The sequence below is a fragment of the Rhea pennata genome, chromosome 2 (assembly GCF_028389875.1).
Source record: "Rhea pennata isolate bPtePen1 chromosome 2, bPtePen1.pri, whole genome shotgun sequence".
Lineage (NCBI taxonomy): Eukaryota > Metazoa > Chordata > Aves > Rheiformes > Rheidae > Rhea > Rhea pennata.
The window spans coordinates 33,280,958-34,434,390 of record NC_084664.1 but is presented as its reverse complement, the minus strand read 5'-3'; the positions used below and the strand labels follow the sequence as shown (position 1 = coordinate 34,434,390).

General features: G+C 37.5%; 7 protein-coding genes and 1 long non-coding RNA gene across 26 annotated transcripts; 7 read left to right on the top strand and 1 right to left on the bottom strand.

Annotated features, from left to right (window-relative positions):
- The first annotated feature begins 12,413 nt into the window (after positions 1 to 12,413).
- On the top strand, positions 12,414 to 26,877 carry MACC1 (MET transcriptional regulator MACC1). The gene is made up of 5 exons (XM_062567612.1): positions 12,414 to 12,563; positions 13,300 to 13,414; positions 15,620 to 17,658; positions 20,171 to 20,359; positions 26,662 to 26,877. The coding sequence occupies exons 1-5, from the start codon at positions 12,414 to 12,416 to the stop codon at positions 26,875 to 26,877; spliced, it is 2,709 nt and encodes a 902-aa protein (XP_062423596.1).
- Positions 26,878 to 158,229: 131,352 nt separating this feature from the next.
- Positions 158,230 to 173,490, top strand: TMEM196 (transmembrane protein 196). Of its 2 annotated transcripts, XM_062567798.1 has the most exons (5): positions 158,230 to 158,539; positions 166,756 to 166,812; positions 168,646 to 168,900; positions 170,745 to 170,818; positions 173,248 to 173,490. In XM_062567798.1, the coding sequence occupies exons 1-5, from the start codon at positions 158,393 to 158,395 to the stop codon at positions 173,252 to 173,254; spliced, it is 540 nt and encodes a 179-aa protein (XP_062423782.1). In that variant the 5' UTR covers positions 158,230 to 158,392; the 3' UTR covers positions 173,255 to 173,490. The 2 variants fall into 2 exon arrangements, with proteins under 2 accessions (XP_062423782.1, XP_062423783.1); XM_062567799.1 differs by lacking the exon at positions 170,745 to 170,818.
- A 22,792-nt stretch (positions 173,491 to 196,282) lies between these two features.
- Positions 196,283 to 199,744, top strand: POLR1F (RNA polymerase I subunit F). Its single transcript, XM_062567796.1, has 4 exons — positions 196,283 to 196,527; positions 196,651 to 196,792; positions 197,801 to 198,009; positions 199,281 to 199,744. The coding sequence occupies exons 1-4, from the start codon at positions 196,304 to 196,306 to the stop codon at positions 199,669 to 199,671; spliced, it is 966 nt and encodes a 321-aa protein (XP_062423780.1). The 5' UTR covers positions 196,283 to 196,303; the 3' UTR covers positions 199,672 to 199,744.
- Positions 199,745 to 382,390: 182,646 nt separating this feature from the next.
- On the top strand, positions 382,391 to 382,972 carry FERD3L (Fer3 like bHLH transcription factor). The gene has a single exon (XM_062567795.1). It carries the CDS (start codon positions 382,391 to 382,393, stop codon positions 382,970 to 382,972), a length of 582 nt encoding a protein of 193 aa, XP_062423779.1.
- A 16,613-nt stretch (positions 382,973 to 399,585) lies between these two features.
- TWIST1 (twist family bHLH transcription factor 1) lies at positions 399,586 to 401,884 on the top strand. The gene is made up of 2 exons (XM_062567794.1): positions 399,586 to 400,509; positions 401,172 to 401,884. Exon 1 carries the CDS (start codon positions 399,895 to 399,897, stop codon positions 400,462 to 400,464), a length of 570 nt encoding a protein of 189 aa, XP_062423778.1. The 5' UTR covers positions 399,586 to 399,894; the 3' UTR covers positions 400,465 to 400,509; positions 401,172 to 401,884.
- A 45,073-nt stretch (positions 401,885 to 446,957) lies between these two features.
- On the bottom strand, positions 446,958 to 938,647 carry HDAC9 (histone deacetylase 9). 10 transcript variants are annotated; one of them, XM_062569200.1, is made up of 25 exons: positions 673,490 to 673,511; positions 672,251 to 672,492; positions 671,182 to 671,329; positions 668,896 to 669,022; positions 666,836 to 666,957; positions 651,644 to 651,775; positions 648,645 to 648,760; positions 642,649 to 642,771; positions 639,928 to 640,138; positions 639,292 to 639,509; positions 631,665 to 631,934; positions 591,357 to 591,534; positions 584,767 to 584,900; positions 576,657 to 576,777; positions 571,087 to 571,136; positions 556,075 to 556,182; positions 543,967 to 544,022; positions 543,637 to 543,724; positions 539,142 to 539,261; positions 538,716 to 538,813; positions 503,344 to 503,462; positions 473,119 to 473,252; positions 462,085 to 462,169; positions 456,859 to 457,012; positions 446,958 to 447,345 (listed from the first exon to the last, which is right to left on the bottom strand). In XM_062569200.1, the coding sequence occupies exons 1-25, from the start codon at positions 673,509 to 673,511 to the stop codon at positions 447,306 to 447,308; spliced, it is 3,216 nt and encodes a 1,071-aa protein (XP_062425184.1). In that variant the 3' UTR covers positions 446,958 to 447,305. The 10 variants fall into 10 exon arrangements, with proteins under 10 accessions (XP_062425184.1, XP_062425185.1, XP_062425186.1 ...); XM_062569201.1 differs by having other exon boundaries at positions 671,182 to 671,320; XM_062569202.1 differs by lacking the exons at positions 651,644 to 651,775; positions 673,490 to 673,511 and adding an exon at positions 725,411 to 725,990 and having other exon boundaries at positions 671,182 to 671,320.
- A 239-nt stretch (positions 938,648 to 938,886) lies between these two features.
- LOC134136075 (uncharacterized) lies at positions 938,887 to 977,210 on the top strand. 5 transcript variants are annotated; one of them, XR_009957428.1, is made up of 5 exons: positions 938,887 to 939,080; positions 939,753 to 939,902; positions 943,569 to 943,605; positions 964,628 to 964,733; positions 971,183 to 971,683. It is a non-coding gene; the product is annotated as an uncharacterized LOC134136075 (long non-coding RNA). The 5 variants fall into 5 exon arrangements; XR_009957429.1 differs by lacking the exons at positions 943,569 to 943,605; positions 971,183 to 971,683 and adding an exon at positions 977,129 to 977,186; XR_009957426.1 differs by lacking the exon at positions 943,569 to 943,605.
- Positions 977,211 to 990,772: 13,562 nt separating this feature from the next.
- SNX13 (sorting nexin 13) lies at positions 990,773 to 1,068,576 on the top strand. 5 transcript variants are annotated; one of them, XM_062569196.1, is made up of 27 exons: positions 990,773 to 990,952; positions 999,551 to 999,645; positions 1,015,245 to 1,015,357; positions 1,020,617 to 1,020,719; positions 1,025,527 to 1,025,616; positions 1,026,018 to 1,026,139; positions 1,028,553 to 1,028,674; positions 1,028,823 to 1,028,924; positions 1,029,571 to 1,029,659; positions 1,030,073 to 1,030,156; positions 1,034,448 to 1,034,586; positions 1,035,127 to 1,035,215; positions 1,036,123 to 1,036,222; positions 1,037,217 to 1,037,410; positions 1,039,621 to 1,039,725; positions 1,041,612 to 1,041,744; positions 1,044,516 to 1,044,553; positions 1,049,062 to 1,049,131; positions 1,051,736 to 1,051,875; positions 1,054,772 to 1,054,879; positions 1,055,753 to 1,055,863; positions 1,057,220 to 1,057,381; positions 1,058,520 to 1,058,591; positions 1,061,084 to 1,061,229; positions 1,063,116 to 1,063,184; positions 1,064,352 to 1,064,464; positions 1,064,997 to 1,068,576. In XM_062569196.1, exons 2-27 carry the CDS (start codon positions 999,565 to 999,567, stop codon positions 1,065,242 to 1,065,244), a joined length of 2,943 nt encoding a protein of 980 aa, XP_062425180.1. In that variant the 5' UTR covers positions 990,773 to 990,952; positions 999,551 to 999,564; the 3' UTR covers positions 1,065,245 to 1,068,576. The 5 variants fall into 5 exon arrangements, with proteins under 5 accessions (XP_062425180.1, XP_062425179.1, XP_062425182.1 ...); XM_062569195.1 differs by having other exon boundaries at positions 1,051,703 to 1,051,875; XM_062569198.1 differs by lacking the exon at positions 1,028,823 to 1,028,924 and having other exon boundaries at positions 1,051,703 to 1,051,875.
- Positions 1,068,577 to 1,153,433: the final 84,857 nt, after the last annotated feature.

Sequence of the window (1,153,433 nt, the reverse complement as noted above, 5' to 3'; positions counted from 1 at the left end):
GAAGCTCACAAGCAGCAAAGTTGTCTAGACAAACAGCTAGATGGTACATAGGATATGAATTACAATAGGAGGATCAAGCTCAAAAGCCTCCAAATCTAAATCCATAGCTCTGAGAAATGTGGGAGAAGCTAGCTTGGCTTCCACAATGGCATAATTATGCCTTTTTTTTCCTTTTTTTTTTTCTTTTTTTTTTTTCTCTTTGAGCACCCATAAGTGTCTGGATTCTCTTGAGGCATGTGGGGGGAATCTAGTCTTAAGAGCTTAATGAGTGCTTTCTCCTAACATAAATATGCTAATTTCTGTATCTAATCAATGGAGAACAATAGCTGCATATAATGGCTTTCAGAGGTACCTTTTTGTCTGCCTGAACATAGGCATTTATACTAGACCAGCTGGATCCCACCCACAGTGACTTGCTTGGCTTGCGCTATTGGGTGGCTTCTAATTCAGCCGCAGAGCAGAAAGTGCTGCTAATCTGGAAAATATGTAGGAGAGTCCTTTGTATATCTAGTCCTTGGAATTCCCCTGTGTATTTTTAACAGTATTGATTGTTCTCCTGTCACAAGACATACAATAAAGAGGGACTGTATGTACTATTAACTTGCTCCCTAGAAAAGTAGGAACAGTCCTAAGAGTAAGCTTGCTAGCTAGAGGTAGCTATGAGCTGACCAACTGATCAACTGTTATGTATAACTCTAGACAATTTTTTTTTGTCTGAAACAAATGTATAGTCAGAGGACTTAAAATGCCCCCCCCCTCCAAACACTCATTAAAGTATGGTCTTGTCGTCTTTGTCTTCTCCTGTTTTGGTTCTTTTCACTCCATTACCCCCACCTCTCAATGAGTGAATATTTGTATTCTATGTCAAGAAGGTACTGGACTCTAGTTCTCTACCTCAACTGAGATATAGGAGATGCATGTACAAAATCCTTAGGTACAGGAATGCCTTGGCCTTGCCATACGGACCTAGGCCTCTGTTGTATGGCTGTGTCAGTGGGTGATTATGCTTGATGGAAAACAAAACAGTAGGAAGGTGATCACACTCAAGCTGGAAGGTGTCATCAGGTCAGGCTTCACAAATAAGATTGCTGGAAGAAGGCACAGTTCAGGTCTCTGAAGCCTGATGTTGGTTTACATGTGCAAAAACACTAATATTTCTGGAGTGGCTTGGAACCTGGTGTTTAGGCAGCCTGAGGGAATTTTATGAGAGAAAATTCAGTGTTAAAAATATAAGCAGCAACTGAGTAGGACAATGGATTTACATACTTCATTGCTGTCAGACTGGAAGTGCTCAAGTCTCATTGTGAATCTGGGTTTCTATCATATTCAAATAGTGCTCTTTGTCCTGAAGTATGATGTGCTGCAGAATCGGTAATTCATTTCCAGTAGATGGGAATGATGAAAAATAGTCTAGTGATTAATCTACTATTTAAAATGTTCCTCTTTATGCTAATGTTAACAATCAACATTCATCTTCATGTTTCTTTTCTAATTTGATATTGTTTGGAAAATGTTTTGAGTGTTTGGAAGATTCAATATATAGATTATATTCTCAATAGGGAATATATTGTAAATAACAGCTCCACAAACATGAATTAGACAAGCATACAATGCAGACATCTTTGGAACATGTTTTATAGTATACTAAAACAGATTTTCTGTTGTCATAACTAGTCTTCTTTACACACTTGCATTATGTCATAAATCAGTATTTCCCTGCTTTCTTTATATGCTTGGGGAGAGAGATATTGGAAAAGGAAGATCTTGACTGCATGTGTAGAAAAGGTTCTATTAACAAACACACTTTAGATTTTAAGCTTAATTAAGTAAGTAAATGGTGCTTAGCATAGGTTTTTTTGAGGCGATGATTATGTTGACTGTGCTCATCTCATGTAGACATGGTAAGAGAAACAGAAGGACAATTCTACCTGAAAGCAAAATTTAACTGAAGTTGCATTCGCTTTTTTGAGGGGTATGTATATAATACATCTTAGACTTATAGATTTGAGTACTGGTCCATTATTACATGAAAACATAGGAAAAATATCAATTTGTATCAGTACTTTGCTATCGTTTTTTTATACATAATTACTATCTACTTGTATCCGATTTTGATATGTAATTTCTGCTCATGGCCAGAAAGCAAAGCCAAATCTAGCAGTGTCATAATCTGCCAACAGGTGTTATGAATATTTGCCTCTCTGCTCTCAGATTAACTGCCTTTTCAAGTGTGAATACTCTGGGATAGAAAGGGCTCTTGTGATATTTGTGCAGTTATTCATAAAATCTAGATCTTAGTAGGTTCCCCCCCTGCCATGGACTCAAACATCCTGTGCTCTATCACTGAATTCTTGTGTGGTCTGGGGCAAGCTGTTTGGAGCTATATTTTTAAGGGGCTTAGCACTCATTTTTGCTATTCTTCTGATTGTAGGAGTGAAAGTCTTTGGACTGTGGCTATCAATCTCTGTTCTAGCTTTCTATTTGTAAATTTGTCTACTTTTCCTCATTCCTGCCCTTCATTGTCTTGTATGTTAAATTATCAGAGCCTTGTGACCAGGATGTTCTTGTTATATATTTGTACAAAGCTTAGAGTGATGTTACTGCAGCTAGGCCTACCAGGATATAAATGAAAATAATCCCCAAACCCTGGTTCAGTTCCCAACAGAATATAAATATTGGCTCTGGGTCTGAAGAGGCACTGTCTTGCTAACAGTTCCTGCTCAGTAAGAGGTATTCCACTTTGCACAGAAATTGCTAGGTAAAAAGCTGTGGTCTTTATTCTGCGGAGAAAGAGTAAAGATGACTGCTTTGGTTCTTCTTGGCTTTAAAATCCACAAATAAATCAAATTTAGTGATACTCGTAGCCTTTCCCAGACAAAAGGGAAGCTGCTGGGCATTAGCACTCGAATATCTGTACAAGGGATGCTCTTTTAGGGATAAACTGCCAGTTAGTAATATTGATTTGGGGACATCAACTTAAATTTTGAAGATAAAGGAATATCATACAAATATAACACTGTAAATCTGTGGAAAGGGTGGCTGACATGTATTTCCATTTAGGAGTTGTTTCCATTTAGAACCAGAACAACCTTGATCTTTTCTTTTATTACATAATAAAGCACAAAGAAAGGTCACTGCAGCCCATGTTTCTATTTTAAGAGCTAGTGATCCTCTCTTCTAAGAATGTAAGGGCAAAATAGCTGCCTTTTCTCTTCCTCCGCCTTTGTAAGTGTAGCTCTGTAGCTGATAAGAGTAACCAATACTCAGGGAGGATCAGGTCTGTGCATACATATGCATCCTGTTACTCCATATCTATGGAGCTAATACCCCCAGTAAAGATTTTAGTAAATTCAGTCCCCCAGAATGGTAGCTTTCGATGGGATATTTCAGGGACAGCATCTGCCATCAACTTCTAAAAGAACTGGACAAGTAGAAGAGCTGCCAAGTGTTGAGTGTCTGTGCCTGTAGTCTTGAGATTTGTGTCTCAAGAGCCCCACTCTTCTTAGGGTTTGGATCTGTTCCCCCCCCCCCCCCCCCAGTATTTCTTTGGAGGCAAATTGCTTCTCTCTCTCAATGGAGAGAAGGCCTCCTAGTAGCCCTTGACCAATATTCTGTAACTTCAGTTTGCTAACAGTAGGCTGACAATAACCTGTGCAGTTGTTTCACTTCATGTACCAGGTGATTATTCTTTCTGGTGAATGGAGCATCATATGAATGCAGCATCATATGAATGCAAAGATGGCCTAGAGATTTTTGAGTGGGAAGCCAGTGAGGCCCAAGAACTGCGACCTTTTTCAGTGACTTAGTGGTATAAAACACTGAGCTCTCTCAGTTTATGCTAAATTGGAAGGTGAGCATACCCAGTGTATAGACTCTGAATATCAAGAAGAATGAGGCGAAACAGAAGATTGTCACTTAGCTTTTCACAAGGCTGTACCCTGGCTAGATCCTGTAGAAACTGCTATACCAATGAAAATGATTTTATTGTGTGTAAATATCTTGAAGGAGTACAGGGAGAACTTTTGTCTTTTTTTTTTTTTTTGGGGGGGGGGGAGGGAGCAGGAGTTAACATACTGAAATGCTGTGATTGGATTTAACAGTTACTAATCTGCAGCTTTCCATTTCTGTTAGAAAGGCAATAACCTCAGCTGTGATGAAAATAAAGAAGCTTGCTGAAGCAGAATAAATGAAATAGAAAACTGGGTACATGTTTCGAATTGATAGTGTAATCCACAGCATTCTGGATCTGTTTCCCAAGGATTTCCCACAGGGAAATCATATATAGGACTTTGTCCTCTGAAATATGTAGTCTGCTATGATTGGAGGCAGATTATTAAATGGGATCTGGGAATTTTTCTTACTAATTCATTCCTGTTGTGAGATAACTATTCTAGAGTTGGTCTGGCAGTCATCACTTCAGTGGAAATAAATGCTATTGATAAGAGGTAGTTGAGTGGAATTCAGAGATTCAAATATCCTTCATCAGCAGAAAATCTGTCATTTAAACATGAATTCCACTTGATAGAAATAAGAGGCTTTTTGCTTGTCAAGAACATGTATAATTGCTGTGTAAATGGAGAGTCTGCAATATGAGAGATGTGTTTGGCTTTCAGGGAACAAACACATTTTTATGAATCCCCCTTTTTCTCTTCAAAATTAGTCTTAACAATGTCAAAAACAAATTCAAAATATTGACTAGTGTACCTTAATGGAGAGCTCATCCTGTTGTTAACAACATGGATGCAAATGTTCTAAATAAGATGACAACTCTTGTCAGAGAAGAGTTCAATCAAAGTTTGAGGACTCCAATGAATGTAAAAAGCAGCATACAAAATGAAGGTTTTCTGTGGTGTAGCTTGGAAAGTGTCATTGTGATTAAGACTTCCGTTTTGATATTCTCTTCAGTATGTGTATTTCTAAAGCATCAAGGACTATTAAACAAACTCTTCAGTCAGAACAGACCAATACACAGAAAACAGACATCATTCTTTCCTTGAAAACATTATCACAATCTGTCAAACTTACTATTTGTGCTGTAACCTATCCACTGTGCCTGTTATGCGGTCAGTCAAATAGAGCAAAACATAATGTGCGGATGCACTGAAGAATGATTACACTTAGGGTAATTAACTCTCTAAACTAACCGCTAATGATGACCAAAGGAGTCCTTGAGCCCAAAGACCTAATTTCTTCTACTACATTTAATGTAAGTATTTTCCCAACATGAGTATTTGCCAGTGTGTTTCCCAGGAGAGATGGAACAAGTGACTGACTTGAGATGTGTACCCTTTTTCTCCCTGACCCCCTAAATTCATTCCCCAATCAACTGGGATTCCTTCTTGGCTTGTTTATGTATTTTTAGAAGCTTGTTTGACAAGTCTTAAACACTGCAAAACAAACTCCACCTATTTATTGTTTCATTAACTTATTTTTTCAAGTTAATCACTACAAAACCAAAGTGATTCCATATAAAGATGTTCATCTGACATCTGTTTTTGATGTATTTTTTCTTTCTGCTGGAGCATAAACCACTCTTTTATGTGGCAGAAACCACTCCTGTATTAAGAGCACTGTTCTAGTCTCCTCTCATTGAAAAAACAGCCCACTGTAATAGTATCTAATTTTTTTGTCTGATACTCGCTTCAAAATCCTGAAACAAGAACACCTAACAAAAGATTAAAGGCACATTGCATAGGCCAAAGTATAGGCTGGATTTACATCAAAGTTCATAGTGCATTGTTTGCCCATTCTTCTTTGTTCTACAGTTGTCCAAAATGCAGAGGTAGTATCTGGGCAGATAGGGCAGGCAGTTTGGTTTCACAGTAGGAAGTTCACGATTAGGTCCTGACGTAGTGTTGGCCGTGTTGCTTTGTTTTATAATGCTCATTAGCTTAGATGAGGAAAGAACACATCACCTTTGTGACACACCAAGCTGGTACAGATGCTCATCATTCAAGTCACATTAACATTTATACTTTTAATGCTAAAAACTTAAGAGCTGAGCATGAGCAAAGCAGTGGTCTTTCTCTGCAGGTGAGCTCCACGTTGCATTCTGCTTCGCTCTAATGTCATGAGGAGAGCACCATTCTTGCAGAATTTTTCTTATTACATCACTGGGCTAGCTGGGACACTTTAGTGTCGCAAGTGAAGAGGATTTTTTTCACTTGTCTGTGCTGAGCAGTTAATTGAAAAAGTAATTACTCTTGTGAAACACGTAACTCAAGCGTATGAATGTCAGCTCCTGATGAAGAACTATTTCACTACTTAGCCTGGGTTTGTGACTGTTCAGGAACTGTCATCCTTTACTTTGTGTCTGTGTGCCTATTGGATATGCACTTTTCCATACATAACTATAAGAGATGTTAAAGAGTAAGATGCTGTTATTGGCATTGGGACAGGAAGGTTGGTTTTTATTTTTTTGGTTTTTTTTTGGTTTTTTTGGTTTTTTTTTTCCTTCCCTTTATTTTCCTTGAAGTCAGCCATCAGGTTGTAAGTCATTGCTATTTCTTTCCCTCTCCAGCTCTGCTTCTTGACCTCAAAGACCACAGCTTATACCTATCTGCCCCTCTGCAAAGCTTACTTCTAGCATTAATAGACTCGGAAATGAGCCTCTTCCTGGGAAGAGGGTAATAAAATGCAGAGCTGGGAGTGCTACTAATGTGCAGGTATCTAAGGTTTTATCTCCAATGAACTCTAAGCTTCTTAGTGAAGGACCCCGTGCAATTTCTGCATGCAGTTTGAATGTGAGGAAAAGTCTAATTTAGTGGAAAAAGAAAAAGAATGGGAGTGTGAGGGTAAAATATTTCATAAATTGAATATTCCCACTATGGTCTTATCAGCTCACATAAGCTTTCTATCTATATCTCATACCTTCAAACCTTAATATTTATCCACCTTGGAAACATCCTGCACTTAAATCCATGATGATGTAGAAGCTACAGTTCACAAGGACGCAAATAGCTAGCAGAAATGTTGAGATTCCCCGTAGCTCCCGCTCTTTCAGTGGAGGCTTTTGTTTCATTGTAGCAAACATTAAAAGAACGTGAAGATGGAGGGCAGGACTTCGGTTTCCCATTGCAAAGAAAGTGCCTTTGCTTTGCAATATTGCATTACTGTGACACAAACACCTGCAGCTCCTAGATATGGAAACTTATTTTTCAATGAGACTGCTAAATCAGAAGGGTTCCTTAAATTGAGTGCTTTCAATATCAGTTTTGAGGAGATAACTCTGGGATCAGAGTCAGTAGGAACCTGTAGTATTTTCTTCACTGAGAGGGAGCCAAAAATCTTTTCGTTAGACCTCCAAAAGTAAAGAAACTGGCTGTGCTTCTGAAGTATGCATATTTAGATACAAACAATTGTAAGTACCATTGTGGCTTTTAAGTATTATTGTGTTTTAAAGGCTTTGTAGAGGTAGTCAGCAAGTGAGATTGTAAATTTTTTTTTTAAGTGCTAAGCCTGCAGAGTTTGTTACTCTGTCCAGAGGAAAGAACAAATATTACACACTAATAACAAATTTAGTCCCTTTAATTCATTTGTTACTATCATCTTTACTTTCCATTTCCATTTGTTTACTTACATTACTATGTAACTATTTAGAAGGCAATATATTTCTTTCTCTAACATCAAAGAGAAATCAAAGTATTTCACATTTGTAATTGAAACCTGAAAGATAACATTGAACTTAACTATGCCTTCTTGAGGCTTCTGCACAGCAATATTTTAAAATGTAAAGCTTATAATTGAAAATAAATGCACTAACCCTTACACTTATAAAAGCAGTTCTAGAAGTGTGGACCCATAGAGTGAAAGGAAGGATACTTGATTTGCAGAGAGTCTGTGGTATAGCATTTTACTTGCACAGGATACCCCAAATTGACCGTAAAGCAGCCAGCTCAGGAACATCTGGGTACTGCGAAGCTGGGTAGAGGCTGCAAAACCCACCTGTGAAACTGTGGAAATCTACTGAGAGGATGACCCACTTCCAGGCTGTGCTTAGACTACAAGCTAAACTCTTCAAAACTAGTTTAAATTAAGTATTATGAGCAGCAGTTACATTAGCTACAAGCAGCAGGGTAGGCATAAGTTCAATCTGCAGAAAGCATAAAACCCTGGTTTAAGGAAGCATAAATGGCTCTGATTCTCACTGGCTGTTAAATTTTTAGAACTTTGAAAAAGTAGCTATCAAGCTCATCAACAATTTAACAATTGAATAAATTAGTAGAAATATCCATTTGAGGTGCTTTGCTGTCATCACAGGTAAAGTGACATGTAACAGGGCCACACTAAAGCACTGAACTTGCTGCTAAGTGTTGGTAAGGTAGATAACGCGGGGATTCAGATTTCTTCAGCTTGAACAATAAAAGCCTTTTTTGTCCCAGTTCAAAGCAGCAACTGCAATTCCTTAACTGCCTCGCATGCACCAGGCTAGGAGAATAACTCAAAAACCATCACTCCAGCAGTTTTCTTTGCTATCACATACTGCCACTTGCTGCAGTAGAGCAGTTCAGTTCTGTAACCAAACACTAATAAACTCATGTTCGGCCACCTTTACTCAGACTCTGAGCTAGCTTCTGTGTAAGGCTGTTCCAGGCCACAAGTGCCATGGGACTGTTAAAAGATGATGCATTAGTGTAGCTAATGTTTAGTTAGAAGCATGCTCACTTGCTGAGAACAGACAGTGTTTTAGATCAGCTGATGTGTAGTGCCTTCTAAAATCATCTAAAATCTTTGTATTGTTTTCTCTTTAGATTTTTTTTTTCTTTTTTGTATTTAATAGAATGCAAACCATTAGTTTAAACCAATGGTTAAATCAATTCATGGTTAGGCCGAGAACACTGTATTTAACATCCTGATGGATAGATTTTAATGCTTTTGTGCTGCTTCTGCTTGCTGGCACTTTCAGAAGCAATGGGGAATTTATGAAGTTTAATAATCCAAACTATATAATTAGTAAGTCATCTTTCCCTACTAAAGCTAAAAGCAAGCCTGAGGGCTCAAGCGTTTCTCAGTCATGTGCTTGTGTTGCTTGCCTTGTCTCTACAAACATTTAAATTTCGTTCTCTGGATACAGAGGAGTCGTGATCAATGCGACGAGCGAGCAGCGTGGTCTATGCATGCTACATGCAGCAGTACATGGGGAGATGCTGCTGCAGGAAAGCTCTGCTGTTAACAGACCTGCTTTTGAAAGAAGGCCAGGCAAGGTTAAAATTGAAGCAAAGGCAAATGCTAGCGTTTTGTTCGGGGATGTTGTTACTTCATAACCACAAAGGAATGTGTTCCCCCTCATTTTTGAGGGCAGAGGCAGTGAGGAAGTGTTTGCCTTTTTCCCCTCCTTCTTTCTCTCCTCCTTGCTCTTCACTATTTTAAGCACAGCAGGACATGTTTTCTTTGGCAGAGTCTCGGGGGGGGGGGGGGGAGTACACTTTAGTTTTAAAAGGACTGGAAGAGATTTCTAGAGGCATCACATGCAGCAGAATTGCTATTTGCAGCAAATCTGTCTCCTGAATTCTCTGAAGCTTTGAATGTCTACCCGAGACATTCCCCTCCCTACTGCATTTTTTTCATCCAAGCAAACACTGTTGCAACATGCCTGCCAGCAGCATGCTGAGTCCTGATACATTTCCAGCCTCCCCTACAATCTTATGGGTCAAACAATGGACTCCTGTTTTTGACAGCAGATAGCACCTAGCAAAATACCTCTTGCCTTCATACAGAAAAATGCCACATCTCTCAGCAGTCACTCAGGTTCACTCACTGGTCGCTCCACATCTGATGTCTCTTTCTAGCCTCTTCGTTTCCTGCTCAGCTCTCACTGTGAGCTGACATACTATTGGTCAAATTATTCTTTGCACGATTAAGCATTTGTCATTTTATGTCGTACTCGGTGGCTACAACAAATAGAAAAGTTCAGCTCCTGTTCTCTCCTGTGCATGACTTCCTCTTTTGCAGCAAAAGGGTTTCATACCTTCCCCATTGCTCCTGATCAGTATGCCTTTATATACTGTATATGTGCATCTCTCTTCTTTTGGAGATGATCATACTTCCAGATTTGTCCACGTAAGCCCCTACTCGGTAGGGTTGTCCTATCTAAAGTCTTATCTGGGATGCTATTTTATTGCAGCTTTTCCCAATGGGAAATGGGGATCGTTAGATTTTCTTAGTGTCTTATCCTCATACAAAGTCACTGGGGATTTACACATTCCCAGCACTAAGGCTGGAGAGCAGGAGAGAGGGAGGGGAATCCAACTCCTGTGTCACATCACGCAGCTTCCTTCGGGAGGCACGTTGCCTGGCACGTGATGACGTACATGCAGCATGTCCTGGGCATTTCCCACCTCTTGTAGTTCTGACCTTCAAATGTGGTCATCTCCTGTATAGGAATGTTTGTGTCTCCCCCTTCTCTCCTCTTCCTGGCTGGCCTGTAGATGTGCTTGAATCACTAGGACTCCCTCCGTGTGTTCTTGTATCAGGGAATGCAGTCTTGAGAGAGAGGAGCCTGATTTTTGAAAGCATCCTTCTTCACTACCTGTCTCTTTTGTCTTCATGCAAGACTAGCAAAGGTTTTAAGGAGTTCCCAAGGGGAATTTTTAGGAAATGGCTTATTCTATTTGCAGAGATTCTTAGCTTTTATAAAACTTCTATACACAGTGTTGTTGTCATGTATCTGTCAATATATTTCTACTGTGTACAGACACTTTATTTTTACCTGTGTTCTTGTGCTGTTTCCTCATCTTCACTTATTGCCTCTGACTTCATATACCCATTTAAATACTTGTGCTTTGGTTTTATTTTTTTTGTCTTTTTTTTTGTATATAAAAGAACTATTCTTAGATTAATCTATTAATTGATCAATAAATCATTAGTCAGACACCAGTGTTGGCAATGAATGTGCTAATATTTTAAAAGGTGGACTTGTTTGTCTAACTGAGAATCCCATGCAGGCCTTCTTGTATGCTTATTGAGAATTAGACTATAAATAATCTTATACTAGCTACAGTATCTGCAATACCTGAAATAGAACCCTAAGCTAAGAATTTTGCATATTTATATGATGTATTTCATTTTAGCAACGTTTTGAGATGCAACAACAATGCAAAACTTAATTATTTGAAAGGAATGTATACACGTTATCAAAGATACTGTGTTTTATTATTAGAAAGAAATGTTTTCCTTTTATAAGGATGTGGAATGTCATATCTTGAAATTAGAGCTTTGTGATTAAAGAAGAATTTCATATTTCAGTTTGGTTCTGGTGAGGCATTAATAACAGAACTCAAGAACTGTTGGAGACTAACTTTCACTATCATCTGGAATCAGGACTTTTTAGGCTAAAATCTGAGATTTCTTGTCGAAATGCTTCTTTGATAGAGAAGACATTCAAATCATGTTAGAATTCAAACGGAGAAGGAATAAAAAATACACATGCAAGGCACATACTTATTATTCTCATATTGTATTTTGCTAACCACAGTTGAAATAAATGCTTTGCAATTTTGACAAGTATAGACTCTAGTGTCAAAATCTCTTGTTTATAACCCTGAGAGATGATCTTAAAGTCTAGATTTTTTTTTAATGGAGCTCAAATCAGTTTAGTGTCTTTCCTTATTTATAATAATGTATATAAATGTAGATAGCCTGCGTAGCTATCTTTAGATGATACTTCAAAATACAAACAAAACCCTTTACCCAGATGACAGTCTCAGAAATAAATGCAAACACAAGATGAATAGATCTGAACTCCAGCACACATTTGAGACAAAAAAAATTTAGTTCTTTCTTCACTTAGATATGGATTAATTCCACTGAAGTCAAAAATATTATACCTGTTGATGAATGCATTTGTCATTCATCAGTAGTCACGCTCCGATTACGTCTAGTAGTTTTTCATTTTGACTGTGGTGGAGGAGCTTGAAAGTCCTTATTGTACGGTGGCATCAGAGGTACCGGGTAACTCTCAGACCTAGGATCAGTCTTGCTTCCCTGCTTGTGTGCAGATCAGCACAGACTACCGTTAGCTGGAGGTAACTGAATGGTATAAACAAAAAGTACTAATTTGCACTTACAATGAGTTTGGGGGATCTCTATATTAAACCGTTGCGCTGTGTGTAATGGAAACAACCAGCCAGCTTCCAGTTTCTCATTTAGTAATGCTTTGATATAAGGTATGCCTTCCTTTTTTTCCCTGTAACTCAGTTATTAGAATTGTAACTGAAAAATCCTTTTCCTTATGGTTACACCAAAACAAAGCCCAATTCATTTTTTCTGTTTTTAATTATTGTAGAGAGATCTTCTTGGTTGCAGTTGCGTATCTATTTTTTGCCCCTCATCATTTATACACTACTACATACAGGACCACTCAGAGGATTTAGGGAGTGTTAGTAAATGATCTCTTGATTTATAGCACAGATGCAATGAGCTCTTCTGTGCAGAGAAGTCTAGAAGATTGCACTTGCTCCAGCTTCTGTTGCTGGGACACAGTGACTTTGGCACTTAGGCCATCCAACGCTGCTTCGAAGTTGTGTGCATCTGCAACTCCTTTTCCTGGGCAGCTCAGAGTAGCGGTAGGCAGGGGTACCTTAGAGTCTTGCTTTGCCATTGCAATGGATTTGCTTCTGGCTCTGTTTGTTTCAACCACAGCACCTAATTTACAGTTCTTGTGCAGACTACGTCAAAGAAGAAAGTGATTTTATTGTAGCTGGAATAAGGGAGTGGAGACACCCGAAAGTCCTTTCTTAGACTGTTGCTGTGCTGGCATGGGTCCTGTAGAAGGGTAGTCTTAAGTAGTGCTTGTAAGGACCAAAAGAAAAATCTGATTTCATGTTCACTCAGGGAAGAGTGTACGAAAAATACTATAACAGAAGGAGTTAAAAACATTTTAAGCAGGTAGAGGAAGGAACAGATTTAGATATTCATCTTTAATGTTTCTATTCAACCTTATCTCAAAACAGGAATTAGGATATTTATTAAAAATCTGTGTCTTCATTCAAGATATTCTGAATGGAAGTTATTGTACAATTCTGTTTCAGTTGTAAGACTGAAATTGTGAGTTATTGGACGTCAGTGGAGTACTATGTTGTGCTGGGGCTGTAGTACCTGGTCTTTTGGCTGTAAACTATATGGCAAAACTTGCTGTGGACTATGATGCTCTCGGGAAGGTTCCATAAATTTATTCAAACCACAACTTCATTTGCAGGATTTTTCTTTTGTGTCATATCGCAAAAACAAAGCAAATTATGCTTAGTTTCCCCTTTTCAAACTGCATGCTTACTAACATACTGTACCTTAACTGTTTCCTAGGAGCAAAATACTTCCATTGCTGAAGTAACTTCACTGCATGCTGGAGAGCTTCTACGGAGCAGATCAGAAGGAGCTTTGATTGACATGGATGACCAAACACCTTCATCTAGCTACAGTATGCCTGTTCTACTATTTTGTTTACTCAGGGTTTCCACTTAAAGTTCTGTACTTATGGAGAACTCTCAGTAGCACCAAGAGCTACAGCTGTTCGCTAAACCACTGCATTTTGATTCTTTTCTTTTATATTGCTTACATTTTGCACTACTCCTGGGGACTAACTGGGGACATCTATGTCCCCATTGTTGGAGTGCAATGGGAACGCCACAAGGTGACTAAGGTGGAACAAGAACTCCCTTGTCCCCTGCCGGAGCAAATATGGGTTAGGGGGATAGGGAGAAAAGGTTGCAAGTGTTAACCCTACATGTAAGAGATGCTACTTAGGCTACATCTGTAGGGGATCAGGAAGGGAGCAAGAGGGAGTTCTTAGCCGAACTACTAAAGCTAAAATCAAAGTTACATTAACGTCATTGCTCTTTTAACCCCCAGATTAGGTAGATGCTCTCTTAACTCTTATACAGTAGCAGATGTGAGTAACATGGGGTCTGGCACTTGCTGTGCAAGTCAGATTGTGACAAATATTTCTTTGCTAACCTACCGCAACCCACCATTACTTATCCTGGAAGGCAACATAACAAAGAGTTCAGTCTAATGACTTGGGGTCTGCTAGAGTTTTTCTTTCAGATTCTTTTCCCAAAGAAATATGCCCTTCAGAAAGGCTAATACATTTGATTAATTCTTTTTTTAATAAGTAAAAATGATTCTCCTTTTCCACCGGGAAACTTAAAGTAGCACAGTGTAGGGAAGGCTTTTTGGCCTGCAGGCAGAAGCTATGGCCTTTTTCAGTTGGAGCTTGAGCAGCCCAGCCCTGTCTGCCAGGCATCTGGCCAAGCCCAGCTGCCAGAAAAGCAGAGGGCTGGGTGCCCGGGCTCTGTTCCTCTCTGGCAGTGGACCTGGAAGGTTCTTGTCGAGACAACTCCAGAGCATTCCAGATGGGCGGCTAGGAAACTGATAAATTCCACTTGGCTTCTTCCAAATAGGATTTTTTCTGGAACTGTGGAAAAAATTCATGGTTTTGGCACTCTATCACAAGTAGTGACAAATTGGAAATTAAAAATGTGCAAAATAGTTTCAGGTTTTTTTGGCTGAAGACAGTCATTCTTGTGACTGAGTGATAATTAGTAACCTTGGAGATGGAAGTTACTATGGGGAGAATAATAATGAAGATACAGGTATGCAGAAATGCTGAATTTCCCCTCTAAAACTAAAATCCTTTGCAAGGATGTACAAAGAAGGGATGGTATAAACTTCTCCATATAAAAATAACGTCAAACTGAAGTAATAGAAACCTTTAAGATAAAAAGTTTCAGGCATGCTGTTTGAGGCAGGAATTGTGAGCTTTAAAATCAACCTCTAAACCAGGATTTGTAAAACAGTTATTAATATAAAATATGAATGAAACTTTCCAAAGGCCATCTTGTATTTACAGCAAATGGGCATTACTGTTAATGGTCAGTACTTTGATTAGAAAGTATATTTAAATATCACTTATGCACTCCCATTTGTCTGTTAAAAAGCAATCCCAGGAAAACCAGAAGACTTGAGCACTCCTTTCTGAATTTCAAATAGTACAGGAATTCATAAGCTACACCAATTGGACATTTAAATTGGAAGTTGGTATATCAAATTCCGGTCACACTGAGATGAATTGTAAGAGTGCTGTGATCAATTAAGTGCATGTGCACTAACATGAAAAGGAACCCTGAATAACACATTTACCCATACTGGCTGCATAGTCTATTTTAAAAAAAACTACATAGGAGTTGTTTAATCTTTGCATAGAAGTAGTTGCAAATGAAAAATATCCATGGTCTTTCAAAAGAGGCTACAGATTACTGTAATGTAAGAGTTTAAACCTTATGGGACCACAGCATACTCAAAGTTCATTAATAGTCATAGGGGCTGATAATGATCAGCACCTTGCAGAAGATGCTTCATATATTTTAAGACTAGTTTGGTAAAACTCTTTAATGTAAATTCTTAAATGCTACTTAAAAGTGAATATTGATACTCCATAAAAATTTGAAGTTTATAAATATGTTAGTTAACAACTGGAACTGTGTGCATTTTATAGGTTAAATTTAGTCTCTACTTATTCAGTTTAACAGATTTTCACCTGGAAATGAATGGAATAGAATATCTTATTGTCCTCAGCTGTGTTTTAACTGCTTTTGCAAATACTTTTGTTCTCTCTTTTAAACAGATGACAGTGAAAGTACATTGGATTTGAATATTGACTGTTCTGATGTATTCAAACATGTCCATGCTGTTTCCAAGACTAACCCTTTCTGGAGCGAACTGTCAGCATCCAATCCTTTCATACATGACATAGCTGCTTCGAATAGAAATGAAAATAAAAAATACCTTTCTGCCCTAAAAGAAAAACCCTATTTGTTCTCTAGAGTTTCTAGCAACAGAGACTCTCTGGATTCCTCAGGTGATGAGCTAGATATTGATTGTCTCCTGAGAAAGACTTCGATAAGAAGATCTGGACGATCCAAGAGTGTGTCTGACTTCCTGGATATTATTGATAACCAAAGACTTAATCCTCACAAGACAGGACCACAAAAAACTGTAGCTTCAGATACAGCACAGCTGCAAAATGACCGTGAAGCCTACAAGATGGCTTGGTTGAGTCACCGACAGCTGACCCGATCTTGTCTAGATTTGGAGGCAATGAGTCGTAGTCCTGGATGGGCACAAACACAAGCCACAGATATTCATGTAGTTTGTAAACTGAATCATGAAGGGGGATCAGTACAGCTACCTGACTCTGATATCAATGTTCACATCCCTATGGGCCATGTATTACCTGGAGAATTCCAAGAAGTGGGTTTAAAGGCTATTCTTAACCCTCCGTTATCACTTAACAATGAACTGTCTAGCACTGTAAGTCCTCTAATAGAACTTACATTAAGCAACCTCAACACAATTGAAGCCATTTTCTTAGAAGTAAAAGTTGCAGCTAAAGTGAAGAACGATCCTCTCAGCCAAGTCATGACTGATATTGTGTGCTTTTACAGTGTCAGTAAAGATGGGCCTTTTAAGAAGTTACAGAACTGCTACTTCTATCAAGATACCATACAAGTGAAGCTGACAGACCTAAGCCATGTGATGTATACAGTGATTGCAGTACAAGCAAACAAAATTCAACCTCCAGCCACTAATGTCTGGGACTATGTTCACCGAACTGTTTCAGTTGGAATTTATGGTCCCAAATATATTCACCCATCTTTTACAGCAGTTTTTACAGTCTTTGGTCATAACTATATTCCAAGAAAACTTACAATTTGTGATATTAAAAAGGGGGGGAAAAATATGCCCCCTGTTGTATTTCAGCTGTGGGGAAAACACACATTCCTGCTTGAAAAGCCACAAGATCTAAACATTTCTTTGATATCCTGTGATCCAGATTTTGAAGTGAAGATGGAAAATGAAAGCAGAAGTATTAAAGAAGAACAACTGAAAACTGGTGAAATGGTCCACCAACAATTCCTGTTTTCCATGTTAGGATCCAGGGAGATGCATTTCTTCATTTTCCTTGTTCAGATTAAAGACTTAAAAAGTAACCAAGTGATGCAGTTTTGCGTTACAACTCCTGATCCAGCTCCAAAATTAAGTGGAATTGTCAGTAGAACAAAGCACTTACCAAAATGCAAAGAAATCAAGTCTGCACCTTTGCTATTAATACCAGCCGTTAAATATCCGAAGTTTCAAGATAAATGTTTAAACGTTAACACCTACGGAGTGGCTTTGAAAACTGTGTTACGTCAAAGTAAGATTGACTATTTGTTAGAATATTTTAAAGGGGACACAATAGCACTTCTTGGTGAAGAAAAAGTAAAAGCCATTGGGCAGGCTAAAATAAAAGAATGGTATGTAGGAGTTCTCAGGAAAAAGGTTGGTCTTGTACATTGCAAAAACATAAAAGTGATTTCCAAAGAACAAGCTATGGATGTTGCTGATAGTGAGCTACCAACCAGGAATCTTGTTGAACAAATTGCACTGCCATTTAAAAAACTGACTTACATCTACTCTGTAGTCTTATCTACAGTATCCGAGAGCGTTTATGATTGGAGAGCTTTGGCTGAAGTGCTAGGATATTCACATATGTCATGGGATGACTTTAACAAGGCATACTTTGATAAGGAATCGGAAAGAGTTGCACATGTTGTGAAGAGGCTGAAGGAAGACTGCCATGCTAACAAAAATAAAAGACTATTTCTTTATGAGATCGTTGTTGTAAGTATTGCACAAGCTAACTTGGTTTTTGGGAACACATTGCCAAGACTCTTAAACTACTCAGTAGTAATTTCTGAGCAACAAAATATGGTCCTTTATCTTTGTTGGAATGTTCAGAAATGTGAATGCATTATTAGAAGCTGTGGATGCATATACATATGAAAAATGCATCTAGAGTCTCTTTGAAAAAGTAATACTTGTATCAATTCATTCTAAGCAGCGTTCTTAAAAATTCTGGGAAGCCTGCTCATTTAGTAGATTTTTTTTTTGAATTTTTATATACATGTGTGTATGTGTGTCTGTATGTATATATATATGCATGTATATATATAAAAATATATGCGTATATGTGTATAAAGGCATGATAAAAACAGTTGCCATGATCGTGGCAAGCATGGCTTCCCTGAGCAATTCAGTCCCATTTTCAACTAGTTAACATCATAGTGTGGAGCTCCATTAGTTGTCAATATTCTCTACCATAAACTGTACATCTAAGACTCTTCTCTTTATTTAAAGGAAAGAAAACCTGAGCTGTATGTTGAATACAACACTTTCTATCTGTATGTGACATCTTCATAGTCAGCACTGTTGCCGCTAAAATAAGATATTGCAAGAATTTTGGTTCAATTTCATGACGCTGTTTTGAAAACCATTGAACAGCTTCTACATCAGTCAATATTGTGACAGGGAAATCAAAAAGTGTATTTGTTCTAACCACTGCCAGGTGATAGGTTGCATTGTTAATCATCATATTTTGGCAATGTTCTAAAAATTTACACATGAATCTGCATGCAAATTTAATTTGGAATTCAGGATTATTCAATGCTGTCCTTGAGTCTGACTGAAAAGTATATCAGCCTTTTTAGAGACAGATGAGAATTAAGTTGCTCACAGAAAGGTATAACAAATGTATTATGGAAATGATTATTTGAAAAATTCACATTGCAGCATTTTATTTTTATAGCCTTCTGGCTACCTCTGCATCGCAGACAGTAGGGTTCGCTTCTCGTAAGTGGTCTCTGTTCTTTGAAGTGCAGAGAACAATTTTAGCAAAAGGAGCTCAGGAAAATTTGGCAGCAGTGGCCACTTAAAGTTCTGAAGAAATGCATTAAACTGAGTGAAATAAAACTGAACAAGAATGAAGCAGAATGTAGAAACTAAAGATAGTTTGGTCTTAACTGTTTCTGTTCAAAAATAGGTGGGAAAAGGAAAGGGGAAAGCTTGTAATGTAAACAATGCAATGTTTTGAAGAGCTCATTACAGAACAGGCAAAAGGTGGGGCATAACTGGACCAGTAAGATGGTTCACTTTTAATATGTATATGATTTTAGGCTGTGAAATGCCACTATAGGGCTCTAGTTTTGTAAAGCTAGACTTAAGGCTACATATCATCCATGTCACTTGTGGACAGAATTTATTTTTTTTTTATTTTATTTTTTTTTCCTGTGTTCTTGCTCCTCAGAGCAAAGCAAACTAAATAGTTTCTTCCTCTCTGCTTTGCCACAGTGCGTGGGGATTTGGTATTATAGGCTATATTCTGTTTCTCAAGACAGTGACTTCTTAAGTATTTGATCCGAGACATGCACTATTGGTTTGGGATCTATGGTGAGTGAATTCTGGTTAGTTATGAGACAAACATCTTGCCTACTAACAGTTCTACTGTTTGTAAAGAGGATTTTTATGGAAAAATGGTTTTCAATTAAATCACACAAATGTCTGATTTCTGCAGAAATATTTGATGTTAAAAATCAATTTCTGGAAAACAAGGAAATTGTCTGGTTTTGGCTTTTGATCTTTCACTGAAAATTCAGTATTTTCAGTGGAACTTTTTTTCTGTTAATTGGGGGGAAAAAATACCTCTATTCCCATTAGCTGTAGTCCAAACAAATAATAAAGGAGAATGCAACATATCTGCCTTTCCCTCCTGGAAGCCACTTTACTCCTGGAACCACTTTAATATGTTTGTTCTTAAAAGCTCATGTGGAAGGGGGGAAGTTTTTGCTTGCATCTCTGCCTAGTAGGCAGGATATTATCAGTTCTGTAGGAGGATTAAATCAAAAGGTGCTGGCCAATAATTATTTTTTGGAAAAGAAGTAGACTAAGGACTACATCTTAGTATAATTGTGCTAACTTTATTTTTAAGTTTCATGTCATATTTTAAGAAACTAATGTTTATGCCTCAAATATTTTTGTTGGAGAAGAGTGTTTTTTTCTTCAGGATCCTTGAGCTTGGCAGGATCTATATGACACTGGAATGCTGAAGCAGCTGAATGCCAGCTTATTTTGTACTTAAGCTTGTAGGCATTTTTCCTATGAAATTATTGGCAACACCCTTTTGAAGAGGGGGAAAAAAAAGTATAAAGAGTTGCATATTTTCACAAATACAAAACTGACAAAAAAAAAAAAACACTTCCTGTCCACTTAAAAATGCAGATTAGCACTATAAAAACAAATTATATTGATCTGATTGTAATTATTAGTGAAGGAACCCTAACGAATATGATTGTTGTAGGCACTTCTGAAGATAGATTGCCAGGGATTAGTGGCACGTCTTACCCAGGACACTGTCATCTTGACTTCAGCAGTCAAGCTTGGCAAATACTGGCGGGAACTTGCGGAGAAGCTAGCCAGACTCACAAAGCAGCAGATTGAGGCTTATGAAATACCTCATCAAGGGAAAAATGGAGAGGTAGCTCTGGAGGTAAGTCTCTGGTGTAACAGCATGTGCATGCTTGCTCCTCTTCACAAACGAAGCCAGGATTCTTCTTCCTTGTTGTGTACCCTTCTTTCCTTCTGTAGTTACAGCTTCCTTATTTAATTTGTCAGGTCTCCAGTGCAAAGATTTCTCATCATGTCTTGTTTGCAGCTATCTAAGATATTTTGGTATGATAACACTGAACAACTGGCCTAAAAGAAACAATTTACTATGGATATCCTAGTTTCTGTCTGTCCTGAGCTTCAGCTCTTTAGTCCTGTCCAAGGGCTGTTTTCAGTCCCCTTTATTGTCCCATCCCTCCTCAACATTAATTTCGCCTGCTCTGTTCTGGGTGGGTGCTTCCTCTATTTAAATCAACCCTTGCTCCCTTTTTCATCATCTTTTTCCTGCCTGGCCTCATTTCAAAGAAAACGAGGAAGACTGTTCAGTCTGTGAGTGAGCTATCAGATCACCTTTAGTACAGCTTTTGCTCTCTACACTGAAAAAGTTTACATCATTTACACTTTTATATTCTATATTTGTGTCAGAATTTTCACCATTTAAGAATCATAAGGTTGGAAGGGACCTCTGGAGATCTAGTCCAGCCCTCGAGCAACTGGCCCGTATGGGGATTGAACCCACAACCTAGGCATTAGCAGCACCACGCTCTAACCAACAGAGCTAAACCTGCTAAGTTATGAGAATTAAGGGGTTGGAGGCCTGGACCCCATTTTCACTGCTGTCCTATCATACAAACGTGGCCAAATCCATGTTTTAAATTCATTTTTGCCATGCAGTTAATGCTATTTACCATTTGTTGTAAAACACTTTTGTTATACAGAAGTATAATTTCTAAGTGAAAGCTAGGCAATTGTCTTCTCAGATGTGTTTTAGTGCATACACATGTAAGGAGCAATTTAGGTACCTAAATATAGCTCTAGTGTTATTTTAGATGCCCAGAGAAATCCCTGGCACCTGTGTAATGTGGTGTGTTTGACACACCACATCTAAGGCCCACAAGCCTTAGAGTGGGCCTGCATCCACCTGCACCTGGGAGCTGACAGGCGGGCTATCCTCCCGGCACACCTCCGTCCAGACAGCTGAGTTCCTTCCTTAGTTTCTCCACCCTTACTTTGTTAACACCAAAAGCATGCAGTAAATCTACTGTTGCCCACAGAGTCGTATGCCAAGGACTTCTAGCATTCTAGTCTCAGAGGTGTTTTCCTTGAGCATCCTCTCTTACCAGCTTTGCTGAATACTCAGGCTGACCTTTCTGCCTAAGGCTCTTGCCTTCAGGCTGGACTTGCCCTCTGCCTGCAGTATCTATTCCGATTATTGCAGATAATGCGCATGATCCAACCTGAATTCCTTCTCTCTTGAAGTGATTCCTTTGGTAACGAGGAGCAACTTCCCATCCATACCTTCACAACAGCTCAAGACAATTTCTTGTTCCTTCTCCTTTCCTTATGTCTGAGTCTCCTGTTCTCTGCCAGACATACCTTCCTTTCCAGTGTCCCGATCCCACGAAAGCTGTCGCCTCAGTTTTACCTGCCTTATGAAGGCTATCAAGGGTTTCCTATTCTGATTCTGAACAACCACCTCTTATTTATTTTGGATAGCTCTCACGCTCTAAACTAATATTTGAGTAAATCTCCATATTTTTGCTTTCAAGGTTTGGCACGTTTCTACAAAATTACGTCTATCATTGCTGTTTGCAAACATTTGCTACCCCTTTGATCTTGCTTTTCTCTTTGGGCTATTTCATGTACTTCTTAGAGTTGCTCTGAGTGTGCTCTCTGTGCCTGGATAAATCTTCTTTCTTAAAATGTTTTCTCATAAAATTCTCAGTTCTACCAATTCATAGCCTACTATTTTCTTTTTAGCTCTGTTTTTACATATTTTATCTCCTTCTAAAATACTAAAATCAAAAAGAATGTGAATGCTTGTCACTTCCATTTTGTTTGCTTTTTTCTAACCTGTTCTATAGTGCCTAATCTAATTTCCCAGACTTTTCTTTTGTATATTAAGCTTTTTGCATTTGTCTGACAAAATCTCAGCTTTCTGAAGTAGGAATTATAGACCTGATTATTCCTGAACAATATGCAACTCCATTCATCTCTGTGGTATTTGGAAATGTTTTCTCTATAGCTAACAGACAGCAGAAACAAAATCTTAAACCTATTTTTTTTCAGGTATAGACACAAGCACTGTTTGAACTATAAAAAATGTAAGTTGCACCAGTGGCCATAGAAAATGAAATTCCCTTTAAATTCAGTGTAGTAATGTACTAATGTGCATTGTTAAAGACCCTCTGCCATATACCTTCAGTTGTGAAAGTACAGTCTGTTACCACCAATTTTCTCCAGCACAAAAATTGTTGATCAGCAGAAAGCTATCTGCATGAGTGGTGCTATTTACCATTCTTTCAACTACTCTTTATTATTACATACCAAGTTAGTAATTTTTCCCAAATTGGTAACGTTAATAGAAAAGTTGGGGGGGGGGAGTCTCAGTATGACCCAAACTTGGTATAAAAAGATGAAATGATTTCCCTGAACAAATTTTAAAGTTTATACAAGTTTCATAGTTTAACTTGCAGCAGGACTGCTCAGATGAAAGAGCAACAGTACATTTTCATGTAAGGTATGACAGACAGCTACAGACAGAATTTAATTTCTGTAACTGAACTTGCACACAGAGAAAATACGAACAGTTATGTATCCATCGGGAGATTTAGAATACTCTGAGATTTAAAATGAGTGATACTGGTCTCATTTGCATGGCAACATGCATTTAAGCACCAGTGAGATTATGAATTTGACAGGAAATCTGAATCTTACAGAGAAATTAGTTTATTTACAGGTTGCACTATGCACATCACTATCCTGTGCCAAGCAACACTCGTTATATCATGGTCTTATCATCTCTTTGTCAATAGTGACATTGTATGAAAAGGTACGAGTCGTATGTTGATGCACATCCATATTATCAAACATCAATACTAAACAATTATTATGAAACAACTGAACTATTTGCATGAAAAAAAGTATTTTTCTCTCTCCAGAACAGTTCCCCTCCTCTGCCTCCAAAATAACCATTTTGCTGTCTCAAACAGCCAATTCTTTTACTTTCAAGAGATTTTTAACATGATTTTTGTTATAAACACTTCCAAGATTTTCCACTTTTCAGTGACAGTAGCTGCTGCTAGGAGATAGCAGTTACATTCCTCATAAAATTGGCAATATTAGAGCACATTCAATTTTTAAGAGGACATGCAACAAGCAAACTGAAACATCAGCATTTGCTTTGTTTTTATCTCATTTCACAAGGCCCAGCATAGACATGTCATACCACAAGACCAGGTATCTAGCACAGGTATCTCGCATGAATGCTCAGCATCCTCAATGTCCTGTGAATCTAAGCCTGAATTTCAGTGTTCTCCTAATTTCAGTGCTTTCTACTGATCCCTACACTCATCAGAGCTCTGGTGGGTTGACCTCTCTGTATTGGGAAACATTGTAACCCACTTCTGTTTATGAAGTGCTTCACGGTGGTTATTCACTGGGGGAAGGATCTACAGGGGACACAAAGTGAATGTAGCTACTATACTGTAAACTCTCACCTGTGTAGGCAAGCCCACAGTGTTGTTTCAGGGTTAACCCTAGTCTGACTATTTATTTCACAGTGATTGCTGATCATGATATTACTTAGTGAGTATAAAAGAATCCTCGTTAAAATCATCTTATTGCAGCCTTCAGTTTTCTATTAGAAACACTTTCTCATTCATAATGATTATTGGTCTGAAAATGGGAAACCAAGCAGAGATGGGGGAGTAGTAAATTTTGACTAATTATTGACAATTATCTGAAAATATTGACCAATTCTTTACTCATTAAGGGCTATTTCACCATCAAGAGGGTTGGCTGGCTGAAAAATGTTGCTACTGTTAAACATAATCTTTTTCTTAGTGGGAGAAATTTCCTCTCAAATGATCACATAAGCAACCTGAGATGCATGCAATTGGTGCCTAGCTTTTTGAAGTGCTTTTCATCAGTAAATTTCAAATCACTTTATAGAGTATGTAGGTATTACTGTTACCTGCTCAGCCAAGGCAGTGGGAACGAGAGGCCACAAGGGCCTCATTGCTGGCACATGGTTAACATCTTGTCCACCAGAACTCCCAGGTCCTTCTCTGCAGTGCCAAACTGACCTTCAGCATAAATCAAAGCACAGCGTATAATACTCACTGATGTCTTTTCACAAGTTAGTGGAGATCACCAGATAGACTGCTGCAGCCCCAAACCCTTCTGATAACCTCGTCCAACAGAAATATGAGGAAAGGAAGCAGGAGACAGAGAAAAGGCATAGCAAGTGTTAGAATATCAGAAATCCCAGATTCTCTCTTTGGCCACCTTGGGTATGAAGGTAGGAGTAGGAATAAAGCAGCTTTCTGGTCACCGCATAAATGCCCCAGTGGTTAACTCATTCATTTTATTTAAAATATATTTTGGAATAACTAGTATTTTCAGCAATACATTAAGAAAATATTGATTTTATTTTTTCCTATTATCAGACAGAATATGTTTGAAAAATCATCATTCTCCCTCTCCCCACCAACTTATTCTTCTTTTTGTAAGACAGACTTGGTTAAAGCCAGTACATGCAGTTGGTATTCTGGGTGAACAAAGACATCCTTCCCTTTTTCAGCAAGCTAAAGTGACAGACTTCACTGTCATAGTGCATAAGCACTTTTTATGGCTCAAATGAAAGGCAGAAACCAGACTAAGTCTGTGAAACACACTATTGGGGAGATGAGTTGTAGGGGTGTTTTTTTCTTGTTTGGTGGTTTTTTGTTTGGGTTTTTTTTTCCTTGGTTGGAGAGGGTAAGGCAAGAGAATTCGAGGGAGATGGTTGCAGAAACTACGGTACAGTGAATCCCTGGGATAAGTTAAGAGCCCTTAACCTAAACCTGGAGAGAAGCTCAAAACCATAAGCAGAGGAACTTTTTCCTGATACCTGGTTCTGCTAATAATCAAGGAAATAGGGCTTTATATTGTGTATTTCTTTTTAACTTAATTGGATTAAATCAAATAACCAATTTCCTCCTGAATTATCCTTCAGAATCATGAAACCTTCCTTTCCATTAAAAAGGGAAAGCAATGTTAACAACAAAAAAAAAAGCCTTTTAGAATTAAGGGGCAGCTTGGTCACTTCTGTGCATATATACATGTGCAAACATCACTACATGTGCTTACATAACTATGCATAATTGTATTTCTCTTAATACAGCAAAAGCCAGTACATTTGGGAAAGTCATGGGTTCCTGTGCACCATCCATGCAATTTCCAGTTAAACTGCGCTCTGCAGAACCTTTATTGCGGGTGTGAAGTAGCAAGCTACAGAAATCTGATAGCCCAAGTTAAATTTGCAGAAGCAGCAGCTGGGAAAATAATCTTTGTTTGTAAACTGAACAAACTTACCGTGGCTATCAGCACTTTGAAAGATATAAGGTCAGAGTGGTATCTGAATCTTTCTGTCATGGCTTAATTAATGTTACTAGACCAATGACAAATTACACCTGCTACAGATCTGCTCTGTATTTGTTTGTCATAAAACAAACATACCGTAATTTGAAGTGAGGGGCACTGGTAACTCATTTTTTCATTTTCTTTGTTTCTTATAGGATACATTTTGAATAATGTGTCCTGATTTTAAAAAGTTAATTTAAATGCTTTTGACTCCCTACTCTTGTGGCTGTTATTATTTTAAACAGAGGTTTTATAGACAGATCCAATCTTCCTGCTGCTGCTACCAGAAACCACTTGTGTAAAGACAAGCATATTTAAAAGTTATAGGCAGCAATGCAGTCAGGCTACAGTACGATATTGATTAGTGAGACAAAGTGAGATATTAACCATCAAAAGTACAATCAAACCCCAGATAGGCAAACTGCTGTTAAGTGATTGCATTGCAGAAAGGACCAAGGGGGAGTATGTTTTACTTCTGTCTGCTGTGCTTTGTGTTATACTTTCTGACATGTGTAGACTTGGTGATAGTCATTTGAAAGAAGATTTTGATTTTTTTTTAATGATTTATTATGTTAAGAATTCAAGAATTTAACAGAAATGAAGTGTATAAGGTTGCTAGAAATTTTATATGAACACATATATGATAAAGTATTTCAATGTGGTTAGAGATCAGACTTTTTTCTTTTGTGAGACTTTTCTACTACTGCAAAGATTTAGGTTCTTTTTTCCCCTCAGTAATTCAATTTCTGCAGCTAAACTTTTCTGTTTCTCACTTTGCAGATGATGTGGAAACCTGCATACGATTTTCTCTACACATGGGGTGCCCATTATGGAGATAGTTACAGGGATGTCTTACAAGACCTGCAATCAGCTTTGGACAAAATGAAAAACCCTGTAACAAAACATTGGCGAGAGCTGACTGGAACTTTGGTTCTTGTGAATTGCCTGGACGTTTTAAGGGCAAGTGCTTTCTCCACACGGGAGGAAGAAGACTAGAGCACCAAATTATTTTCTGGAAAATTTATCTGATCTCTAAAAGGAGCTATTTCTGATTGCACTGACTTCTGGGTGGAGATCATTTTTAAGAGAGTCACGCATAGATGAGTTCAGCCCATGAGACATAAGTTTACATTTCCAATGGGGCATTAAAATCATAATCTGTGATTTCATTGGTTCCAAAAGCTCTTGACTGCAAGACAATGAGAGCAGGGTAACCTAGAAAAACCTTAGATCTCTTCTGTCCTCAACTGGGACATAATTCATATTCTCATAAAACAAGAAATCAAACAGTTATTCTTCACACCTAGAAAAAAGTGCCAAAGTGTTTCTTTTTTTTTAGACTCCAATTCAAGACAGAAATGGGCAATTTAACGATCAAAACAGTTGTTTGTTGAGGTAGTTGGTAGAGGTTTTATGCTGCTTTTTACACCAGCAAATCTGTGTGTGAGGTAGCTGTTTTCTCAAAAAAAAAAAAAAAAAAAAAAAATCTAAGTGGGGTTCATTTTAGATTCATTTTTTTAATACAGCAGTTAATTTCTATTAGTTGTATACTCTAAAAATAACCTTGCTTATCAATAAAATCTTGATATTAAAAATTATAAATGCAGAGAATGCGATTTGAATAATACTTATAGTCTAACTGACTTTTTAATTTTTCTTAGCATAAACTTCTAAATAAATTTAGTTAAATGGTAGCTCTGAAAGGTTAAAGCCCTTCTGAGTATCTTTAATCAAGGTTTATTGAGAAACATCAGCAAATAACTGCCATTCTACTCATGACAACCAGTTGAAAAGAAAATTGATATTCTGTCATCACTTTTAGTTGACAAGACAAAGTCAAATTCCTTCTAGACTACCACAAAATAGTTGTATTTCAGCCCAGAACTTGCGCTTCAGTTGTTTTCTGTCATTAGTTGATCTCTGTTCAGGAGGAAAGTTTTGTGCTTCTAAATCAAAATAGAACACTTAAACTTTTTTTTTGTTTTTTTTAATTTCCCTCCCCTCTCCTTTTCCCCTACCTGCTTTCTTTTCTAATCTAATTAAGCTTTCGCAAAGCATTTATGGCTAACGGAGGCTGAGGAAAGAGCACTTGTTCCAGGAATGGGAAAGCTCACTCACAGACAGAACCTTAAGCAGCAGGACTTGACTGAATTAGTGTGCGTGCAGGTCATCTGGCTGCAATGGACTTGCTCCTGATTTGCAACAGGAAAAGGAATTCAGCTGGCAAAATATTGTATTTGCTGGTCAAGGAAAGATCTAGAAAAAGGAGTCAGATCACTTGATCTGTTTCATGTACTAGCACCTATTTTATTTTTTGCCCCGTGCAGTTTTAAAAAGAGCTTTAGAGAAAATATAAAATGATATTCTCTTAGTATCTTATACTTCTGTGCAGAGACCAGCGCTTCCTCTCTGCTTGCTTGCAGGGAGAAAATGTCTGTTCTCTTTTGCTGTTGTGCTGCTGGATTAGCAAAAGGTACATGCTGGTTTCTTTAAAAGTACATTTTAAATAAAGTTCTAAACATCAAAATACTGTTACAATTATAAATAAAATATTATAAATTTAACTAAAATTATTTTAAAATAATATTTATAAGGAAAAACTGCCTATTCTCGGGGAAACATTTCTGTAGTTTTTCCAGATCTTGCTATAGCTCCTGCTTATAGTAGAATCACAACCTGAATGAGATTTTGCAATGATGCAGCAGATTACAGGCCTTGTCCCTACACTGAACTGCAGGGAAATACATTTCCGGCTTCCTACAAGCAGATATATTTGAGCAGGTCGCATAAACATCTTCTAGCTTCACTATATTCTCTTACTGGGAAATCTTCTTCCAGTGAGGTAGGCCATTCTCTCTTTACTTAAAACTCTGATAAGCTTCCCCTGGCTTTAACAGCTGAGCAATACTACTTGCTCCTGCTTCTGAAGACATGTTTTTGCACTTATACAATTTTTGCACCTTTATTTAATGTTTACTGCATGCCATATTGGAAAAAAAAAGGAATATTCTCTTAGTAATAAGAACATGAAAATACAAGACTGAGTACAAGTCAAATTGAGGAGATATTGCTGGAAGCTACCCCTTCCTGGCTGCATGATTCTACCCAATAGGATGGGCAAGCTTCCCGAAGTCATGTCTGAAGGGTAGTTCAGACTGCAAAAGGGGACTGTGGTCAGGGATTCATGAAGAAAAGTGTTTGGAGAGGAGAGGCTGAGTGCCCATCAGTTTCAAGGCTAAATCCTTTAATTGCTGTGAAACAGCAGCAAAGATGTCTCTGCCTTGTTCAAGAGTTGAATTTGGCCTTGTAGATATAGAAAATATTGATTTAGTGAGTCAGTGTTCTCTCTAGCTTGAAATATGCAACTGGTCCTCCAAGTATATGTCTTTAAAAGGGAATTTATATCTGTCTGTGTAGTTGTGCTGCATGCTAGATTTTTTGTGAACTTTGGTTGCTAATTGCACTCCCCATCCTTTGCTATAAGCTTCTGCTCATATGAATGAAATGTGCACTCATGCAATATTCTGTTTACTTTAGCAACCCACATTGGATATAAAAAAATAGGTATTAAAAACTCATATTTTATTTATTGCTCTAATATTCAAAACCACGAAATGCCAGCAGAGAGTTGAAGCAGCTGCAGTCAGCAGCAACACACAGCTAGGAGCACATGGCTTTGGTAAACACACTCTGTTCTTGACCTTTTCTCCTTTCCTCCCACCCTGTCAAGAGAGAACAGCTTTCCCAGGAGCCTGCACACATACCTTCTTGGTTTTCTGCAAATCAGGATGAGATTAACAGCTCGTTGGGAGGAGACAAGGAAAAATACCAGCTCCTAGTCCTAGCCTTAAATGACCCTCTGTTTCTAGGTTTCCCAACTTTTCTTGTGAGCACAACTTGGAGAAAGAGCTATGTCAGCTTGTTCCATTTCCCTTTGTATATGTAGGTAGAAAAAAACCCATCCATCTAAGATCTGAATGGCTAAGTTCTTTAAACAGAAAAAAACAAAAGAGTTGTGAGCATGCCAACTGCCTCACTGCTTCACCTGCTGGTGAAAACTGGAGAAAGCATTCCTTCTGCGCTGGCTGCCCTCAGTCCTGGCTGGGGCAGGCGCATTCGATAGTGGGCAGCAATAAGGAAAGTCCTGCTGTCACTCACACTAGAAATACTGTTTCTTGCGGTGAAATTGGAAGCCATTCCTGTTATTACAGTGCAGAGGCATCTCAGCTCCATGTCATTTAATGGCACAGTACAGTGACATATTTCTAAACTAATAGCTGTCAAAGCAGGAGAGAAATGACAAATTATTGCCCCATAAAAGTTTCAGTCCTGAGCTGGGCTTGGGGAGGGTTTCAGTTCCCTAGGTTTCAATTCCTGGATGCTGTTTTAGAAAGCTGAATGATAGGGACAGAAATGAAAGTTTCCTGTAAAATATAAGCAAATGGCTAGTCAACAAGCCAGTCTATGGAGATGCTCAAAGCAGCGGAAAGGGCACCAGGAGCAAGCTGCAGGTTGAATGATGGGTAGGGGTGTTCTTCAGGGAATCATCCAGGGAACAACGTGGGAGGCATCACCCTCCACCTTCCTATCAAGGCCAGAAAAATGAGGAGAGCTGGGCGAGTGCCTCTTTTAAGTCATTTCTGTGAAAATATCTCTCTGCCTCAAATTACTCTTGTAAAACCTAACCTATGTGAAAAGTAATTACCAAGCATCTCGACAGGAGCAACTCTGTTTCTTGTTTCAAGCTAATTCTGAATGCTTATTTGTGAAGTACTTCTGAACTCATTCTCAGTAAGTGATCAGGCCAGTGGTCGTCTAAACAATAAAGGCTATCGTTTAAAAGTGCAGATTGTAATACCATGTTCCCAGCTAAACTCCACGAAGCTGGTTCTTCATCAGCTCGCAGCTTGTGTCAGCTATCATGCACAGCTGAACCAAATAGGGATACAAAGCTTTACTGTTTTGTTCTGTTTGTGTTGCAGCTATGAAAAATGCTTATGAAAAGACAATGCAATGGAGAATTTGGATTTTTTTTTTCTTCCCTAGGAAGAACATATAGCAAATGGTATTCTATACTAATTTCTTCCTCTCACTTTTAACTCATTAACTGACAATAATCTCAGTATACTTTAGTGTGAGAGAACAACCAGTTTGTTGAAGTCTCTGGAGGTATTTAAAGACAATGTTAGTCCAGTGAAGGTGATAACCATTGCTCTTTAATAGTTTTACTGTCAATGAATGGCTACAAACACTTCGGAATGTAGTCCTTCAAACAATCTGGAGAGTGTTCTTAGCATGTAAAATGTGATTTTATATTTGCTGTCAATGTATATGTATTATCTATTTTTTTAACTTACAGTATATATTTTTAAACACAATAAACAAGGGAAAATGATGTTGTCCACTGGAATCCTTGTATGGATTTTATTGTGCGCTTGTAAGACAAGGAGAAGGAAAAGATGGCTACAAGGTGAAAGATGATGGTTCTGTTAAAGCCAAGGAAATGAATAATGCCTGCACACACATTTTTCTTCCTTTAAAACCTCTGCCTATTAAAAATAGGAATGTATACTGCTTTTACCTCTCATAAACAAAAGCAGCTTCTTATATCACTTCCTGAAACAACAGAATGAACTCATTTTTGTGAACCCATTTTGTGCTGGGGAAGGCAGGCCTTGTCACGTGATTAAGTTGCAGAATTTTTTCTTTTATGTTACAGAATTATAAAAATAAGTTTGAAGGGGTGAATCTTTGAAAATTTTAGTCAAAACTAGCATGACTTCTGAACCTTCATAAGAGAAAAATAATACTGCTGTTTAGTTTCAATTGCCCATTTATTTCAGTTTTCTCAAATCAAATTATATACCAGCTCCTGACTTGTTACTTCAGTAAACCCTCAGTAAAGAACTTTTCCTTGTCCGGGAATACTAACTATATCTGCAAGCCTAAATTTATCATCAGGATTTCAATTTAAAAGTAAGTAATAGGAATTATTATATTGACTGAAAGATGTATTTACATATTCATTGTAAATCCTAGGTTTTAAAATGTAAATGAACTGGCCTGTGAAGAATAAGGATGGCAGCACAATGGTCTCAAGAGAACAGACAAAGATGAAGCACATTCAGCTACATTCCACAACTACATGGTTTTAAACATTACATTTGTGGTAAATTCAGAACAAGATCAAAAATATAGCCTTGTCAAATACAATACACTGAGAACAAAGAAAATCAGGAGTGACATGGAGGAAGTGAATAGGCAATGACTATTCAGTATGTCTCACAACAATGAAATTTTCAGACAACGGGTTTAAAAATAAGCTAATGTTCTTCATACAGTGCAAAATTGTGGAACGCATTTTTATGAAATGTTGTTGAAGACAAAGGCATAAATGAGTGAAAAAGCAATTGGACAAATATATTGGAAAAAGTGCCTTATGGATGTAATGGTCTGCGTGCTACCACCAGCTCAGTAAAACTCAGTCGCATACTGGAAATGCAATAGCAAGAAATATTATCTCATGTTTGCTCTGTTTCTTAAGGTCTTCCCTGAAGATACGAGCCTGAGCTAAGCAGACCTCTAATCTCACCCTAACTCTCCCAATGCTCTTGTAGACACGTGACTCGCACAGTCCACTCACACATCCCAACGGCCCCATACACCCCCTGCCCTCCTCTGCCACCACCCAAGATAAGGCGATAGCTCACAAACTCATTCAGTGAGGACCACAGCCCATCTCCTTGTCCATGACCTCAAGTGCTGGGACTGCTGGTTGGATAGATCCACAATTCTCTCACCAGCTGCATCTAGTGCATGGAGGAAAAGTGCAATACTAACCTATAAGCAGGGAGATGACAACCCAGCCAGGCTCCATGCAAGAGGGCAAGCTCCCCAGTTATGGCCTTGCCCTCTGATCTTTTATCCATCTCAGGATTCAGTATAGCCCTTTTTCATGCATCACAGATAAAAACATGATGAGGACAAAGGATGGAGGGGGACAGGAGTAGCAAATTTAAATCTCATATGAGAAGGCTTATTTCTTAATTCTACTCACAAGTAGAAAATGTTATTATTAGAGCCTGAAACAATTTCATACAATGTCACCCTCTATTCTTCATACAAAAGCCTCTATTGCTATTAATAAAGGAGTTTAAAAAATCCCCAGCTAATGGATGGTTTAATAATGCTGCTTATAAAACTAATTGTGTGTAACTGAAAAGCTCTCTCTGGAGTCCCGTTTGCAGGAAGGTTAAATAGGATTATCAAATCTAAAAAAAATAATAATAATAATAATAAAAGCCCTATGCCTGAAGCTCCAGCAAGAAGACGTCACAAAGCAAGAGAGTGGGAACATTTTTCTGAATAAATTACAAACTTTACTCATAGTGCCAGGGGACTATCACACAGAAACTGAAGTCTGAATTAGCTCTGTATTCATGCAAACGTCAGGAAAGCTTTTAGGTCACAATCCACCTATTTTCATACATACAAACATATCTCTCTCACTACCTGAAGACCTCAAGCCAGCAACATGGCTTCAGTTTGTATACACTGCATGTTAGAGTTGAAGCCTTACAGATACCAAACTGTTGTAGAAAAACCTACCTGGCCTTGCCTTTTCTTCATTTTCATTTGTCTATAAAAGGCTCCATAAAGAAAAAGAGATAGTGCAATGGAGATGAGGAGCATGAGAGAGCAACCCGTGAAGACCCATGCAGGAGCTTTGTGAGAGCTTCTCTGCAGCTCTCAACTACCCATCATACCTCGTGCACAACAGCTCAGAGCCCCGCAGGTCCTTGCTGTTTTTTTAATTAACAAAATCTGTTGTCACCCCTCTCTAGGCCTTTGGTCAACTGCTTGCAATGCTAAGCCCAGCCCTTAGTTTGGCTCTTTGCTCAGGAGCAAAGTCCAGGATGTCCCAATGGCTGAAAACAACCCGGACACAGACCAGAAATCTGCCCACATAGAGCTTTAGGAGCAGGAAGAAAGAACACAGCCAGACAAAAATCAAAAGAAAACACAGAAACTTGATAGTTTTCTGCTTATAGACAAGTCAAAGATAAAGGATGATTTTTCAGTCTAGATAAAGGACACCTTCTCACAGGTTCCTGGTTTCTTAGTATTTTATGCATCAGTATTTTATTAATTCTTAATGAAACAAGCTTAGAAATTTAAGTTTTGGTCTCAACTATCACCATAGTTAAGGCCAGTCTCAGATTTTTAACAATGCTTTTAACCTCACCTGGCTTTTGTCCTTTTGAAAGACTTTACAAGTAGGATTATATTTTAGAGATTAGGTTGTATAAGGGTAAGCAGTGCTGGCACAGAAACTCAATGTGGTAGAGTCCAAGAAACATGTTGATAGAGCTTTTGTGGGTCGAATGCACTCTGAAAATTTATGTCATCTTACTTCACCAGAGGAAGAAAATATAACAAATATAGGATATGGAAGTTACAATAATTAAAGCCACTACAAGATATTAACTGCCAATCAATACATTTCAAATCCTCTTCACAGTTTAGTTTGTCTACTCTAAAACAAGTGTGGAAAGGAGAGGAAGGTAAATGGGGAGAGAATGAAAAGAGAGACTGTAATTATTGGGATGATGGTGATGATGAACTGTCTGTCCTATATCAATGGCTTTTTCGATGCTGAAGACTAATTGTGCAAAGATCTCAGATAAAAGAGGAAGTGAGAAAAAGCACAAGAAGCAAAGTGAAGGCAGAGAAAATTATTTCAAGGTCACCCAAAGGATATCAGCAGGATTCTTCCAAACTCCGGTCCAAACTCCTTACCCACTAGGCAATGCTGCCTTAATAGTTATAAGACTTATCATTAATCACTATGCTAGTTAAGAAATACTAGTCTTGCTGCGGCAAGGTGCACAAGTTCTTGTGAAAGTGTTTGCTGTATTCTGTGATCTTTTTCTCTCATGTAACTGGACACATACACATCACAGGGCTGAAATGTGAATGTCCTCTGTCATGTGTTAACTACATATCTCATGATACATGGGGGAAAACGCAATCCATTTGAATAGTGATGCACTAGTGTCCTGCTCAGTGGCAGGAATTGAAGAGAGGACTGAGATGCCTGTAGATGCCATCAAGTCACATGCACACATTGGACAGACTTGTAGGCCAGATGAGCTAGCCTGGATTCTGACTGTAGGCCATAAAATTCAATGATCTATGGAGATTAACTAGATATGAGATGTTTTCATTTACTAATGCACCTACAAGACAGGATGTTTTAGTAGAAATCCAAACTGCTGTGTTCATTTATTTCAGCCTTGGCAACATATATATGGCCAATAAAAGTAAAAGTAGGGAAATAGCAGACAAAGGCATTGATAGAGGAGTTCCTCTGTCTTTCACTGCAAAACCTAACTGTGTAATCACCACATTTGCTTTTAGAGAAGAAAACAAATAAATAATCCAAGAGTGTTTTCTGGGCAATGCCAGATGCGTCTCTAGAATGGACTGTTAGTGGAATTTTGGCCAATTTGTACTAATGGAAATATTATGTCATATATCACTTTGTAACTGAATCATTTCAAAGGTGGACAACTTTCTTTAACAGTATTATTTTCAGATGAACTATCTCCAGAAGACTGATCCTTTCACAACTGATATCACTAAATATAGGAAAATAACATCCCAGACTGGTTAATCAGAATAAGAAATTTTAAAGTTGGGCCCACCTACAAGCCTCCAAATAGGATGCTGGCTTCTCATTCATTTTTTTGCCTCCTGTCAGCTCCAATTATTTCTGTCCTCAGGGATATCCATTAACTTAGGGTAATGCTACTAGTTCTCTCTTTTTCTCATTAAGTGTAGAAAGGACTCATTAAAAGATGTATATAAGCTAAGGATGCTAAGGGCACTTCATTATGTGCAGCAATAATAGTTTTCACTGCACCTATTAAACTATCCCAGGTGTATAGCTACTTTCTTCTATATTTTGCTAGTTTTACGCCACCAAGGAACAGTGTCTTGCAATTGCTAGTAAAATACCTCCCCTTCCCTTCCCCTGCTGCAAAGCCACACTAAGCAGCCTGTAGCACAAACTCATCATTTTTTCTTTCTTTTTTTTTACACATGGTAAACAGGAACATTTTTGTAGGAGGTCCTGTGTATTGAAATACTGGTAACACATGACTAAGATTTCAATGAGGACAAAAGTGCTTACACAAATGTTTAGAGAAAGCCATCAGAATCCATTTTATTTAGTGCCAGAGTAACAGACAGAGAAATAAATGCTGAGGTTAGTTATAGAGTTACTGGATGATGTTATTAGTTACGGCCTGTGATAATATTTCAAAACAACTTGACTTAAAAGGAAATAAACACTAATATTGGCCATTGTTTCAAATCACAAAGTAATAAAAACCAGAGTAGCTCTTCATCATTCTGGAATTATTTTTTTTCTGTGTTTCACTTAGTAGAAAATGTCAGTTTCCACGCATGCATGCATGCAATAATAAAAAAATACAGATTCCTTTTTCTAGCCTTGTTTGGCCCATATACACTGCTGGAAAACGTTCCTCTATGGCTAGTACTTCTCTCAAGAAAATCAATCATCTCTGAGCACAACATGGTAACCAAAGTATAACTTGCATAATTTGGCATGCATTCCTATTTATTAACTTTACTACTGTAGGAAAGGAGGAGATGAAGCTTTAAGTACCTAAGAAGCACCCACAGACATTAAAGTGATCTCAGTCTTCAAATTTGTTTTCTTTTTCCTATCTGCTAATTTCCTAACTTCCTATTGTTTTAGTTCCTTCGTTTTTTGTACACTGGTTTTCTGTTTCCTCCTTCTCTGTCATGTTAACATCGAGACTCTTTATGATTACTTCAATAGCTTTAGCCCTCTCTCTGCCTTTTGTTACTCTTCTATTACAATTGCATCTCCTCTCATCTCTTGAACACATCTTTGGTTTTGATGTAAACCATGAAAAGAATGTATTGTGGAGATCTGTAATCTGATGCTGATAGGACTCAGCTGATGGTTAAGAGATAATTTGGACCAAGATATTTAAAGGGATTTATTACTGTGCTCTTTGTAACAACTGATCCAGAGACAGCCAGAATCATGACTGTTTTGCTAGGCATTGCGTAAAGTCAGAGCAAGAAGCAGTTGTCAAGAACTCCTTGAAGCAACTACAGAATTCAATTGTAAAATTGAACAGAAAATCTTTTCCTTTATGCAGAAAGGTCGCTGATTTCCACTAATTTATGACTGTCATATTCTCTCAGATCATGAGTGTTATTTTGTTGCCATTAGCCATGTGATTTTGCAACAGCAGTTTGAGTACAGTGGACCTAATTCTCACTCAGACTATGATTGTACACACATGAATATTCATGATCCATTGCACAGGACAAGTCAAGGTGATTGGCATGAAACAAGGAACAGAAACTCATGCATTCTAGCCCTAGCTTAGTTACCTTGACTCCTGTGATGCTGAAAACACCCTGGTAAATATTTCCTCATATGCCCAGTGATTTGAGAGTCCATACCTACCCAACCAGCTTGTTTCAAGCGCAATCAGTCTGCCTGCTCCCATTACTCACTTATCAGAACTCACATAACTATCAGTATAAACTAGCAGGAAGAACAAATGCAAACTATTTCCAGAAATGCTCACTTCACTAAGCGGTGTTAACTACTTCTGGAGGAGACCTGGAGTCCAGACATGCATTCCATTATCTTGCTAAATGTTGAAGAGTTTTCTTGGTCACTACTTTTTATTGAGAGGTACAAGTTAACCATGAGCCAGCGATGGGCCCTTGTAGCCAAGAAGGCCAGTGGTCTCCTGGGGTGCATTAGGAAGAGTGTTGCCAGCAGGTCGGGGCAGGTGTTCCTCCCCATCTGCTCAGCCCTGGTGAGGCCACATCTGGAGCACTGTGTCAAATTCTGGGCTCCCCAGTAAAAGAGTGACGTGGAATTACTGGAGAGAGTCCATTGTAGAGCTACAAAGACAATTAGAGGACTGGACAAGAGGCAAATAACAGGACAAGAGGCAACAGACACAAACTGAAACACAGGAAGTTCTGCCTGAATATAAGGAAGAACTTTTCTCCTGTGAGAGTGACAGAGCGCTGGAAAATGTTGCCCAGAGAGGCTGTGGAGTCTCCTTCTCTGAAGATACTCAAAACCCACCTGGATGCAACCCTGTCTAACATGCTCTAGGTGACTGTGCTTGAGCAGGGGGGTGGGACTAGATGATCTCCAGAGGTCCCTTCCAACCTCAACCGTTCTGTGATTCTTCTTTCAAACAACTGTGGCAACAGATCTTTAGCTGATTCTCACCTTCAGGTTCTCTGGAGGGTACACTGGAGAGCTGGGCTGCTCCAGCAGAGGGCTTTATCATGCTGCTGCGTGAGGAATGCCCTGTTGCTATTCAGTTATATCAGCTATTAGCTGATCTTTAGACAGGCTCCATCAAATAGCAAGGCACACTCACCTTTTAGCCAATCTCCTCTTTAGTGCCTTCCAATAGACTCAGATAGATTTAACTTTTCTCCTCAAAACTCAGGGGGGAGATTTCCATCTGATAACCAAATAGCTCATTGCTCCTTAGAGGGCCAGTGTTCGTTCTTTTTTCCATCACTAGGTCGTGGGTGTATAGTCCTTCCTCTTCCTTTGCACTTTGATAAAAATATGACATTTGTTAGCCTGAAAGAAGACTGATCACTTTTTCTTCTAGATTAGTTTCCTAGTGATTCAGTGAGCTGAACTGGCTGAGTGTGGTGTCACAGCATAGTTTAGCAGTCTTGTGAAATCCCTCCTTGAATATGTTCCTTCTTACCAAGGAGGTGCCTGGCCATTCTCAATTAAAATGAGCATAGTCTCCTCTGCTGGGAGATGCAAATATATCCTTACTACATTAAATGTCATCTGCCGTGTATGACCAGCTAACAAGATTATGCCTCAAACAAAAGATAGAGTTTATAGCTTAACAAACATACCCATGCAAATATCTAAATGGGATAAATATAGGTAGTTTATTACTATTTTTTGACTGAAGGTGTATGTGAAGTAACTAGTTGGGTTGGGTTGGTAATATGTTGGGCTGACTGATTGCCAATCTCTTTAAAAGATAGCACAACACATGCTGGAACACATGTTCAGATATATAACTGCAAGCACTCAGCTGGAAAGCTTCAGCACGGCTGTTTGTAGCTGAGCACTCCCACTGTTGCAGGGTTTGAAGCAGCTGCTGCCTGGATGAAAGGGGAAAAGTCGTGCTATGCAGGCATCTCAGCACCGCAGGGCACAAAGTGAGCACACTTGAACGGAGGTGGTTAAGGAAGGAGCTACGGCCCTCCTTGGGCAGCACCACAAATCTATGGCTGATTCATTCAGTACCAGAGGCTACTGTCAAAATTTTCCACTTCTTAAGCTTTCTGCCTATAAAACAGACATAAAAGTTTACTTATCACATGACTAGTAACAGTAGGTTGGATCCACAGCTGATGTATATCAGCCCAGCTTCACTGATTTCAACATACACTCACTGAGGTTTTGGCCCAATGTTTTTAAAGTGGTAATAAATATATACAAACGTCATAACTTACAAAACAACACTATTATGTTAATTTTAAAACTCTTATTGCAAATGTCTTTCAATTTTAAATCAGTGCCTGAACTGAAGTAGCAGTTCTCCTCACCTTCCAAACCAAAAGCACACTTTGCAGCACTGTGAAAGCTGTGGAAATTGCTGTTGGAGTTTTATTGCAAAAGTCAGCAGGTATTTGGAGACACATTATAAATGGTTTGTTGGTTTTGCTAAGCTACTTTTATATGGTTAGCCTCTTCTGGGACACATACAACTATGACACAGCTTAGGTAACTACAAAATGTCCATTTGATGTCAGCAATAGAATGCCGAGAGCAGAATGAACTGCATACAATTTAAAAGCAATGAATCTGAGGCCAAAGCACGCTAATTATTTTTCAGTAATACTCTATTAGTTCCACCATGAATATTCTCTTATGAAAAACTCTAAGTAGAAGGATCTTTTCGCTTCTCTTTCTTTTATATTATAAAATAAACTGAAAGTATGTTTAAAATGGTAATAAAAAGATATTGATATTTAGTCAACTGCCTGACACATATAGACTGTCATTCTCATGGAGGATAAAGCTGAATCCAGTGCAGAGGCTGGGCACAAAATAGTGGCACTACTCATTTCACTCCTGATGCCTGGGCTTCTCACTGAGCCTTCTGCACAGACCTGAATTCTACCCTAGATGCTCAGCTTCTTTATATGCTTAACTCACTCTTTATATTGGCATTTGCCAGGCACTGAATGAAGAAAGGAGTGCTTTTGCAGCAAGAAAAAGCCCTGAGAAATGTAGAACAGTTCTCAGATATGTCCACTTCGGGATACTTTAACATACTGGTTTGGGAAGGGGTATTACCTAACCCTTTCTGCATTTTTAATTGTAGTTTAGTTTCATGCCATAACAGTGACAGTTGTCCATTCTCAAGTCAACGGAGGGGTGCCTAATTGTGCACACAGCCATATGGCCCCTGGTAAGACATTCCAGCCTAATTAAAATGAAAAGCCAGAAAGAATATATTGTTTGTATTCTCTTTATTCTAAATAGGGATGTAAACTTGTTTAGACAGAGATCAGAAATTTTCTAAGCACTAGGGGCTATGTTATCTTGTGTAGTAACTAAGCCAGATGACCTCATTAGAGTTTTCGCTATTCACACTGCCAAGGAATTTGACTCTATTGGGCAAGTATCTTTTTCCTTCTTTTAATGAAAACCACAAGTAACCTAAGTCAAACGACTAAGTGAGCCACGTTCCATCTTAGACTGCTGACTTACCATTTGCTGGTGTTAACTGTGCAACACAGATATAAAATGCTACAAGCACCAAATGATAGTATTTTAAGCTCACAGACAGTTGTAAAAGTTTTAAGGAACTTAAAACTACACCTACATCACAAAAAATATATGGTACCTTACTTAGGCAGAATAAATTATTTATTCATTTTTACTATCTTTACCAGCTAACATTTCATAGTAATATTGATTATTTTTCAAAGAACATTTTAAAAAGCTGAGACTCTGAGCCCATTGAAATTAGGAGGTACTAGTCATCAAAATATTTGTCTGGATCTAACAGTATATCACTTATCCAGGATCTGATAGCAAAGGCAGGAATTCAGCTATATTCACTGTTTCTGTGTAGGGAATTGGAAGGGTGGCATGGAAAAAATTTTAAATACTGAAAGAAAAACACTAGTCAGAGACATGCAGCAGAGGCGTGCTCCAAATAGAGCAGAGGAACAACCTCTGAGTCCTCCGGGAGTGAATTATACACTTGTTGCAAGCCAAGAGAGCAGGCTGAGAAAGCGAACTGACCACAACGGCAGGCCAAGCCTGTTAGAAGGCTGTTAGAGGGACAGATTTTCCTCATCAAACTCACAACAGGGTAGGTGCAGCTTGCAAAGGGTGGGAAGGGGAGGAGCTAGCTGAAGAGCAATTGATGCCAGGACCTGATGGGTGGTCTTCAGTGGTTAAACCATTCCAGCTACTTTTTGTTACATTCTCAACAGAAGCTCAGACCTTTAGCTTTACGAATTTAAAGGAGCCTCCATTACTATTTTGTTTCAAGAAATAATTTTGCTTCCCCCTATAAACAAAGTAGGACAGGAAACCTCTGCCCTCCTTACACCCACACGCAAAACAGAATGAGAAACTGCTTTTCAAAGGTTGCTGAGTGAAGAAGAAGAAGACTGCATCTCTGAAGTGGTGCATTGCTTAGAATTGTCTGGTTTCCAAAAACTTTAATACAGAAATGTATCCAGAAGTGTGACACCAAGCCTAAACACCATAACTCTTAGTTTTCTTTTTCCATACAGGCATCCCATGTAGTCCCAGTTGGATGGCTAAGGCCTCTCTGGATGCCCTGGCATATGTGTCCAAGCGCCCCATTGCCCTCTGGCTGTACATTATCCTTTAGAGGCAGCAGATTACTGCCTGTTACTACTAAGTGTATTAGCAAACCCGGCATCTTCAAGTAAATCATAGGAAATGTGTTAAGGCTTTTCTGACCCCCTGTTGAGCAGGGAGGAGAGTCCTGATGGTATCAAACTAGCCAGACAAACCCCACCATCTGAAATGCCAGGAAGGTCTGCACATGCCTCTTCCATGGTGAGCCAGTACAGGCACTTGCCTCTTCTACAGCAACGACCCAAGGGCTGTGAAACACAGTGAGCAGAGTCCATGCTATGGATCAGATTGTGGTTTCTCATATCATGCACTAAGTCTCTTTGATTTCCCCTATCTAGCCCTGTTTGACTGTGTGCTTGGCAGACCATATCCACCCTTTTCATAGGATTTTGATTAGGGATTTGCTCTCATTTCTTTAGGGACTGGTCATCTCTGGCCACTTCACTGCAATATCTGTCTTTCTTAAGGTCAGAAATTAGGCTCAATCTCTTGGTTGCTAATTGGAATTTATCAGCATTAATGATGCAGGCCAACTTCAGCTATCTTGGCAAAATGAAGAAGGAAGTAGATCTTAAACAAATAAAATGATCCATTAAGTGAAATATACAGATGGACAAAGCATCTGAAGGCTGTAGCTAGACCATAAAATATGTCTGTGTGTATAGACCTTTAACTACATTGTATGAAACGCTGTACTCTCCAAAAGTTGTTAGCAAAGTCATTGTCTCTTCCTCATGGAGAACAGGGGAAAAAAAAAAAAAAAAAAAGAGAGAGAGAGAGAGATACCAGCATCTGTATCCATACTACGTGATACTTGATGGGAATGGTCTGTGTTGTAACTTTTTGTATCTGTACTACCTGATACTTGGTGAGAATGGTCTAGTGTTGTAACTTTCTAGTGCCTAGAACAATACTGCTGTGTTAAGCGGGATACAAATAAGCAACTAACAAGGTCTTGGAAATCTGTGAGAAAGAGCAGCAGTTGGTGTGGCTTCCAGCCACAGGATCACCATGAGAAGCAGTCAACATGAAGGTCAGAAGTTGAAGAGTAATGAAATAGCGACCCCCAAAGTCAAATGTGGCCCCCAAAATAAGTCTGCACGCGTGCGCAGTATCACAGCCCGGTTATGCAACCGGGGCGGAGTTGGGCTAGACTCCCCGCACTTGCTGGCCCCAGGTGCCGGGACTCCCGCCTACCGCAAATAATCATAAATACTGGAGTTTTTCCGAAGGAGAGGGAGGCTGCTACACAACAGAGGACCACGTTGCCTCCTCGGGGACGCCCCAAAAGATTGTGCCTGCCGACTCTCTCTCATCATGCAGACGATCAGGATAAACATTGGAGTGGTCCTTCTTGAGATTACCATCGGATCGGTCTGTTTGTAAGTATCTACTAATAAACTTCTTGCTACTGAAGAGTGTTTGTATGTGTGTGTGTGTTTGTGCTGGCTTGCCAAACCGGATGTTTGGCCCTCAGGAATCTAACTAGAAGAGCATCTTCCAAAAATATTTGCAACCTGTCTTAGAAAGAATATTTGTATTTTCAACTCCAAGTATTTCAAATGACTCCATTCCTACTTTTCTCTTTTGATTAGGGTTCCTGAAGCTGAGCTTCATTTGATATGAGGCAGGAAGCAAGACCTTTAAGATACTTTATGGCCTTTTGATCCAGTTCAATCACCATTATAATTTAAATGAAAGCCTAAGAGGAATATGGTATGAAATCCCTAATGATCTATAGAGCTGATATCAGATGGTAAGACAAGACGTTAAAACATTCAAGAATGATTTCATAGCTGTATGTAGTTTTAAGCAGTAAGCACATTCAGCTGTGATCTTATATAATACATGTTGCCATATTTTAGCTAGAAGGAAAAAAATTTGAGTTATATATTTCTTTATCAGCTGTACCTTGGATATGTTTTTTTTTTTTTTTTTTTTTTTTTTTTTTCAAAGACATCGTTTTGCATCAAATACCATAAAAGCTTTCTAATAGCACCAAATTATTTGGCCAGTTTTCATGAAAACCTAACAGAATCAGCTACTTTTACTTTTGTCATGAAGTAATTCTCACAGTAAAAAGATCATTATCAAATATTTCACACCCTTTTACTTAGTCTTTTATATTATCTGTTCTTTTTAAGACTAATATTCACAGCTATACAGGAAGGAAATCTGTAGCTATGGGGATCAGCAAGGGATGGATTTTTTTTCTGGTTGGCTCTAAACAACGCACGCTTACCTACCTGCACGTGGCTCACCTGGCCAGTGACCAGAAAACATCCCTGTTGAATGCAGACAGAGCCCTGTTCTAAGCGGGGACACTTTTTTTTTTTCTTTTTTTTTTTTCCTTGATGGAGAATGACATGAAATGTCCAAGGAGTCTTTTCATATTGGAGACCCCTAACCCTATATCAAATTTCATTAAAACTGTCCAAACAGGATAAAGATTTATTCGGGGGAGAACCGAATGACCAGAAAATAACCATATAACCTTACTTCCTTAGAAATATATTATATATATACATATGTAAATACATACATTGTATTTTGACTACATACATATACATATATATTTTGTCTGAGTACCATGGAAATTATTTTGAGCTGTGTGTATACCTTACCTGCCTTTACTATGTGAGCAGATTATTAACAGGAACTAAAATTTTAATTCAAAGGCCATTTGCTAAAACAACAATTAAAAAAGAATGATATGGATAATAAAGAATATGAATACCATAAAATTCTGTAGTAAAGAGACAGAATCACTGCAGGTGATCCAGATTCAAACAAAACAGTCCAGATGTCCAGAAAAACATTCAGGATTATATTGGCCCTTAGAAAAGAAACATAGTCCATACATGTACTTATGGGCAAGTTGTTTTTCTTTTCTTTCTTTCATGCAAAACAAAATGTCATTCTGACTAAAACTATCAGTAACTTGTTTGGAGGGGAGAGAACACCCTAAATAACATTTCAAAATACCCACAAATCTTTAGAAAGCTGCTGCTAACTATCTTCATCTTTTTATTTTAGACTGCTCAGGTCAAATACTCATATCCTTGTTACTGTTTGACAATTTATTTCTTCACATAAATCCCCATTTCCTCCATATTATCATTTTTTATAATTTTTACAATTTTTTCTTAATTTTAGCAAGGATTTTCATTACAATATCCATGCAGTTCAGGTACAGTACTCTATTGATGTATCTGTGTTTATTCCACAAACTAAGATTTTATTTATGTGATTAAGTGTAGATAATAGTTAGATATAGACATGATTTGAGAATTTTTGATGAACCGGTGGAATTTGCACTATTTTTAAAATATGTGAAGGACTCTAGTAATGGCCACTATAGTCTTTAAGATCAAATTTCAAACATTATTCACAGAGAAGAAAGTAAAAAAATGAAGTTACAGGTCCCTAAAGGATGACGAAATTATGATGGAAAATTTTCCATTCTATATTCACAGTTAGCCCAATTTAACAAGAAGACTAGAAGCATCCTTTTTAATTGTGTATTTTATTTTTGTTGACTCTAGTGAATGAAACATCACACTAAATGAGCTGTTATGAAAGACGTCAGTACTACAGTATGAGCTAAGAGGTGTTGCAGCTACAGAGTGACTCTGAAGAAAAGAGCTTAGCTGGTCCCTTATTCATTCTCGTTATTTTCACTATTATCACTTTAAAAGCAAACTATTAGTGGTTAAATAAAGATAGAAAAGTAAAAGTCCCTTTCTATACCTTCTTATTTGAAAAGCATTGTCTCCAGAGGACAGAAATATCACAAAACCAACTTCAGCTCAAACCAAACTTTGTCCTAGCAGTGCCTGAAAATGTGCACAATATTTTTATAACATGGCTGATAGCCTCTGGAGAGATGATATGAGAGCAGCAGTAGTAACAGAAATGCCTTTCAGAACTGATGGAGTTGAATATCGTGTTATCAGATGATAGTTTATTCAGCACTTCTCCTAGTTGTTTGGGATTTTTGCATTGGGTTGCCATGGAGTTTTCATTTGGCTGCTGAGCTCTGTGTACAGGTTATAGGCTGCGCTGTTCTAGCGGGATTTGTAATTGTATGGCACTTTGTCAGACCCACTGAACTGAAGAGTCTGTATTAGTATGTTAGGTAATAACACAAACGTGGTACCAGCCATAATATTTTGTGTCTGTTTGATATTTTTTGTGTCTGAAAGCAAAGCACAGTCTATCTCTATATGGCCAATTCCCCAAGTGCAACCTTGCACTCTTTTTGTGGTAGAGAGTATATTCAAACTAAAGTCGTATCCTTATAAGTGCCCTGGGCCACAGATGTTTTATGGGCCCTCTCAAGAAGGAGACGGTGGAGAATATCTTTTATTTATTCATGTTACAAGGAAAGCATACACTTCTGGCACCATGAAAGATGGAAAGACAGACTCTAGTGCTCAGTGTGTCTGGTGTATGCTGCTCTACTCATCAACATTTATTTCAGAGGAAATAATTTAGAAACGAAATAAATACAGCTTCCTCCATGATTTAAACATATTTAACAATTTATTTCTTCTATAATCTTCTACATGACTCAATTCACTAAAGACATTTTTTATAAGAAGAATATATTTCAGAGGAGGTATTATTTAAAAGGAAGCTATTTTGAAAGCTCCGTACATATTTATTGCTACACAACTTAAAGCATTTGTTATGATGGAGAAGTCTATATCACAAGTGTGATTAGAGGACTAATCAATGTCTCATATTTGTGTGTTGAAAAAGTGCTTAGAGCTTCCAATAGACTTTTGGGGAACATCGCCTTAAAAAAGGTCAAATTTTCTGTATTTCTGCAACAACAATCTGCTTCCTAAAGTCAGAAGAGGTACTCTCTATAATAAAAGCAAGCAAAAAGGGAACATTCCCAGTGTGTAATACATAGGTGCCCTAAGTGCTTAGCAAAAGCCAAAATTTAAGGTAGTTGTAAAGCAGCTACAAATATGGAACAATCCTTCTGATTTCAAAGAAGCCACAATGATTTTCAACAATTGAGGAGCAAATCTCTTCGAGTGCTTTCCTTTCCCATCATCTTTTAGGAAAATCCCAAAGTTCTTCATGAATTCTCAATACTGAAACTTTGGCTTCAGATGCTCCTTGCTCCCAGGATGTGGGAAATGCAAATCCAGCAGGTCTCTCTTTTGTTTTAGACCATGAGTAAACTTAGGCTATCAGGAGACTCCTGAGCACACTAACTAGTGTGCTGAATATTGCTGCCTCCTCCATCAGCTCTGCTGCTCTCTCCAGAGAGAGAAGCTGTGAGGGCAAGAGTTATGTCCCCAGAAAAGCCAGGGGGAGAGGTGGCAGTGCATATACTTGAGTATCCTCAATCTCAAAATCTGTTCATTGTACTGAAGGGAAATGGACCTAGCTCAAGGGGTGACTATTGAGACTCATTGCATTACGTATTAAATAATGTAATAAAATTTATTTGAGCAAGTTGACCCACCAGAACACAATTAAGCCTCTGATGGGAACAAGGATGATGATGAAAACTATTAAATGGTGAAGATGCTGTGTCATCAGAAAACCAGGCTAATCTGTTGTTCTGGCATATGAATTATCTGTGCACAAGATGATAAGAAACTGCTTGTGCTTCATCAGTTAGGTAAGGTAGTTAACGCTAAAGTTGGATGATTTTTGTGAAGAAAGTACATAATGTCAGTTAAATATAACCAGCACGAAAGGAATAACTGTGCGGAGTTTTGGGATGCATGGCTACCTATACCTAGGTAACTATATCAGTAATACTGTATTGGCTGAGATTACCTAGATAAATGTGGCAGAAACACCATATTTAGATATGGCTTGCATAGCAGAATTGAGACCAGTGAGGAGAATATAATTAGGAGAATGTTATTTATCTTTTAGGAGCCTTGACAGATTAAAAGAGGTGCAGGAATGGTGAAAAAATGGGTTCAGACCCATGTTCAGAATAACAACAACAACAACAACAACAACAAGTTGTAGAATTAAAGAATAAAGAAGGGTGGCATCTTCCAACAAGTGGAATTGCAGATGCCTGCAAGTGGTGATATAGCTGACCTGAGGACCAAGTGTCGTGGGATGCTGGAGGGAGTCTACTCAAACAGCTGCTGGACCTTCCATCAGGTGTATGTCCAAAAGAAAGACTTTCATGAGAGGGTGGAGTAAGGTGAGATGGACTTAGAAGTGGAGAAGGGGAAGCAGCAATGCTTATGTGTGATTTATAAAGTTTCTTCATATTGATGTAACTGTGAATTAAACTACTCATAAGAGAGGTATGTTCATCAGATAATTAAAGTGTTAGTAGTTTCTTAATGGTGTTCTTAATCAATACATATCATAACCATTTAGATGGACTCCAATCTGAAGGGGGATAGTCAGACTCGGGCAGTAATAGTTACCTTCTCTGTATTAATTGGAAAGAGCTGCACTCTTCCTAAGACACAGTCCTGTCAGCTCTCACAACTTTAATTTTCTTCAAACTTCCATGTCCTAGAGGTTTATGATTAAGAGAATCTCAGTTTGCTTTCTTTTTATAGGACTTTCTGTTCATGTGAGTGACATGTAAGTGTGAAAGGCTGCAAAATATAACTGAAAAGCATATCTAAAAGCTCGTAAACCAGAGAGCAAACACAAAGTATTATTTAGAATATATTTTACAGCCTTGTCTTTTTGAGTTAATCTCCTGTTTTTCTAAGGTGTAGCTGAAAATTAGGAAAGTCTTAGAGTAGGAAATGTTAATGTAGACAGTGCTTGAACCTTCTTACATCATACTAAATATCTTATATTTCTGCTGCATGCTGGGAAAATATAATGAAGAAGCCATAGTTGTTAAATAATTTAAGTGCACTTTCAGATACATTTTTAGAATTGGTGAAGAAGCATGGGTGACACTTGCCCTAGAAGCCATAGAAAATATTATCTTTTCAAGTGGGGAACATTAATCACCACAAGAAATGTGAAAAAATATAAGACATAGAAATGCTGTCTGATAAATCACAATATAATTGAAAATGAGAGATTTATATCTAACAAAAACATCCCCTTTGGCAGCTATGTAGAAACATGGATTTGAGTTCAGTGTTAAATTACTGGACTGTATCAATTCAAGCAGTAGAAGGGAAAGCGTAAGCAGAGAGATGAAGAGTTTTAATAAACCAATCCTTATAAAAATGGGTAAATTCTCTTTAATTAGATTAGTGAAAGACAAGATGATGATATATCTAGGCAAAAATAGAAGTTTAATTTTAGAATACTGAATCTATATTAAAGGTACTCATGGACAGATTTATCAAAAGTAACATAAAGTTAAAAAACCTCACAAGATTCATTGAAGATAATTATTTTTATTTCCTTTTATGATTAAAGTGATTTCAGATGAGATTTTTTTGTTGATACTGATTTATTGGTAATATCAGTACTAATATCAGTCGTAGAGTATCAATACTATTTCCTTAATGATACTTTAAAATATGTGATTACATTAAATTACTTTTTAAATTAGTAATTAATATTAGAAAAGTAATACTGATTGGGAAAATATCAGAAATGAAAATTTTCAATGTTATTGAAAAGCACCTAACACAATTAAACATTATATAAATAGAAGTTGCATATTAATTTCACTTGAAAAGTACCAGCCTTTCCAGAAAACAAAAGATCTGCTAATGAAACAACAACGTTTGTGGAAAAATAAAACATTTCTTTTCTAGGAGAGCATGTTAAGATGTTGTGATACTGTCATTCTTCTGATTTAGGTATCCACCCATGTAAAGCCAATAATATTTCTTCACTTAAAATATTAAGAGTCTTTTTTTTTCAAGGGAGATATTACTCTGAAATCTTCAGGAGAGATATCACTCTGGAAACAGACATATAAGTCGTTCGCCAACAGATTTTCTGAACACTTTATTTCTGCCAGGCATGGGTTAGGCAGTGAAAAGAAAAGGAGAAACATTAAGCCATCACACTATGGTAATGGATTTTGAATTTTCACAAGAACTTCAGCTACCAGAAGCATTAAGATACCCTGAATTATGTCATTATCAATGAAATTAGAGCTCATCTGTAGACAATATTTATAGTTATGCCTTTGTTAAACATAATTTGGGGACAAAGTTATTTGAAAAAAAACCTACTGTTTTACACTGGGGTCTTGTGCAGGCATTTCTCATGTTAATCCAGTTACCACTGTGCAAAAGGTCCTTAAACCATGTTATAATAACTTTTATTAAAATTGCCATTTCCCAATGATTCTGTTTCTAAATATTTTTATGTAAAGACACCACTTTATTATTGAAAATTATAGTCACATTATAATTTCTGTTACTCAGACTTTCATGACTTCAAGGGTTGGAGGATTTTTGCTCCTGACTCATTAATTGTTGGTATTTCAGGTCTCCCTCTACTTCTGAAAATCCTTGTTCAGCCAGACCTCCCTTTGACTCTTTCTACATCTGTTGGAATAGCTTTTGTCTTCAAGACATCTCATGTACTCAGATCTCTTGACTGTTGTTCATGATTCCTGACCATAGCTGAAATTATTCCCAAGTTTTTTTCCTAGATTGCCTGGAAGTCAACATTGTAGTCCTTACCTAGAAAAGTCTTCTATCTCTCTGCTGGAATAAGTCTGATAAAATAAAAATCACCTAGTCAGCACTAGTCATCTCAGTGACTTCCACAGCGCTCGGAGTTTCTGATTCAAATCTCTCTTTAAAATTATGAATCTATTTGTCATAACTTGTTGTCATGTATGACATTTCAATATTTTCATGAAAAGAAATGAAAAAAACATTGAAGGTTCAAATGAGGACTACCATGATTTTCATGTTAGATATATCACAGTGCTGAAGAATAGACTGAGGACACACGAGCATTTTACATAGATGATTGAATAGAACTAGACTCAGTTTTAAGATGCATGATTTATTTACTAAAAATCTTCTACAGAGAAAAACTTCTCCTCTCTTAATTATTCAAAATTTTAGGCAAAAATTTATTAGGGAAAAATAACCATGGTGGGTAAGAGAAAAAAAATCCCCAAATATCAGAATAGTTTGTTTTGACATTTTCTGAGCAGATATTTAAAGTTTTCTTTTTTTTTTTAATGGCTAATTTAGATATTCTTTAGAAAAACCTGACTTTCAAAAGTGTAGAATAACAAAAAATGAAATACAACGTTTTATAGTTATTATAGTTACTAGTTTTAACAGGAAAAAGTGTTATTTTGAATATACATGATTATATAATTTGGTTAAGCACTGACCAACAATAAAACAACCACAGAATGATTTGTATGACTTTATTGGTAAAAATCTGGAATCCCAGGGCCAGAAGGCAGCATATTACATTCTGCATCAAGTTTGCACATCCAGTCCTACCTTTGGCCTTAAAATTGTCAGAAGGTTGCAAAAGTGAGAATTTTTCTAGTGCAGTGTGAGAACACAACTTGTACAGCTAAGGCAAGAACTCTCTCTGAGCCAATGCATTTGGGAGGAAAGGATAAGATTCTTCTCAAATGGAAGATGCATTTGCAGCCTTGTCCCTTTACAAAAAGCCAGACTAAGGTAATCGTCCCGCCTTGTTTCTATTTTTAAAGCCTTTCTCTTTCCTGTAATGCCAAATGAAGCATTGACAGAATGCAATGCAGCATGCAGTAAGTAGGGGTGATCAGGAACGGTGATGCTGTCTCAGCGAGAGGGTCTGTATTACAGTATTGATTTAAATGTGCAAGGTTAACACTTAGCCAGCCCTTCTGTTCTATGCTCATTTTTCAGATCTTTAACTGTATCAGAATTTGCATTTGAGCTGAAACCCATCCCCATGCCTTACACTGTAGAAATTGCTTACACTAACTATCATGTCCCGTGCTTTTGAAGGAGAGTTTATAAGCACTCTTTGAATGCAATAGTTATGAAAATACAGTTATCCACTGTAAAGTGGAGATAGGATTTTCAAGATGGACTAATGATTTGAGCTAGCTGGTTTTGAGTCACCAACTTTAGATAATTTCAAAGGATCGCGTTTCAGAAAATGATCATCTTTTAAAATTGGGCAACTTTCGTGTTTAGCCTGCTAAGAAGCATAATTAGGATTGACTGCTTTAGGCCACTCTGATAACACTAGACTGGTGACATACATTACATTTATTTACTACTTGTCAATGGCTAAAGCTATGAAGTCATGGCTTTAATGAAAATCAAACTACAGTTCTTAGGCGTTTTAACACTCTCCATTCCTTAAACCTTAAAGAGTTTTAAGCATGTTTTCAGATAGGTTGAATTATCACCCATTATTTAGGTTCTAGAAGGCCTGACCATCTCTCTGTCTGAAAAGCTTTTTTACCTCTGTTATCATAATTCTGGAGTACCTGATACATCTTTTCACAATGTTTCAGAGAAATGAGATTTATCCCTCTTTCGGAGCTGGAGAATTGATTTACCTGAGGCCAAATAGGAAGCCTGGAGCAGAGCAGTGCACTGTAGCTGGCTCATCCGTTTTCCTAACTGGCAGCCTGAGGCCTTGGCTATCCTTCATTTCCCTATTCTTCTAGTATAATACTGGAAAGAGACCGACACTATTTGTTTCATTATTTCAACAGTTACCAGACAAACAGACAAAATTCCTGGTGTTTGATGGTTGGGATAGAGTATTTTCTTCCCTACAGCTGTTCTGCAGATTTTCTTTTATTCTAAAGAGGGAGCATAGTCATAGATAGATGCAGGAGACAAACAATTTATCTTTGCTCTTGACAAAGTCTGGGTTAGGCTGAATGACAATTTTGATTTTACTCACTATAAAGTGCGTTTTAACTTAACTAAATTACAGGTGTACAAGAAAATGTAGGCTTCAATTCAGCAAAACCTTTACGTGCTTAACTTCCACTGAAAACAAAGGTTTTATCACATCTTTAAAATGTTTTGTTATATTGACCCTTTGCCATCACATCTGCACTATGCACTAAAATGGTGCTGAATTTATATAGTACTGTATATCAATCTTACATGGGCATGTTTCTAAATATTTTATTTCATAAATTTAGAATTAATTTTATCACTAAAATGAAAGTACAAGATGTAAACGATAGATTTTTGCAGATGTATCTATTTGGGGGTTAGAAAAAGAATCCCAAATAAAACATTTGGACATTTGGACATTATAAAGCCCATTTTGGCTGATAAAAATCACTAGCTGTCAAGCTAGTATATTCCATTAAGGCTTCATCCTTAAAATTTTGTGGAGTGGATGTCAAAACATGGACTTAACAACAAATCAGATAAAAGTTGACTCTGTCTACTTTGATTTGACGTGATTATAATTGGATAAGTAGATATCAAAGCCACAGTTTTTAGGGAAAAGAATGACTGCAGCCAATAATATTTATTTTGAAAATCTTTACTCTTGCTTGTTTACTTAGAAAGAATTAGAGTACTGCTATCATCCTAAACATCACAGTAGTATAAGAAACCTTAAAGTGCTATATTTTCTTTTTGCTTAATCTATTTTTCATTTCAATCTCAATTAAAATAAATGTTAAAGGACACTATCATTCTTCTCACTTTCTGCTTCCATCAGTGTTTCTGCTTTTAAAATAACACTGAGTTGTATCAAAAGGGAATAGAATTAAAAACATCATGGATCATATGCTGATAATTGAATGGTTTTACTGTGATACAGGGTGAATAGACTGCCACAAAAAAAAAAAAAAAAAAAAAAAAAAAAAAAAAAAGCTGTCAGAACACCTGGATGAACTTGACCTGCAGAAGAAAATGTACAGGTTTGTTATTAGACCCAACGTAACGATAAGCACAATCTAGCAGGGAACAGACTGCTGAGGAGCCTGGGCAATCTCTGCTATTAAAAATGCATGCCAGAATGCCACAGACCTAGCTGGTACTGCCCTGGAGAAGAGGGCATGATTAGAGTGGTTTGGAAAAGGCTGAAACCCAAAGCACTTTCCCAACTAACTCAGAACGGGAAGCGATAGTTTAGACAGTGAGGAGGAGAGACTATTTTTGTAACATCATTTCAAAACCACTTCACTTGCTCTTCTAGTTTTCTGGAATAGATTTTAAAAAATTGGCAATCAGGCTTCATAGTATATTCTTTCTGCTGGCACATTGTCTGCTGTCTTTGAAGAGAGAGGGGTTATCGTCTCGTTCTCTTGGACTTTTCCGTCTATACCCATACATTTGTTGTCTCTTGTCTAACTCTTACGTTGCTAGCTCCTTTGGGACAGGAACATCTGTCTGTCCTGAGCATCCAGTACAACATTTGGTAGCTTGACAGGTTCCTGACTAGACTTCCTAAATTCTATAGTAGCACAAGTAACAGCAGTGATAACAGATAAAAGGAAGGCTGGGTCCTTGATAATACAGCTGTTAATTAAGTGAAGTTTACACATTTTAAGAAAGCTTCATAATCTCTGCCTAATTTGCATATTGAGTATCATCTTTTAGTATTTTATTGCACGTCTTTCTCCACCTTACTTATTCGAATCAAATGTAGTGAAACTTTTAGCAGTGCATCGTGATATTGTTATCAGGCTGGATGTGACTAGAATTGGTATGAACAGAGAAGAATGAACTTTTGGATCTTTTGCTGCTGATGAGCTCTCACATAGAACTCATTTATGTGGCTTCCTAGCATTTCTGATTAACTACCCAGCTTCATGCCATTGGACTATGGTGAGCCAGTCTCATTTGTACCTGCTTATGTCAGTTCTCAACAATCTCACGTGGGCATGAAATGAATACAGAAAACTGCATTACATTCCCCAGAACATAACTCCTGCAGATACGCTATAACCTTTATCCGTAGTGGCCTGAATAGAACACCTGTGAGCCCCAGAAGACTGACCAAAGTTGAGGTCTGAGGACCACAGTCAATAGCTGCTTCTCCAACAGAATGGAAACCTGTACAGTAACAGCAGAATCCATCCATGCAAGATAGAGATTCTGGGAGAGCAAAAACCATCACAAGATGCTCTCAGTAGCTGAAGTGAGAAGAACATTTCTTCTATCTTTTCCAACACACATATGTATAGTAAGACAGAAAAAAAAAATCTTTAGTCCCCCAATAACAAACATAAACATGGAAAACAGAAATCTGCAAAAATTCAGCTCCATAGCATTCCGTCCTTCCTACACAGAGGCAATGACACAGAAGAATAAGTCACACTTACTGTGCTACTTAATATTAAAGACTTCATATACTGTTCTTAGTGCAACTTTCCTTTGGAAAGGTTTCTCAAGTTACAGAAAATGTTTTGTCAGAACATCAGAGTCAGCACAGAAAATATGATTTGCCTTGTAGTTTAAACATTCAGGTGAGATACAAGAAAGCTTGAGTTCAGAACCAAAAGATTCAGATTAGGATTTCTGAATGATACTGGCTGCTCCACGCCTTGGTGACCCATGTGCAAACAGAGTTTTCATATCATCAAAGTTCTTGATACTCTAGGTTCAATCTCACAATCCAGTATTTCAGAGGTGGGAGAAGAACCTTAGGAAGGTTTTGTTTTAATCCTATGGCTGATCATGATATTTTTTAGAACTAGCAAGAAATTCTATGAGACAGAAATAGCATGCTAATAGAAGTAGTAAAGAAAGCAAGAGTGGGATCATGCATGAGTCCACAGTGCAAGAGTCAGGTGTGGGTGATATACCTGTCCACTGCTGTGTGACACTGTAGAGCCTGGGCGAGTCAGAGTTTTTCATGGAAACTGTAGCTGCAGAATCTTTATCATGCTTGAGAACAATCTGGCACACAGCGTAATAGCAATAATTCTCCTGTATTTTGTGGTGGAATGCCAGTTCATCTGTTTGCTCAGACTTACTATCTATGGTAGGTTTTCTTGTTTCTAATCAGACTGCCAATGACAATACATAAAGCAATATATTATTTTGAAGGGTTCTGCAACACATTAATAATCATTTTTTCAACTATATTAAAAGGCTACTCTCTGCCTACGGTCTACGTTGCTATATTTGTTATTTAATAACCACAGTAAACCACAGAAACATTAAAAGAGCTTTTTTCCTTTCAGGTCCAGCTATATTATTTACCATGTCACCTGGAGTAAATCATTCCCAGTGTAATGTTTCAGAGGTGCTGAAATTAAAACATTCATTGTCTTTAGCATGTGGTTTGGTTTCTGTGAGGTCTAATAATGAAAGCATTGTCTGGATGAAAGTCTGAAGTACTTTGAAGTCATGATGCTATGTAGGATTTCGTGCTCAGAAATAAGCTGAATGCTTTGAAGCCAGCAGCTCGTCCCTGAAATCAAACTGACACAGCTTATCTCAAATTTTCATAGCCTCTTAGCCATTAGAGGGGGGAAGGAAAGAAAGAAAATTGATACACAAAGTCATGTCCCCTTCACCGTCTACATTCAAACATTAGAACATAAGCCCATAATCATAGGTCACTTTGCAGCTGAAATCAATGCAGTGCCAGCTAAGCAAAATTTGAACACCTTACCTCCCACAAATCAGAATAAACTGCAATTTTCCCATGCATCCTAACTAACATCAGTGAATCTTTTGGTTACCAGGCACCTCTGTGCTTAAAAATCAATAATGTGCTTACTTTAACTTGAACATTAGTATAGCATCATCTTCAAAAAATGACAGCAGTAACAGAGGACAAATATTAATTATTTCTATCACTAAGGCAAAAAAAATCTTAACAAATTCGTATGGTGCAGCACGCAGCAAGAGGTACTGCCACAGTAAAAGCCACAGCAGACTGATCTCAAGTGGTTATAACCGTGCAGGGTGAAAGGAGCAGATAATTTTACTTCTTCATTTTCCTTTCCTAATCTTTTCAGTAAAGCTGAAGAAGTCTATCTCATCAGGAATGATGAAAAACCAGATAAACGACAACATCGTACATTACCCTGCACAAATACTCCTTTCATCTACTTAGTGTTATAACGAAAGATATCTTTTAACAGGATGGAGTCTTTCTGTCAATACCCAGGACCTGATTCAAAGCCAAACACAATAGGAGTCTTCACAGAACTTAAATAGGTGTAAGGGTCTTTATTGTCCTCCTAGAGCAAGAAATGATTATTCTGCATATTTGTATTTCATACAAACCCCAGACTCTTCTCTAGCTCTCTCTCTTTTAAATTCCCTGTTTAAGTGGCAACAGCAAAATTAACCTTAAATAAAGAAAGCTAGATGAAAACATCCCACCAAACTTCAACATCCCTGCAACACATTTTGAAAGACTACTGGGAACCTTGACGAAAGCAATGAGAATTTGGCAGAGTTTGGAGTTATGGCTTGTTTTGTATTGCTAGTGGTGATAACCTCTAAAAAGCAAGTCTAAAAACTTAAATGCGACTTCAGCTGGTGTTAATGTGATTTTTTCCTCATAGCTAAGGGCCACCCAAACTAGTGATACAATAACTGAATTTGGTTTAATCATAAACTGGATGTGTTAAATGTGCTCCACTGATCCCAGGATTGAGCAGTACATGTATTGCATCTCAAAAAGTCATTTTAATGAAAATAAACCTTATAATTTTATAATTTTCACCACAGATTGTTGTAAAGGGACAGTCCCTTAGTAACTGCCCTTCTATTTGAATTACCCCATCCTTTCAGTTTATCCATGCAACTCTGTTCATTAGTGCATGATTAATAAGAAAAAAATAAAAAAGCAAACCCCAAACCAGTTGTCCTTTGTTATCCTGGAACATACAGAATCTTAAATCCACACTTTCTTCTACTGCTCTTAAATTCACCTTTGTGTTATTACTATTTCATTATTCTCTCATGACAACACAGTGTAATATACTCTCCCCAGTGCTCTCCTGGTGACTTGTTTTCACCATCACCAGCTTGTTAGTGGCATGTGAGGAAAAGAAGCTAAACGTTCTTTTCCTAGATGCTAGAGAGTGATTCCAAACACAAAATACAAATTAACAACAAATATCTATTGCTGTTTCTACAGTTTTGGTAAAAGACAATTAATATTGTCCATACAAGTTCTTGAGACTTGAAAAACGAATTGTACTCTGAAGCCTTTTTTTACCCATTATATGCATGTCTGCAAATAGCTAGGAAATTTTCATTTGGTAAAATGATTAATTTCTAGATTAATCCCAATTTAGAATATTGTGTTTTTTGCCATGTGTTCTGAGAGTGTGCCAGTTAAATGAATACCATATTTTTCCTATTTGTAAAATAAACCTGATATAGCCTGCTTGATGGGATCCCCCAAGATTATTATAGTGGCTGCAAGTTACAAGAAATGATAGAAGAATTGCAGGGTGAAATCCCATGGTCTGTACTTTGCAAGAGATCAAAATCATAATGATGTCTCTTGGCTTAAAAATAATTCCATGAATCAAAAAGTGTTTTGTGCAATCTTAAAATGGAAAATGCTACATTAAAAAGTTATTATTGTGAGTTTCACCTTAAAGCTCTTAAAGAGTCATATTTCATTTGGATAGAGGTGTTTACGAGATTTTAGTTGTAATGCAAAAGAAAGTGCCCAGCCCTTAAGTGCCCTTGAGCTTAATACCTGTTAGAATTGGCATAGCTGCCTCGTAATCCAAAGTTACCTCCAGAAAAGGGATTTGTTCAGTGAAAAACCTAAAAGTTGTGTATAAAGACATAATCTATGGTCAAAATAGGCCAGTATATACCATATTGCATCTTCAACAATGTACATTGACATTTCCAGTAGAAAACAAGATAAAAAAGGTGCATATAAGGATTTGACCCTTCCCAGTACTCCTGAAGTAGTGTTTCAACTACTGGTCATTAGTGATACGCTTTTATATTTTTGAGTTTATTTGTAGACTTCAATACCATGAAACTTCACTCTTCGGTAGGACTCTTGCATCCTGTAAACATTGGCCAGTGTACAAACCCAAAGGAAAACAAATGAACAATACACAGTGTACATTAAGTACACATTGATTTTGACAAGTTATTTTAGTCCCGTAAATTTTGGTCACACAATTTATTGGAACAGACTTTTTTGCTTAGCCAAAACAAAAATATTCGCACTTTTCTTCTAGGCCAATTGATATATGAAAGCTCTGAAGTGCTGCTGAGCAAAGTAAAGGTATTATTTTCTAGAAGGCTATAAAACTGTCATTTCTAGCTGAGATGTTTCTGAAACAGTCTCAATACCTCATGTTAACCTTTCACGTACTGACAGTGGATTCTGTATAATCTGAGTTGCTTTAATTATCTCACTCTCTAAACAGTGTTTTGGCTAAGCATTATTACTAGTCAAGACAGCTTAAATACTAGATTCTTTCCTTTCTAATGCAACAGCTCCATGTACACCAATACCTCACCTGGAAACTTCTATGAACCTAGTTTAATGTATGCTGGTTAATTTCCACAGCTGCTTTCGAATTCTAGAGTTACAGAAATACATTTAAACCCATGTCCTGGCTGTAATCGATCGCTGTGAGCCCCCTGATATCAGCCCCATCGGGCACCTGGGTCTGAGCCGAGAGCTGGGCTCTGCTTGGCCACCACACCGGCCTCCCAGCTCAGCAGTCTCCACTGCGCTCACACACACTATTAGCCCTCATCCCTCAAAGTAAACACCACAGAATCACAGAATGGTTGAGGTTAGAAGGGACCTCTGGAGATCATCTGGTCCAACCCTCTGCTCAAGCACAGTCACCTGGAGCACATTAGACAGGGTTGTGTCCAGGTGGGATTTGAACATCTCCAGAGAAGGAAACTCCACAACCTCTCTGGGCAACCTGTTCCAGTGCTCCGTCACTCTCACAGAAGGAAGTTCTTTCTTATAGTCAGGCAGAACTTCCTGTGTTTCAGTTTGTGCCCATTGCCTGTGTTTCAGTTTGTGTCCTGTCACTGGGCACTGCTGGAAAACAGTGTGGCCTCATCCGCTTGACACCCTCCCTTCAGGTATTTTACAGACATTGATAAGATCCCCTCTCAATCTTCTCTTCTCCAGCTTAAATAACCTCAGCTTTTGCAGCCTTTCCTCATAGGAGAGATGCTCCAGTCCTCTAATCATCTGCATAAACATAAAGCAATTTTTTTAAATCATGAAAATATAATGATGCAAAGGTACATATTTTTCACATTTTTCCTCTGCTAAGTGCAAACCTAATATTCTGCAGAGGGATGTCACTATGTCTTCAGTAAAGAGATCGGTAATTTTATAAGGGTAAAATAGACCTCTCCTAGTGCTTGCCTTTTCTTAATATCCGTTCTGGAAAACAAGCTATGCATTCACGTGGCAAATTTCCTGCCCCAAACCTGCTTCAATGCAGAAGATCAGTTCCTACATGTTTTGCTTGCAACTATTAGTTCAAAGATAGTTCATAGATAGTAAATTGCATGATATATTAATGTCTTAGCACCAAATCTACAAATTAAGGAAAAAGCTCCATGAGTAAAGGAGGGCAGAAACTGCCATCTCATTACTCAATTACTGTCTCTCTCTTCACTAAATATCTGCTGTGCTCTAGCACTAACTCAAGGAACCCAAAAAGTCTTGAGGTAGAAGAAGTAACTTGAAAGTCGTACAGAAACAGGACTCGTATCACTTACGGGAGGTCAGAAAAGAGCAAGTGTGTCACAACGCACTTGCAACCACACTAATATCACCCTGGGTTAACTGCAATCCATCACAGGGTTCCTCTATAAATACCATGGGACTTGGCACTGGCCCCTCATTCCTGAATGATTTCCTCTTCTTTAAGGAGAGCTTTTATAGGAGACTATTCAGACTGTCAGAGAGCACCAGTTAAGAAAAAATACTTCTAATTTAAAAACTGTAGTAGAGTGCTAATTTATGTGGAAATATTCCTTACTGAGGGGAAGAGCAGCCCAGACCACCACAACTGGCTGATGGGGAAGTGCCCTCAGTGGGAGGCTGAGAGCAATCCCCAAAGTTATTGCTGTCCTAGAACTCCATATGCAAAGGCTTCCGCTAGAGCTATTATTTCTATGGAGGCATAGTTAGGTCATCCAAACATACGGGAATTCAAACTATATGCTCAAATTTTTGTAATAGTATCACAGTCCATATAACTTTTGAAGCCTGTGCTATTCTGTACAAAGCATAGCTACCTCATCCATATCCAGTTGGAGCACTGTAAATGGTGACTGTAAACTTCCGCTACCCTCCTTGTATAACTGCTTTTTTTCTAAGTTGAGCTTTTAAGGTATTGAATTCAAAATGCCAGATAAGGTAGCAGTTGAAAGTGAAATTTGACTCATGTTTTATTATTTAAAATGATTCCATAATTGATCTCTTAGGGATTTGAGGAAGCCGAGGTTACATATTTCAGAGGTAATGTAGGCCATGCTGAGGTCCTAGAGATCTGCCCATACCACAGATTTGTTTTGCTGCTTCTTTAAAAGGCAACACAAAACTTCTGGATGCCAATGCCTGCATAACGATCTCCCTGGTGACAGTGTCCCTCCCAGGCTCCAAAGGCAGCTCCTGCATTGCCGCAGGGTCTTTTGAGGGCTGCTCTCTTTCCTAGTCCTCGTAAACACTCTGTATTTTAGTCACCTTCGCTTCTCACTTCCTCTTGGAATTCTAAAAATTATTACACAACGAAGTGTTACATAGGTTTAGCGCCAGGTCTTTAACTAACATACCCTGCCTTTGTGAAGGAGAAAATAGCGTGCATTCATGCGCACGCACAGAGATCTCTTTTGAAAATAAAGGTGTAAAATAAGCAATGCATATTCATAATACACTTGTCCCAAATCTAATCTCAGTGGCTCAGTTTACACATCTTACTGTTATTGTAGTGATATTATTGAACATTATGGAAGTTTGCATTAATTTATTTAGAACAGAAGTTTGACTTGCATTGACGGAATGATGTATTTTTTGTAATATCTAGAAAGATACTTTCTCCATTATAGCCTTTTTCCTGTCTTCACTATTAGCTTGCAGCTGATTTAAACTTATATTGATCATTGTGCAAAGTTATTTTGATTTTCAGAAGTATCTTTGCAAATCAAGGACTGAAATTATTCTTTTCTGTGGTTCTGGTTCTAGCGCAGATAGTGATGGACCAATCTGAATCCAGGAGAATTAGAAATACTCTCATCTTTATTCAAGAGGTTAAACAAAACTTCACTGAAAATATGTGGCAGGATTAGCAGCATATTCTTAGAAGTAGATGTAGATCCATATGCAGCAGTCAGTGTCTAGCCCTAAAAGTAACATTTGGGGACATGAGAGAACAAGGTTTGTCTTAAACCAGCCTGTTGCAGTCTGTTCACTGACCATGAAGAAATGCTGATATTTCTACACCACTCACCTCTTTGTATCTCATTTCCTTCTCTATCACCAGTCCCTTCTTTCTTTTTCGTCTGCTTTATTTTCCCTTGAATTTTTGGTCAACCTGTTATTCTGGCATGATGACCTCAATCTACTTCTTATTTCTCCGCAATACAGCACTGGCTGTCATCCAGACTGAGCAAGCAAAAAGTGAAAAGCAAAAAGAGGATGAAACTGGGGTGCCAGCTCAGATGCCCTGAGTGTAGCCTGCAGTCCTGTGTGTGAGCACCAGCTGATCTGGCAGGTGTAGAAGAGCAACAAGAGGGGCAAGTCATTTATTCTCTCTGCTGGTGGACATTCGAATTTTCTTGAAGGAGCATGAGCTCATTCACTCCTCCTCCCCCCATACATTTCCACCAATACAATCTTTCAGTCTACTTTTCTATTTGCAAATTATTTCCTTCTCCGTGGTCAATGTCTCTACAGAGATAACATTTCAATACCTTCTGCTTAGCTGTGCAGTGAGAGATTTCTCTCTTTCAGCACCCTCTGCGAGGACACTCTGGAGTGTCCTTTCTCTAGAGTTACATGTATTAGCATTTTAATTATTTTATGATCACAGGTGGTGTGCACGATTCCTGGCCAGTTTCTATTTCTGAACAGTGTAATCATATTTTTCTTTGATTCTGTCTTAAATCCACTTTGGGGACAATTCTTATTAGATAATCAAAGCTTGAACCACACAGGGATTGGAGGAGGAGAGAATTACAGAAGAAATATGAGACAATGAAGTTACTTAATAAAAAGATGGGAATACATACAAAACTGGAAAGGTGAAGCATCTCTGGTATGTTTTGATTTTTAATGGAATAAGAACTATAATTCTCTTGGCAGGGAGGTCAGATAAAAATCAGAACTTCTCATCTATCAATGTGTTTCACATGTGTTCTTCTTTTTCCTTTCCATTTTCCATTTTCCACAGCTAAAGCTGGAATCAACTACCACTTTGGCTTCAGAGTTTTCTGTTTTTGTGTTATAAGAGGGAGATCAACACATCCAGAACCTGCTAAGCTGAGCATGCATGTCTGAATATATGTGGAATCAGCCTGGCACAGTGTGGATATTTCAGTCTGAACTGCACATGCTCAAGTTAACTACCCATAGCAAATAGGCTACTAACTGAGTTCAAATGAGTAGTGATTGGGCAGTCAGACTGGGAAACTTTATGACAAAAGAAGAAATATTTGGATTACATTTATTGTATTGTATACTTCCTTAATAATTGCTAAAATGTATCAACATTAAAGAACAAGCTGTGAAACATTAAATCTCATTGTCTCCTTACATTGTCATGGGTTGGCTAATTTTCAGCTACAGCTAATAGTAAGTAATTCAATACTCAAGTGAAGTTGTTTGTTATTGCTGTATATACTGCTTGAACACCCTTTCGATACTATGAAATGTCAGCCAGCTACTGGTGAGGCTAAAAAACTGTTGTTCCTGGCACTAGCAAGAAATCATGGAAATTTGGAAGAAGCTTAGAATGACAGTGGTTGAAACAGAATAGTCCCCTTGCTATTCTGCAGAAGTATGGACTCGATGTCAATATGAGGTAAGACTTGCCTTGATATGCTGACTTGAGATGGGACAGCAAGTGTCAGGGAACAAGCCAGCGAAGTAATTAAAGCCTGAGTTTGGGTTTTAAACAGGAAAAATATTAAGGCTCAAAAGTTAGGTTCTGATCCAATAAAATATGAGCAATACCCTAAAAATATAATGCTTAGGCAACTAGAAGGATCTCAAAGAGAAAATAACCCAGTCTTATAGACATGGGAGCAAGGCAATCCCCTGAGAGAGAGAAAACCTCTGTGTATTATCTAATTCATTTACCTACAAATTCAGTGGTGGCTTCATACGTATGTGTAGCCCCATGGAGTAGGGATCTTAAGTGCTAAGGATTAGCCTAACAAGTCAGATGCACTGGAATTCTCTCGCACTAACTTCATGCTGGGTTATGAAGTGTGATGGAGGACTTCTCCTCCAAATTTGGATTGTTCTCTCTTGGACGTCTTTAAAGTAAGTTGTAGAAAATGATTACAGGAAATCTCTCAGAAATGTAGTATAACCTGAAGGTATATATACAGTACAGCATGCTGTATATCCAATGCTTTACTACTGTGAAGTAGTAAAACATCTCCAGCTGAAAAATCAGTTTTCCTCGCAGGAGAAAATTACTTTATTTGAACATGGCAGCCTTCTCTTTGGGTTGGGGTATGGTACCAGTGCCATGAATCCCGGTTTCTCATTGCTATTCAGTTCTCTAAAAGTGATACAGCTTAAAGAAAATCACTGAGATGTTCTAAGTTTTCCTCTCCTCCTAATATCTTTCTATGTTTTTTTTCCTGTCTTGAAACAAACCTCTGCATCTGAGTTTCTTTACATTTAAAATTAGTAACAGTAATATAGATAAGATATCTTTGGTCAAGAGCAAACATGAGATCAGCCAACAAGCCTAATTCGTGTTCATTTCTTTCCATTTCTGAAAATCAAACATAACTGATATTCACATAGCTATATCTGGATCAGTTGGCTAATCAATATGTTGTGCTTTCTCTGACCGTTTACTGCCCGACTTTACATGAAGTAACAATCTAAAGGATCTTCAAAGAAGTTTTCAAGAGGTAGTGACCTCTCGACAACACTGATAAAAGTGACAATAGAGGCAACATGTTATATTACCAAGTAAGAAGACTTGAGTGTACAAAAGGATACATGATCCAAAATAACGATGATGATAAAAAAAAATCCATAGCTTCAAAAGAGACCCTCAAATTTCTCAAGTCAAAAACCAATCCCATTAAAAAACAAACTGAAAAAAATTTAACGTTTCTTTAATTGGAAGACTTTTGTCTTTTTGCTTCTGAAAGTATAAAGTGAACTCGAAGTAAGTTTTCAAGTTTTCCTATGCAGCTACAAGCCTGGAGATTTCACCTAAATGAAACAGACAGTCTTACAATCACCCGTCTTCAGGAGACAGGTCATTAACTTAAACAGCAAATGTCAGGAGGCTTCAGTTTAAAATCACAAAGTTCACGGTGCAGAAAGGCATGTTCCCTGCAAATCAAACCTGTAGAGTTCAGGCACATTTGGGTTCAATGGTCCTTATTTTTAGCACAAATCCATTTCAAGAAATAGCTTTAAGTGTATTGGGATAAAAGTCACACATCAAAAGGACAAGAGCGGTCTAGAGGAACCCTTAAAGATCTGCGATAAACTTAGCAACTTCTCCCACTTGTCTCTCTCAGGTAGCAGTGTGGAATGTAGTTATAGATGTGCTGTCAGAGATTCTCTTTTTAACTCCTCATTTTGGATGATGAAGATGGTGGGAGAGGTTGGAGCATATCATAATTATCCAGAAGTTTCTGATATTGCTGAAGGAGAGATTATTTCAATTTAGGGCAAACTTTAAAATTGTTGAACAGCTCTCTGAACCCAGTAACTGGATTGGAAGTTCAAAAAATCAAGTTAAAGGTAGGTAGTAATCATCATATAATGAATAACTTTGGGCATGACTGGGAGAATGACAATGATGAAGTTCATGTTAGAAAGAGAGGTACTAAAACAGAAAAGAACAGGAGGGATTACTAATGTTCAACCATATAATAAGTTCTATCAGACATTATATTTCCCTAAATCAAGTTGTGTAGAAAATGAGTACTATATTACTTCAGTTACAGTAGCCATTCTAGTTTTACAAGTGCATAAAATACAATAAAAGGCTACAGTCATTTGTAAATTCCAACTGAGTCCCTTGCACACAATTTATAGTACTGCACACTGTGAGGAAATAAAAAATCTTTACAGGAGGAAAATCTGTTCTCTCTTGAGAGAAAAATGACCTTATTAACTGACAGCCAATACTTCTGCAAAATCTCTACTTTTTAGTGTTCTTATAGCATTCAGCAGGTACCTTTGTACTGCAGTCCCCAAATTTCTGTAGCAGAGTGCAATATTAAATAACAACAGTTTATAGATCTATTGAACCATATTTTCTGCTGCAACCTGTCTATGATATTCACTAAGCAAAACAGAGATTTGCTATGAGGAAGGCAAGTGTTATGGTCTGTATTAAAAAACTTAGAAAATGTCAAAGAAAAGCTCACCTTATTTATTAGACTTTTTTATATCTGGGCCATAGACAGTAAAGGTGATTCTTCAGGTTGGTCTGTGCATATCAGGCCTAGGAAGCATGAAATCTATGCATGGTAGTTTGAATATTTGAACCTTGAAAGCAGTACATTCTCTTTGCTATATTCTTTAAAGAGCAGAATGATATCAAGTTATCTTATTGTGAATTCATATGGCAGTGTGCATCTTGGAGAATAGTAGCAGCTGCAAGGTAAGTTACTCTTTCCTCCTCGAGTCTATAAATGCTTGCATGTTATCTTGAAGAAACTAGACAGTGAATTTCTACAGGTGAAGGGCGGAAGCAGAGTTACTTTGTTCTTGCTCGTTTAGCATACAATCCTGGTACTGCTCCCACAGAATTATAATAAGTGAATAATCATTTGGATACTTTTCACATTATAAATGTTAGAATGCTGCTGAAGTATGCTGCTACAGTAGCTTTGCTCCAGGTGAATGAACATTTGTATGGTTTAGTGCATTATTTTGACAACAACCTCTGGTGTTCTAGTTAGTATTTATTAGGTTCTTGATGTCTTTTCAGATTTGTTGATAACTGCTAGATTATTCTGGAGACTAGAGTCTCTTGTGATAGTAGTATATGAGAGCAAAAATAAATATTCAGAATCTGGAACATGCAGCTCTGATATATTCATTTGTATGTAGCAGAGATGGGAACTTATGTGGACCATAATTCTTTCTTCATCAGCTGGAAAGACCACTGTTCTGGATAGCTGATTAGAAAATATAACCATTGCCATTCGCTTGCTTTGTCAATTTTTCTGAAAAGGCCCTGAAAGATTTTAAAGCCATCTACCAAAGGATACAAGTGATGTATCACTAAAAGATAGTATGAAACATGAAGGACTGTGCACTACCGTGTTGAATATTTCTTTGTCTACACTTGCTGTCCTGAGATATCTTGATGCCCTTATGATCAAAACACATAATAAGCTTAAACTGGTTATTTTACTATTGATTGATAATCATTTCTATTTTTTTCACACTTTTATAGCAATAAGATTGTGATGTTCATTATAGTAAGAGCCGAAAATTATGAGAGCGCCTATCATATCACAGAACATACGGTGCCAGTCCTAGACATAAGATGATTTGCTTCCCATCGTCCATTTCTCCCAAAATGCTGGTGGAAAAAAATTAAACTTAGAAGTGAGTTTTTATCAGAGTCAAGAAAAGTCACCTAAACAGAAATCTCACTTGTGAGATTCACCCATTACTTGTCCTAATTTGGTTAGAAATTTTTAGTGTGCAGTGCTTAGGAGCTGAGAGGGAAGGACCCAAAACTGAAACAGGCAATCAGCAACAACATCAGCAACTACAACAAAAACTGCCAACCAAGTTTTCTTTGAAAGTCAGGGTCTGAGTGAGGCACTAGCTGTCCCGGAATCGTTATATAATTGTGCAGATCAAAGTATTATTTTCTCCCCATGCATTCATAACATAATATCATTTCCAGTGATCAGGGCACACTGACAGTATTCTACCGAAATTAATGGATTCCTAGTCTTCTCACCGTCTGACTCTAGGAATTACTATCATTTCATCTAGATGCTTGTATTTAAGTGCACAGTTATTCTCAATTTTCAAAAGGACTAAATGAAAAGCTGGAAAAAAAAAAAGGGAAAGACGCATAGAATTTTCTTTGAAAATGTATCAAGGGCATGTCCCCCCCCCCCCCTCTCTCTCATCTCATGACATGTCCACTACCCTCATAGCTGATGACACTCATGCCAAAAAGGTTTGCTTACACAGCTGAACAGTGTTCACAGCCAGCCAAAGAGGAAACATCATTTCCATTGAATGAGCCCCAAGTCTACACCCTGGTTTAGATGATCAAGTGAGAGAGCACTAGTATTTTGCACTTCTTTAACAGCACTCAACCCTGCCATCCTAGCCAAAAGAGAGCTCAGGATCCTGCCTAAGATCAAGCACATGCATACCTGTTTTACTAAATTTCCCTAATCAGAGGATGATATGGGTAGAAATTAGCTAGTCACCTTGTTGGTCATCTTCTTGGGCCATTACTAGAGCAAAAGGTACCATCTAAACCTAGAAATATGCTGTTTCTTTCTCTGATCTCTCCTAAATCTTCTTTCTAGATAAAATAAGAAGCTGTCTTAACTACTCTTTTTAACCTGTTTTTCTTAGAGATAAAAGGCTAGCTTTGATATCACCTAGACTGGAATTTTGAAGCTCTCTCTAATTCTGAACAAAAACAAATCAAATGATTGTAGCTGAGGAATATTATTGTTCACATCCTTTTATGAACAGGTAGAGCACAGGAAAACATTTTTATACAGTAAATCCATATCATAAATTATTCTTTTTGACAATTTATACTACTTGCCACTCAGATTGCTTACTTGTGTGACCTCAACCACAAACATGTGTACGACAGAGCCCAGAATAGATCCAGAAGATGAGTCACAATGTTCAGGAAGGATTTTGAAACAAATGGGCCTATTTACTCTTGCAGCTGTCTACTAAAGTTAATACTATTTTACAGTGGTATTATTAATTTGTTCTCATTATATGCATCTGAGAAGTTTGTTTTTGTTTTAGGCTGGGGTTTTTTTTGCATCAGGTGATTAAAATAGCAGTTTAGTTCTTCAGTGAAAATGCTTGGGGAGTAAATATGCCACACACATGGATGACCTAAACTGAGAATATTATAACTGAGACATCCTCAACAGCATTGCAGGGATTTTACTTCCTGCTTGCAAAATGATATGCAATTGCACAGTGATTTAATACAGCATTGGGAAAGACATGGAATATAATTTTTTTGTCACGACACTAGGGACATTCATACTTAGACCAAATCTACTATACAATGTGCATGCAAACATGTCATGTTTGTTGTTTATATCTGTTTAATGTGGTGGCAATGCAGCATGACCAAAATAAAAAGTCCAGTCATAAAGTGTGACTATAAAAGTTGGCATAGATATGTTTTTCAGGTAGATGTTGCTTAGTTTCAGTGCAAATCCTAAGGCAGGGATAGTACAGGCTTAAGTTAGCAAAGCTTTCAATCTGACCTTTTGTCCTAACAGTATTTCCCTTCAATTAACTATGATTTTGTGCTTATTCTTAGTAGTAGTCCTAGTTTAGAATAGTTTTCAAACTGCAAATCCAATAATATTGGGAAGCCAAATTATTTCCTTAATGGTATGATACCTCTTTGATCCAAAAGCAAGGTGATGCTAATTTTTATTATTATTTCTTTTAAGAAGTCCATCCCTAAAGGCCTAAGGCAACTGCTGTTGAGATAACAAAACGTACACTACCTTCAGTGGAAGCTGGATCAGGACCTAGCAACAAAAGATAATTACTAAATAAATTTTAAGATCTCATATATTTTCAGTGTAGCTAACTTAAGTAACAAAATCTCTGCAAGAAGGTTATGAACCTGATTATTTACTGTGGTTTTATGTTAGCTTTGCTTCATATGAGTTACTCATAATGGTAAGTGAGAGGTGAATAAACCTCTAACTGTTGAGCTAGTAAGTGTTAACTTTTATGGCAATAATTATTACCATTATCACATGCAAATCTTGTTGCCAATCAGAAGGCTGAAATGAAAATAAAGCATAAGTAATTACTGCAATAATGTAATGAAGGGATGAGGAAAGGCTTATATAAATTTTGTTTATATCATGGATTTAAGATAACCAGAAATACCTGTTGTTTGCTTCACCATCTAAGACATAAGAGAAAGGCCATTTTTTTACAAAAAAATCACAAAAAGATCTCCATTCAATAGTGTAAATAAAATGAACTTACCATTAAAAACGTAAGAATATCTCAAAAAGCAATGAGAATTTTGAAAGACTTCTATTAAATGTGTTATTAAATATATGGAATTATTGTGGAATTCCAGATGCGTGATTAAATATTTTGTGGATTTATTTATGCCTAGCAGACAACAGAGGTGACTTCAGAAAGACTGTAATTCACTGAAATAAAATTGAGTTTTATTAATCACTTTCATTTACTTATTGAATTTTGCATTTGCATTTGGATTAGAGCTGTTTAATTTACTAAAAGGATACTTACGTTTCTGAAATGTTGCTGACCTATAACTAAATTGATTCAGACATTGTTTGTAAAGGACTTCATCCTAACTCCCCTATGGTATTTCAGGCAATTAAAATAGCATCATAAATAGCACAAATACACACTCAACCAAAGAACAATAAGAGAAGATTAAAATTAAGTGCAATCAGTTACATAATATATTTTTTCTTAATAAGACAATAATAAAAATGACTCTCGTTTATATTTTGCAATTACTGATTGTGTCCTTCACTAAAGTTTTTTTGTTCCCATTCTTGAATGGAGGTCTCATGTATTTCTAAGCAAAAACAAATATCACCAGTACAAAACAAAAGATTTAAAAAAAATCTTCAAAGCATCGCTCATCTTTGTAGACGATGTCATAGAAATCATCATCTGTTTCTGGCATTCTGCGGGCCAGATAAGTTTTTGATTTAACCAGTGAAGCCATAGATGAGTGTGCAGCAATCATTCTAAAAATAGGACTTACTCTGGCAAATGACAGCTTTGGCTCAGTCAGCAAACTGTGCCTGTTACTACTGAGAGAGGCAGGTATATTTTTGAATTCTTCACTTGTTTGCTTTGCCTTGAGAAATTTACATTGCTTATCTTTATAGATACAGAATCTGCAAATTGCTACTGCATTTTTTAGAGGAGACTAGCTGGTTTTATAAAGCCTTGAAGAATATTTTGCTGCCTTAAATGCAGAATAAGTGCTCACCTTCCCTTTCCCTTTGAGTAGATTTCCATGGAAACTGAACATATTGTCTCTTTCAATGTGTCCTGCTGGCTGCATTTCGTTGTTTCGTTCTACCAAAGACAACGTTTTAATTACATGTGTCCTCATAGTTAACTAATTATCTTAGTTTTAATATAATCTTAAAAAAATTAATCTACTAATCTTTATAAAATGCTTTAATATTTTGAACTGAATTTAGCATATTTGCAAGGAAAACAAGAAATAATGTTTCTGATTTACCTTGATGCTGCTGCTACTCAGTTGTGTAAGTTTTATCACAGTGTGTCAACAGTACGTGATGAACGGGAGGTATATCATCAGCTCTCTTCAAAAGTGGATATAAACTCTCTAGTATGCCATTAGTACTCTACTTCCATGCTTGGGCCTTTTTTTAGGACCATCTGTTTCCAAAAAGTAATTTCCCAATTCTCCTCCTTAAAGCCATTGTCCCCTAACTTGCAGTCACCACAAGAAGATTTTGTGTTCAGATTAGTCTGTCCAAACCACAACATGTTGGTAGTGCTTGCCCAGAAATATTCCATTTAGAATACACAAGTCCTTCTAGGGAAAGAGTAATAGGTTCTGACGACTCCCTGAGAAGATGTTTCATTTTTTCAGACTAAGTTAGAAGGGTAAAAATGGCTTGTGAAATTATGGAATGAGTAAGCTGTCATAAGAGCCATAATAATCAAAGAAGAACTGAGCTTAATACTGATAGTTTATTTTCATTTTTCTTTGACAATGAAGCCAATCCTCCTCTCCAAAGGCAAACTTAGACTATATTCCTAGATCACAGATTTTAGATTAATTTAGTATTTGAACTTCTTCGTCATGGACAGTTTTATGAAAGTTTCATAGAATCAGAGAAATGTAAAGGTGGGTAGTATCTTCAAAATTTAATTTCTGACAAGACAGATGAGAACTGTTACTTTAATTACAGAATTCCCTGGAGAATCTGGGAAAAAAAACATAATAACACTGACAATAACTTATTCTTATGTATGACTATTCCTGATCAGGCACAATAAAGAAACTCTTGCAAGTTCAGTGATTAGGGACCTGGACTAAAAGTAAGACAAGAAAATATATGAAAAAATAGAAGGATGGAACTGTTATAAACTACACATTTTCAGGGCTATTTATGTGGTGGACAAAACTTGAAAAGTTGAAATAATGTTTATTTTGACCTCCAGGGCCATATGATCCAGAGGCAGAGAAGAAAATAAGGACGCTGTCTTATGAATGCCAATAATATCTGATCCTAACACATCAAATCTAACATTCAGCAGTTTTTACTTAACTCAGACATGACAGGTTAGCCATGAAACTGTGGCATGACATCTGAGAGCAACTGTATTTTGGTAGATAAGAGAACATCAAGAGGGGTTTTTTTTAATTAGATTGTACAAGAAGAAATTGAAGCTGGAGAAGCGTTTGCAAGTGATCTGAACAAAAACAAAAACAGAATTTCTAATTCTATGCTGAGAAAGAGGAGGAAAGGTATGGTCAGGAGATTATGTATAATTATTTGAGTCTGGAATAGTCTTATAGACAGTGGTAAGACTCAGAACAATGAGGATTTTCCAAGTCAAAGCAGTCATTGTGCTCAAATTAGATCTGGCCATTTTCTCTGCTAGTTGTACTGGAGAACAGCTCATATTTCTGTAGGCAAAATGGTGAGAACAGGTATTCCTCCACATTGTTAAAGCCTCGGGGTCTTTTAAGACAGGGAGGTCATGGCAATGCTGCACACTGAAAGGAGCATACAGCTGCATGAGGACTATCTTGTCACCTCATGTGCCTTAACAATGCATGACTGGTGGCATTCTGATCTCATCTGTCTACTTCCTGCACTTTTCATTACCACACCAGCCTGCTCTGTAGAAAGGACAATGCACAGTATTTCTGCTTAGCCTCTTCTCACTTGCTGCACAGCCTCTTACTGCTGGTCGTGTTAGCAAAATGTGGATCACTGAGGACAACCTTAGGGTCATTGTTCCCCTATTAGGAGTGACCGGGCAAACCTTAGAAGAAGAGTAGAGTTTTCCATCATTCCTCTCCATAGGTCTGCAACCTTCAGCAAGTATGAGGCTGTTCCAGTTCGGACACTGCTCACTGCAGCTGGGATGATACAGCTGTTGCTAGGAGAGAAACAGTGCCCCAGTGAAGCTCAACTCTGATGAAGCCGGGCTCTCCTAATGCTATGGAACTACAGCGAACCAGTTTAGAGTTACAAATCTGTTGTTGGATTTGTGATGGAGAAGGCAGATGATACCATCTTACAGATCACCAATTTTTCATATCACTCCTTGCTTGCATTCCTGTGGTCTTCAGACAATCTACCTAGCAGAGTTTTTACTACTGCATAGATGATGCACATCCCCCTTAAGCTGCATGCCACAGCAAACCTTGTGAATGGGAATCTCTGATCCTACACGTCCCTATCTGTCATGGTCTCCATTATGCATCCTTGGAGATGGATTATTCATCTCCAAGGATGCATAATGGAGACCATGATGGATTCAAAAGGCCAACTAAATGACATCCATATTTTCAGCATCCAGGTGTCCCCCTCTGGAAACACACCAACAGTCTCTTTCTTCCCAGTTGTCAGGGAGCAGCAGGACAGGAGTTGCTCAGCGAGTGAAGCGAACTGGAACAGAGGAACAAGGGCACAATCCCTCAGTACCTGAACAAGAAGAGCAGAGCATGTCCACAATAGTAACTAAGGTCATCCTGGAGGCCAGTGATCAGCCAGAAAGTCCATAGCAATGCAGCAGATCTGAGGTCAAGCCAGAAAACGAAATCAGTGGGTCACGGTCAGAACAAAGGACGTATGAGACCAGCTACAGATAAGATTGCATCATAGCTTAAAAACAATTCCTCCGCAAAACTGGGGGTCAGGTCAAGGTGAAATTTATAGAAATTTGTATATACACAGCTTTTATAATATATGGGCAGTGCTCTGACAGAGAATGAAAATGCTAGAAGAAATAAAAATCTTAAAGAGAAAGAATACAGAGTCAGAGTCTGATCTGTATTTAGCATTGTTTAATTACAAAATTGCCCTTATTGTTTCTGTTTAAAAGAAATCTGGAATAAAAGCCTCTTGGCTGTTAAAATACTTGTGCTGTTGGTTAGTAAGGATAAAAGAGAATATAAAGACAGAAAAGGTAAAATAAAGGCTGTTTGGTAAGGTTTAATATCCTAGAAGCATGAAACTGATGCTGTGCTTCTTTTGGAAAAAAAAAGAAAAAACAATAGTTTTAAACAGCAGTGTGTCACAATAGGTTGCCCTGGGGTCCTATACAGTTGTCACCCTAAACAAGCAGTATTACCAGAAATAGGTGACATATTCCTCATATCTGATGCACCATAAAGAGTATAGAGTCTGTCATTTTGCCCAGGAGATTCTCTGGTAACAGCATCCCTCAGACCTGAGAATAGGAATGTGGACTTTCCATTTCCTGATGGAGATGGAAAAATAGTGAATTGGATATCTTTAGTAAACTCTATGTTCTTAGTACATGGCGCCTCAGAAGATAGCTAAGCGCCATAGGTAACAATAGGTAACAATAAAATATACTATTACAAATAATTCTCATTTTATTTAATATAGGATTTGAGTCTTCATGTTGAGCCTTGGAAGGAAGAACATAGCACTGGTGATTGCGCCATAAAGTGGGAAGCTTTGATGCAGTACAAAACTTGTTTTTAGGAACAATCAACCGTACTAAATATAAATCCTGGTATAATAAATAGTCATTAATCTTTCCCACTAGTGTACATGTCCCACCGTATTCTAGAGACAGTTAGACCCTAAAGTATTTAACTCACTTTTGGAAAATGAAGCAGGTATTTGTAGTTATTTCAGTTTGCTTTAGAAAATTGCATCTACAGATGAGAAGAAAGAATATTCAGAGTTCATTTCTGGTCAATGTTTGGTTTATTTTACTGGAAAGGAGTCATTCAGAATGGCAATGGTCCCTTCAAAGAATTTTCTGTTCCTAGCGACCCGTACTGGCCTCATCACTCATTTGCATTCCTAAACTCCTATCATCCTTCATGATTTGCACTCACCTCTAAGCTTAACCATGTGAGGGGTTTGATATACCTCCTCAATGAATTCAGCTACCTAGTCTTTCACATGTGCAGCACATAACCCTCAGTGTAAAGCTGGAAGAGTTTGGTTTCTATACGTTGTCTTTTTTTCTGAAAGTTCAGATGCAGGCGGCTCCCAGTGGAGCCCAGAGTTTGTTTCATGCCTATTTTTGTATTGTTTCGGCTTGTTCTGCAGAATTTGATAAATGAGGAATTGCGGAGTTGCTTATGGAAATATGATTATGCAGAATTAAATTGTCAGGCTCATTAATTATTCTGATTAAACACACAAAGTCATGCAAAGAGATTTTTTGCCCCCTATAATGAATTGTGCACAGTCATTCTGTGGGCATTTACATTTTTATACTCTAATAAATGCATCTTAAAATGTAAACATAATCACTCATAGAATCAGAGCTGGAGTTAGACTCACTAGGGGCAGCCAGTAGAAATCTCTCCCATTGGTATACTCATATTTGCATTGCTTCCTGCCTTAATCTAGCAAGTCCACCAAAAAGATAGGCAAAACTTATCTTTCTTTTTCTTTTCTTGTTTCTCTCTCTCCTTTTTTTTTTAACCCTTGTGAATAATTAGCTGACAAGAAGATTACAAGACACAAAAGCAGTTTGTCATGTGTTCATTGAATCATTCTGGCATGTTATGGGGAATGCAGGAGAGGAGGGATCTACAATTAAATTCTAAGAAAAATACCTATCGCACAAATAAGTGAGAAACATGTTTTATTAGTTATGCTTTCCTCTGAAGATGCACTGGCCCATTCAGCACTATTTAATTGTAAATCTTACATTGTGGTCAGCCACTAAAAACAAACCCATCAATGAAAAAGAACACTTAAAGTAGTAACAAGAAAGCAATAATAATAGGATAACAATAAGACAAGACGGTAAAAAAGATTACAACCACAATGACTGTTACTTTGTCAGCTGTCCAGGGAAGGTTTCTATCTTCTCTGAAAAGATTCTTTTTTTTTTCATTTGAAAAAAAATTTGATTCTTACAGGAACCAAATTGAGAATCTGATGGAATCTATTTTATTATTGTTCTATTTACCACCATCCACTGCAATAAGCAGAAGGCAGCCCCTCTGTATTCCCCCTAATACATACCTTCCCCAATCCAGTGTATTTTGGTGTGATATTCCAGTCAATCTCCTGAACTTAATGAACATGAAGCGTCAAAGTGCTGGGAAAACTGCTCTACACTTTTCTCTGCATAAAAAAAGGCTAAATCCTTGCCTTAGGAGCAATTTTCTTGGTGTAAACTTTGAAGGTCCAGCATGTACTCCCTAGTAACAAGAGAAGGTCCAAGAACAAAAGAACATAACAAACAGCCTAAAATTACTACAGATGATAAGAAACACTGTCTTGAACCCAGTATTAAAGGCTTCAAAAGGTCGAGAAGTGCTACTTTGCTTCATAAATTTTCTTAAAGGCCAATCTAGTAAATCTAAATAATTCGAGGAAGAAACAACTCTTCAGAACTGAAATTTTCCAAGAACACGATGTCACTTAGGTATATTTAGCTATCTAAAATATATCACTCCATCTCCTTTTTTACCTGAACACTTCAAATATTTGTTTCTGCTGTTAGATCCCTACTTTTCTTACTCCAGTTCTATAAAGCAGTTGGACTAGTTTGTTTATGCACCCGCATGTAAAGGGGACTGTGAAGAAGCCACAGTGAAGTTTTGTGCTGAACCCTGGAAGCATGAAAGTTCTGATCCTTTTTACCTTTCTATTGTCTAAATCAGTAAATCTTGAACTTCTGGGTCAATGGACCGTGATAAACCCTCTGTCTAAGGACTAACTAATTTTCTAACTTAAAAATACGGCTAAAATTATTCCTTACTAAAATTCTATAAGTTGAGCAAAGACTGTTCCACCGTAGCCTTAAAAACCTCAGTGTGAAACTACTTACCTGATCAGACAGAAGGAGGTTTCATAGCTTTCAGAGCCTGTACCCTCCTCAGAAAGGCATGGGTAGAGATATGGAAGAGAGGAGGGAGAAAAGTTCTTACATCTGGAGAAAATACAAGAAAAAGCTTTGAAACATCTTGACTTGGACTCTAAGCAAGAAGGAAACCAAAGTAGAGAGGGAATTCCAGGCTGATGTGTAAGTGCAGAGCTCCTTTACAGCAAGGAGTTAACAGCTTTCACTGGTATTTGGCAGTGAGATGGACAAGCACCCTTAGATTTCACCAAAAGAAATCCCAGCACAAGTTTAAACTTCTTATTTTATAGGTCAGACTACTAATTTACAAGAACTAAAAGGCTTTCAATTTGACCTTGCAGCTGAATTTGAAAGTTTTGGAGAATGTATATATATAGCCCTTGGTGTTCTTCTGATCCTGAATCAATAAGGAAAAATAACCTAAATTTTTGCAAGTTTATAGATACTTATTATGTTCAGAAAGATCCTTCTTTGTTCTTCTCCTCATTTTAGAAGGCTCTCAAGCTTGGAGTTTATTGCTGCAGTTTTGGGGTTAGTTGGAAAGCTCCTTGTAGGGCTCTCCATTCTCCTAAGAAATCCTCTAGGCACTCATAACACAGAGTAATACTTGTCCCTAACTCTGTCTGCCTTCCTCTGAGAGAAATCCTTCACCTGATTACTTCAAAAATGCCTGAGGACTTGTTCAGTTTTCACTCATGCTTTTGACAGTAACTGTAATCAAAATGAGTCTTGCCAGAAAACCTTTAAAGAAGTTTTTGTTCAAGCGTCACTGTCTGTACTCTGACTGCTGACATGAGCCCTTCACTTGCCTGCAGGGAAATGTGATTAAGACTCACCAACAAATCAGTCCCACAAGGATTACATTCATATTCCTGTCACTAACAATGACACGAACACAGTTTTATTGTAAGGATGAATCAAAGGTTATGCAAGAAGGCTTTTTTTCCAAATCCCATTTCCCTACTGCTGCATCCTCTTACTCAACAGCTACTACATACAAAAACAGAAACTGGAAGTCTGAAAGCCCACTACATTCACTGCTCATAGCAGTATTTCTGCTGGTTTCAGTGCAAATTTTCTTGCAGGTAGTGAGAGTAGATATAAATAGCAGATACAAATTCATTCACTATTTCTGTGCCTAGGACCAGACTGGAAATGCAGGATCAGCCCCCTGCAGCAAAACCATACCTATCTACTCAGAGGTGATGAATTTCGAGGTGCTGAATGCAGTTTCCATCCTCCACAGGGCACTGAATACAGTTTATTTGGACTTAGAGACATCAGAATCCTTTACAAGAAATAAAGGTTTAGCCTCAATTCAGTACAATTTGCAGGATGGAAGAATGACCTGAAATAGGAGTCCTGGTATTAAGAGTGTAGTGAAAATTTGTCTCCCTGCTATTGAATTTCAGTTGTAAAGAGAAAGATCTTTCAACTCTTTTCATTTCCTATCATGCAAGAGATCATGTTTATTTTAAATGCGTTCACTTTCATGCTTCTTATCAATTAAAAATTAACATGTCAGCATGTGTTTTCTTTACCTCTCATAGCATTTGTAGTTTGTTGCTTTCCATTTTAAAGGATATATCTGGACCAAACCAGATAATACATTTTTTATGAATTTTTAAAATGACAGAAGCCAGATGCAGAAGTGCTGGTTAAGTAAATTGTACCTATAAATAACATCATAACAAGGTCAAAAATACACTAAATGAAGTTTGCCTGAATATTTCTTGATCTAATGTCTGTGTTTCTTTCCAGGTACTGGATATAGTATTTTCACAGTCTTTGCTACATGGATCAGTAAGTGATTTCACATGGTTGTGATATTTCTTGTACAGACCGAGGCAGAGGATTAATGTCAATTGCTACAAGAAGTGTGAAGATTTCTAGGACATTTAAAAGGGCGAGATTGCTGCTGGCCTTCTTCCATATACTAGCTGGTGTAGCAAGGAATGATGGTCTCCAATGACACATAGCTTCTCAGACGTTATGGGCAGTTGTAGTCCCTTAGCCATGAATTTAAGGGCTTCAAAGTTTATATTCCAAGAAATACTGTGCAACCTAATGTAGGCAATGAAGAAATGAGCAATTCCTAATACGCAAGGATGAAATTAATGAAATCTTTGGATGAAATCTTTCATACAGGATGAAATCTTTGACCAGCATATTTAGCATACTAAGGGCAGGAAGTTCAATATCAAAAGAAATGATAGACCTTCCCAGTTACCCTATGTACTAAGACCTGGTTAGAGAGAAGAATTAACTTTTCCTTTGTTTTCTTTTTTTACTACCTCCTCTCTATTTTTATAGCTTGTGTGTACACGTAAACTGTGAAATAATTGGTTTAGCGCTCTGATTTTCAGAAAGTGGACATAGGCTCTGCTCAGAGTGCCGATTTCTTTAAAAGAAAGTGGACTGTGTATCTTGCAGGGGTAGAAAGAAACAAAAGTCTAATGCAAGAATCAGTTCAAGTGAACTCTTATTTTCACATTGTCTAAATAAATTTCTTTTACAATTGTAAATCCAGCATCTTAGTAAGCGGAGACTTCCCTGAACAAAGTTTGTCACAATGAAACCTTGACCACAATGATGCACATAGAACTTAAAACTTGCTGCCATAAATGACCTCGGCATTTGTCATCTGGTTACTGTTTATTTTTAATCAGCTTTCCAAAGGACAACCACATAGTTTGTGCAAATGTGCAGGAAGTTGTTCAGATCTGTAATGGATTACTATAAGTCATAATTCACAGATTTTTGCAGAGTTCACAAAAATAAAAAGGTAATTGTTCAATGCACGTAAAAAGGTAATTGTTCAGTGTACGTCTTTTTCACTCTACATTTTCCTTTCCCTCCATTTAGTTCCTCAAAGGTATCATGAAAAAGCATTAAAAATAAATACTAGTGATAATTTGCATCATGTAACCTATGTGTTCAATATCCCTCAAACACTGGCCCCTATTCAGAAAGATGCTTCCTGTTGCTCCCGGTGTTCTGGATTCTCCTCTGTTGTAATACATTTTCTGCACCACTTTCTTCCAATATGATTTTCAAACCTCATTCACATCACTTTCTATGTGAATGGAAGACCATCCCAAATTTATCCCAAGTTCACTGTCCTTTACTTTAAAACTTTCATATTTTTTAAAGCCTTCCATTTTGGTCTCATCACCTAAAACCCCAATCTTTGCAGTTCTTATGGTCATAATTCAAAATCAATTAATTTTTCCTGGGAGCTGCTGACTTCCTCCTTAATCGCTCACTAACTTCAAGGAGCTCCTGAGTTTCAAGATGCAGGTCTTGATGCAGACTTCATGCAGATGCAGATCCTTCCTGTAGAGGGACTATTAGCATATTAACACTGCTTATGTTAAGTGCCTCTTCCATATTTCGGTTGCACTATTCTATACATCTCTGAATAAAAACCTTCAGTCTATAACGTATATGTCACTTTGGAGTTGTCAATTATTTTACATGTGATGAGAAAGCATTCTTACGGAAAATACGTTCTTAAGGTACTAAGTTTTCTTGTGCCTTTTTTATAGAGCACAGTTGGGATGCACAGCCCATATTCTCCGATCTGTGCGAGTCTTCTGTGTTCATTTGAACTTTGTGGCTGTCAGGGGACTAGGGGACTGAGACAGGGACAGCTGTACCATTTATGGGCTAAGCTGCAGAAATGAGATGAATGTGTGAAAACTAGGAAAGTGTTTCAGTAGCTATTCTTGCAACAAGTTATTCACCAGAGACTCACTAGAGCACTCAAACCTTTTACCTCCTGTGCCCACTGCTGTTAGGCTTTTTTAAAAAAACTGTAATAGAATGGTCCCATTGGACAGCCAAGTCATCATCATTTCCCCCCCCCCCCCCCCCAAAAAAAAGCGATTTTTTCACAAACTGAGCTAAAGCTGAGCAAAGTATTGTTCAGCTACTGGTGGTGATAACTACTAACTTTTAATTTGCAAGCATATGAATGAAGGTCTGAATTCCAAGTGAAAACAAGAAAGAAGAACAGTGATTTTAATCCCATTGATTTGCCTGGAATCCGAAAGATAGGAACCACAAGCACAGAGGGAATCCTATAAGCCAATTTAAATTCCTTTTTTCTTTCTGAAACATTAGACTAGAAGAAAGAGGTTTACTTCGAGTGTCCAAATGCACATGATCTTGGCTGATTAAAAACAAATAAAAATCTAATTTTCTCCAAATGTACCTGAATTTTGCAAGATTTCATTTTAATAGCACTGTGTAATTCTGACACTTTAGTTGGAGATTGCCACTGTGCAAGCAGTTAAATGTGTGCAGAAGTCCTTATAGATGCCTCTCTATAAATAGTCTTCCTTGGAAAAGAATTATTTCAGCTGGGCATAATTTTTCTTTCTTAAAAAAAAAAAAAAAAAAAAAAAAAGAAAAGAAAAGAGAGAGAGAGAGAGAGAGAGAGAGAGAGAGAGAGAGATACAGTAGTTCCCTGAAAATATTCACTATTTACTAGCCATTGCCTTTTTCCAGGGAAATAATCACTGATAAAAATGCCCTTTCAAATAATGACCTTTAAATTTGTCCATATAGAGTTAGCCAGTATATGAACACCAACTCCTAATTAATGAAAGGATTATGCATGCAATCTTATTTCCTATCCAACGGTTAAGTGCCTGATCCAGAATCCATTTGAATCAATGGAATGAAATCCTTCAACTTCAGCTGGCTACAGATCTTACTCTACAGTCATATTCATATAATCAAGTATATAATCAATCAAAATTGAGTATATAATCACTAGAGTCACTGGAAATCCCAAATTACCTTGGAATATGTTGACTTAGAATAATAGAATATAGAGTATAAATTACCAGTGAGGAAACTGAAAAAAATACAATCTCTATAAAGCTTAAAATAGAATAAAGCTGTAAATATTGTAACTGACTGAATAGCCCTTTTAGCTAACAAAAAGTATTGATTTGTCTCAGCAGTCCAAGAAAATAACATCCTTTATGGGATAATTGATACAAGCTACTCCTTGGTTTTTGTATCTGAAATTCTGTTGCTGGGTTATACCTTTGGATGTAAGTACAATAGACTTGAAGCTTCTCTCATTGAATTTACAGATATAATTTCTACTGATGTCAAAGGGCTGGGTCAGGTGTGAGATAGATCAAATATTGTATTAGCACATCAAAAGAAAGTAAGGAGTGTAATCAACTGTTGCATATACTAAATATATCACAGTAATCTTAGACCACACTCTTTTATGAAGTTTACTGAGACATATAGTGTTATTCTTTGATTTCATTTGAACACTTTGAAACATTTGGGTTGATAAAATTTTTAATACAGGGGTATACATTAGAACCTGCTGTCCAAGTAGATAGATGCTTCCCCTCATACATGTGCACATACACAGAAACAATTATAGTATAAGCAACATACAATGTAAGGTGAAGGTGAGAGATGTTCTGCGTATGTTTTAAACACTAAGAATTTTGTCATGAGGGAATCAGCTGTTACCAGCTGAAGAATGTGTTTGGTACTGTATTTCTTGAAAAATCACAATAAGCCAAAATGAAAGCGGGAAGTCAGATTATGATAAAAAAACACCCAAGCATTTAAATAAATGGTATATTCTATTTAAATAACTCACATCAAGAAAATATAAGCCCAGATTACTTTTAATATTCCAGCAGTCATGACCATGCTCTCTAACCTATTTGTCTTCCATCCTTTTATATAATTTTTCCTTAACAATGAATTGCAGCTCAGGTTCCCCAAAAGTTAGATGATTCTGATTTTGGAATAAGGGATGCAAAGAAAAAGTATAAAAGTTTTCTGGTATTCTGTTGAATCTCCTGTGAATTTATGTACAGATATTGATTATCTAGTCCAAGACATTTGAGAATTTCAGCAATAGGAAAGAAGTTAGTCATCCAAAACTGGCAGGCATATCCATTAGCCCCATGAAATAGATCAGGACTAGGAAACAGAATAGATGGAATTTCTTGACCAGGAAAAAACAAAGAAAAAATGTCAAAATAGTCAACATTTGTAAGTACACCACCGAACCGGAAAGATATAATGAGAATGCTAAACATTATTGCTGCCCATTGTTTCCTTTTCCCACAAGCAACAAATTTATTTTTATAAAATATAAATGCTAAGCAATGAGTATTTCTGAGACATCTATAGTAAAACTCAGACAATATTTTGCTCTGACACTATCTAATTCATTCATGTATTTTCCCCAGTACTCTTTTCCACTCCTTTTCCATTCCAATATGCATAAAAATGGGCAAATAGACCTAATTTTTGTTTATAGTAGACCTCTTCTAATGCTACGTAATGCTAGTTAGGTAAAGCGTCCTAAAATAGAGAATAATTAAATTTGTGCCTACTCTAAGATTCACCTACTTTAAGATTCTGGTACTCACCAGATTAGTGTAAAGTCATTCTAACGTCATTCTAAGGAGCTGAACAATTAGGTTGTCTAAGTTTACACAGGCAGCCACATCTGGAGGAAGAAGTAAATTCAAGGTCTCCCAATCTGTGCTCAAATCATTCCACTACAATGGCTATCTTCCGTACAGAATCCTCTGAAGGATTTTTGCTTTATTTTATTTTTTAGTATGGAATCTAAGACGCATTTTTCCCCCGCTGTTTGCCTTTCACTGCACAAGTTTTAAATCTTCTGAAATACTCATTTGAGACAATAAAATATACCTTGTTCTTAACTTTGTCTAGCTCTTTTGTAAACATCTTAATGTGCTCTTTTAAATTCAGAGGGAGACAATTTATACCATGCCACATGTTTAGTCACTGTGAAAGCGAAAGCTATGGAGAGTGCCATAAGACTAATACAATTGATTTCCAGGGATAATTAGCTAAATTTGAAATAAATGATGTGCTTTCTGGAAGTTTATGAATTTGATTTTGTTATTTTCATTTTACTACATAATATCCAGAGAAATGTTCCACCCGAAAAATAGTTCTTATTATACAGAGAATGATAAGAACTAAGTGATAAGGAGTAATCTACTTCAATCTTAAAAGCACAAAAGAATGAGAGAGAGATACATTTAATAGATACCAGACAACCGATTAAATGAAGATAGAGTCAAATTTCGAAATATGAATCTAATTTTAGATCTTAAGAGAAACATTGATTTTTCCCAGGCATATATTTCAGGAATGCTTACCATATGTGTGGCCTACTTCATGTAAAGAATGTGTTTGATAGTAAATGCTGAATATAAATGTCCAATACTTTAGATACTAAAAACTAGGTTTTAGAAATTTAAAGATCAGAAAGAGAATATCAAAATAACTTACTCATTAGAGTACTAGTAGAGGTTAGACTATTTAGACTTTTGGAAATTGGAATCCTTAAATTAGGTGGATATCTAAATTGGGACATATCTTAAAAAAAAGATCCCTCACACTTAGTTTCTAAATACTGATGCATAAAACCAAGTTGTTTCAGTACACCTGGAATAAAAGAGGTTTCCTAGGAAAGTGTTCGGAGCTATAGCTCTAAGAGCAGCAGAGAAAAGCACAGACCATGGCTTGCTGTGGCTAAATAACTTTTGGAAGATAAAGTTCTCCATCTGGCAACAATCTGCAGGATTACCATCCTACTTCACCTATGGGTGAAGGGGGACCTAAAGCAGTGACCAGTTTCAGTAATATAGATAGATGCTGGCCAGTTTGTATCCCCTGGGAAAACACAGTGCTGCTACTCCTGTTGGGTTTGCAGCAAAGCTAGAAAGAACTCAGCAGAAGCACTGCTCTAGCAGACTCACTAGAGTCCTCAACCAAGGAACAGCCACTTCAGAGCTCTTTCTGACCTGGCAGAGGAAGTCTGCCTGACCTAAAATCCAAACAAGTAATTTGACACTACTATTGATTACATTATGCAGATTAACCCACAGACATAGTTAAAATGAAAGGTATTAAAACCAAACATTCTCAGTAACATATAGGAAATGTCCTCGTCCAAATCCCAAACTGAAGCTGTTAGTCAGTGTTTACTTTTGTTTTTACTTCAAAATCAGCTGAAAGCTATATTATGAAATATTGAAATTTTACACAAATATGAAATTCTGATCTTTAATCAGCTTTGAGCTGAGCACTTGCGATCCCTACTGCCTTCAGCAATAGCTGCAGCTGCCAACACATCTGAAAGACATTTCAGGAGCTTGAAGCACAACAAAAAGAGAACTGTAGCTCGACAGCCCACAGCGCTGATTTTGCGGTGTGCAGCAGCAGGAAAGCTGACGCACTCCGGAGCTGTGGGAATTCCCACGAGGAGCCTCCTGACCCGGCGCTGGCAGATGCCCGGCCGCTCAGGCGCAGCCCCGGGGCGGAGGCAGATATGTGCCTCTAAGGAGGCAAAATTAGGGTCATGCTGTGTGTGACACCCTATGGACACTCAGCCCAGCCAAGCACCCAGACATCAGCTTACGAAAATGAACCGTGCTAAAACTGTGTTTGGCTGGACCGAAAAGGCCAAACTTGCGGTAGAGTCATATGCACACCACAAGCTGATCAGAGCGTGTACATAATGCAAGAACGATGATGACCTGCAGGAATTCGAGAACCTTGGAATCACATGTCTTTTAGAATTTCACAAGGAAAGTTCAACTGTTCAAGCAACTGTCTTTCATGTTGAAATGCAAATCCTGATTTTTATAGACATAACGGATTCCATGTGCCGTTCCACTCTGTTCTTTGAATTCATTTACTCATTTAATTCTGTACTTTTCTTTATTTAGTTTATTTCATGGTTTTAGTTAGATTCAAGGATAGGTCTGTAAGTATATATTATAAGCAAAGGAACACATTTGACAGAACTCTGATTTCTATAACAAAATAAATTACTTTTTTGGGAAATACTTTCCACTTCTTTGCCTCTTGTGAGACAAGATTAATTTTTCAGATTTTTTTAAAAAATATTGGTTTTTACTTATAACAAACAATAAAGCAAGAATGAAACATTTCTTTTTAATATTAAAATAAAACAAACACACTAGTCCGACACAAAGAAAGAGGAATCCTTTCACTACTTGATGCCAGAGAGCAACATTCAGGTGATGTCTGCTGTTTTGAGTCCCAGCAGAACTGGAAATCTGCTGAGGGACAAGTGGTAGACACACAGCCACAGAGCACAGCTAGCCTTGCAGGAAACTTGGTTTTTGGCAAACCGCAGAGAATACTGGACTATGTCCCAACCATTTAGTTATGAGTCTAACAGCTATAGCAGGGATATACCACAAATAAAAATGTGTTGCTGCCTACTGGCCAGTAAAACATTCCTAATGGGAGTACAGGTAGAACAGCAAATATATGTTTTGTATAGTACTTGCTTAATCTGTCCTAGGGCATAATCAGATCTTCAAGCAGAACTGAGATAAGCCTCACTCGTACCTACTGAGCTCTGTCCCGAGGAAGACTGATTGTGTGGATCAGCTCAAGAGATGCAGAAACCACAGAGGTTGTTGGTAATGGAGCAAATGATAGGGGGAAGGTCCTTAGGCTATTTTTTCATGTTCATAAAGAAAACATTTTCTTTATGTTTTATTCTCTGTGCTTTTCCCCCTCAAAATGTCAACAAATAATAGATTTCCCTTGATGGAAGTATGTTATTTTTTTCTTGAGTCTGGAGTACATAGTTATATCACTGCTGGCGCATACGCATACAGACCAAATACTCTGCTCTGCTCTTCTGTGCTATTTAGAGATAACGCTGCTGAGAGATATGTCTCTTATGGCAAGGATTTGTAGGTTTCTATGCAAAACAAAGTAAATATAAGTTCAGTGTCTTAAGAAGAAAAGTTAATGAAAAAGAATTATCAATATTTAGTGTAGCCAAAGAGACAAAATTGATTGATTTAATTTAAAATGCAGGGTTTTTTTGCCAGAAGTTAGACTTTTCAAAGCAATCTAGACACTTGAGACTTCTCTCTCTAAATTCCCCAGGTGCTTTGAGAAACCTCCCAGTATATCTTTCGTTAAGTACTTCATTTTTTCTACAATTTTTCAAACACGGACAGAATAAAACCCCTTTGAATTTGATAAATTGGGTATCAGATAAGAATAACATAAGTTTTAATAATGAATGAGCTTATCCAAAGTGGCATTTTTAGGTAGGCCTGAAAACTAAAGCTCTGCATTTACCAGGATTATAAATTGTGTGCTTTTCCTACAAGATCTCCATAGAAACATAATTAATAATTTCTTGTCTAACTGTTAGTAAGCTACAGGTTTTAACTGCGGAGTCTCTGGAAAGAGCTTCTGTTAGTGAAAACACTTAAAATTCTGCAGAATAATGAACTAGTATTGCTTGATTTAAAACAATGAGAAAATTTAAGCCTCTTGAGAAATAGCAGGCTTCAGGGGAAAGTTCAGAAATTTTAAAAAGTGATAATGAACTCCAGGGATGTCAATACTGTCATTTGCAAAATACATGCTGCTCTTATTAAACTTGATGTAGGATACAGATGTAAAAGCACTACATGAAGGGTAGAGGCAGGAGAAACACTTTCACTGTCTGTTTTTGTTTGTTTGTTTGTTTTGATTAGATTTGCTTGATTTAATGTTGTTCTTTTATTTTTTTAGGACAACTTTGAGTACTTGCCTGCATAGAGTGTTGTTTCCTAGTGTTTGGAAGTGTCTGCCTGAACTTAGCTTGATTTTTTAGGTCTGAAAATGGATGACATTTCAGACTTTAATTAGGCATTGCTTTTTGCTCAGTTACCTGATTTCCTGGGCTATCGTGCTGCCCACCCCACTGCATAGGGAGTTGGAAGACTAGAACAAAGTTATTAATAATCTGTGTGCACAGATCTAGGCTTTTGATTACACATTAAGGATAGAGTCACTAAAAACAGCTAGTTTTAATTTTAGTCTTACAAAATTGCCAGCGATTCCAACTCAACATGCAGAACTACCAAATTTCTCCTACCACATGTCTGGTATGTATAGGAATGGAGGAAATAGTGGCTATTTTGTCTTGTAAAGGCAGACTAGAGTGGAAAATAGCAGGGTACCAGGCTGGCAGAATTACGCAAAAAAAAAATAGCCTATGTGAAAGGCTTTCAAATTTTAACTCTCTGCTCTCCAAAAGAAAAATTGAATACACTGTAAGTATGTCATATGCCTTTGCTCTTCCACTACTGGTATAAGCAATAAAATATTCTGATTATACCAAAGGAATATAAACTTACTGCTCTGAAAATATTCACCAATTTGAGCTCATTTTCCAGCCAGGGAAAACACTGGTCAGCAGCTTCGAGCCCTGCATACCTCATGCAGGCCCTCCATCATGGAATAACACATTCATACAGATTTGGCATTTTATTAAGATTTCCAAGTCAATAAGCTTCCAAATCCCCAAACCTCTTTAAAAAGTCTGAGGATTTGATACTAAAAAAAAATACACAAGTCAGGGACTTCTGGATGTACCATAATAGGGTCTTGGGACTGGTACAAACATTAGCTTTTGAAATCGTTAACTAGGTCTAACACTGTGTAAACAGTAAACTTTATTTCTGCTTTAGTTGAAGAAAGACAATTTTCTTTCTTTCATTTTGCTTTTATATATCTATATTATACAACAGCAAGGATGTTCTGCACAAAATATGCACAACTTTCATTTTTGTGTAGGAGTCTTTTTTGGATATATACAGTATTCTTCAGTACCTTATGCTCGATTTGTTCTATTACTTTATTATTTTAGGAAGCAATTTAAGTGAAAAGAGGATGGACTATTTTAAAGTCTTTAGACTTAAAATCTTGTGATTAAAATCTGATGTTATAAGTAAGCATAATGTAACACTAAATGATGACTATTAACACATCATAAATAGATGAATTTCTGGTTTTACATTTGAAATAAACTGTTAACTGACACGGCATTATACGTGTAAAGTAGCAAGTAATCTCTGTAGAAGACAGATCCAACACTTATTAGCTCCATTGACACTCCATTGACTTCAACATATGCTGCACTATCTTCTAATTTTGGAATTCTACTTTGGTTGGTATAACAGCGCTTTTGCAAATATGACTGAAGTAATATTTAAATATGAGTTCCCTAAGTTCTTTCCTACTAGAAACACCTTCCTTTACATAAATGACTTGGATTATTTCCTAAACAGCTGTTTAGAGAGGGACAAACCCCTTAAAATAGTTATAGGGAGGTGGTTATGTAATTCTGATAGGCACTTAGCCCAGCAAAGATACCTAACAGACCTGACTTCCCACTTTTCCACTGATTTGGACTTCAATGCAGTCTCAGTTTTAGTTTTTCTAAGATCAGCATAATTTGCCTCACTCGGACATGTTCAAATGTTTCATTGTGCAGAGCTTTAAGATCCTCTAATGAAACCTCTCAATAAGCATGAAGTAGTGAAATAAAAAGTGCTTACGAAGAAAAGATAAAAAGCATTTACTGCAACTTCTTGAATCATTCAAGTTATTCATTTCAGCATGCCCAATTTCCAGTAAATTTAGTGTCAACATTTTCCATTTGCACTGCTATGCCATTTGGTAGATGTCATGCATGACTTGATCAGAAAAAGTCTTGCTGGGCACAATACCTTGAGACAAAAGTGTAAGAGAATTTTTTTATTAATTATGCTCATGCTGTAATTTCTTCTTCAGCTATAATGTCTGCTTTTCATGTATAAATCTTTCATTATTCTCCTAGCAACACTGCAGTGCTACAGCAGTCAGAAAAAAGGTGCACCTCCATAAAATTTTCTGAGGGCAGTTGTGTTTGAAAATATTTGAAAAGCAATTCTTGCATTCTTCACAGTACATGGATTGAGGCTTAATAATCAGCATTTTATGTACAAAGAAAGAGGTTAGAATGATTTGGACAGAGGATAAAGTATCAGTTTTCATTTATTCAGCATAATAAATTAATTACATAAAATATATAGAGTAAATGGTAAGTTACATATAGCAGATTACAATGTAGGGCATATAGCAAATCCTGTATGTATATCTGCTGTCTATATACATACTTACACACATATATAATACATACAGTAAATACAGAAGAAGAGAAGGAGCATTTCCTGTTCGAGGGGGAGGGACACATCATTCTTTATACTTTCTTCAAGGAATGTAGTGCTGTGTTCTTCAAGAGTCTTGGTTTATTTTTGAATGCTTACTGTAAAATCTATCTTGCACATTTTGATAAGAAGCTCTAGCTGAGTCACCTGGCTCTTGGCTTAGGCAGAGCATTTTGGTAGGAAGGGGAGGTCTGGACCTTCCCCAGAGCAAGTCCACAGTCTGAGGCTGGTGTACTGATTTTCCAGGAGCCTGGCACGGGTCAAAATGCTGCTGCAGAGCAGACTGAGCTGATTGAGTGCTCTAAGGAACAGCACATATCTAGGTCTGAGAAGGGATGACAGGAAGGAGGCATCCCTCAAGACCCGAGGAAAGCAGCTGTGCCTGGCTCAGTCCTGGGAAGGTTATGGGAAATTGTTGCATTAAAAATCATAATTGAAAGATTTCCTCCACTGCTCATTAAGAACCCTGTGGGCAGGTTTCTTTTCTGGCCTTTTTGTTTATTCTCACCTCCCCAACAGATCTGGCTCTTTGGTATTTAAAGAGAAATAGATTGCTATATCGTTATTTCTGTGTTCTGATGAAGCCTTGCTTTAGAGGCTGGTTGCTTTTGTTATTGTACTCGCTTACAAGGGAAGGAGCAGGGGGCAGTTCCATTTTCAAACTCTAGTTGAGTTTCAATCTTATCACAACTGCAATTCCTGCCTCCCTGATCATTCCCCTACACGTCTGCACTCAAAAATAAATATTGAATTGCCCCATTAGAAAGATGAATAAAGGCATCTGTAACCTAATCTCTCTGGGATCTCCTTTGGCAAGATTTCTCTGGTTATGGCAGTGACAAGATGACATAGATCTCTTCAGTTCTACACAAGCCTTTCTGCCTGCTTTGTCACTATATATATGACAAACTTTATATCTTTATACAGATGCAAAGATACAAGATTTTATATCTTTACACATGGACAGAATTGTCAGTGTCATGTCAGTAAGTGGTCAAAGTCAGCATAGAGCAGGTGCTCCAAAAATAAATGTACCTATGACTGTCATATGCAGTACATAATACGCTACTTTTGATCTTTATGTGTAATTTTAAAAAATGTTGCCAAGAGCTGTGGGATGAAAATGGAAATTTATTCAAAGGAAAGAGTGAAGGAAAAGAAGTGGACAGGTAAAGGTGAGAGGAAGAAGAAAGACCATGGCTAGATATAAATTCTAAAAAATGTGTTGTAGTTCAGAGAGAATTTGTTGGCTTGAGACAGGAATTAGTGGTTTTATAGTCCGTATTCTGCAGGAAATCCATCCAGATGATTGTAGTAGTCCCTTCTAACTTTAAAATCTATGAATCGAGAGACATAACAGTTTACAAATAAGCAATATATCCTAAAGTATTAATTCAATATTCCTTCTCCCAAATTATTGTGTCCCGTCTGCTACTGTCAAGAGAAGTAAGCTACCACAATCACAATACAAATGAAAGACAAGGGTATGTCTTCTAGAGCAAACTAAAAAATTGTAAGACTCAGTGATATCCATTATGGAAGTGATTTTATTGAAGAATTGATACATTGTCTGATTTTCTTGAAAAAACCTGGACTGTCTTTGAGTCATTTTATTTAGTACTTCAATTTTCACGTGATTATTGTCATAGTGTACATCCTAGGTCTGGGAGGTTCAGTATTTTATATTGATTTGGTCCGGGAATCTATAGAATTAAACTTTACCATCAGTATTTTAAATCAAAAGAAAATGGGAATGAAAAGATGATAAGATCGATTAATTCCTCTCTCTGCTCCTTCAGTACTCCAGGATATTGTTTTGTCCAGCTTAAGGATCGTGAGATATAAATCAGAGTGTTGGGGAGTATAATTCTAGTAATATTAAGAGAGTAGCACCAAATATGTCTACTGAGGATTTGACTCCTAGTTAAGATATTAGATTATTAATCCTATTCCATCAGGAGTTTCAGAATTTATCCTGATTTACACTTTGTATTAATATACATACCCTTTACAATTTTTATTTAAATTATGCATTGATTGTTCTTTCTTTACCTGTCTTCTATTTTCCTCTCCGATCTTTAAAGGTGGTTGTAAATGGACATATAACAGGGAAAATACTCCAAAGAAATTAAACCAGAACTTTGATTGGAGAAGAGATAGGATCAAATTTGTGCATTCAGTTAGATTATAGACAATAGGCTTATCGCAAAAATGTAGCACTTGAAAAGCACTGGGAAAGGTGTGTCATGCTTCAGAGATTCTGAGTAGCAATACAACTTTTGAGCTTAATTCTTATTTCTAATGCACAAGAGGTGATCTGATTTGATCCGACTGTGCTGATTACTTGCAATGTGCTATACTTCCTCTGCAATGACTATATTGTAGATTTTATTCACTAAGATAACTAGGTTAAGCAATCAGCATAACTGTAGCAAAAGATATTTTTGGCTAATGGAACTAGTACATGACAGCAGCTGAGAAGAGCCAGTTAGAAATTAACTCTGTGAATGAATATGTGCAGAATATCCATTAGTTCAATTAAATACACTAGAATAGAGTAAAACATTTATTGATTAAGAAATATCATAATTAATGCTCATCACCCATAATTAATTTCCTTTTGCATATACATAAAAACTTGTTCACATGCTGTTTTGTGCGCAGAATATCTGCCCCCTCCTGTGCAGAAAATCAGTAATACTTGTTTAATGACCAGCTATTTAAGATTTTTATGTTCAGCTCATCATTTCTAGGGCTTACTTAATTTTCAAAATATATTTTGAAGACAAAATTATAAACTGGCTATGCTTGTCTTTAGTTGGGGGCAAGTTTAGCTCAGTTAGTTAGAACGTGGTGCTGCTAATGCCAAGATTGTGGGTTCAATCCCCGTATGGGCTATGCTGAGGGTTGGACTAGATGATCTCCAGAGGTCCCCTCCAACTTTACCATTCTACGATTCTATGATTCTATGATTCTTCACTACAGGGACTGAGGTGTCATGGTGATCAAGTTTGGGGAGCTGTGGGGTCAGATTCTGCCCTGAAGGCCCTCAGCTTAGCTCAGGCCAAAATGTCACTAGTACACAGGGCTGGATATGGCTTGCAAGCTCTTAAATGGGCCTCCCTCACTCCAGGCTCCAGAGACATTAGAGAATGGAGCTTTTCAAGATACTTTTGAGACGACAGAGTGCTGTTATCACTCTTATATATGTAGACAAGGAGATAGCTGAACTACAGAGATCAAAATCAACTTGGATGCTCAATTTGCAAATATTGTTCCTTTAAAGAAGGAGGTAGTGTTCTTTTTTAAATGCAAAGGACACCTACCGTTAGTATGAGCAGAAGCCATGTCTGCTAAGCATTTCTACATTTCTGACCCCAAATGGAGGCATACTTTAGGGTAAATGCATTTTTTCCCCTTCCAATTAGTGCAATATAGAGATTGCTTGCAGCATCAACATGAAATGAAGTAGGGACATACCATGTGGCAGTCTTCCTAATTATAAAACCCCACCTCAACCCCAGAGCAGGTGTGTTGTGTGCACTGAAAGAGAGAGATATCTTTTTTTTTTTTTTTTTTTTTAATCTGAATACTTGGAGAGCGTTTTGCAAAGTTTTTGTACAAGGGGATGCAACTGTGGTTGGAGAAGGGATAAAAGATTAAGATCAGTGCACTTTCACCTGATGTTTCATCTGGATGCACAAAGTTACACACTCATCTGCTTCCCTGGCTTTACCCATTTCCCAGCAGAGACATCTGCCTCTTGGATTAAATTGTCTCTGTAGACAAACGTACTTCTGGTGATTCCTATACAGATTGTAGTAATAGAAGCATAATGTTAGGGTAACTCTGAATTGTCAATTATTTCATCATCTGTGTAATAGTGTTTAGATCCATGCAAATCTCTGCCGACTGAGAAATTTAAGTAACTGGTAATGACAGTAATTTATCATCAAAAGGCTACATGGGTGTTTAATAACAGAAGAAACAGTGATAGAAATCACAGGTTCCATATCATTCATACTCCAAACATGGAGTCTGTACTCTAACAGGCATAAAATATTACTCTGACCATAAGTTCCACCTTTTTCTTGCCCTGTCTCCTCCGGTCCCTTGTTCTACCTGGCTTATTCTTCCCAATTTTTCTCAGACTTTCTAGTTCAGTTCCTATTTTAGAGTGTTGAAGAAATCAAAATACAAGCTGATGAATTACTGAATAAATGCCTGTGTCTTGGAAGATGTGTCTTTACTAATCTTAGAGATGTTGAAAGGTATCAGGAAAACTTAGCTATAAACTTCTCTACATGCTAACATGCATACTGAATCCAAGTCAAAACTTAGTTTAAGCTGGTGTAACAAACAGTAGTGGTTAACAAATGGTAGCGCTTGGCAAGAAGATCATAGAATGGAAAACTTGGAAAAGAAAATATGAGACTTCTATTCTGGATATGTTGAACTGACAGAAGTTTGGACATAAACCAAAAGGGGTTGACATTTTTATTTAGACAGAAAAATTCTGCATAGCGTGTGTGTCTAGCAGGAGAGTAATTGAATTTGTCTTCATAGATATGTGTCTAGAGGGAGAATAAAATGTGCCAAAGACTTTTGGATTTCTTCAAGCCATTGCAGAAAATCAGAGGAACAAAGAGAACATATAAAATAAAAAGTGTGGAGAATAAGGACCACAAAGGTTAGCTGGAGTCATGGAAGTTACATGCCAGAAGGGACTGTGCGTAAAACGTGGCCGGTGGCCCTTCAGATGCAGTACATGTAGTTCTCAATTTTCACTATGAAGAGGTCATTATAAAATTTGGCAGTTTGAAGATAGGAAAGAAAGTCAACAGTGAACACAGTCACCAGTAATCTCTGTGGGTTGATGTTGGCTATAAGCAGGAGCTACATGGACACTAGATGCCCGAAACTTGAAAAGACAGAACAGTTCAATGGTGCTCTGAAGAAGACATTTGGGAAGACAGAATAGAAACAAAGATATTTAATATTCTCCCAGTTAGTGAGAGAGGAACAGAGTGAAAGGAGAAATATTTCTGAAAGAAAAGGAACTTCTAGTCACTTCTTTTTAGAAATGGTGGGTGTTTATTGCCTGAAGATTAACCTGAAGTGGAAAGTATTGAATTTTGGCCAAATTATAAGAGGAGGATAACAGCATATTGGGAAATATTGAACAATTTGGCCCATTTTTCATTTAGATAATTGTCCCTTTTTGACATTTTTGGAAGCTTTGAATCATTTAATACCAAACTCACAATTAAAATAACTTTCATTTTAATATAGATCAGGTTTTAAAAATGTTTCAATAATAAAATATTTAGACTTTATTGTAATAAAAGAATATGATTCTCCTAAATGCTTTTTTATGATGTTTATGAAAGGGTGTTTTATAGGACATTTCTGTTAAGGTTTCATAATGGAAAAAAAGAATCAAAATTTCAGCATTTCCTGAAGGATGGAATTATTCCCTCTTGACTTATTTCAATGCTACTTCAAAAGGTATTGTGCAAGTTTGACTAGAAAGAGCAACACCAAACTAATTAAAGATAAAATGAGAACAGCAAGAATTAAACAAACAAAACCAAAGCAAATGCATACAAAAAACAATTCAGGAAAAGCCCAAAGGAGTTATTAATGTCATCATTCATTCAAGCAATCGAGACAAATGACGTCAACATTTCAGAATGCTGCTTGGGAAAAAAACAATTGTAAAATACAAATTTAATGGCCCACACAAGACAAAATAAATACAGAGAGAACTAACTATTTCAGGCAAGACTGAGAACAGTATTTCTACTACCTCTGTCACTGTGCTCTCTATATATTTGCTTATTGTATCCCTGTTCCTATTTCAGTCACAATCATCCCTGTTACAACTTTTTTTGTGGAAAAGTAAATTATTAAATGCTGCTGCTATTTAGTGATAAATATTGATAACTTTAGTAATAAAATAATGTCAGACTTATGAGTGTTACTGTAAGTTATTTCTGAAATAATAATTTCTGGGAGAAATGAGAGGAGGCTTAAGAATAACTAAAAATGCAAAAGTTTCAATAAACTGTGCTACAGATGCTATATTCACTCAGCTTAAGTAAGGATCTTAGTTAGGATATAGTTTCTAGCACAGATGGATCAGTTTCAACAAATATATCCTATAAACAGGTATGGAATTTGCCAAATATAGAATGAAATTTAAGTGGCTAAAACATCTTTATTAGACTCTTTAAGAAGAACAAAAACAAAGAAAAGTATACACTAATGTGAAAAATGTAACATGAACAATCAGGCACAGACTGAATGAGGCAGAAGGAGATGCCAAGTATAGGATAATATACTTTTACTGCATTCTCTACATTTTGCATCTAATTCTTTGCACAATGCTTATTATCATCCCATAAAAAAGGGATGAAAACCAATAAAAGCCATTATTTTGACTACCCCCCTTTAACACACACACACACACACACACACACACACACGCACGTATCGATAGCAATGGATATACAACAGTTATACAGACATCTCAGAGAGGAAGAGAGAAACCAAAGATATATGCAGATGGAACAGAGAGAAGAGGAATGCTACAAGTGGGGAGTACAGAAAGAGATAGTTAAAAAAATTGAAAATGGTGAAGGTCAGAGCTTAGAAATTCTAATACAAAGATCAAGGATGGTAATTTTACCCTGGAGGTATTGCGGAGCTGCCGAGGATTTAATCAAGGCCACTAACGCTGAAGGAAATGACTCAGGAGGCTCAAAGGTCTCATGAAACCATTCCAGAAGTTTATCACTGAATTTTCTTTTCTCCTCTCATCTTCCTAAATTTTAAGACTCTATTCAGTAGCATTTCTGTTTATTTTCTATAACTATAGTATATGTGAGCAAAGATGAATCTAACTAGTGTTTCCATAATGAGATTGCAGATATCTGGAGTGCTAAATTGGCAACTCAGCATCTACCAGGTGCCAAATCATTTATCTCAGCCTTTATTGCAGCATGTATTTGATGTAATGTATTTGCTACATAGCAATTTACAGATTTACACAGGAAGGAAATTAGGCTGTGTGAACAGAAAATGAAATATGTATCTCAGGCCAAAATATCAGAAAAGGAAAGCTGAGTAATTATGATAAAACAAAAACACTAAGGGATGGATAGCACATATGGATGAGGGAAAGCAGGGATAAAAATGGTTGCAAAACACATACAGAGAAGTATAACTGGAAAAATACTAACAAAATGAAAAACAGAAAAAAAAGGAAGTGTCAGATATGCTAAAAGAAAACAGAAGTATGGGAATGGAGGTTTACCACTGTGCCAGACTGCAGTGTAGCCTTACAGTGATTATCTTGGGAAGTCTCATTTGGGGCAATACTTTAGCTTTCCTAATTCAGTACTTTTTAGTTCCAGTATAGTTATTCGGCCTCATACAACACACCACATAGTATGGCTAACAAAGAACCAGGTACTTGATTACAGCTACAGAGAGAGCTCTCATTCCCTCTCAGCTCTGGATGTGAAATAATCAGAGTTGCCCACGGAGAGAGTGGGGTCAAAGATCCATTCATTTCCTCGCCTCTGTATAGTCAAAATGAGACTAGCAGCCCCTCAGAGGCAGTTCTTTCACTCTCTCCTCCTCTTCTGCCAGTCGGGAGACGGCCATCCTACTCAGTATTTTGCAAGGCCTTTTGTTTTCATATGCAGGCACAAAGCCAAAGTCCTGCTTTCCAAGGTCTTGTGCTGCATCAAATGAACTTCATCTGCAGCTACCCTGAGGGTTTGTTACTGTTTTTTCATAGTGCGCTGGTCTTCTTATGAAGATGTAAGGCCCTTCTGTACTAAATATGCTATACACACATTTGTGTTTTCAACACCTCAGTTTTAGCCTCAGAGTCTGGATTCTTGCCAGAGCTGGATCCCACGAGATAAGAAGTTTCTGTCTGAAGGGAGAGCTCTTCTGACCCATCCTTACCCCATTTCCTTGCTTCCTGCTTAGAGACAGCTAATTCTCCTGGTAACTACTGTTTGGAACATCATCTTTTTCTCATAGGTTAAAAAGGGAGGGGAAAGTAGAATGAATTCTGTAGCTAGAAGTTGATTCACTGTCTTTTCTCCTTTCCCTTCAAGGAGTGACAGAGACTCTTCTTTTCCCCCCTCCGCTTACTGCTTGCCTGCCATCTTTGGTCTGAAATGCTCTGCTTCTTCAGCAGAGGATGCTGAAAGGCCTCGTAGTGGGTATGGGAGAGAGGGTGGGAAGGAGAGGATGCAGCGACGGTAGGCAGAACTGATGGGGTTTGGGGTTGTCGAGTGGGGCTGCTGAGGGACCGTGGCCATCCACACTATGAACTGGGAGCCCAGGGCTCTGACTGGGCAGGGGGCTGTGGCTGTCGTAGATTGCGTAGAAGGCAAGGATGCTTGATGGATCAGTGATTGTGATTTAAGTATCCTCAAATAATCATTCCTGAATAAAGAATGATTTAAGGATCAGGACTGATTTAGACCTTGGACGGCAGATTAATTGCTGAGTTAGGGACTGGTAAATACAGATGGCAAGAGTTTCTGCAGAACCAAGGACCTGAAATCACTTTGCTCTAACCCCTCTGGAAATGGGCTATATTAAATGTACCTCACACTGACAACTGGTAAAAGGAAGCTAAATGTTAGGATAGAGATTATAGTGCTATAATCTTCATAATCTTTATTTAAAATATCTCATGATTTGGGAGGCAGAAGGAATGCTACGCTTTTGTTTGTTTACTCCCTTTTCTAGTCTGACTCATAATCCTTTATTTTTTGAGGTGTGCAAGATAGAGATGCATAAAGTAAAAAAGACATGATGCTATTTACAAAATCTTATCTCCTTAGCATACAGTTTCCTTCCAGTATATAGAAAGAGCAGGGATTTCTCCTCTACAGACTAGCTCAGAGCAGGTGTTTTGGAAGCATCTCCCTCTCTGCTCCTGAAAGTATCCATTTGTATGCTTTGGATCAATCTATATCAAGATTTACTTAGAAAATGCAAATGAAGAAGGTAGATGACAGGAAAAAAATAACTGTGAGGAAAAAATTTGAGACTATGAGAGTCCTACATGTTTCAATACAATTTTTAATGTGAATAGTTACTTTTGGCTTAAGGAAAGTTGGAGATAAGGTGGGAAAGCAGCTAAAATTCTTCTAAACTCTCCCTTTCTAGAATTCTAATTCTAGAATCTTTTAATAAATGTGTTCTAGTGGCTCAGACAACTTAGTGTGAAGACTTTGCCCACTGAAACTGAGCATCAAGTATTTCCCACAGTGAGAATCTTGTTTTGCCTCACGCTCTTCTACATAGCAAAAATGTTATAATTTTAGAAAAAATTAAAAACAAAACCAAAAAATACTGCTGTAATAAAGCTGTTTCCAAGAAATAGTACGACTGTACGACAGTACAAGAGGGGAAAGAATTAGCAGTTATTCAGATCATTAATCAATCTGAGAAAGCTTGTCTGCCTGAATCTTGTACAAAACTAGATGCCATAATAACCTGATCTGCAACTCTAACTATCAACAAAATGGATAATTAAGTGAGCAGAATGTAAACAGCTAACATGTTTTTTTTTATAATTGATTTTGATATCTATAGTCATTGAAATTATTTTAAATGATGAATAAGTGAATCCAGCTAAAGTGTGCTAGGACATGTGCTGCAGTGAAAGGGATTAGACAAAAAGTCTGTTTGTGTATCCAGTTGAATTCCATGTGTAAATACATGTGTTTCAATGAAGACGGTCTACACATAACCTCTGTTTCAGGACTGCAGAAATTTCATGAGCTATAGCTCCCTTTAAACCAATCCATTTAGGAGGGGGTGGCATCTAGGAAACTCTAGTATGTGCTCAAACACATACAAACAGCAAGACTGACCCTTATTCCCCTCCTGAGCGGGTAAGATAATTTGTAATATTGTCCATGAGTAAGGATTATAATTTATCATCATTAAGCCACACATGCCAAAGTGTATATCTACAAAGTCTACGTATAGCAACAGCAATCATACTACTTGCTTGATTCACAGCGTAGCTGTATCAGAAGAGAAATCACTCTGCTTCATACCAGAGGGAGCAGAATCAATAACCTCAACAAAGAAACAGAAGTCCATATGTCAGTGTTGCAGGACGTATCAGAATCACAGGCAAATATTGGTTAATATTTTTATTGAAATCAAGCTCACTTGAAGCTGAGTTATACAGGCTTGTTTTTCCCAAAGAATATGTTCTTGCAAAATTTTAAAATACTGTTATTTTTAAAGACACCTGAAAAATTTTGACTAATCTTCATCATTTGTGCAAATAGGATAAGCATAAGCAAAACATTTTCCCTAATTAATTTATTTGCTTTGTGCTTTTATGTGTTTACATAATTGCTTTCTCTTCATTAATTTGTCTGACCCCGATTATTTTGTGAAACAGCCATATTTACATGACATCATTTATAGTGCTTACATGAGTAAAATTAAATATGTGTCAGACAGAGGTCCTAGGTTTCTCTCTTGGTGCAGAGATTCTTACAAATAAGTACAGAAGGTAGGAAAAAAAATACTCAAAGGAAAGCATAGCTCTACAACATCCTAGTTAAAGGGCTTTGAAAAAAATGGGCATGTTAATTGAAGCATCCTTGATTTGAACTGGAAATATTTCTTTCAGAATGTGAGTAGCCATCACAGAACCCCTTTTGGGTCAATACATTTTTTTTCTCCATCATTCATACTCTCATTTTATTTATTAGAAACAATTTAGGGGAAAAGGTGGTAAATACCTGGGGCCAAAGATCTGTGAATAAGTTTCCCTGGAAATTGTGTTTCATCTGTTATCCTGTCCTTCATAAGATTTTGGACACCATTTTGTTGAGAGGCATCTTTTAGAATTCTCCTAACTTTAGCTACTCTGACAGCAGGCTGGAGAGCTGGGCAGAGAGGAACCTCATGAGGTTCAACAAGGGCAAGTACAGAGTCCTGAACCTAGGGAAAAATAACCCTAGGCACCAGTACAAGCTGGGGGCTGACCTGCTGGAAAACAGCTCTGCAGAGAAGGACCTGGGAGTGCTGGTGGGCGACAAATTGACCATGAGCCAGCAGTGTGCCCTTGTGGCCAAGAAGGCCAATGGTCTCCTAGGGTGCATTAGGAAGAGTGTTGCCAGCAGGTCGAGGCAGGTGATCCTGCCCCTCTACTCAGCCTTTGTGAGGCCTCATCTGGAGTACTGTGTCCAGTTCTGGGCTCTCCAGTGCAAGAGAGACATGGAGCTACTGGAGAGAGTCCAGCGTAGGGCTACGAAGATGATCAGAGGGCTGGAGCATCTGCCCTGTGAGGAACGGCTGTGAGAGCTGGGCCTCTTCAGCCTGGGGAAGAGAAGACTGAGGGGGGATCTTATCATGGTGTATAAGTACCTGAAGGGAGGGTGTCAAGGGGATGGGGACAAACTCTTTTCAGTTGTCCCGTGTGACAGGACTAGAGGCAATGGGCAGAAACTGAAGCACAGGCAGTTCTGCCTGAACATGAGGGGGGAATTTCTTCCCTGTGAGAGTGACGGAGCACTGGACCAGGTTGCCCAGAGAGGTGGTGGAGTCTCCTTCTCTGGAGATCTTCAAGGCCCGCCTGGATGCAACCCTGTCTGACATGCACTAGGTGACCCTGCTTGGGGAGGGAGGTTGAACTAGATGATCTCCGGAGGTCCCTTCCAACCTTACTGATTCTATGATTCTGTGATTTTGTGATTAAACTCTTAGTTCAGTATGCTGGAAACAGATATGTAAAACTTGATGTAGTTACAAATAAAGGTTAGACTTTAACTAGTAGTACTTCATAAATTGTTTAATTAATTTAATTAATACAAACATACTTTGTGTTATTAATTATTTTGGAAAAGAAAATGCAGTTGTTTTAAAATGACAAAGAAAATGGTACTGCACTGCCCGGAGACATCTGGCAGTGCCGTGGAACACAAGGTGCGTGAGGAAGTTCTTCCTCCCAATACTTGCAGATTGAGAGAGAAATGTAGGCAGTGGGATAACAGCGTCTGAAACAATAGACAGGAAGGTGGTTAAAAGAAAACGAGCAAGATTTGGGGAGTTTGAGTGCTCTGGTTTCATTTCCTTGCCTTTTAATTAATGTGAAGTCATTTCAATGATTTATGCCTCACTCACTCACCAGTGAGATGAGATTAGTTAAGCTTGCTTTCTGTTATATTCATTTGTTTTATGTGTCCTAGTCTTGCCAAAAGATACTCTTGAATAGATAGATCCCTTGAACTCTGTCAAATAATCACTCTCAATACTGGTCATCGCAGGATTGCACTGTGGCTACACAAATTCTGGCTGGGGTAGTACAAAGAGATTTAGATCTACCACAACAGAAAAGCTATCAAATGCTTAAATATGCTAGATTAAAAATGCTCTAGACAGTACAGTCAAATCATCTAATGTGTATCTGTTACTTTTAGATTTATTTCTGTATCCATTAGTATACAGTTAAGAACAGAAAAAAAAATTAGAGTGAATTACTTCTAAGAGACCACTTTCCTTTGAATATAAAGGGGAAGAGAAAACAAAAGATGTATGGAAAAACCTGTGGTGCCTACTCCAGGATACTTTGTACAGTGGTGAATATTAGATTATTTTATTGCCTATGATTCTTTACCTATCTTCTAAAACTAGTCTTATCAAAATTGGGTGGATTTTTAAATAGATGTGCTATAGCATAATTTATTAATGTTAATTACCCTTAGCATTTTACTTTTTCCAAATATATGGCTCCCTTGATTATTTCTTACACATAGTCTTGCTCTCATGGGAATGACCCTTCTGTCTTCAAGAAAGTGACTTATATGAGAAAGATTTATAAAAATGAACATTTAATATTCACAGGATGTCAAAAACAGGCCTAATGTCCTCCCATTTGTGATCATACAACAGTAGAATCAGTGTGTTTGTTATTAGTGTAGTAGAAACAGTCTTGAACATTAGGCTTCCACTTTCTTTACTCTGGTGAATTTGTACTCTGGATGAAACACTAGCATTTCACAGAGTAGAATGAAAAAAAGCCAAAAAAAAATCTCAGATCAGTGCTAAAAGCATTTAAGTAAAAGTAGCAGATTTCAGGGAAGAGGGAATTATGTGAGCATGAAGAGGGATTTTGTGTCACAGGACTGGAAAAAAAGTAGATGTTGACTCAAAAGTGGGAGGAAAAGACAATAAGAAAGGAAAGCATAGTGTATGGTAATCAGTCAGAAAAAAAAGTGCTTGGCAGTGCTATTTGTTGCTGTCTCGGTGCTTTTATTTTACATAAGACTACTAGAAGGTCAGTGCTGGAGACCCTCTTGTTATGTTCCTCTTGATGTGTTTGCCTGTAAGACTCAAAGGGACTGGGTCACTGAGTGCAGCTTTTTGCAAACATAGGAACCCATATAATGATCATTTAGTTTTCAGGGGTCCAAAAGTCCTAACCTCCAAGCTGTAAAATATTTTCTAAAACCTAAAATAAAATCTAAACAAAGATTAACAATTGCAGCCAAAAGGTATCACAGGAACTGGGGGTGGAGAGGAAAGCAAAAAAGAGCACTACTTAAAAGTACTAAGAGTAGTTAATAGCAAATCATATTCCTTGGTATTAGCCAGAGCATTTGGGTTGTGCTTTGGGGCTGAAAATTGGATTGATCCAGTCCCCAAAGAAAGCTTTCTGTTTCCTTTGAAGCAGAACTTTGAGATTCTTTGCTAAATTTTGGGTGTACTTGCATTCAGTTAGCTCACTAAAGTCAATGGAGACAGATTTCTGAGAAGTTCTCACTTTCATTTATTCCAGATTTGAGAATCTTGAAACAATATTTCTTTTCTTGTCCCTTTTCTTTTTCTTTCTTTCTCTTTTTTCTTTTTCTTTTTCTTTTTTTTTTTTTTTTTGAAGTCTTATATTATATTTTGACTCGTCCTTAGTTGTTTAGGTCTTCAGCTCCAGGAATTTGGGAGATTAGAAGCTATTGGTAAAGGATTCGTTAGATAAAAATAATGAAAAGATTACTTTGGATAGCTGATACTAGATTTTACATTCCTTGCATATTCCAAGCTCTTATTAGCTTGATGGCATCTTTTGTTTAGTTAATAATATAAGACTGTCATTATTTTTCCTTTTGCTAAATGTTCTCCCTCCACTCTTATGAGAGTAAATGCAAGATTTAGTAGTCTGCTTAGTAGTCATCTTATTCCTAGTAAGAAAATGGTTCTGGTTTTTGAAGGGAAAGGTATTTTTCATTCTTTTCCAAGACTTCCTCTGTAAATAAGAGGTGGAGATCTTTGTAAGAGGTGTATGGGCAATTCTCTCAGCTGTTTTTCTCCAGCTCTTTGACCTCCTTCTTACTGTAGATTTTTATTAATTTAATTTTTATATTCCATGGGTATAATCTTAATATGCAAGAGAAGAGGAGAAATCAACCTCTTGGCTTTATTTTTGTTCAAAGCACAAGTGGACCATATCAACTAACTTGCTAGCAAATTTACCAGTACAATTCCTGACATTGATTCTGTCTATTGCTTTGCAATCTGAGAAAAGTTGGGACTTTGTGTAAAGATTACATCAATTTAATTTATATCATGCATTAACATATTAAATGGGAAATAATTGTAAAACAATGGTGTTGAGTGACAATGCTGTAATAACATTGCAGAGAACTCAGCCACAAGTAGTAGATAGGATAAAATAAGCTTCCAAGTTTTTGCTTGTTTTTCTGGTCATTCTTCTTATTGCTTTAATCACTGCTGCTGTTAATTTGGAAACTTTTACAAGTTTAACATTAAAGCTAAATAGAAAACTGCTGATAGTCAGTAACAAAATGTGAAAAATGATATATTTTTAGCTGATCTGTGAAAGCTGAAGGTCTCAGGGCACTTACTGAGATCAACAGAAATTTTTGTCATTGGTGATATTTGGGCAAGGATTTATCTTTGTGGGGTTTTGTTGTTTCTCAGACAAGAGTTCCTCAATAGGACAGCACACTAGCAAAATTCTGTGCCCTCATGAAATGTCAGTGCTATCCGAGAAACTGCTTGCAAGTTATTTGTTGCTCACTGCAAGAGGTACACTAAGTTGGGTCTTCAGCTGTCAAGTCAGCCTCTGATATGGTGAAATGAAATATGAGCTCAGTGTTCCCAGAAAGAGCTTTTATGATGGCAGAATAATAGCCCTTGATAATTTGTATTAAGGTATAAACTTTGCTGGCTTGGTGGCATCACTGCAGCAAACTGTGAATGATGTACAAAATGGAAAAATCCCTGCTTTTTCTGCACTAGGAGTGAATACAGAAGAGGTTGTTGTCTGCTCTGGATTTTGGCACTGGTGCTCCAGCTTTGGCTTTTCTTCCTTAAAAAAAGACTCCAGGAAACCAAAAATGCCTTCAAGAATAAAATAGAAGAAATTTTGTTCCAAATATTGACCTTTGTCTGTGCCTATGTTTATATTTTCAAATACTGTACTTACTCTTAAAAGTATAAAACCAGATAGTTCCCATTTCAAAAACTTTAGATTTTTTTTTAATAAATACTTGTATACATCTCAAATGTTCATTATATGGCTCCTGCTTTCTGTGTCCTCCTTTCTTTCTTCCTCTCCCAGTCTGCAAATATCCAGTTCACAATTCCTAAACCTGCTGGTATGGTGAACCTCGTGTTAGATGCCTCACTGTCACTTGAGGAGACAAACAAAAGGGGGCTGTCTTCTGCACCTGGGAATTCTTTAACTGCTTTTCTGGGATGTAAATCTTCCATAAAGTTTATATAAGAAGAATATTTACCCATAAAGCAGTACAGAAAATCCAATACATCCTGTGTACTTCAGGCGCTGGTCACTGGGCTGCCTGAAGACCTCTGCAAGATGTTGAATTAAGCACTGTGCAAAAGCACTCTGCATTGCACTTGCAATGAATGCATTCCCTGGGCAGTGCTGTGCATACAGTATGAAATTGTCCTGTGCTTTCTTAAGTGAGATCAATTGTATGGCTCATGAAAGCAGACCAGAAACACTCAGCATGAGATCTGCTGCATCAGCATAATTTCTGTGCAACACTGTTTCCACAAAATCTGCAAAAATAGTCAAGCCTAAAATGTTTGAGCTATTTCCCTTTCAACTTGTATTCTCATTTTGAAATGAGAAAAGTTAGGTATATAACTAATATTTTCAGTATACAACTGGAAATAGTTGTTTTGATGCAAGCTCTGTTAGGTGAAAAAAAAGCAGCTACATTTAAACTTGAGATATCAGGAAAATGAAAATTGTATGGGAGTTGTGTAGAGATGTAATGTTTAAGCAAGGAGTTTCCAGAGTGCTGGGGTATTTCTCTAGAGAAAGCTTCATCCCTGACCAATTCACAGCATGTGGAAAACGGTCTCTCTGAGTAAATCTATCACGCTGCCTTCAACTGGGAAAGAAGGCAAGTGACGAGGGCCTGGGGAGGGTCCGGCTAAAGCCCTTGGATGAAGAAGAAGAATATATGTCTTCTAAGTATAATGTTTTCTGCATCTGAATTGTCCCTTGGTTTGTATTGGAGGAAGGGAAGAAAGTTGGCATGTTGCAAAATTTCACAGATACTGTGAATCACACACTTTTTTCTGAAAAAAAAAGTTGTCTCTTAGAACTAAAGGATCACCATGGTACTTTCAGCTTTCTTTTTTTCCTAAATTACATTTCTTGTCTTATAGTTACAAGACAAGAAGCTTGAAAATACAACCTGAGTATTAACCAGAGAATTATTTTTTAAATAAAAGGGAATAAGAAGACACAGATATTAGATGTCTTTCAAAAATCTTGAGATTGTGTTAAAATAATGCAATTTTACTTTCCTATTTCAGTTATTTCTGTAAGTCATTTTGAATTGCCACATGAATTTATCATCCCTTGCTCATCTTTCTTTTATGCTTTCTTTGATAGTTTCTTCAGCCCTTTATTTGATCTTATTTTTCATGCTATTTTTTTGCTAAAGAATTTTCTTTTTTCCTGTTCCTCAAATAAGAATGAAGATAACTTATTATGTTCTATACAATATCTCTAAATACTACATTTGAATTCCATTGCAGGTATTCAAAATTATGCCTTTTCTAAATATAAGAAAGCTCCCTTCTCCATTAAATTCATGTATACTTTTCAAGGAAGAATCCAAATAAAGAGCAAATCTATTGTCCTTTTGCCCTGATTTGAATAACTATATAGGTATTTTGAGTATCTGCATCTCATATGGTTTTATCAATAGTAATAGTCCTATAACTTGTTCCACCCTGCATTTATTTTTCAATGTGAATAAAAGAAAAAGGAGTGAAATAAGTATTTGTAGGCTGTTTGCAGGTATCTTCTGCTTAAAAGATTCTTTTTCTTCAGTTTATGTGCATAGGAAGTATTTGTCTGATCCTTAGAACAGAAATTCTATGGATACCGACTGGTGTATTCTGCATACCATTTTAGAACGTTTTTTATTCTTTCAGTATTTATATATTCAGTACAGGTTTGTGATGCATATCTCAGACCCATGTCTGGATCAGAAATTCTCTCAGTTCAGGAATTTCATTCAATCTAGAGGATTATGAAGCTTTATAGAAAGATTTTACCTTTTTTTAAAATATCTTGTTAGAGGATGAACACAAGTAGTGATTCAATTTTTTAGGTTTATGTCTCTAGCGTTTATTCATTTATTCCTTACTAAATGCTTTCCTCAGTATAAAGATTTTTTTTGCATTATTTATACTAATTAATTAAAAAAAGAGTTGTTCAGAGAGTTAACAGTTGTTCTGAATTTGCTAGGTTGGTCTAAGAACGAAAATGTCTGGGAGTTGTATACGTATATATATATGTGTGTGTGTTTGTGTGCATACACATACAGCTGAGAAGTTGCCAGTTGTTAATAGGAAAACAAATGTCTGTTTTTCAGCCCATTGTAAAAAAACTCCTTTTTTTTTTCCTGTAAAATCATTCATTATGCTTAGGAGTACCTGTGTTCAGTAGGTTGGAAGAGACAACAAATTGCCTTATGTTATTTTGGGAATCCTCTTTTGCAAGATTTGCATGGAAAGTATAGTTCTCCAATCACCTTCCCTATGTTCTAGCATAGACAGTGAGTGGTGACTTTTTAGAATGTAGACTTCTCGTCTGTTGTCATTGACACTCAACAAATGCAGTATAGGATGAACACTTGCAGTCTAACAGTATGTAAATATGCTTGTTATAAAAGGTCTTCAAAAACAGAAAGCTTAGCACAATTAAATAACTTCCTGCTTCCACAAACACAAAGATCTTTAAAATATGCTTAGAATGAGTGTATATTTTCATAGCTATTTTTCCCAAAATTTTTCATAGAATCATAGAATCAGTAAGGTTGGAAGGGACCTCCGGAGATCATCTAGTTCAACCTCCCTCCTCAAGCATGGTCACCTAGAGCATGGTAGACAGGGTTGCATCCAAGCGAGCCTTGAAGATCTCCAGAGAAGGAGACTCCACCACCTCTCTGGGCAACCTGGTCCAGGGCTCCGTCACTCTCACAGGGAAGAAATTCCCCCTCACGCTCAGGCGGAACTGCCTGTGCTTCAATTTTTGCCAATTGCCTCTAGTCCTGTCACATGGGACAACTGAAAAGAGTTTGTCCCCATCCCCTTGACACCCTCCCTTCAGGTACTTGTACACGTTGATAAGATCCCCCCTCAGTCTTCTCTTCCCCAGGCTGAAGAGGCCCAGCTCTCACAGCCATTCCTCATGTGGCAGGTGCTCCAGCCCTCTGATCATCTTTGTAGCTCTACGCTGGACTCTCTCCAGTAGCCCCATGTCTCTCTTGTACTGGGGAGCCCAGAACTGGACGCAGTATTTGAGATGATTTTTCTTTAAGTTGTTCTTTCATTTCTCACAGAATTAATAAAGATTTATCCTTCAATGAAGAAACTGTCTAGTGGGATTCTTTGTCAAGATGCTAGAGAATCTTTTCTGTTGGAAGAACATTTATGGAAGTTTCCTGGCTATCTTTTTAGTGTCATTTTTCTCTACTCTAATGTGAGCTTATCTTCAAAATTTCTCTCTCTGTCAGTAGTTGGCTGATATGCTATCTGCTAGCTGGTGTAACTCTGAACTAATTCTTTTCCTATTGTTTTTCACTTGCATTGTGGCTACTCCAGCTTCTCATCCAAGCGATAATGCATATTCCTTATTCTTCCTTATGTTCCACATAATGAAACATGATACACTGCTAATGTGCTACATTTTAAATGATATAAGGAGGAGCCAGCAAATTAGATTAAAATTCTGTGAGAGAGCTGAACTCAGCTTCTTGTCTAGCCATAGACTGACCATCCTTCATGTCTAATCCAAAACTTAAAAGAGTGAAGCCTTCTTTCTCATTGCAAACAACATATATGTTGTTTTCTTGTATATTTGAATTTTTGGATCAAAAGCTCAGATAAATAGAAGAGGGCCAGGGTGGGGGAAAAGCGAGGGGGAGGGGGGAAGTGTTTTCAACTGTCTTTACAGGCACCAGATAATATGTCAAGAGGCCAGAAGCTGTCAACTGACTGGGGAGCAGAGACAACACAGCTAGGGTTATTTTCTAAATTGACTACTGTTTGTTTGGCATAGAGAAGACTCTTTTTTCCTTGAAGGTGGTATTAAGTATTTTGCCTTTTCAGCACTTAGAAGATATTTTTCATAATAAAAAGACTGCAGAATATTACTGTGTCTTAGGGCTGAAACATTTGCATTAGCTCAGAGAATGTTTTGTTATGAACTTTATGGGAGCTAAATAAATTGCTGACTCCACAGCTTAATGACCAGAGCCTGTGCCCACATCCATCCCACTCCATTCCTTCCCTCAGAAGGCTGGCTGCAAATAGGAAAATGAATTTTATTTTTTTTTTACCTGTCCCTTGTCTCATTACATTGTTATTTCTCTGAACTCTAGCCCAGAACTCACTGTGATAGGTATTATAAAAACAGTAAAAAAGATAGGCTCATTAGCAGGGCTGCACTGTGCTTTTCCCAGTTGTTAAGATGATAGTCTAGGACATTAAAGAATGAAGTTCCTTTCTCTACCAGAATGGTAGTCACATCCATAAAAGGATTTTGGCCTCACGGGATCCAGACTCCTCTCTCAGGTTAGTAGGCTCCGTATACTATGCAATAGGGTGTAGCAGCTCTGTATGATACATATCTGATCTGAACTCCTAAAACTTACCAAAGTCATGTTAATTTTAGGTAGCTCCTCATGAGAAGGCTCAAGAAGCGAGTCTATTTTGTACATTCTTCTCGGCTCCATGGAGGAATGTATCTGCTGCCACTAGTTACAGCTTTGAATCTGTGGCGGGTGTTAAAGGAGGTATGGGTGACTTTTTTCACAGAACAGAAAGATGCAGAGTGATAGGAATCCATTATCCAGTAATTAAGGGCTAAAGATCCCTTTCATCTTTTATTTCAGATGAAGTGGGCCTGCATGCTGTTCAGCTCTGAATTCTCAGTCATGCAGGCCTAGAGGCTTAAAGGCCATCACAGCCTCTCCTGCTGAGGATGTTCTACTTCACTTGTGAACACTGAAGTCAGCTAATGACTTGGTATCTTAGTGGTTACGTTTACCCAGACTTAAGGAAGACCTTCATTCTATCCCCTCCCGCAGTGAATGTCTAATGTAAATACTTCAGTACTTAAACCTTCATTCCCAAGAGAGTATGCAAGAGATGAGGCAGCAAAGTCATGCTTCTTTCTGACAAAATGGATATTTCATTAGTCTGAAGGGAATAGTTTTAGTAGGAAGCACTGAGACAACATATTTTACAGCGATATGTAGCTGTGTAGTTAGAACATTCCACAGGGAATACAAGTTCAAGTTTTTTCAAAAAGAAAGAGCAAAGTATATGCACATCCAATACCTTACTGAATACTCAAAACATCATGTTGTTGGCTATAGGATGGAAATGCATAATACCATGATTTCCTGGGTCTTTTTGTTTTTGTTTTAATGTGGTGTCCAGTTACATTAGCATGGTCTCAGGGTGTCTGTTAGACCGAAATATGCAAAGAACAAAGGCAGAAAAATATCTCATTTTCTGAGGCTTTAGGAAGCATGTCAAGAACCGCGGAATTCTGTCTGTGTGTTATCCTAATGTGATACAAGAAACAGAGCACATGGCTGTCTGTGCTGCTGAACAATAACCAAGCAGGGTTTGGAAGGTCTTATTCACAGGGCCAGGTGTAGTCCAGGCGTTGCGAATGCACTGCTAGCCACAACTGTGTGGCTGCAGTCAGACAACCTGGAAAGCGCACGTTGCACTGGGTAATGTTAAGAGCTACGGTGTCTCCTGGCCTCCTTGCTCCCATAGCTCTGCATCGGTGGGAAATCTGAAGATGATTACATTGCTTTCTTGATGAGGGACAGATAAAAAGAAAGGTAAAAGACAAGAAGATGGGAAAGAGAAAAAAAAAAGGTTTTGTAACATATAAATAAAAACACCATAGTGCTAGCCACTGCACCTTGAAAAAAGAAATGTTTTAGAGAATTATTTGATCTGTATTGAAATCATCTGTAACTCTTTTTAACCTTTAGCCTTTCTGTAACTTGGACAAGTACTCCTAATCAAGAGTTTCATTTGTGCATGCATTTTAATCTGTATATATAGGTATAACAAAAATATATAAACCTTGTCCAGTGAAGGTTAGAAGGAGGTGAGAGGCTCTAGCCTACATGTTTGAGTTTTGCTCTATACGCATTTCCAGGTGGAAAGTGGTATCTGCTGGGAAATGAAGTTTCCAGTAAGGCTACCAGCTCCAGTTGAAACAAGGATGCTTTTGCTGTGAGTGTTACCCTACACCTTCATCTCCAGAGATTTTTTAAAAGATTTTGGCTTTTTTAGATTTAGATAAGATCTAAGCAGCTCTGATACCATGTATGTGAATACTCAAATGTCTTGAAACAATTTCCCTCCATTGTTCTGTTTTTCATTGAGAAATCCTTTTGTTTTTTCTTTTTCCTGGAACTAATAAATACCAATTGTTTTCTGTTAGTGAAAATAGAGGAGAAACAGAGTACTCTGTTTCCTATTATTTTGCACATGTGGCTAAAATTTGCCATTAGATTTTTTACTCATACAGAAGCAAGTGGCAACGTAAGTATTTCTTTTAAATATTCTAGGCAGATGGCTTGTTCTCCCAAAGTGGAGTCCCATTTCTGCTATGAAACTTTGAAATAAGTTGCAGCAGAAATGAGCACTGCACCCATTAATTTGCTAGCTACCTTTAAGCAGATCAGAAATCCTTATGCTTAATATTTGTTGCTTGTCAAAAAGGTGAGTCTTTTAAATATTCTAGAGCATTAGAAGGTGCTAGCCATATATGAGTTGCCCAGTACTCCAGGTTCGGAGATCATCTCACCAGCATGAGTGGAATGCCATTTAATTTGGCAGTTCCCGGGATTCACTTTCAAACTCAGACATCTAATGTAAAAGTAAATATATATTTTTCTTTAGTCCTGATATTAAGACTGCTACTAAATTTAGAAATAGGTACAGGTACAAGGAACACTACGTTTTATAGCTTCCTGTATTTCAGATGAGGGGGAAATGCTAGTGTCCCTTGGGTATGGCTAGCTGGAGCCATCTCCTGTTCAGAAAGCAAACAGACTGTTACTGACTGTCCTTGTTAAGTTAAACTTTTTTTTTTTATTTATTGCTTTGGAGCTGTTACTTTCTAACTTTCCAGGTTTGCATTGAAACCTTAGTGCGTACTCTTTTGTGTATGAAACCTATAATTCACATGAATTCACATACCTATATGCTGATAATCACACCTCATGCAAATTCTGGTCTATACAGATTAATATCCCAAGTAATTATAATTTTTAAATGTAGGTAACAGAATTCTATGTCCTTCAGGTTTAATAAAAGGAGCAATAAAAATCTAATTTAGGTAAATATAATTTTCTCTGAAATACTAGATTTTCCCATTAAGATTAAATTGTCTTATTTTTTTTGTGGGAAGAAAGGGTTATGGTTTGATGAGGATATTTAAGCAGAACATTGATTAAATTTATTTAAGATCCACTAGAAAGAGTATCATATTTAATTTATGGACTAGGGCTGTGACTAAATTAGTGAATAAGATTTTTTCTGTACTTAGGATGAGAATGAAAAAAATGCTTCAGAAATTTGAGTTAAGTAAATGTTTACTTAAAGTTACAGAGCAAGCATAGTTGTTGTCAGGAATCTAGAAACAAAAAGCAAACTTCAAAGTTTTACTCCATCATTAAGAATAACAAAAATTCCCCAGTCCAGAATTCCAGTCTTTCTGAGTTGTTTCTTAACCAGCTAGCCTTATCCTGGAGCATGAAGGAGTTCTTCTGTTGCTTTTAAGTGACAATATTTCTTAGGTAGATAGGAAATACAGAAGTACAGAAAATACAAAAAAACCCACACACTTTGACTAGCTTAATGAAGATAAAATGTCTAGAAAGCAAATACGATGAGCTCACGTAGAGAGAAACTTTAGAACAGGTGACATATTTCCTTTCATTACTGCCTTGGATTAAGACAGAAATAAGAAATTGCTAGAGATACTCCCATTGTACTTTCTGTGACCTATGCATCAAGAAATCCTGATGCATAGGTCACAGAAAGTGACCAGTTCAAAAGCTAAATTAATCTGCATAGACGTTATTTTAGGTGACTTCTGTATTTTAGGGAGCCACTTTATCATACACCAAATCCTTCTCTAAGCTCAGGGACTGGTTTTAAGTAGTTAGAAGACTTTGATGTTAGATCTGAATTGTTCATTTCTACCATACATCAAGACAATGAATGAATCTTGAACTTGGATCAAGACATTCGGCATTTAGAATTCTAATTTAATAATTTTGCATAGTTCTGGCTTCCATCTCTTAATTCAAGTAACTATTTCATATGCACATTTTTATCTCCCCTTTGCCTGTGAGAGCTAAACAATCTCATCCCTACTATCATATACACAAAGAATGTGGTTGACATTTGAGGGGGAAAAAAAGCACAGTTTAAGGACCACCCACTTTTAAACTTCAGAAGTCTCCTACCAGCAGTGGCCATATTAGTCTTTAGTGTAAAGCTTAAGATTCTCACTGTGTTCTGTAATGGAAAATTGGCATCTTTACATAGCATCTATTGTTAGAAATAATAGATTTACTCATATGTTTAAAAGATTCAGACTAAGAATTGACAACAATCATGAATTTGTGAGGTCATGGGGAAAAATTATTTTAAAGTTTTCTTACCACAGATCATTTCAGTTAGATTCTTGTGAAGCGTGCTGAGTCTGCATCTCCTTATCGAGTTTCAAAGGAGGTTTTTTATGAGGGAAACTGAAATCCAGAATAGCTAACTGGTCAGGAGGGTGTCCTTATGGATGAAATAAACAGAACACCTAACTAGCGAAAAAAATAATGCTGTTTGTATCTATGCTTTCAGCATTCATCAGATGTACCCTTTTCTTTGGCATTGGCAAGAACAGGTGCCTTGAAGGCCCCCGTAATAACTCTGTCCATCTGCTGCAGGGATCTCAACTTAGCTATGCAAGATCTCCTCCTGGAAAACTTCAGTCATATTGGCTAGTTAAGGAATTTATGTGTTTATTTTTGGAGGACTGGTTCAGTAGATGCCTAAAACATTGGCACATGTTAGATGCCAGCTGGATTGCATCCCAACATATTTGTAGAATATGGTGATATTGTATCCAAGCAGCCTGAACCCTTGGTTTTATGGATTATTATCTAACCTCTTTCTCATTTACTTCCTTTTTCTCTGTCTTTTCAATGCATTGTACAGTGTATTTTTACTGTTTTTCAAATTGATTATTGATACTGATTTTCATTTCCTCCTTCAAGTGGCTATAAAATATGTGGCTTGTAGATCCATTTGTGAAAAGTACTACTTGGATGAAATAATACTTGTTGTCCTATTATTGCCCATTTTTACTGATGCTAACAATGAATTTTCAGAAACAGAGAAGATGCGACCTAAAGACTTTTGTCTCGTGTCTGGGGTCAGATCATGTTTGGTGGTGAAAGCATCCCAAGCACTACTCTGCTAACCAGTCTGTGTTGAAAGCCTAGGCTCAGTGAGTAGAGGAAAAAGAAAAGATATTTTCTACTGGTGTTCTTTTGTACTGCATAACATTTTCACAGGAATTTTACAGGGGAGCTCAGCAGCCATTTGACTCTCTCATAAGGCTACCTCTGCATTTGCTTAGCTATACATTTGTTAGAAAATGAAGGGCAGTTAAGAGATTACTGGCTTTTCATGGCTATTTGGGTTTGCTCATAGGTTTATGCATCGCTAATTTAGAAACAGAGCTATTATACTTCAGATGGCATTATGGGTTTGATAAAAGAAGCAACATGATAGATTAAAGTATCCTCCTTTCAGGCGTTGCAAATTGCCAAAGCAGTTGTATTTAGGCTCATTGGGTCATTTATCTTCAAACTACACAGCTGACTCGGCACTTGGGTGGGATGAGAAGTAAGCAGTTTTGACATTTAGCAGTTCAAGGCTTCTTTTCTCCTTGAGAGACTTGCATGTCAGCTATGTTAGGTTTTGTCTGCTGTTACTGTCTCGAAGCAGATGGTGAAACCTCACCTCAGCTGGGTGGTTGGGACCCTTGCAGCATTTAGCAAAACTAACCAATTGAATTAGAACTGATTGTGCCTGCAGGTATTGACTAGCATATGATTTATGATTATGGTGTTTTAAATATAGTCTGTGGAAGGTACGAGAATGTAGGACTGAAAATATTTTGAAAAGTCCAGGGGGAAAACAGTCACTAACAGAAAATCAAACAGAATAGTTTAGAATGAAATTAACTCCTTCCTATTAGAAGCAGCTCCATCACAAGCATTTTGTCTAATGCAGATGTGCTACTGCATATATTTAGTCTACATATTTAGTCTCATTATATCTTTAAATTGTTTAGAAAGAAGATATGCACTGAACTCTTTTCTGTAATATGTATATCTTAGAAAATGCAGATTTCAAAGCGAGAGTCGGTGTTTGATGCTGAAGTGATAAGCCTGAAATAGCAGAGTACATTCAATGAGGTTATTGCATCGGCACCTCAGCAAGCACTTCTGTTCAGTTAGGCATAAAGCCTGAGGGTAAAGTAACGACCATTGTGGGATCAGCAGTTCTATATTTAGACAGCTCTTTTCCAAATCTCATCCTCTTATAACATAATATTTTTGGTAAATTGGAAATAATACATTCCAAACAATCTGAATAGTTAGAGCTCATGAGTATTCATGCTGCAACATAACAGCAATATATATTCATATCTTTCTTACAAGAACACCTCTTAAAATGAAGTGACAATGTGTTAATTCATAACAAATGTTTCCAGATAAATACCTAGCAAGGGATATCTTCTTTTTGGCTGTGCAGTAATCCTGCTTAATTATGCCTCTGCTGAAGCTGGGAAATGTTTTAGACAAAAGTTATTAGGAGAAGCTGAGCATCTGCTGCAAGGTATTATCGTGAATAAAATAAAAAAGCTTCCAGTTCCTCAATAAAGAGTGATTAGTAATATACAAGGTCTAATCCAAGGTGTATTTTGCAAATGCCGGTTTAAGTTGCGTGTTTACATTTCCTTTGCAGGGGTAGAATACAGCTGAGGTCCGCAACCTTACAAGAGGAATGTGCAGAATGATTTACTGAAAATAACACAGAGGATGAGTGCAGCCATTTTTAGTTCACAAATCATCAGTGAATGTGTTGCAATATATGTTCATTTATTCTGAACACTCTGCTGAAATCTGCTTGTTACATAGTGAGCCTCTCAGGAAGGGAGCATTCTGTATGTGTTAGTACAGCATGTGATGGGCATTACTAGAAGATAAAAATTTGTCTGCAATCCAGTATTTACTATATGTTATTTATGAATGATGTGAGCATTCACTATTGGTATCTGGGTCTGATCATTATCTTCTGTTATTTTTATTTCCTGATTGGATAACTAAAATTGCATAGATCTGAAACTTCTAAGAGTGTTTTCAGAGCACATAGTTCTTTAACTGTATTTTGTAAAGTCTGCATTCAGTTCAGACTTATTCATGAATATTTGCTCACATCAACATTTGTGAGTAAGCACATATCCAAGTGTTAAGCAAACAGTGTGGTTTGCAGGTGTAAGCAAAGCAAGTTGAATAAAATGTCAACAGTATTTTTGGCAATACATTTTCCTTATTTTTCCTTACTTTCCCTATATATTATTCTGCTCTGACAAGCTGCTCAAACATGTTTAGTTTTCCTTAGGGTGGGGAAAGCAGCCAAGTGTGCATACCTCACTTAGCTTGCTATCTGCATTCTCTGAACACAAATATACACCTTATGGAGGCATTTAGCTTTCTTTTCTTGGACCAGATAGAAAACTTCCAGCTTGTGAAAGTGAAGTCGCAAAAATTATGATGTGCCACAAGCAAAACAGAGGAGAAAATAGCAAGGCAGCTCTTATTCCCCCACCAACCTCTACAAAAGCTCTTTGTCAGTTTAGCCTGAGAAAAAAGATCCTTCCTGACTACAATGTAGCACTCTGGCCCTGAACATTTGAGCTATACACTTCATCAGGCACATAATTTTTACTACTGGAAGAAGCATAGGTGCATCCAGCCAAAATCTTGTCTTTGGTTATATCCAGGCCTCAATGCTTTCCAACAGAAGCTAGACTGAGCCTGAACATATATATGTGTATACATATATATATATACATATGTATGTGTATATGTATATACAGCCAGAATACTGATAATGGTGATTGTGGTTGGGTTTTTGTTTTTAATCTTTCAGAAACATTAGAGAAAACTCAAACAGAAAAATTCCTGAAAAATGTGTTGCACTATGGCATTTTGCTAGTTGTGCTAAAGCTTAAATCACAGTATCTTTGCTAATGGAAACATCACATAAACAAAAGTCAGTTATTCACAGTGATCAAAAAAATGCATTTTGTGGTTTCATCTAACCAAATGTTTTCTCTAAAAGGCAAACTGTTTGCCTGTTGGAGGACATGAGTGGAGGCTGTTTAAATGAAACAAAACATACTTGCTCATATTTCTAGAGAGTTGAATAGCCCTTCCCTGTCAAGTGTGAAGTGCCATCTTGAGAACTGGGGCATTGAGCTGTTCTTATTCCTCCAAGTTTTTGGGTTCAGAGCAATGTTACAAATGCCATTGTAAGTGATAATTTTAGAGTGAGGACATTATGAGGCAACTCAACATTAATATGTTGGAGAAGTTGAAACATTGTTGAGACTTGAAATATTTCCGAATTCTCAGTAGGTGGGAATGTATAATGACTGTCCTGAATCTTAAAAATTATGCATATGATCGATCTTTTTTTAAAACTACAGATCAAAGTGCATTTCATTTGTATTATTCAACCAAACTTATTTTGTGTCATAGGCAAGTCTGCCTTGTTTCCAACATTTTTTTTTTAAAAGAATCTCACCAAGTGACTCACAAATAGGTGTGAACATCCTAAAGAGTAGAAGTGCCTCTGAGGTATTGCTAGTGAAGGCATGAGTTTTGTCTCATTAAAGCATTTCAGAATTTAGGTCTCACTTCTGTATTCAATTAATACAAAACGTACACTCAAAACCAAGATACAGTGAAGAAATTACATCAATCAGAAGCATTTTGTATTTGATATTTAAGAACAGTTCAGGTGGACTGTTCAGATGTGGAACAGCAATCTGGAGATGAACTGCTCCTTCTGCAGAGACATCTCGCAGGGAAGACAGATTTATGTTTAGCTATGGCTGTAGCTCACTTTTGCATTACATGACCCTGTCATTTAGATATAAATCATAGAAAAGTCAGTTAGGAGGGGTTCTTAGCCCTCCTCTTCCTGGGCAAGGTAGTATGAGTTGCTTTCCTGTCTAGACTCTTGTCGTGTATTCTCTCCCTCCCCCAGTGAAACAGCATCATCTCAAGAAACAGTTTCAGTAATTAGTTGTGCAAACTCTGTAAAATTTTCTTTTTTTCTAACCTAAGTCTGCCTTACTGCACTATAATCCAATGTTGTTTGTCTTATTTGTAGCTTATTCATCTTCTTTCCAGAGCTCCCTTTTATTGTTTTGAAAATTCTTACCTTGCTACTAGCTAGAGCTGTAGTAGACAAGCAGAGGTACTGTAAGGTATTATCCACGAGTATTCTCCACATGCTGCCAGAATGACTAAGAAAGAAAGAAAAAACAAGAAGAATACAAAGGGGGGCTCCTGTGATACATGTAGCCCATTTATATGCTTAAACCTTGTTTTAATACAAGAGGTATGTGCTAGTTCATGACAGCTGCTCTCAGCTGGCAGCAAGGTTAGGACGGGTTCTGCTAGGAGCTGGATTATACTCAGTATTTTGCTTGAAAGGAATCACTCGTTAAAAGCAAGCCTCCTCTCTGTTCTCGAATTTGGTAGTAGGGATTCGGGTAGCAAGAATGAAAGCTAGAACAAATGTCTAGGATTGGGGTTAGAGTTAGAATTAGGGTTTCACTTGGAATGTCAGGAAAGGCTGATTTGCAGTTACTGCTGGATTTGTATGAGTTTGCCATACTAAATGGCAAACGACTGGTTCTGCCAGAGGGATAGGGAAACATACTAAGATTTGTATGAGTGTAGTCTTGTTGCCCAACATTAGAATTAGATTAATGCTTGAAAATACAGGGAGAGCCTGAACTGCAGTGTAGATGGGTTTTCTGACCTTTTTTAAAGGATCTAGAATTTGCTGGATTTAATCTATTGCTCTTGAACTAAATGCAGTACTAGAGTTAGGATCCTAGACTAGGATATAAAATACCAGGATACTGATTTGGGAAATAATGCTGTGTTTAGCCATCTCTTGCTCTAGAGCTAATTGTTTCCCGTTAAGGGCTAGAACTAAGATTAAAATAAGGGTAAAAAAATCAAGGCAGTGCTGAGCTGCAATTATTGCTGTGTTGGGAAAGTCTTTGAAGATAGTGACATTCTCTTGCCTCTTGCATTTCCAAAACTAAAACCTATTCTTGACCCTAATCCTTTGGCTTTGCATGAGATGGTGTACTATCAGTGACCACAACATGATATGTCCTCAGAGTCCTAAAGAAACTTGCTGGGCCAGTATAAAGATCAGCTAACCTACCTAAAGCCAGTAGTGATTGCCATAGAAGCCTTACTGCATTCTGAGTCTTCACCTACTCTAACTTTAGCTATGAATTTATATTAGATAAACTATTGCTACTGCACAAAATTCAATATAGGATTCCAGCTCTCTACATATGCAGCATGTTATTCTGGAAATGCAAGGAATTATGAGTTTTTGTTATTGTAGGATTGAGACAAGTTAAGTGAGCAAGACCTAAGGCTGGTTCCTTTAGGACCCAGGGGAATATAATAAATCCTGGATATTTTCTGGGTATTTTGCCTAGACTTTAATATATGTACAAGATTAGGCTTCTAGTGGTATGGAGTTACATGTTGTAGTTAATACAGGAATTATGTTTAAGGAAACGGTTAGAATTTAGTTAGGATTCTGAAATATAGGAACTTCTGAGCTGTTGTTAATTCTTGGTTTAGAAATGTTCACTGACATGACTTTAGGGCTTGTCATATTATAAACTATAGGTACTTACAGGAAAAGTGACTATGACTTCCACTGTATTGCCCCTGAATTTAACCTGGGATTTGGGATAGGAAAGGCAAGGATATGAGGGTTATTTTTAATACTGTGGTTAGAAAACATGGCTGAGCTAAATTTAAGAGTGGTATTATTTGAACTTAAGAGATTGTATTGAGTTTTTGGGGGTTGCCTTTTGGTCTTTGGCATCGGTTAGGACTGAGTTGCAAGTTTCTAACTGTTGTGTCGTTTTGGAACCATTGCTTTTGACAGGGAAATTGCATGGTCGAAATATGGAGTGAGATTCAGTTTGAAATTAAAGTGTCTGAATAGGCAGTTAAATATATGTGACTGCTTGTGAACAAGATGTCTTATCTCCTTTTGCAGACAGTAGAGATCTGATTAATAAGTAATTAATCTGAGACTAAACCTATAGTGCATGGTCTCAGAACTGATTAAAATTATGGGAAGAAATGTGGTAAATTCATATGGTGATAGGGAGAAATTTTAGCTGGTTTTCATGACAAATAAACTTCTACAGAGGAGGGTGTCACTGATTATAGTTCAGTTGTAGGAGAAAGATTATAGCTGAAGTTCAGAAATAGAAGAGATGAAGGCTACTGTCAGTTGTAGTAGAGATTAGCAGCTGCTTTTCCATTCCAGATACAAATACAGGCTAGCAGTTTAACCCTAAATTGAAGATTGTGGCCGCTTTCTTACCTAGCTTTCCACTTTTATTCTATCCTGCTTCTAATTAATCCATGATCATCTAAACTCAGAAGATTCTGGTCACCAGCCATAAAGGTAGGCAAATGTCTTATTTTAGATCATGGCTAGTGTGATCCCTTATTTTTACCTAACCTGATAGAAGTGAGCTCTTTCTGCTCTTCAGCCTTCTTTAAACCCAGCCCTAACTCAAAAATAGCGATCCTAGATTGCCAAACTATAACACAAACTACTCATTTACTTCCATGGTAACTGGTGGCAGTGATAGACTGTTGTTGTATTTTCCATCAACTGTGGCTCAGCCTTCCCTGGACTCCCTAACCCTCTGTGTAAGTTTTGGTAGCTTCCATAAATTTAATCTCAGTTTGTTCCTTTAGTTCAGAACTGAACTGCAGCGACAGCTGATAATCAAAACTTTTTTCCTCCACTTTCAAAGCCTATATCTAACCCTGACCATGACACTTGAGTATGCTTGATGTTAGGATAAAACTCAACATGTTCCACAGGAACATGCAAATAGCACTAGAACTAGGTAAGAAAATCTCTTCAAGTCACATGCTGACTGCAGTTGTCTGAGCTTACTTTGAAGAGCAATTTTAACTATTTATCTAACTCTAGAATATTAGATTGTAACAGATGGATATTCACTAAGTTCCTCTAGATCCTATCAGAGCTAGTAGTAAAAATAAGTTGGCAAATTTGTCTACATCAAGAAATAATTGCAGATTTGTCCTCTCTGAAATTCTAAACCTGAAGCTTATTCTTTGTCTGATCCCAGTCTTCTGCATAACTTGACAACAGCAGACTATAACTATTGAATTCCTATGTTCCCTTAGCTTCTAACAGAATCAGTCCTAAAAAAATGTTATTGAACCTTTAGAAACACAGCAGATCAGCCCTCCATTGACTTTCAAGCCTCTCTACTCATCTCCATGTCTGTCAGAGTTACTGATTGTTTATATGCAGTCTTGAACATATACAGAGCTTTGCACTACAAGACAGCAGCCTTCTACAGGAGAAAATGTTATATATTTCCAAGGTAACAATCAGAGACTCTATAATACCAGATTGGTCAGAATATCCTGAATTTATAAACCCTAAACTTAACTCAAGCCTAAACTCTAATGCACCAGACTATTAGAGACCAAAATTCAATATGTTGTTTTAAGCCCTGGTCGCCAGGTCGCCATAGCCTTTCTGATCTCAATATTACCACAACTCATAACTCCTTTTATTTCCAAATACTTACCTAGCCCAATTTTTTTTCCCTGCATTTTCCCCTAATTCTTTAAGGAATTAGTTTTGAATTGAGACTGGAAAACTTTTCTAAAGTTAGCTCTTTTTTCAGCTGCAGTTCATAACTCTGTTTTGTAACTCAAATCTTAACATTAACCACAGCCTCAATCTTATATTTAACTATAGAGCTCTGAACAAAACTTAATATGTTCCTTCTAATCCTGTCATAAATTTAGATCAGCTAACTTTTCCCAAATCACTATTAAACATGGATCATTAGACCTTCTGTGTTCAAACTATGACTCTAGCAATATTTCTAGTACTACTTTCCGCTATAGACTCCAGCCAGGAATCTTTCTTCTCTAAAAATATATTTGTTGCAGAATCTGATAATAAATACTGTTTATTAAATCCTTCTTCCTCTTGCAATCCTATACAAATGGCTCCCACAAACTTCACACTCAAAACTTCCTCTGGTCCCTTGAAGTGCTAGACTTGCACTTTGTAGACCACTGTTTGGATTTGTGCCTATTTGCTGATGATCCCAGGTGCCCTTTCAGAGCTGAAGGAATCCTATTCCACATTTTAAGATGTTAGAGAGGAGTCGGAGCAGCCTCAGTCAGACAGTGAGAGCTGCAGAGCTGTGTGCCCTTCGACTGCACACAATGCTCGAAGTGCACTGTGTTGGCCAGTGGTAGTGTGAAGACAGACAGCTCAATTATTCCTACTAGTAAATTTTCACCTGGACATTTACCATTAAATTTATAGAGTGTTTCTGTACACATAGCAGGGGAGATTATAACAAGCCTATGGTAGAAAATAGGTACATATGTACAAATAGGGAATCCTTTTGTGATTTTTTCCCTTAGTGCTCAGAATAGATCAAATTCCTTACCCAAAAGGAAATGCAAGGTTTAAATATACTATGGGTCTCTATATGGATCACAATTCAGTACAGAAGGCTTTTTCAAAAGCAATGCTATTTGTCTCTAATTGTGATATTTAATAGGAAAAGGCAACCCATACGGCAGGAGGAGGCTTATTATGTAGTTAGTTTGAGAGTAAATAATGACTCCTCATATTAAGAAATAATAAATAAGTGATGTTGTTTTATATTATCTGGTTAGACCTACACTCTGAGTTGCCTGTCTTTCATAAATTTCTTAATAAATACCCAGGCAGACTGTCTCTGACATCAATATCTTTTACAGAATGCATATCCTAGCATGAACATTTCTATCAAAATTTATTGGGCAGGTGGATAATTCTTGTGGCTCAGGCAGCAAAGCTATGAAAATTATAAAATGCAATTAATTTTTATAGTAAAACTGTGTAAAGTAATGGACTCTTACTCATAGGATCTATTTCTCATATGTATTTAATTATATGTCCTTATTTTAGGGTAGGAGATAAAGTTCTTTTGGACGAATCTCTAGCGCACAGCAAAACCAATGGCAAGGTAGCCAATGTGCATGTAGCTCAGGATCTCCCCTGGATATGTTTAGAAGAATTAGGTTTGTTCTATTCCAGTTCCCAATGACACAGAAATTGAGAAAGAAAAAACTGCTGGATGAAAACTACAAGGATCAAAAATACTTATTAATGATTCATTCTTTTTTATTTCAGTATCCAGTATTTTATCACTAAGCTGCCCTCTTCTCCTCCTCCCTCATCCCACTATGTTTGCTCGATAAACAAAGATGAAGTATTTTAGTGATATCTGTCTTGTCTTATAATACCTGCATAAGCATGCTTTCTGTGAAGTCATTTGTACAAGAGGTTTATGATCAGTTTCATATCTCCACTTCAGGGAAAAAACATAATAACCTGATAATAATTTTGTAACAAACTCCACAAAATGAGTTATTAGTACACTAAAGATATCATCTTGATGTTTGACTTTGTTGCTCATTAAAGAGTGAAAGCTTCTGGACAGGCTTTCTAACTTCTCAGGAAAAGATGGCTGAGCTATGTTCTAGCCTCACACTGAATCCTACAAAATTGTCCTTTCAGTAACTGTGTTCATACGATTGCAGCTCTGAGCTCACTTTTTTGAATGGTAGTGAGTGTTCCATTAAATTTATAAAACGGCCCACCTTTTAATTATGAACCTTTCAGCACAGAAGCAAGTCAAAAGGTAAAACAGTTACAGATTACATTATCGAAACATGCAGGAAGAATTCCAAATTTAAAAGCTTTTATTTTACCTTTAAATTCAACATTTAAATTTTACCTCCGGAAAGGAAAATCTGCAAATGGTCAAAGACAGAATAACATCATGATAAATACAATAAAACACAAGCACCTGAAAATATTAGGATCATAGAATCACAGAATCGGTAAAGTTGGAAGGGACCTCTGGAGATCATCTAGTCCAATCCCCTGCTCAGCAGGGTCACCTAGAGCATGTTAGACAGTAATACTTACTAATGAAGAAGAGTCTGTTGCATGATTTCAAGGAAGGTAGAAGTGGTGTAAAATTAACTTGCCTTGGTATTGAAAGGACTACAGTCATTAAAATATTATGGGTGTACAGGTGTAACTAGCCTGATCAATTGTCAGGATAATTCAGCACGCACTTTCTTGAGTTTGACTTGGCTGGAAGATATTCCTGTGCTATGAACATTGCTATCAGTGTCACAGCTAAGCACTAACTGCAGTTTTAAAAGGTACATTTAAATCAAAGATATCAATACTGAAAGAAACACACATGTTTACATGTCTCAATATTTCTACCTGTAAAATTAGACTACTTAGATAAGCCTCTGTACAAACTTGGAGTGAGCCAATTGCACCTAACACACAAATTAGCAGCGTGTGAAATACCATCTTTTGTGCTAGTGACCTCAAGTGTGACAAGCACATACCACATCTTGGTTGGACCCTGAGTCATTGTCCCAGACAACTACCACACAAGTCTAGGAATAACGTAGTTCAAAATTAAGCTGAAATGGATGCTCACTCCCTGTGAGTAGCTGCCGTGATCCTCAAAAAAATTTTTGTATGAAAACATCACCTCAAGAGCTCAGTGCAGCACATGAACGTGGGCAGGTAACACGTACACAAGATGTATCAACATCAGCTTCAATGAGGGTATGAAAATAGTTTCAGGAACATTGAACTAAGTACCAAAATGTCTGACTTCCAACCTTCATGCAGATCACACCACTGTCTCTGCTTAGAGAAGCTGCAGTGTTGCGAAAATACAACCAAGCGATAAATAACTCTTTTTGCATGCATCAAGACTTCCAAAATCTATAGTGAAGCTACCATAGAGGCAATGATCTGTACTACTTAGGATGCCAGCCTGTGCAGAAAACAGTCACAGACTTGACAAAATAAGCCTTGAAAGATGAAGTCACTGTGGTTTATGAATGGCCCTAAACTGCATCAGACCATGACAGAGGCACTGTAGTCACCTAATATGCAAATTGAAAACAAAAGACAAGTTTTCATACAACCTTCAAGGCAACACTCATTAAAGGACTATGTAAGCAGGGCAAAGATCCTAAAATGAGCTGTGCTTAATTCTAACAAACTGTGAACTGCAAAATCCCTTGCCTGCCTGTCTTTACATCTTTACATTTTCATCTTTCTTTTATAATTTGCTCAATTATTAAACAGACTAAACAAACTAAAAAAAAAAAAAAAGGAAAATGATAGTGTTTTATAGTACTACTGGCAATGTGCACTCCTCTAGTTCATCTATTTGACCGTATATATAACTGACAACAAAATAACTGGCAAGTATGTATTAACACCAGGAACTAGTATTCAACTGATATATCTTCAAAAGTTTGTAACTTGGTGACTATCTTATTTAAAATGTGAGTGAATTCTGTGCTTATAGAAGCTAAAGATGGCCTTTGAAAAACTGGCCTTGAACACAAAGACAGAGAAAGGAACCTGTGGGACTGTGTAGGCCTCTTAGGGCTAAGACACCAGCTCTGTGAGCTTTTATTTCTGACACTGTCTTGTGTAGAAATCATGAGTTATGCCAGATTGTCATCTTTTGCAAATTGCATGCACAGGAACTGGAATACTGCCAGCATCTTTTCTGCAAATTTAGAATTTGGGCTAGTGGTTACAGAAGAAGAAGAGGAGAATGTGCGTACGAATTTGTGATGTGCAGATCATTTTTAACGAGGTTCCAAGTGACTGAATATGAAGTCTTCCAATATTTTGGGACAGATAAGCCAATTTTCCTGGGGCATTTTGCTGCAGAGATGAACTCCAGTTGCTTTCAGAAACCTCTCACTGGCTTTCAGCCAACTTACCTAATTTGCACTCTTTCTCTGAGGCGGGTCCATGCCCTTCATGATTTACATGGCAAAGTTAACATCTGCCGTTGCTCTTACAGAATGCTAGCAAAAATTTCTAGGAAAGGTGTGTTTTAACATACGGAAAGAGCTCTTCATTATATTTGCATCAGTAATCATCTCTCCTTGTATGAAACTTACCGCTAAACTCAAAGTAAACATACATCTAAAACACGTCTATTGCGCTGAGCTGTTTTGTGTATTTTCTGTAGTAAATTTTAAGTGTCCAAGACACATAGCTTTCTTTTAAATTTTAACAAATGCTTTTTTTTAATTTGCTTCCTTTTACCCAGTTCTACAGACTTTCATCTATTTTCTGATACAGCTGACAAATCAAAGAAATCATGAATTCCCCTTTTATTTTAGAAATAAATCACCCCCCTCCAGGAAGCTGTGGGTAAAAAATGCACCTAAATTTGAATCCTGGTTTCACAAGTAGCAAAACCAAAGCTTCACTAGTACAAAACCAAATGCACAAGTATTCAATAAATTAATTGGAATTGCATGTCTTACGCTTGTCTTCATTTCTGTTCTGGATCATAGTTACCTGGATGTATTTTCTGGGTAGTAGGTGGTATAATTCGCAGTGATAGCATTGCTGTTGGAGCTGTACCCACTTTGCAAATGCTGGTAGGTATGCTGGGTTCCTTGTGATGAAATGTCAAACAAATCTCTATGATAGTTCTCATTAAAGAGATATGTCTCTCACTTGACCTTTTAGGCAAATATTCTTTCAGTTTTTCCTGAATCTTCATTGCTCGAAAGCCTTTGCCATTTTGAAGCTTGCTCTGCAATGTGTCAGCTTGTTTGAAAGCATTAATTCTTTGTGAAGCACTGATTCTTTGTGCTCTGCGTTGGGTGAAAATTTGCTTCCATTTCAGGAAATGTAAGCTCAACCTTCATGTAATCAACCTTTTTTACAGCTTTCATTTAACTTAATTGGAAAATGCTGTCATTTGCTTAATTGGAAATGGTAATGTAAAATTTACAAAAGCAATCCAAAGGAATTAAGCACAAAGTCACTGCATTAAAATGCTAGCTGTAAGTATACTCCAAGCTGCCCCACTACTATGGAAATCAATGTAGAAGTCATTAATAGATAGATAGCTAAATTCCACCTTATTTAATTTAGTATTTAAATAAAGTCTGTTGGTGAAAAGCAATTATCATGTAAGCCATTTTGAATAAAAATAGAGGGAACATTTGAATGGTACAACAGACAAAGGTTTAACAGGATAACATTTATCTCTGTGTTGGTCTCTAACATCATGCCACAAACACCTTGTTTTTCTCCTTTCATATCTTCTTCATCATTCAGTGTGATATACCCTGTCTGTCACTCCCTCTTAGAAGAACTTAATTTTCCTCGCATATTTCCTTGTTCCACTTGCAAAACGCTAAACATCATCTCTTTTTCCAGATTTTAGTTTGCAGAATTGCTTTACCAGTCCACAAAATCCCCTTGATTTGATTGAATCAAGCATTTATGAGGAAAAAAATGAAATATAAAAGGGAAAAGGGCTTTCAAAATTTTCAAGAACATATGCCAGCTTGTGTTGCTTCAGAAGAGTTTCTTTCAAATGACTAATGGGGATTCTGGTGGAACGACAGATTAACTTCTGGTGTGTGATATAATTTTTATATTTTACATTTCTTTTGTTTTTTTCCACTTTTACTCTCATTGAATTTTCATGAAATTGTTGATAGAACTCCTTGAAAGGTAGTTGTTTTAGCTCTTCTCTGAAATCATGTCCATCTGTCTCAGTATCTAGTAGCACGTACCTCACAGCATCAAACTAGGGTTAAACCCTGTCTCATGCAATTGGTATTGCCAGTTGATAAATGATGCAAAAAGTTTTAGGTAAAACTACAGATGTCGATACCAGGTTTTTGTTTTCCATCCATTTATGTATACAGAGGACCAAATCCTGCTGAATTTTATGAGTGAACCATTAACGTAAATGCTTAAGCAAGTCTCACATAAGAAAAATGTCCCCCTTATTGGTCAGAAAGATTAACAACGTCCCAGCTAGGAGAGCCAAGGATGAAATTATTTATCACTTGGTTACCTTACATTTGCAAAGAAAATAACTACATAAAGCTGTTCTTTCTGTGCTATTCTGAAGTCTTGGACTACTCACAAATCCTTGCTTAGCACAGGGCTCTTCTCTGGGGGCCTATATTTTTGGCTGCAGGCAGCAAGCTGGCTGACTCCAAAACTCTGCTAGTCTCAATTAAAACATTTCAAGACACTGCACTTTTGCACTAAATAAGCAGAGGCAGGCAGCTATCTCAGGATGAAGGTACTAGATGAACAGAAGAAAAATGTGCAAGTCTACAGTGCATTGTATACCAAAACCTAGAAGTTTTGAAAATTGCTTAACTATAGTGCTACCCGGACTCAAAAGCACAATAGCAAGAGAATATTAGCTGTAGACTATAAGATAAGGTAGAAGCTCAGTAATTTTCCAGGATCCTTCCACAAAACAGAAGCTGGATTAGGTATTTTTAATAGCATCGCAGAGAGTTACATTTATTTCAAGAAGACTCTTTTGGGTGTAAGAAAGAATGAAATCTGGCCAGAGCAGAAGACTGATTTCCTTTAAACACCGAGAAAGCAAACATTTCCAATGATAGTTCACCGAATTGGATTTTCTTTCTGCTTTAAGAATGGACAAAGAAAGGAGGAGTTTATTTCTGTCTTAAAATGATTCTCTGCTTTCCTGAGAATAAGTTAAAATGATCAGACTCCTTTGAACTGCTTGTCATATTGACTCAATTATCACTCCATGGACCATGCTGTGGGCCGAAAAATGAAATTCTGCAGCTTTGATTTTCACCAAGTCAAATGATTTTATGTTGCTGGTGATTTTACCACTGTGATGAACAAGCCCCCAGGTAAAATGAAGTGTTGTTCTAGCTCTCCTAGGAATGTTTTTCTGCTCAGAACTATTAAAGTATTTTGTGCAAAAACTTTGCCTTTCTTATGCCATCTGGTGATTCCCAAATGTTAACCAAATTGGCAGCTGCCTATTTACAGCAGATGTAAAATATTTCTCTTTCAGTCTAGCAGGAAAAACGAATTTAAGTAAAACCAAGACTTTTAAAGCTTTCTGTTGGGTTTTTTGTTTGTTTCCTTGTTCCACAAATATTGACTGGGTGGCTCAGTTCCTGTTGTGCTTTGGAAAAACAATGCAAAGTTCCTGGGTTGTATTCAGGCTACATTTGTACTTCAGGTATTGTGTATTGATGTTTCTCTACTCCCCCGGGCCAGATTCTCTGACTCCTTTCTAACAAAAAGGTCAATTTGGGTTGGCTCAGTTGATATGAAGATTAGCCTGGAAAAGATGTTTTTTGGTTGCAGGCAAAATTAATTTCCACCTGATAAGAGGAAAGAGAAAGGGGAAGAAAGTTCTAATAGACTGTTTTACAAATATCAATTCCCCTCTAGTGTCTTAAGAATTAACTCTAAATGAGACCAGCCCTAGGTTACATTCAGACCAGCTTTAAGCAGCACGCTAAACTACAGGCAATACAATATAGATATAGTTCACTTTCAGTGATCGTGAATTTCTTCTGCAGTAAGTGGATTTAAGCTGAGGAGATGATCATCCTCTGTATATTGTACATTGTGAGAAGCTGCTATGAGGAGAACTCAGCTGGGTAGCTGCAGTGCTTCACACCCTTTATCTTTTGAGTCTTTCATGACTGACTTTCGCATTCCTGTAATGTCAGTAGACTGGATTTCCTCACTCTGGAAAGACCTGATTTTGCCAGTCATATACTTTCTCATTTTTAACTTATGAAATTGGGTCAAAGTCTATTGCTCTTAATTTCTGGACAGTAATCAGCCTCTGAACAGCCCCATCCATTCTATAAAAATCTGCTGAGGATTTGCCTTCTGGGTCAAGTGTTAATGAGGATGTAGATACAGCAGATGACTCTGGCAGTGGCCATGTAGATCTGTCTCTGACCACGTTGTTCCTATGATCCTTATTTTTGGCTTTTTATACTTGGTGAACTCATGCTTTCACTTTCGACATATTTTAATTCTCTCTTTCTCTCTCTTTATCCTCCTCCCAGCTCAATTTTATTTTTAAGTTGGAACATTTGTTTTCATGTTTCCTGTCCTTTCAAATTGTATTCTATGGCTTGAGTATAATGGCTAACTGGTTATGGGGAAAAACGAAAACCCTCAAATCTTGGAACTTACACATCTGTGCATTGCACTTAGGAAAGAATGTCTCTGACATTTCTAGTTTAGGCTAACTAAAGCTTTATAAATGGTATGTGAACCTTTTATAACTATAGCCTTTAATTTCCACTTTGAAACTGAAATATTCATTGCAATGGATTATTCTCTTACATATTACATTCTCTGGAGTAGCCCTTCATGTATTCAAGTTGTATTTAAATTATGCTACTTTGAAATTAGTAATACTTTTATTTCCCTATGGTAAAAAATTCTAGATATTCAATAAACTTAAGAGGAAATGATTATAGGAAAATTACATAAGCACATACCCTTGAGAGCTTAAAATGGTTATGATGATTAGAATGGAAAGAAAGGCCGTATTAGAAACCTGAAGAGTGGCCAACACTGATAAAGATTTTCTACAGAAATTGTTCTTATGTAATCTTATATAGATATTTCTTTAACTTTTATGAAAATTTTGAGACATGAAGAGTTTTGTGTTTATTTTTTTCTTTAGTGAAGTATATATAAGTGATAAAAAGGCCAGTAACAGTAAACTACTGCTATAGGTCTTCACAGATCCTCCTCGTCTTGCATTGACTTTGTGAGGTAGATAAGCAATGAGCTTTCTAAGTGGATTTTCCTTCCGCTTAGATGTGTACAAGTCAGTATTCAGTGAACAAAAACAGCTAAAACTACTGAAATCAGAAAATAAGGCCTATTAAGTGTGAATATTCTATAAGAATTCAAAAAAGCCTTCTAAGTGTAGTATTTGATCAATTTTTGTGTCTCTTTTTTTGTTAATGTTCTGGTAAGAAATCCAGTTCCATGAAAATTTGCCAAAACAGTAACTTATAAGGGAGAATTACATTTTTTTTTTAAGTTTATGCTTCATAGTGGTAAATATTCATGCAATATGGTGAATACTATACTCATCCAGGAACGGGGCAGAATCACGCTCTGTGATCTACGTGCTGAGTCATCTGATTTAGCTATTCCATGGTGACTATTTGTGTATGCATATAATACACAAACACAGGTTTATTTAAAATGCAGACTTAGGATTGTTTAAAAAATTAAATGAGTCACTTCTAATGCAATTTTAGGAACTCACGCAGTATGCTTTAGTTTGTCAATTTTATTACTGAGATTTACTCTCTATGTGGCAAAACTTTCTTTAGTAAAATACACATTGGGAGAGATCAGACACCTTTGTGTTGATAAGCAAGATCATGGGATGAGAAACATTTGGCTGTTCATATATTTTAATGGATACATAGTGGACACTGTCCTAGAAATATAGAGCCTTTCAGGTGGGAAGAGACCTCGAAAAGTCTCTTGTGCAACCTCCTGCTCAAAACAGGGCCAGCTTTGAGTTTGCATCATGTTATTTTAGGCTTTTTTCCAGTTGAGTCTTGAAAAATCTCCAAGGATGAAGACTGAACAACCCCTCTGGGCACTTTGTTCCACTGCTCAACTGACCTTGTGTTAATTTTCTTTCCTTATATATAGTCTGAATATCTCCCAGAGGTCTTGCATTTTGTTTCAGTTTATCAATGTCTTTCTCGTACTGGTGGTCCCAAAACTAGATTCTGTGTCTAGATGTAGTCTAACAAATGCCAGGTAAAGGGAGATAATCACTTCCCTTGAGCTTTCCTCCTGTTAAGATAGGCCCCAGATACTGCTGACTTACTTTGCTGCCAGGAGATCCTCCACGCTCATACTCAGGTCACTGTCTACCAACACCCCTAGTGTCTTTTCAGCAGAGCTGCCCTCCAGCCTGTATCAGTGCAAGGAGTTAGTACTTCCACCAGCACAGGACTTAGGAAATTTAGTGTCCTCACTATATTTCATGAGGTTCCTGTCAGACGAGTACTCTAGCCTGCCTAGGTCCCTCTGAATGACATCTCTGCCTTCAGGCATATAGACTGGTCCTGTCTCGCAGCCCTGCAAGTTTGGTCTCATCTACAAACCTTATGAACACACAGCACTCTGTCACACAGCACTCTGTCACTTCCTCCATGTCATTGTTAAAGATGAACAAGACAGATACTCATGTGATACTTCCTTTGTCACCAGCCTCAAAGTTGGATATGGCCCATTAGTCACTGCCCTCTGAGCCCAACCATCCAATCATTTTTTTTACTCATCTAATTTTTACTGATCAAGACTGCTGGTCCCAACTTGGATACAAGAATATTGTGAGAGACAGTGTCAAAAGCCTTACTAAAATTGAAGTAAATGACATTCACCGATCTTTTTCCATCCACGAATCTATTCACATGTACTCAAAGGAGTACCTTTTACTTCATTTCAGTGACATGTCTTCAATAAAGACCAGAAAAGAATCAATCTTAAATACTTGAACTACAAAAAGGTCTGCTGAAATGTTGTTTGGCATCAGTATAGAGCCTTATTTAGTGTAAATTGGCACTTGTGCTAGCTGAAACATTAGTTCAAAATATTTAACTCTCCACTGTTAGGTATAGACATTAGTAGGATATTGGCTGCCTCTTTCTCTCTCTCTCCTTCTATTAGTCTGTTTTAATTAGGTTCCTACATATATGCACATTCAGTTCTTAAGTTCTCAATAACTTAGACATTGGGTTACTTTAATATCTGGTGCAGCTCAGTTGAGATAAGTATCATTAAGTGCTGTAATTTCATGGGCAATAATGGAGTTACATTAGCTGTGACTTTGATGCATCTGTTTCCCTTGCTTCTTTTTAGTTTGTTAGATATAATTTCTTGTCACTATTTTTATGTGCATGCTACATACACAATGACTTATTGTGTGCATATATTTGTATGTGCAAGCATGTATTTATAATGGTGTCAGCTCAAATTTGAAAGAAACATCTCTCCAGAGTCAAGATATATTATAAAACACACTTCACTGGAATTCAGCCTTATCTCAGACAAAGCCATTACGTATACAAGACTGCACAAAAAATGTATGTGATGGTTTGGGTTTGTGGCTTTATGTCTTTGAAGAGATGAAACCAGAAATACTTTTTGAAATGCATTGTAGTGCAGATCAAGATTGATGGATCTAAATATTATTTTATTAGATTGTATCTTATTCAGAGACTCATTTTCCTGTTCAGGGTTTTGTATTCATCAATAAATTATGTTACTAGGAAGTCTTCTGCTACATACTGTAACCTTCTTTTCTTCTTCCTTTGCTTATAAAATTAGGAGTCTTCCATTGCTTTATTTTCCTTCTCCAAAGGTGTAAAATCCTATGTTTTGTAGCTTTTTTGATGGATTTACCAAGCTGTGGAATGAACTTGGTAATAAAAGCAATGCTGCATTTTTTGAATTTCTAACAATTATTTTGTTGTTTTGGAAAGCATAACACAGCTTATACTGCACACTCAGTATCCCTAGCCTAACAATCTATTGATTCTTTTGTGGCACCAGAAAAAGTAAAAATGAAGATGATGTTGATTGCCCTAGGGTTCACTGGTTATTTTTATTTATTCATCCTAGCATGGAGAAATTTCTTGAGATTTTTTGTGCTTAGGTGTATTTGTCCTTAATTTTGGGAAATTGTTCTACTAAATAACAGTTTCTTCCCAGTTTTAAAACACGATTAGGATTTCCCAGGACAAAGACTTTAAAAACTGAGGCCACTTAGTTGCACCACGCACAAGATTTTCCTAGCCAAGATGTTTTTTTAAGAAAACTTTAGGAAAGTTGGGATTTTTTTCTCTCCTCAACAAAAAAATATAGTTTAAAAGATCATTCAAAACCCATCCTTTGGCAAGCTTTTTGGAGGCTGAATTGTCCAAGTGGATTACTCTGGCAGGATATTTAGAACACCTAGTTCAAATACTTCCTCAAGGATTGAATTGTAGGAGAAATTTAATATTAATTTGATTTATACTAATTTAATTTAATATTAATTTATAGGTGTTCAGGTGACTATTAAAGTTATTGTTTCTGTATGATTGATTAATTTGCAGTGCTACTTAGGCTCATTACAGATTATCATTATTTTGGCTTCCTATATATTTTGACCACTTTCAGGATGTGGCAGACCTCACAGGAGAGCAGTAATTCACAGAATCATAGAACCAGTAAGGTTGGAAGGGACCTCTGGAGATCATGTAGTTCAACCTCCCTACTCAAGCAGGGTCACCTAGAGCATGGTAGATAGGGTTGCATCCAGGCGGGCCTTGAAGATCTCCAGACAAGGAGACTCCACCACCTCTCTGGGCAACCTGGTCCAGGGCTCTGTCACTCTCACAGTGAAGAAATTCCCCCTCATGTTCAGGCAGAACTTCCTGTGCTTCAATTTCTGCCCATTGCCTCTTGTCCTGTCACACAGGACAACTGAAAAGAGTTTGTCCCCGTCCCCTTGACACCCTCCCTTCAGGTACTTGTACACATTGATAAGATTCCCCCTCAGTCTTCCCCAGGCTGAAGAGGCCCAGCTCTCGCAGCCGTTCCTCACAGGGCAGATGCTCCAGCCCTCTGATCATCTTCATAGCCGTACACTGGACTCTCTCCAGTAGCTCCATGTCTCTCTTGTACTGGGGAGCCCAGAACTGGACACAGTTCTCCAGATGAGGCCTCACAAGGGCTGAGTAGAGAGGCAGGATCACCTCCCTCCACCTGCTGGCAACAGTCGTTCCAATGCACCCCAGGAGACCATTGGCCTTCTTGGCCACAAGGGCACACTCCTGGCTCATGGTCAATTTGTCGCCCACCAGCACTCCCAGGTCCTTCTCTGCAGAGCTGCTCTCCAGCAGGTCAGCCCCCAGCCTGTACTGATGCCTAGGGTTATTTCTCCCTAGGTGCAGGACTCTGCACTTGGCCTTGTTGAACCTCAGGAGGTTCCTCTCTGCCCAGCTCTCCAGCCTGTCCAGGTCTCTCTGAATGGCAGCACAGCTCTCAGGTGTATCAGCCACTCCTCCCAGCTTGGTATCATCGGCAAACTTGCTGAGGAGGCACTCTGTCCCCTCATCCAGGTCATTGATGAAGAAGTTGAGCAGGATGGGACCCAGTACTGAGCCCTGGGGGACGCCACTAGGCACAGGCCTCCAACTAGACTCCACACCACTGATGACAACCCTCTGAGCTCTGCCTTTCAGCCTGTTCTCAATCCACCTCACTGTCCACTCGTCTAACCCACACTTCCTGAGCTTCTCTAGGAGGATGTTCTGGGAGACAGTGTCAAAAGCCTTGCTGAAGTCAAGGTACACAACGTCCACTGCTCTCCCCTCGTCTACCCTCCCAGTCACTCAATCATAGAAGGCTATCAGATTAGTTAAGCAGGATTTCCCCTTGGTGAATCCATGCTGACTACTCCTGATCACTTTCTTTTCCTCCATATGTCTGGAGATGACATCCAGAATGAGCTGTTCCATCACCTTTCCAGGGATGGAGGTGAGGCTGACTGGCGTATAGTTGCCTGGGTCATCCTTCTTGCCCTTCCTGAAGACTGGAGTGACACTGGCTTTCTTCCAGTCCTCAGGCACCTCTCCTGTTCTCCATGATGTTTCAAAGATGATGGAGAGCGGCCTGGCAACAACATCCACCAGCTCTCTCAGTACCTCTGGGTGCATCCCATCCAGGCCCATGGATTTGTGGATGTCTAACCAGGCCCAGAAGGTCTCTAATCTTTTCCTCCTCAACCAAAGGAAAGTCTTCCCTTCTCCAGAATTTCTCCCTCATGTCCAGGCTGCAGGATTCCTGGGGACTGCCCTTAGCAGTGAAGACTGAAGCAAAGAAGGCCTTCAGTAATTCTGCCTTCTCTATATCCCTTGTCACCACTCAGTAGCAGGCCCACATTTTCCCTAGTCCTCCTCTTGCTGCTGATGTATTTGAAGAAGCCCTTCCTGTTGTCCTTGACATCCCTTGCCAGACTCAATTCCAACTGGGCCTTAGCCTTCCTCGCAGCATCTCTACATACTCTGGCTGCATTCCTAAAATTTTCCCAAACAGCCTGTCTCCTCTTCCACACTCTGTGTATTTTCTGTCTGAAATTCCTCGCTGTATTTTGCTTAAGTTACACCTCTGCTTTATACAGTCACTCTCAGGATAATAATAAATACCCTGATGGTCCACAGAGGCAGGAAGAGCTAGTGGGGAAGTGCTAACAAAGTAGCTTTATTTGCTCAGCATTTCAGTGAAAAAAAAATGCTTTGGAATAAGCAAAGACTTAGAGAATGCATTTTGTAAGCTTGCCGTGAACCATCACAGAGAACTGATTGTTTCTCAGGGCAGTCTACAAAAACCAGTCCCTCTGGCTTGTCTCCAGTACTATCTAGAAAGATTTTTTTTTCCTAAGGCAAGGAGACTTTCTAATGTGATTTACAGCCCAATTTGGCTATCCAGACAGATATTCCGTCTCCTGACAAATACAGAAAAAAAGCCCTGTGTTTCCTTTATTCAACCTAACATGTTTGCAGAACAAACTTTTGTAGAACCATTATTAGACTCTATCTAAAACTTTTCATGGTTGCCTCAACTGGGGGTGCCAAAACACTCAGCAATGATCAAACAATCCTCCCATTAAAGCCGATGGGATCACAGTGAGTCTCTGGAAGAATTGTTTTGGAAAAATCCTGTATCCTGTTAGCTATCCGAGTGCTCTGGGCTATAGCAGCAGGTACTGTAGACCACTATCAATGTTTATTATTTATACTCTAATAGTGTCCAAAATGTGTCTTGCTGTGCCCACACCCTCATAAAGTCAGGGTTGAAGGACCTCTTTCCATTTTAGCATTGGCTTAGTACCATCAAAATTTCATGCAGAGTCCCTGACCCAAAGCATTTACTTATGCTAGAAAATTTCCTTGTGCCCAGTGTGTATAAATAGCCTGTCTTGGGTTGACATTTTGTGTTGTGAATTTCTATTGTCTACTCTCTCTTTTTGGATTTTATGCTCTGCCAAAGTGCTTAAAGCTCTGTGGTGTGTGTGAATTGTAATGAATGAAGTATTGGAAGTCTGGTTATAAACCTCCATTGTCATTAAAATGTAGAGAAACCACCTACCCCGACAACCACCTAAGACTATTACTGTGAATGTTTTTCTTCTTGCATTAAAGTAAACAGAAGAAAGGTCTACAATAGTATGTGGCCAGACAAAGAAGTGATTTACTGTGTTAGTTCATGCTGATTTCATTAATTTTTAATGTACATTTTGTAGGAAATATTCAGCACAAAACTCAAAATGACTAGAAGCCTACTGTATGAGGAGAATGCTAGTAAGTGTGATTATTTAAGTGGGCATTTTTAATTAAAAATTGACCATAAGAAAATGCATTTTTTTGTCTCATTTTATCACCCAGTAGAAAAAACAAACTGTACTGTTGATATAGTTCACTCATCTAGAAAGAGTAAGCAGTAATAGGTAGTTGGTACTTGGCAATTTTATCAAAACTGACAGTGAGAAGACTGTTGAACTGAGTTGAAAAGCCTAGGAAATATTCAAGGATGAGTGGAGGCTGAACTTTCCTGAAAAGGAGAGCCTGAAGGTGCTCAGTAACCCAGTACAGCACCAAGCAATCAACTGTTGTTATTTGACCAGATTAGGACTGAGTATGATGCACAATACCTGAATCCACAGCGATCTTCCTGACCCTCTCTCTTCCTGTGCACGCTTTGGATGCTTTGAGCCAAACCACCCTGGGATAAGATGCTATGGAGAGAAAAATTACTTGAGTACTCATTCTTGGTGTGCTTAAACCTGTTTTTAACCTTACTAAGTATATATAGCCTCTTATTTATTTGGGTTTATTTAAGGTTTCCCCAAAGCAATGCTGTGGGATCCTAATATACGATGTTTCACTATACAAGCACATACAGCAAACCACTTTCTCATCATTATTATTAGGTGCCTGAAGCCCATGTGTACTAAGACATTTAATAATGGAAAGGAACTATGTACTAAAACAAACAAACAATAACTTAAAACCTTTTCTTCACGTACTTTTCATTTCTTAGGGAGGGGAAAGGTGAGTTTTTTCATCTTTAAACCCCTCCTTTCCTCAAGTATGTTGTAACTTTACCACTATTTCCAAAAGAGATGTTTACAGTAGTATTCATCTTTACTCTTCCTTTAGATTCCTCACCAGCTCATTTGTATGGGCTCTTACTGATGTAAAACTCTATCAGAAATATAGAGAGCTTTATTTCTTAAGATATTTCTTTGAATTTCAGAAGTATCAGCACAGCAATTTCTCCAGTTGGACAGTTGCTTATGAAAGACTCATATTCATCAGTCCACTCTTAAAAAAAAAATCAAAAATTGAAACTGAAAATTGAAAACTCAAATAAGTCTTCCCAGAAATCTGCACTGTACTTGAAGTTTACAAAGTCTAATAGTAAGTTCCACTATTTTTATTCAAGACTTCTCCAATTAGCCTTTATTTTCAGTAAATTCAGTAACCTTCATATTTGTATTTAGTAAAATGTTGCATCCTCTATTTAATAATAAAATTCTACGATGTTTGTTTTCAGAGCATCTCTGCATAAATAATAAAGATGCCACGCAATCTTCAGAATAAGCAATGTGCAATTATAGAGTGAAATAACTAAAATGGGAGGAGAAACAAAGGCAGAACGTAGACTAGACAGAAGAGAAACATATTTCCTTTCATATTTGAAATGAGATAAAGTGGTAAAAAAATACAAAGTGGTAGAGAAATATAAAAAGCCATTCTGGATGACTGAAACAGATGAGCTACAGCAGTTTTGTCTATACTGATTTTTATCTGAGCTTAAAGCGAAAGAGACTACCTATAAATAAACATATGCAGTGCCTAGATAAAAAATAAACAAGACCTCACAACTTGCTGTTGCAGGAATTCCACTGTTATTTTTGTGTAGACAAGAGGAAGGGCTGGATGCATTTTGAGATGGATGGAAACATGAATATCTAACCCTGATGTTGATAGTTGGCTGCCTGCATGTGTACAGGCCTAGTAGCATGGCCTTCTTCAAAAGAATTAATTGCTGTACACTTAGAAGAAACTAAATCCAACGGTAACTTTGAATTGAAAAGAAAACTATATACAGCCAGTAAAACTTCAAATATATGAAAACAAGCAATATAGTGTAATTAGGAAAGAAATACTTGTACTTCTGGTGGTAGTCCTCATCCACAGGGGTATATCTTTAAGCACTTAAGCTTCCTTTCAGAGTTTATGCACTCCAGATATGTGTCCATGCCTTGCATGACGCCAGGCATTAAATCTATCCATACCCCTAGTGGTATTTTAGCACTAACAAGCTATTTTTCCTCTCCATGTTTTCATGGAGGCTCTCAGGTCTATTTACTTGTATTTTAAAAAGAGTTAAAATATACACAATTCACAAGAAGTATTTTTAAAATTCCTTACTGAAATTAGCATTAGCAACATTACTGCAGAACATAGATTCAGTTGCCATGAAGTAACGCTTTTGAAAACTAGTTTTACTGTTTGTGAAAAATGGATGGCTGTGGTTGCCGACATCACTGATGTCTTTTCTATGAATAAGGTATAACCTAGGGGGACAGTATGCCAGAACTTGAGTCCTGACTATTTTTGTACCTAGCAAGGTCTTATGCACATCCCCAAATTTCAGTGTTAGTCTTACAGTCCAGGGGGGCCTGAACTCAAGCAGAGGAATTGTGTCTCAATGAAGCTTAGAAGTACGAAGTGCTCTAAGGAGCTCTAGACCAGGCTGTGCTGGCAAACAGACCTAGCCAGCCTCATGAGAGCTTGCGGTGGGTGGCTTTTTGTTCCCTTCCAGTGTTTAAACACAATGCATAGCAACTTCAAGCCTACTGATGATCTGAAGGTTGCAAAGTTCTATTCCTAAGATATTGATGTGGCTTTAAGAGTTTTCCTGACATGAGAAACTTGTGTAACCAGTCTCTCATATTTATGCAAATAATCTACATTTTCGTAATGCAGGTTATGCTACCAAAACTATGCTGATACCAACTTGTGAGTAGATCCTCATTAATGTTCTTTCCAACACTAACTACCTCCAGTTGGCTAAAATGAGTCGCAGTGCAAACACTGAGTACAAGATCAATATACGTTTCTTTCCAACGAGCTGAGAGACAAAGTCTCCATAAGAATAATTAACAGGCGAAATAACTAGGAGCTTCAGCTCTTTGAGACCACAGCCAGAGATTCACTCAAGCCTTGAGGATCCACTGAGTCAGTGCAGTTAAAGCAGAGTGTATAATCCGTGGCACAGAGGGAATTGAATCAGACATCTTTTACTCCTGTGCTCAAAGGATGAAGCAGAGTAACAGTGGGCAGCATTTCGGTATAGGTTCAAACTAGTGTGTCAGAGTGAGATATCATCACTGCTCTGTTCCCAGAGGTTAATGAAGAAAAGACTAAAAAGAAATTCCCTGGAAAATTAGCTTCAAAATTGTGAAATTTAAGAAAATTAATTTCATTGAAGTGATTAGAAGAAAACAACTTTTTTTTTTTTTTTTTTTTTTTTCCCACTTGAATTTCTTTCGCAAGACTCAGTTGTCCAATTTGCTGGAGGATTTGAGGTCTTGCCCTAACTGGCAGTGAGGTTATCGGTAAGGTATCACTGAAATCAAAAGGTTTCCATGAGCCAAGGGAGAATGGAGTGACCTGTCTTCATCAGTGTGGGAAATAGCAGAATTTGGCTCTACGCATTTTTCCCCTTTTCCCAAAGATGCTTTATAGTCTAGCAAATAAAAAAGAAAACTAAAGGCCAGCAGGAGGCCTCCCTGTATCAGGTAGTCCTGGTGTGGCACTGAAAAAAACATGGATATGAAACAAAAACAGTAGTGTCTGAGGAAGATTCTTCTTTCCATAGGCCTATTAAAAATATGAAAAGCTGAGTTCTATTAAAATACATTGGCAGTATTTTCAAGTAGTTGTTACAGCGACTATCTAACTTGATTACTTCTCTGTGAAGCTTTAAATAGAAGTATTCTATACCTAACTCCCACCACTCCAAAAAAAGTGCAGAATAAACATAAAATGACAAAAAAAAAAAAATAAAATAAAGTGGCCTTTTGATAAATGTTTGCAAGTCAAATTCCATGCAGACTTAACTGGAGATTTTCTTAAAAATCATTTTTCAATATAATGGAAGCCTTTGAACAAATATTAACCTAGGATATCATGGAAAAAAAAATAAGTATATCAATCTAAATCGTTTACTGCAGTGAGGGAAAATCTACCTTAAGATTTATAAGTTCAACTACAGAAAGAACCTCCTGTGTGTAACAGTGCTTTGGTGACACAGAAATGCAGAAAAGTTCTTTTTCCCTTGTGCTATGCAGGATATAGCTGTTGAGAAGCTCTTGTGATGAGGATGTTTTCTTTCCCCAGTATCCCTCAGCTACCAAAAAGTACCCTTTTATTGTAGTTGGTAGTCAGTCCAAGTACCTGGGTCCTACTGTGGAGAATTACCACCATCTTTAAAGGCTTAAAGTATCTTAAATTCACCTTTGCAGACTCTTTCTCTATATTACCCCGTAGTACTAAGTTACACTTCAAATCAACCCCCCCCCCCAAAAAAAAATAGTTCCACAATTCTACTGGAATAAATCCTGAATTTGCATTGTGTTTTTTCTTTTATTTTCCATTTTAAATTACCATTTCTAGATATTTTATTACTAAATTAGTCTCAGGCAGGTGCATAGGAATTTTTGTAAGACCTGAACTTTAGGGAAATGTTTAAATAACTTCAAATTGAACAGAACTATGTCACTAACATTTTAAGAGGTATTCTGAACCCATCTTGGATGGCAAATACGCCACAAGTTACATGACTAGTATTTTAAATAATAAATGCTTACAATGTTCACAGATGATTTACACATGAAGAATTAGTTGCAAGACCACTCAGGAGATAAATTTGAATAGTGAATAAATTGAAGAACAGTCTAGGCATGCTGTGAACAATTTAAAAAGAGAAAACAGTGTTCATTCTGTAAGTGATAAGCTCTAAGGTATTTGTTGTACTATAGCGTGGAGTCATTAGACATGTATATGGCAAGAGTGATGGCAAGTTTCAGAGACTGAGGTCAAGACTTCAAGAAGAGACCTATGAAGACATAGATCTTAACCTGAACCTTTATCTTTTTATTGAAAAGGATAGAAAATAAGAATGACAATGTAATGCAATATAATGCAAAAATAAAGCATCATTTGGGTCCAGAGCTTCCCTGCGTGGTAGCTTATGTTGCCCATGACACCTTTCCAGGAGGTTAGATGATTTTATTCTGATTTGGTGACATTTTATAAGCACATCATGCTTTCTCTGAGCATGAGCTTGGTGAATGCAAGGCAGTAAAGCATGAGCTTAAAGACAACTTCTCTGCTGCCAGGCATCAGACTTTACAAGAGACACCAGACTTGGGAATGTCAGATGCCTGTCTGAATAATTGACAACTACAAGGCAGTGAGGGCAAAAGTCATTCCCAACCAGACTATATTTAAAACTGCAAACCTGAAGAGGCTTCATATCTGTGAAACTTGTCTAAGATTCATTTGAAAAATGCTTTTGTGTTCGGTTATCAGGTTTTGTGCATTTTAAACAATATTTACTGAACTAGATACTGCACAAAGCTAGCTATAGAGAGAATTATATTGTACTGACAAAAACAAAATATTCTACCTAACATTTAGCAAAGCTAACTCGGAAACCATCTGCAGTCACAAAATTTCCAGCTGGGCATACGCATTTAAAAGAATTAGTTCTGTTTATGATCTGAGGTTGTGCTTTGCTTGGAGACCTATTAAGGCCTAGATTAGCTCTGCACATAATGTTAAATTCCAGTCAACACTTAGTCATATGGAGCTACACTACTATCCAAAACGTTTGGTGACTGTGTGCCAAATCATCAAGTGGGCACCAAGCTCAAGGGCCCCTCTCCTCTTGCCAACATCAGTGGGAGAAGCATACCTACATTGCAAGGCAGAGAGCTTGACAAAGAAGCAAAGATATATTTCTCCAGGGATTTTTTTCTAGAACTGTGTTCTTTGTGAGTATTATTTGTTTTTATTATAAGCCTGCAAAGCTGCAAAATATTGAGAAAATTATATGAAAATAGATATTGGATGAAATTCTGGTTCCACGAAAGTCATTGGGAAAATTCCTATTGACTTCCCTAGGGTCAGCTTCCATCTACAGTACAATTCCATGCACATCCTTTCCAGGTGACACCCAAATAAAATGTGCTTTGCTTTCAAATCAGAACTTTTTTTTTTAAGCTGCCAGCTTTTTCTGCTCAGCATGGTAGCTGAAATACAAGCTGTGTTCTTCTCTGCATCTTCTATTATTACCTGTCATAAAGAATCTGCAATTAGGGTTTAGCTGGCAATTTCTTTGCTGATACACAAGGCAGATGAAAATCCACATTGTTCTTCCAAAGCCGTTTTAGTTCTATGTTTCCAATATAATAGCTTTTTGTGGTTGTGTTGGAATAGTAAGTGGATACATAACTAAATCCACACTGCCAGTTTGCAAGCCCAACGATTTCTGTGGATGGACTCCCACCTAGTAGAAAATGAATATACTCTGTGATGTTGCTATCGTTTAATTTCTACAGCCTGTAGTTGGATTTATTGCAGCTATTCCACTCTACCTCATCTCTGTGGGAGTTTTTTGAATGACTTCAGTGACAGCAGGACCAAGCCTGTAATACTTAACTTCAGTATCTGCAGAGGCACCCAGGAAGAAGCTGATCAATTAAAATATTTTTTTGAAAGGAAATGATACTCTAAAGAACCCAAAGTAGAACATAGAAATATATTAGCGTTTCTACAACACCACAAGAATATGTTGAGAGACCCTTGTTTTGTCTGCTGAAGAGTGAGAAATGGAAGATGAAAGATTATGAGTAGGGAACAGTATCAGGTTATTCTGCGTATAAGGAGAAACTACTTTTGTTTTCTAGATTGACCAGAGCCAGTGGAGCAGGAAATGACTTGTTCTTCAGCAAGTCTTCTCAGGAGTTTAAGCTATACATGGAAATACATTCTTTATACATGGAAATACATTTCTTTATACAGGGAAAATATTAATTTATCCTTCATCATGTGGCATTGATTGCAATCTGCATACAGAGCAGACAAACGAGCTGACCTATACCTCAATCCTTACAGCTGTTGGAAAAGACTAGTACGATTATAAGTGGAGAGTGTCAAAAACCTAAATGTTTTTTTTTTTTTTTGTGAGAGATGCTTCCAACTTGGTTCGTGTCCTATTGGAATAAAGTCAAGTTAGAATGTTTCTTTTCACCACAGAATGTCAACATCTAGTTATAGTTATTATTATGTATAGAATATTTCCACATCAATCCACAAAAAGTGGAAAACAAAATGACTAAGATGAAATTAAGCAAATCTTTCACATTTTTCCAATTAAAAATGTTATTGAAATAAACTCATTCCCATGCAATTTATATTTTCTTTAAAGAACTGTTCTCTTAGAGTTGTTTGACCTAATCTATTTATAGACAGTGTTTGTACTGCTCTTTTATTTGTTTCTTTTTGTATTATTGCTCAAATAATTTAAAACTGTGATTCATGCTTATATGACAACATGAAGGATTGAAGACAGTGACATCTATTAAAATAGCCAGTGTCAGAGTTTATGCTGTGTTTACCTCATCCTGAGGCATTTTCCTATGATCTCCTTGAATTAATTTAATTTGAAAAATGTTGTTCTGGAGTTAAAATATACTGAATAATAGCTAGCTGTTTTGGGTAATGAATAACAAGAAATAAGCTACTAATTGTTTTGTTTATTTAGATAAAGGAAACTGTGTGCCTACAGACATTTTAGGAATTCTCAAGATTATACAGCATTCTCTCTGACCAGCAGCAATGATTAAAAAACCCACCAACTCTCTACAATTAATGTGAATTTCTCTTCACATACTTTTCGTAAATGGAGAACAAAAAAACTTGCACTAAAAAGTGCTCATATATTTCCAAACAAAGAAAGGTTGCTTTAGTGGTTCTTTAGGTAATTGTAGCAGTTTATTTTACTTTAAATGTGGATAGTCTGTTTTCGAGAACCGTGGCAGTTATCATGAACCATCACAAAAGCAATTCTTGCTGATTCAATAAACAGCTGGGGACCTTCCTTATAATGAGGATACTCTCTTGATGACAGGCTCTGGACTGGAGCATAGACGTATCTGTCCCTAAACATAGAATATTGTGCCTTAAGCTGGCATCACAGCAAAACCTTACTGACTCCGATCTGGAGGACAGCACTATTTCCTTCTACAAGAACAAAATGCTCTACAGCAAGCACAGCACAGATGCACAATGAGAACTAGCATCTAAGAAGGGCACACTCTAACTCAGATCAGACAAAGAGTCTACAGATGGAAAATACAGGTTCTGGGTTTTCCAAGTTCTGATGCTCTGCTTTCTTCTTTACATATACTAATACATAGAGCCATAGATAAATAGCTTATCTGCCTTTGCATGCTAGGAAGAATTGTTTAAAAGATTCTGTTTAGATCTTAAACAATTAAGAAGACCTTCTAGTTGACATATATATATATATATGATTTGAATGTCTAGTTAGAGCAATCGCATTCTTTGAAGGTGGACATATATTTTTTTTCTAAATCAGTACCCAGAAGGAGAAATATTAAAAAAATTGAAGCAATGCTAAAACAGATTTAATGTAAGAAGACAGCCTCCTGTAAACAAAAATGATTATTTCCACATTTTTCAAATTCCCTGTCTTGATTTATAATCTACATCTGCAGTGAGAGGAACTATAAATGAATTAAAAATGATGAGACAGACTTCCAGGGGTGATGACTTTCCCTGAGGTATTACAGCTCTGAGAAATAGCTGAGGAATAGAGAGATGTATATGATGTGGAAGGTTAAGTTAAAAACTATAATTACTCTGTAGTTAAAATATGGGTGCAGAAGACTAGTCTTCATACCTGTTCCCACAAGCTAGATTCTTATGTGATATTCATTGTTTTAACTCAACCAGATTTAATAAAACAGATTAATGTACTCAGTGCATAATTTTAAGCCTATTTAGGTCTGTAAATAACAGCACTGCATTTTTATGGTTAATATTGAACTAGATTTGACAACATTAGCTAGGGACCAATTAAAACATGCTTATTTCAGTGGTGTTTTGTCTTTGCCTTCCAATTCCCAAATATTGTGGAAAAATAAGCAGAAACTATGTGGTTATCTCTAGAGTGCTATTGAATGGAAATAATGACCATGACAAGAGGGAAAATATATTTGCTGTTTTATATTTTTACATGATTTCTCTTTTTTTCTAAAAAATACTTTTTTATAGCTATCTATTTCTGAAGTTTCAATACTCTTCTTACAGGCATTTGTTATACAATCTATATTAATATTATTTTAGAAATAGCTTTAAAATACCTGTTTTTAAAATTAAGCTGTACATTTAGCATATTATTTTCAAAAGGAAAGTACTGATTTGGGACAATATATTTTAATAAACATTTAATTTAAATTAAATAAACAATTTTAAAAAATACACTGTTCAACCAAATTAGAAATTCTTTCTAATACACTGATGGAGAACACACTCACATTCAACGTGCTGAAAAGAAACCAGCTTGAAATGGTTGGCAGGTTATAAAAATAGTGTCTACAGTTTTGTCATGATAGTATTAAAGCAGCCAGACAGATGCAAGATATAATCAATGACTTAAAAAAAAAAAAAAAAAAAGAAAAGAAAAAAAGAAACAGTTTGGAACAAAAAACAAAATGAGGGAAATTATGCTTTTGAGAAAGACAGTCTGTTCAGATCTAGTGAAATAAGAAATGTAAAAAGCAAAGGGGAATGAAGTCTACTAGATATAGCTCAGAGTGTCTGGCCTCAGGCATTGCTCTTCTTCCCCTACCAATGGTCTCATCAAGCCTATCTCTCTGAGAGCAGCACAGACCCAGTTTGGATAAAATATCAGTTCCACGAAGATAACCTGTTTCATTCTATTGGAAACGGCATTGATCAGAATGGCATTTTCGGGAAGGCACGAGAGATGCTTTGAAAATTTTTGAACTACCTATTATGATCCCCTTATTTTATTTTAAGGTACTTCAATTTCCTTTCTCTATGCAAATTCACACGCACACATACACACAGATGCAGAGTTTGCATTAATATCAAATTTTTAAAGTAGTTTGGTATAATATCTTACTGAGAACTGATACACAATGTCAAAAACTGTATCAAGAACAATTGTTGGGGAATGAGCTTTGAATTAGAAACCAAAGCATAATCTTGTGATGGCCTTTTTAAAACGTAAAGTGCTAAGCAAAAGTGAAAATATTCTTGCAATATGACTGTTAGAAATTATTATTACAAATCAGTCATTTACTATTAGCTAGTACTCACTATTCGGCTTGTTGGGAGGTATGTGATATTTTGCATTTCTCATCTACAGTAATTGCTGCCAGATGGGTGCAATTTTAAGATCATTATTTGTAATTCTTCCTGTGCCCTCAGTAGCTTATCCTGAAATAATGGCAATTTAGGTGTTGCTCAGCATTTTTTGCTGAGCTACATTCTTTTTGTGCTCACCTCAGGTTAAAATACTACAAATTAATCATTAATTTAGCTAACGAATATAGCTCTTCCTTTGTCGATGCCTTGGTATTTTTAACTTTTAATTCAGAAGAGTCAGAGAGCTGATTAATGGTAGAGTGTGATAAGGCAGATCATTAAGACTCAAATGCAAATCTAAGTTCATTTTCTTGTTCCACTACATGTAGGTTGCAGTTCAGCCCTCATCTATGTAAGCAGAGGTCTCCTGGCATCTGGACCAGCACTACTTAAGTGAGGGGAGATTTTGATGATGAGATCTGTTTTCTTTATCAGATGTGTGTGAACTGATCTCACTGATCTCTCTCACAACCAGCAGTCCAGAAGATCAACCAAGTAGGAATCAAGGTGTGTCAGGTAGTGTATCACTAGTGGATGACTGTTTCAGATACGCTTGATTTTCATGGGCAGGAAGATCATAATTTTAACTTAAAATATTAAAGCTATAGTATACATTCGTATAAAGCCAAGATGTGGTTTCATTAGGTGAAATAAGCCAAGGTGCATTTGGTTTCTTCCTAATATTAATCCCATGACAGTGATGTGACAGGACAGCCTTCCCAGCCAGCCCATGGATCTAGCTGCTTTTGGAAAAAAGTAATCATTATAAAGAATGAATTGACAAAAAATGCACTCAATTTTATACATGGATGTAGTACAATTTTAGTCTAACTAAATATTCTGTGATATTTCAGCCATGAAAACTGCTATTAAATGTTGACCAGCTAATAATCATTATACACATATACTCAATTCAACCTATATTTCGTGGAGTAGAAAGATTTCTATCAACTGAATAAAAAGTTGGATTAGATCAATAGATCTTTAATAAAATCATATAATATAAAAGCTAACATTTTCCTGCAGTAGTTCAAGAAAAACTGATTTCCAGGCATATTGACAAATCAGTCATTCAGCTCTATACGCTCTGAGCTTACCATTTTTGACTTTTTAAATTTTTTCATACCATGTGTTTCTTACAAAAAATATTATTTTAGTTTGACAGAGAAAAGGGATTGAGGTAGGCATGTATAGTAGAAGGAAAAGCTCTTTGTTAATCATTAATTCCTATCTTTTGGCTAACATTGAAAAACTAGGAATAGTTAAAGTTTAGTTCATGAATACTTTTATTTTTAGTTTCTTATGTTTTTTTAGTTTATGTCTTTTTGCAGCCTACCATAGGCACAAAAATGTAACCATTGTTTCACAAAAGTATAACACCACAAAAGAAAATTTGATCTCAAATCTCTTTGTGCGAGGGCCCAGATTCCTCCTGCTGCATGAACTCACTAAGGACAATGCATCTCATCGGAGGAAAAAATTACTCAGTAGAAGTTAGATTCTGACCTAATTAAAAGCTAGGCAAAGGGGAAATAACTACTGTCTTTATTCATCTGCAAAACTATCTTAACTGGTTTCATTTTTTTAGGGCTCTTTCCCAGCTTTTATCTTCTTCATGACTCATCTAAAGAATATGAGTAAGGAATGACTAGAGCCTAGGCCCTGCTTTTCTTCCATGGGATATCAAAAGCCAAAAATGGGAGCAGATACAGGAGCTAAGGTTCAGAAGTGCTACCTTCTTGCTCAGCACTATTCTTAGGCTACAGCAGCAGCAGCTGTAAAACAGTTTGTCAGGCCACTTAACATATGCAGGGTTGTTCTAGCCCTCATTCAGGCCATGCTCCCATTTAGGCAAATGTGAGCTTTGCAAATCTACATGATGGAGGCTGTAATGACTCTGATTCAGCAAAGCCCTTCAGTGCATATTTAACTGTACTTGTGTTAGGTCCATCCTCATTCAGGAAAGTGTCATTCATGGGGCGAATTTTGAACAAACACTTGAGTGCTGTGCTGTACTAGGGCTGATATCACTAAGATGCCTTCTAACCTTTATTACTTGAATGCATTACAGAATTCTAAAAAATGATGGGATCTATAATGTTCTAGTTAGACACTCATTTCATGGCATTTTAGGTTTGAGAATACTTTATTATGGCCTGTACTGTAAGAAAATACTTTCACTGCATTCAGATTGGAAGAGTTTAATTACATCTCGATTTAATGGACTTCTGTGGGATACGAAACTTACCCCACAAAGTAAAGGCCAGAGACTGAAAGATGGCAGAATGTCAGATGGGTTATGTAAGACATGCAATTCAAAGAGCACTTTAATTTACTATCCTGCAGAGGCTGTTTATACATTCTGTTTATACAGCAAGACAGTAATGATGTTATCTCACTTTCGCTTTGTTTTGAACACCCAAGGTTAATGTATTAAAACAAAAAAGTTGACCAAGTCAAGATTTTTCCTGAGCACTACATTTGAATGAATGATCTGGGATAAAGATTTGTGTTCCTTTTTATTTCAAATCAGTATGCTTAGTGTTCATCCCAACTAGCAGAATAAATTGGTGGAGACTTTTAGCAAGCAGAGGAAAGATAAATGTCACTTGAAAACTGCTTGTTTTGTCACAGAGGACAAGATGAAAATGAGATGTGTTGAGAAGATGTCAGTGAGATCCTTGTGGCATAGCTGATGCTAAGAACTTTATCTTATAACTCTTGTATGCTCACACCCTGGATGGCATTGCATTACATAAGGTGCAAAAGCTTCAAGCTTGTAGACAGCCTTCAGAAATGGTCTACACCAAATGCTCACTGTGTCAGTAGCGTGAATGAACACTGGGTAGATGGAGGCACTGGATGGCAATGACTTTTCCCTGCAGAGTTGCTGTGTGTGCACCATGTACTTCTCTAACACTTTCTCATAGCTTCAAAGCTTCAGGAATGGAGCTATGAGAGGTACTATAAGGCAGGTTAGAATGTGCAGAACAGTCTTTGCTCCAATACTTTTTACTTATAATCTCCTGGCATCAAAAGTATAAGCCCTCAGCTAGAGTATCCAAGATCTCTATCCCATCCAATTTCTTCTCCTTTCCTGTGACAATAATGGCATTACCTGGCCCTCCTCTTCCTCTCACATACTCAGAACACTCATGTGCAAGAGCTTGACAATGGTGACAAGTCTACGTAAGTTCACAAGGGTAAGCAGGAGAGAAGAATCTGTATTAATTTCCAAATGTTCTCACATCCCCTTCCCTTCACGCCTTACTGAATTGTCCAAGCTAACTACCGATTCCCCCTAAACTCCTTTACCTGTGAACCCTATTGACACTTACAGCCCTGTCAGTTCCCTATAACACCTCCCTGGCTTCCTACTCACCCTTTTCCAACAAACTATGCTGCCACCATCACGAAACTGCATTTGCGATCCCCAGAATAAGGATGGAAGTGGGTAGGAAAATGTTAACATTTGCCTACAGCGTTAAGAAGCAAAATGTTGACTCTACTTTCCTTCCTCATGGAAACAAACCCCACAAGTTATATTTTTTTTAATCTGGCTAAATCTGTCTTTTAAAATCTCTGGATATTAACATAAAATAATAGTTCAGCTCAGAACTAGAAGTTGCTGGCCTCCAGTCTTGTCAGTCTTCAGCCTTCTTTGTTTCTGTCCCCCAAAAGCAGATAGCTCCAAGCCAGGCCTTTCTTCTTCATAATAGGGAGAATTTTTTCTTCATCTTTCTTTAATTCTGAATCCTTTGTTAATTCCATGTCAAAATCATTTTTCCTTACATATAGATCTTACTCAGCAGGACATTACCCTAGACTAATACTGTCCCCAGAAACCCTCCCTTAATTACTTTTCTGTCTTTCTGCTACTAGAAAGAGAAATCTCCATTGCAAAGGGAACTGTGCTGACAGGCTACTACCAGCCCAAACTGAGCTCCTAGGAAGTGAGTGTAGTTGAACTCACCTATGACCCCAGTAAAGAGCTTGTCCATTCTGTGACAGAAGGTAAATATTTTAATGATAACATGGCATATATATAATGATTTTATACATATTGTATTTGAACACACAGTTCAAAAGAGTTCCTCGTAACAAGTAGGTACCAGATGAACCAGATTTCCATTCTGTTCCAAATTCCCAAATGTGTCATATCTCCTTTTCAGCCTCCTTCGCAGTTGAAGGGTCTATAAAGCTCATCCTCTAGGTTGCCTGATATCACTTTGTCTAATTTATACTCCACAGATCTCTATGACAGCCTGTTAAGCACAGTGATACTACACCAAGAAACGGGCAGGAACTGCTTTACAAGTATTAAATTCATCTTAGTAACAGATGAGCATTTGTTTTAATTAGGCATTTCCGCACTGTATATCATACTTGTGAACAGAGCTGCTGGGGGAACACAGACCTCCAACTCCTGCAGATTCATCTGAGGATCTTGACTGGCAGGAATTTGTCTGCTGAGGAGCCAGGAATTACAGTTCCTGGGAAAACTTTAGTTTTCTCTGATAATTACACTTTCCTGCTGTTTCCACAGAAACCACATTAACATAGAAAGAGTATTTATTTAACAGGGCATTGATGTTAGATAAAAGAGACTTTCCTGATTCAGCTACAGACATTCTGTATAATGTTAAGCAAGTCATTTTAAAGCTTCTGTGACTCATATCCTTGTATGTAACATGGGGATAAATAATTTCACATGCACCCTACCTGCCTGTGGTGTTTAAGTTAAAATACCTACTGACTGCAAGTTGCTCACTTATTATAGAATTGAATCAGATTATAGAGTTGAATCAGCATCAACACTTCAATGAGTAGAAAAAGAGTTAGAATTTGTGCACAGATTTCTGATCTCTTCTACTGAAGGAGGATTCTTCCCCTTTCTAATCAAATTAGTAGGAATTGCCTTAAAGGAAACAGATTTTCTCATAGTTGTAGATAGTTCTTCCACTGCCACTGGCAGACAGGTAAGCATAAATGCAAACAAAAGTAATTTACCTGCTTTTAAGCAGGGCTATATAGAGTCTATCCAATTTCCATTACCCAATCTGGATCTGAAAATAGGTAAAATTGTCCCATCTTTTTATTACACTCAATATTAAACAACTGTCACAAATCCGTAAGTCCTCTTAAATTGTGTGTGTGTGTGCATGTCTGTGTGTGTTATAAGTCAATACCTTAAGGACTTGATCCAAGAAAAGCAATTGCGACCTAACAACCTTAAAGCTACATAAGTGCTACAGATCCAGGGTTTGCTGGAACTGAGCTACCCATTCAACAGAAAGTGTTTTTCTAGCTATTGGATTTTAAACAGACAGAATCAATGCTAGTCCATTCTTGTCTTCTCCTCCCTAAGATTCTGATGGGCTTTGCTTCCCATTTTAGAACAACAGTGCATGCTAATATGGAGCATGAACAAGTTAAGGAATAAAATGCACTAAGAGTGGATTTTGCACAAAAAAAAAAGAGGGGTTGTTTTAAAGGCTATTTTGTCCGTGTTTCTATAGAGAGGATGCAACTGATACACCTGGTTTTAAAATGAAATCAGTGGGCATCTCTTTGTAAAACACAAGGCAGTGTATCACCTCAAACACTTAAAAGCTGTCATTAGAGTGCTACTACACACTGTTTTTGGTTCAGTCAAACTTAATTGAAGGGATCCAAGTGACAAAGTAGTGTAAAGTGATGGAATCAGCAAAGTAAGGTGAAAACAGAAGGTGCCTGTGAAAAGAAGAAGATTCGTTAGTAGCCCTTGAGGTGGAACTTCTCCATTTCCCAAAAGACGCCTTAGCAGAAGTCATTTAGTGAATGTCATTTATTTCAGGACAGCTCAACCAACGTTCCTTGAGACTGGCTAGAAAAAAATACCTATAAAGTAAAAGAATAATCCAGTTTCCAAGACTACTTACATTTCTGTTTATTTGTCCAAGACCGCCACCTTATTCCAGCATATAAGTAATGCTGAAATTTAGGGGGAGGATACCTCTTTTGGAACTGGGTCAACTTATTTCTCATTTTATAAGCACCCATAGGACGGATAAGCTGTTTCAATTTTATTCACAGTTTACCTAGGCTGAACTGGAATCTATAGCCTGAATTCTGACCTGCTACCATATGCCCAGTTCTCATTCACAATAAAGCTCTTTACAGTACCATTTTAGAAACACATGGAATTAGGGAATGAATAAATTCAATCACACAAACTATAGCTCTATCACATACACAGAAGCACGTGCATAAAATTGGTCATTTCCAGGGGAGAAACTATAACCCTCTTGGTATTTCTACTATATTTCCTCTGACAGAGACTCCTCTCCACCATCAGAGCAGTATAAAAGGGATTTAGTATAAATAAATCTTTGTACTTCAATTTCTTTTTCTTCATTGCCAATAGTATATCATCCAATTACCCTTCATCTCACTGTATGATTGTGGAATCTTTTTGTGAAGAAGTGTTTTAAAGCCTGTAGTGATAAAAATGAAGAAAAAGGTTTTCCTTTAAAGAAATCAAACATAATCAGATTGATGACTTTTGCTCATTAATCCAACAGTTTAAATTGAAAAATTCAAAGCCCTCATGACTGTAGTTAATTGTATTTTAGAGATGGAGTTTCAATATTTAACTTTCTTCAGTGTAAGGAAAACTTTCAAGCATGCTGAATGATTTTTTTTTTTTTTTTTTTTTTTTTTTTTTTTAGTATTTCAGCATAACCCTTTTACTACCAGGAAACAAAAATACAGGAAATACATTTCAGAATCAGGCAGTTGAGACAGGAAGTCATTAAATAGCCCTGAAAAAGAGTGCCTAAATGCTGCAAAGAAGTGAGCATGTTTTAAAATGTGTGCATGAATAGTCCCATGTGTAAAGTTAATTGCCTAGATCAGTACATAATGATGATGCAGCACCATAGTACAGATAAACTAAAGTGATTACATGGACAAAGACTGTGTCTTTTCATTTAAAAAAGATAATGATTAGAACATTGCATTTCTTTCCTGTCTTTATTTGAAAGCGTGCAAACCAGAGATAACTCACACAGCTCCTCCTGGACAGTGTTATTAACTGTAACTGAGGTCTTGCTTAGCTCTTCACTCTCTGCAGTCTACAGATTAGGAAGCAGGCACCAAGAGCATCCCCTCTTATGTCATTGGTTTTATATCCCCATTCTAATAACTGTCACATCAAGTGATTTCCATCTAGGACACACTTTTCACAAGGTCTCTTTCCCCCATCTTTCTGACAGCTTATTTTGACTGAAGTGGAAATGTTACATAAAACAAGCTGTTTATGGAAATCTTACTTCTGTCACATGAGCTCTATCTTGATATGGCATGCACTTTATCTGGCTGCAAGTATTAAATATATTAATTATATCTGTCATTATGCAATTCCCCTCTTATCATCACTAGCTTTATAGTTCTGGTAAAATATACTCTGAGCAGTAAAATCATTGCACCTTAGCACACTCTAACGTTTATAACAATCTGACATAATAAGGATACTGTCATTGCAGAAACACCTTCCTACACCCATGTGGGTACTTGAAAATCTGTGCTTTCTCCATCCTCCCACATAAATATAGTAGCTTAGGAACTTTTATGCTGTGCCTTGATTTTTAATGATAAGAGATGTCAGGTAACATTTAAAACACAAGAGATGAAAAGGGGGCAATTTAGCTTTAACTACAATACAGCTTTCCTTTGGATGTAAAGTAGTCATCTGTTCTGCTTATGTGAAATGAGAAAAGTTTGAGAAAATATAAAGCAGGTAAAGTTTTAAATTATAAAACATTTAGATCCTGTCTAAATACCCCCTTTTCATTCTCAGATACCTACAGAATATAAACAGCTTAGGGTTAGGGACTTTGACAACAGTGTAACTCCACTCAGAGCAATGAAGTATGCAGGATTTCTACAGGTAAGATCTAGATTCTGGCTTTTAATGATGGATCTAATCTTCTCAAGCACATATAATACAAATGTGTAGCTTATTCAGGAGAAAAGCAGCTTAGCATCCTGTGTCCTCTCATTACTGTAGTTCTACAGCTATCTTCTCAAGATTAGACAAAGGTTTGGGGACCTGAAAAAATGAGTTCAGTAGGGTCCTGCTGATTTCTTTCTCTAGGCTCCAAATCGTGCCATCAAAATAACAGGTAAGTCCAGATTGCCTTTCTGGACTCTGGTGTCTGAGTGTAGGATTTCCATACAAGGGAAAAATTCTAGATTTTTGTATACAAGGAAAAATTCCATGTATGTTATGTTTAGAATATAAAATTAGAACGTATCTAGAGAAAACTAGCTGTGCCCTGCAGGATGTTGATGTTTTTGAATCATAATCTAGATCATGCCCTGTTATTAGTATAAGTGTTTGAGTGTTGGTGATCCATATTTAGGAGAACCAAGGTGCTAGACTGAATGTTTATGGGTTACCACATTGTGCAGGACTTCTGGATTGTTAAACTGCAGTCAGAGTGGCCAAGCATTCTCTGCACCTGCAGCAGAATTGCAGATTAGTACCAAAAGCATTCCAGTATGGTTCAAGTGACAGTCCTGAATTTTTGTTGTTCTATTTTGCTTTGTTGCTCATTTGCTTTAGGGCTGACACAGTTCTAGCTGTGGTTGGTGCAATAGGAATGGCTACAGTAGCTGCCTATCTGGGCAAGAAGGTTTTGGAAGAGAAGACAGAGTTTTGCAGTGGTGAGACATGATAGACTTCAGCTCTTTTACTAATACAAGAGGAGGATGGACTTCCTCCTGTATTTTGACAGCAGCACATGGGAGGAGGGAGCCCCATGAAGAGGGCTCATCTTTTACCTGTCTCCGCAACATTGCGTGGCGGCACCCTGCAGCCGGTCCCGCCACGGCTCACCCCTTCCTGCCACCAGCCTGGTGGGCGCGGGATGGAGGAGGTGTGCGAGCCGGGGGCCGGAGTGGGGGAGGACAGGAGGAAGGTGCTGTGCCTTGTGGCCCTGGGGCGGGGCTGCCGTAGCGCCTCGCCTGTGCATTGGGTCTAGAATCATACATAAATATAGCCGGGGTGGGCTCGCCACACTCCTCTCCCCAGCCCCCTACTTCTCCCCCCCCCCCCAAGCCAGGAAGAGAGAGGAGGGGGAAAAATAATAACAATAAAAAAAAATCCCAGTGAGGTCATTTCAATGAGAGCGCGGGAGGCGATCAGACAAGGTCGACTTTTCCGGAGGAGGCGCAGCCCCTGAGCGGAGCGCGGCGCTGCTCGCCGCCTGCGCTGCCCGCCGCCGCGCCGGGCGGCAGCGGCACCCTGTCCCCGCCGCGCGGCCGGCGAGGCGGCGGCGGCGGCACCTTGGAGAGCTCCGCGGCGGCTCCGCGCTCGGGGCCGGCGCGGAGAGCAGCGGGGCTGCTCGGCGCGGGGAGGAGAGGAGAGGAGCGGGGCCGCCCCGCCGCCCCTCGGCACAGCCCGCCGGCCGCGGATGCGACGCTTCGCCCCGGCTGCCGGCGAAGGAAGAAAAGTTTGGGGGCGACTTAGGGCCGCGGGAGCGCCGGAGGAGAAGGCGGATGCGCGGTTTCCCCGGCTGATCGGGAAGGAAGGATGACCGAGGAGGATGTGCACCAGCAGCCAGATCATCGGGAGCCTCCTGGTGCTCTCCGTGCTGGAGATAGGGTTAGGGGTATCCAGCGTGGCCGTGGGGGCGGTCAGTTTCAGCTTGGTCCTCACAGAGCATAAACCTCAGCTGGGAGACTCTTCTCCGGTATGGAGCGGGGTGTGTGTACGTTAGCCATTTCACTCTCTCTTTAACTCTTTATGGTGATGATCAGATCGTGCTAAGGCATCCCCTCCCTTCCCTGCCGCGTGTGCATGCTGCGCCGGGAGCCTCACTGGGTCCATTTCCAATGTGCATGGGGTAGAGTCTGCATCCTCGTGGGGAGGGAGAGATGTATGTGTGTGTTCGGGTGGGGGGACCCCTTTCTTCTCCTTCCTTCTCTTTTCTCGATTTTGCTGTAAACAATTGAACTTTCTGCGAACCCGTTCTCTCACCTGGGAGAGCCTGATGCCTCGATTGTTTCCCACATTAAGGAGCCTGGGCCATAGCTTGCAATCTTTGAATTGACTGTGACTTTTGCTTTTAAAAACAACAGCCCTGTCCCTTAGGACAAGACTGTCAAAAGGTGCTTTAAAATAAAGTCAGGGGCATGTCAGCTTAGTTCTGAGCTCTTTGCAGGAAAAATAGGAAATGGTAAAGAAAAGGAAAGAAATATTCTCCTGATCCACGCACCCTGAGCTTCTAGTAAAATGAACAGAAAAATCAAACATCAATAATGGGTTAACAGAAGTGTGTTGATAGAGATCATTTCTCACTTCTCAAAATCTTTCTTATTTTTTCAGTTTGAAATATGCATGTTTCTAGGAAGTATTTTTCTCTAAATGATTATTTATATTCATGAAACAAGTAGGAAATATTGAATATTCAGCCTAAACATGAGTGGGCATTTTTGAACTCTAAAGCTGTTTTGGCCAGCTTGGATTGAACAGCAGCATTTCTAAAAGGATTGTTTGCTTTGTCTGAGATATAATGTTAAATGCAGAAAAACCTCTTGGTTACTCAACAATGTAACCTCATGTAATTTATAGATCCATTCTGACAAAGTGTTCCATGTAATATTACCACTGTCAATAATTATTAATTATTGACAACAGCGGTGTCATAAGTATCAGTGGCAGTATATGAATACAGGCATAATTCTGCACTGCAGAACAGGTAGGTAAGATAAGGCAGTGAAGACAAAATAATATGGGACACTGGCCAACAGGTAATGATGCTATCAAAATCACTTCAAAGAAGGGAGATTTCTAGTGATTGTTGATGAAGGAAAAAGATTAGTCAAAAACATGTGTCTGTCTGAAGACTTAATGACAGAGGGTAGTATCCTGGGTTTCACTGAAATCCCAGTTCTGGGATTCATTCAGTGGGATTAGTATTTTATGTAGCAGTTACATTTTGTGACAGTGCAATCACAGCTGATACCATTTCATGACGATGCATATTTCTTGCACAGCTGCCTTATTCATTTTTATTCTTTCTGTAAACCCTAGAGTTTGTACTAAATAGTCATAGATTAAGATCCTATTACATCAGATGTTGGCTCTGAGGACCTTATAATCAACATATAACACAAGGGACAAAAGTAAGATAAAAGGAAGTGAGAGAGTATAAAGAAACAACACACCAAAACTGATTGGTATAACAGGTGGTTGCATTAACATTCCAGCAGTCTGGCTGATTTTAAGCTTTTCATGGTAGAGTTTTAGAGAGCAATAAGACAGAGGACAACAAAATGATTTTGCATATGTTTATGGAAAATTCTCCCAAAGTGTGAGGGCAAAAGCATAGCAGAAAACTCAAAGGGACTTATTTGAATATATAACAGCTGGGTGAAGGATGTCTGCACCCAGAGCCAGCCAGAGGCAGGAGTCATCTGCCAGGAACTGAACAAACAACAGCAGGTTGGGTAGGCAGGGAGAAGCCACAAAGCAACTGGAAAGTGAAAGCAAGCAGCTTACGTTTCATGCTGCAGAGGAGATGGGAAATCACACAAGTATGCAGAGTGCGGTGACATGGTTGTAAGGGCTTACTTATTTTGCCTTGAACCAGAGATCTTTGGTCAAAACTGTCACCATTATAGCATTCTCTCCAGCAATTCAAATTGTCTGTTCAGTTGTGTTCTTTGGCCTAGCGAGTGAGACAGGAGAAAAAAGGAGCCAAAGACCTACTCTTCTCCAGGGATGCTTAGGACTATTGGTAACTAGGCCCAAATTAAAACAAACTAAACTTATGTAATCTTCAGAATTATGATGCTGCAGAAGTGGCACAAACCTCCTTTCTACCCCTTGGATCTTACACTGAGCTCATGTTGGCTGCATGTCTTGCACAAAGCATGTTCGTTTTTCTGATTCACAACTGTTGAATCAAGGATTTCCTTTGAGAAATGAACGATGAGGAAAAGAAAGTGACCTTAAAGGAAAACCTAATACTCTGACAAGCCAAGATACAAGCCAGTAGAGTTAAGTTCAACAATGCCATGTCTCCTCTAGTAATTTATGTGGAATATACTGAAAACATTTGACCTTGTTCTATCCTTACTCATGCATGTGGAACTCAGCAGAGGTCCAAGTTCACAAGGAAATAGATGAAGATAGCATCACCATGGAAACCTTAACCTGAATTCCCTCAAAATTTATGCATCTTAAAATCATGCACATTGTATCTAGCTATACTTATGTCCCTGTGATGTTTTGCATTTGAAGCACAATAACTTTCTTATTAAAAGAAAGAGTTGTTCTTTTTGTTCATAGTTTCCATTCAACCAAATAATTTGCTAACACACCTAACTTTAAGCATGTGAATCTCACCCATGGGATTATAGATGCAAGTGAAGCTAAGCATGGGCTGAAGTACTCTCATCATTGCATGCTTTGCATTATGTATGAGCAAGCCAGGGAAAGCAGAGTAGACAACAGTGGAAAAGTGGAAAGCCTAGTGAATGTCTACATCAAAAATGCATGGAAAAACAGATTATAAATCTGTTGTTCTCGCTGGAGTTGAACAGGATTGAGATAGCAAGAGTTATTTAATATCCAGAAGAAAACAACTGAAGATGTGACGGACTTTTCAAATTACCTGAAGCAAGCGGAGATGGCTTTCTAATTATTTTACATAATATACATTCTGTTCTCTTAAAAATAGGCCACAGCTGCTAAATTATCAAGAAAAAATTCCAGTCAAATAATCCCATAAATACTAAGATGAATGTGTTGTTGATTTCTAGATTTTATTTATTTATTTATTTATTTTTGTTATGATTATACTGTTACAATCTGCTTCACTGGCTGAACTCAGTATCTCACAATAACCAGAAATTGAGGTATATTTCTGAAATCCACCATTCCAATTCAATTTTGTGATGTGCTATAGAAAATATCTAACCAAAGAGCCTGGCCTGCTGAACCACTAACACCAATATAACAAGAGTGACAGCATGCATAGCAAAGGTTTTTGCACAAATAAAAAACATCAGAAGATAATCTTTCCAGAAGTATTCAGATTTTTTTAAATTGTCAATTATTCTCCATCCAAGACACTATCTTAATTTAGAATATCATGGTTGCATCAGTATCACTACAATTTGTGCGTATATACTTATATACGTGTGTGTACGTGTGTGTGTGTGTGTGTGTGTGTGTGTGTGTGTGTGTGTGTGTGTGTATGTGGGCTCTAATTCTCGTTTAAGGTGCAGAAGTGAATAAGCTCTTGCTATAAATGAGACTCACTCATAGAGAGAGGAAGAGAGAGATTGAGAAAGAAAAGACACATCTTTAGTCCAATACGCCATTTATCTTCACTTACAAGGGAGATACATGATTGTTCACTCATGGCTCTGCCCCTCAAGAATGATAGTTCTTTCCTTCATGAAGATGAGTATATAAATGACTCAAAGTGCATTATCTGGATGTTGGTTTACCTGTCTGTAAAGGCATAGTTATTGTTTCCATGATTAGTGGTTGTAGCACAGTGGAAGTCTGCCCACATTATAATTTGAGTACAAAAATTTTCTCCAAGATGGCACTTAAAATACTTGATTTCAATGACTGCTTTACCCAAGATTTGAAGGTTCAGTCAGTATGGAACTCTCCCAGAGCAAGAATATAATTTTGGATTGTTGAATCAATGTTGGTGGTCTAAAATTTAAAAACATTAATTTTTGAAGCTTCTACTTATTACTGCTGCCAAATTTCTTTTGGAAAGAACAGTCAAGCTGTATTTTCAAAAGAATACTAAAAATTCACATTATTGTTTAACATGCAGACGAGACACAGATGTGATCCTACTTCATTTTAACATGTGCATTGTATTTTCATCAAACTGACTATATTTCTGGCTGGTTCCTGTTCCTGATGAGATGAACCACAGCACTGCCAGTTAGCTCAGTGGAAGCTGGAGACAGCTCTGTACCTATAGATGAGGCAGGAGGTACTAAAGCTTGGTCAATTCACTGCAGCTGAGGATCTGCCTTTCAGTATTGAGTAGGTTTTATTCATCATTCAGATCCTCCAGAGAGAAAGGGGACTTCTAGTGCCTGACTATTTGATAGGATTTGCTGACTATAGACTGAATTTAAGCATCTGCTTAAATGTTTTGCTGAGCTAAAGCTATAGTTAGCCTGCAGGGAACAATTTTTAATTTATTATTTTTTGAGAGGAAAGTGGTCATACTCTGAATGAAATACTTGATACAAATTAATAACATAGAGCATCTTTTGCTATTCTAGGTAGGCTCTAAACAAGTAAATACACATTTTTCTTCTGTGCTGTGTGTTTTTTGAGTGTTTATCCAGATAGCCAGACATTTTTTTGAATTGGTGATGGCAGGTAGACATTCAGGTCCAGAGATCCACTTGTAAATTTCCTTTGGTCCTTCTAAATCTCTTTTCCTATTTATAAAGCATGTATGAAGGCCTAGAATGAATTGAAAGGAAACACCAACCACAGGGACTGGGTGAAATTTAAACTCCTTATATCTGGGTTTGAATCTGGCAAATCGGGGGAACCATACCCTAGCTGAGGTGATATGGCCACACAGCACTTTTCCAGGTCAAGGTACTAGTTCACATTAGACACATTTTAGCATAGCACCTTACTCGAAAAACACAGCCTCCCTCTCAACATGACAAAATTGGTGGCACAAGAGATGGGCTGTGACAACCCTGTATCTTCTGGTTCTAGATTTGGATGACTTGCAGACAGCTAGACAGTCCTGTCTTCACAATCAAAGCAGCATCATTAGTGTTTTCTGTCCCTCTTTTGCAAAGATTATTGTGTTTTACTATGGAGGTAAAAGGCAAACCTACTATCTAGGCTCTCTCTTGGCTTGTTATCATTTCCCTCTACTTTGGTGTCTTTGCTTTCCTGACTGGATTCTGTGCCCTTTATACCTGCATTAGGAAGACTTAACCTTTGCTCTGAAATGCTACTTCAAATAAAAGTTACTATTAGAGACATCTCTGCTCAGCTCACCCATTAGGGATTTCAGCATTTTTCTCATTTGAGTGAAGTTGAAGCAACATCACTGTTAAATAGAAAGATCTTTTTTAGACATCATTTATTTCAGACTCCTAGGTTTCCCCTCTTCCCTTAAAGTTTTATATTCTTATTGTAAAACTAAGGTTTCATGATTTGGTGCCAAATAAGTATATTCCAACTTAGGTCTGGAATAATTCTCCTTCCTATTTTTCCTTAAACTTATACATACGACCCTAAATGCACAGGGCTTTCCATGCAGTATATGTAGTTTGGGCTACATACAGTCTGTGTCATGAACAGTAACTGGTGATCAAACAGTCCACAGAGAAAGCCAAGCAGGTCTCTCTAATATTTTCTTCAGGCTCTCCAGAAAGATTTTCCATAGACAGATTTTCACATTTTCTCAAAGGAATTATACTTACCATTGCTTTTGTCTCCTCAAAATAGAAGAAAGAAAGGTTATATAGGTTCAATATAAAAAAAAAAAAAAAAAAAAGCAATTCCTTTTCTTCTGCATGATGGAAACAAACAAATCTTTGACTCTGTGGATACAACTAAAATTGAATCCTTTTTTCAGATTGTAAGTAAGAAAAGCTACTTTTTCTAGGAAAAAAAGGACAAAGCCAAGTCCTTTGTTTCAGAAAACATGAAATAGAAATGGATCCAAACCACAGAACTTGAGCTAAACTGAGATTTCAGCCTCCTCACCCCAAATTTCTCCATGTTTAGATCTGAAGTTCCAAGCCCATATATAATATGAAGTAAATTCAGGCAGGCTCAAAATAAATGATCTCCTTTTGTGGGAGGTCTTTGGTTCTTTATTTCAAAGTTCAACAGACCAAAAGGGAGATTTTCAAATGTGCATATGGAAGGCAAACACAGCTGCAATACTACTAGCAAAGGCTCCACAGCCAACAAGCACTACTATATCACTCTGCAACCACACTAGAGCTAACAGTAGGACTCCAACTTCACTATGACTTCATTAAATTTCTTTTCTTTTTGTAAATTTTTTTTTTACTCCGATTCAGTTACTACAGAGAGAAATGGCATTATTTAGTTTGCTTTATCAAGTCTGAATGGAAAAGCCTTAATTACAGTGATGTCTTGAACAAAGAATTGTGTGAGGTTTCTGAGTTAGTGCTGAGAAAGACAAAACAGTGTGTGTGAAAAACTGTAATATGCCTTAAGCTGAAGTCAGTCTGCAATGACAGAACTTAGAGTGAAACTTTAAAATTTCACATAAAGCCTGAGTAAAAACTAATAAGGCAAGTGTGCTAGTTAGGAGCTGGAATCTGCTGTCAGTGGGAAGAAAAGGGGCAGAGGGAGCTGTCCCCATTTGTGCTTGCTTGCTGCTCCAACTGATGAGACCTAGTAGCAGTTACTTGTATAGTGTATCCTCTGACTCATTCAGAACTACAGCCTATGTTACCCAGCCCTTCCCATTAACAGACTAGTAGTAAGTCCATATTCTGTGCTTAGTACAGAGGTAAATAACTTGCAAAATTTAGCCATGCTAATTTTGGGCAACTGATTCAATGGGCCTAATTCTGAGCAAATGCACATCAACTCAAGGCTTATTATTCTTAGCTATACACATGAACTATTTGAATTTAGGAAGGGGTAGATGAACTATGTATTAAAACCACTTCTCAGCCGAAATATTGAAATTGCAAAATTTTAGAGGGTCAAAGAAATGTCATATATTATATGGATCCTGAATACTGCATAGAAACTGTTTTTCTCCCCTTTTTTATAGCCATGTCTGTCCTGTGATTTAATCCTAAATCAAGACAAAATAAAGCTTTTTGCTAGAAATCCCCCTGCAGTGCAAAAAGGGCGTGGAAAAATCCAGTTTTAAAACTATATAATTACCTCCCATACAGATATAGGGTTATCTTTACTAAGAATAAGAAACATAGCTTTCTTAATAATGGAGTTTATGAGGTATCAAAGAAATCTTTTCATAGTGTTACAAACACTGGGAGAGGACCTTATTGCTTTCATACAACTACTGTAGTTCCTACCATGACTGTTCCCTTAGGGATGTTCACTAACTGTTTCCCTGATCAAACTTTTTTTGGTAGGAGGAAAAGAGACATCAGAGAAAGTCATTGGTCATGGACACAGGTGAAGCAGACTAAGTTGAAAAGTATTAACACATGTTCATATCAGCTGATAGAATGTGTTTTTGTTTTTCTTAGTCAGTTTTTGCCACAGGTGCCACAATTGTCAGATCAACTTGTGAAAGAAAACGACATGAAAAAAAGGAGGAAAAGATCCTTCATGCTATTTCTTACACAGTAGTCTATCTAGAATCTGAAAGAGCTTGTCCTGCATGTTCATGGCAGCTATGTCAACAGATGTGTTCAGCATTTGCACTTGCATCCATATAGGTGACTGAACTGTATTCTTGCACAGAGCTCCGCTGTCTTGAGGACACTCCATCCATGACACTTTGGCGGTTCACGCTGCAGAATCAGGCCAATAAGTACCAAGCTATGCTTGAAAGTATCAAAGTGTGATCTGGATCTCTGACTACCAACTTGCTAAAATTCTTTTCTGAGCAAAAGAAGGGTAAAAAGGCATCTTTTGCTGGTAATGTTTTTCATGTTTGTTTACACAAGCAGATTGAAAGCAGGCCTTCCTTTTTTTTTTTTTTTTCTTTTTTGTATTTTTATGAGTAATCATCCTCAGGCTGACTTTGCATTCCAGTTTTTTTCTCAGATAAGTGTGTTTATGGCTGACTTACAACTTTCTGAAATATCTGAAATATAAGGTTTGTGATAAAAATGCTGACACAACTGTAACAATTGCCCAACCTATAGCCACACAACAGGATTTAAACTCAAGATCTTAAATGATGATATATTTTTTTTTCCTTTTCAGTTTCTACTTTGTGGCATATGCGGAATACTGTGCGCCAAAAAAAAATCTGGACTTGTCGTAAGTTTTTCCACTACAAATATAACACAGAAGTATTTTAAAAGTAAATTTATCTAACTTGAACTCTTTACTTGCGATTTAACATGTCCAAGTGTTTCTGATAAAATGTTATGAAAATTGCAAGCCAGCAGTCCAAAAAAAGCAACCGGTACTTTTGGTTAATCAAGCAAAACAAGACAATCTTGAAACGACCTATTTAGACCATCCGTATTTAAGCTATGCACCTCTATTTATCCTGTCTGAATGGAAAACCTCTTGACAAAAATCTATGACAAGTCAAGAGAAAGATCCCCAGTAACTTAACTATTATTGAACAAAAAAGATACTGAAAACAAAAAGATACTGAAGTATCTTTTTTTCCTCAGGGAGCCAATTTCTGTAGTGTGGCAGGGCTGCTGCCTCAGTGAGGTTGCTGACCAGTTTGATTTTTGATATTGTAACTGTTTACTGTTTTTAATATGAAGGCTTTTTGCAATCAGAATCATGAATAAGCCATTTTTAAAATGATGACAGATGTTTTCTGTTTCCTACAACAATCAGAAGTACAATCATTTTTCTGACTGCAGCAAAATATACACCAAAAACAACTGTGGCTATTTTACCTGTATGTTAAAAACATGATCCTGTTGTAAGTGATAATGTATGGTTTTAGGCTTCTGTCAACTCGATTATCCTGTCATACATGTGGAAGTCATGTAAAACTAGCATTAGTCTCAAGGGAATTAAGGTCTCTCAGGTTGTTTTCAAACATTGATGAACTCCATGAACTAAGTGCCATTATAATGATGGTATCACATCTTAAATTATGTAGAACATAGTTCCTAATAGCTGTCTGTTCTGGCAGCATCATGGAATAGTCACTTCCCCACGGATTGCCAAATACTTTCTGAATGCCATATTCTTGATGAAATTCACACTCCTGTTGTGTACAGTGGTCCACTGGATACCAGCGGTCTGTGAGGCTCCACAGTTGTTTCTACCACAGTACTTGAGTAGATATATAAAGACATACTAAATTACATCAAAAGTCCACTTAGATCAACATTATCTGTAAACAAGTAAATAAGACAAATTTTTAACAATATGTCCATGAGGTCCAAAGGTCTTTTGACTTTGAGTGATTTGTGACTCAAGGGCATCCTGAACCAGAGGTAGCATCTTCATGTCCAAAGTGACAGGAGATCTTTAATGTCCCATTAATTGTAGCCTATTGCACATCATTCAAAGGTTCCCAGAAACAGATCAGCTAAGTAAAAAAGACATAGTCACCACACTGACTCTTGGTAGAGCTGCATTTCAGATTTCTTTGTTATTTCTTTGTCCATGTTGCTTCTTTGTCCGGCGCATTCACCTCGAACAAATTTGAAGTCCCCACAAAAGCTACCTCCAGACTGCTACCTGACTGAGCAAATTAGAACTGAATGGGAGGCATGGTCAGTAATACACAAAGCAAGAGAGATTCAGTGCAAACACATGAGGCATTCACTTGTGAGGAGTGGTGAGAAACCGCACAACAGAAACCACACAATAGAAAACAACGACACATTTAGCCACGTGAGTGCTTTGAATGAAAACTGGAGGTCAGAAGATTTGTGTCCTACTGCAGTCCTACCATTGACTTGTTTTTAAGCTGGGCAACTCATTTTACCTACCTTTATCTTTTATTTACCATCATTCTTAACTCTTGTATACCAGAGTGATACAGAGGTACTGTATTCCCTTGGATCCATGATGCTATTGAAGCATTGAATTATGGTTAGCCACACATTTTATGAACAACTCGGTCTCTGAAAAATGTAACTGTGACATAACTTCTCTTGTCTTTCCTGACAGATGATACTTTTTTCTGCCTGTTGCATCTGTGGACTAATTGGAGGAATCTTAAATTTTCAATTTCTTCGTGCTCTGACAAAGAAGTCCTCTGCTCTCTATTCTTTGCATCTTGCCTCCATGTCTCTTGCATGCATTGGAATTGGTGGTTGCACCCTTTCTTCATGGCTCACTTGTCGGCTAGCCAGCTATGAACAAAGGCGAATGTTCTCAGAGAGAGAGCATTCATTGCATCACTCCCATGAAATGGCAGAAAAAGTGAGTCATGTGTGTTTCCTTATTTGTTCTGCTTCTCTTAAAAGCAATCATATGTGTTAACATATTCAATTGGCAATAGGTGTATTTTCCATTTGGTATGAGAAATTGAGTCTGGGAAATGAAACGTTGCCATTCTGTTTAAGCTTTTGCATTGTACAAAGCTATTTTTAGCTACTGTATATTTGCAGTACATTCATTTCAATGAAGTACACCCATTTTCAACATAATTCCATTGTATAGCTATTCAAGGGCTTAGCTGCTATATTTAGCACTTCATAAATAATTGGAAGCCTTATTAATACGGATTATCATGTATTGTACTGCGAAAAAGCACAGAATGCTTTCTGTAACCACACCATTGCATGCTTCCAGAATTTAATCAATTTCTTCCTCTTCCAAGTACTCAGCTTATAAAGTAGGTTATTTAAACACACACACAAAAAAGAACAGTTTGCAAACCTAGATGACTAAACCTAAGCATCTAAGGGCATATTTAGACACCTAAATGAAACTGGTCTGATTTGCAGGGGCACTGAGCATTAACCATCTTTCTCTGTAAAAAAGAAGCTTATCAAGGTAACTATGTACATGTTTAGGTGCTTAAATTTAAGGTTCCAAAACTGAGCATGTAGGGACAAAAGAATTAATCAAATAGAATTCTTGAAATTGATTTCTTGGAGTTAGGGAATTGATTCATATTCAAGGAGTGAAATGTTCACTGGCATCCTGGGCTTTACGTTGGGGCTTAATGCCCTATGCTTTTCATTTGAGAAGTCACTAGAGAAGGGAATAGAAGTCAATTGGACTGCTCATCTAAACTCTCATGTGCAAGTCTGATTTATACTTAAGTTCAACAGGCTGTGTCATATTTCCTGAGCCCTCTGGATAGCAAAGTGAGGGTTAATTCAGTCAGGCTATAGAATGTTTTCAGATTTCTGGATAAAAATATGATGTAGCTGTGAATAGGCCAATAACTAAAATTTTTTTGTCGCTACTCTTTGCTTTCTTAGCTGAGATGACTCCAAGTAGAACTATAGACTGAATTTACCTTGTAAAAAGTTTAAAATATTTTAAAAAGTTAAATAGTATAGATTACAACATTAATATAAAATAGGGTAATAAAATCAAGGTTTCCTCCTTTCATTTTAAAATGAAACAGGATTCTGAGAGGTAGGCAGGTAATACTGTAGTTTTGATAGGCTAGATCCTACCTTTCTAAAAGGAAGGCTCCTGCCTCAACAAAAACAAAGAGGAAGTCCTACTGAGAGACAAAGAGAAAAATGCAGAAAAAGAAATGCCTAGGAAGAAAAATTTTTCAAAATACACACATCTGCCATCCCCATCAACCTGGGCAGCAGATGACTACGTGTAGGAGTTGTGTACAATCTCACTTCCTTGCCCATTGCTGTGCCAGGCTTTTAGACACTCAGCACTGGAGACTGACAGATGTCCACTTATCCCGTGTGAAGGACCATGATGCATGTGTAGAGCAAGTCTATAGCATGTGCTCTGTGAGTGTGGATGTATCCCCACAGGTGGTGGTCTCACTGCACGGTGTTGTAGAATCAAGTATGCATGCACAGTTGGTCTGATTTTGGACCTCAGAACTATAGACCTTTTGCTACTAGCAGTCTGAGTACACTAGCTCAAAGCATGCCACTAAAAATAATAAAAGCAGCTTAAAAAGTGATATTAAATTAGGTCCTAATTAATAAAATAGTTTTAAAGTGTTTTATATATAAAGCTATTTTGTATATTACTACTGATATACAGTAATATAGACATGTACTGCATGTGCATTTGTTTGTGCTATATTTATTGTATAATTATTATATTTACATCAGAGATTGAGGGGTATTGAAATAACCGACCTGCCCAGCTGCCCGGTGGTTCCCCCGACACCAGAGTTACCTCCAAGGTACGCTGAACACTAGGGAGCTACCACGTTGTTATGTCACTTCAGGAAGTGTCACCTCTAAGAGGAAGTCATAGTTTCAGCTAATCAAAGTTGGCTGATGCTGTGATGTCACTCCAAATCAGGAATGGTGCTTCCAGATGGTGACATAATTCTACGTGGTGAATACTGCAATTTGGATGTAAGTTGAGTATTTAAAATATTCACCCTAGTTACAGACATCCAAATGCTCCTATTTGGATGTCATCACCATTGATTCACGCTGCTTCTAATCTGTGTGCTCCTTCATTTCTTGAATCAGCATAATTTTTAACTTGTATTCTCTAGAATAGAAATATATGAGAAAAATAAACGATTTTCAATATTTTCTTAAATTCTAATGATACTGTGATAGCTGTGATAGCTAATGTCTGCAGAAGATTCAGTGATAGAACTGTGAAACAGAAAGTTACACTTCTTGGTCACTCACTCATAGGTAGCCTTCTGATAGAACATTACTATCAACCTGTAGCTGATGATAGTTAATGTTAAACAACTTTGGAGTTCTCAGTCCATTTCCCAGCCTGACTAGTATCTTTAGATGAGATCCAATAACGGACTTAGGCACTTACAAGTAGGCAGCTGAAGTGCCTAATTTCAGAGCACGCAGCCCCCAGATTTGCATTCAGAGCCCAGTTTTAGGCATGAATGTTACAGTTCAGTACATGAGGAGAATTAGGCACTATGCAAAAAAATCCTACATAATCAGCTGCCAAACAGAGACCTAAGTGGCTGAAAATGCTCAACATTCAGTGAGTTCGTGCATCTTGTTTTCTCTGAAGTTTATGCTTAATTCAGCACTATTGGCAAGTCCACTTGATTTGATAACATTAAGTCTACTTTGTAGAGAAGAACAGCACATCTTTTCTTTCTAAAAATGTGCAGCAATTAAGTAAGTCTTTCTATCTACTTTTAAAAGTAGCTGGTATTATCTGAGAAAGGAGGCACCAGTGTCTCCACTTTATGTGAAACTTTGAGTTCTGGTGTCTCCCTCCAGAACTGTTTATGTATCAAATGTTAGAGATTAAAAGGAGAAAGAGAGAAAGAGACAAACTACGAATAAGGACTGGGCCCCAGAATTTTTCTTCTCCCTGGGAAGAACCCCAGTTGCTACCCCAAGTCAAGTCATTCTTTTTCTTTGTTTCTTTCTGTTCATCTCTTTGTTCTTTCTTGCTCTTTCATTCTTTGCCTTTCTTTCTTTTGTACTTTTTCTGCTTCTTTCTTTCTTCCTGTTTCTCTTCCTCTCTTTCTGTTTACTCAAATAAATCTTGCTTTACTTTCTTCATAGAAATGTCAACAAGGGTGACAAACAAATCCTTTTTCTTTCCCATTTTCTCTACTTGTACCTAGGAGGTAGAAGAGGTGAATTTTAATCTTTTCAGGCAAAGAAGAGTTATTAGTTCTTGAGGAAATATTTTAGCACTAGCATAACATTGGCAATCCCATCTTACCTACCTGAATTTGTGAAAAGTAGCTGAAACTGCATTTTTATGTGTGCCCATTCCTGTTGGCCTAGTTGGATATTCTCTCAGGCCTGTCACTCAACATAAGCAGCAGGACCTTCTTTCTGTATCCTGACTAAATTTGGGTATGAAATAGACCAAAGGACACTCAGAACTAGAGAGTTTTGAGCATGAACTCCATGCGGCTTTGCAGTTTTGAAGGTCAGGGGAATGCCTAATGAATGCAGGCTTAAACAGCCGCTAAGTAGGTATTGTTTTGGATTACAATTTGAGACTTACAAAATCTAAATCTCCAAAAGTTTTGTTTTGGGTGCTGGGATTCTGACTCATGAGGTTAACTTACTTTGGGATGACTCATCTGCTAACTGTGTAGCAACTGCGGAACAGCCAAAAATTGTAGCGTGGCATATTAAGGGAAAATCAAAATCAGTCCCATCCCAAGGCATGCAGTCCTTTAATTCCCAATGGATCTAGACCTACTTTTCCAAATGTCTCTCCCAGCTAGTAACAAGTGACATCTGTTTGTAGCAAGTCAGCAGAGGAAAAGGGTTGAATGGAAATGAAAACTGAATGACCATGTTGTTCCTTTGTAGGCTACCACACAAGTTTTGAGTTGAGGCACGTTCAAAGGACATCATGAGAAAACGTACACTGATGCCATCAGTGTTATATATGTGGTCTAAGAGTAACTTCTAATTCCAGGACAACCTGTCTAGCAGCTTTCAAATGTACTGAATTTATGTAGGAAGAAAAAAATGTGATTTTTTTTATTTTACAGTGAGACTTATCAAGCCAATAAAAAATGAAAAGCTGCTCTGAATATGTGGCAATCAGAGTTTGCTAAATATTTTTCCTACAACCTTGGTAAATAAATTTCCAACAACATAAAATAATCTTAATTTTAATCAATGTTTTCTATTCTTGTTGCAGGAAATGACAGACAACATAAGCAATGGTGGCCCACATTTGATTTACAATGGAAGTGTATACTAAGAGATTTTAAAGGTTCATTGGAATGAAGTATTTTTAGGATTTTCTTCAGGAAAAAAAATGACTCCAAGAAATTGAGAAAATGGAACTATCTTAGCTTTTATGGCTCAAATGTCACAACTGCAGAACAGCACAGTTGCATTTCCCTTTTAGAAACATATTCAAAATCTGTCTCCTACGTATTTTGCGGATATACAATATTTATTCACTTCCTGGCTACTCTCTTTTGTTTTTTGTCTGAATAACTTTTCAGAATTGTGATAGTATTTGAAATAGACTTCTCAGATTCGTCTTCTCATGAAGACTCAAAACCAGAAAAAATTGTTAAAATGGACCACATTAAGCCCAGTCACAGGATTCCTAAAGAAGAGGGAAAGAGGCAGAGGAAAGATGGCTGAGAGGAATGTTTTTCTCCTCCCCAGTTAGCAGCATCTGGTATAATATGACGGCTTCAGATCACATGGCATGGTACCAGCAGCGCATCTACACAGCCTCCCTTCCTACATTGCAAATGCATCCAAGCCCCAGTTTGCCCAGTAGATTGTATCAAAAGAGAGTGCAAATTACTCTTCTAAAAGGCTTCCATTTCACATGTAGAGTGTAAACGAACAGTGTGCTGAAAACAACACCAATGTCTTTGTTTTGAAAGACAGAATGCTCTAAGAATGCCATAAATCAAAACCTCAACAATGCCTTGTTGTAAAGAAATTGTAAATATTTCCAATTTGTGAATGAAGTATATTTCGTAATTTGTTCATAAAAGATGACAAATAAAATGAAGTCTAAACCAGAGATTTTAGAGAGATCGTTTGTTCACGTTAGAAGAATCTGCAAAGCTGAAGCATCATGCTTGCAGTTTTGTACAACATATTAAAGGGTTCCTAAAAGGGTGAAGCAAGCTTAGAAAAGAGAAAAAAGGAAGGTTGACTACAAGCCAAGGCCAGGACATGCTGACAATTCTACACACCCATAATACAGTATGGGGTCAGGGAAAGCAGCAGAAGCTTTAACTGACCCCAAATGCTATTGTGGGATCTACTGGCTCCTGTAGTCATGCAAAATGGAAGAGGAAATCTTCCATTTGGAAATCTTCCACTTTTGCACCAAAACATATGCAGCATAATATACATACAAAATATTCACATAAAATCATTCATATATTACATCATGAGTCTATGATTATGCCATAAAGGCCAGCACCTCAGCACAAGTTTGAGATGTGGACATGACATGATATCAGTAAGTTATTTAAACTCATGTTCTCAGACAAGCAAGACTTACCACCTACTGATCCACATACTGTATGGACCATGTGTGTTGCAAAGAATAATTAAGAAATTTTGAAGGTTTTCTTTTAGACCTTCTAGCTGTAAAATATGCTCCTTTATTATTCTATCCAGGTTATCAAGGGTGCAAGTCATGCCATAAAACCCCTAGAAATTACATTAAATTGTTTTGTATATTTATTCATATAAAATAATCTTCAATTCAATTACCTTGAGATATTCGAGGTCTTTAACAGAATTTCACATCCCATCACAACATAAGAAACATCTTGATTGTGATTTAAGTCTCTCACTTGACTTCATGCAAATTAGTTATCTTGGGTGTCTAAGCCAGAGAGTAAAAAGCTGGTCCATCTTAAAAGTTGCCTCTTCATTTTACTGTCCCATAGGGCTTTTGAATCTTCCTTAAGCCCTTGACATTCTAATATGTATTATGTATATTGGTGGTTGCTAACAGTACTGTTCAAATTCACAAAGCATATCTGTATACCTATATACCCATAGTAACAGAAAAAGAATTTGATGCTAAGCCTCCTCACGGAAAGTGCTCCATTTCTCAGCTCTTGCCAGTCTTTAGACTGTCTCCCCTACAACACTCCTGCCTGTTTGGGCTCCTTACAGTCACCATCGCTTCTTCAGTCTAATGTTCCTCTTCTTCAGCAGGAAACATGGGCTATATCTGTCCCCAGCCTCATCTAGGGGGCACTTTTGCTGTAGTCCTGGATACAGGTGGGACTGCAGTTCTGCCCAGGCAGGATTAGTGCCTAAAGGAACTGTGGAGTTTCATACAGGTTGAAGAAATTCATAGCAGATCTAGAATCAGAGGAGATTCCCTTCTACAGCGCAATAGCATAAAGAGTATAATAGGGCCTTGTAAAAGAAAAGAAAGATTAAAACAAAGGTGAGCCAAATATCCACCCCAGAATTCTGTGTGGGTGGGGTTCATCTTTAGCTGTTTAGGATAACTGCAATACACAGAGTTTGTTTATACAGAGTACCGGATCTCATAACACCTCAGGACTAGGAATGGTTGCATTAGTCCCTAGAGAATAGTTTGGAATCTGCTCGGGAAGGACATGAAAGAACAGATCATAATATCTCCCTTTATAATAATCACAAACACTCCATTTCCCAGCATGGTGGTAAGAATATGGGATGGTGGAGGGGAACAGCTGATTCTTCTACACACAGCATGGTACTCCAGTGCAACAGCCACGTTCTCATGCTTTGGAAAGGAAAGGAGGATAGAGTTACTGAAGTTACACATTTGAAGCTTGGCTATAGCTTACGAAACACAATGACATCACTTCTGCCACTTTTCGGGGGTGCTGGAGGGAGGGACATAAAAGCAGGGATCTGGGCCACAGAATACAAAAGATTCAATTGTTTCATTTCTTCTTTTGCTGCCAAGCCTGCAGAAAATCTGGCTGGTCCTTGCATTTAATAAAAGCCTTGAAAATGCAAAGCTGGAACTGAGGGGATCCATGTAACAAACAACAGAAAAGACTGCTGCTCCCTGAGACTGACAAAGAGGGTCAACGTTTTTATAATCAAAGTAATTACCATATGGAGGTACTAGGGGAAAATCTCTTTTAGGAAGTGTTTCACTTCAGCATTTAATGTAGTTTCATTCCATAATTGCATGCAGAGTTCAACTGCAATGGAAACATTTTCTGGATGCTTCCATTACTAGTGCAGTTGAAAGGATACACATTCCACTTATCCAAGTATATGAACAACAAAGCTTTTGATTTTCAGAATGTAACCATCCAACAAATTTACACTAGAAGTCTGAAGGTTGAACACCAAAAAACATTTTAATCTAAATATGATGAAGCACATATCAACTTTGATACAGTTATTTCTGGTTGTTGCTGCTGTAAAAGTAGATTCATCTTAGATTCTTTCATAGAGATTCGTCTGTTATTGAGGCGCTCACACCACCTAACACTCTGAAGAGGGTTAGTTATAGAAGTTTATATGTGGAACTTAACTGGCAAGTCCTTAATTTGTATTTCAATGTTTTAGGCTATATTTTAGGCTATGCTTGTCATTTCACAGAACGTGGGCCTCCAGAAAAGCACAAACATGTTTTGAATTTATAACAGTGAACAGTTCTTATTGCAAGCTGTGGAGGAGAAGGGGCATATCAGTGCATATAACACTTGTTTAAAATCTTTGTCTTGTTCAGCCTTCACTATATACATGTTGCATTGAGATGTACGAATGTTGCTTCAGACGGTAAGAGGAGAGTATGAAGGAGAGTGTGGCAACTCAGATACAATACTACATTTATATGCAGTAAGCCATAATCACAAATAGACATATTTATATAAAAATTCTACTTGAGGCAACGATTTTGAAGATAGATGGAAAATGATGGATGGGATTAAAACAATTTAAGTCACTAATAATCATCCCAGATCCCAGGCAATTTAAGGAGTTGAAAGGGCCCTTTTATAATTTAACAGCTTAAAGATACCTAAAAGTACACTGTTTTCAGAGTACCAGATCATTCTACATATTACCAAGTAATTTTCTGCCCAAAATGATTCTAGCTAGTTCTCACTTCCTGCATTAAAATGACATCTTTAGCTCCACTATAAACCTCCAGCAAGTTCCATGACATTTTCATACATGTATCCAGAGACAGATCTTAAGAAATACTTTCAGAACTTGGACAAGGGTTAGCCAGACAAATTCACAATCTCCAGAAAAAGAAATACAGAATGTCTTTTGTAAAAGATAATATGATTGGAATGAACATGCTAAGCCCATACTAGCTTAATGTTACAACCTGAGGAACTCTAACTGAACTTGGAAGGCTAGTTCAGGAAGGCTTTTTTCCCCGTAATTATAAAGGGGTGGAAATATCCATTAAGTATTCTTAAGGAAAAGAGTGAACTGGATGGAAAGAATTAGTAGCTGGAATTTCAGCAGAAAGTCATGTGCCTGGAGAGGCTTGTTTGGCTGTGGAAGCCTGGTTCTACTTCAGAAAGAAGCAGCTTTGACATGGGACAAAAAGTCCACAGGGCTTCACCAAGGTTTCTCTCATCACATCTCTGAAGGAGTCTGGGAGATGACTAGATACAAGATAGACACAGCTACTTCTGCCAGCGAACCAACAGTAAGTTGTGTAGCACAGTCTCACAGTTGCTCTGCGATTCCCTCAAATGACAATACATTTGATTTGCTGTAAGGTGTCTTTTATGTCCATTTACCACTGAGTCACAGCAGGTTGCTTTTAACAATTTTCACATCAGTGTAATTTTGCTTATAATCAGTAGAATTTTTTTTTTCATGAGATCTTTCCTGAAATCCAGTTTTAATCCTGCCACCAGCTACAACATGGGCCCCTGTAAAAATATCATGCAGTTATGGTATGTTGAACAGGTTACCCAGGTACATGAATTCAAAATAATAGTTTTGATAAACTGTCATAATGTGCAATGGGGACATGCTAGGAAGGAAGGCAGGAAGCGGGATCACAAGCGCAACTGAAAAGCCTTGAACTGCAAAGAGTCACTACAGTACTGCATATAATTCCACTGGTATAAAGCAGCTTCTCCTTGCACCCCCTAAGAAAGCACATACAGATTTAAAAGTAGCTAGCAGGCCTTAGATTGCCTTCTCCCTTTCTCATATCTCATTACTAATACTTAGTTTAAGATGTATCAAACGATGTAACTGAGACCAGGCACCTGTGCAGCTCCTCCTCTACATTATTAGGTAAATATTTTATTCTCTCCTCCCACCACATCCTGGTTCAAGCTAAGAGGTCATGTCTTATCTCTTCCCCAGCTAGAATACAATACAGCTATATCTATTCAAATGATTAATACTGAGTACTTTCTTACCTTCCCTGCCCAGAGAAAGCAAACACAGATCGCTGTTCTTGTCTTATATATTGCAAACAAAGTAAATCTAAATCTAAACCATGACATCCAAACACTCAGACTGACAATATCAAATCCCTGCAGTTTGCTCTACTTATTGATATGTTTGCTGTCCCCTCACCAAATCCAGTCATAAACTCCAGGAATCCTTACAGCTAGTATTTTACTGAAGACTGTTCATTAGCTGTGTAGCATCCTGGTAAAGTATATGAGTCAGAGCTTCTTTAGTGACCCTTACACATAAAGGATAGCAGTCTGACATTGATCCCAATACTGTGGTGTCGCCAGCAGAGATCTTGACCTCACCCAGGAGTTCTGAATCTAAACCCCATAAATGGCATGGGATTTTGTATGATGGCATTTATACAAGAGATGTTTTTGTATTTATTTTATAATTGCTAAAAATATAAAAAGATGAATAACATTGTTAAGATTGTAAAGTAAAATACTCAAAAATTAAGAAATAAAAGAACAGATCTTAAGACTAGATGGTACCTTATGATCAACTAGCCTTTTCTTTTGTACATCACAGATCATAATATTTCATCTGATAATTCTCGTATCAGTCATACAGCATCTGGGTGAACTACATATATTGAAATCTGATATGAAACTTGATCTTTGAAAACTTCAGCAGATAGAAAACATATCACCTCCAATTAGTAGCAATTTTCAAAGTTTTAAGTAAGTAAGTGATCTATTTCTAGATCGAATTACCTGGCTTCATTTCCACAGTATTGGCTCTCATTATGCTACTGTCTGCTAAATTCAGAAGCCCTGCAGAAACTGAGATCAATCATATCTTAACCTTCTCTCGGGTGAGTTTCTTAAATTCTGTCACTATGGGACAGCTTTCCAGGCATCAAATATTGGGGTTTTTTTACTTCTTTCCTAAATCTTTTCCATTTTTTTCCATGTAAATATACTCTTCCTTTCTTGTGTATATGAATTATGACAGCATCCTTAACTATTTATCCCATTCATCCCTGCCTTAAGAAAGCTACACCGGACCAAAAACCCAGCAGGCAACAGTTCACATCTCACCTTTTCCTCAACTGATTTGAAATAATAGGTATATTATAAAGATTTTAAAATTTGATTAAATTTTTATACTCCCTCTAGTCTTTTTCCCTCAGATTCTTTTTAAGTAGATGACCTATTTACTCCTAGGAATGATGAAGCAAATGAGGAATTCCATATGTTTGAGAATCTATCTCTTTCTCCGATTTCCATCAATGGAGAAACAGACCTTTTGTCTGAGTTTGTTTCAGACTGCTAAGAATTCTCCTAATCCTCAGCTCCGGAACCAGGTACGGAGCAGTTGTACCATCATGGCACGGCCAAACTGAGCTCATTAGCCATGCTGAGAGGTAGGGCTGATTGATCTGAACACAGAACCACACACATATTTCTTCGTATTTCCACACATTACAAATCTCCAATTCAGTAACATATTGTGTGGCACAAACATGCTATAGCGCTTCAGAGTCAGGCTGGCTCTGCACATGTGTATGCCCTCTCTAGCTTTCAAGGTTAACTGTCAAATAAAGCTGTAAGACTACACAGAGATTATTTTTCCATCCTTCAAAAGAAAGATATTTGCCTCAAGTTAATTGGCTACTTCAAGATGGAATGCCCTTTCTCCTCTCCCTCTTATGATATACATTAGCCAGAGTCTATGCTATGGACTCAGGTCATAACATTCTCTTGGCAAGTGATACAGGCAGAACGAACATTCAACAACAACAACAAAAAGCTCCAAGGACACATAAATATTAATTTGTTACAATTTGTCATTCAAGTCAGCATTGCAACATTTTTAATTCTGTGATAATCCTATAGCTATAGTGATGAACTTGTCTATAGGCATGGAGAAAGAGATTACATCCCTGTTGCAATGCTGGAAAATTTGAGGAAAAGAAAAAGAAAAGCTTTAATTCTGAGAAAAAGGCCTAATGAAGCATTGACAGGTCATACATCTAATGGTAATAAAAGCAAAAAAGAAAAAAGAAAAAAGATAAAAAGAAAAAGAGAGAAATTTTATTCAATATAATTTTAAATACTCTACTCTAAATTTCACCAAAATTCTAAGTGTTCAATTTATTCTTTTATTTTATATCTTTAGAACTCTCCTAAACAGTGTAGTATTATATTCAAAAAAATTTCACTGCAAAAATCCCCAGTATATAAAAAATAAAAAGAATTTTAGATTAATTGTTCCTGCTATATGTAAAAAGGATAATCTATAAATGTACCTTGGGGACCAGCTTCTCAAACTCTAAATTAATATGCCTTTTGAGGACTTAAGGAATTTAAGGAGGAAGGAACTTTGAGGCTTAAGGAACTGCTTAATTATCCACTAAGAGCAATGGGACTAAGGCTTATGTTTAAAGCTAAGCCTAGACAACAATCTCAAACAGGGATTCTTTCCTGAATGAGAGCCTAACATTGAGATGAGTCCAATGACTTTCATAATTACCCCTGGTTTGCAATAGTATAAATGTGACAATCAGGCCCTTAATCTGCATCATCCCACATGCTGCAAAAATAGCAACGAGAAGTGCAGATCAAAGGCACAGAACTGATCAATCAAAATGAGTGAATTTTATAAGCACAGATTTACTACAGGAAAATAAAGCAAGAAATAAACAACAGGATTTCTACAGTTTCTCCTCACCTTCCTGTTCACCCAGTGCTGAAACACGCATGCTCGTATCAGTCAATGCAATCACAGCTGCCATGCCTGCACAGCACCCCATGGCAGAGTGCCCCTTCCTTCACCCCTGCGCAGCACCTATACCTATAGATTGCAATACCTGAAGTTTGCAAATGAAAATATTTAAGCCGACTCTTTTTAATAGTTCCCCCAAAGCACAGCTTTAAACCCCCCAAAAGGTTCATGCATGAACTCTGAAGACTTTATAGGAAGAATTTACTTTTAATTTCACATAAATGTACATTCTGGGGACTTCCAGAACATTCACTGGGTCTGTCAAGGAATGGAAACATAACAGCTCCCCAGCAGCTTACTGGCAAGGAGAAGAGGGTTTGTCAAAATAGCATATTTATTTGTAACTAAGAATCTAATTTTAAATCTCCTTCTTTGGCAATACATCTTTGGCATTTACATCTTCAGTGTTTATACTAATGTCTTAAGAACAATTAAGTAGAAACTTTACTTAAAAAAAAAATCATAACTTGGCAGGCTTATGCTCAATTTATAAATATAAGAACTTTAAATCCTTTTCCATGTAAATATGGGTAATATTTCCTACCAAAAGTGTGTGACAGCCAAGAAGTTCAATTGTTTTAAACCTACATATCAATGCAGACAGGTCATCCAAAATGAAGGATCAGTGCAGGCATAATTACAAATATACATATACAGTAAATAAATAAATAACCTCTAAGGATGAAATGACATAATCTTGCCAGGAAAATTACATTGTGCATTGCAATATCACCTATATCGGAATACAGTTGTGGTGAAAAATTGTAAGAGATCTTTTCCTCTTAAGACAGTGTCCACTGTTCTCAGCTGAGTTTAAAATTAGCAAAATGTAAGCAAGAGATGCCACCAACTGCATTCATTGACAGTATGCATGTAGCCAGGCAGGGAGGAGGACTGGAAGCGAGAGCTATTCGGTTCCTACTGCCTGCAGTTATCTGTGGAGTTTGCCCAAAGATGTAGTTTGCACAAAGCTTACACAGGCACCTTGCCTTCTGCTCCCCGACACAGAATAAAAGCAGCTTTACATTTCAGACTCCAACACCCTCAGTACACGCTGAGCACCATTTTACCACCTAAGTAGTTCCAATGATTACAAGGAGGGTGATTGCAGAAGCAGATACTACTCACTGAGCAAGACAGCAGCAGGGTTTTAGTCCAGATTACTTTCTCTTTTTGGCTGAATAACCTTGAGAGGGTATTCATGGTTCTGCCTTTTGAATTACTTCTCAAAGCTAGAGCCTGTTTTGCTCAGTCTGAATGCACTCAAGCTCCTATCCCCACTTCTCAGGAGCGTTTGCTGTCTTGTTAAAGGTTAGGCTGGGAGGCCCTCTTCTGTCGAAACGAAGCACCCATGATTTACCACACAGAAGAGCATAAAAATCAGCACAGGTCTGTGAGTTACTGATTAGGATAGTCTAATACAAGCTCTGAATTTTGATGTCAGCTTGTCACAATATTGTTTCAGGGCTGAGTTTTAGGATGTGGGGGTTGAATTGGTTCCTTTCTTAATGACTGTATAAACAAAACTGAAAGCAGATGGGGTGGTGGAGAAAAAGAAAAAGAGCATTAGTCCAGTGCCATGTGCTTCTTCTGCAGCTGCAGGGAAGTTCAGTTTCATCACATCCTTGTTTTCCTGTCCTCTTCCAAGCATACAGCTGGGTTTTTACAACACTCCCTGATACTGCAGGCTTGCGTCTCCTCCAGCCAAGAAGGGAATTGAAACAGTGGTCTCCCAGTGCCTGACTCACTCTTCTGGCTAATGTGCTATTGCATCAAATAAGAGCTTGTCGCCACCTGCATTTGAAAAAACTAAAAATATTTTGGGAGGTTGGACAGCTGATACTGTCAGTGTGTGTTACCAGAACTCTCATCACACACCACAGATTCGGGCCTTCAAGATCTTTTCTGCTTAGAGTTTGGATACTAGCAAGGTTTAGGCAGAAGGTAGACAAAGAGCCAGGGCAAGTCAGCCCAGTGCACCACACTGAGCTTCAAGCAGCAAAGAACAATCCATACTGAGTTTGGGATCAGGATTAGAATGTAATTTCTGATTTGCCACCTAAATTTATCTAAGTACAGTTTTAGCTGTTTAAGTCTTTTGCAGAATCTGATTCTTTTTGTACAGTTGAGTTCAAAGTTTTGTTTCATCAACACGGCCTAGGCCAACAACTGTTCTTGCACCTGCATATCTAGGCATGAACATGTAGAATGTCACTGATCTTTTCCCCTTGCCATAAGCATCCCAGTAAAAAGAAACAGTAACTGAAAATTCCATTTCAGATTTAACTAGTAAACATCTTTTACTCTCAGAAGGTTTAACTATTGTGTCTATTACCTTCTTTGAAAATCAGTATTAACTCCATTAAGTCAGCAAAGTTAAAACCAGATATGGGAGAAAACCCTCCAAACTTGCATAACATTAACTACTAAGAGGAAAAATGTATAAGCTGCATCTCAAGACATCAATGACTTGTGTAAGTCTGTGTTTTTGAAGTTATCCCTTCCTACTGCTTACTAAAACAAACATACAATATTTTTGTATTCCTTTCTTAGAGTATTAATCAAAGGAATGATTATATCCCACTACAGTGATTAGATCATCCGAGTTACTGTATTATTTTGCAAATCATCTTTCCTTGTCATTATTTAAAAGAAGACAAATAGTTGCTTCTTCTACCTGTGATAAAAAATAATTAAAGAAAACTTCACATGAAAGAAAAGACTTTGAATTTTGATATTCTATAGAAATAAACTTGAGAGAGTTAGACTGTTAATTTACATAAAATTTTTGTATGTTGTTGTTTATGGAAGGCAATTAAGGGGTCAAAGACATCATTTTCTTTTTCTTTCTTTTTTTTTTAAGTATTTCCTAACTTAAATGGAGGCTGGATATATTTTTCTCCCTAATATTGCTAATATTGTAGTGATGAGCTGTTTCTCCCCAAGTTTTTGTGTTCTAATCTGCTGCCCATTGCTATAGTACCATCATCACCTGATATATGCAGACATCTCTGTATGTTGACAACAATATCAATGCTCACATTGGTTTTAGAGGGTATTTTTTCAAGTCTCAAATTCTCCTTACTCACATGTAATTTAGTCTTGAAAGAAAAGATATCACTGCATTGATTTAAAAGCAATACAACTACTGTGACATGGCAAAATATGAACATTTTGGTTACTCATACAGTCTTCTCATAGTGAGACAAACTAGCTTGCTGTAATAATAACAATGCTGGTGTAGTTCAGTCTCTATTGCCAATGGGAACATACATAATCACCTGCTCCAAAGGGAACCATGACTATGTAAAACGCTTTTATACCAGGAACGCTAAAGGATGCAGCGCAAAATTAAATTAAAGAATCAAACAAATCTGCCATACTAATGGCTCAATGGCTGAAATTACACCGTGTAAAAATAATAATACTTCTAAGTAATAAAGCATATTCCATCTACAACCTCAACATATATAATGAGTATGAATCAAGTTTTACAACATGTGTGAAGTTGATATTATTGTACTAGACTGATAGGTGAGCTGAAGTCAAGAGAAATACAGTAAAGTAAATGGGCCCAGTCATGGTTAGGGGCTTGAGCGCATTCGCTCTTTCTAGGGGTTTGGATGTTTGGGCTATAATCCAACCTTGATAAACAGTTGTCAGGTCTTGAAACTGTTATGAATAAGGAGCTCTTTGAGAAAAAGCTGGAAGAAGCGCTAGCAGGAGCTCTACCCTTTTCCTGGGAGATGCATTTAAGCTGAGGCATTCACCCTTGGTCCCTGTTGTAGATATGTCTGTGCCTGGCCTCCTATCTCCCTGATTCTGAACCTGGCAACTTGACTTTCTGGCTTGACCTTAGACCTACCTCATCGCTATGGACCTGTTGCATTCATAGTGGACCCTGGCTGACCCAGGTTACTGTCACAGACCTGCTCTGCTCTTCCTGGTCAGGTATTGTGGGCCTGCACCCTTGTGAAGTCCCTGCCCCATCTGCCTTGCCACGACTCTCAGGCTCCAGTCCTGCCTTCCCTTATGAAGTGGTGCCTGCCCTTGCTGTTCCCTGACAGTCAATAGCAGAGCCAAGTGAAAGAATCAAATTTCTTATTTAACTTCAACCATTAGGCAACATGCCTTACCATCATATGCACACATATGTCAACATAAAGACAAAGTTAGGCTTACAAAAGTGGTATTGGAAACTCTATCAATTCATAAGACAAAAATTGTATTTCCAGAGAGTTTTAAGGGTCTGAGAAACTCTTTTATGGCAATAGCCCAGAAAGAAAGTGTTTTAACAGCAGTAATATATGTTTTTTTTTTTTTTTTTTTACCTCTACCAGTGAGAACTTTTAGCATGCTTTGCCTCAACAAACACATCAACAGGGCATTGAATCCTTTAGTTACTTATTACCTTTCCAGTAATGACCAAAAAATAGGGAAAAAAAAGAAAAAAATGAAAATCACACACCATGATCTTCTTATTTATTTCAAATAATGCTGTAATAACTGCAACCTCAAGAGGAACCCTTTTTAGTAGATTTTACAGATGGAATACTCAAACTGCTAAACTGCATGTTTCATTGATATATTTCAGGAAATCAGATAATTTTCTTTCAGCATATTTGAGTTTCTTCATTGACGTGAGGACTTGTAAGTATGAGAAATAGCTAGATATATTTACAAGAAATCCATTTAATTAAACAAAACAAAAGCAAATATCTTTAAAGCTATGCAAACATGCTAATATAAATATTTACAACGTACAAATCATGGATGATGGTTGTGAGGTAAGTGCAAATTATTCTAATTGCACAATTCAATCAAACTATCTGTAGATTTAAAGTCCTCCCTGAAGTACGTACATTCTTTAAATTCTTTCAGTATTAGCTCATTAAGCACCACATATAGACTTATATAAAGAAGTATTCAAGGTTCTCACTTATGTCTCTCATCTTTCCTGTATATCTACCATGCACAATCCTTATCCTTGCAAAAATTAAATACACTGTGATAATTATATTGATTACAATAAAAAATCTCAATCATATATATTGCAATATTTAAAAGAATATATGAGGGGAACAGAGGGTCTGTATGTACAGTATATGCAAGGTCAACTTTAAGCCCAAGTAGCTAAAATGATTGCTTCATTCTCTACTGGACCTGGACCAGACTCCTCTCCCTCTTACACACTCCAGAGCAGTTATGTTCTGGAAAGACTGGAGAGTGTTGGATGAGTCCAGGAAATAGTTTCACTGGTGAGAGAATATTTTAAACTCTTTATTCAAAATCCTGCTGAATTTTTCTCTTTGTCAAAAGGACAGTCCAGCCTGGACAGCTTCACTGCCTATGGAAATAAACGAGGCTCCAGTCCTTGTAAGCCCTTAGACATGTGCTCATCTGTTAGCCAGAGCTGTTTCATTAAAGCCCTTCTCAGAGTAAAGCTGTGTCTGTGCCTGAGTGTTGAATGGCTGGGATTTAAAATGTTATGCAACCTGAGGCTGGTAATGTAACATTTCTGAATTTCCTTCAGCACCAACACAGCCTGCTCATCAGCAAATATCAGCAGTGTCACAATACTGAGAAGTGCTGAGAGTTGCAATTGGAGGGTCATGTTATTTTTGGAGCGCAGAGTGTTTTGAAAAAGCCCACTTCAATCTGCGAAGTACTCTGACGCATTACACTGTTGTGGTGCTGAGTAAACACATTAGTTATGCTTTGCGTCATCCACAATATACCACACCATCTGAAATATCAGCTGAACAGCAATTACAATAAGCATCACTGAAATGTCAGTATGAACCAACAATAACCACACAGTGGCATCTAGAACATTTATTTCCCAATTTACTACATAGCAGGAGTTGTGGGTGAATGAGGAGGGTAGAAAACTTTGGAGGTACAAGAAGTTAACAGCTATGCAGAGGGTATAACTGTGAAGAGGGCACCTAATGCAGACCTCCATTCTTAGTGCACAGAAAATGAGAACAGCTATGAGGGTCTCTGAAAACGTCTCCATCCATAAGGGAATCAAATTGGCTCAAAGGAGCTATGGCCTGTATTTGGTCCCAGAGCAGGAGTATAGTGATATACACCTTATGTAGCCTGTCTTGCAACTAGTAGCACTTTCTGAGCACTCCCTGAGGTATCTAAGATGCTTCTGCTGATGGCTGCCATACAGATATGTAAATAATTCATTAGCTCATAGGGAAGGCTGAGGGCTGTTTTAGGACACAGTCATATCTGTACAGATTTCTTCAGCTTTCACTGCACGAACTCCAACTCAAAAGCCTACCATGGCCCTGTTTATATCACTGCCAAATATTTATTTTTCCATAATGAAGCTGTCACTTAATCTAGAATCATAGAATAATGTAAGTCAGATGGACTTTTGGAGACTATCTGGTCCAAAGTGGTTTGGGCTTTTTTTGTTTGTTTGTTTGTTTATTTTAAATATCTCAAACAACAGGGAACCCATAGTTTCTTCAGGCAACTTGATTCAGTGTTTGATCATCCTAACTGAAAGAATTCTTTCCTTATATCTATTCATAATTTTCCTTGCTACAACTTGTGTCTGCTCTCTCTTGCTCTCACTGTACAGAGCCAATAAGGCTTGGATCCATCTTTTCTGTAACTACTCATTAGGTTGTTGAAGACAGCCAGTTAATCCCTTTTGGCCTTCTCTTCTCTAGACTGAACAAACCCAGCACTCTCAGCTTATCCATTACAGAGTCATTGTGCTTTTGTTTCCTAGTGTCAAATATGGCACAAAGATGCATGTCTTTTAGTCATTCAAAATGACAGTAATATTTTTTAACCATGTTTACACAACTATACAGTAATCTGTGAAACTGTGTTGAGTGGGACTCAACTGCCTGCACCTTTATTATTTAGAGTGCTCACAGATTGCTACCTGGTTAACTCTGTCTAACGGAGGCAGAAACCATTGCTAAAGGCCCAATTCAAATGTATTGAAATCAAAATAAAAACAGTCTTTGTTTTAAATCAAGATCCACCAGTTTTCAGAAGTGTTACATCTTTTTTTTCACAGGGAAGCAGAACAAGAGTTCTCCACACCCAGTAAACTTTGCCTGTATATGTGAACAGGTTCAACAAATACTTGAAAAGAGTTCTACTGCACTATGCTATTTATTATACACAAACAAGAATTACAGAGTCAAAGTATGTTATTTCTCACATACAAAACAGCTACACATTCATAATATATTCTTCTGAAGTCTTCAGATCTCTGCAGATTTCTAAGGCTAAATAAAAGTAGATCTACTACGTCATAATATTTTATTACTATACATAGCATTAGTAGCTACACTGTTTCAGAGAGCTGCCATTCACATTTCTTGTCTCCTGTGCATTTTAAAATGACAGCTGTAATTGCAGATTAATTATAGGTCAACTCATGGGGTCTAATTATGGGTATGGATGTGCTGTTCTGAAAAAGCAACTTCTAGAGCAGATGACAGTATATTAGGCATCACACCTTCCTTCCTCCACAAACTAGAGACTTCCATCCAAGCCACTTGCTGCTACATAAGCAACTCTCTATAGCGAGTTTGTGTGCAACCCAGGCCTGATAGAGCTAGCAGGGCACTACCTATTGGGCAGGAGTGAAAATGCAGATGTTCTGGGAGGGAAAAAAGGGCTGCACTTAACATCCAGTACATACCTTTGCCTTGGAGAGTGTGTGTGATGTTGAGAGCCCCACTGGGGTACCTTTCTGATGGAGCAGGCATGCCATATTTACTCAAGCAAATTCCTTTGGCTTCAGTGGCAATTTGCCTGAGTGAAGACTAACGAGTACCTTGGGATTTGTTTATTACATCTCATTTGTTTTCAGGAAGGTAGTGATGGTAAAAATAATGATGAGAACTTTGTGATTAATATCACATTTAAATTTACATAAATGACAATGCTGCATTTCAGAAATTTTTCATATAATGAAGGGATTTAGGTAAGTGAAAAGAGGATCTGAAATGAGAGCAGAAATTTGCCCACACTGCATTTACTTTTTACTGCTTTCAGCAATCTAGGGGACATTAAGACTGCATTTTTGTGATGGTTCTCACAGAAGAGTCCCTGATTCTCATATTTTAATTGTTTGGGGGGGGTTGATTTTTTTGTTTGTTTGTTTTTCACTATAACCATGACTTCTGTTATCCAGGGATTTCTATATGTGGGTGGTTGGATGTGATGGTAAACAGTAGAACCAGTTCAATGAGAATCCTGTGAGCTGCCAAACTAAATCATTAACTGAGCAGGAAGTTAAGGGAGAACAGAATTTTTTGTCTTTACAGTAGGACAACCTGGCAATCGGCTAAAATTGTAAAATTGTTCTATGTCTGTTCTTAGGCTTCACCACTCATAGGTATCATTCAGGTATCTAGTGGTATCTAGCACTGAAACACTCAGAGGTAGTGATAATTAAATACTTTTCAAGATGTGGGCTACTATAGGTATAACACGTTGGAGATTACCTAAACTACTGCAGATGTATTTGCTTCAGTATTTAGAGCTGCTGTACTCAAATGGAAATGGTTACATGAACTTCTTCAGTATCAACTCATAATAATGACCATTACCCTTTATATGTCTGAAGGCAGATAATGCCCTTACTGACAGTTAAATATGGAAAAAGACTTAAACCTTCTAAGAAAATCAGTGATATTAAAGAGTATCTGACACCATATATGCTGCCTGAGAAGAGCGGCAGGAAAATAACACATCTGGAATTGTCTTACTCTGATGGCATTATTTTTCTGCTTGTTTTCAAGGAGAAATTGAAGAAGAATTTATCATTTCTGAAAATGTTTATATATAATATTCTGATTCAGAATAATTAAAGCCTTATCTTTGAATTAACAGAGGATGTTCCTAGCAAAGGAATGCCAGTATTTATGGACATTTTGTTCAGAATAAACAGCCAAATACTATGTTTACTCAGCCACTTTGGTTTACAAAATCAGAATGGAATTCCCATCAGATATGGGGTACTGTTTCGTTCTTGTAGGTTGGAAGTACAATGAGAACAACTTTTTTGATGATATCCAAATAAGTCCATATATGACCCAAACAAAACCCTAAAGCACAGCCACAAGACAAAAAAACAATAACAATTTTGAACCTTAGGAAAAAAGAAAAGGTTCTAGCTTCCATTACATTTGGCATAAAGGCTCTGTTTTTTCTAGATTCTTCTTTCCATGGAAAAAACATATACCTTTAACTGAAGAAGAAAATACAGATAAAAGAAAACAGAATAATGTGTTACCATGAATACAGTTGATATTCAATCCACCAGTTAAAGTTTGTAGATGATAAGAAAAAAATAGGCAGGCAACTATGTCCTGATCAGTCTTCCTTATACTCAAATGCCAGCTTTCCTGGAACTCACTTGCAGACATCAAACTGCAAGATTAGAGCTTTAGTTTAAGATGCCCAAAGCTGCCTGGAAAAATATAATCAAGTATCTTTCCTTCAAATGAGCTTTGGAAATCTCTCTTAAATGACAAGATACTCAGATAAGCGACCAAGTCTCTAGGCCAAAAACATTAACATTTTTCCATAGAGAAACTGGGAAAACAGCACTACAGGCTAAAAATGTCTGTCTATTCGGAAAAATTGTGTGATTTCTATAGAGTTTTGTCTGAACAAGAATTTAAGTCTAAACGCCTGAATGTTCTTTATTTCATTATAGATATGTTTTCACAAATCGAAAGTGCAATTCTTTAGGTGATTTAACAGGACACATCCCAGTGCTAAAAAAAGAAAGAACTTGAAGAATCAGATGATTACTTTGTCTTCTGCAGTATCTTCAAGTAGAGGAGTGATAAAACAGGATAGCAAAAAAAGACATTTTCTCCTCTTAAAACTAACAGCAGCTGTCTTTTCTTCAGGCAATCTCCTATGGATCCTTAATTCCTGTCTTTCCTGATAATTTTACAAAAGTTGGACTGAAGTATTTGTTTGAGGTTTTTTTCAGAGCATGAACTGCAGTGTAATACAGTCAGACTGCTTAGAGTCACCTCATTTGCCCCATTTACAGCTCATTCATTCTTCTTATTTGTTAGCACAATTTGCCAGAATCATTTGCAATGCTGTAGAAAAGCCTTACTGTTTTTTATGATGGCACAGACTGCTTCCCTCCCAGGCAGGTTTCTCTGGCACCCTCACCACTTGTTTACATGGAAAAAGTTGTGTTTTCATATTATCTTTGTACTGAAGTAAATTCATTCTCTGGCTAGAAACAGAGAGGAGAGATTCAGCATCATACAAACAGCCAGATCCCCACAGGCCACTATGTCTCCAAGCCATCGAAACAATGTCTCAAAAAACACCCCTTCTAGCAGAGCTGGAGAAGGGCACCGCAGCCACTAGCTATACTAAGGCAGGTTGTCTCATTTCCATGCATATAAAGACAGCAAACTACTTGCATACAATTGTTCAGTAATCTATTTATAGGCAAACTGTTTTATTTCCCCAAAAAAGTCATTCACACCTTAGGCAATAGTTATTGCCAACCACATTTCTGGGGGATGTAAAAACCTACTCAGAGAATCAAGGGCCAAAGGCAAATCCAGCCAGTACCCAAATGCTAGGAAATGTACATCCCAAACATTGTAACTGTCACTACAAATCATGCAAAATTATTAGCTGAAAAAAATTAACATAATTGCTGTCCTATCCCATTTTTTTCTTAATATTTCTCTAAGTCATTTACTACATAATAAAAATTGACATAATAGTCACTGACAAAACAAAACACAGCCTGTGTATTGTAAGGAAGATTAAATTTGCAGCCTGCTATGCAGTTGCAAGTCTTATCTTGGATGACTGCACTTTTTAGTATCAAGGCTCCAGTGTGCCATCTGGTGGATTTTTAGAGTTTTTTTGTCTGTTTATATCTATATACACAAACTCAGTGATATGGGGAAACCTGATATACTGACAGGAATATCTATCTTTTTGGGTCAATGTCTTTGCAAGAAAAAGCAGTATTTTTCAGTTTAGCATCCCATATCTGCTCGATTTAGACTTTTGCTTAAGAGTAAAAATTTAATTCCTTTCACTTTTCTAATCAAATGTTTTTACTACTGTTAATAATATATCTTAAGCTAATCCTTTACACTGATCAATTTCATTTACAATTGAATTGTGGCGCTCTCAAAAAAAATGATTCCATAAAACTAGTGTACGAGAATTCCATATTAATGTCCATGGGTTGAGACCTTCAATGGCATTTAAATGCTTAATTCTATTGACCAAAAATGCTATGATTAGTTTGTTCCTATTTGGGATGAGGGCCAAAGAGGTTGAAACAAGCTTATTACCATACAATTTTTTAAAAAATTCAGAGTTTGAATATAGATCCTTCAGCCTGCTAAATATTACAGCAACAACTATAATTAAAAATAGTGTAGCTCTGAAAAATGCAGAAGCAGCTAAAATATTTGAGAAACAAAATTCTGCGTGTGACTTCAACTTTTATTGTATCTTTTATACCTTGATTTTCTAACTATTGGACATTTGTATAAGAGTTTCTGATCTTGACAGCATTGTCAGACTTCTTCACTTCTTATTTTAAACAGAGCAAGAGTTGTGTGATGAGAAATCTCAGCTCGATGCAGCTCCAGAAAGTATAGTGTCCTTTGAGGCCCTGGCCCTGCTAGGGAGTTTGTATCCTGCTCCAGTACAGTGCCACAGCCGCTCTTCCATCCTGCATCGATGCAGTGCATTTGATCACAGTTAAGACTTCCAGGATTTTAATGCTAGACGGAGGCTGCCCTCTGAATGAACGAGCTGCAGCCACCACAAAAGAGCATGCATGAATGGCAGTTGTATGAGGCTCCTACTCAACAAATGACAATAATTCACAAATCTGGAGTGAAGATGGCAATGGCTGCATTTTTGGAACATCAGCTAAGAAGTGCTGGACACCTGTTTGTTGATAAATCTCCTTAATAGAATCTGGCCTTGTTTCCATAAAGGGAAAACAAGACAAGCACAGAGACAAAAGAGAAAGTATAAGAGAACAGCAGTGATTGAAAATGCAGCTTTTGTTTCTGGTCCTGACTGTTACTGGCAACCTGATTGCTAGAAGGAAAACAGGTTCAGCACAGTTTTATCAGCCGCTGTGACATTTGGCAAACGTATCAACACTGAGCTATTTAAGACATTGCTTTGAACTGCCTTTTTGGACACAGGCTCATTGCAGTGCTGTAAAAAGGCCAGCTAAGACAGACTGATTTTAAACTATAAGCTAACAGCTAGAAGTAAAAAGGTAACACGACTAAGGAATAAAAAGAAGACAAAAGAAAAAAAAGGGGGGGGGGGAATGCAGATATGCCAGGCTTTATATGCTACAATCTGGGTGGTTTTCAGAACTGAACCATAACTGGACAAAGTAACAATAGCATTTAGAGTCCTCTCTTTAGTCACATCTTTTATGATTAGGATAATAAGGGCCCAAGAGCCCTATGATGGATCTGAAATCTCTGGGAGACACCAAGACAATGCTCCTTTTGGTTCAGACAGACTACGCTGCATTAGCAAGCAGTGCTGTCTTCACTGTATATTCAGTCAAAGGAAATCTTTTGGTGATACAGTTTTTGAATACTTTCAAAGGCTTTTGCATTACTTAGCACTTTATAGGGAGTGGAATGATTTTTGATGTTTGATAGGACATGTTATTATAGAACAATAGTATTTCTAAGGCCTCCACAATAAAAAGAAACTTTAGTACCTTAATTAAAACTGATGAATCATTTAGTTCAGTAACTCCTCCTATGGATTCAGTATCAGTTTAAAAGTGTACATGAACTAGTACAAGCTAGGCTGACATAAACTGTATTAAAATCAAATTTGATTTAAAATCAATTAGATTTAAATCAAAGAAAGAAATGACTTTTCAGGGGGTTGCACCAGTGTAGTCAAATCCATATAAAATCAAATCTTAAAGCAGAACTGTGCAACTTCATTCTTTTATGAAGTCTGACTGATCTTCTCCAGACAAAACTTGTTTTTACTAACTAGCCACGAGTTCCATTATTTAAAACAGGAAAGCAAACTCTTCCCACTATTACTACAGCTTGTTTTGTAGGTCATTTCCAGTGTGTAGTGCACCTGCATCCCTATTTTATGATTTTTTTAAGTTTTATCTTTCCTTTTCTTCTTTAATACATATTTGATAAATTGTTAAAAAAATTCTCACAAATTTTATCACAATTTTTATTATCACAAATTAGATTCAGACCCTAGCAACAGAAAACAATTCAGTTTTCTTAATATTCCTATATATGTAGAATAGCATATAAGATAACTAAAAGTTAGAACAATAGTCAAACCCCATCCAATCTTTGCAACATGATCTTTTTCTAAATTACTGAATGTCAAATTTAAGATCACAGGACAATTGTATGTATGAGAAGGGTCATTACATGCAAAATCAGTTGAGGAGAGAAATTAAATTACGCTGATCAGTAAGACATAATCTAAGGAGGAATAAAATAGTGTGGCTAAGATTAGACATATGGTTTATGGATATAAACCAGTGTTCCTAGCCGCTTCCACAGATTATTACATTTGTTGTTTTCTCCGGGAGTGCACAAATGTGGGAGAGATTACAGAAGAAGAGCAACCGATCAGTAAGAATTTGGTTCACTGTAATACTAAATAGTACTAAATATCCAGGGTATTTTCATACTGAAATAAAGAACTCATGTACCTCAAAGCTGTTTTCTTATCTACCTGGCGCCTGTTGTTTTTACTGAAACCCAATACCTTGAGGTAGGAGTGCAGATGACGTACTGCTGCTCCCTCCCAAGATCTTCTTCTTAGCACACAAAGATATATACATATGGATAATTTCAATATTGAAATTGTTTATCACAATTAGGTGCCCCTAAGAATAGCAGCAAACGAATGAGAGCTTTTAGGATTTTAAGTTCCACTCAAAGGCTACTGTCGGGACAAAAGTCTCCTTCTGAATGTGGATTTCAGTGATTGATATTACAAAAAAGTTTTCTTTTAAAGCTAATTGAAATTTCTGTATTTATGTTGACATGCTATTGAGAATGACAAAACTGTATCAAACTTCCCTATGTCGTGGCTATTTCTGAACTATCCAGTGGATAACAAATCAATCAAGGTGTCTTGTAAAAAATGAACAAAATAACCCAGAGAGTAAGAATCAAAACTAGGATTACTTGCTCCCCAACTGTATGTTAACCAGCAGACAATAAAGTCATCCCCTTATTTACCCCTACAAAAACCAAGCAATAAATAAATATATAAATCTAAGGGAAAGCATCACTCTTGTAGGAAGTAGAAAATGTAGGTTTGTAGCCCCCAAAGATGGAAGCTCACACTTCCATTTCTAAAAGACCTGTCATCACCTTTGTTGTTATCATCCCCTCTGACTTAAAAGATACTGAGGTAAAAACAGTTGAAACATGCTTTTCAAATGCAAATACACTTTTTTTTAAATGGAATTCTTTCTAACTTTACAGTTAAGGATTAAAGGGAACCAAAATTTATTTGGGAAGCTGATTCGAAAAATGGAAGTAAGAACACACTCGCACCACTTTCTCTTTGACCAACCAACAACATTCAGTCCCTGCAGGGACTTTTCATGTTTTCTCTTCCAACTCTGCTTCTTTCAGGCATCGAAAGCTGAGCCCCTTCCTCCCCGTCCCGTCAGAGCAGCAGAGCCTGAGGCGGCCGCTGCGCCTCTCTCCCTCCGCCCGCACCTCCCGCCCGCCGCGCCTGCCGCCTCCAACGGCCGCCACTGCCTCGGGCACGGGCTCTCCCGGGGCCCCACCCACAGAGCGGTGACGTTGCGCAGCGCCCCGCCCCTGCTGGAGCTGCATGACAGAACTTCCGGCTGAGGGAGCCGTCGGAGGTTGCCGTACCGGGTTTTCCGCTCGGTACGCGGAAGTGCGTTCCTTTCCGACGGTCGCTCCGTCACTTCCTCTTCCCGCCCGCGGAGGCGGGGCCCGGGATGTCATCGTTGCGCGCCACGCGGAAGGCGTCGCCCCCGCCGGCGCGGCCCCCCTCGTGGCAGCAGCGGCAAGATGGCGGCGGCGGCGGCGGCGGAGCCGGCGGCGCCCGCCCGCCCGCTGCCCTGCGCAGAGATCCCCTCCTTCGCCGTGGCCCGCGGCCTGGTGGGGCGTCGCTACTCCTGCCTCGTGGTGACGCCCCACCGCCGGCACATCGCCCTGGCGCCGCGCTTCCTGGGCCGCAAGCGCACGGGCATCCGCGCCCAGCTGGACGCCGAGCTCCTGCGCTACTCGGAGAGGTGCGGGCGGGAGGCTTAGGCCGGGCGGGCGAGCCCGCCGCTGCCACCGTCCTTCCCCCAGCGGTGGCTGTCGCCTCATAGCCAGCCTCACAGCTAACTGCTTTCCCCCCCTTCTGCTTCCAGTCTTCAAGGTGTGCCGGTGGCTTATGACAACATCAAAGTAGTGGGTGACCTCGGGGACATTTACGACGACCAAGGATTCATCCACCTGAACATTGAGGCAGACTTTGTCATCTTCAGTCCCAAGAAAGGGAAGAAACTGGTGGTATGTAAATACGTTGTCACCTCATGGGGCTCTTTTTGCCTTAAGTAATAAAAATTTAACTTACTTTCCAGCATGAAGAGGTCGAAGACTTAGGTAGTGTTATAGCAGATTTTTATAGTCTATATCGTGTATCCCTAAGCTTATTAAATGTTGATGCTTCTTTATAAGGAATAGATAATTCTTAAGTGTTTTGGTTTGTTCACATTTCATAGTGATAGAAGTGTTTAGAGTGGCCTGAAGAGTTTCTTTCTCTCAAGTGCATGAGCAGTGCATTAAACATAAGCCTGTATTTCAATGAAAAGTGATATATGACTCATGGAAGAGCTTTAAGCTTGTTACCACCTTTATGCTAGTACTTGGGGGAATAATAAGTTGAAAGTTGACTTGTTGTGCAGTACTTCTTGAGGTATGGCTTGTGCTCCTCTATAAAGGTAATTGAGAAGTAAATGTGTTCCCTTCATGGGAAGAAATTGGAAAAACTTTGTGTAGTTCATTCATCACTGGGGAAAGTGAAGCAGATAAGGTTAAAGACACAAATGTCACCAACACAGAATGGAATACTTAATTGTTTTTTGTTTGTTTGTTTGTTTTTATTTGACTCTTATCCTTGAAGTACATCTTAGACATGTAAATCAGGCTTAAAATGGCTTTAAATCAATGCTTGTCATTGTAGGATGAGGAAGGAGTTAACTATTCTATGTAAGTGTTTGCTTACTAAATTTGGGGGGTGGGAGGGTTGACTATGTTTCTTTTTGAAGATACAATTTCAGTCTTTCTAATTTGAGTAGAACTGTTTGGAAATAACTTTAGGAGTAATTTAGGAATAATTTTGGCATTAGTATAGCAAAATTAATGTATGAAGTAAGTTATTCTAGTAAGTAACTTTTATCAAGAGTCTTGTACAAAAGTGTCTGTATGGAAAACTAAGTGTACATTATATGTCTGTTTTAAAGAGGTGAGCCTTAATATATCTTCACGTAATTCTTTTTTCTTTTTTTTTTTTTTAAGGGTGTAATTAATAAAGTAGCTCCTAGTCATATTGGATGTCTGATACATGGATGCTTCAATGCTTCTATCCCTAAACCTGAACAAATGTCAGTTGTACAGTGGCAAGAGTTGGGATTAAAAATAGGAGATGAATTGAAATTTCAAGTATTGCACTTAGATTCTGATGCAGCTGGAGTGTTCTTCATTCGTGGAGGACTGACTAAAAGCAGGTATTGTGTCATACAAGGGCTATTTTTCTGTTTGATTTAATAGATTTATTACAAACTAAATGATTTGAATTCATGTGTTAGTTTTTAAACTTTCTGGTTTGTACACAAACCCATGTCTACATTATAGCCTGTATTATCTTAAAGTGACTTTCTTCTATTGAGGATTCTTACAGAAAATTTCTCTCAAAAATAAATGTTTTAAGCTTTAAAAGAATCTAAGTATGCTGATCTGTGAACTAGTAGTGCATAATTAGTACATATTTTAAAAATAACATCTTTACTGTCTAGCATAGCTTTGGTTTTGAATATCTCTAAGCTTCTCAAATAAAAATGTTCTGTTTTTTTCTGAATATATTTACGCTGATATTTCTACAAACACATAAGTAGATAGTATAAATGGTTTAAGTGCTTCTGGAAAATTAAGACTATACTTGAATTCAAAAATGATGTGAGAAAACACCTCATTTTTCTCCTGTAAGTTCTAGAGAGAGACTGTAGATTTTCAGAGCGGCTTACTAGAAAAATCTTAAGAGTGACACCTCTTTAAGAGAGAAACAAAGTTTTAAGGGTCATTTGGTAAGTAATTGTTTCTAGCAGTGAAGTTATGTTTGTATCTAAAAATAAAAAATAAAGATTACTGAGCCAATAACAATGTTTTCTGGAGATCAGTGGATCAGTTTTGATCTGGAAGGATTCTCTGTGTGTTTTAGTGAATTAAGTATGAGAACTTACAGATTTTGTCCCCTGTGCTTCAAGGAGAATCTCCTCCTCTACAGTTAGAACTTAATTCTTTCCTTACTTGTCTTCCTGGACACTTCCCCCCCCCCCCATTTGACTCAGCTGGCATCATCTTTGTTCTAACTATGTAGACTTTTACCAGGTCAATTGCCTTGATAAAACCAGCAGTCTGTCATGTATGATTTCAGAGGTCGTTGCCTGCAAGTTTGTAAATAACTTTTTAAAAAAAAGTACTGCGCAGGGTGGAAGTATGTATAAGTATATAATTTGTGAGTTACTTTTTTTTTCCTTCTGCTATTTATCCAGTATCAAAATGATATTGATTCTGCAATCAGAAATAGATAATGCAAATTAAGCTGAAAGTATTAACTGTCTTTAAGTTTTGTAACTAGAATATCACATTCTCCACTTGTTTGTAGCAAACTTCTTACGTGTCAGGTGGAAATACTGTGTTTTAGCACAGCTTGATATTTCACTGTGCAAGCTGCCCTTAAATGTCTCTATTTTGGCTTATTTTCTATATTTCTCTACAGCTTGCAACCCAAAAGATCCAAGGTGGTTACTGATGATACAACTGGGGATGAAATTCAAGAGCTTGAACACAACAAAAATGGTGTGATTCTCTCTAGGGGAGAAAGTGTCACAGAGGAGCCTCTGGATGATACAGATAATACTGTGAGGGAAAATACAGGAGAGCAAATGGTTGATGCTGTGAATAGAATATATGAGGATAAAAACAAGAAGAAGAAAAAGAAAAAGCATAAGCAGGAAGAACAAGAGCATGTATTGCCTACCAGTGACTCTAGTGGTTATCAAAGTGACCATAAGTCCAAAAAAAAGAAAAGGAAGCATTGTGATGAAGCTGAAGAAATACAATTATCTCAAATGTTAAAAGAACCCAAAGCTAAAAAGAGAAAGGACTAAATTCTGAAGTGCCTTTCTTGAATAAGATTTCAGTCATTTTTGGTAAACTTCAAATAAAACCATATTTTCAAAATGTGTGTGTATTTCCTTACTGAATAACCTGCTCTGCTGGGTGGGCTTTTGTTTGTGTGTACATATACACAAAGAACTTTAAGGGCAGGAGCTTTTAAAGATGTGATGGAAACGAAATAGTGATAATATCTGGCTTTCTTAGTGACTGGAAAACAGAAGAACTATGAAAGTATTTACGAGAGCCCATGCATCACTTATGTCCTCTTCCCAATCACAGCCATTAACCAGCAGCTGCTTATGATCTCTGGCTTTATTTTTTAAGAGAAGTAGACCAGTCTCTCTGTTAGGGTTCTGGGAAACATCTGACTTCAGAGGCTGAGATGCGGTGCCTATCCTCAGTCATAGTTTTAAGAAGCAGAAATGCCAAAAAGAAATATCATTTGAATGGCTTTTTTGTGGAATGGCTTTTTTATTTTTGTTATTGACAGTATCTACTCTCTGGAATACTTCTGGAGACAGTGAGGCAAGGAGGTGTAGTTTCTGGATCTCAGTGGAGTTCACACACTTTATCAAGCTAAGAATGATCTGTATGTGAGAACAAAGGGGAAAAACCAAGGTGGTAGTCGAGCAGAAATGCAGTTTATTGTTTAATTATACACTTCTATCTTAGACCTGTTTCAGTGCTGAATCCGTCTGGATCTGACTTTGCCTAAAAAGCTAGTTGGAATATTTAAATAAGACAGAATATAACCTAGTTGTCTTGGATTGGTTCTGTAATAAGGGTCTAAACTATCTTTGGTGATTAAACAGGTTCCTTAATGCAGGGGTATGTTATTGCTGTTGAAACTAATGTCCTGAAAAAGCAAGCCTCTTTCAAGTAACTTTTTATATAACATTTTATTATGTTTTTTAGAAATTGGCTGCAAATACCTGTAAAGTGTGCAGTCCTGCGTAAAGGTTAAACAAACCATGGACGTCTTAATCTGTTCAAAAACAGAAAAACACGCTTTGATTTTTGGCAGTACTTTAGATGGGAAAATGATTGGATAACTTGATTAGGAAAAGGTAGGGAAAAGATGAGAAGATTGATGTAATCCAGTGTAATGCAATACTACTTACTCAGCAATTATAATTGCAATGGGGTATAGACTGATAACGCTATTGATAATGTGACATATTTTGAAAAAGTTCTTCATTTACGTGTATGAAGTCATTAACTTTGCAGGATGTGAGTTTTTTTTTTTTTGTTTTGTTTTGTTTTGTTTTTAAGATGTTAAAATGCAGTTCCAACTTTGTGTTTTAGCTGCAACTTTCAAACGTTGCCCTCCAGAACAACAAGTGCCTATTGTCAGTATTTTCCAGACATTTGGAATGAATTTTGATTGGAAGTTACGACAACAAAAAAAGAAGATTGTCAAATGTTACCAAATGTGGCTTTATTAAGGACTAATTTTCCTGATGTAGGTAAATTGTATTTTTTTTTAATATCTACCAGTTCTATTAGTTGCAGCACTTTTCTGTTGCAAAAAATTGAGAACTGCAGTGTGACAGGGTCTAAGTTAATGCTTTAATGAAGGTAGGAAGCAATGATTACTCTGTTCTACCTATTGCAAGAAGGTACCACCAGCTGTTCTGAAGCTTTGTAAATAAACAGCATATTCGTAGAAACTTGCTAGTCATCTGTTTTCTGAGTGTTCTCAGATAAAAGATCTTGCCATAGCAGTTATGCTTATTCTTTTAACTCTGTTTGCTAGATTTATGTACTTCGTCTAGTAACAGATCCATTCATATTGAACATGTTCTAGGTTTAAAACTTTTGTTTTAGGACTCATTTTATGCTATATTAAAGATACCTAAAAGAAATTATAGCTCGAAACTTGCCCTGGCAAGTCAAGTTTCTGTCTTCTGGGCTTAATGGTATGGTGGTACATAATAAGCCTTTTCTTAGTCACTATAATACTGTAAAGAATTAAAAGTTTTATTTTTTTTGAAACCTTTAAGGTGAGTTTAAATACATGTTTAAGGATAGCAGTAACTTCAGTGCATTCTCTCTTGCTTTGGAAAGTTGCATTTCAGAATACTTCGTCTTGAAACAAATTTCTGGTGTGCAGGATAGTCTCGAGATGAATATGATTGTCCCTGTTGCATTCCTATGTGTAATGATAGTGATGCTTGGACTAGAAGCATTTTCATTGTCTCATTGGAATGTGCATTTTTCCTTTCTTTTTTTTTCAGCAAAGATCAGTTAATATATTTGTAATAGGTGTTGTTTTTTTTTTTTTTTGTTTGTTTTGTTTTTTGTTTTTTTTTTTTTTTTTTTTTTTTTTGGAGTCGGGGGAGAAGGAGAAGAAAAATCCAACCCTGAAGGGCTTGAAGTCTTAACTATGCAGGACAGACCGAGGTTTGGACATAATCTAGAATCAAATGTTCTGTTAGCTGCCCTTTTAAATTTCTTAACATAGAAGGAAGAAGTTTGGATAGATAGGTATAGAGGATATAACAGGGAGGAGAGCACCAAGTGAGGGATATTTTTTGTGACGCTTATGGCAAGAGAAGGGTGGAGACAGTTGCAGATTAACCAAGAGTGAGAGTCATATGACTTCCTCCGTTTGTCCTTAATAATCATTACAGCTCATTATTGCTTTTAGAGAAGGGAAACAAACCTCTAGTAGAACTGCTGTTAGTGACTGCAGCGTGAATCAAGCCAGCCAGTTTACAGAACCAGCCTGCAACACGAGAATTTGTCTTGCTCTATTCCATCTTTTCATCAGTGTGGAGTTCAGGGAAGAAATGAAGTTGCAGCTGAAGAGTCAAGTAACGTAGGTAGTACAAATGTTTTCAGCACTTTGAATTCTTTTGTCTGACCACTCTTGCTGCTTTACCATTTGTGCTTATTGAAAAAGAAGTAGTTGGCTGCTATAATCTAACAAACTGTGCAAACAGGCTTTTCGGGGTATTAAGAAACTTTCAGAAAGTCTAATAAAATCTGCCTTCAGTTCTGGACCTTATATAAAGCCAACATTATTTTGGCATATAAGTGTGGCCTAGCACCCTTTTTATTTGTTTATTTAATGTTTTTCTTGACTTTCAAAAGAAAAAGGCAATTAAAAGTAATTTCAATACAGGAGCTGACAGTTAATGGTTGCTGAACTTACTGTTGCTCCAGTGACAAATTAGATTCTTGCTAAGTTGATGTGAAAATAGTAACTGTGCCACAAAATAAACTTGTACAATTGTAAGGCAAAGGAATCTACAAAGTAGTTGACTTCTTTATCTTTGGGGGGTAGGGGGAGGGAGGGATGGAATCAAGAAAAAAAAATCATAGTTGGAGCCAATATTGGCAGCCTCACAATTTCACTGATGATGTTGCTGTAGACACTGTTTTTGATTAACAAAATATGGCAAAACCCCTGGATTTTCAAAAGTGAATTGTCACTCCCTTCCTGACTCTGAATCAGTTCTTTGTTGTTTTTTCCTTGAAAAATGTAAGTTTTTTTCCCAATATTTGTTACTAACAAAAGAAAAAAGCCAAATGTGGATACCTTCCATTAGAGTTTTTCTGATCAGTATAAAAGCTTAGGTTTCTGTGTTCCCCTGGACTACAAGTGAAAAGTTTTACTGAATTTGAGTTGAGCCAAGATTTGAGTATAGAGAACAAACATTTGTAAAGCTTCAAATAATGCCAGGTGAATTCATATTTATTTGCATAGCCTTTTATCAGAACACATCCTAGTACAATTCTGTTATGTCACATTAGCAAAGAGAGGGTTAGAACATGAAATTATATTTTGTACTCTATTGATCTTTACACCTGTACTTCAGATGATCTAGAGAAAATGTATACTGTGTTTTCCTGTTTAACATTAATGAAGTCTGCAAGGAAACCAATATTCCGTCCTGTCTGTGGTTGATAAACTGCAAATCCTTTGTCTGCATTACTTAAAAAAAAAAAAAAGAAAAAAAAAAAAGAAAGAAAGAAAAAAGGCAATTCCAACTTACCAGCTATAATAAAGGATACAAAAACAAGGACTGCTTCTTAATAAAACTTTGATTGTGCAGACTCAGTTCCTCAATGTATTGCATGTCTTTGGCAGAAGAGCAAGAGCTCGTAGAAGAAAGTATTTTTAGCTGTCTTTAAAACAACGGTGTTTTGTACTCGCTGAGGCTTGCAATGAAATGTAGTATTAGCTTTTGCACTTCATCTTCTTGCATTCTCTCAGAAGCAAATTCTATATTTTTTAGCTGGCAGTTTTCTGCTTTTTCAAGTATGTGGCCTGAACAGCTGAATGAATAACCTCTAGAGAAAGGATTTTTCAAAAGGGTCTAAGTAAGCTAGCTGTCTTTGGAAAATATGAGCCTTGATCAAATCTGCCTTTGAATAAACAATTTGCTTTTGGAAGGATCCCAACTTTTGATAGTCCTCAGACAATATAGACCTCCACTGCAGAAAGTATAGGGACACCTACACATTCAACATACTGGGAGTGTTTTCTTTTCTTTTCTTTCTTTCTTCCCCCCCCCCCCTTCCTGTGTATTTATGGAGAGGTTAAATGATCTGATGTTCTTGGGCTGATCAGAGTTGGCTATGAAAAGTGAAATAGTTTCATGCCAATAACTATTGAAGGCATATATTTTTCTGGCCATAATGTCAAATAGATACTGCTATTCAGCTTTTTGAAATTCTGTAATTTCAAGAATGCTTGAAGGATTTCTGCATCCCATACACTTAGTCTCTTTATAATGAAGAAAATAGCAAGTATCTTCTGAATTCATGTGAATATGTTAATGACCTCTGAAAATCAAGGTTCATGCTTCTCCAACATCAGTAAATTCTTTTTACAGACAAATCATGATTTTTGTGTTCTGTATCCTGCCTTTATTTATAGCTAGGTCAAAGCTGGGTTACATTGAGCTACAAGTTTTATAGCAAGCTGCTCAACTGACCAAGCAAGAACAGGGGCAAGTGCAGGGTCCTGTATGTAGGGAGAAATAACCCTCTGCACCATGACAGGCTAGAGGCTGACCTGCTGGAAAGCAGCTCTGCAGAGAAGGACCTGGGAGTCCTGGTGGACAACAAGCTGACCACGAGCCAGCAATGTGCCCTTGTGGTCAGGAAGGCCAATGGCATCCTGGGGTGCATTGGGAAGAGTGTTGCCAGAAGGTCAAAGGTGATCCTCCTCATCTACTCAGTCCTGCTGAGGCCACAGCTGGAGTACTATGTCCTGGGCTCCCCAGTGCAAGAGAGACATGGAGCTACTAGAGAGAGTCCAGCACAGGGCTACGAGGATGATCAGAGGGCTGGAGCGTGTACCCTATGAGGAACAGCTGCAAGAGCTGGGCCTCTTCAGCCTAGGGAAGAGAAGACTGAGGGGGGATCTTATCAATGACTACAAATACTTGAAGGGAGAGCGTCCAGGGGATGGGGCTGGACTCTTTTCAGTGGTGGCCAAGCAACAGAACAAGAGGCACCAGGCTCAAAACTGAAACACAGGAAGTTCTGTCCGAATCTGAGGAAGAACTTTCCTATGAGAGTGACAGAGAACTGGGACAGGCTGCCCAGAGAGATTGCGGACTCTCCATCTCTGGAGATATTCAAAACCTGCCTGGATGTGATCCTGTGCAATGTGCTGTAGGTGACCTTGCTTGGACGGGGTGGATGGGGGGGGGGAGGTTAGACTAGATGATCTCCAGAGGTGCCTTCCAACCTCAACCATTCTGTGATTCTGTGACCCAATGTTAAGCAATTGGGATCACTGCAGTTCTGTCAGTGGCTTCTGGTTCCCCCAAAACTAACTGTGCCAGGTAAAGAGGAGAGATGCACAAGAAGGAATGAACTTTACATTTCCCACTTTACCTATATTCAAGGAATTTTAAAGGTTGAGTACTAGCTATCTCCTCCCTTTTTCCAAACTTACACTATGTCTGTAGTGTATTATTGCTGCTTGAGAATTTCTGTTTTGATCAAAGACAGAGTTTAACTCCACAAAGACTTCTTTAAGAAATCAATCTGCAGAAACAACTAAAACTTTCTGTAAGAGTGTTAGTGGACTGAAATGTGGCAATTTTAGTACATAGCAAAGAAATCTTGTGACTAGAGATACAAATTGTGCTACAAGTCTTATCGTTATCTTCTTCTAGAGGTTATGCTAGTGTATTTCGTATGACTAGAAGAGCCTTTCTGTTGAGCTGACCTTTGGTCTCTAAAGCTAATAATATATGATACTTATTAATGGTGCATGTACAAAGATGTGACTTGAGAGTTGCATTTAAATTTTCTTGATTCATATCTCCCACTCTCCTGACTACTTTAGGCTTTCTTACTCTGGTGCTTTCAGTGGGGTAGTGGAAAATCTTTAAGATTTTTTTTTAAGAAATATTTTTACTGCAATGGAAACATGATATCCTATTTGAGACAGATTCCACTATACTGCACAAATCAATTAGAGAGTTGTATGTTTAAGAGGCTATGGTAAAAGCCAGTCTGTAGGTCACTTTGTTATTTAGAAGCTCATATTATGTACTGTTGATCCATTAGAATTTTGGATGTTGAAAGACGCAGATCTTTGTCAAATACTTTGATTTGCAAGTAAGATAGCATTTAGAAATGATATTGTGATTCTATCTACAAAGCCATGATAAGTGAGCTCAACCTCACTCTAAGGTGTGATGTGTATTTATACTGCACTGAAAATTTCTGCTAAAGAATTAGGTCAACAACAATTGCAAGCTGTGAAACTATGGTCCCAGATTTCATTGAAAGCAGACTTTTTTTTAATTAATATGAAGCAACTTCCATTCATGGAACTGGCTGCAGCCAGAGTCTTATTGCTTTCAAAGAGAATTGGCCTGGACTACAACTGGCCTTAACAAAGCCAACTATTTTGGCCTCTTGTTTATTATTGCATATGAAAGCGTGGTCTGTACTTTTTACTTTCTCATTAAAAATGCTAATGTATGGATAATTAAAAATTCTACATAGATCGATCAAACCAACCTTAAAAAGATAAAGTAGAGAAAAAGGCAAAATCTAAATTTATACTGCATCAACAATCCTTAATATCACCACTGGGAGAAATCAGGAGTACTTTTTGAGAATTAAGCAGCTGTGTTATATTTTTGCCTTAGCTCCCTTTTCGTTTCAGATTAACAAATTACTGACTTCTGACCCTATTTCAGAATAATGTCAGTTTATTGCATTAGTGATTGAAGGCTCAGTTTTCCTCTAGAGATTTTTGTCAATTGTCCATGGACTCAGCGATGACCAATTTTTTGAAATGCTTTCCTAGAAGGGTGGTTATTTATCCCCTGGCTGGAATACAACAACAGAAAATACACAGATGGTGTAGGCATTTGTGAGGGGCCTATGGACAATAGATGGTGACTTTGTGAAGAAGGGCACACCTTCACTTCTGGTGTATCTCTACGTTCTGCACAGAGAAGCTGTTAAATACCTCTGCCTTTCAAAGAAATTCTCTGTATCATGGCTGAATATAAGTGCATGGAGCAGTCTGCACAGATGATAAATAGGATGCATTGATAATTTGTTTTGTTTGATGTGACTTCATATGTTAAACTGAATCTGCGATAAATGACCTACTTTTACATGTTACTAAATTCAGTGTTCTTCCTTAGTCTTCCCTAGTTGTCTCAGAGAAGGAATACTTCCTGTTTCATGTATATAACTTCACAATTCATCTTTTCATTTAGGAAAGACATTATTGATATTTGAACAGTTTCCGTGGCCCAAGTGACAATGTTAAGGGACAGTTACAAAGCTTCTGGAGCAGTAAAAACATGCATGTACTATAGATCCAAGTGCATTTGTGAATTCTCACCTGTATCCAGCTAGTTAGGGCTTTATCAAGCACTCAGTGAAATATTTATACACTTGTAGGCTAATTCTGCAGTCATTTGTACTGTAGTTATTTCCACCTCACTTCAGTGCTTAGCTACATAGTAAATTTGCAAAAACGTCTTCAAAAATGATCCTAAAAGAAAGGCCATCATCATCATATTCATATTTAATTCCATAAATCTGTGGCTGTACAACATTTTTATGACAACTGCTAGGAAAAGCTGGTTCAGATTTACCTTCTTACTACTTAAATGCAAGTAATATGCATTTATGCAAACGTCTATTCTCAGGCAAAGCCAATTCCTCAAAGGTTAGCTTATTTATATATTTTTTTGAAAAAGTCTTAGAAGAGTAACTATTGTATTTGTGAGTGGAAGTCATGCAAATCTCAGAACTACACTTCAAAGAAAAGATGATAAAAACTGTTGATAAACTGGATGAAATTCAAAGACCAATAACAGCCATGAAAAACAGATGCCCATTTCATGAAAAAGAAGGATTTTTTTTTCCTTTTTAGCCAAACAGTAACTGTGGATGTAAAGTGAAAAATTACAATGTATTGATGTGACTGTTCTCAGCGGACTTGAGGTATGTTGTAGTTCTAATTGTTCCAGTGCAGCAAGTCATGCTTAAACATCCCTAGTGAGAGACAGTAGAAACAGGCAATGTTTGCTTCTGTGATCAAGATCATGCAAAAACTTACTGAAGGGTTTTTTATTGAACACTTACAGCAATTTTCCAGTGAGAAATGTAACCAACAAAAAGAAACAAGAAGAAACTATTTTCATTCTCTATACCACTTCTAGTACTGACAGTTCTGATACTTAAGCATTGTTCTTGTATGTTTGCAATTATTTGGATTTTTTTTTCTTTCTAGATCACACTTTGGAAAATGACCTAAGAAAATTCAGTGTTTCTTATGAAAAATTGAGTAGGGAATAAGGATTCAAAAATGTGGGGAGTTTTTCCATAAATACAGTCTCTACAAAGACTGTAATTTCAGTTTTTAGATAAGATTTTTAAATTTCAGAAATTAACTTCTCTTCTGAGAATTTCTCCCTTCTCTACCAAATATTTTATTTGACTCAAAATACCTCTCCAGCTCTTGAAAGTGTGATACAGCATATTTAAAGTGTGGAAAAAAAAAAAAAAAAAAAAAGCCATTTCAAACAGAAGAGTTGCATATTCCATTCTAAGCACCTGAGTTACATTGTTAAGTTGGGATTAAAGAGAGATTTTCTGTGTTTTTTTATTATTATTATTATTATTATTATTTGCCCCCAAATTTACTTTTGATGTAATCAAAATACTTTTCATACTTTTTTTAATCCCTGTCAGAAGATGGTTCCATTAAAAACTATAGTTCCATTACAAATTTAGACTTTACAAATAAAATCAACATAGGTCTTGGAAAAGTCTGGCTTTCTGAAGAGGACTGTTTATTTTCCCGCAATACCACATGGTGGAGTATTGCTTTTTCTGCAGGGCTTTTTTACCGTAGCTGTCACTACAGAGCTCAAAGTCCTGTGAGCTGGTATTTGCTTAGGGGAAGTTTCTGGTAAGCGCAAGAAGTTTCAAATTCAGGGCATTACTTTCTAATAGTGCTGTGATACTGGAGCAAACACTTGTCAAAATACAAAAGGTTCCACAGGACAAAGGACACTCCTCCACTTCCCTGTAACTCTCCGTTACTGCTCTCCCAGCAGGGTGAACTGTAAGGCAAACGCAACTGGAAAGGCTGGTGAGCTAACTGAAATAAAGCTGTGGAAGACACAAACAGAATTTGTGCGAGTTCTGTATTTCAGCGTCAGAATCTTTGTGTCAGCCCTAGCTTTGTGATCGTGTTAGTTTAGTTTGCCTGCCAGTTTTCATACCTCAGGAAAACAGTTATATATTCATCCAGTTTTTCACTGTCCAGATTTTGGATTCCTTATCTTGCCTGTAGAGGGACAGGCTTATGTAATCATTTGCAAATAGAGGTTTGTGCAGTGATCTGTAGATGCGTTTACATCCTTCCTTAGCAAATTGTTAGGTGTGGGGCAGCTTATGGACCTGTCTGCTTACCTGAAATACTGAGTTCCTGTAAGTTTCATGGAAATAGGTCATTAGATAGCAAAGAGAAACCGTAGTAGTTCCCCTCTGTGAAGAAAAAGCAACGCAAATTCAGCTTTGATCAGCCCGACCTCCTTGTGGCCTCTGTTGCAGTGGGAAAAGCTTCAGGCAGAATTCACACCTGCTTGGGCACTGGAGAATCCAGCTGCTGGGTACAAAGGAACCAGGAGGCAGGCATCGTTAGTGCTGGTGCTAATCAAACAACCCGGTTTTGTCTTTACTGCCCTCTTTTATGACATGTAAAGATTTTGCGTTTATTCACAACTCCGATTTTTCGAGGTTTGCTTTATCACATCTTGGTGCTAATCTGTTCTCCTTTGCTTTCCTCAGATGGGAGGAAGAGGCTAAAAAGCTTATATCAACTTCAATTCACCAGAGTATTTTAACCACTGCTAATGAACAAAAACTCAGTCTGCTCAGTCAAGTCTCAATGCTGATGCAAGACCTGGAATTAAGATTTCAGAGCTAATTATAAGCGAGAATTTTCCCTTTAAACTGCCAACCAGCATAGTCTGCGGTGCCATGACAACGCCGCTTGAGACAAATTTGAATTATGTTCATGTAGAAAGGGTGACATCAGCACATATGTTTAGCCCTATGCACTATACCAGTCGTAGGATAAAATACAGACACTGTCCTGACTGTAGAGACGGTAAACTGGGACTCCTGTCTGCCTGCACTGTACAACAGTAGTGTGCTCAGTTATGCTTTCCCTCCCTCTGGATGAGGGAATAGCAGAACTTCTACTCAAGGTCTGAAGGTAAAACAGGAGGTTATGGTTAGGAAGTTTGCATAGGAGAGTAAAAATTTAACTTCAGTCTCCTCTTTATAACATATCAATCTTATCGTATGGGAGAAAAATTTGTATCATCTTAATATTTCCTGCTAATTTAGACTGAACATATCCAATATTATTTTGTCATTGTGATTGTGGTGTGTCTGCTCTCTCTAGGGGCCTTCATCAAAAGGAGAGGAAAGTCTTTTGCTCTGCCAAAATTGTAAAATAAATAACATTCTCAAAGGATTAATATGGAGCAGGAGCATAGAGTGTTACTAGCTGTCATAAAATAGACACAAAAAGGGTTGGATTCTAAAAGGGAAGACTTGGGAAATGACTGATCCTAGGGAAGAAAGTTTGTTGATCTGGAAACATCATTTCAGGAAGAAATGATGATGAGCAAACATGCAATAGTTTGGAATTTATGAATGGCCACACATCCAAAATGTGGATCTACAGCTGAATTTCTTCCAAACACATTTAACCTTGTTTGGTCTGGAAGTCTCATGAATCTCTTGTTTTGTGCGTATGTTTATCAGTGTTAGTTTTGCTTAGGCTGGATAGTAAATAAATGCTATCTGGAAAACCTTGCCCTCTATTGAGATGGAAATAATGTTTTAATCTTTTTTTTTTTTTTTTTTTTTTTTTTTTTTTAAGAAAAAAAGCAAAGCCCCCCAAATTTATCAGAGGTATGACAACTAAAGTCATATCTAGTTTTCCTGTGTGCTAAGTTATGCTATCCATTTCTGAACTGGAATAACAAAATCCAGGTTTCTTTTTATCCCTCTCCACCACCTTTCATAAACTAAAGTATGATCAATAATCCCAAACTGCTTACTCTGTGCCTAAAGATATTGCAAGCATTGCTTAATGACAACAGCTAATAACAGTCATACATGTTTGGGGTAATTTACAGCTATGTCAGTGTTTTCCATATGCTCCATCATCCAGATCCTACTATGGAGGATCAGGGAGCTGGTGGGCTGTGCTGCTGCTCCCTTCCAGCCTACGTGCCAGCTTTCCATTCCACGGGCTCGTGGTGTACTCGTAGGAATATTCAAAACAAAACCTAGGACTGTCACGTTGATGTCGTTCTTCATATCACTCTAAATATGTATGACAGGTTTGTCTCGATAATAAATGATCTTTTGTCATGTGCTAGTCGCCAGCGGCTACTGCAGCGACAAGACTGGGCAACTGGATGAGGCAAAACTATTTTTTTCTGTGATAAGTAAAGAAGGTTCTTCACATGTCCGCTTACCTCAAAGGTGATATTTCAGCAATCACACCCACGTAACCCACTAGTTCCTTCTAATCTCCTAACTTTACAGTCATTACTCATTCTTGTTCCAGCTGAGGTAAAGCTGAGTAATAGTTTATGATGTTTATGCCTGAATTAAGAAAACTCATATCTCTTTTTATCTTGGTTTTGTCAAGCTCGCTCTTCTTTCCTGCGATTGCTATCTCTTCTCCTCCAGAATTTTTAATTTTCTTTTCATAATGTGTTTTTATTAATAGCTCTTTCCCTCTGTCATTCATTTTTTAAAGTTTCTTTTCAGAGAACAGTAGTATATTATAATTTATTTATTGTATTTGTATTCTGACGTTCTTCCAAGGCATTTTCTCAGCTTTCTGCTTGTCAGTTCTGTACTTCAGCCAGCACTGTCCACAATATCAGATTTTGGTCCCATTCACTAGGTGCTCTGTCACTCTATTTTTATACAACATGACCCCAAAGAATGAATCCCATTCCTTGCATTCTTCAAAACATCACAGATTTCCTTTACGTTTCTAATCATAAATGCCTAGTTTCTGCAGCTGAAGCAGAAATAAAGTGGGAATCCCCATCTGTATTTAATGTGCATTTGGCACAATGTCTCTGTTATTTCTTTAGAATGATTTCTCCCTTTTCAAAGCCAAAGGTGAAAGTCTAGCCTTGATGAAGTCAATAGGATTTTTGCTGTCGAGTAGCAGAGCTGCTGAAACTAACCCTAGATGCCAGCAGGTAGTCTTGTTGTTGCTACTTTTTGTCATGTTGCCTCTTCTCCCAGATTCCTTCATTACTGTCTGCTTAAAATCACTGAATTTTAATCTTACAAAATTGGCTTTAGGTGTTCATTAAGTTACGGGAAGCAGAAATAAAAGCTCACAAAAGCCAACTTATTTTATTTCCTTTCTAGGCCTTTTTTTTAAATCTTGATACATAACTGAGAAAATGTCTCTTCTAAACTCTCCAAAATTTTATCTAGTTCTATGTACTAACCTTTTAGTAGAGAAACCTTTCAAATTTACTAGACTAGCAATCAAAACCTAACAATCTCTTGTTCTGTGTGTTTTTCCTGCTCTTTTCATAATTATCAAACTTCTTTAAAAAATAAAACTATCTTCTGCTTTCCCTGATCCTTCTAACTGACCATGCACGAATAGTAAGAGGGCTGTCTGAGATCACAAAAACTTCAATAAAGAGTTTTGAGGTCAAAACCAAGATTGTAGTCAACACCCAATAAAAAGGGGAAATTGCCATAATCTTCAATAGAAAATACTAAGAAAGTATTCTCTGGTGGTGCTAACAGTGAGTTTAATTCTGCCTCTGGGCAGATGGAGACAGTAAAAGTTAGTCTGTTATGGCTCCCCATGTGAAGACATTGAATAAGATCATCTCTTTTATTTCTCTTAAGTAGTAGGAAATTTTTCCATTCCCCTTTATCAACATACAGGGGACAGTATGAATCAGGACCTGATAACAATTGCAAGCAGTTAAAAGGCTCAGCACAAAAAGGTCATTATTCTGCTGTAACCTGATGTCTTTTGTTCCTGCACAGTAAAAATGAGACACAAGAGCTATTGCTCTTGGAGAAAGATAGACATTAGTAAAAGGAACTCTCTTTCACGAAATGATGTAATTTTGTTTAACATGATTTCAAGCACACATCAGAAAAGAGATGTGCATTTTTGCCACCTATGTTGTGCCATCTTTACCTGTGTCATGAAGTAACCCTCTTCTACAGACATTTCTGATGCCCAGCTTTCTCTCAGAATAATTTTCTGATTATTTCCATGTACCACTTTTCATTTTTTTTTTCATTTTGGTCTCAATTTTTCATCATATGTGAAAATTGAATGTTATTTTACATTTTTAGGACCAAATTATTAGTGCATCATGTAATATAATCCTTTCAGCGCTGCCTCTTTATGCAACACTGACTGATACAAAAGAAGGATTAAGCACCTAAGATGAGCTAGATCCCATGTCAGCATCACTCAGATAAGTCTAGTGCCAGCAAAGGTGCCAGGGGAACTGGGGGCTTTGTGCCAGGCTCCTGCTTAGCTAGCGGCCTTGTCTACAGAGCACTTTGAACGTCTCAGCAAGCTTACTATGAGGCCCACCGTGAGACTACCCAGTACATCAAAGTGAAGATATCAGCTCTGTTAAAAATAATAATAATAATAATAATAAGGCAAATGCTCAAGAGCTCAGTTGCAGGAATTCTCAGAGGAGCATGGGTAAGAAAAATAAAACAGATGAATACAAAGAACTCTTAAGAATCCAGAAACATAACTGATACTAAACTCTGTCTCCCTGATCTTTATTTCTTTGTTAGATCTTTCTTATATTATCAGTTTTCTTAGTTATATTTTTCTTTTATTATCTTTCAATTCCATTTCTTCTGACATATTATGTCATTCACTCCTTATTTTTTATCTTTTTTTCGATTTTTATCTTTAACCAGAGTTACGGTGGTAATTTACATTAGTATTGAATTAAATTCAGGAAGACGCTTACTTAAGAACACGTATGGGATGCCAGCTGCTATAACAAACAGAGGCCATTACTTCATATGCCACTCTCTCTTTGCTCATACGTGTGTTTTAGGAGACTACTGCAATCCAAAAGGTTCTTTTTCAGTGTAACATTGCTATTAATTTTAGACAGAGGGGCTTCTGGGAGCAAAATATTGAAGCGGAAGAAGTAGGGGGAAAAAGTTTTTTGTTTCTTTTTTTCGTAGATACCCTCACCATTTCCATTTAATGTTTCTGAAAAACCTATAAATAATGATACCCACAAGCTTTATTTAAGTGAAAAACAATTGTAAACTTAATATAAGAACACTGTGAGCTTAAATTAGCTCTTGAATTTATTCTGTAGCAGGTATTTGGTACTCATATATTAATAAAATGCTATGTTCTTTAACCATCTTCCAGCCAGCCTCTTGTGGCTCCACAGATTTCATAATCCAGTCTGACCTGGAAAACTAGCATCTGCTTGTCAGTGAGTTGCCCTAAAATCTAAAGCAAGGCTTCCAACAGAGAAATTCCCAAATGATTACAAATGGAATTTTTTTTACTAAATGTCAGCATTGTCTCTCATAAAACCAACAATCATCTGATGTGTTTTTCCATGCTTATAAGACTTCAGCCATTTGGTGTGGTAATAAACATCCCCAAACCTTATGTCATTGATTGTTTGGCTTCAGCGATGATGAAATGTGGAAAACAAAATGAAAGAACATAAACCTTGTCTGAGATTTATTTGGAGACCTTCGGTGAAACATACCTGGCTTTTCATACTTATCATAGCACCTGACAGAAGTGACACATTCAACCTTGGCCATGTCTAGTTTATCTTGTCAGTGTCTGAAACAGACAGGGGAAACCTTTCAACATTGTACTTCATAAAATTGTAACCAGACTGATAAATCTGTTTATTTTTCCTTTAAATGTGCCCTGGTTTCCATAACAGAGACAGCTTGCATGTATGCTGATGAATGGTTGCTCTGCCATCGCAGACCTATATGGACACATTGCCAAGAAGCTTGTTTTGTGAATTCCTCAACTTTTTTCTTTTCTTTCTTTCTTTTTTTTTTTTTTTTTTTTTTTTTTTTTCTTTTCCAGCACCTGAAAACTTGCAACTGGCTGGGCTTGAAAGCTGCCTTGGCAATTTTACTAAGGCACTTACTTTGATAGCTAAAAATGACCTTGAAGCATGATTAATACTGTGTGGGGGTTGATGACATAAATCTGTTAAAGTGTGCCTGATGTACAGCTTCTCATGCAAGAATGTTATAGCCATATTCCTGTACTAACACAGTGACATTGAACAGACTGTAGCAGATATAAAATCTACAAAAAAGGAACCCCTGCCCAAAAGGGGGTTTGAATTATTTTTATGAAGGCTACCAACAAAATGCTTCTGGTAAGAGAATATAAACTTAATGAAAAAATAATAGACAGCGGTCTTAAGGTAGATTCTCCAACTCACTATAATTCTAGTGGTTGTTACCAGGTTGCCTCAAGAATGAAGTAATTACTCTAGCATTTCAGTTAGAAGTTGTCAAGTAATGCAGATGCACTGTACTCATTATAATGAAGAATAATAACAAGATATGATAAAAAGAGAATAAGACCCTAACTCAACATCATAACAAATATCTTCGTCCTTTTCATTAAATGTATCTGTGAAAAATCTGTCATTTACTAACCATTCTGATGTGCATAGGGGATGTACAACATTTATGGGGTAATTCCTTTCTAACTTAAGAAGAAAGTAAAAATTAAAATTGTAAGTAGATAGAATAAGGAAATATGTACTTTATACTGGACGAAAAATAAATGATGTAACAGTGCTATCCCTAACCAAAGAATATTCATATCTTATTATTTTGCCTGTACAACTGTGGAGAATTAGCTAAATTACTAGCTTTGCAGAGGAGCTGCAGAGGATAGTTCCTAGTAAAGAGGTCTCATCCATAGCTTTCACTGTGCTTAATTGTAGGAAATTACAGTGATGATCATTTTGATCATTTTGCTGTATATTGGCAAAGTCTCTACCAAACACTGCTTTATCCCAGTATGATTTTTTTTTCCATCAGAAAAATTTTGGATAGGCTGATGAGGGGGTGATGAATATCCTAGAAATACTTGAAATGCAATGCTCTATGTCAGGTCATCTTTTCCGTTGCATTCATCAGCCAGCCCACTTCCAGTTAGACTCATCACTTTCACCAGCTCCTGTGTCTGCCAGTGTTACGCAGCTTCATGGCTGCACAGCGAATCTGAGCTGGAGAAGCCTCCAATTGCAATTTTAACAATAAAATAAAATAAACATTTCAGTGCAAACAGACTATTTTAGTTTGCATGTCTGACAGTTTGGCACTTTTCAGAGCATTAAATTAACCTAAAACATTCATTACTGTACATGCTGTGCGAGAAACAAGTACTAAGTAGGATTTGAGACTTAGTAAACTTTAAATTTAAGATGAAGCAGTCATTTAAACTGACAAGAAAGTGCTGTGAAAACAACTCAGAAAAATAACTAATTTCTCTTTAAGGCTTGGCAAATATTAACAGAACAAACAACAGCACTAAAATTGGTGTTGTGCTTTTCAGTAAAAATAATAAAAAAATGAGAGGACTGATATAAGTGAAACATTGTAAAACCATTCTATGTCTCAGCCTTTCCTAAACTATAGCTGTATAAGCCAAGTTTCAGCTTAAACCTTTTTTTAATGAAATCATACCTTCAAGTATAAGAATTACATAATAAAGCAGTCATATCTTAATTGTAAATACAGTGGCATATGTATCTTTTTTAGAACAAATAAAACAAAGTATTATATTAAAACATTTAAGTGCAGAAAGAAGATACACATTCTACACATTCTATTAAAACTGCAGTGTTTGCAGAAAGTTTAAGATCCTTAATATGGTAAAACTTTAAATCATGCTACTGCGTCTATATCCCAGGAGATAGATAGATTCCTACAATACAAAACTAACATTAAACATTTTTGCTAATGCTTACTAGCCTGGCAAAAACTTTCATATGGTTTTATGGGAGGGGAAGGTAAAAAGCCAGTTGTCATACATTTGTGAGAAGTAATAGTTCATAAATTAAAAGTAAGCTTAGCAATTCCATTTTAAAAGATTAATTTGTATGGCTCAAGACAGTCTGCGTACATTTTGGCCTTGTTTAAGATTTTTGCAAGTGATTCAGGTGGCGATCTCCAAAAACTTTGTTTTGTTGATCTTGCTGGACTTTCTCTGAGGAGAGAAAATAAAATGAGGCTAACTAGTAGTATTTTTATTCAGCCTCGAATTCTTTAGGGATACATTAAAAGGAATTAAAAGGAATAGCAGATTTGGATCTTATTCTAAAATTTGGGACATGACAAACACTCTTGGAACAGAGAGCTAAAAATCTACTTTAAAATTGTCTGTCTTGATTTTCCAAGTTCAGCTATGAAAAAAGGAGGCAAACAGGATGAATAATGATGCAGCTGACTAAACTGTTACTTCAGTGTTGGTAACTTAGGTGTTATGAACAGTTCAGACAAACTATCTTTAACAATCTAAGTATCTTTTAAGCTATCAGTTACTCAGAGATATGTGGAATAACCCTATTCTTTTGCCATGACCTTTGCCTTTGGCCTCTCTGAATCTTAACTTGCCTTAACTTGGCCAAAATATAATATCCAAAATATATGGATGAACTAGTTTATCTGTACCATCTCCAATCCATACACTGTAAAAAAAAAAAAAAAAAAAAAAAAAAAAAAAATCAAGTAGCAGACAGAAAATCGTCTCAGAATTTTTTCCAAAGTGTGTCTAAAGATGGCTCACTATTCCAACAGCCTCACTCATTTAAAGTGCCGGATTCACACAGTAGCTTTAATTCCATCTTGGAGTAGTGTTGAATAGAGGGATTTAAGTGGAGTTATATTCTGTTTTATCTGATGCTTCTGTCAAACCTTGCTGTAAGCCACTTCTTCCCTAGTCATTGCAAGAAGAGATAATTTATTAAAGTCATAGGGAAGGGGAGAGAGAAATAAAAATAAACAGCAACATCTGTTCCTAAGTTTTCCTGTTCTCTAGACTTCCCTATTACTTTTCTCTTCTGTATGTTTCAGCCTAAAAGAAATACAAGACTTATTTTTCCTCTTTTATAGTTCTGGAATGAAGAAACAGAAATATATGTTGGCACTATTTTTTCAAGAAATCTTGAAGAAGGTTCTTCCATGTGGTGCCATGCAAGATAGACTGAATGGCAGCTGTTAAGTCTGGGCATTTTTTGAACATATCATTGCTACCATTTATAAGCTAAAACTGACACTTTTCTAATGTCCAACCTAAAATGCTATAAAATCACAATTTTGTATCCATTCTCTCTTATTGGTACACAGGTCAAAAATGGATCTGGTCTATCTTAAAAAATGGTTTTATTTCAAGAAAGGATTCTGATTTTGATCCTCTCACTTTCTATTTTTAGCCTCACTGCATTATACTTAATGATGCCATCTAGAAATTCAAGACCTCTACCTTTGCATTCTTTGACATTAACTTTTGGGAGGACTGCTTTTTACATGAAACCTGTACTTCTTAGAAATATTTCCTTCTCCCACCTGTACACTGTGTCGCATTACTGAGATCCAGACCGTGCTCAGCCTAGACCATAACCTCAGCAAAAAATGCCTTTTAATCACTGTAGCCTGTAGAAACCAAACAATAGCAACAACAACAAAAATCCTCTAGCTGGGAGCAAAATCTGGTCTCAACAGAGAGCATCATTTATACTAGTATAACATCAGTTAACCACAGGTAATGACTCCATAGTTTTGCCAAATGAGTCAACCAGCCTATTATAAATCAAAAACAACTAAACAAAACCAAATCCAGAGAGGTGCTTTTGAATGCGCTCTTGCAAGGAATTCTAAGACTGTTATCACAGTTGGAAAATTAAGAGCTTGTGGTCTGCCTGAGAGCTACTTTTAATTACAAAGGCCTGTTTTTGTGATCTCCCAGGGAGAGAGGATTCACAACATAGATGAGGAAGAAGTCTCTACGAGCAGAGATTTTTAAATGCTAGTTGCATGAAATAGATGTCCTGGACAAAGTGGCTGTAGTGCTGTGGGTCTCTATCATACCTCACACTTTTCAATTAATGATAAAGCTATCATTTCTGCCAACATTCCTAGGAATCTTGTCAAAGTTTGGTTCACTCTGTAGGTTCTGTCTTTTCTTGTACTGACTAGACTGCATTTCATCCCAGTATATGAGAAATATATATATTGCATCTCATATCTAAGAAATTAGAAAAGGCTTTCCAGATGAATATTTAAATGGCTAGGAAGCAAAAATGGACTAAGTCAACTAGTTATTCTGTCAGGCCTTCTTGGAGGGCTGATATTACTATTGGTAGTAGAATATACAGAATGCACATAAGTAGCATTCAGCAAACTATCCACTTAACTGGCTATAATTTTTAAAATCTCCTTCCCCTGGAGACTAGCTGTAAAATCAACGTATGGCAAAACACCAGGATTTAGTTTCAAAAGCATGCCCACCAAACCTCAGTGAAAGAGCTTACTCTAAGCTAGATTTCAAATATGAAAATCAAATGTCTCTGCCTCTTCATTGCCACGGTGTCTTGGTCCTGGTGAGTTTGTGTACTGTGTGTGCAATCTGAAAGCATGGCTAAATCCACATGCCACAACCAAGAACTATAGGCTTGCACTTCACAACTTGTCCCTGCAGGACACATTAGCAACCAGCACTGGTGTTCCTCCGTGCCAGACATTCGTTGCTGTGGCAGACTCAGTTTTCTCATTGAACTCATTTTTCCGTTCTCATTTAGATTCTTTTTTTAAAGAAAAGCCATTGCTGTAAGAAAGTGAAATTCAATTTTTCTGGACAATAATAGGTTCCTAATTGCTTAAACACATGCAGACCTGTAGGTTTCTGACCAGTATAACTGACAAGCAACCTTACACATACATATAAAACAAACTCACCAGGTTTTAAGTTAAAGTAAAGTGAGAAAAACTAATTGGCTGAAGGGTAAGCATAATAAATTCTGGGGAAAGAGTGTAGCTGATCCCATCATAAAACAACCAGAATGAGAATGTGCTACATAATAAACTAAGTGTTACTGTTTTCTACAATCACTCAGGCCCTGCATTTTGATTAATTGCAGATTCCGAATTACTGAGAAAATGGCAGTTAATTACCCCTAACACCTTTGCAGGAACAGCTTGGAGGAGCTATGAAATTAGCACTCTGAAGTCTGAGTTAAATATATCATTTTAGCTAATGGAATTTAATAATATTGTAATTCAAATGTATGTTGCACAAAATTAATAGCTTTTAATACTGAAATACCTTTATTTGATCTATCCAATATTTTATGCACACTGACTTTTATTGATTTCTTCTGAAATAACCATCACTTCTAGAAACTGATGGAGAAATTTAGGAGTGTGTATTTCAGGTTGGGTATTATTCACAAACAGCAATACAGGTTTGCTGTGTTTATCCTGATATTTTGGGGCTGACTTTTTTGGCCCTGTCTTTAACCTCTCCTAAGTTGGTTATATCCTGGTCTATTGTAAGTCAAAAGGGCTGAACTGTGGTTTTAAATCACAGCCTTTGGTAACGGGCACTCCAGAGCTGTATCACCCCGGATGGAAATCCCTTCCTCACAGCTTGCAGGCTCCATGCAGTCGCCTTTTTGCAGCCACGCCAGCTCACATTCACTTTTCTGGAAGACTGGCAAGTGCAATTCTGTCATTTCACTGTACTATGAACAATCTTAGTATTACTTTTTAATTTTAAATTGTGATGTTTATTGAGTAACTAGAAATCCCGGGAAGATTAAGAGAAGGAGGTTTCAGTAAATCCCACTCACTCTACAGTTGTATCTGTGATAGTTTTGGAGTTGAAGCTGGCCATGGAAAGTTTTATGGAGATTTTTGGAAATGTGTGATACACTGAAATTATATCTTTTTAACAAAACCCACTGGGTGGCGCTAAGCTGTATTTGCCTCAGCTGTAAAATTTGATCTTCAGTTCTCTTCCAGTCCAGTTTAAAATTGCATGTTATTCATTAAATTATAATTTGTTTGGACATAAGGGAATAGAAAAATAATATCTGATGTCTATTTACAGTTTGATAGATTCTATGAAAATTAGAAATGAATAACTAGGCTAATAAAAAACACATGCCTAAGTATTATCAGATATGTCAGTTTAAATAACAAAAAAACCTCAAGGTAGTCAGGTTGTCTGAAAAATATTGAACTAGATTTCACACTTAGGAAAATCCATTTACTTTACTAAGGAAAAAACAAAAAAGTGTGTTACAGTACGTCCATACATCTAAATCAGAATCCCATTCACAGTCTGTTAGATCCTTTACAATTTAATAAGATAACACGATTGCTGCTTCTGTCACAGCAGCAAAAGCTTTGCAGAGTGATCTGAAACCAGATCCATGTCATTTCTGAAACCCATATTTTCCTTTCAGTTCTAAATTCAAAATAACTTTTTAAATTCTTAAAATAAAATCCCTTCCATTTCTGAAATATCTAAACATATGAAATGTTAGACAAGGCCTGGACTTTCTGTTCTTTGTATGTGACCCACTCAAGACAAAGAGTAATAGCAATTAATTTAAAAACATATTTGGTATTCACCCTACAAAATCTATGTAAGAATTTCAACAGGGACAATAGGGAGGAATGGGCAAGCGTGCAAACACAAATACAGGGGTTACTTCCATGCACATACCTCAAAAACAAACATACTAAGAATTCCCTGAGGAATAAAGGGAATGGAGGAAGATTTAAGGGTATGTCAAAAATGAAAACAAGTGCACAAGCATACAGAATGACAAAGTTTAAGATTACTTACTAGGAGAAAGAAGATCTCAGCAACATATTAAAAACAGTATTTATACAAAGGGAATCAGATACACTAGAGGCATTCTACAGATTTTGACTTTTTTAAAAATGTGGGGAAAAACATTGGAATGCTGAAATATGTTTAGTTTCATTCACAGACATACTTCTGCTGCTTGTGCAGAATTGTTTTAGCAGAAGAAAATCCATCATGTTTACAAACTCACCGGACCACACTGGATTCCCTTTATTTCATGATTTTATTGGGTTTTGTTAACCATAATAGTCCAGTCCACAAACCAATTAAAACCTTTAGGCAAAAAAAAAAAAAAAAATCATTTTGTATATAGGACCTGTTACTTTTAGTGTTTTAATTCTTAAATAATTTTATCATCTCGTGTTCTCATCTCTTGTCTCTTATCTGTTGCTATCATTTCTGTTTTATACCTATTTGTGAAGCCTTGTCCTCCTGGTGCTATAAAGTCTTTGTAAGAAAACACTCTATGTGCTCCTGAAGTAGAAATATATATTTTTTTCTTCTTTTAAATATTTTTTTCCTTGGAGACAAGTGATAAGAAATACTCACAGATTTGCTGAGTATGAGACTTAAGTAAATTTTACAAACTCTTTTGGCTTGCATTGACTCCTGACTATTGCTGTTTTTTTTTCTTCAAATATATCAGAATATTTTACACAGTAATATATGAAAGGCAGGACAAAAGTAAGACAGGTAAAATCAGTTTAATTCGTAATGGTATAGTATGGACAGTCCAAGACTGACCTGCCCATGCCACTCCCTCCAGAGAAACTTATTCTTGAAATTTTCATCCAAGATTTTACTTTCCTCTCACAAAATACATTCATAATGCACCTTGTAAGAATGAGAATTGTGCCCCCTTGGAACTGGAGCCTTAAAAGCAAAACACCATAAAAATGTATATTCTTCTACTGATAATACTAAATCTTTGCTCTGTACTTTGTCCTTTGCAAATACTATTCCTGAATTCTTTTTTGTTTGTTTACTTTGTTTTTAAATCTGTGCATGTTATAGTCAAGCTAGAAGCTACCTTATCTTGAACTGAGAAGTAAAGAGCTGAGAAGTATTCCTTAACAAACTAAAAAAAAAAAAAAAATCAAAAAAAAACCAATGAGCAGTTGGTAAAGTAATCAAGGTTCCAAGCTGAGGCATATAGCAAACAAACACAGAGTTAGAAAGAGAGCTGAACCTTTCTCTTTTGATTTACAGCAGTGTTGGAAAGTAACTTAACTAAGTGCCATGGGGCTTCAAGAACAGTTGGGTCAATGTATCATCTAAATTGTAAGGGAGGTTAATTAGGTTAGCAATTTGATGTTCAGACTTATAGAGAGAAATAAGTGTGCTCTTAGAAACTCATTCTTCCAGCCTGAAAATTCAGCAAAGAAGAAATTGTATATCTGAGAAATCAGTAAGGTCCTAGAGAATTCCAGAATTCATGTGAAAATAGCTATGAAATCACTAAGGAATTATCAGATCTGGTTTTAGAAGTAACAATCTCCAAATGCACATTCTTGCATTTTTCAGTATAGGCACAACAACTGGAGCATGAAATGTCATTACACTGCTATCTTCTGTAATCTTTCTGTAATTTTTTATTCCAATATCATGTCTTTTGTCAGGTACAAATAATTCCATTTACTAATGGAGAGGTGTCAAAACAGAATTGTTTATTTCAAAAATTGAGTTGCTATTATTCTCCCAGCCACCACACTTCACCAAAATATCTGAGCATCTTTTTATATAAATCAGGACCATTGCCATAGTCCAGGCTGAAAAGAAAAAAAAAATCCCATAAGAGGTTAGTCTTGCGGAACTGGAACTACAGTTCTCTGGAGTTTTAGGCAAATGCTACAACTGATTGCTTTACTAATATAATGGCAAGGTACTAGACCTTTTCCTCCAGTCTAACTTGGACTTTTTTCAAAAACAAAGCGATCATATTCCTCCTTCAGTATCTTCAGTCACATTATAATATTTGCCATTCTGTATCCACGAGTTGTCCAAGACTGTATCCAAGACTAAGCATAGAAAATACACTATTGAAATTCGTGTTTGAAGTGCTCATATGCATAAATATTTTGCTGAACTAGGGCTATTGAAAGGAGAGTGAGAGCTGCTGAATTGTAAGCTTTCCTTATTGCCACGTGGTTTCCACAGAGATCTTGCAGGCCTGATCTTGTTTAATTTCTCAGAGGCCAAACTACGTCTCCAATATGTCAATAGTGCAGTTACAGCACAGACAAATGAAGCTGAATCTTTAAACCACTCTAGCAGCTGGAACCTCAAACTTGCTGTGTTTTGGAAGAAAAATTAAAGTGATTTCTAAATTATGGAGGACCTTGCTGAAATCATCCAAATAGTCTAGAGTTCTTAGCTGATAAAAGCAATGCAAATACACTGATGTCAGTACACCAGTTTCCTTTCATTCCAGCCAAGTGTCTAGTAGAAAATCCCCTGATGTCAAAACATGAACCTTTTGTAGAAATGAACATGCTATGATACATTCTCCCAGTTCTTGGACGGAAATTCTGGTTTAAAATTTAGCTATTGCAAAAGAGCCATATGACTAAGTTATGCAGGCACTTAATTTTCTTACACATCCCAGATGAGTTCCCTGATTTTAAGACTCATTGCTATTTAGGGGGAAAACAATGTTTTGGGGCTTTTTTTTCCTAGGGGGAAAAAATACTGTTAAAAGATTTTGTTCTTCAGATACAGTAAGAAATAACAAATATTTGCACAGCACAGGAAAACTTCTTTCCCCATTTTTATGCACCCATCTGCTCACAGTGCACTCTGGGCCTGCTGCGTTCACATAGGTGTCATAAAATCTGATAATTTCATCTCTGTGATTTCTATCAAACAGATAAAAATACATTTCAATTAAACTTCTTATCCAAAGGCTCTTTCATATATGTTTCTGCCTCTCTTAACCATCCTGAGTATCCTGACCATCTGTATCCATAGAAGGCTCATGTACATTTAATACATATATGATTAAGGAAAGGCTGTTGAAAAGAAAATGCCCTAGGCCATCTTCTGAGAAGATTAGCAAGTGCAAAATACCGAAATAAGAAACAGTCACATCAATACCATTAGGATTAGTTCCAACAGCAAGAAAAGAATGTTACTGCACCTGTACCAGGTTTAATTGCCATAAAGACTGTGGCTAGCTCAGCTTCGGTATTTTTCTCATTGACCCAGAATACAGCAGGCTATATCCATGCAGACTCTGTCTGCCTCTGTATCAGTTGAAAAATATTCCTACAGTGCAAGTGAACACGTGTCAGGGAACCTTTTTAACGCATTGTGAACACAGAGGTCAGTTACAGTTAGTACTGCCAAGAAGTGTGATGGTCCATCATAATTAGATTACCACTTCTGCACAGTCTTCACTGCTGTGGACATTGCTGTGGACATTGCTGTGGACAAGATTTTGACAATACGCTGCTCATGGGGTAAGGAGAAGTGCACCAGTGCATGCTTACTGCCCCGTAACTTTTGCAGCGGGAGATTAGGCAGGGTGCAATAGCATCAGTCAGCTGGGTGTTTCCCCCCTTTTTTCCCCCTGCTTTAGATTTCTCAATATCCTTTGGCTGGACTTTCCCCCTCCCCTTACGTGACTGCTCAGTGGTGGAAGCAAAGGTGATTTAGTGAGAGGGAAAAGCATCTACTTCCCGCCACAGGGTTTATACCTACTGCACGTTGTCGCATGTACACAGCACAGGCACAAGACTACGATCCTGAGAGAGCGCTGAGCGCACGCCGCGTTGAAGGCTGCTCGCCACAAAGAAAGTTGGAGCCTTAACCAAATGGGCGAAGAGGGTAAGAGAGGCGGGTATGGAGCAAAAACCTCTTTCACAGTGTTGTTTAACGTTTCAGAATACACTACTGGATTTGCAATCAGTTTTGCCAGTGGAGTCTTATAACCAAACAGACGTCTCTTTTAAGAAACCCTTTGTATGTCTGAACAGAAAGAGGTTTGTCCTCAAGCAGGAAGCCTAACGCAGGGCTTACACAGCGATATATTTTCAGTCATGTGGCCAAGACAATAAACATGTATCTTTTGATCTGTGTGGCAACAGTGTATGAGCTGTAGTTTATACTGGGACAGAATGAGGCGCAAACCTGCCAGGAGTGAGTCAGTGCTCTCGAGTGTTTCTGCACATCCTAAATTTCACCAGGCTGAGACTAGGGGGCTTCAAATAAATGTCTAAAGAACACATAAAAATATTCCAGTGAGCATGATGGCTTAAGTCCTCATGTCAAAACACAGGAACATGTAGTCTGTTTTGTATAAAATATTTTTTTTGCTCTGCTAACTGTAAATTAAATCTCTTTAAAACCTGTGCTTCTGTAAGTGTACATTTACCAGCAGTCTTTTCCTCTTTGTATGATGCAAAGAAGGGCAGTAATATCACCCCTGGAGGGGGCATGCAGAGGGCATGGCTAGAATTTTAATATATCATTAAAAATTATCTCTTATTAATTACCATCACGCTCAAATTTGAGCCATAGCCTCTGGCCATTTAATAGCAGTGCTACCATTATACTGTGCTGTCTTATGACATTATAGGACTAACCACACTAGTACATTATTTCCTAGACCGCCTCTGTTTACAAATCAAAGTACCTCGCTGAAGCGCAGCCTGCTGAAATACAGTGCTGTTATTAGGAAATGTGAGTGGGCTGAAGTGGGGATCCCTGTAGAGTTAACTTGGCAGTGTTTGAGATCCTGGCTCAACCTGATATTAAAAGTGAGTCATCAGTTTACCCACACAGCAGGCCCTCACTTTGTACTTTTCACTGCAAGCAGCTCAGCAGAGGGCCAACAGATTCAGGGTTTGCTTCTTGCTTCTCTAATTAATTACCAACTGAAAGGAACTCCTTGTTAAGGAAGATTTTTTTTTTTTTTTTTTTTTTTTTTTGTTCTTCACTGTTGAACTATGATAAGTAACAAAAGTGCAAGTCAGATCTACCGCCTGGAAGGTCAGTTTGCAATGCTTGTTACTTACCTGATGCAGACTGGGTTGCCACTCCGGATCTTAAGCTCTGGAACTGCCTCAGCTCCCTCAGAATTATTTTTGTATCTGCTAATAGCTGTTTGCAGTTCAATTTTTTCATTCACATTAATTTGAGACTCGCTTTTTTTCCCAAGAAAATCAGTGAACTGTTTTGTGCTGCTATAGAGGGCTTCAGGCAGGCAGGCAGGCAGGCAGTGCTCACTTCGCTGTGGTAACTATTTTCACATGGATTTGCCATTTTTTCCTGGTTTTGAGGAGACCAGAATTCAGCACATATTTCACTAGTGGTCCTATCATAGCTGCATAGCCATCTGGGTAAAACAAACATTTTGGGAGTGCATGAAACCATCAATGCTACAGTTATTTTGACTGCAGAATTTGTAGTCACAAATTCCATGTTCCCTACATAGATATTTTTAGTGTGTCTTTGTATTTCCTTTTGATTTATTTCAAGATCCACTAGTTTTATAAACCATTCTCAGATTGGTCTGATCATGTCTACATCTATAATGGACAGAATCACTGCTATTTGCTTCATGATATTCATTTCACGACGATGTGACGGTCTTGTTTCATGGAACAGCAGAGCACTAAATGCAAAACTAGTTTAGTTTTGCTGATTATCAGTTTTGCTGATATTCAAAACGTAGGGGCTTTTGTTTGTTTAGGTCCTACTGAAGGCAAGGCATGGGGATGGGAAGGAAAAGAAAAAATTACATTTTATATGGGACCAACAGAAGCAGGGAGGCAAGCTCAACTTTAAAGAGGCTGAAGAAAATATAAACCTTCCTAAATAGCAAAATGAGTTGGATTACGAAAAGGAGAGTGTCGCATGTCAAGTGCCTCTTCACCCTGTAAGTGTACTGTGAAATATGATCACTTTTCTTGTATGGTCTCCCTCCTAACAGCAACATTCTTGAACTTATAAACACTATTAATTGTGTCAAACTTGGAATTTGAATCCAGCAAACCCTTCCTATGTTAAACTGAATGGGCCTTATTCATAGGTGGGGTAGAATCGAATTAGCTCAGTATGGTTATGTTAGGCAGGATGATTTTTTCATAAATAATTCTGCATTTTTTCTCAACAAATATTCTAAGTCAAATGTTTTGAAGTAGATGAGCTGGCAACAGGACTGTTTCTGCATGCCATGTGAGGCTGAGAAAGTCAGGCATTGTAAGAGACCATTACATTTTCCAAAAGGAAAATTACATAATTTTGGATCCCTTCATTTAAAAAGCTGTGTGAAGTTATCAGAAGCCTTTCCAGGCACAATTTTTAATCTACATTGCAGGTAGAGCATCCATCGTTGGGTACAGCACAGCTTTTGCTCCTGTAGACAAGATCAGTTTCTCTCTTACATCTTGACAAAAGCATAGTTAAAACACAGTGGTTTTACATGGAATTAAAGCCATAGGAATAGAGAGAAATACATTGAAAAAGTCCTTCTTTCTAAGTTCACTTTCAATGAACAGTTATCAAGTCAATACATAAATAGCAGTCAAACCAGAACAAAAGGTCTGTTCCACATTACAGTACAGATTTTATTTTTAATTTTTTAATTGGTCCCTCAGCTTTGCTGGCTCAGATGTCCCATATGACAGTTCTCCATGGCAACACTCTTAGAGTACGAATTTGGCTTCAGCTTGAGAAGGAAAAGACCAGCATGAGCATCTAGATATGAAATTAAAATTTTAGAAAGAGTTCAATGTTGCATTTTACCTTTTTATTTTTGTTTCTAGAGTTCTAATAAATTGCTTAACTTTTTGATTTGATGTGCTGTGTCCAGGAAGCATTTCTAGTTATAAGTTTGCTTGTAGGGGCTCTGACAGGTTCTGCATGCTCTGTTCCAGCAGCTAGAAGGATGTTACATGCAGAAACAGACTGGTAATCCTCAAAAATGCCACCACTCAGCACCTGTTTTGGGTTCTGCTAGGTAAGTTAGGCTTAATGACCTGATAAAACTACATTTTATGCTAACAATGAGGTATTTCCTTTATCTGATTCCGCCTCTTCAGAAAGCAGTGAAGAAAAACCAGCATATAATTCTGCTGCTATGCCATATCTGTAACAGAAATACTTTTTCCTCATATTGAGCAATAGGAGCACTTGGTTTGGATAGCATTCTCCCTGCTTCTGCTCAAAAAGAGCATTACGCAGCCCATTTATGGCTGTCCTGTGTCTTGCCTGCCTGTGCAGGGCAGACTATGCAGCTCCACTGCATGAGAGTGTCTGGCAGCTGTGCCAAAAAGAGGCAGATAGTAACTGGCCCAAACAAGGTAATTTGCCCTACATCAGACACACACAATTGAACTCTACTGTGTTTGAAGAAATATCTATATTTTTTTCTTTTAAAGACACAAACAGGCATTGACCACCTAAACAGAGTCATGCACTATGTGATGCCAGGAAATCCTACTTAAGTTTTGATTTGAGTCTATGGGCAATATATGTGTGAGGGCAAGGAGGTGTGTATGGAAGAGATGCCAGATCAGCTTTGCCATTATGCTCAGGAGGTGAGGGAACATGTAGGGAAAGCGTTAGCTATGGCTGTGGATCACTAAGGGCAATGTGGGTGGACTGGAGGTGCACAGGGGCTCTCCGAGGGATGGCAAGAAGGAGGGAAGAGCCATTCTCCTGCTTCACACATACTCCGAATGTCAAGGACCCCAATCTGTCTGAATGGAAAATGGTTTCTACCCTCATTACTCAGCCTTCTTTTGCTTCCTTTGGTCTCTGAAGTCTGCCCATGGAATTGCCAAGAAGACCCAGGTTTTAGTTTAATGGCCAGTATAGTCTCTGGAAGACTATCAGACCTCAAAAGGATGATCAGTATCAACACATCTCAGAAATATTACACCAAAATAACAAATCAATGTTTGTGTAGTGCTTTACATTTGCAAAGTGGTTTTCAAGCAAGAATTAATGAATATGAAAAAACACTCTTACAGAGTAGGTAGTTCATAGGCTGAAATGATGATAAACAGGCACCTTTAATCCAAACCACATTGTTCAAAACAAATACTTGGTGCAAGATTACTTATAAAAGTCAAAGGTAAATCAATGATCAGCCAAAAGCAAATAGATAATACTAAATGATGAGTTAACAGGAATTTCCCAAACTTTTTATGGATGGCAAAGAGAAAACCACTACTGTGCAGAATTCACAGGCAAAGTCTGGCTCCCCCACTCACATGTAGTAGTGCTTTATCCAAGCATCTTATTTTAAGTAAGACCACTCACATAGCAAGATGTTACTCAGTCCTAGGATATGAAACACAATTTCCTTCCTTGCTGTTGATACATGGTAAATAAGGTCTCATATATAAATGATAACAGAAGCCAAAATTTCTCTTAGAAAATAGAAAGAATGGGGGACATGTAGGACTAAAAAGGAAAATGATAACTCGATGCAATTGTCTAGTACAAGAGAAGAGGAAAGGATGAAACTATAAGTGAAATTCTACCAGATATACCAAATAGCCAGGAAAAAAAGTGGTCCCTGGATCAGTGGCAGTAGAGTCCTTTGCTGGTTTTGGTCCTAACATATGTCCAAATTCAGTAAGTGCACTTTCTACACGACAGGGCATTTCAGCTCATTCCCAAAGCTTAATGTGTATATATTAAGTGGGTTATTATACTATGGCCATCTGAGAGAATTACAAGGAGTACAAGTCAGGACTGCTCTTTCGAAATCCTGGCTAAAGAATAGCAGAGTTAGAGTAGGTGAAATAAAGTGCTGAAGTAGTTTAATAGACTAACCTGAACACCAGGCTGTGACAGAACAAAAACCAGATCACTTTGATATTTCTGAATTAGCAATTCTGTTTCACATAAGAAGGAATATTCAATCATCATTTTTCTTTAAAAGTATAACCAGATGGGCAGCCACCCTAACAGCCAAAAAAACATGTCTTTTGAGAGTCATTCTGGGGCATTCCATAGAATAAAATACCCTTTTCTGTTTGTTTCTAGCAGCTTTAGTTTCAGTGTTCTGACAAAGGCAAACGGGACCAACTGTTACACATGGAAAAGGCTGTAATGGGAATACTTGCAAGTTGAACAAGCTCCTGTAAGCAGCTGAGTTACTCAAATCTTACTCAAGCGAAGATCGTGTTAACAAGGTTTTGATCTAAGTACAGATTTCAGAATCAGGGACTTAATATCAATGAAGAGGAATTTATATTTTATAAATATTTTTCTATATTCTTTTCTTCACCTTGTAGTTTAGGCTAGGAATAGTTCTGTTTCAGATACAAAGTGGGAGTACTCAGAAAAAAGCAAGAGAATCTAATTCTCCCTCCCTCCACTTTCCCTTCTTCTTTACCTACCCCATTCATGTTAGGGTATTTCAGGTGCTGCTGATGTTTTCATGGACAAGATGTTTTTCAGGGAGGTGGAATAGACCACTAGTCTCTCCATGTCTCCAATCTTTGTGTTTATTTTAGAACATGTCATCCATCCTGTGTACCCCATGTGCCATGTGCCCCAGCCCTGCCATAGACAAACATGTTTAAGTTTCATGCAAAGAAGTAGAAAATGTTTTGCTTCACCATCACTGAGCCTATCTTTTCTCAAGTTCCATAAGATTAGATGAATGGCATGCAAATACGGCTTTGATATTATGAAGAACTGAAGTTCTCATCTTTCATAATGTATGGTTTTATCAAGGCAGATCCAATCCTAAAGTTTACTATGAATACTAAGTAATTATTCTCAAGAAGTATACAGTTACTGGAGGTGTAAACCACTTGTAGAGAAGCAGTTTCCAGATTGTGATAGCATGTTAAGGGAACAGTAGAAAGTTCTATTTTTTTTAAAGGCAAATTATAACACAAAAATAATGAAATGATGGGACAAGGGCAGAAATGTCTTTTAGAAGATAGGCAATTACTGCTTGTGTAGTTAGAGAAACAGTAAAAGATAATTCTGTCTTTATTCTTATATTTCTGTAGCCTAACAATGATAGGAATCACGAGAAGGTTTTTACCTGTTGTTATAGGAATTATTATGGGAGACATCCAACAAAGGGGACTAATCAATATGGATGTAGAAATAATTTCTGTTGACTACACAGTGGATGAACTACGGAAATTACAGTCAGACCCAGGAAATTAGGCAAGAGCAATTGTTGTTTAGGCAGCTGACCTAGTAGCCTGCTTTTTGCTGTAACAGAGGATTATATGTTGTGTCTATATATATTTATTCACACACATTCACAAATACATATTGTACAATTAATAATGCATGTATTTGTGTGCATGACAGTTAATGAGAATAATTTTACTGGTCCAGTGCCTGACACTTTATTCTGGGAGGTTTTTTGATCAAGAAAATTATTAAGGAAGACTAAGCCACTCTATGGATCTCTTCCAGAAATTCCAATGCTTCATGTTAAGAGTGTGGGTTCACCTAGGACAATGTTTACATAACACATCATAATTTGTGTCATTTACCTGTCACTTCACTCATATGGGAAGAGATCCACTAACTTTAGCTAGCAGTTGCAAGTCTGTAGCCTAAAATTATGGATTAACCTTTAAGTAGTCTGAAATGAGAAAAAGAAGGAGTGTGTGTGTTTGGGAAGGGGTAGATTTCTGTAATAAGGAGTCCTTCTTTCTATGCAGTATACCTCTTTACAAGTAATTCCATGATTGATAAGCCACAGCCTACCCCTAAAATTGCTTCAGTGAGAGTTTGAAGGTCGTGAGTACGTTTCCTACTCTGTTCGCTGGTTTCTCTCTGAAGTTCTGTACGTAGAAGACAATGCTACATTATTTTCCTTCCACTTCCCAGGCTCAGCACATAGTAAAATCCTTGTCTGCAGATTTCAGGCTTTCTTTCGCATGGCTAAGTTATCAGTTTTCTGTCAGGGCTGCGTTATGTTTTTTGAAGGAGGTGGAAGAAGTGGGGGAGAAGGTTTATTTTACAATCTGCCAGTTCAGATGTGTCCTAATGAATTGAATCTGGCTAACTCTCCATCCTCTATCAAGATTTCCAGACTTGCAAAGCTTTGAACCTTGCACATGAAAGGGGGAGGTATTTATTGGAATCTGCTATGGCTGAAACTTTGCTGCTCATCTGAAGGTATCGTTTGTATTTCACTTCATAAAATAATGAACATTGGAGCTGTCTCTTGTGAACTAGACCAGCAGTCTTGTCCAATTTTAGTGGTAAAGGTCATAAAAGTGAAGTGTTCCAGCAGTGAGACCAGCTCTGTGGTAGTCTTCAAAGGACATGCTTCTGTCCTGGCCAGAAACTAGGGTATAAGCATATCAAAGACCTAGTGTCTAACAAGGCCTAATGTTAACTGTATTTCCATGTTATCGTTGTCAACTCAATCTTTGTCAAGAATTTAAGGGACTTGAGTGACATTACTGTGATAGAGATAATATTTATGGAAACAGTTTGTCAAACAAATTTAGACATTTAACAGGTTTTTACTTATTTAAAATACATTTTATGAAAATATTTAAAATAAATGTCACAGAAAAAATCTATACTCAAATTACATTTAAAATGAGATATATTGTCACTGGGCCCTGTGTTGCATTACATTTTAAATGTGATACAAAATGAAGAGGACTGATAATCTTTAAATATGCTAGACCCAAAGTATCAATGAGTTCAAAAACCTCCATTGAACATGGGAGAACTATACTGGTAAGTATATGGTGAAATCTAGTCCAATTACACCAATAGTGTTTTTTAAAAGACAAGGTATTAACTACACTGCCAGGCCTGATACACATTTTAGTAGTTATCAGTGATGAGCAAATTATTTGCCTTAAATGAATAAATTATTTATATGACTATTTTTCTTCCTTAGTATGTGCACACACTTATCAAAAATTAGTCTGTTTTTTATAAATAGCTGAAAATTTGTCATCTGCTCATAGACCATTTCTTGCAAATCTATTACCTGTGGTTGTTTATCTTATTGTTTCTGAAGGACACGTATGTATTAATATTAGTGATGCATAAATATGCATTTCTAAGGCAAATGATTTAATACTTGGTGGAAAACATTTGTACTAATTGCATAAATATTTTTAAAAGACTAACAATTTAAAAAACTGCCATACTAGGCCAGACCAAAGATCCTGTTAGTCCTGTATCTTCAAAGAAATTGAGTACCATATGATTCTGCAGCGAGTATATCATACTAGCGTCCAGCAATTATCAATTTAGGGCTTTCACCAACAGGAGAACAAGTTTTATGAGCACCGTCAAGAATAATTTTAAAAAGAATTCAAGCAATACTTACTGTATTTACCACTTATGTTCTGTTTACTGGTAGATCCATTAATTTGCAGTGGTTGTCACAAGCTGTTGTGCGAGTGTCACCGTTAAACAGCTTTTATGTTTTATCCCAGAAATGGCTGCATCTCACCCATAGCAGAAGTGATTTCTCCTCAAAGAGCCTGGAGGACCTGGGTGCTGGAGCACCCTGTGACAGTGGTGGGGCATCTCTCAGCATTTTCTGTGACAACTTTCACTTTGACTAACAAGATCACTGTTACGTAAAACTCAAACCTCTCAGAAGTAAAATGTTAATGAAAAACCATCATCCTCTGGAATAGCTCTCAGAATCCTCCAAACTGGGCAATAGCGCCTGGGGAGAATGTTTGACAAGAGTAGGAGGGCAGATAGAGAGCTTCAGGGCATCTCTGAGCAGCACCGGCTGCGCAGAGTTTCTAGCAGAGGTTAAAACTGATGCAGAGTTTTTGTTATTCTTTAATGAAAGTCTAGTTCCTGTGGAAAATGGATATTAGACCAAAATGATGACAAATACTGATGCACATTTTCCACTGTCCAGAGAGTTAATTCTCCTTTCTCACATTCACTTCTTTGGTTTAATCATATGATATAATAAAGCAGTACTTAACTTTCAAAAACATCAGACAAATATTGAAAGCAATATGCAACCCACAGCACAGTATCTTTCCGTAGTTATAAAAAGTCGTATGCAATCCTACAATTAATGTCAGATTTGATTTCTCATGTGCTTTTCTGTCCTTATTTCAGCAATTACTTCTATTTTTCCTCTCTAGTCCTTTCTCAGACTCTCACATTGATATTTTTCATGATCACTTACTTCACTTAGTTTTCACTTCACTTCGGTATTTTGTTCCTTGTTATTGTTTCAACATTACATTAAATATTTTTTTCCTCTGTTCTACCTCCCACACTCCCGTATTGATATCACTTATTCCACCCTCATTTCCTCAATATTCTTGGATAGAATATTGGTTTGGTTTATGGATAGAGTCTTTAGCTGAGTGGTGTTTGAACATGGTCACTGGTTTGTTTGTGAGGTGTCTACACCATGTCTGCTTCAACCACTTGATAGAGATTTTTTATAGCTATAATGGTTTGGCAGAACTCGTACATATTTCAGCATCATTTTTATGTGAAACATTGATCTACTTTTTCTAGTTTGTTCCTAACTCTGAAAGTGGGATTATTACTGCTACTAAAGAGTGCATTGATTGCTGAATAAGCCTGAGAAAGGTGATTTTAAGCAAGACTTAACACCAAAGGTTAGTACCTTGGGATTCATATAAAACAAATAGAATGAAATCAAAATATTTTCAATTCTTGACTCTATTTGGGGAACTAAAATAAGGATTCTTTGAATTCTGTTGCAAGACAATTATTTCTTGTTCTAATCTCAGGATATTTTTTTCCCAGACCTATTTAGCTATATTGGCTTTTTCCCCAAAACTGGAAAATATTTTAGAATGAGTGTTTTATCTTAAATTATTCCAAACATTTTCAGTTTATTATTATGGCTGATATTTTGGTATTTTTTTGTCTCAGGTTGGCATGCTTTCTGCTCTTAGATGCATTTGTTTTTCCTTCCCACTGAAAAACCAATATAATAATATAGAAGCTTAATAACTATTCAGTAGACTTGTCACTGATGTTCAGATTACAGTTTTACTGCTACGTAAACATAAATCCACATTTAAAAGTGCTGTGTGGAGGCAGCATAAGTGTTGTTACAAAAGCTGGTGGCTAGAGGGAACTCTTTTTCCTTCTTAGAGAAAGTGGCTCTAATCAGGCAATGAATCTTTTGCTACGGCAAAGTAGTCCATTAAAAGAAAAAGAAGATGGGAAAATCCTTGGAACCAAGACATCAGCATGAATTGAGAAGTACTCACAGTGGAGGGTAGCAACTGGGAGATATGTCAATGAAATTTATCATTTCTACAGCAATAAAGAGATCCTTTAGATGTCCCAGTTCAGGTCACACATGGTTAAAAGTCATTCCGGTATCCAGATCCTTGGCAGCTGTTAGCTACGTTATGGTACTGTGGGTTACCTGGCTGCAGTGGTGGATGTTTTGGTTTCATGCACTAGGGAAGAGAAGACCTAGACCACAAAAAAGAGCAGGGAGTTCACAGAGCAGCAGTAGGTAAGGCATTTAGGGAACAGCTACTGTACTTTTAGGCCCCTAGCCAGCAAATTAATTAAGCACATGCTTAACTTTAAACATGTGAGTAACTCATAGCTTTAGCTGAACTATTTGTACATTTAAAGTTAAGCAGTGTTATGGCATACAGGCATCAGGTTGCTTAAGCGTAGGCATTCTGACTCCAGCTGCACTTCTAGGCATGTTCATGCAGCCTGGGTGCACTCAGTGAGGAAGAGCTTTTGTCTGGAGAGTGTGCTCGGGCTGGTGTGCTGTGAAAACTAAGACGTGGGGAAGCCTGACATGTGCACATACCTAGTATGAAACTGGGTTGTGGTCAGCTTGTGTACCTAACCTAGTAATTGGGAAGCACTCCTGGCATAGCAGCATAGCCTCAGAGACCTATTTTTCTCTTCCCTATTATTCACAGTTTTGTATAATGCCCTGAAGCCTCACATAACAGAGAAAATTGTGTTAAAGGGAGCAAAGTGAGGATGGAAGAAGATGAGGAAATCACATTGATTAACACCAACCATTAACATAACCTCAAATATCTTTCTTAATGCTACATTATTCCAGTTCTACATGCAACTCCACTGAGGTCAACAAGAACGGTAGAAGGTAGTATAAAACTTCCTCTACTTCTCCCAAATATAGGGCAAAACAGAAATCACAGATATCTCACAAGCCTTTACTCTCCTTATATGGACCGGCTACTAGTAGCCAATGACCACAGCCTTCTTAATCAGGTCACCATTACAAATGCAGTAGGATCCAGGTGTAAGCATTTCAGCAAATGTTCTTGCAGATGCTCTCCAAATGTTCTCAGCTATGTTCCAACAGTACAATTTGCCAAGAGCTGTCGAATATATCTTGCATTCAGCAGCTGCAGCTATACTGCTCAAAAAGCATCGTGTTTGACAGCTCCTGTCTACCTCCTGCCTACACAACCAGCTGGCCTGGGTGTGCTTGGCCCTGTGATAACATGCCAGGTATATGCGGGCAGGTGCTGCCCTAGACCTCTGGCTTGTGCAGTCATGCCAGGGATGTGCTTATTGACTGCACAGCACACAGGGCTGAGCCTGAGCGTGATCTCTGGTCTGTCCACGGCATGCATTGTAGACGTACCTGCTGGGTAAGTACTGAACTATTCAGAACTGTTCAGTGATGTCATATCAGACTAGAAGTCCATCTAGTGTCAGCATCTTGTCTCTGGCAGTGGCAAATAAAAGATGGTAGTGGAGAGTATAATGACTCTTCCCGGAAGTACTCTCACAGTCTGCAGCAATTCATGGTTCCAGCAGTTTAGCTGGATATGATATCTTTCCATTTAAAGAATTAATCCTGTCATATCCATATCATCCTGCAGCAGGGAGTTCCACAACATGCTACTTTTGCTTTTTAAAATTACCACCTGATAAATTGCCTTTAATGTCCTGTAGTTCCACTTGAAAAGACAATAAGCAGATGCAACTACTCTGTCCTATGCAGGATTTTGTAGGTTTGTAATGCATCTCTCCTCAGGTGTGTCTCTAGAGGGGAAAGAGTTCTAGTACATTTAGTTGCTCTTCACATGGAAGTTGTTCCATACCTTTGATCATCCTTGTCACTCCCCTCTGTACTTTCTTCAGTTCTACTATGTCTTTTTTTAAGATGTGTGTGTTGGGGGAGGGAACCATAACTGCTGAACTAGGTCACATAAAACCTTGGACAGATTCCTAGGTTTCTATTTTAATGTCTCTGAAGCCTTGGCAAAGGTTCAGAACTATTCAGTTTTCTTCCTTTCTCTCCCTTCAGTAGAACTATTCCTATGATTAAAGCATACCTCCCAACCTCCCAGCTTGCCTTTGTGAAGCTGGAAGAGAGCAGTTCAGCTAGGAATATACCAATGAAAGGATCACAGCATTTGGTCGTCTTCCATCTCAGTCATTCTTCTCAAATAATATCTCTCACGAACTGATCAAATTCCATTTCAGAATAAAGCAGTGTTTTTGCCCCCACTACTCCTAGCAGAAGTTTGTTCCAGAATCTCACTCTCTTGATCATAGGAAATCTCCTTTCCAGTCTACCTTTCTTCACAGGCACTTTATATACGTTTATTTTTGTATCTTTTCTCTCTCGTTCATGTTTCTTTCCCTGATATATTTATAGACTGCAAACATGTTCAAGATCATTATGTCAGGTTATCCAAAGCATATCCTTCTAGTCTTCTCTTGCATAGTAGGATTTCCACTTTCCTGATCACTCTCATCAGTCTTATTTGCATCTGTCCCAATTTGGAATCAGCTTTCCTAAACATGTATGGCCAAAGCTGTACTCAGTATTCTGGATGAGGTCTCACTAGTGCCTTGGCTAACTGCACTCCATTGGAAATATATCACTTGATTATTCCTAATATCATATCTACATTTTTCACATCGTAACTGTTACAGTCCTGATGTGATCAGTTAATGAACCCAAATGTATCTTATCTGTGGAGAGCCTTCAGTTTGTGGCAGAGATTCCTGTAATTCCCGTGTACATAGCTTTTCATTTTGCTATTGAAATTGATCCCACTCCTATTGCTCCAACTCTCAGCTCCCCCTGAGTGCTATTCTGAACCTCTCCCTTGCTGATGAAAGTACTAACAACTGGTCCCAAGGTGAGCCCTTGAGGAATTCAACATGCAGACTCTCTCCAGCCCAACACCTCATCTTTGAGAAAAATCTGACCTCATTTCTCTTTCTGCCAGTCCTTTATGCATGCCATACCTCTTTAGTATTAATCTCCCCTTCTTCAGATGAACTAATAACTTCAGTGGTAAAGTACAAAGTCCTTGACGGAGGTTGAATTCCTTCTTGTCTGTGAAATGTGGTAATTTTACCAAAGAATGTTATTAGATTAGACTGATGTATCACCCTAACTGAAGCCATGTTGCATTTCAGACCACTTTTCAGATACCTCCAGTATTTAGTTATTTTATCCTTGAAACTTTGTTCCACCTCTCTAGAGTTCCATCTGATAGATCTAGCTAGGTTTTCTCTTTCATCAGTGTTGGTTAAAGTGGAGAATGTAAGTGCTAACTCTGCTGGTGCCAAACATCATATATTGAGAAAAATCCATGTCACTGGATTTTTGGTCTCACATATGAGTTCTTTCAGCATTCTGAGAGAGGCAGTTGTCCTGATTCATGCTCAGTGCATTTTAACTCTATTTGGATATAAACATTTCTATTTGTATCCCCCAGTCCTCCTCAGCTTTCCTGCCTTACCTCCTCCCTTGGAAAGCATTAATTTCATTTGAAGTCATCCATAGAATATTTTTATTGTTGTCCTCTCTTCACTGTGGTGCTACTCTTTTGTTGTTGTTGCTGTTCCTTGTTTATATGGCCAAAATAGCTTTTATATTTTAATTTCTTTTGCAAGATCTAATTCAAGTTGTCTTTTAGAAAAATGTGAATTAAATGATGAAAATGTGGAACTTCAGTGTTTTGTGGTACTTCTTGCACAATGGGCACTTTATTTAGACTTTTAGATTACAAAGCCTTTTTCAAGGAAGTGTTACAACTCAGTTAAGCAGGCTAACCTTTTTGCTTGATTGCTGTCTCTACTGATTTGAACTTGGTATTACCTAATTCCCAGTGCAGATAACAGTCACTCGATGAACAGAAAAACCAGCACTTCTTATAGATCATCTGCAAGCGGAAGAAAAGTGACACATGCATTTCCACTGATGTCTTAAATACATCTTACAGCAGCAAAATACTGGGAGGTCTCTGTCCTTTGGGTACTGCAGAGAGCTCTCAGTACAGCCCTAGTAGCAAGGAGAGAAGTCCACAGCCTTGGCATGAATATTGTGGGGAGCAAGGACATCCAGTAGAAAGATCTTACAGCTGTTGTAGTGTTACTTTCAGTGCTAGGTTTACAGAATCTCTTAGTTAAAGTAATTTTAAAATATGGACAGGCATAACTGCCTGCTGAGTTCAGTGATGAGGCTATGTTCACAAGGGCTTTGCCCAGAATTATAAACAAGAGAGTTGAAGACAGATTTTATAATAATCTGATTCTAGAGCAGAGGCAGGACTCATTTTTCTATTTCGTTCGTAACTGAAGCAATGGCTAATTTGGAGAATTTAGTGGAACAGAACTGGACATCATAAAGCTGAGGCAGAGTCTATAAAACCTGGCACGCAGAGACCTCTGGCTTATAAGGCTTTAGGTTAAGCATATGTATCAGTATTTGCCTGCTCTGCACCTAAATCCCATAGCTGCTTTTAGAGCTTGTGGATTACAAAAGCTGAGTTATCAAAGTGTTGAGTTGCTGGGACAATTTCTGCTGTCAGCTTTTTATTTACAACATTTAGCTCTTATCATCTCAGTTTATTACTGAATTTATTAACACAACACAATATGCTCAGGAAATACATAAATGGCAAAATAGTTCTTTATCTGTTAACATCAAATATGCCTTCTTTGTTTACTATGTTTTATTCTATATTATACTTCACCATGGCCACCTTAAAGATACCTAGACATTTGCTTAAAATAAGTTTTCAGACAGTAAGAAAGTAACTGAATGTAACTATGTTCATGGAGCAGTCTCTATCCCCAAGAAATAACAGATACTTAGGACTTTTTGCCTTCTGAGGGCTGATCTTTGGGTATTTTCATATTCCAGAAAGTTCTTTTAAATATTTTTCGTCTAAGAATTGTGGGAAGGGGTTGGAATTTTTTGTGCCAAGCTTTTCAAAAGGTGTGTTGCCAAAAATATCTGTGTAGGAAGAAGAAAAAGTACTTAAAATGAGGATATCCCATTCTTTTAACCTAAATTTCAACAGTTATATGCATGCTCTATTTCATTCACAGAACCAAACGCCATACACCAACGCATACACACATTTTAATTTTCCTGATTCAGCTGCTTTACATAGATGTTTTCCAAACGTGACCGTTGACAGTAAAAATTTAGACAGAACGCTTACAGAATCTGCTTTTTCTCTGCTTGTTTTTCCTTTATGCTTGCTCTTTCCTGTTTCAAACTATGATAGGCATTTATAGAGCTGTATCTTAGAAAACAGGAATTTCCAAACCTTTCCCTCTACTACTGCTTTCTCATCTCTTAGCAGTCTCATCCTCTGCAATTATTCAAAACAATGAAGCTATGCATTAATTTTCTCTGAAAGGTACTACATCAAGTAAAAGATTTTTGATTATGATTGGAGACTAGAAAAAAAAAGCCAAGGTTACTGCAAAAGAAAGGCCTCACAGATAAGCGGATTATTGTCACCTACACTTGCTTACATGGAACTTAAACATCCCCTTTCTGCTTTTGTGATCCTAACATTATACCTCATGGGAGCTAGAAAGTGAAGCAAAGTAGCATAAATTGATTTGAAACAAAGAAAAGTCCATTTTCCACTGTGCATAGAGCACGCAAATAGTACAGAAAGAAAAAGTAAAGAGGATGTTAAAATTTCCTTGTGCTGTAGAGCTCGACCCTGCGTTCCCTTATTCCACTCCACTGGAGTTAATGGGACTGCTCTGGTCTTGTGAGGACTATGCAAACGGACGAGCTATTCTCAGTAAGAAGCAGAGCTCTTCCTTGCATTTCATTCACCCGAAGAGCGCAAAGGAACACACACGGAGGGAGAAATCCGGGAAAGCTGCGTAAGGGGGCTCCGCGCGAGCGCGGCCGGAGGGGCGGTGCGGGGCCTCTCGCAGAGCCCCCGGCAGGGCGCCGCGGCCGGCGCGGCCCCTCGCGCCTCCCCTCCCGCCGGGGGCCCCCGCAGCCCCCGGGAGCCGCCGCGCGGGGCAGAGCAGCCACCCGCTGCGCGGCTGGAAAGGGGGATACCGACCCCTGCGACCAGCAGAGTCACCTCTCCAACTCGTGCACGGAGAGGCACCCAGGAAAGAATTTAAAACGCATCCTTGAAGTCCCTTGCCTGAAAGGTCCTTCACATTGCAGGGTGGGAGCAATACGACTGTGTTAGAAATCAGCAGTTCTAACTTTTTTTCTTTTAGTTTCAGACCTTCTCATATTTTTCTCAGCCTTCCCTCTTTCCGGCTGCAATCAAGTGGGCATCTTATTTAGTTGTGCTGGAATGTTTTGTATTTACAAATGAAATATAAATGAGGCTAAGCCTTTCAATGTTAATTTGTTACCTTTATTTTCCATAACTTCCTGTTTGTTTACTTTTGTGCATGTGATTTTTGTTTTCATTTTTTTTCTAACTTGTTTGCAGTTGTTTTGAAGACAATCATCTGATGGAGTCTGAACCACAAGTGACTCACATATCATAGCCTGAGTTAACAAACATTTTTTGATGTTCATGCTCTCTTGGTAGATCTTTACTTTCTCTTTATTTCCCCTAAGAGTTATGCTGTACAGCTGCACATCTTGAAGAAAGTTGAAGTTTACAAAGCCGCTGTTTTGATTTATGTTAAGATTTGTTCTTGCACACAAGAAAAAAACATGAAAAGAAAAAAACTCATACTTTATTTTGACTATATAATTATTTAAACTGCCCTTGCCGATTAGTAAAGTTCATTATAATTACATCACTTATTTTTTCAGGTCCCACTTCAGTTTCAGAGTTGATCTTTATATTCAGGTAAGCAGACAGTCTATGTGTTGTTAAAATGGTGTGCATGTCAGATGATATATGTGTGAACTGACTTTAAATTTAGCCAACCGGCTAAACAACGCAGATTCCAATAGCTAAAGGGATTAGGATTCAACCAGGAAACAACCGTACTCTATTTCTAATGATCAAGGGAGAAAAAAAAATTATTTAGAAAATCTACTTCGTTTGAGAAAGAGATTTATATTGCATGAGTGACTTCTTTTTAAATTAAATGGCAGGCATCCTTAAACTGTAATTTACCGGCACAGCTGAATTCCCCAAGGTAACAAAGCAAACTCAAGGGCTGTACTGAGGAATGCTCGGTAACCCGCCACCCCTGGACAGCAACAAGTCTGCAGTGTCTCAGATGTATGCAGACTCAAGAGCAGAGACATATAGCAAACTGTTTGCTGGAGCTGGGAATGGAGAGATAATAAAACTCCCTTCTCTCCTCAGCTTACCGATATTTGTCTGGAAAGGTCACCCCTGACATGTGTCGGGTTGACATGACATAATGATATTTTTGTCTTAATGATGCTGATAAAGCTGAAAGAATAGTGCTGTTACGAGAAGCTCTAGAAGAGCTGAGCAGGGGAGATTGCCTCTGAGAAATTCTCTGCTTTTGTTTTGCCTCTGCAATAAATTAGGTTGTTACTAAGTGGCAGATGTTTTCATGTTTTTTTCCTTCCATTTTTGATACTACTGAGTTTATTGCAATTATTCACATTTTTTTGCAGAAATATTTGTTTCTAGTAAGACCCTGATTCTAAAAGGTACTTGGGCACTGCTTTAACTCCACACGTTTAGTAATCTCATTGACTGGAAGTTAGGTACATGCTCTGTTGAGTCAAAGCTGGAGTTGCTCAGTTCACTTAAACATTGTGAGTAAAATGTAGGAAAATCCTTTCTTTTTCCCTTGGTCAATCTCCTTCCTTTTCTAAATAGATGAACCTCCTACATCTCCACACATTATAAGCCTCTCTTTCAGGGGTATATCCAAATGATCATAGAATCATAGAATGGTTGAGGTTGGAAGGGCCCACTGAAGGTCTTCTTATTCCATCCTCCCTGCTCAACCAGGGTCAGCTGGAGCACCTTGCCCAGGACTGTACTCAGAAGGCTTTTGAATATCTCCAAAGATGGGGACTGTACAACCTCTCTGGGCAACTTGTTCCAGTGCTCTATCACCCTCAGTTTTTCCTCATATTCAGATGGAACTTCCTGTGTTTCAGTTTGTGCTTGGCACTCATCCTCTTTACACCATCCCTTCAGATATTTGTAGACATTGGTAAGATTGCCTCTCAGTCTTCTCTTCCCCAGGCTAAACAAGCCCAGTACTCGCAGCCGTTCCTCATAGGGGAGAAGCTCCCGTCCAGTGATCATCCTCATAGCCCTACACCGGACTCTCTCCAGTAGCTCCATGTCTCTCTTGTACTGACGAGCCCAGAACTGGACACAGTACTTGAGATGTGGCCTCACCATGACTGAGCAGAGGGGAAGGATACCTCCCTTGACCTGCTAGCAATACTCTTCCTAACACAGCCCAGAATGCCATTGGCCTTCCTGGCTGCAAGGGCACAATGCTGGTTCATGATTAACTTGTCCAACAGGACTCCTAGGTCCTTCTCTGCAGAGCTGCTTTCCAGCAGGTCAGCCCCCAGCCTGTATTGGTGCATGGAGTTATTCCTCCCTAGGTGCAGGACCCCGCATCTGCCTTTGTTGAACTTCATGAGGTTCCTCTCTGCCCAACTTCAGCCTGTCCAGGTCTCTCTGAATGGCAGCACAGCCCTCAGGTGTGTCAGCCACTCCTCCCAGCTTGGTATCATCAGCAAACTTGCTGAGGAGGCACTCTGTCCCTTCATCCATGTCATCGATGAATAAGTTGAACAATACTGAACCCAGTACTGACCCCGTGGGGACATTGCTAGCTACAGGCCTCCAACTAGACTCTGCACCACTGAGAACAACCCTCTGAGCCCTGCCTTTTAGCCAGTTCTCAATCCACCTCACTGTCCACTCGTCTAACCCACACTTCCTGAGCTTGCCTCTGAGGATGTTATGAGAGGTAGCGTCAAAAGCCTTACTGAAGTCAAGGTAGACAACATCCACTGGTCTCTCCTTATCTACCCAGCTAGTCGTTTCATCATAGAAGCCTGTCAGAATGGTTAAGCATGATTACTGTGGTGAATTCATGCTGACTACTGATCACCTTCTTACCCTTCATGTGCTTAGAGGTAGCATCCAGGATGAGCTGTTACATTACTTTCCAGGGATGGAAGTGAGGCTGACTGGCCTGTGGTTCCCTGGGTCCTTCTTTCCTTTTTTGAAGGGTGGAGTGATGTTAGCTTTCTTCCAGTCCTCAGGCATCTTTCCTGTTCTTCATATCCTTTCAGAGATAACTGAGACTGTCTTTACCACATTAATTAAAATGTCTCATCTTATATAATTCCATTTTCTCCTAAATCTCATTCCTTGGTTTCCCTTCCATTTCTACCTCAAGTCAAAGGTTTTCACAACTTCAAGGCTCCTCAGTATTCCCAACAGCACCTTGCTTTCTGTTCTTCACCATTGCAACTAATGGTCCATGGGCAAAACGACCACATTTTTACAGATGACACATGTCCTGTTTCTGCTCTATAAAGTAGTTTGTGTGGTCACAAACTGTATTTCTTTCAGTATTTAAATGAATCTCCAGTGTAAGATCCAGGGATTACTTTTGCCCGCACTTATGAGAAAATTCAATTAAGTGAGCATAAACAGAAACTAGATTTAGAAGACACTGAAATGGTTTTCCTCACTATTCATTCTGTCTTAAAAAACTGCCAGATGGATTCAAGATGGTGAGAAAGGCTGAGGGCCAAATTCAACATTTGCATAAAAGAGCACCGAGTTTAGGTTTGATGGGTGATAAAAATAAAGGAGGAATATTTATCGCATGGGCAAAATATGATTCTGATTTTCATGCTTAGAAAGTTCATTATACCCACTCAAAGCCCATTTGCATTGCCGAAGGAATATTAAGATACTAAAGTGCTGGAGAGAAGTTGCCCCCCAAAAAGAAAGGGGAGGGGGGTAAAGATTAGCAAGGACCTCTACAGCTTTGTGCTGTATTTTATTTCAAGCATCTCCAGAAACAAAGTTCAGGGAGAGGAGGCTGGCACAAAGCATGGATTGACATAATCACAATGCAAACCTCAGAACCACAAATAACTTATTATTTCATAATTTGATTTCTTCAAGCGTTGCAAGCCCCAAAAGACCACCTCTTAACGGCTCAATTTTCTCCATTGACGCTAATTAAGGTTTTCATTGGCTCATGATTCTAGTGAACTTGGAGAACTTCAATTTTTTTTAATCTGCTTTTCTCACCAGGTGGAGTTTTCCCTGCAAACTCTGAAACTTATGAACTTTCCAGTACATTTTACTGAATACTTTTGTCTATACATTTGACTGAAGATGGAGGCATTCCACAAATCCCCAAGTAGAAATCATTTTATTAGCCAGTTTGTGCACTGTATACAGGAGAATATGGGATTATTTGTTAAGAAATTTACTGCCAAAAAATTTATGGCAGCAATATAAACTAACAAGTGTCCCTTTCTGCTGAGGGGGAGTTGACTTCAGTAGCTGTATGACTGATGATGTGACAAAGTGTGATAGGGAATGCAGCTGCTGGACCAGAAAAAATGGTTCCTAAAAACAGAGATAGAACAGAAAAATACATTTAAAAGCAAATCATTTACTATTATTATTGTTATTATACTAAATAACAATCCCTTCAGAAAGTATGAACCTGACTTACTTGTTTTTGTTGTCTATGTCAGTTTAAAATAGGTAAATACAAAAAAAAAATACAGACAACATACTTTGTTGTTATTTTAATTACTTCTTTCAAAATTATTTTTCCAAAATCTGAGCTTTTTATTAATTGCAGCTTAATCTAGTTTATTTTTCTTTAATTAAAAGATTCCTTTCTATATGATTTTTGAGGTGCTGCATGATGCATTTGTTATTATCTGTTTGACAATATACATTTTATCTGTGATTCCAGTTGTCCACAAGAGGTAACTCTAAGGAAACTGTGCTGACAAGTTTCTCCTTTAACTCAGGCGGGTTATTTTTGGCTTTCATTCTTTGTCATTCTTAGTTTTTTCCAGCACCTTCTCTCCCCCTTGCTTCCTCCTGTCTTCTCTCCTCCTACTCCCCAAAGCACGGAGAATTTCCAGTTTGGATTTGAACTCTGCAGCTGGCTACTTTGTCTAAAAGCAGTGGAACCAAAACTCCAGATTAGGACTGTGTGAATAGTTAATGGATGCTTCTTTTAATTTTTGTTCTGAAAAAACAATCTCCCCTCCCAGAACTTTATCTGAAGTCAAATGAACCATTCTATTCAGTCTTTAAAAATACTTTAGTTTAGAGACTTGTAATTTTATTTTGTTTTTATTGGGTTTTTTGTTCAATTTAGGCATCTTTGATCTCAAATCACTGTGTTGGAACAAAACATTTTGTTTTCAAATAAGCTGAAATGAAGTATTGTAACATAAAAAGAAAAAGCCCCTGCTTTTTTGGCTAAAGCAATTCACTTGGCAAAAATTTGTGAATAGTTTTGATCAACCCAGAACCAATTTTCTATGTCAAATAAACAATTTATCTGAAAAAAATCCATATGTACTAAATATATATACATATATATATAACATTTGATTTTGCATATGAATAACGATTGTTCATGAGTATAAGCCTACCACAGTGTGATGCCCTAGCCTGACTGCAATATATATGATACCAAAGCTCTTGTTGCCAAATGTTTAATCAAGGCAAAAATCAAGGCTTATAGAGGGGAAGGCAAAACTAATTCTACTTGGTCTGCCATTGAAGAGGAGGAAGAAAAGGTGAGGTACCTTTCTGCTCCATCCTCTCTGCCACCGAGAGGAAAGACAAGTAGGGGGGCTGCTAATTATGGGGTATGTTCCCTCCCTTTCCCCCCACCCCATTCACTCCTGTCAGCAAAACCCAGTGTGGCTTTTGACAGCTTATGCAAAGCAGGCAGCCAGGGTATTTTGCTGCCTCCAGTGTTTTGTTGAACCCAGGCAGCTGGGTTTCCAAGGAGCAGAGGTGCCCACGAGCCATGGTGATGGGCTTTGCTCTCTGGTGGAAATGACTGAAAGAGTGGGATTCAATTAGCCCAACTTAAGTCTCCAGTTAATGTTTGACCTTGCCGGTCAAGGCTCTCCTCAAAGCCCCTGGAGAGAAACAGGTCCTGTTGTGGGGTGAGTCACAGGACCTATTTCAAAAATCTTTTGGATGATATGGTCCCCATCCTCTTCTGACTAGAAAAGACTGACAAATCCTTGAGAGGTAAAAAAACGATCTACTTTTTGTCTCTAAAACTGGGAGCCAGGAAACTACTATTCACCTTCTGTCTTCTAACAGTGGTGCTAAAATAAACTCTCCGTAACTGTGGCTGATAGTACAGAACTGCTGCAATTTAAACTGGGCAATACTCTAATGAGCCTGGGTGATGGCTGGACTTGAGATTAGTAACAGCCCGTTTGTCACCAGACACACTCTAATGCAGCTCTTCTAAAACCTCTAGAAATAAAAATAGTACTTATCATATCTTTCAGCAATTATATTTCTTCTCAGAGGTAAATTAGGTGTTGCTTTTAGAGTTAGTACTGTTTAATGTTATTCTGATTTTAGTTTCAGCTATTTCACACCTATCAAATTCATAAACATGTGGATAACTTGAAGGATACTGGTTGGGTTCCTTTTGGCTTTGTGGTATCTGGCTCTGTTTATTGTTATATGGCTTGGTTTCCCTGTTTAAAATTTTATTTCTGATTTCTTTTTTAATTTTTTTCTCTGCAGTCACTGGCTGAAAGTGTGATTCATTAAAATCTCTGTAAATGACATTTATCATTTAGTAGTTCTGTTTGGGAAATACATGAGCCAGAAGCTAAAAAAAAATCCCCCAAAAAACAAAAACAAGAAAACATGATTTGATCAAAATATGCAAATAAAATAGCAGAAAATAATTTGATTCCTTTCTATATTGTGGAGAAAAAAGATTTTTTGCAAAATTCTATGGAGAGAATCACTCCACAATAACAATAGTTTGAGATATTGGTCACAAAGGTTTGAATCAAATAAAACAGGGACATAGACTCCGTGTCTCCTCATCTACGTAAACTTTTCACAGGGTACTTATGTGGGAGGCATGTTATTTTTTCAAGAAGAAATTTCATATTTGACTTCAAAACTCTTTTGAAATGGATGAAATGGATAACATCCCAATTGTTACTATTATTCTTATTATTGCTGCAACTCTGTTGCTTTCAATGGAATGGCTTTTTTTAAACAAGCTAAATTTTTTAAGCAATTTTTACACCAGTTTTGTTTATGGCTTACCAAGTTAACTACCACCATAAATAGTTAAAATTTGGAATTCACACATGGAGAATATGAAAGCATAGAAAAATTAAATGGCTTGCTAAAAAATGAAGAATGAGCACTTTAGACTCTTGTGTTAGTGTAAAATTCCAGCCAAGACAATTCAGCCTTCAAAAAGAAATACTATGTTTTGTGAAACTGATTATTATTTTGAAGATTGTGGCTAAACTGTGATGCTCTTTTTGTTAAATTTTGGGATAACCTGTAGCTTCTTACCAAGACATCCCTGTTTTGAATCACCTCTGGAGACTGATATATTTCAACCTGAAGGATAAAAATGTTACAGACTTTGGAAATACATGCCAGACATAGGATCACAAAAATGTAAAAGCTGGGTCCTGTTTCCAGTCAGAAAGGCTAGATATGGGAAGTCTTTGCTTGTCTGCTCTTGAAAAAGAAAAGTATGTTTTTATTGGAATCCAGTGGCCCCTTTACATTTGGTTTAAACTCTTTCCACTATCTACATGTCAACTGTAAAATATATTACCTAGATTTCAGGGATTCAACATGGTAAATACTCATGGAAGTAGAAAGACAGAGGGCTGTGACTTCCAACCTTTCTCAATATAGGAATTGACTTAGTAATATTCCAGTGGAGGTGCGGATGCCAGAGATTTTAGCTTACTGACAAAAACCTTTCATTTCATAGTTATTTTTCACAGACACCTTGGATATAGCTCTGTGACTATTGGTCATCTGAATATGACAGGCTTAAGTCTAAGATGGGTAATTTCTACACCTGAAGGCAATGTTTTTTCCAGAACAGGATTCTTTTTTTTTTCTTTTTCTTTTTCTTTTTTTTTTTTTTTTTTTTACCATGGGAAAATTAGATCCAAAAGAAGTGGGACTAAGATGTAGCCTTTTAGTGGAACTATTGCTAATTAATCATTGTTATGGTGAATTCATTAGTATTCAGCACCCTTACCTCATATCTGAGCATTTTCTTCCTAAAATAACTTTTAGAAAATATCTCAATAAAAAAACGGCAGACACGTAATTCAACCATGGGCTATTAAACCATACAATCTTCACTGGAACAGAAAACTCATTCTTTCAGCAGGAGGAAGAGCAAATGAGGCACAGGAGGCCAGGCCAAATGACCCTGGTCTGGTCTGAGGGACTTGGGCTGTTTCTGGGCTCACACAGCATCTCCAGCCTCTTATAGCATGTCCTCCCAAGGGCTGAGCTTAGATGCGAACTCCCAATTTCCATTTAAAACTCCACAGATATCCCAGTTTCTAAACTGAAAGGTATTATGAGAGACCTCTGCCAGGGTGGTCAGTGTTACAAGTAATGAGGTAAATAATTTTCTGTGGCTTTTTAGAAGTGGATTGCCTTACCAAGCGCTTATAAAAATTCAGAGTAAACTACAGCTATTCTGCAAACAGTGCTGTCTCAGAGGTGCTGTGTAACTTCAGTGCCATTGCAAATGAATGTTCACAGCAATCTCTAAGCTTGTCACCGTAGCAGCACTGTATTAGGATTGCTGCCAAATGAGGGAAGAAGGATATAGAGATGCCTAAAAGCAAAAGCAGAAATAGGTACAAAAGAGACTGAGTAGAAAAAGAAAGAAAAAGCAACAGCTAGATGGTGATGTTATTTTCTTTTAAGAAAATACTTAAGAAATACTTAAGGATATTTAACACTTTTTTATAAAAATCTATTCCAACATTTAAATTCTTTAAAAAAAAAAAATCAATTGCTATTTCTCCATGTTAGTGTAGTTTCTTTAGCTCTGTGTACAGTAATAAATAAAATAGTCCAGGCATCATAAATGGATCCCAGCCATGATTCACAGCATGATTAGTACCTTTAAAGTATCTTTGTATTCAGTGAGGAAAGTGAGGCTCCTCCAGGAAGAAATTTAGAGCTAGATTAATGCCTTTCTGGAATGGCTGGCTTTTGGAAAAACTTCCCTCTCTCACTGAAAGAGACTGACCTTCTAAGCTGGGCAGCCAAGCGAAGCTCCTGAAATTAGGCTGTATGAATATCCCCTAACTGATTGCAAACATGGTATGTCTACTTCCATTCAGGTGCTGCCCTCGTTGGTTGCTTGAGGCTCCAGAGCACTGAAGAGCAGTGAAGACCTTGCAGAGGACTTGCATTAGCCTGGCTGTAGATCCAATATTAAGCAAGTGATGCAGATGTCAGAATATCTGCACCATTCACACAGTTAGAGAGCCTGGTTTGTATAATGCATAATTCAGGATAATGCTGATTGTTCCTATTGCCCTATAGGTCACTCTAAACATGTCGCACTCTTTTTCTGTGGCACCATTGTGCACTTTTCTGTGGATAATTATGACCAGACATGTCAACACACACTTGATCTTTGCACTTGGCATTGATATACTTACGGTACTGCTCTGCTTTTTGAGGAATTCCTCTTCCTAGGCTACTAGTAAGGTGGCAGGCTGTGCTCTCTGTGGTTGCGCTGAGACAGACTGCTTGCCGCTGGCTTCAGCAGTGTCTCCCTGCAGGCGTGCATCACCTGGGTTCGGCCTGGTAAAAACATTCCTATCTGTTCTGCTAGTGCACAGCAAATGCCTGCTCCTTGTCCCTGAATCTCAGGAAAAAAATGATTGCAGTGCCCACCCCACAGGCAAACCACAGCTGAATCACACTTCTCACTTTGTCTGTTACCTTGGAATATCTCTCCTTCCTCACCATACAGGTGCTTTTGCTCTGTGACCTCCTAATTAACTGTCACCTTCTGGGAATTTGTTTGATTCATTAAGTGTGAATGGTAAAACAAAAAACAAAAAACAAAAAAAAAAAAAAAGAAAGAAGAAAGACATACCTGTGAGTTTTCTGGGAGGAGGTGGGGTTGGTTTTGGCAAATCTGTTTTGTTTATTTTTTTTCCCTTGATTGTGTTTCTCGGTGACTGACGGGGCTGTTCGTTACCTTAGCAAGGCCCATGATCAGAACAGCTATGCTGCAGGTATTTGGATTTTAATGCTGAGCATGTGTGAGTGCAGATTTAGGGGCTCATTTCTGTGCACCTGTGAGAGGTAGTACCTCTCTGTAACCACAAAATCAGCTCCTGCCTATGCTGTGGCACCGCAGGGCTGCTTTGATTACGGTCCTTCCTTGTGCCCTAACACTCAGCAAACGGTTTATCATTCATTATGTCCTGCATCCAACACATACCATAGTCTTGCATTTCTGGTTATGTCCATCTCTAAGCAAGGTTCTTCCTATTGCTGATATAAAAGTCAAACCCTGCTATTTGGGGAGTCAGTGTACTTGGCAGTTAGTTGTGCACTTGGTTGGGTTTCTGCTTTTATTTCTGTTATTCTTCATCTTTTTTCTTTTTTTTAATAAGAATCATTTAAGGATTGTTTTATGTATACTGTTACCAATATCTTCTATAACCATTGAGCAACAGCAAGTATTTTCCATATGCCTGGAACTGAAGCCATTTTTTTAAGAAATAAAGAGTCACTGGAGTGAAATTTAAGAACATTATCAATGACTTGGAAGCTCATTTAAAAATTCATTTTCAAGGGCGGATTAAAGAGAAATCTCTGTGGATATATTCACATTTTCATTAAGCAAGCTCCCTTGCTGCAGTCTTGGTTAACAGTTATTACACTGTCAAGTTGTTATTTTAAGAATCCATTCAGGGATCTTGAGCTCCAGTAGAAAACCATATGGTCTATCAACACATGCCTTTACGCTCCTCTACAAACTATGTCTTTATCAGCAAAGCACCTCAAATTCTAATGACTACATGTAGGTACAAGCCACACCACCAATTTTTGAGCATTACTGAAGTTAATTAGTGATATAGGAGGGCATTTTATTGGCATGGTTGAACAATTCGCTTTTATTACACTTAGGGTGCTTTGATTCTGATTTTTTTTTCCCAATGGAATACTTCTGAACTTTTTTACAAAAACAAACTTGTGTATGTTTATGCTCTAGTTGGAGATAATAGGTCACCAGCTTAGGACAGGGGGCACACAGATTCAAATGCCTGCTCTGCTTCATTTAAGGGACAGCTTTTCAGCTTCCCTCATCTCATTCTGGAAATGGAAGGCTTTCTTTTCTTTCTTTTTTTTTTTTTTTTTTTTTCCCTGAGTACACTGCACTGTCTACAACTTTGCATAGCTCTCCAGTGCAATGCAAAGATGCATGTGGCAGCTGTGTGTGCTTCTCTTTATCTCCTGGTTGACAACCAACAGCATTCCTGACAGAGGATCTCTTCAACCACAAAATGTCTCTGCAAAAAGTTTTGATTTCTACAAAACACATTTTGACAAAGTTAGATTTAATCAAAGCTGTTTTGACTGATCTTAGCATTCAAAAGCAACACTCAGAACCTTACAGGGTCTGCTCCAGGCTTTCTGAATATCTGTGATTACACATGAGTGCCTAGGAGAATTGGACGATTTTTTTTTTTTTTTTTTGAAATCTCTGATTTCAAATACAGGAAGTCCATAAGGTAAATGAAGTAAATTATTCCAAATTTTTCTAATCTGGTGTGTGGGAAGTACAATTCCATATTTTACTGCACATCTTCCCCATCAGGTTGGCTGTGAGCTGTGTAGCTAATATAATTTTCTATTTGTGAATGTTGATGTTTGATTCTATGTTAAAAAATTAGGGAAAAAGCTACAATAATGTTCATTTTCTGATCTAAGTGGGAAAAAAAAGTTGATTTTTTTATATGTTCCTTCTTTTTCCTTAAATTGGATGGATAACCTCAAATTCATTTTATGTCATTCATATCCATTGCATCAGTCAACTGGAGCATTAAGATGTTCAGTGTGAGAATGGTTTTATATAGCCATCCATGTTTCCCTTCATGTACCTTGAAGCATACACTTGAAATCCTATTCCTTCAAAATAATCCCACTGAAGTTAACAGGAGTTGATCTGTGTAATATTAAGAATATATAGAATTCTTTGCAGAACTGTTGCTGTAGTTACATAAGGAATATAATTCTTAAGCATTCAGAGACAGAAGAAAAAACTAATGCAATCTAGACACTTATGTTAAAATACTTCTGGCTAGACACTTATATTAAAATATTTCTAGAGTCTTTGAATGATAGAAGACTATTCCTGTCTGTATTTTCAGTGTATTTTCACAACAGATACATAGCCAGCCTATTGGAAACCACTGTGAGTTGTGGTAAACCTTCATCATGGGTGTTTTTTGTAGAAAGTAAGGAAATGACTAGTCTTGTAGCATGGGGAGAAGCATAGGATGAGGTAGCAGTAGAGGTAGAAAAGGGAGAATAAAAATGGCTGGAAATGTTATGACTGCTGTGGACTTTCTTCTGGACATGTCTAAGCGTAGCAATACAGCACATTTCACAACCAGCCAGTGATTACATGCACCAATTGTAGTCTCTAGGCAGGGATTACTCATTTCATACATCATTTAGGATTAATTGCAGTCATTCTGCAAAGTCAGTACATACCCTGGATGCAAAATTAGGAGAAGCTGTTTTTGTTTCAAAGTCTTCTGATGTTTCTGTTTCAAAGTATTTCATTTTTCAGTACAGCATCCAGATAGTTCAGCAGTATGCAGTACACTCTCCTCTCTTTTGGAAAATAAAACTTTGTCAAATGAAACTAAATCTTTGACAGTCTCATGCCAGCATATGCTCATGCCCACCCACTTCATGCTGGAAGGCTAAATGAAGTTCAAGGTTTGTAGGCATCATAAAGACAGACTAGTAGAGAAAAGCAAGAATATACATTTGAAATATGAGATCTTGTATTCAGACCTCTCAGAAATACTATAGCTCTTTAAATTGGGGGTGGGGACGTGAAGAGGAGGTTACATATACATATTGTCTCTACGATTACAGAGACAGTCTCCTACTTTTCTGATTAATGGGAAGCACTGGCTCATATGTTCCTTGATGAGGGAACAGAAAAAAAATGTTGAAATCAAACTAAGCTTCTCAGTCTGCTGTCTGTCCCTCTCTGTGTAAATGTGCCATGCTCATTACATGTAGCCACATAGGAGACTAGCACAGCACTACAGTCTTGTTCCTGGGCATTCTGGATAGAGCTAAAACTTGTAAGAACTTTTACAATATGTAGGATGAGTCTAAGATAGGCTTATAGCATGAGTTTGACCATTTGGGGGGAAATTGTATTGTGCATAGGTCAACTTTGACTAAGTGCTTGATCCTTTTAAATATATTTCTAAGTACATATAAATGACTGAAATATTTTCAATGAAATTTTCAGTATTATGATTCAAAATCATTAAGTTAGTTTCTGTAATAGTATGTTCATAATCACAATATTTCAATACAGGGGAAAAATCTTTAAAGCACTTAATCAGTTCTTAGTTGAGCTAAAGCAATCCTGAGCTTTCCATTTGCCTCTCAACACTTTTCAGATTTAAGGTAATTTCATATCACATTTAACTGTTCATTAAAAAGTCTAATAGAATTTTAAAGGATCTGATTACAATGATTTTCCATTTCTTTCTGGCATGCTTTGGTCTCATAATTGGAAATACTAACAGATGGATAGTCCTTGAAATATAGTTTATGCTTCATAGTTCATGATTTATTAAGTGTGCCAATCAGAATATTTTGATAACATCGGTTATGTCAAGGTCAGTGGAAAACCACAGAAAAAAACTTTGATAGCTACAGAAAATATTATTGAAGTTATACAGAATTTTCTCAGTTTGTGCATGGTATTTGTTTGTTTCTCTGTTTGTATCTCTATTGCGTGCTTGAGCAAGCCATCAGTTAATCCCATTGTGGCTTAAAACTACATCATTTCAGCCTTTCTTGCCAAATTTAGTTAATCAAGCCAGACATGAATATCTAGTGTTTTGATGTGCTGCTTTTCTTAGTATGAGTGGATATAAGGAGCTTTGCAATAAGTCTATTATCATCTTTATGACAGAATGTGAAAACTAAGGCAATGAGAATTGGAATGACATATTCAGAGAAACTCATCAGGCCAAGGGCAGATCAAGTGCTGGAACTCAGGTCTCCTGCGTACCACATCTGTACTTTAGCACTAGCAGAACTCTCTGTACTTCAGTATGCATTTCTGGAAGCATTTGGAAGCATTTGGAAGGGAGACCCAAACACAAGTCCTTGTGTGACTATATAAATGGAGAAGATCTCCAGAAAATTCCCCTTCCCTTGCACATCTTTGCAAAGTCTTTGATAAACAAAGTCATTTCCACTTTTGCACTGGTGCAAAAGAGGCACCAGTGGGGAGCAGGCCGTACTTATTGAAAAACAGTACATGCACTGTATTATGCATCAGATTTAAGGGGATGAGTTTTCCTACCTCCTCTAACTGGATTTAAATTTGTTCCACCTTTATCAATACACATATTGATGAGATTGACACTCAGAAAGAGAGAAATGTGAGTACCTTAATTTCTGACCCTAGTCCCTATACTCACAATCATTTTACCCACTCTTTCTATACTAAAGAAGATGGATGATATTCAGGGAAGTAGCCTCGGATTTTATGATTAATACCGGCATTTGCAAGATCTTCTTTTCAGACTGTCAAAGTTGAAAATGAAGCAGGGGATTTCAGGGAAGTACAAAGAGGAGCAGCCCTATATATCTTTTTGTACCTGCAAAGGTATTTCATAGGGAAGTAAAGATTTTTTTGTTTTGCATACCATCTGGAGAAATGATATATGTGGGTTGTTTATGATAGAAATATACGATGGAAGATTTTGAGAAGGCTTCTAGGTGCACAAGGAACACTGGGCAATTTGAGAATAATGTAAAGTACAAACGAAGATTTCCAGGTAGTGTCTAGAGTACAACCCAACCCAGCAATTCTTGGCAATGGAAGAAGACAGTCCTCAGCCCTAGACTCGTAGCTACCAAATTGCAAAGCCCATTTGTACATTACTGAAACACAGGAGCACTTATAAAATAGACCAAAACTTTCTTTGCTGTTTATGTACTGACCCAGCTACAACCTTCCTCCTGCTTTTAAAGCAGTATAATTGTGTAGTCTGAGATACTACCTTATGAATAGCATTTGATTCATGTTTTTGCAGCCTCACTGCTCATGCTATTGAAGATACAGAATTTGTTTCTGATTTAGGTGCAGTATTTCAATTATGATGCAATAACATATATTTCTACAGGGCTTTTCTCTGTTTTCACCTAGATTCTTGTGCTTCAGCATCTTTTTCCATTAGTGTGAGTGAGACAAATTAAAAAGGTTAGAACTGTGAGTGTATGTGTGTGCACACGAGAGAGACAGTATGGCTGAAGGAGGATGAGTTATACTTTACAGGTAGTTAACAAGGAAAAGGGTTGTTCTAACAATCTATACTTACTAGCTGCTGGCTAAATGCTGTCCTTGTGACTTAATATGGCATTGATATTGCTCATGCTTTGGTATATAATTTTATGTGTGATGGTCTGGATAAAAATGATAAATAAGTTTTGTGGATAACCCTTCTGAATTTTAAAGCAAATTGCATTGAGCTTGTTGGCTTTCTTTTTGTGATTCACTTATGAATTCCATAAAATCAGGAAATTATATGCAATATTATGAGGTTTCAGATTCAAGATGTTCCTAAAGTAGCAATCATACAGGTAGAAGTATACCTGAGCTACAAACGGTTGGAAGCTACGAGAAAATCACGGGGATTATGCTTTGGCTATTGTCAAAGAATGGGTACTGAGCTAAATGGACCTGTAGTCTGACCCAGTATGGTTAGTCTTACATTCTTGTGAACACATCAAGAGCTTGAAATTTCTGTTTAAACAATTTGAAACGTACTGCCCAGAAATGACAAACAGCCCAAGAAATGTGTAAATCACTCAGCAAAAACCTTCCAAAAGCCAAATCAAGAAACCTGTGATCTGCTCACGCACACAGTTTGTGGGAATTAAAGTGTTATTCAACATAGAAATGATTAATTGTAAATTATTCACTTACGCTAAACATGTACACTCCACCTAGAAAGGAGTGAATCAAATTATTGAGCTCTTTAAATAGCAATGATATGAAGAGAAAATGTGTTTCTTCTCTTTTACTGTAGCTATAAAACTATAGTAGGTATAAAAGCTATAAACCCATTTTGCTTCTTGGTAATAATTGTAATAATTGTACAGTGAGTATCAAAAATAGAATAGTGAAAAAGGGAAAACACTAATTACAGTTGTCTTAATCATATGCATTATTTAGTAGATGATCACCAAACTCCTGAAGAATGGAGAGGTAATGTTACTTTCATTTAATCAAGGCAAGTATCTCTTTCGAGACCACACAGCAAGTTAGGGTCAGATCTGAAACAGTATCTATGAGTCCTGGCTCGTAGTCATGCTCAAACTAAGGTGTTTGGCTTTTCTCTACCCCAGTGGTGGCAGAACACCATTGTCCCAGCTACAAGGAGCTATTGCATCTTCACTGGAGGAGGTTCCAGAATATTTTTCTCACCTTTGGCACTACAGTAACAAACAGGATTTGTTAAACAGAACACAGCAAAGTTCGGTAGGAAACAGAGCTAATGGCAGGAGATCACAATGTAAGCATGTGATTTATAAATAGCTGAGAAAGTTTATCTCTTTGGATTTACAAAAACAGGCTGTCATGAAAATAGATTGCTGCTATTGTAATTAGCATGGAGCATGACTTACATGAAGTTAAAGCTGGATTCGTCTTGTGATTATCTATCTGCTTGCAGGCTCCTCTCTCCAAAGCATGTGATCAGCACACAGGATTTATAAAACAAAATAACAAAAGGTCTTGAGAACAATTATTCAGAGATATACACTATAGACTTTCACTAGACCCGGTGGAGTAATAAATGTCTCTGCATTCTGCTTTATTGTCATGAATCTTTTGGTATCTATTTCCTTCTCTTCTGGCTGTGAAACTGCATGCCAAACTGCCATGTTTAATGTCTTCAGGATAGAATTTTAAATTGTGCCGGCTTTGAAATTTCTCCTTCACATACACAACATAGTGTGGTAGGGACAGTATTCTTTGTCATCTGATAAATCTTAACACCTATATATAAGGATTTTAAAGTCATAAATGCAATTCTACTTAGAAAAACACAATCTGAAAGCTACCTTTTAAGTTTTCCTATGTATGAAAAGTACATTTTATTTTAAGAATCACATTTTTTTTTAGGAATCACTTGCTACAATGTAATAGAGAAATTATCTTCCTGATATCTACACCCTCACCTTTACTTAATAAGAAAAAGAGGATGGGGACCCTTTGCATCTCAAATTCCAGTAACTTTCCAGCTTCTATCCTTCCAACTTCTATAACCATGGAGGCCAGGATTTGCCCAATAAAAGTTAGAAATATAGATGCTATTAAATACAGCGTTTTGAAAAGTGTGTCTTTTTTTTTCCCAATACTCTAGGCAAAATGAGAATGTGACAAAAATAAGAATGTTTAACAGCACAGGAGAACTGAACACTGGCCCTCTGCTCTGCTCCCAAGTTCATGCCATTGCCTTTCCTGAAAATCAGCAGTCTTAAATTCTGATCTGGCTGATACGCTTGCCTGACAAATGAGGTAAGTCCCACATGTCAAATTTTGGAAATCAGACCTCTTTATTCTTCCGTAAGGACTCAGGAAAACTGACTGATATCTTCTTTCTTTGATCACAGCTATGCCCAGGAAAAGACAAGTCTAGAAGGTTTCCTCCTCTTCCTAAGCCTGAGGCAAGAGCAAATAGTTCTGATTTGCTAGTAACAGATAATCTGATTGGAGAACGATTTGAGGGCTTCATGTATTTTTTACTATTTTATTCACTGATTAAAGAGTTTTAGAATGTGGTTTTATTCTCTTCTGTTATCTAACAGGTGCTGGATAGAATTCAAATAAAAAAAAATACTGAAAGCCTTTGGCCAAAATCAGAGCTTAATCAGAACCAGAATCCTTTCTGATTCCTCGACTGCTGATTCATACAGTAGTAAGGGATACTGCCTTCAATTAACTGCAATCATCATTTATATCATATCATTTACAATTGAGTTAACTCATTAGAAATAATGGATTACAGAATGAACTTCACAACAGGATAAATATCTCATCTTATGTAAAAATGCAGAGGTGAACTCAAAGCCTTCGGTTCAAGGAGGTAGATGCCAAACATCTTTGTGTGGGTGGAGAAGGCATGCACTGCATTTGCCCGGCACATACCCATTCATGCTGTCCGTGAAGCTTATTTCTCCAAGAGGGATCAGAGCCTGCTGAGGTCCCAGGGGCCATCTTTTCCCAGCTGCAGCACCCTGTGTGGCTCTGCTCTCCATACTGCCCAACATCATCTCAGGAAAGGAAATGACCCAAACTTTTTTGAATCTGTTGATTGAACTGTTTATTTCCTAAACATTATCAGATTTTAAAAGATTTGTTTTGGCAAATAATGACTTTTCCTGATTTCCTGCTGAGTAAAGTTACGCTAGCTCAAATTACTTGTCAAAGATTTATTTTTTAGTAGATGTTAAATATCAAGCCCTTTTTTTTCTTCTTTCACTGTAGGTTCAACAAAATCAGCCCACACTGAAGGTTTACATCAGGCCTTCATAGTGCAGGATCATGTTTCTAATTTATCTTCAAAACTTCTTCGAGTAGGTCTCATTAAAGAAGAGAGACACTGCTTCGGAATCGGTTCCCTGATACAAGCGTGCTGGCAGGCAGCATTAAATTCCCTTCCCTGGAGAAAGCCCACCCCATACCTTGCTTCAGCCTCCATCTGGTCGTTGGCCTGCCTCCTTCTCACTCCCTTCATACAAGACATGCCTTCCGGGCTAAGGCCTGCAAGCCCATTCATGTCTCATGTAGGTTTGGTAGGAAGCAAAATCACCTGCTTTGTTAGTTTGACTAACTGCAATATGACAATATGAAGGAGACTTGATGGGAATAGCTACTTCTACCTTGTACCAGACTGCGCTTCCTGAAAAGCTCTGACTTCACACTGTGGTGGAAATGCAGAGCTGGTTGCCTGTGCTGCTGTGAGTGAGAGAGGCATGCTGCTGTGAAGGAGACCTCAGGGAGCAGAGGATGGACTCTGTGCAAGAAAAGGACCTGAAGTTGTACTTGCCCTAGTTTTGGCACCTCAGGAGCACACAGGAGAGATGGAGGCTTGAGGTCCTTCACACTACAGGTAAGAGTGGTCTTCATAGCTGCTTTAGGGGTGAACTGAGGGAGGTCCCAGAGCAAGCAGCAAGGATACTTCTGCAGAACAAGCATTGTAACTGTTTTAACCTGAGAACCATCCTGCCCAGCACTGTGGGTGTAGTCAGTGGACATTCACTTATTAAGTATTTCATCTTAATCCTCCTAACCAAGTGACACTGATGCACGTTATCAACTGAATGGAAGTGAATCTGTTTGGTGGTTCACTATCAGAAATCTTTCATTAACTTAGCCCTTCAAAAACTAAATACTGTTTAACAATGAATGTGTTTTCTCCCATAGTTTATAATCCTTAACTTGTCTCACTAGCAGATAATTCCCATCTTAACTAAACAGCTGTTTATGTGACATTTTTATTTCAAGCAATAACACTATAAAACTCTGACCACATGATTCCAGAAGTGTTGTGATGGGGTAGATGGCAGTGCTCATCGGCTATAAAAAGTGCTAGAACTACTAAAGAGAGACTCGTGAGATTAACACATCACTTTCTCGTACTTACTAAGCTAGTTTCAGCTAGTCTGTATGGCCAGTTCATGGACTTTTTCCCAGTCTTAGGTTGTGCTGGTGATGATGGTGAGTGATTAAACCATAGAGATAAGTGCCAGGATGGCTCACTATGTATTAGTGCATCCAAGAAGTACCAGGGAGGATTTCATTGTGATGCAAGGATGTAGGCCATGCAGTGGGCTGTGTGGAAACTGCTTAAAATCACAGAGTCACCGAATAGTTGAGGTTGGAAGGGACCTCTGGAGATTAACTAGTCCAGCCCCATGCTTACCAACATTGCAGACCATGCTTACCTAAGTGTGGAGGGCCTCAAGCCTCCATCTATCCCATGTGCTCTTGCGATGCCAAAGTCAGAGTAAGCATAACTTCAGGTCTTTTCTTGCAGAGTCCATCCTCTCTGCTCAAGCAGGGTCACTTTGAGCACCTTGCCCAGGACTGTGCTCAGATGGCTTTTGAGGATGGAGGAGACTCTACAACCTCTTTGGGCAACTTGTTCCAGTGCAACTGTTCTTAGTTGCCTTCACAGTACAAAAAAAAAAAAAAAAAAAAAAAAAGGCTGTTCAGACAGAACTTCCTGTGTTTCAATTTGTGCCCATTGCCTCTCATCCAGTCACTGGGCACCAATGAAAAGACTTTGGTTCCATCCTCTTTATCTATACTCACTTCAGACATTTATATACATTGATAAAATCCCCCAAGCCTTCTCTTCTTCAGGCTGAAGATCAGCTCTCTGAGTCTTTCCTCATATCACAGATGCTCTAGTCCCTTAATCATCTTAGTTGCCCTTTGCTGGAGTCACTGCAGTAAGTCTATGTCTCTCATACTACAGAGCCAAAAACTGAACACATGCTCTGGATGTGGCCTCTCAAGTGCCGAGCAGAGGAGAAGGATCCCCTCCCTTTACTTGCTAGCAATGCTTTTCCTAATGCAGCCCAGTATGTTGTTGATTGTCTTTGCTGAAAGGACATATTGCTAGCTCACGTCCGTATTGCTGTCCACCAGGACCTCTAAGTTCTTTTCTGCAAAGCTGCTTTCCAGCAGGTTGGCCTCCAGCAGGTACTGGTGGATGGATTTATTCTTCACCAGGTTCTTCCCACAAAATGCAATGACAAATGAAAGGACCAGCCTGAAAAACAATAAATTACTTAGTTGAGTCACCTCAGAGCTTAAGGTATTATCAAAGAAATAGCTCCACAAACCACAGTGCTTCTTCTGAGGTCAGGGCCAGAGGAAGCTGTAGTGCAGTTGCTCTCCCATCACATTTTAGAGGATGACAATAGTGATAGCCATTGAAATAATTCAAGTACGTGCTGCCTTAGTCAGAGCTAGCAGCAGGGGAGGGAAGAGGTTATTTTACTTATAACCTCCAGTGACCTGGGTAAATCATATTGTGTGATCTTGTTTGAACTGCATAAATGTTTTCTCAAGGAAAATTTTGCAGTGATTTTCATTATTCTGGTACATTGTTTCATAAAAGTTCTTACTCATTAGGCACAACATTTATCACAGGAAACATATCTATGCTTGGATACAGTGCCTTTTCATACCCTAAAGTATCAATATGGCTAAGTGCTCTTGAGTTTGCTCTTCATTCCTAGAAGTATTGGAAGTGCATACTCATTTCCACCATTCAGAAACAAGCTTCTCAACTATTAAAAACCAATGCAATTCACTTGTCTTTTTAATTGTTGGTTCTCAGTTCCAGTGTTTACCCAAATGCAACATCAAAATCCCCATTCTCCCTAGTTCCAAAACCATTTATGCCGGAGAAGATGGTCATGATATCTTGATTTTTCTTCTTTTTTATAATTATTAGTCATTTCTAACCTATGTAACTAGACAAACATCCAGAAGATGGATCTATAACTGTGTCTCATGGTCAACTATGACAGCAGAATGAGCGACAGTCTTTGGAGTTCCAAACAGTAGACCTGGTAGGAAATGAAAAGCAGCATCTCTGACTTTTTTTTTTCCTGAAAGGTGAAGTTAAATTTGTTGAATTGCAGGAAAAAAGAAACATATATAACATAGAAAGACAACCAAAAAGTGTCTATGATTAACATTTGTTTCTGTGTGTGCATTTGAGGACAGAATTAACATTTTTGTAACTGCACAGCAACACAAATTAGAGAACAATTCCTTGCCATGTTTTATTATATCTATTGTTTTTACAATGGCCACTGCTATTGCCCAATGTTATCTTGAGCAAACCTCGAGTGATCCGCAGTTCATTAAACTGATAGAATTTGTCAGCATGTTCTGCTGGGACTGTGTATAGTTAGCATCTCAGTTCTCTTGCTTCAGTTCAGAATACCTTTCTGAAAAGGCATTTCCTAATCCCCAAGCTATAATCTCATTAGCACTCCCTGATTCTAACCAAATAAATAGAATTAAAGACTAATTGCCTGGTCAAATCACTGTAGCTGAGCTCATAAGCCAAGGATTTCAATTCTTAATTTACTTCAGTGGAGCTATGGTGGAAACAGGTCTCAGAAGCTCTTATTGTCTGAGCTATATTACATAACACTAGAGCTGTCTCAAGTACCAGCAGTGGTAGAACACAGCATAGATGAATTTTTTACAGGAAAAGCCAGGTCTGATAATTAAAAGACACCAAGTTTTGTTTATATACTCAAGCAAGCTCATTAAAATTAGCTTGTGTATTTTGGTGCAATACTGTAGTGAAGTATATAGTCCAATTTTGCCTTGGTAAGTGTGAATATCATCCTCTTGAAAGCAATAAATTAATCATGCTGGCAGGAGAATCATGTAATATCCAGCCTCCCTAATGTCTAGACCTCATGTCTGAACCTCAAGTACACTAAAGTACCTTTGTGCTTCTCTGTCCTTGTAGAGCTGTGATAATTCCTTCTTGGCAAGTTACTGGAGGAGTGGTTAGAAGAATCCTCAATTTTTAAATCATTATGGAAGAGGTTGTTCCAAATGCTACAGTGCTACTGTATTCACGATGCAATAAAGTGGTTTCAAAGCTACCTCTTGCAACTGAAGTATAGACTGTGCCTGGGATTTTCTTATGCAAAACTCATCCTTAGGCTCAGGCCTGTCTCCTCAGACTATTTTAAATTATACCCAGAGACAAATTTTTAGAGCAGTGCACTGGGTATTAGTGGAGGGGGAGTGCAAGCTTGGCTTAAAGCCACTTTTGTGCCCTGCAGCTGGAACTGTACTGAGTGCTTTTGGGCTACAGCCAAGGATCCGGCCCTCTCTTCAGTATGGTATATAATACGCCTGCCAGTCTCAAAAGCAAAAGTGCACTTTTTTTGGAACTATGTGACAATTTTTTGATTAATCTTTTTTTTTTTTTTTTTTTTTTTTTATTCTTTTCTGTATCTTTTTTCCTTCAAGGACTGTGATGGACCACCAAAATCATTTATATTTGTGGTCTATTCAGCACTAGAATTTGTGTCACAGAACTGAATAGCTTTTACATGTGCTTGCTGCGTGATGAAATTGTAGGCAAACAACCAAAGAAAATATGTGAAGATCAGGGAAATGAGTTAATTTCTTTTGTAAAGAATACATATTTCAGTATATCTTGGATCTGATCCTCATTCATGGATCACCCTCTTACGCCACTCTGGCAACGTAAAATAATCCTTATGCAGTTTAAGCACCAGTACAGTTACATCTACCATCACCATGAAGTCTTGGTACAAGATTTTCGACTGAGTTGAAAACTAGGATAACCCTATTTACCCCATGTCCTCTTTAAATGATGTATTTTCTCCTGCCCATCTTACCATCTAAATATATGTTACCAGTGCCAGTACAATGCCCCACTGTAAGTAGAGGAAATATTTGTGCAAACCAAAAATAAGTTAAAAGAAAATATCAGATTTTATCTTCGTACCTATCTTTGACAAGGGCATTCTAAAACTCACTGATATATGGTGTTTCTATAATAATTATTTTTTAAATGGAAAGCAGTTTAATGAATATAATCTACCTCCTCCATTTTAATTAATACCATTTCTTTTTTGTTTTGTTTTTTCTTTTTCTTTTACCTCTTTTTTTTTTTTTTTTTTTTTTTAATTTATCCTCCATTACTACATGGAAGTTGTGATTTTACCATTCACACATTTCAGAATATTATTTTTTAATATTTAAATACATCATATGTTTTTGACCAGAGCAGAGTCCAGATCCTGTAAGAGATACAAACTTGCATTTTCTAGATACTAGAAGTGTTGAAAAGAGCAGGTAATCAACGGTACCAAGTGCTGATATTATATTCTACCTTTTCATTCTAGAATTAGGCAATAAATCTCTCAAAAGTGGATATTTCCATTACTTAAAGCTAACGAGGCAAATCAAGGTCTGCATTTAACAGGAGAAAGTTCCCTTCTGAAAGAATAGTAGGAAATGCCTGTTAGTCAAGAAGAGACTGATGTGTCTTCTCCACAGAATGTTGTGTTTCCTCTAGTAATATCTGTGTATTCTTCATCGCTTTCTCTAGCCCTGCTTCTAAACAGAGATGATGATGGGACTTCTCTAACCTCCTCCAAGAAGAGAACTCAGCACAGTAGGACCTAATTGCTGTACACAGAGACCATATTTCCTGGAAACTGCTAGGAGCTGATTACCCTCTTAGATCACTGTGGGCAAGAAGGAACTCTGCAGCAGCCAAGAGATATATGAGTAGGTAAGAGAAAGGATAATCACGTCCCCAGATTATATTCTTGGTCAGTGACTGTGTGCCGAAAGAGGTGAAAGTATAAACTTAAAAGCACAGCCCGCTCTGCTGTACCGGTACTCATTCAGGTGAATGTTATGTGGATTTTTTCTTCCTTCCTTCTCTCCTTCTTTCCTGTCTTTTTTTTCTGGTGATACTGATACCCCTAATTGCCTATTTTTTAAAGTATAATCTTTTTGGCGTCTGCATTTCTACTAAAAATGTTGACTTTTTAAAAAACAAAACTTAGGAAGCATTTGATCTATAAATTAATGTGTCTTTAACCAAACACTGTAAAAAGAGAAACAATTGGACAAGCCTTTGCATTTGGCTGGAAACTTTAAGACTCATTTTGAACAGCTGGACTCTTTACAGTCCTTGTGATGCAGATTAAATGAAAATAATACATGGCAGAAAATGGCTAAATCATTTGAACTTCACAAGTTATAGCCTAGAGCCATTTCACTACAGCTCATTAGGGAGTTTATGTTTATAATGTAATGCCTTTAAATAGATTTGATTTTTCTAAACAGGGTTTTGTAAATTAGAACTTTCCCAGGGGGCTAACCCAGTGCAAGCTGTTCTAATTGTGGAGCATATCCTGACTAAAGAGGCAGGAGTACAGCATAAATGGTTTGCTTTAAAATGTAGAGTCCTGTGTGTTGTAGTTATTTGTGAATTTAGGAATGTCACAGTCATCTGATGTATTGATCGTACTCAGCACTCTTGGGTAGCATTCACAATATTGCCAACCTCACATGTTTTGAACCCAGAATCACTTACCCACCCGCTTCCTCGATCTTAAGCTTGCATTAAAAATCATGAAATATCCACAGTTCAGAGCTCAGTCTTTGCAAACAGGAGTTGAATTTGGTATGAATGTCAATATGTCAAGACAGAAGTCATTTCAGTCTTCCCCTTCACAAGATCTCTCTCCCTCCTTTCTTCTCTCATCTCTCAATCCCTTTCAATTTTCCACAAATACATTTTTCAAGAATATTCTTAGTGTATTTTCTTTTTGTTTTCAGTGAACCTAGGGTGGACATATACAGTGAATATACAGGATGTACACAGAGATATAGAGTAAAAAATGATTTACAAATGTACAATCCAAAATATTTTTTAAATCTAAAAAGCCTATCTCGTATATACTTCAAGCTATGAACAAAATACAGATCCAGTCCAGTTGCCTTTAGATATCAATGAAGGATGAATAATATGCTGTGATCTGGGGACATATTCACGATACTCAGAACATATGACAGTATTGCATTGTTTTTGCTAATGTTTACTTTTCCTGGAATGTTTTCTTTTTTTGTCGCATTGGGTGAAGTCATATTGTCATATATAGTCATATATATGTAGTCATATGTTTTTCTTTGTTGATAACTTCGTGTTATTGTGAATTTTAGAAAACACAAAATAACATATAATCCTAATAATAAATTATTCAAATACAGTATGAAAAAGACCAAAAAAAAAAAAAAAAAAAAAGAAAAAAGAAAAAAAGAAAAAAGAAGAAGAACAGCACAGTATTGCATATCTAGGGAGATCTTGCACCTGGTTCCTTTTCCATAATTAAATATGGGCTTGGTGATTGCTTCCACCCCATAGCCTTCTAATATTTCAGAAAAGGAGAAATTAGCAGAGATGCTAATTCACTCTGCAAACAGATGGGCAAAGTGGCCCACAAAGCAGTGGTTCCTCTGCATCATGAGCAGCAGCATTCCTAAAGGGGTTTCCAGACTCCAGTGACTTTATCTCCAAAGTGCTTTTCCAAGACTACCATCTATATAATAGAACAATATATTAATTATTTCAGGGTTTTGCTGTGCAAGAGAACCTTCATCTGCTGTGTCAAGAAAGTGTGAAGATTTAGAAAGGGCAAATCTTGGACTCCTGTTGCATGCACCTTTTATATAACCTCCCAGTCCCCTCTTCTGAGATCCATTTCAGCCCAGATGAAGATTTCAACATCCATGTTCTGCAGAAAGCAAACAGATGAAGTGCATGATAAATACATCTTTTTAGATATACAACAAAAAAGTTATATTCATCTATGAAACTCTCCATAGGCAAAATGCTATGCTGAAGACTTTTTTATTGCATTTGTCAAAGAAGTACAGGTGTCTTCTGTGTCACAGGAGTTTTACTTCTTCTTTCTCTCCTTTTTGCATCCATTGGGCCTCTTAAAAGTATCAATACTGTTTTTGGAAAGGCAATGGGAAGTCTGCTGGAGCACAGAACACTGAATATATACGTGGCAACTTACTCTGTGTATCTCACCACTGCCTGAGATGCTGCTGACAAGCCCTCGAACTAAGTTAAAGTTAGAAGTATTATACACTATCATTCAAAATTGTTTAGACTTTTTCTTTTGATTCATGCCATTGCTGTATTTTGTACATCCCCCTGACCACTCTTAGCAGCTGTAACAACACTTGTGGTATTACCAGTAATTTGCAACTTATCAAACATGATTGAACCTTGTTCTTTTGTGTAAACGAAACAGAACTCTCTGGTTAGCTTTCTTTATACTTTGGAAATAGTGCAAAGGAAACCAAGTCTGTATTTGCATGCCAGACAATGAAACATAACACACAGTGTATACATGCCTTTGACACTGTAATTACTAGCTGTTGTTTAGATTCCATGTATGGTCACTGGCTTTGGCTGTGTTGGAATCAGCTGTATCAACATTTAATCAAAGTCTTATAGATTTTGGTTGTATATTTTTCTAATGTCAAAATGGAAATGCTGAGACTAAAAAATAAGTTCTTGGGGAAGAAAACGCATGCCTACTGCTCTGCAAAAATAATGAACCTTTGTGGCATAACGAACAAAGCCCATCAGAGGTTTTGTCCATAATGAAATACAACAGAACAGGCAATTTTCAATTTGATTTACTTCTTCAAGATTTCAGCAACTTTTAATGAATGTTTCTGGAAACTGTACTTGAGACTATATGTTAATGTTGTTTCATTTATATGGCTTAACTTGCCTAGCTCTTCTTAGACATGAATCCTGCTAGAGGCTATATATAGCCTCTACCATACCTTGGTCTGAACCATATCTAGTCTTTGAAAAAATGTGCTGTGGATGCAAAATTGCTATCCACTGACTCCGGTTGCCATACAGAATCTTAATAAAAGGCAGAGAGCACAAATGGAACCTCATACAACTCTTGCCTCTGCTGCAGCTTGCTCATAGACAGCATAGCTAATCTTGGGAGCCAAGTACATAGCAGTGAATCCCCTGAGAATATTCCCTGTGTGGTCTGTGTTCAGTAAGGGAAAAGAACATAATGTGCACTTAATAGGAACAGTTAAAGTGAAAATCGTATAACAGAATGTGTGTTTCTAGTAAGCCCTTGCTCTATTAGCCTTACAAACCAGCTCACTTTGAAAAATGTTTGAACAGAATGAAGCAGTGGGTATTTTGCCAAATAGAGTCTAGCTAAATTCAAGGTCCCATTGAAATGCTCTTCTTGCTATGAAATAAGACCTTAAAAGGTCTCAGTTTTCTATTTGACTTTTATAGTAGAAATTCTTTGGGGGTGTTTCTTTTTGTTTGTTTGTTTTGTTTTGTTTTGGTGACCTCTGTTTTAGGGCTGATGAACCAGTGGGATTAGCCCATCTCAAGAACATGTTGGAAAGAAGAAGGATTCTAAGTTACTATCTGTTTCTTTTTAAGCAAATACTTAAATACATTTAAATCCAAAAAAGTAAAGGTAAGGTCTTTCTTTCTGAATGTTTCAATGCATCCAAACCTAAAATAGGGAAATGAGAAAAATTCCAGGCTCTAGCACTAGGCATTAGAGAAGTCTTCCGGCATTCCAAAGGAAAGGAGAGTATAGCAGTCATGAGATAGCACAGATAAAAAAACCAAGGTGAACATGTTTAATGAAAAGCTGAGGATGCCAGAAGAAGTGAAATAATGAGTAAACACAAACTGTTCCAGGCCTTCAGGCCATGTAAGTGGGAAGTCTTTTATTGCTCACAGTAGAAGTGGTAAATTCTTTACCTGATTTTCCCCTTGAATGTGCTGGAGAAAGGAGGGGAAGGGAATGGGGAAGGGGAAGAGAAGGGAAAAGAGAAAGGGAAAGGAGAGCAGGGTAGCATAGAGAGAAGAGAATGAAAGAAACAGAGAAAGTAAGAAAGAGAGAAAACAAGGAAAAAAGAAAAGCAAGAATAGAAAAAGAGAAAATATGAAAGAACAAATGGAAGTGAGGTAGAGAGAGAATGAAATTAATAAATTAGGAAAGAACATGTAAGAAGGAAAGAATGAGTGAAGGAGAAGGAGAAGGAGAAAGAAAGAAAGAGAAAAGGAGGGAGGGAAGGAAGAAGAAAAAAGAAAGGAGAAAGAAAAAGAAGCAAGTAAGAAAGAGCACAAGAAAAGAATGAATGAAAGAATTAAAATGAAAAAATAAATGGGAACAAGGAAGGAGGGAAGGCAGGAAGAGAGAGAAAAAATAAATTAAGTAAGAAAAAGAAAGAAAGAATATAAGAATGGGAAAAGAAAGAAAGAGAGAAAGAAAGTGAGAAAGAAAGAGAAGAGAGAAAGAAAGCAAAAAAGAAGAAAGAAAAGGTAAGCAAGTAAGAAAGAAAAGAGAAAAGAGAAAAAGAAGAAAAAAGCAAATGAAAGAAAGCAAGAAAAAGCAAGAAAGAAAAGTAGAAAGAAATCAAGAAAGAAAAGAAAGAAAAGAAGAGAAGAGAGAAAGGAAGGAAAGAGGGAAAGAAGATGGGAAAGAAGGAAGGAAGCAAGCAAGCAAGCAAGAGGATTTTGTCAAGAGAGCCATAATCCTCCCGCTTGCTTGTTTTCTTCCTTCCTTTCTTCTTTTCCATCTTCCTTCCCTCCCTCCCTCCTTTCTCTCTTTCTTTCTTCCTATCTGTATTAAAGATTGTGTATTTGTATATCTCTGTTAAAGATTGTTCTTACTTCTAAGCAGTTGAAGGGAAAGTTGTCTACTTTTACATCTAGAAAATTTGATGAGTGACAGACTACTTTTTCTTTTTCATGTATTTTGTTCATAATAAAATAAAAATAATAACGTTTAGTTCATGATTATAGCATTATGACAGTAATGGGACTGAGAATCTGAGTGTGCATAAGCATTAGCTACTAAGTACTGAAATAGATTAAATAGTGCCAATCTTGTAGTACTTACAAAACTTTTTAAAATATTTTCAGGAAATTTCATTTATTTATTTAGTTAAACTTTCAGTGTTTCATTTGAATGTCATTTATCTCAAGAATAATTTAAAAGTCCTTAGAGATTTCAAATTCACTTTTTTTCTATGTAGAGTTTTAGATTTATGTTCAGTCTGGAGGTTCTTACAGGTGGGGTTGTTGTTGAATGAGATTAATTGCCATGAGAACGTAGGATAAGAAAGTTGACTGCCATAAAAACAGAGAAGGGCTTTGGAGGAAGCAGGAGAAATTTTATCAGTATGAAAACACTGCAATGTGGCTAATGGAGTAGTGACTACTGTCAATGCGATAATGACAATAAATCCATTCATAAGTGATTAAGCAATAACAAGAAAGACAACTTTTGTTTGACATTGGTGTCAATGTCAAAAGGGCCTTTGCCTAGCCCTCGTGGAGAGATCTCAGTGTTTTCTCTAGTCTCTGGAGCAGGCTTTAATGTGGCTGATATCAATATAGTAATTCTAGATTTAAACCTTCATGACCAGAGCAGCATTTGGCCTGATAGCATGTAGATGGAACAAATGAAACAGTAAAGAGTTTAAATAAACAACCACAAAACTCTTCTAAGACATTTCTTTGTGGAAAGATTTAATTATACAAACGCAGCCAGGGGAAAAGGGAATCTTAATAAAATTAGTTTCTTTTTTTTTTTTTTTTTTTTTTTTTAGCTGAAACATTTTCATGTTTAATCATGGTTAAGTGCTCTTTAAACATTTTTTTTTATTATTAGGGAAGCAACATAAGTAGCAGCTGCTATCATTATTTAGAAAATTATTTCTGTTGTAAAAGACAATTTTCCAATGGACAAAACTTCCTAGAAATTCACTTTTTAGACTGTAGTGTTCCATTTTGAGTTCCTGAAAGTCTGGAAGCAAATGATTCTGACATTTTTAAATCTGAGAAATCCATATAGAGAGGCATTTTTGTTATTTTTTTTTCCTATTTTAGATTGACCAGACACTGAAATGGCTGTAGGTTATGTTTTTGGGTTGGAGTTATTTCTTACTGAAAAGAATTTCTCACTGTATAGCTCTGTTGTAAAATTCTCTCTGAGTGAGTTTAAAGCAGTCAGAAATTGAAATCTGAGTAGATGGTACAACAGAAAAGGCTTTTCCTCTGACCATTAAGGGGCCAGTCAAAAACCTATTAAAGGAAATGCAAAGCTTTTCGGTGGGTTTGATTTTGGTGGGCACTGGCTTAAGATCTGTATGTTCCACTCGGAAATAATAAGCAGTCTGCGAGTTCAATAGGGACCTAGGTAATCCTTAGAAAAGCTACAAATTGTTATGTGTTATTGAGGTGCTGGGGAGAAAAGACCATATCTTCCTGGCTCAAATAGTTTTCTCTCCAAAGCAATCAAACCCTGAACCGAAACATAATGCAAGAAATCCTGAGGTCCTCATTTTCTTCCTAAGTTTTCCATTGATGGTCCTTAGCTGCTTTCTCATCATAATCCTTAAGTAACTGAAACAGTTGAAGTTGGAAACCTGTAATGTAAGGTATTTGTTAATGGCCCGACCCATTCCTATAAAGGGTTTTATTGAAGAAAAATTAATGGTCTGTTGAATGAAGCGGAAATCCAGGATTTGGAGAAGAGTACCATTTTTGTGTGGGTTCCTTGCATATAGTAATACAGGATGTAGTTAGGGTTGCGTTCTTGTGGGAGGATCAGCTACTCTCAGAACCGCCACATTTTGCCTGAGACCAAGAAGCTCTAAAAATAGGTTGAAAGAAGGAACTTCCTGGAACAACTCTGCAGCTAGATTCTGGAGATTTCTCCTACACTGCTCCTGTTCCCGTAGGGCTGTCCAGTGCCCTGTCCAACTTCACATTTTGGACGATACTGGACAGCCCGAGATAGGTTATACTGCACATTGACATGCAAGCATTTATAGGCATTGTGACCTTCTCAGTGCCTCCAGCTGGCAGAAATATTCAGAAATGAATAGTTTGAAACATTTTTGAAATATTTTGAGAGCTTAAGGATATGGTAAAATGCCACTCTTACTCTGAGAGCCACGGGATTACAGCAGCTTCTACTGAGGAGCAGCACCTCCAGATGGTGTCTGGACAATTAGTTCCAGATTGTGGCATTTGCACGTTTTTATCTGGAAGTTGGCTGGTGGGGATTTCAGCCCAGTAGAGCTTAGCAAAGACTGAACTTCAAAATAAAATAAGACAATTACATACAAAAAGTGTTCACTAATGCACTCAAGCCCTGAAAGTGAGGGAATAACCTGATTACTGTTAACATATAATTTAATAGTCGTATACCTGATTTCAAACTAAATCACCAACAGTAACTTGCTGCTCTAAATGATTCCCTTGATCTTTTAGACACGTGTATCATATTTAGGGCCAAAAAAGACAGATTCCATGAGTGTCATTGATATGAGTAAAGGCAACAAAAGCTCTACTTAGACAGCGTGCTGTAGCTCAATCAGAGGAAACAGGAATAGTGAAAATATGTTAGCTTAGGCAGGAATTTAGACTTGCTGCTTTCAATGATTATTAATATACTACTTATGCTTTATTACTGTATTTTTTCTAAGAGTATACATTACTAATTAATACAGCTGAAATTCTCACACTTGAAAACATATATTGACCTTGCATAAACATATGGAAGGTATTAATTTTCTGTACATATATGTTGTGAAAAAAATTAGAAAACCATTGATATGTTATTAAATTACCTTATTACACAAAAAAAACCAACTATAAAATTTGAAAAGAAAAAGTAAACAACAGTTATCTATCGCTATCCAAAGTTTATTAAAATAACAATGAAAAATATAGTCATGTATATCCCTTTTTTCCTCCCCCAAAGGCTTGGTTGTTCTTTAAGTTAAATGGATATGTTCGACATCTGCATATTTATGTATATAAAATAAGAATATAAAACTTGATTCTTCAAGATGCTGGCAAAAAAAAATGGAAAAAGTAATTAAGCGCATACTTGAGTGGCATGTTTGAAGTAAAGCTATATACTTATATTTAAAAAGTTTTGGCTATACTTCTCAATACTTCAAGCCAAATTACTCAATACTTTGTGCAATCCAGATTTTACTGAGCAAAACTACATCACACAGATATTTTTTGCATTTTGCTCTGAACTGTCTTTTTTTTCCCCCTAGCATTTGCATTCAAACACCTCTCTGGAATGTGAACAACTTAATTGTTCCAGAACAACGTAGCTGTTGGTGAGAAGTCACGTTCTCAAGGGAAGTGTTGATCTGTTCTATAACTCCAGCCAAATTCATACTAAGTTTTGAATATCAGAATAATAAGCATTGATCTGAAGATTATATTCAACAGGAAAACCAGTGAATGGCATGTGGGGATAAGCCACCTGTGTTGCTAAGCTGCTGGGGAGCTGAGTTTTGAAATGTCTAGACCTTTTGCAGTGCATGACTGCATTTCGCAACATGCTGCCTCAAAAAACAAGTCCCTATGAATGAATGAAGGTACCCATGCGCATTAAAATGGAATGTAGTATTCTGAGTCGACATGGAGAGAGATGAAGGTTTTTATCTCAAGTCCTACTTAGGCTGAAGGGACATCAAAACAACTTAAAACATCCTCCACACTAGAGGTATCTTAGGTGATAAAGATCACATAAAGTACTTCCGGCTTTCTGCTACTCATTCATATTCATCATTTTTTATGCATGCTTCCTCTAAGTGATGACTGGATGATTTGCATCACAAGATGTATAGGCTTTCTCTGTCAAGGTATGTATGCCAGTTGCCAGTAAATTCAGGTGAACTTCTACAGCATTTATTAATTAGCAATGAATTTGGAAAGCTGCTTCTGTGAAACAAAAGGGAAGAGCAGCATATGTTTACGTTGCAGGCCTTTCACCTCCGTCTCTTACTCCAGTAACTATTAAAGGAGGAAGGCTAAAGTTCCTAGAAAATTCAATGTTAAAGAATTTGTGCATAGTGGTATTTTTGGTTAGAGCTAGAACTGGCTGAACACCAAACAAAAATCTCTACCAGTACTGAAAAAAAAATGCTTGGAAATAATAGAACAGAAGGTTTTACTTCTTTCCCCAAATAAATCAAGGCTAGAGTGAAATGCATTGATCTGTAGGAGTCGTAGGTAGTATAAATATGAGGAGAACAAGTTCCTCAGAATGAGAAAGAAAAGTGAATGTAGTGGATCTGGCTTAATCATTGAGTATATTATGGAAAATGATATTATCAGTGCCAATAATAATAGAAAAGTGTGCTTCACTGAAACATTTGTGAATGATCCATTGAGAAATCTGGCTGTGGAAGGACAATAAAATACCTGTACATCAAATATTCATTGCTGTGTATGAAGCATCTGTTAGACTTCCATACAGCTGAATGATAGAATAAATCATCAGTGTGAATATATTCAGTAAAATAATAAACCATTTTCTCTCATTTTTGCTGCCTTTATTAATTTATTCTTTTTATCTTCTCTTTCCCCCCCCCTCAATTCCCAATTGAATACAATTGGGATTCAAAAGCATACCAAACTTGCTTTTTTTTTTCTTTTTATGAAGCAGTTTGCTGGCCTGGCAGGTCTTCCCAAGCGTGCCTTCTTCTGCTGTATTTTTGGTTGTGTCTTTCAGCAAATCAAAATGGTTGACATGAAAGGACATCAATCATAGCTATTCCTTGGGATATATAAGATATGTACATTCCAAGCCTCTTGAACAGTGTTAAGCAGCTGTGGTTAATATATAAGCAGTAGATATGGAAAATATATTTTGAATTTTGCAACATTTGCTATTCCAGTCATTAAATGAACTTTGCAGGTGTTCAAACGCACTACTAATCCTGAGGTTTTTACTAAGACTTTTAGCAATATTAAATTGAACCTCCGAAACCCAGGCACACTAACTAAGTTTTTTAAAAATGTCTTGATAACTGAGATAATTTATGCCATAACTGGCATATATGCTGAAGAGGAATAAATAAAGTGACTTAAAAAAAACCCCTACAGCCTTATTTTAAGTGCAATACCAGATTCAACCACTTCATCTGCCTTCCTCTTTCCCTTTCATGAAAACATATTTCTTAAAGAAATACAAACCCTGAATATGCATTTCTCATCACAACACTTTGTACTGAAGCTGCTTTTGTTAATGTTGGTCTCTAATCTTTTCACTGTCATAAGCTACATGTAATGGAAAAGCAGGAGAGAAGAGTAGTGGTTCCCATGAAAGGAAATGCCAAAGCTTCATTCATCATCAGGAAAATGCCCCGAAATTATTCTCGGTGCTTAAAATACCCTGTTCTTACACATTCTTTTTTCCCATACATCTTACCTTTGTAGCCCCTGACCAGAAAAGGAAATCCACAAACACTTGTGTGTTTAATAGTGGCAAAGAATACCTAACTTGAGTTGTGCTTATTGGAATAAAGATGATTAATTTTGTAAACTGAGACTTCTCCATAGTACCCAAACCGTGAGTGGGTGGTTTAGTCATTTTGAAATGCAGCCACTTTTGGTGGGAAATTTACAGAAGCACCATGCCAGAGACAAAGATGAAAAATACAGAAAAATGAATTTAGGTAGGAATGTTTTTATTATACAGAAGACAAGCAGCAAGAGGTGTCTGCTGTTATTCTCCTCCAGCGCAGCAAATCGTGTAGTGTAACCACCGGTAAGAGGGCAGAGGCTTTAAGTATAATTTTTCTTCTCCATGGAACTCCTCTGTTTCAGGTTTGTTTGACTAGCTTTGTCCTTCAGTCTCTGTCAGTAAAATGGGAAAAGTGATGACAGAGCAGGGGATCGGCACCAGGTCTGGAGAGGCCCAGCCGTTCGGCTGCTGACGGCAGAAGGTGTGGGCGAGAGCGTTAGCAGCCAGGCGGGTGAGAAACGCCACTTCCCTCCTCGCACCGGGCCAGCCTGGCCAAACAGCCTTTGCCACCTGCAACAGCCAGACTCCTTTTGCCTTGTCCAGGTACATGGCAAGATCTGCCATGCAGGGACTATTTGTTCACATTGCACAGGTTGTTGAGTCTTCGTTGGAGCTCTTATGGACCACTGAAGCGCTAACAATGCATGGAAGAAGGTGGGAGTTTCATGGAGACTAGTGCTTAGGATCATTTCAGGCACAGGTTTGTTCCTGAAAGAGAAGGCAGAAAATTGACCCCAAAATACTCCTCCTTATTGCAGAATTTTACTCCTTCACATTCGCCTGTTCAAGTTCTAATATGACCTGACACTGCTTAACTTGTGAAGGCATATAATTTTGTTAACTTGTTTGAAGGAACAGTTAGAGGACTTGCCATGTGGAAATATATCCTTTTAACTAATCCAGTATTAAAGGCATAATTTCATACCCAGAATAGCCTTTATAGATTTTTTCTCTTTTTAGTGCAAATAACAGAAACAGTACCACAATAAATTTAAGATTTATAGTTGCTGCTTTAAAGCCAGCCTTTAGGTACCGTTTTTGTTTATGGTTTTAATAAGGTCATCTAGTTGAAAAAGAAGTCAAACTTGTATGCAGTAGCCATGTGACTTGTTTATCACAGCACAGGATATTTTAAACCCATTTTACAATGGTGTATAAAAGCTTGTTCAATAACCATCTGGAGAATATTGAGTTTCATAACTGGTAGGAATTATTCAATATCCTCCTCCCCACAGGAATAACAATTTCAAAATCTTCAAAGACTGATATCTAACTGAAGAAAAGGTATTTAATGTTGTTAAAACTGGAAATTGTGTAGAACTAAATAACTCTTTTTGATCTACCTGAAAAATGACTTTATAGACCAGGGAAATAGTTTCCCCAACTGTCAAGTTCTATATATAGTCAGACCTTTCTTTCTCTTTTCATCATTGAATTATTTATTCCATGGTGACCCAAAAATGTCCTTTTCTGACTGGGGTTCAAGATACCGAGTTGATTGAATTAATGGGAAAGCTTTTGTTTTTCTTTACAAAACTTGTAAAAAGGGCTTGCCTTTTCTGTTCTCCCATTTGGGACTAGCTTTATGACAGCCTTATGCATGTTCACAAGATCATGACGGGGGAAAGGAAACTTTCCTCATAATGCTAACAACCTGTTCAGAGTAAGGAGGCAGAATCTTGCTTTTCAAGGAGGAAGAGGGTCTAAGTTGAGGCAGCTCTGCTGAGCTCGGCAGAGAAAACTGGATCCCACCAAAGGGTGATGTGGACAGCTGGAGGTCATGACAGCACCAATTTGCCATGGACATCCCAGTGCTGGTAGATGTCTCCTCTGACAGCACCAGCCAGGTCTGCAAGTTTTGGATATAGAACCCTATACTGCCGTATATGTAGAAATGGCTTTTTTTGCACCCCCTGAAGACTGCATATCCTGCTGTTTGTAAAAGTGAAGGCTATCTTCTCTAGCTATTCATACATATGCAGACTACCATATGCCAGACTTGAGTAAGTCTGTTTCTTCGCCAGCTTTCTTGGCACTTAGTAACTGAACACATCCCATCCTTCTGAATTCAGCTAGCAACACATTACATAGTAGTCTCTGTTCCTGAAGCAAAACAGGCTGCCACAGCAGACAACGCAGTAAAGTTGTAGCTTACTTTTTCCACATCCGTGGAAATAGAAGATTTGAAAAGAATAGCCATCCCTTAACAAATCAGACTCCTGAAGCATGATGTGATGCAAAGACCATGGAAGGGGCATTTTAAAATGATGTGTTTGAAATGATGTGTTAATAACTGGGCCTCTCAAAAAACTACTTAGGAATTATACCTACCAATGCAGACTCGCTCTACCCCAAACTAATTATCAATGCTGTCTCAGAGTTTGGAGCAAAAATTATCTCGCTGAAAACACATTAGTGCATGAACTTTTTTTTTTAATTGTCTGAAGACTTTTTATCAATTTGAAAGGATGGTAACCCCCAGAGTAAACACTTATCTGTAAAATAGAGATTATGCGCTTAATAACAGTTAATATTTTGGCATCTCAAACCTCCTATGTAGATCAGTCTGGGAGAGTGATGTTTATTTTCTTGCTGCATGTGAAAGTTCATTCTCAGTATCAAGTTTGTTTGGTCCACTAACTTTGTTAACCTTTGCATTTACTTCTGTATTTGACGGCCTTTCATGAGCGGCCACTTTAGTAGCTAGGATAGAAACAGTTACATCAGGGTTAAAGGTCATAGCCATTATGGGATTTCGACTTAAAACAGTCACTGCTTTAGGGGGATCACTGTATGTTTATGATTAATTATTTTCTTTGTGAGAGTTTCTATGAACAAGATTATTATAGTAATATATAAACCATCTGGGCAACCTTTAAGATCTACCTACTTTCTTGATGAAATAATAAGCAAGCCTCCCTGGAAAATAGCTTTCTACCTTGCTAGACCGTACCAAAGCAGCAGTACTTTCCTCTGCCTCTTCCCTGGTATTTCAAGGAAGGGTAAGTGGGAAAAATCAACACCAAGTGCAAGTACATGTTTAGCAAAAATCTTTGCAATTCAATGCAAATGTAAGAGCTTTGTAATTTTTAAATGGCGTACTTCTAGCCTTTCACATATTTTTTTTTTTAAAAAATGTGCAGATAAAATTATCTACATGAGCTGATTTTTATCCACCACTCCAGAATGTATTTTATTGAATTCAAAACACTAAATATTTTCAAAAAACTAATAAAATTATATTTATATCGTAAGAAATACATTCCCAATCACACAGTTCAGATTCATAGTGCTCAAGAGACACTGAAATCATTGCTTAGAAACAGTATTTGCTGACTTCACCAGGGTAACAGTTTAATCCTTAAAGTAATCAACTTTCACCCTCTTCTTTGGGTCTTTCAACTTTCAAGTTCTCACTAGTCTTTTTGAGAAAAAACAGTGCTAGGAGACAGCTATTATTCTCCTCCATGGGATAGTCCACTTCATTCAGACAAGCAATATCATCTTCTGTTTACACTCATCTGAAACAAGTGCACAGGGTCACCCTCTACACTCTGATGTTTTACCAAAGCAAAAGGAAAGACTCTGCAGCAGGACACAACAGAGCTCCGAAACCCGAATAACCTGGGAAGCAGACTTTGCATGCCTATTTATTTCTTGCATTTGATCCTCTTGGAAAAAAAAAATCTCAATATCATGTCCTCAAAGCATTTCACATAGGCTGGAGCACTGTAATAGAGAAGTCAGCTTTGGACGGCATTTCCTTTTGTCTGTTTTTAAAAGTCAGGGGCTATATCCTCGACTGGTGCAAACGCCATTAACCTTAGCTCGTCCTTTGACTTGAGGAGCTGAGCCTCATATTTAGTAAGTATGTATTAACATTTTCAGCATAAAAAATAACTGAAGCAATTTAGAAGGAAAGAGAAAAAACACAATATTTTTCTTAGAATAGTTCTGGCAGAATGGCAACCAAATTATAGGAATAAACCACAATATGTGCACAGAACAAAAGTCCTCCACAATTAAATAACTAGCCATAAATCTACTGACTGAATAGTAAGAAAGCCAAGAGTGCTACATCAATTACTCTGACTGAGAATCTGAAGCGGTGATTCTTTGTGTAGCCTGTGTCTCAGAAAAACTTACAAAAACTCCACATTATGCCCTGCTGCCTTCCAAAGCCTGACGTTGGATCATATGAACAATATCTATGAAGAGAATTGCTTGACCTCCGATAACTTTCCAGGCTCAAAGGAATTATAGCACTCCACTGTTTTGTAACAAATAAAATCCTTCACCTTCAAGGAAGAAACATGCATTTTGATTTCTTGTGACCTGCTCACTGACTGACTTGTCTGCTCTGTTCAGCCTCTGCTGAGTGATGTGGTCATCCGAAATAAGCAGGGAGCTGGCTGCTGGTGCCAGCAGCCTGTAATGAGACCTCTGAAAGCAAGAAAGAGAATCAGTTTGGTTACAAACCCCTAGGCACATGGCTAGCCCTGAAAGATATATTGAGGAGTATGTACTTCAAAACAAAAGTCCTCAGTAATTTAATCATTGGTCCTAAATCTACTGGCTGCATGGTAGTTGACTAAAAAGTTTCTGAGATATGTGTCTAGAAGATCATCTTACCAGTCATTCACCCCAACTACAGTCAATAAGTGTTAAAAGAAAGGATTTTAGCTGTATGCTATCACAATGTTTTGCACCTTCCATTTTTGCTTAGGCTGTGCAAAAAGCCTTGAAGATACATATAGAAAGCCTTTCTTTTTGTAACTATAAAACCCTGATGGGTATTAGTATAGCATTTTTTGGAATATTTGTGCCACAGAGGAGAAACTTCAGATATTTTGTTATGCTAAAGAATTAATATAACTTCTCCATCCAACTACACAGGTGCCCTTTGCTACTTAACCTAATATCTCCTCTCTTTAGCTGAACAGCAGATTGCAGAAGCTGGCTATAAGACTGTTTTCTGACTCATACATGGGATATGTCTGACAGCACGAGGGATCACTGTACAACTCCTAGGACCACACCCACAACATTTTTTTTTCTCCATAGTTAGGTTTAAATTGGGATTGCTGGCTATCACTGCTTCTCTAAACTGACATGAAATGTTTGAACTCATACAAATGACATTAGCTACCACTGCCAGTTTCCTGTGTAGCCCATTATAGAATTTTCTTAAACCTCTTCAGTATTGGAATTACACTGTAACCATTAGAACTCTGCTCGCTGATTTTGGTTGTTTTAGCATTAAATACACTGAAGTCTGGGTACTGTGTCAAGACTGCACTACCATTTGCTAGGTTTCAGTTTGCTTTCGAGCCGGGCTGCAGCATTAGGAGTAGGCTATCTGCCCTGAGTGTACTCATCCCAGTTTCAGTAAAAACACTCCAAGTCAGCTCCACTGTCATCGTGCTGTTTGCCAGTCATAGTAAATACCTTCTTTCCCCAGTCACTTCCTTTTAAGCGTGTTCTGTGGCTGCCAACACTGCCTCTGGTAAAAGTCCTCCTGGGTGCTACATGCCAATCTGCCATCCAGATATCACAACTGAAGGCAGAGAAGTTTCTAGCAAAAGCTGTGACCACCCTTGAGGTGTAGGTAAAAGAAAAAAAAAAGAGAGAGATTTTTCTCATGGGTGTAGACATTGCTACTGTTTTTGTAAATTACCATAGCTCATCTGAAATCAGTGAAATCTGGCCATTTGCACTAGCTGAAGATCTGCCTTAGCACGAGGCTGCTCCAGGCTGTTTCCTTGTCTAGTTCTCATCTGCCTGAATTAATGGATGAAGCCAGGGAATCCCATCCTTCTCCAGATAAGGATATTTTCTTGGGACAGAGAAAGGTGGTTCCTCCTCCTCCGCAAGAGATGTTCTTCCTCCGAAGAGAAGTTCTGGGACAGGGGAGGCACAGGGCTGCATCCAGGATGTGAGTCCCCCACTGTGTACACTGAGGAATCTCATTGCTGTTCTGAGCGTGTCCTAAAGCCATGAAACAACTTGCTGCTTGGTGCAGGAGCCGGTGTGTGTCTTCGCGATACATGGGATTGGGCACATTACACAGAATTAAAACATAATCCGTTACTGTGATAGTACACTAATACACATCCAGCGACTGCCTCAGCAAACCTCAGAAACCACAGACGCTCCTCTAAGTGGTACTCTAAATATTGCTGCTCCATACGGAGTGCGGATGGTTTTTCTCTTCCCACTCCTCCTCAGAGCCTTCCATTGCTCTGCCATGCACCTCTCAGATCATATCCACCCTCTTGCTCATATCCTGGTTATGAGGCACTCTACCTTCTGCACAGCTTATTTTAGAAATCCTGTCACATCCTGCCCACTCTATATTTTATCCGGTAGAGGAAGACTTGACACTCCAGTTTCTAGTAAAGCAGCGGGGGAGACCATTTGTTTCTTACCACTATATTTATTATGTTCAGTCTGCTGAGGGAAGTAGGAGGAATGAGCAAAAGTACTGTTTGCTCCTGTTCCCAAGCAATGTCAACTGCTCCTACTTGGCAGCTGTTAAGCCATCCTCTCCACTGGATATTAAAAGATTCTGCCACTTTTCTGCTGTCTTAGAAATTCTGACTTGGACTTTAACGGTGCACATATGTTCCTACCCCGAAGTCAGACATAGTTCTCCTGGTAGCAGCATTAATATGAACCTCAAAGAAACTTTCCTGAATCTAAAATGAGAGTTGTGTTCAGAGGTCTCTCCAGAGGTCAAGCCGCTCACCTCCTAACACAAAGCAGGCCCAGCCACTCTGGATTGTCACTGGAGAAACAGCTTCTCAGGCGGTGTAAATTTGACAGACGTCTGCTGACTTGACTGTGGCAAGTCTGACAATTTACACCAGATGAAGGCCTGCCCTAGAGCCTCTAAAGACACAACCCAAAAGTGTGTCCTAGAAAGCCTTGACTGCTGTGAGAGCTCTTCCCTTACTGGGTAACGGTGAGGTAACTTCCTTCCTCAGCGGCCGTTTGAAGTCAGCTTAGTAAATCTTTGAGTCCAAATGCAGTAAAACCTCATAAATATACTTGGAGGGCTCCAGGGGAGGAGAGACTGAGAGCCGGTAGAAAGAAGCAGTGCATGCTACAGTGGCACCAGGCTTGTAAGCGGCACTTTCCAGACACGAGGAACCCAGCTGCCCCTCAGCTGGAGCTAAGATTAGTCCTCTGCTATTTTTTTGGGGTGCAGTGTAATTAGCCCCAGTCTTACAGCCTTCCTGCAACACGGGTATGAGCTGCTGCCTTTTTGGCTTAAGTGACCAGAAACTATTTAAGTCCTTGCTGGGCTGTATCCGTTCAGAGAGCAAACTGATGAGGTGAACCAGGTATTTATGTGATGGCTTTGTATTCCACTAGAGAAAGTGGTCAATGCTCTGTTTCCCTACATCCCAGAGAAACTAATAGGAGAAATCAGTTTTCTTGCCCAGAAATCCAGCTCTGGCTTGGCAATAAATGCTGCACCCCAAGGAAATTATTTCTCTTGATTTTGTTAAAATGACATTTTCATTGATGCTTCTCTTGCCTGCTTCTGGCTTTCTGCACCTTGCAAATATCCACACATATCCCTAATCAGGAGCAATTTATAGTCAGACCTGTGGTTACCATGTGGCTTAACTTCTGACTGTGCTTGCCTTTGCACCTGGTGCTTTCGATAGGGACTTCTCTTTTTTTTTCAACTACTACTCAGTCATTTAATTGCTCCTTCTATTGTACCTGGAAGTAGCTGCATCCAATGCAGCTGTTTGTTTTTGTTTTTGTTTTTTTTTTTCCTCTGTTCATGGTAGCTTAATGCAGAGTCTCCAAAACCATCAAGAATAAAAAAAAATATGTTAGGAGAAATAAACCTGGACTTTTAAGTACTATGGAGGGGAAATTAATGTCAAAATTATTCTGATAGCATTTTCACAACAAAAATATGAGTCTTACATTTTTCAGTTTTAATTAACACACTTCCCAGCTACTGATAGATGTCTATTTTAATTCTGTGTTCTATCAGTCATTCTTTAATAACTTCTGTTCTGAAAAATATTTTTTTTTGTATTAGATTTTCAAGGTGGCATGTTTGGCTTGCTAAAACAAAATGAGATTTATCCCATCATGAATGTGAACATCCTGAACTTTCATTTTATTTTGATTTCTTGCACTCTCATTTTTCTGTCGTAGTAGAAATGGTTACAATGACTCTACAATTGTTTGTCTGATCTTTACAGGAATAATGGTATGCACCATTCTTATTTTTAAATTGTATGCTTTATTTTAAGTTCTGGGTTTAAGCAAGAATTGACATAGAACCTAGGAATACATTTGTTTCAAGTCCAGCAAAATCTCTCTTTTCAATCTTTATGTGGTCAGACCACTGTACTGAGGATTAGTTAAAGGGACTCCATGACCTGAGATTGTGTGACTCCAACTCTGAGATGAGATGTCATAAATATCTGGTGCTCCAGAAAAAAAATCTCAGAGTGCACCATGGCTTAAACAATAATATCAATTGTCTATTAGGTCATCAATTATCTAAAAAGATCATTAACTCATTGTAAAATTGAAGTAATTTAATGTCTTGCAAGAAAGTATTCTTAGATTTATGTTTGCTCTACAGCACCTTGTGCTGAAAAACCTACAAATTGAAAGGTAGGCTCGGTTCTTCCAAGGCTGTGTATCAGGAGACAGCCAAGATATATTAATTAACACCATACCCAGCAGCCTAATAACTTTATTCTCACTTAGACTCCTATCCGCAGGAATAACCAGCAGGGAGTGGCAGCTTTCCAAGCACTGACTAGAGGCAACTAAAATACCCCGCAGCAATGTTGGATTTCTGGTGGTCAAGAACTAGAAGACTTCATAAAGGATGAATTCATCCTACTAAACCAGGATTTACAGTCATTTGCCTGTCAAAATTTGTTGCATTTTTCACTTTAATTAATAAATAATCAAACAAAAAACACAACAAAAATCAGAGAGAGAAATGGTGGAGAAAAATGAATTCTAAGAATTATTAAGGTCATTCCTTTAGCTTAGCTCTATATTGTACTCAAAAGAAAAAGTTCATCCTGCTGTTTGTGTTATGTCAAAATACACATAAATCTAAAAAAACGAGAGCATGGGGAGGACAGGAAGACCTATCAATTAAATCAATATTGGATGTTCACATTAACAAAACTGTCTGTATGGTTATTTGCTCTAGACTTTAGACTTTTCAGTCCCATTTAGAAGCACACTTAAGCTTTCTCTCATAAGCTGCTTACAACTTTGCCAAACTTCAACCCATTAGGCTGAAACTCTCTGTGCCAGAACTCTGCCTCAGTTGAATTTACTTTGAGAGTTTCAGCTAAAATGGCTTGGTGGTTTGTTTGAACAAGCTTATTGAAAATCTGACTTAGCCAGGAGGCAGAGTAATGATCCAGCTCTCTCCTCCGACTGCTGGCCGAGGCTGGAGAGCGGGAGTTGGCGGATGGGTTATGGCCGCAGCTCCGCAGCGCTCCAGCTTTTCCTGGACGGTGCAGCCCTCCACTGGTCCGCCCAAACCAGGAGGCTTAAAGTTACCATTCAGTTTATACAACATAAAATACATATCTATTCATCTGTATATTTATTTATTTACAGCAAAATGAAAATACACTTGGATTCTCCTCTGGAAACAAGGTAACTTTAATATCTAATGGTTATTCTAGAGTAAGGTCTGTTCAAAGGCCTTATGAAAAGCAAAATATATCTCAGGTTTCTGGATTAGGTAAGCAATATCTCAGGAAAAGTGTGCAATTGTAGAAGCTGTTAATGTTAAGGCAGAGAGATTGGAGCAAGAGACCAAAATGTGTTAGCTTGAACCTCAATAGAGGGAAAACTGAACAAAATAATGAAAACTGTGTAGATATTAATGTAGATTTGTATCACATTTTCTTTTATCTTGTTCACGTTCCAATTTTCTTCCTTTACTATGTAGATTTACATAAGCACATTTTACAAGCTCAAATATTTGGCAATTACAATTGCATGCAAAATGTAAAATGTACAGAATTTAAAAGAATCTAAAAGATGATGTGAAATTAACTTAAGATTTAGCTTTTATGTTCAAATTAGTAATCTAATAAAATTTCTATTCACTCAGTGTGAGACTAGAAAATGCGTCATGTAGCCTCTACCAGTCCATGCTATAGAATCTCAGATATAAATATAAAATAAATAAAATCTGAAAAATCCTTGGCATGCAGACATACAAAAAATATGATATGCCATAAAATAAAATAGTATCTTATTATTAAATTGTTATTAAGCATTTATAGATGAGTGCTAGGCATAACAATTAAGATCTGTTTTTTTCTTATATTATCTCATAATAAGCTAATTAATGAATTCGATCTATATCTAGCTATAATAGTCAAACATGGCAAATAACTTAAACAAGGAATGGAAAGAAACAGTCACCATTTATAAAATTATGACCTAAAACATTTTAGTAAAGTAATCTTCGTTTCCTACTTAGAAGTGCCTGACATTTAACACAAGTTAATCTAAAAGACTTTTGCTTTGAAAGTTTCAAATATATAAGCAACGTGACTCTAGTTGTTGCAATTTAACTCCTTAAAAGCAGAAAACAATATGATTATTACAGTAGAGCTGAAATTTTCAAAGTGAAATCATGACATTTCTCCAGACTTTTTCCCTGTGAATCAGTTTTGGATGTTGTATTTACCCAGTATAATTTTTCAGCCCATTAGTTCAGCTGGAAAAGTCACATAAGAGCTAATTGAATTCCAGCACAGGGTGTAACAGGTGCATTTTATAACATGTCAGATCCCACAGTTAATTGATTAAAGGACAGCTCTCTACCGAGTTTCCAAATAATAAACACTTATTTTTGATGCAGAAAGCATGGAGAGGTTATTCCAGCTGAAGCAACCTACAAACCAGCTCTACCTCTGCTTGTGTATCTCAGTGGAAAGTGCACAAACATGCTCATCTCTTCTTACTGGTAGAATTTCAGTGAAAAGGAGACTAAAAGCCTCATTTCTAAGATGTTACACCCAAAATGTAAAAGAATGGTCTTTTAACCAGATTAACCTATTGGCAAGGCAAAAGCAGCTTACTCAAAGTGTTACACACCTTTGAAACATATTCTCTCTTTTCCTAGTGGCTAAGCTGCTGTGATCTGCTGTGGGCAAAGCTCTGATTAAGAAGCTTTTGACCCTCTTATTTCCATGTCTATTGAGTGTGTTTTATTAAAACAGATGTAAGTACAAGCTCTTTCAAAGTGAGCTCATCAGATCTTACAATTACAGAGGACAGTTCAATGCTACGTAGAAAAATTAAACAAAAAAACACCAATACATTCAGTATGAAATTCTGTTGATTTTTTTTAAAGAAATCTTTGTGGGAAATATTTGAATCTTGTAAAATATAAAAAATCACTTTGACTTATTTTCTTATTTTTCTGTTTGTTTGAAACCTTGCTCATTTTATGACCTTCTCTGATTTGTCCTTTCTTTACTAACAATGTTGACTCAGCATCCTCATCACACTCTCAGTTCAGGAAAGATGTTCTAATTTCCCCCATAAACACATTTGACTCCTTAATTTTTCCATTAGTTACTTTAACCATCTCATTTTGTTGTTACCCTGAGGGGAATAATATATCAGGATTCCTTACTTACTCTTTTTTTTTTTCCCCAGTGATATAATCCACAAATACATTCATGCTTACATGAACTCCTTCTCTGATGTGAAGTAACTATGTCTCTATTGACCTAAGAGTTGAAAAACAGAATCTTAGGAAAAGTAGAGGTACATCTGGGCTTTCTGTGATTTAGGGCTTTGACAGCTAACCCTAGTCAAATTACTTTAGTCTTAGATATCAGTTTCCAACTGTCCAATCCAGTAGAAAGTTGCAGAGGGAATATATAAATATATAAACACACACATATAACCATGCCTCAGCTTAATCTAAACTATCAGTGAAGGTGGAGTTATTCCAAGATACTACACTGAAATGGAGCACAGAGTCACAGTTACGTCCATTCAAGAAGGTATTTTGTGCTACCACAAAGATGCAGAAGGGCAAAGTAGGTGGAGAAGAGAGGTAACGCATTAACCCACACAGCAACATTCACCAGACCTTGCTTATAAACTTGGTGATGCCGGAGGAAGTCATTGCTTTGCCTTGGACTAACTATTATCTGTAAACAAATCTTACGCAATATTTGAGAAGTTCTGAAAGGGCAGGTCTCTTAAAGAGAGCACATTTATCACAATGATATAAAGTTAAATGAACAAATTAAAGGAAGAACACAGGGATAACTTTCAGGATAAACTGAGTACTCAGATTAAACTGGGTTCCTGCTGGCTTGCTGAAAGTCCTAGGCATTTTCTTCTAATGCACTTGCCTGTTCTGTGCTAGCTATTTTCAGATCTGCAACACAGTAGCATTAGCACAGTAAGAACCACTGCCACAGTCACTTAACATTTAAATTTTCATTGTCACACTGCTAACTAGATTTTTATCTTTATGATGGAGGTCAAGTTTTACCAATGTTTTTTCTTCAAATTTAGTGGATATCATCTGTAGACTTTATATAAGCACTTGTAGCTTGAGAGAAGGAGTAAGAAACTTCCAGTGTGCAAGCTACGTATGAGCCAGAGTTGTCACGTACAAGCCATAGATACAGTACCTACTATTTTAGAGTATCCAATAGGTTATATGGTTATGTATAACTAGAAATTAAGAATAAGTTGTTAGCTGTGCTGGTTGGATCCTGCGTGGGCGGGTGTGTCCCTTGTAGAACAGAGATCTGATGTTCACATTGGCCTCCTGCAACATTCAGGACAGGCATCTGCATTGAGGAAATGAAGGTGATCTAATTAATTTTCACAGTGTAATGAATTTCTACTAAGGTGTATTGGTGTATGGTCCACAAAAGCTGTTTCAAAGTCCTAGTTGTCCTTCAGCATGAACAATATTTCTTCATCCTTTGCTCTGATGGTTCCTACCCAGGTTTCTCGTGAGTGCCTGCCATTATGTCTCATTGCATGTCTGAAAAAATCTAACCAGGTCAGTACATCCAAGGAGTTATAAAGCACAAATAAATATCATATTAAGAAAAAAAGGCATATGCCAGTCATTCCTGAGTAGATCATACCTGAAAAGCTGTTTATGAGTGGGAGAATACTGTCTGCATTAATTTTTACAGCTCCTGATCCTGCAGTATGTTGTGAAGCCTCCTTATGTGCCTGGCTTCTGGTGTGATTCATAGCCCAGATTTCCAGAGTCTTTCTGATTTGCAATAAAAATCACACATTCTACGTTAAAAAAAAATCCTCTATGCATTGACAGTAGAGTGTACAATATGTTCCTTTGAAGAAAAATAAAGATTTTTTCTTCATTGAATTTTTCAGGTTTTGATGCTGTAGTTTGGATATCAAATAATGAAGGTTATGTTAGGTGCTGCCAGAAATTTAAAAACATCATATTTTTTTTTTATATTGGAAAAATCAGCTTCTTACATGAAAGAATGGGAAAGTGTATTTTTCTTTGTCAAGCAAGGCAGCCTTTTTCTTTTATCCCTTTCTCTCTTATTCCTCCCTCCTTGCCCCCAAGGTTCTTCCAGCCAGTTTGCTGTTATCCCTCACACAAAACAGCATCAAAAGTAGCATTCAAAGAAAGGAAGCAGCACAAGATAAATTGCTGAAAATAAAGTCTGCTACTGGAAAATGCTCTTTCAAAGTTCCTACAAGGCTGTAAAGGTTATTTTTCCCCAGTGGTGCTAGGCTGTGAGAAAAACAGTATGGACAAACCTGTTTAAAGATTAATCTTTTCCAAACCTATAGCATACAAAGGTATTTTTACATAAATACCATTCATGGATAGAAAGCTAATTCTTTTCAAAACTTCATAAAGCTTATAGTAGCATTTTTTTAATTAAGATTTAATTTAAATTTTTGTTTATACATCTATATATTTACAAACTTTAATTTTCTCATTAGCAAGTAGTCCTAATTATACTCATTTCCTTCAAAAAAGTTCTTTTTCCTTCACAGGAATAACAGTTCTCTGTGAACTTTTTTTGTTGTTTTTTTTTAATCTTTTGTATGTTACGGTATTCTTGAATTTCATTGTGATGTTAATTTATTCCTTTATGAATACTGAAATCACACTGCCACCCTAGCGCTCTCTGTGACACTCTGCATTTCTGGAAGTGTTATTGTGTTTCAGAAGAATTACGTTGTCATTTAAGGTGGATGGTAATGCAATTTATGTCACAAACACAGTCTGTGGATATTAAAGACACTAATCTCAGCCTGGTATTTTCAGTGGAGGAAATGGAATTGACAAACGAATTTCAAACAGCCATAGTTCATATTTTCTCTTTGAGCTGGAATGTGCTTCTTTTAAAAAAGGACACGAAGAGTGAAAATTAACTTCCTTCTCACGTCAGTTACCATAGCCACATTTTTTTTCCCTCTATATTATGTAGTTAATTTTTTCAAAAAAGTACGTATTACTTATTTCTCAGGTTTTGTCCTGGCGCTTTGTCTCACAACGTGCTAATTGCTCTATCTGGCGCGCTCTGGTTGCGGGGCTGGACTCCCCCTGGCCTGCTGCATCTGTGTTTACATATCTTCTGCGATCAGTCAGAGGCCTGAGCCGGGGCCTTTCAGCTCCTTTCAAAACTCGTCCTCAAGGAGTTTAACCAAACCCTGCGTCACTAAGATCAGTTACTCCCAGGAGTCTATCCTGCTCAGTTTCTACCTTCCACTGACATTTTGACATAAATAGGCAGGCAGCCGTTCTGGTCTGGAGATATGAGGTTTGAAAAAAGTGTGAATTCAAACGGTTGTTGATAAATTGCTCTATGAGGCCTTCACTATTAATTTCTGTCAGTAGACAGTAAAATGGCAGTGGCTGCTCAACATTGCTCCAAAAACAACACTTCCTGCTACAGAGTAGACCACACTACACTGACAGATTGGAATTGGTCTTGCTCAATTGGCTATTGAGTGCTATCTAAAATTATACAGCTGGTGTTGAACAGGGGTATTGTTCTCACTCAACGTTATGAAGCTAAGCCCTACATAAATAACAAAGAGGGGATCATGCCCACATATCTGCTCACCAGAGCAGATGGGCTTTTGTAGCCTTCTTCTGGCAGGATTTTTCTTTTGTGAAAGAATTCCCATACATTTCCTTCTTTCAGCCCCTCCTGTTGGTTTCAGCTCTAGGAGTGGCTGACACAACCTAACAATCTGATTTTGCGCATAAGATTGACTGAGAAGCTGACAAATGGAGATGGATGGAAGAGATTTTTAGGACACAGGTGCTAAATTCTCTGTGCCATTTTCCGCTGCCTTTGGATTCTCAGAAAGATGCTATATGATGCAGGGCCTGATTTATTAGGCCTGTTTGGAAAGCAGTGGACAAACCATGGCCATTGTCTTAGCTGGCAAATGTAGACATAGGTGGCATCCTTCCACCACAGATTTTAAGCAGAAAACAAGATAAAGCAGATATAGAATTGTGTTATCTTTCTGGTCAAGTTCTATTTAGAGATAAGAACCAGCTTTCCAGCTGTCAAATAGAGATGATTGGCAGTGTTTTTAGAATGCATTTTGAAATATGCAAAACTAATGCTGCCTAGTTGCAATGAGAACTAATTCACTGCATTATTAAAGCAGTGCTTATCATCAAGTTGCTAATTAAACAGACAGCAGTAAAGAAGTTAAGGATCAAAGTACAAATAATCAAAAGCTCACTTATTAAGTCCAAGAAAGAGCATTAGAAAAAGTGGCTATATTTATTTGCAACACTATACTTTACCTTGGAATCACAAAGGTGCTACATGCCCCAAATAACCTACCTGCACATTAATTAGAGTAAGCTGCTGTAATCCTTCAGTAGTGCTTGCAAAAGAGGCCTAAATGTGCTAGATACTAGTAACCATCTTAGATACTAGTAATCATCAGATGTAGCATTAATAGATATTCCACATTCGCTGTGGTTGCCTAGGTCGACTAACAAGAGTAGAGATGCCTGCGAAGTCCTTGGAGCCAGAATCAGCCCTACTACGCAAGTGCTGTGCTGCACCTAGGGAAATCTACCCTGCCAAGGAGTCATGTGTTAGTACAACATCTCAGCAGGATTAATCCCTTTGATTAACTTGGGAGCAGCAGTATTGTGTAACTTCTTTGCATATACTCCGCAGTGTCTTTATAGACTTACACTTATCCACTCATATGGTACTGGTTTGAGACTGCCTAGTGCTGTGCTGGATGGTGTAGACATGCTCCTAATAATTACAAGGCTAAGTTAGCAGCAAGCATCATTTTCAAGCAATAGGCTGTGAATTAGATCATGATCTTGGACACATGCCCTTCCAGACTATGAAACCGAGTGTTTTATGGAGGTTTGTTCTTGCTAAAATTCCAGCAGTCAGTAGTAGTGTTAACTATAAAGGAAGCAAGTGACCTTCCCTCTTAGCATAAGAGTTTAAGATTGCTTTGTGGGAGTGTAAGAGGAAAAAAGAACTTGTGCCAGAGATGGTGAAAGCACAAAGTCAGTCAATTAAATAGGCCCATTCTCAACTCTATTTCTGCGGAGCAGCTGGCTTACCTTCAGCTAACTCTTCACCTTCAGTGAAGGCCAAAGCCAGGTGAAGAAAGTGAGGAAATACAATGACTAGAAATGTTTGTTGGATTAAAGCATTAGATTAATAGTTGCAAAATGGAACTGACATTCACATGACTTCTCTTTAATATCCATGTTTTTTTAACAGAATTTCCCGCAAGGGCTCTTTCATACTGATTCCTGCAGCAGTGCCATTTGGCAATTGCTGTTTAAAAAATGTTGTGACACCATGTGAAAAGCTGCCAATAACATTCTTGGGAGACATAATTTTGTTTCTTTTCCATATACCTCTCCCAACTTGTTTCAGTATTAGAGACATGTTGTGTGGAAACAAGACTTGTTCTTTAGGCTGTATTTTCTTAAACATTTTGCCCCATAACAGAGTCCCTAACTTGGAAAAGCAGAAGCAGCTGTCACACATACAAGTAGGATGCCTTTACATGCAGATAGCTATGGCCATTACCTGCATGTACAATTACATAATCTGCTCTTACAGTCACAGTGATTTTACAGCTCAGCTGAGAATATAATTGTTCACATATATTGAATCTGCAATTACATCTTGGGTGATACAGAATTCTGCCTTTGTAGCTAGTCGTTTCCTGCTGTTTATTGGGTATATAAATTAACAGAGATATATTACTGGTGAGAACAGAATGTGATGACTGCTCATATCCTCACAGTTATTTCCTGTAAAAATTATTAAGTGATTTAAATTCACATAATAATCATATTCATGATCAATTAAGTTCTGTGAAACCAAATTCAGGTGAAAAACAAAGAGTACTAATTTAGAAATTTTAATAATAATTACCTTAATTTTATATATGCGCTTTATATTTAAGATAAGAAAGATGTTGAAAATACATCAATAGGTTTCTTAAGCTTTAAATCATACAGTAAGCCAATATAAAACCTTGGGAACTTTAGTTAGAAAATGTTATTTATGTGAAATAGGAATATCTATGACAGCAGCAACTGTTTAAAAAAAAATAAGGTGAGAGTAATGAATTGCTCCTCTTTAAAAGAAATAGTGAATTCACATCATACTTTACATATGAGACTCCCTGGAAAAACTGCCAACACTCGAAAGGTCTGCCCAGCATTTCATATCATTGCAAAGGCTTTGACGGGACAATGAGAAAGAATCCTGTATCCAGGATGCATAGCTAACATATAATGTTAGGTTTTTAGGAGAAATCTCCCTATGCTTCTGGAAAACAGGAAATGTGGAACAAGCTTTCACTACTAAATTAGTGCACTCTATTGTGTTACTTACCTGTACTAATAAGTTGGGGTGATAAAGACCTTCTTGTTACAAATTGACTAGGATATGAATTAGCTTTAGAAAATGAAAGGAGCTTAGAAATTGCAAAGAGATTCAGTCTTACAGTTTGTTCATGTTTCTGAAAGTTAAAGAAGCCAGATAGCCTTGTTGTTGCTCATGCTAGTTGTAGATAAAAGTATGATGTTGCCTTTGGACCTAAGAATTAGAAATGCAATGGGTATGTTTACAGATCTTTAAACATCAAATGTGAATGGTATACAAAAGTATCCAGCTGATCAGCTGAAGCTTATTACAAACTCTTGCAGGAAAATACAGTGAAAAATTTATGTTACGCTGATGATGTTGAGCTTACTTCTTTAGATCAGAAATTTCAAAAGAAGAGAATATAGCTGGACTTCTAAACTGCTCATTTAAACTCTAGTACAGATTAAAATGAATTCACATCACCTGACCACATCCTTGGTCCTAACTAAATTATTGGCTTTAATTAACAACAGACATTAAATTTTATATAATGTAAGAAGGTAAGAAAACCACAACAGGCGTATTGATATATCTCTGCTGTTGCTGCGGTAATTAGACCAATCCCAATAAATAATTGCTGTGTATTTCTTTCTTTCTTTCTTTCTTTCTTTTTTTTAAAGTCATTACATTGGAGTTTCTTCAGGTTTTTAGGCTTTTCATCAAGTTTAAAATATAGACTGGAAGCAAACTACTTAGTGTAATGGTGGTGCTACTTTAAAGCCTGAGGGGGAGAAAGACAGCCACCTGTGCACCTACAAAAGTAGCTGAAGGACGAATTGTCCTTGAACTATTTCATGTATCCTAATGAAATGGGCATTAGGATTTGGGCAATGATAGCTAATTAGTACTGGTTTTTAGATTGTCTGAATACAGGCATTCTACTACATTTACATCTACATTTACATAGTCATTTATTTATGTATATATATTTATACTCCTTATCTACAAATACACACAATAGAAAATATTCCATAAATTTGATTTTTTCTTTTAATTCATAAATGAAAATAATTTAAATGGCTTAGATAAACATTCATAAAAATAGCTATTCGTCATCCAGTTAAATTCTACAGAACTTTGTCATTGTTATATGTCTTTGCTCATTATATACCCCAAAATTTTAACTTAGCAGATTTTAAAACAAAGACTGAGGATGAAGTATGAACCCTGCTGAAGTTTAAACCCAGCTGAAGTTTACAGGAATCTGACTGTGACAAAAATTACCTCTTGTGACACTAGGTTTCAGCAGTAGGGTTGAAAGTCACTGCAGAACATTGTCCAGTGTGAGCTGCAGTTTTCTGTAAGACATAAAATAGTCAAACAAAACATAAACCAATCTTGTATCAAGGCATTTTGAACATTGCATTTTCATGTATAAGCATTAGTGTTAAGATTTACTTTAACAGTAATTCTGTTTTTGCACCAAACGGGCAAGCGCCTTCATTATTTTTACATTTGAAGGATTTTATGAAGCACAGAGGCACAGAGCAAAGATGAGAGGCTGTCTGTAATTCATAAGGCCTGGGAATGGGGAGAGTTATCCAGTTATCTTCCACAGGTAGACGACAAACTTCCTTTCCAACAGACCTCCTGTCTGGGAACTGCAGAGCTGCCTGTTCCAGTGAAGATAAGTGTGCAGAGCAAAGAAAAGGCCGGTGAGCCCTTGAGCCATTAAAACCGCAACCAGAACACTTGGTGGTGCATTTCATTTCTTTCCTCTTCCTTTCCTCTCTCCGTAGTTTCCCATTAAGCTCTTCCCCTCTTCTCCTCCTCCCCTCTCTCCTTCTGTCATCTACTCTCCTGAACACCAATAGCTGTTTCTGGAAAATGTGTTTTCAGAACCTAGAGGGAAAGATTTCTAGACTCCCAGAGGGAATCTCCATTACATTGCGCAATCTCCTGTAAGAATTTGCCTCTGCATTTTTCAATACCTGATTCTTCTTTCTGTGCCTCCTTTGCTTCTTTTTGATTAGGTTTTCTGATATTCCTAAGTCATTCCTGTCAACTGCATGGTCGTATTACCAAGTATACTGTATTTCCTGCAGTATTTCCAGTTCCAGGTTTAACCAGTAATGGACAAGCAGGAATAGGTTTAAAAGCCACGATGTTGGTGAAAAACACAGGAGAATACAAGGTGAATCAGCCCTAAGTGAAGCACTTTATTTCTTAAAAGGAGACAACAAAGTGTGAACATAACTTTCATCTAAAGATTGTCAGCATAAGGATGATGTCACTTACTAACTATAAAACTTCTCCAAAATACTCGACTGGTCTGCAGACATTGCAGACGCCAGGTATGAGCCTCCAAGCTTGTTGGTCCTGACTCTCTCCACCACTATCGATTACAACTGAACAGTCTTCTTGACCATTTGCTTACAAAAATGTGGGCTGATATCACATAGTTGCTTCTTCATGTAAACTTACTTAATGATAAATTCCTGTACTAGGATCATCTAAAGGCAAAAACTACTTTAAGGTATTGCCCTCTGTTCTTCAGAAATTTTGTTAGCAGGCTAGAAGCGTAACAAAAAGATTATCATTCAGTCACATTAAATTTTCTGTTTGGAAGTAGAATATCTCTAATCCAACCAGAAGCCTATAATTGGAGAGTTATGATTAGAAGTGTATTTATAACACCTTAGAAGTGTGAGGACAACATGTAGTTTGTAATTAAGACTTTCTATTGTACTCTGAGAGCTATTAATATGTTGCTTGTAGGGGCAGTATTTCATTACACGTTGCAAATGGATGGAAGATTCTTGACAAGACATGATGCCTGTCATAATCAGATGCAAGCTCTGAACTGAGCTCCTAGAGTTCTACAGAAACACCTATAGCTTTTAGGTTAATGATTTGGGGGATACCTTTTCTTTCTTGGGCACATAGCTCATCATGAATTTTGCAAGAGGAGGTTTCAAACGTGCATCTACATCCAGATATATTTGTGTTTTGTCCCTGTTTGGTGACCAGTTCCACTCCATATTTTTGCAATAATCTCTCTCTTGCAATACTACAAGAATGTTTGCACTTAAACGTCTATCTTCACATGTTTTGATTTATATGGGAGGTGGATCTTCTCTAACACTGAAAAGATTTGTATTATACTCACGTCCTTTTTTTTGTTTTGTAGTATAACAAACCAAACATACGGAAAGTCAAACAAAAACTCCTTCAGCTCTCCCACAGATCTTTTCCAAATGTATCTCAGGGGAAGGGCTTGAGTTTTCCAGTCTCTCACCCCCTTCCTGTACTGGCTGCTTATAGTCTAACTTTCTTCATTAACTAGGAAAGATGATTAGCTTCTTCTTCAGCTGTTCAGACTTTCAGCAGTGGATACAGTTTATCTTTCTTCCTTAGTGAAAATACAGAGAATCTGAACAATCTGTGTTGTTTTTTGAATATTATTCTCCCATTCCTTTATCCCGAGCTTTCACAACAGAAGTCTTGTTGTCTTATCTCTGCAATGTCTCTGCATTCCCAGGGCACAGAGGTACAACTCTGTTGAGATAGAAGGCAAAAGTGTGGAAAACGCAGATCTCTTGAATGTATCTTGTTCATATTTCAGTGGAAAGGAGAAATGTGTTTTCTCAACTGCTGAGCAGGACCTTTGATTCAGTATGACATGAAGCTCTTCTTTCCAGCCCCATACTGTACCGTCAGGAAAGACACTGTGTGATGGTAAGATCATTTCAGTTTTCAATTAAAAAAAAGATTTCAACTATTGAAGTTGGTCAAAATTTTGAAAATGTGAACCTGAAAAGGTGTCAAAAGCCAAGAGGTAACTGTAATAATAATAATAATAATAATAATGCCTTTTCGAACTTTAAGCATTTAAGTCAATCTCAAGACTTCTGAAAGCTTCAGTACAGCAGTAGTATATAGCAGTAATCGTCCAGAATACCTTTCTTGGAGATTTCTTACCCTAATTACATTTCTTAGGGCAGTGTTTCTTTATAATACTTCCCCAGGGCATCTCGCTGAGACAGGCCGTGTAAACCTTTAACACAGTCATTTTCTGAGTGATGGTTACTTACACATCCGTGTACCTCCTCTGTCACTTTTCACTTCCTTTCAGCAGGCGAGCACCTTTCCAACTGTGTGAAGAGTGGGTTAATGTGAGGAAAAACAAACTGAAACAGAAAGATATTAGAATACCCCCCAAAATATATTGCAACTGGGACCTCTTATTTCACTTTTTAAAATGAGCCAGATTTTCCCATACCGTTCTGAGTGCTGCTACAGAATCTGAAGCCTGACTTTTCTTTTTCCTGATCAGAAATTTCAGCATGATTTTTAAAATAGGGATATAATCTTTAGTCTTCAACCACTGTCTGTGAATCATCTTTAAAATGATCTGTTTAAATTTAGGAATTTAAAATTCCTTCTTTTTTAGAGAGATATCAACAGAAAAAAACACTTGAGGTTCTCATTTTTGTTTTTATGTCTTCATAAGTATAAAATGAAGAAAGGATTGAGGATCAGAACAGCAAAGAACTTTCTGTTGCTCTGTGTTGCCCCTGAAAGTTGTCCGTGATGGAGCCTCTCCACTCCCTGTTTTTGAATATCTACCCTGAGAGTCAGGCTGGATGTGGACATGAGTCCTCAGTTCACTGAAGATTTGAGGCCTACGTGCCTGAGAGAGAAAAGGAAAAATCTTGGCAGATTGCTAACATATCAAATGTTAATGAATACAGTTCTCTAATTAGAAATGTCTGCAAGAGCTGAGTAATAAGATCCTTTGAAAAAGTGACAGTTTTTAATTTCTTTTGTTGAGTTTATACTTTTTTGAATTAGAGCTTTTATCAAATTGTCTTCAGACTGTAGGAATGACAATAATATTCAAAATACAAATACAGTTTATTTTTAAATCACTGGCTAAATTAATATTTTATTGAAATTCTGAGTTTCTGGACTTTATTAGCTTAATAGATATAATTTTAGAAGCTTTTTTTTTCTCCTTGTTTTCTTTTACTGTTAAAAAAAGAATCCTAATGAATCTAAGAGGGACTGGAATTTGCTAGCTAATATTCAGAAACATATTGACTTTTTTTTTTTTTTTTTTTTTTAATGTAATACCTCCCCAGCTGGCAGATTTTGTAATTCATGGCACCAGTTCAAAAAAGGTATATTAACTGCCTCTAAACTACTTAGCATTTACTGGACTTAATTGTGAATTGAGTTAATATTAATTAAAATAACTCCCTTCCTCAGTGTGAAGTCTCAGGAGATGTAGATGTTTTTCTTCTGTTCACCCACCTGTATTTTACATCAACCCCCAAAAAGGAGAATAAAATGCTGAAGAACCAGAACAGCACATGTCCCTTGTCCCTGTCCACAGCTATATGTCCCTTGAAGTCATATAAAAGAGCCTGGAAGGGATGGTTTCTTTCATTCTTGGCCAGACAGTGATAGACAAACAGGTAAAAAGGCAAGGAGAAAAATACCGTTTACTCACTGTAGCAGCAGGAAATCAAGCAAAGAAAATAAACAGGGTTTGAATTCTGGGCCTTTAACCTGCTAGTCAGACAGTTTTTCTACAGTTTCATTCTGTGCACATTTGTGTGCTGGTAACTGATGAAGGGGAGGTAGAGGAACTGAAGGCTTGTGGGATCCCTGGGACTCCCACAGCTACGAGCACAGCTGTACAAACACACGCAAGCTTTGTTAAGGTAGGGTGGGCAACAGGCTGCAACTGCTGAGCCCATCTGACCTATAAATCCCTTGCAAAAGCTCTGCCTGAGAGAAAGCCAGAAGTTATGTGTAAATGTTTTGTCCAGCCAATTGTTGTTGGTTCTCTTCCTTCTGTACATCAAACCGCTAACATCCTCCTGGTTAGATAATTTTGTAAGGAGGTGCTTAAAGCGTCCTGCTGAATTGCTGATTACCTGCGGGGGGGAGGAATGGGGAGGGATCGGTGGATGGGTAGAGGAACTAATAACTCAGGAACTTGTTCAAATGGATGTAGAGTTTTAAAGGATCCATGATATATTACATAAGCTGACGTAGGACTAATGGCTAAAGGAAGCCTATAAAAAAGAAAATGTGACATCCAGCAGCTTGTTTTGAGGGGAAGGATGATACGACTTGGTTAGATTACTAACAGGAAGATTAGATTAATTATTCTGAATTGGACTGATACAGTATCTCTCTTCCTTTCCTCCTCCCTCCTTCCCCTGGTAGATTTTTCCTGTGTCCATCTTCTGTCACTCGTTTGCTGATACAATCTCATGCGAGGACACAGCTTCATAATTGTGGACTGTCCCGAATGCAAAGGGACAAGCTGTACCAGAGCGAGTCCTCAGTAACACCTACAGTGCAATTCACAAAACTATCAGCACGCTCTATGCAGAAGAGAAAAATAGGGATTTTTCTCAGACTCTTTTTTTTCCCTTTCCAAACATTTCTGAACTCTGTGTGACCTCCTTTACCACTGAATCTAAGCACCTAAATGCATAGCGAAGTTAGACAGTAGAAAGCCGAGTTACACATCACAAACTGAAGGAAGCTAAATGAAGTCATAGGAAGTGAAGCAAAGCTTATGATGAAAACTGGGCAGTTGAAACCAAGAGAAAGTTAAAATAAAACATATGGACCGGAATATTAAAGAGTGTGACTTGTGCAATCTGCCCCCCATTCTCTTCCCCTTCACCATCCTTCCCACCACCTAAAAAGCATTTAAACTACAGGGGGATAATATCACGCTTGGGATTTATGAAACAAGATCAATGAGAGCAATGGGAGTTACGTCACTCCTGTAAATGATCAAAATCCACCAATTACAGGGAGGTGTTAATCCCCCTCAGACCTGTTTGCTGCTGTGGCAGTATTTGAAGTAAAGCTGATCTGGAAGTGTTAGGGGACAAGCTATTCTCACAGCATTTGGAGAAGTGGAGGTATTTCCACTGAGCCTTCTCTAGAAGAAATTTAAAGAGGAGGACAGAAAGGAACTGCTAGGAGGAGGGAGGGGGAGTCAAAACACACACACACACACACATATATGTATGTATACATTCACTTGTTGTGTAGGAATAGAAAAAAACAGCAAATTCCCTAGCCATTTCAAGTACTTAAAGTACTGGAGATTTTCTTCACATATTTTTTAACATCTCTAGACCTCCTCAGCAGTCTGAAATAGTCTGAGCTGGTAAATGTGAAATAAATGACCAGGCTAATATGTAACATTTCTCCTTTGTGGGTGAAGCTAATTAGGCTAATTATAGAGTGATTCATAAATATGATTTAGATTTAGATTATAATATATATGATTTAGAATATAGATTATGCATAGAGCAGGGATTTTGGTCATTCAGAGACTGTTTTTGTCTCTCTGGGTTTTAAAGCAGAAGACCCAAAGCCTTGAGCTTCTCACAAGTCAGTTTTGATTCCCTTGAGCTGGACTGTTTTCTGCTAGAGGACAGAGAAAAGACAGAGGCACAAGGCATCCCTCATCCTGGGATGAGGGAGGGCCTGTGGAGCCGCTGCTGCTGCTCCGGGGAGTGGAATGTGCCCTGTGACCCTTCCCAGCTGGCGGTGGCTTTGCTGGACAGTCTCCAGCTTAGAGCTCTTGCTTAGGCAAAGCTGGCAGCCAGGCTGAGGTTGTTTTACCACCCTGCCCTGTCTCCTGCTATAGGCAAAAGCCTGTGCCAGGGGTTAGCCCTGCAGAGACCAGCGTCCTTTAGAAACATCTCTAGTTACACTCTAGGCGGCAATAACCTTCTTTATCTTTGGAAGTACCACTTCTGGCATTGCTGCAAAGCAAAGGGACTCTTGGTTGTCGCAGGTATGACACACAAATTAAAAACAGCAGTTTGTGCTGATAGGCTTGACACACACTGCAGCCTGAATGACCGATCTGCAAAAGGGAAGAGAGGGTACAAGGTGACACTTACTGGCTAGAGTGACAAGATTTCTTTACTGCACTACTCTTCTGCAATATTGATCAGTCAGCTGGCACACAGATGGGCCTGCTTAGCATTGCTGTTTGCGCCAGGCAAGCAGTAGCCCCAGAACAAGTGACTCTCAGCTCAGCCAACCTGATGGACACTTCCTATGACTAGCGGCAGGCACCACAAATAAAGCCACTGATATCCAAATAAACCCAATAAGTCAGGCAGGGTTGAGGAACTCTGGAAGATCACCAGATATAATGAGCTCTATTTTTTTTGCCCTGTAGAATGGTCATGATGTTCATAAAGCACAGCAAAATGTAATGATAGTGATATAACATCTATGTGTTTTGGCGTATATTCTTGCTTGCTTGGAGCACAAATTTGCTGATGTCATACTTAAATCTCAGTTTTCAGTCACAAGGAAAGTTTACTTTTCAGAATATACATTGGAAATTTCTGTAATATGAAGAGCAGATCATGAGGTTCCAACTGCCCTTAGACCCTGATCATACAAGAAATTTTGTTTTATTGCAAAACCTTCCAGACTCTGGGCTTTGACCTGTGAGCATTTCAGTGGATGACAAGTGGGCAGTTACAGCCAAACCTCTCTAACAAAATTAGTAAACACTGTACTGCTGATTCCTTTCAAAAAGTGATGGGGCACAGGAGTCAAGAAATCAATGACATACTGCAATTTTTCAGTAAAATCTTTCTATGCTACATGTAATATTTTATTGAAATCTTTGTTTTCTGCTATACTAACAAAATGAAAACATGTAACCTGATGATAACATAAGAACATAGTCTTCTCTCCATAGAGCCAATATAAAATTGTCAGCTGATATTTCAGTTCCACATCTCTAATGCTGCTTATATTACCATGACTTCCATTCATCTGTGAAAAGTAATACCAAATGTTGCCTGACAAAGCCACATTACCTACAGGTGGAAACCAGCACTTAATGTTAATCTGAGAAAAACAAAGGTCAAATGAAAGTGGAGTGTATTCTTTCCCTGTTTACTGTCCTCTGTCTCACTAGAGGTTCAAAACAAATACATAAATACACATACAAGCACAAATACAACACAAAATAAATTACAGATGGTGGATCTGAAGGTGCTCTGTATATTCAGGCCAGTGAGTTTCCAGAAGATTAATCTGTTTTCTCAGACAGAAACAACAAATGGTAAAATTTTAGTCCATCAAAAGCAAGTGCTTTGAAGAAGCCCTGTTGACTTCTCTGGAGCTAGAATTTCATTCAGTATCTAAATAGCTGTAATTCTATTTTAAACAATGACCAACCAGAATACAATGGTTTTACTTGTATCCATTGGATGTCATCACAACATAGGGAATAACTTAGTTGCTTATTTCATGGTGCCTTTAGTTTGTAGTTTGTGATACGTAGTTCATGCCTAGCAGAAATTGCTCCAGGTTGAGGAATCAGAGGTTCCCTTCAGAAAAAAAATACATCTATCAGTTCCAAATATGAACTCTGAGATCTTAGATGGGAAATTTGTATTAAGTGTCCATTAATTACCTTGTACATTGATCAGCTCTTCTCATTTGAGAACTTTCTTGTGGAGAAAAAGCAGTCATATGAATATTTTCTGTGAATATTCATAAACACTAACGGAAAGGAATTATAAATACTATCAAAGTAAAAGTTTGTTGTTTTATCTCAAATGGATATGTAAAAATATCCTCATGAAAAGTAGGCTTTTTTCAGTCTTAAACAATCTAGGACATTATAAATCTTACTAATAAGAAATTTAACACAAAAATTTTTCCTTCTAAATCCTGAAGCACATGAACACATAAAAATGTTCATTATTTTGTAGCGTATCTCAAAGTGGGGGCTTTCTCCCATCCCTTAATGCTCTGCCTTTGCTACTCTACCACAATCAGCTCAATCAGCTGGCATGCTTCATTCTTCCTAAGCAGTTGAGGGAAGAGAGGAAGTCACTTTGTTTACAAAAATGATGAGTTAGGCCTCTAGAAGTGCTATAAAACAACAGATAGTGAGGTGATCACATTAAAAATATGTTAACTTTTTCCAAGGGTCATGTTTCATATAAGAGTTGGTGTTTTCCTTGGGGAACTTTAGCTGGACCAAATCACTTGAACTATTTGAAGCTCTCCCTGAGATCCATGTCTACACTGTTAATCTCCTGTCTACTTTGAAGTTTCACCATGACTAACCTATACGAGGTCCCCAAGCATTTTTTAGATCATTCTGAATTCTAATAAATGATGAGAATGTAAAATGATGCTATCTGCTGGTAGCTTGTTCAGAAAATGTGTTGACAGCATAAGTCAACACAATGTACAGTTCTATTTATATACAGTTCTATTTATACACTTCTTACCTGCCTCTTTACACTACCTTTTTTTCCAATTCAGAATCAGTGGTAGCCTGTGTAGCTCTCCTATCTGTTCCCCAGGTTGTTTCTTCCTGTTATTTTATGAACTATTCTCCAAAATATTAAAATAGAAATTCAGAAGATTTCAGTTTAATTACTAAAGTTTATAGACTGCACATTTTTTTCATCTCAAAATGCATGTCAAATTCTATTTCCGAGTAAGGTAGAAGTGAAAGGGATGTACTTATTTTATACCTCTTCTCAGACACTAATCCGGATCCATTTTGGGAGTGTAGTATTGCCTATTTAGGCAGAAGGCAGAGACAATTCTGTCACACAGGTCTCTTTATCAGTTTATCATGTCCTTACCTCTAAAAAGCTTTCTGGACTGTGAGAAATGGTGACAGAAGAACATAGAATTCCTAAAGGTCTCATGTGCAGGAAAGTGCTTTGAAAGTTAATGCATTGACTTAGCAAAATGCAAAGATGACAATGGAAAATACTACTTACCCACCAACTACCAGCCCCAAATAGCTGGAATGTGTCACTTTAGAACTATAAATATGCTATGGTTTTTTTTTGGAATACAATAGATACTTCATGAAAGGCTATACAAATGTTATTCACTACAATTTATATAATTTATTGCTGAATAATTACAGTCATTGATCAAAACCTCACTGTTCTACATATATGCACTGCAAAGCTATCTCCTGCTCCAGGCTCCAGCTAGCTTATAATCCATGTTTATAAAAAATGTGATTTATCCAGTTATGAAAACTTTTCAAGATTAACTCAAACTTTGTCTCTGTTCACATAAGTTTTGGTCTGATGCATATATTCAAAGGGATGACATTAGTTTGGATATTCTTGGTTATGACACCAGTGTTACTCTGAAGTAAAATAAGGTTACTCTAATTCAATGCAGTGTTTCTGATTGACTGTTAACCTTAAAATGAGTAAGCTGAGAATGACTTCTGAAAGTAACCTTTGACCGGCTCACTCACAGTATTTCCAGTCGCTGCTTGAAGATATTTTTAATTGGCTTTTCCACTGTGTTTCAAAGTGTTAAACTATCTGTTACCACTTATTGGCTGCTTTTAAAAGAACTCCACATATGCAGACAAAGCTTACAGCATAAAATAATGTTTCTTACGCATTTACTATGATGCTTAAATGGTAGAATTTTTATGTCAGCCAGACTATTTATGAAGTACTTTGCTTATAATGGTTTAGGCATAACAGCTTATGTTCTTATTTCATGAGTTAAGGTCTTAAAATTTGATTGAAATGGCAACTATTCTCTTCAGTTCTTTAGACTGCAGACATGATGATCTCATGATCTTCCCCATGAAGCAGAAGATTTTGTATGTCTGGCTAAGAGATAAAATATTTGAAATGTTGAACTAAGCATAGAGGAAGAAACCAGGAAGATAATGGATACATTTAACATCTCGACTCCTCATTCAGGATGAAGGTTTTTGATATTGAAGCGGATAGAATAATCTTTCTTGGAACGATTGCTAGCAGTATAACTACATGAGTGCCAAAAGGGAATTCTCCAAAGTCTAATTTTTTAATATAGTCATTCATTATTGAAAAACATAAGCTGATCAGTTGCCTAAGATTAAGTGTGAAGACTCAAATCCAGAGCATCTAACACTTCACATCAAGTAGAAGACTTGAAAATCTGTTCACTCAGCAAGTGAGATCTTTCTTCAGCTCATCACTAGCCTGGTTACTCAGTGGAGATTGCACTAGTCTGACTCATGTTAACTGCCCTGGTTGCAATGACTTGCTCTGGCCATTAGAGTTCACCTGTGAGTAAGGGTGGCCCCAGCTGCAGGTTTCTGCACAGGATTACCTACATTTACCGTTTCATTGTCCAAATGCTTGCCTCTTTAGTGGGAGAGTCCCTCTTGGTGAGATAAAACAAATTTTAGTGTAGTTAGGCAAAAATTTTGGAGAATAATCAAAAGTCTGGGCTACCTAACTAGCCCAAATGTAAGTTGTTCTGAGCCAAAACTCAGCTGAGCAGATAGGAGGAGTAGTGCAAGTCTTTGTCTCCAGGGGTCATTCCAGAAAAAGATAGGATAATTGTATGTTCTTTCTAAAGTGCAGCAAGATGTTTCTATTTTTCAATATTTTTCAATGACTGGGTTTTCACTTATTGAGGAGCATTCAGAACTGTTATGGTGTGTCACGCTTACCACGGAGTGCAATTCCTGTTTCATCAATGGAGGCTGAATAATCCAGGTGTGCTCACTTGCTTTTGATGTGCTCCCTTTCACATACTCGTTTAAACACTTCCTCTATTCTCACTGATAATACAAGATAAGGTGCACAGAGTCAGAATTGAACCTGTGACCCAAGGATCATACACAGGAAACAAAATGTTATAGGTAATCCAGGCACTGAACTACATGTAGCCCAACAATTTTACATGTGAAAGAGCTAGTTTTCATATCTTTTGCTTCTACAACATATAAGCTCTTGAAAGAGAGATGAATTGCAATCCCTGTAATTTCAGTAAAACATATAGGAGAGATTTAGTCCAAGACAATCTACAGAACATTTTATTCAGCACATTTCTGTGGCTCCCTGTGTCTTATCCCCCCTACCATCTCCAGCACTCTCTAAAAAATATAATATTCTTATTACAAAAGATCAAATACTTCAATATCTGCACTCTGCTACAGGAAAACAAGAGAAATCTAGACCATCATCAGTATGCCAGATTCTTAAAATAGCAAGGCAGAAGTGCTCAGAGGATGGGAGGAAATAGCCATGCACTATATTAAGGAGGAACGTATGTGCTGGGCTTTGTGGCTGCCCTGGATCTCTGCAACATCCATTGGAGTCTGAATGGAGGACTAGCACCGAGGATTTATCTAGCCCAGTCTCCACCTGGGACCACAAGAGGTCACAGTGGGAAAAGAAAGAGCAAGGCAAGCATTGTACACCCTGCCTCCCCCAGTCTTCCGCTCTTCCAGTCTACAACCATTTTCATCCCAAAAGATCTTCTAAGGATGATTCAGTTGGTCTTTTTGGAACCTCCAGTGGATCCAAGTGATCCAGCTCTTCCAAAAAAAACTTGATGTCCTTGTTGCCCATGGATATAGGAAATATCAGTGTCCATACTGAGATGATATTGCTTTTAGAAATTTTGCTGGAGGAAAATCAAGCAAAGATCATAGAAAACAGTTGAAAGGCACCTTTAGTCCATTCTCCTATCTTACAGCATCTGTCTCTAAACTAGTGTTCATCCTGACAGGAGTCTGTAGTCCTAGATCTACTGAAATATCAGTGGAACATGGGTTTTGAATAATTTGTGGTAAAATAATAAATAAATAAAAATAAAATAAAAATAGTTATGATTTGAAAAAAAGGAAAAAAATGGAACTTCATTTCCCCTATCTGAAAGCAGTAGCACTAGAAGGTTAGCTAAAATCTGTGCATGAAATATCTACAGAAGCTGGGCATTATTTGGATTCATGTCAAAGAATCTGAAAATCATAGCACCTTATGGAACTCATATATCAAACATGAATAATAAATGTTCATAAGACAATGGTACTTGGTGGATGAACAGCATTTTCACATGACATCTAGCTTTCTAAGGCCAACACTTAGGTCAGCAATGGCATATCTGTCTCCAATATTTCAAAGTATTCATCCTCAAAACCTTTTGAGATTCATTTATTTTGATTTTTCATTTTAATTATAGCTGCTTGAAATTTCCTTAACGGATTGCATGTAAATATAGACCATTGTGGTCTCAGCTTTTGCCCTAGATTCTACAGGTGATTTCAATAATTAGTTTTACACAGACTAAACTACAATGGAGAGATATTTTGTAGCATTCTGCTGATAATTAGAAAAAAGAAAAGTACAGTTTCTCCTCTGCAATGTAGAGTCTTGGAAGTTATGGAGACCAATGAATGTAGTCCTACCAGATCAAAACATACTAAAATGTTATAAAAATGTCATTTCTTTTCTTTTTTTTTTTTTTTTTAATCAAGTGTGGCTCAGTCTATTTCTACTTTCCAACACTGGCAATTTGATTGCATATAGTCACTTATAGATACATTCATTTATTAAACAAATATAGTTTTCTATTCTATTAAATTAAAATCCGTTAATATTTGTTCAAAAATGTCAGTATGTTTTTAAACTAGACATGCTCCCAACCCACCTTCCATCCTTCATCATAGTGCTAATAAATGTTTAAAGACAAACATCACTAACAGTTTGATTTTGGTTACACAAACACTTCAAATGTTTAGATTTTGCATTTTATAAAGTGTTTTTCTGCCTAAAATATTGAACTCTTTCATTCTTCCAGCTTGTGGCCATCTCCAGTTACTTTTAAACATATTACGTTTCTGAATGAAGCTTAATTTCTTCTGCCATTTTACTATTCTGCTCAAAGCTTAAACTAAGCAAAAGGATCTCTCTGCTTTTACCACTTTACCTCTGACTCTTGCAAATAGTCATATAGAGATTGTCTCGAAGTCTTCCATAATTACTATTTCAAAATACACCAAGTCTGTAGGTTGTTGAAACAGCTCTTAAATTCTTTGAAACTGATACACTGGTGGTTGTTCATCTCTGTTTATCTGGATGGAAGTAACAATAACAGGGAAATTCCCATTTAGTGGAAAGAGGCTTACCTTATGTCCTTGTGAATGCACCCACTTACAGAACCACAGGCTAACGAACATGGGTGACCTTTGGCTACCTGGAAAGTTGTGGCGGCTGCCTTGTCAAGACAGCTGTTATTTAAAAATAATCAGCAGTCCATACGTACAATCACTATGGCATTTCACGAGGTGAAACAGAGTGAATGAAAAGCATGCAAAGCATGCTTTTCATGAAAAGCAGCAATACTTTCCTTCTGATATATCCATGTAATGCCACCATCTTGGTGCCCCGGCACTGTAATACCTCTGCTGCCAAGGGCAGCCGCTTGCTGATGGAGCAGACTGGGGTGCCAGTGTGCAGAGTTCCCCTGTATCTGTCCCTTCAGGATACTGTAGCATGAGCAAGCAGGGTCTGGTCGCAAAACCCAAAATTTCTTTAAGCTGAATGCTGCCAAGATTGAAGCTGATGGCAGTGAAAATACGCCTACCAATCATAACAATAATAGTTATTTATGTGTATTTCTATAGTCCACACAAACTTTCCACTTATTGAAGAAAAAAACACCTCAATCATATTATATGACCATATTCATCAGCCTTTTTTTTCTCTCTCTTTTTTTGAGACGGATCATATGCTTCAGATCTAATTGCCAAAAAAATCCATAGGCATACAGCAGAACTGTTGCTGTTTTAAATCTCATGTATTTTTTCAACTGTTAAATGTAAGACTTTATGCTTTAGATTTTCATACAGAAAATATACAAGAGTTTTATGGAAAATGTGCCAGGCATGCAATAAAGTACACTATGCCAAAAGTATGGTATATTTCTTCGGATAGTCTTCCTCAGGGATTTTATTTGCATTAGTTCTGGGTTATATTAACATTGCTTTGTTAAAATATTTCCTTTCCCACTGTCACTTGTCCATTTGTAGAAATACTTCTTATTGGCTAACATTTTTTTTTTATTATCGCCTTTGCTTGAAGGTCCCATTCCAGCTAACATAATAATAGGGCATAGTATCAGGAGATTCATAAACCGTAAGACCACTAATTCTAAGACACTGCAGGCAACTTATATGTATTGTAACATAAAACCAAGTGACATGCAGTATTACAAAAGGTGTCACAGAACTGGGGAATGTGTATATCACTCTATTCACTAATTTTCCAGATATGACAAAAATCGTCCTGGGAGATGTATATACAGTATGAAAAATGAGTTTAAAGTGTACTCTTAGAAACAAATCCTGGCCTCAGTGCAATTGTTTAATTTAACATTCTGAAGACGTGATATCATTTTTACCTAACTGTAAAAGAGTGAGCTTTGAAGTAAGACTTCAGAAAATACTGAGTCATTTCCTGATTCAAATATAAATTGACTTCCAAAGTTGTCATTGCCTAAATCAGCTCTATGTGCCACTAATGTCCAAGAGAAATTCCTTATTTTAATAGATGTGCAAAACAAGCGGACACAGCTATAGAGAAAGGGTATTTATTTTCCATTTTTCAAGATCTTTGACATCAAAGTAAGAAAGTGTTAATACATTCTTGGTCAACTGCCCTGATGTAGGGCATATTTCTTTATATTGGCTTAATCACTTGAAACAACAAGAAGAAATTTTTACTTAACAATAATACTTTGACTTTTTATAATACCTTTTGCTTAATGAACACAAAGTACTTTGCACATATAATGTGTACATATACAAAGTCAACAACGCTTTTAGCTACAACTTAGTGTTCTCTTCTCTGTTTTAAGGGAGGAAAAAACAGATGTATAAGAACAGCGTTATGACACCATCCATCCCTGTGGGAGTGTGACTTGCCCAATATGCACAAAATATCAGCAGAAGATTAAGAAGAAAACTTTCCAGCACTATTACATTCACAAAGAACTTGTTTAATGTCAGCAGTAGTTGTTAAGAAGAATGCCTTAACGCTGTGATATGCTGAGCAAATGTACCTGACTGCAACACTTATTGATAAAAAGCTTTTTTGACTGTGATAATATTATATACCTCAATTCTGTCAAGTCTGTGATGCTGTGTCTAAAGCAAGCAGTCGTTCTATTCCATCAGCATTCATTATTTGGCCTAAAAAATGCAACACTTCCTATTATTGCCAGTCTTTTTTTTTTTCACCTTGTTTAAATTTTACTGTTGTTTTTCTGAAATAGTCATTGAATTAAATTACAAAGATACTACCTCAGGCTTAGGAAGTCCTGAAACACAAAAGCTGGGTGCTGGAGAACTGCACCAGGGAAGAAGCACTACACACTTGTCCTGCCATTACACCCTTCCCGATGTTTATGTGGTTCACCACTGTCAGAAGCAGGATACTGGGTTGGACGGACTTTTGGTCTGCCCCCAGACGGCCATTTTTAAGAATTACTTTGCTACTACATTACTTTGCTGGCAATATTCATAATATCTTGTGCCTATCTCTTTGTTTTTTACTATCTGAACATAAACATATGTGCAATTATTTTCAGAGGAGTGTAGATGACTTCCACGATTCTCATAAAATGAACTGCTTCTGCGCTCACCCCAGTATCTTGAGTGAAATTATGTGAGAGTTTTGGCTTGAATTTAGAAGAAGAAGGGGGAAAAAAACCCTTCTTACTCACATAGCTATGAAGTAAAATTTGAATATAGGAATCCCTAGGGCTCAAAAAGGGAAGACAGGTCACAAGAATAGCTGATATTTATTATTTTTCCAGTTATTCTGTGTTCCAACTCAGGCTCATGATTTTGGAGATCTCATTTTTTGAACTCCTTTTAAATACAGAAAGACTAAAACACTGTCTGGAGCTCCAGATTCAAACCCTCATTGAAAGAGCTGGTATTTGCTTATTTTGGGAGGACCATTGGATCAATGGTTCCAAAACTGCGGTGGTTTGTGGGGCCACAGTAAGTGATCTAGTGCTAACTTTCAGCAACCTGTTGGGCAGTTTCCAAAGAAATGCTCGACCATAGCATTGATCACATGATCAATGTGACATGACAAACTGTGCAGTTGGAGAAGTAGCACTTCAGATATTTAAGCCAGTCTTTATTTGCTGATGACAACAACTGGCAGAAGGATTACAATATCATCCTAAAATGGTGCTACATTCTATGCTAAAATTTCTGTTAAGAGTTTGCTTTAACATCTTTCATCATACTAAAAGCCCTGCTGGCTGCCTCTTGCAGTTTGCTGGGTTATGTATAAACAGCATCTTCTCATGGCGATCAGGAACTTACTTACAGCATTGTGCTTTGTCTTATCTCTTAGGATAGCATAAAGAAAAGGGTAAAAAGGTAGGAAATAAAAAGCCAATTATATACTGATTTGCTAATGTTATTTTTCAGATTAAATGCCACTTTCTGTTACAAAAACTGTAGCAGTTGAAGCTGTCAGTTTTCTGAATGCTTTCACATGAAGCCCTGTCATAGCAAACAGAACTCTGGATAGTCAGGCTCCTTAGGGGGCCAGCAAAACTTTGACAGAGATTTAACAGCCCTTGAAATTATATCTCCAAACCTTGGAAAGCCTGCTGGTTCAGTGGGAAAAGACATAAGCTGAGCAAGTTATAAATAAACTCTTTTATCACAGGCAATGGTGTCTTGGTGACTTCAAAGGCCAAGCTAAGACGACTGATTTCTCTGAAGTTCCATAGACAGTAAGAACTTTATTGTGCTGGATAGGCAAATCTTGGTCCAGAGCTGCAATTTGATAATACTAAACTTTTTTCTTTATTTCCCCCTTCTTGTCCTGTTTTGATATCATTATTTGAATTTCTGGTAAATTGAGATCAGAAAACTTTCAATCTACATTTGTGTAAAATCTAGACTTGTATATTTAACACTTTGATTTCCTGTGTAGACTCTCTCTAATCTTGGAGCCGACAGTATAAACATTTTAAATGTAATGAAAAACAAATCTACAATTACATACACAGCTACTCACTGTCACCACTCCTTCTGCAGGTGAAAATGAAATGATGTTTCTGGGAGTGCTATAAACTGAGTCTTTTTTCATCCATTCCAATGTAGATCAGTGTTACATATTCTAACAAAGAAAATGAAAGGCTGTCAGCATATTTTAACATCATTCTTATGCAAAAGATTTTTTTTTGCTTAAGTGAGTTTCGAAAACATGAGATAGTCTTTGAAACTATCCTGGACTTCCTATCTCAAATGTTACCTAATATGTGAGCCAAGCAGTATGAATGTTAGAGTTCTTTAGGGTGACAAAGAAAATATCAGAGGGCCCCAAAACACATCACTTTTTGCAAGTCTTAGCTCTATTAACAGTAGATTACTCATGCTAAAAATATTCCACTGTGGGTATTTGCCTTTGAAAGGCCTAAAGAAACATTTATTTTTTTTTCCTTTCAGAGAAATTCAGCTACTAGTCATAAGCAACCTGTTCATGCGACAATACAGTAAGCTGGAAAAAGTCCCTTCACTTTCAATATGCATATACATTGCCTTGTTTGGGAAGGAACTCATGCTTGGTTACTAGGTAAAAAAAGGAGACAGGACACAGACAGATAAAGTAGGACAAACAGGGCAGCATTAACATTTGAAGAGATTTGCCTTGTGGTTAGTGATGCACATGTGGTTTTGATGTAAGTGTCTAAACAAAATTTGAGTGTCTCATCCTTCTTCCTCCCATCCTCCCCCCAGAACCAAAAAGTTCAGATAATAGAATAAGGTAAAGCCCATCTTTATATCAGTCTGTTTCAGAGAAAATCCTATATTTAAACACATTTGTCACATCTCACTATTGCATTTTGCAAAATTCATTTGTGTTGAGTCTGCAGGCAACTTGTTTTACTTACACTATTCAAACCAGAATATTGTATACTTCTCTCTGTATGCAAGGAAAATCATGTCAGACACAGATACACAAAGGAAACACTGAAGCACAGAATATTGTCATTGGCAAAGCCAAGGAAAGAAGCTGACCATCTGCCAGTATTTGTGGAGAACCAGCGGAAGGGGCATTACTCCAAAGGACACATGCCTTAAAGTTCAGAGATGCTACAATCTTTCATGTCAGACAAAGACAAAGAAGAAATGTTCCACCTGTTTCATGTGCCAAAGAAGCAGTCTCGATTTTGTTTTTGTTTTGTATCTTGATGGTAGATAAGTATTAAAGAGGCTAGACAGAACCATATTTTCTTTAGCAAATGATCTTACCAGTTGAGAAAAACCCAGAAAAATAAAAGTCTTCCAGCAGAAGGTGGCTCAGTGATAGACTTCTGCATTAGGTCAAACAATACACAAAAAGAGCTCTACTTTTTATTTAAAAGATACTGCTTCCATTACCTGATCTTTTCTGTCTGTTCCTGATGTTGAATTTTCTGCATATGGCACTATAAAGAGTCACAATAGAAAGACTATGTTAAAGTAGGATGTCACAGTCTGATCATGTCAGTGGTGTCACAAACTATGGCAGAGAATTTGTTCAAATACAAAGTTGTTAAATTGTTAAAAAGAAACCAAGGAATTCAAATGAATCTTTCTGGAGACACTTTGGAAAGTGCTTACTTTCTGAAAATCTGTCTCCTCCATACTTCCCAAGCTGTATTTCTAGCACAATCAGTATCAAACAGCTTGGACTAGAAAAACAGTGTTCAGAGCAGTTCTCACTCATTAATGTTCTCACTAGCAGTAAGAGCACAGTTCAGTTTTGCATCAATATGGTATGATGGTGACAAGTCTACTCTCAATACAAACCATCTGATTACAAAGTTCTGTGCACTAACTTTTTGAGAATAGGTTTTTCTTTTTCATGAAGCTCTAGGATATAGCAGAAAAGAAATCCATCAAGCATTTCTTTGAACACCTTTTCTGTTCTTGTCCGAAAGACAAAGATATCCCATGATCGCCCTCTTGTCATTCTATCACCATCTTGACAGCTCCTGAGCCATGGTGCACCTTTTCTCCTTTCATCACTCTGCTAACTTTGTGTTTTCCTTCAAGATACGGTGACTTATTTTTCCTCACATTCTCTCCAAGATCGCACAAGCCAAAGTCTACTTGGGATCAGTTTAGTAAATTTCTCAGCCACATTGCTGTAGATGAGCATAGTTGATCTGTGCGTGACCATGTTCAGGATATGGACTCTGACCATGCATCATCCATCATGTGTTCTTATCGTTAAATATGATATTCCCTGGTTAGACCACAGACACTGAATTATTCAAAGATAGCTCAGTGACAGAGCACAGGAGGTTATTTCATGGAGTCAGTCATGGCAAATCATTAACAAGTCATTAACAAATGACAACCATTTGTTAATGGTTGTACCCTAAATTTGATCACTATACAGTTAAAATTAGAATACATTTTGGGAGGTGTTTAAGAGATATTCCTTTTTATTCAAAGATTGTTGTGTTGAATTTTATTTCTGAATTTTGAACACTTACTCTACAGTATACTAAGTTCCTCTGATGATACCCTAATATGGTTTGGTGCTTGCTTTGGTCACTCAGGCACTCAGTATTCTACAATTACAATACTATTACAACTCATTATTGTACCCTCAGACTAGCCCTCTGCACTTTTCTTTATCATTCATAACTGACCTGCTTGATATGCATATGCATTTATACAAATACTTAAATACATTTTATTTCCAATAAAGTAATATTTTCTTCTAAAACACACATTTCATTACTTGGCTAGTACTACTTAAGTTTATCCTCATGTAATCTCAATAAAAACACAAAATCTGTAATAAAGTATAAAACAAAATATCCCCTACCTCTCCCCAAAATCTCCTCAGTGACCATTCTAAAGTTTCAGGTTCTCCCTCTCAGATTATGAATACTTCTGAAGCATTAAAAAAAAAGAAAAAGAAAGAAAAAGAAAAAGAGCTTAAGTATAAAGCTGTATTTCTGCTATTTCAAGCCCTTATGCTGAACTCCAGCTGACTACATCCTGGCAGTAAGTATTCAATATATGTTAAGGAAGAAGAAAAAAGCTGTAAATTTCAGCTGCCCTCCTTCCAACTTGCCTTTCAGAGAAAATGATAGTTCATGTTCATATCTCTTTTCAATTCAATTTTATATCTTGGCCAATGGCCACATACCAGCACAACACTTAACATTTTCTACATGTTTGTCTTGAAGGTAGGAAGCCAGCATATGATCTCCCTGATGCCATTAATGCCCTTAATATCTCTTCATAACATCCTGCAAAAATCTAAAACTTTAATCCAATCTTTCTCATTACCAAATAAAAAAATATGTCCAGTAATATTCGTATAAGCATTTATCTCCAAATATGTGCATGCCTCAGTGGGATGTTATTGTAGTCATCACATCATCCTATGCCAATGACGGGATTTCTTACTATCAGATTTATTCTTCTGAGACTTTTGATTGAAAAACATGAGTTTAGTGTTGAACAGCCAATTTGTATACAGTCATTAAAGATGATAACAAGCAATCTGACTGAAAATTACTATAAAAATGCTGCAGTGATGGTTTTATTTGTTAAGGGTTTTAAGAAAAGTTAAGTAGTAATTTAGTTACTTAACTTGCTGACATATTTTTGTCCTGCAGACTCTGACTACCACATTAATCACTACATCATTGGAAAAACTAACAATTTTTATCCACTGTAAATGTACATATTATCTAAAACAAGTTTAAAATTTTAGATTGATACCTAAAGCAAACTGATTTCCATCAGGTTTTGCGAAAGCATCCTTCAGCAAAACTGGTGTTGTGACCCGCAGTCTGAATTTGAAGTTAAATCCTGGTCCAGATCTTGAAGACTTCTTTGCATTGATCTTTGCATTGACTTCTACGGACTCTGAATTACTCAACGGATTGCATTAGCATTAAGATGGAACGGAAACAGATTTTTCCTGTTATAGGCGCATTTTACCTGTAGGTTTGCCTGTAGGTTGGCTATTATTAAATAAGATAACACCATAATCAGTAATCACCTTACAACAAATCACTTCGAAGCCTGGCAAAGAATGGAAAGACAACAGAGGAGACTATTAACAGGTTTCTGATTAGGTGCCCTTATAGTAGTAAATTCTCTCCTCTTATTTCAAGCTTCCTTCAGTACCTTATCTGCCAGTTCTTTGTTTAAATTTGGTCACAGGGAGAGGGACGTTTCCTGAGAGAGGAAAGGCAGAAGTCAGAATAAATGGAGAGTAAATTCCAAATGCAGCACCTGTCCCACTTGTCCTTTGGTACCCGCAAGGTACCTGCAGGTTATGGGCGCTCTCTATAGGAAATGATCCCTGGCCCACACTAACTTTCAGACTACAGCCTGGGACTTCTTCATGAGGGCACTGGCTGGCTTGGACCATGGTCTGCCAAGGCCATTTGAACAACTTAACAGGACAGTGTACCCACTAATGTCTATTCCCCATGTCCTGTTTACCGGGACAGCCATAGTCCCGCCAAGCACTCTTTGGCAGCCTGCGCTATCACACGTCTCTAACTTGGACCGAAATGATAGTGCTGTTTTCCTGTCAGATCCTGCAAGAGAAAACAAGTATTGATATGTCCCGAAGTGGATGACTTCACCCTGGTACACAGAGATACTACTTCCTCCTCCTAGTTTAGCCAGAATACATATAGTTTAGCTCTGTCATAACCTATTCACAAATCAATACCAAAAAATAGCATAAGTTTTAAGAGGAGGCCTTCTGGCTTTGGGGAGACCTTCATTGCAGACTCTGCCTTGTGTCTGGTCTGCTGAGTCACCTGGGCAAGTCATTTTGCTACTATGTGCATCAGTTGCACAACTTTCAACGAAGTATTATGGTGATGCCACACCAACCCACTTAGTGGGTTCAACTTACAATTTATTCGTAAAAGTACTACAGAAAAATGCTTTATTTGTCACCATTACATAAGTAGGATTGCATTAAATTTATGCTTATAATATTTTTTACTGTCTCCTTAGTGCTGGAGAGGTCTATCAAAGCATGGCATAAAATCATAATGCACTTTTCATATGACACATGAACATACAGTCCATGTACAGAAAGAGGGGAGAAGGATGAAATCCTAAAACTGCAGCAAGATCTGCACACATTTAAATTTTCAGAGTGTGACATGATCACTTATGTGTCCATCCTTGCACCATGCCTCTGTGGTAGGTCAGCAAGTATTATGATTCTTATTTTGCAGTTGGGCAAGTGGAGGAGGAGAAGAGAAGTGATTTGCCAAAGAACACATGGCAAGTCAGTAGCGGAGCATGAGACTTCCTGTTTATAATCCAGCATTTTTCCCTCCAGCTGTGCCACCTCCACTTGCTTTTCTTCTTGATCCTCCCTGATCCACCCCTTCCCCCAAGCAGCCCTAGCCACACTGGCTGTAATCCTGAACTGCGAGATGTGTAAGAGGTGACAGGCTCACAGGGACCAAATGCAGAACAGGGGCTTTTGCTCCACAGGTTACTGGCAACAGTTGGTTTCCAACCTTTACTGGCACTTGGGCAACTGTACTGTGGAATGGATATTCTGGAGGAATATAGTCTAAATAAGACTTCCAGGGAGTAATAAGACTGCTAGGGAGTAAAATGTGCTCCAGCATATCCATTCCACAGGAAATGGAGTGCCCGGTGTGCAGCATTATCTCACAAGCTGTGGGTTGTCAAAGGCGCTAGTCATGCTTTTTCTCGGCACATTTTCTGTCTACCATATGTACTTACAAGGATTGCATCTTTCACGAGCTTCAACATTTTTATCTTTGCTGTGCAGTAGCTACCATGGCCATGATTGTTGTATAAATGGAGGAGGGAGGGATAGAAGGAACAGGCTTTAGGCCCAAGGAGTTTAAACAACATGTCCAAAGTTACAAGGAAAATGTGTGGCAGAACGGAGATCTGAATGCACATCTCCTGAAGCTAAAGCAAGGGCATTAATCATCAGCTTTCCTAATCTTACTCCCCCTTTTCTTTCTTGTTTAATTTTCTTTTGCTTCCTTTCTGTTCCTGTTTTCTCTCAAATTTTGAGTTTGTTTGGGCCTTGCTGTTTGTTTTTAGAGAGTGACTTCATCACTAGGGATGTTCTCAAGATGCTTCAGTGCATACTTTTCTCCCCCAAATTTTGCATATCACTTTTGTCCCTCTGGTGATTCAGAAGATCCAGCGCATTTATCTGCAAAGGTCTGCGGGCCCTGAGGAGGAGGGCTGGTCGGGGTCTCAGTGCTCTCCGACACGCGTGCAAGCCTGCTTCAAGGAACACTCTGTTTCTTAGGCAACTCCTTTGATGTTTGACAATATATTTTATTCAGGGGGTCACATTTCACCTCTAATATATTTAAGTTTTGTCTGTGGTTCAAGAATCACCATTAGGGTTGTTGCTTTTTCAACGTTTTGGTCTTGGAGACCTAACAAATCTGCCGCCAATAAAAACTCTTTTTTTCTGTTATGTGCCCAAAAAATATCATCATGTAACTAACAAATATCATATTTTGGTTACAATATCAGATGGGCAGAGCTTGTTACCTCCCAGCAGATTAACCTTTGAATCTGTACCGATTCATTAACTGTACACATCAGTCACCAGATTTCAGTAAAATTTATTGCAATTAAGTATTGCAGTGCTGTGGAGGCTGAATAGGATTCTCCGTTATCAGTACCATTAATGGCTTTCTGAACTGTTGCCAGTTCATTCACCCCACCCAGCTTTCAATAATAAAATAATTTTGACACAGGGCCCATGTTTCAACATTTTTAATAAAAACAAAATAAAAAAACCATCAGTAACAGAGCAGTAAAGTTTTCCCTCTCTTTCCTCTTTGCCAAAACTAACAGAAAGGAAAATGTCAGCCTGGCTTGGCTCCAAAAAAGGAGGAAATTGAATGGTCTTAGTTCTTATTCTTTGACTAGTAGCATTGTGTACATAGAAGACTTGACTCTTGGGCTCATTTTGACGGATCTGAAACACAGATAAGAATGTAGAAGACTAGATTCTGTAATTTATAGCCAATGATTCTGTTTAAGATCTTTCAGTACCACATAACAAATCAATGTGATTTAGAAAATAACATGGTTTCTGCCATTGACATAAGCCATATGTGAACTGCTAAGCTACTATGTAAGCCACAGCTATAAATTTTAGTCAGTAGGAGGAGATTCTTTATGCTTTTCTGCTCAAAACAATTTAATCCATTATCAACATTTTGAGCGGGTACTTGTGAAATTGCAGTCTAGTAATGGACTGGAATGTCTCTCTTACACTAAAGGAAGATAGAAAGCTGTCTTACAATCAATTTTCTATGTAACTGGCTCATCTGAGCATTTTAAAATAGGACAAAACCATATCTTACAATCCCTTTAATATGCTGTAGTCATGTACTGATAACAGATTAAAACCTGACTGATTATATTGCATAGGATCTGTCTGAATTATAATAACAAATAGTAAGAAACACAGACCCCAAAGAAAAGTAGCTGTAAGGACTTAAATAGCAGATAAGTGGCCAGAATCTTCCCTAAAAACAGTTTAAGGTTTCAAACTCACTCTGAACTTCTTGGTGAACTCCATGCTTGCTTGGCTTCCTTTGCATGTCTGAAATTTCTGAAACTGTGATAGCTTGTAATGGAAGTGTAAAGGGTCGCATAATTAGAGTGTGTAAAGTTTGTCCTGATCGTTTGTGAAATTAAATGTTGGTGAAGATACTGTATATCTTTGGGCCAGAACAGTCCCCTTTGATATATATGAAGCCAAATCTTCAAGTATGTCGGCACCCATCATGTTAGGCACCTACCTCAGTCACTCTACTCAGCAGCTGCTGTAATCGGTTAGAAATAAGTACTCTCAGGGAGTGATTCAGGTCTCAGTGCATTTTATTACTACCTAGAAGCTATGGAGGTGAACGGTTTCCTTACAGAAGCTGCTCAGTCTTATGTGAGGTGGGATCAATCTGTGCCGGCAGATCTCTGCTCTGTTCCCCTGTACTGCAGGCACAGGAAACAGCATACCTAGCCAGGGCGAGAGGGAGAGCATGGGATTTAGCTCATCTAACCTTACTGTTTAGCACTGTAGGGTGTCTCTGCAAGGGACATCCTTTGTCCCTATTTATTATACACAATTGCAGTTAAATCCCACCCAACGCTTTGGAGCACAGAACTCAGTGGATCCATCGCTTTGAAGTGATACCTGCATGGGAAGCAAATGGAGTAATAGGCTTATTTGCTGCTGAGGCACCAAGTCCTAGAGCTGTGACTGCTCTTATCTCCTGCATCTTACTGTACCTCCTCACTGCACTGTGATTCCATGCTGGAGAAAAATGAGGCACAGTCTATTCCCATTTTTTTCAGTACCCTGATTTCTAAAGAAAAAAAAAAATCTAGGCACATGACCCCCTCTACTATGGTCCTCTGTCTGGAGGAGTGGTGCTCTCTAGTCCTGCAGGTTCAAGCCAATCCATGCAGTTCAAATGCAAAATGAATTGGGTCATGTGTTGATTCTGGTGCAGACTTACCGGAGCATCCTGTCCTATAGCAGCAGAGTCCATAAAATTATGGTACAAGATAAGCCACGATTTCTTGAATTCTGCATCAGTAGTCCCTCAGCCTGGTTTATGCTGCCCACGTACACATCCCTGCTGTAGTAATCCAGCTGCACGCAGATTTGAAAAGGTGATGCAAATAAAATAAATAGCTAGCACAAACTCAGAGTGTTTCTGGGGTGTACATTTATTTTGTTTATTAAAAAATCCTGTGCTCTTGTAACAAAGTACAGCATTTGGAAGCAGATATAGTGTAAAGAAATGAGACCAGATTTCCTAAGGTGAATGGATGCTAGTAGAGAACCTGAATCCCATTTTTTTGTTTTAACTCTTAAACAAACAATGGCAGAAGTTAAATATTTCTTTCTCATCGCTGATCCATGAAGTAGTTTTAGGAAATCTACTGATTGGGAAAATATTTGATCTGGCCCCGTAACAGTGTTACTGACTCTGGCCGTTAGCAGAATACTGGCTCTTGCAGTGGGGATATCACAAAATGCTGGTATGTGCTATTGAGTGTTAATGCTATGGAACTCCAATAGCTTGTGAAGATTAAAAGAAAATTAAAATTCATATCACTTCCATGGTTCAGGCTTTCATGAAAAGCCATTTTGATCACATGACAGTGACAACATCACAATCAGCTCCTGTTTTTGCACACCCCAAAAAAAGGAGAGGATTTCTATGGACTAAGTGAAGAAAATATAAAGCTCTCAAAGCAATTAAATTCAGAACTTCTACTTCCCTATGACAGCAACTTACACACCTAGGAAAAGATTTTAGGAGTGCTAAAAATGAAAATAGGCCTGTAGTGGAATTTGCAAAAATGATGAAAGAGGTTAGGTACCTAACTGTGAAATCAATATGGGCTAGTCTAATCTGCATAAGGATTTCTGCAGAGCTCATTGGGTGCTTGTCTATATATGTCTAATTGCTATTAACTTCAGCAGAAGTTAGGCACTAAGTGGTTTAGAGGTTTTGAAATTACACCTGGAGGAAAAGGGGAAAAAAGTAACAAAAGAAGCTAATAAATACTTTTCTGTATAGCAGGGGTTTAGTTATGCAATTATACCATAAAACAGAGCAACAGAAAGGAAAAATTCTGACTATGATACTTTATATTTCCAGTTTACCCTGACACATACTTGCAGCTCCTGCTCTACATGTGCACAGGAAGACAGCAGTTACATAAGCTCAATATCTCAGCCTTGGCTGGGAAATCATGGGGGACAAAGAATAAAGTTCTTCCTTGTTTTGTGAAACTATACATCTTTTTGGTTAAATCTGGAGCAGAATATCAAAGATAGCATGAGTGATACCTAGACTTTTAAAATAATGAAACCAGACATTAGATTTTCAAAGATTTTCTACCATATTCTAGCCCCTGAACATTTATGAAGCTGTTCTAGATGCCTGAGGAGTAACAGCAAACAGCACTCCGTGCTAGTATGACCTTGTGCGTAGCTGAAATTAAAGAATACCATTCTTCCCCAGTTTTCTGGTGGAGTATGTTTACCACAAGAAAGATTCTTACATCAAGCTTTCTAAATATATTTAAGCAACTTTTATGTAATTAGATACTTTACAGAATTTTCCAATTAGCTCAATTGAAAGTAGACTTTTTTGAAAATCTTGCCAAGTTACGGATTTATCCTACCTAACTTCAAGCAATTAACTGAGGCATTTAACTTTAGAACCTGGTCTCCCTATGTTCTCTTCATAGCTGATGAGTGTAGTTAGTCACCTGCAACTTGAATTGTAGGAGAGTTTACTTACCCTTGGGTGTAAAGTGTGCTTAAGACAAAAAAGCTTTTGTGTGTCAGCCACTGCCTAACAGTAAGTGAGATAAATCTTGGTCTAAAACTGCAAGAGAACCTGAAAACTTTTCAAAATATGGTCTTGAACCTTCAAGGTTTCATACCAGGGAGAAGTTACACAGGTTGTTAGACGATAAACTCTTTAAAACAGAAGGATGTAGGGATACATGTCTGTCTCCACAGTTTCATCAGAGCAGGTTCTTTTCCTGTAGCCAAGAGGCATTATTCTGCCTGAATACAAGAACAGCAGAATTTTTCTTTTGTGAGTTGTAGTTCCTATTCAATCAAAAGACTAGGAGGAAGAAAGTAAAAATTACCATTTAAAGTAGTAAGGTATATGTGTTTTCTGTAACAGTTCAGTTGATTTTCTTAAATAATGTTTTCTTTGCTGGTGCTGTAGTTGCAGAAGCAGAAGAACATTCCCTCCTATACCCCATAATAAGAGCCAAGCTTTCAAGTACAGATCAGCTCATATCTCAAAGCTAATCCAAACTGCTTGAATCTTTGCCCTCTATGTGGTATTTAGTACAAGTTTTGGTTCAGAGCAAAGCAGATAACAAATGGTTCCTCTTATTGAGTATTCCACGGTCTTTGTGTGATGTAACATCTGTCAAAAAATTACGGATTGATGTTTCAGTTTTATGCAGTATTGTGGTCTTTGGCCTCAGAACTAAAACCAAAATAAATGTGAGCATTTTTGGACCTTTTGCTAAAACTACGCTATGAATTCCTTTAATCTTTCTTTCTAGAGACACTGTACAATAGTTTCCTTGTTTTAGACCTTCAGCATTGCTGACATTAATGCAATTATTTTTGACAAGTTGAAAATCTTCCTGTAATTGAGTTTCTATTTGACTTTAATGTTTGCCCCATTTGGAAGGCCCTGTTAACAGATTTCAAGCTGTGATAATAATATTTCCTTCCTCTATTATCAAACGTTCTAATCTGTTTTCTTTCCAGATCACCACTGCTCGAAATGGCCATGAGATATTTTTCGAAAGGTGAAAAAGGTCCTCTTTTCAAAAGCTTAGGGTTTAGAGATTTTTTTTTTTTTAGCTTGTATTTGAATGTCCCATTACCTCTCAAACAAAGCAAGCCAGCAAGGCTAGAAGCATAAAATTAGAATTTAACACAACAGTATTTATTCAGTAAGTTTCATTAAAATGTAGCTTTTTAAAAAAAGTAGCCTCTGAAATTTATGTGTCACATATTAACTGATACAGGTACAATGAAATATAGGCTCACTGAAAGTGTTTTTCTCAGCTGTAGATGCCATAAAAGCCATATAACAGTTAATTTTAAAACAACTTTCCCCTCTCGGTTCTCTTGCTTGAAATATTTTCATTTGCTTGTGTGATGTTTTTTATTTCTATAGTCAAGGACACATTAAAGAATAAAAAAATTAAAGACTTCAGTTTTTACCAGTATAAATTTCCTGAACTGTCATTCACAGAAGTTATTGCCATAAACTTTCTCTTCTAGGGCACACTGACAATGAAGATAACATTTTATTCTTAAGTTAATTTTCCTTTTTTCCTGGCAGAGTTGCTTCAAGTCATTTATTTTGAGCTATCCATGCCAGAATATATCCATATTACTCTTAAAAATAGACTCTGGGGTCTCTCTTGTGACTATCTGATAGTCTAAATTTAAGAGAAAAATGTCAGTCTTCAACTCTAGCTGCAGCTCTCTACATTTGGAAAGTCCAACTAGGGAAATAGTGCCTAGATATTTGAGCTAAAACTGATTTTTAGCCCTCTACTCAACACTCCAGTTGAGAATTTAAGAGAGAAAAGACAAAGCAAAGTGTTAGTAGAAATCCCTGCCAAACAAGGATTGCCAAAACAGTCAAAGAAAATGCAGCTTATTGACAAGGAGGATCATTTTTAAGTCCTGCCCCTTCTAAACCCTTTTTGTTGATCTACCTCAACTAGTGGTCACCTGGACTGACGGGTTTGGCAATGATGTCTACTACCGTTCAAGCATCATCCAAAGTATGCATACCAGCGCTCATTTAAAATATTTAGATTTATTATGTATTTTTAAGCATTTATGGAAGTTGGAATCAGATGAGACAAGTAATAAGGAATGATCTCAGCTACTCATTCATTGATGCAATTATTGGCAATTGCTCTGACACCTTCTCTGCAAAACTCTAGCAAATCCTCTCATCATGAGTGTATATAGCCAGAAACATAACTGCAAGGGCATAATTATTAGGTTCACAGTCTGCAAGAGCATGGCTGTATTGCACTTAGCCCCTGTATGTTTCCTTTGCCTTGCACACAAAGTATTTAATGGGAGGAAGAAAGATCCTCTCTAAAGGGGCTAGACTGAGATTTCCACCATGAATATACAAGAGTAGCATGAATGGTTTTAAAACTGCTATACTAACCATTGGGAACTGCTCTGATGCTCCTGGGGACTGGACATTATCACTTCTCTTTCCTGTCTCTCTGCTTCCCTTGGTTCCTGACAGCATTGCCACTGTGCTGAAGCAATACACCATGGAGGACAACTGCCTTTGCAGGAGCCATTTTGCATAGAGTCACTATTAGGGAAAAGCCATCAGCTGTCCTCATATTGAGGAAAAATGTAGCCATGAGACTTCTGATGAAAGGTGGAATTATAGTACATCACAAACCTCCTAAGCAAATGATAAAATAGTAATGTACTGTGTTTCATTGCCATCTGGATTTCATTAATAGATTATGTTGTAGAACGTGTTTCCATTAACAAATAAAGAAATGCCTATTTGCTACATCTGGTCAAATAATGTAAAAACAGATTTGCAAATACATTTACCAATAAATGACTCAAACACAGCTTGCCCTTATTCATGGATTCATGGTTATACTTATCACCAGATACTCCAGTTCATTCTGGTATTTATGAAAATGTCCACGAACCTCCCTAGGTTTGCAAGTGTGTGCCAGAAATCCACTTCTATTTCTTCTTTGTTCCTTTTTTCTCATTAAAGAGAGTGATTCTTCTGATGAGGGAGTAGGAAGTGTGACCTGCTCCATGCTACGACTGGAGAGCTTGAGACCTTTCAGGTCTGAAACCTGAGCAGGGAAGTGAGAAGGTGCACACTTGCACATAGCAAAATGAACCTTGTATGACACAAGGATGTTGAGTTTCACACAGGTCTGGCACTGGTATTTCAAAGATCTGATGAATGTAGGGGAAAAAAAACACCTTGCACAACATCGATGTAAAATATTTTGTGGTTGGTATTTTGTCCCACAAGTTTACAGCTCATTACTTTGCTCTAATCAGTTTCTCAATGTCATATTTACTGCAAAAAAAAAAAAAAAAAAAAAAAAAAAAAAATCTTGTGTAACTTTCTTTCCCATTGAACTCCAGAAATCTCAAGTTATTTTTAAGTGTCAAAGGTTTCTAAATATCAGCATTTCCATTGCCAGAAGGTGCTGCCATGCAAACAAAAATGTGCAAAACAAGCTTTTCAGCTTCTACTGTCTAGCCCAACTGATAGCCACAAAGGCTGCTATGCTCCCTGTTGTCTGCTTTTCCTATTAATGGAAAAGTGTTGTATATAATAGAGAGCAGATAAAAGAGAAAATATCTTGAGTAAATAAGCGCAGACATAAAGATTATCTAGTGCAAAGTTTTCAAACACCTAGTAATTTCTGAGCTCTGATGTTAGTGTATGCAGTAAGGTACTGCAATGCTTACTATATTGCTTTTTGCAGCATTCTATTGCAAGGCAATTAACACTTTTTTACATTCTTTTTTCTTTTTTTGTTTATAAATTTAACAATGCATATTTCAATGAATGAACTAGAATGAACATTTTGTACATGACTTTTTTATCCTGCTCTTACTAAATAGATTGTCCCTCAACGTCATTAGCTTTCATTACCACCTTCTAAAATACCCAGTCTTGAAACTTTTCTAATTTAGGATTCCCTGGAGAAGACTCCAGCTCAAAAGCATATTTATTTTAGCATTAAGAAAAATGAAAGCTACAAAGTTATTACCAGGCCTTAGTAACACAAAGTATAACTTGGTGATTTTAAAAGACAGTGCACAAATCTGAAATACTAAAAACTGAGGAAATCTGTTTAACGCATCACCAAGCAAAACAGAGATCCAGTCTTTGAGCAGACTGGAGAGCTGACATCAGATTGTCACTAAATATGGTATGGTATGGTATGGTATGGTATGGAAATGAGCTAATCTGAATAGAATGAAAACATGCAACTGAAAGATTTTTACATATTGCATTAGCTGGATGCATGAGTATAGCAGAAATCTAAATAGTGCCAGCAGTGTTAAATAATGCAGATATTTCTACGCATTCTGTTGCATCTCATCTTAGGGAGTACTGCACTGAGTACTGGTTGTATAGCTAGCATATAGCTAGCATATGCCTTACTCCCCATTCCCTTATTCTTCTGAAGGAAAATGCAAGACAGTTGTTTCTATAGTTGCTTCATGGTGCTAATTGGCATGTGATTTGAAATTTTTGACCATACACAAAGAAATAATGAATAGTCTATAGGGCTACAGCTAATATATCATACACAAAAGGAAGAGAAAAAGTAAAGTAGGAAGCTTCATAAATAAAGTTGCTGTGTAGATAAAAATGGTTTGCCATATTTGCCAGAGTAGCACATTTTATTCTAGGGTTCTTGTTCTTCCTTTCTTCCTTTCTTTCATGACAGCATAGGTTTAACATTTGTGGGAAGGGATGGAACTGTGCCCATTACTGAATTTTGCCACTGTTTTGTGACTCATACCCATATAGCTGCTTTCCATGTATAAATAGATAGTTCAGTCTCTATATTAATCATGTCTCATCCTTTGTGAACTGAATTTGCTGAATACGCGGATTTCTGAATATGCTTGTGCATATGCCTTAAACAACCTATTCTGTTTGCTGTGCAAAAGCCACAGTGTTTTTACACATATTCATGCATCTGTGCATACAGAAGCTATTCTATTTCATGTATTAATTATTCCATTCATTTATTTTCTAGAGGAACTCTAGATCTGGTTCAAGTAATTTTTGCTCCCAGTAGTGAGATGTCTTCCCTAGGGTGCTTGCTGAGGCTCCGTTTATAATCACTGGAGAGGGATGGACACATCAATAATGATCTATTCCACACAGATTTCTTAGATGTCAGTTAGATTTTTGTTTTAGCATACACTGTTTTGTAAGAGATACCCTTAAAGTACTCTGTACCACAGCCAGGATTTAAGGATTATGAGGTTAGGAAAGTATCTTTATATTTTCCTAAGTATAGATAAGTATAACATGAGTCTCAGGAGGCCCTGAGAGATGCAGTCTTCCTTGGTAGAGTTAAATATGACTCTATCATTTGTCTCTGCTGTGAGACATTTCATAACAAAACAATCTTTTCAATACAGACATCTCGTAGCAACCTGTATATATGCAATTCTAATTGGGAATTTCTCAAAATATTAAGTATGATGGCATTATAGTAAATGTCTATACCATAACAGTACTCAAAGACAATGCTCTGAAGACCTTACTGCCCTTCAGTCTGTCCTTATTTTTCTTATTAGCACCCAGTAAATCAGTGGAGTTGTTTTGATTTATGTACACTGAGGCTCTGAACTAAAATATTTTAAGTTTGGATGGAAATGACCTTGATCCTTGAATCCATGACATACAGATTTATTAGATGGAAATGCAGGCAGGATTTCAAATGCTGATTTCTATGAATTTGACTACATTTGACTTCAAAAGTTTTTTTAAAAAAAAAAAAAAAAAAAAAAGCAAGGGGGAGTCTTTCAAAGTAGAGGCTCTCTATTTGTTTGAGAGCAAGAGTCAGCATTACTCAGGGGACTTTATCTCTTCTTTGAGTGTATGGAGAGCCCAAGAGCACAACCCATCTATCAGGAGTGTCTCATGTTAGTCAGTGGAATATCCCCTTTTGTGTGATTGTAGTATCAAAGGTTAATGTACATGTAATGCTTTTTAAACAGACATTATTTATGCTATCTCTGGTCATCTCACCACTTGACCATCATGACCGAGTCCAAGTAGTTTTAGGGGTTATATTTAGCAAGCAGCTGACAATGATTCATAAACGAGGAGGGAATTTTAACCGTGAAGCACAAAGGAGAATGTTGCTAATCTTCATGCATTCCCACAGATAAAATCAATGTCTTGCAGTGCAATAGACTGCATACAAGGATGCCTCATACCCAGGTGCTGAGGTGGTTTTCCTGTAAAACAAAGACTGGTTAAAAACACTATGCAGATCCTTAAAAATCAAAGGCCTCTGGCTTTATAAGTCCACTTTACTGCCTGATTTTGAAGTTTTCATTTTCAATGCCAGACAGGTTCAAAAAGAATGTCTGTTTTCATTTCAACTAAGCTAATCCATACATAACATCCTTTCCCACTATTTACTAGACTGCAGCTATCAAATGAAGATATGATGTCTGTGTTTGGGTTAGTTGGTTTAAATTCTAATGACCATGATGTAATCACTATAATCAAGCAAAGCTTGTCTGTCTTTGGATTTGGATCTCTTTGCCATAGGCCCAATGTGTACTCTCTAGCCCTGTCATTAAACTAACCACAATTCTGCTAATTTTCAATTAGCAGTAAACTTGCTATACAAAGCTGTGTGGCCCTAATTTAAAGCTTGCTGCGTGAGGCTCTTTGTTCTTTCTTAACAGTTTACTAATATTTAGATAAGCAATCTCAGTTGCAGTAGTGACTTTGTTGGATTGAACTTTCCCTTTTTTTTTTTTTTTTTTTTTTTTTTTTTTTTTTTTTGTTTTGGTAGTATTCCCCCCATCACTATCCCAAAACCACGCATTTACTCTCTTCATACCCCATAGTCTGTGCAGCCAAGGCTTTTTGGAAGGGTTACTCACAGTTCCTCAAAAAGAGCTTACTTTAAATTAATGCAGAAACTGTCAAAGAAAAACAAAAGTGAAATGAAGCTCTTTTAATGCCCTGGTTCTTCTGAGTATTTGTATGTGTCTAGGGAAAATTTTAGAAGGTTTATGTTGTGCCTTTATTAGCAGAAAAGGCAGGAAAACTGGATAGATAGAAATTATGAAGCAATGAAAGGAAGAGAAAGAAACTGAATCTGGATAATTGTTCTGTTCTTTTCACCTTTGTTTCCTCTCTTCCAGAAAATTCCTCTTTCCAGAAAAATTCTTGAAAATAAAATACTGTCTGCATTTTTACATCATTTCTCTGTAGCTTGATTTGTGAAATTGTGAAAACAATATAAGCTTGCTTAACATAAGTTCTACATTAGTCCTGAAATTTTCACTAGGTTTTAGTGCAAAAAAAATGAAGAGATCAAAGAATAGTAACACAAATAATTAGTATGAGAAGACTTAAACTATAAAAATATTATTAACTTCACATATATAGTTTAACACCTAGTTAACCAACACTTACAAGAAAAGCTTAAAAATAACTTTGAGGATGAAAACAATGAGGAAAGAAGATGTCCTATGTGCAATGCACATAGATAAAATGAGGAATAATTAGATAGGATTAGGATACAAATTTAAGCTAATTATCAGGAGCAAATTCCTGCCAATGAGAACTGGCCAATCGTGCATTCAAAGAATAATCATCTCAAGAAACCTGTTACCTGGAAATTTAAAGCTACATAAGACTGCCAGGAAATAAATTCCACAGAACAATTTCTCGTTGACAAAAAGATAGAGGAGTTGAGGCACTATATCCTTTTGGCTGAAAATATTGGATGTATTTTTTCCTGTCACTATTAAGGTATAGGGATTTCTGTATCAGGTTATTTCCAAGGTATGTCTAGTTGAGTAACCTATTTCTCACAGGAATCCATTGCAGATGCCTAGGGGAGAATGTAAAAAAAAAGCCTATTTAGATAACTTGATTAGGAGCTAAAAAGATGAGATAAATATATTTAGTGAGGAAATGACAGAAAGCATATAAATGCTTTTTATTTCCACTTGTTTAGGAAATCCTGACTGAAGTGTTACCACAATCATTAAGCATTTTTCATTTTATCCTGTTACAGCATAGACTCCTTTTTAGGAAGAGAGGCAATTTTCTTGACTCAAATCAGTCAAAGTGTTACTGAGTGTTTTGTTTTTCTCTGACCAACCCTAGTACAAGGTTTACTGTAGGTTTAATTGTGGTGGTTTCCAACTGCCTTACTGTTTGCATGCAGTCTTTGCTGATATCAGAAGCTTGCTCACCTCTGATATTCATGTTATTTATACCTTTACTAAAGTCTATCTCATTTCTAGCTACAAATATTGTTCAAGGGAATTAAAGATTCGCGTATATTAAAATAAAGTCAGACGTGATTATAGTAAAAAATGGGTTCTTTATCCATTCTAAAATGAAATCAATTTTTCAGCATAGCAAACAATGTCTGAAATGAAATTTGTGAAGAGCTACACAGGAAGTTTACTTCTACGCTTATGTGTAAGCGTCTCATGTAAGTAAATGTATGCTGTGAACATAATATTACTCATGTCAGAAATTGCTAATTTCAGATTTCATCACTATGGACTATGGTATTCAAAAAAAAAAAAGCTCATCATCAGTATAAGGCCAAGATATGTTGAACTGAAGTCTAAAGAGCTCTACTTGTTTCACCTGCTATGGGGAAACAACTTGCTCTAAGCTTTGTTTTCTGATTTTCAGACTACTTAAACTGCAAGGCCCTGACTGTGGAACCAAATAAAATATTTGCACAGACAGGCAGGCACTTGCCCAGTTCTGCATGCATAGTGATGAGGAAGGAGGACAGAAGAAACTAGACTAAAAGGAATACAAAACACAGATTGGATTATGCCCATTAATACAGTGCAACTATGATTTACCGCATTTAATTGGAACTTGCAGTGAACCAAGGTTTTGTAATGTCCCCAAGGATCATGTTGAATTCATCACTAACTTCTATATTTCCAGGCACAGAGCAAAGTGTGAAGCTACCAGTCCAGCCAGCCAGCAAAGAAAGCCTTCCTTCAGCCTTCCCCATGCCCAGAACACACTGAAAATACCAACCCAGCCAGCAGGAAGTCTCTCTCTCCCAGTCCTCCCATCTGGAAAGCAGTAAACATTGAAGCTCTGCAGGCCAGCCAAATTTGAAGTGGCTACACTAGCTAGAAAATAACCTTCCAAGCTGTCCAAACCCCTCTGAAATCATCAGGCTAACTTCCCTGACTCTCTGAAACCTCATTTTCTAAAAATTTCTAGAGTTTCCAGAGACTTGGGGGGACTATCATACATACTTACAATCTCCCCTGTGTAATGCAGGAACAGAGCTGGCTACGTACCAGCTAATTCCCTTAGTTTGACTGTTGCTTCCTCTATACTGGATTATGTTAAGTTGTGTCCTGTTGGCACGTGCTCAGAACTCATCCCTCCTAGCATTTCTCAAAGCCTTATTTTCCTGCCACCTGTGATACTCTTATTTTTCACCCAGCTTGCGATTCATCATGTCTAGTTTTAGCCATAGCTGAAAGTTAGCTGTCAAATCAGCTGGTCTCAGCTTCCCGCTATAATACACGAAAGTAAGTAGACACGTTCAGGTGGCTGCCTATGTGCCACCTATTTTCAACTACCTTTCTTAAAATGGGACAAACTGTACTTAGAAGGGGCTTAATTCTCTCTACTAACTATCAGGGAAGCTTAAATAACTAATTTAGATAAGCTTCCAAGGTTTTAAGGAAAGTTTAAAGTGTTGAAATTGCAAGAATTCGGCCCTGGTCGAGGGTTGAAGAGTAAATGGAAAAACAGCTGAAACTGTGTGTGCTCTGTCATGTAACCAGACAAACTGACCGACCAGCTGACAGCTTCTGGCACGGAAAGCTACTGGTTGGTTGATTGAGAAAGAGAAATAATGTACAATGGATAAGTCTCTGAGAGCAGAGCAATGGGGAGCAAGAATAATGGGAAAAAAAAGTGGGAATTCACATTGCTTACTAAGAGCAGGATGGTAATTGCAGGAGTAGTTATTCCACTGAGTTTAGTGTTTCAGGAAGCACTGGGAGCATTAGCAGACTACTTGCTCCTGTGTTGAGTAAATCTCCAAATACTGCTGAAATACAACCTCTGACTTTTTTTTCAGATGGGACTTTCTTAAGAGATCATTTCTTGTTTTCCAATATACATATATATACATATGCACATGTCTGTCTCAAAATTTAGAGAGATATAAAAATAGCTGGAGCATCTCTCTCTTGTATATTTAGTTTACTTATTACTTACCTGTCTACCTTTCCTGCAAGGTTGTGATAGCTTGATTGTACCACTTCCCTGGACATGGATATACCTCTTCTAGAACAGAGTGTGCTAGGTGCAATCCTCAGTTCAAGCAACTGGTGCCAGCTACCTCCCAGGAAGGCAGGAGGAATCTAGTTATAGACACATAGGGAATCACCAGCCCATACCAAGATAAGGTGTTTTTCATTCTTTTCCTTAACCCTTGTTAATTTAGGCTAAATTTTTCTCTGTTTCAGTCCCACTCTTTTCACTCTGCCAGCCCTCATAAGACATGACCTTTTTTTACTGTTGCTGCAGCTTCTTGAGAAGCATGAATGTTTTTATTCTTCCACCTCCTGAATCCAAGTGCTAACCTGAGCAGTCTTCCAAGAATATGAAATAATTTAACAGGAATGATGTAATGCTGTGTAAGTGCACTCAGACTTTTACATGCCAGTGTCCTGCAAAAGCTTTTCCTCCCAAAGAATAAATTATAGATGATGAAGTCTGCAGCAAACCACCCACCCACACTCAGCCCTTCTCTCTTCCCCCACATGAACTTGTCAACAAATTGAACCAAAAAATGACCCAATGTTTACATTGCTTCAGTCAACAACGTCTGCCTTGTCACTATCTATTTGAAAAGCAGTGGACATTGCAACCAGAAGAGCATAGAACTGCTAAGGTGAAATATTTTAACATTGCTTTAGGACTATTTTTACCTATAAAAATACCTAATTTGTTTACCACCTAAAATGTGGTTTACTTAATATGTTTTACCCAAACTTCATTTGCCTATAGGCATCTGTGTTATATGGCACAGCATAACTACAAGCAAAGTCAAGATGAGGAAATGGAACATGCTCATTCATGTAAGTTTTTTTTTTAAGAAGAAACAAGGAAATGCTTACATTTTTTTCTCAGTATTAGAGCCAACAGTTAAGAAAAAAACAAAGCATGCAGATGTTGAAACAAAAACCGTGGTGTTTATGAAGAATAGTAACTATTGAATGAAGGTAAAAATAGAAGACAGAAATGTTTAAAACTTTCACTGGTTCTTATTTTAGAAGATGACTACACAAAGCCAACCTAAAGAGTGGGATAGGATTTCATGTTTTATTGGCATTTGGGGAAACTTTATACTCTGTCTCTGGAAAATCAGAAAGGGAAGTGGTTGCAAGGAATCCACATAATAATGTATGGGAAAGCCAGCTAGAATTTACAAGGGAGTGGACTGTGCTGGTAAATCAAAAGGTTGCCAGATCACATGGTTCACAATTAATAATAGTGGGGTGTTCCACCAGCAAGCAATTTCTCCATTTGCTTTTCCTTTATTACCATTTTATTCCCACTAAGCCACTAAATTATTTTGCTTAACTATCGGTGCAAAATACATGTTATTAGTAAAAACATATCAGGTATGTAATGAGAAGCAAATAAGCCTGTTGCAGTTTCATAAAAAGCCAGGAAGGTTCCAAACTGTAGGGTGTTTTGTTTTGTTTTTTCTTGCTGGGAAATAAGATTTTATGGCCAAATGTTATGAGAACCAAGTATTCACAAAGACCAGAGTTTCAGTGCTCAGTTTGGAGGCTCATTTTTAGCTATATAGTACAATCCTGCAGTCTGTGCTCTTGACTTAGTGCCAGTTCTCCAGCTATAGTCTTAGCAAAGGATGTTTATGGACAACTGCTGACAGGATTTAACTAACAGATTAACTTTGGAAATCTTTCTGGTTGTGTTCCACAACACCAAATATCACAAATGTCAGCATTGTGTCCCGCCACATGACTCCTCAGGAGCTAACTAAGCAATATCATTAAACAAAACACATTGCCTTATAAAGTGAAAAGGAATGCCAGCTGCCTATGTGATCCTGGTTCCCCAAACATTTTTTCCTTAAAACCAATCAGTTTTGTTTTATTAACTTTCTCTCACTTTTATTTATATTATGGATACCCAAAGGGCTTTGTAGGCAAAGGACTACGTAAAGAGCACTTTGTAAAAATTGCTTTTGAGGTATGGGAGGAGGAAACACTCACAAGAAATTGGGTGTCCCTGGAATCATCCTTACAAACAGGCATCCTCATTACGACTGAAATTTGTCAAGAGACTCAGTTTTACATGCTTCAAAGTGTTTTATTATTGTTTTCAGGTAGTGCAGGCTTATGATTCCTTTGCCCTAAATTTTAAGTAAGGAGAGGATTCTAATGAAGCTGTTAAGTTCTGTTTTCTGAGTTCCTAATATAAAGGACCCACAAATACTTCTGCTACTGTTAGCAATAATTCAAAGCAAACATCAGCCGACATAGGATTTTGTCTGAGCTGGTTTCTGTTCCCAGCTCAACTCCAAGTTGTTTTGAGTCTGTGCTCTCAGAAAGGAAATGACAATTTGTCAAAACTCATCCCAGTTTTACCGAAATGAGGTCCTTAAAGTCTGAGAAGTGCAATGGAGCAAATTAATTTTAAAAAGTAAATATATTTTTAGTCAAAATAATAATTCTAAATAGTTCTAAGAGTTTGAGAAGTGAAGTATTTTTTCAAAGCTCTCAGTTCTGTCCATAAAGACAAAACTTCCATTGATTTCAATGGGGGAGAGGTTGACATTAGACATTTCCATAATGATTTATACATACCTTCATATTTTTAAAGCTTGTTATACATTGTATGAAAAGGCAGCGTGCCATATGGCATAAGAAATGTCAGTGTTTGTTTTCAGTGAGACGTAGCAGTGGTGTTTTATACATATTTCAGAAACACCCACAAGATATAATAAAACTACTCTCCCCAAAGTACTTATAGCTTGAGAACTAGCTCTGCTCTACCCCATTTCACTTAATAGAATTCCTCCCTAGCATGCATGTTTTCAGTAGAGCTCTGTTACAGCAAAGGTGGGTAAGAAAGAGGAGGTAAGCACTAACGCTAATGAGATTAGATGGCTATATGGACAAAGTTTTGTATTAGGGTAGTCAAAGATAGGGAACATGCAAAAGAACTAGAGGGGGCTTATTGACATCTTGATTAATGTTTTTTATGAAAAAGAAATTCAAAACTTTTTTCATCAGTTAAATAAGACAATGTGATCCAAAGGATAAATTTGGGGGTTCAGATTAGAATGGAGAGACTAAGAATTCCTTGTACAGTTTTATAGAAAGCTGTTGTTTATAAGACAACAAAAATCATGCTAGTATCTTTTAAATTTAGAGTATCTTTTTTCCCATGGCATTTTAATGTGCTTTTCCACCCATTAATTGTTTTAGTCTTTTTAGAAGGCTGCTTTATGAGGTATAGCAGGTAAGATATGCTTAACAGCCTATGCAACAATATATCAGTTAAATACAGGAAACTTTATTACTACTGTTGATTTCTAAAGCATGCCAGATATGCTTGGGGATTTCCAAATTTATATATGAGAAAATTTAAGAGTTAACTTTGACTTTCAGCTGGAGTTCAATGGGATTTGTGTATTGTAAGAACAGAGTAAAACCAAACGTTTTGTGAAGATACATTCCAGAACTGTTGAAAGAGGTACTCCAATGCATTTTGCAGAAGGAGCAAAAGTATTTTAATATGGGTCACAAGCTTGCCATACATGCATACACACAGAGAATTATTGATTGGAACTGACAAGGAGAAACAGCAAACTACCATCCTTAAAGAATAGTTCAAAAACTAGAAGAAACTTAATATAAGTTAGGAGTCAAGAAGGGTTTTGGGCAGAAATATTTCATCAAAAGAACAGCAAGCATATGGAATTTATTGGAAAGTAAAAATAGTAAAATAAATAGCATAAAGGAGTTTTAGACAGCTAGAGTGAGATGAGAATGAAGGATTTGATGACAAAATAGAAAAGCTAAAATAAAGTGGGAAGATACTGGGTTTTTATACAGCTTTCTTCTTATTGGAATCTTGAAATTGTGGTGTGATTAGTGTGCTATTCAGTCTTGAGAATCTGTTCTAGCTAGCTCCTAAATTACAGTGTCTATTCAGGGAGATTATTGACTGCATATGAAGTGCCTTGTTGGAATATATTACAGACAAGATTCACAAAAGCACTCGGTAAAGAACTGACTTTATTCTTATTGAAGTCAGTGAGGCACAGGAAGCTCGTGCTTTGGGAAATGCTATGTTTAATGTTCATACAGTTCTCACTGCAACATTCCACTGTTTTTTCCACTATCCTGAAACTTAACCCTAACTTTATCCTTATCCTCCACACAGTAACCTTGACCACTAGCTAAGCTAAACCTAGCCAGAGGGGCCCAAGGTCATCAAGTAGAAATCTAGTCCTTTGTCATGTTCTGTATCCAACCTAAGCCAGCACTCATTGGCTATTGCCAATGAAAACATAATTCTGACTTCAACGTTAATCTTGGCTCACTTTACCCAGCTCTGTACCTCAAACTGGCAAGGTGGATCCCACAAACCTAGGTTAAAAGCCAAATCTGAACCAAAATCTAAATTAATTTAATTGGTGCTTTCCTTATTTTCAAACCAACTCTTCTAACCCTGAACCAAAATTAATCTAGCAGGTTCTTAATCCTATCTCTCCAGGCATGGATGATACCAACTTTAAATCATCATAGCTTAAGTGGTAGGACTGGAACACCTCATACTTCTCCAGACAAATACATCTCCATCATGTCTGCAGTGGAAGGGAAAACAGGAACACTGGTTTAAAACAAGTGTAGAAAAAAGAAAGTTCAGACTGAAAAGCTCTTCAGAAAGCAAAAGAATCCAAACGTAGCCTTTCAGTCCTAGGCTAGCTGGAAACTGTCTCTATAAAACTGAAATAGCTTTTGTGCTTGCATCATCAGTTCTCTGTAACAGGCTTTTTGATTGACAGATATTTGCGGGAATATCCAAGAATACAACTGTGAACACACAATTTTGTAATAGCAGACTGCAATCAGAGACAGAGCTCAGCTTGAGTGGTTGTTGTTTATGACTGTAAGCCAAAAGCACTGGAATCCTTATTTAAACAGAGATGAGAGTTTTGTGGCATCCTTCTGGCAACAACAGCGCATCAGAACTATCTCTTCAAGACCATGTTGGTGAACATGTTGTAATATTTGTGGTAGCCACGTGACAATGGAAAACCTTAGGATGAATTTTCAGCTCATAAGTAAAACAAAAAAGGCTCATGCTTACACGATCATGGCTGTTGAACCTGGCCATCTGTATAATGTTCCCACTTGCAGTGGCATTCCTTAAGATGAGCAGTCCATCATTACGGAGCAAACACATAATTATGGTTGCAGACTTGTTTTGACAATATTTCCAACATTACTGCAACCTGCTCTGGAATTTCTTTATATCAACTAGTCTCCAGAGTATCACAAGTGACTTGTTTTCTAAATACATTCAGCTGATACTTTACCTAGGAAATAAGGGTGGTCTAATGTCATTTATCAGAATTACTAGAAATTGTGTGAAATCTGAATTTACTATATGCTAGCAACAATGTTAGCAACTGAGTTCAAATGTTGTAACCCAGAATTACTCAAAACATTTGATTCACTGCTTGCACTCGAAATATACCATGCACAATTAAGTTCAATATATTTAGAAATATGTTTTGAAGCACAATTCTTTGTTGCCTTGTAGGAATAGAAATGGGACTTTTACTTTGGTTTGAAGGGAAAATTCTCATTTCCTCTGAAACTAGTGCTTTGTTGAGTCTTGGAATGAAATATTGTGTTATAAAACCTTGAGAAGACCTTTAGAAATTTGTATGACATCATATGACTTCTTTGTAATGATTTACAGTAAATAAGACATTCAAAAATTCAGCAGAAAAACAGCCCCCAGTACCCATAAGAGATGCTTACATATTTTTAATATTTTATCTAGTTTAAATGACAGGAGAAATTATATGATATTGTGGTATGGTTTAAAGATTTTTTTTTATTCTTCCTGTGGTGAATCAGTCTTGATTTTTTTACCCATAAAGCCATTCCACTCACACAGTCTTTATCCCTTAAAATAATATTATTTATTTGATATCTATTAGAATATATATTTATTATATTATTCTCACATTAGTAATTTCTTCATCTTTTCATCACGTTTACGCACATATGTGTACGAGAGAGCTGTGGCTGCTGGGGAATATGTATACTTTGTATAAATGTGTGTGTGCCTCTGCACTTTCACTCTCTTACATCTAAATATGTGTGTATTTAACAATCATTTGTTTTTTAAAAAGTTAATGTTTAAAATAAGAAGTTACAGTGACAGGATATTAAATATTAAGACAGTCTAGAAAAGCAGTGCTTGAAAATAACACACATGAACACATTAGGTAATTTAAAAGTCAATATGGCAGCTACTGGTAAGTATTAACTATTTAATGGTAATCAGAAATGTATCATTTGCCTAATTGTTAGTTGTTTCTGCTGTAAACTTAGAGCACCCAGTCATGAAATTCTGAACTGTAACAATTTAAGTCATTGCCTTATCATACACCAGGCCTCCAAACTTACTTCTTGATATTAAATTCTTGGTTGCCTTTTTTTTTTTTTTTTTTTTTTTAATCAAGTAGCCTTAGCAGTCATCAAAGTTTTGGACAACAGCCTAGGGACTGTGAAATTCCAGATTTAAACACCTCCCTGCTGGAACCACGAACAACTTGCTGGTTGTAATGGCATTTTTCATAATGGGGAAGTGTTTTTTCCAGCAGGACTGAAAGCTGCCAATTCTGTTTAGATCTGATTATAGCTCACAGCTAGTGATGTGGTTATACAAACTTGCCAAGCCATCATTTGACCTTCTGTCCTTTTCCAAGGCAAATTCCAGCTTTTATTGTTAACAAAGTGCTCTCCTTTAATTAAAGATGGCCTCTCAGGCAGCCTTTATGAAAGAGAAAGCCATCCATTTAACCACCTGAAGTTTCTGCCGGTAAAATACACCTCCTATTCAGACTCTTTTCTGAGGAGTCTCACACTGCCATTAAACTGATATTAGTAGTGCTACTAGGAAAGTTAGTATTGAGAAATCACCAGAATTGTGGTTCTGAAAATGATTTCATTCAAATCAGACAACACTAGACATGGGCACACTCCCTTGCAAAATCCATTGTTTAAAAATAACTAAATAGAGTATACCTATAACACACTTACGAGCAAACCTATGGCATTACATATGGCATTACGTATGGGCATTACAATATGTCACTGAGATCACACCCTCTGTCTGAGAACACATGACCTTTCTAACAGAAAAAAAGGTATTTTAAGATGATTTAAGACATTTTAAGACAGAAAATTAAAGAATACTTTTAAAGCTGAAAATAATCTTGTTTTCATACAACATTTACTGAGACAAATGTATCTCTCCTGTATCTTTGTTGAAATAATTTGCTAGTTTATTACTAGTTAGTCTGACATTGAAGACTGTAGTCAAATGAATTAGATTCTTGTCATCATATGGCTTTGGTTATGTCACCCAAACTTATAGTTTTAGTTACCAAATCTGGACGCTATATGGTTAATATTTTGTACTTCTCTCAGGAGACTGCTGTGAAGATTCAGTTATTGTCTGTCAGATTTTAGGAACTTACAATCCCATTAGCATTTCACCTTAATGCCTGATTCTTTGTTATTGTTGTTGTTACAGAGTTGGCCCTTTACAAGCTGTGCTGATGTCACCCTTGCTTCTGCTTGCTCCATGTCATTTAGCATGGGTTTCCACACTGATTGAATTGTTTTAAGTGGTTATATACTAAATACAGGCATATGTCTTCCCTAGAGCAAGACCACGTAAAAAGGTTTCTATTTTCCCCTTCTTTTGGCCATTTACTCCCTCTTTTAGACAGTTTGCTGCTCCCTCAGATCTATGCAATTGTTTTCAGTATGCATGGCCAACTGCATCAGTTTTCATTCCTGCTTTTTAAAACTTGGGTCATTTCCCCAATCTGCTTTACAGAGCAACCCCACAAACCCCTGAACTGGCAGAGTCAAGTGGTAATAAAATGTGGTGGTGAGAAGAAGGTATGAGGAAGGGTCAGAGAGGAAACTTTTTAAAATGGCTTAGCTATATGAGAAAATCCTAGTGGAATTAAATCATAAGATTTAAAACTTCCCATGTCAGTCTACAAGGAGAATGTTTCAGTGATATAATTATTTGTAATTAACTCAGTTACAAAGAAAACTACACTTTGCGTTCACCTATAAATAAATGCTTTAGTGACATAGCTACATAAAGAAGAATGTGAGCATTTCAAAAGTAACTTCAAAAATCAAGAAAATGTTAGACTGCATCAGGCAGCAGTCCTCAGAGAAAAAGTTTTTTAGGGCTGATTTCTGAAGTATCATATTGGTAATTTACAGAGATCATCTACAGGGTGAGACTTAAATTCAAACTTGAAAGGGAACTTTGAAGGACTATATGTATATAAGGCAAATTTGTCCTCGGATTAGGTAAGTTTGTCCTATATAGGAGAGAGAAAAATGTCAAGACAGGAATCTCATTTATAGATTAGATCCCAGTTTACGATTCTTTGTCAGCCTCCTAACAGCTTTTTAGCTGAATAAAAGTGAGTATCGCCTTGGAGCTTATGAATGAGTGGTGCCCAAGTGTGGCTTTTCATGTAATTTTCACAAAATATAAGAATTATGTTTACATTTTCTACCTTATAAAATGTTTTTTTTTTTTCTTCTTCCTCTTCTTTCTATATAACGGTAATCTGGTAATTTCAGGACACCTGCAGACTTTCAGGCACTTTCATTCGAGAGTAGATGACTTCCTTGTGTCCAACATCCTCAAAGAAGATCAAGCTACTCAAAAGTCTACTGAATGCTCCTTTACCAAGCTGTCAGGCTACTGTGGGACTGGCTGCTGAGGGAGAGATGAGTACCTGTGGCAAGCAGTCATCATGAGTGTGAAGTAAAAGAGGAGAATAGGGGGTAGATCCAAAGGCACATGAGAGTCTCCTCAGAAGTGGAACTCACCCAGCTAGTCTGTTCCTCATCGTTACATCTTCCCTTTCCTATTTTTTTTTTTTTTTTTTTTTTTTTTTTTTTTTGTACCACTGGAGGTCTCATTAGTTGAAAAGAACTGAGTGTGTAATTGGGGAAGTTAGTTAGCTTGTTGGAGGAAAGGTGCAGAACAGATAGGCAAAGTCTCACAGCAGAGGCAGGAGAGGCAAAGCTGCAATGAAGGCAGTGAGAAAATGCATACCATTGACTCTCCCTATTAAACAGGAAAAAGTATGTGAATATTTTACGTGACAGGTAGGAAGGAATATGAATGAGAAAGGGAAACAGCGAGGCTGTTGTAAAATGATATAGCTGAGGTTCAGTGTGCAGGCCTGGCCAAAGCAGGTGGCAGAACAGACATTTCAAAAGTGTTTCTATAACTTTTTGTATTTTTCTGACTAGGATATTATCAGAATGCATGACATAACATAATGTAGTGCAGTAGGGGGGAACAGGGGCTTGCTCAGCCACGTTACCATCGCTCGCTGCCTCATGGTGTTCCATTACAAGAAAGAGTGGAAATTCACTAAAACACAAGGTGGTCCAAAAAGCGCACAGGAGGCAGTCACAGAAGGAGTTACTTTTATTAGGAGTAAAATTTTCTGTGTAATATAATATTTCCCAGCCTCACTACCAAAAGGCAAGGCAGAAACTAAATGGAAAATGTAACTGCATTCTGTGCGCCACGTTTGTGTGTATATGCATACACACACTCATTACGTGCACAGAATGGGGGAAAGAGGTTAACACGTGGGAAATATACTATGTGAAAAGCTTATTAGCAAGAGCTATTCAACATGTGTGGAAAAGTTGACAAATTCTGCTGTAACAGTTCTATTTTATTTAAAAGATTTTTTTTTCAAATTTTCAAGCAACTCTTTGGGATCATTTAACAGCCTAAATGAGCAATTACAATGAAGGGGGCAAATATTTCAAAGCTGTAGCTATAGTCAAATGAAATCCACCATCCAGAAGATAAAGTATATAAAGGGTTGCATGCTGGTGCTACTCATTTTACTAAAAATATTCTTACTGACTTCAGCCACAGCATGTTTGATTATGTGAGCATCCATTCTCCATGCAGAATCAGTGAGCCCTTTTCTTTTCTAGATCATTTGACTTCAATATTAATACAGATTAGAAGGGTGTGATTATGGGGCTACAATCACGGCAAGCTCCATACATTAGCCCTGCTGTTCTCTGCACTATCATCTCATCTATTGCATGGCTTAAAAGTCCATGAATTTCTGAGTACTTGTGACAGCCCATTATCACTTTTGTATTATTTTCCTAAGAACAGAGACTGTATCCCTTCACTAGCAGTTTTCTGAACCCTGAACTTGTTTATTTTCTGAACTCGTTTATTTTCTAAATTAACAAAGTTTTCATTTCACTCAGATCGCAAAGTGACAATGGAATTTTTGATAAACAATGCTCATAAGAAAGTGGAAGAGGTTGTTACTCATGTAATTCAGTATATGAATGTTTAGCTTTGTTCTTTTTTCTTTGCAAATGAGTAATACCTATAATGACAATTAAAAATCCTACATAATGTGATTTCTTGTCATTTGTCTATCTTCCAGTATAACCCAAAATCTCAAAGGCAAGTAATTACCCTGAGCAACCAGCTGCATAACTCTGGTGTTGCTAGAGAGTAAACTTGGCTGTGAATTGATTTACTGTTTCATAAAGTCCCAGAAGATTCCCAGGTATATGTATGCTTCATTATTTATGGAACTTTTTCCATTGACAGATTTGAATGGTTATGCAGTTTTCTGTAGGTTCAGGGTTGCTTCTGAGTTCATGTTTGCAAATCTGCAGACTGGCCTTTGTTAGTAGATTTATGATAAGCTTTTTGTCCGGCATAGATATGATATTTGGTATGCATATTTTTATATACCAATGACTGTACTATTTTGGCAGATAGATTTTCTTTAGATTTTATCTCCCATTCACCCATATACCCCATAATGCTCTGCTTTTCATCAAGATTAGCTTTATTTTGCATTGAGTTACCTCTTTGTGTTGAAATCTTTGTTACACAGGAGAGTTTCAGGCCAGTCTAGTTAAAACCCTGCAGAAATAATGCCTAGAGGTACAACATATTTCGGGTTGCTTATCTGTAGTGCCATTACTGGAAGTGATTCTCTGTTTGTGGGTATGTTTCTGCTTTATCTTCCTGAAGAAAGGATAAAGGTCTTTTATATTTGCTGGTGGCAAGGACAGTGAGGAGGCTACATGCCTGCAAAATATAGAAGTTCAGTTTGCACCAATACAGAGATCTGGTGTTTGGGGATTAGCAGAGTGGAGAAGACTTAAGCCTCTTTTTTCAGACTCCATCAGCATACATGGAAGACAACTAAAATTCATGTCTTTTTTCATCAAACCAAATCAAAAGACTAGTCACTTTTCTGTGTTGTAAGGACTTCATCTCCTCTGACTGTTTACCCAAAGACAGTGAAATGGAGACTCTTCTTTCAAAAGGATTGGCGAAGATCTTGAACATCAACCAAAAACACATAAAAATTCTAAGGTTGATCCAAAGAGAGGCAAATACCTTCATATTTTATGGTCTTCAGTTTTGATCATCTTAAACCCAGACACTAGGTAGGTGCTGGTCTCATCTAAATGAAGAGGAAGGAGCAATGCAACAATGCAAAATTAGCACCTCCTGTGCTATAGAAGAATGTATTAACTGAACAGATCTGAAGTATAAAAAAACCTGCTGGGTGTCCTTGCAAACAAACAAACAAAAAAAAATGTGTGCTAAAAGAGGTAATATCATGTCTATCACAAATTGCAGAAAAAAACATTAGATAGGGGTTTCTAACTCTATTCTAAGTGAGATCTTTGTGATATAGCTTAGGGGGCTAGTAATTATTTTTCAGTTTGAGCTTATTACACCACCTATTCTATCATTTTCAGAAAATAAAAAAAAATATTTTTCAAAAAGACTAATCTAACAATGCACTTGAACTTGTAGATCTGAAAAGTGTTGTCGATTTGAAGAAAATAGCTGAAATTCTGGTGCAAATCTGGCAATTCTGAGTTCTGGCAATGTAGTCAGTAACAAACATTGTCTCATGCTGAAAGTATTGGACCAAGCCTTCTGTTGGTGAGGTCTTTGTCAAGATCATTTTAAGGAGTTGATTCAAAAATGCTTCTTTGCTTTTCTATATAGGCTACAGCTGAATTGAAGATAATTTTTTAGCCTTTTTCCAGGATTCAATTTTTAAACTACATGGCCTATAAAACATCTAAATACACAATTAATCAGGAAATAGCCTGTTAATTCCCCCCTTCCCCCCCTTCTACCCCCATGGAACTTTTATTGATATATTCATTGGTAACATATTTTTGCTGTATTTATTTGCCAGCACTTTGCTTTTCTGACTTCAAAGACAAAGAGGGAGAAGGTTTTTCATAATTCTTTTCTCAGAGCTGAGCACAGGAAATGGGGGATCTGTGCATTTTATCAACTTGGCGTCTGGATCACTATGGCACTAGGGGAGAAAGAAATGCCATGATATCTAAAACTGAAAGTCCTAGACAAGTAGATGAGCCAAGAGGGATAACTAAGAATTCATCCTAAAATGAAAGTTTGCTTTTCATTATGATTGTGTGGGGGAGAGGGGAAAAACTGAAGTTCGCTATAAGACTCCAGGCTACAAACTATTCCAGCCATGCATCTGAAGCCTGATCCAGCTCCCACCGAAATCAATGAAAGGACTCTTGACATTGACTTTACTGGGCATAGGTTCCTCATGGCCTTTTGTGATGACATCTATCCTACTAATCTTTAGTCTGTTTTTCACCCCACTTTGCAGGATGAATGAACATTTAGATAACCTAATGAATTATTCTTGTATTCCTAAAACAAAACAAAACAAAACAGAAATAAACAAAGAGAATATTGCCATAACTAGCAAAGGACTCTTAGTAGAGAACTGAGAAAATATCTTTAATTTAAACTTTAGAGGATGATGTGAGTAATTTAGCTGTTGTTATTTCGTTATATTTCTGAATCAGAAGATACAATGGAAGTTTTTGTGATGGTCTCTCATTCATATCATTTAATTCACGGGACACAAATATTCTCCAAGGTATTGCTATGTTTTTGGAACCTACATCCCATCTTCAAAATGGTACTTAGACTCCTAAGGACTCAGCTTTAAAAAATGAAAAATCCATTATTTGGATTGCTTGGAATATCTTTCTCTGATGTCTACACTCGTCTCTTAATTACTGTCGGTCTTGTCTCACCACACTTAACTTTAATTTTTCAGTCTAAACTGAGTATGTAGGCTCCTCCAGTAGCAAATGAAGAAAAACAAGAAAATTTATAGACTTAAAATAGGCATTTAATATCTGAGGGAAAAATCCTCTTCTGGAAATAGCTATCTTTCTCTGCTAATGACTGAGAAAGCTTTGATGACTACCTTCAACTAGACAGTTAACTTCTAGACAGCTAAAATTAAAGGAGATGAAACTAACCCTCAGTGCGTATGAGACAACATAATTCAGAGCTGAGTTTACCCATTTCCTGTTTTTCAAGTGATTTATATTGCTCGCCTAATGCCCCTTCAGCTGTGTTTGACTAGAGCAATATATTTACCTAAAGAGGCAAGCAAGCAATTCCAAAATATATCCTCCACAATGCTTTCCACAAAGTCCTTACTTCCTACTGTAAAATCCCGTATTTCTATATGAATTTTAATTTTGGTTAGTTCGGTTCCTACATGTTTGTTCTTGTAAGACATTTATATTATATTGAGAACCAATCTTTTACCCTAAAAATTTTACAAAACTTGCTTGTGGAGAATTTTCTAAGATTTTTTAAAGAATGAAATTAAATAAAATTAATCTATTTTCTATTTAAACACATAAACAACAGGAGAAAAGATTAATGGTAAATCTGACAGGTAAACCTGGCAACAGGTAAATCTAATTAAAAAAAAAATTTATTTTTTATAAACACTTTTTTTTTCAGATTCCTCTACATATTTCTGAAATGAATGCAAAAAAAGTTCCTTTCATCTTTAAATTGAATTTTAAAATTAGTGGAGGCTGATTTTTGACTAATCAGTTCATGTAAGATAGTTATCCTGAGACTGATAAACCATCTTTCACACTTTCTTCACCTTGAACACTGCAAACAGTAATGCCTAATAACCCCAGGTAAATAATTTTCTTCATCTTCATATCACTTACATTTTAGGTTAGTATTTTTTTATCTCACTAAGTTTGTCTTCCCTGACTATAGCCCTCCAAATACCATTTCCAAGCAGGCTGTGTCACTTTCCGTCATTTCCTTTGTATAAACAAATTTATGGACTTTATGCTCTTTAGACTTGCTATTTTCAACATCCTTTCTCTAATATTCTTTAGCAAGCCTTGAATACTGCTCAAGTACATAAACAATTAATTTTCTAAATAATTTTAACCTTCCAAAGTCAAACAGTCAATTTCTGTAGGAAAACGTATACTTTATTGTGGATAATTTTGCTACTTTCTAATTTAATTTGTTCTCTTAAGTTATAATTTTTTAAAGAAAATTTCTAGAAAAGATGATGGTGTCTCAGATAAGGGTGGTCTGTTTGCACACTGCTTGGAGGCCACAAATTCATGGAGCCTTAAGGTCAGCCTAATACAACAAACTGAGCAGTAGAGTGAAAACACAAGTGAGAGGAGTAGCAATACATCTGGTAGTCAAAGCACTTCCAAGACTGATGGAGAGAGAAATATTGGAAGAAACCAGCCTCTGCCTGTGAAGTTTGTTACCTCAAGGATTTTATATCTAAAACTGAAGAGACCTGTGTTGAAATTCCAGCTTATATGTTAACCCTCTGCACACAACATGGCAAGTCATTTCAGGCAAGATGCAATAATTGACATAGTTGCCTAACCGGGACTTAGGTGAAAGTGAAGGGCCTAGATCAAAAACCGCAATCCAAAGAGTCTCTACTCACCTGCCACTTCATGCTGAAGACATCTAAATCACTGGGTATCTTTCACGTAATTCTTTAAATGGCTACAGTTCCACTTTGTTGCATACCTAAAACTGATCTAGTCTGAATATCTCATTGAAAATATCCTGATTCAAGTCAGAAAGTAGACTGAATCTCAGCCCAAATGTCTCACGAAATCAGATCTAATTTATATCTTGACTATCTAATAGACAAAGGCACATGAAAGCATGTCAGTAAAAGCAGGCCTCTCCCAAAATGCAGTTGTGATCTGTTTATCTGAAACAAGAAGAGCAGAAGGATCACATTTTTCAAATAATGATTTGATAATTATGGCACTTATCATGAAAGTGGCAGGTTGACACTGATCTCCTTTCTTAAGCCCAAAGAGATTCAAACTCATATTTCATACTTAGCTACAACATTCCTGGGAGCAGGGGTTATCCACCACTCTTCCTATGGCAACTATTCCCTTATAGAAAACAATTCAGGATTCACCAGATGGCCTAGAAGTACCTAGTGTGACGAGGTACATTAATGGTTAAAGTTCTTTTCTGGTAGGCAGAATCTTAGACTCCAGTGCTTTCCGCCAGCTCCGATATTTTGTGCATTGATGGCTTCATATGGAAACCAGCAGCAGTTCTTCTATCACCATTCAGAGGCAATTTTCTTTAACCAGGTAATGCATGGGAAGCGTTAACGCTTAGCTCTGGGTTTGGGAGTCCACTGTGGGAACTACCTGCAATTATGAGCAGCAGCCTCTACTGTGTAATTGCCAAGGCATCCTCCTCTCCTTCTCCTGCACAGCCTCCTTCAGAGACCAGGCAACCTGGCAGGGACACGTTCCCTCACGCCAAAGGGGCACCAGCCCTCCTGCTTCCCTGGGCACACGGGGGCTCTGGGAGCACTCCTGGGCTGGAGCAGGTCAGCTGTTCCTCAGGCTGGACCGTACCTTAGGTGCCTGACTTAGCCTTAACTGTTTGGCTCTGGCCAGAAACTTTAATGCGGAGAGGTCAGGACTCAGCCAATCTGAACTTGAAACCAAGTATTTTAACGCTGAGGAGAGGCAGGGATGGGGACAAGGGGGGAGGGGATTGAAATTACTGCTGTCATATAAATACATGAAACCCCATAAAAATATTTACAAGACACAGCTAATCTCAAGATAACATTTTTTGGCCCTTGTAAAACTGACTCATCAATATAATGGAGTATATTTTTGGTTACTTTATTTTAACTTTCCTTTTTTACAGTTAATATTTACCAAGTCTCTCGGGCCTAAAATTACCTCAGCCTTTTGCTTCAGGTCTACAGCTGCAGTTTCTTGCCTCACCATAGTAACGCCTGGAATGCAGTGTTGTGTTTCCTTTTCTGTTAGGAAAATAAGGGAAGCTAAAGTAGCAACTACCACCAAGAGACAGATAAATGCCTTTATAAATGACTAATTAATAATTTAAAGCTACATTACTGTGTGGAACGTAGGTGACTTTTAGATACTTTGATACTCCAACAGGTAATAACTCAGCTACAGTACCTGGTGTATCTTATACCGTCCTCAAAATATACGTGCATCTGTGTTTATCAGATCAAGGCAGTTAAGATTAGTTTTTCAGAATTAGTGCAGAGAAGAACTATTTGGCTTTTCAAAGCAGTCAGTGGTTTGGAGCTTTTCTTTATTCGAAAGTTTAATATAAAACCTGCAGGAGATTTGAATTCCAGCTAATCAAGTTGATCCCCCAAACACCAGGGCACTGTAAGTCTTGAGTTCTTTTTGAAAATCTTGACTTATTTTTGCTTTAAAAATTCTGAAGCAGGGATAAAAGCTACTTCTCTCTGAGCCAAAAATTATATCTTTTGAACCACTCCAAGAAATGAGGTAGAATAAGATGAAAAAGCTTACAGATCCAGAGTTGACAGGACCTAGCTTTGGAATGGTTTCCAGGATTCACCGCATTATAGTACCATATGACTAAAAGGTACTATAAATATTGATATTTTTGATAGTGTTTAATGACATCTTTTTGTTACATCTGTTATTATACACGAAAGTCATAGTAACCTAAATGTCATAGTCTATATTTCCAAAATCAAGATTATTTTTATACTTCACATTTGAATGCAGAAGTGTAACTAACTGCTTTTTTTCTTTTGGCAACATCACTATAACTTAAGCTCGACAAAGTTATTACTCATTTATGAAGACAGGACTTGGAAACATAGAGAATGCTGATATCAGAACACAGTACCATGGAAAACAAGTTTCCTAGAAACATAAAATACTGTTGATTATTTATCCAGTCTTGAATTTTAGTAAGGGTCAAGGACATATATTAACATATCACATGACCTTTAACTGATACAAAGGATCATTCTTTCTGGGGCTACTTGAGGAAAAAAAATGAGAAAAATAATATCGATGGCATTACTTTACCCTAGTTAGAACTGAGTCTATGCTTCTTTCCTGAGCATACAAGCTTCCTTAAACTAAAAAGGATTAGTGTCAGTTTGAAAAAGCTCTGCAAATGAAGTCTGCATTTAGAGCTGTATAATTTTCTCTAATCACAGAACAATCAACCATCTCAGTGTGCAATTCAAACAGAATAAATTTGTGCGGTTAAGTTTTCACAGTACCCTGCTGTTCAGCTTACCTGTTGGATAGATATTGCTATCAATGAAGAAAGGACAGCTGCTCTTCTCGTCATTCTACTTTTGAACCATCGTAAATTCCCCAAACATTGTAGAAAGATAAAACTAAAATCAAATTCAGACTGGGCTGGAAATTGTAAGGTTCCAAGAACTGATGCATGTGCTTGTCTCAAAGGCAGCAACATCTGTCAGAGGAGCAGGACAGACAGCTGCAGGCAGTAAGGGAGTCTAAACTTAATCTACCACCTCATGTCTGTTAAAGTCTTTAGAACGTATTTTTTTTTTATTTTTTTTTTAATCTTTCTGGGAAGAGCCTATCTTTGGCTCTACCTTTGGCTTGTCTAAATCAAACCCAACTCCTACAATATAAATTCCTGTTAGTTTAGTGATGATGTCCATGAAGTAGTGGAGAAGTACATAGAATCATAGAATCAGTAAGGTTGGAAGGGACTTCTGGAGATCATCTAGTCCAACTTCCCTGCTGGGTCACCTAGAGCATGGTAGATAGGGTTGCATCCAGGCGGGCCTTGAAGATCTCCAGACAAGGAAACTCCACTACCTCTCTGGGCAACCTGGTCCAGGGCTCCGTCACTCTCACAGGGAAGAAATTCCCCCTCATGCTCAGGCAGAACTTCCTGTGCTTCAATTTCTGCCCATTGCCTCTTGTCCCTGTCCCCTTGGCACCCTCCCTTCAGGTACTTATACACATTGATAAGATCCCCCCTCAGTCTTCTCTTCCCCAGGCTGAAGAGGCCCAGCTCTCGCAGCCGTTCCTCATACGGCAGATGCTCCAGCCCTTTGATCATCTTCGTAGCTCTACACTGGACTCTCTCCAGCAGATCCATGTCTCTCTTGTACTGGGGAGCCCAGAACTGGACACAGTACTCGAGATGAGACCTCCCCAGGGCTGAATAGAGGGGCAGGATCACCTCCCTTGACCTGCTGGCAACAGTCTTCCTAATGCACCCCAGGAGACCATTGGCCTTCCTGGCCACAAGGGCACATTGCTGGCTCATGGTCAACTTGTCATCCACCAGCACTCCCAGGTCCTTTTCTGCAGAGCTGCTCTCCAGAGGGTCAGCCCCCAGCTCGTACTGGTGCCTAGGGTTATTTTTCCCTAGGTGCAGGACCCTGCACTTGCCCTTGTTGAACTTCAGGAGGTTCCTCTCTGCCCAACTCTCCAGCCTGTCAAGGTCTGTCTGAATGGCAGCACAGCCCTCTGGTGTATCAGCCACTCCTCCCAGCTTGGTATCATCGGTAAACTTGCTGAGGAGGCACTCTCTCCCCTCACCCAGGTCATTAATGAAAAAGTTGAACAGAATGGGACCCAGTACTGAGCCCTGGGGAACCCATTATGTTATTCATAATATAATGGCTTGTTATGAATACTCTGCAGCAAAATATTCAAGAAGCTTTTTTCACTCTATGTGGACCCTCTATGCCATGAATATTGATGAAACCATGACCTTCTTTTTTCTCATCCACGGTGAAAATTAGCATAGAAGAGTGGTGTCACAGGACAGCTGATCAGACCTCAACATTTCATTGGAAGAAAGGGCATAAAGGAGTTGCTAAAATTGCTTTAATTCACTTCACATTATATCTTTATTCAGAATAGCTGAGGCAGGTATGAGAAGAAGGAAGAAACAAGGCTAGCAGACTTCAAGCGCCAAATCAGGCACTAACACATAAATATCAGCTTTAGGTTTGCAATGGTATATCTTGAAATCAGAATGTGGTCAGGGGGTGGGGCCTTTTCTAGTTAATAATTTAGGCATAAGAAGTGTCATTGCAGGACTTCACCATTAAAAGGTAAGAATCAATAAAGTGGAAAAGAATTTACTATTTCTACCGTTTAAACATTAAACATTTACATACTCATGCCAGAAAATAAAGAGATAAAGCAAGCACTGGTATCAAGTACTAAGTTAGCTGGATCAGATCACTGTTTGCACTTTATAATAAACATCTCATATTGAACTTAATTACCTATGATGCCTACAGTACTGCCAGCTATGCTGTAACTCAAGTCACTCTATGGTTTGCTTGCCAAGACTGTTAAAGAATTTCTTTTGTAATGTACCAGATTTTAGCCTGGGGAGGTGGGGGGAAGAAATGACCCTATACAAAACTATATATCTCATTTTCATACAGTCCTGGACTGGGACTTTCTTATTTTGGTTGCACAGTATATGATCCTATTTCCACTGGAGCTGAAAGCAAAAACAAAACAAAACCGTACTGATTCCAATTCAAGCAGAACTCAATTCACAGTTCATGGACATGTCTATAAATAGGTATCAGTTGACTGAAGCTTTGCCACGTATTATTATTCACCAACTAATCTAGATCTTTGAAATTCCAAACAATCATTCATCCTCATCACACGTCTTTGTGGTATTTTTGCCCAATTATTTTAGATAAAACATAACACAGATTATTAAGAGACTCATCCAAACAATTCAGAGGAAGTGGAAAACCAAAATTCTGAACACTGGAAAAATTCAGGGCTTGGTGAAGGCACCATGTTGCTAGAGACTGGCGCTGTGCCTCATCACCTGACAGAAAGTAGATCTCCAGACTCACTGTTTGGAAAGATCACCTCCAGGTACCTCTAAGAGCTCTAAGTCAAGCTCCCAGATTACTACCTAGGTCTAAAACTGTGTTAAGTGTTTCTGGTTTTGCTGAATAATTATTAGAAAGATAGGTCCTTCCTTGTGTGGACTCCTCTTGTTACTAACATGCTTAGTTCATGAAAACTCGTGACTGGAATAGGCTTGTGATGCAAAAAGACTGATTCTATTTCTCTCTGTAGTCCACTTTACATTGGACTCTTATCTATGTCTCATGTGTCTGAGAATTATGATAGAGGCTTTGATTACATGACCATTTAGCACTGGGCAAAGGCTAAATATTTGTCTTACAGATATGAATTAACTAGGCCAAGAGTAGAGACATGTTTCCTACACTGATTTCAGTAAGTTATCAGATTGTGCAGGTAAACTGACATCCAAGAATTTCCCTATCAGAAAGTCCTATCTTAATTCATTTTCACAAGGGACTCAAGATAAGGGTGGTATAGAAAGAGTGATGCAAAAGTACTGGTGAGAGGAGATCAAGGAAGGGGCCTGAGACTGAAGAAATCTTATCTGTGAATTTCCTGACCACTTCTGGCTTAGACTGCATTCTGAATATTTCATCCTTCTAGCATTTAGGTTGAAACTTCCTCATTTGTGCTTCTTTGCAAGAAAAGAAAAGGAAAAAAAAAGAGTAGAAAGGAAAAGAGAAAAGTAAACCAAGTAAAAGGAGAGAGAAAAGATTTTAAAAAGGTTTAGAAACCTTTCTAAAGTGCAGCCCTTTTTCTTTATTTCTTTCCAAGAATTTTTCAGTACGTGGCTAAATAGTAGCATAATCAGGGTAAAGGGATAAATGTCAATCCTACTGAATAGGATGTCTAAGCTATAATTGATCTCAATGAATGCAGTACTGAATTTACCTGACACTGAACAAGCTATGTTTTTATGCCTTTGTTTAGTTATCATTAAAAAAATAACATCAAACATAAAAAAGCGAAGAGCAGCATCATTATAAAATCAAGTGTGGTGAATTATAACAGTCATGGAGAACATAGGACCTTTCTGGTTGGTCCTTTCCCTGGGACCAGCTAGTCCTTCAGACCAGGCAGGAGAAATAAGCATAGGCCTGTAGCTTCACCTCTACGCCTGTCTTGAAGGCATACAGTGAGAGAGTGCAAAAACCAGTGGGAAACAATAATAAAAGAGAGAAAGGTAAAAAAGGGAGAAAAGATAAGCAAATCACCAGGAAAAGAGAATGAAATAAGGACATTCAGTAATGTTCATCTGAGTAGGAAATTACTAAAGCTATACTGATTTCAAACAATTCTAATTCTGAATGAAAAGGTATACATTGATATTTTATTCATATTAACCAATACACTTGAATTAAAAACTAATTTGAGCTAGCTTTCCTGAGACACATTGTAGGACCAAACCCTAAATTAAATACTCAAAAGGAGAAGAGCTAGTGTAATAAAAGACACTATTGAGTCAGTCAGCTGCAGGCCAAAAATTCTTTTTACAAAAAGCCATTCTCGAAATAGTGAAAAGCAGTAGTTTGCAGACATTAACTCTGGAAGTGATGGGAATCCCAGTGCTTAATGAACACAAACATCATTTGTATCCCTGAACCTATCAGAGCAAATGTAGTATACTTTTTATTGTGCTTGATGTGTAGGTACATTCCAACTTACAGGCAGATACAGCAATCAGACAGCACAAGGCTGCCACACAGATGTTGAAATAATATTTACTTTACATAGAGCACTATGCATTTAAGTTAAAAGGAGAGGATCTAGTATGTATGTCATTGGATGTGAATTTGTTTTCTGCCTTCTACTGTACTGATTGCCAAGGGGCACATTCACTACTAATACTTCTGCCAATGTATACCACAAGCAAATTCCTTAAGAAAGCATAATCTGGATTTCTTGATTAAACCACTACCTACTGAGACTGTAGTTGAGTCTCACAATGTGCGCTAGTTTTATTAAAGACCCTGAACCTGGCAGTACATGAGAAAGTGAGAATTTCACTCTGCTCATTTAGTCATTCTAGAAAAAAGCTTGAATGTTAGACTTAAATAGCATATTGTGAAGAGTCCAGTATCCAGAGGCAAAAAGAAAAACAGAATGCATTATTACTTTTTAAGCCTCAAAATTGTGAGGTGATGATTTGAAAGCTGGTAACATGTCTGTCATCTCCAAAGCAGTACATAAATGGTGATGAGGCAAAAAAACAGAATGAAAAGCTTGTGGATTTTAGAGGCAACCTATAATTTAACTGGAGAAAATAAGTTTCAAAAATACTTCAATATTTTCAGAGTACTTTTAAACTTATCAAACTGTGTTTTATGGACAAGATTTTATAACTTCATTCACATGAAGCTATGTTTACTCAAGCAAGTACTTTGCTGGGTTTAGTTGCCCCTTTCCATCTAGCCGATTGCCATTATTATTGATACAACCCTTAGGACAGCCTAGTTTGGGGGATTTTTTTTGCATGTCATATTTATGAGGAAGAATAAAACACATCTGAGCTGTGAAATAAATAAAACAATAATTTCACCCTTCCCTGTCCTTTTTCTCAAATTCCTAACTAGTTAATTCACACACAGAAGGACCTAAAAAATCCAAAGAAAACTTTTCATGTCAACATGAAAGTAATAATTCCTTAATAGCAATGATTAGAGGTGGCTAGATTGTCATTTTCTATTATATGTTACAGTCAGGCAATGGCTGAGTATTTAGGAGGCTGTTCCTAACCCACTAATTCATCATTCAAGTGTTTGCATGAATGATTGTGAAGAAAGGTACCCTTAGATAGATAATCTTCTCTTTCCTTTCTGAATGTGTACTGTTAAATCTTTCATTTATTTAGAGAATAGCTACTGCTGTGGAGTCAGTCAGGTTGTTAGATACGTAGTCTCATTATCAGTCAGACCATTATTTCCCCAAATATCTGTTCTGGTATGTAGTCTGCCTGAAATTTTATCATTCATTAATGCATTTTTTTTTCCTTCTCATAAAGAATGGAATATTTTCCTTTCATAAAGAAAATAAGAAAAGAGACATAGTCTCTATGCTTCAGTGTTTTAAAAAAAGCTTCTTTGCTAGAAAGGATCATAAATGTTGAATTGGCATGTACCTGGACATGTGCAGAGACCTAAATAGCAGTGCTAAAATCAGAAATTAGATCATCAGTTCTTGAGGTCAAGTTCTGATATTTTCATGCGCTTACTAGTTATAATTATTTCAATGTTTTTTCTTTCAGTAGAAGGAATAAAAAGTTAAGTGTCAACCTGAAAGGAATAGGAGATTGTGAGCCAGGAAGAATATGCAGAGGACAGAAAGATGTCAAAATGTAAGTTGTCATTTTTAGATAAAACCAAAATTTAAGGTATAAGAATTTTGCCTGGGATGGGAATATGTCATTTAATTAGTATTGCTGCCTGGAAATATGTGGCTCCCTCCAGCATTCCCATGTATTTCTGATCAGAATGCACTATTTATAAATGGTAAGCTGCACACTAACTTTTCAGTCAATTCCAACAAGAATAGTTTTAAATTATAATAATACTTTGGAGATTCAGGACCAAATTAACATGAAATAAAATATACAGCTTTCACTGAAAACGCTAGAAGTGTACCTGGTCATAATAATGGTAACTATGATTTACTGAACTTAAACCTTAATAAGTGGAAGTCTAGTGATTCTGTTATTTAGCCATCACTCAATATACATGGGCCTTCAAACATGTTAAAAGCCAAGCAGATCTTCATCGATAATGCCAAAGGATGAGTTAAAAGTTCCACTGTTTGTTCATGCTGAAGGAAAGCCTCAAATAATTCAGTACAAATTATAGCTAAAGATTCCCATGGCTTACTCTCATCTGGTGCTTAGCAACAAAAATATGGTGCTCCACATAGTTACAGGGACACAGTGCCAACATATATAAAGGTTATGGGGAGGGAGGGTTAAAGGAAGGATGTCAGTCATATTTTGGGGAAAAAATGACAGCAGTGGCTCACCAGAAAGTGTTCTGACTGACAGTCTCCATCATTATCTTATTTCTTAGTATCATAGTCTGTAATCAGAGTACAGCTGATGTGCTGAGAAATATCTTTTCTACTATTTACAGAAAAGAGAGAAGCACTTATTCAAAACCCAGCTAGATTTCCAAATGATATTTCTTTCAGTTCCCATACTAATTTCCCCAGATATTTTGCATTAAGAAAGATGAATAGGCTTCTAAACTAATACTGTTTGTTAGTTCTTGAAGGCATTTCTATTTCTATTTTTATATTTATCAGTCTGAATAAAGTATATAGGTGTCACTTGATAAGAAATACTGTGCTTGTCTTCTGAAATCCTGAAACTGCTTTGAAAAAACTATAAATTTATTTCATGTGGTATACTATTTAAAGTTACTTACTTGACTTAGAATATAAATAGACATATTTTATGTTACAGCTAGCTAGCCAGCTACATCTTAGTTGTGGTCTTCCTTCATTCATTTGTAGGTGTCACTTTTGCCAGCAAAACATTTTTATTTATATGGATACAATGTCATAACTGAAGCAGCAGAAAAAGCTAGACAGAAACACCTCAACTCTCCCCCTACATTACAAGAGATGAAATTTATAGTACCAGAGTGAGCTCACATAAACACAATTACCATATGAACTGTCTGAGAAGCAGATAGCATTGCCTAGGGCAATTACCAAGGGCCTCCTTACCTTTTTTTATCATGTCCCATACTGTATCATGTCTCACAAATAATGAGACCGCAGCAATCCCTGCAGAGCCATTGAGACAAGAAAATAATAGAAGCAGAAAGCATTGGCAAATCCTTTCTGTAAGTTAAAAGTTTTGCAATTTGGCGCAGACTTTAGCAGTGATATAATGAAGTTTGTACTTACATGATACATGATCTAAAAGGAAGTCCAAAAGTTAGGAACATACGTCTTTAGGGGGTCAGGTTTAAATTCCCAGGACTTTCAAGACATGAAGAGCGAACAGTCTAACTACTGAAATATGAAACTCAGCATTATCATCATGTATATCCATCACTTTTGTTTGTTAACCTATCTGGAATGACAGAAATTAGAGGGAGAGTAGTGGTGAGCATCTGGCATGTAGTAGAGTAACGAAGGCATCTTCAAAAGGACCATATTTTAAAGAGTTCATACCAACAAAGACAAACTAGAATGAATTCCTTTAAGATATAATTCAATCATTAAGTGACTAATTTAATGAAACATGTGGAGTCTGTTTGCGCCCTTAAGAAGCACTGATTTTATTATTCCAAGCATTACACGTAATTCTGAGCCATGAGGACTCAATATATCTGAGCAGCCACTAAACAGATGGAAGTTGGTGCATGCAAATTTGTACCAGCTGAAGAGCTGTTCCAGTACATGCAGGTTTAGCTCTGTGAGTTGCTAACTATCTCCCAAGGGACCATCAGTGTTCCCTGAAGCTGCTAGGTACTGAGGACACACATGTCATTCAGGACCTCAGTACCACTCAGTAACTCACCAGCCTGTTGTTTCTGTCAGTATACATAACAGCTCTAAGTGAACATCTGCATAAGCCATTTACACTGTAAGGTCAGTCAATCAATACAATGGAAAACATTTCATATTGTAGAGGATCGTCTTACAGATGAGTTCAACCCATTTAAAGAAAAGTTGAACTGCCCATAGTGGTCTTCTCGAAAAAAATGGCCAAAGTCAACTTTTGAATGGGACTTAATTTCTGCATAGTAAAGGGGACATATCTGGGGAAACTTTGACATTCTCATTCAATCCCCCCTGGGGTTCCCCAAGTTTTAGACTTGGCACTCTGTTAGAAGAATGTCCTGTTATACACCTCTACCCAGTGTGAGTTTCTCTCTTTTGGGGCTAGCCTTTGAATAGGAGCATGAGACTTCGTGTCTTGCCACAGGAACCACTTCTCCAGATTTTCCTATTTTCTCCTCCACAGTGACATCATGAAAGGGCAGTCAACTATACCAGCAGTTGACATGTCCAAACTCTTCTCACAATCCCTTTCGGAAGAAATCTCATGAGAGCACCAACCACAGATAATTTATAATGCTGTAATTAGTGAACTCTTCTGATTAGCTCCTTCTGATTACTGCATTTTGTGCTTATCTTTACGTTAATAATGAATTTTATTTCTCAGGTTGCTGGCTAGGAAACTGCAAAAATTGACATGAGGGATTTAAGTTAACTCCAGACTAAAGTTCTATAGCATTTTCTGATTGATCGTACAAATTAAAATATTTATTTAGGGGTCAAAAATAAATATTTTGTTTTGCTTAAACAGATAAAAAGAATGTTGTATTTTGAGAATTTCGGATACAGAAATGCTCCCTAACTTTTTTTAAAAATCAAAACATCTTGTTTCACAATTTCAAAATGAGACTTTTTTCCATTTTTTTTCAGGCAAGAAAATCCAGTAAAATGCACTGGAATTCAAGAAAATATGTTCAACGTGAACAAGCTTTTGACCCCTATAAAACTCCCAGCTCTACTTGGAAACTGTATTTACACTCAAATCAGAAAACAAACTCCATATTTTTGTAGACTAAAATTAAACCTAGAAGCAAATCACAGCCAAGTTCTGCTCTAGGAATTCAATTCCAAATTCTCTTTGAACTGCTTTAAAATAAATTGCCTGGGCTGGTTCATCTTTAAGATTAAGGAAGCCATTTCTGCTCTGCTTACTAAGTGAAAGAGTGATATTGTAGTGCCAGACTCCTGTAAGTCTCACCAAATGTGCAATTAATAGGAAGAGATACAACACAGATGAGCTGCAGCTGCTAGTATTTAAAATTATAAATACTGTGAATATGAATATACTTTGTTTGCCCACTTTTAAGATGAACAATGTCAAACTGCAATTTTAAAATTCTTCATGCTCCAAATACAACATTTTGTTATTTATATTAATATTATGAGGCAAAGCCAGCTACTGGCCACTGGCTGATGACCAGGGTGATAAGGAATGTCATTCTATCTGTTTTTGACAATAAATTAGACTCTAAAATAGAGAGCAGTCTTGCAAAGTAGACTCTCAAGTGTTTATCAAATGATCACAGAAAGTGCTATTCTGTGGACAAAAGCATATAGAAGTCGATTTCCATATCCCAGGGAGGAGTGAATAAATCACTTATAAGGGAAAGCTCCCACCGTTGAGGATCAGTATGGAAATATCTGAACAGAGCTAGAACTAAGGGAAATGATAGAAACGGCAAGGATGCCTGAACCCTGTAGACTACCACTACCTAGGGCACATAGGGAACATATAGGAGCAGAGTCAGCTGTGGAGACTCTACCGAAAGGAGGGATGCCTGCAAAGTAAGATCGGTGTGTGTCTGAGTGCCGCAGGTGCCTGATGGTATGTATGGCTCTGCTGGGGACCCTACTGGGTGGTGGAAACACTTGGCTGTTAGTCCTAAAGTAAAGCTTCTTTTATTCACTGGAATGGGGCAAATATGACATGATTTTTAACGTAACACCTATATTTTAATGGCGCCTGAGGGAAGAATTTGAATCCACCTGTGGCACTGCACAAAACATGCAAAAAGTGTTCTTTGTCTCAGGAAACATAAATCCTATTAAAACTTCCTGTTCTTGTTGGGTGATATTTGGAGGAATGACAAATAGCAATGTGACCCAAATGTTATTTATTTAAAAGTCAGAATGTCCCCTCTGAGTCCAGCCAAACTATTTACAAAATTCCAGTCTGCCACAATCACAACCCCTTTTCCAAAGAATCATCACAGAACCACAACCCTTTTAGCAGATACACAACCCATCCAAACACATGCAAACAGAGATGTGCACTGGAACAGAATAAATCCCTCTGTAAAGCCCCCTTTATTAACATTGGGATAAGAAATTATTCAAATGCTAGAAGACTGTAACCTTACCTCTAAAATTCTCTTAACTAAATTAGATATCAAAGTCTCTAGCTTCTTTCTAACAGTTATGTGGTAGCAAAGAATATGACCAACTTCTTAAATGAAAGGAAAATCCCAGCCTCCTGCTTAAGTTAAAATTCAACTTCAAAAGCCTGCTAAAATTAAGCTTTTGTTCCTAGGCTTCCTCTCTGGCTACTCCTTGTATTCAGCCCTAAATTTTCTAGAGCCTTGGTTGTCTTTCCTGTGCTTAATCCAGTCCTGATGGAGGCTGCCAGAAGTCCTTCTCCTCTTCCCTCCCCTCCCCGCCTTTCTCAGGAGAGTCATCTAACCCAGACACAAGCTAAACTGTACTAAATGCAGGCCACTGGAAAAAAACAACTGTTGTAATTGTCTATAAGTCACATACTCTACAGAGTGCAGAGGTATTGTGATGGACACTTAGCAAAAACATTAAAGGCCCAGAGCCAGGGCACTTCTCATAACATAAAAATGTTAACTAACTAGTCTTGGCTGGGTTAACTGGACAGAGGACACACAGTTGCCTCCCTACAACATAGCTTGTCTTCTGTCTTCCATGAGTTGTTAGGCATGAAGTTACATCACTGTTGTATGACAATTGTAACTATAAAAATTTGGATAGAAATAAAAACTGATCTGTCCTTGTCCATACTGGTAGCAGGGCTGTAGCAGCATGGACATGTTCCCTCTTTCCCCTTTCCCACATCCCAGCACACAACCAGCATGATTTTTCTTAAAAGTATTTATATAAAATAAAGTTTAGTGGATATCAGTGAAGAGAATGATATAATTAAGCTCCAGTGATTATATAAGGCATGTAATTTACAATTTTGCAGTGAAATATTTGAAAGACAAAAATCTTGGTGGAAAGTCAAGTAAGTATTTGTTCTTGTTTATAGAAACTTTTTTTTTTTTTCCTGGAGCTTTATCTTGAACAATAATTCTGCATTCAAAGTCTGATGTGACTGTTCTAAGTGTAATCTCATTAACTTCCTAACAGAGAAAGTAGGAATGTAAATATAAATGATCTATGGTTTTTTACTTAGAAACCATGGATTTTGTGTCTTATATGTTAAACTGTTTAAAATCTGATCCAGCCTGCTGAGAATATTGCAATAGAAATCCTTTTGGGCAAAATCTTTCTATGTAGTAGTATGATATCCAACTCCCAGAAGCTCAGTTATTCTAGTCAGTAAGCTGATTTTAAAAGGATAAGAGTATGTCTTTCTGGGATAAGTATCTAGAAGTTTAATTCTTTAGTCTATGGGAGCATAGTCCATGCAGAATTTGCTTCCCTGAACTTCACGTAGCTGCTCTCCCTGGCAGAATCCTCCTGGATATTTCATAAGCCATACATCTATTTCTTCCCACCTTGCTTACTTGAAGGTGATCCTTATTATCCTATCTTTCTTGTGTGAATAGTGGATAAAAGTATATGTATTTATTTATACCTTTACCTGTGCACAGAACAAAACCATTTGTCTCCACTGATCCATTTCTTGACTAAATCAATTTACATTACCTGTGCTTTATAAATTCATCAGCTATACCACGTGGCTTGGCAAGTGTGCTGGTTGCTGGCCATGCCCAGAACCCATATGACCGGCTTCTGGGCTGTCATCCTGCTGTAAATCATGGAAATAAATTATATCTCTTAGCTGATACTAGAATCCTGGCTTACTGATTTCCATAAACTATACCGTTTGAAATTATTCCTCCTGTGAGGAAATCATTTCATTTTTGTTCTGTCTTACTTCTCCTCAGACTATCCTTAATGAATCCATGCAAGCATCCTGCTGTAATGGGCTGATTACAAGGGAAGAAATGTAATTTATCCTGAGCTCACTTGCAAATATTTCCTCAGTTAACACATTTCTCAGTTGCCAGTAGGATTAGATCATTGTACCTTTAACATTTCACATGAATTTGCTGCTGATTTGATAAATTGAAAAGATGGCATCTTACTCTACCACAAAGTTCTTTGCCCTAAAAAAGAGCTGTACTATAATAAATAATAAATATACAGTACAGCTTCCTTAGAGAGATTCCAAGAATTTTATATGCTGTAATTTACTCTTTAGAAAACCAGAGGATATTAAATGAACTAAACTGTCTTAGCCAGAAATCTCTGATTTGGGCTGCTCTTTGATGTTTGTATCTGAAAGCCTTTGATGTCTTAAAACTGCTTCAGAAATTAGAAAAAAAAATCTTGACTTTGTAAATCATTTTGTGATTACAGAAATGACAATATGATGATGAATGGCACAGAGTTTACAAAAAGGAATCATTTCTCTGAATATTAAGTTAATCAAAAAGCCAAGACTGTCTACTATGAGCTCCCAGTGCCTTAAAGATCCTTTGGCATTCCAGATGCACAATGAAACAAAAATAGTTTAGCCTTATTATGAGCACCTTTCCACATCTGCAATCCTGTTATACAATAAAGTCTTGTTCTGTAGCAAGATTGCACTGGTTCTTTTTTTCTTTCTTTTTTATTATTAATTTGAAACATGTGGGCAGAGGGTAATCCGGTAAGCCAAAGGCATTTCATATCAGAGCTTTCATACAATCACATGTAACGTCAACCATCTGGATGGAGGAATAGATAGAACTTATTTTATATCAATAGATTTTGAATGATAACAAGGAGCAAAACCAGTAGAGTTCAGATGTATTTACATACGTGTATAAATATATATGTGTATACACAGACACCCACACATACATACATACATATACACATTCCCTTCTAGGAACATAATATTGGTAGTATTCACTTGAACATGGGCCCATTGATGGAATAACTGTTTTCTCTATTAAATAAAACAACAAACACTATACAATAAGAAAGTTTATTGTATTTACAACACTTTCAAAGCATAACATTGTCTGAAAGGGGATTCAAATGGTACATATATAACATAAAAGAGAACAAGTGGTATACATATACATGTGCAAAAAGAGAGATTTCTGTCAGTAACATATTTTTCTGATTGGTAAATAAATGCCATTTTAAAATTCCATGAAACTTGTGATTCAGTAGGCAATTAAAATATAATAATTTAAAAAACAGATATCTGTTTTTATTTTGAGCAAAGAGAAAGTATTATCTCTGCAAACACATTCATTTATTGTTTATTTTCAAAGTGAACTTCAAAATTAAATTAAAATGTTTGAAAGGAAAAAAAATTAAACAGACATCTGAAAGGAATAGAATCTATTTATAATTTTACCTTTTTGATGTCAAAAGATATCCTAGAGTAAAGCCTTAAGGATATAAATTCTTCTCAGAGTTAGAGTAAAGGAATGGAATTTTTTAAGATGGATACTCCTGTTTCCAGGTTTTGAGAAAACTTGATAAAAATTCAAAAGTTCATGCATCAACTCTAAAAAGACTAAAACTAAGAACCAATGCAAACACTTAAAAGTATTTCCAGTGCTTTGAAATCCAAACTGCAAGCATGTGGAATACTATATATGTTCTAAAAACTGCAATTGTTTGGATTTCTGTACAAATAGAAGCAAAGAGGAAAATATAGGACATGTAATATCTTTGCCAGCACAATACAAATTAATGAGATTCCACTATATTTTTAAGTAACATATAATTTAATCATTTGGGGTATTCTATGCTGATGTGTTGTTTTAATGTATCATTCCAGATGTTCTCTATGCTCTACAAGTGCCTGAATAGGAATAAATTTCAAAGTGGAGATCTGAATACTGAATGCTGAAATTATGTTCTAGTCAGCTGAAAAGCTTAGTAAATACTAGTAAGTAGTAAATTAAAAGTAGTATCTTCCAGGCTAGTTGTTTAGATAGTTAATGATTTGATTGACTGATTGATTGATTGATTTTTGTTTGTTTGTTTTTTGTTTGAGATTATTAAGCATTCCACACAGCCCCCTACCTTTTATAGTGAGGACTTAATTTTAAAGAGGAACAGAGGCCACAGGCCAGCAAATCACTTATGCGCTTGACAACCTCAAGCTGTTATCGCACTTAGAGTGAATGGGGCTACTTCTGTATTGATATTGATGAACTCAAATATGTTTTTTGCCTTGACTAAATTATTAACTAAAAAGTTCAGGCCTGTTCTTTCAAAATATTCTTCTGTATTTCACCTGTATTTTCTCAGCTGACATGGCCAGGAATAGAATCAAAACCTTTTATCTACCATCCCAATAAGTTCTATGCTGAAACTTTTTCAGATTCTGGAGACTAAGGGTCTCTTCATAATCATCTCAGAAGTGTTATAACAGATCATCTCATATCTCAGCACCCTTCATGTTCCAAGGGCCCCAAACTGAGTTTCATATTCCAGACAGAGCCTCATCAATGCCAAGCAGAGAACAACTTCGTCTGATGTGCTCGCTACACTCTCCCTAATATAGTCCAAAATATGGTTTGCTTTGTTTGCAGTAAGAGCACTTTTTTGATTTATACTCTGGCATGTGTCCATCAAGCCCTATGCTCTTTCCAGGAATCTTTACTCAGCCAGTCATTCTCCAGCCTCTGCTGATATATAAGGTTACTGTGCTCCAGGCACAGGACTTCACTCTTCTCCTTTTAGACTTTCATTAAGTTTCTGTTGGTCCAACCCTCAAGTTTATCAAGGACCCTCTGAATTAAAGTTCTCCCATTCATTATGTCAATCATTCCCCCTAATCATTATCACTTGCAGATTTACTGAAGGTATATTCTATATCACCACTTATTTTACTGATGGAGATCCTGAACAATATGGGTCCCAGTACCAAACAATAGAGTACTCTGCTCACTACCAGCCACCCACTGAACCTCAAGGGTAGCTGATTGCTACCCTTTCAGCATGAAGATAAAGCCAATTTTCAATCTATCTAACTGTTCTTCCATCTCATACTTCGTCAGCTTCCACATGTAAATCCATGGTGGGGACAGTGCCAAAAGCCTTCCTGAAGACAAAGCATTCTTTGCTCTCCTCTTGGCCATTCAGCATGTCATTTCACCATAGAAGGCAATCTGGCTGGTCAGGCGTAATTCTCCCATAGTAAGTCTGTATTGGCTGTTCTTGATTTTTTTCATGTGTTTGGACATGGATTCCAAGGGGACATGCTTTATGATCTTTATCAGGACTGATATGGCCTTTAAGTCACAAAGTTCTCCTCTTACTTTTTTAAAGATGGGCATAACATTTGCCTTTTTCCAGCATTCTTCCCTGATAACCACACTTTTTCAGAGACAGTAACCTTACAATCACTTCAACCAGTTCTTTCAGCACCCTTGAATGAATATCACCCAGCCTCGTTGATTTGAAACTTCTAATCTGTTGCTACCTCATCACTGGCTTCCCCTCTCTTTCTTAAATTGTGCTGGTACACACAGAGGTATGAGAATGGACTTTCCTGTGAAAACTGAGACCAAAAAGGTGAGGTGCACTTCAGCCTTTTTTCTGAACTTTCTTTTGCTACTAGAATATCTTCAGAATTTCCTCTTGCCAACTTTTATGTCCCTGACTACTTTTAGTTCCAAATGGACATTTGGTCTTCCCATTTTTTTCCTCTAAGTACCCAGCAAAGTATTTTAGTCATTCTATTTCACCTGTTCTTTTTTCCACTTGTTCTGTTCCCTTTTGTGTTGTAATTCATCAGGAAGCTTTTTTTTTGTAGCCAAGAGGAGAACTAGTGAGAGTTCTTACACAAGTGCATAAAGCTAGACTGGTCTGTGATGTTCTACTCATCACTTCTGACCTGGAGGCTGAAATGGAGTAGGATTTCCATAGGCTGATGGGCAAAAAAGGTCCATGTGGCTATGTGCCCTGTACAGTCCCCACAGATGGCTTCATGGTGCTTTTCTGTAAGTGATCTGCTTAAGTAGCATGGAAAGTAACATGGAAAACAGTAGCAGATAAGAACTGAAAAGTCCAGGTTCTGAAAGGGACCCATTGGACTGTTTTGTCTTCTTTTCTGAGTCAGTGTCAAAGAAATTTTCCTTTCTAAATCTTCTCTAAACAAAGATATGTTTAGTTTTGAACATATGACTTTATGTCAACTTAAGTTCCTTTCTTTTTTCTAGATATTGGAGTCAATCTTTAGACTGACCACAGCAATAGGCTTTATCACTGGCTAATAGCAGATACATGTGTATATGTGACTATATAGTACATATGGCTTTAGCTGCTGGACGGCAGTGCAAATTTTTGTTTGTTTTCATTCCCTGAGCAGAACCATTTTGCAAAAAAACTAATATGAATAACATATACTGGCCTGTAGGAAATTATCCCAAATCCATTGTTACTGGGAAGAGGTCTGGGAGAAATAAGTCTCTTAGTAATATTATGCAACTACCTAGATTAAGCTGATTTTATCTGATGGTTAGTTTTAGTTTAATTAATGATGAGATAATGGTTTTGAATATTAATAACTACTAACAAGAACCCCCTGTTCTCCCAACATCCTTAAACAGTCCTTTCTATGTTTGTCTTTGAATAGCAAATCAAATAATATTAATACTTTAAAAAATACATGATGTAATTAAAAATGGATGTAGTTTAAAATATTCTGAAAAAAATTAATGCCTAACAAACAGTAAGTGAAAAAAGATCACAAATGATCTGATTGCTTCAGAATGCATTTAAAAACTCCCTTTCAACACAGGCTTAGAGGAATGATTCAAGAAATCCTGGAAAAAATCTCTCATAGCAATAAAGACTAAACCAAAACCACCATGGCTAATCTTTAACATCCTAGGACACTCCCTTTCAATGAATACTGTGTACTACTGTACATCAAGAGTTTAATTCATAAGGCTAATTTTCTACCCAAACTAAGTAAAATGAGATTTATATTTGTTCTCTTTTTTCTTCTGAAAAGTAGAAAAGAAAGTAGATTTGCCCAATTATTCAGTCTTTCTGGAATTATAGTTAAAATGAATTGTTCCATTCCTAATTTATTTTCTCTGGATCTGGTCTCATAAATGAGATAATCCTAGTGAGGTTTAGCTTTGAAAGCAAAAGTGACTGATTTGACTTTCACTGAGCTTGGGAGCCAGTATTGCCTAGAAATTAAAAAATCAAGTTAGCAGTCAAGAGATAGTAATTTTATCCTTAGCTTTGCAACTAATGTCTTTTGGTAACCCAATGCAAGTAATTGAATCCACTTCTTTTCAGTCTACCTCTTTGTAAAATGATACTCTTAGATGTTTTGCAGGTGTATTGTGTATTTGCCTGTATATACAGTTTAGAATGTTCTGTGAGACGTTTGAATGGAAGCCAGTATGAAAAGATGGAATAACAAATTACTATTAAACCCTTCAGCTACACTTACTCCAATGCTAGCCAAACATTCTATAGATAGGACCCTGCATATCATGTGATTACAGAGTTAAGGATGGTACCAAGTAATTCTTTTTTAAGTGTCTAAATTGTACTTATGGTGTGGGGGCTACTATAAATGTAAAAATGAAGTCTCTCCTACTGTGATCCACCATGTCCTTTGTGTAAAGGTATTGACACTGTTGTTCCCCATAACTGCTTGAGGAAAATCCCTAAATTGTTCAAGAATTCCCTGAAGTTGGGCAAAACTGGAGTAAATAATGCCTGGAAAGGAGATGAGGATGTGATGAAGCAGTGCTGAGATCAGAGATGACTCTGAGAATAATACAGAATAGATGGAGTAAGAGTCCTCATTCATTAACCTGAAACATCTACTTGAGTGCACTTTTTATTTACTATTTACTTTTAAAACATACTGTTTATTTATGTTTTCATTTAGTATGAAACCCTCAAACCACTATGTTCATGAGTAGCACTACCACAGTTGCTATAGCTTTTAGGCTCAGTTTTTATTATCCTACTTTCCCTTTAACTTGACAGAAATAGAAATGTAAGAAATTAAATCAATTTTTAGTTCTGATGACTGTTAACAGGAATTGGAATTTCATAGAATCAGTAAGGTTGGAAGGGACCCCTGGAGGTCATCTAGTCCAACCCTCAAGTGAGCAGTCCGTATGTGGAATCGAACCTGTGACCTTAGCATTATTAGCACCATGCTCTAACCAACTGAGCTAAACCGATGCAAAATTCCATGATTTCTGGACTTGATTTTCATAGATTTCCCAGAACTATCTCCAGTTCCCTCCCAAATCTCTAGCCCGACTGGCACGGTAGGAGAGGATTCGTGTAGGCAGCGAAGGCGGTGTGTATTCCCACCCCCTGCCTCTCCTTCTCCAGACAATGACTCCGCTTACCCCTGCCTCCCTTTAAAATATACTTTGCTGTCATGAACTGCGTGAAAGCCAGTCTTTGCCTGAGCTTCTGGCAATGCTCAAGAATCCCAGTAATGTCTGTGATTCCCCTCTTAATAGTCACAGTATAAACGTAAAGGAAGACTCAATTTCAGATTCAGATCCTGTGATTCTTGCTTAATATCCAGCATCAGTTCTACACCTTCACACACATTAACATGTTCAATTATTTACTTCTAAAAACCTTTGACACATTCATGATAATTCTACGTTGTAACTACTGATAAACACTAAACTCTGCAGTTCACTGAGATCTCAGTTCTGTCATAACCTGAAATACGCAGGAAATAAGAGGGAGTATAACAAGTGATGCAATAACTAGCCTACAGTAAGGAGGAGAGAGTGCTTTCATGTGACTGCTGCAAAAAAGTTCCAGGGTCCTGACCAATTGTTTGACTCTAATAACCTGAAAATATTCATACATATTATTTTATTTTTACCACAAACAAACAAAAAACAAGAAAGGCTTATCGGTTATGTAGTACAATTTAAAGTCAAGAAACTATGATATGATTGTATATGAGTTTCTTTGCTAAATAAACATTATGACTAGGTACCTGTAAATTAGATATTACTTCAGTCCTAAGGGAAGTAAACAACAGGAACTCTAACTATATTTAAAAGTCTACATGTAAATTTGCTAATAAGTAGTGAATCATATAACTGGAAAAGACAAGCTTGCACAAGATTTTGAGAAAGCTGAATGCTCATCTTTCCCACCTTTCTTTTGATCAACAGTTTTGTAATCTAAGTTGGCAGTGAGCAACACCTTCCATCACTTTTGAAACAATTTTTTAATGAAAATGCAGATTCGACATTCAATCTCTTACTCACCAAAAATGTGAAAAGCAAAAATATTTCGGTTCAGCTTTTTTTTTTTTTTTTTTTTTTTAATGAAAATATGACTTCTTCAGCCAAAATTACTCTTTAGCTTCAGGACATATGATTTTTTTTAATAATAAAACATTTGATTGCTTTTCAATTCACAGAAGGCATGTTTCATGAAAAGGTCAGTTTATCATGAAATGAAAGTAACATGACATTTTGATTTGCCAATACTTTCCATCCTTTTCTTCATGTAAAATAAAAAAAAAAAACAGTTATTCCTAACTGTTGTGCCTGTAGATTTTTCTCCGTTAACTCCTGGGACAAAAAAAACAAGAGAGCTTGGATAATTCAGAGGAAAAATATTAATCTAATGAATTTTTATTTAAGCTCAGCCATGACTGAGTAGATGTATCAGCTACCTTCAGAAATCAAATTCAGTTCAGGACTCCATAGAGATCCACTGATTTATTTTTCAGAAGAGATGAACTTAAAAACTGCCACAAGTTGCAAGCTATCAGAAAGCACTCACGCAGGTTCAGAGATCACATTGACAGCTTTGTGAGTGCTGCCAAATAGGAGGTAAGATTCTAAGAATGTGCTCAGATATACCTGACCAGTGAGTGAGAAATAGTGTTTCCAAAGTGATCTATGAAGACATGAAAGAACAATCTTGTCTGTGAACACAAGTTAACTTCTGCAATGGAAACTTCAAACTAAAATTTGCTATGAGAGTAGAATTCAGTCTGCTTTGACAAGAGTGTCCAGCTGAGTGGTAGGCTGCTGTTGATGTTCAAAAGTTAAGAGCTTAAACCAGCTCCCTGGCAAGCCCTAACCCTATTTTCCTGACCTGAGCATTGGAGTTCAGGCATAATACATCTACTAACAAAGCCAGCAGCGACTCAAGGGCTCTGCATCCGGTACCAATGCTTGTGCTGATAAATAAAACAGGCTCTGGACCTTTTCCTGTCCTTGAGTTACAGTGCCTTGGCAAGGCTTATATCCACTTAGTTCAAATCTTTAGCTGTCCTAAATTCTCCAACAGGCAGAGTGGCTGCACCCAAATTGTTGATTAGAAATGGTCCTTGGCCCGTGTTTCCTTTCAGATAGTGCCCTAGCACTGCCAAGAGAGTGCTATTTGGCAGAGGCCCAAACTGTGCCAGGGGGTCTGTGGAAAGCAAAGCAGTATGCACAGTTCCAGGCCAGTCTGCAGGCCCTTGCTCTCCCCTCTTTTATTTACTCATATAGGCGTAGTCGCTCAGACTGGCTGTGGGTGATTGTGTACAGAGGAATGTCTGCTGTTGATGATGGTCAAGCTGTTTGTATGATGCTTGTACTCAGTCAAATCAGACTGCAAAGCAAGGACAACAAATGCTTTCTATGCGTCATTCGATTAAAAGAGCCTGAATTAAATTTGTCAGGTTTGAAATAAAAAGGAGATTCTTTCATAGCAAAAAAAAAAATCATGGTCTGGAGCTAAAGCAATCACTTTGTATGTTTTACTATATTCTCCCACATCTTTAGAACTGGCATCAAATATACTTCCAAGTACTTTGCTATTGCACTCTTTTCTTGCCAAAATAGCTTTTAATTTTATACATTTGTGTAATTAGACACCAGACAACCTTTGTGTAATCAGAATGTGCTAGCATTTACAGGCTAATCCAGAAACCTTGCAATACCTGTGAAAAGGATTCCTCATGGCTTGTATAAAAAAATATTATTGCTCCTAAATGCTGTTGAGTCCTACACTGAGTAACCCATGACTATCTTGGATATTACAGCTGATTAGAGGTATATCAACTGGCAATGTTTCCACTGTGATTTGAGCATTAGAAAATACTCTTTTTTTTTTTTTTTTTTTTTTTTGCTTGTACATATACAGATATGAATAAAATGAGTGGATTTAAAAGGATATGATTTAAGAAAACACATCTGGCATTTTTTTACAGACTGTTGAGCCTGTAATAAATATCCATTACTCATTTAAATAATCTTAATATTGATATTAACATGGTTTTTATTAATAATGCCATTAATTGTTAAAATCAATTATATTGACCTTAATCATATTTTTTTTTTATTTAGTAATACAATCATAATATCATGTACAGAAGAAAGGTAGGGGAAAATATATTGTTTTCCTAATCTTTTGAAGATCTAATATTCTATGATTCTGTGATGTGCAGCACGAACTTGAAAATCTGGCAAGATATATTTTTGAGAGGGATGTACTTTTAGATACCCCTTTGAAAACCTACCCTGATATAGAAAACTATAAATTGTAAATTAAAACTAAATATTATAGTTTGCTTATACACTTATACTAGCCAAATTCCTTAAAGGTTCTACCAATGCTTGACCTTAGCAGTGAGCTAAATAAAGTTATGGGAGCTCTGCACTGTTGTACTACAGCAAGGCCTGGGGACTCACAGCACTAACTGCAAAGGGAAACGGATGATACTGTTAGAGAGAATGTAAAATCAGACAAACTGGGAGAAGTGGGAATTTGAGGGAAAGACAGATGAAATTATGGAAGTTTATGGGATATGAAACCCAGGGAGGCAAGACTAAAACATGTTCCACAGGGAATCTGGGTCTAAGATAAAAAGCCTAAGAAGTGGAGGCTGAAGCAAGAGTGGTTTAGGAGAGAAGCAGTGGGAGAGTGAATCATAACTGGAAATTACACAGAACATTGATAAGCAGAGACTGGAGATGTTAAAGCAGATTGATTCTAGTTTTTCAGAAAGAAGAATTTCTAACTAAGTTTCATTCCCTTTGTAGCTCAAAAGTCATTGCTGACAGTAAATAGCTATGAAATTTCCTGACAAAGTATACTATCTTCCTTCCAGTTTTCATGAGAAGATAATGGTCCTTTTCATAGGCCTAAAGGCAGCAAGTAGCCTGCCGGACTCAGAGATTTCAGCCTTGCCACAGATGATTAAAAAAAAAAAAAAAAAAGGAATTACAATGAAATTGGTATGCATTAAAAAATAATAATAATAAATAAAAGTTTGCCTGCAAAATCAAACTCCTGAAGTTAGTGAGTAATTAACCTCCATTTTGTTAAAACAGACACATTCCAGATATACATTAATAAACTGCCTGATTAAATATCTTACGTATAGTACGTATAAAAATTTTATTCTACTGATGGAAGGGTCAAATGCTTGCAGATGAATAGTTTAATGAGATCTCCATGAGGTAAAGGGGCTGTATAACGTAAGTGCTTAGAAAAGATAAATCCTATGTAACTCAGATTGGAATTTTCTTATCAATCTTTACTTCTTATTTCTATATCACTCTGTTTCTGTTTCCCGTCTGCTCTGTTTCCCATCTGCAAATGGATACAATGCTAATTCCATCCACATCTATCAAGCTCTCTGATATGGTAGTTGATAAGGCATGAGAAATATCTTAGAAACACTTAGAAATTACTATTCCTATCTTTAAATCATGGTTTAAAAAATGCATAGAAATGAAAGTCAAATACTGAACAACAAGAAGGAAAGAAATTGCAACTCCTAACATCCTCTAATCTGCTCAGAGAATGAAATGGAAATTCAGTGGGAAAGATACTAGGTGATTTTGTAGTTAGAGACTATTGTAATGAATACACACAAAGCCACAAACTGTTAAGAGGTTATTCAAGACCAGCAATGAAAGAAATTCCACACCCTCAGGGGAATATCAAGCCTAGAGGTTAGGAAGGCAGTGGGTGGCTCAGGGACTTGGCAAAGGGGACCCATTATTTAGACATGAGTTTCTGTGTAGATCTCCTGCAGGAGATACACCTGTGACCTATAAAAAATGAGCTGGTAGTCTCTGTCCAAATTCTAAAAATCAAAACCAAAAAAGGGGTTTATCCTACCTGGCAAAGGTACTGTAAGTATCAGAAGAAAGATCAAAAAATGAGTAACCTATAAGACAAAATGACTCATTCAACCATAGCTGATCCCCAAAAATGAAAGTGGAGTCTACATATAGGATTTTGGGAATGAATCTTGGTCCACCATCATGCATGATACATCTATTCTGTTGATATAGAAACAAAATCTTTCAGTAACTATAACTTTCAGTTTGACATTTTGTACATTTTATAAATTGTGAGAAGTGGAAGAGGAAAAAGCTTTAAGAAATGGCTCTAACATCCACTTTCATAATAATAAAATTAATGAATTGCAATAATACTTTGGAAAAAAAAATCAAGATTCTTAAGTAAACAATCCATGTTTTTATTGCATTCCATTTTCCACAAACAATATTTATACAGCAAAATCAAGATGAAAGGAGCCATGTTTAAATAACATTACATTTTTCACACACACTGATAAAAAGCCAGGAAATTCAAAGTTAAAATTGACATTCTAACCTTAATACATGTCTTGTCCTCAATCCCTCCCACCCTCAAGGTTATGATTAAGGAATAAAGTGTCATTCATAAAATTTTGAAAACATGATGAATAACATCATGCCCTAACCACAGTTACTCCCTTCATTTGTCTATGATTTATCCCAAACTTTACTTTCAAAACTTATCCTTCGCCATCTGGTCCCATATGAGGAAATGTCAACAATTACCTCTTTAAACTCCTCAAATGCTGTGTAATACAACGTGTAAATAGAAATGAATTTCAATTTACTGGCAATATGTACCTAGTTTTATTAGGTTTTGCCCGAATTACTGAGTTTTACTAATGATTTCCTGTGCCAGGGAACAATGATGTTACTGAATGTCACATTTTTTCAGAAAAATCCAAGTCCTGAAGCCTGATCTTTATAAGCAGATTCCTAAATTCAAATTGGAGTAGTACTAAAGACAGACTGTGCCATGGTGATACATTCAGGTAGTCAGATACAGGATAAGTGCCTAAAATTACTCCTGGGACCAGACTGTGATGCTCTAGTTTCACTATGTGCACTCTAATTTTAAGGCAGCACTGGTACCTAGGCTTGGCAGCTAATAGTTCTCTTATCTTGTGAGCAGAGGGTACTCACATCATCAACATAAGGAATAAAGTTAATTCTTATACCGCCTATGAGGGTAAGATTTTTGTGGAAAAAAAAATGTTGCAGAGAATTCTTACAGACTGAAATTCTAGTTACTACCCACAAATAAATTCAGTCCCCTCTGCCCATAATCTCTAGAGGTATATCTTACTGGATTTTTATTTAGTGCTCTTATTCACAGATTCTTTATTCTAGGGCCAGGATTCATTCCCTCTGACTGAAATCTGAGTTAAAGCCCAGTCTCACTAAGCTCCTAGCACAGTCTATAAGGGGAGACAGACTTCTAGCTAATCGAGTCTGTCGCAGGTGTTCACATCTCTAAGGAATCAGAGTGTCTCCAGGAAAATTTGATATTTGAATAAGAGCCAGAAGTTATATAATATGACCCCATTTGCAGTATTAATTTTATTCATCTTCACTGAGGCAGTCAACTAGCTCTTTCAGCATGTAAGATTTGCAGAAACCAAAGCTAGATAATCTTATCTTCCTCTCCATATGCTTCATATATCAAAGTATATATGAACCTAGCTGGTCCAGCCACCAAGACCCTGCTTCCTCTGTTCTACTTTAGCTTGAACTTTTAATTTAGCTATCTCTTTCTCTCTGGTTTCTTTGAAAATGACTCAGAACAGTGCTGACCAATCCACCTATACTTTTTGTTTGGCCTCCTTCACTCTCAAAATTGACTCAGACAGAAATTCCTGAAGTTTAAATTCTATCATCGCAGTGTTGCCTGTCTGTGTAATCTGCCAATGTATTGAGACTTCAGAGTTCTCCTTTATCCTTCCAGGATACCTAATTCAATCATATTTTATTCTGCTTTTGTATGCATGCTGCCATGTTCTTCTAGTATCAAAACAATCAAACTTTATCTAACTTTGTTTAAATTCTTTATTTTGTATTAAGGATAAGGTTGTTGAGTCAGTATGACATTACAAAGAAATATAGTGTACAACAGAAAATGTTAATGCAGGGTGTGCATGTCCTTAAGAGAAGCACTAGATGCAGGACTAAGTGTCTTTTGTATTAGTTCTTCAGTTACTCATTGAATTGCTTCCTCCGCGTCATTAATTGAGTGTCAAGCTAAGACATTTTCCAAACTCTGTCCAATTCCTTGCAAACTCTCCCTGTCTCCCTATCGCTCTCTATCTGGTCAGTCTGTCAGTAATGTTAGCTCAACAGGGCAGGAATTGTCCTCTCTTCTGGGGTAATGAGGCCCTGACCTGTGAGCATTACTATAACTTTAAAGATTAGCAGCAAGATCAGACAGCTGCAATGTCAGTAAATTGGAAGTTATGTTCCACATAACACAAAAGTTATGCAAAAACTTGCACAAAAGTGGAAGTTATATTAGCCCTGTTAGACCCTGTAAATATTTCTATTATTCAGGCCCATTTTGAGAATGAAATGATCTCTTTGGTATTAAAGGATCAACTAAAGGAGAATAGATTTTTCCTGTGTTGGAGTTTACAAGAAGAGCGCATAAGCATTTTTTTCAGCTACAGATCCAGCTTTTTGTGGCTTCTAGATTGGACTTACCAGCTTTCAGCTAGTTGATTCATGTTTAACAGACAGTGCCCCCTTATATCAGCATCCTGGGATTGGCACTGACTTCCAGCGAATATTCCAGTACAGTACAGGTTTAGGTTGTTAAAATCAGTGATGTCTCAATGAGTGTGTTATGTCATCTGAATGGCTGTCTTCTCACAAGATTGGCATAGGGACTCAGCAGCCAGGCTTAAAATGGCATAAAGTTGTTTCCACAGGCATACACTGAATTAAAAAATATTTTTCCCTCATTTTTTCTGGCCCAAAGGACATTGGACTTTTTAATAAAAATTTCCACTAAAATGCATTTATTTCTAAATTGTTAATAAGTGGGGCATAATTAGGGATGGGCAGAAGGATATATATGATTCTCTGATAGGGCTAGTGTATCATAAAAGCTACTGTGTTTTGAGTTTTAATCTCAGATACTACACAAGTGTCTGAAACCTTATCATAGATATTGCTGAAGAAAAAAAAGTACACAGATAGCTGCAGAATGGCTTGAAGATGTAGCCATCAATCTCTATTCTGTATCTATAAGCATTTCGTGAGTGAAAAAAAAAACTTTGTGACACACTGGGGAAATGCAGAAGTAGGATGTGAGGTGGATGAAGCAATCCTAGAGCAAACTGTCTGTATACTTGGTTAAAACCAAGCTAGAACACATATCTGAGCACCTAATCTGGGCTAGGAAGATTTCAGAGTGTAAAGCTGTCTCTCATGAAAATATATCCTGTTTCCCCACATCACTGCACTGTCTATGCAATGAAACCTTGTATCCTACAGTGTGGCTATTCATTATGCACTTCCTCACCTCCACTTTCTTCAACGTGTTAAAAATGGGCATATATGAAATATTCAAAAAAAGTTCAAAAAGAATCTCAAATCACAGTCCATTGAGATTATTATACACATTTTAAAACTATTAAGATGAAAACCTTTTTTTTTTTTTTTTTTTTTTTTTTTTTTTTTTGCAAAAAATAGCTTATGAGGAAACAATAAGAAACAAAGCAGCAAGAAAAAAAATAAAAAGGCAATTTGACACAAGGATTCACCATGGCTAAAAGCCTTCATTTTCTACTAGGACCTACCAGTAGCTCAGTCCTGGCTCAAGTGCTTCCTTTAAGGACAGGCACACCCTGCACAAATCTCTTCAACAAAAAAAGATTTCATTGTAATGCCACACTGCTCAAAGACCTTATCCATTTATGTTCTTGCAATTTAAAGCACTTCTGGTTCTTCTGCAGAAATCTGAAGCTATAGAAATGCGCTTCTTCCTGAAGAGACCAGCACGAAGGGCTGCTCTACCCTTCCCTAAAAAGCAGTTTCCTGCATGACCAGAAATTCGGGTATAGATTTCACATTTTCTCTTTCTTTTGTTTCTGTTCTGAGATGTTTGTTAGGTAGCTTTGCACCATCTGATCGCCCACTTCTACTGGCATATGCCCTTAAATTATATCTCCATATATTTAAATGGAATGCCTGTCATATTAGAGGAGCTGAAATAACTTACGTTCCTTTGCAGATCCATTGTTTAGCGATCCTTTTTTATTTTTCCTCACGATGTTTTCTTGTATAACACTCAATATTTGGAGTTCTTCAACTCACTGTTTGTTTTGGATGCTCTATAGTTACCACCTTCCTTAACTGATGTATTACACCTCCTTTTTGCTTTACCAGTTCATTCGCCAGGTGTTCTGATGAAGCATACGCTTAATAAATAAGCACATCTCTGACCTCCTCTCTCCCTATTTGCTAAGAAATCTCACCGCGTTAGTAAGAATAAAAGCAGCTCCTTGCTATTTTGTTTCTTTATGTAGTACTAGGCATGCCATTAAGTCGCTGAAGCAGGCGCAGAGCCGCCGATCATCGCTTGCAGCAGCAGTAATGATACTGGTGGTGCGGCGGGAGGAGGAGGAGAGGTTCGTCGTCGCTCTGGAGCCCACGGGCAGGAGAAAGGTAGCTGGGAAAGGGGCAGGAGAAAGGTAGCTGGGAAAGGGGCAGGAGTCCGCTGCGCGGGCTGCGGCGGCGGCGGGGCCGGGGCCACGCACCTGCGCGCCGGGCGGCGCGGCGCGGAGCTGTCCAATGTAGCTGCCGCCCCGCACCCTCCGGACGGGCCCCGGGGTGGGCTCCGCGTCGCCCCCGCCGACCCGCGTCGCCGGCGGCTGCCTCTTCCCTTCACAGCACACGGTTGCTGCGGGTGGAAAAGCAGAGGGAGCAGGGCGGCAGCCGAGAGGCAAGAGTCTTTCCAGCTGCATCTCTTCCCGCAAAGGGGACCGCTGGTTTGCTCGCTCTCTTGGAAATGACTGCAGATCTTGGTCCATGATCAGAAATATCTGCAGTCCTGTAGATAAGTGGGGAGGAATTTCGCGGAGCTGGGTCCTTCGGCCACCCCTACCGGTCTCCTTTGATCTGACGGGCTTTGAAATCGCCTTAGAAATTAAAGACTAATTATCCCCAAAGCGGGAGTGGTAACAACGCATAACAAAGACGAAGATTAGGGTTTAAGAGGCAGTGCAAGAGTAATGGCCAGCCACTCGTAAAAGCACGGTACGCACGAATCGTGTGCCAAAGGAAATCGATCCAATTCAACTTGGGTGTGTCTAACACTGCAACAGATTGTGAGGACCAGCCTGTTTATTTAAAGATAGCCTGTGATGTGGGAGGGTGAAGACACAACCCCTAACCTCTTCCAGCCTCCCAAGACAAAATCAAAACAATCCCCTACCTCTATCCCCAAGGAAATCTTGATCAAAGAAAAGTATTCAGCGGAGTAGGGTGTATATACGTGTTTATATGCATTTCACGGTATTTTGCGCTGTATATCCGGCATTATCAATGTATGCAGCCAGTTGATTCCTATGCGTACCACCGGTTATTAGGACGGACTAAAGATATGGGTAAGACTGGCCGCTCTCCTTCTCGTCTCATGGGTAAGACGAAGGAGTTTCAAAGCAAGTGTTTTGAAACTGCCTGAACGAAAACGAGCTTTACGAAGTAGCCTTTTACTGCCACGCTGGAAAGATGTTTGAACTCTAGCTGAAGGGGATTTAGGGGGGAACAGAGAGGCGATTCCAACAGTTACTACCGGGAATGCAATACTGGGTCTCCTACAATGCTTACTTAGGCTAATGGAGGTCCTGTCATTCAGCTCCCATTGCGCTGGGATACAGGGTAAACATTCCCCGGTGACCCTCTGCATGCAGGTCCCCTCTTCAGGACATCATTAAAAGCATACATGCACTTGCCTGACATCAATTGTCAGGCTCGCTCTCAGGGTTCAGAGATCCCGACAGAAAGTAGGAAAACAAGCCCAGTGGAGACCCGGCTCTGCTGCTGCGGGCTTTACAGAGGCTGAAAATCGTTTGGTTGCGGGTGCGTAAGAAGAGACAAAAGTGCTCAGCAGGTAAGAGCGGAGGGTTTTTGCCAAGAAGGAACTGTCCTTGATCGCTGTGACAGGATTGACTCGCTGGGGACTCCTCTCTCGGGAGCATCCACGCGTCCCCGAGGGGGCTACCTGTCTCTTCTCATCAGCATCACGGAGAGAAATTTTACGGCCGCTCTTTCTAGTCCTGCTAATCCTGTTATTCGTGGGGTTATAAATATTAACACCGCTGGGGATGGGGATGGGGGACCAGATTAAGCCCTCGCTGAAGTAAGATGTCAGCCAGCCTCTTCCCAGCCCATCAGCGCCCCGGGCTCCTGAATGAGCTGCACGGCAGAGCCCAGCAAATGCCGTACCCAGAGGGGCTGCTGGGCGCCTCGGTGCTGGACTTCGTGGCCGACCTCTCCCTGGGCGCCACCGAGGGCCCCTCCCGAGCCGGGCCGAGCCTAGGACTCTACGAGTTCCCCCCCGGGTCTCCTTTCGGGGACAAAGCCCTGTCCCTCCGGGAGGGAATGGCCAGGGGGCTGCCCCTGGCTACCTTCGGGGAAGGAGATCCCGAAGACGACGAAGAGGAAGAGGAGGAGGAGGAGGAGGAGGAGAGGATGCGGAGCGCTTCCCTTTTAGACCGGCCTAAGAGAAAGCGAGTTATCACCTACGCCCAGCGCCAGGCTGCCAACATACGGGAGAGGAAGAGGATGTTTAACCTCAACGAGGCGTTTGACCAGCTGAGGAAGAAGGTCCCCACCTTCGCCTACGAGAAGAGGCTCTCCCGGATAGAGACATTACGCCTGGCCATCGTGTACATCTCCTTCATGACCGAACTCTTGGACGGCTGCAACAGGCAGGAGGGGAGCTAGGGAGCGCGGCGCCCGGGCGCTCAGCGGGGCAGGGCCCGGGCGCGCAGCGGGCAGCCGGGGCGGGGGCCCCGGGCGCTGCCGGCCGGGCGCCCCTTCCCCTGAGCACGCAGGGGGAGGCACCTTGCTTGGCTTCCTATACCGCAGCGAGGAGGAGGTAGCTGTGGGCTGCAAAACGAGGAGCTCTGGGGAAGTGTGCGGTTCGGGGGGGGGGGAGGGAGAAGGGGGGAGAGAGGTCTAGTATGTGTAGATTTTTAATATATATACAATAATTTTTGTAATGGGAAGAAAGAAAAAATATCTTGGGCTGGGGGGGTCTTTTGGTTGTTGTTGCTTCGCTTGCTTGCTTTAAAAGTCTGCAGCTCGCTGTCTTCGAGGAGTCGGACGGGGCAGAAGAGAAGGTCCCATTTGTGGAGTGGCTTTCGAGTGGATTCAACTGCCCGCTTAGCCGCCTTCCAGGGACTAGAAAAAGCTCTGCGTGTGCATTTTAGCCTAGTGCTTTTTGTTGTTGGTTTTCTTTTTAAATAAACAACTCCATTTTCTTTGAAATCCGGCCTGACAAGTCCATGCCGTGTATCACAGGGCGAGTGAAGTGGAACATCTGGGCGGAACAATTTGTTGTCAGGATTTTCTTCTAGGAACCAGCTTTGTCCTTGCTTTTGAGCGTTCAGTGCTATTACTAGTACAGAGCAGAAGCGCTGGAGAAGGAGGGCCGTGTGGGATGGCAGGGGAAAGACCAGCAGCACGCCAAGCCACGCCGAAAAGTCCCTGGAGGAGTGGGGAGGTGGAAGCGACAGGAGCCTGCGTGGGAAGAGATCTGTGCCCCTTGTGCGAAAGCAAACTCGGAGGCTTGTGGGCTTCGATTTTGAGTGGGTCGGGCAGAGCCATTCTCTCCTTCTGGACATTTCCCCCCCTTAAGCCCCATCACGTTTCATTGCTGCAAGGAGAAAATAATAATAATATTAATATCAAAATGCCGGAGAAGGAGGGATGGAGGGGGAAAGCCCCGCCCGGTCGTACCCTGGGGACGGAGATAACTAGCGGGCTCCGCCTGGGCGGACGGAGCGCAGGCCCGGGGCGGGTCATTATTTTGATATAGGGTATACACCAAATACACTAAACATCGATCACTTTACTAATGCCTCGCAGGCCGGTTGTTAGCAGGGGGCAAGCGTGGCAGCGAGGGGGCCGTGCTGGGAGCGGGGCCGGTGGCCGAGGCCGAGGCGCCCCGCGGTGCCGGCTGGTGCTGCGGGCCCTGCGCGGGGAGCCGCGCTCCCGCGGGGCGGAGGCGGGCGGAGAAGCGCTGCGCGCCGCCGCCGTGCGCGCCGCCGCCGCCGCGGGCGGGCAGAGCCGCGGGCTCCTCCCGCGGTCTGCAGCTGCAGCGCGGCCGCAGCCGGCTCGGGGCCTAGCGCAGCCCTCCCCGCAGCTCCCAGCAACCCCGCGCAGGGCAGCGGGGCTTCCCAGCGCAGATTCTTGTCTCCGCTATATAAAATTATCGTGATACTAGCGAGGTCAGCAGCGTCACCCTGGATGCAGGCCAATATGGCTAAGATCTGAATCCAACCCTAGCATCTCTTTGATTTCTTCTCGTATGTTTTTGCTAGCTCAGGTGATGATTCTTCTTTTTCTCATTCTGTTCACTTTAGTATTACTATCACTAATGATCTAACATCCTATATTAATATTCTCATATTCTCTTTCACTTGTTTCCTTGGATCCCTTTTCCACTTGTTTTTGTTGACCTTCCTGATTCTGTACAATGCATCTGCTCTCTGGTTGTCAGAATGTTTTTCTTCCGAGAGGCGGTCAGATAGTTAATGCAGCTGGATACCCTCTAGAAGCTGGGGTGTTTCACCTCTTCAGATTTTTTTGTTTTGTTTTTCTGCTAAAAATAAATTGAGAAAAAGGAACTAAGAATTAACAATGTTCCAAAATCAACAACTGTTCACATGACCCAGATGCACTTCACTGTTGCCACTGTGTCAAGCAAAAAGATGAAGACAAATTCTTTAAGGATAATGAAATGTGCAATTTAGTGCACTATTTCTCCACAATCTCTATATAACTATACTTTCCACAGCACAATTATATATCTTTTCATATTTTTTCTTGCCCATGCCACTGGATAAAATTAGAGCTCCATAACACTCTCAGTCTTAAGAGATTCATAATGTAAACATGTCTGTAACAGATAATTCAAAAATTATTGGTTTTCTCGTCTTGGTTTAATAACAAAACATTGGAAGGTGTTCAAGATCCAAGTTTTTCCATGCTTGTGCTAAAGACTAGAGAGAAGCAGAAAGAAAATATTATATTTTATTTTTAAATACAAATGAAAATCTGGATCCTGCATTACAAATTTTAATTTTAAATGGTCACTGGAAATTTTACAGTAGTAATACAGACCAGTAGTGTCATTCTTATTCGAGCCACTTACTTACTCTAAAAATCGTATTTAAAATTAAAAACGCAGTTACAGTATAACCTAATGAAGATAACACACAAACAGTGCAGGTCAAGTATCAAGGTGTATTTCGCGTTTGTCAAAGACGCCAGTGCACTGGACTGTTCACTGATTTAGAAGAGCTGAGAAGCTGGTGAAGGGGTCTCTAGCTTATTACGCTTTATCCGAAGCAGGCAAAGATTTGCCGGAATGGTAGTTTTGGCGCAATGTTTTCTTAGATACCTCTGTTAAAACTGAAAGATACCCTTACGGCTGTAAACAGCTCGGTGAAACGGCGGGTACCGCTCCGAGCCATCAGCTTGTCCATGCGGATGGGCGTGAAATCCTGGGAGCTCCCTTTGGCTAACAAATGTAACCGCATTTCGGAATCGCTGCGGACAGGCAGTGTCCTCGCCGGCGGGGGATGCCCGAGCTGACGGGAGAGGGGGCTCCCTGCCCCTCTCATGCCCCGTTAAATAGGATGGCAGACACGAGAAGCCAGGAAAGCCCTCACCCTAATGAAGTGAGGGGCAAAACTGCTAACTTCGGTGAGGCTAGGATTTCACCCACTGTATTTAACTTGCTTTCGCTTGCTCAAAAACGCTGCTACCACCAACGCTGAAACCAATCACAGCTCCTGGTCTCCCTAAAGCACCATGCCATTATCACCGCATTAAGAACAAAAACTGGCAGTGTCAATTACTTCTGGGAAAAGATAATAGTGGGGCTTTTAAAGCCTTAAAGCTGTTTGATCATATCCCATTTTTAGATCCTGTTCTGAGGCGAGTTTGTTTATACTCTCTTTGCCCACTGAAGGCTGCCTTTCGGTAGAAAGTTGAGGTCCCTTGAAGCTATCAAGTTACGATTAGTATTCAGACACGTAAACCAAAAAATAAGTCTAAATGAAATCATATTTGAGAAGTATAACCAAGCTTTTTCAGAGAAGTAAAAATAATCAAACGATTTTACATTCTATAGTCAGACTGATCTTGTTTTACAGTTTCTCAACCTGAAAGTAGATTTAAGCAAATTAATGCTGGAAACAGAACAAAATATTATGATAGCATTGCAGACTCCTGCATCCACATTTTGACCAGCTACTATGGCCCCATGATTGGTGTTTATTATCGCATTTGTCAGCGTTTCCATTATAAACACACTAGTGTGGAGGGTTTATAACTCAGCTATAAAAATTCCCTCCAGGATGAAACCTGATAAGTGAAGTCTTAGTCCAACAACACTTTTTTTCCCCTTTTACAAACTTTAAAATAAATTAGTTTTTGAAGTCATGGGGGTGAAAAAGTGATGGAAAGGGGTTTTTGATTTATTTTTGTTCTCCTTCAGATCAGTGGTGTTTCTCACAGAGATTTTCTATATGGTCTTTTTGGTCCTTTCAATTAACTTGGAACTTTTCGATTTTCGTAAAATTAAAAATAGCTGAGATACTGAAGCTTAAAATGTGACTGCTGTGCATACTGAGTCCCCATCTTCAAAAGAATTTGTTGGTTTTACTAGTCTTGAATACTACTGATGCACAACAATGACAGTCATGCTTTTCCTATTACGAATACGCCAGAACAGTACAGAGATGCATAGGCACACTGATTATTTGTGGTTCAGTAAAATTTATTGTCTTTTCCTAAAAAGCTGCTAAATTTAATCAGTTCAGAATACTGTGTCAGAATACTCTCTGAATAGTTGCTCCTTTCTGCGATTTCAAAAAGACAGATAAAGAGCCTCCTGCTGATTTGACTCTCTCCTAAGCTCTGAAACCAGAAAGATAATAATTGTCCGTGTTATTTCCAATTCCATTTTGTCTTACTCCAAACCTTGCATGGATTCAAAAGAAGGTACTGCATTTTATGGTTTTCCACACAGGAAGGAGAAAATCTGCATGGAGGTCTTCACCATACATAAATGAACTGAGAGAAAGAGGAGAAGTTAATTCAGATGTTGATATTTCTTTTCTTTTCTTTGTTTTTTTTTTTTTTTTTTTTTTTTGGTTTATTTTCAATGTACTGTAACATTTTTTAACTTTGTTAATGAATTCTGGCCTTTGATAGTTACACTTTTATTAAAGAGTGGTGAATACAGCACAAAAGTACAATGATAAATAGTCCACACCAAATACCATCACTGCTTGAATAATTCAGGCTCATTTGGGATATACAATCTTTCTAGACTGGATAAAAGATAATTTAGCAAAGATTTTCAAAAAAATACAGTGCCTTAAGATCATTCATTTTTTGTATGATCTATGTGAGATACTATTTGAATATCCCATTTTTCCAAAGATCAGTGCTGAAAGTGATAAGACCCTTAAAAAGTCCTAACACCACCTATAAATATCAGCTATTGACAGGTGAAGTTTCAGTGGTGAAATGAAGGTGTGCAGCAAAGCTAACCATTTTCTCTTTAGCTGTGACTTCCCCTAACAGTTACATTCAGTGCTACCCGAAAATTCCAGTGTATTTTACAGTGCCCTGAGAATCTTTCCCAAGCTGCTATGTCCTGTCCAGGCCTACCTTTCTGTGGAAATCAGGACGGAAATGTGTCACTGTGTAGTGTGAGGAGGACTCCCCGGGCCTTGGTCCTAGAGCCATGGAACTGCTGGAATAGGTCATGCTGTCTCCACAGAGTGTTTCGAGACACACTTCCAACTGCAAAAAATACCCTTCATAACACATGCAGCGAGTGATTACAAACATAAAGAGAAGTTTTACAATAAACAGAAATGCCTTCAAGTAGAAGCAAAGCCCCAGCATAGCCTTGACCACTCCCCAAACTGAGAGCTGCTGGCTCTTTGAATTCACCTCCCACTGCTTTGCTGCTCCGCTCCTCTCTCAACTGGTGAACAGAGTGCCCTTGCACTACAAAGAATGTCTCCTTTAAAAACATATTTGTTTGAAAAATGAACACAAAACCTAGTAAAGCTGGATCCAGCCACAGCACATCAGATTTCATGTTGCAATAGTGTGCTATATTTTCTATTAAAGCTGGCGCCAGTGATCACATTCTGCCATTCAGTCCACTCTGTGTGGTTGTATATTTTCTTAATGAGGATCTGAAATCAGCCCCTTCACTTAACTGACAGTCTGCCAGAATTATGCCATCTTTCCAAATGTAGAGATCATATGATCCATCTGCTGTCTGCAACCATGCAATGGAAACATTTTCCAAAGAGAAATGTGGGTTGGCCCCAAATGTATGTAATTATCCAAATGCTGAAGTGTTTCAGATGTTTCAAGGTGCTCTTGGACCTGATCTTGGCCATCTAAGCTGCTATGAAGTCTTTTAGAATAATGTACATAACTGAGGCATGGAGTTGGCAGGAAATTTTCTGAGTACAGGAATAATTTTAAAATTATTCTTAAATAACTAAGAGCTGAATCAGAGATTTTAGATTAAAGAATATCATTTGGAACATTTGGGAGTGCTTACACTTTTAAGTAGTTCACTTTTTTTCTTAATATTACATATTAAGCAAAAAAAGTAAAAAATAAAATAAAATAAAGGATAGCCCTTCAATAAATTTATTGGAAGAAGTTTTAATCCATTTTTAATCACATGTTAATGTGATATGCTAGAACACTGTAGCAATTCTGTAGCATCACTGAATTTTGTACAAAAACTACCAGATGCAAGAGAAGCAGGATGGTGGATTATAGTCACGGAAAAGAAAGGAAAAGATGATTGAAAGACTGTGAAGTGAAGGGCTATCTGAGATCTTTCCCTGTCTTACTTGAAGACGCATGGAATTCATTTCATCCTACATCTGAGCCAGTTTAAATTTTCTTCACAGATATCTTGAATGTTGCCAAATATGATTAAATTGATGGTTTAGATCCCCATCAGGTGCCACCTCCTTGACAGATAGAACCCAAATTCTAAGCATGAGCAAATGGAGCTTTCACAAAAGGACTGATAACTGTGACTTGAACTAATAAACCAGATCTTGGTTAGATGAAAAAGGCTGTTCAAGTCCCATTGCTGAAAATGCCTTTACCAGCATAAAGGTATTAAATTCGAAGGTATGTCATTTCCAAAAACTTAGACATTAATTATGTAGTAAAAACAGGACTCTTCAGTGTCCCACTGTCCAAATCCTTTGACGGACCAAATGCATAAGCCGGTTCTCTGACTGGAGAGGATTTTGGGGTATAGAGTAATTACGTTTTCACCTCCAAACTGAAAAGGCCTACTGAGTTGTTAAGAACGTTGTAGAAAGTAAAAAGCTCTAGAGAAGTTTCTTTCAAATCTACTTTCCTTTCCAAAAGCCAGTTTCATGAAGCTATGGTTCATTAGAATTATTTAATGGGAGGATCTTATGAAATTCTTCCATATCCACACAAACACCCAATACTATTCCAAAGATTCAGAGCATCCTTAGGGATAGAAAGAGGGGGCTTTATGCTCAAAATCTTTTCATTTACTGAAAACAGCCATTGACAAATTTTCAAATGCTGTGAAGTCTTCACAGAGAATGGTAAAGTTTGCCTTGCAGCAGTAGGGTGGAAACATTGGTTGCACTGTGGAGGTTTTCTAATCAGGGATGTTCAAGGGGGGGAAAAAAGAAAAAAGAAAGCTGCATCTGCTGTGGGCTTTCTCTACTGTATGCATAGTGTTGCCACTGCCTGTATGTCACTATTCTCCAACATCTCTGTTGCACTTGGGATGTTGCTATGCACCATCTGCCATGGTGCATGTTGCTGGGGAGCAGCTAATCCGCTCTCTTCAGTTTTGGTGTCCTTGCCGTAACAGCTAACACAGTGAGGATTTCACATACCATCTTCAATACTCTTGAGTAAAGATTAACAACAACTTTTTGTCATATAATATTTTAACTACCTCTGTGACAGGCAGTAGTGCAAATGTTTTCTGCCTCAACGAATGACTTGGAAAGGGCATGTATGAAGAAATACAATAGTTCCCACAGATACAAGGAGTGAAAAAGCATAATCTTCTTTTTTTTTGTACCCGTATAGCTTGCTCCTGATCTACACTAAGTCTATGAGAGTAGGAAGGCTGTTTTTTGCAGTGAGGTTAAGTGACTCTATTATCTTCTTCCCTCCTCTCTGCACGCTTTTGGGTTGGCTCTATACCCTTCATGTAACCAATTATGAAGCACCTCCTTCCTTCATGATACATCTGATTTAGTGTTAAGAACTTGATTTCCCAACTGAGTACCTAATCTTAAAACATGGCGATTTTTCTTCCTTTTTTTGGATGAAATTTTCTACCCACAGTGAATTCTGTGTGGAAATGTTAAGGCTTAGACAGTTAACCTGCCAGCTACACTAACAAATCAGGTAGCTTGTCATCTAGACCAGATAATTAGTTCCTGCAATGAACTGATGACATGAAACCACAAATGGAAGGATTTGGTGTTGCAAATTTCTACCTGCCAAATAGGAAGCTATGTTGTCCTCTTGCAAGAGACAGTCCAGTCTGGGATGCTACTCCAAAAATGAGAATGTGGCAGCTGTTTCACTTTGTACAGCAACTCACACAGTGTTATAGGAAAGAAAATATAGAAAATTATCTTAGCTGATTGAAATTAAGCCAAATGACACTGTGCCATACCACAGCCACTCAATTACATACACTGAATGTAGATAACGTTGTAGTTACCCGTAATGGAATCTGGCCAAAAGACAACATCATGATTCTTTCCAAGACACTAAAGGATTTCCACTGACCAAAAACTCATCATGTTGGCTGATAATAACTAGGTTGAAGGCCATTTGGGGATAACCAAAATAGATCATAAATGTCACTGTAGATAGCTGTATGGCTGTAAGCCATTCAAATATAATTGATCAAACTTATATCTCTCTGAAAAGAACAACAACCATTTTATTGTCTTATGTCAAATAATCCCCATTCAGCAAAAATTCCAAGAGAGTTACTTCATTCAAAGTAAGCAAATATCTGATACAATGATTAATGGGAAGCAGTGCAGTAAGTATGGTGAGGTTGGAGTTTGCATCTATATTTTCCTTCTCTTTTTAAAGGGTATATTGTTGACCACTATATATTGCTGCAGGATAAACTTAAGGGATAAACTCCATAGTTTCATAAGAAGTCTTTGCTATATTCCACTGTACATTCTCTGCTTTTTAATTAATAGCAACACCTTCTGTCACTGAGAGTGTAATTAGCCCATTTGCAAAGTGTAAGACAAAGAATAACATCATATCGGGCATTAGAAAACCTCATAATCTGCTTAAATATGAACTGAGACATAAAACTGAGCAAACTTTAGAGTCAGGACAATGTTTTGGAATGAAGCCTCTGCTCTGACTTTGAAAATCTGGGCCATATTTTACTGTTTAGGGTTCAAACTGTAAATGTACCACTGAATTCAAATCATCTTTGTACTTACCAGGACAACATACTTTGACAATAGCATTTCTGCCATGCAGCAAAGTGTGGATGTTTTTAAGACTGAAAAGAAATCACAACTTACATATAAGGGATTATTTTTAATCATAGAAAATTCCACAAATTCATCTAAAGAACAATCACTGACCCTTTACTCCGAAAGCAGCCTCTCTTAAATATTTCTCTCTATTCAACAATACTCTCAGGCTGGAACTGTTTTCATGTTTATGTTATTTAAAGTTTAATTGATCCATTTTAGGGCTTGATCCAAAGCCTGCTGAAACACTCCCTTTGACTTCAAAGGGTTCTGGAACAAGTTCTTAATGGAGGCAAGCATAAATGTTCTAAAAGGAGAAACAAGTATTTCTCTGCTTTTGAGATTAACTATTTTTAGTGCTACAAGGTCAGACAGTAGACTTTGGCATGAGACTATGTTTAGTATAGACACTTTTCAAGGCAGAAGCAGGAGTAGTGTAGTATTTTACAATACAGCATACAGATTGCTTGTCTGGATGTCATAGGTAGATTAGTTACATAGATAGATAGATAATACAAATGCACAGTGTGTGTGTGTGTGTGTGTGTGTGTGTGTGTGTGTGTGTGTGTTTTACTACAGTAATTTACATTATCATGTGAATAAAACTGCCTTTTCTGGAAGAAAAAAAAATCACCAGGACTTCTGTGACCAAGATTTGTGTCCTAGATCTGCTTCTTTGTATGACCTGTTATATGACCTTTGATTGGTCATTAAAACTAGTGCATGGACCTATTAACAAGTCAATCTCCAGTGAGCAAAGTATCCTGACTAATTAATCATTATCCTGTTCTCTACAACAGGCACGATAGTATATGGTAGATCTTTAGGCATCACAGGCTATATCACAAAATAATTAGTAATTCTCAATCTAGAAAGAAATATGTAGACTATTATTCCACCCTGACAACCTTCTCTGAAGGAAAATACAACTTGACAAAGAGGTAAATAAATCCCTGTTCTCCCCAAAGTACTCTACCAGTAGCGAGCAATAAGATGTCCTTAGAGCCAAGGTAACTGTGGAAAGTATGAGATGGGTGTTCATTTTGGTGAACTTTCCCCCTCTAGACACCCCTCCTCTGCAAAGTTATAATCAGCCCCTGTGTGGTCTCTGGGTGGGAGGAGGAGAAGGTGGATGTGTTCCAACTTCTAGACCTGGCATCCAATCAGGTTACCAATCAAAAAAAAATTTCACTTGCCTAGGAGAGCATATGTGTATGTTAGGACGACCTTCCAGGCTCTTTCCCTCCCTTTGTTGTCTGTGTTAGAGGTAAAAGAGACCCTACCACGGTGTCTAATGAACTCCTGTGAAGTCTTCTGAGTCACTGCTGTTTCCTACATGACCCTTTCCTTCATCTTCCTCTCTGACATCCCCAGTGCAGCTGTTAGTCAAAAGGAGACCACACTGAGCAGGGACCACTGGGGATCCTTCCCCAGGCTACAGACACTGCTAACCAGGGAAGGGCCTGCTTACATGCTGCTGTTCTGACTCTAGGAGTCTATCATGAATTGCAGGAGCTGCAGGAAGAGATTGACTTCACCTCTAGGAAACAGACTTTGTGGAATGCTTTATCCATCATCTATGCCTGCAGTACTCCCTCCCCCACCTTGGAAGAAAAAGCAGACTTTGTGGTAAAAAGGCCTGAGGTTTTATGGAGTTTCTGTGGGCCAAGTGTATTGAAAGATTGAATACATAGATTTGAGTAATGTGTGGGAGCAAGAAGAATACAAAAAAGGTATATTTACATAGTTCAGGAAAGATGGAAGAGATGGAAAGTCCAAAAAAAAAGAGTTGAAATAGCAAATAAGCTCCATTATTAATATAAATAACTATTATCCCCTGGAGTGTAGATAAGCTTGTTTTACTAAGCAGTCTTTTCAGCTTTAGACATGAAACCACAAAAATAAGACCTGGAGCCATAATTAGGGGCAGAGCTGCACGACAGCATTAGATACGTTGATCTCTTGTGGTGGGAAGGACTGGTCTTCCCTGGGGTACAGGAGAGGCTTCCATTCAAGTTTCCACCAAGGTACTAATGCTCTACTTAAAGATCCCTATCCTCTATCACAAATTATTTCTTCAGTTGAATAACATTTGTTTAAATAAAATATTTTATATTAAAACATGTTGCAATCAATTTGGGATCTTAATTTATTAGGACTCCTATACGGGATTGTTTGTGAGGACATAGGTATTTCCTGGCCTTGCACTGAGGAGGAAACCAGCAAGAAGGACCAAAGTGAAACCAAACTAAACCCAAGGCGCACAGTGGCACAGCGTGCCCTGCCACCAGCTCAAGCCCCAAGGAGCAGGAAGAGCGAGGCGACCAGGAGCTCAGCGCCCCGGGTGTGCTCTGGACAGGGTAGGTGTGCTGGGAGCAACGTGACTTCCTTTCAGAGGACGGAAAAAGGCCCTTGTCACACACTCCGGTGCCAGAAAGCCGTTAGGACTTTATCTCAAAGACCACATCACAACTCTAGCTAGAGTTTAAATAACAAGCAAACAAACCATTGCAGCCGCTTTGACAGCGCAGCTGATTCATTGAACAATTTCCATGATGTCCTCTCTCTCCTTCAAAAATTTAAAAACGAAGCAAGAGGCGAAGTAGCTTCGGGTTGGAAAAAGCCCGTGGCTGTGTCTCCGCGGATGGTCGGCCTGCCCTCCCCCCAGAGCAGCGAGCTGCTCCGGCCCAGCCCGGCGCGGCCCGGCCCGGCCCCGCGGCCCAGCAGCAGCGCTCCCCGGCCTGAGCTTCTGTGAACGAAAAGAAACGCTTGGGGCTAACTGAAGCACAACAGCTCCGGGGGGAATTTCCGTCTGAAAAATAACCCGGGGCGGGTGGGTAGCATCTAACCCCCGCGGCAGCTGTGGTGGAAAACATAACATCATAAAGCAAAGCGAAGCAAAGCAAAGCGAAGCAAAGCAAATCAAAGCAAAAACAGCCTGAACGGACTCAACTGCAACACAAGCACCGCTGCTGTGCGCCTTGCTCTAGCCTGAAATGCGAAGAGGCAGTTGAAGAGGAGCGGTTAGCTCACCTGGGTGCCGGGCCCGCGGCCCGCCGCGCCGGTTCGGCGGGGAATCGTGCCCCCCGGTGGCCGCCAGCCGCACAGCCCGGCCGCCGCGCCCCCGACGGGGCGGCCCGCGCCCGCCGCCCGCCGCCCGCCGCCCGCCGCCCGCCGCCGCGGGAGCGGGAGCGGAGCAGAGCGGCGCGCACCCGCCCGCCCAGCAGCGCTGACCAAGGCTTCATTGCTTGCCGCTTGGGAGCTAGCCTGAACCCTCAGTTGTACGAGCTGCCGCGGTGACATAGGAAGGACACACAGGGGAAAAAAAGAGAAAAAAAAAAAAAAAAAAAAAAAAAAAAAGTAGAAAGAACCAGAAAATAGGTCCTGTTGTCGGATACTTTATCTTCTTTCTGCTGGTTTGCTGCTCCTGGATACAAGTGTGTACCAGACCACTGTGGGAACTATCAGGTAATTTCCTGATGTGTTTTGAACATGAGGCAGATTGCAGCACAATCGCGAGAGTTTTCTTGTCCCTTCTGAAGGGACCAGGACTTGACCAGGCTTTCACCTAGCATCTTTAGGAATTAAAATGCTTTACTGTGGAAAAATTTCAATTGGTTTCAGTGAGCCTCAAAACAGATCTAGCCTCTAAACAGATCTTATCGTACAACTCCTACGGAAATGACAGACTGGAAGCTTCCACAGCACCAAATAAGCAGTTAGGAAGCCTGTTGCTGTGTGTGCATACATATATTAGTTACATTATAGGATATCTCCCAAAATCCCCATCAGTGAGAGAGTTTTGTATTTTACCATAATGAGTAGTTTTTAAGAGTTGAATTACAATATGTGTATGTATATGTGGCATTATTATCACAGAACAGCCTATTGCAACTCAACTGTCAAGTGAGTGTACAACATTGTACTTGTACCTGGCAGATCTTGCATACATTAGTTCTTAAACTTGCCCACTAATTTATAAACAGGCTAACAAAATAAAAACTTTAATTCATTCTTAAACAAAACAAAGCAAACAGAACAAAAAGTGAAAGAAGCAAACTAACAATCCAGTCCCCTCCAAAGCAGTGAGATTTTCTGCCTGAGCTAATGCAGGCCCTGCTTATCCCAGCCTGAGACTGTCTGATGGGGTGCCTACACAAACACCAGAATACTACTGGAGGCATCTCATCCAAATACTTCCCTATCAGCCATGAATTTTGCTTCTAGAGAAATATGATCAAGATCATCACAACCACTGCAGCCCAGCATGTTCAGCTATTCCGATAAGGTTTCATCTTCCTAAGAGTTTATCATTTATTTAGCTCCAAGTTCACACCCACACCTGTGATGTAGGTGGTTACTCTAATGATGTTATACATTACTGTACACATGACAGAATGCTGGAGTTTTCTCTTGAGGTTGTCCTGGCAGTGCTTTGTGTAGGGGCTGTTCCCACAGCACATATTTTACTTAGATGAGGTCCAGGAAGGCCTGCCAGAATGGAGAGACCCATGCAGACCTGCAAAGGCCCAGGAATTGCCTGCATCTCTTCTTGCCACCTCTGAAGAGCAGAGAGGGGCTCAGAGCCCTAGGCTGCATGACAGAGAACAGGATGTGGCATCCTTTGTCCCACGCTGCAAAGCAGCATGCAGTTCTACTGGAGTGGTTTTTAGATGTTCAGAAACACCATTTAGCACTATCTGAATTAAACAGTGATTACTGTTTTAATGTGAAATAAAAAGCCTCCCACTCCACTCCCCACCCAAACTTGTATTTTTCAAAATAAACCAACAGAAATTGAAGTGATTTTCCTTTTCTGCCATCTCCATTCCCCTTCTTTCCCAACACAACAAGCACATGCATGCCACACTACAAAAGATCAACAGTACATGCACTCACAGAAACACACAAGCACACCCCTTGAACACATACACACAGAAAACTCTGTGTCTCTCTCTTTCTCACACACACCTGCACTCTGACACATCCGTCCCCCTCTCTAGCACCAACTCTTTCTCCCCCACACACACTGGCATCAGGCAGGGCTGCTGCCCACTGGTAGGCCTGAACAGAGGATCCAGTGATGGGTCCCCGGAGCTCAACACCAGCCTACTCCTACCACTGGCACAGTGCAGGCCACCTAGTTTCTCCAGTCGTGTGGTGGCTGTTGGCGGCAAGAGTACAGGCATGATTTCCTTTGGTCCTGAGCATGCAACCTGTGAGCAAGATAAAACACCACCACCAACAGCAAGATGCTGAGTAATCACCACTTACACAGCAGTGTGCAGGTCCCAAGTAGCACCATACGTATTCTGCTGACTACTGTTGGTTACTTTTGCTGCAGTTGGCTCCTCTGTACACTCTGCTCCTGCTCTTCGGTGGTCAGATGGCATCCCACATCAGATCAACTGGGTCAGCTCTGATGACATCTGTGTCAGCTCTGACCCAGATGAGCCATGTCCCAAGCTTGCTGATGTCGGGCTCCACCTTTAAGGCATGGTCCTGGTGTCCTGTTCCTGACTAGGTAACAACTACTAGATCTGTTTTTGCACTCCAATGTTGTTTCTGTAATAGGAAGGTGGGAGAGAGAGAGAGAGAGCAGAAGAAGGAAGGAAGGTAGGGAAAAAAGTGACAAGATTTTAGCAACCTCACACATGTAGTTCCAAAAAAAGCCTGCTGCCAGAGTGCACCATGAAGATAGGCACTCTCTTAAGGCTTGCCCATAACAAATTCATTTTTTTTCCTGAGTCCCCAGAGTTGCCTAGGGATGCTCACTGCCACAACTTTCAGCCTTTGCTCTGGATGACACTGCCCAACATCCCAGAGGAGCATCAGGGCTCTGAGTGTGGCCGAAATAATTGGTGAGAGGGAGGGGGAATGAAAGTCAGTCAACTTCACGGAGAGTAGCCGTTGCAAATGTAAGGGAAACCCCGTCTCCCAGGATGGGCCATGGTGTTAAAGTGGACGGACAGGTCACTCCACACGTGGCAGGGACAAACTGTAAGCCAGGGGAGCTGTGCCCACGTACGATGAGATCTCTTTGCCTGCGCACTTTCCCTCCTCTGAATAAGTCACCCCTCTGTTTCCTCCCGGTGGCCCTGCTTTCGCTGTTTGGCTCGGAGGCCGAAGTAGCAAACCCCATCCGCTGCCCAGCGGCAGAGCAGCGAAGCAGCTGCCGCCCCGCGGCGGCCCGCGGCCGGCCGCCCCGTGCCCGACGGGCGCCGCAGGCAGCAGCGGCCCCCCGGCCAGCCGAGCCGCGCCGAGCCGAGCAGCCCTGAGCCGAGCCGCGCTGGGCCGCACTGCGCCGGGCCGCGCCGGGCCGCGCCGAGCCGAGTCGAGCCGGACACCACCCACCGCGGCGGGGCGGCCGCCCCGAGCCCGGCGAGCTCGCCCGCCGGCGGCTCTCCCGAGCGGGAGGCCTCTCTGTGCAGAGAGCGAGCCCGCACTCGGAGGGCAGTGACGGCTCCTTCATCCCGAGGCAGACGACGGTGTTCTTCAAGGAGCCTCGTTTTGTCCCTCTCAGCGTTATCATCCCTCGGTTATTTCGTTCGCCCTTCTCGTGTTCCCACCTCAAACACAGCTTGGGGAGCCGCCACGCTGCCCCGGCGCTTACCCCTTTGCCCGAGGCTCAAGAAGGTGCCAGACCCAAGAGATACTGCCAAGCCGGCGCAGGAGACAAGCCGTCCCCTCGCAAGGAGCCGCCGTGGTGCATCATCCCATTTGTTAATGGATGGCAACCTCGAGTTTTCCGCTCCAGGCTTTCCACGTTTGAATCTGAGCTGCTGTTAAAAAAGACTCAACACCTGCTCTGTGCTGCCAGCGAGGGGAGAGGGGGCACAAAGGCGGGGGAAGGGGAGAAAATGGCTTTGGCTGCAAACATAAAAGAGAATTTAAAACAAATAAACTCGGTTCCCAGGAAGTGCCGGACTTGGGCGCCTTCAGGGAGGGCAAACTGAAGCGTGCGCTCAGCAGGCGGAGGCGAGGCAGAGAGGCTCTGCACACCCGCCCATCTCCCGACTTGCCAGGTTCGAGGGTGCAGGGACGCGGGTCTTCCCGGGTTTCCCTTAGAGGAACACGGGGACTGGTGCATATATAAAAAGCTAACGTTTAGTTTTCCTACTGCTTCTACCTCTGCAGACGGCTTTCTCCGAGCGCATTCCCTCAGCCAGACATGACAAGGCTGCCCCGTTCTCCCGCCCCAGCCCACAAATGTGGGGCTCCGGCAGAAAGGCAGACCCCGAGGGGTCTCGGTGGCGGGAGCGTGGCGTGTGCGGGAGAGGGACGGAGTCGGGATGTCAGTGGATGCTGCCCTGCGGTAAATTTCTCCTTCCTTCCTGCCTCTGCAAGCTGTGCCCGTTGCAGTGGGGAAAGACCGAGAGATGCAGGCTGTCCCCCGGCTGCTGAGGGCCAGCCGCCCCCCGAGCGCGCAGAGCAAGCACCCGCTTCCCCTGCAGAGTTGTGCGCATGGTGCGCGGGCAGCCTGCACCCCCCGCCCCCCGGCTGTCCCAAAGCGGAGCGCAAGTCGGGACAGCCCGAAAAGAGAAACCGCGGAGAGGGAAAAGGAGAAAAGGGCTGGCGTAAGGATGTATGTGTGTGTGTGGAGGGGGAGGCTAGATCACTTGTGAATGGCTTGAAAAAAAAAATAATTGGGGGAGGGCGTGGAGGGGGGGAAGCGGAAACTTTCCTATAAAACTCAGCAAAAGTCCCTCCTCTCCACGTCAGGCCAATGACACTGCTGCCCCCAAACTTTCCGCCAGCAGGAGCTATAAGAACCTCCAAGTCTTCAACTTTCTCCCAATCCCAGACACCTCGAAGGGGCTCCAAGGAGGGATCGGGAGGATTTTTTTTTTTTTTTTTGGTTGGTGTTTTTTTTTCCTCTTGGATCCTGATGCCATCCCCCCTCCCCCCAAAGTGAGGTCCTCCCTCCCTCCCTCCCTCCTCCTCCTCCTCCTCGCAGGCCAGCGAAGCAGCCGATCAAGGGGGAGCTGGCGGGTTAGGTGCCCCCCTCTTCTCCCTGCCCTCCCCCCCCTCCCGGCCCGCTTCTTGTGTCTCCCCCCAGAGATGATGCAGCAGGACGAGTCAAACTCGCCAGTCTCCCCCGCCGACGACAGCCTGAGCAACAGCGAAGAGGAGCCGGACCGGCAGCAGCTGCCCAACAACAAGAGAGGGGGGCGCAAGCGGCGCTCCAGCCGGCGCAGCGCCGGCGGCGCCGTCGGGGCCGCGGACGAGCCCTGCAGCCCGGCCCAAGGCAAGCGGGGCAAGAAGTGCGGGGCGGGGGCGGGCGGCGGGGGCGGCGGCAGCAGCAGCGGCGGCGGCAGCCCCCAGTCCTACGAGGAGCTGCAGACCCAGCGGGTCATGGCCAACGTGCGGGAGCGGCAGCGCACGCAGTCGCTGAACGAAGCCTTCGCCGCCCTGCGGAAGATCATCCCCACGCTGCCCTCGGACAAGCTGAGCAAGATCCAGACCCTGAAGCTGGCGGCCAGGTACATCGACTTCCTCTACCAGGTCTTACAGAGCGACGAGCTGGACTCCAAGATGGCAAGCTGCAGCTATGTGGCCCACGAGCGGCTCAGCTACGCCTTCTCGGTGTGGAGAATGGAGGGCGCCTGGTCCATGTCCGCATCCCACTAGCAGGCAGCGTCCCCCCCCCTCGCATCCCCCCGGCAGGAGCCCTAGGTAAGGCGGGACCCCCGAAACCGGCGGGGAGGGACCGGCGGGGCTGCCAGGAGCGCCGTGGGCCGGGCACGGGTGGCCGGGGCACCCGCGACGCCTCGGGACGAGGGGCGAGCGAGGGCCCTGCCCGCCCTGCGGAGCCTGGCCGTGAGGGCCGGCTGGAGAGCAGGGCCGCGGGACCTGCGCCCCGGGCGCGGCCGGCCGCGGGGCCCACGCGGGGCTCTGCCCGCAGGCCCGGCGGGGTGGGCTGCGGGCGGGGACGCGGCTCCGGTGCGGGGCTGCCCGAGCCAGACAGGGCCGGCCCGAGAGCGCTTTTCCACCAAACGCCGTGGAGCCTGCCGGGCTGCTGGGATGATTGCCGGCGCTGCTAGTATTTTGAAGTGAATCCATGTCCGCTGCGTGTTTCCCGATGTGCATTTCCTTCGGTCCCACCAGCCCCTTTTCTCTCGGCTCTGATACCGCTAGCTGGCTGAACGCGGGTGTCACACAGTCTCTGTGCCGCATGCACAACAGAGGCACACGCTTCTCCCTTCTTTATTCCCACACGGTATATATATTTAGAGAGAAAGAGAGAGAGAGAGAGAGAGAGAGAGAGAGAGAGAGGTATAGATACATTTATCTTTCATTTCAGTAACAAGCTTTCCGCCCTCTCTGGGTTTTTGCAGATGACATTGTTCCCACAGAAGGAGAAAATGGACAGTCTAGAGACTCTGAAGTTGGATACCATTTTTGGTTCTTGTCTAAAAAAGTATACCAAGGATTTCTTGGAAATTAGAAGAGCTCTATCCAAATTCAAAGCAGGGCGTGGGGAGCACTTAAGGAAAGAGAAAGAGACAAGGGCTTTGGACAGTGACTACCCATTGGGCATCTGTACAATCCACACATCTCTGCATTCTGATAGAAGTCTGAATCGTTCGATTTTTTTTATTTTTGACGAAGAATGTTGGAATTTAACTTTTTTTTTTTTAATTTGCCTTTTTTGCATGCATTCCCAAGAGGTTGTGCCTATGAGCCACTGGTGAAAGGAAATACATTATTGTGGACTTTCTTCATTCTTGAATGAAACCAACCAACCAACCAAAAAAAAAATCCCCATAGAGACAAAAACTTTTTTTTTTTTTTTTTTTTTTTTTTTTTTTAAGGGGGGAATAAGCTGGGCTCAAGCTATTATATACAAACCTACCCGGTTCCTAACTTTTTTATTATTATTATTTTTTCCTCTGAGAAAAAAATAAACATTTTATTTATTTATTGATGACCCATGTTAAAATGCAAATAGATCCGGTGTCTAAATGCATTCCTATTTTTATGATTGTTTTGTAAATATCATTGTATATTATTTTTCTGCAATAAATAAATATGATTGAAATTTTAATAACTTTAAAGTTTGGTCTCTCTGAAAACTCAGGGTTAGAACTGGAGATAAATACCTGCTTGTTGAGCTGTAAAGACACCCAAGAGAGAGGGGGCACTAGTATAAACAAACCAGGCGAAAAAAGCAAATAAACTGGCTACTGACAGACACAGGCATGTTATTTATAGAGACAACTTTATTATTCTGCACTGAAGCTCACTGGATTTTGGGGCAAGATATTTCCCCTCTTTATCTCTCCCTCTTGTAATCATAACGCCATGTGATGTGGAGTTATGCGGAGAGCAGAGGAGCATTCGCCGTGGAGCTCAACCCCGGTGCTGGGCTTTGCAGGCTGCTCGTCCCCGAAATGTAAGGCAGGAGAAGGACCCATTCCCCGTCCCCTGGTACAGACTCTTTTGCCAGCATCCTCTAGGAAGAGACATCAGTTTTAAAGATGGGTATGTCCAGAGGCAAAGTGCAGAGAAAGTGGAGCTGAAACAGGGAAGTGTCCAGCGAGTGGGGTTTTCCGGTGGAAGTGATGTTTGACTGCTCTGCTCTCTAGGGTTTTATATAATATAATTTGAGACTTGAGATCAAATTAACGTTGTTCAAAGCACGGAGGGATATGCTAACCTGCCCTCTTGTCCTTTTCTACACGTAGGACGCATATTGCTTCTATTTCTTTTCACGGTACCTTCCACGGGTCTCCAGCATGCGGCGAAACCCTAGATGTAAGCGAGAGGAAATCTCCAGATTTGAGGTCTTGAATGAAAGGTCAAAAGGGAAGCTGCTAAAACTAAAAAGAAAAAAAAAACTCTAAAAAATTCCCCAAAGCAATACCAGAAAAGCCAAACCTCAAAACTGGATAGCTGATCCCACCTCTGCTGTCACTTGCTCACTTCGCAGCCAGTCCGTGCCCCGGGATGCGATGTCTGGCGCCCCGCGCCTTCTGCCCCTATGCGGCTGCGTAGGGTGCGCGGATGCGCAGGGCGCCGCCGCAGAGCACCCGGCCCGGCCCTGGGAACTCAGCAGAGTCCCCCCCCTCTGCCAGGGACAGTACCTCCGGGATTCATCCAGTGTCTAGGGTAAATAGGATGGGGTGTTTATCCAAAACAGAGCCTGTTTGCGTAGCCCAGGTTGAGTTGACTTTCTTGCCTGAATGTTTTTGTTTCCATATCCACATATTACCGGCTATTGCTGACATAACAGTATTATGAATTTAATATCGTGCATATTTTAGGCCAGTGCGCAATGTTTACAGTAGAGAGCCCGCAGCGCTTGTTTGCACTGACGGATTAGCAAGGACTTGAAAATCGGATGGGGGCTCTGGTGGTCGCGGCCCCCGTTTCGGCAGTGCTCTCGGCTGCTGGGGGACCCTCTGTGCTCCCCCCGGTGCCTGGCTCCGCAGCTCCGCGCACGGCACCTCATGTCTCTCGAAAAAGCCAGCTCTGCTGAGACCCGGCTACTGAGGAGAAGGTAATGTTTGTCCGTGTTATTGGCTACAGGAAAAGCAGGGGACACGGGGAGGAGACGCGGGACTTTGGAGGTGAGGTGAGGCTTGGGGGATTTTGGAAGTTGAGGGGTGGATTTGGTTGTTCCCTATGAGGGCGGGAAAATAACCCTTCTCATCAGGGAAAAGGAGAAAACCGCCTCAAATTTTAAAAGAGAGGAGATCGGAAAGGAGGATCGGAGGCGATGAGCTGCTCCATGCTCAGAGGAAGGCACGTTTTACGGATGGCGATATCTGCGAAATATAGAAGAGGAATCAAGGGCATCGTAAAAAACACGGGCCAAGCTCTGCTCGCCCTTAGAAACCGACTGAGAAATCCGGAGCAACTCCGTTTGACGGGCTTAAGTCTGATCGATGCCGTAGCAACAAGAGCAGCCTTTGGCCCTGACTGTACTAGCTCTTTCCATCACCTTGAAGGACACAGGGTGAAACCCTCTCAATTTCTGCCCATGGGCTCACATCGCTCTCGTCCCCTCCCCCCCCGCCCTCGCCCCGTCGCCTCTGGGACTCTCCAGTCGGGCTCCCCTCGGGCTCCGCCGCCCTCCCCGAGCACCCGGGCGCTCAACTTCGCCGCCGGTGCGTTTTCCCGACTACGAACCGTTACCTTTGCCTCATTAAAAAAAAAAAAAAAAAAAAAAATCATAAAGAGGAGATAATCCTGGGTTTAAAATACAAACGTAACCTTTCCTGGGTTGGAATAGGGGACTACAGAGGCCTGGTGCTCCTAGGGCTTGAGCCAAAAGCGATTAAGTCACAGTCAGGCTTTCTGGAGAACAAAAGGCGTATGTATATTAATTTGTCTTCTGGGAATTTTAAACACTCTTGCAATTAGAATTTTCTGATTGTGCCTCTGCCTTTGGAAGTCCTGATTGATTTTACTTCTTTTCCCGAAACATCAATATGTCGCATTTATTCACACAGCAAACGCGAGGGGAGAAGAGGTCCATGTCCAGGCATCCGCCGCGTCCTGCCGCGGCCCCAGCCGCGCCGCCGGGCCCCGCGCAGCGCCCTGGCTCCGGGCAGCGCTACTCGGGCGCTGCCGCCCGCGGCGGGTGCTCGGCGCTGCGCCGCCTGCGGGGCGGCGGGCGGGGGGCGCCGGCCGCGGGCCCTGGCGCATTCCTCGGTTTGGCAGGGGCCGCCCCGCTGCTTTCTCCAGGCCGGTATCGGATTCCTCCCAGGCGTATGATTTCACTTGAAGTCCTGCCCAGGAGCCCTTCAAAGTGCGCGCTCGTCCCACTCCCATGATGTCAGGCGGTTTTCCCTGCATCTGTAATTTTAAACAAAACAAACAAACTCGCACCGGGGGGTGGGGGGGAAGGGGGCCGAGGGGGTGGAGGGGACACGACAAATGTCACGGAAACGCCAGCAGAAGCGGCGGGTCAGCGGGGCTCACCTGCGGCGCCGGGCGCGGGCACCTGCCGGGGCGAGCCCCGCGGGGCTCGGCGCGCCCGCGGAGCGGCCGCGGCGGGGAAGGGCGCTCTCCCTCCGGGAGCCAGCCCCGCTGGCCCGGGCTCGGCTCGGCTCCCGGCCGCTGGCCGCCCTCGGGGACGCCCCGCTTCACACGGTGCTCCCTTCCCTTGCCCCTGCTGCAGCGGCCGGGGGGCCCGTCGGGAAAGGGAGCGCTTTGCCATAAATTAGCATCTTTGAGAAGGAGGTGGTGGTGGTGGTGGAAAGTCGAATCCATTCCATAGAGAGGATCCGGAAGGCTAAGGCAAAAGAAAAAAAAGAAAAAAGAAAGAAAGAAAAAAAAGAAATAAAAGAAGAAGAAGAAGAAGAAAGAGTCGCACACATCCCACCAGGACTTGTTTTATTTGCCGAACAACATAACCTGCCGCAGTAAACATTGCACAGGATGTATTTTACATTAACTTTTGCACCAGCTTCTTTCGACTTCAGTCCACTTAATGTTCTTGGCAAATCAAAGCACGTGTCCTTTGAAGAAGGTGTGTAATTGGAGTTTAAGGCATGTATGGAATTCCCAGATGTCTATAAAATAAGAAGGAGCATTTGGCAGGTCACTTGAAGGTGGAGCAGGTTAAAATCACTTGTACAAAAGTCCCTCTTTTCTTTTTTAAAAGCAAACAGCCTGCCATTTATAAGGACCAAGCGATCAGGATTGCGGGAGGCTTAGAAAGGTTTTACAGAACAGGAACAATAAAGCTTCGGAGACATAATGATAATGATAACACCCGTCGAAAAAAAAATCAAGATAAAGCCCAACACAAGGAAAAAAAAAAAAAAAAAAAAAAAAAAAAAAGATCAGATCGAGGGAAAATCTGTCCTCTCTCCCAGTAAGTCTGTCTCCTTCGCCCGCTTACGACGAGCTTTTAAATCCCTATTATTTAGGCAACGTTCGTATCTTCTCTGGCTCTTCGCCATTACTTTTTGTAAAGGGGTAGCATCAAATCTGCAGGATCTTTAAGAAACTTCTCTTGCACTCTGCATGGATACGGGTGCCAGAGGATGCATTTCACTCCAAAATAATCCTGACGAACCACACTGAAATCAGCACGACTGTAATGACAATAGTAGCAATTAATAATAGCAGAAATAATAATGGAATCGGTTTGGGACCACTAAGAGATCGTCATCTGGCCTGAGGAGCTTTATCAGTGTCCGTGCAAAATATTAGCGCGAGCACAAATGTAGGTTTGCTTGACGGGAGGGCTGTTTGCTGCGATGCAAAAATCCCGACATAAAATCTTATGGTGAGACGGAGAGTTTTGTCTTTCTAATCTGGGGCAAATCTGGAAGTGGGAGGGGGAAAGGATGTTCAGAGGAAGGGTCGAGGTTGCCCCCTCATATTTAGGGTTGCTTTGTTCTGTTCGGGACGAGGCAGAGTCATTAAACAGTCGAGAAAGGAGCAATCCACACCATTGCGGTCGTGGGGGAAAGAAGAGCTTCAGAGGGGAAGGGATTTTGACATGTGAAAAGTTAAGCAGGTACCTGAAGGAGGTTTATTTTGACCAGATGTTAGAGCTTTTATGAAAATGTCACGTGAAGCGAACAGATGTACAACTTGCAAATGGAGCCCCGCCTTGTAAATACTAGGAAGGGAAAGGCTTGCAGAAAATCAAACGTAAATCATTCCTGCCATTTTATATCTGTGTGTAAATGTACATATATGCACAATATGTAAGTTTTATTTAAATATTATTTTTAATTTGCTTGTTTGCTGGAAAGAAAATGCAGATATTCGGTCCCAGCTTCTTCCAGTTTGCCGAGACAAAGTAACTTTCTTCCTTTTCTTCCTTCCTTCCTTCCTTCATCGCTTCCTTTTCTTGCTTACTTCCTTGCTTTCTTGTTTTATTGCTTTCTTTCTCTCTTTTTCTCCCTTTTTCTCCTTTCTCTCTCTCTCTCGTTCTTTCTTCTTCTTCTTCACTCCTTTCAGTCTTTTCTTTCTTTTTCTTTTTCTTTTTCTTTTTCTTTTTCTTTTTCTTTTTCTTTTTCTTTTTCTTTTTCTTTTTCTTTTTCTTTTTCTTTTTCTTTTTCTTTTTCTTTTTCTTTTTCTTTTTCTTTTTCTTTTTTCTCTTTCATTTTCTTTTTCCTCCTTTCTTTTCCCTTTCCTTTCCTTTTCCTTTTCTCTTTCCTTTTCTCTTCCTTCTTGTTTTTTTTTTTTTTTTTTTTTTACTTTTTTTAACTGTTTTTTCTATTTTCTTTCATTCTTTTTTGTCCGTCGACCCCCTCTTTTAGCCTCGGGATCGTTTGATCCTAAGGAAAGTATCGGATCTCTGTCGGGAGGAGAAGCTGAGACTAATCAATTGCCTTTTTTTTTTTTTTTTTTTTTTTTTTTTTGAAGGCGGGTAGAGGCTGCTAAGGGGAGCAAGGCAAAGCTGGGCTGACAGCCCTGAGCCCCGCGGGCCGCGGCGAAGGCAGGCGGCGCGGCGCGGCTCCGCGCCGGCCGGCGCGGCGCGGCGCAGCGCGGCGCGGCGCGGGCAGCTCCCGCGCTGCCGGAGCCGCCGCGCTGCGGAGCAGGGCAGAAAGCAGCAGCGCCGCGGCTCTTCAGGAAATTAAAACCTGTCCTCAGTTTGACATTTCCAGAAGAGCTCTGTCAGTCCCTCGCCAGCTGTAAGCCCTTCATTCCTGGGTATTTTTTTATTCGTTTTATATTATTATTACTCTTTCCCAGAAAGTCCTCGGGCTTTAACTTAAAAACTAGAGCCCTTGTTACATCCGCAGTGTCAGTGGTTATCACTGTGGCTGCTCGTTTGCAGGTAGGTGGGGGCGGGTCGTTTCCCTCTGAAAGCCACCAGCCTGGAGAGACACAGTGCCGGCCAGTGATACGTGGTCGGTGCCAAGAGAAGGAGCCACCCTGGAGCTGAAGGAAGGCTGGAGTGTTTGTCGGACTTCTGCAAACACCTGCCCGTATTCTAGGGGTTTTATTCACAAACCATTTCGATGAGCTGTAAATACGCCTTGCTTATTTCTGCAAATGTATTTCTGCAGGCGGGTACCCAGCTGCATTTTGAGCTACATGTTTTGAATTGTCACGAAGCTTTTTTTGTAATTGTATTAAATAACAGAAAAGTTCTTGCTGAACTTCGAATCGGACAGAAATTAGCTCTTTTTGTTTCGCGCAAATATTTTCAAAGGTGAAAGGGCACATTAGTTTTAAGAATGACAATGTAGGCGTACCTAATGCAGCTAAATAGATAAAGGTACTGCCCATAATCTATAACATCAGTCTAAAAAATCCCTTGGGATTCTTAATCTCGATTTATTGCCTTTGCGTCTCTATCACATGCTCTTGAAAAAGGTTTAAAGTGAATGCAAATACTTTTTTTTTTTTTGAAATAAAAACTGTAGAGTCTTTTTTCTATTTTTATCCATCGACGGTAAACAGGATGCACTCAAGTTACTCACTGATAACACACTTTTCGGCAAGAGACAATTCGTCTTGTAATATTTCATGTAATTTAGGAAAATGTGGGAGAATGCTTTTTGCATTTTGTCCTGGGATTTGAAAAGAAGTAAAACTTTTCAGCGCATGTGAAAGTACGTGTTCTGGACACAGAGATGCAAACACACACACACATTCGCTTCTGAACCCTGGAGCTATCAAAAATGTTTAGTGACTGAATGAGATGCTGTCTACGAAGGGCTTGTTGATGTAAGAGCCAAATTAGTGTTAATTTCAAACAGGCGGCTAATTCCTCCACGGAACCTCAGCACTTTCGAAGTGCTTTGCTTTGTTTCATGTTTAATTATTGGCGATGGAAAATATATCCATTTCCCACGTATAAAAGTTAGCTAATTAATTAGCTCTTTTTCTCTTTTCTTTTCTTTTCTTTTCTTTTCTTTTCTTTTCTTTTCTTTTCTTTTCTTTTCTTTTCTTTTCTTTTCTTTTCTTTTCTTTTCTTTTCTTTTCTTTTCTTTTCTTTTCTTTTCTTTTCTTTTCTTTTCTTTTCTTCTTTTTCCATCTCTTTTTCTCAAAGCATCCTGGAACACCTTTCAACTTCAAGGTTTTTACACCAATATAAACCAGATCCAGAACAGACTCCCTTCCCCCATCCCTTCCGTCCTCAGATCTGAACTTAAAACATATATCATAGATCAGTTTTCATCCAGCGAATTTAGGTATAGTCCTCGACCTGTATTTTCAAAGACATTCTAGGCTGGAGTCTGCAATATTTAATCCAGTCAGCTATTAAATGTCCTCCGGCTTGAATCAAGAATTTAAACAGGCATCTGCGCTGGGGATAATGATAGTAAAGGCAGTTTGGGGTATAGTGTGTGTGGTGGAGTCGGGGGAATGGACAGAAGGACAAAGATTATGTCTTTGATTTGAAAAATTCCTGGGTTTTAGGAATTCTCTCGGAGTATTGGTGGGGGATAACATGAAAGAAACCCCTTTGCTCAAAGGCATGGTTTTAATAGGGAAAAATGGTCCTATTAATACCTGACAGTGCCTGACACTCTCCTTTCTTCTGCCTGCCCGGACCGTAACGTGATACCCGATCTCCCCAGCGCTGGCGAGGCACGGCGCGGGCTGCCGGCTCCCCGAGGGGGGGGGACCCCGGCTCCGGCCGACGGGGCGCCCCGGCGGCGGGATGGCTCCACCCGGGAGGGCTCCCCTGCCCGTCTCCTCTCCTACCACTTATTGAGATCTGGGATTGGAGGGCTGGGGCGACCCCAGGGGTACTTTAGCCAGAGAAGTTTCCTTTTTTTTTTTTTTTTTTTTTTTACCTTTTTCTTTTCCCCCCCCTCCCTCAACCAGACGGTCGATAGCCAAAGTTAACTTGGAATATGGATTTAGGGATTGGACGAATTCATAAAATCCTGCAAGACTTGAATCCAAAGAAGAGAAGAGCAGGACATGGGGAAGAGGCTCAGCTTTTAATTTGATGAAGCACGTGTCAGATTCTGCAGTTAAGGCAATTAAAACTCGCTTCTGATCAAAGGGCTTCATAAATCACAGGAGAAGTGAACTGGTCAGAGACAGCTGTTTGTGTGAGCAAGTGGGGGGCAGCTGCCCATCTCCACCTTTCTGACACTGTCATCCACTCCCACTGCCTCCAAGGAGTCTTGCTGGAGCTGGATTTTTTCCTGCTGCTTTATGAGGACTTGTTTTTATTTACGAAGTCGTTTCAGCAGAAGAAAAAGAGATGGAGGAGTTCATGACCACTGTTGGCTATCCCAAGGGCAGAGATACTACTGCTTTTTCCTTTCTGATTGGATAAAAAAAGCTGGCTGTTGAGCAAATAGAGACAAAAATGATTTCCCTTATCCCTAAGAATGAAGTATCAGACTTGGGGTCCTCTCACAGGGCTCAGTCCCAGGGCAGCCCTGGGGAGAGATTAGCTTCATACCTAGTAGCCCCCGGCTCTGTCCTCAGCTAGGAACTGGGTGGTGAAGGAGAGAGGTGGAGAGGGAAGGGGGGGAAGGCAAATTAGTTTTGCACCAGAGTGAAGGTGAAGACCCTTTGCCCTTGGAAATGTTCCTGGGAGCAGAGCATTGGAGCCAGGGAGTTGCTGCAGCTTTGCACATGCCTGCCCCTGTTTGTGGGTCTATGGGGTGGCAGGCACTGTCCCCCGTCCAACTCTCCCACGTTCTTTTTTTATGTTGCAGTTGGTATATTATAGGACTTTACAGCTTGAGGGGCTGCTCTTTGATTCTGGAATTTAGGGGAGAATCTGTAAGTGGTCTCAAGAACAGTTTTTCATCTCAAATAGTCTCAAATCCAATTTGAATGCTTTTTGGCATGATTTACAGCAAAAGGCTCCTTTTTGACACTTCCAGATGACAAAGCTTTCACCTTGCAGACAACATGCTTGCAATAGCCAGGGCAAATTTGTGCCTGCTCTTTAAAATAGCTGCTCTGGGGTAATAGGATGGGGACACAAGTCCAGCAAGCAGTCATTTCATAAGATCTGACAGTGGTTTCTATGGTTTCTACAATGGTTTCTGCCTCCCTCCAGCATACAGGCAATTCACAAAAACATGATAAACATCCTATCCCTCTGGAGGGATGTAGGACAACCCTACCACCTCTTGCCTCCAAATCATTCCTTGAAGTTGATTTCTTGTGCTTTGGTCTGGCTTTCAATCTTCCTCTGCCCAGTTTGCCGTCTGGCCAGCTGCGTCATCATGAGTCTCTAGATGTGTAAATCCTTTTAACATAAGGATTCTCAGAGGTTTCTCTGGACAGAGGGCAATTATAGAATGAGAACTTGAGACAGGGAAACACAAGAGGACACATGGCTTCAGAGTACATCATTAACCATAAATTCTCTCAGGTAGGGAAATAGGCTTGGGATACCCTTGCCAGAGATGACTTTCAGATAAACCATCAATAGTCCACAGAGAACAAAAAGTTTGTCCAATAATAGTGCAATGGGATGGATGTTATCCAAAGAAGTAGTAGAAACCTTTCTAATGCATTCTTCTCAGTGGATGGTGGAGCCCAATCTACATTCCTGATTCTCAAGAACATCAGGAAATAAAACGACAAATGGATCAAAATTCACTATATGGTGACTTCTTCCTTGCATTTCTTCGCAGGTGGAATCAGATGTTTGCTGTCTCAAAGAGACAGAAAATTTTCTGCATGAAATTGAAATATCTTTTACTGAATGCATCAGTAAAAGCAACTAACATTAAGCTCGACTAATATTAGATGAGGAGAAGAATGTCACCACATTAGAGTTAGCATCCCAGCGGAAGTTGACATCTGACCATTTCCCTTCTGGAATGTCACTGTCATCCAGGAAGGCTGATGTGCTAAGACTCTTCATTGCTGTGATCGAATTATTCCGCATGAAATTGAAACAGCAGAGAGAGGCAGAGAGAGAGAGGGAGGGGGGAAGGAAAGAAGACAGGAGGGAAGACAGGAGAGAGAAAGAGAAAAAGAAAGGGAAGGAAAGGGACAGAGAGAGACAGAGAGAGAGAGGAAGGAAGAAAGAAAGAAAGAAAGGGAGAAAGAGAGCAAGAAAATGAGAGAGGAAGTGAAAGGAAGGAAGGAAGAGAAAGAAGCTACATTCAAAGAAATTTTTCTGAACACATAGTTAGAAGCCTGTGTATAGATGAGTGCGTGGTTGTCAGCATTTATCCGAAAATTCTCAAATGAAACATGCTATCTTTTTGTAAGATTAATGGGGAGTGGAAAATAGAAATTTACTTAACTCCACACTATTTCAGTGCATAAGTGTATTTTTTTCTTGTGGACGATTAATGGACCAAAACTACTTTTTACTGCTTTGTGCAGAACTGATCTGGATGCTCTGAATCTTAACTATAGGACAAAATAAAAGTTAATATATCTAATAGTGGCAGTTTGAGAGTCTCTTCTTTCAAAAAAGGCAATCTTGCCCCTCTCTCATGTCCTCTGTTGACCAAACACATCGAAAGACTTAAGATTGCCTTTGTCCTGCTGTATGCATATTTTCCATGGAAAGAACAGAAACTTCCTCAAACTTCAAACCTATCAAATGTTTAGCATCTGAAGGATATTCATCTTTAGGAGCAAGGCCAAAAAGTCAATAAAAATTTAATTATTTCTGAAACATATGGGAGCACTTATAAGACCAAAAATGTGATACTGTGTATTGGTATTGAGAGGAAACTCCACAATACACTTTCGTATATTTGCTGATCAAGACTATGTGCCCCCCCAAAAGGCAACATAAGCCACGGGAATTGTAATTAATCCTGACATACCTTCTAAAACCAGCATTTAGACAGGTAAGTGACCAGGGAGGGATTACCTGTAAAGACAGATTGCTGCTGAACTTCTAAATGCAGGAAAAAACATGTGTTTATCATTTGTTTGTACAGTCAATAGGAAAAAGAATATTTGTATTGATAAAACTTTTGCTGTCTGAAATTAATTATCTCCTTTTGGATATGCAGATATAGGAAGAGAGCAAAAAAATCCCAAACATCTTCTGAAAAGACAGAAAATCCCAAATTCTAAAGTCAAAAATAGCTTTGGTGTATTATTAGTAATATTATTATTATTTGGTGTATTATTAGTAATGTCAAGCAGAAGGATGCTCCGTCTGAATGGGATTTCTCCCATTAATTTCTCAGGGCAATGAATTAGGCTGCTAGTGAGTTGTTTTAGTATATCGAAAACTAAGTGTTAGATAAAGTGTTAGATTCAATTTAGGACACTGACATGGAACAGTCCAAGAAGTCTCTTTACTCTGATATTGTCATGTTGGCCATGCAAGACTTGCCATTGTTCCAGCGTTAGGGCAGAGACAGTTTCAAATGTGAGATTGTTGTTTCTGATGACATATATCTGAATGTGCTGAAATAAAGCCGCATATCCATTTCATCATTCTCTTATCTTAGATAGATTTGCCTATCTAATCTCAACACATTTATGCTTTAAAGCACTCATTTTTTCTTTATCTCCTTTGCTGATCTCATTAACACTCTGCTCACTATCCTCTTTTCTCTAGGACAACTTATTCCTGGCTGTATAAATGCAATAAATCTCTTCCTGTACTCCTTTTCCTCTTTCTTCCATCCCAACACAGGGATGGAAGCACATAAGGCATAGTTCTTAAAAAGAATTCTGGAGCATTTCAGATGGCAGTGAAAAACATAATTTTCCAGTTTTCATCCAAATACAACACTTGCTTCTAGTATTGGCAGCTCCTGAATACCAGATATTCAAACTGTGATGCCTATCTGGAAAATACATTGACTACTAACTGGTTACTAACCGGCTATCAACTTTCTATTCCATGGAGACTTGTACAGTTGGAGGTAGGGCAAATAGACCATTTTGGCTTTTTAGGGGCTTTGTTAGTCTCTTAAGGATTTTTTTTTTTTTTCTTTTAATACATGCACCATTACTCCCTCCCTTTCCTCTATCCTGAATTCTCCTGATGGTAGAGTATAATTTAAAGGATTTATTGATGTTAATTTGTGATCCCTTTCTTCGCTCATATACAGATTCATGATTGTCAAGTAATGCAAGTATCTGAGATGAATGCTAATATCATCATTATAATCTATCATAAGGTTATGTGTGTTCTATGCCCTATAAGGGCAGAAAAAAAAGAAAGCCTACACTAACTGTTGTGAAGGAAAATCAGGCAATCCAAGTTTATTTTAAAGTTATATCCCAGATTTCCTGAAGAACATGAACAAGTTCTTAGGGATTAATAGCACTTGACTACCTTACAGGATGGCTTATTTCATTAACCTTTATGTATTCTATGTATGTATATAACTTATGTATTCTGAGTATCTCAGATGGAAGATGTTATCTAAGTACAAAATATTTCATTTTACATTCCAATCTATAATATTATATATGCCGTATATATTGACTGTATACATTTTATCTCTATAGAATATATATATACCTACACTACTAGTTATATTCCCACTGGTGTAATAGGTGAAGATGATTTAAACCAGGCAGGCTTAATAAAAATTCATAGCAGAGCATGGAAAAGAGTGTGACTATGCTATTCTGAATATTTGCTTTTAATTTCCCCTCATTAAAGAATTTAGGTTAACTAGATAATTCTATATTAATATTATATTAACAATAGGAAACATATTTTTCCTCTAAAATTTGTAGTATTTTTTTCATTCTTCTTTCTTAAACAAAAAATGAAAGCTAACTTAGTCTGAACCAAGCAGACTTTACTCAGGTTACTTTATCTGTATTGCTTGTAAGCTAAATATAACCTGATAGTTCCAAGAAAGTATGGACTATTATGCCTAGATTTTTTATGGGAACAGTCAAGCTGTATGCTACACTTACTGTGTCAAGCTCTGACCCTTTTTCTCACACTGAGTAGCATCTCATTCGATAAATAGTCCCACTGAAGCCAATGGAGATGTTAATGGTGTAAGGAGTTACTGTGAGCCAAGGTCTCAGAACTGCCTGTAGTGACTCTTTCTTTCTTTTTCTTTCTTTCTTTCTTTCTTTCTTTCTTTCTTTCTTTCTTTCTTTTTTTTAATGTATTAATATCTACAAGCAGTGGCAAGCTTTTTGGCAAGGCAGAATGGGTTTCCAGTGCAACCGAGGAAAAAGGATTCACGAAGTAGAATGTGATTTCTGGAGCAAATTTTGTACCACATGCTGCCAGTAATAATATGTCTTCCAGTCACTGCATGAAGTGAATAATCTTTGCAAATCATGATGTAGCAGGAGGACTGTGACCTCTTTAACTTCTTTCCAGCAGGAGGAGAATATGGGCAGTATGATTCAGTTAGCAACATTGGACCTAATTGTCCACGAAATTATTTTTAAATTAACCGTTACTTTTTAATTAATTTAGTCATTTCTCTCGGGAAATCTTCAATAATTCAATGAAGTAATATTTGTATAACTTTCTAGACTGGACATTTTGCAGCCTCATCAACTACAGTGAATTTGCCTTTTGCAGTGTAGACTATCGATCTCACAGCTGTATTAACAGAAGAATGTCTCTCAAAAGCTGTAACTGAGAGATATTAGCTGGGCTTATTTGAGACTCCATGAACTTTTTTTCTGCTTTAAATCTCTTCCCTTCACCACTATTAGGGCCAAGAATAGCTACATTATGACAAGAAGGATTGTGTTGCCTTAACATTGTGGTTTTTCTTAAGTTATTATACACAAACCAGTTTCATTGTAATCAGTTGTGGTACAATATACCAGAGAAAAGTGGAAACAACCTTTTCCTCCATGCTCACCTCTCCTTTAGTTCACGGTAGCATTTCTTAATGGAGTGAGGATTCTATCGAGCTGCTCTTGAAGATTTCACTGAACTATTAATATCCTTTTCTGTGCTTTCCCAGGAGCTACCTTAAAAATCTGACAATAAAAACAAGTAAATTTCCTGTCTCACAGTTTAATGGTGGTCCATTCTGGTCCTCTTGGTGATCTGAAAAGGTAAACTATGCAAGCAGAGAGCCTCTCTTTCCCAAGCTAAAAGCAAACAATTTATTCTGGAAATCTCTTCTGTGAATGATGCAACCAGATTTTTAAAATGGTGCTGAGAACAAAGCTGGTACAAACAATCCTCAATATATCTGGCTGTCAGTACTGCCCAAAGATTTTGCCTCTTGAAAACAGTCTTGTTTTGTCAACACTTTTTTTTTTTTTTTTTTTTTTAACCCAAACTTTCACAAGTAAGCAAAATAAGCTCTTCCCTGGGGCTATGATGAACCATTGACAGTTTCTTTTCATCACAGAAGCCTAATTCAGAGATATGGACAGCAGGTTTAGTAAGACCAACTGCCCCAAGTCAACTTGCCAACCCTTGGAGACCTGTAGAGAAATGACTTATCAGTATATGACTTATCAGTATAACCCTACTACAGGGGGTGGCACAGCAGGCATCAGCAACACACACCAGAGCTGTAGGAGGGACACCACAAATGCATTAGTCCTAATGCCTGCGTGGTCATCTGTTCCACAAGAGTTGTAACCACTGTTTTCAAGTCTAGCAATAAAAATAGTAATTGAAGGAGACTGGTCTGGGATAATGAAGCTAGATATTGTCCAGCCTCACTGACCATGAATTCTTAAGCTTTATGGATTTCGTCTGATAATATCTGTCAGTCCGTTACAAGTTCTGTTCGCTCGACTTTAGCAACATTTCTACTGCAATTTCAGGGATCAGCTCACCTCTCTTTTCCTTTCATGGGAAAGGCTAAGTAAGAATAATCAATTACTGGTGGAAACAAACCATTTTCGATGCAGTATTTTCTTCATCACTTGCTAGTGTGGGACAACTTCTCACAAGTTGGGATACATTTATTACTCAGCGGTTCATTTTTATGGGGAGTATATAAGGGAGTGAGGCATTATTTCAAAATGTTTACACATACCCCTAACAGCAGACAAAAATCTTTTTGTACTGATATGCAAAGATGATGGACATAGGTTGTGTTTATTTGCTACTATACTTCATAAAGGTATTAATCATCAGCCCTATACCGAACTTTCTTTTACTGTGTGTAACATCAAAAGGGAGGTTTAAAGCTCTATAACCTTTTCTCAAGAGCCCTACTCTTGAGTATTTCTGTTTCTTGTTTTGCTTTGTGGTCACTAACCACAGGAGAAATTTGTCTTTTTTACATTGCTGGAAATAATTTACTGCCCTTAGAAATATTAAACCACAAAAAAACCCCTACATTAAAGTAACAGTAAGGGTCTGCCTTAAACCCACAAAAAGCCAGGAAATTGAGAGTTAAAGCTGAAACTACAATCTGACACTCCAGCTTTAATTTACTTCGTAGGGCATAGGTACAGCTGGTCTCTCCAGTGAGGTAGTGAATGTTGGTGTGTGGAGTACCAAGCACTTGGAGCATCAAGTACCTGTAGCACCAAAATGCAACAGCCTGAGTGAAATACAAATTTTACTAAGACTAAATTACAGATCTTATTTTATACTCAGCTTAACTCAGTAGGATGAATGGATACACTTAGCCTCTCCACAGCCATTGCTAACCCTCCATCTGTAGCTTGTTGTCTGGAGTTGTTTCCTTAGCCTGACAAATATAATTTGGCCAGGGAATTCTCCTAGCTTTAGATATGTTCTGCTGGACAAATGCTGAGCTACTCTGCACTCCTAAGGTTTGCTTGGCTGCTTCCGAAGAGATCTCAGCAGTCACTCAGTCAGGTTTGCCCTTGCCTCACTCTGTTCTATTCTGGTTCTACTCTACCTTGTGTGCTCCACAAGCCTCTACACACTGGAAATGGTACACGGCTAAATAAATGCTATATATTCTTCTAGACCACAAAAGGTTGAAAGAAAAGGCTATTGGAAGTACACTTATGCACTCTACTATATGTAGAATTAATACTATGCAAGAGCCATATTAAAATCATCAAACCATAAAGCCATAAACCTTAAGATTAAGGGTCTATGAAACTGTCGCAGGCACATGTGATGAATCCACAGCAGTTAGTGCAGGGCACAGAGGAACAAAGTCTCAGCTGTCTGGGCTTTCAGGAGTCTTGCCCTCTTGCCCTGGTCTTCTTTCACCAGGTGAATTCTGTTATAATTCAACAAAAGATACCTGACCTGCTGGCACCTTTCAGCACTTCCTTAATTTCTAAAAGGACAGATGATTATTGCTAAAAAGGAAGAAAAAAGCTGAAGGGCATTTCTCACTTCAGAAATTTTCATTTTCACATATGATTTTATTTTGTACTACATTGTAATCCTTGATCTGGAATTTGCTCATGTAGGAGGTGGTGAAAGCAGACAGTACCAACAGTTTGAAAAAGAGATTAGATGAATTAATGAACAATGTGCCCATAAACAGAAACCTATGAAATGGTGTACCTCTAAAATTCCTAATGCAACAGTTGTGGATTCCAAAGAAATGCAAGGGGAATGGGCTGCTAGACTCATAGATTCATCATCTCTGAGATCGAAAGTGGGCTAGATGGACAATGGCTCTGACTCAATACGGCATTACTTATGTTCCTACTATTTAACTATCCAAAATGGTAACAAATGACTATTTCATACTTACTTCTTATTTATTTTTCTAATTTCCTGTGTGAAAAACCTTTTATTTTTGATATATTAAACCTCAGGCAAAGCTATTAAGTAAGAATTGTCATAGCATTACTCTGCCACAGGAACACTGCCAGGAGGAAAAGAACAAATGGCCTGTACTTCCTTAATAGACATATTCTTGCTCAATCTACCCAGGCAAAGGGTAGATTCTTGCTCACTCTGTCCATTTAGACCCAGGCAAAGGGCTTGCTATGTGCAGCACAGTCCTGGCCTTCTACATACACTGGTTTTTCTCTATTGGCAAGTAGATAAAGAGAAGATGGGGGAGTAAGAAAGTGTAACTTTGTGTTTGTCCTTTCTTTACCAGTCATCCAGAGAAAAACTGAACCATTTTGGGTACCCAAATCTGGCCTCATCTTGGGAGAGATGTAATTGAAACAGATGTTTCTGAAAACTAGATGGTGTGAGCGTGACTATAAATATGGAATAGAATAGAATGCAATAGAATGGATGAGATCATCCTTGGCTCAAAATTAAACCACCCGTTCCTTGGGTGGTTCAGATGAACTAGGTGGATTATTCTGAAGATGATGAGATGGTCCTGGGAGTCTTGAGCATATATGGAACCATAGCACCTTTCCCTTTCTTCATTGCTAACGATCTCAGCTAGATTGAAAGCTGTCCCTAAGAAATACTGATACAAGAAAGGAAATTTCAATATGAAACAAATTGAAAAACACTAACTTTTTTTAAAATATCAACAAGGTTGCTAAAAGATGTACATATCTATGAAAGCCTATAACCAGTCACATCAGGGGCAAAAGTTTTGCAGTGAACACAGTCTAGTCCAGTGGACAATTACAATGGTAACATTCTGTTTATAGGCTAATTTGTAGAGACAGGTGATTTTATTAATAAAGGAGAAGAGTGGGAGAATTAGTAGAGAACTGAGAATTAATCAAAATTTCAGTATTTTACAGTATTTATTATGTTCGATATTATATTTATCATGCCACATCATCAGCTCACCTGTAGCAATCAAAATCAAGCTTTTTCATCATATCAGTGCAAATTTGCTAAATGCTTGAAAATAATTCCTAGGTTTGTGCTTGTAGACCTGGGTCTTCATGAAAGTCACCAGAGCTGGGATGATTTAGCTGCTGAGATCAGATGAGATTGGTGCATGGAATTTAGCCAGTCTCTAAGCATTTGTAGCATCTTACGCTACCAATGAAATTATCTCTGTGTTCTCTTAGACTAGGATGCTGATCAGCATTAAGGGAGGGGAATTCATGTTAATCATTTGAGACTTATGACTTTTGCCATATACTGATAATGGAAAGCATGGTCATACCACTATTTTAACTTGTCCTCTTGGCAGGATGGCAGGATCTTCAGTTTCTTTCTCTTTTTTTTAGGCTTTTTTTTTTTAGGATTTCAAGAGGCAATAATCCTAAATACCTTGCATGGAAATGATAAATTGCTTGTTGTGACTTTACTTGGAACAGGTTCTCCTGCAGAGTATCATATTTAAGTAAATTGCCATCAAGTATAGCAAGCAACACAATTGTTCACATTCAAACAGAGCCTTTTGATCATATTCTATAGTGCAATCAAGAATCACACGAGGATTCAAGTACACACCAACTTCACTCAATGCTAACTAGGTGACTGAGAAAAAGGAAATTAATTCTGGATGTCAACTAATTGGCCGATGCATCAGCATATATTTATACCCTTAAAGCTTCCACTAGATACATATATTACTGTATATAATTGTGAAATGTTCATGTTCACAGTGCTCTGCAAAGGTTTAGCTACTCACAGTTGAAGGACTATTAACATTATTTCACCTTCCCTCTGCCCCCCACCTCCTCCTAGTTCTCTCAGATCAGAAAAGAATTTTGAGCTTTTTATGCACAAGGCACATAAAGGTCACCAATTGCGAATTACTAACAGTTGGGTTAATGGGGAAACTTATAGACTCCTGTTGAACTTCAGCCAATAATTTAGTTGATAGATCTAAGAAAGGGCAACAGATGTGGTGCTGGAACCTTTCAGAGAATACATGGCACTGGCAGAGAATTGTCTCTGCCCCTATTTAAACTATAAATGGGACAACAAATATGACAAGAAAGTTAGAACTGATGTTGGCTGGAAATAATCTTTGCTTGAAAAACATGCACATTAGAAAACAAATATTTCTTGAGGAGAATATTCATCCTGAATTCATACAGACATAGAAACAGCCTGCAATTATAGTCTTACTTAATTTAATTATAACCTAACTGTTAGTGTCACTCATTTTCAAACAGCTTCATACATCCCTCCATGAAACCTTTTTCCTCAAGTGTTTTCTTTGCACTGTCCTTTAACGTAGCATTCTCTGCTCTTCCAAACCCCAAATCCAATTCCCTTTTGAGGCTGTCCACTGCAAATTAACCACCTGATGATGGTTTTCTAAAAGTGTAGGTGGAATAATGGTTATGCCTTTGATTCTCAAAAAGGATTTTTTTTTGACTACATGATTCTATTTTTCCTGCTTTTTCCTTGACCTCTCCAATTGTGCAGGATACAGATGAAATCCTGAACTTATAGGAGTCAATAGTAGCACTCCCATTAACTTCCACTGCTGTCAGAGTTTTACTTAGAATTTGAACAGCATAAAGCATTCGTGAATATTCTAGTACCAGGAAATGTTATTGGTAGGCTCTTATCTCCCATCTTTGCTCAGCCATTTTCCTTACTCTTGGATATTGTTTATGTCGGTTTGGGAGTATCTGCTTTGAGCTCCACCCTTCAGGATATATGAAGGCAGCTTCACCATCCTGAATCCAGAGAAAGGAAAAGAGTGAGAGAAGCACTCTTTTTTTCCATTCTTTCTCTTTTTTTCTGGACATTAAAATAGAGTTTGTAAAGAAAACTACCACCTAAAAAATCTGGGCTGAAATACATCATCCCCTGAAATCTACTGGAATATCTAGTTGCAATGATTTAGTGAATTTCCCCCATTTCTTTCCTTGCTAGTTTTCTGTTTGTTGTAGTACTTGCTCTGCTTAAGACTCCTTACAGCTATATGCCTAGAGGACTAACTAATCACTGCCTGAAAACACCACAAGCTTCATTTTCCATCTCCCCCTCTTGTTGAGAGAAGGAGGAGTCGAGGTGGAGTGACCCTCCCCTGCTAGCCTGGCTCTTGTTTTCCATCCCTAAATGAGATTGGCCACACTGTGTCTGGGCATAAAGGGGACAACTTCACAAAAGCAGTTCCAGGACTCCCTCCTAGCAATGTGTAATTAGCTCTAGTTGTGGGGATAACAATGGCTCTGCTTTTGCAGAACCCGTATATAATCATTTTCTAGGATGACTATACATTACTTTAACAATTTAGGAGTGAGAAGCATGGTATGGAAAGATTTTTCCAGTTTTACAGTAGTTTGAATCTCTAGCTGTCTGGTGTTCTTCTCAGCATTACTTTATTAAGTTTGATATGGGCATTTTGGGGCAGAGAAGGAATGCAGGGGCCTGTATCCAGGCTGCAGTCAGACAGGCCGTTGTGGTTGCAGCTGGGCCAAGTCACAGAGTACCTCTCTACAGTCATCTTTGTTGACTTCCTCTAGTCCTTCTCCTATTCTTTTATGTTTCTCTATCCTTTGTCACTGTCCTTGGAGGAGGTACAAAATGATCTGAATCTGAAAAAATAATGAAGCAAAAGTGTCGAAGTGGAACTATATATATATACATAAATATACATCTATATATATATATATATATATATATATGTATCTACAACAGAAACACCATGCATGTTATTGTGCTTGTGTGTTTTAGGGAGCAATAACCTCTGGGGAATGAGAGGAAGAACAGCTGGGCATAGGCTCAGGGACAGCTGTAGCAGCACACTTGACTACAGCATAATTTCCAGGCTCCAATTCATTAGGTTGTATAAGACATATCAAACCCACACACCAGCACCGGATATGCTCCCTTTGACATCAGTGGGAGCAGGAGCTGACCTGTGAATGATACTGCGATATTGACTTCATGTTAAGCTCTGCCCTTGAATGCTAGAGAAATCGAACTTTTTTTCTTGGAGATAAGTGGAAATGTAACTTTACTTGAGATTGTAAGACTGATCAGTGATGAAGAACTGTGAACCAACACAACAGGATGTTCCACATCAGAGCTGAAATATGTGTGTATATGACTATACGAATATATATGTGTATGTCTGTGTATGTACACATCTGACAGCCTAAGGAAAAGGAGAAATAACTGTGGGCAAATATCAGGTAGCGTAGAAAAAGATCTTGATTGTCATGTTATCTTAAAGTGAAGAATTTAATGTTACTGCCCTTGAAGTGTTCTTGGCTCTCACTTTACATTTACATTTGTTTTGATATTGGATACTTTTGAAATATTATTCATCTTTTCTTGATTTTACTTAGAAGTTTTTACTATTTTTTAAGTAAACATTTTGGTGCATTTCCCCAACAGTGAAATCATTTTCTTGCTAACTACTACTGTATTTTTCATACTTGAATAAGGCAGATCTCCATCTTTAACTTTCTGTTGTAATGAGGTTTATGTATTTCTTCTGAATTGAATGTCACCTAAAGCAGATCAATCATGAATAGTCTGTCTTGCTCTTATTGTTGTACTGAACATCTCAAGTCCTTGATGTATCTGGTACCTCTCTTTTTCCAGTCTAGCTGAGGAAGCAGAAGGAAGGATTCATCACTCCAACCTGCCTACTTGACTTCTGCCTTTTCTTGGAATGTGCTTTTTCAAGATCCTGGCTTCAGCAAGGTTTCTCTAAAAGGTAACACTAGTTAGGGTAAATCCTTGGATTCTCTGCAGAATTAGCATTTGTTTTCCTGAATCTGTGCAAAAGGAATCTTAAGAAATGACTGAGATGTCTAGCTTTGGCTTGATTTGTGTTGGTTTGGTTTGACTTGGTCTGAGGATGTTTTTCCAAAGAGATGTATGTGCATTACTCTGGCTTAAATGCTGTTGCATTTTGATCATTCTGAACCTCTATAAATACCTTGTATATCAAAGAAACTTACCCAAACATATGTAGTTTAGAGCATATAGGAAAATTACGCTTTAAATAAAAAAGGCAGCCTATGCAGTCGTGAAAGTCTATTCTTCTCAGTGAGTTATTTGCATTCCCTGGCCCTAGCACCATTGCTTTAGGGTGGTGTCTAGTACGTACTAGGGGTACAGCAGGATGCTTTTCCTCTATTTTTCACATAATAGGAATATGCAATAGCCTACCTCTGGTAGGGGAATAAAGAACATATAATGCTTTCTCCCTGCAATCCCTTTCTTCCTGCAGTCTCAGTCCTACCTTCAGAGACAGGCAGAGAAGCATAGACAGAATGACTAAAACCTCAGCCAGGTCAAAGAGACTACATCAGACAGCAGAAATTTGACTACGTGGGACACCCCTTTGCTTAGCCAGGCTCTGAAAGCCAGAAGGAATGGAGTACACAAAACATCCTAAAGAACCAAAAGAAACAGGGATCTTTACTTCATGTACCACATAAACAGGAGAGGAATATGGACCTGTGTCTCAGTGACAAGGAGAAAGGACCTTTCAGACTTGTGCGTAATCAAGTGGAGCAAAGGGAGAGAGAAATTCAAACCTCTCCTGGGTAAGACAGTGCCCTTAGGAAATCTCCCCTATTAATGAATTGCTATTGAACTCTGGCATCCTCCAAGTTTCCTCTCATGTGCCTTCGGCTTTAACCTTCCCTGCACTGACCAAGATTGCCTCAAATCCTCTTCATGTCCCTTTTATTATGCTCTCTTTTCTCTGCAAGTCTTCCTCCCTTTCACTTGCTCAGGAGTCATCACATGCTTCATTTATTTTCCTTTCCTCCTCCTAGTGTTTGCTGGGTTTAGATTAAATTACTGTTCTAACTAACGCCTTCTTTTGTTCAGCTTTCTCCCAATACTAAAACAGATTCAAATTAGCCCTGAATAAGTAGTAACTGTAGCAGTGTGTACTGTCACTCTGATATGCAGAGGACACATGCATCCAAGCAGACAACACAGCTTGTTGCCTGTTCAGTTTACACAGGTTCAGGGCAAGCCTCCCACACATTCCATGTTGAGATGTATTTTTTTCCAGAAGATATTTTTCTATTTGCTTCCCCAAGGCAGCTGCAGGACCAAGACACTAAATAGGGTAAACAATGAAGTGACGGCAATCGGTGTGACTTCCTTCTCTTGCTCAGTTCTAGTCTGAAAAGAGGTGGAGAGGTGGTTTGATTTGAGGGCTACATGTTGCTGAATTCCTTTTTTCAAATATCTCCAGACAGTGTTGTGAGATATTGCAGTAGTGAGATATCACAACACTACGGGTTCATGCTAGTTTTCAGAGTGATCAGAGGTGGATCCAAAAAAAAAAAAAAAAAAAGACCTCTGGAGCTCTGCTTTAATATCCTTAGCCAATGGTACTGCATTGTTTTCTTTGTGGTAGGAAAAACTTGTTGGAGAGAGAGTAAAAAACCAGCACAAACTGAAGATTTAACCTGCAACATTTGCTTTCCAAATCTGGGATATCAGTGGTGGTCAGCTGTGATATTATACATAAATCCACTGTAGATGAAACTGAGAAAAGCCTTTTCGATATTATTTTGAGCTCAAGTGGTGACAGAAGGCATTATATATGCAATAAACAGAAGGAGAGGGAAATGCAGGCTTACATAGCAAGGCAGATTTACATTTTCCCTAGCTCATTGCCAGCTAACAAAAGTACATCTCTGACTCCAGGGTCCACTTTTATTGGAGGTTGCTGCAGAAACTTCGCTCATGTATCCGGCCAAATTTGGAGTTTGCAATAACCTTCCCCTCCAGCCCCTGGCTTGATTTTAGAGATGCTACAGAATACTTCTATATTCTGGATACTCGCTTTAAGTACAGGAATCTCTCAAATGAAACAGGTGTTGAAGATGAATCATTTTACTTGACAGCTTATATCCCTATAACCCTGTATTGAAAAGCTGGGTCCAAATGAAGAATAATGAAATCTTATATTCTTTTTATTATTGCTATTTTGATGATCACTGTCTGTAGGATTATTAGTTTGTAAATCTTAATATTTCTATATCAAATGAGGTTGCAATGAGGAAACCTTTGTTCTTTTTGTTGTTTGTAGGCAGAGAAAATCCTGACCAAAACTCTGTTCCTTTCTCTCCTTAAAGTTCTTGTTTCTTTTCTCCATCTCTGACCCTTCTCAAGTATCTATCTCATTGGTTTGATTGGAGTTGCTGTTCCTACTTTAATATCCTCTCACTATTGTAAATGTATACGGAGGGTAGAAGGTTGCAATTTCCTCTGAGGTTAAAGTTACAGACCTAGGGTTTACAAAAAGAAGCTTATCTACTTTAAGGAAGGCAGGATAAGGAAGGATCATGGTCACACCCTGTAAAGCATCCATTAATGAAAGACAACAGCACATCTGACTGTCTCCCACTCAGCCATGTGAGGAACACAGACAAACTCATGTGCTGAGAAGACAGGAAAGCCCCTGATGAAGACTGGTGGTGCAGCTGGATGGGAGCATCACCACTACCTCTGAGCTCCCCCCCCATCTCTGTATGAGGTGACCAATGCACAGAAAGGAGCCACTATAGCTACAAGCTGGCAATGCTCAGATGTAGAGAATAGCATGATGGTGCAGCTGCGAGGATCTTATATCTAAATGATAGCTAGACATACATGCATTTAAGAGGGTTTCCAACTTCTCCTAAGATTTCTTCCTACAATCCTGCTGAAGAAGCCAGTGTTTTTCTAGCTAACCAAGGGGTATGAATTTCTGTGAGATCCCATCCAAAATTGCTTTAATTTGGCTTATGTCAGGAGCCAGGCAATTCTATGTTGTATGGCAGAGCAGCAAAACTTTGATCCACTCCTTGCATGGGAAAGAATTTGAATGCATTGAACTCTTTGCAAAAATGTTTTCTTGGACAAGCCTGAAGGTTTACTGGGCATGACTCCTTCCCAGGGGGTTTCCTCTGATGTGAACCAGAATCATCTCAGCTCCAGCTCTAATAACCTTCTTATTCTTCCTCTGCACTTTGATATTTATCACAGTCACCTTTCTAAGCCCAGAAACCATGGCTTATACCCCTGCTTACTAACACATGAAGCAGTTTCACTACATGAGGTGTGCTGGAGAAAGCAGATCATACCCTTGGTGTATTTCTAATCTGGAAAAAGTCTGGATTCCAGTCTCAAACCTCTTCCACAAGGGTGGCTTCGTTGGGTGCTGAGTGAGACCATCTCACAGATGGCTTAACTATGACAGAAGAATCCGTGACAATTCTGACCCATGGTCAGCTACCATCTCAGAAAAACAAACAAACTTTTGCTTCAGAATTGTTTGCTGCTTGGACTCACAGGTAATTTCTCTGCCTTAAAACCATACAGGCCCTAGTCTGGTCAGGTTTCTAATATGTCATTAGGCTGTCTAATACGACATGTACTATCCTGTCACTATCTAAAAGCCTGTCTAACCAGAAATGACATATTTGGGAGATGCAGATCCTTTCTGGAATGTCTTACATTAACTCTGCACTGGATTTTGTGTCATTAGAAATCTCCAGGGATATAGAGATTCTTGCTAAATTTGGGGGTTTGTTTAGAATTTTCCAGTAGGCACATGAAAATGCAGAAAAATATGTAGAAAAAGATCCATGTAAGTGGGATAGATACAGTATGGAAACTGCAGTCTTCAACAGCTATTCACTCTGTTTTACTGAAGGGACTGGAATATAACTCATGAAATGGACTCAAGACATTGTGGCTGGTTTTGAAAGTTTAATTAGCCATAGCATGACATCTTTAAGAAAAACCTTAGTTGCTTTTTTTATTTTATTTTTTTTTTTTGGAGAGGAGGAACAAGGGGGATAAGGGGGGAGGACTCCAGGAATTCTTCTGAAAGTACAGAATGACTAAATTAAGGCAGATTCTAACCCACTGAAGAGAAAATGTCAGGAGGAAAGATTGTCCCAGCTTCTGCAATAATGCAAGGGTCTTTCTACTGAGCTATAAGATAGAGTTTCTCTAAAGCTCTTTAACTTTTATTTGGAATGAAACTTTGATTGGGGATGAAATCAAAGAATTAATCAACATTATTTTCCTATACCAATGGGAGTCCAAAAATTTGAGAAATCTGTGTCAGTTTAACCTCACAATAACAATATTTCAGTATTTTCAGAGGGGGTTAGGGGAGGTTGGAGAAGGATGGGAAAAGAAGTGGTTTTGGCTCTTAGGTTTTCATGTGATTCAGATGAAAAGAACCTAGACCATTTCTTTGTAAAATGTAAAATTTATTTCTTCCCTTTACCATGTGGCACACATCCTGGGCTGCTTAGAAGGTGCACAAAGGGAGTACAGATAGCAAAGAAAGGTCAGGAAAGGATGGAAGTTGTCAAAATGAACAAATTGCATGTATTTTCTTCTATGCAGTATTTGCATAGGTTAAAAGACTGAGAAAAGAAAGAAAACCTTCCAGCATGCTTTGTTTCTCATATCTGACTTCAAAGCCAGATGCAAAATGCTGGCCAAAGAAAGTATATAAATTCTGGGGCCTGTTTAATGGGAGGTAGTGATCCTTTTCAATTTCATAACTCAAACTGAAAATCATCACTCATGGAAAGTACTCCATTTGGTGAAAAACATAAAAACATTCTTAAAACATTCTTTCCAGTTCTATTGGAAAAGAAGAAGAAGAAGAAGAAGAAGAAGAAGAAGGAGGAGGAGGAGGAGGAGGAGAAGGAGAAGAAGAAGAAGAAGAGAGTGAGCTAGGCCACGTTGTACTAACATACATAAATGAAGCCATAGTAGAAGTGGAACAGCAGCTTCATAGCTAAGGGGTAACATACTAATTAAGGTTATCTTGATTTGGGTCATTGCTTGGCTAGTGTGTCCTCATGGATTTGCATAAGTAAATTTAAAATATTCTGTTATATTTATTTTGGAAAAACATGTTGAAGAGAATGAATTTCTCTAAAAGCAGTGCATTCTGGGAACTATTGTTTTCATCAGATAAGGTTTTTCTTGGCTAAGCTGATGTAACACAGTAAGCGCAGTTACAACGGCTAGTGCTACCTAACCTCCTTCACACCATTGCCACTGCATTTATTTAATTATTATTGCTACTTTATAGGATTTTCATTAATGTTAGAAGTGAGAAAAATCACCACCAGGATTGCCAGGGTCAACAGTCGTTTATGGGAACTCAGTCAGCTTCTGTGAGTTAGTATTTGGCACACTTCCGAGAGTGTTTTCCCCCTATAGTTTTCCTCACATTTTGACATTTCTGTGGCAATTTTCTTCTAAAAAATCCCATTCCCTTTCGACATCACTTATATCAGATAGTAATCTGAAGCTAAAAGCTTTAGAAATGTACATGAAATTCAGGTTAGTCAACTTTGTCATGAAGATTGACCAAAAGTCAGCTATAGAAAACGGTAGGAAGAATTCACAAGTTTTCCCAGCCAGCTCACATGTGTTCAAGGAACATAAATCCCTTTGTGATTTTGGAATGCTGCACTTCATAGAATAAACGGCTTAGAGACTGGATTAAAAAAAGAAACTTCGAAGTGTGAAGTCATGGCCTCTGTGCTGATGTCTACCTGCTGAACAGGCCAGAGGGACTGCCATTCTTCACACCTGCCCGACTCCGAACTGCCTTGCGTGTGCCTGGTGACTTGCTAATCCACTGCAAGCGCCTGAGCTCAGGGTCTCTTGATGATCTAGGTGCACTGTGGCCACCTCGCAGCTAAAGCTTGCTGCTTCTAGCTGTACACCCTAAGAGTTGGGCTGGACCCTCCCAAAACCATTGCAGACAATTACTGAAGTCTAACTTTAGGAGGTCAGAATCTGCCCAGGAGGAAAATCATCATCAGACTTTAAGTTCAATGGAGCTAAAATAGTATATACGGCTAAGACACAGCTACCCCGGTGTTTAGATTCCACAATGGTACATATATTCATAGCTATGGTATGTACAGAGCTGGAGATAGACATATATGGAGCATTATAGCACTCTAGACTCATGTAATTTGGCATCTGAACAGGCAGCTAACCTAAATACAACCATGGCAGTTTGGCGGATATCCATCTAATCTAATTTATCTTAAAATACAGTTCTGCTTTGTAAAATGACTTCATTAAAGTGGCGTCTTCAGATTCAAGAAGCTTGTTTTCAGTGTGTGTTTAGTAACTTAGCTGCTTGCTTTAATAACTGAAGTTCATTTTTGGTAATCACACTCTTGATATCCCTGCACTGAGGCAGAAATGAATTTGTAAAAGTGGCACCTGGGAAGATCTTTATAGCTTAGTAATTTCCAGGTTAATTCACAAGTGATTGAGATTCCCCCCCGCCAGCACACACACACACACACACCTCATTATGCTTGCAGATTCAATTTTATATGTGATATCAAGCTGCTATTTCTAACACTTAGGTAAGAGAAAAGTAAATTTGGATCAAACGAATGTTGAGATAAATTACAAAAATAAATTGTTCACACTCTTACTCTCTTTAATGACATCTTTTGTTTGAGAAACTACTCTCCAGCATGCATAATGTGTTTACAATCTAGTCAGTAGCTAGAATGCTAATAGAGCTGCATTCTGTTCTGCTTAGAGCATCATTAATAACATTTTAAATTATGCACAAAGGAGTGGAAAACACTGCTCTGTAACTCATAGGTGTGTTCACCATAAGTGACAGAGGTAAATATCTCCTAAGGAAAACAGTACTTCACAACCAATGAACAATCAGTTTCCTTGAAGAACAATATAAGACGGTTCAATAATTGGAAAGGTTTCACAAAGACAGGAAAAAAATACAAAGACAATACTAAGACAAAGACAATGATACACAAATACAATAATAAAAACCCCAAAGACAATAATCTAACTTCTTTTTAAAGCACAGAACATTCTCCAGAACATCTTGTGAGTTTCTGTTTTATTATCCCTGTACACTTCCCTGACCTAATAATATACTTTGCATTCCCACTTTTATTTTACACTTTCAAAATAGTATTGTCATCAAACAGATTTAAATCGAGAAATAACCTTTTTTTTTTTTTCAAATGTAAAATGGCTGAAGTCTGCTCTTCAGATTTACTGCAGTAAATTACCCAAGCTAGTCAAAATACATTCTGGGGCAAAATAACACACACAGATAAAAACAACAAAAAGCACAAATCTGGCTTGTATGGGAATGTTTTATCACAGAGGGCACACTCTAGTTAGACCAGATGAAGAAAGCAGACAGAAAACTGAGCCAATAATGATGCTAATGGTGCATCAACATGTATAATGCAAATGATAGATGACAGAAACAGAGCAACAGGGAGATACATACATAGAAATACAAATAACACTATTGTTCAGCCAGGTCTGTTACATTGGCCATGGAGACTCAAATTTTACACATTAAGAGCCACTGCTTATTCCTTTCCTACATATACTAAAATCATACACTTACTTACAGATACAAACAACAAATCAAATGTCTTTGGAAATAAATCAGGTATATTCATTTTTCAGTGATAGCTGTCTTCCTTAGTGGGTTTTTGTTTCAATAATAAAGCTGTGAAAATGTAGGCATCCTCAGAGTCAAAACATTTAAACTCCAAGTACACTGGAGGTCTTATTCACAGGTGATTGAAATAACTAGAAATTTATTTCTATTTCAGTAGTTTCTGGTCAGGCTGTTGACATATTGAATACATGAACATTAATTCTAATCAAAATTTTACTCCTCTAAGCCCTATTTTCAGGCATTCTCCTCCACCAAAGGCAACAGGACTTTTGGGGTAAGAACCTTCTAAACTACATCCAAGAGCTAAGGAGTTTCTGTTGGTCATGGTGAAAACTCTCAGGAATGGCATGTTTGCAGAGTGGATGAGATGCTGGGCTGCACCAGTACAGCTGAAGGCACCGGTGTCACTAAACTCCTTTTTCAGATGCTTTCATCCTGCTCTGCTTTCTTAGCTTACCTCCTTTGTGTGTTGCCACACACCATTTTGAAGATCAGTTTGTATAGCTGCTTTCTTCTTGTTCCCTGTTATTGCCCATGCTATTTTTTCACCAACTTTGAGGAAGCTCTTTGAGGCATTATTCAGTAATGCCCTCCTTGGCATTACTGAATAAATAGAGTACATTAAGAATCTCTATACAAACTTCGAACAAACTATAAGGCAGGAGACAGAATAATCAGAATCTTCTGCAACTGCAGAAATGGTAGCAGTGAACAAAGCTGCCATGGTGGAAAGAGAGATTTTTGCATCAGGCTCTTTTAACTTGTATTTCACTGTTCAAGAGAATGTTCCATAGTCTCGTCTCTTCTGGTGGATATGTAAAGCAGGATAAAAGTAAGAAAAAATAACTTCTATTGATGAACTGCTAAAGGTGATGTACAGGTGTCTTCTCTACCAGTGGTTGCTTTTGTAGGTAAAATGTGCACAGATGATCTCTTCAATTTATGTTCACAGAATCTGCTTATTGTTTTAAGACCTCCTTTGCATTAACTATTATTCATGCAAAGGGCCTAGAACGAAAATGCACCTTTTCCCTCATGATTCCTCTGAGTCAAGATGACTGACTAGGAACAAATCATTCTACCTCTGTTCCCATAGAGGCTCTGAGTTTGTTGAGGAATAACTTTGGAGCAGCTGATATAGTCATCCACAGTGGAAAAAGAAACATAAACCCCAAAAAACAGGGCAGCTCTCCTAGTCTCAATGGGTGGTAGCAGGAGGTGGCTCTAAAAGGAAGTCAAATTGCAAGTTTATTGCAAGAAGTCCTTTTAACTTCATGCTGAGTTGGGACAGAGGCATATACCTAACTGAAGCTGCAGGGCTCTACATTTAGAATGATCTCCTATGAAAGGAAATCAAATCCCAAATCCATTGAAGTCAATGGCAAAATTCCCACTTACTTCTATGGCAACAGGAGGTCGCCCATGGTCGTTACAGAGCTGCTAAGAAGTTACATTTATTTAAACCCAGATATGACAAAGTTCTGTTTGTGATGGCGTCTCGTAGAAGAGATTCCGGTAATAATGAGCTGACTTTGGTATTTCCACTCTAACAAAAGTGTTAGTTAGTTAGTCTACACAGCTCAAATTGTGCTCCTCATTAGAAAAAAATCAGGATATCACATCCAGTTTATAAAGCATGGATTCTTAATGAAGCCACTCTTGAAGGAACTCAGACTGATTTTTACAGAGAATATTTGTTGCCAGAAAGCAGGGATGTGAATGTAGAGATGTTTTTGTTGCAAAATGTATAACAAGAGCTGCACACAATAGATAGTTGTTATTTCCACACAGTTCTGTTGTTGATGGTTTTGAAAGATATATGTAAAGAACAGAAAAAAGATTCAAAACTTTAATTAAGGGACTTTTGTTAAGATTAAGAGCCACAAAAGTTCAACATTCAGCATCCTTGAAAGGATGGAGGACAAAGTAATTCCTCTCTCTTGCACTGGCAATAGAGAACACTGTATGTGATGTTGATGAGAGTTGCACAGAGTTCCTATTTCAAGTTTGACACATAGGTTGCCTAGTGGCAAATTGCCCTAAGTGATGACATCAATGAAAAGTTAAATAGATAGTAAAGCACTTGAAAAAGTGGGATTACTTATACTACTTATTCCTGAAAAGATGCCACTAGGATTTCTGCACAGCTCATGGAAGTGGCTCCCTTCTGGATTTTTTTTTTCTTTTCGGTAAGCTTCTAAAGTTCTCATACATTTCTCCAGCCAAAGTATAGATTAAAGTAATTTCAGTACTGCAATTTGAGGGATGCCATAACATTAAATTACACCCACTTAAATAATTACATCTCTTTAGCTACAAATGATAAAATAAACGTATCATATTTAGTGCGTGTACTTTGCATGCAGTCATATAGCATTTTACATGCAGAGCCTTTCCCAAAGTAGGAGAGGGAAAAAAGCCCTTCTGGAAATCTTTACCATTACGTTAACATATTTGATTGTGGGAAACAATAATTCAAATGAGGCAAAGGTTATGGTAGAAAAATAAATGAAATCAAATGGGAATAAGCTATAGCTAGAAGGACAAGTTTCAATCACTGTGCTCTAGTCTCATTCTTAACCTCGATGAATTGTTAAAAGAAACATGATTGTCTGTTGGCTTTGTAAACTTCTCTTCACATTTTTGCCCTCTTAGGACCAATAAGACTTTTCTCATGCATGCATTCTTATTTTTTATATATTCATTCATGTTAGCTATGACATACATAGGAAATGTGTGAGGTAAAGGGAAAGCAGATGCCACAGCAGACTGTAAGCAAGAGAATAATTCTGCAGACAAAATAAAACAACTCAGCAATAAGTAGTGAGGGACTTTCCTCAAATGCTTTCTTGAGGAAAAGTGAGGAATATCTTCAGGCTAATAAGAACTAACCAAAATGTCAGTAGGGATCCTACCCATTGCTGTTGTAATCCACAACACAGGATTGTTGTGGCCCTCCTTGGTGTTCAGCTCAAGGAGGACACAAGCTGCTACTCTACTTCAAAAGCCAGGGCTTTTCAGCCCAGCTAGTGGTTGTTCACACTTTTTGAGTTTAGCCCTGCTGTTGTCGCTCAGAGGGTGATTATGCACATCTTCAAAAATAACTCTCCTATTCCTCCCTGTCTGCTCCACACCTGTCTGCTTCATGAAATACTTCTACTGTAACACCTTTGGAAAAGAAGTGAGAACGCAGGCAGTGCCAATCCTTCAGTCACTATGGGCTGTTTTCTCCCTTTTCATATGGCAATGTTAGAAACACGTGGCAGTTTAAATGTAAGTCTAAATTTGGATCTGGATAGTAAGAAGGGCAGCATCTAGTGGTTTACATTAATATTCTTGTTTAGCTCATTTTAGAGGTAGATTTTGTTGCTGACATTTTGGAGGAAAACTTGACTCCATCACTTCAAAACTGTCTTTGCCCACTGGCACTGTAATTTGGAGTGACAACCCATTTTAGAATCTGCAACCCGAGACAGCTGACCCAAATCTACGTTATCTGCAGGGCCCTGTCAGATTCTCCAAACACACCTCCAGTACTAGCCCATGCACAAAAGAGCTGGAGAGATTTCCTTCTGCCTTTTCTCTCATGTTAGGTCAATCAGTCTTTGGGAAAAACATAGCTTCACACCTTTGTCACAGGTGGTTATCTGTCCTCTCCAGGGTGAGTGTTCAAAGCATCCAGGAAAGACTTTGAAACCAGGGATACTCAAAGCAGGGTCATCTTCTATGGCCTAGTTAAATACTCACAGCAGGAGTGAGAAAGAATGTAGGCATGCCTGCATAGTGCAGTGGTCAGACGGTCCCCCAGGAGAGCAGGGGTCCAGTCCCACAGCAAGCAGGGCAATGGTGGAGCTGACAGGATTGTTGAACATGGACAGCAGCTGACAGGGTTCTGGGGAAGAAATAGCCTCTTGGGAATAACCTCAAGGCAATCTTTCCAAAACCTTCTGAAATAACAAGAAAAGGCCAAATGTTTTCTTTTGTCTCCATCCTGCAAGGTTTTTACCTCATGGGATTTAAAAAGAAAAGGTAAAGCAACATGTTCTAAAGAATGAAAGCAGCATTTGAAAAACTAACATTTCCCATCTCTCAGAAATCTTGAGTTCTGACCAGCTCTACTCAATGTCCTGGGACTAAGGCTTTCTGCAGGAATAGGAGAGATTGGGGAAGGGAAATGTTACATTTCTAGGATTGTTACTTCAGTCAGTTTAATGCCGTAATATCTACCACAAAAAGATACTTCGGATTTGTCTTATTGTATAGACACACATCAGACCTCACACTGATTTGTTCCTGGTGGAAGCCAGGGATATAGATACTAGATACTGACTGTCACACGTATTATAGGCCTGGGCAAAACCAAAAGCAGAAGATTAGAGAAATATACAAAAACATCAGGTAGGAAAACATACTTCAAATTGCACAGCACGTTTCAAGAGCTGTCAGTCTAGAATCCCTCACATGCACATTAAATTTGGTCTAAAAGCCAGCAAAGCAAACAGATGTGCTGCTGCCGACATTCCTCCCGGCCTCCCAGTCACTTCAGTGAAGTCACCTGTGAGTTTCTCTGACTCCACATGCAATAACTCTCCCAGTCTGCTACATGGAAGCTTGATGATAACACACTGTTATGGAGAATTTGCAATGGTTATGGAGGAGGAGAAGTGGGAGAACAAATGTGATCTACGTATCTGTTAATCTCTATTACTTCAGTGTGACGTAGTACATTCCCTTTATTAAATATTCTGCCACTTGTGAATTAGATTATGGAATTCCACAACATGTGCAGTCTCTCCCCGGAGTAAATTTTCCTTTCGGTTTCTAGACTTGTCTCCTACAGTCCTTAAAATTCCTATCCTGTAGATGTGCAAAGCATGAAAAGGTGATACATGCTGTGCAGTTAAGATAATTTTTCCTATAAGATGGTCTTGCTTCTTCATTGTTTTTGAACCACCAACAGGTACCTGAGTTTGAAGCTCAGCAGACACTGTTTCATGTGACCTTATTTTAAACTTTCCTATGAGTTTCTTGGACACTAGTTGGTGTCCATACCATGGTTAGTGATCCATTTTCAGGTGTGACTGGTAGGGTCAGATCTTCTCTGGAGTTTTCTCATTCTTTCCCTACTCATCTCTAAGATTCACAGAGTGTGATACTAGGCTTAGGTCTTTTTCTGTGGAATCTTAAAGGTATTTTCTCTTCAGCACTTTATTGTGATTCTGTAAGGGGATGAAAGATGTCCTAAAAAACCTTTTGAATCATGTGCTGGTGCACTACAGTGTGTAGACCCTATCACCAAAGATCCAATCAGTGCACAATACCCACAGGTCTCACATACTATGCTTGAAACGCACACTTGTCTCCTGTTTCTTGGTTTCCTGTGGTTGGAGTAATGTATTTTGAGCTCAGCACTTCAGACTTCCTAAAAGAGCCTTATAAGAAGACACATTCCACAATTGTAGTCTAGCAAGGATTATCTCATGACATTGCGTCACGCTGCTTCCTTCATGCACTGAAGATGTTTAAGAGGTCAGTGTACCGGAGGCTCAAGTGAAACATGTTAGAAAATCATTAACACTACTCAAAGGAAGTCTAAGTAGGGAGTAAATAGAAAGAGTGTTGAGGAATCACCTGTTCAGTAACAGGCACTTTTTTTTCCTCAAAGTTCTTGATTCATCTTACAATGTGAATAAGGACTTTGCTTTACTTTCTTTTATGAGGGTTTGTTGCATGTAGCTAGTGCCTGTTGTGACAAGTACATTTAGTGAACCTCTAAGGTTAATATGGGACATAAGGACTGGGCCAATGTGTCTTTGTTTGGTAATAAGAACCACAACCTTATGTTTAAAAGCAATGACAGTCTTGAGACAACTTCCTCCCAAATCCCCTGAAGCATCATAAGAGATCTGAAATGGGTCAGCTGTTATCCCTTACACAAGTGCAGTATTTATTGACATTTTTGAGTTCTTTACAGCTACATTCAAATCACATCAGCCAACATATCTAATATGATAAAGGAAAGGCCTAGTTCCTGTGTATGGATTTTTACACAACCCAAACAATTCTCTGTTTTGTGAAGGTCATTGAAAAACGAGGAGCAAGTAAGAAAAAAACACAAAGAAACTACAGGATATGATTCATAAAAATCCCATGTCTCCTCTATATGCTCATACAGTCTTCTTTGAAAAAATAAATAAATGTTTTTGTTCTTTAGCAATGTTCCAGTAAGTAATACACATGCCAGAGAACAAGCAAGCTCAAAACAATGAGCTAAAATTAGAAGAGACAGATTCAGCATCTAAAATCACAAATATACACACACTTGCTTTATAGTGTGAAGGCATCTGGAAGAAATATAATCACATGGACTGTCTGGGTGCTGGCATTAGGGTTGTAGCGCAGGAGATTTCTCCATCAGCTATAGACTCTTTATGGATTTTCGAATAAGTTTTTAAATCCTATCTGTGAAAAAAGGCAAAAAAAAAATCTGTTTTTGCGGCTGTTTTAAGGAAGAAACTCAGGGTGTTTATTCAGCATCTTGGATTATTTTGTTGCAGGCCACTGAAATGAAAAGATCTCTATGATCCATTAAGGTAAGAAAAGTGCTAAAAAGTGGGATTCAGTCTGGGCCTTTTGCTATTCAGAATAGGTACACTTCCTATCGAAAGCGAAGAGAAAGAGAGACCTGGTGTACAGTAAGCAGTACTGTTAGTCGGTACTAACACCAATAATATATTTTCCTGCATATGTTTCTCCTAATCTAAAATAAAAATTCTATGCAGCTAGGTACTTGCTAGCCATCATCAATTCTCCCTTGGCCTTATCAGTGTAATCAGTAAACCACTTATACTCCCATGGGAAGCCTGTCTAGCAGCACCAAAAAGCAATGAGATTTAAATAGGAGCCTGGAGAATCATGATTTGTGAGCTAGTACCAGTGCTTCTATATTGTGCCATCAATCAGTAATCAGAGAATGAGTTATGTAGACCTAAGAAGGAAAGGAGAGCAATCATGAGCATATCATGAGCCCAGGTGTGGCTATCATTACAAAGACGGTTCAGGAGGAGCTGTCTGACATCACTCTAGATTTACATCCCAAGCGCAGATACAGGCTCCAAAGGAGGCAACATGAGCTATTGTAAGTCAGTGGAGATGGAGAGGTTTTTTGCAATTCCTAAAAATTCCAAAGGTTACACTGCAAGGAAATACTATGTTGGGATGATACTGCTCATGAAATAATGTGCTTGGACATTTTAAAAGACAACTGGAGTTTGTGTATTTATTTTTGAAGCTTTTGCGTTCTTCTCATTGTTTACAAATGGTCTTCTCAAAGTATAGGCTCAGTTTTCAGTATGAGCTCAAATGCCCATCGCAGGCAATGGCTCAGGCAGAGCTGGGACTAGTTCCTACTGGCTAAAGTAACACAGGAAGAATTGCTACACATCAGATCTAGTAACAGACTATACACATTTGCATGTTGGCTATCATAATCCATCTTTATGTTAGATTTCAGAAGGAAGGATGAGACGTGGCTGAGAATGATAAAAATTGGTTAGAGAATTCATGTTGGTTTTGTCTTTCAAGAATCAGTTATTCTTTTTCCTGTGACAGTAGCTAGTACAGAGAATCATCTAATTTAACACTACTCATATGCAAGATCAGGTTAATTGTAATACTGAGAAAAATGTTATACCTTTACTGACTGCGTTGCCTAACACATCTGAAGTTGAAGAACAGAATTTAGGTGTAACAAAAGAAGCTGACAGGACATTGTTACCGTTTATGTTTGTACCCTTTGTTACTGTCTTAAGAGTCTTGTAGAACTGCATATAGTTATGCTAGGACTGTGTGTACTGGTCGTAGCTACAGTCAGATGCTGTGAATAGGGATAGTGAACTGTACTGAGCTGAGTGAATGTACATATTTGTAATGCACAGTTTAATCTTTATTAATTACTTGATAGATTTGTTTTTTGATAGTATCTAATAACTTTAGCACAAACTAATATTTAGTTAGGTTACAGTCAAAGGTCAAAGCACTCAAAATCATGTAGCATGTTATTGTCTATAGAAAAAATATTCCACAAAAAAGGCAGCCTGGGATCTTCACAGAAATGTTCTATTTGGTTATTAATAATCCATGAAGACATTAATGAGGCATTAATGAGCTGTGTGTTTTTTCAATGGTACCTGGACAGAGAAGGCTAACTGGAAACAGCAAACAAGCTAAGAGCAGTAAGAAAGCTAAAATTTTCAAAAAATCCTGGACACATACCATTGCTCAGTGGCCAGCAAAGTACAGAACTTCTTCATTTGGGGCTTTTACTGAACCTGGTTCCTTTTCTAGCCAAACCTAGAAAAAGATGTAACAAGAATCCCATGACTCATTATTTCCCAAGTTTCCAGGCTGCTTGTAGAGAAAATTAAGTACTGTACCTGGGCCACTCTGCTAGCACAGGGAAAAATAAAACCCTTCCCTACTAAAAAAGAAAAGAAAAAATATTCAATAGTATTCTGAATACATCATCTTCCTCTCATTTGAAAGGGTAAAGAGGCAGACGTTAGGAAGAAAAGCAATGGCTCAGTGGAAGAAAAGCAATGGCTCAGTGTGTATCTGTCCAGCTTTTATGAGACTACATACCCTTTCTGCCTAGAAGCCATCCAACTCTTGCTACTTCTTTCAAAGCTGCCAGTGGAAAGAAAGATTTTTCATTGGGAGGAGGATCTCCAGGGCAAGTAGTGAAATGGCATGAGAGAATGAATCTGGAACAAGTCACTCCCACCCACCTACAGGAGATTCCTAGAAGTATTATTAGCCTGAGGGTTTCCAAAACCCCTATCCATTCTCAAAAGCAAGGTCATTTCTGTGGCAGGTTGATTTTAGAACAGAATTGGTGTCTAACTGAAGCTCTCAGAAAGCTGGAATGTTTGAAATAGTCCCAGGAGAGAGGGTTTAATGCACAAAATGCAGGTGAGGCAGCCAGAAAGACATGATGAATGTAATTTATCACAGGGCTCTGCAATTTATCACAATGGTATCGCAGGAAACAGGCAAAACAGAGAAGGAGATAGATAGACTGGATAGATTAAGCTCCTTTGGGCATGGAATTTTTTTTTTATATATATATATATATGCCAAGGAAATTATACAGTGCAAGAGAAAATTTTCAAACAACATTTTATTGATTGGAATAGTTATGGGTTCCTGGGGCTTGGATTCTTTCCCCAAAAAAGGAAAAAATGTGTAATCCTGAAGAGTGAAATTAAGGTAAAATTATAGGATGCTGTTTGTTGATTTTGGTTTTAATCCACCTCCAAAGAAGCTCTGGATATATGCCAGGAAGCAGGGATTTGCATGTGCAAGTCGACTGGCTGTACTTCCACCTACCCGCCCGCTCCGTTTTCAAGTTTGTGTGCATGAAACTCCACATCCAGGAGCAACTTCACAGGCTAAACCTGCAAGCTCCTTTTGACAGCGTGCCAGTGATCGAAGTCTGCTCACAGGCAAATACGACCCGTCCTTACTCCGTTGCTCTTGTGGGCCTTCCTAAAAACAGTCCCATTATATTAGCGTAACAGCTCCAACTTTTACAGCAGCAGGGCTGGCACACTGCAGTGGTCTGGAGTATTGCTGCAGTACACTGGATATTCCCCGCCTCCCACAAAGTAGGGGCCTTACAGCTTTCAAAAGAGCGCATGTACTATTTAAATTGTTTCACTGGGAGGGGAATTATGTGTTCTGCAGCGCCTCAGGACAACGAGCCAAAGGAACTATAGAATATGTGCTTGGTGTTAAAGCCGAAGCTCTGCGTTGCTGTGCTTTGTGGGGGTTTTAGTCTGCTCTGTAACATTACATTTACATTAACATTTGTGGTTCCTTTTTTTATGCACTCCAGCTTCATCATGCTCCGCCTTTTATATTTTAACAGTCAGATTCCTACAATCCAACCAGGGTGGCCATGTTCAAAGCTCCATTTCTTTTCAGTGCTGATTAAAAAAAAAAAAAAAAAAAAAAAGGAAAAAGCTCAGAGTATCAAACAAGTTTACTTCAAATAACTTTATTCACACTAAGACAAGACTATAGCCAAAGAATTATACAAAACACAAAACAAAAGGGATTTTTACAACTTGATTGAAGACTATTTCACGCCAATCTAATTCTTGTATATCTATAACCAACAAAAAGTTTTGGAGAACAATATTACTTAACATTACTCATTGGATGCTTTCAGATACAAAAATGTATCAGGAGAATAACAATAATCCACAGGCTCCTTTTACTCATACAGAAATGTTACAACTGACCTTTAAAAATTTTGTCCTTTGGGTTGGTCCCACTGATGCTTTCGCTTAGAAAATTCTCTGACTAGATAGACAAATCACAGATAAACTTCTAGTGCTCAGAGCAAAAGGACTGTTTTTTATCATAGAAACAGATAGCAACATCATTCCCCCCCCCCAAAAAAAAAGACATTTCAGCTGTGCATTTCCAGACCAAAAAGGCAGTGTTGTAGAAACCCAAAACAATAAGCTTGCTTTAGTCATGATTTCACCAGGTATTGCTTTATGCTTTCCTACTGCATCCTAATGTAGAATATTAAGCCAATCAAGAAATTTAAAATAGCAGTAAATAAAGCAGCAAGAGAGATGAGCGTATACTTGTTCCTGCGACCCGGTGGATACAGCCTTCTGAGGCCCGCTGAAGTCAATGGGAATATGCCCACACATGTCAATGCTCTTTCAGACAGACTTTTGTAGAAATACTAGAAATGGGGGTGTGCAGTTGAGCTGAGACCTGCACCTGCACTTTCCTGCAGTTTGGGTGAGCACAAAGTTAAAGTTGCTTCACCAGCTGCCTCCCAGAGCCTATCCACAGTTAAAGAGGAGATTTCAGTAGTCTTTGCACCAAAGCATCCTATGGCTCTGCTATTGCAAAAGTGCCTCTAGCCATTCACGGGTACCATCAGGAAGGGGATAGTGGGTGGAGACTTAACACAGGATCACTCTCTCTGCACAGTACCAGTGCCCCTGGGTCCGTGCTTTCTGTGGCTATAGATCGTCTATGTAGGAGCAGGTATTCCCTGTAATTTACAGCCCAGCTTGCAGTGGGCTTCACATTAACATCCAAATAATAATGCCTTTGATTGTGCAGAACAATTTACACTTTGCTATAAACTGTTCTCATATACTGAACCACACAGCAGGACAAGAGATCGTGCAGAAGAGATGTGATATTTTCTGGAACGCCCTTTTTGGTGTTCGCTCTGTGTGTGTGTTACTTGCTGGAGATTAAAGCTGAGCTAGTAACAAGATGTCATGGGACAAAAAAACCTTTTGGATCAAGCAAAAAGATTACATTGTTAAAATCAAAATGGTCCCTTCTGAGGTTAGAGAGGAATGCAAGTTTCACAATTTCTTTTTTTTTTAAGTCAGCAGACAGCCAGCTAAATCATACTCATAAAATATCACTCCAGTTTGGATTTGTCACAAAAATGAAGCATTTAATTGCTGCTAGAAGTAACAAAGATAAGCTATTCTCATTCCCACAGTGAGGAATGAGGCATCTGTTGGAAGAGACAGATCTTTTTTTCTGATTCTGTGTGCTACGAGGGTGAATGCAGGTAAAAACTGAAACAACTGACATAGAAAGTAAAAACCTAAGTAAGAATCCAAACTCCTGCAACTGCAGGTTGAAAAACAGGTAGCGGAAGGCTGATTTAAGAGATATTACTTCCTAGCAGGATCCCCCATACATAGCACACGTTCTGTTTTACTTCCATATGGAATCTGTAAAAAAAAAAAAAAAAAAAAAAAAAAAAAAAAAAAAAAAAGAAGAAGAACGGTGGTTCACAAGGCTCTATGGTGACCTTTAAAAGTAAAACAACTGTGCACTGTTACACTGTTTTTAAAAGGCCACTATTGGAAAAGCCCCCATCTCCCCTCTCTCACTCATGTTGCACAGTGTCTTCTAGAGGCTTATTGCTTCTTGGACAAATACACCGGGTACACCTCAGGGCAGCACACCTGGCTGCTGTTGTGTATAACAAAAAATTGTGTAGTGAGGTTCCTGCCTACACGCATGGGCAAATTTGTGAGATGGAGAGGCATTTCCTAAAGAATAAATGTTTGCTGGGCACCTATTTGCCCCTGCAAGTTAACAGAAGTTAGTTGCCTAATAGCTACCAGTGCCTTTGGAAAAGTTCCCTCTAATTCTTCGTCCCAGACACATTGCCCTGAAAGTGTCCTGCTGTCTGTCTGCACAAATTAGTCAGTCTCTACATTCTTGTTCTCTACAGGACTTCTGGAGTTGGCTGCAGCAAAACCTTTCTAATATTTCATCTCTGGTTATGACTCTTAGCTTTTTAGGGAGGCTGCACTTAGATAAGATACCAAATCAAATACCACATACTTCAGAAAGGGATTCATTTAGCCACTTGAGTTCAGCTGGCAGCATTTTTTTTGACTTTTTTGCAATGTAAAGAAACAGTCATTTTTGTTTACATAGCAGTTATTTATAGTTTTTGTTTATTTCACGATGTTTATTTAAGATAGTTTAATGATTTTATTTTCCTTAGATTCACTTGCCTGCAATTAGTTACTTCATTTTCACTGAAAGTAAAATTAGGAAGGTACATAATTAAAAAGGGGACTAATTTGGTCATCTTTACACTGGCGAAATTCCCATGAACTTTGATTACGCACTAGGAATTTTGCCTGAAGAAGGATCATATAATCAAGCATTTCATTGCTGCAGATTATATTAAAGCCAAATGAGCACACACAGAATTCCTACACACAGAGTCTAGAAATGAATGGCAAGACACTCAGCTTTTAGCAATTCCAAGATTTACTATTTGTTATTGCTCCCACTCCAGCCCAGGTAAGAGCATTTAGCTGGATAAAAATCACTTTTTCTTGATATCTGGCTTCATGTCACTCTAGCTTTCAGTTTCTAGTATGAATTTAAGGACCTAAGAACAGAAAAGCAGTCCAAAATCTGATTTAGCTCAATATTCAAGCTCCAATACTACAGAAGAGTGGAGAATGGAGCATGCATTTTTGTGGTACTTCCTGTGACAGCATCTCAGATCTTGAAGATCTGTGGCTTGGGGAATGCTTGATCTAGTGGTGCAGTGCAAATTCCTACATACTTCCCCTATGAGGCAGGGATTTGCTACTAATGGCCATGGTTGTCTGGGGGTGGCAGAGCAGTGGGATGTCCTCCTCCAGGCCTGCAACTCTCCTGCATGCCAATGTCAGCCGGACGGTCAGCCGCAGCACTGAGAGCTCTCTACAACTTCTCCAGCTTCACCTTCCCTTGGACTCACTCAAAGGAATCATCAATTAAGCCACACTATTTATCTATTTCAGGCCATTTTTGGAAGTAACCTAAATTCAGATGTTGATATTTTGGCAAGCAACATGAAATACCTAGGATTTAATTTTCAGAGGTGTCAATCTCATTATGCTAAGCTGAGGTCCATGAGAGACATGAGACTGTGACTTCTCTTGAAAAGCAGCTCCTATGCCTCTGAATTTGGACCTTAGAAACAAAAAATCATGAAATTAATGCACCTTTCTGAAACTTCTGGAATTTGTTGTCAAATCAAGATAAAATTGGACATTTTTAAGAGTGACTATGTGAATGTTTTCCTGAAAGTATGGCTGAAATCACTGTTTAAATGGGAGACATTTTAACAGCAATCCATAGGGAGCTATTGATGGTAATAAAAAATACTGTGAGAAGAAAACAGCAGCAAGTGAAACTGCCCTCTCGGAAAGGCCAGGTCTGCTTTGAAGGAAGTGTTGATATTCATCATAAGCCTCAGTCATTTCCCAGGGGGCTGTACGGTGCCTTGTAATGACATAATCAAAAAGTAATGGTGTTCTGCACTTAAAAATACAGGGCCTGATCCATCTCCCGGTGAAATCAAAGAGGATTTTTGCTATTGACTTCGGTGAGAACAGAGTTCTGGATACAATCTGTGTGCAGTTTATTTGCACATTTGTTTATCCAAACGAGTCTAACTTTAACCAATAGTGTGTCTAGATACATGCCTGCACACATGCATGAGTGTGAGTTTATAATGTGGTTAAACTCAAATTATTCTGGCATTTTAAAAGCATTTCTAGCTACAAAGGACAGCTTTAGCTGATTTCCACCCCAGAATACAAACTTTAATTGGTAAAGTTTGTAACTCACATCTCAAGCTGCAATTCATGTTCAATTTCACGCAAGCTAAAAGACATAAATAGATTTTGCATTTGTGGAGTTAATTTTAAACTGATCCTACTATGCAGCCAATTAAAATATTGCAGTCATTATTTCAAAATATGAAAAGCTTTACAAATTCCCCAACTCATCAGCTATGGTCCTTAGTTTCCTTGAAGGGAAGCTTCTTTGATGACCACAAGAAAAATGCAGTAAATTGCAAGCAAGATTGCCGTCACAGGTTTGCTGAAAATACACAATGAACTCCTGATTGCTTTAGTCATGTGAACAGCCCAAATTCAGGCAAGGTGATTTACACCAGGAGTTAATTTAGCCTGCTAAGACTCTGCATTACTAAAATGAGCTACATTTTTTCTTGTAAATGGCGGGTAGAATTTTATTTTATTTTCTAACTGAGGGGCATACATTCATTTTAGAGCAAGCCTTTCAGAATAAAAGCTTACTTTACATTATAGGAAATGACATTCCTTTTTTAGATTTCCCTTTTCAAAGCATGCCTCAGATTTCTAACTTGTAGCAGAGAGCTTTTGTATAAGTAATAAAAGTCTTTAAAATTAAAATGCTAATCGTAAACAAACCCAAATGCATGAACGATATACTCTGACTGCATAACAAAAGAGAATTATATAATTCTATTTGAGTGAAATCTTTCATCTTTGATTTACAGGTTTGAGTCTGTCTATAACTGAAACCATATTGTTCCATATCTTTCATATCATGCCCTTTCCCAAAATCTTGTTTTAATTAAGGTTTCTTTCAGATTTCAGAATAAAAAGCATGACAGTCTTCACTTATGGCTTTAATATATCCTTTGAGCTTGGAAAATATATAAAAAATGAACATCACTTGCTTTTAAAAGCTAAGCGAGCTATCAAATACTGCAAGTGTTCACTTTAAGGTAAAGTAAGACACCTCCCAGGGTTCATTAGGTGAGAAAGCTGTAAACAAAATAAGAATTGCTGTAGCACAATTTTGTTCATTTGGAGTATGCTAAATACATGCCCTATCTCTTTCTCTGACGGTAAGGCAACATGTGTAATAGTTTAAGCGTTCATTATCAGCTAAAGGCACAACTCTATGCTACGTTCTCAAACATGGATTTAAACAGCTAATATCACATTGCAGGGAAATTTGCTGCATTTGGGGGGATACAAAATAAAGCCAAACCCTCTGAAACTTTTTAAGCAACATCAACTTTCTTGGTGCAGGACTACGTAAAAGAATCAGTTTGTACTCCTGTGATGACCTGCAAAAAAATCTTCAAGCACAACCTCCACAGAAACACCTGAGCTTCAAATGAGCTGCACGCAGATACTTAAGATTGCTGTTCTTAGAGTCAGGACACAGCAACATTTCAGAACAAACTAAAAACACATTTGAAAAGCCATCCATTTCTCAGAAACTACTTGATCTCTGCTGCACATCTGTTGAGAGCTACTGTCAACTACGGAGGGTACTGCACTTTTTTTTTAAAGGCAGAAGATCGCTTATTTTAGAGAATCGTAAATGTATTTTTATGATAAAAGATTACATTAAATGGAGAGGATCTTCAGGAAGATGAAAAATAAAATAAAGCACCATCAAGCACAGTACTTTGGGGGATTTATAGTACAATAAGAAATGCTTCCCCTTTAGCTAAAATCCCTCATCTTAACTTGCACACCCTTCACTTATCCAACCAAGAACTCATTACAGGGCCTAAAAAATGGCACAGAAAATAAGAAGATTTTTTTTTCATTACACAAAGCAAAGAAAACAAATTCTATTAACAGTTTAACACGGTATGAAAAGAATTACTCAGTAAAAAGTGTCAAAGTGATTCATAGAGTTTACCGAGTATTTTGCTGGCTATTGCAATTCTCGTATCTATAATCTATCATGTAGAATTTTGTAATATTCTATTTCACAATTTATGTTGGTGAGTGGTCAAACAGCATATAAAAAGCATGCTCTGGGCTCTTTCTCCCAAGCCTGTTTTACTGTAACTTTAGAATTGTAGCGGTTACATTTAAGGAATCTTTAGGGCCCTTTCAAGTCCATCCAAGGAACAAGTGAAGCTGCTATTCAGAGTTTTGTGCCCAGTGTTTATGTTCCATCTGATCTGTGCCACCCAAGCAGCAGACAAGACATGTCTGAGGGTGCTTTGGGGGGATACACAATGATGTCACCCACAGGAAATATCAGGGAGGACTTGGCACTTCACAAGGCTGGCTCTTCTTCCATGGGCTCGCCAGCAGCTCTGTAAAAATAAACAGGCAATCAGAATACGGCACAAGAGTACACAATGACATTGTAGATTTTCATGCATAATCAAAGCTGATTTTTCAGCTCTCTCTGATGTTTATTTGTGTTATTCAGTTATCCATAAATAGAGTTTCTTTCCTAGGAAGTATAAACAAATGTCAAGTGGAAAAACATTTTAGATCCAAGCAATCACTGAAAATGTTCCTGTTTATATTAAAATATGTCAGAATATTTTATAACTTTTGGTCCAGAAATGTACATGCTTTGTGTCAACAGAGTCAAATAATTTCATGAAAAAAATAGCTGTGATAGTTCTATTTTACAACCATTTGCAACTAAAAATACATGCACTTAGTTTTTCAAATGGGTCTTTAAAACATTGGGACCATTAAAACAAAATAGTTCTCTAGAATTCAAGTAGTTAGCAACATTTCTTCTGTGTTTGTCATACCAGACCTCCGATTTTTGATTTTGTGCTTTCATAAAGGCATTGACTGGCTGCTTGTCTGCCTGCAACTTCTGACAACCAATTCTGAATTTGCCTTGCAGATCACTGCCATGGAAAGGGTGTCTATTAATAAGGTCTAATTAGATTATATATATTCTTTAGTAGAAAGCATCTGGTAAATATTCAGCCCAGGTAAGATAAGCTCTCAAAAACATCCAGTGAGAAAATGATGGGGAATTATGCCAAACTGGTGTAAAGTGCCATCATTCTTTGTAGCTAACAAGTTATTGCACGTGAGGATTATATCAGTAACTATAAAATTGAAAGCTTCTGAGAACACGATGAGACCTCACTGTCGAAGGGCATGAGAATTTGGACATAATCATTTTTCACCTCAGCCCTGCAGAATACCATATGAAAAAATGAGCTTAAAATCTCCTTAAAAGTAATCACTTCAAGCAACTTTGAAATGAAAGGAGAACAAAAGGTAAATACAAATAAATAAATAAAACAGACATTTACCAGTTAAATCTCACTTAATGATTGACTTCAGTAAAATATCCCCCAGAAGGTACATGTTCATGAGATCCCGTGGAAAGAAAGAAAAAAAAAAAAGTAATTAACGGGGGCTTGCATGGGCTTTGGTGGTTTATTCAGCAAGGAAGCCAGGAATTTTAACTGAATCTGGACTTTATTAAAGTCTTTCCCAATGAAAAATTCAGCAGTGTCTCTTTAAGTGATTTTATACAGATTATTCCTTTATGATTTGGAATGATCTTAGCTAGCATGATGAAAAATAAGTCAGATGAACAATATATGAAAAAAGTTTTTCAGACTACTCACTTTCCAAAGGGTTATTGACCTCAAAAGATTATTAATCTATAAATCTCAAATCCTTTGTCCCTGCCCACACCACGGAGAATTTTCCACGCGCGCAATACCCGCTGCAGGCTTGCCGCTGCTGCGCGCGGAGGCGAAGTCAGATCTGCGCGCCGGCTGCAGCGGGGGCCGCCCCGGCTGGGCAGAGCTGGGGTGGGAGCACCCCACTGTCCGCACACAGCTGCAGCAGATCGCTGCTTCCCCCTGTCCCCTCCCAAAAAAAGGCAGAGCAGGCCAGGAGGGCTGAGCAAAACACACATGAAAGTATTTATCGAAATCTCTTTCAAAAAATGACTGTCATCACTGTCTTCTCTCCTCTTCTTCTTTTTTTTTTTCTTTTTTCTTTTGTTGTTTCGACTTGCAGCAGAGACCACACATTGGCAGCGGGGCGGAAAGGAGCCCAGCTTGCCGCCGCCGTGATCGTGCATCGGTGGATCGCTCTGGTTACCAGTGGTCGAGGCGGGCGCGCAAGTCACTCGCCACCAACCTGCACCCGCTACAGCTCCTTGCAAAGTCATTCCTTGGAAAGAGGGTAGCAGGTAAAAAAAAAAAAAAAAAAAAAAAAGGGCATTTGTGTTATGCGGAGAATTCATAACTATGTTGTATTCTTGCCACTTTGTTGACCATAAGCTCTCGGTTTCTCCAGTCACTTTTGGAAGACCTGAATGTTTTCTGGCAAAATGCAAAAGTACAACAAGCCCTTGTTAAACATCCAGGACCTTATGGGACTGTCTGAGAAGAGAATAGCCTGGAAGCACATAACAGTTCAGGTTTTTTAGGTTCTGCTCTAAGTGAATGAGAAGAAACAATTGTCAACAGATTTCAGTTAGAGATTGTCAGAATAGAAGGAAGGGGAGCTCTGGAAAGCTCCTGGAAGTGAAAGGGGCAGTTATTTATAAGGAGGTTGGGAAGCAGCACGTGCAGCACTATGTTTATACGCATTTGGCTTCTGGGGGTGACACTCCCATGCACAAAATCTGGCTGAGAGATAATATCTTGTTCAGGATTTGAGACCTGGGTAATTTTTCACTGAGGAAGGAAGACTCACCCTGCATGCTGTCCCACTCTTCTGAGGCAGAAGCGACACACAAGTTTTCATGTGTAAGTGCAAGATGCAAGGTCCTTTATGGGATCCTGGAGGAGGTTACAGCACCCTGGCTGTAACCATCATGTCTCACCCAGCCATCATGTCTCCATGCGGTACTCCAAAAGCCTTCTCCAGGCCTTTGAAGACTTATGCAGTACATGCTTTAACTGCAGATTATTAGTGGCACAGATGTCACTGGATCTATCCAATGGCTTATTGTTAAATCATACGTTTTTATAGAATAATGTCTTAGCCCAGAATTTTCTGAGAGAGCTAGTAAAATTTTAGGGCATTTCGTACAGAAAGAAAAACACTGTAGTCACGTAACACTGAATGGTATATCAATATATACCCATTCCACTGAAATCAAAATTTCCCCCAAAGAAAAACTGAGGGGGCAGAGTTTGACAAGCCAAATACATGGTGCCTCAATTATGTCATTGTTAGTTACATCAGTTCAGTCAGTCTTCCTGTAGTTGACAAGAAGCTGGCATAAAAACATAAAACAGGCAAAAATATCATACTGTATGCTCTGACTAATTCCTCAGAAATGTGACTCTGAGTTTGGGTCTGATCCGGATTGATTCTGTGCGGCTGGCAGATCCAGGAGAACCCAGATTGGGACTGTGATCACTGTAGAACCACAACTGTAATTTTTCATTATATCTTCACTGTGGCTCATTTAAACTGCACCGTCCTATGAGCAGAGCCCTCTTGCATTTGGTGTGTTGTAAAGAGCTCTCATCTGTAGATCTATGCAAATACAATTCATACTATTGCACATTGAAATAATATAATCTCTCTGCAGTTACTGCTAAATGAAATTATTCTAATTACACCTTAAAATGAAAGAAATAGTTGAGATAAAATGCTGCCGTATGGATCAAATCTGACAAAACTTGTGACACTTTATTATTGCTTGATGGCAATTGTGAATAAAAGGCTACCATATTTTGTAATGAGAATATTATTAAATGATTCAGTATTTAGTTTTTTTTAATCAACTTTTAAGAATACAGATAAAATCCTTTGCATCATCCAAAAAAGTAAATGCTTCTCTTACCTTGTTTTATAAATTAGAATTACAGAGATTCCTCATATCTATATCATCAAACTTGTAAAAATAAAAATTCAAGTTGTGTTTCCAAGTCACAGAAACTGCTGAACAGAAGATAGATTTTCTGATGTGCTAGAGCTCTTTTATGCCATAATCTGTTCCTAATTTAACTCAGCTGTCTCAGGAAAGATCATTGTAATTGAAAAGTGATCCTCTGGTAGCAGAGAAAAAAGGCACATTTCTATACTATGGAGATGATTTGGACAGTGTCTGAAGACATCATATTAGAGATCCTGAGTAAGTGTATATCCTAGTAAAAATGGACCTTTTATGGATCAAAGGAAAAAGGAACTAAAAGCAAGAGCTATCGTAGTTTAACAGCAGCATAAAACTGCAGAAGGTAAATACGCACACAGGCTCAAAAGAGGAAGTCATGTCCAAATAAGGCAAACAGAATAAAGTATAAACTCTGGCGAGTTCAATGTAAACCCACAATGAGGAAGGCCAAAGGAGATTCTGAGGAGCAATATGTTAAAGGCATAAAAACTACTAATAAAAATATCTTTCAAAAACATCAGAAGAAATGATCAAAGCATAAAAGGAGCATCAAGGAAGGTAGACCACAAGAGCAAAATGAACTATTTCTATCTGGGTTCACTAGAAGAGTGTCAGGGAGATTTTATTATTTGCAGATGAACTGTCTTAAACTGAATCAGCCCTAGAACAAACTGATATATTAAACATTACCAAATTGCTAAAAGCAGAAGACATTTGTCCACTGAGTTTTGAAGAGCTGTGATCAGGATGTTTCTAAAGAAATAAGTATATTCTGCTGTTTAAATCAGTCTCCATGGCAGAAGCAGAGAAGGTAAGAAATGCAATCCCTCTGCTGGAAACTACAGGAGACACAGAAAGTCTGCACCAGGCAAATTAACAGCAACTAGAATCAATGAGATAATTAGTAGTCATTTAGACAATAATAATTAGGTGAAGAGTTAAGTTTTAACTCTTACAGAAGTCAAGCCTTACAACTTTCTTTGATGTTTCTGAAGGAATTGAATTGAGAGAGATAAAGGGATACCACCGTGCAAAGAAAATTTTCCAACAATTTTATCCAAATGCTTGAAGAACTTGGGTTATAAGAGAAGATCTCATAAATTAACAATCTATCAAAAATAGGAAATAGGTAACAATACTAGTCAGTTTTTTACCACAGAGGGATGCTCCCCAGCATCTCAAAAAGATGTGGTGGTGTACCAGCACATTTTGTGAAAAAGAATGAAAGCCTAACACCATTTCTGACTGGAAGACTAAAGGGGAAAAGAAGGTAAATAAACACAAATTAATACACTAAATGGTGTGTATTGGGGACAGCTTTAGTTATTTATATACAGCGATGGTCTATGACTAAGAGTTTGGAGTTACTGGGAGCGGAATAGAGAGCAACAAAAAAACCCCCAACAAAATACCCATATCATTAAGCTACTTTATAAATCCATAGTGTGCACAACATCTTGAATCCTGCATGCAGTTCATGGCCCATCTCAGAGAGAACTGTAAAAGGCATACAAAGGGGTAAGAAGAATGATCACAGGCAAGAAGTTCACAGGTAGGAATAAAGTAGGAGTCTTGAGAGAGCTGGGGCCTTTAACGCCAGAAATGGAGCAGGGAGTGTGAATAAGGAATGAACTACTTTTATTTCTCATGGTATAAGAACTAAAGGGCACCCAGTCAATTTATCATGTTTAAGACAAAGAAAAACAAAGCACAGTGCCTGATTGTATTGTGGAATCCATTACCTGATGACCAAAAGTGCAAAAGCTGGTTCAGTAACAGCCTTGAAAAGCTTATGCCTGGATAGGTATCCTGGTCGTTTTTACATAGGATGTGCCAGAAACGGCTACTAAGATCTAAGAACTAATCAGGACAAAGTAGGATCCAAAATTCCTCTGTTTCTGGTTCTTTTTCCCACACATGCACTACCAGGGGATGAGATGAAGCTGAACTAGGTAAGGCTACAGTCTGATCTAACATGGCCCTCTTCAGTTCTTGAGCCTGGTGGTGATTTCAGATCATGTGAGTTACAGCCAGGTAGATGCAGGTTATTCAGCCCAGCTGAGGTAGATACCTAAAAGAGTGAAATGCTAAGTGAAGCTGTATGAATTGACACAGAAACACAAAAGATAGACCCTAGGTAATGGCTAGCTGTACCCCATAATCTAACCAGTCATTCTAGTATACAATATGTGACTGAAACTACAAGTGGTAGCTCAGAAACATTAAGAGAAATATCTAAAAAAAAAAAATCACACTTTGTTTTCATTTCCATCTATGCCAAGCTGAATGAGAGCTATAAAGTCAAATTCTGTTAAATGTTATTCTCAAGATTTACTGTTTGCTGTAAAAATAGTAAGTGCCAGAGACCTCCCTCCACACCCTTTTATTTTTCCATTTTAAGAAGAAATGTACAGAAGCTCCAATGTTTCATGGACAGCACTGTACTGAACATTTTCACAACAAGATTTCTGAAGCAGACTTCTGGCCCAAGCAAAATTCTAATCAGCTAAATCTGCATCTCACTTAGAGAATAAGCAGTTACCAATACACAAAAGTTATGGTAATTAGAAATGTTTTATAGGGCATACTTGTTCCTTTAATTGCATCTGTATTTAAATCTCTGTTAGCATTATGCATGTTTTCTTTCCTATCCATGAAGTCTTTTTTCTATCTCTGTTTTCTTCTGAAGTCTGTAATCAAGTTTCAATTGGATCTTAAAACACAGAGTTGTGCTTTGGTAAAATAAAATACCAAAAGCATAGCAGCTTTTCACAGTCTTCTTCATTTAGCATGTCAGAGGAAAACAAATTAAAATTATAATCTGCATTGTCACTTGAAGAAAAGAAAGAAAAAGAGAAGTAAGAAACAGAAATACTTAAAATGGGCCTTAGCCAGGAGCATTTTATCCTTTATTCACCAGTGGTAAATGAGTCAGATATGCGTTGGCCAGGAAAAGAGCTGCTTTACCCAAAATCAGAGTTTAAAATGAGTCATCTCACTCTAAACACCAACATATCCTCCAACACAACTGGCAAGAGTTTCCTGCAAAGTGACTCTTGCTGCTGCTCTCTTCATCTGGAGACCTGACCATCCAAAGCTGAAGTCAATGGGATCGCTACCATCAGTTCAGCGAAACAGGGTCAGACAGGCAGACCAAAATTATTAGCCTGGCTGACCGTGGTGCGAAGTAAGAGAAACTAAATTGGCTCTTGGCGTAATGCAGGCACTGGCAGGAGCCTCTCTTGTTCAAGGAAGCCTCTTCAAGCTGCCCTGCCAGCCACAGCACTTTCTGCTCTTGTCTTGCCCTACCAGCCAATTAAATACTCAGTGCAAGAGCTTGCAACATGTCTTCTGAAGGCTATATGGCCTCCTTTTACAATGGCCCTTAACAAGAGGACTGAGAAGCCCTGATGTTGCTACAACCTGGTCATTTGTCATAGAAAGGGGCTGGAGAAGGAGTATGGCCTACTTGGTCTTTAGTCATAACCAGTGTAACAAATGTAAAAAAGTTATGACTCATCACTACATTACTCCGGTTTGTGTTGGTACGTGTCTATGAAATGAATAGTATGTTTCTATGAAACAAATGAAATTATACTGGCACGAAGCTGGAGTATGCAATCGTGAAACTGTCCTTGGACTCGTAATTTCATACAGGAGTTTCACTCATGTGCAAAGTGCAGTCAGCTCCTCTCAGGAGACTTCCCACAGCTCAGAGGACTGTGCCCCAAAAATCAGACCTTGCAGGTGAGTGTTTTTGATTCCCTAACAAACTTTTCATTCAACAGAAAGAAAACAGAGAGGGTGATGTCTCAGAAAATCTAGCTCTCAGTTTTGGCCCAGTGGCATAACACTTATGTTGTCCCGTTGCTCCCTGATGGCAATCTGGTTCCGTGTACTTCTTTGTGGGTTATGAATGTGGAAACAGAATTAGGAGTGCATGCGTGTAAAGGTTTTTCGTGCTGCTGAAAAAACCCTACAGCACCACAAAAAATTTTCAAACGAAGCCATTTTTCCAGAGAACAATTCATCATGATGGATTCATCCCTCTAAGAGTTCAGAACTGATGAAGTGTAATGAATCTGGCAGCCACATGAATTCCAGTTGTGTACATTTCAGCACATCCGTTCCCCCCCGCCACCACCATTTCTCTCAGCTCTACTTTGAAATTCTGTTTACAGAATGGGTGGAAACTGTCATAGGTTATCAGTAGGTAGGTAATAAATACAGTAATTAAGTACAGCATTAATCATAGTGTTCTTTTGTCAAGTCACATAGGGTCACACTGAATGACTAGTTTTAGATGAGTGGAGCTCATAACAAATACAATTCCTGTTATTCTAAGCAATAAGTAAGTAAGCAAAAATTAACTGTACCCTTCTCCAAACAATTTAAAACTTAGCTTTGACTATATTAATGAAAACTTCTTTATATTAATGAAAACTTCTTTATATTCCAGAATTACGCATGCAGGAAAAAACACCCAACTTTTCTGTCACTGGCTAACAAAAGTATCTTACAACTCTCACAGATTTATATGACAAACCTTTACATTGTTCCTTAGCTGAGTACTGATTAACAATCTTACAAATTTAAAATATATGACCTGTTCATCGCTGGCTTCTTCCCTAGGCATTCATGAATTTTGTTTGTAATAATATTGGCATAACAATAGCCATATCATTTTAAAATGTAATTATAATACAGAAGGTAATTATGCAAATATAGAAAACTTTACTAGTTAGCTCTGCTCCCCGTTTGTCCTTTTGAGCCACATCTGTTAATTTATTGACAGATCAATGTTCTTACTATTGTGAGAGACACACACTTCCAAAGGTGTCTATGGTTTTTCACTGGCACTAAACTATTCCCCTGGATGCTCTCAGCTGGCCATCAGTTAATTTCTGATTAAAAGAGACAAGGCAGAAGAGGAGAACCAAATCAGACAAGTAGTTCTCATGACACACAAGCCATGGACCCTTTGGCTCCAATCCCACCTCTTCTTTGCCTACCCACTGCTCCCTCCTTTCTCTCCTGTTGTGCTGCCATTCAGCTTCACAGCATGCAGGAAACTGATGAGTCTCCTTAAAAGGTTTTGTTCTCCTTTCCTCTTCCCTCCCCTGTTTTCTTAGGACGATGGAAACTGATTGGTTTCACTAAATTTTGGGTCTTCCTCCAATGGAACAAGCCAGAAACGTTTATCCTTAAAATGAGTAAATAGGAAACTCCCAAAACTTCTGCAGTAACTTACCTCACTCCTAACAACTCCTTGAGGAAATACTGTTTTGTAGATGGCATTATTCAGTGGCCATCATTTTTTTCATATCTATTTGGCAAAAACACAACAGGAGTTTCCATGTCATTTTAACAAACTGTGAAATTGAGAGCAATCAGAAACAGTTGACAAGTTACGGAGAACAGTATTTTCTTCGTTGGGTGGTATACCATCAGCATGGTACATAGAAAACATTGGTCCAGATTCTGTTCAGGATTGCTCTGAGTTTCATAGCTTCCAGGGAAGTAATTTTAATGCTTATCTAATATCATTTAATAATGGTTTAGTCGATCATTTTTAAATTTTCTGACCCTCTCCTTAATGCCTTCGTAGAAAGTTAAAATTATGACAGGTTTGAACATCTTCGTATAAAAAGCATGTGGTTATTGAACTTACCAGATCTATTTTTTTCTCATATCAATATTGTACTTTTTATATAACAGGGAGCTTTAGAAATGTGGAGAAAATAAGGCTCATGTGCCATCATGAATCTTAGTAAAGAACTACACATTCTGAAAATATCTGTTAGCATAGAATGCCTCCATTTCAGGTAGTCACCTAGAAATAACACAAATTCAGGGACCACAAATTCCAGGTACCCCAATCATCAGATAATTTTGAAAACAATCTTAATCTAGATGACCTGTGCATTTCACATCACTGGAACAGAAAGCCTTGCTCTCTGCAATGGTGGTGTGCACTTACCTGCTGCCTCCCTGAGGGAAGCACTGCTCAACATCCACTGAAAGAGAAGCCATAGCAGATACAGTTTCTGTCTCCTCCCTCTCTCGTTTCTGGGTCTCAGCCAGAGCACAATCCACTGGCACAGAGTATGGTTCCACTGACTTCCAGTACTTGCCTAAGGAAAACACACATAATAATTTACGGGAATTTTAGCTAGCATGGTGGTACAAGCACAGTAATCACTTAGTCCATCCCTGGCTGATTATAAGTTAAAATCACTGCACTGTTAGCAGTGCAATTGGAATTTCAAACAGCAGTGAAGAAGTATATTTCTGGACCAAAGAATGCCAAGTTGGAAAGTGTTTTCATTCCAAAGGGCTGTGTCACACCCTTCCCCAGAAGGTAATAAACTGGAGGAGTAACATGAAGTCTAATGAACTCATATTGTCAGACAGACTGTTGGCTTTATCTACACTAGGTGAAGGGAGTTCAGGTCAGGGTTAATACCTAGAAGCTCTGATATTGCAGGCAGTAAATGCATGTACAACAAAAAAAAGACTAGAAAAATGAACATTATTGTACAAAGTGCTCACACGGCACTGTCTTGAAAAGGAAAAGAGTCAGAAATGCCAGCTTGGACTGAAGTGATGTTGCCAGAACAATCAGATTTGTTAGTCCTGGACGTTCTTTCTCCTCCAACCTCAGGGCGTACACTAGAACAGTAATTTATTTAAAACTTGCATATATGACCTGGCTGTTGCTGGAAAACTGCCAGATATCATAAGGAAGTGAGCTTTCTGGTTTGATGTGTAAAAACACAGCAGTGAAATGGAAGAATGAGCATTCTCAGCTTTTTGCTTGCAACAGAAAGAGTAGGAAGCTTCACCAGTAAAATAAACAGTAATGCACAGGTGAGTCATAACAAGCACATCAAATGGTCTACGATTAGTGGCAACCAGGTAAACAACTAAGAATTTGCATACATACTTTTATGGTTCAATAATCCACGGAGTGCGCACTAATTGCCAGGTGGATGACACCTGGAAATTAGAAGCATTAGGGAGGCTGAGAGCTCTGGACCAGGGCTTATGCAGCGTTTAGCAAGAAGCTTCCAGCAGCTGCTGCAGAGGCTGGGTCAGGGTATTTATCTGGGAATTAGAGGGAGGGTTTCAGCAGCTGTGAAAGAGAAGGGATCAAGTAGGTGACTTTTCCAAGGACTAAAAGGACAATTTTGGCAGCTGGGCAGTGGGCTGAGTCGAGGTGCTTATCCAGTGGGTAGCTGGAGGCTTTGACAGCTGGGAGGCAGGGCCAGTGGTGGTGCTGTCTGTTCAGCCAAAAGGCTGCTGAAAACTCCCTCTTTGGTAACACAGCTCTCAACACAGTCTCAGACTTTTCGAAAGACAAATTTTTAACTCCAGTGAGAGAGCAGCTGTCAATAAAGACTGAAAATGTCTTTATTGAAAAATATCATTGCAAGATGAAAGCCCAAGTTAGTCTGCAAGAATAACCAGCAAGCGTGGCCGGTGTCTTTCTTGGAACTGTAATAGTGTGCACGTTTGAGTAGTTAGCAGAATCTTTAAATAGCGGGGACCTTCTGGGGACAAAATGTGAAATGTATTAAGTATCCTACAAGGTTGAGATTAAGTGTTAGAAGGCTGGCTTCACTCCAAAAGCATGAAAGCCACAGCTAAAAAGATATCTACATAACAGTAGGTTCAATGATTGGAGCCTGGCAAATTTTATAAAAACAAGAGAAAAATATTCTCTATTATTACTGTGTTAGAGACTAAATTCTCTATTCATTAAAAATACGCTAAAACCAAACAAAAACTTATATGGGCATTTCACAATGTTCTCACAGATCATATGTGCAAAAGTCAGCCCTTGCAATATACACCCAATTCAAACCCTATAATTTATGGACTAAATGTTCACAGAGTGGGTGGGGTTTGTGTTGCAGAAACAGATGTGCAAGAAAATCAGATCTGTTGGCATGGGAATAATACCCCCTCTTGCCTATAAAAGAAATGAACCCATGTTCACTGCTGGTGTTTTCAAGGGCTCTTATTCATAAAATAAAATATTAGTAACCAGCTACCACTGTGTTGCTCTCCTGTCGAAATAATAAAACAGCATCAGTGAAGATTGGTACATCTCATTCATTCATTCACACACTCACGCACCAGCTGCCCTCTGAATCCTGACTTTCTTGTAACACTAAAACTCGGGGCCAACTCAAGCACAGTAGTGAGCCCTTTGTGCCCACTTAATCGCCCTTCACTCCTCAGTGATCAGTGATTTTTCTTGTTTCCTTGAACTGAGAATTCTACTATAAGAGGGGCTTCAGTGATAAAGAGGGGTACCACTGTAAGGCCAGGAAGCAGGTGGCAGCAACTACGCTGCTGCTGCGGAAGGGTCTTGGAGAAGGGGAACATGAGGCAGGGTGTCTGTGGTTTGTGGGAGGAAATTTTAAAGCAATCTAAAGTAGGAATAGATCAGGTAGGAGGGGGCACCTCACGCAAAGAGGGCTTTCTGATTCTTGTGAAAAAATGATGGTAGATTTTTTCTTTAAAACCAGAAAGCTGTACCTTACAAACACCTGTTAGAAGCAGAACAGCTGTGCAAGCCTCTTTTTATGGAGAGCAGCATTGATACGTTGTTGTGCACAAAGCATACAGGGCTTGCAAGTGTTTTCAACTGGAGGTTTTTTCCAGGCAAAATCTTGCGGAATGGACATACAAGGCACTGCATGAAGTTGCACAGCAGCTTTGGTAGAAACACGAGGTATGTTATGGATTAACAATGAGATCAGCATCTTAAACTGCTTGTGTCTCTGAAAATGGCATTTCTACTGCATTATACTGGAATGTGAAATACTACTAGTCCTGTTAACATTCATTGAGAAGAACGTGGTGGAGCTCGTGGAAAAGAATGAGCCATACTGCTGGTTTCATTCATACAAAACTTGAAGTGCAATCGCTGCTTGCAAGAACAAACTGTGAAACCAAATCAGTCTTCTAGGTATGCTTTTCCTTTCAGTGTGAAAATACGCTTAAGTCTCTCTCAAAGATTTGTGGGAGCACAGGAAATAAAAAAAGCAAATATTTCTGTTACTGTTGCAGGATTTTGTAACTGCCTTTCACTGATGGATTTGGACATGTACATCGCTTGCTTGAAAAAATCCGTTTGGGAGTGGCGTACAGTCTGGTGAACAGGATTTGTTTAGAAATAGCATATTACATGGGTGTAGGAACTACTCCTTTCAAATGTATTATCTTTCCAAAAGAGCTTTAGATCACTATCACAAACAAAGTATTTATACAAATTCCATTCTTCTTAGAAAAAAGTTATTTTCTCTTACTGTTTAAGCACTGTATCTTCCTTTCTTTGAAGCAAACACAGAGGAGGGACCTTTTTTCCCCCCAAATTATTACCAATATTCATTATCAAAGCTGGATCATGGAAACACAGACACAACATAAATGTGAACAGTCATCTCAGCAAAGCAGGCTGTCTCAGTATTTCATGAGGTGCTACTCTACAGCCTAACACTCCTCAGTCTGCATAATTCTCCATTATGTCGAGCACATACTGGCCTCGCTTACTTCCACCCTCTACAAAAATGCATTAAACTTCCTCAATGTTGCTTTCCATCACTCACTCCTTTCTAGTACTTGGAGACTTGTAGGGCCTCTCTCTCATCCCAGTGATTTCTTAGGTAGAACGATATGTGCATAACATTTTAGGCAACAACTACAAGAAAAGACAGAATGCTATAAATAGCTCCAAGCCCTGAGCAGCCTAACTTAGGCGCCAGAAGTACAGCCAATTTGACTGCCATAACTGTACTGGTTCTGCTCAAACTGAAGCTTGTTCTGAACAAACTAAATTAAGCTGCTCTGCAGAGCTCTGGGTTTGATTTTGTAGACATATGTTGTGTCTTTCTTCCTGAATCTATTCCTTCTCTCTGAACTTCTGTCATTTGTGTGTATTTCTAGCAAGACACTATGCGTTAATGTCTAAATCCACTATTTTTTCCCTCCAGTTCACTTTTTTGGGTGTTTTGGATTCATTTTTCTTCAAATGTGTGCTTTATTCCAGCTGAATTGTATATTCTCTCCCCATGTTTATCATCTCTTTGGTGCCCTGTGTATTAGTTTTCTGTCCTTATTGTCATTTGTGGATCAGTTTTACCTTGTATATTTGCATAGTATGTGAATTTCCTTAATTTCTGTTTCCTTCTAGATCATTAACAGGGTATTTTAAGGAAGAAATCAGTTCATGAGGTACCCTAGACACATCACTCATCAGAAACGACATAGTAGAATTTATCATATTCAGCTAATTTACTTAGAGCTTGTCTCTATCTGAGTGAGTATCTGATATGAAGGATGAGTTATAAACCTACAATGAGTTTTTGTTGTCTCTTTACAACTGAAATCAGGTTGAGAACAAACTACTAATAACGCATGATGCTCCTTTTAAAACTTCACATATTTTATAGAGATGAATCCCTATTATTTGTGATGTATCTGGTAAGTAAAACGTTTATTATCCATTTGCCGTTGTTAAAAAGTAAGCAAACAGTAAGAGTCAGGAAGCTACATTTTACCACTTAGGTAAAATGGCAGAGAGTAAAAAATTAGAAAAATTAAGGGAAGTCTCCTCAGCTGGATTAAAGTAAAGAGAAAATTCTTCACTGAGGTCAGGGCGAATGCCCTAAAGTATTTGATTAGGGGCCAGGGTACACAAGTGAAGCAGTCAAGTACTCTTTGCACCAGAAATAGAATGGAATCACAACATATATGTTAATGATGTTCCATGGATCAATGTCCATTTTAAGCTTCTTGATTTTTCCCATACTCCTATACATCTTGAAGTGAGTGACTTATAAAGGCCTACATAAGCAGAATCTAAAGAAACTATTTGTTATTATCTTAAATTTACCTCTTTCTGTCCCTCACTGATAAACAACTATTTTGCTCAAGCTTCTCTGGAATGGAAAGATTAGGGAATATTCAGGAAAGAGCTCTAAATAATTTCAAACACTTAATTTTTCAGTGATAAGTTTTTAGCAGAAATGAAGAGATGTCAAAGAATCAAAAGCAAAAACACACATATTTGACATAGCATGTGGAATTACATATAACACATTTGCCCATATTTTTCACTGAAACAATAGTATAATGTCTACAACATTAATGATATTAAAAATAAAACTCTCAGAACACAAATTCAGAAACATACTTTGAATTTCAGTGGTCTTTTTTAAAGAAGCTATTGCATTCGTATTGGGGATTTGGTGCACAATATCTTCTGGGAGAGGCTCCAGCTGCAAGAATAGAATAGAATAATATAAATTTTCAATAAGCCACAGGGAAGTAAAGCAATCTGAAACAATCTAATCCTCAGGAAAAGCTTAGCCCAAGAACTGGTTAATATTTTGCTGGTATCAGTTCTAAAAGTATAGCAATGATTTTGTTTTCTGTTTTTCAGCCATGTAATTGAATTCCAAGGGGCTTTTCTATTGGCTGCAAGACTAATCTATGGAGTCTCTGAAGCAGGTGCATGTCTGTGTATTATTCATTAAAAAAATGTTAGTTATTTGTGTAATTTTTGTAGGTTCCTCACAAACCAAATTCCACTGCGTCTGTATACGCAGCTGGGTACTCCAAATAAAACCTTACTGAAGCTACACTGGAACGAAAGTGTGCACTCTATTATCTTTTTTCCCCCCAGTTTTATTACTTCTAACCATCTTACACATTTTAAGATTTACAGAGGAAAACCATAAAGCACAGCTGCTTGTAGTAGCTTTGCATTAATTTCAAATAAAGTAGTAGATAAAAAACTGCTTATGCAGATCAGCAGTAACAGTTCTCTCTACGCAAGAATTTTTAAGGTTCAGCTGCATTTGTATTAGCCAAATGTACTTCTATATTTTTTGAGTAGGGCTGCATCACAACAAAGTCAAAGAAGGAAGACTGAGTGCAGAGTTACTGCAGAAACTTATTTCTGCCCTGTTGTAAATATGAGCTACCCTTTCCAACTCTTCGTGAAGGAAGATTAGGTACCTAAATATCTTAAGAAATCTGATCTCTAGACACTTGACACATGCACATTTTTTAACCTCCAATTTGCCATATAAGTGTCTCCCTCTTTGTTTCAAATCCCCATCTATAATCTGAGAATAATAGTATTTTTTTTCTATTTTGCAGTGACACTTCAGTAAATGGGGACATATTAGTATTTTTGTTCTGATTCTTGAACATGAATTAGTCCTAATTTGGATACTGAAATTCATGAAATATAAACATATCATTGTAATGAACATCAGACGTGACTGTATCCTATCAATTCACGAGGATTATAACCAAGCAAAATAGTACTTATTTTGAAATTCATCCACTTGTGCTTTTTTGTCCACCTTTCACACATATCAGAGGCAAAAAAAAGTTGCTAATTCTCAAGGGTTACTGAATTCTCAAGATAAATGAATTTAAAATTGACATACAGAATTCATAGAAAAATGTAGTAGACCTGTAATTTTCTATATATGCTCCCCAGAAACATCTGTACATAAATTCAATACAAGTTCAGAAATAATTATGCAAACAGCTCTTTGAATATTTATGGAAAAGTAAATTATTGGAATATATTTATTGAAAACATCAGAATACATTAAGTGGGATTTCAAAAAGATTATAGATATTGGGGGATAGGGAGGAAAAAGTGAGGTAAATTGCTCAATCAGTATCAATCATTGGATTAGACCTAGTCTTGACCTCCTGAGACAGAATGTATTATACAGGATGGTATGATCCAGCTGGGGGTGTGTGGGTTGAATGTGATCCACAAAACACTTCTATCCAGTATGGAAGGGTTTTTTCCTAGAAAAAGAGTAAAACATTTTTTGGGGCAGCATTCACCCTAATAGTTAAGTATCTTTTTGTGTGGTAATAATGTAATTCTCCTCTAACTCTGCTTAGATATCAGCCAGCTTTTCCCCTTCTCCACACAAGATGCTAAAGCTGGGCATGGAGGCATGCTTTCTCCAGAGCCAGGAGTAGCAGCTGTGTCAAGATGGACATGGAAGAGTGATATCAAAACCAATCTTTCTTTTCTAAAGCCAACCATCTTTGATAGAAGGCACCTATATTGCAGACAAAATTCCTTACTTAAACATTCATCAGCCTCCTCTAGACCAAGTCAGGTGAAGCCCACCTGGGAAGCTTCTCCTGTGAAGCAAAAACTTTGGTTGTCATCACAGAATCACAGAATGATTGAGGTTGAAAAGGACCTTTGGAGATCACTTAGTCCAACCACCCTGCTCAACCAGAGTCACCTACAGCATGTTGCCCAGCACCCTACACAGATGATTTTTTAATATCTCCAAGGATGGAGACTCCACAATCTCTTGGGGAAACCTTTTCTCAGTCACCCGCACAATAAAAAAAAAAGGGGGGGTTCTTTATGTTTGGTTCGAACTTATTTTGTTTGAGTTTGTGCCTGCTGCCTCTCATCCTGTCAGTGGACACTGCTGAAAAAAGTTGGGCACCATCCTCTTTACGTTCTCCCTTCAGCTATTTATGCACACTGCTAAGATCCCTCCTCCTTCTTCTTTCCTCCGTGCTGAACAGTCTCAGCTCTCTCTGCTGCTGCTCATATGAGAGATACTCTAGGCCCTTAATCATCTCAGTAGCCCCTCGCTGGACTCACTCCAGTAGCTACATATCTCTCTTGTGTTGGTGAGCCCAGAACTGAACACAGCGCTCCTGGTGTGGCCTCACATAGAGCATAGATTATTTGCTTATTAATTCATACCTTGAGTTGTGCAAATAAATAACGCTTGTTTTTTCTTTCATTATTTTCTATTTAAAGTGATCTATAAATTGGCCAGGAAGAAGACAAAATTCTGAAGCCCTGTTGGATCATACATGGTGCAGGAACACAGAAGAGGAAGTAAATAGTAGCTTAAAGTTCTGTTTTGACAGTTTCCTAACTCTTAACGTTTTGAGGACCAATGCACTCCCCTGAAGCAGGATGGAATGCCTCCAGATTTTAACAGCAGGAATAATTGTACAAAGTATGATATTGCCAGACTCAGAGATTAGAGAGCTGTATCTTGCTTTTCTCTTTCAGTACCTTGCCAGTCCTCTGCAAACCTCTTGTACTAAAGAACAAGCTGGGATCAAGTGATGTAGAAATAGCTAGAGCAGATTTCCTGTTAAAAGGAGGATCTTTTGTTACCTCTTCTTCAGAGATGAATTACTGGAGCCAAAAGTTGCCTTCATTTTTCCTAATGTATCAGTGACACATCTTTATTCAGTAGTGCAGAAATGAATTGTTTAACATAGAGGCTAAATTTGAATATCTCTGTGTATCAGCTGAATATTTAGAAATGGCATAAGTTTTTTTCAGAAATCAAGATAGTCAATGAATCACTAAAGTAAAGAATAAAAAAGATAAAATGCCTAAAAAAATATTATTTCAAACATGGACAACTCTACTAACAGATCTGTAGATGATGTGTGTAAAATAATCACATTTGATTATTTCCTAGACTCCTTTTCCATAACACTTCCATATAAGTTTCAAAAATTAGCTTCTGCTCTGGAGATGTTCTGCTTCCTCATCCCAGGTGGTAGACAGGTAGGACCATGTTCCATGTCAAGGACAACTTATTAGATTCCAGAAGTAAGTTCATTGTGTTGCATACCCTGTTCAACCCAGATGCAGTACCGTTACAAACGCACTGTATAAATAAAGCCAATGGCTTTACTTTAATTGCAGTTATTTCTATACATTTTGAAATAAGATTGTCTGTATCAGAGAGAATGATTTCTGTTGGCAGCTATCCACTGTTTGGATACAACTGTATAGCCATAGAGGTGTGCCTGGAAAATATGAGCCAACTGTGAACAAAAGAAGTTACTCTACACCTGCCATATATGGCACTATCACCTTCTCTCCTACACTTACTGGCAATCAGATCATGAAGTCTATTAAACCCCAAGACTAACAGAATGGAAGCTGAAAAGAACACTGGAAATATATTGTCAGGAAAGAAACCTTTCAGAGAAGAATAGCTCAAGTCAGCGCAGAAATAACCAAACCACTGGAGAGATAGTTTGGACTAGATACAGAGAGTTACATTTTCAAAACTTTTATACTGCTGAATTGGACTTCTGTGCCTAAAGTAGTGGATGAAAATAGAAATTATATCCACTAATCATTTTTCAAATAGGAAAAACAATGTAAATAGGCAACAATCATTTGGACAGCCAACTGCTGCCAGAGCCATACCAAGAAATGTCTGAAGCAAGAATTAAGGACGGAATTTTCAAATGTGCAGAAGGTCGTCTGAAATGAGCCAAGGCAGTGCAGAGAAGATCTGAAGCTACAGCAGCCTGTACCAAGATGGAAAATCAGCTCTAGCAATATCTGCAGCGTCCTTAGCCCTGTCGTGTTTTAAAGCACAGAGATTAGCTTCAGTGAAGACAACGAATGATACAGCTAGAGATAACTGACAAGTGAAGCAATTGCAAGTGTAAAGTAAGGAGCACGGAGAATTCTGACAGAAACAGATGAACAACAGAAGGCAGGCCATGTTCCTCAAGGATGCCTAGGCTTCAGAGAGAAATGTTAGTCTTTTTGCTGAGATACGCTGAGCCAGATGTATATCAACACAAAGATCTGTCTTTTCTGCTCAGAGCAATATGATTATGGAGGACTAAAGTCAAAGATCCCTGAAATCCTCTGTGTTGTTATATTAACAAACTTCTCAAAGTTTCAGCATTTTTTCAATTATATTTAAACACTTTATGCAGGTCTTTTGGTGATCCACTGTTATAATGGGGTACATAAACTACTTAGTTTTCACTAGGCAATATTTCCAAGGCACAAAGATCATTAGCACCCACAATTCCCTGAAAACCAGTGGGTGCCTTGCCTTGGAAATATGTAGCTTTGGATGTGGATCCAAATATTCTCTGTCTCCTTGGCCATACTGCTTCCTGACTAGCATATCCATTTTGCAGACTGATGTCACCATTCTGACCTCTGGTACATATTTCATACTGCTCTATTTTTTTTCCTCCTATCTAATTTTCTATTTCTGGGCCCATTTTCCATGTTTATGCAATCAGCACTTGACAGGTGATTTTGATTCGATATTAATTATTTACTAAATTGTAGGAATCAGATTAAGAATGAGGATGTGAGATTGTGACCAAGCTTAACACGCAACTTCAAATTTATCTCAGACCATATTCACTTATATGAATATTTCCATTTTGGAAAGAGAAATGCTTACCTGCTCTGGCAAATTACCTCTTTTTAACGCAGTCCAGGCCCTCTTGGCAGACTCACTGCCTACCTGGCAAGCAGCCCCAGATTCACGCTGAATTCCACAAAGGAGAAAATGCCAACTTGTCATCATTGAAAGGAAAGACGGAGAGTGCAAGCTTTCCTCTTAAATTGCCATCCCCTCCTAAATCCCAGCTCAACAGATTGCAAGAAAGAAGCACATACTTCACACTCTGCAAGCAAACTGCCCAGTATAAGTTTTTAAGCATGATTGGGAGCCAACCAATCACAATGTTTTGTCAAATTCTACTTTAGATTGAAATTCAAGCCACAAGAGTATATACTAGAAGAGGTTAAATTTAGTCATTTAAAAATATTTTTGCACTTAGGACCAAATTCAGCCTTGGCCACCACAGTAAAGAAAGCAGACACGCATCCCTCGTTGCGGAGGTCGTGGTAGGCAGAACACTCTGTGGACAGAACTTTGTTTTTTCCTCTGTGCAGTGGAGAGCATGACCCCCTCTGAAATTAATTATCACCTGTTACAGACCACAGCAGACCTGCTGTGTCATGTAGAGCTAAGAGATGCTACCAAACCTGTAGACAGATTAGAGGGATCATGATATTAGACAGACTTCTGTGTCTCGTGGAAATATCCTCCCTGGCTACTCCAAAAGGAGCGGAATGAAGGAAGAACTAAATCCCAGCTTTCAGTCCAAAGGATTTTGTACTTGAAAGAATCCTTCCTCATTCTCTCTGGACACACAAGAACACCCAAATCAATGCCATTACATTGGAAGCGAGTTACAAGATTGAGGATAATGAACTCAAGGAAAGCTTGGCCCTGATGACTTTTTAAATTCAGAGAGTACCTTTTCAAAAAGAAAGTGGAGGAAAGAAACCAGAACCTGTCTCACTACAACCTGGCACTGAATGTGATAAAGGAAGTCTATATGACACTGAAGGCCACGAGGATGGACAAAATAGCATGAAATTTCTATTCTCGATGACAAAGAATCTGATAGAATATTCAACCTAATTTTCATATACTGGAAGCATGGAAGAGAATTCTACTCCTTGAAATAGCATTTAATAATAACTTAACATTTAATGATTTTTTAAAATGAAGTAATATATATACATGTATGTTTTAAAATATATATTTTAAATTAAACAGATGATCCATGATAGGAAAAAATAAAATCATTTAAAGATTGTAGCAGTGACTGAGAGAATTGAATTCTGAGCACAGAATTACATCATCATCTCAAAAATGCCAAGGTTTAGTAGTAAAGTCTCTTTTTTAATTATCTGAAACGAGCGTTTCCTTTGTTTTGACAGGTGCCCATTCAATTGACAGGTTCTAAAATCATGCCGAGAAAATGCATAGGGATATTTTAAAGCAACTTATGCCCATCCTTCCTTTTACCTGTCAAAAGGATTGCTATGTTTTCATTTTGGATTTCAAGGGAATCCAGCTGCTTAATCTCTTCTCACCTCTTGGGGAAGATTTCCTTCCAAGGAGATAACCTAGGGTGCTCCTAATTAGCTCTCCAAATGGTCAAAGAGTTTTTTTTCTCAAAGCAATATGGAGATTTTCTACTTGTGCATAGAAGTATGGATGACAAAAACTGAGATCTCTAATTTTTTTATTTTTTATATTTTTAACGCAAACTTTCTAATTAATAATTTTATCATTATAAAATTTATCCTTACCTTTATCTCTATAACTCCTTTTTCTTTTCATTGTTTATGAAAGGATTCAGTTGCCTAAACACAACCACATCGAGCCATTTCAGATAATATAGAATGTCCTGCCTGACCTCCACGTGCCACTCAAGAAGCGAGGGCTCTCTGAGTTCTGTGTTTTATCTACCGGTCCTGTGCAGATATCCTGGATATCCTATGGTATCTAAAAAGACACTAGGCACCACTGTTTAGAAAATAGCATTGGGTCAATTATGAAAATAAGCACCGCAGAGAAAAACAGCAGTTATTATAATACCATTTCTATTTATGTATAACTTCCAAATTATTGTTCAAACGTACTTCTGTAGAGAAGTTCAAAAGCATTCATCACACATTGAATGGGCTGATAGCTCATTTAAATTCTGAGCTCTTCCAAGAAAGAGAGACATTTTAATTTTTATTTCTATATTTTGGTTAGCTTTCAAAATCAACAACTGCATGCAGGAATTTCCTGTAGCATGCTCAAATTATTTAAAGAAGATAAATTTGGTAGTGTATTCTTTTCCTACTCAGTACACTTGCATTTATTAGGAAAAGAGTAAAATGTTATCTTGATAAACATCACTTTTCTACAGGGCACATGTAATCAAATGCAAAATATGTCTATTTTGGGTGCCAATTTGTTTTTCATCTTGTATTCAGAGAAAAATTAAATAAAGCAAGCATTTCTCACTTGTAAGTCTGATGTTACCTCTCTGCATCAGATCAGCTCCCCATGAAAATTGGAGGTTACTGCTAGTTTTACCATTACACTTTTTGTTCTATGTTATTCTGATAAGAAGACATAGGAAGCAGTGAATTGCTGTATTGACAGGGCTTGGCCAAGAACAACAATAAAAAAAGAAGGAGTTTTCAAAAACCCCTGCAAAATGTTTGTGAATTCTAATCTTCAGCACATGAACAAATACATCTGACAAACTGCAGAGCACCTTACAAAGGCCTTTCCCAACCTCTCTAATTTGAGTTCAATTACATGTGCAGCGTTTAGAAGCTCAAGTTCATGTTGCCAATGTTTTGAAACTAAGGTTGCACTACTTACCATTAATTGTAAAAGTGAAGGGCAGGTAATAAGTTATAATTATCCTATTAATCACCCGTAAAGAGTTGCATTCAAAGAAGAATGCATCCTCAAATTACAATAACTGGTGGTTTGAAGGAACGCATTTTTTTCTATCTTTGCAGGAATACACTTGGAGTTTGCTGTGCAAGTTCACGAATATTGTGCTGAAATCAAGCAGTGTATGTACTATGCGCCATGTGGAGTAGATTGCCATAAATCCATGGCTGTCAATGGACACGTGCGGATTTCCAACTGCTAACTAGGTATCAGACTTCCTCATTAGTGTCTGCTCCTCAGTGGCACCTTTGCTTATTTGCTTAAGCAAAAGTCAGTTTCTCATGCTATAGTTGGTAATGGCATCCTCTCTGGAGTCTTTTTTATTTCTTAGCAGCCACAACACATATTTTGTCTTGGAAATTCCTCTGCACCAGCACACACAATGCATGTCCCTCAAGACAAAGCTGTGAGTAAGAGCCCTTGAGAATAATGCTTCCTGCACAAGAAGTTTCAAGTTATTAATGATCATGTCCTTCTTCAAGTGAATTATAAATGGCTGTATGCTTACTTTTGTCTTCATTCTCAGTTATTAAAAGTCTCTCCTAGAATTCACTTTGCTATATTTTGCAAACAGGTAGATTCAAAACTAATACAATTTCCTAGGCTCTAGTTACTCTATTAAGAAATGGAATAATGTCTCAATTCCAGTATACGTATCTTGTTCCTGTTTCTCATATTAAGTATTTTTTCTGAGGTGATAGATAGCCAGTGACAGGAAAAGTGATAGCCAGGTGTGGTATAGCGTTAAAACAAAACAAGGCCTTTTTCATAAATGGGTAGCACCACCAAATGGCCATAACTGAATAAAGGGAGCCTGGCACCTACATAGAGGAAGACATATTATATTATTAACCTTATTTACCCTGTGAGAATGGTTTTAGAAGGGCTATCAATGCCTCAAGAAACTATTGCATCCTGTCAAGGAAGATCATGACGGAGGATGTGAATGACAGCACCTAGGTACAGAAGCCAATCTACAGAGCAATAGGGTGCACTCACTAAGATTTTCATATGCCTCAGGCTAGGTTTCTTAATTCATATGTCAGCACCTAAATAAAAGGTCCAACACAGCTGAGCAGCCATTTCAAAAGTGCATGCCAGCATACACTCCTTACAGGGCTTGTCAAAGGTGACAGCAGATAAAACACAATAAACTTAATTTTTTTTGTGAATGTTTCTATTTTTCTGTAGAGTGTGAAAGATCTTTTGAACAAGTCTAGCAGTCTTCACTTCTGTATCATTTTCTTTGCCTTTCTCTCCACATTAGGCTTTTATTAATTTTTAGGTAACCCTACCTGCTTCCAAAAAGAAAATATGAGGAGCTATTTGACATTATTTACTTGCCATCTAAGTTTCTAAACACCAATATCTGCTTTTTAAGAAATCCATTTGTTCCTTTCCCTAAGCCAGGCTCCCTGTAGCTTATGAACACTGCAGCTAGTTCTTAAGAGCAAGCACAGTCTGTAAAACCATGTTACACAGAATTGTAAAAGTGCATCTAGGCTGACATGCAGGCCAAGATCAAGATTTCCTTAATCAGAAAAAGAAAAAAAAAAGAGTATGTATGGGCTTCCCCTCCCCCCCTTTTAATGATATTTTAGGAATATACAAATTTTATGGCTTAAAGTTAGGGGAAAATTTTAAAGTAAGGAAGGAAAGGTAACATTTCTAACATTAAAGTTGCTAGCCTAGTCCTTAGAAATTTCTGTGGCAGCTGAAGAATCAGTGAAACTAAGATTTGCTAGAGGAGCTAGCTTAAAATCTCAGCAGCTAAAGGGGGAAATTGTCTCTGACAGATCATGACATCTATCCATGTCCACTATTGAGAACAAGTTTGAGGAAAGGATGTTTCCATTACATCTCTATTGCCTTGATTTTTTCCAACTAAGTTTGAGAACCTTAAGAACACCTGAGAACTCTCAAGATTTGAGAATCTTAAGAGTTCCCTATGAAAAAAATACAGAAAGCTGCTAGTCCATTAATTGTGTGTATAATGAATAAAAACAAGCATAATTTTTTTATGGTGGATCATAAAGATGGAAAACAATGATTAACAAGAGCATTCAGAAAATCCTTGATAGGTTATAGGCAATTTCCATTGCAAAATATAGTATGTCACAATCAGTTTCATAGGCATGAAGTCTTAAACTTGAAGTGAACTAGGACACTAGCTTGCAATTTGGTATTAATTAATACATTTGATTGGAGATATTATTTAGCTATTGCCTTTTTCCCTGGGGGAGAGGGAGGTAATGTCATATTACACTTTATAACAAGATCTCAAAATTATGGCAAGAGAACCTGTGATGAATTCACAGTTTATGGTTAAAAACATTTGTCTTTGCATAACTGATTTTGTCTACATCTTCAGCAGGTTTATTATTCTCATGAGACTTAAGGGAGAAAAAATATTTCAGTGGACAACAGAATGATTTTTCACTAGCACACTACCTGGTGCGATGATCCGTACTCAAAAGTTTTTTAATAGTATATTGTGTTTCACAACTCCTAGACACCCAATTTAAATTACATCTAGGTCAACTTGAATCTTCATTTTTATCTCAAAAAAGTCCACTGTTTTTGATGTTTTGGGCACATTTTTGTTATTGTTCTTCACTTTCAAGAGCCTCAGAAATGTGTTCTTCCACATGGCAATTGAAGAAAGTGTCAAAATACTGCAAAAAATATTCCTTTCAATGTTCAATATCAATATTCAGTCTCTAACATTAACAGGTACCTTGCAAAAGTTCATTTTTGCATGCTAGCTGGTGAAAAGTCTGATCTTGATACATGATATGTACATCAACAATGACCACTGATGTCAAGTCTAATATTCAGCACATCACCAAAAGAAATTTTAAGATATTAAATCTTGCTCAGAACTGGGAATAATTTAGGCAAACACTAAATCATTCATATAATCATCTTATTTAGATGTATTTTTCTAAACCAAAATAGTCTTTTAGCTCATTTGAGGTCTGTTCATCTCTAAGACATGTACAAATGGCATGGTTTCTATATCCAACAAAAAATAGTCTACTGCTATTGTTTATTAAGTTTCAGCAAACTTGGCCCATTCTCTCCACCTTCTATGATTTGTATTTTACCTCATTTCCCAAGAGGGCATTTATACAGGCTTCAGATGCATCACAGATGGCAGTAAGGTCATGTCCTCCCTCCAGTGCCAACACAACACGGCCATCCGCTAGCTTCAGCAATTGCTTGGTTAGATGACCAAAACCTAGTATTCAAATACAGTAGTGCAAATAATTAAAGCAGAACAGATATTACAGGTATGTTTCACATCTGCAACATGAGAATGTAGAAAACTCAAGAATATTGCACAGGGAGTATGGGATATATTTAGTCTAGTATCCTGTTTCTAACTGTGGCCCACATCAGATGCTTTGGAGCTAGGTATATGGAATTTTGTATGAGGCAGATGTGAGATAATGATGTCCCTCATGCTAATCCCTAAGAGCTGGAGATTAGTGGAAATATGAGTTTGTCTCTCTCTTCTTACTGTCATTAACTACTGTCACCCTGGATTCTCTTACTACTTGCACATCATTGTAGCAAACACCCATGTTATTTAGAGATACCTGACATGAGTCTGGAGTAAGTCTCAGTTATCATATCATTACTATGACAAATAATACTTAAAATTAAAATATTATAGAATTTAAAAATATATTTTTTCATTTTTTTCATTGTAAGTGATGAATTTTTGTGCAGAGATTGCTTCATCTTCTGTATTTGGGGCTCGATTCTAATATACATCCATAGAGTGAAAAATAGTCAAAATGTTACATCTCAGCTCTATTCTGAAGTGTTTTTGGAGGTAGCATGAATAACTGGATCAATAATTCTGATTCAAGGTTTGATAAAGGCTGAAAATGCTCAGAATTTCCCAGAAAACTCTACCAGCATCCCTTGATCCTAACTCACAGTGTTCTAAGCTATTCAGTATCATGGCTAAAAATGTTCATACTTCACTTTCTGTGGTGATATATAACTACATAAATACTACCATAAAGATTTCATCTATGATCAAGTAAAATTAATTTATTTCATTTTTAATGACCAGACAAACTGTATGAATAAAATGTTCATTTGGAGAGAAGAGAGATTTTAAATTTTATGGTAGTTTCCTAGGATAGCTGTTGTTTTCGATTAATCTCCTTTCAGTGAGCAATGATAAGTGAAGCTTTGAAGTAAGTTGAAGTTAAGTACTCATCACAACTTGTTCTTAACATTTCTGTTTGCTCTGTTCTAGCTGCTCTGCTCTTGGTCATCACTACTCATTTTGCTGCATTTCAGAGCCTTAAAAAAGCACTTAGAAGACACCTACTAAAGCTCAGGCTCTATACAAAGAGGAAAAGCAGTATTTTTTTATGATGTTCCAGTGAAGAAGGTTGCCAGAAATTAAAAATTTTTAAAATTACAAGCATACTTTCTAGAGAAGCCTTCCTAGTCACAGACTTAAGCCCTGACCCTCCAAACAAACAAATACACAATTAGTTCCATTAAGCTGATAGGACTTTGTCAAGCATATACATAACTGTTTTTGAATAGAGACCTTAATGATACAATTTTCTTTTAACTGTTCTGAAAAAAAAAATCTATTTGCCACTTAATCTATAGATGATCACAGAGCACTTGTGGTAAAATATTATTTCCTTATGCCATTCCACAATCTTCTGGACCATCTAAGAACTGCAGTTTTGAGTCTAGCAAACTACACTGTGGTTCAAATTACATACAGGCTTGAAAAACAAATAAAATCTTAAATCTCTCATTTAAGCACAACCTTTCCTCATGGACCTCTCTACAAAAGACCAAATTTAGACAGGATAATAAAAGTGAAGGAAGGAGTGGAATGGGGATAACCTTTGATCCTTAGCCAATTTCTACTTTCTTTTACCTACAGGATTTATTTCTGTCTGCATGTTACACATGTGATCTTCAGATCCACAAGAAGAGAGTGCCAGCAGCATAGAGTGAGTTGTGCATACAGATTTTAAAGGAAATGAAGAAGAATGAATAGGCACAGACTTCCCACATCCACAAACTCTGCAACTCACCCTTCAGGTCTGTGAAAAGCCCAGAAGCACTTTTAAGACACCATTATCCTCACATTTAACAGCTTCTGTTAAGAGAAGAAAGTTCTACAGTATTTCCCCTGCACATTTTGAAAATATTGCTTGGCCACAAACGCTGTTGTAGCCACACCTCAATTTGGGGGGCATGTGCGCAATAAATTTAAAGACTCTCTCAATGCTTTTTCTTCTTTTAGGCAACCATACACAGTATAACTGATAGACATCATTACAAAGTTAGATTATCTTCCTGCTTTCCTAATGGTATTCCTAGTATCAACTTTATCATAATCATTCCCGGCTAAGTCAGAAACCACGCAATGAGAAAGCGTGATTTATCCATACAGAAAGCATCTTTTCCAACAGAGATCCTGGTAACAAGATAAAGTGTTGCCAAGTAAACAAACATGATGAGGTCTTTTCTTCAATGTAATTACCCAAAGATAGCAAAGGTGACTTGCTAGAAGGGGAGGAATTTACTTTAGCTAACAGAACCAATGTTGCTTTTGACTGAATGAGTTAAGGAAATTCTTAACAAAGAAACTTGGATCCCACGTCACTGCAGCAACCTAAGAAAGATATTAGTCTCCTCGAGGAAATCCCCTGGAGTGCAGAAGTAACAAAATGGGAAGAAAGGAATCCCATTCAAGTAATGGTTTTAAGATGGGCTGTAGTTCATGCCAAATAATTAAGAAAAACAAGAAGTAAATAGTAACAAGAACCATGAAAAGAATCAGTCATCTCCCCTGATATAAGATGTGATGCTCCCGACCAACTCTAACGTGAGAAAGGAGCTGGACAAGTATTTTGAATTCTCCATCTGCCAACTTACATGAATCTTCAGATTTCAGCAGCAGTTCTTGGCTCTTCTGCTGCAATGGACAGCAAAGGTGCCAGCTGTGATGCTGGCTTTAAAAGACTATTTTAGTTTGGATTTACTATATTCTGAAACTGTATGCTTTTTCTGTGGTGCATAAGATTTATAGGTTAATGACATTTTATAAAAACAGAAAAAGTTCAAGTATAAAAGAAAAGTCATGCTAAAACATGAATACTTGATTTTCAGTCCAGCCTTAAATTGCCATTCTCTTTTCTGAGACAGCAATTTACTACTGCAAATGCCTTCGGTCCTGAGTCTCTGCCTCAATAAAAGACACCTATTACTCAGGTCTTGAAATAGCCCAGGTAGTATCCGCAACGATTTGTGTCCAAGAGGATGGATACAAAATTCACATGCCATTAAAAAATGAAATAGCATTTAAAAATCCAACTATTTCAGTCAATAAGTGAAAAAAGATTAGACATTCTGGGGTATTTATCAAATGTTATTGCAAATGTGCTGTCTCAGTGAATTTGTACTTCAGAGAAGCAGCACAATTTTTAAAAATTAGGCTTATGTTGTGTGGCAGGAAACTGTGAGTATGGTTTTGTGCCAACAATTATTTTCAGACATAATTTTAGTAATTTAAATGTTAAAAGTACCTGTTTCCTTCACAGATCCAGTATTTAGACATCCAGGGTGGAATTTGCAAAAGCACTTAATATTGGCTTGCTATGATCCTAGTGAAGACAATGATAAATGTTCAATTTACACAAGGAACAGCACTAAAATGCTACTAAGTAGTTTTGAAAATCCTATTTGCTAATTCCTTCACATTTTGCTGATGAAAAACAGTGGGTATACAACTGCACCTCTAAGCAGAAAAGAAGACCAGATTATAACTGAAATGATTATAAGACCCTGCTCAAATATGAAAAGCAGAAAATGCAGTAAGCTCTTTTTGAAAACCTACAATTGTGTACACTGTATATGGAAGAACAAAAAGCAAAAGGTCATTTAAAAAATATTGCTACTTTTTAAGTACTAACAAAAAAACCCTAAAGCAGCCAATTTACTGTAGCATTTCAGTACTACTACTGCATATTTTCTTCCTGATTTACTATTTACTAACCTGAAAAAATTTCGTTTGGCATCCATGCTCCTGGATGCGAATAATTGTGATAGAAGGTAATGTTCGAATCTGAGTTACAAACTGCAACTCAATCATTTAAGTAGTATATTGCATACAAATAACACAGGAACAGGCATGTACTTATAAACCTAGAGTAGCATACCTAAACTGTTTTGTCATGGATTGCAAACTGTAAATTATATTTTCTAGTGTATAACTCAAACTTTTGTCTTATTTTGTTATACATTGGAGAAATATACGTTATGGAAGTTATTATCTGATGATTTTTGCAGTGAATATATAAACTTTTAAAATGAAAACATTTTATATATTCTTTATTTGCACCCTTTTCCCTCCTCCAATACTATTCACAGAGTATTCAGCCTTATAGTAGAAATATATGAGAAGGCAGCAAGAGAGAAAACTAATACTATATTATACTAATGAGAAAGCTGCCAAACTATTGTTAAAGGATACAATGTGCTGATCACTTGAATTACCACTTACTCAAATAAGGCAGCTTTTAGTGGACTGTTTGATGGCTCGGCATAATAGTAAAAGTTCAAATTTTTTTTTTTTTTTTTTTTTTTTGCTTTTGCAGCAGACAGCCTCCACATGTGCTCCTTCTAGTTCTGCCAAACAGCAAAGCGTGATGTAGGAGAGCCTTCCAACTGCCTCATTCAACTAAAGATGCTGGACTTAAAACAAGAAAAAATATCTAAGACTATAAAAAGAGAGCACTAAAGCATTCCATCTTTTAATTTTTGTTCCTGAGGTATCATTACTCTGACAACCTGAAATAGAGAGAAGGTAAAAAAAATGTTTGAACCGCATCAGTTCATCTCCAATGGATTCATTACACAATTTTATTTTGTACTATGGCTAGATGAGATAAAGCTAAGTCAGTATTTGTGCATATAGTCTCTCATTCTGAGAAGGAAACATTTGAGAATGAAGATTCCTTGTAAATTTTTTTTTTTTTCATCTTTTTCTCAGTAGACAGGACAAGGAACTGTATGGAAAGGGAACACTCCAAACAAACCTTGCAACACGCCTGGTCTGCTTATAGCATAATATATGCAGCTTGATTTGCTCTTCAGTGAATGTGCAAAATCCCAGTTAATGGGGACTAAACCTTCTTGAGAAGAAGACAGACTCCTTTCCTTTCCCCGCTGCACATAAGGAGAACAGATGTCTGCCGTACAGTCACTCTCTGGGGAATGGCAGGCTTAGCAGAGCCGTCTCACACAGGGGAGGTGGCTGGTGGAAGGAGAAGGACACGTCAACAAATGAAAGGATGGTGAAGCTTTGGAGAAAGTCTCAGTGAGGCTTCTGCTGCAGTGGGGCCCCGATAGCTCTTCCAGCTTAGCATCTTAAAAGCTACAATCCGACCCTAAATTACAGGCAAGGTTCTGGTGAGCTCCTCTGGCTATTCAGAGCAGTCTGAGAAGAATACATTCTAAACACAAAAACTCCACAGTCTCTGTCCTGGACCTCCAAGCATGTATTTAACTATTATTTACCATTTAATCATGCCATTACTCTCTAATTTATTTAAGAATGTGTTTTCCTCTCATTAAAGCTGTTGCAGTGATCACTGCCAAAAGTCTACCCACCAGTGTTCTGCTCTCCTTCCCTGTGGTTCCTTCGTGACTATTTGATTAATTTTCATTGATATTCTTCCAACAATAGCATCTAAAATTAACTGGGTCAGTTTTTACATAACTTCCTGAGTCATCAGGCTATGTGTCCTAAATAAATATGTCCATACAGGAGTCAAATGATAATTTACTCTTCCAGCACTGACTGGAGCCAGAATATTTTGCAGAGCTTGTGTTCTATCATAAGAAAACATGTTATATTCTCAGGTCTTAATTCAACACCTTTTATTCAGTCAGTACTTCATTTAGATTAAGTCTGAGGTTTGACTTAGTTGGCAGGATCTGTCCCTGAGTGAGGGGGAAGGAGAGATTTCAATGCCAAATACATTACGGAAAACGTTTTCCAAACAGCAGAAGTTATGAATGTTAGCATTAAAGTACCTGAATTTAAAAGGAAAATATCTAGCCTCTAGGCATTAGCTGCTGATTTCTTGCTTTTAATACCATAGATGGAAGCTCAGTAACACTTTAAATTACATGTCTCAAGCAGGTATTTAATTTAGATTAAATTAGACAGTAATTGTACGTTAAATAAATACCAATGGTCTCAGAAACACATTTTTTACAGATTAACAATTTATGTAATAGATGTTTTTATTGCTTGCCTGTTAGTTCTACAGTAATATGTTTTTCATAATTAACTGCTCTTTAGCTGCTACACTGACCATAACTTATTAAATCTCCGTTAAGTACATGTACTCAAGGGTACACAAGATGCCTTCCTGAAAACTAAACAATGCAAACCTGCCTCACTCAATACGTCCTGGGAGGAAGGAGCAGATAGAGAGGGAGAGACCATCCTGCCAGTGCTTAAAAGGGTATCTGGACATCTTCAACTCTCTAAAGATTTCTATGCAAGTGGATCCCATAACTGATCACATTTGTATAGTCCTCCAGGAAAGGGAAACCTGTAGACCTCCACCACATAATAGCAGGCTGGCCATCTGACAAGATGTTCATCAGAGAAAACACAGGAAGGAAGAAATTTCCTCAAAACTGTTCATTCTATATTCATGCTATAAAAAATTTTCTTTTGTATTTTATATTATCAATTAAAAGGGATTTTGCATCATCTGGCAAAGGTAGTGGCAGTGCACAAAATGAGGGTTATGCATTTAGAGCTGTTATAATGCTCTCTCATGGGCTCAGAAAGAAAATGTCTACAATAGATTTCAGCTGCAAGAGACAAAACAAGAGTCTTTGGATTTTTTCAGAACTGGAAATGGTTTTGACTAGACATTTATAGCTTTGTCCTTACAACCTATTTGCTCCATGTCTTTCTTCTCATTTTCCTTACCTTCTCTTCACCTCTCCAATACGTCACACCTAGCTCAAGTAATAACTTCTCCACTGTCCTGCCTTCCTCCTCTTTCTTTTTTTCTTTTTTTTTTTTCATTTTGCTTCTTATTGAGCAAATCCTCTACCAAGTAAATCTAGAGAGGGAGCAAGATTATCCATTCCACAGATTTTTTTGAAGATTTTTTGGGGGAACATGTAGCTATTCAGCATCAGAAAGAAGAAACTTAGAGGGAAAAGGTAGAACTGCAAAAAACCCAATGGCATGTCAGAAACTCAGATTCAGATCTCTCTTCCAAACCAAGCTGTTGTTTTTTCTTGAGGGGGTGTTCTCTGTGGCATATGGCAGGGGGACATTGTTTTGAAAAGAGATTTAAAATCCCTCAAAAGGCATTCTGTGGGGGTACCTTCATCAGCCTGATATATATCAGCTTAAAATCCATCCATACTGTGAAATTTGCCAAGCTGAGAGTGCAATTTGTAGCACTGATAGCATGATAGCTTCTTCTAAATCTGATCAGGTTATCTGATTTAAACTGATATACAATATATACATATACTGCTGCAATTTACAGATGATTATATCTCCAAATCTAAGTCCAGACTCAGTAAAGTGTTGGCTAGAAAACAAGACATCCAACAAAAAAATCAAAATATGAGGAATTTGTTTCTAATCCACATTGGAATGAAAATCAGATACTAATATTGGTTATCCAATTAAATCAGACACCTTGATTAAGTTTGGAAAATGTTATTATAATGCTACTGCCTATAAAATCAACCTGACATTTTTTAAATACATGGAGTTTCTGCTGTTATAAATCAGTATAGCTGAAATATGGACACTAAGTTATGACTGAAAACAATCTGATAGAAGATCTAGCTTTATGTTTTTTAATTGAGGAAAAGCCAAGTAAGTTAATTTTGAATCAACCCAAGAGACTAACATAAAGGATCTAATTTAAAGCCTGTCACTCAGAAGCTGAGAACTAACTGCCATTTTCTGAAGATGGTCTACAAAATTCTGCCAAGAAAAGCTGCATAGACTGAATGATCTTTCCAACATATACAGTTTCTTGGAGTCTATGAATTAAGGCTCTCACTTTGTCATTTATTAACCCTGTCACAGCAACAAATCACATTAAATTAAAGGTTAGTTCCTTAGCCAGTGATAATCAGCATATACAATTATCTAAAGACCTGGCCTCCAGATGTGGCTCGTTCATCATTCTAAGACTAGGGACACAGGCACAATGGGCATATTAGGGATGGGTTCTTGTACGTGGATGGAGTTGAGGTAAATACTGGATTTCCTAACCAATTTAGTATCAAGTCTCCTAGTGAACTCAGTATAAGTATCAGAGGCCTCGTGCCTCTCAGAATTTGGATCATATTGTTTAATAAACATCATTTTATGGTATCAGGAGAGAATAAGGCAGTGCATTTTAAAAGGATTACTGTACATCTCAAATAGTTACTCACATTCCCCCTGGCCTTGTGCCCATTAACCCCATCTGGCACACGCTATAATCACCCAGAAATGCACTGCCTGTCACCACTTATTGAAAAGGTAATGTGTAAAACTCACTAAAGGAAACAGTACTGAAACTAGGTTTAGGTTTGACCCTTTATAGTCTTCTGATTAATTGCAGTTTCCTAGTAAAATACATTGAGCAACTTTCTATTATAATCTTCTGTTACAAAAGTGTGTAAGAATACAGGGTATGATTTCAGTCCATCCAATAGGCTCTTTGTGCCTCTTCATACTAGTAACGGGACACACAGATGCTTGAAAAGGTGGGTAAAACCCCCACAGAGTAAAAGAAAGTGTGGCTACCATTTGAATGACATAAGTGGCTCTACATAGCCTCTCTCCCAGATGGAGAAGTCATGTCAGAACCTCGTCACACATGTTATTATACAATAGAGCCTGTGAGATTCATAAGCTGCTGGGAGCACAGAACTACACGGACCTCAAATGAAGGCAGGTGTGATATCACTTTACTCTGAGTCACAATCAAGTAAACATGGTTGAAAATATTTTTACTTGCTGTTTCCAAAAATTAAATTTACAACTTATCCTCATCACAGCTATGTAAGATTTTTAAAACTTAAGAGTAACATTTTTTTTTAACTCTGTAAACATTAGGGCAAGATTTAGATGGCTCCAAGTAGGAGTGGCCTCTTAGTTCTCCAGAAAACTTTCTCCCTGAATACACATATAAGAATAAAATCTTTCCTTAGGATATCCCTTTCCTGTCCTTCCAGTCTTCTGAAATGCTCATTTCTCAGAATGATCAATCCATTCTGTGAGCTCCTGTGGCCAAATGGTGATCCATTTACTGCCACTTGAGAATGGATGCTCCAGAAAGTCTCCTGAAATTCTTCACGCAGTGGGTTTCCACCTTTTCAAATGATGAAATAAGAATGAAATTGCATCCTCAAAAGGCTTGAGTGAAAAATGCTTTCAGACGGCGGAGCAGTTATGCAGTACTACTTTCTGGATTTTCTCAGAGCAAGGAGCAGAGTCACTCAGGAATTACTTGACTTTTAGGATCTGTAGATATTAATGGTCACTATCTCTCCCGTCACCATAGCATGAAAGCAGTATCAAAGGCAGCTGGCAGACCTAAAACAATCAGTAATCTCCCTCCAGCAATAGAAACATCAAGACAAACAATGAAATTTCTGTGCTACACTCAGGCCTACACCCAGCTAAGTAGTGTCAAGGTAACTTGAGGACTCCAGATGTTGTTGCAGCTGCATTACCACAGCCATCTTAATCACTCTCCCTAAAAGTGGGAAGTTCAAAATCAAGCGAAAATCAGTCAGTCACTCTGTGAGGATACTGTTTCTTGAGTAACATCAGCAATTTATTTTTAAAGGAAAAGCAATATATTGGCTTTTCTAAATGGAGACACTGAAAATCTACTACCAGGATAGCTACTGTTTCTCCCTGCAGAGTCTTAACAAGTGGAAGTAAAAGAACCTGCTGTCAGAGCGAAGCTCAAAGCTCCCTAGTGGCTCCAGCAGCTTAGCAAACTTAGCAAATATACTGAACTATAACATCAGGATTGCATTTGTTCTTCCTTCTGACAAAGCTGAAGAGCCACAGCAGCTGAAAGCCTGGACAAAAATTATGCAAACATAATAGTAAATCCACTTACAAACTTTTGACAACAAAAGCTTTTAACTGTCTCACTGCAGATAAACAGAGAAGCTCAACAAGGAAAAGTAACAAATTCAGAACAGCTCCGTATCAGAATATGCAGTCACCCTCACAGAGAAGGAGGCACTTCTCTGTCATTCTCAGTTTTGACAAAACCACTGGTTTCATTGATCTCTATTTCAAAACAAACATTCATAAACCGAAATTCTGGGATCCTCCCACTGTCCTTGTCTAAATTTTAGAGCTGGCCACTATGATAAAATAATTAATCAATTAGTATTAATTACACAATAAAGAGAAAGAAGAAGAAAGAAAACACAAGATGAGACATGGGAGAAATGGGAAAAGCACAAATGTGTGATGGGTCGGCGAATAAGACTGTGTTATTAAATAAGATAAAAACTAAGTCTGCGTCTGTTTTTAAAGCATAGACATGTAAGGGAAATACTGAATGCCTGAGTCAATGAACAAGAACAAAAATGAATGTGAATATGAACCTAAGCAGTGTCAAGGAATTAGATTTTCCTATGACCATCATGATGGTTAGAACATACAGAGAGCAGAGAAGGCTTATGCTCCTATTTCTGCAAAAAAATACAGAACATCTCTTAATTCTTCTATGGGGATATATTTTTGTGTCCTTTGCACACAGATGAACTGTGAGAAGGTTCTATAGCTATATTAACATAGAAACAATTTAAGTTTGCCCACAGTGAACTCTGGACACATCAGTGAATGCTTACCAACTTGTCCAAGGTCTAAATAGGCAGCTGGTATTGAATTGAAAGCACCGTGTGTTTGAGGTGACAAGTTTGCATGTATAGGCAAAAGTGTTAGTGACAACACTCATAAATAAGGGAATATTTAAATATGCAGGTATCTGATAACAAGCCGGTCTCCTGCAAGCAATCACGTCATATGCCATTTATTCAGACATACTATGACTCTATCATAGAGATAGAAATAAAATCTGGATTAATCTCACAGCTACAATGGCTTTGTACCTCTGGAACTGTGGGCAAAATCTGGTAAAGTAAAGGCAGATATGTCTGTTTCTTTAACCACAATAGAATAAGTTTAGAAATTGTGAATGAAATTCATGTAAAATCCAAATACATTTTTGGAGATCTATATTTTATCAGTCAGAATAGAGAATTTACAGTTACCACATAACAGTTTCCTGAATCCATTTGGACTCAAAGAATAAGTAGCTGTTGCTATTTCTAAGCTTTAAGCTACTTCTGTGTCTTCCCACACTATGCTTTATTTTAGCGGGCCATCGTAAACTCAAACTACTTTTCTACGTTTGTTAATCTTTAAAGGAAGCGGAAAGCAAGACTTCCACCGCCCTTTATGTCACACCTGACTCAGTCTGAGGCTGCTTCCAACAGCAGCCAGCTCCAGCGCATACGTAGCCTAACCTGGAACAGCTCACAGTTCCTGGAGGGAACAATGATTACCAGCAAAAAACATTTGTTTTCCTTTCCTGTTTCACCTACTGAGAACTCAAGTAGTGAAATTGGCTGTATTTCTTGTAACACTGCAAGGCCCTAGTGCTCAGATGAGAGTAGAAAACACGACTGAGCACAAGTGCTTGCACATAGGTAAAGAACTGATTTCCAAATTAAAGATGACTTCTAGTGATGGTAGCTATTAATAATGCACACTTATTTAATGCTAAAATCTATACAATTCAGAACAAGACCTATATGTTGCCTTATTTAAAAGGTGTGAGATCCAACAAGCAAGTTTGTGTGGCAGCAAGGAGCCTGGGACATAAAAAGACATGACTTTTTGCTCATATTGCCCTTTTTCAGTTGCCCCCAGAACAGGGGGAATGGTCTATGTGATCCTCTAAGATCAGGGGCACACGGTTTTACTTCTTGCATGTGCTGCATGGGGCCTTTCTAGATCCTTATTGTATCTGGAAATGCTCAAGAGAAATTTGGCTCCATTTGACTATTATCAGTTCTATTGGATTACTATACACTGCATATGATTTAACATTTGGATCAGGGCTCTGCCTGAATTTCTGCTGTGGCTCGTTGTGACTATTTGCAATGTATAAATGACAAAGAATTTGGCTTGCTGGTTGATTTTACTATGGGGAAATTAGAAAAATGTTTTATTATTTTTTTTAAATTTTATCTAATTTGAAATTATGATTGAAGAAACAAAAAATGTAGAGTTTTGCAGTGTCATTTTTATATCAGCTCTTAAGAATGGAGCCTGTACTGTTTTAGCTTACATTTCATTATAGAAAAGAGGATAACAGAAACAGCAGAATACAGAAAAAATGCAGTGCAATATTTATTTTTTAAGATTGTAGGCAAATACTTTGAGGTACCAGTTTATGGTTGCAACTTCAAACTTACCCTCTCTATCCTGAGGAAAGTAAAGGTCCAGAATAGTAGATGTTCATGTAATTAACCATTCTATCATAAAAAATATGCAAAAGGAGTCCGAATAAAGGTTGTACAAGCAAACATAAATCTCACTTGGCCTAACTTCAGAGCAATTGACCTTACAACCCAAATAATGTTCCTTTGTGCACAGTTTTTATATGCAATTTCTAGATTTACTGTTTCAAAGAAAGAATGTGTAAACAATTTCAGCTGAGCTTAAATTGAACAATCCATTCATCCTACAGCTGGATGAAGGTTTGCGCCAAACTGGTAAACTTCTTTTGGAAACAGTCTCTATCGATGCTACTTTCAGATCCAGATTCAAAAAGTTAATTTATTTATTTTCATATTATATCTTAATTAGGAATGAAATTAGGAAAAGATAAATAATTTTTAGCAGTTCATTGGATAACAGAGAATATAACAGGAAAAAGTAATGACACTTTGCCAGCCTGAGGGTATTTCCTTGCAGGTCATCAAGAGACTGTCACAAATAAAGTTTTAAGATCTTCTGTAGGAAAAAGGCAGAAGAGACAACACAGGCAACATATATAAAAAGGTTGCTATTCATGCTCCCTCTTACTACCTAAGATCTTAAACTTTAGGTACGTCCTTTTTCTTTAAACAAAAATTTGAGTCACATTTTAGAAAATTCAGTACCACATACCACTTCTAAAAGTGTGTTCTAGGTGACATTTATATTGAAACTACAACAAATCCCTTTGCTTGACTAAAAATGTTAAAGTTTTTACTAGACAATTTACCAAAAATAAAAATATATTATCCACATTAGTAGTGCACATTAAAAATCTCAAAATATCCAGCTCCAAGAGGAATCTTGGCAAACTCTGAAGTCCATATGTGGGAGAGGCAAGTTTAGCACATACTAAATATCCCAAAATCTGCAATTAACCCTGAGATATTCTTCAAATCTCACTTAACTTGACAGTTTTTTTGGTCAGCCACATTTGGAGAACTCTAGTATGCTGAGTCCGCCTGTGGGAGCTCCACTGACTGTGTACTTCTAATTCGGACACCCAGGTCTGGAGTTTACAGTTAGGATAGTGTTAAGACCTTTTAGGAGAGCCCAGAAGATCTCAAATTCATTGGGAAATTCTTCCTGCACTTAAGTTTCAGGTAAGTATAGCTAATCTTTTATATATCATTAGAATTGTTTGAAGTATTCGTTACAGATAAATTATTTACATAGTGCAGCCCTGCTCCATGTTCATAAAATTGTTTGGGAATATATCTACCAACATTTGCCAAATGTTATGTTCGGCTTAGAGTTTGTCTGCAAACTGCTTACTTTGACTGCTTGCCAGTGATTTTAAATTTTATGTTAAAGCCCCAAAAGTGACATCTTTTAGTATCTGTTCTCTTAATGTGTAGCTGAAACTTTGTGTGCAATATAAAAGGTAATAATTAAGATAAAGTGATGTGTAGCAAATAGCCAGTCCTCTTGATTACACAAATATTTGGGAATCTTCGAAAAGAAAAGCCCTCCTCAACATTAATGAGAACATGAATTGGAAGCTGTGAATATTTCTCAACAGGAAATAACAAGTGACAAGAGCAGGGATGGAATGAATGAGTTTTAAAAGTGAAAGAAATGTTTACTGGAAAGACCAGCACTTGCATTCCTATTTACCTGGACCACTTGCCCCTTTTGCAACCTGATAAAGCAAATGAGTCAATACAAATCAAGATGACTTAGTAGAAGAACAGCAAATGGCCATTGTAAAAGTAAATGCCAGAGGAAAAGGGACGCCACAAAGGCCCCAGTCAGGCAATTTTTTGCAGGCAGATTTAACTGGTTTATTCTGGCCAGACATCTTTAAAGTCAGACATGCCATTTCACTTAAGAAAATAGCAAGATCAGGTCCAACGAGAGTAAAATAAAATAGAATTGTAATTTGACCTGTTACAAAGTTCATATTTTGAAAAGAAAATAATGAAAAATTTGCAGTTTTCATGAGAATCAGTCTATTCTTCAACCAACCTTATCTGATGAATGAGGAGTGTTATTTTTTCCTTCACAGACATATCGCCTTTATTTTCATCAATTTATCCTGACTGTCACAGAGCCTTCCAGAAAACTGTGGATAAGCTGAGAATTTATACAGTCCATATTCACTATCAGACAAATCATTACAAAGTTTCATTTTCCTCCTTGCATGTCGGACAAGACTGTAAGGCAGCCAGATACAGGTGTTCAGACATTCTTTTTCTTTCTTTTTCTCTTTTTAATATAATAGTTTGTCATTTACTCTGGTGAAAACATTTGGGTTGGTAAAGTAAGATCAAGCAATAATTCTGATTTTTTAAAGCCTCTAAAGCAGTTTTTGAGAAATATGGGAGTTTAGACAGCACATTTATTTAGTTTTAATTTTTGTGCTGTCATACATCAGCACTGAACTCCTGATTTAGAACACATGCAGCTTTCCTTTGAAGTTTTGGCTGCTTTTTTAACAATGGCAAAAAAGATATAAAGAAATTAAACAGAAGCAAAAAAAAATCATAAAACATAGCTTTTGTGCTCTTGATTTATGTATTGTTTTTTATGTTTGCTTAAAAAAACGTTTATTCTCAATAATCTTTCACAAGAAGCTTTGCTCTGACACACCTTTATTCATCTAACCCATTTCTTCTATGCTGACCTTTCTTTTCTCCTTTTTTTCCCTCTCAGTCTCTTAATAGAGCTTTCTAATTTCATTCAGTAGCAAAATGAGTTTGTAGGAATTTTTTTGGAAGCAGAAAAAGCAGAAAATACACAGTGGTACAGTAAACTGAAGCTTCTGAATGAAAACAGTAAATATTCCAAGTAAACAGGGCCTGCGCGTAAGTACTGCTTTATTCTGCTGGTGCTTGCTGGCCTCCCCGTCCTGCGTCTGAACCGGCAGCAGTGTCCTTGGTCCTTTACACAACAACGGCATTTTGCAAAGCTGCACGTGAAAGCAGCAACTGCCATTGTTCATTTTTTGTCCAGTGTGTCATAAGGAATACAAGCCAATGCCGCATTCATTTGTTCTGTGGCCAGATTTTCCTACTGCTCTCCCTCTCTTTCAGCTCAAAGACTAAATAAGATGCCTGGTCTGCAAGCAGCAAGAAAAACACCACAATTGGCTTTATACTGCTTTTCTCCCTGGGTACTTGCATTCTCCGGAAAATTTTAGTGCCTAGTATCGTCTAGAGGTACTGATGTCACACGCTGCTGAGACTGGTTTTATCCACAGCCTACTTTCAAAACTCATTGAAAGTAATGTCAAGTCAGACCAAGCCTAAAAGTGTCCAGATGTTTGAAGCAGAATTTTTATAAAAAATATAATTCTTCACCACCAGTCCAAATACATACATGTATAGAGTACCAATGTGCAAGCACAGAAGCATATGCACAGGGCAGTTATGATAGCCAAGGTGGCTGGAGAGGCAGGGACTGACCTATGGAGCTTGTCTGAAGTATTGCAGGCAGGTTAATAGCTGCACATCCAGGAATTTACAGGGAACCTCCTCATTTATGGTATCTCTTCCCTTGCCTTCACCATCTCATACCCATCTGCTTCCTCCCTTCTATTACTCCTAACAGCGACATAGTGAGGGTACCGCATCTGAGGTGAAAGTCCTCCTGTATTAGAGCTTGCTCATAGATTAGTGCAAAGTTATAGGATCATTAGAATCTTACGTGACCAACATTTTGCTTTCTTTACTTTTTACTGTTTACTTTCATCTGTTCTTTGGCATCATGAATACAGTATCTTCAATGAGAAGCTCTTCAGATATATACAGAAGTAGTCTTGAATTGCATTGAGATTAACCAGTATATTCCTCTTTTAATACCTAAATAAAAATTACTATTTTTCTTTTTTCTTGATATTTTGTAAGTTGCAGATCTCTACCTTTAAATTTTTATTTTTTTTTAATTTAAGCAAGTTATAATAGTAGCACAATCATATAGTATTGCTATATTAATTATGTAATTACATGCAAATTGTATCTAAAATAATTTATATCTAATAATCCTATATAACACAGTATAATATATTTATAATAATCATTCATAGCTCTTAAAGTAGTAGAGGTATTTTTATATAGAAATTATGGAAATGATGTAGAAATTATGGTGGTTCTACCCCTCCTAACACAGAACAAGGCATATTAGCTTGTCATAGTAATAATCCTTTTATCTTTAAAGTCCAGTCACTTATGAATACCTTGTAGAATATTTCCAGATTCATAAACTTTGAAAATAATTATATGCAGAGAAGGGATTTCTATGCCAAATTTGTTCCATTACTCCCAGTAATAATTCCTTAGACTACACTTCTCCTTCTGACTCAAAATATTTGTTATCCTATCTACTCACCTTGCTTTCTTTGGCTAAGAAACACATCATCAGCTCTTTTAAGCTCCTCTCAGTACTTAGCTCACTTTTCCCCTACCACATTTTTATTCCAGTTTTCTATTCCCTTGAGTACACTGGCAGTTCTCTGCTAATAACATGCTAAAAGCCTTAGATCCATTTTAACTAGTTCTAACTTTCAAACAGATATGCATTTACCATGGAAGCTTCAAGTACCCCAGGAAAAAAAAATGATTTGGTCATTTGTCCAAGAGTTTTAAATGTTAGGTCATCCAGTCAAAAGAACAGCTCCAGCTAGGATGTCTAACACCTCACCGTCTTTACACCTGGAATTTCCCATGCTGAAATACAGGCTCTTGTCCTCCTTCATCATACAAGTATTTGCTGCTCTCAAGCCCTTTCTTTTAGATTACCACAAAGGTCTATGCCAATTCAAAAAGGAGACATTTGAAAGAGAGGAAATATTGTTTACTATAAAGACCAAAACTGAAGCATATGAAAATTGAATCTCTAGGAACATGCTCCAAAAGTGAAGCCTGCACAGGTCAGTCTTCAAACATAGTAAGTAGTATTAGCCATCCATCTGGAACTAAAACAGAGTTCAGTACAGACTTTCAGTAATTCAGTGATATTATAATCTCTTCTCATTTTCTTTTTCCTTTCTTTTTTCCTTTCCTTCCTTTTTCCTCTCCTCTCCTCTCCTCTCCTCTCCTCTCCTCTCCTCTCCTCTCCTCTCGTTTTTTCCATTGCTCAACTTTACTATGTCTGTGATAAAGTACTAAGTTTGGTCAGGCAGATTTAATTTCCCATCCTTTTTAAAAAGCACTACCTAAAAACTTATCTTCATTAAGTGCCACTGGGAGTCTGGCACCACATAACTAATCAGGGAATTCAGTAGCTTCATGTCCATGTGATGCCTCAAGTTCAAAGGGGACCAAGACATCCTGTTTGGTGTTTTGTTTCACTCAAGCTATTAAAACTGCTCCGACCCCCTTAAGTGTTTCTTAAAGTAATCTTCTTCATTATTCATCAATAATCTAAACCACTAAAAAAAAACGGTGTCAGGCTAGATAATTTTCAAATTTGTAATATGATTAAGAAAAAAAAAGTGATTCTTAATGCAGTGGAACTGCATTACTGGGTAATACTGGAACTCCTAGTGGATGCAACCATTTCAGATCTATTACTGTTTTCCATATTGCTTCGAGATTTTTGCTTAGGAATTCTGTTCAACTTTTGTGACCTTGATGTTTTTCCTGAAAAAGCCTTCTGGGAAATTCCCAGAGGTGTGTACTACGTGTGGGAATGTATACAACCAAAAAGGGTCATAATAAAAAAATAATATGGGTCACTAGATATGCACTGTCTTCATGTATTTTCTGCAAAGCTACAGCTGATGAAGCTGACACCGCTAGAAAAAATAAAGTTTTGTTCACAAGGTCATATAAACATCACAATTTTTTTAGATAACTGCTTTGATGTAGCACATCTTCTAATTAAATTACAAGTTTTGAAATCTTATCACTTGTTCAATAGATTTTCCTTACTCCTTTTCCCAGGGCTTGATAAAAGTTTAAGACAACTGATTACTTATGAGTTTGGACAAAAGAAAAAATTACTTTTAATTTGTTTATGTTGCATTTTAAAGCTTAAATAAAACTATAGTCCACATTTATTTTTGTTCTAAGATGCTTTGAGATCATGGAGGTAGATATGCAACTATTTACAAACTCATTACATACAATTTCTTGAAATTCCTGATACACTTATCAGTATATAAAGCAGTTATATTCAAACGTGATTTTATTGCAAATAGTCCTTCCAATGTAAGTACTATAAAAATATTTCCTGTATTTGGAACAAACCATAACTCTAACCTGAAAATAAAGGCTTTCTTTACAATAGTCATGTCTGAGATAGTGATCTTTTATTAGAAATAAAAGAGATACAGGTAATAACAGCTGGATTTGGTTTGTTATAAGTCAATAACTTTTCTGCAAAAAGCTTGAAAGAAAAAATATTCATTTTTCTTAAAGTTTTTGTAGAAATTATCATTTTTGAGAGAAAGAATTAAGCATGCTTTTGCTCTTTAACTGAGAAAACTCTCAGAAAGAAATTCATTGAAAATTTTCTATTGGAGATATGTTTGTGAAAGTACTATATTTTATTTATTTTTTTAATTTGATTATTTATTTTGGTAGCATAAAAATCCTATGCATAAAATTGTAAGTTATTCTTTATAACCTTTTAACATTATTTAATAGTAGGAAAAAAATGCAGAACATATGCAATATGTCTAAACCGTAGTCATAAATGTAAAGATAAATTCTATGGTAAGTGATATATGTAAGTGATCACCTTTCCTCACACTATACTCACTAAAATCACATCTGACATACGTTAATCACACATAAAAATTAGGAAAATTATTTTAAGCCTAGCACTTTCACAACCCAGACATTTCATTAAAGGCTACCTGTTGTTTTTTATATAGCAAAGTTTTTTTGTTTTTCTTTTTGAGAATGTTAATCCATCTTAGGTGGGTAAAAACAGCTTTTGAAACCAGCCATCATAACCAAAGTATACCTAAAAAACCTTGATCACTATATAGGTAAAGGACCAGCCTTTTTTTGCAGAAAGTAATCTGAGACTACGGATCAAGGTAAACAAATATTTAACTCAGGTCAATAATTATTACCATAAGTAGAAATGAGGAAGTAACTGAGCTTTGATTAACTTGTAGTGTTTTGTTGCTCTGGACATGTACTTATATTTCATTCTTTTTCCTAATTGGCAGAAGTTGGTCAGAAATCTGTTCCTTGGTCAATTTTACTATATATGTGTATGTATCATGATCAGTGATGGAGGAAACGGAATGAATCTGAAATAAATGAACTACTAAATGCATTTCAAATGGATATATTTTACAGTATAATTATTCCTTTTCCTTTCCAAGTTAATTCAGGAAGTATTTAAAAGATTTAAATAACAGATTTCTCACATAAATGTGCACTAGAAGAGATTTTTAGCCATTATTTTTGTACTGAACTAATACTTACAATGCAAAGTACGGTAAACATTATTTATTTTAGAAAATCTTAATCGGATTGGTGGAGCGGTCCCATTCAACAGAACCGCCCAAAGTGAGTAAAAGCCCATGGGATTAGGACCTACCTTTTTGAATTACCTGCAATTTTATGGCAATTAGTTGGTAGAGACGAGAAAAAAATTCATTAAAAAATACAAATGAAACTAATTTAAATACTGAAAAAAGTAGTGATTTTTAAATGTACTAGCAACTTGCACTATTTTTTACAGATTTCATGGTATTTAGAGTTTGCCTTAAAACTGTTGGGATCAGGAAATTACAATGGGATCTCGTTATTTGGTTTATAAAGAAAGGCTGCAGGGAAAAACTTTAAATATGACGGAAGTATGTCCTAAGAGCTCCACAGTAAAAAAAGAACTTTAAAATATTATTTTAATAATTCTCATGATATTTTGAACATTACTTCTAGAATCAGCAGTGCTGATATTCTACCTAGACAGTTACTCAAGGTGAAAACATGTGATACTGCATAACATATGCCTTTTTTGAAACTACTGCCATGAGTCAGTGTTTCAAGTTTAATCATATAGCTAAGCACTCATTTCCCTTTATCCACAAATAATTGACAAATTTGTTATGAGTTCTTTCTTTGTAGTTTTTTTTTCTTTTGGTTTCCAAAAGGAAGACAAAATTAGCTTGGACGTCATCTTTCAAAATTTCATAACCATTTTATTTTATATATTTACTTGGTTAAAAGAAAACACAACAGCAACTAAGACAACTGCCTGGGATCAAAGCTAAAAATACCAATAAAAATCTCCTGAGATCAGCAAGGAATTGCTGGTGCTGATATCAGTCAGGCCTGAAGTGTACTTGATACCGGGATAGTGTGAAAAAGATGAGTTTGCAGACCAAAAAAACAGATGGCCCCTTATCACCCCGTGGGGCTAGACACACAAGAGCAAACTTCAGAGACGCCTTACCTTTACCCTGTCTGCCCCTATCAGGAGAGACTGTTATATTAAGGGTTATTGCCTCTCTAGCCCTCCCTGTGATCAGCTTTTGAAGTCCACGGCCAAGAGGCCAGTGTGAGAATATCACCCCAGATAAGAGGTGTTTGCTCTGTGAAATATTCAGGACAAGGATCCATGGGCCTTGTGATAGTTCAGCAGGGAACCACAAACTCCAGCTAATATCTTCTAATCCCTGTTGGTTTCAGAACTACCCACCATAAAAAGCATAACTGACTGTTTATTTGCGCAGGCCAGAGATAACATCTTAAAGTTACAGTCTGCCTTAAGTAGTAGGGATGTGAAGCCCGAAGAAATGAGCCATCCAAGCTCATAATCAAAATTGTGTGTGCTCCCTTCTTCTCTGTCTAATGAGATGCAAACATTTTGGCTGATGTTTCTTTTAAAAGATATTAATCAAATATATTGGTTAAGAATCACAAAGGGTAGTCCGGTCTGCAAATTACATGTCTTCTTTTATAGCATTCTGAAGCTGTGAACAATATGTTAAAAATTTTCCCATGGCGCAACCAAGTAAATACTTGTGGCACATTTCTATTTATTACAGAGAATAGTTAAATTCTAAGACATAAATCTTACTCTTCTACTAAAGTCTTTACAAATTCCCAAGGACAAGCCTAATTCCCAATGCAATGATGCTATAAAAGATCAGACACTTTATTATGGAGAAATCCACATTTGGAGACATCTTTCAACAATTTTCTCTCAGGACCCAATCCTGTGAAATGCACATGCAAGTTGCTGAACACTGTGTCAAGCTCAATTAATTTCAGAATGGTCCTAAAATCTTATATTTAATTGGCAGTATTTAAATTGTAATTTGACAAGATTAATACTGCCTATGGATAAAAAGTGCTTTTTTCCTTTCTTCGTTCCCTTAAATGACAGTCTTTTGATTTTAAGAAGGAAAAAGCATTCATAAGTTTGAATTTCAAAACAGAGAGAAGATGCCACCAGTTTTATCTTTTTTTGCACTCCTCCCATCGGCTATTGTCATTAGCCAGTGTCACTACTGCCGCAGGAAAAAAAAATAACAAGAGGTAGGTGAAGAGATAAAGGAAGATAACTGAAAAGGGAAAATAATTCGTAATGGTTCTGTGGAACCTCTTTTTTCCATTGTAATCTATCCTCCGCCCTGTCCCCAGTAACTACCCTAAATCAAGTAACTGGCATCTGATGTATTCTGCAGATGGATCGGCACTGCGTATCTGGAACATAGCATACAGGTGGTTTTTCACTTGCACTAGCCAGCAGCCACATCTTCTATTTGTGGGGCAGGAGTGGGAACGGAAAATGGGAATCTCTCCTGGCCGATTTACAGAAGGAAAGACTAAGTGAAAGAGCAGGTCAAATGAGTGCTTACTAATATTTCTAATTGCTTTCACTTCTTGCTTTGGTTGTCCTTTTCTGCAAGGCACACTGGTTAACCAGACAGTCACCGAAAACACCAAACAATAACAAAACCAGTGCTGAGTTTTGCATCCTTCAGATGTCTTTTGAATGTCCATTTAGTAAGAGATGAGTGCCCCACATTCCGGAGATGAGTATTTCTCTGAACACAGCAAATGAGGTGAAATGTTCACTGATCTAATTCTGTTTCCTTTGGTTCAAATGGCAGTCTAAGCCATTGACATGTGCTTTCTTGACAGCTTGTGAAAGCAGAATCCTAAAACCAGCATCAGAATTGCCACCACTTTCATACATTTTTTCTGTTTTTCTCCAAATTTTTATCCCTTCTTTAAAAAGAAATGTACAAAAAAAAAAAAAAAAAAAAAACTTACCCTCTTTACCTTCGCCTTTTACTATGCTATGTCCTAAGAGGATGCTCACGTTTTCCAGTAAATTTTTCTCTCTGTTCAATTTTCACAGATTACTCTTTCCTCATAAAACAGTATTTCTGGAATTTTCCATGTTTCATATTTATTAATGTAAATGCAGTTTAAATGTCAATAATGCTGGAGTCCCTAGCAAAGAATTCTGAACTGAAAGTTTCAGTGCAAAAGGATATTTCAGGGGTAGAAATGCAGGAATAAATGTAGCATAATCTGACCTGTAAGGCTGGGCAATTCAGTGGCTATTTCCAAGCCATATGAGATGGCTAGCCAGTGCTAAGAGACAGGAGAAGAAAGAGATCAAAATGTTTCTTCCCTCAGTAAATCCAATGAAAATACTCATGACTGGTGCAATGTCACCAGTAAGCTTGTCATCTGCTTTGATGAGGTGTATGTATGCATGCCTTCTGTATTATAGCAAGCAACCGTTCAATCAGCACTCAAGAAATCACCCTCAAAAGCAAACATGGCTTTCCAAAGTGACAACTGGAAGCAAAGTTTTGATGCTAGATGTTCATGCTGCCACACTCGATTCCCTTACATTTTCTAAGAAGCAAAAGGAACAAATGAAAAATCTCTGATGTGAATCAGGAGATTCTCCAAAGATACATATCATGAATGTCCATTTCTCCACCTCCAAAGTTTTTAGCTCAGGGTCCCTCAAGACACACTCCCCAAGCCCTTGCACAATCATCTTTTCATCCCCAGTACTCCAAAAGTAAGCAAATGATGTTAACTGAAATCAATCTCTGAACCCAGAACACAGACAAGAAAGCAGCTGTGGCAGCTGAGTAAATTTAACAGCCTTCTGCTACCAAAAGGTATCTTCTCCTTTCCCATCCTCTACTCTCCTGCCTTGCACTAGTTTTCTTACTCATTGGTTCCTCCATAAGCTGATTTGGCTTGATGGCCTAACAGAAATCTATCCACCAATTTTGGCAGAAGAAGTCTACTGATAGTTTGAGGAGTTAATATTGCATTTGTTTAATAAGGGATTGGACAAGAAACAGAGTCCTTGCAAGGTAAGTAATGGACAATTCAGTAGTGGAAGAGGCATGCAATTCCCCATCCCCTTTTCAACAGCAATGAGCTGCTAGAGTGGCTCACACCACTCTGGAACTGCACTCTGGAGTAGTTAGTGCCAGACTTTCCAAGGTCATAGCTTCTTGGACTGTCAGGTAAGTCAAAAAGGCCTTCTTGCTTGTAAAGAGAAGGAATTAGAGATGGCATCACAAAGGCCTGCAATGCTATTTTTAGAGACTTGAATCTTGTTTAAACCACTACCAAATCAAAACTCCTATTCTGTTTCATTAGCTGTGAATTTGCACATGCTTTCTTTACCTGTCTTCCTTTTACAGCTATATTACTTTAGCACTGAAACCCTTTCACACTAGATATTCTACAGTTATAAGAATACACAGCTCCTCCCCAAAGACCTTATAATCACTCTATCCTAAACAACTCACAGTCAGCTCAAGGTAACGTGAAGTAGATAGTTATAAAAGTATTTGGGGTCCCTTAACAAATGTAAAATAAAAAACAACAACTTTTATTCTGCAATACTTGAAATATTGAGAACTGTCACATAAAATATTTTATAAATATTGAGGTTGGCACTTAGCAAGACTTTTATTTGATATGTATCCGAGATGCCAAGCTTAGACCCAGATCAATTCTACATTCAAATTCATTGATATTCACATATAGTATATATGAAATACAGCTGGAAACTCAAAAGAATTCTGAGATACAGCAGGACGATTCTAAAGATTCAAGAGACTGTTGATAAAGAACCAGATCATTATGTTTGGTGCAAACTTATTTGCTAGAGAGTGAAAGTAACATTATATAACACTCCCAGAAAGTTTATAGATCTGATGATCAGGCATAATTGCAGACATTTAATCTGATCTTTACAGAAGAGGCTACAAAATTTCACTAAGTGACTTTTACATCAAGTCTCTAGTGTCTGAGTGCACTGTAGTACACCTGTTTGTAAGGATAGTATAAGAACATCTGGTTATAAGTCTCATTTAAAGCATCATTAGGTGAGGGTAAAGGCACCACGGCAGATCATTTCAGCGATCAACTATCTCATTATTAAAATCTGCAAATTACTTCTGAATTTGTCTGTCCTTAGATGCTACGTATTTTACCTTCCTATCAGGTTGTATGCCACATTCAGAGACCTTGTTATCAAAAACATTACCCACTGTGGGAAGTTGGAAACTGTGATTAAGCATGTGAAGGGAAAGCAGGAACCAACAGGAGAGAAACCCAAGTTCAATCTGTTCGCAACTTGTATTCTGAAAAGGCACTACCAGTTCCTACTACAAGAAGGAGTATTTCTAGAACCGAAGACCTTTAGGCTATGTGTAAGTCAGTAAACTTTTCTACACATTAATTTCTACCACTTGAAATGGCATATTCTTTGTAAAGACGTTGATACTTAGAGTATCTCCTCCGTTGTGACTAATCAGATACAGTGAAGTCCTCTAAGCCCTGCTTGCCACTGGCTCAGGAGGAGGAAAACTCTTCGTAGCTTTACCACATATTTCACTGGTCCCACTTGAACAGAGAGTCTCGTGGCGTAATACAACTTTTGATAAGTTGAGGAAGTTACTGCAATTTGCCCAGATAAAAACATAGTAAGTTGTAAATTCACTTATTTGGAGTCAGTTACATTTTGTATTGTGTATTTGTGATACTGAATCACAAATTTGGCATAACAGTAAACAGGTATCCAAACTGACACTGCAGGATTTACTCCTTAAATGTCTGCAGTGGTATCTTTTCCTACTGCTAATTGCTGCTCTTATTTTGCACTCTGGTGTCAAATAGCATCCTTGGAATAACAGGGTAAAACAACAGGAAAACTCCAGTAAATCACGATGGCTTAACAAATGCAGTGCTTTGGGAAGATATGTACCCTGAGCAGAATCTTAAGTGTTGTCTGACATTTCTCTGTTTATTTCATTCTTTTTTGTGGAATGATCACCATTTAATGAGCAATTGTGTGCAATATTTACTTGAACAGTAAAGAGATATTATGGACTTTGATGCCGGCATTATCCTAAGAACTGATCTATAAAACGAAGAGAAAGTATTTCAGATCAGGATAATGTTACATGCAGAAATTCTAAAGTTAGCAGAGTTAAACTTTAAAATACCGCACTTACAGGATCTAATGAATTGCAAATTTATGATCAGATCTGGCAGCTCTTTTTCAAATTTGTATATTTTAGAAAATTGAAATTGCATGATGATACAGCATAATTTACAAGCGTCACAGAAATTAACTGTAAAATAAAGTACAGAATATATCAGCTCTGCTTGCATTAGTTCCACCTAAACATCATCAGGATGAGATGAAAAAATAACATTTTATTCTTTAAGCATATCCTTCCTATTCTAAATATAAAATCCTTTTATCCCCTATATTTATTTTCCATTATTTTTCTTATATTTTCTTTGATGCAATTTTTTACTACTCCAGTATAAAAAGTAGATTTTATACAGCTATGTTTTCATAATACTTAATATATTATATTGATATTTTATCTGTTACTGTTTATCTGTTAAAAATTAGTGCTAGTCTAATAATAAAAAGGAAACACTAGGTTAGTAAGAAACTAATGTATGCTTTTCTCTTAGCTGATTATATTTTACGTTAAAATTAAAGTACCTTTATAGTCCTTGATCTAAACAAAGACCTCCCAATGATATCAATAGTCACTCTGTATGAAGATCAAAACAAGTATAGATTGTTCTCATTTAAACAATTCTTTTACTGAGTGTTGAATAAAATGAATAGTTAAATACCTAGAGTGATACAGTAAATAAAGCTTAGGTAGTGAAGGATACTGTTTGAATATATGAGTTTACATAAATTTACATCTTTACAGTTTCATAAATTGTGAAATGAGTTAGTATCGCTAAACTATCAGAAATAAATACAACTTTTCTAAGAGTAAAGCAAGTAAATAAATACCTATGTAATTCACACATAAACTTACTGATGTTGTAAACATTGTTAATATGTAATTAGGACATGTCCATGTTGCTATCTTATTTTTTGTTACATTATGTTGATATGCTGCAACATACTACTTAAGTTTTTAGGGCAGATCCTCAGCAAGAAAAACTGGCAACGATTTTCAGTTGTACCAGTTTACACCAGTGGCGATCACCATTCTCTGCGCTGAGCTGCTGCATTTGCCAGCAGCACCTTGAGTAGCTAGTGCTGCCTATTTCGCTCTTAACAGATTATAAAATCCACCAATAAATTTATGCATATGGACTTGAGTATCTGTTTTGGGTTGTGTTTGCATAAGTGTATGCACAGACATATCAAATTCTCATTCTCTTCTCTATTGAGCCAAAAATAAATAAATAAATAAATAAATATTTATTAGATTAGTGAGAAACTTCCTCCTCAAAACGATCAACGGACAAGGACTAATTGTAAAGGCCGGTTGGAGAAAAAGTTTGGGAAAAAATTTTGAAAAGTGCAGAAGGAAATGACAGGTTCAAACTTCTTTTCCAATCTTTTTTAAAATCATTATTTTTTTCAATTGAAAAAAGAATTAGTGATTTATATACTGGAGTGACTGGAGATAAATTAGGCAAATGAGATATCTTCTAGCTCTGATATCATCATTGTTCTCTCTTGGCCATTTTCCATGCTTACGCTCTATTAGAGCAGATGAGGATCATTTCACTTTGAGAAAGCCCAAGTTACACACCAAACCTAACACTGAGTTGAAACCAGCTGCAAAGATATATAAAAGTATTTTGTTGCTGATGTATTTATTTAGCATTCATAGAACACAACTGAGCAGTCAACTAGATTGAAAATAATTGCAGTATAACCAAAAATTTTAATGCAAGGTTAAGAGAGGTTATAATTTACTCCTCTCAAACTGAACAGATGTAATGGATCAAATTATTCTTTATGTAATTCCATTGCCTTCTATATAGTTACTCTAAGGTTGTAATTTGTCCAGAGTGTTTTCTTCATCCTTCAAATTTATGACTGAGGAAAAGTGATTGGTTAACACTTCTTATATTTTCTTCTCTGTGACTGTACTCTGAAGCAGAGACATAAATAATTGCTTATCAAGAACTTAGTGTCTCTCCAACACTCTTTAACAGGCAAGGTTAGTAGCTAAGAACCCAACTTCCCTCTTTTTGTATCTATGTTTTCCTAATTTATACGTATAAAGTTTGTATGACATCATCAGAAATGAGAAAATCCAAAATATTAAGTGTGCATAAAGTGCTAGAGATTTATAAAGAAAGATTTTTTACATGTTAAAACTTCACTTTACATATACTTGCTTTGGATATAATATCTGATTCTTACAATGAATTATATTAAAAATTTGCATAAATACCTATTTGTAGTCTTTAATATGAATATTTCTCTTCAGACTTTAAATGATTCTTGTTATGGATTGTTCATTTTTCTACATACCACATAGAGTATGTTATGTTCTGAGAAGGTATGGTGGAATGTAGAGAATTTTGTTTTGGGGAAATAATAAATTCCTTTGGCTCTATACAAAAGGCTTTATTCATCCCTCAGGTGCATGATGATTATCTGGGTCTATCTGGGCTTTTTCCTTAATTTAAACAAGAGCCACCTACTGTAAATCACCTTTTCTTACTTATAGACACATGTGCAACTTGCAGATCTGTAGCCTCTTAGATTTAAAAATGTACTATCATTTCGGACTCCATGAGAAGTTAGGAAGAGTTCATTAATTCATTCACAAATGAAAATTAGCCTGAGCTAATTCCAATGTAAAACACCCTTTCTTTGTTATCAGGGTGAAATTCAGTTTATCCTGAGAGTAAAATACGAAGCTTATTGCAATTTATAGGCAAGTTGTTGAAACTGCTATGCTAGAAGATATGGCACGGTCCCTTAAGCATACATTCTCAACTGCAGATAAATATCCAGTGCTACTCTACAAAATAACTATTTTTAATCACATGGAAGTTCATCTCCCTACCATATAAGCTCACAAAATGATTCTTTTTACCAGGAACCATACTGATGAAGAAAAGTGATAAGCAGCCTATGGAGAACCCTTTCATAAAGAGCTTTCTCATGCATGATATTTGATTAAAAATTGAAATACATACATAAGTAATACTCAGACTTGGGCTATTGTGTTTTTTCTTCTCTAGTGTAACCACCACATGAGCCTTAAAAGCTGTGCAAAAACTCAATAGATAATACTTCAAGCCACAGAGACATTTTCTTTCCATTTGTAAATTAGCATGCTTGTGAGAGTGTTTCAGTAAGGCCTTGCACTGTTCTTTGCATGTGCAATTTCCAAAGCACGCCAGTATGAACTCTCAGTCTAGTTCTTCATCTGTCTCGGAGGACCCTGTAAATTGTGCAGTTAAAATAAAAATAAAAAATATGTGGCTCATCCCTACTCCTCCTGAATTAAATAGAAAAAAGTCAACTTCATTCCAATGACCTGCAATAAAAGGCGGAGGGTCAGAGGATAAAAGCCCTCTGAGTTGGGGTCCATTTGTGCATGGTGTCAAATTGCTCTCATTGACTTTCCTGGACTTTTCCCCAGGCAGTTGTCATTAGCACCAAAGAACAATATTTTATACATTATAATGGTATTTCTTGAGAATATCTATACTGAATAAAATTATGCACAGTACTAAATGAGGACACTATTTTGTGTCAAAGTATGGAAACTGATTTTTATATAACGATGTTACATTGCACAGCACTGTACAGGCTGTTGCTACATTATCCTGTCCTTCTGAACACCCCAAGTTCAAATTCATTTTGGTCACAATATCTAGTAAGAGCTAGTTACTTTGGAGCACTAGATATGCAACTCCTCAAGTAGACCTGTCCTTTAGAAAGCATTGAATCTCTGCCCTGAATACACTTTCTAGAAGACTGAAATGGACATTCAAACACTGAGACACCCAACAAAGTAGTCTTTTTAGAAAATTTTGGCCTTTATGAGCACTGATGTAATTCAGGATTAATGCCATCGATTCGAATAGATTACAACAAAAGAGCAATATGAGATTGGATTTAGGCCTCCAAAGTTTAAAACCTCCAATATATTTTTGAAGAAAAATAACTTACTCCAGCATTTGGAAAATGGGGTCTATTGAAAAGCATGAAACCTCTAAAATGCTCTTTGAATGCCAGCAAGTAATGCTTCAAAAAGCCAATACAAAAATGCAAAAAGGAATAGAAAGGAGGGAGCCAGCAACACGAACACGTTCATTTCCGCACTGCTGCATGAGCTGTATGGGACCCCAGAGCACTGTGCCTATCTGTGAATATTAATTAATGGGCAATCTCTGCCTTCGATTACACATATGTAATCTCACAAAGTAGAAATATGTACATGATTTGGACTGAAAATAAGGTTCCTAACTAGAAAGGATGCCAACTCAGAAACATGCACCTTATGACTAATACCTACATTTAGCTGTGACTTTATACCCGCCTAGTGGAGGGTCATGGCCTTCTACAGCATCGAATCCCGCTGATACTAGGACAATCTCTGGATCAAACTCGTTGGCAGCTGGCATAATCACAGTCCTGTGGAGTGGGGAAAAAAAAAGCAGTTACAAATTAAAAGAACTTATGTCTTCATGACATAAGTTGCTGCAGTTTCAGAAATCCACAATACAAAGAGATTTTATACATCAAAGATATTAATACTTTCCTTTAATTAAGGTTGTTTTCTTTATAGCTATCCAGAAACAAACAAACTCCAGGACTTTAGTTTGTTTCTTTCTATATTCACTCTTCTTTGCTATGTTTTAGGGAAAAAATGCAGGTACATGTGAAAGCCTTTAATATTACACACACATCTGTGCCTGTTTTATCCTGCTGCCTATAAAAAGCTGCCTCTTCCAGGGAAGTGACTAATGGTTTACAGAGAGCACTCAAAGCCTGAGTGGAAACCCGGACTGCTCCAGTTAGTGCGAACTTGGTGTAAATTTGAACTATAAATTTCTTTTGGGAAAATGTTTGCTTTCCAAACTTTTTTTTTCTTAACATTTTTAAATGTTTGTCGAGGTGGGGGGTGACTCTAGCAAAGGAAAAACATGAAATTCCCTTAATCAAACCCAGACTGTGTTGTCAAGCCTTTCCAAGGTCAAGCATAACAGGAATGTGACAACCACAAACTAGTGACAGCAACCCCTGCTGGTGTCAGTAAGATAATTCAGTTCTTCACAGTCACAAAGATTCCACTTTTTTAACCCCTTCCTGGACAAACTTCAGTGATGATTTTGTTCCTGTGTTGATTTAGTTTTTCTCCAAACTCAAAATATGAAAAATGTATTGAAGGAAAAGATACAACTTTGCATTCTGTATCCACAGCCGCCTTCTTTCAAGCTGACTTTCCTCAGTGAATGCATAAGGATAATTTTTACACTAGCTTGACAGACAAGGATGTAGTGACTCTGTTAATGCAGGGAGATGTCACCAAGACAAATATACTAATGAATGCTCTAAATCTAAATGTATTAATTCCAGGAAATCTCAGTTTACAGTGGTCAAAATCTAAAGATGAGCTTTGTATATGTGCAATATTACTTGTCTTATTTCAAGTAATATTTATTTATTTATTTATTTATTTAATAAGCATAGATGAAAGATTTCTTAGTCTCTATTCCATGACCTTTGATTTCCTCAAAGGTGTTTTTAGCATTAGGGAAGTGTTCCTTTTACTCTTTACTCAGGACAATTTTTCTGGTCATCTCACTGAAATTGCACCAAAAATGTCTGTGTGGCGAAATGATATATAGGACAGTTCATGATATATTCATTTTTTTCCCCATGTCATTACTAGGCCTCTTCTGAAGCATGGATTCTAGTACTGGGCATTGCACTTCGAGGAGGACCTAGACCAATTTAAGAGAATCAAAGAGAACAACAGGAAAGGTGCGAGTTCTACAAAGTGTAACCTAAGTGGAAAAAATGATGGAACTGGAATTCTTTGGTCCACAGAACATGAGAGTAGATATTATAAAAGTCCTCAAATATGTAAGTAGTTGTTGCAAGAGAAAAGAAATAACCTGTGTTGCATTTCCACTGCAGTAAGACAAGAAAAAAAATGCAACAAGAAAGATGGAGTTCATACACTAGGAAAAACTTTCTGATAGGAAGGATGGGTAATCATTAGAATAAAATGCTTAAGAAAATTGGAGAGTTTCCATCTATTTGAGGATTTTAAGAACAGGTTAAACAAATAGCCATCAACCCTGCTACGAGTTCAAGGTGATATGGCCTTGAGGTAGGAGGTGAGAATACATCTTCTCCAGCTCTTTGTTCCTGTAATATTATGATTTGTAATACACACACTCCACATATGAATAGTTACATTAAACTCTACACTGACTGAATATTTTTGCAAATTTAACTCCACAAAATTAGGGAACAACATCAAGAATAAAGATCTCTCATGCAACCATATCTTATCTTTCTTATGTACATACCTTCTGACACTCTCTTTAATTATACGCTCATTGTCTCAAGCAACATCTACTTCCCAACGTCTGCAACACATGTGGCATGGTTCCTGATTAATGATGAGGACTGTGGCTGATATGCAGTCTTGATCTGTCCCCATAGCACCTTATATCTTATGCACTGGAAGAAGGAGGGATCCTGTGAAGAACCCTCCCTATCTGCAGCCACTTGAGTTTTGCCCTCCTCCTCTCCATTCACATATTCTCAGGCTCTAGTCAGGCTCTGTTTTTTTCCTTCTTTTTCATGTCAAATACAGTGGCAGCACCTTGAGCACAGCATAGCCAATGTGCAGGAGGGTCAGGGGATGGAGCATGTTCAGAGCAGACAGAGTCCTTAAAGATGCAAGTTGCCAAGCGCTAACAAACCTTGTTAGGCTAAGAGTTACATAATTTGGTATCTTAGATAAAATTTACAATATCCCTACCACATTTTAAGACCTTGCTTAAAAGCATAAGGGTGCCAGGATATTTTTTATAACTTGGGCAAAATAATGCATTTTCCTCTTAATTTCTTTCTCAAAATCAATAAAAAAGAGTGTAACTACAGTTTCTTACAAAAATTCCATCAAATAAATATATCTGACATGGAAACTGTCAGCCAAAGTGGGTAAAATTAGTAAAATTATAAACACCTGAAGGCAAAGTCTTACAATACAAAGCACCAGGCACCGTTATTAGCACCATTTTTAAAAGTAGCAAATAGTAAATGGTAACATAAATCCATACAGAAAGGATATATAGAAATCTCCAGCTAAAGGAAAGGTAAGGCTATAAGGGTAATAAAGGCGATAAGGATAACAATGCCAAAGGCATTTAGATACTACTTTCAGTATTACTTGAATTTATATTGAATAAAATAAAACCTAAGAAGGTTCTTCTGAAATAGAGAAAGAAATCTTTCTTCTAAAATGTAAATATAAGTATCTTTCAAATTTCATTAGACAAATGACTCCCTCCTTTCGCTCTAAGACTGTCTCATGAATTGTGGCAGAACTTTGCCAGTACGACCCTGCATTTTCCACACGAGAAGAGCTAGTCTCAGTGTCCACAAGACCCGTGTCATTGTTCGCCTCTCTTCCATCTGCGTAATACTGAAAGACTTGGAATGTCAGAGCCCACCCAGCGCTAGAGTAGTCTTGTTGATTTAATATTGGACAGAAACTTCAAGCCCCTTTCTTTACAAAGGCATTATGGAAAATGTAATCTGTTTGCTAGAGTAGAAAGCTTGACTCTGGATTCTACCAAAACAGCCCAGGATGTCTGTGGTCCTTGTTACGGCAGCCAGGACTGGTATTTGGCTTTTCAGAAAGATGACAACTGCAGGTCTCTTAACTCAGGAGACATCCAGGGATTTAGGGACATCTGTAGTCCATTCTTCCTATGCATTAGCCAGCAGACATTTAAAATCATTCATCTTTCGAATAACTATAATGAGTTTTCTTCTCAGAGAAGAACAGCTTAATATCTGAAAGAGATCATGAGCATTTAGTTTTGGACTGTCTGCAGAAAGGACCTCTCTAACCTTTGTCTGGCCTTGGCAAAAACTCCTCTGCAACACAAAACACATGTAAAATCCTTCACATATGAAACAGATACCTTCCTGTCTCACAAAGTGCTGTAAGGAATCATTAGTTAAACATTAATTTGTATAATTTGTATAAATGTACAAATAACTAAGTTTCACCAATACAAATAAAAGCCTTTGGGATTTGCCATTTCTCAGACTTCTACCTTTTCACTTTAACTGAATAATCATTCCTAGAAAAACATTCTGAGGTTGACAATTGTAAAGAAAGCCGATGCAAAAGATCTAGATTCCAGTTCCAGGTAATGCAGAAGACTTGAAGATCCATCCCTTTTTCTTACCCAAATGCGCAGGCAATCCCCCATACACAAGCTTCCCTTGCCTCAGGAGAGTGAGGACTGTTGAACAGACAGTTACAGCTCCTGATCCTGCACTGCTTCAGCTCTATGTGCCTTGTGGGAGAAAAGACCCTGCATTTGCTCTTTTCCCATCTTATCTACACTCTGGAGGACACAACAAGGTGAGAAAGAGAAACAGCCACAAATTGCCTCCTCAGGAGTGCTGTGCATCATAGCAGTTCTCTTCTGAATTGCTTATGAACAGATTCCTCTGAATCAGCTCATCCCAGAAAATGTGCTCTTTTTTTTAAACATACAAGTAACATTGGTCATACGCTAGCAAATATTCATGTTAACCTTCACAAATTCCTCAGATCAACCCTGTGCTCATAAGTACGACTGCAGCTGGTAGGATTTGTTATGGTGCAAGGGGTCAAACCTCTGCTCCAGAAACCCTTTGCAAGGGCAGGTAGACAAACTCTATTCAGACATAGATAAGAGCAGTTATTGTCTTGTCTATAGAAGGATTAAGAAATATGTTTTGGATTCTGACCATAGGGCACCAAACAGGTACAGACTGGGGACTGACAGACTGTCAGCTTCCTGTTTGAAGCCAGTTGGGCTGCAGGGGTTATCAGCAAACAGAAGTTAATGCTAGGATCTTTCTCTGGTGAAATGAGCGGTTTTTGTCAGAAGAGAAGCAAATTTTATTCTTCCACTATGACTCACACTCTCCTCTACTTCCATCTCCAAAGAAAATAAAACACATAAAAGAGATATTTATTTTCTATGGTCCTGAATCATATAGAAGCATAAATATTTGGTATACCATAGTCACCTAATAATGACAGCAGAGTTACAGGGGTATTTTGCCTGGCTGGCTGTTTCTTTCTTGTCTCTCATATTTTCATTAATAGACATGTCAAATCTAAAAACTTGTGCAGTTTGATCACAGGAGTTATTTATCCATGTTAAACCCTACAGCTATAATGAAACTTCAGCACAAGGTAGGGCAGCTCCTCCTTTAAGTCTGGTGGTATTGCGAACAGGGTATGTGTTTAGGAAGCTGAAAAGATTCTTTTTTTTGTTCCTCTAAGGAGATTTCCCCAAAGAATTAATATGTTCCATTTGGGTATGCTGCTGTCTGCAAAGAAGCCAAGGGATGGCTTCCAGTTGGGTGCAGTCCTAGAGGAAACATCAAGCATGTGATCCCTCCCCTCCCCACCAATCTGAACATCAGATGCAAGACATTAAAGAGATCCTACCAAGGGACTCTGTTTACTTGATCTTGTTCCTTTTATTCTTCCATTCTATTTTTGTATTTTTACAGCATATGGCTAGATGCTCCCAAACATTTGTTCCCCCTGAAGAGAATGCAGAGAAGTACCCAATCCAGAAATGGCTCTGCAAGCACCATCACACAGAGCTGGAAATCTCCAAAGAAAGTTAAACTTATGCAAACAGCTGAATTCTTTTGCTGTGTTGGTAATTTAAAAAGGAAACAAGCAGGAAGATCAGCCTGGAGAGTAATTTACATAACTCAGAAAAAAAAAAATCCACACGGTTCTAAAAGCACAGATTGGAATGTCTTAGTAGCACAAATTATTTGCTCTTTCTCTAAAATCCTGCAGTGTTTCCAGCCAGGGATCTTAAAGTACTTTCAGAACATTAATATATAGAAGTCTTCAGCTGGTATAAATCAGGATAGCTGTTTCAGATTGCATAGTCCTCTAAAGCAAGCATTTCTTGTACCCACCTCCCAGATGAATCACTAAAACTGAGAGCTAGTATAAGACTTGATTAAAATTACTGGGCAGTCTTGGGGGAAAAGAAATGTAAAAAAATGCAGAAAATGCTAAGTCCATTGCTTTAATTACTCAAAAACCCTATGAAAGAATTATTGTTTATTCAATTTCTCCAGATCTATAGTATATGTATTTATTTGCAATAAATACTTATACAATGCATTGGTGCTGTTAGAGTGAAGTTTTCGCCAACAAATAGAGACCAGTCTGTTCTCTGAAAGAATGTGGGTCTATCTACTGTTTCTCTGTTTCACGTCCTGCATATAAATTAGTGTGCCATGCAATCACTGTCTTCTCCTACCTTAAAATTACACAACTTTTAAATATGCTGTTGAATGCACACTGATATGAAGAGGTCAGGAAGAATTGAAAAGATTGCCCCAACAGGTATATGAAACTTATGGTATCTATTATTTTTATGTGTTGTTTGCACATATGTTTTAATGTATCATAATATCAAGTAATGTCTATCCTCACAAAAAACGATACAGCATTTCTTTACAACTATTGGAGATTTTTTTTCTCTATCAGTAATATTAATTGTATTTATATTAGTGTCCACCTAAATTTTGGCTTACCTTATGCCACTTGTTTATGCCAGTCCTACTGTTAGATCATGTTCACCAAGGCCAAACCTGAGAACAAACTTCTCCCACTGTCTTCTGATCATCACTTTGGTCTTAGAGATTTCCTTCAAGATATGCCTAAATCCTGCAGATTTTATCTATATTAGTTTCTAAGTTATACCTTTTATACATTTTTTATCTTTATAGCTTTTCTTTTAATATCTTTTCTTTCATCCTTATAGGTTTTCTTTATATCTGTTTTATTATTTTATATCTTCTCTATCTTTTACAGGCACAGCCAAAATTCCAGTCCTATTATTTTACAGTTACATTATTTGCTTTCTAGAGATACAAAATATCTTTTTCTTTCATTCTTCAAGGGGCAAAAGGTACCACATCAGTACAACTCCACTACTGTAAACCATGCTCATTTCACTGGGATTTACTCATAGTATTAAACTTAAGCATATGCCTAACTGTTTAAAGGGTCAAGGTCTTCCAGGGGTGTACTCAAGTCAGTAATTTCAACTGTTAAACATGTGGGAGTACCTACAGTGCCAGTGAATTAAAAGTTTAAACATTTTAGAAGACTGATCATCTCTGCTTTTTTTTTTTTTTTTTTTTTTTTTTTTTTTTGGCTTTTGGCTTTTGGCTTTTGAAGACATTTACAGGGCCTGTTATTTGTGGGTTCCTTTATAAATGAATAATTACTTTGGCATCTTGCATTACATTTTTCCTAAATTATATTACAACTGGAATTGCAACATCTTATACACTCAAAAAGCATAAGAAATACTGACTACAATATCTGCTGATCTTCTGATTTTTTATTATTATTTAGGAAGGTGGTTTCAATGTAATTATAAGGGCTCTTCTACATTTGATCTGCAGTATGCCTCAGTCAGATCCTCTGAATCAGTATTAAAAGCACTGAGACAAGAAAAATAGTTAGCAACCAGGGCAGACATGAGAAAAATATTATTTTGTGGTTTTCAGAATGCACTTAAAAATTAATAGTGTTGTCAAATAAAAATATCCAATTTCTAGAATATATGGGCAAATGCGGATAAACACACGGTGCACATTCACATCTGTGTTCATAACTGAGTAAATTCAAAGTTCAGTATTAAACAGAAGGGTCTGAGCTAGTTAAAAATTGAGGTAAGCTTGCCCGAAGGCTGTGGGTCTATGTTTCCATCAAATGATTATACCCTGAAAGAAGGGGTTGCCTTCAGACGACCAAATGTTATCTCCACTTACTTTCATCTGTATATAAACTGTTACATAGAGGTATTGGCCAAAGAAGAACATGTAGTGGCAGGTCATCTCCTTGTGGAACACTTTTACCCTGAAAAGTGACTGCATATAAAATGAATTTTTTATTAAATGTTCCTCTGCCTATTTATCATCATATCTGTGTAAACATTTGCGTGATAAAAGAAATAAATGAAATATTTTCTATCTTTTTATCTTTTATTTCTTTTTCAGACTTCAATTTAAGCTGATTGGTACCCTTCTATCTTGTGCAACATAAATAAAACTTATTTACTAAGTTCTGACTGGTGGTTGAAGGACTAATGTGGCTTTTAAGAGTTATACAGCTAAAGATGCTATATGAGAAGAAAGAAATACAGATTCAAAGATGAGAAATCAAAATACACTGCATGACAAAATAGTATTACCAATACTAGACAGTAAAAAGCAATAATTATGGAATCCCATATTTAGTCAATCATTTTTCTATTAAAGCCGTCCTAATATGTATGGGAAATGGTACTAGCACATACATATAAACATAGCCAAATTTTATCCTCAAGCACTACTTAAGACAGCATTTAGTTTCATGGTGCAGTATGTACCTATCAGAAAAGCAATTTGGTGCCCATTTGTTGTATTACTTTATTTTATATAAAAAGTAAGTCTTTAGAAGCTTTTCTGCCATAAAAATAATAGTACCATTTAAGGGGGTATTTTAAGTTTTCTATTTTAAAATTTGGACGGTTGTAACATGGAGCTTAGAACACATACTGCATTTCTATTAAGCTTGAGTACAGTACAGTATATCCCTTTTGCTATAACTAAATAACTATCAGTTTTGCCTTTCTGTTAAGTCATTTCTTTCAGCAATATTTTATCACAAAAATCAGTAGACTTGGCCTGAAACTTTAACATAATAAGCTAATAATACTACTAAAATGGCTCACTGCCCCCAGTAAATCTTATTATATATAAAATGATTGTTCCTAAGACAACAAAAGTGAGTGTTATAATGTTAGAAACAGTTAAGTACAGAAGTAAAAATTTACCACAATGTATTGCATTTATAGAGTTCACAAAATGATTGGCAGTATGATATTCTCTCCAAGGAATTTGGTGCATCTATGAAAAAGTGCACCAAAAAAATGCTCATATTTTGAGCATATTTTACCTTTTCAGTGTACACTTTTCAAAGCAATTGACTTTATTAAAATTCCTTAGTAACCCAAGAACAGTAGGAAACTACAGGAAAGACAATGTAGTAGCTATTTTACTTGCATTTCCAGGAATAATGGAAAGTTGATTTGGGAAAAGAAGGAAAAGGGTGACATTTTTAATAAATCAAAAAGGGAAGAGGGTCTTCACACTCCCAAGGAGAGATATCAGGTGTATCAAGTTTGTCTCTAGGTCTAAAATCTGTTCTCCTCATTTACGAACTCCCCAAAAGCTTTTTACTTTAAGCCTATAGCATCTAAGACAATTAGCAGGAATAAAGAAAATGTACTACCTGAAATACTGTTGTATATACTACAACTTTGCAGTGTTAACAGTCCACTTACGTCACCACTAGAGTTACTACTAGAGAAGTTTAAAATAGTTTTCAGTACTTGCAAAAATAAAGTGTGGGGAGGAAAGAAGGGTAAATCTTGTACAAAATGCTTGGCGGGTCAGGTTGGAGTGGTTACATTTTTCATGGAAGCGATAGGTTCAGTGGATAAAAGATACAGAAATGCCTTGGAAAAAATCTGTACCACAAAATCTGCTAGACTGCTGCAAACTGAAGTTTGCCCAGAAAGGGAATTTTTTCCACTTTTGAACTGAAAAGAAAACAAATATTTTCTAGAAATCAAATTATTCATCAAGGTTATGGCCATTTGTGAAAGCATAATTCTATATCTGTTACATTCAGCAGCATGGCTGTGAATACAAAATATATGCAGTTATCTTAATTTTTTTCTCATATATCTCTATATATTCTCCTCACTACCGAACACACTGAAAGCATTGTTGCAAATGCTCTCTTCTCTTCTATTTCTTTCCATGTACTTATTACTACTTTAAGAGATATTTTCTTTGTGCGTAGTTTTCTGTCTTATCTTAAATAGCAATTTCACAAGTTTCTGGATAGGCACTATTTTATTATACATTATATTGTCACTATTCCTTTGAAATGATGATATTCAGAAAATAGCTCGTCTGGATAATCTGATTTTTTAGCTCTTAAGAGATATTCTTTCAGAGGAAAGAAACAGATATATGTCATCTCCCCTTATCTTTTTATAACTAGCAATATATAATAGCAGAAAAGAAAAACACGGACAATTTCTTACACCGAAATCAAATTAACCAACAGGAAACCTATCTGATCTAAAAGGGGAAGATATCATGGTACAGGCAGCACCAGCATCCAGCGCTTTTGTATTTGTAAATACAGGTCTGTTTTTTTTTTATCTCCTGTTCAGCAGAACTTTGACTTTTTCACTGGAATTTGGGCCACTTTAGCCCATTCCATTATTCCAGTATACGTTTAAACACACCAGCTGGGCTCCATTTTGATAGCCAAGAACACAACATCCCTCATATAACATGGTACTATATAGTACAGAAACATCAGATCTTCTTACTTTACCTCCCTGCACAAAAAACATTCTCCGAGAGAGGGTATTCCTGGGAGCGGGGGAACACTCATTCTGCAGCAGTAATCCCGACGTACCACACAGTGTTGGAAATTACTGCTTTTCCTGGTGCAGTTTCAGCTACTGTTTAGTTAGAAACGTGATCTCATGCTGGCTCTGGGTACTTTGGAGGAATTCTGCCTCTCTCATATTATCCTACCCCCTCTGTTCCCTTACACTCCTTTTTCCTCAACAAAATAGAGGAAATGATGCTAGACTCCAAAGACAGAGAAAATAAAATGTCAGCACTTAAAAATCAACTGAATTGAACGGGTTTAGAAGGACTGAACACACAAAGGAAAGTACCAGACTTTGTCAGGGAATAACATCAGGTACGCTAATATTTTCAAATATTAAACACTGTCTTGCAGGAGTGTTACACTTACAACTTTAAGAGTGAAGTCAAAGAAAGGACTGGAAAGAATTAAGGCTTAGGGAAATATGGAGCCCAATATGGTATGTCAAAGACAACAGAATTTTGTTATTGATTTCGGTGGAATTTTAAAAATAGTTCTTTATACATGAAATTCAATGGGGAGTATTTTCATATAGAAAAGAACTCTACATGTTAAGGAATCAATATCATAAATAGGAAGATTAATATAAAAATATAAAAGCAGCAAGGGAATGTGCTTTAAAGCAATATCTGAAGCAGAGAGCAAGATGGTCAAGAGCTGCAGTGTCAGCTTCAGAGAAACTTCAGAAAAAAAAAAAGACCAATAAATTCTCATTCACTGAAACAATGAGGAAAACAAAAAACACATCTGGAAGGATTAAAAAAAAACAGGAAAAACAAAGAGCTCTGAAAATAATGATTGAAGACAACACCACAGAATTCAGGAATAATGTAACTCATCCATAAACACTTTACAATTTGTTTTTTTTTTTTGTTAAAAAAAAAGCAATAATGAACAGCAAAGCACTTGAGATCTCAGTCCCAGAAGCAAACTATAATAAAGTAACTACACTGCAATGTGATTTTACATTTTACTTAAACCTCCATTGATTTCAGGAAGCCAGCATTTCTTCTAATAGATTTTATTTGGTATCTGCAAAAGACATGTAGAAAGTCTTGTGGTCCTAGGCCAATCGCGACTGTTTCAGTGGTGCACATAGAAGAAGGCTTTTATTTGTACCAGGCAACTTAGAGCACAAAGGCAGTTCCACTCCCCCAGGAGACTCATCAGGCTGATACAATGGAAATTCATTTGCCAATACAATCACTTACACCAACCCTTCATGTTGCCAGCATCTCTGAAGAAAGTCGGAAAAACTAAAGTTAAGTTTGGGATCTAGCTGAAGAGCATCTAAAAAAATCACATTTTGATGTTTCTGAATTAGCCTTTCCCCCCTGAACTTGTGCCCCTGCACTTCTACAAAATTGAACTGCTCATACCTTTTTTAATCATTTTTTGATCTTATTTGGAGTGGTAAATTGGATAGTCTCTTCGATAGTGTGAAACAGAAGAGGCTTTTTCTACCAGATGTTACAGTAATAAAACAGAAAGCTGTTTCCCATTATTGGCTGGTCCATCCTCATGTAGTCAGTTCCCTTGGAAACTGAGATTGATCATAATTTCAAGAAAATATAAGAACAAACTGAATCATTTGGCTCCTTTTTCAATACCTATCTCAATTTACAATGCTAACAAAACATCCCTAATCTCACTTCTGGCTTTATTTTTGTTGCACTTATCTCTCATAGTGACAGTTAATATAAGTTAGATCAGATATATCAGTAAACTAATTGCGAAGTTTCAGAAAATATTTTAAGAAATGTAAGTCAAATGTGCATTGACATGTACTTCATTAAAAAAAATGGTCACTGTTCAAGATTTGATAATCTGGATAACACAATATCTAGGTATCATGTGATTAAAAATCCTCATTGTATCCAAAAACTTGAACTTTTATTGAAGCCAGAATATATTTGATAAAACACTCCTTTTCCAGTATTTCACAGGCCTCGTCAGAAGTTCATAATCATTTATCTCCTCAGAATTTGAATGTGATTAGCTTTAGTTTGCTGACTGCAAATAAGAGGAGTTACCATTTATTTATTAAATTCTTTTGTCATTTTAAATTCCTTGTTATCAAATTACCAACAGAGCTTGCAAACTGTTCAAAGGACTATTTCAAAAGCAGCACTTTTCATGCTGTTGTCTTTGGATTATGAACAGCAACTAAAACTCTGCAAAGATCTCTTTACTGTTCCAGTTCTTCACTTCCAGTTGCCAATCTATGTTTAAAAACAAGTAATTTTACACCAACTGAGAAATTTGGCACACTCTTCTCAACTACTCTTCCTTACAATCATTCTTGCAAGATAAAATTGTCAAATCTGTCAAAGGGAGCTGTGCAATCACAGTGAACAGGAGGAAGTTTTTATCATTCTTAATGGGAGGTGATCCAATAGATTTTTATATTGTGGTCCCTAAAGAAAGGCTTGAAGGCTCTTGGCACCTATGCAAAAAAAAAAAATTGTCAGCCATTGATCATGAACAGCTAAAGAAAAATGTACTTATTAAAATTTGTAATCTTTGAATTATTTGCCTTTAAGATAGTTCAGTCACTGGAATAAAAAGAGAACCCTAAATTAGTGTAATGTTAGGTGTAGATACTAAAAGTCTGTCTGTATACATAGCCATATAAGTTAATTTTGATTTTGGAGTCCTAATTTTGTCACTTTCTGACTTTTATGAATTCATAACAAATTAATTAAATAATATCTAGAATTTATTTGATGATTTTTGTTCCCATTTATTGGAGAAAATCACTTCCTTCTTGCTGTTCATCCAGTTTTGTAAACTTGACAAATATCATTAATGAAGTAAATCTTTATCATCATCATTTTCATCATTACATGGTGATTTTTCTTACACAGTGCCAGACAAATGATTTGTGAATAGTTTTGATATTATTTGTCCAGCATAGCTTTAAAAATACCTTGCAGTAACATAAATACTATTTTAAATTTGATGTAATAGCCTTTAAATCATTAATAAAATCATTATTTTATTTTATACTTTGAATTCTAATAAAAATAAGAGCTCTTAAATTGTAAATCTTGAAGTTTAATTCCAATTTTAGCTGGACACTGTGGCAATCCTGGCAACCTATCAGTCCAAGTGGAAACCCTGGTCATGAAGGAAATGGTTATCTTTGAAGAGACTTGACTGTGAAACCTGACACTAGTAAAGTCTTGCTTGTTAGGACACAAAGCAAGTCAGCTTTCCCATCACCTCGTTCCTCTGCTTTCTTCTCCAAGAAAGCAATAATAGAGATGATGAGTATCAAGACGAGATGACAAGCAAAGAATACTTAAAAATAAGCTGATTCTGCCAAGGCTCATATTTTCACCTTTCCTCTGGCTTTACCTCATCTCCTTAAATTCCACTGAATCACCAAAGGAGAACTCTGACCTAGTCGTGAAAAAAAGAAATTAAAAAATAATACAATTAGTGACCAAACCAACAAATCAGAAATACTCTGCAGACTGGAATCTAAGAAATACGCCTTTAGCAGGATTGCTACCTACTGATGAATGCAGCTCAAAAAAAGGCTTAAAGACATTAGAGAACTGCTGCAGCTCTAGAAAACCAAGCACTTCCAAAATTCAGGCACATAGTGTACAGATAAAAAACTTTTAAAATTGAATAGGGCATATTCATGAGCTACAGGGTAGGAAACTAATTCCTGATATGCTGTTCCTACAGAGTTGTGCTCTATCCTACTGTTCCTGAATTCTCTTTCAGAGAAGTAAGAAAAAAAAATCCTCAGTTTCTTTTTAATTCAAGGTCCTATATAAATGTAAAGAATGACTTATTTTTAAGAGGACAAAGCAATTGTTATTAGACTGGGCTATTGCAAAAAAAAAAAAAAAAAAAGTGGTGTTCTAGGTCATATGTATAAAAATATGGGTTTTGTTTATGTTATTATCCATGCATTCAATTTAAGGCTCAGTACAACTTTAAAAGGAAGTATATATTAGCAAGAAGAGACCTCAAGGGATTTGGAGTTTGGTTCATATAAACATATAAATGTTTTGATGTTTATTTCAATCTTATCTATGTAAGGTCACCAACACTGTTATAATACCCTCTTATAGAATATCTGTTTCTAATTCTAGGATGAAAAGACTCACAAAGTTTTGCTTTAACCTTTTTAAATCCTGTCAAAGATTTGGTTTATTCCGAATTTGGATTGAGGGTACAAGTTGGTTTGTTTTTGTTTTTGTTTTTTTTCCTATTTTATCCAGACTGATTCTGCCATGTCTTGTGTAAATCATTATAGCCTTGTCTCTCTCACTTCATTGGCTTTTTACTTCCATCTGTTTTCTCTCATCTTTTCCCCTTTTCTGTCTCATCTGCATTCTCTTTCTACTCTGTTTTATCTCATCTGCTTGCTCCTTACTATTTGTCCAGCCATCTGTTTTCCGCTTTACTTCCCAGTCATCTAACATAGGTGGAGAATGAATGAGAACTGAGAGCTCCATTCTGTGAGATACCAACCACTTATAGCAAACTTTACCCTTTTTTTTGTTTTTTTGTTTTTTTGGGTTGTTTTGATTGTTTTTTAAATAACAGTCCTGGACAGTTGTTCACTGCCCTAAGCAAATTACTTTTCTGAATGTAGTCTGAGTACATTGTGTTGTTATTCCTGGAAGCACTAATTTATGCAGGAGACATTTGTACTTTTCATAGAAAAGCATAACTCCCTAGTGTCCTACCTGCACACAGACAAGCACAGTATCATGGTAGGTAATGTATTAATATCTAAAGGGAAACGGTAAATATTTATCATTACGGTATTGGATATGTATAAGAACATTCATGAATGTGCTTATTTTAATGTAAATATAATTAATTTAATAATGATGCTGCAATAAAAGCAAAATTGAAATTAAAAAACAATTGATAGACGTGTTTAAAACTTTTCAGTATCAAGATGCAAATACCTATATTATTCTGTCACTGAAAATTGCTTAACATGGCAGGTTTAATTCTGCCCTGGGTATACCTTTATGACAATGAATATCACAATTCTATTTTCTAAAGCTATAACCTGGCCACGGATGTTTAGGAATAAACATTAACTCTTAAACTGAACTCAGTCAGAACATTCCAGCAGGAGTCACTTGAACTATTCTTTTTTTTTTCTTTTGTAAAAAGAATAATTCTTCACAAATATTCAAAACTATGTAGTGAAGTACTGAACTTCCAGAAGTGTGGACTGAGACTTATTCATACTAGGGACCTTGAGAAGTTGCTCATGTTTATGCACTTTACCCGGTTATTTCTTCAGTGTTCTCCCTGGTAACAAAAGTCTCCAAATGTAATGTCAAAGGAATTTAGTCATGGTCATCACCTTGGCATCTGGTCCACCATTTAAAGAGAGTGAAGGTATTTCACAAAATTACCTGTGCATTTCTGTGTCTTAGGCTCAGGAATGCTGGCTAGACCCTGAGCTAAACTACCAACATCAGTAAGGTCCAAGCTGTGTTCTGTGCACCATTTTCTCAGGCACCTCCCCCAAATAAAATACTACTGATTTAGGAAAGCTGTTGTATATCTTACGAGACTTACCACCTCTGATGTTGCACCAGCAGAACTGTATACTGGCCAAGGCTTTCAGTCCCCAAACCCTGCCCTGCTAGTGCTATCCCAGGAGATATTTTTAAGCACTGGAGAGGCAAACAGCAAGATCCAGACTCTCACCACTATATTACTAATATATTACTAATTACTATAAGCTAGTGTCCTGCTGTGCAGGATACTTCTGAAAACTCTGGACACTTCTAAAACTTTCCTAAAGTTACAAGTAAGATTTGGAGAGGTAGATTTCATGCAGCCTTGATTATGGAGTCCATATCTGATTTCTATAATCATGAAAACTGTGAAAGTTTTGAAATAGTGTGGAGAAAGGATTCTCCCCCTATTTAGAGCACTGTATTCTCCACTGAATATCAAAAGGGTCAGTAACAGAAGAATTCGGCCAATTTGGATTTTATCAAATAAAAGTAGCGGTGTTCATTCCACACTCCATGACATACTGTATTCTAATTTTTAAAAATTAAGTGCTAATCTGGAGCCCCATCAGAATAAATGTTGTTACTGAGAGCAGGAACTAGTTCTTTACATTTTCACAGAGGCTCTATTCTGAAAGCTGGCACCTGTGCCACAACCTAAGCAGTATTTCTCTTATTATGAAATGCTGGAGGCATGAACCTGAGTGATTTGGAGATATTCAAGACAGCTTTTTTGGAAGGCAGCCACCAGAGTGTACTCTGTTACAAAATAAATCACACTGAAAAGATGCTCCCTGTCAAGCTGGAGATACTTTTAGAAAAGATCAATTACAAATATCATCACATTTATGTGACTATTTCTACCTTTGTTAGTGACACAGGCTTATTTCATACTCACTGTAAGATCCCAGATGAGTTCCCCCAAGATTTCACACAGATCATAATACCACAAACTCTTAAATCCAGGGGAGAAGTCTCATTTTTATAGCACAATGAAGTACAATTAAGGCATGGTTGTCTCCTGGCAAGTCTGAAATGATCTCCATCTCATCTCCTTAGGGAATATGTTGAAATGAAGCCATTTAAAAGATCTCTAGCCAACACTTCAACAGCTCTGAACTCTCAGAAAAAAAAGCTTTGAATTTCTGGAAAGGGTCATTGCTGAGAGGTAGTCCTTTCAGGATTATACAGTACCGCCTGACTGAACAATAACCTCATCCCAAATTTCTATTATCATGTATTTTGGTTTAAGCGCAGCCAACAATGTTGGCTGTGGAGGGTGCAATACAAGGATGTAACAAAAAGTGTGCAAGCAAAGCAGCAAACCTTCCACTTACTTCATCAACACACTGAAGTGGATACCTTGCCTAGGGATATGGATGCACTGCACACTGCAGCATGAAACAAACATGTCCATGCTAGCTTTAAAATGTTTGGATACTGAAAATTTTTGCCAAAGAGGGACTGGGTTCTATACAGTCTAAGAAAACCTTTCTTGCTAAGAAAAGGTAATTTACCTCAGTGTGGTATATTACCCCACATAAAGCTTCTTGCACCCTGAAAGATCAGCTTCTAGACAGCTGTAAACTGTCAGTTTGGTTGACACTGTGCAGTATAGACAAAATTAATTAGCATAGGTACTTCCTGAGAATTATATCTTCAGGTGTTATGCAGGTAGCTGAAAGCTGGATTGAGAATGTCTACACTTCCTTTGCATGTATGGAAGTGCCAACATACCATGAGACACTAGCTTAGGATAATGTCCCTAACCAGATAGGCATGAAATCATATGACTAACTAAATTTTCCCCAAAAGTATGTGAATAACCATTATGCAGAACAGAGATGAATTTATCCAGGAATGACATCCAAATCCAGATGTAGCACCTACCCTTAGACACCTACAGTACGGGACTCTGCCTCTGAGCTAAGAGTCTAACCTCCCATTATATTCAATGGAGACAGAAGAGTAAATTCAATTTCCCACACAAAGCCGCCCAGCACCACTTGGGATGCAGGGGGTTGTCCATCCCAATTGCCTGCTGACACTCCAAAAGGGCACAGATCTCCCATGAATCCTGTTCTATGTCTGTCACCCACTACACGCTACCTCACCTCTTCCAGTGCTTTTCACATAACACTAGACAGGCATGTTTTGACAACTGAATCAAAGTCCTGGTCCGTACGGTCAGTGAAATCTAGAAATTTATTCGAATAATGGAGGCATGTCTGTGCTTAAGGTTGAGCCAAACAGCTCTCTAGATTTGGCTGACGGTATTGATGAGGGCACCATAATGGGAACTTAGCCGCCTTGCTCGTAGGTAGACACTTACATTGCAGGCACATGGCTAGATGTCTGAATTTGGCCCTGAATCTGTTTAGATGTTTACTCTTAGCCCTAACCTTATGTGAAATATGAGGCCAAAAACCACACCATCAATATTGCTGAGAAACCAAGATAAAAGTTGCATCAGAGAAATCATTCTAACAAGCCTCCTTTTAATGCTATTCTTCACCCAATCTTAAGATACGGGGGCAGAGAAGGACTCCTGGGTGAAGAATAGAGGAATTCAAGCTTCTTGTTCCAAATAGGTCATCTCTCTTCATGTTCAAAGCAGAAAGGACATAAGGAAGTGAGTCACGTCTGTATAATCGAATTTTTCAAATCGGATCTCAAAATGTAAGGCTGCTTCTCACATTTTTCTTTAGAGTACTACTAATAATAATCTCCACACAACAGGCAGAATCTTCTATTTTCTCTCAACAGCTCATACACTGATGCTTTTTCAGGAAAAAAGTCAAAGTCAAATCTGGGCAACTAATACTGTTATAATAATTTATAATGCTAACTATCTAAATTTTACTAAGAATAATAGTATTCATAAGCAGCATGGGCAAGACAAGGCTTAGCACTCTGTTAATTCCACAATCCTTACACAATGTAATATGCCACAAATAGTATGGAATGGCACTTACACAATAGCTTCCATTCAATAAAAACTTACTTGTTTTTAACTGTATAATGGATGAATTATTAGCACATTTCAAGAAGTCTAAGATAGGATTGACTGCAAATTCAAAGTAATGCTTCATATTACATTTAGAACAAAACTTCACTTCTGCTAAAAATGTTTTAAGCACAAAACCAAAAGACAATCCATGGGAAGTCTTTTGCATTTTTTCTATATTTTTTAAAGAATCATTTAATTTGTATGTATTTTCCTGTGTTTCATTACAGCACTATCAATCACCGCAGTTACTTTGGAATACTGTACATATGAATTAAATTAAGGTAAGAGAGCTATTAGGAGAAAATATGCAACTAAAAGCACTCCCCATTTTTTCTTAATCTTAAATCTGACCTTGTTAACAAGCAGGCGCAAGACTTCACACTACAACCAAAAACAATACAGAAGCAATAGTTCATTTTTCCTCTAATTGTTCTTTTCTCTAAATTGTATTAGCTACCATTTGTTTTATGTGATATTCATGATTAATCCTTTTTATTTTTTCAAGTTTATTGTAGTCATGGAAATAAAAGTGCAATCCTTTGATCTTCTACATCACATAGAAGTAACCTATGAGAATATAACATGTCTCACAGTATGAGAAAAGTATCCCAGTTGACTTCCTCAGTCAAAAGAATTACCTACCTAAGGTATCCTTTGAGAAAGTTCTCTGCAGTGAATTATTCCCCCTGTTTTTGCTAAGTACAGCAATGAAATCTCACAGCCAAAACAGTATATGTATATACATTAGGTAGGTAATATGCTTATTAACTCTTTCATGGTCCTTTACCAAGATAAACTTACGATAGCCTGTCTGAATGCAATCTGTAACTGTATAAACAGATACAACATCTATTTAAATCTTCTTAAATGGTGTTATCTTCTAGTTAATTTCTTGTCATCATAGCACATAAAAACCTATATAATCATATAATCAACAACAAAATGCAGTGCTGCCAAAACATATGTTGCAGTCTCTTCACCTAAAAGCAACTTAATTAACCCAAATGATTCAATTTACCTCTTATTTAAACTTTCTAAAATGATGTAAAGGAAGAGTGATGAAAATCAGAATCAAAATCTACCTTCAGCCAAACTGCAGAGTATATGGACACATTAAAAAAAAGGACATTCAATTATCTTTTTTTTTTTTTTTTAATCTGTCATTTCAAAGTTATAGGAATTTCACGGGAATATTGATTAGGAGGACTAGCATTTCATCTTGATTCAGTCAGTGACGTGCTGTGTGGTGTCTATAGTGTTTTGAAAATATATAGCTAATACCATTACATCACATAGGTGGGTTTATGAATATTTTTGTTATACTTTCTTTTTTAAATTGCACATTTACAAGCAATTGTAACTAAACTCTAAGGCGGAAATTATTAAATTGTGTAGCCCTCCACACCCCACATAAAAATGATCTTTTCTAGGGATTCACAATAAGAATTGTAGCACCTTGGAAGATCTTGGAAACCTTGGAAATAAGTAGTTTAAGCTTCCAGGAAATTTTTCCCTTCATTAAAATGCTTCCTCACTATCTCCTGCTTGATTTATACCACCCACCTAAGCTTAACTTTATAAAATTTGTAGACAGATGTGCAAAGGTCAAATTATAGCATCAGTAGATTATATAATCCTATTCTTTATATTGAGGAGATTAGTAGGCATATGTGCAAAGGATGAATTAAATCACTAATAGATTTAACTTAATTTAATAGATTTGTTTAACAGAATACCAGTTTGCCTAGTCAAAAGAACTTTTTTCCAATATTCTACAATACTATTATAACCTCATATATATATATTTATTTATATAAATATTAATCTAAATTCCATCATCTTTGATAAAATATGGTGAGTCTAGGTAAAGTACATTCACACAAGGGTTACAGCTGCTTCTCACTGACACATCACAACAGCTCACAGCTATGCTGCTTCTGTTAAAAAAAGCTATCTTTTTGATTTAACAGAACAAAAAATGTTCTATGCAATTTTGTTATGAGATGCAGACTATATCTGACATGAACAACCATTTCTTCTGTTTACAGAAGCAATAATTCAAATTTTGCTTTACTGCAATACTAGCTCAAACTATCTCTAGCAAGCATGGTATTCAGCAGGAAGTTTTTGGCTTTTTATTTAGTTACATAAAATGAAAGCAAAAAAAAGATATTTAATAAAGTTCAGAACATCTGCCCATCTGCAAATACTGCTTATGGGAACATTTTCACGCTATGATACCTACACCACTGTTTTCTCACAAAACAACCTCTGGTATTAAAATGGAAATTTTTGTTTCCTGATAATTGTAATGAATTATGATATTTTCAAAAGATATTTTCTCAGTCCAAAGAGTGATTCATTAATGCTAATAAAATACGTATCAAGATATAATGAGCTCCCTGTGATGCAGACAATGAGTTTAACAGGTTAAAATTTCACAAAATGTTGATTAAAGTATTAAAAATGTCCTTCTTTTCATTAAAGTATATAACCAAATTGCCATTATACTGACACAAAAAATAGTAAAATGACATGGCATAAGAAAGTGAAGAAAAACAAGAAGCCTTCAGGCTTCTTAAATAGAAGTCCTTAGTGTTAAAAAGCCTTCAATTATATTCGCATAAAGTTTGCTTTATAGAATATATTTTATTTGTAAAATAACATAAGGTGGAACTATCCTAAATTACAGTAGCTTGCTTTGTGAAACTGTATTGCCTTAAAGAAAGGGCCAAATAATCTGTAGAATGCATCTTTGTGACCTTTCTAATTTTTATGAAGGAATCTAAGACTTTTCCAAGCTATTAAGAAAAGCAGAACTATTAGCATCATCAAAAAAAAAAAAAAAAAAAAAAAGAGGAAATTAAAAACAAAATAAAATGCTCACAGATACACAACGTCAGAACTGATTTTTAAGCTCTCTCTAATTTTCCTCTCAAGCTTATGGAAACAAAGTGTGTGTATCTTAATCTGAGCTCCACAGTTGGGGTTCCATTACCAATTAATATTCATCAAAATTTCTTTATTATGTGCTAGCGTTGGTAATATGGAATCTGGCTCATACTGGCCAATATTGTATGTTTTCACTAGTCTCAGGAGGCTCAGTCCTGCAAACATTAGCACACGTGTAACTTTCCTGAGGTAAGTAGCCCAACTGACTTAATAACACGGAGTTAACATGCAAATGTATTTATCCACATCTCCAAGCATTTGCAGGATCTGTCCCAGGCCTTCCACGGACTCCCAGTCTTCCCATGGGCATCTATGGCCCGAAATCTGAGACAAGTCTCTCCTATTGTAGTATGTCCAGATCTGAAAACTCATTCATGCACAAGAGTTTAGCTTTTTCTTTTTTTTTCTTTTTTTTTCTTTTTTTTTTTTTTCCAGCAGCACCACCAGCTGGAGCAGCTAAGGAGATTAGGACCAAACTCTGAAAATAATTATCCTGAAGAGAGTAACTCACAACCAACATTGCTAAAATACCTCGATTGTTGCTTGCCGTTACAGTATTTCACAGGAGCCTTCCTGTTTTTGCAGGACATGTTACAAGTTACCCTCAAGATACCAGGCCGGCTGCGAGGAGTCAGTTCTGTAGGGTGTCAGGTCTGCAAACACACCATAGGGGTTTCCTCACTTTTTCCCACTTCAAAGAAGCATTAAGAACAATTTCTCTTTATTACAGATTTTAACTAGATTTCTTTCTCCTGTGATGATTAATTAGGCGTTTGTTACGATTTGCCTTCTTTCCACCTCTAAGAATAAATGTTCCCTTCTGCTAATCAGACATAAACAAAATGTTTTGAAAAGTAATCACTTGTTAAAAAAAAATGGAAATTGGGCTTCTGTGTTGTGAGGAATGTACACACATAGCACAGTGAAATTTAACACTGGTAAATGATCTGACTACCTCAAAGTGAAGCTTTTGCCTTCCTACAGTGGCCTTTCACCCTGCCCTTTCCTCCAATCTGAGGAGAGCTGATGTTGATGGAACATATAATGGCTCCTTTCCTGTGTAGTAAAGTCAGCAATAAAGCTCAGTAATTAAGGTGACCGGGGAGGCCCAGCCCAGCAGGCTAGTGGTGTGGCGAACACTTTTAGAACTTCAAACAATATCAAAGTCACTGAAAAACGGGCCTAGTTCAGGACTGGTTTGAATTAAGCCTCACTTCCACACGCACTTTTCAAATCCAAGCTCAAACAAGAAAGCCAAGGCCTTCTGGATTTCATTAGAGCCAATTATCTTATCTGTTTCATCTCAGGCCTGACCCTAAGGCTGGCAAACAGCTATTCAGTGAGTTTGTGTGGTTGTTTGAGAAAGCCTCCAGCCAGCCAATGGCCTGAGGAACTGCTAATTAAAACACAGTTGCCCCCTGCCTCTAGTGATTAAATATTTTCAAGCTTTTGTAAATAATTTTTCCATTCTTTGCCCCAAGCTTCAGAGGTCCAATACATGCGGTATTTTTTTTTTTAAGTTTGTCAAAGAATACTGCTGGAATTAAAGTTGTAATAAAAGCCTAGGAAGCTCTTATATCTTGCTTCACTTTGGCAAGTGATAGTCTACAAACTCACAAAATACGTATACTGTTTGTTAGGGAATTAATCAGCTTATTCTGCTTGAAGTGATACAGTGTATAATAGGCCATACATTTGGTCAATAGTCATCATGTTTCCTCAGATGTCAACACGATATGTCTGCTCATGGGCTTAATGAGGCCATATACGCTGTAGAAGTGTTCCTGAGAAGGATGGACACACTTCTAAAGTCCGTTTTGGGAAGGACAGGATCCTACCAGTAGTATATCCAGATGTCTCATTTGAAAAGAACAGTCCCAAAATACAGGTCCCTGTCACAGAGTCCCAAATAAAATCTGGTCATTAAAACATTCATAAGAAGCAAACAATTGCATGTCTTTCATCTGGGCTGACGTGGTCATTTAGTCTCTCCATCTTCCCTTTCAAGCCATGGCCCTGGCAAGACCTCCCTCTGCTTAGCATCACAGCAGAGGACCTGGAGGGAGACGTAGTTCTAGCCTTGGTGCCAACCACTTTGCCAGGTTGCGTGACTCAACATGTCCCTTGTACCCACTATAAACAGTGCTGGCAGTGTGTGCCTGGTGTGTAATAAGATATGGGGAGAAGTAATTTTTTTTCCTTTTATCTGGTAGCTTTACAAGCAGAACATATGAAAATATGTCATCCAAATTAACTTTATAACTCCTTACATCTTACCATTATGGTTAATAATAATAAAAAATAGATATTAGTATAGTACATTGGAGTCACAACAGATTTTTCACTGGAAAAAAAAAGCACAGAATACTGATGCCTGTACCTGGTATCATGATCTGGAAAATCAACTTCATAAGACTGAATGAAACTGAAATAATTAAAAAACAAAATGGCAGAAGCTCAGTTTAACTGGTGGAAATGTTAGCATATTCTGTATTTCAGAGACATACTACAGAAAAAAATTGCAAAATTTAGCCATTGCTGTGATGTGACTTCCAACAGAGAAGGTAAAAGGTAGCACAAGTGCTTATCTGAGTGACAGATAGAAAGATGGTTTTGCCTATAATGAGTGACAGTAGGAGTGGCTTGGGGGTAAGAATTCAGTTACATTAGGTTTAAACTAAGGGTAAACTTTGATAAATGGTATATCAGAGTATTCCAAATTTTCATGATGCGCAGAAAAGACAGATCAGATATAGTTCTGATGTAATTGGCTGACAAATAGTAATTGAAGTTGCATTGTGAATGAACTATCTTCTAAAGAGATATAAAGAAGCAGGAGCAGGAATCAAGACAGAAAGCAGAATGTTACGAAAGCACTGAAGAAAACTGGAGAAAATGCTGGTTCCCCTAAAAACCAAGTTAAAGGAGCTACTAGAAATGCTGAGTGAAATCCAGGGATACTAGCCATTGGAGGCAAGGAAAGACAAATTTTCAAGACAAAGATCAGCAGAGTCACTAGAAGCAGATGACAGGTTAATGAAGAGCAGAAAGAAATACAGACTCTGAGCTTTGGGCTCTGAGGTTTACGCCAAGAACAGATTCAGAGAAATGGAAGGATGAGCTCCTGTTTTGGGGAAGGTCTAGAACTGAAGCAGAGGATAGACAATAACAGATACACTCACACCTTGGGGACAGAGAAGGAGAAAGGAGAGGGAGTGAAAGAGGTTAAGAGTGGTTTTTTTTCTTTCTGTGAAACACAATTATATCATTTGAGACAATAGCCATTCAGGATTGGAACTTGAGGTTAACAAGATTAATTAGGGAAGAGAAAAGCTTGTAGCCCAGCACAGATCAGCTGATGAAAAAGAATGATGACCCAGGTGCCAGGCAAAAGAGTTAGAGAAGAACAGATGAGGAGCAACGTTGTGATCAGAGGCAGAGGACAGAACCATGGGAGGGGAGCTGCTGTGTAGAATTTGACAAGTGGTCAAACGAATGTCTCAGAGAGAAAAGTGGAAGGAAAATGGCAGGGGAAACTCTTAAAGAATGCAGTGTTACCTATGTCTAGTAATTAAAAGACTATTGTTTGAACAGTCTAATAAGACAAACATTTACTAAATAAGCCTGTACATTGGGAAAACGTATAAGAGGAAGCAAGCTTATTTCCATTACTTAAAGTTCTTAAACTTGCCCCGCAAGGGCAAAAAGGACAATATAAACATTTGCATTTTTGTTCAGTGATTTTTTGCAGAGGTGCCAATGACTGAACTTGACACAGAGCAAGTCAAAATTAACTCCAGAACATTCACCCACTGGCTGTTCTCACTTTCAAGGACAGTTGATACTTCTTAGCAGTGGTCCATCTGATGGTACAGAGTTGGAATTGCCTTCCTGATCAGCTGGAAATCAGAGTCTTCAAGCTGTTACCAATTCAGCATTTCTTTTTCTGACTTTGCTTGCAGTTTCTAACAAGAATTAGATCAAAAATGTGGGTAGCTCTTTTAAAAACTTGTTTCTTGAAGAATCTGTAGGTTTTTTCTTGTAGACTTGTAGTCTACCTGGTGAATAAGCAGATAATAAATTGTCATTTTAAGATACAAGGTGAATCATTTTCCATAGAGAATTCTTCAAGTGGGGGATGATGTTATTAACATCAGATGAAGTTAATAAACCATAGAAAATGAGAAGTCCTTATCACAAAGGAACGGAAGTACTTGCAGAGGTTTAACAACTGTTGTTACTTAATCTAGAACATATGATAGTCTGATGTGGGGAACCAATAACCCCCCAACTTCCTATCAGCCTAATTATGCAGGTATAGAACTGTCTATAATTTTGTCATGAAATATGCTCTTTTACTAAAACAAAATAATTTTGTATATGTGCATCACTTTTCTGATATTTTTCAGAAGGAGATTTTTTTCCAGATGAGGAAAAAAAAATATATATATATATATATATATATATATATATATTCTCCAAATAAGCTGACAGCAAGGGTACTAACTTCAGATGTGATGAGGTCAGGTTTAAGTTCCTGATTTGTAAGAAAGGGGGATAAGAAATTATTTTAAATCACTCAGGGTAGGGATTTTCACTTAAGATTTTTCAGCTTACTAGAGCAACGTCCTCACCATGAGGCTGCTCATGCACGTTGTCATGAAAGGGTTTGAAATGCGCACTTACTTGTTTTCTTGGAAACTTTGAAATAGTTTTGGTTTTGTTCCAGTGTAGAAGAAAATCACATGTCAAAACCACGGACAGTTGCTACTTACTGGAACTGCTGTCTTTAGTCAGCTCTACTTAGTAATGCACATCCTGCACAGGAGGAAGAAAGCAGCAAAGTTCTGTGAATTTTCTGAGAGTGAGAGAAAAGACCCCCAAAGCTGCATCTTCTCTCTAGCCCTATGATGTGCATGTACTCTGTACCAGGAGATAAGAGAAGTGCTAAACAGTTTCTGCATAGCCTGGGCATAGTTATTTCCAGCCTGGTTTATACTGCATGGTAATGTTTTTTTGTTTCATTTTTTAGTATTTTTTGATATAAATTTATATCTTTGATAACTGTATTTTCATTGATACCTGGTATCAATATGACTATAAAGATTTTGATAGACAAACATATGAATCAGCTAACCAACCACAAATCAATCAATACAAACACAAAAGCTTACTTTGTTTCAAGCCATGACAACAGTTGAAAATGCTCATGTATAATCTTAAATCTTCACTTGCTTAATTATGTTACATGTAGTCAAAATAGCTAAGATAGATTCTGCCACCTTTACTCAGTGAATAGCTTCTTCTTTCACTCTTTTAACTAGACAGATGACTCTTACAAGAAGCTACTTAGCATAAATAATAATACTACAACTTAACCTTGACTTATGCTGATGTACAGAACTAAGAAATGCTTTAGTTAATGACACAGGTGACTGATTCACTTCTAAATCCTGACCCGTAGGAGCAAAACTGAGCATATGTGATCATAGGACAAAGATCACACTTTGCATGAAAAAAATACAAATATGTCAAACATCATAACTCTCAGTATGACTGAGCATTTTTCTAATACTGCCTGTAAGAAACAATTCACATCTAGGAGCTTGAAGTCCAATGGCTTCCTTCACAGTGAGTAACAATTTGTTTTTCAAGTAGCTGCATTTATTTAATGGATTATTAGTTACCCAAGCAGTACTGCTTGTAGAAGATGATCACGAGTCATAGACCTCTCTGAATTTTTTTCATTAGATACTATTTTTGAGAGTTTGTATTTTCATAACTTCAGATATCTCTACAGGACTAAAAGCTAAATTAAAAGCATAATGAAACCCTCAGATTTGGGACTTTAATTACATCCAGGATGGAGAAACCTTGAAAGATATTGCAGCCCTGAGTTAAGTGCTACTCATTATTATTCAGGATTCCAGAATCTGACTCTTGACAGATTTTTCTATTTTCTTTGGACTTACTGGAGCTTTGTTTACCAGAATATATTCTCTATGCAAAAGGCATGTTCTTTTCATTCAATTGCTTTATGGGCAAAGTGTGGTGCAGGTACACAAAATTATTAGAACCAAAAAATATTTCAAAGGAGTTACTAGTGCGAAAGTATGAGGACATCTATAAGCACACACATGCCCTGGAGGTACACACACAAACTTACACAGAGACACAGGTGCGTGGGCACCTCACAATACTTCTTTGCAATCCTGGTAACATTTGAAGGGAGGAAAATAAAAACTGCATTTCTTTTTTCTTCTTTAAGTATTAAAGGAAGAACAGTGGAGGTCTCATTAACTAAGCTAGCTAAAGGAGGCATGAATAAGAACTGTGTAGCTGAAAGGCCTCTGTTTCTGCTGTTCTTGAAACAACACTTCTGTCTGATTCTGGATAATGGGCTTTTAATAAAAATATCCACCAAAGGAAAACAATTAAACAATACATAAAGCACCAGGGTGCAATCTAGTGGTTCTGTTACAGTCTGGAGCTGTTCCAGCAGAGAACATGTGGATATTTTTTACAGGCTACAGTGTAGTTCTCAAAAGTTATTATAAAGCAACAAAATTTAAATTGGACCTGGACATCTACACAATTGCTCAGTGTTGCTGTAGGACTTTCAGTTCAGGCCTGAAACTTATCTCCATCTAAATACCACAGATATTTTTACTTTCAGGGTAAAAAAAAAAAAAAAAAAACTTTGTACTCTTGCTGCTGTTTAATTTCTTCCAGGATGTTTCTGGTGATATTTTCACCTTTCCATCAAAGTATTTGACAATATGGCAATTCTTCATCCATTCGCCTCTATTCTTTCATCTTTCTGGTTTGATAAAAATTGGAAAACAGTTATATTGGAAAAGAGCTCAGGTATATTTCAGTACTTTGAAAACTACAGAGCATGTATTGCTTGGGGTTTTAATCAAATAGTTTTTAACCCGAACCACATAAACTTGACACGTGCCATATTTTATTATCCTTTCTCCTCCACCCCCTACTCTGCCATGTCAATAAAGGAAACTGTGCATCTGTAGAGAAGTAAGCCGACATTAAGTAATTTCTGTAATGAAAGATTTCATTTCTGTAGATGCAGTGAATGAAAGGAGCTTCATATGTATTTTTAAAAATCACAGTACAGTTAAGGTGAAAGTTTAGGGTAGTTTGGTGAGAAAAAGTTGGATTTTCCAAATAAAAATAAACAAGTAGGAAGAACAAGAGGTCACAGGATATAAACATTGTTGCCAGTTTTAGTTTTATGGTGAACTTTGAAGTATAACAAAATCTTGAAAAGCTGTTTATACCAGTGTTTCAAATACTTTTAACCCTATTTCTCCATTTCCTGAGAACACTGTCCCTATCCTCACAATATAAATCTAAATGCCCTGAAGAACTGTCAAAAACCAAGAAAACAACGCAAACAACTCCAAACTATTCAAAAGCACAAATCTTTGCAACTATTCAATATGCACATATGAAACTTATATACTAAGATGTCTGAAGAATATTAATCCAAGTAAACTTCCATCAAAAGAAACTGTTAAAGCACTTTTAAGTCTTCTTTTTTATGGCTGTTTTGTCTAGTTATCTTTGAATTTTCTTAAGATATTTTCCATGACAGAAGAGGGGGAAAAGACATATTTCTGGTTGAAGTGCTATTTTAAAACCATTAGGAAGAAGGGGACAAAATCAGAAATGAATAACTAATTGCAGCTCTAAATTACAAATCTGCAGAATACTATGGGTGACTGAAAGCAAACTGTATACATACTTACAGAAACCACTTTACAGATAGATAGAGCTTCCATGACTGCATTCTGTTTTGTTATAGTGCTCTACGTAAAAACCCTAGCTTTTCCGAATGGTACTATGCCCATGAGAATGCAGAAGGATTGTGGATAATTAGCACTCATCGTATGCCCATCTGTATTTGGGTAAATCATTATCTGCTTCTTGTACTCTTGCCTCAGATATTGTGTCTTCCTCCTTATGAAGTAAAGTGCCAAACACATTGCTGTCAGCAAACAGACAAGAGAGATAACAATAACTGAGATAATCCTCACCAGTTATTATAAAGCAAAGTATTGAGAAATAAATAATTTATTTTCATTATCAAAGATAAATATGGCATTTTGTTAGTCTGAGACCATTTACTAAAACAGTCAGCTGGTAACACAATAGATCAAGATTCTGAAGATCTTAGTTCTTCTTTCTGCTTCTAGTTCTTTTTTTTTTAATGCACATAAGGCCAAGCAGCCTATTTTGCTTTTTTGTTTCCCTTTCCATGCCTTTTATCTTTTTTATGTCTTTACACTGCAGTTTTCTTAAATCAGAGACTATTTCTTACTATATTTTTTAGTTCAAACCTAGCACAACGTAGCCTCAGCAGCAGCCTCTTGACATTACAGTCCTAAAAATAATAGCACTAAGTTATGGATAATTAGAATATTAAAAAAAAAAACTTTATTACTCAAATGCTATTGAATAATATTTATCACAATATACCAGTGTTCTATTACTTAGTGTAGTTACAATATAGCTAGGTATAGCTATGAAAAATGTTGTTTTTTTCTCCCAGGTTCTTTTGTTACGTTTGTCAAAAAACAATGTTTCTACTCAGTCATAGAGTTATACAATATTGCAGAGTAATGATGTCAAATAAAGCCACAATAATATTTGAAATAATAAAAATCGATGGTTCGCCCTCATGTGGTGTATTTAGTTCATTTCCAGAAAATAGAAGAGCTTCAGAAATGAGCAAATAAATTGATTATGCAACTGGATACATTTCTAAATAAAGAGAGATTGAAAAGATCAGAAATATTTACTTTCAAGAGAAGACAAATAAGAAGGGACATGACCTAGGAAATGGAAATATATTTAAGATAATAGTTAATATAGAAAGGAAAGAACGTGCACTTCACCTACACACAAACATATAGACTTTTAATGAAATTGGAAGACTATAGGTTTGAGACAGGAAAATGAATTTTTTTTAAGACATACATATTTAAAATCTCAATACCTACAGATCAAATGATGAAAAAACTTCACAGGATGCACAAAACAATAAAGCTGCTTTCTCCACTTCTTTAGCAAACAAAATGTTCTAATAAATAAAATTCAGATGAAAATAAAGTAATATATATTAATACATACTATATATGTGTACTTATATGAAACTATATAAGTAAAACATGGGACTATTTCCTTTTAGTTTTCTTTTTAGGCTTCATGTATGTCATTTTAACTTAAAAAGTCAAGAAAATTCATGATTAATACCTATGTTGAAACAGAGTTAAAAAAGAGAATATATTTGAAAAAGAGCAAAAATACATTTATATAGACTTTTCTTTTTATTAGATTCAAAAGTAAATGTCATCAAACCAGAAAATACAGAAGTAAGATTAAAAAATGGGAGGGGTCAGTATCATCAATGCAGTCTCTCAAATAACCATAGCTATACACTGTAAGGCCATAAAAAATACAAAGAATATTTTTAATGTTTTTGATCAGCAATTATACTACAGAAATTTTTAAAACTTTGTTTACTTTTTCTCCCAATCAAAACAAACACTAGGAACTGCAAGAAAGACTGAAGATTTTCTACATACCTTTGTTTTCTTTCATTTTTATACTTTACCATGTCTAGATTCAAATTGACTAATTTTGAATTCCTTTTGTTTAAAATGAATATTTTGGAGTAACTCTAATTTTGAAATGTATTTTAAATTAAATCATTGATGCAGTACTTTGTCCTTAACTCTCTCTTGATGTCATCCCTGTCATGTGAATTTGCTAACCTTCTTAAATTCAAATCATACACGACTGCTAAAAATCAAATTCAATATTATCATGAGCTATTTCTAACATTTCCAAGAAATACACACACACACACACACACACACACACACACACACACACACACAGTTATTTTAAGCAAGCTTTATGGCAGTTTCACTGACGTGCTGTGATTGTTTTATGCTATGCTGGAGTGGTACAAAGCAGCCAGAGCATACTGGCTGGTTAAGCTAAATTTACGGCTCCTTTGTTGAATAAAAGCAGTGCACAGCAGTTGGAAGGCACACGACAGTTCCTTCTGTCTCTTGCATCTCCCCAACTCTTCTGAACACAAATATTTTTTTCGTCCTGCATTTGCTATATTCTACTATATAAAAACACATCTCTCTTTCTAGTCTCTATAAACTCTAAGTACATACATGCACATGGACACATGTACAACACAGACCTGTGCCTCTGTCTGCTGCCTCCTTTACTGAGCACATCTGGTATATGTAGGTTATGAAAATAATTATTTTAACATGAGTAGTTGATCATTGCTCTTATTTTTTCTACAGCTGTTGGCAGAAGTTAGTGGATTAGATTCTCATAAACTCTTGTGTAGAATCACCATCTTAGAAGACAGCCACCATCTTCCATTATTTTCAAAAAGGTTAAAGTGAATTTAGCTTATATAGGTGAAAGTGAATGATGGAACAAAACTTTCTAGGGGCAAAGATATCTTGGTCCATGAGAATAATGGAAAAGAGCTGTGCTCTTCTTTTATCACTGAGAAAAAGAAGAGGTGGCTTCCCTTTAGAAAAAGTACATTCTTTCAAGGATTTCTTTAGATAAACCGGTTGCTTAGCTATAATAAATATCAAACAAAACATTTTGGCAAAATGAAGACATGTATTGTTTTTGTTATTGCATTTCTTTTTCATTCTATGGAAGCTTCTATTTCTCACTCACATTTTTACTATCTCCTTGTTCCTAAAGTGAGCAAATATTTCTTAAGAAATGCAAAAGAAACTGAAGGACGAATATATTTTCTTATACATGGAAATCTTCATCTTCAAACTGGCTACAACCAATTAAATTTGATTTTGCACTAAAAAGAGTGAGCTTAAAAATACCATAAATACTCTTCATGTAGCACTGAACCCAAAATGGCAGATACAAACCAGCATCCTTATTTTTCCTGTTGCCCACTAGACTCCCAGTGGAGCCACTCTTTCAGCATGTTTTTCAAGTGATTATTCTATGTTATGCCTCTAACTCATCTTCAAATGCACTGCATTCTTACAGATGAAAGCTGGTGGTGGGGTTCTTATTTCTCAAAAGAAATAGAAATATTTTCTAGGAAAGTTTGAAGAAAAGAGATTGAGGTGGAACTGAGATTCAATCACAAGATTTAGGTAAAATAGATTTACCTAGTGATGTATGCAGCTGAAAATCAGAAGTATTCACCTACTTAAGTGTGTACATGCTTGTACAGCTCTAGAAACAGATTCCACTCTAAGAACTGTGTTCATGATATCAAATATATCATTTATCTATCATATATACCTGATTATGAGCAAAAGTCTAGTAGCAGAAAAGATAGCCTTCTTCTCTTTTTCTATGGACATAACCATTCAGAAGGTTCTCTGCTGTGAAATTTGACAGTCAATCAAGCAGTAATGAGGTACCTAGAGTCACGGTTGCCAACACTTCAAATATGTGCTGTGTACAATTGGAAGAAACTAGAGCTCTGCCGGTGAGAAAATGAAGATTATGTGCACAATTACTCTTACCACTCTGACCAGATGCATAATAAATGACTATCTGGCTCATCCTTCATAATTTACAGAGTTTTGTGTTCAAAGTTGCATGCAGTTTGCTTCACTGATACCCATCCAAACTGTCAGATCAGTGATATCACATCCACACCAGGGTGTACTACAGAGAAGCCAAGGTCTGTGCCCAAGCAAGAAGGAGCTTAGGGTGGAAGAAAATTTTTCCTGGTGTTTCTGCTCATTTGGATATACAGAAAATAGCAGTATCTATTGCAAACAACATTATATTTCTTCAAAAAAATTTTTAAATAGCAATTAGCAATTTATCGTAATGTGGAAATGTCACTTGCATAATACAAGCATGAATTACAGGATTAAATTGATACATTTAAAATAACTATTAACTTTTGAATCATTGACAATTTGTTTTCAGGGTGATCCTAATCATTACACTGAGTGTATCATCTGCTTTAAAGGAATTATAACTAATCAGTCATGTAATGGTATGACTGCAAATGATTCAGTGTGTAAGTTAACATAAATTATACTTTCCTGAAAAGTCTTGTTTTGCCCAGGCAAAATTGACATTGGTTGACATTCCCTTTAACTCTGAAGTACAGTAATATGCACAGCAGCAATATTAGTTGCTCGGCTCTGTTCATGAGTATGCCTTACATTAGACCTGTAAAGAACATATTTGGACAGCTACTAAGCCCAAGTATTTGTTTTCATGATAACAAAGGTGCCAAATATGGTAGGAGTCTCAGTTACTCAAGTCTTTTGTTCAATAAGCTGAGATCAGCATTGCCCACAGGGCTAGATGGCCATGTTACTTATGTCATTATCAGTGTAGGTAAAATTTAAACCAAGAATACCATCCAGTACCCTCACTTCCATAAAAATTCACCAAAGAATAAGGTAGATCTTGGAAAGAGCTTGAGGAAACATTTAAATGTAGAAAATCTGGAGCCTACAACATTAAACTATTTGTTTAGACTCTTAAGTACAGGCAAATGACATAAACAAAATTCAAACCCATTTCACAAAAACAGTGTAATACAGTGACTGTTTTAGGCCATTTCTGTGCCTAGGGCTTAGACTATGAATTCAGGTGTGTTATTATGAGATACTCTGAGTACTTTTTTATGGATAACCAAAGAGTGCTTCAGAAAATACTTTCTGTGATGCGTTTTTGATAGAATGTAGGTCAAAAGCTGTAAAAGGCAAACGTATAGTTTCAAATTACAAGTCTTGGAAGTGATCAGAGATGCATTGTGGTTATTTCACTGCCCTTCTTACATGTCAGTTTTCACTAGAAGGTTGTGTTCAGATATGTAGCATTTGCTAAATCTTGAGGGGCAAGAGCTCACTAAACCCATTCATGGGACCGCTTTACAATGAAAGGAAATGATGTGTGTAAGACAGGACTACTGAGAGAATAAAAGGGCATGTTTTAAACTAGTTCTCTCTCCACTGGTCCCATGAAAATAGAATTAAGTTTATGATGCATCACCTATGAAAGAATGAAATTTCATTTAGAAAGCTATTGAAAACAAACAGAAGTACAACATAAAACATTTCATATCATCCTTACTGATATGTTTCACAATTTTTTATTTCTCAGTAACCAATATTTCACCATCATATACATAAAATGCCAACATAGTCAAATTTGTGAGGATCATAGTGAGACTTTTATGTTAATGAGGAATGCTGGATTTAGACCATTCACATTGCTTTGTATCTGCTATGTCTGCATGTAGCTGTAATCAACATGAACACTAATATTTTTCTTGTGTCTGGTATAATTCCTTACATTTAAATTTTGTACATAGGGAAGTAAACAGCTCAGAGTCAGTTTACCAGCATGATATAACTATGACAAAATGATTGAATGATTAAATCATTAAACACTTTTTTGTTATTGTTCATTCTGATTGGGTGACAACAACAATTGAATAACCTATGTATTAATCCCAATAAGTTTTTAAAGCAGGATTAAGTTGGTTTCACCATGGGTTTTCCTCCTTTCAAAATTGCCATAGTTGTTATTTGTGTACTTATGTTCTATATCTAGTTTTTGTAACTTTAAAACAAAGTACCAACCTGAATGCTGTAAGATACTCGACATCTCCCATAGGAGGGTCTAAGCCACCTGTCCAAGCAATATTTATGTTATACCCTTCACCAAGGCCACTTCCAACCTGAAAAACAGAAAAAAAAAGATGACAAGCATTGAAAAAGAGGAAGAGGAAGGAGGAAAAGAGAAAGAGGGAACAGGAAAAAGAGAAAAAATCTGAACCGTGTTTTAGAAACAAACATCAAACATGTCAGATCAGCCCAGCCTTGTTTGACAAGAACTGCTCTGGGTTATGCACTTGTTCTACACTGGTCCCCTGGTCCCAATGGACAATTTGGTAATCTGGTGTAATTTAAAGAACCAGAGAAGGACGAGAAAATTAGGGGTAATCATGCAACGCAATTACCTGAAAGATACAAATAAAAATGGGACTCTAAAGAAATAAACCTAACCTCATTTGGGGCTCCACTGCCGGGGAAGAAGTTGCCTTCATCATAGCGATGGAGGGAAACATACAGGATGCTAGGGTCAGCATAAAAAGCCTGCTGTGTACCGTTGCCATGGTGAACATCCTAAAGGAGAAAGAAAACAGATGACAAATGTAATAATGTCCAACTTGGTGCAGAGAGCTTAGTTCTGCTTTCTTTTACCCTCTCTCTCTCTCTCTCTCTGTTTCTCTCCCTCTCCCTTGCCCTCCTTTTGTCTTTCCCTTTCCCCCTCCCTTCACCACCCCATACTTCCTGAACTTTCAGGCAAATTACTCTTTAATGCACTCATTTTTTAAACTGGCTTCTAAAAATCAGGAAACCATAGCGAGCATGCCCTGGAGACTCCAGATGAGCCGTCATTGAGAAATCCCAGTCCTTTTGTACAATTAGATATTTATACACCGGCTCTTTGTACTCCTTGCCTCAGTGATGGAATCTAGCATCCTGTTTTATGGAGGAATTTTATGACTTATTAACTGCCAACAGTTCATAACCCCTCAGGCTTAATTAACTAGCCTCATTGGCCTCTGAAGAAAGACTAATGTTTAAACTACAAACTAGTATTTTGCAGAAGGATCTATGGTTTACAGAGCTTTTTCACAATTCTTGACAGAACACTAAACATAAGTGTATTCATTGATTTGCCAAGTTCCACTATTGAGGTCAAAGGCTTTGTGACCAGCTGAGTAAATTGGCTTTCTTGAAACATTCAGTTCAGTTAGCGGTCCCTCAGCAGTTAGATCCACATCAAAAGAGATGCCAGATGCGGAAAGGACTTCATACTTCATTTTTGCAAAATCATGACGGCAACAGTTGAAGACATCAGAATATGATCTCATTAGCTATTAAATCATCTGGTAGATAGGATGGTGCCTTCCACAATCAAGAAGTGACCTTGGCCAGGCTCCATATTTCAAACATTATATAACCTCAGCGAAAAGAAATTCTATGTCATTAAATAAAATACTGAGAAAGAAACACTAACATTATATATATAACTATATGATAAAGGTTAATGATGCGGGCTTTTTTTTTTTTTACAGTTCTATTATTGTACACATGAAATTTTAAAATTTTACAAGTGAAATGTCAAATCCACTTGTTCTTTGGCAAAGCAAAATTTTTTTGTAAAAATAATGTGTAAAACCTTTTTGTAAGTTTCTGCACGGATTTGTAAGAAGCTGAAAATTATAGATATTATCAATTCTCCTCCTTTAGTCAATCCATTTAAAATTTCTAATTTTAACACAGAATTGAGAAGGAGAATAGACAAAGTACTCTGAAGAGAAACATTTCTACTCAGATTTATTTATTTTGCAAATGTTCTGAAGTCTGAACTGAAATTAGTACTAGAAAACCCACAGTCATTCTTTCCTCAGGATGTCTAGACTCCAGGAAGGTTCAGGTTAGGTCTATGCTGTCAACAACAGAGAAAGCACTGCCCATTGCTTGCACCTTTTGCCAGCTGAGGTAGTCCATGATTTTCATCCATATTGCTCTGGACTCTCTAGATTGATCTAATCTCACCTGCATTGTATTGTTCTTGACTTGGACCTCCTCTGCGACCTATCCGGGGTGATATTATAACGATTCTTTTCTTTTCTCAGTTGAAAGTGTTTGAAACAATATGAGGATGAAGTCACAGCCCCATTGTACAATGCTGAGGTTAAATGTAACTCATCCTGGGGGACTGGAGGAGCATATACTAACGTGAGAGTGTTGGAGGTTTGAAGGCAGCCAGTGTAGTGTCAGAGCTCTTTGAGTGGAAAACAAATTCAAATGTGGCATGTAGACTAATCCCTGAACCAAATCAGTTCTCATCTGAGGCCAAAATAATTGTTTTACTCTAAAACAGACCCCAGATCACACTAACATACATTCAAGTATGGATGATCTTGGGACTAAAGATGCTGCAACAAACTGAAGAGTTATGTTGATCATATAGATATATCTAAAGAAGATATACCTAAAAACATAAGAATACTATGCTTCGTGATTTTAGATTAGTCTTTATTTTCCATGCATATTAGGGGGTTGGCATGGGGTTTAGGTTTCTTGCTACAAAAGTTTTCAAATGACAAGAAAAGAGATTAAATGGTAAGGCAGAGCCTTTTTCTGATTACACAAATCTCAAAACTGGCTTTCTTGTTTAAACTTTAACTCCATCAAGGATGTCTATCTTTTGAAGAGCAGAAATTTTTTGTTAGACAAAGGTATCTCTGCTGTTTAAGGCTGCATATGTTAGTTACCATGTGTGAAATGTGTTCAGATTCTGGCTTTTGTAGATCCAATGCAAACAGATTATATAATTCAATTCAAAATTGGAGGTTTATTCATGTGGTGGAAAGAGAAAGAAAAGCTGACAGACCGATCTTTTACTTTAGTGTAGAAAAAAAATGAAGGAAAGATTAAAAATAAAAAGGCTAAGAATTTATATATGAACACATGTAGCAGCTATGAAGATTACTCTTCATTTCTAACTAGAGTACAGTTTAATGTATGGGATTGAATATTATACTTTAACATTTATATTGTAGTAATATGTATAGCTGCCAATCAGCCTAAGGTCCCGCTGTGCTAGTCACTGTCAAATTATAGTCTTAAAGGTTAATTTTAAGTCCAGTGCCTGTAATTCCGTTCTTTCAGGTGCCCAAAGTTCTCTTTGATGGACATAAAGACATCACTATTAACTGATTCACTCAGTAAGTCAATTTGGATTGTAATTTAGCCATAGTTTGCATATAAGAGGTTTTCCTTATGGATTTTTATGCATCATTGCACTGACCATAGAGTAGACTAGAGACTGGACTGTAACTGCTCCAGGAATGAAGTAATCTGTGTCAGCCATATATTTCTCCCCTTTCACCAGCTGAGTTATTCTGACCAATGGGATAGAGTAAGAGAGAGGCTGAGTGTTCCCTATCTACTTTCCTGAGTAAGGACAGGCAGCTCCACAGGTAATTATTTGCACAGGTAATGATTTACACATTTAACTTTACTTTGCAAAATTGAAGCTGAATTCCTAAGTACTTATCGGTTGAGTAGGTCAAATGGAAGTGATTTCTTTTTCTGACTCAACGAATGTAACATTTACAGTCAAAAAGACTTAAAAGTATTCACAAAAATACAAGCATTGAATAGGCTTTTTTTATTCATAAACAAGAATAAACATAGAATTCACCTTTGGCCAACATTTACTGCAATAAAACTCAATGAACTGTAAGATTCAAGTCAGCAAATGGATACAACATACCATGGAAGTGATTTTTTTTCACAAACACTGGTTTCTTGCAGTTGTTTATTGTGTTCCTAGGTGATAGCACAACACTGAGAAATATCTGAAAAACTTCCTCAGAATATCTAAGTTAGCCCTATACTAATTTTACTGCTTATTTTTCACTTGATATTTCTTTCTCCCACACTCACCCTTTCTCTGCTTCTCTTCAACAACCAGTATGCATGTTTAACTGAACAAAAGTGCTAGATGGTAAGGCCATGACTTCACAATAAGATTTAATTATGAGTGCAGATATGAACAAGATTTAGACTATTAAGCCCTGCACTTCAAAAACCCTTTAACATATTTTGTCTTTAAATCTTTTATCACCTGCAAAAATTAATTAAGTGCAGATGTAACAGGTTAGGTTTTGATGCCAGGGTTCATTTCCTGTCTATGCTTTGTCAGACACCCTATTACACCTCCTCGTGAACTGTAGGAAAACAAAAATGGTGCTCATAAATCAGGATTCAACTTTCTTCGGGCTGTGGATTGGGCTGAACCTTTAAGTGCAAGGCAGAGTTCCAATTCATTATTCATGAAAATAATATAGACAACATGCCAAATGTCATCTGCATTTAAATAATCCATTTGTTAAACCTATTAAGTATTGTATAAGAATGCCTTCTATTAAAATACAAGACTAATCCAATGAAGCTGATTTTTAATCATGTAGTTTTCCTTCAGGGAACCATCAAAAACTGGCATACATGATTTGAAAACTTCTTAGAGGGAATGACCTGCTGATTTGTTTAATAATAACGAAGTTAAACAACAAGTCGAATCATTGCTAGCTGGGGGAAGTGGCCAATTTAGTTACCAAAGCAACAGCATTCTTTAAGCACATCTGACTATTTAAAGTTCGTATTCTGTAGGGAAAAGTAAACTTGGGTTCTGTACGGTTATTTTAACAGTGGAAGTATCAATTCATTTAAGGACCATAAAAGTTGCCCTGATCTGTGCCTTCTTCTCATTAAATTGCAGTTAACACCATTAAAGTGAAACATAGATGTTTATGGCTGCAGTACTGCCATCCTGGCTTTAATGAGTTCCCAAAATCAGAGGAAATGCACACCTTTATTACTTGTAGGTATTAAAAGCAGGAAAGCCTGACATATAAATACAAATTCATTATCTTTTATCTAGATGCAATGAAAGCATGGTGGTTGCAAGAATACATACCAGATCTACAATCAATATCTTGCCTATATTTAGTTTGTCTCTCAAGTATTTGGCAGTAATTGCAATCGAATTAAAAAAGCAGAACCCCCTGTGGAATAGAGAAGAACAGAAATAAGAAAGCAAATCAGTCAGGAAAACAGTTATAAATAATGTTCAGAGCATTTTAAAAAATGCTATATGATCTCTGAGGCCATAAATCTGCTTCTGGGAGTACCTAGAAAGCCTTTTCAGTCATCTGCTAACAATTACCATTCTTCAGAGACATGCACAATGCAGGTGATTGCCAGTAACCTTAGTGCTCCAAGATGGGCAATATTCCCTGGTACTTACATGGCTGTTGATTCTTCAGCATGATGGCCTGGGGGCCTTACAACAGCAAAACCATTCTGTAGGAACAAGATAGGTTTTCAATTATCAGCTTAGGGAGAAAAAAAAGTAGTTGACTCAGTGCAAAATAGAGCAGCAGTAGGAGGATTGAACTCTATTAGTGGCTCTTGAGTACATTTTTCTATCCAATCACCCTTTCATATTTTTAGCAAAAATAATATATTTGAGAAAAATGGCATATAATCTTATATAAATATATACAAACACACACACATGCATATGCATGCCCACACAACATGATCAAAGGGGGAGGGAAAGGCAGGAAGAGAAAGCTGTCATTATCAATTCTGTTGTCTAGAATTCACACTTAAAAGACAGCACAGACCACTGATCCATTCTTGTTCTAAATTAATGTAGTCTAACATTGCTCAAGCTAGAGACACTTCAAACTAAAAGTAGCTTGAGGTATATATTTTAAATGATTAGTCAGTATTGACTCTACCTCCTGTATGGATTAAATGATAAATTCAGACACACACACATGCAATTCCTAAGAGTAGAAAAAGAGGACAATGAATATCCCATATTTCTGCAGACCATAAATTAAACTAGGGAACCTGCCAAGTTTGCAAGTATAATCGATTCCCTAAAGTCAATATCTCACACGCATTCTGCAATTTTATAGAAATTTTCGCAAATGGGAACATTAGGATCAGTGAAGATCAAGGAATTTTTAGCTTGTAGATTTACTGAAGATAAAACAAAAATGAAGTCCTCCCCCTCCACGAGGCAAAAGGAAGATGCAGAAATATTGACAAGGCACCTCTGTTCAGAAATGTAGACTATGTATTCAAAAACAATGTACCATAAGGGACACAATATCCAATTCCTCTTACAACTGTCATACTCAGGAATAGCACAATTAATCCATCAAATTTACTCTTTGTTTCAACTGATCAGGACATTTAGTTCTCTTTTATATTTAGCTATATTCTTCACATCAAATTAATTATAACTAACATATACATAAAAACAAGAAGTTATAATTTGTGCATGATAATATCTGCCAAACTTATATTTTCAAGCTTCCTCACACAAATACCGTATGTATATGCAAAGATTAAGCTCCGCATTATCAGCAAGGAGGGGAGAGAAAGAAAAATAATGGAATATTTCTATATTTTAATACTCAGTTAGTATCAAATTATCCCAGTTAGATATACTTATGCTAGTGATATGTCAGTGTTTCAATCTTCACTCATCTGAAGCATATATGATAATTACTAAACTTTCCTCCTCTCACAGGTGTTAATCAGGAAAAACATCATGGAAGTTAATGGATTTACATTGATGCCCTTGAAGTCTATTTGCTTTGCAAATTATTATTCAATAATATTGAGTAATTGTATATACAGTATTACTAATAATTATTCATATTTTTCATGCAATGTGCATCTGTATACTTACAGTCCTATAAATTTGTGTGTGTGCATGCACAATAATGTACTTGTGTTGCTTTTCTGATATTTAATCTAACAAACATACACTACCAGGCACATAATTTGTCACATAATTTGCTGCTAAGCATAATCCAAGCAACCAGCTACAAAGTTTGCAGAGTCCTAGCCAAAGATTTATCCATCTCTAGCAAACTTAAAATGTAATGAAAATGGAGTACATCTCTAAAATGTAATTCTACTGATTACCATTTAAAGAATGTGGGGGATTTGACAGTATCATGCCTTAATTTGTATTAAATGTGTACACTTCAAAGAAAAACTTAAGACTGAACAAGTATATGCATTCATATAGAAAAGATAGATACACATGGTGCTGTCCAAAAGTTCATCATATTTTTTTTTGTTTTAAGTCACAAATCTTAGAAAGCAGTTCTTGTATTTTTCAAGAAAAACTGGACATGCGGTTTCTACAGGCTCAAAGCAAAGGGCAGATGGAAAGAAACCTATGTTTAACATACCGAAAAAAATACACAAGATTTTAGTCTTTTGATCTAGGGGCTAGTGTTGGGAATATTACAGTTGACTAATTTTCTGCTATCAGAGCTTAACTTAAATATTCCATTTCTCCATGAGCATGCAGGACATATACATTAATATTGTGGCCATATATTGTGTGTTTTTACATCACAATCAAGTTCAGTAATCACATGGGATTTTTTTAATACAATGCACGTATTACGTTGATGATAAAGCACATAAAAAACCCAAATTTTACCAAGTGCTGAAAACTAATTACTGTACAGTATTAACAGCAACCTTCATGCAATTGATAAAACATTTTCTTTCTCCTAGTTTCAAGCTTTAAACGAACACACTCTCTATTAGCACAATGGAACATGATTTCATTTATTTAGGCAATATTTAAGTCCCAGACACTGATCTCAGAACAGCAGACAGAAAGGCAAAAATCTGCTTAAAAGATAGAAAGACTAACACAGAGCAATATGTTGAAAATGAAGCCAACACACATAAATTCAAAGTATTTTATACAGAGCTTTATTTATACTAGGATACAGACACCTTTATATGCAGACTGTATTTTAAACTGGCTGACAGACATGAACATTACAGGAAGGATTCATGTCTGTGTCATATGATTAGCTCTAGTTAAAATCTGAGGATAAAGAATAAAGCTCCAACAGAGATATCCTATATCCTATCTGATATCCTATCATATCCTAGCATATTTGGCCAATGAACAAAGAGATGTCTGCTCAATCTTTCAGTTTATTGCAAATAGACCCACTTAGATGAATCTTAAATGGAAATTAAGAAAAAAAATTATCATTTTTCCATAGTAAGGTAGGTATCTTCTTTCATGGCTCTAAATACATAGCTGGATGCTTGAGTTCCAAAGAGCAGAGGTAGACATCTCCATACTGCAGCCTTTTTGTCTTCCGTGGTACAGTCGATTCCTTTCTCTAGCTGGGCTAGCATATTCAGCTATATCATACTTTGGCACCTACTACACCTCTGCATTAACCTTTCCAAGACAAGCAGTCAAGACAATCCCATAATGCAGTTGGTTCTTCCAAGGCTAGGGACTGACCGCTGATGTTTCTACAACATAATGAAGTAAAACTAAAGCTAGGTACTTCTTGCTTAGAGTAACATGGTAGGCAAGGTGCAACCTCACTGTGCCTATCTCACAACAGGAGGAACTTGTTCTGCCTACACTACAAGCAGATCAAAAGCAATTGCCATTCTGGCACTCAAAGCATGCTGAGAAGCCTACTTGACAAATAGTACATATTAGCTTCAGCCTGGAGCTCAGAAAAGAGTCACTGGACATCCCCTTCCAAAAAAAAAAATCTTTCTTTTTTCAGTCACAGTTTTCTTGTCTGCTATCTTTATTTTGTCCAGAGAAAGCAGGTAAAATGTAAAGATAAGATCTAAGATCAGATTCCAGTAAGGGCCTATTTACCTGAACTGGTGATGGGATTTGAGGGGGAGTGTTCCCTCTACCTAAGTCTTCATGGCAATAAGCCCCAGCAGGCACTCCACTTACTGCAGCAATGGAAAATTCAGGTTTAAATCCTTCTTTAGGCTGAGACTGAATTTGTAATTATTCTTCCTTGAGCTGTTTCTATAATTCGATTACACGGTCCATGAAGTAGATATAAAGCCACATCTCACAGTCTGAGTTTTCTCACAGTAGGTCCAGAGTCATGCTCTTTTTCAAACTAATGAATCTAAGCTAATCTGCAGACTAGTGGTCCTTCAATAGAGGACAAAAAAAACCACCCCTGAGTCTCTGATTCAAGATAGGATATTTATACATGTAAATAAAGAATGGATTCCTTTCAGCTGAAAAGAGAACAAATTGAAGCTCATGTTGTATTCTAAGTTCTAAACTCTTGTATGAAAGAGCAATGCCCTTTATTCCAACTATTTAGAAGTTCACAGCTACATACCTTTGAAAACTGTCTCAAAAATTTAGTGTGTGTAATCCCTAGTGAAGAGCAAGGGATTGTCCTTTGCACTAGCTGATTGTAGCTGCACAGGTTATTTAGGATATATTTCTCAGGAACCTCTTCTCAATTTGTAGGGAGATCAAGTAAGTAACTCAGAGTCTGAATTCCAAACGAGAAGTTCTATATTCCGAAGTCAGCTGTTGAAGTCTCTGTTTTCTACATGTCTATACTCCCTAATCTATCAAACCTTTAGTTCTTAACAATAACATTACTCAAACACAGAGTTCTTAGTCATCCACTTGTTTTTAATGGAGAATTTTTATTTTTGCTTTAATGTGCACAGATCTCAGAATAAGGAAAAAATAACGGAAGATAATGCTTCATTTCTTTGTAGGAACTGCTTTAGTTAACTATAACGATGCCCTTGGAACTGGTATCCTAAAGAAGGTAATGGTATTCTTCTCAATGTCACTTCTGTAACGTGATCCTGACCTCCACCATCCAGCAAGGCAAGAATAAGAGTGAGAGGTGTACTGCTGATACTGGTACCTGTTTAGGGCATTTTACAGTTTTACAGTTTTACATTTCATGCTGCCAGAGCAAGAGCCAGTATCCAGCCCTAGAGGTCTATGGATGTCATGAGCAAGAACTCATGATTTAACAGAGCAGTAATAGCAGCATGTAGATTTGACAAGAAAACAATAATGGACATGAGGGAATACCATTTTGTCTTACAGAGGAAGCTAGCTGTGACCAAGAACATAAAAATGGACACTAAATGTTTAACTTTTTGACAGAAACAAAAAGTTCTCTGTATGCTTTCTTGAAGTTCTGAAAAGATCTGGAAAATTTTCAGTGGAGAAAATATATGAAAAATTTCTACTTGTAATCTAACACAAATACAATGGTGTTGACCCGTTCAGCCGTATGTAGTGAGAAAAAGCAAGTAAATATTTCTTAAAACAGAGCAGTCATGAAGATGTGTACCACATATATAATTAAAATTGTACTGCTATATGAAATAATAATAGTCATTCAGCTATAAATACAACCACAATTACTGGGATAAAGTATCTAAGAGATGGTTCCATATAAAATGTTGTAATTTTGTAACTTTGTAAAAGCAAAGTCTATATAGTACTATCTAAAAGGTTGTATTGGCAGCTTTGATTGATGGCTTTTATTCATCACATCTCTAAAACCAGTAAAATAAGCATTCATTTGTTACTGTTTCTTACATGCCATGCATTGTTAAAAATGCTCTTCCTGGGCAGCAGGGAGAAATGCCTCCTTTTTGTGGCAGATGTGTACATCTGCATGATGAAGGCCACATCTGCACATTGCTCCCTTCTGGATGGGAGCCTAAGACTTCCCTGGTAGCAACAGAGGGCACACAGAAAATTTTATATGGCAGAGGGAGAGTTTGGTAGGGCAGAGAGTGAGAAAGGGAGGTTGAAACAGAGGTAGGACAAAATCTACAGGAGTGCCATCCAGGGGGCACCTAAGCATAGGGCACTTCCCCAGAAAGCAGATTTTTCTAGTCATCCAGAGGAGTTGTGTGGGGTTTTGCTGCTGTTCAGGCAGGCAAAAAAATTTGCTGGCCTAACATAAGACCGGAGGGAGGCCATCATGGAAGCAGGGGGATATCTGTATTCAAGTTCTTCTCCTTTATTCTGGCTTTAGAAAGATTTCATTTTAGTTTCTGTTTTAGTAAAACGTAGTAGCAGAGCTATTAAAGATGACTGAGGAGAGTTTTTATATAGAATATGAGAAAATAAAAAGACCTTTTTTATTAAGCTTATTCTGCTTATTCATTAGATTAGTACAACTTACCTTACGAAGCTACTTCTACAGCCCTGTGTGACAAACACCTTGAGAACAGTGATAACCAAGTGTGTTTTGAATGATAATTTCAAGTTCAATTTAAGTTATCCAGAAATCACTACAAGGCAGCAGAGTAACAATGGCCAAATGCAGGATATTTATTTTGTTTTCGATTCCATCTGACATATCAGAAAGAACCATCTCAAGAACATGTCAGATTCTGGTTCTGAGGAAATTCATTTCTACTATTTTAATTTGGTTAAATGATCTCTGACTACCAACAGGGTAATTCTACACGTGTGCACATGTGCATAAACACATGCACACACACACACAGACACACACATACACACACACTTACACACTAAGGAAGAGAAAGGGCTTGTGCTTTCGACTTGCGTTCAGCTGAGATGGATGGTCAAGACAGGCTCAGATCATGTCTGCTTTCAACTAATTTCCCCTTTTTCTTGAGTGTTCTTTTGCAAAATTGCTTATTCAGTTATTCAAACTTTTTTTAAAAAATAGCGAATAATCAGACAAAACCTACCAGCTCTTGTTAGTTTATTCCATAGGTCTCTTCTGTTTCAAATTTGATTAAAAATATACGGTGCTTATATGTTTCTATCACAGAACAGAGTGTTGCCATTGCCAGTGTTGACGTATTTAAAGGATATACAAAGTAAACGAGAGAGTAATCCTTATTATGAGTACTGTACTTAAAATAATTAATTCCAGCTTATAGTAATACTTAACGGGGACATCTGAGCCTGAAGAAACCATTTCAAAAATGTTCCTGTGGATTTTCAGTAGTTCCACAGTCTGTTCTGGCACTGAGTTGCCCTTTGTGATGGGAAGTCATCTTCCATTGTAAAAACAGGTTCTTATTAGATATACTTTTTTTAATTATGGCTGGTTAGAACTTTTTTTTTTCCTAGTCTATTGTAAGACATTAAGAGAGCCAGACAAATATATATATATATATATGTGTATGTGTATATATATATATATATATATATTTTAACCAGAAAAGTAGTTAGGACACATTTACTAGTTACAAAGCAACATGCATTAAAGCAACAATTACAAGAACAAATAATATTTTGAAGGACTTTACTCAACAAAATATAATTCCAAGAAAATTATCATACTAGTACGATCAACTATTTGAATTTCATCTTCCTAAGTATTATTAGTCAATTAATAAACACCTAATGTATAGCAGCAACATAAGCTGTCAGCATCAATATGTATAATTTAGTTAACCAAATAGAAGTACGAGTAACTTAAACTCTTTCAGGAAAAAAAAAATATTTGGAAAAGCTAAGCCCTGAAGGTGAGCTTCTATGCAAGCATTGAGATACAAACAAAATCTGAAGTCCAAAGGAACTCAAAGATACAGAAAACCTTCTCCTTTCTGTTCCACCAAAAGAAATCTGACATGGGGGTTCGGGGACCTGCACAGTCCTAGCACCCATGAGGGAGGTCAGAGGAGCACCAGAGCTGGCCTAAGGGGAGCAGCTGATGAAAACAGCTGTGGTTTGGGAACGAACAGGAAGACAGGGCATGGCAGGGCAGCACCTTTCCATGCCAACTAGCCATAGATCACTGAACTCTTCATCAGTGTTACTCTCCATCAGCAATGCCTGGGACACGCTACAAACTGCAGAGCAGCCTTCGGTCCCTACAGCACATGTACTGCAGTCTGAGCCTCCATATTCATTCTTTCAATTTCAAACATACTCACAGAAAATTTCTCTTTTCTTATGACAATGTGAGATAGGAAGGGCATTATTCTAAGGCAAGGATGGAAGAAGGAAGGAAAATGATTATTTTCCATAATACCTCCAGGAAAGAAATTTCTCTCTGCTGATGCAGATTTTTAAGGTCCTCTTTCTGAAAGTATGCTCCATAACTATTTTATAGGGGATAGAGACAAAATCTCCAAGTTCATGACATATGCTTCACACAAGAAATCATATATAGGGCACAACCTATATTGCTTCCCAAAGCCCCAATAATTATATACCGTAAAATATCTCTTAGCTATTGCAATTACTTCCTATCTATATCTAATGATTAAAATGGAATGATATTCAGGCAGTTCCATATACTCTACTCCTATAAAGATCTACATACAGACAGCATAGTATCAAAAATTGACTACATAAATCTGTTGGGAAAATGAGAAATGAGGAGAGGTTAATAGAGAAAGCCAGCTAGACAGGAGACCTGTGGCAATGATTCCATATAACATACAATATTCACCAGCCATCAGCAGGCTTCTTGAACTACGTAAAATCCACAGAAGGAAGATTTCATACAGTCTTTACATTCTTCTCCTTTAGTAATATTGCCAAAATTGCCTTCTTTGAAAATGTAAATAAACAGATGAAAAAAACACAGCACATGACTCTATAATATCATATTTATCATATTAATTTCACTGGTGTGATTCCTGGTTTTCTATTAAAAATTATCTCTGAAGTGTAAAAAATGGATCTCAGATGAGTGCTCATTATAGCAGCAAAAAATCCTTAATTTTGATGGGTAATTTTACCTACTTGATATAATCAAAAAAGAAACATCCAGATTAAGACTCCCCATGTAAGGGATAATTTGTCTTGATAAAAAAAAAATCAAAACATTAATTTACTATTACAGCAGCAGTAGAATTTCAGTAGACCATATTGTTTTACATCCTTAGGGCTGTCATTCTAATGTTTTCACCATTAGTCAGGGAGATCAAAGAAACCTGATATCTCACAAGGGGTTTGAAGTACAATGAAGAGCAACTTCCTCTAACTCGTGGTCAGTTTTTGAATACTGTCCAAATCAGATGAACAAAATGCTGTTGTCCTGAGAAGAGACCTGTGTGAAATGGGACTGATAGTCTCAGGAAATTCAGAATAAACTATAGAACCTTTTGCCTTGAGTATGAGTTTGACTCATGCCCAGCTCTCTCAGCTGTTCTGTAGACTTTGGTTATTGGTTTTGTAGTCTCGATCCTTTTCTTAGTGGCATGAATCTACAGTACAAATCTGTTATTAATACTCTTGTAATAGCAAGCAATGTCAGTAAAGACCATGGACAGAATAAGCACGGAAACTGAAAAGTCTCTAATGTCAGATGCCAGTCAATACAGGGCAATTTATGTTTGTTACTTTCTTTACTATAGTTATCGCATTGAAAATATTTGTCTCTAATACTGTAAGTCCTTTGTTTTTCAAATTAATTGAACACTATTGATTTTAATTCTAGCAAAATCAAGTCAGATTGTGTTTTAAAACATATGCATTGATTCTTCAAGTTGTAAGGAATGTTTGGGCAGCTCACCCCCAACCCCACTGACAAATGTGATAATTTTCATGTCAGAAAAGCACCTTATAAAAGAGTGATATTAATTTCTCATTTGCAAGTCTTCTTGTCTCAGGTTTTGTCTGTGCTAGAAAGTTTTACGAGCTAAAGTTCTGAGGTTACCCTAGTCATCATGGCTGTTTTGGAAGATGACACTCAGGTTCAACCTCCTTCTCCAGTGCAGATAAGCCAGGGTCTCCTTGGCAGCACTTTGGAGCAGTACCGTGTGGGAAGGCCTTGCTGTGTATTGCAGGACTGTCTTTGTGAGGGGCAGGGTATGCAGCTCTTCTCAGGAACCTGTGGGAGTTCAGAACTAGTCTCTATGTCCTGTCTCATAATATACTTTTTTTCTTAAGATGATGCCAAACTGACAGTGCACCATGTGACAGCAATCTATGGTTGTAAACTTGCAGGGAAAAATTACAACATGATTTTCTACTTCTCTCATCTTACTGTTTACACATTACAGAGCTGTTGTTAGATTACGTACAACTCTTGGAAGGCCTTTTTTTGTCATGCAAAGGTTCTGAAGCTGTGGTAGATCATTCCAGATTCCCATCACAGTTTAATCCTCCCACTCAGTGCTCACAGTACAGGCCCCAAGTGGTTGTTTCACACACATATTTGCTTAATGAATGCATATAGAAGTGGTCAGCTTCACTTACTTCTCCTTAGATCTCTATACATTATGAAATTGGCTTTTCCCCTATACTTGAAACAGCTAACCAGCACAATGCACATGTTTCCAGAGGAAAAGTGGCAGCAGATGGAAAAGCAACATGCAAAGTCCTGAAGGTGGATTGAGACGTAGAAATCTTCCGGGCTAAAAACCCAGAGCTACATAAAGTTTAATCCTGCACACCATGCAGGAAGCCCCAGAATACACTGCAAAAATCTCCCGAAGTATGCTTACCATGTGAGGATGGGTATTATTAGTATCTTGCCAGCAAATCTTGGTTTTGTAAAGATGCAATGACAAAGCAAATGCTGGAAAACTCTGCCAAAACAGCTAATATCAGGAGCAGTGCACTCATGGAATTTCCACTAGTGTGCATTTCCTCTGTCAGGCAGCCCTGAAAAATTCTCCAGAGGTAACCTTTCCATAACATTTCCAATAACCTTTCCTAAATTTTCCATATTCTTTCACTTTAAATTATAAATACCACATGCAGACTGCTACTTCATATAATTGGAATACTGGCACATAAATCATTAGACTTCATCTTGGAAGTATAAGAGCAAGTGTTTATCAGGAATAGCACGAGTACTCCTGATTCCCTTTCACATTAGATCTTTCCATTCCTATTTTCTTAATGATTTAGGGTAAACTAACCTTTTGGTAAGTCTATTGGACAGTTTTATTTCCTATATCTGAGCTGGAGGTTGTATGAGACTTTCTCAATTCTCTTTGTGTTAGACAGAGATTCAGATTGGGATCAACAATAAATTTAGAGTAAACTACAAATTAGCATTCAATTTTAAAAATGTGTTTACAGATCGTAGCAATTTCAGTAGCAATTAAGGTCTTAGAGTGGCTGATGTTTGATCCTTTTCAGCTGTCAATCTCACACAGATAAACAACCAAAAAGCATTCACACAGTGTAAAAGACACCATAAATGTATAGAGATAAGCAGTGAAAGACCCTGATGATGTGTGTCCCCCCCCCCCCCCCCCGCATGTAAGGCATATCTCATTACCCTTATCAGAATTTGCTCTAACGTTCTCTTAAAGACTGAAGAGTGTCCTACATTCATCAAAATTAAAAACTGGCGAAAAAACTTACTTAATGTGCATTATTCCCATTGTGTGGGAATAATGCACTCTGGGTCATATAAAGAATCCTGTTGCGCCTTAGAAGCCTAATGGTGATGAACTGCCCACAAGAAAGGCTGCTAAACAGGGTCCCATGTTGATGTGCCTTGTCCTTGATTTGGCATTTCAATAATTTGTATGTGCTTAGTTTAGATAATGATTTCAGTATCTGAATATGAAAGTTTAGTAAATACATTTGACTGACTCAAAGATATAATAGTATGTTTCACTCCGACATGCTACCATTTAAGTACTATACACACTATATATATTTTTTTATAAATATATATATACACACATGCACACACACACAAATACAGATAGGCACCCATCTACTAAGACGCTGCTAACATATTTAGGCTGAAATAAAACTGAGATAGAAGAAGAAAATCCACAAGTTTCCTTGTATTTTGGAATTTAAAAATATCACAATGTTAATGTGAAAATATTTATTTCTTTCTTGATTTTGGAAACAGGACTGGATCCATTAGTATTTGGACTGGAAAGCGTATAAACAGTTTCATTAAGGAGACATGTTAGCTCCAACAATGTTTATTAGGGCAAGTCTGCATTCAAACTGCATATGGTGTACCTTTAAATAGGGCTGTTAAAATACCAAATAAAATGTCAAAGTCTGTCAGGTCTGGAGCTTTTATAAATTGTTTAGACTGGGGATAATTTGGGGTTTGTACATCATTCTTTGCAGCTCATGTAGAAAGGAGATAAAAAAAAAAAAAAAAAAAGGTAGGACACGGAGAACAATGAAGTGAGTCAGTTCGAAGCCGTTTCATGGAGAGGCATATTCTGGATCATTACTCTCCTAATCAACAATTTCCCTCTTCCTCCACAACCTGCACGCCCACTCTTTACCTTTCCTCTCTTTGGGTGGCATTCGGAGGTTACGCACGTGGCTAAATAACCACGTTAAAAAATCGCTTCAAAGGGGAGTTCCACTGCAGCCTGCCAGAGAGGCGCGCGCCGCGCGCCGCTGTGGCCGGGGCCAGGGCTCCCCACGGCCGCCACGGGCGGCGCGGGGCGGCGGGATCTGCCCCCCGGAGCCGCCGGGGCCACCACGCCTTCGCGACCGCCCTCCTCCTCCTCCTCCTGCTCCTGCTCCCCGCCGCTCCGCTCCGCTCCAGCGTCCGCCCGGCGCGTTTTCCCACACACGGCGCAGCCCGGACCTCACCTTCAGCTCTCCGGAGGCCACTCGGGAAGCCAGCTCGATGACACAGCCCACAGCCATGCGTGCAGCCCCGGCCGAGTGCAGCTCGTTCCAAATGGTGTCACTGTCCACCTGAGCAAACAGCCGGCCGGGAGGGAAGAAAGAGGGAGAGAAAGGGAAGGAGAGGGAGAGAGAGAGGGAAAGAGAAAACAAATCAGCGAGGGAGGGCTGGCAGAGTGACAGCCAATGTACAATAACATTAGTCTTCCGTCTTGGCCAGCTGAAAGGCCTTCTGGACATGGCTTTGCTTATACTTTTTCTCTACACGGACTTCTCCAATGGAAACACATTCCTGTCATGCCTCGCTGCCATTCCCTGTTTAGATTTCTCGTTACAAACAGCATTACATCGGCCGGATCTGGCCTACCCGCGGCCCGTCAGGCACCCGGGCGCAGCCGCGCGCGCCGAGGCCCTCGCTTCGGCGGGAAAACCAGGAGCTGCAAGTGCCAGCGCAAAGCGTTCGGAAGAAATCTGTGGCTACCGGCTTGAGGAGGAGTCGCGAAAACCTGTGCCGTACTCAAAACTTAGCAGCAGCCGAGATCATTATACATTTGCCAAGGCAGTAACGGTTTGCATTTCTCACAAAAGACAGAAGACATTTTCACATGACTGATATCAGAATAATCTTTTACATTAATTTCACTACCAGCTATTGCGATAGGCAGGAAATAAATAAAATAAAATAAAATAAAATAAAATAAAATAAAATAAAATAAAATAAAATAAAATAATCCTGCTGTGGTATCTCCAGCTTTGATGACCTGATAAATTTTGATGGAAGGGTTTTAGGATCTAACACTTTATAATAGATGGATGTGGTTTATTAAAAGCCCAGAGAAATTTTTCTTTCACGCATTTTAAATGAGAAATGGTCACAAATAAAACTTCACAAGAATAGTATATAGTAAAATATTTTAAAGACAACAAAGCAGACCTGATTTACAGCTACAATCAGTAAGCCAAAAATTATTTTGAAATCTATATATTTTAGTAACTATTTATTTGCAGAAACAAACAAAAAGATATACAGGAAATGTAGTATATCCCTTGTTTGATATTATGTCAAGCAGAGATGATAGAGTGAGATAGCATGAAACAGTTATCCAAGCAGCCAACCAGACTTCCTTGATGCTCCATGGGAAATGCATTTAATTATATCATATCATACAAATTTATCATGAGAAGAAAAATGTTTAGAGATAGACAAAATACTGTGGCAGATGCTATCTGGATAATTTCCAAATACATGACATGTTTTTAGTTTGAACCAGAAGCTTCTGTTCCTAATTTCTAAAAATAAAAAAAAAAGGAGAAGAAAAAAGAAATCAAGTAATTGAAAATGGATGCAACTGTTACTTGACTCTGGAGGTTTTGAGGAATTCTCTGATTAGTCAGTTGAAACAGAAAGAAGCTTGATCTTCTCTACACCTGTCAAATGTCTTCATCATTATGGTTACAATAATATTATATTTCAGCTACTAAAATGATCTTATTTTTCTGTGATAGAGTTCTGTCCTGAGTTTTCTATCTTTTTTTTTTTTTTATCAGTTTTGTATGCATGCAACAGAACAAATGAAAATACTCTTATTTAGAATAGACCTGAATAAGAAGATTGGTTTTGCAAAGTTTAGAATAGTATTAATAGTAATAGCACATTGTGTTTTCATCTGAGGATCTCAAAATGTTGAACAAACACAATTAAGCATCATCAGGTAGACACAAGATGATTTATAATATTTGTTTTGCAGATTGGTAACCTGAGATTTAAAGAAATTAAGTAGCTTTCCCAAAGACACACACAAATAGGCAATTCAGTATATTGCAATGAGAAATAAGAAAGAAACTAAGTAGTAAAAAATTGATGACATATTTAACATTAGGCAGAACTTCAGGCTCTGTTGCTTTAAAGCAACTGTGAATCAATTCATACTTTTTAAAACAAACACAGAAATAAATAAGTAGAGGTCATTGGTCAAATCAATTTAATCAAATCATAATGAAGTTTGAAAAATACTATGCAGTGCTTTCTTTAAAGAAGTTTTAACAAGAGGGCTGGGAAGAAGTACTTTCTTACCATTTTTATGGCTAGCAAATTAAGGTTAACATGAAGGAGTGGCTGATGAAAATGATTCAATGGCAGCTGCTCGGTACACCAGGGCACGAGCAGGAGCCTGCATCCTCAAAGGGGCTATGATTCATTTCCAGGAAGGCCGATTAAGTTAAAATTGTAACCACAGCTTGAGAGTACCCACCCTTCAAGACAGTTGTCTGCTCTGACACGTGAGACGGCAGTTTCTCCAACTGCTGAACACTGTGTATTGGCAAGGGTACAGCATTTATCATTTTCTGCTTTCAACTGAGTGTGAGGAGACTGAACTGGGACAATAAGGCCAGATATGTTCACTGCAAAATTTCCGTCAGATGACTTGAACAACTGCTACCTAATTTTAACTAGTCTTGACATAAAATGGGCAACCAGGAAACAAAATAGCATTTCCCAAGGCATTCTCTAAACATACATAGGAAACTCAGGATCTTTTGGCTGACTGCTTGGGATAGCACATGTATCGAATCTTAAACTCTCAAAGCAAGGGGTAGCCCATTCAAGCTGCATATCTGAGTGTATAGTAATTATAATACAGGAAAACTAACGTACGGATATGAGTAAGTACCATGGGAGGCACAGTATTACAAACTTGGAAGTCAGATCTTTTCCATATTCCTGCAAAAATCAAACTGAATTTCTGAGGAACATCTCCTTTGAAACAACCCAGTGAAACTTTGATCTTACAGCCAAAGGTCTCACCATCCCACTCATTTCATTCTGTTTTATATCTCTACTGCTGTTAGTGCTATCTATCTCTTGCCTTGCCTTAAATGTTTCAGGTGCTTAAACAGAGATTTTCTTTTTTGATGTCAGTCAGCATTTACTTAGTAACTTGCTGTTGAAAATGCATTGATATCAATGGCAAGCCCATTAAAATTATAGCTATGAGCTAGTCCAGTTGTCATGCTGTCTATGAAGTACAGCTACTAGATATGCTTGCTTTATTCATAGGAGATGAAATGATTGGAACTTATATGCATAAGGGGAATAAGATTCTTTGTGGTTTCTGGTTCTATTTCATGTATATATCAGATATATCTCACAGTATTTTTTGGATGCTAAGTATGCATGAACTTGTAACAAATGTGATACTTTCTGAATCACAGTCTGTGATAAAGTCAAGTGAAATTTAGTAAAAAATTATTTTTTCCTCAGCATTTAATAAAAACTCTCCATTAGGATTTTTTTTCTGAAAGTTTCAAATAAAATTTACAGAAAATATAACATTTCTAGCACAAGCTAAGATTCTCATGCAGAATTTTAGCATGCTTTTTCCTGTTTAATTTCACATATTCTTAAGGTAAGATTCCTTTTAAAAATTGACAGGACAGGAAAATGGAATGTCTGTTCTGAATGTCTAACCAAAATGAAAAATAAACATTTTTAAAGCATCAAAATGTTAGTTTTAAACCATAAACATACTACATATTTTGTTATCAAAAAATCTATCACTGCAGCAGCTCTTCAAAGAACAAGGACTGTGCATGATAGCCACAAGAGCCAGAAACACGAGCCATATCTGAACACTAAACTTTTTAACACACATATGGATTTACTTCACTCCGAGTTTCCTGAATGAGCACTGTAGGTTGTAGGTTTTTTCAAGCACATCTAGTATAGCTCAATCATTGGCATGTGTAGCAAAGCTAATACTCTGTAAAGCTACAGATGATAGAAATTAAGCTACCTGTCCCTGAAGTGGATGTGGAGGCATTAAAGAGGAAAGGAATGACTTAAGTGAAAAGAAATGTAGGTAACTTCTGCTGACTGAATGCAACTAATGTTTCAAGTGGTGTGTGCAGAAATTCCCTGCCTTAGACTATGAAAAGAATGTAATATGAATGTTTCCTACAAGAAATATCTATGTGATAATTCAAGCTTTGCAATGAAAGCTTTAGGTATACCAAAAACATGTTAACAAACAAGCTTCACAGCAGAGATGTTTTAGCAGATAGAAAGCATGCACTGTACCACATCACAGCTGGAAGATTTCATATTAAGACAGATTGGCTATTAAGCCTCAAAGTTACGAACTCCTTATACCTTGTTCACATTGTGGTATCTGTATGTGAAGGTGGAGAAAGAGGATATGGAAATATATCCAAGAAGGATAGATTGTTTATGTAAAGGCCGTTCTGAAATCACCATGGTTACTGAAAACAGAAATGCTACTTTTATTTATCAGGAATTTATTTGAGATGCAAAAAAGTGGCATGAACAACAATTCTAAAGCATTTTTAAAAGATTTTTTTTTTTATCTGTTTTATCTGTTCCTTCCCCTGCTAGAGAACCTCCTCACTCCTCATCCTGTTTTGGTGTCCCATTCTCTGGAAACCTCCTGGGATCTGCCTTATTGTCACTTGCCATACTACTCTGGACCAGGTATTCTACTCTCAGTCTGACTCACCTTTCCATTTTTCACATCCTGCATGGTGTATTCATTTGTGTGAGTTATCTCTCATCTTTAACTAATTTTTATAAACTCTGAAGCTGTCTTATGTAAACATTTACTGACAGCAGGATCACAATATAAAAGAAAACCAAAGCTTTAGGATAGATTCTGACATGGCATCCTAGAGCATCTTTTCTCTCTTTCCCTCTCTTTCTCTATCACACACACATGCTCTTTGGATTTAACACAGGTGCAGCTTCTGCAATGGACTCCTGATTCCATTCAGTGACCATTCCTAAAAGGAATTAAAAACATACTAAATCTCTCATCCCATTGTAGATTCACTGCACAACTGTTGCCACCACGAAAATCAAAAGCATTCCTCCAAGAGTTATCACTTGGAACTACAAGAGGTCCTGTACTTATTCTCTGAGAATAGTGGGAAAATGCAATTTGTTATCTACATGTGCATGGAAATATTGATCCATGACAATCCTTTGATGGCAGTAATTGTATGCTATATGTCCAATATCTTAGACAAGAAACAAAAAAGTAGCAGTTCTTCACAGTATTTTTATAATGATTTTTTTTCTCTCTCTCTTAAATGAGTAGACATCAGGCTTAGCTATTCTTAGATGGAATTTAATCCAATATGCATTTCAGATGAATACATTTCAACACAAAATCTGGAAGAACACACTACATAAAAAAAAATGCACGCCTTAGATATAAATGACTATAAAACTGAGAAGTAAATAAAATCTAGTGAACCAATAACAATGTAGTCATCTGCCATAAACAAACAGATTAAGCAATATTTGAGAAAAAATATAGGAGCACAGACCTCTTCTGTGATTCTGCAATTTAATAGAATTTGCATGTTGTAGAGTAAATACCCCTGCTTTAGCTTTAAAAAACGTTTGGAGTCTCACACTCTTCCACTTATGCCAGAGCAAACATGTTTCCATCACTGGAGTTTTTAGTTCTCTGGCAAGAAGATAGAAATAGAGTGTTTTCCTAAAGTTTTGCAACCTCTGAAAATTGCGTGTGGCATTTGGCTATCACTTCCAGCACGGAGTTTGCCATTCTTGGAGGCAGCTGGTGCCAGCAAATACTAGTTCAGAGGTCTGAAATAGTGTGCCTGCCACCATCAGCAGCTCAACATCCCAGGTGCTGCGCTCAGAGCTCTCCCCTCCCATTCCTGCAGATTTACTGGCGGTCATTCATCACATCCACGATTTCCACTAAGAATCAAAAGATCCTCCCCATGCTTCTCTGTTTCTGTTTCATCTCACCATGACTAAAGAAGCTAAGGTGTGCACATCATACCCAAGAAAGAGTCTCTAATGAATGGCCTGTCATCCACATCTCTCAGTAAGGAACAAAGGAGAAAAAGTATGTATGGCTGACGTCTCTTCCATAAATCCCACATGCAGGAAGTGTGAAAGTGGGCTACTTCAGGAAAAATATGTACATTCAGCTTCCTGAATTTCTACTATAATTTTCCAGCTGTATCGGAGACTTGTTTTGCCAAAGGACTTTTCAACTACTTTAATCTAAAATGCTTGCCACATGGAGTACCCAAATAGCAACTTTTCATACTTACCTTTCCAGTGTGATTTTCAAATAAATTGTGAAGGTGATGTTATCTTTAGATCCCAGTGGGATGAATAGTTCAAAAGTACTTCACAAATCATTTCTTAAGTAAAAAATGTGGAATTCACTTGGGCTGCATTGGCTTCTGTTGTGTTTGTATAATTCCAGTAAATGAATCTATCAGCAATAATATTCATGGAAATACAAGTTTTTAAAAGAACTTTAGAGGATATTAATGAACTTTAACGGATATTAATTCTGACCCCAAAACCTTTCTTTGTGCAACAAGCAATGTGGATAGCACATGCACCTATCTAAGTAGAATATTTGACATTTTTCTAGTTTTAACTGCCAATAGTGGACTAGCTTTTAAAGCGATTATAAATTAAACTTAACCTTCAGAAAATATCCATCAAAAACTTTCCAAGCATTGGTAAAAAAAGCAAGTAAATATGTGAAATTTTTATTTAAAAATAAATAGCTTTGTATTCTAAATGAAAATCAGAAAAGAATCAGGATAAGTCAAGTTAAGGCCTGAAAACAATAATATTTTCAGAAGAAATATTTTGATTTAGTTACTCTCCTAAACAAACTTTTATGACAAGCATTCAGACTTTCTGGGTCTCATAAAGCATACATTAGACACCCAAAAGGAACTCAAAACCTTAGTGAGATGGTGATGTGTTGATCATTGGTAGGGGGAATGGAGGGAGGATAGCATGGATTAGATGTGGATTAGAACTTGTTTTTAGAAAAAACTCATAAATAAAACACTTAGGCCCAGATTCAAGTCTCAGATATGTGGCATATATCACCAGATGCTTGTAAAAATGTTACTGCACTTGCAGGCCTGGCCCTGAGTACTCTATTAATTTAACTTGACATTTGTTTTAGTTTTTAACGTATTAGTGTGTGAAAATGCTTGTGCAATTGCCTTGTGTTTGATTGCGTAGTTTCCAGGAGTTTGTGGGCAAATGGATAGAACAACGTGTATTTAGCCATAACGTGTAGAATCTTTTATGTGCTGAATTCAAGCTTTCTTTCTAAAAAGTTTGGCCACTTGCCGCTGAACTCTTTCTTCCAATGCACAATATTTAAGCTTCCTGGATGTAGATAATGTTCTTTCTGTCAGAGGCCACTGTGGAGCTATGCTAGAACCAAGTGCTTATTCAGATAAGCTGTACATGAATCACAGTACAGTGCAGTACATCTTCAGAGAGTTTTTCTGTCAATGCTAGAAGCTAAATTCTATCAATAAGCATATGATGTGTTTTTAAAGTACAAATTTGAATTCTGATTTATTTTCAGAATTCCCGTCAAATCCATATACGTGTGTGTAGTTGTCTGGGGACAGTGAATACTTGTATTTGTAAACATAAACATGTAAACATATCTTGTAGATAAGATATTATCCCACTATTTACATTTAAGTTACCTGTATATGGTTTAATATCTTTGCAAGAAGCAGACTTCTTTCATAATACTGGCTTTAGGCAGCTCAGCATTTTTTAGGGAACACACAAAATGAAATAAGACCTGTAAAAGACGGACTTTATGGTAGCTTACTAATTTCATAATAATTTTATATGCTGCATGTGCTGAATTTTTGTTTACATTGAATCTGGTCTAGTAGTAAGGAAAAAAGTTGTCTGCTAAAAATCAGAAAACATTAGCATTTGCCACAAGTTTTCAGATTACCATCTCTTAGCTTGCTATCCTCACCTGCTGGAAGTTAAAGCAGACTGGGACATTTCTAAAGTAGACTTGCCTGCAGCAATGCCAATGAACTCTCTCTCTCTTTCTCAGTTGAGCAATTTTGCCTTTCTCTACTCTAAACATCGAGCTATGTGGTGGATAGCACAGGGCCACCTCAATGCAATGAAAGGAGAAGAATTGGAAATTGTCTACCCTTTAATTTGAAGAGATTGTTTCCTTTTACTGTGGCTACTCTTCTGACAAGTTAAAGGCAGCACCTCCACCCACCTCCTCAAGGACATCGCACATTCCAGATCTGCAGAAAGAAATCTCTGTATCTCTGTAAGTGAAGAATATCAAATTAGTCCCTGCTCTGATCATCCAGACTCACTTTATCACACTTACCTAACTTTTCTTTTTTAACTAATATGCCTAAAATTAGGAATTTAGTTGTGTAAACTCCCTATCAGTGGAGGGAAACAAGCATGTCCAGATTCTTCAGACCTTAGGTGGAGTGACTCTTGCTCTAGTGGTGCACTTGGCTCCTTAATGACTGCATAGGCAAGCAGGGGTAGTCAGGCACCTCCTTTTGGTGTTTCAGTGATTTGCCTAAAATTGGATACATGGAGCCAGACAAGTGAGTCTTCTGAGTAATGCTTTACTATTGCTCTGAACTAAAAAGAGGTAAATGTAGGTTTTCTCTCATCTCTCCATTCCTCCTTCAGGTTGCCTTCAATCTGTCAGCTAGAAAGACTACAATTCTCTGAGTATAAAGAGCATGAGTAAAGTGTAATGTTCATTGATCCAGTCATACAAAATACAGTCCAGTGAATTGTCAGAACTGGTAGGAAGTACACCAGCTGAGCACAGTGGTCTCCGTAGCAGCCAGGAGGGTATTACACCCTACTCCTCCCATCTTATGGACAGCCCAAATAGGTTTATCTGTGCTAGATGACTGAGCATGCAGACACCTGAGTGCCCTGGGAGGACAAACCTCAAGCTGTGCAGGGCCCTCCCTCAGGATCCCCATCTCTAGTGGCCATGAGTCATGCCTTGTGATGGCTCCAAGATGGCCTTTCTGACTACAGATTTTGATGTCTTCAGCAGAAAACATCACAAAGTCGAAGCTTTGTAACTGTGAGCCCCAAAAAATCATGCAAAACATATCAAAGTGAAACGTGTTTGTGAGTTTGTTCTGATTAAAATCTTAGAATGTCTTTGTAGATGGTTGAGCTGTCGGAGAGGTTTAGGAGGTAAAAATGTCCTTTTTTTTTCTTTTCCAAAAAGTCTCTTGAGATCTGCTCCAAAATGTTATGACTGACAAATTTCAGTAGGTTAAAAAAGCTTTGCAAAGTACTTTGCAAAATACTTTTCAAGTACTTTGAATTAACAAGTGAACATATTGACAACATGGTACATTAATGATTACAGAATGGAAAATATCCTATTGGGTTTGTGAACTTTTAGAAATAACAGCTGACTTGCTCCAAACAGAGAAACAGACATATTTTTCATCACTCTTATAAAAATACTATAGAATCATAGAATGGTAAGGTTGGAAGGGACCTCTGGAGGTCATCTAGTCTAACCCTCAGCATAGCTCCTGTGGGGATTGAACACACAACCTTAGCATTAGCAGCACCACACACTAAAGTGGTTTACTTTGAGTAAAGCCTGGGATATAGAGGAAAAAGACACAAGTTAATTGTAGCACCTGCATGAAGGTGATGCTTAACTTGAGTGCCCAAACCACAGGCAGTTTGCTTTCTTAACAGCCAGGATTAGATGTTGATATAAGGAGAGATCGCTAAACAGTCTAGGGATTAAATCTCCTACTGGGAGACAACCTCCCCACAAATACTTTCTTAATTCTTACAAAAGGGCAGGTTGGGTACTATTAACTTTTATACAAATAAGGGGAGTGCACTGGACTCCTAATTTGTGAATGCTGACCGTTCTTCTTGCCCCTAGACTGGAAAAATCAAGGAAAGAATGAGAATTAGCACAAAACAACATACTGGCTGGATAAATTATTTAAAGTTGTGGACTAATTATCATTCATCTTGCTTTTCTTCCTGTGTGTCCAAGGGAAAAAGCAGTACTGGCCAGCTACCACAGCAAGGAATGTCAGGAAGAAAATCAAGAGTAGCATGTATATGCCTGTGTGCATGTGTGTGCATGCGCGTGCACAAGCATATATTTAAATATATGCCTGTATAAGTCTTTAAGTAAGACTTTAACTCCTTTGCTTTTGCATTCAGAGAATTTAGCTGCTTTGAGCATTTTGAAGGATTTGTAAAAGTATAGAAATGTTTTAAAGCCTTACTTTTATACGTGTATATAGTTACAGGCCCGAATTCTCTTCTAGTATGAAAGATCTAAGTTATACTAAAGTTAATGAAACAACACAGCTTATCCCAGAAGAAAGTCTGATCCCCATTTTACTGCCACAAAAGCAAAATTAGAGGGAATGCAATGTACTTTCCATAAAATGTAGCCCGTTTAGCCCTCAGACAGCTCAATATTTAGCCAATGAACCATGCTGTTCGGCTCACTAAACATTTATTCCGTATAAGTCTGATTTCTTGCAGGTTGATGTTCCTCCTCAGCGCCTTCTCATGCAATTTAAGGATCTGACTTTGCACAGTACAGGTTTGCAGCAATATCTTTCTTTCTTTTTTTTTCTTTTTTTTTTTTTTTTTTTTTTTTTGAATTGGATAACTGCCCAATTTTATATGATAAAAGTGAAATTCTCTTCTGTCTGCAGGGCAATCCCCAGGGAACAACGTATGAAACTCAAACTTAAATAAAATCATATCCTGTTTGCAAACATCATATTCCCTTTGCTTCTCAGTAATCTGGACCCATAAACCCCAGCACAGCTTGAGAGCCCATTCCTCATCTAAACAAATGCCATAAGCCCCTTTATACTTTTACAACCATGTCAGAAAATAATATTGACTGCCAATAGTGATGTGATTGGAGTTGCCTCCTCTGAGCCATAAAAGAAGCAGTCTGTTATCAATTTCTCTAAATGCATCAGGGGAATTATGGGTCGGTTCAGTTCCAAGTTATAAATGACAATTCAAAAGCCGCAGAAGTGTTTGAAGCTGGGAGCCGATGATGACATTATCATAAAAGCCTGCTCTTCTTTGCTTTTGTGGGTTTTTTTGCCTATCAACTAGACAAAAAAATATGGCTGAGAAATGACTTCAAGATTTCTTCACACAGCAGCAGGTCAAGCAGGCAGGAAAACAATCACTATTTTTAGTGACAGACTGAGGCAAGGAGATGAAACTTACTCCCATTAAAAGTAGATTTCTGCTTTTCTTATTGTCATTTTCTTAGCACAAAAGAAGGGGGGGAAATTGGAATAGTTGTATGCATTGATCAAATGCATCTCTAATAACTGCATATCCTTGAAAAAATTTGAAATTGTCTGATAGTCCACTGAACCAAAAAGTAATTTGTGATTATTCTCTCCATTTGGCTATTTTACCTGCAATCTACCCATCTTTCTTGGAATACTCTTCACATTCCAAACCTCTGACCAGCTGCAAGGAACTATCTCTTGTTATTAAAAACACTGGCCTTTGAGCTGTTTGTCTTTCTCCAGCACAAGGAATTTCACCCCCCAGTATTTAGGATTGCTTAAGAATTGCTCTTCCTGGAACAGTGTCAAACTTGAAAAAAGAATAAAAAGTATTATTGCAAAAGGGACGTCCCATAGTTCAGGGGCTGTTATAATGCTGACCCTGGACAGTCCTATGATAATGAGCCATCATTGAAAGAAAGCCTATTATGGGCAAATTTATGAGGTTAGATATAGTCAACATTTCTTTCTCCATCTGTGACACTTGTGCAATTTGGCTGTTGGTATGAGACAGCTTCATTTTCTTAGAGGGAGAGATAAATTTATTACTTTTATAGTTTCTTATAAAACTATGTAGTTTACTGTCTGGTTTTCTTCTGAAAGTCTTGAATATACCAAGTCAAATTCACGAATGACCCTGACATAAGCAGTTGCTTTCACTGCTTGGAAGCAAATTCATATGGATGAAAAATGTTTACAAAATAAGTAAACAGTACCTTTACATGCAATTTGCACTGACGTGAAAGCTTTAGAGCCATGATGAAACAGGATCAGAGAATACAGGAGTTTTGCTATTTCCATTGTCTTTCATTTACTTTGCAAAATTCTTGAAAGAACTTTTACTGAAACCATAGATAATATTGAAAGAAGAGGAACTTTGATCTTGACTGCAGTTTCTTGGTACTATTGAACAAAATAAATAATATTATGAAATTCAGAGTTATGGAGGTTAGTTGGGCCTTTCAGATTTTCAGGAGAAATGCAAGCCATCCCAAACTCATGCTGGTACAATCTTTATAGCTCATCAGCTATTCACTGCCTAGGGAGCTCTAGGTTACAGCCCTTGCTCCAAGAGTTTTGCCCTGTGTTTCTGTCATGTGAAATATGTACGCTGTCTTTGGAGCAGGGGCTGAGAGCTAGGATTTCACATTACCTGCAAATCCATTGTAGATAGATTATAGACTTGGATAAATGGCCTTTATACCCCTTTTCTGCTCTGTCCCATGGGTCTGGGAGCCCTAAACTGTTTTCAACAGTGGACAGCTTCAGTGGAACACGTGAGTGGTCCTCAACCAAAAACAGTGTGCGATCTCCTCAATGGTTATAATATCCTCCCCCCAACCAAAAAAGGGAAGATCTGCTGTTAAATCCAGTGTGGAAGCAGAGATAAATAAGCCTAGGCTTCCCATCCCCTGTGTGAATAGTTTAGCCACTAATCTATTTCATAATACAAGGGCTGCATAATGACAGCCGGCAAGGTCTCCATATGGTTAGAAGACAGTAGGATCAAAGAGCTCTGAAAACCATTCTTCAAGACACAATCATAAATGGAAGAATCAAAGTTGTTGTTTTTATAATAGTACTTTCTCACTGCATTTTTTAGCAAACAAGTAATCAAGCAAGCAAGCAAGAATAGGAAATAAAAGAAAAAAATCAAATTCAGATTTTTCTGTCCCCCCTTACAGAACCTTCTCGTGACCTAAACCATGATCTTACAGCTTTACATTGCTCACTGTTTCATATCCTCCATTATACTGAAAACTACTAAGTAGCAATGCTTCTTTCTTTCCACCATCATTCTCAAAGATATGTAAAGGAATTGCTTTCTACACAGGATGAAGTGTCTCCCTTTTCCAGAGCTCATTTTAACTATTAAACAACTAAATATCAGTAAAAGTGAGTTCCTAATCTGATTATTTACCTTGAAAAAGGTCATAAGCCATTCCTTTAAAAAAATCCCATAGCAAGTCTGACAATAATAATATGTAGTAAAGCAAACCAACTAGAAAAGAAAAATAAAGGATCCATTTCTACGACATGTTCTTTAATACAATTTCCATTATTTTAAATCAGAAATAAAGTAAACAGCCACAAAAAAAGCATAGATAAATTTAAGTGCTTAAAAAAATGAAGTTACACTCAGCATTTCTGGCTTGCATTAGTGTTACAACGGACAGCATACTTTTATTTCGTTATAAAAAAAAAATCAAAGTACACCCCTATTCAAGATTTTTATGGCATAACTCATTAATGCCTCAATAACCTGCTTCATAGGAAAGATCTTTTATATTTTTATCTTTCAAAGAATACCACAATCATTTTAATATTTCAAAGCTTATAAAAACTCTTTTTCAGATCTCTCCACATTTCCTAATAACTGCAATAATAGTGAGAAAGTTGTCTTTATGACAATTATTTTCACCTTTCTATATATAAAAGAGTATATATGTGTGTATGTGTGTGGGTGCACACATAAAGGTGCATGTACATATGCCTGCATACATATCTGTGTGTAATGTTAGTTAATCCATATAAATAAATGATCCTCACGTTTCAATTATAGTAAGTTGTTAATCACTGAGTTCGAAATTTTAGGCAGAATCCCTAAAAAGCATAAATCCACAATAGAGGACCTGGAATGATTACCACCAATCCTTTGTTCCTTCATTCATAGTTCAAAAATCCTCAAAAAAAAATAAAAATAGTGAAAACTAAAAAGGAAAATATATTTATTTTTGTTAAATTCTTAATGTGTATTTTGTCAGTTTCAGGCTTCATGATGCCATCTCATAATAATAAAAAAACAACAACAAAAAGATTACTCTGGTATGGAACTTATCCTTTGTGAAGGATAAATGTAAATAAAACAAGTCGATGAGCTATAGTAGAGAGAAGAAAAACACTGTAAGATTGCATTGGAGGTTGACCTATAGCTCCAATTGCACTCCAGAGATGGTGGTTTTACTCCTGCATGCTAAGAAACAGTGAACAGAAACTAAAATATGTTTACATCATCCAGCCAGGCCATCAGTATCAGCATTTCACTTTGATATTGTTGACAACAATAGGTAATGGATCCAGCTGGATTAAAAAACGCAGAATGCCTCTGTGTGAAAAAAATGTAGATGGAAAAATATTTCTCCCTCATATTATCTTGACTAGAATTTAACATGAGCATGATACAAACTTCAGTAAAAAATCTCCATTCTACTTTTTTTCAATAATTTACAGCAATTCTTTTCCTAATTTTATAACAGCTTTTCACCTGTAAATGTCAGCTCATTGATCACTAATACATACTTGCAGACCTGTATCTCGGATTGAATCAGTGTCAAAACAGGACGTAAGAATGTTTAGTTATTGAGTTAATCTATCAGTATCTACGAAGTTCTAGCAGCTATAAGCAGTTCTGCTTATGCTGAAAGTTTTGGTAATTTTTTTCTTTTCTGAGTAATGCAAAGCTATATTTCCTTCCAAACAGTCCATAAGAGAGCTTATTCAAAGTCCATTCTATAAACAACCATACCTGCAAAATTTTTCAAAAAACATAAAGAACTTGTGCAAAAACAGTAGGATAGTTAAGAAACTTACACATTATTACAGCAAAATATTTTTCTAACTATTCCGTACATTTATGTCAATGTGCTGTCTTTTGTGTCTTTAAAAACATGATATTATAATGGCTCGGGTTTGATTTCTACATGTATTATTAGCTTCTGAAGATTTTAAATTGATAATGCAACAATGCTAAAGAGATCATGAATATATTTGTTTAGTGCTGTCCCTCTTACAAAGAAAACAGCATCTACTTACCCCAAGTCCCCCACAAGGCAACAAGGAAAAGAGTTTTTGAGACACGTTTCCTATATATTAAAGAAAAAAAGAAACAATAAGCATTGTTTATCAAAAACTGGAACAGTAATCCTTCATAATAGTAATTCTGATTTCTGAATTTTTATATTACACAATCAAAATACCATACATTAGAATAAATATTAATAGTACTTAGAAAGCAAATCAGCCATGGGACCTTGAAATTACTTTTTTGCAGCAATGACAAATCTTAAAATTGAGCAAAAGAGCATATACGTAATGATCCAATCACCACAGAATGTCTGAACGAGAGCTAGCAGTCATCACGGTATCATTAGCTGCCGGAAAGATAAGCATTTAGTCTAAGCTAGTCATCTCAGCTTCTCCTGCAGTCAGTGAGGAGAGGAAGACACCTCTACCCAGCCTCCATGACCGATGGAATGAATTATTTTCGAGAAGTGCCTGTTTCTTTTCACTGACAACAGAGGGAGCCTCATTAAGCTTACAAGGAACTGAAGACTAATTTCTTAATTTCACCTATCCAAAAAGTTAGCTGAGCTGACTCCTGCTCTAGGTGCCTAGCTCACCCAGATCCTTTGGAAATTTCAGTCTTTATCTTCCTATCCAGGCAAAAGTGCATTTACTCAATCAATACATCAATATTTTTTAAACATAAGATGAAATGCTATTTATTTCAGTATTACTCGGTAAATAATTTCCTCTAAAGGAAGCATAAAAAATTAATAAATAGACCTAAAGCCTAACTTCATGCGTATTCTGATTTATACATTATATAATGTGATGGGTTTTATCTTAATATTTATCCTCCCTTTTTATTTGTTCATATGTCCTCTTTTTAAACCACTAAGCTCACTATTTGTCTTGATAAGAGCACTATTAAAACCGAGTTCAGATCTCAGGATTTGATGCAGTTGCTATTCAAGTGTGTAATTTGATCCTAAGGCAGCTGTGGAAGAGAGCATACGCTTTTCCCTGGCCATATCACAGAACTAGCTTTGTAACTGTGCCATATGGAGGAAACGTTAGATAGTGAATCACTCAAGTTACCTAAGAGCAGCCACCCATTGTTAAGGAAGAGGCAAACATTGCAGTTACTCATGTTTAAAAGGTGCCAGTGAAACGTATACAGACAATTATAAGCCATCATCTTTGAAGTATGAGAGACTAGGCTGCAAGGTCTGAGATGAAGAAAGTGCTTTACACGTTGAGTAAAATCCAAGATACATCTTTAAGCGGCTGGAGGCCTTTGATCAGTTTGCAGAGTGTGCAGAAGAACCAAAACAAAGCCTCCTGCAAGCTACCAGGGAAAATGCAGGTGCAGCAGCTATGCCCAGCATCCTCATACTGTGAATCCTAGTGGCATGGTCCCAGGCATGCAAGAATAGGTTGACTGAAGGAGCTTGTCAGAGTAGAGGTCTAGGAGGATTTTCCAGATCCCTTGCTAAGCAGATCCACTGACCAATGCAAACAGCAATTTTTCACTTTTTACTGAGGTGAAGATCAAAAAGTCTTGAACAGATGACTGAAAACGAGTGCTGTTAAAGTATCAGGAGAAGTCAATGAGAACATAAGCTGTAATGCGAGATAAAAGAAGGCATTTTTAGTCTACTGAATGACTAGACTCTTTTTCTTTAATTCCACTGCACGGTTGGGACATAAGAAAGAATAGATGAATTCTCATTTATCTCCATGCAACTGGACATATTTTGGATGATAAACACTAATAAAAACAAACAAACAGAAAGTTAAGACAAAAAAACAGATGGTGAGGCAAGGCCCTAAAATCAGTCAACAAATAGTAGTAAAATGGGAAAAAACAAGCAGAATGGCTTTTCAATATATCAAGAAACTTGCCAGGACATTTGCTCCTTATTGTATAATAATCAGAAAAGCAGATAACAGAGCTTACAGAACAAGAGAAACACCAAATTTTCTTGGAAAAATCAGTGTGTGGAAAGGTCCCACTAAGAGAAAGTGAGACCATCACCTCTCTATCTTCATAGAAAGAAAAGATCTCCCAACACTCAAACCTTGAAAATGAAACAACATGAGAAACTCCCATGATGATTTGGAAATGATGCCCCAGAAGAACCTGGCAAATACTCAGTGATTTCCCTTCCTCACTCCAGAATACCTCTAGAATAAAGAAAAAGATCCTGGGACATTTCAAGTAAGATAGTAGGAAAATTTTAAAATCTAACTTTTCTGGCTTTTCATGGGACAGACCTTGCAATCAACAGTAAATAATTTGAGAAAAAGATGACTTTTTATGGAGGATTCACCTAAACAATTTACGGATAAAGCCAGAAAAAATCCCCAAATTTTATCTTCTAAAATGTCAACCCACAAAGGCAGTAGAAGTGGTTAATCAAATTTAAGTGTTACAACATCTATCACTGAGGTCAGGAGGCCCCTACAGAAGTTCAGGAATCTGCTGAGGCTATTGACAGCTGAGGGTTTAATAAGCAAGAAAGGTGATGCTCTCTCAGAAGAAAAAAAAAAGGAACTGAAAATCACGTTAGCTTGTGAAAAGGCACAGTTTAGCAATGTGAGTTTGAGGAATCTAATGGTTTCCTTGTATCATCCCTCGAGGATGAAGCCATTTCTGCTAAATAGTCATTTTTTGACTGACTTGAAATTGCAATGTACTTGCAGATGCTCTGTGAATGCATCTTTTCATCGTATTTTAAAACTGCCTCACCATTGGGGATGTGTTGGAAGCATATATTTCATTTTCACAAATTTGTAATCATTGGAAACTTACTTTTAGAAACACTTTCTCAATTATCATTGGAGAGGGAAAAAGCAAACAAATTTTTAAGACCTGTTTGGAAACCGTTCTGCCCTTGAGCTTATTCAAAGAGATTTGAAAGGTTGTATTCTGTCACATAAAACCATAATGCGTGCTGACACATAGTCTCCATATTAGTTTCCTTCATGTCAAGAAAATGTAATGCAACATAACATGTTGCTTAACACACCGCAATGAAATATGATCAGTCAAAAGTTTAACTGCTCAATAGTGTAAAAATTGAAGTGATCATTTGCAATAGCTGCATTTGTAGTCTCTGATTCAGGGCAAATAAAGCCAAGAGTTCAAGCCAGTTTATATTCTGAAAGCGTTAAGCACATGAGAACTAAAACTGTGTGCGTAATTGTCACTGTTTTCAGCACTTTATAGCCATTTTGCTTTGCAGTCTTCCAGAGTTTTTTTCCTGAATATGGACACTGAAATAAGCATTTATTAACAAGCAGTTAGGACAAGTGAGTAGGACATTTCTATCCTTAGTCGTACTTAAATTTAATTCCCTCAATTGTTTCTTTTCTGTTTGAAAGATACAGGAAGTACATTTTAGCAACAAAAGAGCTTCAAACAGTGCAGGTGTATTCTTCTGACCATATAGAGGGAACAAGCACTTTTCTGGAATGCAAGTGGAGAATAAACTGTGCCTCTGTCCTTTGGGAAGGAATGGTTAGGTCCTCTTTTTCTGCAGAGTGCAAAGCCATTTTCTGAGGGAACAATATCTGTAGAAAAAAATCACTTTCATCAAAACAAAAATGTTTTATGAAACATTGTTATTGATGATATTTTTGAACAGAAACATTTCCTTTAGATTTTTCTCCTTTGATACACATCATTTTGATTTTTTATACTCTACCAAAATGTTAATATGTCAGTATTGGTTAGGTTCAACAACACTGACCTGGGGACAATGAAAGGTGGAACGGTGACATTTCATTTTGAGAAAATATAAGAGACAATTAAGTTCCTTTATATGAGAGTCAGAAAGCTCAAATGATTAAACCCTCCAGCCAAAACACAGACACATGCAAAAGCATATGTGAAGGGTGTTTCATTGACTGTTGTCTTGATAAAAGACTGCGAGAGACAGCAGGAAAACATCCTACGGAGACAGAAAAGGGCGTTGAGCCAAGGATACTTTCAGAATGTATGCTTGGAGCATGATCTTGATACAAATTCAGAGAATAAATGTTTTAGACGGAGTGTCGAATAAAAGAGGCAAAGAGCATTGAATAAAAGAACCGTGAGGGAAGAAATTATTTTCTGAGATTAGATAAACAAAGCTTTCTGCATTCTTGATACGTACGCAGGAATAAAGTAGGAGAACCCGGGTGCATTACCTTTTTCACTCTGTAACTGAAACTACACACTGCATGTGCGTATGCTTGTCAACATCTGAGATTCAAAATGGAAACAATATTTTATAACATTGTATGTTATATTTAGTAATGTAAAAATTAAAATGAAATGAATCAACAATAAAATCTAAATGAAATGCTTGACTCTATCAAAATGGAACATTTTGACAATGTTGATGAACCCAAATCAAAATGCTTCCAAATTTTCATTTTACAGGAATTTTTAAATATATGATTTTTTGCGGAAAAGAATTTGTTTTGATTTGGTTTGGTTTTTAAGGGGGAAACTGCTGTACACAGATAATTCAAGCTCTGTCTTAATACATCATACTACAAGTATTTTTAACCTTTGATGATGTCTTGTCTATGAGGTATATAAACTTAAATAACACTGTGATGAAGACATTTTTATTATCTAGTCTTCATTGAAGCAAGTCTGCTTTACAGAAGAAACTCAGCTTCTAAAGCAAAATAGTTTCCACATTTCACCAGAAGTGCAGCATTAATTTCTTTTGATAGCTAGTATTGTTTTTATTTGGTTTGTTTTTGTTATATTTAGGAAAAACTCCACATCTTAGAATGAGTGTTATTAAAAAAAGCAGAGACTTCTAGTACCGCATCTAGCGTGCTATGACACAAAGGGCAGGATTTTGTTCATAGATTATTTCCAAAATGCACTATTGTGTTTCCTTTCACATTCACTGTAGTAGATCTGACAAGATGCTCTGCTTCATGCTACAGAGCTGAATTTAACCCTACTTTTCCTGATATAAAAGCACACACTGAACGCTGGCTATGCATAGACATATTTCACATGACGATATCAGTTTTCTGATATTCTGTATATCCATAGGTCCGTTTACTATATTAATATGTTTTCTCATATTATTGAGAAAGGTATCATATTCAGCATAATGGAAGGCATTAAAATAAAGTTCACATCTTACCAAGATCTAGGCATGGTATTTGTACTTAGTGTGGCTCAAATAATGATTAAAGTAAAGCAAATGAGAACAGCAAACAAGCAATTCTGACAAGCAAGTGTATCTTAAACGCCCATTTTCAAATCAAAGAACACAAGGAGACCGAAAACCAACTGTGCTCCAAATTGGCATTGCCCTCTGATGGAGAATAAATTACAATAAAGGGTTAACATTTAGATGATTTTGAAGCAAATGTGGAGAAACTCCTTTTGCTGTTTTCCAGCCTGTGCATTTTGCTAATCTATATTTGGCTTCCATTGTAGCATTCTCATTCCACATAGCAATGCATTTGGAAAAAGTGAATTTTTGTCACACTGCTTGCCAAGTATTTTAAACTGACACCAGCTATGACTAATGACAGTGCTGGAATGTGCTGTTCTCAGTAGAATAGAGGCCTGTACAGACCTAGGAGTTTCCTGGGGTCCAGCTTCTGTCTGTTCAGGGGGCTGGTGCCATACAGCAGTGAATGATGTTCAGAGTGAACCAGCTGTATTTCCTCCAGACTGGCTTTTCGACCTCGAATTCGCTGAAAGAAAACAGCAGAGGCCTACAATATTCCACTGACAATATTTAGGGAAAAAAAAGTAAAGGTCCAAAATAACATTTAGTATGATTAATAATGGGTTGAAATTGCGTCATGCAGGAATGTGACACTGATTTGTTTATTAAAGTAATGCTATATGAAAAACAAATGAGTATGTGGTTTATCACAAATGCTTCACTTATATCTTACCAGAGTTAACTTAATACAAGGTTTCACATATAAGAAAAAAAATCTTCCTCTTTTCTACATTACAGTAAGAGATAGAAACCAAAAGGTGAAGTATTTCATAAGAAAGTTGGCTAGACAACTTCCAGTTTAAAGAACAAAAGCTTATTTACACCTGTAAACTGCAGATGTATTCTGAATGAGGATTAATGTGTTTTGCTATACAACTAGTATCAGCGATTTATGTTGCTGGGAAGAACATGATCACAGTGAGCAGAGCCAGGGAGAGGAAAAGAATTAAATACTTAAATAAAAATTTTCTGTATCTTTTTTTCTCAAATGTATATTTGACCCCCCCTATCTTTTTTCTGTCACACATGCTGACTCACTTGCTTCCTTATCTTTTTTGTAAGTACGGTTTCTTTCTTTAACTGTTTCTCCAGTCTGTACTCTCCCCACTTAAATCAATATTAAAAAAATTTGGGACTTATTTCTCTAAATCTCTTGAAATACAGTCACTTTAGGAAGGAAGGAGGATAGGAAATAGGGAAGAGAAGATAAAACTAAAAGTATCTTATTTAACAGATCTGTTCCTAGTATATATTTGGAGTTTCACATGGCCATAAAAAATATTTACTTCTCTCCTACAGGCTTTGCAGCTACAGCAAAATGAAGCAGATTTTATTCAGGTTCAGGCACAATAAACAGCACTGCCAATGAAGATCTAATCCCAAGATCATTTTCACTATTGATACTGGATAAGGTAGAGAGAAAACAGACTGATTTTAAGGTCTCAGATTCTCCTTGCACAGCTGGTCACTAGGAGCACTTAGGGCAGAGCCTCTCAGGAGTGAGACTGTGAATCAATCAGCCTGACAGTCAAGGTCTACAAACAGACACAGAATTTATCTAACTAGACCATCCCATTTTTACTAGACTGATTAACCTGTTACAAAAATACTATTCACAACTAGTTTGCCTAGGAGCTAATTTGTCATTCATATTATATCCATCACCTACTTGCATGTATCTGAAAGCACCAACCTCTTCTCTGCACTAGCAGAAGAAAGCAATATGTTTATATACAGAGAGATAGATATTTATATAAATAATATATATTTAAAGAGAATGTGCACCGAGGAAAGAAAAAAGCAGTTGTCCTAGATGTCTGGTTCAGAAGAACCAGGCACAATTTATATTCAGTTAGGCAGTGGCTTTTTTGTCTGAGTAATCAGGAAAAATTTCTTAAGAGTTAGATCTAGATGACTGTGGAACAAGCTTCCCTAGGGAAATGGTGGAAGCCCTATATCTTGCAGTGTTTAAAACTTAACTGGACACAGCAATGGAAAAAATATTTTAGAGAATGATCCAAGAACTAAATGACTTAACAAACCTTTTTTTCATCTCTAATTTCTTCAGGCCTCTCCCAGTCTCACATGAGAATTTGTAGCAGTGCACTCACATCCTTTTAACAAGCAGTTGCACAATCAAACTCAGCACATTATGTTACTTTGTGGAGTTAGTAAACTCTATTATAGTTCTTCTGGGTCAGATAACATGTTTTTCTTCACAAGTGAGGTGACTGGTAACATTTATTTGTTCACCCATTCTCACTAAGAACTGTGTTTCTAACAAATTGCTTTAAAATATATATACTCAATTTTCCACAGAGGATCAGAGAAGGGAGGATAGCTATTAGGACAGCTAAAACAACTGTACAGGAAAAGTAAAGAGATATTTGAGGAAGGTCACATCAAAGAACCTTGACTAAAATAGTCACGCTCCAGACATATATTTTCTACAAGTTATATAAAAACTCTTTAAGACATGTTTAAAAGAGTTTATTGTCTGGCTCTTTTTAAAGTGCTGCTAGATGCCATATCACTTTAACTATAAAAGGACCCACAGATAGACATGACCCTTATAATAAGAAGCTCCATGGTATCCTATGGAGCACAGTGCTTTGCACTAATGGGGTAGGGTCTGGAAGTGCCCCCAAAAGGGTCAGGAAATTTTGCCAATAAGCTATTACCCAGTAGTGCCAAACAGATTCTCCAGAACAGAAACAGATTGTGCAGAAACAGGTCTGCTGGGAAATCGAAGAGCATCAAAGAGGATGCTCCACTCCAGGTGACCCTGGGCAGTGAGTTCCTCGGGGTGCAGCCAAGGACTGCAGCTAAGAGGGCTGCCATTTCTGCACTGGTTCTCCAGTTCTAGCCTCGAGCATCAGCGAGCAAATGGCAGGAGAACAGGGAGGGAAAAGAGCTCACACATATGTGCTGTTTCTGCATCCCCCTTCCTCATTTGATGTTCCTTTCATCCCATCTTTGCTGTATCTCTGTTTGTCAAGCCATTTTCAGTAACATTAAAATTTCAGATACCTAAGGTTTCACATAGAGGGGAAAAATAAGTGGTATTAAAAAGCCTCTAATAATTGCTAAGAATAATTATTCTTACATAATCATGTCAGATCTTCAAAAGCACATGTCATAAGTCTGTTACTAGAATCTGGAATCATATAATTTCAGTTATGCAAAGCAATAGTTTCTAGATCTCACTGGCATGAGCTATCAGACAACATAACATACGCATTTTTATAACTTTGAACATACACTTTCATTTCTTTTTTTATTTCAAAGTGCCTGTTATTTTTATTGGCCATGGTAGTATCAAAAGCTTAAAATGTAGTAGAAAGCAGAAAATCATCATAAAGCCAGTGAAAAAGATGTTCTGTTTCTTAGAAAATCATAAATAGCATAGTAGAAAGAATGAACAGTATTTGTTTCATTTGGGGGGAATTTGAAAGGACTTTTTTGGTCGTACATCCCTAATGAAAGGCAAGTCACTCTTCTCTGATACACACAAAAATTTGTGTGTTTATTTTCTCCTGTCACACACGCAGTTCTTTCATCAGCTGGGATAACTCAGGAAAGCAAATATACTGCACCTGAGTGCTTCAAAGACCATTCCAGAATTAGCAAGTTACTCTTTCCACAACAGGAAAATACTTTCACCTTTCTTAGAATTTAAGGTCAGAAAGGACTGCCTAATCTAGTCTCCTGTTTAAAACAGACCATTAAAGTTTCACACAGATAACCTCTATTAACCTACAGATTTTGGTTCTACTTCCAGCAGACTAAAGTCTTGCACAGTCAGAGATTGAAAAAGACAAACGCTGCCTGTGTCTCCCTACTAAACTAATAAGCATGGTTGACGTGGCTTAAGCAATATTTCTCACTCAGGTCTCTCAGTATAAGGTGTCTAATCCCATTGCTGCAACTATTTGTGTGGATATAGCGTCTGAAATTCCCTTGTGCTATCTAGTTTGTAAACAAGGTCTTCTGAGTCTCTCCTGCATTTCTGGGGTATCTCATTGCCCCCTCCCACCCCCCGCCCCGACACACTTTCTCTCTCTCTTTTCTTTAAATATACTCACAGATAACATTAATCTTTTGGCCAGTCAGAACATGCACATCTTTCTCTTTTGTGTGAAAATCCCAAGCAATGCTCTTTCATTCAAGCACACACGTAGAGATGCATTTATTTTCTCTTAGTGTTTTACAGTACCTACCATGAATAGGTTCAACATTACAAAATTTTTTTTTGCTCTTAAGTGTTTTCATGGACTTTCTTTTCCCTTATTGCTTCTTTTGTGGTAAACTAAGATTTAGAGGGTGTAATTTCTTTTATTTCAGTCTGTGAAATCTGGCAAACTCTAGGGTTTTCAAATTTTAAATTCTTCCATTCTGACCCCTTCAGTCCATGAGATGCAGACAGTAGGAGCTGTAAGGTGTCTCCCTAATCCAGAAAACCACAAAAATTCAGGTCAAATTCCATACTGAAAAATAAAATGTTACTGGACCACCATCCATACAGGAAATAGAGGTGGAGGCTGTAAGTGGGACCACATATACATTCCTCTTTTCCTTTCTAAAATTGTGCTGGTCAGTATAGCCTGGTGTCTGTCATGTGTGCATAAATTATGGGCCTGCAGGACCTATGCAAATACTTCCTCTCCACAGAACAAGTAGAAAGCAGACACCACCACCAAAATATAATTCGGTCCTCCTTTAGTTCCAAAGGTAGGACACCTATGCATTGCTCTTTACTAAGAGCAAGTTAAAAAAAGACAATAGATGTTTTTATGCCAATCTTTGCATCTTTTAGTTGCCCTGTTCTGGTGCCAGCCTTTGACATTTGACTATTCTCTGATCATCAGCCTTTACAAAATGCAAAACTGACATTTCAAGAAACAGAGGCAAAACTGTTAACTAATGCAAAAGCATTATAAGAATTTTGTTTTATCAAAACATATTTTATATACCAGGACTATTAAAAAAAATACAGGAGGAAAATGACTGCATTTTCTTACCCTGGGCTCAGTCTTCAGCAGCTTTATAAAACTCAGGATAATTCACAGGATCTCAGATAATTCTCAGGATTTGCCATGATCTAATGTTTTTATTTTTCCCTTGTCTTGTGAAACCTGATGAGGAAGCACTCCATCCATTTGGAAGTGATGGCATTAGAAAACAAAACAAAACCAAACAAAAACTAGAACTAGTTTCTTGATTTAGCAAAACTCTTGCAAATCCTTGTTTGAATAACTCTAGAGCTCAAATACCTATGGATAGAAGACAAAATACAGTCTGGAGAAGTAAGTCCTTTTGGCTGCATCTTTAGCAGAAAATGACTGCTGCCAGGAAACATTCCCAGGCAGAGGAACACAATCATATGTACTATTAAATTGCTAAGGTGGTCCTTCACACCGTTTTGGCTGAGGAGCAACTATCACTCTCCCAAACAGCTCCCAGACATGGTTTGGTTGCTGGCATGGGCCAAGAAGCATTCCTGATAGTATGAACATGGGTCTTTCCATGCCAGTTGGCCTGAGCGGTGGAGAACAGTCCCAGGCACATTTAATTTTGTAGTGAAGACACAGCTTTGAGTACCCCAGTCAAACCTTGTTATGATTTTACCAAGTTATATTTAAAATATCATGCTATATATAGGGGCTATGAGAAGCATATATGCAGAGCTGATGCAGTGCTCACTGCAGTTAACGGAAGTCATCCCTTGGCCAGTTGGTGATGATTGGGTTCTCCATACACATGGGCTTTCTCCTCCCCACAGACCTAAACTATGTCAGAGAGTTAATTCACAGCATGTGATTTAGGAACCAGGTCTTACTCCCTGATGTAGGTAACAGAGATTGTATAGACATTGATTGTTCATTTGCATAACGGTTTCTTGCTGGAGTAAGAAAACAGGGAGGACCCCACTGACCCACAGCTGTGGCCACAGATACATGCAGTGCACAATGCAGTGCAGGGTAAAGAGGCTGGAGCTACGGTACTGACTGCACTAGATGGTATCTCATCAGATGAAGAGTGGAACTGCAGCCCTGCTAATTCACTTGCTTCCTGGGCAATCCTCGGGCCAGTCATCCTAGCAGAGGTCTTTGCTAACGCACTTCTGTCATTAACAGTAGGGCTTGCCAGCTAGTGCTGACTTCTGCACAGAGAAATTCTGTACTACTTTTTAATGAAAAACTTCATGCAGGTTCTCAGTGGCTGCAGTTTCCTGAATGGCTGTTGCAGGTTGCTGCTCCTGAGCCAGCCTTCAAGCTTGTTGCACGAGGTAGTGGACATGGCAAAACTGATCAGTGGGTCTCCTCGTGTTGCCTTACTCCTCCAGACCAAAACTCGAGGAAGTTATATTAAGACATTACATTAAGAAATATTAATGTGCTTTCAGAAGTCAGCAAAAGAGATAATGCAGATGCTTGTGATACTTCGGCTCTGCATGCCTAGTGTAGTACATTCTGCAATGGAGTTTAATGGCGATAACCTATTATTTCTTGAATAATGTGATAACCTCTCCTTCAGAGACCCAAGTCAAATATTCAGCTGAGTAACTTTTCTAAAGAATTCAAGCAACACTGAAGCAAATCACTTCAGCCTTCCTCATTTTGAAAAGCAAGCATCTCAGGTTGTGCTTAGTGTCAAGAAAGCGATAAATTCAGTGAAGCAAAGGACAGATTAGATCATCAAATATAATCTTGTCTTTAGCTATGTAAGAGGATCAAGACATGCATCAGATCTATGTACCCTATGCACACTGAAGTACCTCATCACAGTTTTTGTTTTGACAGCTCTTTTCACATTCCAGTCTCATTTGAAAACACACAATGGAAGTCAAAATTAATTGCATACCATTTGACATAAAGTGATTTATTTCCTCCCTGCCCATTCGCTGGAGCTTGTAGGACATAATAAGCTGTATTTCAATTTATGAAATTGTAGAAATGTAAGAGGAAACTTTAAATCTTCCAGGAAACTATTGGATTGAATGTACATCAGAATCAACCTATACCATTTTACCAGTTTTCACCTTTTTCAGATTCCACACCCTTTGCTCTTCAGCAATATTTGTTTATTACTGAAAAAAGTAATACATGGTAGCACACTGCCTTTTACTGATGCTCTCTCTTTTTCTTTTCTGTATGCTGTGGGTCCTGAGTCTACAAGGCAACTAAGTCTCCTGTTAGTAAAGCACTCAAGTAAGTGCATTTTCAACTTTAATTTACTCCCTAAGTATGTGATCCCCTCACTCAAACTACTTGTGCAATACATGGCCTTAAGGACCTTGCTGGAAAAAAAATTTTAAGACTGAAAAAATTATCTGAGCTAAAAAAAAACATTAGCCTGTTAGAGTGCTGCCATCTAGTTAGAGGAGCGTATACAACAAATCCATTTCCAGTGCTTGCAGTACCTCAGAACCTCATGCACTTGGCTCCTTACATTGCAGTAAATCTTTGCAGACGGTCACTAAAACTCAAAAAAAAAAAAAAAAAAAATCAAGTTACCTTGGATTTGTAAAAAAATCTAAATATATAAAGAAAAGTAAATCAAAAAATGGAGTACGTGAACCCAGGCAATGGGTGGGATCCTGCAAAACATAAACAAACAATTATTTTCCTCAAAAATAGTTTGCACTGAGCTTTTTTAAAACTAGTGCTGCAATGCAGTAAGCTCCCTCAATTGCCACATGCTTTTGCAGAACTTGACAGTGCCACACCATTCACAAGCGGTAAGTAGTAGGTAAAGATTTCCTTTTCAGTAACCAAGGGCCTGAGAATGAACCCAGGAGCCCATATTCAATTCAAGTATAATGCTTTAATCCTACAGTTTTGTGAAGCAAATCAAAACAGAAGAAAGTTCCACAGTTGCTCTGATTTTGTTTTGGAAATTGGGCTTAAATATCTTGATTTTTGACTTGCTAGATTTTAATCCTGGCAAATGAAAATGCTCATGAAAATAGGCTTTATGGCCTGAAACAAGACAAGATGTGATGTGCTTATGGAGTGACAGGAACTACATTAAAAAAAGAAAGAAGAGCAGTGTTCTGTGCTGTTACAAAAGTAAAATTGTTAACCTCTTCAAGAAATTAAGAATTGTGTTGTTGGAAGGACAGTACATGCTATTTGCTACTGCCTGTCTACCCTCCTGTATCAAGGTGAAGCTCGCAGTTATGTCTAGATTTCATGTCCTGATGCTTGTGGATAAATGACTTTCATTGTATAAACTCTTTTTTTTTTCTGATTGAGAAGTGTGCTTTCCTAAAATGCACTATTTTAATATCATCAACTAATTCCAAATAATTCGTAAGTTAAAAAGCTCTGTTATTACAGAAGGAAGACAGATTTAGAATCTAATAAATTTGCCCTTTACTTAAAGAAGTAAACTATCTGAGTTTTTTTGGGTTTTTTTTTGCGTTTGGGTTTTTTTTTTTTTTAATTATTACCTCACACTTGTTTAGCAACCCAGTTTCTTGCAGCCTTGACCAGATGCTTTGTATCCTTCCAGCATGTTCAGGGTGATTAGTATAGTTGCCACACATACACTGGTGCTTCAGCATCAGACTGTCATATACAACACCTTCAGCACAAAGACAATACAATAAGATATAGTAAGTAAAACAAATGCAAGTTAAACAGTCACATGCCATACATATTACAGAACAACTGGAATTTATTTTATCTGTAAGGATAAGATGAAAATTCTGGATCTCAATTCCCCTTAACTCTGTGAAACTCCAAATTTAGACTGAAAAGATGCACCTTGTTTCATCCAGAAGGTAAAGATGAACCCCAAGAAATTATACTATCAGACACAATTAACTGTACAGAAAACGGCAATGGGCAGTCTCTTGTAATAGCTTTTATGGCTAGGGGAAAAAAAAAGAACAATCAAATTACTGGATAATTTATTTTCTCTTTCTCTAGTGAATAGTTAAGGCTGTAATCAATCTGCTTATAACAAGAAAAGGTCGTATTTTCATTGCAATGTGTGGAGAAATCATTCAGAAACCCCCCTTTTTAATAACTTAAAACAACAACATCAGTCTGCATTTATATTGATTAACTATCAATATATTAATTCCAGGTCTTAAAGCATATTGTATGTACATTTCAGAGAGTTGCAGCCATGGCAGCCAGGGCCCTTTCTCGTTAAAAAAAAGTTCCATCTACTACTGAATTTGGACCAGATCTTGTTGTTAGATAGCAATGCAAGGTTCCTCTTCAATTTTTTGTGTTCATTTATGCAAGGACACAATAACTTTATAGGGAAGAGCTATCAATATCAATATTTCTCTTTGTTGTATGTTGTAGGAGAAACAAAAATTCTAGTCAGTAGGCTCAGAGCTAAACTAACCTTCAATCTTCAAGGCTTTCAAACTAAGTCTGAGTCACTGAAAAACAACTTTACTTACTTACTTATTGTTTGCATTTTCTTCAGAAATATCTGAAATAAAAAACATTTTCCTTTCCACTGTGAACCATTTTCATTTGGGAAAATTTTGGATTTTTCTTCCCCTTACAGTTGAAAGGGACTCAAATTAATAATTTCTCCAAGCTACAAAACTTGGCATTCAAAATATCTTTTTTAAGTGCCACCACTATTCAGGATGCCAATACAGTTCTGGGAAAATTGTGTTAGCCTGCTACTGAAAAGTCAGCCAACAAAGAAATACAAAATTAAAGTCCAGATTCAACAACATGCTCAATACCGCCCTTATTCAGCAAAATCCTTGAATGCATACTGAACTTTTATAAAGTGTTTAAGAACTCTGCAGAATAGGAGTCTGTTTACATTGTGGGTAATGCAAAGTTAACGTTCCGAGATAATTCATTTAGAAGCCAGAAATTTTAAATTATGCTACTCTAGAAATATTTATGCTGCCATATCTCTTAGCTCATATACTTTAGACTTGACCCTCTGGGATCTTCTTATTTAAGCCAAAATGATAACGTGACAATTATGTTTATCATAAGGAGAACACAAAAATATCTTGGTGCAGCATGACTAAGTTTATGCTGAATTATTATCTAACAAACAGAATAGTATGTTAGCAATAAATTCTTTAACTTACTTTCTTGGTTTGTTTTCTCTTAAATAAAAAAATCAGTGAAAATCTGGAGCTAATAAACTAATACAGCTTAAAATTTCTGCTGGCATTGCCAAAGCAGTTAATAATGTCCTTTTCTGCAATTTCTCTGCAGTTATTTGCATTGTGCAGTTTATAAGCTTCACTGCTCAATCATCAAGCCTTATAAGTTATTTGACATAGCAAGTGTGCGTTGTAAATAGGTGTACCCTAACATGCTTTGCTTTCCTTTTCTTGGCACCCATAGTTTTAACTTCTAAATTCTATTGCAAGTTCTAATTGTACAATTTGCCAGTGGTGATTTACAGTTAGATGAGAAATCCATTTCTCTGCCCAACAGAGAATGTAACAGACTGGATTTTTCTGCAATTTTTAAATGCTAACTGTACAGGCATGGATCAGGATTTTCAGCAAGGACTTAAAGCAGAGTAGGCATTTATATCCAATGGATTTCAATGAAAGCGCTTGTTAAATGTTGAAAAAAGTAGTTGAAAGTATCTCCTGCCTGCCACTCTTTCAACTAGCATTTTATCCTAATTGTGAATGTTCTCTACAAGTTAGATTTGCATAATCCAACCTGCAGTTAAAAAAATAAAATATAGATGTTTTACTACATTACTGTAATACAGAATCAAGATGTTGTGCAACAACTGCACTTTTTGGTAAACTATATCAGGCTAATGACTAATTAGCCTGACTAAACAGTCATTTTTACATAAAATGCTGAAACTATGTATTCAGGATGCCTCCTCTGGCTGATGTAAGTATAAACATCCCTTTCTCTGTGGTGGAAGCACCTCTTCGCTAGTATTCCAAAGTAGAATATAACTAAAAATATAATTTTATAGCATGTGAATTACTTTGTCCAAATCAAAAATCATATTAATCAGGTTAGGTCAGTAATGATGACATCCATCCAAATCTTTAAGTAGTAGGATACTCATGAGTGTAAAATTTATTTCTAACAGGATTAATTGATTTAAGAAAAGTCTGAAATATATGTTTTCATTTATTGCAGCCATCTAAATTGATTTAGGATGTGCAAGTAATTCAGATATGTGGCTGCTGGTCACACAGCACATGTGGTTGGTGCAATACCACAATGCAGCAGCAGAGCTTACTGCTAAAAATAGCCTGTAGGATTTCCCTAGCAGGATTCAGCCAATAATCTCCCCACCCCCACAAAAAAGAAAGAGAAAGAAAAAGGGAGACAACTGTTTTCAATTGCAGACTGCTGTGAAATATTAATAAAAGATGGTTACTCTGTCTCTTCCGAACAAATGCCTACAGCCAGATTCTACTCTCAGATTCCGTGTGTAAATCTGAGCAGCTCCACTGAGACTGGTGGATTTATTCTGGATTTACACCAATATCACTGAGGCCAGAATGCAGCCCTGATGACAGACTGGAATGGTGACACCACTGAACCATGTAATGATAGAGGACACAGGACAAAAGAAATTGAATTTGCATTGAGTCAGAAGAAGCAAGGTCTTCCTGGAGGGGACTCCCTAACATTCATTCTGTTCCAAAATACTTTATTTGGGTCAGCTTATTTTAATATTGTTTCAAAGACAGGAGAGAGAGAGATAGACTTAAAAATCGTTGGTTAGCAGCATGCTTTGAAGAAATGCCGTGGAGGACAACAATACCAAAAAATAAAAAATAAAATAAAATAAAAGGCCAAAGGGAGAGATTCTAATAAATTATTTGGAACAAAAATATAAACTAAATAATAGCAAATCTTCTGTAAATCTTCTAAATGAACACCAAACAGATTTTATATTCTTTTCCATCTTCAACTTTGTATGTTGTGTATATACAACATATATACTCCTTAGCTCTCTTACAATCATCATCATCATGATTCCGTTCAGATATTTGGCTGAGAACATTTTTTTCTCATGACTTGCAAAAATATAGGCTCATTTTGATTCTGGTGTAATATTCTGCCATAACAGTTTTTCTTCTACTTTTTTTCTCTTCCAAGAATATATTGTTCTAAATGGAAAAATAAAGAAGAGGGAATGATTTAAGGCAGGGAGGGGTGTTTTTGTTTGTTTGTTTTGTTTTTACACAATAACTTACAAGGCCTCAATTTGACCTCACTTTGTGCTCTACCAGATTTTTCTCCCTTTCCATTCAGTCCTTTCTGCCATGTTTATACAAATGTTGGATAGTGTATCAACTCTTGTGGGTAAAGATTGACTGCATTTTGTGCTCTTTTAAGGAAGCAAAACATAGAATCACCGAATAAGTCAGGGTGGAAGGGACATGCGGAAGTCTCTAGTCCAACTCTGCTCAGAGCAGGTCATCTCTGAGATCAGACCAGGTTGCTCAGGGGCTTTCATAGCACAGGATGTTGGATAAGCTGAACAGGAATAAAACTGGGTCCATGTTCTATTTTTCTTCCCACTGACTAATCAACATATGCTAGGGCACTGTCAGACACAGAAAAAATATGCAAAAATAAAACTGTACCATATCATACCATTCCTTAATAATACCTATATCTCATATTTTTCAGAGAAACTGTATTTCAAGGTCTCTGAATATTATCACGCCAAAGATAACCTCATGCAATCAGAAACAGATCTATTTTCAATGCACTCAACTGCAGTGATATAGATTATAGAAGTAAATAGGAAGAGAAATAGACAATTTTATTAACTCAGGGAGTGAGAGTGCAGGGTACACAATCAGTTTCAACTCAGATCCTAGTTCAGTTTATGCCTTCACAGAGCCAGTAACTTTTGAGCTACCTTGCCATTTCAGCTGAACCGAAGAGAATCCTAGAGAGATGTCGAAGATGAGGACTTCTCTTAGGAGAAAGGGAAGTCTACCTCGTGAATGCAATGGCTGCATTAGTTGGACCTGCAGACCGGGCAATCCGTGGGCACCAGCTGGCCAGTTAGCATACATACGGCTCGGAAGCAGCTGCAGCACCGCACTATGCCTCGGCCACTACATGCTGGATGTAAAAGGCAGAAGGAGGTACAGAAAACAAGAGGAGATGCAGAAGCAAGAAAGGACTGAAGTTGTCAGAACATGGAAAAGGAGCTCAATGATTAATTCAGAATCTCAGTCGTAACAAGGTGCGTTTTTTCCTCTCTTTCTCTCTCCAAAACCGACTGCTACTGTTCACATAACAATGCTTTTCTAAAAGGACAAGGTTAAACTATCTGCCTGACCTTAATACAGCCCAACTGCGCCTGTGCACAATCTGCTTTTCCACATGCAACTCCAGTGCATCTAACACCTTATCAAGCTGACATGTGTCAAATCTCAAGCCCTTTTTGCCTGATATGCCCCATTACCTGACATCAGCTCCATTCAGTATCTTTCCCACATCATTTCATTCCTTCTCTTACTTTTCCATCTCAACTTCATGTTTTCTTTCCTTAACAGTGCCACAGATGCCACAATTCCCCAGATAGATGTTACCCCACTGGCCCCAATTCCCCTTCTGAGGACTTACAGTGGGAGGTTTCAGTAAATCTGAGCAATCAGATTCAAACAGCCTTTAGATTTGTAATTCCACTCAACTTTTCCAGTGGAATAGGACATTGAAGCCTACACATATTAAGCTTGTTTAGTTGTCTTCTGTGAATCTTTTAAAATGAGTTTAAAGTATTTTAGGGATTCTAAATGACTCTAGCTGAACAGCAACTAGAAAAACAGTGGCCTTCCTTACTAACCTCCTCTATACACAGCTGATCTTTTTGCTGAAACTCATGGAAAATGTATTAGCATGTTTCTCTTTATATAGTCTGAACATTTCTATCCAATAAGTGAAAGGCCTGAATTGACAGTATACTTACAGAAGAGGAAATTGTCTTTCATCTTTGAATGTGGCTTCTATCCATTCACTCATTTCCGTGTTTTAAGACCATTTTTTTTGCTTTTGTACTTTTTTATTTAAAATATTAAATGTAAAATAATAAATATTTCTTTCAAAGTCCAGATTCTGCACAGAGAGACAGGACAACACATTGTCTAGTACCCAGCCAAATACAGTGCCCATTAAGGACTCCACCCCTACACTAGTCCAGTCATGGTCTCAAGAATCATAAGGTTTTAGAGAATGGCAAGTTCTGCCAACCAATGCGAAGGAATTAATACTTATGGCAGAAATCTGAATAAACAGCACCTCTGGATACTTCCACTCCCCTTTTCTTATGCACAAAGTGAAACTTTGCTTCTAACCATGCTTTAATGTCACACTGGGATTCATACTGTTAAAAAGTTGGACCTCTTGAAAGGTTAGGTTACCTATAATAAGGTCATTTTTCTCCCTTTCAGTGAATGTTTTGGGGATCCTAATCACTCTGCTTTGGACAACCTAGATGATACCATTATGAGATGCTCCCTGAGTGACTGGACTGCCCAGTCCTGACCAGGAAAACTTTCCTATGTAGGGTTTTTCACGCAACTGCTGAGAGACACCAAAGTTATGACTGACATCACCGTCCAGTCAGCACTACAGCTTTGCTTTGGCTATAGTAAAAACAACCTTTAGCATGGACTGACTTGTCAAACGAAGATGTTGAGAATTATATTGCAGCTTTCTACTTACTGGCGGTCTTTCTTCAACTTATCGGTGGTCTCTTTGCAAAACAGACAACAGGAACATGGAGAAAAGAGCCAGAGGATAGGGAAATGAAAGGAAAAGCTACAAATGACTTAAAGGCAGCAAAAATGCACCTGTTGCTATATTGCCAGAGCCAGTCAACGATAATAATTTATGACTGTGTGAATATTAACCCTGTGATTTATCAGCTGCACTGGCTGACTTGATGCCAGTACAGCATCATAAAACCTGGGACCAGTAAGGCTAAAAATGAATGTATTGCTGCAGGAGGTATTCAAGGCATTTAAATCAGTTGATCCTACATGAACAAACGCATTTGCCCTGCCTATTAAAAACAGTCTTTAGGGAATCCTACCAGTCGTGTAGACATGCTGGCTGGGCTGGTCCATTGCTGGGTGAGGCAATGTGGAATCAGCGGGGGAAGACGGGGTCCTGGAAACAGGCCGATGTTTATCTAATCCTGCCATGCCAACTGTAGCCATCTGAGCCTGGTAGATTTGCAACTGGTGGACACGCTGATGCACCAGGAACTGCTGTTGCCAAGAAAACAGCACAGTAGAAAGAAATGTGAGAAGGGATCAAGTAAGACACTGAGGGAAACATGTCAACAAATTAAGTTCATTAGGTCAGGGCTGTAATAAACAGCGTGAAAAAAAATGCACCTAAGACCTAGTCAATAAATCCATTCAACAGATGTTTTCACACTGACAGTGTGGGCTGCTGACTTTGCTGGAGAGTAGGTGATGCCAGGCAACCTGTCAGTTCTCCCTGACAGAGGAAAAGAAAGCTTCATGCACAGAGATTTATAAAAGACTCAAGGTTTTTCAAATACATAATATGACGTTATAAGATCGTAAGATCATGTTACATTCCTACACAAATAAGTGAAAATAAAAAATTCTATATACTGAAGGCTAAGAGCAGTGTCCTTTAACTCAGTACCTAATTTGCTGAGCAAGCATGAGCAAAATTTCTACAAAAGACTCACCAGACTTTTTCTAGAGCTGCCTGGAAACCAGGAACATTTTGCGTGTAAGTTGTCACAGATCATTTAGAAATTCAGGAATGGTTACATGAGATCCCACTTAGGGACCATCTTTTTTTTGTCATAACTGCTACTGGCTGTAGGCAGTGCCAAATGCTTTAGTGAAAAGCAGACAGGTGTGAAAAAGATCAAGACAGAGTGGAAAGGCAGATATAATCCTCTATTTTGTTTGTCAACAAATGCCAATTTTTGCTGACATGAAGAAAGCTGAAACTTCGGCCCTACTGAAATCAGTAGAAACTTTGGCATTCACTCACTGCACAGAATAGGATTGCTTTCCAGGTCTTTTTTTCCCTCTCCCATTCTTTTCTATTGTGTATGTATAGACCTAGAACCTCAACAGAACATGTATGCAAAGCTGAGATATTTTCTAATCAACTTGCACTGTAAATTCATATTTCTCCATCTTAGAACTACAATTTTCATTTATCTTCACCAGAATCTGGTATATATGCAGGCATATATGGATTTTTTTTTCCTGAACCCAATAACATTTAGTAGTGACATATGGACCTATTCAAGACAGCAGGTTAGGCTGCTGAGGGCCTGGCCTGCCTTGAGATGTGTTGCTCAGTGTCCAGGGATGTGAAGCAGAGCTCCCATTGCATGGAAAGTAGGTGAGAGCACCTGGGGAGTACCCCACCCCCTTGCTAGCTGCAGAAAGAGCCCAGAGTTTGTAGGAAGTGGCAAAGTCTATCCTCTACACTGAAAAAATGAAGCTTCCATGAAAATGAGTGCTCATCAGTAACAGCCAAAACAGAAACAAATGCTTCCAAAGGCAACCTCAAAACCCACATTAATACCTCCTCTTCAGAGAAAAGACTTGAGGTCAGGGGAAGGGTAAATCACCTGGGACCTTGTCATAAGTGCCTGAATAAAGAAAAAAATATATATGAGTAAGCAAAAAGAGGTTTTACAAGAAATGGTTTGGGGTCATGAACCGTTTTCCTTTATTCAACTCACTTCCCCAAGTTCTTCTTTTTTTTTTTTTTTTAGTATTATTTTTGGTTAATGTACGCTGACAGGAATGTTGTGCTGTTATGTATGCTAAGAATTATTTGGAGGTATCTAAGAAAGGCTATGTAACCCCTTCCTTATGAACATAACATAAAATATGATTCCTTCCTAAAATGCCTAAGTGCCTTATTGCTTTTATTTAGTTCACTGATAGCTGTAATTGCAGTGAATTTCCGAGGGGCATTTGTTGTGGTCCTAGGTATACGCATCTTTTGTAATCTTTCTTGCAAATGCATGTTAGTGGAAACGAGAAGCGAAGAATTAATTACAGATGCATATTATCACATGGAATATTCTACCTGTGAAGAACAAAGGTGAATAAATTCCTTTGTGAGCATGCAGCATTCAGTTTCCTCAGTGCTGGCTTAGTGCTCAAGAGCAAAGCCTCAAGAGGTATTTTGCTGTCTGTGGCACCATTGCTCTCTGCATCATACAGTCACATGGTGACAGCAGCACTAACAAGCAGGTATCTCCCTGATGTTATTGTATTCACCAGCTCCTAGTCTTTTTTCCAAAGCACTGGGGCTAGCTAAGTGGTTTGGAAGAAGCAATCCTCCTACCTGCTGGAGCCCTTCTTCATCACACAGAGCTTGACTCTCATCTATGAGATCAGCAGAGTGGTTGTTATTTTTGCTGTTCTCCTCAGTCTCATAGGCTGCATTAATTGCCTAGATAACATCTGCGTAGTTCTTCTGTCCAAGGGACTTTTGCTATTGGTTTTTAGTGTTCACAGTAACTAATTATAATATTTTCTGCTAATTATTAGAATGTAGAAGACAAAGGGGCCTGTTCCCTACTGGAATGCTCTTCAAGATAGTGTTTCTTGCCTCAGTGTATTTTGGCAGTTTGCATTAAATAGTATTAATTAAATATTCTGAAGGAAGTCTGTTTGGAAATTTGGCTCTCAGTGAGGTTTGAGGGGATTTGCACCATGCACAGATGTTTCTTTTTGGACTTTACTCAGTGCTGGTTGACTTTGAGCACTGAGCCTTTAGAGCTGTCTTTTCTCCATTTTTTTTTTTACTTTCAAAACAGAACTTCACTTGTGCAATGCCTGCACATTTTTTTTTCAGTGAAGTCCTAAGTTAGTTATTCAATCAATATCTAAAATTTAGTCTATTCAGATCTCTGACATGAAAGAGTCAATTTAAGTGAGTTTATCTGATCTTTTCTGATGTTTGGAGAAAGTTGGAGTAAAATGTGCTACACTATGAAATGTAGTAAATAATTCAGAAAGAGGTTCTTACCCATGCTTGTAAAAAGACTAGGTGTTTTTGTCTACATAGTGCCTATATTGAGGCACATGAATAAATCAGGATTTTTTTTATGTTACTCAACATGTATGAATTTCACCAAGAGCCAGACAGCTATGTATTTTAGCAATTTGTCAAAAACCAAGAAGAGAGCTTGTTCCCGCTCCCCTGTATTTTCCTTCTAAAGTGTATTTTGTTTACATCATTCTTCCCTCCTCAAATGAAACCAGATACATACCTAGAACTTGACACACGTTTATCAACATAATCTGTCCACGGAGGGAGAAGAAATCTGTGGAAGGTTGGAAGCTGAGTGACACCTGATTTAATTTCTGAGGTTACAAAGAATGGTTTACCAGTGAAAATTTTTTAAAATGTCTTAACAGTGTGGCAGTTTGTCTCATAGGGCTTACTCTGGGGCTGGCTTACTTCCTCTAGTAATTTACAGACCTTTCAACTGTAATTTCAAAACTCTAGACATCATCAAAGTTTGACCTTGTTCAGATTTTATCCAACATTTTAGGTTAAATCTCTGATTAGATTTCATTTTACAAACAACAGGCATCCATGACATGCATATATTTTTTCCAGTCACCTATGTATTTACACTCTGAATGTCTGAGATGCTCTCTATCATGCAAATTGGATTAATGGAAAGAGTAATGTGGATAACCATCACACTTATCTGGCTTCCCAAATGTCCACCTGGCCTCTGGAAGGGATTAACACAATACAATGAATTCATCTTTGGGTTTTATGTGCAGCAGCACTGCAAACATATGCCCATCTCTCCAGCAACATGACAAAAGCAGTATTTGCACATCTGCAGGGTTAGTGATTTGTGTGAATATAGTTGGAGCATTTCTTTGGTAACCTGAGCCCTGCCTGCCCTGCATGGAGCCTGCTAGTTCCAGGTGCTTGAGATTAGTTCATTAGTAAGAGGCAGGCAATTAGAGTCTCATCTACCAACCCAGAGTGGGCTGAGAGCTGCCCATCTTGTTCCTTAGGAACTGGCTCAGACCTTTCAGTAATTATTTTGAGGAGGCTTTTAGAATCAGTATCTGAAGAGAAGATGACTCTTTTAGAGGCATGGGAGATAAATATTTGTTATTCTCCTAGTATTACTGTGAGAGTTGTTATTTAGAAGGAGCTGGAATCAGTCTGAGTTGGTATGAATATTCCTTTTACCTAGAAATGTGGTTCCTACTTTTAGTGCTTAATGTTTTGTATATTCTTAGGATTTTAATGAAAGCAATTTACTTATTTCTAATGGTTTTGAGAACTAGTTTCTGGTGATGTGCACATGTATCCAGTTGGGACTGTGTTAGATGACAAAGCGTAACTGAATTTTTTATGAGTTATTGTTCCTTCCAGTTATTTTGTCTTGCACAGGAAAAAAAATATACTCTTCTTGCCTCTCCTAGCAGTTGGTTTTTCTTTTTATCTTTAGATAAGTTAATATTTAGCCTGATCACTGTTCCTCAGATTTAAATATATGTACCATAATTCTAATAGTTCTCTTCAATATCTATGCTCTTACTCTTTTTTCTATTGTGATAGACTCATTGTGAAGAAAAGTAAATTTTGATTTTTTTTCGAGAGAAAATATCCTATCACGTAGGAGGCTCTCATAGCTATATACCCTAGATATCAATATACTGTTGATGTGCCTGTAATGTGTGAAGTATGGAATGTGAATTAACATCTATTATTTGTTAAAATTATTCATATATTACCTGTTTATGCTTTCCCCTGAAAAGTTTCAATGCTACTAATCTTATAAGCTAAAACAATGATGATGTTGGCTTAAATAGCGTGACTTTTTTCTTCCTTTCAAAGCCTTTCTTTGGGCCTGTTCTCCAGTTACTTTTCTTCTACAACTTTCACATTGTTTTCAGAAAACAACACAAAATACCAAATATTAATGAAGATGAAAAACATCTATCTGTTGCAGGAAACTCTTCTCTAAATGTAGTTTAAAACAAAATCTTCCTAGAAGGAAGACCTGTGGCCTTCCAAGTACTTTTTCCAGCTCCTTCCTCTGAAGGCTATTTCTGATGCTTGCTCTGTTCCTTCGTCTTGTCCAGTGGCTCATGTTGGAGGGCATACTCTTTCTGCCTCTTTAAGATGCTTGCAATAATGCAGGAACAGAAAACTGTGTTTCCTCCCTCCCTCATCACTCTTCTTCCCCTTCTTCCTTCCCAGCGTAGCGCTAGCTGAATGCATGCAAGGGCTACCCAAGCCAGCCACTGGCTGCATTCAGCAAAACACTCCTCTACTTGCAGCAAAGCTTAGACCTGCTTGAGGACACCTGTAACAGCAGTTGGTGGCCAAAACCAAAATCGCATCACCAAAAGTTTGCTTCAGCCAGAAACCTTGAACAACTAGGAAATTCCTATAGAGCAGAAAGGTAGTTAACAGTGCTCCAGAAACCACAGACTTCACAAAAATACTAATAGAACTGACCTTGCATATATCTGGAAAGTGGAGAAAACCGAAGTAAGTAATAAGTTCCTAAACAAGCAGTGTCAGGGACAAAAGGGGATCTAGGTAAGCAAAAACAGGAGGTCTTTTAACCAAGGGTTCTGGGAACAGTAGCTCGAAGTAGTTTTATATGTTGTCCTCAAATCCATAACCGGTTGCCTTCAAGAACTGAGCAAAGATAGATCATGAGAGCTGAAAATACTTGTGCACGCAAATGTGGAAATGCAGGAGTATAAACCGAAAATGGACACTAGTCTGAGCTGTCTCTAAAAATGAATATGTTGAGAGGCTTTCTTTTAAATTATTCTGTCACTTGGAGAAAATGGATGACCGAAAAACCCTACTGATCCTATTTTTTGCAAAATCACATATAGGCTACAAATGTCCACAGCAATCACTTTCTCTAAAACTTAAAAATTTCAGTATTGCCATCTGAAATATACAGTGATCTCCAAATTCAGAATCAATTTCTTATGGAAAGTAAATAAATAGCAAGTATGGATACAGGCACACTGATAGAGTAAGTAGAAGGGTTTATAGCAGGAGTGGACAGGAAGCAATAAGACTTCTAGCCTTGAGGCATATGGTTGTAATGGGACATAAATTATCATGATTTTTATAGAATGAGATTTTTTTTGCTGTAATCCAAGGAACACAGAGTTGACTGGAAAATGGTGAAACAAAGAACAAGTCTTATCAACTGAGTGTTGGGTGTGGACATAAAACATGGGTATGAAAGTCATATCCCAGTCCTGCCTACAGTCCTAGGCAAATTATCTGTTGCCTTGTGGAGCACATAACTGTGCCATCTCCCTCCCCTTGCCTCCCTCAAGACTGTGGAAAGGCTGTTACCAAGGTGTGGGTTACTACCCGGGGAACCCCTCCTGCAGTGACTGCTCAGGACACAATCACTACCCTTGTTTCCTCTCTTAGTTCCTGGAGCAGCAAAGTTGACACTTCAGAGCTCTCTGCCCTTTTCCTTCCACCCTTCCCTTCTAGGACAGGAGCACCTTTCAAACAGCAGAAGACAGCTCTAAAATGGCAACATTTTTGTCTAGTGGGTCAGGGTGGAGGGGAAGAGGAAAGACTAGTAATGGGATGACAAGGGTGTGCTCTTTTGTCAAGTCACGTGAGAGAGGACACGTTCCCTGCATTGAGTTACGTGATCAGATGCACAGGTCAGGGCTGGGGTTGCAGCCCTTGCCTTTGGTTGTAGGATGTAATGGTGGGGTCAGGACTCTACCTCTTACAATTGCCCTGGGAGCTGAGTAGGCTGCTGACCTGCGGCCTGAAAGGGAGAGACAGTGAAAGGTCCCTCTTAGACAGGGAGCTTCCAAAAATCTGAGCCTCTAAAGACCCCTAACAAAGGCCTGCCCATCCAAATGTAGTTAAGGATTCAAGATAGCCATGTGTGCTGAGAAGTCTTCAGCTGTCTTTAGGAAGGAAAATGAGTTGGGCATTAACTATGTTGAAACACAAAGTGATTCCAGGGAGGGGAATCATGGGAAATGGCATCTGGGAGTGAGAGTAAGGAGGACCCTAAAGACAGAGAACCTCCTACTGGAGGGAAATTCCAAAGGTATTGAGCTGCTGGTTTTATTCGATGATTCCTACTCCTGAAGGATCTGCCTTCTCCATTCCTAACATTGGCAGGTACTTGACTTTTGTCACTTCTACTAAAATGCTGACTCTATGGTGCACACAGCATACATCCAAAGTAAATGGAGCACCTCCTTGAAAAATTGCATTCCTGGCTGAATCTTTTCCTCATTCTCTGACTCGCTTGAAGATTTAAAATACATAAATAATTGAGGGTACAGTGGAGAGGAGAAAAAGAGTATCTGAACATTTTGTGTGCTATGGTGGATTTATTTTTTCGGTTCTCATTTTTGTTTTTACTCTTTTTAACTTCTAAGAAGATTCTGGTTACTTTATTACTTTTATTAGAAATACCGCAAGGCTTTTCTGAAGTATTTGGTGCTTTCCAGAAAAGGAACATAGAGAAGTACAGAAATGAATACTAATGGAAAAACGTGGTCTGTGTTTCTTGCCTCACTTTCAGCGCAAATACTTATTGCCTCTTTTACTTTGATGTAAAGAGTAAATAGGCTACATAATCTTTTCAGCATATACTAGTTACAGTTGCACAATCCTAGTAGCTTTCTAGCAGTCATTCAGTTAAACTGTCCGTTGACTAAAACTAATTAATATAAAGGCACCTGTCCCATCTATTTCTTTGTTCTAAGAAATATCGCTGGGCTCTCTTTAACCATCCTGGCAAACCATGATGGTGTTACTTTATGTAGACTTCCCCCACCCCCCAGTGAAGTTATCATTAGTTTGGCCTTTATGCACAGGAAAAAGTAATATCCAGGCAAAATTCAGCAGTTCCTGCTGAAAAGCTGTGTTTTCTGCATGCTTCAGCAGATTCTGTTTTGGTTTTAAACAAAAGTCTGCGGGCTTCAGGATCTGCTCTAATAAGTGAACTTTCTTTCTCTAACATATTTATAGCAAGAATTATATAAGTTCTTAAAACATATGCAAGCACACACTTGCAAAAAATAGAAATTACTTGGGTCAAAATATAAACAAGAAAAATCTTGCCTAACCCTGGTGTTTAGTAAACAGTCCATGCACATTAACAAGTAAGATGTCCAAGTACAAAATCATCGGGGCATATAGAAGCCCTCTGCCTTCCCTCTTGTATGGAAATATATGTAGTCAGAACAGGAAGCATCAACAAACCATATGTTGAGCAAAAAGAAGAGACATAACCAAGGAGTTTTACTAACTCTGTCATCTCCATGGTTTATTGCATCTAAAGCACAAACTTCAACAGGCTTTTGTATTGCTGTTGTGCACCTCAGTTCTTCTGTACAAAGAGCTCATTTCTGCTGTCACCAGTTGAAAGCAGAGTTGTAACCTGATGAATTCTAGTCCTTTGCTGGACTTCTGTACTTCTGAAGATTTCAGAGATCACAGATTACTTGAATGTTCTTAAAATGTCAATAGACTGCCCTTCTCCAAAATATTTATAGCAAGAGTTATAGATATTCTTGAAATATATGCAAACATGCATTTGCAAATACTCCAAATTGTTTTAAAAATATATAAAAATTATTTTCCCTTTCAGATGTTCATTTTTTTCTTTTTTAGTATAAAGAGAAATAGTGATTATATAGTGACATAGTGATATGATTTGAAACTCTACAAAATAAAGGACTTGAGTATAAGGAGAAACATGCTGAAGGATGCCATAATCGAATTGATTGCTATAATTGCTGGATTGATACTATAATGAAACAAAACTTTTCAGGCCTATTCTATGTATTTTATAGAATAAATCTTATTTCAGCAACCAACAAGAAAGGGAAAACTGCTAGAATAGGTTAACTGAAAGCAGGGAAAAACCTATACGCTCATAAAATACAATGTGGAAAACAATATGTGCTCACACAGCACTATTTCTATCATTCAGACTGCAAAATAAAACATAATGTTCAATTTTTCTTTCTTTGAACAAATCTTGGCCCTCTAAATGCAAAGTACATTTAGAGCAGTTCATAACGCTTAAATTAAATTCATCCTTGCTATAAAATATGTTATGTGAACTTTGAACTTGCTCAGTCACAATGTATTTCAGATATATCCCATTGGAAAAAAGAACTTAGGAGTAAAGGACTACAGTAAGGTGGTGTGTGGAGAATAGAAGGGGAATGTAAAGGAGGAAAGAGACACAGAGAGTGGTATTATAAGCTTGGATGTTCAAACTGCCTTCCATGGTCATAAAGTCAAAAAATGTTTCTTGTCTTTTATAATTTTTCCAACTAAAGATGAAGTTTTTCATGTATTTGAGTGTTTCCAGAACCCTAAAATGTCATAAGGTGTGACAAAAATCTCAAGAACTAAAAAACATGAGAAAGACTGCAAAGCTAACTGACAGGAGAAGGAGGAGAGGGGCAAGTGAGAATAGTTGTCTAAGTATAGCACTTCTGGAAGTGGTTCATTGCAACAAGCTACTAAAGAGTTTTAGCACTGTAATAGCAATCATATTTTCTCTGTATAAAAGAGATCCCCATCCTAAATACACAGGCTTAGCTTGCAGGGGAAAAAGTCTGTATGCTTAAGAGACTCAAGGACCTAAATTGAAGCACTGAACTTTAATGTATGTTCCTCACCTGGACTGTGTTGCTCCTTACTATAGTCTCTTTCAACACAACAGAAAAATTGACATTCAAAGTATATTGATTGAAACTTTTAAAACTGCCCAAATATTGAAACAAAAATCACTTTCTCCTCTTTTAGAAAAGGGCTCCCCCCCACCCCCGGGATGGCTGCTTAGCGTTTAGAATCACTGGTTCTTTGCTTTGCTGGCCAACTAAGACACAGTGGTAGCTTAGTTCTTGTTTAAGGGTGGGCAACCCTGGGAATTGTCTCTGTTGTGATACCTCCCCAACCATGGCCTGACAGCACCTCTGGAAAGGACTCCACGTGCCTGAGAACATCTTGGAGTTGGTGGCCTGAGAAGGCAGACCAAAAGCAAACTGTAAAGGGCAGATGAGCAAGCCAGGGAGCATAAATGAGGCCTCCTGAGAGCTGTGGGGACATAATAGAGTGAAGAGCTTTCAGCAGTTCCCAAAAGAAAGACAGTCTTTTGAGGTGGTCACCTTCTCCACTAAAATTCGTAATGCATTGTAGCTCTTTTTGAGGGGCTGAGTGTATTATTTACACTGATGTAAGTCTAGAGAGACTGAAAAGACTAGGTTTTTCAGCAGGATTATCTAAAAAGACGATTTGGCATGTCAATGGCTCCTCCTTAAAGCAGTGCCCTCAAAGAAGGGAAGGACTGTTTTCTTACAGCTAAGCAAAGCTTGAAGAGGAGGAAGAAAAAAAACAAGTGGAAAATATTGCACAAAATCAGTTCCACAACTTAAACTACATCTAGTGAAAATTGGGGGTGAGGGGGAGGTGGGAAGGGGCAGGAATCCTCAGAACCAATCAAAGCAAAATGCTAATTCTAATTGTTCTATTTAGTTGACCTTGTCTTGTGACAGGTTTGTTATTACGCAGATTTCCTACTTGCCACCTTCCATGGGAGGATTTTACAAAGTGAAGTTATGCAGGCAATTCCCCTTGCTTCTTACCTCTTTATTTCTAATTATGTTGGCCCTGTGTTCTCTCAAGATAACATTAGAGCTGTCCCCAAATGCCCTAGATTTGGGGCCTGTGACAAATGAAATTGTTTAGTGCTTGGAGATATTTTTTCCCCCTCCCCTGTGTTGTAGAACCATAGCTACTAACATGCTGAAAACAGAGCTATACTTACTTATTCTATGCCAGCTGATTTATTTCTTTTTAAATCTTTTCATGCGAATAACTTTATAGCATTCCTTTTTGTCTTCAGATAGATATATTATGTAATGTCACATGGGATGTATTTTTTTCTTTTAAAAGTACATTTATGTTTACATAACCTGCTACACTTTTTGCCTTTTCTCATTGCTGTTTCTCACAAGGATGTTTTTCTTCGTCTGTAATCATTTTGTGTGTATTTGTGTATGTATCCCTTGCACCATTCAATCCTACTGAAGGATATCTTGAGAATAATCTGTAATTCACCTGCTATATAGAAAGTATTTCAGGCATGAGGAAACAGAGGTATAGAAAGACTGTGAACTGGGATTTGAAATCCTGAATTGTAAATCCATCCTTTAACCACTGCATCAGCAATAGTTGCATTACTCCAACTGGTTTTCTTAGCTTAGAAATAATGCAGTGCTATGGCCTTCAGTGTTTCTTATTACAATAGATAGTAGCACAGATATAGTCAGAAGTTGTTTTGTCTGTACTTGGTTTGTCAAAGTGTAGAAAAAAGAAGTCAGAGAAAAGGAATCTATCAGATATCACAGCTGTTAGGTATTGGAAAGTGACAATTTAAAGCAACTCTGCACCATAGCTTTAAGATCATTCAAATATGAAGAGTGGAGTCTCCTTCTCTGGAGATCTTCAAGGCCCGCCTGGATACAACCCTGTCTAACATGCTCTAGGTGACTCTGCTGAGCAGGGGGGGGGTGGACTAAATGATCCCAGAGGTCTCTTCCAACCTTACTGATTCTATGATTCTAAGATCATGGCAAAAGGGTTCTGGACAGGCTGGGGTGAGAGCAAGTAGGGAGATCATCTCCATGGCATAAAGACATCATGGGGAAAGGGCCCACGAAACTTTTCCGGTTGTATCTTTAGGATCATTGTACTTAGTCTTGCTGGGAGAACTCATTCTGTTTCCTTTTCCACCTCTAGAAAGGATTAAACATATTTGAAGAAAGCTGGGAGGGAAGGCTGATGTACAAAGCAATGCATTGAGCCATGGTAGAAACAGGGTTTCAGGTCCACCCTGATTCCTGAGAACTGCACCAGTAGCACCCTGAGATGAGTGATCCCAGAGTGCTCCTAAGAGCTGGCACCCTATATCCACGCTGTTGTTAGAACCTGCCTACAAACCTCATCGGCCACAGAAGATCATTTTAAAGAATGGGGTCATCAAATGTATCTTGGTCCCATGGCAAAACCACAAATGTGGACAGAAAACCTGAAAGCTTTGGGACTAGGTGCAAAGTGTCAGGTCAAACCAGCAAAGTGCATTCTGTCAGTATGCTAAAACACAAGATGCACTTGATGATTTCTTCCCAGGAACAACATGAGGTTAACCCACAGCTGGCTCCAGTATCAGCAGATATGCTAAGACCCGGCAGATCTAGCCCTGAACCCATCTGGAGAGCTAACACTATTCAGAGGTGTACTTGCAGACAGTGAACTCCTCAACTCCTTCCCTCTCTCCTTTTTAAAATTCCTAGCTTGACTGTGGGTCTCTTTGCTCTTTTCAGTAGACAAAACTAATTAAACGCTTATTAGTGACATTTGAAAAGGAAAAAGAATAGATTATTATAGTTGACTTTTAGTAACAATTTTAGGAATACCTCTGTTCTCAGCATAAAAGTTCAAAGAGCCATTTGGATATGTGAATTTGGACTTTGAAATGTGCTATACACATGGATACAATTTAATTTGGAAGAATCTGACTGCTGCTACCTGGCCTCTCTTGCTTATTTTTAGTCTGTCTATGGAGAATTCAGAAGCCTTTTCTTTTATACTCAGAAATATGAGGCAGAGTTGTTTTTCATTTATGTTCATAGAATCATAGAATGGTAAGGTTGGAAGGGACCTCTGGAGATCATCTAGTCCAACCGTCAGCGTAGCCTATATGGGGATGGCACCCGCAACCTCGGCATTAGCAGCACCACGTTCTAACCAACTGAGCTACATGCATGTGGGTTGTGAGGCATCAGTCTAGGCTATGTGTGTGTTTCTTCTTGTTTTTGTCTTAAAAAAAAAATGAATTTAAGCCCTGACGACTCTTGTTACTATACAACAGTATTCCTGTAGGAATGCTTTAACTTGTAATACAAGATGTTTTATAGAATACATGCTATGCTATGGGTTTTTTTCTTTTGTCATGAAGTTATAATATTCATTAGCTACTTTATGTAAACTTGTTAATCAGCTTGAGACTTCTTCTGATTTTGAATATATCCAGGATAGGGTCCTGATATTTAATTAAAAAATGTTTTGAAAAGTTAGATTCAGCATGACTTCAGATGGAAGCATCCATTCTCTGCTCCTTCATCTAACCTGTAACTTATTTTTATGTGAGAATAAACAGTTGCTGAGCTCCCTTTCACAGCTGGCCATGTTTTGATAGTATTCTTAGTAATATCTGGAGATTCAAAGTATTGTGTGAAATTATGCAAGCTAGTAGGGCCAAACTCCTGAAATTGCACAAGTAGCAAAACTTTGCTAATGATTGCTTCATCTTATTACACTAGAAATAACATGCTACAAGTCTACATGGCAGAAAAAAGTCCGCACTAATTTATGAGTAGCTGCCATCTAAAATCTTCAGACCTTTTCAGGGCCATTGAAAATCTTATTAAAAAAAAAAACGATAATCTCTGAGACAGAAACTAATTGGTAGGATCCTCTTGGAAAACATCAGGCATTCACGTAATAGGCACCTAGCTTTATTCTCATAACAGAGGGACAGCAGAGGGAAAACAGCGCGGGTCAAGTGCTGTAGCTGACGTATTGAATGAACCGTTTCCTAAAACACTTGATTTTCTCCCCAGACTGAGAAAAGAAGCCTAGGGTGACCAGTGCGCTAAACCAAAGGTGTGAGTTGTCTCACCCACTCTTCTTATTTGAGTGAGAAAGGAGGGAGTGAGAGGCCCTGAGCAGGGGGCGAAGGCTGGCTCCCTCTGGCTGTGGAAAGATTTTTTCTTTTCTCTCTCTCTCTTTTTTTTTTGGCTCTTGTGTCAACCCTCTCAAAGGGTGAGGTAGCCAGAGGATCCTCCCATTTTCCCTTAATTAAAAGGTTACAGACCCATGCCACAGAAATAGCAGCAGCAGGACTGAAAGCTCTGAGCGAAGCTTAGGTTAAGTTGTCTTGTTTGGGGAAGATCTGGATCTCTAAAGTTGTTTTGTTTTAATATTCGCCCTTTGAATTAAAACTTAATTGAAGTAATTTAAGTATATAATCCATCTCTGAGGAATGTTGTCTCAATCTTGTCTCTTAAAATTCAGAAATCCTGCTTTTTCTTCTGTTACTGATAAGCTGTAAGAGCTTGGACCAATCTTTTAACCTCTCTAAGCCTTTGCGTCCTCTTATCTCATCCTGACTCTAACTGTCTTAACTACTGAGATTGCAAGGAGTTTGTCCTCTGCAGTGTGAGAGTTCAGTGCTCTGCACTAAGGACTCCAGACTGCAGTTGTGGAGCTAAGGTGTTGCTGTAATACACGTAAAATGCTTTAAAAAAAAAAAAAAAAAAAAAAAAAAAAAAAAAAAAAACTTGAAAATCCTTCTTCCTCATAAAAAACTGAGTTTCATTTTAGCTTGCTTCAGTATATTACCTATATAGGTCCAATTGCATTTCATGTTACATAGTAACATAAACATAAATAGAGAATGATATGAGGAATTTAAGCAAAAGGACAAAGAGAAGAAAGTAGATTGGGGACTGAAGAACAGGGATTCAGCTTTAGAGGAGATTAATCACGCAGACTGCATAGCTAAGCATCTGAATCCAGCCACTAACTTGCATGGGTTAGAAACAGCCAGAGCACCTTTTTTTATTATTATTATAAGAGTATGATCCTCCTATAAAAAATTTCTTGAAAAGTCAGTGCCATGTGAATGAATATAACTGCACATCCCTTGACCATTGTTGTGATTTTTAGACATTTTGTGCTGTACAAAGCTGTACAAATCACTCGAGTGATTCCCCGGGTCCCCCAACAACTACTTCTTTAAAAGCATTTAAATTAGTACTTAAATAACTTTTGAATACGTAGGCTTCTGAATCTGTGCTGGTTTTGGAGGCTTTTTGTTTAATGCTCCATTGTAAAATGGTGTGTAATCTATTTATTTGATGCTTTCCAAAAAAACACATCAATTAATTGCTGTAGCATAGCATTGTGGTAGCCTAGTAGTCAAACCAAATCAGCTGTGAAAGCAGGGCTGCTTCCACCCCACTGCGGCACTCGCCCATGGCTGACCACAATAACCTTTCTGGGAAAAGTCACTTCCATCAGTCAGGCCACTACAGGGCACTGGCCGCAAGGCAGCAAAACACTGCTTGGAATAATTCTTTGCAGATGCCAGGAACCGGAAGTTTCAGGGAGAAAAATGAAAGCCATTCACTCTTCCAATGACACAAGCCTTTGATACCACAAAGTCATTTGGACAGAGAGCTCCAAGGTCAGGAAGGCACGTAAAGATTGGTGATTAGAGAAATACTATATCAGCAAAGTGTGGCAAGCTATTAAAAGAAACTGTAGCTTTTATGACTGCGTTGCTGAAGCTTCCCCAGGGCTATTTGTATTAGATATTGAGTTAAGCATAACTTATTTAGTCCCAGCATTCCAGAAAACATTTTGATGTCAGCTACTAAAGGAAAGTAAACACAAGGAGGAGGAAACAGTACTGATCTCAAACAGATAAAAATATTGTAATTTAATTTTGTGAACCCATGCATGTTAGAGCATTAAGAAAGAAGAATTCTTAAAGGGTTGACTTAACTTAAAAGACTTGGTTGGTAAGATTTAGTCACTGTGCAGCTGGAGACGGAAGACTGGAGAAACAGAGATGATTTATCACCTTGAGTATACACTATACCCTGACAGAGCATGAATGCAGTTTTCTGTAGGCAACAAAAATCATCTACAGCAGACTTTGTGCACACATGCAATTCTCATCTAATGTTGGGGGCTTGTGGGTGTGTTAAGCTAACCTACTTGCTTAGCTGGGATGTCTGTCTGGTGGATGTTCTGATAGCTGGTAACAGGGATTTGCCTGCATTGCATTGAGAAACTAGGGACTGTAACTTAGGCATAGCTTTATGACCCTGGATTTTTGGTTGCTAAAGGAAGAGTTCATAATCTGATATAAAAATTGACTATCAGCACAGATTGTGATCTTGTAAGTCAAAAGCTACGGAGCAGTAGTCATATTTCTTTAATTTATTTTAAAAGAAGCCAATAAATCCATCAAGGAATTCTGTTTTTGAATTCTCTATTCTCTCAAATACAACACCGCAGACCTGAGGAAATCCCAGGTATAAGTGTAAGGTCAAGTGTGTTTTTCTTTGATTTGCCAGTAATTACAGTTTATTTAAGAGTAGGGAAGTGGGAGAGCTGAAACCTCAAAGCCAAGTACAGCTAACCCCTTGTCATGCAGGAGAGATGCACCTCAAGAACAACTCCTTGTATAAAGTTTTTTTCAAGTAGTCTTAACTGTGCTTTGATTAATAGGTTTTTCTTTTTTCTTTTTAAGGTGATTTATTTATACGAGATACTTTTGCAGTAGAATTCTTTTTCTCTCAAGCTCAGCTTTTTAAGTATTATAGCGAAAAAGATTAAGGAAACAGACCTGTCCTAACCTTACAGATACCACTCTATAGATGTTACCTGTCCAGAGACGCTGCCTGAGAAATGCTATGTGCTCCCTACTACCTTGCTCTGACCAGCTGTATTAATGGCACTTCATTTTGGACCTGGGGAGATGCCAGCACTTCCATTTTATTTTGTCTCAATGAATAGGAGATTAATTCATGGCTTAAGAAAAATAAAGCATACGTATGATCCGCCACGAAACTAGGCAGAAAATAAAAAAATAAATAAAATTCAATAGAAGAATCCATGTCTGAACTGTATCTAGTCCTTCAGAAACAGCCAATCAGATTCAAGGAGGTGAGAACATAAAGATGGACCTTACTATGTCAGACCAGTCCATCTAGAACCATGCTGTCCTAGGTTGTGGCAATAGGAGATGCTATTTAATGAGAGCACATGAGTACAGCTAACTTCTGCAGTTCACCCTCCTTGTATTCTCCCAGCATCCACAATTTTTGCATGATAGATGTTAGCGATACATCTCTGCCCATTTCCTTTAGTATCTGTTTATGACCTTATGTCCATGAATTTGTCTAATCCCTTCTTGAACTGCTGGTACCTCTACAATCTTCTGTACCAACAAATTCCACAGTTTTGCTAGCTGCTGTGCAAAGAAGAACTCTTTTTGCCTGTTTTAAATTGATCTCCTAATTTCAACAAAAGTTCCTCGGGCCTAATACTGCAGGATTTGGTGCATTACAGTTCTTCATTCATTTTACTTACTGCCCTCATGATTTTGTAAAACTCTTTGATGGAAGTTATTTTGTAGCAGAATTAGTGACATTTAATTTTATTTTTGTTTGTTTGTTTATTTTTTTTACAGCCTTCCATGGGTGATAACGTGGCCCTGCTTCTCAGCTGTACAAATTACCTTTCTGCTCAGCATTTTTGGAAATGCTGCTTTAATTGATGTTCCTGCTGCAGACAGCCTGGTGGGTGACCTGCTGAGCAGAGCAAGATTACTACCTCCTCCCGCCAGGCTCCCTCCTGCCTCAGTGTGCCCCAGATCTGTCCCCCGTTCTGAGGGCCAAGGAGAACCTGGCACCCAGCCGGGAAAATCTTATTATGTAGATGATATTCACCACGGGACCATTTGTGAGGTGCATTTTAGTTTTATTGAAATGTCCTGGTTTCTACTGCCATGGATTTACATGTGAAAAAGTCCCACATTTAATAGATAGCTATGCATGAGCTTTCCAAGTATTTTTTTTTCCTATATTTCTGCTCTTACTCTCCACACTCTTCAGCCTGAGTTTCTTTCTCCCTTCACTTCTTCATTCTTTCTTATTATACCTCTTGGGAAAGAATGATGTCTCTTTGCAAAAAAGATTAGTGTGTCTGCTCTAGTGTTTGTAAGTGGTATGCAGTACGACTTTAATGCAATTATAGTCAAAACAGAAGACACAAACCCCAAAGGTAGAGATCTGTACCAAAGAGCTAGATGTGAAATACTAAATACATTGCAAATTTTTCTTTCTAATATTTTCAAGTAGGAAATAAATCTCCTTTCTGTTGAAAGACAGTTCTGCCTTTGAAGATAGAAAAACGTTTACATAAATGGTAAGGACTTCTTTAATGTAGCTTTCATTATCTTCTATGCTCCCGCTTTCTCTGAAAGCCAAGTGACTGATGTCAAGATCAAGAGAGTCAATCAATGTAGATACACTCCAGGACCCAGATAGGATATAAATCACCCTTACTCCTAACCATAGTAGACATCTAACTGAAGGACAGAAGTTTACATATTCACTGTCCTTGTGGGGGAGGCTAAATTTCCCAGTCACTTACCTCAAGGGAACCCCTCATTCATTAACCAATTGGGGTGCTTAGCATCACTTATCAAATAGCCTAATCAAAGTTTGAGAGAAACCAGCTCTTGACCACTTCTTGCCCTTTGAGCACTCCAGGGCCACCTCCTGCCCCTAGACTTTTATCTAATTAAAGTTAGAGAGGGGAAAATTAATCCATGGAAGAAAATGAGATAACAGTCACCATAGCGGACCATCTCAGAGTCTGGTTTGGCTTTCATCTATTGCTACCTGACAATTAACTCTTCAGCAACACAGGAACCCTGTTTTTATGGGAGAAGGATCTGTCCCTTAACACAATGATAGGCTTTGGTTTTCTCATAATTTACTCCCCATGTTGCAGCTCCTCTACTTGTAATGGGTGCGGGTGAACTGAAAAGGTCATCCTTTACTTTCCTTCTCTCAAGCTTGACTTAGTGCTGTTTTCACTTGCAAAATACAAAAGTGAAAACTGTAATTTATTGCAGCACTAGCAATTCAAGATGTTTTGCTTGGATTATGTGCTTGCAATTGGTTACCAACATTCCAGCTTTTCTTGCTGTTGTTGGCTACTAGTTTATAACCTTCAATTTCATTCTCCAAATATGTGTTTAAAAAGACATTTAACAACACAGTTGGGTTTTTTCTTTTTTCTTTTTTTCCCTTGGAGAAGTGTGGAGTGTTTCCTTTTTAAAAAGAAATGAATTTGTACTACTTGTGTTCCCATTTTGTATTCCTTTCTTCTTTAACCATTTGACTGTGAAATTTCTGAAATCCAAAGCATCTTCCTTTATGATTACCTGAATCTTTTCAATAACTGAAGCTTTGGCACTGTGAATATCAGAGATAAGTTAACTAACTTACTGCTTTGTTCTAGAGTTACACTGCCAATGGAGAGAGTTGCATTTTATAGGGTACGTGGGAGTCCCAGGCTCTGATTGTGCCGGTTTGGCTGGGAGAAGGCGGCGAGCCAGGCTGCTCCTATGGCAGCACCTGCTGGGCACCGACTCGGGGTGTATGGGAAGCTGCTCCAGCAGAGGATCCCCCCATCAGGGATTTTGTGGCATGGAGGTAGCAACAGCGTTGAAGTTTAATTTTCTTTCTAAAAATACTCTGACAATTTTAAAGATTATGTTTGTATATCCAGCGCTTCTTTAACAGGAAATGTTGGATTATAATGTCTGTGGGACAGGCACATATGGCCAAAATTAGAAGTCCTGAGGAAATCCCACTTATACTCTACACTGTCTCAGTGTTGTAACTTGCACCTTGAGGCACTCAAAGGTGGGTAAATTAAAGTAGCCCCACTTGGACTCCTGTCTAGAGAATGAAAACTGGTTTAAGTTATGACATGTTTGTATTACTTTGAAATGGGCCACTGTTATTTTTTTTTCTTTCTCAGCTTGCAAACCTTGTGTATCTATAGCACTATAGCCAGTAGCAGTCATTAAATACCTTATGAGACCCACTTTAATATCGTCAGTATGCAGTCCCTAGCACTTAATAATGCGGATTCTACAGCTCAGTCAATTACTTGCAAATGGAAGTTGTAAAAGATAACAGACTTCAAACTTTTTCATTTAAATCAGAAGGAAGCCCAAACCAAGCTTCGCCGTATTGATTTCTTCCGAACTTTGGAAAAACTGTAGTCCATATCAATGCCCTTTCCTCTAGCTACCTGCACTAATCCATCAGGCCTACAATTTAAGATTATGACCTACAGCTGTTTGCCTGTGCAAGGGACACTGGCAGTACTTGAAAGGGGGTAAGTGAGGCTGTGAAAATGAAGTTCAGTAATCCCCCAGTACTGTAGGATGCTCTGCGGACGGTAGGAAGGAGCTGGACTTTTGCTTGCTCGCCCATGCCAGGCAGCGGAGGGGAGTATGTGGCAATCCCTGTGGGGGCTGTTTGCAGCAAGGGGGTGTTTGCAGAATTCCCTCCCTGCGCCTGCAGGGCTGGGGGGCAGGTGGAAGTGTAGAGGGCTCTCCAGGACCCAGTTAAACTGAGATATCATTTAAAATATCAGCCACGCTGCTCTGCGATGTCCACCGGACCTACTGGGAACTGGAAAAATCTGTGATTGGGAAACGCTAGAGAGAACAGTTCTGCACTGGTAAGGGGATAAGCTGCAAGCTGCGACAGGTCTTTTTCATCTCCAGTCTCTACATATTTAATTTATATAGGGCACTGAAAAACTTAAACTGCAGCTAACTTCAGTTAGTAGCCACAAGAGGCAGATCTGATCCTGTGACCCCCAGGCGAAAGGCGCTGTATTCGATCAGCACCCCCTCGCCAGCGCAGTCCCTCGCTGAGCTTTATACCCACGACTACCCGCCGCTAACCTTTGCAAGCCTCAGCTGCCTGATTCCCAAGCATTTCACAAGCAAAGGGAAATTCAGGTTTGTACTTTGACACTTCACATCTAGATGTTTAAGAAAAAGAATATTTGTGAAGGGGAGAGAAGGAAAACGGGTTACGTTATGACTCGGAGTGTTTAGTAGTGTCTGAAAGGCGCTGCCCTAGCAGGATATATTAGGCACCACTCCTGCACTGCTATTTCCACCCTCTCATGTGACCAAATGCCGGAGAAAATTCTTCTCTCTCTCTTACTGACAGTTTTACCTCTTCGACTATGTTACCCACTGGAACATGCACTGGAATCCCACCCGCTATCCAAAAGTTAACGGAGTCTTAATCCGGATATTTCAGTCTTAAAAGATTCACTAGTATTTCTGCAGATATTTTTTTTTTTTTTTGTGCATGCACAAAAAAATTACACGGGCTAAGAAGATATAACACTGTCTCCAGCTAATACTAAAGGTAAAATTTGGAAACAACCAAAAAAGGTACATAAAATAGCAGTTGGAGGTCAGTATTTGTGCTGGAGGTGGTCTAGTTCTATTTTTTTTTCTCTTTTCTTTTAGCTACAAGCCAAACACCACTAAGCCAGAAACCACCAACCAGTACAGTCTCACAGTAACAAGATATTAATAGCCTATGGAAAAATCAACATATAATTTTATATTATGCTACTTACTACAATCCCTGTATTTTTTTTTAGTTCTGACCTAACTGTAACTCTAGAAAAGGCAGTAGTGACATACAGTAAATGTGTGCTCATTTTAATTTGTAAAATATTCAAAATATTGTTGAAATTTCTCATATGACTTGTGTTCAAAGGATCCTCACTTCAACCCTTGTATTACAGAAAACTAGGAATTTTACATATACTTTATGTTGTTGTTACTTTTTGCTTAAACACTTCATCCTTTAATACACAGAGAAGTATAAAATAATGTTGAGAGTATAAAAGTGACTTTGAGATTCTGACACATCCCATACCATCTAAGGGGACTATCCGGCTTACTGTCCTCAACATTAATTTATACAAGCTTCTTTCATAAACATAAGCTTTTTCTTTTTCTTTTTTGGCATACACAAATATTAAGTAAATGCTGAAATATTTAAATTTGATGGCAGAGAACATTTGTATTTTATTTGCATGGACCTTTGAGGAAGTCATGCACATGCATGTAGGAATGTCCAAAATTAGTGTCTAAGCACATCAATGGTTTTACTTTAATCTTAAAATTACAATACAGAGGTTTGTATAGACAGAAATGATGAATGAGCTGAACTGAGTTCAAGCAGGCCCAATGTCTAATTAGTGTCTCTTCATTTCTGTGTATACTCTATAGTTTTCTACCATATTTTTTATATTGTCCTTTCTTGTTCAGATTCCTCTTTTATCGTCAGTGACTTGGAATCTCCTACGTATCCTAATGGACTTTGATCCTCACTCACAGACCATGGAATTTTTTAAAATGATAATCAGTGTCTTGACGTCCTCATGTGCCAAATACAGCAAATGCCAAATCCAGGAGCAATTAAGGAGTTTGCTGGTTAACAACTAGACAAGAATTCAGTCTGCGTTTGAATGGCTCTTGTCTCATCCTGGCAAAGGTATGCAAACAGATTAGCAAACTTTCAATCAGTGTCTCCCAGCAGCTTGCCCCTTGGAAGGACTGAAGCCAGTTCAGAAGTGCAAAGAGTTTCTCAATTTCAGGAGTGTCAAAATAGCAACAAGAATATCAAGCAAAAGGGAAAGAACACAGATGCAGCTCCTCCAAAAGCGAATCACCTAAAAATAAAAAGCAAGCCCAAAAGAAAGAGTCCATTCAGCAAGTGGTTTTGAGGATGTTAGATGTGTAACACCGTTCCTGCAGACCAGCCGGGAGCCGCAGTCAGAGCGCAAAGGTAACGCGTTAGGTCAGAGTAGAAATGTCAGAACTTCCGAAGAACTCTGAATACTCCAAGCTACGCCCTGGAGTCGAAGGTACTGCTAAAGCTAACCGATTGCAGGATTGCAGGCTTGCTCTTAAGAGTCTCCAGACGTTTAGGATGCTTTACTGCTGTTTATATTCTGATGCTGAAGCAAGATTAGACACTTGAGAAAACACCATTTAATCTACTCCATAGTGATTCACACTGGTCACCAGGTTGGAGTGAGGCCCTGCTGAAAAGTTTTAAAACTAGGCAACAATATTGGAAGCGGAGCCAAACCAGCAATGTTGTTTTTAAGGCTCAGGGCTCTGCTCCAAAACTACTGTCTCCTCGTCTCAAGCAGCTTAGTCGTCAAAAGAGGTCCATTTAATACTAAAAATTACCATGATTTGGAGTCAAAAAAAAAAAAAAAAAAAAAAAAAAAGAAGAAGAAGAAGTATGTGATAAACCACAAAGTGCCCTATGAATTGATCTACTTCATGCTGCCATGGAGTTTGTCATCTTCTTTTTTCCACATCCCCAAGTATTTCATTATGTTCTCTCCTTGAAACTTGGAGGATTTGGGTTTTTTTTCCCTCTCCCAGGACAGTTATCCTTGGCCTGTGCATCAAACAACTTCCCCTAGTGAACTCCAGCCACAGAACAAATGCACCACCTACCAAACCAAAGGCGCCCTATTCAAATCACAGTCTCATTTGGCAGCCAGTTCTTCTCATACCATTATACCAGGAGCAAGTTATAAATCTTTTGCCTTGGACACTACTCAGTACCTCAAGTGCGTAAAACTAGTTATTGCAACAATTTTAGTAAAATGATCAACTGCTAGAACAGGATTGTACTGTAGGTGTAACACATTTTGCAGAGTTAGCTTCATATAGACTTTTTATTTCTCAAAATTCTTAGTGCTTCCTTCTAGCAAACTTGAACCTTTTACTTCTTTGGACCTGCTTCTGCTTTTTTCTTTTTTTCTCTCACTGTCTTTTTTTTTTTTTTTTTTTTTTTTTTTTTTCCCCTCTTTCCCCTGTGTGGTCTCTTGCATTCCTTGTGAGCTCAAAAACATATCCTACAATTTGTAGAAACCATTACCACACATAATTCAATGTAGAAAAAGGACCTCACCATTACTGCCTTAGGTGAAATACAAACTTCAAAATGCCAGATCAAATTCATATCCATTGAGATCAAAATCTCATCAAACTGTCATAGGACTTTGTTTAACCCAGAGTGGATTTTATCTTCACGTTATCTTAAGAAGAATTCTCGATGTGATGGAAGGGTATGGTAAATGAATATCTCCTTAGAATGTTTCCACAATGTAACTGCCTGAATAACTATGCGAGTGTGCTTTTTTTTCTCCTTCCATATTGAAAATAAAATATTCTTCTACTCCACTAATACATGTTCTGTTGAAGGCATATTCTGAACTTCAGCCTAAGATTAGTCCTCTTCCATGATGTCCGTCAGGATTTAGAGTTCAGTATAATCTATTGTATGGGAGAACACCTGCATCCTCGTTTAGTACAAACACAAATTTTAGTAAGATACTTGTAATCCAAGTGGAGTGATTTGAGATTATATACACAGAGGCTCCATTTGCAGTTGACAAATGGCACACGCATATTCCAGGCAGGCGGGAGGGCACCTTTACACTAAGGGCTCTGTTTGCTCTCTGTTACCCCAGTTACCCTCTGCACTGCTCCATAACACCCGCTAGAACTGCCCCGAGAGTGCATGGAAGTGAGGGAGGAGGGAGCAGTTTAAAGTATTTGTTTACAAATTGTTTATTTCCATCTCCGGGGCTATATAAAGCTGCGTGAGTTACTTTCCACGTTCTGAATTTGGTTCAGATTGAAGTAGTTTCACTGCCTTCTGAGTTATTTTGGGGAAATGTTTTTTATTTATTTTTTTCCTTCTCCTCTTCTCTCCCTCTCCTGCTGAGGTCTTGGATCCACCTAACAAGAAGTTCTTTGCCACAGGGCAAGAGCAAAATGCTATTAAGTCATAATTTCTTTTCCACAAGTGTAGCAAGTATTACTAAGCTGCTTATCTCCTAAGGCTCGCAGCGCTGAGGAAGGGAAGAAGTTAGCCCCAAAAGACTACCTTACTTGCACTGCCATAGCTTAAGTTAAGGTCCTTGTGTCAGAAGGAGAGAACAGAGGTGATTTAAAACTTGTTCTTCCTTCAAAAGCAATATAAAGGCTCATACTGCTTGCCTAAAATGAGACAGAGCATGTCCCTGTGCATGCAGTATATGCATCAGCAGGCTGTTTTAACTGCAGCACATCACAGATTCAGACCTGAAGATATGCTGCTATCTCATCTTGCTCTGCCTTTATATAGTCCACCTAGCCTTCCTGCAGCTCATGCTTTTCCACAAACAGGGTGGAGAGCCCTTTCCCGTAATAAGCCATCTTCAAAGGGAGGCTCAAGGAAATTCTACTGACAAATTTAAGAAATAGTAAGCAATTAGAGGTGAACAAAAGCTATTCCTCTAAATGCACTTTCTAAATAAAAGAGCACAAGATCTGTAGAGGAAATCAAAGTCTGAAAAAGTAGTTACACTTGCTTAGAGTAAATACAACACAGCATTTTAATAGGCTAACAGAACCTCTGGCTAGAATGCTATTTCTCAACCTTTCCCTTATTTTATATTTAAAACTAGCCATATTTTTGCCTCAGAGCCATATTGTCTAATAAATTAACTTATCCAAATAATAAATCCACATGATAAAAGTAAACTTTTGACATTAGTTACATTGCTTATGGTTGCAGTTCAGGTAATCTTGATTTCAGCTAGTGTTGTTCCTCAGAATTTGAACATACTTAAGCTGCTCAGAAAAATCTCAGTTCTTAAACATATCTAGTTAAGCTGATGGTCACCAAGAGATAAGCATATCTCTTTATATTGACAAATGACTTAGAACACAACTTTGCAAATATAATGTTGTGTCTGTGCTGCCTTTTCATAGGGACTGTGGGCTTACGTTGGCCTAACAAGAAAGAATTTAGTTCTGAACGGAACAGAGATTTTATCTGTAAAAAAACAATTCCTAAATGTTCAGTAGAACTACAGAAAACAAAAAGTTAAAACTAAACTATAGCACTGACAGAGCAAAGCTGATACCATTAAGTAAATGTAGTTTCTTCAAAAGCAAAAAAAATCAGCAATTTAATTTGTATTTCTTAGGGCATACTTCTTACAATGAAAATGACACATTAGCAGAAATAACTTACTTGCTACTCTAGAACTATATAAACACTATGTTGACTTCATATTGCTTTCCTGGAAAAACTTGTGCATTTTTCTTCCAACTTTGGAAAGCTTCTGTAAGGAAATCCCAAATTGCATTGGGATGGCAAGGAGGAGAGAATAGGACTGATCCTGACAGCTGCTGCAGCCAAGGGAAACATCCCCACAGGCAGCACAGCCCTTCAGCAGAGATTCAAGGTCTTTTGCGCAGCCAGTGAGGCTAGGCACCTCGTAAGGATGGTTGGAGGGACCAGGGAAAAGTGGAGAGCTCCTGAAAGCTTGATGAAAACACTGTTTGTAAAACACTAATTGCGAATTTTAGACCTCTTTTCTTTAGAGCTGTTCATATTGTAATCCTACGTATCTGTATTAGCCTGTCATAAGTGAGACAAGCAAGAAATACCTCTCTACTGCTCTCCGGGCCTTGTAGACTGTAGGTCTGGGGACCTACCACACTTTAGCTCTTGGCATGAAAACAGAAGAAATAATGCTAAAATCATGGGTTGCCATAGAATGTGAAACATAAACAGCATAAAGCATCCTGTCAAGTGAAGGAAGCTCACCTTCTCCGCTTGCAAGTCCCCTTTCACCAGATTGTGGAAATAGCTAGTTAGTGTGACACAGGAGCAGGATTTACCCAATCCATACTGTCAAATCACTGGGGACTAGGATTTAAATCAGATTCAAAATGAAGAAAATCTTTAATATTTCACATTTAGGTTGCTAAAACAAAACCAGATTCTTAGTTTTGCTTTGACTATGAATAGTACTTTATCGTACTGCTAGATGAAAGGCAGATTTTAAAGAAATGCTATACTATGGTTATTACTATGGCCATACATTTCAAACAGAGTATATCACACAACATACGTATTACAATGATAACACCTCTACAACAAATGCATTATAAACCACTAGACCCAAGCTTAATAAAGCAAGTTGCATATTAACATAGGCAAAAACAAAAGTGTAGCTGAAAGCACTATCACTCTACTTCCATGTACTCATCTACTTTTGTGTGTAATTCAGCAGTGTAAATGTAAGTTTGGGGAGGGGTGGAGGATTTTTTTTCAAGTGATCTGCAGCTTCTGAACTTCTGAAAATCAGGGTTTGAAAAATATGGAATTCTTTCCGCATGTCCCTCTGGTAGGTTCATTGTTCCTAATTTAAAAACCACAGCAGCAGCAGTATTATGGATGGAAGCAGCCCCTCTCCATCTTTCTTGCCCTCCTCCTCCCTGTTTGTCATTTTTTGACTTGATTTTTCTGCTCTTGCCTGGCTCCCTTGCATGTTTTTCCCTATCCTCAGTCTTCCCAGTATCACACTACAAAAGCCAATCTATTATCCCCTGCTTTTGTGTGTGTGTGTGTGTGTGTGTGTGTGTGTGCATGCGCATATGTGTGCACATGTGTGGGGTTGTTCTGCACAGACTCCAGCCTGTTAAGTTTTTCTTTGAATGCCTCTAGTTTCTTTTAAGTACAGCTATCATCTACACTTGCTAAGTTACAACCCCCTAAGGACTTCCATAGTGATTTATAATCTGTTTTGCATAAATGATGCAAAGATTCATGCACACTGCTTGAAATGCTTGTGCATACATTCACGTTCACACCTGAATATCTATATGCATGTAAACAAAAGATTCATCAATGTGTATAGATGTCAAGGCAACTCCTCTACAATGTTTTGTTTGATGCTCTTTAGTTGAGAAGCACATAAATATATGAACTTGTATATAGCAAGATGGGAGCATATTCTCACACCTGTTAAGTAAGTGGGAAGTAGTGTCATCTAGTGGTTAGTTCAAAGCTAAATGGGACAGGAATTGTGATTCAGCTTGTATTATTTACAGTATTTTTTATTTGTGCATTGCTGTACTCTGCAAGTTAGATTAATTAGTTTTGTTTCATTGTGTCTCACTAGTCCAGCTACAAAACTGGGGGAAAAGTAAAACTGGTTGGAGAGCAGTACATTGAAATTGCAAACACCTTAACTCTGTCCCATTCTGCTCAGATATGGGCACTCTCCCTTTCTGCATGTATTTGTGATCCCATGCAACGTTTCCCTCTGATGGTGCAGACCACTTTAGAACACATCCATATACCTTACGTCTACCCTCCTCCATACAACATGGGTTGAAAACTACTGTGGCAGGATACTTGCACAGCACTATATGAAGAAGTAAAGGAATTTACTGCTGACACATAGAGTATCCAAAGTTTGATTTGTCTCTGAAAACATAATGGAGAAACTTTTCTACGTGTGGTGATTTTTTGAGATGGAATTCACTTTGACTAACAGCTGGTCCTTATTCTTTTCTCTTATGGTACCATGGTCATTAGAAATTATATTCTCATAAGTCTAAAGTACTCCTTAATAGCATTTCTAGATGTAGGAAAACATGCACTTGCTTGCAACTTAAGGAAATAGTAGTGCTAAGTACGTACTTAAAGCTAAATGTGTGATTAATTTCTTTCCAGAACTGCATTTAAAATATGAATGAAGTACTGTAATCTGACTATCTGCTCTGGATTTTTGTCAAAAGACCTGCATTAAAACTCTAATTTACAGGTACTTCTTACATGAAAATCATGGTAAGGTGCTAATATAAAAGCTAATTTCCACCGGAATCCAACATTATCTGTATGATTACTTGCTAGATAGAATCTTAATGAGTTATACTTTTATCCATTAGAGTTTTATCTATTAAAATTAAAGAAATTGAAATCTACAGAAATAACTGAATGAAGAACTAAACTATAATGGACCAATTATAAATAGGAGTCTTCCAGCTGCCCTTGCTAACAAGTAACTAAAATAACAGTGATGTATGTCTTAAGTTTCTGCTAAGAAAGCTGATTTCTGACCAGAAGGCTAGAGTATTCTTTTTCATCTAGTAAGCCTCAAAAAGTGACAGTTCTTCTTCATATCCCTAATATTTCCTTTTCAGCTCACCAAGGCCAAAATGTCATCTTCTCTTGTAAAACAAAAAATCAAAGCCAAATGGTAAAAATGCAAAGTTTTGGTTAAACAAACAGTCAGTATTTCAGTGGTTTTATCTGCAGCCTGCAGAGCAACTAAACAAAGCCAAGATATTGTCCATCTCTTTGACAGACAAAGAGCCTCAGAGGTCCAGAATGACATGCCCGGGGCTGGCACGTGATTAGAGTAATTAAATTAAATAGCAGGAAACATGTTTTCCATATGCCATTGCATGGCCACACACAAACTGTAACAGTAAATCTTTTATACTACATTGGTTCAGGGAAATGTATAACCATTTTAAAAATGTGTGATGCCCACAAAAATAAAGTTAAAGGGAATATAGTAGCATACTGAATGGGGTTCCTGGCTTTGGTCATTGGTCTGAAATGCCAAATGAGTTCATTCTTTATTTATTTTTAACGGTGCAGCTCAAAATGCCCTGAGCATGTGAATATTCAGGAAGCATTACCAGGTTAACACAGAAAGATAGTGCTGGTGATCTAATTCAGAGGAAAAAAGTAAGATCCCTATAGTTAAGAGAAATGTCTTCGGTATCTTATAAAATTGAAATTCTAACACATTTCTGTCATATTTTTTGCAATAATTAGGTGCTTAACAGATGTATTAAAAGAGCATTTTTTTGTTTCATTTCTGTTTTCCCAGCAATATGACTTGAATGTGATTTTTGTTTTCACAGCCAGCTGTTACAAGATAAAATGTGTTTATCCATGCCATAATGCAATCAGAAGAATTGCCAGTCAGTTGAACCATCTGTCATCCTTGATCTTGCTTATCACTGAATTATTAAAATCAGCCAGAACACTTACCAGTCTATTTGCAACTAACCTTCAACTGGTTGAAGATGCCAAATTAAATTACACGTGGTTTTGTTTTGTTATGGATTTTCTGCATGGTAGAGACAAGATTGCAGACCAGTTTGGAAGGAACTATAAATCAGCGGCTGTCAATGTGATTTAAATGTCCAGTCCCTGAGATTTTTTGGCAATGACATGCAGGAGTATTTCCTGCAAATGATAAATTCTAAAGACTACAAAATGCATTATGAATGAAGAATTTGGGGAAAATCTTCTCAGCACGTGAAAACCTGCTCCTAATCATTTTAGGTATTTCATCTTTTGCTTTATCTATTTCCTTAACCCAGAATGCTGAAACAAGAAATGCCAGAAACTTCAGGGCTTCTGATTTCAGATCGAGCACTGAACGAAAGTGTTGTTTAAATAATTGATAATTATACAATGAAATCAAAGTACAATCTTCCAGCTGGAAAAATAAATGTAAATTATGCTTAATAAGTAATATAGCAAAGACATTAGAATGTTGCTACTCTTGGCACAACCTCTAGTTGTTATAATATTTCTCAAGTTATTAAAGTGAGGTTCAAAATGTAATAAACATGGAGACTTAAAGGTTGGGATTTTTTTTTCCTTCTACTACTCTGGACGCTCTCTTTACTAACTAATCTCCGTTATTTGATTTGGAAAATTCTTGTTTAACAGCAAATCTAAGGTAAGTAAAGGAGACAACAATCACAGGAATGTGAAAATCAACATCTCATGTTTGCAGCAGCTATAAGCAGTAGAGCTGGCAAAGCTTTTTTTTTTTTTTAAAAAAAAAAAAAGAATGTTTTTATTAACTCTCTGATCCCTCACTTGTATTTCTTGAAAGCTGCAGTGAATTTTGGTTCAATTTGTTCGGTATGAACGACCTAGAAAACGTGTTAAAATCATCAGTTAAAAGCAATGCAATTAATTCCTCCTTACGATCTTGTCTCCTAGGAGGGAGACATAGCACAAGTTCTTTGCCTGAACCTAGGCAGCGAGAAAAAGCCGCACGCTGGTGGCTGGGCGGCGCCGCTGTATCGGGAGCAGACGGAGCAGGAGGCTCTCGAGCCGACCTTCTAGATGTGCCGTAAGACACGTGCTGGCTGCTTCTTCCTCCCCTCCTGCCTCCCGGCTCCGGCTGCCTCCCGGCGCCCTTCCTTGCAGCGAGAAGCAGGTCCACCCACGCCGAAGCAGCGGCAACTAAAGGCCTGTGGCCTTTCTAAAGCAGATCGCCCCTCCCTTTTTTCTTTTTTGCAGCACTGCTTGCCTCCCCGTAGGTGGAAGGGGGTGAATTCGGGGCGCCGTGAAGGAGGGGGCTGCGTTGAAGGGCAGCCGGGGCCGGGCGGGCGAAGGGCGGGGGGCTGCGAGCCGGGAGCTGCTCACAGGAGCTGGGAAAGGTAACGGCAGCTCTGGGCACAACTCTTACGCTGCCAAACACATTCTTGGAAAGCAGCTCTGTGATTTTCACGCTCTGGCGTTTCTTCAGCATTAGCCCATTGAGGAAACCGAGCTATGTTCTGCCGGGAGCCTATTTCCCCATGAACCTCCACAGCTGTTCAGCAGCCCAGAGGAAATTAGCCCTATAGGATGAACCTAATAGCATTTCTTTGCTCTTATAATGCTGTTGTGTATGTAGAGCTATGAAAGCAAGTGAAATTCAGTCCAGTGGCTTCTGCTGATATTGAAGAAGCTAATTTTGTCCCTAGTGAATTGTTCAGGCCAAAACATTTACACGGTTTTGTTTTTTCTGTCCTGGTCTCTGAAAGTATCCACCCTATTGCTTATTCCAAAGCTTTTTTCCAACCCTTAGTGCCCCCTCTAGCACAGCACTTCTCAAAAACTATGAATATTTTTCAGCTCCTAATTTTCCACAGACTATCTAGGCTGTGCAGTCATCTGTAAGGCCTGAATCTGCTGGATTTGTTGGGCCCACGGACTTATTCCAATGCCTAAGGCTTTTAAAGCACAGAAGAGTGAGATACACTTACACTGGTCATTCTTGGCAGAAGTTACTACCGCATTTACAGCATTCTGCAGGCTGAATGCCACCAATTTCAGTGAGATAGTGTCCCCCCTTCCTGACTGGTCCTACATAGTGTTATAACTCTACCTCCATTTCCAAACTTCTCACCCGAAATTTCTTTTTCTTTTGAATACTTAATATTCATATTAAAGCAGGAGAAGGAAAACCTGAAATATCAGCACTACATGGATAAGAACTTGCTTTGCATCAAGTATTAAGTGCTTTTTCTTCTGACATCCTTAACTCCTAGCTGAAACAATCACCCAGAAGAAGAGTGGGTAGACACAGTAGAGTTGATCCTATTAAGGAGATGCAAAAACCTTCAAAACATTTTTCCATCTCTGTAACATACCATATCTGTCTGTCAGACAATATTCAGCCTTTTGCAATGATAGTAAAGGTACAGGTGACCATGAGAGCAAGAAAGAGAACCAAACATTTATTTCTTCCTATAATTGTCCGGATAAATTCAAAGTATCCTTTCAGGCTTAAGTGAACCACTTATTCATGGCCTTCAGGATTGGTTACTGAATCCAGATATATATGAAGGAAACTATTGTGAAACTTTCTTTTTGTGATGACCCACTGAAGCAAACCTTTACAACAGCAGCTCCATGGTTGCTGCCTTCCTGGGGCTCTGGCATCCCCTGGAGGAGAACCCTCTGCTTGTTCTCTGCCTGAATATGCTTTATACAGACTTCACCGCCTGAAAAAGTCTTGGTGTTTGATGGCTGATGTAGCCCCTTGCCAGTGAAGCAGTGTAAGGTTCAAGAGCGTAGTGACTGGGTCTTTCACAGAACTGGACCCAGAAGGTGCAACCTGGTGTGAGCTGAGCGTGCACATGGGCCTCAGGGTGTTAACTGCACAGTGCAGAAGTCCTGTCTGACCGAGCCATCCCTGGCTCATCTGCTCACCAAACCACGCTGATTTTTGCAAATCCACACAACTAAAAAATGAAACTGATTTAATGTGTGTTGTTTTTTTTCTGGAGGGAAAGGGTCAACGGAGGTGAAAGAGAGGATTGCTTCTTTCACATGCGGGTCCCAGCCACTTATAAAAGTGACAGTACCTCACCTGACAGCATTCAATTCAAGCTTCTCAGAGAGGACCTAGGAAAGTATGTAAAAGGAGAGAGCGCATTGGTGCTCTGAGCAGTCTGCCTGGTCAGTTTGTTATCCCTCAACACAGATAAACAACTCTCCCCGCTCATTCTCAGTCTCTCACTGAAGAAATGAAGTCTTGCTCCTTTCCTTTCCTTTGCTGTTCCTGCGTTGCCTCTGTTTGTGTTCCCCTAGCCTTTCTGCAAGGGGTGGACATCTTTACGAAAACAGTCCCTTTCAGATGGCACAAAAGGCAAAGCTGAATGCATTTTTAACTGAAATTGCTAGCTCTAGTGATGCCTACTCGCTTCCAGAAATGGCCAGAGGTGAGCTGTTGAAGTGAGGTATCCCTGGGCTGAGCCTGTGGTGATGACACCTGTATTAGTGCTGCCACTTCTATTTTTCAGTCAGAAACATCAATAGGCTTTGAAGACCTTTGAATAAAGTCAGTAGCTTCAGAAAACTATAAACTGTGCAGAAACTGATTTAGTTTATTATTTCAAAATGGGGGAACTAGAAAGTATGACAAAAGACCTATAAAAATGAGAACAAAGATTTTCTGAAAAGAAAGGGAGATATCAAGTGATATGCAGTTAGGCTTGAGAGCCTTTGATGTCCTAAGGTAAGGTTTCAAAAATAGATCAAAACTGGTGAGAACTGAGGGCATCTTGATCACCACTTGTCTCTGTGCCATCAGGTAGCTGGCTTCGTCATAGCTCTTAAACTTGTATTTTCAGTAAAGGAAGATCTAGGAAAATGATCCAGGAGAAAGAATGACTAGTCTTCTCAGTAGTTATCCATCCTTCTGCACATAGAGGGAGTGCATTTCCCAACAGCAGGATGTTCCTTCTGCCCAATGCCCATTTTGGGTCTTACTAAATGCACTGTAAAAGAGATCTGCTTTAAAAATCTGCAAACTGCTACCTAAAAATACTGCAGCACTCTTCTTGATGAGTGCAAAATCAAAAGACAAAAGCTTTTTTACAGCAAACCTGAGCACACGCTTCTTAGCCCTCATGCTTGCTGCCTTGCTGCAATCTCATAGCTGCACCTTCCACAAGCTCCTCTGCTGAGGAAATACAGGCAGAACGAACAGAGAGACCTCCTTGATCTCCTGGGGATCCAAAGGTCACAGGCCAGAACATGAGGGAGACAGATTATGTACTGCTTTCTACATTAGAGCACCTACGTCTCAAAGCTATTCAAGCTGGCCTTCTCTTCCTGGACATTAAAAAACAGAGCTTTATTAAGATTTAGCCAGCAGTATACTGAGGAACACATTTATTCACACTCACATTTTAAGGGAAGGAAGAAAATGAAAATGTGTGCATGTGTGCGACAGAGCGAGAGACAGAAACATTCAGAGGTCAAAAGAGAATTCCTCCAAAAATGAAGCATCTAACAAAGCAGCTTTCCAAGAACACATAATCCTATTCAATGACAATAATAAAAAAAAATCATACTGTCTGATACAAGAAATGATGAATTGCCTAATGGTATGAAAGTAATATCATCTGACTGTCAAAATGTGAAGCGATAATTACTAGGATCTGGACTTAGAAACTTTCAACTCATGCTAGTTATGTATCCATGAATAAGTAATTTTGCCTAGTGTTGCCCCAGAGGTTTCCTTACATGCTCTTTCTCTGACAGAAGGGACTACTACAGTAATCAAGGTGCTATATCTCAAGTACCCAAAGGAAGAAAATAAGCATAACAAAATTTTGAGTCAAAAAATAAAAGCAGTATGAACACTATTCAATGCAGGTATCGGTGAAGTGAAAACAATTTGTCACATTGTAATCCCATATGGTTGCTCAAATACATCCTTTCTCAATTTCATTATGTAATAAAATAAGCCTTGCTGTAAACCATCAGTTGCAAAAGCCAATAGGAGAGGCAAATGAAAATAACAATCTCCTTGGCATTCATAGGACACTGAATTTGATATGATCAGAAAATCTTGATTGTTTTCAAATACAAATAGAAAAGAAAAATTGCTCAGAAAAGTTTTCATTATGATGCACTCTCGCATAGAATTGACATATAGAAAAGAATTATTCTTTGTGTATCGTTTGATATAGATCTACATTTTGACCATCAGTTAAAAGCATGATACCTCAAGAAGACAGAAAGCTATCTAAATAGCTTTAGATGGGGCTTCCCTGCATGTAGATGAATCACACATTTTCATATGATCCTTAGATCCCTTTTCCTCCTTCTGGAGATAGTCTATGGCTCAAAAATCATCATGCCAGCCTGCATTATTCAGGTGTTGCTCTGGGACAGTGTACTGATGGAACTGAAGAAGGGCAGAGGGGTACAAGGTTAAAGCCCCTCTTACTTTCTGCACAGTTAAAGGAGACAACTAAGGTAGCCTAGCAAAAGAAGGTAAATTGAGCTCATATGTTATAGGACTGTTGTTATTTCCTCGTTTGTGGAGGGAGGAGAGGAAATTGAAGATTTCCTTAGAAGCCTGACAGCGTTCAAAAATTAGATTTCTATCATTTCACCTGCCCTTCTGGGTCTGAAGACCCAGCACTCTTCAAGGCCAAAAATGTACCTTGCTATTAGCTTGGAAGGACCAAATATGCAGAGGGCACTTTGAAGAGAGCATCTTCCCAAAAACCTTCCTTCTGTTTCAGGGCTACATACAGCTAGAGTGAATACAGTCAATTTAAGGTAGCTACAGAAGATTAAAACAAATGCTAGGAAGGCCCCACAGCCGAATTCAAACCAGCTCATTTAATCAGTTAATTAAGGCACTGAATCACTTACAAGTAACTATCTGGTCTGTCAAAACAACTCTAGTGATAAAGCCCCCAGGTAGCCATAACAAAGAATTAGGTGTCGCTGAAGAATGATTTCAAGTTACTAAGCTTGTATCCTTTTCACCCTCAGCTGATGCTGAGGCAACCCCTGGGTCTTCAAGAGCTCAGTGCGCATGCATGCAGAATGGGGGGTTGTCCACTATGGGCTACATCAGTTACAGGGCCAGAATCAAAATAAGCAAAAGGAGTCTGACACTTGAGCTCAGCAAACCAGGGGTATGCCGAAAAGCTTCCTCACCCCAGTTCTTGTGAATATGAGTGGGTAAACAGGGCCCAGACCCCAAGAATCCCTACTGTCCTACTGTCCAGCCTTATCACTGGCTATGCGTTCTGAGCTACTCTTTTTTCTTTTTTTTTTTTTTTAATTCTAATTCTAAGTGCAATTCTCATGCAATGGTATATCCCACAAAAATCAATGGATTGCACTAGAAAATACAGAAGATAATTTTATCCACAATGATGATCTCTTTGCCTGAGTAAGTCAGCATATAACGTTCTGATCTCCACTGAGAAACGAGGTACAGAAGTACCTCTGCCACCCAGATGATGGGAATTGCATAAGGAAATCAGAAACTAAACAAATAAATGAAAAGCAAACAAACATTTCTTAAGTGGATAAGTAAGACATGCTGCTAGTGGGACAGAATACAATAAGTAAATTAACTTGGCTTAACTAATTCTGGCTGCAAATTATAAAGTGCATAAGGGGGAGAAATAAGTAAACATTTTTAGATTGGTCCTTGAGACTAATGAATACAAATTTTACCTTAGAATGCCAGTGAAGACAAAAACAGGGTATAGCTGGATTAATCAACAAGGAGTCTTAGAAATCTTGATGACGACGACGATGGAATGAAGACAGTGCATGAATGAACTGTTGAATAGAAAAGATGAGCAGTGGTAGTGTCTAAAAAGCTCCTGCTTTGCTGAGGAATTCAGCTTTTAAACTTATTTTGTTAATGTCAGAAGATGGAGGGGGGAAGGCTAATGTTATAGTAACTATAGTCCAGTAATGAACTGAATATATAAATATTATCTTGAATAAAATCTTGAATATAAAAATATTATGAAGCTTTTTCCCTCATTTAGTAGTAAATGTAAACTAAGTAAATTTCTTAGTAAACTTCTATACTGGCACACGTACTGGCTTTATTTTCTGGACAAACAGGGCAGAATAAGCACTTGCTGCTCCAAAAACAGATGCACATGATTCCTGGAAGAAAATATGACTTGTGGATTCTATCAAATTATGATTGCTTTCTTTATTGTGGGTGCTCTGATGCATGGTAAATAAATATTTTAAAAAAACTTAGCTACAGCCTCCGAAGCAGGAATTTTGATAACTGAAAATATTTAAGGCTGCTCTTCTAACTCTGACATGAATATTTAAACAAAAGACATCTCAATAAAATCACTCTTGTTAACAGAATTTACAGACATCTGCATCCAAATATGTAATAAGCTATAGGGCAAATAATACAGTGTTTTACTGTTAACACTACTTAAGCTTTGCTAAGCTAAAACTTGACTTTTTTATCTAGTAATTTTCATGTATTACTGATAAACCATTTTTTTGCTGTTCTACAACTGAAAATTATTTAATTGTATTTACAGAAATAGATATTCTTGCATATTCATGTTGCTAAAAGCATTTTATTTTAGTCAAATGCTACCAGAATCAAAGTAGTTAAGAGCCAATGCAATTTAAATGATAGGATTAAATAGAAAGCAACAATTTTCTGAACTCTTGTGGCAGTAATAGTATGTATTTTGGCAATAGAGATGGTCATATGCATACAATGTTTCCCTCTGTAAAGCTGAGTCAAAGTTCAGGAAATGCCACAAACTGGGAGAGCACTTAACATCTTTACAGAGATAGTTAGGAGCTTCTCTGAGGTAGGATTCTTCCATAATTGCTTTAAAGTCTGCAAAGATTGTCCTCATCCCCCCCCCCCCCCAGCACATTTATAGGTGGCCTCTAGTTTTGCTAAGGTTTGAAGAATATCAGAAAGGTCACTATAAGCTCAGTTTCAGATGAATAATGTTTGGGTTCTAGATCGACTTCATAAATGTGATGGAGATGATTTCAGTTCATCTAAATTTTGGATAATTCAGAGCCAAGAACTCAGGATTCACCTTTATCTTTCCAAAATGGTGTTATTTATGATCACATGGTCAAGACAAATGCCATGATGGGAAAACGAGCATGCATCAATAGTATTTCCACATTCACTAAAACTTATAATGGTTGATAAAAGATGAAACAAGAGACCAAAAAATAGACTTTGTGTAATCATTGTAAAAATAGTGTAATTAAAACGTTGCTCCTGAAAACTTCAATTGTTTCAATAATGTGTAGCAAGCACATTTGGTTATACAAAAGCAAAAGCACAACTAAGTTATCAACTTTACACAAAGTCAAATATCTGAAAAGGGATCTTTTAAAAAAAAAACCTTTATTTGAGAAAGGAAGAGACTTATATCAGAAGGCAAAAAAAGGGAACATACAAACAGAATATATTTACAACACAAAACAAGAGATCACCTCTAAGGGTGTAAATTATAATAAATACAGTAGATTTAAAACGTAAGAGACAATTATCAATTAGAAATGTGGTTGTTTAAACCCAGTTTTCCTTTTCACTGGTTTCCAGGTAGTTTCTCTAATTTTATCTGAATTTGAAAGATTTTGAAGTTGAACTCCACTAATGTACTGGGGCTTGTCACCTGAATGACATTATAAAAATATCTTTTGTCCTTTGTGAATACACGTATTTGAAGTGATGTCGTACAAAAGTCTTCTCATTTGCAAGTTTCTCCCCAAATAAAATGTAACTTAAAAGATGCACTATCCCTTTTTGACAAGGCAAAAGAAAAAGAAATTATACAGAACGGGAAAAATATACAATTTCATCTCTATATATGTGAAATATTTGAAAGTGAATGTGATTTTTCAATCCAAGATGGTGAAAGATTATTATTAAAATATGAAGCACACATAAAAAAACACCTGCATTTTGTCAATTAATAAATCTTTCCTATAAAAGATGATCTAATGTTTCAGGAAGCCTTTCATTTTATAGCAACTATTTAGTCATTTAATTTGTTTGGAGATCTTTTTAATAAAAAGGATAATGTATCTTTAGAAGTTGTAACATTTTATGAGAGATTTAATAATATTAGAGCAAAATGTAAACAACACATGCTAATAGCATATATTAGAACAATTTCTACGTTTGGCAAAACAGCTATCTCTTTTGAAACAGGATACTGCACCTTAAAATACCTTAGCTTTAGAAATATAAATATTTTTAATAGAAAAAAAACCTGACAAGGATTCCAGGTCAATTTGGGCTTATCCATATTAAAGGGGGTCTTAATACAATGAATCTTTAACGAGCTTAACAAAAGTAAACCTATAAAACAAGGTAAACATATCAAAAGGGAATATGAAGGAAATGTTTCACTGGAAAGCTTCCTTAACAATTTCCCTACTTGCTTTGTTATTTTCTTTGACAATAAATCAATTCATAGAGTGCCTTTAAAAACAGAGCGAACACTAGCCCGTTCCCCCTGCCTTACATTCCTCAGCACATGAATCACTTGGGCTTCCTGTTTCCATAAGGCATTTCCTGTTCCCCCTCGCAGAATCGCTTTTCTGCAGGAGAACAGCAGGGACCTGACAAAGTAGCGACTTAAATAAACAGTGCCTTCCACTGCATCCAGCATTGCTCTGCCTGATTTTCCAGCAACCACAAGGACCCCAGCTTTCTGAAAATGCACACTAGCTCAACGCACTTCGCTTTCCAGCATTTGTAAAATACTCTGCAACGACTTGCGTTTGCCTTTTGCCAAGCTGGCATTTTATACACAGTCATTAGCTTAGAATACGTCCATGAGACCTAGCGGTAAAGGTTATGCAATATTGTATGATTAATCTTTATTTAAAAAAATAAACAAGTGATTGGATATCCGGTAATAATAATAGTTCTGTGCTTTTCCTGCAATATCGTAGTATCTGACTGGAACCTAATGCTGCATTTTGCTTCTCGCCAGTATTTGCATCTGCTTCATTGGAGGATGTCTCTGTGGACAGTATCATCAAATAAGACAGAATGAAAAATAAACTAAGCAGTGCAAAAAAGAAAACAATGCATTTTTTAAACAGTGCCTTGCTTTGCATCTTTACATCCACCATGTATTTCTAGTCTTCTCTGCAGTATACTTTATACACAAGCCTGGGACCACCAATATAGCAGTCAGTACCTGTCTACTGGGAAGAAAATACCCTATTGTTAACAGTGTTGAAGACTACAGTATGATACATTATATACAGACAGATGAAAGCAAAAGTCAGAGGATTCAAAATCAGAGAACAAGACTGTTTCATTAATCAGGTCTGGAAACTAATTCCAGCAATTGCTGCTCTCAAGGAGCTAGGTGACACAATTCCATTTCACGAGAACTAAGCGATGTCATGACAATCCTGGCCTAATACATATTCTATTTATTATGCAAAGATTTAGGTAGAGATGGCAACAGGTATTTCTCTCAACTAGTGGCCTTAAGGAAGAGCTTCACTATGGTTTTAAGTGTGCATACAACACCTCTGTCATTGTTAAATTCCTTGAACGATAAACTGGGATTTGCTAGTTCAGTGAATCAAAACACAATTGCTTATCAAAGCCTAGAAAATGCATGTGCTGTTCAGATAATAACCTTAATGACAAATCCTGGAGCTAAATCTTTGCCTATTACCTGTTGCATAAAAGCAGCTTGCTCCCCAGATTCCATTTGCTGGGTCTGAATATCCTCATCACTGTCGGGCGGCTCCTCTTTGACTTTCACAGCCCCCACCTGCTGTCCTATTCTGTCATCCACACCAGCACTGCTGCTCTCAGCCCTAATGCTGGCACCACTAGCAGGAGCTCCTTCCTCCTGCATTGAGGGATCTCCATGCAGCTCTTCTTCGGCTTCCTCCAGGTGACTGCCAGGCTGCTTTAGCTGTTCAATGGACTTGGAGAGCATCTGGAAGGAGGAGAAGGGAAACAGTTACTCTTTTTGCTGACGGCAAACACCAAGAATTGCTAGATTTGCACCAATAAAAATCAAGCTTCCACAATAAAAGCAGGTAGCTATGCACCTCTAACAAACTAATGTATAGAAAAAATGTTCATAAGCAAAAGGTCCCTTGTTAGCCTGCAGTAGAAAATACTATATTTGTAAAGAGTGCTATACAATAATATTAAACTAGCAATAAATCATAAAAATGGAAAATTATTACGTATCAATCACTATACGTAATACGCTAAAATTTTGCTGTAATTAGGGAGTGTTCACACAAGCTTCTCTACCAACTAAAGCCTGAAGGCACTAAAGTCCAACAAAGAAGTGGTGACAAGGAGCGACTGTTGATCATCCCTCCTCGGGCACAAGGAGACTCCCTGGGAAAACTACAACTTCAGTCATGCATGGCACAGGTATCCGTTTCAGCAGTAGCAATATAACACAGCTACCTAGATAATAGTGTTTTTACATGGTTGATTGCTAGCATAAAGCTTTGCTCAGCTGCCACATGCCTCAATGTTGCAGTCAAATATAGTTTATACTTTCCTATTTAAGATTCAGTAAATGTCATCCAAAAAACATCACCCTCTGCCTTACTGAAAGCAACACAAATCAAACACACGCCTAAGCATCTGCAGGATGAAGTGAGTAATTATCATTTATTCACCTGCCCCCTCTGCCTTCATTTCAAGCAAAAAATTATTTGTATCATCAGGGTCAAATATACTGAGAGGGGAAAAAGCATCTTTTACCACTATACTTGCATTCTCCCCTTCTTCTCCCTTCTGTTTGTCCCCCCAGTTAAGTCTTTCAAACTGAGTTTTAGCCAGCAGTATAGTTACTGGATGGTTTGGCTAAAGCTATTTTGGCACAAACCATGGATATTGTAGTTCTTTGCTTCATTCTGTTTGTGGAAGCATGTAGAAGAAGGCTGCCCTTGTGCAGAGCAGGTTTGTCATCCTCTACAGATGAAGAGCTAGAGCCTATAGCTGGATTCAGGAATTCACACAAAACCAGCAAGAAGAGCTGAAAGATCTGTTTGTGCAGGTCCAGGTGATGCTCTGATGCTTAAGGCTAATATCAATGGAAAAACAAATTCTACAGCAGAAGCCTACTGGCTTCAGTTACACAAAACCTTCATGGGGGGGGGGGGGGGTAAGGGGAGTAAAATGGCTTACTGAAAAGAAACAAGCAAAAATCCTTTCCCATTTCTCTTGTAACTGGAAAACCAAAACAAGTCTCCTTCGTGATGCAGGTGGCATTGCTCTAAGCTGAGGAATGCTTACTACTGCAACTAATGCAAAGTGTCTCCTTTTAATAAGAAAAGTCTGGAAAATTTCTCAGATCAAACCCATAAATCTTTTCCAGTTGTTTCTTAGGGGATGATGCTGACCAAGAAGGCACTGAAGCTAACTGTATATATTCAGATTGGGTACACTAATTTCTGTCACTTAGTTGAACATCTGTGGGTGATCCTTCTCCATTCCTCAAGTAAGGAAAAATAAGAAAGGGCTGGCTGCTTGGCTGGCTGACTAGCAAGCAAATACAAGCTGAAACATCTGTGTGACAGATAATCATATACAGCTACGAGAGTCACTGATGCTGATCCATCTGTAAAACGTTCCATATGCCAGTTCCTTGACATCAGGTGGGTTATTTTGGCAGCAGAGCCAAGAGAAAATGGGTGCATGTCCACAGCAAAGTTAAGACACATATTTAGCTCATTACTGCTCTCCCTTCTTTTATGCTTTTTCACTTTTATGTCAACCTTTTTCTCCTTCATGCTGCTATATATGGCACAGATCTCCAGTGCTGCTGAGCTTTCTGATGCAGCACATATTACGTCCTGTAGTATTTAATCTACACATGGAACACCTTCAGAGGCTTTTTGCATGTAATCAGAGGAGCAATACAAGGACATAAGGGGCTTTGGAAACTACAGTGGTATTTGTGTACATTCTGATTTGCAGCAGGCTGCTCCCACACCAGGGAAGTCAGTAGGAGATTTGCTCCAGACTTCAGTGACAGCAGGAACCAAGCAAATTAAACTTTGTAGAACACTGTGAAATGAAAATGTATATATATTTTCAGAACAGATTACACAAAGGGCATAAATATCATCATCTTTTATGCAGAATCTTTTTAAAAAAATTCTTTACATTGTGACATGATGGAAGAATTGAGGATAAAGTTGAACCTCAGTAACAATCTGCTGAACTTCAAGGAGTTCAGAGGGAGGTGGAGGAGGCAAGGGGCTATGAGGCAATACAGTCATTTCCTCTTATACAATAAAGAGTGATAAAAGGGGGCTGAGGACAAGAGTAGAAGCCAAAACCAGTAAAACCACCCCTGCTGGCCAGTCTGCTAAACCACAGTTGTCTCATTTCTCCATATCAGTATCATGCATCAAACACTGTTCAAGTCCTTTCACTGTTCAGCTGGATGTTTCTGTTTAACTTGATGTTTAAATCCTTCACTTTAAATTTCAACTTCCATACATACACACACACACACACACATATATAGTTAAATGCAGGACTTTCTTCTGGTTTTAATGCACAATTTTGATTTTGAAAAAATGATTGCTTAATCTGAGCTCTACTAAGAGTACATTTAAAAATAATAATAAAAGTGTTTTATCTAATGAATTCTAATAGAACTGTACAGATTGGTCTTCTCAAACCAGCACATATTACTTTTATAGCTATTCCAAGTAAAGGAGTCACCCAAAAAATAACTTCATGCTAATGTAACTTTTATTTTTTTCCTTTTATTTTCAGGAAATTAAACTGTAAGGGATATGCATCAGCCAAAGTAAATAGTGGCAGCAGGAGAGGAAGTTTTTACGGAAGCCAACTCTATTGTACAGCTCTAACAGTCTTACCAAAAAAAGATATCAAAGACAATCCTAACTAACCTACTTGGTTGTTCAGAAAAATAGAAGAAGAAATATAAATAGTTTTGCCACTGCAATTGGCCATTTTATAAATTTTTCCATTGCAGCCACTGCCTTTGTGTCCCTCTATACTGACAAGCTCTTGTAAAACACATCATTTCCAAAGACATTTTAAATAAAATGTCTTTACAAAGAGACAAAAGACAGAGAATAGTCCTGCAACACCTACCACATATTTCTTTCCCTTACAGATTTTTCATTTTAAATATACAGCTGTTGTTTCAAAGAACTTGTTTATATGCTTATAGAACCCACTTTTTCTCCTTCTTTCCCATGGCTATTAGTTTCCTTTTATTAGCTGTGTATGTTGTTAGCTGTACGAATCATCATGGCACCTGCTCGCTGCTTTCTCTGTTACTCACGTAGTACAACAATTCTAAGGGGTTTATTTATCTTTCAAAATCATTGTCTTCCATGTGACTTAGATATTAGTTCTCAATAAAGGAGAAAATGCTCTGTCTATTTTTTCAGGCTCCACACATTTTTTGCTATTGTTATTTTTTTGTCCAAAAAAATCCTATTATTAGAAATATTTGAAAGAAGAAATGTATTTCCCCTACCTCTCACCTTCAGAAGATGCTAGTCAGAATGGCTCAGCTGGAAAGCCAAAACCTCAGTTGTGACATGGTTAATAAAATTATGCCTATTTACTCCAAGTGAAGCCTGGATCCAAACCATCTTCAATATTTCATTAGATAGTAATCAAAGCAATGAATGAATAATCTGGAGTTAATTGTCTCTGTAAAATGTTCCTGTTGACAACGGACATCTTCCTATTTTCTTCCATTAATAAATCAGTAGAATCCATGTTATTTTTTATTAATAAATACTGGTCAATTAGCAACAGCATCCAAAGTAATGATGAATTTTCATTCCCTATACATTTTTGTAATTTATTTTTTCACCACACAGTCTTGCCCAATCACTCTTTTCCCATATATACTCTAAACTTGAATGAAACTGAAAATTCAGGTACTCCTTATTTAATCTTTAAAATTCTCCATGCTGTACCCACATTTTAGTGCACACTGCAAACTGTCCCATTATTTTAATCCTTACGATTCCTATACAAAGGATTTTACCACAGAAAAATATTTGCAAATAGTTAAAACCCTATAAATATATTATTATAAGAATACATGTAGCATTCCTACACTGATCAAATGAAATCTCAGTCTCAGTGAAGCCAGTACTAGCTTGTCATTGGCTTCAACAGAGGCAAGATTTCACTCACCATATGCAGTGATAAAAATAACATTTAAAGGCAGAGGGCTCCATTCACTTACTGCTCTCGTTATCAACTCTGAGGTTTTCTTGAACTCTGCTAGTGGCTTTGCACTTGCATCAGCTTCATCAAAATTCTTTTTCTTTTTCTTTTCTTTTTTTTTTAGTGGCAGAGTCAAAGTTTTTCAGATGCAGAGATAAATGCATAACATCAAGATCTTAAGATTTTATTATAGCAGCAGTCTTTCAGTACCCAACTGCAATAATTTTAATCGGCGTTTTCAGACAGTGCCGTTTCATTACTGAGCAGAATGAAGTTCAACAATAGTGATCAAAAGGCCTTACGAGGAAATAAGCTGTCATCTGAACAGAAGTATATTCAAGCCGACAACAGCAAAGTCGATCTTCCCAAAGACAAGTGGAGTTCAGGTTACTGCATATGCATTATTACTTTTTCCCCCAGAAAGCTAGGACAAGGGTTTCTACCTATTTTTGGATGGGATGTCAACATCTGCATTTGAGCTAGAATATTTTCAGAAAGTCAGTGTACTAGATCCCGCAAGTATAAATGTCAGACTTCAGCACAGATGTATACCGTTTCCCACATCAAAAACCCGGCATCTGACAGCTGATCAGAACCAATCCATAGGGGATCTTCTCTTTGTTGGTAAGGACAGAGGCACACCTCTTGGCAGTGACTTGTTTCTTTTCAGAATGCAGTGATCCAGGGAATTCTTTACCTCTGATCTGCGTTAGATTTTTGCTTGTTACTAGCCTTAGAGCAGCTCTGGCTTGCTCCTGAAGTATATTCTTTCACTAAAGGAAAGAACTGTTTTTTTATTCAAGACATATATAAGACTGAGGGGGAGAAATTGTTGCTCTCCTCCTCTTTTTTGTTGTTATAACAAGATTTCGCCCATATTTCCACTGAGAAAGATCTAACCCAAAAGATTTTTCATTGAGTGCTGAAATGTGCCATATCATCTTAGTTCAGGGTGAAAATTCAAATATTGGGTTCTATTGAAATCTAAAGTCCTAAAATAAAATTTTTTCCATCAGGAAAAAAAGAAAGGAAAGAGGAACAGAAGAAAAACTGAAGATAGTAAAACTTGTTCTAAGCTCTTGATCAATTGGCATTTCACAGTCCTATCAGCTTAAAATCACTCTTGTTGTCATTTTAACACAACCTTTTAAGAGAATGTTTGAGCACTTTTTACTAAAGTATTTTTTTTTTCATGACCAAAAAGGAGTGAACTATACATTTTTGCAGACTTTCTCGTATGGCCTATGTACAGAAGAGTATCAGGCAGAACAATGGAAAATAACAAAGGTATATATTCCCTGGATGCAGGCGCAAACTTCCCCTAAGAATGGTGGGTTGCTTTCCTCCCTAGTCTAGAACACCTCTTGTTTTCCAGGCTGACTTGAGCCTTTTTAGTTTCTTATCCAGTCTAGCTCTTGTGAGGTTCAATATATTCCTGGTCAAACTAAAATAAAGCAACCTAATCTCTTTGTATAATTCATGTCTGATTTATTTGACTCAAGTTTAATTTTGTCATTCAGGACAACTGTATCTATCTGTCACATCACATATCCCCGAATGTTATGGTAAAATTTATGTCAATAAGCATATATATAACAAAAACATGTAAGTTTGGTTCTTTCCCTTGTGAGGAATGCATGGACAGTAATGGATCACTTTGCAGTGAATACCCACAAACAGCACAAAGACTCAGTACTTTACTACTAAAAATTCTTTTCTCTTCAGACAGTTGAGGGCAGGTGAAATGTTTTCAAAACCTGAGGCTACAAGATGAGCATATGCCATCTTGATTAAACATATGGAATGCATACTCAAAGAAAAGCCAACTGGAGTCCTAGTTGAGTAATCAAAACACCCAAGCTGAGAGGGGTTAACATGAGAGGATCAGCCCTGAACTTTGAAGTTTTCTGGTCTTCATTTTTCCTAATTAAGACAAGATTTAATAACCAAACCACTGTACAAACTATGTACTTAAACTCTAGGTTTGTTTCTAATTTTGTTGGGAATTCCTAGTAGATTCCAAAAAATCAGTACCCCATGGAAAGTTCATCCAGTAAGCTGGTCTGATTTTTTTTTTTTTTCATTTTCTTATAGGTACCAGGGCTGAATGCCTACTTTTCATCTTTTTTACTTTGTCATTGGCTCTTATGTATAGTTATGAATTCACTCTTAAATAAAACAGGAAAAAGAAAAATGCATGATTAATATAGCCTTGACGCATTCTAGGAGCTCTGGCAAACAACTTTTGGAAGGTTTTCTAATAAGTGCAGAAGAAAGTTTTTAAAGCACTTAATTACTTGCACATCTACATTTTAGAGCAGGGAACAGCATCACATTTGTTGCAGAAGCACTGGTAAATACATCTAGATTCTGCTCGTTGTGTATTAGTGGATGGTCCCTTTTGTTCTTTCTTCCACCAGCATAGGGTATTACTCTACATGGAAACAGGGGCAGAATCCAACTCTATATCTGATGTTAGAAATAGTGCCTGCTCCTTTTTCTCATTTTTTGGTATTGAGTTTATTCTGCCACGTAGAACATTAATGATACTAATCAATTTAAAGACAAGGAGCCATCTTGGGAAGCTGATTAAATTTTATTTTTTTTCAGGTGATCAATGAATTTCTTACACAAAAAGACATTTAATCAGCTAACTGACTTCACATGAGTTATATACATACTCCACATACTATTGCATAATGAGTAAGCTTAACATATGATTTGAAGGCAGCTGAATGGAATGCTTTCTGAAACTGGAAAAGGCAATTAAAAAAGTTGAATAGGAATTCAATAATCTGTATGGCATCATTCACCTGTTCAACAAGAAGCCAACTGTAATTTAAAACTGTAACATTATTTGATCTCTATTTCACTGAATTATATTTTCATTGATGTCAACATCTAAAAATTAATTTTGTATCATTTTTCTGCAAGCTGAAAATGAAGATCTATACCAATGCACACAAAATATACATAAACAAGGTACTTGTACAATAACCTGTCTATTGTCAGCTACAATATGGTACCAGTACTGTGCTCCCTTATTACTTTTCAATCTTCAGGTTTAGTGGAAAGCCCTTACTTTCGGAACTCACCTTATTCATGTGGATCTGTTGCTGGTATTGTTTCTGCTTCTCCAAAAATTGTTGATGTTGCTGCTGGATAACCAGCTGGGCCAAAGTACTCTGAGGAAGAGGAGCTGACTGGGTTCGATTTAGTGGCCTGTGACGAGGCAGTTTGTGGGCAGCTCTTATGCCAGGTGAGACTCTTTCCTTTGCTGCTAAAGGAGACTGAGGATGAAGAGGAACCGCTCCTGCAAAACAGCAATACTCACTCCAGTGTGAAGAATAATAATTTAGTAGATCTAACAGAAGAGAAATCTCTCAGTAAGAAGTAGGGGGGTATATTGCAGAAGTTTGCATCAACACTGATGCAGTGGGCCATGTATCACATGCCTAGCCACACTGGGAAGTTCAACAGCTGCAAATGAATGCAGTGAGGTAAACATTTTCGCTTTTCTGTAATCACTGAATTCTTTCATGCTAAAGGACTGGAGCAGAAATCACTAATGTGGGTAAACAAAACAAAAACACTGTACTTTCTTCTCCCACCCTTCTGCTTCTTGCAATGGCCAAGACCTGTAGAATCTATATTACCACATTCAGTTTAAAGCAAATAAAATGTCATTTAAACACCTAAAATTAATACTGTATTGAAGCCTTGATCATTACCAGTCACAAGAAGCTTCTGCTGTCTCATTTGTTCTTTCAGTAACAGATGTTGCAAAAGAGCTTGGTGGCTGCTATTTGGCTTTCCCTCCAAAGCAACGTGGGGATGAGTTGAAGCGGGAGGAATGTTCCCCCCATACTGTCCAGCCAAGGCCACTCCTTGTCTCAGCGGCTGGGTCTCTCCCTTCTGTTTTTCTTTGAATGACGATGAAGCCTGTCAAAAAAACAATGGCACTGGTAAATGCTTTTCATAGACCTAGTCTTTTATAACTCCACATAATTAGATGGTCTGATGCCATACTTTTGAATGGAAAAAAAGTTTAAAATCTCTGCCTTACCCTTTGCCTGTAAGATGAAAAGGGAGGAGGAGCATGCCGGTTAAATTTAGCACCATGAGAAACTGAGTAATGGAATCATTTGAAAAAAAAAAACAATGATACAAGCCAAAGCACAAGAAACTACTGATTAGAACATTATTAGATTATTAGATAATTATACTATTAGAACATTATCAAATGACAAGACTGAGACCTATCCTTAAAATCCTGAAAGATCTTTCCACAGTCTCCTGTGCAGGAAAAGAGAGGATCAGAGGAAACAGTTTACACTGAACTTGAATTATGCAGGGATCAGTTTTTAACATAATCTTCCATCAGACAGCAAATTAATCAGTAAAACAAAATAACTACCTGCAGTAATGGTAAGCTATTACGTTTCTAGGAGCATTCCCTGACTCTCTGAAGGACAGCACAGATGAAGTTATCCTTTTTGCAAAGTAAATTTTTATGGTAAAAAATTCTGATCTACTGAATCATCAAGAGCTCTTGTACATGTGTGACATTTTAAAACGCCCCCATAAATTGCTTAGTTATTGATTGGAGGCCCAATTTTGGGAGGCTTTGGTCTAACAGGAAAATATGTTGAGGCCTGCAGGTTACCACTAATGGAATGTCATGGTAGAAAACGTAGCTCTGATCATCTGAATTCCACATATTCTAATGAGACAAACGGCTTTTGGGGCATATGCTTACTTCATACTCTGCCATTACCCTTCTCTGAAAAACAAACACCAAAGTAAACTTTACAGTTTACGACTACTTATTCTAGTAACAGAAATAAACATTACTTGCATAAATCAACCCCTTTGTTTTTTCAAATGCCAAAAGTAATATTTGGTGCTAGCTGACCACATCAAAAGCTCTTAGGATTTGAGTGAGAAAATTAAAGATATTTTCATTTCCTTTGTTAATGTTATAAAATTTCTTTGAACCTAGTTCTATGTTTTGTGAATTAGCTAGGAAATTTTTGATGATATGGTTTGGAAAAGTAAGCATTACTTTTCATGATTAGTTCAATTTTTCCATCCCTTAAAAACAATAATTTGCTTACAAATATCTCATGAAAGGCTTCTAGAGAACTGATTTAGAGCTTACACAATTTTCCTCGCAAAGGTCACTATCTGAGCTTAAAAGGCTGGACTGCAGCAATATATTATTGGTGAGAACATTGCATGTACTGAAAAAGCCATAAAATGACATGAAATTTGAACTATATTTAGCACTGGAATTAAACAGAACTTAACACAAACCATAGTAGGATGCATATTTTTTATACACTGGAAAGTTTTATTTATAAAGCTAGAATTTCTATAGAAGCTACTGATTCATATTTTATGAAATCTAAATTGTTAATTTTTTTTCACAATTCATACATTGTTGTACAGAATCATCATCATCATTCTCACAGTAAAGAAGTTCTTCCTTATATTCTGGTGGAGCTTCCTGTATTTCAGTTTCTGCCCATTGCCTCTTGTCCTGTCACACGGGGCAACTGAAAAGAGTTTGTCCCTGTCCCCTTGACACTCTCCCTTCAGGTACTTGTACACATTGATAAGATCCCCCCTCAGTCTTCTCTTCCCCAGGCTGAAGAGGCCCAGCTCTCACAGCCGTTCCTCATAGGGCAGATGCTCCAGCCCTTTGATCATCTTTGTAGCCCTACGCTGGACTCTCTCCAGTAGCTCCACGTCTCTCTCGTACTGGAGAGCCCAGAACTGGACACAGTACTCTAACTAGACACAGTACTCCAAGTACTCCACATACCACAGCTGTGTTTTCATGCATTTCATACATCAGTTTCACTACAAATAAAGTAAGTTGATTGCTGAGGCTTGAACAAAGGCCATAGGAATGTAACCGGTCAATAAAAAAGCAAAAGTGGTTTCCATATCTGCTTATTTTATTCGTAGTGATTGACAGTACACCCCTCAAATAACAAGCCTACCTGCAGGAATACAAGATACTCCCCCTATTATGATCCATACCAGCCTAGATTGTTACTGGAATCTCACTGTAAAAATAGTTACTGGTGTTGTACTTTACCAGGTACCATCAGTCATTTACCCAAAATCATTTAATATAAAAGTTGAAATTATATGGTCTCCTCATATGCATTTCCTCACCATATCTGAAATCAGGTATTTCTTTTGCAGATACAAATACAATGTGTCTGGCCTGTACTTTGCTAAGCTCCATATTGGTATTTGTTTATTTATTATTAAGAAGGATTATTGCTTCAGGTCATGATCTTAGATTTTCAGATGTTGCCCCTGCAAAGAAAGGTGTGTTTCCTACTCTGAATGGCTTACATTCCAAATGCTAAAAAAAAAGAGAATAGGCAGACAGTGGGTTTCCTGGAAGACAGAAATGTTTTAAACTTGTCACTTACACTGATGTGAGATTGTACGGCTGGAAGTCCCAAGGTAATGTTGGGTAGAGAAGGGGATGTGTACAGACTCAGCAAGTTCACTGATTCTTCTTGTATCAAAAGACGTTGCTGTGAAACCAGATGCTGGAATAAAGCAGAAAAACAACAGATGTATAATCTCCAAGCTTTTTATCTTGGTTACTCTATCTTGGTTATCCTGCTACATTGAAAGCCTGTTATGTATCATACATTGGTTTGCGTCCCTTTGGGGTTCCAGATAAGAAAAAGTACTGTCCCTCTAAAAAAACTATTAATATTTCCTGTCTTAAGAAAACAACTGGGGTTTGTCTGGGATAATGCCTTAGTTAGTAAATCAAATTCTATGCAAAACCAAAATCTTGAGGATGCCTAGACCATCTCTTCTCTCATCACCTACTGGAAGTTCACTACTATAAGTTCAGTGGGAATTTAGCCAATATATTAAGGACTGTGAGACAAACTGTAAAGTACAGTTTGCCTTTGAAGATTCATCCCTTAAGGTATATGAAGCTATAGATAGCCAAACCAAAGGTGTCATTGAATGTGAATGTATTAGACCTTTATTTACCATGATTATTAAAATTTTTATTGTGAAGTATGAAATGCAGGTCACAAATAGACCATGTATTTTCTAATTCTTAATTTGATATCAGGATGTTTCAGTCACATTATTTAGTTCTATTTATGTGGGAATTTAGGGTAGCAGAATTGCCACACCTTCCATTTAAAACAAATTTACTCTGTCCCTCTCTATATATGTATGCATATATAGAAATAGTGTCCCATCATTCTCTGATGGTGAGATATGCCTGCACAGATTTCCTAATTCTGTTCAACTAAAAGTCTTTAACATTTGTTTTGAATCCTTGTGACATAGTTTTCAAGGACATGGAATTTCTGATATATTTTTAATCACTGTCAAGTAAAAATGGACATTCAACAAAGATCACCCATTGCCTTCCTATTTCAGATTCATTGGGAAGAAATATAAAAAGTTACATTACCACAATAGGAATCTTTTTGAAGCCTTTGCCTCTCTGCTTTAACAGTCATGTTTTTCAACATGTGGTCTAGTATAGTTGCTTGAATTACACTTTCTGTTTAACTCTTGCTTCCCTCCCAGAACTTTAACACAATAAGAGCTACAAAGGTCTTATTAGACTTAGGAACTCTGGCATGATATGGTCCCCAAGGGACCAACATCCTTGAAAAAGAATACCCTGTGTAACAGTATGACACAGTGACTGCTTTCTTCCCAAACAAAAAGCATATGGGACTCCAATAATAGACCACCTCCAAGAGGGATACTGCACACTCGGGCTTTGACTAAAGTAAATATAATAACTTGTCAAGCATGTTGTGGGGAGCTGTAGATTTTCCCCTGGACAAACCTGGAATATCAATTAACTCTGTAAAATACTTTGTGCTGATACAATGCAACCTCAGACCATCAATGAAAAGTGGTTAAGCACAAAAACACAGGATGTTATTCCAAAACATAACCTTCCCCATACAGTTTGTTTGGAGATATGACCTATCACCGAGACAATAACAGTAGAAGTCTATCTCTGTAATTTTCTCTTGGTACCTAGGGAATGTCAACAGATAGTATAGGAAACAAAGAAGCTTCACTTGTATGTTACATTAATTCCTGGCTAACAGTGCCTTGCCTTGATAACACCCACCTTTGACCATTATTAAACCAAACATGTCCAAACTACAGAGATATTATTGAGGCAGGCTACAAAAATTTAACTGAAAAAGGATGCTGTAGCAGCTGCAAGGCACCTTCTACAACATCATCACATTTGTACTGACTGCAATATCTACACAGAGCTACTCCAAAAATACATGTTTCTTTTTTGGTTTTCAATATGCTACTGCTACCTTTTAAGATTTGAATTAGCAAATGAAACAGCAGTAGGGTTTAGAGAAGCTGCAGAACTCGTTACCACTGCATTAAGGCCAAGCATGATTGCTATAAGAAGCAAAATCAATCGTGTTATGTAGCATGAAAGTTTAATATTAAAAATATGAATTTATTAATTACAGTATTTACTTTTAATATATAATACCTCTACTAATTGATCATTTTTGTGTGGTAAATAACTGATTTAAAAGAATCAGTAATATTTGCTTAAATGACAGATATACTCTGTCTCTGAAAAAGACTTTAGGAGTCTACCTGCATGGATCCATCTGCATGGTCCAAAATATGTTGAGGTACAACTACATGTCCCCAGCTGCAGCTTCTCCTTTTACACTGTTGAAAAAACCCTGAGATGATAGTGGCACGGAACTGAGATGCCAGCAGTGTTATTTGGGAGCACAAAGGCTAAGGCATGGTCCTTCACCATGAAAACCTCGTGGTCTGGACTGGCAAATAAAGGCAACTGCCCTTCAGATACTGGATTCACGGATCCTCCTTCCTGTTGCTTAAAATATCTTGTCAATGTAGTTGCTTTCTTTCTTAAGATAGAAATACCATAAATATAGCAGTGCATAGTTGTGCACTACTACATTTAGTTATCGTACTTCTATTTTGTTACTTGGGCTGGCTGAGAAGTGGCAACAACTATTTCACATGTCCATGTCACACACAAAGTGAGGAAGAGGAAGCGGTTTCCCTTTAATACTTCTAAACTGTGCAGCTTCAGTAAGGTTGTCATGGCTTTGAATATTCACAGGTAATTAAGTTATTTCTTAAAACTTATTTTGTTGCTAGAGTTCAATAACAAAGCAGTGTCTTTCCACAAACATTTGAAGCAGACATCCCCAGCTGTTCAGAAACATATCCACTTTGCCACTAGCCACTTGCAAAGAGCACCTCATAGAGCTGAGTATTAGAAACAGAAGGTTACATAAAGCAAGTATGTGTTTATCTGCCTTGCATGTCATCTATGTCTCCTGTATAATCAGGTGATATTCTAGGACACGCTGCTCTCCAAAGTGCAAATGAAAGAGAAGGAACACGACCTGAAGCCCAGTGACACCAGATGGAATCTTTCCTTTGCCTCCGATGGCTTGGCACCAGGCTGCGCACACCTAACATTAATCACGTCGCATGACCTAGCCAGGTTGTCCTCTGAACTCAAGGGACATGCTGTGCAGCGGCTCAAACCTGCTTGTATTTCTCATGCAAGTAAGATTTAGTCCCAGCACAGCAGGTGACCTGAAAGTGTATGGCACACTACCAGAGACAAATAGCTGCTGCGGTGAACCTTGATGCTGCTGGAGAAAACTAGGCCTAATAAAAACAGCATTTCATTTGTACGGCGCAATTGAAAACTTGCGTTTAAGTTTCATATAATGAGATCAGTGTTTCAATAAAGCATACACCGAAAGTACTGGTATGGGACCTGTGATAGCAAAGTAAGTAGTATCTGCAAAAATGTAGCATTTGCAGTGCACTTCTGTTCATTCAAAAAATTGTAAATGTCTACCCACCAGACTGCCCTTTCCATTGGGTAAACCACTTAAGAGTCTAATTATTCAAATGGATATGGCAAAAATACTTTAAAAATCCGTTTCACTACCGATAACACTCTAATTCTGTCTATGCATCAGAGTGTGATCATTTACGGTATTGACTCATGTTTTTACTGGTAAATGGCTCTCTGTCATAGCAACCTGTTTTCCTCAGCAAAAAGTGTTTTATTTGCTGCCATGAAAACCACGGCTATCCACCCACTCAGATATGAGCACAACACTTACTGCAAATGTCACAACAACGATTATGAAACAACAGCAATGTGAGTCATGCAGAATTACAGCAAAACAAGTGATATTTTGGGTGATTTTAGAGCACTTATCCTATTATTAGAAACTTCTGTGCTTTGTATGTCTGATGAAAAATTGATTAGATATATAGTCTTTGAGAGCTAGCAGCAAATATTGAGCTGGAGAAGAGTATGTAGTAGTTTGGTTACTGTTAAACTACAAAATAAAATCCCATTGAAATTAAAATGTACTGAACTGGAGATTTACGGAAAAATGTTTGAGCCCACAGGACCACAGCATTAACAATCAAGTAACCAGAGACGTAAAGAAATCTCTGACTGGACCCAGAAATGGAAGTCAGTGGTTTCAGCTTCTTAGTACACTTCCAGCAAGCTAAGTGACTGACTCCAGTACATGGAGCTCAACATCTAAAGGAACTTTTAGGCTCATTGGAGCATTTGCTGTATGAGGCTAAAACTTGGGTTGCTTGGTGTAGCATGGCAAATGATATGCAATGAAGTGTCCTAGTAATGAAATGAATTGCTGGTTCTAGCTACAGCCTTTCAAATGTCCCCAGAGACTGCTAGTCTGACCAGACTGTATGTCTTTCTAATAGTCACTTAATGCTATGGGCAAGTGTCCAGAAACTAAAATATGCAAAGTAACAAGCACTGAAATTCAGTTTGAGACATTATTCTCTTCCTATGTTGTAGTAGTAACTCTGATCTCCAGTTAATTCATCGTCCAATTGGATATGATTTCTGGTTTAATACAGCATTAATATCTACATATTACAACTTTCTACTTCTACCAAAAACATTCACAATTTTAAAATAGACTATTTAATCCCAACAAACTAGTATCTGATCTAATCTGAATGTTGTATCTTGCTCTGCATCATTTAAATTTCTTTGCAATCACATACAGAGGGGCTATGAGGCGAGAGACCACATGTTAGCCATCAATGCATTTTTTTTTCTTTTTGGTTACGGGCCAGAGAGAGGCTACTAATCAGTGTGCAGAGGTCACCCACCTGCCCCCTGGATCATAGTTCACACACACAATTAATTCATTATGGGGAAAAGTCACCGCTGGAGGTTGAACTGCCCATTCCAGGTTTTTTTGAGGTGAATGTCCTGCCACTGACCTGGAGAAATAGCTCCATTAGCTAAAACTCTGTTAAATCACATTTCCTTATGCAATTTTTCTAACATAAACATCATAAAGCAACAATTAATAGAAAACTTTGCCACCAAAGCAAAAATGGCTGTAAGTATGGGTACTAGATACAGAATATGTTTGAATTTCATTTTCTCTTAGAATATATTTATTGTCCTTTTACAATATTGCCACAGATAAGCCTGACTTAAGAATGCCTGTAGTAAATGAGGTTTCTCACAAATTATTTAGCACCTACATGCCTATTATTATAGGCATACATGACAAAACAGATTAATAAATAGTTACTGTTCCTTCCGTCCTTGGATCCACCCTTAGACCTAAAGATCTACTTTATGAAAAAATTATCAAAGACTCTGGGCATGTCAGTGTGTGGATAAGTACCGTACAGATGAGGAAACTGAGATACAGCAAAATTAAAGGCAGACGTGAAAAATGACCTAGTCTTCTAACTCCAATATTGGAATTAAGCAAAACTACTTCAGCAGGCATATGAACCTGGAAATGCCTTAATCCACATGAACTAGAGTCACCAGTGCCTAAGTCACTCCTTCTCATGTGAAAATCCATGCACCTCTTCTGACTGTGCCAACAGAGAAGCCAGACGCCTCGTCCATTCTACCTACAGCAATCAGAGATCCTGAAAACAGGTTTAACACTTTACTACCTCATCCAGCAAGATGGTCAGTGAGTCCTAAGACTCTGAATATTGTTGTGATTGCTCATTTCACATTCAACTGACCTTGTCTCTGTCATCCTTCATGACCTTTCCCCCAACTTGTTTCCTAATATTCTGCAATAAAGATACTTCCAAGCTCCTTCCATAGCTCCTTCCCACTGTTTCAGTAGCATCACTGCCATTTTCGTTTAGACTTTGATTACCAAGCAGCCTCTTTACAGGCCAGACTCCTTTCCAAAGATATTCTGCCATTCGTCTACAGAGTCCTGGTACCCTGATAATCGTAACTGCTCCAACTGAGTAATACTTGTGAGTACCATCAAACTGAAATTTGAAATCTCTCCAAATCCAGACGTCTGAGCAGTTATCTAGTCAGTAAAGAGTATACACTTACTCTTACCTCAGCTTGAATGTTAGCTGGCAAAATCGAGGTTTCATTTTCTGTTATACTACCAGTCGGACCATTGCTTGGGGAACTGGGACCTGATCCAGGAGAGCTGCTACTGACTGAGGATTCTGGAAAACAAATTATGTATACATGAACTCATATAGAAAGGCAATGCATGATCTTAATGAACTAACTGTACATTGTTTATGGCATAGGTTGTTTTTTTTGGTGCAGCTGAAGAGTATTTATCAGTTATGAATATTTGTTCTCAATTTTTTGGTTTAAGTTTTACAGCAGTAACAAAGAAAGATACTCTTGTTCTTTTCCCTTCTGATCTGTCTTCTTCACAAAAGGTGAATTTGTTTTTTGGTTGTTTTTTTTTCCCCCCACAAGGATGGTATGATATTCAGTAGCAGGCAGAGATACAGGCATTGAACGTGTAATCAATAAAAAGAAAAGAAAGTCTTTTCTTTCTAATTGCATAGTGCCCTGCTTCTGTAAGAGATCAGAATGACAGAGATAGCCAGCTTGCAAGGGTCATGATAACATGTCATCAATTCATGAGGCCTCCTGCCATTCTCTTACTGTTTGGAAAGGGTGCTGGAGTAGTAGCCTGCTGTAAACTAATCTTTATATACATAAGTAATAACGGTAAAATACACACCACTTTCACTACATTTTTGTAATAAATAAGAAATACAAAAATCTTTACATAGCATTTTAAAGTTTGTATGTTATCTCAGTTAAAAATTCCCAAATTCTGTCTAAGATAAAGGGAAGGCATATGATCTAGTTGTGTGTTGTTTTATTAAACTGTTCTAATCCTATACCGATATAAATTAAAGTTTTGTACACGGAAAAGAGTAAGAAAGTTAAAGATAGAAGTGTGTGGCACTGGGAGAGATAAAACTCCTTCATAGAATAGCTTTAAATGAAAGCGCTCAAGAAGTTAAAATAATTAATACCTAAATATGACCATAACTATTCTGAGGCTACTTCTTTGCTTCTTTCCTCTTTCTTTCTCAATCCACTTGCAAAAATATGTCTGCACTTTCACTGAAATTAGCATGAGATTTCCTAGCAGCTTATTGGACCTTTTGCTGCTTCCTGCTAGAGCTGGCTTCAATTTACTGAAGTGAATCAGTATCCAAATATACTAACTGGTCAGGGAAATTTCCTGCATTGAGTTCTCACTGGTTTCATCAGAAGAGTAGAAACACTACTAAGTAATTTTTTTCTCAGCTTCTGAAAAATTAGCACTTTTTACATAAATATTCATTTAATTTAGTGCTATTTTCTGTTAAAAGAAAAAAAGAAAAAAACACTTCAGCCAGAAATGTTTCATCAAAATCAAATAATTGATTAATAATTAATGTTTGATAAACCTTGATTATAAAAGGTATAAAATGTCACATAACAAATCATTATAATGGCAGTCTGTGAGACTCACTGTCACTGACACTGCCATGAGTAAACACGTATTTCATTTATTTTGAGGTTTCTGCTCTAGCAGTGGCTGCACAAAAAGCTCCTGGGATAAGTATTTTAATTTATACCTCACTTGCAAGTGTACAAAATACAAAGAAATCCACCACAATTACGGAAGAGGAGATAAAGAATCTCAGAAGAGTTTCAGAGAACATCTGAAATAACAGATTAGTTGTAAAAAGTCCTTTGGAAAGAATTTGTAGGGAAATCATCTTACTTGGTCACTTTGATGCTTACAGCCACATCTGTGTCCCAGTGTTACATCTGACTTACTGTGGAAAGTTGTTGTGAGAATTGCATCTATGGTGACACTGAAGTGAATTTGCTTATGTTGCACTGTATCTCCACCTTGGTGGGGCCTAACTCTGATATATCAAGTGAACCCAAATATATCTCTGACAGCTTAGTAATTGCTGGTGGTATAAACATATGGTCTGATTGTAATAGCAGTTGAAGCATGAAGCTACCAAGTACTGGTGCAAATTCATAATAAGCAATATCAGAGTCAGGCCAAACACAGTAAACACTCTTTTATTTCAAATAAATGGATAAAACCTCGGCAGCTTTCTATTCCTACACACTAAGATGACATACTTCAGGCTGCTTGGGAGCTGTGGTGAAGTGTGCAATTCTGCAAAATAATACATACGATATGAGTCACCACTCTATATATCAATACCAAACATGCAAAAGAATGCTTTGGCATCTACTGTTAATTGGTCTGTTGTCTTTTTTAGTCTACGGACAAGAAAAATACCGAACACAAATACCAACTGAAAAGAAGTACTATTGATGAAAAGAAATTTACTTTGCATTTTCCCCCTTTTAATCCCCCATATACATATTCTGTGTTTTTACATGCTAAAATTCTGTTTTAATTACTAAAAATATTATCTGCTACAATCAAAAGTTTACCATTGAATATTTAAACTTTTTCAACATTTTCTATTTAAAAAACAGCTTAGTGAGTCCTTACATCAAAAATAGCTAGCCTTGACATTTTCAAACAAACAAATGAACAAACCAAACAGGAGGACAGGATCAAACACATGCTCCCAAAAGGGTTCTGGATTAACCTAGGGACAATTACGTAGGCCTTTTTGTGCCTGCTGCTTGCATTTATGTTCTCCACTGGAGACAGAAAGTGGGAGATGCAAGACCCAAAATTTTGACAATGCACAGAAGAAATAAACATGGGGAACAGACTATTCTCTTTTTCTTCTTTAATATCTTTCTTTGCTGACAGGTTACCATTTGTTCCTGTACCTGCTGTTGTCAAATGCTGGTTTCCAAATTGGTTTAAGAACACATTTTTCAAACAATGACTTTTTACTAAGCACTAAGGAGCCACAGATTTGTACGTAATCATTTCTTTAATCCAGTTCCCTTTCCAGTAGCTGAAAAATAATGGCTAATAGCATGGTTAAGAAACAATTTCAATTCCAATATACCATTTTGAAGGTTATTTTATGTATGTCAGCTAGAAGTTGCAGCTGAGATGGAATTTTTCCATTCTTAATTACCTGTCACCTCAAAGAGTCTCTTCTTGAATGAACTGACAACAGTTCCATCCTTCCTTCTGAGCAAAGGGCTGCTTCTCCTTTCTGTCACCTTCTGTTTTAACCTCGAACGCACCTTCAAATTGGGCTCTGAAGCTGGAAACAGAAAGAAGAAAATGAATGATTACAAATCAATGCATTGCTACACCCAGACATCATCGGCTTGTAGGATCCTCCCTACAGAACTTCATCAGCTCCAAAGAGAGCTTAAAGGCAGAAATTTTCCTACCTGTCCTCCCCAGTTGTTCTGCTGCCCCTCATACGACTCTATTTTAGACCAAGGAATAGGAGCGAGAGGAAGGGGGCAGAACAGCTCCTGAGCCCAATACTGTCACTACTTTTGATCTCACCCCCATTGCGCCTTTCCCACAAAAAAAAAAAAAAGTTCAGAATTAATGCCTCTATTCCCAATCTGAGTTAAATCTAGGAGACAACAGAAGACAGGAGGACACTCTATTTTGTACACTATTTCCTTGACTTCAAAAAGAAATAATGTTTTTTACTTCCATATCTATCCAATCTGGGATTCTTATTCTACTTTACAACTTTAAATGGATTCAAGTATGTGAAGCTAAGCTATAAGAAATACATTTTAAAAAATGTGTGAGAAAATGAACAGCACAAAACTTACTAAGAGTTAGTAAGGCTTGTGCCTAATATTTACTTAACTAAGCTAGTGGGGTTTTTTATATGCCTCTAAACATTTATGATTCCTCACATACTCTTTTTGAATTCAAGAAGCAGAGAGTAGGCTACTAAAACAAAAAAAGTCAGTGGCTATGCTGAAAAAGATAAACGGGAATTTCAGTAATGTCATTAAATTAATTTCTTTTCCACCCTAAAGAAATGACCATTACTCACTTTTCTTCTCATCCTATTTCAACTCTAATGTTATTCAAATATCAGTAAAGAAAACTTTTCTTTTTCCCTCAGAGTGCAATAGTAAGTACTATGACTATTAGCAGTTCATTTTATCATTAGTATTAATTAGAGATTAATGAAATTTTTATTCTGCATCATTTTATATCTCTTGTAGGTGAAAACTTGGATGTCAATACGGCTTGGAACTCAACCTTGTAATTGGATTATGGTCTGATGACAGAAATAGAAAGAAGTCTCCATTGGTGCCTTTTGATTTCTCTTAGAAATATAAATTATGACAAGATTTGCTGGCAGAACATTTCTTGGTCAGCAATTTTAGGCCCAGCACTTCAATGTTTTCTGAATAATATACCAAACAACTAGATTTATTACAGTGTCCAAAGAACATTTATGCAGAAAAATATACGCTCTGAAAAGGAAGAAGTAGGATTGATTCCCAGAAAACCTAGGATTATATTTAATGCACCTTGGGCAAGTTCCACCTCTCTTTCCTAAATGGACACAGTCTTTTCATCATGTGAAAACCAGAGATGAAGCTCTACTGCACTTCTAATTTTGTGATATTTTTAGCATAATAGAATGTTTCATGTACCCAATTATCTGTTCTTATAAGTAAACTCGCTATCAGATAGACTGCTAAGAGCTAGTGAAAAACAACCATGAAATAGAATTTGTTTATATTTGTCTTTCTGGAACTGAGACTTGGCTGAGCAATATTTCAAATCAGAGAGAGCTGGAAACTGGGATCAGTTCTCTCTCTTATGCACATGCGTAAACCCAGCCCCCTGAAGCAAGAGTTAGCACAAAACAAAATAAATCTTCACTCCACTCAACATTTTACCATTGGCTGCTTCAGCATTAGGATTCAACCCTATACTTCTAACTCCAATCCTTGCCCAGTAGGGGCAACATTTGTTTTCCTGGTGTCCCACTTGTTCCCTCAGGGACATTAAAAATGCTTATGGCAGAGCAAACGAATTGCTACCCTGCTCAGAGTGCTGCTAAATGTCCTATAACCTCAAAGCTCCTTCCATCTGCAGTCATTCACTTGTCACACACTGACTCCCTCTTGGCAAGTAGTCTCTTCTAAGCAACCTATGCCTTCAGCACATTTCAGAAAAAGAGGCACTGGCTAGCAAAACGCTGGAAATCTTTAATAACAGCAATGTTAACAAGAAATTTCTGTTTCATTGGTTATTACCATCACTAAGATCAATGGTCCCTATAGATATCACTCAAGTATGATGACATTTAGAAGAAAAGGTGGTCATCTATTGTGCTGACTCACTTTGCATTGTACCCTTAAAATTTAGGACAAGATTTCCACGTCCATGACAAACTAATGTGATACAAATCCTTTGCAATATTCACTGCAGGGAAGCTCCACTTCTATATGAAATGTGTTTCATGCTCAGTCACAGAGATTGCCTTTATTTTTACCACATTCCCATCACATTCTGCAACTCAATCACATTATCAGAGAAACTACTTTGATGTGAATGTCTGAATTTATGAGCCAGCTGAGAAGACAGCCCTTGCATGAAAGCTGAAGTATCATTTTTAAATAGAAATAATCAATTTTAAAATGAAAAGGCAGGGAGAAGAGTGAGTTTAAAATTATAAAATAAAAACTCCTGATGAAAGACAAAGTCATGGTATGGAGGTGTATATACCTCAAGTACTTGCGTTCTTGAATGTCTCCCATGAGACACTTCCAGCTGCTGAGCTAGGACTTGGTGCCTGGAACTAAAAATTCAGATTTCAATGTACAAAATAAATCTATCCAATTTGAGGATGTCTGTTCCAATGAACAAAATGCAGAACTGGAAAGTGGTTTCCTGATACCTATCAGTTGCTGAGGCACTAACTTGGTGCATGACTGCAGAGGTCACTGCAGCAGCCTGCCTCACTGAAGTTGAAGCAGAATTACTGTTGACTGCAACTGGTATGGATTACATTAGCAATTTTATGTGCCTCTAAACTCCTGCACGAAGGAAGTAATAACACTTCTATAACTGTCAACATTCTTCTAATATTTAAAAAGGCAAAACTAAATATTTTAAGCTTCAAGGATAGAGTTGTGGATTAAAATTATAGATGGATGGACGGATGGATAGATAGACAGACAGCTAGATAGATACACGTACCTCCCCAAAGCTCATTACATGTGATGACTTAGAAAGGATTTTAATCCGTTGAAATTCATGAGTAAAGGGAAAAAAATTTCTTTAAATACTTCTTAAATTACATGGTCCCCCTAACATTTGCAGAGCATTTGGAAAGCCTTAGTTGCAAATGGTGAAGAGTTATTATAATTAATTTGGTTTGATATTTTATCTAGTGGTTCTTTGAATCAGTCTACAGAGGATATTACTCAAAATGACTATTTTGCATTAGCTTCTTCTGTAGGTATTTACTGCACATTAAGAACAACTTTCTTGAGTTTAATTAAAACCATTGCCAAAATTGACTATGCTAATCACCAAGGACATTCTTTCGTAGTGCAGAACAGGAGTGTCGCAGAGGGAGCTTGTACCAAATAACTACTGACTCTTTATCTTCGCTCACTGGCTTGCTGCCGAACAGCTTTCTCATGTAGATACAATCCCTTAAGAATCAACCTTTTAATGCTGCATCAATACCACAAGATAATTAAAAAGGCCTCCATGTAGGCTATTACTCTATGCAGTGATTCAACCATAAACCAAGATACTAATTGAGCAAGATAATGAATACATGTGACTGACTCTGTACACCAAACATCCCACTGAAGTCAAGAACTCAACAGTAGATTAATTCTAACTGATATAGGAAGATGCAATTTTCACCTTCCTGAGGTAGTAAGCCCTTTCAGGATGACATTCCTAAAACGGTATAAGCCATCGCTCTTCACAGTAAATGCACCAGAGCAGAAGAACACAAACTGCAGAGATACCAAAAGGATTCCTCCTGGCAACAGCAGCAACGAAAGGATGCTGAACAAGCCGAGGTTTCCTGGGTTAGATTCCTAACACTTAAGTGGGCTGAATGATACCACCAAGGCGCCAGAATACCAGAGATGAGAGAAGCAACAGGAGAACATGGCTGGGAGCTTGGCAGAGGAGGAAAGCAAGGGCACACTCTTACTAGCTGGGGAAAGAGAAAATATATTATTTGAGTATGTTTTGTATGAAAAAAAACACAAAGATGCAGTGATTTTCTCCGAAGCTCATCAAAGACCATGTCACTGATTTTGACGGGAATCAGCTGATACCATCTGAGCAATTCACTCAAGTGGATTTCAGTAAACTAACCTGAGAATGGTTTATGTAACTCTGCAATACAATTTGGAATAATGGGATGTTACAGAAATATGGTGTGTTCAGTATCCCATCATCATTAGCTGGCTTAGCATCTCTTTTCAGTGCTGTTAACCTGAAGTGGCATTACACGTTACATGGTTGCCTACCTTAAGTGGCCAATGGCTATGAAAGATATAGACAGTATTAGTTTAAATAACAACATAAGCCACACAACAGATCAGTTACCTAACTCCTTGGCATGACCTGCAGTTATTTCTACAGAACTGTTAATTTTGGTTCTAGATGAAAAAGAAAGATAATATCTGGATGAATTTTGTCTCTTTTATGGTGGCTTTACATAGCAGGAAAGAGGTTAGTGGCGACACTGTTAAAAACAGCAAATATACAGACTTACATATATGTACATATTATTTCATCACCATCACCATCACTGGTGAAAGAGAGCTACTCTCTCCTGAGTAACATGATATTGAGAAGCAAGCATGAGAGACAGGAAAATGATACAGTGAAATCATTATGTCACATACTACCTTTTGCTTAATCATTAACAATTTGCAGATACTACCATTAAAGAATACAGCCTGTGGCTAAATTGCTCCCAAATGAACTGAGTTTTTTGACAGGGCTTTGTTTCACTGTTTCTTATGAAATACACAGAGATATTTAAGAACAGATAAAAACACTTTCTACTCACAGGAAGGGGATGTATAAATGAAGGGAATGTAAAAGATAATAATGCACTACTTTCTGAAGGTTCCTGGAACACAGTACTACTTTTGTATCAGAAAAGCGTGTGCCAACTTCAAATCAGCATTTAATGAAGCCAGACAGGAAATGGGGGATGGGAGATAGTGGGTAGTGAGCAGGTCCTCATCTTGAGGCTAAAGCCATATATAGGAAACCTGAAGATCAGAAAGTGAGCTTTTGTCCAGGCTTAGAAAGGCTCTAAAGTGAAAGCATTTCCTTTTATTAGCTGGTAGGCTGTCTTAAAAAAGCTGTGGGGCAGTAGAGGTAAATTATACTAAATTTGGCTACAAGGATTTCAACAGCAGCACAGGCAACAGAGGCAAATTCTCTACATTTTCAAGATCTGCCATGTCTTGCATGAGAAAGAATTTATCCCAGTTGCCCAGACAACAATGTTATCACTGATCATTTTGAAGTGATAACATGGACTTCTCTAAAGTATTTAAGTCAACAGAAATAACTACAAAACAAAGACTTAATATTCTAGGAGTAACTTAGCTCTGATATTCCCTCTTTCTCTATCATTTTTTTAAGCTGCAGAGTCACATATTAAACTGAATTGCATACATTCTATACTGTACACTGAACAAAAGTTATCTGAAGATCTTTTTCTGTTGTTTTTACTGCCTGGAATCTTACAAGCACCAATAAAGGAAATTACATAGTCAATGAATTCTTTTCTTTAAACACATGGGTTGTTATTTCTTTGTACTATTGTACTGGGGACCCACGCACAGACAGGACTCCATGGTATTATGTGCCAGTGGCAGTCTGTTCCCTAGATAGCTTAAGGTCTAAGTACAGAACAAAAGGATGATGGATGGATACAGATCACTCTATGACAGCCCTTCTACGTAGTGTCAACACTGGAGATTAAGGAAAAGATCAAATCCTACCCTATTACTGTACCAAGAGAAACAGTCAAAAGAGGCATATCTACGAGTCCTAAGGAGGTAGTCTGAGAGTAGTTAGCTGGGAAGAAATGCCCATCATACATCTCTCAGGAAAAGGACCAAATTTTCATTTTCCCCCCTCAGTGATGTAGGTAGTACAAAAGGCACAAGATACTCCTATTCCCCATCAAAAAGGATAAATGAGAAGAAAGTCTGGGCTTCTTCACCAAAAATACGAATTCAATCAAAGGCAGGCAGAAAGCTCTAGAGATGCAGGGAACACAGGTCAGGAACCAATGTTCCCTCAGTTGCTTTGCGGAGAGTGGCCACCAAACTTTCCCTTGTGAGAAACCTCTGAAAGGCTCACAGTCATTCCTCTGGCTGCATGAGGTTCTAGAAGACATGTAAATAGTCACTGCTCTGCTTGGAGTTTCTGACTTTTGCTCTGATTTTCTGCAGGAAGCCACAGACTGTTTCAGCTACCTTCACATATCTGAATATATTAAACATGGACAAGATGGGCAATGGCCTTTTACTTTCATACATGACTTACTTCTACGGTAAACCTCCACCTTCAAATACAAGAGACAATATTGGATAGCAAATATGTGGGACAACCTCTCCCCTAGCTGATGGACTGGAAGATAGCTGCATGCAGTACAGTTCTGTAGGCTGAAGGGCTTTTAAATTCTGGTAATTTAAAATGCCTCTTTTGGAAAAGTTTTAAACTAGATTAATGAGACTGAAAGCCATTTACACCACTTCCTTGAAAATTCTTCCAGGAATTACATGGAACATCCATGTTACTGGTTCTGACCACTGGGTGGTCCCAATGAGGCAGAAGCATCAGATGAAGCCGTGTAAGATGAAGATGCTTTGTTTATCTGGCTTGCATCACCTAATGTGTTTTCAGCATATACAGAAACTGTTTCTGTACTACCATTTGCTTTAAGGAGAATGCTGTGAAACCCTTTAGTACTTTGCTTTATTTTAGTTTTGTAAAAGACAGAATGCTTTATTTACTCAGACTAAGGTAAATATCCATTCCCTAAATAAGAAACCAGGTTTAGTGAAACACATGGTAAAACAGCTAATTAGATTAGAAGGGATCTCTCAGCCCTTCAGCTGTCTTCAGGCTAAGGAAGTAATTTTAACAAGATTAGCAGTTTTTCACTGATTGCCTAAAGAAGGTTGAAAAATGTAATATTTTCTGAAGCCACTTTAAATATCTAACTTTTCTTTTAATGCACTGCAATCAATAGGGAAACACAAAATTTCTATTTTAATACCCATGCAAATAAATATTATCTTTCTAGGAATGCCTCATTGAATTAGGTGTAGGAATCTGTAGTAGTATACTGCTTGCATTTAGCCAGAATTAGGCAACTGTAATTTCTTTTCAGAAAAAGTTAATCTATGTAATATCTTTCCTATTGATATCTCATGTGTGTGTCACCTGTGAGACCAAAGAAAGAGGCAGACTCTTGATAGTATTCTTAGCATCATCTCTTTGCATGTGCACAGACTTGGCCCATGATTGTATCGGCAGAAACCACGCTACCTTGAGCAAGGCTATAGTTTCACTGAGCTCTCTGTAAATCTATAAGGAGTAGAGCCCTCATTGTGTTTCAGGTCTGCTGAAGATCGCTACGTAACATGCAATCTTAATCTCCTTCCATGTGAAATGGCAGAAAAAGTCTTGAAATATAGAAAGAAGAACAAGGATATTTTAATATTAATTCTTACCTTCCCCTTTTATCCTCAAATTCTGTTATTCTTGTGCATTTTATAGCATCTATGTGAGCTAAATCACATTTTAGTTCTAAGGAGCTGTAGAGGGGAAGGACAACAGTGAAGGTGGTAATTTAGTAGAGAGCATCCCTCATTTGAATGGTAAAACCCAAATTTAGACATGCATGACTGACACTCGTCCTGGATATGTCTTCATTGGTTATTATTGTCCCCACTTCTGGCCCTATACAACAGGTAGTTCCAGCTGGTAAGACGTAATGGAACTACAATACTATACTTTCTTCAAACATAGCAAATATAACACTCTTTAGTCTACATTTTCCTCCAGCATCCATTGAATCATTACTTTTGCACAAGCAAAATTATTTTTTCCTGGTGAAGAAATGCCAGAGACAATCCCTTAACCCCAGCAGTCCAGGCTTTTGCAGGCCACAGATCAACCCCTTAATATATGATTTATGTTTTACAGAATAATCATGTTCATTTCGCCCCTCCCAAAATAAGCAAGAAGGAATTAGTTAACAGGGTGATTAAATCCCAGGGATTTTAATCTAGGAAAATATCCAACAGTGATAAGTCATTGATGGCAGGCAACAAATTATAATGTCATATTTCGCCAACCTTCAGAAATCCATGATTAAACATCATCATTTCTGTTCAGATTTGAGAGGACATCGGTTTCACTGTAGATGAAAGCAAGGCAGGTCTAGATTGCTGAAGCATACTGTTTAAAGCTGCCTAAAGGTAACACAGAGTAGAAGTATATGGGGACCCTGCTATAACAGTACAGGATGCCAAGAAAACTAAAACATCAAAAAGCAGTATATCTTGCTTTCCTAATAGATGAGCCAAATTCAGCTCAAAGATAGGGAGGCAGAGCTCCATTGAAGGCAATGAAAGCTAAATTTGGCCCCAAAGTTGTTTTGATTTTTAAAACATGTTTATGTAACTTCTGTAGGCAAGGTTGATTTTGTGAAAGATCTTGCCATGTTAAGTGAAGTGAGAAAACCCCTCCACCCATTTAAAGCCTTAATTAGACATTGATACCGCACCTTCACAACAAAGCTGAATCAAAACAAGTTCTTTCAGAACTTGTTCTTTATACTCTGAGATGCAATTCCAGTCTTCTACAACTTAATTAGCTAAATATACAATGTAACCTTCCATCTGGTAGAGTAATTTAACAGGAATAATTGTGCACCACCATAACTCAACGAGACACTGAGGAAAACCATTGAAATGCTATTTCCTTTCCTTTGGAAGAGAATTATGTACAATTTCAGCATGCTTTGCATTTCTAATAGTTAAAGCCAACAGGGAGATATCACTCTCATTTATATTACTTTCCCATGAGAAAATCAAAAGCAAAGTACAAAGCTTATGCCGCTGTTCATGAACAGCTCTGTAATACTTACTTGGCTTTAGCCAGAACATGTTATTTGGCAGCTAAAACCTTTAATTAGAATTGTGGGTTTGAACAGATTTTTCAGTGAAACTATGTTTTGCAGGAGTTTGGAGAAGTGCAGTCTTTACTAACCAACATATTCTATTTTAGATGATCTGATACCATGTGATTTCCACTTTTCATTTCTCTGTCTGTTTCTCACTTTTTGCCATCTTTTAGATGTTCTTGCTTACTTTTCCAAAAGTTTTCAACTGTTCTTGCCCTTGATACGGCTGTCTCACAAAAATCCAACAGGAGTGTTTGCCACCAACTTCAAAGAGTCTCAGATTTTATACATGCTGTTTTGAAACTTATTTATACAGAGGGGAGAGACTTTCAAATTCCCTTTGAATCCATTCCACTTCACTGTCAATGGACATTGTGCTCTTAAAAATCTTTACATATCAGGACTGCCATGTGCTCCTTATTTAAGCTAAATTTCCTTTATGTTCATGTGTACAAAAGGTGTCCAGTACTTACTTAATTAGTTACTTATCAAAAAAGTACGCAAGCTACTTGGCAATTTATAAAATGTTTCTGAAAACATACAAAGTTTGTGTAAGAAAAGGTTTAGATATAAAGTTGGCAATATCAAAACACATGAGGTAGAACTTTGTAACTACATTTTGTCTATGTACTGGCAAGTAAAAGAAGAGTAATTGAGAAGTTAAGATAGTAGTTAGATTAAGACTGCATAATTAGTCTAAATATGGATATACCAACCATCAAGATGGTTCAGTACCTAATACAGCAGAGTAATTATTTGACAAGATATTAGATGAAGTAAACACAAGTAGTGGGATTTGTGCTAAGACTCCAGAAGAAAAAAATGATAGAAAAACTCCAGTTCATATAACCTTGAAATTAAGCAAGAAAAGTCATCCAAGAATAATAGCTTGCCTCCCTTCAATTAAAAGTAAGTGTTAAATAGAATACATTAGAGGAGCAATTTTACACTGATGGGAGGACTATGATGGTCTTTATGGGAATCATCCTAGTGATGACTCCTGTTGAATCCTGGTGCAGGCCTCAGCAGCAGCTCAGAAGCTATAGGACCTGATGGAACTAAGACAACTGCAGCACAGCCCAGTAGCTGCAACAGTCTTGGAGCTTCTTTATGTTTCTTTAAAGCTATTGCACTCCAGTGGGCTGAACTCTACTTTGGCCTGCTCATTACATAAATCTGGAAGAAGCTGTTAACATCAGTTTGCTTCATATTCGTTCTTTAATTACAAGTCTCTTTGCTTTATCAAAACTCGTTCTACTAATTGGGCCCTCTCAACTTATTGATAGTGAATTTAAGAAAGCTAAAAAGTCTATCTGGTAACTAGTTCCTATACTGGAAGAAAAGTCTTGAAGAAAAAGGACTGGGAATTAGGATACCTCTTTTTTTCCATTCCTGTTCTGTGACAAATACTGATGATTTCCTTTGGGCAAATCATCCAGTCCAAATTTGTAAAGACTGTTCATTAACCTGGGCAATCAAAGGCTCTGAGAGGCAGGAATGTTTAGCATCTCTAAAAAACAGTATGAAATGAGAACTGTTTAATGTTTTCTCTCTTTACTTTCTTCATAACTGATAAGCGCCTCTCCCATTTATTGTGCCTGCTTATAAACTAGCAGGAAAATAATACATCTCTTTACCGAGTTTGAATATTTCATTTTGACAGACATGTAACAGAGGATTTGTGATCCTCTGAGCCATTTTTTTCATTGAAGACCAACAAAAATTTAGCTTTTCCCTAAACTGTTACTTCACAGCAGAGTGTTTTCCTAGAAAATGCAGACAGAAATGGAACTAAGTGGCATGTGAGTCATGGAAGGGAAGGAGAGAAAAATTTTCACACACAAAATGTTTTTCTTCTCAGTTTTAACTGCTCCAGTAGATTAGTGAGTCACTAAGTGCAGAAAGAATGATGGTAAGGAAATATTCTAATTAATATTTTTGAAAAAAATTACATCTGCTAAGTTTTTATTCAGAAATCTTTCACTCCTATTACACAAGAGCTATGCTGTTATTCTACTGCCTAATCAGGTTAACCTAATAAGGCTTTTACAAAGTGATCTTCATGGCTGTGCAGCACGACCTCCCTCCTCTCTTTCATCACAATATTAAGCAGCCCTTCATCTCCTCTTTTTTCTTGTATGAAATTACATAACTTCTCCCCTCCAAGCAATATCTTGCACTATTTGAAACATCCATGCCGTGTTTCCATTGAGCATTCTTCCAGTGTTTGGAAAGCGAGCTACAAACCTGCTCTCAAATAGTACCATCCTTTAGTACTATTTAGGAACTGAATGATCCCTAAACAAAATGCAAGCTGTAAGCTTACAAAGTCCATAAGCAAAGAAAGACCCAACTGGCGTAAAACCAAAATAAACAGAAATACTGATCGACATTACCATTCTGTTGTGATTGTGCTAAACTCATGAAAGAAAAAGCTTATACTTGATATGCTGACATCCCCAGGAATTTCTTCCAACAAAAGCCAAAATATGAGGCAAGATGTAGAAATTCCATCTATAGGAGCATTTTAAAAAAACATACAGCTTCAGTTAGAGTTAACCTTATTGGAATTTACTGGCTTTTGCTGGTTTGCATCAACACTAGCACATAGAAAATGAAATGTTACAGAGTCAAGAAAATGCAAACATTTTGGCTTTTTGCCAGAACGTTTCTGCATTTATTTCAACAAGGTAAAAAAAAAAAAAAAAAAAACTTTGAGAAAACCTCCTGTCCTATGAAACCCATGTGGTTTGCTACATTTTCTTTTTCAGTTTTATAGCAGCCTTGTGAAATGCATGATATTTGCCCAGACAGATAGATACAGAATTATGGACATTGCTAATCCAAAGTCCCTAATATTAGATGATCAGGTTTTCAAAAGCACACAGCTCACATCAGAGCGCTTACAATGGTCAGTATGAATTTCAAAAATGTTCAGTAACTGGGAGGAATTTTCAAACGTCTCTGGGTAATTTAGATGCATGAGTCTCATTAAAAATTAATGAACCATGTTCTGCTCAGGCTTTTGGGTGTTTTGCAAAAAAACTCTCTCATTATAACTGATATCCATGGTGAGGTTTGGGGCACTTTTAAAATTCAATCTTATGCTATTTAGACCAATTCTGCTCTCAACTACAGATGCATGACTTCTCCTTATGGTATATTTATCTGTCCAATGAAGCAATAGCTCCCCTTGCTCTGCTCTTTTTGAAAGTCTGTCAACACAGAGCATCTGAATGCAGCTGTGCAAAGAGTTGCATATCCTGGTCTCTAGCCCCTAGGACAGTCCCAAACCTCCACACAGCAAAGCTGCGTGAAGCCTACTGCTGACAAGTTCTGCTACGTCTTCTAAGGAAAGCAATGATCCACATTGCTAAGGGAGGTGTGTAGTAACCACCACCACTGCATTAATATGTTAACCCTGGTGCCTGACTGTAAGCACACAAATACCGAGACATGAAGCATTTCCCCAGTTAGCTATGTACCACATTACTCTAGATGCTAGAAGAATAACAGTAGAAGCTGCGTGGAATATTTTCTTTACCATGGTCTATCTGGATTCATTTTAAAAAGATTAAAAAGGATATGCCACTTTAGGACTAATTAAGTAAAGGCTAAATAGATTACTGAAAAAGAAAGTAAGTAAGAGAGACTCAAGATTTACAATTCTTATGTGACACTTAGTATTCCCTTAGTATTGAATAACACATTAGGATATCAGAAGTGAATTATTCAGCTTTGCTTCCCATTAAATCTGATTTAACCAATTCAATCAGAATTATCTTCCAAGGGCATTATATTAAATTTGGAGAAGGTATTTCTATTTTTTATATTATTAACATGGAAAACAAAATTGAGAAGCAAACCAAAACTGTAATTAAAATCTACAATAGGTATTCCTTTCTTAAAGCTAAAAAGAACGTAAGGTTCACTTTCATATGAATTGCTGACTTCAGGCAGGTTCAGCATCACAGAGGGTTTACCAGGAGCCAGTGGCAATAAGAATTCACAGCCCAAAGGAAAGGAAAAGAGGTTCACCCCTGTGGCAAAGGTCAGATTTCTGCAGGCTTATAGCCTATCTGTATATATGAGTGTTCGTGGGACATCTTTGTCTAGTAAGGTCCCATGAGGATGACACAGGCTCCACAATGTCCCCTCTGCCTGGAGGATGGCCCTATAACCACCCAGATCAGATTAGGGTCATTTGACTTATGTTGATCTGGTTCCTGTTGCTTTTACTCTCAACCTGGTGAATAATCATTGGACCCTTTGTGGGGATGTTGCTGAAGGCTGGAATTACCACTCCAGCATGAGAAACTGAACGTGTAAACAGGATATTTAACAGAGTTGCTATTTTCACTGATGCAGAGAGCTATCAATTGACTTCATTTCTATTTGCTTATCAGAATCTCTGTATAAAAACAGTAATTAATGCTCAAGTCATAAAAACAGTTATGCTAATGTCTATATTACTATTTGTCTATTTATTCTGCAGACATCTTTTCAGAGAGTCATCATGTCCTTTGTTCAATTTTGTAACTGATGCATTGCATGCCCAAATATTTGGAATAATATATAGAAAACATCTGGATTTAATTATATTATAGTCTTCTTATGCAGACAATGGGAATTGAATTAAGGAATATTTTGAAACCCCCACAGAGATATAAAAGTATTAGCAGCTGCACAAGAACTTTACTGTTACAATGTTTGAAAATGTTTTGTTTTACAGATCAACAGTCTGACACATCATAAATATCAATCATAATATTTAAGATATGTAAACATGAGAGAAAAATTAAAACTTGCATTTCAAAAAATTGTAGATGAACTCACAGCATTTAGAAGATGAAGGATGTATCCTTTTGTTTAAAAAGTCAAAACGTATATTGGCACAGAAAATATATCTTTTACCATGGTATTAAGCAAAAAACCACAAAAAGGCATATTGCGACAGAATAGCCTGAACAGTCTTTTATAGAATCTTGTTATAATGCCATCATATTGTACAGAAATCACATGGAATAATTTTCCTAAAATAAATTAGCAGTTTGCTTCTCTCTCTTTTTTTTTTTTTTTCATTCCTCTGAAAATATTTGGGGATATAATACGAGCTTTGAGAGTCTATCCTGAAGTATTACATGCAGATTGAATTTTCTTTCTGAATGCGTACTGGTTCCAAATGCCACTTCTTTTCAAGTCAGTACCAGTTTTGCTGTTAGTTTTCAATTTCCCAGTGGCTGAATCACATTCAAAGGCAGTTAGCACAGTCGGGGGCCAGCCCTTCTCTCTTGAATGTAACTGTATCACTCAACAGCAGGCTCTTGCAGTAAGGGATCTGATGTTTTCTTTTCTTTTTCTTTTTCCCCTCTTAGTGTCTCCCCGCATTCTTGGATACCGGTCACTGCAACAAGGGCCCGAGACAACAGCCACATGGATTCCACCACCTTCCCTCTAGCACTCTTTATGGTGCAGAGAAAGGCAAGACTACAGTTCACCTGCTGTCAAGACATAAGGCCTGCTAAATCCTTTAAAACATTCTGAAATGTTCAAATAAGTATTTTCTTTTAAAATATTAAACATTCCTACGTGAAGAATGTAAAAAGCACATACAAATGCGAGTGTGCGTATGTTCGCGCCCATTCGCACATAAACTTTGGCAACTGAAATCACAGAATATAATCTTAATCCTGCTTCTTCTCTTTTCACGAATTTTCCTCAAAATATCCTCAAGAACTTTGTTTAAAGGCAGCCTACAGTCTGAAGACAGATACTTTATCTACCATGGAAAACAAAGAGAGCTATTAAACCCAGAAGTAATAAAGTAATACTCAAAAAAAGAAAATAATACCATAAAAGTTTCCTGAAATGATGGTCTATTTGGAAACTAAGTTTATCAGGATTGAAGCTTGCACTAGCTGTTAGCATTGGAAAATAGTGGCTTTTGATATCATATGCTTAATCTAACCTGGAAAAGATACAGGCAGGATCTTTGAACTTTCCCTGTGAATCATCCTGAACAGGCTTTGTGGATTACGAAATATGCCTTACTGATGGACAGCCTGGTTAAAAGGTGGGAGGTAAAGGTAAAAGCTGGGTAAGGGGTTTGAATAAACTACTCTAACTCACCCGTTTTACGAAGTGGAAAATCATCCTTGGCATCCTGTGCTCCAGGTAAAGTGTATTTGTATGGTGGCGAGGCCCCACTCAGGGGTGGAGAGCTTTGATCCAGTGAGGTATGGTGGGCAGCCCTGCAGCAGACACAGAAAGGTCACAAATTAGCAGTCACTGAGGTGACCAGCAGTAACTACCTACACATGTTGTACACATGTCTCAGTTGTGTTTATGTTCTTGTTTCTCTAAGTGTGCACAAACCACAGGCTCACATAACCAATTTCACTTTTACAGTAAGTTATGGAACTCCTCGGGATTCCCAAGAACGCGCTTTTTGTACTCACTATAGAGGTCAGATAGGATAGGAGTCATGTTGACCCAAAGACAGGATCTGTCACCAGATGGGGGAATTGACCGTTTTAGATGGTTTCATTTTAATATAAACCAGCTGAAGCATAGCAAAAGCCATTTGAATCCTGTTTATTATGTACAAATGGAGGTACATTGATCCAGCCTATAAAAAAGTGAGGGGCTTTTCAGGGAAGAGGTGCTTATATTGAATTATTAACTAATTCAAAATACTGAGTTTTATTATCTCTTGAACAAAATACAGAATATTTATTCAGGAGTGGACAAGGAAGCTAAAACCTTGCCTTTAGGTTTAGTTGGTAGGTTTTGTGACTGTACCACTCTGCAACACATAACGTTTATGTCAGCAGAGAAGTTCCAAATTGAAGAGTTCTTTCTGAAAACCGTTAAATGAAAGAAATAATGTGGTCAGACCTTTCTGAACATGGAAACTGTAAATTGCAAAAAAATTGCATCAGTTGGCTCAGAGACAGTATTCTTTTTTTGTTTGGTGGATTTTTTTATTTGGAGGAGGAGGGAGGAGAAGGCAGGGAAACTTTCAAACTTTGCATTTATCTAAAGATCATTTTATTTGGCTTCTTGCAGAGTCTCTCCCTGTTTCTTTCCAATGCAGTGCAGTTAATCAAATAATAATATGCCTCTGTCAAAGAGAGGCACTAATGTGAGATGAAGTACTACTTTCCCTTGTGTAGTAGAAGACATCCCTCCACAGAGCTTAGCCTAGTTCTTACTCATCTAAAGACTAAGAGCTAACCTCAGACTACTAGGCCAAAAATCTTTCATGCTCCAGAGAATCTTGCACATTATTTGGAAGAAATTATTAAGTAATATATCTCCACTAGAAACAACGTAAGCATATATTAAATCATGTTACCACAATGCTGTGATTAGCTCAGAATGGAAAATCCAAGGGCAGGCCTTCAATAATTCTTTTCAAGAATTAAGAGCAAATACTAGATCAAAATCTACATGTATTTTTGTTTGTTGTATTACAGGTCAATTTAGGGGGTCACACTGAAATCCTTCAGAAATGCAGCCAGAGTACATTTTGTAAGATTGCCTTATAAAAATGTGCCTGTTGCAATATGGAAGGCAAAAAGGCATTAACTGACAGCTGTAAACTCTTAGAACGTTACTACAGCCACTACAGAACTCAATAAAACCACTTGTTTCACTGTTCTAAGTAGAGTTTTATCAAGGCATCATCTGAATACAGTTTTGAATACTGAAATCCTTCAGAGTAAGAAAAGGTAAATGACCCGCCAGCCTCCTCAGAATCCTTGCGAGTTATTTACTCTATACAAATAACTGCACTAGAAGGCAGCATATCTTCAAGAAGAAAAAAGTTCTCTGATTCAAAAATGAAGTGAATCAATCACAAAGTTATGCTAAGCACAAAAATTGAACAGACTTGGCAAAATGGCAGGTGTACTTGGAAAACTTGTGATGACAAACTCAGGAGATGAAAGTTAGTTAGATTTATACAAATTCCTGACACCACCTTGTTCTGTATGGCTTTCAGCTCATCACCTGCCAGTGAGTACTCTTCAGTTCAACCAGAAAAATTGCATGTCTAGCTTTTTTCTAACATTCTGACTGAACTTCTACCTTGCTCTGGAGGTAGACTAGTAACATCCCTGCTGGAGAAGCATGCTGATACGCAGTTTTAGCAATAAGGCAAGGAAACAGCTTAACACTGAACATACGTGTACCAGAGCTTGGGGTGGCGGCTCATGGAATGATTCTTTCCATTTGCTGGAGAGTCTTTTGTTGCTGATTTACTCAACAGGAACTCTTGAAGTTTCTGCTTCACTTCTGTACTGGCCACTGCCCCTAAGACACGCAGAATTAAAGAGTTCTTATCTGCACTGAAAAAAAATATTTTTAAACAAAAAAAAAGCCAAAGCAAAAAAGCACCCATATCTTGCTGCTGAAAGTGTTGTAAACTAAAAAAAGCATTGATGGAAATCAGTCAAAATGAGATAACATCTGAATTAAATGTTTTTCTGTAGAAGACTTAAGTTGGCCATAACCCAGAAATACAGTGAAGTCATAAGGAATATTTCAACAGTAGATGAGGCCATTTATCCAGGGCCAGATGTATCTAAAGAATTTAAATTATTTCCTAATAATTCCCAAATACAAAAACAATGATAGAACTGAAAAGATAGTGACAAAAGGTCACTCTGAGCTAGGAGCGAAGAATGTTTTTCTTTTAGTAAAGCAAATCTGCTTTCAGAATACTGGCTCGATTATGGGTAGAATGTGACAGAAAGACTCAGTAGTGAGCCTTTTTATTCAAGCCACTTAAGTGCCTGTACCTGCAATATCTGGAAGATGAAACACAGTCTGAAACATCAGTTGTAGTTGATAATTCTACTCTTATGACACTGGAACATAAGTACAGAAGGACACAGCACATTTTGACCTCTTTTGGGGACTAGCTTGATAAAGGGGAATGAGCAGAGCATGCCAATGTCAGCTTAAAGTGCATCCCCTATGACCTGGCTCCCATAAAAACCTCTCCTCGTCGCTAGCTTCAGACCCTAACTCCTCTTCCAGAACCAGTCCTCCCTCCTGTACTCATTAAGTACATCAGCAGCAGCACATGCTGGGGCTGGACCTGCGGGTTCACCCGTGCTGCATGGATGGCTGGTACGCACTGAATGGCCATCCAGTCAGAAGGGAATCACTAAGTTTACATTGCTGCTTTTCCTTTGACGGGAGTACTAATAAGACCCAACTGCTTATACAGACACAGATCTTCATAGCACTTTTAGGTTCATTTTGGTTTTGGGTCTTCTTCTACCTTCTCTCTTCTGGGTCAATAGGATGGTGGTTTGAAAAGTTATTAATGTGGCAGAGAGCAAGGAACCCGGCTAGGCCAGGTTGAAAAGGACAAAGAAAAAGCCATATTGCGAAAGCTCATCTGGAAAGCATTCTGCAGACAGAAGAACATATGCATCACCTCTACTCTCATCTTCCCCTCAAAAAAAAAAAAAAAAACATCTCCCCCTCAACCAACCTGGACAGTGGAAGATCTTTGAAAGCTCTATTTGAGAGTCATATGTTGCCTTCACGGATTCATTATTCACCCAAGTAATGGAAGACTCTTAATCGCTAGGGCCTACAACTGTCCAACTGATACATTTTTCCTCCCAAGAAGAATAGGCATATTAGAATAGGTATATTACTCCTACGAGCATAATGTACAGCTCTTTTCTGATTTGGTCTCTCTTAGTTAATACTTTGTGCTCATTTATCAGGGCAAGTAACAATATCTGCTTGCGGCAGCTTCAGCTTGAATACCTTCACAATGTATTTCTACAATCTGATTTTTAAACTGACCTCACTAAAGGGAATCATTTGTATCTGTCTCCCTCTAGTGAGCATCAAATTCCAACAATATCCTTTATTTCTGTCATTTTGTCTTAGACCTATACAAGAGCTAGAAATAACTATTGGTCAGGTGTCATGACAGGAACAAACATAAGGCAGTTTGAAAAAGTACAGTTTTTGTAACTAACACAAAAATAATCAGATGTCTCAGTTGAAGACATTCTTAAATATTTTATTATGTTTTCAGCCTTGAACCAATGTTCAAATTACTTCATCAGCAATACAGATTGCTGTTTTGTAGTGCCTTTTGTACCGGGAAACAAACTCCTTGGAGAGAAGTGAAATGAAACCTTATTTCAAATTCCCTTCCTTTTTACAAAAAGAAGAGCTAGATTCTTGAGAGGCATATCTACAGGTCTGTCAAAATGTGCTTTCCTACAGTTTTCCATGCCTGCACGCAAAATAATAACTTGTTTTTGTGGGTGCAACAGTGGCTCTGCCTTTCGGCATTCACTGCTTTGACCTCTCTAGCTGCATATTTCCTGCAGTTAATAGACTTGCTTCAGATTCCTGTTCTTTGTCCGTTTCAGCTGGGAGAAGGTAAGGGAATATATTATCTTTCTTATTAGGATTCATGGTGCAGTGGCTCTTACTTTCTCGGCCTCTTTCTTTGCCTCTGAGGGGCGGAAGCTGTTCCCTGCGATGCCTCTCCAGTTCCTGCTCTTGCCTCTGCTGCTCCAGTTTCTGCTCTTTTTCGAGGAGTTCTTGCTGTTGTTTAATGGCTAGGAGTTCCTGTTGTAACTTGCACAGAACAAAAAGACATGAGAAAGTGCAGCTTGCACTGTTTTCTAGGTCAGTGCTGGCCAAAATAAACCCCTTCAGTAACTGAATAGCAGGACTTTTACTTGTGCTTACACTTCTTTTGACCTCTTTCAGGTGGGACAGTGCATTATCACTGCTCACTAAAGTCAGCTCCAGTATTAGGTAGCAGCTTGCCACTGTGATTTCACTTCTTTCTCTCTTGGCAAAAGACATTGAAACTGCACAACATTCTCAGTTTTTGCCAGTGTATAACCAAACTCTGGCTGCTGTGCTCAACTGCATTTGTCAGCTTCATTGAACAGAAGCTTAACACTGTAATATAACGGCAACTAGACCTTTCAGAAGGGGAAAAAATAAGAAGAAAGCCAAGATCATAAATTCCTAGTTAAAATCCATTACAGCAATACTGTCATTGTGCATGTAATCTCATAAAACATTTTCTTTTTACATTATGGGCGACAGCTCAGGGAGAGTGAAAACACAGTATTTTCAGGGCCTACCTTCACTTTACAAATGTAAATATTATGCCCTTGTTTATTGATTTGATTTGCGGGCACAAACTCAAACAGTAGACAAAAAAAGCAATCTTTTAATATACTCAAAAGAAAGCCATACTGAAGACTGACTGAAAATTTAGCTAAAAAGTAAGTAGTTTGATTTTCTTTAGATGCATTGGCTTCATGAAACTGAGGACTCTAATATCTTGGTTTGCTGCAAGCACCAGGTAGGTGCTACTACTTTTGCTTGAGAAGGCTTCTATCACCCAAATACAGATTAGTAATTCATCAAATTCTACCTCTCAGTCACAGCGAATCTTTCAGGAACACTCTCCTTTCTTGTCAGCCTACAAGTATATTTAGTTTACAGATAAGCTGAGGGATAAATGAAGAATGTTGCTACCTTTATGTGCTCCTGGAGCTGGGCTTGGTGCTGGCGGGTCAGGTTTTCATGCTGTTTCTGAAACTCTGCAATCAGCAGTTGTTTCTGAATTTGCTGCTGCTGCTGGATCAGTAGTAGTTCCTGCTGGAGCTGCTTTTCACGCATAATTGGGTCCACCATGGGAACCATCATCCTGAGATCAGTTCGCAAGTCTAACGGTGAGATAGGCTCTAATCCCACGGGAACCTCCGATTTTACATCCACTGTGTGAGAAAAACAACAAAATACATATACATATATTATCCATATCATGCACAAACTTTAGACATTTCTACTAGCAATCTGAGATTTTACAAACTATCTTATCATTTTCTTTCCACTCTCTAGAAAACATATTCCCAGATTAATATTCTCCTTAATAGGTTAATGAGAACTCCAGTTCTAAAACCATGTCACAGCCTAACCGAACTAGTGAGAACTTTCTAGGCACTATTAATGCATAGCAGCGAACACTCAGGGTACTTCTGCAGTGTAGGATGAAGGCCTCGGCGTTCTTATTGGATTGCAAGAGGTTTTACCTTAAACAGAGAAACGTGAATTATCTGAGAACGGTATTACACATGAATAGCTACTGGATGTTGCATAGCTATTGCATGTTAAGGAAATAAATATACCTACATTTCTAGCAAACCGACACAGCAATAACACACAGAAAATTATAAGAAAATAATTGGACAAACAAGTTAAAAGTTTTGATACAGATTTTTAGAACATGACCACCAAGCTTGGAGTGGATCAGACATAACACACTTGGAGGACTACTAAAGAAATGCAAAAGTCTTGCTAAAGAAGGATTGTTCTCATTTGCTGCAATACTGGTATATATTGTTAACTCAATATTAAAGCAGTTCATGAAGAATCCTGTGGTTTTCTATCTCTTGATGTAAGTCCAAGGGACTAGAAAGCAGAGGAAGAGAGATATTCGATGACTTTCACTAGAGTACATGCAAAGATCAAGTTTTCATATTAACTGAAAAGACAGAGGGTGACTTTATCTGTTACAAAAAAGACCAAAACACAAACAAATAACATTTGTAAAAAGTGTAAAATACTAACAGTATAGTCTCTGACAAGCTGAGCTGCTCCAATTCCATCCACTAGAGGCCAGTGGAACACAAATACATTTACTACCATTCAGCTATTTCCATAGAAAAATACAATTATTATTAATTGGAAAGAAACATGGTGTTCTGAAATGACCAGGGGACAAGACGCTATCCATATTTCCTCCTTTTTCTCTGTTTTACCTGTCTTTGTGTTTCAAGAAACGACAGAAAATGAAAAAGAAAAAAAATCTGACCAACAGGAGCAGAAAAGCTGCGGAAGTCAAAATTGCAGCAAATAGAGCTGAACTCCAATTATATGATAAAATCTATTAGCATGAAATAGACAAAAAATTTTATTAAAAATGAGGCTCCAAATCTCTCCAGCTGACCAAATTCTTTTCTTGTCAATATTCTGGAAACATCACATTTTGTTGGCTTTCTTTTTTTTACTCTTAGTGACTGTGGTTGTAAACCTCAAAGCATAATTTGCCTTTTTAACCTGCTATCCCAACAGAATGATTGTGCCTAACTGCTTACTTTTGTTCTGAGACTAATCACTAAATTACAAAAAATCACCTTTAACTTGCAAAAACTACGCTTGATTATAAATAATTGCCCCAGACCAAGAGAAAGGGACAGGCAAACCCCCCAGCCTTTCATCCAATTTATTCAGCAGCAATCCACATTCCATTTGTCTAGACTAAATATAGCTGCGTTTATACAAGAAATCAATAGTGCTTGCAGAGAGCAGAGCAAAGACATGAATATTTCATCAAACTCAGGGAGAAACAGCAATCAGCAAACTGACAGGTCTGTGGAGGCTGACTGCCCCTCCAGATAAGTCCTGGTACTTGGACAATGCCTCATTGCCTGCAAGTCACAATCTTATCATAGGCGCTCTTCTATTTTTAACATTAATTGCATTGTAGGTGACAAAGGCTTATCGTGTTTAAAGTGGAGAGATGGATTTTCTTACATCGTCTGTGACAGGATAATAAGCCTTACTAGGAGCAATAATAGTAACTAGAGCTCTGCAAACCCTGCAGGATTCGGTTCGCAACAGTGTTTGCAAACTGAACCCTGTAGCCTGGTTTGCAGGTACCATCTATGAATCAACCCTTAGAGGTTTGCATGGAAACTGGGTCTGATTATACTTCCCACCTCTGAAGAGCATCCCACTTCTTAATTTCCAGAGTACTTCTTTGTGCCTAGGAGAGGATGTCTTCAGATTTGTCTAACAATGGAAATTTCCTTCAACAATTAGTAAGATGTTGTAAAACTCAAATCAGGCTTAGTTTGATGAGATTCAAATTTTCAAGAATTCACACACTCTAGTAACAAATCTAATGTTAGAACATTAATTTTCATCAAGTTCAGCTTCATTCATTAATGTGATGGAAAATAAACATTTAAGTATTTCTAGAGACTTGAATACACAGAAATCAGTACATAATATTTCTTGTCAATAATTATCATTAAAAAGACAATGTTTACTGACAAATAGAGACAAGCAGTTACTTATTGTCATAAACTTTTTTAACAGATTATTGCCAATACTACTTAGAGCTGTTGGCACAGCAAAGACTGTCTTTTGGGAGCAATCACAGTCTTAAAATGCAATAGTTAATAGTTACCTTGACAATAGGCAATAGCAACCTCATCAACCAAACACAACTAACACAAATAAATGATTCCAAATAAGTAACTATAAAATCATCGGTCAAACTGAATATTGTGCTACTGTCTGTTACACAGTGCTCATGCCACAGGGCATTGGTATTCTTCTTATTGCTTATCAAGTGACAAGAAAGGCACAAAGAAGCCCAGTAGAGTTACATCAGTGTAAAAAATGTGTAGTGGAGCAGAGAATCAGAATCGGTGTCTTTAAGAGCTTTGACTCTTAGCTGAAGCATCTCCCTCCCCCCACGACCAACATGATTTTAATTCTGGGAAGAGTAAAGGTGATGCAAGATGTTTATTATCTGAAGTTTTTTTATGCTTTTCATCCATTCCACACTAGTACACGTGCATTTTTTTCAGGTAGAAATGGAATGTCTTAATTTGCAGTGCCTTCAACTTTAAAACTTCACATGAAGCAGTGGGATGCAGGATTTTGCCATCAGGATTCATAGAACTATTAGCCAAAGGAGGAAATAGATGCATAATGAAAGAAAGTATTAATCAGAGTTTCGTAAAGGCTAATTTCACTTTAAGAAGTCTTGATTCACAGGATTTCCTGTATCACCAATGCAAAGAGGTTCTACACAGTACAAATCAAGAGTAGGACCCTACTCTAGATTCTCTCCCCTGTGGTCTGGAAGAGCTCCTTCCCGGCGTCTCTGGGGGCTACAGAGAAAGCTCAGGGTTTCCTCTATGAAGTTAATTAAAATTAAACTCTCTGAGTTCAAATTAGCAGAACATTAACTTAAAATGTTACTGAGAGCTCAGTGGTTCCAGGAAATATGCCAAAATTTTAGTAGAAAAATATTTAATTTTCAGCTAACAACGAGCAAAAGGCACGTGTATTTATTTTTCCTTAAAAAAGTGTATTGCCTTTATCTTGAAACATTACAAAACAGATAATCTCAAAAGAACTTCCATATCAATAGTATTTCATAGACAGAACTTCCTGCGCTGATTTTACCATTCTATAGGAAGACACTTGCAAAATGTTTATTGAGTATATTTGTGAGTATATTTGGAGGCTTGAAGCATATTTATAAGGCGGTAAAAGAGTTCGTTTTAATTCTGGGGCTTTGTTTTTTAAAACTATTCCTTAAAATGGGAGTCACTGAAAAAACATCTCTTTCAATGAGAGATGGCATTTCCAACTCTGTTTCCAGTGACTAATTTCAACATCTGCACACTGGTATTTTAGAATATGCAAGTCTTCTGAATCACAACTGCCAAAAGAAAATACCATAAAACAAAACAACCTACTTTCTTATCATGATCTCTCAAGAGGGGCAATCTTCTTTTTCACTGGCAATTATCTTTCTTGGCAGACATTTATGTCATCTTTAAAAACAGGAACTTACACGAGGGATGGTATAATTAGTTGAACAGTTGTCATTCTTTATTTGAGATGTAATGAAGAAATCTAGTGGACCTGCTTACTAGAGAATGTTTAGTACATTTATGGTTTTTATTTTAGATGAACTATGTTAATTTGCTGGGTCTGTAGGGATTCAAGTTAATTCTTTCAAAATGGAATTTCTTGTGTTGCCGGGATGGCTGAGTAAAATAGACTGGACAGAGGAACAAGGAATGGGACAGGTTAGGCTCTTTCTTCTGCTTGTTTATCCAAGGCAGTATTTTGCTTCAGAAGTGGTTAAGGTTTATGAAGTGAGCAAGGAGAACTACAAAGCTTGGAATGTTAAACTTTTAAATGAGAAAAGAGACAAGAGACAGAAGATATGTTCCTCCAACTGGTAATTTCACTATTAAGTAATAAAAGTGTATTTCTGAAAACAGACAAAAATGAGTAAAATCTAGAAGACTCGGTCTGTCAAGAAATGTCCCAAATTTACCCCAAATACCAATATAATGAAATATTACATAAAAAAAGATAGAACTCTATTCTACAAACCAGAGCCCACCTAAAGTTATTATTGAGTTGAATAGTATTTTCAACAGGTTTCATATGCTTTTGATAAAATAAAATCAAATCGGAAGTTTTGCACATTTCATACAAAAGATATAACCTCCATTTAACCTCTTCATTCAAAGAAAATGCAAAACCTGCCTTTTTCAGGATTGATCATCAGTAAATCATGACATAATCAGAGCACTAAAGAATTTCCAGAGAGGTTTTCTAAATAGTGGAAAGTGATGAAGATCCAAAAAAATATAGACAATATTTTAAATTAATTTCCATGTTAAACCTAGACTCTCTGGATTTGTCTGCCCTCAAATCTAGGACTTGAAAAGATCCACTGATATCTGAAAAGCTATCATGGTGTCTTGAGACTTATTGAGGAACGAAGGATTGAAAAATGAAATACCATAAGAGGCTGAAAGTTGTAGGAATAAGGAACAGAAGGTAGCAGGAAAACTTTGGCAAGTGAGGAAGAGACAAGGTAACTGGCAGGAGATGGGGTGGAGAAGGACTTGCCAGGCATTAAGACACCAGCAGCTAACCAGACATGAAGCACAAGGAAAGGAATTAACAATTTCTGAGCCAACTGAGGCAGAACTTTCTGTGTTGAGAAGCAGCATTACTCAAACACGGCTCACTCCGTAATCTAAGAGCAGTCCTGGCACACTGATAAAGTGGCATTACTTGACCTTACAGCCAATGTAAATAAAGAACTAGTGAAGCCATGTGTCAGTTGTGAGGATGCTGGGAAATTAAGTGAGTTTTGGATAGCCATGGATGAAGGGAACAAAGGCAGGAAAACTACTCATGGGGTTCAGTGTACAAACTTATAGAAAAACTCCTAATTTGGAGCCCAGTCTTCAGAGAAGAGATGGTTCATAATTTTCTAACTTCGATGGAAGTTGCAACCATGGGAGATCAACATTGCAGACTCCCGGAGCTAGAAGTTGAAAGCTCAAAACTTAGTAGGGACTTCAGAAGTCCAAGTCAGCTAATCAATAAACTATGAAAGGTTAGGTTACCTCCTGTGGGATGCTTTTATCATTCCAGCTCTGGTAGCTAAAACCTTGAACCTCGATTCTCAGCTGGTATAATCTGTCATTCCTCTACTGACATCAGTATGGGCAGAGCTGCTTTAGGCCACCTCGGAAGCCTGATACAAAACCTCTATCACTAGATAGAATAGGGGTGAAAGAAGTAAGATGGCCTTGACAGCATATCATTTTAGTATTCTTAGTGGAACACAAGTTTCCAAATTTAGGATCACACTTGGATTTTGTAATAATTTTTTAATAATATTTAAAGCCAACAGAAATTATTCTCTACTCCTACAATCATAGTAAAAGGATGCACCTAAATTAAATAATCTGCCACTTAGATTTCACTGAGTGTTTTTATTTTTTTAATTTAATTACATTTTCTCAATCATAGTCTAGATTTTGGTCGTCAATAGAAACAGGAAAAAGAGAGGACAGCATATGCAAATAGAAGAGTATTTTCAAAGGCAACATAATGATTTTTAGTGACTGTTTAGAACCCTATGGCAATTTGTATTTTGAAAACTTTGTCACTAGGAAAGGAGAAGTACAAGAAATCAAGACACATTTCAGACCTGCAAAAATACTTTCCAGTTATTTTCTTGGATTATCCTTAAAGAGTCAGTAATTATTTAAACAGTACTATCACAGAATTAGAAATATAAATGAACTGTCAAACCTGATGAGGCACTCAATTGACTTTACAGTTTTAAGAAGTGTAATAAATTAGACTAGAAATGTATTCTTCTTTGTTCTATAAAAGGGATTTTATCATGATTATACCTTTTCCCTATTTCTTTTAAGTGTTTGCATACATGTCATAATGAGAAGTAAAATAAATGCAAACAGCGATCTGGGCTTTGATTTACCATTCTCTTATTTCCCCAGGGCCTGAAAAGGAAGCTAAAACAACCACAAACTTCTAAAATATCAGTGAGAGGCCTTGAAATACCAACACTGAAGTTATAGCTAGCTGATTTTTTTAAGAAAATCAAAGGCCTTATTAAATTGTTTTACTAAAATCAGATTCCTTCTCTTCAAATATGCTTTTGAGTCAAACAGTCATAACAAACACAAACATAAATGCCACCTAATTTGTAATATGCAAGAAGTTTTTAAGTATTATAGTATTTGCTGTTTCTTCACTAGTGAATACATGAGCAATAGTTCCATTTATTAACCTGCCAGAGTTCATGCAAATATCAGGCCAACCACCGCTGTCAGAGGAATAAAGGCAAATGTGCCTAGTAAATCACATCAGAATGTGAAACACTTCCAGACTCCAACCTGGGATGATCTGTTATCAAGAAATCCAAGCTGAGCTATATTTGGGTTTCTGAGTTACTTTATTTATATTTCATCTAGGAGAGCTCTCACACATGCGTTCCCTACACCCGTCAACACATAGGCAAGCTTTCACTTTTCAGAAAATGCCCTTTTCATATAAAGAATCTGAATATCCTAAATTCTAGATACTTCTGCTGCAGGCAAGATAAAAATAAGCCAAAGATAAATGTGGATATAATTAAAAATGTAGAATTCCTATGTATCTGTCAACTTTCTTCTCAGCCCAAAGTCTATGACATATTAGTAGCAGTATTAATTAATGATAATATATTGGTGTTAATGATGCTGTTGATATACGATATCAGGTTACTCTATTGGACCATAATGTGCCCTCTCCGTGGTATGAGTGTACCAGAAAAGTCAGGGGAGAACGCAGATAACATTCTTGAGTTGTGCATCCCCCAGGCATAGATCAGCACCACTGTAAACTAGATCATTACAGAAGATACCAAATAAAGACTGATAAAAGTGGCAATGTCACTTCTGTTTGCAGACCTAAGTGGGTACAATCTGTCTCCAGATCAACAGATGCCAGCTTATTGCTATCCTCTGGTCACTTTGTTGAAGTTTTAGTGCCTTGGGGATATAAATACATGGATGTGCACACATGCATAATTCTTCCCTTAAATGCTCACAAAAAGCATAGAGGGGCCATGATACAATGTTCAATAGCTTACTCTCTCCCCCCTTTTTTAAGTAAGAATAATGATAGCTGCTACATACACATCAGAAAAGGCAATAGGCCTTTAACTTTCTTGGTGTTACATGCATTAGAAGACAGTGTTCAAAGTCCTCCAGCTTCCTAAAGACAAATGAAAGAGTACCATGGAGTTCTCTAGAGACCTGCTACAGTCTTTAGCTGATTTCCCCATTCTGAGACAACACGAGGCTGCTTAAGTGCTACTAAATATATCTAGAACGTACCATTTTCACTTACACTTCTTTCATGCTGTTCTCCACCTGCGAATGCTGCAGGCATGTCAGTGGCAATGCTGGGTTTACATCTGCTGAGTACTTCCCAGCTTTGGTGACACCACTTGCCTAGTCCCAAGTGGATGTAGAGAAAGGAAAGAGAGGCTGAAATTTCTTCCTTAGGGCTAGGGTACCAAAGGTAAACAATTACCATGTGGGTATGCCAGCAGTTATATCCCTAAGTATCACTGACCACCAGGCTCATGGCAAATTAGACTGCGGGTAGACATCTGCTGAGCCTGTATCTGTAAGTGACTTTGCTGTTTCAGGTGTGTGACAGCCGGTGTTTCAAAGGAAACCCTTGGAAGACAAGACACAGTGTAAATCTTCCAAAGGACTGTTGGCAATTTTGTATTTTAGGGAAAAAGATGGATGACCCAAAAATAGATCTTAAAAGGTGTATTTTCAAATTCCTAGCTTTTTTTTTTTTTTTTTTTTTTCCATTTTTGCAGCTCTATATGTTCTGTTGTAGGTACTACAATATCCAGACTTGTCTTTTTTCTTCCTTTTTACTGAATAACAAAAATTGACATGCACAAGTAATTCACTAAAATCACACCCTCTCAAGAAATCATTATACCCAGGAAATCAAGAAGGACTTTCTATTATTCCAGTGCTTTTAATAAATTTTTATGGAATGTTCTGATCTGTGACAAGCATGGCACTAAAAAATGATTTCTGATCCCAACTGCAGAAAAAGGGAGAGACTAAACTGAACTTGTACATAAAGGAGGGGAAAAAATCCATTAGAAAAATAGTAACACTTTTTAAAGAATCTTTTCAATGGGAGATTAGATTAGTCAGAGACTGGCAATGCAACACTACTTACTGTACTAGCTCAGAAATAGATGCTTATTACTGCAGATATTTATTAACAAGATGTACTAGTTTGTATTATATGTTTATTCCTATTCTGCTGTCCTTCATATCTCCTTTCCTTTGACCATAACAGTCAAGGGAGTCTATCTTCCTCTGCTCATGTAAAACACCCAGTATATTTACATAGTGGCTGAAATAAAATGAATAAGTAATAATAGATCACTAGCTTGTGATTTTTCACAAGTCCACCCCTTGGAACAGTGATACCAAGGAGCAGAAGAGATTGTTACAGCAAGAATGGGAAATAAATAGATTTATAAAAATATGGGGAAGGCAGGAAAAAAAGAGGGGGAAAGAAAGGGTCAGAAGGGCGGTTAAAGCAAGGAAGACAGAGTTTGTTAGACTGCAGAGTTGAATTAGGAGTGGCAGTAGATGAAAAAGGACAATCTAACACTGGCAATACAGCAGATGGGAAAATTATGCAGCAGACAGACCACAGAGTTGGATGGATTACGATGTCAAAAGGAAAAAATGGGCTGCTCTAAAAAAAGTAAAAGGGGAGTTTCTCAGGAAGATCCATCTCAGCTTGATGAAAGGGTTGTGAAGGTTTTAAAGGTCTTGATTTAAACTATTTTTTGCTGTAGACAGGGCATATCTTTCAGAGAACAACCCTGAGTATCATGCAGATGGCCTCATTTGCATTACTAAATTTTGTAAGACAGGCACTTCAGTAAAAGAGATTACATAAAATACCATGAAAAAAGCATTATAAATGCACAATCAAGGAAATACCAGACTTCCAGGATGATTACTTATATTTTTGTCTCATTAATGTGAAGATGTTTTTGGTTTTATAGTGCACAGATTCAAACCACAACCATTTGCAGTAAATAATCACATAAAATCTCTCTCTCTCATATTCTGCATTTGAGATTTGGGAGAGTAACCTGAAAAAAAGGAGAGACATCTCTCATGCACAGTTCTAATCTAAATATTACAGAACCCTTCTATATTATTATGAAAGGGTGGCTTGGCAAAAGCAACCACTTTAGATGTTTTCTTCTGAACTTAAGCAATATTCTTAAATCGAAGAAAATCTCAAACTTGACATCTAGTTCCTGTAATTCTGTGAAATATTTACTGATGTAATGACATATTTAATGATTGTAATTCTTGTCACTATTGCACTGCTTATCTGAATTCTTCCTTTCTTAGTTTTTCTCTTTTCACCACAGTAAATGATTTAGATCCTACCGGGTCCCTTTGTTTGTTTACATTGCTTTGACTTTGTTGGTTTACATTGCTTTGACTTTGATTCTTTAAAATTATATGATGTAAATATGCTCCACTAGTTCAAAAGATTTTGGATGGCTGAAGCAACTTACCACTAACATACCATTCCATATGACAGAAATAAAAGATATTTCAATCTTTCACAATTATGAAAGCTAAACTTATTATAACATGTTATTGTTTTGTCCTCTCTAGACAAAATAGATCTCTAAAAAATTCTCAGCAATGTAAAGACATTATTTCAACCACCAGAGGGAGTCAATCTTATTTTTTTTAGGTCAATTAAAAATTAGATTGAATAGGAGAAGTCCTGAAAAGGCAAGAAATTGCTATCAAATACCCTTTTTTATATCTACATATATGTACACACCAAATATAAAGAAAATAAATCATAATTTAGTATGGGATTCTGTACACTGATATACACTGATACAAGAAAATTACCCTAACTTTGCTTTAAGTGTTTATTAATAAATCCTAACAGCATGTTTTCCCTGTATGACTTCAGGTTAATTAGATTTTATAGAATCAAAAACAAATAATTCACATCATCAGAATCACACTTCATATTTCCCTCTAACTTAGCATTCTTTCTTTATTTGACTTCAACTCACTACCTTGCCTTTAAGTCTGTTCCAGGCAAATGCTGGCTCAGTTCAAAACTGTAAATACAGCAGGTTGTCTCCAAGTTATTTATGATTAATTCACCTTGTAAGCATGAAGGCTTATGAACTTACAATGGTGCGTATAGGAAAGAAACCAGTATTTCTATTAGCTTTGACAAACATTTGTTTTTGCAATTGTTATGCATTGGAAAAGCAAACTGTAGGAATTTTTATCATGCTGGCAGCTTTCTAAGTACTGATATATTAGCTGGAGACATTTTCCATGATTATTATTCTATATTAATACTAAATAATTTTTCTGCATTCTGCAATTTTCCAGAAACTAATGCAATAAGACACTTCTAAGAAATGCATCTCTGTTATGTCAGAAGAAACAACAGCCATAAAACAATTTTACACAGTTCTGATGCAAATAGCAAGCGCAATTCAGAAAACTGGAAATCCAAAAATTATTACCCATTCTTGTTTTTCTGCATTTCAGTACGTACATTTCTTTCTAGTGGGTTGGTTGTTTCTCTCTTCATCTCAGCTCATCTGACAAGCAATAGACCAGTCAAGCCAGAGGATATTTCTTCAATCTCAAATGAGAGATTCTTTTTGAAGAAAGATTTTCCAGAAGTTAGACTTCATATTAAGGCCTCATCCTCTGTCTAATAAAACCACTGGGAACTGTTCTTCAATTTTAAACTCAAAGTCTAGAAATTTTCAGGGTAGGCCTGGAACACCCGCATCACTCCAACTGCTCAAAATCAAGCATTCAAAATCACACTTCAAGAAGCTCTTAAGGTCCTTTGAAAATCTCGGTCTAGTCATTTAACTAAAGCCTAGTCACACTGAAACCTCAACCTCCCTCCCAACACACTTACCATTCAGAGTAGGAGTTCCCTCTCATCAGAACTAAGAAGAAAAAATCTTAGCATAGTTCAGTAAGAGGCATATTTAGTACTCTTGACTGGGCTTCTAAGTCTTGCTGGAAATGGCATTACGAACTGAGGTTTTGCAATACAAAAGGCAACAAGAAAGTAACCACTCCTGCAGTTTAAGCGTAACTGTTTTTAATTGATGAGATATAATTAGTGGTAAGTTATGGTATTACATCAAGTGTTGCATATTAAGAATTGGGAGAAGATGTCAGAGCAATCAGTTTACGATTTGCCAAGGAAAGGCTCTAATGCCGAGTTTAAGGCAAAGCACAGATAGAATTTGGTATCATACAAAGTCATAGAATCATAGAATCAGTAAGGTTGGAAGGAACCTCTGGAGATCATCTAGTCCAACTTCCCTGCTCAAGCAGGGTCACCTAGAGCATGTTAGACAGGGTTGTATCCAGGCAGGCCTTGAAGATCTCCAGAGAAGGAGACTCCACCACCTCTCTGGGCAACCTGTGCCAGTGCTCTGTCACACTCACAGGGAAGAAATTCCCCCTCACGGTCAGGGGGAGCTTCCTGTGCTTCAATTTCTGCCCATTGCCTCTTGTCCTGTCACATGGGGCAACTGAAAAGAGTTTGTCCCCATCCCCCTGGCACCCTCCCTTCAGGTACTTGTACACATTGATAAGATCCCCCCTCAGTCTTCTCTTCCCCAGGCTGAAGAGGCCCAGCTCTCGCAGCCATTCCTCATAGGGCAGGTGCTCCAGCCCTCTGGTCATCTTTGTAGCCCTACACTGGACTCTCTCCAGTAGCTCCATGTCATAAACATACTCATTTAATAATTGATGGTAATCTAACCTGAAACTTCAAATGAACTTCAAAAGGCTGGACCCTGGATTTTCAGCAGAGTATCTTATTTGCGGCAGTAACATCCCTTACCAGGTTTTGTTCAATATATTTTTTTTTCTCAGAAATGTGCATCTGATCCTTTGGGATTTGCTTCATTTCCATAAGGAATCACATCTCTAAATTTTGGAAATTAAAGGTTTTTTCCCTCCTTTTATCACAACGATGCATTTGACAAATCAGGTGTTTAAAAGATTAAAACCTGTCTTTTAAAGTAAAGGTTCTCTTTGGGAACATTACAGTATACAAACTCTACAATACAGTTTATTAGATAAAAGCACCACAGCAAGGCTATGAGTAAAAGACAGTGAGCCTGACTCATCCCTTACCCATATTTTAAATATTCAGTGATCATTCTGATTTTGAGTTTTCTTCTCTCTTAATCAAGGTATTTTAAAAGTTATCAGGAAGTGTTTTTCAATGGTTTAAATTTGTTCCAATATTATAATGAAATTATATTAATCAAGAACAAAATGCAAATCATTGCTGAGAAGTCCAGAAAAAATACAGCTTCACTTCATATGACTTTCTGTATTATGTCATGGCACAGTTGTATTTCTTAGAGTTACACTGCTAAGAAACAGATCTTTATTTTGTCTACTGAGGTTATTTATACTCATTTTTACACATTCTTTTCATTCTAGTTTTCTTCATTAATATCTGATAGCAAATAACTGAACAGATATTTATACAGTTTTAGATTTCCTCTACCCAGCCCTGGGCCTACCACTCTCCTTGTTGACTGTTAAGTTTAATTGGTAAAATGAACATTGAGACCATCATGGTATATCAATATAGCATGTTTAACTCAATGTTATAGGAACTGAAACTGAAGAATACACTGTGTGAAGCTGACTTCCTCAGGCTTACCAAAATAAAACACCTTTTCCTAGAACTATCACAAAATCTACACAATAGGACTACTCATTGTTGTGGACAGAAGAACTCTTCAGAAAGTACAGGGATAAAGGAATCTGAATATAGCATGAATATTTAGAGAATTACCAAGAGTCAAGCTACCTGAAGCAAGGGAGGTCTGCAAATACAGGCACTGAAGATGCCATTGATCACACTAATTCCAAGTGTGTGAAAACTGTTCCATCAATTCAGAGCTATGCACCTGATAAAACATCACAAGGCAAAACTGATACCTAATACTATCTTTCACATCCTACACAAGTCAAAGTCCCAAAATGACAAAACGACTAGATGTTGGTTCACAAGGAGCTCATCACTTATGCAGAATAATATCCCATTTCAAAATGAAACTGACGGTCAATAACACAGAAAAATGCTTCTCAAGAACATACTTTAAATCCTTTCTGAACGCATGTAAAATGAATGACTCACCTTCCATGCCAAGGACCACAGAAAAACAGCAGATGATCTTAAAAATGGGAACCTACCAAATGGTACTCTCCACTATCCTCTTAATTCAACCATCTCCAGAATTTGCAACTTCTTTGATAGTGCTTTACTGGCTTACTTCACCTCATCTTAGGGGCCATTCTGGTAAAGAACACAGTGGTTTCAGCCTGCGATGGAGTTGCAGAGAGCACACTACTAATTACCAGGGACAGTGCCATACTGTATTTATTAGTCACCTATGAAAAGGTATGGAAATCAAATGCCATAATACTGTGCGACTCCTGGTCACAAAGCTGAGGAGCTATAGATCCTGTACTCTTTGGAACAAGGAGATCAAAGTTGCTTTGTTATTGAACATTAACATATATGACTCATATCATATACAATATAATTTTGTGCAAATACATTATATTGGCAGCAGTTCATTATGGCATTAGGTGAAGATCCCACCACCACTACTGTTGCCACCCTTTCCACTGAGAGCAGCAAAATATTACAGTGAACAGGTAACAGCAAAATCACTAGGAATAATCTGACATGATTTTTTTGAATCATTCAACATCATTTTTGAATCATTTTATACATTTTTTTGCTGTCATAAGCTTGAAATTAAGATTACTGAAAAGTATAATTTTTGACTGGAAATTACTTCTGACAATGGTATATTCAGCTTTTGAATCTTGTATACTGGCCAGTGAAGGTAACAGACATCTCCAGATCCTCAGTTTAATATCATGATAAACGAAATACTAAAATCAACAAGATGTAATGTTTGTCCTTTCTGCCATGCAAATCCCATAGTGAAACCCGTTGATACTCCATGAGCTCATGACCATAATCACAGAATGGTAAGGCTGGAGGGGACCTCTGGAGATCATCTAGCCCAGCCCTCAGCATAGCCCATATGCGGACTGAATCCACAACCTTGGCATTAGCAGCAACATGCTCTAACCAACTGAGCTAAACCTGCCCTAATCAAACAGTGGCCTTCCAGAGGCCATCTGAAAAGAGGCATGAAATCTTGCAAGTCATTCTGCAATCTTGTTAAAGGTCCTAAACTTTCAGAATTGAGTCAAAATTCTGAGGCTCAACAGAAATAAATCTGCAACAGTCCAAACACCCTAAGAGAGGGACATGAGTGTGACCTCCATGAAAGAACTTAAGAGTTCAGTGCTGAGAAGCGGCCATCCACACTCCACTCAGTACTCCAGAGCACTGCAGAGATACAAAATAATGTTCACAACAGTTGTTTCTATCTTTTGCCTTTCCAGGCTGGACCTGCTGATCAACTTTCTCTTGTAAAAAAAGAGGGAGACTAAGTGGAAAATTACCCATCAAGACTTCCAGTCCTTTATATAAGCCCCTTTGCTAAAACTTACGTGGAAATTTTTTCCTCTTCTATATGTTGTTCCTGAGGTGTTTCTGAGTTCAAAACACTGCTATAACAATGAGGTTATCCTGATAATGCCAGGTAGGCTCACGTGGCATGAGCTTCAATGCACTGTCCCCTCAAGCTGAAAACTTCTGGCTTTTCCAGTTACCCTATCTATCAAGTTAGGAGATACATTAAATCAGCTATCAAACTACCTTCTACAGCCTCCTAGAGAAATCTACTGAAATTGCCATCACAAATTTCCCCATTATCATTATTACAAAGACAAAGAAAAAACTACTGTTATTTGTAAAGCAAAAGCCAATCTGATCTGTCTTTTTTTCTGAACTAAACGTTGCTCAGTTCTAAGAATTTGCACAATTCATTTCCTCTGGTCTTCCTTGACAATAGCTATTTAGAAGAGATCTATTTATTCCCCAGAACATTTCACAGTTCCTGTTTCTAGATGAGAATTGTATTAACAAAGAGTAGAAAGACACAAAAGTGTCTCAAAAAAGCAAGACTAAATTCTCTAATGTTTGCAGTGTTGTTTCCACGGGGGGGGAGGGGAGGGAAGAACCCAAAACAGACTTTCAAAGATAGACATCAATGCAGAAAGCCTTGCAAGAGCTACTAATCCTTCCATGAACTTGCTGTAATGGAGAGAAGAAAGTAAAGAAGGTGTTTAAGATGAAACAAATAGTTAGAAATATTTATATTACCCTATAAGCAATTCATAAATGGTTGACCTTTTCCCAAGAAACATATTTGCAGTTATTTCACAGTAAACGATTATACCTTTCCTTCACCTGTTATTGTCACATTGGGTTACAAGCCCTACTTCCTTCCTGAAACACACTAGATTCCATGTTAAAGTAATTTCAAGCTGATATATTGTACTTTCTACACACAAAGCAGAACGCAGGAAATTCACTTCCTAGAAATACACTCAGTGCATAGATATTAGTCTCATCTTATTACATAAGTTAAATATTTTCTTCACAAATTAAACAATGTTGTATTTCATACAGCAATATTTACAGCAACAAATATGTGCAAATAAATACAATCACTCTTAAAGAATACAAAGGACCACAGCAGAAATAGCAAAAAGAGGAAAGGAACAGCAGCATAAAATATTTAAATGGATTATGCAGTCAAACACATAGGAACATTTTGTGCTTTAAACAGATACTGTATATTTTATGCCCTTCCTATGCTCTGTATAAGCTCTTCACCATCACCAACAGGTACTACTCTGACTATGAAACCTTCACTTGGCACTTCCCATTGTGAAACTTTACTGGTAGTGGCCGTTAAACTGGTGGTATATGTTGGCATGGACATGCAGAGCTGTTTTCATCCCTTGCCTGTGGTTTCCTTTTCCACAGCAGGCTACCCAATATTCCAGGCACAGTCTGAACCAGTATAAACTTCCTGCTAAATTACTGTGGTTCCAGTCCTCAGCCTGATCGTGGGCACCAGGGACTGAACCGCAGTCTCTTGAGTACAGAAGTATCAACATGCTACTGGAGCTGCTGAGTAAAATGATTAATGAACTGAAATACCTGTATTTTCTAGCACAGTATGTTCTTAACGGTTTTATTAGGCTTTTTGGAATCTGCAGCCTACACTGCCATTAAAAAAAAAATAAGAACACAAATCCACTGAAGGTTTCTTCTCAAAATACTTTTTTGCCACATTATATATTCCATTGCTTCGCTGCATGCCATTAAAACATGTAATTTACTTGAAAGCAACATTATTTGAAAAACTGTCCTTGAAAGTGAAATCCTTGAAATTCTACATTCGTAATTATAAATATACATAATTGTTTATTTTTATACTTATATTTTAATATTTTTATTTTATTTTACGATGAAAATATATGTCCAAAATAACCTAAATGAATTAAAAGCTACAGATGCATGGGCATCAATTTTATCATAAAACAATCAGGCTATAAAATAAGAGAACCTGAAGAAAAAGGCAATATCAGCTTGCATACGTCTGTTTTCTGAAAACTTTAACCTTCAAAATTTGTGCAGCTGATATACTGAGTTTTATCTGAAGTTTATATCTGAACTTTATGTTATATATATATGAACAGAGCTGGATTAAGAAACTGGCACTGTAAGGCCAAGAGCTGCAAAACAGAGAAGCATTTGATCATTATCAGAAGGTAGTATTTCTTCTTCTACAATGTCCTAAGTTAAAGGTTGGGATGGAAAGCTAAAGAAAAATGACCTAAGGATAATCATTGTTCCCAAATCTGAGAAGAGCTTAAAACGATGCCACAGAGAGGTAAGCTGCTTCACACTGTGCATAAGCTCTATGTCTCTTCTCCCAGCAATTCTCATCAGCCCTCCTAAGCATGATTAAAATAACGATAGATCTGCTGTCATAACCTTCTCTCTGAAGAAAAGGAAGAGCTCCCTCTTCTTGCTGTGTGAAAAAGGGAGAGAGATTTGCTAAAGTCACTCTAAAAACTCACCTCCAAAGTCACTGTAAATACAAGTGGTGTAAAATCAGTTCATAATGACTGAGTCACATGAGATATGTTCTAGCGATGGCCCAAATTGCCTTAACAAATCAATATATATTACCAGAGCCTACAAGAACTGAGTGTGAGTACTGTGAAACAAACAGGAGCTGTATGCAGTGAGTGCAAGGAATGATTTCTTCAGGGATGAATATGAATCCTACAGCCCTCAGGTAGTAAAACATAATCCTGTATTTAATACAATTAAGCCAATTAACACCACACAAAGAATATTTTAGAGCTTGTTAGGTTGGGTAGCCCAGTGCCTTGGGAACAGCCTTTCTACCACTGCAGTGACAAAACCATTCCTACATTAGGCCAACCTCTGTTCCAGCACAGCAGCACCACCTGAGCTCAGGAAATATCCCGTGATAACTGGTGTGGACAACCCCCAGCCATTTCAGTGACCATTCTGCAGCCTGTAAAAGACAGAGCCACCAATATGAAGCTAAGAGTATTTAGCTAGTTTCAGTCTCAGCGAAGCAAACCATCTGGCGAGGATTCTCAGTCATCCAACCGCAGGGCCGTTACACTGGTTTTCTGAGGCTGGCTGCCACCGGGGTCATATACCGGGGCTGGGGACAGAAGGGTGGTCTGTGCAGGTATAACTTACCACTTCCTTTTCCTAAATGCTAAACAAACCTCTGTTCCCCTACAGAAATACTGATTTCTGTGCTATACCCTCTTTTCTTGCATTCCCCACTGGATGAGCTGGCACAGCATGGAGCAGGTAGCTGAAGGTAAGGACAGAGGAGCAGGAGTCACATTCCCCTAACTCTTGCTCTTTCTAAGACTCTACCAGGACTTTCTTGCTTATAGTTGGCTTTATGGCAATAGCACATAGTAGATGTGCTTCCTAGAAGTGAGTTAGGAAAGAAGGGGTGGAAAAAAATGACTAGGATTTCATTATGCCAGGATGATGGAACGGGACCTCAAAATGCTGGCACCAAGACTCATAGCTCTAACGAACCACAGCACCAAAGCAGACTGCAGAGTTTGGGTAAACTAGACTGAAATAATCCAAGTCTGCCAGCTGCTTCTCTCTACTAATGTGCCAGTCTCACTATTACTATTCTGATGCGATAGACACGTTTTAAGTGACAACGGGTTTTAAGTCTCTCTTTAGCCTGAAGACGTAAATGAGGACCAGAAGCAAGTAAGTATTGCTTTCACTTGAAATTCCAGCAGATTTTACTTCCATTTTGGGGACAGCTTCAGATGGTCATTAACTCTTCTGAGAGTATTAACTTGTACAACACTTCTCTTATTAGTCCAATCATTTTACATTATTTTGTTGATCTATGATTCTAGGAGAAGTATACTAAGCCATAATAAAACAGATCACTTCTTCTGAGAGAAAAACTTAACTGGGAGAAAAGGCACTAAGGAAGTCATGTGTTTAACCCCATCTCTAGTAGAAACAGAGGTGAGCCTTTAGTCGAACACATGTACAAAGATCTTCAAAATTTTACAGTCTTTATGGAGATAAAAGGCATTTGAAAGAAAATCTGGGCCTTTTATGTTAATTCCTAACCCTTCTCCAGTCCCCTTTGACCCATGCTCTCCAAAAAGAGCTCTGCTTAGAGTCAATCTGCCAATACTTTCCAGACTACAGCAATCCCTTGAAAGTAATTCTACTCTGCATGTTCACAAAAAGATAATTGGCTATACCACATGGCCAAACTGAAGCCTCTTTTCTGCTCTCTCGCTGTCTGCAGGGACAGACCAGGAAAACAATGGTGGCGTGATAAATCTACTGGCAGACATCGTATTTATTCACACACAGAATGAAACCTCCCTCATATGGGCATGGTGCAATCTCTCTCTTATGCAGGCATATGTACTTGCATATATACAAAACAAAACCTGGTTTATCCCTTTCTTCATACTTGGACTGATAAACAATAATATGGTTCTCTGGAAGTCATTAAATGACTGTCTGAGCAATCATTTTGATTTTTGATGCAAACACTGCAACTTTCAATTATCAGTTAAATCTACCAATGTGATACTTCAGCATTTTTGTGAATATTGCATAATTCCCTAGTCATAAATGCTACAATGCAGTGTTGCATGCAAGCGTGCTCTAATATCAGTTTCCCAGCTGAAAACCACCATATGATTTGCTTTTCCAATCATATTAATTAATCCTTCATTGGATTAAACGGCTGTGGTTCATTATTTGTTATGCTGCTAGCAAACAGCGGGGTCTTACTAACTTCAGTGCAGTTTGTGTGCAATTTAATATCATATCAATTACAAAATCCTTTCTAAACTTAAAAAATGTTCTGTAATCTGAATGTCCTGTTGCATGGCATATTTAATTTATAAGCGCTTTCATCTGTAGACAACATTTTCCCATCACATTTTTGTTAACCGTTTTGAAGGGAAATTACAGATAACAGAGTAGTCAGCTCCACTGTAAAGATACACAGCAGATATCAAGAGTAGTCAGCTCCACTGTAAAGATACACAGCAGATATCACTGCTCAGACAGGTATGCAAAAGACAGCAGAAGCTACGTACAATTCTGAGTTCAACCGCTCTCTGTGGATAAATGACACAATGATACCCTACTACTGAGTATAATTATATACAACAAATAGCTGTACCACTTTTTATTTTAAGAATATACAACAAAATGAGGACAGCCACATGCAGTTATCTGTACTTCTGTTGGTGACCATTTCATTTGTGCTTCTATAAATATTGCTTATAAGCAGCTATAAAGACAAAGATTTAAAAATAGGTCATAGGCATTAGGAGCAGATTATACTGTACAGGTGGGAAGCAATGATTTCTGGCGCAAGTACAGATTGTGTCTGTGTTCAACATGTGGGGAGTCTCCATCAATAAAAATCAGCTGCCACCAGTGCTGAATGAAGTATATCATGCCATTTCAGAGCACAGCATGAATCTCTGATACAGAAACAGAAACATTTTAATGTGAGTAGCGGGAACAGTCCTGTGATGAGAGATCATTGCAGGTAGTGGGCTAAAGAATGCAGACAATTACACAGAAGAGAGAGATGTCCCATTCCTAGGACACACAGTTTCAGCTAGGCCATCAGAGGTGTGCAATGACCCTAGGGGTGATGGTCCCCAGATAAAACTTGTTTATGAGTTGAGAAGAGCATAGTATGGCTGTTCCTGAGAACCTTCTTTGTATTTTTTCTCATATACCTGGTGTGAGATGTGTACCACAGAAGTTCTGGCCACTCCATTTTCCACCAGAAAATTCTAATTGCTCTCACAAAAAGTACAAAATAAGAGCCACTCTGGTGGTCTGCCTGTTCCCAAGATGCATCTCTTGCACACATCATTCTTCTGTCCTTGTCCTCTTGTCTTGCTTGTTCTCTTTCAAGAAAACATAAGAAAGAAGGGCAAGGCCCAAAACCAACATGAGAGCAGTCACACTCTTGCTATACTTCTGGCAGCGGACTAACGACACTTTCTTTAAATGCCAGTAAACATGCTGGAAATACTTTAATAATCTTACTACATTACAAAGTTCAATACAGATTTATTATTAAGGAAAATATGACATATTTTAAACCCCTTCCTCTCAGTGATATAGTTTTCTATCAGCTTTCCATTTGTAGCTACTAACTTATTTGTCATTCCTTTTGCTTTCTGTCCTCTATAAGATAGAAAGAAAAGGTAAAAAGAGCCAACACCCTATCCAAACAACTCTTGCTACTTTTTAATATGTCCAGCAGGAACATTCATAGATTGATTATAGAGCAGAAACTGAAGTTCGAACTGGAACCCAAAATATAGTACAGCTTAATTCTCTTTTTGTTAGGAAGAAAATACAGAGAGAATATGCAAGACATAAGAAATTATTGCTTTGCAGAAAACCTTATCTCACGGAGAATTATTTACAGCCTAATCTGTTAATACTCAGTTAAACTCAGTTCAAGATTGCTCTGTATACCTAAAGTCCTGTATGTATTCACAGAAAGGTATCCTTAAGATCCAAAATTGCAAGAGAATATAAAGTTTCTTCACATTGTTTTCAGGCACTGGTCAAGATGCCACAGCCATGTTCTTTGACAGGAACCTATGTAAGTTAAATGCATAAACCATAAATATTAGCAGAGATCAATTGGCAATGTAAAATTGTTGCAGAGGCAATCTATACCATATCAAAAATGTTTCTTCATTCATACAGAACATAACTGATGTGCTTCCTCCCCAACAGATTTCTTAGACATCTCTAATAATTTAACTTAATTCCAACATACTGGCTTTTTTGCTATTGCTATTAAGTATTCAACTCTGCTGGTCTTCCTAACATTCAGTTTAATAATGTGTCAACTAGTCTACAGAATTTAAGAGATGATGTTAGTCATAATACGTAATTCAATTGTTTATAGATGCATATTTAAATAGAATAATTATTTTAACTAGATTTTAAAATAGCACTAACTTTGAACAGGCACACAAGAATAGGAAAGTTAGTTTTATGCCTGTTAGTCTACATCACATATTGAATTACAAATGCTTCTTTTTTCCAAAGGGCTCTTTGCCCTTAATTTACTCTCTTGCTCCCAGTCATATTCCCTGCACTCAGCCAGTTCCTAATTCTCAGTTCCACACATTCACTACAATCTCAGTGTTCCAATTTATAGTGTCAGACTTTTTTTTCTCTTTTCTACCCAAGGAAAGCAGAAAGAGTAACTTTGCAGAGGAGTGACAGATGTCTTATCCATACTTGGATCCGGATTCAAGAGCAGCCAAGAACTAAAACTGCTGAACTCTCAAATAAGTGCTTCAGCACATTCACTGCAGATAAAACTTTCAGCTAATCTACACCATTTTATAACTCATATCACAAAGAGACTGATTTTACCAAGGGTATTATATTGGCTAGGTGCTTACAAAAATAAATAAATAAAATGCCTTTTTGCAGTATGACTTTTCCTTAAGACACCAAATTTCGAAACTTATGCTCCTGAATACGTGCACACTTCATGCTTCTAAAGATTATCAGAACTTTTAATGTGTGTAGTGCCTATAAGCAGCTGCAGGAAAGTAGTTACGGTCTTGTCACAGGCATAACACATAACCTTGTTGCAAGCTCAACCTACTTGTAACAGATCAAGCTGCAAAACAGCATTTGGGATAAAGTTCTATGAGACTACCTACAAACCCCCACTGACTGCCAATGGCCAAGCAGGTCCGAAACTAGGCTTCTTATTTTTTTTTCTTACATATTGCTGAAATTTTTCAGAAATACAAACAAAAGTCACCAAATCAAGAAGATACTCAGCTTGGAAACTTTTAGTTGAAAAGGAAAAGTTTGATAAGCAGCCCACCCAGCCTTGTGTACTACAGGCAAAGAAGCCTGTCATACACATGAATATTGAGATTAGAAATTTAGGGGGAAATTCTGACTACACTGAAGTGAATGTAAAAATCTCACACACACTTCAACAAGGATGACTTTTACTCCTAGAGGACATACTTTTAAATAATGATCTCAAGGATTTTTCAGATTTATTTCATTATCCAGGTCCCACTCTTTCTCTGATTGAAGTCAATCGCAAAACTTTCTTTATCTTTCAGTTTAACGGTCAAATGGAGGAATTATTTCAAAATTCAGCAAGGAAAGTAATTTACTTCTGAGACAAAATTTTGTGAGTTCATTATATAAGAATATGTAATCTATGAATAAATACTTCATACAATTAAAACTTAAAATTTCTGGGGAACTTACATGTATTGAAGTAGAACCCAAAAAAGATTATCTTTTTTTCTCATTCTTTTCCTTTTTTTTAAACAAAACAGGAGAACTTAGGGTTTACTGCCCTGAACAAAAAGGTTAAGTGCGAAAGCTCTGGTAAAGCTTTTTAGGTTGTTTATTCTTTCCCTGACAATATAACTTCACCGGCCTCCATTGGTTGCTTATTATAATTTATTTTCCTATATGTTCATCTTTAATTTTGTAATATTCCTGACTGGGGGGAAATGAACTATTGTGAATAAGTCTTTGGCTAAGCAGATCATCTAAAAACAAGGAAAAGAGTACAAGAATTTGGAAAGCTCAGCCTAATTGAGTGGACAATGTAATTCAAACATTACAGAGATTTCAGCATGCAACAGATGCAATTTACTGTATGCAAAACTCATGCTTCATCAAATTCAGTCAGATCTCTTTATTGGGGGAAATTAAATTTTGTAGTAAGCCAAGAATATTTCAAAAGTGTATTTGAATTTTTTTTCCAAATTTGGTAATTAGCATATGGCGATATATGTGATCAATCTAGATGAAAATCTGACTTGTGTGATATCTGAAAGTTTCATGAAATATACATATTTTAGTCCTTTGGGCAAATCCTTGATATTGATGGAAAAAAATATTCCTGTGTGATATAGTGAAACACAATCTGGTATGTTTGAAACCTCACTGTGTATTTTACACAAATAAAATATTTATTTTGTAACTAATTTAGAATGTAACTACATCCTTCAAAAATCCTCAGCTGAAAAATCCAAATCCTCAATCTTATTCTTAAGTGCAATCATTTACATTAAAAAATTACAGAGTAGATGAATTTTATTGGTAATACAATTTAAGCAATTCTACATTTAGAAACACATAAAGGCTCTCTGGGGATATAGCCATTGATACATGGCATTTTAAGTTATAAAATCTTCTCACACACGATCTTCTTTCTAAGAATGAAGTGATTGGCAATACATGATGCCAAAGTTCTCCTTTCTCTAGTGAGAGTATACTTGCCATAGATCTTTGGAATTAGCCCCCATCAGATGAAACTGGAAGGTTAGCACTATTAGCGCTCTTAATTGCAAACAAAGACATTTACAGTGGAACAGACTGCATTTTTCAACAGCTCTTGGTCTTTCATTCCTTCTCCTATTGAGAGAAAGTCCTGCACTTTTGCAAAACAGAGATCTAGTGAAAAATGGGATTTGGGGAGAATCCTCCACTCTTAAATCCAATAAAATCAATTGAAGATTTTTGTCTTAATCAGATTGAGTAAACATCTATATGACTGTGGACAAAAATTATCTGGGGGAGATTCCTATTCAAGAAGACATATGCACATGGTTATTTTTCCCTTTGTGATACTGAGCTTGGAATACATTCCAAAATTTACCTGAATCAGAATTATTTTAAATGTAACCCTATTAACCTATTTTAAAATAGAATTTCTATTTTTTTTTCCTTTCCTGATGAAAAAAGCTAATTTTATCTTTGGCATTCTTCCCTGGAATGAAACACTACCTTATTCAATTACTAAATACATAGAAAATTTCCTACAAACTTATCATTTGTCTGAACTAATGACAGCGATAAATATCTAGTTGCCTACAGCCAGAAGACATGGTAGCTTCACTGACTGAAACGGAAACTTTACCAATCTGTGCCACTTTTAATATTTCACTAGATAAAACAAAATGAACTGGAATCCAAAACCCCTGCACTTTTCTGGGACTACTAAATGGATTGTGAAATCACTAGTGCTGCTGTGTGATTTTCTAAAAGTGAGACAAATTCAAAGCATGAGTGCTATACTGTTCTATATTGCTCTTTTTCACTTTGTGTGTCAAGCTTTCTTTTGCTTTCTGAACCAAGAGTTCTTTTTATTCTTTGGACCTTCTGAAGTGTAGTAACTGAGGAAAATATACCTATGTCATTGCCTTTCATTTCTATATTTAACATCAGCAAATGTCATTAAATAGTGAAAAATCGCTTCTGTCACGTTCTCAAGAAAGCTAGACAGTCCAACAGTTCGTGTGCTAAGTATTAGTGGCACATGAAACCCAGGGACCTAGTTCTGAGATCACTCCAGACATGAAATGGCCAGAATTCCCCAGAGTTCCACATTCTGAGATGCTTTTAAGTGGGTCTTGGAAAGTCACTGGAAGTCATATGCAGTCCTATCTCCAGCAGCCACAGGGGGAAAGGTGTTACTCCGATGGTTCTCCATGCAGACAGCCTGTGCTTTATGACTACGATACTTCACTGTCTCCTCATGTCTGCTGCCTAAGGGGAGCACGCAATTGCGCACATAAAGGGGACAGGCAGACTGACTGCTAAAATGAAGGTTGTGTAAATAATCCAAACGGGACAATGATTCCATCCCACTCACTCTCATGGGTGCTTATCCCAGCCATTTCATTCTTCAGGAATTTGACCTTGCAAGATGAAGCATCCTTACTTGATTAGATCCTATATAAAGGGAAAAGTAATAAAGTTTCATATTTCTTTACAATTGTAGGTATTTTAATGATGACAGAATCTACTAGCTACTCCTTTCATTCATATTTCTTTTTCTTTCATTGGGAGCATAATGCTTCCTCACTCAGTTGCTGTATTACAGCTTGAAGATCCCAGCTAGTCAGAAGAGGCAAGAACAATGATATTCCTCATGCTTTCTGCTAGTCTCTCTGTAAATAGGTCTAGTTGGGTCAGTCTACTGAAGGCAAATGGTATTTCCCTTCATTCTTAAAAATTTCATTCCTTTTTTTTTTTTTTTTTTTCACTTGCCAACTGCAGGTTCTGGATATTTGTCCAAGGACACCAGAAAGTCATTTCACAGAGATCAATAACAAGGACAATGTATTTTGATTAGCATCAACAACCAGGTTAAATTCAATCTAGTGCTCCAGAGATGAAGGTCTCAAGATTATTACCAATCCCCTGAGCTAACCATGCATTCCTCTAAAATGAACTTGATAATTCTGCCTTAAACTCATTTGCATTGCTCACTTCTCCCACTGATTTCAGCAGGGTGCTTTACATTCCAAGCACCCTCTTCTACAGAAATTCTTCCTGGATATCTTATTGACTAGACAGTATATCTGTATAAATTCAATCCAAGTCTTTGCATTAGTTATGCTCTTCACCTGGCAGAGATCCCATTGCTTTCCTTTGAGAGTGCTATATGCAGGGTACTTCTTTAAGTTCTAGTTAGCCTCCTTTCTTTCAAGCTATGTAGGCCGTTCATATCCTTTGTACTACAAATAGAACTGATACAGTTAATTGAAGGCATCCCTGCTGCTGAATTTAGCCAGCTAGTCTGGTAGTCTGAAACTTCAGAGCAAGTTCCTATAATACAGAATGAAAGGCTACTTTAATTTCCTCTGACCTGGTTATGGGCCAAAACTTTTTGATAGAAAAGGCTTTTTGATATGTGAGGAAGTAGTTTTACTCATCCAGTTATATTCCATGTTTCTAGTGTTTGCTTCTGACAGAAGGTGTACATCTTACCGGTATACAAACACCAATATTCATGTATCCTGCCAATAAAAAGGAACAAGTAGGAAAAGTTAAACTTTCCAAAGTAAGATTTCTAACTGAACCGCAGCAACACAAAGAAAATAAATGACAATTTAGGGAAAGTTTTAAAGATATTTAGTCACCTAAACCACACCTTGGATGCCCATTGCAAGTCTCAGTGAATGCTGGGCATCTAAGTGCTTTTGAGAATCCCAGTGCAGCACACCTGAATACTTTTGAAATGCAAATCTTAACTAATGGAGAAACTCCATAATTTAAATGCTATTTTGTCTCAATAAAAAGACAGCAGTTCATTTGCCTATACACCTATAAGAAAAACCCCTATAACCTTCTGTTTAAACTGAAACTTTTCAATGGTGGTATGATTACAATTTTTTTGTGAGCAGTCAGGTTACAGTGGAAACATGCAAGTAAAACACTAATTCCAAAATTGGAGAAATGTCAGCTCTTTCTTTCCTACTTATGCACTTACATGTGGCCAATATTTACATTTACCAGATTCAAAATTTACTATCAAATACTGTTCATTCTCTCCTGGGGAAGCAGGAAAATGGTAGTGCTAGTGAATATGCTAGAATATATTACTGATTAAATAACTTAAAAATCTGTAGAAGAGGGTTAAATTTACCTGCACAAACTTTGTACTATTTTTCTTGTAAAGCGTGCTTTCATAGTGCTTCCAAGTACTTCAATACTTCTTTGAGAACATTCAGAAACCTGTGATTTTGATAACATTGTTTCCATTTTAAATGCATTCAATTTAGAACTTACCATGCTACAATGTTTTGCTCTTAAATACTACTGAGTTTGGAAGTCTTGATCCCATTTTCTTGATTGCTTTTGCTAATTTAAAAGAAAATGTAGTGGCTGTTTTGAAGTTGGGATCGTGAATACACAGATGTTTTATGATTTTGGATTATTTTCTTTTGCTCCTATCATTTAATATGGCCATGTTTCTGATTTTTTTTTCCAAGTAATTTGATGGGAAGAGGGCAAACAAATTATAAATGACTGAGTTATTTAATTTAGAAATACACTTTTCTCTGAATGTTGATTAATTATTTCCCATATACATTTCCTAAGGATTATAGTATATACAACATCTGTAGGGGAAAGTCTGAGCAAGGTTGATGAATTTGAGCTGCTTTATTGAAACAGGCTTCAAAAAGGATTTACACTAAGCTCTATGGGGTCTTTTCCATTGCAAGCTTGCCTCTATCGTAGCAAGTTGTGGAAACTTTGGAGAGAAAAGAGAAAAAAGAACCACCTGTAGCACACTGCAAGTGAATAACAGCAGAGCGCTCTCTGTCCCTTTGCCCCTTTTCTGTTGGCAGCATGCAAAGTGGGCTACCTCGTTCTGTCCAGAAATGTGCAAGAGAGAGGTGCTCTAAAGCAAAGTCCTAAGTTCAGAAGCAATATAGAAACATGTCTACAAGTTCTTCTTTCCATCTGAATAACTAGATACAGGTAGTTGCATAAAACCTTGAACACAAGCTGGAGGCATTTGATGTCTACTGACCTTCAGCACCAGTGTCAGCCTTGACTATCTCAGGCTGAAGGAAGAAGATCCCAGAAACCTGCCTCAGCAAAGCCAAGACACTCCTGAATATTTCCAACTGTACCAAGATGCTCCTGGGGGTTTTATGTTTTATTTAAATGAAGGCTGAATATTAGTCACATCTTTTCATGTTGTTCAACACTATCATACATTGTTGATAAACAGGATGATTACTGCACTGAAAGGCCATTTATAGAAAAGTTAGCACAGATGGGGTGAAATTATAAATATGTTGCCTGGACATCTGTGTCGTTCATACAGGAAAACCTAAAATGAGTGATAATTATCCATTTTAGTGAAGCAAATAGGGGAAGCTTATTCACTGTATAAATAACATAGTATGCTTTTGGCCCCCCTCCAGTAAATCCGTATAGGCAACAAACCTTTAGGCTTGCACTGGATACTCTCCAATTCTTATATAGGCACAAAGTAGCCTTGGCTTTCTCTCACAGAGAATCTGTAAGAACAGTATCAACTGGCCAGTTTATTAGCTAGTTTCCACATTTTACATAGACTCACCTATAAACTCAGTGTGCTAAAAGACAAAGTCCTTAGGTATCGCAAGTGATTTACAAAAGCCAACAAAAATCATAGAAAAAAATCCTACTTTGGAACTTTGGAACTACCCTATATTGTCTAAATTCTAAGTTATACGTCCTTTTTCAATTCACTCTTTGTGAATCTGTATTGTTTACAAGGATGCCTATGTGTTTTTCTGCTGTTATTTACTTTCTCAAAGTATTTTCTGCTCTGTAAAGTTACATAATACTCAAAAGATGACAGAAAGACTTCCCTAGGAGTTTTAAATTACTGTCTATCATGGGTTGATTTTGAATGCACTTCCAGTCACAAGCATTTTATTTATCCTTAATGGTGATGTGTCCTTAGAGCACAATAGTTTATTCCAGAAATGGCAATAAGAAAAACAAAAGGTGAAGTCCATTCCAAACATAACTCTCTCTCCCCTAAGACATCAGATTTCCTATAGATTCTGTGTGGTATCCATTATTTTAAAATGGCTTGTTCTCCTCTAATTGGATTCCAGATAATTATTTTTGCCAAAAAGGAAGGTTTTCCATGTTCTTAAAATAATTAGTCCTGATTGCAAATCAAATTATCCAATTTCAAAGGCTTGTTTCCCTCTCTGAAATGCCTGTTACAGACAGACTGCAGATGACTAAGCCTTGTGTCATCCCATGGCTTTATTAGGAGAATGTTCTAAGTCCTTCACTTTCTCTGTAATCAGAACTATAATTTCTTCAGGTTATTTTAAGACCAAGCTATAGCTAAAGCAGGAAACTCAATTTTATTCTGAGCTCCAGACATGTCGACACAGCAAAGCAGGGCTCCAGTTTTATAGGCTATCTTCTTACATAAAGCCTAACACTTGTATTAAATTTGAGTTCTCTACGAGATGCACCATGCTGACTACTATCAGATAGCTCTCTATTCGTGGAATGAAGAGTGGCACAAATGTTTGTTTTGATAATCTGTTTATAAGCTACTCTTGTAGAAACAATATAGGCTCAGTGTGGCCACTTCCTTCTGCCTCTCTCATTCATTTTTAAATGAATAAGGAAAACAATTGTGTACCCCAATGGAAGAGAAGGGTGAATATAACAGCAATATATGCCCTGAAACTACAAAACAGCAAGCTCAGAGCATGTGTTTCCATTTAGCTCTTCAGCTTTGTTACTGGTATTTGTTTCAGAAAAATTCTAATAAATTACAGAATTAAATTCTACTGAGGCAGATTACTTACTGCTAATTATGTTAAGACACTTAGTCATGATGTAAACAGTTGCCTTAATGGCATAAGGAAAGTACAATCATCCTTCAAGGCTATGCACCTTTAAAATGTAAAAACATCTAATGAAAGCTCTAAGAACACATACAATGAAATTTGGAAAACTAACGTGTGATGAAATGTAAAAGTAAATTAGCAGCGACACCGCAGCCATGAGGTTTTCTTGAGGCTGTGGAAAAAATAGAACATGGTTAGTACTCCACTACTTTTCAACAGCCTAAAGTGGGCCTCACAGCTAAAATGTCATCTCACATTTGATTTTCTATTGCCAGGATATAATTAAATTAACTCTTTTTTACCAGTTTGCTGTTTAGAGCTCAGTAGAATATCATTCCTGCTGTTTTTTAACAGCTTCTCATCCTCGTCAAGAGCCTGAAGTTCCACATAAATAAACCACTGGTTTTGCTCATAACATTAACCAGTTACTTCCAAATACCACACTACTTTCTGCATTGTTCCTCTTTCTCTCCACTTCTCCTTTCTCATTTTCTCCCATTATTGAAACCTGTCTCCTAACTCTTGTTTTATCTCGTCTTTCTTGCCTTTCACACCCCCTCTCCTTTCTGTTCTCCAGAGCCCTTCTACTCTGCTCCCCCAAGTTCATTCTAACATTGTGTACTAAAATTAAGCAAAAAGTAACTTAAGCTAACAGAAGAAACGCTTATCGCTTCAAGATTAAAATATTGTGCTGAAACAAGACTTCCCAATGAGAAACAAACATGCTTTTTTCCTGTTTTTTCTTAATAGCTTTCATACCTGTTACGTGTTATCACTGGACCAGAGAAAAAAATCCCAATCTACTATTATTATTACTAGTGTAGTGGTTATTATTACTATTGTTATTATTATTATTACTATTAATACAAAGTTGTATATTTATAAAGCTTAGGACTAGATTTCGTCTCCAGTGGGAGTTACCTGAACATGAAAGGGAGGAAAAAAATGAAATGGAGCTTCCTTCTTTTCATTCTGCTTCCTCTCCCTCTGCAGAGCTCAGAAGCTATAGATATTATAAGGAATCAGGATTGTAGTTTGCATGATGAATTTGAATGGCTGTTCACACTTGAAATGTTTTCATTTTCAAAAATCAGGAACTTTTACAAAAATTAAAAATATTAAATGTAACAAAGCTAGGTATAAATGTATTTCCTAAATCACAACTGATCCCAACTCCAGCTTACAAAACTGATCTAAATCAATATGATAGCTTTATTCTAAAATCATATCATGCACCATAAACAAAGATGACCCATGTAAGGGTATGAGATATCTTTCAAAGGCCAGTAAAAGGGTCAGGAAGGTACTTTATGGATTGCAAAATTGCTTATTTGTGTGCTAAAGTTAGACTGTAGACTTACATACTGTATTGTTTCCAGGCTTCTGTATCTGAGTATCTGTTCCTATGTCAATCCTATTACAGGAATTCTTATGTCAATGTAAATATTTTAAAAATGATCAAGTACAAAAAAAGAGACAAGGCTCTTTCACAGATCACCAAATGATTTGGTTAATCAGAGGGTTTATTTTCAGTACCTCTGGCTCAAGTTTTTACTAGGTGAGCACAGAATTTAGAGAAATGAATTTAATCCAGTGACTTCACTACAAGGCTCATTTTAATTCAGAAAGTAAAGCAACTCTGAATATTGACCACAACTGAGAGAGAGAAACAGCTACCATGGAGCAAATGCAGTCCTCTGTCCCTGATTTGAGTATCACCAAACAGTAACACACAATGCATTGAGTTTCCACTGACTCAGACCCTTCAAATGGGTATATCCCTGGCTGTAGGTAAACCAGGTCCAAGCCCAAAGCTTTAGCGCGCTGCATGAGAAGATAATAACTCAAGGTGCATGAGAAGACAGTAACTGAAGGTAATGAAAAATTGGTCAGTTCTACTTCATAAACAGAAGCAAGGACACACTATTTCAAAAGAAACAGCCAAGCAAAATCAGGACATAACTGTGTGTTTCCTTACCCCTCCTCAGTACTTTAACTACATGCAAGACTAAATGCACCCAGTGTTCTGGCTGCAAGAAAGCCAAGCCTCACTCCACACAGCTCAGGGAAAGACGCGCAGTGAGATGTCAGCTCCGTAGGTTTTAGAGGAGCATTGAAGCATTCTGATTCCTCCCACTCTCTCTTACTGGAAACTAAAGCTGGAGACGTGACTGCACAGTGTAACAGGAAGACCTAAAGAGAGTCTAATTTCCAGAATTAGGGACTCTGAGTAAAGATGCACAAATAACATCTACATGTTCTCTTTGTAACGCAATTATTGCCAATTAATTTACTAAAGAGCAAAATAATTCTGTCAGCACTGCACTGACGATACCTGTAATGGATCACCGTTTCTCAGGTTTCCTGACTAACAGACCCATGAACTCGGTTTAAAACACAATTAGGTTTGCATTCAGAATCAAGCGACTGGTTGGAGTGAGGCTGACAGTAAATCGCTTCCTCGTACTTTGTTGGAAGCTTTTGCCATCAGACTCCTGGAAGATTAGAGCTTCCTCTTCCTCCTTTCCTCCTTCCCTTATCCATCCCCTTTCAGTTTTACCTTCTTTATGATGGCTCTGCTCAGATGGCAAGATCTCATACTAGAGCTGCTGCTTTTCCTTCCTGTCCTAACATAGGAAACCACTAAGCAACTGGAATTCTACAGGGTTCTTGTAGAAATACTCAGTGACGTTTCGGTCACTCTAAAAACACTGGAAAGGAAAGCTTTGAAATAAGCCTTTGAAATTGCCATTACACACCTTCAAATTCAATGGAATCAAATTGCAAAGTGTTCCCCAAACAGTGCACATCATTGTAGATGCTTTCCTTCCTTGTATACAATCTCTAGGAGTTCCCTAGAATATCTACATGATTTATAACTATCTGGACAAGTAGCTTAAGTCTAACAAATCTTTAGTTCCCAATTTTGCAATCTTAATAATCTTTAAGGATGGTTTTAAGATATTTTTACTGCTATTTGTTAATTCAACAGTGAAATACTTGTAAGCACTTCAGTGACATACCTAAAGTTAATCTAAAACACTGGGAAACATGCTAATTAATAAAGAGGGATACTGTTTGCTTCCAGTATCTCTTTGAAATCAGAACAGGACGTCAGCAAAATAATGTCTTGTGTGTTGCAGAAATGCTATTGGAAAAAAAGAACTACTAAAGACAGTTCAACAGGAACTGATGACATTTCATAGAAATGCTATTCTCTGCATTTGTTTTCTATCAGTCACTTACTTCTTGTAATTCTTACCTAAACAGGCTTTAGCAGGATCCAAAGCAATGACATGTTGGAAGAAAACCTGATGACTCTCAGGAACCATATATAATGTTTTCACAAAGCAGAGCAAAAAGTAAGTTAATTATTCTTTGCCTCTAGTAAAGCTAACTTCTCCCTGGATAAAAACAAATCATCTTTTGCCTCACAAATATATTTGGCTTTTTAAATATGAATTAAACTTTTTTATATTAAATGACTCTATTAATAGAATGCTACTAAGACTGCAAAGTTAAGCCCTCAAATAATAAAGCCTTAAATAATTATGTAAATTATATAAAGAAATCAGGCTGAAACCTCATGCCCTTGCCTGTTTAATGTCCTTATCCAGAATTAATGGACATTTAGTATCTTAAATGCGTTATGCTCCAGTTCCCAACCATAACACAGCAACAATACACTTCATTTCACAGGAGATGTTATGTGAATACATTAATATTTGGGAAAGTTGTATAAGGTGATCTCATGAAGAAATTAATAAATTTTGCATGCTGGATATGATATAAATGAGGTGAACTTGACAATAGCTGTAGCTAGACATGGAGCAAGGAAGCTATAGAAATATTTTCATCTTTCATCTCCCCTGGATGAAGTAGTATAAGGCAGAGGTCCTGTAGGAAGAAAGCATAATGTGGTTATGCAGTCCCTATTCCTACTGGCTTCTTACATCTTTCTCAGGTTCTCTATGCACTCTTTGTTGCTTCCATCCTCCCTCCTCCTAGCTCCTATCGTTCAGGAAATCCCACCTTTCCCACTGCATCCTGATTCCTCAATAATCTGAGTCCTTAACTGAACTCAGTCTCCTTGGTTGACCACATGGCTCCCTCAGCAGCCACAGTTTTCTTCGCCCTTCTCTCTCTTATGGTTCCAGTTGCCAATTTTCCATCAAAATCCCTACTATGCTTGGTGATGGAGGTAGAGAGGTAAGAAAGGCAGTTCAGGATAGAATAGGCTCCTGCTCTCAATCCAGGTACCTGTAATTAAATGAAGTCTGCTTTCAGCAGCCCTGTGCTGAATAACAAGAACGCCATGAAGGACAGGAACGCAACATGCTCATTGAAAATACCTTGACATTTTATTGGCAGCACAATAGCCACACAAACTTGATCTTCAATTTAAATTTGGCCAATAAAAATAGATTTTCATGGAGAAATTGAAAAGTTGCCTTTCAGCGAAGCTCCTGACCTAAAGCATAGAAAGAACTAAAATTTCTTTTAAGAAAGAGTGCTGAAACTTTTTAAGGACAAAATAGTTTATTTTTGTCTAGCTCCTTTCTCAAAAATGTTTGAGATGTTTCTCTCCAAAATAGTGGGGGAAAAAAAAAAAAACAATCAAACCACATTTTAGCAGAGAGCAGAATGGCATCTTCATAAACCTCACAAATATTTAGTGGTGTTTCCTTCAAAATCATAGAATTTAGTAGCACATCACACTACTCTGAAAGCCTTAAAGGCAATCTTGTTTATAAGTAAACCTCAGCATTTTTGACCACTGCTACAATGACTATTCTATTCTAAGCTGGTATAAAAAATGTGGCCTTAATTCACAAGAAAAAACAGCACATGTATACTTAACTGTAATAATGGAATAGCCATTGACGATGAAAGAAAATACTTAATGGTTCTTTCATGTTAACAGATGGTTAAAAATAAAGGGAAACAGATGTAACTTATGTGACTTGATAATCTTTCCACATTAGCATCCTAAAATGGATTCCCTCTTGGCAGCTGAAAAGCTCAGGTAATATAGTTCCAAGTAACTCATAATTACAATCTACGCAATTTAAGGCTTCATATATATAAACTTCTCAGTCCTGTTGTTTCCTAAATATTCAGATAAATTCACCTATAAGTTCTTTGTAAAGATGAAACCAGAAATTCATTTCTATTTCTACTACAGCTATTTCCTCAAAATATTTGTTTCTGATTTAAGGAAAGAAATTTTAAAATAGCATTTTCAAAGGTTGTAATCAGCTTAAGAAGATGAACTTCCATCTAAGTCAGCGATGCCATTGGAAAAAGCCCTTATTGATTTACTATTATTTATTACAAATAAATGAATAGTACTAATATTGCAAAATTTACATATATTGCTACTCCAACAGGGTAAAAATAGATTTCTACATAATCTTTCCAGAAAATATTTTGCTACCATCTTTCCTGTAAAATCTTTGCTATAACATTTAGTTCTATATAACAAAACCCTACAACAAACATCATTTGTTGAATAGTTGCTAAAGAACTCAGTATATTTATATCAGATCTTATTATAAAAGCTTCCCCACCAGAAATTTCAGCTGAAATCAAGCCAGATTGATTTCAAGGAAGGAAAACTCAGTTCTTAGAACTTCTCTTTCTGTTCAAGGAAAGAGGTAACTTCAATGTTTGAGCTGAACCGTATTGAATTCAATAGGAAACACTCTGAAAACACAGTTAGTATCTTGAAGCCTTGGATACTTACCACCACCCAAACTTTCCAAATATGATGAGTCAAAGATATTCTGATATTTTGCTATGACAGAGGAAAGTATCAGACTTCATCATTTTACCGTAGTAATTGTAATCATTCTGAGGAAACAATTATTACAAAACAATTATCCAGTCTTTCAATTGTACTTAACTCTTTAAATACAAACAACATTTTCCTCATGGGCCTTTCTCAGAATTTGTCAACCCAAGGTACGCTACAATAATAGACGTATGGAATGAGGTATAAAAGGTTCAAGGTATAAAATATACCATTTCCGACCGATGAAAAATAATACATGGGTCTCTAAGCATTACAGCTTTAAGCATACTGCGCTTGTCTTCTTGGATCAGAACCAGAATATTCATCAGCTTGTAGGAGAAAGTCCATATGGTGCTAAATATGCATAGTACATTATTTTATTCACAACTTGATTTCTCATGAATTAATTTCCATTCTTAGAAAACTGAATAAACTATGGTCCTTGCTCCAACATGACATCTATGCGTGTCCCAGGGCTCTTACCAATGGCATGACCGCAGCATAGTAACAAAACAGGTATTATAGCTTTCATTTACTTTCTTGCTTACTTATGGCAAGGTAACTGCCAACATAATTATCTTATTTCTCAAGGAACAATGACTACAGTATAGGCAGAGGGGGAGAAAGAAACATGTTAAAATATGTAGTTTGTGCAAGCTTGAGGCTTACTTGTGCATAGCAGCTCTGAGGCCTCAGTGGTGAGAATAAACTATTTTCTGAAAGACCGAAGTACATTAACATGTGATTTCGTTCTTTCTATAGCAAGTAAGAATACTTTATTTTATGTCTTCCTTCTCCTTTATAAGTTACTAACAGTGTGCAAACTTTCACACATATTTGCTTTTGGACTAAGCACAAAGTGAAATTTCAAATCAGAAGGCACTTTTTTCTGAAAGATAGGTGAATAAATGGCAGTTTAATCCCAAACTTTACCAACATCCATCAGATATAATTTAAAATCATCAATTTTGGAATAGCAATAAATTTTTAGATTCTTTTGGACAAGCAAGGTATCTATCAGTATGAAAAACTGATCAACTTTCCTCATTATTCAGGAGACACACCAACACAAAATGAAGTAGACTGGAATCAACACCCAGCTAATGGTCAGAGAGATTTTCTATAAATTTTATCAAAGAAGCAAACATGTCTTATGGGATCCTGTAGCAAAGCTGAAAGTTACTATTAACAATACAACTAAGAATCGTTCCTATTTTGTGATAATAAATTATCCAAGAAATTTGAGTGAATTCTAAAAATTGCATACATAGACAAAATGCAAGCAAGACACAAGTCACATTTTTCAAATTATAAAATATTTTTTAAAAGACTTGAGGGCTTTTTGCTCAGTGATTTTTCCCCCTTCATGAGGACAGATTTCATAACATCAAAGGAGAATCCAAGCATTCCAAAGGTGTTATGATTAAATCCACAGCTTTGCATAAATTGGAAAAGAGAACAAGGGAAAAATGCCAATAAAAATAACAATTAAGAAAAAGAGTTGACTTACTCTTCTTTAACTTTGGAAAAGGTCGATATGAAACAAGGATACTGTCAGTCAAGAAGGTGAAATGAGTAAACAAAGTGATAAGGACTTTTACAGTTTAAGACAGATGCCTCTTGGCAGAAAAATACATGAAAATATTTATAGACAGCTCATTCAAAATATAACAGACATTAAACATTGAAATGTGCCACGATGCACGCCAAATAAGTAGACTTTTCATCTTACTGCCATTTTCACTCATTGGAAATCTGATGGGCTGCAGATATTTGTTTATTCTTTGGTCTAAAAAGTCACAGTAAAGGTGAAAGTGCCATCTTAACATTTTCAGGAAATCAGCTTTTTTTTATCCACTAGATTTAGTCACTTCTAATTTCCATAATGTTCCAATACACCAATGGTGTACTATAGGTCATTTTTCTTTTTAAAATGTATAGGGGTCTTATAACTAAACAAATCTTACACATATATAACATCCCTCAGGCCAAAGAATCTAAAGCCAGATTATAAACAGTTTCACCTTATTTCCTCAGTCATAGAAAGTGTGCATGTTTGCATGGAGGGACCACTACGTAGTTATTACAATATTCAGCATCTTAGAGCTTCTCTGCCAGCATAAAGCAATGCAATTCAAGGAAGTTCAAGAATAGGAATCAGCAAGCTTTGCTGGATCATTTCCAAAAGAAACAGCCTGCAATTTTTTTGCGGCATGTGAGACACAACCTTCTCAGCATAGAGGAAGATAGATGCACAGGTGACAGAGGAAAAGATCATGGCAAGCCCTGTGAAGAAAAAGCAATTAAGAAATACTACATTTTCTGTAGGCTGAAAGCACACAGCTCTATATGTAAAGCAAACCAGAATTATCATTTTTTAATGGTCTACTCTCAAAAGACTGCACCTTTCTCTGCAACAATTCCCTCTAGCTTCTTGTTGTGCATTTGTTCCATCTGAGTGAAATGAGCAGTGCCCAGCAAATTGCCAGTATTCTGGTGTTAACAGGTAAAATTTGCAGATAGTAGAGTGCAATGAGCCAAATTACTCCAGGAGGTAGCCAGTAACTGCTCCTCAGAGAGAGAAGACAGGCAGTTACTGCTGATTTCCAAAGCTATATCCAGGACTTCTGTAAGTGATCTCAAGTCCAAGAGGGCCAGAGGTATCCAATCTATCCACTGCCAGGCCTGGCATGTGGAGCACTCCTTATTTTGAAGGGTGGCCACTGAGTGAGACAAAGCTATTCTTCCAATGTTGCCATCTGACTTAAAAGGAAATATGGTTTTGAGAGTACAGAGAAGCAGGGGTGAGAAAAAGATGTGTCAAATACAAAACCAAATCTCTACCGCTGCTGCCCTTCATCACACAGTATTTTCATTTTTTCTTCTATTATTCACATGAAATAATTCTTTCAACTATCTTATTAAAACAGAGATTTAAGAAAGACGAGAAAATTGACAGCTAAGAGGTACAGAAAAAAAGGTAAGGAAGTATTAACTAAGCATGGTGCAAATGGCAGAAAGATTCAAGTTTTGATCTACTACCCAGTGGGTCCAACCCACCACTGGCTGGGATTCTCAGGTACAGGAGACCCTCCCTCATTTAACAGCAGCTGAGCGTTCTGATGGCAGTAACAGCTCAAGGGTGTAAAACAGCTGAGAACGAAATGGAAATGGAAATGGAAATGGAAATGGAAATGGAAATGATGTTCCCCATATAATTCTTAAAGCAAACACATACCAAACACTTCTACATGATTTGGTCAATATTAACTCAAACAACACTTACTACATATATTGCTTGTAATATATGCTAAATTAAATATCTGGAAAACTATCACTGCCTACTGAATTATATGTTAGACAAGGAAAGATAACAAAACTACCTACTTAACATTTTGTCATATTGCTTTCCTGACATTCAGAAAGCACATTAGTACTGGGAAAGAATCTGCTGAATGATCAAGTAAGTGGTATGGCATTTGTAAAAATCCAAACATATCTGTGCAGTTTTTCACCATTACTCAACCACTGTCTCTCATTCACTTACTCACACTCACATTCTACCATTTCTTTACAAGAACTTTTGCTCTTTCAAGCCCCCTGGTTTATGTGATGGCATGGTGCGACACGGTCTTTCTTTACTGGGTTACAGTGAAAACATCCTCTCTATAAATTTTAAACTGTAAAGCAAAATTTCCAGCGTTAGGAAGTCCCAAGGACACACTGAACTAAAGAAAGAACAAAAGCAGAACGCGTACCTGACACGACCTAACCCAGAACGGTATCGTTTCGAAAGGTTCCAGCTGAGGGCCACGGGATGGCTACAGCCCTCCAGCGAAGAACTGACCTGCATCAGCCTCGCAGTTCATGTCCCCTGTCCCTCCTTCTCCTTCTACCACAGCCATATTGGGGACCTGCTCAGCTTAAAGCAGACCCACACCCAGCCTACCTGAGTCGTTTCATTTAAGGGGATTAGCAGTAGCCAGCACATGGCTGCTATTCTGACACCACCATGCAAGATTCACACCAGGTATTTTGCTTATCAGCAACCTAAGCTAACAGTGTTCAAAAGGCACTGACGGATAAATAGAGAAGGGTTTCTTCCCTGTCTCCAAAACCAGTAACACTGAGTGCCTCCACCACTTGAATAAAATAAAATGACTTTATAAACTTGCTACTAAATGCAGTTTTAAACTGAGTGACCAATAATGTCATTTTTTACCCTTAATCTGGACAAAACTACACAATAATCTTGGAAAAAATGTTCTATATATGTAATTTTCCCAGTAAATGAATACATATCAGAAAATATAAGCATTAGATAATATAACAGGTAAGAGGATCAAAAAATCATCTGTGATTGTGTCACTCAGTCTAGCCCTGTGAATTTTATAACACAACTACATCTAATTGGACTCCATCATGACTTCATTTATGACTCATTTTAATAAGTAGCTGAAAAGCTGTACTTGGTGCTTTAGGTAGTGTTTCACCCTCCTACCACAGTTATTTGTCTCTGCTCTCAACAGCTTTTACTGTTAGAAAAAGTTCTAAGATCTAAACTAAACTTTTCTTTTCTTTGCTTCAGGCTATTATTCCATGTTTTACCATCTTTTGAGAACAAATAATTCCCTTTCTTCATTTATATTGTTACCTTGAAGTTATTTATAGCCTGTGCCCATGTCCCTTGAGCTCTCTCTGTTATAGACTATAAATATAGCTCCCTTAATCCCTCTTCATATGTTGCAGTATTTGTATCAGATTTGTAATCTTTATTTTTTTTTTTCATTTTAAACTCTTTGGATCAGAACAACACACAGTATTGCAAATGAATGTGAAGCATAAATACTTTGTTCATTTTAAATATGATCCATTTATATCACTGTAATTAAAAACACTCTAGTCAAGGCTGAAATGCATGATCTACTCTTGCTTTCATTTCTGGTGATATCTTCACAATAAGTTGTTTTGAATTTAAAATTTCTCATGTTTTGTCTGAGCTTGCAGATTAATTTTAAAAGAGCTTTAGCAAAAATGATTTTAGCCAAATAAGATGCCATGTATGTAATTTAAAAAGAAGAAGAGATATTCTTTCCCATATGTTTTTTTCAGAAACTATATCCTCTGTTAACAGCAACAGCTGAGCCAATTTTTGTTTAAATATGACTTGTTTTAATCTTATTGACATTTACAGAACAAATCAAGTTTGATAGAAACTGACTCTGCATTTTTGCAGTTACAAGCTTTGAATTTAATTTACATGAAAACTGGTGACAAAATGGTGACCACAAAGGGCCTGTAATTCAGTACCGCTATGACCCTTTGTACCAGTTTAGGATCTGTTCCATATCTAGACTTTCAAAAAGTCCTTCACAAGGTATCTCAGAAGAGTTTGTGTAGTGTAAACTTCTTCGAGTTTTGCGTGAAGGTTACAAGAATTCTATCACTGATGAGAAACAGTTTGAAAGATAAAAAGCAGACGGGAAATAAATATTCCTTTTGAACTTAGAAAAAAAGTTGATAGTGCAATGAGGCCACAGGAATCACTGGTTTAATATAGATCTGGAATAATGGAAAAAAGATTGATTGGGTTAAAACTACAGAGGAAACAAATCTCTTCAGGATATTTCATGGAACGCTCGGCAGAATGCCAGAGGTCCTCAAAAAGGTTTGTGATGGGGAAACAAAACAGAAAATTTCATTCATTTTTGGTACATGCAAGGTAATTTCTATTGGGAGGAATGAGTGGAAGTATATTTTACTCATGCTTTATTAATCATTACCAAAACCTTAAAAACAGATGGCTGTCATAGCAGACTGCTCAGTGATAACATGTGGTCAATATATAGCCAGATTCAAATAGGAGAACAGGAAGTACAGAAAGTAGGATAAAAGTATGTTTTCATATTCATCTATGAGGCTTTGTCACCAGGAATATTCCATTCTGAGTATCCTATCTCAGAGGGAACCATGTCAGAAACAGGAAGAGGCTAACTGGATTTAAGATGATTAAGAGCTTGGAAAGACGTCCTTCCATAAGAAGAAAGAGGCTGATTTTCATTTGAACTGCCACCCTTTTTTGCTACAGTCCTAAAATGGAACACGCATTATTTATATCCACTTTAACACTTGCCTGTCTATATTGGAAGAGGAAAATAATGTGACCATATTATAAATGAGAATTATCGACATAACTATGGGCCTTCTGGGGAGTGCAAGTAAGGGTAAGCTAGATTTAGAGAAGAAACATTAGACGATCTATACAGCCTTTCTCATTTGCAAAAAGTTACTACTGGCTTCTGGATATGCCTTATAGTTATATCCATAATCACAAAGCTCAAATATCTGAAGACGTTATCTGGTAAGAAAGTGGAGTTTTCTCTTTTCTACTGACATTTGGGACAATTAGTTCTAACAACAAGTTCTGGTATTTGGAGAAAGAACATTATTTCCTACATAATTGCTTATAATCAGTGTTTTCAGTTTTACATTTTGTCTCACTTGTGATTCGTGGCTGTCCCCAGTTCAGTAGTAGACTTTCACAGCAATAGACCAGCAATGAAAAAAACCCTTTGCCTCCACATCTTGTACACTCTACTTTGTGTTGTACTGCAAAAAGCAGTCATTTTTGAAAAGTTCTGATCAAAAAAAAGTGTATTTAGTGAATATACATTAATTTATCAAATTATGTGCACAAACTTGAGACTGCATGAACAGCAACAACTGGAACAATTATAAGAGCCTTTTGACCCGTTTGCTAGCATGTCAGCATCACTTATTTTTTGGTTTTGGTTTATCTAGGTACTGGTATCAAATGCTTTCATAAGTAGCAAACAGCGAGCAGCACCAAATGCGGGAAAATTTTGCTCTCATAGCTTGAATTCTATTGAATTCCAGACTATCTAGAAAGGCTAGGGGTATGCGGGAGCATTCTTAGGTTACAAAAATAAAGAATAGGAAAGTTACTGTGCAAGAATGTCTGGCAAACCATTTTCTCCATCAAGACACGATTAAAAAAAAAACAGAACAAAAATTGCATGCAAGAGCCATGTAGGCTTTCCCAGAGCAGACTGTACATGTGGCACCTCACCAGGGCTGATATGGTTTAGAGATGCAGCTGGCTGCTGCTTCCATCATACTCATATTTGCTGCAGGTTGTTGAGGCCATTATAGATATTATTTTATATTGCCCACTTAAAGCTAAACAATGTAGGGCATTTCCCCTTCATACTAACAGATGAAACTTATCTTATCCATAATAAAAGGTAATGACTGGCAGCTTCATTGAGGCAGTATTAGCATAAATTCTACTTAAGGAAAACATGCTATATAGTTAATTGGAGTTTAACACGGTGTTAATTGGGTGCGAAATTTTAGGCTCTATCCTTCAAATGTTGACAAGAGTGAGGAGTATATTTTCTAGGCACCAAAGATTTCTCAGGCAGTAGTTTTACATATATTCAAAACCAGTGTAAGCCACAGCATGTTGAAAGAAAATATTCTGCCTTCCTTCTCCCATCTCCGACCCATTGGGCGCTGACGACGACCCCTTCCTTCCCCACGCTGGAAGAAGCGGCTGCAGCTGCACAGTAAACATGAGGCTACGCTTTAACCTGAGCCAGTTTTTCACCCCATCAGTTCCAAGTGGACACATGAATACCTGTGGCAGTAGCACAGGGGACACCACTGCTCAGCAGAGGAACGAACGGCCAGGAATAGAGGATAAGACTGCTTGTTTTCCTTCCCTGCAATGCTAGCTGTTGTCTCTAGAGATCCCCCTCTCCCACGTCCTCAGACCTAACGTCTCTATGTTCAAACATACACTATCCACATGCAGCAGGAATGAAAAGAAAAATAAAAAGAAAGAAAGAAAAAGAAAAAGGAGAGAGAGGGAAATGAGAAAAGTAATAAAAGTAATAGAGACTGGATTTCTAAAGTCGCTCATTCTTCTTTTGGAAGTCTATAGCATGATGCTAAAGTCCATTTGGTAGCTAATTGTTTCATGTCTTGGCCTGCATCTGAAGCTCCTAGTCATTACCATAGTATTAATATTCTCTAGAGGGAGTAACAAAAGTGGGTCCTTACGAATGACTTCCTGAAATCTTCAGGAATAAACGTGTGCTGCTGCAGTCTTCTGACTATATGTAGATGAAGAACGGCAGATAGATAGGAAGTTTATGGGATGTGTCTACTGTGTGCTACAAGTTCTGCAGGATGAGGAAAATTGCTTAGAAAGCCTGAGAACACTCATTTAAGGACATCTAAACTAAATTTGGAGACTCCAAGCTTCTCAGATTTTTGACAAATTTTAGTATGGTTGTTAAATTCAAAATGTGCCCAGGCAGGGAGGGAGGAAGGGGTAAGATTTGGTGCAAAGTGCACACATATATATCTTCTGTAACTGCATATGCATATCAGCAAGAAGAGAAAGATTTATTCTGGGTGAAATGATACATGAGAATTTTAACCTAAGGATAATTCTTATTTAGAAAGAATTACCCATTTCTAACCATTCATTTTTTTGAACAAAATAGCTATGTCAGTATTACTGTCCTTATTCATCCACAGCATCGCCATTACTTAATTTAGGCGATGCTTACTTTTGCTTAATTTACATTAGCATTCCTGGCTTATTTATTCGCCCATAGCGTTTTGTTGTTGTCGTTGGTAATTTCCTTTCTCTCCCTTTAAAGTTTTCCAGCTGCCCCATTATCACCCTATATGCTTTGGCGCCAGAGGGAAAAAACAAACAAACAAACAAAAAACCAACCAACCAAACAAAAAACCAGAAAACAAGCAGGAAGCTCAGAAAAGAAGCACAAAGCTTAGAAAACTGCCTAGCAGGCCAGCCAGAAAAGGCAAGCTAGGGACAGTGCAGGTGGCACAGCAATGGTAATTCCTGGTAAAAGCCCTGCAGAGATCGCTCTGCAGGCTCTCTAGGAACGCCAAGCTAGATGCAAGGGTGGGGAGATCAGGGATGGTGAGATGTAGCACAGTTTGTAGCATGTGCTCAAACAGACTCGGTGTCCCACACCTTTCCCTCTCCCAAACAAATTACTCATTCTCATACAAAAAATAGAAAAGCAGTCTGTATGAAGGGGGATGAGGGGAAGAATCTCTAAATACTAGCTTGCAAGAACGAAGCAGCCCTAAGTTTTTAACCACTTTTGCTGATTCTAAAATATTCCGATTGCTCCACAGGTTTGTCATTATGGCTTTTGTTTCTTTTTTTACCGAAACGTTTCTCATTTCAATTAAAGTTAATTGTTTTCACCCAAAGTTTTCATTTGCTTTCACTGATAGTTAGCATGTGTACTTCCATCCCCTCTAGTTTCTACCTCCCACATAATTCATTTGCATCTACAGTTCTTTCCCCAGCCTCCCTCACAGTAGCATTTTAACATAGGAAGTGCTTGCATTGCTAATCTTTCACTTTAACTACTCCATTTATAAAATTCTCTAATATTTTCCTCAAACCACTTTCTATTCTGTCAGTAACTCATCTCATATTACTTGAAGAAATGCAGGTGAGACTTACTATTTCCTATGGGATTCCTTCCATTATCAATTCTTAAAAGAAACAGAAGAACAAAATTTTGTTCTTTTTTAGAAATCGAGCCTGTAGGAAAAACAGTGACAGCAAATGATAGGATGCCCACTTTCCGACATGTGCTTGGCCTGCTCTGAGTCTGGAGCAGTTTTGAGTGTATGCATAACATGGGCTAGTGAGCATCTAGTTGACTTCCAAAGTAAAGTGTTTTCCTGAATTTAGGTCCCACTAGATTTCATCGAATGCTGAGCAAGGATTTTTAGGATCAGAATTTTGAGGCATCTAAACCACTTCTCTATCTACTGGCACAGTTAAACAACATATATGTAGCTATAAAAGTAGATTTGCTCAGATAAAGATTCATACTAACAATTTGTTTTTTGCTATTTCTTACACCTCTTTATGTACCTCAAAGTACTAATTCTGTCCCTATTCATCTTAGCATAAAATCCCACAAAGTCTGAGGATTTTATTTTGGATTTCTTGGTGATAATGCCATATGTGCATTTCTGCATCTCAAATCATAATGCCAAAAACAAGACCAGTCCAGAAGTTTCACTTCCTTTGTGTCCACCAGGAAAAAAAATAAATAAATAAGAAGGATAAGGTTGGGTTAAAAAAAGCATGTTTTTCAATAAAGGTGTTGATCTAGGGATCAAAGAGGTAGATAAAGATAACTAAGATTTTTTTTTCCCCTTCAGTAAGAGGTGTTGTGAACAGCTAAATAAAAGGCCATCACCAACATATTTACAGCAGTCACACAGAAGCAGCAGAGCCCAAAAGGAGTTTTTATATAAGATTTGGAACTAACAGTCTGTGTTCCCTGCTCCCTCTCATATTGCTATTGCTGAACACCAACAGGGTGCTGGCCTTGGGCACTGAGAAAGGAGAGGAAATGGATTAAGACCAGAACAATTGGGGGAAATTATTAAATTAACATTAAGCTTTCTCATCATTCCATTCCAGACTGTACAGAAATTGAATAGCAGTTATTCCTCCCTGTGGTATGCATACTTCAGCCGCATGGATCATGAGGAAGAACAATCATCTCTGATTGTAAAAACATGATTTATAAAATAGGCATTTTAAAAGGAATCACTGTGTTCTTTTCTCGTCTCCTTTTGATGATACTCAGCTTCATTACCTGAAGGAATGTATTATCATTAGAATAAGCTATCCTGCATTTCAAGCATAGGCATCAACAAAGGGCTGGAATTCTTGGAGCTCTTGTCATGTTTTTACACTCCAGAAGTAGGAAGGAGTTTACAACCAGGAGACACAAAACAAATAAAACAGATGTGTTGGCTATGCTCAGATTATATTAAATGCCAAAGTACCTTTACAGTAATGTTAGACTGCAAATCTCACATAAAGAAAAGATTTGCTTATTGTATAATGGGAGAATTTAACAGTAGCACATATTATTCAACCATATAAAGGCTTCTACTGCCTTTGCAAGCCTTTTTACATGAGTAACATTTTGAAGTAGAACAAATTAACTGTCCCTTGATTATATCCAGAATATGCACAGAAATAGAAACAAGTCATTTATTTAGTGGAGGAAGGAAAAAAAATACAGAGTTCATTAGATTATTATAATCTACCAGTATTACACTGTTTTATAAATTGCAAGCTTCCTGAGCAACAATTACATTCAGAGGCTGCAGCAACACGCAGCTGAAAATCTCCTACTCCATTATTTTTGCTGCTCTTCATCAAACAATCACTAAAATCTTGCTCCTAGTTACATCCAAACAACCACAAACATGCCAGTGAACTTCCTTACAGCAGAATATGCCTTACTGCATTTTGAGTGACAGCTCTGTTTTAGGAATCGAGTTTTCCTCGTAAGCAGAAATGTTTGTAAAGCAGCATAAAGCACGGTTTGCTAAAAATGTGTCAATTTGCTATACTCTCCTGTAATGTCTAAGCAATGCATTTAGGAGTGTAATTACATAGAAAACGCTATATTTACGTAATGAAACCAGAAGGGTCCATGTTGAGGAGCTGTGTGCCTATGTGACATGTTCACACTGAACATGGAGCTTGACAGTGCCAGACCCTAAAAATAGACTGTGGATATCCGTGTTCTCCTCAGCAGCCTGAATCCCCTGCTCTCCCCGGTGCAGGGCATTGCTTTGGCAGCCCACTCCCTCCTCCAAAGAAATGAGTGTTGCCCTGAGGTACCTCTTTTCAGTAGAAGTGGAGGAGATAAAGAGGATGTTGCATCTGCAGCAAGCACACATTTTAAACAATATCACTGCCCCCTTAGCAGGCAGTTGTCATGTTGTTTTGGCAGCAGGAAGGAATCTGTGGTTTTTCTTGAATGTTGCTCTTCTTTATTTAAACTACCAGAAATAACACAAAAATGACAGAATGCTCCGTCTATAAATAATCATTCCGGTGTACAGTTATATTAGGAGGTAACTCAGATGGCATGATAACGCCTAAGAGGCTAATCTTAGACCTGTAATGCTATAAGATGAAAATAACTAGGCTAAGAATAACTGACCCAGAGGAGTCAGCCTGTTAAAGAGATCCACGGAACAGGGCATTTTAGATGTTCATGTTTTTCACAATAATAACTGTCAGTTACTCTCCCTAGATTGTTTTGCATCATATACATTGTATAAAAATAAAAGAATAGTTGCTGGAAAAAAGTTAAAATGCAATGACACCTGAAACCTTCCCCATTATCTACCTACCAGAACCTGAAATTCATATGTATATGGTACATATAAACACATACACACACAAGGAGAGATGAATGATTGCAGACTATCTAGCTGAATTTTCTGCTTTCTCACAGCTTTTGTTATCTTTGCAAACTGTGCAAAAGAAAGGGGCCATGCAGTTGATGTAGAAATAGAAGTCTGATTAAAGTTCTGGCAATAGCAACAGTTATTCCTCATACCCAACACAAATCTTAATGAAATAAATGGATTCTGTACTCAGGCTTACATGAAGAAAGACTCTGGTTGAAATCACATGCCTTTGAGTGCAGTGCAAACCAATATGTATAATAAAGACGAACAGCTAAAACAATATATGGCTAAAGTAAAAAACTTTTTTCCAAGTAAGTGATTTAGTTCAATACACCAAAGAGAGGAGAGCTACTGTTTAGTGCTGATACTAGTGAACCGTCTGCAGATTTATTGCCTGAGATAGCACACAGATATTTCTTTGGTATCCATATAAAATTGTATATTACCTAATTCAAATCAACAAATCGTTCAAGTTTTTCATGAACATCAGAACCTTTAAATAACTTGCTTTCTGCAGCCTCTCTACAGGAACAGTTGAGCAGGTGAAGGTTTTGTACGGCCAGGGGAAAAAAAATAATAAAATCAAAGTTATAGGTGCAAGAACTTGCCCTGAAGGCAACATAAATGCACTTACATAAATGTGTATGCATGGGCATCCAGACATAATAGATACAACGTATGAGATAAATTTTACCAGATTAGGGTTTACTGAGGAAAGATGGCTCATAGGACCTGTGGCCCCACATACAACATGGTGCATGTAGCACTGATTCTGCCATTTATACCCAAGTGACATAACTTGAATTTCTTGATCAGTGCAGAGAATACTGTGACTACAGTCGTGAAATTGCAAGTATTTTGCAGCTTGTATGTAGACTGAATCAATCAAATTAATCATTCTAAATCATTATATTCTCTTTAGATTACTTTCGCCCTACAGATTTATGTGCCTGACCGGTGTTATTTTCCTTATTTTACAGAGGGGCAAAGTGACATAAGCAGGATTACATAACTTGCTCAGGTCACCTGTCAAATCAGTAACAAACTAAGGCTTTAAACGCAAGATCTCTTTGAACTCTTGATTTTTCAACACAACAGCTTTGGGCCAGAAGTAGAGGATATGCCTTATCCAATAAAAGTTCAGGTGGAATTTAGGAAGGCCAATGGAAGCGTATATGTCAAAATATGGCAAATGAAGCAAACACAGCAACCTTATCCTTTGGCAAAACAGCACAGCGTGTTTAATCACCAGAGGTTAATAAACTTGTCTTTACTTCTTGAAGTCATGTATCTGTGGACTCCATGGCTGGGTAGGTTGTTTCCTCCCATTTTTACTACCGAAATCTATTTGATGAGTTTAGCTCTGCATCAGTTATTTGCTACATTTTGACACATGTTCTGGCCCAGGACTATGCTGGACCAAATATTAAAGAGGTTCCTTTACCACAGTATAAATAACAAACTGTAAGGGGTACTGAAAGCTAGGGTACTTTGTGGCACCGGACACACATGGCATTAGAGAGTCTTTGGGTAAAATTAAAGCAACAGCACAGCTAAATAGTACCATCGGAAGATAATAAGAGGCTTTAGACACTATTTTTTTTAAATCTTGAAAATAAAACAAGTGTGATACCAAATAAGAATGTATCAGCATCATTTTCTAAAATAAAGATGCATAGTACTTGCTGCTGCATTTTAGAGCAATAGTACCATATGGGAGAATCTAGTTCAGCTCTCTGCAGTAAGGTGTAGGTGTTTGTAAATTATACAGCTTCTTGAGTTGGTGCCGATCTAGATTGCTCCATTCATAATTAGACTTTTGATTGGTACCTATCCAGATCATCTCATTCATAGTATGATTTACAAGCAGGGATGGAGGCAGACAGGCAAAGCAATAATTGAGTGAATACCAGAAGAACTGCTTCACATGACAGGAGTATTTCCTGTGCCTGCTATTGTCAGAAATTCCTCAGACTGTCTGCTTTGCAAATATGTATCCACTGGTCACCGAATCTGTCTTCTTTTGGGCTGACTCCAGCGCACATAAAATTAGAGCTGAAGAATACATGCCCATTGCATCTGAAAACTAGCAAACTTAAAAATCTATTAAGTGAGTGCTTACGTTGTGCTTAGTTCAGGACTTCAGAAATATCAAGATGGCAACCTGTAAATGTTCAGAGGCTTTCTTTCTAAATATATGTAACTTTTTTAATCTGAGCAAAAGCTACATTTATGTAAATAAAGGTAACTTTAACCTAAGGACATTGCAATTAGCAAAATTCAAATGACTGATTTAGCTACTCTTAACACTAGAGCACATCATCAGCCCCTGGGAAATTCCTTTTTCCCTTATACACAACATAGAAGGAGACAACACATACCAAATTATCAGGTCTGATCCTGTGGGACTCTGAAATCAAGAGAGCCGAAGGTAACTGATGGCAACACCAGAATCTATGGTTTCATGTGACATGAATTAAACTGCAGACTAAGTACAGTGTCAACTACTTGCTGTCTAGTTGTGTACTTCAAAGGCCAACAGAAACACTGAAGGATATTAGGCATTCTACAGAGCATATATATTTAAACTTCTCTTACGTGGATAATGATCCTGACTCTCAATTAAAAAAGAAGAAAAAGAACAACTCTATTCTTTTGTACTACAGAATGTTATATAGGCATTTATATCAGATAAAAATTTAATGTTATGTGACATCCTAGTCTCTAGTGAAGAAAAGTAGTGCTACAAACTTACAGAAAACTCTCTCCTTTTCTTGTTTTTCAATTGAGAAAATTGCCATTAGTCAAGCAACATTAGTTGGAGGTTACAAGGTAGCATAGAGAGCTAACAAAATAGATTTTCACTTATGGAGAGCTAAGTCCAATTTGATGTATTATTTAAAAAATAGGGGAGGACAGAAAAGTAGTCAGTGTTATCTCTCTGACTAATACAAAAGCAATGGACACCTGCTGACCTGTTCAGGAAAAAACAAAGAAAAACAGTAATTCTTGAGCAACAGGTCAACAGTAGATGGTTTTGCAGAACTATAAAGACACTTTCAGAGAACCTTCTGCTTTTATGTGTTGTCTTAGCTATGGCTTAGTTGTTCACATTTGTCTTTCACCTGATTCCCATCCTTGAGAAGGGAACTGTAACTGGTGATCAAGATCTATTCTAAAAAGGTAAAGAAATGGTAAATTATTTGAGAGGACAAAAAAAAAAAAATCCTCAAATGAAACAAACCAACCCAGCACCTTTCTAATGGAGAAGGAAAACTGCCAATTCCAAACATTACCAGTTGGGACCCTTTTTTCCCTGAGGGTTTCTCATTATTTGAAGCTGCAAGGAATAGTTTTTCACTCTCTCATTCCTTCCTTCAGTCTATAATTATTATGAGGTAGCCTTGGCTTTCTATACTGGAAAACACTAATCATAAGGTTAAGGCACATCTTGATAGGAAAGGTATTGCCATTTGACTCAATCTCTCACAACAATTTATTTTAATAGCTGAAACCACAGTTCCGCTCTACAGTTGTATGTAAGAAAAATCAAACATAAGTACAGCATAAGTTCTATACAGCAGGAAAAGAAACACATCTGTTTTTAAAAAGAAAGAACAACAACCGACCGAGCAAACAAACATGGGCTCAACAGGTGTACCAAAAGAGGCAATACTCTAAGAGATCTGCGATCTACAAACATAACCATGCTTAACAAGTGGGAAGTACTTTTTTAGTTTCTCTAAATTGACATTTTAATTGAATGGCTACAGTTCTGGCTTTATTCACCCTCAGTACCTCCTGTGCAGGTCTCAAACACAGCTAACAAAGAAACTAGAAAATACAAGAGAGCTTCAAATACATGAAGAAATGTCCAATGTTTTATCAGAGCAGCTTTGAAATACCTTCATTAAAAATACATCCAATTTACATTTCAGTGAGTCATTACATCTGAGTACCACTGCCAAGTTCCCAAATGTTTTTAAAGTAAAGAAATAAGCCATACATATTAAAGACACTGACTTGCTTTAACAGTTTTTAGAGCAACACCATTATGAAAATGGGAAAGGATTAATATAAAACATCCCTTTGTATGTAAACTTAAGAAAAGGAAACTCACCAGAAGACCAAATCCTGTTTACAAAATTGCATACAGACAGAGCTGCCTATGATGGGCTCTAACTGCAGCCTACTGAAAAGGTCTGGTCTGATGAAGCCTCTCTCTGTGAATAAGCCTGTACCACAAGCCCCATTTTGCAATCACGGACCAAAACAAATAAAACAAGAAAGGAATTGCAAAGTGTACTTAAGCTGTTCTTGCTAGAAAGCAGCAGACGGAAGAAGACAGACCCCCCCCTTCCCAACAAAAGCAGCAGCTGATATCTGAAATAACATGGTAGACAGAATTACTTAACAACAACTTATAAAAAAGCTCATGAAAACAAACTCAGCTCTTCAAAGGAGGGGCTTGGGGTTGGGATGTTTGTTTTTTGTTTTTTGTTTTTTTTTTCAGTTGTGGCAGGTTGCATTTTCTGAGCAGGTCACCCCAGAGCAGAGCAGCGTGCGGTGCTGGGCTCTTACCTGAGCTGATCATACTGTGCATTCTTTGCTGAGCCAAGAGCTGCTCCCGTCCAGAAACCCCATCTGAGGAAAAACACGATTCACTCTCGTAAATTGTCTGCAGCATATTCCAACCAGGCTGTACTTCAGCTACACGAGAGATTCATCACTGCACTCGTACAGGGGTGTCAGGCGCGACCCTCTGTAGTCCTACCTCCTCCAGCGAGGGTTGTAAGATAAAACACTTCAGTAATTAGCAACGTGTAAGCATCTGTACAAATAGCTACTAGGAAATGAAAAAAAAAAATGTAAAATCCACTTTACACAGTCCCAGTCTGCCGCAAAAGAATAGGAAGTACCCGGCGGACTCTGCCCCCCTGAGTTCGAACAGTTGTGCTCTGGAAGCCAACAGCAGGTGGAAGAAGAAATGAAGAAATATCTTTGTGCTTCAGGCTTTCTTGGACGGGGGGGAGGGCGGAGGAGGGGGGAGAACAGAGCCTCCTAAAAGAATGAAACCAAAGCAGCACCGTGCGCGGGGACGAGGAGCCCCCGGGGGTTCAGGCGGCGGCGCCCCCGGCCCGCGGCGCGCTGCGCTCCCCGCCGCGGCGCTGCCGGCTGCGGGGGCTCGGCGGCGGCGCTGGCCGCGGCTCCGGGCGCCGCATTTGCATATGAATCAACAGCGCGGCGGCCCCGAGGCGGCAGGAACAGAACAATGGCTGGCCCGAGCCAAAAATAGGTCAAGCGCGACCGGGTGATCGGAGCCGGCCTTAAGGCGTTTAAAAATACCCCAGCAAACACAGCTGTCCAGGCCCCGTCTCTCAGCCCGCGCTCCCGCACCGCGCGCCCTCGAGCGCCTTTAACCCTTGCCCGCTCCGCCAGCCGGGCCACGGCCACGGCCACGGCCACGCCACGGCCACGGCCACGGCCACGGCCACGGCCACGGCCACGCCACGGAGGGAGGCGGCGGGCGAGGGCGCAACTGAAGGCGAGGCACAGCCGCGCTCCGTCGGGCTCTGGCGGCCCCCCAGCCCTCCCCTCCCGCCGGGCAGGATTTTGTCAAAAGCGAGCAAAACGCGAAGGCCTCTGTATTGGTTCTAAAAAAATACTGGAAGCTTTTGCTCATAATGTGGTTTCTGCCTCACCCACGCACAGCAATCCTGGTGTGCTATTTTTGTTGCCCGTTTCTCTGGCTACGCTGCAGTTGGCTTTAGCGGGAGAGCCTGGCCGCTGCCTTTTCGATACAGGGCTGCAGTCGGCTCAGGAGAGGCGATTTCTGAAGCTGCTGGGGGGGCTGCCGGGGAAGCTGAACGTGGAGGGACATGTTAATGAGGGAGCTGGTTTCACACTTTCATTTCTGAGCAGCAATTCCATTTTTAGCACACTTGACACAATTCTTATAGTAAGTTACCAGTTGCGGCACAGCAAACGAGACACGCTTGCATACTATGCACTGTTCTGTTGACTTATGAAAATTTGGATGGGGCTGAGCCGCTCACACTTATATTTAGAAGCACCAGGCAATTTGCACTGCATCTCTCTTGGTTTGACGAGGCGACGCGCTTTCAGGAGCATAGCATTTGCCTGCATGTCAGACTAAAGCACCACACTCCTCTGGCTCTTGGCAAGGCTTCACGCATGCTGCATCAAGCTAATTTTTCGTAACGCTATTTCAAACGTTGCACATTTTGTTTGCTGATTAATAAACCTACACCTGGATAAGCCAAGATTCATTTCACTGCCAGAAATGAAACTTTACTTCTCTGGTCCCCAAAGGTGACCAAAGCCTCTTGCTTTGGCCAGGCACCTTCCAAAGCGCTGAGTGTCCCTCCATGCTCCTACTCAGCGTAGTGGCAATGACAACAGGACAGTGGTTACTCACCAAAATGAAGAAGCCAATGCAGAGCTTGTCTCAGGGGTTTCTAGAAGATCTAGCAAATCTCTGGACTATCTCAAGCATTCCTTATTCTTGGAGACGCAAGAATACCGGACAATATTTGAGGCTCACTTCTGCCTTTTGGCCAAGAAGTGAACTGTTCTAGCAGGCTTTTTTATTATTATTATTTCTCACAACTCTGATATCAAAGAAAAGATTCACAATACCAAAGTGTTGTCACATTCCTATGACCTCTGCATAATCTAAGGCATTTCGGAGGTCTGTGGCTCAGATCTGCCTTCCTCCTAAACCATTTCTTCCTCCACATGCCGCATCATCTACTCCTGCTGAGAGCTATGGTCCGTCCCTTCGGACAGACGGGGACTGCAGCAGCCGACACTGGGGTTTTCCCAGGAGGATCCCGCAAGCCAATACCCCCCTCTCCCTGCCTTTTCTCCCCCTGCCGCCCTCACCAATTTACCACATACACAAGGCAACTCTGCTTCCCTTCTCCACTTTGGAAAGAGGCCCTGCCATGCAAAAGGTAAGGGAAAAGAGGACTTCTCTGGACGAATTAAAGCTCTGCAGACAATATAAGCCCAGCTCCGGAGGGGCAAGGTGAAAGTTAGGGGCAGCACAGCGACCAGCTGGGTGTCACAGCGCAGGACTAGTGTCACACCTATCACGGTATGTTTAAAGCTGACAATTTTGGATGTCGTGAACATTTAAAGTAATACTCATAGCATTCTGTCGGCAAGTGCCACAGAGTTAGCGCAGATGCAGACTAGCCAGTAATCAGGTTGATCTGGTGTATGAACCGTTCCAGTCTGGTCCCCAGAGGGCCACTTGCTCTATCTCATCCGCAGGGATCCCGGCACTGCCTCGGGGAGACCTGCTTAGACCACCAGGACTGATGCTGGAGTGTTTCAATCTGTAACCATGTTGGGAAGAGAATAAATAACTTACATTGAAAGGAGTGAGAAAGTAAACGTTCTTTTATCTCTTGAAAATAAATATACTCCATTTTTTGTGGGAAATGTATAGCACCAGGGGAGATGTTTGACAAAAGTACGAGGGACCACCAGTAGAAATATAAAGCTTCTCCAACATAGACAGAAATAAATTAAAAATAGTGGAATTGCTTACGCCTTTGAGCCAACCAGAACGTGACTCTGTTTAGTGACCCAATGCCTCAAAATAATCAGTCTCATATTACAGGGAAACACTGCAGGAATAAGCAAAAAGGAGCCTTAGCACAGAAAACTTCCAAGTGTGGGATCCTACTATTAGGAACCCATATGAATTTCTATGTTCTTAAAAATATAGCTTCATCTTTTTTAAGATAGTGAGCATTCACAGATCTGACTTCAGCTAGCTCAATGGCTGAAAAAAAGCAAACTATTTTCAAGAGTAGAAATGTACATCCAGATATTTAGCTTTAAGCATTCTTAATTTTGGCATACATATTTTAAAATGACAGACATATAATGTATGCTATGTTAGCTAATTCACAGACTGTAATGACTACTGCATTGTGTTTTCTATTTTAGATTATATATAAAAATTGTATTAAAATATTTGACTTGTTAAGTCAGTCACCCCAAAGGTAGGGCTTTTACAATCTGAATTCTTCCCCCTCGCTCCAAGGTATAATGGGCCTACTTCAGAAAAGCTACAGGCTTAACTTTAAAGCCCTTGTGTAAATCCATCCCTTTTCAACATAATATTTAAGCACATGTTAAATTCTATTGATTTCTATAGAATTTAAACACATAGTTAAACACTTTGCTGAGTCAGCCCAGTCTGTAACTGTATGATCACATGATTTTATATAGCTTCCTTACAGTCCCATAGGGGAAGGATGAAGGGTTCATGCCTGAAGTAAATCTGTTTTTTATTTTTAAAGCTATGCATGTTATAAGGTGACATTTTCACACAGGAACATGAGTTTTTTGCATGTGTTTTTCCAACACATTTCCTAAACTTAGAGAACTAGAGGTAAGAGTAAACTGTTGAAATGATTTAACATTGCGGAGGTGACTCTAAATGCAATCAACAACTTTATGGAAAATGTAAGGCATTTTAGTCTATGATATGATATCATTACAGTGAGTTTCACAATGTGTTTCTCTCATTTTGCTCCTGAATTGCTAAACCAAATAACTCTAAGGAAATTAAACTGGGAAACAGCATTAATGCAACAGTAAGGCTAAAAAATTAAGCACTCAAAAATTAAAAAGAGCTAAGATTTCTACTGCATTATTAACTCAGCAACATTATAATTAAGTAGAACTTTTCTGTTCCTACTTCCCTTGTTAAGCACAAACAATATATTACTGCTTTTTAGCAAATCCCATTTATAACTCACATTATTCTGAAGCAGAAACTTCATTATTACTTTAGTTCCAAAATTCTGCAGTTTCTTACTTGTAAATTAATTCTTAGATTCTTCTCCTTTATTGCTTCATTTTTGTAGAGCTTTCCAGCATATAAAGTTACATAAAAACTAAATTAAAGAGATGTTATTTAGCTTCTAGTCACACACTCAAGTTAGGATATCCCAATCTTACAGGTGTTCCATACAACCTTACTTCAGCTCCTTTCTTATTAGACAAGTAGTCTATGAAAAATGATCAAGTAATAACACTTATCAGTATAAACTAATGTATAAACAAATGGGAGCTATATAAACTTTGCACAGGTAACAGTAAATCTGGCATTTTTCAGTACTGAAGTTTTGAGTTCTAATCTTTGCAAACTAAAGAGCTCCTAACTAATTTTCTGTACACTTAATTTCTAGGATTAAAAAGAAAAAAACACTATTGTATAGAACAGATGTTTCTGTAGCCACAGTTCATTAGATATCATTAGTACCATGTGAAATCCAAACATCCAGCATAAATTACTACACCTTATGCTAGAGGATTAACTGGGTTAATGAACAGCAGAAGACTATTACCTCAGAGAAGCAGATGGTTTGAGGGTAGAGAGAAATCACTGGAGAAGTACAAGTAGTTTGTTTTTTCTCCCTCCTAGAACTAAGGGACAGTATCCCTATTCCAAGCCCCTGGACATGTAAAAATGGATCACTTAATCGATATGCTCTGTGTGGAAAGAGGGAGTGCAGGAATGTCTCTGTTTAGTTTTCTATATAGCAAGTCTTTGGTGTTCCCCATGCAGGAATACATGTTCCTGTTCTTTGCCATGTCATGAACCCACAGAATGGACATTTTTCAAGTGAGGAGAAGAAAACTGTATTTTTAAATAAGCTTAAGCTCAGTTCAGGCCTCAAAGGAATTTCCTGGGACAAAGAAAAACATATCTATAGCTTTCAGGGATTTTGTGACAAACAATGGGAGAATAAAACTTCACAAAGTTTTAAGGATGAGGAATGTTGTAGTCGATGAATGTATGGGTCTCTACCACCTCTTCATACAGCAATCCAGGGAGCCTATTATCCTTCTCATATAGATTAGCTAAGGGGTTTTTTGGAGCTAGCTCTCTTGGCTGCTTATCACTTCTTTCTTCTCTGAGAATATGTCTTTCCATCCACATAGATAAGCCCACTAAAAGTAAATCCTCAGTTCGGGACAACACCTCAAAAACACATGCTTAATTATAGGCACAAGGCTAAAGTTAAGCATAAGATTAACAGATTCAAGGATATTTTCCTGAATCACAAACCCCAAATAATAAAAAGAAAAAAAGAGAGCGAGAGAACAATACAAGCCATGTAGCCAAAAGCAAAGTCAGATATCAACAAATAGATGCCTCAGTCCAGCAAAGCACTTTGGCCCTCGCATAATAACGCAAACAGAAGCCGCAAAAGGAGATTTACTAGGTCTTCCACAATTCTGTGCAGCTCTCTTGGACAGCAGCACATGCATGTGTGCTGGGATGTCTAGCTGCACTAGACCCACCTGGACTAATACACCAACCCTACAGCACATAACTTATCACAGCTTGCAATACACGCAGCGTACTTCAGGCATTCCATGTTCGTTGCATGCATACGGAGCAGATAATCTGTACCTCCACGCAGCAATTCGCACAGGATATCCTGATGCGTGGTTGCCTCACAGACCACATCAGTAGACCTGAACCCCGAGAATTCCTGGACAAGAGACTCAAGTTCCTATGGCTGGAAAATCAAGATGAACAGCATCCCTAGCTTACAACGTATTCACAGGTTTAAGTGCTTTTTTGGATTTAAGCCAAGAAATGTAGGCCACGCTTGCTGTCTGGAGAACTGTACTGTGAAAACCAAGGGCTATGCAAAGGATCACAGCAGAAGATAGCCAACTAAATATGAGCTCCTAGGATTACACTGTGACCAAAATGGCTAATAAAATCCTTGGATGCATAAACAAGGTTATATTGAGTAACAGTGGTGAGGTGATATGCATATAGCAAGGAGAATATTCTTGGGATACTGTAACTTGTTCCAATGTACTTATTTGAAAAAGAATGCTAAAAAACTAGGAATGGATAGACTTGCTACAACAATAGGAAAAGGTTTGAAAAACCATTGGAAATTGGAAACGCAAAGGTCTGAGATAGGTGCTGAAGTGGCTTGGCACTGTCTGTATATACACAGGGCAAGATGTCCAGTAGTGCAGTAAATGTTTATTATTTTAAGAAACAAGGCTTTAAGAAAAATCCATAAAATAGAAATATTCAAGCCAGAAGTTTTAAGCATAACTTATATTACATTCATTTTAAACATAAGTTATAACCATTGCAGCAACTTATAAAGAGTTTTAGGTCAACCAGTGACCCTGCCTCTGGAAAGAAAGCTCCAACAGCTCTACAGGGCAAACTCAGAGTAGATATTGTTGTAGAATTTATACAAGCCAGACCTGGTGAGCATGGGAGGTATTTTCCAAGAAACTAAGAATTAGTAAGAATTATTTACTAAGTTAAAGGAGCACTAGTAACTAAAATTTACAATTTTTCAGTCTCCTGAAAAGAGGAGTTGCATTGTTTTTATATTTTTAATCCAAAATACATTTCTTTTCCTATGAGACTTGATAATTTTTACTAAAGTAGCACAATGGATTTCATTGTAAACATCTTGGGAAAAAATGATTTTCTGAAAAAAGTAAAATATTTGCTTTGCTTTGCTGTTCAAAGCTCCTCTTCTAAGACAAATAAAGCTTAAAAGTATGTCTAAGGATCTTTCTAAATCCAGACTTAGATTCACTGAGGGAGGAGGTGGGTTTTTTTGAATTTTTCCCTCTATCAACACTGCTTACAATAGTATAGCACTTTTCCATCTTGTGCTTCAACTACACTACACAACCACCTATGCAGACTGGGGCAACTGTTTCTCTATTAAATTTTAAAGCAAGTCAGAATGACTTTACACAGTTAGAGAACTGCAACTACAAACCATTGGAAGCTTAGCCAAGAAAAAAAAAGTTTTATATAAAACACTGAGAAGGCCACTTTTCAACACGTGGGCCAAAGAGTAAACATAAGATGCCAGGCTATGTTTTGGGCAGTGGGAGAAACATGCCAGTTTCTTCTTCTGTGCTCTCTGCTCACATCTCCTTCACCTCCAAGATCTCTCATGCTTTCTTTACTTAAGAGCATACAAACACAATGAGAAACAACCTTACATGGGCAAACACACCTCTAAGAGCAGTAACAAATTGACTGCCACTATGCTATCAAAAGGTCACATCTCAAACCAATCAATAACGTTATGAAACCATACGAAATCTTTCTGGTTAGCTGGACCAGGACAGAAGCTAAGCTTGGTTCTGGTTCTCTCCTGTTTTTCAAAATGTTTCAATGAACCCGGATCCACTTTTCATCTGACTTTCTTCCTCTTCTTGAATTCTGGTAAGAGACATCAGACTGCTCTTTAGTGTATAGTTTACCAAAATGTGATAAGTTTACTGGCTTGGGAGTTGTCCTTTACTGTGCCAGTGAATTTGAGTCAAAGCTAAATGGATGAAACTGTGACTTCAGTGCATAAACTGCAATTATTTTGCCTGACTTCAGTGGAATGAGGATTTCTCCTGGGAAGCAGTAAGATCTTAATTTTCCTCGTTGAAACAACAAGTTTAGAGACTGCAAGCAGAAAAACAAAAATACAACTGAAAGCAAGCTTTCATAATCCAGAATGGAAAATTAGAATGCATTTTGATTAAATAAAACTTCTTACCCAAGCTAAGTAAACTCCTTGAAAATCTTAACCTGGCTACTCAGTATAACTGAAAATACTTTTTGTTATAATATATTATGGTACTATCAAAACATATATGCCATTATGTCAAAACCTGAATTCCTTCCTGACTTTTTCTAAGTAGACATATCCAGTTGGTATTTCAAAGGCCAGAATCAGCCCAAAGAGGGATTTTATCCATTATTCAAGTTCATGTAGCAAAATTACACAACTTACAATTTGCTAGGCAGCCTGTCCAATAGACGAAGTGAAACAACTGGAGGGGAAGTGGACACCATCAGCAGGCAGATGTGGGCAGCTGAAGCTCCTGCTTCCATGCTTCCCCCTCTGCCTCTCCGGCTCCAGTTGGTAGCAAGAGGCAAGTGCTCAAGCTCGCCAGGACAAAGAGACAAGGCTGGATCCAAGCTGACTTAGTATTATTGGATGTCTCTGAAGCCATAATTCTTGAGTTATCCAGAGTTCCTCATTAATTGGAGTATTGAAGTCCAACAATTTTTTGGATAATAGAAAGAGAACTGTTCACAGTAAACTGCCGAACTTATCTGAGCCTGAAACCACTCAAAAAAAAAAATAAAGTTCTGTGAACATGCAGAGGTTAGACATCCCTATCTCCATGATGTTTGTATCAAACATCAAAAGTAAATGTACAGTTGCTAAAAAAAACACAGAAAAGAACTGATAGTTTGCCCTGAAAGCATAGGATATTTGGAATAGCATGTGTTGAACTCATGTTCACACAACACTCCCATTCTAATCATCCCACTCTAATGAGATTTATTTATTTCTTGCAGAAGAAGGAATCTAGGAAGTGACAGCTCTTATGTGCACTTCAATTCAAAGAGCTTCTGTGAAAAGACAGACCAGAGATAAATGAATTAACTAATAAAAAATAACCTGCAAATGCTGGCATCCCAGTGCCACAGCAGAGAATACAGACTATTTCACATGGACTTAAGCTTCTGAGTGGTCAAAATGCAGAATCAAACTCATGACCTGGGGCCTGTTCCAAAAATAACACAGCTTTACGAAATCCATCTAAGCACTTTCTGATGATATTCTGTTGATGGTACTCTAGGGCAAAGGCTGGCAGGATAGTTGACAATGTCATCAAAAACAGACTTTTCAGTCAACAGTCAGAGATTCTAAAGTATCAGGAATCAGGTCTCAGGTAAGGGACCAGTCACAGATGAGCTGGCCTGTATCTGCCAGGACTGAACTTCCAGCCCCTTCCCCTACTAGCTAAGGCTAGTGAAATAAACCCCAAAGAATATTTCCCTGCAGTTTAGAATATATTTTTCCATTTCCTGTCTGAAATTAATGCAATTAAAGTGCTATCATTAGTCCACTTACATTACGAAAAAATGGATACATTTTCTATAGTCCACAAAATCCTGCTATAAACAGGGAAAGTAGCATTTTTGGCTAACTGTAATCAGTGACAAAAGCTAGACTGTTCAAGGCAGTAGGTATCACATATGGGTGATGTCCATGGAAAAAACCTGCACGTACCTTGCCTAGTGTATTCTTGGCCTGAACAGTACTAACTCCTCTCCTTACAGAGGAGTTAGTACTAGAAGTCCAGAAAAAAAAATAGAGGCAGCTTAGACAAATAAAAAATGCATACACACTTTAAAAATGGTTTGCTCACTATGAGTAAGTAAGTTTTCAATATCTCAGAAGACAAAGAAAAATAATTAAGCTATAAGTCTGGTTTTGTGTAGTCTCATACAGGGTGCAACAAAATTCGACACCACCTTAACCAAAAATAGTTGTACTATAATAATAATATGGCTGAAAAAAAAAAAAACCCTACATAAGTAAATTACTGGTGTGATGAAATGGGCTTAAGTTTGGTCAAGCTTTTTTTTTTTTTTTTCCATTTAACTCCCAGTATAAATGCTTCTAAAAATAGCACTCTTGTGCTTTACAATATTAATTTGCTTACCATTCTAAACAAATGTCTTTCTCCATTCTCAGACCATATGCCAAATCTTATATTTAAAGAATAATTTATTTGAAGTAACACAGCAGAATTGGTTTTATCCAGCCAACTTCAAAGAAAATGCTACTTTAAGCTATCCTACCACATTTTTCTCTTTAGATCAGTATTTACAGGTGTACAAAATGTGTATCCCCTAGAGGCCATATGTGTATGTGGAGGGGTATAAGCAATGTAAACAAACAATACTTTTTCAGCTATTGGTGTCACCAACGGTAGCTGGAATACTGACGAGAACATACATTGACAAACCACATAAAGGATTAAGCTGAGAGCTACATAAGCAAGTTTCTTGCTTAAAACATATGGCGATTAAGTATTTTATCAACTTGGGGCCTAAATCATTATGTTCACTTTTGTTCGCTTTGTGTCCTCTCACACACAGCAGAAAGCCTCTAGCAATTCAGAGAGGCTTTATGCTATTCTGGGACCCATCAGAAAATGGATGAGTTGAGAGGTTGAGCAACTGGCTATATTTGCAAAGGGAAACCTCCAAGGTTTACCTACCAAAAAGAATTTCAGGCTAGAAATACACTTAGGATGGTTGCCAAAAGAAATATTTCATCAGCCAGTCTTTTACAGTACTGTGGCTTTCATCTAGATTTTTGTCAAACAAATTACTTAGTATTGAAGACACCAGCAGCCAATGACCCTGGTAACTGCTTTCATTTCTCACACTCTTCTTGTGGCACTCAGCAGTTTTGTGGTACTTGGTCTCCCGTCCAAGGACCGTAAGCTTGTTACAGGGCACTTGGGGGTTTTCCGTGTGCTGTCTTGGAGGGAAGGGAGAAGGAAAGCACAGAAATGGTCCTTAGACCCTTAGCAACTACATATCCCCTAAGCAGTGATCTGAAACTGCAGAGGACAGGATTGAATGACCTTGGTACTTCCTTTAGTCATTCTTCTTAGGTGGTATTGTGAAATACTGTGTTTCTAGGAAATACATGAATCAGAGGGCAGCCATTTCTGCCCAACACATGTACAGAAAATTTAAAATAAACCAGCTCCTGCAGTCTCAGTGCTGCTGCACTGCTGATCAGTAGAAGAATGATGTCTGCCTTGATGGGACAGGGCCATACCACCTGAACAAGTTCCCTACACACTCCCATGCCTCTCCTCTCCCTGCCCAGGATGGCAAGGTTATATGTATTTGTTCATTCATCCTAAAGGACACCATCAGTTCTCCAGTGCTGCTCCAAAAGCACAAGTGAGGAAGGCAAGACCATTTTGTCACCAGTAGTTTTTCTGCTTGGTGAAGCCATAACCCAGTGACAGGAGTTCAAGATCCCTCAGACAGTGTTGTCCTATCCCAGAACTCCATTTACAAGCGACCTTACAGGGTTTCAGGAGGACTTTCATCTTGAAGAGGTTGACACCTCACAGAAAATCTATACTGCAAAGTCAATACATAGCATCAGTGTAACTGACTAACCAAACTAACCAACATCATTTAAAGATATGCACAAGATTAACTGTAGGCCTAATTTGAACACTAAGGAAAGAAAAAGTCATAGAATTCCATAAACAAAACATTGGAAAACCCACAGATTTCTACCATTTTTAGTTTTGATGGTAGAGATCTAAATTACATTATTTTACTAAATATAAGGTCTCATTTGAAAATGAGAACATTATCCTTCGATTAGTTTCTAATGTAGTACATACTCTGCATTTTCCAGTCATGCAGAAAATAGAATATTGGGTTAAATAACTTCTACAAGACTCCTGCTTATGTCTTCACTTTCAGTAAAATTTCAGATTATTTTAGACTGACTTAAAACCTAGGCTTAACTCTTCAGTCTAACTAACACACAATATTTCCTCCACATCTTCCTGCACGCACACACAAAACTCTTCTAGTCTGTAATTTTCCTGTGCTAGCAGAGAGAGCAATCAGAGCATGCCACTCGTGCCCTGAGAGGACACAGGGACATTCCAGACTGCCCTGACGTCACACGAAAGGCTAATAAATAATCCATACAATTTGGCCACTTTGTTTGCTAAGCTTTACATTTATTTTTGTCTTCTGTGCAAGAGAAAAAGGCTAAACAGCAAGGCTTATTATATGCTATTCTGCTCAACACACAAGACTTGAAGTAGACTAGTATTGGCCATCTTTACGTTTAACAAAACCATTCTCAAATTTTAATTTTGGATACAAGATATGACAACATTCAGTCTGACTCAAAAGAGCTTTGGATCCTTGTATACCTCAAAAAGGTTCTTTGCCATTACATGATTTCAGGTAGAACGGAACAAACTCGGCTGAACGCGTCTCATGCCGTTCAGGATCATGCAGAGCCAATAATCTATTTCTGACTAGCATAGATGATCCGTTTCCATTTTTGACAAGGTAACATTAGTCCCTTTACCTGAAGTAATGTAATGCTTCACTGGCAGAAAGCGAGGCCTGCAGCAGTCTTAGTCTGGTGGTGCCAGGCAGGAAATTTGCGTTTCATTCACATACTGAATGAAAATACCCATTCAATATATATAGTCTACCAGTGATTTTTTTGTGTATTCAATTTTTTAGTTTATAAACTTCCATTTTTTTCTTGTGACATTTCAAAGATCACATGATGCTTTTTACATCCATATATATTTATCATGCAGTTCGTAAAAGTGCCTTTATATGGGGAATAGTTAACCACTGCTATATAAAAAAGAATGTTCTCTTGAGCTGAAACCTCTGATCACAGATTTCACAGTGATCAGAGGCTAGATAGGTTCTCGGTGTTCCAGATCTCAGTCTGTAAAATAGCAGTAAAAGCAGCAGTGTATTTCACATTAGCATTTAGAAGACAAGTGCTTTAAGGGTGCTCAACACTGTGGAAGTAAAGAACATACAAATTCTTTAGGCAAAACTATTTATTTAGGCCAGAATATCTAAAGCACAGCATCAGTTAGGAACTGGTAAACTACATTTTGCCACAAGGAATTGGCAAGGCTGTTTCCTATGACTGTCAATGCTTTATAAAAACCTGTGTTGTTTCAGATAGCTATAACTGAAATAAAATTGCATGTGATTTCCCAAAACCACAAGAGTTGCTGGCTTTTCTTAAAAGGTAGAAACAAGCGCAAAGAGCCTATGTTTTCTTTCATTTTTCAAAAGCTTTTTGTTTTTACTTGTGTTCTCTTAACCTACCCTGCTCTTCAGAACATTTTAAGTAGTTCTGTAAGTAGAACATTGCAACTTGCAAAAAATCGTGGCCAAAGGAAAAGATTTGTTATACCTCTCTCTAGGTTCCCAGGTTTACAGCTTTGAGACACTTCCATTCACTAAGCGGAACACAGTTCAGCAACAGATGCTGTGGCAAGCAATGAATATCAGATATTAAATGCCTGATGTTAAAGTCATTTCTTTTATCTTCAGCTCAGAATGATTCTTTTTTTCTTTTTCTTTTTTTCTTTTTTTTTCTCTTAAAAGCATGCAGGCTTCCGTCTTAGAATCTGCTGTACATTGAAGAATTAACGAGATCAATTGAAGGACGTTTTTCTCTACTCATTTAAAGCTGTGGTCATATACATCTGCTCCATTTACTTGATCTCCAGCGTGGACCTGGCATGGTCAGTTAGTTTTCCTTCTATTTTTGGCATAAGGATATTTCAACAATGATTGATTGTGATGAACTGCCTCTACTAAACATGAATCTAGCCAGTCCTCTTTATAACCTTCCCATGATTCTGGAAACCTCAATCCCAAATAGGGATAAATATTTCCATAGGATTTTTCTTTTTAAACTGAACAGAAAAGCAGTCTGTGTATAGCTGTGGGACCCATGTTTGTAAATGTAACCCTCTTCTTTTGACTTCACTATATTCACCAAACAGGATGTTTGGTGTTTTCAAAGAGAAAATTAATAACTGATGACTATTTTTCCAATATCTTCCTTTCTTGCTATTATTATCACTTCAATTATTGCAGATGCATGACTGTTTTTCCTGCTCTCCTCCTTTAATTTTCCTCCTTTTCTTTCATTTACTGTTGAAATGTTGGCTGACTTCATGGTTTGCTTCTTAAAATCTCAGGGGAAAAAAAAGAAGCAAAATTAAAAAGGCTAAGAAATTTCCAATACCTGGCTATTCTTCTTCCCACCACTAACTTAAAACTCTCCTTCTTAGGCTAGACTGAGGAATTGAGCTGATATGTTCAGAAAACCACTGACATTACCAGGCACTGTTGTTCTTTTCTTCTGCTTTTGAATGGGTATGGAGATTATGCATACATAGAAGATATTTCCATCCAGGCTGAAAAAATTATTTGCCTCTTTGCTGTGATAATGAACATAAAGAGTTCCCCTCATCCCATTAGACAAATGAAGGGTTTGTGGCTTTGTACTCTAACTGTACTTTCACTGCAATTGCTGCCACCTTGGTGCTACTTTCCTGTTCTTCCAGAGTTTCTGAGGCTGTTCACAGAGCTACCGTCGGCCTGCTTCTGCAGGATGAGCTCTTCCACTGACCTGCTACAGGTTGAGAAAGCACCCCACAGTCATTAGAAGTCATATTTATTCCAAACCCATTAACTCAGACCTCATTTCACAGAGTTTTAATGGCCGTAATCTCTGCACGTTGAACTCAAGAAGCAAACGCAAAGTATTCCTCAAAGAACAGTGGATGTCAAATAATTATTAGGTCTCCCGTTCTTTTCTTGCATAAATAAACGTCTCACTCTTTTACTCTCTGTTACACTGTTTTCTCTCTCATGTATTTGCATTCTGTATTTTTTTATACAATGTTCTTCATAATCTCTCGTCCCATAAGTTTCTGATCACTAATTCTCTGTTTTAATCTTCTTCTGTCTATATTTATCACTTTATTTCACAACTTAGTTTCTTACTCTTTGATCCTCTAATATACATCTTACCCTGCAATTTCTTTATTCTTCTTATTCACAGCCTGCATATTCTTCATCAAATACAATTCAAAATGTGTTCCTTACTACTTGCTTTCTTATTGTACTTGCATACTTTCATCTTTCCTTAGTCTACAGAAATGCTTCAGAATTGTTTCTCCTAACTGCTGTTTTTTTTTTTCTTTTCAGTTCCCAAATTCAAAGAACACTTTAATCACAGCCAATTTTGCCATGGCTATCATTCCGTTTTTTGAAAGGATAATGGTGGTCACAGCACTCATAATTCATTAATGCCATGTTTTAAGTTTCCTTGCTGCTAACATTTTGTATCTTCTCTGGTGAAAAAGGAGAGAGATCTTTCCTTTTTTGCCACCTGCTCAAATAATCAGAGGCAACTCTTGAACATTTTTATTTTCTAAATTGGTGTAATGACAACGGACAGACAACAGAAAGCACCCAAAAAGCATTATTTTGCTATGATCATAAAGACTCAGCATTTTAAAGCTGATAAAAGAACACTGACAACACACTGAGAGGCCTGCATACTTGCTATTCATCACTTGTAATCATCTCTTTAGAGCCAGCTTTACCCTTTGTCGTAGGGAAAACGGAGAGGTATGATGCCCTGTTTTTGGCCAACATGAAACAAACGTAGGCTTTTTATTCCATGAGAGAAAACACTGTTTTCCCACAGTGGAACATAAAGGGAGTTGCATGCTGAATAGAAATGGAGGAGGAGTGGGGAGGCGGGTGCAGAAGAGGGAGAGTTACTATGGAACGTGGAAACCTGCTAGAAAAACAAAGAAAAACTGCAGTTTGGGAAAAAAAACAACCCACCTTGTGTATCAGCCTGACACTAACCAAGCTACAAAGACTTAAAAGCAATGGTCAGCTTCACCAAACAGTATGAGCTTGCAAAGCATATAGTGAAGCTCTGTGAATATGTTTAAGATATGTTTTTTAAAATATGTTTAAGATCTATTTTTAAAAAATATAGACATCCAACTTTCCAGCATTTCTTCAGGTTTCTTATGCCTAGCTTAAAACATGCTCAAAACAAGTGAAAGAACATGGCTTACATTAACACTGTTCATTAAGCCAATTCAGCAAATCTTTTGGTTATCACCAGGATAGTGTCTGCAAGCCTGCTACCACCTTTTCGTGGTTCCTCTCCTTCCCCTCAGTCTGCCTCAAACTCTGCAGACCACATGCATTTCAGCCACAAACTTCCTGATTTGACGATCTTACTTACTAGCACATGAAGAACCTACGAAATCCTCACATTTTTATTTCAAATGTATGTTCTCATAGTTGGGGGCTGTTCTCATTCCTTCGTTTAAGAACAATGCGCATGGATCGTGCCGTATAAATAATAAGGCACATTATCTTGAAGACGCAGGCTTGCTTGGGCTTACACACTCATAGGACTGAACAGATATCCTTTGGGGCATAAAATTAGTCATCTAAGCATCCGCAAGACTAGCTCCAGTACTCCTTTATTAGCTAAATGTTGATAAATATCATCAAGCATTATGCCAAACAGTAAAAAGCTGGGCTACTCAAATAAAAGATATACCGGTAGCAGGCAAATTTTAAAAACAGCTCATCTCAGTGACTCAGTCTGTTTTTATGATAAACCAAATTTTCTAGAAGTAGCAATAACAAAAGTCTGTGAGGTCTATCATTCTACCAAGACATTCAGCCCTGGTGTTTACAGGTGCCTTATACCAATTAAGCAAAAAATAGCAAAGAAATTACTAGGTTATATTAAAAGAAGAGCTTAAAATAAACATTGTGAGCTAATGTTAGAGGTATGCAATGAACTAGGTTAGGTCACACCTACAGCATATTATTGCCTGCAGCTCTGACACCTCCTTTATGAGCTCTACAAAAAAAAAAAAAAAAAAAAAAAAAAAAAAAAAAGCTGTTGAGAAGAGCATCAGCAGTAAACTTTGCATCAAGCCAGCAATCTTTTGCTCCCTCACTTTCCGTATATGGTAAATATTGATAAATGCTACATAAATTTTCCACTCTGTCTTTATTTTAAGCAAATTTTAACACGTTAGTTGCAGATGTTTATTTTGACCATTTGCTATTTCCTTATTTATGTGAGAGTGAGAATCTACTAGTCCAGCAAAATTCACCTCCTCAATATTTTATCATCCTTGTTGCTCTTATATTGAATACATGGCTAAAGATATGACTGTTTTTTTCCTAACCCCTTCCTCACAAACATAGTCACATCATATCACAAAAGATGGTGTCACATCTAAAATTAGAAACAAATCTCAGCTGTGATGATTTTAACACTGAGCCTAACCTTGAGAAATGCTGAGTGCCTTCCAAGAGGTACAGAGGTACAGGAGAATATATTCAAAACTTCTAAACAGCTTATACACTTTGATTGCTGGACAGTTTATCAAAAAACAACAGTTAAATGAAAAAGAATGTGAAATAGAGATGGATTTAGAACAGCTATTGTGGAAAAGCAAGGTAGAACTACTGACACATTCACATATAGCACTTGGAGAATGTTTTTATAAAGACTTATACGCGCTTTAGTTTTTAAGGTTCAATTTGAAATCTAAACTCATGGCTGACAGGACTGAACTTGCTTCAAATTATACCAAGTCCTTCAGGTTTGTGGGCCTCATCTGACCCATAGGAAAATAATGACATTGCATATTAAAGATGAGCCTTAAATGACCCTCCCTATTTACTTCAGTGTATCACCTGACATGTTCTATGAGATCAGAAGCTATTTTAAAATTATATCAGAGCACAAAATGTGGAAAAAAACTGACATTAGACTAAGATAACAAAGTCAAAACTGTGAAGCTAACAGGACACTTTCTAGTCCCTATGACTTTGCCATTAATTGTACTTCTCTTCGTATTCTTTTCCACACAGCTCAATAATTGCATACAAATTTTCGAATTACTCAGTGTGGTCAACATACCAGATTAAAAATGATTATCGCCATTTATAACGATGCCATGAATCAAAGAAGATTGGTATGTCATTCCAAATTTATTTCACTAGCAGTATCCATTTTTATGCAAGTTAGCTCGTCTATAGCTATTTGGAATAAAATTTGATTTATTTCTGTTTAAGTTGGGAAACAAGGAGTAAAGATATATTGTGGCATGAGGCACAACATTTGTTCTGAAAACATAACAGATCAATGGAGCAATTATGGCAACCGTATAGGATGTGCAGTATATACTTTAACATCTATTTTTTAAAAGCTTGTTTTGTTCAGATTACACTGTGTCAAAACCTTTCAAATTTACTTTTTGCTAATTTTCTGACAAGATACTGAACAGTAGGTGTCAGAACGACTTCCTAGAGGGACTATGAAAGCTGCAAATGTAGATTACACATTATAATAACATAAAGCACATGACTGAATTGTTTCTCCTGGTGGACCCAACAGGACTTTCTGTCATTGGCCCAAGTAGCGGGATTCCTGTCCAAAACAACATGTAGAAAATATAGCCACGTGAAACACGCTTACCTTACAGCATAAGGTATAGTGAAAAGATGGGAAGGCCTTTTCCCTACTATAATTTACTTCAGTGCAGAAGGATAACTATGATAATATTGAATAGAGGCAAGTGCCTACACAAACATTGTACAGTCTAAGTAGGAGACCCTGAAAAATCAACAAACCTACTTATCAGACTATATATTTCATACATCTACATACATGTCTCTATATAAAACATCCTGCTTACTCCCTGATAATCCTGATCCCCAACTATGGCAAGATTTGGACTCTCATTCAAGTTATCAAGCTTCTAGCGCCCTGGCTGGGAAGCTATCTGTGCTTACAGTGTTTATTGCTACAGAAAAAGAACATGTAGAAGAAAAACTTCAGCTGCTACATTTCTATTCCAACAAGCACCAGAGTAAGACTAAAAAAAGTCCCATCACTGATGCCTATACTTCTGGTCAGCCCTGAAGTTCACACCATCACTTCTGCATACAGCTGCTTGGGAAACTTAGAAGTGAGATACGGAAAAATTTGTGAAGAATCCAACTTCACATATCAGAGCTTTCCCAAGATAAGGATCTAAATTCTTCAAAGTATCCTCCCCCTGCCACCTGCAATCTGACTTGAAAGATAAAGGATTTACTTGGTGTCTGTGCAAGCCAGAGGAAATTGCCAGCTGTCACCTGCTGGTGACAAAAATGGAGTAGAATTGATCTCAAAGGGAAAAATGGATTGATTAGGAGGGGCAAAAACAATCATTAAACTGAGAGGGAGAAAAGCTTGTTTACTTCCCTTGAAAGCTTACAAATTAAAATCTTTACACTACTTAGAAATGAAATATGTGTTCAATAAAAATGGTTTTATTTTCTCATCTCAAGATAAGAACTGACAGTGCAATTGTTAACAGAATTACTGCTTCAATAAAAATCTGCCAACATAAATTGTTCAGTTATTAAAAAAAGCACATTGTCTATTACTGTTTCAAAAACTTATCAAACCACTAAAGGCCAATATCATTGTACTAAATTCAGTGCACTGGATTGCTAACTTATTACCACAACTAACTGGAAAACACATACAAGCCTGGATTTAACATGCTATGCAATGTTAAAATCCTTCAGAGGAGTCTATGGGGAAAGCATGCATCTGGGTAGGAACAGTTGCTTGTGTCAGATATAATCCCTTTCTTACTATAAGAAAGTACAACACAAACATGAGGCACAATGATTTTTTCCTAAATATATATTATTTTCTAAAAATGATAATTCACATTTTTTTCAGTATTGCCCCAAGCCATAAAGAAACATCAACTTGTACATAAGAATATTGGAAAATGGTATTTATTTTTTGGTGGGAAATTAGTACTGAACTTATGATTTCAATGTTTGTATTCCAGTTATAATCAGTTATTCATGCAATCTAAAATTAACATAATGAGTATATATTAGTCTTCTGACCTAGAAGCTTTTTATTTCCTCTTCTACCTCATATAAATTGTATTTATACTGTGTAATTGAAACAATAGTGTTTTAAAAGAAATGTTATTTTATTTAGTTTTTTTTTAACCCTGATTACTGCAATACTGTCTAATTTTACTCAGTGGAGAAAGTGCATGAAGGTTTCATGTCCCTTAAGCACTCATGGCCCCATGTTTGATTTGTCGGGGTAATAGTGTTACCAAGCAATGAGTTCCTGGCTGGCCTTGGCAAAGAGTCCACAAAGCTCAATTATAAATGGTCAGAACAACCGTGTAAGTAGTGGCCGTAGCACTGGAAACAGTGGTATCTTCTCAGCTGACAAGCCCTGCACCCTTGAATTGGAGGCTGCCTACATTGCTGGGCAGTTAGATTTGTGGGTGCACGTGCCGCGTGTGGTGGAATCCAAGGGCGTCCCCTCTCGCCAGTCACCGGCCTCAACAGCAAGCGTTCATTTGCAGGCAGACCCTTGCAGTTGAGAAAAGGAGACAAAGGACTGTAGCATCTGTCAAACTGCAGAACTGGAGCTTCATGTTTTTACAATACCTTCCCTAATTTCACTGAAGGCTTTTAGTACTCCCCAACTATGTGTAATATAGCAGGACCCTTAAAACCAAACAACTGATACACTCTCCCTTGGGAAAATCAGACAGATTACCCACCATTTGACTCATCCATTTCAATTACTGTTACAGTCAATGAAGATATTTTACTCTTTTGACCTGGCTATTTTCTGTTTTTACCTTTTCCACAAATAAGCATGAATTAAAATAAATCAATTACTATCTGCAATATGTTGATTTTTGTGCTTTTCCCTATGGTATTGGGCACAACGAATCCAATATTCTATTTCTAGCTTTTCTTGTAAGCATTTTTTATTTTCTCGGTGTTGCGTAACAAGCAGCAAGGCTGCAAGCGCCAGGTAGGAGCTGGCACTGCACGGTTTTGACTATTACAAAAATCTGTCTTTCATTAGAGCAGTCTAAAGAGTTTACCTGACAAAAAACATCCCGCTGGAACAGACGCATATGAACTGTTTCATTGCAGAGTAATTCCTTGTTGAAGAACACCATGCAAGGATCTCTTATGAATTCTTAAATGCAAAAAACCATGGCTTTTGCAAACACAGATGCATAAACTCTGATATGCCACAGCGCCACAAACATACACACAACTACAAACAGTAACTGTCTGACCCGAGCAGCCAGGTCCCGACTGGACCTGATCCAGTGAAACTACTGCCAAAACTAACCCAGTGGATTTCTTTTATTCTCTCTCCCTTTATTTACTTTCAACATTGAATTTCAGTTAAAGGATGAGAACAACTGAAGCAGAAACAGAACACTAAATAATGCTAAATCCTCAGAGGCTGCATAGCAATTATCTGGAAAAACATCATTTTGAAAACACAGTACTAATGAATCTTACCTAGCAAGAAAGGCTTGAGAACAAGAAGGGATCCTTCAAAAAGCTGAAGTTGTGCCCAAATAAAAATTAGAGAAAGGATCATAACCTCTGGCAGATTGAATATAAGAACAGAAAAGAGGGAGAGTATAAGGAGCAGCTAGCAAAATGACTAATAATTCTATCTTCAAACACGTAAGGAAAAGGTCTAACAGAGAGTCTGTAGCCCAGTTAATGCTCAGGATATAAAAACAGTATCCAGAGAAGAGAAGGTCATTGCAGGGAAGCTAAATGAATTATTTGCATCCACAGTGCATACCTCACCTAGAAACAGTGAAAGCAGTAGGCAGTGAAGTGGTAAAGCCTGCTGATGCTAATAAACTATTCAGAATAGTAAGGACAAGAGCTAACTGGGCAGAACAACAGAACAGATTTCTGATACTGAATGACCAGGTAATAAAATGGTAAATGAATTCCAGGCATGTAAAGATAAAGTGATGTGCATAAGAAAAGCAAGCCCAATTTCATACGTAAAATGATATTTTCCAAGCTAACCCTAGCCAATCAGGAGTGAAATTTTGGAGTTGTAAGTAGTTCCACAAAAAAATCTGCCCAGTGGCAGTAGAAGTCATAAAAAGAATATCGAATATTCCAAATTATTATTAGGAAAGGAAAAGGAACAAAACCAACAAAAGGATTACACCACAGGTTACCTGTGTCTTGACATCTGGTGCAGTTCTGGTCTTTTCGTCTCAGAAAGGATATTGTAAAATTGAGAAAGGTTCAGAGAAGGGCAGCAAGGATCTTTTAAGGTATAAAATGACTTCTGGATGAGGAACTGGTAAGTAGGCCAGAAGTCTTCGGTCTGCATTAAGAAAAATTATCCAGGAAGGATATGGCATATCTGCAAAATCATGAGTACCATAAAGATGGTGGACAGGGGCCAATTTCCTAATTTCCTTATGCACAAGAGATAAATGGCATCAAAAGAAATCCACAGAAACTAGCCTCAGTGCAAACAAATGATGTGGTTTCTCACAGATCAGGTGGTAGAGCTGTGGAACTCCCTGAAAAGGGTACTATGAATGCCAAAACTTTACATGAGTTTAAGAGGAGATTAGAAGAAAAGTCCATTAAACTTTACTATATTCACGGAAGCCACTCCTGGTTCAAGAAACCGCCTGAGCTCAAAACACGTAGAAGTTATGAGATTACTCAAGAGCAACGTCATATGTGTTCACCCTCATCTTCCTCAGGCAGCTGTTTATGGAGACAGGATACTTTGTTCTGTGTGGTGCAATATCACAACAGCATAGTAAGGGAGCTGTGCGTCACACTGTAGCAGGAAACTTTCTGATACCATTTTGGATAATAAAATTTTTGAGACATCTACCTGATGGCTCCCATCCAGCTTAGTAAAGTGTAGACTTGAAGGCCTTCAGCCAAGGCCACTTATATTTGTTAAAAGACTGTTGCTGAAATAGAGGTGGAGTTGTTTTTCGGGTTTAGCCAAAAAACAGAATTCGTATTTTCCTCACAAGTCCTATTTTGGGGGTTCTGTTTCAGTGTCCGAGAATGACCAAGGAAAGCACAGCCACAGCCACAACACAGCATAGGTCAGATGTGCTCAACCTCGATCCACCCCATGGGCTGCTGTCGACACATCCAAACAAGAGAGAAATTACTCCCCTGGAAACCGTCCGCTCCCACCTGCCATATTTGCTACCTGTTCCAGGTAGGCAGAGGGCACTCTGCAGGCGCACAGGTCTATATGCAGTAAAATCTGGTAAAGCCAAGAAAATAAACCTACTGCACACGAGCGCTGCAGCTGAAACGCCCGCAAAAAAACAGTACATCATGGAAGTGCCAGCCTAATGCATGGAATGAAGGACTGCCCAAGCACTCCAGCCGAGGAAGAAGACTGTGCTGCTGCTGCTGAAAAAAGCATCTGAATGGCTAAAACAGATTATCTGTGTATTTTTGGTGTAAGAAAGAAATAGCATGTGGTAAATTCGCCAAGCATGGAGAAAAAAAATGTGAAAACTTCCTGGGGAAAGGCACTGTAAAAACATCTGTGGACCAACTATAAGCAATAAAAGATTTGGGGTAATGTTTAAACATAGTAAAAATGACCTAATATTTACAGTGTGAATAAAAATGAAAAGGATGTCTTAAATACAGTGTATATTGAAAAAAAAGAAAGGAATATATATTTCATCTGAAATTCAATTATATTTGACACTGTGTGTTCAGACTATGTAAAAGATATGTATTTGTAAATCTTCAAGAGATTGAAAACTTCATGAATATAATAAATTTAATGTAATTTGATTCAAATGTCTACTGTGTCATTCTTCAGACAGGCTGTGCCTTAGGGCACAGTAGGCTAACAGTTGACACTAAAGTTTTGCTAAATAGGCCATCTCTATTCATTTAATAATCCAGCCAGTTAAAAGAAAAAAATCCCTCTAAACACTATATTAATTATTAGCTGCAATGCCATTAAAACATTATGGTTAGTGTTCCACAGAGACAATGAATCTTGTATTTGTATTTTAGACAGAAAGTGGTTGCCTGGTAGCAAGGATGCTCACACCTGCTGCAAAATAATTGCGGGGAAAATATTAAAGATTGGAGAAAAATAAAAACTTCATATTCCCTGAAACTGAATTTAGGAACTTGTTGGATTTCTACAGGTTAGCAGTAAAGAATTACCACCTAACACTGCATTTCTTTGCTTCTGAAATTCACCACTACTTCACTCGTCAGCACCTAGTATTCTGAAGTGAGATAAGAAGATATGAGTGCAGACTGTGCCAGAGGAATTGTTTCTTTTTGTTCTGCTTAGAGCTGTACTAGTGAGTTTGTAAAGATGAATCATGCCCAATATGTGACTGCAAATAATCAAATACAAGAAACCTCTAAGTAAACAAAACTCTTCTCAAAGACCGAATGTTCATAAGATTGCACTTAATCATTGCCTAACACTGAAATTATGATTATCTGCATGACTGAATCCATAGTGGAGATGAAGATAATTTCCACAGAATGTCCCATCACAAAAAATCTCTAGGCAAAAGAATTGTATCTATTTATCTTCTATAGGCCCAAGAATACTTGTAAGTGGCTCTCATCATGCACTACTTACTTGTCATACAAGCTTACCACAAATCCCTTGTATATTACTTCAGGCTTTCTCCAAATAGACGAATTTAACAGCTATAATAAGAATTTAGCTTTTCATATGTACATGTATATGTGTATGCGTATGTGTATGTATATGTATATATGTGTGTATAGATATATATACATGTGTATATGTGTGTGTGTGTATCTATATATTTATTTATCTTGCAAGGCTCAAATAAAAGCTTTAAAATATTATATAAATTTTCAGACTAGAAAAACCTCAAACACATAGGGTCCTCCTAAGTATATTTAAATAATATATAATTATTTAGTTAACAGCTTCAGAGCTAACTGATTTTTGAGGACTGACTCATGACTTTTATTCTGGGTTGGCAAAATAGCCTCACTGTCTCTCATACATTTCCTTAATTGGACTATGAAGTCAGAGTGGAGCAACATAAGATACTCTCACACACTTACTTACAGGAATGAGGGGTGAGGGCTAGCAAAACAAGCATTTCCTGCTATGTAGTGCTGACTTTTACCATCAGGTTAAGCTAGTGGAAATAAAGTGTTTTGTTTTGTTTTGTTTTTTAATCTGACAATGAATAACACCACTTTGTTGCTTATTGTTCAGAGAATGAAGACTATTTCGACAAAAACAAATACTTTAAAAATAATAAGTCTTTTAGTCCTTCAAGCAGAGCTTAGGCAAAATCATATTGGCCTGCTTATTTACCTAATAGCGGGTTAAAAAGAATTGCCTTCCAAAGGCAAGTAGAGTTCAGGTCATACACACTGGCTTAGCTACAGAACACACAAAGAAAATAAAATAACGTGACACTTCTGTCCATCTGAATGCATTTGCTGGTGAACAGATTTATGCTACGAATTCAGTTGTCACAGTCCCTCCAGTACAAAGCACTACCCAACTACAAGAAATTAAAAGCTCTCCCCATCTTAGGTCTCTCCACCCTTCTGTATGTATGTGCATGTATCAACATACAGCTATATATTTACACTATGTTTACTCCTTAATTAACAAAGGACATAAAAGGAAATATAGGAACATTGAAGTATTTTGTATATCACAGATAACAGTTCACATACTTCACTTTTTGCTTATTACTTGGATAGCTGCATTGAAAGCAAATACCAAATCCTCTCAAGCCAACTTGAGGTAAATATTTACAGTTTATTACAATATCCTTCTAACTTTTTATAGAGGATTAGGAATTCAAAGTGTGCCCACTAAGCAAATAATGAATGGCAATGCTGTGTGAACTGTTTATGTGAAAAATTAGAATGAGTTTTTAAAAAACTGTTGAAATACTTAAGGTCTGATCTTGTTCCTATTGAAGGCAATAACAAAATCCCCTTTTGCCTTGGTGACAGACAAAGCCCTATCTATCTGAACCATTTTCTTCAGACTTTCAGTAGAATTTTAGGGAATATTTTGTGCTTGATTTATAGATTAGCATTTATCTCTTCTCATTTATGTGTCTCTTCCAATTTATATTCAGTATTATTCTTTCATGACTATAACATTCTTTATTATTACCTTCCTTCCTAGTATTCAATGAATTGCCTGTATATTAAAAAAATGAAAAGAGATTAATAACCATTTAAAATTTGGAGAGGGAAAGCATAATTTGATTTAAAATATGAATACTCTTCTAAATCTCATCTTCCAGCTTCTCCTAGGTCTTTAGAGGAGTGCTGCCCTAGAGAATTCAGTGATGTTGAGAAGCTGATCATCTTTCTGCTGTACTCTCATTCTCTACACCTACAAAAACACTTAACTACACAAGCTGTAATTCCCATTTTGCTGGTGATGCCATTGACATAAGACTGGCTCAAGTTTTCAGAGCATACGGTTTCTGAGATCACTTTCTGGGTTTGTTATTTTGAGCAAGTGACCCCTTCTTTTTCCACCTCTTCATTGGCAGTATTCTCTCACACATCAGACCCCAGCTTCTTCTTTTCACATTAAACCCTACTGCAACTTGGCCTCAATTTCACTGGCAGACTGTAGGCCTGCTCTCAGCTATTGGGTATTGCTTCTCTTGAAACATATTCCCATGAAGCACCTGTGTTTTCCAAGAAAAATACTAACATGCTTTTAATACAAATTATCACTGAGATTATTAATGGTTAGCATTAAGGAGAGGAAGTTTTATGGAAAATGAATGTTGATGTGTATAAGTAGGTGCACAAAGTCTCGTACATAACACTTCCCTGTATAGGTATTAACAGAGAAGACCAATAATTACAATCTTTGTCTATTATTATTGTTTAATAATTATAATAGTAATAATATTTTCCTAATTACTTGTTCAAGCCTTGAGGGCTTTTGCCAATCTATCCTTATTTTGGTACTTTGAGATTTGCAAATATGCCGCTTGTTAATGTAAAGAGTAGCAGTGGACAAAAATGTACTCACAGCATTGAAACAAAGGGCTGAAAACCAAGTAGAATGGTTAACATGATGAGGATTATCAGTGCTTTTCCTGCTTCTGCAGTGCAGGCAAATGAACTGGAGCAAGAGTAATTGCAGAGAGCAAACAGAGTGAGGTAGCAATGTAAGCGTGGTTAATACTCAAAACTTCTTTTTGGCAAAGATTTAGGCAATGCTTCTGCAGAAATGAAATACCACATAAAGACATCATATAAAAATACACTGCTAAAAATATTCAGAAATATAAAGAGAAATCTCATTAAATCTACACCTTTTTTAAATAATTTCCCAATTGACACAAAGTCCACATGGAGTTGAATCCAGCAAGGGACATGAAGGGCAACAAGAAAGGCTTCTACAGCCAGGTCAACAGCAAAAGGAAGACTAGGGAAAATGTGGACCCGCCGCTGAATGGCGCAAAGGACCTGATGACAAGGGACATGGGAAAGGCCAAGCCATGGAAGGCTTTCTTCATCTCAGCCTTTACTGCCTGGACTTGCTCTCGGGAACCCCAGGACACTGAGACCAGTGGGAAAGGCTGGAGGAAGGAACACTGCCCTCAGCACAGGACAATCAGCTTAGGGAACATTTACACAAATTGGACACACACAAGTCCATGGGACCTCATGGATGCTCCCACCAGTGCTAACGGCAGCTGGCCAGTAGTCTTGCAGGGCCACTCTTGATTATCTTTGGAAGATCATGGTGATCAGGGGAGGTTCCTGAGGACTGGAACAAAGCAAGCAAATGTCACTCCTATCTTAAGAAGGGCAGGGAGGAGGATCTGGGAAAAACAGGCTGCAATGCTTAACCTCCATCCTTGGGAAGATGATGGAGCAAATCATCCCAGGATACCATTTCCAGACATATGCAAGACAAGAAGGGGACTGGGAGTGGTCAGCAGGCATCTACGAAGGCGAAATCATGCTCAGTGAACCTGACAGCCTTCCAGGATGAAACAACTAGCTCAGAAGACAAGACCGGAGCAGTGAATGCTGTTTATCACTACTCTATTAAGGTTTTTGGCACCCTCTTCCTTGTTTACACAGCTACGAAGGATGGATGAGGTAAGGGGGCAGTGAGGTGGCCTGCAAACTGGAGGAACTGCTGAGATCAGAGGGCTGTGAGCTACAGCATGACATCCAGCTGGACGCCAGTCACTAGTGGGTTGCCCCAGGGGTGGGTCCTGGGGCCAGTGCTGTTTCACCTCTTCGTGAGTGACCTGAGCCTCTTCATGAGTGACCTCAGCAACAGGACACAGTGCGCTCCCACCAAGTTTGCTGACATACAAAACTGCAATGAGTGGCTGATAGACCAGACGGTTGTGCCGCCTTTCACAGGGACCTCAACAGGCTGGAGAAATGGGCCAACAGGAGCCTCATGCAGTTCAACAGAGGGCAACACAGAGTCCTGAAACTGGGGGAGGAATAACCCCATGCACACCCTGGGGTTCGACTGGCTGGAAAGCAGCTCTGCAGAACCAGATCTGCAGAAAAGGCCCTGGCATACCACAAGTTGACCATGATCCAGCAATGTGGCCTTACTGCAAAGAAGGCCAACAGCCTCCTGGGCTGCATTAGGCAGTGCATTGCCAGCAGGCTGAAGGAGGTAATTCTTCCTTTCTATTGAGCAGCAGTGAAAAACATCTGGAGGGTTCTCAGTAAAGGAGGGACATGGACATACTAGAGTGAGTTTAGCAAAGAACCACAAAGATGATTAAAGGATTGGAGCATATGTCATATGAGAAGAGGCTGAGAGAGCTGGGATTAGTTAGCTTGGAGAAAAGAGGGCTCAAGGGGGATCTTACCAATGTGTATAAATAACTGTTAGAGGGGGAGTAAAGAAGATGGAGAAAGACTTTTCTCACCGGTACGCCTTGTAATGACAAGAGGCAATTGACACAGATTAAAATACAGGAAAATCTGTATATACATAAGGAAATACTTTTTTTGCTGTGAGAGCAGTCAACGACTGGAACAGGTTGCCCAGAGAGGTTGCAGAATCTTCATTCTGGAGATATTCAAAACCCGACCGAACAGAGCCCTGAGCAACCTGTTCTGAGCAGAGAGCTTGGCCTGGACAATCTACAGAGATACCTTTTAATCTTAGTGATTCCACAAGTCTGTGATCATTTCCAGAAATTGAAAAAAGAAACTTCTTCAGAGAACTCAGAACCTACCAAAGAGACCAAATCATATAACATGCCATTCATGAATGAACCTTTTTTCTCAGAGAGAGATATACTCCATCTTTTGTGGTACACCAAATGGGTAAGGAGAGCATTTGAACACCTTTCAGTTCAGGACTTATGCCTTTGATCTCCACTCACTAGTTTGAGATTTTCATAATTACTTAATCTATTTATTTTGTAAGTTATTTATGAAAGTGGCACAGGCTTAGACAAGTTTACTTAAATTTTAAAATGGCCTAGTTTGGTCAGTTTATATCAGCTGCGAGTAAATTCAAGCCACAAGTAGACTGCCTGTTCCAGACCCAGCCCTGCTGATTTAAGATCCCAGCACTCCCATCGCAATCTAGTAGTTGGATCCCACTGCCTGCAAAACTCTGCCAGTAGAAGACATTTTAGATGTCTCTTTTTCAATGGAACAGGAGCTAGGTGACCTATGAGGATGTTCCAGATTTTGGCTTGAGTAGAGAAGTCACACAATCCCTGTTTTAGAAAAATTGAACAGAGTTTTGGGAAAACCGAGCAATAGAAACTGAGAAATAAAAAGTAATAAACAGCTGGCAAGGATAATAAGGCTTTCAATCAGCATATCTGCTGTTAAGGTGAACCTAGCTATAAACGAAACCAAAACAACCTTAGCTTAAACTGAACAATCACTCAGAGCTTGGTCCTGGTCTTGAACCTACTAACTTCAAAATAGCACCTCAATAGTTCAGTACAGAAATTCTCATGTGGATAACCACTTTCCTTCGGTTGCATAGAAGTGTGTTTTTATAAACTACCTGTGGGGCAACACTGTTATCATTAATAATGATCAGACCTTGTTTTTTACTGGAGTTATGCACAACTGTGTAAAAACAGGAGGAATAAATCTTGGTGTTTTTCTGAACTAATGCAGGGTACCTGCTCTTGCAACTCACAAACAATACTAATCCTCATTTACAGAAGCATTGGAACTTACAGTTTTGGAACTTCTACCCACACTTCAATTTTGGTAGAAAAAAATAAGTTTTGTAATAGCTTCTATTTCTTTTGAAGTTTTATGTGGCAAATACTTACTACAGTCATGCAAAATCACTGACAATGACTTTGATTTGTTTGCTTTACACCATTACAGCAGCCAGTGATAAATAATGCAAAATTTACGAACCCATGCAAAATTATTATTAAAGGGAGATAGATGAGACTAAAGTTGGGAGAAGACAGAACACCCTCAGGATTACAGTCATGTCCATTGGTTTCCCCCTCCCTCACTCCATCAGTGAGGCACACCAGTGCATGCAAACGTGTCAGGAGCTGAGTTATGCAAGGCTCTGGCTCTGTTACACACCAAGGATTGCTCTAGACCCACCACAGCTTCAGGGCCATGAATTACTCTCTATCCCCAACATAGCCCTGGCAGTAGACTCCGCTATTTAGATTCCATTCATTGGGATTACAATCTTAGGATTCCACTTGCAGTCCAACACACGCTGCAGCACCAAAGATAGCAAAGCTGCCGTCATCACTGTAGAAGATTGCCAGATACTAGCAGGGATAGCACAACCCATATAGCCCAAGCTCAAACCCTTTCATGCTGCTTCATGAACTCCATGCTGCAACTTAGGTACTGCAGATAAGGTGGCTTCTCCAGGAGATACCAAGTTGCTCAGTCTGCAGGCAAGGTGTGTGGTGAAGACCAGCAGCTGTGTCAGCAAGCCATTTGATGGTGCCTCATAGGCTCTCAATTAAAGAGATATACTGATGAGTTCAAGTTCAAACTTATGACCTCACCACATGAATGAACTCATAGGACAGTGCATGTATTTTTAGGATAGAATTTTTGGAAGTGTTTGACATTGGTCTAATTCTATTTCCACTGATTTCAGTTCTACCATTCTAAAGATTCTACTGTCATACTATTATTTAAGCCTTGGGAACATACTAGAGGCTTACATGCTTTCTAATGTTGTAGTATTTTCATTTAAAAAAAAATTAACAAGATTGTTAAATTTAAATTGATTTATATTTTAACAAGACTTACTTTTGAGAATAAATTATTTTTTCCTTCCTTTTTGCTCAAGCCTGTTCTGCTATGAATGAAGATCAGAGTTCTACTGACTCTAGGGGGTGATGGAGTCATGCCAGTTTACATAAATTGGAGACCAGATTCAAAATGCTTCATATTGTTAATCAAGATACCAGAATATGCTCTAATGAGAGTTATGAACTTTTCAGCAGCAAAATCAGTATCTGATTTTGTATCTGATGATCTGTCTCTTCACATCAGTCATACAAATAAAGAAAAAGATAACACATTGACCCAAATATAAATAGCCTCTGTTTCACCAAAACCTTTGTGGACAACAATAAAGTATTACGTGGAAAAGTAAAGCAACTTACAGTAATTAGATTTAGACTGCTACTTAAAGAAAGTTGTGACTTGACACTAATAACTAATTTTACCTTCCGTGATTAGTGAAAGCTGCTTAGTATTAAGCATGTTATCTGTTAGCTCTGGCATGATTATTGTCTTACAAAAAATGCATTATTCATTTTGCTAGAGATACAAAATTCTCTTTAACACATAGGCTCAACAATACTGTAAGTATTCCGTTACTCATATATTTTAAGCTCTTGTATGAACTGAAAAACTCAGAACAGATCTTTTGTAGAATTTAGGAGCTTCTGTTATTCAATATGGACGGAATTCTGCAAGAGATTCCAAAATGGTGGTTTTAGAATACATGTCTCTTAGAGATAAGAGAAATGTAACTATAAAGCAAACTCAGGCTTCTTACAGACACAGTCAATAACATTATACGAAAGCAAAAAAAATACAAGGAAGTTAAAACATGCATAGACTTTAGTTGATCTCAAGACCTTGTGAAAGGTCTAGACATGGCAGCAAATACAAACGCCAGTTGCACATTTGCAGCATTTCAGGTTGAGGTTGATAAGGCATCTGTTTTTTAAATTGCTATTGACACTGGCACATCTCTTCCTCAGATAAATATTCTCAAGGTAAAGTAAGTAGCAGCAACTGCTTCCTTGACTGTGAAGCATGACCCAGAAATATGCAGGTAGTGCCTCCCAGACACCTGTTCATTCACTATTGTTAACAACTGATTCACATGCGTCCTGGCTGCAGCACAAATTCGTAAAACTCATTTCAGGTGTAGGTGCAAGTGGATGCAATTCCAATCTGCACAACCAAACTTCCTTTTTAACTATGGCTGTACGTGGTCTCTAAATAGAATTTGAAGGGTAAAACTCTCTGGTATCTCTTCTTAAAGAAGCACAGAATTCCTCAAGGACAAATGCACTAATTTTGCTGTAGATTTAAAGCATAAAGAAACTTCCCTTGGCAGGGAGAACACACCAGTGAAGCGCTGCTGTAGCCACAGATGTTGCTTTGGAAAGGGATAATAGGAGATCTCAAACCTTTTATATCTAGTTTGCAGGAAGCTCAAGAAAAGGAGTATCCATCAGGGCATGTACTGAGGCTGTAAATTCCAGCAATAGCATGGAATACCAGGAGTCCTCTAAGCCCCTCAGAACCAAAAAGTGCTTATGTCCCTTCTAAAAAAAAAAAAGCAAAGTAATTCTTGCAATGCTATGTTCCTTTTCCCTGGGAGTAGTCCTCTTTTTTCACCCGTTCCCAAGTTAAGCCTCAGCGAATGCAGACCACAGCTCACATCCTGCATGTTCACACCTATGCCTAGACTGTTCCTCGGGCAGCTGAGAGATTTGTGGTTCTCATTCAGGTGAGCACTGAGTACAGAGCAAAACCATTCTGAAAGAGGAAAAACACAGCTGTTTCAACATGCTTCTTTACGATTTACCTAGTGCTACATATGGCTTATTATTTTATGTGGTATTTTCTTACTTATCAAGAGATTTCTACAGCTGCTTTATTGAGTGTTCAATTGGATTACACAGGTGATCTTGATCCAGACTGGGTCTCTTGATAATATGCATGGACTATGTCATTATTTTGGGTTTACAACGATGCAAATGAGAAGGCCATGGGGACAGGCCTTGGGTCCTACCTACAAACACCAGAACCCTTTATATTTATGTCGTCTCTTTTATGATGCATTTTGAAGTTAGAGAATGGGACCATCCCCACAGGTTGCTCTCCCCTCAGGCGCTGATTCTAGTCAGTGACTGAATTTACAGGAGAAAAAAGACCTTTGTATCTTTTCAGACTAGATCCCAAATGGGCAAACGCTGTTAGAGCACAATTTATTTTCACAGACTGAGGAGACCAGCAACCACGATGGGCATGGGGAGCCCCTGTAACCCGTACACACTGGTTCCACTTCAGTGAAACCGAGTGGAGTGAAACTGGCACAATTTCTGAAGCTTAAACAAAATTTAGGGGTTTTGTGCTAATTTAACTGAGTACCTGAAAACTTCATCTATTCAAAGACTGTCTCCTCTGCCATCTGCTGGAGCCCTGCAATATTAACTCTGGCATACTGCACCATGACTTTTGAAATCTACCAGAAGGAAAACATTATTATTATGTTTATAATATATAACATAATAATGTATATAGCATTAATATAAATTAAATGTATAATCAGATAACCATGAAGAATACTATACCCTTATCAGGTTGATCTAGTATAGCTTTGATCTTGGATACAGTAGTCAGACTCACATCCTAAATCAAATAAATAACATTCTTCTATGTCCCTCAAATGAGGATTAAAATAAAAGCTATTTATTGGACCAGACTGTAGTGCTCACAATAATTAATAACCAGTTACTCTCCTGTAGTCCATAAAGTTGCCCGGGAAGTATCCATTTGTAATTCTCTGCAAACTGCTACATTATTTTCCTGTGTGATTTTAAAACAAACGTCAAAAACAAGTGTCAGAGTATGACAGTTACATATAACCGATATGCCTCGCAGACTCCTGCAGAAGAGTCTGTATGCATTGGCATAACGTGAAAGTGCATTCTGAGCCATAAATTTCAGGATCGTTTTTACAGGCACGGTGCATCTCACTGTAAATCAAAACAAAGCTCTCTCCTTTATTGAATGTGCCAACGTGTCAGTCCTGGTGACCAGCCAGACTCGCTGCTGAATTGTCATTGGCAGGACTATAAATGGCAAAAACGGACAAAACTTCTGCAAAGGCAACTAGGCCTCCTTAACCTCAGCACATCAGACCTCCCAGAGGAAAGCTGTACGGAGGAGGCAAAGATGCGGGGAGGCAATTCTCAGTCTGCAGCTGAGGCAATGACTCCCTTGACAACGCAGGAGAACCTTCCTATTGCTGCTGGTCTCATTTGAGACACAGGGTGCCAGAATTTTTTTCTGAAACATTTGGAAAATGATCCCATAACGAGATGCTTCAGCTCCTCCATCTCCCAATGACTTTAACAGAGACTGACTACATCTCTAATTAAACCATGATTTTCCACGTTACTGGATAGGGGCAGAAAAAGTAGAGAAGCTACAGTTCAGGTTGTACAGTGATTTCATTACATTATTCTGTATTGGGCTCTTTACAGTAAAGAAACTTAATAGTTTTCTTTTCCCAGCTGTTTACCTCCAGTAATTTTTAAGGTCTGGAGGTGCAAAGCTGCACTTAAAACAACTTAGCCAATACAGCTATTTTGGAGAAGAAATCTGGAAAGAGGGAAAAATCATTACACCCATGCAAAATTCTCATCACTAACACTTCCGGCATGCCACACATAAGCTTAGAAACAGGAACCAAAATTTGCCAGAGAAGTCGTCCCTTGTTCAGAGAAAGATCTTTTACTGTTCCCACTGAACAAATTTTTTGCTGAATTACGTGGCTGCAAAATACTGTCTGCATATGGTGTAAGAAAAACTTTTTGGAGGACTTGCAACAAAATTCTCTGTTGATCATATACAGTTAGACCTGCTTTGAGCAGATTATTGGATAAGATGACCTCCAGAGATGCCTTCCAACATATATTTTTCAATGTTACTATCATCTGAAATAGGTCAGTCCAGCCCACACCTGACTGAGGCCCTCCTTGAGCTTACTGGTTGGCACTGGCAGAAACTTTTGCCAGAAATGTGAACCAGATCATGATAATGCCTATGGGCTGTCAACTGGTGGAGCTGAGCACGAGTAAATTAGTATAGTTGAGTGGGTAGACCCTGCAAGGTCTGAGCAGGCTAAAGCAAGGGCATTGGGGCCTTTCCTAAATTTAACATTACACATACTCAACAGGCAAAGTGCTCCCACGGGTGCAATCTTGCCTTTTCTCAGGGCAGCAGCTTCTGCCCTCCTCTGCATGCCATACCTTCTAAATCCCACTCTTACAACCTGCCTATGGGCCAGCTCTGAGAGTGGTTATGCCAACCCAAACCTAGAGATGGCAGGTTAGCATACTGCAAAAGAAAGTTGAGTTAGGTAAGTGAGAGCAAGGATGGTGAATGGAGCAAGAGCAGTAGGGGGCTCTTATTAACTGGGAGAAGGGCAGAAAGCAGAAGAGAGGAAAAGATGATAGGAGAGTAGCAGGTTTAAAATAAATGATGAGAAGGAAATAGAAGTGTGGCTATAAGGGACAGGGCAAAAGTATTTAAATACAAAACTGTATCTTTTTACAGAGCCTGTAATACAACTCAAGATTCTTGAATGACAACATTCTTCTACAGTATTACAAACATCTATGAAATTCCCGAAAAAGATCAATCTTGCCCCTATCTAATAGCTGATTTGCAGATAGGACAAAATTTCCTTGTTCGTCCTTGCACTTGCAATCATGGTGATTACTCCGGGATGGATATCTATGCCATGTGATAGATATTTCTTTCCAGTATGGTCTAGAAAATTACATACAAGAATGCATACAAAAAATAGCACATTCCAATGCTATGAAAAGAGTCGGCCTTTAACTGCAAGGTGATTGAGTTTAGTTTGTTCCTTCCCACAAGATTTGTGCATGATTTGGTAAACAGTATGGACAATACTTGGGAAATGAACCACTGAAATAAAGTAAACATCACCTGCAAGACTACTTCCTCAGGGATATTTTTGTTCCCCATCTCTCTCTATTTTTTTTTTTTTTTACAGGGTTAGGAAATTTTACGTGAATGAGGCAAGAAACTGCAAGTAGAAATATGTTTTTCTCTTGATTACAGAAGCTGAACAGTTTTTGAGAACTGCCCTGTCATACAGTTTCTGTGTGTCCACAGGCCAATCACTTAGCGCATTGGCCAGTGATGTGTAGCTTCAAAATAGATTTGGATTGGAACTGACAGACCATCAAGTGCACAGAAGTGACTTTCTTTTAAAATAGGCACACTTTGTTAGTGCCTCTCTCTTCTATTGCAACTAAGTGATTGACTAAGGTCAATCAATGTGTTCGAATCCTTTAGCCTTAACATAGAACAGAATTTGAGTTTTCCATTTGTGTGAAAGACTAAAGGCATGTTCAAACTGCGTATTTAGCTCAAGCATTTGCCCAGGGCTTGGTGAGCCACTTCTGAGCTGTTAAGCACAGCCTTTCAGCTGAGTCTGGAGTAGGCTGTGAGAATTTTCCTCTCTAGAGGGCACTGAAAACCATATTAGTCATTGGTTTTCTTTACACTGGAATGACACTGCATGGAATGAAATTCCAACGCAACAGGCAATAGTCTCCAGCAGAGAGGTAATAATCAGCCCAGCTCTCTTGCACAGTCTGCTGCCAGGCAATGCCAAGTGATGGTATCACCAGCACCTCTTCTCCACCCTAAGACTGAGAGAGAGCTTACCCTCCACTTCCTTAGCAGAAATAATAGATGGCTTAAGCTAGCTATTTGCACAGCCATTAACATAGCAAGGAGGGAGCAACTAGCAGCACTGCCTTTTAGCTGTTAATTGTCACGGGTTCTGCTGGGTTTATTATCCACATTGCTTGCAGGAAGGCAGCTCATGTTTCCCCAGGAAAGCTGCTATTCCATTATGTAAAAGGCAGGCTTCACTTCTTACCAGTGGCCATGCTTTAAAAGAAAAGAAATGAAAAAAAAAAAAAAAGGTTCTCCTCAGTTCTATGAAAGAGTGCAAACATCTGTTTTGGTGCTGTGGATGCCCAGTAGATGGAGGCAGGCTCTCGAATCCCTGAGCAAGGTGTTAATGCTGCAGAGGAAACAGGATTGTGCATGTACTTCTGTCCTCGGTATTTCCTACTGGCTAGCTGGGAGCAGCTCTCCACAGAGCTCCTTGATCACTAGGGAACCTCTTCTGGGACTCCCAAGTCTCTCCATGATGATAGAGAGTTTGTACACCCTGGATCCTACTCCAACAGCACAAGAGTTGCACAGTGCAGTACTTAAGCTTTAGCTGCTCAAGTCCTTTCTTGGATATGGCATTTAAGCCAAACTTATCCTAAGTGACTCTTGTGTTTTCTCCCTGTTTTCTGAGGAAATTATGTGAAATAACTGGCCTGGGGTTCCATGAAAGTTTTAAAATTGCAATTGAATTGGAATGGATCTTATCCCATACAGAAGGGTATAATACTAAGTACTTTGAGAAACAGGATTTTAAAATCAGCTAGTTACATTGCTATTTTAGACAGCCTCCGAGGATATGTCTAAACAGCACAAGTCTGTGCCATTCAGAGATATCCTATATTAATATATCACAGTCAGCACAGTGCTTCACTTGGGCTAACTTGGGAAGCACGATGCAGAACATCCAGCTTCTAGTAGACGAGCTAACTCAGTCATAACTAGTTAGAGTAACCCAGCACAGGAATGCCCTGTGTTTGAGTTTTATAGTTATAAAATAAAAATAATCTCATCTTTTAAGCACATTATGAATACAAATACAAGAACAAAGGACATACTGAAAAGTAACATATACAGCTAGACCATCTATTGAGTATTACCAATCAAGCCAGATTCTTAAAAAGAAAAAAGAAAGAAAGAAAAATTATGATAATGAAAGTGACAGGCTATGCATAAGAGGAGAGGAAGCATATTAAGTGTATATGGACAATCTAATTGCTGTTTAATTCTACTGCTTTAGTATTCCACTATTATGCGTCGGTATCTCACACACATTTAAATATATGAGATACATACAGTATTTTTTCTAACGAAGTATATCCATTTCCACTTGACCAGGAAATATAAGGCTGTCCTCTTTCAGATTTTATATTGCACCCCTTTTAAAATCTATGTTGACACATACACCATATTTCTAAAATCAAATTATAAAATTCCCTATTTCCTCTGTCGAGATATTAAATCTTATTTATATGCAGCAGTGCTTTGTTTTTCTACATCATTACCTCTGTTTTTGAAATGGTTACACAAAGATGGTTATTTATAGATTGGGGAAGCACCAATTTCCCTCCCTCCTCCAGTATAAGAGTCATAGAGCCCTCACCTGGTACTAGATTTAAAGTGACAGGTGATAACATAGAAGTAAAAATAACTTGCCAGAATTCCCTTCAAAGACAGACAATTATCAATTTAAACACAGGGATTGTCTGTTCTTAATTATAGAGAGTTTAAATGCAATATAGTACAAATACATATGATCAAGGACATGTATATAAATGAATATATGTATACACACAGATACATGCTACTTACCAAAGATTATTTTAGTCAGAAGTCCAAATGAAGTTGGGGCTAACATCAGCTTTAATTAAAATCAGCTCAGTAAACCTGATACTGGATTTCCAGTACTAAATGGAGGTTTACAGGGCTTTAATTAGGATATAAAGGCTCTGTTCCCAGTGGAACAGATCCTCAGTAAACCCCTCTGCTATTCCATTATCCCCAGCCCAGCAAGCATCATTAGGTGCCTCTGTCTATTTTAGCCTTATTAATGTGTTTAGGCACATACATCAGTGAATTAACTCAAAATGGTTTAAGGTTTCAGGATGAGGGAACCAGTCATTTCCATCATATCAGCTTTACCTCTCATCTTCCAGAAAAATAAATACTGCAGACCAACCCTGCTAGTTTCCTCGGTAAACCACTCTAGATCTCTAACAGGTTTTATAATAACATATTGCATTTCAACAAATTCATAAAGTAAATAGGAAGTTTCAGAAAACATCCACAGACCAAAATCATCCACTTAGGTTTTGATTTACAAGACATTGCTATCCAGCCTAGGAATATTTACCTTTGCAAACAAAGTAGTTCAAGAGAGACATTTTACTTTTTAAGTACTCTATATTCTTGCTCCCTTAATTCTATAAGTAAAATATAAAGGCAAATTCAGATAGAGGAATACTTAAAAGAGTTATTGCTATTTTTTTTCTCATTCTCTGCTGCTTTAAACAGTCATTATTAAGCTTTATTAGTTTTGACTAGTACCTTCCACCTAGAGTGCCCACTTTTTAGAATGTCCTAAATAAAAATATGTTTTGTCACCAACAATTACTCTTTCTGTGTTCTATAAAATGCCAGGTGTCTATTAATCTTCAGAAAATGTTTCAAAACCACTTGGAATTCATGATGGCCTTGCTCATATTATTATTTAATTAGTCAAGACAAAACTTACTTTGTTGTACTCTGAATATTTATTTTTAAATGGAAAAAGTACAAGGATATAATAAATACAAGGTAGATGTTGATCACTGAATCCAAACACATTAATTTTGATATGGCCTGTCATAATGATACTTTAGGGGAATTTCACACAACTAAATCCCACACAGTCATAGTACATGAGCAACTTCTTGATTGAGAAACTGCTTGAATTCTAATTGTAGCCACAGAAAGTCAAGAACTTAAAATCAAAGTTAACAGGAAGAAAAAATGATAATGGCTCGAGCCTATTACCTGTGCACTACTTTTCTGCAGGCCACCAGAGGTTAGGGAACATTGATTTAGGACATCTATACCCAGTAGACCCTGCTGGACCACTATATAATACAGCACTAGAAGCACTAATTTGAGTACTGATCAGATCAGAACTTAGTTCTAAAATCTATCCAGGAAAGGTCTGATTAGCCACTGGGCTCGCCTGAGTTGCATCCCATACCACCACAGATAGTCCACTGCCTCAAACTTTGCTTGGGTACTTAAATAAGCGATTCAAACAGAATAGGTCACAGTATTTCATCCTTTGGCACACTTAATTAAGGCTGATTTGAGAAACTTTAAGACTCAATCATGCATAAGACACACAGAGCACATCACTCTCTCCGTCATTTTCCTTTGCTTTGAAGTGGACAGAAGGTTGTGCCCTGACATTTTCTCACCTCCTTTCCCTTGTTAGTAAGCGGAGAAGCACCATACCTCCTCTCTTCCACTGCTCAAGCTTCTAGTAAATCCTTGCCTTTCCCCAGGCCATATTTTTCTGTGCCATTTGGAGACCTTTATTACACTCACTAGCAAGGCTCAGTGATTCTCCTCCCTTGCTACAATGAAGGTAAACAGCATGGCTAGAGATGCTGGTTTATCCCAGCATAGGGATACATAGAGAAAATGGTCTATGAGGGCTTTTTCATTTTCCTTTTTATGACCATTTTCCTTAGTGCTTTCATTGTCATAATCAAGCAACCATTTTTGTATAACCAAAACACAAAGAAACTTGCCAGTATGTATTTTTTTTATAATTTGGGAGAAACTTAGTATTGATATTAATATGCCTTCTCTGAATATGTTATTGTCCACTGATCACCTGAATACTGATCAGACAGAACATAGGGAACATTATACAGTCTTAGTTTATCTTGGACAGCTTTTTAATAGAAATTGTATTTTTTTTTCTTACAGACATAAATACATATATATTTGTGAAAGCTCTGATAATCATGCTGTGATGGTTTGGAGAATATAGAGAAGCAGCAGTTATCAAAATGCCAGTTAATTCTGAAAATGAAAGCCATCAGCAGAGAAGCTTATTTCTGTGAGACCTGCTGAACAGGAAAACAAGAAAGGGTTGGGGGTTTAGGATGATAGGACATGAAAACGTAATATCACAAAGACATTTATTTGGATTCCTACATATGGCACAAATTATAGTTCATGGCCTAAATTGTAGCACCTTATCCTGTATGATATAATATGATGACAGACACACATTTCTTGGCAGATATAACCACTTAAGGTTCATAGGTAATTACTGGTCTTTTGGCTCATGACCATGTTTCACACTATCCTATTAGGAGGAAATAAAAATCATTAAAAATTTTTAACATATTCATGAACATACAACTACATACAAAGAATCTATATATTGACTGTAGTCTGACTGCTGTGGTCTGTGCTACTTCTAAAAGCTGATCCTTTTGTGCTAGGTATTATACCTTTTACATATAAAAAGTCAGACCCTGAATCTAAAAGGAAAAGATAGATGAAGAGGAAAAAAAAGTCTTAAAGTATGGAAAGGCAGAATTACTTGTTCAAGGCCATTTAGCAAATGACAAGGAAATGCAAATGAAACCAAGTTATTCTTATTTCCAGTCTCCTATTCTAATCATTGGATGATAGGGTCTTCCCCAGCTTCCTTTCAGAAAGTTCTTTGTACCATATATATTATGCATAATTAGCTCAAGTATCAGCTAGAGTCTTAAAGGATCATTAATGAATGAGGTCATAAATGCAGTGGATAACAGAAGAGAAAATGAGCAATATCTGCCTCCATCATATTTTCAACTTTTAATTCTACAGTACAAACTTGATAAGGAGTCCATTCATATGGTAAGAGCTCAATTTAAATATTCATCAGGGAAGATATGGCACTTTCTGCCCTTTCACAAATTCAGAAAATAACACTCAAAATATTCAGGCAAGAGCAATAACAAAAATGTTTCTCTAGTTACAGTAAAGCAGTTTGAAGCATTGTTTGAACGTCAAGAGATATCAAATGAATATTCTATTTACTGGTGTGAAGTAATCAAAAAAAAATGTTGTGAGCATTTAATTATTGCAAAGAATCCAGAGAATCTCAGACATTAATTTTAAATATTCAATTACCCATTGAACAAAAATCTATTAGGATGCTGTCGTGACTGTAGCGGCTGCTTGTTAACTCTCTGGCACGGCAATAAAGCCTGGGCAATGAATGTAATTGTACTAGGGATCAAAGAGCTGAGCTCCTACTGAGAAGCAAGTGTATACGCTGCCAATATTTCATCATTCAGAGTCACTTTCCCTCCTCTACCTAATATGAAAGCTATAAAAACAAAATACCCCCCCGAAACTGTTACTGTTAAAGCCAAAAACTAATTAGTCATTGCTTCCCAAAAGTGTTATGTGAAAAGTCTCTAGAAATAATGGGCTGCATTCTCAAATTTTATAGGTTTACTGAGTCTAGTGTTCTCTGGTATTTCCTGTTTCCCTTGCTAGGGAAGATTGAGTCAAGTTTACAAGTCATCTTGTATAACACACAAACCTTTCAATAAAGGCAATAATTTGTAGATTCATAAAGCATTCATGTGAAATAAAGACAAGGGTGGTAAATAAAGGCAATGCTAAGATTTTTTGCTATTTATTTTAGAATTCCTAGTATCATAAACCTTCTAGCAGCATATGAGTTTCCATTTCTGTGGGATGCGCATCTAATTATTTTTCCAGTGAAAATAGCTGAGCTTGAAAGCAGTAATACATGAAATTCCAATGGGGAGGGAGAGAAAATACAAATTCACACTGGTCTAAAATGTTAAAATGCTATTTAGATATGTTAATGCACACATACAGCAGTTAATAGGCTGCTAGTAATATGGGGAACAATGAACAGCTTTCTTCCTCTACTTATGAGATATTTTAGCCAAAGATCTCAAAGCACAAGAATACAGAGGCTCCTACACAATCCCTAAAACACCTACCCAGTGTGTTCCTCAAGCCATGAGCATTTGAACCATACTCCAAATAATTAACAATAAGGAATTTCAGACTCCCTTCCTTCTTGGTAGTTCTGTAGGAAGCAGGGTTAGATGTCATGGCTCATGAGCAAAGTCCTAGGATGATGATTCAGACCCTGCCCCCACTACATTCAGTGACTTTATTGCTATTGATTTTATGCTGTCAGTATTTCAGTTCCTGAGATCATTTAACTGTCCCAAATACTTATCACCTTGTTTTACAACATAGCTGAAAGTATTTCCAAAAGGACTGCAGCCACAGTGTTGTGATCAAACACTAGTTTAGAAATGACTCAAAGAGAAAAACACCATCTTCTAGAAAAATGACAATTACTCAATCAGTACCTAGGTGGGCGCACAATCCCAACCCAAATTCACTTATGAGATCTAACAGCATAACAGCCCAAGCGTGTATAGTTGTCTTTAAAACTACATTTTACTTTGCCTTTAGATGTATTTTACACAGTAATTATGAAAACAAATTGGACGAGAAAATGTTCTTTCAACACATGGGGTATTTTAAAGCTCTGTCTATACCCATATGCAACTGTATTTGACAGCTTTTCACAGTACTGTTCTGCTTTTCCTTATGTTAGCAAAAAGATACAGACTCTCCGAAGACTATGCTCAAGGAGAAAACACCGTCGATATACCTGAAAAAATAAAATATGTACACCTGCATGCACTTGTATAACCACCATTCATACAGTAAGGATGATAATAATGACAACAATATGAATAAATTCTTAACAACACTTTCATTTTTTTCTTAATCTTGAAGCGTATTCAGCTCTCATAGATATGAACCTGAACCCAGTTCCACTGAGGTAAAGTAGACTCTATTGCCTCTTATGTCAATATAGTAGATGTAGCAGGATTGAAACAGAAAACAAATCAGATGATTAAAAAAGAGACAGTAACCTAGGCAGTTGGTTTGATCCAAAATGGATCTATTAGCAAGCAAGAAATTTATCCTGCATCTTTTGCACTTTTATTAGACTTTTTGTATTTGCTGACTATTAACTGCATAAAAAGTACCTGGAGATGCAGTAAATGTCTAGTTTCAGGTAAAAACAGATTTTCTGACATAAGTCTGTATCACAAAGACGTCTTTATCCTCAAACCTCAGCCTTCACTGACATTTTTGCCAACCTGATCTTGGCCTTAAGATGATATTAGAACACATTTAGTCCTGCCCACATCATATGACACTATGATATGTATTGTGCAACTTTCCACATACATGGAACTTCAGTAACTTCATAAAAGCAACAGCTCTACATTTGTTACTCTGGCTGATGCACATTTGTTAAGTGAAGTACACATATCCGTATGCAAATATAGGGCATCACTTGAGTTCCTCATAGCTCCTCCGCGGTCCTGCAAAGACCACAGATGCAGAAGGCAGATGCACTTGGTCTCCCAGTTCCTAATCAGAACTGCCTCCATTTGGTGATCTGGTACAATAAGTATATTCTTAATACGTGATAAAATGTGAGAAAGCCATAAAATGTCTATGTTTTGGTTTTAGCACATAGAGCTTTGGGGTTTTAAATGTTCGTTAAAAATATCAAAATATTTTTAGAAATGAAATCCAATATACTTGTTTTGAATAAACTGCTGTGTCCTGAGGTAACTGAATTATAAAAACAAATATGAGTATTAATAAAAATGTTCCAGCAGCTTAAATTTGTTGTAATTTAGTAAACTACAGTACACCCACCCAGTAGTCTTGTGCTATAAAGTTACTTAGGACTTCATACCAATGTATTTCTAGCAGCAAATCTCTACTGCAGACAATTTATTTGACCTCTTTCTAGTATAGATCACGTTATATACAATACTGAAACTCTTTATGCTCCTAAAAATAGTAATGGAGAGATTCTGAAATGATTAATGACAGTTAAGACTTTTGAGTTTGATGTAGAAAAACAAAAGAATGTATACTGCCATCCATCTACCGAACCCTACAAGATTATTTTTCCTGTTCTTAGGTGAGCATATTAAATTTCATAAGAGCTCTCCCCTTCCAATGTCAATGGCTTTATCCAACATTGTCCTAACATTTAGTGTAAGTAAAATACATAACTGCCTAGAGGTATCAAAACATAGGCAGCCTTTTAAAGCTGGTTTTCTAAAGGTATAAAAAGGAATGCCAGACATGAGTTAATTGTGAAAATCTTGAGACTCCAATGACACTGACTTAACATTTCTGTAACAGCCATATCCCTGCAAAGGATTCCTTTGCCCAAAGTATTTGCTGACAAAAACACTATGATACAAAGATCCTTCAGTCTTTTTCCCAGTAGAAACCATGTTAAAAACAAAACTAGCCAGTGAAATAGCCAAGATAAGCCTACTTCAGTGACATCAACTCAGTGTCAGCTATGTCTTAAGTATCTATTTATTTTAGTCTCTTTCAAAGGAACTTTACTGAAGATGAGAATCATGATCCTCTATTTATTGGAGATAGATCACAGCCTTCAGCTTCTTGAGCACCAAAAAATGTGATCTGAAGAAGTAGACAGCAGACAACAAGACTTGCAGCTATCCCCATGGGATTTGCAAATTCATCCATCAAAAGCCCAGCATAAACTTAAGACCAGTCTTCTTCTTTCTCGGTTTTATATATATATATACACACACACACACATATATATATACATACACACACACACATATGTAGTATATATATATATATATATAGCTTCTCAGTTATATAGCTTCTAATAGAAAGCATCATTTAAGTAGACATGGGAATAATGGGCAGCATGGTCACAGCAAAAATCATCCATATTCCTTGGATGGATCAGCAGATGTACGAGTGAGATTCATAATCTATTCTGTACATGGGGAAAATTCTTCCTCATTGCAAGACAGAGCAGAAGAGACAAAAAAACCTTGGTGATCATCATTCTCTTTCTTCTGGTCCCACCATTGTAGCCCACCATTTAGAAATTCCAATGTTCATTGAGAACAGGGGAACATAACCTGAGGATGCAGCCAAAAATTTAGTTCATAGCCCATTTAAAATCACAGCATTCAGATGGGAAACAGTTGTTTGTGTATGGGCATGAGGAACCTAGTAGCCAAGAGTATTAAGAACTCGATGTTGAAAATTTAAACAGCAAAGCAAATCCCGGCAACAAGCCAGGATCACTGATGTGTGGTAGGACATGACGTTCTCTTTCATTCCAAATTTGCTTGGTGCTCATTCCTGGTAATGTGCAGATGTCATTGCACTTGCCTAAGAGCTTTCTTGTAATGAAGGACTGATTACACAAACCATTAAAATTATAATGTTGCTGCTGCAGGGAATCTGAAGGACAACAAGCTGAAAGCTATTACTGAAACAAGAACAGAATTTATTCATTCTTCCAAATCTACACAGGGATTCATCATTTAAAGAGCAAATTTTACTGCTCAAAATAATAGCATTCGTAAGGATCCTGGATCTTTAACTCTCATTTCAACACTACTGTATCTGAAATGCTCATCATTTCTATTTTATGCCTTATTTTTTCAACATATATTAATTTAAACATATATTAATTTTAAAAACTACACACAGAATATAAATGTTTCCTTTACTAGATCCTGGATTTTATAAGAAAAGAGTTTACTTATAAAGGAAAAAAAATGAAACTTTTAAAATATATCTATTGAAATTCATGCAAATACCCATAATTCCCATGATTCACCACTGATATAATGTATTTAATAATTGTTTAAATTGTTTAAATAAAATACTAAGTTAAGTCATTTAATAATTATTTTGTTCCAATTACATTTTCATCAATAATTACTTAATTAAGCTAAGTAGGTTTTCATTGCATTTACATGGCTTTCATTAGCACAATTTAAAACTGATTTAATTAAACTCTTGCAACTTTTCAAATACAGAGATAACAATTGTAATTCTTTTTGGAAACACTCCTAATCATATGCACTTTTATACACATTAGCAGTGCCTTTGAGTTCTACTCATTAGAACGAGGCCCCATGGCATATAAATAAAAGTAGTACTGTCTTTTCTAACATTAAATCTCATACAGGAAGATGTAGATTTTTAATAACTATTTTATTTTTCTTTTGTCTGAAAGCCAGCACTTTGTTGCTGGTATACTTTGAAATTTCTGAAAACCATTCATGTAATATTGCTATTTTTTCTTAGTGTGCCACGAAATGTAAAAATTTCCTAATGAAGAAGGAAAAAAGATGCTGAAATTTCTATTTACATAAAGCAACAGCTTTATATTTGGGAGCCATCCTTGCAACCATGGGGTCATCTTTGCAACTATCTTTTTTTGTTTCAGGATTATAATTCTGTACATTTTTATATCTTTACAGTGGTTCACAAGTACATTATTCTGTATTGAGATGTTGGTTTTCATTGTTAAATATTTATATTTTATTTTAAAATTACATTTCTTGTACTTGATTTTCTGGAATCCTATAAAGATCAAAAACACACACCTTTTCTTCACCTGAAAACTGAGTATTTTAAAATCATTAGAGGGACTCCACTAATAGCAACACTATCTATGGCTTTGTTTAAAAATGACTTAAATAATTCTAGCACCCTTAACCAACTGAGTTTTACTGTGTAGATTCTAGCAATAACAGACCTCCCATCAACTCCTACAGTGAAATTCACTAGAATAAAGCTTTGATTAGAGAAGAAACATGTGCGCAGTAAATTTTAGGAAGGCTTAGGAAAAGGAGGTTGGGTTTTTTCACTCTCTTACTGCCTTCATAGGAGTTTGTACCACTGTGCTCTGTGCTCCTTGGAAGTACCTCTAAGTGATACTGCAGCAAAATTATAAATCAGACTAATAAAACCCATGTTAAAGTGCATAGCTTTATATAATAAAACCATTTTCAGATGTTGGGAAATGGTTCTTGCAGAAAAAAAAAAAAACAGACCTAACATTAAGATTTTATTAATGAAACAGATCTTTTACATATTACATATTATAGATGAATTACATATTATAGATGGTTGGGTTGTCTTGCAGTTTGGCTGAAGTCAGTATGGTTCACAGAGAAATTGCAGCCATCAGAACAGAGTATTTGTGAAGAATCTAGCACTGATCTAAAGCTTCAATTCTGACAACAAATTAGTATATATCTCACGTATACCTTTCATCCTTCTGTAGATTACATATTTTCATGAGCATAAATTATCCTTCTCCACTCAAGGAGCTCTGAGCTATCTACCCCCAAGAGGACCAAAACATGTCAGGAAAAAAGTATGGGGAGGTCCTACCCTGGATTTCAGAAAGCAATAAAGTTACACTAGCAGGACTCAGCATAGCACTGATCAGACTAGATTCTTTGAGCTTGAAAGCCCAATACTTGATTTTGCTTTCTAGTGCACCTTCTTCACAAGCAGACACAACCTGCATTCTGCAAAGAGGTTGGGCAGCCACAGAACTGACTCAACAGAGCAACTATGTGCTAAACAGACAACAACAAACCTCTTCAGCCTTTGCCAGGAACCACACACCTCCATTTCAAAGAAGTTGTGTTAATATTAGAAAGACAATTCTGGCCCTTGTGAAAATATTCCAACAAGCCTCCAATATCTCTTTCTTCTGTTTTTTTTTTTTCCTTAGAAAATAATAAAAGAAAGTTTCTCAAAAAAAAGTGTAGGGTATTTTTCACTAAATATCTATGCTATATAAAAGAAGGAAAGTCTTTAAAGACATTTACTTTACATAAGAGTGAAATTACCTGCTCAAGTATGAGATAAAAAGGAATGGAGAGTGGAAAAATACTGGTATTTTGCAAACACTTAAATGCCTGCTGGCTTTGTTTTATCTTAATTAAAGTCAATATACCTTACTGAATGTCATTATTTCATTACTACTAAAGTACATACTAAATGAATTAAAGACTGCACAATTGACAAAAATATCTCTACATGAGAAATCATCACAATTAAACAGCATTAAACAAAATAATTTTATTTAGGAGAGGGTCTGGTAATGTCATTCCAAATACTTTACAGTATTTTTAATTCATTTTAAAGTATAAGGTAACTTCTAATGATACAACATCTAAATAACAGGCAACACAGAATGAACTATTCATTTCAAACAAAACGTGTTTTAAAACCACCAATGGAATTGTTACAGATATATGCAGAGCAATTCTGCTGAATGAGGACTTCACCTGGACAGATTAAAAATTTTTAGGGATCACTGATGATCAACTAAACATTAGTAATGGGAAATTTAGTTAGAACAAATGCTTTTAAAAATATGTGATAAACGTGTTATTTAAGATTCTCACTGAGGACACCACAGACCTCAAAGTCAACAAGACAGTGAAAAGGGGGCTCTACTCCAAGTGTAAGCCCACAAATAAGGAAGTGACAAGGGGACAACATAATGATTCCTTTCTGGGAAGTTGTCAGCACAACTGTGTGTATGCATGCAACATGAGGAAAAGAAAGGAGAAATTAGAGGTCTGCATGGGCTCCGTGGAGGCATATGAGGTCTGCAGAGGGTTATGACCTAACTGAGATCACACAGACATGGTAGGATGCTTCACACAACCGGAGTGCTGTCTGGATATAGGCTCTTTAGAAAGGGCAGGCTGGGATGGTGAAAAGGGGGAGCTGTTCTTTATCTGGGAGAGCAGCAGGAACGCATGGAGCTGAGCCTTGGGATGGGCAATCAGCCAGCTGAGAGCTTATGGGTCAGGATTAGCAGACAGACCAAAATGAATGACTTTGTGGGTGGCTCCTATAGACCACCTGATCAGCAAGAAAAAGTAGATGAGGCCTTGTTCAGATCCCTGGAAGAAGGCTTATCAGTCTCTGGTTCTCTAGGGAAGGACTTGAATCACTGTCATTCACACCTGATGGAAGGGCAACACAGTAGTGCACAAGCAATCTAGTTTCTGGAATGTATTGATGTTAACTTCCTGACACAGGTGAGTAATGACCAATGAGGGTAGGGGCTTTGCTGGACCTGATACTCACAAACAAGGAAGAAATGATTAGGGATGTGAAGGTCAAAGACAGCCCTGGTTGTAGTGACCATGAAATATGGTAAAAATCAGGATCCTGAGAGGAGAAAACAAGACAAATAGCAGGATCACAACCCTGGACTTCAGGACAACAGATTTTGGTCTGTTCAGGGATTTGCCTGAAGGAATCCCATGGGAGATGGTCCTGAAGAGAGGAAAAGTCTACGAGAGCTGGTTGAATTTTAAGAATCACCTCCTCTAAGCTCAGGAAAAGTCCAATCTGAGGTGCAGGAAGTCAAGCAAAAGTGGTAGGAGGCCTGCATAGATGTCCAAGGAGATTCTGACAAAATTCAAACATAAAAGGGAAGAATACAAGAGGTAAAGCAGGGGCAGGTCACCCACTTGAAATGCAGAGATAACATTCAAACGTGCATGTGATTAGGAAAACTAAAGCCCACATGGAGCTGAATCCAGCAAGGGACATGAAGGGCAACAAGAAAGGCTTCTACAGCCAGGTCAACAGCAAAAGGAAGACTAGGGAAAATGTGGACCCGCCGCTGAATGGCGCAAGTGACCTGATGACAAGGGACATGGGAAAGGCCAAGCCATGGAAGGCTTTCTTCATCTCAGCCTTTACTGCCTGGACTTGCTCTCGGGAACCCCAGGACACTGAGACCAGTGGGAAAGGCTGGAGGAAGGAACACTGCCCTCAGCACAGGACAATCAGCTTAGGGAACATCTACACAAATTGGACACACATTGGACACAAGTCCATGGGACCACATGGATGCTCCCACCAGTGCTAACGGCAGCTGGCCAGTAGTCTTGCAGGGCCACTCTTGATTATCTTTGGAAGATCATGGTGATCAGGGGAGGTTCCTGAGGACTGGAACAAAGCAAGCAAATGTCACTCCTATCTTAAGAAGGGCAGGGAGGAGGATTTGGGAAAAACAGGCTGCAATGCTTAACCTTCATCCTTGGGAAGATGATGGAGCAAATCATCCCAGGATACCATTTCCAGACATATGCAAGACAAGAAGGGGACTGGGAGTGGTCAGCAGGCATCTACGAAGGCGAAATCATGCTCAGTGAACCTGACAGCCTTCCAGGATGAAACAACTAGCTCAGAAGACAAGACCGGAGCAGTGAATGCTGTTTATCACTACTTTAATAAGGTTTTTGGCACCCTCTTCCTTGTTTACACAGCTACGAAGGATGGATGAGGTAAGGGGGCAGTGAGGTGGCCTGCAAACTGGAGGAACTGCTGAGATCAGAGGGCTGTGAGCTACAGCATGACATCCAGCTGGACGCCAGTCACTAGTGGGTTGCCCCAGGGGTGGGTCCTGGGGCCAGTGCTGTTTCACCTCTTCGTGAGTGACCTGAGCCTCTTCATGAGTGACCTCAGCAACAGGACACAGTGCGCTCCCACCAAGTTTGCTGACATACAAAACTGCAATGAGTGGCTGATAGACCAGACGGTTGTGCCGCCTTTCACAGGGACCTCAACAGGCTGGAGAAATGGGCCAACAGGAGCCTCATGCAGTTCAACAGAGGGCAACACAGAGTCCTGAAACTGGGGGAGGAATAACCCCATGCACACCCTGGGGTTCGACTGGCTGGAAAGCAGCTCTGCAGAACCAGATCTGCAGAAAAGGCCCTGGCATACCACAAGTTGACCATGATCCAGCAATGTGGCCTTACTGCCAACAGCCTCCTGGGCTGCATTAGGCAGTGTATTGCCAGCAGGTTACAGGAGGTTCTCTTTCCCTTCTAATCAGCACTGGTGAGACACATCTGTGCTGTCTTCAGTGCTGGGCTCCCCAGTACATACCAGAGTGAGTCTAGCGAAGGGCCACAAAGATGATTAAGAGACTGGAATGTGGACAAACGAAGGGAGGCTGAGAGAGCTCGGCAGGTTAGCCTGGAGAAGGAGCTCAGGCGAGATCTTACGATCTTTACCAATTTGTAACCACAGGAGGGAGATTAAGGTAGGTGGAAGAAAACTCTTTTCAGTGCTGTCCAGTAAAAGGGTAAGAGGCAATTAACACAGATTAAAATACAGGAAATTCTGTTTACACTTAAGGAAAATCTTTTACTGTGAAGGAGGTCAAATGCTGGAATAGGTTGCCCAGAGAGGTTATAGTGTCTCCATCCTGGATATACTCAAAGCTCAACTGGATGTGACGCTAAGCAATCTGCTCTGACTAGCTCTGTTTTGAGCAAGGGGTGACACTAGACAATTGCCAGAGGTGCTTTCCCACCTTAATGATTATGTGAAATACACTGTAGCATTTTTTTGTAGTTGGAGCACACAGCAATCCTACCCTCTTACTCCCTGTGCTTGATCCTGCCAGAATTGCAGAGAATGGCCAAATCATGGACAGAATTTAGTGCAAAGGACAAACTTAAGCTCAAAGCCAACAGGCGCCTTTAATACCGCACTGCTTTTGTTAGACCAAGGGAGGCACCACGGAGGCTAATTATTTTTGCTGTTTTTATCCATAAGCATTACATTTTTCAGTGTTCACAGAGAAAAACCTTAGTTAATGAGTTCCATAAAGATTCTTTAATCAGCTTATATTGTGAAAAAGTATTAAAGTCTCCACTTTCAGAACAGGCACACAAAATATATAGTTTTATGATATATTACTAGCACAGGAACTCACCTCCCCCTTCCCTATGAACCACCTGCAATTTTTAATAGTCATGTATCACCAGGGTACCAGAAACCCATAAAAATTTAACCTGCCAATTAACAACTAGGTAAAGTTCCAGCCTTGTACAATATTTTGATTGCTTCCAAGAGTGTTTCACAAAATATAGAAAAAAATTTCATAAAATTGCCAACCAGAGTTTTGATCTGATCTATCAAAAAAAAAAAAAAAAAAAAAAAAAGGGCAGCGGATACAACGTGGACAGGAGGAGAAAAAGTATTATGTATTACAAAAATCCATCTCTGCTCATACAAGACAATAGACATGCCAAAAGCAACTCTGTAGAGGGAGCAAGGGAGAGCAGGAGCAAAGAATTTCATATATCTGTTAATTAAGGCATGAACTATTGTACAACAATTTTCACGTTCTTTCACAATATCACATCAAAGAAATAAAAGATCAAATAACATTATCTTGGTTTTCAGTAATACTTTAAAAAGGAAACCACACTTTTCAGAAATACATAAATCTAAGTGCAAAATAGCTTAATTCACACAGACCTAGACTGGGAATTAAAACTGGTTTATATGTCTTGGCTCTGCTGTTATCTTCAGTGGACCTAGCAGTGTTATTAGACACATGGAGAAAAATTAGGTGAGGGCAATAGAAAAATGCATTCCTCAAACAATACTTAACAACAGAGTAGACAGAAGTGGCAGCCTAGGACATGAGTGATGGCAGAATCAATCTAGGTTCCAAGACATACCTAAGAAATGTAAAATATTTTACCAATATCTGTGTTAATACAAATAAGGAACAAGAAAAACATACCAACTTCAAAGAGCTAACGTGTAATTATAAAGTGAGAAATTCTAATGCATACCTATAGTAAAGAATCCATAAGACGATACTGATCACTAATTAATAGGCACCAACACACAGCCATCAAATTAATCACTTCTGGGCAGTTTTTGACCACACCATTTTACAGATGAATACAGGATCTCCTAAACATGAGGAGTGAGATTATAAAGCATAAAAATGTCTATCTAAAGACAAGCTATAACAAATTAGTATTGAAAGCTACAGAGCAAACAGGGTGAGAGTACATGTTGACTACCGAACAGGAGATGTCATGAAAAATCAGCAGCAAAACGCAGGAGAAAGTTGAAGGTAATAAGAGGTAGCTGGAACTGCAAGCATTAAATTTCATAGAATTAAAGCAAATCAAATTGTTTACAGGGAAGATGTCCAATCTCAAGAGGATGTGAACAAATTTATAGTGGAGGGAGTGAATCTAATGATTCTCATCAGAAAAGCTCTCATCAAAAGCACAGCAGAAATTGAAGGAAGTTGATAGTCGTGATGAGCCAAGGCTTGAGCTCAAAGAGCAGGCGAAAGAGGAGAAAGAGAATTAAAACAACAGAGGACAAAACCATTAAAATGGAGGCATTTAGTAGCTGAAACAATGAAAAAAAAAAAGAGGAGCAAAGAGCAAGAAAAGAAACCACAAACTACTGAGGGTATAAGTGGAAGGACTGGAAGAAGAAAAGGCGTTTTATAGGCAATGGGATGAAACTAAATGATGAGTGGAAAAGAATTTGGATATACATGACATCTTTGTACCATAAAGATGCAGGTACTGCAGAAAAATCTATTCCATGGAACAAGACAACAGAGAGTATGGCTGCATTCATGAGACCTGCAAGGCACTGAAGAAACTGATTGAAGAAATACCTGTGGGCTTCATGACAGATTCAGAGAGTCTTCCAGCATGTAAGAAAACTCTCTAGTTTCTGCTTAGTATCTCAATTTTCTTAGAAAATACTTTGCATCTTGTTTGTGAGAATTACAATAAAATAAATATTTGTAGGAGTCAAGGGAGAAAGGAAGTGACTACCATACTGAAAAAAAGAAGAAGAAAAAAAAAAAAGAACAACCAAAACAAACCAAAACCACTATGAAAGCCCACAGGTCAACTTTTGCAGACACCAGCTACAAACCCTAACTGGAAACATTCTGATGTTAGTTTTATCTACTCTCATCTGCATTTGAGTATTACAGAGGAAAGGGGATCAAAATCATTTACAAATGCAGACTAAAATAATATTTTGATCAAAAGATGTATAGTTCAGATAATATCAAATCTATCATTCACCTGGTTCTACATATTTTAACATCAAGTAGGTATTCTATTACAAATCATCAATCCTTTACATTCCCATTTAAAAAAAAAATCCAGTTTGTATTCACATTTTTATAGGAATAACATTTTAGGAAGGAGCTCTCTTAAAGGGAGTTCTGTTTTTTCAGGAAAGGAAGATCAGTAGAATGCCAGAAGAGCAAGCAACATCACATTCCTGGTTCTCCTCAGACTCCACTATTTTAAGTACATATAGTACATAAAAGATGGAGGCTATAATCGCAAACAATTTGAACCAGCAAAGCCGTACTGAAATCAAGACATATACTACTACACACTATACTATACACAGCATATGGCTTAATAGATTTCTTAATTGTGCTTCTAAACAGCATTCAAAAGACATACCTTGTCTATTTTAAATATGTTCAGTATTTAATATATTCAAAAAAAGTTTTAATTCATAACTTTCATTGACTTCAATTCATTTCATAATTTTTTTCAAGCTCTTTTTCAAGCTTTGTTTCAGACTTTAAAGGCTTGGTACACAGCATTATGTTTCAACTATAAGGACCATAATTTCATATACAAATCATATTATTATTATTATCATCAATACATAGCGTCAGTGCGTAACATGCGGCTTGGAAGCTTCCTATCCTTCCCTCCCAAGATTAATCTAAACAATCCTAAGGGTTCACAAACAATAATTTACAACAAATACCACTTATATTCTTTATAAATTATAATAATTTAGGTAAGACCATATTAATACATGAAATATGGCAATGACTCACAAAATAAAAATTCAACTTCTACCGCTGAATTTCTAATTTACAAATTATACAGGATGGAAACATAAGCAAAGCTAACAATTTAGTATCTTTATTTTGCCAGGAGGGTAGCATGTATGTTAGATTCATTATGGGGCAAGAAACCTAGCTCCATAATTCTGCTTTGATTTGTGGAAGTCCCTGATGCCACTTCAGTTTAGGCAGAATATGGACCAGAAACACAGCTCTCATCACACCAGTGCAAACTAAAAAAAGCAAGAGCAAACTTTCCTTCGTAAGGGGCACTCTTGTTGACCAAACTGCACAAAAAGTAGCACAGCCCACATTTATCTGCTTCTTCTGTTCTGCAAAAGTCAAGGAATTTCCTGGTTTTGATACATGTACCATAGATCACGATCATGTCATTTCATATTCAGGGAGGAAAATGGAATTTTCAGCTTTACCATACTCTTTTACTCAGTGACACCTGAAGAACTGTAGAAGTTAGCTCTGCCACACACCAGTGACCTGCCTAGTCATTTTTCACCTTCATAAACAAGTCAAAAGGAAAGGAAATCTATTTTTTATTAACCAGCTTCTAAAACTGAGTCATTTATGCTTTACTCTGTTGAGACCCCTAGTCAAAGGAAGAGAAAGCCAACTGCAATACGTTTACCAGTAGGCTGCTTTATTAAAGTCTATACGGTGAAATTTTTCAACACAATCAAATCATCATAAAATATGTTATGTATTTATGATAAATTAAACTGTTACTGCACTCCTTTTCACTATAACACCACTCTTGGGAGCAAGGGATTTTGCAGCTTCCAAATATGTATTATTGTAAGGTGCTGTTCTACTTAAGGTTAAACTGCATTTTCCATTATAAAACCCCATTTCCAGGGGTTTATTACTCAGCCATAAAAACCTGCTTGGGGCTGAAATATGGTATGTAAAGACTCAACTCAACAGCAATTTTTTCAACAAATATTTAAAAAAGCCTTAGTTTAGCTATTTTTAAATGAGAGAAGTGCCAAAAATTCCCCAAAATTCCATACCTGCAAAGATTTGACTCTGGATCTAAAGCAAAGCACTAAGCCTCTAAGGTAACCAAAGCCAAGAATCTTCTCTTCAATGATTATCTCAAGTGAACTTGTCTGCCTAACCCAGTCTACTGCGCCAAAGGCAAAACAAAGCAGTTAGTACCAGTAGGATCACAGGCAGCCTAAAAATAGTACCAATACATTCAAGGACTGCTCTTTCCATGTTCTTTTAGGAATATTTAAACTCTCTCTTCACTCTCCCTCCTTTTACATTGCTAGTAGCACTGGTATTAAATCTTTAAAAATATTTTAATGAATTTGCTTTGATTTACTTTGCACCATTTATTTAAGTAACACAGGAATGGATGTGCAGGTTCACACTCCCGGCGTGTGCAGCTCAGTATCGTCTCAGGCAGTGACTCACGCGCAGGTACCTAGGAGAGACTAAGAACAGAAGCAGCATACTGTTTTGCCAGCCTCCAGCTATTTTCAGCTCAGCAACATCTTGAGCCAGATGTGCTTTCTGACGCATTTAAAATGATGCAAGATCAACAGTTTTATGGAGTCACTGTTCACAGAAATTCTGGAAATTTCTTTAGAGACTGAGCCTGTGTAAAAATTCTTTACTTTTAGTATATATAACATTAATGGTTTATAGTGGTTCCATCTTCAATGCACAATCATGTACGTGCATGCATACAAGTGTGTGAGCACATATACAACAACTCAGTTGATCTTAAGAAGATCTGATTATAAAGGCAGGAAATACCAGATTAATGCAACTTTCACTTTAATGCCCTTGTGTATGGGTGCTGTAGTTGAACCTTTAACTGTACTATCACAAGCTATTTTTTTCTGCAGGACTTATGACATATTTGCTCACAGTAATCAGTGCTCTGTTACATATTTTATTCCTTCCTCTTGGTTCATTATGTAGTTTTCACTTGTACCTCATTCTTTGCACAGCATTCAAAGCAGATATAAGGATGGATTTATGTTTCCTTAAAGGCTCTTTCATGATTCACACTGATTTTTATTTTTGTAAGTCCAGTAACATAGACATAGATTATTCATTTATACCAAAGAGAAACTGCAGCTCTAGAGTCCTGAAGTAAAAAGGAGCCACTCCGTTAGGTTGTCTGATCTGAGACACTCACAACATACCTTTTTTCTTAGTTAGCATTAGGACTTAGTAGTAGTAATCATTATACAGCACTTACAGTGTTCCAAGTACAGCTACAATATGCTGCATCTGCAGCTGTGAATCTTCAGCATTTCTGTAAATGATACAAGCATCTCGGGGCGGTGGGGGGGGGCACCCAGAAAATTACAAGCTCGCAACTAACGGGGTGATTTCCGTAACGTTTCACGGGAGCGTTGCGACAGAAGCAGGCACAGGAGCCGGCTTCACTGCCTGTACCGGCCTGCATCATTCATCTGCATCGTTCTGCAGCTGGGTGAGCACGGACACCAGAGCTTCGTAACTACTGAAGCCGCTGGCAGCAGGAAGAGATGATACTTCCGCAGGAGGACGAGCTGGCCACCTCTTGCCAGTTGTGTTCCCTGATACCTCGCTGCATTCCCTGACTGCACAGGAGCGGCGGGACAACCACACAACACACACTTCAGGAGTACGACAGCACGAGAGGTCCTGCTCACTCCGGAGTGGAGCAGAAGCCAGCCCGTAAAGCAATGCAGGATCGTAACGCAGGGGTCATCTACATCTTTCATACACTAAGGTTTAAGACCCCTCTACAAAGCAAACTTCTCAATACAGACAAATTACAGAGGGAGAGCTTATTCCAGTTAAAAATCGCTTTTATGCTAGTCACTGCACCATGATCAGTATCAGTGTTAGAGCTTTCATTTAAGCTAAAAAGTCAGCGTAGACAAATCTCACCATTTTTCAGATGTTAGATGTTTAGACATTACACAGAGGGAGAGTGGAGCAGAGCACACATGGAGGACTTAGCTGGAGACGCGTTTCAGTGAGCAGCTCCTTGCAACCTGCGACGCACAAACACATACCCACCACCCTCAGCCAAAACGTGATGGCAATATAAGTTCTGAAAGACTGTAAGGCCCCTTGTGAACGGTTAAGTGGGGATTATTTAAAGACTTAATACACAGAAACCTGACACACTCCTTTTTAATGGGCAGGCAGACTGTTGTTTATTTAGTTTTTGAAATCTAGTCTAAATTAGGCCTTGAGAAAGAAAAAAGTAGCCTAGTTTTCAATTAGCAGATTGTCTTCCACTGTTCAAGGGATAATTTGAGCTTTAGAGAAACATGTGTAAGAAGTAAAAATAAAACATAAGCACTTCCTCATACCTCACACTGCTTTGCGTAAGTCTAGTTATCTTGTGGTTTACCATTGCTATTAAAAATTCACATGTGTAGCATAGTTTTAAGTATATCAACTTAGAACAAGATTGTATCTTACTAAATCTCACTGCTTTTTATATCAGACATTAAATATTTCAATAGTGCCCAGATTATCAGCAATGGTCTAGAGAAACCATGATAAAATTATAGTAGTAAACAAGAAAGCTTCCACAAGAAAACTGTATAGCTTAAGGAGTATGTCAGTGGATAACAACAAAATATTTTTATAAGAGGGAGTGATACTGTTTAGTAATATCAGTATCAACCTGGAAAAGTTGCCTATTTTAGGGATATCAAAAAAAAAAAAAAAAAAAAACGCAACAACTTTGATTTTTAATAAAGAAAAATTCTGGATATTCAGCTTTTGGAAACAAAACCACTTTAAAACTTTTGTTACAAAACCTTCCTTCACAAACAGTGGGGTCTTTTTTTTTTTTTTTTTTTTCTCTTGGAGTATTTAAAGCTGAGTTAAAAACTAGGTATGCAATAGTAATTTGCTTTTCAAATTGACATCTAGGTCAGAAGAAAAGTATTTTTTTCTCTTTAGTGATTAGCATGAAAGAACATCTGCACACTGCTCTCATGAGCGGAAGGCAGCAAGAGGGAACTTATCTCTTGCTTAACATACCAAGACCCTCAAGATTAATTCATTTTCTAAACTGACATGAATTTCTGAGTTTGCAGTATACTTCACAGACAACAGAGGGCAGGATGGTTTTCCATCAAAGACTCAACAAAGTAAAACAACTGAATAAATACTTTCTTCATAAATAGACCTCCTCATTATATATATATATATATATATATATATATATATTTAGCTTTTAAAATATCTATTTTTCCAACACTGTGTACAACTACAGGCTTGTTTAGTTTCTGTTCTAACTGGACCAAACAATACATCCTGCTTTGGTTTGTGTGTGTGTACATACGTATTTTAGAAAAACTCAGGGAAAATGAGTTTTTCTGTTTGAAACAAACACAAATTGATTCCATAGTGTGAAATTCATGCTCACTGGCTTCACAAACACTGGCTATTTCAGTAAGCAATTAGCAAGGCAGACTATCACATAGTCACTCCCTGCACTGCAACTTCTTTCATAAATTTCAAACTCCTACCTTTCTGCTGAATTTGGTTGAATTTTGCCAAGCATCAGAAGGAAAGACGGAGACATTATCATTTTAGCCCTGTTCTTCAGCAATATAGGCTAAAAGTCCAGAATTTTACAATTTTCTGGTTGCCATACATATGTTAACATTAAAGGATTAGAGATTCTTGAGCTGCCTGATGCATTTTCACCACCATTAAGGAAAACACACAAAAATTTCTGAAGACTTTCTCTATATAATACATGGTTAGCTTTCTATTCTCCTTCAACTTTTGGATAAAATTCATTAAACATCTCACTATTTCAGTCCTCTAAGCTGTTCTGCTTGAAATCCACACAGTTTTTGTGAAAGCACATTTTTCCGTCTCAAGAGGAAAGCATAAAATTGTGGACCTAATGCTATCTTAGCTAATTCAGTAGATGTTTTCATTGATGCCCATGGAAACCGGAATTCACCTACGCTACAGACTGCATCTATACAACACTGTTTGCTTAGCGTTAAACAACAAATGAAAAGGCAGCTAGATTTGACTGACTAATTAAGCCTGGGAAAAAAAATCAAATAAATTTTTTTTAAAAACATTCTTTTGCTATTCTTTCATATATTTCCTGGTAAGATAAACAAGGCCTTGTTTATATCATCACACCATTTTTCATCGCAAACATTTCCAAAGGCTGCATTAGTAAAAGCCATGGTCAGGATCACAATGGCCAGGCTGCTATGAAACTAATAAGAAGTACTCAGTAATTAACAGTATAGAAGCAAATAAATCAATATGTACACAGAATTACCTCACTAAAAGTATCCTCCCCATCATTTCGTAGCTCTTCAAGCCCTACAGTCTAGGCCCCTGCTAGCTGCCCATCAGCAGTATTACTAGTTGAACGAGAAGGAAGCCCTTGTCAGCTTGTCATACCAGTGACAAGCACTGAGATAGTGATATAGACACCAAACACAAACACAAAGTCTCTCTCTATATATCACAGGCTCAATCTTTCACATCCTCCATAAACTACCATTTGTCAGGACCACGCTTTAAGGAAACGCTTTGGTTTGAAAAGGTGCCATGCTTGTCAAACACCGCACCATAAGCCCCCTACTCTGATCCTAGAGGGGAGGAATTACACTTTCTCAGTAGCTGTCTTAATAAAGAGGCCTTGAAACAAGACACTGCCTGAGCACAAAGAACCCACAGCAACTAAAAAGCAAATGTAATACTGCTGCTAGGTTTGCTCTTAAGAGGAAAGACAAAGTGGCATTGGAGACTGGCTGGCTGGTTTGGAAGGTCCAGACCTCGCACAAGCAGCCCAACAAGCAGCGTGGGGGAAGGACACCCTTTCCTAACCCACCACGCAAGGGCAGAGCTCAGCTAATTGCTCTATTCTGGGTCCTCTGTTTTGTTCATTCAGTTTGCTATGTTTTTAGAAAGCATTAGGTAGCAGTATAGTTCTTTACTTGATAGATCAGTCCATACAGAGTTCAACTAAAAAAAACTAACTATTTTAACTTGCTGACTGCCTCCAGCTATTCAAAGCTTGCTGGAAATCCCACAGCCTGTTCTCCAGAACATGAGCAGCCACAGCAGCCACTGTGGTTACAACGCTGGCAGCAGGCACCTTCAAGGTCAAGCCAAGCGGTCTCTGTGCCCAACTCCACCAGCAAGGACAAACTCTTCCTGCCTGTGCCCGCCAGTCTGACATGCTCAAACCCAACAGTCACAGTGCCAGATCTGATATTGTTCCACTGCTCTATATTTTCTCAAAATCATCAAAACGTCTTGCCTCCCAGTGATTCATATGAAGTGGTTACATGCAGCAATAGAAATGGTTGATGTACCGAAAACCGAAACTGCACAGACAGTAAAAAAACAAACCAAATGTTATATGTGAACATATTACTGTATTTTCCTATTTAATTTTCAAACCTTTGTTTTCAAAGAAAACAAAACTTCTGCAAAATATACCTTGAAATACTACTGAATTCATTGAACTCGCAGCAGAAAGGTCTCAGACTACATCAGGGTTTTGGTTGTAATAAATTTGGATTAAATGTTTATGAGTCACTTGAAATATTGCAGACAGGATCTTTTTTTCACAATAGGGTGCACAGATACAGCGTAAAATCCTCTAGAAATATAGAAGATTGTTGGTTTAGAACATGATTAATTATTTTTAGATCGATATATTATGGCAGTGGTTAGAGGCCCCACCTGAGATGGGAACACCATCAAGCAAGGCACTGTTAAAACAGAGGGTGGGGGGAAAGAAAGACTGAGGACTCTGTTGGGCGGAGATAAAACAGATGCAAAAGTCAAACAAGGGGAGAAGCAGCATATTAGCTCTATAGTATAAATACAGAGCTGCAACAAAGTGACTTGCCTAAACTAATACTAAGTATCTATGGTGGAAGAACCATGTATCCTAAGGGCCAGACCATGTTTTTTTAACAAATGTCAGTCAAAGAAGATCTGGTTGCAGAAGTAGAACTAGGGCATACTCTCATTTTAATTCAAATAGCGTACTTTATAACCTTCCCTTTTCAATCCTCTTTAATAAAACATCATATCATGGTGCCACAGACAACAAGGTGTTGCTTCAGAAGCAGACTCTTAAAAAATTGCTGTTTAAAAACTTCCCTGGAGGTTAAAACTTCCTGATTGTTCCGGGCAGATGAAGTCCAAAACCAATACACAAGCTACTGTGGAAAAAAGCAGTAAATGTAGGGTGTCTTTTCTCTCTCTCTCTCTCTCTCTTTCTTCAGGTTCTGTGTGCTCTCTGCATCAAAACATCTTATAAATATGAGTTTGCTCTGCTTTGTGGCTTGTTAAAACACACTTTCAACTCATCTCTTCTGTAATCCTCAATTGCGCACATACCATACACTAGTTAAATTAAATGCATATTCGGTAAGTTTGTTCTGTGATTATTTACTTGTGCAGGAACATCTTGCCATATTTACACTCTGGAAAGTTCACTTTGTTAATTATAAGTCCATTTCTAGACATTTAAGTAAGTGAGATTATCAGAACATGTAAAGATGAGTTAATTATTTAGGCTCTTCTGTGTTCTCAACAGAGCAGAAATCCTTTGCAACTCATAGTGTACATTTATGAGTTTATAGACTGATATAATATACAAACACATATAAACTTCCACAAGCACCTGAAAACTTGCATTTCCCAAGTTTGCATGTATGAATCCCCAAAACAGACTATGTAATTTTAAAATAGCAAAATGAAATGTGTAAGAACATATCCCCCCAAAAAAATAAAAGGAAAAACAAGTTCTGTTTTTTTCAGTTATGCTAGACCCACCCCATCAAATACCATTAGTACTGGAATAGGAAACCTTTACTCAGCCCTGCAGCATGGCCGGCACCAAGCAGCACTGCCCAGTGGCAGCAGCAGCACTGCTGAGCTGAAAACTGGCCTGCAACAGAAAACTGCTACTTGGCAAGTTTGGGAGGATGCTTCACTGCTGTGATATGCTGAATTTGAGGGGATGATTAACAAGAAGCCTATTATGGCTTTCTTCAGATCCCAGAAATCAGAAGAGTTCATGTTTCAAGTGATACTCCATGCAAAGAGGTGAACCTCAAATATACTCAAGTATTGAGTTTAGTCAGAGAAGCGGGCTGCCCAGCCGACTTCCAGTAGCATTTCTGCTGCTCTGAGCTCCCAGACTTCTCCAACATTGCCCTTCTACTGCTCCTTCTGCTAGAACTTGAGCAGTCTGGGCTGCAGCTTCTGGAATGCTCATATGCAATTATTATTTATCAGTCTTCTAAAGTTTTCCCCAGCATTACAGCTGGCATAAAGCAAGTGGCATTTTTTAATATTTTATAGTTCCAATAACAGTAAAGAGAAATAAGAACCTTTGTCGCTGGCAAATTTTAAAGTGTAATGCAAGTAAGGGTATCTCCAAGCAAAGCCTAATGTGGAATCATACACAAAGGGAAGAGTTAGGCTACCTAACAACAGAAGTTGCAACCAGTTCCCTCTGGAGTTACACATGTAAAAATATGTGTGTCTATACAGGTGTGCAAAGAAATATGTGTGATCATACTTATGCTTTCTCTGGATATCTATCTGATGGCAAAACTAAAAAGAAACAGTCCCCAGAAAACAAACTGTCACAAATTAGCTGAGTGTCACCAGGAGGGTATCTGTCAAATACTTTTAAATGACCTAAATTAATTTTAAATATTTTTTGAGGGAGTTTTTTTTGGCAGTAGGTGAAAAAGTTTAGCAAATAGTACCTGAATCCCATGAGCTCCTTGATAATACTTTGTCTTTATTAAAAATGTTTTTGGAAATCCTTGAGTGCATTTCCAGTATATCAGAACTAAAAAAGACTATCAGATACTCTTATTAGTCAGTTGGAAAAGCCAAAACAGCCCAGTGGGAGGGAGAAATGTTAAACTGATATGATTATGAGTCATTGCAGTTTTGGTTGAATCAGGGCCATTTATTTGAAAATCTGCTGCCCCAAAATGCTTCCTCATTTGCAAAACCCTTATTTTTTTTTTAACTCGATATCATACATATAAATTTCTTTCCATCACTTTATGCTTAGGAATTTTCTGTTGGCCCTTGTGTAGTATGATGCCTGTAACATCCAAAACAGAGGGCTCCAGGATGTCTGCCATAAGAAAATATACTGGCTTGCTTTATTTTTAAACATTAATACAGTTGGCAACCATGAGGACATGAATGACATGATTTACAAGTCTGCGGGCCAGACAAAGAAGGATCAAAAGATTATCTCCAAGTAAAGAGTCAACATTTCAAACTGAGGAAATAGGAAAAGAAAAGGCTCGTCTGTACACAGACCAAACCTTTTCAACAGGCCAAGGTGGGGAGAGAAGAGAGGGAACTCTTCTCCAACAGCTCCCTCTACAGGGCTCGAGGGGCAGTCCTGAGGATTCACTGGTAGAGCTTATTTTAGCAGAAACCAAAGTGCCTTTTCGCCCTTTTTTTTTTTTTTTTTTTAAAAAAAAAAAACTACGTAAAATATCTGAACTCAAATGTCTACACTTTGAATGAATGTCTAACTTTGTAGCGTGAACCCTTGTCATAAAGCGGACTGGCAGTACAATACCACCTCCCTGTCCTCTAAAATTGCAGTCACTGGTTTGACCATAGCACAGGCAGCTTGTGACTGAAGAAGCTGCACTCAACAGCCTTCCCACAAATCAGTTAGTCCCTCCTTGCACTTCTTCCCAGGCCTGTGTTGAGGCAGCACACCTCCCATTTGAAGAACACTCCTCAATTCTTCACCTCAAGCTTCTTCCAGACCTTCTGTAAGAGAAGCTGGAATCACGGCACTACAACAGGACTTCTACAAGATTTTGAATTCAGAATACTTGGCCTTTTTCTCCTGGTTTCCAGATCTTCCTAAAAGCCATCAGACTCTTCTTTGCTGTGAAGATCCTGCAAACTAATATAAATTGCCAGGAATGAGCAGATGGGGACAAAACCACATGACATGTCTACTGGTAAGCTATAGACCACAGTCTAGAGGATTCAAAAAGCATCAGTTACTCTGACTCCTCTCTTAAAAGACATATCTGACTTCTTCCCACACCAGCCCTCAAGGAAAAAACAGTTGTATCACTCTGCTCTCAGCCCAGCATGGAAAGTGAAGGACAACTTCAGTTGTACCATGCAGCCGGGAAAAGGAAAAGAGAAAAAGCAGAACCTGAACCAATGTGGGAGTTGAGAGGTACATTACAGCCAAATCAAACACTTTCCAAATGCTGGAACAGATCACAATCCCAAATACAAATGAACCCTGCTGATTTTATGATCTGCACAATGAGGATTATGAAAGCATCACTTCAAGGCCACATACCATTTATAAATACAGCACTCAAGCTGCTAAAAAGCCATGGCAATACTAGATAAATGTATGCTACTAAATTAGTTCTTCCAAAGGATTACTGTTACACTGTAGAGCCAAACTTTGTAGATTCTTGTTCATACTTCCTTGTTTCTCCTCTTCCATACCCAAAAGAGTATTTTCTGAACTCAGTAACTAGGAAAATTGGTCTTTTCACTCAAGTGTTTAAACAGTCAGTGACAATAATGAAAAGAAAAAGTAACCAAATGGACAGAACTCCAACCAAAAGCTCCTCCTATCAGCAAATCAAAAGGAGGTTCAAGAGAAGCAAAAAGTGAAGTTGTTTTTTTGATTTAAAGGCCCTATGAACTAAGAGATGAAATTTTTCAATGACAGCAGGAAATTTTTGATAAAATGCAGACTCATACTCAGAGTTGGTACAGTTTCTGTTTTGTGATGACAGAGTATTTTATAACACAGATGATGAGTTAATAGACTGCATCTTCTTCCACTTAAAAGTCATTGAAAAGAATTTTGTACTCATCTACAATGTAATGTTTAAACCTACAAGATAAAGGTTTTTGTATTTTGCTGTACAAAATAAGACGTAAATTCCAATGTGGCTGTGGCTGAAGGACGGGTATCAATTTCTGCAGTAGGCAATGGCACATAATTGAAAGCAGAACTTGACCAGTTTGAGTTTACTGGTAGAATCACTGAACCACTCAGGCTAGAAGAGACCTTGGGACATCTCTTGTCCAACATCATGCTAAAAGCAGGGTAAACACTCATTTCAGATCACATTTTAGGGTTTTATGCAGTTGTGCATTTAAAACATCCAGGTATGAAGTTTCCCTAACCTGAGTAATCTGTTCCAGTACTTAATTATCCCCATAGAGATTTTTATTTTTGTTATCTCTAGTTGGAACCTTTTCTGTGTCAGTTTACGACCACTGTTTCTTCTCTGACTGGGCACCTTAGTAAAAAGCCTGGCTCCATCTTTTTGGTAACCTCCTCCGAGATACTGAAAAGCTGCTATTAGTTTCCACTTTTATTCATAGCTTTGTGAAAACTATTAACAGTAAATCTCAGCAGTAATTTACTTTCAATGCAGTTTTTTATATTTTTTATATTTTGTATTTTGAATTATTTTACAGTTACTCGGCCATTTTTTATACCTACCATACATATATTATTTGCATTCAGCTATACACACCAAATGAACATATTTATCATGAGGTTATGTAATTCATCACATAGGTATCTCCAGATGTCTGAGTTGGCTTGTATATATTACATAGTGTGTAGATACAGCTACCTGCCTTGCGCCCACATATCCATTGCCTCCATACCAATAGGGCACTTTGCATTTTGAAAGCATTTCACCTGTACTTTGTGCACTGATTTTCAGTTCTGAAACAGTTTTCAATATTACAAAATTCTGAACAAATGGCTTCAAACAGCCATTTTTCTGCCTTCCTTTTTTTTAAAAAAGCTCAAATGATTAATCAAAATGTTGTCTTCTGCTTTCAACTATCTCCCTTATCCACCTGAATATGCTTATATCTCATGATTCAAGGAAGAGATACATTAATAGTATGGTAAAACAGCAGCAGGCCTGGAATAGGAATTTCACATTTGAAAATGTGAAATTCCCAAGCTTTCCAGTGACACATGTAAATACATTCTTCTAATTCTTAGGAAGATGCAATATGTTGAGCTTAAAAGTGATAGTGTTATGATTCAGAAAAGTGATATAGCTATGATTCAGAACTCTATTTTAGCTCATTTAAGATTATGTTTATGACACTCTCTAAGCCTTACCTTTGAACTAAGGTACTTATTCTTTATATAAACAGAAAAAATAATACCTCTAATACCATTTAAAGACCTCTAAAACTTTTATTGGTTTTCCTAATACTTGGAAAGTACATAAAATACTCAGTTGTGAAATGGAGTGATTTTTAATAGCTCTCCAGAAGGAAAAACTGTATAATTTGTTTGTTGCTTTTCCTCTTGTAAAAATTATACCCATTCTGATTTCAAATAGATGAAATATTGCTTCAAAATAACTCTGATACATACTGTGTGTAGATTCTGGATTCACATTTATTGGCATATTCTGACGCATGCCATTTTTACAAAATTTAGACTAACATATAATTACAATTCTAAAGGAACCAATTCATGGATTTCCATGTATTGTCCCCCACAAATACATCTCCTCACAGCAAAAGCACAAACACAATGTTCATTTTTGATCTCAGGAGAAAATGAACATTTGAATAGATCTCATGTTTACCCTTCTTTTCTTCTTTTTTCTGAAGAACTTATTACAGCATATTCATGGAGTTAATTATTATGTTAAAATTTCCCTAGAGCAAATCTTTCATTTTGCAGTCAACTCGCACAACATTTTTGATTGAAGATATGTGGCTAAAACCATACAAATTGAAGATCTTAAAGTGTAGTTAAGAAACAACTTTTTCCTCATAAGTGAATCACTGATAGTTGTCTCAGTTCAACTCTTCCAGGCTCAGAAGATACTTGACAATAATCCACTGTGCTCTTTTTGCTTTTCGCTTTTGCTCTTAAATTGCCCTATGCAATACCTCATACCATCATTTTTGATTACTGCGAGAATCTTCATTAATTCACGACTTGTTAGACATACTAGAAGAATATTATACCCAATCAAATAAATATTTGTAGATATGTATCTGCAGATAGATGCAATTTACTTTATCTTTTAGCAAACTCCATCATGGGGAGAACTGTCACTGACTGTTTCCTATAGTGATTACAGCACCCCTTTATTTTATTTTAATTGCTTTTAAAATCCTGAACTGAAAACTAAGGTTCTACACTTGACATTTGTATTATACTGTATTTTTCTTTCTTAAAATCCATGTAGAATGAAACAGAAAAAATAATATTGTTATATACACATATATTGCCATATGTGCACTATTATTTATATAAGAAAGTCCACATGCTTTTTCAGGCATCTCAAGAATGCTGTACACAATCCTGTGCACAGTCTCAAGCACCCAGTCTACAAGAGAGGAAATTCGTGTTTGCTTTCATAACAGTAAATCAACTTAACTTGAGGGACAGAGCAAAATCCTTTCTTACTAGTCATGTGCTAATTATTTTACTATATGAAGCATATAGAAAACAAACTGTCCTTAACTATACAGTATTATTTGTAATCCCCAACTTCTAAACACTAAATATGAACCAGCCACAGCATAAACAACCAAAATCCTACAAATAACAGCAACTCTGATGGCCCAGATACTTAAAATGGTGGCTGACCACTGGTTTTTCAAACGCTTTTTGATGAGTGCCCATTAAAATTCTCTGTTACCAAGTTTTAAGTTTTTAAGAGTTTCTGTTCTAGCCACCTTGGAATTTTAAATCTCCTTAGACTTCCGGGAATAAGAGATTAAATATTTTTCAAGAGGTGTGAAGAATGAAAAGTTTCTCTCAGCGTCTGTGAATAACTCTTCATCTTTTACAGCTACAAGTAGCAGGATAAAACTGTGCCACATTAGCAGATCATGTCTTCTTCAGAACTATACCATACAGCATAAGAGGAAAGATGCTGTAGGCTTTTAAGAATGTGGACACCGGTAGGTAAGGAAAGGGGTTTTTTTGGATGTCGATAGGTATTTTTTTCCTTTAAACTCAAGAATAGGTCAATATCGTTAGAGGTAGCTGAATCCAGGGGGCTTCAGGACCCCAGCGGATTCCTCCTGCTCCCTGTGCTGGCCTTTGCTGCATTTTGGCGTCCTTGGGTTGAGCTGGGAGCGAGGCTGAGCACATACTCCCAAAACACACGGCCAGCCACGAAGACCAGCACAGAGGGGGAACAGGTACAAAAAAGTTTTACGTAATCCCAAAATATTGTCCCCGTCAACCTCCGAAAAGTCCTATACTCCTTTAGACAATAACTGCTTTTAGTTCACATGGCATCCTGGGGAGAGGTCTCCTCTGGTTGACTCATCTTTGGGGGGTTCCCACCAGGGACAGGGTCTGACCTTAGAGGGTCTTCGAGGTGCCGACCCAGCCTGCTCCGTCTTCACTGATCAGGTTACTAGCGGTGTTATCGTATACGGCTACCACTACTCTGCTGATCCTCGCTGGGTCTCTGTGTTCACTGTCATTAGCCTCTAATCACAGAACCTAACAGATACTGACATAATGATCCTTTTCAAAAGTGATTTTGTTTCTATTAAAAAAAAATCATAAAAACTTCAAATTAATTTCAGGTACTCTGATATGCTCTCTTGTGAAAAAAACATCAGATAAACTGAACTTTCATGTTCTGGTGAAACAAAATCATATTTTAGAAAATTTCATAACAATAGGTAATTATGTGGGCAAGGTTACAGCCTTGGTTGCAATGGGACAACTTCTAAACTGTCAGAATTAGGAATATTAAATATAGACATATATAACATAAATACACACTCCCAAACACATAGGACCTCCACATATAAGAGTGTCAATGAAGCCACCAGGACTGTGCAAGAGTATGGCAAAGCTGGTGTCAGAGACTTGTTATAAACAATGGTACATTTATTAATAATTTAAATTTCAACAGAACTATTTTCATGTACAAGAGCTATTTTAATAAGCAAGCATCAAAGACTTAACACTTCCATCACATGCGCCTCATGACAGAGACCTGGCATTTGTCACTGGTATATTTACTATGATTCTGTCACAGATAAATGGAAAAGATAAAAGTTAAAAAAAAAAAAAAAACTAATTACTCTAAAGCTTATTCAAAATACAGGCCTTTATTTTAATCAAGTCAGGATTTCAGCTTAAATATTTAATTGCCTACAGAAAAATTTAGTCCAATAAACACAGAATTCAGGGTTATGTTGAGGATCAAATTTGGTATGCAACAGCAGCTGAGAGAAGGATTTTACTGATAAGAGCTGCAAAACACAGACAGAATGAAGAACACTGCAGTGTTAAATCTGCCAAAACGTTTCATTTTTTAATTCTAAGGTTTGGAGGTTATATCAGGTTTATTAACAATTTAGCATGATTTTCATATTAAAGAGCCCGTAAGTAAAGTGTCATAAACTCCAGAATAATGATTTTCATATATATTTTAAAAAAATAAACTCCATCCCAAAATGTAGCTCCTTGGATCTGAGCAAGAATCAGCAAGAATAGCAAAAGCAATAAATCTGTTAACAATTTGGAAAATTTACTTGCAAGTTTCAAGGTCCTAAACAGAAATAATATATTTCTTAACATTCCCAGGCATGGATAACTTGAATTTCAAGGAACAGCTGAGGAATGTTAATGATCAGTAAAAGAGATTTAGTTGAACAGTTCAAAGTTGGGGAGTGGTACTACACACATCCCTTTCAGAACTAATTTTGTGTCAGTAACTTTGATTATTGAAAAGTCATTAGGGGCACCTTAGCTCTCTCTTATATTTCTCTTTTGAGAGCACTGGTATGATACAAAATTGATATTTCGAATACTATAGGAGCAGTTTACTTCCCAAGCAATTATATAATGCACTGATTCCTTCAAAGAAAAAAAACGGGGGGGGGGGGGGGAGGGGAGGAAGGAGGAGGGAAGGCAGCTCATAGCAAGATAAAAGATCTATGAAATTTGGGTATTAAATTCAATCTTGTTGCAAGGTTTCTTGACAGAAATATGGGAACCTGAAAAACCACATAAAACATCTATTTCTGTCCCTCTATATTCCTAAAGCAGAAGTCATCTATTGATATTTGCATATATCTGAAACTCCCAAACTGGCACACAATTATTCTTCAAAAGTAAATCTAGTTACTGATAATGCTGCTGTTAGCTGTTATATTAGGCAATCGCTATTACAGACAACCATGCTGCTTTTAACTTCTCTAATCCTGTTCCTTTGATAAAAACAAGCATAATTGCTTGGGTCTTCCACTGCCATTTATGTAGAGGAAGTTGATCTAAAACAGTTAATTCCAGTCCATATCTTGAATAAGCATAAGCTATAAGCTATATAAGTATAAGCCACATAAGTATAAGCTATAATAAATAAAATATATTTCAAGATTGGAAGAGAATGTCATTTCAAAGCAAACCATTTTCTTATTCAAGGGTTTTGATTTATACTTATTTTTAACATGGACACTTATCTTAACAAGGATCCTTTTAACCTTTAAGTTATTTTTAAAGTTAGTGCAGTATGCACATGCACACACACACACCATTCAAGTTTATTATTGGACTCTAAAGAAAAGCAGTTCTTAGTTCAATTATAGCCTGACAATTCCACTGAGCTTAATGAAATTGCAAGAATTTTATTTTAAAGCAGAAGATCACCAACTAGACTCTAACTGAATTTATACGAGTATTGTTTTAATTATGGAAATGAATTTTCACTATGTCTAGCTGCATTACTGAGAACTAGCTGCATTTCTCACATCATATTAATATTGATATCAACCATATTGAAATCCTTAATCCATAGCAAAAATAACAACCTACTTTTTTTTGTAATAGACACAACCTTTGTGGAAAAAAGAAAAAAGTAGAAATATGTAGCTAATTGGTTATGGAACATATTTGAGAAATCAGGAGGAACAGTGCACAAACATATTTTCAGTTTTGAGCACATGAGCAATCCTACTGATTCATACAGAATTGTTCATATTCTTTAAAGCACACTTCCATATATTGCTGAAAATCGGATAGCAAACATCTTAATTGCAGTGAACAAACAGCATCCTTGCTTCTAAGAAAGCAAAGCAGTCAGATGTGTTCAATAAATCTGGTATCTTTTATTTGTTCCTATGCATGAATTTATGAAAAACAAACCTTCAGAATCCCCCAAATTTCCCGAACATATTTGGTTCCTTAAAAATGTACTTAGTTTATTTATTCATTCCCCCTTACAAATTTTCCAGACATATGAATATAAAATACATAAAAAGGACATTAAACTATAGCCAATATTGAGGAAAAAAGTAGAAATTTAGTTCAGAAAAAAAAAGCATCACATAAGAATAGACACAACTGACTAGAGAAACAGGATTAGAATATTATATATTACTTAAAGACCAATTCTTACTGAAGGGTGAGGAAAAGATCATAGCTTAAATTAGAGATAGCCCTTGGAATAAGATAAGCAGAGAGACTGAACTGAAATTGTCTCATTCTACAACCCTGAGATGGTTGTGACTCAGATTTTCTGCAGTTCCTGGTGTAATCCTTTTTGTGCCTCAAGCTCCTGAGGGTCCTTGAGTCTTGATATTGCATTCTGTCCTTCCTCCCATATGCATGTTCCACAAGTGTTTGCACAGCAACACAATACTAGCCTTAGCCCAATGCAAAAACATCCAAGCAGAAAAGTGATTGTTCAAATCTTGCTCTGTACGAAGTTAAAATGTAATACAAGCAAATGTTTCAGTTAATAAAAAGTTTCTGCAATAACCGTTAATCATCATGCATTAAGCTTATATTTATCATAATAATATTCATTACAAGGGATAAGCTGATTTGTTAGTAATGTGGATGTCACATGCACTTCAACAGGATTCCTTTATTCACTAATAACATGGCCATTATTTTAAAGTGTTTCCAAAAACATTAATGCACAACATTAATCTGAAATCCATACCTCAGTTATTTTCACGAAGCAACTGGCAAGGTTTGTTTAGGAAGTTTCATGCCAAGCTTCAGAAGTGTGCACTCTAACCTTCTTCAACACATAATTCAAGATAAACACTTTCTTCATGACAGATGTTTCGAGAGATCAAGGAGTGGAACAAAGGCAGAGAGTGACATGAAGCACAAGTTCTGGACCATTAAGATGAATGGACAGATTAGCTGGAAAATTCATAATGACACATTGGGCTAGCTGAAGTGGCTCTGTTTATGTAATTACAGCTTTGGTGCTTAAATGATAAGAAGGTCTAAACAACTTTACATTAGTACCCCTGTAGGAGCACTTCTGCAGTATTTCAATATTCCTGCCCATCAATGCCAATCAGAGCAATTCACCTGACATCTCATTAAAGGTTTTTAAGTGTCATCTACTAGAGAACAAACAGTTCATTAGGCAAACTGTTATGGACTAAATACAATCCTTATGCAAAACATTCCAAACAACATTCACAAATATTGCCAACAAGGGCTAAATAAAAGTCAAACAAAGGAACTCTAAGTGAATGCACTCTCATACAGCACAATCCCCATTCGACCCACACGTCTGATTTACTGACAGATTGCAAGACAAAATGTTCTGCCTGCTTTAAAGAAGTGTTCTTCTATCCAGTATATCCTAGATACAAAAATTAAGAGTACAAGTCTGTAAGGCTTTTTTGCCCTGTAAGAAAAATTAAGCAACAGTTTACATTCTGTAAAGCCAACTACTGTCAAGCCAACCTTCTCAATTACTGTTTCCAGTAACATTAATAATCACAACACTGATTGCAGGGGTTTGCCGTGAATTAAAACCTGGCCAAGGTTCTTTTTTAATAGTGATTTATGACGTTCTAGCCAGCACAACACACACTGACTTACTGACTGATTACAGTAGGAAAATTGTCTCACGAGTTTAGCAAAAGTGGCTCTCTTGGAATACCAATTAAAGGAAACGGATAAGGGAAAAGAAAGATTCCTTGAATTTGCACACAAGTGCTCTCCACTGCTCATTAGGAAATCCAATGAAGACTGATCAGAAAAACTGGAGTATTTTACTAAAATTAAGGATACCCCAATTCAGTACTTACTGAGCATAGATTGTGGCAGGACTGCTGCATGTAAAATGAAATGGAACTACTCAGTGGTTTCCCATGTTCTTCTTCTCCTTCTATAAAAGTGAATAATATACTGACAGAGATCACCCTATGAAGTAGAACACTTGTCCACAAGCTAATGATTACCTCTGCTTCTATTTCACAGTCACATCATTTCCTTAGAGCAAAACTGCTGTTAGCTCACGATGAAAGGTAGTATGTGCGCAATATGTGCTGAAAAAGATAGAAATGCTGGAGAAAATGCTTTAGAGAAACATTTATTGACTCTCTCATTCCTGCAGTAAAATGTGATGATCAGTGGGCCCCTTATAGACTTGAGCTCCGGGAATCTACCTCCCCTCCAAAAAAGAAGAACAAGGAACAAAAATATCCCAAATATTATCACTAGTCTAAGCTGCAGTAATCATATGCATTTTCAGTTCTTCTTCAAAAAACCATGTCCTACCCATAGCTATCTCAGTGGCACAGAAAAACTTCTGAACTTGGTTGTCATAGTTCCTGTACAGATTATAAAGGACATTCTGCCATGAAGAGACAGTGATCACAGACACTCATTCCCAGGTTAGTGATCAGCTCCTTAAGAGTTGAGGGACTACATAATAGTTCAAGACATCTTTGCACAAGTAATTCTCCTTCACAATAGACATCCCACTACTTAATCATATTCAGGACCAGATCTAAAACAGGATGCAGATAGCTGAAGTCTCTGAAAGTCCAAAACTCCACAGAAACTTCTTCTGAGCTCCCATAAGCCTAAGAAGTACCAAAACACACCTTTGGTCCACATATGCTGTAGGTACCCTCACTACATAAACCACAACTTCTTTGGCCCAAGCTATTCAGCACTTTGGTTGTGCGTGATCTCTAACTAGCCTAGAAACTAGACAGAATGGCATCTAAATCATCCTATTGGTAGGCATGCTCTGTACATAGCTAATTTATGCCAACAAAAACAGGTTTCTAAAAATACAATCATAGAGGCTTTCTTTTTCAACCATACCTGTTGTCGCTCCCCTTGCCCCAAAATACATGTGAAAATCCAGTTCAACAGAAAGTAGGAGACCTAGATTCAGCTCCCCTTTCAGTTGGAGGGGATCCAAAGTATAATTCCTGCTTTCCCAGAAAGCACCATAATTCACCAAACAGATGGCTACTTTGGACGGCACATGAAAAAAGCAAGCAAAAAGGTCCTTTACTTTGGGAAAAACAAGGCATCTTAAATTTGTACATGATAAAGGCCCAGCACTTATCACAAAAGACCCTCCTGAAGAGAGATGGATAAAGCTTTATTTTGTGCAATCCAATACCAATTTACTTCCCAGAACAAACTGTTCTGTTACTCTTAAAATTATTTTTCTTACAGCAAGAATCAGTCCACTTGGTTGATCAGGGTCTTGAGAAACAGGCATTTGGCCTGGTGTCTATTGCTCTGCAGGGCTGTGTAGTCCAGACGAAGGCCTGATCATCTGGACAGCTTAACAAACCAGACTGTTTTCTCACAACTGAAGTGCATCAAACTGGAAGAACTATTGATCCTTTGGGACTTGCCTGGAGCGCCAGTTGCTCTCCTGGTGTTGACTCCTGTAAGGGGAAGAATGTATTCCATCAAGGAGAGTCTGCCAGTGCTGAGCTACCACTCGCGCTGGGACCAGAGCACTGGGGAAGGGAAAGTCAGTCTTTCAAGAAAAAAGAAAAGCTGGCTAGACGTTCTATGCCTCTCCCAGTAAAAGACTGGCACACAAGAAAAATCCTCTCTCTCTGCATAGCAAGGGAAATGGAGCATTAAATTGCCTTTGTAAAACACAGATAAAGAAAAATCTTGGGGATAATGTTTCTTTTAGCAGCTTGAGTAAACTCTTTTGTCCTCTTAACAAACAAAACTCAGCTAAAAAATAAAAAGTAGGTATGAACTACTCAAGATCCATATGATATTATAAGTGCTGAATTCTCTGACCTCCTTTTGGTTGTGCCAGGTAGCTAGGCCAGAAACAACATGTGATTTTCCTTTTCCCAGTTCAGAGGAATCTGAGTTAAGAGCAAAAGGTACAGCAGGAAGATTCTCATGCTTGAATTTTATTTAAATGTGCAGTTTAAATTTTCTGCTGCAAGGCATAAACTCAGCAGTAGTGCTCAATGAATCTGGCTAAACATTCAATAGTGCCAGGTTTTACGATGACAGCCTGGCAGATCCCAGGCCTTTTCTTCAGGGGATCAAGGAAAAGGTTGGCTTGTTAAACTTTCCATGAGGTTACAAACAATCTGCTTTCCAAATCACTTAGGTACTCCAGACGATGCCATTAATTCAGTTCTCTGTGCAGTTATTTGCTTTTTATTAGAGGATATGTAGAATATGTCATTCCTATGAGAACTTACTGAAAACAAAGCAATGAATGGACTAACTCCTCTTAGTCTGTCCTTTGTAAATGTAAAAGGCAATCATCCACTTTTAAAGCATTTTGTATTGGTGTAAATGAATTCAAATGTTTCATGCTAATGAAGAATCGATCTTTTAAAATGCTATAAATCCTCTGAAACCATATGCTGATGAGCATTTGCTTCATTTTTTCTCCACTAATATATTATTCTCATTTGAGGAGATGGGAATTGACAGAAACTTTGCAACAAATTGTTCGTGTAATTTTTTGTCTTTGGCAGCAATTGTGCCCAAAGGAATGTCAATGTTCAGGTCTGTTTCCAAGAGGCAGTGTCTATTAGTTGCTGAATTTATTTGCAAAAAAACTTTTCATCTACACTACCTACTCAAAACCACTGTATTGCATAGTCTTTTTTCGTCATTTCTTTCTAAAAGACCAAACTGTGAGAATGCTACTATAGACAAGATGTGGTTTAACTAGCTGCTGTAGTTACTGATGACCTCTTTACCTTAGCTTTCCTTTATTACCAGAAGCAGGGTACCACCAAATAGTTGGAAAAATCAATCAGAAGAATGCCAGCAGGGAGACAATGCGATCAAGCAGCTGTTTATACCCTATTATAGAAGACAGCATAGTGTAAAGAATACTTGGACATGTTTTACATCTCTGATGTTGTTGCTGTTGTTGTTACAGAAACTATTCTTTACATGTCTAGATGAAATCTTCAAAAATGCCTTAAAAATGAGGAAGAAGCCAGGAATTCTTGTGGTTTCATTCCAGTTCTGCTACTGACTTGTTGTGTGGTCTTGGAAAAGGCACTTATCCTTTCTCTGAGTTTTATTTCTCACATATGGTGATATTAATACGCAGTAGAAGGTATCTAGTAGAAGGCTGTATCATATGCGAAGCTGAGAAAATAAGTTAATATACACAAAAGAAAACTCATGAATATATTGAGCATTAAATATGTCATTTTAGCACTAGATAAAATTTTATGCAGTACGAAAAGTATGGACAGATGAAAAGATTACTGTGAGTAACACAAGGTATGAATGTGAAACCCAACAGTTACACTTTGGTATTCACCTGTGCACACCTTCTTACCCAGCAATGTCTTGACACACACTCCTTGCCTTTCCCAGGTAGGAAAAGCATAGCCCACCAGAAGTTATGATGGAGTAGTCAATACACTGCAAGACTGTGCCTAATTGAGCCATGCTATCTTTTACATATGTCACTCATGATCTTTACTCCCACTGACTAGCATTTTCCTCTAGGAGGAAATACTTGGAATAAGGAATATTAGAAATTCCTTTCATTATCATTATGTTCAGTAAAGTGACAGAGCTATCCTTTGGGTCAACAAAGACTTTTGGAGCTTGTGAAGCAGAAAACAAGGCTATGGTATTTACATGGCAAGTATACATGGAATAGCTCTAATCTCTGACCTCTGCATTTTAACAGAGATAGTGCCAGTATAGTATATATCTGTCATATGACGCGATTTTTCAAGGTCAGTACAACTCAGTACAACTTACTGATACCATATCTAAGTTTGATACTTTTGACTTTGAAAACGTGCAATGTGTTCTGGAAAGCCAGTGCAGTAAGCAACTTAAACATCTAGGGACAAGAAACATCACACACATGTAGAGTAGTATTAATTTCTAAGAATGCCTGAAAGAGCACAAACATGCTGAACAGAGTTTGTAGCACGTATAATGGAATAGTTCTCGGCGAAATATATGCTGTTTAGTACCCTTTTTCATATAAAATTCATATTAATTATCTCCATGTGGTAAAAAAGCATTCAGAGAATGTTTTATAGTTAGGTAATATTTTTATGATGATAACATTGCAGCTGTAATATAAAGGAGATACATCCATGCCATAACATTTAGATTTAAATATTTCCAAAGCTGGAGTGTGTGTATTTGGTCTGTTTCTTCTGCAGCTAAGACATCTGCTTAGAAGACACAGCAGCTTAACACCTGCTGCTTAAAGCAATTCCCTAGCACCTCATTAGTTTGCTCAGTCATCGTTACAGAGTTAGCACAGCACAACGCCTAACGCATTTGCTTCTTTCTGCCTGAAGGTACAGCCCTTACGGCTTCAGCCCTCTTTATCTTAAAATTACTTTAGAAATATCAGTATCTTCCCTAAACATATCTGCGAGAGAGGCTGGTATTAGCATCGCTTGGAACCTGATGCAGATACTTTGTGACTTATTCCAAGGTCTCAGAGCCCACACTCTTACAACAGTTAGAAAACTGAAACTACACCTTTGGCAGTGTTCTCAGGAAAACGCAGGTGGCAGTGGCCAACACAAACAGTAGAACAGGATCCAGTGGATGCTTCATTTACTTACAAAAGCAGTGACCTGCCTGTGCATCACGAACCGCCTGCATTGCCTTGAGATCCCCTGTCACTAAAAGGTATGAATAATAAAAATTTAGCATTTTTTTAAACTATGCTTGCATGCCTGTGAACTGTCATTTGTCTAATGTACCATTCAGTGGAACAGAAGAATGTGGAAGAGCAATTGAAAGGATTTTTGCCTTTTTTTTTGTAAACAGATAAACTTTTTGTTCACATAAGGATGAGAAATGGAAAGAGATATCAATTTAAATTATAAGAGATACCTGTGATCACTGTCTCCATCACAGCACAAACATGTTATTTTCACACTTAATTTCTGTCTTGCTTCACAAAAAAGCTGTAATGTACAGCAAAAGCAATATGGAATTACTGCATCATGAACACATCATGAATGGAAAGTATAAAGTTTATTGGCACCTTGTATGCTGCAAAATATGATAAAAAAAATAAAAAACAAGTTTCTGAGAAGACCACTTTATTTTGAATGAGTGTTTTTGATAACAAAGGTTCATTTCATTCTCCTTGAAAATTTATATTACAGGCAAACTTTTTCAGCGCTAAATCTTTGGCTGGAGACATCCAGTGGGCAAACTCGTTCATTTGAAACCAGAGACGGAGCAAGCTACTAACTGGGTCTGCAGGGCCGACCCAGCGCAGCGCACCCGCCGCCCGCCTGCAGCAGCTCCCCGCGTCGCTCTCCGCGCATCGGCCTCCGCCGTCACCTCCCTCCTCCCTTCCCCCAGTGCGAATCAAAGTTTCAGAAACAGTGAAGTCTGTTAACGCAAACAAAATACAGGACAGCAGTTCTTTCTGGGCAGTAAAGGCCTGTCTGCATATTTTGGCCATTACACAGTTGTTACCTTTAGCCCATAAACTTCAAGGTCGATTCAAGGTCAAATTTAGGTGTTTGTAGCACATGCCACTACGAAATGTTGCTAAAAGGAGCATACTTGATAAAACACAGCATTTTTTTTCTACGTTAGGGTTTATTTCCTCTTACTAGCTGGTAATTTTTAATCTGTTTTCTAAGAGGTACAGTAAAACAGTACTTTCAAGCTAAAAGAATAATTTCTATACTTGGAATGCAAGACTAATATATTTCTATATTCCAAATTCTACTGCTTCCCCTTCTAACATCCACATCAAATGCTCTAAGTTTATGTTTGCTAAAGAGCAGAACCCAGCCACTAAAACAAGGCCATACTTATTCAGAGCTAATATCAAACATTTGAAGTAGTTTCTGCAGAGAGAAAACTTATGCAGATTATTCCAAATAGTCCTCTCATATTGAAAAGCACAATAAAGTTTATGCTCAATTGCACTGAAATACAATTTAATTTAATTTGTACTGCTCTAGCTCACTTCTAAATGTTAACTGCTTTATTGCAATGAAAGTAAATCGCTAGGATAACTTATTTTTCTTTTACATCATCGATATTTTACATTATGGCAGGCAGAAGCACCACTGTATAATGTTAAGGAAAAACATACCAAGACAATTAGAAGAAAGCTAAAATCCTGCAAAGGAAGTCACAAAGTAACCAGTTACTGAAATCCTTGCCAACCTGTGTTCCCCCCAACAAGTGTCAGTTCAGAGGGGTGACTGGTTCTACGCGGCCTCCTCGCTTGCATGCCGTTGCTACCCAAGAAACAGCAAATAACGTCATCAGTTTCCCTCAATTCCATTACAAAGGATTAATTTGCACCCAGGGGATAAAAGGTTGGGACAGAAGCTTTTGGATCATTCAACAACAAAATCCAACATTTACAAAAAGACTCAGTAGCACAGGCGAGGGGGAAAAATCATTTACTTGGCACTCTTTAATTCTTTGTGGTACAAAAAGAGTATGCCATGATTTATGGCTGAATAGCACATTTATTTTGCTCACAAGAAAAGCCTTTCATAACCTTCTCATTTCTGCGGCACTCAGGAGTTATGAGATCTAAGTCTGCTCATAAATGTGGTGTCCTGCCGAAAGCGATCTGATAATCTTTCCATTAAAAATAGTTCTACACGCTGCTACATTTTTAAACTGTACACCGAAGTGCTAAAATACTACACATTTTAAAAGCATGCATTAATGATGGTGCACAAAATCAGCTCCTAGTTCTTGTTTTTGTTATTAAAGGGGTCGTTTACTGGTACTGGAGCATTCTTTTCCTGATTTGCATACATAAAGCAAATACAACAGCGTATGAAGGTCAGTACGGCTACAAGAGAAACCCTATATGCTGTGACAAATCCGATAACCATCAGGGTATTGGTTTATAGAAGTAAAAGCATTGCTTCAAATACTCTGCTGATTCGCTAAGGTATTGGGAGACATTTTGCTGGCTGCGTAGCATTCCCTGAAGGAGGAGCACGGTATAGAGAAGCTGTCAACAAATTTGCTCCGGGGCTGAAGGGCCGGACGGCTCGAAGCTCGGTGTGCCCGGGCATGTCGCAGGGATCGCAGCCCAGCCAAGAGAAGAGGAAGGGTGGAGAGGAGGAGGGGGACTGGCTGAAAAACTGCTTTCTCACCCTCTGCTTCTACTTGCAGAAAGTGAAAAAAAAAAAAAAAAAAGTGGTAACTAGAAATCTTGCACATTCGCTAGACTACCCAACAGATAAAAACATACACAAATTGTCACATCTTCAGTTAAAAAAAAAGAGAAAAAAAAGGCATTAAGGAAACTCTTCCTGCTCTATTGCAGAAGGTTGAAGCAGATGACACAGGTGGCAGGGAGAGGACCGTCTCCACGAGCACTGTGCAGAGTGGCGCAAACACCCAGGGCTGGACAGGGCAGCAGGACACAGCTGCAGCCCCCTTCTTCATCCTCCTCCTCCTCCTTCCCTGCCCCTCATACTGCAGATTCACACTCCCCATGTTCAAAGATGAGGACAATCTGCCACAAACTACCAAAAGTACCCTCTGAAGCACATTGAGCAGTACAGGGAGTGGTATGTTTAAGCCTCAAAGTAATGAGACAGGAAAAAATACTATCCTAGAGAAAAAAAACCACAAAGATTAATATACTCCAGAAAATAGCTTTTACCCTAGGTAAAAGTTACTCATTGCCGTTATAAATAAAGTCTTTTGGCTCCCTCTAGAGGTTGCTACTTGCCTGTTTTAATTCATATCCTATTCTCTGGTAAGGGAGGAAGACTACATGATTTTGACTTAGTTGGACATGCTAATAATGCATTTTGCAATTTTGGGTAAAGAGCTGCTTTTTTTTTCTATGGGGAAAAGGTATTTGAACCTTTCTTTTCCCTGAGAGCAAAATTTCCACGTGTATTTTTTTTCGTAAACCAGCATAATCTTTAAATTATTTGTGAGACAATAAGCCAGCTCAAAGCACTTATGCCCCTGTCCTCAGAGTTAATACTCTCACAGGCAAACTGTGATCTGAACCATCACTAATTATTTCTTCTTCAGCCCAAACCATCTGTTATATTTACGAATTCCATCACTTCCAGGTTTTGTTGTTACTGCTGGTCTGAATGAACAGCTTTCAAACAAAACATCATTACCAGTCTTCATTTGAGTCTTCATTTTTGATCGTATATATTTGTGTTTGGACCCTATCAAACATCATCAAGCAAAGGAATGAACGAGCTAGCTGTGAATCCTGTTCTACAGACTGTTACCTACCTAAATCTGGATTGGCACTTGCACTTTGACAGCGTACAAGGAATAAGGCCATTACATTAAATTAAGACAAATAGTAACATAAAAAAAATAGCAGGAAAGACAAGCAATAAGAGTTTTGTTTGTGACAGCACAAGTGATATACATACTACACACAAAACTCATCTGGTCTCTAAATATACACAAACCAAGGTAACAAGGCCTAAGAATATGTGGGCCTCTTCCCACTGCCTTTAATAGGCAATACATCTTGCTTCTAGTGGGCAGATAAGACAGGTTAACAATGCATCGTTTTAAGAAATTCGGGAAATGTGTCATTAGGTCCTTTTTAACAGTTACAGTCTCAATATAGACTGAAATATATCACCACTGGCTCATTTCCCTGAAGAGTGTGCATGGGTCAAGCTTGGATCATTTGTATGAATCCCTTACAGGGCTGAAGAGTTCAGTTTTGGGTGCGTAGCATGCTTTGCATCAGCAGAAGCGTAAGACATTAGACATATTTCTAGAACAAGTTAAAAACAGAACTAAGCAGAACAAAGTACCGACACCAAAAACACGCAACCTAACAGGTGTAATATAAGAATAAAAGCAACTCGGGGTATTATTAATTCCACCCAAATGTTTTCCCCAACGTGTGTAATTTGCTTAACTCAAATCTAATCAAAAGTTTTGAAGTCTGTACGGGGAAAAGCAGCTGTGCTTCGGGGGCTGCACAAAGCAAGGGGAGCAGCGGCCCGCCGACAACAAAGCTGCTGCCTGCGTGGCCACTGCACTTCGGGGGATTAGCGGGGGGTCAGGCTCCCATGGCCGCACCTGCAAAGCTCCACACTAGGACATTAGCTAATATCCTGCATAAGTCATATTCCTTCTGTTTTAAAAGCAAATAAATAGCTGTGCGTGTGTCCTTTGACCTTCGCTGCTGGGAAACCTGTGCAGTTTATCTTCATGGCAACAGACTACATTCAGCTCGCCACTGCTGGCAGGGCGTCCCTCGACTGTTGGAGTACAAATGAAATTCAAAGCTGCTATACCAATAAAGATTTTTTTTTTTTAATCCTCAAGAAGTGGAGGGGACTTTAAGAAGTGTGAAAAAAGGAAATTTTTAAAAATATAGTGAATCATATATATGAGCTGCACAGCGAGAAGTGTAAGAAACCCCTCATAAGGCATTTATGGTATAACATTAAAAAAAAGTCCGAAGCGTACATCCGATTCAGGAGGCATATAAGCTTTTGATCTCTATTTCATAATATAAAGACAGATCAAAATGCAAATTTAACATTGCCACAATATCTATAGCTTACTTAACCATAACAATTCATTCAAATTCAGGTTCAGATCTCAGTTATAGGCTCAGTCTATGCATAATAAACCAAAGAATCCAGCATTTGTTCTTCATCAGAAACTTGTGAATACCAAATGGCTAAACATATTTGCATAATCATCACATTTTTAGTATATGGAATAATACTGATCAGATAGAACTACTACTGTCTACAGACCTTAAAAATGGTAATGATTTCTGAAATAGCTTCTCCCCTCAGAGGGTATTATTAAGAAATTAAAAATTAGTTAACTTAAAAAGAGTACAGAATGACATATCATACTGAATAATGTTTTCTTTGAACCTCAGTTCTGCCATAGATCCTTTAAGTCAGAATCTTTGGGATTACTGCATCTAAGCAATAAAAGCTAGTTCTTGTTTTTTAATAAATCACACAAAGCTGGGTATCTGCATTTACTGTGGTGACATGGCATACAGCCCTAGCTAATATGTTTAAGACATCTAGATTTTTAACTCTTCATCTACTGAAAAACTGTTTTCCAGTGGTTTTGCTAGAAGGTTCTTAAAATTATTTTTGAAATTAATGATAGGGAAGAAGAAAAAAAGCAACGTGAAAAAGATGATTTTGTTATCTTCTCACTTTCTAAGCAGGAAACAATTGATATAAACTATTAGAACACGGAAATCACTAGGGTTCTAGTATAGTATTTATTCACCTCTATTTTTTCATTATGTCATGTAGTTATACTACCACTAGTCTATAAACCTTTTTTTTGTGTGTGTGTGTGACGCCTTTCAGCACTGAGTACACCAAGTCCCGTGTCTCGTAGTAGCGTCTTTTTTTTTCATGTTGTCGCTAAATTTTGTCGTCTGAAGTCTCAGGTGTAACAAGAAAAGCCTTCTAAAATTCCTTGAGACTTTGAGAGAAATGTCTGTTCGAACACAGGTTTGATCTTTACTGCTTCACATATATCGATGTCATCAGGTGTTCTATATATCATTCATGTACAACACAAATTTGGGATAGAGTCCTGAGAGTTTAGGCATGAAGAGGTCAGATGATTTGTGTAAGATCATACTAGACTGCAGCATTCTTAGGAATGTAAATGCAGTTTGGGGATTTAACCACAAGATCACCTTTTCCTCTCTATTTTATGAGATAAATTAATAGTATATGTAAAATATGACCTTTCATTACATCACTAAAACCCAATATGATTTTGATGGAGCAAAGTAAGGCAACAGACTTTTCTATTTTTCTTCAACATAACTTCCTTTAAATTAGATTGGGGGGAAAAAAGTTAATACAAAAATCTGGTTCAGCACAAGTCTTCCCTGAAAAACATAAGGGTATCTGAAAGTCTGCAAAATTTTAATCTGGCTTCAGGTATGAATGGGTTTTAATTAGAATCTGAAATGCATTTGCAGCAATTTATATGAATCAGCTTAGACAGTAGTTTTATTAATGAAAATGAAAAGAGCAATAGCCATGCAAAAGGTTCTCTGAGGCACCACTAGGGGGATAAGAACAGTCAAAAACTGGTGAGTCGCTCAGGTAAAAAACAAGTGCAGAATATTGCCCTCTTTCCATATTTGTGCTGAGATTTTTTATTTTATAAGCAATGCTCCCCAATACATATTTAAAAAGCAGCAAAAACTTCTACCAAAAAAGGCAATCAAGCATTAGCAGTGAAATATAATAGACAGCATAACAGATCTTTTTTCCTAATTGCTCCACTTATTAGTCTTCTTGATAAGTATTCCGTAGTTATCCAGAACTACAGATTAATCTGAAGCTGGATTTTCACAGTACTGTATTTTAACATAAATCTGATGGAAGTCGCTCACCTCAATCAATAGAAAGATAAAAAACAATTTCTGGAAAGGGTTTAAAAGGTTTAAAATGTAGTTTGCTGAATAAAGGCCATTCTCAAGTAAACTAAATAGACGACAAGTAGAAAGTCTGAGATGACTTCTTGTCCCATAAGTACAAATGAATTTTAATTCAATACTATTGGGGACATGGTTTACAGGAGCTCACTTGGATCAAGACTATGGTTTTGATGGATATGGCTTTCTGCCTGTTCACCTGCAGAAAAGAGAAATGTAATCCAGGTTGATGATGAAAAAGGATAAACCAAAAACTGAAGTTTATAGAATTATTTTACCCACCACAGAGATTAAAAAAAAAAAAAATCCACAGAAACATCTGCCACATCTGCATGCACATTCACACAGATACATGTCTGCATGGTATTTGAAACAAACTTGCACTATAATAAACAGTTACTGCCAAGTATTTCATATTTTTATTTTCTAAATAGGATAGAGACTAATTTGGACTGCTTTGATACAACTGTACTGTCCTTTTGGCCTAGCACACAAACGTATTTAAATAAAACTTTAATGACTTTCAGCTATTTAGCTCCAAACCTTAACCACCCAGAACACGTTGAATCTGCTGCTTCCTCCTCCATTAGGAAAGACCTTGTAGCATTACCAGAACTTTGAACCTGAAGAAGTGTCCAGGGAGCTCAAAGCTGGTGTTTGTTCTCACCACATCTAATGCACACAAGGCTGCTCTTGGGACAAACTCAAATGTCATTTGAAAATACTGCATCTAGTAATATGGCCAGCAGAGGGACCCAAAAGGCAAAAATAGCTCGTGCAGCTCAGTTTTGCAGTGGGATGAAATTCAAATTCACAAGGTACTTTTCAAACGGTTACAGCCTGTTGCGCACAGCATGCCCCTCTTCCCACGGACTTTGTACAGACCTTTGCAAGACATCTCTAAGTCTAGTGTCCAGCACATGTATCTACTTGTGCTCTGTTTTCTGAAGAGATTTTTTTCATCATTCTCCCTAACTGCTTCAGTCTATGCTGGGAAGTGTAGTGAGTGACTTGGCTTGGATCTTGCTGTCTCCTGGCAGTTTTGGTGGCAGGTTGAGGAGCCCATCCCCACCTGCTAGCTCGTAACAGCTCAGAGTTCAGGCAGTCTGTCATCTACCCTGAATTGGCTCCGTTTTAGACTGCATTTGCTACACTGACACAATTTAACTAGTTTTATCTCTGTCGATGAGCTATCACGTTCAACAGTATCCAGGCATCTGTCAGTCACGGGGTCACTGCCACAGAAGGGATGAATTATCCCAGACTTAAGAGCGGTAGGGCAGAAGCAGCAATCTTCTCCCAGTGTTTTTACAGTAGCATATTAGGAAATGAGAAGGCGAAAACCAGCAGAAATACTCGTCCAGTCTCTCTAGCCAAAGCAACATCTAAACAGAGCAAGCTATTAATACACCTAGTGAGCATAAGGAAGACGTACCTCAGTATGCCTTTATTTTAGTATAACAAAAGACAGTACTCTATGGTTCTAGCTACAATATTAGATCTGCATCTCACCATAACAAATTTAGAGCAAGGCATTAGGTAACTGCTTCAGTTTGCACCACTAAATGCTATCACATGTCTCACTTTTATACCTTGTACTACTATGCCTTTTATAGATCGGGACCAACACTGCTTCCTGTAGTCACAAAAATCAGGTAACTATACAGTTCATTATGTGACAATAATAACCACAATTTCATAGACTAAAAGAAAAAAAAAAGAGTTCTGTGTACTCTCTAGTCTACAGAATTTTCAGGGAAGTATGGAAATCATCTTCTCATCAAAAAAAAGTGCTTGAATCCTGAAATGCTGGATAGATACAGTGTTTTCTGCCTATTTCAAGGTGTTCATATTTCATACATACACAGCTAGGATAAAATCAGTACCTTGCATACAGTACCCATAGTCACTGTCTTCCTTTTTGGCACCATATTCAATTTGTAGCACTACTGACTTGAAACACTCCTGAAAATTAATAGAAAAATTCTCTAGTACTCATCAATAAAACCAAAATAAATTCATAATTAATTATCCTGAATGAGAAGAAAATACTACGCCTTTCTCAGCAAGCTGAGAAGTTTGTGAAATCACTACAGGAGTTGTTTAAGAAAAGCAGTTTTAAGAATTCAGGATGGACCTTTTTACTCCCTCTTTGAAAGCATAGTTGAGAAGACACTCTTCCTATCTCAAAATAATGACATCTTCACAGTATTAAAGCTTTTCATTTCAGGAATCGTCTTAGAATGGCTGGTATAACAACCACCACCTGTAAACAGCACTGGGATGTACCTGAACACTGAGGTCTACCCTAATAGCTGTGCGCAAAATTCTTCAGATGGAGCCTTCAAATACTAAGCTAGCTGACTGCACAAAATCAGCAAGTTCAATGTAATTTTGCAGACACATTGCAGAAAACACCAACATTTTGTACAAAAGAGGAACACGTTTAGCTCAGATAGTGATGATGTACAGGCTGCTATGCGATTTTGACCTGTTGTAACCGACTTTGTTTGTGACAACAAAAATGCAAGAGCAAATTCATTATTGGAGTTTAATAATTAAACCTTCCCTAGTACAAGCATTCTTAAAAAATTTCTTAATCTCTTCTTAGAATCACACTGAGAGTTTGGAAATGAGTTTATCCAAAACAAATTTCAGTTTAGACTCACCTATAGTAATGCCACTGTGAATTCTAGCAACTAACCACTTCTGACCAGATCTGTAGTTAATGTAAATTGAATAAAGCAAATTTAGACTAGATATGATCCAAGTGTCTTTGACATAAAACTAAAGAAAGTTCCAGACATCTGCCTCAACAGGATTTTGTTCAAAAAAACACTCCTACATGCCAGTTATAAATATACAGAAGGTTATATATATTTATGCTAGAAACATATAGATGACCTTCTCCACAGATTGAATTGGATGTTTGCTAGTGGACTGTGGTCCAGACAGCAGGGTGCAAACAGCATTTTTGTAGATCAGGGCTTATGCTCAAAGAAAGGTCTGCAACAAAAACAGATTGGATCTGGCTTGTTTTTCATTTGGATATTTAATAAATATGGAATTGTGCTGTCTGTATGTAAAGCAATGCAGTTTAACTATCTGTGGCTGTACTTACACCATGATCATCAGCTGCCCACATACATATGCTAAGGAAATACAGTACAGCCTTTAGTTTCTGAAACACATGGGTCTCTACCGCCTGAGTGTAATCAAAGTACATGCTTGCTTTCTCTCATTATAGGAGGAAAAGCAACCTGTCCATATAAAAGATAGAGTTCCAGCCAGGAGATGGCAGCAGTACACATACTGACTACACTGAAAATATTTTAGAAACTGAACGATGTCTGAAAGAAACATTTCTGCAAACTATGTCTTGGGTAAAGTCATTTATTTGAAGTGTATGTCTTTATGACCACAATTCCAATATCAACTAAAATAAAGAAAAAAAAAAAAAAAAAAAAAAAAAAAAAAGCATTTCCTAGGATCCTAATACTTACAATCACACTAGATATCACATTTGGGGTTACTGATATTCACTATGGGCAAACTGTTAATTCAACACTATGTATGGCAATTAAAATTAGTAGAAGTGACGATATGGTTCCTATGGCAATAATTACTCCTTCTTTTTGTACTCACGTAGTATTTTCTGGAGCTCCTAAGTAGTAAGTGTAGCTGCAGCTTTACCAGCTGCCTCCCTGACATTTAGTGCAAAGCACGGAAATTCCATTTTCAAAAGCAGCACCCTTCCCTTTCTCTTCTCCCTCCATTGATAGGTTCCTCTGTCATATGGCTTTTCAGGCTGGCCAAATAGTACTAGGAGTCTTCATGGAGCCACTGTATCTTTTCTCTGAAATAAGTACTGCAAGATACTCCACTGGTATTCTCATGTCCTCATCTATAGCTACTGCAGTATCCTGCTGTTAGAGGGGCAAAGGCAATAGTTATGAACTCAAAGTTCACTTCCTGAGAAGTCTTAAAAGCAAAACGTTTCAGTTCAATATTACTTATGAAATTTTCTCAGATTTGTGGCTGCATTTTTTCCTAGCATCTTTTGTAGCCCATTTTCTTTTGGAAGAAAACCAGGTACACTTCCTAAATATAAATAACAGAACATGTTTGGTCAATATTCAATAAAATATGGAAAAAAATATATTGCATATAAACATATTGCAATGAATTCCAAAAGAGTTCTGACAGCATCAAAACCAAAAAAGGGCAGAAGAGTAAGGAAAGCTTCTTTCTTTATCAGGATGGGGCAATCCTACAGTGTGTTCTAGCACTATATGAGAAGATGCAAGACCTACCTTAGGAGAAGTGATGACAGAAACTGTATTAGAACAGATTTTGGAGATACTAGGGAAAAAAAAAAAAAAAAAAAAAAACCACACACACATCATGGTGGTATTTGCCATAGGCCTATTTAAACAAACTATTGGTGAAGAAAGATGGGAAATAAGATGCACTTGACCATCAGGATAATGGAAAAGTCTCTGGAGGGGGACAGTATTTTGTTTTGTTTTGCTTAATATACAGAAATGTTGAGTGATGCTTATACATACATTTGAAAATACCTAAGGACAGAAAAGTGAAAGATAGGAAGAAGGAGGGTCTTTAGAGTAGACTATGAAGAGGGAGAAGTTAGGAGGAGATCAAGTTTAGGCCACAGGAGTATGGCTTGACACAAATTTGGAAAAGATCTCTCAATCTTTGTAGAAGAGAGATCTACAAAGAAAGACTTAATAAGAGATGGATGAAAAGAGCTGCGAAGAGAGAAAAGCATGGGTGGAAGCTGAAAAACAAAATGTGATGATCCAAGATCACAGTAACTCGCTATCCTAAAAGTGAAAAAGATAAAACTACTAAATAAACAAATACATAACTTGGTATTGGCAGCAGTAGGTGTCAGTGAGTTGATATGGGAAAAACTGGGGAACTAATTTTACTTTCAAAAACATACTAATGCAGCAAATATTTTTCTAAATATGTCAAAACATGTAGTCTTATAAAGAATAGGCATTTTCTTATTGTACAGTTATTATAATATGACTTTATTTTGCAAAGCGCTTTAAAAGTTATTGAAAGAGTCTTCACAAAAAGTAAGGACTTTTTTTTCTCCTTCCTTTTCTTTTTCATATATTGAACGCTTTTAAACAAAGCAAGGTGGGATATTCTAAGAACTTATCTCCATAGTAGTCATTCTGGAAGGAATCAAAATTTCAATAGGCTATGAAAAGCTACTTAAAAACAGAAAAGTGTTTGTGAATTTTCTCAGGAGGGGGGAAAATAACACAGTTGTTTAGTTTACCATATCAAAAAGAAATTCTATCTTTGATTACAGTGCACTGTGGGCTTAAAGCTAAGCAGGAGAGATCCTAGTTAGTAAGCATCATCTCACTCATTCTTAAGAAGCTTAAGGATTGCCACCACCAAAATACTTGATTTAGTCTTTTAGAATAACCGAAATAACACATACATGTTAAACACATCCTGTAAAGAAGGGCTAATCAGAAAAGGTTTTTTAAACATTTTGGGGAAAAAGTATCAAACCATCTTACTTGGAGGAATTATTATTTATATTTGCTAAGTCTCACCTTTAGACCATCTGTATGGATATTACTATGAATAAGAGGAGGAAAGGAAAATCTCTTTTTGTAATTTTGCAAATTTTAGGTAATAATGATGAGCTTAGGAAATAATCTCAGTGCTCCAGATTTTTTCAGTATCGTATCAGTACTAATTTAAAGCAACATCTGTAGGTTTCTTTCTGCATTTGATGATTTTTACTAAAGGCTGAGGAAATATTACTTCTTGATCAGCCATCTATACAAACATGTAAAATATTATGCAGTATTTTATTCACAGTTAATCATTAGAGATTTGGGATAAATGCTGATTTCTCAGACTAGATATGATAGCTTACATACCTACATTCTCTAAAAAGAAAATAAGATGCAGAGCTGCTTAGGTATCTCAGTAAGTTCAATGAGACCCTCACATACCATTGAAAACAAGAAAATAAAGAAAAGAAGGATGGGAAATAAAAAAGGTATTGAAGGATGCAAGCAAATGTAGAAATGAAAAGATATTCTCATTAAAAACTATAACACCAAAAAGAAAAGTCATTCCTTCTGATTTGAGAACTTACATAGAATAGTAAACTTTTATGTAATGGAAACTAGAGCATCTAAAATAAGAACCAATATAATAAACCATATCTTTACTTTCAGATAACATAGTTATTCAGATTGGTGTAGCTTTACAGTACACCAAAACACTGAATTAGATAATATCTGATCCTTTATGTACTTTGTATAGAACTAAATATGGTTTTGTCACAAAGCAATGCATTCAGCTTACACTAAGAACTGTCACCAGAAAAGAGAGACCAGCACAGCTAGAATGCAGCAGAAAATGACTCCAAGGTGCTTTCGGTCATTTCCAATGACACTTATCAGCAAAGGAACAAGGGAAGAACAATTTGTATAAATACAATACAGAAATACAAATACGAAGACACTTGAAAGTTGGTTAACTGTTTAAAATTTACAAAATGTCATCAAGAAAAAAAATCTAAGGATATATTTTTTAATGCCAATGTTAACGGTAGTCTGGAGTCAAAACAAATGATTTACTCCCCGGATTCCATTTGATGCTACTGCTGTGCACCTTGAACTTTTGACAGATTCATAAGGGTAAAGGGAATTTTCTATCTGAATCACTACTTACTTTCAGTGGCTATTCTAGCTACTACTAGATTAAAAGTACCAAAGGGTTTTGATTCTCACCAGGGAAGGCACGGAGAGGTTTGTGTGCTGGCACAGAGCTGTGTGTGCTGAGCAGTCACTTCTGAGGGGACTGTCCTACAGGCAGAGCCACTCCGTAGCACAGTGTTTAGCACATACCTATATTTTTAGCACGTATCTTCTCTTCAAGACATGGAAATTTACTAACTTAGCATTTCTAAAAGATACAGACTGTCTGATTCAAACCATTAATTTCCTAAATGAACATTTTCCAAAGACCAGCACCTGCTAGTCCCTTCTAAAACAAAATGTACTCTTCATGCTAAACAGTAACTCGTCTGTAAATAGAAATGGAAGTCTGCACTAAATACGTAGCTTGCATATACATCATTCATATACAGTAGGTTTTACGGCTATATGTGAATTTTTCAGAGCATGGCCTGTAACATTTTCAAAGAGAAACTGTGCTTCAACATCACTTGCATTCTTGATGGACAAAATATGTATACTGCATGTTGTAATTTGTCTAGATTCAGCAGGTTTCATTGTTAGAAAATAGACCGCAGAGAAGATGGTGCTGTGTTTATTCTGAGCGGTGAAATTTAAGCTATAATCACCTAATCAGATTTCAAAGTGCACTGATGAGTGTGATCAAAGTCCATCTGAATATTTACTAATACAAGCATAGAAATGACCCCCACGAGATCTGGCAACCTCATTAGCAATGAGCAATTAGGAAATAAAAAAACTTTAAAAGCTTTAATAAATGCAGAGCGAACATTATGGTCAACTGCAACAGCTGTTGTGCTTTTAAGATCTACGAAAATTTCGAAGACTTAGTGTATGTCATAGTGCATTTCCAACATACCCACAATCAAATTCCTAAAACATAGACTGAATTTTCTAAATGGAAACTAAAGGACTTGAGAGAGAAAGAAAGAGAGAAAAGTAGCCCCTTTCCATTACTTTTTCAGCATAATGTTCAAAATCAAAAGCCTTCAATTGATGTTATTTAATGTAGCACCCTCTCTGATTTTATTTCAGAAAGCATACGTAAATTCAAGGACAAACTCAGTAAAGGGAATTAATGCTGTAACAGTTAAATTTTATGTGTATTAAACACAGACTGGAATGCAAAATACAACCTTAAATACCTCTGCTGCAGTTACACGGCTTAAAAAAATTAGTCACCTCAGAAGGTCAACCACAGAACCAGTGCGAAGAGCAAGAAGCAGCATGAAGCTGGCCAACAGGAATCTGAGACAAACAGAGAGTGTTTAGGCCAACTTGTCCAGCTCTTCACAACTGAAAAGATCTGCTTAACAGAATTTTAATTCCAGATGCATGCACAAAAAAATCCACATTAGTCCTTCAACATATCAAATGCCACAAAACATTCCTGAAAATATTTAAAAGTAAATACCATATTTTTTTTATACAACAGACTATGAGCCTCAAAAGCAACAGTGTTTAGAAAGAGGGCGAGGAGGAGAGACTAGGGCACACAAGAGCAACCACAGGTGTTGCCAACATCCTCGTAGAGAAGCTGTTAGATGAAATAGGCCAGATGAACCTTGCAAATGAACAAGGCTCTGTGCTGTACAGGAAGGAAAAGGGACCAGATTTGTTCTTAGGAAAATTCCTTCCAATCCAAAAGTCAAACCATCAGTCCAAGCTGCGCATGCAGAGAGGGCTCATCCTCCAGGGCACTCTTCCCAGAATCCTGGCTTTTCTTTTCCTTCCTGACTTTGACAGAGTAGGACACTAAGATCAGCACATCTACTGCATCCCAAACCACTACTGAGTTTCTGCCTCTCAGAATTTACACCGCCAGTTCCCAACACAGGAAACAGAGCACAAAACCTATCTCCTAACCTCCCCACACCAGTGGTGACTCCACGCAGTGTGCCAGCTGAGCCGGGCTTAATCACTTGGGCTACCTAGCGGTGACGCTGGAGGTGCGAAGGCTGCAATCAGAGGGATGACGAAGGGATAATAGACCTACTAGACCTACAGCAAGAAACACAGAGGCAACAGCAACGCAGCCTAAGGGCAGCAAAAGACATACAAAGAAGAGGCATTGATAAGGGGATGGCAGGGGGGAGCTGCAGCAGTTGCAGAACAGGGGAGACCAGGAGAAGGCAATGCCAACAGCCAGATTCAAGCTCGTTTCACATCCAGAGCTTTTATATGAGCAAGGAGTGGCTGCAGGCAGGGAAGCGGCTTTATATCACTTTTCAAACCATGCGCACTTACAGTTTAAATATTCTTTTTTTTATTATTTTTAATTTGGGGCAGAAGGGTGGAGAATCCAGGCAAAAAAATTCCTGTCAATTATATTGGCCTGAAGCCACTCCAAAAACAACTTTTCCCCCCTTATGCCTCTTACTTTAAAAACTCAAACGCAACAGAACTCACTATAAATTATTCATCTGAATCTGAGAAGATACTTTGTTGTCCACTATCCTTCCCTGCTGCTATGGAAATCAACTCAACAGTTTGTAACTGGGTGAGACTCTACCACTCTCATTCTGAAACCTCTACTGAGCTCCTGGCTACTTCTTTACAGCACGGCTGTCCTTTCAGCAGCACAGATTTCCCCATCACTTCATTTCACCATCATTTCCATTCACTCAAATATTTTTCCACATCTTTAACTGAAATATTTTCTGAGAAGGAACAAAGCAATAAGGTAAAAACAACTTATATTTACTACTTGCATTTACCACTGTTGCATCTTTGCTTTCCAGGAGCAAATCAGAAAGTGTCTTTATGTTCTGCTATGTGATTTTTAGCAGTACTGTATTATTCTTCAGCAACTGAGAGAAGTTGTTGAAATTAGAAAAGAAAGAGTCCCATCCCATACCATATGATGCCACAGAAAAGAATAAAACACTAGCAACCATTCACATAGCACAGGAAATGTAGTATTAGACTGTTACTCTCTTCATTTTTAATCCCACCCTACTAAGAGCCTTTACAGACTATTTATAGTTATAATTAAATGTGTTTGTTGTGTCAACATCCTCTACAATAATTCTAGTAACAATTTAATTACTAAAAACTCTTTTTGCCATTATACCATTAGCATCTGAGATTGATAACAAAAGCACAGGATAATTAGATGGGGATATTTAAACCAAATAAAAATTATGCATTTATTACACACTTGGTTGCCTGACTAAAATTAGGCAGCTAATCTGAATATGAATGATGAAAAATAACAATGATGAAAAAAACAATTAAAAAACAATACAGAGATAAATGCAATGAGTTTTCTCTTTTTAGCCCTAAGTGGCATTTCTATTCCTGATTATAAAAGCAGCCTAATCTGATTTCCTATTTGGTTTGTGACTGCAGGCTGCCAGGAAAGCACATTGTTAATTGATCCGCAGAAAATATTTCATTTCTTTTAGTTTATGTTTAGGCTTTGATCTTAATTTCTCCTGTGATTTCTGCCAGGATTGTTTGTCATACTTAGCCACATAGGAGATGCTAAGCTTCTATCCAGGCATTTGGTTATGAATAATCTTCCTATAGTCTAATTTACATAATTTTATTGTTTTGTGGAGTCTTCCCAAGCAGATATATTACTGCCAGTGCAATTGTACTTAAAGTAGTGTCAATGGAGTCTGCTTCTGAGTTATAGTTTGCATATAAAAATCTCCTCTGAGCTGAAATATGGCATATATCACAAAGTAATGCTTCAGAGGAAAATCATTTTAAAGAATGTCAGGAAGAAAGTCAGTTTGCCTATACTAATCTATAGGAATGCAAAATAAAAACCAAAGATGGTGATTTCTAAAGCATTTCTTATAGCTTAAGAGTCTTTTTTTTGTTTGTTTGTTTTGTTTTGTTTACTTTTTAGCCTGGTACTGCATGCAGAATTCTGCCTTTGGGTTTGGGATGTTCAAGAATTGTCAGTTAAAACAGAAAAATAATATTGTGTTTAGAAAGAGTGGTTTTCAGTGTCAGACTGAATGTACAAGGAGAAGATGTCATCATCATTTGTTAAATAATTGAGCTATTTTACAGAGCTTTGTCCAATTTAAAAATCTGCTAGTTTTCAGAGGTGCTAGCACCAGGAACACCTGTTAATGAGATTCTAATATCTAAAAGTTTATGTGTTGCAAGAATATTTTTTCACTTCATCATCCAACACTGTAACTGAGAAAAGACCTTTAAACTCTTTTTATTGTTATGTATATTACCCTTTTCTGAATTACCTGCATGCCTCACAGTCTTTAAAAGTATTTACTGAATACCAGTAGGAAGTAGGAAGAACTGCTTTTTTAAATACAAGAAAGTAGCACAGGGAAAGTAAAGCCAGATACACAGGACTCGCAACCACTTAAAACACCAAAACCCTTTTGTTGTTCTGGAGTATGTGATTTGGGCTCCCTAATTCTCATTCATCCTCAAAACACAATCTTCTCCACTCTAAGAAGCTGGTTCAGGTTGATTCCAGGCCACTGCAGCTATTGGAAGGAGCAGGCATTAATGAAGGATATCCCCACACCAACCTCTTGAGAACCAACCATCCAGCCTTGCCTTCTTCCCACATTTTACCAGTCTTCCAGATCCATAAATGTGTCTCAAGGCTGGCCCTAAGCCCAGGCAGTCAAACCTCAACAGGACAGAATATACTCAGGGCTGTGATACTTATTTCCACCTCAGAAGACTAAATAAATATTTTCCCTTAACCTTGAAGATGCAGAGTCCAATTTTATTTGTGCTTTAATTGCTAATTTGGTTGCACATGCAGAAAAAAAGGGAAAGCTGAAAAAAGTATAAATGATTTAAGTAATTCAGATATGATTGCAATTTGCACATTTACACTGTATAATTAAAACATTAAAAGGTAAATCCTTACGTAGTAAGGATTACGATTTCCACTATAATCTCAGGTACATCTGCAAGGCACTATATGGACAAGCCTCCTTCTTGCCCTGCTACTGTGCTGATACAAGTAGCTTCCAAATGCTAGTGTGATGCCAAGCCTGAGTTAAATGTGACTTCTTAACACAGCATATTAGTTCAGTTGGCAAACTTGCTTGCCAAAGTTTCTAAATACAGTTCCCACATCCTTTTCAGACAGTCTTTTCATTAATAATACCTTTGTAAAGTTGTTGTTTTAAAAACATTGTTTAACTTCATGTTAAACAGATAAAAACATAGCAAAGAAGGTTATTTAACATAAGAGTTTAGTTTAAACAAATGTAAGCAAAGAAATGCTGTAAAGAATGATACTTGTCACCTCACCCCACTGAGGCCAGTTAATTCAATTTAACTGATTCTTTGAGGAGCAGGTAATTTTATGTACTAGAACAGCACAACACATTAAGAAAAAGCTTTCAGTATTTAATTAATTTTGTGGCCATTCATGTCTGAAGCTCTCTTCCTCTGTATTTCTTTGTGTAACATATTTTTGTAATGTTTGTTTCCATGGTTTGATGTATCTAAGTTTTACTGACAAGTTTTTCCTCACAAAGAATTCATTCTTCCTTTCCTTTGTGCAAGGGAACCTCCTGGTGGGATTTCCTCCTTGCTGGTGATTCTGTTTTGAGTAAAGGAAGTCAACAATTTCTCTTGTTCAAAGAATTTTGATTCTTCGTATCAGTTAAAAGCTTTGATGGATACAGACAAAATGTGAAGAAAACAATGTTTTATAATATCTACCTTGTTCTCAGGAGACACCTCTCTGTGTAATGAGATCAAGACTGTATGGTAACTTCATAAAAACAGTCATATATCTACTCAGATAACTAATGTTACAAGTACCCCGACAACCAAAGGCTAAGATGTGTACTAACACTTTGCCACTCACACATTCTTTAAATTGTCAAATGAAAACTCATGCAAAAAAGTAAGTATTCATGGATTAATTGTAAAATATTCCTGATATTAGAGCAAAATATTCTTAGCTCACACGGACTGCAGAACATCCTTTGAATAAATGTGTGTACATGCATACCTATACACTTGCCTATTGATATTTCTGCTTAGGCCAAAGAGGTAAGCAGAAATCTCTTACTGATTTCAGTCATGTATTTCCTGGAAAGCTAACAGAACATGGGAAAGGCTCCAGCCTAAAAGATTAAAATCAAATACTGAAGGGAAGATTCCCAAGTATTATATGGCACATAAGGATTGTCAGTTTGTAGGTACTCTGATATAAATGCATACCACATAAGCTACACTGCCAATTTACAGTATTCTGAATATACTCTTTAGCCACTATTATTGTAATGACTAGAATGGAAAAGTTTCCTTGAGCCTTTTAAAAATGTAAGTACTGAGGTCTTCACAAATACACATGAATGCTTTTTTCTACTCGCATATAAAAATTGCTTGTATGGAACACATTCCTGCTAACATAGATCTAAATTGATAGAGTCTAAAAGCTTTGAATATTAAAACAAATGTCAGGGAGCTCAGGATACAGACTATATTGCAACAGTGCACTCAACTCAAGTTCTAAAAACAGATTTGAAGACCATTTAAAAATAAGAACTAAAATGCAAACAAGGCATAACCCTCCTCCGTATGGCAATGCACCTGGGCACAGTTTTAATAAACAGACAAATAACCTTGAACACATCTATTGCCACTCTTGCTCCTACAACCACATTGGTTCATCTTAGCTAGTGTAAAATGTTTTTGCTATTCTCAGCAATCAAGGCTTAACGTAGCTGAACAAAACCCAGCTGTGTTCATTCTGCTTCATAAATTATCATTGCCAGCCAGAGAAAATTACAAAAAAAATCAAGTAATTGTGGCTCTCCAGCATTTGCATTTTCATAATGGTTACAATAAAATTAGTAGTAAGGGTCCAAATATAACCCTAAAATGCAAGAAGCGTTAAGGCTTCTTGCATTTTAAGATGTTAAGGGTATACTAATACTGAAGTATGTTGTTCCAGTACCACATTAGGAAGAGAGTTTTTGTTCTGCAGGATTTTTGAAAGCAATCTGGTATGTTCTTACTCCAATTTTGTATGTTCTGTCTTCATACTTTTTAAATGTAAGCTCTACTAATACTTTATAATGTTTTTTATAGTTTAATTTTCCTTCCTTTTGGTATTTAAAATGGCCAGGTAAGTTATAAAATTCTTTATTATTGTTACTGATGTATATTGACGTATAAATTTTGAAAATGCTTACTTTTACCAAAAAGTTATTTATTGTTTCTTTCTGTATTTTAAAGTGTGCTGGGATTTTATAAATATGTATTTTCCTTTAGTATCCCAAATTATGCACAGCATTTTAGAGCATCTCTAAGGGCATGATATTTCAAACATTTTACACTCAGGAACAGTTCTTCAGGTAGTCACTGAAGATCACTGTGTTCATAAACTTATTCACCAGCATCGACATTTTATGGATCAGGACCTAGGTTCAGTGTTGCTGCAAAGCCCAAACTACATATTGGTGACATCTATAAAAATATTATCTACAACTTTTTTTTTGCCTTATCCTTAACCTTCATTTGGAAAAAATTTCAAACTAAAACTCAAGTTAGGTAAAATTATCTTAACATTATCAAATTACAGAAAATCTTTTTTTTTGTTTTGTTTTGTTTTGTTTTGTTTCGGGTTTCATGTGAGTTCATAGAATCTTGATCCTATAAGTAATGTACTTTGATAGTATAATAATGCAAAAATTTTGTATGGGTTCGTAGTCGAAAGCTGCAATAATCCAGACATGATTCCTTCAGATGAGTTAAACTGGATGAAATTCAGAGCAGTGAAAGTCCTAGTGTTCAGAAAAAGCTAAACAAACTCTTTGAGCAACTTTAACATAGAGGTTGGCAGCTCTCAGTCTTAATGATTTATCCTGCTGTTGCCTGGGATGGGGACATGCCAAGCCAGCTCGCGGGTTTTCAGCGTGCTGAGGCTCCTGAATGATCATCATTACAACCAAGAGTTTCTACCTAATGCAGAAATGAACAAACAAACTCAAGGTACTTAATCACATCCTTCAGAACAGTATTTATGTGATACTGTACTCTTTGATAAAATACATTGCACATGCCAAAGGAAATTAGAGATTAAGTATTATTCAGTTCAAAGCCACCTACCTTACCAAACTACAGGAAAATAACAGAAAAAAGGCACATCAAGATGATTTTCCTGGTCTTATTTCTTAAACTGGAGTAGTTCTCCTATTTTTATATTCTACTCTTTCAGTTAACAGATCTCACTATAAACTCCTATCTCCCTCCCAAAAATCCTAATATATTTTTCATGTAGACTACCATGACTACCACATTTTGCTACAGCATCCATTAGAGAAAGAGGCACATTCATTCTTCCTACAACATGCACATCTTTAGGCAGCACTGAGTGCTTATGAATTATGATTTCTAAATCCAGTAAAGAAATTTTGGAAAATTTTAGTCTGCTTTCAGCTAAAAAAGCATTCAAAACAAATTTGGAACAAAAATGTGGGTTTTTTTTTAAACACTGCTTTTATATAGTACAGCTTAAATGGAATCTGTCACATTACAAGTCCCAAGGTGCTTCACAATTTTCAGCAAAAGCTGACAAAACCCTATCTAGTGAGATGTGATACAGAAAACAGATTTTTTTTAAAATGATTATCTCATATATTAAAATAGTAGTTGAATCTGGAGACAAAGAATAAAGCAAGTTCAAGAACACAGCAGCTTTTAGAACTGAGATTCGAGGTTCTGAATTTGAAATTAGAAGATGGCAGAAGTCTCACTTCATGGCAAAAGGAATTTATTCAAAGACATTATTCCAAACTGTTTTTTGCTACATTAGCTGTCTGCTTACAGAATATTATTAAAACCCACACACTACATACAAAATAGCTCTAATAATAGAAACTATAGAACAAATACATTCAGAAACTAATAAAATTTCTATAGAGATACCTGTATAAAGAGCAACAAAGATACATTTTCTGTATCTGGTCTACCTATGTGTCCACAAAAACTATTTGGAATACTGTCTCTTTAATACCTACAATCTAAGTTTCCTTACAGAGAGGTATCTTTTTGTTTTAACATTCTTTTCAGAATCAGGAGGAAAGAATAAGTGCTAAAATTTTTATAACAGCATCTCCACTAATGGTTTTTGGAAATATTTGGGACATGAAGGACAGCAGTAAAACATCCACAACATTCAGAGAAATTATAAATAGAACTGGTCCTATTCCCAAATATTCTAAAGTCGGTTCTTTCCCCTGCTGCCAACACATGCACACACATGCACATGCACACACACACAGCACATTAACATAAGGAGCTGGAAGGATAACAATTACAAAATATTTATATCCTTAAAACTCCAAATATTCTATAAGCTGATATGCAACACCATACAGGAGTTTCTTCATGTAATAGTGAAATGCTTCTTCCTCTGAATAACTAGCACTGGATGTAATAGGATAAAAGTGAAAATGTCCCCATATAGTCAAGAGTTCAAGATAAATTTCTGACTGACACTTAAATATGGGACTTTTCCTTCCAGAAAGAAGCAGTTGAATAACATTGAAGATGGGCATATTTGGGTATTACAGAGGGTATCCATTGTTGACATCCCAAATATTATGCTTTTGTCATCTTTGTCAGGAGGTTTCCCAAGCTAGTTCAAGGTAAAAATTGTTTTACTCTATCTTCCCTATACCATCATCATCACTAGAGACTCAAATATAATATAATGGATCACACTAATGGGAGACCAAAAGAGTAGGAACTTGTCTTTGAATATCATCCAATATTTACAGAATTTTCACTTACCGAAGGATATTCACATGGGCTAACGTATGTCACACATGAACATCTGTGTTACTATTCCCAGACCTTCTAGGCAATGGAAAAGTGAGCGCTTTAGCTCCAAGACTTTAATACCATGTCATTACACAATAATAAATACATTAGCTCTGCTCTCACTTGAACATAGCAATGGATGGGCATGTAAGGCACTGGGATTTCTGTTTGCTTCTGTGAGTTGTCCAGAGCAGGACACCTCCTCCTTGTGTTTCTTCACTGAAAGGAAAATTTCAGCTCTGCTGAGCTCTGCTGCTCCTAGCACAGTTTCAAATTTGCACCTTATAAAGTCTTTTCTCTCAGTGGGAAATGGAGTAGAGTGATACTGGGAATCTTTGGTTCATTACAGGTACTTTTCGCATATTAATGAGAAGCAGATACACCTAATGCAAAGCATAAATTGTTTCCACTGCAATTTTTGACAGCACATCTAGCATGGACAGAAAAGCGGTAAACACCAACTACTGATATAGCAAATATCTGCAAGAAATGCATCCAGTACTTGTATCGAAGAGCAGTAGGACACTTATACCCACTTGCAGATTCCTTATACTATTCCTTATACTATACTATAGCAAATGTTCATTCCATCCCTCACAGACCTATTTAGCCCAGAGGTGTTCAAGAAGCTGATAATTCAGAAACCATTCGTTTTTGTGTTCACCTAACACCGTGCACAACAGAGTCCTGTGACTGAAGCCTGTAAGTGCAACTGAAGGACAGCTAATAACGACCACGACCACCTGCTTACTTGTTTAATTACACTAAAATACAATCAGGCAGAAAAGTGGATGGAGAATTACTATTGTGCCAGCTCTTGCACTACTTAGTGGGTTTTTTAATCTTCTTGCTAACGGGAAAACATTTCTTTGTTTAATGAAAGTTAATCATTCTGCTAATTAAAACCAAGTAGGTGCATCACAATTCTTCAATGCCCTGCAAGAAGCCAGAAGTTAAATGCTGTTTTCAAACAAAACCTTAGAAGAGAAATTGTAGCTACTGAGAGAAGGTGTTCAGACAGACACGTGCACACACATCTCTTTATTCTTATCGTCTGGAAATGTTAAATTTCTCTTTGAAGACTAGGCTAATACCCACTGGAATCAGATATATTTACATGCATACTCTGGTTCTGCAGACATATTCCCTTTCTTGCATTCATACTTTTAAAAGCACAGAAGGTGTTTATTAGACTTAAATTACTCTGATACACAAATGTATGTATCTAAAACACTTGCCCTCAAAAACTTTCATTCATCACTCAAACACATCTTCCTCAGCCACCTCCGGATGGGAATATTTCCCATTAGGACTTACTCCACGGAGTACCAGATTTGTCTGTCTGTACTGGCACACATTCGCATCCTTCAGATAACAACTCAGTCATTGCATAAATCTAAGAGGTGCAGGAAGAAAGGATGCTTGTACTTGAGAATCAGGTCTCTATCACTCCAGGGCAGAACTCCTGGCTCTGGCAGCATCTGTAATGTGGCCCTCTTTGCAGGCCAGCTACCACACAGCAATCTCTTTGATTGACACAGGGAGTACGTTCCATTGCAAGCTTGCACATCCCCTAGGATCCATATAACTAAAGTCAGATTAAGTTTCTGAAGTTTTCTACTAGAACAGCATGCTGATAGTCCCACAGAAAGGGGGAGGGGGAAGAGTTGCACACAGTGAATACAAGACAAATTACTGTATTGGATAATCAAATGCATGCATGAAATAGAAGCACAGAAGCAGAATTAACTGAGGAATAAAACAGTCCCCAAAAGAAGTATTTTTACAAAAGCCAGAGTTTATTTTTTATTCAATTACTATTATTTGTATGTGTTCAGCATGGTAAATGTCATTTTCAGTCTGATTCATTTCAGCAAATAGAAAACAACACAAGTTAGAATACAAAAGTTATTCTGTATTCGTATTAAAATGTTCGTATTGAATGTGTTCATATTAAATGAACAGAATTAGATTTAAAGATTCTCCTCCATATCTTGGAAAGGTGTCAAGATCACACAGTTGAGAGCTGAAAAACAGCCAGCAGAAAACTATCACTGTCAAATCAAGCAGGGGAGATCCTGGCGGCACACGTATCCAGCACCCGCAGCCATGCTGAACAGCATCTCAGTGCATGAGGAACAGCACTGAAGTCAAAGGATTGCATTAGAGCACGATACTGCTCATTAAGAATATGTAAGAACCAAACAACCAAAAAAAGTATCTAATTTTCTCATTCTTCAGATTGTCCAAGACAGGACATTATAGTAGATCATGTCTTCTCATTGTTTATTTTTGAAAGTACCAGCACCTAATTGCATAAAAAGTAGTTAGATATCTATTCTAGTCAGCTGAGCATGAACGACTTATTTGTCCCTTTAATCTGATTCTGCACATGCATTCTGAGGTGTCACTCCACTGAGATGATATTTAAGTGACATTAATATTTTAAGTTTGTATATTTATACTTAGAGCTTAGCAGTAGGAAGGTTTTACCAGAGCATGTATTCTAATGATAGATAAGGTATGAATGCAACTGGCACCTACAAGGCTGGGGTAGCTTCACATTACCCAATAATTGTGTTGCTATGAAGACCAGAAGAATTTGGGTATACACTTTGCCTGCATAAAGCTCCATTCTGCACCGCCAATCCCACTGTATCGTTGTCCCACCCCACCCCAGGCCTCCCCCTCCCCACCCAGCTGCACCCCATCTCAGCCCAGCCAGGACCACCAGTGGCTGGCCCACAATGCCACAGTGGTGCCAGCTACAGCCTCACCGCAGCCCAGGCTTGCCCAGCTATGGGGCCCCTGGCACCCACCCCAACACCCAGCCTGACCCTGCAGGCACCTGCAGCAGTGCCCAATGCCCCTTGGGGCCGTGCTCCCTTGGAGCGGGAGGACGAGCCCGGTCCCAGCCCACCAGGAGCCCCACAGTGTCCTGGCAGCTACTCTGCACACAAGACCTTAAAGCGGCTTCAGCTGTGCCTAGGTCAACTTTAATCAGACTAACTGCAATACAGACAAACCCTAAAGAATGATCATATACTATTTGCCTGATTTCTCCAGAAACCATCACTAAAATAATACAAAGATAATTATCCATGTTCTGAATGGTTTTCTTGATGTCTGCAGCCAATTGCCTACAGCAAAAACAAAGTAGCAGAACCAGCTGAGGAAAGCACTACCATCAGATATATCCTTAAGCAATTTTCATTTTCAATATAGTGAGAATAGAAAGTGAGAACTTGCTTATCTGCTTTCTTGGCAATGTCAAAATAATCTCCACAAATCTAGACTGCACGCAGAAGTAAGAGACTTGAACATAGGCATGATGCCACACTACTGGGCCCCTAGGAAGCAGGGTTGCATCGCTCTTCTGTAAGAGCCAGAGGCTCACATACACAGAGTCCATAGAGGCTATTTTAAATCAAACCTAGAAAAAATGGCATTCTCTGTTCTGTACTATGTGATTGTTTTCTCAAGTCTCACTGTTTTCACCTGCCCTGCAAAACTTCTTTTTGGTCTGTATTGTCCCAATCAGTCCTCCAGCAAGATATTTTGCTAACCCTCTCTTCAGCAAGTCCATGGAACTAACATTTGTTAGATACTGCATAAAATACATTTTGCTGGTATGATACAAGCACAGACCAATCACTATCATTAGCAGATCACTGATGTCCAGAAAGCTGCTGACCATGCTAGTGAAAGCTAACAGTAATTCAATAAAGACAGAACTTTCAAAAGAAGTTACAAAGGCTGTCCCACAAACACTTCCTTTCTGAAGTATCACGTGAACCTCATTTTATCTAGAAGAAACTAGAATTTGCCCATTATGAAGCTGTGCACAGCATGGCTAAAACCGAAAACAACAGAAAATGCTCTAAAGAGGAATTGTGCTGAACGCCCTACTTCAGAAGCTAACCCAGAACAATACAAAAAAGGCTTCCATGGAAGAGTTGTTGGAGAACAATATTACAGATTAAGTTGGTGGCAGACTTAGTTTTAACTTTGGTTGGTTCCTTAAAATTTGTAGAACAGGCTTTGACCATCTGTCAAATAAAAAAAAAAAATCTGTCTAAAGGCAACAGAATGTGATCAAACAGGGATGAAAAAAATCCTTTAAAAAGAAAAGCAATCTGCTTAATGCAGATGACTATATTTTAATTTTTCAGTGTAAGACAGTCTTTTAGTTCAAGAAAGGAGGATGCAGTGTACAAAGCAGATGTTACAAACATCTTTCCTCATCACTGTATAAAATATTACTAAAACATTTTAAACCATCGGTCAAGTTATCCTTGGGTATCACCTTAAAAGCATCAAAAAGTTTCATCACCCTTGTCTAATTCCCTGTAAACAATAATGTCAGAGTAGGTTTACACTTGAGGAAGTGGAGATACGAGAACCTGAATATCTCAGTAGTCTTGTATAATAGCTTTGATTTTTATTCCCAACCCAGAGACTGAATGTCTTGTGAAAGGCTGAAGACATTTCTCGTTTGAGTCAGTGAAAAGTCTCCTAGTAACTATACTCCCCAACGATTCAGATCAGTAGTGTATTTTTGAATTAAAAATAAATTAAGAAATACTCCTGAGAAAGATCAGGCAGTATTTTGTTACCTTCTGTACTAATATTGCTTAGAGTTCTTGGAGAGAATTCTTTTCTTCATCAACTTCCAGGCGGAACTGGTCATTTTGAAAGGCTTATTTTAGCACCTTGCTGCAAAGAAAGCTGTGAAGCAATAGCTCTGCAACAACACGGCCCTCCAATAAAGGGAGTATTTAGTTAGCAGAGTCTTATACCATCTACCTTTCACAAGCAGGAAGCCTGCTCTGCCTACAACAGCAGTTCCACAAATAGATACAGACTTTTTGCCTCTTCTTGACCACGCTTTCACTATGTGGTTTAGTACAGCTACCATCTGAGAAAAGATCTCCAATGCTTACAGCTACGGGCAACATGCCACAAACAGAGGACTTTGCTTCAAGTAATGCTAAAGCAAATAGAAATTTAGGAACATAGGAGCACATTTTCCCTAAACCTGTCACAGAGGCTGTATTTCATAGATTTATTCAGTAAAAGAAAAGAAGAAAAAAAGAACTCTGTTAATTTAGGGAGTTTCTGAACCAACCATCTTTTCAGTTTCTTTTATAATATCTTAAGTTTTCAGGAGACACCCAAGAAGGGCAGTGGGAACACACTGGCTACAGGTCTTGTCTTCCAAGCCATTGCACGGAGAGCTGCCCCACACACATTTCGCAACTGCCCCTTAAATCTTTCAGCTTCTCCAAGGTTTAACTATAAGCTATTTAATTTACATCAAGAATACATCTGCAAGTAAAGACAGAACCTAAAGCTCAATTAGCAGACTCCAGTGTAAATTCATATTGGAGGTAAGCTTTGCCCAGGTCCTGCTAAGTAGCACTTCCTTGGGGAAGTTTTGCTCTCATCTTCCTGTGAGAGATACAGTGTTCTCTATCATTTTACTCAAGATGATCCAGCATCTTTTCCAGATGCTTTTCCAAGATGCTGAGACAGAGCGCAGTGGCTGGCATTAGGTCTAAAATTATCCAGGAGACCTCAGTAAAATGAGGTAGCTCTGGCCTAAGGAATCAAACACAAGCTAGAGATAGAGAGTACATGAACACAAAGTTCCCACACTACTTTTTCATTCGCTCTGTATATGAAGAGTTTCATAAAGAAAGCTACTATCTGAAATAAAAGCCAGTTAATCTTCTACATCCAGAAGACATGTATTATCTTTTGGCAAAAGGGAAGGAGAAAAGCCTTCAAATTCCACACACTACTAATTAAAACAGCGTGTAGGAAAGAAAAAGGACATCTGTTGACTTTCAGTCACATCACTAGAACTAGGCCAAATATACAGTTTACTGTAGCACATGTGGATTTGTTTGTTTGTTTTCAATGTGAAGAGCTTTACATTTCACACTAGCTTCTTGGTACGTCTCAACACAACAACCACGTTAAGTATGTGACATCTTAGAGCATGATATTTGGAATTATGGAACTAATTTAATAAAGAAGGTGTTATTGCTATCTTGAACCTGGTAAGTGGGCTTCTTAATAGTTAAAGCACCGCTATTGTGTACTATTTATACAGTTGTTTCAATCTGTGATTGCATTCAAAACTCAGAAGACTGAGAATACCCTTCTGTAATACAAGATGTTGAATTATATCATTTTCAGGAGTCCACTTGATACATATTTTGAATATATTGCTCAAATTAATAGCACTTTAGAAACACAAAAATCTTAAAATACTACACTCTGGGATCAAAATGTTGTTTATAGAAAAGTGCTTTAAAACTTATCCAAAAAAATATACCATGAATGTTTAAGTCATTCAAATTGTAAAAGATTTATCATTTTTGTTTACCGTTCAGGATTTTGGTCTTTTACATGTAAACACAAAGAAGAGCACATGATACATCTTATCTTCTAACACATTCATACTAAACATTTGTACTCTACATGAAGATGGCTTGTGTCACAAATTACGACATTGATGTGAAAAGCTGAAGGAAGGATTTATGAGAGCAAGTTTTTGTTTACATACACTAAGCATAAATAATTGCCTTCTGAAGGATAGAAACAGACATAATTCTATGAAAGATAAAAGCAGCAATATTTAATTCATATTTTCCTATTTTCAGATATACATAAAGTTTTTAAAAGAATGCTTCAGAAACCAGAGAAAATTATTTGTAGTACCAGAACTAACAGTCTTTCGAAACTAATGTATTCGTTTATTTTAAAGAAAATTAGAATTTTCTATTAAAATTCAGTTAGATTTGAGTCTTACAGTTGAACTTAAAATTGTTATAGTAAATGCTTCACTACTTTGCAGAATACTAGCAGTACTATACTCAGGGACCGTTAATATTTAGAAGAAAATTGCAGAAGAGAGAAGAAAATGGAATTATGCTTAAAGAATTATTGTTGCTCTATTAAATGTATGCACACATACATATGTGTGCATATACACAGACACACAAAGAAATAAATCTTATTTCCATGGCAATCTTCTATTTCCTACTGATAATATATCTCATATAAATAGTAGTATTTGGGTTTTGAAATACAACTACTTAAAAGACTTGTATTTCTTCACATTCAGAAACCTTGTAAAAAAAAGGATCAAACACTAAAAGCTTTTGATACTACTGCATTGTCCTTTAGCAAACATTGACTTCTATAGGGTAAATTTATGCCTAGTATAATTGCAATAAAACAAATAAGGCACAGTTATGATCAAATTGATCGTATTCTTTCTGTAGGTAAATTGGTAAATTCTGTAGGTAAACTGTGTATCTTATATCTTTCAAAAAGTTAAGTACATTTCCTTTCAGTGAAATGACTGATCAACACTTAACAAATCATTTCATGAACATGAAAAATCAGAATACATATATCTGCCTGTGCAGGCTAATCCATCCAACTCTGAAAGAGTGTTTTTATAGGTCCCTAGATACAACTATAATTCTGGGAAAAAAAAAAAAACAGATATCTTTAAAGAACTCTCAAGCATGAATTCAGTTTGGTTTTAGATAGTCGTGAATTCAAATCGCATGCTGCTGTCAAGCATTTGCCTGTACTTGATCAAACATCCAGAAGTTGTAAGACCTGACCTGTGCTATGTTGTCTATTAAAAGAGCAAACTCCAGAGCCCAACTCCGAAATGCCAGTTCCCAGTCTATTTTACAAAGACATTCTTCCTTTCAGTTCTTCAAATCACAGTTTTGTAGTAGAACAGGTTGAGTTTTTCTTTCTGTAAATGAACACTTGATGATTTTTCATAGAGAAAAGTAAGTATGCAACAACCTATCTACACATTACATCAGGAATGCAACTATAACTAGTAGTCTTTAGCAAGAAAATGAAAAATGTGGGATGTATAAATAATATGTGCATGAGAACAGGGCCTCTAAGGATAATACTTCACATCTAGTTCAATTAAAATAAAGGAAATACATCCAACACTTTCTCTAAACACTAAGTACATTTTCTCTTAGTGTTTCTCCTAATTAAACTTCATTTGCAAATAACAGAATTATAGAAACTTTTGGAAGAAATGAATAGTCTACTCATTATCTATTTTAATTTTGAAATAAATTCTACATTCTGTTAAACATAAAGTCGGATCTGAGCACTCTTAAATCAATAGAATCTCACTGACTTCGCCTCTTAAAAATCTACCTACCATGCTATAAATCAAGCATTGGCATTTACAATGTTAGTGTACAGTTATTTACAAGAATAAAGATACCATGCCTGAGACATAGGAAAATTTAAGACAGAGCTCACAAGAGAACTCAAATCACTGATTCTGTCAATTATTTTTTCCTTTTCTTCTGTGGATATATTCAAAAAACAAGAAAAAATGGTTACATTGTTTCCTTACCTAGTCAATATTTATCCTCCTTCTTAGTTATTTCTTTCATGGATGCATATGATAAGAATAAGACACACTATGCAGTGAAATAAGTTAGGTTGTACCATTAAGAATAATGTCTTTGACTGCTTATGCACTTGTGCATAAACAAAAGGATTATTCACCAGTAAAAATTCTACCCCAGATCACTATACATCTTTACTGAAGTCAACTGACTTATAGGAGAATCTGTGTGATAGAATGCAATTAATTGTCAAAACATACATGTTCAAATTTTTAGGGATTTTTTTGAAATAAAAGCATTACAAACAACAGTAAGAATAATTAATTTTATAAATCCTTAAGTGCTTTTGCATAGATGAAAGTTTTGCAAAAACACTTTTTCTGTTTTTCTTTGTTAAAATACCCATATACATAATATGCATATGGCGCAGTAAGCAGATCAAGTCCTAATTCCACTTCATTCCATTATTACACAAGTCTGAATGTGATATTTTCCAAGATAATAGTACCTCTAAGTCATTGCAATTTTTTGTTACCTTAAAATACTTTCCTGAGATTGAAACATTTTCTCCCATCTGTCAAAATATTGCCAGCAGAATAAAGCTGGCAGTAATTTGTCAAAATATTTAATTGTAGAAACTATCTAAAAATCAAGCCCAACTCCTTCAGCTACTTAAAGAGAATAAGCTGTCAAAGAGACAAAATGTTTTCAGAACACTTGGAAGGATTTTGCTATATTCATGATAAGAGTGTTTAAGCAAAAGACTAATGTAAGCAGTAAAATATATAGACAGTAAAAAGCTACAGTTTACTATATATAAGTTGGATAATGAAACTTTTACAGTAAGTGCTCTGGAGAAGCTATATATTCCACTAGATAGGCTTCCACTCATCATTTATATCTCTCATTTGAAAAAAGAAACAAAGATCAGGAAGATTTTTCCTGATGGATTGCTGCTGGAAGGCAAAACCATCGGAAATGCAGTGTTTCGTCACTATCCTTTCAAGCTTTTGATATACATATATTACGAACATAAAACTCTTAAAGAATATTAAGGCTACAAAGATAAGCATTCTGAAGTTAAAGAATGTTGGATTAGGATTGTCTTAGATGTTTTCATTCATTTGCTTTGCTTATATGCATTATGGTAGAAATTTTAAGTGTGCGTATGCTGCTTTTTCTTACAACCCTTGTATCAGAGGTGGATGCAACTCATCTACCAAGGAGCTGTTATATATTTTCTTTCCTATCCACTTCTTAAGGTTCTAAGCTTATCGAACATTATCTACAGTCTCCTCTGAGAACAAAATTATCCACTTCTTCACTGGGTTCCCTGAGATGTTCATGAAAATCACTCTTCAACATACTTCACATTTTCAACACCTCTTCAGTATGAAAGAATCCTCTACACTAAAGATGTTGAGCAGAGTAATCAGCTTCCTTTTCAGACCAGTTTTCTCCCAATCAGCCATTCTGCACACAAGTGCCCTCACCCCTACTCCCAGTTTCACCACTCCGCATTTTATCCTTTTCCCTTGTTCAGCCAGCACCTCTACCAGTCCCACTCTCAAATGTAACTCCCCCTAATAATCTCTCTGCTATAGCTTCAATCTCTTGTGCATGCTTTTTCTTAGTTTCCTTGTCTCACAGATCCTCAAAGGAGCTCTTTCTCCTTCTGCCTTTAAGTTAAGCAGACGTTTCATTTTCAAATGTCCTCTCACATTCAGTAGGCTTTTTAGACCTGAACAGATGCATTTCCTGAAAAGTATCTGCTGTCAGTACACTTCAGAAGCGAGTGAGATTTTTCTGCAATTGCAGCTTGAATTTTTCCAGGCTTCATTATGTCCAAGTCCAGCCAAATATACGCAGCAAGGAGCCGTATCTTCCTCAGACAGCATAAAAAACAAAGGTGCCTGATTTGAAAGCAGAGGAATCAAGAGCTTTTATAAGTTTGACAAAATTTTCAGAATGAGCAGAAGCAAGCACTTTTCCTTAGCTCTGCTGTATGCAGTGGCTGAACCATTTTGGCTTGAAGCAAGTACTAAGAGCATCTGCAGTAATATTTCAACCTGCACAAGCAAAGCACAGAAAAAACATAGGCAACTCAAAAAAGAATCTCAAAATCATAAGTGCTGGGCAATCTTGTAACTGCCAGTACTGTCAGCCCAGGTCTACCTGTCAGGGAGACAGTACATGCATAACAATGAGAAAGAAATGAATCCACATAATGCTCAGAATGGAAATTCAGGCAAAATTCTATGCACACACAGAAGTTTTAGCTTAAGTCTTTTCTACATATGACTTCCTCACTATTCTATAATTTTCTTAAGTATTAGCACGGGAAACCACTGTTCACCACTATCACAGGGAAACAGTCTTGTGATTTAAGAGCTGGTTTGAATACCTAATTCTCTTCAGCATCCCTGAAACACACTGAAAAACCACCGAAATGCAAACTCATTTTTGTGGACTTTAGTGCAGGCAGAACTTTAACATCTCACAGTAAGAGTGACAAACACAAACACAAAATTCAAACATGCTGCTCTCTTTGTAAGCAATTTGAGGACTTTCAGTTACTTGATGGAAACAAGGTCAACCCACTATGACTTAATTTATTAGCTACTCTGGTTAACATAGCAGGCCTTTATTTCTCAGTCTTTCAACTAAATTTTGCTTGGCCTAGTCCATAGCTTCTGCAAATAGTGAGTCATTTTACTGCCTCTACAGTTAAAGAAAGGAGCTTGGAAATACTTATAATTAGAAAAAGGAAAAACAAAAGTCCTGAAATATATAAGGTTTGTCCTTACAATATTTATGATAAATTTCAGTGCCCATAAGACCTGCTGGAACTCTAGAAAACTGAGTAAAACCTGCCTCCCCCAAACATATACAGATTTTCTGACAAATTGTAAGAACTGGCAGCACAATAAATGGGAGGCTTATACCTGTTTGCAATAAAACAATATTTGCACTTTACTAATTCTGCACAATACTGCAGTTTTTGAAGGTATTCCATGCAATTTAAAACAGTCTCAAGAGCCCTTTTAAGCTCTACAAACCTCACCAGGTTCGTGTGTTTTAGAGCTTTAAAGAGGTCCTGTATCAGATCCCTCTGAAACAGATTTTTATACACCTTATTTTAGTTCACTTCAAGACTAAACTGGAGCTTGAAAAGGTCCTTGAAGAACTGCTTTTTGCTTTATAAAAGACAAAATTCTCAGCCATTCCTTTAAGTTTGGGCTTTTCAAGGGCTTTTATCTAGTGTTAAAGGGGCATGGAAGATGTAAATGTCATTCACTGAATATTTACATACAGGGCTTACCTACAGCCATTTCATACAATATGAATTTCCCATAAAATCTTATATTCTTATTTTTAAAAGCATAGGATATGTAACTTTCCCTAGATTTTCCTGCTATTGTTATGTACTCAGTTTTTAGCAAGCTCCTCTGAAAGCACTCAAAGGGTAAAGAAATATCTGAAAACAGAAGAGGTTGGACTCCCTGGATTGAGTTTAAGAACTACTAATGAGAAGAAACTCTCTCTTGAATGTCACTGTCTATCAAAAACACACCTGGTGTGAGCAGGGGTGGGGAAGCAAGGTGGACCAGATGATCTCTAGATGCCCCTTCCAACCTCAGCTAGTACACCATAAGCACTGGAGTCTTCTCCAGAACCACACCTAATGGTGTGTGAACCCTCCTCCCACATTGCTCTGTAAAGTCTCTGTGCCAGAAAGAAACACCACCAAAACCAAAAACACAAACAAAAAACCCCACACTCACACAGCAAACACGAGGCTTAGCTAATTCATGTTATACAAGTATTTTGAGAACCCCGGAGTGGAGGTAGCACGTGCCCAACAGTGTAGTCATTTTCAAAGAGTAAGCGCAGAAAAACAGAATCTGTAGTATACTGCCATAAGGTCTGTGGAAACATGATTTGATCTTCAAGCTATGGAAAATGTATTTTAGGTAAGCCTTATCCCAAGATAACACCTTAATAGACACTGCCAGAAATGACATGTTTTGTGCCACTAAACTATAACTTGTCTATTATTAGCAGCTTTGTAAGACACTTACTAAAGCTAATCTATTTTTACAATAAATACTGTTTTTCTATTAAACTTGTTCTCTCTTACACATTAGTTTCAGAGAGTCAAATTTACGGGATGAAGAGAAGGGCAAGATATATCTGACTGAACCAAAAGCTTAATTTCCCTGAGAGAAGTCAGAATTTTAAGCTTAGAAAAGCTGCTTATAGCTATGTATTTCAAAAAAAAGGGGGGGGGGAAGAAAGAAAAGAAAAAAGAAAAAGAAAGAAAGAAAGAAAGAAAAAAAGAAAGAAAGAAAGAAAAGGCCACCTAAAATGACATACAGGCCAGAATATCAGAATACATAATATCTCAGGTATTATTTTTAAAAATTCTGTTTATGTAGATATTTAAATAATTTTCAAAATACTGTATACTGAACTCTTCTGAAAATAGAGCCACATCTGAACAGTGATCTGCTTTACAGATCTGGTCCTACTGTTAGACCATTAGACAAATCTGGAACCAGTACTTCCTAAAAGTGGCTCAACACTAACGCAGGCTAGAATACAGCATAAAAAAGCTGCTCTGTCCTTCATGCATCTGCAAATGGTTTCCAGGATTAGTTGTTCCATCATCATCGCAGATATTAGTGTGAAGCAGACAGGACTACAGTTCTCCATATTCTCCTTCTTGCCTTTCTTGAAGATAGGAATAACATTTGTTCTCTTCCAGTCCTCAGAAACTTCTCCTCATCACCATGACCTTTCAAAGATAATCAAGAGTAGCCTTGCAATGACACTCCTTAAGGCAAATCTTAACAATAAAAAATGAAGAAAGTATTTAGTACTTTGGCCTTTTCCATGTTCCCTGACACACATCCCTTGCACCATTCAGCAGCAGGCTTGCATTTTCCTTAGTCTTCCTTCTGCAACTGATATACCTGTAGAAGCCTTTGCACTTCATGTCCCTTGCCAGATTCAACTCCAGGTGGCCTTTGGCTTTCCTAATCCCATCCCATTCCAACCCCAAACCAACCAACTCTCCTGGACCCCTCTTCTTTCTAGGACTGTATCTATTTTAATTATGGTGTAGGTGGCCTGTTTGCATACTAGTGTACTTAAACCATTTATTTTCTTGGTGTTCCAGGAGTTCCTCAGGTAATTATGTACATAGATGAGATAAAGGACTGATTTGGAACTCTAATTGCAAATACTTCAATATTTGACTAATTCGTACAGGAGCTCTCCAGATAGGAATTTTGCATAATCCTAATAGTTCCCTAGGCAGTTTCTGCTGTGCCTAGAAAAACTCATATGCTTCAATGTGTTGATTAATCCGGGTTAAGTCTCTGGTCATTCCACAGAATCTTTCAGCTAGTTCCTTCAGGTGAATTGCACATAGACACTTGTCTGTGTACATTAGAAACTGTTACTACAGATGCAGAAATGATCACACAGGACAGTCTTCGTAGTTAAGATATTTAGGAGATGATTTGCAAATAGTTTCAGAAATCTACAGCAACGGACCATGCTGGAGTGGTCACACAGGACCGTGAGCCAGCTGGATTTTAAGAATTCAGTGGAACCGCAGTTTGGGGAGTCTCACCCAATCCAGCTGAAGATGCTATTGCAAGGACCCACCATCCAGACCAGTGACTAACCTTTCTGTTCAAGAGATTCAATGGGGAGCATACATGTAACATATTCTACTTTGGGACACTCCAGTATTTTATTTGTTTCTTTTCACTGCATGAGCCTATGACTTGAAAAGCCATCACCAGTGAAAGATCCTTCATGACCTATGATTCGTGTTTATTTACCAGTATTACTGCTTTGTAAGCACTTGAAACGTCAACATACCAAAAAAATTACAGATTCAATCAAATATACTATTATTACTATATACGCAGTCCATAAGCCAGATCAAAACATCAATGTGAAGCAATTGGCATATATATGAATGAATTGGGTTCCTGCTTCTAAAGTAGTATTTCCCTCTCCATCACACATTTATATTACTATGCTATTATGATTATCTGAAGAATGAATGTTACAAGGTATGTGTACAAAGTATTTCATGCATACCCTTACAAGGTATACACTTATAAGATATTTGAGATCTTATTTTGCAGTGGGGGTACACAAACAGATCATTGCCTTTATTAAAAAAAAAAAAAAAAAAAGTCACAGATAGCACCTACTTGGCATCTATGTTGAGACAACAATTATAACTTAATCAATACATTACTAAATGAAGAAAATAGATAAATAGAAGAACATTATAGTCATTACAGAAATAAACATATAAAATGTACATAGTTCTGCAAAGATACAATGTTATTCATTTTTATAAACATGTCTGTTCAGTCTTCTCCCTTCTCTATTCCTGATGCTCTCTCCCCCAAATAAATAAACAATTCTGTAATTATCCCACAGGTATTTTTAAAAGATAGAACTTACAGGACACAGCTAGACAGATTTCAACATGGGTCACCATGATTGGTCATTTAGGCTTTTCCAGACAGTTAAATTCACTTTACAAGCTGCTTAGTATTAAAAAGCCCTCCACACAAGGTTTCAGTCTCCATTTCCTACAAATAAATATCTGAGTAATAAATTCTTTTACAGAAGAATTGAGAATATTCTACTCCACAGAACTATGCAGAAAAAGTAAAAATACATACATTGTGCAAAACTACAGGAAAACAAAATGGTTGGTCACACTTACTGAACTCAGAGGTGCTCAAACTTGACAGAGCCAAAGTAATGAAAACCTTCATGCAGATTTCTACTCCTTAGCTGCTTCCATCGTAATCTTGATATTGCACTATACAACTCCCCATGAATCAAAAGTAAGTAAGTGCTTTTGATTGCACTGAGAAGATTCTTACTATATTTCAATTCTTCTTTCAGTTGGGTGAATTGTACTATGAAACTGCAACTCAATGTTGAAATATTACAATAATTATAGAATTTGTGTATTTTTTTTTTTTTTTAAAAAGATATCACTGCACCAGTTGCAAGCTGCGGAACTGGAAAGTCTCTGCTTAGAGTATGAAAATATAACTTTTCTTTGATCAAGTCAGACAACTAGACATTTTTTTTTTCCAAAGATGGATTTAACAAGAGTTGAGATTTAATTTGCTAGTACTTTAGATGTACTTAGCGGTCTGGACACCAATTCATATACTTCACCACTACTGGCTTTGACTGAATTAATCTATTAAGGAAAATGCACAATTTTAACTTTCAGACCCCCCAAACAGTGTTACTAAATGACAAATTACTTTGTTTAATCAACCATTTAAAACAAATCTAGGAAACACAGTTACACTTTTCAGCATAATTTCATAACAGCCAAAATGAAACAAATCATTTTCTTTCCAATGCTCAGACATTCTGCTCATCTACTTCTCCCTGATCTAGATCTGATACAGATTTTTGTTGCTCCCTGTCAAATTTATGAACAAATAATATTTATTTATAATATCAATTCATATTAAAGGGAATTAGATTTGGAAAGAAAACAAGCAGAGTGGTATTTTTAAATATAGTAAAAATGATTAATACAAACTGAAATCAGGCACAATGGACCTATCTAAAAAAGAATGTTCCATTCTTTTTATTATCAAGCATGGAGTAGGCTTGTGATATAAAAGAATGAATTTGTAATAATTCTGTGGTCTCAGAGCAGGAAGAATGAAATGCAGATAAGCATTTGTCAAACACAGATGTCACAGCAAGATGTATGAGTAATTGTAATCCAGTATTATATTTCTTATCTACATTAATACATGAAGAAGAATAAGGGAGAAAGAGGACAAACAAAATAAATAAACAAATAAAACTTTCTCCAGGCTTTCAAATCATTCTGTGTAGTTAAGACAGTCACAAGGAGCAATAACATGCATCCCAAACATTTTCTGTCTGACTCAATTCACTGCAGTGAAAGAAGTAACTTTGAGGAAAAAACCACAAACTTTACTTATGTATGCTCATGATTAACTATCTTATAGTAAACAGAAAATTGACATATTTATACACACACACACGCACACTTTAGCTGACACTGAAAGGCAGTAGACTTCAGTTAGCAAGATACAAACCCAGGACTGTGGCCTGGGGAAATGCCACGGTCACACATCACTTTAACACAGAGAACAAAGCATACGGCTGCTTCTATTGCTCTACTTATTCAGAACTGTTACTCATGATTCAGCAAAAGTTGGGTACCATTACTCTAAACAGACCAAAGAACGAAGTGATGCTATTGTCCTACGAGCACAGCACTGTAGTTTACTTCATTAGCATTTCCTTGTTCGATTTTGTCAAGCTTTCAACTTAGCTGTGGTATTAAATTTGATGATTTACTACTGTTACTTCACACTGCCATAAGCAAGTCTGGCACTTGAATTCAAGAAAAAAAAAATCAAACCATTAGTCAGTAATTCGTACTGTTGTAGCTTCACAAGCCTCTAAAATCAAGCCACCATGAAAGTTGTATTTAATTACAAAAGGTAAAGTCAATACTATATTACATAAGTCTTTATGACTCTTTATATCTTCTATTCCCAAATTGGGATTTTTCAATTCTAGTCCCCGGCTCAAGTGAATTATGATGGTAACAGACAAGTCTTTCCCACCTCTCAGCAAGTCCCAATTGAAGTGACACAGAAGTATCTTTTGTTTTATTGGGGGGGAGGGGGAGGAGGATATTTTAAGATAGTAGATTATTCCTCTTGTCAGCCATGAAATTTAAGGCAAGGCAGACAAAAACTGCAGACTGTTGCTCCTGAAATTTGTCTTCAGGAAAGTACTGTTTTTTCTACAGCTATCAGCAGTTATTGACTACTTGGAATGAGAAATAATTATGAACTCCCTCAACAGTTCCCAGATGAATGTGCATCCTCCCATCCTCTCCATCCCTTTACCACACTGAGAAACACTCAGACTCATGTGAAGGCAATAAATGAAGAAACGGGAACAGTGGGGTATACAAGACATCCTTTTCAAAGTATCTTGCTCCCCTCTGTTGCCAAGAGGAAGGCTACTGCTAATTTGTCTTCTGCTTGCCCACAGATTTTTCCCAAATAAAAATGTAACCCATAATAATCAGTCATCTCTGGTTTGGGGGGCCATAGTCATTTGTGCCACCTGACTTCAAAGGGAGAGATTATTTTCATCAATCAAGGAAGAAAAGAATTTGTATGCAGACAGAATTAAGCTATTGGTAAAGCATGCCAGTTGAATATGGTATCATTAAATGGAGGGCTGTATTTGACGACTAAATTAGGACAGCACAAGGAACAGGAGGAAAAAAAAATCCGTAATTTAAAATGGGATAGGGTCCATTTACGCTACTAGATGAGATTACTTTCCCTGCAATACATTACCCAAAGGCACTTCCAAAACTGGGAGAGTACATTACATTGTGCTAATCAGAACTTTTTTCTAAGTAGGTCAAATGTTGAAACAAAATCCTGAAATCTTATGCAACATTAAAAGAGTCTCCTGAAAGCAGTACATCCAAGGTGCTAATCACTTTTCAAAATACAAAAAACCTTCTGCATAAACATTAAATGTAGCACTTTAAAATGCACAGTCATACACCTGAGGCTGTTCTTTCACTGTCATTTTAATTCAGTTTTTAATAACCAACTGAATTTTAATTAGATGAATTGCTTTATTTGCATTTATAGTTGTTTAACTTCAGATTGACTTGTTTAGTGTTTAATTTTTTCTGACATCAGGTCATTCCAACTTCCAAATAGTCAGGCAGATTTAGATTTTAGGAATATACTCTTTGTTAAAAAGCAAATGAATAAGCCAAGATAATCTTTACTTGTTTTTATTTACAACAGGCACTAACAGCCACATTATACCTTTGAATGGCTTTGACTGAGGATGAGGGCACGAGGAACTACAGTGAAAGCACTGTCAACTCTGAAGCAGAAGTAGCTTTACTGTCAAACTTCGGAAAAGACAACTCCAGCTTCAGGTTCCAGGTAAACACTAGTTACACAGTGTCCTAAATAACTGCAAATTCCAAACACCTTAAAGTCTCTTAACTGGAGACTATTTTTTTCTAGCCATTATCTTAAAGCCTAAGTGAAGATCATCCATTACTACCTACATGCCTTACAAAATTCAAGGTCAAAGTACATATGAGTATGTTGATGAGAAAGGAAGGCAGGACTTACCACAGATTTAAATGGAAATACCATTAACCTCTTGTGAAGGTATATGCAGTAAAGCTTTGCCTGTGTTCTGGGCTATCTGAAAGCTGTTTAACTGCAATTAGGACAGCACTGAACCCCAGCTGCTAAGCAAGAGAGTCTGTTAGCTTGGGCATAGCACTACGCAGTTTCTTGTAATCGCAGCTTGCAGACAGAAGGATCTTCCATTTGTTTGCAGCATGGAAACAGTAAACTTGCATCTGCCTTAGAAGGACTTACTGGCTTATTGATGTTACAGCTGTCAGTGCAGAATTAGGATTATGAATTCTGCTAAAGTAAAACTGATCAGAGAGTGAAGATTAGAGGCAGCTGAATGAATTCTGAAACTAGCTAAAATATTTGAAATACTAGTTCTTTTAATAAAAATCAGATGGAAAGAAGTAGGTAATGTGCTGTACTGTACTTTGGACTTGAAAATAGACCCATACTAGCTTCCTGGCCCAAGAGAATCAGCTGCAGTAATGCACTATATTCAACTGTTCAACAGTCGAATTTCAGCAAACTCTGCTTCAGAAAGTGCTTCACAAAAATGAAAACAAAGGTATTGGTAACTGTTCACGGGTTTCCATATATATATATATATATATATGTATTTTACACACACACACACATTGTCTCATTAAAGAATAAAGAAAAATTTTGAATGAAAAAACTGCTTGGCAAGGTAAGTTACTGGGTCTTACAGAAAAAGTAATAAAAATCCATAGTTTCACACACATAGTCTGGATTCCTGTTAAGGTAGTTCCTTGCAAACAAGGCAGCAGATAACCAAGTTCCTCATATAATCACATAAAACCATAGTCTAGGATGTTATGTTGCAGAAGAAATATTATCTCAGGAAAGCAAGAGGCAGAAAGAGTCAACCTCACCTGAACATACCCCCCAGCACTACTCTTCAAGCACAGGTTTGGCTTATTTTCTTTAAAAGCGTGATCTGTAGGTTGTATGTGACTATTGGTTGCATGAATAAATATCATATAGTAATATTATAAAACATTTTACTCTAATCCCATTTTGCTGTACATTTTGGTATAGGAGTTTATTCATGCAAATCTTCATGTTAGACTAAATTACCATGTCAGAGTATTTGCAAACAGAAATCTGCAAGAGAGAGCAAAAAAAGGCCATCATCTCTAAGACATCTTATGAACTCAGATCTTAACAGTCAAAAAAATATTTTTCTTAAATAAGGTGATCATCTGCCTCAAATAATGTGGTTTTACTCTTTTCTTCACTCTTCTCCCTATGAAAAGGGCCATGAAAAGAGGCAGAATTATGATAAACAAGAGCTGAATAATCCATTCACAGTTATTCAACAAATTGTGCTATTTACCTCCAAATAATTTATTCAGTGAATAATTTCTCCTGTATTAAAGCAATGCTATTAAGTCCTGTAATTTTTATACCTTCTTATTTGTACATAATGCATAGAATTTGCAAATAGATCCTATGTGAAACAAAGGAGAACACAGCTCCCGAGTCATTCAACAATTTCTTAAATAAACAGCAGCAGTAACAATCCTTTATATGGAAAAGATTTTTAAAATTATAAAAAGTTAATGAAAAACTGCAGTTACCAAGATTATACATTACAGTATCAGCAGCAGCATGTTTTCATCTATGAAGCCAAAAGTAATCATAAATAATGAACTAAGCTCTAGCAACAGCCTTGATTAAGAGCATCAAATGAGTAAGTGAGTTGAGCACAGTTTTAAATATGTAACAGCACTAAGGAGTGGTCAGACTGGTAATAATTGTCAACATCTGCTGTTTTATTGTAATGCTATAGCAAATCCAATTGCAACCATGGTGCTTTTTTAGCTTTCTGGCTGAGTTGTAACTCTTCCTGCTTCCTCTGCTTTCAAATATAGACCTGCAGTGATCATGGCCCAAAACAGAATATTTGGCAGAAAAGCTATGATGAAGAATAAAATGATTTACCAACTTTTAAGTCACAAGAGGTGCCATTCTAGAAAAGAGCTCAAATAGGAGAAATGTTTTTCAGCCTAGTAAAATATAGTTATTTTACAACTCTTAAAATAAATCTACAACTCATGAAAAATAGTTATTTGATAATTTTAACTCTGTTCCTACAGAATTAGTGCATACTATTAAACCTATTTCTGTTTCACTTCACCCTCCACCAAAACTTGCTAGAAAACTGTATCAACAAAATCAACTTTTGGTCAATCACACTCCTCAATGAACCCTATTATTTAAAATTCTCTATTAACTCTTGAAAGTCATATTGTCAAAGCAATGTATTGCCATTATCTGTGTTGTAAAGGAAATAACTGGAAGTGTTCAGAGAAGCTTTAAAAAGTTACTATTTCCTACAAGCTGCACATTTTCTAAAACTAATTTGGCTTCAAAATTGCAATCTTCCTTTTGCATAAACAAAAGTTCTGGGACATATCAAAACCCATTTTTATTCTAAAGACAAGTTTGAAGTTACATTTTTTATAAGCATGGGAGCTCAAACACTGAAGACAGGAATACACCATGGAAAAGACAAAAATTCTAATCATTGCCCAAATACTATCTGCTCTCCAAAAGAGCTATAGGAGACCAGAAACACAGTATGGGCCTGTATGAGATTACCAATGTATGAAGCAAAGGAATGTGCAATTGCCACAGAGACATTCAGATGAGGCTCCTAAGTATTTTATCACATAAACCGTGAAATTCTGGACATTTTAATTTCCTCTGTATGTTTTCAGAAGTAAAAACACAGATACAGTGATGCTAAAGAACACACCATTCTTCACATTCTTCACACATCTCCACCATTCTTCTCTCAAAAAGGCTACCTACAGAAGTAATATACAATCAGATTTTAGAAATGTTATTTAAAATAATCTAGGTGCCATCCCACTCAGAGGAGCAATAACAAACAGTATACTAATTTGTATTATATTTATTGTATAAAAATAGTAATTGAAGACTACTTTGACTTTTATATCTTTGCTATATACCAGAAATTGGATTTTAAGAACTAGTCTCCCTTTTTGTAAAATTGTTTCTTTTGTCTATGATACGGATACAGAAATGCTACTGTTTTAAACTGTCAAAATTTATTTAAACTGTTTGCATGTCCATGTGTATCCACATGCGTGTGTGCACGCAGGTGCATGTCGGGTTCTCGCCAAAGTTTTGCAGACAGTCAACAACTGGCGTACCATGCAGAAACAGCACCTTCTCCATAACATGAACTCTGCATATCCACGTGACTTTCCAGAATCTGTAGCGTATACTACAGAAACAGTGCAGAAAAACATCACCCTGGAAGCATTTTACACCTGTTTTCACAGTGTTTTGCTCACAACCGACTGAAAGAGAAGAACACCAACTAAAGGAAGAAAACAGTGTCTAATAATAACCTATACTGGAGAGAGACCTCAAAAAGTAGGTTTCTTGGCTTGGAATAATCCTCCCTCGCCACTCCCAACCCCTCAAAACTCAGAATCAAACGAAGGGCCTATACTTGCTATGACTATTAATATTAATAATAAATAGTTGGATAATATAACCACTCCTTTGAAATGAAATGCTGCACTGGGAGCACTGGTCTTAAACACTGGAAACCTTCAGGTTCCATGAGGTTAGGCTTTGTTAACACATAGTGTCAAGTTTTAAAGCTTCTAAGCCACTATGGCTCTTCCTAAGACTGGTAAGAGATAGCCTTGGAAACAGTGCTAAGCAGAGCTGAAAGGTAAAGGGAAGAAAAGGAAACAGAACTGACAACCCAACACCTTAAAAGTTAAATGACAGGTCCCTCAAACTATATGGCTAAAAAGTCATATTTTTAAAACAATTAATTTCTCCTTCCTATCATACAAGAACTTTGGTTCTAACATTTTTTAAATTTTCTCTATACACAGAAGAACTAGAAATTTATTTTTAGCCTAGTTTCCTAAGGAAATGAAACTTATCCGTTAGTCCCTCATCACAATAACTTCTGAATTCATAGAATGATTTCTGCCAAGTCTGACAGAGCAAAGGTCTTAAAAATGTTAGGTTCTCCGATAATGGCAGCTGGGAGAGGAAAGAGAATTTATTAGTGCTCCAGTGTGGGCTTGCCTTTCATTAGGCATCTGGGAAAACACACGGGAGCATATAGCCTTATATGCTTGACACAGAAAGCCAGGCTGTTTTACTTCTGTCACTCAGGGCTGCAGGAGGAGTAAGGGGAAAGCTGTTGTGTTTCATTGGCTTGCTTGCTTTAATGAAAGCTGCGGTGCTCACGTTTGCATAATTCCAGTACAGTTGCAAACAGAAGTAGCATGGACCAGATCCCTCACTCGTATCTTGTCATAGGTCTGCCAAAATGTTAAAAGACAGTGTAGATCTGCTGAGGAACTGGCTCCAAACACTGCAATGCACTGAATATTCAACTCCTGAAATCTGTTAAATACATGAACCAGAGGAAATTTTGAGGACTTCCAGAAGGCCCTCATGTAGCTAGGTAGAAGAGTGATAATTAACTTCAATGTTAGAAGATTAGATTAACTTCACACTCAGAAGGCAACGTTAAGGGTTAACCTCTCCTCAACTCAACCTTATTTTTATTCGTTGGTCAATAAGAACAAATTACTCACTAATTACATTCATTTTGCTCAGGTGATGGATATGAGTGGCAGGTTCTGCAGCCATTACTACTCCATAATTTGTTCGCTACTCTTCACCCTTGCTTCCTGCAAGGACTTATTTGTTCTAAAGCATGTTTTGTTGACAGCTCTCTTAAGCCATCAATATTAAAGATAAATTACGTAAAAGCCTCTTTATTACAGTAAACCAATAGCTTATGACAAGAGCAGCTGGGAAATACAAGTTTGCTACTAACTGAATCTTCATGAAATGGTCCTCAATTTTTTTCTTGTACAAGACTCAAATGGAATTACTTCTACTGTTTTTCAGTGAGAGACTAAATACAGCAATTTAAAAATGTTAGGTTTATTAACCTCATGGAATTTCCAATGTATTCGGCTTAATATTTTTATCTTTTAAAAGCAAATATCCAAATGCAATCAGAAAACAGAAGTCACTTTGAAAATACCCATTGTAGAAAATGGAAAGTATTAATGTGAAGCAACTTCTCACTAGAGTGCTTAACATATACATTAAGATAATATTAAGGTGTTGATGCCATGTCTTGAACAAAGAACCTAAAATGTATTCTCAGCTTTTTAATGATGCCTTCCCTTGGAAAAAAACCACCCATTATTGTTTTTAATAGGAAAAGCATCATTAAAAAGCTGAGAATACATTTTAAATACAGCTGTTAATATAAATATATATATATTGAAGACACAAGTCAGTGTATCCCACTAAATGAACAATGCTATAAAATAGATCCTGAACTTGGTGTACCTTTCCCTAGTTTTGGGTATATTTAGCCACATCACAGATGTGTTATAAATATGACAACAAGAAACCCTTGTTACAGCTGAAACTCCAATTACTCCTTTTGGCTGTATACGGAGCATCTGATCTAAGTCAGAGTCAGATCAGCACAAACTGGGTGTAGTGAATGTAGTGGACTCCAAATACCAGGTTTGTACTTCATACAGACTTTACGGATGCTTAACAACTTTGTGAGCATAAGCATAAGAGTAAAGTTTCTTTCATGCTTGAATACAAATCTCCACTGTAAGACTACTTCATTTCAGGTTATGTAATGTATTTAGTAAGGAAATTACTGAAAAGGTTTGTCAGTTTATTTTAATAGATGTAAAAACATGTAACGGGGTAGGGCAAAAAGAGCAAAGAGGGATAGCTGCAACTGTGCTTTAGCCTATTATTTCCAATTATGAACTACAATAACAATTACTACTAATAGGACCTGCAACAGAAACATGAAACAAGTATTTTCTAACCACCAAATAGTAATGGCAACTAGCACAGATTACTTCAGGTCTGTGACAGGATGTGAAGGACTACATAGAATAAGATACTAGTCAGGACAGATATCAAGTGATTTAAAAAACAACAAAAAAAATCACTTAAACAACTTCTCTGACCTCTCAGGCTTGTACTTGTCTTTAAATTGTTATTATTACTTCAGTCCTTAGCTTGCAAACTACAAAGGGAATATACCCTCCTGACCGCATGAAGAAAATTGGCTGCTAAGGCATGAATGTTATTTAGATATGAACTATTTAGATTTGTTTACCATGAACAACACACCGTATCCTATTTCTTATAATTATGAAAAACTGACATAAATCAATATTTATTATCCAAGTTTTAGTCACTGAGCATCATTTCCAAATCAATTTTCAACTTAGATCTCAAATGAAAGGAACTTACCAGTTAGGGTATGCATGGTCTCATTTATGTAGCTCATGGTGGTTTAGAAAGCTAGCAAAGCTGTTCTAATATTGTAACAGACAAAAAATTAAAAGTAACAATGAAGGGAAGTGGTTAGTCAACTAGCTGGTTCTGCTATTCCCTCCCACTTCTTACAGCAGTACCTAACCCTGTGGGCTCATAATTCAACTTACCATGCCAGTTCCTTCTTTCATCTGTTAAAAAAAATCTAGAACAAAAAAAAAAAAAAAAAAGGCAAAAAAAAAAGAGCAAAGAAACCACCAAAAACACACAGAAAAGTTTTGCAGGATGATTATAGTATTTCAAAACCAGCTGTCCCACAGCTATAGTCATAATAAGAAACTAGATACAATATCAATCAGTACAAATCTCCACTCACTCAGAGAAAAAACATAGAAAGAAAACAAAGTTCTGCCTCAGCGTAGTTTCTCTCATTGCTGCTTTGAACTGAGGTTAATCAAATGCAAGCCATTCTGCATTGGTGAGGACGGAAGAATAAATTAGCTGTATATATCATTAGTTAGGTTACCTAACAGAATTGATCCAGCTGGCTTTGGGATTTACAGAGAGCACAATTTTTAATGGAAACTATAAGAAGGCAGAAGCTATTAGAAGGCAGAAGCTATTACACAACACAGAGTACCACACCACAGGAAGGGAAAAACAACAACTACTCTGGCACTCTTCCAAATGTAAAGTTAAACCCAAAGGTTCAGATTCAGTTATGCAAACCTCATTCTTACCCACGCCAGTCAGTGTTTTGAAATAAGACCAACTCTCTCTCAACCTGCACATTAGTATTAGCACAGGGAGTATCACTGTTTGTGCACCGAGTTTTCAGAAAGCAGGGATCGCTTCCAGTAGGAAATGAGGCGCTGAAGGCTTTACATGATTTCCTGCTGAATCTCACAACTCTCCTTGCCCTAAGCCATAATTCTGTGTAAAATCACAACCACTTGCTGCTTGCTGGGACAGCATATCACCAAGAAATTTTTTACTAGTTAAATACGATATCGGAAAACACTGGCCTATCAGATTCTTAGAAAAGTAGTAGGTAAAATTTTCCCACCTGCGTAGTTTCTCTCATTGCTGCTTTGAACTGAGGTTAATCAAATGCAAGCCATTCTGCATTGGTGAGGACGGAAGAATAAATTAGCTGTATATATCATTAGTTAGGTTACCTAACAGAATTGATCCAGCTGGCTTTGGGATTTACAGAGAGCGCATTTTTTAATGGAAACTGTAAGAAGGCAGAAGCTAAAACACTGAAGTAAGGAACTGTACCGTTTCCCACCTCCCAGGACATGCACTACTCAAACCAGCAGCCTGTACAATAGCTTTTTTGGAAGAATTATCTTGTTCTCATTCAGAGACACTGTGCTACTCTACTTTCTCTCGCATTTCTTTCATTCTTCCAACCATAGTAAGAGATTGTAAGATCATCTAACACAATGAAGAAGTTATATTTCTTAAGATTTTCACTGTACTCAGCAGAAGTATATTATGCATCTGTTGCTATCCTTGTTCATGGCAGGACAATCCTAATAGTATTCTTGTGGCATTTTGTCAGTAACTTGGCATCCAGCTGCATATTGCCAAGGCCCATTTGCTGTAGTATGAAAGTGCAAAAGACTTCATAAGAGCACCATTAATTCCTTGAATATTTACTCACTAAATAGCCTCTGCCTAACAATTTCCCTTCCTGCTGGGGAGAGGAGACAAGATCTGGAGTGGACAGACCCTCCAGAACTTGCAGAAAACTTGTGTTTTTGCATGACTGTGAGAAAGGACTTTGTTCAGTAGCAGGGAAGATTAAATGAAAATGTGGACTAGGTGATGCTACCTGTTTTTGAGGCCATTTCCTGACATGGTAGGCAACTATTTCATGCAATTTTATTCATAAACACATCAAACTATAACTCATCAGGGTTTCCGCCCTCCTCCACCATCCCCCCATTAAAAGGCTGTCTCAGAATTTCATTTTCTTGATGGTTAATAATGTTTCTGTGACTTTTAACGTATGCATACTCATGGCTGGTCCACAACCATTTTTTCTTCCACTAAAGCTGTCCTTTGGCTTAAATATATCTTTTCTCTTCCTTGTAATGACTGCACTGATGCAAAGAAATCTGATCCTGCTAGATCTGGGACAGCTTTGAAGGCTTTCCACTACATTCATTCTTGTAAATTTGGCAGAGGGGAGAGGAGGATGGTGTTGGTTTTTATAGACACGTTACACATGCCTAGAAAATGTGTTCTCTTCAGTTTTTTTTTTAATTATTCCTTTCCATTTCTGAAGGCATTACTGCACTGTTTCATCCAAAGCCAAAGTCATTATCTCATATTTTTAACATGTATTGCAGTATTTATGTGCTATAAACATTCTCTGTGAAACAATCATTATCCATGCGAACAATTTTCTCCTTTATGTCCTCAGATAGGTGTCATTTTTTTCATGACATTAAGAGAATTAGCCTCCCTTTATCCTCACTTTTCAGAATATGTCAACCTAGTTCTTTAAAATATATTTGAATTACAAGAGTTATTAAATTCAGGTAATTCCTAGCATAAGCAATTTTCACATTGTCCTTTAAAAGTATACTCAATTTTTAATTTCTTGCTACATATAATATCATATTCTACTTAATATCTGTGAAACCACAGGCACATTATTTACATCATCCTAGTATAAAAAGGGAAAAATATAACTCTATCTAGGATGCATTTTCATGTTATTTCTAAAGTGTTTGTGCTGCTTACTAAACAGGACTCCATCTTCAGATCAAATATTCTAACTACAGCGCTTCATTTACCTCAAAGGCTAAAGCATTGTGCAAGGTGACAGCCGGACAAGAAGACGTTAAAATACTGTTGAACACAAGCAAAGGTAACTGAGTACTAGATATGTTAGCCCAGCCACAAGAATCTTTTACTTGCATTCTGTGACTGGCTAAATCTGGTGCAGCGCTACCACATAGATTACATGTGACTAGAAGACGCAATCAAATCAAGAGTGAGTTACTTCAGAAAATACTCTAGGCATCTTCACATTCTTCCTTGAATTTCCAGCTGCAGGTCATCTAGAAATTACAAGCGTAATATACCACAGAAAGTGTCTGAAGTATGATTCGGAACACAAATTTAACCAAAGGACAAGACCTTCAGCAGGAGCAGATGTGTACTCCTCTACTGACCTCAATATAACTGAGCTGATTCAGCCTCATTCACTGACGCAGGAAAGAAGATGACCTTATACATTACTTCTACCTACTCACTGATCACTTTCAGGACAAGAGGCAAAGGGCACAAACCGAACCACAGGAAGTTCTGCCTGACCGTGAGGGGGAATTTCTTCACTGTGAGAGTGACAGAGCCCTGGACCAGGTTGCCCAGAGAGGTGGTGGAGTCTCCTTCTCTGGAGATACTCAAGGCCCGCCTGGATGTAACCCTGTCTAATATGCTCCAAGTGACCCTGCTTGAGCAGTGGGGTTGGACTAGATGATCGCCAAACCTTCCAACCTCCAACCTGTGATTCTGTGATCAGTATATTTTGTATCTATTGGAACCAAGGATTAATCCACTCAATTTAGGTCCAAATAAAGCAAGTGTTAGGTGGAAAAAACTGAGAAACCATCACAGAAGTGTTTTTTTTTCCTAGCTAAACTTTCACATATGTGCCTACTGACATTAACATCACCACTACTTAAGTACCGTTTCCTATATATATATATATATATATATATATTCATACTAATCATTTCAAAGAATCAACCAAAACACAAATGTTCTGTAAACACAAATCAACAAGGGAGTAGTGCTTTATGTTAGCTATATCCCAAAAGAGTCAAACTACACTTAGAATAACCCCCAGAAAGTAGCTCTCAGATGATCTCCTTAGTTACTAAACAAAAAACTGCTATTCAAGCCCCCTCACCATGAAAAGCTTTCAACACTTTTCCTGAAGATCCCCAAATCTGTGGTCTTTCAAATTCGTAAGAGGAGCAAAGCTGCAGATCCTATCAGTATGGCCTGCACATGACTCTCCTGTTCTGTATCAGCTTGTGCCTTTCTACCAATTGCGAGCAACACAGCAGGAGATAAAGCAGTTACTCAAATAACAAGAACAGAACTAAATTAATAATGCTATGGATTGCATCATATAAAGAGGATACTATCTTCCTCTCTAGCAGAAACAATAAAAAATCCTCTGAACATCTGAAATCTCAGCATTCATTTGCAAACTGGCTTATCAGACATTGGTAAACTTAAAAATAGATAGTAGATACAAGTTATTCTATGGGGTAGTGAGATAGCATAAAGGTTTTTTCATTAATCACAGCATCTATGCTGTGATATATAGATGCAACATGGCTAGCATGCCAGATACATCAGGGTACCCCCATAATTCAGCTTAGTTAAGTATGGTGTCTATTCTTGTATTCATTCCACTCCTGTAAGTGCAAACACTGCTGCAATTGCTCAGATGCACTTAACAATATCATAGCATAAAAAATAGCTGGATTCTTCATTTTGAAAGATAAAACATGAAAAAAGTAGGAAAGCTTTTGTTTTATATATTAAATATCTATTTTTTTCCTGTATAACCCATAATTATGTAAATATCAAATCAATTTCTAAAAATTTTTGTTCTCTTGAGAAATTGTTATAGCTCTCCTTCCTATTTAAAATAAAAACAAATAAAAATATCTAAACCGTTCCAATTCTCATTTAGACCAGCTGTTATGTTTTGCTGAAATTTCTTGAGGAAGTGCAACTTTTACAAATATGGACAGCTTGTTTCATTTCCCTTACTGTTTCTTTATATCATCTTTGCCTAAGGGAGGGTGGAGGGAGAGCAGACTATTTATGTTTTGTCCACACAAACACTTTTTTTAAAAAGTCTCTTTTTAAAACTGACCTTTAGCTACTAGACAGAATCATGGTAAGACGATTACAGATAGATCAATTAAATGTCACTCTACTTAAATTCATTGTTTTCTAACCAAAAGAAAGAGGTTTCACTATTTTACTGTAAGGCCCACAAAGAGACCCTTCAGGTGTAATACTCCAAGCTAGTTTCATTTTTGCTGCTGAAATACTGAAAACTTTTATATTGCACCAGGTAATGCCTACTCTACTTAATAAAAGGCACTGTAAAGCTCAATACTTTGTTGTTGTAGTAGTAATTCTTTAGACATAAATTAAAAAATTATTTTGCTAATGTAACGGATATCATCATTTGGGGTAATATGAATACATTATCAAGGGGTCCCACTGCCCTACTGCATCACAAAATATACCTGATGTTTTAAAAACTACTATGAAAATAGTACTTGTTTTGTATACTTTTTTTTTTTAATCTATCACCATGTCAGAGGAAGCTTTGGTTAGGTCTCTAGTATTTGCAAACTCTCCAATTGCAACTGAGTCAAAACAAACAGCTTTTCTGATCTTTATTTTACATTACCCAAATGCCCCTTTAGATACTGGATTACCCAGCCCCGTTAGATACTGGAAATGCAAAAGGGACACTGCCTAAGAAAAGCCTTTTACACTACACTGCAGTGTCACATAAACTTTAAAGCTATGCTAAGCCAGTACTACCATCAAAACAAACTCTTGCTGACACAGACTTTTGTATGATCATGTGAACTGGAGCAAGGAACTGATCCATCTCACACTAACTCTGGAGTTTGGAAGGATATTTTTGCGCATCAATCAATTCTGACCTGCATTTCACCACACGGACACACTGCGGCCGTGTTGGGAGGGAACAAGACAGAGGTACAGGCAAAGCAGGATTTTTTGGAAGTACTAGTTTTGAAATTTGGAAGCTTTTTCTCGAACCACAGCCACAATGTTTTGGGACAGGAGAAATGAATGTACACCTTGCAGGACTAGTGAGCTCCAAGGTAGCTCTGCCACTCTAAAGCACCAAAGGAAACCTTTGAACTGCCTTTGTACACACCTGCTCCAGAGCCATTCAGTTGACTGGAAAAGTTCCTGATTCAGGCTCAGGGTGCCAACACTGCCCATCACAACATGCACACAGCCCCTCAGCTAGTGCTATGTGGCTTAGTAGCTCAATTGCAGTGAAATATGGTGCTCCTGCAAGTATCTCCAGTCCAAGTTGTCCAGGACCCTGTTCCTAGGGTCTAGGCATCACTGCCTGTTCTAACCCTGCATGGGGTTAGGAGAGGTCCTCCAAACAGATGCTTTAGAGGTATTCATATTTCAGGAGGCAGCAGACTCAGTCCCTGCTGTACTTTCTAAGACCACTTGGAGACCTCTCTGTCTCTATCATATAAAGAAACTGAAGCTCCCACCTACAAAGGAGACCTCAATCAGCACTGATTTAAATGAGATCCCTCTATCCTCTTTCATGTTATACAAGGAGAAAATTCACTTTAGAAAAATAGAGGAGTACTTTCAGAATCCACAAAACAAATGTAACTTGTGTCTGGATCAGTGCTAGTATGAACCCTTCAAGCTGTTCCTCAATGGATTCGCTCCAAGAAGGTTCAGTACTGCCTCCTCGATGAGTGATAGTCACAAACAATTATTTCACGTTCTCTATGTTCTTATGTTATTTATGTTCCACAGGCAGAAGAGAAACCATATTTTGTAGATATTTGTTCCTATATCATGTATTCTCACTGTGTGAAAAGCCTTTGAAGGCACTAGAACTTCAAAATCTATTTTTAGGGCAAGTTAATTTTCCTAGATAACGCTTTTTCTTATGATCTAACATCCTATTAGCTTTCATTATGTGATCTGGCCAGTTCTCCAAAGCTGCATTTTAAAAAACAGATTACTAAAGCAATGCATGTCAAGCAGTTGTAAAGGACTGCTTATTTCAAGTAAAACTCTTGAAGTGAGATATATTATTCATTTTCAGACACTAACACACCTTTTTTAAAAATTAACATATACCTGTCGAATTACAGAGATCAGCATCTTATGCACAAGGCCAAACCACTGATGACAAAAGCATAGTGGTTTTCAATCTATCATGCCATGATATCTCATTTGCAAAATGCTTATACAGTGCAAATTATCAGATTCACAGCTGTCCACTGGTATTTCAGCATGAAACAATATCACCTTTTAAAACATTTCTTCTAACCACCATATGTTCCACATACACTCTTCATACTTCATGCTATATTGTAGATGTTTCCTTTATTGTCAGTATGAAAGAAGACAAGTCAAGCATTAGGAGGTGTTTATGATCCAACTGCTAAAAATGACTGTCACAGGATACTAAGAAAAAAAATTAGATCAGACAGGATGAGATATTTTGCCCTCTCTTATTCTGCACATTTACTGCAGGAGGGAGCAGCTACGGAAATAAGCTAAAATAGGAGAATATATAAGTCAAATTTGGATGTAATTTCTCACTCAAGACTATACATTTTAAATCAGGTCAAAATACTAAAATGGGTTTCCTAGACCCTTTTAAGTTTCTTTTAAATTTTAGAAGATATTTTGAAAATATGAAAAACAGCATAAAAGATGTTACAGATTTGCTACACAAAGTACTTGTGGCAGTACTTCAGAAAAACTCACAATGATTTTGTGTATTCACCCACAGTTTCTATGAAGATTTCAATCTTTAACATATATATTTCAGCATACATGTGTTATTATAGTATGCATAAACCAGTCCAATGTTTTAAAGCATCTAAAATCAGACCTTCAAAATGTGACTTAAAAAATAAAAATAAAAAAAAAATCCTTGATCATTTTGAAAAACACTGACTTGGTACAAATGAAAAATTTACATGTACAGGAGGGGAAAATGGAGCAGGGGATAACAGACTCCAAGAGTGGGTGGGGAGGGAGGAAGGGAAAGGACTAGTGCTGCTGCTTTGACTGTTTCTACAACTACTCTTTATCATTCTTTTAACATATGGAATGGATGCACAAAGCACTGAATGAAGAGTGTTTTGGATGGAGCTTTTTTTACATCACATGAACAAACAAGTAAAATAGAGTACTAGGAACTTCTCTACAGAGGAAACGTCCCCAAAATACTTGTCACCCCTTAGCAAAGACAAATATCCTCCACTTTTTCTTCAAAACCAATAGGAGAATGGTCAAAAGAACATACTTAAACTGTTTATTTTAGCCAAAAGAGCTCAATAGCATTACTACATAACTGCAAAATTTCACAGCTGGCTGTAGTGGCTAGAGATACTTTTGTATTCTCCTGCCTTTTTTGCAAATTGTTCATCTACCATTTCTAAGTTTCCAGGCTGCACCTGAAATCTGTATTTGGGAGAGATGTGTACCAGGCATTCTATCTGCATGCTTATTTTCACAGAAAATAAAACTGGGTATGCAATCCAGGCAGGAACTGCAGTTCTAAGCCAAAAAATTACCCCTGGAACAGATCTACAGGAAGATCCTTAAATTCATTGTAAACCTTTTTTTTTTTTTTTTACTTTACCTTTTATGATTAAAAAATAGCACCAAATTCCACATACATACTTCTGCATGAAAGTGTTAACAGTATAAAGAGTATCTTATCTCCTACAGTCTCCTTTTTTTGGCACTACTTTGGACACAGAGATCATTACTGGCTCATAGGAAACTGATCTCCCATTTTCAGGGAATCATAAATGCAAGAGCTAAAGTTACTGTATTTACCTTGCCTCTCACACTTTCAGCATTACAGAGAAAACATTTGACGAAATAGAGGAGGAAATTCCCTTACAAAATCTTTCTTTCTCCTTTTCTCCTAATTTCTCAGTAATTTTCTATGTCTTTTTTGAAACCTTTTACTCTTTATTTCTCCACAGCAACAGCAGTATAAGTTTATACAAACACAAATCAATTCACTGAATGATACTAAAAAAAAAAGAAAGAAAAAAGAGAGAGAGAAATTGGGTTTTTTTTTTTTGTTTGCTTGTTTGTTTTTTTTAAAAAAAAAGTATACAGAGAGATTATGTGCCTATTGCCATCTGAATTGCTTAATCCCCGCTTGGCTTTCTCTCCTGAATTCTGTATGTCTGTCTTTTGCCAACATTTCTTCCTCTGTTGAAAGGCAAGTCCTGCATGTTCATATCCCTCTTACAGACAGCAAGTGCCATTTCTGGTTTTGAAGTGCAAATAAGTTTCACTCTTAAATCAAATGAGAACTGATTTTGCTCTGGAGAAACTGTCATAACATCTAATATTTTCAACCTAGTAGCTGCTGAGAAGTAAAATTTTAACAAAGATTTTATTTTACATAATTACTCCTGAAGTTTTCAAAAAAGCTGTACACTGACTATGTAGAACTTGATGAACAGAGCAGTTATACATGGATTTCATTTGGTAATGCTTGAGCTTTTAGTTATTCCAAACCTAAATGTAATTTAATCTCCTCAACTCTTGCCATGCTCTTCAGTATAACCAATTTGTATGCCAATCTCTAATTGTTTAAGAAGAATCTTAAAAAATGTTTAAAGGTAGAGATTTTGAGGGCCTTGGCAGCAATGTGCACTTTGTTCACTATTGCAAAGATACTGTAAGTTAATCTCTTCCACGAAATAGAGCAACTGTGTAACTTCTCTGGAGGAAGGTTTTAATCATGAAAGAACAATTTAGATCTTTTTTTCCTTCTTTTTCTTTTAAACCAACACTAACTATGATCTTCTGAAACATGGAAAAATTTGTACTACCTTTTCAGAAATGATTGCACCAAATTGTTTTCCAGTACCTTTAAGCACATATACCTAGATGCTTTCCCAAATAACCGGAGCCCATGTTCCAATATTTTCCTCATTTTTGATTCTAATAGAAGATAGCTGCATTTGGCTGTTAGCATCTTTAAATAGTACACAAATAGTATAGTTCTGCAATATACTTTTCCCGTAGGAAAAAAAATACAACATGTAATTATCACTGTGTTCTACCCTGTATATCAGCATGTAGTCCAATATAAAGAGTACCTGTTATCTGTACTGTTACAGACTACAAAATGTGCACCTTTAAGGCATTAGAGCAATTTATTAATGATGATGCTTCTTTAAATAACTGTTTTAAAAAGAAAAAAAAAGATCAGACAACCTTTAATGACTGCATCTATAGAAGACTGTGGCACTAACCCACAGATCTTTCTCATCTGAAATTTAAATTTAGACACGTAATTTCTTTTATCCGTATACCAATTTCTCATTGTTACAGAACATATGCTCTTCCTCAAAATAACTTGCTATTTTTGTACTATTACTCAGCCACATACTTCCACAAAGCTGCAAGTGTTACTTCAGATAAACTTCGTGGCTTTTGGCTAGGTTCCATGCTACTTTATAACAGCTTTAATAACAGAGGAAGAGTACCTAATGAAGCATGCTCCTGTACCCGCTCCACCAAACCTGAGCTTGCTTTGAGTGACGGCAAAGAAACCAGTTGTTTATCAGTCCCCAGTGGACTGGGAGGAGAGGAAAAACGACAAGTTCTTGCATATTTTCCCTCTGGCAAAAGTGCTTGGAACAGGAACAGTATCATATCCTATCTCCTGGTAACCTTAATGACTTTTTCTGCTATTGTAAAGGCTTCTGGGTGAAAAATAGTAGTGGTCCCAATTGTAAGTTCATCTCACAAAAGGTGGATGAAAAACAAAAAGTTAAACATCCACCAGATCTAACAAAACTGTTGACAGATCTGACAAGTATCCCTCTATATCTTTGAGTCTATCATATATTCAGTTACAGCAACTTAGACTTCAAATGGTTTAGATATATTCAATGATTGCATAATACTCGATTGGAATTAGTGAACAAATGATAATCTAATGGCGATACTGCCGCCTCTTCCAGAACTTTTTTTGCAGTAGGAGTCATCATGAGCACATCAATGGGATTTTTTCCCCCTCTCCCTCCAATAACAAACATAACCACATGAGATAGATTTCAGCAAAAACAAGCCATGTTTTACCTCAAGAAGTAATATATTGCAGTCACATAAATATACAAATTGTGTATATTTTTGTGATATACTTTTTTTAAAAAAATATAGCTCTCCTACACACATCCTATTGAAATAAAGAGCCTCTGTTCTCAAAAAGGAGGTAGCAGCTTGTTTCCTGGGGAATCTGAAAAATAAAATGACAGTCTATTTCTCCATTATGATCATTGTAAGAGATTCAAATACGTACAGATATGTAGAGGAATTCAGCATGACACAGTACTAGCAGATAAGATATATTTGTTTTCTATACTAAATATATGTACATTTCTTACCAACTCTATGCTTTTTTTCCATCTTATTTAACTATTTTGGACCACATTCGGTACAGCTTGTTCATATAAAGTAATGCATACTCATGCAAAAACTCATCCGTTCAATCACAGCATTCATCCATGTTCTACTCAATGCTGCTAAAGTCCAGAAAACCCAGAATTTGTTATACGATAAGGACAATTTCATTATACTGTAAATCATTTCTAACCTAAAAACATATTCTGTATCTTAAACTAATTTTGACCCAAATGATTTTTTTGAATCTAGAGTTCTGATTCTATAATGTTAAGCTTCAAAATGTCTTGCTAAACTTCGTGTCTTTGGACTACGGGTAATTAACCTTTTCTTACAGCTTCTCTCTGAAGAAGCTAATAAATCTCCATCCTGATACATCTTCAGTGTATTTTGAAGAACCAGCCTTTGATTAACCAGAAAGTTTCCCTTTGTTTGGAGTTTTCTGGAGAGGAAATACACTGCTCTTAAAAGTTGCTTAAAGCTACTGCAAAAAAATTTTTGGGACACAAGAATTCTGAAAATGGGACACAAATGAAATTGCTTCATGATACAATGATTGTCTCATTTTTCTGGTTGCACAGCTCCAGTCCAGTTATACCCTAGTTCTTAGGGTATCTTCAGAACAGTCAATATAAATATATAACCTATGAAATTTTATGAATTTTCTCTTAAATGTGTCTTAACACTCCTTAATTTCTGAGTTTTTAATCTATTTTCACACAATTATATGCTATATAGAGAGGGCATACAATCATCACCCTAAGAAAAATAGTCCTAAATAGTTTGTGAATTTAAGTAAAACAGTCAAGACAGAAATGAGTTGTCAGGGAAGTAACTTGCAGGTAGGAAGCACTAAAAGAACTGGGAAGGGGAATACACAATTAACTGTTCCAGAGACACCAACACAAAACTATTCTTTTACAAATACATTTATAACAGCAGTATCCTATCAACGTTAACTATCTTGTAAGCTACAAAGGAAAAGAGAAAGGGGAAAAACGAATTATTACTAAGGACTGTTCTATGTTATACAACTCAGCAGGATGCAAAAAGCTGTAAGAAGGAAGTTAGCTTTCTGCTCACCGAGAAGTAAACCATGTCTCTAGTCCTGTTGTGCACCAGGTACATCAGCCTATCTGGACTGAGTTTTTGTTTTTGCTTTTCCACCTTTGACTGCACTCCAATGCTAATGTTTAGTAAATTACCCAGCTTACTTAAAACTAGCAAAAAAATATAAAGAGTAACTGCCATGCTGTTTTAGTCATCAGAAATCCTATCTCTAAGATAAACTCTACCTTTATCTCCATAATTTATCTGTTTGGGAGTCAGATTACTGCCTCATAGCACAAGGCAGCAGGGCTATTATCACTTAATCATTATCTTTGACTCACTTGCTGGGGCATAGACATCCTTACTCTCTCTACCACTGCATCTGCTGTTGCATATTGGGAAACTAACAGGTTCCATCTCCGCAGAAGCTCAATAAAATCACAAACTGAAAACTAAAGCCAGATCTACACAAGCAATTTTTGCTGCTTTAGTACTGGTGGCTAGCAGAATCCTTTTCAATAGCAGACATGAATGCATACTTAAGGAACTCCTCTGTAACAGTGTAGTGTCTTTTTGCTGGGCGTATTCTGATGAAGAACTATTTTACGAACCAAAAATTAGCTCCAACAAGACAATAACCAGCAAGATAAAGAGTACAACATTTGTCCATATGCATGTAAAGGATCTTGTAGTCTGAAGTAGGTCCTACTGCAAATTAATAAGTAATAAAAGAAAAAGTAACAGGGAAGAATAATTAAGAAATTCTGATCTTTGTCTGCATGCTTGAATCACACAGCTTGGTTTAGTTTTAGCGCATTTAATTAACAAAAAGCCATATAGAAATACTAGACCTAAATTTAGCCTACACACAGTCTAAAATTGTCCACGTTCACAGTATGACAGAGCTAATATTCAGTTAGTGTAAATATTCATTATTCAGAATGAATAAAGCTGTACATCTAAGAGAGCTTTCAAATTATTTGACATGATTTTGTCTGTTTCTCTCCATTCAGCAATGATGAGTTGAGCTTGCATTATAATTTTTGGTTGTTTTTGAACATGAAAGAACTACAAAAGCCCTCAGCCCTTAAAAACTATGAAATAAACAAAGATAACATGCTACAACATAAAGTGCCTTTTAGGCAAGATAAGACCAGTATTTTGCCTTCATCAGCGGCCACATGCAGATGTATTGGGAAGAATAAGAACAGGACATATATGACACTCCCCTGACCATTCTTCCAGACTTCAAAATATTTTCCTCTCAAGGAACTTTCTGAGGAAGATATGATTACCATAGATTAAGTAACTTTAATGGATTTCTCTTAATGTATTTATCTAGTCAATCCTTGAACCTAGTTAACAATTTTTGCACTGGTGATGTCCTTGGTAAGCCATTTCATCACTGATGTCTACAAAGAACAACTGTGTTCAGTTTCAACCTAGCTTCTGCTAGCTTAATTTGATATCTTTTAGTTCTTCTGGAAGAGACAGAGGACAACTAACCTACATCAGCCATCTCTTATGCTATTTATGATTTTGCAGACTTCTTCCAAACCTTCTCTTTCCTCATACAGAAGCCCTTCCATAATTCAGATCATCTTCTTGCCTTAATTAAATTACTTCAAGTTCTACTAAATCTTCTCTGAGATGAAAGGAATATAGCTGCACACTGTTTCAAGGTGTGAGAAAACCCAGGTTTATGCAGGGGCATAATAATGTTGCCAGTTTTGTTTTCTATTCCTTTCCTAATAATTCCAAACATTTAACGTGCTTTTCTGAGTGCTACTTATAAGCTATTTTCACTGGCATATTACAGCCTTGAGATCTCACATGTGAATGATCAGGATCACCGGGGAGCCCAACATTTCATTTGTAAAGTTACCATTGCTTTTCCTCACATGCATCATTTTATATTTACTTATGTTAAATTGTATTTGCCACTATATTGCTCCACTAAACTCAAAAGGTTTTTCACAGCTGTTTTTCATTCTTACTAACCTAAACTGCTCAGTATTACTTGCAAAACTTTCCTATTTTACAGCTTATTCTCTTCTAAGGGGAATTACAAAATGCTGAAGAGCACAGGTCCCAGAAAAGATCCCTGAAAGATTCTTTTAGTGACCTTCAGTATCTACTACAAGTGACCATTACTTCTATTTATTTCCTAGCTTTTAAGCAGTTTTCTTTCCCATGAATCTCACCCATACCATGACTTTCTCTCACACACTAATTTAGCCTTAGTTTCATTAAAAGCTTTTAATGGCGTATTTCAGAAAAGCCTCCTAAAACACAAATAGACTATACTACCCACCTTCATCCGCATGATAGCTGAACCGTTTAAAAGTTTCCATTAAAGTCATGTCATCTTTTCCTGAGCGCATCCTATTTAGCCAGGTGTCCTCACTTCTGTTACTATAATCTCTGCTGCTTTATCCAGCACAGAGCGGAGGGGGGAGAGTCAGTTTCCTCACTGAGCTGAATCAGCCCAGTTCCACTGGCAGTCAACATTACTGTGCTTACTCATACCAACTGCAAACATAAAGTTTCACCTACAGCATTAGTTGGGCCAACACTAAACTGAAATATCTCAGCAGCTAATTCCATGCATTTGTATTATCAGTGAATGATGTCTACTACAATATTTGAACCATTCTTCAACTTAAATATCTATGTGTACTTCTGTTTTCCTGCAGCTCATTCCCAGCACGTTTGTTGTCAAGCTCTGCTAGGCATTTGTAATTTTGATGTACTGCCTGCACATCAGAAAAATTTTCCTTGAAAAAGCAACAGTTCAGGATCATTTGATCATTCAGGATCATCATTTGACCTACTATGAAAAGGAACTGTTCTGTGGATGAGAATCTTTATATAACTATCTGTATGAAATATGTGCTGTTCAATTCCTGTGTCACATATTATTGTCTGCTAAACCATAAAGAGCTGCAAGCCCAGAATATGTGGTATTACTTTGCATATACTTTTAAAGAAATACTTCAGAAAATTAATATTGTCTATTAACAGATGCAGTCTTTCTCACAATCCTGCATTCACAATGGAATAACCTAAGGACTTGTCAATTATAAACAATTTAACAGATACTGAAAAATACTAGTTTGAAATGCAAAGAAATATTAGTAGTTTTAATATCACGTTTTTTTGTTTTTGTAGATTTTGTTTTCCATCCACAAAAAACTAACTTCTCATATGTTAATATTCAGCCTGCCGTTATAAAAAAAATATTGATGCTGTTAGCTTGTGCAAACCTTGCATTTTTTGAGTAGAAAAACTATCAATGAAAAATAAAATGATAGTGAACCAAAATTCAGAATTTTGAGCTATTATTAGGAATATTTGAAAATTCTTTAAAATTAATACGTAATCTTACCCCTTCATGCATCCAAGAGATTTTCTAAGGTATTTACAAGAAGCATTTGCATTTCTTTTACCTCTAAATTGTTAACTTTTTCAGTAGCTTAGAAAAAAAATGAGCAGGAATTAAAAGATATGGAAACTCAAGTCCTATGAAGCCATTTCCAACAGAATTATTTTAATTTATTCAGGATAGAAATGCAAATAAATCTTTTGAACATATACCGAGCATAGAAGATTGCCATGAGACTTAAATATAATTATTATGACATGGAGTGTGTAGGGGGGGGAATTGAGAAAAGCATTAGCCTGACAGCTCAGAAAAAAGACATTCAAAGGATGTAGTTCATCAGATAAGCACTAACAGAGGTCACATTGCCTTTAAATCAAAGAGCAGCAACAATAATTTTCAAACTGATATCAGAAAATTCTGCAAAGTAATACTGTTCTTTCATCCAAAAGTTCAGTATGCAAAAATGTAAGGTAGTAAAAAATAATACTAATGATAGTATTTTTACTGTAAGAAAGATGACAGAAGCTAGTATGTCTTGCTGTTACTTAAGGTTGAGAAGGCCTTGAATCACGCACAAACGTCTTTTTTTTCCCTCTCTCTCTCTCTCCCCCTTTTCCATCTTTCTCCCACCTCCCAAAGCTTTTATATGTAAATACTGGGAACAGTTCTATAGGATGTATCAAGTACTTTACTTCTACCTGAGAGGAATGAATACATACCTACCCAAACATTTTAACCTTTATATATGCACAGGAGAGTTGAAGAGCATGCACTTATAATCAGGTATAGCACTAAAACTAATGCAGAATATACACACAGTGAATTTGTTCATGAAAACTATCACAGTTAATGAAATTATCTAGATATTCATCAAAATAAAACTACTGAAATTTTAAATATTTAGCATAAATATGAAAAAGACCAAGAAAGAGAGGACCCTTTTCTCTTCTATTTCTATCATAATCCCTAGATATATAGAAGTAACATAAAATAAAAAATAAAAGTAAAAATAATGTGCTCTTATGTCTTTAGGCATTTTGTTATTTAAAATATTTAACAATATTAAAAAGTATAGAGGAAATTATTATTACTTAAATAATTTATATTTCAAGTAGTCTCACATTAAAAAAATTGACTCCAAAATTGATTACTTTGGATATTAATTAAAGGCTACATGTCCACTCTAATTTTATTTAAAATGTTTTATTTATTTAACTTTATAGATCTTTTTTCTTCTTTTTTGATAATTTTAATTCACTGTGGCTGATTAACATTGCAAATGACATGGAAATCCTTCAAACTCTGCTGTAAGATAAACATTTGTTCAAATATAAAAAGAGACAGACTTAAATTTTTATAGAACATAGTACAACATGATAGCATCGCTTTAAACATTGTGAAGAAGGCTAGAAAAAAGCAACCAGATAACAATACACTTTAAAAGATTTACTGCGGAGATTTACCTTTTCTGGACATACTACCAAATAATATAAAAATCTCTCGTCTTTTCTAAGAACTAGGCTGAGACGAGCTCATTTCAACTTTATCTAGCTTCTGGCCATTAATCTTCAACAGATAATAATGGATCCTTTCCCTCACAAATACTGAGTAGGCCGGAGGGAATGCCAAATCCCACTTTTACCATCTTCTAAAGCCAAAATGGCTTTAAGAGTCACGTTTAAGATCGGGTGTGACACGACAATATTCTTTTTGAAAGGCCTAATACGGCAGTGCAGCATAAAAAGAACTTAAGAGAACGTGTTAAAATCGTATCACAACATTCACCTGCTTGTACCCTAGACTGGTCCAAACACGATGAAAGAAAGCAGGTCTGAATGGAACGAATATAAATACTGGTAGTGGCACCTGGGTACATTTGCAAGAAAAGACTAAAGCTGCAGTTCCAGCTTACTGCTCCACCAATGGTAGATCTGACTTCGGAGACTCACTTCTCCCTACCGTTCCCAGCAACCTGTTGCTCCCCAGGAACTACTCAACGCTCCCACTCCCTCAGTTGCGCTGGTTCAACCAGCACCAGAACAGCCAATAGAGCTGTGAAACGATCTTGGTTTTAGAAACAGTTCAACAGAAGTGTTAGCTTTAAAACACAAACAAACAGAAAAGCCCAACGTATTTCACATATCTAGTCTGTGGAAAAAAAAAAAAATGTAGTTTAACAGAGGACATCAACTTTCAACAGGGAATGACTTCAGGAATCTCTACCACATGTACTCCCCCAGGGCCTGGGGGTTCCTGTGATGTCTGTGCCTATTAAGGCATGCATACTACAGACAACCCAAGCAACTGGGAAGTGTAGCTGACATTCAAGAAGAGGGAGGTATACAAAGACTTTTGGCAAATTTCAAATTGTTCATTCCACTTCAAGAGACTGTGAAATTCAAGAGATTGCTCTGTGTTCAACTACAGGGGTGGGGGAAAAAAAGAAAAAAGGGGGGGGGGGGGAAAGGATATAACTGTTTCATGAACGTTGTGTTCCCAGCCTACCTCATAAATATAAATTTTCAAAGGAAACGCACGTCACTTGAAAGGAACTGGAAAATGCATAAATCATTTTCATTAAACACATTGGGGAGGACTATGCAATTCAAATAAGATTCTCTTTGGGAAATAGAAAATAAGTAGCCACACCTCTCACAGTCCAAATGACACAGCTCAGTGGGAAAACCCAGAAACCCTGTGCTGGCCATGCCTGGTAAAAGGGTGAACAAGGCTTGCTTCAGAGTATCGCCCTGGCCAGCAAGCCGATGTCCAAGGGAAGCGCAGCCGTGGCTCTACTTCCACTTGCCAGAACACAGATGGGCTCAGCAGCTCTTAACCATACTCACAGACTGCTTTATGTGGATTATAAATTACAAATAATCAGCTGAAGTGGCTTTGGACAGATTTTCAATCATACTACGTCATGGTTTGAGAATTTTTACTGATTTCAGTATGATGGTACTGTGGATTTCTGGAGACATGAATAAGAGCCAAATTTGGATCAATAACAATAAATGATTATGTTTACTGTAGCACAGTGATTTTAAAAGAGAAAACAACATGCACAACAGCATTTTTAGAACCTGTGTCTTAATAAAAAATTCTGAGGAATATAAAAATACAGGAAAACAATCCAGATTTATTTTTAAAGAAGAGTAGTTAAACCAGTTAAACTGAAGTAAGGATACTCGATCAGGATTAAGTTAATTCCATGCAGCTTAATTCACTTCCAAAACAAACTAGGATAAATTAAATTAAGGCTGCTGTAATTTTGAGTGCATGCTGAATAAGGATTTTATGCAATTTAACTAGTCTACTTCAACTCATAATTCTAGTTAATGTGGATTAATTTTCTTGAGTGTCCATATATAAACAAGCCCAAAGCTCTTGGAAACGATATCATGCAGAAAAACCTGTCTGGTTTTAACAACATACATTGAAATGTAGTAAGGCCGTCTTATAAAAAGTACTAGCCTTTACAATTCATTCTATTTTCTACTTAATATTTGTTTTAAAAAGGGGGCAATTTCATTTAAATTATTAGAATTTGGGATTATTTTTAGAATAAAGCATATTTTCACTTTCCTGGTATTATTATAAGTGGGGATAAAGCTATATTTTTAGTCTTGTATTAAAAGAAATCACAGGGATATTTCCAGTTAAGTCTATTAACAGCCAAAATATCCAGGCACTCGTGCATATTTTTAAATAGGAAATAAATTTAACATTTTCAAAAAACACAGATTTTTATCCTTAGAAAGAGCTAATGCACAGTGTGAAATCTATGGCTATTTTGCTACTTGCAATGTTTAACCCTCTTTTCTCATCTATGTAATGGCATAAACTATTCTCTTAAACATAACAAAGAAATACGGGGAATATAGTTCCATTTACAAATTCAAGTAGGTAGTAAAGTATGCTTTTTTACTATTATTCTCTGCCTTCAGGGAATGCCAAGATTGTGTTGCTTATAATATTTCTCATGCCTCACATACCCACCTAGAAAAAAACATGGATGAACAGAGTTCTGTTCTAAATCTGGAGGCCTACAGATGTGACCTACCCACTGGCATGACCATGGCTCAGCCCCCTCAGCTTCAGCTTCGTTTTCTCTGTTGAAGCTATGCCTGAAAAACAGCCATTTAAACACTAAGAAAGTTGAGGCTGCCTCAAGGCAGCCTGCAACAAGGAGGTATCAAAATACCTGAAGATATCAAGCACTTCTCAGTAAGCAAACCCATAATCTCTGAAACTTGGTAGTGAGTTCATTTAATTCAATTAACTTAATAGTCTACACAAAAGAAATCTTATGGTGCACATGCACACACTGCAAAAAGTTGCGCAAAGCCATCAAACAACGGCAACGCTACCTCCTAGTAGCCTGTCCTCAGTTGCTCCTCAGCATTGCCTTCTAAAAATTTCCTCTCCTGAAGGTCTGTCTGCCTGTTGAGCTGCTCCTGCAAAAGTTTCCAAAGGCACTTCAGTCAAAATGTACCAGATTAGCAAAGGCCTCATATTTAAATTATCAATAGTAATCTGATTGCTGTAATGGATTACCAGGTGTATTCAGACAAGACAGTCAATGTATTCCTATGCTCAGAGATCTCTAGCAGAGAGAAACTAGCACGCAGCTGAAGACTGATTACAGAAAGCACAGTTCTCTGCCAAAATCACTTCAGTCTGCACCTAACATGATCAGCTTTAGACCTAAATTTAAACAAAAGTGATTAAGAACCAATTTGACCTAGAATTATTTTTAAACTATAATGAAATTAAGTTGTTTCAGCAAGAACATATGTGAAAAAACACTGGAATGAGTAACTTCTTTGTTGTAACATCTTTTACACAAAATATTTAGATATTTTACATGGCATTCAAAAAGAAAGTTACCTGAATTTTGAAAGGTTAAGGTTCAACTGCCAAATCTAAACCATATCACAATCCTCCCTTGTTACTCTTCCTTCCTTTAAAATTAACCAGCTCCTGCATCACAATGATTTACTGTGAATCTCTTTACTGGTGTGCAGCGTGCTTCCTCTTCTGTAGGACTGTGCAGAACAGCACAATCAGGGTAAAGGCAGATTTCTGCCTGATATTAATCTTCTCATTAGGTGAATGGGAAAGAGAGATAAGCAGTAGATATGCAATCCATTATTTCACTCCTCTGCCAGATTCTTAATAAAGGAAATGCTGATATCCCAACGTAAGAGCTCAAGGGATCTCATTTCCCCTTCCTCTCTTGCCCTCCTATTTAGGAGTGGGCCATAATTATCCTATAGTAAATACACTGGGAACCATTTTTAGGTCACTGACAAAATATTTAAATGAAAAAGCCTGGAGCAATCAAATCATCAGAGAGCTTTTCCTACAGCTGGGATGATCTAAATCCAGACACTCATCAGTTTAAGACTGCATGTCATGTATACAGCTACTTAAAAATTCATCTGCACAGCTTTATCACTTCTCCTGTCAAAAACTAATAAATTCACATAATTTGATTTCTACCTAAAACATCTTAGAACCTGACTACAAGTGTTACTATTTTAAGATCCACTTGTAAATTGAACTTGCAATCATGTTCAGGCAAGGACAGATTTGCAAGTTCTTAAATCACTAGTTGTTTCAGCCAATGATCAAACAGGCCAAATAAGTGCATTAAAAAAAAAAAAAAAAAGTAAATTAATACATTTTCAAAGCACTTTTGAAAGCTATTTTCATACTGAAATGCTTCCATAAAGCTTGTAACCTAAAATTGTGCTTGTCATCAATTTGTATAAAAAATTTACAGGCCACAAAAAGACTGATTAATTGACTTCCAGCAGTTCAAATACATAATGACTCACCGGCACGGCAAGTGCAAAAGAATTAAATGTCAGAATGCCACATTACAAAATTCAGACAGCTTTGCATTGTAGACACATTTAAGTATAAGCCTTTAAAATCATAACAAAACAAATCGTACCCAACCATCACTTAGCTCAGTTCTGGGCCTGATGCTAACTTTAGATATAAGTTGGAATTTCTGCATGATTTCCCACAGGAGGCCTCAGTTTGTGAAATGATGACAACATGTGTGGAAGATATTGAAGTTGAGGATTTGGGGGCAATGGATGAAGCAGGAAAAGAAGTTCTTGCTGTATATAAAGAAAGCTTTACAGAGCTTGAATGAAATCTCATTAAAAGGTATTTCATTGAGAAAACATAATTATTCATTTAATTAAAATAAAGACAAGACAAAAAAAGGGATAATATAAAGAAATCAAGACCCTAACTAAATCCAGTTATAAAAAGTATAAGAAACTGATGGAAGAAGGATATGGAGATATATAATCATGAATTATGACTGTTTATTCCAGCTATATGTAATTTGTATCAGCTGCCTGTGGAGTAAGCACCTTAATTAGTGCTTGTTTTCAAAGATTTTTGTTTAATTCAAGATCCATTTCTGGATCTTCTGCACAACTGTGGTCATCTGACAGCATGGCTTACAAATACGATCACTGCCCTTCAGTTTTGTACAGCTCAGCTTTTGTTAGGCTAAGTTCTAAGAGACTTCATTTCTTGAAATACATTCCTTCTCCGAGTATTTGATATAATCATCATATTGAGACTAGTTAGATAAGTACTATATTGAAATGTGATTTATAAGCACATTGCTCAAGATGCCTAGAAACTGTCCATTTCATCTTAGATTTTTCTCAGCAGGAGATTAGTACACCTTACAAATAGGGAATTAGGATGATACTCTGGGCTAAGAAAGTCCCACTAAGGACCTTCATTCAGAGCAGAATTCCCATCTTGGATTGCTCCAGATCTAATAAAGTAGACTTGAGCTTTAGCTTCTCTCATCTTGGACTAGTAACTTAAAACTCCTAAATCCAGGCTGAAGGCAGGTCCCTAAGAACAGGCGAGTGACTTGTGGAACGTGGAAAGCCCTGGAAGAGGTCTGGACTTCAATATTATTAGCTAAGCAAAAATGCTGCAAAGATCCCTGCCTGAAATAACATGGGCTTTTGTTTTGATGTACACTTGCCAGGCTATCTTTATGACACATTTCTCATATTTTGCATGGTTCTTAACTCCTGCAAACTACCTCCAGAAAAAAGCCCATTGATCATCATGCCATTGATTTCATTTAAAACACTCTTTCATGGATTTCAGTGGGACTCGTCACAGAACAAAAGCACTGTGGTATAAAAAATGCACGGTCATTATCTAATTCCTACCAAATACAGCTCTGAGCAGTTATTGGGCATGCCTTTGAATTCAGCATTATGTAATCTTCTTTTTGGCTTAACTATGTGGAGAAATATTAAAATAAATTAACATTTTACTAGTTCTCTAATTGGAAGTGTCTGTTCTAAACAAGTATGTTTATCAAACAGTTTGACTAGGAAAATACATCACTGTAGCTGCAGTTACCCAAATTATATGCTGTCTAAAGCAAAAAGGGCAAAAGCCATCTGGCTCATATAACTTACATTTTCTAGACAGCTTGCAGCTGGTTCTGATTAAGCTGCATCTCAGTACTCTCAGAGATCTATTTTTATCTCTGCAAGTTTATTTTTAGGGCTCACACATCCAAGGCACATGGTGTTTACATTAATAAATGAACAACCGCCTACAGTTAAGAAAAGCTTTGTGCAATTCTTGTGGCACAGTCACTGCATAACATAGATGGATGGTTGCATAAAATATCATATGTAATAATTAAAAAGGACTTGTCCACTTTCTGGCTTTTTACGGAACTGAAGAAAGTGTCTCTGGAGAACCTGAATGCCAGGGAGGAGGACAAGTTGCTAGACAACGGACTGATTTCCTTGAGTAATGAAAGTGGTTTGGGGGACTGTCCTAGCAGCAGAGTTCATACGTCCTGTCCCATCCTTCCTCAGAAAGTCTCTTTTTCTATACGGAATCTACAGATTGCCCAGACAGCTTGACCTTGTACGTTATACAGCCACATATATAAGGTAGCATAAATACTGTCTCCGTCACCTAAGCACGTTAACATAAGCAGAAAAACAATGTGTAGTTCAGAATGACTGACAGGTTCTCTTAAAACCCTGGAACTGTAAAAACAGAGGATGTTGGAAGTTTAGGAAGTATTAGCAGACCTATTTGCAGAAATTTATGTACATGCATGGTTTACACATGGTTTTTGACTTTAAAATGGCAGGTCCCTCCTCTACCATCAAACCTTCTCTTTCACAAGAATATTAAATCCCCACACCAGAAAAAGATTCAAATTAGAACATTCTTTTTCAGTTCTATGTTTTTTCATTCCATGGTACAGACTTAAACAACAACATACATCTGGAAAAACAAACAAAAAAAAATACCACTAACTAACTACATTAAACACAGCTAACATTAAAGCTAAACCACACAGCAATTTTAAAATACCAATTCCATTTTGCATAGACTATAGCGCATAGTACACGTACAGAGCACATGTAAGTGATAGTACACTTACGCCTCTGATCCCTAACTCTTCCAAAGAAAAGCAGGCAGCTGCATCAGCCAGCATGGGTTGGCAGAGGGAGCTACTAGTGGTTTTAGAGAGGGCGTGCTCCCAGAGTTAGGTTTTGGATAGTTATCTCTCTCTGCTTCTACTCTTTGTGACAGAGCTGAACAGACAAGCTAAAGCACTCAGTGGTTATTTCAGGATTTTCCTGTTTTAGCTCCACAAAAGCTTGTCCAGGGTAACTGCTGAACTATTTTGAGACAGGAAAAAGGAGATTTACCTAGGATCTAAGGCAGCTTTTGAGCAATATAATAGTGCTGTCTGTATCCACAGCAATTTTTGAAAGCTAAATTGGGGATATTTAAGAGAGCTGTATTCACTTGACCTCACTACAGGTGTACTCCAAGGTTAGAGGAACAACTACAGGCACCTTAGGGGAAGCTGTGAAAAATATTTGATGTTTTTTCTCTTTATGCAACTTAAAGTGTGCATATTGTGAGCTGGCCTTTATTGCAGGGTAAAATGAAATTCTTTCTCTAGTGCAATCAATAGGAGCTCTGCTATGGACTTCAGTTGGGTCAGTGTGTCACCCTAAGACTACAGTACTCTCTCAAAATACAGATTAGCTGGCTAGCTCCCCCTCCCCCTGAATTTTTTATAGCAGGGGTTCTGCTATGCTTCTTCCCACTAAATAGCTTCTCTGGAAGTATAGTACTGGTGTCATAATTCAGACTGAACTCCCTCTATTCTTCATAAGGGGATCTGGTTAAATCAAGACAGAGCACGAGCCGTATGTTCTAAGCAGACAAAGGATTGCTAATGTTCCAGAGTTTGGGCACTGCCTGCTTCCCGCAATGTTTCACTTTTTTGCCTCTCCCTGATTAGCAAGCGAACACAGAGCATACACAGTTAAGTAGCAGATCTCCATACTTAGAGAAATCCTTATTCTCTACCTCTCTCCAGAACAATAATCCTTAAATCTTCCACTCACACAAAATCATTCTCCATGACAGTGTAGGAAGAACCAAGAATACAGATAATATAAAACATCCATAAATTGATGATAAGGACTTTCAACTTTGAAAAAATGTGGGAACATATTTCTGGAGAGGACAGATACGCCTTTAACAGCAGTAGGTAGAGAGAAGCCAGATGATTACTTATTCCGTGGCAATGTCATACAGTCAACTGTTGAGTAGAGTAGGACCAGGTTAATCCACAATCCAGACAGCTGAGAGTACATCTGCATATCTACAAATGAAAGTTTATTAAGCAGTGAGAGATTAATACAAAATAATCACTTGCACAGTTTTATTTCTGGGCATTTCTACTGTACAAAAGATTTTTCCCTTTCAATTTTTACCTTCTACATACACTTTCTGAATAATAACAACTCAAGTACCAAGGTCAGACAAAGCCCAGATCTGGAGTGATACTATCAAGAAATTAAATTTCTTAGTATAAGCAACTCTTCAGATAACCTTATACATGGTAACTTCCGGAATGACAAAAGTTGTCTCAAATGAACCAGTTATGAACAATGCTTGTGTGGCTTAAAGAAAAACTGAATGACTGCACAAAAGAATATATAAAATTTCCAGATAAAAGTAAGTTGGGGGAGTTGCAAGGACTTTAAAAAAAGAGGATTAGAATTCTAAGTGATTTTAATAAACCGGAGAAAAAACCTGAAATATATAAGATGAAAAGATGCAAAGGCAAATGTAAAGTAATACGTTTTGAGAAGAAAGCAAAAAACTATAAACAAAAAGCAGAAAAATAAAACAATGAGTAAAAGCTGAGTAACAATAACCCTCATCCCCATTCTGCAGTAAATTGCCCTAAAAATTGCAGAAATCAACAGTTGAAAGCTGTTCAAAACCAGACATTTCTCTTTCCAGAATAACACTACGAGTGTTTTGGAGACTAGCGTAAGAGTATATTGGAGAAGTTCAGGAGATGTTAGGTAAATATCGCATTCTACTCAGTACCATCACCTGGGAAATAATATACGGTTTTAGGTGGCAAGCTAAGAATATAAAGGAGAAAACTGCAAATAGTATGAATTTTTAAAGTATCATTTATGAGAAAAAGTTAAAGGATTTGTACAACCTAGTAAAGAGCACACTGAAAAAAAACACAAGTATCATCATAGTAAAAACATGTTGAACAAGGTGGGGTGGAGGGAAGGATGGTAGTGATTTAGGATAGGAATTCAGAAATATTTCTAACTAAAATGGCTAGAATGGCCTGATACTTTGTTTTGTCAGAAACTGCCAGTGTGTGAAGCCCAAAACTTCAACTCAAAACATACCATGTTGTGGCAGCCATCAGGTCACCTTTCTTTCTGCCACAATTCCCAGCCAAGAGCCAAAACCTACAGGAACCCTAACTCTGGAACAGACCTCAGAGCAGGCATCACCAGGGCCACACAACACAGCCCCAAAGACCACAGTCTCACCAAAATTAGGCATTTCCCCCTAGACCTCTGACAGCTGTTCAGCTACTACATTTCTGTCAGGCTGTGTCAAAACTTGATTTCAGTAAGAATATGCACAATCTAGGGTATTATAGGACTTTCAAAATCCTCTTCCTCTGACAAGTGTGAGCAACAGTCCCCAATGAGATCTTTCATGCTGGCCTATTTCAGACCAAGTCAAATTTTAAACAAAATTCTCAGAGACTACAAATCTTGCATTTCTAAAAAGCAATACTATACATAAAAGTAGTAGAAATATAAATAGAAGAAATAAAAATCTTGCATTTCTAAGGATAATCACACATTGAAACTGGTCATAAAGCAGGATTATGTAATCCATTTTACTGTCAGTTTTTAAGATAGGTGCTTGTCTAATCACTTCAAGGAGATCAAATGTTTTTAAACGATGCCCTGAAGCAAGTTCAAACCGTGAGTTCCACTGGTTCTCCAGGACTTGGATTCATCCCACAGGACGTACAGCATGCAACATCATCTTAAATAAGGGCTGACCCCCAAAACTAAAATCGTATCTTGAAGTCCCCCTGACCTTCATTTGCTAAATGCTACAAAGCAGTAATTAATTCAATTTCTACTTAAGAGATGCTATATGCTATAACATTTCAGGCTTTTTAATTAAGTTTGAAATCAACACTAGCTTCAAAATTAAGGTGCTACAAAATAGTCCTGCTTTTTGTGAGTTACCTAATCTGCAAATTACCTGTTGTAAGTGTTATAATTATCACTGTAGAAACACCTATTCTGCAGAAACACATCTGGGCTGCTGGAGACAAAATGAGGAGGTGGTGTGTGGTTGGAAAAAAAAATTAAAAGTTGGCAATGCCTTTTTGGGGGTATTCAACATAGTCAACATTTATATAGCTAATCTAATGAAAGATCATTAGATCATTACAAAATATATAGATATTATAAATTCACATGTGAAAATAAGATTTGCATGATCTTTCAAGAAAGCATGTTTCACTTTAATTGCTTTGTGTGGCATAAATATAGAAGAAGCCTGATGGACAGATACTGAAATACCACTTTAAAAGTGGTACGACAAATGTTGTGAATTTTCTGGTCTTTTGTTTTAGCTACGAATAGAGCTGAAGAATGAAAATTTCCACTGAGCCTCCAAATTCTACCTGGACAGAACTAGGAAATCTTAACAGTTGGAAGTCAGGAATAAGCAGTAGAAGTGAATATGCATTAAGTTCTTAGTATTTCTCTCCAGGTTAGAGAGGCCTAAGTAATCTTAGTGCTCTGGAGACTGATCATGTTTCCTCTCAAAGATTACTCACAAGCTTTTTTTACAAATGTAGTATGAGTTAAACACTTGTTTCTCTTCTGTATTCTTTTGCACCTTGCCAATACCATTGTTTGTGTGGCCATGTAGTAAGCCACACTAAGGAACCAACGCAAGCTAAAAATAACTCATTTTTTTCTTGGGATCAGTTGAGCGTGGCTCAGTTCCCAAATCTGGCCACACATAGAAATATACCTGGTATAGCTGAGGAATCAATGTGAAGAGTGGCAACAACTGGCAGGCAGTCACAAGAGCTGCTTATTTGGGCACCGTCATTGAAAAAAGTCACTTCTCAAACTGCAGCCTCACCTTCATGGCTTTCAAAAGTGTGTAGTTCCTCTGGTCAAAGTGTTGTGTCAGCAGGCTTCTCTCCTACATTAGAGGCAGCTGCATCCCCTCTTCTCCCTCTCCCTCCCCACATTAAGAGAGACACACAACCATTAATCTCAACACTGAATTAATTATTAAGTGTTTGAAAAGAATCAGCTATCTGATGGGTAAAACCACCCAGGAATAAAATACCTTTGCAACCTTGCAGGAGATCATAAGCATCTTCCACATTGTTGTTCTCTCATGTAAAAAGAACACTGCTAACTGCAGAGAGGGTTTTTTTCTTGATTATCTAGACACTGAAAAAGCAGCTCCCCAAATGCAGATGTGAAGATTGACTGTGATAGTAATTTCTGCATTTCCGTAATTTCTGAAAACAACTGACCTGTCAAATGGAATACTGCAGTGAAGGACCTGAAGAGATCGAACTTTAACCTGTATGTTCTTTAACTAGGCCTTAAAAAAGAACATAACACTTCACCACCCAAAAATCCAGCATGCAAGTCTTCACTAAAGCAAACAATGTTTGTATAAGACAGAACTGGACTAGCAGGTATGCTAAAACTAACCAAACAAAACTTAGATGCTGGAAAAATAAAGTATCAAGAGTAAATGCAGACATTGTACTTACCAAAATGTGTCCAGGTACAGCTGTGCAAAGGGAGTCTGGAACACGTCTCATGGTGGCCAACATTCAGAAGCCTAGAATTCCCTTAGCTTCACAACAAACCCATATCTGTACTGAGCCACAAGAACCGAAAGACACAAAACAAAGTAACTAATTCAGAAAAGTAGCACAAAATCCATGGATTCCAGAGTGCTGTATCTGATATTTCTTCTGGACCTTTGGATAACAAAGAACTGCAAAACCACAAAGAGATGAAAATAGTACAAGCTGGAAGTCAGCAAAAGCTTTAAAGGAAAAAAAAATTCTTATTTTTCCTCTCAAGATAGTTTTAAAGGAAAAATGTAAGGCATTTGTATTTTCTTAGAGGTGCCAAAGGTACAGCACAACTTGGATATTCACTTCATTATTACTGAACATTATGATTGTTTTTACAAAACATAATAGATATCAATGCCTATGATTTTGGCATATACATACATAGGAAAAAATATATTACCAAGAATCAGATGGAACATTTCTCAATTTAGAAAGAAAAAAGGAAAAAACTGCAAGATGTGGTACCCAGTACATACCAAAATTAGTTAAAAATACCATCATTCCCACCTAAAAAAATAAAATAAATCCCAAACTAAACAAAAGATGGCCCAGCCACACATTTAGAGCAACACATTTATATTCCTTCCTGTACCTGTATGAGTAGTTCCCCCCTCTACTTGTAGATAGAAGTATCACTGCAATCTTACAGCAGAGTCTCTATCAGCCTATTGCTTTCTATTTTGTCATTAGTCTTCCAGTGAACTCCAAAGTTTCTGGAAAGCCTTCAACTCATCTTCCCGAGCAGTCATGCAATAGTTTTAGCTAGCCTTTACTGGAAAATGCTCACTGGTAGACTTCAGCTTAAGCCCTTCAAATGAGAAGAGACACTGGGTCAAATATAGTACAACAAAAGAAAGTGTGGAAGTGTTACAGCTCTGAGGATATCTTCCAAGCCTCCTGCATGTGTTTCAGTGCTAGTCTCACTGTCTGACAGAGCAGCAGGCTCCAGTGATGAACCTGCTTGGCCCCTAGCCTTGGCCCCAACTGGTTTCCCCTCCATGAATTTGTGAAATAGGACTGATTCTCCACACAGATGTATTAGGACTACTTACACCTGAGACAGTTATATATGACAGTCCTGATGAATAGGAGGAAGTTCAGAGATGGTAGTGACCAAAAAATCAATGCCTTAGGCTACGCAGAATTGGATTTCAGCATAATATATGAAACCTGCTGAAACTGAAAGATGTGTTGGGGTCATTTTGTTGTACTGAATAGTTTCAGATCCTGACCCAAGGGGGGATTTAACAAAGATGAAAACAAAAAATTCAAACTCATACACCTAAGAAAAGCTTTATAGTTTAGATTAAAGATGTTGCATCAAGTGAAGCTAACTTTTTCTAAAGCAGAAGATGTTCCTGATTCTCTGTGACAGTTTTCTGCTACCACAGTACAATTTAGAATTGCAGGCAGCAAAGAAGTAGAAGCAGATACCGTTAAATATTTCTCCTGGGAGAATGGGAAACAGCGGCTTTCCGAATTTACCTGGAGTGACAGTAACCCTCTCATTCAGTAAAAACACATGAATATTTTGTCATATACTTAACCACAATCAAAACAACTTCTAAAGGCCTGGCAAGATCTATAGACTATAAAAACAAGCCTTGTAAAGAATGAAGGCCCCACATTGCTATCCAAAGTCTTTCAACAGCTAGTTACCAACACTGTTGAAAAATGGAGTCCTAATCTAATTTGAATTTGTCTAGCTCTATTTTCCAGCCACTAGATCTCATTGAACCTTCTTCGGTTAGATTAAACAAATGTCTTATGTACCAGAAATCTTTTTTATGTAGACAGGCATATAACAAAAATCACAAATGTCTCGTAACTTTCTCTTCAAAAAAGAAAACAGATTGTTCCTTATTTCAATAAGATAGTTTCCAGATCCCATTTTATTTCTGCTTCCCCAAACACCTGATCTGGCCACCAAAGCTTATTCTCATCACTCCACTCTGACGTTATAACGAAGCCCATGTGTTTTGTCAGCTACCACAGTGAACTAGCTTCACTTCTTGTGATGCAGGCTGTTTATCGTGACTTGCAGGTCGTAATAAAGCACTCCAGTGTACTGACAGACACTGAAAACCCAATAGTGAAGGGCTATCAGGATGGTCAGGGGCCTCCAGCATGTAACCTATGAGGAGAAGCTGAGGAAACAGAGACTGATGAGTCCAGTGAAAAGAAGGCAAAGGCAAAAGTCTAAGAGCAGCCTGAATTACTTGCACAGGAGTTATAAAGACCATGAGCCAGGCTTTTCTCAGTACTGTTAGATGGTAGTAAAAGAACTCAACGGCCACGAAAGCTGACTTGGAGTCCAGGCTTTTTACCAGGAGGGCACTGCAGCACTGCAGGAAGATGCCCGCAGAAGCTCTGCAATCTCCAGCCCTCCAGGTTTTCAAAATTCAGCTAAACAAAGCCAGCACAGTAGCTCTACTGTTGGCGATAGTCCTACCTGACCTCTAGAGGTCCATTCTAATCAGTATTTCCATAATTCTCCTCTCCTAAGTGCTGCAGTCTTTGTTTCTTTTAGTTAGTTAAAATGCATATTTTTCAAAAGAATCTACTTTAGCAAGTGGGATTGTATAAATATATATCCAAATTCATTCCAGTAGAATGGATGTTAGCTCTACTAGAATTAATATTTCCTCTAGATAATTGATAAAAATACTGAAAAATAACTAAGAATAAATTCCTGCAGAAATCTACTAGGAAAATCTTTTGGGGATAACAATTTTCCCCAATTACAATCTTTTGAGATCTGTTAGCTAGTTTTTATTTCATTTAACGCTGTAATGATTTTGGATAGTGTTATTTTTAAACAGATTGTCATGCACCACAGAAGGCTAATTATATTCCTCAACAATTATCTTTATCAAACTAGCTTTCTATCATCGAAAACATTAACCATTTGTTTTAAAACTTTTTTTTCTTGGAACCATATTGACTGACATGAATTATAATGCTGTATTTTCCTTCTCTATAGAATGCAATGTTCTGATTTTTCTTTCCTAAGGTCATTCAATATATGAGTGTATATTTATCCACTTAAAGCATCTGTATGACATTTGCTATATTTTACAGTGTTCCAAAATATATTTTAGAACATTTAAAAAATCTGCTTATCCAGTTACTGTAATAGTCTTGCATGAGAATTAACTATTTCCATACATTCAGCATTAACAGATGATGGTTAGTATTTGAATACTGGAGAAGTTACAACCTATTTTCTTTATTTTCTTTTCTGAGATACAAAAATATAATCTTATTTAATTCTGTCTTTAAAAGAGAAATATTTATTGCCTCTTCCACAGTTTAACTTCTAATGTCATCACAGGACCGATTCTACTGAAAAGATATAATAGCTTTCTTTTCAGTGCTATTCATTTAGGATGATTCCTAATAATAAACTGCTATTTCTAGTGTATTAAGTGTCTAACAGAACACTGATATTAAGGTACATACTTTAAGTGAGAAAAAGTTTGCACCTCTAATCAAAATAAAAAAGCCATTCTGAAGAATCTTCACATTAAATTAGAATGAGTTTCATAAACCAGATTGAAGTAAAAATCTTTCAAAGTTTATCCCAGAGAGATTATTTAACTGTTAAAAGCAAAGCAAGATCTCAAAAAGCAAGATCTGTGCTTTGGCTAAACAGACTAACAAAACCATTTCCTTGAAAGACAAAGTTCGAGATAAAACATCTTTTGGCCATTATTAACAAATGTTTCATGAAAAGGAAAGAGCAATACAATTGTAATTTCCAGATACAGTATCTGTTTGAAGAGATAGGATTTTGTCATGTATGCACACATCAAAATTTACATCCATATATCATTTTAAAGTGCCACAGTTAAATAGTTAAATCAAAAAGCACTCCCAAGTCTTATTCTTCTGAGTTAATCTGAATGTGCAGAAAGCATTAACTAATCCTGCAATGCACTTGTTGCTATGTATTTACTTAAAAGTTGAAGAGCAAGCGCACACAGTGGTAGGCATCTATGAATATGTAGAATTGTAAATGCACGACAGCAGGATTGTGAGACTTTCATGCTTTGATTATCAATTTTAATCATAAATGGTGTAAATTCCTTCTAAGAGAAAAACAAATGAAGTAGGTCAATGTATTTATGAACTTTAGCAACTAGCAATTGAATGAGAAGATACTTTCTTGCCCAATGCACACAGAGTATTTTATTAATTATTTAGTTGTTTGTACATTCAATTCCCAGTGGCTGAACACATTCTGGATCCAAATTCTGCATTCATGTTTATGTACTATTGGGATTTTATGTGGAAACATATAAGCGAAGACTTGAGGCTAAAACCATTATAAGCAAAATATACACAGGTAGAATTAAAGTCTATAAACAGTAACCTCTTTTAGACTTCATAAAGTTGTAAGTCACGTTATATATCATACTGAGGCTGTTTTGGATCTCTGTAAGGAGATTCAAAAAGTCAAAGCATCTGAGCTATACATCCAAATTGTGTTTTGCACTGAAAGGCAAAAAAAGCAGGGGTTGAGAATGCGGTGGGAATACTTCTTTTATGTATTTCAAAAAGCTTGAGTTTATAGATTATTTTTTTTCTATATATTAAAGAGCTGCAGTAGTCTGTCACACATACATTGTGATATAATGCAATTCATATCTATTAATCCTGAAAGTCAGATGGCCAGATTAAAATCTGGCGTAAATCACTGTAACTTCACTAAGCTCAATAAGTGGGTGAAGTTTGACTGAGTGAATTTAATTAATAAATGAATTTAATACTACCTTTATTTAAATGGATCATTTTTGTTCCAATCAAAAGGAAAAGTCATCTCAAGGAACAGATGCATTTGGCTCTTTCTGTTTGCAGTCAAAGCCTAGGAAAGCATTCAGGCACTCAGTTTCATCAGTTTCAATGGAACTTAAATATCTGCTGAAACAACTATATCTATTTCAGTATGAAGAAGAGATTTTAGTCTTCTGGACTTTCATCTCCTACTTCACTTGGGCTAAAAATTCTATTAAAACTTTTTACAAAACGACTAACAAACTATATTTAAAACATACACAAATACACATACAGATCATTCATCAAAATACTTATCTGTTCATGGCCTCTATTGCTGGTTCACAGATGGTTACTGGACTCTTAAATAACCGTTCTCTGCATTTTTATACTAAACCAGCAGAAGAAATATAAATTAATTTGGAGTATATTCTATATTTAATAATTGGGAATAAGAAGAAAGACAGTCATGAAAAAGTACAGCAAAGTAGAACAAAAAACGGACAGTTAGCTTTGCAGAGAGGTAGAGCAAGCTATTCCTCAAGAGAAACAAGCAAATGCCTATTAAAGAAATTCAGAACTGAAATGACAGAAAAGTGACGCAAAAGTACGAACGGGCAGAATTCAGCACAAGGCTCCTCTATTCCCACACACTTCACTAAGAAAAGAAAAATCACTTTCTCATTGACTACAGCAACAAGCAGCTCTTACAAGGTACCAAAAGCTTGAAAAATAAGCACTGGTATTGAAGAATAGCAAAGTGTGAACAGGGATTTCAAACAATAAAAGTGGAAATTCAAAGAAGTCCAGCAAAGGATTTCTAAGTCTAAGATTTCTACATCAATAAAAGGCACTGAAAAACCCTTGTCAAAACACAACATGAAACATTTTTTTTCCTTCCCTCTCCAAAAATCTCCTGAAATCAAACTGCATTAAAGTCTAGACAGAGAATTATGGGACCCAGTCATAAAAGAAATTGTTCATTTCAAAGCCTCCTTATATTTCCTCTTAGAAAAGCATATTAAATTGGTAGTGGTTGTAAAACTATAGCTAGTGTTACTTCTTCTAGAGGATCTGCCTATCTTCATTCTCAGAGTGGGTTGGTTTTTGATTATTTCTTTTTGAACATCCTGAGAGTTTGTCTCACACAGATATCACTTAACTGGGAAATTCTATGTTAACAGCCATTACTGAGCCACAATAAAGTAAAACTAATTCAAGTTACTAACATTTCTAATGGTCTAAATATTTAAAAATATAATAATCATTTTTCTATTTTTTCTTTGGCGAAAGAACACTAAATAGGCTGCTGCTTTTTTATTGTTGCAACTTTCAAAGTACTATTTCAAAAATATTAAACATCGTTAATATAGCTTGAGATTTAAACTCAGTAAAGACAGACATTAAAGAGTTGATTTCACCAAGGTGCAAATACGTAAACTTTACACATTTTAAACTTGTTCTATTTAGCAGTAGCCACATGTTGATACGCTTTTGGAAAATCAGCATGATCCCAGGGATGTTGAAAAGGTCTCTCATCCTAATCAATGACCAGCCCTCTGCAGCATCATTTCTCACATTTGCAGCAGTAAAAGAAAGAAACTGTTTAGTGAATTTCCTGATCAACTGGATATGTGGTTTAACACTGGAGGACTGTGATACCAGACACTGATGTTTGCAGAAGCTTGTAGTAGCTAGAAAACTGCTGGATAGTTCAGTATTTCATACATTTTCCTCTTTTTGGGGGGGGGAGGGGGCCTCTTTGGTTTTACTTGCCCTTATTCCTTAACGGAAATGATTCTACCCCAACTGATTCCACGAGAAACTTCAGGGGGTTTTAACAGAATCGATTTTTTTTTCTATCACCTAACTGCTCCAGTGTTACAGGTGTTAATTTCAAGATGAAAAACAAAGCACAAAATACCTAATCTGAAAGAACTCATTGGCAGGAGGGGGGAAATGAAAAGTGAAAAAAGATCTCTCTGGTCTGATTCCCCTGCTCAGGTGGAAGAGATGAAGTTTATTATTATTAAAGCTGTTCCTGTCCTCTGTGACCCTTATTTTTACAGAAATACTGCTCATCCTTCTACATAGGTGCTTTTTCTCTTTGAAAAAGAAGAAATACTGGCTAAGAAATACCCAGTCAACACATGCTGTAAACCAAATGACCTCCTGTCCAGAAAAATAACAGCCTCGGCAAGGGATAGAATACTTAAGTACTGGTGGTTCACAAAGAACCTATTAATGGAAGACGTATTTTGGAGCATTATACAATCAAAAGAATAACTAACTCTAAAACATATCTGTGGATATTAATTCACCAGTGGGGTTTTATTTATTCAATATTAGAGAACAACCAACAAAAATCTTTCCCAAAACAATAGGTTAACAATCCCCTTTAAGAGCATATTATATTTCCTTTTTTCGTGTGTAATGTTCACAAATCTGTTGAGATCTGTGCACATGCAACGGCAATAGGATGTAAACATTTCCTTAATGATCCTGCAACTTATAACAAGCAAAGCAAACAACCAAACATCAGCACCTTCCCCTTTTGGGATTCAGCATTTACTTTACAGCTCTACAGATAGCCAGAGTCTGGTCCCTTAAGGTTCAAAGACTTGAGATCAAATTAATAGGTAACACTGTTATCGCAAGTAGATGTTACTACACAGGAGACCTGTTAATTGCATCATACAATGTAAGGGAATAGTCATGTGCAAGGAATACTTACACAATACTTATGTGTAAGAAAATACTTATGTACACTGGTGCTGCAAGCAAACCCTACCCAAAGAGGTTCCTCAAATAACACTCGCATAAGGCATGCATAATTCTTGCACGTTCCACATCTCGTCTTTCAGTGGTCTCGTTGGACAATTCAAGGCTCATATGAAGGAAAAGGTGTTCTAAAGAAATAAGCATTTCCTCCACCTACAACACCACTGCACAAAGCTTCTACTAATAGTAATGCTTCAAGCACTTACGCAGCACATCACTGTAAAAATATAAATAAATTTAGCGTTGCACATAGTATTTGAAACTTTCTATAGTATTTTAGATTTGTGTTAATGATATGAGCCATCCCCAAAGCAGGCCGGCCTGTAAAATTCACTTACAATGTAGTGCTACTTTACTAATTTGTCTCTCGTCTGTGTAACTAGCATGTATGAACGTACACACACAATCTGTTTATACACAGGTTAGTTAAAGATAAAATGTAAAATAATAAAAAAGTAGAATTACTTTTCTGTTGTGGCCTACAGCCCTGAAGTTTACAATACATTATGGACATTTTCACTGGTCTTATGTATAAGGCACATAAATTACTGTTCAAATAAGGTAAGATCCCAGCACACAAAACAGGAAAAAAAATGAATACTCTCATGATGAAATGGTAATGTTCTCACTTTCCTGTGTAGAAATTATTTTAAACTACCTTAACTATTGGCTATAAGCGAATATAGCAACCTAGATCCTAAAGAAGCACAAGATTTTTAGGAGAAGAGAGTCTAGAACACAAAAGCTCTACTGTAACACTAACAGATCTCCAGCAGGCTTTTGCCATTTCAACTACAGGTTATAAATTAAAAGACTGTCTTCTAAAAAGGATCACCATCACAGGATCAAGCTGCTCATGTCAGTGCCAAACCAATTGATTTTTCTACTTGGATACTACGGATATTTCATCCACTACTGCAGCATCTTAGAAGTGAAAGAAATAGTATCAATATTTCTAACCCAAGTTAGACACAACTGCTTTTTTATCTATTCATCTCCTAAGGTTCACCTTGCATAAAAAACATCTAGGGCAAAAAAAGGACAAAAGCTGCCAGATGACAGAGAAATATTAGCCAGATAGGGAAGAAGTATCTTTGAAAAGGATTGGGAAGTGAGAACTCAGCTAATATAGATAAAATTAGCAGATTCAGTGATTTTATCTTCTAAAATCTAATAATGCAGTATTAACCGCTCAGAGAAATGGGAGGCCTTTCCTACCACTCAGCCTATTACAGTGACAGCATTGGAAGCAACAGTTTGAGTGACCTCAAAAAGGTGCCAAAATACTATCGAAAACATGTCTCAAACCCTAGAGTGGGGACAGAGGAGATCCCAAAGGAGAATTTCATTGTCTTTCAGTCCACAGCATTCATTTTAAGCAGGATATGAGACTGAAGTCCACATAAATCCTGCCTCATATCAAATGGTTAGCAGACTCAAAATCATTTTAGAAATGCATTATAGTTGATGAATGGAGAGAGAAGCAAGTAATCTTGTAGAAGTGCCTATATTTCTCCATTTACTAGCCTGTAGATACTAGGAGTCAGTTAAGTGCCTAAAATGAGACAGTAGGTAACACCTGCCTCCTGTGATGATGAACTTCACAGATGTATACTCTCTGCAAACTGTATCATTAGGAAGGGGGGACTGCGTGAAAGAAAAATGAGGACACTGTAACTGATGTTGCCCTTAAATACTGTAACGCTGAGATATTTTGAGATGTTTGGTGAGTCAATTTAGACTTTTCACAGGTAAACTCTAGTGATCTGTTGTTCTTGATTTTGAAGTGGCCAGCAGGAGCACCTCAGGCCTGAGAAATGCAGCTCCTAAGGGAATAGATCTGCACTTTGACTAATAAGGAGCCACAAGAAGCTACAAAGTAATGAATTTTCATATTAAACGGCTAGATAAAACTCAAGCGTAACTCAGTATGGCAATTCTTATCTTCTATAATGCAAAGTCACTAGTCTCAAATTGGGCATCCAATTTTAATTCTTATGACTCCTTAGTTCATCTCCCCACTGTAAATTAGAATAGCAATATGCTAACATCTCACTGCAGTGTGGGTAGGGTAATTCATTAGTATGTGTGTAAGCACAGTGATTAGCAACACAGGATAGCTGACAGGTAAATCAGGACTTCTGACCTCAAAGTCTGTTCAGAATAGTGGAAGCAAATAAGAGAGGGGACAATATCTTGAACAGCAAAATTATAAGTAGAATCTCACTAAGTGACCACCAAGCATTCTGTTCACTGAAAGATTACAAGGCCCTTAGAAAAGAAAAAACATGTTAACATGCAATTTAGACTGTATGATATTACATACATATTAGGGAGATAAATTAAGATTTCCTAGGAAAAATAAATTCTGAATTAATTTCCTAATTCCAAATATTTGACTTTTCAACCTTAATTTTCCTTTCATATTTTTTGTACATAGAAATTACTACTAGGAACAGATAATCTGAAGTCAGTCTTATTTGCTTTAACAGAGCTGAGATTTTATTCACCCTGTCGATTTTTAACCTCTAACATAATTTCCAGAAGATGCTAAAACTTCTTTAGTGAGATAATAAGGTGATAAGTACCTCAGACAAAATCATGGCTCCATGCAACTTGCTGCACTGCTCATATGCCAATACAATAGTGAAACGTCATACATGGTAGACAGCGAGTCTACTTCCTTTCCGAATGAGGAGGTAGGTTCACAGACTAGTATAGACAAAAGTGTATACGTCATCCTATATTGTAAATATGAAAAAAAAATATAAAAGATACTTGCTATACAGCTAATATCCCTTGGAAAGCGTTAGAAAGCCAATTTAGAAGGATGAAAATTAGAATGGATGAATACAGTGTGTACATGTTCCCACATGTCTGTGAAGGAACATAGAGACTTCTATTTACACTAAAAATTAAAAGCAATACAAATTGGTGCAAGAATGTGCCTCAGTTAAAAGCAGTGCAAATTCATTCAAATTGCATACTGTTCAAGCTTACTCACAACTTTTTTAAACTAAAGTTCTTGGAAAAGCTAACTAAATATGCAATAATTTTTCATTCAAAATAGACAACCCACTATTTTCCTCACACTATTGCTAAGTTTTTCAGTTATTTCCTAATCTATCACTTCCTATCAGCAGGAGAGAGAAAACCACAAAAATTCTAATTACTACCATGATCACTAGTTCTGTAGCTATTCCAAAATATTTATCTATTTTTACTTTCCAGTAAAATGCTATAAACATTGGCAATGGAACATAACTCGTAGATTCATTAAGAAATCTGTGAAGTTATAAAGTTTAGAGAAAGCCTTTTGACTATCCTACAGTGCTTATTGTGAGATCAGTGTTGTTTTATTTCAACTCAACAGTAGTTTCATTTTCCACAGATCCACTTGTATGTCAAAAATACCTCATCTGTCTTCACAATGAACTAATTAAAACTAGGGAAGACTCACTACAGTGCACACTGAAGCATTCTCAATATTGTTGATGAGACTCAACTATATTAAGTATAACTGAGGATACTAAAAATCTAGTGAGAATGGACCTTAAGGACTAGATTTAAAGGTATTTAAGCACTGGACTCCTCCTCCTGAAAACAACAGTAGTCTAACTACCTTTCTACATTCAGGTCTCCCTGATTATACTGAACGTTTCTCCTTCCTGCATTTGGAAACACAGCAGACATGAATGCACATTTGCAATCTGTTTTCTGATAGCAATGAGAATATATTGGATTCTTTTTCTCTGTGAAAGCCAATTTCATTTTTGACTATGTGTTTCAGCAGACTACATCTACTGCAAGATAGGAAATGTTAGAAAGAGACCTAATTAACTGCAATATCTTGAGATCTGAATTGTACATTTAGGAACCTCATGAAGTTCAACAAAGGCAGGGTCCTGCACCTAGGGAGAAATAACCCTGTGCACCAGGACAGCCTAGGGGCTGACCTGCTGGAAAGCAGCTCTGCGGAGAAGGACCTGGGAGTTTTGGTGGGCAGCAAGTTAACCATGAACCAGCAATGTGTCCTTGTAGCCAAGAAGGCCCATGGTATCCTCGGGTGCATTACGAAGAGTGTTGCCAGAAGGTCGAGGGAGGTGATCCTGTCCCTTTACTCAGATGTAGTGAGTGGAGTACTCAGCTCTACACCTGGAGTACTGCATCCTGTTCTAGGCTCCGCAGTAGAAGAGAGACATGGAACTACTGGAGAGAGTCCAGCATAGGGACTCTCAATGATGATCAGAGGACTGGAGTATCTCCCCTATCTCCCCTATGAGGAAAGGCTGCAAGAGCTGGGCCTGTTTAACCTGGAGAAGACTGAGAGGGATTCTTATCAATGTCTGCAAATACCTGAAGCGAGGCTGTCAAGGGGATGCAGTCAGACTCTTTTCAGTGGTGCCAAGCAACAGGACAAGAGGCAATGGGCACAAACCAAAACACAGGAAGTTCCACCTGAATATGTGGAAGAATTTCTTCACCATGAGAGTGACAGAGCACTGGAACAGGTTGCCCAGAGAGGTTGTGGAGTCTCCTTTTCTGGAGATACTCAAAACCTGCCTGGACACAATCCTGTCTAACATGCTCCAGGTGACCCTGCTTGAGTAGAGGGGTTGGACTCAACCATTCTGTCATTCTGTGATTCTATGAAAGTACAAGTTTATTTCATATTAGCCACCATTGGGACGCATACTTTTCTACTAAATGTCCCATCGTACTTTGTACTGATAATTCACTGCAGGCACCAAATTGAACTGGAGGGGAAGGAAGGGGGGGAAGCCTAGTGTGAAACTCAGCTATTTTTACTCCATTAACATAAGAGCAATTATTCCTAGTTTTCAACACTACAGTCAACAATTCTCCAAAAGTCTTAATTGAATTACATTTCTATGAGATGCAGAATCTAGCAAATGCATACCATTTACTAATTATTACAATGTTTTCCCTGATGCTGTTATACTAGCTGTTTGCACAAAGGCAAAGCAAGCAGAAAATAAGCCACCTGTACAACGTTATTCTCCTAACAGTACCAGAAATAGACACTTGAAGTGTGGGTGAATGAAGTGTGAACCATATGGGACGTTGCACAGATTTGAATTGGGGACTCTCGCTCTTCAAAAGGAGTGAAGTCAAGGCGTGTTCCATATGTAACATTCTTTTTCTTTAGAAGTTTGAACATTGGCTACAGCTACTAATAGTTCACCTTCTGCCAGGTGAGACAGCAGTAGCTCATTTTGCAGGCATCAGATAAAGCAGGTACACAGACCATTGTTAATTATGCATCGATAAAGATGGAAGCTCAGCAGAAAATGGCCAATATGGACAAATATGACTTTAAAGAGAGAAACAACAGAATGCCATCTGTTCTCATTCTTTGAACAATGTAGCTATATAAAGACAAGCAATAATCTAATGAATAGATAAAAATACTAAGTTATAAATATGTTTTAAGATGCCTACTCATGTCTAATCACGATTCTTCATTTTTTTAAATGAACTCTATGCAAATATTTAAAAAGTACTGCAGACCTGTACTGGATTTATAATTCAAGTGAGATAAGGAGCCCGAACAATAGTCCTTTTTCACATATAGCCTCTTCTGTTTTATAAGACAGACAAATCTTATTAGGTGCAGCTGGCATATGGGTTACTTGCCAAATTCATTCTATCATCTGCACAAAGAATTCCGCACATTGTAACACAGGAGAGTGTTCTGCAAGAGTGAGGTAAAAAAACAAGATACAAACTGACCTGGCTGTGTTGTGGAGCTCATCGCTGTTGATAGAATGATAGGTTGCTGACAGTGCAAAGCCAAATCTTGGCAGAAGTTGTTCAGACTTTGAGGTTCTGCCTGAAGTGGGGTGAATCTAAACACAATAAAAAAGAAAAAGCACCTTAGAGATATATATTAATAATATACTGTTTTTTCAATGACGACAAATATGACAATTACGTTAAAAAAAAAGAACATTTGAAACTTTTCTCAGACTAGAAGTTTCTTCTGCCATGTAAATTTCCTCTCTAAAACTGTAGAGGTGGCGATCATCGAAAAGAAGACTAATGTTAAAAATCTTCAAACCTCAGGACAGTCTAGATTCAGATACAAACTTGCATTGTAGCACACCTGTAGTCACAAAATGATCTTATAAAGTAAAAAGGATTGGTCATTTCTCTTTCTATGAAGATCAGAGAGTTATATGACCTGTAGAGTTTGAAAGCCTTGAGGAGGAAATAGATAGATTATATTCTTATGGCTAAGCAGTGGCCAATTCAGTTTTACTCTTAACTGTAGACATTTGTAGTTAGCACTGAAATGTGAATATCCAAAAACAGATTTGCATTCAGAAGCCTCTCTGGAAAAAGTATTTTCTAATCTCCAATGTTTACATTGCTTATAACACAACTTGTTGAAATAATTAGCATAGCTGAATGGATCTCCCACTACTAGCTAATGACATTTCTGACACTGCCAAGAAAGCTCCTAATAGTGTGGGCTGCTTGAGAGTAAGACAAGGAAGTTTCTGTAATTTGGTTGAACTTTTCTCACAGTCCTGTGGCACACTTCGTTCAATGAAGAAGCAAAAGAGGCAATGCTTCTCTAATACTTACATATGCTCTAAGTTTAAAGTTGCAGAGAAAAGAGGCTTTCAGCAGACTAAAATATATTTCCACTCAAGCGTGATATAAACAGAAAAATGGGAGAGAAGGTTATAGTGCATTACAATACTTTTAAACTGTAACTATCCTATTCAGCCACTGCTCCTGAAGGATCTAAGTAATCAAAGATATTTTTAGCACTGAATATTTTAGCAGCTTTTGTCATGAGTTTTTTAAACCACCAACTGTACATTTGGTTTCAGGTTGAGTTTGGCCAAATTTCAGACAGTAAATTACATTTTAACTAAGTATAATTATTATAAAGTCTCATTATCATTTGAGAAATGTAAATCACTTATTTAATAAGTAACTTCTGCTTGTATGTGCACTAAATTAGCTTGCTCAAATAGGCCTGATCTTTGGATATATCCAATATTCCAGCAGATAGCATCTGTAAAAAACACGACTCATGCCACTTTGTGCAGATCCTACATATTTTTCCTTGCTTATCTCATGAATTAAGTTCTATCACTTTTTTAAAAGGGACCACTATTAAACTGAAAAGACTCAATTAACTAATCTAATCCAAAACCTCTGTTTGCATACATCTTTACCTTAACTGACACAGGTGAGTTACATCCACATACAGCTCCAAGAAATTTCTTGTATATAAATACAAGAAATGAACACTTCAGGCTAGTAGAGTTAACATTTAATTTCATAAAGCTCATTATTACACTAGCAACTGCATTGATAATGAAGAATATTTCCAGGGAATCCAACTTCCATTCATTCAATGTCCAGCCTCAGAGATCTGAGTGTGCAGTATCCCATAGAAAGGGAAGAGAAAGTGAAGGATATTAATGCTTAACTGTGGACTTTACTAGAATTAATTTTCAGCAGAGATTTAGAATTGAACAGAATAGAAAGGTCTAGGTGTTAGGATTTGACTGCATTCTAATAAAAACACTTTTCTGATCACTATATGTAGAACTATTATTTTATCTAACCTCACTTCATGTAGACCCACCCACTTACTAGATATTCTGAGCTAATATAACCAGAGAGCATGCAGTCAACTGAGACTGCAGGATCAAATGGCTAGGGAGTAGCTTTCATTGCATGTAAATAAACCTCTACTTTCTCCCCAATGAAAATGCTTGTAATGTAATTTGGGATTGTTAAATTATTAATGCTGGTTTTTCTGTTGAGATCTAGAGAGATCGTTAAATATGTTTGGCATACATCTGTTAGTGCAAATACCCGACCTTTCACACTCCATCAATAAAATAGCCCTACCTATCCTAAGCTACAGGGTTATGAATACCAGTTTTGCTGACAATCTTTAGAAAGAAGTTTCTTCATAGCTCTTTCATGCTCTATCTTCAACAGCAAGGAAGACTTACCCTCAACAGAGGAAGGTCAGGTTAGGGACACATATGAGTCCATTGGCTCTGACAGGATGCACCCATGAGTGTGAGGGAACTCACCAATGTCATTACAAGATGACTCGATTACTTTTGAAAGCTAATGGTGACTGCGGGAGGTTCCTGAGGACTGGAAGAACACAAGTGTCACTCCTATCTTCAAGAAGCAGAAGAAGGAGGATCCGGGGAACTATAAGCCAGTCAGCCTCACCTCTATCCCTAGGAAAGTGATGGAGCAACTGATTTTGGAAACCACTTCTGAACACATGGAGGACAAAAGCGTGATTGAGAGCAGTCAGCACAGATTTATGAAGGAGGAGTCATGCTTAAACAATCTAACAGCACTCTGGGATGGGATGACTGGCTTGGTGGACAAGGAGACAGGAACGAATGTTTATGCTTGCCTTTAGTAAGGTTTCCAACACTTTCTCCCATAACTTCCTCATCAACAAACTGATGAACAGACTAGATAGGTGGACTGAAAACTGGCTGAACTGTAAAGCTCAAAGATCAGCAGCACAAAGTCCAGCTGGACTGAGGACTGGCTCAGTCATTAGCAGAGTACCTGAGGGGTTAATACAGGAGTCAAAACTGTCCAACATCTTCCTTAATGACCTGGGACAGAGTTCACCCTCAGCAAGTCTGCAGATGATGCAAAAGAAAGGTTGCTGATACACCAGATGGTTGCTCTGCCATTCACAGGGACCTCAACAGGCTGGAGAAATGGGCTAACAGAAGTCTCAAGAATTTCAAAAAAAGGGCAATTCGCAGTTCTGCAACCTGGAGAGGAAAAATCCTATGCACCAGTACATGCTGCAGGCTGACTGGTGGGGGTTCCCATGGACAACAAGTTGAATGTAAAGCCAGCACTCTGCCCTTGCAAAGGCAGCCAACAGCCTCCTAAGCTACTTAAGGCAGAACACTGCCAGTGAGTTAAGTAATCCTTCTCTACTCAACATTGGTAAGACCACATTTGGAGTGCTATGTCTAGTTCTTGGGTCCCCAGTACAAGAGAAACATGGATATACCAAGCAAGTCCAGCCAAGGGCCACAAAGGTGATCAAGGGACTGCAGCATCTGTCATACAAAAAGGAGCTGAGAGAGCTGCAATTGTTTGCCCTCAAGGAAAGAAAGCTCATGAGATCTTATCAGTGTGTATAAATACCTGATGGGTAGGTATAAATAAGATAGAGTCAGGCTCTTCTGAGTGGTTGCAAAAACTGAAACAGACAAATTCCATTAACAGAAGAGGAAAAAAGAAAAAGTCCACACACACACACACTTTTACCGTGAGGGCAATCAAACACTGGAACAAGTTGCCCAGAGAGGTTGTGGAATTTCCATCTTTGGAGATTCCCAAAACCAGTCCTGAGCAACCTGCTCTAGCTGACTCTGTCTCAAGCAGGGGAGTTGTACTTGATGATCTCCAGAATGCCATCCAACCCCAACTATTTTATGATTTTGTGATGTGAAAAGGGAACGAAAACATGATTTCCAAGACCACCATAGACAACACCGAACATTCACTGAAGTTAAACTTGCTGAGAATAGCTCTTGTATAATACAGCATTCTGCAGAAAGATTTCTGTTCAGGAATTTTGTAGATTTAATTGCACTGGTAGTTTTATATTTTTATGAAGTGACAGTTTATGAAGTGACCTGATATTCTATTTCCATATATTTCTTGTACATGCAAACCTTTCATTAAGTAGAATGCTGTTGTGCAGGTTCACTTTTAACAGCTCCTCACAAATATGACACAAAGCTCATATTGTCAAAGCTCACATTCAGAACTATGAAATATTCCATATCATCATATACAGCATTACATCATCTTTGAGTGTGACATTCTCACTCAAACACACTTTTAATGAAAAAAGGACATCCTTCATTTCTTTCCCTTTATCAAAGCAATGTCATATTGTAAATCAGACAGTATAAACTGCAGTGGCGCACACATTTTAACGTCAGCCCTAAACCAAAGGAAAAAGCAGAAGGCTGACCATGGTAGATCAAAATTTTTATGTGAGGTACTGTAGTCCTTGGGAGATGCATTTGTACTCAACTTCTGCCACAAAAACAGTATATCGTTCCTGATCAGCCAAACCATGAGGATACAACGGTATTTGCACTCTGTAAGGCAATACACTTTACCTTGGCACCAAGGATAATAATTCATCCCCATTTTTTACCCAATTTATCAACTTGGTAGATTAAGATATAGCATAATATATAGCGAATTAACTTCTATCTTCAGATCTATCACTGAAGGTGACACTGACTTGCATTTGCTTACCCAGAAACAATGACTCCCTCTCTTTTATCTTCAAAGAAAATTCAGTAGTTCATGTGCTCCAACAACTCATGCAGCTTTGAAACTGCAACAGGAATGATATGAGGTGGAATTTAGATCTTCATGCCTAGTGGCTACCATAAAGCTTATGTTTCTCATGACTATAAATAGGTACAACATTTTCAAATAGAAATAGGAATTTCAAGTTAATGTTGTTCCTTTAAACTGTCAACTTCTTTCTCTGCTGTTCCCAAAACTGTACTCACTGACTACCTTTTTTTCTATCTTGTGCCTATACTGCAAAATTCCTTAGGGAATTTGGTTTCTGAAGTAGGATGCACTGAATACAAATTAATAGAATTCAGATGAAACAGCTATTTCTACTTACATTTCCCACTTCCCCAAGATGAATTTTTTATAGGCACTTGTGAAATAGGCATATAGTTTTCAAAACTGTGTCCTAGAGGTATCTTCCAGATTTCTCTCTTCTAGGAGGACTTTTTATCCTACTCTAAAATATCTCTATTTGTAAAGGTTTTCAGAAAATTGTTATGCAAAGATTCTGTATATAAAATATGCAACGATATACTTCGTCAAAGAGTAAACACAACAGGTTGGCACCCTTAATAATATATCCAGTAAGTACAGATTATCTGCTGCATATTTTATTTTAAAATAGCTTCCAACTGCTTACTGACAAAGTTGTCTCATATTTGAGATCAAAATGCTTTAGGCTATTCACCTCAAATGTGTCACAAGAAAGGAACTAGGGTCTAAAACAGACATCAGAATTAATATAAATCCTGTTGTCTGGCAAGAGCAGTAAATTACAGAAGAACTGAAAGTTCTTTTTCATTTTTTTTTAAGACAGATCTCTGCAGGGCAGGAGCAGCAAGATGGTTAAAAAATAAATACTTCTTCCAAATGACTGGCATTTTACACAAAAATCTTGAATAGATATCCATATTTAATTAAAATCAAAGGAAAACAAATTAGATTAAACTTGAGATCTTAAACAATGCAAGAAGCCAAATCACAGTGAACTTCTGCTAAGGTGAACTTAACTCATGTAAATAGAGAGCTCAAATCTAACCCTTCTAATTTTATGTGAAACTTCAAAATTTGATTGGAAAGTAAGCTGGCTAGGAAAAAGGAAAGAAGTAATATCATATGTGTTAAATGCTGGTACGAATTTTAAGCAAGTTGGCCTTAAAAACATCAGTTGAACATCAAAACAAAAAAAAATCTCGTTAATAGCTATATGCTCTTTTATTGCATTTCTGTTATAATTGATTTACAAATGTAACACAAGAATAAGGTAGATTAAACATGATGTTATACAATGTAATGCTATCAGGCAGTGACCCTTATAGGCAAGCGTAGATTTACTAGTAGAATTATCAAACAGAAACTCCAGTCTAAAAGATATTTATGTTTCTCACCACTTTCAGTGGGAGTTTGGGATTTCTATAGATCAGCAAAGCCTTCATTATCCAGCACACAGAGCAGTACCGAGTATTTTTACAATAAGGTATTCAAGTATCTGATTCTTAACTAGATACTTACTTAAACTATTTCTGAAGTCAATAGAAATTTTGCAGTACAATATCTTCGCAGTTCTGTTATTAAAGAACCACTCTTGCAATGAGTTCACAGAATCACAGAATAGTTGAGGTTGGAAGGGACTTGTAAGGATCATCTAGTCCAACCCCCCTGCTCAAGCATGATCACCTAGAGCACATTGCACAGGATCACATCCAGGTGGGTTTTGAATACCTCCAGAAAAGGAGACTCCACAAACCTCTCCGGGTAACCTGTTCCAGTGCTCTGTCACTCTCACGGTGAAGAAGTTCTTCCTCATATTCAGGTGGAACTTCCTGTGTTTTGGTTTGTGCCCATTGCCTCTTGTCCTGTTGCTTGGCACCACTGAAAAGAGTCTGACTGCATCCCCTTGACAGCCTCCCTTCAGGTATTTGCAGACATTGATAAGATCCCCTCTCAGTTTTCTCTTCTCCAGGCTCAGCTCTCGCATCTTTGTAGCCCTACGCTGGACTCTCTCCAGTAGCTCCATGTCTCTCTTGTACTGGGGAGCCCAGAACTGGACACAGGACTTGAGATGAGGCCTCACCAGGGCTGAGTAGAGGGGCAGGATCATCTCCCTCAACCTGCTGGCAATACTCTTCCTAGCACACCCCAGGATACCATGGGCCTTCTTGGCTACAGGGACACATTGCTGGCTCATGGTTAACTTGTTCACCAAAACTCCCAGGTCCTTCTCCGCAGAGCTGCTTTCCAGCAAACCAGCCCCACTGTTCTGAACAGTGATACTGCTTTAATCTTTGACATGCAGTGCCTAACAGAAAAGGATGTCTTACAGAGTCTCTAAGGAAGCCTCAGTAAAACAAACACAAAAGTATACTGGGTAGTAGGAGATACAACAGTGTTGTGCAAAAAGGAGACTAGGTCAATACAGTCCCTTTGTTTCCCACTAGAGCATACAAACTGGATAGCATGGTGTTTCAATACAGTATCAGCTACATGACTGCAAAGACATCAATCCTTCCTCCTACCCTCTAAATGGGGCTGCTTCTGGATGCAGAAATTAAAGTCAAGAAATTCACAATCTTTGATTTGAAAAGCATATTATATCCCTCATATGCAATACTTAGCAGTTTTTACCTCACAGATCTTGCAAGCAAACTACTCATGCAGTTGTAAGTGAGAAATCTCAGCCATCTTTCTGGTAAGACAAACTTTCCTTTCTGAAGCTCTCTTAAGCAAGCAAGCGAGTCATATACCCTTATGGTCAATCTCTTTTATATTCACCATCCACTACACTGAGCTGAAGCAAATAAACACATCCAAATAGCAAAGTGATGATGATGATGCTTTCAAAAATGAGTCTTAGGCCTCAATTATCAGGATTAAATAATACGCTTCGAAGCAGCTGTTTGGGTTTCTGCTATGCCAATTACAGTATATTGGCACAAGCTTCTGCTTGGTTTCAGAGTGAAGCCAACTGGAAATACGATCAAGCTGAAAACAGCCGTTTTCTTCTATGAAGGTTATTTTCAGCCTCATGAAGTCTTTGATCCAGTCACTATGCAGCTGCGCAAAAACTTCTGCTGCAAAAGTAACAGCCTAAGCTGTGCTGCCTGCCTTATCCACGTTAGCCCCCTGGTTGGGGAGCACACATCAAACTGTGCCCTGACACCCTGAATGCGAGGTGCAAGATTCATCCTGCACCAAGCACCAGCAGGCAGTACCCACGATCTCCCCAGAGCGGGGACTGGTCTGCATGAAGCTTTCACAGCAAAGGGAGAGAGTATAAGGCAGGCCTCTTTCTGTCTACCTTTCCAAATTTTATTATTATTAATTATGCCAGGTTTTAATCAGCATAAGGAGACGTAATGGACTTCTCATAGATTCTTCACAAGTCCTGGTGAAAACAAGGATGGAAATACTGAAAGTTAATGCTCTGCAATGCCTCGAGAGTAGCTGGCAAGGAAAGATATTGCTTTCAAATGGAAGAGATGGGGCCAGCAATGGACAAAATATCATCAGATACATGAAGACATCCAGTATATAGGAAATTCCATTTAAATATAAGAAAAAAGTTTTTTTTTTCCCTACGTGGGTGGTCAAACATTGGAACAGGTTGAGATGTTGTGGAGTTTTCGTTCTTGGAGACATTCAAATGCAACTCCTGATCAACCTGCACTAGCTGAGAAGGAAGGCTCGACTAGATAACCCTCAGAGGTTCTCGCCAGCCTCATTAACTTGATGATGAGCTCCAGGATTTACATGGAACAACCCTTGTAGATCATTCTCAGGGAGAATCTGAAAGAGGCAAGACTTCACAAAATCAATGATTTATTGTCAATATCAATTACTATCAATACGAGTTATCCATGACTTAAAAAAAAAAAAAAAAAAAAAAAGTCTTACAAGTTGAATGAAACAACACTACTGAAACCAAAAGAACAGATTCTCATATATCTCAGCCTGCTGTGTCCAAGAACATCCATTTCTCTAAGACCACAAGAAATTACATGTAAACCATAAAAAAGATGAACAACTGGTTACAGAAGAATACAGGAAGAAAGGACAGAAGTGAGGAAAATCATGGTCTGTTTACTCTGGGTATGCATACATGCAGAATAAATTAAAACCACTTCAACACACTCATGTTCTTAACAAACTGTCTTACACAAGAAAATAAAGGGGTGTGTGTGGAATTAAGTATTATCTTTCAGGTTGTAATATAAAAATTTTGCCACAGATTCAAGCAAATTAATGTAATTTAGAGCACTGGTACTAGAAACAATTTTTGTAAGGAAGAATAAATACACATGTAAATGGAGGCCTTATGAAATGGTCTGGCTGTCTGAGCCTGTAATATATAGTTCACAGCGATTCAGCTTCAGTTCATTTCCCTGTTCCCCATCTTCTTCTTAAACTGAGGTATGCTTCAGGTGCTATTGAATCTTACTGTACAATGTTGAAACTAACAAACAGCAATGGATAAAGAATTTAGGTTAAAATGTATTTTTCCCCTATTTCATTTTTTTCCCTCTCTTTTCAAGTAAAGGGCAGCATAACAACTTGCTTATTATGTTTTAAACTGCATTTTACTGAGTTAGGCAGCACATGAATATTTCACAGCAAGGGTACTTTTTAATTAAAAAACGTCAGGATATCAAAGCTTCTTACAGAATTGTAATTTTGGACTTAACATCATGTTTATTTAGACCAACAGAACAGATCTCATGAAACAACAGGAGTTATTCACACCCCTGTGGGAGTCTATCTGTCTTAGCTAATCCAGATAGCTAGTCTCTTCCTATAAAGAAGAGATGCTCTCAAGGGCATCTCAGACACCTGACCTCAGATCTGAATTGCCTCTGAACAAATCAGTCTCACTCTCTCTTCCCCAGCTCTCAAAGGAAGCATGAGGACATATTCTAGCTAAGTTAAAAAAAGAAAAAAGAAGAAAAGCTTAGTGTATAAATATTCCCAAATGTTATAAAAATTTGATTTGGAAACACCAACATTAATTTGGAATCATTTCACTTAGATATGTTACAATAGTTTGAAGTCTTTTCTGTTTTTAAAACAAAAGGACTTTCTCTCCCTCACTGAAAGAGGTAACTTACCTACTTCCCCAATATACAATAACTAAACATTTTCATTTGATCAAAAAGATAAAAATAAACAGCTGGGGTCATCATGTTACTAGTTTATGAGACACTAGCTCATCATCCTCGTATATAATCCTGTGATAAAGTACCTTGCTTTAGGGTGGGTTTGTTTTTTTTTTTGTTTGTTTGTTTTTTCCTTTTCTGACTGATTAGCCCTTCTTTTCTGTTGCTTTTTAAGATTTGAACAATTTATACTTTCTATTTATCTTATTCTATTTATCTTATAAGGCATTTAAAATAGTGCTTTCTAAGTGTTTGCTAAACACTATACTTAGTGCTTGTCTTCAGTAAGACTTGGGTGAAGTTACAGGTAAAAATCTTACATGTTAGTTATGTTTTTATGTAGATATTAGCATAGATAATTAAATTCAATAGCACAGATAATCAAATTCAGCAAGACTTTATCTGTTTTTAGAGCTCAATGTGTTTCTGGAAGTTGTGCTTTGACATTTGGTTTGGACAAATCCACAAAAACCTCAAGGTAAATCAAGAATGATATTCTACTTCTTCCCACGCCTTCCACATATCGCACAAAGCTGTTCACGCTTAGGTCAAAACCACTGTTGCTATATCAGTTATGAGCTAGATGTCCCAAGCAGGAAACAAAACTTTTAGTAAGATGTTCAGTACTCTACTCTTATAACTCACCTCTAAAAGTGACACAAAGCTGTCTGACCTATGATGAAATGAAAGAGAGCTCTTATGTTGTGTTTCAGTGGTCTTGAATTGGTTCATTCCTGCAGACTGCTGAACGCAGGTTTTAAAACATGAGCTTCTGAAATCTCAGTTGTTTCAGTGTCTCCCTGAAGACACAGTATTCAGTTTTGGATACAGCCTAGTGACACCAGCATATTGAAAAAGCTGTACAAGTGCAACTTTGTTTAGATTTAAACTTTTGTCCTGTTCTATACTTCAAATATTTCTGAGCCTGGGGAAGTCTAAGACACTTACAATACAAGATATATTTCTATAACCTTAGAGGGAAAAAAAGTGAAAGGATTCTGAATATTACAGCTTATCAGTCATGTAATATTTAAGCTAAGAAATGGGTACTTGAAATAAATGAAATCTACACAACCTCAAATCCACCGGCAAGTCTGACCTCCACCAGACAGAAACTTTCCAGAAAATAAATCTAATGTAAGAGTAAGGCATGTAGAATACAGACTACTGATGAGTTCTTTATAGATTGAAAGTCCCAAGATTATAAAGCAAGAGAAGCATTTAAAATTGGGTAAAATGAAGACCAAGAACTTTGGTAATCATCTTCAGAAAGTGGCCGGCTATCTTCATTACTTAGCACATATAAGCCACAAGTGAGATCAAGATCATCTTGTATTTATACTAACAGAGTTTCTGCTGCAAAAAATTTGCAACCTTAATTAACAAACCAGGTACAGGGGGACAAAAGGCCTTAGAGACTCAAAGCACAATGTTCCCTAGCAAACAATATCTTTATTTTAAGAAAGGGAGGGGGTATAAAATGAAAAAGACTAATGTGGGAATCAAAGGAGGGGGGCTGTTGCTACATTACAGTCTTAGCAAGTTTAGTAGAAAATAGAAGAACTTTGTATGTGGAATTTCTGTCATAACTGTAATCCGTTACGCAACACGATGTCCAATATCACTATGTCATGTGTTCAAAGTGACTGAGTCAACATTTTCCATTTAAATCTGTGCTGAAAAACTGGGTTTATCTGCCAGGCATCAAGAAAGATTTTTGTCATTTGTACCACCAGGAGTCCTTCGGATTTTTTTTCTTAATTAACAGCCAGGTATTCTTCTGGTCATTGAAAATAAATTTTCCTCAGGAAAAAATATAGTTGGCCAGAAATTATATCAGCCTAGTTTTAAGACATAAATCCATTATAAGAATCATTCTATTTGCTCTTAGTGAATTTATCTAAGTTTGGAAAGATATTAGCTTTTACATATATTAGGTTTCAGTTATAGCTTCTCAATGTCCAGAAAGCTGTTACCACAGTCTTTAATCATACAAGCAGCTCTTTGCATTGTCTGAAGAGTAATAAAAATTTTGTTGAGCTAGTATGACAAAATTAACCATTCAGTAAAGCTGATGAACTGAAACACATTTACACTGGATGTCTAATGGTGCATTTATTTACAGTAGAACATAACTTCCTGTAAGACAAGTTTACAAGTTAAATCAAGGTTTGTTAGAGAATGCTTCAGCAAGAACTGAGTGACAGAAAAGTTTGATTAACACTTTGGCATTTTCAGTAGTGGAATACAAACCAAGAAAACACAGTCTTTCTGCATCAGGTAGCTAAAATAGGTCTCAGGTAAAGGCCTGAAGAAAATATTTCCACATAAAATTAGTTTTCTATGACTTTACCAATATCACTGGAAAAATATAATACATGTTTTATAATTTAGAAGTTGGTATTACAACAAATTCTTCATGCTGAAATTTCATGCGGGAACTTGGCAGCCACAATTCAAAAGATTCATTGATATACCTTGTAGATGAATTCAACTCAAAGCAGAATTTAGCAGAAAGTTCTGTCCCCTGGTGCAAGAACACATCGTCTTTTAACAACAGAACTAGGCGAAAATAATGGGAAAAGCAAACACAGTATTTTTAAAGACCATGGAAAATAAGCCTTGTCCAAAGGAAGGGGAAAAAAAATGACAAAGCTTGATTTCATTCCTTCATAAAGAGTGCAAGCTCAGCCAACAGATACCCACAAGTTCTGACCTTTACACAAACTTGTTTGCTCTCACTCACTGCCTGATGTTTGAAGGAGAAAATCTCCACCCAAGACATGCAAAATCAGCTCATTGATTTTCCCCATGAGATACAGTAGGTATATACATACTTGTACAAAATACTTGCATCAAGTCAATCACAAACTTTCACTTTTGTAAATCTCCGATATTTATATCAACTCAGGTATCAGTTCCAAGAAAAAAGGACAACAAAGCTGTTTGAAAAGTTGTATCTAGTGACAAGCCGGAGACTAATCTCCTTACTTAAGAAAATAAATTCTGTACCTACACTTCTGCATCTACTTCCACATATACCAAAAATAATGGACTTCTTAATAAGAAAGGAAACTGAGTCACTCGGTGATTATGATCACAACTGTGGAAAGGTTTTTTTTGTTGTTGTTTTTGTTTTTGTTTTTTTTTTTCTATTACTTCATAGTCAATAATCTGAACATGGATGGGACAGACCACATCTGTGAAAAGAAATGCTAAATTTAGTTGGATATTATGGGCTCTTTAAAGAGACAATTTTTTGTTAAGGATACGGATTTACAGTTCTCAGATGTGAAAAAGGGTTTATTTTTATCCTAGAGGAATGAACAGGTAGGCAGATGTCAGCCAGTCAAACGGAATCATGGAACTCATTTTACGCTTCAGTGCGACTGAATTCCACTTGCTGTTCCCTCTAAAAGAGGTAGATGAGTGGTCAAACGAAGGGGCTATTCTTAAAAAAAAAGAAAAGAAAAGAAAGAAAGAAAGAAAAAAGAGTATTCATTGTCCTTAAAAATGGTCAGTTTATGTGGTACTTTACCTATGCTTCAATCAAATATAATCACATGAAGATTTTTCTTTATCATAAATATTAGATAATATTCTGGTATTAATTACTGCGTTGTAACTTTAAGAGGCCAATGAAATTTGAAACTGAAGGGGAAAATATGTCATCTTACCATTTAAAAGTTTTTTCAGCTTGCAGGAGCAATTTTAAAATCAAACCATCAACTGTCAAACTAATGTAAGCAAAACTAATGTCAAACAAAATAGGATGTTTCTTAAGCCTCTGGGACTCAAATAGAAGTACACAGAGAGATAAGCAAAGGCACAGAGTTGGGGAGGAACACAATAAATGCTGGAGATAGAAACAGAACCTGATTTCCACCATATTTTTCTCCAAAGAAAATCTCTTATTATCTAACATTCAGCAAGACGGATGACCACTAATGTAAGAAAAAATATCCAAAATTGGAGTTACAAACCCTAATTCCTTATACTGTTTTTCTTCATATTTTAATTTCAGTTGATTTTTAATGTAACCACAGAAACAGTGTTTGTAGGTACACTAGAAGAGTACTTCACTGTATACAAGACATTAAATACAGAATTTAGCAGTCTGGCTTTGGAAAAGAATGGAGCTTTGCAATTGATAGAAATACAATTCACTTTGGTAACTGCATTTCTATAGAAAAGGAGAAGTTAATGAAAGCCTTCTCAGATTTTTTTCCACAAAGGCAGGAAGCATAAGGGAAAATAATTAAAATTATAGCGTTACGTTTGGATTTACCGCCAAATCCTTGTAGAAACTAAATCCAGATGCACAAACAAGCACAGATTTTAGGTTGTTCTGCTGGCAGATTTCCAACAACCTGTCTATACCTCTGACAGCTCATACCGCTGCAGAGCTGCCGCGGCACAGCCTCCCACGGCAGAGGCGTAACTCCTGTTGTGCTGTGAGCACACCTACCATACTGCACATTTGACTAGAAACAAATTTCAACAGAAGCTTTATCTTTATGTTCAAGGATATTATGCATGCCGTATCACATAGACTTAGTGAATAAACATCCCATTTCACTATTTTTCAGTATATCCAGGTTTGTAATGTAATCTTTTTTTTTAACTTTAGTAGTACAGTAATAAAATCCCTCCTGACCTCAGGACACGTGAACAATCTCATGTTCACATTTTCCCAAAATAAACAAATAAAAGCCAACAAAAAAAAACAGCTAAGACCTAACACAAAATTTTGAAGTAGAAGAGCAAATAATGTCCTACCTTACAAGAGAAAGCTTACCCTAAAAAGCCACAAATAAGAGAAAATTTCAAGAGAATACATTAATTGTAACTATTTATTAAATAATGAATTCCTAAATAATGAGAAATTTTAAATAAACGGCAAAGTTCAAGTCAAATAAAGAATAAGCTCAGTTGAATGGCAATGCTGTAATTGGCAATAGGCAATTCAAGCTTGAAGTGAATAACTGCGGAAAAACTACACGGTCTCGCAGCAGTAAGAAGTTACTTTCCTCGTGAACATGAACATAAGCATCCCTAACTATAAGCCTCAAGCCAAAAGATCCTCTGTAAAACTGGATGAGGTCTCTCAAAAAATGAGTTTGGTGACCTGATCTCCTTTTCAAATCCACTCAAATTCTGAGTGAGCCAAATCTCAGTTTATTTCAGGCTCAGAAACAAGACCCAGGATAACATAGCTTACGTCTTCTTTCTAGTGATCTCTATTCCAGATAAAGTAAAATTAAGAGGCAATATCCAGGACAGATGATCAAAAAAAATTCTGAATAATACATTATTTCTAATCCTTTTAAATAAATACTAATATATTGCTTCTTTAAAAGTAAATGATGTAGGTAACTGACCGAAAAAAAAAACACACAAAAAAACAATTACGACCACCTACCTATTCTCTGTCTGTTTAAAAACAGACAGAGATTTCGATATTCAGCTACTTCAGCAGTAACCAATAATCTGACTTCACAGAAAATGCAGAAGTGGTTTCTTGGAACTGATATTATCGTGTACAACTAACAAGTTCATGTTTATGATGTTTCTAATTTGAGTACACTAAAAGAAAAAGAATTAATTCTTAAAACAGCTAGTTGATGCTTCTGCTAGAAACTAAAATTGAGTATAGGTGTGAGGTTTAATATTGATTAAACAACTACTAGTATGAATTCAAGAGAAGCCTTGTCAGTGGCCTATAGTATTTCTAACACTAACTCTAAAAAAAATTCCACAAATAATACAGTACACACAATTGAACCTCCACTCAATTAGTACACAGCATTTTCACTTTTCAAGGCTAAAAAAAATGAAATGCAAATGCTGCATCATTGTAACCATTGCATTAGTATGTTAATGCTCTTCAGTTCATAACCTTACAAAGCTTTTTTTAAAAAAAAAAAAACTAAAAGATAAAATAGATGCATTTCTGCCATTATCACCGACAACATCTTCCAAGGCTGCCATTCTCCAGTCACAAGACAAGGAAACAATTTCTCCCCTTTTTTCAGTTTGGTTTGGTTCAACTGGGAAGACACCCCCTTTCTTAAGGCAGACAGTTGCAACCAGTCATTAGAAAAAAAACAACAACAAAAAAAATCAAAGTTGAGAAACAGAACAGAAGAGGAGTAGAAAAGGTTAGGAGAGTTTGCTACGGTGTCAGGCGACAAACTAAGAAAATGAATGACAGTTCTGAGTTTATTCCAACATACACCTTCAGCTAAAACAGTCAATCATTGTGATAAAGAACAAGGAAAAAAAGTAGTAAATGTAAGTTAAAATGGTGTTCAAAAATGCCCAATTTTCATTCACAAACAAATGGAAGTATGGCAGCAACAGCTGAGGGGAAAAAATAGGAAAAAGAAAGGAAGTGCAAGGCAACCCATACAGTATGCAAATCGAAGAATCTAGAGTTTCATTTTTAATGTTTAAATAGAGCAAGACAGCAAACCTGTCACTTTCAGCTACAGAAAAGTATTTTCAGGGAAATTGGAAGTAGCAAATATATATTAATGCAACTGTAAAAAAACTGATCTTGCTGAAGTTGACAGGAATGTTCCAATAGTATAGGATCAAGGAGACCCATGCTATCCATTCCAAACACTCTTCCCCTAATAAGCAAAAGAAATTGGGAACTTCTATCCTTCAGAAAGATTGGGAAGATTAAGTTGATATCCACATAAATTCTAGTTGACAGTGTGCAGGAGAGTGCCCCACAACATTTTAAGATACCAAATTCATGAATCTGTGTGGAAAGTAGTCAAAGAAAGAAGATTCAGAAAACAGGCTGCACAGTGAAGTCAAGCAAATAACTGAATATGAAAAATTGTACTGACACTGCACATCTAAACTTTTTATAGATCCAAATTTAAACTTTATCTGAAACTATTCCTTTTTTTTGAAGTCTTAATTATTAGGTGTCCACACAAGTAAGAGGTATTCATTCCCATATCAGAGAATTACTTTTTGTTCTCATCCTATCATTTGCCTACGATTTATGCGTCGCCAGGGCAGCACTATCAGCCATTCACTGACAATATATAGGCTGACTTAACTTACCTATTAGAAAACAAAACATGCATGTTACTTCCAATATCTCTGCTGGATTACTCAAATCTAGTTCATATGACAAATCCCTTCACAGCAGTGAAGTGAGGCAGTGATATCTCAGGCCTATTACTACCTGCTTGTTAACCAAGTGAAAAGTTTAAATCATAATTATTATTTATTCAGATAAGAAGGGATGTCAGTGAAGGTGCTGGAAATGTTCCTTAACTCCCATTTGATGTAATGAAGACTAAACATTGCGTTCACTACTTACCTACGCTTATATTTTAGGTAGGGCCTTGATGCAGCTACTGAGATTTCCACGCACAGGGTCCCATTAGCGTCTGTCTCCACACTTCACAGTTCGATATTCCATAGTAGCTTTCTCTCTCGCTGTCCTTTTACCCAATATTCAGAAATTCACCTCATCTATAACTTCACAGCTGGTTTATATGGGTACTTTTGACCCAGTAACTCATTTCTACTTCTCCTCCCCTGGTCAGTGTAAACATTCATACAGCTCGATGGTAAACTGAATTATGTGACCATCTTTTTGTCTAATTAGTTTTCACCTGGATCAGACCCCGACTCAGCTCGTTACAGAGCTGCACAACCACTTCTCCAAACAGGAAGCACGAAAGGAACTGTGGGCAGAAGACAAGCCATGTAGCTTTATGTAAAACCTCAGTATAAAGACAAGCTGAAATAACATTCTAATATAAGCAATTCTATAATATGACCCCACCTAGTACGATTAGTCCTTACTGGACAGCAGGGGCAGATGGTACTGTTTTAAGAAAAGGGTATGATCAGAGTAATTCACTTGCTGGGTAGACAGAGTAAGCAGGAGAGTCCTTTCAATGATAAATTATTATCTGTTATAAACAAAACCGATAACATATTGGTTACGAGGTAGTTAATCAACTTCTTCAGTTTTGTAATACATAAATATTTTCTGACATCATTCAAGTTTTGGACAATAAAGAAAAAACAGTGCCTATTGCCTATCTCAAGGTTTCATTATCCATAGAACATTATGCAGAAGGATTATCCCCTTTTAAATGAAATTATTTTTGTCAAGGTAAGGGGCCCCCCAAAAAATCTAAGATCTTCACATACAGGCAAAATAAGCCAGTGTACAAGGACTCAGAAAAAGTTCTGCTTTTACTCTAATGATTAAGTGTGCTAGGAAAAAGTAACAGATACTGAGAACAAAATGTTTTTTCATGATGCACTTGATACAACAAAAAAATTAGTAAGTTCAGAAACAAAAACAGTAGGATTTTACCGATTTTCCTGGTAAGAGGGAGACAAAAGACTATTCTTAGTGTCTGTACAAAAGCAGATGGAGTGATGATAGCAATCTTAGAGGATGGTTCAGTATTGCCTAATGAATGTTTGCTGCATCTATGTGTACTTTTAGATCCATTCAGCAAAAATAGCAAAAATAAAAAAATGTTAATGGCTTGACTTGCACACCAATATGCAATTCCAGACACTGTGTTGGGGGTGAGGTCCCCAGTTGGAAATCCAACCCACACACAGTGCCAATTCTGATCTGCAGTCTCTATTACTGATTACACAAAGGCAAAGTTACTACAGTAACATTTAAGAGAAAAGGGAATTAAGGGTGAATTAATTTACAGTACACCTTATTCACATTAAGCCAAGATTTCAGTGATACTACTCAAGCTCTTGATTTCCCACTGCAAAAATAAGAGGTGAGGAGGGGGGCAAAAGAAAGACAATTCTTCTAATATTTTTAGAAGTCTGTGCTAGCAGATCATAAGCAATCCAAAACTTCCAGCTATGGGAGAAACCAGAACAGCAGTTGGCTGACAGCAAACAGATAGCTTGCAATCTAGCTGCACACCTTCTCTAAATCAGCCCCATCCCACAGTGAAGCGGTGGGTGGGACCCAAAGGAACCAGTAGTGTCTCCTGTCTGCAAACCACTCGCAGAGCTCCTGCTGCCTAGGTTTTGTGTTTATTAGACACATGAATACTTTGGTTCACAGACCATAACCTGACAAAGACTGACTGACAACCTCTCCTCCACCTAGATTTTGGTCTTGTGAGGAAAGCATGTCTTTATAGTTAAGTTTAGAAGCAGAAGAATGCAAGAATAGCACAGACAAAAAAATCCTTCAGCGCATGTGTCTGCTAGACATTTACCCTCCATTCGGAAAAGTATGTTGAGAGCTTGCAGAGAGCAAATTTATTCTCCTTCTGCTTTGCACAGACCTCTTGGAGGATTCTGTCTAGTTTAAGAAACATGCTTAGATTTTTGTTTTCTAGGTTAATGTGGACACTGTGTCACTCTATTCCCCCACTTTTGCTACAGCCAGCTCCCTCCCTCCATCCCCTCACATACATATTCAATACCCTAAAAAGAAATCTATAGTAATAAAACTCTCTCTTGTTCTGACACTGTTACCACTGAAAAGTGTTTTCCATATGTTGAATGAGTTAAATTTTACTATCAGTAATAGTTCAGGAAGCATCTTGTGGTTTAGTCGATTATCTGAAATACTAAATTTCTTAGGCCTATCATCACACCAAGTCAATATCTATTTAACATGGGGCATGGAAAAAGAATTCAAGTTTTCAAGGAAAATAAGAAAGCTATATATAGAGGTATGTGTATGTGTGCTTTTCTTCTTAAAAAAAAGGCGTGAAGGTTAGAGAGGATACTGTACTTTAGTCTTCAGCAACACATGTATATATTGTCCTCATATCATTTTCAGGTATTCAGTAGCAGCCCATTTGTTTTGAAGCCAAAAATACTTCTAATACCATATTCAGTTTCCTACCTAAAAGCTGTTTTCAGATTAAAACACAATGAAAACTAACAAAATACAGCCAATATTGTGTTAACTATCTCTTCTCCTATAGCTTCATTTCTTCTCCAGTTCAACCACTGTAAAATTCTACTGGGTATTTGATCCTCAATCCTCTTAATTTATCCCATATCTCCTACTTACTCTCTTCTCATTTGCAAGATAATCTGATGCAATCACAGTCATCTTCCAACTCCAGTTCTTCTAAAAAGTCACTTAGAAGATCCCAATTTTTATTTAAGCAACTTACTTTATTTAAGCTCTAATCTACTCCTTAGACTATTTATGAATTATTGATCCCAACTGCATAAACCTGATTCTGCTCTTGCTGCCATCAGTTTCATTCCCTTATAGCTGGTGATGAAAATTAAACCCAAAACTAAAGTGCTTTGGAAAATACCACTGAACAGATTTTACAGATATGGGCATGTCAGAAGCTTTAAGACTAGAAGTTCTTACGTCAAAAATTCACTGTTCACAAGAGCAGAAATAATTACTGAATATTGCTTTCCACTGCCTGAAAGACTCTTTCACTCTAGTTTATGAAAGACTTGTAGGTAGCAAGAAACTGATTTAAACTTCATGTTGGCTCAGTTCTCAGTATCTTACACATTATTGACTTCACAATGCTGAATGTTATACAGTAAAACAGGGCTGAGATGACTTCACTAACAACATTGAAAATTTTATTACGTTGTATTTACATTATTTTTGTCCCATCTACGTATAGAAGAGTTTGCTTATTCTTTTCATAGAATCATAGAACTAGTAAGGTTGGAAGGGACCTCTGGAGATCATCTAGTCCAACCCCCCCGCTCAAGCATGGTCACCTAGAGCATGTTAGACAGGGTTGCATCCAGGAAGGGCCTTGAAGATCTCCAGAGAAGGAGACTCCACAGACTCTCTGGGCAACCTGTGCCAGTGCTCCGTCACTCTCACAGCGAAGAAATTCCCCCTCACAGTCAGGCGGAACTTCCTGTGCTTCAATTTCTGTCCATTGCCTCTTGTCCTGTCACAGGGGACAACTGAAAAGAGTTTGTCCCCGTTCCCTTGACACCCTCCATTCAGGTACTTATGCACATTGATAAGATCCCCCCTCAGTCTTCTCTTCCCCAGGCTGAAGAGGCCCAGCTCTCGCAGCCGTTCCTCACAGGGCAGGTGCTCCAGCCCTCTGATCATCTTTGCAGCCCTACGCTGGACTCTCTCCAGTAGCTCCATGTCTCTCTCGTACTGGGGAGCCCAGAACTGGACACAGTACTCGAGATGAGGCCTCCCCAGGGCTGAGTAGAGGGGCAGGATCACCTCCCTCCACCTGCTGGCAACAGTCTTCCCAATGCACCCCAGAAGACCATTGGTTTTCTTGGCCACAAGGGCACATTGCTGGCTCATGGTCAACCTGTCATCCACCAGCACTCCCAGGTCCTACTAGTATCTTCTCCTCAAGAATTCACTTCTGGCCCTTTCTACCAAAGCATGTATCTTTTAATTGAGTTAAAGTAATTTTAATTGAAAACAGCACTAAAAGACCGGAGTCTTTCTCATGGCTTGCCTATATTCATACTATCTCGATCTCAAGAGGCAAAAATCAACACTTCTTTGTTAAAAAAAAAAAAAAAAAAAAGGCTAGCTCAAAATTAACAAATTGACAAGGTTCACTTACAGAAATTACTAAACCTGAACTACGGAGATGGTTCTTCAACACAATCACATACTTGAAAATTGCAATATACCATTAGGAATATTTGAGGGAGTGTCTGCATGAATATGACTTATATGACTATGGCTTATTTCGATGTCTGAGCAACTTCCAGTGGCCACAATGAACACTCCAGAAGCCAGAACCATGCCTGCTGTTTTAAGAGCACAGTAGACTAGACAGACAGAGCTACTAACTCAGTGACTGAGATCAACTGTTCCAAAGTCTTTTTCCAATACCACTTCTTCCAGCAATCGAACTCACTCTGCCTTGCATTTCCACATCATTCTACTGGACACTGGATTTGTCCCATAGATCGCTTTGATTAAGGTAGAACAGTAGACAGTAAGAATAACACTGTATCAAAAGCATAAACAGTGCAGCTACTCAAAATGAATGAATGCACTCTGTTCTCTTGTTCAGACAGACTAAATCCATTATACCTTACTAGTTAACTACATTCTCCTTACAAGCATTACTCATCTGCAGCATAGTAAGTTAAACTCAAGCTATACATTTTTACATTACATTTTCCTTCTATACTTTCATTCTATGCTATCCCTGATGCCTACTGCATTATTTTAGCTCTTCAAAGGGGCTACCTTACTAATAACTGAAACAACTACATTTTGGAAAGGGTCAGTGTGCTCATTACAGATTATTCTGTTCACAATCCTGTCATCTTTATCTGCCTCTTGGGACTCATTAACTGCACTTATGCAAGTGTGAATACATTCACAATGCATATTCTCTGTAAAATTTAAAGCCCTGATCTAACAAGGGCAAACTTTTGTTCTATGTCACCCAAATAACAATCAGTGAACCTAAATATGAACATGAAGCTAGGCACATACCTAACTCTTCACAGAATCAGATTAAAAAACTTACTCGGAGTTACCATGTAAAGAAAATTGCTAGACTCTTCTTCAGCTACAATACAAAATTTGACCTCCATTTTGCCCCTATATACCTCTAAGAAGGAACAAAAATATAATCGCTGGCATACCTGTGTTATATAATAAAAGGAAGAGCAAATATAATATCTGAAATGCACTGATTAGGAACACCAAAAAAGAAACTGATTTACTCTCCAAAAAAAATACCATGTTTACAGACAATTACATCCTGCTGGGAGCTTAAAAACATAGTTTGTAAACTGACCATTACAAATAACGTGTTTAGGCTAATAATACACAAGTGGAGAACCAGAGATTTCCATCAGAGCATTCCCTGTAAAAAAAATAAATATTTTACTTGATTGTTAGGGAAAATGTTCTGATAGATGTTGTGGGGATGGAAAGCAGTGACATGCTGGAAGAATCTGGTTGAAATGTCACATCTTAGTATAGGTGCTTAGCAGGAGAATTACTCTGGGATAACAGAGTAACTCAGTAACTCGCTTGTACTCAGAGATGTTACCAGTTCAAGCTACCTCTCACTACTTAAATTTTCGTCTTCAGTTTAGACCCATCTGCACAAAAGAGTCCCCAAACTGGCTACAGTCAACCCAGTCCTTCTCCTATACAAATCATCCTCCTACCACTCAAACGTTCCCTCTTATCACCTTAACTTGCCCTTCCACTCATCAGGCCGTACTCTCCAAGCACCCACTCTTCCCACCAATCCTGTGTGATCAGCCTTCACTCTAACTTTACAGATTTCCTTACATCTTAATCCTTTTCTCTGACCCCATTATAGAGCCTCAGCAACTACTTTGCCACCTTTGTTTACACAACTTTACTGTTATCCACATCTATCAATTCACTTCAATTAATATTTAGGTATTTTCCTTCCTCCGATTAAGCTTCACCAGCTTTCTAAAATTCCTTTCTTTCCTAGCACACTCTCCTTCTAGATCATACAACTCACACTGAGTCTCCTCATTGTTCACCCAGAACCAAGTTTAGCCTAGCTTTCCCTAATAGCTTGGATCAAGCTAACACTTCTCTTGGTTATCTACGTCAATTCCACTGATGTTAACAGGAATGAATCTGTTTATTCCTGTAATTTCTTTACAAGTATCAGTCTACAACTTACTCATTTTAGTTGCTAACAATGTAACAGAGTTGGTCCTGTTTACACGTACTCCCCAGCCTTCGATCCAAGTACTCCGATTTTATAAAATCCTTTCTTTTCCTAAACTGCCCATTGATGTCACCATATTCTATGGCCTGTCTTCCCTATGTGTTTTTTACAACTACATCAGCTTCGCTGCCGCTGATACAAAAGTATGCCATAGAGTTCCTAAATCTTATGTAAGTCATATTCACCATGAAGCTTAAAGGAAAGATATAAAAGTAAACTGAAACTCACAAAATGCATCCAAGAGCTTTGCTATCCAGGTAATGTGTCATCACCGATTTCTTCAAAAGGTCTTTTTGGATTGAAAGCACAGGTTAAAAATTCTCAAGATGCACAATCTCTGCTCCTACTAACCAAAGAAGCTAGCCTTCCATCAAGATTTCTAGAGGAAATGTAGATGTATATTTAACCTCCCTATACTAAAAAAGAAAAATGCATTGGGTATGAGTTCAAAGAATAGTACTAGAATCAAGCTGAGTGGAAGATGTCATAAACTACTGGCAGGCAGATACAGTACTGCTTTTACAGATCACTGAAGCCTAGTATCTGTCATAGATACTTTGAAAAGTTCTAGCCCTTGGTTTCAGTTGGACTACTTGGGTATATAATGTTTTGCAAGACAAAGGTCTAGATTATGAAATTGGAATTTGAAGCGAACAGACTTCAAAGTATAAAAATAGGTTTAACAGACATACACATTTCTGATAAAATAAACTTCCTGCATGGATTTAAACATTTCAATATTGTTTCCAAGACTCAAGTAATTTGTTTTTTGGTGCTTGTTCAGTGCATTTTATATTCCATTTGCTGGTGCTGGGTGTGTGACACCTTTCCTATATATTAGTTAGCATTTACAATAAATGTGAAAATAAATGAAAAATAAATGGTACAGACAAAAAATCAAGTTACAGAAAAACGCAACTAAAAGATTTCCCATTATCAGTGATATCAATGTAAGTTGTCTTTTTAGAGTTGTTTAATAATACACTACTGCTACAAATGTTGGATGACACATTACATGCCACATAATCCTGAGCAAGATTTCTTGAGACTCTCAGAGAAAATGCCCATAAACTGAAGCAAAAAAAAACAAAAAAAACTATCTTAAAGAAGCAAATGATGTATGTATGCACAAATATGCTGCATTCAATAATACTGTACGTTTATAATGTAGCAATGCATTGTATTCTTTTCACAAAACTGTCATACCATATGCTTTAAATAAATAACAGCTTAAAAAATTCATTTAGCAAAAGCAGTTTTGCTGAATGCTGTTTTTAGTACAAGTATTTTACTAATGGGTCCTTTATTTCTAATTAATTTAATTTTAAAAGAATATGACACATATTTTGGAAAGAAATAAGTTTAATTTCAAGCCCCATGAAATAAAACAAATGAAAATGGTGAAATATTCAAAATTGCAGGTATTTAAATATTTCCACAAAAAATACTGTTCGAGCATTCTAAGATAAAAGAGCTTCATAGCTCATAAAAGCACTTGAAGAGTTAATTCTCTATGAGAATTTAAGCTACATATACAGAAAAAGTAATCCCATTCAGTACAAGGATTCCTCAGAAGGTATGACTATGATATGGAGACAAAACACTGTAAATTACTCTAGGGAAGAGTGACCAGAGTAACCACAGAATTACAGAATGGTTGAGGTTGAAAGGGATCTCTGCAGATCACCTAGTCTGCTCAAGCAGGTTCACCTACAGCACACTGCCCAGGCATCTGTCCAGATGGCTTTTAAATGTCTCCAGAAAAGGAGACTTCACAACCTCTCTGGGCAACCTGTTCCAGTCTCACAGTAAAGGAGTTCTTCCTTATATTCAGGCAGAACTTCCTGCGTGCCCACTGCCTCTCGTCCTGTCACTGAGCACCACTGAAAAGAGTCCAGCCCCATCCTCTTGACACCCTCCCTTGAGATACTTACAAACTTTGATAAGATCCCTCCCTCAATCTTCTATTCTCCAGGCTGAACAGTCTCAGCTCTCTCAGCCTTTCCTCATATGATAGATACTCCAGTCCCTTAATTATCTTAGTGCCCCTTTGCTGGGCTTGCTCCAGTAGCTCCATATCTTTCTTATACCAGAACCGGACACAACACTGCTGACACGGCCTCATCAGAGCCGAGTGGAGGGAGAGGATTACCTCCCTCAACCTGCTGGCAATGCTCTCCTTAATGCAACTGGCCTTCTTGGCTACAAGGGCACATTGCTGGCCCATGGTCAGTGTGCTGTCCACAAGGATCCCAAGGTCCTTCTCTGCAGAACTGCTTTCCAGCAGGTCAGTCCCCAGCCCATACTGGTGCATGGGATTATTCCTCCATAGGGGCAGGACTCCACATTTCCCTTTGTTGAGCTTCATGAGGTTCCTCTCCGTCTATCTCTCAAGGCTGTGAAGGTCCCTTGAATGGCAACACAGTCCTCTGGTGTCAAGCCTGCGTTGCTTTAGTTGTCACCTCCTACCCACCCCCAAACATCGCCTACATGCAGACATTCTCTTGTCCAGTAGCTGGCGTTTCATGACACAGGGACAAGAAACATTAGAAGCTGCAGGCAGAGCTGTATGATGGCTGTTTGCACGTGTTGTGACTTAGAAGAATACACTCATTATCCAGAGGGTGTCTGTGATTTGGATGTTGAGTATGTCAAGAACTGTCCCAGGAAAGGATGATATCTTCTTTTTCTCTCAGAGTCGCTCCTCTTGAAGGCCCAAAGGAATTGATACTGAATCACTAAGAGGCCTGTACACCAAAATTCTGCATTGTTTAAGCCAGGAAGAAGAAGAAAAAAAAAAAAAAAAAACTAAGATAGCATTTGTCCATACTGGTTACATGTGGTTAATAGAGAGCTATCTGTTCAGAACTGCAGAAGAGACTGTAGGCTGCAGTGGAGACTGGAGAAAAGGTGTGAGGGAAAATGCAGATAAAGAAAAAGTCGTTATAAGAGAGAGTTCACTGTCAGATTTAAGGTCTCATGCTACCACAAAATGTGTCGATATTGGCTTAGTGAGTGCCCTTCAGTAATACGTATTACTGTTGTGATTGCCCACAACTCTGTGGTGACTCTACCAACATGCTGACTAGCCCTTTCCTCTGTGTAACATTCTTTCTTTCATCACTGCCTTAACTAGCTTAGGGCTATAAACAACTTGAAAGCAGCAATGCATAAAGCTATGTGCAGAAGATTGCTGACATAGATACCTTTCAATATTCCTGGATTCTAGATCCTTTCTATGGGCTGTGCATAGACTACTTTCACTTCTTCACTCGCTATCTTTTCTGAGAACTGCAGGAACTGACTATTCTCTCTGTATCTACTTTTGTCCTTACTTTCTATCAGCTATGAAGAAAGGCTTTTCTCTGAGTAATTTCTGTAAATGCCAGAACTCAGCAATGAAACTGAAAATATTGGTTCTGGTTTTCTCTGAAGACAGACCAGTAATGGCAACAGTAAATAGGATAAGGTTTGGACTTTCTATAGGACTGAAAGCAGAATCCACATTTTCAGCAGTTTCAGGATATAGCCTACTCCTTTTTGCCTGCACTGAATACACCATTTGATGAAATTTGATGAATTTTCAGAGGCAGCAAAAATATATTCCTGCAAAACCTTTTTGTAAAGCAGAATAGAATAACATAAAACAGAATAATGTTAGTTCTAAAAAAGGTGCAAGTCTCAGAAGTCTCAGTGCCATGCTCACAAGCTGAAAAAAAATCTGTTTTGGTGTTGGCTTTTTTTAAATCTAATTTATTTCCATTAGGATATGAAAGTAGTAAAGATGATCCTTTCTATCAGGAAATCAGCAACAAAATAGATTGAGACTTCAAAAATTCCAGAAACAATCAGGCTTTGCTATTATTTGCAGCTATTACCTACATAAGGTACCTTCCCTCCCCCACTTTGAGATCCTATTCATTAGCTCTTTCAATATTTATCTGACCTGTAGTATGTCTTACAGCCACGCGAAAGAGTTGGTTTTTTTTTTCCCTTATGAAATATATAAAGCATTGGTATGACCTTTTTTCTCTCTCACTTGGTCAAGAGTCGTATCAAGAAAGTTCTCTGGAACAGAGCCAAGAAAGCAGGCAGCGGAACAGTTCCATAGTGACCTCTTGCACCTAGAGTGAGTTTAGGGGCAGGATGGATATAAAGACTTCTTTAACTGCATATTCACTTCCTATTGCTCCCAAGTGATACTTCTTTGGCAGAAGTGTTGGTTGGCTCCGAGTATTTTCTAGTCTTCACCAACCAATATGGTCTACACAGTCCAGCCACCTGTGCAAGTCCTTATATCCAACTCCAAAGCCTCTACTTTCTTCCTGGAAACATTCAACTTCCATTTTAATTAATATTTTGCTGATTTCATTTTTATACACATTTTCTAGAGTGACAGTTATGTTTATCCTTTTACTGCAGAACGTCAATAAAATAGCCAAAGCTTCTATCAGTTTTCTGATGTATTGTAAAAGAAAATCAATTAACATAAAGGGAAATTACAACATTCCTTTTTATTATTATTAGGAAATGTGAATCATGGCACTGAGTAAACTTCAGTTACTATCCCAAAGAGCTTCCTAATCTATTCGAGATATAAATTTTATTTTTCTCTCTTTAACTTCCCTTCATTTCTTTTGGCAGCACTATTCTCAGTGTGAAACAAATATATTTTTTAAATATGGATGTAGAATGAAACATAAATGGCTTCAAGTAGTGTTTGTTATGTGACATCAATGTTTATTACTCTCATACATAACATTATACTTTGACTCTAAACAAAAAACCAACTGAAAAATGGTTAGAAACATCTGAATTCCAAAAAGGACTTGATTCTGAGAAATTTATTTCCTAAGCTATCTTCTACACAAAACTTATATGTACCATTGTATTTCTAGTGATGCCACAGGCAACACTATTCTATGGCATCAGGGTAAACCTAAAGTCAACTGTAACAGTTATATTTCACCTCTGAAATTTTATGATTTTCTTAATGAAATACTCTTTACTTCTGTATTATATAATAAAATAGGTGAAAACCTATTGTACGCTGATTACTCGCATTCATTCTATGTCTTTACTAGTAGCTTCTGATGAAATCTTCCAGACCTGAAAGTTAATTTTGCTTTAAACAGGGCTTAGTTTTTCCAGAAACTGGAATTTTTGCAAGAAAATTTCTAAAGAATTTACATTATTCTTTACACTTTTTAAATCCCTCAATGTATGATGGGCATTTGAACGCCAAAATGTAATTAAACTTAATTCAATTTATTTAGACTGAATCACTACCTAACATGTCTTCAACCTGATACAAGTTAGGTCTGTTTACCTTGGTATGTGTCAATAATATCAGCTCCATTAATATCAGTGTAGTTAATTATCACTTTTGCCTAACTAAAGCACGAATGCTAGTGAAGAAAAATCTATAAATACGAGAATACTTGCTTGCATGTGAAAATCTCTGAAATTTACTGAAATTCATTAATTGTTTTAAGGATGAAAAGTAATGTGTCTTGATTTGTGTGTTTCTATAGCACATAATCCACATAACATTAGTATGCATAACTTTAAAGAAACAAATATGAACAAAATAACGTAAACAGATCAGAGCTCAATTCTGGCCTTGGGGATCTGCCATTAACTTTAAAATATAACTATTTACCATAAACAAGATAAATACTTTCCTTATCTTCTTTAATAGTCTAGGACAAGGAGTTGGTGTTCTCTTTCAGAAAGAATAATAGTATGAAATTAAAGTATATATACCACTTCAATAAGGACCTGAAATAGATGAGATCATATGATGCTTTAAGTGAAATAGTTCAGCATAAGTATCACATAACTAACCAACTGCATGCAAGAAAAATCACCATCCATCAGATTAAGCAAGAAGATTTTACTCTGAAGGGTTTTTTTTTTAGTCTAGTTTTCTTTTGTTTTGATTACATGTCTATGACTTTAAAATATGAATATGCCTTTTCATTCTCTGTCCTGAATTATTTACATTGGAAACACTGAAAGGGTACAATTTTTTTCTTAGTATGATAATGAATTGATCATGTTTCTTCTACACTATTTCTATAAAAATGTACTTTGATCTTTCTGCCATTTCTATCCATAAAACCTAAGTTACAGTCCAAATATTACCTGAAAAAGAAAGACTCTGAGTCTTCATGTCTTTTCTCCAAATTCAGTACCTTCTTGAAAAAGCAGTAATATAAATATCCCACAATAAGGAATGAGGAGTAGTGACACAAACACAGAACTGTTCTGAGAGTAAGAAAATGGAGAGCAGAGTGAGAAATGACACTGAATATGTCACTACAAACTTAATCAACACTTCTACATTCCTCACATGCAAGCTATACACTCTGCATAAAAACTGCACTCTGCTGCAGCCCTGAAACTGCAATGGAATTGTGGAAGCAAATCTGTTGTTGCTTGGAAAAAAAAAAAAAAAAGAGTATTTTATTTTCTGAATACTCAGAGAAATCTCCTACACATACCAACGCACTTTGTTTGTACATATTCAAGACAACACTGCAAACTTGTATTTAGTCATTAATAAAGAAAAGCAGTAATGGGAAGGGAAAGAAGTATGCATACATTTTGATATAGGAGAAACTATCTGGAGTCCTTGTAAAAATCCTTTAAAATTACTTAAAGGTAATTTACAAGATATGCCAAAGAAGAATCACCAAAAATTATTTCTGATACACTTTAGCACCTCCTTAACTATTTTAGTGGTCTATCTAAAGCACAGCAGCCTCTTTGAGCTGCCCTAATGCATAAATCAGTACAGAGTGTGTCTTAACTGCTGCTAGTTGCAGTCCCAATCTTCATGGGCTCTGTCATTTCTGCTTCTAACTGGGAAAGAGAAGACTTACTACAGTCTTCCATAGTGCAAGGCTCAAGTAAGTTTGAATCTGGAAGCAGGCTTTTCACAAGCCCTACACAGCATCCTCTCTTTTTTACCTGATAAAAAGAGCCCAGAGAGAGGTGAAAAATTCTTATGCAAAGATGATATCCTGACCTTATTATAATCAACAGCAAAATCTCCTCATAAGTAAAATCTTTGCCCTTTGTAATCAAAGTCCTAACACCACTGATATCGCTGTCTGCCACAGTGAGTTGCTTAGAAAATATCCAATCCTATAACCTTCTTTTGTAATCTGCACTTATTTAGTAATCTGAACCAGTAACAATGGCATGCATTAGAATAAGGAAAACGAATGAGTGGTTTATCAGCTCTTGGAAGCGCCAGCAGAAGTCTTATCACAGTAATAGGCTGGAATTGCTCCAGCCCAGTGTAGATCACTAAAATGTAGTAAAAATCTAAGGTTACAGCTGATTAATCATATTAATCATGCATTCTTATCAGGAGTTTCTGATGAAAGAGTCTTGGAAAAAAAAAAAAAAAAAAAAAAAAAAACACTACTCACTTCATTTTCCAGTCAAAGAAAAGGCTTGAATTCTTTTGTTCCCCATGACTAAAAGACAACAATATGAAATATCACTTTCATAACAGGACTCTAATTTTTCCTTTGGAGGAATAAAAAGAATATACTCACAGGGAGGGGAAGACAAGGTGCATGTGTGTGATGGCATACAATAAAGAAAGATCCTTTTTATTCTTCCAAGTGATTTTGCATAAGAAACCTCGATTTATTGAAAGCAGCTGAATATTCCCTTCGGTGTCTACTTTATTCACAGCTCCTTTTAAAAGACTAATAGGTCTAAAATAGGAGAAGTAACATCTCTAAAAGACTTTACTCAACTTTTCTTCATTAAATTATATTCAAAACAGCTCTGTTTTATGTGTAAATCACCTATACTCAGCAAGGAATGCACACATGCAAGAGGACTTAATTGTTAGGCCACTACTATAGATGGCATCATTAAATTAAATCTAGATATATCATTTATAATCTCTTTCTTTGAATTCCTCTCCAAACTATTCACTCTGAATTATGATTGGTAACTGAAGTGATTATTTAATTTGCTGGCTTGTTATTTTGTTTTTGTTTAACAATAAGAGGGAAAAATCCAGCTTCTCAAGTCTTTGTTTCTTGGTCATTAAGCCAGCATAAATCAGCATTGTCACTGAAGAAAGTGGTCCTAACTTATACCACTTATTCCTATATCTGTGCCACCTCATTCCTCTGAGCTGGCAGACAGAATCGCACATTAAACTGGATTAAAAAAAAAAAAAAAAAAAAAAAAAAAAAAAAAAAAAGGATAGATAGATACAGGTCAAAACTAATTATTTTTCTTTTTCCTAGATGAGTTTTAATTTCATTTTAACGGTCTGCTATTCTTGCCACCATGTAGCCACAATAATGTTTATGTTAGCACAGAGGAGGTGAATAAGAAAATGGCATCAACAAGTGACTGGAAGCCATAAGGTGGATGTAACCACTTCAGTAGCAGCGCTGACTCATACAAGTTTAAAGTGATAATGGAATTACAAAATTATTTACTTGAAAACATCATTTTTGAAACTGATGAGTCATTTAAAGTTTAGAAGCTAAAGCTTAGTCATATTTTAGCTAAATATTACATTGAGTCTGTATGTCAGATCCTTCTCATTATCCTCACCATTCCTTCTTGTACTCTGCTCCCTCTTTAACTTAGATATTTGAGTTTCTACCTTCTCCTCTTTCACATCCCTGAAATCCCACTCCCATTCATGATGGGAAGATACACACAACCAAGATGGGAAGATGCCACAGACCACCAGTAAAGGTTTTGCTGTGTTTCAGCTAGGATTAGTTGATTTCAAATATTTAAGAATTGTATGTACACTGGAAATCTTCAAGCTGTGAATACAGATAGACTTCATTAAAAAACTTACTATTGTCACATTCATCCTTCTTGTATTTTGTCTTTTTCGTCCACCACATATTGTCCTGTTGCACCTTATCTAGGTGGACTCTAATTCACTCTTTGATAGTACCAGCCTTAGTATACACAATGTTGTCTCTGGGTGCTACTGCAGACCAAATAAAAAGTAGCATCCCAAAATTAGGCTAGCCTAAAATTAAGCTAACTGTAGTACTTCAGTAAAAATATTTAAAATGTTCATATTTCATAGAAAGTATCTCCAAGAACTCAAGTATATTAGCCTCCTCCATGCAGTGCTGCTGTCGTTTCTATGCTAGAAGTACAGTAGTTGGCAGCGAGCTATCTTCAACCTCTCAAATGTTTTTACAAAAAACCCTAGTGTCCATGAACAGGTATATGTGAACTGAGGACAGTATATGACTCCAGAATCTACAAAAATAAGATGCATAGGAGCGAAAAAAAACATCCCTCAAAACAGCTAGAAAGACTTTAGTACTGAGCCAGCATACTCTAGAGTTCATAGAAGTTTCTTCTATGATCAAGGCGATATAATAATCTACATCTGGGCATACTTCATCTGAAAGGGATTCAAATCCAGCAAACTGATCTAAAATAACTAAATGGATTTTGTATCACAGAAAACCAGTGTTTTGCTTGTGAGTGAGAATAATACTATCAAAGATAAATTTAACTGAGGAACCAAAAACAGCTTCATACATCTATCTTCACTCTTTGCTGTATGTAGAAGAGGAGAGGCACAGATGAGGACATTTGAAAATTAACCTGAATTCAATTATATACTGAAACTATATGCACAAGGAAACATTTCTTTATCCCAAAAATATCTATTCCTAACAGACAACAAAAAGATTATTTATTTTGCTAAAACCATCCTAAAAGCCACTTTAGCAAACATTTTCAAAAATCAAAAATTAGAAACTTTAAAGCAAATATTTCAGTTTTTCATCAAAATAGATGAAGTTTAATTTCTCATCAAGTTTCAAGTGTTCTATGTTTATGCACTACTAAGTTTGTGAGGCTTTTTGTCAGAAATTATAGGCCATATCCTATATTGATTTTTACGGAAAATGCCTAATGAAAAAAGATGAGTTCTTTGCTTGTAGATCAATAGCAGGATATTTGCAGGCTGTAAAGATGACACATTTTTGTTTCATTGTCAATAACTGTGGGTTTTTTATAGGACATGCATACTTATTTATGATTTATTCTTGTTATATTATTAGCATCTTATTCAGTTACATGTTGGTAACAAAATGAAGTGGTTCCCAAATCATTTCATCTAAAAATTATCTTTCACTCTTGATACTGCTGCCAGTAATGCAGGCTAATGAAGGCTCTCCCCTGGACACAGTATCTTTCATCTCAACATTACTTAATCAGAAACAGAGTCACACTTGAAGAGAAGGTACATTTCTGTAGCCATGCAAATTTCCCATCCCTTTTTTAAATTTGCCTCTATCTTAGCTTCAGTAGTATCTAGTAGAAATCAGCATGATAGATATATTGTGTAATATATATTGTGTATCTGTTTTCTGTACATTTATACATTTTTACTTCATGTCTCCTTCTGTTACCACCTTGTCTGGTCTGTAAACTGAAAGGTCCAACCTCTGTTTTCTGGTAAGCATTCTCCTAACTGACTTCTAAATCCTTTTCTACTATGACACATCGCTTAAGAGACATTGAACTAAACATACTGTATGCTATTAACTGCAATCATGGGATCATATTACTCCCTATATTCTTCTTCCCATATCTTGCATTTCAACTTCACATAACTATCAAGCATATTTGAATACGGATTATAACTTAATCACCCCCTACCTTTTTTATGGACAGTTAGTTTGGAAATCAACAACTTACACAAGTTGTTTGAATGATTCCTTCCACCATGTTTCACCTACCTTTGTAAACAGTGCATCTCATCTGCTATAATTCCACACATACAGTTACTTTTACAAAACCTCCTGAAATTCCTTAGGCTGTCACTTACTGTGACTGACCACAAGCAATTTATGATTGCAAATGCCACCTCTGTTAATGATTACACTAACAATGTTACTCCATTTATTTCTGTCCTTTGTTTCATGCTTTGGCCTGTTAAACCAATGGTTAAGGCAGTAATTCAATTAGTACAAATTCAATTTTCTGCTCCACTTCAGGCCTCCTGCATGATTTTGGTCAAGGCATGTAAAAAGAAATATAAATTGCAAGTAAGCTTTGTGGCCCTAAGGTTCAAGACTGCAACTTGGCCATATCCTCACCCTTTGCTGCAGATGAGATTAAACTCCAGTTCATTTCTGCTCCCTACTTTCATTTTATGGGAAGGAAAACTAGGTGCACAAAGGGCAAAAAGGAAACCTGCGGCAAAATCCAGCCAGGTCCCTAGTGCAGATGATTTGGGTCAGCAGAGCAGACATAACCCATGTTAGAAGACCCTTTATAAAATGGGACTACCATTCCCACAAAGGTTCAGTAAGGATGAAGGATTTTGAGACATTCAGTGATGATTAAGAAACTATTTAAATATCTAAAATAGGTTGCTGAATTATTTAATGCTCATGATTTTGCTGTTTAGAGTTTGCAATGACAGAATGAATGCTCTCAGATTGTACGTTTTGTGTTAAAACATTTTAGGGGGACTCCGGAGGATTACACTAGCTGTACTTCAAAAACTGAGAAAAATTCTTTTGCATTCATTCTACACATTTCTGCTGAACATGATTCAATACAGTATTCTCAGATGAGCTCCTACTCTTCAAGAGACTAACAACATAGATCCTATGTTTCAGAATACTGGAAAGTAAGGTAAAATGTTGTTCAGTTCCTGGTGTGTATGCATTTCATATTCTGTTCATGATTGTAGCAGCTTTCCTAACATTCGCTTCAGTTATATTTGTAACAATAATATAACTAAAACAAATAGAAATCTCAAAACAAACAGGCACTGTTTTAAATACTGAATATTATTATATTACACACTGATCTCTCCATTTATACTATATTTTCAGAAAACAGAGTGCCCATTTACATCATAGAAAAAATGGCTTCAACTTCAACATCCAAATTCCACTTAATTAATAGCATGGCTTATTAATCAATGTTGGTTATATTGTCTACCAAAAGGGCAACTATGAAAAAATTTAAATAGTAACTGCATCTACTGTATACTGTCAGTATACACCTCTAACTTGAAGTTACTAAAATAGTAACTAGTAACTAGTTCCTAGACATACAGAAATATTGTGTTGCATCATTTTCTTCATATGCTTCTATGAAGGAGATACATTAAAATATGTAAGAAGTATTAAAATAAAATTCCAATGTCACACTACTTCCCTACTCCAGAACAGCAACATTCATGAATTTTTTCTGATCAAAACTATCAAATAAACTGTTTCTAGTACCCAAGCTGAAAATTCTTCAACACATATAACAGCTTTTATTAATTTTGTGGTTTCAAGATATTACAGTTCTGGTCAATATCTTATTCATGCGTGTCAGAATCTTGTGCTATTTAATATTGAATATACTTACAAATACGAAGTTTTATGATTCCTCTTTACCCACAACTTAGACATCATCTAGACTGCATCCAGTTTTGGGGTTCTCAATAAAGGAAAGATAATTTGGTTAGAGTGAGTCGAGCAGAAGCCACCGAGATGGTTGGTAACACTTGAGCTATACGGACAGGCTGAGGAAATCGGGGTTGTTAAGCCTTGAGAAGAGACATCTTTGGAGATGCCTAACATCAGCTTGCCAGTGCCTACAGGAAGGTTACTAGGAAGTTGGGGCCAGGCTCTTCTCAGTGATGCATGGCAGAAAAACAAGAAATAATGGTCATAAATTGAAACTGGCAGATTCTGATTCAACAAAAAGAAAAAATATTTTGCTATGAGGATAATTAAGCACTGGATCAGACTGTCCAGGGAGGTTGTGGAACCTCTTTCTTTGGAGATTTCCAAGACCCAACTGGACAAATCTCAAAGTAACATGTTTTGAATTCAGTGTTGAGCCTGTTTTGAGTAGGAGGTTGGACTACAGACCTCCCAAGATCTTCATTTCAACCTGAATGATTCTGATTTAGTGTAATCACAGACTTAGAAAAAAAGAAATAAAACTCCCAGTTTGGCCTGAATACATCCTAGGACATACCATTCTAGTTTTGGGGGTTTGGGGTTTTCTTGTTTTTTTGAGAGAGAGAATATTAGCACTCTTGGAAAAGGCATTAATGAGACTTCATCTGGGCATACCCTATCATTGTGGTCACCTGTACTGAAGAAATAAATCAGACTGAAAAAGAGAAGAGCTCTAAATATTTTGGAGGAATAGGGATATTCTTTTATGCAAGTAAATTAGAAGGGTTTGACTCAGGCAGGCAACAATGAAGGCTCAGAGGATGTAAGATTTCTGTTTTAAGTGCATCAAAAAGTAAAACCAGGAAAGCTATTTGACAGTGGGTATTCAAACAGCTATAATTTGACCCTATAAATCTATTAGCACACCTGCCTAGATTTCTCATTGCAAGTCCATCAGCATTTTCATACTCCTTACTTTAAAATACGCTCCAAGGTCAGTCCCTGGCTGTTACCTGCTGTTGCACATAGGATGCTGAGACAGGCTCATCTGCACACCAATTTATTTGCAGAGTTTCTAGTCGATGGCATACGCTGACAAAAGTTCCTTTGGGGAAAAAAATGAAAATTGGGTGGGGGGACAGACAGAGAAGGGAAAGGAAAAGGGTGAAAAGAATAAAAGAGAAAGGGAGAAAAGGAAATGGCAAATCTGCCTCCAACAGCTAGCCAGGAAAAGAACCGACAGTCTCCCAACAAGCATCCTCTTCTAGGCATCCTCTCCAGCACATCAGGTGGCCCACCATAATATTTCTCCCATAGTAACTATATAGATTTTGTCACAATCTGTTTGGATTCCCTATTGCTTGTTTCCACTGATGACATTATTAGCACTGACTGGAGTACTCTTTGATCAGAGGCAGGTGTTGCAAGCTGGCTGACTGACTGTTAAGCCTTGGTATATATCTTATTCAGTAATACTTATTAGATACTTAAATAACTTTAAACTAAAAGTTACGAAACAAAGCACAAGAAGTAGGGTGGAGGAAAAAAAAAAACGGTGACTGTTATACCAGTGGCAATCAATTCCCATGGGAAACCTGACATAACAACACCAGAGTTTGCAGGTGCAAGGCTATGAGAATAACAGAACAAGAACAACAGCATGGGGAGAAAAAAAAAGGAAAAATACTGCCACAGCAGCTTTGGAAAACACTGCCGCAGCAGCTTTGGTAAAAGGTTACAGAGCCAAGCTGCAAGTAAAAGGCAGACTCACAGCAATGGAAGACCATTAGCATTGCACAGGTTGAGGCACCTGAAGCACTGTGCAACACACCACCTACATTATGAACAAGTTCATGGTTCAAGTCTTCCCATATCTTGGATGCCCGCAAGGCTGACTTAATAACTTATTGCTTCCCATTTCTCTGGTGACAAGGACCATCTCTTCCTCTGAATGTCTCTTGTCAATCTGTTTAGTAAGACATTCACTGGATAGTGCCTTTTCAAGATTACAACAGCATGGCAACAAAAGCTAGACTAGTTTTTTCTTACTTTACTCATTTGTAGCATAAGCATTGGAAGGCTGGATCAACCCCTCAAATCTTGACAGAGCAAAGCATGCGACTTCTGTAACAATGCACACTTCTTCTGTCAGAAACCAAAGTATTTTAAACAGAAATTTGGTATACACAAAGCACAAAGTCCAGAAAAAGGACAATTCTCGCATTGTATTGTTCCAGACCACACTGTTTGTAAATCTAAAATAAAAATGGTGGCTGGTATCATACGTAAGACTGCTTTGCTATAACGGTCTTATGTCAGTTAAAACATATGTAGATTCTTTGTACAGTATGGTAAGAAAATCGCATACAAGAGGGAAAACTTCTGCAAAGGTGAAAAGCAAATGATCACTGCACATCAGTACTGTTGCAAAGGTTCTGAGAATGACGCTTGTAAGGTGGAAAGCTCATGGTAGCAAGGCAGCTATTTCTGGCATAACCATGACATTTCTAGAGAAAGGCCTTACCAGACTGTCTTGAAATCTTCATCTAGTCTCTGCAGCCAATAAATAGAGGAGGTTCAGGATTCCAAGGTCTGTCAGCTCTACCTGATTTCACTGATAGTCTTTTCTGAGCTACTGACAAAAAACTATATGAAGAAGATTTCACAGTGATGTGGTAGACCTAGAAGGAAAAAATGAACTAAGACAAAGTTTCAGAGCAGAAATGGAATGAAGAGATACATAAATCAGCATCTCCTATTTCAAGATTGAAGACCTGGGGACAATTAAAAGAAGTACTGCAAGTAGTCATCTTTTTACAGGCATTTCTGAACTATCTCTGCAGAAGACTGTTTCATTTCCTCAAACAAAAATAGTTTATATGTATGCAATAGTTTTAAAATCAAAGCTTTTAATTTTCCAATAAACTAATGGGAAAAGGGGATTTCCTTCCTACTATCTGCCTAGCTCATATAGTAGATAATACATCAAAAATGCTAAAGACAACATCTGATCTCAAAGGCTGTGTAACAGAAGTTTCCACTTTTCCTCACCTGTTAAAGGAATTTCAGAATTGCAAAATTCCTTCTTGCCAAACTTGACTTTTTAAGAATCTACGAGCAGTAAAGTCAAATCAAGTCACAGATCAGTTTAGCCCAGTATCTTGTCCTGAAGTAGCCAACAGCAGATGAGTAAGGAAGAGCAGAAGAGCAGTGCAACAAAGTAATGGTATCTCCTTGGAATACTCTGAAGTCTCCAGAATACTTGCAGGTTAAGGACTTTCTTATCTAGAAGTGTTATCGTTGTGCTATCTAGTCCTCAATAATTTTTTGATCTATTATTTTTTCTAACTAGTTTTTCAACCCCTGCTAACCTTTTGCATTGATTTTTGCACCTGCATTTTTTGTATTCTTTGTCAAAAAAAGTTATGTAACTATTGCAAAATAGAGAAGCATGAAAAAGTTTGGGTACATCCTCACGGGAAAGTTAGATAATAGCTTGCAGGTGAAAGGATTTTAAGATGTTTTTGAGCTGTTAAAACATTGTTTTTGTAGGTTAGTTAAGCACTGCCTAGTTGAAATTTTTAAGTTGCCTGAAGTTGAAAATGTGGAATTACTTTCAATGACTACTACCTTTACTACGAAATTATTCCATAATATTACAGATGTTGTTATAATATAGTCTTAAAACTAGAATAATTTTGTCATGTATGTTCTGAAGTTCACCAAATCACACATTCATTGAAAGTAAGTTGCATCAACAAATGATTGATTCTTTGGTTGTATATGATCATTCTAATCTAAAAGCTTAAGGCCTAAAGGAACAAATGAAAAGTTATCTCATGAAGTGATATATGTTAACTCTAGATATACCTTACTCACATTTCAATTTAGGTAAACAACCTAACCTTAAGCATTTTTTTCAGAGCAAGTTGTGTTCTTCAATCTTGCTTTTTCAGAAAACATTACTAAAATGCTGAACTGTGAAAAAAATGTGTTATTATGGAATAGCTGTGTTATTATGGAACAGCTAACATTTTGTTTTTAACAGCAAGTTACCTTTTCTCTCTTTTTTTGAGCTATGAAATAGATTAGGTACATTTCTACCTAAATGCAGCAATAGAAATAACATTTTCCTGTATAAATAGACTTGAAGAGATTGGAAAATGCTGTTAAATACTTATAACTTCAATTTCCCGTGAAAGTTAATTTCACATAAACAGTATATATACAGGCAGAAGTTTTTAAAAATTGTCAAAAATTCCTCAAAATATTTTGGAATGTAAGTTCATGGTTTTATTGGTTATGACAAGATGCTCTGAAGACATAGTGTATAATCCTCTGCAAATCTGGTTCAAATCTCTTCTGTGAGAGGGGAAGAAAACTCTCACTCCTGAGAGAGAATAAGCTCAGATATGTTTATACCATAAACCAGAAATACTTTGTATTGCAGTTTGTATACACACACCCAAGGTCAGTGCAAAGTAGCTAGTTTGAATATTGATGAGTATAAAATGGTAATATTACATAATGTTTAGTCAATACATGGTTAACTACATTTGCCATTCTGGAGATCACTAGAGTGCATTCCACCTTTTTGGCATTTTACATTGACTATAATAGTTCAAATATAACAGGATTTGATTATTTTCAAAACTAAATTTCTTCTGCTAAGTATTAGGAGAATACTAAAATAGTGAGTATTCCAACTACATTTAGTCATTCTTAAATATTCATCGTAATTGACACCAGGATTCTTGCAATTTTCATGACTATTAAGCTTGAATTTTATCAATATTTTCAGTATGCAAATTACATCTAAAGAGGCACTTCTATGGGACTTCCTAGTATAATGAGTTGAACAACTGAAAATGATTTTCCACTTTAACTACTTTCTAGAAAGTACATAATTTTATAACCAAATCTCTTTTTAATGTTATCTTCTAGTAAGAAATTAGAAAAAATACATATCATTCAATCACAACATTTTTTTTTTTTCAGGAAAAACTATCCCCAAAAAATAATTGCATCAAATTAAGCATGTATTGGGACTTTCAGTAGCCAAGACACTGTATCACTTTTGTTTTTAAACTGCTCTCAGGACAGGAAGATGCTGGCAAACAGAAGACATAGAACAACTTACAAATTACTGTGCCTGACTGGTCATGGAGTATTCACTACAACCTTCCCATAAATCTACATTTTATGTAACCAAACACTACTGTAGTTTTCAAAAGTAGCATTTTAATCTCAGATCGAAAAATATTTGTTTGCGTTATACATTCTCATAGACTTTGATCTCAAATAAAAAGGAATCTTAGATGAGAACAGTGTTTTGCATAGGGTTAACCTAACATATTGCTGCATTTGAATGAATCTGGTCACCAAGAAGTATAATGGAGTGGTTTTCTCTTTTTGGAATTCTGAATTGACAACGACATTTTATATAAAACAGAGATAGTTCAATATTTATATGAAGGAGCTCGCACCACTGGTAGCTAAACATGACTGACTGTAGCTTTTCTCTGGGGCCCTGACATGTTTTTCCCAATGTTTTAGTTCAAATCTCTGCCAATATAATCAAAAAGAGGTGTTAGAATGATGCGTTACTTGCATCATTGCTTGTGGAAAGGAATATACCTGTCCTGTACGTAACAAGGCAAATTAAGTGTGTGAGGGGATGGAATTGCCTTCCAGGAATGCTCTGCTATTATGACAGAGAACAGCCTGCATTTCTCTCTAAACAAAACAGGCAATCTGGGTACAAAACAAATGCGGGATGAGGCCATTACTACAGGACATATCGGACATGACAGAATAATTAGATGCAAAATACAGAAAAAAAGAGAAAGTTTGAAATATCTTCAACAGATCAAGGAAGGCTCTTGGCATGCAGCAGGGAAAAGAGAGAAAAAAAAAGGGGGGGGGGGGGCTCATCTGAAAAATCTTAGTGTGAAATACCCTCCCTTTTTGTTCACAGAGTTTTCAGGAAAGCTTATAGGCCTTTGTAAGCTTGCGAGTTAAATCTTGAATAGTTGTCACAAAATTATTCTTCTGTCACAGAAAACAAAATGTCATGGAACTAAAGCTGGCAATGCTGACAGATAAATATGTTAAAAATTCCTTGATTTTATGCCTGGGCTTATTCAGTGCTGTTTATGACAGAGATTCTCAATAACTCTTGCATTAGAAAAGAACATTCATGCACCTTCACATCTCAAAAGGTCTTCATAGTATGCTTCACTACTTCTCTCTTAATTTTAGGCTTGTTTTAAATACTCCTTTCCTATTTAATTCTCTTGTACTTTAACAATGTTTTTGGACCTCTTCAGAGCACTTAAAAATTCAAGCTGCAGTGGGCTGAATGTAATTTTTTTTTTTAAGATGAACACACGTTTCATGCACTGCAAGTAATACCAGGGAAAGAAAAACAGGTACTAAACACAGATGATTAATGATTCCTATTACATTCCATTTTAGACTAAAACTCAGACATTTTAGGCAAGTCAAAACAATTTTACCGTCACCAAAAGCTAGCCATTCCGTGGCCAGCGCCGCCACCCCGTACAGCTCCTTCGCAGGCGCCCACGCGCCGCGGGGCCCCGAAGGCGCCTTTTCGCGCTGAGGGAGGGCGCCCGCGCCCGCCCGCCCAGCGGCGCGCGGCCCCCGCCGGCTCCGCCGCGCCCCCCGCCGCCACCTGCTCGGCGCCGCGGCCCGCCTCGCCCTCCCGGAGCCCCGGCACGGCTCTCCGCCGGCTCCTCCGCTTCCGCGGATGCTGTACGATCGAGGCAGGTAGCCGGCCGCGGCGCTGCGCGGCGGCGGCCCCGCAGGAGGAGGGTGCTCGCAAACAGACACCCCCCCCCCGATTCAAGCAGTAAGTAAAATACATACACGGCAGATGCACCGAAAACTCCTTTTTCATCTGCGCTCCGAAGAAACAAAACTTGCCAGGGAATAACAGCCTCGCACCGACCTTCATCACCACCTTAAAAACCGGGAGCCGCACAGGCGCCCCAGGATGCTGACACAGCCCAAGTTCCCCAAAGCTGCCGAAAGGTCCTAAAACGCCCACCTCGCCGGAGGGCGGGAGGCGAGCGGAGGGAAGGCGCCGGGCTGGACGCCGCCGGGGCCGGGCGGCTCGTCAGCGCCCGGGCAGGGCCGCGCGGGCGGCTCCGGAGGCGCCCGCCCGCCGCCACTCACCTTCCCGCGCCGCTTCCTTATCTCCTCGCCGGCGGGCTGCAACTTCCAGTCCTTCCCCCAACTGCCATCTTCCAGGGCAGTGCGAGGGGGCGGCGACGGGACGGGACGGGAGCAAAAGTTGTCGCGGTCGCTGCTGCTGCGGCGGCGGCGGGGCTGGGGGGCCGGGGCCCCGGCGGCGGCGGCGCGAGTGGCGGGCGGGCCGGGGCCGCGGCGGCAGCTGGCGAGGGCTGGGCGCTGCGAGCGCAGCCCGTGGCGACACGAGGAGGATCGGCTAAAAATAGCCGCTCGGCAGCGGGAGGCGGAGAGGCCGCCGGGCTGCGCGGCGCTCCCCGCCGCTGCCGCTGGGGGGGCGAGCGAGCCGAGCCGTGCTGTGCCGAGCCGAGCCGAGCCGAGGGGCGCCTCGCCCGCCAGAAAGGGCGGCCCGGCCCTGCTTCTCCCCCGCCCCCCTACGCGTGAGCGCCGTCCTGCGCGGCCACAAGGGCTTCGCCCTCGGGCTGGCAGGAGCAGAGCCCGCAGGGCCGGGACGGCCGCGCCGGCTTTGGCCCAGGCCCCGGTGGCCTCCACAGGGATAACCAGCTCGTAACCTGCTCCCGGAGAGGTACCTGGGCTCCCTCGTGCCTCCTGCTGCCCTTCCACTAGGAACGTCCCTCAAATAAACCTCGAGGGAGGCGACGCACCCTGCCCCAGAGGAAGGGCGGGAGGCTGGCGTGGGGCAGGCCGCTGCCCGGCCTCCACGCGCCGGGCCCGTGGGGTGTTCCCCCTCGGCCGCCGCATCCTGCGGGGGTGCCGCGGTCCTGCAGCGCTGTGCATCCATGCGCTGCTTTCCCCTCTCTAAAACCTCTTTATCGGTCTTAAGTGTTCCCAACTAGAGGATGAGGATGCTCATCTTCCCGACCGAACTGTTAACAACCACCAGAATTCCCTTTTCCTAATACTGTTTTATATGGCATATGAAGCACTTTAGAACATGTAGTCTGTTTTAACTGCATTTATTTCCGTCTGAATTTACGGATGGATTTTGTCATTACTGGGAAGGAAGGGAGTGTGCTTTTATATCTGCCCTTCCAGAAAGGCAGCCTCAAAGAGGCATAGTTCTTGGAAATCAAAGCAATCCAAAACTTCTGTTTACAGTCTTTCACAGAAATCCTTTGGAGCTTGTATTTCTATATCTTCCACTTACTACTGTGGAAGTTAAATTACGTATTTTACTCAATGATAAAGTTTTTAATTTTTTAAGACTGATTGTACTTATTCTTTCCACTGTTTTCAGATACTAACTTTTTTCCAAAACAACCGCCTAAAATTGTCTTTTCCAAGATCGGTGAAGATAAAGCTGGTCGATAGAGAAAGAGATTTAGAATTTGGGGGCCTGAATGTCACTGACTGCTCAAGGGTTGTAACAGATGAAAATTCAAATGTGGTAAGCAATTTGTGTGTGTGTGTATCCCTCTAATCTTATTTCTCAAAATTAGAAATAAAACTGCTTCTGTGTGTATTTCAGCTTGGAGAGGAATCTCCTTGTTTTGTTTTGTTTTTCAATTTGGGAATGGATTTTAATGGTATGGAGTCATGGAGTACCATGGAGTGACAGATCTAAGTCTGAAGCAGCTGATCAAATCACATAGCACTGCTTCTCTGACAAATATATGCTTTTCAACTTGAGCTGTACTTTTACTTCATTAGGTAGTCTTGTCCTCTGTCTACTCAAAAGAAGCATCAGCATTAGAATGATATTCAAAAAAGTAGTCACTATTCTAACACTTTGTTAGGAACTTCTGAACTTATGCAGGTGGAAAATGACAGGAAAGTGTCTCCAAGACACCTTCAAGTTTTGGTTACTACTGTGCTTGATCTACTCTTTTCCACTCTGTGCCAATAAATACAGTCAAATGTTGCATGGTAATATCCAGGTGCCCTTTATCTAGCTTTTGCTAGGTATTGCTATTCCATTAATATATATTATATGCATTAGCTAGTGCTAATCCTTACTGATCAAAAAGGAATTACAGACTTGACTGATGTATTTTGCTGGAGTGAATGTAGCTGTTCTTTCAAACGTAGTGTTCCCCATTTTACCACTGTAATTTTGAGTTACACAAACATTTACTGAAAGACATGGGGGTGAGAAGAGAATGTGGTAAGTCTGCATTGTAATTTATAAGTTTAATTTATAAAGCCTGAGATGAGATGTTTAATTCCTTAAAACAATTTCATCCCTAAAAAAGAGACTTGCATCATCCTCATGGCTTCTTCTCTACCATATTGTGAATGCATCTCTGCTGACCATTAAGCCTTTGATACCCCTCACATACATACACTGTAATTTACAATAATTGGGTTTTCAAATGGGAAGAAAACATGTATATTTGTGACACAGAAGATGAGTAAGGTTGTTGATGAGAGGACCATGAAAGGTTTTGGAAACCCTACTGGAACAGAAAAGCTTGTCTTCCCCCTAGCTCTTCACTTACAGCAATACATTTATCAGGGACAATAAGAAAAAGTCTATAATAAAAAGCTTCATGTTTTGTCTTACATTCAATTTTATGTTCTTCCAACTGTTTCCTCAGAAGAAAAGCCTGAAGGAACTAGGAGGAGGGAAAAAAAAAGCAACTTTTTCCCCCTTGTTTTTGTCAGTCAAATAGAAGCACTGAAAATACTGAAAACAATGAAAAACCTCATAGCATTTGATAAACTCTTTGCCACATTAACACACATTTTATTACCATTTATACTGTGGAAGAGTAGTTCTTTCTCTGAGGTGTCATGCCTTCACTGAAAGCTAATTTAGGCACAGAGTTGTAGCAGCTCAGGAAGTCATGCTTGAAACAAGGAGAGTTGACCAAAGCATTGCTGTGCTGAAGAATTTAAAGAGTCTGCCTGCAATCCAACCTGGGTTCAGTACAAATCCTTCACTATGATATTGAAGGGAAATGTGTAGGATGTTCTTTACTGTTACTATCAAAATTAAGATGATACTCAGCTATGCCCCTTTCCAACACAGTGCATAGTTTCACAAAAAGTTATTTTCCTGTTGGAATGAACAGAAAAGATCCTTAAAATATAACAACACTGTACTTGCAGTGTGCAAATGCTTATTAACATGGATCTGAATAAGATGAAAATAACACTTGTCAGTGAAAAACGTTGAGGAATGAACAAAAGCTAAGTCTGCCCCATTAGTTGATGTTACATGCCAGCTCTTTGCTGAAACGATTAGTTCTTTTTGATGTGTTTCTGTTCCTGGACTGTCAGACAGCAAATCCTTTTCATTATCTCTGACAGTCAAGAGGCTTCAATTATTCTTTGGTGAAATCTTGCAATTCAACTATACTTCTAGTCACATCTAGAGCAGTCTGACAAGATGTACTTTACAGAGATGATTCTTACATTCCTTGAAGTTCAGGGAGGCAAGCACCTACTTTCTGAGTAAGATGAATAAGCACCCCAAACTTCACTGTTGTCTATTCTTTAAGTTTTTGTCCAGTTTTGAATGTAACTCATGATCCTGCTTCTTATCTTCAAAGTCCTGATAAATACAAGGCATGCTGTACTCTGTGGAAATCAATACTAAATACTTTTCATCTGTCACCTTATACAGCTAAATCCTTCAGATGCTTCAGGTCAGATTTTTTTTTAAGGGAATGAAGTTCCTAAAAATATCAACTGGCACTGGGAATTTTATAAAGAACATCCATGTACCAAGTACCTAAAAATGTATCCTCTTCTGAGCAGTGTTGTGAAATTATGTATGTTTTATACATATATTAATGCTTTCAAGAATATATGCTCTTACTAGTGTTTTACTGAGGAAGTTCACATTAGAACCAATGTTCTTCTCTAAAATTTTAAGATTTGTTTTTCTTCTCTAAGAAAAACATAGGAATTTTGGGGAAGGTTGTAACTTACTTGTGCTGTTTGTTAGCCTGACTGAGAATTAGTTAAAAGGTCTTTTGGATGAGACTGCTAGGCATTAGTAAAATATCTTACTTGATGGCTCATAAAGATTAAAATATTATGTGTTTCAGATTGAATATAATTGTTGGTTTTGTTTATAGAAAGTGTTTACCTTTTTCTTGTAAAAAAGAACAGTGGTTTAGCTGATCAGATAGTTTTGCGCAACTGGTAAATAACCACTTAACTGCTACAGAAGTAGGCAATCTAAAAAAATCAACATAGTTGCTAGCATTTTAAAGATAATAGGAATTTATTTTACTAACATTAACAAGAATAGCTTTATATATACTTAAATGACTTGTGAAAATATATTTCCTGCACAGTGGAGATATTTAATGTGTGATTAGCGGCCTCAGTCTCTATGCTTTCAGGAATGTCTACATTTGATAGGACTGTTCAGGTACTTAAAATTAAACATGTTATTATCCCCTTTGTTTAGTGCCAATGGTTCACCAGTATTTGGAAATCCATGGGTTGTTTCTCAGAAACATGATAGAATCAAGTGGTTTTGATCCAGTCCTGTATACAGAGAATGTACACAAATCTTACCTCCTTGTAAAAAATAATGGTACTTATTTGGTAAGTAGTACAATGAGTGACAGGAGAAAGATTACTTTCTCAGAGCTCCAAGCTTTCATACAACATTTATGCAGCAGCACTGTGCCCCCAAACTGTTTCTTTCACTCACTACTAAGCAAAGGTTTTCAAGTGCGCTCCTAATACTGTGCTGAAATGAGCAGCAGCTTAACTGAGCCATGCAGAACAAGTAATCATTCCTATCAAAAGAGGATCCAGGTTAAAGACTTATGAAGTGGATATCTGTGCAAAGATTCCCTGATAGCTTTAAACTAACCAGAACTGAGCCCTTTCCTCGCTTTCCAATATTGCCCTTCAGTCTTGATGCTGAATCCAGTTCTGTCCTGATCCTAACCACCTTGTCTGACGATATTGCAGTCCTACCTGCTTTTTGTTCATACCTTTTTTTTCCTCTCTTTTCTGCTACTGAGGTGCCACATTTATCTACACTTCGTGTTGAAGACATTGGCATGTCCCATTATACTGGTGCAAGTGATACTTCAGGTTTCCTAACTCTGTTCTGATTTCTGTCTCTTTGCTTTTTCTGATCTAGGTCTTTTACCTGGAGTCATCCTGACTATGAGACTCAGGTATTGTCTTTACTCTGAGTCTGATTTAGCTCTGCAGCAAGCTATCGCTCCACATCCTCTTTGCATAATGTGTGTTTTCTTGCTTTCTCCTTAATTTCCTGATGTCCTTGTTTACTCCTGCCATACCACATATAGTTCCACCAAAGAAGTGTTTACCTGTCATGATATATATCTCAGATTACAGGACTGAACACCTATTTCAACCTTGTCATGCTGATCCAGGAAGGTAGCTTCTATTCTTTCAGCTCTTACTAAGCTAGCAGACAGTAAAATACTCCTTCACTTATCCTGAATAGAAAATGGATTTTATCCAAGCAAGGATAGATCATAACTATATCAAGAACTGCCCACAGATCATAAATATATCTAGCTTACAACATTCCAGTATGCATCAGTCTTTATAAAAGTTTTATAGTTAAAAAAATAAAATATCCTACCTTTGCACTTGGTATGTCTTATTTGTTCCCTCACAGTCAATGTTAGCAGATAAAGAATATTATAAGCAAATTTATTCACTTTCTAACTGAACTACTCTTTTAAAATAAGATACATCTAAGTTGAGAAGAGGAACTCTCAAAGGAGCAATCTGATTTGAAATCTGACTAGCTCATGCTTATTTGGGTGGACGATTGCATCTGGTTGTGTCACGCGCTTATTACAGTTAACTGCATTAGAAGATCATAGCTGATTCTGAATGAAAGGGTGAGCCTGAAATTACATAGATCTTTCTCACTATAACTGATTCATCAGGTAGGATTTTTTTCGGCTTTCTGCCTGTCATTCATTTTTTATTATCCCACGCACTATGGTGATGACAGAGTTGTGATGAGGAACAAGCAGAGGTTGCTGTTTGGAGCCTCTGTCAACAAGCTTTATGCAGGCAGCTTGGGCATGACGATGATTCATTAATGATCAAACATGACCAACAGTATGAATATCTGAGCAAATTTCTCCCCATTCTGGGAGAAGGGGGAAAAATGATTTGATGGCATTATTATACCTTGCTGTGACTGTTCCTTCTTGTCCTGAGATGTCACTCCCTAGTTACTTTCCTTCTTAATATCCCATTGCTTGATTAGAAAGAGGGCAGTATGAACCACAGTGCCCATGGAAGGAGAGCATTTCTTCCACAGTTCACAGCCTTGGGAGGGTTATCATTGACTTGGCTTTCCCACTGGGCTGCGTGACCTGTAGCTGTAACTGTTTGCTGTTGCTTTTGTTGACTTAAGCATGGATTCCATTAGCATGGCAGCACGGTAGGGCTTAGCTCTACTGTTAAACAGTTCCTCAGTTAAACAGTTCCTTGTAGATAATTGCACAGGCATAGGATAATTTTGTAATTATGTTTGTTATTAACAATAAAATATATATTTCGTATTGATGTCCATGACTTTTGAAGGCTACTGAGATAAAAATTAAGACATAACTCCTAGGCAGGTGGAGAAGGAACAGAGGGGCTTAGCCCCCGCTTAGTGCTCATGAACTTGGGCAAAGGCAGCATGTGCTTCTCTCAGAGGTATTGCTGTCAGGCTGTGTGGCTCCTCTTTCAATTTCCGTTAGCACTGTAGGCCCCTTGATATGATTAGTTTCTACTTGGCCTTAACCTTGTCGGCTCCCTTTTGGTATTCACATATTATCAACGAAATAATGCTCGTTTCTGAAAATGACCAGTTCCATTTACATTTCATAATCTGTTGAAAGGAAAAACATTTGCAACTGAATAAGAGAAGGAAGGAGCTGTCAACTCTGTTTTGTGATTACTTCCCACAAATGTTCTCACTTTTTACTTTAAAAAAGTGTTCTGACAAAAATATTAACACTAATAGTACAGTATGCATATGTTCTCAGAGTATAAATAGTGCAACTTCATCTCATGAGATAGCTAAGGGCTCTATTCAATGACTGTAATGAGATTTGAAGTTGTTCAGCACCTCGCAGCAGGCACTCAGCACACATGGGGAAGGCAACAGGCTAAACTGATCACATGAAATGTAAAGCACCATCAGTTCTTATCAAAACCAAAGGGAGTCACAGAACTTCAGTGCCTGCAGCATCAAGCCTTCCCTTCTCTGATGAACTTAAGAGAACATTTCCTTCTCTGTTGCACTGTATGAGCATCCTCCAACAGGCACATCCTACAAACAGCAGCATCCAGCTTTCACACAGAAAGTGAAACTTGTTCCCTCCAAATTAGACTCCCTTTTCAGGCAATACTGAGAAATACCTTGATGGAGCAATTCTTCCCATTCAAATATAGGAGCCTAAATTAGATGAGATGAATCCCACCCAAGTGTCTGCTCTCCTTTACTCATTCTTTACCACGTTTCTTTTTATTACAAGAAGTCTTGCAGGCGATTTTTTTTATCAATCAAGTTGACAGAAAAAACTTCTCACATGTAGGCCATCAAGGAGAGATCAGTCTAATCTTACATAAATTCTGGTCTCCTAAAGTTAGTATCCAATTGCAAGTGGATATGCAGATGTATTATGTTTAAGAGTATGAAGCAGATACATGCAGTGTTTTGCAATCGCAAAACTATAGTATGAAGTGGACACTGACAATACTAATGGATTTGATTTTTAAAAAATGATGATCTTGCAACAAATCTGATATGATTTGTATGGAAAGTCAGAAATGAAAATTAACAAGAAGTATCCTACATACAAAAAAATAATACTTCACCTATTTTTAATACTCCGGTTTAATGTTTTGTGTCCTCTGCTGTGTTTCATACTTTTATTTTTGTTTTTTTACCACAACTATTTTCTCTTAGCTAAAGAAAATCAGGAAATGTTGCTGACTGGAAGACTACACTTAATTTTTATCAACCTACCATTTCTTTTCAATATAACTGAATAATTGTATAGAGGACACCCATATTCACTATATTGCATAAGTGCCCAATTTCTAAAAAAAATTCACACAATGTATTGTACCCTGAAAAGAAAAATGTACTTGATCAGTGAATACCACCTCTTTTATGAGAGTAAAATATTCAGGGTTCTGGAGGTTTAGTTATATCTTTCTTTGTGTTATATATTAGAAAGAATGTTCATAAATGGTTCAACATGGCATAAAATTTTGTAATATACATAAGTATCTATAAATGTATAAGTATATATAAATGCATTCATAACATTTAAACACACACAAATATATTCTAGGTTACAGGTGACAGGTTACTGGAGTGTGTGTGTGTGTGTGTGTGTGTGTGCGCGCGCGTGCATGCAAATGAAAGATTTTTTTCTCGGCCTTCTGCAGCCTTTTCCCTGAAAAAAGAAAGAATTTAGGAATATAGCAAAATTCACCCGTGCATAGCCTTTGAAACTTCCCATATTGCACCAGTTTATAGTACTAGAATTACAGAAGTAGAAAAAAAAATAGAGAAAGCCTGTTCTTTCTATACTTTTGCCTTTTGTATGTAAGGCAAAGGAACTATGATCTCTGCCCTAAATCTTTTCTGCATGCAGTATAGCTACTAGAGAATATCCAGATCATTTTAGAAATAAGATTAAAAGAATAATAGTAGCATAATTTGTTACAAAACTCATATTTTACATGCATATTTATTTCTGTTGGTCTGCTCAAATGAAAGAAGTATCATGTATTTTTTTGATAAGGAATACAGTCATGCAACTTAAGTAGTCACTCCAAGTAAAACTCTGGAAAATCTTAAACTCATCTGTAAAGTTTTATATTAAGCAAGGATTTACTAAGGGAAAAGTTTATATCTAGTGTTATTTGTAAAAAAAAAAACCAGTATATACATTTGTCTTTATGAGTGTTCATCCTATATATTACATAAATAGTCAAAACTATAGCTAAATATATGAAGGATTACCGTACAAAACAACTTAATTTTCTTCAGGAACTAGGTGGAAGTATAAGTTATGCCTTTTTTTTTTTTTTTTTTTTTTTTTTTTTTTTTTTGAGCAGAGTATTGGGACAGGTTGACAACTCAAAGATCTCATGATTATTTTTTTATTATACAAAACAAAATCAAATCATTCCAGTCATCTGTACTTCTCTCCACACTTTCCTAAACAAGCCAAGATATGTAAAATTGCTTAAATACGATATGAGCAAAGACTTTTTTCCATTCTCTAGCAAGTCATTTTTGGCTTGGTGCCAAAGCCTAACAAAGCTGTTTGCATATTTGTTGTATAGTTATTTTATTTTTGTATTTTAATAGTAGGAGAGCATTCAAATTCTAGAGTACAGACAGATCTAGGCATGATAAAAGGATCTATGAAGAATATATTCAAATCCTGCTGGCTTTAAAGGCGATGTTCTTGTGGAATGCTCTAGTAGTCAATGATGGCTGAATATTGGTAATTTGGAACTAAAAGATTTTTTCAATATTGTCACTTATAAAGAAATTCATGCTCTTCTTTCAGCTTCTTAAGCATCTTTTCTCCTACCTGTGGCTGATGTTTGAAAGGCTGAGTCTTTACTACAAATCTGGACATTGTCACCCCAATGAAACCAAATGAGGATACATAGTTATTGGATGATAAATTGGGAAATTCTAATTGTTTGTCAGTCCATAGGATAGTAATTTTCTTTAGAAAACATTCCAAAACCCAGTTCCAATAAAACTGTTTGAATTGGGAATATTTTGCTGCATGCACTGGGAATCTGAAAGCAGAAAAGTAATTCTGTCAGCAGAAGCTGAGGACTGATCTGAAGTTTAGCATCTCAGTGCATCTTCACATTATGACCAGTGGTTGCCTCTGCTTATTAGTGAGAAAATGATCAATAATGGTCTTTGTAAAGATGTCCAGAACATGTCAGGTCTGCTTGTGACTCTTCAGACAATGACTGAACAAAACAATGATTACTGACTTTTTGATAACCATAAGATCCAAGGTATTTGACTTATTTCAGCTGTTCTTTCTAATACCAAACTTCCCAAGTACATTTGCCCAGTGTTTTTATTATTGCTCTTTACCTCCTCACTGAGCTTATCGTGATATATTTAAGTTGTCAACCTGTCCCAATGCACTGCTCAAAGAACAAATGTTTGTTATACTTTTACCCAATGCCTCAAAAAAATTATCAAGCAACTCTTCAGGATTTCTTTGTATACTGAGCATGAATATCTTAAAATCATCCTGTGGATTTTTGGGCCAGTGCTGAGACTAAAGATGCAGTTTAGCTCAGTTGGTTAGAGCATGGTGCTAATAATGCCAAGGTTGTGGGTTCAGTCCCCGTACAGGCCACTTGTTTGGGGTTGAACTAGATGATCTCCAGAGGTCCCTTCCAACCTTACCAATTCTATGATTCTAAACTGCTCCAACCATGAGAAGCAGATTACATATATCAGGAATTGCAGGTGGTCTTTAAAGAAGACATGAGAAGCTGAAATACAAAGTAACATCTAAATTCAAGCTGCGGGCAGCTAGAGGGCAAGAAGTTATGCAGTGATTGCTTTGGTATGTAGTGCTAGATCTTGCTTTATACCAAAGCCTTTCAAATACAGGTACATAGAATTAAGCATCCAAATCTACAATTACACTTTCAAATAAATATGAAACATTCAGCCATCATTAACATATTTTTTCCTTCTGATTTCAATGAAATACAACAACTTTAAATAAGACACTTTTACTCTAGTTCCACAATGCAATTATTGTGTAGCTTGCCAGAGAGCAGATGTGATTCCAGGAGTCACGCTAAGGTTCTTCACCTTCAAGATTACCTAATGGATGGTCATTTCTGGATATGAAAGGACTTTCAGATTTCTGGAAGTCGTTTACTTTAGCATTGACATCAAGGAACTAGAGGGGTTAAATTTCTCCTCTTTATTGAAGAACTCCTTTTTGATCCAGATGGCCTTTGTCAACAACTTGACACTATGAGCAGAAATAGTGGCTGAATGGAATTAAAGTCTTTCCCTTCCTCAGCATCTTTGGGCATGCCATTATCTGTGACATGTACATCTTTTTAATATAAGAATTTAGAGATCAGGATTTTGAACGGGTAGAATTTAGAAATACCTGTGTCCCTATGCATTAATAAAATGTTTACCTGAAAGACAATGATTTATTGAAAGAACCCTTAAAGTGCTTCCACCTAAAGATGGAAGTTTTGCCATTGCATTTTATTTTTTTCCTAGTTTTTAAAATCAAATTCTGTCAAAGACTCCCTATAAATATTAGCTATGAATATATTACTCATTTTATCTTTAAAGGGGATATTTTTCTGTATTTTCCTATAATGAAAAGTATCTGAATAAAAACAGGAGAAAAAGTGTGAAAAAAACTTCAACAAACATAATCCTCAAGATTAATTTCCTGGTATTATTCCAGGTCTTAAATTATTAGTGCTTCTTTTTTTCTTAGAGGGTCCATCATAATCACAATGTGCTTGTGGATAAAGCTCTAAAATTAGGTGGTGTACTCCCATAACAAACCCATAACTTCAAGATTATCTTTTGAAGTAGCTATTTTTTTATTCTGAATATATACTTGTAAACATGGCATTTTCTCCAAGTTTGAAGTAGTTTAAAAAAATAGATAAACATTTTGTAATATTTTATTACATAATTGATTAAATGATTGAGAAGGAAAGAGACTGTCAGACAGAATTTATTCATGTGTAGTAAATCAACCTAAATTCAAGATGAGGCATGAGAACTCAGGTCAGTTAGTAACTGAAAAAATCAAATGAAAAAATGAATATGTTACATTTTACTATCTAGTGGGTAAATTAATTACATATGCCTGAGACATCCTGTGATTTTCTACCCTTTAATATTTTTTTCAGTGACTGGTAGGAAGGGTGCTTGGCAATAGATAACCCTGTTTGTGGAGAGCTCCAAGATGCAGGATGCTTGTCCCTGTCTCAAAACAGTATTTGAGTAGAGTATAAATGAACCAAATAAGTCTATTGTCTTCACAAATGAGGCAATAAATGCTGATGTCTTAGAGTATAGAAACAGTACATTTGTTTTCACATTTGTGAAATAGCAAGCATTTATTTGGATGCATGTCATTAGGGCTAAGTGAATGGTCTGTAACCAGACAGAAACAGAAGAGCTACCCATTCAGAATTCAAGGCTTAAGCTTTATTGCTCAAGATAGAATTTCACAAATATTTCTGAATATTTTATGATGTTTAAGAATGCACACAAGTTCATCTATTTGCTAGTTACATAACACTGTCACTCTTACGAAAATAGAAAGTACAAAAACTTCAGCTCTGCAAAAAGTGTAGCTGCCCACAATGTCCCAGTTTATGGGTTCAGTCCTCCAACGCAATGAGCACTTTGGTCCTAATCCAGTAAACTACTCAAGTATCTGCTTAACAGCAAGCACGTGAATAACTACGTTATGTTAAGCTGCTACTATAGCTAAATAGAAGTCACAGGGTCCTGATATTGTAGATGACATCTTTTCTTAACTATCTCTTTGAAATGTTAGAATTACAGTTACTTATCTCACTGGGTTACCACCACTCCTAAGAGCTAGTCTGTAACCTGTCATATTTGAGCGTGAAACGATTAAAAATGGTGAACAGACTTTTTCCTCTTACCAGTTGCTTTCAGGATGAGATGCTTCCAGGTGCTTGAAGGGATTATTAGAAATTGGAGTGGAGGCTAAAGGAGCTGTAGCTTTCCTGGCTCCATTAGCTGCATGTAGTGTAATGAATGCTGTGTATCACTTAACAGCGAGATGCTGCCTGGAGCCGCTCCCACCTCTTTACTGAGCTTCACAGAAAGGGTCACTGCAAAGTTTATCACTCCTCCTGTGCTAGTTAGTAGAGTGAGGCTGCTGTGGTCAAAATGGCTGATGCTGCACTCATAACATGTGACATTTAAGATGCTCCAGCATGTTGTGCCCAGGAGCTTCCAGAAAAGTTCTAGCTGACCCAGCCAGGACTCCCTTCCATGGCCACAGGATTCCTCTTCTTTCTCTTCTCCCTACACCATTTTACCTCTTATAATCAGAGACAAATCCATGTCAGGTTCGACCTTTAACAACATCCATGTAGTTTATCAGCAAGAAAATTATGCTTTGCTGTGCACATGATTTTTATTGTTACTAATACTTCATCACAGTTCATGAGTCTCACATGATGAATGTGGGCATTACCCCAGCTTGTGTGCGCCTCGTGAAGCTTCTGCCTTCAGTCTTCATTGTTGCAGTCTGCGCTATTTGCTTTCTTGCTCTCTATCCATCCATGTATAATATGACACACTTCCAACTGTAATCTCAGTATGAAAACAGCGAGAACTTTAAAAAATTTCATATATCTCGAGAGCCCTGTATATTACTTTTTAGCTAAAACAATGCTCAGATGGTTGTCACAAAGAAAGTTAAAGCGAAATGTCAAAAGCTGTAAGGAAAAAAAGCTACACATGGTAGATACAAGATTCAGTGCACGGTAACTCCCTCTTAATAAACAAGCAAAGATCTATTGGAAGGAAAATTTCCCTGCATTTGAAATTTAACTGCCAACCATCCACATCCTACACATAACTGTCATAAAGGATGTCTAAATCTGTCCTCATTTATAACATGTGTTGTGACAAGATTTGACAGTCTCTGAAAGAGCTATAATTGCCATCTAAACATCCAGCATTTTGTCAACTGCGATCATGTTTAGGGAAAGCATTTATTTCATTTTAAAAAAACTAGCATTTTTTCTTCCTTCTGAATGAGATGACAGATTTTTTTTTCTCTTCTCATTAAGGGGCTGCAAGTCAGACTTAAGGACTTTTTTTTTTCTTTTTCAGTATTTTTCCTGTTACAGAAGTTGGAACTTTTCAGACTAAGAGAACGATTACTTTAAAGAAACCAATAAAACTATAACAAAAATATGATAGATATCTTCAAAGGTACATAGGTATCTATCTACAAAGATACTGGTAATGTTGAGAATTTCTGAATGTCTTTTCATAGACTCATAGAATAGTTAATTTTGATGGGCACTCTGCTGAATATCACAACAGGAACCAAGATGAAAAAGTGGAAAAAATGTCCCCCAAATTTCCATTTATTACACTGAATAAATGTTATGTAGCTTTACTCCACTGCATATGGTCATTCTAATGCAACTGTAGACATTGCTCCAGGATGAAGATTTGGAGTTGTCAGTGTAAGAGCAGAAAGAATGTTTTTGATGGAGGAAATGTGATCTGTCTCTTGGGCATTGATAGTCTATATAGGTGAGAGTACAATTAATGCATAACTTATTAACTACCCTGATGGTTCAGAACTATACAAATTCTAACTGAGCCTGAGAGTTTATGTCTTAATTGTTTTCACAAAGTAGTGAGCGGTAAAAGTCACCAGCATTAGAGCAAACACTCCCCAAAAGTGTTGTTTTTATTCACTCTGGCAGTGTTCATGGTTCTTCTGTGTTTATTTGCCAAAAATATTCCAGCAAAAAAAATTTATTCACAGAAATGTTCACAACAAGTGAACAATGAGCTGTTCTTTTGGAAGTATTGGTACCAGAATTGGTACTTTTTCATGTGATTGGACAGTGATTGATGTAGCAGTGACATAGGAGCAGAATTATATGCATGTGTCCCCAAATCCTAGATTTATCTTGCTTGCCTGGTCTGCCCTTGCCAAGTGCACTATTCCTGAGAAGTGTATACCACACAGAGTGTTTGTACTGTGCTACTTTGGGGCTTTTAAGAAAGTACACACACACACATCGTATTTACATAATTACTAAACATGGTATTTAGCTGCCAATTAAGGCTCTCTTACATTCAAACCGTAATCATTATTGATTCCTTCTCATGCATACAATTGTACATAATGTGTATCAACAGTTACTCCACAGTATAAACTTTGATGTTAGTGATGATGGCCACATTATGCAGTCATTCCAATGCTCAGTTTCAGTTCAAACAGTAAGTCATAAATAATAATCTGACAACCACCAAATAACCCATTTAAAAACAGGAATAAAAAAGTTCTTGAATAAGCAAATAATTACTATTAATCAAAACGATTTTCTTAAATTTTGCCTAAAAAGGGCATTTCAACATCCATGAATGTTTCATGGCTTTCAATAAGATCTTATGAATACTCCCTTATTAAAGAATATGCTTAAAAGAACAGAATCAATTCATATATTCCTCAGCTTCTACATATTAATAACGAGATGTTTTATTAGGAGTATCCTTAAACAATGGAAAGCTTATTTCAAGAAGCAAGGAGATATAAGTATGGATCATAGACCTGAATTAGTTATCTGGAAATAAGAACTGGTCCATTTAGATTTTTTTTTAAGTTAATTTCTGCACATAAATCAAACTCTATTCTTCATTAATTAGAGCAACTGATAATGTGTCTTTTTGCACCTGTCTCAGATTATGTAGCATGTATTTATTAGGATCTTTCCAGCATCCTAGTGTTTCAGTGATGCTGCTTCCCTAGAAAAGCAGGTCCCCTAGCTGACAGTATCTCTCTGTTGATCGTAAGGCAAAAGTACTTTTGAGTTCTAGGCTTAAGTGACTATTGGGCTCAGCAGAAACTGAAAGACAAAATGTTAGAAAAGTAGGCAAAGGCAGATATCCAGCAGATTCAAGTATCATTGTAACTGAAGACAAATGGGTGCCTCAGTTATTCCCAGCTGTTAACACCTTCCAGAGTAACAAGAGTTTTGCCATCTCTCTGTTGATGATCACTATGCAGTTTTTAAACTTATCATCCTGAGTGACCTAAAAAAAAAGTATGGTAAAGGGAAGCTGGAAAAGATAAACACTAGCAGATAGACCTAGAAGATATTTTTGTGGGAGTGAGGAGAAAAAAGAAGGACCTAGAAGATATGCAGAAACCTTGACAGGGAAAAAAAAATGGGATACGAAGCTGGAATTTTAGGGGGAAAAAAAGCACAGGAGTGTGCTCTTGACACAGGATGTGGATGCATAGGATGCAGGAGATTTCAGGAACTCTTTAAAGGGACATGAATGTGAAATGGCACACTGGCAGCTCAGGAGAAGATGCAAGGAGTCAGATGAATGCAATCCTTAGCCCCTATAGCAATTGTAAAGTGAAACATAAACCTTTTGATGTTTGTAAGGATCCAAAAATTCAGATTTTATGGTCATAAATATTGTGAACAAGTATTTATTAGGATGATTGATAAAGAAAATTAAAAGACATATTTTGCAAATTCTAAATAAGTTTTATTTCTTTTCATATGAAGGAAAGGATAATTGTGTTTTTTACAGGTAAATGATGAAAAAAATTTAAAATATGTCTTAAGTTTACCTTTGTAATCAATTGTAAGAGGTATGTAGTATAAATATCACACAAATCATTATTTGCTTTGCTCTGTCTCTTGATTTTTATGATTCCTTTGTATATTTACTTACTTAAGATAGGTAGGATCAGATCCTGGAATGGGAATAAATTCAGGAGATGCAGCAGCAAGCAGAAAGAATTTTTGTGAGGTTCTTTCTGAGAGCGCGCCCCCACATCACTCTGTTAAGGTATACAATTAATACTAAACTGTGGATCATACTTCCAGCCTTTCCAGAGGCCAGTTTGGCATTCTCCATGGGGTTCATGTGTCTCGTTAACTGAGTAGGGAGAAAGATAACATCTCTGATATGTGAACCTATGCAGCTCGGTCAAGGAAGGCAGTAAAAAGAAATTCTGCTTCTGCTAAAATAACATCTTAACTACAGCTAAATAAAGGGCTTTGAACTTGAGAGCTTCCATTAAAATTATAAATATATACGAAAAATTTAAAAGAAGCCTTACAAAATACTCTGAAAATTCTATTCTGTACTCTTTGGGAGTTTTAATGGCTCCAGTCTTAGCAATGATAGAAGATAACTGTGTTCCAGTGCTAATGTTTGTGTGCTTGTTACTCCAACACAAGAGCCTTTAGTAATCATTATTTGCATTAGCTTTTTGGATCAGGAACATGCTCTGCCATTTCTTCTGAGTGCACCTTTTTCCTAACACTGAACAGCAAGCATTTGGTTGTAAGAATCTGACTAAAATAACTGTTTTGACGCTTAAATGGATGGAGTTGTGCAGCTCTGAATGCTAATCAGCTGTAGGTAAAGAATGTTTCCTCTTGTGGGAGTTGCTAAATGTGCTAGCTTGAGCTAAAAATAACCGGCTGACCTGCCCTCCTCACAATAACATTGTGGAACTTGTCTCTCCTTGCATGACTGAGGAGAGAGTGATATAGTTTAGCTCATTTTAAGGCAGAAAGAGGTTGTTATGCTCATCTAGAAACTGACTTAAAATTAAAATACTGTAATTTGTGTATCCCATCTAGGAAAGCTGCTTTGTGAAATGGTACGTACAGATCATTCAAACATCAGAGTCGATTCTGGAATTCTCCAATTGTTTTTTGTAACACAACCCCGCTGTATTCTTCGTGATTAGCATTCTCTTATGTTGCTATGATACAAAGATGCTAACTTTAAATGAAATGGTGCCAGGAGGCTTACGGCCACGGCCATCAGAGCAGCACTGAGGGCCTGACATCAGCTATCTCTTGGGAAATCTATGGGAAAGTCTATTTTGTTGTCAGAGGCATCGGCTAAATGTCCTTGCAAGGAAGCTTCCCCATGCAAGATAAAAAGCTAATCTTGATGGAAAGGGAGAGAAAAAGACTGTTCTCTAAACCTCACAAAAGTGCTGCACAAAAGCAAAAGAACTGGGAAATACATAAAAAGGACATCAATAAGATTTTTAGATTTGAGGACATATATGAGCTAGAATGGGCTAGTAATGGATCGACAAATAAAAAGTTATATTTGAATTAGAAAAAGTTTATCTGAAATGTCTATGTTTCTCAAATGTTTACCTCACCTTCATTCCTTCAATACAGGATGACTTAGTTGCTATTTGAAAAAAGGGTCACCTTCTGCTTAGCATTTTTATTGCAGGGAATGCAGCTGCAGTTACTTCTTGTTCTTAAATACAGTGGAGCTGGTAATTTGTGACTATAAAAAGGGGACTATACAAAAACACTGGCAAGAAGTTTGTTTTGAATTCTGCTCTGCAGTTGGTCTGTGTAAGGCAAAACTGTATTTCATTTAAAAACAGTTTCAAAAGTACAGATACAAGAATACAGTTTGTATTCATCACACTTTCAGGTTTCTATGTGAAATTTGGTAAACTGGAAGTGAATATTTTAACACCATGAGTCAACAATAATAAGTTCAATGCAATTTCTTTTCTTTAAAATGTGGTAGGTGCTGGATTTTAGAAAGTAAAAGACAGGGACCACAGAAAAATTGCACTTTAAAAACCTCAGGATGTTATCTAGCCCATACTCTTATCTCAGGATCAGCTGTTGAGAGAGGTTTCACTCTGCTGTTGCTCTCAGAAACCTCCAAAGATCACACAACCTTCCATGACATCTGTTATCATACTTAGTAATCCTTACCGCTAGAGCAGACTTACCTAATTCAAACCTTCTTCTGATGGCTTGCAGAAAGATCTAGGCCTTTCTGAAGTGACTTACCATAGTCTACAAGAGGGGCACTTACCTATGCCTATCAGAAAAAAATGTAACTCAGAGCCACTGCCTGAGAGCACAGACTCCACGGTGAGCTTCTGGGGACTGTCAGTGAACACTGTGTGCACCCTCAGCTTATGGAGCAGCACCTTTATGGCTTAGTTCCTTCCAGACTGACTGTGTCCCATTTATATGCTAATTTTCTGTCTTAGTAGAGGCAGAACATGCTTTAGTTTACTGGTTTCAGCATAGCCCACCCACTATGTTTTATGACAAAAGGCAGCTGATGCTAAGACAATGTAAAAAAACTACATATCAATTCTTACAGAATTGAAAGACTGAGATTGTACTTTGAAGGATTCAAAATGAAAAATTATGTGTGAAATAAACATAAAACATAGCCAGCCTTAAACTTCAGAATAAATTCTACTCTCTATTTGTACTTTTCACCTGTGTATATTTCTGTAATGTCACCTATAATTCTTATTGCATATTCATTTGGAAGGCTGGCTATGCATATTTCATTGCCTTCCTGAATTAACAACTTCATCATCTAGATTATGTCTTTCTCTTTATCGTTCCATATATTCAAATATAGCATAGAGGCTCCCAGTTCCCGTTTTTTGTAATGCTTTGGATCAGCTCAGACTCAGATCAAATGCCCTAATATAAACTCTTAAAATACTCTTTGAAGTATTTAATTCTCCACATACTAAATATGATATAAAATATTAATTATAGATAAAATTTGGTTAAGCCTGTCATCACCAGTGTATTCTCTGTGTTGGAGAGCAAACAGGTCTTCTTTGGATCCTCTGTGATGAAGGTTTTCAGTAATAGAGATTGTCTTTGTATAGGCATAATTCTGAAGACAAGCTCCTCTTTTTCCTGTTCTTCAGGTATATTCACATTCATATGAGGTCCCTCTGCTATTGTTTAAGCCCCAAACTTCTTGTCTAGTCACCAGTGAACATGGAGAATACTTCACTTCTTTCCTCTTTGTAATAGTCCTTTACATATTTGGACACTTTTATTGTGTTTCTGCAGTCTTGCATAGCCTAAACAATCTAATTATTTTTTCCTTTCCTTTCCTTTCCTTTCCTTTCCTTTCCTTTCCTTTCCTTTCCTTTCCTTTCCTTTCCTTTCCTTTCCTTTCCTTTCCTTTCCTTTCCTTTCCTTTATTGTAAGGTTATATTTTCTGCAACTGTGATTGCTCTCATGTAGATTCTCTGTTTCACAACATTTTTGAAGAGTATTACCCCAAACTAGATATAGGAGTGCTCTCAAAGGATCATTTCACACATCTCATATAATCAATCAATAATGAATATAGATAATCCATCTAGAATTAAATAAGTCAGCTATATGAATGTAATAAGACTAGACAGTTCATGAACAAGTGATCCACACAGCACTTGCAGTTTGTTCTTCAAATTTTGATTGGTAATATGATGCTATTTCCAGGTAACAATTTGGAGAAGCAAATAAGAGAATTATAGTGCAAGGTAAGTGGGGAGAAACCTAAAGAGGTGATTTGATTCAATTCTCTGCTAAGAACACAGCCAACTTTGCTCCTGTATTTTTTTTCATGAGGAAAAACTGAATAGTCTTATCACAAGGATATTCTAATATTGCATTTAGTGGTGATGGTGCCTGTAAAATGATTGCACAAATCAGTACCTTCCTTTCTGTTGTCTATCTTGTAGTGCCTTATGCCAAATAAAAATATTGCTCAAATATGAAAAAGCTGTCAGCATTTCAATAATAGATGCATTGCATGAACTGAGGGTCCAAAAACCTATGTTCTTGACCATATTTGCCTCTGTTTGGCTGCTGACCTCATACAGCTTTGTGCCCCATTATTATTACATTCAGCATTTCTGATGTCCTATTTAGAACCTATAAACTCTGAAGGACAAGAAGAAGGTCTTTCATTATATATTTACATCATATCAGATAAGTCGTGATGATTGAATGAAACAAAATAATTTAGGCTGGATGCGACACTGGAGGTAATCTAGCCCAATTGTTACTCAAAGCAGGCCCAGTTAGATCTGGTGGCTTAGGGAATTGTAGAACTTGTGGACTACGATTTCTGAACTCTTCTTACCTCTTTGGGGATTTTAATGACTGTTAGACATTTTTGCCTTTAAGGGACTATGAACTGATCAATTTAATTAAGAACCATATTCCCTAAAATCAAATATCTTGAACAGAATAACTCCACAGTCTTCAAATATAAATCCCATGCAAATATAAATCTTCTTTCTTGTCTAGAATTTTGCTTGCTTCAGATAAAACTGTTAACCATAACTTTTGACTAATATTACATGTTCTCTTTGGTTTGAAACTTCTGTTTTTCCAAGAGTTTTGTACTCCCTTTTGAAGACTCAGATTAAATAAAGTCAGTGGCATATTCATTTTTAAAATTAAATAGTAAAATGACAATCCTGACCCCTCAGTAGTGATTCCTTATACTCCTCGAACCATTCAGACTCAATAATGATTATCTTTTGCTAAAGTTATTTGACATTTCTTAGAAGGAATTTGATATGTAAATTTGTTCAACTGTGACCTCTCTGTGGAGGGAAATAATGTAATTGGTGGTCTCCAACAGGACCTTCCTACAGATGTGGCAAACTATAAAGAGACTGTATAGAAGAAAATTAAAGGATGTAAATTTTGCCCTTAAAAGTATAATTTCTGGAAAATGAAGGACTCTCTTGGAAGCACACAGTCAGATATGATAGTTTCACATGCAACACAGAGCTTAACAAGCTTTGATTTATTTATATGAACAGAAACATTTTTTAAAAATTGTAAACATGTAACCTGATAGACTAATTAGTCAGGCAATACAGCATTGCTCTTCCATAGTTTATTTTCATCAGTAATATTAATCACTGGACAGCAGATGTATTAGGGGTGATCCAAGGTTAAAACAAAGGATTCAAAATAATGAACTAGAGTAGTAGATGACAACATGGAAAACTTCTTGATTTATAATTCTGAGAGTCTGTTGTGGGTATCTGCATCAACTTCATGCCTTTTAATCAGACAGCCTCTGATCATGGTGATCTTTACTTTGCATTAATTTTATCTGCTTTTGGAGGTAATGAAACTGTGATAAGAGCCAATTAGTTTTGCACCATCAGGAAGGACAATGAATTGTGACTTGGCAAAACAAAGATAAAGTTAACCATTTGCCTAAATGAAGCTATTCTTTGTTGTTTTCTCATAAGGCTTGTTGTGTTCAGCTCCATGAACAAGATAGCTGAGGATATGCAAGTCTACCTAAAGTAAGACATGTTCTGAAATGAACACTACACTAATGTAGTTACACTGCCCAGTAATTCAATGCTAATTTTCCACAAGCCATTAGATCCGTGTAAAGATTCTATTTCACACTTATGAATAAGTGACACAGTGAGAAATAAGCTAGCATTTCAGTTCTTGTAGCAAATGCTTCTTAAATGAGAAGTGAAATGAGCTGGATGAAAGATGCTTTTTCCACACAGGTACAACAACATTGTCTTTTTAAAAAATGCTGTTGCAAGTCTTTTGCCCAAGAGTCAGACAAATTGCATACTGGAGTGAAGCAAACTGAATCACTAGACAAAATTTTGCAAGCCTATTTTTGTACTATAATAACACCATGAAGAAAGCTAAAATGCAAGCTATATAGCTTTACAGAAACATAACTGTAGTTGTGATACAGGTAAGCTGTTATTCATATTTCATGCGCAAGAATTATGCATTTTAAAAGTTATTTTAAGGTAATATCGTATTTATACATGACACTGGCAAAATACAAAAACCCGCACAGATTTCCAAATTATTGGAATGTGTGTCTACTTTTTATATATATTTTTTATATATATTTATATATATATACATATAGAAAGCAGAAAAGAAAACTAAAAGGGAGACCTCCAAATTTAATTAAGAGCATTAAAGAGCAACTAATTTAAAAAAATAAGGTTTCTCTCCTTGCCAAACAGGGTGAAATGAGTCTGAAATTATAGAGTTCACAATTCTTGGAAAGGGAAAGATGGAAAACAACAAAAGAGAAGCAGGGACACTTTAGCAGACCCGGAGATTAGGTTGGTAAAATCATAGGGATCTAAGGAAACCTAAGAAAAAAAATTGATCTAAGGAAAAAAAGCAATCTAAGATCAGACTAAGGAAAAGAACCTAATAAGAACTGGTGTTTACTCAGATAAATGATATTAAATACAAATATAAGCTCACATATTATCCCAAAGCAGAGAAAATATAGTAAGTATAGAAGAGACAAACTAGTTTAAATCAAGGATTCTACGATAAACTTGAAAATTAGAAGGGAACATATGATGAAAGATGGAAACCAGGTTAATCTTTAATTAGGAGAATAAAATAGCACCAATAAGCAGAGACACAATTAGGAGCACAAAATTAGTTGCAAAAAATATATATACCAGAGGTAACAAGAAATAATTTGTAAGTGATAATAACATGATAACGAGGAAAATATTGGTCTGCTATGGAACAAAGAAGGAAAGCTATCAAGAGATAGTACTCAGATGGTCAACATTCTTTAAGTCCTTTTTAATTAATTAAAAAGACTTGTTGATAGTAAAGGTCTAGAAAAATAATACTAATAACAGAGGAATAAGTTTTCTGCTTTAGACTATGGAAACAACATTCTTAACAGTATTTGAGAGACTACGTAAGTAATTTTAATTTTTTTAGATTAGTTTGATCTGATGAATATCATACAAACACACGAACACCTAATTAACAGAATTACAAAACTGTTAATAACTATATTTAGAAATCTGTGAAAGACAGAATACATACTAAGAGTCTGGAAAAAAGGTATATGTAATACCTATGTTTAAAAAGTAACAAAAGAAGGGTTGATAAAGTATAGAGCAGTTAGTTTAACTTCAGTCTTCAGTATAATTATGATAAAAATCAAAAAAGCATTTTGAAAGACCCAGAACTGAAAAAAAACAGGCAACAGGCAACTGACATTTTTACAAATTGCGTCAAACCAGTCTGATTTTCTTTACAACAGCCCTTGTTGTTGTGAGGAAAGCGTTGGTTTTCCTAAGTCTTGGTGTAATAAGGTAATCGCGCTCTCTAACATGACCTCACAAGGACGCTGGGAAAACATGATCTAGAAGAAACTGCTGAAGGCTAGTGCAAACTGCTTGGGTAACGTACCTCAAAGGACGTTTGTCTGTGGTTCACTGGAAACCACAAAGTCGAAGTGCATAACAAATATAAGGATGGCCTGTCTCATGTTCTATTCAATGTTTTCCCCAACCAGGGAAACGATTATATCTGGGGAAAACACGGACGTAAAAGGAACCATAAGTTCACTGGAGGACAAAATCAGAACTGAGAATGAGCTTGACAAATTAACAAACTAATCTGAAAACAAGATGAATTTACTATGCTTGGGCACAAGAGTGCAAAAAAAATGATGTTTAGGTAAAGGTCCTTCTCTTTAAAAAAAGAGCTAAGAGAGATAATGGATTAGAGGCAGAGCATGAGTTAGCAATTTCATGTTGTTATGAAAAAGCCAATCATCTTGGAATCAATTAATAGAAATATAGATGGTGAGAGATATAACATTCCTGTTCTGCTCAGGTAGATTGATTAAATTACTTTCCAAGGTCACATCTACTCCTCTTCATGACTCTGCCAGGTGCACTGTTATATTTGCTCTATTATTTCAGCAGAACAACTTCCCTTTAAGTCTTTGAGACATTGATTTGAGGCTGAAATTTTCAGAAAGGCTTAAGTATCTAATTACTACAGATTTCAAAAAGGTTCGAATGCCCATGAATACTGAGTAGTTCCTGAATCAGAATTCGGCTACTGTTTGTGTACTGAGAATCTAGTGTTGTTATAATTCCAGAAAAATTTGAGTCACTTTTAAAACTAAGTCAAAAAAGTTTAACAACTAATACTTGAATTAGCTCAGATATTTTTTCTTAATTATCTCTATTTGTAGTATATTCTTTAAGCTCAATTCAAAACTCAAATGATCAAACGTGTGCCTTTTTGTGGTTGATCAGTCATACCCTCATTTTATGCCACAGAAAATGGCCGATTCCTTCCATTTCAGCTCCCTCAGTTCCAATGACTTTTCCTTCTACTTTGAACAATCCTCCCTTTGAAATAAAAATTTGAAAGGAAACTTTCAGAGATTAGGAGGCTGGGAGAGGTCTTATTTGTGAAAAATAATTCCCAAGACAAATATATTAAATATTTGCATTTGCTTTATTATTGACAAGTCTACCATTTCCGTCTAGTAATAGACTACTACAATTATCAGAATTATTAAACAGGTCATTGTTAATGATCTTACTATCAAAGTAAAATCCAGTATAACTCTTTCCATAGGTTTTATGCAAGATATTTTAAGCTGTAAATAATACTTAGAAATTCAGCATATATTGTAGCACTGACAGCATGAGATTTCCAGAATACACCACTTTAAAAATTGCTTATCCTCCTACTGGGATAGTTAAGTACTTAAGAGAATATTTATTTTTTTCTGTAGTGTGATTTGGTGATCTGTAAAAGACACCAGTGAATAACTTGCTTTGTACTCTGTTTAGCCATGAGGACATTCACCTGTATTTACTCAATTTTTCCATTTTTCTGCAACAGCTGAGGTTTGAAATATTAAATATTTAGAGCTATCAAGTACTCATTTGAATATGTAATCATTACTTCAGATTTTTATTTTGACTAATTAAGTGACTTTTTGCATTCATCTGTGCATCAATGACTTGTGACTTATGGCACACCGTAGGTTGTTAAAATATATATATGTTCTGGATATAACCCATACTTTCCTCTCTTGGAAGTCTATTTTTGCTGTTGTGTAAGGATAACAATAACTACATTTTAGTCAAGTCTTCACTGCTTAAAGCTCCGTGTTTCCCTGATAACTCCTGCTCTCTTAGAGAGGCATTTCCTTCCCTTTGTCTTTTTGTAACATGAGTTTGGAAATGCCAAAGTCCACCTTGATTAAAACAACTGATGCCTCTCTCATATTTTGTGAATAAGTCATTTTTAATAAAGATGAAATAATATTACTGAATAAAATTATTTTTCAAATGTTCTTAGAATTGTTATTTATCAGAAACTTTCACACCTTTAAAATAGTCCTAAAACCAATGAGAGCTTAGGTTTATAAAGGAAAATAACATCTTCCATAACAGATATACAATACTTGTATTATTCAATGTAAGAAACAGTAGGCAAAAAGCTGGGGAATGAACCTGCAAAACTACAAATGGTTCTATTTTGATATAAAATGTTTTCGTCTAATGGGCAGATTAGGGCTATTCAAGCTCCTTATTTTTGTAGTAGTGAGCACAAGATCACATGCAACAGATAGCCTACTGCTGAGAGTAGTGATCTGAACAGAAGGTAACTGTTTCACAGTATAGTGTTTCTACACGGAAGTTTAAGAAAGAAAAGAGAAAGCTGTCTCAGGTTATAGACTTGAACAGTTCCTTTAGAATACAGGCATTTTTTTGTTTTATTGTTGTTAACTTCATTCAGAACCATGGAAAATGAGTCTGCTCAAAGAACGAAGCTTTTTATTCCAACATCTGGAAATCTATTTGAGGATGCGTACCTCTGGAGGGATTCTGCAACGTGGGGAAAGGTACGGTGGTACGTGTAGTAGATATGTTAAAGTACAGGGAGGGGAGGAAGAGGGAGACTTATTTTTCTGATTTGAGGTGAATTTACATTTTTGACTATTTATTTCTGTCTATGACAAATACCAATGTGCGTTCATAGGAAAGTTAGGTCAGAAAGATCCCATATTAACAGGAGATGAAATGTAGGGAGAAAAAGTAAGACAAGACAAGACAAAAGTAAGACTTTTACAAAAGTAAAAGATAAAGCTTAGGAGGCTATTATAACTTGCTTGGTAGTTACTTTAAAAATTAGCTTTTTTGTGGAGATTTGTGCCTTTCCTAGTAAACTTCTATTAAAAAAACCAAACCAAAACAAAAAACCCTCCGTTCTTCATGCAGTAATGAAAAAAACTGCAAGTTCAGCTGTTGAACTAGTAGAGTTTTATATTGTTCTGAGGAGTCCTCATAGTGACAAAACAAAAAAAAATATCGATTAATATATAGAGCAGTTATCACCTGTAACTAAGTGCTTTACAATGAGAGGGCATTAAGTTGGAACAGCTCTGGGCCCCTTAAATTCTTTATGAAGATAACAATAGAGAAATCCAGCCCATGGTAATTCACTTTAAACTCATGCTTTCTACTATGAGGATGAAGTTTCTTGGACCTTCCAGTGTAAACACTTGCCAAATTTGATGAAGAACCACCTTGAGTTTGCACTCAACAATGTAAAGTGGCCTGTAGTTTTGTACAGAATATGTTTTTGAGGTAAAAAATGAGATCTATATAAACGTATACATCCATGGAAGAAGACATTCATGTAAGGGAGTTAGAGTGAACTTCCGAGTCAGGTAGAGATGGAAGAAACCCTGGTTATGAGGTACTTTTGAGCCAGAAGTTTAGAATTTTGATATTTTCACTAAAAAAAATAAAAAAGTACAAGAACAGAAAAGGAGTAATCACTAAAACTCAGGAGCAGCACAGGACTACGTGGAAAGCTTTTAAAAGCATTAGAACCAAACTTGCAAACCTTGAGATTTCACTTGTAATATGATACCAATATCAAATGTCTGCAGCTCTTGATGTTCTGTAGGAAAAAGGCTTTCCAAAACCAAATTTATAGTCCATGATGCCTGATATTCCAGTTAGTTGTAATGAAGAAGAATGAGAATTTTGAAAAGAAAGAGATAATTAACGATCTCAGATAATGAGTTAATGTTAGAAATAGATTGTATGTGCTGCCTTATCTTTTCTCATTTATTAAGACAATATAAGTCAAGAAAGAAGAGTTTTAGTCAGAGTTGATGGAGGACTCATTTCTTGAATGTCTTTTTCCTTATTCTTTAGAAACTCATATCAGTTCTTAAGAAAGCAGGTAAATATAATTTATTTCAAATAAGATAGTTAAGGAAAGATTACTTTTTTATAAAATTTAAACAATGACACATTTTTGCTTAGCAAATACCTGTGAAAACTGAGACATCATTGCTTCCTTGGGTGTCTCCTATAACTCGTGTCCTGCCACTCCACCCCCACAGTGGCACCATCAGAGTGCAACTCTGGGTCTCAGTGGCTTCTGTACAAAGCCCATCAACTTAATTGAAACCATCACAGCCAGCAGTTTAAGCAAGGGTGGCCAGACATGCTCCAAGTCTACTGGATCTGCTGAGTGTGAGAAACTTCAAAGAAAGATGCTAACAAATAGGAATATCTGTAAACATATGCACTGGATTTCTCGGGTCATGTATTTGGAAGAATATAGCAAGTTCTACAGATTCATCAGAATTTAGGCATCAAACCCCTAATATTTGGTCTTCAGTGACTGCATACATCTAACTAAGAAGTATCTTCTTCCAAATATAGGGCCTGAGAAATCCAGTTCAGATGCTTACAGAAACATTGGAAATTAAGACACTCCCAAGGTTAGATTACAGATACCTAAAGTGATAGTTTGGTGCTCCATCTCTGTAGTCCATCTAGATTGTGTATAATCTCAGATGCCTTTTTCAAGTACAATACTTAAAATTAAAACACATTACTGTACAATATGGAATTTCTTTATTTAAAGATTTAAATTGTATATGAGATATGATGATTTTCATAGTCATCCACAGAGTTTCTATCTCATAAGATGAAATATAGATCTGGACATAGCTTGGACTAGTTCTTGTACTCTCTTGGTCCTTCCAGCAGTCTATTATATTCCTTAGACTCATCACACTAATTCAGTTGGACAAGGATAAGGGGTTAAATATGTTTGAATAAAAACACAACACTGAAACTAAAAATATGACTTCTCCAAAACTTAAATTAACTTCATAAGACTTATCAAGTTAAATATCAGACATTGTGTCTGTGGAAAGTCTGAACAGCAAAAAGCGCATTATGCAGCCGGATTTGGTGCAGCTGCAATAGGGACAGGAGACGTGGCTCCTTGGATTCTCTGCTATACTCCCTAATGTCTAGCCACTTTCAAAACTAAAATTCAAACAACACTGAACACCATTTAAAGTATATTAGATCTGAATTACTAACCCACAGGGAGCTCTTAAATTGTTTAAAATGCAATGAGGCAAATGTCTCCCAAATTTTTGTAGCAATATGTTAAGTCAGTTTAAAGGCTTATCTCTTCAAACACAGAACACAACAAACCTTCTAAACTTTGTATCCATCATGTATATCTTGATGTTAAGCCAAGCTTTTATGTTTGCATGCTGGTATTGCTTTCTCACTTTCTGCGAATACTTTTTGTTATGAGATACTGTCGGGGGGGGGGGGGGGGGAGTGTTTATTAACCAGCCTGTCAGCAAAACAGTGGTTAGTTACTAAAAAAACCTTTGCCTTATCTGCAGTGTAACAGACTGAGTGCTTGGATACAACAAAAATCAAAATACCAGTAATCCAGTGTCCAAAATTATCCACACCATCATGTGGGATCACAGGAAGTATCAACTCAGATCTTTTCTTTAGCATCAGAGGTAAAAGCACACAGGCAGGTGGAAAACCCTGCATACCAACAGCGAGCAAGAGAACAACATTCAAGTCTGAGCTGGAGACTTTTCCCAAATCAATTCTAAACCAAACAAACAGTTAGCATATGGTACCCTGTGCATGCGGATTATACAGAGCATGCACACATCTGCTCCCATCTCACTTACAGGTGTTGAAGTTAGTGAGGCTGATCTGGCCTGAAGTCACTCAACGTTTTGTCACTGGCATCAATTACAGCAGGATGAGGTTGTTCGCCATCAAAGTGTTTAAAAGCAAAATAAAGGTTTACACACTATTTCTTTCTCAGTATTTTTAAATCCTTCTCTGCCCTTTTCTTTGAAAGGATACCAGTCCACACTTATCAACCCAACTTTGAACACTTTCTTTTAATCCTACTTCTTGCCTTCCTGTTAACTGTACTGTTCTTTATAAGCTTCATGCTATGGACTGCTTATTTTCCTCAGTTTTCATCTATTTAGATCATTTCCTGTGGTGAGCCATACCATAGCAAGATTGTGATTATTTATACAGTAAATTCTGTGAAAGTAATGTTTAATCATCTATAGCCTCACACACAAAAAAAGAACTGACCCAGCTGATCTATACCTTTTCCAGCTACCATATGTTCAGTGCTTGAAAATACATCATACTGTGTATTCACTTTCCTCCCACAGTGAGTAAACAAAATCTGAAGCATTCAGTGATTTCTCTGTCCAGAAGGGAGCATTATATCATCTAGTCTAATCTTTTCTGTGTCACAGAACACTTTCTATGACAGGTTAGTCTCTTGGCCTAAATTTTATTTTGGTTCATGTATTAAATATCTAGCTTAGCAGCTAGATAGACCAGCATTTGGTCCATCAGCAATAACGGCTGGTGTTTTCTCTTTAACAGGCAATGCCTTTCATATGTACATGCCTGCCTGTCTTTATGTCTTCTATTAGTGTTTCATAATTTACATACTTCTACAAGAAAAACTTTATAGCAAAATTTTGAGCTTATTTGGTTTTAAATTTTCCAACTGAAATTCACAAATCTTGATCAATGCTGCATTTCAAATGTGTATGTACATCATAGCACATCATTTGAAACTGTTACTGAAATTCTTCATACAGTTCAAATATATGTAGGAGGAAAAGGAAACATTTTTTAAATGAAAAAAGATTTCTTTGTAAGTCCTAATGTTCATAATGCTGTCTATTGACTCTCTCAGTCGTGAGGTATACTTTGAATTTCAGAAATGACTTCCTATTAATATGGAGGATGTGTATTCCTCTCCCTAAGCTTTCTGTGCATATGTAATCCAACATCAGTCTGCAAAATTAATCTTTGGAGAGCCCTGAGTAACCTGGTCTGACATCTTAGCTAGCCCTGCTTTGAGCAGGAGTTTGGACTGGAACTCTCTTGGATTCCCTTCTAATCTGAATTATTTTATGGCCCTATAATTTTTTTCTCCACAGGAAAACATCCTTTTTACAACCATCAGCCCACTGGTGCTTATGATTTTTTTGTCTTATCAGGTCTATCTATGAAACCACATTGGTAGCAAACCTCTATGAGAATGAGCCAGTCACTGTAATTTGTGACATGTTCAGCATGGAATGTACTTGGCTTAGTACAGGCCTTCACTGGCATGTTTCAACTGTGTAGCCCAAACAGGTTGTCTCTCTAAACACCTAACTGCATTTAGTGGTATCTGCAGTAAACCTGACCTCAGAAAGAAACTGGACTATAGCTTTCATCTACCATGACAGTGTATTAGTATTACTTATCTGATGGTAAAATCCTGGTGTTTGTACACAGGCTGTGAAGAGTCTCCTGTTAAATGCCAAACACTCACTGCTGCCCTACACAATCAAAGGGCAAAGTGCAAAATTAAAAGAGCCAAAATGGAGCTGAAAGCCCAGCATCTTTTGCATTATCTAGTGACAGGAATTTGCCAATAACTTCTCAAAGCACTTACATGTTGGACCACTCCTAGCTGCTCCAGTGGTTTGTCCTTTTTTTTTTTTTTTTTTTTTTTTTTTCTTATAAAGGCATCAAACTTATCAAGGCATCAAACTGTTATCAAACTATTTCCAATAACCTGATCTGACAGAACGATATTTCCATAACTTGATCTGGGACCAATGCACTGACACTACACCATCACCTGGTGACTCTTCATTCACTCCTAAATTTGTTTTATAATTCTTCAGTATTGTCTCACATTTCTTTTTGAAGAACATGAGGAAGTTATTCAGTAGCTGCTGACTAGTTTGACTCCAAATTTGGCAAAAGGAGAATTGACAGATTTGGGGGGGGGGGGTGTCAGAATTAGGCCTTTCTCAGCCATCTCAGGTTTATAGAAAAGAGTAACTTTCAGGAAAGCAAAATCTCTGAGTTATCCCCACATTTAGTCCAGTGACCTAACTCTAGGAAAGAATATATAAAAATCAGAATAGTTGTTACCACAGCTTGATTTACCTTCCCCCCCCCCTTGCATTTATAATGTAATGCTAATCAGGATGCTGCTGCTGAAGCCTACATTGAAAAAAAGCGATGGAATAAACTGCCACCTAGAGTTAAAGCATTGATGTTAATACTGTGTAATGTGTACATTCAAGATAGACAACTCTAGCATTACAATATTCAGGACTAAGTTAGCATAGTCTTTGAATGCTAGCAAAATAGAGATTTGTCAGGGATTACAAATTGAATCTCTGTGCATAATTTCTTAACAGATATTAATCTATTTAAGAATCACTGCATAACTGAAGATCATTATCAGCATATGTTATTCTCACTCTCTTTGACAGGAATGTTCTAAATATAAGTGCAGATCAGTAGACAGAACTATTATTAATGAAAACAAGGTGTCTTTGTTTTATTATTTCTTTGCACTGCCACTTTCAGTCCATTGGGATGCCATACTCACACATACCAGCAAATCTCCACAATTTTATGGGCTGGTTCATATTATCTACACCTGTTTTAAGAATTCTGAACATTTTCATATTTATTTTCAAATTAGGATATTATATTAAACAGGTCAACTAACTTTTGAAAATGCTGGCTTAGTCTTGTGCCCTCTCGTAGAAAAGTAATATCTACATCAGAGCAGTTGTGGCAGCTGAGCACTGCAGTTAGTCTTGCAAGTGGTCATTGTCCAAAAAACTCAGAGCTCTGACTCCTGTGAATACTTAGCTTCTCCAGACACTGATGGCTTTTGGTAATACCTTAACCTCGTATAGCACTTTACAGAGATTTTATATAAACAAATTATCTTCTTATTAGATATACAGCAACAAATAGATTAGAGATGCATACAAACCTATGACAAAGAGGGAAATGGAACTCGCATTGCTTTGATGCCTTCCCATGGCACTACCTACCACAGTAACCTGTCTCTCCTTTCACATAGCACAGGTGTATTAGAAATTCTTTTCAGGCTACTTTTCTAAGGAAATGAAGTGTACCCAATCATGCTGTGTGTCTACAGGTCTGGAAGCCTTTCCTCACCATCTTTTGGACCCAATTCACCCCTTCAAACTGGATAGAAGACAATTTAATTCCTGCAAGGTTGAGCAGAGGTGGGAAACAGCCACCTATAAAGGAAAGATCAACAGAATTAAGCCATTTTACATTTTGTTTTGTAACAGCTGATCAGTTAATGCATAACTGCACATTAGAAAAGTCACATACTAGCCTCTTGTCTGATTTGCAGTACGGAGGGTAAGGTTCAAAGGAACATGGGTCTATTGCGGGTGGAGCAATAGTGGAGAAAGAGGGAGGCATTAGAGATAAAAAAGAATAAATCCATAATAAACTAGAAATCACTACTTCTGCCTTTAACATGGAAATTTGCATGCTTATTATGGTTTCTGAATCCTTGTCTTCTTTTCAAATAAGAGATTGTGACCACTCAAATGATCAACTTAAAGTAAAATCCAATCAAGAAAATTGTCAGTTGTAGATTATCAAAAAGCATATGCACTTTGAAAAATCTAGTGTGTACAGTACTTTTCCAAATGAATAAAAAAATCAATTAAAATTGTTATCTGTAAATAATTCATTCCAACAAGGTGGGGAACCCTCAAAACTTTGTACTAAAAAGTAAGATTCAGCTCACAGGCTCTGAAGTGCTTTTGGCAGCAAGCTTGTAATCAAGGACCGAAAAGATAGTAGAGATTATATTGACCTCTTAGAAATATTTTTGTGAACTCATTCCTGGCAAATAGAACCTATGCTTAGCCTGTGCCATGGAAGTGCAGTTATTTGTGTAGGAGTCAACAACACATTGTGTAGCTAGCATTGACAAAAGGAATTCAGCTTTTATGATTATGAGACCCTCTTTGAGGATCACGTGCTGCTAGATATTGGATCCACCTGATCAAGTGTGGCAAAGGCATCTTTGCCAACTGGCTGCCCAACTTAGTGAGGAGAACTTTAAACTATAAATGATGTCGGAGGGAGATGACAACCAAGTGAGGAAAGTGGTAAACTTGATTGGCAAGGAATGGGTGCAGGGAGCTGAGGACAAGAGAGACCTTCAAACAACAAAACAGAGCAGATGGGGGCCCACTCCAAGTGCACACACATAAATAAGGAAGTGATAAGGAAACAGCACACATACAAATAAGGAAGTGATAAGGAAACATTGTAATAGAAGAAGCTCTTATACCTTTTCTGGAAAATCATCATGACTGAGCATCTCTCTAAAGCACCTGAACAGTAAAGCATGCAGCCTAGGGAACAGACAGGAAGAATTAGACATCTGCAATTGCAGGCCTGGAATCTCAGGATCACAGGCATGAGATGGGATAGCTCATATGACTGGAGTGCTGCCATGGATGGATACAGGCTCTTTAGGAAGGGCAGGCCAGGATGGGGAGGTGAGGGAGCTGCCTTTTATGTGGGAGAACAACAGGAATGCATGGAGCTCAGCTATGGGATTGGTGATAAACCAGCTGAGTGCTTATGGTTAAGGATTAGCAGACAGACCAACATGGGTGACATTGTGGGAGTCTGCTATTGACCACCTGATTAGGAAGAAGTAGATAGGTGTTCTTCAAATAACAGAAAGAAGCCTTATATTCACAGGCCCTGGTCCATGTAGATCTGAACCACCCTGATATCTACTAGAGGGACAACACAGCAGCACACAAGCAATCCAGTAGGTTTCTGAAGTGCACTGATGATAACTTTCTGATATAGGCAATGAAGGAGTTAATAAACACAGGCACTCTGCTGGACCTGATACTCACAACCAAGAACAAACTGGTTGGAGATATGAAGGCTGGGGGCAGGCTTGTTTGCAGTGACCATGAAATGGTGGAGTTCAGAATCCTGCAGAGGAAAACAAGACAAATAGCAGGATCACAACCTTGGACTTCAGAAGAGCAGATTTTAGTCTGTTCCAAGATCTGCTTAGAAAAATTCTACAGCAGATGGTCCTGGAGAGAAGAATAATCCAGAAGAGCTGACTGATTTTCAAGCATTACCTCCTCCAAGCTCAGGAACACTCCATCTTGAGGTCCAAGAAGTCTAAGGCAGCAGGAAGCCTGTGTGGATGTCCAAGGAGCTCCTGACAAACTCAAACATAAAAAGGGAGTACACAAGAAGTGGATGACAATAGAGGAATACAGACTTACTGTCTGAGCAAGCAAGGGTAGGGTTAACAACATCTGAGATAATACTGCATTGAACAGAGGTTACTCTAAATTTGTCTCTGACTGCAGAGATCCTCTATACTGCAATTCAGAAGTCTAACTGTAGAGCTTAACTAAAAGCAGTTGCTAATCGCCTGTTCTTATTTCTGTTGACACTGAATAAACTAAGAACTAAAGTTTACAATGAAGAAAAACCTAGTATTTTGTACCCGTAGTACCCATTTCTAAACATTTCTTAGAATTCTTCTTTGGAAATTTAGTGTGTGCTCCAAAAAGAGATGCAGATTTAGTTTTGATTTAAGCTCTTTATATAAGGTCACAAATAAGGCCAAGTTCTATTTCTCTAAGCACCAATCAATAGTGTTATCAGTTAATAGATGGTGTTTTTATATAAACATTTGGTAAAAGTAATATCTTATGACAAAGCAATTAAGAAAAATAAATAATTGGGATAAAGTGTGTCTGAGCTGGAACAGAAGGTAGGAAACAAGAACTGAAAGTTCTGAAGACTCAGAGCAATGCTCCCACAATGACAACACCAGGACAAGACAGGCTGGATCTTGAAGGAATTTCTGTGGTGTTTCACAAGCAGAAGGTCTGCTCTAGAACCTCAGAGCAGTGCTTTGTTACTAACAGCAATGTAGCATTATGGAAAAGATCACTAGATGGTGCTAGCAGAGACTGGTATACTCTTGTCTGACAGAATGAGAAATTTGTTTTTGAAAAGACTGCTTAGCATCAGTGAAACTAGAGCAGAGTTCCCTGTTCTCATTCTGTCATTTCATAGGTTCAGAATTTCCACAAAGCACAGAACCAAAACGTTGTTATCCAGAGCTACACTAGTCAGTGGAGAATGGAAGTATAAGCATCCCTTATGTCATACTTCTGGGAGGCATAACATGCAGCTGAAGTTTTTAAAACTACTCCACACAAAGGTATTCCCTCTACAGTTCTTCTAAAGTTTGTTAGCCTTTTAAGTTTCACATTGAAGTGATCCTTCTGTGACAGGAATTAGTTTCCTTAAACTAAAATATATTTGGTATCTAGTAGGTGCTTCTGCAGGAGGCAGAAAGATCTGTTTCCAAACAGGTAATTAGGTTCCATGATCTGTCTTGTTTTAATGAAACAGCAAATTAATGTTTTGGCACATTCTAAACCAGAACATTGTACTCTGCTTCCCAATACTTCGTGGAGAATCACACACTATTACAATTTGTAACCTGAATATAAGACTAACATCATCTGTCAGCTGAATTAAAAATCACCCAACACCTGATAAAATAAGGAGGTATCCAATGCCTTTCCTTCTCCTAGCTAGACATGTTCATGAGGGTTTCACTCACTGATTTTTCATTTTTCACTTTCTCTCAAGCTACTATAGAAACCTAGAACATGAAAAAAAAAAATAGTTAGAAGGCTTCTAGACAGGGAACTTGTTATTAGCTCTGTTCTGAGGTGCCAAGCTGGCAGGTTTGGAAGAATAGTTTAGAGTCAGACAGAGAATTGTGGGTTTTGGCATAACTTTGCATTCATTATAATCAATGGTAAAGGAATTAAATTTCAAGAAGGAGTAAAGGCAAAGTTAAGCCAAGTTTTTCCTTAGTATTATACAGTTAAGGAAACTCAGCAGACTGAATTGGACATTTGTGGTTTCTGACTGATAGAAATAGTACAAGTATTATGTAATCCCTCTGATTCAAAACACTTTCCAGTTTGTCTAATATAGAGTAATAAGCTCTGAAGAGTAATAGTCAATATGTTAACTTAAGCTAATACTTCAATAAAAGGATGACTATTGTTACCAAGTAATACCAGGAAAGAAGAGTCATTGGCCAAGTTCATTAGGATTTCTGTATCTGTTAGCAGCTTCTCAGATAAATAGAGGTCTCCCAGTACTCTTCTAAAATTAGATGATCAAAGAACAAAAAAGTGTCTCCCTCTTCCCATTTAGTTGTTGGTATGATGAGATCCAAGATTGAAAATTGCCATCTGCTCAATTTATAGACGGATTCTGTATTCTCCAAAACAAGAGAAATTTCAAACCAGGAAGTCAAGGCACTCATAAGCCATGAGTCATAAGCCATTAAGGAGCAATGAGAGCGGGGCTGCTCCACAAAGCAAGCACAGCATAGGCGAGGCAGGACACTCCCACAGCACCTGAGCTCAGCAAGCAGAGCAGGAGTAATAACAGCAACAGGTCCTATCAGCCATCCAGTGATCATCAGGCAAAGTTACAACTCATGTCTAAGATCAAACACAAGAACTCTAAATACATCAAAAAACACAACAGCTGCAATCTCCAAAGAAATAACCCAATAACAAACAGAACCAAAATCAAGCACACCCACACCATAACTCAGGCAGGGATCACTGACCCAGGCTAGAGCTTAAATGGAGCTCCTGGGCCAATGGGCAGAAGGTGTGAGGTTGGAGGTTCCAGGTGAGGCTAGTCAGTGCAATCACAGCCAATTAATGCACACAGGGCCCTGGGAAAGGCATAAGTCACCCTTCTTCATGCACAGGGAGAATTGCTTTGGTTGTAGAATTGCAGATATACTGCTGAAAAAACTTACCTCAGAAATACTGTCTTGAAAATTTCAACTGATATAAAGAACCAGCCCACCCCTGATATCTTCCCAGAAAGAGAACTTCTGACAATATCCTAAGAGGATAATTGGGTATAGGTATATATTCATAAACAGTAGCAACACCAACTAGAACAGAGACTGCAGAAAGAATACTTGCTTATTTTCTGTAGGTTATTATCTGTATTGTAGTAGAGAATGCAATTTTTAGTCTTTAAGAGATAAGCAATTCTAACAATGAATAAAGGATAGTAATTCTTGAAAACATTTTGCCAGAAATTTTATAGTTCCATTATTTTGGCCTTGTTGTCTGTTTGACAGATAACAATTCTATTAGGTATACTTTGTGACTTTTAAATAATTTTATGAATTTATACACCTATTATTAGCTTCTTCAGGTTTTTATTTTTAATATTTAGTCAGTTCTTATGCCAAGCATAAAGGTAGAGCCATCATTGTGGAAGATATAATTTTCTAAATTAGGTCTCCTGGGGCTTGTATGGGAAAGAGAAAGAAGATACTGTGATTAATAAAAGAAATTCAGACAGATTGTTATAAAGTTGGCAAAATAAAGGATCTTAAGATATTTCTGCACTAATGTTAGAAGCTTGGAAGAACAGCAGAAACTACTACAGATTTTCATGAATAAACATAATTATAATTGGATTGACAGAGACAATGTAGGGAGCACTTCACAACTGAAATGCACATCACTGACATCCAGTACTCAAAATCCAGGGACTGCAAAAGCACTGTGGAAGTGACAAGCTTACGATATTATATGCTTGGAGCTATACATTAAAGGGTCATCTCTGGATACAGATCCAGGAAATATGATCTAGCCTCACATTTGAAACAGTGATTCAGAGGCTTATTCTTTTTGAACATTTGTTGGTCTTCTACTTTTGTACTAATTAGAATCATATAATTAACCCAATATCACTTTGGGAGCCAATGCCTTATGCTGAAAAACATGGGACTCAAAAAGAAGATGCTCAGAATTGCTTGTAGCAATTGCTCATGTTTTATATATTAAAAACATGGAAAATATGGAATAGAGTGAAAAGGTAACTTCATCATTTTAATTTCAGTTTGGCTCTTTTTTGTGTGCTTTCCTTAGAAAATGAGCATTACAAAATGCTTCTGTTTCTGTAAGTTCCCCTTCTGGTAACTTCTCTCTTCTCTCCCCAGGTGTCATTTTTCACTAAACTTGAGGAAGTTTACCAACTTTCAACTTCAATGCTGTGGCAGTAATTGAAACTAGATTCTGAAGAGTGATACTATTAAAGACACTTGAAAGAAATGTTTGAAGAATGCAGACTTTTTCTATTCTATTTAGCAGAAGCTACTTGGTCAATTTACATGTACCAGCCAACTTGCCGGCATGTGCAGAACCCTGAGCTAGACATAGCATGGGCTTTGTCTCATACAATACTTGAACATTGATCTGCTCTGCTAGCAGGTCAAATAAGGTAGATTTAGGATTTGCTAGGTATTAGGGTATTTAGGTAGCATTTACAAAAATTGGAGTACATCGGAGCAGGGAAGGTGTCAGCTAAGGTCTTGGAGAAGACCAGAGTTCCACAGTGGGTGTGCTAAAGGGACCATGGGAGACATGAGATTATTGTGAAAGTATATGCAGGACAAGGACATAAATCTAGGAAACCAGACTTTATATTTTCCACTGCTTTTGAGGCAGCTTATTTTGCTTCTTATTATTCAAAACTAGGGTTTGAACAGAACTGTTTTTATCTTAACATCAAGAATATTAAACTTTGTGACTCTAGGTTTTGTGGAAAGACCTTACAGGAGCCTCAACTGTTTCATTTTTAAATCATATATCTTAACTGAAATAGTAATATGCTGTATCTTTAACAAGATATATTTTCTCCATCATGCTCTTTAGCACGAGATAAACATGCAGGTTTGCACACATGCACACTCACATATACTCACACATACAGAGGTTTCTTATCACATAAAAATCAGTCTAAAAGCATAATTTAAGACATACCTCTCATGAGTAATCTGCATGTTATACAACAGCAGCTACCTAAGAACAGCTGACACAATTTAGCTGGTTTGGAATACTTCCCTGTAGCTTATGAAAGAGTTGAAATATAGCATTAAGCTTATATAGGAAAAAAGACTACTTTTATAATCTTAGCAAGATAGTTTAAATATGTACAGGTCCTAGCATACTAAAATATTCCTTATTTGCTAAGTAATGGCATGGTGGTCTGTAGTAAACAATAATATAAAACAACATGTCAAAGATCCCCAGTCTTACAAGACACAGAATATCTCAGAAAATTACGGCCTTACTGTTTTGATTTAATCAGGAAAGCTTTTTAGACCATTTCTTAAAGACATTCATACATTTCAAATAATTTTTTTGAAAACAAAACTGGAATAATCTGGTTCCTTGCCCTCCCCCTTTCTACTTTGCAGTACATCTATTTTTAATATTACTATAAAACCTTTTACAACATATACAACATTTTTATCCCTCATCAGAGTATTCCTTCAGTACTACTATCAGCTGTATCATATTTAAATGGAAATATATTTATTTTCCATAGGTTTCCTGTTTTATGTTTAGTATCGTGTAACGCGATTAAAATGTGCAGCCTTTTAAGATCTAAAACTTATGGATTTGCAGAATCAGCTCACGATTATACATTCAGTTTAATGTGGCTAAATCCATGCTGCTGCCAATAGTGTGGCCTATGCTCCTGGACTTACTGGACTGCTCCCTCTTGAAAGCTTCAGTGCTTGTAGCAGCACAACGAAGAGAGTGGGAGGGAGCAGCTAGGAAGAGACTGGTGGCAGTGAATTTGTGCCAGATTGATGTGAGCATGTAGCCATGGCTGCAATACTCTTTTTTGCAAGATTTTAGCAGCAGAGATGTAGTTTTACTTATTTCTATGAAGCATTTAGCATTTATTACTATAAAAAAGTGTATTTTCCTCATAACAATTGTCATTTTAAAATAAATAACTTATAAATAATTATTATGAAGAAAGTACATTTTATTAGTATAACCATTGGATTTTAATGGCCATTTAACTGTCAAATCAGGGCAGATGCCTGCACATCTCAAAACTGATCTTAAGACTATTTATGATCTGTATCACAAGTCATGTTTTCCCTTTTTTTTCTTTAAGGGAAAGGCCTACTCCAAATACTGGTGAAGTCAGTGAAGAGCTAAAACCTACAGCTTCCTCAGTAATTCATAAAAATTTGAACCATAAATAATTTTGGTTTCACGTCACTCACAACAATATAATCTTATACATTAAAACTGAGGCTACTGGAAAAGGATACAAAGAAGCATGTTGCTTACTTTATGCACCAAATCCTGAAAATTAAAGTCAGTAACCGTCATAGTAGACCTATGCACCTGAACAAGCCAAATGATATCTTAGAAAAAGCTCACTCTTAAAATTAAATGTCATTTCTAATTGGAAAACAAATCACAAAGTGCCACTCAAACTATTTCATTTTGTACATTTAAAAAGAATTTTTTTCCCCACATTGCTTCTGCAATCTTTTAATCAGCACCTGTGTACTTCACATACATGATCAGAATGTTAAGTACAAAGAAAAATGTATTCTGTGGAAATAGATGTCATTTTTCCTTCTGTAGCTCTAGTGCAGCAAACCAATTCATTCCAATTCGTTCCACAGTTGGATTTTATCTGTATGTAGCATAAAGATTAAAGAAAGAATTTACAAAGATATGACAGCTTCCACATAACTAGCTATGTATATTCCTGTGAGTAAATGCAGCTCTATTCACAATGGAAAGTATTTTTCTTTATTACCTCAGAAATGTATCAGTCTCTCTTAATTTTTCCAAATAAAAAACATCTTTTAATGGAAAGCTAAAAAATTAGATCACTAAAATACATTTTCTCTACACTTTATTTTTTTGTAGAGTTAGGGGGTGAGAAAAAGTTAGAATAAGAGCATTTCACTACTTTCTATTCCAATCTTTATTTAAGGATGGAAGGACAGCGAAGAATCAAGTTCTCAGCCACAAACACTTACATGCTATGGGAATCCTTTCTTCAGGGTGGAGCTCTCTCTCTTTATAGTCTGTTCTGGGCATGGAGTGCCAAAGTGATTAAAGGTCTTCCAAGTTCTAGAAATCTACAGATTTTTGAGAAGAATACTGATGAATTGCTTAAAATATTAAGCTGTTTGTGGAGCAGTGATTGGGATACAGCTATGCAATCCTTATCAGTAGGCAGAGGTCAGAAGGTGTTTTAGGAGCGTTTTGCTCACAGTTCTACAGACACACTTGTTTGCCCTCATTCTGTGGGTAGAGAGTTTATAAAAATTATTCCAGTAGCTAAATTAGCAGATACAAAAGTTTTTGAAGGCCCAAAGCCTCAGGAATAGCAAAGATGGAGGTTTTGAGTCAAGGAGTGTCTGTGTCACAGACCAGAAATGCATCTTCTGGCCTTCTCTGATTTTCTAGGGCCGTAGAATTCACATATGTAGCAATTCTGTGCCAAGAGGAAGGAAGAAAACTTGCTTGCCTAAAGCAGAATCTTTTATAATCACATGGCTTAGACACATGACTCCATGGATGCAGGCTTTAGGTGAAATAAGAAAACCACAGGGCCTGCTAAAATTATGTAGTGTGATATATATATTTGATATGTCTCTTCTAGCTCTTTCATATTTATCAAATAGCTTTAGGGATTATAGGTACAGAGATGACATTTCCTTTCCCAGTCAGTGAGAATGAGAGATGCATCAGAACCAAAAGTGCTTGTGGGAGCCAACACCAGCCTTGTCCCAGAGCACCTTTCCTCCTGGAGAAGCAGCTCTCTGGCTAAAGGGTGAGCCACAAGGTGGAGGAGGCAGCATGCTTGCTCCTGAGGCCACCCTGCCCAGGAGCCAAGAGCAGAGACGACAGCCTGTGTTCATGCTCAGCCATAAGAGAGAGAGGTATTTCTGTAACGGATATGGAGGTGTTGCCATACTGGGGAGCTAGGAGAGGAATGGAGGAGGGAAGCATGCATGATAAGCCCAGGATGAAAAAGAAGGAAAAAAAGTAAAGAGGCATTAACTCCGTATGTGGTGGGATGAGACATAATAAAAAAAAGTGCTGGTTGAACAGACAGAGTAAGAATAGATGCAAGTGAACACCAGGAGACTTTGTGGGACAGATATTTATTTTTCACAGAAGGATGTGAACGAATTGTGCTGAAAATATATTATTCGAAATATATTATTCTAACTTGTTCCTGTTTCTTTCCTTGGCATTTTTTTTCTAAATGTGTTTACTGGATTGCTCCAATAAAAGATCTAGTGGTTTATGTTTTGTAACTGATAATTCTTTGTTCCAGCTGTGCTCTGTGACTATCCTCAGATACTTTGGACCTCAAATTAGACAACCAGCTGCTGTTTGGGTTTTAATTCTGGAGGCACTTCAAAAAATGTGTTAAGTTCCTAATTGCATCATGCATTGAGGAAAAACTTGATGAAACTAATATTGTTCTTAATTGGCAAGGTTTTAATTGACTAGACTAGCAAAAATTTTAAAACAACAGTATTAAAGTCTGCAGTGCAATATAGGCATAGGCGAGAACACAGGTTTTTTTGTTGTTGTTGTTGTTTTTTCCTTCTTCATCTTCAAGACACTGTTGATTTTGGAGAAAAACTTTTGTTTGTTTGTTTGTTTTTTCTGGCAGTTATTGCATCTTTCAAAAGTGAAACTGTGTTTGTTGTAGGAACCTAGCAAGAACAGTTTTATGAAAAGATATTTATCTGTAAAAATCCCAGACTTCTTACCAGGATGATGACTAAGCAGATCTGAAGTTCCATTTAAAACTGCACTGCAGACTGCTGTGCATAGCTGTTCAAGAGAATTCAGCTTAGTCTGTATTTTGCAATCTCAGCTTTGACTCTGGAGTAGTCTGGGTCAAGTGATGTTTATACTCAGTGTTTGCAAATAACATCTATGCCATAATATTTTAGATTTAACCTGAGGATGTAATTTGACTGCAGTATGTGTACTGCTTGTAATATTAGGCATAAATATGCCTGAAGCACTGTACACTTAGCTTGAAGGAAAAGTGTTATGCTTTAAAGCAACTCACCTCAAAGAGGAAAAGAAAGAGGAAACATGCATTTTAGGCTTACAAATCTTTTTCAAGTTGGCATTTCAAAAATATCTATTTCAAGAGAGAATGGAAATTACCAGGAAATTATGAGATATTAATAGGGGGAATTTCACAGTCCTACTTTAAGATAACTTGGACAATTAATACTTAGGTGTGTAGTCGCTCTGTAAAAACCTATCTAAGATAATGCCCTTGCAGATCCTTCAAGACCTTAAGTGCATTGCCGAAGCCGCAGGTGTGTGTCAGCAGCCATGAATAAGCTGTTCTGATTCTTTCACAATGAACTATGGGAAAACCTGTTCCCTTTTGGGAACTAGATGTAAATTATGAGAAGAGACAAGTGGCAATCAATCCTATAGCCTCACTGTAAAGTGAAGGGAGAACCCACACCAGGAAGTTGGTTTCTTCTTCACACCTTCCCGTCCAGCTGGCTTTAGCTGATAGATGAAAGGCTCTTGTATGTTAAGAAAATGGGGAGTACTGGAAACAGATGAGTGAGAGCTAAAGTTAGCAATATAATGTTCTTTAATTCTAAGTGGCTTGCAATGGTCCTGCAGAAGGCCTCCTAACTTCTAGAGGGAGTCTTAAAATCCGGAAGATTTTTTTTTTTCAAAAAGGAATTATAAAAAAAGAAACATCTTGTGAAAATCTTGAGGAGAGAAACAGAGTCTTGTAAGATAAACCAAACAAACCCTAGAGATAGTAAGATGTATCAAATCTTTAATCAAGGTCTCATTTTGTATATAAAATACAATCAGTGAAAGACTCTACGGCCTCTCTGACTATGCATGTAACTATGAGGATCAGGAGTGTCCTGGGAACTGGTTTTTCTGGTGGAAGGAGGGGCTGATAGTCCTTTAATACATGAAAAACAATTTGGAGCTGATGTATAACCAGTTTTCCAACCTCCTTCAGGAGATCATCAACTGGCTTATGTTGTAAAGTACATAGGAGAGAGCATGCTGGGTCTGATTTTAACAAAACTGAAGAAAAGGTTATCTTTCAAATAAGTAATGACTGTTGTAGTCTTCTGTGCTGTCCTCTTCCTAATATATTGTAAGCAGCATTTCATTTCAGGAGTTAGGATTTACTGAGGCTCATTTTGATGATTAAATTAAATCTCTGCTTTTTGCAGTACTATTTTACATCTGTCTTTGTTACGAACAAACTGCTAAAAGTGGGAAGCAAAACAAACTAAAAAGAGAAAGAAACCAAATTGCAAAGTGACCTGAAGGGATCTGAGCAGTGAGAACTTCAGCTCTGAGAGCAGATAGAATACTAATAAATTCCTTTACCTGGAGAAAATCAGTAAACAGCAGTGATGCACAATGGAAGAAAAGTATAAGCCATCCAGTATCCTCGCAGTTTTTGCCAAGTCCTACAAAGTAATCAAAACTTACAATATTTAGCTTCTTTCTTAAAGTTGCCAGATTTATGTCATTAAATGCAAGCAGAAATAATCTTTTAGAAGAGTTGGTATACTTTATGATTGTAATGCAAAGCCTGAAGATATGACTTGACTGCTTCTTAAAGGTTCAGGAAACAGGGAAAATGTAAACAAGTTTTATTTCCAATCTCATGATTCTTAGAGCTTGGCTAATGGCTGTGAACACCTGGGGTTGCTGACACTGCAATCAGAATGTTTATTTCATCTTTAGCTATTCCATTCTTCTTTTTTTCTCCCCTCCCTGCTCCATACATAAGCAGATTAACTGTCTCAGAAAAGTTGTTGATTACAGATTAGGCATTTAGGATTCTGTGAGAAACATTACTTATAGAGAAAAAAAAGTAAATTTTTTTAGAATAACTTCTAATCTCCCTCACATTTCCTGGGCTAATGCATTAAACTACAAGGGTATTTATCCCCTACTCAGCTTTTAGTTTTTAAATACTTTCCTAATTAAAGAACCTCTCACATCATGTGTTAGCTGCAGTGGAGTTAAATTTCTTAGACTTTTCAGGATAACATTTTCATCATCTTCTCTCTCTCTCTCTCTCTTTTTTTTTTACGCTGCCAATCTCAATTTTGCAGGATACAAATACACTAAATTGAGCTTTTTTTTTTTTCTTTTTTTAATGCATAGTGAATAGTTTTGCTTCCTATTTGGACTTCTTTTCACTAACCATCAATCTTATTATGCGGATATTGCCCACCAAAATGTTTAGCTATAACCTGTTTTGTGTTCTCGTATCCCATTGGCCTTGGATACCTTTATTTTGATCTTGAGTCGATTGCAAAATTCAGTATCACTGTGCAGTTTTATTTGATTATAAGTTATTGGGCTGCCTCTGGCAAACAGTCCCACTATTCCTCATTCTCCTTCTTGAAAATACAGAGTTTCTTTTTCTTTTTAAAAACTATACAGTAGGCTGTTTCAGGTAGTCGTAAACCTTACCAGCTTGTCTTACTGTTGTCTTTCAGTTTGCAAAAACAAATGAACAGTTTCTTTTTATTGTTCTTGCCTTTACTGAATGTTAGACTGCCTCTTGTTTTAATTCAAAAAAAAATTTTTTTTGTTGATTCAGTCTTTCATCCTCTCTTAGAAAATGCTTGTGGAATTTTAACTTCTAGAATACCATACTACAGAATTCTTCTTTGTGGCTGCCATGTCCTTTCTTCCTGTGGTCTGCCTTTAGATAATTCCTAAGCTGATCACAAATATTTCTTCTCCGACAGTGATAAAGGCAGTATCTAACCTGGAAATTCAGGACCAGACTTTATCTGATTGGTACAAACTTAAATGCTTGGAAAGATAAGCACGATACAGTGATACAAATAAATTAGTCTTACTACAAAAGCAAACTGAGTCCACTGTGTCTTCAGCACTGGGGAAGAGAAAAACCCAACCAACCATCGTGTGTACAAGTTCTGTTTGCAGTGTGTCCTAAAAAAACACCATACATATGTTCTAGAAGATACCAAAAGAAGGTGCCTTTCAGATCAGTGGACCCTTCGCCTACTCTCTGCCAGCCATTCAGTTCAAATCTCAGAAAAGAAAACATTTAAACTCTTTGCAACAAGCAGTTGCTGTAATCAGATCAATTACGGGTATTAACAATATTTTGAAAAGGAACAGAAATATCTTCAAACTATCCAGAGATATGTTCTCATAACCTCTAACTCACTTGAAAGGAGGGAATGTGGTCATATACCAATTGTAGTGAACCTTCACTTTAGCAGTTTTATTTTCAAACTAGTGTATGATCCAGATAAAGAATTGCACTGGCTGCTTTCAAATGAATTTTAAGAAATAAGGTTATTTTTTCTAAGGAGTTTTCTTTCCTATCTTGCTATCTGTGGCAGGAGTTTGCAAAGCGCATTGGAAGCCTTCTGTTTGTGTACATTATTTTAACAGAAAATTAATGGCCAGAAGCTAAGCAGCTGAAGACTAACATCTGTGTCACATTTCTGAGATGACTCTAGTCATGTCATTATAGACCTCTAAAAGAAATACCATTATAATTTTGCGACTGTTTCCTTTGTATTGTGAAGAATAATTTATCTCTATTCTGATGACTGCTTAGACAACTTGTTTGCTTTAGCAGCTTAATCCATGTCTGTCCTAGTTGGTGGCAACTGCTTAAACAGTAGAAAGTTTACTACAGTTAAGAAACAGGCTGACAAAGGCTTTGAAATGAATTTCAGCCTCCAACAAGCAATTCTAAGAACATGAACAAATTATTGTAAATATTGTATCCTTCTTGTAATGCTCAACATTGATTTTTCTAGATTAGCCCTTTCACCTTCCCCCTTCCATTTGCTATCTGCACTGCATCTCAGTAAGTGTTGAGAAATCGGAAAGTGAATGAGATCTTTCACTGGAAGTTGTAGATTATGATCTTGATCAGAAGCAAAACTTCTGGCAGTTCACACCAAGCACATATTTTAGAATATGTAACATCCTGGAATAAAAGAATATCAAAATTTCATATGTAAAAGACATTCTGAGTTCTCTTTTCAGTCATGTTGATTGTTTTGAGGTCACTCAATTTTACTTGAAAGCAATAGAATTCAACAAAAAAATACAGAATTTCTTTTAAATAATGACACTGAACACTTGAAACTTTTAATGACTACACATTCTTCAAAGTTCCCATCCCCTCAAAAGCCTCAGATCAAAAAACCTAAGCAAACTTCAACCATAATGCCAGACAAAGTCATAAACAACCTAAACAACAAGAAAATATAAGTCAAACTTAGTTATGGGAAATCTAAGTTAATTTATAGTGTACAGAAAAACTTCCATAAAAGATGACCCTAAGGAAAGATTAAAAATTTCAGGCTTGCTGATGATGTGAGAAACAGTCAGTAACCATTCTAATGAAACTGCTTAGTAAAGCAAAATTGGTCTGTTGTGTATTCACTCTGTCCCTCCTCCAGTCCTGGGTATTATTTCCCCTTTCCTTAGTCTGTGCTTGTCTTCTAGTATAAGCCAAAAGCAAAAATCCAACTGCTCCCCAAATGGAGGCTACCACTGTTTTAGGGGGTATCTTACTGGCAATTAAGTCATTGATTTATTTTTTCATAAGCTGATGAGTCAACAATTATTTAGGTTTTGGGAGTGCACTTCTTTCAGTACCGGAAAATAGTTTTGTGTTCTTTACTATCTCGTTTGTGAGTCAGCACAGTTGCTCTTTTATGGCTAAATCTTGCCTGTGCCCCTTCTTCTGTGTCTGCTACATCCACCCCCACACATTTATATTTTTGTCTCTGAGCCTGCCTTTCAACTCAGTGCACTCAGTATGTCTCACTTTCCAAAAATCTTTATCAACTTTGTTTTAGATAGAGAGCCTGTAGGTGCTATCCCTAGCTCCTCTTGCTTTGTTCCCTTGAGATATGTGTCTCTTTTTCAGATTTTAGTGCTACATTTACCCAAAATTTCAGTAAATACCCCGGCATCTCCACCTCCAATCTGCAGTGGGATTTCAAAGTGTGATCTAGACCATTAGACAATTTTCTTTGTTTACAGTCAGTGAAAACTGTGATCAGTTGTAAAGAACACAAAGTAGTTTGGCAATGAGTAGGTTTTCTCTTGTAAATATGAAGTTATTTGCAGTCGTGAGCCTTAAGGCACTACTGTTTCTGCCTCTTCCTAGGCTTTTAAATGAATTAAGCATTCAAATGGGTCTGTGGGGAAAAAAAAATCTGAAATTTTTAAGAAAGGACTGGGTACAGGAATTTTCTGTAACATTTGTATTTGATTAGACTTACACATACTTGCCCTAAAAACCCTCTCTGCAGAGTGCTTACGCCCGTGTTTAAGCGACAGGAAAAATAATGAGTATGCTGTTCTGCCCGGATGAGCACAGTACTAGCATGGCTACATTGTTTCTGGTAGCTAGAGTAGTTCAATCGCAACACTGGTACCAAGCTATAGTATAAAGAATACACAAGGATAAAGTGTAAAGAATATAGCTCTTCTGAATGACTCATCAAGTCTAACAGCATTAGTGTCACTCGAAGATGGTCTCAGAAAAACAAGGGCTCAAGTAATTTTGGCCTACCAAATATCATCGATATTTTATCGATTTTAGTCACTGTCAAAGCTTTGTTTCCAGACCTGCCCATATTTAGTAATTCTGCTCCGCAGAAAAAAAAGAATTTTGCCCATGCACTTACTCAGTTTATTACAAGAATGGGAAGACACAATGCAACTATTTAATGCCTCAGTGAGGACAGCTTGCTTTCCCCGTCCTCCTTTGTGCCACTCCCAGCAGCCTATTTTAACAAGTCCTGGATATCACTCTCTTTCCAAGTGCTGCTTCCTGTTACCTGCTCTCTGTGGTGCTGCCTCTCTTCTGCCTTGAGACTACCTTGGTGTGGCTCTGTTCTTCTTCACTGCCTCCTTCTTGCTGCTGCAGTTACAGTGCCTTTCTCTTTTGAAGTGCAGCTGGTAACCTAGAATTAGAATAATGGCTTGTAATATGAAAAACTATTTTGCATCAATATTAAGTCTACGCTAAAAGGTGTAAAAATAGGGAACAGTTTTGAGTACCACTCTTTGAAGGTTTATTCCAGCAATATAAGAATGGAAGGTGCTTCCCTGACTAGCATGTTGTTATGTTTGCTGAATCCCAAGCGGAAGTGGGGGCAAATTCATATTCAAGTACAAAGTATTTTGTACTTCATCTTAATGACAGAAGAAAATAGCTGTGCTTGTAAAACTACAGAAGTTTGTTTATTTTTTGTGTGGTAGGAGAGAGAGCAGTAAAGAGAAGGGATGAGACATGACCTGGGCTCCAAATTGTGCCAAAGGGTAAAAAGTGCTGCAACCTCTATGGGTAAAGGAAATGTGTTGGAGGAGCTGAGAGGGCTTGTGAATGCTGGTACATGAGAACTTAACATCACGGTAACACCGAGACAGATAAGCTCTGTAAGCTGAGAGTCTCTCTTAAAAATCCATTCCGAAGAGAGTAAAAAAGATCTCTGAAACAAAAATTTTCTTAGGTTCCCCTTGATTGTTTGAAATAGGTACATCAGAATTTGAGAGATTAATGAACTACATCCTACAGTATCATTCTTATTATTCATTCTTAGCCTGTAACCTTTAGAAACACAAAGACCAGTAACTTTTGCATGAGATTATCTCTTCTTTTTGCACACTTAGGATATAGGGACAGATTTGTAATAAGTTTTCAAAGAAGATTATGTCATTACTTATTTTGAAAACTTTATTTGATGTGTTTAAGCATACAAGGTAAAGAAATGCAATACTAACAGACACTGTCTTTTACCAGAACATCATCTTGGTTCAATTACAGGAAAACACAATACCGCTATCATTTTTATATATTCATGAAAATCATGAAACCTGTACATCCTGTTTATCACGTACATCTTATAAGCTCAGTGATTTGTCTTATCAGTGGATTATACCGTGCCTCACCCGGAGAATGCATTTATGACTAAATGACATGGCAAACTGTGGGTGTTTAAGTATTTTGATTCTATTCCTACCCTAGATAAGTATGTATTGACGTGCTCACACTCTGTTTTTACATAGTTACACAACTGATGATTAACTAAGCATTCTGCTCTGTTGTGGCTCCCTTCAGTGTTTCCTTTACCACAGACCTGAGCACAGTGCACTATTTGGCTGAGTGCAGTAAGTGTGACAAAAGCCGTGAACAGAGAACTATAGCTATGTATATGAGTGCCTTCCAAACAAATATCTACAGCATATGTTTTGCTTTTATATCTATATAAATGTCAGGGGACCAAAGCAATGCAATAGAATTGATTTTCACAACTCTCGTTGCTCAGTTTTTTGAACAATTTTTAATTTACTAAGATGGTGAAATGCCACATGCAAGACCACTGCATGACTCTGTTATTGTTAACCATACTGCTAAAAGCACAGTTCTGTGTGCTGTGTCATTTGGATTTTCTGTGAGGGACTGGCTTGAAGAAAAGAATATCGCCAAGCATTCAAAAATATAGACTCAGACACCTTACCTGATACTTTAAAAAATTCAACATTATTTTTTGAAAAGGCCAACAAAGCATTATGAATTCTGAGGGGCTGCTTTTTTTAAAAGTGAGATGCACATGACTAACAGCTGGGTCTTCAACAGTGGGAAAATCAGTTGTATGACTAAAAATGAAACTCATGAATAAAACCAAGTGGGCAATCTTGAACTGCTATTTTACGTTCACTAGGAAAGAAGACTCATCAGCCGTAAGAGTAACCTGTACCTCTCTGCACCTCTACAATTAACAAAGCAGGGCTTTGCTTTTACCTGGGAGGAAAGAAATCCTAAGTTGAAGATGTTTTTTTCTTCACAGTACAATAGTAGTGTTATTTTTATGACTTACTGGTCATTCTCCTTTTGTGTGCAATCTGTTACCAGCAGTGCACAAAATACCACTTTTTCTACTTTCCTAACAAGGTTAACTAGCCTAAGGTTCATAACTTCATAACTTTGAAGCCTGGCAAGAAAAAGGTAAGAAAAGATCAGTGTTTAAGGAAAAGGCAACAAACTGAACAACAAATATTGTCAAATGTCAACATTTATTCAAATATTGACAAGTATCACATCCATTAGTGCTATATAAGACATGCTGCCTGATCAAAAAACGTTTAAGAAAATATTTGAGTTTGCGTCCTCAAAACTGTTCTCTGATGCCAAAGAGCTCAGTGACAAAATACAGCTGGGTAGGGACAGGAAAAACACAGAATTTCACTAGAGATGGGGTTAAGAAAAGCAGCCTCGTGGTTTTGAAGACAACGTTACAAGTTCTGCTCTCCTCAACTTCTCCCTTCGGGCTGGGGAGTCCTTCAGGGCGGTTCGGCTCAGAACAGCTCCCGTTTCACCCGGGAGCGCGGCCCTGAGAGGCACCGACCCGCATAAGCCCGCTGCGGCCCGTCAGAGGCACCCGAGCGCGGCCCGGCCCCGGCGGCCCGCCGCGCCTCCCCGGGCCACCACAGCGGAGCCGCCGGGCGTGACCCTCGCACAGGGCCAAGGGCGCGGGCATGGGCGCCGCGGCCCAGGTACGGAGCGCCGCGGCCGGCACGGCGAGCGAGCCCGGGCCGCGGCCAGCAGAGCGGAGCGGAGGGGAGGGAGCGCGGCCGGCCGGCCCCGGCAGGGGCGGCCCCGCGGCCCGCAGCCCCAATGGGCGGGCGCGCCGGCAGCAGAGCGGCGGCGGCGGCGCACGTAGCTCCGCCAAGATGGCGGCCTCTCCGGACCGAGCTGCGAGGGCGGCCGCGGGGCTGGGGGCCGCGGGCGGCCGCTGAGGGCGGCGGCAGGGAGCTGGCGACGCTCGCCTCGCCTCCCCGCAGCCCGGGGGGGAGTTTTCCGCGCGGCCGCCGGGCCTCGCCATGCTGCGGGGCTAGAGCCGCGGGGACTCCGCAGCGGGGTAATAATGTTAGCAGAGGTAAGAGCCCCCCGCCGGCCTGCGGGAGGGAGCGGCCCGCCGCGCGGGCACAGCGGCAGCCGTGCGCCCGGGGGGCGCTGCCCTCGCCGGGGCCTCCGCGACCCTCCTGGGCAGCGGCCAGCGCGGCGCGGCGCGGCGGGCGGAGGGGCAGCGCGCAGGGCGGCCGCGGGCCCCTGCACGTCCTTCCCCCCTCCGCTCCGCTCCCCTCCCCTCCCGCCCGGCCCTTCCCCGCCGTGAGGACGGCGAGCGGCGGCCGGGGCGAGCCGCCGCCGGGAGGCCGCGGTGCCGCCCCGCCGGCGCGGGCGGAGTTGCCGGTGAAAACCCGCGGCTGGGAGGCGCGGCTCGGCGCCGGGCCTCGCCGGGAGGGTCTCCGCGGCCCCGCCGCGCCGGGTCCCGCCGCGCCTCCGCCCACGGGGCGCGCGGCGGAGCCTCCTCGAGCCTTTGTGGCAGCCGCTTCCTCAGGGGGCTTGAACGCGCCGCCGCGGCCGCTGGAGTCTCCGGCCGTGGGTAATCGATACAAGTTATCTGTTCACCCCCGCCCCCTTCCCCCGTACCGTGTCCAAAAGCGGCTGGACCGACGTGTAGGCGTGAGGTAAATACTGCGTGTGCGAGGCTCTGTACGGAGCAGAAGTGGCCGCTGTACCAAAGGTTGCGCTCTCACGCAGGGAACGGTCCTGTGCGCCGGCTTCTGCGGCCGAGGCTGCCCCCGTACTTGGTGTCCTCCGTGAAAACCGATTGGTTTTTCTGTTTTATGGTCCCTCGGAAAGGTGTCTCCCTTACAGATACTTCTCTAATGTGATGGTGATTGTATCACCTGTTTTATAGTGTTTTATAATTTATCATCCTACCCTGCAGTAACAGGTAATTGGTCAAAATTTAAATTATCCTCAATCTTATGCATGTTATAGAAAAAAGGCTTGTTTTCTGACGCCTGGAAAACTTAGCATGGCTTCCTTGGATGATAGTTTACAAAAAGTATACTAAAGCTCTTAATTTGCATCATATTAAAGTTTCTGGGTGTTAGTTCTCTGGTGTGATGAGCTATCATATTCCCCTGGTAGGGTAAAATTTGCCAAGTGAGTTAAACCTATGAAAATACATGTTGTACTTTCACATGCGAAGTATTTGGTGGGCGATCGGGGTTAATGATCGGCATTAAATAGTGTTGGTAAGTGTTGTGATGCATAGACACTGGTCGTAGTAATTTAAGTTATTTTAGGATGACCTAGAACATTCTGGGTCAGTGCCTCATACTTAACTGTTCTGTTTGAGGATGGCTGCGAGTGCCTATTCCAAAAAGGCTTCATGGAAAATTTTTGTCTAATGGTACTGCTATTGCAGTGTGGATGAAACTTGTTCTGCAGACTTCTTAAGGTAAAACTTCAAGGCTCATCAAAAGAGTTTCTGCTCATAATTACCAGTCGTGATTATACAGCCTTAATGCCTGGAGGACTGGATTCTGACGTTCTTTACTTCTAGTTCCTGTATATAAAATGTTTGTACGCGAGGAGTTTCAGGATGAAGTATTCCAGGTTTCCCCTCTGCCAAGCAGATAACTTCTTAAATTTTGGAGGAGGCAAGCATAGATCTTATTTTAGTTGCATAAGAATCTCATTGGTAGATACCAAACAGATACTGTTTTTTCTTATTTACCTACCTAGCAAAGACTCTTCCATAATTTTGCATCTTTTGTTGTGGCCATTGAAACTTTCTTTTTACAATCTTGTTCGTCAGATTTATGGTACCTCGCTTGCTTTTTGAGATCCGATGTGGCCTGTTTCCACGTGGCTTACTGAGCACACAGGATTGACTTCCTTTTCTGATCAAGCCATGATGGACATAAGTTGCACTTGTGTTTCTTGTGTTGTCAGATTTACTGTCTTCCCCAGTCCTGACTGTTATGCAGTGACAACTGTACTGCTATGACTATAGCTAGGCAGTTGGTCTTTTAGAACTGTAGTTTGTGCTGATGAATATTATATTCTGATAGGAACAAACATTAAATAGGATTTAAGTGGGACTTAGCCTACAAATAAGCTTTAAAACAAGTTTGAATTTGACAACCTGTGTTGTCAAAGTTTGCAGCCTATATGTCCTCTATGGAAGTGTAACCTTTAGAAAAAGCAAAGTAGCTGTTCCAAAGCTTTTTGTTTATTTGGCCCAGTTGTACATTAAACAGTTTAGGATTCCTGCTTAGTGATGACTTCCCTCAGAATTTATTGGTGGCTAAATTTACTGGCAAATTCATTCATTCTCTGCCTACGAAGAGAATATTTTGTTGCAGTTAATAGTTACACACAGTTGAGAAGCTTTCTGAACCTTGACAAAATAGGAAAACCTATTGTCTATAACTAAAAAATGAGATGTAGAAAAACAAGCTCTTATGTATTGAAATTTCTTGTTATTACATCCAGTCAAGATAACTCACTAACTACAGGTAGTATTTCCTTTTAGTTAAATAAACTACTACTTTATATATATATATATAAAAATATAGCAGGATTTTTTTTATTAAATTTTGATAGCTACTAACCAATGAGAACTATTTTTGAGAAAAACCAAACTAATCAGCTTGATCTTGAGAATAAAAGTTGATATAGCAGCTCTTTTCATCTTGCTTTGGAATAATAATGAATTTGCCTTACTAAAACAGGAGCACATTACAATTTATATGTTAGACTGACTTGGAAAGGCTCAGGACAAAGCTAACTGTTCTATATGCTATGGTATTGTTAATTTTTCTGTTGCTTGATACACAGTTATGAATGATCACTCTGATAGTTCGGACATGTGAAGCATAATTTGCTAGTAGAGGCAACTTTGAGTGTGTAGAGTTAGCTGGGCTGCAGAAATAAATTAGCTTTCTGTCCTTTTGTGAAACTTCTGTGCTGGGGCTTTGCCTTGATGCTAGTGTTTGGCTAGCCTAGTTCTAGGTAGAGGTTCAGCTATAAGCCCTTGGGAGGTAAAATCTTCTCTCTTTTAATATAGTCTCTAAACCAGGTCTGCCCTGCTGGCTGTTGGTCTGCTTTGGGTCCCTAGTTGTTGCTATCATGGAGCTATACAGTTCTGTAGCTTGTCAGTTAAAAATAGTTAAGGAAGAGTAAAATTAGGAAAGTAACAGTAATAAAAATACCGGGAAGAAACAATGTTGTGTTTTTAAATATTTTACTAACTATAGTAAAAGGTAGTGTCTGAACTGTCAGGACTATTCGTACAGTATATAATCAGGCCTAAACTACTTAGGTGGTACGCAGAGGTCTGCAACAATTACAAAGTGTCAGTCTGTGTAAATTCTCAAAATAATGTGGAGAGTCTTAAGCTAAAAAAAAATAGTAAAAAAAAAAAAAAAAGTAATAGCTTGTCTGGCTGGGTAGCTGATGGAGTTTAAATGGTGATTTCCTATGTCTGCTAGTGCTCTAGGAAATTATCTCTTGTTTTGTTTAAATATGTTTGTCCCTCTCTCCCCACCCTTGCAAAGATGACAAAGCATGTTTTCTTGTGAACTAACATTAGGAGAGCTGCTATTATTAGAAACAAGAAACTATTGGCAACACTTAAAGAATTAACATTTTGAAGTGCCATTAGCACCTTTCAGTATAGCTTGCCCAAGTGTACCAATTATGGATCAATAGAAAAATCAGTTATAATTGGCATTTTCTGTTAGCTGAAAGAGAAAGTTTGAGAAGTATAAGGGATCATGATGGTAGGCTTCATTGCTTGCTCTTTGTTTTGTTTTAGTCTTTCTTTTTTTCCATAAATCTCTGATTTTTGAATTGAGGAAATGAAGCATATTTTTATGTTGTAAATGCATTTTAACATTTTTTTAACAAGAATTCTCTACAGTATTACAGCTTAAAATGATGGTGGAATAAATGTCAATATATGTGGATTGTTTTATTTAATAAGAGGTAGCATAGATGGTAGGTATGTTCAGGTAGGGGACTCCTTTAATGATGGTAATGTATTTTGCAAATGTATCAGTTTATCCAGTTACAGTTCAGAAATCTGTCAGATGCTTTATTCTTGTTCTGCAGAAGAAGTAACTGTAAAATTCTCAGAGGTTTGAGCTAGATTTCTGAAGAATTTATAGTGTTGTTTGACTCCGTGTTTTCTATACTGGAGGGAATTTGATATTAATTTTACAGTGAAATGATTGAGCAGAGCAAACATTATTCTTGTATTTAGACCCTTGGAATTTTACAAATGTTTAAAACATCCTACAAAACTTGAATTGTTTTTTTTTCAAGTGAGACTCCCTAAAAATCTAGGGATTTTCCTGCAACAGAATACAATTTGACCGTACTAGTTAGTTCAGTAGTATTTCATTTTGAAGCCATTTTACCAGTGGATCTTAAATGTCTTGAGTCCTGCTGCTTTGTATTTTTTTCTTAAGACACTAAGCACAAGATTTGGTAAGTTTATTACAGTGAGTGATAACATGACCTAATTTCAAGTTCACAGGTACATGTTGTCTGTAGTGTTGATGTATAAACTACTTGTTTCACTATTGCTTCTCAGTTGGATACACATTTAGAGTTTTGATTCAAAGGGGAGGGGAGGAGCTACATATATTTTCTGTCCAAAAATGTTCATGAATTTGAGAGGTGGTTTACTTTGAAGAGTATTAGTTGCTTATCTGCATCTATGCTTTTGTTATAGTTCTCCCCTTCCACTCCCCCCATCTGTTCCTCTGCCATTCTTCCCTCAATCCCATGATTCGGGGACGAATGGGATGATCTGAGTTCTATTTTATTCAAATCTGATTGTGTCATACTGCTATTATTTCATAAATATGTCTGTTGTTCAGTGTATTTTTGCAATTCTAAGGAATAACTCTGCTCCCCACTTCCGTGGGTGCCTTATAAGGCAATGTAAGTTAGGTTCTCTCTTGTGATATAAGGGAATGAACTTGAGCAGGAAGTTTGAATTGCTACATATCCTGTAGGATACTCTGCATTTCCACTCTTCCTGCTGATATTGTCAGGCAAGGACCAAGTAGAAAATACTCTAATTGTACATTATCAAATTCTTATTACAGCTGACCAACTAATTATGAAACAGTGCCTCAGACTTCAGATAATTTCTCTCGTAGCTCTTCATCAGTACGGAAAACAAAGGGAAAGAACTTGTCTAATTCTCACTGTCATCCTATATTTAGAATTTGGCAGTTTAGACTGTGAGGATGAGTTAAGCCTGGTGGTATATATTTTTTAGAAAATACGTATTCAACCTTTATTTTAGAATGAACAATTACTTTGAAGCTTTGCTGATTGTAAAAGTGATCTTGGAACTGGTTGAAATAGAGACATGATGAAGCCTTGCTCGTTGCCATATTGCTATTCTAAGAACTGCTGCTGCAGATTGAGCAGAGATGTCTCTGATTAGTTTTGGATTCCTTCTTCTTTGTGAGGCCTGAAACCTATTAACTTAAACCTTTTTATTCCATTTCCTTATAACTTAAATTTTCATATTTATTTTTTTCTATTCATAGTTTTCCTAAATTTTGTAACATTTTATAATGTATCATCTTACTTTTCTGAAGCATATGTAATGATTTTTATAATGTTTTGAAAGTAACATAATCAGTAATACTGATATGTTCCTTATTTGTGCTTGAATCTGGAATACCTGTTTTTTGGTATACTGTTGTTTCTAAAATGGTATACTGAGCAGTTTTCCAGCATATTTTGGAATATTTGTCAGAGTGATAAATTTAATTTTCAATGCTGAAATGCATATGTGGTTGAGGTAGCTAACTACCTTTAGCATACTTTGAAAAAAATAGTCTTTATAGTGTTCTATATACTCTTAACAAGTACTTCTGCTCATAGTGCTAGCAATTGAAATTTCATTAACTTAAAGTAAAATTTGGTATTGTGAAAGTCTTACATCCTGTGATTTAAAATCTCAAGAATTACAGATTTAATCGTACCTAAAAACATTCAAATGAAAATTATTTATTTGTTATGGATCTTACTGCTTATATATAAATTAAAAATTCTTGTAGGTGAAAAACCAAATTGTTTTGTGTGAATATAATTTTCAGTATTTTGATAAGAAAGTATTTCTTTACAATCTTAGTCTGCTAGGAAAATAAGGCTTTAAATAAAGTTTTCATACTAATCCTAGTCTTCCCTTTCATAGTCAAGATTCTTCTTTCTAAATTGATTATGCTGCTGTAGTTGTGTTAAGCCTAATTAACTTCTACTATATGTGCACATGCATTTTGAGGCTTTTTTACTTGTGGTATACTTCTACAGGGATAAAGCAAAACAATTGTGCTGTTGCTATTGTGTGGAGTAGCATATACAAGTTAGTTTATAGACGCCTTTACCTTACTGTCTGAGTGGTTCCTTGTTTATCACTTGCCTTTCTCATGTGTTTCGTTCCTCTTTATTTTTTTTCCCCTCTATATCTTTGTTTTCCTGCTGATGTAACTGGGTAAATCATGTATTTTCTTCTTAGATATCCTGCATGTATAGAGGAATAATAGGCACTAAGATTGCCATTTCACATCGGACCTAACTGAATCTGGTTTGGGCTGTTACTAAAGGACTCCCAGTCCCACCAGTCCCAGTCCCCCTCTTTTGTTTCAGGTCTAGCAGCTAAACAGCAACCACATGAGAAATTGTTTCATCTTGGTGAACCAGCCTCTTTCTAGAGAGGGCAAAGGCTGGGAACCAGGATAAGTTACCAAATCAGTGGCTGTGTGACCCAGTCTGAGAGAAGTGCACAATGCTTTCTTGCATTTACTGCTGATTAGATCTAAAATGAATCAATGTGCAAAATAATTCCTGCTCTTTTGAAAACAGGGAACTTCCCTCCTTTTGTGACTTCAGAATATGTCTGTGCTTCTAGAAAAAATTAGGAGTGAAGTTAGCTAGATTCACTTTGCTTAGGAGTTTTTTGGTCTTGATGTTGTTGAACAAGTGAAAGGGATTAAGGTTTTTAGTTTTTTTTGTCTACCTGAGAGCTGGATACTCGAATGACTTGAATAAATTTGTCTATACAACTGTTGATTGTCACTCTGTGATCTTGAAATACTAATGATGAGTTTCTTCTTCTTTTTTTTTCCCCCCAACTGCATCAAAATCTATTGGAAATATTCCATACTCTGATCTTGGAAATGCTTGTTTGAGAATGAAATGTTCCACTGAGTTTATAGAACTATTCCTCTGTGTAAATTTTATTTGCAGATGTTTCTTTTTCTCCGTGGCTTCCATTGAAGAATGATATGCTGTCCTTTGCTCTCTGTGTGCACCCCCAGTGTTGCAGTGGGCAGGCAGCAGTATATGCCCAATGGGGTCATCCAGGAAGTGGTTGTTATAGTACTTCCAAACCCAGATTGTGCTCAGTAGAGGAGAGGAAGACTTCTAAGGCCAAAAAGTGCATCAAGGATACTCAACAGAGCTAACAGGCTCCTGGCTTATGTAGGGGCCGGATGGATGGCACCTTGGAAGAGATTATAGGAGGCTCCTCCCTACTTAAACATACATGTTTCCTTCTGAGCTACATAGTGCAGCTCTTGTCAGTAGTGTTATGTAGCAAGTCACTTGAACCAAGGCCTGTGAAATTTCGTAAGGGTTGTAGTGGCATCAAACAAAATGTTTTTTCCAATTATAATGTTGAGGAAAAATCAAAAGCACACAGAGGACCAGGAGAGGGAGAGACAGAATAACCATTCTTTCCCAAAATTGTTGACGAAACAGATGTCACTTGTAAGTGAGTGGGTGAAGCAGACAAGTCTTGAGGATTGAAGGAGGGATTGGGAAAGGAGATATTAAACACACAAGGCAGAAAGCCTGAGAACACTTAATCACTTTTCTCCTTTACCCTTCCCAGATATTTGGCATATTTGTGATCCTTGTTAATAAAGGAATAAGTAATACCCTTCATGTACATGCCATACTAGGAGCTTCAGCTACTCACAGAGGGCATCGAAGGCTGTACCTACAGCTGCCAAAGAAACTGGTCCTTGCTGTTTTAGTCTGGTTGGAGAGAGAATGTCTGCTCTTGCAGAACAGGTACTCTTGATTCAGAAGGTGTTGAGGACTGAGTAAAATCTGTATGCAGGGCTTGCAACCTTCCTGTGAAACAGCCAAATGCAAGTTTGACTTCCATTCTACATTTGGTAAGGCCATGATAGCTAGGCATGGACTCATTGGCTTGGATAGAGGCTGAGGGCCACAGGAATAAAGAATGCATCATCTTCCAGGAGCACACCTCAGTGCCGCTAATGGTCCTGTTTAGAAGAAAGCTACCAGCTTTTACTTTGAGTCTGAGGGCAGAAGAGTAGAAAACATGTCATGAGTCTGTTTGATGGGACCTGCTGAGATGTCAAATATTGTAACCCATTAGGTCTGTGTAACCGCTATGTGTGTGTAGCCCTTGTGATTTATGTAGCTATAGCTGTTCTTTACTGGGCTGTGCACCTGATGGGAATGTTGATTCTGTCAGTAGCTGGGAAACCTATAGAAAGCAGAGACCTGGATGACTTTGTCAGTGTCCCTGCATATTATTCCAAAGGAAGAGGACCTGGAGCATGAGTTCAACCACTGTTTTGCCCATTCCAAGCCTGGTTGGTTACTTGTTTTCCAGGACTCTGCAAAGTGATGAACGCTTGTCTGGAAAGAGGGATGTTGTCGTCAGACTTAATGCAATCATTGAAAAGTCACGTTGCCAGCCCACAGAAGGTAGGTTCTGTGATGCCTGTCTGCATCTGCAAATTCTATATCTGTTGTTGGTTGTCTCATGTCAGGGAAAGGGAGGTCTGGAAGGCAGACTCACGGTGTCTTCCAAGAACTGCTGTAGCTATTCACCCCATGTACTTTGGGTGGTCAGGCAGCAAACAATGACGTGTTATGTGGAAATGACCCGAGCAGATAAGAAAGTTTCTGTGTATGATGTCTTGCATGAGTATATTTTTGTGTGTGCTTACATACTATAATCACCTTTGTAGAACAGAAAAAAGCACTCTTTTAGCAGGGTCTTATAGCCGTGGAAGGAGAGGCTAGTAAGATAAGTTTCTTCCATGTGATTTCAAACCACATGCGGAAGTAGACCTGTCTATCGCAGGAGACCAGACTAAACTGGTTTTGTAGTAACCTCCCCTGTGCTGCTTACAGTGGAGATGTATGGATCCTTGGCATTACCTGCTTTGACGCACTGATTTGTTTCTGTTGTGCCATATTTCTTGTTAACATAGGCATAACCAAGATAAAGCTGACCGCGATGCTCTCAGAGCCATCTTTTTATGTAATTTTTGTGAAGAAACAAAGACTGTCTCAGGACTTTTGTGACATGAAATTCATCTGCGTAGTCAGAACTAATGACAATGTATAGATGGGTGTTGGGAGACTTTCCTTCAAAATTTTTATTGTGACAGAAAATAGAATATATATATTTAGGAACATTTTAGAAGTGTTTTGACTATCTTAATCACCATAAAATACTTTCAAAGTATGTAAATTCTTAAGGTAAAGACAGGAAAGTAAAAATATAAATAGTATATTTTAGTATGGCTGAAGGTGTTCTGGAAAATATTAAATGGTAGCAAGCTTAGTAGAATTTCTTAATACAGAATACTATCTCCTATCTAAGAGTAAGCGGGATGGTGATGGATGACTAGTTGTCATATCACCTGTATAGGGAAGAAATTTGGATATTTACTTACAGACAAAGTGTCTCTGCAGTGAATCATTGTGCGGGTAGGTCATTTTTTTCTGTTTGCCTTAAATTACAGTATTCATATCAAATAAGCGGACATGTTCAACCTATTGAACAACTTCATTTGCTAATCATATCACGAGCAGATGTTTATGTTACATGATTGGACATGTATCAGTGTCATCTATCTTATGATGGGGAGGATAAGTTTAAAAAGGAAAAAAAGTTGTGTAACCTGACATGCCCATGAGTTCTTGTGTGTTGATTATGTGTATTTATTTTAGTTAACTGACAGCATCTTTGGAAGTGGCAAGTGACAGATGAGGGTTCAGGGCAGCTTGTGAGCTATAACTGCTCCATTGGTTACTGCACTAAGATGCTGATTCCTTAGCCCCTACAAGGAAAGAGAAGGATATTTGCCTTTAGTGTAAGATACAAGTCTGTAAGAAAAAACATTTTCTGCCTTTCATCTGTAAGCACAAAGTGAGAGAAATTTTACTTAACTCTTAAATAAGGACATTTTTGCCCTACTCAGATTTTTTTTTTTTTTTTTGGGGGGGGGGGCAGGTACTATCCAGTCTACCAAGAATTAAGCATTAGTACTTAATGTAAAAATCACAGACCTTTTCCAGTATTGCACATTACTGAATAATTTGGTGACACTGAACTATTCTTTTTCTCTTACTTCATTTTTTACAGCTGGATGATACTCCGTCCAGAAAAACAGTTGTAAAGGAACTGGAGGTTTTGATGATTACCCAGCTTTGTAAAGGCTTTTATCATTCTGTTTTCACAGTTATTTTAATTTGTCTTCATCCAGTAAACATGTTTCATAGAAATTTTGGTCTTGTTAGAGTTCCGATGTGATCTCAGAGGCTGCTGGGAATTTGTAGTGAAATAGTAGTAGTATCAAGATTGCTGGTTTTTTTTTCCTAACTGGAAAAAACCAACATTTTAAAAACTATGGTAAGTTTAAACTTAAGAAGGAAAGAGTGGAATAACATCCCAACCTTGAGAAGAAGATTCTTGTGTTCTGTCAGTGGAATTAAGTTTATTTTTAAAAATGCACTGTACTTACAACTTGTAATCTATTCATTATCTTGCTACTGGAAACTTGGCTTCTTGGTGGTGCATGCTGTGATCTTCTTTGAAGTGCCTTCTTACATCTATTTCATTTTGTAATTTAATTATCATACTAGTTAAAAAGCACTGCATACTTTAAAAAGGGGGAAAAATTGGGGAACTCTCAGTGAATTTTTGAGAACGGAAGTTAGACATTGTGAAGGGGAACTCATTGCATGCAGAAATCCAAACCGAAACTAGATTCATGCTACTGGCACTGATTATTTTCTTATTTGTTATAATAAAAAAATCCCCAAACCTCAAAGTATGCTCCTTCTCTGGAGATCTTCAAGGCCCGCCTGGATGCAACCCTGTCTAACATGATCTGGGTGACCCTGCTGAGCAGGGAGGTTGGACTAGATGATCTCCAGATGTCCCTTCCAACCTTACTGATTCTATGATTCGATGAATGTGATAATCAAATCCTTAAGTTTAGGCTGTAGATGCCTATTATTGTGTTGGTGGTAGATGTGTAGGAGACTACTGTTCTTCCTTCTTTATTTCTAAAGATGAAGGTGAACTGAGGGGTAGAGTATGGAGATATATATATATATGTGTGTGTGTATATGTACACACACACATACACACATTTTTATATAATTTATTACTTCACAGTCACAAAAATGGGAGTCAGGAATATTAATTAGGAGCATCAGTTGACTCTTTAATATTCCCCTTGTGGCAGGTATAGCCAGTACATGGCTTTAAAACCTGGATGTATTTAGTTCTCGCACAAAATCCCTTGTGATGGGATTGGGTACCATACATAAATTTCCAGAGGTATTTGTATCAGGATTGATAGTACACATATCTAGTAATACCAATATGATCCAGCCAGGATTGAGTATATCATCTTATTTGTGTTAAATTGGTCAAAATATACAATTTTCATGACAGTTGTGAGATGAGATAATACTTGTCTTAGCATAAAGTTATTTGGGGGTGAATTAAATTTTGTTTTATTAAGTGGGCTAGACATCTTGAATCTAGTAGGATGAACTTTATATTGTCTAGTAAAATTATGTCATAGAATCATAGGGTCATATGGGAAGGAGCTTTTGGAGGCCATTCAGTCCAACACCTTGCACAACGCAGGTCTGGTTAACTTAGTTTGCTTAAGGGCTTGCCTAGTCGAGTTTTGAATATCTCTAAGGATGGAGATTCTACAACCTGTTTGAGCATCTGTTCCAGAATTTGACTACACTCCAGTAGAAATATTTTTGTTTGCAGCCTCTCCTCACAGGATATCTGCTGTAGTCCCCTGGCCAACTTGGTGGCCCTCCCCTGGATCCACTCCATGTCGATGTCTGTCTTGTAACAGGGAGCCTAAAACTGAACATAGTGCTCCAGATGTAGGCTCCAAAGTCCAAATAGAGCGGAAGAATCAACTCCCCTGGATCTGCTGGTTACACTCTTGCTGATACAGTCCAGGGTGCTGCCGCTGTTCTTTGCTGCAAGAGCACCCTGCTGATGTATGTTCAAGTATTGTTCACTGGGACCTCTAGGTCCTTCTGTTGAGCAGCTTCCCTGACAGTTGGCCCCAGCCTGTATTGTTGCATGGAGTTATTCCACTTCTGATGTAAGACTACATTTGTTTTTTTCTTACTCCAGCTTGTCCAGATCCCTCTGAACGGTAGCCCTGCCCTCCAGCATATTGAACACTTTCCCCAGTTTGGTGTGTTACGCCAGTTTACCGAGAATGTGTTCTGTTCTGTCATCCAGATTATTAATGAAGTCATTAAACACTGTTAGTCCCTATATTGAGCCCCGATGCTCCCCACTATTTAGTGGCTGCTGGTTGAACTTTGCACCACTGTTGATACTTCTCTAACAGTCCAGTCAATTTTACACCAACCTTATCTGTGCCCTTATCCAGCCCATATCTCATGAATTGCGTGATAAGGAAACTATGGGATACTGTGTCAAAGGCCTTGATAAATGCAAGGTGTACAACATCGAGAGCCCTCCCCTTGTCCTCAGCAGTAGTTTCTCATCATGGAAAGAATCAGGTTGGTCAGGTGTGATTTGCCTTTGGTAAATCCATGATTGTTGCTCCCAGTCAACTTCTTGTCTTTCATGTGTTGAGAAATGGCTTCTAAGATTTGCTTCATAATCTTCCTGGGAACTGAGGTGAGGCTGACTGGCCTCTGATTACCTTCTTGCCCTTCCTGAAGGTGCCTTTATGCTGCTAATACACTTCGAGAAATCTCTTCTGTTGCTGTTTAATTCCAGCTGAGCTTCAGCTGTCTTTACTCCATTCCTTAATATAGGTTACAGTATACCTGTAGTCAGGGTGCAGTTGGATATAACAGCAGAGCAGCTAAGAAGCTCAAAGTAGTTTTTCTTTCTCAGCAGTGATGTTTATAGTTTTCCTCCATTGTAATAAAGAAAAAAGGACTTTTTTACTGTCTGGGAGGTGGATAAGGTGGATCATGTGATCTTTTAATCACATGATTTCACTTAACAAAATAATCCCATGAAGAGATGTGACACAAATAACTACATTTAGAGATAACAACCTGGACTACCAGGGACAATGTAGAAATTAGTTTTCTTTTTCATTGAGTGTATCTATTTCTGGAGAAATCCTTCTAGCAATTATGATAGATAATGTGCATTATCTTCTTTCACTTTTATTCCTTTACGTTTATAACCTGACCTAATAAGGCAATTAGAATATCTTTTTATATTTAGCCTAGACTTAGATAAAACTTCTAAAGTTATGTTGCTAACTTAATATTTTAAAATAACTTTCTCCTAGATGAGGAGAGTTCTTTCTCTGGAAATCTTAAATTAGGTACTACTTAAAAATAAACAGAAAAGCCCAGTAAGTACTGCCATATAAAGACTGCATCCAAGGGGTTTTCACCTTTAAGTTAGATGTGAAAATGAATATTGTGTTTCAGAGGACTCTGAAAGTTGTGCTGCAGGTAGCAAATAATAGATTTAAAATAATAGCAGACTTGTTAATGAAATGAACATACCTTTCATGTAGCTATTTTTAGAGTCTACAAAAGCCAGGGTACTAAAAGATTATTCAGAAATTATGACTACATCTTTCAACAGTAAACTTAAAGTACTGGAGTAACTGTATCTGTATGTGTGCTATACAATTTTAAATTACAATAAAGTGTGCTTCCTGGAAATAAGTCATTAAAATATGTGGTTTATCAGCCTTCTATTTAAAAAAAACTTATTTTATAAAGAGCCTGCTTGAGAATATCTATTTGTTTATAGATATGTCTATCAATATTTGATTTGTTTTTTTCCCTAAACTCTAAGTTGTACTTAGTGTGATCACTGAATTACTCAAATCATTGGAGCAACTCAGGTGGCTTTCACATGTGAGTTATGGTTGCTTGACAATCAAAAAAAAAAAAAAAAAAACGCAGCTATAAGAGATAGAAGTTTTATTTTGCAGTTCTTAATAGTTTAGTATGTCTGCCTCCCATGTTATAGTTCCAATGGGTCTTAAATGCATCTGTGATATATGCTTCTATGTCTTAGAAGGGTATCTTGATGGTGGCTATTACATATGTAGAATAAGGTTTTCTTTCTTTGGAATTTAACACTGTCACTTTACTAATGTAAGCTAGTACGTAGTATGGCCACACTGTTAAAGAAACTGAGAAATCATCATCTGAAAAATCATTTCAGAATTTATAAGGGAGGAGCATGTCTTGGAGGAGACAAGTGAATCTCTGTTGCACAGAGGAGGATGGTAAGTAATCTGAACTTGATTTCTCTTTCTATAGTGTAACTTATCATGCCTTATCCTAATCTGTTGGGTTCCACTCTACCAGCTCATTTCCATCTGTTCTCTGATGCTAGCAGTAGTACTCCTGCAATCATACTGTGAACTGGATTGTAAAACTGGCAGGTCCAGATTCATCTGGCAGTAAAATAAATAAAGTAAAATAAAAAAGAACAGTTATTTTCAGCTGGATCAGTTCTGTGATAACATTCAGCATGTGGCCACACATCTAGTTCTGGAAAACCCAGGGTCAGAGAATCAGGGAATGCATGCTCTTTCCCTTTCCTCGGCTCTTCATCTTTCAGGAGCAGCATTGAAGTTATGCCAAATTAGCCACATTACAGACAACATTAACCTGGCATACGTTAATAAAGAAGCGGAGGAAAAGACAGAAAATGCTGTTCTGGAAGCCTTACTCATTTTTAAAAAAATTATTTTCATGTAGCAATTGTTGAGAAATTCTGTTATCTTCGTAAGAGATACTTGTTGCTTTTTAAGTAAAATAATTGTTGATTGTCTGAACTGTTACAATTCATCTCTCTCTACTTTCTCCCTTTTCCTCTCTTATGATATAAGAAAGGATAAGAATTGGCTGCCTTTCAGCGGTTGGCCATACGCTGTGCTGTTTATATATGTATTTTTTTATTAGTAGGTATAAACTGATGTGGATAATGGAATAAACTGGGCAGTTTAGTGGAGATTTGAGTTCAGCAGCTGCCTATTGCTTGTCAGAGGCTATGTAGTTGAAGTTATTACTAATGTGTACCATAAGCTCCAAACTAATGAAATTTTATCTTCAGAAAGCATAGCTGTTAAATTATGAAGAAAACATTTTAAAGACATGCTTTATGTGACTTTCTGTGATAGCCCTGAGCTCTGCCTGCAAGTTTTCAGGTAGATAGGATATGAAGAGATGGTCTGCTAGAGCTGATTCTTATGGCAAGAGGCTGATTTAATGCATTATTGTTGAGAGAAATCTTGAGAATCTTAACAGATGCAAATTGTAGCAGAAACAGAATTAATACATCTTTGAATTCCTTTAGTAGGATCAGATTTCTTTAGGACTGAAAAAAAGAAAACACTGTTGAAATGAACTTTGAAGTAACTCCTTGCTGGGAAGTTAGGAAAGAAGGCAAAAAGTCTAAATGTTGATTAGCCATAGATCAAGAACAAAATATGCAGTAACATGGTTTCTTCACTAGAGAACATGTCACACCGTTATTTTTAAAGATTTAAGAAAACAAAGATTCTTGAGGCTTCCTCCACTCTCCTTCTCGGAATAAAAGCAGTAGCAAAACCTGAAATAGATGTAATCCATTTATCCAGAGGCTGAATGTAGGATGGTTCTAGTATTGTATAAGCTTATTCCTTTGGCTTGAATTCAAGCTTGAGTTGGAAGGATTATTCTTTTTTCTCACATAAAGGGGTAGAATGTAGTAAAGGCGATCCAAAATGATGTGATTCTTCTTGTCTGTGTTCTGTACTTTTGACTTGCATCTAAGTTAGTTTATCAGTGTGGATTGTTATAAAGTTAAAGGATTACTTGTTTAAATTAAGTTAAAAATGACTTAAAGTATGTCTCTCATCCTCTTGATAGCACATGTGGGGCATGGTTGTGGATTTCAGTTGCTGGCACTGTTAGATTTAGAAAATTAACTGAAACTGGTTGTATCTCCTGTTCCCACTCTTATTTCCAAGGTGTTCAAGTGCTGCTTCTAAACGTGACCAAAATTCCATACCCTTTTAAATTAGGGTACAATTCATAGTTAGGGTTTTAATTCAAGCATGTGGTCAGAAAGTGCACATCTGTGGAGACAGTGTCTGTCTGTCTATGTGTGTCTTTTATTTTTTTCCTCCTAGTTAGATACTTATTCCACTTACAAAATAATTTACGTAAAATGAAATTTCCTTTCTCATTCTGTTGGTTCTACTGCACAATAAAAAAGTTATTAGTGCTGTTAGGAAAAATAAAGGACTGTTCAATTTATTAGCAAATAAAAAAAACTTCTGTAATTTCATATTGTCATCAGTAATGCTGACAGAGCACATGCAAAAAAAGGAAAAAAGCTGGACCCTTGACTCCCAGGCTGAGTTCATAGTCTGGTTTTTTGCAAGCAAAGTTTGACATTGAAAATATTTACCATTTCTGACGGTGCAATAACTAGTGTTAGTCAGAAGATGGTTCTTTTTCTTCATCAGCTTTATTGCACAAACTGATTATATCAGACTGTAGTTTTGCCATTTTTATCTTAATAATATGAATATAGCACACAGTCCATTTCTATTTCAGTAATAGATTTTGTTGGTCTGTATTAGGATGAAAACTGAAGTTGATGTAAAATGTACAAAGTAGGTTCCAAACTTTTTATGGTAAACTAAAAGTACAGTATGTGTGCACTTCATGAATATATTAAAATGTATTTTTTAATAAAGATTCATATTTTTAAAAATGAGCTTATGAATTGTAGAAACAATTCATATCCTAAAGCCACAAGTTACTACCTGTCCATACTAGCTTTGTCAGACTAGTTTATGTAAGTGTGAGGGAGAGTAGGGGAAAATGATCTTGAAAGCTTTTCTATCTTGAGCAGTGTGAGAAGCAACAGCAAAATCCAAGCTAAATACGGTTAGACATTATTGCTCTTAGATTAATCCAATTGTTAGTCTATTAAACCATTTGACATACAAAGCATCTATCTGTTGAGCAACGAAGGGTGAGATGAGGTAGAGAGAGGACAGATGGATTCTTATGTAGCGATTTTCAGCCTGTGTGACCAGGAGGGATCAACAGGAATACTGCAGTTATTCAGAAGGAATTGTCTTAATGTCTTAAACTTGACATCCAAAATAATTGCTTAATGCTTTTTATTTAAAAGATGATTAGCTTATATTTATATCCTTCAGTATTTTAGACTTATTTTGGAAAAAAAATCTAGATCAATAAAAGCCAAATAGACTATATAAAATTTCTTTTTTTCTTAAAAAAGAATTTTGAAGCATTTTCTCGTGAGTGTTGCAATAAATTGTTTTATAGACTCACTGCAACTTTTTTATGCAGTCTGAGATAGGAATGGATCTTAGGATTTGATTTTTGCCTCATCTTTTGGAGGGAAAGAGAGAAAAGTGTGGAAGGAAAGGAAGGAAGAAGAGGTTAAAAGAGCAGACCGTTAATGATGCTAGGAATTTAGGATATGCAGAACTGTTTCTGAAACTCCACTTGATATAGCTTTCACTTGATCACTATAACTTTGGCATATAATAAGAATGTAACAACAAAGATGATGATAGTTTATTTCACACTTGTTAAATATTTCTCCTAGCAGTGTAACATAACAGTTTGACTGTAGATGAAATTGTTACTCCAGTTAATACAGTGTTCTAATTCTGCCTGTCATACTAGTGAAGACAGTAATTTGTATCCTAAAATAATGTTCCTAATGACTTGACAAAAATGACACTTGCCTTAATTGTAGAAAGGTATATAGGTGAGCAAATGCCATTTACACTCAAAATTGGAAGTCAAATTAAAAGGCAGACGTGGAATTAACAGAAAATTAAACTTGACATCTGTATATGTAATCATTGACTTTTTTTTTAATGTGAGCTCACAGGTAGCATTAAGTATGTTTGGCAAAACACAGTATTTGGGGGAAAAAATATTTACACTACTCAGATGTTACAATAGTTTGCTTATCAGTGTCTAGTTAGAGAAACGTCAGCCAATGCCGTTGTTTAAATATTAGTGGAGAAACATAATTAGATGTACACAGAGAAAGAACTGTGGGTAAAGAAGCATGTTTTTGTCTTTAAATCACACCATTTCCGTGAGCTGATTATTCTGTCGCAACCACTGCATTTGAAAACAATCACAAATGACTCATCAGAAGGTGTACAGGCCTTTCGGATGGCTATAAGATTTAAGGTGAATTCTACTGCAGTTTTGAGACTGACAAGTCGATGATTCCAGAGTCCAGCCTTTTAATCTTAATGTTGTGCTTTACCCCACCCCTCCATAAGGACCCTGTCACCAAATGTGAAAACGCAATTTGTGTGTGTGTGTAGGTATAAACATGAGGAGAGCCAAGCACTGGGAACAGGTGGGATTGGAGTGGGAGTGAAGTATCATGCAGGGTGAAACAAGGAGGAGAAGGTTGTCCACTGCTTAGTGGCAAAGGGGAAGAGAAGAAGTGAAGTATCTAGAGGCTGGTTATCTTAAAGAGCAGTATTTTACTTCAAACTAGAAACAGTTATGCATCTCTTGGTGGCAGTTGCAAACCAAGATTGGCAGCATCAGTTCAAATCCAAACAGAGCAGGGCTATGCTTACCTCAGAGAATCTTGCTGGTGAAAGCTCTGCCAAGGGTGAGCGTTTTGGTTAAGGATGGGACAAGGCAAAGCTCTGAGAGCTCATCAGCTGGATTAAGTGAACAAGAAACCTATTGAAACTACTTCCAAGTATAGTAATATATAGATACATTTGTTGCTGGGTTAACTCATTGCTGTGGTTGTGATTGTTGGTACATCGAATCCTTGCAAAGTTGCCATGGATTTACCTGCAAAATGGTCTAGCTAATTCATAACTAGTAATTCATAATATGGAAACCTACATGCATACTTAATTATAGTGTGACTTTTCTTTGCTTGGACTGTTGATTTAAGATTGTCTGGCCTTAGTACATAGTTTATAGGCTGTGGATGTTGTGGATTTACATAAGCGCTCACTTGAGTGGCCATGGTGAGTCGTGTGGTAAATCTGAGCTCCGCACTCGTAGAAGTAACTGCGCAGGAGGGACTATCAAAATCCTGCTGTGATCCTTTGATCAGAAAGCAGGAGTCAAAGAAAGAGAAAGCTATGTAAACTTCTTTATGTACTACTCTTAGTAGCTGACTGCATACCTGGCAAAAATTTTCAGTGAGAAAATTGGACAAAGCTTGATTGAGGGGACAAAAAAAATTAGCAGATGTTACTGAGATGGGCTAATGTTTGGTGACCTGTAGGAGGTGTCAAGCTTGTGTGCCCCTTCTAGCTGATAAGAGTATTCAGTGTGCTGCTTGGACCTGTAGCTAGCCCTTCCCTGCAGTGAGTATTTATTAGTTAAAGCAAGTCCATAGCGTGGAAGGAAAACTATTAGGTGGAAATATGAGGCTTTGTTAGCCCTTTGTGTGTATGATCTTACTGACACCCTGCAGAAATTTTTCTTCATAAGACCTTGGATATGACAGATAAGAAGTGGTGATGGTGAGGGTGTGTGTGTACTAGTGCAAATGTAGCTGGAACTGATGAGGGGGAACCGCTATTACCTGGAATAAACATGCTTATACAATGAAAGGATCTCTGTGTACATACAATATATGCATACAAATGTATGCTGAAGGATTAATGCCCTAAATATCTCTGAGTCTAGGTAGCTATCTGGAAAGCAAGTAGCTGGTACTGTGACAGTTCAGTTAGGAAATCTTTTCTTCCAGCATAAAACATATCAGCTTCTTTTAAAGGATCTAGATATATGCTACTTCAAAGACAGCATATAACATCTGTTCAGAAGACTGGCTTGTTCTTTCTTTCAGGAATGATGACTATCCGTCTTAGAGTTAACTTTAGTAAGTCTAGACAGAGTTTCTGCAAGTCTGTTATAACTATCTTAAAAAAAAAAAAAAGTTCTATAAATAAAACTTTTCCTGCAGCATTTGGTTGGTTTTAAGTAGAGGATTTTGCATTTAAGGATTCTAACTAGTTCTGCAGTATGCATTTAGTTAGTACAAACTTAGTAGAAAGTGCTACAGAACCAGTTAGGATACTTAAATTAGTGTAATGTTTGGACTTCCCTTGCTTTTAATAGCTGACTTTAATGTCGTAGTGTTTTAAAAGGAAATTTAAATGAGGTCTTCAGTTTTGTCTGTGAGTCGTAGTGCTAGAGTCCTTTTAAAAAGTGCTAAGGGAAATTTTATTTGCAGTGGGCTGAAGTGGGACCATTCTGATGACTAGACAGACCCTTTGAATCAGCAAGATTATACACCACGTATCTGAAGCTTGCAAGAATTGGGCCAATATCTGTTGTACTTAGTACAGTGTACCAAGTTGTGCAGGTTTTAAGAAATCTTATTAAAATACCAAATGAGATTTGAATCTCTGTAGCTGTACACTCAATTGCAAAAATAGAGCATAGAACAAAAGGTCACTGTTTTATCTGTTAGAGTTAGAACTTTCTTTGATAATTCTGCAGCGTTTAGGTGCTCTGAATATGAATCCTGCTATCCAGTTTAATGAAGATTTGTTAAGTCAGGCAGAATGTTTATCCTGCATTTAGAACTTAAACTTTTTTGATTAATACCATTAAGCATCCTGATATTTGGATATACTGATGTTTTGATTAAAAATAAATATTGTCTTCTGTGTGCATATTCCCTGTTGCTTGTAGTACTCTGCAGAAATTTTAAAATAAGTGTATTTCTGGGGGCATAAATTAGAGGGATTGTGTTTATTTATTGTAAGGTAAACTTCTAATGGAATTTCATGCCATTTTTTTATTATTGTAGTCACCATTTTTTTTTTAAGATTAATATCCCATCACTTGCCCTCTTTATGCCCCCAAATACAGTTTATCTACATTTACTCACTATTATGAGTCAACAAAATCATCTACTCATTATGACCAAAATTTTTATCATTGCACTGTTCTTCAGCATTTTAACTGTTTGGGTTGTGTATATATTTTTATGTGCTGCTGTAGTTGTATTATGCTGCCAAACATGAACTGAAAGATATTTGCTTTTACTAATAGTATATTTTTAAATTATTTTATTTGTAATGGGATAAGATGAAAAGAAACATAGTAGTTACTTCTAAAGAAACCTCTGACTTCTGAACTGTTTATACATTGTCACTGGTGTAGTAGAGGAGTCTGAAATATGATGACTACTAAGATAGAGGGCACTTCAGATGATATCAGTTTTCAAATAGTTTGAATACAATCTTAAGTTTTAATTCCTCAAAATTGATGCAAAATTCTCACGTTTGCCAGCTGGACCTAAATTTTGCTATGCATGTACTAAGCGTGGTGCTTTTTGTTCAGTAGTAGAAATAGATTTTTTTTTCCCTTCTGTTTACAGTGTTTCTGACAGATTTTCTGCAGAACATAAGCTTTTTCAAAAGTTTATAATTCACACAGTCTTACACACTGTAAGGAGAGAGGTGCTTCTTTCTCTTCAGTGTGTGACTCAAGATGACAGAATTAATACTTCACTTGAGATGATGTTTTATTGGGTATAGTATGGGAATATTGTATTTAGAACTGCCTTTTTGTTGAGAGATCCAGCTTCCTAGCTACAGAGAGGACTGAACAAATTAAGAAAGAAACTAATCAGAAAGAAAATATAATTCCATCTCAATATACCCTATACTTGAAATAATTGAATTTTCCCTTCTTTATGATGGTGATCACCATTTACACCCATGAAACAGCTCTCCTTAGAGCTATGATTTTGGTTTTCGGCAGCCTTGTGTCTTGCTTTCAGAAAAGAACTGAGGCTGCTTTGTAGAGGAACCATATGTTGTATTATTTTCCTTATCCATAAATCTTAAATCTTTTTTTGTCAGGAAGTTTGTTTTCTGAATCCAGTTCCCAAAGTGGAAACATAACAGACTCTAGGAAGTAGGAACTGTAGTTAAGCTTCTGCCTTCCCCCCTGCAAGAGAAGGGAGAGGTTGGAGAGGGGATCCCTGCAAGTATGATGTTCAATCTCTGCTTATTTTCTAAATATTAAACTGCAAGACAAGTATGTTTAAATACTTCCTTACTGTTACTTGTTGACATAGCAGTTGTCTGAATTTCCGTCAGGGTGTCATTTGATCACTGTTAGGGAAGATGTAAATTAGATGACAAAAAAAGACAAGTTGAGAGCATTAGATCTGGAACAGTTTTGGTGACCTATAAATACTTGTCGTTATCAGTTTCACACTTTTGGGACTTGGCTGAAACATGTTTTCCACAATGCACTATAGACTAGATTGAATTAAATTTATATAATCTTTATTGACTGCATTGCAGCATTGTGAAAGTCCAGAACTACTGTAGCTTGGTTCAATCCAGTCCCCCCTGCCTTGCTTTTTAGATTCCCCTGAATGTGTATATTGCTTGCACTGTAACCTGTATCAACACAATAACCTGAATCTTACTGCTTTGTTCATACTTTCGGTGAATCTGCTAGAGCAGGTGAAGATTTGTCTACTGAATTATATAAGGTGTCAGCCTAGAATTCATTGTTTGATTTTCATGTCTAACAAATACATTATATTACTTTATTTGTGATTGAAAACACTTTTTTTAATAGCCTTTGATATTTGTTCTGTTTTCCTATACCAGTAAGAATGGACTCCTTTCCCTGTTATTTTACAATTAAACTACTCTTTTTGTGATAGAAATCTTTGAAGGATAGAGAAGGAGATGGATGTTAACATATAAAGGAAGTTCTAGAAGTGTCACTAAAAGTTGTTAGAATTATTAGAATAAAATTGTGAATGTGGTTGAGGGCAGAGAAATGGTTTAACCAGGTATTTGCTGATAAACATGACAAAGCTGATTGTAGTGGTGTACAAACAAAATCCCATGAAAGTTAAGTGCAAGATAATTTTTTATAGCAAATAAGTATCTGCCATAAGCATATTCATAAGCAAATTTATAAACTAATCGCAAACTTTAAATCCTTGTTTGTACAAAAGAGTAATGGAGTAACGTACGTGCTTAAGACTTGGGCTTAAGGGGAACCAATTTAGTGTGCGTTTATCACATGGCTTGAAGCAGAGGTGAAAAGTACAGCTGTAGGCCAAAAGGTATTCAGTAAGATTATGAAAGTTACTAATTTAAAATATTTTAATCTTATTTTCACTCTTAAAAAAACAAACCAAAAACCACAGATGCTCTAGTGGTGCTTTTTCAAACGGCCTTTTTCTCCCCGCCAAATATCAGTCCTGTCTGCTGAGCAAACTAGCAACATCCATTTCCTACAAACGTGATAATGCCAACTTTGAAAAAAGTGTTTTTTCCCAGGTTCTCTTTTTCTTTTGATATCAAATTTAGGATTTTTGAATGGAATTGTATTTAAATATTCTAGAGAATTATTTGAGTACCTTTTGATTTTTATGGTAAAAATTGTTACTTTTATTAAGCAGTTTCTTAAGCTTCCCTCTTATTTTAAGAAAAAAATAAAGGTAAGCTTATATAAAATATTTCATGTACCTGCTGACCAGTACATGACTTAACTGGAGACAAAGACAAAAACACTTTTTGGTCTTGAAATTAATGAAGAAATGGCATTGCTTGTCTGTGGAAGATTACACAAGTGGTTGTGTAAAACAAGACTGTGTTAATCTCCATTCTTGGAAGTAGTGGAGAATTTCACAGAAACAAAGGAATCTCAAGAAACAGAAGTGCAAAAAATGAGAACAAAGAAGAAAAGGGAATGATATTTTAAAGGGTAATAGTTGCATCTAAAGTGAGAGAGGGATAATTAATTTAAAGAGAAATACTCAAATATTGGTTAAACTGGACTACTAGCCCACATATTAGTTGATTTTAAAAAATACAGTTTTTAATAAAAAGATCTCATTTATTTCATCAAACAAAACTTCTATTTTGTATCTAGTTGTAGTTTCTTAAAATATTGATACATTTTAAATACTACTCTAGAGAATTTAAAATTTTACAGATAAAATTCTACATGTTAATTGTTCTTTTGTGTGTTTTTGTTTTCAGACCAGTCTTTCCATATGGGGATGGGGAAGTCTTGGCGTTGTGCTTTTTCTAATAACTTTTGGACCCTTCGCTATATTTTACTTTGCATTTTATATCCTCTGCTTTGTGGGTGGGTAAGTATACTACTTAGTCTTTTGCGTAGTTTCCTGAGAAGGTAAAACTATAATGCGCGTATCAGCAAAAGATTTTATCTGAAAATCTGCAGTGACTTCCATGTAATAAATATTGTCATATTTGAGAATCTCCAACTTTATAAGCCAGATTTTTTTTCTTAACGTCTCAGACTTAATCAAAACAAATTTTCTGTTGAATAGAAGTACCCTAGCCAACACAAAAACATTTTTAATTTGAGAAAAAATATTTATAGCTATTTATAATGTGATGATCAGGGGACAAATATTCACATAATATTATCCTTAGTTGTTTTTAACTTTATGTTACTGTGTCAGTTCTTTTCTCAGCTATTTATTATGTAATTACTATGTCCCTTTTCCTTATCACAGTCTTGTTTTCCTACATAAGATCTACATTTAGATGTCGCCTCATTCATGAGAAAAACAATGAGTGTTTTTCTAGATGTATGGAAATGATAAGTCTATATATGGCTACATTTTGTGCAGATAAATCAGTTCAGCAACTGTAGACATTTCATAGTTTAAGCTATTTTATCTATAGAAATGAATGGAGCAAACAGGTAATGGGCTTTTTTCTTTTTTTCTTTTTCTTTTCTTTTTTTTTCTTAATACAGTTATTACACTGTGTATTGTAATGCTTCCCTTAAAAATAAAGTTACACAAGTCATAATGTCAGTCCAGATGTGTCAGTGGGATATTCCTACTTCCTCTCACACATTTGTCTATTTACCTGCAGCACAGTAATGTTTCTTTGCTCTCCAAAAACCTGCCTGGCTTCAAAGTGGAGATTTGGGCTACCTTTTAAAATTTTTATTTTTCTCTTTGAAAAACCATCTTAGCTGGATGTAATACAGAATGTATACCTGTGTGTCATATTTAAAGGTGTAATAGAATTTAGCAGCTAGAATTAGAGACTCTGTGCTCAGGTTTTAACTCTGTTAAACTTTGGAATTCTATTTCTGAGAATTCACAATAGTCAATTTACTAGAATGAGAATTTGGTTAGAGTAAAACTAATTTTTAAGTAAATGCCTTTTTCTTGTTGAGCTGAGACAAAAGTTCTTCCATTTTTTGTTTTGTATTACTACATCTGTAGTATTTGCAGTATGAAAAATAATGTGAGATTTAATAAAAAAATTAGATGCTTAACCTTCCTTCATGCTTAATTTCAATTACTTGGCTTGTCAAAGCTAGCAGACAAAGGAGTCTCTCATAGGGTATGTCTTAAATCAGCTAGATTTTGTCACTGTGAGCCTGTCTCTGGTGCCTTAGCTTGCTCATTCTCAATGCAGCTCTGATATCTCTTTGCTGTTTCATTTGCTGCTTTGGTTCGTTTTTGTATGTAGTCAATGTACATTGATCTTATCAAGGCTCAATTTATCCTGTGGTGGTATATCTATTAAAGCAGAACTTGTATCCATTTTTCTAGTGTATTTGTTTATGTAGGTAGGTATTAAATCTTAGCCCTTCCAGTAGAATCCTATTACATTTTTTAGTTTAATCTGTAAATATTTTTGGCTAAGGCTGTGATCTGGCCCTTTTTTATGCTGTTAATCTTTTCAGAAGTGTGACATGTACTTTAAGCTTTAATATTCAGTATGCGGAGCCAGGAGTACTAACTAGGTCAGACAGGTTTATGTCAAAATTATTCTTGTCTGCTTGATTCTTTTTGAATTACTTTCCAGCAGGTTCTGCAAAATATTTGATCCTATTTTTCTTACAAACACAAACAAAGATTAATGTTGTAAAGTAACTTCTTTACCTATGATTAGAAATTATATATTCACAACACCATTTATATAAATTAAGAAGATAAAAATCCAACTTTGCTTCATGTTTATGGTAGTTTCCTTAACTCCTCACTTAATCTGAGCAAGGTAACAGTTTTGGACATGGATTTTTAAGCTACAATTTTATGCTGATATTTTGAATTCTTACCAATTTGACAAGCAGTTTTCTAACTTTTTACTCTTGCTTAAAAATGGTGGCCTGTATCAATGGTTCCTGACTTCCGCTAGCTGGAAGTCCCACTTCTGTCCCATTTTACAGTTTAGACAGGAGTAAATGTGGAATTGTATTTGGATGCATTCTTACTATTCTTATCTAAATATTTAAAATACATGCTAATAAGTTATGAATGAAAACAATAGCGATGCCTTAGCTTTATCACCATAATCTGTTTTTACTGCCACTTTTGTTGGGTGCTAATTATTTCTTTTTCCTGTACTCCTGCACTCATGTGTGTTTCCTTTTATATAGATGACTTAAAATAACAATAGTACGGTTGTTGTATGCATGGAAGGATACCGAAGCTATGTGTGTATATATAAATAAAAACTTTAAAATCAAAATGCTTTTTTTTGTGCAACTGTTCCATTTTTGAATCTTCATGAGGTATTTTGTGCCTCTACTTCCAGTATTGGTACAAACCCATTAACCTGAGTACTGGACCCTGCCTCTTACCATCTCCTTTTTCTTTGTGCTATGTATGTTTATTTCCTTACTCTTTCTCCTTCCCTCTTTGAATCGTAAAGGCATTGGCGGGGGGTGGGAGGGGGAAGTGATCTGCAGCTGTGCCAACAGTCCTAGGCTTCTGATGTTCGCAGAATTGAAATTTTTTGGACAGCCAATCACATTGCGACTTTAAGGGATTTGTTCTGTCCTCAAAAATCATAATTAAGAATATTGATTCACATCCAGATATATGTGACTGGCTGCCTGCATTGATGATTCTAATTGCTGACCAAATGGGGAATAGTTCTGAAGCCAAAAGAATTCAACTGAAGCTGTTACTTTTCAGATTTGAGGGGAAAATGATAAATCTGTGTATGTTGTTAATCTATCTCTGTGAAAAGCTGGTCTTCCAATAATCTTTGGAAAAACTTTACAAACTAAATTTAAATAACCTATAATCTCTTCATTTTTTTCTGTTTTATTCTCTTGGAGAAAAATTTAAAACGATGTGTCTTTACTGGGCTGAATACCCTCTGGTTCTTGACGAATTAGGTAGTCAGGAATTTCCAGCGCAAGTGCTTAACAGTTATACTGGATGGTTAGGCTACGTATACTTTTCTAAAGCACCCAAGTCAATAAGTCAGAGAGTAAAATGTATTGATTTCAGATACAGAGGCAGAAGCTCCTAGCATTTCCAGTTAAAAAACAAAATACTTACAGGCATCTAAGAAGATAAGCATACATCTTGATAGGATATTGTATTTTTGAATGAGTCAGTAACTTCAAATGCATCATCTTATAACATTTGAAAGAAAACAGCTGTATAATCTACAGCTAGTTACGTCCAACTCTTCTATCCTTCGCATAAAAAAGGAGAAGGTACATTCCCTTTCTAGAAGTTGCTGATAAACGGTTGAAGTTACAACTGTTTTTCTGCAAAAATTACTTCTTGGATAAATTGATTCCTTTAAAAACAGGCTGAGGTTTCTGAGCAGTAGATTATATATATATATATATAGATAGATAGATATGTACATATATATGTATATGTATATTTATACATATATAAAAGAAAAAGCTATTTTTAATGATTTTCTTTTAAAAATTTTGATTAATTTTCAGCATAGTGAAACTAATTTTGAGAAATTAGCCAAGCAAGTTTGTTGTCCTCAAACTGAATTACTATATAATAATAGCACCATTGGTGTTAGGATTTTAAGGCTATCTGAAAGCAGCTGGAGCAGATGAGTAATTAAAAAAACACCTTTTAATTTCCACTCTTCCTTAATTGTCCTTTGGTCATTTGTAGAAAGTATGTTTAGCTGGTAGATAAAGATGGTGCTGTAAGCTCTGAGGCAATCTGTGTATCAAGTGAAATTTTCTTCCTTCTGCATTGTCATGTTACTCATAATTATTTTACCTAACTTTTTTGCCCTGGAGTTGTGTGAATGACCATCTCCCTGCACTTGAATTCCTGAGCCTCTGGAGTACTTAAAAGAATGGTTCCCGGTTTGGAAGTTAAAGTCTTCAGATGGCTTATTTCTGGTGAATATAAGTATGTTGGCAGGATTTCTGTCCTAGTCGTGTAAGAAAAGATATCATGTGTCATGGAGCAGTCTACGTTAAAAAAAAAATATATATATATATGTTTGCCATATATGTTTAAAAAGCTATGTATTTTCAGCCTTCCCAAGGCTCATCTAGAGCAGTTAACTTTATCTTCTCATTGTTATTCATGCTTAACTTTTCAAAGGCTACCTATTTTGATTATATTATAGCTGAGGAAAAAAAAAAGACTGCACAGCTTTTAGGTTTTCATCTATTTCTTATTCAAATAGCTTTCTGGTATATGTGTTCCTGCTTTCCAGTCCCAGTGTCATAAGCTATATTTATTATTTCTTTTTTGTTTCTGTCACATCAAAGGTAAACTTTTTATAAGTGTTACTTTTACTCTCATGCTTTCATTTGTATCATAATGAAAAACAGTCCTATGTAATTAAAAGTTATAATTTAAATATCATTGTGAACTTCTTGGGGAAGAAGACAATAAATTCGTAATATAACATGCTTTTAAGATGACTGGTCCAGAAATGCATGAAGTCAAATTTATATACTGAATTGATAAACCTTGTGTTTGACTTCAGCTGTCCTCTAGACTTTTCTTTGGCTAATTGTTTTAATGCAGGCTAACAGGAGTACTTTTGTTTTGTTTTGTTTTGCAGCTTATTATCGTAAGGTCTGTGTCAAAAAATTTTACTTCTCATTTAAGCATATGCAAGCAGTAGCATTACTGCATCAGTTTCGTGCTGCTCTGTGCTTCTGTGTCTTATGCCACGATGCCATGGCCTGAATACATCTCTAAAGAGTTTAGTTCTTGATGCTGAAGTAAAAGAATCTGTGTAAAAATGCAGTAAGACTGACTTACATATGTACTCCTTTTTCATTGCACTAATATTTATGAGGATAGATGGCACCTATCAAGTTCTTATCATATAGCAGGCTCTCTAGTGTAGACTATGCTGTGTATATCTGCTGTGTGACAGGAATTAGTGTTGATCCTAATACAAGACCGAGAAACTTAGTAGTACTTGATATCATGTCAGTGATTTCGAGCGGCAAGCTACACTGTGAAAGACCACCTTTCATGGAGAATCAACAATCAGTGAGAATCATTGTACATAGTCAGTTTATAACTTGATGTGGAATATTTTCTAGAGGAAGAAAAAAACCCCTTTATTTTAGCTAATCTCTCTCTCTCTTTTTTTTTTTTTTCTTTCCTTTTTAGGGGTTTTGTGGTTACTCTTTTATTTGGAAAAAACAACTCGGAAAAATACCTTGAGCAGTGTGAACATTCATTTCTTCCTTGCACATCTTTTGGGATCCCTAAGGTAACGAGAGATTACTGGTCTAAACTTCTAGATCAAATTTTATAACTTTGAAACTTAGAGTAACATTAATAATCCTTTTGGATGTAACAATTTGAAGTGTGCCAGTTTTCTAAGATATATGATCCAGTTTTCATGTTTTAAGTTTCTTTCTGAGGTGCAAAGCTATGTGTGAAAGTACAATGCAAGATTTTTCCTGTTTGAAATACAAACTTTTAAAGCATTTACAGAAAGTTTATTTCCACTATTGTTTCTGGCTTCACTATGAGAAATAAGTAACATAAATCTAGTTAATACTATTTGTTAGGAAATTACTAAACTTTTTCTAGACTACTTTGTGTTATTTTTGTTTTACTTGGATGACAGTTACCTCTTGCTTGTTACCACATAATTGTCATCACTTTTTAGGATTCTTCCAGTGTCGAAAAGATTCTTCCATGCTCTCCAGCTTTGATTCTTTATGATCAGAAAGTTGCTAAAGCCTAGATTTAGAACACTTCAGGGAGGTAGAAGGTGGAAGTCTTTGACTGTCACAGAAATGTGTACATGAATGTAGAGGAACCGTGGGATCCACTATTCCACTCTGTCTTCTTTTTTTTGGGGGGGGGAGTGTCTTGATTGTTAAAAGAGACAAATCATTCTAGTTGATGGATCTAAATTTGGGCTTCCTAACTGAATAAATCTGCATCACAGAAGAAAATTCTTACTCTCAGAGGTAGAATTACTAGGAATTCTTGGGTTAAGAAGCTGTACATCTCAGCAGTTCAGAAATTTAGATGTATCTTGGCCTAATCAGTTTGAGCTATTCAGAAGAGGAGAAAAAAAAGTTTCACCAAAAGATTGAGAGTTATGTCATAATACTTAATCTCAAACTGTTTTGACTGAAACATCCTTCTCGTCCTTCTTAACTGTCAGGTATTCAGTGGAGTCACAAAACTATCTCATGGCTCTCAACACTGCATGTTATCTGTGAAAGGGGGGTTTCAACTCTCTTATCAGTAGTACATTGAAGGAAGATTTATTTTGGGATTCAGCAGTATGTTTTCTAGTCACAAGTAGTTTTTGTGACTGATTCATAGCTCAGTTGGTAAGTTGCCTTTTCATATAAGCCTTCTTTGTAGCTATGGAGATAAATCTGGGCCTTGAATATATTCTAAACTTTAGAGTGTCTCTACTGATCCAAATGAAAAATACAGAGTTTAAAACGTTATTACTACTCCTGCAAAAGGACAAGGCAGCAAATAAATAATTCTGTTCCATTAAGAGTGGCCTGTTTTCCTTTCAGGGGCCTAAAGTCCTTGATTCCCCAAATAGTTAATGATTACTTTCATGTTGCCTGAAATAATGTTGTCCTTTAAGACATGTTTAAGAAATGTTAACATATTAAAAACCTATGAAGTTCTGTTTCAAGGTATCTTACTTCTCTACACCTCTGAATACCATTTTACACTATATTGCTTCTTTATCTCCATATTTATACATGCTTTCATCCCTTTATAATAGGGTAAAATGTCAGTCTTTGCATAACTCTCACAATCTTGGTGCTTTGACATCTGGTTTGAGCATGGATTATTGACACATTATTTTTCTCATCTGACCTCCCCTGACTAGTCTGTGGATTGAAGTTTTGTTGTACAAAGGTGTTTATTTTCAGCTGTCTTAATAAATCCTGTTTGAAGCTGTTCTCCAACTAAAATCTTTGTCTTCTCTAGTAGCGTTTTGAATTTCTTACCACTCTGCTAAAATAGCATTAGCTACTTTGGTTGAGCTTTCAGTAACAGTGATAGAAGAGATAAGTCCTAAGCTAAACCAAATAGTGTAGGTTTTCTTGGAGTTTCTGTTCACCTTTTTGATATTAAATATCTGCTGATTTGTCTTTATTGAAAGGTAATATCTTTAATTTTAAAGCTCTTTTGACCCTAACTGGTCTTGAACAATGAATGTTCTCTCCAGTGTATAGGTTATGTTTATTCCGTGAACCATATCCAAACTCATTTTGCTTCAGCATTAAATTCTTTTTTAATGCTGTATTTTGAGGAGTAATAGAATGATACAGATTCCTTATAAGAAGCTTTTTTTCCCCAAAGACAGTTTGGTGAGGGTTTTTTTGTTCATTTTTTCAGGTTAAGCTAAATGTTCAAAAGCTTGATTTTAAAGAAATCAGTTATAACTCAGAGCACCAAAAGTGTGGCTAAAGATAATGTAAAGAATGCACCTAATCTTAAGTAAAAGTATAGGATTTGGTGCAGCTACATTTGCCCAGTTGCTACTTGTTGTACATAACAGTAAATATGTAACAAAAGCTTCACGTTAAGGAGATCTGATTGTGTGAGTCTGATGGATGATTAATTACTTTTCTAAGAACTTTTTTTTTATTTGCATGGAAGCAGACAGGTTTAAACATTAGGATTAGACTTAACTTCTGAAAGTCTCTATTCTACGTAACTCTCATATCAGGAATACACTAAATGTTGTAATGCACTGATTCTGTAAGCTATGTCACTTGCAAATCTATATTAAAATGTTGAATAAAAGGTAGAGCCTTCTCAACTGTTAATTGAAATGCCGTTTTCAACAAAAATGGTAGAATCAGTCTAACATAACTGTGGAATGTCTAGATATTATCATAATTGTCGTCTCACTTAAAATGCAAGACTTTTCTGTAGGCTAGGTGCACTATTGACAAAACACTGTAAGATAAGTTGCAACATTTTCTTATTTTCTTGACAAATTTGAATGATTAGCACCTTAAGTGCTAGTTGCATATTTGATTACTGACTGAAAATTTCTAAATCCCCTTTTTGAGTCAGTGAGCTATGTGCTATGGTACGATTGAATGCAGACTTGAAAATATCCTGTGTCCTTTCCAGTCAAGAAAGTCTCTCTGGCTTGTGATGACAATTAGATTATTTGGGAACACAAAGTTCACTTAGAGTGGCACACTCTAAATGAAGCATTCTTCACACTTATTGGTTATCTAGCATAGTTTCAACAGGGACTTTAAGATAACTGTTAGTGTGGCAAAGCAAAAACTGTGATGTCTTTTCTGTCACTGAGTCTACATGCGTGGGGAGGCTGGACTTGCTTGTACTCAGTGCTGTCCTTGTTCAGTGTATGTCTTGTGTTCCTCAAATCAATGATTCCTATTAAAATGAAGTAGGAATCAAACTTAACAATAACAAAAAAGAAAGGGGTATTCATTTTTCCTCACCAAGGAATTAATACTGGTGGAGTGTGTTTCAGACTACTAATGTGTATAAAGTGCCAGTTAAATGGAATAGTTTCTCTGTGCAAGTTGAGTGCTTCCTTTAAGTCCATCTTCTAAATTGATGTATGGAATCATGGGCTTAAAACTGATAATACTTGCAAAATCAGAGCTGTGGTGAAGTTGCTATAGCTGCATTGAATTAGAAGCTGTTATTCTATTTTTTAGATGTCTTCAGACATATCAAAAGCAAATGAAATTACACTGCACATTTTTAGACTTCTCTCATATGGTTTGATTTCATAGTTAGCTCTGCTTTATGCAGGAAGTTTGATGAGCTAAAATCCACTCTGTCATGAATCCTGAAAGCTTATGAATAGTCAAATTTTAGCAGCAAAGTTTAGAGAAGTTCCCTGTGTGCTTTCTTATTTATTTTTTTTTCCTGTGATGTTTTCCAAATGTGGTTTTATGCACACAGTCTTCAAATATAAGGATTTTTTTTTGACAATTTTCTTGGGGGATTTTATCAATGCTGTGGTTGGTATAGACATTTAATCATTCCATTCGGTATTGTCTTGTTGTTTTTGATACTGTTAACACAGAAAGTTTGCAAATATATTACTATATAATTTGTATATTGTTGGAATATGAATCAACTTCCTTAGTATGAAAGTATATAAAGTTTAACTTTAAACAACTGCTTTGTCTTGAAAGTTAAAAATATACGGTGTTTTCCAGCATAATGAAAATACTCCGTGTTGTAATACAGGGTTGATTAGGTAGAACGGGAGAGATTTTCTGTCTTCCAGTATTTGACTGCTGTTTTGAGATATACTGTTAAGTGGTTTAAATGAGCTGTTGACAGAGGGAGAGAGATATACTGAGAGAAACTTAGAACAATAGAATAGAAACACTTGATATTTGGTTTAGGGTTTCTGGTGGTTCTGCTGTATTTCCAATATACACTTTTTTCTCTATTTCAAAGGATAAAACAACTTGAAATTCTTTGAAAATAGTGTATGTTACTGGGCAGTCATTTCTCAGAAGATAAAAGGATTTATTGCAGGTTTCTTTTAAGCTTGCAAAAAGAAACTGGTTTAGTCCACTCAGAGTAGCAGTGATAAAATATATTAATTTTCAGTATGTCACTTATCAAAAGTTTGCTTTGATGAAGTCATTCCTGAACTTAACTGCATTGAGTTGCAAGTCCTTTTAAGAAATAAACTTCATTTGTGACCCCTTCCCACCATTACTTTTTAAGCACTTGTTTGTCAAATAGTGATGGTGGCAAAGAGTAATTTCTCTGCTGGGATATATAATAATCTGAGGTGGATAAAGAAGCTGAGACAAAAATGTTTCTTTTTTCGTTATTTGAGTTTTATTACCTTTTGATCTGGTATTTTAGTAAACCTCCTTCTTTACTTTAAAGAAGTAATAGTTTTCCTGGTTAGTTCCTCATCATTATTTACTATTTACTGAACAGTATAGATGTTACATCTGATATACAGTATATAATCACTAGCAAAATATTGTAGTATAAGCTTGTTACTGCAAATATACGAGTATCATAAACCTGCAAAGTTAAATTTCTTAATTTCTTTCAAGTGCATAGAAGAAATGAAACGTGAAGCCAGACCTATTAAGATTGACAGAAGACTGACAGGTGCAAATATAATTGATGAACCTTTGCAACAGGTAAGGATTATTTAATTTATTTTTGCAGGTATTGATGATAGCATGTGTTATCCAAGTAGTTTTGAGCTAAACAGAGTTTGGGAAATAGTCTCACAGTTGAGTGGCATGTGAAGAAAGTTGAAGGATTGACCAGGATATCAGAGTAAATTTTAGTCTGTTTTCTGTGTATTCTCTCTAAGCAGAGCAGTGGTGAATATATGTAGACCAGCATGAAAAAGAGTTTTCAGCGTGTATCACTTCCTTTTTCATACTGAGAAGAGTATTACTTAGTACGTGAACCTTTAAACAAGACTACTATTTCATTTTGAGGCATAAAAGCTATTTTATATTTTTGTCGTGATATTTTGTTTATTTGTTGCACTTTCCCATCTCCCTCCCCTATCCTCCTTTTCAATTATCAGGTAATTCAATTTTCCCTGAGAGACTATGTCCAATATTGGTATTATACTCTAAGCGATGATGAATCGTTTCTTCTGGAAATCAGGAAGGCTCTTCAATATGCACTTGTTCAGTTTTCTACTAGGTAAGATTATTTGTATTTGTTTCAATACCCTGGCTAAACAAGTGGAGAAATAATTGTATTGTACTGCAGCAGACAACTGATTTAAATTTATCTGTTGACATAGTTCACTGTATTGCACAGAAAGATCGCGTAATATTTTAAGATAATAATTTAAGAGAACTGCATTTCTTTTAGCTGATCCTGTAAGGAATGAGGTGATATTACTAGTCATGGTCTTTTCAAAGAGCTCCTTTCAACAATTTTTAATATCTAAATTTACTCACTAGCAATTTTCCTGCAGTTTAAGCATTGTATTGCATGAATCATCACTTTTTTTATACAGTTCTGTTTCACATCAACAGCAGTGCTAGTCCAAAGGTGTATTTTAATCTGAAAGCCTTAGTTCAAATGTTTATATCAGCTCATATAACTTTTAAAAGTGGTGTTGCTCCTTGATACGGAAGAGCACTGCAATATTTTGAAAGATAATAGTAATCTAGGAAGGCAAAAGTACATCATATGTATTTCTACTAATAGTGTTATTTGGTTCAAGACAAATGCATCTTTCTGTTGGTGGTTAACCAAGTAGCAGGAAGATAGGGACCATGCCTGGGAAATCTGTATCTTTACGATGGCTGTTGTCAGCCTAGGTAGCCAAATACCGTTATTTCCCAATACTTATTTATTAAGTAATGATTTCAAGTATTCATCCAATTATGATGACTAATACCTTCTGTCTTCAGAAGAGGGTGTGAATCACTTTTATGTAGTACACTGTTTAGCAACTTTCGAAGTGTTGTCCCTTCCCACCGTTGGCTCGAAAATATATGTCTGTGTGCTTTTCTGACAAGGAAGGTCAAATTTGGATGGAGAGTTAAGTTTAATGCTAGGAAAAAAATCATGATATTAAAATTCTGTTGGCTGAGAAATAATGGAAATCCTAGGAAACAGAATGTTGGAAATACTGAAAATTAGGCTAAACAAAATGTATGACAGAGAGTTACAGAGAATGATTCCGTGCTTGCATGAAATGCAGGCTGCTCAACTCGTGTTTTTGTCTGTGCTTTGAAATTACTTCATTGGCACCACAGTGAAAAGTGCTGGGTTTGTATCAAAGCATTTAAGTTATAACCAACTTTGTTACATATTTTTTCCTACAGTATTATAACTCTAAAGGAATCACCACCACTCTTGGGCAATTACTTTCTGCCTCTACCAACCAGATCAGTTTCACAAGGCTACTGCAGTTGGTTGTAAATATTGAGAGAAGTTGATCTAATTTATTTATAATGACTATATTTTGATATACTGGTAGCATTCTCTGAGTTGCATAATCTCTAATCTCATTTATCCTGTGAATTTCTGGAGACAATAAATAGAGCAGAATTATTTTTTGAGCTGCTCATTTACAGGAATTATGTAAGGCTGCCACCTGCTGTTTTTACATGATCTATTGGATGTGTGGATAGTGGATTTGATTATTGGTGGGTTTGTTTTAACTGCTTTTCAAGGCAACTCCATTTTTGCTTACCATAAGTAGATTTGCATTAGGCTTCCTTCTTTTCCAGAGTTCCTTATCTCTCTCCTTTTGAGGGAAGAAAGAGCAGGTGAGAGGGAATGAGGCAGAAATCAGTTATATCAATCATAAAAAAAAAAGGAGATATTGTACAAGGATCCTGTTGTAACAAAGTAGGTATCTAAGAATAAGAACTGAGAGGATTTGGATAGTGGAATACTTAGCACAGAGTAAAAGGCATCCTTAATATCTAGCTTACTAACACTCTAAGGAAAAAGTGCCTTTTTGTTTTGGCTAGTAAGCCATGGACTTACCACAAGAATAGTTCTGCATTTTTCTCAGACCACTGAAGAAATGATTTTTGTGCAAATCTTATAGTGACTGTTTTCTGACACTTCTCTGTGTGCATTATCAGTTCAGACATTTATGCTAACTACTTCTCACATAAGCTGTGGAATGAATTGTTTATAATATCAAGTTACTTGTAATTTCAAGTGAAATGTGTATTTTCTTGTGTGTATATATTAAAAATTTTGAGGAAAATGATTTTATGTCTCTTCCCAAATGATAGAAAATAGGACTGCAAAAGACATAGTCATTTAGTTTTAGGTTATACATGCTTGTAGACAGTTTATATCAGAATTTTTTACAGTTTGACGATATCATAAATCAATGCACTGCTCTAAATATTAATTTTGACCTTAAAGTAATTCAAGCACGAATATATTAATATGTAGCTATGACTACTGTTTTACAATATTTTATTTATTTTCAGTGCATAGGCAATTAAGTGGCTGTTTGTTTCTCCATGCTTAGTATTGCTGTGGCCCTTGGTTCGCAGGAAGAAGTAAAAATTTGTAATTGTTCTTTTTATCGTGGATAAAAAAAATCATTTTCATGGATACTTTTTTCTGATAGGTCAAAGGAAACAGACTGGCAGCCTTATTTCACTACACGACTTGTTGATGATTTTGGCACTCATCTTCGAGTTTTCAGAAAAGCTCAACAAAGAATGGCAGAGAAAGGTGATCAGATGAAAGGTAATGACTTCAGTATTTTTTACTTTGAGCCTGAGTAGATAGATGTGTCTCATGTGTGAAATATAGCTTTATTTTATAATTCAAATTTATTCTCAAGTTTCTGATCCTTACAGGAAAGTGTGTGTGTTTTTCATTTTCTTTTCTATAGACCAAGCTGAGGAACTTGTAGATACATTCTTTGAGGTTGAAGTTGAAATGGAAAAAGAAGTCTGTCGTGACCTAGTCTGTACTTCTCCCAAAGATGAAGAAGGTGTCTCAATATTATCTTCTCAGGTTATTTTAGTATAGTAGACTGAGTTAAAATATAAGCAATTAACAAAATGGAATGTACTCAAATCTCAGGTGACTTCAAAGCATGATTATCTACAATACACACGTATATTTGTACTATTAATTTTATAATGAGGCATATGTAGCTATTCCTCTTTCCATTGGAAGAATTTTCAACTAGAAATGTTTTTGAGGAGATGGGGGATGGGTTTGTGGATTCTTGCTGCTTTTTGTTGTTGTTGTTGTTATGATTAGATCTATCATCTTTATCACTACCCTGTAGTCTTCATTAAACAGCTCTCATCAAGTGAATCAGTTTATTTTTCAGGGCAAAATTTGAAGGAGAAGAAAAACTGTGTATGTTAAATAACAAAATAACAAAAATAGGTTTGGTTTTTGTTTGGTTTTTGGAATTTAGCTTTTTTTTGTTTTGTTTGGGGTTTTAGATCAGTACTGCTTGTACTATGGCAAAAGGCTAACTGAGAGACTTGAAATATAAGGATATATACTACTGTTTGAATTTCATTTTAAGGATTTATCTGTTGGTTTTTATGATATCAAGTGTGAAATAATATTATATTAAAATTGTGCTGAGGGACTTTTTGTTTCTCTTTCTTCCTCTCTAGGATTCCTAAGGGATCTGTGTGAGGTTTTATTGTATATATTGCTACCTCCTGGAGACTTCCAGAACAAGATCATGCGATACTTTGTCAGGGTAAATACAGACACTAAAAGTCATGCAAACTCCTTGGGTTAATAGTATAAAATTTTTTAGATCTGAGATGCTTATTGTGTGAAATTGATTGAATTTAATATTAGATTATTTTTAATGCAGTGTAATCTTGAAAAGTATGTGTTAGCGCAGAAAGATTCATGTAAAATGTCTCTGAAGTTTCTTTTATTGCTGACAATGTTAACATAGGTTGATAAAACTTTTTCCTGAGGTATTAGCATCCTTTAATGTTCACTGGAAGGGAGTATGCTAGTGACCATTGAATGATATCTGTAATTACGTATTTAGAATTTTTTTTCAACCTCTGTGGTGATTTTTTTGAATTCTTGTAGTTCTGTTAGCTTTATGAATAAATATAGAAATATATGATAGCTTTACTGTATTTTATTTTTTAGGAAATCCTCTCGCGAGGAATTCTTCTTCCATTAATAAACCAGCTCAGTGATCCTGATTATATTAATCAGTATGTCATATGGATGGTAAGATTTATAATGTTTTGATATTTCCAGAATTCATTTTACTTGTGTTCTCTGTAATCATGGTAGGTAGAGTTTAGTAAAAATTTTACCAATGTAATATTGATGAAATAGTAAACTCATGACTGCTGTTCATAATTTAAAAAAAAATATTATCTTTATTATCTGTACTGTATATTGTTACAGTTCTTTGGCAAATAAATGACTAAAAGTGTAAAGATGAGTTCTTTGGCTTTTACTGTAGCTCTTCAACAAGTATGGTGATAACCTAGAGGTTTTTCTTGACCCCTCCCCCCTGACACCGTTTACTGTAAAGCTTAAAAAGCTTCCAGAATGACAAGAGAGACTTTTTGCTGAAGGAATATTGTTTTTTAGGGATATATATGATAACCCTTAATAACCTAATTGAATAGGAGGAAACAAAGTCTTTACTTAATATTTCTTTAAATGCAGTTGGAAAAAATCTGCTTTAAAGTCATATGGTAAAATTAACATAAATAGAACATTTACAGTTAATGGTATTGTCTAATTTGCAGTGAAAATTAAAACTTGTTATTATAGTTTATTAGCCCTTCTAGGTTATGGGGAGAGGCGAAAAAAAAAAAAAACCCGAAACAGCTTGAGTCAAGTTCTTTCTACTTTTCCTCATATGTTTCACACTCTGATATTATACATTCAAGAACTATGCTGAAAATACCTTGGAATTTCAGAGTCAAAAATTCTTAAGTGCAAAATAAAATACAGGTTTATGTTTGCAATATGCCCTCCACTCCAGCTGGCCTTATTTTACATAAATATTTTCACACTGTTTTTCTACAGGAACCTAAACTCTGCTCGTACGGACCCAGCTTTTCAGTTTTCGTTTCCCTTTTCCTCCTACGCATCTTCTTTATTTGTAACTTGGCCTCATTCTTTATTTACTGAGCACTGCCCCCAGATGCATCCAAAGATAGATTTCTGAAGTTTTTATAAAGCTTTTTGTTATGACAATGATGTCTCAAATATTAATTTTCATAATTCTTTTCTGAGATGAGAAGGTAAATGTGCTGAGAGAGAGAGAAAAGAAAAAATAAAGGATTTCAAAAATTTAATAGAAGTTTTGTGAAATTAAGATTGTTGCAGAAATCAAGGTCAGAAGTAGAGCTGACTGAAATAAATTCTGACTCTTATGGGACCCTTTGGCATGAAATCAAATTCAAACCAGAAAATATACTTCCTGAAAACAAGAAGTTTAATTCAATGTTTCTGGATGTGCCAAAGTTTGATACTAATTCACTGGTAGTAAATATAAAACTTAAATATAAAATTAGGAGATAAAACTTCTGAATTTCAGAGAGAGACACATTTTTAGGTGTTTAAAGTTTCTACTATTACTACTGTTACTTTTTAAAATGGAGATCATAGGTTTTCCTCCATTTAAAAAGCAATTAAGGTTTATCGTTAAAGTTGATCGAAAGCATCCATTCTTCTCTGTTCAGCTTGCAACTCATACCAATGCACTTCTGCAGACAAGGGGTAGTATTGGCATATATAAGTCAGCATTTATGAAAGATGTGGGTGCAGTGAGTTTAGCTTTGAATGGTAAAGGCAGCATCAGAATTCAGCCCTTTGGAGCTGTGTGCACATGCTGCAAAGCTGCCAGCCTTCCCATAATCCCTGTGTTGCATTCACAGCACAGTTTGCAGTGATCTCAATAGCAGGGCAGACTTCTGAAGATACTCCTCTTCACTAATACAGATCCCTTTGAGTACCTAAAGCAGGTTCATTGTGTGCCAATACTAGGACAGCAATTGTGCGGAAAAATAATATATATTGAAATAGTTTAAGGTTATTTACAAAGATATCTGAATTAGGATTTCAGAAGTTATACTATTTTTTTCCATTAGGTTATGGTTACATGGTAGGGTTTTTTTTTTTTTTTTTTTTTTTTTTTAATAATTCTATATATTTAAAATCCCTTACACTAGAGATATGTAGACTTGCAGGGAACCTTAGCCAAGCTGAAACCTTTCCAGTGGTCTTACTGTTTTTTGCCTACTTAACTGAGGAGATGGATAGTAGCACTAGGAAGTTGATGGGCTTTGAACATGGGGATGACATGTTTTTCCAGGTACCTTTATAGTAGTATTTTTAAAAACAGAAAACAATAGCATAATTTTTTTGGCTACACAAATACTTCATCTTTCTTGGTCCATTTCTTCTACCAAGCTTGATTCTTCTTCCCAATTTTTTCTAACTTATCTTTATGTATTTTTTTAAGGCTACCTTTATCTCATTCTTCACTAAAGTTTTCATTTTAATTCCACTTACTATTCTTCTATCTAAATGTTTATCATCCATCTATTTAAACACTTCTGGACTTTGTACAAGCCTTCCTCAGCCTCCTTTACCAGAACTTCCAAATTTTTGCCCAACTACTCCAGTTGCTTTGACTCTTGTTGCCTTGGCAGATCTTTTCAAAGAGTAGTTTGCTTCAGTTTTAGGTTTTATTCCTCTCAGTTTCAGTAGTCAAGACTGCTCACTGTTCTTCATGAGTCTGGCTTTGTCTGTCTTTTTTTTTCTTACTGTCTGAGCTGGTTGCCTCCTTCTTCTGTGTTTTCTAGGTTAAGATCTACAATAAGATTTCCCTTCCTCCATGTGTTTTCCAAGAATTGACACAGCCTGTTATAGGGACTTAGGGCTAGAGTATGTTCAGTGCAGAGCATACCTCAAGAACAACTTTTAGCAAGCATATACTGTACAAATTTTGTCCAGATTCATGTAAATAAGGAAGGAAGAGTACTTCTTAGTTGTGGTAATTTATAGAGAAAATAATGGAAGAAAAGGTTGTTAATGTTTAGCTTAAGGAAAATTTCAGACTTTTCCCATACTTTTGTTTCTTAGGGTTGAAGCATCATAAAACAAACTAAAAAAACAGGAAGAAAACTTGAGATAAAGGCACAGCATGTAAAATTTTTGTCCTAAGCAACTGCAAAACCACATTTTATCATGGGACATATTGGTCAACTTTATGGGTGGGACTGATAGGTCTAGCTGTTTAAAAACTAAGCTTTTTTTTGTTTGTGGGGAAAGCAGTTCTTCCTACAAGTCTTAATTTCTGAATAATAGTGTCCAGTTTGTGGGTGATTTTTTTTTTTAATCTTTACTATTTTTACCTTGGAAAAAGTGAAGCAGAATCCCAGGATTCAATTTTCTACACTATTTAGTGGAAAGATTTTAATTTAGCAGTGTTTTGAGCAGGAAATTGGACTAGATGTCCTCCAGAGCTCACTTCCAACTAAAAATATTCTATAATTTTATTAAGAGCCTTATTCTTTGAATTGAGAAAAAGCAGTTAGGTCTCTGGATAATCATCCAGTTTTTCCAGATTATCAGGATTATCATCCAGATAATCATCTCCTAAAGCTTGTTGTGGAAGAAAAGGGAAATAAGTACTTGAGATTCAAGATTACAGTATTTAGTGCAAGAAAGCATCATATGGCAGTGGTGGCTGTAGCTTAGGGACAGACAGTTTGTGTCTGGCAAGCTAGAACTGCTCTGATGGAGGGAATGACTCCATTGACCCTCAGAACTGGAGGCTACACATACAGATGGCTTGCAGATGTCCTGTTTCATTTTTCTTTTGGAATTCTGAAAATTTTGCACTTCTTTCAAAATTTGTCTAGTTTTATAATATACAAATAACCCCAAAAGGAAGGTTTTGAAGCATCAAGATTTCTTTTACAGACTTCATGAAGCAAAATGTGACTTTCTTGGGGAAAGTCATTTACTGTAAAAACATGCGTCTTTTCAATGAATTTGGGAACTCTGAGCATGAAAACGGACTTAATGGAATAGATCCTTTAGTTTTACTTATTTTGCTTGAAGTTTTCGTATAAATATACATACTAGTAAAATATTTTGTGCATTACAATTTTTTGCAATGATCTGATGAAGACCATAGGAACTTGTATAATACATCAGTATTAATATTTATGAATGTTTAATATCTGCGCTTAGTTTGGATTTACATGAAAGGTATAAATATTCTGGGGGTGTCATAGTCTGATCTCTTTAATTCTGTTGAATTGGAAATTTTGGAAAGTGAATTTGTTTAGATGTATTTAAAAAATGAAAATTTGGGAGGTTAAATCCTTGCATAAATTGTTCACGTTAAGGTGTGAATATCAAAGCTAAATTTTGAACTACGTTCTCAAAAGACCACTTTGCAAAGCTATGTCGTTTCATGAAAATAATCTTAAGTGCTTTTACGTGTTTTGCATTATTCACATGGTAAACTGTCTGTATGTTTCAGATTCGTGATTCCAACTGTAACTATGAGGCCTTTATGAATATTATTAAATTAAGTGACAATATAGGCGAGTTGGAAGCCGTGAAAGATAAAGCAAGTGAAGAACTGCAATATCTTCGATCTCTAGATACAGCAGGAGATGGTTAGTACTGTATCATTTTACAAAAAAATTGAGTGTTTACCAGCGTGATCTTTGAAGAACATTCCAACAAAATATAAACTCTTTTATACAACATAGTATAAAATATTTTGTTATTTAAAAGAAATGATTTTTGCAGAGTTCAAATTTGGACCTTTTTTGTGTTTAAAAGACAGATTTTGTTTTATTATCTTTTTTTTTTGTATGTGTAGCACTTACCTAGTACTTGTCATTTTTCTTGTATAGACTCGTTGGCTAGATAAAGTTATACTTCCACTAAATTGAAACTTGCTGGAATGGTGATCCTAAATTTCAATACTTTTTGTTAAGGACTGGACAGATAGCAGTAGAAATCAAGAGGTGAAAAAGAAAAGTATTTCTTCATATTCACTTAATCGATAGAATATTTAAACTTTACTGCGAGATTGATTATATCCTATTCATTCTTTTGCACTTCTTAGTTGTTTGATGTTTCTAGAGTATTTCAGGACAAGAGTTTACTTGCTACTCTGTCTTTTTTAATCCTCTTGTTTTTCCTTTCAGATATCAACACTATAAAAAATCAAATAAACAGTTTATTATATGTTGTTAAAGTATGTGATTCAAGAATACAGAGGTTGCAGTCAGGAAAAGTAAGTATTTTAGAGTGATTACAGCTGTGAAAGAGTGAAGTTGCAAGTGACTTAGTAATTCTAACTTTTTAACTAATGCAGTTGGAAACAACTTGAAGTATGCAGGTTAACTGGATACATTATACAATTGAAGTTACTCTTTTGTATTTGCAGTTTTACTATGGAAAAAATAATCATATAACATTCATGTGTTTAGAGATTTTATCTTTTGGTTTCTAGCTTTAATAGTTTAGATATGTCAATACATTTTAAATTATTCTTACTATTGCATTTGAAATGTTGAAATGTTCTGTAGCTGATGAATGAAGTATCTTTGTGTTTCTACATGTAGATTCAGTTCTTACTTTGCTGTTACTGTGTGTACCTTTCATACCTCAAGTTCACTTCTTGGCAGAGTTCTCTTTTCTTGTTGATAAAGGTACCATGTGCTGGTTATTTCCAGTATTTTACAATGCCTTGCAGACTTGTATTTTATGAAATGTGTTCGCGAAAGTCTAAGGCAAACTGGATGTTAAATTTAAGAACCCAATTTGTGTGTGTGTGTGTGTTAGTTCAACAATGTTGTACTGATGAATTCAAGTTGTGACCTACACCCCATCAAATTATGAAATTAATTCATCTCATTAATTCATTTTCATGCTACTGTCACCATTTATGGGAGATTTGGCTTTAATTTGACAGGTATAGCACTACAAAAAAGGCAGTATTAAAAGCCAGCATTCTAGATGGAAGAAATAATCCATGCTGAAGACATAGTTATGAGAAGATAGCTTTGCAATCTTGGTTTTCACCAGTAGTGACGATGAAAATAGTTAAGCTGTTTTATTATCTATGGTGTGTTTTTATGACTACTTAAGTAAAATTTTTTAAAAGGTAACTTAAACCCTTTGAACACACCTTTTTACAGGAAATAGATACTGTGAAACTGGCAGCAAACTTTGGAAAACTTTGCACAGTCCCTCTGGACCATATTCTGGTAGACAATGTTGCACTACAATTTTTTATGGGTATGTGTTAATTTATCTTATTTGCTGTTTGTTTGTTTTTGTAAAGCATAAGGTAACCCACAAGAGTGTATACTTGAAATTGCTAAACGTAAGTATCTGTTGAGAGCTAAATATGTATAAGCTCCTTGCCGGAGGGAACTAAAACTTTTTTTACATAAGAGTCCACAATTAGCTGCTCAGAACATCATATACTTCTGCAAGATTAGTATTAACAGAGGGATGAGTATTGAAGCAAACTTGACACAAGCTTTTGGAATTTCTTTGTCAGTTAACAAGTTTGTGTTCAGAACAGAATCATTGCAAGAATTGCTTAGAGTTTCATAATTGAATGACTCCGAAACTTAATCACCATTGTTGTTAGCTTTACTTTTGCTGGCCTAGTAGAAGCCAGGACTGCAGATGTTAGATTTAAGTATTGAAGATTACAGAGCTACCAAAGGTTCCTTAATTGAGAACCTAAATTACATAATTAAATCTATGTACCATTTTAGTTTTATCATGTTATCAGCAGATTGATAGAGGGATTATAGATCAGGTAATTTATATTTAGTATTTCCTAATGCGTTATTCTTTCCTGTAAATGAATCATGCTGTTGATAATCATTACTGAAAATACTGAACAGTTTTATTGCTGCTGATAGTCTTTTTAATGCAGTAGCTGCACGTGATTTGTTAGCATTCCAATTTGAACTTCCTGTCAACTCATATCATGCTGCTCAAGCCTGTATCCACACAACAATGACTATGATTCGGTTTTGACATGTGCGTTTTAAGATTAACTGCATTGTTCTAAACTGTGCTCCAAATTTTGTTTACCAGTTATCAGCAATATGTATATAGTACTTGATTATTTTTGAGTCTAGATTACAACTGTTCTAGTCAATTTTCAATATGTAGTCAGATCCTGGAGTTCTGTATTTAATTATAATCTCAGAGAATTCTTATTCTAAGATGTGCACTAACAATTATAGTTGTGTGTTTTTACTTTTTGTAGATTACATGCAGCAGACTGGTGGCCAAGCACATCTGTTTTTCTGGATGACAGTGGAAGGATACAGGGTTACAGCACAGCAGCAGCTGGAGGTATTGCAGAGCCGGCAAAAAGACGGAAAGCATCAGACTAATCAAACCAAAGGTCTATTAAGAGCAGCAGCAGTTGGAGTTTATGAGCAATATTTATCAGAGAAGGTAGGAATAACTTATTTCTGAGTTATTTAAAATTTACTCTTTCTACAACTAGTTGTCTGTTAGTTATGGCCATGTTAATACGAAATGTACATGATGTAGCTCAGCTTGTTCATGAATCGTCATTTAAGCTGTTACCTGCATGTCTCCTGCCCCCTTACACCAAGCACTGAGAAAGTAATTTGTTTTAGCTGTTTCTTTAAAAAAAAGACTTGTGTTGCCAATGACTGTCCTAATCAAATGTACTAGATACATTCTTCAAAAGTTGATTTTCTATTTATAAAGGCAAAACTTAAGAAAATGTGAAAACAAAATAAGGAATTACTTCCCTCTGTGTTCTCCTTTCTCTCTTCCCTTCCTTTCTCTCTCCTCCTCCCCCCACCTGGTTGAGAACAAAAGTTTGCTACAAAATGCAAAGCACTGTTTGTGTAAAACTGGATTAAAGCTGAGTTTTCAGATGAAATAACTTCCGGTGCATCTACAACTGTGTGTCTAAATTGCTAAAGCATCACCCTGTTAGGTGTTCTTTGTCGTACTAAACTTCAATATTTTCAGTAGTCTTGTAATAATGGAGTTTGTATTTCAGTGAAAGAAAACATCTGTCAACTTGTGTTCTGAATCTGTGTATGTATAAAAAACAATTCTCAACTCACACAAAAGCTTCCTTCAACAAATTATTCTTCAAGTGTGTTGTAATGTTTCTCTTTCTGCATTGTTTCCTTCACTTTGGTTTTTCACCTGAATAGTATGTTGACACAGTCTCCTTTAGACTGTCTGAAGCTTGCTCTGCTGGATTTTCAGCTGACTGAAAACTAGCAAGCTCAAAGTCAGAAAACACCTAATCCTAGAGCTATTATAAAGCTGACTAAGCACAGCTGAGAGGCTGAGTTTATAGCTTGAGCAGGCTGCATTGAGTGTGGTTCAGAGCTGACTCCTGTGTCTGGTACAGAAAATTGAGAAGGGGTGTGAACTTGGGCCTGTCTAAAAGAATGCCTAACAAGGCGGTAGTTTGAAATTTGTCATACCAAAGGATGACTGAGAATCTGACAGCTGGTTAGTATGCTGTCCCTTTTGGTAGCTGTAATAGCATCTACATAAAAAAAATGTTGTGATACTGTTCCTGGTAGTTTCTGCAGAACTTGACAGAATTGATAATTGATTAAAGAATCACAGAATAGTTGATGTTGGAAGGGACCTGAGGAGATCATCTAGTCCAACTTCCCTGCTTGAGAAGGGTCACCTCGAGTATGTTAGATGGGGTTGCATCCAGGCAGATTTTGAATATCTCCAGAGAAGGAGACTCCACAACCTCTCTGGGCAACCTGTTCCAGGGCTCCGTCACTCTCACAGGGAAGAAATTCCCCCTCATGGTCAGGCGGAACTGCCTGTGGTTCAGTTTGTGCCCATTGCTTTTTGTCCTTTCACATGGCACTACTGAAAAGAGTTTGTCCTGTCCCCTTGACGCCCTCCCTTCAGGTACTTGTACACGTTGATAAGATCCCCCCTCAGTCTTCTCTTCCCCAGGCTGAAGAGGCCCAGCTCTCGCAGCCATTCCTCGTAGGGTAGATGCTCCAGCCCTCTGATCATCCCGTAGCCCTACACTGGACTCTCTCCAGCATCTCCATGTCTCTCTCGTACTGGGGAGCCCAGAACTGGACACAGTACTCGAGAGGAGGCCTCCCCAGGGCTGAGTAGAGGGGCAAGATCACCTCCCTCGACCCGCCAGCAACAGTCTTCCCAATGCACCCCAGAAGACCATTGGTTTTCTTGGCCACAAGGGCACATTGCTGGCTCATAGTCAACTTGTCCAGATTAGTCATTCCTCAGATGCTTTTGGACCTCATCCATTTACTTTCTAATCAACTTCTTCATTTCTGAGTCTAGACCTTATTATTTGTGAAAAAAAAACCAGCTTGTTCTCAGGCCTGAGTAAATCTTGCTTGGATACTCAAGCTAATGAGCATAATGTTATTAAGGCAATTCTTAGTATTTAATCCTGAAATTTCTGAATTTGAACACATACTCTTTGCATCTCATTGCATTTTTTTTCTGGCTTCTCTGTGTATTCTAGACAGTTCTGGAACTAGAAATACCTATCAAGAAGAAACTGAGTTTACTTGCAGAATTATGGAATTATGTATTGGATTTTATTTGTGGAAAATAGAAGCTTTTTATTTTTATGCTGCAAAAGTTGATTTAGATCTCTATGGCAGGCATCTCCGAGAGTTAATATTGATGACAACTTAGTAGCAAAACTGGCAGAAACACTGAACCATGAGGATCCAACACCCGAAATCTTTGATGACATTCAGAGAAAGGTATACTCTATTCATCCTGTATTTCTGAGGAATTGTTAAGACTATCAAACTTCACTGCAGCCGTTAGACAGGAGGAGGGAACTCACATATCTGAATTCTCAAATCTATTTTACCATTTTTTTTATTTTATAAAATCATATTCTAAATTGCTAACTTCTGCTCAGTCATAAGTAGCATGTGATTTTAAAAGCAACAGGTGGAAAGAGTAGCATCCAGTATGAAATTAGTCATGAAGCAAAACTAAAATTGTGGAGTTATTTTATTTATTTGTTTGTTTTATGCACCAATCTAAGAAAATGTGCCAGTGTAGAATAGCAGCTAAGTGGTACGATATTAATCCATTTTGAGCTGTCTTTTTGAAAGCTGATTGTAGGCCTATTAACAAATTCAATATTGTATCTCCACCAAGGAGTTAATACGGTAACATAAATACTAAGCTCATATGAAAAATACCAAGTGTTGTCTCTTCAAAATAAACTTAACAAAACTCAGATTTTTGACTATTCCATTTCAGTGTATTTCTGCAAGTTTACACAGTGTGGCGCTCAGAAGCAGTATGTAACAAAGATAACTGTAATTTTGGTACTTGCACACATAGATTTTTTGTCACTTTAATATAAGTATTTAAATATGAATGAGTGAATGATTAATATTCCATCAGCAAATTACTTATCCAGTCTAACAGATTTTTTAAAAAATTTAGGTCACTAACTTAATGTTCTCATTTAAGTTGAAAGTTAGGGATACAAGCCGTAAAACTTAAAATCACTGTTGTACTTGAGGCACACATTTAGGCCTAATGAAAACACCTTGTAAAATATATGTTGCACAAAAGAGGTTACGAGGGCCTTGCATGTGGTTTCTTTATACTGAAGACAGCATAAAATTCTCATGTGTTATAATAGAAATTGACTTCCTCAGACTTGCATGAAAAATTTTTCCATTCTTATCAGATGACAGTACTGTATTTCTTTGTACAAAATGTTCTGTTAAAAATTCTCACTATTAAGTTAACATGAATATCCAAAACATACATGTAGTAGTTTCTACTACATATAAATATTTGTCTGTTCATATGTGTCTGTGCATGTGTATGTGTGTGTATTTTTTTAACAGTACTTTGTAGGAATCAGTGAAGATCTATTTTCTTAAGTCAATTTTCTAGGGACTTAAAAAGTCGCACAATATATATTCTGCCTTTTAAAATCCTTATGTACATAAATTGCCAGTTGCCTTTGTGATAAACCTCGTTTGTGTAACTGGTAAGTAGATAGCTGTAGGACTGGACGCGATGACACTGGAAAAAAGGTGATAGCAGTATAGCAGGAAAGCAGTGAGCCGCTGTATAGACACCTTTTTGTGGTGATGTCGCTAAATCTTTTTACTGTAGGATTTGACTGTAATGACTGAACTGGAAATTTTCAGAAATGTGGTACAGTCTGTGATCTTTCCTTCCTTCTTTTCCTCCTTCTCACCTCCCTCCCTAAGTGTGTGCAAATCTATAGTTCATCAACAAAGGAGGACTCTGAGCAATAAGCTTTGTAAAATGGTAATAGCTAAATATAGTGCAATCGGGGTAAGAGGAGAGGAAGGAAATATTTATACTTAGTATGCTACTTTCTGTGCTATCCACATATACTCTCTCTGATAAGAATGTTATTTTCTGAGATTCTATTATACTTTTAATGGAAGTGTAGTGAGAACTAATTGTGTTAAGACTAAGCCTGCATTGAAATTTCACATGAAGTAGGATTTAAAGAAAACCCATATATAAGGAATAGAACCCACTGATATATGTTGATCAAATAGAATTTATGGAGACTTATATGATTAATGAAAAAGTTGATGAATATTCCTAAGGTTAGTATTTCTTTTATTTCAATAAGGTATATGACTTGATGCTGCGAGATGAAAGATTCTACCCTTCATTCAAGCAGAATGTATTGTATGTGCGTATGTTAGCTGAGCTGGATATGCTGAAGGATCCTAGTTTCAGAGGATCAGATGATGGTGAAGGAGGTGAGCTCCTTATTTGTAAGAGTGGTGGGTTTTTCTTTCTTTTTTTTGACCATTCTTTTTTCTGCCTTAATATGAAAATAATGAAATTGTACATATCCTTTCTGAGAAAACAAAGCTCTTACAGTATCTCTGATTTTTAGTATTAGTGTATCCTGTTTTCCTGTTTGTGCTTTCTTTTCTTCTTTTCTTTTTCTTTTTTTTTTTTTTTTTTTTTTTTTTTTTTTTTTTAATAAAGTGTTTTGAAAATCAAATGCTTTTTTCCCTAATAAGTTTTAGCAACTGTGTGACTCTGTCACTTGCATTTCTTTTCAGAATACTGAGGTGCTTCCACTTGCTGGGTTGTTTTAACACATAACTATTCATCATCTAAAAAATAGAACCTAAAAGTATGTAAAATATGTAGGTTTTTAAAGCCCTTTGGAAAACTGCAAAGCTGGGAACTTTTTTCTTTAAGTGATGAATTGAGCTTACAACTCTAAGATGTTGTTTCTTGATCGTATGTAGAACTAGGAAGCCTTTGCTTCTGGAATGTTCATTTTATACGTTTTCCCCGTGTTTCCTATTGTATTCCTTGAAATATCTTCTGATTTTCTTTTTATAGTTTACCTTCCTTTGAATTCTTCTCAGGAATGTAGTGCCTAGAGAGTGATCTTAGCATGGCTCCCGTTCTACTCACGAATACATTTTTTTTTCCTTGAACACCTTAATGTACATTTTTGAATAAACTGAAAGGTATGCCTAAGAATTTAAAAAACTAAAAATGGAAGGAAGATTGTGTGCTTTACTACCACCTAGTGGTATACTTTGTTAATGTCTGAAAAATCATAAGAATTAAATTGTAAAGGTCTGTTTTGATCATCTTTTGTTTCTCTCAATATTAAATTTAGTTGCTCCGTCACATTGTTTTAGTTTTGAAATGGTCCTACTGATGTAGCTATCTTCAATGTCTCTGCAAAACCTAAATTAGTATACACAGTATTTAATGACATTTTTGCCATCCTCGTGTTCATTATCATATTCTCAAATTCTTCTGCCTAACTATTATATCTTGTTCTTTTTTGTTTGGTGTTTTTTGCCTCTGTAGTTATTGGCCAATTTTTGTGAATATAATGCTACAAATATTTTCATGTGCTAGTTCTGTTCCATAACTCTTAATTTGTTCATTTAACAATTTTCAATCTTCTGAGAATCTTTGCATAGTTTTATCTGGGTCAGATATAGGTCAGGTCATTCCCAGGTATATATTTACCTGAATGTGTATATTTAACAAAATCTTTAACAAATATTGGATGCAGTCCTTCCACTAAAAACTGCCTAAATAGAATAAAATATTAATGTATTCTTAAAGCAAATAGGAATAAAAGTAAGTCTATCCCTTATTTGTCAGTTAAGGAGCATAAGCATGCAATTCGTGTTTTCTCTAGAGACAGAATATCGAAGGATTCTGAAGTCTTACAGATTTAAGCAAACTTCATGTGGAAGGTATTAAAAAGGAATTCAGAGGATGCCGGATGGTATTTGGAATTTACTGCTGGAATTTGGTGTTTGCCAGTTTTTGGTTTGCTGCTAGCAAACCTAAGTGCAGCATGTACAACTCAGTTTGCTATTTGTAGCTATTTTTTGTCTTCGTAAGGTGGAAGTAACAGAACTAGTTGCGTCATTTAACTTTGTGAATGCTGGTGTGGCTCATCCTTTGTATGCTGCTGTGGAGAGGGAAGAGGAGAGTTATTTCTGTGCTTTTTTTGTTATCTTTGTTTTTGAGGGGGTGTACAGGAATTTACTATACACCGTGTGTGTAATATCTTCCTTAAGAATTTTTGTTTGTTTTTCTGTTATATTTTGTCTTGTTTTAATTTCACTTCCATGCTGGTTTTGAGATGTTTTAATTCTAGTATGTGGAAGAAACCAGATCTTTCCAGGGACCTGAACAGGTGTCCTCAATCTATTGAATTCTCTTAAAAGCTATTATGCCTTCTGAAGTAGTACAAAGCTATGTATACCATGCTGCCATAGTATACATGGTGAATAAGGACATACCTGTGTTCTTTTTGAACAAATTATTTAGTATTCCTCTGTTAAGTTAAATTATTACCTGTATGAAGCTGTTGTATACCTCATATGAGAGTTCAGGTAATTATAGTAACCTGTCCTTTTGTCCCTCTCTGCTTCTGCACTCCTGAGTCTTGTTTTTGTTGTTGTTGTTTTCTTTCTTTTCTTATAAATGCTTTTGGGTAAGATGGCTAGCTGAAAACAATTCTATTGAATAAAATTGCATAAATATTTTTCATTTGCAAAATTAGTTAATAGAGGAACATTTTAATATTCAGACTGAAGAAAGTTTTTTAAATCTGTTTTCTGACAAAGCTAGTAAATATTTCATCATTCCAAACTTTTATGTCCCTGTAGTTAGTCCCAAGAAGTCAGCAAGTTCTCATTAACTGAAGTACAAAGCTGACTGATACCTTTTTAACTGTTAAGCTAACGTCTTAAAAAAGCAATTTAATATGATGATAAGAGCTTAAAATAAAAAAAAAATTCTCTCTGGAGGATTTGTTTCATATAGCTATATGTACTTGTACACATTTTCCTTTATATTTTTTTATTGGAAGCTCTAAGTGCTTAGATACCACACACAACACTTGTGCAATAAGAGAGTTGTCCAATTTTCAATAATGTTTTGTCTTTGCAGGTTTTTTTAATCATTTGTGTGGCCTGGCTTTAGAAAAAAATCTAACTTGTTTTTTCCATTCTCCTTTCCTTACTACTCCCAGAATCCTTTAATGGATCTCCTACTGGCAGCATAAATCTGGTAAGTGTTGCTTTCCCCCTGCCACCCCTTCCTTCAATAGTGGAGAAAGTGTTATGAAGTAGTTTGAACTGTGTATATATTAGGGAGTTTACTGCATTACAGTTTAATTTCAGATAAAACTTACCTTGCTGTTAAATCAAACTGAAACAAACCTCAGATATTAATTAATTTGTAAGATAAACCCATCTTTTTTGCACTTCTCCATGTATGTCATAAAATACATGCACTGTTTTCCTGTGAGAAACTATAAATTCAATTACAATTAATCAGTTTATGCAAAAAATGCTTTCTTATCAATGGTCTTTTTTTTTAAATAGGCATGAGTTTGGGGTTAGATGGTAATAAGTGGAAAAAATTCTTTGAAATCTCGAAGAATTAAATTGAAATAAATTCTAAAATGTGTCATTTAATTAATTTTTTGTAGTTTTTCAAGATAGGACTTGATTATGAAACATGGGAAAAGTCTAGATTTTATCTATTCCAAATGTGAATCTTCATTTTATAACCATAGCACTTTCAAATTCACATTTTGGTATAAAATGTTTAAGCAATTCTTGACTGTATAAGTTTGTCAGACCCCTTTCTTTATTACGTACATGAATCTAAAAACTTGATGACGTCTGTAGACATATTTCATGGTTTCATGAAATAAATATGAAAGTAGTTGTATACTTTTCATCTGTGATCTTTCAAATGGTTTGTCTCTCATAGATTTCATTAAGTTTAGAATGTTTTAAACTGAAAATCAAATCATTGTAATTTAAAGAGGAAAAGTTAGACACATTTTAGATTTATTTCCTCTCTTCCCTCCCGCTTGTTTCTTAAAACTATATCGAACTGAGCCACAATATAAGCAGGGTTCAATAGTGCCTCAGAGTTAATTTTTCTAAGTCTTGTACCTTTAGAAAGGTATGAGATCTACATGCAGTTTCCTGAATTATATGCTTCATAAACAATTCCAATTCACTCTGAGAGGATTCTGTAGCTCCGTAGCAGCTCCAGTGCAGATCCTTGGTTAGATCACCTTGTTCTGCATGTGGAGGAATAAAATTAATTTTGTAAAGGAGTGCGTTTAAAACAAATTTAAACATGCTCTTGTGAGGATTTCTTTTTGAGGGCTGGAATGTTTCATTATATTGTTTTCCTGTTGTTTACATTTTGGTATATGAAAAAAGGGGTATATGTTTAACCAATGCAACTTGCACAAAATTCAGAAGAAAAGCTTACTTTAGCCAGATTTTTTAAAATAAATTTACATATAACTAAGATAACATTTCACAAAAGAGCTTTTTAAAATTGACTAAGCTTTAAAAAAGATATTTCAAAAGTTTCTTTAAAAATTCTAACATATCAAACTTTTGTGGATGGGGATTTGTCTTTGCTATAGCTCATTTGTTTAGTTTTTATCTGCTGCTTATTTTCTTGTGGCCTTTCCAAACTCAACTAGAAAGTCTTAAAGTCTTTATGAAACACTGTTGCAATACAGACAGGTATTTGCACAGGACACTTCAAAGTCTTGTTTTTGTTCTAAAAAGTATATTTCTAGAATACTGCATTTATTATTTTTGTAGAGAGTGAAGGACATTTTAGCAGAAATGTATATTAAAGGTTTGTTTATGCAGAAGAACTTTTGCTTTCTGTAGTCTGTATTATTTGGTGCTGTTCAGGGTTTTCAGTGCTTTTACAGGTGTTCAATATTGGCAGATTAGTTTTTACTGGCTAAATTCCATGTCAAGAGTAAATGTCTGTGCTAATAGTATAGCTCCCTTGTGTCAGTTAGTTATATAAAGCAAAATAGATCATGGAAAAGGTTACTTGAGAGGTCAGTAATTTTCTGTACTTCTAACTAATGATAATATATTAAATAAGATGAGGTTGTTGTGTGATACTTTCACATTAATTAACTTGTGTTCCAGGGAATAAACCTCGTGTTGGCGATATCAGGACATTTTAAAAATAAAATATTACCTGTTCAAGTCTCAACTATTTAACTTACTTGTATTAATTGTTGCTTTATAGTGCCTTGCTAAAATAGTTGAGTGTTTGCTGAAGTTTACCATATGAAATACATCTCCTGCAGTTTATTCCTTTGTTTTAAGATTAATTGGAAAAGAGACTCAAAACTACATTTGAAAATTTATGCATGAAAATTTATTTTACGAAACAAATTTCTTTAATTTCTGCCTTTGATTTGATGCATTCATCTGCTATATTAAACCAGTAGGGCACCTTAGGGTATAAAACCGTTGTGGAATAGATTCTTGCAGATTTCATCTAAACCATTCCATGAGGTGAGATTCATGGTCTTTGCATTGAGCAAATAGAGGTATTAAATATCCCAGACCTTGAAAACAGGAGAAATGATTGGGTGCAGCTTCTAAATGTCATTAATAAATGCTAGCTTGATGTTTTTTCCCCTCAGCTCCCATTTGTGTTTCAGGAGAAACTGAACTGTCAGTGCAGTAGTAAAGGGCAGCAGACAACAGTAAACAATGAACCTTTTTCAAAAGCTCAAAAGTAGTATAAAGTCATTACTTCATAGCGAGCGAAATAGTTAGAGCAGTCAATGGTTACTTATCTTCTGTTATAATATCTCTTACTGCTAATCAAATCCTAACGCTCTCTTACTTCAAGGCTTTACCCAAGCTACTGCAAATTGCTGCCATTCATCAGTCTCAGATTTTATACTGCTCCTTAACAGGAATATTGCAGCATACAGCACACCATACAGGTTATTGCTGTCCAGCGGACAAAAGGACATAAGAGTCCAAGGTCTGAGGGGTGTAAGAATGGACTAGGTTAGAGAAACAATCTAGCCTGTCATCCAACAACAGCCAAAAGCAAATGACTCAGGAAGATTGTAAGAGCAGTCCACCTACAGTGATGCCTCCCCAGAACACTCTCCAGCAACTTACATATCTAGGACTTCTTAAGGTTAAGATATTGTCTGCCCTTAAAGTATTCATGAACTCATCTGTTCTCCCACTGAACCTTTGTAAACTTTTAGCATCATAATATATAGCGGCAAAACAAATTTCTCAAACAAGCTGCTTCTGCTTTTTTTTTTCCTTCTGCTACCTGGTACTTTTGTACTAATAAGTCTACAAACTTAATTTCACTGCTTGTCTCAGTACACATCCAAAGCATAATTAATGTGTTCAGTACTGTGCCATTTCTTCAAGATTTAGATTTTTTAACAGAAATGTTCCTCCCTGTGCATCCTGTGGCAGAAATTTAGCTTAGGTGAGAGATCAGCTGAAAACCTCGTGGCTGAAGCAGAGAAGAAAAATTTCCTTTAGAGAGTAAACTGCTCCTTTTAGAGAAGAGTCCTAAACAGCGATATAGTGAAGAAAAAAAATCAAATGGGAAAGGAACAAGACCAAGGTCCTGAAATTTATTTTTTCAAGTCCAGCATATTGTGACTACCTATTGGATTAATTTTAAAGAAATACAGAAATGTGTAGAAATTTTATTGCTGTATTTTGAAAAGTTTTTGCATAGTTTGCATAGGTATGGCTCTGCTACCCAATTGTTTGCACTCCACGTAACTTCTGGTGGCACTTCAGTGTTAAACTTGCTTGGTTTAACTGTGATATCAAACTACTGTGAAAGATATGTCGGTAGTTGTATATTCATTCTGCGTGCATGTCTTTGAGAGTTTCTGGGTAAGATCCCTGAAGGAGTCAAGATCCGAAGTCACTAGTCGTCTTAAGTATGTTCTATCTTTGGCCCTTTTAAATCCAATAATTTACTATTAAGTCTGTCTGTGTCCATAGGACTGTCCTCTGTTTTTGGCAAATGCAATTGTGTATCCAAGTTTCTCATACAACAATTTTGCACAGCACGATTATGCTAAATGTTAATAGTCAGGTGTACTAATTTTAAATAGCAGAAAAGATTCTTTTTAAAGGAAGAGATGCATTAGGCTGGTCCCAGATAATTACTAAATTGGGAGACAGGGCATGAGCCTAGCTGAAAATGTACCTCTTCATTTGTTACAAGGGAAGACATTTCTGAGGAAAGTGTGTGCTATTTTTTATGCATAGCAGAGTTGTTGTTCAATTTTTGCTGCACCATAACTTTAATGTTTTAAGTCTCTTGGAAGAAAATGGAATAGTATTTAGATCTTTTGATTATATTTTTATATTGTAAAACATCTATATCTTCCTAGCTATAATATATATTTATTTGATGTTCGATAAAAGACTAGATATAGCTGTACTTTTGCAATTAGAATTGACAGTGACAAATACATCCCTGATCACAAAACTGTGAGGAAACTATGGGGAAAATAAGGTTCCTTACCATTTGTGTAATAAGGTTTTAGTAGCCAGATAATAATAATACTTATTTTAATTGTTACAGTGCATTAAGCTATTCTGTTAGTATTGTGAACTGGGAGTTTGAAAATGAAATAGATTAAAGAAAAAGCCTTTCTCTTGGTTGTACCTATGATCATATTCCTTCTTCCTGTTCCTTACTTTTCCTCTTTCTCCCCCACCCTGCAGTCCTTAGATGACCTCTCAAATGTCCCTTCAGATGAGACAGTTCAACTCCATGCATACATCTCAGATACTGGTAAGTGAATCTGCTACAATCCTTCTTTTCTGCCTTTTTTTCTTTTTATTCTTTTTTTTCTTATTTTTTTACTACCACCCTTCAAATCCCAATTATTTCACTTTGTTTAAAACTTCATACAACATTTGAATTCATATTACCCATTAAGTCCTTATAATGAAAATCCTCACTGAATGACTGTTACTGTATTTCTGTACTTCAATGTAATTTAATTTTTGTTGCATACATTACTTCTAATTATTTTTCCAATTCTAATTCTTGAGTGTTTACTTCTCTTGCTATAAAATCTTCCCTTATTTTCTTGAGCTTCCTCATTGACTTAGCTTCATTTAAGGTACTTATTTCCATCTTAACAGTGATAGCATTTTTGGATATTTTTTGAAAAATTTTTGGCTAGTGATAGGTTAAGATTTTTATTTATGTGAGAGCACATGATAAACTCATCAGATATCATTTGCAAGTGGCCAGGGAGGCAGGATTCCACTGGGGTAAATAAATTGTGAACGGATCTTTGGATACACGTTTTGTGGAGTTCACTATGCAATTAACTTTTTTGAAATTATGTGCTTATATATCAGAGACATGTTGTGAGCAAGAATTCAGCTACTTGATACTTTAATTAAACTCTGCTATTTTAACCCAGTATGAGAGAGCGTGCTGCAGTCCAATAGTCTGTATGTAATTAGTTCTCAGCTGCCTTCTGTCTAAATTTGCTATCTGCAGAAGTGGAAAAAAATCATCTAAAAATTAGGATTCAAAATATTGCTTTTTTATTTAAAATGAGATGTTTATTCTCTGAATTAAACTTAGGAGTTGTATAATGAAAATGTTAAAACCATGCAAATAATGAATAATGTTGTTATTTTGATGGCAGCACATACTGATAACTGTCAGCTTGATTCTGGCTATCTGTAATGCTCCAGCTCAATGAAGGGATACTTAAAGACCTAAACTGAAAGATAGGATTAAACTGGGTATCTCCTCTTTGTCTTCACCTCTTGCTTGAATGAGAAATAAAAGTCCCTGTCTTGTGGATCCCATGGACAGTCTTGCATCTGTATGCAGCATCCTTTCCTCTGCCTGCTTAATACCCTTTAATGTGCTGGTGGGGGTATACCAGACCTTCTCCATCATTTTTTGAGGATTTGCCTTGCTTTGTTTTGCAAAATAAGTGCTGATTAGGAGCTGTTACATAAGTAGCCTGTCAGGGGGCTGCTACTTTCTTTTTTTGCCACTTTTGTCCTGATGTGGTACTCCTGAAGGTGCAAGTCAGCAGTGTCTCTGACTTGGGGTCTGGGGCAGCATGGCAGAATGGTCAGCATGAGGTTGGAGGATGGGGCTTGCTCAGAAGTGCTTGCAACTGCCAAGGCTTCCACGTTCAATCCTCTGGATGGTCTTTTGGCAGCATCCTGATGGCCTGCTCTTTTATCTTGGGGTTCAACATTCATCATTCTTCATGTAGAGGGTAAATGCTAAAAGAAAGAGTGGTGATATACTTTTGCTAATGTGCACATTGCTGGTGAGTAATTCTTACATTGTCAGCAATTGCCCTTCTCCTAAAGGTGCTTACTGGCTGCTTATGCCTCATACAGCACTCTGCTTCAGAGAAGTCAAGATTGGAAGCACAACAGAGGTTAGAGCTGATGATTTGTTAAGAAAAGTGCATTTTTATAGCGCACCAGTGCATTGAGGAGTTTGCAGAGTGTAATGAAGAAGGATTTTTATCTTGCTACTGAAATATGGTGTTACTTGGCATTGGTTCCATACTTATAGATGCACCATGTTGCCAGTTTAAATGTGTGTAGACTATTTAAACTGTATACACAGTAGTTCTAGGCTGTTCTGCAAATCAAATGGAAATTTTTGAAAAATCTGTACTGGAAATGGGAGAAAAGCGCAAGAGAAAAATCAGTGGAGAGCAAAAGTACTTGTTCCTGTTCAAGATAGCTATCTGTTTTCTAATCTATAAATTGACTCTTCTCCATAAAATGTGTGCACACATATATGTGTGTGCACACACAGAGTTTCTGTTGTCTTACAGAAACAGTGGCAGATGTTAATTTTTTATGGTATTGTTGATAACAAACTGCAGATGTTAATAACAGAACTGAATACTTAGTGTTCTGCTTGTTAGTACTGTCTTTTATTTTTAAAGGTTACTCTAGTAGATTTTTAACAATGTAAATAGAAAGTACTTTGACTACAAAATTTCATCTGTTTTTAAAGTTGTTTTTCACTCATATCTTGAGTTCATTACTCTAAAATTAAAATCTATTCAATGTTCTTAGTTGAAAAGTTTTCTGTTCTTTGTCTGTGGTTAGCACGTCAGTGAAACTTGTCTAACTTTTAGGCTACTTAATTGCTATATATTAAACTTAAGTTTCAATAGTAAGTTTCTGGAGGGCATCACTTATAAAGCGCTTTGGACAAAAGGTTGGCTTACTCTTCTGCTTACATGTCCATTTTTGTCTTGAGTCTGTCATTTCAGACATTTCTTCACTTCACGTTTGTGTCCTTTCGTCTTCCTTTCTTTTGTCTGTTCCCTCTTTATTTTTGTTTTTAAACTACTAGTCTATGCTGACTATGACCCATATGCTGTGGCAGGAGTGTGTAATGATCATGGCAAGACGTATGCACTGTATGCTATCACAGTCCATCGGCGAAATCCCAACAGTGAAGAGACGTGGAAGACATACCGGCGCTACAGTGACTTCCATGACTTTCACATGAGGATCACGGAACAGGTAATACATTGCACAGAAAGTTTCTTTTGAAAGGTATTTTTTTTTCTCTGTGATAGTATGGCACGAGAACTAGTTTTCTCAAAGTGAATTGAGGTGCAGAGTTATAGTACTATGTTATTTTTGTGTTGAATTGGATTTATTCCATTCTTTGTATCACACATTATTTGTACTGAGCAGTTTACAGGTGTACTTCTGTGCAGTTTAGTAACTGGTACTTAGATAGTTGCTCTAAATAAAAGTAAGTGAAACTTGAAAGGGGTTTATTTTTTTTCCCTTTGCTTAACTTTATTTAAAAATGTTCAGATGGAAGTACTGTTGGCCTGGAACAGTGGCATAGTTCATTTGTGGTATTTGTCACAGAGATTAAGAAATAAAAACTGAGCTTGGGAAATAGGCCTTTAGGTTTTAAGTGAAATGTTAAGAATCGGTGGAGTGTTAGAAGGGACAGCTGTTAGCAGTTCTCTGTACTGCTAGACAATCTGTATTTTATTGCTCTGCTTGTATTCTCAGACTCTTAAACCCTATAAAGTGAAAGAATTAAAAATAGAGACTGGTAATTCACCAGCTGGTACAAAGTAGAACCTGCTGACATGAATAAGTGTCAGACACGCATTGCTTTTAAAAGAAAAGAGTAAAATGCTTTTAAACCAAGTCTTTGCAGCATTTAGATTGACCACATAAACCTTTTAACTAATCAGAAGCACTGGATTATAGCACTTTACTCTGTTCTTAAGAGAGGCTTGGAGAACAAATTCTGTGCAGGTAGGTTAGCCCTGTAAAGTCAAAACAATAGTAAAAATGGAAATAGCATTATTAAAAGGCAATCATCATGCTGAATATTTGTTTTAATTATAAACAAGAACTGACTTTTCTTTGAATTTCTGATTAACTTAGTGTGCAATCAAAAACTTCGAAATACAACCTTTCTGCTTTTCTCTTGAAATAGATTCTTTTTCTAAATTAATCCACAGATCTGAGGAATCCCTGAGCTGTTGAAACAGGTGTGGGATTCCTACCCTGTAATGAGTTAATATGGGGTAGTCATTTAAAACTGACCAACCACTACCTGACTGAAGATTTTTAAAAAATAAATAAAAGGGTGGCAGCAGCAGCAGTACTTTTCGAAATAAGAAAACTCAGAATTTTTCTGTTGCTAAATCTAGTTTACTTGACTGAATTTACTGGGAAAAACATCCAAGAACATTGAGATATTAAAAAGTAAAGAAATTCTTTTAACTCTTTGCTTGTTGTATCTCAAACTCCAGCAGTTTTGCTTTGATTTGACAATAAAATTGACATTCCTACTGAGTTTCTAGAAACAGGAACATCACTGGCACGCTGAATCTCTCTATTCTTGAATGCGTGTCCATAATTTGACTACTTAAGGGTAAAGGTTAGAATCTTTTATGTAAACTTAATAGGAAGGGCAAAGATTGTTCATGTTTCTCCAAGAGAATAGTACCTGGTCCAAAACAGAATTGAAGTTATCTGTGCATATTATCTATAAGTACTTTTTTTCTTGAAAGTACTGTATAGGTTCACATTCAGGTTTTTTTAGTTATTAATTTAATAAATACCTTTTGAAGCTGAATCTATATTTGAAATAGAGGTTTTTCTTTGTATACTTTGCTTCTATTTAGATACAAATGTCCCAATAAAACCTAGATTCTCTCTTCAACTCTTTTCTCCTGCATGACACACATCCAAGGGAATGGGATTGGTAAAGTTGGAAAGTTACTCTTTGCCTCCTCCTGCAGGCATAAACTGTATACAATTTATATGACCTTACAAAGTTTAATGATATCTTCATTAAGTGACACTTCGCAGGGTCTACAATGGAGCCAACCACTCATTTAATGTAATTTAAATGTAATTTTGTAGTCTGTAGTCTGTAGAGAGAAGAGTATACCACCTTTTTCCAAGTTGGTTCTTTCAGCCCAAATGCTGTAACTTTTGTTCTTTACCCTCTAAAGGATCTTACTTATTTTTAGGGGAAGTCTGGATTTTGTAGTTGATTATAATGATTATAATCCTAATACTTCAAGTTTTATTCTTGCCCTTGTATTTCTGTGGGTTGTAGCAAAAAGGTTGTCCTCCTTCAAAGTGTCAGGGCCTCTTCTTTCACCTCTGCTTCACTGGAACACCTTTTCCAGTGTGTGGAACTGTGGAACAGTAGAAGACACTGTGCTCAATCACTGTCATTACCTGAAGTAGAGGCACAGGTATGAAGTAGAGGCATATCAAGTATGATGTGACACCCTGTGAGTAAAGCCACTCCATCTGCTCCAAGAAGAAAAGCTTTGCTCTTGAAAAATTCCTTGATCAGTAGGGTTGATCAGGATGGGAAGATGTTTTAGAAAGACTTGCAAATTCTCTTGATGTATAGTCATGTCCCTACTAACTTTTTACTTTATCAGTGATAAATCTTGAACCAAAATCTTTTTGAGTAGATATGATGACATATGAATAATTAGCACAGAGCTAGCCTAAGAGTAAATTTGTCTTTTAAAATAGGGTTCTGTAATCACTGGAACTGAGTATCACATATATATTCTGGAATTAAATTTTGCCCTTAATAGTCTTCTGACAATTTATTGTATGCATTTTTTCTTAACTACTTGCCTACTAGTACTTTGGACTACTCTAGGGATTATGAATTGAGGAATTGATGCAGAAATTATTAGTCAGGTGTTTTATGGCAAAAGAGATTTGATTTTAATGGCTCCTCTCATTTCTGAGCGTACATGGTGGTATACAATTATTTTGACTAGTAATGGGAAATGGGGAAAAAAATCCTTTTTTTTTTTTCTTTTTCTTCCTCTAGTTTGAAAATCTTGCAAATGGGAAAAAAAAATCTTTTTTTTTTTTTTTTTTGTTTGTTTTTCCCCTCTTCTAGTTTGAAAATCTTGCAAATATACTGAAACTTCCTGGCAAAAAGACATTTAACAACATGGACAGAGAGTTCTTGGAAAAGAGGAAAAAAGACTTAAATGCATACTTGCAGGTAAGCTTATATATTTCAAGAGAGTTTTTCTGTATTTTTAAGTTATATTCTAAATTGGAAATTTTTTTGAGGGTATAAAACTGCCTAGCAGTTTGTATTTTATTCCAAAAAGGCTGTTGTAGGTGTGCCAGCTGAAACTAAATACCAAATTTAATTTGGGTAATGACAATAAATAGAAGTAACATATATCACAGATAGTTCCTGAAGTTATTACAGAAAGATGCAGGTGCTCAGCACCCAGGCTGAGTTGTCTGAAGCAACCACATAACTTCTCCATTCAGATTGAGCCTTTGTCTGCCCAACTCTAATGAATTCTGTTGTTTCATTTTGTAGTAATTTCCCAGGCATTTAGCACTAAATTGTACTGACTGATTTGATGGACATGTAAACAGATTTTACGGATCATAGATTCATAGATACTGTGTTAAAAATTTTGTTTAGAAATAATGAAGCTGAATAAATTTTTGTGATATCTAGCTGCTCTTTTTAGAGCATATTAACATTTTTTGTTTGTGAGATAAGTGCTGTTCTTTATAGCAATATATGTATATATTTTAGTTACTGTTATTCTGTGCTGGTGAGTTTTAGAAGCTGTTTTGCGTGGTCATAAAGATGTGTATTTCTCTGTGCGAGGCTATAATTAACATATCTGTTAAAATTACAGTTGGTGGTAAATCAGTGAGTGTTTCCACCCTTGGAATAGCGTAATGTTTTAATAAAATTTAGAGAATGAATGAGAAAATACATTACAAGATGCAATGTCTTTGTATAGCTGTATGAACTTTGATTGTGTGTGATAAACTTCTGATAAAATGCATGATACAACCTTCTTCATTACTTATTAAAAAGTGACGTAAAACTACTTTCACTCAGCTTTTGTTAAATCCTGAAATGATGAAAGCTTCTCCAGCTTTAGCCCATTATGTGTATGACTTCCTGGAGAATAAAGCCTACAGCAAAGGGAAAGGAGATTTTGCACGGAAGGTAAGAATGTTGTGCATCATCTATAAAACTTGAGCATTTATTAGTGTAATGTTTGCACTGAACATAGTGGTTATGAAGTGATTAATGTTAAACAGCTATATAGCTCTACAAAACTGCTTGCAAGTGAGTTACTTTGTTATTGTGTGAGGGAGTGACAAAATATCTCAGGAAATGAGAACAAACAGAACCAAAAATGTTACCATTTTTATAGCAGGTATGCTTATTTGTGTGACAAGGAAATAAAACTTTCAAATCAGGCACTGTATAATGTACTAAGCCTTTTTTTAAAAAGTATGTACATTGCAAGTTATTTTTTGTCAAAGACATTTTTTGAGGGGATTTTGTAGTCTTATTCCTTCTAATTTCTTTTTCAATTCTTTGCTCTATATTTGCTGCTGGTACTATGCTCTCTGCTCTTCAGACCAACAGATAAAATGCATTTCCCTTCAAAAACTGCTGTTTTTTAGCCATTGAAAACATTCAGAGCCATTGGTCAAATACAGAGAGATCTGAGCTTTCCACTCTTTTTGTTACCCACCAGAACTTTCTTAAAACAAATAATTCTTTCTCCGGTTGACCAGTCTGTGTGGGCAGCTGCTTTGCAGTTTCTGATAGTTATCCCTAACCTCTAGGGATTTCTATATAGTAAGTATCTGCAATTACATATTTGATTCAAATTGTTTTAGCTGTGTTCCTTAAACATTGGACACTGAAACAGAGTAAAAACCTCTCATTTTAGGTTTATCAAAGTTTATGTAATGACTGAATAAGATTTACTTTCCAACTTTACTGGATTCTTCACACTTACCTTTGTAACAGCATTACATTACAATATGTGCCTCTAGACTGAATTTAAAGTATATACTGAACGAAAAAAACTGTAACACTTTATGGAACTACTTGTTGGTTGGTTTGTTTGTTTTATGCCTGGTACTTGCCATGACAGCCTAGTACTCTAATGCTGTGTAGAAGAGGCAGGTTTCAAAGGAGATGAGTTGAAAGCAAGAAATGAAACAGATCTAGAAGAAGTAGGCTTGGAGAGGAGAAAAGTTCACTGAATGGACAAGAAAAGGAGAAAGAATTCAAGCTAATAAAAGCTAAGGGACTGAAAATGGAAATGAATGAGGAAAAAGATTTGTTGAAAGATGTCGGTAGTTACAGTAGGGATTTAAGGAAAGAGAAATATAAGTGAAAGTGGAGCTGAAACTTTTCTCTGCATTATGTAATGAACTTCAGCAATTAAGCATTGTTCTTTGTATTATTGTCTACTAGAATAGTGTGATACTTCTCATGGTGTATCAATGAACTAGTGTCCTCATAAATTATACAACTCTGGTTAAACATCTTCCCCTTCAGATGGACACATTTGTAAACCCACTACGTAATTCTATGAGAAATGTATCAAATGCAGTCAAGTCTCTCCCTGACAGCCTGGCAGAGGGAATGACTAAAATGTCAGACAACATGGGTAAAATGTCAGAAAGATTGGGACAAGACATAAAGCAATCATTTTTCAAGGTAAGAAAATATTCACTCTGTACTAGTGAATTACTAAGAGGCTAGCTATCACCACATTTAAACTTATATTGTATGTATAATGAAGAGTCAAGAAGTCAAGACTATACTATAGTGAAGTCAAGTCACTAGATAGCAAAACAGTCTGTTTTATACCTAGACCTTTGTAATCAGGTTCAGCAATTGTCATACTACAAATGTGGAGTTCTATTTGCTGTTAAGTAACACATTAAAAGATGGAACCTGAATCTTGAAACTCAGAATTAAGAGAGAACCTCTTCTCTGGTTATTCCATGCCAAATTCTGTTTTTAACTCAATTTTATTTCTGTCTCCTGCCTTTTATTGCTGTTATCTTCCCTCATCTGATATATTCCTAAAATATAACACCTTAAAAAAAAAAAAAAAAAAAAAAAAAGAGTGATAGGCATGCTACTTAGAAGTTCTGTGAAAGTAGTAGTCTTGATAACACAGCTCTTTTACCTACCTTTCTCTTGCCCTCTTCTTTCTGTTTTTAACTATGAGATAAGCTCCTCTGGTCAGGAATTGCTGCATTTTATATTAGCAAAGCAGTGGCATCCGGTAGATGTGGAACAAAAACAAAGATGAGTTAGCCCTTAAACCATAAAGGGGAAGAATGAATCTGGGGCTTTCTTTGGAAAATAGTAATTTCAGAGAGAAAATGACTTTCTCATTGCTAGTAGTTTCACTGCTGTGTGACTAACAATGTATCTGCAGTTACTCACTGAGAAGTCCATAACTAGGTAGAAGTTGAAGAAGAAAAATCAGTCTCATATGGATTTATAAGTATTTTTCAATACTTCAGGCAACTTCGGAAAACAGGATAAAAATGACAATTTTTCTTCCAGCTTTGGTTCAGTTTTTGATTTTTGGCTTAAATATGCATGTGGGTTGTTCTGAGGGCGTTTATAACTTTGATTGCTATAGGAGAATATGTACAGACTTGATTTGCTGGAAGATGATATGAGTACTGTGTTCTTATCTCCTGTAGCATGCGACTTACTTTTGACCAAATATTTGGGTTTGGTTTTCATAATAAAATTGGTTGTGAAAATTGATCTGATTTATTGTCACGCTACAGTTTTTTTCCCCCCCTTATAAACATTACTTTTTTCATTATAGGTGCCACCTCTGATCCAGAAAACCTATTCAGATCCTGAACATTGCCGTGTTGCAGCACCAATTGATGACAATGTGAGTCTGACTGATGCCCTTTCAAAGATAACTCCTCTAAAACCAAATTAGTGAATTGCTTATTCTAAGCTATTTATTTATTGTTTTCTGATAGTATACCAAGCACTTACAAACAGTATTTATTATTTTTTAGGAAATTGACATAGTTCGTTCTGAAACTTAGCATCTATTTTAATACTGAAATGGTTTACACAATAGTGTGGTAACTTAAAATGTACATACTAATGCTTCTGTGGGATTCTCCCCCCTGACCCCTTCCTACTAAGGTCCGTTCAAAGTCAGTGTGGGACCAGAATGTCAGCAGTGCTTTATGGAATCTTATTTTTGAAGTAACTTTTTAGGAAACGTTTGTGTAATGGATCAGAAGTAGTTGATTTGTTTTTATGGAAAAGGCTTTGAAATATGTTTCTAAATAATAAACCTTCATTGTGTGGATACCTAAAATCCATAAATGAGTAATATTAGAAACCTGAAAATGAAGTTTAAGCTCTTGATGTTCTCATAAGCTATGGTATTTTGTTATTGATTTGACCGAAACATGGATCATATGTGTGAACATAATTGAAAAAAACTTTTATCTTTAACTAGGACAGAAAGGCCATAAGACCAGTAATTATATGCACTTTGCTATGGCCATAAATCTGCACCTGTTGTGCACTTCACATTTCTTTTAGTCACATCAAAGCATTCCTGTTTGTCTTCCTGTGCATAACTGCTATGATGGCTTGGTAGATGTCTTTTTGCTTGAATAATGTAGAATGTGAATTCTACTGGTTTTCTTTTACAATTGTTTTTCCATATATCAGACTGTGTGTGTAAATATTTTATTACAAATGTGTATCTTCAGACTGCTGAAGTTTCTTGTTTTTTCACAGCCAGAACAAAATAATATAGGTTAAGTGCATGAACAGCTTTTCTGTAAATATTTCATTGATGTTTTGCAAAATGAATAGAAGCCAGAATTCTTGATTGCAGCTTTTTAACTTCAAAATAACATTGAAATCTGTCTCTCAGAAACACTTGAAAATAATGTTGTGAAACCTTTCAACTGTGAACTGCTATTTTAAGGTACGATGTTCACAACTTAGAGTCACTAAATCAGGCAAAAACATGCCAACTTGTTGAACAGAATTTTGCCTTTCTTGTTTTTTAACCTTGGGGAAGCAATACTACATAGGCAATATATGGCCCTATGAAATCTTCAACTGAACTATGAATCCACTGTTTGTGTTCCAGTTGTACTAAGAATATAATTGTATATGTATTTAAAATGACAGTTCTGGCCCTATAAACTCACTCTGAAGATAGGTGCACTCATATAATGTACCCCAAAAAGTCTATGCAGCTGTGAGTTCTTGTTACTTTTTCAATGGTAACATTAGCAATATAGTGCAAATGTGAGTAAAATGAGCAAAGTTACTTTAGCTGCTAAACTACTCTCCTAGGTACAGCCACATCAAATTAAAAATGTAAAACAAAATACTGAATCTTAGAATTTAAAAATTGCAATCCACAATCAGAGAGAAAGTGTATTCAGTCTTAATGAATTTTACTGAGTATTTATTAAGTTTATGGTTTTAACTTGGTTATGTATGAATTTTTAGTAGTGAATATAAAATTTAAATAATTAAAAATATAAAATGCGTACGTTGGATTTTAGATAAATAAAGTGTGATCTCTTGTGCAATAGAAATCTAAAATACAAAATGCTATTTTCCCCAACCTCAATGATTTGGCTGTGTGTAAGATTGTATTTTTGCATATAAGCGTGTGTGTGCTGTCAGTTGGATAAGGTCTTTCTAAAAGTAAAGAAATTAGTAATATCAAGATGAAAATCCAATGCTGTCATACTAAATCATTGAGTAAACTCTCCCTCATATTTTAGTATTTTAAAAATATGAATGTTGACAATTACTGCAAGTGTTACGTTACGTGTTTTAGGATTTCTACTAAAGTTGTTTGTTTGTAAACCAATAATCTATGTAACTTCTTTTGTTAAATAATAAAATGATGATGTTTTTCTTAATCTACAGTCACAACAGTGCAAATTCAAATGAATTCTAAATAAAACATGGTTCATAGAACCGCCTAAAAAATGACACTTCACCACTGAATTTGGCAGCATTGCTTCCCTAAGAAAAGTAGAGTTTTCGTGTTACGCTCTTGGGAGCACTGTTACCTAAGGAGGAAGTTTGACAAGCTCTCATTATGAAGAATTTACCTGTGTTAACTTTGCTCAGATTTGTGAAATAACTGTTTCTCTTTAAGTGTCATTTTAAAATTCAGTGGATTTAAGCCTAGTTTATCTTCTATTAGTCATGTTACAGAAGATTTGTGGAAGATTTCATGCTACAGTAAACAACTAGAACAAAATATTTCTGTCATTGTTCTGCTTATACTGAAACATTCAAACTGTGAAGTAGCTACTAGAAGTGTAGCTTTCACAAACTGAAATAAAAGTTTATTGATTATATTATTGTTTACTTGATCAGGTGGATGACAATATTCCACTGAGAGTAATGCTGCTCCTTATGGATGAAGTCTTTGATTTAAAGGAAAGGAATCAGTGGTTAAGAAGAAATATAAAAAATCTGCTTCAGCAACTTATTAGGGCAACATACGGTGACACAATTAATAGGTACTGTTTTTCTTACGTAGAACTTCTGTGTGGTTGTGGCTATGTAGACAACGTCTAGAAATCTTTTTTTTTTTTTTTTTTTTTTGGTATTATTAAATTATGATATTGCAACTTTGTATGCTTCCCCTTTAGATAGGATCAATAATCCAAATATAAATGTGGTGGAAAATAGATAACCACAAAATACTGCCAAAACACAAATTCCTGTAGTCCTTGCATTCTAGAGAACTTCCACAAGACCTTTCATATATTTACAAGAGTTCACATTTCTGTGAAAATGACATAATAATGATGCTGTCTGTGCTTTTTGCTCTAAATTTTACATAATCCACTTGCTGTTAATACTGTTTATTACTTCCTTCACTGTTTCTGGTTACATCTGTTTGGTGCTAAAAGTGAGACACTAGCACTATCAAACTAAGTGTACTATATTTATATTTAATTTCCTATGCTATGTTTTCACTCTGAAATGTTAAATGGAGGGGGAAAGGGAAAAGCACAGTTACAATGCTCATTCTGCCCTTCATTATTATCATCATCACCATCATTCCATCATCTCTCCATAAATCAGTAGGTATCCATTCTCACCCATATGTAATGCAAATTAGTAGTAGTAAATAAATCACCTTTCTTGTCCCTTTCTTGGAAATTCATTATCTCCAGGTTTTCTTTTCTAATCATTTGTTTCTGAAGTGTAAATAAAGAACAGAAAATATTCTTGAAACAGGAGTGACACTAGATTGTCACTTTGATTTAGTGCAGTGAATCAAAAGCTGTGAGGTGAACGATAGCTGCATCACAACTAGTATCACAAGAATTGCCAGATATGCTGGTGAAGGGGAAAAGTTAATGCCCCAAGGAGTAACTTCTTGAAGAAATTGTTGAAAAGCTATGTAGTAACAACAGCACTAGCTCTATTTCACATGCAAACCTTCTTAGAGGCTAGATGACAACTGTCAAGCAGTTATCTAGAGAACAGTGTTTCCAAAAACTTCCCACTATATTGAATGACTTCTTGAACACTTTGTTGTATTCAGGCTGTAGTGTTACTGGGCTGAATATGTGTACATGCTACTGCTCTTTTATTGCAGCGACTTAAGTGCAGGACTATTTTGCTTCTAGACTTGGTGCTACTTCTACTGTTCCCAGATTCCTGTGGTTCAGTTGTTCTAGCAGTCACACCTTGCCTAGCAGATCTTTGAGGTTTAGTGTCACTGTGCAGAAAATCTCTTCTATTTTTTAGAAAACTAGATTCAAATAGTGTTTAGGAAAATGGTGCTGGGATTATGGTGAAAGGCAGATGTTTGTTTTGTTTCCATAAACATCTTAATTTTGGATGTTGAGCCATGTGTATTTGTTGATGAAGGGAGATCAAAGTTTATAGTCGGTCCATATCTGTGTTTAAGATTATAAAGTGATTACCTACATGAATACAATAATTCAACTTTTTAGTTAAGTTCTGTGCTACCCAGTACAGAAGGAAAACTTTTGCCCATTGAATGTGTGGAGAACTCTACAAGCAAAACAAACTTGCAATGCTGATATGAGATGCAGCTCTTGTTTTCCAACCTGCTTAGTAGTATTACATTTGCTCAAGTAGCCAATATAAGCTTTAGAAGTCTTCAAAGACTTCTTGAAGAAAACTGCAAATCTTAGCTTTAGAAGTCTTCAAAGAGAGACCAGTGAGCTTAATTTTTTCTTGAGACTCAATCTTATCAGTATTTGCTTCCCTAGTGTGCAGTTTTTTAGAACCTACTTACAGAGTTGGAGAAAAGCTGAAGTACTACTTTGCCCTAGAATACTCTGTAAGATACTATACTTACTTGTTTTCTTTTTTTTTAACAATAAAATTTGAGACACCACTGACCTGCTGCTTTGATTTTTAGGAAAATAGTTGATCATGTTGACTGGATGACATCTCCTGAACAAGTAGCAGATGCAGTGAAACGCTTCAGGTATGTCTTTTCTGATAGGTGTTAAATATGATATACTTGTCAGTTGATGTCTAATGTCTGTGTATCCTTCCTGTCTTTTTTACATGAGGAAATTATTGTTACAGAACAGAATTCCAGTGAGGAGCAGAACATGCTTTTTAAGTGTCTTAAGTGAAGAAAAATAAGAACCTCTGGTTTTCTTGTCTTCCTAAAAAGATGGTGATGGTGGTGGTTGTTTTTTGGCCAGTCCTGAAGTGTTGCAGTACTGTTATACTTCTGAGTTTCACCGTATTAGTGGATGAAGTGACTTGGTTACGGGAAGCCATGTGCATTCCTTGTGCTAGAAGCCAAACAATTGTTATTACTGTAAAACCTAGCTTATAAAACCTAGTTAATACATGTTGCCTACCTGGGCAAATATAACAACTGAACTTAACACTGAGTTTGAAAGTGATGAGGACTCTATGACTAGAAGAATCTGCTGGCTATGTCATTCCTTTTCCTAAAAGCCTTAACGGCTTCTATGATATTTGTTGAGCAAGAACATTTTATTTATTTTAAGAAAGTAGGATAATCTAGTATCCAAAGGGTTCTCTGGACATTTGATCATTCTTTTATAAAACCATAAACAGAAACGTATGCATCTTACTCCTCACTCACTAAAGCAAAATAGCTTTTCAGGCAGAGGTGTATATTTTTGCATAGCTGTGCACTGCACTGAAACTACTTCATTCAGCTTTAGCTTGTTTATAGATAATACAATTTTAATCAATATAACTTGCTCATGGAGCAATTAACATATCTTCACCTACAGTTCTGTGACATTATAGGTGGTTCATTAAAAAAAAAAACAAAACTGTGCAACAAATTTGTAGTGTTTGGATATTTTTAGAAGAAGATTGGTGCGTAAAACTTCCTTAATTTTTTTTTTTTTTTATCTGATTCTTGTCCTTAAAATGCAAGGAAAATATAGCATACAGCAACCACTAATAGTCTGAATGTATTTTGCTTCTTGCTTATGATTTTCTTTTCCCTTTTTTTTCTTCCTCTAATGTTTGAAATGTGTATTAGGTTGTGTGCAAATTACTTTCTAATATTCTATGAAATAGCTTTGAGGGATTGAAAAGAGCCCTTCAGTAATTCTTTATAAAATTGTAATGTATTTTGACAGATTTGCTTTTATTACAGAGATGCTTTTTGGCCCAATGGCATTTTAGCAGAGACTGTTCCACGGAGGGATAAAGCTATTAGAATGCGAACAAGAGTAGCAGGGAAAACTAAGTTACTGGAGGTAATGCCAGGTAAGCAGGTTTGGAGTTAAAGCCGAATAATCCTTACCATGTATTGTGGCTGGAATTAACATCAGTATTCTTGTTGAGTGTTGAAACATTGAGAGGAGATGTTGACTTATGAACTACAACTAAATAAAAAGGTTTTAAATTATTAAAGCATTGGAGATTTTCATATATGCTTTGATATTGCAACTGTAGTCTTCTTAGAATCAGCTCTGTTTTTAGTTTCACTTGAGAATTTTAAGTTTTTTATATGAAATATATGTATTCCAGCACAGGATGATTTCACTGTAAAATTTCACATATACAGCACAAAAGTGAAGTAGCTTCAGAGATTCTTCCTGCTGTAGGAGAATTTTTACCTTAATTGTGCTATGTACAATAGAGGCAGTATAACTTTGGATTCTAAGCTACACAATTAAAAAGAAAAAAACTTGGCAAATTATTTGAAAGATTTAACATTCAGTTTAAGTTTATTGTTAACCCAAATGTACCCAGGTAAAGCTTAAATTAAACTTCTGTGTAATTGTCATTTTTGTAGATGAATTGAAGCACATCATAGGTGCTGAAACAACACGAAAAGGCATTCTTCGAGTCTTTGAAATGTTCCAGCACAGTCAACTGAATAAGCGAATGGTTTATGTGTTTTTGGAGAGATTCCTAGAAACCTTATTTCCACAAAACAAGTTTCATGAGCTGTTCAACAAACTGCACTCACGGTCAAAACAAATGCAGAAGTATAAGCAGAGACTACATTCTACTCAAGCGCCTTCTTTACAGAAAAGGTGACACTCCAAACCTATTAAGCTGGTGTAAGTTTGTCCAGGACTAATTACTTGGGCAGATGCTCTGGGGCTTCAAACTCACATGCTGTTATTTCTGCACCAGTCTTAGTGTCACATATTAGATTATTAATGCATCTGTAAGACCTGTGGATCTTCTCATCTTCACCTGTAATTCAACCACTACCACAAGGTTTTGTGTGTCTTAAATGATTTGGTGCATCTTCATGCAACATTGAGAAGAATACTGGCGTGTTACGTAAGAATGTTGGTTCCTTCTGCTCCTGAGTCGATGTTTTGCCAGCAATGAAAAGTGCCAGACTGTTTGAGTAAAGCACAACTGCAGTGATATAATGGAGGAAGAGGGTGTTTTGGCACTGGGAGATAGTGCAATGTGTGAGAATCAGGTGGGATTGTTCTGCATTGAGGACTGTTGAGGTTCTGTAGGTCTTACTTAACATTCCTGTAAAGGCTGAGCTAACAGGAAAAGCAGTCTCTGGAACAACAGGTATGGGGGGAAGGGGAGGATACCCCCATCACATTTATTAAGGAAAGGTTGAGCTAATGTGGTTTTTGTATCGCATTAACTTCACCTTTTATATTTTGGAAAACAAACTAGCGTTAGATCTTTTGGGGGGGGGGTTGGTAATGAAAGGCAGAGATGCAGTAAAAATAAAACCTTTATTTTGGTTATTCTATAGCTTTAAGGGCCATATTCTGCTCTTATAGCAGCTGACATACATTTTGCCTGTAACTTCAGTGGAGAAGGAGCATCATAGTCACATTCAGTTGGTGTATTTGAACACATGTCGATTTGATTGTTTTAGAAGGAAGGGGGAGACCTGTTTCAAAGAGGATAGACATATTAGAAGATGAGGAAATTGTTCTAAGAAACAGTCTACACACAACTCCCTGCTAAAATATGAAAATCTTTTGGATGTAGAAGACTGTCTTGCTTAATTTAAAGATTCCTTACCTTTTAGTGTCTAAGCCTCATATGCAAAAATGTTAGAATTAGTTGGTTCCTCACAGATACAAGATTTCATTAGTCGTATGCAAACATTTGGAAATTCCTGAACGCATCTCAGTGTATATATGAAAATAAAAAGGAGATAAAACTACAATATTTTTTTAAATAATCTTTTTTTATTTTTTGCATAGTGTAAAATTTTAATAAAATTCTGACATCAAAGCCCCACATTCATCTCTTTAGTTTCATCAGAGAATTTATGTCCAATTAAGAATAATTATGTCAAACTGAATAATCCTGTTTGGCAACAGTATATCTCAGTTTGTATTTTCTTTTTCATAGTCTCCTATTGTTTGAGCCCTACTATCCAAGGGAATAGAACGTAATCGTATAGAGTCCCTTTTTTTTTTCTGAATGTTAAATGTTATGTAAGATATAACTATTGATCAAGAATCCTTATTGAATCCTAATTTTTGTCTAAATGGGAGCAAATGATCCTTTTATGTGAGGGAGAAGCATAGGCCTTTTATTTTATGTAAGTGTTCTAATAGGAGAAGACAGAAGGCCCTCAAAATGGGGCTGGGTTAAATTGACTGAATCCTATGTATAGATCCTTTTTTCTCATGAACTCTATTCATGCAATGTAGCCTCTTATCATACTATTTAATGATGATCATATTGTATTGTTAACATTCTCATACAGTATGCATGGGCTCAAGTGCACTTGTGTTTTCTTTATCACAGAACTAAAGACTGTAAATTAAATCCCTGCCTTTTATGATTTCCAGGAAGACAAGTGGGTAAATATGTAAGACTCTTTCTCCCTTCCTCTCTGCAGGTTCTGTAGAAGTGTGATGATTAAGTGCTGTTGAAATTAACACATTTCTTGAGTTCCTGTGTAAAGTAACCAACATAGCCAGTTCCTGTTGTTTACATGCCTGTATCTTCGTCTGATGTCAGGGTGCTGTAGCATACTTGACATTTGACTGATAAAAGATCATTCAGCAACTGTTCTTAGTGATACAGTAAATATATCATTGATCCTACCAAATCTTATTTATGTCTTTTAAGTCACAGAATTTGTTATGCAGTATGAAAATGGAAAGTTAAAATACTGTTTTGTCAAATCTGTGGAACCTCTTATCTATCTATAGGTACCATGATAAATTTCAAGTGAATAGTGGTAATGTGCAAATTTGGGTTGTTTATTTTAATTACCTGGTACATTTCTGTACAAAAATAAAATAATATCTCTAGGAATGTGAACGGAACATAATTCACCATGTTTATTAAAGAAATTTTACTTAATGAATTCATTGCATATATATACTTAAACACACGTGTATACGTGTGTATACGTATATATGTATTGAAGCTCTGTATTTCGTTACAGAATGTGGCTTCCTAATTCATTGGTGCCTGTTAGCAAGGATCATCAGAAATGATCCAAAAAATGATTTTTTTGTTAAAGAGTTTGTATGCATCTTTATTTAAATGGTTTACATCTTGCCGGTTTAAAATATTCACCCTGTTGATGCGTGCAGTCCATTATCCTATCAAGTCTCCAAAACTGAATGTTAATGTACAGCACTTAACCTGTCTGGATGTATCTTCTGGCCTTTGAGTGCTGTGACTGGCCACTGAAAATTGCGCCATTGTCAACAAATGCACTTGTTTTAGCCTTAATTATTTTTAAGAGAAAATGAGCAATTGAATATTTCATTTGGTTCATCCTCAAGCTTGTGCTGCTGGTGTTTGCTAGAATTAAACAGTAAATTTTAAGTGCTACCAGAATGAGTACCAAAATAAAAATATATAAATTCCACAATCTAAATTTTAATTTTGTGCAATATTTTCATTTAGTGCATGTGTATTTGAATAACTGTAAAATAAATGAATTTTTAATGTTTTGAAGTTTAGGTTAAAAATGTCTTCTCAACTGAACAATTTTGCATTCTGTTGTTGCATTAGTTTATTTAAGGACTTGTTTTAAAAGTCTTATTTGTTACTCCTTGTTAATTCCCGTGTTCTGAATGGTCTTTGCTTGTCTGAGCATGGCTCATATATTACAAGGGAAAAATCTAAAGAGCACATCTCATGAATATAGCTGTTATAAGTTACTTGTGCATATCATTGTACAGTAAGTGTCAACTGTGTGCCTAATTGTTCTATTGATGCTTTTCCCCTCCCTTCCCTCTCCTTCTCTTTTCCTTAACGAAGAATGAACATGAAACAGACTGCCATGGTCACTTCTACTGAATGGCAGAGACTCTGAATTTTTATTTGGAGTTTGCATTTATGTTTTGTCCAATAGAAAGCTAAAAAAAATACACTAATAAAGTATTAACAGGATTATTGTGAGTCTCTAACGGTTGTGTTTTTTCTTTTTTTAAAAAAGTAACTCACTAGCAGGTGAATGCTCCTTATATCTAGAAAAAATTAGTACAGATAAATATTGTTGTTAAGTGCTATCAAAAAAAAATCCTTCATTATAAACACCTTATAGACTAGCTTTGCTTTTAACAAATGAATATCACCTTTTCTTCTGAGGCCAGAGTGTTCCGTTTTGACATGAGGAGAAATAGAATATTTTACTAGAAACAACTTTAATTTTTTCTTGGCATATTACTGTAAGAAATAGAAAGCTTGAAGCTTGCACTTAAAAGTTTAATTTTGACTAGATGATACATTTGGCTTTGCATGAGTTTATTCTTTTCCACAAATTCAGAAAACTGGTCATTTGTATAATGCTCACTAGTGCTTAACTTAAAAACATAAACTGTTTATTAAGCATTAGTTACTTGGAATATTTTTATTACACGTGCAAGAATAGTATCGAGGAAGTAATTCTGAGGGTGGAGGATGCAAAAATTTCCCTTTGACAGAAAATTTTCCATCAGCATTTGCATCGTTTCTTATATTTCAAAAGGCTGTGTGCAGAAACTGGACTTCCACGATGAGTGGATTTTGTTGGTGTGTGTTTTGCGGTTCTTTTTTTATAATTCTTATGTCTTTTATTTTTTCCCCCTAGAGTGTCGTGGATTTTTTTTTTTTTTTTTTTTTTTCCCCAGCAGCAGCTGTGTATACCATGGGAGCACAATTGTTACCCTTGGTACATTTATTCCAGCTGTTTCACATTCATCAAAAAGATGTCTTAAGCTGCAGAGATGTTAGTCTTTTTATTCTAGGGTAAAATGTTTACTATTTTCGCTAATTTAAATGTTTTTACTACAAGATATAAATTCATTTAATGGATTTTATTAGTTTATTACAAATTTTTATTTGGGGCTGTTAGACCCATCCTGGGATAGTTTCATGACAAGAAATTTACTCCATGATAAATTTATCTAGAAGTTCATAGTGTCTGCATTTGCTGAATGAGAATAATAAATGCCTGTGGCCAATTTAACTGTTCAGTCTGTTACATTGTCTGGTTTATATTGTTCTTGTTGACAATAATAAAAGAGTGAGGGTTGCTAAAGTTTTTCTAATGTTAAGCAATCAACATCCTTCTACACTGAAATATAACTCAACTACAAACTTCATGTTTTAGCTCTTGGAGGAAAGGAAATTATATGATGAAAACATTGAGTCTATTTTTTCTAAATTTTCAGAATGAATTAAGCTTTATTATCATGAAACATTTTCATGAAACATCTGTGCCACTGCAGTTTCCCTCCCTCGCCCCTCATCAATACATTTAAATACTTCTTTATTGAAGTATCTCAAATACCTATTTCCCATGCAGTGACTCTTAAGTTATTGTAGCATGCTGAGGTTGAAATAATCTGCATAAGTCAGTTTATTTGATACCCAATTCAGAAAGGGCTAGCTGGAATTTTTATTTGACATTTTAGAATTGGATTAGCAGATAAGTTAATTCTGAGTTTAGGCTTAAGTGTTGGCCTAGATTACACAAGTTATTGATGATCAAGAGCTCCTGGGGGTAAAGAATTATGCTTTCAAAAACTGACTTGTTCTTATCATAACAGTTTTAGAAATGAGTTCTTGAAATCACTTGAATCTGTGTATCACTTTCTGAATTTTCTCAACAAGATATGTAAGAAACATTCTAATTCTAAATTAGATCAAGAGATGCTTATGGAATTCTCAATTATTAAAATCCTGGAATTTTAAGTGAGAGAGATTAATAAAATCATGAGTGTTAAGAGCACTCTTTTCATTAGGAACATGTGAAAGATGTTTGTTCAAGTGCACTAGTTACTTCATTCATGAAATGGACAAACTGAAAGACAATTTTCCTTTCCCCTCCCTCCCCCCACATTAAAATACATGTTCAGTACTGAGATATTTATAAAATTGCAAACTACCAAGCTGCAGGTTTCTTTATCTTCAGCTGAAGGTGAAGTTAGAATTTATGAAAGAAAACATTTCCCTTTGTAGTTTCAACAACTTCATATGAAACATTGCTTTACAGTCTATTTTAAAATTGGTTTCACATCTGTTCCTTTGACAGAAAATTTCATATATCAGTTTTATATTATCTGTGTTGATTTAAATCATTAGCTTCCCAGTATTCCCTAAAGTCATTTTCAGTGTATTTCTGATGTGTAAACCTTCCACGTTAAACACTTCACACCAGAAAAATACTATTCCACACTCCCATTTTCTCCTTTCAGGTTTTACAGGCTGAGAGGGTTACTCTCCAAATAATGCAACATGCAATGACTTTAGAACTGCTTTTGCTGACCGCATCAAAAAATTAGGTAACATCAGGTCTCTGTTGGCCAGTCAACTCTGCAAGTAAATGACTGTCTTCATCAAAAGATAAAAATAAGGTACCACCATTCGTAACTGCCACATCTACCTGTACTTTTCTATGAGTAGTTTTTGCCTCTTGCTGCCCTTTTCTTTTTTTCCTCCAACTGGCAAATTCCATGTTACTTTTTCTCAGGAACTCCTAGAAATACAAACATATCTTCTTGCCTTTGGCAATGTTAGATCCTTGTAGAGTGCCTTCGTCATAGGGGGTATTTCTGTCCTTCAGCATACACTAGGACAGGGAGAGGTTTTTTTTTGTTTGTTTTTTTTTTTTTTTTTTTTTTTTTTACCCTTCCGCTGACTTTTACTGCCAAAATCTAAAATCTTCATGTTGTTTACTGTAAAAATAACATTCAGCAGTTCTTTTGTTGGAACCTGCAAGCCGTCAACGTTCAGAGTACTGGACAGAGTACTACTCTTAAGCTAATTCTAATTACACACATCTTCATAGATAGATAGCTTGAAAATTGATTCTTGTTTTAAGAATAATGAAAGCAAAATATACAAGAGCAGTTTCTGGCAGATTTTGCTTGTTCATTCTTAGAGTCTTTAGAGAAAGGGGGGAGAGAGCTGTATTTTGCGCACACATACAATTAAGTCATTAAGAAATCTATGCATTTCTGTTGCTACTGTGAAAAATAATTTCTAATATTAGGAGTGATTAAAAAAAATGACTGGAATACACTCATATGTCTTTTTCAGTGACACAGAGAGTTTCCAGATACTTGGAAAGTTTTTCATGAACTTGCTCTTGAAGTACGGACAACAGAAATACCTTATGGTAAATGATGCTGTGGATTCATGAATTTCTTAAAGAGCATTGAACTGGGTATAAAGTAGAGGGGTTGCGTCTGTAGAGAAGATGTAGGCAATAAATTGTATTTTGTGGAATTACAGATGTTCAGAGCATGAAGGGTATCTTGCCAGAAAAGGTAAGGAAACAGGTATTAAAAGCAAAGAATATCTTTTTTTTTGTATGTGCGGGTAAGGACACAGAATGAAATCTTGGCTAACTGAAGCTGATGACAAAATGCTGTGCAATGAAGCCCTATTTTTTCTGTCTTCAAAGCTGATTTGGCCGTGCATGCATTGGCCCTCTGTATGCCAGCAGTTCCTTCATAATGTTTATTAAGAAATGCGTTGTGTTTAAGAGTTTTATTTCTGAGTCTGGCTTTTGTGGCCTGAAGCAATTTAATTTAAATAAATTTTGCTTTATTGTTAGCAGTTCCTCAGGCCGGATAAATTCTGTTGCTAACGGTAGTATTCTGCTGCATCTCTTAGGTCATGTTAATTCACAGAAGAACTGTGAAAAACTTTCAGGGATCGTTACCTGAGATTTTGAGTGTTTACTTAGTGTATCATATCGTGGTTGCCGGGGGGGGGGGGGAGGAGTAGGGTTTTTTTTGTTTTGTTTTTTTTCGATTGTGTATGAAGCAAAGCAGACATCTCTGGTTTTGGTTGTGCTTAGTAGGTTTGGCTGTGGCAGTTGTCTTAGAACACGTAAGTGACACTAAGCTTAAGTTAAACTAAGCTTACAACAAACATTTAAACAGTTCCAACTACACCGAAACTAGATAAAACATTATTTGAAATTCTCTTTGTTTCAGTTGCATAGTCAATATTTAACTATTGTTTATTCCTCGGATATGTTTGCTATGATCATAAGCAGAGCATTACGCTTCTGAAAGCAAATTATTTAGGAGGAGTTTGTGTTCTCCAAGCCTAGGAGTTGAATGACTCGTGCAATAAGGCAGTCGTAGAGAGGCAGTGAAATCACTGAGAGCAGTTTGGAAGAAGTGGGAGACAGGAGCTGAAACTCCATATGCAACCTGGCCCCCGGCCCCTCCAATGGCAGCGGTTAAAACAGGCGTCAGGCAGTGGAGTTCTTGGCTCGACGTCCTTTCTCCTCCCTTCCCCTCGCTCCCTAGGAAGTGCTTAGGTTGTGGGTTACGGCTTCAGAATTCAAGGAGCCGGTCAGTTGGCTTGATTGGCTGCTGGCGTTTCACATGAGACGAAAACAAGTATTTAAGAAATATTTCTGAATTTTGATCCAGAACTTCCTAACAGCAAGTTCCAGAACTCTGTTGTCATTTAACGTAATCCTGAACCATGTTCCACGTCCACATTCCCCTTTCTTTTTATATTCTGTGGGTTTTTTTGTTTGATGTTTGTCTGTATGATAGACTTATATAATGCCTACGACGTGTTTAGTTAGGCAAGGATGATTGTGTAAGTTGGTAAGAGCAGTGTATGAGATAGCACAGTTGTCATAAAGAAAAACTGACACACAGCAGGTGTGCAAGGAATAAGCAAGAAGAAAAAAAAATGTATTACGATAATGATCATGAAACTGAAGGCCAGAGAATGTGAACTATTTGTAAAGCCCTTGACATTTTCATCGAGTGCTCCTACGGAACGTGCTTGCCATCATCTGTTTAGCTGTGGGGAGTGCTCAGAGCTGAGCCACGGGAAGGCCCATGGCAGCAGCCTGCTTAATAAAATGCTTCTCTTTATAAAAAAAAATCCCCAAACTTCACGGTATCTGATAAAATCCGGAGTCTTTAAAACAGAGTGAAAGGTGTACATTAAGTATTTTTCCCTGAGGCTGTTGTGGTCTGCACACTGTGGCCCCTTGGGGGCTGGTTTATGTTTTTGGGGGCAGGAGGGAGCGTGTTACTGAGCCCCGTGGGCTGGAGCTACATCGGCTCTGCAAGCCGAGGGTGGGCAGGGAGGTGCCCCGAACAGCAGCTGGCAAGCAACATCACAGTCATTTGCTCTGAAATTCTGGCATTTTAGGGAAGGAGGGCAATGCCTGCTTTGAAAGGTGGCCACAGACTCTACCTAACAGATCTACATGTGTTTTTATTTCAGACCTTGGTCTTTTCTGAAGTTATCGGGATTGGGAATATATATGGAGGTTATCCAGGCTTTAGCAGGTATAACTTGTAAAACATGTCATCCTCCCAGAAGTTGCTGGCAGAGGGGGTGGGTTGGTTTGGTCAGGTCCCTTCTTGGCATCTGAATCAGAGCAAGAGGAGAGATCAGATTTTTGCAGGTTGACTTGCTGTAAATATGCAATGATTTCCCTACTTGGAGAGAAGCACGAAGTCCCTGTTGTGTGAAATCTGCACTGAGTAGGGAAGAGCTGACACGTCTGCTGTGACCCACCGTGCGGTAGAGCAGGCTGGCTGTTCACACCAGCCCGTGTGCCTGCAGGCTCCAATTTTTGGTCGTTAGCAGGAGCTTTGGTGCTCTGGCGAGGACTTTGACGCAGCTACTCCCACCACTCTCTTTGAGAGGCTTCCTGAGCACTGGGAGAGCAATCTTGTTTCATGTTATGTTGTGGACCAGCTAGAGCTGTCTTATGCCAATGGAGAAATGGTGTTTAGGTAGAATGTACTGGAGTGACAGTAATTTCCTCCTGCTTCCTCTCACCTAAATCTGCTTTTTCATGGGGCCCCAAATGAAGCTGATAGGAAATCACAGCCCTGCTTCTGCAGAGGCACGAAGGGGCCTGTGGCTCTGTGGGCCATGAGTAGGCCTGTTTTGCTTCCCTTAGCAGTTCCCAGGAACTGTAGGATTGGGCCAATGGCTTATTTATTCCATCTTATTTATTAAGACAGGCTTCAGATGACTAAATCCCTTAGGATTCCTTTCTGGTGCTACTTTAAAACATTGTGCTTAGTGCTGCTTTTTGCCTAGACCAGTTTCAAAAAACAAAATAAATTTTCATCCATCTGCAGTCACAAAATGCCTAAGTTAAACTATGTTGCTTTTAGGAAGGTAACTTAACTCATTTGGCTTCCTTACTGTGCTGTTCCTTCTTTGTGCTGGTGCATCAGCTAACTGGTTTATACTTTGATGGGTTACATCTGTGCCACGCTGAAACCATTCTTGTACAAAGAAAGAAATAGTTATTGAAGGACTTTGATTGAACAGAGAGCTCAGGAAAGTCACAGGGACCATTTCAGAGAGTGTGTGGAAAGGTTCCTGAGGTCTGTGCTGAGAGTTTTTACCCCACTACTTTTAAGCCATTAATTGTATTTCTAAATATTTACCATTCTATCATTTTTTCTTCTTTTTTTGATATGACATTTATACTTTTTACCTTATGTAAGGATTTAGTAATGACTTCTCAGAGAAAATCAACTGACAGATTTTATTTTGTTTTATTTTATTGGTGAGTGTATTTGTCTTACAAACCTAACTCCACAGTAGTTGGGCACTTTTATCCTCTTGGAAAAAAACTTCTAGCTACAGGTGTTTTTTCTTTTTCTGTATGGGGGTTCGAGAAGGTCGCAGAAGCATGAAATCTATCCTAATTCAGCTTAGCTGCTAATCACATACAGAGAAAGGAAAGTGTGACTGAGTATTGAGTAAATGTCAGTTGGCACCTGTTTTCACAATCTCAATTTGTTTTTCTTCTCACAGTGTATTACACCTCTTAATTTAATTTGTGACTGGCCTTTTCTCCTCCCAGCTGTCCAGGACTATAGTGCACACATTCCAGCTGGTGTTATCAAGGGCTTAGCTTGGCCCAAGGACCGAGCCGAGCAAATTACCCCAGTCCCATGGATGCGCGGGGTCTCAGCGCTCTTACTGCCTTATCTCACTTACAAGCTGGTAACTTGATTCTCTGGACCTGAAATGAAGTATGCATATTTCAAATACCTTTAAAAAAATCTTTCCCATCCTAACTATGTTGTTTTGGGATTAAAGGGGACTTTTGGTAACAAAGTGGACCATTCAAAAGCTTTGCAATATTTGCAATGTTAATGTTGATTTAAGTTTGTTTTTTAAGCAGGAGAGTTCCTAATGGTATTTGCAGAAGGGTAGGGTGCCTGGCAGTTGTACAGTTAAAATGTACCACGTGTAAGAGTTGCAATCTCCTTCACTCCCACGCGCAGGCACGCAGAAAGCAGCAGGTCTGGAGAAATCCAGCATTCCACCCTCGTGGCCCAGAAAAGTTTAAGGCAGTCCCAAAGTGACGTTCAAAGAAGTAGCAAATTTAATTTCTTGGACCTCAGGCTATGATAGATTAATCCTTGCTCTCTAGCATATCTATCTTCCAAAATAAGATGTGGACTGTCTGGCAAAATTAATAGATCGTGAACTTGCAAGATGCAGAAGCAAGTGTTATCTCCAGAGCTTCCCTTTATAGAGGATCTGAGCATTTCAGATCAAGAAAGAAGAAAACTGCCTGGCCCTGTTCTGTCTGAGCCAGTATTTCCTGTCTTCTGTCAGCTCTGTGAATTTATAAAGACTACAAAGTTTGAATATAGTGCTGCATGTTATTAAATATGCTGTTAATTTGTTCTTCAGAAGTTGATCTAAATTATCAGCTCTGACTACCACTGAAACCTGTTAGTTCAGGATATTTCCATCCTGATAAGCTTGCAAAATCTTTGCAAGTCTTGTAAAGTTCATCACCACTATTACTAGTTTGCTATTAACATTTCAAACATATCGCTGCTGCTATTAAGTTTTGCACTTTTACTCTGGAGAAAGCCTAGTGCAGTAGTATATTCTCTCTGTTAAACAATATTGCTCATTTTCCTTTAAAGGAGTTATCCAAGAGAGTACGTTAGCAATTGTCTTTGAATTAAGCTAGATTCAAATCATATTTTTGAAAACAGGTCATTACTACTACACTGAAGAGATGCATGAAGGTTTTTCTGTGACTTTATGGGAAAGCACTGAGAAATACTTGATTCTAGTCAATCCACTCCTTAGCTGCAGATGGTGTCTGCAGAGCAGACACCAGACACAGGGTCTCAGAGGTGGAAAGGGCAACACCTGGATGGGAGTTGTGGCCAAGCTGTCCCTTCTGCCAGTCACGTGGACAGTGCAAGGAAGCTCTAAGAACTCTACAGTTCATCTCTTTGCACAAAGATAATTGTCCTGTTTGTATTAGGAATGTCCAAAGGTCATGTTTGGCTTCAGCCAGTCTGTCCCTCCTGCTCTTCTTTTTCAATTTCCTGATGCCATGTGTCTGTAAAAGATTGTGGTGGGTGAGAGAGCAGACGTACATTCAAATATTACTCTCACCCTGCAGATATTCCGTGGATATAAGAGCAATATTTGAGAGGAATAAATCTTGTAGTCTTTAAGGGTTTTTTTGTTGTTAGTCTTAGCCTGACCAAAGAGGAATTTTTAGAAAAGTTGCTCTTGCCAGAGTCAGTTGATGCTTGAAGCTTGAAAGTTAACCCACATCAAGCCTATCATCATCTAGATTATTTAGTACTCTTTTTCCCTGGCCTTGACAAGTACAATCTTATCTCTTCAGAGTGCTCTCACAAAGACCGTATTTTTAACTTAGACCATTATCACTTCTCTGCGTTTAACCCTTTGCTGTTTCAGAGTGCCTGGTCAATATGGTCTCCCAGAGCCTAAAGAAATGTTAAATATCATGAAAACAATTAAACTGCAGAGCAATCCCATAATAAAATCCGAAGAGTCTGATTTGCAAGATTTTAGTGTATGGCATTAAAAACAATTCAATTTGCTACAGATTTTTTTTCAAGAAATGAATGTTCTAGCTGTACTGCTTTATACAGAAATACATCCTCTTAGATGTATTTCTCTGCGAGCAAGAAATATTTCTTCAAGCAAGTCTGGAGTAAAGATACGGGTGCCCAAGTGAAGTCTGTCTCCTTCAGCTGCTGCTGAGGGGCACCTCAGCACGATCAAGAGACATAAGCACCCTCATGGCAGTTTCTTCTTAATCTCTGAAGTGCGACCCAGGAGATCCATCTGCCAAATGACAAAGGTCTGTATTGCTGACACCCACCTCACTTGTGGTCCCTGATATATAACAGTGTCATACCAATGAAATTGGAAGCTTCTGAATCTCCCTATACTTTTTCCTATCCCTATCTCTCTTCTATCTCTTAGTCTTATGAGGTGGCCACAAAAGAGCTAGCAAGCTGACAATTTTTTTTTGTTTGTTTGTTTGCCTGTATTTGTTTGGTTTTTGTACAGATTGCCTCTCTTTTGAGTTAGGAATCTCCTGATAATAGGGTCCTGTCTTGACATATTTTCAGTTAAACCCAGAAAGTGAAAAGTTTTAATAAAATATTGGAACAAATTACTGAATTGCTGTCAGAATCTCCCACCCCTCATTTTCCACATTTACTTCAATGCTTATATGGAGCCCTAACTCTGCAGAAAGGCATAGAGCTGATGGGGCAAACAGTTATCATACTTTGTCTGTCTGCTGATTTTCTGCTGATGGCAGAAATTTCTTGTATAGCTCTAGTACATGGAGGTTAATCAATGAAGGCTGCCGAATTTCTCTTCTGTTCTCTCTCAGGAAGGAAGCTGCTCTCCAGGATTGTTGCACTGAGATAGGGAAAATAAGTGAAGATTGGAAGGAAAGCAATCACTGGGGAAATACATTTGCCTAATGAGAGAAAGATGGAATTGAATTTCCAAAGATCGTTCCATCTCCTGATGAACTTCTGTTTTTCTAAGTGCAAGAAAAAAAAAGATTAAGGGTGTTGGCTGAAAACTAGGCCCACAAAAAACATTTTTTCTCTCCCTTCCTGTGATAAAAGGGAAGCTGCTGACCTGACTGTTCCACCACTAGCACATCTTGAAAAGTCAAATTAAATTGCTGGAGGAATGGGGTGGTAACGAGAGACTTTTGACAGATCTCTGAGGTCTTCTCACAGGAGGTTTTTCTTTTTTCTTTTTTTCTTTTTTTCTTTTTTTCTTCTTTTTTCTTTTTTTCTTCTTCTTTTTTTCTTTTTTTCTTTTTTTCTTTTTTTCTTCTTTTTTCTTTTTTCTTTTTTCTTTTTTCTTTTTTCTTTTTTCTTTTTTCTTTTTTCTTTTTTCTTTTTTCTTTTTTCTTTTTTCTTTTTTCTTTTTTCTTCTTTTTTTCTTCTTTTTTCTTTTTTCTTTTTTTCTTCTTTTTTTCTTCTTTTTTTCTTTCTTCTTTTTTTCTTCTTTTTTTCTTTCTTCTTTTTTTTCTTCTTTCTTTCTTCTTTTTTCTTCTCTTTTCTTTCTTCTTTTTTCTTCTCTTTTCTTTCTTCTTTTTTCTTCTCTTTTCTTTCTTCTTTCTCTTTTCTTTCTTCTTTCTCTTTTCTTTCTTCTTTCTCTTTTCTTTCTTCTTTCTCTTTTCTTTCTTCTTTCTCTTTTCTTTTTTTCTCTTTTCTTTTTTTTCTCTTTTCTTTTTTTTCTCTTTTTTTTCTCTTTTCTTTTTTTTCTCTTTTCTTTTTTTCTCTCTTTTCTTTTTTTTTCTCTCTTTTCTTTTTTTTTTCTCTCTTTTCTTTTTTTTTTCTCTCTTTTCTTTTTTTTTCTCTCTTTTCTTCTTTCTTCGAGAGAGAAGTGAGCAGTAAAGATGCATTTCTCCTGTAACACAGGGGTAATTGCTTTGCATTTGCATCGTGCTACTGCAAGTGTCACATGTATTTTCAAATAAGCTCTTGTGGGAGATTGCCACCATGGTGAAACTCATGCTCTTCAGCCCATTGAAAGCCTGGTTATACTACAGGTGCCCTAAGTCATAGCCTGTAGTTCAAGCTCCTGCGATGATGTGATTACATTTTTGTTTTTAAGAAAGGGTCTTATTTTCACACATATGTGTGTGTGTGGAGAAGTGTTGGGGGACATTGCTTAGACATAACCAAGGCTTCAATCTGCAGTGAGTCTAAGGTAAAATAGCTTCGAGAGGTGGAATCTGCCTTGTGCTTCTTCAGTTGCTCTCTTGCAGCTCCACTGCCCTCTCCGCCATGGTAAGGGGCAAATTGCAGTGAACCTTTTCGGTGCAGTAGAGCTATTTTAGTGGCTACTGTTGAACATGAAAGAGATGACCTGGGCAGCAACTGTTGTCCCTGACAGCTCTTGTTCCTGATGTTGTTATAGAGGGCCCCAGTCACGCTATCTGAATGCCTCAACTCTGTCACTTGGATCTTACGGTGTGGCTGATACTTAAAATTGACTTTTGAGGTCTTCTGGTGGCTGAAAACTGCTGCTTTTTTTTTTTTCTTCAAACTGTCTTTGTTAAATGTGCCCTGGAAAAGCAGGCAAAGACACTCTTTTACTGTTAGGTTTTGTAAAATTGCATTTTTATGCTTCAGTGGCCTTTAGACTAGACTATGGCTATTTTGATTATTCATTTATTGCTTTCACAAATAATTGGATTCCTGTTTTTCATGAGTTCCTGCACTACTACTACCTCTCCCTCCAAGCTTCTTATTTTCCTTCCCTCATCTTTTCGAATGATTATCTAGTCCTTAATTCAATATCTGGTGCAGCTGCAGGGAGAAATAATGACTAGTTGCATGGGAAAAAAAATAAATAAAAAGACCATTCCTGGAGCAGATCGGTGGCTGCAGGTGTTGCAGCCTCCTCTGTCACCATCTTAGGAGGCTAAGGAAGGGTCTAGTGCACATGTGATCCTTTTACCTTTGCAGGAAGTTTCCACCTTTCTCCCTCTCACTTGCACTGTCAAATGTATCTTGCATGGTCATAATCCAGCAGTAGAGGGCTGAAACACTAATTATCTTTTACCGTTTCTTTTTCAAACTGATAGTTGTTTATGTTTAAGGCAAAATTAAACAACTTGCATTAGACACGCTTCACTACTAAGCCTTCTGTTTGTTAAAAGCAACTTTGCCATCTCAAGTTTTTATGGCTGACTACCTTAACACAGGCACATACCTTTCTGAAAGCATAATCACGACTTTACTTTTAATTACTCTTTCCTGCAACAGTATTATGTGAGAATAACAAAGTAAGAACTATGTGACTGTAGTTGTTGCCTGTCTTGTACCTGCCTGGGTTACCGGCCAACTTGCAGCTAAATGTTCAGGTAAGCACATTTCTTTCAATGGGTCCTTGCAACACCAGAGAATTCAAGTAATTAATAATATTGGAGTGTCTTAAGACAGAAACTTATTCCCTCTTTGTTCAGATAAAAGTGCTATTAATAGCTTTGAGTACCCTTATTAATAAGTTTACATTTTACGTGAAGAATCTTTTAAAGAAATACTTAAGTACTTAACCTAACAAATATTTACTGCATTTACTGAAAAGATATCTGAGGCTTTCCAGGCACAATTTTGCCTAATCTAAGCCACTGAAATATGATTTACTAATTTTACTATTTTTCAAGTTTGAAGTATAAAAAAGATACTGCATGTTATCAAACTACAAGTTAGTAAAATGCTTTAATAATCATACACACTTCATTTTATGGATGAAATAGTTGACGTGATTGCAAAGATGTGTGTGGCTGCTTAACCTGGTGAATTCACTCTCTTTCACAGTTGAAATTCAGGCATATAACAACATCTTCCTTTTAGCTAAGGGAACTGAGAAGAAGGTATAAGAATATACCCTGTCACTGTATATTTTAGATCATGCCTGTACTATTCCTTCTAGCTGCTTATTATAATGATCAAATTGGGGCTGGGTTGGTAACGAGTCTGGGGCATCCCTTCGACCCCACGCGCAGGCTCCGGGGCAGTGCTGTGCTGTGACCCATTCCGGCAGCTGGAGAGCACTGGGCAGCCAGGTGCCCAGAAAGGGGGAGAAACTCTTCTCCGTGCATCTGAAAATGGACCACAAAACCATTTCTAAACCTCTCTGTAATCTGAGTCATTGCTTTAGGGGACAGATGTAAAACTAGAAGAATTTTTTCTCCATGCCTTCCCTGTTGTCCATGCTGGGTTGTTTTTTTAATAGCTTGGAGAGACGCTGCTTCTGTCATACGTTAATATGTTGTACTTGTTAGTGATAGGTTCCACTTGATAGGTCATCAAGGGCTGCATTAGTTTAAAAAAGAAAAAAAAAGTAAAAAGCATTCAGATTTCTATGTGATGTAATCTAAATTCAAGGGAAGAATTTTCATTTACTTTTCTGGTGAGCTAGCGTGATGATAATGCCCCAAATGTTTCCCCTTGCAGAGGAATGGCTGAAGAGCTACCAGATATGCAGAAAGTAGGTTCCTTGTGAGCATCTGTGTGTCTGCGTTTAGAAAGAGGGAGGGTTTTAGCAGCAATCATAACAAATTTCAGCAAAGGGCATTTCCTGATGGGCTGATGACTGACTGACTTTAATGACCCTCAACTTTTCTCTGGGTCATTAACTCTCCAAGGTAGTTATTAATCCCCAGGAAATGTCTTTGGTCTCAATGTTCAGTGCTTAAAGACAAGACAGTCTCTTGCAGATATTTTTCCTATGTAGCATCCAAAATACACATTCAACTGAATCTCTTTTTCTGTCCAGATGTTCCAGGGTTTTTCAGTCTCCTGCAGAAATCTTCTCTTATCTTACTGATTTATTTTAGCCTTATATTGAGATGAGTGGTTGTTGCTGTTGCATGTCTGCAGGAGACGGAAGGTTTCCACACTTTTTAGTCTTGGGGCCTTCACTCGCACTTCATTAAGCTAACTGCAAATGTCTGTGTGCAATATAATGAGTATTGTGCTTTGGAATGTATAATTTATAAACTTTATTTTTACATTTGTCCTTTATAGTTACTGTGTTGTACTGATGCCCAGAACAACAGCCATTTACAGAGAATACAGCGATTGATGCTCTTATGGACACTAGTATAAACAAGTCCTTGGCCTGTCAACAATTAATCTAGTATTTTGTGAGCTAGCGGATGAGAACTTTGCAGTTCAAAACTTACAGCATGACTTTAACGGATGCTATCCCACAGAACCAGAAACGTTCTTTCTTTATTTTTGTATGCTTTTATTTCCTTTTAAAATATGACTGCTTAAAATTTTCAAGGGGAAGCTTTGAAAGAATTTACATGATAAAAAGTTTCTGCTGGAAGGCACAGCTGAGTCTTGCAGAAAACAGCTCATTTCAGCCGTCAGCCTTGTAGGTGCATAAGTACAAGAACAAAACCACCGAGCCGGATGTGACATGTTTAAGGTACAGCAATGGCAAATCCTAAAAATGGATACATTGCTGAGCACTCATAAGGAACCTTAGCTTTTGATGTTGTTTGTGGATGAACTCTTTATTTTAACATTAAACACTTTCAATCTTTAAAATCTTATATGCTTTATGACTACCTGGCTAGGCATTCGCAGAGACAAATCTCATAGCTGTAGCTACAACTTGCAAAAGGGAGCTCTTTTTTGAGAAGGTCTTGGTCTGGAATAGATCTCCGAGATGCAAAGTACCAAACGTTTAAGAATTAAATGTGCTACAGTAATCCCTACAGCAAACACAGAGACTGGCAAAGTTGTAAGGAGGGCTGGGGCTGTCGTGCCTCGAAAAGTTCCCAGCAGTATCCTTTTCTGGGACACATTTTCTGCTTCACAAAAGCTTCTCTAGTGCCTCCATGCTCTTTCTATGCATGTGGAAGAACAGAAAGTCCTGAAATGTTCAGAAAAGTGCTGGGCTAAGCACAGACAGTCCTAATAAGTGAAAAATCTTCGTGGACTAGTGCTACCTGGAGTTCAGTAGGGATCACGGACTAAATGTCTCATTTACTTCACTGAGGGTTTTCCTTAGAGTAAGGCATCACAGGTGGCAAGAGGCTCTGAATAAGAACTAATGACTTCTCTATTAGTCATGGGACATATATCTAATTTTTTCTGCAAATCAAGGCTGAAGTGCTTTGTAATGTGTTATCTTTGCAAATATCTATCGAAATACTTTTGTGTGTATTCAGTTATCTAGTACTTTTGTATCACTTCAGCTTCTTCCAGGAAGCAAAATTTATGGACTCACTCCCATACAAAGCTCCTTTGTATTAATTTTGTGAGAAAGGCAAATAACACCTTCAATAGAGAAATAAAAGGTTTTCATCACATACATTTCCGTTTAAAATAATCTGTCTCTAAAAATAGACAGTCCTGAAAATTGGTCCTGAAAATTGCATAAATAAGAGAGCAGTTAAAAAATAATAGTATCTACCAAGAATTTTTTTAAATGATACTGTTTTCTGTCAAAATAGTCTAGAGATGAGTTTTTGTATTTTTGATTTTATGCCCATAATAAGCCAGTAACTGCCAGTTTATAATCATTTTTTTTCCCTTTATTTATTCTGTGGGAACACAGGTTATGCCTCTGCACCAATGTCGGTGGCAATTGCACAAATATGTAACAAGGTTGCCACCTCCTGGGAAACGCTTGGAAAGGCAGCTGAGGGGAGAGCAGAGATGGCAATTTAGATTTCTTTTTCTTCTCTTTTTCTTTTTTCCCCCCTTTTGCTTTTTTTAAATTTTATTTATTTTTTATTTTAACAAGTCCAAGACCTCAGCATCATCTCCATTAACATCTCACTTTCTAGCTCTGCACTTGCCTGGTCAAAGACGGAGTTCCTTCGCAGTGATGAGTCCCTGATACCCCCAGTGTGGGAAAGCTGCTGAAATCCCAGCAAGGATCTAAAGATGTTTGTCACCTTTAGCCAGCTCTCTGTACCCTTGAAAGCTCTAATATACTAGGGGCTGAAATAATAATAATAAAAGATATTGAGTGATTATAGGTATGAAAATTGTAGTCACTTAGAACTGCTTTTGACTTCTTAAAAATTGAGTAATTGTAGTGCCTTGAATATTGCTTTGGGTATAAGAGAAGACAAAAGTTTTATATCCAATTTCCTTAAACTAGCTCTTAAAAAATCCAGTGGTCAGCAACATTGATTTTTAACAGTAACATTTAAGCTTTAGATTTTTTTTTTTTAATTCCTCAGTGTGTCTGAAAATGAATCTAGCAAAAAACCTAAGCATTGCTGTGCTACGGTGATAGGGAAGGGGTAACTGTATGCATAAACACAGGCGATCCTGGAGGATTACAGGCAAACCGTATTGCACGGGTCCGTCACGGAGACTGACACTGCTTCAATGGCCCTTTCCAGGTTGACCATATGGAAGTGGTATAGTCACGCATACAAACCAAGGGTAAACGTGCTTATCCAGTGCATATGAGAAGTGGCTAAATGCTCTTTCAGCCAAATGAAAGTACGTAAACTCCATTTGCGTTAACTGCCCATGACTCTGTTATTGTGTTGTATTTTATTTTTGCCTCGTGTTTCTTTGGTATCAATACACACAGGTACATGGCTGTCAATCGCAGCACTTAAGGAATGATAGAAGTGACCTGAACTGGTATCTATTACATGCAACTGCCTGAAAACCTCTTACGATATTGCTCTGCAATATGGAAAAACTACAGAAGAGAAGCTGTTCATGAAATAAGCCCTTTCATCATACATTTTGTTGATAGAGTCCAGAAAATAGAAACAACACTGAGTGCTAATTACTTGCTGCTTATAGATGAAACAAAGCAAAAGGAAGCTGTCAAGTTTCTCAAAATACGACTCTTCCCATGCTCACAAATGAGTCTGTTTTTCTCTAACTTTCTTTTTAGAGATGAAGCTAACTTTCAGTGAGGTACATAACATGTAAAACGTGCTGGCTAATGGCCTGTCTCATAAGTGCTATTGGTCGAGGAGAGCAAGCATGATGATCTAGAACATGTCTAAACTAGTTCAGTGACTATATTAATAAGAATTTCCAAAATCTTGCTTTGAAAAACACTAAGGTTTGAACCAGTGGAGCTATCGCTTTTATTAAAATAAAAATGTAACTTCAAAAGTGTAAGAAAAATGTCCTCATCTCACCATTTTGGGTGACTGTGCGTTTGGCTGAGGGTATGTAGTGAGCCACTGACACAGCAAGAAACAGAACAAAAACTTGTCCAAATTCTTTGTTTAGTGAATCGAGCCCTGCGTCGGAGGCTGTTAATGCTCTTCGGTGCTTTGTGCGAGGGTGACGTCCAGTTGCTCTGGCTGCGGCGGCAACTTGCTCACTTGGGCACAGCTCCTTGTGCACAGCCACAGCAGAACAAGGTGCAAAGACACCGTTTCCTTCCCAAACCTGGGTCAAATAGCTGAAGGGTAGCTATATCTACCGTTATTTACCTACTGGGAGTTGGACTGACTCATTTAGCCGAGGTCATTACTAGCATTTTGCAGCTGTCTCAATTACATCACCAAAAGGAAGTTTTTTTTAGCTTCTCAACCATGAAAAGCTTGTAAAGTAATGCATTAACTCCTATTAAACTTAGTGCTTGTTCTCCTTTTTGCAGGATTTGCTTGGTGAAACAACAAAATGAAAGTATACGCCTGGAGACACCCCTATAGTACTAAGCGTTACTGCTGAAAGTTTGAGGAGAGCTGCCAACTAATTAACACATTCAAGCAGCTTAGCATTCCTGCTGAGTTACAGCTGCAAAGGGACTATTCAAAGTGCTGCTTCTGAGCACAGTGGGGTTCTGTGTCTTTTTCTAAACTTCTAGTATGTGAGCAAGTGACGAACTGGAAGAAGAAAAACATTCAAATAGATACTGTCAAAGGCCTTCAGGAATTACTTAAAAGCATCTGTTCCTGTGAATATTAATTTATATTAAAAAAAATGACTTCCCACAGAAACACTGGAAGTGGGTTGAAAAAGGAAGAGATGATTTACCATGGGGTTTTCATCTCTAATATTTAAGGTTCTGACTCCTTCTTAGGGTCAGATTTTTCCCAGTTCCTGTTTTCATCACCTGAGATCCAGATTTTCAGAAGCGTTCAGTAATCAAACTGACGAACGCCTCTGGAAACATAACCCTAATAGCTTCTTGGTCATTTGGAAACATGGTCTGTGATTTACTCTGTGAGTGCAGCTGGAGTTTGTCCTCTGGAAGATGTGGACACGTGCATGAACAGGCCTTTCTTTTTCTGTGATGCACCAATTACACATGAACTGGCCTTGATAAGCACTTGCCAGCCCATGTGCATCTCCTCCCAAGATGCTAGGTACCTTTGCAGGCTGATTGCTTCTCATCAGGTCTTACATACAACAGCTTCACATACTAGTTCATGTCCTTCAGGTATGTACAGCCAAGATATTTCTTTTGGCATCAGAGCACCAGCTCCCTGTCCCCAAGTCCCATTTTTGCTGCTATCTCCCTGGACATCAGTAGGATAATCCTTGTAGATGGCTGCTCAAGAGCAAGATGCTCTTGAGAAAGACTGTCCCTGGGAGTGGTCACTGGTCTGTCACAGGCAACCACCAAGTCTTCACTTAAACTGAGCAGCACCATGACTTTTATTTATTTATTTATTTATTTATGGCTTCTCCATTCTGCCCTTTTTGCTGGGCACAGCTGGGCCCGTGTAGCTATGTGTGATCCAGCCCACGAAATGGCCGGGAGTGCTATGTGCCTGCTCCCACCTGTCTGTCCTGCACGCTGCCCATGGAAAGGCTACCAGTCGCTCCAGCAAAAATGATCCACCAAATGTGCTGAAGAAATGGTGTAGTCATACATCAAGGTGCAAAAATGAGCTGCTGCTTTTCTTTGCCATCTAAACAAAATTAATGTTTTCTTTCCTCCTTTCTCTTTCAAATCAGGCTTATGAATCAATGTTGACTTAGTGACCAAACCACCACTAGGTCACGACCAGGTTTGAGAACTTCTTAATGCATGCTCACTGTTACTGCACTCTTTAATGAGAAATTCTTTGGCTGACACTTCTGCCCCAGATGTTAATTTATGTTCTCTCTGGAAAGCACTGTGTATTGCAGGCCTGTATTAATAGCTCTCCAGTTTGATAAAAGGGCAGGCTTTAAATTTCAGTTCCCTTGGTTTTCAGATTCTCTCTTTTTTTTTTTTTTTTTTTTTTTTTTTTTTCCCTCCAGGAACATCAGCAAAGATCTATTGCGTGCTCTATTACTTCAACTTTTAGTGATAACCAAATAGCTAGGAACAAAATTAGTGCAATGTGTCAATATAACAGCCCAGGTTCCATAACAGAAGTAGGTAAAATTCTGTGTTGATTCAGATTTTTTTTTTCTTAATGTTTTTTTTCATAGGAAACTTGTGCAAAGTCTAAATACTTAAAGTTCAACTTCAGATGCACCCTGGTTGTTTCTTCTTCAGTGTCTGATATGCTAGATCTTTTGTGGAACGTTATTCTAGCACCTGTTCAGAGCAAGGTGAGTCCTGAGTTTCATGGTTTTAATCTATACAGTCTTTTCAAGAAATTGCTCTTCTACTAGAGAAGACAAAAGCAAATTACAAACCAGAAGAGCTCTTAAAACATTAGACACATTATTTTGCTTTTTGGACAGACATGTACAGCTACTACAGGAGCACATGTCTCTGGCAACTGACAGTGCCACCTAGTGAACAGCGAAGCATTACCAGATTCCTACAACCCTGTGCTGAAGGAACTGGCAGCAATTCCTTGCAGTTTCCACAGTTACATCATAACACAAAGTGTAAAACGGAGTTTTTCAGAAGCAGATATTATTTTCTTGGAGATGAAACCTGAAATAATTTTGGTACTTGAGATGTTAATAATAGATTGTATTTATGTTGCTGTGAAAAGGCTTGACTATTTGGATGAGAATTGCTATAAAGTGATATATACTTGATGGCTGACTTTTTTGAGATGTGAAATTTCTGATAAAGGCAGTGGAAATTAATTTGCAAGAGCTCTTTGAAAATTTCCTGTTCTGTATCTGTATAAACCTGTTTTCTGCTCTAGCCTGCACATAGGGAGAGCACGTGCATCACGTGCGTTGAATGCTGCTCTTGAATGCCATTTTCGCTGGCAGGAATTAGGGATCTGACAACAGGAAACCAAGTCCAGATGGATATTTTTGTTTGTTTTTGTTAAGAAATAACTACTTTACCATCAGAGATTTTGATTAGAAATATTGATCTGTATGTTGAATCTATCATCTCCATGGTGATCGAGGGGACTGCTTTCTTTTCCTACAGAGACTGTTTTTAATGTGATGAAATTCTGGGTGATTTCAGGTGCTCTATTTTCATTAATAACGACATGCTCAGCCAGCTAGGTTAAACAGAAATTGAGTTTCTTCATCATAGTCCCATAGTATAACATTGCACAAATAGAGAAGGGCTCTATGTGCACTGCAGAGTATTAGGTGTTCCTCATGGGCAGAAGGAACATATGGGGTACTCAGTCCTTTGACTTCCCTGTACAGCACAACCTAGGTGAAAGTAAACAGCTTTTGGAAGGTAGCTTGCTTTAAAATATACAAAACAGGAATGGCTTAAGTAACATGGAAGAGAAGGGAAGAAAAAAGTTGCTTCTCTGTATTTGGCAGCCATCTATCTTTCTGTCTTTTTTTGCCATCTGAAACACACATTTGAGATCAAAAAAGTTACTGGAAGCAAGTGCTTGCCATGAGTAACCTTGAAGTGTCACACTGCTTGCTTCCTGCCCTAATGTATTTGTCTTCAGTGAGGAGAGAGGCTCTCAAACAAGAAAGTAGGCTTCAGTAGTTTTATTCTGTTTGCTGAATGACTTAGTCATTTTTTAATCTTTCTTTTTTTTTTTTTTTTTTTTTTTTTTTTTTTTTTTTTGTAGATTTTGGTAGCAATTCTCTGTCATTCCCCTTTGTACATGCTTGTTCTTCCCCTAAGAGCTCCTCGGTGGTATTTGAGTGCAAATAAAGACTCCCTTGTGGCCCAGCACATGCTGACGAGACCCTGTTGTGGAATGGCTCTGATTTAGCTGCATGTCGTCACTGTTGTCTCTCTCCCCTGCTCTGAATGATCCCTTTGGTTAGTTTTACAGGGATTTGAAGAGCTGTGACAGCTCTGCTTGGCAGGTCCCTCTCAGCTAGAAATAATGGAGCAGACTCTGTCCTGAGTGCCTCGAAAAAACACTTAAGATCTGGGTGAGCCCCTTCTTGAACGAAGCCACGGCAAATTGTTCTAAAAAGGAAATGCAATTAGGGAAACATCAGCCTGAGCATTTAGATGCGAGTCCTCAGGAAAACCAACTAACAACAGATGCACAGTATATTGCTGACCTCTGAGGTCAAAAAATTGCTCAATTTAGAGAAAAAAAGCTTTGGTGACTAATGGAAGCCTTTAAGTAACATCCTTTCCCAGCCCAGGAGAGCTGGCGATTTCAGCTTTGTCAGAAAACTGCCTCCGAATTGTATTGTAGCCCTGGTAACTGACCAGTTCAAAGCAGGAACAAATTTAAAGCCTTCAAAATGATTTCTGATGTTTTATTTTTACTCATACTGTAGAGGGTGAGAGAGTGTGTGTACTCTGGGCATGTTAAGAACAGAGAAGGAGAGCTTGTGTCAGTGCATCTGTAAGTGTGCTGCGGGTATTTTTCTCAAGAGACTGTTCTGTCTAATGCACTTAGTCATGCTCCTACTACGTTAAATTTCAGATATAAACCCCAAAATCTGGAGTTAATAGTTCAGTTTCCTTGTTGTTATTTTACTAATACTCCCTTGTGAATACCATGCATTTGTTTTGAAAGCAGGATCTTTCATGACATCATCATACAACACTGACTAGTATGACCTACTAATTTGTTTCATGAGTGCGCTCCTTGTTGAGTGTCAATGTATGTAGAGTGAAATGGGAAAACACTAGGCTACAAAGAGTTAAGATTTATTCAGAATGTCTACATGAATGTGGGCTTTTCCTTTACTATATTAACAATGCTTTACCAAAGCCTTAGGATCTTGTCCCCAGAAATCTGCCAAAAAAGCAAAGTAGAAAATGGTGAGGATCCACTGGGGTAGGATTTTGGTGTGTACCATTTACAGGCACATCACCAAACATGCTAGCTCTGAGAAGACAGGGAGAGATTCTTCTCAAATGTGGGGCTTTGGGGAGTCAGTGAAGGCTTTGGCATAGGATTGCTCAATTCAGATCAGAGGAAAAGCCGTTGGCGACTGTCCTGCTTGGACTGCTCCTGGCTCCTGCTGTGTCTGCTTGGCTGCACTATCAGATAAAAGACATTTGTCTGCCAGGTGGTAAGTCAAACCAATGTCTTTTGGGGTGATGCTGATTAAATGGTAGCTTTCTGGGGCTGAGGAAGCAAGTTTTTTGGATCACGGCTCTGTCCCAAAACACCCCTTCCATGCTCCCATCGCTGTCAGACATTCCCAGCTTGCCAGCACTTGTGGAAGGTAGTGTTATCCCTGCCATCCCTGCCAGGGTGGAGTGTTTCTTCCTCTGCTTGGTGGTCTTGGTCCTGATTAAAGGAGCAGGTTCATTCACTGGGACTTCTTGCAGGTCAGTTTTTGCTACTGGCTCTGCAGATTTAATAGTGGCTCTGTAGAAAAAGCACTTCATTTTGAGGGGAAACAAAAAAGAAAAATTAAATGAAAGTAAAAATGTCAATGGTTTAAAATGCTCTAGTGTGTTCTGATAATTTTACTATTTTTGGTGTTGTCAGCAGCTTTGACAGTTTTGCTTTCCATGCCCTCTGTCAACATCTGCTTATCAGCCATGGGCAGTCTGTCTTTTTGGAAGGCAGAGGAAAAAAGACACCCATACGCTTTTTCAAGGCTATTACATTTTGTCCTTTCCAATTGAGATATTTCCTTTGATCTCAAACAACTGAAGTCAGATGGCAGCTAGTGACTGTGGTCATTCTTGACTATAAAAAATTTACTGAGGGTCAGGTATGTGCATCATCTCTTTCAGGCTGCTTTAGGCAGCTTGCTTCAGCAAAGTTCAGAGGGTAAAAATTAGAAGGTTAAATTTCAAATGTAGTGTAGAAATGTATATATATACACTGCCTAGGTATAGCTACAAATAATCACTTGTGCTGATGGGATTGCAAGGAAGAATCACCTTGATTTCTTAACTTTGACTTGTGTCCTAGTTGAGGATGAGGTTTCCTCATGCCTTTCTTGTTTACATCGTCTGATTCTTTCTTTCTGAATGAATAGCTTTGTTTTTGTAGTATTGCATTTACTTGTTTGCTCTGTTGAAAATGGTGTTATGTTTGTGCTCAGGTTTATCAGCGCATTGTTTAGTGATGTTCTAGGAGCTGTTATTTTTGACTGGAACCTGTATTTTTTTTGTATTCTGACACAAAATACCTATCGACTTAAATGAGGTGTGTTATTACTATGCCTCACAAAAGATTATTTATAACAGATTATTTATAATTGCTGATTTGTAAAGGTAATCTACCACCTTATGCTTGAAGCTTGGCTGCCTAATAATATGCTAATGGGTGGAGTTGCATTTTTGAAACGTTTTTATTGTGCTGCAGAACGATTCAAAAAAGATGCAAGCTTGAAGAGTTTACTGGGTGGAAAAGATGGCTTGGATACTAGAGCACATACCTTCAAAGTGAAATCACTCATTCACACATCTTAATAAACTCTCACAGGATAATACAAAAACTCATCCAGTTCCAATATAACCTTGCTCCATTTTGGAAAAAAGAAAAGAGAAAAAGTTCCACAAGGAGCAAAGAAAAAAAATTTATGCCTTCAGCTGACAGAGGCTTGGCACAGTAGGCTAACTTCAAAGTGTGCTAATACTCTCCAGAGATCAGTAAACATGATTAATATATAGTCTGTGGGATTTTTTGTATGTGTGTGAAGTTACGTAGACTTCTAAAAACAAAACCAACTTTTATATTTAATGTCTAATGCATTCCATCTGGTGGAGTGTCTATTAATATGCTCCTATTAAGGGCCAGGTTAGGGACATAATGCACATGCTGGGTAGTAACTTAATCTGTAAATAGTGCAACAGTGCTATTCTAATGAGGAAATCATCAGAATATGAGTTTAAAAGCCCCATATCAATATATTTAGAAAAGCAGCAACATGCTGCTCGGGATTGCTCCTCAGTGCTGTACCTACTGGCCTCCTTCAGCAGGCAGCCTGGGGAAAATGAAACTGATACTAATCTTCATCCTGCGGTGGGTCTCTTCTGTGTCCGACTACGTGGTCTGTGCTCCTCATGTCAATGTGGCTTTACTGGAAGTTTCTCCCCATAATTCACATACCCTGCGCGCAATTTCATTTAGTTTAATGGGTGATGCATCTTCTTAGTAGATGCTGAGGGCGTAGAGCAGTGTACAATGGATCCTATGTCAAGTTTGGCAATCATGTCCTGATTCAGGTTTCCTGAGTCATCTAGTCATATGTCTTTTGCTTTCTTCAGATGCCAAAGTTTCTGGATTTTGTGTGTTTCGTAAACTTTAAAAAGTCTCTTTTGGATATTCATAGGACAGTTAAACGCCACTCTTTGCCCCATCTAACAAACAGCACAATCCATGCTGTACTGTTTTTTCGTTGGTATAGAAGCTTTGTGTTTGTAAATAACCACATCATTTTCCTCCAGTTCTTTTATTTCCCTTTAAAATAATGATGGAAGAAAGAGAGAAGCAATAGATGTTTAATGTATTTTCTTCCTTCTTGCATTTCTCCCTGAAATTATTTGTACCGAAGCTATACACTGTTAGATTGTAAAGTTTCCCTGTTCCTCCTAATCATCATCTCTGCAGCTGTTGAACAGTTGACAGCCAGCTGCATCTTAAAAGGAGCAGTTTGAGGGTGTATGGGAATTTATCCTGGCATCGCTGCCAGCTCAGCATGCTCACGTGTGTGCTCCCTCCACCGTCCCACAGTAATTGCTGGTGGCTTGGAGAACACAGCCTTTTCCTATTTTTGTATAAAGTGTTTTGGCCGACCTATGCCAGTCATCCTTTCATTCATAGGCAGTTGTTTGACACAGTTTGTGAATGAGTGCAGTGAAGGGTGCTTTAATTCCCTTCATTCAGCCTACTATTCCTTTGGAGAGAGCTGCTGTGAAATGCACAGCATTAACCTGTAAAAACCAAACTGCAATACTGCGAGTTTCAGTCTGAAGTCCACAAAATGCTTGCTTGCAACCTGCAAAGAATGGCCTGGTTATGTAGTATGTCCTTATGTCAAAAAAAAAGGCAAGGTAAAATGTTGTCCTTCCTACTAGGAACGTGATGTAACTAGTGGCTGTATGAGTGATAAAGACAGCGTGACCTCCTGAAAGAACAGGAGATGATTTCCACACAGGGGGAATGGTCAGTGACACACTGTCTCTCTTCAGTCATTTTCTTGTATCTTGGCCTGGTTGGGGGATTGGCTCCAAACTTTTAGTCCCAATGATCAACAAATGGGGCAGTTGCACTGGTGCCAAATACCACACTGTAGGATTTATGTACCTCAAAAAACACTCTGCCTTGGCTTTTTTTGTCTGCGTGCTTATACTGTGTAAGCCATGAAAGGCAGAAGGCATCTTGCTTTTTCTCTAATGTAGTGGGAGTCTAGTCTGGCAAAGCCTGCTCATGCTTCTGGGATTGAAATAATTAATAATAAAAGGTAACTTCTTCCTTTTATTTTGTGACACTGCAAGGTGCTGGTGGTAGATAAAGTAAGCACATTTTTCCACAGTAAAAGTCAGTTATGTAGGATTCAGCTCTATGGAAGTCATATTTGTCTGTTTTAAATCCAAGAAAATAAACTCCAAGAGAAATCTCAAGACAGTGAGTATGGCTATTGCTTTGTTATAGCAGTAATTAAAGTGAAATTTTTAGTCTTTTTTTTTTAAAACAATTTACATATAATTTCCTTTTCAGGTAGGTTTGTTTTCCATGCCTTCTGATTCTTCACAGCCTAATTTTCTGGGGTGGAAACAAATTGCAAGGGATTTTGTTTTGGAAGATTAGTGGATCACACTGATTTCTAAAAGGTGTTAATGGGCTGCCATAAGTCCTATTGGATTTGTGCTGTCAGCGCTGGCCGTTCAAAGGCCGCAGTGTGAAATACCTGGTGGGATCTCACAGTCTGGCTACAATGAAGGTCACCAAGGTTCAGCTAAGCAATGTGCCTTTACCATGGCTATCAAAAAAAAAAAAAAAAAAAAAAAGTATATTTGGAAGTGACAGTGCGTGTTCACTGATCGGTGAATCGGTGTTAATGCTCTGCTGTTAGACCAATACAGCTACTTCCTTGAGATCTCCTTTCCAGTACCAGTATTTAAAGCAAATCATGTTTAGATGTAGATGTCCTGCTCTGGCTCTGTCTGCCAGGAGAAGCCAAGCAGGTCGGTTTTATGAGGCATCAGTCTGTTCCTTGCTGATCCACTCCTCCCTGGGCCAGGCAGTCAGGATGTGAAGGCTGGAAGGTCTCAGTATCCCTGTTGGGTGACATCCTGCAGTTCTAGAAGAGGCACAGCTCTCTGCACCTCAGATGTCCACTTAGAAAGGGGCCTTAGGTTTTCAACAGCACACAGCACTTTCTTCCTGGCTGTTTTACCAACACAACCAGCAGAAGGCACCCAGGGCTGAGCTACAAGGAGGTAAATTCCTGTTCATCAGGATGAAGAGTGGAATTGCTGTGGAACATTGAATTTCTTCTTGCAAAATGATAAAAAACTTCTAGGGTATTTTCAGCACTGTGGAGTTACCAGCATTCTTTGTGAGGATTTGGCTGTGGATAGTGAGGTATCCTATTGTATAGGATTTTTTTTTCTGATTCGTGGCATGAAGTTAGAATAACAAAAGTACTAAGCACTCACAAGGATTTCAGTTTGCTAGAGTTGACTTGTTTTTTAGCCAAAACTTGTTAGATTTGAAATTATACTTTTTAAATGTAATTTTATTGCTCTGTAACTTGACCATGGGTCAGAACAGTAAAACCCTTTTATATAACATGCTTGGCAATATGTTTTGTTATTGTGCAACTGTTCACGATCCATCCAGTGTGCTGAAGTCTTATGAACATTGAGTGCTTTGCTGAATAACAACAGGCAATTAATTCAGAAATCTATATATGCAACAGCTTTTTCAGTCCTGCTGTGTTGCCTGGGCTTGCACAAACTTTAGAATATTTTGAGATTTGGCTCAATATATTGCCTGGCCAAGATGTGTAGGGTGTGAATATTTAGGGTTTCCACTGGGGACTTTTAGCTTTAACAAGGAAATACTAATCATTTCCAAAGGCTGATGCAACTCATATTCCATCAAAACCAAAGGAATTATGCATACAATATTTGTATGATCAATAGATTCTTGTTTGATGGAATTTGCCTCTTGAGGACGAAATGAAAAGGCTTGAGACATTATTACACAGGGAAAGAGAATGTAGCGAAGTTCTCCACAACCATCAGGAATCTGTTAGATTGAAATACTTTCCCTGCGCCATCTGCTTTACTACTCTTCATTTGCAATGCTTTAAACTGTCCTAGGTTGCAAAGAGTTAATTATTAAGATGTTTTCATTACGTGTTTCCCCCCTCTGGGTTTCACAGTACTCTATCAAAGAGAAACACCACAATGAACTAAATATTTTGGAAGATATTTCTCCTCTGGGAGAGGGACATTTACAGAAATTCCGGACATGAAAATGTCAAATGTTACTCATCCTCTCTGTGGCTTTTTATTCCTTTTTGAAGTATGTTTGCTTCCACTTGGTAGCTGAGAGTGTCACTGCTTGTTATTTGATATGCAGAGCTGGGGCACACAAAAGGATGACTAATCCCATTTACTGGAATTTTACAGTTTTCATCAAGGCCACAGTTTCCATTTCAAGCTTTATAATAAAATCAAAACACCAACTGGCAAACCGACTTCTGTTATTGTTGTAGTAAATTAATATAGCTTACTATTACAGTAAAAGAGTCCTCTTTTAAGGATTACTCCTCGAACTGAAAGGAAACTTGTATTTATTTATTTATTTGCTAGAGGCAGTTTATAGTAATAATATAAATAGTGTACAGAAGGTTCCCTACCTGTTCTTAAGCACACCCTACAATACAGTGCCATTTCAACAATATTCTCGCTCACTCTCTCTTTCTGTCTTCCTCTCTCTTTCTCTTTAATTACATTGTTTCAAAGCCAATGGATTAGACCGAGGCTGAAATAAATATCTTCCTATAATGATGTGAATCTTATTGTTATCAGTAAAAACTACATGCATGCATTGCATATTGAATAATTTTGCTTAATGTTCAGCAGATCTAAAGAAAAAAGAAAACCTCATAGTCACTATCATAGGCTTTTTTTTACAAAAGCCTTTTCTTCTTCCAAATCTCCTAACTCTTCTACTACAATGTTGTTTCTAGAGTTCGTGTGAGAGCATCTATAGCAAGTCTTCAAAAAATGACAAATCTAATAACCATTTTATTTAAAAAGAAAATGAATTCTAAGATAGCCAGCTGCTTGCTTTACAACTCTGAGTTCCTATCACTTATATCTTTGCTAGTTCCTTCTCCTTAGTCTTGACTCATTCCTGTCGCTTTTCCTTTTTTCCCTTTTTGTTTCTGTGATATATATTATTTCTCCTTCCTCTTAAAATCTCTGTAATATACTTTATACTCAACCTGTGACCTCCTTCATAGTGGATTGGTACAATCTGGCACAGCCTTAGGAATAACAACACAGACACAAGTGCATTAAAATCAGATAAAATTTCTACAGAAATAAAATCAAAATTGCCTACTATTTGCTTTATTTCAGGTTCTAGAGTACCTGGTATTTCTGGAAGCCCCCGTTTTTGAGTTATATTCTTATCTGAGAATCTCACCTTCTAGGTAATGAAACGAATTCTAAGGACTTGAAACCAAAAGTAAAACAGAAAAAAATAGCTCTACACTTATCACTTTAGAAATTTCATGATTTTTAGACCAAATCTATGATTCTTCTTCAAGTAGGGAAAAGAGTAGATGATCATGCCTCCAGCTGGCAAAACTAGAAGGGTATAGGTAACAGCTGCTTCCCTGTTGTCATTTCTGCAGTAATTATTGGTTCAGTCCTTCCAGAGAGGAGAAGCAAATCTGAAGCCTGCCTCAGAATTGGTAGGACCCCAGCCTCAAGATGTTCTTTATGGGTAAATCAAGGAACTCTCACTTGCCCAACCATCTTACGGTTGGGCTCTGTTCCTCTGTCTACTGAAAAAAAAGGAGCCTAATGAACTCATTGCCATTCAGCTCTAATCATGTCAGGGTTTTTTAGTGATTTCACAGATTTTCCCCTCTTACCTTTGAGCTGAACTGCTTGTATGCCTGAGTAACAAAGTCTCCTGGACTCTCTTTTGTGATGTAAGTTGAGTTTATTCTAGGAATTGATAGAGCCTGTTTCTGATGGAATCACACCTGGGAACTACTAAAACACAGAAGATAGTGGAAACTTCTGGATATACAAGAATAATTAGCCTAATCTGCAAAAACAGCATTGGAAAAAAAATTTCTGTTGTGAATTTAGCAATCTTTTGAACTCTCTTGCTGTTAGAATTGGGAAGCTTTGCAGTTTTTGGAGATCGAGCACATGCTTTGGCCGTGTGCCAGTTCCATGCTGGTAAGACCAGATGGGCTGCCTGAGAATTGCTTTGGAGATCAGAAATCTGGGACATCTCCATGGCAGACACATATGCACAGCCTATCTGATCACACAGGTGATAGAGCAAATTAGGATTTACCACGCTGATCTGCCAGCATCACTCATCTCACAGGGTTGAAGGCTTGGCTGTAACAGCATTGACTGTGTCGTGCTCTTAGCTGAGTTAGTGCCAGCCAGTTTAGTGCGTTTGGTCACATGGTTCAATCCCCTAGAAATACTGCTGAGTTCACCTGACTAATGTTTTGTTTCAATAATTGTAATGGCTCTTTCCCATATAATACAATTTCCTCTCACACATGGTTTTGTGTCCAAGCTAAAGGTCAGATTCTCATATGGTTTAAATCAGCATGGCTGTGCTGATTTTATGCTTACGTATACTAACTAATAAGCTGGAAAATTACAGCTAGTGCTGTTATACAAATATGCATAGACTCATAGCGCAGGGGTCATCAGTGACATTAGTAAGAACGTTGAAACATTTTGGAATTTGTTAAGACATTTTGGAATTCTTATTTGTCAATAACTGAGAATTTCAAAAATCACCACACTGTACTCTTTATGGGTGCCTTGGACTCTGCTTTCAGTTAGATATCAGCTTTTTATAATAAATCATCTTCATTTCTTGACATAGAATTATAGAATTGGTAAGGTTGGAAGGGACCTCTGAAGATCATTTAGTACAACCCTCAAGCGAGTGGCACATAGAGGGGTTAAACCCACAACCTTGGCACCATACTCTAACCAACAGAGCTAAACTTAACCCCCACTATCCAGCTCCTGTACAAGCTGTTCTTCAGTGCAGAGCTGCTACCAAACCAAACATCCTTAGATCCTCGATCTTACTTGTACTACTTTTCATTTTCTGAAACAGAAATCTCAAAGCCTTTCCTGTTTGTGAGGTAACTAAGACACAACAGAGCTACTCTTGCAACAGTGTACTGTGAGTGCAGTAAGAAACTACCAGTGATGTTACTGTAACTTACTTCTCAGTTAAACACTGAGAGAGCAGCACATGAAACTGGGAGCTCATCCATGAAAGATAGTCAGCTAGTCGGCTCAGCTAGTCAGCAGATGAACTGCAGTCTAGAAATGGAAAATATATTTTCACGTCTTCTACTATTCCCCTCTTACAGAGGAGAATAACAACAGAACTGCCTTCCCTACCCATGTCCAGAAAGAGCCCTTGTCTTCTTCCCTTTTCCTTTCATTTCCCAAATTGAATTTCATTAATCCTGCCCTCCACATCTCACAGAATCATTGGAGTTGCAAAGGGGCTCTGGAGACCATCTGGTCCAATACTCCTGCTCGAGCAGCATCGCTGCAGCGTGTTGCCTGAGAACCTTTTGGTTTCTGAGTGTCTTCATGGACAGGGATGTCACCACCTCTCTGGACTACCTGCTCCAGTGTTTGACCACCCTCACAAGAAAGATGTGTTTTCTGGCACTTAAGTGGAATTTCCAGTGTTTCTGTTTGTGTCCAGTGTCTCTTGCCCTGTTCCTGTACACCACTGAGCACAGCCTGGCTTCCTGAACCCCGCCCCTCCCCATCAGGTATTTAGACACACTGATAAGATCTTCCCTGAGCCTTCTCTTCTCCAGGCTGAACAGTCTCAGCTCTCAGCCTCTTCATGTGACACAGGCTTCAACCCCTTAATTACCTCTATGGTCCTTCACTGGACTCAGTTCAGTAAATCCACATATCTCTTGTTCTAGGAAGCCCAGCACTGGACATAGCTCTGCAGTTGGGGACTTACCAGGGCTGAGCAGAGGGGAAAGATCACCTATTAGGTTGGTTAAGCATGATCTCCTCTTCATAAACCCATGCTGACTAGTGCTAGCAACCTTCTGGTCCATCATGTGTCTGTAAATAGTCTGCAGTATTAGTTGCTCCCTCACCTTCCCAAGGACCAGCCTGTAATTCCCCACCTACTCTTTGTTGATAGGAGTGACATTTACTGTTTTCCAGTCCTCAGGACCCTCTCTTGATTGCCATGCCATGCACTTGTGAGTGCATCCCATCAGGGCCAATGAACTCATGTCTGTCCAGCTTGTAGAAGTGTTTAACCTGATCCTCCTCCACCAAGGGTAAGTCTCTATTGCTTCAGATTTTTCCCTCTGGTCTTCATGGCCTGAGATTCCTAAGGACTGGCCTGATCAGTTGAGACTGAGGCAAAGTAGGAACTCAGTGCAGTACTGGGCCCACATTTTCCCTAGCCTTTATTTTGCAGCTCCGTCCCAGGGCGCTGCTCTCTTCGGTCTTCCGTCACAACACTGGCCTTTGCCAGCAGCAGGCTGTACACTATCCACCCATGGTCATGGGGACACCTTTGCTGACTTCTTCCTCATCCGTGACCTCATTCTCTCCATCCTGCAGGTTAAGGAAGCAGTTGTGAGTCTGGGCTCAGGGCCATCTCTCCCTAAAAGCCAGTTCTTGCACTCCACAGGCATGCCCAGGAACCATGATCTGCTCTACAGACACAGACAGACTCAGACACAGACAGACACACAAACACACACACATGCACACACACATGAACGCACAGAGCCTCACATACCAGAGGGAGGAGTTACAGCTCCAACAGCACCCTCTCGGTCTTCCCCACCCCAGTCAGGCTTCTGCAGAGACAGCTAGGCACTGTGGGAGCCATGGAGCTGCCTAGGGATGCTCAGGGAGCTCTTATTTCCCCCATCACTGTCACCGCAGGAGCTATCTGCTGAGTGGAAGAGCTGCTCTCTCAGAGTCCCTCTTTCCTCCACTCGCAGGACAGCGAGTCCAGTGATGATTCATGCAAGCTGTGAAAACATGTCACTCATAGGGGCAGAAGATCTCCTAGTATGCTGCTACTGGTGCTGTGTGCACACAGCTGGTGCTGCATGGGGAGGGACACCTCTCCTGATATTCAATACCCTCTCACAGAGATGGCTAATCTTGTACTCTGGGTGCTGTGAAGTGGGACTGAGGGTGGGACACAGGCCTGGGACATGTGCAGGAATGCCTGCTGGGAGATTGCCCCCAAAGCTGAGGAAGCAGGAGTCAGGAGGTACAGGGACACTCTCTCCTCGCAATTCCCTGCTGCCTCTCCCCGAGTCTTCCTGGTGGAGGGATGCTGCTGTGCTGTCAGAGGCATGGGAGGGAGGCAGAGGGGTAGAGAAGAGCACAATGGAGAGAAAAGCAGAAGGCAGGAGACATGAAGAAGGCAAGAAGATTCAGTACAATGTCACTTCCTCTCATGTTTCCAGGGAGCAGCCTAACATGCTGCAGCCCCAGCAAAGCTCTCACCTGTCCGCCAAGGGTTGTCACTCCAGCTTCCAGAGGTGACAGCACAGCTAAGACTCTTTCTTTCACGCTCCCACCCTTAAATTTCCACCATCTGCAAGCCCAGCAACAAGCAAAAGAGATGGCTGGTGCCATCTCACAAGTTTCCCTCAGGGCCCTCCCTCACCCGTACTGCTTCATCCTTGGGTGGCTCTGGAAGCAGTTGCTAAGCTCCCAGTACCTCCTAAACACACTGAGGCCCCACCAATGACCTTGGGGGGGGGGGGAAGCAACTGCCCCCTCCTCAGCAGGTTGAATGCTGGTCTACTTTCAGCCAGGCGTGGCACTGGCTGCTCTTTGAAAGCCATAGCCTCCCTTCACCCAGACTCATCTTCATCAGGAAGGCAAAGTGCAGATGCTGGCCAGGATGGCCACTTGCCCTCCCATCATCATCATCACCCACTCTTCAGGACCAGCACACTTTGGATTTTGCTAGGTCTCAACAATCACACTGTCTCCCAACCCTTCTCCTCAGGAACAGCTTCTCCCTTCGGTGCTTGTGCTCCAAGGAATTGTTCCCACTTTAGTGGTGCTCTCACGGGTTCATTAAGCCAAGCTTCTGGGCTTCTCTGCATCCAGCTCATGGTATACACACACTTCAGACCTGTTTGCTTGCCTGGGGATGATGCTAGGAGGAAGCACGGCAAGATTTATCGGCATGTGCTGACAAATGGTGGAGCAGAGGGAAGAGGGGAGGCCTTCCCACTTAGAGTTCAACAACACCTAATGAACACAAACACAGTGCTGGAGCTTCGGCACAAGCATCCAAAGGGTTCCTGTTCTTTCTTTCCAGTTCAGGGAAGAAGAAGAAGAAACTGGGCAAGGGTCAACCCAAGTCCTTTCCTCAGGGCATTTCTCTGCTATGGAGAGAGGGATTACGAGTTAATTGTACTTCATACTGGGGAGGGGGGAATTTCACTCTGCCCCTGTGTTTTCATCTCTCCTATTCTCTCAAAAGCAACATAAGAAGAGGATCACATCAGGTACTTCACATGCTTCCCCTACCCATAGCCCCCCACATGGGAAGAAAACACTTCCCATCCTCTTACTTGCGCAGGACTTGGTGATATTCCCTCCCCTCTCAAGCAGAGGTTACTTCTTGGTGTGAGAACGGGCAGCTATTCTGCAGCTCCCAAGCATGGGTGCTCTGCTGGAAGACTTTTGCCTTCTCCTTTTAGGCAGGGAATACTTTGCCCCAATGATCTGAAGCACAATGACTGGCTGAAAGGAAGAGGGAGGTGTCTGAAAATGTCACAAAACCCAGAGGAGAAGAGCCTCTGCTTGACAGCTGGACTCGATTCCTGGGCCTCAGAGCAAAGCAGCAAGGATCCTGGCTCCTTGTCCTCTCCAAAGTCCCTCTGGCCAGCTAGGTTCCTGGGAAGTGCTGAAACCCTGGCAGCCCCAAACCTGTCTACTTGCAGCCCTCTCTGTCTGTGTGGGGTAGAGAGAAGGAAGCAGCCCTAAGTCACCCACATCCTCTTTTCTCTGTCAGACCCTTGCCGTCTTCCTCCTCCCAGCCCCACGAGACGGGGGTCATGCCTGCTGGGTTAGCCAGGATGTCCCACTGGAAGGTTCTCCCAGACTATCAGCCCTCTCATCCCTCTGAGCTGTCCCTGGCCAGGTTGAGTGACAAGGGAGGGGAGGAAGCTGGGCCCAGTGGTAGCTTGTCCTCCACTTCCCAATGCCCCTGCACACCTACACTCCCACTTCCACATATGTGCAGGAGGCTTCAGCCCCCACAGGGTCTCCTCTGTGGTAGGGAAGCCCATTCCATTTCTTGGAATCTCCTGGAGCAAGGTCCCTCAATCCTGTTGTCTGCAGCAGTTTCTGGGCCTCGCTCTACAATCTGCTAGTGCGAGGCTCCTGGCATAGTCATCCATGAGGAAAGCAACCCTGGATCACTTCCCTCCAGGCTTTGCCACCCACCTCAAGGAGGCAGGACCTGCTCTGGAGTCCTTGGAGGTCTGACACAAGCTCCTGAGGGGTCACCTTCAGGGAGATCCTCTCTGACCTCTGCTCCTTAGCTACCTTGGGCCACAGCAGTGCCCAGTTGGATGCTCACAGCTGAAGAAAATTAATATGGCCAATATTTAAAAGATGATTCATTTTCTTAATGAGTTCAATCCAGATGATGGTTACATCAGTACTCTGCACAGGTAGTTTAATGTCAGGAGTTTGCCAGGAATGAATGCTCCAGAACTGATCCATGTTGATTCATACCCCATACTACACACACTTAGTTACCCTACTGAGCAGATTTTCTCCTTTTCTAGCTTTTTCCAGAAGGTGTCACTGTAAGGCAGCGACTATCAAAAAATTTGTAGATGTGAAAATAAGTGAGTGAAAAGGCTTCATGGCTCTTGTCTTGCAACGATTATTTAACTCCTAATAAATCAACAATAATGGTTTAAAACATTAGCAAGAGAACATGAAATGGGAGCATCAGAGTTTCTCTGTAATTTTAATTTACAGTGTCTGAAAACATTTTCATCCCAAAGAAAATCCATCTTCCCAGTCCATTAGTTTAATAGTTGAGAGTGTAAGGTCACTAAAATGACTGAACAATTTTAAAGCCTAATCTTTTAAAGCTAATATATGTGTGTACACACAGGCATACATCTGAGAAGCATATGTGCACACCAGTGAAACATGGAAGCAACTTTGTAATGAAAGATTGCAAACAAAAATATTTCTTTTCTAGGTATTCAGTGAGATTGTATTTGTTTGCAGACTTAAACTTCGACTGGGCTGCAGGTCTCAGCACAACATATAAGAGGCTATTACAAAATTAGTAAAAGTGACGCAGATTTGGAAAATGTTGCTAATATGGCCAAGGACTGGAATGTTTTACTGCAAAGGCAAATGAGGTTGAGGGCTTCAGCTATAGAAATGGGATAAAAACTTATCAAAATGAAATGCAAAGCCTTACACATGCGAATAGTAAGTCCGATGATAGGCAACAAATGAAGAGGAGAAAGCTCAAATTATGGCAGGAGATTAGTAGGCTGCAGGTATGGTCGAGCATTGAAAAATGTAAGTATGTCCTAGCACGAAACAGAAGAGGAGTTCCCAGGGAAGCCAGAAATGCTTTAGCACCTTTGACCCAAAGTGTGCTGAGCTCTCACCAGGAAGGCTGTACCCTCTTCTGGTCACTCACTTTTCATGGTGATGAACATGGATTGTAAGTGGAAAAATACTAGCATGCTTGAGGAAGGCAACTGTAGCATGAGACAAAACATTATTTAAAATGCAGGAAAGAGGCAACACAAAAACTAGTAGGGGGAAGTAGTTATTTAAGCTGTAAACTGAGGAGATGGAGTTCTCAGGCAGAACCCTCTTCTAGGTACTGTACATTTAACTCTAGCATATGATGTACTTAATTACAATACAAGACTACAGTTAACAGTTTGGGAGAGCCTATTTCCTATCAGTATTTCAATTCAGTTAAATAATCATATGCAAATACTGGATCATTCCTTTCATACTTAGATCTGCATGGGGTGGGTGCAGCTCGGTCAGTGATGCTACATGAGACATGCTGTCTCTTTGTAACTGAAATTTGAATCTGTTCTGGTAAGGCAGACTGTCATCTGCTCTGGTCACTGTCTTGTGTGAAATCACTCTGCCAGGAGCAGGTTTTGGTCAAGGGTGGGTTGATGGCCTCCTGGGTCCAGCAGGAGCAGGATCCAGCTAAGCAGGCAGTGCCCACTGCAATCCCAGTTTCACTTTGGGTAGACTAAATTTGTGGCCCTTTTGGAGTGAAAATGCTATCTGGAAGAGGGGCACGAAGCTGTCATCCTCCTGTGATTTTTTTTTTCCTTCCCTGAGAGCAATAAACAGAGTGGAGAGAGGAAAGGACAGCAGAAGGAAGCAGGGAGTAAGACAAGGCAAGTGTTTGAGTTATGTCCCTGAAGGACCCTAAAAGGCCATAGTTTCAAATATTCGTTTTTACAACACATTCTTAACAACAAATTTTCTGTTTAACCAATGTATTGACAAATCAATCCTGATTTCAATTTGTACATTGCTTTGATTCTTCAGGCAAGTTTGGAATACGTAGCCAGATTTTTAATATAGAAGCAACTGGAAGTAGGTCATTTCTGCTCTTCAAATATAAAAAATTCCACTATGTTGTGGAAGAAAGAGAAAAGTTTCCCCTCATCTTTTAATCTTCCCAGGTTTCTACTATACAAAGCACTCAATGAAAAAGAAATTGGCACCAAATAAAAATAGTAATTTCCTTTTTCCTTCGATTTTACTCTTCATCAGGACAATACTAATGAAATCTCCCTATTTTCTTTATAAGATCCTAGTAACTTACCTTCTCATTATATCATAAATAACAGATAAGTAAGAACCTTGTGACTATTAATTTTAAAGCAAAGTTAGAGGTTCTATAATGAATTCCATAACACAGATTTCAAAGTTTACAGTAGTTTAACCATAGACAAACATTGTATCCTTCCCTCCTTTGTAATTCAGCTGCTCTTTATTTTCTGTCGCAGCTTTATATGGTTTAAACATCTGGGCCTGAGGAGTCGTTCCATGCCTGTTTGCCTTATTAGAGGGTTTGGTACCGGAGTTCTCCCACCGAACGCCAGGGACCTTCCCTTTGTTTTTCTCGATGACGTACACAAGAACTTTGAGGTGGTGCAAGAACAGAGGGATTCGTGGCTAATAAATACTTCATCTAAATGGGTGAGTGTTTGAGCTGTGCTGTTAGCTTAATTCTAACCATAAGGAGCAACAACCGCAGCATACTTCGGGTGGGAGAAGACATCAATCACTGTCAGTTTTCAGCAGAGGAAAAAGAGCAGGGAGGCAAGAAACTGGGGTAGATTTTAGCTTTTGGAAAACCATCATATAAGCTTTTCATCAATTCTTTTTTGGTTTGTTGGTATTCTGAAATGCCATCTGATACACTTTATTTCTGTGGTAATGTCACTGTTATTAGTAGGTGAAATAGGATGATTAACATGAATATTTTGAAAAAGGCTGGCTACAGACATGTTATTCAGTTGTATTAGAGTATTGCAGGAAAACTCTTACCCCTCTTATCCTCTGGGTATATAAGGAGCTTTTCCACAGTAAGTCCCTTAACATACAGGAATTGAGATACCTTTTGTATTATTTGTTGTATTGAGAACCTCTGTTGTGCTCTGAAGTTCATTTTAAATCTTTCAGCTTAAGGAAAAGTAATTCCTGCCACAAGTTAATTTAAGTAATTCCTGTCACATTACCATATCAATCTTCCCGTAATATCAGAAACTTCTTTCTTGTGGTCACTTTAAACTTCGCTTACCTTGCCTTTAGCAGGCAGTGAGAAGATGTGCTTTTAAACCAGTATGAAGGAGTGATTTCTCAGGCAGAATTCTTCCTGACAGGAGAATGATTTGCTTCTTTTAGTAATTTTTACACTCACTGTTTTTGAGGAACAGAAATGGAGGGTAAATGTGCTACACCTCTCAGTAAAGAAAATACCTTATGTGAGCAATTTTTGTTGTGAACAGCAGAACTTCGCTGGCGGGGTGCTGCAATCAGCTTGCTGTGGGCGCAGCCCGTTCCCTGGCACTTCACCCGTTAGAGGCGAGCTGCTTGCTGGCCCTGCTGGAGTCACTGCAAGTTTTGTCCTTGACTGAGGGAATTCACAATGTCGCTTTCAGTCCCTAGTGTCCTTCCCCCCCCCCCCCCCTTTTCTCTCCATTCCTCAGCATTCCTACGATTTTTTGAAAACTCACTGACACTGCCTCTCCCTATCTGGTAATCGGATACTATGAGCATCCAGGGAAACCTTGTCTTCATCAGCGATATTTCTGCTGCCACTGGCATGGGAAGAGGGGCAGCTCGGACACAGTGCCTCGCTGTCTGTGCCCATTACCAACACAAGAAAGAGTTTTATTTATTCGTATATAAATAAGACTTACATTTATTTAAATGGGAGACTTTTTCAGTTGGAGGGCTTCGCTCTCCTAACTACATTCACCATAACTGGTCTTCCTTGCAGCTATATTCTGCCACTTTGAAGCAGCTAAGTTTTTGTAAATAAAATGTGTTTTCTTCTTTATTTGGAAAATCGTCATTCAGATGAGCTGCTACTTCTTCTATTAAATCTCTTACAGTCTCATTTCTCTAAGAGCCAGCTGACTCATTTAATGAAATGAGAAAGGCATTTGCTCTCTATTATTTTCTCTGTTATTGAATATACATTAGCTTCAGATTTACACCAGAGCCAGTTTTGATCAGGAAGAAAACTGAAAGAATCCATCAGGATCTCCTAATTAAACTTCTTCAGTCTGTTGTATTATTTTTTTCCCTTTTGATGTAACTTTTCATTTTTTATTGGCCCAATCAGGTTGGAAATGTCTGTTTGTTCTTTTTGTAAAAGCATTGGTGATATTCTTTTACCATAATGGTCACACTCGCTTTTGCCATTGATTTCAGTGGCTAAGATATTTTTTTCCGCATGAGAAAAAACCTTCAATATCTTTTCATAAAGTCTTTTTAATTAAAAACAGACCAGAATTTTAAGGGAAAAAAACAGTTTGCTAACGTCAGCATTTTTTTTCCAAGAAAAATATTCTCTAAATAGAGCTTTTTAATAGAAAAAAGGCTTTTTAAAAATTTCAGTCTACCTGTTCAAAACGTGGCTGATTGAATGGTTACCTTTTGTGGCTCTTTTTTTTCTTTTCCATTATCATGTCATCAAATCCTTTTTTTTTTGTTTGTGTTCAGTTTGTTCATGTTTCATGCTTGTCTTCTTAGTTTCCATTTTATAATTTGTTGTATATAACTCTGTATCCATATTTTTCTCTTTTGCTTTCTGCATATCTCTGCACCACAGGAGGTCTTCATTCCATTTCTTTCTCCACTCTTTTCTCCTATCCTATTTTATATTGCTGCTGTATTACTGAAGAAGTGATTAGCGCCTTAGAATATACTTAAGAGTACCATTTACTCTTCCTGAAAAACTGAGATTCTTAGTACCACTGTCTAACATGCTGCTGTTGAGAAAGGGCTGCTCTTCAGTGGGCTGCTATGAACTAATTTGCTAACAGTGATAGAACATAGAAATGTAGATGGACAGTGTGAAGCACAACTCTTGAGATGGTATCAATAGTGTAGGCACGGCATGAAGAGCGGACTATTAACCACTGTACTTGGCTTCAGTAGTGGAGATACTCATTAAAGGTGGCGCTCCAGTGGATATCTAACAGATATGTGTGGGAATCCAGTAAAAGTGTGGAAGAACATTGAATGGTTTTGTAGGGTCTTCCTCAACACATTTGTGTGTTCAAAATTGTTAAATGACTCAGGTAAGGTAATAGCCAAGTTTTAGATAAATGCATGGAGATCAAGATTTGAAATCGTAGTTGAATAGTAACTTTGGTACATATTTAGAGGATGGAGAGCCAGAAATCTGATCCAGCTTGCTGGGGCATCACTGACAAGACAGCTCCCAGTGATTACTGGCAAAAAGGGGTTCTTCGTCACTTGAGATTAGGACTAGGTGCACATCACAAGCTCGTCTGATTTGACTGAGCTCCTACCAGTAGCCTGTCTTCCACTTCATGATGATGGGGAGGGGGGTCAAGAAATGAGACTTACCCTTGACTTAGGTCTTTGAAAGTTTAATTTCTATGTGTTTGATTTCTAGTGTTCCTGATATATAGTAATGACATAGGATTCATCTTAACACACTAGTGTGTGTGTGGGTTGAGTAGCTGTTTGAATAACAACACTAGAAGTCAGAGGACCTGTTCAGAAAGTGGGAGATTTAGATTCCAAGTGCTTTTCAACAGGAGAGCATTTTAATAGCATTTAATATGTAAAATTGATAATTTGCCCTCAAAAGACTGCTCTAGTGATCTTCTCTAAAGTCTTCTGATACAGGCTGCTCTTATGCTTTGCTGTGGAAAATCCTATGCTTTGTGCCTGTTATCTAAATATTTATTGTACCTCAGAAAATGTGGCTTTCCAGGATAATGTGTCCCTCACCTGGGAAATGGGAAACCAGATTTGCAGTCTGTGGTTATTTCCAGTTGTTACCTCAAGTTCTCATATGAGGTGGAGAGCAAACAGTGAAAGTGAGGGTACCTTCTCCAAAATCAGCCTACAGCTTTGTTGTTCAGTTATTTGCTGAGGAACTAGGTTATGTAGATTTAAACATCCTGAATAAATGGAAGTGAAGCCCCACATAGGTGGAGGAATACTTTACTTTCTGAACTCTTTAAACCTAGTTTTTGTTTCTTAGCCTTTTACCACAAACACTTAGGAGGAAGTGCTTACTTTGAAAGAAACTTTCCCTTTGATCTGTTAAACCTTCTTTTTAAAACAGTTCTTTTTTCTTTCAGTAGGAACAACATTTTTATTTCTAGCCTCTCTGAACTGATTTTTTTCCTTTAAATCAGTCATGATATTGAAAAAAACCCCTACAATTTTCTAAGCACATTTCTGCTTATCTATTTAAATCATTTGGTTCTTGCAATGCTAAGCAAAATGATAACTAAATTTTATTTTTACATTTTTTGCCTTCTGAAACACAAAAAGTGACTTACCAGATAAACCTGCATTCTCTTGGAATAATCTTTGACTAAGAACATTAAGGAAAAACACTTAATGTGTTAGTATATTTGCTGCCAAAGAATAAATAACTCTCCATCCCCACACTGTATAATAATGCCTTCCCTCTCTCCCCTGTCCCTGTCCCTATCTTCATCCCCATCCCTGCCTCCAGCTGCTCAGATCTCCTCATGAGCATTCTTACCAACTAGTCATGAACAAACAAGTTAGCATCAAGAGATCTAACTGACGTGTCAGAAAGGGAATCCAAACAATATACTTTAATGTTGTCTGGAAACATTTTTTGAGACTTCACTAAAGCTGAAGGTTACTTGTTTTGGCACATCTCCCATAAGCAACCATCTCTCACCCCTTCAAACTAATTTATTAGAGCAGTTTGGCAGGATAATCTTGACAGACTTTCAATGCAGTGTCATTAGTTTCAGAAGCACCAGCTCCCTTACAATAATAAGGAAATTAATCTTGGCATTCAAATTATTTCAATCTATTCCACACTGGATCTCTTCAAGTGATTACTTCAACTAATTCTCTTGTAATTCATGTGAGTTACAACATATCTTTTAATCCTGTTAAGAAGAGAATAGCTATTATTTAGTTAAGGAGCTCATTGGAAAAATGATCTAAAGTGCACTCTGAATCATTAAACAAAGCCCATAATTGAATTATGTAATGCTCAGGAGAAATTTCTATGCCTGCTCTAGAGGATCAGCAAGGAGTATCTGTTTCAAATGTATTTGACTTTGGCCACGAACACAATGAAGTGTTTTTTTTTTTTTTTGTTTTTTTTTTTTGTTTTTTTTTTTTTGTATTTTTTACTTTTTCCCATGTTACCACTGAATTTGTTTAAAAGTTTGGAATTGGTTGCTTTCTATAACAAGTTGATTTCCAGTTGTAATTCTTTTAACAAACTGAAAAGTCTGCCAACAGTCAGCTTGTCTTGATAACATAACTTGACTACTGACCTGGTAATCAGATTTAGTCCAACTGCTGGTGCATTTTAAAGTCAAACTGTTTATTGTATTTATGTGCTTTTTAATATATAAACTGATGCATTAGTGCTCTCTAAATCTTCTTTCCCTCCAGTTCCCTAAATAAATTGATTGTCCCATTTAAAAATCTATCTGTCTGTCTCTTTACCAAGCATTCAGCAAAAGCCAAGATACTTGAGGAACGTTTCAGAGGAAAGGTGGAGATCAGAAGTGCTGAACAGTCTTACAGGAAGAAGATTCATCTGTCTAGCTGGCAACAAATTACAAATCACACCTTGTTCTTTTGCTCATGTAGTACAATAGTGCAGCACAAAGTCACAGGGGAGAACACAATGACCGGACCTTTAAATACCTATTTTCAACATTTCACAAGTAGTAGGCTTTTTTTCCCCCTATTTCTTAATTCTGAAAATGTTTTCTTCAGAATATTAAGCCCTCTAAGGCTTTATCTTAATATGTAAAAAGGAAATTTAAACCTATTATTAATACTAGCTTAGCTATACACCTTCAGCGATACACTGTATTTAGTATGTGAAAATAAAATAGCGTTCAAACTAACAAAAAAAAATATTCACACATCCCCTCTCTTAGCACTTCGAAAGAGCAATTTCATAAAGCTGAAAACAATTAAGAGCTAAATCATTTGGGAGAAAACATTTAAACAGAAAAATGTGAATGATAATTGGGAGCTGCTTGGGAATATTTTACCAAATATCCCCAAAGCCACAATTGAGAAACAAGACCATGTTGCTTTTCTATTTTTTTTTTTTAAAAAAGCACCCAAACAAAACAAAACACAGCAAAAACCTTGACTCAAAGGGAAAGTGGAAACAGATATGAAACACAAAAAGCAAACCAGGAAAAATGCAAATTTATACATATAATGGAAGAAAGGAAAATTTGACAGTAATATGAGTCAGAAGGTAGAAATTGTTCAACAGTGGTAAAGAAAATATCTCCACAAAGAAAGCAATCTAGACAACGTTAAGACTATAAGAGAGACTTTTTAAAATACAGTAAAAATAAATCTAACAATTATTTTGGTTCATTGCTAGAAGAAAGTGGTAGAGTTATCTATGAAGATAAAAACATGGTAGAATTGTTTTCTAAATACTTTTTTCCTTTATCTAGAGAAAGAAACAAGAGATATAATCACAATGCCATCCAATATTTAAGGACAACATCACAAACTGACTATTCAAACTGTGTGTTTTAAAATCAGCTGTCTTGGTAAACCTCCATCTATATATTTATTCTCAGCTAGATCTGGGAAAAATTAACTTTGTACTAATATTTTAGAAGAGTGACAGTGACACAAATAGCTGGCAGAATAGTGGAAGGATTCTAAACATCTTCTAAATAAAAAATTAAGGGAAGGTCCAATTATTAATATCAATCACCACAGATTTTCAGAAAGCAGCTTTTGATATCTTCTTTAAAATATAAAGTAGTAAATTTTATTAAAGGCAGTGGTACTGAAGTTTTGTAGCATTTGGCATTCTGGTCAAGTATTGGAAGGGATAACCAGTAATATGACATAGATTAATACTTCATGAGGAGGTCTAAAGGTTTAAGTATGTTTGAGGAGCTTTCATTAAGAGGACAGGTTTCCTAAGCAGAGGTGGTGGTTCTTGGCCTTTGTATCAATAACATTTTCATTCCTGATACAAAAGAAAATATGAAATCCTGAAAGGGTTTTCAGAAAAGAAAGGGTCAGAGTACTGATACAAAGAGAGAATGAGAGAAAAAAATTATTTTCCTGTGGCTAAACGGAAAGTCATGCATCTAGGAATAAAAGCTGACGACAAGACAGCAGAAGAGCTAATGACTGGAAAATGAGCGGTGATCCTGCAAGTGAGCTCAGAAGCTGCTTCTCTGTGGATGCTGGGCTGCAGGAGCACAAGGAGGTTAGGTCTGAGGTCATCGTGCGGGAGAGGGTGGAAGAATTGGAGGGTCCCCTGGTGAACAGAGCACGTGGTACGGACGGGAGGGCTACAGGATCTCCTCGTCTCTGGCTTTGCTGCTGCTGCTGCTGTGGGCCTTTGGAATGATAAAAGGAATAGAAAAATGCAGTTTACACTGAAACCCTCCAGGAGCTATGTAGCTTGTCACAGAGATGAATAAAGTGTAACTTGATTGCAGCCTATAAATACACATTTTGGGAAAAGGAGTTTTAGGATAGATGTCTCTTCAGTCTAGGAACAAGGAATTCTTGTATATCTATGAGCAGCAAGCACAGTCATGGGTTGTCTATTGCTGTAACTCAAGACAAGCCTGTTTTGGGAATTAGTTCTGCGAAGTCCTGCACTGTGTGAGAGGGTAGACTAGATGGTCGCTGACAATCTATGGAATCTATACAAAAATGGAAACAAGAACCAGGACATCCACAGGGGGGAGGGGAAAAGTTCTACCCAGCTCTGAAAATATTGCTGCAGATGTCACAACTCAAATAACATTTGAAGAGTTTTACTCTAATGTAATCCATCTCTGCAAAAATGACACATCTGTTTCCACTTTCTGTTCCTTATACTATCTTTGTAACATCACTGTAGACTCCATCTGGAACTGAAATTCTCTTTAATTTTTTTAAAGAAGTGTTCCTGATAAAATCTGGCATTGTAATGATTTGGAGGCAAGGATAAGCTTGGAAAATGGAACATTTTCTGTTTCCTGCCCATGTTACTATGGTCCTTGTCTCTCTGCAGGCACACATGGTACAGATATATACAAATATGCATGCGCTTAGGCTGTACGCATATAACACTGTGAATACAGAAAAAATAGACTAGGAAAATAGGTCCTTGCTTAGTGTTAATGACATGCATACTGATCCTAAAAACAAATTAAAATGTGCTCTTGGAGACATATTTTAAATATTAATAGATGTGATTTCTAAATGTGTAGTACTAATAGTTGTTCCACTGTTCCTAATTTTTGTTGCTTATGTTTTGAACCCCTCTCTGCGCTCTTAGCTTTGTAGTGAATCCAGGCTGCTGGGTCTTGGTCTTGTCTTACTGCATTTAAAAGAATTTTGCCATTGACTTCAGTAAGAGCCAGCACTACTTTTATTTTTCTATGCAGCCTTTTTAAATTTCCTTTACCATGTGCATTAGCCCAGAGGTATTACTCCTCCTTCTGTTATGCAAAGACCCTTTTCAAATTTCATCATTTAACCATTTCAGTGGAATGAATTCAGTGGAGTGAATTAGATTTGTTGTGTTTAGACAATTAATACTGAAGGGAACTGTTAAACTGTATCCTCAAGCTGTTTGTATACATGCTTCATTTGGGAAAATACATTTGGAAACGTAAAATGGCTCTTTGTTAATGCTGGGTGAGTTTTGGTGTGTCTTATTGCACTAGGAAGAATGAATAAATATGATTACCAGAAAACCTGTTTAATCTTACATTGTGTTTCTCCTAAATATCCCAGAACAAAGGTGTCCAAACTCAATGGCGGCTTGGAGTGCAGGTACTCTTTTAGTATCCTTGGTTTAGCAGTGCCAGTGACTTATCAGTCTTGATTCACTTTCCTGGCTAGGGCCAGGAAAAAATGAGTGCAGATGTTCTGCTAAGGGAAAAGAAGGAAAATAAAAGTAATTTTTCTAAATTATATTTTTAAACAATAAATCCATTAAATCTCATTTAAAATCAGTTGAGAGTTAATCATGAGGCTTTTCTTGTATCTTGCCAAACTTTCTTGTCCTTTTCCAGTCTGGCTAGTGATGCACTTGAGACTTTTTGTTGGGCATGCGAGGGAAGAGTAAGAATGCAGGTAATACTAATCATATGCCAAAAGTTTGAACTTCAAGTAAAAAAGAGCAACTCCAAGGAGGTCTGACAACCACTTGTTGGCTAGCTTCATAGCTTAGTTTAACTTCGATATTTTTATGGAGGAAAAGAAGGGAAATATTTTGCAGTGTCACGTATGGTTATAATGGAACTATCTCCAGACTTTTGTTTATTCTTTTGTTTCCTCTTGCTTCCGTCTCCTGCCTCAGTTTTGGGAAGGAAACGTGTTGCAGCTCCAGCACAATGACCTGGCTCTTTACGGCATGCATGAATGGTCTGAGAACCTCTGAAAGTCAATGGCCTAGCTACATCCTTTCTCTCCCTATGAAAGCTGGCAATGTATAACGCACCCTTAGGACACTGGAATTGCTAATACTTTTTCACAGTGACTTATATGTGCAAGGACAAGGTTTGATAGATATTTCTTCTGATAAAAGACATTTAGGGTCTTGAAGCCACCTTCATTATTCAGTTCTTCCATGAAGAATCAATCCTGTTAACTGCCTTAATATTTCTAAGCATGTGACGGAACCGACATACCTGCTTGATGGATACTTTATTGCGTAGTGTTTCTGGAGAGCAGAATAAGACCAAATCTAAGGTAAAGAGAAAATTTTTGAGTGACTTTCTTGTGCCTAAATATCTTTTCTAAACAAATACTTGGCCAATAATAACGCTGTGAATCCATTAGCCAACTCCTCTAGGACTGACATTGTTACTGAGGTTAAATTTCTTCAGCCTTTGAAATAGGTGCTTCCTGTCTTTCCAGTCAAATCTCTCTCTCTCTCTCTCTCTCATCTAGAGAGCTATCTATCTATGTGTCTAATCTGGATAGTTTTCTTAAAAAATGAAATTTTAACAGGAGTATCTGTTTTTCCAGCTTTAAAATGTAACAGGTTAGTTCAGGCTGCAGTTCGTGGGTAGGTAACCCTTACGGCGCCTGCCTTACTGGGGAAACTGAGCGTGAAGATGGACCTACACGTACTTTACAAAGGTCAGAAGAAATGATGAACTAATCCTTCAAAGCTAGCGGGAGGATTTCTGTTGTCTTTAGAGGACACTGCAGCAGCTCTCGGCTGTCTGGTCATATTGGTAAATGTTCATGGTGATGCTGCAGATTTCCCAAGCGAACAAAACAAGTATGTGTACATGGAACATCAATCCTGTATGTTGGCAATTCCTCAGCAATCGGGAATGCTGTGATTCCCAAACAGGCTGACGCACACATTTCGAGTCAATGAAAGCCCTTTTTTCTTTATTTTTAGAGAGGCAGGCTTTTGCAGCGAGCCTCCTGTAAACAAACTGTCAGCATTGCAAATTATATCTTCCCACAACTGTGTCTGAAGTCAAAGAGGAAAAATCTTGAAGATAGAATTCAGGAATACTGATAGCCTTATAAGGATTAAAAAAGCTCAGTGGGAAGAGAATTGAATAAAGAATGTTTCATTTTTTTGTTACCAATTCAAAACATACTTAGGCTGACAAATTCTGAAAGTTGTTTATCACCCTGGAGGAAATTTGCTGAGACTATGGTAGCAGAGTAGTTGCAGAGATGAGCACTGCACAAAACCTGCCCTTAAATTAGCACCAGATCTCAGCAGAGGTGTCTGCTGCTGTTTTAGAGTCTAGAAAACGCCTTGCCATTTCAGCTCAAGAGGAGATGTACTTTGGCTGGATGTGAAGCATACTACGCAGTTTGTCAGAGCAAGAACTGTAGGCCAAGAGAGTCTGGGGCTTCTAGTACGGTACTGAACCGTTACCGTTATCACAGTACTGAAAGGGTACTGTAAATGCAAATGGCAATATAATTTAGTTTTTGATTCACAGTTTACGCTAGGACCCCTTTGCACCTTTCTAGCACTGTGATGGAAAATCAAAGTGAAGATAAATAGGAAAAGGCTGATGCTATTTTACTACTTCATGCTGTGCAAGCAATGAAAAAATGTGCTCACTGCAAATGGGAATCAGGCCAGCTGTCTTTAATCAGGGATAATGAGTGTCTAAATTTTCTGTAAAGTTTCTTGTAATTTCCTTTATTTAAACACAAGAAAACTTTAAGGAACTTACCAAATTTGCTGGAGGACATTTCTGATCTATGAAATTGAATAATCTATTAGTTGATGTAAGGGATTAAGTAAAATTAACTCTAACCTGCAGAAAATAATGCATTATTACTCCTTCCAATCTGGTTCATGTTGAACTGACTCGGGCACTATATTAAATTGTCTGTTGGCCATTATTTTTTCACTGGGGAAATGGAACAGAAAACTTGGAAAAAGATTTTCCCATTTGTAAAAACGAACAAGTAAAGGAATAATCCATAATGATTGGGTTTACCCTTGCTTTATATAGCACTTGTCATGTTAAAAATAAGTTAATTTCAAAATGAAAATACTTTCTGAACAAAATGCCAAAAATGTTTTCCTGCCTGAAATGATTTGCAGGTTAAACACAAATTTGCAAAAGCCTTGGGTTTCCCAGAAATGGGAATTTGCATTGATTTAAGTGTCATGGGCCACATGTGCCCATTCGCTCATTTTAAATCCTTTTATGTAGTGTCCAATTTCAGTACAATCGTATTAGACTTGATATCCACAGATCTGCTCTCAAATCAGCCAACTAGAAGCATTTTGAAAAGTATGTGCGCGTGCACGTGTGTGTGTGTGTGTGTGCATGTGCGAGTACGTGTACATGCACATGCACTTCTGGAGGTTTTCCTTGAGGCTTTGGATTGCCATTTCATCCAATTTTACATAACCCATTTAGTTTTAATGGAAGCTTTGATCATTTAGGGAAGAAAACAGCTTTCATTAATCAAATTTAGAATGTAGAGGATGACTTAACAATGAAGCATGAGCTTATGTTCGTACACATGCTTTAGTCCCAGAGTGCTAATTTTCTCCATTTTTTTTTTTTTTGCCAACTCAAGCACACAGTGTTCTGATAGAGAAACTGAAATTTATAAGGCATAAAGAAGCAGATAAAGAATCAGGAGATTTTTATGTTACTCACTCTTACTTCAGAAATTTTCAAAAGTCATCAATTACAGAAACAATCAATATCAGGAGCTGTAGCACCACAGAGAAAGATTTCTTCTTTAAGATGAATGAAAATGGCCATTCAAGGATCTTGTTAGCAATATTCAGCTTAGTACGATCAGGGGACTATGATGTAATTTGGCAGACATTGCAAAATATGTTTTTATTAAAGTAATAACAATAATAAGGTTTAAAATAATTCATGTTTAAATCAGAAATTTTTAGTATTTTGAAACTCATGCTAGTCTGAAACTCATATTAGACACTAGCAGCAGAGTCAAATATCAAGCATCTTACCACAGCAAGTTAGAAAGAAAAGACCATCAGAAAGGCTTGGTGTCAGTCTCTTTTCTGCTGATGGACCACAGAGAAATCTATGTTTCACTCCAGTAAAATCAATTGATTTTAATACTGAATTCAATGGAATCTTGGGCTTTGCCCAATGTTAATATATGAAGAACTTTTAATATATGCCTTTGCATATATTCAGTGAAGAAATAATGACAGTAGCTATCCACCTGATATCGATACTTTAGTTAGCTGACTTTCTGTGTGAAAAAATTACATACAAATGAAGAAAAAAACAACTTCAGGAGCTTGAAAAATCAGGAAATGAAAATTTGGACTGATTTTTTATACTTAACTAGGCCCACATATTCCTAAATATATAGGCATTCTCCAGCATTTTCAAAGTTATCTTTGGACATCCTTGTATGGCTTGAGGCTAGAGTTTTTATCTGTAATTCTAGATTTCTTTTGCCTATGTATATACAAGCCCAAACACTAACATTGTTTTCATAGCAGAATATAACTATACTCTATATTGCATATAGTCAGACACAGTCAGGTCCGAATGTAAGAATATAAGCCTCTTTTTTCTTTTTTTTCCCCCTGGTGTTATGTGTCAGTAGGATGTGACACAGTATAATTTTTGTGAAGTTACTTTTTTATGTTTCATCTCAAGAGCGTTGCTACTCCTATATTCTTCCAAAGAAGAATGACTGGAGTTTCCAATGGTTTGGCTTTATTATAGTTTGACAGTGGGTGGAAGACACTATTGCATGTGCTCTTTTTCTTTACAGTAGTCTTTCTGAACTCCTGAAAGTGTTTTCTTTGGATCCTAATGCTAATTCAGAAGAAGCCAGGCAACCAACCAACAGCTCCTTCAGTTGCTCTGTGCAAGCAAGTGCTGCTGGTTGCAGTTGCGCTACTACGATCAATACAATAAGTTCAGAATGACAAATGGGACAGAAAACAAGTGCCAGTTTTCATCAGCTCTGAACATGATACTCCTGTTTACTGGAAAGTTTTTTTAGCTTTTGTTCTTAAGATACTTTAAGTAGTTTGTAAAGCTGGCAGATAGCTGACATCACCCTAGGGCAAGTGGCAGGATCAGTCCTTCCAAAGAGCATAACTGGTAGTTCCTTTTCAAGGTGAGTGTGGCTCCTCTCTGCCCGTATTCAGGATGTTGATTTCACTACTCATTCACTTGTGAAGCAGAGGGAAAACAGCTGCAATGGGAGCAGCAGCATAACCATTTCAGTTTATGTAAGCAGTTCACTTTTGAAAAGAGTCTATCATCCACACTTTTTGCAGTTTACTCACTCCAATTCTACTTTGCAATATGAACCAGGCTGGATGACTTTCAAATAAGAAGATGAGATCGAGGAAGGCTCCAACTGTGCTCACACCACTTGGACCCATTGGGCCAGTCTAGGCTACAGTAAAGCCACCTGTAACGATGAAAATGGAAAAGCTAGGTCCTCCAGAACAACTTTTTTTTCTCTATAGATTAACTCCTCTTGTTGTCCACTACATCCTAATGCAGATAGAGACAGTATCTCAGTCTTGTATAATAAAAATCGATATACACCAGTATTTGCTGGAAATTAGTGACTCTGAATAACTTTGCACGATGGTATCTTCTATCCACAACCTTCCTCCAGAGCTTGACCCCACTGTATCCATCATCTGAGCATAGACGTTTCCCTCCTCGGCCAGCTTCTCGTGACTCACAGAGTGAAGGCTATGAGTTCCTTCCTGCATGACAGCAGAGTGGCTAGCTGCCACACCTCTTTGCTGATGGATTAAAGTGTTTTCAGGTCTGAAGTTGCATTCCTTTCAGCTGCTACTGATATACACAATTTTTACTAGGCAAGAATAAAGGGATTTAAGGGAAGAAAGAATAAAAGTGAATTGTCAAAGGAAATCCTGCTATTGGTTTCCACTATTTCCTTCTATTGTTGAATGTCGCAGATGCTGAAGTAAATTTCTACTGAGATGAGAATTCCACATTAACTATTGTCATCCACATTTGGTCATGGCCAGCAGTTAAATTATTCTTCCTTCTTATTTGAACAGCTGAAGCGTACAGTGGTATTTCAGACATTCTTTTGAGTAAGCATGTCTAACACTTCCCACAAGTTACTGTCCTCTGAAATGGGCTAGAAGAATTAGTGTTGAATCTTCATAAACTTTTTTGGCAGCTCCAAGAGAATTGCATAGAAGAGGAGGACTGCCAAAACAATAAATATATAGGTATCATATTCTGAATTTTTTTCTTCCCTAGTTTTTTAGAATAATTTATATGGTGCCTAATAGAATTCTTCCATGATAATGTTGATTTTGTCCCTGATGAGTTGTCTAGGAATTTTCTGAGAGTCCTTTGCAAGCCTGAAATATTCTGAAAAAAAAATATACTCTGAAGGCACAAATTCTGAAAATAGGGCAATCGTTGTTTTTAATTGTAGTCTTTAAAGGAGGATTTAAAATCTCATTGTGAATCTGTACTAACAGTGCTATGACTGTAGAGGAATCAGCAGTTCTTCTCCATTGATCAGACATGACATTATCCTTGCAGGCTTGATTGTATTTTCTCTGCATGAACATGAATACACTTTGCTGAATGAATGTGGGCCCTGAATGCTCACTCTGATCTGCAGTTCTTGCAAAATAACACTAAAATGATCCTTAGAGTAAAATGACCAAAAGAGCAAACCCAGCTAGTAGGCCTAGGAGTTAGTTCTTGTTCATACACTGGAGATGCAATGAGTGGAAGAATAGAAAGACAAACAGCAACTCATCCAATGAAGTCATGTAACAGACAGTGTCTTTAGTTATTTGTTACTTAAAGGACGGAAAGAATCTAAAGATTATCTGCAAGTGGCCCATAGAGATTTCCTTCAGAGGACAGTCCCCTAGCTGTGGCAAGCTGTCAGTTCCCTGCTTCCCACCACTCCCTCCCTTACTGGAATAGGCAGCGTGGGGACGTGTAGGATCCCAGTTGTGACGGAACAGAATGTGAGCAGGTATAGGCTCCACCTATGCCAACCTTAGCCCTGTGGCTGAAACCACACAGATATTGGCAATGCTAGAAGAGCTGGTTTCAGAAGTGTCCAGTCCTCACTTCTTCCCTAACAGCTTGTATCCCCCATGCTAGTATTTGCCATATCCTCAGGTTGCGCTTCTGTGACAAATTAAGCAAATCTAATTCAGCAGAGCCATGGTCTCATCTTAACACTTTGCTCTAGCTCCTGCACTGCCTTCCTTGTAGTAGCCCTGGCACTGAGAGGGAGACAGAGGTTAGGAAACCCTAGAGAAAAAAAAACTAAGCCCTTTGAACCAGCCCAAGTCACTGGGAATCATCAGTGCTAGGATAAGGAGTGGAGAGTGCAAGAGAAAGGGAGTAATGACCACGGCAAAGCTAGTTTAGATTGGTTTAAGCTGTTTAAGCTGTTGGGAAACTTCATCCCCATTGCATAAGAATAACAGTGTGTGGGACCACCCAGGAAACTGAATTACTGAAATGGCCTATGTTAAGGAAAAAAAAAAAAAAAAAAAGGAAAAGAAAAGAAATAAAACCTACCCACCATCCCATAAAGAGTTGCATTGCTATGCCTGAAGGGGCAAGCAAACTGCAGTGGAGTATTTGTTCCTGTGGAGACACTATGGCTCTCGGTTCCTGCCTCTCCTACAGCTCAGCACAACGGCGTGAAGCTGGTCTCTGTATGGGGGATTTGTCTGCCTCAAATGCATTAACTAAAAAAATGATGCTTCGGTTTTAAAGGCTGCTGGAGGACAAGTAAAAGATGATTTTAACCCAGGATTGCTTGGCAGTTGTCCCACACATTTTTCCAGGCTGTTTTTTTGAGATATCAATGATCTTGGCTGGTAAGGAGGGTGTGTGTAAATGCCACTCAGAAACCTCCCCATCAGAGATTCCTCTTTGTGCCCAGTACTGAAACATAAAATTGTCAGCTTGGAAAGGACAAATCAGGACTCAACTCTCAGGATCACTTGGGCCCAAGATCACCACCTTTCTCTATAGGAGATAAACATCTGTGCTTCTAAAAGTAATAATTTGTCCTAATATAACAGTTTGTTGTGCACATCAAAGCAGGCCAATAAGCTAATCTTCATTTTAATTATAAAGAGCGCACAGAAAGAGAAGGCAAATATCCACGTGTGGATCCAAATTACTAAAATCAAACCAAGATGGAAAGTCGTAAGAGTCTCAGAAAGTTCTCTGTATTTCTGCTGCCAACTGAGTAGGAAATACAATGATTAGATCCTCTCTCATTTCCTCCAGAACTAATCAGTGAACAGAACATGCAAATTCAAAGAAAGTAAGGTAGCAGACCTTTTCTAAACTGAAAGCAGTAGATTCTGCTTTAGAGCTGCTTAATTAGAATATCCAATTTAAATAAATGTTATTGAAAATATGTGAAGATATTCTGCACCTCAGTTCAGTCAGTGGAAACCTGTTGTGCCTTTCAGTAAAGCAAATTAACTCTCCTAAATGTGTTTGCCAGAAATATTGAAATATAAATCATCCTATCAGAGTGGTTTGAACAAATTAAAACCAGTCTGTTAGAGTGACAGCATGCTCACTTGAGATACAATAATGGGTTCTTTGATGTCTTTCTAATTAAACCAGCTTCCCCAAATGATTTTCCATTTTTCATTTTAATATCTTCAATTAGTTTTTTATTTCTCATGGAAATGAAAAAAACATTCATTTTTATTTTTAGATAAAGCATCACCTACTTTGAAATATTTTTATGTAATACATTTATAATTTTCACACAATTTTAGGTACCAGATCATGAGGATTATTTATTTAAATAAAGATAGGCAGACCTTTCTTCCTCATAAAGCATACAGAAAATTATATACCTTCATATACCTTAGAGCAGTGTTGCCTTTTTTTCTTATAACAGTATAATTGTAAGTGTTCTACTCCCATTGATGTTGACAGTAGCATCATATAAGTATGAACATCAAAATCCAAATGATTTCATGCCTTGCACCTTTTTATTTAGTGGAGGAAAAAAGGTGTTCAGAACAGATCATTCAAGATGGGACATTAGTAGCATCTTTAAAAGAAGGACCACTGTCTAAAGTAAAAAGAAGAGCAGTGTCACTGGTTCACCAGTGTCACTGGTGAGGATGTTTTCAGAACTCCAAAAAAAAATGAGTTTCATCACAGGGCACATCTATGTCCCATATCACTTCCCTCATCTGCTCAGATGACTTCAAGAAACCAACAAAATGCAAAAGTCAGCCTTGTGGTACGGTGAACTGATGCCTTCCACTGAGATTTATGACTAAATCTGGAAAAAAAGGAGTCTTTCTCTGTCCTAAATGAAGCAACAGCCACTCATACATACAGGCTAATAAAGGGCTGTGGGTGCTGGCTCCAGAATGTTACTTTCTGGAGTGGGGGAAAGAAACACTTAGTGGAGGTGAGGAAGAATGTGCAAATTTTGTTTTGCAATACATTCTTCCGTTTCTTGTCAAACTCTCCTCATTCCTGTTCTATTCATAAGCTAGTTTACAGAAAACCAAACCGTAATAGTTAGCGTCTGAGGAATCCATAGGCAAAATAGACTTCAAAGGCTCCCTTAGGCCAACCTCAAAATGTATAATTTATTACACTAATTTGAATTAATGAATTTTGACACCAAAATTTAAAGTTGCTACAGTTTAAGTGACTTAAATAACAGACCCGTTTTTTCAGAGATTCTGAACTTCCGATGTTCCCAGTGAATTCTACAAGAAAACTGAGCACTGAAGAAGTAAAGATTTTCCCCATATCTGACCCCAAGAAGTACCTGGGAAAAAAAAAAAAGAAAAAAGAAAAAAGAAAAGAAAAAAAAACCTAGATCAACTCACATTCTGTGCTTTAATCTTTTAAAAAATTGGGAACTCAAAATGTCATATTCAATGGGTCCCTCACCAAATCAGCTAAATTACCAAAGCTTCAGGACAGGACCTATTGGGTAGCTTCTCAAATCAAAGGATATAACCTAACCTGTATCAGAGGTTGTTTTCATCTCATTCATTACACAGAGACAATAAATAGGATGAAAAAGAAATTCATCTGGAGAATCATGTTATAGAAAGAGAATCCCAGCCCAGAAGCTGTTGAGAATCATTGGTTTACTCTTTCTTCCTTTATTATTGCAATACTAAACAGGATCTTGATCTTCTTTGTGTTTGATGCATATTTTCTGTGGGAGACTACGGAGCTTTGACATCTCAAGAGCTACAGCAGAGATGCCAGTTACTACAGTATTCATTAAACGCATATACTTTCTGAGAATGAGAAATATCCTCCTCTTGTTTGACATAAAATTGTCATTCTTAATCTTCATTCCTAATCTTCATATTATTATAATAATGAACTATGAAGAGTATGAAGAGTATGTTATTTATAGTTTCTGCTGCTCTAAAACATAAAGGAGAATTGAAAAAATTGCTCTAATGAAAATTTATCTTAAGACACACTAAAATATACTTCCTTGCTTTTTATAGAGTCATATTTTGCTTTTAATTCGTACTTGTTGGCTGTCCTTGAGATTTATTCTGGACACTTTCTGTTAGTATGTCCACAATGGCTCAAAGTATTGCTTGAAACAGATAAGAGATTCTTCTAGATCAAATAGCAGATTTTCAAAGGAAGAGAATTAATTGATTACAGAAATCAAGACAGGGTGGCAGCAATAAAGTTCACTATGCTGAGTCAAAGCTGTATGAGCTTTTCCAAATTCAATTTGTAAAGGGCTTGTGAGCAGCCAGAGACTGTGATCTTTGAAATGCATCAGGATAGGTGGTTGCCTGAACCCAAATTCCTTCAATTAATTATGAAAACACAAGTTAAGATGCTGTTCTCTAATTTGCCAGAATTGTCAGTAAAGTTAGCCTTTATTTCCATCACCCAAAATGGGCTGCTGATATTCTTTCTTCATCGACTCTCATTGGTTTGACTGAACTGAAATCTTAAGTAAAAATGAGGAGTGCTCCCAATAAAAGGAAATCTGCAGTCGGATACTGGGAGACTATGCTGTATATCAGTGTATACTGGCATGTGGCTGTGTACAAGCGTATACGCCTGTATGTGCTATGAAACGGGGATGTGTACAGATACAGTCTTCAAATGCTGCATGTTTTATGATGCTTAAATATTTATGTAAAGTGAGGGGGATCATGTTTTACACCTGCAGAGTTACCAAGTATTGTAATCCATTAGGGCAGTGTGCTTTTTGTGGCACTTTTGGCCCAGAGGCTTCTGTTTGTTTCCCGTTCCAGCCCAGATTGATGCTGACTCGAAATTAAGGGGTCAAAATCTGACCCTTAAAGACTAGCAGATAGATCTTCAAGACTGAACTGTTCAGTTTCTTATTGAACATGGGCTGCAGAGGTATTTTCTAAAATGTATAGTAAATCAACTACACATCATACCTGAGTTTTGCTCTCTGAAGTATGACATACATTTTGCTCCAAAGAAGGAGCAAAGTGGTTGATGATGCAGAGATGTTTTGAAGATTAGCTGCCAAAGTCTATTTTTGTTTTCAGTTAAACCACTAAAAATATTTTTTTCCTAGCTTTTTTCTTTGTTTTAGAGTGGGTGCCCAGAAGGTACAATAACTTAAAAAAAAAAAAAAAAAAAAAACTCCTTCCTTAGAGTTGTGAAGACTGCCAGGACTTTAAGATGCATGTAACATAGTTCCTGCAACACCACTGAGCTCCAAGGCTTTGTGTATCCTATTGCTCCTAATGTTGATACTGGTAGCAGAAGTGTGTGAACAGTTTCTGATGAATGATTTTTACTAGAAAAATACTAGCAGGTTAATATAATGAACTACAGCAGGTTAATATTAAGAAAGATCTACTAGCCAGAGACCATGTTAAGCAACACTAAACATTCCCTGAGTTATTTCTACCATCAGACAAATCCCTAGCTAATATTGTTAATTCACTATAGGAAAGATCCAGGCAGTAATATAATCAAACTATTAAAAAATTTCTGCCATTCAAAAACTAGGTATATGACTTTTATTTCCAGTCTCATAAAAAGAATGCCTCACAAATTTAGGGAAAAAAAAGCTGTATTAAGCTATTATGGTAAGAAGCTTGATCTTTAACTAAAAAAGGCAATTACTTTGACATATGAATCCTGAATATAATATGATTAATTATTCTATTTCTTCAGTATAGGATTTTTCACCTTTTATCTGATTATTTTCTACCGTTTTACACATGGCCTGATTCTGTATCCATACTTTCAGGGAGTGGTGGCTAGCCATGTAAATAGCTAGGATTAACTGCATGCCTAAATACTGAAGTGGAACTACTTGCACAAAGAAATGCCACTCAGTGGGAATAAAACAGAATTGGGTGTAGAATTATTTGTTTATTACTCATCAGGCAGAATTACTTGACCACCCAAATGAAGTCCCTAAGGCAGTATCTGAAAGCTAGCAGTAAAAAGTAGATTATGCTCTTAAGAATGATTTTCATAGTGGATTTTTTTTCTCAGGGTTTATTCTGGGCAGTTTTCTCAATTTATGAACGATAGGGTTAAGAAGAGAGCATTTGAACTTAATTAGTGATGTAAGAATACTTATAATTACAGTATGAAGAGAAGCTAAAATATCTTGGTGCATACAAGTGGCTATATTTATTACCACAATAATTAAACCACATATAAAAGGACTTCTCAAACCAAATTCTTTAAGCCAGTGACATATTTGGCTAGCTATCTTAAACTACAAGAACCTCACTGGCGCCATCCGACTTCCTCTGAAGTCAATGGAAATTTTGCCTGTGACTTCAGTGGAAGTAAACAATGAGATAGTTTGGAAAACAACATGAAAAAGTCACCATTAATGAGTCATGGAGTTTGGAAGCAAACTTCAAGGGAGTCTCCGCATCGTTCAGTTTCCATGTGAGCATATAAAGCAGAAATTCTTTAATTCTTTCTTGTCTAGGAGAATAATGAGATACAAGGCATGATTTTCTGACATAGTATGTTGTGATATTTAAAGTATTGAGCAAATGACCATGTTGTTGTACCCAGAGCTCTGATTCTGCTTTACATGCTTTTTGAGTCTGATATATCCCATCTATTGTCAGAAATTTGTGTATTCAAAGTTGAGAATGTTGCAGAGGTCTGGTACTGGTAATTTATGATTGTCCAAATTCTCTCAATCTTGCATTAAAAGAGCTAGAAATTAATTTCATAGTTTTTATAGCGTAAATGCTTTCCTAAGAGGTTTTTTGGGGGTAATTAGTACAAATAAAAATTACGGTTCATAAAATTTTGACAGTATTCCTTGAAATAAACAGTACAGTTCATTACAACAAAATCCTTTTGAGTTGGAGGTCCTTTCTTTTCAAGGTATAACAAGAAAACCTTTTTGCCACACAAGATCCTTTGTTGCTTAAAGAGTGAAAAATGATCGCATCAGGACAGAAGACAGGAGGAAACATGAGTGGCATGGAGTTAAACTCCCTCCAAAAGTACTATGGGAAAGGCCACTTCTATAACTGCACAATTGTGCAAATAGGGGTTTCATCCACTCGTCTGCCATGGTTTCCTGGAATACAATGGCAGTTCAGTGTGAACGTATTGTGCATATATCTGAGTTCTGCATGCTGGCTGTCAGGAGTCTTTCTTCAGACAGAGCTTTATTGTTTATTAAAATGTTTCATAAGTCCTTGTTGTGGAGCAACAAACCTCTCTTCCCCACCAAAGCCAGATCCCGTTTAGAGTACAGTTTGGAATGCATGTCCTTATTAATTTAAAGTACAGAATAGCCTCTCTGTGGTCTGCGCTAAAAATCTATCTGAATGCAATGTCTTTCCCATAAGTTTAAATGGACTGTGTTGTTTTGTGTCAAAATGAAGGCACATACTGACCCTGACCTTCTGTTCTGGCCAAGCCGTGTTCAGTCTACAAATGGAGGAAGAAGTGGAAAGAAAAATTATTTAGTCCAATTTTCAGTTTCGTTACTCAGAACTTTATTAATTTTTGCTTAGCTGTAACACTTCTCTAAAAGACACTGGAGGCAGAGAAATAATCCTCAAGCTATGTATGTACCATAAGCATGATCATTACATGGCTCCTGCATTGAGGCTGTGAAGTGGGCAACATGAAGATACTGTGCTCCCTCCTGTTCAGCTGGGATTTCATTCCTTTGCATCACCAGAAATGCTGAGAGGAGCTGTAGTATAACAGATTTAACCCCTACCTTTTCTAAGTTCTAATCTCTGAAATGCAAATTTGAAACATCCGGTTTCAAGTAGAGATTTATTTAGCCCTAAGTTTTCTATAATTATTTAACAATGGTTCTTTAGACTATTTGCAATATAATGTAGCAGGGCTACGGGTACTGCTGCATTATGTCCACATTCTTTTTTTTCAGGTAATAATGTTCAAGCACTGTTTTGATTGCTGAAAATCCATATTAATGTCTCTACTTTTAATGGTTAGATGTATTAACTCAGGAATATTAGACTTAGAAGTCTGCTGCCATTGGCAAATGAAGGTTATTCGTGAATAAAATTGTTTCACAGGAATTAGAATACAGGGGCTAAGATATTGTCCTTTACTGACTGTTGCTAAACAAAACCATAAATCTGTGTTAGATAACCGCCCACTGACTCCCTTACTTCTTACAAAGAGACATATATTTACCACTCCAGTCTTTCATTTAAATAAGTCCCTTCCTGATGATGAAATGGGATGTATATTCCAGAAGGGTAAATGGCATCATAATTTCAAATATTATATACATGTTCACCGTATTTAAAATATTTTAATTTTTCTGAAAAAAATATTTTGATTCTTGCTTTCACTGTTTTCCAAGTTCTTCTGATCCAATGAAACTCTGTGAGTAGTTGGAACTATATCATATTATTTTGTCATTTTGGGGGGAATGGATAAAGGCCTTTACTCAATATAAAACTTTAATTTTTTGCAAGGGGTGAGATGTGGAAAAGAAGACAAATAAAATCCCTTAGTGGCCTATACCATATGTTTAGACTGAAGATTTAAACAAACAGATATAGCACAGCAGGATAAAGAACAGAAAATGTAACAATAAAGTGCATCTTAGATAAATATACAAAACAAATGGTTCTGCTCGTTCTTCTAAAAAAGAATATTTTGAACGTAAATATAAACCAGGGTTTTTCTTCTAAAAAAACCTCAAACCCCAGTGCAAGCACATTCCAAAATAACCCCTGGGGTGAACATACCAACATAAACAACAATGGCTCACAAAAAGCATTTTTGGACCATCAATGAACTTTCCATTTTTCTTCAAACTGACAGTTCAGGAGACCTTCCAAGTGCGTGGGTACATGCAACATATCAGTTAAAATAGGAATAGTGTTATGTATCCTATCAAAATGAGAATGTAATAACCTAAGCTCTCTATATTCACTGATGGGGCTGTATGGAAAATGTGCATCGTTGAAAACTTGCCACATCTCAGCACAGCTCACTCACAGCAGAGCTTAGTGACCTTCCAGTGCAACAAATGCACGAGGGACTGCTCATTAGTGTGGGAAAGCAATGACCTGGGCTCCCTGTTGAATTGCCACAAGGCAAAAGGAAAGATTACCTACAGTGTTTTTTGTTTCCCACATCTCAAAAATGGGATCGCTGTCTGCTGTTTGTATTCGTACTGAAGACTATTTTTTCGTGATTTAGACTCACAGTTTTCACCAAAGCCCTTGCAGGTTTATACCTTGCAGGATTATACCTTGCAGAAGGCTGTTCATCTCATCTGTTTTACTTAGAAGGCTTAACCATCTTCTGAGAGTTAAACACTTGCTGCTTTGCTGAACTGAGATTGGTTGTGTTATCTTTTTTTTTTTGTAATCCTTCTTTTAGTACTATTTCCAGAAAAGGATGAATGTACAGGGGAATGGGTAAGAATCTGGGTAAACTGCATCTGGGAAGAACACAGTCCTGGTGTGCATGACAGAAGGAATCTTTGGGTTTATTAGCTTTGTTCTTGCAAGCAAATAAGTTTCTTGCCCACTTAATACCCTTCTTGCCCAACTGACCATAGCCAGATAAGGTGTTTTGCCGTTGTTTTGGGATCTAGTTCTGGAACTACTGCTACAGTCCTAGAGATCCTTTTCCCTTTCCATCCCTGTTTTCCTTCTGGCTTCTGTGTGGCCAGGGAAAAGAGAGAGCGAGGGATGGAAAAGAGACCTGTAGTATCCTGAAAACATTTAATAAATAACTGCAGCTTTGTTTTCTGCTTTCTGTCCACGCAAACACCCACGACATAAAAAACCCTTACCACACAGCACCACAGGAATTTCCAGCTTCTGTACAGAGCATATAAATCAACATAGGGACCAAATTGTGTTTCTTTGCTTAAAGGAAAATTAAGGCTACTTAAATGGACTGTTTCACAATCGTTTAACATCCTCCCCCACAAATTGTTTACACAACTTTTTTCTTCTTATTATTATTATTTGATGGCCAAAGTAAGCTTTTTCTGGACTGCATCTGCACAAATGTGGTTTAAAACTTCTATGAACATTTTCATGAAGGTTCTCTGTATTTGGAAGTCATATAAAATGCAGTAAGAAATTAATATTTACTGATGAATTGATTAAATGTAACACATTCAGTGAAATGTCAGCCTAAAGGTGACTTTACAACTTGGATGTACCTTTGATGCATGTGAAGAAATAGTGATGCATGTGTCCGAAACACACAGACATGAAGTCTTCATGCTGCCTTTTCTCTTTCTCGCTTATTGTTTTATCCTGATGACTGGCACAATTGAAGGATTCGTTACTCTGCGCCGCCAGGTAGCAGCCGTTCCCCCTCCACCCTTGGTGGCCATGCCTGTTCAAACAGAGCTCCCTGTGCTCCACTGTAATAAATGAAGATAGTTTCAAAGAAGAGGGCCTCGAGGATGGGCTGGCCTGTAGTCTTTGACTGCTAAGTCTTTTTGGCTTATTTACTCACCACATTTTTCTTCCACCTACACATCTATCAGAAGGCTGAGTAATGCTCATGTATGTCAGTAACATTGCTTAGGTAAACAGTCTTATTAAGTTCAGTATGGCAAGGCTCATATAGACACATTTTCAGACTGAGGCTCCCGTTACGTGAATTCCCTTTTCACTATCTGTCTGTACAGCTCATGCTAGAATGAATCTTCTGTGTCATCTAGGGCATATCAGAAGACAGTAAAGAGCATGGGCATCTCCTGGTCTGTCATAATAAAGCAGAAGGAACAAGGCATTGCTTTACCAGCTCAGAGACATTTGAAATCTCTTATTTGGTGGGGGGGGGGGATAAAAATGGCTAAATATGCATCACTCAAGGCTGTATATGCCTAACGAATGTGTTATTGCTTAGTGTAGCCACCAAAAAGCATGACTGTGTTTGACTCTGACATGCTGAGTAGTTTCTTCAAATTCTGGAACATCTCTGTAAAATGGCAAGGATAAAAATGTTACTAAGTCTCAGGATGACACAGTATCAAGTTACAACTGTTGAATTTTACTTCTTTTGAAGTCTCTAGGAGAGCATCTTGTGATTCAGGTAATCACAAGATTACTTGATTACAAGATTTCAAGATTAATCCACAAGATTTGCTGTCTCCCCTAAAACATGAACCTTCACTTTGGTGATGCTGTTTGGTACACATAACATTTAATCTATCTCAGCAACAGTGTCTGCACATCTCAGTTTGATATTGAGGTTGCTACAGTCTTGTCTGCTCTATAGAATTGTGAGAAGAGAATTAAAGAACATTACAAATATCTACTAAAGGCTATTAAACTTTATTCTGTGCCTTCTTTTCTGAGTAGAATCAGATCATAAATTGCCTAGAAGGTCAGTTCTCCCACTGCAAGAAAAATCACCGATACAGAGCATGGATATTTCAGGCTCAGTTGTTTTATGCATGCACAGGCTAGTACTTAGAGGTGGTGAAACCAGGCAGAGAGAATCCTTTTTCTCAAGAATGTTGTTCTACATTCCAGGCCTTGGCTCACAGGGAGCCTTTCTGCCTCAAGAGTTAAATTCCCATTAGAGACATGAAAGCAGAAAGCAAACTCCCCTACATGCAATGGCTTTCTTAACAGTCTGGCATCTCAAGCTACAAGCAGTGCAGCATTTCTTCAAGGATTGGAATTCTGCCCCACACCATAAGAAGAAAAATTGTGAAATTGTATTATGTGTAATACCATTAAGGGATTCTAGCAGTAAGAGAACACTATTCAGATCTCTTTTTCTTTACATTTTTACGTCTTATGCTTAATAAATTGAATTATTTTAAATCAAACAATACCTGCACTTATAGGGGTTATGGGACAAGTGCATAGTTCCTTGAATGAGATGAAATTCATCTTTGACATCTCTGAGAACACATCTGCCGATGTCCAGTAAGGTGGCTGATTAGGAAAAGGCAAAGAACAAAACCTAGGAGAAAGACGCTTATCTTTAGACATTCTGTGCAAGAATGGAAAGTTCTTTGCTGCCTTCCCTCCACAAAGCCAGGGCAGTCCTGGTTCCCCTCCTCTGAGGACAAAGGCCTGTGCCTTGGGATCTGAGAGCTTTGAATAGGCTTTGGCCACACCAGCAGATAACGCTGGAGAGCCATAGAGCAAGCGGCCCTGGGCTACAGTGGGCGAGCAGGCTCTCAGGGCTCTTCCAAGGAGCCCAGAGGAGTGAACTGCTGCTCTGGGCACAGTGCAATACATATGTGACCACACCTTGTAAGCCAAAGTAGATACCATCCTGCCTACTCACCCTGGGCACCAAATCCACAAAGTTTTATTCTAAGGAATCTTGTTACTGAAGATGCATTGTCACTATTTGCAAGATTCAGGATTTTTTAACTAAGAATATGCAAGGTAACAGAGGTTTTTCCCTAGCTAAAAAGAATCAGTGAATTTTTCATACTACCTGTCAGCTTAATTTTGCTCTCTTCACCACACAAATACATTTATAAAAGAGCTTGTCCATTTACTTTCTTTAGAATTATTCTCAGCTATTAGTGACAGCAAACCCAAATTATTTTTGCTTAATGAAATTATAGGTTGCTGCCTGGGGCATTAATATACAAATGGCTTAAATGTTCTAAAGTGAACTGCCATATCAGCTGCTGAGAGATCTTACTATATATATTTAGAAAAAAATCTCTTTTAAAAGAATGCATGCAGTAATGGAGGAATATTTTTGTAATGTCTGCTATGTTTTTTTTCTTGGAGTCAGTCTTGATAGAATCTTGCTCTGAGATACTGTCTAGAAAAGCAGATTTGTAGTGCTTAGCTTATTTGTAATGATAAATACATAGCGGGTTTATATTTTTGTAATGATAATTTTGGACTAAATGTACTATCTGCACTGGCTTCCATCTCAAAGACTGAAATAGCAAACATGGGTTCACAATTCATTTCCTTTTCTGTGATTAATGCAATAGAGACAGGTAGTAGAAGCAGAAGGTGTTGCATCTCACCATGCCATGTACTGGGTCTAACTCTGCAGCCAGAAAAACTGTGTTCATATGAAAAAACATATAAGAAGCAGTTGAAATTTCCAACAATATCTGCAACAGATTGAAAAAAAATCTCCTGAAACAGCACTGGTAATTTCTGTTTGTGGTTCAGCTAATTCCTGGATTACACTTTGCTTTGTGCTCTTGCGTAGACACCCAAAAGAAAGGACGTCACGTTGGGAACTAGAACATGTTTGGTACAGCAGGCAGGTGAAGAGAGGAAGATCATGTATTAGCTTTAGTACAACCTAATCGTGGTGGTTGTATACAGCTCTTCCCCCATTACAGCTTCACGGTTCATGTTTTCCGTGCTACACATGCTATGTAGCTCTTTGTATCCCTTTGCTTTTCAAGACACCTGCGTGCCTGAATTCATTAAAGACATTTAGAAAAGCACAATTTCCTACTGGGGGGCTACAGCTGTAACTGCTGGCTGAGACTTCAAAATTTGTAATGGTGCGTCATATACTTTTATTTTGCATGCTTTTAAAATCGATACTTTTGCAATATAAATATTCACAATGGAATAATTAGATTCCAAAGAACATTCTCTCAGTAAATAATATAGTTTCTTTCCACTTACCTACTTCCATCCTCTCCCTGTCTCTCCAATATCCAGTTCTTCTCACAAAGCCTGTCCTTATTTATGTTCATATTCTTTAACACGCATCAATTAAGTGCTACGTCTACTGTTGTTTTTTTTTTTTGAGCAAATAAAAATTTTCAGCACAGCAGAGAAATGAAAAATGCAGACTCACTTCAAGGAAGACAGACTTTTTGCTTTTTTAACTATTCATATCTGCAGGGGGCCTACTACATTTCATGACCTATTTCTTAATTTTTATTGTCTGGCATTAGAAAGATCTGTTCGTAGAGCAAGTGTTTAATTGTCTCTAAAGCTGCACTAGAATTAGATCACAGGACACTGAGAATCCTAGTATTCAACAGAAAACTTGCAATTACCTAACAGAAGACACATCTTTACCAACAAAAAAATTACATGCGAATAAATATCTATTTGCCACTTATCTTCTCCTTAGTTCTGGATGAAAAATTGTTCCTGAGAAAGTCATTAGGCAGGAGAAAATCAGTAAGTATATAGATTTAGTAAGTTATAAGGATAGATTTAGAAATGAATGGAAACAAAACACATGAACAAAAATTTTGGCTGAATGAAAAGATTCAATCTAAATTTAGCCATTTATTCAGAAGCATCCTGCTTTTGTATACATGACTAAGACTGTACACACACAGGCTCCCTGAATGCAATGTTTATTTGAAGATGCCAAGATGTCCATCAGACAAATATCTAACCCAATATTTCCAAAGTGGATGCAGAACTAACTGCTGCTGTCAGGAACAGCCAGCCAGTGGGCCAACATGTGTTTAAGTCAGTGAGACATTCAGACTTGAGAGGAACTGATGTGCGTCCATCCTTCTCGGACTGCAAAGACTGTGAACATCGTCAAAATTTGAACATGGAGTCAAGGCACTCTATGAAATCACAGTCACGTTTAATGATTCTAAGTACAAAACCAAGAGACCTTTCCTGAGTGGTGACAACACAAGGCAATGAAGGAGATGATTGGGACACAGAGAGCTGAGATATGCTGTTGCTTTGCAGAATTGTGCTTCAAGTTATTTGAAGTGTAAAAGTAGGCCTTTTTTTTTTTTGCAAGAGGTTGAAAACCCAGAAGTCCAACTACTAGGAATAGTCAAGAGCACTTGAGATCCATAAACTACAACAAACTTTCATGTCGTGTTTTGCACAGAACCTTAAAAATACCTCATAGAACCCTAAAAATACATCATATGCTCATAGAAATACTTATAGAATTAATCTTCACATACCAAAGGAGTAAGAGACGGAGGATGTGTATTTTTCCTCTATTTCTGTCATTGAATCTTTCTGTAAACACAATCAATTAAATCTTCATGTTTCAGTTTCCCATGTGGGAATATATACCAAATTTTACCAAATTTTTTATACCAAATTTTGCAAGGCAAAAAGATCCTGGGATTGGAAGTGCTGAAATATATGTCAAAGAACATTATGTTGACAGCCTACTGGCAGAAGTGGTATCTGAGAAAGTGTAAGAATAGCAGAGATGCTCGAACCTGGGAATTCATTTGCTTATGCTTGTGAAAAATTTCTCCTTGCCAGTTTTAGAGTTCTAAATGTGTGGTGACATTTAACAAAACACAAACTATCTTTCTGATCTCTTTCTGTGATTCCTTCTCAGTATCTCAACATTTTGAAGTTATTTTTGATCCTGATGTCAAATGGGTACAAACTTTCTGCTAAATTCTGTAATAATTCCAGCCTAAAACATAGTAATTTAAATATAGTTCTTGTCTGATATTTTTTACTTTATGTCCATGGCCCAAACTTCTGAACTGTTCTTTGTCTATAGCAGAGTCCTCTGTTTTAGGAGACAGCTCCAAAATCTCTTAAGGGAATGGCATTGAATAGAAGTCACTGGAAAATGAAAAGGTAATAGATTTACTTAGCTGTTTGATATTGCACAACCTGGCTGCTAAAAACTCTGTCACTGGTGGCAGTGCAGGAGAAGGAACTTCAGTCATGTTTGTAGTTGGAATATCATGGTTTTTCAGCTGCAAAAAGAACCTTGAAAAACAGCTCTTGAATTTGGATCTCACAGATAAACTTTCCAGAATCTCATTCTCAAAATCTAAAATTTTCTTGTTGATGAGCTCCTAAAAAAGCTTTTTACACTATCTGATCCTCCAATGAATTCACCAGTGGTCTCTACAATTACCCATTATGTCATAGAAGTGTAGTTTTTTTCATCTTCATGATACTGTTTTTTATTTCATGTTTGCTCCTTTGAGCCTTCATAGATCACTCAAAAAAACAAAAAAAAAGTGCAAGAACATAATGTGAACATTTAACATTGCTTCTCTGTCATTTTTAGAATTTTTTATTGAAAGCATATTTTTAATTTTATGCTCAGATTTTTATTCAACAATGCAGATCATTTTCTTAATAATCATTATTATAATAATAATACTTTGTACCTTTTTATGCATTTCTTTCTCTTTTGCAATTTTGCATGTTTTCAAACATTCACTAGCTCTGAAAGAAAGAGGGCGGAAAAAGTCGAAAACATTGATATATACATTTTTATATACTATATTGCATTTGGAAGTGATTTATACAGCAAGTTGAAGTAGACGCATTCCTTTCTCTCACAACTAATCATTTTTTAGACTTCAACTTTTCCCTGCACCTTTGATGAACTTCTGGCTACTCCACTTTTGCTCCTGTTTTGAAAACTACATCTTTAATGAACCTATTCCTATTCATGAACACCTGACCAGGTGTTCTGGGTCTTTCTGATCTCCTGCTGACATATTAATCAAAGCAAGGGGAACTAGGTCTCTTCTCCATCCTCTTCAGACAATTCCACCCCTTCAGAGATCATACCCTTTCCTAGCTGATGTTCTGTTACTCCGACCATACCTAGCATTCACCTTTCCCCATTCGTTCTATATGCAATTTTCCTTTGGCTGCAGTGTGCCATCACAGTTTTCTGCTACATGCCATACACTCACTTTCCCCCGTTGCAAAGCCATGTTTACTGAACTTTGTGAGATATATTTAATTACTAAAGAGCTATGTAGTCCAGCAGTAAATGTAATATGCATTCCAGAAGACCTACAGACAAGCTTCACTTGGCACTCACAGCAATGAGGTAAGAGAATAAAATGAGTTTGCGGTCACATAACTGGACCACCAGCTAAGAGCTGTGAGAAAGCTAGATCCATTTTAGTAAGGAAAAATGTTAAAAGCTTACATAAGAGCCATCATTCCAGTCTTCTGCAAGCTGCAATTTTGTAAACTATAAAAACTATAAAAATGACTTTTCTTAGCTTTACTCTTGAAAGTTAATATCACTGTGTGAAATGTAAAATTAAATTTTGCTTTAGCTTGCACAAAGCGTGCCTTCGGTGGAAAAAAAAAAAAACAAAAAAAAAACACTATTCTGCCCCAAATATCTGCAGGACATCAGCCTTGATAATCAGTATGATCTCCTTTAACTTAAAAATTGGTCTATACAATTCTATAAATCTCTACTGTTCTATATATCTTTAAGCTTGATTTCTGAATAAGCAGAACTTTGCAGCTTACAAATCTTTAAGGTGATCTTATTTGAGAATAGATTGTTTCTTGTGCTAATTGAAGCTGATTTCTTATGATGCAGAAGCCATATGCCATTTTTCAGCCAGATAGTGCAGTATTGTCACTAAAGGAATCAGACTTCTGCTTTTTGGGACCTGTCCCAAAGATGATTATTTAATCTGAAGTTTATAGGGAAGAAGTCCATCTGAAAGGGCTTTATCTGGGCTATTTTTGTTTTGTTTTGTTTCTGTGGGGCCCAGAGGAAACTCAGAGGGGAAAATTGACTGTGATAGGAGGAAACTCCCATGAAAGACGAATATCTAACTCTAGGACTCCAGGGTGAGAGAAATGTCGCTCTTTACTTGAGGATCATGATCAGATATCCTTTCATATTTACCTGTGTCCTGTGCAGTGGTACTATATTGCCCTTATTTTATCCTATATTTCAGTGATTTGAGCACTCATGCCAAGAGGTCAGACCCAGTCAGTTCTTTCTACTGCTCCCTGGATCTTGAGTCTTTGCCATCGCTCATGCAACTACAGTAAACTTGATGATAATTATATCAATGGATATAACTTCAGAGTATGGGACAAAGAAAGATTAAATGAACTGTCTCTTTCTCACTGAAGCTATTTCAATTTAATCAAATGTTTGATCTTTCACAAAAGTGACTGCTAAAATGATGCTTTGTGTGACAAAACTCAGAGGAACTGGAAATGTGGGTTTCATTCTCTCTGTCAAAAATCATTTAGATACTTCTATAAGATGACATAGCTTCAAAAGTAGGGACAGAAAACCTTGCATAAGGATAACTTCTATTCAGGATGCCACAGTGTTTGCTAAGAAGGTATGCCTCTCTGGCAGAGCTGGGAGAGCAGTGGTGTGGGTGAGTGATTTAGCAGTTCAGCTGCTGGATAAAAGACTGTTATTATCAAATTCAGCTCTAGATATGTGCTATTTATGTGTCTGAATACTGGGGAGCCCAGGACTTCAGAAGCATTGGCAGTGGCAACCTGCTTTGAGGGGTACTTATTATACGTTTATACTATAATGATAAATCTTATACTTCAAAAGTATGCTGGATGCTCTGCCTGGGTATTGTAGATCTGTGAGGAAAGGCCAGGTCTGCATGACTATAGTGTAAATCAGGCTTTAATTCTCATATCTAGCACCTCCTGAAAGGGTCCAAACCCCAGATCCTGCTATGTGGTGAGAGGACTTGCTAAAGCTGCCCTACCCCAGCACTGTATGTTCTGAATGAGTCTCCAGGATCAATCCTGGAGTCACACAGGCCTGGACAGGCCTAGAAATAACACACAAGTGCCTGGGGAACTTTATTATTAGAAACAAGGTGGTGTGAACTTTCATTGCCTCCCACACAAGTCTGCTACAGAGTGCTTTGAATTTTGGAAGTAGGTACCAAACTACTATGTGGCTCCACCATTTGTACTCACACCCTCATTCCTACCTTTGCTCCACCACGATGCATATATCCAGTCTGTTCAGCATGCAGGCACCAAAATGTTTGTATCTCAGTAGTCTGTTCAGGATTCCCTGTGGTGACAAGGGATAAGGGATACCAATTGTCAGTCCTCTATAACATCCACTGTGTTCCCCTTAGGTTGCAACCACCTGTTGCTTTAGGATATGCCCTTTTTGTGCCTATATGAGCCTCTGCACCCTGCCCCACCTCACTGTATCTGTCATCAAGAAATGCTCATTCTGCTCAGTCCTCTGATGTGGTGTCCTGAAAAGCTACACGTAGGTGTGTGCAAAGCTCTTGAAGAGCTGATTACCTGGGTGCCATAAGCATCAGGTAAGCCATTTCTATAACCTTTCTTTGTTTTTTCCTTCTGGTGCTTCCACATTCATATGTGGTTTGGACTTTATGGAGTAACTTGGGGTATTCCCCAGTGTGACTGAGAACACAATGAAGCCCTAGGTTTATGACAGGAAAAAATGGATTTTTTCCAAATAACATTTCAAAGCAATATTTTGTGGGTCATAGTCACTACTCATATAAAGTCATTGCCAGCACAGTCCAGATGAACTGTTAAAAGCTACGGCACTTCCTTAAAAAAATTCTCTTGAAGAAAATATGGGCAAATGCATTGCTGATCAAAGGTCGAAAAAGTAAAATCCTGAGGCATTGCTGTTCAAACATTACATCCTCATTGTGACTAATAATTAATTTCAACGATTTATTTGATAGAAAAATCCATTAATCTTGAAAATTTGTGGTTATCCAATGACTGTCTCTTTCTTTAATCTTTTTCCATGCTTCAGGCCAAAGAGTTAGCATTTATTTTGAAAACAGTCCTTGCTTCCTTGGGTTGTCCCTGGAAGACTTACTGTTTTGCATACTTAAGTGTTTCTTAAATCTTTAATTGTTTCCTTACACTTCTGTCCTCACATGTGATCTGTGGTTTTACCTCCCTTATTTTTCTTAGCCAGGGAATAGATTTTTTTTTTTTCTGAATTCATGCATTTATTTAGCTTTAGGCAAATTTAACTGTATAGCTCTGAAAACATCATGGAAATTATTAATCTAAAACCTACTAGCCTTAATCTGCTCATTTAAAGATAAGTGAGTAATCCCATCGAGGTCCAAGAGGTTAAATGTGGGTGTAAGCATAAGTTGTAGGAGTAAAATTTTCTGAATCCTTATCTTAATTTCTGAGATGGCATTTCCTCTCCCACCTTTTTAGCTTGTGGCATTTGAGTGGTGTCCTTAGCTGGTGTAAACTGAAAGCCTTCCACAAGGTCAGAGTTAGACTGATTTAGACCAGCTGAGCCAACTCCTTCCCCCCTTGATGTACAGACTTTGTGCTCTCTCTCTCTTGTGCTTCCAACTGTGCACTCCTTAGGAAAAAGCCTCCAACAGCTCACTAAAAGCTATTTAAGATTGGCTTTTATTGCTTTCTTCATATAAGAATCTTTGTGGAGGAATGTCATTAACATAATTCAGAAAAACCTGAGCCTTCCTGTCTGAAAGAAACACCTTGTGTCAACTTTCAAGCTGCAAGGTGTACGTCAAACTTTGTTTTCATCTTATAAACATGGGGTCTTGCAATGGTTTTGGTTTCTATCAGACTTTGTTTCCATGGTCAATAACATTAACCATCAGTTTTCTGGATTACTTGGTAATACAAATTTGACAGAGACAGAGCTGCTCTGTGAACATCAGGCAGTACTCCAGACTCCTCTTGCTCTCCTGGCAAACTGTAGGATTCCAACTCTTTAACACTGTGGGGTTATCCATTCTCATTTGAACATCAGCTACTTCCCTTCATAAAGTCCCAGATAAAGTACACATCACTGCCAGGATAACATGATATTTGTTCCTCAAAAAAGTATCAGTAGGATATTATTTTTAAGGTGCATTGGAACTAAGAGTGTTATATCCCTCTGAAATACATACAGAAGATGCAACTGCGCAAAGCACTACAAGGTGGTTCTCTACCGAATATGTGAAAATTCTAGCTTCCTCTCAGTCTGGCATGTACATCTCCAAGAAAAGGCTGGTGCAGGTTGTAGAAAGAAAACTTTTAGGAGGGGAAAGTAGAATTTTGTGGATATCTGTCCAAAACTCAGGACGCAATAACCATTCTGAATGTGCATTGAGAAGACAGTTTATAAGGCCTTTAAGAACTGGAAACCCAAACTTCTGCTGATCTATTGACCACCACTTTGGAGTTGGAAGATTAACCATAAAGGTGTTTAAAGAGAAGACATCCACCGTTTGGGAATTTCATATCCCTTGCTGTCTGCAGGTGGTGAACATGCAGGAAACCTCATCGGTCTATTTTTGTGTGATGGTAGGACAGATCTTTTCCCCTCTGCCTTAGCCTTCTTTGCATTTAGATCAAGTAGGATTGGGTATCACTCTTTAGAGCTTATGTTGTATTTCATAAATTTCATAAATAACTTGTAAGTCAAGGAGGAGTTGTTCCAGCTAGGGGTTGGCAATAAGCAAGTAGAGCCAAGCAGGTTGGCAGTGATGGGATGGATAAATAGCCAGATTCATCAGCATTTCCAGCAACAAACCTGTCCCCAACCTGTCCTCCCTTCACAATACCAGCCATGGTGCAGCAAAGGCTCGTAAACATAGCTCTGTTCACTGGGGTAATTATTGGAATTTACCTCTCTTCTTAAGGTTTTGGGTGTTCAAACTAGCAGCCTCCTTTGGCTCCCTGTGGCATCTTCTACAAAAGTCCTCACCTTCCTTCTCTTTACTGGAAAGGGGTCAATTTTGGATAGCTGATGCAGCAGAGAATCCCTGTTGCAGGATCGCTAGAAGGAGTGATCACATTCCATTTGTAAATGAAAGGCAGCTGTTATTAGAGCAGGTTAGAAGAGAATAATATCCAGATTTATGGCATTGCAATAACTGAACTTTTTCATTAATTGTGTAGAGGCTTGAGTGCAATATATTTCTAGAATATATATGTCTATATAGGTATATACCATGAACTATTTTTTAAAGACATATCTTACTGTCTTTGTAAAATGGTTAACACAGCAATCCATAGTAGTGAGAAACCAGTGCTGGAGAATGTTCTGAAGGATTTGATTTTGTTGTAATTTAGAGACTACATAAAATGCACCTGGCTTGGATGTTTTCAGTGTAGTGTTTCAGGAATAGTCAAATTGTGTATTTAATTTTGTCACTCTGCCAACATTCTCATTCTTTGTAGTGAGCTGTATGGAACAGTTGCTTGTGGATTGCTTACCCTCTTAACTTCCCAGCCTTACACAGTATATTTTGTCTGTGTTGGTGGGCTAACAACCGTTCATTACAGAGAGACATACAGACTGGTTTAATGGCCCACAAGGTATGATTTAGCATAGCTTTTTTATACAAAATAAATATATTTTTTGGCAGAATTCTTCATCTCTTTAGATCCTCCATTTGACAGAGGTAATTTTAAAATTAAAATTCTTTGTCAAAAGTCTTTGTAATTGTATTTACCTGAAAAAAAAAGAAGGTTCGCTGATTGGTCTGACAACCCAAAAGCTTCTGATTCAGCTAGGATATCTTAAACACCTTGACCTGATGTTCAAGATATCCTGGCTGATTCAGAAATATTTTCACAAATACATGGAATTAATATATTGAATTTGATTGAATTTTGGTGCTATCTTACAGCTGTGATTTACAACTAACTGGATGGCTGCTGACTTATTCACTGGAAACATCATGAAGACTGAAACTTTGGTGAATGTTAGTGGCAATTCATTAATTTTTGTACAGTGCACTGAAGATTTCCTGGGTCGGTTGTTTTAAGAGTCATTGCTGCTCTTCAGCTTAGGTTCCATCAAGTCTGTGACTCCTCACCTTTATTTGTATATGACATGCATAGTTCTAGATTTTTTTAAAATGTATGATCTTTCTTTGCTGATCTCTCTTCAGTAGAACAAGTCCAGAAAGAAGAGATCTCAAATAACTCTCAGGCTAAATTTTGTAATAAGTTATTTCGAAAATACTTGTATGTGTATTTTGAAAAACCCACTTACAGAGAAATCTAGTTAGTCAGCTAACAATGAATAGTCTGAAGAAATATCAGTATGTCGGGTAAATTGTTCATGGCTTTGAATATAAAATGGAAAATCCTGGCTTGTGGTAATATAACTATATTCAGCTGCCTTGGCTTGTCAAAAATGCCTCTAATCTATCTTTCCGTAGTGTAACTATCTTCCAAAAAAACTGGCGCTTGAGAAATGAAAAGACTTGAAGCTATTTTACAAACCTTCTGATCATTAGCTGAAGTCATATTTAGTGAAAGACTTCGAGAATAGAAATATATCTTGTCCTGTTAGGAGAGGAAATACCTTTAGCCTTTTGCTATATAACTTTTGCGCTTATCAGTTTGAAAAAACACAACCACAGGAAAGATGATTGTATCTGTCAGGCTGTTTCTAATTGATTTGACTCTTCCTTGCAGCTGTACAGAGACAAGATCTGAACCTTTTCACTCACAGTGATAGCTTCTTCTGTGGGAAATAAATAAGTAAGCTTGCTTGTGAAACACTAGAAACCAGAGTGTTTTTTCTAGCCAGAGGATCTTTTGTCAGTTCTAGGAATAAAAAGAAAAAAATAAATGTGCATCAATCTCTTACAGGATCCACCTTGGCGTATTTTAACTGAACTGAAGAAAAAGCCAAACTAGCCATTTACATTAACCTTTCTGAGAAGGGCTGGAGGAAGGATCAGGCTTCTAGACCTCTTTCCTGCGCAAACAAGAAGTCCTGGAACATATTGCAGGTTAACTGACTTCACTGGGATTGCTAGTACATCCCTGAGAGAGCAAGAAAAGCTGGAGAGAGATTAAAATGAACAACTGAGAGGCTCAGTTTTAAGAGGCAACAAGTGATACTGGCATCCTTTAATACCACAATTTCAAATGAATGTACTGTGGAAAAGAGGTACTGTTATCTGCACTTTTGAGTGTAAACCTCAGCCCCCACTCTTTGCATCCAAATTATTTGAGTGCAAATGTGCACTCAGGCATGGGTTCTGGTACACAGGGAAAAATTGGACATGTTCACCTGTTCAGTAGCCTGAACTGCTCCCAGGGCTAGCTCTGTTGATAGTTTGGACTGCCAAGTCCTCAGCTACATGTTTCATATTATCTGTGGCAATGTCATGTGTCTAATGTGGCAGACAGGTTCCCAGAGATTCTTTCCATGGAGGTCTTGATAGAGTAAAGTAATAATATATATGAGGCTAAACTCATACTTTTATATTCTAGACTCACAGGATATTGGCTGCTTCTTAGCCAATACTCATAGAAACATGACATGTTTGTAAAGCAGTCAAGAACTTGCTCTCATCTGGACTCCGTGAAGCAAAAATTACAAAAAAAAAGAGATTATAAATGGGATTTTATACTTCCATGTGTCAAGCAGCTTTTGAAAATAAGACTTTGATTTTAGAATATTTAACTGCTTTCCAAAGTTATACCCATAGTTCTTTTCGCATGGTCTGTCAAAGACACGATCCTTAAAAATAGTACTAATCTGTTAACTGATGTGAGGATGAGTAACCACCGTGAAGTCATTTCCACAGTTGCATCTTTTAATCCCAAGTCTGCTGACTTGGGGCCTAATGCAAAACAGGATAAAGGAGAGGCTTTTATGCCATTTAATTTTTTAAAAGTGTCTAAATTGGGGAATCTGTTGAATTTTACTTCAACTATCCAAAATTTAGGTAGGTAGCCTGAGCTACTCATCTAGGTGTCCACCTTTAGTATTCAGTGGAGGAAATAGGCAGATGACATCCCTTTTGGAACTACCTATTTAAGGATTAGGTCTAGCTTCAGTCAAAATGAATCCTTCAGGGATGAGGAGCTCCCCATTGTTTAGGATACTGGCTAAATGCTGAATTTTTAAATAGTGAAGGTGAGATGGGATAAATCCCATTTTTCCATAGCAAGCTTTGAAGATAGAAGCTTACCAAGAAGCAAATGCTAGGGGAATTGTAGTTCTAGAATGCCATCTATTAAATGCTGGCTCTTGTGGAGTGCTTGCATTTCTGTATCTGTATTATCACTGATTCAGTAAAGCTGGAAGGGATCTCTGGAGACCATCTAGTCCAACCTCCGAAAGATTTCCTGGTGCTGGTTCCACAGGGGCTTGAACTCAGAACCTTCAGCATGTAAATCAGATGTGATAACCACCACACTATCCCTCTGACTACACTGTCTTTGCTCAGTTTTTGGGTTTTACTGTCTGCTTTCTGAACTGATAAGAACAGCATATGCAAAAATAACTAGTGATAACTTCACTTATTATTCAAGGAATCCTATGTGCTAATGTGACTTTTTATGACATATGAATATGGAAACAAAACTAAGATTGCATAACAATCTAAAATTTCAAAATATCAAGGAGCAAAAATAGAACTCTTTTTTTAAGCTTTTATTTTCAGACACTTTATTTATAGGATTAGACTGGTAATTTTATAACTGTACTCCAGGGCTGGCTGTTTCCTACCACTTCTTGCAAGGACTGCACAATTTCCTGTCTTCTGTGCTGAGGACAACCTGTGTAGACAGGCATGACAAGTCTACTGCACTTTTGACCTGCTAGTTGCCTTTGTTTTCTGTCTACCTGCATTAGTGTTCATTTGCACATGTCTTCACATATAATCAAATAAATAGGATCCTACAGCATAGCTTCTGGCTGGTATTAGATGGAATAATTAACAACGTTTCTCCTTCATTGCTGTATGTAGCTTTTACATCCAGTAGATGTTTAATAGATATAAAAAAGAAGTATAACACCACATGTCTCTCTGTCCTAGGCCGTTGAGTTTTCAGAATTTGAGGCTGGCCTCTCTTGGGAAGGACAGATATCTTCCAGTGGAAGGCAGAAGGAAATGAAAACAACCCTATGGAAAAAGAAAAGAGGAATATTTTTCCTTACTTGGCTTATATTCCCTTAGGGACCAGCAGAACAACTCTGTGCTGCATACTGAATATGCAATAGATGGTTCTGCTCTTGCTAATTCTGTGGTAATAACACAGCAAGATAAAAAAAGCTAATAGGCTGCCCATGTGTTTAAAATCATCTTCCAAAAACACATTTAAAAAATAAATTTATTCCAGAAGATGGGCTGGAGAGACACATTTTTTATATCCTAATTGGAAAAAAAAAGCATTAAAATTGGTGTGAGTTTTTCCACTGAATTCAGTTAGATTAAACTTCTAAAAGGTGGTTCTTGAGAACCACACAAGAAATACCTAGTATCAATGCAGAAGTGGGTTCATAGTAAATCCAGATATAAGTGGAGTATCTGTTTTGTCACTAGTGTGACAGAAATTAATGAACAGCTACTGAATAATAAATATTGGCATAATTCTATTTGAAAACTTATTAGGTAAAAATGGTTTGTGGGACTTTCTGCCTAAAATTGATAGATCTTTTGCTGCATGTCCACTCCAAGATAAATCAGTGGTATCGTCTTCCCTTCTGGCAGTTTCTGTCTCCTTCTGTGATATCAACTGTTACGGCTTCTTCACCAGTTTTTGCATTCTTTCTGTGTGTTGCTTTCCCTACAAGCCATATGTTTCTTGTAAATGCTTCTGTTAACTTTTTCTTGATGCCTTCTTCCTATGGTTTCCATATGGTGGCACACTATTCACTATTCTTTTTACCTTTTGGTAGCAACTATCTCTTGATAGTTTTCCTTATTTCTACAGTTTTTTCACTTCTCTGCCTGCAGTCTCTAATGGTTTTCTGTTTCTTTTTTCTCTGTAGACTTAGCTTTTCATGTACTTTTATTGTGCATGACATTGTGGACAAGAGAAGTGCTCATTACAGTTGGCTAAATATAACGCACTATATGTGGAGTTTCTGTAGAAAGGAAAAATAGGCTAAGAAATGACTGAAATTAAAGCATAAAAATGCTTAATAGTTATATGAATGACATTAAAATGAATGTTTTGTCTGGATGTCTGTGCAGGCATGATTTTATTAGAAAGTATTTTATACTTGAGTAAGCATAAACAGTGTAGCAAATCATCCTTAATCTTTATTCATTAGTTAAAGGACCAGAATTCTCCATCACAACACCAAAATGAAACTGCAGACTGTGCACACATTTGCCCGTGAATCTGTTATCAGAATGAGAACAAAAAAGTGGTTAGGATCAGAAATGAAGATGTTTTTGCAAGATTCAGCAGACAGTTTCTTCAGTGTGGAACTATGGATGCCAAAGTGTAAGCTAATGCTTTCCACTGTATCAAAGAAAATGTAGATTGCTATCACTTTGGGGTAATGTTCTGAAATGAGCAGAGGTATTTCACACTGAAGTGGCAGGTGAGAGGACTGCATATTCCCACTAGCTTGTTAAACAATAGATCATGCTTTCAGATGGGCTCAGTCTGTCTTTAACCTGATGCACTCTGGAAAAATCCTAAATTACAGAGTTTTGCTAATTTTATTGGTTGTTTTAATACAATAAGTTCACTTTGAACTGAACTTACACCAGGTACACCAGGCTAGAGACACTTTCAAAGGCACATTAACAAGTTATGCATAAGACTAAAACCCAGGTATAAAATCAGTCTGGAGGACTTAATGCTCTATGTTCTGCCTGCACAAACTTTTCTCACGCATTCTGAAAATGATGTATTTCTTCCCACTATTTGACCTGGCCATAGAAGCAGATGCTCCTTTGAACATTTTAAGCAAAAAAAACTTGCCAATGGTATTATTGTATTATTCTTTTATCAATTCATCATAATGTTTGGTTGTCTTTGGGATGTCTGCAAACTGGAAGATTTTTATTATAGGGTATATTTGAAATATACCTTAACAAAAATACTTATATTTTATAGGTTCATTCTCTCTCTGTCATTATTCAGTGTATATAGGATCGCATGGCTAGATTGTTCATCATCTTCCCAATAAAACAAATAAAGGTTATTTATTTTTAATTTGAACCATTCTAACATTTTGTTTTAAATAATAGGTTTTTGATCTCTGAATACATTCATAGCATGCTAACAAAAAGAAAACTGTTACCCTACAAAAATGAAATGTGGTTAGGTTTCCTCATATGGATACAACAAAGAACACTTCTGGTGGCTTGACATTGTACAGCTGAATAGTTTTTGACAGAGAAAATAGCTATAGTTTAGTCTGAGCTTTGGCAGTACTACAACTTACTAAATACTTGAAGTAATCCAGTAACTCAAGCTTTGTTTTAAGCAGGTTGCTTTAAAGTATATCATCTTAATAATCTTTGTTATGTTAGTATCTTTCCTCTATTAATGTAATGATTATTTCTTAATTTTTTACTGTCTCAGGGACTGATCAGGATGGCCTTTTGGAAATCTCATCTGACCTTGTCTCTACCTCTTCCTCTCCCTTTCCTTCTCCCTCTCTCTCCCTGTCTTAACTTCTTAACTCGTTCTGAAAAATATAAAAGAATGTTCTGGTAAGAACAGCAAAAGTCCTGAGCCACTATTCGTATCTACTGCATTTAAACTCATTTATTTTTTCCACACTGAGTTTTATTTAACTCTCTAATTTCGTTATTTACAAAAACAGTAGCATATCTGTGTACACTCTACCTCAGCTATGCTTTGGGCTTCCACTACCATAGTTCATGAGTTCATCAGTCCTGATGTGCTTTTATTCAGTTAAAGTTGGGAATTACAGCTTTGAAGTGCAGAAGAGGAAATCAAGGCACCTGTGTACGAGCCTGTCATGCACTGTCCAGACATACGGCGATACCCAGATGAGCTGCAAATAGGATAGCTCTAAAACTAGAAGTGGGACCAGCTCCAGCACTGCACATCAGTACTGATATGTTGCTTCCAGGCCCAGAGACACCATCTCTACTGAGTGTGGTACTGTGTCCTGCCGATATATTATGTGGTTCAAAACTAGCTTTATGAAACCCTCTGCGCACTGAGCAAAGTACGCTGTTAGCAGCTTGCCCAGAGCCAAACAGGGAGTCTGAGCTGGGACGAGAAGTTCAGCCACACCCTTGAGCTCTGCGTCTTTCATCCTAACCCACAAACCACCTTAGCCAAGCACCACTGAAGCATACAGAAAGGAACCCCTGGTTTTCAGCTGACTTTTGCTTAGGCCTGGTGTAGAGAGCTGATTCAGCATATCTCCTTACGCGGGAAGTCTCCGTCAGGTGAGAGCTAGCTGGATTTCAGGGTCAAATTCAAAGGTTGTAACTTTATATGGTGTAAAATGAAAGCAAACTCATTGCAAAGATAATTTTAGAAAATGAGATGTGATAATGAAACATATAAACCGTAACGCAACCAAATACTGATGAAAATATATCAAAGTCTTTGCAGATTTGGCTGTGCTCCCTCAAACCAGTCTATTGTGACTGTTGTCTCTTTCTAGTGATAAACAATAGGTTAAATTCATATTCACGAAAAATTTGTTCTACAGACAAGATTTGTTTCTCTGGTACGTAGCAGTTGTTTTATTTCTGTTGTATACAAAAGATATGAAATAGCAAGGAAAAAACAAGGAAAAAATGTGGAATTTTAGAATTTCAGCAGTGTTATGTAAAAATTAGGAAACTAATTAAGAAATTAGGAAAGTTAGGATAATTAGAAAATTAGAACAATCTTCCCTCTTGTGTTTATCTTTCAGGAAAAAAAAAATGCTTCATCATTAGGTAATATGCTCATGTTTCAGAGTATCTGATTTGCGCAAATATCATCTGCAAAATCAGAAATTTTAGTAGAGTAATTTTAGATAAATGTGAGTGTAATCAGTGAAATTTTAAATGCTGAAACTCTTCCTGAAAACAACTGAACTGTTCTAAGTCAATTTATAAATGACTTGGTTTGTATAAGGTTGTTCTGTTTCATAATAATGTGTACGTTATGTCATTTCAGTGGTCATTTATGAGATGAGATTTGTTTCTTGAGCTTTATTAGTATTTAGCCATGTTACTACAGATGTAGCATGGGCATTTTTGAAATATTTGTGTGGGATAGATAATATTAAGTTTTTTATTCTTTAAAATAATAAAAAAAAAGATAAAGCAGATGGTTTTGCCCCACCTAAAGACTCTTGCTGTGTAAGAAACTATGCACATATTCTTCAGAGGCTTTTAAATATTTCAAATATTTTTATTATCATCTTTGGACTGGAAAATTATATATATATATATTTTTTGACATATAAAAGGAATAATATTTCCAATTTCCAGAGCTGAGCCAGAAGAGTCTTTACTAAGTTGTAACTATAACCTTTTGGCAAAAATCAAGTACAAAAGGAGAGTTAATGACATTTTTGCAAATACATCTACTTTTAAGATGGCTTTTTGGGCTGAGGTTACAGCGGTAGCTCTCGGAGACAAGAGATGCCGACGGCAGTCGTGCAGAGGAGGTGCAGGAAAGAAAGGTGAGCCCTTGCGCTCGCACCGCCTGGCTGGTGCCTGGTGGCAAAGGTCGGCTGTTTAAAGCCCTCTCTCATTTTACAGCTTTACTCCACATATGGAGGCAGTCTAGGAATCCAGCTTAGATAAGGAAACGGCAGGCATACGTATTTCGCTGTGCTTTAGTTTTGAATTGGTTTTGTGCTTTTTCACGATAGTGCTAGAGCCTCTAGGAGGCCCCGGGGTCCCAGCCCAATAATCTAACATAAAACTGTGTCCTAAACATTTATATTGCAATATGCTATGTAGGGAAAAAGAGTGGCAATCAATTTCTGTTATCGTGGTTGCTTAGTACTCCCTGGGCCGGTATTGGGCTTGCAGCCATTTCCGTATTCTGATGAAAAAACCTCCCTGAATTCCACAACGTCATAGCTCCATAGGAACTTGTGCACATAGTCAGTCAATTTCAGGTTAGACCTCTTAACAGAACTCTTCCTCAAACATTATTTAACTTACACCATAATGACATATCTAAGAACATATTTAACATATACAAAACTTCTATCCTCTAGCTAAGGGAAAATTCACCTAAGAAAAGTTGTATCAGACCTGGGGAAAGGAAATATTTAAATTCTTACCTTGCAGATACTATGAACAGTACTGTGACAGACAGCATTTCCCTAAAGACTAGCCCAGAGGCTGGAACACGTGAACACAATATGAAGTGGAAGAAGCTTGGAAACAAATTCCATTCTCCTTGAAACGCATAGCAAATCTCCCTTGGCTCCAGCAGCACCAAAATTTCCTTTGGAGGGTCCATGACAGTAGACCATGACCACAGAGAAGGCAGAGGTTCACCTGCTCTGAAGGCTCTCCCCTGGAAAGGGAGACAGAGCAGACACATGGGGTCTCATCCTGCACCATTTTGTAGGAGAAGTTATCATCACCGACTATATAGGGACTCCTGGGGCAGCAGGTGTTGATTTCAACATTTATATTAATTATTTGAAATAGGAGTGTCATGAAAACTCTGCACACATCCTATTTCTTCTATTCCCACTAATGGACCGATGGTCAACTCGTATGGAAAATCTGTTAAACATCGATCATATGTTCTTAAGGACTAGGGTCAAAATTTCCTTTATATTTTGTACATTACTTAACACAATGGAGCTCCATGCTAGGTGATTATTTTTGAAATTATTGAAATATAAATGTTTGGTCGTAGTTAAAATAACCTCAATCTGTTATAATGTTTAATTACACAAATATTGTATCAATTTGCCAAAAATGGCAATATTTGATCCATAAATGTGATCACACGGGTCACATCTATAAGCAGTGGGATTCAGCACTGTAAAAATATTCAGCATTTGTGCATCTGCAAACTAGCAAAAATATGAGTCTTTAAATAATATGGAAAATATTTTTAATGCATATTCCAGTTACTGGAATTGTTCCAGTTTATCAACATATTCTATAACCGAGGTCTGTTTTTACACTGACCTGACGGGTGCCAACACGGTTAGTTACTCAGATAAATTAATCCTTGCTCGATCTTGCTGCAGATCAATTTGTGGGGAAGGGAGGGAGGCAATGAGAGAGGAAAGTGCAGCTGTCCTGGTGTCTCAGGACTCCATTTGCTATTATGGAGGTTGATGCTATTTACTGCTTTCTGCTAAAAACCCTTTGAACTGCAGACTAGAACAGGAACAAGAACACTTGTTACTAAAATGTCATGAAACACATCTGAAATGTCAATAAAGTGAAAAAAAATTACCCCTGTTTCAGGGCAAATAAAACGTATAGTGAGTGACTTTGTTTTTCTTGATAAAAATGGACTGCAGGAAAACGGCTAACACTGAGAAGTATTACTGTGTGTAAGAACTTCGTGTTTTTAGGAAAAAGTGTGTTCACTGACTAAAATTTCAACCTCTTCATGCTTGTCTAGATTTAAACTTTCTCAGGAGTCTACAGAAACATGTATTTTATGTTTATGTACGTAAGGAGGAAGGGATTCTTTGCACAAGTATTACAGTAATAGCTCTGGTATGTTTTCAGGGTCTGCTAAATTGTGTTTTCTGGAGAAAACAATTCATGAAATTTCCACAGCTAAGGCCAATTTGCACAATCCAAGTAAATGTTCTTGGGTATTTGCTGAGGGCAAAGGGGCTGAAGAGACTCGTGTCACCTCCTCCCACCTGCAGCAGGCGTGGGGGCCTGGGACAAGAACCATCTTCTCTTGCATGTATCCTGAAGGCACCCAAACCCATCTTCCTACCCTCTAATAACAATTATAATTAATAATAATAATAATTTTTTATTGTTCACAAACATATGGGCAAAATGCTGGCTTATTTTGACTGAGACAAAGGAAAACTTCTGTTATTGCTAAAGTAAGGGCAAGCTTTTACCCCATGGATGTGGACTTTTTTTTACTGGATGTTGTATTACTTCCTTTACATTCAGTACACATGGGGGAAGCAAGGGAAGCATGTAACTTCTCTCTTCACAGTGTAACTTAAAAAAACTAAGAATATTCCTCCTTTTCTGGCTTTGGATTTAGGGTTCAGCTTTTGCCCTCCATGTTGTCCAACAATCTGCTAAAAATTTCCAGCAGCTACATTTTTCAGTGAAGCCAAGTATAGTATGAAGTTTTCCAAAACATGAATGAAACAACCCATTGAAAATGTCAGTCAGAAGCCAGAGCATAATTGTATTTATTTTTTTGATCCTTGTTCAGAAATCATAC

Bases quoted from the DNA above. Each gene is read 5' to 3' on its own strand.
- HDAC9 (XM_062569200.1), bottom strand. From the start codon at position 673,511: ATGGATAGCGTCTTGTCCCCTG. The intron at 543,725-543,966 runs GTAAGTACCAGG...TCTATTCCACAG, and splicing joins GCTGAAGAATCAACAGCCAT to GGGGTTCTGCTTTTTTAATT. The intron at 538,814-539,141 runs GTTAGGTTTATT...TCTGTTTTTCAG, and splicing joins GCAGTGGAGCCCCAAATGAG to GTTGGAAGTGGCCTTGGTGA.
- SNX13 (XM_062569195.1), top strand. From the start codon at position 999,565: ATGAACGCTTGTCTGGAAAGAGGGATGTTGTCGTCAGACTTAATGCAA. The intron at 1,025,617-1,026,017 runs GTAAGGATTATT...TTCAATTATCAG, and splicing joins TTGATGAACCTTTGCAACAG to GTAATTCAATTTTCCCTGAG. The intron at 1,049,132-1,051,702 runs GTAAGTGAATCT...TTAAACTACTAG, and splicing joins TGCATACATCTCAGATACTG to TCTATGCTGACTATGACCCA.
- POLR1F (XM_062567796.1), top strand. From the start codon at position 196,304: ATGGCGGCGGCGGCGGCGGCGGAGCCGGCGGCGCCCGCCCGCCCGCTG. The intron at 196,528-196,650 runs GTGCGGGCGGGA...TTCTGCTTCCAG, and splicing joins CTCCTGCGCTACTCGGAGAG to TCTTCAAGGTGTGCCGGTGG. The intron at 198,010-199,280 runs GTATTGTGTCAT...ATTTCTCTACAG, and splicing joins GGAGGACTGACTAAAAGCAG to CTTGCAACCCAAAAGATCCA.
- TMEM196 (XM_062567798.1), top strand. From the start codon at position 158,393: ATGTGCACCAGCAGCCAGATCATCGGGAGCCTCCTGGTGCTCTCCGTG. The intron at 158,540-166,755 runs GTATGGAGCGGG...TTTCCTTTTCAG, and splicing joins AGCTGGGAGACTCTTCTCCG to TTTCTACTTTGTGGCATATG. The intron at 166,813-168,645 runs GTAAGTTTTTCC...CTTTCCTGACAG, and splicing joins AAAAAAAATCTGGACTTGTC to ATGATACTTTTTTCTGCCTG.
- MACC1 (XM_062567612.1), top strand. From the start codon at position 12,414: ATGAGCTCTTCTGTGCAGAGAAGTCTAGAAGATTGCACTTGCTCCAGC. The intron at 12,564-13,299 runs GTAGGCAGGGGT...ACTGTTTCCTAG, and splicing joins CTGGGCAGCTCAGAGTAGCG to GAGCAAAATACTTCCATTGC. The intron at 17,659-20,170 runs GTAAGTATTGCA...TGATTGTTGTAG, and splicing joins TTCTTTATGAGATCGTTGTT to GCACTTCTGAAGATAGATTG.
- TWIST1 (XM_062567794.1), top strand. From the start codon at position 399,895: ATGATGCAGCAGGACGAGTCAAACTCGCCAGTCTCCCCCGCCGACGAC.
- FERD3L (XM_062567795.1), top strand. From the start codon at position 382,391: ATGTCAGCCAGCCTCTTCCCAGCCCATCAGCGCCCCGGGCTCCTGAAT.